Raw genomic sequence first — 1153433 nt, 5'->3', positions numbered from 1 at the left:
TGGACGGTAATTAGCCAGGTTAGATTTGTCAAAGAACAAAGAACAAAGAACAAAGAAATGTACAGCACAGGAACAGGCCCTTCGGCCCTCCAAGCCCGTGCCGACCATGCTGCCCGACTAAACAACAATCTTCTACACTTCCTGGGTCCGTATCCCTCTATTCCCATCCTATTCATGTATTTGTCAAGATGCCCCTTAAATGTCACTATCGTCCCTGCTTCCACCACCTCCTCCGGTAGCGAGTTCCAGGCACCCACTACCCTCTGCGTGAAAAACCTGCCTCGTACATCTACTCTAAACCTTGCCCCTCTCACCTTAAACCTATGCCCCCTAGTAATTGACCCCTCTACCCTGGGGAAAAGCCTCTGACTATCCACTCTGTCTATGCCCCTCATAATTTTGTATACCTCTCTCAGGTCTCCCCTCAACCTCCTTTGTTCCAGTGAGAACAAACCGAGTTTATTCAACCGCTCCTCATAGCTAATGCCCTCCATACCAGGCAACATTCTGGTAAATCTCTTCTGCACCCTCTCTAAAGCCTCCACATCCTTCTGGTAGTGTGGCGACCAGAATTCAACACTATACTCCAAGTGTGGCCTAACTAAGATTCTATACAGCTGCAACATGACTTGCCAATTCTTATACTCAATGCCCCGGCCAATGAAGGCAAGCATGCTGTATGCCTTCTTGACTACCTTCTCCACCTGTGTTGCCCCTTTCAATGACCTGTGGACCTGTACTCCTAGATCTCTTTAACTTTCAATACTCTTGAGGGTTCTACCATTCACTGTATATTCCCTACCTGCATTAGACCTTCCAAAATGCATTACCTCACATTTGTCCGGATTAAACTCCATCTGCCATCTCTCCGCCCAAGTCTCCAAACAATCCAAATCCTGCTGTATCCTCTGACAGTCCTCATCGCTATCTGCAATTCCACCAACCTTTGTGTCGTCTGCAAACTTACTAATCAGACCAGTTACATTTTCCTCCAAATCATTTATATATACTACAAAGAGCAAAGGTCCCAGCACTGATCCCTGTGGAACACCACTGGTCACAGCCCTCCAATTAGAAAAGCATCCTTCCATTGCTACTCTCTGCCTTCTATGACCTAGCCAGTTCTGTATCCACCTTGCCAGCTCATCCCTGATCCCGTGTGACTTCACCTTTTGTACTAGTTTACCATGAGGGACCTTGTCAAAGGCCTTACTGAAGTCCATATAGACAACATCCACTGCCCTACCTGCATCAATCATCTTAGTGACCTCCTCGAAAAACTCTATCAAGTTAGTGAGACACGACCTTCCCTTCACAAAACCGTGCTGCCTCTCACTAATACGTCCATTTGCTTCCAAATGGGAGTAGATCCTGTCTCGAAGAATTCTCTCCAGTAATTTCCCTACCACTGAAGTAAGGCTCACCGGCCTGTAGTTCCCTGGATTATCCTTGCTACCCTTCTTAAACAGAGGAACAACATTGGCTATTCTCCAGTCCTCCGGGACATCCCCTGAAGACAGTGAGGATCCAAAGATTTCTGTCAAGGCCTCAGCAATTTCCTCTCCAGCCTCCTTCAGTATTCTGGGGTAGATCCCATCAGGCGCTGGGGACTTATCTGCCTTAATATTTTTTAAGACACTCAACACCTCGTCGTTTTGGATCTCAATGTGACCCAGGCTATCTACACACCCTTCTCCAGACTCAACATCTACCAATTTCTTCTCTTTGGTGAATACTGATGCAAAGTATTCATTTAGTACCTCGCCCATTTCCTCTGGCTCCACACATAGATTCCCTTGCCTATCCTTCAGTGGGCCAACCCTTTCCCTGGCTACCCTCTTGCTTTTTATGTACGTGTAAAAAGCCTTGGGATTTTCCTTAACCCTATTTGCCAATGACTTTTCGTGACCCCTTCTAGCCCTCCTGACTCCTTGCTTAAGTTCTTTCCTACTTTCCTTATATTCCACGCAGGCTTCGTCTGTTCCCAGCCTTTTAGCCCTGACAAATGCCTCCTTTTTCTTTTTGACGGGGCCTACAATATCTCTCGTTATCCAAGGTTCCCGGAAATTGCCGTATTTATCCTTCTTCCTCACAGGAACATGCCGGTCCTGAATTCCTTTCAACTGACACTTGAAAGCCTCCCACATGTCAGATGTTGATTTGCCCTCAAACATCCGCCCCCAATCTATGTTCTTCAGTTCCCGCCTAATATTGTTATAATTAGCCTTCCCCCAATTTAGCACATTCATCCTAGGACCACTCTTATCCTTGTCCACCAGTACCTCAAAACTTACTGAATTGTGGTCACTGTTACCAAAATGCTCCCCTACTGAAACATCTACCACCTGGCCGGGCTCATTCCCCAATACCAGGTCCAGTACCGCCCCTTCCTTAGTTGGACTGTCTACATATTGTTTTAAGAAGCCCGCCTGGATGCTCCTTACAAACTCCGCCCCGTATAAGCCCCTGGCACTAAGTGAGTCCCAGTCAATATTGGGGAAGTTGAAGTCTCCCATCACCACAACCCTGTTGTTTTTACTCTTTTCCAAAATCTGTCTACCTGTCTGCTCGTCTATCTCCCGCTGGCTGTTGGGAGGCCTGTAGTAAACCCCCAACATTGTGACTGCACCCTTCTTATTCCTGATCTCTACCCATATAGCCTCACTGCCCTCTGAGGTGTCCTCCCGCAGTACAGCTGTGATATTCTCCCGAACCAGTAGCGCAACTCCGCCTCCCCTTTTACATCCCCCTCTATCCCGCCTGAAACATCTAAATCCTGGAACGTCTGACTCCTGCACATGGTACCACATTCCACCGTCCACCTGGGTAATCCCTGCATGCAAACAGGTCATTCCATCACACGGTCCCATTCAATCCCTGGAGTGGCGGAGGTGGGGACGGTGGTGGGGACGGTGGTGGTGGGTGGGGGGGGGGGGGGTATGGGGTGGAGAGGGATGGGGTGGAGCTGGGTACCAGGGCGGTGAGCTATGGTTGAACTGGGGTCCTTGGACCAAGCCCACCCCAATGTCCGCCCACATCCACACGCCCCCCCCCCCCCCCCCCCCCCCCCCGCCACCCCCAGGGCCCCCTCTGCTGTCAGCCAAGACCAGCCATCCCTCACACACTTCTGACAGAGCTCAGAGGCAGTTGCAAACGTTGTGAACAAATGTTTATTATGAAACGGTGAACATTTCTGTACAGATCAGTGTCCTGGCCCCTATCACTATACTCTGCCCTGTGCCCGTGCCAACTTAACTGCTGTCTACCTTTCTGGCCTTATGGGCCCTAATGCTACAACTAAGCGGATCCCCAGTAGGGGTGGAGGCGGCCTGCTGTGATTCCCATCCTGTGACCTGGGTCCCCTTCGGTTGCCGTTTTCTGGAGCGACCAGGCCCGGATGGGCCAAGCTGCTGCTCAGGTGTTCTAGTTGACGTGGTGCCACCCTGTTCCGCCCTCTGCCCATCAGACAGGGACGTGGGGTGCGGGGGGATGGGGGGGATGTCCAAGGTGCTGTGGTGTTCCGGCTACACCCCTGCGGGAGTCACCGGTGCAGGCCCCATTATCCCCTCCTCCCTCGGGATGCCTGATGGCACACAGGCTCCTCCTTCGGGTGGGGTGCGAGCAGAGCTAATGTCTGAGGCTCACTTGCCATTTGATGCTGCCAGTCCTGGAGGCCCTCACCCACCCCAACCAGGGTCTTGATGCTCGCGGCCATGGAGCAGAAGGAGTGGACCACCACCCACTGGGTCTGTGCCACCTCAGCCAGTGACTGCGCCACCTTCCTCTGTGACTGGCTCAGGTCAGCCAGCATCTGGACAATGCTGCCAACACCCTTCGCCATGACCTGCTGTGCCCGGGGCAAAGCTCTGGAGCACCGTTGCAATGTTCAGGTGGCCCTGGTACATGGCTGCCTGTGAGGGGGCAGCACTGTCCTGTGCCTCAGCCAACAACCACAAGTGCCACAGGCCTTCAACATTCTGACCCATGGCCGATATCTTCATCCCCCGAGGCCTCCACTCCACTGAAGACACTACTTGGACAGTGTTGGCCTGGGTGGCACGCATCATCAGCACTGCCTCCAGCCCCTGCAGGCGGTTCGACTCCTCCACCTGCTCCGACAAGCGCTGGATGGTTGCTGTCACCCCCTCATGTAGTCCCCAGCACTGTGACTGCATCTCCACTATAGATGGGACCGTCCTTTCCAGAAGCCCGAAACCCATTGGACAGCAGCTAGTCCTAGTGGTCGGGCCGCCCTCTGACCCTCCGCCCCCTCGGGAGTTTCTACCTCCACCTGCTGTACTGGAGCACGTGTGTGGTGCGCACCAGAGAGTCTCCCAGGAGCCTCTTCACTAAAGTGCCCACCGAGGTGATAGTCTTTGAGATGGTGGAGGGTGTTGGAGACAGCTGTGACGGGAAGTCAGTGTCGTCCCCAGACTCGAGCTCCAGGGTGTCTCGGGCTGTGGTTTGGGGCTCTCGTTGCTGTCCATTGCTCTTCCTCACTGCTATCCGCTTGGGGGTGGGGGACACCAGAAGGGCCCGCCTCATCGCCAAATAATCCTGCAAGACACAAAGCATGATGCATGATTGGATCGCGGGTTTAGGGTGGGGGGGGGTGGGGAGAGAGGGTGGGGGGTGGTGCAGGTGGTGTGGGGGGGGGGGTGGTGGTGGGGGGTGGTGGGGGGGTGGAGTGGGGGTCGTGCCATGGGAAACCGCAGGTCAGCGGGTCTCATTTGGTCGCCTGATACCGACGTCTGCCACGGTGACTGCCCTCTCTCTCTGCCCATCAACCAGGTCCAGTGCCCGCTGTTCCGCTGCGGTGAGGTGCTGCAGATCTGGCAGTCACCCTCCGGTATCTACCCTCTCCCGGGTGGTTGTGCGTCACCTTCTCCTGGGGTGGGGGATGGGGTGGAGGAGACAGAAAGCGACAGTGTTAGTCAGTCGGACACATGCAGCACAGAGGGTGGGTAGGTGGTGGCCTTGGTGGGCAGGGCACTCGACCATGGCGACTGGTATGGGTACAGGCATGTGGTGCAGGGTGGGGTGCGCGCACACTGCTGGTGGATGCCGTCCAGTTGCCCTCCGGGTGGGAGGGTTACGGGTGTGTGGGACGGGGGCTAGTGCCAGGGGCACAGTGCTGCCTCCTCACCCTGGCCGCCCTGAGGAGAACGTGTAGCTTTTTGTAGCACTCCTGGCCGGTCCTGATGCTTGAGCCCACGGCGCTCATGGTCTGTGCCACCTGCGCCTGACCCGGTGTACGGCTGCGGGTGGCACCCTTCTTCCCACCCCGGGGAACAGGGTAGCCCGCCTTTCCTCCATGACGTCCAGCAAGGGCTCCATCTCCGCATCTGTGAACCGGGGTGCCACTCTGCGTGCTGCCATCTTTTTGATGTGATGAGTGTGAGTGGGGAGTGGAGTGCTGACATGTGGGGGCAGCTTGTCAGCTTCTCCAGTTGCAATCCCGACCCCGGCAAATCAGACTCCGTTTTTCATTGGAATCGCTTGTGTTCTGTGAGGTGCCGATGCTAGCCCACTAACGGTTCCAGAATTGCTCCGCAACCAGCGGCTGGTTTGCTGTTATAGATCATAGATCATAGAATTTACAGTGCAGAAGGAGACCACGGGCAGCCCATGGAAAAATCACCCTGAGCCCACACCGCCACACGATCCCCGTAACCCAGTAACCCCATCTCACCTTTTTGAACACTAAGGGCAATTTAACGTGGCTGATCCACCTAACCTGCACATCGTTGGACTGTGGGAGGAAACCAGAGCACCCGGAGGAAACCCACCCACACACGGGGAGAATGTGCAGACTCCGCACAGACAGTGACCCAAGCCGGAATCGAACCTGGGACCCTGGAGCTGTGAAGCAACTGTGCTAACCACTGTGCTAGCGTGCCGCCCGAAGTCCACCAATTCTGCCGCGGCGTCAACACTTCACTCCTGAGACAGAGAATCCTGCCCAGAGTGTTAATGGCTGAGGTGGAGTGGATTTCTTAAAATGTAAACAGAAGCAATCTTTAGGTCAATATGCACAGGGTCCAACAAGGGATGGTGCAGCACTCGGTCTAATTGTGGGGAATGAAGCTGGGCAGGTGGTTGAGGTGGTGTTGTGGGAGCATTTTAATGATAGCGGCCACAACATGGTCCAATTTAAGTTTGTTGTAGGCAATGAAATAGACAAGTTTCCAAAAAATGTTTTGGATTGGGGAGAGCGGGATTTATTAAAATAAGGCAGGATCTGGCCAAGGTAGACTGGGAGGAGTTACTTGTGGGGAAATCTACGGAAGAGCAGTGTTCAAAAAGGTAACGAGGAGGGTGTAGGCCCAACATGATCCCTCTCGATGACAGGAAGGAGTAACAAGCCCAGAGAACCATAGGTGAGCAGAGATATTCAGGATAAGATGAGAAGGAAAAGAGAGGCTTCTAGCAGGTACAGAGGAGCATATCAGCGCAGGCATCAGTGGGGTACAGAAAGTGTAGGGTGCAGAATTAGAAAGCAATTAGGAGTGCAAAGAGGGGACATGAGAAGGCTCTGGCTGGTAAAGATAGGAAAAATCCCAAGATATTCTGTAAGCATATCAATGGGAAAAGGATAACCAGGGAAAGAGTAGGGCGTTAGGAAGCAAGGGTCAATCTGTGGGTGGAGCCAGAGGACATTGGTCGGGTATAGAACAAATACTTCACATCCGTCTTCACCCAAGAGAATGCGGATGTAGGTATGGAACTCAGGGAGAGAGACTGTGAGGTTCTTGAGCAAATTGACAGAGGGAGTGATAAGGTATTGGTGGGCTTAAAAGTGTACAAATCTCCAGCTCTGGATGAATTGTGCCCCAGGATTCTATGGGAGGGGAGGGAGGAGATTGCAGGGGCTCAGACTCAAATTTTTAATTCCTCTCTGGCCACGGGGAGGTGCCAGAGGACTGGAGAACAGCTAATGTGGTCCCACTATTTCAGAGAGGCTGGAGAGATAAGCGAGGGAACTACAGTCCAGTGAGTCTCATGTCAGTGGTCGGAAAACTCCTGCAGAAAATTCTGAAAGAGAGAATCTACCCCCACTTGGAGAGGCAAGGTTTGATCAGGGATAGTCAGCATGGCTTTGTCAGAGGGAGGTCCTGCCTGACAAATTTGATTGAAATGTTTGAGGACATGACCAGGTGTGTAGCTGAGGGCCGTATAGTTGACGTTGTTCACAGGGATTTCAGCAAAGCCTTTGACAAAGTCCCAAATGTGAGACTTATAAAGAAGGCAAATGCGCATGAGTTACAGGTTAATTTGATAAGGTGGATTTAAAATTGGCTTAGTTGTAGGAGATAGAGGTGATGACAGACAGCTGCTTTCGTGCCTGCAAGCCAGTGTCCAGTGGCGTACCACAGGGATCTGTGCTGGATCCCCTATTCTCCTATTATTCGTCATTGATATGAACAACATACATGACTATATGGGGGAAGGATCAGTAACTTTGCGGATGACACAAAGATCGGGCGGGTGGTGAGCAGTGAGGTTGAGTGTCGTGGGTTACAGGAAGTTATAGATGGGATGATCAAATGAGCCGATAAGTGGCAGAAGGAATTTAACGCTGAAAAGTGTGAGCTGATACACTTTGGAAGGAGTAATTTGACAAGGAAGTATTCAATGAACGACCCGACACTGGGAAGTTCTGAGGAACAAAGGGACCTTGGCGTGTTTGTCCACAGATCTCTGAAGGCAGAAGGGCAGCTTAATAGGGTGGTGAAAAAGACATATGGTACACTTGCCTTTATCAATCGAGGCATAGATTACAAAAGCAGGGAGGTCATGTTAGATTTGTATAGAGCTTTGGTGAGGCCACAGCTGGAGTACTGTGTTCAATTCTGGTCGCCACACTATAGGAAGGATGTGATTGCACTGGAGGGAGGAGGTGCAGAGGAGTTTCACAAGGATGTTCCCTGGGATGAACATTTAAGTTATGAAGAGAGGTTGGATTGACTTTGGTTGTTTCAGAGAAGGCTGAGGGGTGACCTAATCAAGTTCAACAAGATTATGAGGGGCATGGACAGGGTGGATTGAGATAAGCTGACCACCCAGGACAAAGCAACCCGCTTGACTGCTATCCCATTCACAAAACTTCAATCCCTCCACCACCGACAAACAGTGGTAGTCATGTGTGCCATCTACAAGATGCACTGCAGGAACTCACGAAGATTCCGGAGACAACACCTTCCAAACCCATGACCGCTACCATCTAGAAGGTCAAGAGCAGCAGATGCATAGGGGACACCACCACCTGGGAGTTACTCTCCAAGTCACTCATCATCCTGACTTGGAAATAGATCACTGTTCCTCCACTGTCACTGGGTCAAAATCCTGGGACTTTCTCCCTAACAGCACGGTAGATGTACCTACACCACATGGACTGCAGCGGTTCAAGAAGACAGCTCAGCACCACCTTCTGAAGGGCAATTAGGGATGGGCTATGAATGCTGGCCTGGTCAGTGAAGCCCACATCCTGCAAATTAATTTAAATAAAGGGGGGGCTGCCTTCTGCACAGGTTGTGTCACCGCTCTCCGAGGATTCCTGCACTGAGCCAGTTCTCCCACTCCCTCCATCAGAGATTTGAACAGAAAACTGGATCAAATAAATGGGTATTTTTCTATTTGATCTAGGATTGGAAACTCCATCAACTGAACTTTTATTAAACATAAAACCCCAAGAGCTACATGGACCTAAACACTGCAAACAAGCAGTCGAAAGCTCACTGTACTGTTGATACGGAAACCAAGGTATTGGGTCATTATCGTCTCAAAGATACAAAACAGTGACCAGCAGACAATCCAATTGCAGTAACTGGGAGACCATCAGAGCTGATGACCCCAGACAACAGCCATTATTACACAAACAAACATCGACAACAGCTGAGGGGAAATGGACTTTATCACATTCACATCAACTCGGGACCCAGAGACACCACACCTGGATGGGGTCCATTGTTTCGGTCATGGGAACATCTCAATGAATGAGTTTGTCTGGACCAAGGAGGAACCAGGCTAAATGGAGATGAAAAAGGTGCTGAACACCAACAACCCAAACAGGATTTCTCCAGGAAATATGCTTTGGTATTTTCAATAATATTTAGTAATGAAAAGGCCAAGACAGCAAGTACTGCAGTCACCAGGGAGAGTCAGGAAGGGTCAATGTGATCCATGGCCTACAGCTCGCACTGGAACGACCAACTGTGCAGGGAGCTGTATCAGCCAGATCCGGGGGAGATTGGATAGTTAAGGATAGTTTAAAGGTAGCAAGTAAATCCTGAGGGGATTTGAGCTGAGATTTAGGCAGAAACACTGGGCGGGATTCTCCGAAATGGAGGCAGAGTGTTTGCGCCGCCTTGAACACCATCGAGGTTCACGACGGCGCGAAACGGCCCCTATCCCGACCGATTCAGGGCCTGATAATGGGCTAGGTGTGGGACCGCGTCATTTACACGCGCCAGGCCTTGTTGCCATGTAAAGGCGGCGCCGCATACATGACGCGGCCGGCGCCGCATAACTGGCATCACCCGCGCATGCACGGGTTGGCCGGCGCCGCATAACTGGCATCACCCGTGCATGCGTGGTTGCCGTCCTCTCCGAGTCCGCTCCGCAAGAAGATGTCAGACGGATCTTGCGGGGCTGCGATAGAAAGGAGGTCCTCCTTCAGAGACACCCCATTTGAGGCCCCCCCCCCCGGTGCAGGATCCCTCCTCCCCTCCCCGCAGGCAGCCCCCCCCAGCGTTCCTGCGCTGTTCCCGCCGGCAGCGACCAGGTGTGGCCGGCGCCGGGGGGAACCCGCCGTCTTGGGCTGGCCGCTCGGCCCATCCGGGCCTCAGAATAGCAGGGGTGCCGGAGAATTTCCATTTTGGGTGTCTCGGGCGATTCTCCGGTCTGCGCCGCACGGAACTCGACGGGGCTGTTCTAGCCGCTTGGGAGAATCGCGGGAGGGCGTCGGACCGGCGTTGCGGGAAAATTTGGCGACACAGGCGATTCTCCCAACCGGCGCGGGAGCGGAGAATCGCGCCCAGGGTTTTGTCTGCGGTTTTTCAATGGAGAGTTTTATCAGTGAGCCATTGTTTGGAGTGTTCTGTGATGCCATTACACCAGTTAAAGCTCATGTATTAGGAATTACGAGCATTTCGTAATTGCTCGGCCCGGCCCACGCATCCACCTGCAGGGGATGCGGCAAAAAGGGCCATTTTGTGGGGGTGTGGCAGGCCCGAGCGGTGGCCGCGGTCTCCAGCGGCGAATCCGGACCGCCACCACAAACCTCTCCACGGGCCCCGTGTGGCCAGCGGTCGCCGCCACCCCCATATCCAAGGGCCACGTGCGGACCCCGGGCGCCAGCATCTTGTTCCACGGACGCCACGCTTGAGGGATGGGCGCCGTCATTTTGTGCACCCCCGGCCAGGTGCGACCAATGGGAGACGCCATCTTGGATGAACCCCCAGGACCTCAGCTCAGCCGACCACACACTGCCTGAACAGAATTCCCAACTACTGCGATTGGCCTCGGTGACTCTGGATCAGTCTCGACCTCGAACACTCTGAACCGCAACGACGACCGTTTTCATCAACGGGCACGAGACGTCCTTCTTATTTGACTCTGGGAGCACGGAGAGTTTCATACACCCCGACAAGTAAGGCGCTGTTCCCTCCTCATCCACCCTGTTAATCAAAAAATCACACTGGCCTCCGGTTCCCACTCAGTGGAGATAAAGGGGTTTTGTTTAGCAAACCTCACAGTCCAGGGAAGGGAGTTCAAAAATTTCCGTCTCTACGTCCTTCCCCACCTTTGCGCAGCTACACTCCTGGGTTTAGACTTCCAGTGTAACCTTCAAAGTCTGACCTTCAAATTCGGCGGCCCTATACCCCCCCTTACTGTCTGCGGCCTCGCGACCCTTAAGGTCAACCCGCCTTCCCTGTTTGCGAACCTCACCCCGGATTGCAAACCCATCGCCACCAGGAGCAGACGCTACAGTGCCCAGGACCGGATCTTTATTAGGTCTGAGGTCCAAAGGCTACTGAGGGAAGGGGTCATTGAAGCTAGAAACAGTCTCTGGAGAGCTCATGTAGTGGTGGTAAAGACCGGGGAGAAGCATAGGATGGTCATCGACTACAGTCAGACCATCAACAGGTTTACGCAGCTGGACGCGTACCCTCTCCCCCGCATATCTGACCTGGTAAACAGGATCGCGCATTACAAGGTCTTCTCCACGGTGGATCTTAAGTCCGACTACCACCAGCTCCCCATCCACATTAGTGACCGCAAATACACTGCCTTCGAGGCAGATGGGCGGCTCTATCACTTCTTAAGAGTTCCATTCGGTGTCACCAACGGGGTCTCGGTCTTCCAGCGCGAGATGGACCGAATGGTTGACCGGTACGGTTTACGGACAACATTCCCGTATCTCGATAATGTCACAATCTGCGGCCACGACCAGCAGGACCACGACACCAACCTCCGAAAATTCCTCCAGACCGCAAAGATCCTTAACCTTACATACAACAAGGATAAATGTGTGTTCAGCACCGACCGCCTAGCCATCCTCGGCTACGTAGTGCAAAATGGAGTTATAGGCCCTGACCCTGAACGCATGCGCCCCCTTATGTAGTTGCCCCTCCCTCACTGCTCCAAGGCCCTGAAGCGCTGCCTAGGGTTTTTCTCTTACTATGCCCAGTGGGTCCCCAATTATGCGGACAAGGCCCGTCCCCTGATCCAATCCACAGCTTTTCCCCTGTCAATAGAGGCCCGCCAGGCCTTCAGCCGCATCAAAGCAGACATTGCAAAGGCCACAATGCACGCCATTGACGAGTCCCTCCCCTTCCAGGTCGAGAGCGATGAGTCTGATGTAGCTCTGGCGGCCGCCCTCAACCAACTGGGCAGACCCGTGGCCTTCTTCTCACGTACACTCCATGCTTCCGAAATCCGCCACTCCTCAGTCAAAAAGGAGGCCCAGGCCACAGTGGAAGCTGTGCGACATTGGAGGCATTACCTGGCCGGCAGGAGATTCACTCTCCTCACTGACCAACGGTCAGTTGCTTTCATGTTCGATAATGCACAGCGGGGCAAGATAAAAAAACGATAAGATCTTGCGGTGGAGGATCGAACTCTCCACCTACAACTACGAGATCTTGTATCGCCCCGGGAAGCTAAATGAGCCTCCTGACGCCCTGTCCCGCGGCACTTGTGCCACTGCACAAGTGGACCGCCTCCGATCCCTCCACGAGGACCTCTGCCACCCGGGGGTCACTCGCTTTTTCCACTTTATCAAGACCCGCAACATGCCCACTCCATCGAGGAGGTCAGGACAGTCACCAGGGACTGCCAAATCTGCGCAGAGTGCAAACCGCACTTCTACCGGCCAGAGAAAGCGCACCTGATAAAGGCTTCCCGTCCCTTTGAACGCCTCAGTATCGACTTCAAAGGCCCCCTCCCCTCCACCGATCACAACACGTACTTCCTGAACGTGATTGACGAGTACTCCCGGTTCCCATTCGCCATCCCCTGCCCCGACATGACCGCCTCCACCGTCATCAAGGCCCTCCATAGCAGCTTTGCACTGTTCGGGTTCCCCGCTTACATACACAGCGATAGGGGGTCCTCCTTTATGAGCGACGAACTGCGTCAATTCCTGCTCAGCAAGGGCATCGCCTCGAGCAGGACGACCAGTTACAACCCCCGGAGTAACGGACAGGTAGAGAGGGAGACCGTCCTACTGGCCCTAAGGTCCAGGAACCTCCCAGTCTCCCGCTGGCAAGGAGTCCTCCCGGATGCCCTCCACTCCATCCGGTTACTGCTTTGAACAACCACCAATCAGACACCTCACGAACGTCTCCTTGTCTTCCCTAGGAAGTCCTCCTCTGGGACCTCGCTCCCGACCTGGCTGGCAGCACCCGGACCCATCCTGCTCCGAAAACACGTGCGGGCGCACAAGTCGGACCCGTTGGTCGAGAGGGTCCATCTGCTCCATGCTAATCCCCAGTACGCCTACATGGCGTACCCCGACGGCCGACAAGATATGGTCTCCCTACCTGACCTGGCGCCCGCCGGAACTCCACGCACATTCCAGCCACCAGTCCCACCCTCCCCTCCACCGCAGCACCTTACAGGAGGATCGGTCCTTCCGCCACCCCTGCCTAGGCCCCCCCACCCACCGACGCCCCCCACAGGCGCTCCCTCCCCAGGTCAGCCGTTTTCCCCACCAGCGCCGTCTAGGGGTGCCGAAGCTGCCATGGAGATCGAAGCCACGCTCCCGGAGTCACAGACGCCCGAGCCTCCACCGGAGTCACCACCGAGGCTCCGATGATCACAAAGGACGACCAGGGCCCCCGATCGACTGATTGCTTCATTTTAACTGTGATCTGTAAATATAAAGCACCAAATGTACATAGCTACCAGACTTGTAAATAGTTACTAAACATCTAAACATTGTACGGAGGTATTACGGTACCGCCATAACTAATTATACCATGTTGTTATGTTTTGTAGTTGCTGGCCACCACCCCCACCGGACTTTTTTTAACAGGGGGTGAATGTGGTATTATAGGTATTATGGTACCTGAGAGGCTGAAGTACCATTGGTAGAACCTGTATGCTTGCTATTGGCTAGAGTGTGTAATAGCTCCGCCCTGGTAGGTGGGGTGTAAGAGCCCGTGCCACCCCAGCAGCCCTCATTCTGTACCTGAGCTGCTGGGGGAAACATCTAGCTTATTCAAGCCTTCAGTTGGACTACAACCTCATTTTAGTGGTCATTAATCGTGCATCATGTGTCAAAGCTGAAACCCAGAGGAGACACTTCTGTCCACTTTGCCAGTTAGAACAGAGAGGGGGAATGAACAATTGTGATGAGGACGAGCTGAAAAAGCTGATCTTGTTCACTCTGGACGGGAATTTATTCCAGAGTTTAGCAGCAGCTACTAAGCTGCGGGGTGGTGATGGGAGCAGTTTGAAGGATGGGGTTTTAATTGTCTTGGGACATGGTCAGGGCAGCTCGTTTTTACAGCGCAAACTGACCCAGCAGCCAATGGGAGAGGCACTGGACCCATTTGCTGAGTCTCTGTTCCTGAGACTAAGTGTTGATGCCAGGGCAGGATTCGTGGACGTCCACAACAGTAAAACCTGCAGCGAACGTGGACCGATTCAACGGCCATTAAGGGCCAGGCACCGGCGCCACGTGGAATACAATCGATTCCAATGGGAAACGGTGCGGGATTCGCCGGAGTCGCGAATGACACTCGGGAGGCTGACAAGCTGCAGCCCCATATACACACTTCACTCCCCACACACACCATCCCAGCCAACAAGATGACAGCAGGGAGAGAGGCACTCCATTTTACAAATGCTGAGCTCGAGGCCCTGCTGGCCACCCTGGAGGAGAGGTGGACGGCCTTGTACCCCGGTCATTCGCCATGCCTGGGCACCGATGGCAGAGGCAGTAAGTGCCACGAGCAACACCATCCACACCGGCCAGCAGTGCCGGAAGAAATTGCACAATCTCCTGTGGGCGGCCAGGATGGGTCGGTAGCACTGTGCCCCCGGCACTGACCACCATCCCACACACCCGTAACCTTACCCCCCTCCAACCCAGAGGGTGGCCAGGGTGGGTCGGCAGCACTGTGCCCCTGGCACAGACCACCATCCCACACACCCGTAACCTTACCCCCTCCAACCCGGAGGGCGGCCAGACCACCACCCTGCAACACACACCGGCACCCATACTGGCCGCCATAGCTGGGTGCCCGTGCCATTGAGGCCACCAGCTACCCACCCTCTGCACTGCATACGTCGGACTGCCTGATGCTGTGCATTTTCTGGCTCCCCCCCCCCCCCCAACACCCACACACACAGGAGAAGGCTGACCATAACTGCTGGGTGAAGACAGGAGGGGTGGCGAGAATTCAGCATTTAAGCCCCATTTCCATACAATTAATGAGAGCCACACACCATCCAATGACCTCCTGTCATTCACCGGTCTCCCCAGCAAGTGCTCACGCTGGCGCCAATTATTACTCCTTCTGAAAAACGTGAACCTGACGGAAGGGCTCCCGTGGGGAGTCGAGGAGGTGAGGAGCCATCTTTGCTCACAGGCAAAGAGGCTGTGGGCGCTGGGCTTGCTGCCTCTGCGCTCGGTGGGATGGGGGGCCCTCGGATGGGAGTGGCGGGATCCTCCGCAGGAGTGGCTGCCATGGGGGGGGTGGGGTGGGAACACTGGGGGGCAACTAGGGGGGCGATCTCTCGCAGCACCAGTATGCCAACTGTTGGATCCCAACCCCATTCCGGTGTCAACCCCTGTCCCTGCACGTCTGCCCCACCCATCACCCATAACCCCTACCTGCTGCTGAGGACTCTGGCTAAGCGGCTGAAGGCAATCGCTAATAGGAAACTGGCAATCGTGGTTAAGTGAGCACTTGACACATGCCAAGTGGGTTCCAGTGGGTAGGCGGGCCATGTAGCATGTGGGAGTTATTGCCGAGCATTCCGATCGCACCTTGATGCCTGGACACTGTGTGGGAGTGAACACCTCACACGCAGAAGCCAACATCCGAACACCCAGGAGATGGGACACAGCTCCCGGGACCCCCACTACCCGGGGTGGGCGGGTGGCCCTGGGAGGGGGGGTTGCCTGGAAAGATAGGCAAAGAGTCCGGGGGCCAGCCCGTATGGCGGACGAAAGTGACAGGGGCATCGTAATGTTTGTGCAAAGAGTTATTTAATGTGCTGTATAATACCCCATTTCCCATAATGCCACGCACCCAAACCCCCCCGTCCCCAACCCTACCAACTCACCACCTACCTAACCCTTCTTCCCTACCCCACCCCAATGCCCGCAGTGATCCTCGACGTGCCTGGCCCTCCAAGCTCTACCACTACATCTAGGTGTGTCCCTAGAATGCACATCTGAGGTGGGGGCAGCCAGCTGCTTACCTCATCCCGTGGCCTTTGATGCCCCTGGCAAGCGCCCTCTGGTGGCTCTGGGGCCAGAGGGCACCGGCTCACTCGTCGGCAGCACATGCACAGCCGTGCCGCCCTGTCCCGTGGTTTTCCTCTGGGTGCTCCATTTCCTCCCACAATTCCCGAAAGACGTGCTGTTAGGTGAATTGGAGATTCTGAAATCTCCCTCTGTGTACCCGAACAGGCATCGGAGTGTGGCGACTAGGGGCTTTTCACAGTAACTTCATTACATTAATGAAAACCTACTGACAATAACAACAATTATTATTATTAGGACCTGTCAAACGGGAGTAGTGATTGTCTTACTGACTGACCCATCCCTCCCACTGACCACATGTCCATTCTCCCCCAGATCCAGCAGCCGACAGCGCCGGCTCATCCTGGGCGGCCCCCTATCCTGACTCCGAGGAGAACACCTCGGAGGAGAGCTCCGAGGATCCAACTGTTATAGTTGCACAGCTGTCATCCCTACCTCTAGGATACCATCTCGGAGAAGACCTCCGAGGATGCCATGATCGAGGTGTCACAGCTGCCATCCCCACCCTCCGTCAGCACCGATACTCGCACCTCGGTGGGACATGTTAGTGGTCAGACTCCTGGGGCACAATCTGGTGAGCACCACACTGCTGCTGATCTACATCAGGTGGAGGCAGGAACCCCCAGGCCAGACAGCAGTCGGAGGGCTGCTGGTCCCAGGATCCAGCTGGGTCCCAGCCAGATGCTGAGCCTGTGGTACAGAGTTAGCCGGAGCTGATGGGGATGATAGGACCAATCTGAACGTTCACAGGGAGATGTCATTATCGCTCCAGCTGATCCATCACCGATTGGTGGAGTCTCAGAGGCTGCGGGCACAGGAGATCGCGCCGCCAATGAGTGGCACCGAGATCAACACGGCTCGGGTGACGACCGCAGTGGAGAACCTGGTGCACGATATTGGCACCATGAGTGATGGTGTCCAAGCTGTCGTGCAGTCAGTGACGGCCGTGGTTGAGGGCCTCGACAGTATGTCTGCCTCACCCAGTACCAGGCTGACCTTGATGAGGTTCTGTGGGACATGTCCCGCTCTCATATGGGAATGGCCGAGGTGCTGCGGAGCTTGTCCCAGTCGCAGGTGGGCATGGCTGAGGCGCTGTAGAGCATGGCCCGGTCACTGGGGAATGTCCAATCACTGATGAGCATCGCCGAGGGCGTCGACACGACCATGGGAAACCATCAGGCTGGCAGAGCCAGATGATGCAGGGGTAGCTGGGGCTCGAACCAGCTGCCCCTCCATCTCAAGGTGAACCCCAGGGACCTGTGGGCGCCGACAGGGAGGAGGGGCACTGAGTGCCATCCCGGACCCGTCCCATGGGGCGGCGACGGTGGCCACCAGCACTCCCAAGTTCCACCCCTCTGATGAGGCCGCGTCTTGGGGGTCAGCACATGGGCATGAGGGGAGATAGGAGAGTGATGCACAATCAATGACCACTAAAGCGAGGTTGTAGTCCAACTGAAGGCTTTAATAAGCTAGATGTTTCCCCCAGCAGCTCAGATACAGAATGAAGGCTGCTGGGGCAGCATGGGGCTCTTATACCCCGCCTAGCAAGGCGGAGCTACCATACAGCTTGACCAATAGGAAGCATACAATATCTACCAATGGTGTTCCAGCATTACCAGGTACCGTAATACCTCTACACAGACTACCACATTCACCCCCTGTTAAAAAAGTGTCCAGCAGATGTGGTGGCCTGATACTATAATCATGGCAACGTGGTAGAATTAGTTATGGAGGTACCCTAATACCTCCGTACAGCGTTTTGTAACTTTTACAATTCTATTAACTATTTACAATTTATGATTTCAATTTACAATTTAAAATGAAGCAATCAGTAGCTCGGGGGCCCTGGTTATTCTCTGTGATCATCGGAGCTTCAGTGGTGACTCCGGTGGAGGCTCGGGCGTCTGTGACTCCGGGAGCGTAGCCTCGATCTCTGCGGCAGCTTCGACACCCCTAGACGGCGCTGGTGGGGACAACGGTTGACCTGGGAAACCAGCGCCTGCGGGGTGCGTCGGTGAGTGGGGGGGCCTAGACAGGGTCGGCGGAAGGACCGATCCTCCTGTAAGGTGCCCTGGTGGAGTGGAGGGTGGGACTGGTGGCTGGGGTGTGCGTGGGGCTCCAGCGGGCGCCAGGTCTCGTAGGGAGATCGTATCTTGTCAGCCGTCGGGGAGGCTTTCCCCCAGCAGCTCAGGTACAGAATGAAGGCTGCTGGGGCGGCACGGGCTCTTATACCCCACCTAGCAGGGCGGAGCTACCATACAGCTTGACCAATAGGAAGCATACCATATCTACCAATGGTGTTCCAGCATTACCAGGTACCGTAATAGAACATAGAACATAAAACAATACAGCGCAGTACAGGCCCTTCGGCCCACGATGTTGCACCGAAACAAAAGCCATCTAACCTACACTATGCCATTATCATCCATATGTTTATCCAATAAACTTTTAAATGCCCTCAATGTTGGCGAGTTCACTACTGTAGCAGGTAGGGCATTCCACGGCCTCACTACTCTTTGCGTAAAGAACCTACCTCTGACCTCTGTCCTATATCTATTACCCCTCAGTTTAAAGTTATGTCCCCTCGTGCCAGCCATTTCCATCCGCGGGAGAAGGCTCTCACTGTCCACCCTATCCAACCCCCTGATCATTTTGTATGCCTCTATTAAGTCTCCTCTTAACCTTCTTCTCTCCAACGAAAACAACCTCAAGTCCATCAGCCTTTCCTCATAAGATTTTCCCTCCATGCCAGGCAACATCCTGGTAAATCTCCTCTGCACCCGCTCCAAAGCCTCCACATCCTTCCTGTAATGCGGTGACCAGAACTATACGCAATACTCCAAATGCGGCCGTACCAGAGTTCTGTACAGCTGCAACATGACCTCCCGACTCCGGAACTCAATCCCTCTACCAATAAAGGCCAACACTCCATAGACCTTCTTCACAACCCTATCAACCTGGGTGGCAACTTTCAGGGATCTATGTACATGGACACCTAGATCCCTCTGCTCATCCACACTTTCAAGAACTTTACCATTAGCCAAATATTCCGCATTCCTGTTATTCCTTCGAAAGTGAATCACCTCACACTTCTCTACATTAAAGTCCATTTGCCACCTCTCAGCCCAGCTCTGCAGCTTATCTATATCCCTCTGTAACCTGCTACATCCTTCCACACTATCGACAACACCACCGACTTTAGTATCGTCTGCAAATTTACTCACCCACCCTTCTGCGCCTTCCTCTAGGTCATTGATAAAAATGACAAACAGCAACGGCCCCAGAACAGATCCTTGTGGTACTCCACTTGTGACTGTACTCCATTCTGAACATTTCCCATCAACCACCACCTTCTTTCAACTAGCCAATTTCTGATCCACATCTCTAAATCACCCTCAATCCCCAGCCTCCGTATTTTCTGCAATAGCCTACCGTGGGGAACCTTATCAAACGCTTTGCTGAAATCCATATACACCACATCAACTGCTCTACCCTCATCTACCTGTTCAGTCACCTTCTCAAAGAACTCAATAAGGTTTGTGAGGCATGACCTACCCTTCACAAAGCCATGCTGACTATCCCTGATCATATTATTCCTATCTAGATGATTATAAATCTTGTCTCTTATAATCCCCTCCAAGACTTTACCCACTACAGACGTGAGGCTCACCGGTCTATAGTTGCCGGGGTTGTCTCTGCTCCCCTTTTTGAACAAAGGGACCACATTTGCTGTCCTCCAGTCCTCTGGCACTATTCCTGTAGCCAATGATGACATAAAAATCAAAGCCAATGGTCCAGCAATCTCTTCCCTGGCCTCCCAGAGAATCCTAGGATAAATCCCATCAGGTCCCGGGGACTTATCTATTTTCAGCCTGTCCAGAATTGCCAACACCTCTTCCCTACGTACCTCAATGCCATCTATTCTATTAGCCTGGGGCTCAGCATTCTCCTCCACAACATTATCTTTTTCCTGAGTGAATACTGACGAAAAATATTCATTTAGTATCTCGCCTATCTCTTCAGACTCCACACACAATTTCCCATCCCTGTCCTTGACTGGTCCTACTCTTTCCCTAGTCATTCGCTTATTCCTGACATACCTATAGAAAGCTTTTGGGTTTTCCTTGATCCTTCCTGCCAAATACTTCTCATGTCCCCTCCTTGCTCATCTTAGCTCTCTCTTTAGATCCTTCCTCGCTACCTTGTAACTCTCCATCGCCCCAACCGAAACTTCACACCTCATCTTCACATAGGCCTCCTTCTTCCTCTTAACAAGAGATTCCACTTCCTTGGTAAACCACGGTTCCCTCGCTCGACGCCTTCCTCCCTGCCTGACCGGTACATACTTATCAAGAACACGCAGTAGCTGATCCTTGAACAAGCCCCACTTGTCCAGTGTGCCCAACACTTGCAGCCTACTTCTCCACCTTATCCCCCCCAAGCCACGTCTAATGGCATCATAATTGCCCTTCCCCCAGCTATAACTCTTGCCCTGCGGTGTATATTTATCCCTTTCCACCATTAACGTAAACGTCACCCAATTGTGGTCACTGTCCCCAAAGTGCTCTCCTACCTCCAAATCCAACACCTGGCCTCGTTCATTACCCAAAACCAAATCCAACGTGGCCTCGCCTCTTGTTGGCCTGTCAACATATTGTTTCAGGAAACCCTCCTGCACACACTGTACAAAAAACGACCCATCTATTGTACTCGAACTATATCTTTTCCAGTCAATATTTGGAAAGTTAAAGTCTCCCATAATAACTACCCTGTTACTTTCGCTCTTATCCAGAATCATCTTCGCCATCCTTTCCTCTACATCCCTAGAACTATTAGGAGGCCTATAAAAACTCCCAACAGGGTGACCTCTCCTTTCCTGTTTCTAACTTCAGCCCATACTACCTCAGAAGAAGAGTCCCCATCTAGCATCCTCTCCGCCACCGTAATACTGCTCTTGACTAGCCTCGCCACACCTCCCCCTCTTTTGCCTCCTTCTCCTCTGAGCTTACTAAAACACCTAAACCCCAGAACCTGCAACATCCATTCCTGTCCCTGCTCTATCCATGTCTCCGAAATGGCCACAACATCGAAGTCCCAGGTACCAACCCATGCTGCCAGTTCCCCTACCTTGTTTCGTATACTCCTGGCATTGAAGTAGACACACTTCAAACCACCTACCTGAACACTGGCCCCCTCCTGCGACGTCAAATCTGTGCTTCTGACCTCTCTACTCTCATTCTCCCTTACCCTAAAACTACAATCCAGGTTCCCATGCCCCTGCTGCATTAGTTTAAACCCCCACAAAGAGCACTAACAAATCTCCCCCCCAGGATATTTGTGCCCCTCAGGTTCAGATGTAGACCATCCTGTCTGTAGAGGTCCCACCTTCCCCAGAAAGAGCCCCAGTTATCCAGAAATCTGAATCCCTCCCGCCTGCACCATCCCTGTAGCCACGTGTTTAAATGCTCTCTCTCCCTATTCCTCATCTCACTATCACGTGGCACGGGCAACAACCCAGAGATAACAACTCTGTTTGTTCTAGTTCTGAGCTTCCATCCTAGCTCCCTGAAAGCCTGCCTGACATCCTTGTCCCCTTTCCTACCTATGTCGTTAGTGCCAATGTGGACCACGACTTGGGGCTGCTCCCCCTCCCCCCTAAGGTCACGGAAAACACGATCCGAGACATCACGTACCCTTGCACCTGGGAGGCAACATACCAAACGTGAGTCTCTCACGCTCCCACAAAATCTCCTATCTGTGCCCCTGACTATAGAGTCCCCAATTACTAATGTTCTGCTCCTCTCCCGCCTTCCCTTCTGAGCAACAGGGACAGACTCCGTGCCAGAGGCCTGTACCCCATGGCTTACCCCTGGTAAGTCCCCCCCCCCCCCCACAAGTATCCAAAGCGGATCCAAAGGGGAACGACCGCGGGGGATCGCTGCACTGACTGTTTTTTCCCAGTCCCTCTTACTGTTACCCACCTATCTCCAATCTTTGGTGTAACTAATTCCCTGAAGCTGCTATCTATGGACCCTTCTGCCTCCCGAATGATCCAAAGTTCTTCCAACTCCAGCTCCAGTTCCCTAACTCGGTCTTGGAGGAGCTGGAGATGGCAGCACTTCCTGCAGGTAAAATCAGCAGGGACACTAACTGCATCCCTCACCTCAAACATCCTGCAGGATGTTTAATACCTCTACACAGACTACCACAGAGAGAAACTGGAGAAATATGTGAATTCAGGGCTCGGCCAGGGGGAGAATTAGAGGAAACTCGCGCAGACACGGGGAGAACATGCACACACCGCACAGACAACGAACCAAGCCATGAATCGAACCAGTGACCCTGATGCTGTGAAGCAACAGTGCTAACCACTGTGCTGTTGTGCAGTTCTCCGGGTGGAGCCTGGTGGTTCCTCACCTCTGCGGCGTCCGCCAGTATCCGCGTTGGTGACCGCCCTGTACTCGGCCACACCAGTCACCTCTGATGTGTTGGGTGTTCTGGATCACAAACAGGTCACCAACACTTGAAGTAGTGCAACTCTATTTTATTATAAGGTTAACTATTTAAACATACTTGAACTGTGGGTAAATACGATACCAGCTTTAACTATAGACCTTTGCCTAGTCCTAACCAGTTGATGCACTCAGTTGAATGTCTGTGTTGCAGGCTGCGAGCTCTGTGCTCCTTGTTCGCTGCTACTCCCAAGAGCGGGAACTCTGATGTCCCCTGTCTTTATAGTGCGTGTGCTCTCACTGGTGATTGGCTGCAGTGGTGTGTATGTTGATTGGTCCCACTGTGTGTCCATCAGTGTGTGTCTGCACCATGATATACTGGTGTATATTATGACATCCTCCAGAGCCTGCTCCTCGAAGGAGGTGAGGATTCTCACCGCAAGTCTGGGCCCTCTCCTGCTTATTATGGGAGAGCTTTTCCTGAGGGGACACAGAGAGGGTATTGTTAGCCAAACATGTGATCCACTGTTATGGGGGTGGATGTCAAGGAGGGTTGGGGATCGCCTGGGGGATGTTCCCTTGGCAGGAGAGGGAGTGAGGGGTTTGTGTCTACTCACTCTGGCTGGCCGGTGTAGGTCGTTGACCTTCTTCCGACACCGGAGACCAGTTCTTCTGGTCACACTACTGTGACTAGCTGACTACTCCCAGACAGCACTGGCTGTCTTGTGGCTCACCCTCCGGGACCCTCTGGGAACAGGACACCCCTCCTGGCCTCTGCCGTGTCCAGGAGCCTCCCCAAGTCAGCATCCCCGAATCTTGGGGCCGGTCTCCTCGGTGCCATTATTGTGAGCTGGCTGGGGTTGGTTGAGCAAGTGCTGCTCGACATTGTTATCGGAGGGCTGGCGAGAGCGGTCCTGGCCAATCAGCTGGTGAGCCGCAATTCGGGGAAGGCAACCCGTGAGGCCTCATTAAGTGGACCAATGTGTTGCCGGCCTCGCTGGGCCGAGCGCTGGGAACACGTGGCAATTCCTGCTCGCTAAGCACTTGGAAATTTTTCCGGACAATCGCGCTCTTGGAGTAGTTCCAGTAGAATTCATTGAATTAATACAGTAGTTATTGTCTGTATAGTTATCTGTTAGTTATCTTTCCATATGTTTGTCAATAAATCATCATTCTAGTTAAACAACTAGATGTTCTGTGTATCTCATGACAACGGCCATATCACAGAAAAGAACAGGTTGTTAGGGGTGTGACCACCCAGAGATCAGTGGGTCTGGGCCAATCGCTCAGACAAAACAAAGATCGGACAAAGAGATGGACAATAAGGAGAGTGTGAAAGGAGGAATGTGAGGTAGAGAGATGGAGAGGTTTAGGGAGGGAATTCCAGAGCTTGGGGCCCAGGCAGCTGAAGGCACGGCCACCAATGGGGGAGTGATTATGATCAGGAATGTACAAGAGGACAGAATTAGAGGAGCGCAGATATCTCGGAGGGTTGTGGGGCTGGAGGAGATTCCAGAGATAGGGAGGGGCGAGGACATGGAGGGATTGGAAAACAAGGATGAGAATTTTAAATCAAGACATTGCTTGACCAGGAGCCAATGTGGGTGAGTGAGCACAGGGGGTGCGAGGGGAACGGGACTTGGTGTGAGTTCAGGCTGGGACAGCAGAGGTTTGGATGAGCTCATGTTTCCGGAGGGTAGGATGTGGGAGAGAAGCCAGGAGTGAATTGGAATAGTCACGTCTAGAGGTAACGGAGACATGGATGAAGATTTCTGCAGCAGATAAGCTAAGAGAAGGAGGTGGGTCTCATGGACAAGATGAGCTCAGAGAGGGCATGAGGGGAGATAGGAGAGAAACTAGAGAAAGATGTGAGTTCAGGGCCCGGGCAGGGGGGGGGAATTAGGGGAAGTTTGTCCAGACGAGCTAGTGGAAGGGAGGGATGTGGCAGGGGCAGCTGATTGGATCATCTCAATCTTAGTGAGAAAGACGTCCATGAGCTCCTCCCACTTGTAGTTGGAGGTGAGGGTGGGAGGGACAGGGGAGAGGGGGTTAAGAAGATGGTCTGCAATGGAGAAAAGAAGCCGGGGATTATCTTTACATTCCAGGATGATCCTGGAATAGTGAGCAGTTTTAGCAGATGGGAGTAGGAGCCGGGAGTGTTTGAAGTGGTCCAGCCGAATCTGGCAGTGGATGGATAAACCAGTTCTCCCCCATATCCTTTAAAGTCTGCGTCACTTGGATTAAGTGAGTGGAGATGAGGCCATAGAGGGGGAATGGCCAGGGTGAGAGAGAGGAATGGTTTTATTGGGGACGAGGATATCAAAGGTGGAGGTGAGGGTGAGGTTGAGTAAATCATAATTTTGCTGGAGTGGCGGTCGGCATCACCACCGGGGGTAGCAGCAGGGTGGGGTTACCTGTAGACCTCCTGCGGTTGGAGAAGATAAAGTATGCATTAAGGGGCTCAGCAGAGGAGTTTGAGAAAAGGTGGGGGATGCTTGTGACCGTGTTTGAAGGGCTGTTCGTCGCAGGGGGATGTGGGTAGGGTGAAAAATGGGAAAAATCTGTACAGACTATATAGTTGATTATTGGGAAGTATGTTTCCCGGGGTGTTTATTTGCTGTAACCTGCTTTGACACATGTTTGTAATAAAATATATATATTTTTTAAATCAATGTTGTGGTGATCGGAGGGCCAGCGAAAGATAGTGGAGGAGCTGTTGTCAAGTGACACTTAAACCCAAAACACTTCTTCAGTGTTTCCCTCCCTACCCCCTCCTCTAACCAAAAAAAAACAACCGCTGTAAAGATCAAGAGGAAGGCTCGAGGGCAGGTAGAAGTTGAACCGTGACATCACAGCCTGCAGGTAAGGGATTGGCTGGTGACTGGTAAGTAGTTTTTCTTTTATTTTCCCTCAGGTGTTATCGTCCGGGGCGCAGAGGTTGCTGAGTGAGTGCTTGCTGAGAAGGGGAGCGAATAACAGGTAAGCTCTTTCTTTTTCTTTTTTTTTAATCTAATGGGGTTGGCAGGGAAGGTAGTGCAATGTTCCTCCTGCAGAATGTTTGTGGTGAGGGATGCCAACAGTGTCCCTGCTGATTTCACCTGTGGGAAGTACACCAATCTCCAGCTCCTCAGAGACCGCGTTAGGGAACTGGACCTGGAGCTGGATGAACTTCGGATCAATCGGGAGGCAAAGGTGGTCATAGATAGAAGCTTCAGGGATGTAGTTACTCCGAAGAATAAAGATAGATGGGTGACAGTGAGAGTGGCTGGGAGGAAGCAGTCAGTACAGGGATCCCCTGTGGTCGTTCCCGTTAGTAACAAGTATACCGCTTTGGATACTGTTGGGGGGTGGAGGGGGGGGGGGGGCCTACCAGGGGTAAGCCATGGGGTGCAGGTCTCTGGCACAGAGTCTGTCCCTGTTGCTCAGAAGGGAAGGGGGAGAGGAGTAGAGCATTAGTCATTGGAGACTCCATAATTAGGGGAATAGATAGGAGATTCTGTGGGAGCAAGAGAGACTCGCGGTTGGTGTGTTGCCTCCCAGGTGCCAGGGTGCGTGATGTCTCGGATCGTGTTTTCTGGATCCTTAAGTGGGAGGGGGAGCAGCCCCAAGTCGTGGTCCACATAGGTACCAATGACATAGGTAGGAAAAGGGATAGGGATGTAAGGCAGGAATTCAGGGAGCTAGTGTGGAAACTTAGATCTAGGACAGAGTTATTATCTCTGGGTTGTTACCCGTGCCACGTGATAGCGAGATGAGGAATAGGGAAAGAGAGGAGTTGAACACGTGGCTACAGGGATGGTCCAGGAGGCAGGGTTTCAGATTTCTGGATAATTGAGGCTCATTCTGGGGTCAGTGGGACCTCTACAAACGGGATGGTCTACACCTGGACCAGAGGAGTACCAATATCCTGGGGGGGAAATTTGCTAATGCTCTTGGGGAGGGTTTAAACTAGTTCAGCGGGGGCTTGGGAACCTGAATTGTAGCTCCAGTATACAGGAGATTGAGAGTAGTGAGGTCATGAGTAAGGTTTCAAAGTTGCAGGTGTGTACCGGCAGGCAGGAAGGTGGTTTAAAGTGTGTCTTCTTCAATGCCAGGAGCATCCGGAATAAGGTGGGTGAACTTGTGGCATGGGTTGATATCTGGGACTTCGATGTTGTGGCCATTTCGGAGACATGGATAGAACAGGGACAGGAATGGTTGTTGCAGGTGCCGGCGTTTAGATATTTCAGTAAGCTCAGGGAAGGTGGTAAAAGAGGGGGAGGGGTGGCATCGTTAGTCAAGGACATTATTACGGTGGCAGAAAGGACGTTTGATGAGGACTCGTCTACTGAGGTAGTATGGGCTGAGGTTAGAAACAGGAAAGGAGAGGTCACCCTGTTAGGGGTTTTCTATAGGCCTCCGAAAAGTTCCAAAGATGTAGAGGAAAGGATTGCAAAGATGATTCTGGATAGGAGTGAAAGCAACAGGGTAGTTGTTATGGGGGACTTTAACTTTCCAAATATTGACTGGAAACGCCATAGTTCGAGTACTTTAGATGGGTCCGTTTTTGTCCAATGTGTGCAGGAGGGTTTCCTGACACAGTCTGTAGATAGGCCAATGAGAGGCGAGGCCATATTGGATTTGGTACTGGGTAATGAACCAGGACAGGTGTTAGATTTGGAGGTAGGTGAGCACTTTGATGATAGTGACCACAATTCGTTTACGTTTACTTTAGTGATGGAAAGGGATAGGTATATACTGCAGGGCAAGAGCTATATCTGGGGGAAAGGCAATTATGATGCGATGAGGCAAGACTTAGGATGCATCGGATGGAGAGGAAAACTGCAGGGGATGGGCACAATCGAAATGTGGAGCTTGTTCAAGGAACAGCTACTGCGTGTCCTTGATAAGTATGTACCTGTCAGGCAGGGAGGAAGTGGTTGAGCGAGGGAACCGTGGTTTACTAAGGCAGTCGAAACACTTGTCAAGAGGATGAAGGAGGCTTATGGAAAGATGAGACATGAAGGTTCAGTTAGGGCACTCGAGAGTTACAAGTTAGCTAGGAAGGACCTAAAGAGAGAGCTAAGAAGAGCCAGGAGGGGACATGAGAAGTCTTTGGCAGGTAGGATCAAGGGTAACCCTAAAGCTTTCTGTAAATGTGTCAGGAATAAAAGAATGACTAGGGTCAGAGTAGGGCCAGTCAAGTACAGTAGTGGGAAGTTGTGCTTGGAGTCCGAGGAGATAGGAGAGGTGCTAAATGAATATTTTTCGTCAGTATTCACACAGGAAAAAGACAATGTTGTCGAGGAGAATACTGAGATTCAGGCTACGAGACTAGAAGGGCTTGAAGATCATAAGGAGGAGGTGTTAGCATTTCTGGAAAGTGTGAAAATAAATAAGTCCCCTGGGCCGGATGGGATTTATCCTAGGATTGTCTGGGAAGCTAGGGAGAAGATTGCTGAGCCTTTGGCTTTGATCTTTAAGTCATCTTTGTCTGCAGGAATAGTGCCAGAAGACTGGAGGATAGCAAATGTTGTCCCCTTGTTCAAGAAGGGGAGTAGAGACAACCCCGATAACTATAGACCAGTGAGCCTTACGTCTGTTGTGGGCAAAATCTTGGAAAGGAGATAGCATGTATAATCATCTGGAAAGGAATAATTTGATTAGACATAGTCAACACGGTTTTGTGAAGGGTAGGTTATGCCTCACAAACCTTATTGAGTTCTTTGAGAAGGTGACCAAACAGGTGGATGAGGGTACAGCAGTTGATGTGGTGTATATGGATTTCAGTAAAGCGTTTGATAAGGTTCCCACGGTGGGCTACTGAAGAAAATACGGAAGCATGGGATTCAGGGAGATTTAGCAGTTTGGATCAGAAATTGGCTAGCTGGAAGAAGACAAAGGGTGGTGGTTGGTGGGAAGTGTTCAGAAAGGAGTCCAGTTACTAGTGGTGTACCACAAGGATCTGTTTTGGGGCCACTGCTGTTTGTCATTTTTATAAATGACCTGGAGGAGGGCCTAGAAGGATGGGTGAGTAAATTTGCAGATGACACTAAAGTCGGTGGCGTTGTGGACAGTGCGGAAGGATGTTACAAGTTACAGAGGGACATAGATAAGCTGCAGCGCTGGGCTGAGAGGTGGCAAATGGAGTTTAATGCAGAAAAGTGTGAGGTGATTCATTTTGGAAGGAATAACAGGAAGACAGAGGACTGGGCTAATGGTAAGATTCTTGGCAGTGTGGATGAGCAGAGAGATCTCAGTGTACATGTATATAGATCCCTGAAAGTTGCCACTCAGGTTGAGAGGGTTGTTAAGAAGGCATACGGTGTGTTAGCTTTTATTGGTAGAGGGATTGAGTTTCGGAGCCATGAGGTCATGTTGCAGCTGTACAAAACTCTGGTGCGGCCGCATTTGGAGTATTGCGTGCAATTCTGGTCGCCGCATTATAGGAAGGATGTGGAAGCATTGGAAAGGGTGCAGAGGAGATTTACCAGAATGTTGCCTGGTGTGGAGGGAAGATCTTATGAGGAAAGGCTGGGGAACTTGAGGCTGTTTTCGTTAGAGAGAAGAAGGTTAAGAGATGACTTAATTGAGGCATACACGATGATCAGAGGATTGGATAGGGTGGACAGTGAGAGCCTTTTTCCTCGGATGGTGATGTCTAGCACGAGGGGACATAGCTTTAAATTGAGGGAAGATAGATATAAGACAGATGTCAGAGGTAGGTTCTTTACTCAGAGAGTAGTAAGGGCGTGGAATGCCCTGCCTGCAACAGTAGTGGACTCGCCAACACTAAGGGCACTCAAATGGTCATTGGATAGACATATGGACGATAAGGGAATAGTGTAGATGGGCTTTAGAGTGGTTTCACAGGTCGGCGCAACATCGAGGGCTGAAGGGCCTGTACTGCGTTGTAATGTTCTCTGTTCTATGGTTGGAATTTTGAAAGTGCCATTGTAAGTGAATTGGGGAATAGGTTTTTCCAGGGATGGATACAGAAGGGGGTAGGGTTGGGGTGTGGAAGGGGGATGTGGGTGGGCAGTGATACAAGGAAGTGATCAGAGATGGTCTTATCTCTGATTGAAACTCTGGGAGTACTGAGACCACGTGAGATGGTAAGGTCAGGGGGGAGGTGGTGAATATGGGTTGGAGAATTGTGATTGTGATGATTTAATCCCAGCAACTTTCAGTCTCTTTTCTGATTTGAATCTTGTAAACGCAGAGATTCCAGATAAAACTGATTATTTTAAAATGATTAATAATTGTCTTTGAATCCAATCTTCTGCTGATGTGTTATTGATTGACAGGCCAACCAGCCAATCATGACAATCACTTGCTGAAATGCAACCAATCAGCTGATGGGGAGGAGGGACATTTGCAAAGCACACATGAGACACATACTGAATATTCTTAATGTTTATTACCTTTTACAGATTTACATTGTCAGAAAAAAGACTTGAATAAACAGCCCAGCCAGAGGAAGCTGGAGAAATTCACAGGGAGAACGGAGGTTTATTAAAAAACTTGTGGAGATTTTCTCAATAACATGAGAATCCTGTCCCTTTAAACAGTGACTAAACCTTAAATTGTAACTGCAGGGTGAGCAGGAAGGAGGTCTGGTTTCTTGAATCAGAGACTTCAGAGGGTCACATTATTTTGGTACAGCTGACAGTCTTCAGCATCTTAGAGAGGTTTTACTTGGCATCACGAGTCTGCACTGTCCCATCAAACACTCCCAGGACAGGCACAGCACGGGGTTAGATACAGAGTCAAGCTCCCACTGCGCTATAGAGTCATGGAATCCCTGCAGTGCAGAAGGATGCCATTCAGCCCATCGAGTCTGCAGCGACCCTCTGAAAGAGCAGCCTACGTAGGGTCAGTCTCCCACCTATCTCCGTAAGATAGTAACCCCACCTAACCTTTTGGACACTAAGGGGCAATTTAGCATAGCCAATCTTTCGAACCCACATGTCTTTGGACTGTGGGAGGAAACCGGAGCACCCAGAGGAAACTCTCGCAGACACAGAGAGAAAGTGCAATCTCCATACAGACAGTCATCCGAGGCCGGAATTGAACCCGGGTCCCTGGCACTGTGATGCAACAGTGCTAACAGTACTATTTCTAAAGTGTCTTAACCCCTGACCCTCAGAAGTGTCTCGGACCCAGTCCCGAGAAGGAAGAGAGTTGTATTTCAGTGCTGACAATGACCTTTGTCCTCCCAGCTCACCCCTGTTCTATGTAAAGTTGTGTCTCCTCTGTGGACTGTCTCTGACACTCTACGCACATTCTGACCTCCTGATGCTCTTGCTGAGGGCAGAGGAGAGGCTCACGTGGGTGAGGGCACAGGAGAAGCGGGCGTTGGACTCCCAGGCAGAGCCAGAGAGGGTCAGCAGGCTGCTGACACTGTAGGTGTTGTCCGAAGCTCGCAGGTAGTTGCTGGTCTGGACCCCGTCCGAAATGGCTGCATCGTCCTTCTTCCACTCCACCACCACCTCATCGGGATAGAAGTGATTGGCAAGGCACACCAGGGTGGCAGTGCCCTTGGTCTTGACCTCCTCCAGGGAGGGGGGTAGCAGGGTCAGCGTGGGTTGTGAATTCTCACGGCCTGAAAGAGAAAGGAAGGAATTTTAATTGCTGCCATTATAAAGGATTTAATCTTCCTGAATTTTACCTGGGATCAAATCAGTGTCAATGTATGTGTCTGTATTGATGATCTGGATTTCTGGCAATCCATTCTGGGGAACCTCTTTAACCTGTACCAAAAATCCCAACAAGAGAAGGGGAAGTTTTGGACAGTTTTTGTGATTGAATCTGGGTAGGTGGAAGGGGTATCAGTGAAAGTGAAAATCGTTTATTGTCACAAGTAGGCTTCAAATGAAGTTACTGTGAAAAGCCCCTAGTCGCAACATTCCGGCACCAGTTCGGGGAGGCCGGTACGGGAATTGAACCGTGCTGCTGGCCTGCCTTGGTCTGCTTTTAAAGCCAGCGATTTAGCCCTGTGCTAAACCAGCGGAAGAGTATTTGGGTAATAGTGATCATAATTCAGTTCGATTTAGAGTAGTTATGGAAAAGGTTAAAGATAGACCAAGAGTAGAAGTTTTAAATTGGGATTTACAAAACTGGGATTTGCCAAAATGACTCTTCTACATTATTATTATTTATTTTTTCTGTTCTGTGAACCCAGGTTTGAATCCCATCACAGTAGATGGCCAAATTTGAATCCAATAAAAATTGAATTCAATGTTTAATGATGACCCTGAAACGATTGTTGATTGTTGTAAAAGCCCATCTGTTTCACTAATGTCCTTTTGGGAAGGAAGCCTGCCGTCCTTACTTGGCCTGGCCTACATGTGATTCCAGGCTCACAACAATTTGGTTGACACCTGGGAAAACACTTCTGAAATGCAGCCAGTTAGAGGGCAATTCGGGATGGGCAACAACTGCTGGCCCAGGAAATGACACCCACACTGATTAATAAATTTAAAAAACAATTGACCCGGCAATGTGGGAAATTGCCCAGGTTTGTCCTGCACACACAAAACAGGACAAATCCAACCCGGCCAATTACTGCTCCATCAGGCTACTCTCAATCACCGGTAAGGGGTGATCAACAGTGCCATCAAGTGTCGTTTAGTCTTGGGATCACTCAGCTCCTGACCTCATTACAGCCTTGGTTCAAACATGGACAAAATAGCTAAACTCCAGAGGTGAGGCCAGAGTGACTGCCCTTGACGTTGAGGCCGCATCTGACCGAGTTTAGCACCATGGAGCCCAAGCAAAACTGGAGTCAATGGGGATCAGGGGGAAAACTCTCCGCTGGTTGGAGTCATACCCAGCACAAAGGAAGATGATTGTGAGTATTGGTCAGTCATCTCTGTGCTCGGACATCCATAGAATCCCTACAGTGCAGAAAGAGGCCATTTGACCCTTTGAGTCGGCACCAGCCCTCCAAACCAGGACCGCATCCAGCTCCACTCCCCCGCCCAATCCCCATAGCCCCATCTAATCTTTGGACATTAGGTCACAATTTAACCTGGCTAATCCACTTAACCTGCATGTTCTTGGACTGTGTGGGGAAACCTGAGCACCCGAAGGAAACCCGCGCAGACACAGGGAGAACGTGCAAAATCCACACAGTCACCCAAGGTTGGAATCGAACCCCTGTCTCTGGCACTGTGAGGCAGGAGTGCTTACCACTCTGCCACCGTGGTCATTACTCAGGAGATCTTCAGGGGAGGCTCCGAGGCTCAACCAGCTTCAGCTGCTTCATCAATAATTTTCTTTCTGTCATGAGGTCAGGTGTGGGGATGTTCATTCATGACTGCACAATGTTCAGCACCATTCACAACTCCTCAGACACTGAAGCAGATGTTGCCCAATTACAACAAGGCCTGGACAAAATCCCAGTTTGGGCTGGCAACTGGTAAGTAACATTTGTGCCAGACAATGATCATCTCCAACAAGAGAGAATCTAACCATTAACCCTTCACATTCAATGGCATTATCTTCACTAAGTTCCCCATTATCAGCATCCTGGGGTTACCAATTACCAGAAACTGAACTGGACTAACCATATAAATACTGTGACTACAAGAGCAGGTCAAAGACTAGAAATCCTGTGGCAGGTAACTCATCTCCTGACTCCCTAAAGCTTATCCACCATCTACAAGGCACAAGCTGGAAGTGTGATGGAATACTCTCCACTTCCCTGGATGAGTGCAGCTCCAAAAGCACTCAAGAAGCTCAACGCCATCCAGGACAAAGAACCCCCACTTGATTGGTACCCCATCCACAAACATTCAATCCCTCCACCACTGATGAACTGTGGCAGCCGTGTGTACCATCTACAAGATGCACTGCAGGAACTCACCAATGTTCCTTGGGCAGCAGCTTCCAAACCCACAACCACGACCATCTAGAAGGACAAAGGCAGCAGACACATGGGCCGGGATTCTCCAAAAACGCGGCTAAGCGTTGACGCCAGCATAAACACTGGAGTGTTTCACGCCGGTGTCAATGGGTGTCTTGGTCCTGCGATTCTGTAGCCCACAGGGGGCCAGCACGGCACTGGACTGCTATGTGCTGCTCCAGCTGCCGTACACGGCTCTGCACTGCTGGCTGCGGGTCCACACATATGCACGGCGGTCGCTTCCGCTCCGTCGCTGTGCAACATGGCAGAGCAACACAGCAGACCGGTACGGAAGAAGGTAGGTCCCCAGAGATCATGCCTGCCCGCCGAAGGTGGTCCCCGATCACGGGCCTGGCCGTCGTGGAGGCCCGCCCCGAAGACTGATCCCCCCGCCCTCCACCAGGACGGCCACCGCAGCCGTGACGCCAAGCTCCCGCCGGTTGTAACCATACATGAACCACGTCGGCCGGAACTCGGCCGGTCGACTGCGGAGAATCACCGAGGGGGCCTCTTTTAACGGCCCCTGACTGGCGCTGCGCCGACCGCGTGCAGGCAACTGGCGCCGATTCTCTGATCGGCGCAAAATCGCGTCCCAGCGTCAGACTGAGGCCCCAATCGCGGGACTGAGGCCCCATTCTCCGCCCCCGCACCGAGCGCTCACCATCCTGACTTGGAAATGTATTATCATCCTTCATCGTCACGGATTTGAAATCCTGGAACTCCCTTCTTAACAGCACTCTAGGTGTATCTACACCGCACGGACAGCAGCGGATTAAGAAGGCAGCTCACCACCACCTTTTCAAAAGCTATGAGGGATAGGCAATAAATGCTGGTCTAATCAAAAACTCCCACATCACAGAAATAAATTTCAAAATTGCAAGATGAATTTGTAGCAGCAATTAGAGAACAAAAGGGTAACTTGTGTGTGGAGTTGGGAAACATGGAGATGGTTCTTAATGAATAATTTCATCAGTTTTCAGAAAAGAGAGACAAAGCTGGCAATGTAAGAGTGAGAATGTTGTACCGTTGTTTAAAAAGGGAGGAAGGGATAGACTGAGTCATTACAGACCAGTCAGTCTAACCTCAGTGGTGGGGAAATTATTGGAAATAATTCTGAGAGAAATTATAATCATCATGAGAGAGACACAGTTCAATCAAGGACAGTCAACATGGATTTGTTAAGAGAAGGTCATGTCTGACTAACTTGATTGAATTTTTTGAAGAGGGAACGAGGAGGGTTGATGACGGGAGCGAGTTTGATGTTGACAACATGGATTTTCCAAGGACTTTGACAAGTTTCCAATGACAGATGGGTCTGAAAATTAAAGGTTGATGGAATCCAAGGGAAAGTGACAAATTGGATTTCAAATCGGTTCAGTGTCAGGAGGTAAAGGTTTGATGTTAAGTTGGTTAAATCATTTTGGAATGTGATTTAAACATTTGTAAAGAACTGAAATGGTTTCTTTTAATTTCGAGTACACAATTCATATTTTTCCCAATTAAGGGGCAATTTAGCGTGGCCAATCTTTGGGGTAGACACGGGGAGAATGTGCAAACTCCACACAGACAGTGACCCGGGGCCAGGATTAAACCCGGGTCCTCAGTGCCATAGTAGCAGTGCTAACCACTGCGCCACCGTGCCACCTAGCACTGAAACTGCTAATAGTACAAGTTTTTTAAGACGCAGCGTCCCTTTAAGAGACTTTTCACCAGTCGGGAAGCTCGAACTATTGATCAGTCTGTCTGGGGTAATAGGTTGAACATTAATAAACCTCTGATCACACACAGATTGGGAGAACTTTATCCCAGAACATTGGAGTAGACTTGGATCAACACACTTCCCAAAGGATTCTGATTGGCGGGCAGTGCAGAAGTTTCTTGATTTAATTTCAAATCTTGCTGCCCAGCACTGGGCTGAGGTCAGGGTGAGTCTACAATTAGACTCCAGTGTCCGGGGATCAGACAGAGTCACTGTTCCTAATAACCCCGTGGCCTTTGGAGGGTGAGAGTGTGCGAACAATGGGCTAGAGTCAGGATCAGGAATCTCCAACGTTAAAGAAAGATTTGCATTTCTGTAGCATCTGAACCACCTGATGTTGTCCTCAAATGTTTTACAGCTAATTGTGCACAGCAAGATCCCAAAACATCAATGAGTCAATGAGCATTTGGAGTAATGTTGGTTCAGGGATAAATATCGGACTGAACTCGACCCAAAGAGAAAGTAACTGAGAGTCTCCCCAAAAGCCTGGAACACTGAAGCCACTGGATTGTGAGCCCTGCTGGACCTGTTTGTCATCAGAACTTTGCTAAGAGATAAGCAGGGAGTGGAGAGAGCAGAGTTAAAGCTAGGGGAAGTGGGACCTCGCTGTCTCACTGTGCTGCTGCTGCTGTGATCAGTTATATCAGAGAGTGTGACAGGGAGCCAGAGCTCACATCAAACTCTGCCCGTGTCTGTCACACGGAGACTGACAGGAGTCCAGTGAGTGATTTCACTCCATGGTCCAGGAATGTGAACACAGTCTGCAAACGTCCAGATCTCCTCGACACGGTGGGTAAAAGCTGCTTACTTATATCTTGCTGCTTAAAGGGGGGAATGGAACTAAAGGAATACAGCTGGGCACCCTGTTCTACACAGTGTTCTTCAATGAACCATTTCATTCACTGCAGCTCCCCACTGACACCTTCAACTATTCAGCATTTGTGTTTGAGAAAGTTTCAGTATTGAAAGGGTTAATAATGGAGGATTGGGATTTACTTACTCAGTCTGAGCTTGGTTCCTTTACCGAACGTGAGCCACACTGGCAGCTTCCAGTACAGGGGCTGTACAAAAACCTCTGTCTCTGCTTCACTCACTCACTCTCACCCTCTCTCTGTCTCTCACTCACTCACTCTCACCCTCTCTCTGTCTGTCTCTGTCTCTCACTCACTCGCTCACACCCTCTCTCTGTCTCTCTCTGTCTCTCACTCACTCACTCTCACCCTCTCTCTGTCTCTCACTCACTCACTCTCACCCTCTCTCTGTCTCTCACTCACTCACTCACTCTCACCCTCTCTCTGTCTCTCTCTGTCTCTCACTCACTCACTCTCACCCTCTCTCTGTCTCTCACTCACTCACTCACTCACTCTCACCCCCTCGCTGACTCTCTCTGTCTCTCACTCACTCATGTCTTTCTCTCTCTCTCTTTCTCTCTTCCTCTCTTTCTCTCAATTTCTCTGTTTTGTTGGGAGAGTTGAGAATTCTAATTTTAGATGATAAATCTTTCAGCTGCTCTTCATACGTGGACATGGAGAGTCAGATGGAAACTTGAGGCCTTCTGCGAGCTGTGGACACCACAGGGACTGGAGTGTGTAGTGGACAGTGAGGATAATTTGTTCAGGTTCCTTTCTTGTGTTTATTCTCCATTACATAAAACTGTGGGATGTGTCAGTTGAGGTGGGATTGTGTATCCATTATTATATATTATATAAAACTGTGGGATGTGTCAGTCCAGGTGGTGGGAATGTGTGTATTGGGGTTTTTGTAAGGCTCTGTATCACTGTGTAGGGGTAGCTCTGATATTGCTGACAGTAATAATCAGCGACATCCTCATTCTGCACATTGCTGATTGTCAGGGTGAATCGTGTTCCAGATCCACTGCCGGTGAATCGGTCGGATATTCCTGTGAACCGGGTTGATGCCTCGTAGATCAGCAGAGCCGGTTTCTGACCTTCTCGCTGTTGGTACCAAGCAATATTATTATCAATGCCTTGACTGGCCGTACAGATGATGGTTGCGGTCTGGCCCAGGCTCAATGACAACACCGGGGGAGACTGGGTCATGGTGATGTCTCCACTGATACCTGAGGAGTAATAGAGAAACAGAGTGAAGTAAGAACTGTCACAGAAAGAGCCTGTACAATGAGATATTGTTGGACACACTGACTGTTCCTCTGCTTTCAGCATTTTCCCTTCAATCACAAGTCAGTAAATTGGATTGAAATGGAGAGCAGGAAAATATTCCAGGTTGAAAGAGAGAGATTTGTACCTGCGATGCAGAATGCCAGAGGCCAGATCAGCTGGGTGGCTGAAATCATGGTGTCTGCTCCTGTCCCTGTGCCTGGTTACTGATAAACTCTCCCTTCACTGGGCTCTGCTTTATAAAGCTGCAGCCTGTGAGAGTCTCACTGCCCGTTCCTCAGTATGTAAATTGTATGAGGCAGAGACACCACGTCAGCACCTTCACTTCCTCTTATACAATCATAGACTTTACAGTACAGAAGATGGCCATTTGGCCCATCGAGTCTGCACCGGCCCTTGGAAAGAGCTCCCTATTGAAGCCCATGCCTCCACCCTATCCCTGCAACCCAGCAACCCCACCTAACCTTTTGGGCACTCAGGGGCAATTTATCATGGCCAATCCACCTAACCTGCACATCTTTGGACTATGGGAGGAAACCCACGCAGACACGGGGAGATAGTGCAAACTCCACTCAGACAGTCACCCAAGGCCAAAATTGAACCCGGACCCTGGAGCTGTGACACAGCAGTGCTAATGCATGCCACCGTGCCGTCCGCGCTCTTCTTCTATCTCACTCCCCACCTCCCTCATTATCTGTCCCACAGCCTCCCTCTCCCTCCCCTCTCTGCCTTTCTCCCATCTTTGTCTACCCCTATTTGGTCACATTCCCTCTCTCCCTCTCTCCCTCTCCTTCCCTCCCTCCATCCCTCGCAGAAGCAAAGGACCGATTTGGGCCAGTATTCTGATTTCCAGATATTACTGGTATTTCATTTTAAAGCAAATTCAGACCAGTATTTGTACTTCCCTGTTTTACTGTATTTCCCTCCTGGGATCCACCTCCTTCCATCATCCCTCCATTATTCTCTCCCTCCCTTTCTGCTAGTTTCCCATCTTTATCTACCACTATTTGATGGTTCTCCCTCTCTCTTCCTCTGTCTTTCACTCTCTCTATCTCTTCCTCCCTTACTTTGTCCCTCTACCTTTGTAACTCTAACTTCCATCTGCCTTGTTTTGTAATTCTCTAACTGATCTCTATAACATGCCACATTGCTGGAATTTGGAACTCTGAGTCCTGGTGCCTCCTCGCCACTGGACCCTCCAATAGGGACCAGTAAACATGGGCCTCCTTCCCACTGGACCCTCCAATAGGGACCAGTAAACATGGGCCTCCTTCCCACTGGACCCTCCAATAGGGACCAGTAAACATGGGCCTCCTTCCCACTGACCCTCCAATAGGGACCAGTAAACATGGGCCTCCTTCCCACTGGACCCTCCAATAGGGAACAGTAAACATGGGCCTCCTTCCCACTGGACCCTCCAATAGGGACCAGTAAACATGGGCCTCCTCCTCACTTGATCCTCCAATAGGGACCAGTAAACATGGGCCTCCTTCCCACTGGACCCTCCAATAGGGACCAGTAAACATGGGCCTCCTTCCCACTGGACCCTCCAATAGGGACCAGTAAACATGGGCCTCCTTCCCACTGACCCTCCAATAGGGACCAGTAAACATGGGCCTCCTTCCCACTGGACCCTCCAATAGGGAACAGTAAACATGGGCCTCCTTCCCACTGGACCCTCCAATCTGGACCAGTAGACATGGGCCTCCTTCCCACTGGACCCTCCAATAGGGACCAGTAAACATGGGCCTCCTTCCCATTGGACCCTGCAATAGGCACCAGTAAACATGCACCTCCTTCCCACAGGACCTTCCAAAGGGAACAGTAAACATGGGCCTCCTTCCCACTGGACGCTCCAATCTGGGCCAGTAAACATGGGCCTCCTTCCCATTGGACCCTCCAATAGGGACCAGTAAACATGGGCCTCCTTCCCACTGGACCCTGCAATTGGGACCAGTAACCACGGGCCTCCTTCCCACTGGATCCTCCAATAGGGACAAGTAAACATGGGCCTCCTTCCCATTGGACCCTGCAATAGGCACCAGTAAACATGCGTCTCCTTCCCACTGGACCTTCCAATAGGGACCACTAAAAAATGGCCTCCTCCCCACTGGATCCTCCAATAGTGACCAGTAAACATGGTCCTCCTTCCAGTAGCTGAGCTTGAAACTTCACATCCTCTCCATCATTGAGGCATCTTATTTCCATCTCCACAACATTGTGCGTCTCTACACTACATTAGTCCCTTTGAGCACAGAAAACCTTATCCCAGTTTTTCCCACCTCTCAACTCCATTATTCCGATCTCCTCTCCTAGCTTCTATTATCCACGCTCCATACTCCCCATCCTGACCCAAATGTCTCGCACCAAGTATCACTAAAGCATTCCCCCTGACCTCGCTGACCTGTTAACCCCTTATCTCACTGATCTGTTACCCCTGACCTCACTGACCTCTTACCCCTGACCTCAATGACCTCCAATTATCTCCAGGGCCTCATTCCTCCCTACCTTTGTATCCTGCTGCAGACTCCATTCCCTCCCTCATCCTTCCATCCTCTGACTCTGGTCTCCTACCCATCGCTGCTTCCTTCATTCCACCATTGACAGCGGAGCCTTCAGATGTCTCAGCCCTTCTCCAGGGCTCTTTCTCCTCCATCAAACTCCATCTATTCACCCAAACCTTCAATCAATCTTCATAAAGCCTCCACCAACCCCTCCCCCTTTCCTCTCACTGCGAAACATCCTGGGATATTTTGCAAAGGTGGTATAAAAATACAGGCTGTGAGGGGGATTTCAAGTGGGTATGGAATTGAGTAGAATGGTGATGGCTTCTGCAGTCAAGTATTCTGCTGGCAAGGCCCAGGATTCCACAAACAAAATAGGGATGAAGGTGACGATAAATCTTTTAAAAGAACTGCCTCAAAGCAGGAATAGGAGAGCAGTGATAATAACATGTGCTGAAGACAGACACCTCTTTCTTTTAATCATTTTGGCCAGCATTTGTCAATCATTAATTGCCTAATTGAGAAGGTGGTGGTCAGCTGCCTTCTTGAACGGCCGTTGAAAAGACCACCCCATTTAAGCCCACACCTCCGCCCTGTTCAGGAATGGGTTAAGAAACATTCCAATTAGATGTCTCATTGATCCATTAATTGGCACAGATATGTAAAGAGGCTACAGGTGGCCTTGGGAGCATGTGATGTGATGATAGAGTTTGGTGCTGAGTGTGTTCAAAGAAAAATAAAGGTGTTTGGGAAAAGGAGCAGATCTCTTGACTCTTTACTCAATAGCAGGTGGTGTTTGTGCAGCCTTCTGTATAAACTCCATGACATAGTCCTCAATAGAGTAATCCTCTGTTTTCCGGAATCTATCGAATTCTGACCAGGCTTCATACGCACTTAACAAGTCATCCTTTTGATAAATCTTATCCATAAAGCATAATAGAGTCTCCAGACCTTCTTCTGAGTCCAATTGTTCCAATCCCAGTTCAGAAAACACTTTGCTTCAGATTTTACTCTCATAAGGTAGAGAAAGAGCCAATGCCATACCTTGCTTCCTCTTTCCCAAGGCAGTAACCTTAGTCCACATAACAACTGCACTTCTCCATTGGTCGTACGATCCCCTTTCAGAAAATAATGGTGGATAGTCATATCCGGCCATCTTTATCCTGGGTTCAGCCATATTTTTTTTTCCTTCTAACTCACTCCTTGGTTTATGCAGAATTTTTTTTTCCTGGAAAAATATCTTTCAACCCTTTACATTTACACAGCAACCATCCTCTGCTGCCAGTGTTAGCCTCAGGCTGCATTTGAAACTCATAGTTTATAATGATGCGTCCTGTGCAAATTTATGTGATGGGGTTTCAAGCGCAGGAGGTTTTGTATAATTTTCCTTTTGGGAACAATGGTAAATGTTGCCCTCTTGTGTGGGAAACAAAGAAAATAAGGAGAGTGGTCAGAAGCACTTTGGCTGCTGAGACTTTAAGCCTTGTAGAGGCGGTGGATATGGCCTTTTATATATCTCAGATATTGACAGACATTTTGGGATTAAGGGATTTGGGTAACATACCCATTGAGTGTCACATTGACAATAAATCCCCGTGGGAAAATGTGCACTCTACAAAAAGTGTCAATGAGAAAGGCTAAGGATAGGCATCGCAAGTTTGAAGCAGATGTTGGACAGAGGGGAGATAGCAAAAAATTAAATGGGTCGACAGTAGCTATCAATTGTCCGACTGTTAAACGAAAAGAGGGGCTAGTTCACAGAAACTTTTGGATATTGTTAATGAAGGGCGCCTGTTTCTGTGACTGTATTTTTTTTCCTTTCAAAAAAAAAGAGGGGGCAAAATTGCATGTGTTTTTGAGTTTCTTGAAATTTTGGTTTCACCAAATAATTTTTTTTCTGCAAGGAAGGGGAGACAGTTGAGGAATGGGTTAATAAACATTCCAATTAGTGTCTCATTGATCTGATAATTAGCACTGATATGTAAAGAGGCTACAAGTGGCCTTGGGAGCATGTGATGTGATGATAGAGTTTGGTGCTGAGTGTGTTCAAGGAAAAATACAGGTGTTTGGGTAAAGGAGCAGAACTCTTGACTCTTTACTCAACAGCAGCCAGAGGCTAACACACTCTATCCCTGTAACCCCACCCAACCTTTTTGGACACTAAGGGCAATTTAGCATGGCCAATCCACCTAACCTGCACATCTTTGGACTGTGGGAGGAAACAGGAGCACCCGGAGGAAACCCACGCAGACACGGGGAGAACGTGCAGACTCCGCACAGACAGTGACCCAAGCTGGGAATTGAACCTGGGACCCTGGAGCTGTGAAGCGACTGTGCTAACCACTCTGCTACTCTGCCGCCCTGTACCGTGCTGCACATTGTGCAGTCAGAAACAGACACCCCTACTTCTGACCTTATGATGGAAGGAAGGTCATTGATGAAGCAGTTGAAGGTAGTTGAGCCTAGGACACTACCCTGAGCAACTCCAGCAGTGATGTCCTCGAGCTGAGATGATTGACCTCCAACAACTGCAACCATCTTTCTTTGTGCCAGGTATGGCTCCAACCAGCAGAGAATTTTCCCCCTGATTCCCATTCATTCTAGTTTTGCTAGGGCTCCATGATGCCAAACTCGTTTAAATGCTGCCTCGAAATCAAGGGCAGTCACTCTCACTTCACCTCTGGGTGCAGCTATTTTGGCCATGTTTGAACCAAGGATGTAATTAGGTCAGGAGTTGAGTGACCTTGTGGATCCTCAACTGAGCGTCAGTGAACAGGTTATTGCTGATAAAGTGACGCTTGATAGCACTGTTGATGACTCCTTCCATCACTTTACTGATGATTGAGAGTAGACTGAGTGGGTGATAATTGGTCGAATTGAATTTGACCTGTTTTTGTGTATAGGCCACACCTGGGCAATTTTCCACATTGCCAGGTAGATGCCGGTGTTGTAGCTGTACTGGAACAGCTTGGTTAAGGGTGCGGCAAGTTCTGGAGCACAAAAGTACTATTGCTGGAATATTGTCAGGGCCCATAGCCTTTGTAGTATCCAGTGTCTTCAGCCATTTTCTGATATCACGTGGAGTGAATCATAGTGGCGAAAGACTGAGGTCTAATAAACTAAGGAACTCCTCAAGTGGCCAAGATGGAAAATCCATGTGGCACCTCTGAACTCAAGAGTAATGTAAATGCTTCAACCTCATCATTGCACTGATATGCTGGGCTCCTCCATCATTGAGGGTGGGGATATTTGTGCAGCCTCCTCCTCCAGTGAGTTGTTCAATTGTCTATAACCATTCACGGCTGGATGTGGCAGGACTACAGAGCTTAGATCTGACCCATTGGTTGTGGGATCCCTTCGCTCTATCTATCATTTGCTGCTTATGCCATTTGGCACACAAGTAGTCCTGTAGCTTCACCAGGCTGACACCTCATTTTTCAGTATGCCTGGTGTTGTTCCTGACATGCTCTCCTGCACTCTTCATTGAACCAGAGTTGATCCCCTGGTTTGGTGGTAATGGTAGAGTGGGGGATATGTTGGGCCATGAGGTTACAGATTATTTTGAGTCCAATTCTGCTACTGTTGATGACCCACAGCACGTCATGGAAGCCCAGTCTTGAGTTCCTGGATCTGTTCAAAGTCTGTCCCATTTAATACAATGGTAGTGCCACACAACACAATGGAGGGTATCCTCAATGTGTAGACAGGACTTTGTCTCCATAAGGACTGTGCAGTGGTCACTTCGACCCATACAGTCATGGGCAGATGCGTCTGCAGCAGGCAGCTTGGTGAGGATGAGATCAAGGATGTTCCTCCCTCTTGTTGGTTCCCTCACCGAGTCTCAAAGCTATGTCCATTAGGACTCAGCCAGCTTGGTCAGTAATGGAGACACAGAGACTCTGTTGTTGATGGGCAGCCAGAGTACAATTTGTGTAATTTCTATCCTCGGTGTTTCTGCCAATTAATGTTAAACATGTGCAGACTCATAAACTGAGGGAGATGGTAATTGTCATGAGAATGTCACTTTCAGAAATGTTTGGCTGCTCATGTTTAGCAGTGATGTCAGAGTGTGGTGGAGCTGAGCTCTGGCTCTGCTTTTTAGTTTCACTTTGCGAAAAGCTTGGGTGTGTTTTAGTTTCGTTTTCAGAGCTGGATAGCTGCAGTCACAGCCAGAAGCGGTATTAGTCTTTCTCTTTGAATTCTAAAGACTGTAAATCGACCCTTTGATGATTTAAAACGAATAAATGTTCTCAGTAGTGACTTTAACCTGATGTGCTTCTGATAGAGGATATGTTTTTTGTAAGTCTTTTGGATGTTAAAAGGACAGCGTAAGGATTACTTAGTGTTGTATTCTTTGGAGGTTGTATTTGAATTAATGGTTGGTCAGATGTTCACTGTCTGTTTTAAAAAGGTTAACTTGAGTTCATAGAATAAACATTGTTTTGCTTTAAAAAAATACTTTTCCATTTCTGCTGTACCACACCTGTAGAGTGGACCGTGTGCTCCCCATACCACAATCTATTAAAAGTTGTGGGTCAGGTGAACTCCATGATACACTTTGGGGTTCTCTACACCCTGGCCCATAACATAATCATGTTTAACACATGTTTATCCTGACAACATGAGACTTAATGGGGTCCAGAGTCGATGTTGAGGACTCCCAGGGCAATTCCCTCCCGACCGTATACCATTGGGTTACCACCTCTGCTGGGTCTGTCCTGCCGGTGAGACAGGACATACCCAGGGATGGTGATGGTGGTGTCTGGAACATTATCTGTAAAGTGTCTGTGAGTGTGACTATGTCAGGCTGTTGCTGACTAGTCTGTGGGTCAGCTTTCCCAATTTTGACTAAGCCCTCAGATGTCAGTGTGGAGGACTTTGCAGGGTCGATAGTGTTGGTTTTGCCATTGTTGTTTCCGGGGTCTAGGTCGATGCCGGATGGTGCATCCGGTTTCATTCCTTTTAGGATTTGCAGTGGTTTGATACAACTGAGTGGCCATTTCAAATCACCTTGCTGTGGGTCTGGAGTCACATGAAGACCAGACCAGGCAGGAATGGCAGATTTCCTTCCCGAAAGGTATGAATGAGATGCCAATTTGGAGCCAGGTTAGGGACAGTCTCGTGCTGTGGACCCAGGTCTACAAGAGGCAACTGGAGATATCCCTGAAAAGGAAAGATTTGCTGGATTCAATGTTGAGGAGTCCCAGATTGACTCCCTCCCGACTGTCTATGAGGAAATGTGCCACCACCTCTGCTGGGTCGGTACTGCCGGTGAGACAGGACATACCCAGTGATGGTGATGGTGGTGTCTGGGCCATTATCTGTAAGGTATCATTCTGTGAGTGTGACTATGTCAGGCTGTTGCTGACTAGTCTGTGGAGACAACTTTCCAGATTTTGACACAAGACCCCAGATGTTAGTGAGGAGGACTTTGCAGGGTAAACAGGGCTGGGTTTGCCGTTGTTGTTTCCGGGGTCTAGGTCGATGCCGGATGGTGCACCCGGTTTCATTCCTTTTAGGATTTGCAGCGTTTTGATACAACTGAGTGGCCATTTCAGAGTCAACCATAGAAACATAGAATATACAGTGCAGAAGAAGGCCATTCGGCCCATTGAGTTTGCACTGGCCCTTGGAAAGGGAACCCTACCCAAGCCCACACATCCACCCTATCCCCATTGCTGTGGGTCTGGAGTAGGCCAGACCAGGTAAGGACGGCAGATTTCCTTCCTTAAAGGACATTAGTTGACCAGATGTGTTTTTACGACAATCGTCAATGGTTTCATGGTCATCATTACTGAGACGAGCTTTTAATTCCAGATTTATTCATTGAATTTAAATTCCACCAGCTGCCATGGTGGGATTTGAACCTGTGACCCCAGAGTATTACATACATACATACATAGATACATAGAAGATAGGAGCAGGATGAGGCCTTTTGTCCCTTCGAGCCTGTTCAGCCATTCATCACGATCATGGCTGATCATCCAACTCAATAGCCGAATCCGGCTTTCTCCCCATAGCCTTTGATCCCATTCTCCCCAGGTGCTATATCCAGCCGCCTCTTGAATATATTCAAAGTTTTAGCATCAACTACTTCCTGTGGCAATGAATTCCACAGGCTCACCACTCTTTGTGTGAAGAAATGTCTCCTTATCTCTGTCCGAAATAGTTTACCCTGAATCCTCAGGCTGTGACCCCTGGTTCTGGGCACACCCATCATTGGTAACATCTTCCCTGCATCTACCCTGTCTAGTCCTGTTAGAATTTTATAAGTCTCTATGAGAATCCCCCTCATTCTTCTGAACTCCAGCGAGAACAATCCCAACCTAGTCAATCTCTCCTCAGACGACAGTTCCGCCATCCCTGGAATCAGTCTGGTAAACCTTTGCTGCACTCCCTCGAGGGCAAGAACATCCTCCCTCAGAGGAGACCAAAACTGCACACAACACTCCAGGTGTGGCCTCACCAATGCACTGTACAATTGCAGCAACACATCCCTGCTTCTGTACTCGAAACCTCTTGCAATGAAGGCCAACACACCATCAGCCTTCTTTACCGTCTGCTGCACCTGCATGCTTACCTTCAGTGAATGGTGCACAAGGCCACCCAGGTCCCGCTGCACACTCCCCTCTCCCAATTTACAACCATTCAGGTAGTAATCTGCCTTCCTGTTTTTGCTTCCAAAATGAATAACCTCACATTTGGGGCTGGTTTAGCACAGGGCTAAATTGCTGGCTTTTAAAGCAGTCCAAGGCAGGCCAGCAGCACAGTTCAATTCTCGTACCAGCCTCCCCGAACAGGTGCCGGAATGTGGCGACTAGGGGCTTTTCACAGTAACTTCATTTGAAGCATAATTGTGATAATAAGCAATTTTCTTTTAATTTTTTTCAACTTATCCAAATACTGCATCTGCCATTGGTTTGCCCACTCAACCAACCTGTCCAGATCTTGTTGTAGGATCCCTGCATCCTCGTCACAATTCACCCTCCCACCTAACTTGGTATCATCTGCAAACTTTGAGATGTTACATTTTCTTCCCTCATCCAAATCATTAATATATATTGTGAATAGCTGGGGTCCCAGCACCGATCCCTGTGGTACACCACTGGTTACTGCCTGCCAATTTGAAAAGGACCCATTAATCCCTACTCTTTGTTTCCTCTCTGCCAACCAGTTTACTATCCACTAGCCTGGGCCTCTGGATTACTAGTCCAGTGTTATTACCACTACACCTCGGCCTCCCCCACATTGTGCTGTGGGGCTCCATGGAACTGTACGATGGGCAGAATGGCCTCCTTCTGTGCTGGAAGATTCGAGGTAGTGGACACGGTTCACAGTTTTCTCCCGTGTCAGTAACAAACATCCAGCTGCTCTGAGCCCCTTCTTTCACTTCCTCTGTTGGTTACGTTTCAATCTTCCGATCTGACAGACTTTGCTGTTATTTTTTACACTGGGGGTTTCTGCTGTGGTCTGAATCTCTAACAATAACTGTCCAATCAGTGACAAGAACAGCAGCTAAGAGCAGTCAGGACTGAGGAGCCAGGCTTACTGGGAAACACATTGGGAAGATCAAAGCCATCGTCTTCAGCTCCCGATACAAACTCCATCCCTCTCCCTGAGCAACTGTCTGCTGCTCAACCAGACTCTTTACAACATTGGCCTCATCTCTCTGTTCCTCCACAATTCCCAGCTTCCCACCATTTAGAAATGACTCTGATTTCTCTTTCTTTGGTCCAAAGTGGATGATTTCACATCCCCACATTGAACTCCATCTGCCATTGTCTTCAGTCCCCATCACAATCTCTGTTCCCCAGACACTGATTCCATCCCTCTCCCTGGGCCTGTCTGACTCTGAACCACACAGTTCACAGCCATGGTGTCCTATTTGACCCTGAGATGATCTTCCCACCACATCATCCACTCCATCACTAAGACGGCCTATTTCCCCCTCGGTAACATCGCCCGAGTCCGTCCTGCCTCACATCATCTGCTGCTGAGAATCTCCTCCATGTCTTTGTTCCCTCTAAACGTGACTATTCCAATGCTGTCCTGGCCGGCCTCACACCTACCACCCTCCGTAAACATCAGCTGATCCAAAACTCTGCTGCCCGGATCTGAACTCACACCAAATCCCGTTCACCCATCACCCCCACTGCTCACTGACCTACATTGACTCCCGGCCCAGCAATACCTCGATTTAAAAATTCCCATCCTTGTTCTCAAAGCCCTCCCTGTCCTCCACCCTCCCTATCTCTGTAACATCCTCCAAGCTGTCGAACTTAGTGTGGTCAGTAATCTTGGATATATGTCTCTCTATTCCTTCATCCAAGTCATTGATAAATACAGTGAAAAGCTGAGGCTCCAGCTCAGATTCATGGAGACATCACTATTCACATCTTGCTGATTGGAGTCACACACATTATCCCTACTCCCTGTCTCCTATCTCCTAATTTCTCATCCATGGCAAAAGCTTTCCTCAAATTCCATAGCCTTCCAATGTTATTAAGAGCCTCTCATGTGAAACCTTCTTGAATGTCTTCTGGATATCCATATAAATCACATCCACAGACATTCCCTTATCAACCACATTGGTGACCTTGTTAACAAACGTAACCAGATTAGTTAAACATGTCTGACCCTTTTTAAATCCATGCTGACTCTCTCGGATCAGTTCATATTTCTCACTCATTTTGTGCCTAATGACAGATTCCAGTCACTTCCCCGCAACAGACATGAAACTGAGATGTGAGTTGTGAATGACTCTAGTAAACAGCTAGCACAGACATGAGGGGCCGAATGGCCTCCTCCTATACTGTAGACTTATCTGGCTCCTTGACTGTAACATATGGATAGGAACAGGAGGTGGGCTGGAGCTTAAACTCTAAGTTGAATGTAGGCGGAGTGTCATTAGTGGTAATGTAGAATGGACATTGTGTACATGAGCTTCTCGAAAAGATGTCTTTCTCTGTTTCCCTTTCCAGCCCCAGGGCTCTCATCAAGGAGCTGAAAGAATATTTAGTGAAGAAGTTTCCGGACTGTGCGGGCTGTGTGAGGGTTTTGGGCCGTGACTGATGATTGCAGCTCCTTGTTCTGTCTGTTCCTCCCTCCCCACTGATCAAGCCGTTAACCTCCTGTCACAGTGAGTGAAATGAGAATGGATTTCATAGCGTCAGTCACAGAAAACAACAGCGTCACTGTCTGAGACACTGGGACACACATCACTGTCTCACCTCAAAGAACGGTGCACTAATCCCCTCCCACCATGCTGAGAAACCATATAGCATGGAAAATGTACTGACAAACACCACCTTATATTAAACACTCACACTGGGGTGAGAGAGAGAGAGAGTGACTGTGTGAGAGAGAGAGTGGGGGGGGAGGAGGGAGTAATAGAGAGAAGAGAGGAGCTGGAGAGAGATGGGGAGGGCCGGCAGCAGAGAGAGATTGAGATAGACTGAGAACATAGAACATAGAAAATACAGCACAGAACAGGCCCTTTCGCCCACGATGTTGTGCCGAACCTTTGTCCTAGATTAATCATAGATTATCATTGAATTTACAGTGCAGAAGGAGGCCATTCGGCCCCTCGTGTCTGCACCGGCTCCTGGAAAGAGCACCCTACCCAAACTCAACACCTCCACCCAACACCAAGGGCAATTTTGGCCATGAAGGGCAATTTATCATTGGCCAATTCACCTAACCTGCACATCTTTGGACTGTGGGAGGAAACCGGAGCACCCGGAGGAAACCCACGCAGACACGGGGAGGACGTGCAGACTCCGCACAGACAGTGACCCAAGCCGGAATCGAACCTGGGACCCTGGAGCTGTGAAGCAATTGTGCTATCCACAATGCTACTGTGCTGCCCTTAAGAACAAATAAATCTACACTATATCATTTTACCGTAATCCATGTACCTATCGAATAGCTGCTTCAAGGTCCCTAATGTTTCCGACTCAACTACTTCCACAGGCAGTGCATTCCATGCCTCCACTACTCTCTGGGTAAAGAACCTACCTCTGATATCCCTCCTATATCTTCCACCTTTCACCTTAAATTTATGTCCCCTTGTAATGGTTTGTTCCACCCGGGGAAAAAGTCTCTGACTGTCTACTCCATCTATTCCCCTGATCATCTTATAAACCTCTATCAAGTCGCCCCTCATCCTTCTCCGTTCTAATGAGAAAAGGCCTAGCACCCTCAACCTTTCCTCGTAAGACCTACTCTCCATTCCAGGCAACATCCTGGTAAATCTCCTTTGCACCTTTTCCAGAGCTTCCACATCTTCCTAAAATGAGGCGACCAGAACTGTACACAGTACTCCAAATGTGGCCTTACCAAAGTTTTGTACAGCTGCATCATCACCTCACGGCTCTTAAATTCAATCCCTCTGTTAATGAACGCGAGCATACCATAGGCCTTCTTCACAGCTCTATCCACTTGAGTGGCAACTTTCAAAGATGTATGAACATAGACCCCAAGATCTCTCTGCTCCTCCACATTGCCAAGAACTCTACCGTTAACCCTGTATTCCGCATTCATATTTGTCCTTCCAAAATGGACAACCTCACACTTTTCAGGGTTAAACTCCATCTGCCACTTCTCAGCCCAGCTCTGCATCCTATCTATGTCTCTTTGCAGCCGACAACAGCCCTCCTTACTATCCACAACTCCACCAATCTTCGTATCGTCTGCAAATTTACTGACCCACCCTTCAACTCCCTCATCCAAGTCATTAATGAAAATCACAAACAGCAGAGGACCCAGAACTGACTCCTGCGGTACACCACTGGTAACTGGGATCCAGGCTGAATATTTGCCATCCACCGCCACTCTCTGACTTCTATCGGTTAGCCAGTTCGTTATCCAACTGCCCAAATTTCCCACTATCCCATGCCTCCTTACTTTCTGCAGAAGCCTACCATGGGGAACCTTATCAAATGCCTTACTAAAATCCATGTACACAACATCCACTGCTTTACCTTCATCCACATGCTTGGTCACCTCCTCAAAGAATTCAATAAGATTTGTAAGGCAAGACCTACCCCTCACAAATCCGTGCTGACTATCCCTAATCAAGCAGTGTCTTTCCAGATGCTCAGAAATCCTATCCTTCAGTACCCTTTCCATTACTTTGCCTACCACCGAAGTAAGACTAACTGGCCTGTAATTCCCAGGGTTACCCCTAGTCCCTTTTTTGAACAGGGGCACGACATTCGCCACTCTCCAATCCCCTGGTACCACCCCTGTTGACAGTGAGGACGAAAAGATCATTGCCAACGGCTCTGCAATTTCATCTCTTGCTTCCCATAGAATCCTTGGATCTATCCCGTCAGGCCCGGGGGACTTGTCTATCCTCAAGTTTTTCAAAATGCCCAACACATCGTCCTTCCTAATAAGTATTTCCTCGAGCTTACCAATCTGTTTCACACTGTCCCCTCCAACAATATCGCCTCTCTCATTTGTAAATACAGGAGAAAAGTACTCGTTCAAGACCTCTCCTATCTCTTCAGACTCAATACACAATCTCCCGCTACTGTCCTTGATCGGACCTACCCTCGCTCTAGTCATTCTCATATTTCTCACATATGTGTAAAAGGCCTTGGGGTTTTCCTTGATCCTACCCGCCAAAGATTGTTCATGCCCTCTCTTAGCTCTCCTAATCCCTTTCTTCAGTTCCCTCCTGGCTATCTTGTATCCCTCCAATGTCCTGTCTGAACCTTGTTTCCTCAGCCTTACATAAGTCTCCTTTTTCCTCTTAACAAGACATTCAACCTCTCTTGTCAACCATGGTTCCCTCACTCGACCATCTCTTCCCTGCCTGACAGGGACATACATATCAAGGACACGTAGCACCTGTTCCTTGAACAAGTTCCACATTTCTCTTGTGTCCTTCCCTGCCAGCCTATGTTCACAACTTATGCACTTCAATTCTTGTCTGACAACATCGTATTTGCCCTTCCCCCAATTGTAAACCTTGCCCTGTTGCACACACCTATTCCTCTCCATTACTAAAGTGAAAGTCACAGAATTGTGGTCACTATCTCCAAAATGCTCCCCCACTAACAAATCTATCACTTGCCCTGGTTCATTACCAAGTACTAAATCCAATATTGCCCCTCCTCTGGTCGGACAATCTACATACTGTGTTAGAAAAGCTTCCTGGACACACTGCACAAACACCACCCCATCCAAACTATTTGATCTGAAGAGTTTCCACTCAATATTTGGGAAGTTAAAGTCACCCATGACTACTACCCTATATGACTTCTGCACCTTTCCAAAATCTGTTTCCCAATCTGTTCCTCCACATCTCTGCTACTATTGGGGGGCCTATAGTAAACTCCTAACAAGGTGACTGCTCCTTTCCTATTTCTGACTTCAACCCATAATACCTCAATAGGGTGATACTCCTCGAACTGCCTTTCTGCAGCTGTTATACTATCTCTATTTAATAATGCCACCCCCCCCCACCTCTTTTACCACCCTCCCTAATCTTATTGAAACATCTATAACAGGGACCTCCAACAACCATTTCTGCCCCTTTTCTATCCAAGTTTCCGTGATGGCCACCACATCGTAGTCCCAAGTACCGATCCATGCCTTAAGTTCACCCACCTTATTCCTGATGCTTCTTGCGTTGAAGTATACACACTTCAACCCATCTCCGTGCCTGCAAGTACTCTCCTTTGTCAGTGTTCCCTTCCCCACTGCCTCATTACACGCTTTGGCGTCCTGAATATCGGCTACCTTAGTTGCTGGACTACAAATCCGGTTCCCATTCCCCTGCCAAATTAGTTTAAACCCTCCCGAAGAGGACTAGAAAACCTCCCTCCCAGGATATTGGTGCCCCTCTGGTTCAGATGCAACCCATCCTGCTTGTACAGGTCCCACCTTCCCCAGAATGCGCTCCAATTATCCAAATACCTGAAGCCCTCCCTCCTACACCATTCCTGCAGCCACGTGTTCAACTGCACTCTCTCCCTATTCCTAGCCTCGCTATCACGTGGCACCGGCAACAAACCAGAGATGACAACTCAGTCTGTCCTGGCTTTTAACGTCCAGCCTAACTCCCTAAACTTGTTTAATACCTCCACACCCCTTTTCCTACCTATGTCGTTGGTACCAATGTGCACCACGACTTCTGGCTGCTCCCCCTCCCCCTTAAGGATCCTGAAGACACGACCCGAGACATCCCTGGCCCTGGCACCCGGGAGGCAACATACCTTCCGGGAGTCTCGCTCGCGACCACAGAATCTCCTATCTATTCCCCTAACCATTGAATCTCCTACAACTATTGCTTTTCTATTCTCCCCCCTTCCCTTCTGAGCCCCAGAGCCAGACTCAGTGCCAGAGACCAGGCCGCTAGGGCCTTCCCCCGGTAGGTCATCCCCCCCAACAGCATCCAAAACGGTATACTTGTTTTGGAGGGGAACGGCCACGAGGGATCCCTGCACTGTCTGCCTGTTTGTTTTTTTCTCCCTGACTGTAACCCAGCTATTCTTGTCCTGTACCTTGGGTGTGGTTACCTTCCTGTAACTCTTCTCAATCACCCCCTCTGCCTCCCGGATGATCCGAAGTTCATCCAGCTTCAGCTCCAGTTCCCTAACACGGTCTTTGAGGAGCTGAAGTTGGGTGCACTTCCCGCAGGTATAGTCAGCGGGGACACCAGTGGTATCCCTCACCACCCACATCCTACAGGAGGAGCATGTAACTGGCCTAGCCTCCATCCCCTCTTACCTGACAGAATATAGCTGCCCTGTGGACTAACTAGATCTCCGCCCTCCGACTCTGCTCCCAGTCAGTTACACTTTCTGTAAACTCCTGGCTCTCTTCGCACTCTTTGCGGAAATGTCAGAAACAAAATTAAAGGAGCACCTTACTCCTCCTCACCTAACTCCCTCGGTCACCAAACTCTTACTATAGCACTCAAAAAGCACCAAATTCAGCACTCAGTGCTGAGAGAGGACTCCTGAGAGAGGAGAGAGAGGTAGAAAGAGAGAGAGGTAGCGAGTGAGAAAGAAGGGAGGAGCGGGAGAGAGATGGGGAGGGAGGGCTTCCGAGAAAGACAGGGAGGGATGTAGCAGAGTGAGATCGAGATCGGGGGACAGAGTGATTGGGACAGAGGGAGAGGAGAGGGATTGAGGTCAAGTGATGAAGAGAGAGAAATGAGGGAGGTAAAGAGAGAGATTGGGATAGAGAGAGAGAAGTCAAGGGAGGGAGGTAGAGAGAGGGAGGGAGGTTGAGAGAGAGAGAGAGAGGGAGATAGGGAGCAGGTAAAAAGAGAGAGGGAGGGAGAGGGAAAGAGGTAGAGAGTGAAAAGAGGGAGGTGCAAAGAGGGTGGTAGATCGAGGGACGGAGGTAGAGAGATGGAGGAAGGTAGAGAGGTGAGAGTGAGGTAGAAAGATGAAGGGAGAGAGAGGGAGAGGTGGTAAAGAGAGGCAGAGGGAGGAAGAGTTATGGAGACGGAGGTAGAGAGATGCAGGAGGTAGACAGAGAGGAAAAGGGAGAGAGGGTAAGGTAGAGAGAGGGAGGTAGGGAGAAGGAGACAATCTAGTCAGTCTACACAGCGACATCACAATCCACAATCCAGTCTGTGTCCACAGGTACATCACACTTCACAATTCAGTCTGTGCACACAGGTACATCACACTTCATAATCTAGTCTGTGTACACAGGTACATCTCACTTCATAATCCAGTCTGTGTACACAGGTACATCACACTTCACAATCCAGTCTGTGTACACAGGTACATCACACTTCACAATCCATTCTGTGTACACAGGTACAACACACTTCATAATCCAGTCTGTGTACACAGGTACATCACACTTCACAATCCAGTCTGTGTACACAGGTACATCACACTTCACAATCCAGTCTGTGTACACAGGTACATCACACTTCACAATCCAGTCTGTGTACACGGGTACATCACACTTCACAATCCAGACTGTGCACACAGGTACATCACACTTCACAATCCAGTCTGTGTACACAGGTACATCACACTTCACAATCCAGTCTGTGTACACGGGTACATCACACTTCACAATCCAGACTGTGCACACAGGTACATCACACTTCATAATCCAGTCTGTGTACACAGGTACATCACACTTCACAATCCAGTCTGTGTACACAGGTACATCACACTTCACAATCCAGTCTGTGTACACAGGTACATCACACTTCACAATCCATTCTGTGTACACAGGTACATCACACTTCATAATCCAGTCTGTGTACACAGGTACATCACACTTCACAATCCAGTCTGTGTACACAGGTACATCACACTTCACAATCCAGTCTGTGTACGCAGGTACATCACACTTCACAAACCAGTCTGTGTACACGGGTACATCACACTTCACAATCCAGACTGTGCACACAGGTACATCACACTTCACAATCCAGTCTGCGTACACAGGTACATCACACTTCATAATCCAGTCTGTGTACACAGGTACATCACACTTCACAATCCAGTCTTTCTACACAGGTACATCACACTTCACAATCCATTCTGTGTACACAGGTACATCACACTTCATAATCCAGTCTGTGTACACAGGTACATCACACTTCACAATCCAGTCTGTGTACACAGGTGCATCACACTTCACAATCCAGTCTGTGTACACAGGTACATCACACTTCATAATCTATCTGTGTACACAGGTACATCACACTTCACAATCCAGTCTGTGTACACAGGCACATCACACTTCAAAATCCAGTCTGTGTACACAGGTACATCACACTTCACAATCCAGTCTGTGTACACAGGTACATCACACTTCACAATCCAGTCCGTGTACACAAGTACATCACACTTCACAATCCAGACTGTGTACACAGGTTCATCGCACTTCACAATCCAGTCTGTGTACACAGGTACATCACACTTCACAATCCGGTCTGTGTACACGGGTACATCACACTTCATAATCCAGTCTGTGTACACAGGTACATCACACTTCACAATCCAGTCTGTGTACACAGGTACATCACACTTCACAATCCAGTCTGTGTACACAGGACATCACACTTCACAATCCCTGTGTACACAGGTACATCACACTTCACAATCCAGTCTGTGTACACAGGACATCACACTTCACAATCCCTGTGTACACAGGTACATTACACTTCACAATCCAGTCTGTGTACACAGGTACATCACACTTCACAGTCCAGTCTGTGTACACAGGTACATCACACTTCACAATTCAGTCTGTGCACACAGATACATCAGACTCACAATCCAGTCTGTGCACACAGGACATCACACTTCACAATCCAGTCTGTGTACACAGGTACATTACACTTCACAATCCAGTCTGTGTACACAGGTACATCACACTACACAATCCAGTCTGTGTACACAGGTACATCACACTTCACAATCCAGTCTGTGTACACGGGTACATCACACTTCACAATCCAGACTGTGCACACAGGTACATCACACTTCACAATCCAGTCTGTGTACACAGGTACATCACACTTCACAGTCCAGTCTGTGTACACAGGTACATCACACTACACAATCCAGTCTGTGTACACAGGTCCATCACACTTCACAATCCAGACTGTGCACACAGGTACATAACACTTCACAATCCAGTCTGTGTACACAGGTACATCACACTTCATAATCTAGTCTGTGTACACAGGTACATCTCACTTCATAATCCAGTCTGTGTACACAGGTACATCACACTTCACAATCCAGTCTGTGTACATAGGTACATCACACTTCACAATCCATTCTGTGTACACAGGTACAACACACTTCATAATCCAGTCTGTGTACACAGGTACATCACACTTCACAACCCAGTCTGTGTACACAGGTACATCACACTTCACAATCCAGTCTGTGTACACAGGTACATCACACTTCACAATCCAGTCTGTGTACACGGGTACATCACACTTCACAATCCAGTCTGTGTATACAGGTACATCACACTTCACAATCCAGTCTGTGTACACGGGTACATCACACTTCACAATCCAGACTGTGCACACAGGTACATCACACTTCATAATCCAGTCTGTGTACACAGGTACATCACACTTCATAATCCAGTCTGTGTACACAGGTACATCACACTTCACAATCCAGTCTGTGTACACAGGAACATCACACTTCACAATCCATTCTGTGTACACAGGTACATCACACTTCATAATCCAGTCCGTGTACACAGGTACATCACACTTCACAATCCAGTCTGTGTACGCAGGTACATCACACTTCACAATCCAGTCTGTGTACACAGGTACATCACACTTCACAATCCAGTCTGTGTACACGGGTACATCACACTTCACAATCCAGACTGTGCACACAGGTACATCACACTTCACAATCCAGTCTGCGTACACAGGTACATCACACTTCATAATCCAGTCTGTGTACACAGGTACATCACACTTCACAATCCAGTCTTTCTACACAGGTACATCACACTTCACAATCCATTCTGTGTACACAGGTACATCACACTTCATAATCCAGTCTGTGTACACAGGTACATCACACTTCACAATCCAGTCTGTGTACACAGGTACATCACACTTCACAATCCAGTCTGTGTACACAGGTACATCACACTTCATAATCTATCTGTGTACACAGGTACATCACACTTCACAATCCAGTCTGTGTACACAGGCACATCACACTTCAAAATCCAGTCTGTGTACACAGGTACATCACACTTCACAATCCAGTCTGTGTACACAGGTACATCACACTTCACAATCCAGTCCGTGTACACAAGTACATCACACTTCACAATCCAGACTGTGTACACAGGTTCATCGCACTTCACAATCCAGTCTGTGTACACAGGTACATCACACTTCACAATCCAGTCTGTGTACACGGGTACATCACACTTCATAATCCAGTCTGTGTACACAGGTACATCACACTTCACAATCCAGTCTGTGTACACAGGTACATCACACTTCACAATCCAGTCTGTGTACACAGGACATCACACTTCACAATCCCTGTGTACACAGGTACATTACACTTCACAATCCAGTCTGTGTACACAGGTACATCACACTTCACAGTCCAGTCTGTGTACACAGGTACATCACACTTCACAATTCAGTCTGTGCACACAGATACATCAGACTCACAATCCAGTCTGTGCACACAGGTACATCACACTTCACAATCCAGTCTGTGTACACAGGACATCACACTTCACAATCCAGTCTGTGTACACAGGTACATTACACGTCACAATCCAGTCTGTGTACACAGGTACATCACACTTCATAATCCAGTCTGTGTACACAGGTACATCACACTTCACAATCCAGTCTGTGTACACAGGTACATCACACTTCACAATCCAGACTGTGCACACAGGTACATCACACTTCACAATCCAGTCTGTGTACACAGGTACATCACACTTCACAATCCAGTCTGTGTACACAGGTAGATCACACTTCACAATCCAGTCTGTGGGGGTGCCCACTATCCTGGTAAAGCCTTGTGCGTGTAGTGGATGGCACCCTGCATCATGGGGGTGCCCACTATTCTGGTAAACCCCGTGTGAGCTCTACTATAGGGGGCCTATAGTAAACACCTAACAAGGTGACTGCTCCTTTCCTATTTCTGACTTCAACCCATAATACCTCAATAGGGTGATACTCCTCGAACTGCCTTTCTGCAGCTGTTATACTATCTCTAATTAATAATGACACCCCCTCCCCACCTCTTTTACCACCCTCCCTAATCTTATTGAAACATCTATAACCAGGGACCTCCAACAACCATTTCTGCCCCTCTTCTATCCAAGTTTCCGTGATGGCCACCACATCGTAGTCCCAAGTACCGATCCATGCCTTAAGTTCACCCACCTTATTCCTGATGCTTCTTGCGTTGAAGTATACACACTTCAACCCATCTCCGTGCCTGCAAGTACTCTCCTTTGTCAGTGTTCCCTTCCCCACTGCTTCATTACACGCTTTGGCGTCCTGAATATCGGCTACCTTAGTTGCTGGACTACAAATCCGGTTCCCATTCCCCTGCCAAATTAGTTTAAACCCTCCCGAAGAGTACTAGAAAACCTCCCTCCCAGGATATTGGTGCCCCTCTGGTTCAGATGCAACCCGTCCTGCTTGTACAGGTCCCACCTTCCCCAGAATGCACTCCAATTATCCAAATACCTGAAGCCCTCCCTCCTACACCATTCCTGCAGCCACGTGTTCAACTGCACTCTCTCCCTATTCCTAGCCTCGCTATCACGTGGCACCGGCAACAAACCAGAGATGACAACTCTGTCTGTCCTGGCTTTTAACGTCCAGCCTAACTCCCTAAACTTGTTTATTACCTCCACACCCCTTTTCCTACCGATGTCGTTGGTACCAATGTGCACCACGACTTCTGGCTGCTCCCCCTCCCCCTTAAGGATCCTGAAGACACGACCTGAGACATCCCTGGCCCTGACACCCGGGAGGCAACATACTTTCCGGGAGTCTCGCTCGCGACCACAGAATCTCCTATCTATTCCCCTAACCATTGAATCTCCTACAACTATTGCTTTTCTATTCTCCCCCTTCCCTTCTGAGCCCCAGAGCCAGACTCAGTGCCAGAGACCTGGCCGCTAGGGCCTTCCCCTGGTAGGTCTTCCCCCCCAACAGCATCCAAAACGGTATACTTGTTTTGAAGGGGAACGGCCACGAGGGATCCCTGCACTGTCTGCCTGTTTGTTTTTTCCCCCTGACTGTAACCCAGCTATTCTTGTCCTGTACCTTGGGTGTGGTTACCTTCCTGTAACTCTTCTCAATCACCCCCTCTGCCTCCCGGATGATCCGACGTTCATCCAGCTTCAGCTCCAGTTCCCTAACACGGTCTTTGAGGAGCTGAAGTTGGGTGCACTTCCCGCAGGTATAGTCAGCGGGGACACCAGTGGTATCCCTCACCACCCACATCCAACAGGAGGAGCATGCAACTGGCCTAGCCTCCATCCCCTCTTACCTGACAGAATATAGCTGCCCTGTGGACTAACTAGATCTCCGCCCTCCGACTCTGCTCCCAGTCAGTTACACTTTCTGTAAACTCCTGGCTCTCTTCGCACTCTTTGCGGAAATGTCAGAAACAAAATTAAAGGAGCACCTTACTCCTCCTCACCTAACTCCCTCGGTCACCAAACTCTTACTATAGCACTCAAAAAGCACCAAATTCAGCACTCAGTGCTGAGAGAGGACTCCTGAGAGAGGAGAGAGAGGTAGAAAGAGAGAGAGGTAGCGAGTGAGAAAGAAGGGAGGAGCGGGAGAGAGATGGGGAGGGAGGGCTTCCGAGAAAGACAGGGAGGGATGTAGCAGAGTGAGATCGAGATCGGGGGACAGAGTGATTGGGACAGAGGGAGAGGAGAGGGATTGAGGTCAAGTGATGAAGAGAGAGAAATGAGGGAGGTAAAGAGAGAGATTGGGATAGAGAGAGAGAAGTCAAGGGAGGGAGGTAGAGAGAGGGAGGGAGGTTGAGAGAGAGAGAGAGGGAGATAGGGAGTAGGTAAAAAGAGAGAGGGAGGGAGAGGGAAAGAGGTAGAGAGTGAAAAGAGGGAGGTGCAGAGAGGGTGGTAGATCGAGGGATGGAGGTAGAGAGATGGAGGAAGGTAGAGAGAGAGGAAAAAGGAGAGAGGGTAAGGTAGAGAGAGGGAGGTAGGGAGAAGGAGACAATCTAGTCAGTCTACACAGCGACATCACAATCCACAATCCAGTCTGTGTCCACAGGTACATCACACTTCATAATCCAGTCTGTGTACACAGGTACATCACACTTCATAATCCAGTCTGTGTACACAGGGCATCACACTTCACAATCCAGTCTGTGTACACAGATACATCACACTTCACAATCCAGTCTGTGTACACAGCTACATCACACTTCACAATCCAGCCTGTGTACACAGGTACATCACACTTCACAATCCAGTCTGTGTATACAGGTACATCACACTTCACAATCCAGTCTGTGTACACAGGTACATCACATTTCACAATCCAGTCTGTGTACACAGGTACATCACACTTCACAATCCAGTCTGTGTGCACAGGTACATCACACTTCACAATCCAGTCTTTGTACACAGGTACATCACACTTCACAATCCAGTCTGTGTACACAGCTACATCACACTTCACAATCCAGCCTGTGTACACAGGTACATCACACTTCACAATCCAGTCTGTGTATACAGGTACATCACACTTCATAATCCAGTCTGTGTATACAGGTACAACACACTTCACAATCCAGCCTGTGTACACAGGTACATCACACTACACAATCCAGTCTGTGTATACAGGTACAACACACTTCACAATCCAGTCTGTGTACACAGGTACATCACACTTCACAATCCAGTCTGTGTACACAGGTACATCACACTTCACAATCCAGTCTGTGTACACAGGTACATCACACTTCACAATCCAGTCTGTGTACACAGGTACATCACACTTCACAATCCAGTCTGTGTACACAGGTACATCACACTTCACAATCCAGTCTGTGTACACAGGTACATCACACTACACAATCCAGTCTGTGTACACAGGTACATCACACTACACAATCCAGTCTGTGCACACAGGTACATCACACTTCACAATCCAGTCTGTGTACACAGGTACATCACACTTCACAATCCAGTCTGTGTACACAGGTACATCACACTACACAATCCAGTCTGTGTACACAGGTACATCACACTACACAATCCAGTCTGTGTACACAGGTACATCACACTACACAATCCAGTCTGTGTACACAGGTACATCATACTTCACAATCCAGTCTGTGTACACAGGTACATCACACTTCACAATCCAGTCTGTGTACACAGGTACATCACACTACACAATCCAGTCTGTGTACACAGGTACATCACACTACACAATCCAGTCTGTGTACACAGGTACATCACACTACACAATCCAGTCTGTGTACACAGGTACATCACACTTCACAATCCAGTCTGTGTACACAGGTACATCACACTTCACAATCCAGTCTGTGTACACAGGTACATCACACTTCACAATCCAGTCTGTGTACACAGGTACATCACACTTCACAATCCAGTCTGTGTACACAGGTACATCACACTACACAATCCAGTCTGTGTACACAGGTACATCACACTACACAATCCAGTCTGTGCACACAGGTACATCACACTTCACAATCCAGTCTGTGTACACAGGTACATCACACTTCACAATCCAGTCTGTGTACACAGGTACATCACACTACACAATCCAGTCTGTGTACACAGGTACATCACACTACACAATCCAGTCTGTGTACACAGGTACATCACACTACACAATCCAGTCTGTGTACACAGGTACATCATACTTCACAATCCAGTCTGTGTACACAGGTACATCACACTTCACAATCCAGTCTGTGTACACAGGTACATCATACTTCACAATCCAGTCTGTGTACACAGGTACATCACACTACACAATCCAGTCTGTGTACATTATTCCATTGTTCATTCACGAGTCTGACACTGATTTGCCCTTTTTTCTCTATGTTCCATATACATTTCCACAAAATCACTTTGTATTAAAGTCTCATGAATGTGCATCAGTTTAACCAATCATTTTATCAATAGATAGGTTCTCTTGGACAGCCCATCTAGAACGGGACTGCCCCGGCTGCTTCTTCCCTTCCTCCTCATCCTCGGCTCATTGCTCAATCAGTGATTGGAAGGGTTGAATCCTCATTATTTTCTGGTCCTGGAGAATTCCACATCCCTCCACAAATTGGGACACACACTCCGGTCGACACTGGTGATTCCTCCAGAGTGAACGAGGTAGCAGAACCCTAATCGTCTGCTCAATACATAGAACATAGAACATAGAAAATACAGCACAGAACAGGCCCTTCGGCCCACGATGTTGTGCCGAACCTTTGTCCTAGATTAATCATAGATTATCATTGAATCTACAGTGCAGAAGGAGGCCATTCGGCCCCCCGAGTCTGCACCAGCTCTTGGAAAGAGCACCCTACCCAAACTCAACACCTCCACCCAACACCAAGGGCAATTTTGAAATGTTTCTCTTGGCAGCTTGTCTCCCATTGGACACGGGCTGGTCACATGTGTGTGGGTAATGGAGGGGAGTCATCAGGCAGGCGGAGAGTGGATCATCCTCATCACCCAGCAGCCACCCTCTGCTTTGACACAGTGTGTGAAAGATTGCTGGAACAGTGACTGGCACAGGGTGAACACATCATGACTGCTGCCATGATAGCGGGCTCTCACCAGAATGATGTGGGCACACTTATTGCACATTGAGTGAGTAACCACTCATGTGTGTAGTCGAAGGCACTCTGCACTGTGGGGATGTCCACTGTCCTGGTGTAGCCATCTTAGCTGGCCACCTGCAAAGGATCATGGGAATTATGGCCAACCCAGGACTCAGAAACACTCAGAGCTTGTGTGTGTATCTGCAACCCAGATAGCTAGACGCGATCAAATCCCCCGGCTCGTTTGCATTCTAACAGCCCATTTCCCCGGAACAAAAGAACTGTATTCAGGTAACCGATACAGATGCAGACTAACCAGGGCCACTCCCTTTGCTAAGAAAACTCAAACAGCCAAGGTCAATGACCGCGAAGGACACGCCCAGCCATCAAGGCACCCGCCCCTTTATTGGCCAAAATCGAAGGCAGTGATCGAAGCCTGTCGAATTATTGGGTCCAAGTTAAGGACCGCCCCAAAGAGCGCGGAATCCCAGAGGGATAAGAAGAGACGCAGCCATGTGCTCGCTCTCTCTTGGATCCGGCCTATGCCACCCAAGTGCAGCATAACGACCAGACAGACAAGTTCAAGACCAACAATCACTACCAGACTGATGAGCCCAGCAGCAACAGAGCCACTTCTTCCACCCAGCCACACAAGATCCGGACAAAGGCCTTGTCCATCTGCATAAAGCCGGTTGCCCTGAAGTTAAGTATAGGTTATTGTAGTTGTTAGGTGTAGTTTAACTTGTCGTGTTTTGTGTTGCATGTTGAAGTAATCCTTGTGTGTAAAGAAACCATCTTTGAACTTGAACTGACTAACTGGTTGTGTGGTCCTTTGATCGATATCCGGTAAAGCCTTGTGGTGGTATCATTTGATACCTGGCGACTCTGAAAAGCAATATTATCATTAATAACTGCCATATCTAGTTAATTTGGCAACAAAATAGATGACGCTGGTGGGATAGTATTCCACTCATTAAAAAGAGCAACATTGTTGGCGTCTCCGGTGGCAATTGGCAACACTGGTAAAGCCCCAAGTGTGTTGTCGATGGCACACTGCACCATGGGGGTGCCCACTATCCTGGTAAAGCCCTGTGCGTGTAGTGGATGGCACCCTGCCCCACGGGGATGGCCACTATCCTGGTAAACCCCGTGTGAGCTCTGCCAGCTTCTCTCTGTTCAGTGGGAACACAATGAAGTCTCCCTCTCCTGATAGACACAGTCCCTGTCACCTCCCTGGTTCAGTTAGAGACGGTGAACAGGGAGATGTTGGATATGTCGCCTGTTCCAGCCTGGAAGTTTAGTAAATGGGACTGGTGTCTAAAGATCTAACTAGGGACTGAGTTCAGTGATGACCCAGAGCAAAGACCAGTCCAGAGAAATGTCACAACATTAAAATGCCTGGGGCTGGACTTTCTGATTCTGAGGCTCTGTCCCCACGCCGACATGGTGCAAAAAGGCCACCGATCCTCCGTTTGGCCGGGGGTTAGCATGCCGGCAGTGTAGAGCACCTGGCTTTAGCTGCCGATATGGCCCGGAGAATTACCAGGTCCGTGGCCGTGCATGTGCACAGCAGTGGCCTGCAGTGGCCGCGCCATACAACATGGCGGCAGCCACTCGCGGACCCGGCCCGCAAAATAGTCCCCCCCTTTGGCCGGCTTGCGCGACCCGGACCACCCCCCCCTCCCCATAGTGCCCCCAACCCCTGATCATGTACCCCCTGCCTGCGGATTGGCCCTCCCCCGACTGTGGCGGCACTGGACTGAGTCCGCAGCCGCAGGCCGAGTTCCCGACAGATGGGACCACAGGCAATCAACACCATCGGGATCTCAGCCGCTCGATGGCGGAGCAACTGAGGCCATTGACACGTCGCGCGGCGTACTCTGCTAGTACGCCACGTTGGAAGGGGTAGAACATCACAAAAGTGCCTCGCCCTCGATTCGGTTGGGAACTGTGGTTGTCCGGCCGATCGCCGAACGTGATTTCGGCGTCGCCGACCAGAGAATCCAGCCTCTGGTATGGGTTTGAAGTGAGAAAAATGAACTGATTTTATATTTCATCAGTCAAGGTTCTGTTAACTCCTTCTTGTTCTGTTCAGCAATCAATATCTGTGAAAGCTGTTATTGTTATATTTGCTGGAAAGTCACCTCAGGAACTATCCACTTGACCAATGTTCCCATCATGCCTGCAGTATTAGCTAAAGTTCTCATCATGTTAAGAAAAAGCTCCCACTATTTTTCTGTTTCAAACTTAATGATGTATATTAGAATACCATTCTTTTGAAAATCGATTCATTTATTCCACTTCTAGGATAGTGGGTGACCCGATGCAGTAAAACAGTATTGACCGTTTCCCAGTGTCAGGTGTAGTGAGAGACCCGGTGCAGTAAAACGGTTTTGACCGTTTCCCAGTGTCAGGTGTAGTGAGAGACCCGGTGCAGTAAAACAGTATTGACCGTTTCCCAGTGTCAGGTGTAGTGAGTGACCCGGTGCAGTAAAATGGTATTGACCGTTTCCTCGTGTCAGGTGTAGTGAGAGGCCCGGTGCAGTAAAACAGTATTGACCGTTTCCTAGTGTCAGGTGTAGTGAGAGACCCGGTGCAGTAAAACGGTTTTGACCGTTTCCTAGTGTCAGGTGTAGTGAGAGACCCGGTGCAGTAAAACGGTATTGACCGTTTCCTCGTGTCAGGTGTAGTGAGAGACCCGGTGCAGTAAAACAGTATTGACCATTTCCTAGTGTCAGGTGTAGTGAGAGACCCGGTGCAGTAAAACGGTTTTGACCGTTTCCTAGTGTCAGGTGTAGTGAGAGACCCGGTGCAGTAAAACGGTATTGACCGTTTCCTCGTGTCAGGTGTAGTGAGAGACCCGGTGCAGTAAAACAATATTGACCGTTTCCTAGTGTCAGGTGTAGTGAGTGACCCGATGCGGTGAAACGGTTTTGACCGTTTCTAGTGTCAGGTGTAGTGAGAGACCCGGTGCAGTCAAACGGTATTGACCGTTTCCTGGTGTCAGGTGTAGTGAGAGACCCGGTGCAGTAAAACGGTATTGACCGTTTCCTAGTGTCAGGTGTAGTGAGGGACCCGGTGCAGTCAAACGTTATTGACCATTTCATAGTGTCAGGTGTAGTGAGGGACCCGGTGCAGTAAAACGGTATTGACCGTTTCCTAGTGTCAGGTGTAGTGAGAGACCCGGTGCAGTAAAACGGTATTGACCATTTCCTAGTGTCAGGTGTAGTGAGTGACCCGGTGCAGTAAAACAGTATTGACCGTTTCCTAGTGTCAGGTGTAGTGAGAGACCCGGTGCAGTAAAACGGTATTGACCGTTTCCTAGTGTCAGGTGTAGTGAGGGACCCGGTGCAGTCAAAAGGTATTGACCGTTTCCTAGTGTCAGGTGTAGTGAGAGACCCGGTGCAGTAAAACGGTATTGACCGTTTCCTAGTGTCAGGTGTAGTGAGGGACCCGGTGCAGTCAAAAGGTATTGACCGTTTCCTAGTGTCAGGTGTAGTGAGTGACCCGGTGCAGTAAAACAGTATTGACCGTTTCCTAGTGTCGGGTGTAGTGAGAGACCCGGAGCAGTAAAACAGTATTGACCGTTTCCTAGTGTCAGGAGTAGTGAGAGACACGGTGCAGTAAAACGGTATTGACCGTTTCCTAGTGTCAGGTCTAGTGAGACACCCGGTGCAGTAAAACAGTATTGACCGTTTCCTAGTGTCAGGTGTAGTGAGAGACCCGGTGCAGAAAAACGGTATTGACCGTTTCCACGTGTCAGGTGTAGTGAGTGACCCGGTGCAGTAAAACGATATTGACCGTTTCCTAGTGTCAGGGGCAGTGAGTGACCCGGTGCAGTAAAACGGTATTGACCGTTTCCTAGTGTCAGGGGCAGTGAGTGACCCGGTGCAGTAAAACGGTATTGACCGTTTCCTAGTGTCAGGTGTAGTGAGTCACTCGGTGCAGTAAAACAGTATTGACCGTTTCCTAGTGTCAGGTGTAGTGAGAGACCCGGTGCAGTAAAATGGTATTGACCGTTTCCTAGTGTCAGGTGTAGTGAGTGACGCGGTGTAATAAAACGGTATTGACCGTTTCCTAGTGTCAGGTGTAGTGAGAGACCCGGTGCAGTAAAATGGTATTGACCGTTTCCTAGTGTCAGGTGTAGTGAGTGACGCGGTGCAATAAAACGGTATTGACCGTTTCCTAGTGTCAGGTGTAGTGAGTGACGCGGTGCAATAAAACGGTATTGACCGTTTCCTAGTGTCAGGTGTAGTGAGAGACCCGGTGCAGTAAAATGGTGTTGACCTTTTCCTAGTGTCAGGTATAGTGAGAGACCCGGTGCAGTAAAACGGTATTGACCATTTTCTCGTGTCAGGTGTAGTGAGAGACACGGTGCAGTAAAACGGTATTGACCGTTTCCTAGTGTCAGGTGTGGAGAATGACCCGGTGTAGTAAAACGGTATTGACCGTTTACTAGTGTCAGGGGCAGTGAGAGACAGTGCAGTAAAACGGTATTGACCGTTTCCTAGTGTCAGGTGCAGTGAGAGACACGATGCAGTAAAACGGTATTGGCCGTTTCCTAGTGTCAGGTGTAGTGAGTGACCCAGCGCTGTAAAACGGTATTGACCGTTTCCTAGTGTCAGGTGTAGTGAGAGACCCGGTGCAGTAAAACGGTATTGACCGTTTCCTAGTGTCGGGTGTAGTGAGGGACCCGGTGCAGTAAAACGGTATTGACCGTTTTCTAGTGTCAGGTGTAGTGAGAGACCCAGTGCAGGAAAACGGTATTGACTATTTCCTAGTGTCAGGTGTAGTGAGAGACCCGGTGCAGTAAAACGGTATTGGCCGTTTCCTAGTGTCAGGTGTAGTGAGAGACCCGGTGCAGTAAAACGGTATTGACAATTTCCTAGTGTCAGGTGTAGTGAGAGACCCGGTGCAGTAAAACGGTATTGACAATTTCCTAGTGTCAGGTGTAGTGAGAGACCCGGTGCAGTAAAACGGTATTGACCATTTCCTAGTGTCAGGTGTAGGGAGATACCCGGTGCAGTAAAACGGTATTGACCGTTTCCTAGTGTCGGGTGTAGTGAGGGACCCGGTGCAGTAAAACGGTATTGACCGTTTCCTAGTGTCAGGTGTAGTGAGAGACCCAGTGCAGGAAAACGGTATTGACTATTTCCTAGTGTCAGGTGTAGTGAGAGACCCGGTGCAGTAAAACGGTATTGACAATTTCCTAGTGTCAGGTGTAGTGAGAGACCCGGTGCAGTAAAACGGTATTGACCATTTCCTAGTGTCAGGTGTAGGGAGATACCCGGTGCAGTAAAATGGTATTGACCGTTTCCTAGTGTCAGGTGTAGTGAGGGACCCGGTGCAGTCAAACGGTATTGACCGTTTCCTAGTGTCAGGTGTAGTGAGAGACCCGGTGCAGTAAAACGGTATTGACCGTTTCCTAGTGTCAGGTGTAGTGAGGGACCCGGTGCAGTCAAACGTTATTGACCATTTCATAGTGTCAGGTGTAGTGAGGGACCCGGTGCAGTAAAACGGTATTGACCGTTTCCTAGTGTCAGGTGTAGTGAGAGACCCGGTGCAGTAAAACGGTATTGACCATTTCCTAGTGTCAGGTGTAGTGAGTGACCCGGTGCAGTAAAACAGTATTGACCGTTTCCTAGTGTCAGGTGTAGTGAGAGACCCGGTGCAGTAAAACGGTATTGACCGTTTCCTAGTGTCAGGTGTAGTGAGGGACCCGGTGCAGTCAAAAGGTATTGACCGTTTCCTAGTGTCAGGTGTAGTGAGAGACCCGGTGCAGTAAAACGGTATTGACCGTTTCCTAGTGTCAGGTGTAGTGAGGGACCCGGTGCAGTCAAAAGGTATTGACCGTTTCCTAGTGTCAGGTGTAGTGAGTGACCCGGTGCAGTAAAACAGTATTGACCGTTTCCTAGTGTCGGGTGTAGTGAGAGACCCGGAGCAGTAAAACAGTATTGACCGTTTCCTAGTGTCAGGAGTAGTGAGAGACACGGTGCAGTAAAACGGTATTGACCGTTTCCTAGTGTCAGGTCTAGTGAGACACCCGGTGCAGTAAAACAGTATTGACCGTTTCCTAGTGTCAGGTGTAGTGAGAGACCCGGTGCAGAAAAACGGTATTGACCGTTTCCACGTGTCAGGTGTAGTGAGTGACCCGGTGCAGTAAAACGATATTGACCGTTTCCTAGTGTCAGGGGCAGTGAGTGACCCGGTGCAGTAAAACGGTATTGACCGTTTCCTAGTGTCAGGGGCAGTGAGTGACCCGGTGCAGTAAAACGGTATTGACCGTTTCCTAGTGTCAGGTGTAGTGAGTCACTCGGTGCAGTAAAACAGTATTGACCGTTTCCTAGTGTCAGGTGTAGTGAGAGACCCGGTGCAGTAAAATGGTATTGACCGTTTCCTAGTGTCAGGTGTAGTGAGTGACGCGGTGCAATAAAACGGTATTGACCGTTTCCTAGTGTCAGGTGTAGTGAGAGACCCGGTGCAGTAAAATGGTATTGACCGTTTCCTAGTGTCAGGTGTAGTGAGTGACGCGGTGCAATAAAACGGTATTGACCGTTTCCTAGTGTCAGGTGTAGTGAGTGACGCTGTGCAATAAAACGGTATTGACCGTTTCCTAGTGTCAGGTGTAGTGAGAGACCCGGTGCAGTAAAATGGTGTTGACCTTTTCCTAGTGTCAGGTATAGTGAGAGACCCGGTGCAGTAAAACGGTATTGACCATTTTCTCGTGTCAGGTGTAGTGAGAGACACGGTGCAGTAAAACGGTATTGACCGTTTCCTAGTGTCAGGTGTGGAGAATGACCCGGTGTAGTAAAACGGTATTGACCGTTTACTAGTGTCAGGGGCAGTGAGAGACAGTGCAGTAAAACGGTATTGACCGTTTCCTAGTGTCAGGTGCAGTGAGAGACACGATGCAGTAAAACGGTATTGGCCGTTTCCTAGTGTCAGATGTAGTGAGAGACCCGGTGCAGTAAAACTGTATTGACCGTTTCCTAGTGTCAGGTGTAGTGAGAGACCCGGTGCAGTAAAACGGTATTGACCGTTTCCTAGTGTCAGGTGTAGTGAGTGACGCGGTGCAGTAAAACGGTATTGACCGTTTCCTAGTGTCAGGTGTAGTGAGAGACCCGGTGCAGGAAAACGGTATTGACCATTTTCTCGTGTCAGGTGTAGTGAGAGACACGGTGCAATAAAACAGTATTGACCATTTCCTAGTGTCGGGTATAGTGAGAGACCCGGTGCAGTAAAACGGTGTTGACCGTTTCCTTGTGTCAGGTGTAGTGAGAGACCCGGTGCAGTAAAACGGCATTGACCGTTTCCTCGTGTCAGGTGTAGTGAGAGACCCGGTGCAGGAAAACGGTATTGACCGTTTCCTAGTGTCAGGTGTAGTGAGAGACCCGGTGCAGTAAATCAGTATTGACCGTTTCCTAGTGTCAGGTGTAGTGAGAGACCCGGTGCAGTAAAATGGTATTGACCGTTTCCTAGTGTCAGGTATAGTGAGAGACCCGGTGCAGTAAAACGGTATTGACAATTTTCTCGTGTCAGGTGTAGTGAGAGAAACGGTGCAGTAAAACGGTATTGACCGTTTCCTAGTGTCAGGTGTAGTGAGAGACCCGGTGCAGTAAAACGGTATTGACCGTTTCCAAGTGTCAGGTGCAGTGAGAGACACGATGCAGTAAAACGGTATTGACCGTTTCCTAGTGTCAGGTGTAGTGAGAGACCCGGTGCAGTAAAACGGTATTGACCGTTTCCTAGTGTCAGGTGCAGTGAGAGACACGATGCAGTAAAACGGTATTGACCGTTTCCTAGTGTCAGGTGTAGTGAGAGACCCGGTGCATAAACCAGTATTGACCGTTTCCTAGTGACAGGTGTCGTGAGAGACCCGGTGCAGTAAAACGGTATTGACCGTTTCCTAGTGTCAGGTGTAGTGAGAGACCCGGTGCAGTTAAACGGTATTGACCGTTTCCTTGTGTCAGGTGTAGTGAGAGACCCGGTGCAGTAAAACGGTATTGACCGTTTCCTAGTGTCAGGTGTAGTGAGTGACCCGGTGCAGTAAAACAGTATTGACCATTTCCTAGTGTCAGGTGTAGTGAGAGACCCGGTGCAGTAAAATGGGATTGACCGTTTCCTAGTGACAGGTGTCGTGAGATACCCGGTGCAGCAAAATAGTATTAACCGTTTCCACTTGTCAGCTGTAGTGAGAGACATGTGAAAACAGGGAGGGATCCATCTCCTGGTAAGAAAGCAATGAGAATGGATGGACTATAAACATAACATCAGCAACGGCAGATAAAAATTTAGTTGATGAGTTGCCCGCTGAATGTTTGGTAAATAATTAAATATGTGAAAGAAAAAATTGATGTAAAGTCACTGAAGCTTTTGTTGTGGTGAGAGAGAGAGAGAGAGAGCGAGAGAGCGAGGGTTACCCCTCAGGGGGGTTCATGACCAGTGACAGACAGAATTTCAGCACTCATAACCTCTGGTCATGACAAAACACAGAGCTTCACCAGAGACACAAAAAGCCTGACACATGCATAAACTAATTGGAGATAAAAACATTTTCACTAAGCAAGATGAAAAAGCTATTCTGATGAACATATTTTCAAAGTCAGTTTGACATTAAGAAATAAGCTGTACCAGTAATCAGATCAAGGCCAAGTGAGCACCATAGAAATATGAAGGTACCATTGTCCAGAATGTGGATAAAGCAAAGTCAGCAGAAAACCGGTAGAAACCAGTCTTGATAAAAGCACAGAATCGCATTCCATAACATACACAAATATTCAAACATGAAACATTCAGAACTTATGTTGCACATTAAGGATTGACAGTTCACCATCAAATCAAATGTATTTGATTCTCACCCAAACCAATTAGGACGACTGATAAAATTCTCTTTAAACATGGTGGTCCGTACAGCCATCTTTATCCAGGATCATTCTATACTTTGATCTAACTACTCGCTATCTTTATTTTCATATTTTCACTTTTCCAGTCTAACTCGTGAAGTAAATGCAAGCTGTTTTGCCGGAAGCAAGAAACCATTTCTGAATTATTTTGAAAGTTAAATTGTTTATAAGTTACTTCTCTTCAAGTCCTTTTGCCGGCTGGACTTTATTGAGAATAGATTTAAGTTTCTCCTAATTGTAATCAAATAGAAGCAATAAAAGATTCTTGTTTGCATCTGAGACGTTTAACTCAAATTTCTACTGAGTTTTAGTGTCGCAAGACTTCACTAAATCAGCATGGTAGATCTCTTCACACCTGTTCCCCCCCCCCCCCCCACTGCGCTTCTGCGAGCTAGACCGCCCAGCGAGCCTAGTGCCCCCCGCCCATGATGCCATGCGTCCTACCCCCAACTGATTCCCCCCCGCCCCCCCCCCCCCCGCTCAACCATCCTCGCTGTACAAACTTTACAATCCCCAACAAACACAAAGAAGAAAAAGCAGCCCACCATGGCCCTCATACGTTACCCACAGACGCGCTGGGTAAAACATGCCGAACCTCACACCCTTCTTAACCTTGACTTAACCTTGTTAAAACTCGGCTGCCTTTTGGCCAGCTCCGCACCCAGGTCCTGGTAGACATGCAGCTCGCCACCTTCCCATGTACAGTTCCTCGTCTGCCTGGCCGGCCTGAGAATCTGTTCTTTATCCAGGAACCGGTGCATTCGTACCAACACCGCCCTTGGCGGCTCGTTTCTCTGCGGTTCCTCATAAGCGCCCTGTGCGCCCTGTCCACCTCCAAGGCCGAGCAAATGCTTCTTCACCCAGCAGCTTCTCGAACATCTGTGCCACATATGCATCAGTGTCCACTCCCTCACTGCACTCCGGCAGATCCATGATCCTCAAGTTCTGCCTGCACAATCTATTTTCCTAATCCTCCACTTTGTCCTGCAGCCTCTTCCCGCCTTTATCGGATCCACCACCCTGGCTGGGCCCTCCAAGTACTCCTTCTTCTGCTGGGAAAACGTCTCATGCAGATAGGTCACTAGTTGATCCGTCGACCACTGGGCTGGCAAACTAGCTTTCAACGAATTTTCCCTCCTTTTTTGACCACTTGTGGTCCACGAACCATAAACTGGTGGGATACTCATCTTCCACCTCTCCTGCCCCTTATACAATCGCTCAGCTCTGCCGTCAGCCAGGGAAAAGGTCCACCACGAGCGGGAGCCATCAAATGTGCGACCGCTCACACCATGGTCGCCATTGGAAGTGCCCAGATAAATCTTACAAGAATGGAAATATACAAATCTTTATATTTGTGTGTCTGTGTGTAATGAAGAATTTGTGTGTGTGAGCTCAATGTATTTCCTTCTCTAAATTGTCATTTGTTTGTGGAGTTTCAGCAATTTGAGTTCAAAGCCTCACAATGTGGATTCTGAGTTGGATTAAAGTGCAATGAAATTAAACAAACCAAAGTTTGAAGTTATACGGTTGGAGTTGAGATTTCTGTCCAGAAAGCACAGTTTGAATGGACTCTAAAGATACAACAGCTTTTCGCTGTGTTTACAATGAACCAGACTCTGCAGCAACCTCTTGCTGACTTACAGGAACTTCACTCTTTCCAATCACAGCTTGAGCTTTCAGATTGCTGAATGAATCCATTCCCCCTCGAGCAGAATGGACCCTTGTGTTTTTATTTAGAGGTATGAAATATCAAACATAAACATTAACATTCATATTAACAAAGATATATGTATATTATATATTATATAAATACAGAGTCAAAGGAAAAGTGATATCTGAATACAATGGATCAAGAAACCCTCATATGTAGAGTTAGATTGATTGTCACATGGCTGAGGTACAGTGAAAAGTATTGTTCTGTGTATAGTCCAGAAAGATCAGTTCAGTCTATAAGATCAGTTCAGACCCTAAGAGGGTCATTCAGGAGTCTGGTAACAGCAGGGAAGAAGCTGTTTTTGAATCTGTTTGTGCGTTTTCTCAGATTTTTGTATCTCCTGCCCGATGGAAGAGGTTGGATGAGTGAGTAAGCCGGCTGGGAGGGGTCTTTGATTATGCTGCCCGCTTTCCCCAGGCAGCGGGAGGTGGAGATGGAGTCAATGGATGGGAGGCAGGTTCGTGCGATGGACTGGGCTATGTTCACGACTCTGTAGTTTCTTACGGTCTTGGGCCGAGCAGTTGCCATACCAGGCAGTGATGCAGCCGGATAGGATGCTTTCTATGGTGCATCTGTAAACGTTGGTAAGAGTCAATGTGGACATGAAAAATTTCCTCATATCAAACCTAACCCCTTATAACTCAACCTCCCAAACCCTCGAAAGTGTCCAGGTCTTTCAGAGATTAAATGAATGGCCACCATCAATGATAGAACCTCCCCACCGAGCCTCTAAAGGTAAACTTAATCTTTACCAGATGAAAGAATGATATTCTGGGCCAGTAAGATACTCCATTTTGCCGGCAGCCCGGGGGTTTCCCGACGGTGTGGGGCTGCCCCACAATGGGAAACCCGATGACCAGCCGGCGAAAAGGAGCATCCCGCCGGCGTGCTGGACCAGAAATTTGGCACAGCGGGACGGAATCTTCCACCCATGCCAATGATTTGGGCTGTGAGGGAGATCTCCAGTTAAGTAGTATTCACCTCCTGGTTATTAAGGAGGTGAAAGCAAGAACGTCTGCCCCCATTCCCGAATGGAATATCGGTGAGTCGGAGACTCCGAATATTGCAACCAGTGGGCAAGGTTCTAGGGTTACCTGTTGATGCACGATCAATTGCACAAAGACTTGAGTTGGGTACAACTGAGGCTATATTGCTCCAAGATGTGTGGCCTCCCACAGCAGCTGGCGAAATGGCTGCAGCATGGAGGACACACATATTTATACTCCACCTACTGGGTGGAGCCAGCAGACAGGGACTACCAACGTACCTGTAGTACAGGTCCTACCATACATCACCTAATAGAGGTGCAACAGTGGTTTACCACACCTGTAAAATCATGTATATCGGGTAAAAATGAAATCCAATCCAGCAAGTTTAGCACAAGACCAGAACGCATGCGTGTGGTTAGCTGGTGTATGTGAACAGCGTTAGGACAAGACCAGAACGCATGCGTGTGGTTAGCTGGTGTGTGTGAAAAGCTTTAGGACAAGACCAGAATGCATGTGTGTGGTTAGCTGGTATGTGTGAATAGCGTTAGGACAAGACCAGAACGCATGTGTGTGGTTAGCTGGTATGTGTGAATAGCGTTAGGACAAGACCAGAATGCATGCGTGTGGTTAGCTGGTGTGTGTGAATAGCGTTAGGACAAGACCAGAGTGCATGTGTGTGCTTAGCTGGTATGTGTGAATAGCGTTAGGACAAGACCAGAACGCATGCGTGTGCTTAGCTGGTATGTGTGAATAGCGTTAGGACAAGACCAGAACGCATGTGTGTGGTTAGCTGGTATGTGTGAATAGCGTTAGGACAAGACCAGAATGCATGCGTGTGGTTAGCTGGTATGTGTGAATAGCGTTAGGACAAGACCAGAACGCATGCGTGTGGTTAGCTGGTATGTGTGAATAGCGTTAGGAAAAGACCAGAACGCATGCGTGTGGTTAGCTGGTATGTGTGAATAGCGTTAGGAAAAGACCAGAACGCATGCGTGTGGTTAGCTGGTGTATGTGGACAACAGTCACACTTCATCTCCACATCTCGAAAGAATCCACTCCTCTGTGCCTTTGTCCAATGTAGTACGAAGTCTTACAACACCAGGTTAAAGTCCAACAGGTTTGTTTCGATGTCACTCGCTTTCGGAGCGCTGCTCCTTCCTCAGGAGAATGAAGAGGTATGTTCCTTCACCTGGGGAAGGAGCAGCACTCCGAAAGCTAGTGACATCGAAACAAACCTGTTGGACTTTAACCTGGTGTTGTAAGACTTCGTACTGTGGTCACCCCAGGCCAACGCCGGCATCTCCACACCATTTGTCCAATGTGTTCTATGTCATCCTTTGGACTGAATCAAACTCAGTCTGACACAAGATGAAGTGGAATCCACCCTGTAGAGATCTTCCCTCCAAACCTCCTCAGTAAATAGGGAGTCAAGCTCCCCCACCATTTCTCATCTAATCTATCCAAAGGGGCAGGACCAATGAAGGTAGTGGTGTGGTAATTATGGCGTGTGGGAGGAGGCTGTGGCACAAGACTGTGCCTCCATTTTACTCCAGTTCATCCCGAGTCACTGAGCCATTTCAGGATTTTCTGCGTGTTGGCAGCCCAGTAATAAAACAGGAAATTTGGGATGGCCAAGCCTCCCGATGCTCTGTCTCGCTGAAGCAGAGCGCTGCGAACTCTGGGACTCTTACCTGCCCAGATATTTATTTGTTAACTGTAATAAAAATGCTTTGGGCAAAAAAATGGGGATACATTGAAATAAAAATAGAAATCTTGGGAGCATTCACGTTGACAGCTTGGATCCTGCCTGCAAGAGTCAGAGGAAGACTGTTCCACATCTGTAAGTCCATTTTAACCTTACCGATGAGGCTTGTGAAGTTCAGTTTGAAAATGAAAATCGCTCATTGTCACGCGTAGGCTTCAATGAAGTTACTGTGAAAAGCCCCTAGTCACCACGTTCCGGCGCCTGTTCGGGGAGGCTGGTACGGGAATTGAACCGTGCTGCTGGCCTGCCTTGGTCTGCTTTCAAAGCCAGCGATTTAGTCCTGTGCTACGTTTGTGGAGTGAAGCCCAGTTATCGGCTACACGGATCCCCAGGTATCAGAAATTGAGGACGAGAGGCGAAATGACAGCGAACCAAGCTGAGCCTCTCTGGCTGATTGGTTCACTGGGAAACACTCACTTTCACCCACATTTAACTTGTACCCTGAGAAAGTGTCAAATATTGTGAGTATCCTTATTATGTTGTCCATTGAGGAGGTTGGGTCTGTAATATATCGGAGAAGATCATTGACATAGAGTGAGACCTGATACTCCACTCCCTCCCGGTGTATTCCCTCCATCCATCTGATGATCTTAACGCTATCGAAAGAGGCTCAATGGCCGTCACAAAGAGCAACGGAGAAGGCAGGCAGCCCTGTCGAGTGCCCCTGCCTCGCGGAAAATATTCTGAGGAAGCCGTATTTGTACGGATGTTGGCTTTCGGGCACTACACCTCAGACGAGCCCAGGAGGCAAATTTGGGGCCCAACCCAAATCTACCCAAGATCTCGCAAAGGTAGTTCCACCTCACCCTATCAAATGCTGCTTCTGCATCCAAAGATACTATGACTTCAGGTTCCACAACAGGAAATACTGGACAATCTCAGCAGGTCCGACAGCCTCTGTGGAGAGAGAAGGGAGCTAACGTTTCGAGCCTGGATGAGCTTTGTCAAAGATTCATCCGGACTCAAAACATTAGCTCCCTTTTCTCTCCACAGAGGCAGTCGGACCTGCTGAGATTGTCCAGTATTTTCTGTTTTTGTTCCAGATCCCGGCATCCGCAGTTATTTGATTTTAAGACTTCATGAATATTGGCGGTAAACCCTCCATGATGGAGTCCACTAGCCTGTGTCGTTCAGCTCTCTCCTTTTTCATGATCCGAGCTTTATATGAGATTATCTCCTGCCTTATGACGGCCTTTAGTGTTTTCCAGAGTGTTAATGGAGATATTGGGCAGGATTTACCAACGAACGTGTGTTTTTCGGTGGCGGAGGTGAACTGCGAGCGGCAACTACCGGTCTCGTGATTGTCAACGGTATTTCCCGGTGACAGCGCCCCTCATCACCGGGAAACCCTTGCACCGGTGTGGGACCGGAATTTCCCCCCGATGTGAACAGCCGGTAAATCCCACCCATTGACTCTGTTTTGTTGAGCTTGATAAAGTCTGCCATGGCAACAGACAAACATTCACAAAATTTGTCATCAGACAGCAAAGTGGTGCCTAGTCTCCAGGCTGGGTGTTCGAGATGGTCAAAATCAAAATGAAAATCAACAAAATGAGGAGCATGATCAGAGATGACAATTGCCAGGTGTTCAGCTGCTGTCACTGAGGAGAGGACAGGTCAACAATAAACAAATCAATTGGGGAATAGGCATGGTGAACATGTGCAAAAAAGGAAAATTCTTCACTGTGTGGATGTTGAAAATGCCACCGGTGCCCCCCCCCCTCCCATCACCTGCACATGGTAAGCCTTGAGAGGGTGGGTGGCCCAGATCTAGGACCACCATGTCCAGGAGGGGGGCTGGAGCTGGGCCGGGGCCAGGGCCAGGGCCGGGGCCGGGGGAGGTCAGCCGGGGAGGGGGTAGGGTGGGATTGCAGGCCATCCCACAGTGCAGAATAACGTGACAGAAGCTTCACATCTCTTGGGTGTTGTAAAGGCGCACAATCGTGACCCTAACTGACCCTAGCGACTGGGAAATGCTCTGGAGCACCTCAGCAATGCCCACCTGAGACTGGGACATGCTTTGCAGTGGCTTCAGCAAGGTCCACCTGCGTCCGTGAAACGTTCCCCAGTGACTCGGACATGCTGTGGAGGTGCTCCGCCATGGCCGTCATTGACTGAGCCATGCCTTGGACACACCACCCATGATGCTGACGACGTGCCCCAGGCTCTCCACTGCGGTTGCCACCCTGGCAGTATTGACCTCATAACCACGCATTTCTGGTGCCATCTGCTGCACCCGTAACCTTTGAGACTCTTCCGATCAGTTGTGGACCCAATGGAGTGTCACTGATATCGCCCTCTGAATCTCACAGCCACACCCCATCGACTGCATCAGCTCCGGGATAGCCTGGTCCGGAGGCTCAGCATCTGATGGGACTCATCTAGGTCCTGGGATCCAACATAGCTCCGACTGCTGTGCACCTCGATGTTCCCGCCTCCACCTAATGTGCATCAGCAACTGTGTGGTGCTTTCCACATTATGCCCCTGATTCCTGTCCACTACTTTCACACCGAGGTGTGTATCTCTGTGCTGATGGAGGGAGGAGCTAATAGCTGTGACGCATCAATGGTGGCATCCTCGGAGCTGTCCTTCGAGGTGTTCCCTTGGGAGGCGAGGAGGGCGGAGGGACCACCGTGCATGGGCTGGCAGCATCGGATGAAGATCCTGTGGGAGAATGGACATTACGTCTGACATGAACAATGCATGTGTGACGGGTCATCTGGGTGGCTGCCCGCGGATACTTACCTCTGCGGCGCAGGTCAATCTCGATGTTCATGACAAATCTGTCCTCGGCCAACCCCGCGACCTCCAGGGCCCGTTCCTCGTATGGGGTGAGGATTCTGGGACGGGATTCTCCCCTACCCGGCGGGGCGGCGGTCCCGGCGCCGAGGAGTGGCAACCACTCCGGCATCGGACCGCCGGGAAGGTCCGGAATCCTCTGCACCTTCAGGGGCTAGGCCGGCGCCGGCGGGGTTGGCGCCGCGCCAGCCGGCGTGGAAGGGGCTTGGCACTGCGCCAACCGGCACCGAAGGGCCTCCGCCGGCAGGCGCAAGTTGCCGCATGCGCGGGAGTGCCAGCGTGTGCTAGCGTCATCCCAGCGCATGCGTAGGGGGGTTATTCTCCGCGCCGGCCATGGCGGACCGTTACACCGGCCGGCGCGGAGGGAAAGAGTGCCCCTTGCGGCACAGGCCCGCCCGCGGATCTGTGGGTCCTGATCGCGGGCCAGGCCACCCTGGGGGCACCCCTCGGGGCCAGGTCCCCCCGCGCCCCCCCCCCCCCCCCCCCCAGGACCCCGGAGGCCGCCTGCAGAGCCAGGTCCCGCCGGTAAGTACCAGGTCTAATTTACGTCGGCGGGACGAGCCTAAAACGGGTGGGCCGCTGCCAGCGGCCGCCGACCGGCGCGGCGCGATTCCCACCCCCGCCAAATCCGGCACAGGAGAATTCGGCAGCCGGCGGGGGCGGGATACTCGCCGCCCCCCAGCGATTCTCCGGCCCGGCGGCAGGTCAGAGAATCCCGCCCCTGATGTCTGGCACCCTGCCATCCGTCTGGGCTTTTTCCCATCTGTTATGTGCCAACTTCTCCCGCGGGACAGAACGAGGGCATTGTGAACCACAAGCTTCATTCATTGTTGACGGGGGAGCGGTGACCGGGGGCGGCCGATGGGACCAGTGCCAGGAGGCCGATGCCAACTCACCTGTGCAGCCCAGTGGAGGTCGTAGAGATTCTGCGGCACTGGGTGGCGGTCCTCCTGGTGACACTCCCCGCATTGACGGCCGCTGCCACTGCCTCCCAGGCGGCACTGGCTGCCCAGTGGCTGACCCGCCGACCCCCTTGGGGGAACAGGGTGTCCCATCCGCACTCCACCGCGTCCAACAGTCCAACTGGATCGGATTCTCTGAACCATGGTGCGGGTATCCCTGGTGGTGTGGTTTGTGCTGCTGTCGGGGTTGCTCTGTGGGATCGGTTTAAGTGCTGCTACCCCACGTTAGTAGGGAGCTACCAGCCGCAGCCCAGGCGAATTAACATAGGAACATAGGACATAGGAATTAGGAGCATCAGTAGACAATTCAGCCCTTCGAGCCTGCTCCACCATTCAATCAGATCATGGCTGATTTCTTCCTGGCCTCAAATCCACTTCCCTAACTGTTCCCCATATCCCTTTAACTTGTTTTTTTTATCAGAAGTATATCTGTCTTCTTCTTGAATCTTTTTAATGACTGAGATTCCACCACACTATGGGTCAGCGAGTTCCACAAATGCACCACCCTCTGCGAGAAGTAGTGTCTCCTCATCTTTGTTCAAAATCTACCGCCTCTCAGCCTATATCTGTGATCTCTTGTTATAGACTGTCCTATGAGGGGAAACATTTGGTCTACGTTTACTTTATCAATCCCTTTCAGTATTTTATATATCTCGATCAGATCCCCTCTCATCCTTCTAAACTCCAGCCAGTATAAACCCAAACTGTTTAACCTCTCCTCAGACATCAACCCTTTTATCCAGAGATAGCTGGCAGGACTGTCGTATATGATGTGAAGCCCGTGAGGCATCATTACCAGTCCTAATTGGTTTTAGATACCGGTCGCAGTCGCGTCGGGTCAGCAGACGGGAAACAGCCAGCAATTCCTGCTCGCTACCACACTTAAAAATCTTTCCGTTAGATCGCATCCAAAGAATATGTGCTGATAAACATTAGGAACATTCAATCTGAAAACAATTCACACACACAAGGAAGAGGGAATTTAAATTTTGATACAGTTCTTACAAAGTGTAATGATCTGAGGTTTGGTTTCTGATAAAGTTCTCAACAGGAAATTTTAATTTCAAAAGGTTTGAGAACAATTGACATTAATTCAAATGCTGCCAGCTTCTGAGCTGAAAGAAGAATTTAAAATGTGTTTGTTCCCAAAATATAAAGATAAACCTGAAGCCTGAAGTTTGGGAGAAATCCAATTTTAATCAGAATTAAAGAAGGCATCTCAACAACAAACCTATTAGAATCTGGGGTCAGTTTAAAATGAAAATGCTCCAGCTATAAGCTAGAGAGATACTTCTGAGAAAATAAAATGTTGTTTGAGGAGAAGATGAGGTGGGGCGTGATCTTCCCAAAGGGGAACAAAGTCCCCGAGCGAGCATGTATAGCTACATGATTACCAGCACTCGCAGTGCTGAGAAACACAAGGCTATTCAATGCAACTCGCTTTGAATAAGGGGCCTGAACGGGAATCGCGAGGCCGAGGCCGCACATAGTCCCGTTTGCTACACTGGGGATCTCCGCTCGCCGGAACTTCACGTTGTAGCGAGAGATCGGGACGCCATTTAAAAATGGCATACCAATCTCCGAGGCCACAAAAAGAATCCCCAACCTCCCCCCCCCACTCAGGCCGAATGCAAGAGTGTCCCCTCCCAACCCACACTGGGCCCGATCAAGCACGTGCAAAAAATGCCAGCTTGGCATCCTGGCAGTACCCATACCAGCTGGCAGGGTCGCTTGGGAACCTTGGCAGTGCTAGGCTGGCACCCAGGTGGCACTGCCAGGGTACTCAGCTGGCACCAGCAGTGACAAGGCACCTCCATGCCCAAAGGAAATGCAGCTGATCACCCTGGAGACCTCCATGAGTGCCGTTCCTTCTGGAATCCCCGGTTATGGGGAACAGGACCAAGCGGCGCTCGCCCAAGGTCCCCGAGACAAAGGGATTGAACCCCAAAGCCTCAGGTACCTTGCGAATCTGCACATTAGAGTGAGGCTGACTGCCTCGCCCTGATATGCAGATTTGCTAAAAGGTGATCGTGCCCACTGTGGGCGGGATTCACCTTGCAGCGTCCTGCGAGATTTGTGTTGCGAGCCGGGTAGATTCCGGGAGCGGGGTCTCCTGGCTTTCACCAGCACCACTGTGCCACAGCGAGCTGCTTTCCAGCGCAGCATGGCCGGAAGATCGTGCCCAAAGAAGCAAACCATGTCAATGTCTGGAACCAAACAGAAACACTTGATTCCATTTGTACAATATTCTGAATGTAGGCCTGAGGCCTGCTGCTGCCACTAATTTTTGCAATTTTGTATTTTACATTTTATTTCAGCTCTGCTTTGATTTTGATATTTGAAGTGATTTTGTATTTTCTAACTTGACAAACACTGATCTTAACCCAGCTCTGATTGTGTTTTGATTAATTAATCAATAATAATCAGCAGTGACCTGTTTTTCTCAATCTTGTTTTCTCTCTGTCCTGGCCACACAGCTGGTGTTTAGACTGAAACTTTTGTTTTTCCACTTTCTCAAACTAGAATATTAAAACAAGTTGTTTTTTGTTGATTAGAATTCCTGTCCTCTGGCATTCTGTGACCTTGGACTACAGAGCAAGTCGCTGAGTAATCTTATCTGCCGTGGTCACCTGAAGCATCAGAAGATGAAGTTTCATTGATGGACATAACACCTGATTGATGACAGATGGGAAAACACCATCAAGAGCTGCGTAAACAAGCTGAACATTACAAAGTCTGCTTCACCTTGAGGTCCCTGTGAGAGGAACTGAGAAGAGCTGAGATTTGTTTGGGGAAAGATTGTGTGGCAGGCTTCACGAGACTGGAATGGAGCCAGAAATCCAGTTTGAAGAGACATTGCTTCAGAGACTCAGTGCTGCAGCCGGGTGGAATAGTCATCCACGGACAACAGGAGGAAGGGTCAGAAACGGAGTGACTGACCAGAGTGCCCACCCATTGGGGTGACTCAGTGACTTGGTGATGTGTGTACCGAGGGGACAGTAACGTGGGCACCAATTTTGGGGGAGCTGTGGTGGAACAGACCAACTTGGGGTTATTGTTTGTGTTTAAACAAACATCCATCTGTCTTCTTTTCCTCAGGTATATCAAAGTGCTTTTCCCTTTTGGAAATATCCTCCTGTTTATACCCTATTTGCCTCCTGTTTTCCCTTCATTATCTTTTATTTTGCTGTTTAAATTTTTGTACATGGGTAACTAATGTGCCAATGCCTTTAAGATGGGCTTAATCTTTAATTCAAACGGCTGGTAAACTGAGTTTTGACCTATGACCCTAAGACAAGACAAGTTGGAAGAAGCTGTTTACATTTAGAGCCGTGAAAAAGGCCTATAGTGTGTTAGCATTTATTCACAGGGGGCTTGAGTTTAAGAGCCGTGGGGTTATGCTGTGTGGTGGTATGTATTAGGAGTATTAAGGTACCCTGTGATGCCAAGAGGCTATTGGTGGATAAACACTGGGTCCCGATTGGATCAGCCACCTGCTGGCTCCACCCAGTAAGGTGGAGTATAAGAGCCCGGGTTCTCCCAGCAGCCGCATTCTGTAACTGTGCTGCTGGGGAACAAGTCTGCGTAATAAAGCTATCGTTCGACTCCTCATCTCGTCTCGTGAGTGATTGATTGTGCTACATGCTGCAACTGTACATGACCCTGGTGAGACCACATTTGGAGTATTGTGTGCAGTTCTGGTCACCTCACTATAGGAAGGATGTGGAAGCATTGGAAAGGGTGCAAAGGAGATTTACCAGGATGCTGCCTGGTTTGGAGGGTAGGTCTTATGAGGAAAGGTTGAGGGAGCTAGGGCTTTTCTCTTTGGAGCGGAGGAGGATGAGAGGTGAATTAATAGAGGTTTATAAGATAATGAGGGGGTTAGATAGCGTGGACGTTCAGAGACTATTTCCTCGGGTGGATGTAGCTGTTACAAGGGGGCCTAACTATAAGATTCAGGGTGGGAGATATAGGAGGGATGTCCAAGGTAGATTCTTTACTCAGAGAGTGGTTAGAGTGTGGAATGGACTGCCTGCTGTGATAGTGGAGTCGGACACTTTAGGAACTTTCAAGCGGTTATTGGATAGGCACATGGAGTACACCAGAATGACAGGGAGTGGGATAGCTTGATCTTGGTTTCGGACAAAGCTTGGCACAACATCGAGAGCCGAACGGCCTGTTCTGTGCTGTACTGTTCTATGTTCTATGACCCCTGGACACTGTGGAGGTAACACCACAGATGCAGCGGCCAACATCCGAACACCCAGGGGCTGAGCCTCTGCACCGGGGACATTTTGGTGACCAGAGGGTGGATGTGTGCAACAGGGAGGGGACTAGTGCCTGGTCCAGGTAACATTACATTATCTGAGGTACAGGGTCTGAGATCTGATGACCAGAGGCCCCACTGTGGCTGGAGATGCGTGGGCACAGCGTGTCAGATGGCAGGGGGTGGGAGGTGGGGGAGGGGGGAGCAATGGGGCAATGGAAGGTCCCGGGATGGAAGGCACCGCTGGCTGTCACCCTCTCCAATTCCTTACAGATATTCCACAGAATGGATGATATCTTGGATCCCGCGGAGGCTGCCCTCGTGGTGCTGCTGGCAGGCCAGGCGACTAGATGGTGGAGAAGACGACGGCAGCAGAGTCGACAGAAGCTCGAGGTGGCGGCCCATATGCAAGGCCCCGCCCCACGCCCCGAGGACCCGGCCGCCCATCAGGCCAGAGAGGGACTGAGTGCAGGTCCTCCTGGTGAAGCTCCCTGAGCTGATGGCCGCTGCCACTTCCTCCCAGGCGGCTCTGGCTGCCCTGTAATTGAACCTCTGAGACCCTCACGGAACAGGGCATCCCCTGTTAATGTTGGTTCTAGATTAATAAGGGGATCAGGGGTTATGGGGCGAAGGCAGTAGCATGGGAGTGAGCAACAGACCAGCCATGATTGAATGGCGGAGCAGACTCGATAGGCCGAGTGGCCTAATTCTGCTCCGATGTCTTATGGTCTAATCCCATCTGATTTCAACTGCGTCCAACAACCTGCCCAAGGATCTGCATCCCTGAATCGTGGGGCTGGCCTCCTTGGTGACATGGCTGCGAGCTGACAGGGGTTGATTGTGCAGGATCGGTTTAAGTGCTGTTCTCCCTTGTTAGCGGTGAGCGAGGTCCCGGCGAATCAGCTGGCTGGACAGTCCTTGCAGCTTGAAGCCCATGGAGCTTCATTATGTGGACCACTTCATGTTTGATAGCAGTGACGGCCTCACCAGGCCGAGCGTCGAGAAGCTAGCGGTGGGAGGAGTGGTAGCGGTGGCGTAGTGGTATTGTCACTGGACTAGTAAACCAGAGACCCAGGGTAATGCTCTGAGGTCCCAGGTTCAAATCCCACCACTGCAGATGGTGAAATTTAAATTTCGTAAAAATCTGGAATTCAAAGTCTAATGATGACCATGAAACCACTGTTGCTTTTTGTAAAAAAAACATCTGTTTAACTGGTACTCACCGCGTTCCACTGACTGTGCTGCCTGGGGGAGAAGTGTGTATCACAGGATTGGCTCAGTGACCCAACCAGAAGGCTCACAGCTTCTCGGATCTGACTCTGAAGGTCCTGGTGGAGGAGGTCCAGAGGAGGAGGGATGTCCCTCACACACAGAGGGATGGGGTAGAAGGTCACAGAGGCAGCTAATGCAGTGAATATGGAAGGAGGTCGCCCAGGAGTTGACAGCCAGGAGCACTGTCCCCAGGACATGGTTCCAGTGTGGTAAGAAATTGAACGAGTTGACAGGAGTGGTCAGGGTAAGATCTGCCCGACACCCTGCAGAGTAACAGCACCATCACCAACATCACAACCTCAACACACTGCACCCAGCATCAAACTATACACTGACATTCACACACCTCACACTGCTGTATCCTCCACAGGCCCAGCTCACACACAACTCCCAGCTCATCACCCATAGGAGGCATCACACACACACAACGGTCAATATAATACAACAACTTGTTTTTCAATAGCACTGTTAATGTATTTTAACACCTTAATGTGCTTCACAGGAACACTATAAAGTAAAACCTGATACCGAGACTTCTTGGGCGGCACGGAGCACAGTGGTTAGCACTGTTGCTTCACAGCGCCAGGGACCCGGGGTCGATTTCTTACTTGGATCACTGTCTGTGCGGAGTCTGCACGTTCCCCCGTGTCTGCGTGGGTTTCCTCCATATCATCTTCTGTGTTGTGGCCGTAGTAAAGACGCACACTTAACATCTAGTTCTTTGACCAGTAAGGTGCGACTTACTACCAACTGCCGGATCACCGGAGTCACATGGTGGATCTCTATCGCCACCTGCTGGTCAGAGGTCATATAGATAACTATATACATTTAATAGGTAACTATATACATTACTGACTATATCACCACACTCCGGGTGCTCCAATTTCCTCCCGCAAGTCCCGAAAGACGTGCTGTTAGGTGAATTGGATATTCTGAATTCTCCCTCAGTGTACCCGAACAAGCGCCGGAATGTGGCGACTAGGGGCTTTTCACAGTAACTTCACTGCAGTGTTAATGTAAGCCTACTTGTGACAATAATAAAGATTATTATGGGGCGATATTTGGGCTGATATCAAATCTCACTCAGAGAGTTGGGTTTTAAGGAGCATCTGAGTGGGGGACAGAGAGGTGAAGTGATGGAGAGATTTAGGGAGGGAATTCCAGAGCTCAGGGTCTCGGCAGCTGAAGTCAGGATGATGAATTGTGGAACGTTTAAAATTGGAGATAGGGAAGATTCCGGAATGAGAGGATTGTGAGGCTGGTGGAGATTACAGAGATAAGGAGGGGGTGAGACATGGAGTGATTTAGAACCAGGATGTCCTGACCACTGGATACCCGGATGGTTGTGGTTGTTCAATACCAAACATTTCATTTCCAGGACATCACTGCAGGAGTTCCTCAGGCTTGTGTCCTCGGCCCAGCCATCTTCAGCTGCTTCATCACTGATCTTCCCCCCACCATAAAGTCAGAAGTGGATATTTTCACTGATGTTTGCACAGTGTTCTGTAACATTCACACTTTCTCAGATACTGAAGCAGCCGGTGCCCCTATGCAGCAAGACCCAGACAACATCCCCTGGGTAAATGAGTGGCAAGTACCCAGCAGTGACCATCTCTTTCTTTTAAAGTATTTTTATTCTACAAATTTTCAACATGTTCACAAAACAAAAACAACTCCAAACCCCTCCCTCAGCAGACAACTCTTGAAAGTGTATGATGAACAATGCCCGACAATTGTAGAACCACAGCTTCACCCCTTTTCCTGGGTCAGACACTCCAGCAGGTCCCCCCACCAGGCCGAGGTACAGGGTGTAGAAGCTGACCTCCACCCCAACAAAACCGCCTCCGAGCAATCAGCAAGGCTGAAGGCTAAGATATCTTTCCCCGCACCCACCTGCAGCTCCGTCCGGTCCAACACACCAAATATGGCTTCTAGGGGACCGGGCTCCACATCCACATGCAGAACCCCCAAATGGTGCTGAGCCCCGTCCTCCAAAACCTTTCCAGCTTCAGGCAGGTCCAAAACATATGTACATGGTTCACAGGGCCCCCGCCCACATCGCTCACAGACATCCTCCTTCCCTTCGAACAGCCGGCTAATCCTTGATTTTGTGAAATGAGCCCTGTACACTACCTTCAGCTGTATCTGCCCCAACCTCGCGCACAAAGTTGAGGCGGTTACCCTCCCAGCACCTCACACCACAGTCCCTCTTCCAGCGCCACACCCAGCTCTTCCTCCAACTTCGCTTTAATTCACTGCATGGACACTCGTGGCTACTCTTGGCACCTCATTAACTCTTGCAGGTCTTACGGTTATGATAATACCACATCCCCTTTCTTTGTCAAAGAAAATTATGATAACTTTGGTTGTGATATTTTCTTTAACCATTACATTCCATGTGTGAATCTGACTATTAGCTAGAATTTATCATAGACTTGATATATTCTATACATTAATTCGTAGATAATTGTTACATCACTTTGACGATAAGATAATTAATTATACAGTCATCACAAATTAAGTCTTTCAGGCGGTCTTCTCATTCTAGTGGATCTTCTTAATGGCGTCTTCAAGGTATTCAATTGCTCTGCCATATCTTCTTGCTGTGCGTGTGTCAAGCAAGGATTGGGACAGTCAATGTCCTTGAAGATGTTATCTGGTTCAATAACATTCTGAGGTTGAGCATTATATTTGACGCGTAACAGTGCTCCTCTGTTTCTCCTGAACAGCGATCCCTGTTTGGTTTTGACTATGTATGATCTTGGTGCTACTTGTTTCAGACATGGTGCGACATGGCGCCATCTTCCTTCAGGATTCTGAATCCGGGAAGAGTGAGCGCTTTGTATTACAGGCGGGGGACCAAGAAAGAGGGATAGGGGACCTACCGCTGAGGAGGGCGGAGGGGAGCTTTCGGTATCTGGGGATCCAGATAGCCAAGAGTTGGGGGACCCTACATAAACTGAATCTGACGAGGTTGGTGGAGCAAATGGAGGAGGGTTTCAAAAGATGGGACATGTTACCGCTCTCGTTGGCGGGTAGAGCACAGTCGGTCAAAATGGTGGTCCTTCCGAGGTTTCTGTTTGTGTTTCAGTGCCTTCCCATCGTGATCACTAAGGCCTTTTTTAAGAGAGCAGGCAGGAGTATTATGGGGTTTGTGTGGGTGAATAAGACCCCGAGAGTAAGGAGAAGGTTCCTGGAACGCAGTAGGGACCGAGGAGGGTTGGCACTGCCAAACCTGGGGAGCTACTGCTGGGCAGCAAATGTGGCGATGATCCACAAGTGGGTTATGGAGGGAGAGGGGGCGGCATGGAAGAGGATGGAGATGGCGTCCTGTAAAGGAACGAGCCTGGGGGCGTTGGTGACGGCACCGCTGCCGCTCTCGCCGACAAAGTATACCACAAGCCCGGTGGTGGCGGCAACGCTAAGGATCTGGGGCCAGTGGAGACGGCACCGGGGTGCAATGGGAGCATCGGTGTGGTCCCCGATCAGGGGTAACCACCGGTTTGTCCCGGGGAAGATGGACGGGGGGTTCCAGAGCTGGCATCGGGCGGGGATTGGAAGAATGGGGGACCTGTTCATCGACGGGACGTTTGCGAGCCTAGGGGCACTTGACGGGGGCGAGGTTGAGTAGGTTCTTTGGGGTAGAGGACAGATGTGGAAGGTGCTCAGGGAGCCCGGCGAACCATGTCCATATGTTTTGGTCATGCCCGGCACTGGAGAGGTTCTGTAGAGGAGTGGCGGGAGCAATATCTCAGGTGGTGAAAGTCCGGGTCAAGCCAAGCTGGGGGCTAGCAATATTTGGAGTTGTGGACGAACCGGGAGTGCAGGAGGCGAAAGAGGCCGGCATTCTGGCCTTTGCGTCCCTAGTAGCCCGGCGAAGGATCTTGCTAATGTGGAAGGAGGCGAAGCCCCCCAGCCTGGAGGCCTGGTTAAATGATATGGCTGGGTTCATAAAGTTGGAGAGGATTAAGTTTGCCTTGAGAGGATCTGCGCAGGGGTTCTACAGGCAGTGGCAACCGTTCCTAGACTATCTCGCGGAGCGTTAGAGGAAGGTCGGTCAGCAGCAGCAGCAACCTTGGGGGGGGTGGGAGGGGGGTGGAGGGGACGTCCTGGGAGGTGGGGGGGGGGAGGGGGGGACTACATGAATAGGATGGGAATAGAGGGATACGGACCCAGGAAGTGTAGAAGATTGTAGTTTAGTCGGGCAGCATGGTTGGCACGGGCTTGGAGGGCCGAAGGGCCTGTTCCTGTGCTGTACATTTCTTTGTTCTTTGTTCTTTGACTGCTGGGAGGGTGGATGAACAAGAGATAACATGAAGGGTTGGGGAAACTGGCCCGTACGGGTGAGGGCCAGTGTACAAAGCTGTGTAAATATATCATTTTGCCATGTATATATCTTGCTCTGCGCGATTTCTCGTTTTTTTTTTTTGTTACGAGGGGGGGGGGGGGTTATTGTTTGTAAGGGAGAAAAATTGTGTTAAAAAACTTTAATAAACATTTTTTTTTTTTTAAAGGATTCTGAATCCGTACAAAGTCACCTTCCTTTAGTTCAGGCAGAGGTTTGGTTCTTTTATCATAGTCCTCTTTTTGCTTCTGTTTCTTTGATGTGATACAGTTGTGTATCTCTCGATTATCCATGTCTGGACCGGTGATCTCAGGTAATGCGGTGCAAAGTCGTCTACCCATTAGCATCTGAGCAGGTGATAATCCAGTTGATAGTGGTGTCGCTCTGTACGCTAACAACGCCAACGATAGATCTCGATTATCATCAATCGCTTTCGGAACAATTTCTTTCTCTGCTTTGCTATTTGACTGAGGATAACATGGGCTTGAAGTAATGTGATTCAAGTTGTATTGTTCTGCAAACTGTATCCACTCCCAACTTGAGAAACATGGACCATTGTCAGAGGCAACGTTGAGAGGTATCCCACGGCTTGCAAAAATTGATTTTGTTCGATAAGGGAAAACAGGAAAGACAGCAGCAGCAACCCAGGGGGGAGGGGGGAGGGGGGGGTTATTCTGTGTTTGGTTTTTTGTTCTTTTCTTTCTTTCTATGCTAGTTGTTTATATTTACTTCTTCTGTATTATTATTTCTTTTTTTTTTGTTCTTTTTTCTGCACTTGTTAGTTTAATATATTATTTAAATAACGATCAATGTATATTTTGTTACCAAGCTGTAAAAATGGAAAATTCTTTTTGATCGAAAAACTTTAATAAAATATATTTCCAAAAAAAAATAAAATTGATTTTGTTGCTTTTATAACCATCTGGCTATCGAATTATTTAGCATCATTACCTCTGGATAGTTGGAGTAATAATCTTTGACCAGCAAATAGTCACAACCTTGGAAATCTAACAAATCCATGGACTGGGAACGATTTCCATCTCTTTCATGCTTTCTTTGCTCTGTGCTGGCTGATGCATCTGGCAGATTGTGCATTCTTGTACATATTAATCAATCTCTCTGTTGATTCCCGGCCAATACACCGACTCTCTGGCACTTCCACAATACTTTTCTATGCCCTGATGACCCTCATGAATCTGCTGCAGAATCCCTAAACGTAAACTGGTAGGCATCAAAATCTTATCTCCCTTGAGCAGGAAACCATCTATTACAGAAAGAGCATCTCTTGTATCTCAAAAGGCAGATCTACATCCAGTAGGCTAACCTTCTTTTAGGTATTGCTTCACCTTCTGGAGCGTCAAATCCTTTTCAGTTTCGGCTTTAATTATGCGTAGTTTCTGGTCAGGCACTGGTAGTATCTCGGTAAAGAAAGAGGCTTGAGATTCCACTATTTGGACTATCTCGAGTTCTGATGTTTCAGCATCAGTAGTTATCTTGGGTTCTGATGTGTCAGCATCAGTGGTTGCTCTGGAGAGGTCATCCACAACACCTACGTTTTCTGTTGACTCTTCATTTCGGTCAGTTGAAGTACTTGTTGAGTGAATCCTTTCAAATACCTGCAATTTTTCACAAGCATCCACCCCAGTTAACGATGACTTCCCATCCTCTACTATCTCGAAGTTGATGGATATCTCGATGTTCCCATTTCTAACAACAAGACAGCAGGATCCTCTTGTGACTATCACATTACCATTGTAATCTGTGAGCCTACAAGTGGGTTGCTTTATCAGTGGTGTCTTATAAGCTTGCCTTAAATATCTTTCAGTGATAATATTTGCGTGTGCTCCTGTGTCAATTTTAAATGGTAATTGTTTGCCATTAATTTCTAATGAGATTGTCCACTCCTTAATTATCTTCAAGAGCTCTTGTACTGGTCTATCATTGCGATCCAGTAAATTAATCTTAGTGACTGCTTCAGTCATGAAAGTGTGTACGGTGTACGGTGAGCAATCCTCACTATCAGTTAAGATGTTGGATTTTTTTTCTCTTCACTCTTAACACTTTGGATCCATCTGAAATCACTGTAGGACTTTTAAAATTTAGTGACTGGAGAAGTCGCTGATAAACGACACTGTTGTAGCCATCTGGGATGGCCACTTCCCGATTACAAAATGGACACTTTGCAAAGATTGCAGGGAAAATGGACAATACTAAGAAAGCAAGCAGATTCAGGGTTTGCCTGTTGATTAGAGCCGCAGCTCCCAGACAAGACCAAAACTGCAAACCTATTAGCATACTAATGGGCCATCTCCGGGGACAAAAGAGTAACATTTAAGTAAACGATACTAAGGCAGACACCCCGGCGCCAGAGAAGACCAGAACAAAGCAGGCCAACGGCCACCTCGGACACGCCCAGCCATCAGGGCACCCACCCCTTTATTGGAGGAAATCGATAGGAACGATCGAGAAACGGCCCAATTAATTGGGGCCAAGTTCAAGGCCTGCCCAAAAGCGCGTGAAGCCCCTTTGGGTTTAAGAAGGATCCCCTAAGAGGGAATCGGTCTCTTGGCTCCGGCTCTCACCGAGGAGAGACCTGCCCAAAAGCTGCACCAGAACAAGTAAGTACAAGGTCAACGCACGCTACCAGACAGATGACCTTAGCTGTTACCCCGTACCAGTTCCACCCCAGCAGCCTCAGAACCGAACAATGGCCATTGTTCCTCTGACTAAGTGGCCGCCCGAAGCTAAGTATAGGCTTTAGCAGTAATGATAGTTTAGTCTGTAGTATTTGTGCATGAGTATATTTAACTGTGTGTGTAAATAAATAAGCATTTGACTTTGAACTAACTAACTGGTGTATCGAGTCTTTGATCAGTATTCGGTTTGAACCTTGTGGCGGTATCGAAAGATACCTGGCGACTCAAGAGCAAAACGTATTTAGAACTAAGGAAAGCGACCATATTGGCCGCCATATTCAGAGCCAAATAAAGAGAAACACAATTAGCAACATTTACTGGCGACTCTGGTGGGACTCGACTTAGAAGTGGCCTAGTCACTCCAAGAGAACCCAAATTGGAATTGGAATCCAATTGGAAACTGTGGATACTTTTACTATGGGTGTGGCCACAGCGTGTACATGTCATCATGTTTGTGACGTCACTTCCAAAATGGCCACCATCCGTTGTACGCAGTTTTCTTTGCTGCGACATAGCATTAATGGCATCAGCCATGTTTCCCGATTTTGCGCTCTTTTCTTTTGCCACAAACTCTGCATATTCACTCGACGCCTGTTCACTGGCCTTGCACATATTAATCGCGTCTTCAAGTGTAAAACCGGTCACCTTAGCATTTTTCCGCGAAAACGTTCGCTATTTATCCCGAACACAACTTGATCACGCAGCATTGAATCGGATGCTGAGGAAAGGTTATGGGACTGCGCTCTGAGTTTTAAAGCTGTTATGAAAGAATCTACCGACTCCCCTCTTAACTGCAGCTACTGCTGAATGTGGATGCGAAAATACTCGCAAAGGTCCTGGCCAAAAGGCTGGAGGACTGTGTACCAGAGGTGGTCACAGAGGACCAAACGGACTTTGTCAAGGGTAGGCAGCTCACAGCGAACATCAGGCTGCTGTTGAATGTAATAATGACACCCCCCCTAGGTGAGAACACCAGAGGTGATCGTCTCCCTGGACGCAGAAAAGGCCTTTGACAGAGTTGAATGGAAATACCTCCTCGAGGTACTGGAACGGTTTGGGCTAGGGGCGGGGTTCACCACCTGGGGGAGGCTCCTGTACAACGCTCCCAAAGTGAGCATCCGAACTAACACCACCAGTCTAGATACTTCCAGCTGCAGAGAGGAACAAGACAGGGCTGCCCCCTGTCCCCACTCTTGTTCGCGCTGGCGATCGAACCCCTGCCGATAGCCCTGCGGGACGCAAAAAGCTGGAAGGGAATCCGGAGAGGAGACAGAGAGCACAGAGTCTCACTCTATGCAGATGACCTGCTCCTCTATGTCTCGAAGCCACAGGAGGAACTGAAGGCAATACTGCAAATGCTGAAAGAGTTTGGGACCTTCTTGGGCTACAAACATAACCTGGGCAAAAGTGAGACATTCCCAGTGAACCCAAAAGGGGGAGGGACAGAGCTGGAGGGGCTCCCGTTCAAAATGGCCCAGAACAGATTCCGTGACCTGGGGATCCAAAAAGCCAGAAACTGGACACAGATCCACAAGTGGAACCTGACCAGCCTGGTGGAGGAAGTAAGAAAAGACCTTCAACGGTGGGGCTCACTCCCACTCTCCCTGGCGGGAAGAGTGTAGGCGATCAAGATGACGTACTGCCAAGGTTCCTCTTCCTGTTTAGATCCATTCCGATCTTCATCGCCAAGGCTTTTTCCAAAATGTAGACAGTCTAATCATGGCGTTTGTGTGGGGGGGCAAAGGATCTCAGAATTCCCAAACCGACACTGCAAAGAAGGAAAATCAAAGTAGGCTTGGCTTTACCTCACCTACAATACTACCACTGGGCAGCAACGGCAGAAATATTGAGGGTGATGCACTCTCAATTACCACAAACACGAGAGTAGTGGAATAATCGAGGCTTTATTGAGCAAAGATGTTGTGCCTCCTGTAGCTGGAACCAGAATGGGAGCAGCACCGGCGAACACACACATTTATACACCGCCTACTGGGCGGAGCCAGCAGGCAGGGATTTACCCTTGTACCTCTAGTAGACGTGTCTTACATATAATACTGCTAGTGGTGACTACCACAGAGAGGATGGGTACACAAACCCAGCACAGAGTGGGTACAGATGGAGGAGGCCTCCTGTAAAGTTATGACCCTCTGGGCCCTGGCTACAGCAGCAATTCCATCCCCCTCAACAAGATACACAACGAGCCCAGATGTAGCGGCTACGCTGAGAACGTGGACCCAGCTGAGACAACACTTCGGGATAACGAAAATCTCCCCCATGGCCCCCATCTGCAGCAATCACAGATTCCCCCAGCCATGCTAGATACCACCTTCAAAAGATGGAGGCTAGTAAAAGGATAGGGGCACACTGACGGTCGGGGACTTTAACGTAGGGCGCAGACTGGCGCCACTGGACGAACTGACGAGGAAGTGGAGGCTAGTAAAAGGACAGGAAATAAGACACTTCCAAATAAGGCACTTCCTACGCAAGGAGACAGTAGGGTACCCCGGGAACCCAGAAACCACATTATTAGAGGACCTGATAGGCACAAACAGCGAGGAGGGGGGGCTATGTGGGAAAATATACGGACAGAGCCCGAACACCACTGGACGAGACCAGCCACAAATGAGAGGACGACCTGGGGACAAAGATGGGATGGGGACTCTTGAGCGAAGCACTGAGCAGGGAAACTCCACCTCCTCCTGCGCAAGGCTCAGCCTCATGCAGCTCAAAGTGGTGCACAGAGCGCTCCTGACCAGAACCCGAATGAGCAGGTTCTTCCCGGAGGTGGAGGACAAATGTGAGCGGTGCCAGAGGGGCCCGGCCAACCACACCCAAATGTTCTGGGCTTATCCCAAACTTGCTGTGTTTTGGACAGCCTTCTCTGAGGCAATGTCCAAGGTTGTGGGGGTGAAGCCATGCCCAATAGTGGCAATCTTCGGGGTATTGGAGCAGCCAGAGCTACACATGGGGACGGGGACTAATGCCCTTGCTTTCGCTTCCCTAATCGCACGCCGGAGAATCCTGCTCGGCTGGCGATCGGCAGCACCACCCACAGCTGCAGACTGGCTCGCTGACCTTTAGGAATTTCTCCACCTGGAGAAGATTAAGTACGTCATCCGAGGGTCAGAGGAAGGCTTCCTGGATACTTGGGGCAGTTTGTCGGTCTGTCCCAAAACCTGTTCGAGGCCAGCAACGAGGGGTAAGAAGAATAAAAAACCAAGATAGGTGAGGAACCGACAGACTGCGGAGCCCAGGTGGGGGGGGGGGGGGGGGGGGGGGGGGGGAGGGGGGGAAAGACGGAAGGAAGGTGGGAAAACAAGAGAAGAGGAGGGAGGGAGGGGGGGGGGGGGTAACCCCCCGCCCTGAAAATAAAAGCAAGCATAGCTGAAGCCAATGGGGGCGGGGGAGGGGAAGGGACAGGGGGAGTACGCAAGGGAGGGTGGGGAGGCAAGGGGGGGAGGGCGCGGGAGGGGAGAGGGACCACAGACCGACCCAGGGGGCAGGGAAATGTATATTGGACCAATTAAAAGAAAGACAAAATACACCTCTCTGTACAATAAAGTCGATGTCGGAACCTATTCTCCACCCAATCACGTTTCGCGATTTCGCCGTCAGCCAACAAGGAATCCCACCCTGGGACCTAGTGCCCCCTGACTGCCAGAAACAGATAGAGGAGGTGACAAAGTGAGTCAAAGAGTTTGAAACCTCACAGCGGAAACCCCACGCAGCCCAAACGGTTACACGAGCCCCCAAAGGAGACCAATGCTGACAAGGCCGCATCCAACCCGTGGGTGAACGTTGAGGTGGAGGAACAAATTCGGAATTATCTAGTTGATACGGGGGCGTCCCATACAGGAGTGTATTGCTCAACACCTCACTCGTCTCCATGGTCTAATGAGACCCTGTTTGAATTCGAGGAATTTACAGGTTGCCTGGTGGCTGGGACACTATCTAAACCATTGGGAACTAAATGGATGTGTGTATTGATGAGGTGGAGCCAATCTGAGAAGGGGGTGCGAGGAACTGATTGGCTGACAGCACATCGTGTTGCCATGGACATGACTAATGATTGTTTATGGGAGGGGTTGAAGGCGAGGAAGGTGCAGTTAGCATCCCAGCCCAAAGGCCTGTTAACTCTGTAAGATTATATATTTCTAAGTCCCTATGAGGACAGGTACCTCTGGAGTATCAGCAAGTATTGCGGGAACAGCCGTATGTATTCACCACCCATAAACATGAGTGTGGGAATATGGGGAATACAGAGGTTCAGGAGATGGTGATCCCGTGTCTCAGCCACAGTGACATTATACATTTGCAAAAGAAGCAGAAAGGGATTTAGAGACAGCTGTACAGTCATTTGTAGAACAGAATGCTTTGAGACCAATTGCTACCCATGTGAATTCTCCTCTCTGACTGGTTAAGAAACCAGATGGATCATGGTGAATGCCAATGGATTACAGAGTTTTAAATGAGAATATACCATTGTGTGCTCTGGCAGAGGCAGCAGTAACGGATCTGATAGCTGCTACCCTGAGTGAAACACAGTGTTCACGGTGTTGTGTTCTCTATTCTGCTTTCCCTGGATGGCTCGGATGCATAGTGTTGAATAAAAAACACAAAGTTTTGTTCACAAACAAAACTATAAATTTATTTCACTACTAACTAAGATTCGATCACATTCCTAAAGTAGAAAGTTTCTCTAATAAACGATGCTATCTCTAACTAGCAGACTTTCTCAAGTACACAACTGTTCTCTATCCTGTCTCACCATCTTCTCAGCTCTCTCCTAACTCCCAGAATCCCCAAAGTCACATGATATATATATGACTGTTCTGTGGTTCCCTCTAGCGATAAGAAACATTATCATTAACTTGTTAACTCTTTACATCCCAGTCAATATACATATCATTGCACACAGTACTGGATATATCCAATGGGATTGGTCTGTTCCTGTCTTTTAGAAGAACGATACGAGTTTACTTTTACATTTAAGGGGCAGATTTTTTTCACAAATGTGGATGTTATGTAACATATCTGAAAGATCATTACAAACATTTCAAAATGGCCATCTTACAAGGTGCAATAATATTAAGGTTTTCTGCATACATCATGGTGCACTCTGAGATACTTCAATACAGTCTAAAGAAACATTACACACATTTCAAAATGATCATTACAAATGGTGCAACGGTATTAAAGTTTGTGGTGGTATGTATTAGGGGTAATACGGTACACCATGAATGCCGAGGAGCTATTGGAGGACAGATGCTGGGTCCCGATTGGATCCGCCGCCTACTGGGCTCCACCCAGATAGGCGGGGTATAAGAACCCGGTTTGCTCCCCACAGCTGCATTCTGTGACTGAGCTGCTGGGGAACGAGTCTGAACAAGTCTGCTCAATAAAGCCTCGATTGAAGTTCTCTACGTCTCGCCTCGTGTGTGATCGATGGTGCTACAATTTATTGAGCAGACTTAAAAAGGAATATGGAGCTCCGGATCACCCCGGAGTGCCTGCGAATTGGCCCCCACGCAGCTAACGCAACGTCGGCGTTTAAACACTGGCTGGCGTGCTTTGAGGGATACCTCCGAACGGCCCCCGGCAGACCAACAGAAGACCAGAAGTTGCAGGTCCTGCATTCCAGGGTGAGTCCCGAAATCTACTCACTCATCGAGGGCGCGGAAGAATTCCCAGCGGCGCTCAACTTGCTGAAGGAGATCTACATTAGGCCCGCCAACCAGGTCTATGCACGCTACCAGTTCGCGACGAGACGACAAATCCCCGGGGAATCGCTAGATGAATTCTTCAATGCTCTAACGATCCTGGGAAGAAACTGCAACTGCCCAGCGGTTACGGCGAACGAACATACGGACCTCCTGATCAGAGACGCTTACGTAGCAGGTTTGGCATCGTCGCAAATTCGCCAGAGACTTTTAGAGAAAGACTCTCCCGGACTCACAGAGGTACGGGTCCTTGCAGCCTCCCTCGACGTGGCCTCCCAAAACGCCCGCGCCTATGCCCCCGACCGCGCTGCAGCCCCTTGGGCTCCGTGGACCCCCGCCGCGACCGACCCCCCGGCACCCCCCCACCCCTCCGCAAGCGTGCGCAGCCAGAATCCCAGACCACCCGGGGGGGCCCCGCTGCTATTTTTGCGGGCAGCCAAAACACCCCCGTCAGCGCTGCCCGGCCACCTGCAAAAGCTGCGGTAAAAAGGGGCACTACGCAGCCGTGTGCCAGTCCCGTGAGGTTGCCTCTATCTCCGGGGAAGAAACGGGACCACGGACTCAACCCCCCCAGTGACCCACGGGCGGCCAACGGGCGCCGCCATTTTGGGCCCTGGACACCACGAGGGGGGACGGGCGCCGCCATCTTACTACCCACGGGCCGCGTGCGATCCATGGGAGCGGCCATTTTGTCCACCCCCGACCGTGTGCAATCCATGGACGCCGCCATCTTGGCTGACAGGCAAGGACCCCAGTGTGGACGGCTCCACACTGCCTGAAGACAACGATCTGATGCACCAACCACGTTTGGCATCGGTGACCCTCGACCAGTCGCGGCCCCGGACGCTCCAGATGACAACGACAAAGGTGCTGGTGAATGGGCACGAGACGCCGTGTTTGAGCAACTCGGGGAGCACGGAGAGTTTTATTCACCCGGACACGGTAAGACGCTGTTCCCTTGTAATTCGGCCAAGCACCCAAAAATATTTCCTGGCGGCGAGGTCCCACTCCGTTGCAATCAAAGGGTTCTGCATCGCAAACCTAACGGTGCAGGGGAGAGAGTTCAAAAATTACCGGCTGTATATCCTTCCCCACCTCTGCACTCCCACCCTCCTGGGGTTGGACTTCGAATGCAACCTCCAGAGCTTAACATTTGAATTTGGCGGCCCTATACCCCCACTGACTATCTGCGGCCTCGCGACACTCAAGGTCGAACCGCCCTCCTTGTTTGCGAACCTCACCCCGGATTGCAAACCCGTCGCCACTAGGAGCAGACGGTACAGCGCCCAGGACCGGACGTTTATCAGGTCCGAAGTCCAGTGGCTGCTGCAGGAAGGCATAATCCGGGCCAGCAATAGTCCCTGGAGAGCCCAGGTGGTAGTTGTGAAGACAGGGGAGAAGCAAAGGATGGTCGTAGACTACAGTCAGACCATCAACAGGTACACGCAGCTAGATGCGTACCCTCTTCCCCGCATATCCGACATGGTCAATCGGATTGCACAGTACAAGGTCTTCTCCACCGTGGACCTTAAGTCCGGCTACCACCAGCTCCCCATTCGCCCCGGTGACCGCAAGTACACTGCCTTCGAAGCAGACGGGCGGCTATACCACTTCTTAAGGGTTCCATTCGGCGTCACGAACGGAGTCTCGGTCTTCCAACGGGAGATGGACCGAATGGTTGACCAGCACGGTTTACGGGCCACGTTCCCGTACCTCGACAACGTCACCATCTGCGGCCACGACCAGCAGGACCACGACCCCAACCTCAGCAAATTCCTCCAGACCGCTAACGCCCTCAACCTCACCTACAACAAGGAAAAATGCGTGTTTAGCACCGACCGTCTAGCCATCCTTGGCTACGTAGTGCATACTGGAGTGATAGGCCCCGACCCCGAACACATGCGCCCCCTCAGGGAGTTCCCTCTCCCCCACTGTGCCAAAGCCCTGAAATGCTGCCTGGGCTTCTTTTCTTATTACGCCCAGTGGGTTCCTCAATACGCAGACAAGGCCCGCCCACTAATCCAGTCCACTACTTTTCCCCTGTCGACAGAGGCCCGCCAGGCCTTCAGCCGCATCAAAGCGAATATCGCAAAGGCCATGATGCGCGCCATCGACGAGTCCCTCCCCTTCCAAGTCGAGAGCGACGCGTCCGACGTAGCTCTGGCGGCCACGCTCAACCAAGCGGGCAGACCCGTGGCCATTTTCTCCCGGATCCTACACGCTTCTGAAATCCGCCACTCCTCAGTAGAAAAGGAAGCCCAAGCCATAGTGGAAGCTATGCGACATTGGAGGCATTACCTGGCCGGTAGGAGATTCACTCTCCTCACTGACCAACGGTTGGTAGCCTTCATGTTCGATAATGCACAGCGGGGCAAGATAAAGAACGACAAGATCCTGCGGTGCAGGATCGAACTCTCCACCTACAATTATGAGATCTTGTATCGTCCCGGAAAGCTGAACGAGCCGTCCGATGCCCTATCTCGCGGCACTTGTGCCAACGCACAAGTGGACCGTCTCCAAGCCCTCCACGAGGACCTCTGCCACCCGTGGGTCACTCGCTTCTACCACTTCATAAAGGCCCGCAACCTCCCTTACTCCGCCAAGGAGGTCCGAACAGTCACCAGGAACTGCCAAATCTACGCAGAATGCAAACCGCATTTTTTCAGGCCAGATAGAGCGCACCTGATAAAGGCCTCCCGTCCCTTTGAACGCCTCAGTTTGGACTTCAAAGGCCCCCTCCCCTCCACCGATTGCAACACGTACTTTCTTAACATCGTTGACGAATACTCCCGTTTCCCCTTCGCCACCCCCTGCCCCGACATGACCGCGGCCACGGTCATTAAAGCCCTATGCACCATCTTTACCCTGTTTGGTTTCCCCGCCTACATCCATAGCGATAGGGGGGTCCTCCTTCATGAGTGACGAACTGCGTCAATTCCTGCTCAGTAAGGGCATAGCCTCGAGCAGGACGACCAGCTACAACCCCCGGGGGAACGGGCAGGTAGAGAGGGAGAATGGAACGGTCTGGAAGACCGTCCTACTGGCCCTACGGTCTAGGAGTCTCCCAACTTCCCACTGGTAGGAAGTCCTCCCGGATGCCCTTCATTCTATCCGGTCCCTGCTGTGTACCACCACTAACCAAACGCCTCACGAGCGCCTCCTTGTCTTCCCTAGGAAGTCCGCTTCTGGAACGTCACTTCCGACCTGGCTGGCAGCCCCGGAACCCATTCTGCTCCGTAAACATGCGCGGGCGCACAAATCAGACCCGCTGGTGGAAAAGGTACATCTACTCCACGCAAACCCGCAGTACGCCTACGTGGCGTACCCAGACGGCCGACAGGACACGGTCTCTCTGCGGGACCTGGCGCCCGCCGGAGCTCCCCACACCCCGCGAGCACCAATCACCTCCCTCTCACTCCTGCCGGTGCACTCCACTTCCACCCCCTTCCCGGGGGGATCGGTTCTCCTCCCAGGCCCGTCCATGAGTAAGGAAACAGAAGGGGACAGCGCGATGCTCCCAGAGTCGACCGGACCCGAGCCAGCACCACCACCACCACCCGGGCTGAGACGATCGGAAAGGGTGACCAGAGCACCATCTCGACTCATCGAATCGACTTAAGATGTATATAATTCAGTGGCCCAGTAAAGCGGCATTGTTGTAAATAGTTAACGCTGCAAATCGGGTAAAATGTGAATAATTCGGTGGCCCAGTAAAAGCGGCATGATTGTATATAGTTCAATGGTTAAGGTACCGACCCTGTAAACCCCGACCACCATACCACCCACCACCCCACCGGGTTCTTTTTTAACAAGGGGAGAATGTGGTGGTATGTATTAGGGGTAATACGGTACATCATGAATGCCGAAGAGCTATTGGAGGACAGATGCTGGGTCCCGATTGGATCTGCCGCCTACTGGGCTCCACCCAGATAGGCGGGGTATAAGAACCTGGGTTTAATCCCCGCAGTTGCATTCTGTGACTGAGCTGCTGGGGAACAAGTCTGAACAAGTCTGCTCAATAAAGCCTCGATTGAAGTTCTCTACGTCTCGCCTCGTGTGTGATCGATGGTGCTACAAAGTTGTCTCATTCCCTGTGGCCTCCTCTGAATATGAGCTCCCCCCAGTAATGAGGGTGCAGAGCTTCCCCTTTACAGGGGGTTAGATCACTCGTATAAAAACCCCGACTTGGGTGCATGTCGAGGAGGGAGACCCTTCAGGGAGTGGCCATTTTGGGCTGGTTTCTCCGCTGTTGGGATTCTCCGTTACGCCGGCAGCGCACCCACACCCGGGCATTTCCCGACAACATGGGGCTGCCCACAATGGGAAACCCCATTGCCCTGCTGGCGGGACGGAGGATTCCACCGCCACTGGGGGCGCACCGCACCAGAAAACTAGTGCGGCGGGACAGAGAATTCCACCGCTTGTATATCGCAAATAAGCCTAACTGTTTTCTATCTGCTTGATCCATGCGTGCTGCTATAGCAGAATCTACACTGGCAATGAGAATAAAATGGAGCTTCCATCTGTGCACCATGGAAATCACCATCTCCTGTGAGAGCGCGGAGCAAGGGGTCCAGGAGCTCCGAGGAACGGCGGTGCTGGGTCTCGGCCACTAAACTGCGCACTGCTCAGATCCCCCCCCCCCCCGCCTCAAAGGGATCCCACAAGGACTCAGGCTGCAGCAAATGAGGCCCGGAATACCACAGAACACCCTTCCCCAACTGCAAAGGTGCAGAATACAGGTTCCAGCCAGCAGCTGCTGGTCGTAGGGCACCAGTGTGTAGCCGACCCAGAGGGGGCCCACTGCCCTGCCCTCTCACCAGGCGCGAACGTCGCCCCAGGGACCAGGCCCACTACATGATTTGAGGAGGGGTTAGGCACCATCAGAGGAACTATGACCTGCATCAGCGCCGACCCGAATGCCCAGCCGAGATATTTCCACGCCCGGCCTGTGCCCTATGCATTGCGGCCAAAAGAGGACATGGAGTTGGACCGTCTCGAAAGTTTGAAGGTAATACGCCCTGTCCAATTCTCCGACTGGGCAGCACCTATCATGCTGGTGATGAAGCCTGATGGCTCCGTCCACCTCTGTGGGACCATAAGATGAGGGTCTCCCATTTGGATCGTTAAACTGTCCCTCGTATTGAGGACCTATACGCCAAGCTCAGCAGTGGCCACACATTTTCCAAATTGTACAAGAGCCATGCGTACCTCCAGCTGCCTTTGGCCTTGAACTCCAGCCGGTTCTTGACCATCAACACACCTTGGGCTATATGAGTGTATCCAGCTGCCTTTCGGTGTTTCTTCCGCTTGCGCTATCTTCCAGAGGTGATGGAAAACATCCTGCGCGGACTCTCGAGAGTGGCGGTACACGTTGATGATGCCCTGATCACGGGATCATCTGACTGGGGGCTCTGGCCAAGGTTCTCCAGCGTTTCGAAGAGGTGAAGGTCCGCGTCCCCAGGGAAATTTTTTTTAAAGCAACCGAGGTCACCTACCTGGGTTATCATGTGGATTGCCACGGATTACACCCCATGGAGAAAAAAACCCAGGCCATCCATCAGGCCGCGGTACCACACTGACCGACGGAACTACACTTGTTTTTGGGCCTAATAAATTATTCTGGCAGGTTTTATTCCGAACTTCGCCACGGTCTTGACCCCCTCCACCATCTGCTAAAGAAAGGTCAACGTTGGCAATGGTCCCAGCCCAGGAGACGACTTCCGCGTTGGTGACGAAGCAGCTATCCTCCTCCTGTCTGCTGACTCACTTTGACCCAACCAAGCCGCTGTTGTTGACGTGCGATGCTTCCCCCATGTGGTGGGGGCTGTCCTGTCCCACCGGATGGGTTGGAGCGCCCCACTGCGATCGTATCTCTGACATTGGCGAACGTGGAAAAAAACTACACACAAATTGAGAAGGAAGGCTTGGCCTTGGTGTTTGGGGTAAAACAATTCATTCAGTGCATTTAGGGGCATTCCTTCACCATCTACACCGACCACAAGACCCTGTTGGGGATGTTTAAGGAGGACCAGGCGATTCCCCCCATTGCCTCAGCCAGGATCCAGTGGTTGGCGCTACTATTAGCAGCGTCCGAGTACGTGTTGGGACACCGCTCCGGATCCACAATCCCACAGAGCCGCCTCCCTCTCCCCACCAGGCCGCCTGCACCGGCAGTGCCTGAAGAGGTGATAGCCGCCCTCCATTTCATGGATTCCTTGACGGTTACAGCTTCCTGCATTTGGGGCTGGACTCAGACGGATCCGCAGTTGTCCCGGGTACGGCACATAATCCAGTATGGGGCCCAACACCGCACCTTGCTGGTGGACTTGAAGGCGTTCGTTAGCAAAATACCCGAGTTAAGCATCGAGGACAGTGTCATTCTGTGAGGAACACACGTGGTGTTCCCGAGCGTGGGCACGCACCACTCCCGCAGGATATCCACAATGGACACCCATGGGTGTCAAAGATGAAGAGGTTAGCCCGCAGCCAGGTATGGTGGGCAGGCATTGGCGCGGATATTGAGAAGGTGGCCCAGTATTGTACTCAGTGCCAGGAGCACCAGAAGCTGCCGCTGGCATCGCCGCTCCACCCATGGGAATGGCCGGGCCGCCCTTGGTCCCACCTCCACATAGATTGTGTGGGACCATTCCCGGGAACAATGTCCTTCATTACCCTAGATGCCCACTCAAAGTGGATGGGGGTCTATAAAATGCCAAGTACAATAACTCGAGCCAGGCTGCGGCAATCTTTCAGCACCCACGGCATATCGGAGGTGTCGGGGTTCAATAAAACTGAAGGGTGAGAACTGTTGGGGCCATCAAAGAATCATGGAATACCTACATTGCAGAAGGAGGCCATTGGGCCCATCGTGTCTGCACTGCCCCCTGAAAGAGCACCCTACCCAGTCCCACTCCCCTGCCCCAACTAACCTTTGCACACTAAGGCAATTTAGCATGGCCAATCCAGTTGATTGCATATCTTTGGAATGTGAAAGGAAATCGGAGCACCCGGAGGAAATCCGTGGAGATAGAGAGAATGTGGAAACTCCACACAGAGAATCACCCCCGGCTGGAATTGAACCCGGATCCCTGAGGCTGTGAGGAGCAGTGCTAACCACTGTGTCACTTTACTGTTCGCCACTGTGCAGGGGTAACGGTGGCCAGTTTCAACCTTACAGCTCTGTGATACCAGCAGGGACAACAGTCTCCCTGACTTCTCACTTTGTGGCTGTCTCGATATCCTGCCAAACTCTGGACATCCAGACACAGAGCGAGGCCTGGGTCCTCCCATAAGATTGTATTGCTGCTTCAGGACTAATTGTCCTTTTAAATACCTTGATTGACTACCTGCCAGGAATGAGCGGCAGCCACTGTCACAGGGAGCCCATCTCCGGGAAAACCTTCTGGATTCAGGGATACATCAGGGAGTGGACACGATATGCATAGTCTGATTTCCCATGACCCTCTTCCTGACTCTGTCTCCATGGGATCGAATAGACTCTGTGCTCACACTTTGTATCGACCGCCCAGTGTGGGATTAGGGCAGCATGGTAGCACAGTGGTTAGCACTGTGGCTTCACAGCACCAGGGTCCCAGGTTCGATTCCCTGCTGGGTCATTGTCTGTGAGGAGTCTGCACGTTCTCCCCTTGTCTGCATGGGTTTCCTCCGGGTGCTCCGGTTTCCTCCCACAGTCCAAAGATGTGCAGGTTAGGTGGATTAGCCATCATAAATTGCCCTTCGTGTCCAAAAAAGGTTAGGAGGGGTTATTGGGTTACGGGGATCGGATGGAAGCGAGGGCTTAAGTGGGTCGGTGCAGACTTGATGGGCCGAATGGCCTCCTTCTGCACTGTATGTTCTATGTTCCTATGAATATTTTTCAACTGAATATTGAGGAGATTGAAGTCAATGCCTTCGGTTCCTGTCACTAACTCCATACGCTCAGCACTGTCTCTATCCCTCTCCCTGGCATCAATGGCAACCACACTGTTGGCAACCGTAGTGTCATTATTGACCCCACAATGAGTTTCAGAGCACGTATTCACCTCGTCCCGGAAACCAAGGACGGGATTCTCCGTTAGCTGACGCCGAAATCGGGAATTGCAATTAGCGGAGAACAGCGTCCAACAGCAAAATCACGTCAGGAGCCGATTTGACGCCACATCGCGATTCTCCATCACCTCGAAAACGGAGTCAATGCGTTTCACTCCACACGTACAGTAGACACGGGTTGCATATCATTAGCGGGCCTGACCTGGAGTGGGGGGTGCCAGGGAAAGGGGGAACGGGGGGGAACAGGCCGAGTCCCGGGGAGGCCCCCATGGGACTGGGGGTGGAGGTGTCCAGGCACAGACAGCCATTACGCCGTCCATCTTCCTGCACACCCACTAACCACCAACCTTGGCCTCCATTCTGCACAGTGACACTGGTCATATGGGTGACCCCACCCCCGCACCTTTGCATCCCACCCCCTCACCACACCACCCCCCCCCCGCCCCAACCCGATGACCACCCACCGGCTGCCCACCCAGGGCAACACCCACAGTAGCCACTGGCGAGGGCAGTGCCAGCCAACGGTACCCTTGGCATCAGGGACGAGCACCAGGGCCAGAGGCCCCCATGGTGCCAGGCACCGATGAGGCGAGGGGTGATGGGATGAAGGGTGAGATGCGGAGGCAAATCCTGAAGTGACAGTCGGGGCCTGTTGGACCTGGTTGGGCACGGGGGGGTGACATTATCATGAATGTAAAGAACAGGCGGGGTTAATGTAATGTCTAAATCAACCACTGGAGGGAACAAGATATACAACTATATAAGGCATCGAGTGGCCAAGCTTGCCACACTGTAGACACCGGCGTCCTTTTGCCGGACATTGCTGCTTTAAATGGGCGGAGCCACAATTCGGACACGTCATGATGCCGACATCAGCGCGTTCCGTGCGCCATCGTGCATGCGCAGTGCGGTCGGTCGACGTACGCACCTGCGCAGTCGGGTTTTCGGTCTCGTCGTCCACTCGGTCGTGGGGCGCATGCGCAGGGACCCGAGAAAAGCGCGCGAAACGGCCACTCTCCTCGATGCTCAGGCCCTGCATCTGTGCAATGGCCTGCACCCGTTCCGCCTCGTGGGAGGCCAGCTTCACAGTTTCTGCCGCCCTGATGTGGGAGTAACGATTCCTAGCATGCTCATGGACAACGCACGTCTCGATAGCGACAGAGAGGGTTAACTGTTTGACTATCAGGAGCTGCTGCCGAAGGGAGTCGGAGTGGACCCCGAAAACGATCTGATCCCGGTTCATGGAATCAGCCGTCGAGTCATAGTTACATGACTGCACTAGGATGCGGAGATGACACTATACTGAACTGACTGGAGACCTTGTATTAGCCTGACCAGACTTACTAGCTGCCGCATGGTGTCTGCACTGGCTAGCACTGTGTTGTGTGCTTATTGGTCGTCCTGTATGTCAATCATTGCCTATCTGCAATTCAGTATATACATGAGTAGATATTATGACAACAGACTTTGGTGCACAGGTGCATCCTTGACATCACGGAGGCCCTATATGTCCAGGTGACTCAATCCATCCATTTCAATGTGGACCGAGTCCACTAGGATGCCCGGGCAGCGGGGTTCACCGCCACCACTGGGATGCCCCAGGTCCAGGGGGTGATCGACGGGATGAGTGTCACCCTACGAGCACCTGCAGATAACAGGCCGATCTACACAAAGTGAAAGAGGTTCCACTCGATGAACGTGCAGCTGGTGGGTAACCATCAGCTGCGTATCATGAACGTCTGCACCTGATACCCGGGCAGTGTGCACGACACCTTCATCCTGGCACACTCGACGGTCCCTGACATGTTCGAGACGCCCCCCGCTGGGAGGTTGGCTCCTGGGTGACAGAGGTTATCCACTGTGGTCGTATCCGGAGGCCACAGACCGATGCAGAGGCCGGCTACACAGACGCCCATACAGTGACCAGGTCCATGATCAAGTGGACCTTCATCCTCCTGAAGATGCGGTTCAGGTGCCTTGACCACTCTGGAGGGGACGCCTAATATGATGTTGAGAGGGTCGGCCGCATCATGGCGGCCTGCTGCTCCTCCACAATATCGTGCAACAGAGGGCTAGCGTGCTGGAGGAGGAGGATGAAGGCCAGCCTCGTCGGACGAGGCTGGGCAGGACATGGAGCCCAGGCAGGCACGGGAGGCCGCACCACTTGTGCGCCAGGGCCAATGTGCACAGTCACTCTAATCGTCTCCGGGTTCACCGACTAGGAGGGGGAGTAGTGGGGGGTATTGGCACAAACATCGCATCCCAAACCTGCAGGGGCAGGATGCTGACCGGCAACACCTCATGTACTGCCTGGCTCTCTGACTGCATCTCCACTGCAGATGGGACTGTCTGTGCCAGAAACCCGAGACCCATCTGGAAGGCCGCTAGTCCCTGGGGTTGGCCCGCCCTCCAACTGTCCCCCCACTCTGAAATGAAATGAAATGAAAATCGCTTATTGTCACAAGTAGGCTTCAATGAAGTTACTGTGAAAAGCCCCTAGTCGCCACATTCCGGCACCTGTTCGGGGAGGCTGGTACGGGAATTGAACCGCGCTGCTGGCCTGCCTTGGTCTGCTTTCAAAGCCAGCGATTTAGCCCAGTGAGCTAAACCAGCCCCTGGTGTTACTACCTGCACTGCTGCACCGGGTCAACTACATGGTGTGCACCAGGAGCCTCTCCACTGACATGCCCAACCGAGGTGAGTGTCTCTGGGTTGGTGGAGGGTGTTGGAGACAGCTGTGATGGTCAGTGTCATCCTCAGACCCGTGCTCTGCGGTCCCCTGAGTCTCGGGCAGAGGGCTGGTGTCCAAACTGCTCCCATCGCTGCTCGGTTCACGGGGGCTCCGGCTGTGACGCTGGCTGGGGGCGGATGCGCCCCTTCTTCAGCAGGCCCTGCAAGACAGAAGACAAGACGCATGTCCAAACCGTGGGCTGAGGGATGGTGGGCTTGGGTGGTGGTGGTGAGGGGGTGGTGTAGGGTGAGACTGTGAGTGGGGGTGGGGATGGTGTGGGGGTGAGGATGGTGTGGGGGTGGGGATGGTGCTGGGGGTGGGGATGGTGTGGGGGTGGGGATGGTGTGGGGTGTGGGGATGGTGTGGGGGTGGGGATGGTGCTGGGGGTGGGGATGGTGTGGGGGTGGGGATGGTGTGGGAGTGGGGATGGTGTGGGGGTGGGGATGGTGTGGGGGTGGGGATGGTGTGGGGGTGGGGATGGTGTGGAGTGGGGATGGTGTGGGGGTGGGGATGGTGTGGGGGTGGGGATGGTGTGGGGGTGGCGATGGTGTGGGAGTGGGGATGGTGTGGGGGTGGGGATGGTGTGGGGTGAGGATGGGGGTGAGGATGGTGTGGGGGTGGGGATGTTGTGGTGGTGGGGATGGTGTGGGGATGGGGATGGTGTGGGGGTGGGGATGGTGTGGGGGTGGGAGTGGTGTGGGGGTGGGCATGGTGTGGGGGTGGGGATGGGGCTGGTGGTGGGGATGGTGTGGAGTTGGGAGTGGTGTGGGGGTGGGGATAGTGTGGGGATCGGGATGGTGTGGGGGTGAGAGTGGTTTTGGGGGGTGGGGATGGTGTGGGGGTGGGGATGGTGTGGGGGTGGGGATGGTGAGGGGGTGGGAGTGGTTTTGGGGTGTGGGGATGGTGTGGGGTTGGGGATGGTGTGGGGGTGGGGATGGAGTGGGGTTGGGGATGGTGTGGGGGTGGGGATGGTGTGGGGGTGGGAATGGTGTGGTAGTGGGGATGGTGTGGGGTGAGGATGGTGTGGGGGTGGGGATGGTGTGGGGGTGGGGATGGTGTACGTGTGGGGGTGAGGATGGTGTGGGGGTGGGGATGGTGTGGGGGTGGGGATGGTGTGGGGGTGAGGATGGTGTGGGGGTGGGGATGGTGTGGGGGTGAGGATGGTGTGGGGTGGGAGTGGTGTGGGGGTGGGGATGGTGTGGGGGTGAGGATGAGGCTGGTGGTGGGGATGGTGTAGGGTAGGGAGTGGTGTGGGGGTGGGGATGGAGTGGGGTTGGGGATGGTGTGGGGGTGGGGATGGTGTGGGGGTGGGGATGGTGTGGAGTGGGGATGGTGTGGGGGTGGGGATGGTGTGGGGGTGGGGATGGTGTGGGGGTGGCGATGGTGTGGGAGTGGGGATGGTGTGGGGGTGGGGATGGTGTGGGGTGAGGATGGGGGTGAGGATGGTGTGGGGGTGGGGATGTTGTGGTGGTGGGGATGGTGTGGGGATGGGGATGGTGTGGGGGTGGGGATGGTGTGGGGGTGGGAGTGGTGTGGGGGTGGGCATGGTGTGGGGGTGGGGATGGGGCTGGTGGTGGGGATGGTGTGGAGTTGGGAGTGGTGTGGGGGTGGGGATAGTGTGGGGATGGGGATGGTGTGGGGGTGAGAGTGGTTTTGGGGGGTGGGGATGGTGTGGGGGTGGGGATGGTGTGGGGGTGGGGATGGTGAGGGGGTGGGAGTGGTTTTGGGGTGTGGGGATGGTGTGGGGTTGGGGATGGTGAGGGGGTGGGGATGGAGTGGGGTTGGGGATGGTGTGGGGGTGGGGATGGTGTGGGGGTGGGAATGGTGTGGTAGTGGGGATGGTGTGGGGTGAGGATGGTGTGGGGGTGGGGATGGTGTGGGGGTGGGGATGGTGTACGTGTGGGGGTGAGGATGGTGTGGGGGTGGGGATGGTGTGGGGGTGGGGATGGTGTGGGGGTGAGGATGGTGTGGGGGTGGGGATGGTGTGGGGGTGAGGATCGTGTGGGGTGGGAGTGGTGTGGGGGTGGGGATGGTGTGGGGGTGAGGATGAGGCTGGTGGTGGGGATGGTGTAGGGTAGGGAGTGGTGTGGGGGTGGGGATGGAGTGGGGTTGGGGATGGTGTGGGGGTGGGGATGGTGTGGGGGTGGGAATGGTGTGGTAGTGGGGATGGTGTACGTGTGGGGGTGGGGATGGTGTGGGGGTGGGGATGGTGTGGGGGTGGGGATGGAGTGGGGTTGGGGATGGTGTGGGGGTGGGGATGGTGTGGGGGTGGGACTGGTGTGGTAGTGGGGATGGTGTACGTGTGGGGGTGGGGATGGTGTGGGGGTGGGGATGGTGTGGGGGTGGAGATGGTGTGGGGGTGGGGATGGTGTGGGGATGGGGATGGTGTGGGGGTGGAGATGGTGTGGGAGTGGGGATGGTGTGGGAATGGGGATGGTGTGGGGGTGGAGATGGTGTGGGGGTGAGGATGGTGTGGGGGTGGGGATGGTGTGGGGGTGGGGATGGTGCGAGGGTGGGGATGGTGTGGGGGTGGGGATGGTGTGGGGGTGGCGATGGTGTGGGAGTGGGGATGGTGTGGGGGTAAGGATGGTGTGGGGGTGAGGATGGTGTGGGGGCGGGGATGGTGCTGGGGTGGGGATGGTGTGGGGGTGGGGATGGTGTGGGGGTGAGGATGGTGTGGGGGTGGGGATGGTGCGGGGGTGGGGATGGTGTGGGGGTGTGGATGGTGTGGGGGTGGCGATGGTGTGGGAGTGGGGATGGTGTGGGGGTGGGGATGGTGTGGGGTGAGGATGGGGGTGGGGGTGAGGATGGTGTGGGGGTGGGGATGGTGTGGGGTGAGGATGGGGGTGGGGGTGAGGATGGTGTGGGGTGAGGATGGTGCTGGGGGTGGGGATGGTGTGGGGGTGGGGATGGTGTGGGGGTGGGGATGGTGTGGGAGTGGGGATGGTGTGGGGGTGGGGATGGTGTGGGGGTGGGATAGTGTGGGGGTGGCGATGGTGTGGGGGTGGGGATGGTGTGGGGTGAGGATGGGGGTGGGGGTGAGGATGGTGTGGGGGTGGGGATGTTGTGGGGGTGGGGATGGTGTGGGGATGGGGATGATGTGGGGGTGGGGATGGTGTGGGGGTGGGAGTGGTGTGGGGGTGAGGATGGTGTGGGGATGGGGATGGTGTGGGGGTGGGCATGGTGTGGGGGTGGGGATGGTGTGGGGGTGAGGATGGGGCTGGTGGTGGGGATGGTGTGGGGGTGGGGATGGTGTGGGGGTGAGGATGGTGTGGGGTGGGAGTGGTGTGGGGGTGGGGATGGTGTGGGGGTGGGGATGGTGTGGGGGTGAGGATGGGGCTGGTGGTGGGGATGGTGTGGGGTTGGGGATGGTGTGGCGGTGGGGATGGTGTGGGGGTGAGGATGGTGTGGGGTGGGAGTGGTGTGGGGGTGTGGATGGTGTGGGGGTGGGGATGGTGTGGTGGTGGGGATGGTATGGGGTGAGGATGGTGTGGGGTGGGAGTGGTGTGGGGGTGGGGATGGTGTGGGGGTGGGGATGGTGTGGGGTTGAGGATGGTGTGGGGTTGGGAGTGGTGTGGGGGTGTGGATGGTGTGGGGTGGGAGTGGTGTGGGGGTGGGGATGGTGTGGGGTGGGAGTGGTGTGGGGGTGAGGATGGTGTGGGGGTGGGGATGGTGTGGGGGTGAGGATGGTGTGGGGTGGGAGTGGTGTGGGGGTGTGGATGGTGTGGGGGTGGGGGTGGGGATGGTGAGGGTGTGGGAGTGGTTTTGGGGTGTGGGGATGGTGTGGTGGTGGGGATGGTATGGGGGTGAGGATGGTGTGGGGGTGGGGATGGTGTGGGGGTGGGGATGGTGTGGGGGTGGGGATAGTGTGGGGATGGGGATGGTGTGGGGTTGGGGATGGTGTGGGGTTGGGAGTGGTGTGGGGGTGTGGATGGTGTGGGGGTGAGGATGGTGAGGGGGTGGGAGTGGTTTTGGGGTGTGGGGATGGTGTGGTGGTGGGAGTGGTGTGGGGGTGGGAGTGGTGTGGGGGTGAGGATGGTGTGGGGTGGGAGTGGGGTGGGGGTGGGGATGGTGTGGGGGTGGGGATGGTGTGGGGTGAGGATGGGGCTGGTGGTGGGGATGGTGTGGAGTTGGGAGTGGTGTGGGGGTGGAAGTGGTGTGGGGGTGAGGATGGTGTGGGGGTGGGGATAGTGTGGGGATGGGGATGGTGTGGGGTTGGGGATGGTATGGGGGTGAGGATGGTGTGGGGGTGGGGATGGTGTGGGGGTGGGGATGGTGTGGGGGTCGGGATGGTGTGGGGGTGGGGATGGGGCTGGTGGTGGGGATGGTGTGGGGTTGGGAGTGGTGTGGGGGTGGGGATGGTGTGGGGTTGGGAGTGGTTTTGGGGTGTGGATGGTGTGGGGGTGGGGATGGTGAGGGGGTGGGAGTGGTTTTGGGGTGTGGGGATGGTGTGGTGGTGGGGATGGTATGGGGGTGAGGATGGTGTGGGGTGGGAGTGGTGTGGGGGTGGGGATGGTGTGGGGATGGGGATGGTGTGGGGGTGGAGATGGTGTGGGGGTGGGGATGGTGTGGGAATGGGGATGGTGTGGGAATGGGGATGGTGTGGGGGTGGAGATGGTGTGGGGGTGTGGATGGTGTGGGGGTAAGGATGGTGTGGGGGTGAGGATGGTGTGGGGGTGGGGATGGTGTGGTGGTGGGGATGGTGTGGGGGTGGAGATGGTGTGGGGGTGGGGATGGTGTGGGGATGGGGATGGTGTGGGGGTGAGGATGGTGTGGGGGTGGGGATGGTGTGGGGGTGGCGATGGTGTGGGAGTGGGGATGGTGTGGGGTTGGGGATGGTGTGGGGGTGGAGATGGTGTGGGGGTTGGGATGGTGTGGGGGTAAGGATGGTGTGGGGGTGAGGATGGTGTGGGGGTGGGGATGGTGAGGGGGTGGGGATGGTGTGGGGGTGGGGATGGTGTGGGGGTGGCGATGGTGTGGGAGTGGGGATGGTGTGGGGGTGGGGATGTTGTGGGGTGAGGATGGGGGTGGGGGTGAGGATGGTGTGGGGGTGGGGATGGTGTGGGGTGAGGATGGGGGTGGGGGTGAGGATGGTGTGGGGTGAGGATGGTGCTGGGGGTGGGGATGGTGTGGGGGTGGGGATGGTGTGGGGGTGGGGATGGTGTGGGAGTGGGGATGGTGTGGGGGTGGGGATGGTGTGGGGGTGGGATAGTGTGGGGGTGGCGATGGTGTGGGGGTGGGGATGGTGTGGGGTGAGGATGGGGGTTGGGGTGAGGATGGTGTGGGGGTGAGGATGGTGTGGGGTGAGGATGGTGCTGGGGGTGGGGATGGTGTGGGGGTGGGGATGGTGTGGGGGTGGGGATGGTGTGGGAGTGGGGATGGTGTGGGGGTGGGGATGGTGTGGGGGTGGGATAGTGTGGGGGTGGCGATGGTGTGGGGGTGGGGATGGTGTGGGGTGAGGATGGGGGTTGGGGTGAGGATGGTGTGGGGGTGGGGTTAGTGTGGGGATGGGGATGGTGTGGGGGTGGGGATGGTATGGGGGTGAGGATGCTGTGGGGTGGGAGTGGTGTTGGGGTGGGGATGGTGTGGGGGTGAGGATGGGGCTGGTGGTGGGGATGGTGTGGGGTTGGGAGTGGTTTTGAGGTGTGGGGATGGTGTGGTGGTGGGGATGGTATGGGGGTGGGGATGGTGTGGGGTGGGAGTGGTGTGGGGGTGAGGATGGTGTGGGGGTGGTGATGGTGTGGGTGTGAGGATGGTGAGGGGGTGGGAGTGGTGTGGGGGTGTGGATGATGTGGGGGTGGGGATGGTGAGGGGGTGGGAGTGGTGTGGGGGTGGGGATGGTGTGGGGTTGGGAGTGGTGTGGGGGTGTGGATGGTGTGGGGGTGGGAGTGGTGTGGGCGTGGGGATGGTGTGGGGGTGGGGATGGTATGGGGGTGAGGATGGGGCTGGTGGTGGGGATGGTGTGGGGTGAGGATGGTGTGGGGGTGGGGATGGTGTGGCGGTGGGGATGGTGTACGTGTGGGGGTGGGGATGGTGTGGGGGTGGGGATGGTGTGGGGGTGGAAATGGTGTGGGGGTGGGGATGGTGTGGGGGTGGGGATGGTGTGGGGTGAGGATGGGGGTGGGGGTGAGGATGGTGTGGGGTGGGGATGGTGTGGGGGTGAGGATGGTGTGGGGGTGGGGATGGTGTGGGGGTGGGGATGGTGTGGGGGTGGGAATGGTGTGGGGGTGGAGATGGTGTGGGGGTGGGGATGGTGTGGGGATGGGGATGGTGTGGGGGTGGAGATGGTGTGGGGGTGGGGATGGTGTGGGAATGGGAATGGTGTGGGGGTGGGGATGGTGTGGGGGTAAGGATGGTGTGGGGGTGGGGATGGTGTGGGGTGAGGATGGTGTTGGGGTGGGGATGGTTTGGGGGTGGGGACGGTGTGGGGGTGGGGATGGTGTGGGGGTGGGAGTGGTGTGGGGGTGGTACGGTGTGGGGGTGGAAATGGTGTGGGGGTGGGGATTTTGTGTGGGTGGGGACGGTGTGGGGGTGGGGACGGAGTGGGGGTGGGGATGGTGTGGGGGTGGGGAAGGTGTGGTGGTGGCAATGGTGTGGGGTTGGGCATGGTGTGGGGGTGGGGATGGTGTGGGGGTGAGGATGGGGCTGGAGGTGGGGATGATGTGTGGGTGGGGACGGTGTGGGGGTGTGGATGAAGTGGGGGTGGGGATGGTGTGGGGATGGGCCTGGTGTGGGGGTGGGGATGGTGTGGGGGTGGGGATGGTGTGGGGGTGGGAGTGGTGTGGGGGTGGGGATGGTGAGGGGGTGGGAGTGGTTTGTGGGTGGGGATGGTGTGGGGATGGTATGGGGGTGAGGATGTTGTGGGGGTGGGAGTGGTGTGGGGGTGGTGATGGTGTGGGGGTGGGGATGGTGTGGGTGTGAGGATGGTGTGTGGGTGGGAGTGGTGTGGGGGTGGGGATGGTGTGGGGGTGGGGATTGTGTGGGGGTGAGGATGGGACTGGTGGTGGGGATGGTGTGGAGGTGAGGATGGTGTGGGGGTGAGGATGGTGTGGGTGTGGTGTGGGGGTGTGGATGGTGTGGGGGTGGGGATGGTGTGGGGGTGGGGATGGTGTGGGGGTGGGGATGGTGTGGGGGTGGGGATGGTGTGGGGGTGGGAATGGTGTGGTAGTGGGGATGGTGTGGGGTGAGGATGGTGTGGGGGTGGGGATGGTGTGGGGGTGGAGATGGTGTGGGGGTGGGGATGGTGTGGGAATGGGGATGGTGTGGGGGTGGGGATGGTGTGGGGGTGAGGATGGTGTGGGGGTGGGGATGGTGTGGGCGTGGGGATGGTGTGGGGGTGGGAATGGTGTGGGGGTGGAGATGGTGTGGGGGTGGGGATGGTGTGGGGATGGGGATGGTGTGGGGGTGGAGATGGTGTGGGGGTGGGGATGGTGTGGGAATGGGGATGGTGTGGGGGTGGGGATGGTGTGGGGGTAAGGATGGTGTGGGGGTGGGGATGGTGTGGGGGTGAGGATGGTGTTGGGGTGGGGATGGTTTGGGGGTGGGGACGGTGTGGGGGTGGGGATGGTGTGGGGGTGGGAGTGGTGTGGGGGTGGTACGGTGTGGGGGTGGAAATGGTGTGGGGGTGGGGATTTTGTGTGGGTGGGGACGGTGTGGGGGTGGGGACGGAGTGGGGGTGGGGATGGTGTGGGGGTGGGGAAGGTGTGGTGGTGGCAATGGTGTGGGGGTGGGCATGGTGTGGGGGTGGGGATGGTGTGGGGGTGAGGATGGGGCTGGAGGTGGGGTTGATGTGTGGGTGGGGACGGTGTGGGGGTGTGGATGAAGTGGGGGTGGGGATGGTGTGGGGATGGGCCTGGTGTGGGGGTGGGGATGGTGTGGGGGTGGGGATGGTGTGGGGGTGGGAGTGGTGCGGGGGTGGGGATGGTGAGGGGGTGGGAGTGGTTTGTGGGTGGGGATGGTGTGGGGATGGTATGGGGGTGAGGATGTTGTGGGGGTGGGAGTGGTGTGGGGGTGGTGATGGTGTGGGGGTGGGGATGGTGTGGGTGTGAGGATGGTGTGTGGGTGGGAGTGGTGTGGGGGTGGGGATGGTGTGGGGGTGGGGATTGTGTGGGGGTGAGGATGGGACTGGTGGTGGGGATGGTGTGGAGGTGAGGATGGTGTGGGGGTGAGGATGGTGTGGGTGTGGTGTGGGGGTGAGGATGGTGTGGGGGTGGGGATGGTGTGGGGGTGGGGATGGTGTGCATGTGGGGGTGAGGATGGTGTGGGGTGGGGATGGTGTGTGGTTGAGGATGGTGTGGGGGTGAGGATGGTGTGGGGGTGCGGATGGTGTGAGGGTGAGGATGGTGTGGGGGTGGGGATGGTGTGGGGGCGACAATGGTGTGGGGGTGGAGATTTTGTGGGGGTGGGAGTGGTGTGGGGGTGGGAATGGTGTGGGGATGGAGATGGTGTGGGGGTGGAGATGGTGTGGGGGTGGAGATGGTGTGGGGGTGGGGTCGGTGTGGGGGTGTGGATGGTGTGGGGTGAGGATGGTGTGGGGGAGGGGTTGGGGTGTGGGTGAGGGTGGTAGGGGTGGGGATGATGCCGGAGTGAGGGTGGTATGAGGATGGGGTGGGGGTGGGGGTGTGATTGGGGACGGGACGGGGTGGGGATGGGGTGACGGTAGGGGTGAGGATGGGGTGGGGGTAGGGATGGGGGTGGGGTTGGGATTGGGTGGGGGTGGGATTGGGGATGGGGTGGGAGTAGGGTAGGGGGACGGGGGAGGATGGTATGGGGGTAGGGATGGGTGTGGGGTGGGATTGGGTGGGGGTGAGGATGGTGTGGGGGTGGGGGTGGAGATGGGGGTGGGGGTGGGGACGTTGTGGGGGTGGGGTTGGGGGTGGTGGTGGGGGTGGGGACGGTGTGGGGTGGGAATGGGGGTGGTGGTGGTGGGGATGATGTTGGAGTTAGGGGATGTGAGGATGGGGTGGGGGTGGGGTTAGTGATGGGGGTGGGGTTGGGGTAGAGGATGGTGTGGGTGTGGGGTTGGGGATGGGATGGGGATGGGATGGGGGTAGGGGTGGGGTGGGGGTGGGGGTAGGGGTGGGGTGGGATCAGGAAGGTTGGGGGTGAGGATGGTGTGGGGTTGGGGATGGGATGGGGATGGGGTGGGGGTAGGGGTGGGGGTAGGGGTGGGGTGGGGACGGTGTGGGGGTGAGGATGGTGTGGGTGTGGGGTTGGGGATGGGATGAGGATGGAGTGGGGGTAGGGGTGGGGGTAGGGGTTGGGGTAGGGGTGGGGTGGGGACGGTGTGGTGGTGGGGGTGGGGACGGTGTGGGGTGGGGATGGGGGTGGTGGTGGTGGGGATGATGTTGGAGTTAGGGTGGTGTGAGGATGGGGTGGGGGTGGGGTTAGTGATGGGGGTGGGGTTGGGGTAGAGGATGGTGTGGGTGTGGGGTTGGGGATGGGATGGGGATGGGGTGGGGGTAGGGGTGGGGGTAGGGATGGGATGCGGTCAGGATGGGTGGCGGTGAGGATGGGTGGTGGTGAGGAAGGTGTGGGGTTGGGGATGGAATGGGGATGGGGTGGGGGTAGGGGTGGGGGTAGGGGTGGGGTGGGGATCAGGATGGGTGGTGGTGAGGAAGGTGTGGGGTTGGGGATGGGATGGGGATGGGGTGGGGATGGGGTGGGGGTAGGGGTGGGGGTAGGGGTGGGGATCAGGATGGGTGGGGGTGAGGAAGGTGTGGGGTTGGGGATGGGATGGGGATGGTGTGGGGGTAGGGGTGGGGGTAGGGGTGGGGATCAGGATGGGTGGTGGTGAGGAAGGTGTGGGGTTGGGGATGGGGTGGGGGTAGGTGTGGGGGTAGGGGTGGGGGTAGGGGTGGGGATCAGGATGGGTGGGGGTGAGGAAGGTGTGGGGTTGGGGATGGGATGGGGATGGGGTGGGGGTAGGGTTGGGGGTGGGGTGGGGGTATGGTGGGGTAGGGATCAGGATGGGTGGGGGTGAGGATGGTGTGGGAGTGGTGTTTGGCGGGGGGGGGGGGTTCGGTGGCATGGGAGGGGGGCGGGATGTTGACACACTTCTCACTTCCTTGCCAGTGGCGGACCTCCACCTCAGAGACCTCTCTCTTCTCCGGGCTGCCGGCCACATCCAGGGCCCTCTGCTCTGCCATGGTGAGGGTCTGTACATCTGCTGGTCGACATCCTGTCGTCACCCGCTCCCGGCGGTCCGGTGTGGCCTTCAGCTGGGGAGGAGAGGATACAGAAAACAAAAGTGTTAAACAATCAGACGCATGCAGCCCAGGGGGTGGGTAGCTGGTGGCCTCAGTGGCCATGCCGGGTAGTATGGGTGCTGGCATGTGGGGCAGGGTGGGGATTCAGCCATCCACAGTGGGGGGGCGGTTATGGATGTGTGGGGGGGATGGTGCGAGGGGCACAGTGCTGCCTACTCACCCTGGCCGCCCTGGGGAAGTGGTGCAGTTTTTTCCGGACGGTGTTGCTCATGGCACTGACCATCTCTGCCACATGCGTCCAGGCACGGCAAACGGTGGCCGCTGGCAGCCTTCTTCCTGGGCCAGGGTAGAGGGTCAACCCCCTCTCCTCCACGATATCCAGGAGGGTCTCGAACGCGCCGTCTGCAAACCCTTTTTATTCTATTATAATCTTTATGTCACAAGTAGGCTTACATTAACACTGCAATGAAGTCACTGTGAAAATACATCTTTCCACATTTGTAACATTGACCAACTCCGCCCCTGCCTCCACTTTCCTGCTCCTGAAATCTTCATTGGTGATTTGATTCCCTCCAGACCTGAACATTTCAATCTGCTCCTGTCCAGCCTCCCGTTCTCCAGAAACGTCAGCTTAGCAAATATTCCACTGTCCAGATCCAAACTTGTACCAAATGTATCACGGCTTTCACCCCTCACTCATTTATACTGCCTCGCAATTAAACCGCTCCATACCCTTCACTCCCAATCTCTGTAACCTCCTCCAGCCCCAACAACATTCCCTATCTCTGTAACCTCCTCCAGCCCCTACAACCCTCCCTATCTCTGTAACCTCCTCCAGCCCCTACAACCCTCCCTATCTCTGTAACCTCCTCCAGCCCCTACAACCCTCCCTATCTCTGTAACCTCATCAAGCTCCTACAACCCTCCTCATCTCTGTAACCTCATCAAGCTCCTACAACCCTCCTCATCTCTGTAACCTCCTCCAGTCCCTACAACCACCCCATCTTTGTAACCTCCTCAAGTCACTCCAACCCTCCCTACCTTTGTAACCTTCTTCAGCCCCTACAACCCTCCCTATCGTTGTAAGCTCCTCACACCACTACAACCCACCCTATCTTTGTAACCTCCTTCAGCCCCCACAACCCTTCCGATCTTTGTAACCTGCTTTTACCACTCCATTAAGGCCCGCAATCTACCGTACTCCATCGAAAAAGTCAGGGCTATCACCAGCGACTGCCAGGTCGACGCAGAGTGCGAACCGCCCTTCTACCGGACAGACTGTGCGCGCCTGATGAAGGCCTCCCGCCCTTTTGAATGCCTCAGCATGGACTTCAAAGGGCCCCTCCCCTCCACCGACCGCAGCACGTATTTTCTCAATGTGGTCGACGAGTATTCCCGATTCCCCATCGCCGTCCCATGCCCGATATGACGTCTGACACCGTCATCAAAGCCCTCAACACCATCTTCGCTCTGTTCGGTTTCCCGCCTACGACCACAGCGACCGGGGATCCTCATTTATAAGCGATGAGCTGCGTCAGTACCTGCTCATGTCATGATATTCAAACACACACATCATGATAGACACACCAACAGACAAATCAGAACACACAACACCACAACCAATCACAGACAAAGACAGGGACAGTACAAAATGACAAACACGACACCTGGTGGGCAGTAGATCTGGGGACAAGGACAACGACAAGACCTGTTTTAACATCACAGACAGGGAGTCCCCACGTGCAGAGTATCAAGACAAAACTGTAGATAGTATGTTTGAATAAAACAGCGTTGTACCAAACACAACTGTGTTGGCTCATCTGTGTGTCAGAACGCCCAACACCACATGGTACAGGAGTGGATCGATACCTGCCGACTAACCTGCCATTCTGGACATGGACCTCACCAATAAACCGCAGCCGTTGCAAGTCGCGGGGAACCTTGGTACCAATTGGAAGCTCTTCAAGCAGTGATTTGACCTGTACATCCGAGCCAACGAGAAACAGAGTGCCTCGGACGAAAAAGATTGCAATGCTCCTCTCCTACGCAGGTCAGCGCGCCATCGATGTCTTCAACTCACTGGTGTTCGAAGAAGGCGGAAACCAATCCAAGTATGACACAGTCATCCTCAAGCTAGACCAGCACTTTAATGTTGAAGTGAATGAAAGTTTTGAAAGATATCTCTTTCAGCAACGCTTGCAAGGTAAGGAGGAGCTTTTTCAACCCTTTTTGACGCATCTCCGAATTCTAGCGCAGTCCTGCGGTTACGGCAACACCTCAGAGTCCATGATCAGGGACCAGATTGTTTTTGGCGTTGCCTCCAGTGGCCTACGCCAGCAGCTTCTTAAAATCAAAAGCCTCACCTTAGCGTCTGCAGTGGAAGCCTGTGTCCTCCACGAGAATGCAACCAGCCGTTTTGCCCGATTTCAGGCGTCCGAATTGGCACGGAGGGGGTCCCCAGCCATTGAATCGGCAAGCCAGGCCGCCCACGACGCCGAACGCATCCAGGCCATCGATTATCTCCCGACCCGCGGCCCCGACGAGAGCGGCCGCTTCCCGCGCTTTTCGCGGTCTCCCGCGCTTGTGCACGCCAAAACCAACGGCAACATCGAGGGACGCACCGCGCAGGCACGCCCAATGCAAGACCGCACTGCGCATGCGCAGTGGCGCAACGAACGCCGTGACGTCATGACGTGCAGCAACTGTGGAGCTGTACACTTAAAAGGGCAATGTCCTGCTAAAAACCGACAGTGCCTCCGATGTGGCAAGATGGGCCACTATGCTGCCTACTGTCGGGCGGTTCAACCCATGGATCCTACACATCTCCGACAACCTCGCAGACACGTCAGGACTGTCCAGCCCACGCATCAAGACTTCCAGCTAAATGATGCAGATGACCAGGATGCCTTCCGGGTTTCCGTCATCGATGTAAACAGGGTCAACGCCATCAATCCGGCCGATGAGTGGAGTGCCACCCTAACGGTCAACCCGAATTCGTCGCACACCCATTAGACTGGACTTATAACACTGTTCATACGTTTAAAAAGTTAAACACTACTGTATTATAACCTGTTGTTGTTTATCGTTCTAGATATCGTTTGACCGGACCACTATTCAAAGTTTTTTTTCGCATTCATGTTTTGTTATGGTACAACCTCGTTAGAATGACGCACCCGACATCGGCCCCATGTAAATAGTTACGTCATATGCACATGCTGTACACAACACACACCCACACTCTTAGATGCACTCACGACACGATTATATTTATAACCACGTAGGCACATATCTTTGTAAAAAGGGGGGACGTCATGATATTCAAACACACACATCATGATGACGAATGTGATATAAAACAGTTACTTTAGAGATACTAGTTAATGTAATGTAGAAATAAGCCACTTTGATTCTGGCAGATAGAGACAAAGGGATTGAGACCGCATGGAAAAAGCAGGAAGAGGTGTGTCTATGAGAGTGATGCTGCATTGATAGGGGCCAGAGAAAGGGATTGGAAGTGAGCCAATCAGAATAGATCAAACAGGTCAGGAGGGACATATGGGCGTCGAGTATGTGAAACTTGATACCATTTGGATTGATTTTGCAGAGATCCTTTTGTCTCTTTGTTCAGTCGCTTTCTGGAGTGTAAGAGGCTGGATGTCTCTTATGTTTCTGTAAGATGAATTAAGCTTGCAAGCTAAATAAATAACTTCTTTTTACGTGCGAATCCATCTCAACTTTTATTGAGGCCAGACTGACAGAGAAAGAAATTTGGGAATCAACATTTGGTGCCGAAAACCGGGATTTCTCAGGGCGATCCTGATCCAACTGCGAAATCAGAATTAGACTGATTATGAACAGGAGGATGGGGAACAAAGGGCCCTCAATGTAGAACTGGAAAACGACCGCGCATTGATTGTTCCCCTCTTCTTATCGCCTGATTAGTCTGGTCACTCGCGGTTGGCACAGAAAGACCGCCTCGACGAAATCACAGGTCAGTCTGGGGATTAGCATTTTAATTGATGGGATTTCATAGAGTTAATTCGGCTGGGGTAGGCTGTATTGTTGATGTAACATTTAAAATATAAATGGTTCAACTTTATTTGTGAGTTAATTTGGCTGGGGTAGGCTGTATTGTTGATGTAACATTTAAAATATAAATGGTTCAACTTTATTTGTGAGTTAATTCGGTTGGGTTACGTTATGAGAGGTAGATGTAACATTTGAAATTGAAAATAGTTCACCTCTATATGTCTGTGTGTTAAAAATATAGTTGATTAAGCTAAAATTTTCTCTTTGGACTGTAGTGGCGAAAAAACGCAGTTCCAAGGACTAGTTGAGATTATGGGAAATTCCTTGGATAGCACAAATGATCCAGGCATGCCACTGCAAATATTATGTGATAAGTATCCGGACAAAGCGAAGGATTTTAGAAAATTGTCAGCACAGTTAAGAACTAAAATGGGAGATGAATGGCCACTAGGGGGAACCAAAGACCTAGAAATGGTTAAGAAAATCCAGGGACAAACATGGAGAAAAAATCAAGGTATGAAAACTAAAGAATTAATTGGATTATGGAGGCAATATTGTCAAGAGGAAAAAGATAAGATTATGTTGTCCAGCTGGCAGGATAACGCCCTTAAAATGGGGATTTCAATTAGTGAACAGGGTAACCTAAAAACATTACAGATCTTGAAAAAGGAATGTGCATTTAAAAAAAGAGCAAATAGAGACAGGAAGGACCCGGGTCACACAAGAGACGAACTACGTAGTTCAATGGCTGGCCTTGAATTGACAGAAGAAGAAAAATTCAATAATTTGGAAAAGTCAGTAAAAGTTCCGTCTGCACCCATAGTATGGTCTGCGCTCATTCCAGAACCACCAGAGTACAATAATATATACCCAGCCATTGCTCCCCAGATTTCAAATGGTATCAAGTTTCACATACTCGACGCCCATAGGTCAGCCTATGTCCCTCCTGACCTGTTTGATCTATTCTGATTGGCTCACTTCCAATCCCTTTCTCTGGCCCCTATCAATGCAGCATCACTCTCATAGACACACCTCTTCCTGCTTTTTCCATGCGGTCTCAATCCCTTTGTCTCTATCTGCCAGAATCAAAGTGGCTTATTTCTACATTACATTAACTAGTATCTCTAAAGTAACTGTTTTATATCACATTCGTCAATGATAGACACACCAACAGACAAATCAGAACACACACCACAACCAATCGCAGACAAAGACAGGGACAGTACAAAAGGACAAACACGACACCTGGTGGGCAGTAGATCTGGGGACAAGGACAACGACAAGACCTGTAATAACACCACAGACAGGGAGTCCCCACGTGCAGAGTATCAAGACAAAACTGTAGATAGTAAGTTTGAATAAAACAGCGTTGTACCAAACACAACTGTGTTGGCTCATCTGTGTGTCAGAACGCCCAACACCACAATCAAAGCCCTCAACACCATCTTCGCTCTGTTCAGTTTCCCCGCCTACGACCACAGCGACCGGGGATCCTCATTTATAAGCGATGAGCTGCGTCAGTACCTGCTCAACAGGGGCATTGCCTCGAGCAGGATGACCAGCTACAACCCCCAGGGAAACGGGCAGGTGGAGCGGGAGAATGGGACAGCCTGGAAGGCCATCCAGCTGGCCCTATGGTCCAAAAATCTCCTGGCCTCCCGCTGGCAGGACGTCCTCCCTGACGCACTTCACTCCATTCGGTCGCTCCCGTGCACGGCGACGAACGAGACCCCCCATGAACGTCTCTTTGCCTTCCCCAGGAAGCCCACCTCCGGGGTTTCGCTCCCAACGTGGCTGGCAGCTCCAGGACCTGTCCTCCTCCATAAGCACATGCGGCACCACAAGGCGGACCGTTGGTTGAGAGAGTACAGCTGCTCCACGCAAACCCGCAGTACGCCTACGTAGCGTACCCCGACGGCCGCCAAGACACAGTCTCCCTCAGGGATCTGGCACTAGCGGGGTCCCCAACACCCCCCCCCTCTGCCCTGGCGCCACCCTCCCTTCCCCCAGCGCACCCCACCACAGCCCCGCTCCAGGCTAATCCGCCCTCCCCTTGCTCCCACCCAGGGATGAAGAGGATGTCGACATGCTCCCGGAGTCACCGACGACCGAGCCGCGCCTGAGTCGCCACCAGCACTGCGGCGCTCTAAACGACAGATCAAGGCGCCCAGTCGTCTGCAGCTGTATCCTTAAGCAGACAACGCCAAAAAGGACTTCGCACATTGGCTAGCTTGTTTTGAAGCATACATCGGGTCTGCGACAGACCCAATCTCAGAGGCACAAAAGCTCCAGATTCTGCACACGCGGCTGAGCTCCAACATCTTTCCCCTCGTTTGGGATGTGCCTACCTATGCAGACGCCATGGCGCTACTGAAGGAGAATTACGCTCAGCAGACCAACAAGATTGGGGCAGCCCGGTAGCATTGTGGATAGCACAATTGCTTCACAGCTCCAGGGTCCCAGGTTCGATTCCGGCTTGGGTCACTGTCTGTGCGGAGTCTGCACATCCTCCCCGTGTGTGCGTGGGTTTCCTCCGGGTGCTCCGGTTTCCTCCTACAGTCCAAAGATGTGGTTAGGTGGATTGGCCGTGATAAATTGTCCTTAGTGTCCAAAATTGCCCTTAGTGTTGGGTGGGGTTACTGGGTTATGGGGATAGGGTGGAGGTATGGAGCTTGGGTAGGGTGCTCTTTCCAAGAGCCGGTGCAGACTCAATGGGTCGAATGGCCTCCTTCTGCACTGTAAATTCTATGATCTCTGCCAGGCACCTCCTGTCCACGCGGCACCAACTTCCCGGTGAGTCTGTGGAAGATTTCTGGCGTGCCCTGCTCGCCCTGGTGAGAGACTGTGATTGCCAGGCCGTTTCAGCCTCTGAACATTCGAACCTGCTAATGAGAGACGCATTCGTTACGGGCACAGGGTCGAACTACAGTGGCGCCTCTTAGAACGGGCCACGCTTGACCTCGCGGTGACCAAGAAACTAGCGCTCTCGCTCACAGTCACCTCACGCAACGTACAGGTTTATGCCCCCTACTGCATGGCCCACCCCTCCTGTGCATCATGGACCCCGCCAGCAGCTGCTGTAGGAGGCCACACAACTCTGTGTAACAAATTAATGCACTATCAATTACGACGAGATGAGAGTAGAGAGTAATCGAGGCTTTATTACACAGAGATGTGGGGCCTCCTACAGCAGCTGGCGAAATGGCTGCTGTTCGGAGAGCACACACATTTATACTCCTCCTACTGGGTGGAGCCAGCAAGCAGGGATCTACCCCTGTACCTGTAGTACAGGAGCCTTACAGTAATACCAGTAGATACAATATATTACAACAGTGGTGACTACCACACGTTGTAACCTGCTCAAGCCCCTGCAATTCTCCCTATCTTTGTAACCTCCTCCAGCCCCAACAACCCTCCCGATCTTTGAAAGCTCCTCCAGCCCATACAACATTCCCTATCTTTGTAACCTCCTCCACCCCCAACAACCCTCCCTCTCTTTATAACCTCCTCCAGCCCCCAGAACCCTCCCTATCTTTGTAAGCTCCTCCAGCCCCTACAACCCTCCCTATCTTTGTAACCTCCTCCAGCCCCAACAATGAAATGAAAATCACTTATTGTCACAAGTAGGCTTCAAATGAAGTTACTGTGAAAAGCCCCTAGTCACCACATTCTGGCGCCTGTTCGGGGAGGCCAGTACGGGAACCTCCTCCAGCCCAACAACCCTCCCTATCTTTGTAACCTCCTCCAGCCCCGACAACCCTCCCTATCTTTGTAACCTCCTCCAGCCCCGACAACCCTCCCTATCTTTGTAACCTCCTCCAGCCCCGACAACCCTCCATATCTTTGTAACCTCCTCCAGCCCCGACAACCCTCCATATCTTTGTAACCTCCTCCAGCCCCGACAACCCTCCCTATCTTTGTAACCTCCTCCAGCCCCGACAACCCTCCCTATCTTTGTAAGCATTTGGCCCTTCAATCCTGCTGCTCCATTCATTATGATCATGGCTGGTCATCCCGACTTTCCCGCATATCCTTTGATCCCCTACGCCCCAAGGTCTATCTCTAACTGTTTCTAGAAAACCTACATGATTTTAGCCTCAACTACGTTCTGTGGTAGCAAATTCCACATTCCGACCACTCTCTGGGTGAAGAAATATCTCTGCATCAAAGTCCAGGTGTGATTTTACAACAATGGACAATTTCATTGCTGCATTTCACTTTTAATTGCAGCCATTTATTGAATTTAAATTCCACTATTTACCATGGTGGTATCGAAGTGGGTTTCAGGTATTACCCAGCAGGCAGCAGAGATTGCACAGTATGTTCGCAAACAGCTGGACCAATATTTCCAGTGCACAGAGTGAATGCTCAACAACTGTCATAATATACACCAGTATATCATGGTGCAGACACACACACTGATGGACACACAGCGGGACCAATCAGCACACACAACACCGCAGCCAATCACCAGTTAGAGCACACTCACTATAAAGACAGAGGGCATCAGAGTTCCCGCTCATTCGGGATGCAGCCTCCTACAAGGACAGAGCATACAGCTTACAGCACAGATCCTCACCATGTGCTGAGTGCATAGACTGGTTCGGACAGGCATAGGTCTTTAGTTTAATCTAACATTGTGTTAACCCACAGTGAAAGTATGTTCAACATACTTAATAAAATAGTGTTGCACTATTTTAAGTGTTGGTGGTCTGTATGTGTTCCACGGATCCAGAGCACCTAACACATCATGATACCAGGAGTTGAGGGATGTTAGAACTTCTTAGACCTACCTGCAAGTGATCTGCCTTCCACCAGCATACAGCCATCCTGTAAAATGGACAGCGTCCGCCCGCCGCCGCCGCTCCGCATCACCGGTAACCTAGGGGCCAACTGGAAGATATTCAAACAACGCTTCCAGCTCTACCTTGAAGCCACAGACCGGGAAGCTGCCTCAGACACCAGGAAGATCGCTCTCTTCCTATCCACGGCCAGGGACCATGCCATCCACATTTTCAATTCTCTCACCTTTGCTGATGGTGAAGATAAATCAAAATTCAAGACGGTCCTCCTCAAGTTTGACAGTCACTGCAACATCGAGCTGAATGAAAGTTACGAGCGCTATGTATTCCAACAGCGTTTGCAGGGTAAGGATGAACCTTTCCAATCCTTTCTCACCCACCTCCGCATCCTTGCGCAGTCCTGTAATTACGGGCCTACCTCTGACTCCATGATACACAACCAGATCGTTTTCGGTGTTCAGTTGTATCCCCTACGCCAGCAGTTCCTTAAGGTAAAGCAGCTCACCCTAGCGACCGCCATCGAGACCTGCGTGCTACACGAACACGCCACTAGTCGGTATTCCCACATCCAAGCGGCTGAAACGGCGCGGCAAGGTCCCCACGAGGCAGAACGGGTCGAAGCAATCGAGCAACTCCAGGGACTCAGCCTAGATGAGGGCGGCCATTTCGTGCGCGCGGACTCCCGCGCTTGTGCGCACCGAACGAGGGGATGGCGACGTCGACGAATGTACTGCGCAGGCGCGCACCACGTACGACCGCACCATGCATGCGCGGTGGCACAGCGAATGTACTGATGCTACAACGTGCAGCAACTGTGGCTCCGCCCACTTAAAGCGACAATGTCCTGCCAAATCCCGACGATGCCTAAGATGTGGCAAACTTGGCCACTATGCTGCTTTATGCAGATCAGCTCAGCCTGCCAACTCTCGTCGCTCCAGCCAGCCCCACAGGAATGTCCGGGCCATTCAACCCACGGTCACCGAGCCCGATTCGGACCTGCTACCCGATATTGACACCAAGGACCCGAAGGCACCTTTTCGAGTTGGTATCGTTACAAAAAACAGTGTGTCCCCGAAGCAAAGAATCCAGCCTCTATCGGTACACAGCATCGATCCGGACGATGAGTGGTGTGCCACCCTTACGGTCAACCGGTCCCAAATACGATTCCGCCTGGACACTGGTGCCTCCGCCAATCTCATTTGCCAATCAAATCTGACCTCCAAAGCTTTCGTGTCAAACCAGCCATCCTCCCATCAGCCTGCCAGCTATTAGATTATAATGGCAATGCCATTGCTGCCAGTGGCTAATGCCAACTTGAAGTGACACACAGGTCACGCAAAGCCATCCTTCCCTTTGAAATCGTGGGATCCTCGAAAGCCTCCCTGCTTGGCGCGCAGGCATGCAAGCTGTTGAACCTAGTTCAGAGAGTTCACTCTCTCTCTCCTGCTGACGCGTCTGCCTTTCAGGACACTGACTTCAGGGCGCAGCTCAACGCCATTATTAACCAGTACCACGACGTCTTCGAGGGCATGGGCACGCTCCCGTACACCGACAAGATTTTATTAAAACCGAATGCCACGCCTGTGGTGCACGCACCTCGCAGGGTCCCAGCACCCCTTAAGGACTGCCTCAAGCAGCAGCTGCAGGACCTCCAGAACCAAGGAGTGATTTCCAAAGTCACGGAACCGACCGACTGGGTCAGATCCATGGTATGTGTAAAAAAGCCTTCCGGCGAATTGAGAATTTGCATTGATCCCAAGGATCTAAATCGCAATATCATGAGGGAGCATTATCCAATTCCCAAGCGTGAAGAGCTCACATGCGAGATGGCTCGCGCCAAGCTCTTCACCAAACTCGACGCCTCAAAAGGATTCTGGCAAATCCAGCTCGATAAATCCAGCCGGAAACTTTGCACATTTAACACCCCCTTTGGCAGATATTGTTACAACTGGATGCCGTTTGGGATCATCTCTGCATCAGAAGTGTTCCATAGGATTATGGAACAAATGATGGAAGGCATTGAAGGTGTTCGCGTCTATGTCGATGACATAATCATTTGGTCCACCACCCCGCAGGAGCATGTTAGTCGCCTCCAGCGCGTATTCAGGCGTATACATGAGCATGGACTCTGCCTCAACAGGGCCAAATGCTCTTTTGGTCAGATGGAACTCAAGTTCCTCGGGGACCACATCTCCCAATTGGATGTGCAGCCGGATGCGGACAAGGTAGCAGCCATCACAGCTATGAAAACATCAGAGGACAAGAAGGCGGTCCTCCGATTTCTGGGCATGGTCAATGTTTTAGGGAAATTCATCCCTAACCTCGCCTCTCATACCACGGCTCTCAGGAACCTGGTCAGGAAGACAACAGACTTCCAATGGCTCCCTGCCCATGAGCGCGAATGGAGAGAACGCAAAACAAAACTGACCACGGCCCCGGTCGTAGCTTTCTTTGATCCAGCAAAGGAGACCAAAATTTCGACCGATGCCAGTCAATCCCGCATTGGGGCAGTGCTCCTTCAACGCGATGAGGCCTCATCATGGGCCCCCGTTGCATATGTGTCACGTACAATGACCCCACGGAGCAGGGCTACGCACAGATAGAAAAGGAGTGCCTGGGCCTTCTGACCGGTGTGGTTAAGTTTCACGATTATGTGTACGGACTTCCTCAATTCACCGTCGAGACCGACCATTGCCTGCTGGTCAATATAAGACAGAAAGACTTGAACGACATGACGCCTCGCCTCCAGCGTATTCTTCTCAAACCTGGCGATACGACTTCCAGCTGGTATATACACCCCAGGCAAGATCCTCATTATTGCTGACGCTCTCTCCAGGGCAGTCAACACTCCATGTGACCCAGCGGGATTTGTCTGTACTGTTGACGCCCATGTGGCATTCGTGGCCTCCAATCTACCTGCCCCGGATGAACACCTCGTCCAAATTCGCTGCGAGACGGCGGCTGACCCCTTGCTACAGCGTGTCATGCGCCACCTAACAGACGGGTGGCTCAAGGGTCAATGCCCTCAATTCTATAATATCAGAGATGATCTGGCGGTAGTAGACGGGGTTCTTCTGAAACTGGACCGCATTGTCATCCTGCATAGCATGCGCCAGCTCGTCCTGGAACAGCTACACGAGGGCCATCTTGGCGTGGAAAAGTGCCACCGACGGGCCCGAGAGGCAGTGTACTGGCCCGGCATTAATGAGGACATAGCCAACACAGTGCTCAACTGCCCCACTTGTCAGCGCTTCCAGCCGGCCCAACCACGTGAGACCCTGCAGCCCCATGAGTTGGTCACGTCACCATGGACCAAGGTGGGCATCAACCTGTTCCACGCACTGGGTAGAGACTATGTCCTAATCGTGGACTACTTTTCAAATTACCCGGAGGTGATACGGTTGCACGACATCACCTCGTCTGCAGTCATTCGTGCATGTAAAGAAACATTTGCTCGACACAGCATCCCGCTCACGGTTATGTCGGACAATGGCCCCTGCTTTGACAGCCAAGAATGGTCCAACTTTGCCAGGTGGTACAATTTTGCCCATGTGACTTCCAGTTCCCTATACTCCCAATCCAACGGCAAAGCGGAGAAGGGAGTACATATAGTCAAACGGCTCCTATGCAAGGCTGCAGATGCGGGGTCCAATTTCTACCTTGCCTTGCTGGCCTATCACTCCGCCCCACTGTCCACTGGCCTGTCGCCAGCCCAGTTACTCATGGGTCGTACCCTGAGGACGACGGTGCCGTCCATCCATGTCCCAGACCTCGACCACGTTCTGGTCCTTCGCCGGATGCAGCTGTCTCGTGCACAGTACAAGGCGGCTCATGACTCCCGTGCAGCTGATCTCCCTGCTCTGGCTCCAGATGACAACGTTCGCGTCCATCTTCCGGATGGTGGCTGGTCTGCAACTGCTGTTGTCCTTCGGCAGGTGGCCCCCCCTCGTTCCTGGTTCGTCTACTGGATGGCTCTATTCTGCGCCGCAATCGACGCGCCCTTCGTCTCGTTCCACGCTCGCCACGTGATCCTCCACTGTCACCTCGCCCCCCTGCTGACCCTGCCATGGACTATGCAGAGCTCCCTGTCACACAGCCTCCCCCTGACTCTGACGCAGTCCAGCCCACTCCTGAACCGGCGACTCTCGACCCACCCTTGAGGCGGTCAACCAGAATTCGTCGCCCACCTCAGAGACTAAATTTATGAACTTTGCGAAATTATGGACTCTCTGAATTGCTTTGTTTGATCGTATCCCTGGTTTGTATATAATGTTGATCTCGTTACTCTTGTTGCATACTGCTTCTCTGCACCAGGCACCTACCCATGTAAATATCTTAGTTCTCATGCACGTAGTCCTGTAAATATGTCTTCGCACCCCACACGTAGTTAGGAACATTCTCACCATACACTATTTATTGCCACACACATACATTCTTTTATAAAAGGGGGATGTCATAATATATATCATGTCACCAGTATATCATGGTGCAGATACACACACACACTGATGGACACACAGCAAGACCAATCAACACACACAGCACCGTAGCCAATCACCAGTTAGAGCACACTCACTATATAGACTGAGGGCATCAGAGTTCCCGCTCATTCGGGATGCAGCCTCTCAGAAGGACAGAGCTCACAGCCTACAGCACAGATCTTCACCATGTGCTGAGTGCATAGACTGGTTAGGACAGGCATAGGTCTTTAGTTTAATCTTACATTGTGTTAACCCACAGTGAAAGTATGTTCAACAGTTTCTAACTTAATAAAATAGTGTTGCACTATTTTAAGTGTTGGTGGCCTGTATGTGTTCCACGGATCCAGAGCACCCAACACATCAACAACAACAACTTATATTTAGATAGTTCCTTTAAAATAACGAGATATCACACAGCGCCATTATGTGACAAAGTATAACACCCAGACAAAGAGGGAGATATTAACTCAGATGATTGGTCAAAAAGGTGGACTTTAAAAAGTTCCTTAAAGCATCACAGTGAGGTAGAGAGATGGAGAGGTTTAGGGAGGGAATTCCAGAGCTTGGGGCCCAGGCAGCTGAAGGCACGGCCACCAATGGTAGAGTGATTATGATCAGGAATGTACAAGAGGCAAGAATTAGAGGAGCGCAGATATCTCAGAGGGTTGTGGGGCTGGAGGAGATTCCCGAGATAGGGAGGGCGAGGACATGGAGGGATTGGAAAACAAGGATGAGAATTTTCAAATCGAGACATTGCTTGACCAGGAGCCAATGTGGGTGAGTGAGCACAGGGGGTGATAGGGGAACGGGACTTGGTGTGAGTTCAGGCTGGGACAGCAGAGTTTTGGATGAGCTCATGTTTCCGGAGGGTAGGATGTGGGAGAGCAGCCAGGAGTGTATTGGAATAGTCACGTCTAGAGGTAACGGAGACATGGATGAGGGTTTCAGCAGCCGATAAGCTGAGAGAAGGAGGTGGGTCTCATGGATAAGATGAGCTCAGAGAGGGTATGAGGGGAGATAGGAGAGAAACTAGAGAAAGATGTGAGTTCAGGGCCCGAGTGGAGCAGCACGTGACACTACACAAGAGGTGGGCGGGAAGACTCGAAGACCTGGAGAACAGGTCGAGGAGAAAGAATCTGTGGATCCTGGGTCTCCCTGAAGGAGTGGAGGGGCCGACGCCATGGCATATGCGGGCACAATGATCGGGGCGCTGATGGGCACGGAGGCCCCCCCGGGGTTGCTGGAGCTGGAAGGGGCGCACCGGGTGCTGGCACGGAAGCCCAAGGCAAACGAGCCGCCAAGGGCGATGGTGGTGAGATTTCACCGGTTCACAGACAGAGAGAGGGTCCTGAAATGGGCCACGAAGGAGCGGAGCAGCAAGTGGGACAACGCTGAGATCCGAATATACCCGGACTGGAGCACGGAGGTCGCTAAGCGGAGAACGGGTTTCAACCGGGCCAAAGCGGTGCTGCATCGGAAAGGAGTGAAATTTGGAATGTTGCAGCCAGCGCGACTGTGGGTCACATATAACGGCCAACACCACTACTTCGAAATGCCCAAAGAGGTGTGGACCTTTATACTAACTGAAAAGTTGGACTCTAATTGAGGGTTTGTGAGGGTGGGGGGTATTTGAGGGTTGAAGTATGATGGCGGTTGTATATAGGGGGGCAAGCACGCGCAGGGAATGTTATATGGGCTGGGGACGAGAGACAAGGCCACGACAGGAGCTGCGTCAGGGGGGGCGGGGCAGGCTCTGGAAAGCGCGGGGTTTTTCTCCCGCGCACGGGAAGGAAGGTGGGAGGGGGAACGTAGGAACGTCGACTGATGAGGAGATTCCCACACGGGGGGGGTCAAAGGGATGGCGGGGGAAGCCGGGGTCAGCAGGCGTCAGCTGACTTACGGGAGTGATATGGGGGGAGCAAAAAAGCTAGACAAGGATCTAGCGGGGGGGAGGGAAGGGGGGGAGGGGGGGAAGGGTGGGGGAACCAGGGATGCTGCTGCACTGGCCGAAAGGGAATGGGACACAGAAGAGGTGGCCGGGACGGAGGTCCCCCGGTTGGGGGCCTGGAGGGTGAGGGAGACGTGGACACGGGACTGGCCCAGAAAAGGAGATGGCTAGTCAGCGGGTTTGGGGGGGGGGGGGGGGAGCCCCTCCAATCCGGCTGATAGCGTGGAACGTGAGGGGCCTGAATGGGCCGGTGAAGAGGGCTCGAGTGTTCGTGCACTTGAAGGGACTGAAGGTAGACGTGGCTATGCTCCAAGAGACACACCTGAAGGTGGCGGACCAGGTTAGGTTAAGAAGGGGATGGGTAGGACAGGTATTTCACTCGGGACTGGACGCGAAAAATAGAGGGGTGGCAATTCTGGTGGGTAAACATGTGTCATTTGAGGCCAAGACTATCGTAGCGGACAATGGAGGGAGATACGTGATGGTGAGTGGTAGGTTGCAAGGGACGTGGGTGGTGTTGGTAAATGTATATGCCCCGAACTGGGATGATGCTGGATTCATGAAGCGCATGTTGGGGCGCATCCCGGACCTGGAGGTAGGAGGACTGATAATGGGAGGGGACTTTAATACAGTGCTGGATCCAGCACTAGACTGCTCCAGATCAAGGACGGGAAAGAGGCCGGCGGCGGCCAGGGTGCTCAGGGGGTTTATGGACCAGATGGGGGGATTGGACCCATGGAGGTTTGCAAGACCGCAGGCCAGGGAATTTTCTTTCTTCTCCCACGTGCACAAGGCATACTCCCGGATAGACTTCTTTGTGCTGGGCAGGGCGCTCATCCCAAGGGTGGAGGGGATGGAGTATTCGGCCATAGCCGTTTCGGACCATGCCCCGCACTGGGTGGAAGTGGGGCTGGGAGAGGAGAGGGTCCAACGCCCGCTGTGGCGGTTGGATGTGGGACTGCTGGCAGATGAAGTGGTGTGTGCGAAGGTGAGGGGGTGTATTGAAAGGAACCTGGAGGCCAACGACAACGGGGAGGTGCGCGTGGGGGTGGTATGGGAGGCGTTGAAAGCGGTGATCAGGGGAGAGCTAATCTCCATCAGGGCTCATAGGGAGAAGACAGAGGGCATGGAAAGGGAGAGGTTAGTGGGGGAGATTTTGCGAGTGGACAGGAGATACGCAGAGGCCCCGGAGGAAAGATTACTTGGGGAAAGGCGACGGCTCCAGACGGAGTTTGACCTGTTGACCACGGGGGAGGCAGAGGCACAGTGGAGGAATGCGCAGGGGGCGACCTACAAGTACGGGGAAAAGGCCAGTCGGATGCTGGCACACCAGCTCCGTAAGAGGGCGGCAGCGAGGGAAATAGGGGGAGTCAAAGATGGTGGGGGAGCCATGACCCAGAGTGCAATGGAAATAAACAAGGTATTCAAGGCCTTCTACGAAGAGCTGTACAGATCCCAGCCCCCGGGGGGGGAAGAGGGGATGAAAAGATTCCTGGACCAACTGCGGTTCCCGAGGGTGGAGGGGCTTGTTTAGCACACTGGGCTAAATCGCTGGCTTTTAAAGCAGACCAAGGCAGGCCACTAGCATGGTTCTATTCCCGTACCAGCCTCCCTGAACAGGCGCCGGAATGTGGCGACTAGGGGCTTTTCACAGTAACTTCGTTTGAAGCCTACTTGTGACAATAAGCGATTTTCATTTCATTTCATTTTCGAGAGGTAGCTGGTTTGGGGGCACCAATTGGGTTGGAAGAGCTGAGTAAGGGTTTGGGGAGCATGCAGGCGGGGAAGGCCCCGGGACCGGACGGGTTCCCGGTGGAGTTCTATAGAAAGTATGCGGACCTGTTGGCCCCGCTACTAGTGAGGACCTTCAACGAGGCAAGAGAGGAGGGGACCCTGCCCCCGACAATGTCGGAGGCGACAATTTCCTTGATTCTGAAGCGAGACAAGGACCCACTGCAATGTGGATCGTACAGGCCGATTTCGTTCCTTAACGTGGACGTTAAGCTATTGGCAAAAGTGCTGGCCACGAGGATTGAGGATTGTGTCCCGGGGGTGATACATGAGGACCAGACGGGATTTGTAAAGGGCAGGCAATTAAATACGAATGTGCGGCGGCTCTTAAACGTGATAATGATGCGATCGGAGGAGGGAGAGGCGGAAATAGTGGCAGCCATGGACGCGGAGAAGGCCTTTGACCGAGTAGAGTGGGAGTACCCCTGGGAGGTGTTGCGTAGGTTTGGGTTCGGGGGAGGGTTTATTAGCTGGGTTAGGCTCCTTTACAGCGCCCCGGTGGCAAGTGTGGTGACGAACCGGCGGAGGTCGGAGTACTTTCGGCTGTACCGAGGAACGAGGCAGGGGTGCCCCCTGTCGCCCCTGTTGTTTGCATTGGCGATCGAACCCTTGGCCATATCACTGAGCGAGTCTAATAAATGGAGGGGGGTGGTCCGCGGGGGAGAAGAGCATCGGGTGTCGCTATACGCGGACGACCTGCTGCTGTACGTGGCGTCCCATTGGAGGGGATGGTGAGGTCATGCAGACTTTGAGGGAGTTTGGGGAGTTCTCGGGCTACAAGCTCAATGTAGGGAAGAGTGAGCTCTTTGTATTACAGGCAGGGGACCAAGAAAGAGGGATAGGGGACCTACCGCTGAGGAGGGCGGAGGGGAGTTTTTGGTATCTAGGGATCCAGATAGCCAGGAGCTGGGGGGCCCTACACAAATTGAATCTGACGAGGTTGGTGGACTAAATGGAGGTGGACTTCAAAAGATGGGACATGTTGCCGCTCTCGTTGGCGGGTAGAGTGTAGTCGGTAAAAATGGTGGTCCTTCCGAGGTTTTTGTTTGTGTTCCAGTGCCTCCCCATCGTGATCACCAAGGGCTTTTTCAAGAGAGTAGGTAGGAGTATTATGTGGTTTGTGTGGGCGAACAAAACCCCATAGGTAAAGAGAGGGTTCCTGGAACGCAGTAGGGACCGAGGAGGGCTGGCGCTGCCAAACCTAGGGAGCTACTACTGGGCAGCAAACGTGGCGATGATCCGTAAGTGGGTTATGGAGGGAGAGGGGGCGGCATGGAAGAGGATGGAGATGGCGTCCTGCAAAGGAACAAGCTTGGGGGCGCTGGTGACGGCACCGCTGCCGCTCTTGCCATCAAAGTACACCACGAGCCCGGTGGTGGCGGCAACGTTAAGGATCTGGGGTCAGTGGAGACGGCACAGGGGTGCAGATGGAGCCTCGGTGTGTCCCCGATCAGGGGTAACCATCGGTTTGTCCCGGGAAAGATGGACGGGGGGTTCCAGGGCTGGCACCGGGCGGGGATTAGACGAATGGGGGACCTGTTCATCGACGGGACATTTGCGAGCCTACGGGCACTGGAGGAGAAGTTTGAGCTACCCCCGGGAAATGCATTCAGATATATGCAGGTGAGGGCTTTTGTGAGGCAACAGGTCAGGGAATTCCCGCTGCTCCCGACGCAGGAAATTCAAGACAGGGTGATCTCGGGTGTATGGGTCGGGGAGGGCAAGGTTTCGGCAATACACCAAGAGATGAAAGAAGAGGGGGAAGCGCTGGTAGAAGAGTTGAAGGGTAAATGGGAGGAGGAGCTGGGGGAGGAGATCGAGGAAGGTCTGTGGGCTGATGCCCTAGGTAGGGTTAATTCCTCCTCCTCATGTGCCAGGCTCAACCGATACAATTTAAGGTGGTTCACAGAGCGCACCCGATGGGGGCAAGGTTGAGTAGGTTCTTTGGGGTAGAGGGCAGATGCGGAAGATGTTCAGGGAGCCCGGCGAACCATGTCCACATGTTCTGGACATGTCCGGCACTGGAGGGGTTCTGGAGAGGAGTGACGGGAGCAATATCTCAGGTGGTGAAAGTCCGGGTCAAGCCAAGCTGGGGACAAGCAATATTTGGAGTAGTGGACGAGCCGGGAGTGCAGGAGGCGAAAGAGGCCGGCATTCTGGCCTTTGCGTCCCTGGTAGCCCGGCGAAGGATCTTGCTAATGTGGAAGGAGGCGAAGCCCCCCAGCCTGGAGGCCTGGATAAATGATATGGCTGGGTTCATAAAGTTGGAGAGGATTAAGTTTGCCTTGAGAGGGTCTGCGCAGGGGTTCTACAGGCGGTGGCAACCGTTCCTAGACTACCTCGCGGAGCGTTAGAGGAAGGTCGGTCGGCAGCAGCAGCAACCCTGCGGCGGGGGGAGGGGGGGGATGTAAATATATCATCTTACCATGTATATATATATCTTGCTTAGGGCGATTTTGTGTTATATTGTTAGGGGGGGGTTATTGTTTGTAAGGGGAAAAAATTGTTTTGATGAAAAACTTTAATAAATATATATATATATATTTTTTAAATCTTACTGAGAAAGAGGTCCATGAGCTCCTCACACTTGTTGTTGGAGGTGAGGGTGGAGGGGACAGGGGAGAGGGGGTTAAGAATATGGTCTGCAATGGAGAAAAGAAGCCGGGGATTATCTTTACATTCCAGGGTGATCCTGGAATGGTGAGCAGTTTTAGCAGATGGGTGTAGGAGCCGGGAGTGTTTGAAGTGGTCCAGCCGGATCTGGCAGTGGATGGATAAACCAGTTCTCCCCCATATCCTTTCAAGTCTGCGTCACTTGGATTAAGTGAGTGGAGATGAGGCCGTAGAGGGGAATGGCCAGGGTGAGAGAGAGTAATGGTTTTATTGGGGACGAGGATATCAAAGGTGGAGGTGAGGGTGAGGTTGAGTAAATCAGTCGCTGCAGAAATGTTGTGGTGATTGGAGGGCCAGAGACAGAGAGTTGGGATTTTGAAAGTACCGTTGTAAGTGAATTGGGGAATAGGTTTTTCCAGGGATGGATAAAGAAGGGGGTAGGGTTGGGGTGTGGAAGGGGGATGTGGGTGGGCAGTGATACAAGGAAGTGATCAGAGATGGTCTTATCTGTGATTGAAACTATGGGAGTACTGAGACCACGTGAGATGGTAAGGTCACGGGGGAGGTGGGGAATATGGGTTGGAGAATTGTGATTGTGATGATTTAATCCCAGCAACTTTCAGTCTCTTTTCTGATTTGAATCTTGTAAACTCAGAGATTCCAGATAAAATTGATTATTTTAAAATGATTGATAATTGTCTTTGAATCCAATCTTCTGCAGATGTGTCATTGATTGACAGGCCAACCAGCCAATCATGACAATCATTTGCTGAAATACAGCCAATCAGCTGATGGGGAGGAGGGACATTTCCAAAGCACACACGAGACACATAATGAATATTCTTAATGTTTATTACCTTTTACAGATTTACATTGTCAGAAAAAAAACGTGAATAAACAGCCCAGCCAGAGGAAGCTGGAGGAATTCACAGGGAGAACGGAGGTTTATTAAAACACTTGTGGAGATTTTCTCAATAACATGAGAATCCTGTCCCTTTAAACAGTGACTAAACCTTAAATTGTAACTGCAGGGTGAGCAGGAAGGAGGTCTGGTTTCCTGGAGCAGAGACCTCAGAGGGTCACATAATTTTTGTACAGCTGACAGTCTTCAGCATCTTAGAGAGGTTTTACTTGGCATCACACGTCTACACTGTCCCATCAAACATTCCCAGGGCAGGTACAGCATGGGATTGGATACAGAGTAAATCTCACTCCACACTGCCCTATCAAACTCTCGCAGGACATGTACAGTGCAGGGTTAGATACAAAGTAAAGTTCGCTCTCCACTACCCTGAAAGTGAATTAACCCCTGACCCTCAGAAGTGTCTAAGACCCAGTCCCGAGAAGGAAGAGAGTTGTAATTCAGTGCTGACAATGACCTTTGCCCTCCCAGCTCACCCCGGTTCTGTTTAAAGTTGTGTCTCCTCTGTGGACTGTCTCTAACACTCTACGCACATTCTGACCTCCTGATGCTCTTGCTGAGGGCAGAGGAGAGGCTCACGTGGGTGAGGGCACAGGAGAAGCGGGCGTTGGACTCCCAGGCAGAGCCAGAGAGGGTCAGCAGGCTGCTGACGCTGTAGGTGTTGTCCGAAGCTCGCAGGTAGTTGCTGGTCTGAACCCCGTCCGAAATGGCTGCACCGTCCTTCTTCCACTCCACCACCACCTCATCAGGATAGAAGTGATTGGCAAGGCACACCAGGGTGGCAGTGCCCTTGGTCTTGACCTCCTCCACGGAGGGGGGAAGCAGGGTCAGCGTGGGTTGTGAATTCTCACGGGCTGAAAGAGAAGAGAAGGAATTTTAATCGCTGCCATTCTAAAGGATTTCAACTTCCCAAATATTAACTGGGATCAAATCAATACCAATGGATAGATGATGCAGAATTCTGACAATCCATTCCGGGGAACTTTTTTTACCAGCACGGAAAAACCCCAACCAAGAGAAGGAGCAGTTTTGGACAGTTTTAGTGATTGAATCTGGGCAGGTGGAAGGGTTATCAATGCGACAGTATTTGGGTAATAGTGATCATAATTCAGTTAGATTTAGAGTAGTTATGGAAAAGGGTAAAGATAGACCAAGAGGAAAAGTTTTTAATTGGGGAAAGGGCAATTTTACTAAACTGGGATTTGCCAAAATGGACAAGAAACAAGGACTTGATGCAAAACAGTGTCGGAGCAGTGGGAGAATATTCAAGCTGGAGATATAGAAAGTACAGAACAAATATTCACACAAAGCAATAGTGTGGGATATTGCAAGAGGATGACTGTGATATAATTGAATAGATTAAATGGCACAGTGGAGTGGTGGCTCGGTGGCGTAGTGGTTGGCACTGCTGCCTCATGGTGCCAATGACCCGGGTGCAATCCCGGCCCTGTATCACTGTGAAGTTAGCACATTCTCCCCATGCCTGCGTGGGTTTCCACCGGATTTTGGAATGTTGCTTTAACATTTGTGAAGAAGATTGCTGCAAATTCAGCACTGAAATGGTTAATAGCGAGAGTATTTAAAGACCCAGTGTTCCTTTAAGAGACTGTTAACCAGTCAGGAAGCTCGAACTATTGATCAGTCTGTCTGGGGGAACAGGTTGAACATTAACAAACCTCACATCACGCACAGATCGGGAGAACTTTATCCCAAAACCTTGGAGCAGACTTGGAGCAACACACTACACAAAGGATTCTGATTGGCTATCAGTGTAGAAAGTTCTAGATTTAATTTCAAATCTTGTTACCCAGCACTGGACTGAGGTCAAGGGTGAGGGGTCGGATCAGGAATCTCCAACCTCCAAGAAAGACTTGCATTTCTATAGCACCTGTCACCACCTCAGAATGTCCCAAAGTGTTTTACAGCCAATTGTGCACAGCAAGATCCCAGAGAGCAGAGTGACAACGATCAGGTAATCAGATTTTTAGTGATGTTGGCTGAGGGATAAATATTGACCAGGACACCGGGGAGATCTCCGCTGCTCTCCCTCTAATAGAGCCATGGGATCTTTTACACCCCCTGAGAGGGCAGACATCAGTTTGTTTCATCAGAAAGACAGCCCCTCTGACAGTGCAGCACTCCCTCAATACTGCGCTGGAGTCTCAGCCTGGATTATGGGGTCAAGTCTCTGCAGTGGGATTTGAAGCCACAACGTTGCGAGTCAGAGGCGAGAGTGCTCCCCACTGAGGCACGGCTGACACCTCACGCTCCAATAGGCTGCCATGTTCACCCTCCTGCCTCACACTTGGAGGAATGAGGCCACTTGGGGAGGGTGGAACTGTTCCCCAGCCAGAGAGAGTGTCTTCAGGAGAGAGATGGAGAGCAGATTATGGGAGGCCTGGAGTCTAGAGGGGGGACATTTAACCAGTCGATGGCAGGAACTGAGCCCTTTCCCCGTAAGGATTCTGTAAGTGGATGGGGAAAGTGGGAGGTGAACCAGAGAAGCATCTTTGTTGTTGCTGAAACTCTTGCTATCTGCTCAGTCACATCTAATAAACACACAGACAAATCAGACACACATGGGTCTGTTTGTGTGGATTTTCTGCTGGTTTCAGTTCAATGAAGAGTGCAGGAGGACACGCCAGGAGCAGCACCAGACAGGCTGAAAAATGAGGTGTCAACCTGGTGACGATACAACACAGGACTGTGTGTCAAACAGCAGAAGCAGCATGTGACAGACAGAGCTAAACGATCCCACAACCCACGGATCAGATCTAAGCTCTGCAGTCCTGTCTTATCCAGACGTGAATGCTGATGGACAATTAAACAACTCACTGGAGGAGGAGGCTCCACAAATATCCCCATCCTCAATGATGGAGGAGCCCACCCAGAAGTGTCGAGTGGATGATCCATCCCGGCCTCCTCCTGAGATCCCAGCATCACAGATGTCAGTCTTCAGCCCGTTTGATTCACTAGGGTGAGCCTATCAGAGGAAAACAACAGCAGCCAGAACAGTGGCACCATAACTGGGTCTGTTGCTCAGCAGGGGAGGGCAAAGTGCAGGAGAGCGATAGTTATAGGGGACTCTATAGTAAGGGGCACAGATAGGTGTTCCTGTGAACGTGAAAGAGACTCCAGGATGGTGTGTTGCCTCCCTGGTGCCAGAAGGACCTATACAAGAAGGACGGGTTGCATCTAAACTGGCGGGGCACCAATATCCTGGCTGGGTGGTTTGCTAGTGTCACTCGGGAGGATTTAAACTAGAATGGCAGGGTGGGGGGGAACCAGAGCGTTAACTTAGAAGGTGTAATAAATAAAGGGGGAATAGAGAACCAAAATAAGAGAACAACATCACCCTCAGGCAGAGCAAAAAAAGGTGACAAGTGTGAGAAGGGAGGTGGTCAATGCAGGATTGAGGGTGTTGTATCTAAATGCGCGCAGTATACGGAACAAGGTAAATGAGCTTGCTGTGCACATCGAAATTGGCCAGTACGATGTTGTGGGCATCACAGAGACGTGGCTGCAAGGGGATCAGGGATGGGATCTAAATATCCAAGGATATGTGTCCTATCGAAAGGACAGGCAGATGGGCAAAGGGGGCGGGGTTGCATTGTTAGTAAGGAATGAAGTTAAATCAATAACAAGAAGCGATATAGGATCAGAAGGCATAGAAACTCTGTGGGTTGTGTTGAGGAATCGCAAAGGTAAAAAGACCCTGATGGGAGTTATGTACAAACCCCTGAGCAGTAGTCAGGATGTGGGGCAGAAAATAAATCAGGAGATACAAAAAGCATGTAAAAAAGGCACTATAGATTCACCCGACTGAGGGCGAAGGAGTTCTCTTTCTTTTCCCATGCCCACAAAGTTTACTCGCGTATAGATTTCTTTGTGATGAGCAGGGCGTTAATCCCTAGAGTGGAGGGGACAGAATACTCGGCCATTGCAGTCTCCGATCATGCTCCACACTGGGTGGATTTGCATCTTGGGGAGGAGAGAGGTCAGCCCCCACTATGGACGCTAGATGTGGGGCTGCTAGCAGATGATGAGGTTTGTGGGCATTTAAGGAGGAACATTAAAAATTACCTGGAAACTGATGATACAGGGGAGGTAGCGGCATCCATGGTGTGGGAGGCCTTGAAGGCAGTTATCAGAGAGGAGTTCATCTCTATCAGATCCCATAGAGAGAAGAAAGAAAGAGCGGAGAGAGAGAGGCTAGTAGAGGAGATACTCAGAGTAGACAGGAGCTACGCGGAGACCCCCGAGATGGGGCTACTGAAAGGAGTGCTGGAGGCTGCAGGCAGAATTCGACCTGCTGACCACTGGGAAGGCGGTAGCACAGCTGAGGAAGGTCAAAGGGGCTGTCTACGAATACGGGGAGAAAGCGAGTAGAATGCTGGCGCACCAACTTCGCAAGAGGGAGACGGCCAGGGAAATTGGGGAAGTACGGGATAAGGAGGGCAACACAGTCATAGACCCAGAGGGGATGAATAAAGTCTTTATGGCGTTCTACGGTAAATTGTATGAGTCAGAGCCCACGCCAGGGGGGGAGGGGATGAAGCAATTCATGGACCAATTGAGGTTTCCAAAGGTGGAAGAGGATCTGGTGGAGGCCCTGATAGAGCTGGAGGAGATGGTAAAGGGTCTCGGGAACATGCTGTCGGGCAAGGCCCCGGGGCCGGATGGCTATCCTGTAGAATTCTGCAAGAAATTTTCGGAGCTGCTGAGCTCACTCCTGCTAAGGACCTTTAATGAGGCCAAAGAGAGAGGGACCCTCCCCCCAACAATGTCACAGGCTTTGATTTCACTCATCCTCAAATGAGAGAAAGATCCGCTACAGTGTGGGTCTTATAGACCGATATCGCTCCTGAACGTAGACGCCAAATTGCTGGCCAAGATCTCGGCTGCTAGAATTGAAGACTGTGTCCCTGGGGTGATAGGAGAGGATCAGACAGGCTTCGTTAAGGGCAGGCAATTGAACTCCAATGTACGGAGGCTCCTAAACATCATCATGATGCCATCAGAGGGAGGGGAGGCAGAAGTCGTGACAGCGATGGATGCAGAGAAAGCCTTTGACCTGGTGGAATGGGAGTACCTGTGGGAAGCGCTAAGAAGGTTCGGATTCGATGAGGGGTTCATAGGTTGGGTCCAGCTCCTCTACCAGGCCCCCGTGGCAAGTGTGTGCACGAACAGGGTGAGGTCGGAATACTTTAGGCTCCACCGGGGGACGAGGCAGGGGTGCCCCCTCTCCCCATTATTATTCGCCCTTGCGATAGAGCCGCTGGCTATAGCGCTGCGGACTTCAAAGAACTGGCAGGGGTTGGTTCGGGGGGGGGGGAGGAGCATCGGGCCTCGCTTTACGCGGATGATCTGCTCCTGTACATTTCGGACCCACTAGAGGGGATGGGGGAGGTCATGCAGATTCTGAGGGACTTTGGCAATTTCTCAGGGTCCAAGCTAAACGAGAAGAAAAGCGAGATGTTTGTGATCCAAGCTAAGGGGCAGGAGAAGAGACTGGGAGAGCTTCTGCTGAAGATGGTCGAGAAGAGCTTTCAGTACCTAGGGATACAGGTGGCTCGAAAGTGGGATGCCCTCCACAAGCTTAATCTATCTCGGCTGGTAGAGCAGATGGAGGGGGACTTCAAAAGGTGGGACATGCTCCCGCTATCTTTAGTGGGGAGGGTGCAGACCGTTAAGATGACGGTTCTCCCCAGATTCCTGTTGGTCTTCCAGTGCCTTCCCATCTTCATCCCTAAGTCCTTCTTTAAGCGGGTGAACAAGATCATCTCGGGATTTGTATGGGCAAATAAGACCCAGCGAGTAAAGAGACTGTACCTGGAGCGCAGTCGGGGTGGGTGGGTGGGATGGCGCTGCCGAACGTTTGCAGCTACTTTTGGACGGCTCACATAGCCATGATTAGGAAATGGGTATTGGGGGAGGGGTCGATGTGGGGGCGGCTAGAGGTGGCCTCATGCAAAGGTACCAGCTTAGGGGCACTTGTAACGGCACCTCTGCCGTTCTCGCCGGCCTGCTACTCCTCCAGTCCGGTGGTGGTGGCGGCATTAAAGATCTGGGGTCAGTGGAGAAGGCACAGGGGGGTGGAGGGAGCCTCAGTCTGGACCCTGATACGCAACAATCACAGATTTGTCCCGGGCAAGATAGACGCAGGGTTTCAAGGTTGGCATAGGGCAGGCATTAAAAGGATGGGGGACCTGTTCATAGACGGGACCTTTCCCAGCCTGAAAGCGCTTGAAGAGAAATTCAGTTTGCCCCCTGGAAACGCTTTCAGATACCTTCAGGTACGCGCCTTTCTGAAAAAACAGGTGGTATCATTCCCGCTGCTACCCCCACGCAGGATACAGGATAGGGTGGTCTCCAGCACCTGGGTAGGGGAGGGGAAAGTGTCGGACATCTACCAGGAACTTCAGGAGGCGGAGGAAGCCCCAGTGGAGGTACTTAAGGGCAAATGGGGGGAGGAGCTAGATGCGGGCCTGTGGGCGGACGCCCGAAACAGGGTCAATTCCTCTTCATCAAGTGCCAGGCTTAGCTTAATCCAGTTTAAGGTGGTCTACCGGGCACACATGATGCCAACCAGGATGAGCAAGCTCTTTGGGGTTGAGGATAAGTGTGCGAGGTGTGTGGGAAGCCCTGCAGACCATGTCCATGTGTTCTGGGCCTGCCCGGCTCTTAAGGGATTCTGGCGGGGTTTTGCGAAGGCATTGTCCAAGATCTTGGACACGCGGGTGGTACCGAGTCCAGAGATAGCGATCTTTGGTGTGTCAGACGATCCGGGAGTTCAGGAAGCGAAAGAGGCCGACGTATTGGCCTTTGCCTCCCTGGTAGCCCGGAGGTGGATCCTTTTAATGTGGGGGGACTCGAAGCCCCCGAATACAGAGACCTGGGTTAGTGACATGGCTGGGTTTCTCAATCTCGGGAAAATAAAGTTTGCCTTAAGAGGGTCCATGACGGGGTTCTCGTGGAGGTGGCAGCCGTTCCGCGACTTTCTAGGAGAGCAGTAAAGGTCAGCAGCAGCATCCCGAGGTGGGGGGAATTCTTGTGTAATGTTGTTCTTTTCTCTGTATATATGGTTAACATTTATTTTGTTATGTTAATTGTTGCGATTGGTTACGCAAAAATTTATGTTTTGGACAAAAATTTGAATAAAAATAATTTTTTTTAAAAAGGCAATATCACAATAATTTGTGATATTGCAGGTGGACTGGGAAAATCAGGTTGGTCGTGGATCCGAAGAAAAGGAATTTGTGGAATGTCTAAGAGATGGTTTTTTGGAGCAGCTTGTGGTAGAACCCACTAGGGAACAGGCAATTCTGGATTTGGTGATGTGTAATGAGGCAAACTTGATTAGCGAACTTAAGGTGAAGGAACCCTTAGGGAGCAGTGACCACAATATGATAGAATTTACCCTGCAGTTTGAGAGGGAGAAGCTGCAATCAGATGTAACGGTATTACAATTAAATAAGGGTAACTACAAAGACATGAGGGAGGAGCTGGCCAGAGTTGATTGGAAAAGGAGCCTAGCAGGGAAGACAGTGGAACAGCAATGGCAGGAGTTTTGGGGGATTATTCGGGAGGCACAGCAGAAATTCATCCCAAGGAGGAGGAAACATGTCAAGGGCAGGACAAGGCATCCATGGTTGACGAGGGAAGTCAAGGACAACATAAAAGCAAAAGAAAAAGCATACAAAGTGGCGAGCATTAGTGGGAAGCCAGAGGATTGGGAATTCTCTAAAAGCGAGCAGAGAACAACTAAAAAAGCAGAAAGGGGGGAGAAGATGAAATATGAGTGCAAGCTAGCTAGTAATATAAAAGAAGATAGGAAGAGTTTATTTCAATATATAAAAGGTAAGAGAGAATCAAAGATAGGCATTGGACCACATTGGACAATGTGGCTGGAGAAGTAATAATAGGAAACAAAAAAATGGCAGACGAACTGAATGGTTACTTTGCATCAGTCTTCACGATGGAAGACACCAGTGGGATGCCAGAGCTCTAGCATAATCAAGGGGCAGAGGTGAGTGCAGTGGCCTTCACTAAGGCGAAGGTTCTGGGGAAACTGAAAGGTGGATAAGTCACCTGGACCGGATGGACTACACCCCAGGGTTCAAAAAGAGATAGCTGAGGAGATTTTGGAGGCATTGGTGGTGATCTTTCAGGAATCACTGGAGGCAGGAAGGGTCCCACTGGAAAGTGGCTAATGTGGCTAATGTAACACCACTGTTTAAGAAGGGAGGGGGGCAGAAGACAAGAAATTATAGGCCGCATAGCCTGCCTTCGGTCATTGGTAAGATTTTAGAGTCCGTTATTAAAGGTGTGATTGCGGAATACTTGGAAGTGCATGGTAAGATAGGACTGAGTCAGCACGGCTTTGTCAAAGGGATGTCATGCCTGACAAATCTAGAGTTTTTTGAGGCGGTAACAAGAAAGTTAGACAAAGGAGAACCAGTGGACGTGATTTATTTGGATTTCCAGAAGGCCTCTGACAAGGTGCCGCATAGGAAATTGTGAAATAAATTAAAAGCCCATGGTGTTAAGGGGGTTATTCGGGATGCACAGCAGAAATTCATCCCAAGGAGGAGGAAACATGTCAAGGGCAGGACAAGGCACCCTGGCATGGATAGAGGATTGACTGACTGGCAGAAGGCAGAGAGTGGGGATAAAGGGGTCTTTTTCAGGATAGCAGCCGGTGACTTGTGATGTGCCTCAGGGGTCGGTGCTGAGACCACAACTTTTCAGAATATACATTAATGATCTGGAAGAAGGAACAGAAGGCACTGTTGCTAAGTTTGCAGATGATACAAAAATCTGTTGGGGGACAGGTTGTATTGAGAAAGCAAAGGGGCTGCAGAAGGATTTGGACAGGCTAGGAGAGTGGGCAAAGAAGTGGCAAGTGAAATACAATGTGGAAACGTGTGAGGTTCTGCACTTTGGAAGGAGGAATTTAGGTATAGACTATTTTCTAAATGGGGAAAAGCACAAAGGGACTTGGAGTCCTTGTTCACAATTCTCTTAAGGTTAACATTCAGGTTCAGTCGGCAGTTAAGAAAGCAAATGCAATGTTAGCATTCATGTCAAGAGGGCTACAGTACAAGACCAAGGATGTACTTCTGAGGCTGTGTAAGGCTCTGGTCAGACCCCATTTGGAGTATTGTGAGCAGTTTTGAGCCCCAGAGTACCCAATTTTTTTTTTCCCAATTAAGGGGCAATTTAGCGTTGGCAATCCACCTAACCTGCACATCTTTGGGTTGTGGGGATGAAACCCACGCAGACATGGGGAGAATGTGCACACTCCACACAGACAGTGACCCAGGGCTGGGATTGGTCCCCATAACTAAGGATGGATGTGCTGGCCTTGGAAAGGGTCCAGAGAAGGTTCACAAGAATGATCCCTGGAATGAAAAGCTTGTCGTATGAGGAACGGTTGAGGACTCTGGGTCTGTATTCGTTAGAGTTTAGAGGGATGAGGGGGGATCTTATTGAAACTTACAGGATACTGCGAGGCCTGGATAGAGTGGACATGGAGAGGATGTGTCCACTTGTAGGAGAAATAGAACCAGGGGACACCATCTCAGACTAAAGGGACGATCCTTTAAAACTGAGATGACGAAGAATTTCTTCAGCCAGAAGGTGAATTTGTGGAACTCTTTGCCGCAGAAGGCTGTGAAGCCCAATCACTGAGTGTCTTTAAGACAGAGATAGATAGGTTCTTGATTAATAAGGGGATCAGGGGTTATGGGGAGAAAGCAGGAGAATGCGGGTGAGAAAAATATCAGCTATGATTGAATGGCGGAGCAGACTTGATGGGCCGAGTGGCCTAATTATGCTCCTATGTCTCATGGTCTTATGGTCCACATGATATCAAGAAACGCTGAAGGCCCTGGATACTGCGAATGCTCTGGGCCCTGACATCAGCCCCCCAGTAGTACTGAAGACTTGTGTTCCAGACTTGTGTAGACGCTGAGAGATTGTCTCCGCTGGTCGAGGAATCTGAAACAGCGTCACAGTCTCAGGATAAGGAGCCGATCATTTAGGACTGAGATGGGGAGAAATCTCTTCCCTCAAAGGATTGTGAATCTTTGGAATTCTCGACCCAGAGGGTCTGGATGCTCCATTGTTGAATATATTCCAGACTGGGATTGACAGATTTTTTAGGTCTTTCGGGAAAATTAAGAGGTACGGGGAGTGGGCGGGAAAATGGAGTTGAAAACCAAGATCAGTCATGATAGTATTGAATGATGCAGCAGGCTCGATGGGCCGAATGGTCTACCCCGGCCCCTATTTCTTGTGGTCTTGTGTTCCAGAACACACCCTTAGCCAAATTGTTCAAGTTTAGCTACAAAGCTGGCATCGATCCAACAATGTGGAAAATTACCCAGGGATGTCCTGTCCACTAGAAGCTGGACAAATCCAGTCCGGAAAATTACTGTCCCATCAGTCAACTCTCAATCATCAGCAAAATGATGGGTGTTATATTCAACAGTGCTATCAAGTAGCATTTACTCAGCAATAACCTGCTCTCCGACACTCAGTTTGGGATCTGCCAGGGTCACTCAGCTCCTCACCTCACTACTGCCTTGGTTCAAACATGGATGAAAGAGCTGAACTCCAGAGGTGAGGCCAGAGTGACTGACTGCCCTTGACATCGCGGCAGCATTTGACTGAATTTGACATCATGGAGCCCAAACAAAACTGGAGTCAGTGGGAATCAGGGGGGTAACTCTCCGCTGGTTGGATCATACCCAGCACAAAGGAAGATGGCTGTTGTTTGGGGTTTTAACTCTACAATCTATATTAATGAGCTGGATGAAGGGAATGACAGTATTGTAGCTAGATTTGCTGATGATAAAATGATAGGTAGGAAAGCAAGTTGTGAGGAGGATACAGAGTCTGAAAAGGGATATTGATAGGTTCAGTGAGTGGGGAGAACATTTGACAGATGGAGTATAATGTGGGCAAATGTGAGCTTGTCCACTTTGTTAGGGAGAATAGAAAAGCAGCATATTATTGAAATGGAGAGAGACTGCAGAAAGCTGTGGTACAGAGGGATCGGGGTGTCCTTGTGTATGAATCACAGAAGGTTAACCTGCAGGTACAGCAAGTGATTAGGAAGGTAAATGGAATGTTGTCCTTTATTACAAGGGGGATGGAGCATAAAAGTCGGGAAGTCTTGCGCCATCGATACAGCACATTGTGACATCACCGTGAGTACTGGCTACAGTGTTGGTCTCCTTACTTAAGGACGGATATTCCGACATTGGAAGCAGTTCAGAGAAGGTTCACTGGGCTGATTCCATTGAGGAATGGAATGTCTGATGAGGAAAGGTTGAGCTGGTTGGGTCTGTACTCATTGCAGAATGAGAGGTGATCTTATTGAAACATATAAGATTCCGAGGGAGCTTGACAGGGTGGATGCTGAGAGAATGTTTCCCCTCGTGGGGAATCTAGAATTAGTGGACACAGTTTAAAAATAATGGGCAGGATCATCCGTCCCACTGCACCCGTGTTCTGGTGCAGCACCTCCCCCCCCACCTGAAGCGGGATTCTCTGTCCTGGCACCTGGCCAATGGGGTTTCCCATTTTGGGCACCCCCATGTCTTTGGGAATCCGCGGGCATGAATGCGCTGCTGGCAAAACGGAGTATCCTGCTGATGGACAATCGAGCCAAAGGGATCCCCATTTAAGGCGGAGATGAGGAGGAAATTCTTCTTTCAGAGGGTTGTTAGTGTTAGAATTCTCTTTCCCAGAGAGCAATGCATGCTGGGACATTGAATATATTAAAGGCAGAGTTAGACAGATTTTTGATTGACGAGGGGGTCAAGGGTTACGGGGACCGGCAGGAAAGGGGAATTCAGGCCATTTTTAAAAGTTAGTTTATGGGATGTGTGGATCTGAAGTGGGGATCTGCCATCCTGATCTTGTCCGGCCGACAAGTGACTCCAGATCCGCAGTAATGTGTTGACTCTGAAATGTCCTCTGTAATGGCCGAGCGAGACACTCAGTTCAAGGGCAATTAGGGATGGGCAATAAATGCTGGCCCCGTCAGAGATCACACATCACATCAAACAATAAAAATATCGACTGGGATTTTCAGGAATATTGGATCAGGAATAAATATCGGACTGAACTCGACCCAAAGAGAAAGTAACTGAGAGTCTCCCCAAAAGCCTGGAACACTGAAGCCACTGGACTGTGAGCCCTGCTGGACCTGTTTGTCATCAGAACTTTGCTAAGAGATAAGCAGGGAGTGGAGAGAGCAGCGTTAAAGCTGGGGGGAAGTGGGACCTCGGTGTCTCACTGTGCTGCTGCTGCTGTGATCAGTTATATCAGAGAGTGTGACAGGGAGCCAGAGCTCACATCAAACTCTGCCCGTGTCTGTCACACGGAGACTGACAGGAGTCCAGTGAGTGATTTCACTCCATGGTCCAGGAATGTGAACACAGTCTGCAAACGTCCAGATCTCCTCGACACGGTGGGTAAAAGCTGCTTACTTATATCTTGCTGCTTAAAGGGGGGAATGGAACTAAAGAAATACAGCTGGGCACCCTGTTCTACAGTGTTCTACAATGAACCATTTCATTCACTGCAGCTCCCCACTAACACCTTCAACGATTCAGCATTTGTGTTTGAGAAAGTTTCAGTATAAGGATCTGGGGCCAGTGGAGACGGCACCGGGGTGCAATGGGAGCATCGGTGTGGTCCCCGATCAGGGGTAACAACCGATTTGTCCCGGGGAAGATGGACGGGGGGTTCCAGAGCTGGCATCGGGCGGGGATTGGAAGAATGGGGGACCTGTTCATCGACGGGACGTTTGCGAGCCTAGGGGCACTGGAGGAGAAGTTCGAGTTACCCCCAGGAAATGCTTTAGATATATGCAGGTGAGGGCTTTTGTGAGGCGACAGGTGAGGGAATTCCCGTTGCTCCCGGCACATGAAGTTCAAGATAGGGTGATCTCGGGTGTATGGGTCAGGGAGGGCAAGGTGTCGGAAATACAGCAGGAGTTGAAAGAAGAGGGGGAAGCGCTGGTAGAAGAGTTGAAGGGTAAATGGGAGGAGGAGCTGGGGGAGGAGATCGAGGAAGGTCTGTGGGCTGATGCCCTAGGTAGGGTTAATTCCTCCTCCTCGTGTGCCAGGCTCAGCCTGATACAATTTAAGGTGGTCCACAGAGCGCACTTGACGGGGGCGAGGTTGAGTAGGTTCTTTGGGGTAGAGGACAGATGTGGAAGGTGCTCAGGGAGCCCGGCGAACCATGTCCATATGTTTTGGTCATGCCCGGCACTGGAGGGGTTCTGGAGAGGAGTGGCGGGAGCAATATCTCAGGTGGTGAAAGTCCGGGTCAAGCCAAGCTGGGGGCTAGCAATATTTGGAGTAGTGGACGAACCAGGAGTGCAGGAGGCGAAAGAGGCCGGCATTCTGGCCTTTGCGTCCCTAGTAGCCCGGCGAAGGATCTTGCTAATGTGGAAGGAGGCGAAGCCCCCCAGCCTGGAGGCCTGGATAAATGATATGGCTGGGTTCATAAAGTTGGAGAGGATTAAGTTCGCCTTGAGAGGGTCTGCGCAGGGGTTTTACAGGCGGTGGCAACTGTTCCTCGACTATCTCGCGGAGCGTTAGAGGAAGGTCGGCCAGCAGCAGCAGCAGCAACCTTGGGGGGGGGGGGGAACGACACACGTCCTGGGAGGGGGCGGGGAGGGGGGGGAAAGGGGGGACTGCCTGGGAGGGTGGATGAGCAAGAGATAACATGAAGGGTTGGGGAAACTGGCCCGTATGGGTGAGGGCCAGTGTACAAAGCTGTGTAAATATATCATTTTGCTCTGCGCGATTTCTCGTTTTTTTTTTTTGTTACAAGGGTGGGGGGGTTATTGTTTGTAAGGGAGAAAAATTGTGTTAAAAAACTTTAATAAATATATATTTTTTTAAAAGAGAACGTTTCAGTATTGAAAGGGTTAATACCGGAGGATTGGGATTTACTTACCCAGTCTGAGCTTGGTTCCTTTACCGAACGTGAACCACACTGGCAGCTTCCAGTACAGGGGCTGTACAAAAACCTCTGTCTCTGCTTCACTCACTCACTCTCACCCTCTCTCTGTCTCTCACTCACTCACTCACTCACTCACTCTCACCCTCTCTCTGTCTGTCTCTGTCTCTCACTCACTCTCACCCTCTCTCTGTCTCTCACTCACTCACTCTCACCCTCTCTCTGTCTCTCTCTGTCTCTCACTCACTCACTCTCACCCTCTCTCTGTCTCTCTCTGTCTCTCACTCACCCTCTCTCACCCTCTCTCTGTCTGACTCACTCATGTCTTTCTCTCTCACTCTCTCTCTCTCTGTTTCTCTCAATGTCTCTGTTTTATTGGGAGAGTTGAGAATTATAATTTTGGATGATAAATCTTTCAGCTGCTCTTCATACGTGGACATGGAGAGTCAGATGGAAACTTGAGGCCTTCAGTGAGCTGTGGACACCACAGGGACTGGAGTGTGTAGTGGACACTGAGAATAATTTGTTCAGTTTCCATTCTTGTGTTTATTATGTATAAAATATTGTATAATACTGTGGGTTCTGTCTGTCCAGAAGGTGGGATTGAGTGTCCATTATTATATATTGTGTCTGCGTGGGTTTCCTCCGGGTGCTCCGGTTTCCTACCACAAGTCCCGAAAGATGTGGGGCGGAATCCACCCCCCCCCCCCCCCCCCCCCACGCCGGGTGGGAGAATCGCCGGGGCGCCGCGCGGGTCCCGCCACGCCGCCCCAACACCCGCACGTGATTCTCCCACCCCCCCAAACCGGCGCAGCTCGAATCACGGCTGGCCGCTGGGAGAATCGCCGCTCGCTGTTTGTATTGGCAAGCGGCGATTCTCTGGCCCGGATGGGCCGAGCGGCTTGCCCAACACGACAGCTTCCCGCCGGCGCAGTCCACACCTGGTCGCTGCCGGTGGGAACAGCGTGGGAACGCTGGGGGGAACGGCCTGTGGGGAGGGGGGGGGGGGGATTCCTACACCGGGGGTGGCCTCAAAAGGGGTCTGGCCCGCGTTAGGTGCCCACCGATCGGCGGGCCGGCCTCTCTGAAGGAGGACCTCCTTTCCTCCACCGCCCCGCAAGATCCATCCGACATCTTCTTGCGGGCTGGCCTCAGGGAGGACCGCAACCGTGCATGCGCGGGTTAGCGCCGGCCAACCCACGCATGTGCGGTTGACGTTGCGCCACGTCATTTACGTGCCGCCGCTTTAACGCGGCGCCAAGGCCCGCCACGCGTAAATGACGCAACACTGCTACTACCCCCCCGGGGGCGGGAGAATAGTGGCTGGGAGCGGCCTCCGACGCCGGAGTGAAACACTCCGGTTTTCACACAGGCGCCGGGACTTAGTCTCCCGATGGGAGAATTGCGCCGTGGTGTTAGGTAATTTGGACATTCTGAATTCTCCCTCCGTGTACCCGAACAGGTGCCGGAATATGGCGACTAGGGGCTTTTCAGAGTAACTTCATTGCAGTGTTAATGTAAGCCTACTTGTGACAATAATAAAGATTATTATGAATAAACTGTGGGATGTGTCATTACAGGAGGTGGTGCTGTGTGTCCATCATTATACATTATATAAAACTGTGGGATCATAGAATCATAGAATTCCTGCAATGCAGAAGCAGCCCTTGCAGCCTATCGAGTCTGCAGCAACCCTCTGAAGCGGCACTCTATCTAGGCCCACTCGCCCACTTACTACTATAACCTCATAGCTCCAGCTAACCTGCACATCTTTGGGTTGTAGAACAAACCCAGAGCACCCAGGGGAAACCCACACAGACACAGGGAGAAGGTGCAAATTCCACAAAGTCACCCAAGGCTAACCACTGTGCCACCCGTATGTCTGAGTCCAGGAGGTGGGACTGTGTCCATTATTATAGCTTATATAAAACTGTGAGATGTGTCAGTGAAAGAGGTGGGTCTGTGTGTATATTATTATATATTACATAAAACAATGGGTTGTGTCAATATAGGAGGTGGGGCTAAGCGTATTGAGGTTTTTGTAAGGCTCTGAATCACTGTGTAGGGGAAGCTGTTATCTTGCTGACAGTAATAATCAGCGACATCCTCATTTTGCACATTGCTGATTGTCAGGGTGAATCGTGTTCCAGATCCACTGCCGGTGAATCGGTCGGATATTCCTGTGAATCGAGTTGTTGCAGCATAGATCAGCAGAGCCGGTTTCTGACCTTCTCGCTGTTGGTACCAATTAACATTACTGCTAATAGATTGACTGGCCGTACAGGTGATGGTTGCGGTCTGGCCCAGGCTCATTGACAACACCGGGGGAGACTGGGTCATGGTGATGTCTCCACTGATACCTGAGGAGTAATAGAGAAACAGAGTGAAGTAAGAACTGTCACAGAAAGAGCCTGTACAATGAGATATTGTTGGAGACACTGACTGTTCCTCTGCTTTCAGCATTTTCCCTTCAATCACAAGTCAGTAGAATTGGATTGAAATGGAGAGCAGGAAAATATTCCAGGTGGAAAGAGAGAGATTTGTACCTGCGATGCAGAATGCCAGAGGCCAGATCAGCTGGATGGCTGAAATCATGGTGTCTGCTCCTGTCCCTGTGCCTGGTTACTGATAAACTCTCCCTTCACTGGGCTCTGCTTTATAAAGCTGCAGCCTGTGAGAGTCTCTCTGCCCGTTCCTCAGTATGTAAATGGTATGAGGCAGAGACACCACGTCAGCACCTTCACTTCATCTCTCTCTCTCTCTCTCTCCCTCCCTCAGTGTCAGTCGCTCAGTTTCTGTCTCTCTCCCTCTCTCTGTCTGACTGCCTGTCTTGTCCTTCCTGTCTCACTCTCCTTGTTAGCTCTCTCCCTCATTCTTTCTTTCTCTTTTCTCAATCTCTCCCTCTGTTCCTCTCTTTCTCCCTCACTCTCTCTGTAGCTTTTTTTCTCCTGCCCACTTGTCTCCCTCTGTCCCAGAAGAAGAGGGATCAACATCCTGGCATCCACTCTCTCAGTCCCTTCAGGACCTTATATTTCACTGAGATCACGTCTCATTTCTTTAAACTCCAGTAGGTTCGGGCCCCCTGTCCAAACTTTCTTCCGAAGATAAACCCGTCATCCCAGGGAATGAGTCGAGTGAATCTTCTCTGAACTATTTCTAACACAATTATTTCTTTTTCAAATAAGGAGACTGGAACTGTACACATTATTCCAGATGTGGTCTAACCAGGACCCTGTACAGCTGCAGAAAAACTTCCCTGTTTTTATTTTCCGTTCCTCTTGTAATAAACCCCAACATTCCATTTCCCTTCCTGATCACTTGCTGGACCTGCAGACTAACGTTTTGTGATTCATGTACCAGGACACCCAGATCCCTCTGTAGCAGCCAGTTCCTCAATCTCTCTCCATTTAAATACTTTACTGATTTTCTATTCTTCCTGCCAAAGTGGACAAGTTCACATTAACCCACATTATACTCCAAATGTTTTCCACTCTGAGGTTGCTCCTGGTGTTGCTCCTGCCATTCCCTCCTGCACTCCACATTGGAACAGGGTTGATCGCCTGGCTTGTTGGTAATGGGAAAGTGGGGTATATGCCAGGCCTTAGGTTACAGATTGTGGTTGAGAACAATTCATGGTCATCATTACTGAGATGAGCTTTTAATTCCAGATTTATTCATTGAATTTAAATTCCACCAGCTGCCATGGTGGGATTTGAACCTGTGACCAAAGCATTAGCCTGAGCCTCTGGGTTACTAATCCAGTGACATTACCACTACACCACGGCCTCTGCCACATTGTGCTGTGGGGCTCCATGGAACTGTATCCCAGCATGAAGTGTCCCTCAGGAGGGGAGAGGGAATGTTCGGAGCCCTGAGCTCCATTTCCCAGCCCAGGCATTTTGTCTTCCGATGAATGAATGAGATGCCAATTTGGAGCCAGGTTAGGGACAGTCTCGTGCTGTGGACCCAGGTCTACAAGAGGCAATTGGAGATATCCCTGAAAAGGAAAGATTTGCTGGGTTATGGGGTTAGAGAGGGGGAGTGGGACTAATTGGGTAAGTCCCAGCACGATGGGCAGAATGGCCACCTTCTGTGCTGGAAGATTCGAGGCAGTGGACACGGTTCACAGTTTTCTCCCGTGTCAGTAACAAACATCCAGCTGCTCTGAGCCCTTCTTTCACTTCCTCTGTTGGTTACGTTTCAATCTTCCGATCTGACAGTCTTTGCAGTTATTTTTTACACTGGGGATTTCTGCTGTGGTCTGAATCTCTAACAATAACTGTCCAATCAGTGACAAGAACAGCAGCTAAGAGCAGTGAGGACTGAGGAGCCAGGCTCACTGGGAAACACATTGGGAAGATCAAAGCCATCGACTCCAGCTCCCGATACAAACTCCATGGGCTGGTTTCTCCGTTAGCTGACACTAAATCGCGAAACGCGATCGGGCGGAGAATAGGTTCCGATGCCGAAATCGAGCCTGACACAGTTTTCACGCCAAATCTGGATTATCCGACCCCCCAAAAACGACGAAATTGCGGTGCCAGCCGCGCGGCCCGAAAATGCAGTCGGCATCTTATTAGCGGTCCTGACGACCGATTCTCCGGGGCCTCCGCAATTCAGCACCTCGGCTCGGCCGAATTCTCGCCGCCGTGTTTCTAGTGTGCTATACAATTTTGTGAACCTGGCGTGCTGACTGCGGAAGCAGAGAGAGGAGGTAGGAGGTGGCGTGGCGTGACAGCGGGCCTCCGGCTCGGACACCGGCCATGCTTTCTGCAGGGGGAGGGGCTGCCAGGGCCGGGGGGAGGGAAATGCAAGTGGGGGGGGGAACAGGCTGAGCAGTCGGGGAGCTCCACAACAGGACAGGGGCAGTGCCCAGGCACCGACCGCTATTCCGGTGGCCATCTTGCTGGCCACCCACCTCGAACCCTGGGTGCACGGAGTGACAACAGTCCCCCCCGCCGGCCAACCCACCCAACCGGCAGCCACCCACCGGGGGACCACCCAGGGCCACACCGATGGCAGCCCCCAGAGAGGGCAGAGCCAGCCAACTGTGCCCCTGGCAGCAGGGACAGGCGCCAGGACCCGGGGCACTGACGGGGCCGGGGTGTGGGGGTGGGGGGCATGCGTGGTTGGGGTACATGGTGACAACTGGGGCCACCGTGCAGCCCATGGTACCTGGTTGAGCACGGGTGTATACAACATGATAACATTTTTTCCTTTCACCACCTGCAGAAAATAATGGCTTTCGGTCATCAACCTGCGATGCTGGCCACCGTGGCGATGGCCGCTGCCCTGCATGCAGCCCTGTGGCAGCGTGAGCGGAGGCCGCTCAGAGTGGAAGCGGAGGCTGCATAAGAGGAGCAGACTGCAGAGGGGCAGGTGGCAGCCACACAGGCTGGAAGGCCGGCCACCCAACAGGCGAGGAGGAGGAGGTGCCAAGGAGGCGCCGGATGAGTCCACTCATGTATCTGGGCCATCATGTTCTTTGAGAACCTTCCGGACCGAGAATGGAGAAGGAGACTGCGGTTGAGCAGGGAGACAATTCGACACATCTGCCACATGATGGCACACTTGGCACCGCGGAGGAACGGGGGAGGAAACCTGCTACCGGTGGCCGTCAAGGTGACGGTCGCCCTGAACTTTTGCGCGACGGGGTCGTTCTAGTCGCCGAGTGGGGACATGTCCGGCATTTCCCAGGCATCGGTGCACAGGTGCATCCGCGCCATCACGGACGCCCTGTATGCCCAGGCGGAGCGTTACATCCAGTACTCTGTGGACCGTGTCCACCAGGTAGCTCGGGCAGCCGGCTCCATCACCGGGATGGCCCAGGTCCACGGGGTCATCATTGGGGTGCATGTCCGCCTACGCCCACCGGCAGATAACAGGCTGCTGTTCACCAACAGGAAGGGCTGCCATTCAATAAACATTCAGGTGGTCTGGGACCATCATTTGCGGATTATGCACGTCTGTGCCCTCTTCTCGGGCAGTGTACACGACTCTTTCACCCTGGCGCACCCGGTGATCCCCGACATGTTCAAGGGAAACCCCTCCCCGGCTGCGGGACTGGTTGCTGGGCGACAGGGGTTACCCGTGGCTGATGACGCTTATATGGAGGCCACAGACCGACACGAAGACCCGCTACAGTCATGCCCATACAGAGACCAAGGGTGTGACCGAGAGGTGCTTCGGGGTCTGGACCGCTCTGGAGGGGCCCTCCAGTACGAGGCAAGGAGGGCCGAGTGCATAGTGGTGGTCTGCTGCGTCCTCCACAACATCGCGAAGCAGAGGGGCGATGTGCTAGAGGAGGATGAGGAGGAAGGGGAGGCCTCATCAGACAAGGAGGATGAGTGGGACATGGGGCCTGGCCAGGCATGGGAGGCCGCACGACGCTATCGCCAGGGCCAGATACCGGGAAGCCCTCGTCAAGACACGTTTCGCAGACTGGGGGGGGGGGGGGCGGCAGAGAGGGGGACGCTGGCCAGGGGTAGGGACACCACCATACCACACACCCCCACCTCCCACACCACCGAACACCACACCCCCACCTCCCACACCACCGAACACCCTCACCTCCCATGCCACCGAACACCCCCACCTTCCACACCACCAAATCACCCTCAGGCATCCCCTGTCCATTATATATACCTGCGGCCCTACGAGCTGGGGGCAGTCGGTTGGCAGTGACAGCGGGTCTGGTTCATGGGATGGAGGATGATAACAGCCCGCTCTGCGATGGGCTCCGAACTCCACATCGTGTGACACTGTCTGACTCATGCCCACAGTACCACCTTCCACCTGGGTTATCCTTGCACGTGGGCTGTCCAGTCCATCACATGGCCCCGTCAAATCGCTGGGGAAGGAATGCTGGGGACAGTCGGGGTGGCGGCTGGAGGGGGGGAAGGGGGGGCTCCACGGTCCACCCACTGAGCCTCACTTGTCCCACACACCGCCCCACACCCACACTAATCAGACAGAGCACCAAGGCAGGTTTGAACAGTATGAACATGTGTTTATTGTGAACAAATATAGACAGTCTGTGCCCTAGCCCCTATAACTAGACTGTGCCCTGCACCAGTGCCAACTTAACTGCTGTCTAAAGGTGGTAGTCACCATTGATTGTATAGTAGTTGTAATGATGAGTATTAGAGGTAATACGGTAAGGCTCCTGTACTGTAGGTACGGGGGTAGATCCCTGGCTGCTGGCTCCGCCCAGTAGATGGCGTATAAATGTGTGTGCTCACCTGAGCTGCTCCATTCTGGTAGCAGCTGCAGGAGGCCACACATCTCTGCTTAATAATGCCTCGATTATTCCCTACTCTCGTCTCATAGTAATTGACAGTGCATCAATTTATTAAGCAGAGATATTACAGCGATGGAACTTCGTATCAAGCCTGATCGCCTGCAGCTTCACCCTCAAGCAGACAATGCCACGTCTGCCTTCGACCACTGGCTAGCCTGCTTCGAAAGCTACCTCGGATCAGCGACTGAACAACCCTCGGACGCACAGAAGCTCCAGATCCTGTACTCACGGGTGAGCTCCTGTCCACGAGACAGCAACTCCCCGGTGAGTCATTAGACAAATTCTGGTGTGCCCTACACATCCTGGCAAGGAACTGTGATTGCCAGGAAGTTTTGGCAGTCGAGCATACAGAACTTTTAATCAGGGACGCTTTTGTTACGGGCATGGGGTCGGCGTACATCTGCCAGCGCCTATTAGAAGGGGGTACGTTTGACCTTGCAGTCGTACGCCCCCGACTGCACGGCACCCTCATGGACATCGTGGGCCCCACCAGCTACCGCCCCCAGCCCACCGCAAGCCTGCGCCGCGTGGCAGCCAGCCAACTCCAGGGGGCCCAAATGCTTCTTCTGCGGGCAGACCAAACACCCCCGGCAGCGCTGCCCGGCGCGAAGTGCAACCTGCAAGACCTGCGGAAAGAAGGGACATTTTGCTGCTGTGTGCCAGGCCCGGTCGATCGCTGCAGTTTCTAGGCCCAGCATTCCTACACCCCCCATGTGCGACCTGTGGGCGCTGCTATTTTCATCCCCGCAGACCACGTGTGGCCCGTGGGCGCCACCATCTTCCTCCCAGCAGACCACGAGCGACCAGTGGGCGCCGCCATCTTTAACATCGCCCGCCATGTGCGCCCCGTGGGCACCGCCATCTTCGCCGCCATTTTGGACGGCGCCGCAGGACCCCTGCTCGTCGGGAACTTCGTCTGGCCGTTCATCGCCTGCCAACACCGCCGACCAGCCCAGGGCCTACCAGCACCAGCTGCAGCTCGCCTCCATCGCGCTCGACCAGTCCCGGCCTGACAACCTTGCACCGCGACGAAAACGGTGAAAGTCGATGGGCACAAGACTTCCTGCCTTTTTGACTCCGGGAGCATAGAAAGCTTCATCCACCCCACTACGGTAAGGCGCTGCTCCCTCGCGGTACACCCCGTTACCCAGAGAATCTCCCTGGCCTCCGGATCCCATTCCGTGGAAATCCGGGGGTACTGCATCGCCACCCTCACCGTCCAGGGCGTAGAGTTCAGCAACTTCCGGCTCTACGTCCTCCCCAACCTCTGCGCTGCCCTGTTACTCGGCCTGGACTTCCAGTGCAACCTCCATAGTCTAACTCTAAAATTCGGTGGACACCTACCACCCCTCACCGTTTGCGGCCTCACGACCTTAAAGGTCAACCCACCTTCCCTGTTTGCAAACCTCACCCTGGATTGCAAACCCGTCGCCACCAGGATCAGACGGTACAGTGCCCAGGACAGGACCTTCATCAGGTCGGAGGTCCAGCGGCTACTGCGGGAAGGCATCATTGCGGCCAGCAACAGCCCCTGGAGAGCCCAAGTAAAGACTGGGGAGAAACACAGGGTGGTCATTGACTACTGTCAGAACCATCAATCGGTACACGCAGCTCAACGCGTACCCCCTCCCACACATATCTGATATGGTCAATCAGATTGCACAGTACCGGGTCTTCTCTACCTACCACCCCACCCGCAAGGCAGACCGCCAATACACTGCGTTCGAAGCAGATGGCCGCCTTTACCATTTCCTTAGGGTTCCTTTCGGCGTCACTAACGGGGTCTCGGTCTTCCAACGTGAGATGGACCGAATGGTTGACCGGTACGGACTGCGGGCCACCTTCCTGCACCTAGATAACGTCACCATCTGTGGCCACGACCAGCAGGACCACGACGCTAACCTCCTCAAATTTCTCCACACCGCCGAACTCCTTAATCTCACGTACAATAAGGAGAAGTGCGTGTTCCGCACCAACCGCTTAGCCATCCTTGGCAATGTTGTGGAAAACGGAGTTCTAGGGCCCGACCCCTCATGGAACTCCCCCTCCCCCACTGCCCCAAGGCCCTGAAACGATGCCTGGGGTTTTTCTCCTATTATGCCCAGTGGGTCCCTACCTATGCAGACAAGGCCCGCCCACTCATCCACTCCAGTTTTCCCCCTGACGGCTGACGCCCGCCAGACCTTCAACCGCATCAAGGCAGACATCGGCAAGGCCACAATGCATGCGGTCAACGAGTCCCTCCCCTTTCAGGTCGAGAGCGATGCATCGGACGTCGCTCTGGCCGCCGCCCTCAACCAGGCAGGCCCGTGGCCTTCTTTTCCCGCACCCTCCATGCCTCCGGAATTCAGCACTCCTCTGTCGAAAAGGAGGCCCAAGCCATTGTGGAAGCTGTGCGGCATTGGAGGCACTACCTGGCCGGCAGGAGATTCACTCTCCTGACTGACCAACGGTCGGTAGCCTTCATGTTTAACAATACGCAGCGGGGCAAGATCAAAAATGACAAAATCTTAAGGTGGAGGATCGAGCTCTCCACCTACAATTACGAGATTTTGTATCGCCCCGGGAAGCTCAACGAGCCCCCCGATGCCCTGTCCCGAGGTACATGTGCCAGCGCACAAGTGGACCGACTCCGGGCCCTACACAATGGTCTCTGTCACCCGGGGGTCACCCGGTTCTTTCACTTCATAAAGGCCGGCAACCTGCCCTACTCCATCGAGGAAGTCAGGGCTGTCACCAGAGACTGCCAGGTCTGCGCGGAGTGCAAACCGCACTTCTACCGGCCAGACCGAACGCACCTGGTGAAAGCCCCCCGCTCCTTTGAACGCCTCAGCATGGACTTCAAAGGGCCCCTCCCCTCCACCGACCGTAACACGTACTTCCTGAACGTGGTTGATGAGTACTCCCGATACCCCTTCGCCATCCCATGCCCCAATATGACGTCTGCCATGGTCATTAAAGCACTCAACAACATCTTCGACCTGTTTGGTTTCCCCGCTTACGTCCACAGCGACCGGAGATCCTCCTTTATGAGCGATGAGCTGCGCCAGTTCCTGCTCAGCAAGGGCATTGCCTCGAGCAGGACGACCAGCTACAACCCCCAGGGAAACGGGCAGGTGGAGAGGGAGAACGGGACCGTCTGGAAGGCCGTACTGCTGGCCCTCTGGTCTAAAAATCTCCCGGTCTCCCGCTGGCAGGAGGTCCTCCCCGACGCGCTCCACTCCATCTGATCGCTCCTCTGCACTACAACCAATGAAACCCCCCAGGAAGTCTACCTCCGGGGTTTCGCTCCCAACATGGCTGCCAGCTCCTGGACCCGTCCTCCTCCGCAAACACGTGCAGATCCACAAGGCGGACCCGTTGGTCGAAAGGGTATAACTACTGCACGCGAACCTACAGTACGCGTACCCCGACGGGCACCAGGACACAGACTCCCTCCGGGACCTGGCACCAGCTGGAACCCCACCCACGGCCCACCACTCGACACCCCGCCCCCTCCGATTGCCCCGGCGCCACTCTCCGTCCCCCCAGCGCACCTCACCACAGCCCCCGCCCCAGGACGATCCGTCCTCCCACCGGTTCCACCCGGGGATGAAGACGAGAACAACACGCTCCCAGAATCACAGGCGACCAAGTCGGCGCCCGCATCACCACCGGGACCGAGGCGATCGCAGCGGAGGATCAAGGCACTCGACCGGCTGAACTTGTAAATGTCGCCTGAAATTTTTCAACCAAACTAAATTTTTCCACCACCCCCGCTGGACTCTTTATTAACAGGGGGTGAATGTTGGAGTCACCACTGATTGTATAGTAGTTGTAATGATGATTATTAGAGGTAATACGGTAAGGCTCCTGTACTATAGGTACGGGGGTAAATCCCTGCCTGCTGGCCCCACCCAGTATAAATGTGTGTGCACCCGAGCTGCTTCCATTCTGGTAGCAGCTGCAGGAGGCTACACATCTCTGCTTAATAAAGCCTCGGTTATTCTCTACTCTCATCTCGTAGTACTTGATAGTGCATCATTAACGTCCTGGCCTTACGGGCCCTAACACGGCACCTAGGTGGCTCCCCAGATGGTACAGTAGTTGTAGAGGCGGACTGCTGTGACTCCTGCCCTGCAATAAGGGTGCCCGTTGGTGCATGCCTCCTGTGGCGGCCCAGCCTGGATGGGCCAGGCTGCTCCTCGGGCGTCCCTGGTGGCGTGGTGCCGCCCTGTTCTGCCCGCTGCCCACCAGATACACCAGGGACAGGAGCAGGGGAGTCCGAGGTGCTGTGGTGCTCCGGTACCTCCTCTGTGGGAGCCACCTTACGGGCCCCATCACCTCCTCTCCCCCGGGGTGCCCGATTGCCCCGGGCTTAACCATGGAACAGGGGGCAAGTGGAGCCATCCCCTGAGGCCTCCCCGACACCTGGCGTTGCAAGTCCTGGAGGCCCTCGCTGGTATTGACAAGGGTCTGAACATTCGCGGCCATGGAGCACAGGGAGTGGCTCATCTCCATCTGGGACTGCACCACATCAGTATACGACTGTGGCACCAACTTGAGGGTCTGTGCCACATCAGCCAGTGAGTGGGCCGCATCCCTCAGGTTGTGGGCCACATCAGCCAGTGAGTGGACCACGTCCCTATGGGACTGGGTCATGTCCCTCTGGGACTGGGCCACCTCCCTCTGTGTCTGTGCCACACCAGCCAGTGCCTGGGCAATGCCACCGACGTTCTCAGCAATGGCCTGCTGTGACTGGGCCACGCTGAGGAGCGCCGCTGCAATCTCCAGCTGGCTCCGGCACATGGCTGCCTGTGAGAGGGCAGCCCTGTCCTGGAGCTCCGCCCCCGCCTGCACAGAATGCTCCAGGCCTTGCACATTCTGACCCATATCTGACACCGCGGACGCCACCCTTGCGGTTTCGGCCTGGGTGGCATGCATGACCGGCACCACCTCAGGCTCCTGCACGCGGATGGCCGTCATCCCCTCCTCTCGTCCCTGGGTCTCTGACTGCACCTGCACTGTGGGTGGGACTGGACGTTCCAGGAGCCCGGGACCCACCTGGACGGCAGCTGGTTCCTGGGGCCGGACTGCCTTCCGACCGTCCGGCCCTTCGGCTGCTCCTACCCCCACCTGCTGTACTGGACCGACTATGTAGTGCGCACCAGAGAGTGTCCCAGGAGCCTCTTCACTGATGTGCCCAACCGAGGTGATAGTCTCTGAGATGGTGGAGGGTGTTGGAGACAGCTGCGACGGGAAGTCAGTGTCCTCCTCTGACCCGAACTCGGGGGCCTCCTGGGTCTCTGGCAGAGGGCTCTGGTGTGCTGGCTGTTTTCCCCATCAGTGCTCTGCCATCAGGGGGGGCACTGGTTTTGGCACTGGCTGGGGGAGGGGTGCCTCAGATGGGCCTGCCCCTTCTCCGACAGGTCCTGCAAGACACAAGACGCCATTTATGGTTAGACAGCCGGACGGACGGTAGTGAGGCGTGAGGGTGAGGTGGTGAGGGCTGGGGTGAGGGGGTTTTGGGGGTGAGGATGGGTTGGGGGTGGGGTGAGGGGTTGGGGTGGGGTGAGGGGTTGGGGTGGGGTGAGGGGTTGGGGGGGTGGGGTGAGGGGTTGGGGAGGGGTAGGGGTGGGGTGAGGGGTTGGGGGTTGAGGGGGTTTGGGGGGGCACACATGTGTCATCCGCAACTAGGCAGGGAGTCTCACTTTGTCGCGTGCCGCCGACCTCCGCCTCGGTGACCTCGCTCTCCTCCGGCCCGCCGACTACGTCTAGTGCCCTCTGCTCGGGCATGGTGAGTGGACGCAGGTCTGGTGATACCCCTCCGGTCTTCCCCCACTCCCAGCGGTTGTGTGCGGCCCTGTACTGGCGGGGGAAGGCTAACACAAACAACACGGTTAGACGGTCCGATGCATGCAGCCCAGGGGTTGGGTAGCTGATGGCATCAGTGGCCAGAGCACACGGCCATTGCAGCTGGTATGGGTGCTGGTATGTGGGCAGGGTGGGGGTCCGGCTGTCCTCCAGGGGGGGTCCGGGCCAGATGTGTGTGAGGCAGAGGGGGGTTAGTACCAGGGGCACAGAGCTGCCTACTTACCCTGGCTGTCCTGAGGAGGTAGTGAAGTTTTTGTCTGCACTGGATGGCAGTCTGGGCAACTTTGCTGGCGGCGCTGACGGCGACTGCCACCTCCGCCCTGGCACAGCGCCGCCTGAGGACCTTCCTCCCGGGCCGTGGTATAGGACCATCCGCCTCTCCTGCATGGCATCCAAGAGGGTCTCTCGCTCCACGTCACGGAAGCGCGGTGCTGCTCTCTTTCCAGCCATGTTGGCTGCGGTGGTGTGGGGGGGGGGGGGGGGGGGGGGGAAGAATCCCTTAAGTGCGGCTGCAGCTGTGCAGCAATCGCGGAACTGGCCAATCTGCCGCCGTGTGCCACTGCTGCAAAGTGTGGTGTTTCCCGTGATGCCCATGCCAGCCCCTTTGGAGTGGCTGAACACTTTCACCTGCCGCAACATTTTTGCCATCATGAAACTCCAGAGTTTTCACTTAGACTCAGCACTTAGTCTCAGAAACGGAGAATCCAGCCCCTCTCCCCGAGCAGCTGTCTGCTGCTCAACCAGACTCTTTACAACATTGGCCTCATCTTTGACCCCGATCTGAACCCCCCCAAATCCTCCACATCACAAAGATCAGCCACTTCCCCCGAGAATTGGAATGTGCTGATTACACAGGAGAGGTTTCACAAACAGGGAGGAGACGAGTGAAAGAGTTGGGGAAAGTAGAGACAGATGAGGGAAGGGACAGATAGGTGAGTGACACAATTCACTGTCCAAGAGTTTGAGAAGGCGGGAGCGATTTACCAGCCTCGTCCACATGTTGGCGTGATGAGGTCTCGGAATCCCATGCCAAGAAACAGTCGGCTAAACGCGCCATTTAAGCGAACTTCAACTTGAGTCAACGCTGAATTGCACCTGTTCCTTGTAAACAGCAAGCACAGAGCCGAGGGGCCGAATGGCCTCCTCCTATACTGTAGGCTTATCTGGCTCCTTGACTGAAACATCTGGATAGGAACAGGAGGTGGGCTGGAGCTTAAACAATGAGTTGAATGTCGGCGGAGTGTCATTCGTGGGTCATGTAGAATGGACATTGTGTACATGAGCTTCTCGAAAATATGTCTTTCTCTGTTTCCCTTTCCAGCCCCAGGGCTCTCATCAAGGAGCTGAAAGAATATTTAGTGAAGAAGTTTCCGGACTGTGCGGGCTGTGTGAGGGTTTTGGGCCGTGACTGATGATTGCAGCTCCTTGTTCTGTCTGTTCCTCCCTCCCCACTGATCAAGCCGTTAACCTCCTGTCACAGTGAGTGAAATGAGAATGGATTTCATAGCGTCAGTCACAGAAAACAACAGCCTCACTGTCTGAGACACTGGGACACACATCACTGCCTCACCTCAAAGAACGGAGCACTAATCCCCTCCCACCATGCTGAGAAACCAGGCAGCATGGAAATCGGGCCCCCAAGGAGCTAGCACGGGTGCGTTGTGAAACACCCGAGGGACCGGCCACCGAGTCGCCGTTTCCGTCATTGACACGACGCCGCGGCTGAACTTAATAATTCCCCCCCCCCCCCAACACACACACATGTGACTGCCCCCCCCCCCCGCCCAGGGGGACGGTCGTGCCCCCATCCTGACCCACATGGTTGCACCCACCCATGCCAGCCGCAATGGCCGGGTGCCCTGTGCAGCAATGCCATCAGAGACCCAACCCTTGGGCTGCATGCGTCAGACCGTCTAACACTGTTGCTGTTTGTGTAAGACACAAGACAGCATGTATGGTTTGACAGGCGGACAGGGGTGCGGCATGATGTGGTGATGGCTGTAGATGTGTGGCTGTTGGTGTGTGGGGTGAGGGGGGTTGGGGTGTGGGGGTTTGGGGTGTGGGGTGAGGGGGATGGGTGAGGGGGGTTGGGGTGTGGGGTGAGGGGGGTTGGGGTGAGGGGATGGGTTGCGGGATGAGGGGGGTTGGGATGTGGGGTGAGGGGGGCTGGTGTGCGGGATGAGGGGGGTTGGGGTGAGGGTGGTTGGGGTAGGGGTTTGGGGTGTAGGGTGAGGGGAGTTCGGGTGTGGGGTGAGGGGGGTAGGTGAGGGGGGTGGGGTGTGCAGTTAGTGGAGATGGGGTGAGGGGTTGGGGTGTGGGATGAGGGGTTGGAGTATAGGGTGAAGGTGGTTGGGGTGTGGGATGAGGGGGGTTGGGGTGTGCGGTGAAGGGGGTTGGGGTGTGGGATGAGCGGGATTGGGATGTGGGGTGAGGGGGGTTGGGGTGCGGGATGAGGAGGGTTGGGGTATGGGGTGAGGAGGGTTGGGGTGTGGGGTGAAGGGGGTTGGGGTGTGATGTGATCGGGGGTTGGGGTGTGGGATGAGGGGGGTTGGGGTATGGGGTGAGAAGGGTTGGGGTGTGGGGTGAAGGGGGTTGGGGTGTGGTGTGATCGGGGGTTGGGGTGTGGGATGAGGGGGGTTGGGATGTGCCTTGAGGGGGTTGGGGTGTGGGGTTCGGGTGTGGGATGAGGGGGGTGCGGGTGAGGGGGGTTGGGGTATGGGATGAGGGGGGTTGGGGTATGGGGTGAGTGGGGTTGGGGTGTGGGGTGATCGGGGGTTGGGGTATGGGGGGGTTGGGGTGTGGGGTGATCGGGGGTTGGGGTGTGGGGTGAAGGGGGTTGGATTGTGGGGTGAGGTTGCTTGGTGTGAGAGGGGTTGGGGTGTGGGGTGATCGGGGGTTGGGGTGTGGGATGAGGGGGGTTGGGATGTGGGGTGAGGGGAGTTGGGGTGTGGGGTGAGGTTGGTTGGTGTGAGGGGGGTTGGGGTGTGGGGTGATCGGGGGTTGGGGTGTAGGGTGATCGGGGGTTGTGGTGTGGGGTGAGGGGTTGTGTTGTGGGATGAGGGGGGTTGGGGTGTGGGGTGAGGGGGGTTGGGGTGAGGGGGTTGGGTGCGGGATGTGGGGGGTTGGGCTGAGGGAGGTTGGGGTGTGGGATGAGGGGGTGTGGGGTGAGGGGTGTTGGGGTGAGGGGAGTTGGGTGCGGGATGTGGGGGGTTGGGCTGAGGGAGATTGGGGTGTGGGATGAGGTGGGTAGGGGTGAGGGGGTTTGGGGTGTGTGGTGAAGGGGGTGGGGTGAGGGGGGTGCGAGGTGAGGGGGGTTGGAGTGAAGGGATACGGGTGAGGGGTTTGGGGTGTGCGATGAGTGGGGTTGGGGTATGGGGTGAGGGGGATTGGGGTGTGGGGTGAGGGGGTTTGTGGTATGGGGTAAAGGGGGTTGGGGTGTGGGGTGAGGGACTTCCGCACTTCCTCCACTCACCAGTCCAGCTCTCCCTTCACCCCAACCCTCCCTTCACACCCACCCCCACAACTGTGAAGCAGGCGTGTGGCTAATGATGCCCTCTCTGTGTCCCCCGCAGGAAAAGCTCTTCCATAATCGCCGGCAGAGGGCCCAGACTGGCGGTGGGGTGCCGGACTTAAGACTCCTCACCTCCTTCGAGGAGCGGGCCCTGGAGGTGACGGGCGTGGCCGAGGACAGGGCGGTCACCAACACGGAGGCTGGCGGACGCCGCGGAGGTGAGGAACTACCAGGCTCCACCCGGGGGACCGGTCAAACGTGAGTTGTTATTGCCTTACTGACTGACCCATCCCTCCCACTGACCACATGTCCATTCTCCTACAAGTCCAGCAGCCGACAGCGCCAGCCCATCCCGGGCGGCCCCCTTTCCTGACTCCGGGGAGAACACCTCGGAGGAGAGCTTCCTGGATGCACAGCTGTCATCCCCACCCTCCACCAGCCAGATACACACACCTTGGTGGGAAATATTAGTGGTCAGGCTTTTGGGGCACATTCTGATGAGCACCACACTGCTGCTGATGTCCATCAGGTGGAGGCAGGAACCCCCAGGCGAGGCAGCAGTCGGAGGGCTGCTGGATCCCAGGACCCAGCTGGGTCCCAACCTGATGCTGAGCCTGTGGAACAGAGTTGCCCGGAGCTGATGGAGACGATTGGGAGCGGTGATGTCAGCGACACTCCAGCAGATCCATGTCATGATATGCAAACATGCAACCAATGAACACTCAGAATAGGACACAACCAATGGGCAGTCAGGAAACTCAGAGGTGGCATCACCACAAGGGGGGATGACATAAACACTATAAAAGGGATGAGGCATTCGCACTCTGCCTCTTTCCACAGACAGACATCTAGAGAGTTAGACAGGGTTGATCAGCAGCATCACACCCCAGCACGTTACTTAGAGCAAGCTGGTACAGTTAGACTGAGTTACTACAGTTAGATTAGTAGAGAGTCAAACTCATTTGAGAACTGTGTTAATAGTTCAATAAACATGTTGAACTCACTTCAGAGTCTGGAGCATCCTTCAGTTAAGACTGCATCAAGTAGCAGCCTGTGTTATCTGAAGCAGCATAACACAACAATCCATAGCCGATTGGAGGAGCCCAGAGGCTACGGGCGCAGGAGATGTCACTGACAATGAGTGGCATCGAGGCCAACTCTATTGGGGTGGCGACTGCAGTGAAAAGTTTAATGCACGCTATTGGCACCATGAATGAAGGTGTCCAAGGCGTCACGCAGCCGGTGACGGCCATGACTCAGCGGCTCGGCAGACTGTCTGCCTGTCATGTGAGACTACCTTTAAGAAATGGATGTTTATAAATGGGTGTGTAAATAAACATCTGTAGTGAGAGTACCTTTAAGAAATGGGGGTTTACTACTGCAGTGATGTCAGAGAGTGGGTGGAGCTGGGCTGTCTGTCAGCTTTTTACTTTAGTTTTTGAGCAGGCTGCAGGGTGTGTTTTAGTTTTGTTTTCAGTGTTGGAGCTGAAGCCAGACCAAGCAGGTGTACTGCTGTTCTCTCTGCCATCAAAAGACTATCTCTTGATCATTTGATGAATTCAGAATTATAAATGTTTTCAGTAGTGACTTTAACCTGATGTGCTTCTGATAAAGGTTTTGTTTTTAAGTCGTATGGATGTTAAAAAGGAAAGCTTAAAGGTTTACTTATGATATACCTTCAATTCACCAAGAGGCAGAGAGAGTGAGTGAACATTAGACTTTATTAATCATGAACTTGCCTAGCCAGAGTCGGTTGTACAGATGAATGCCGCCCACAGGCGGACAGTCTATATATGGCCTTGGTGAGGGCGGAGCCAGAGGCGGAGCCCACCGGGGTTACAGTACAGTATCTGCAAGCAGCTCGTATCACCACTTCCAGGTCATAGGTTACAGTATCATACATGCATTAAGTGAATACATTCACAACTTAGGATTGTATTTGAATTGATGGTTGCTAAGATGTTCACTGTTTTAAAAAGGTTAACTTGAGTTCATAGAATAAACATTGTTTTGCTTTAAAAAATACTTTCCATTTCTGCTGTACCACACCAGTAGAGTGGGCCGTGTGCTCCCCATACCACAATCTAGTCAAAGTTGTGGGTCAGGTGAACTCCATGATACACTTTGGGGTTCTCTAAACCCTGGCCCATAACATGCCTGACTGGGGGATGTCATCCCCACGCTTGATGAGGTTCTGCGGGACATGTCCCGCTCTCAGATGGGAATGGCCGAGGTGCTGCGGTGTTTCTCCCAGTCCAGGTGGGCATGGCTGAGACACTGCAGAGCACGGCCCGGTCACTGGGGGATGTGTCCCAGTCACTGAGGAGCATCGCCGAGGGTGTCGACACGATGTTGCGGACCATGGGGAGCCGCCAGGGCTGGCAGGGCCAGATGATGCAGGGGCAGCCGGAGCCCGAACCAGATGCTCCTCGATCCCAAGGTGAACCCCAGGGTCCGATGGGCACCGACCGGAAGGAGGGGGTGCTGAGTGCCAACCCGGACCCGTCCCATGGGTCGGTGACAGTGGCCACTCCCAAGTTCCACCCCTCTGATGAGGCCGCATCTCGGGGTCGGCACAGCTGTGCATGAGCCGTCGACAAGTTAGCCGGGGCTCCTTTGGTCCCAGAGCCCCCAGAGGACACCTGTCAGGGGCATCAAAGACCACAGGACGACGTAAGCAGCTGGCTGCCTCCATCTCAGATGCGCATCCTGGGGAAACATCGAGATGTAGTGGTAGAGGTAGGAGGGCCAGGCACGTTGAGCATCACTGAGGGTGGTGAGGTTGGGGTTTGGGGGGGTGGAGTGCAGCACCATCGAGAGTGGGGTACAGCACATTAAACAACTTTTTGCACAACCATTCTGATGCCTCTGTCACTTTCTTCTGCAATTCAGGCTGACCCCTGGACCCTTTGCCTGTCTCTCCCGGCAACACCCTCTCCCTGTGGCACTCACCCACACTCCGACCGTGGTCATGTCCCGGGAGCTGTGTCCCATCCCCCGGGTGTTCGGATGTTGGCTGCTGTGTGTGTGGTGTTGCCTCCCGCACAGTGTCCAGGCATCAAGGTGCGATCGGAATGCTAGGCAATGACTCCCACATGCTACATTGCCCGCCCACCAACTAGAACCCACTTGGCATGTGTCAAGTGCTCACTTAACCATGATTGCCAATTCCCTACAGGCGATAGCCTTCAGCCTCACGGCCAGAGGACTCAGCAGTCGGTGAAGGTTTTGCATGATCGGTGGGGCAGACGGGCAGGGACAGGGGTTGGCATGGTGGTGATGCGAGCGATTGCCTAACCTAGTTGCCCCCCCAATGCCTCCCACTCACACTTCCATGGCAGCCCACTCCTGAGGAGCACTGTGGTGTCAAGGCCGGAGCCCCCGAGCTCTTTGCCTGAGAGCAAAGAGGGCTCCTCACCTCCTCGGCTTGCAACAGGAACCCTTCCGTCAGTTTCACGTTTTTAAAAAGGAGTATTAAGTTCCGCCAGTGTGAGCACTTGCTGGTGAGGCCGGTGAATGACAGGAGGCCATTAGGTGACAGGTGGCTTTAAGACTTCCAGCACCGGGGGTGGCACGGTGGCTCAGTGGTTAGCACTGCTGCCTCACGGCCCCGAGGTCTCAGGTTCGATCCCAGCCCTGGGTCACTGTCCGTGTGGAGTTTGCACATTCCCCCTGTGTCTGCGTGGGTCTCACCCCCACAACCCAAAAATGTGCAGGGTAGGTGAATTGGCCACGCTAAATTGCCCCTTAATTGGGAAAAAAAAAATTGGATACTCTAAATTTAAAAAAACAAAGGCGTCCAGCACCTCCTTCTCTGTAATATGTACACTCCTCAAGACGTCACTATTTATTTCCCCAAGTTCCCTAACATCCATGCCTTTCTCAACAGTAAATACCGATGAGAAATATTAATTTAGAATCTCTTCTGGATCCGCACATGGATGACCTTGTTGATTCTTAAGAGGTCCTATTCCCTCCCTAGTTACTCTTTTTTAAAATTACTTTGTCAGAGTTACAAAGCCAGAGCTCAGAGTGTGGACAGGGGCAAACCCCTAATCCAGCTCCTTGCCTGCTCCAAAAACCAATTCAAATTGAATCCAATTCATGGTCCCCACAAGAGAGACGTACCAGATCCAGGCATTACACCTGACCTCACGCTCATCCTAGCCAAAAGGCCGAGAAGCGATACTCTTTTGCCCTTATGTATTTTTTTAAAACCTTTATTGTCACAAGTAGGCTTACATTAACACTGCAATGAAGTTACTGTGAAAAGCCCCTAGTCGCCACATTCCAGCAGCTGTTCGGGTCACAGAGGGCGAATTACCGAATAGCACATCTTTCGGGACTTGTGGGAGGAAACCGGAGCACCAGGAGGAAACCCACACAGACACGGGGAGAATGTGCTGACTCCGCACAGACAGCGACCCAAGCCGGGAATCGAACCTGGGACCCTGGCACTGTGAAGCCATCGTGCTAACCACTATGCTACCATGCTGCCCACTTGTAGAAGCTCTTTGGATTCGCCTTTACTTTATCCGCCAAAGCAATCTCAAGCCCCCTTTTTGCGGTCCTGATTTCTCTCTTAACTCTACTCCAACAAGCACTATACTCTTCAAGGGATCCACTTGATCTCAGCTGCCTATGCATGTCATATGTCTCCTTTTTCCTTTTGACAAGGGCCTCAATATCCCGAGTCATCCAGGGTTCCCCCCTTCGCTCTAAAAGGAATGTGCTTACCCTGAACCCGGGTTAACACACTTTTGAAAGTCTCTCACTTACCAGCCATCACTTTGCCTGCCCACAGACTACCCCAATCAACTTTTGAAAGTTCCTTTTTCATACCATCAAAATTGGCCTTGCCCCAATTTAGAATTTTAACTTTTGGGCCAGACCTATCATTCTCCATAGCCAACTTAAAACACATGAAATAATAGTCACTGGTCCCAAAGTGACCCTCACTAACACTACTGTCACCTGCCCTTCCTTATTTACCAAGAAATGTTGGCGACCCTCCCCGGATTACAGAGGATAAATTAGTGGTCAGTGCATTTAATATAAATTTTATAGTTTTTAAAGTAATTCCTTGATCTAGTTTAACTTGTTGGTGGATTCACTGAAATGTTTCTGGGTAAATCGCTGCCACCTCTCCTTGTGTGGGTTACGTCTCGTTGTGATTTTTCCTTATGTTCCAGTCGCCTTTCTCAGCAGCTGCTCTGTCACCTTTCAGTTTAAATCCTTAGGATGGATCCCGCACGCTCCTCTCTCTCTCTCTCTCTCTCTCGAATATCTGAAACTGTTTATATCACTTTGTAGTCTCTCTGTATCCTCCTCACAGCTTTTTTCCCCAACTTGTTTTGTCTTGTCAGCGACCTTGAATATATTCCACTCAGTCCCCTCGACTAAATGATTGATCTGGATTGTAAATAGCAGAGAATCAATAATCCAGTCCCCCGTGAGTTACAGCTCCCCATCTTGATAATGATTTGATTATTCCCACTGTGTTCTGTCCGTTAGCTAGTTCTGAATCCACATTAATAAATTACCCCCAGTCCCATGAGCCTTAATCTTGTGTCACAATCTCTTCTGTGGAATCTCATCGAATGCCTTCTGAAAATCCAAATATACTGAATTTAGTTTCCCTCGTATGTAGCCTGCCGGTTACACACCGAAAAATTGTGGTAAAATGAGCAGCAGCCTGAATGGCAGGCCCGATATAAAATCGGGACACTTTAAATTAAGAATTGGAAATTTTAAATCGAACCACAGTCAGCTCCAGGACTGGTCTGATGGGTATTTAAACGTGGCCAAGTTCGAATACACTGAATATACGCAAACTGCCAAGACATGTCTGGACCTGCATTGTTATTCACCCGTCAGGAGATAATCGGTTTTATTCATTATGGATTGATTGTTTTGGGTTTCCCAGACAAAGCTACACATTTTGGCACCCGGCTTTCCTCCCATTACCTTATATGGAAAGAGGTTACATGCAAACAATATACCGAGTGATTGACACTTGGGGTGGGTTCCTGGTGTCCTGCTGAGGGCCATAGAACTTTCTGGAAAGGCACAAAGAGGAGTATAAAGATCGACCACCCAGGCACCTCCCAGTGAAGACTCCGCGCAGAGGTAACCGAGAAGATTGGACAACCGACCAGAGATGGAAGGAAACAACGTGTGAGACCCACCTTCGCGGACAAAAGGCCAAGAGGACATCCAGTCTCAGAGAATCAGACCCACAGTGCAACTGAGTCCATCAGCAAGGGCACTATTAAGAATCTTTGGGACTGTTATTGTTTGGGACAATTTAAGAGAGGTAACTGCTTTTATTGTTTGGTAAATAAATTTGTTTGAATTGTACACTTGTATTGTCCTTTGTTCACCTCACCAAAATAGACAACTGGGTATTGGAGTAAAAAACTGGTCGAAATGTCTGACGTTTTACAGACAACAAAATCCATCATAGTTTTGTCAGACATGATTACCCCTTTCATAAATCCATATTGACTGTGTCTAATCACATTGTGATTTTCCAAGTTTCCCGTTACCACATCCCGAATAATAGATTCCAGCATTTTCCCTGTTCCTGATGTCAGACTAACTGATCTAGAATTCCCTGTTTTCCCTCTTTTCTGGAACAGTGGAGTTACATTTACTGCCCTCCAATCCACAGGGAATGTTCTAGCATCTAGGGAATTCTGGATGAGGAAAACCCACGCATCTGCTTTCTTGAGAACCACCTCTTTCAAATAACTAGAAATATTTTTGTTCATTTGGTCATGTGATGTGGGTGTTGCTGGCTAGACCAGTACTTATTGCCCATCCTTAATTGCCCTTGTGGAGGTGGTGCTGAGCTGCCTTCTGAACCGCTGCACTCCATGTGGTGTAGGTACACCCTCAGTGCTGTTAGGGAGGGTGTTCCAAGAATTTGACCCAGTGATGGGACAGGTAATAGGTTTGGAAGGTGATGTTAAAGGAGGCTTGGTGAATTGCTGCAGTGACATCGGCTGGAATATCGACAAGAACCTCCATTAAATAGTGTAAACTGAATTGTCCATTTGACACGGGTCACAGGGCACAAGACATCCAATCATCCCAAAGTTACAAGGCAGGCGTCATCCCAAATCCAAAATAGGCAGCGTATGAGAGAGGTTCAAAGTGACATGGCTGTGATCAGCCCCCCTCTATCCAATATGGGATTCAGATGTCAAGTTGTTGGGCTGGATTCCTAGACAACCTATAATCAGTGAGGGAGTGTCTCAGCTATAGGGGTGAACAGGGAAAGGCAGATAGCAGAAGCACAGGTCAAGGGCATGGCAGTGGTTTTCTGGCTGGGGGTGGAAGGTCAGTCATTGTTGGCTGATATACATTTGTCTCTTGGATCTATCTGTCCACAGGAAGGGGAAGGATTACAGAATGGAGGCTGTGCTCAATGCTGCCTTCTTGGTGTCACTGCTCAGACTGAGGAGGTGAATAAGGGCCCAGTGCCGTCTAGCACAGCTTAGAGAGGAACCCTGGCCTGAGCCCATGGTCCAGGGGAGTCCCAGGAAGTCCCAGAGGCTGAGGAGGTCAGGCCTAATCCATGGAGGTGAATGGCATGACCAAGCACACAGCAAAGAGGCATCTCCTATTTGGAAATGTGCGAGAGACACTGATGGACATGTCTAATTTGTCAATTGATGCGCTGGTCCGTATCTGCCACATTCTGTGGGAGGGTGTGATGGTGCATTTACTAGTAACCCATTCTCTGTCAGTGCCTCGGAAGGTCACTGTTGCACTCAGTGTACCTGCCAGAGGTTGGTTCCAGGGATCCATGGGGACTCTATGCAGCATCTCTCACTCCTCAACATATTAATGGATACAGGAGGTGACAGATATCCTTTACAGTGAGCCTCATCATTATATAAAGTTCACATTCATAGAATCCCTACAGTGCAGAAGGAGGCCATTCGGCCCATCGAGTATGCACCGAGCCTCTGAAAGAGCACCCCACCCAGATACAATCCTCCACCCTATCCCCATAATCCCACCGAGGCGCAATTTAACATAGCCTATACACCTAACCTGCACACCTTTGGACTGTGGGAGGACACTGGAGCACCCGTAGGAAGCCCGCACAGACACGGGAAGAACATACAAACTCCACACAGACAGGCACCCGAGGTTGGAATCGAACCCGGTTTCTGGAGCTGTGAGGCAGCTGTGCTAACACTGTGCTATCATTAAGTTCCACTCCATCAATGTTCAGCTGGTGTGTGATCATCAGAAGCACATCATACACGTTTGTGCCAGGGCCCCTGGGAGTTCCCACAACTCCTGACTCACTCCCAGGTGTCACAGATGTTCGTAAAGGCCCTGGAACTTGCAAGATTGGCTGCTGGGTGACACGAGCTACCCACTGAAGGGTTGGCTCATTACACCAGTGTGTCATCCTCGGAGAAGAGAGACAACACGGTGCCCTCTGTGACGAGATCCATCATTCCCCTGTTTCTGACTATGAGGGACCTACATTTGTCTTCACCAATCTTTTTCTCTTCATGTACCTATAGAAATGTTTATAGTCAGATTTTATGTTCACTGCAAGCTTGCTCTTGTGCTCTATTTTCCCTTCTTAATCATAGAATCCCTCCAGTGCAGAAGGGGACCATGAAGCCCATCAAGTCTGCACCGACTCTCTGAAAGTACATCCCATCTAGGCCCACTGCCCCACCCTACCCCTGCAACCCCATTACCTAACCTTTGGCCACTAAGAGGCAATTCATCATGGCCTATCCATCTAACCTGCACGAAGGAAACCCATGCAGACATGGGAGATTAATCAATCCCTTGGTCCTTCTTTGCGGAATTCTAAACTGCCCCCAATCCTCAGACTTGTTGCTTTTCTTGGCCAATCCGTATGCTGCTTCCTTGGATCGAATACTATCCCTAATTTCCTTTCTAAGTCATGGATTGGTCAGTTTTCCTATTTTGCTTTTGTGCAAGACAGGAATGAACAGTTGCTGCAGTTCCTCCATGCTCTCCTTGAATGTTTGCCATTGCCTATCCACTGTCATCCCTTCAAGTAATGTTTCTCACTCAATCAAACCAACTCACTTCCCATATCATAATAATTCCCTTTAAGATTCAGGACTCTAGTCTCAGAATCACCAATTTCACTCTCCATCCTGATTAAAATTTCTATCATATTATGGTCGCTCATCCCCAAGGGGTCTCGCACAACTAGATTGCCAATGATTCCATTCTTATTACACAGTACACAATCTAAGTTGGCCTGCTCTCTCGTTGGTTCCTCAACATATTAGTCCAGAAAGCCATTCCGTATACACTCCAGGTATTATGGCTAATTTGATTTGTCCAATCTATGTGCAGATTAAAAGCACCCATAATTACAGATGTTCCGTTATTACATGCATCTCTAATTTCCTGTCTAATGCCATTTCCAACATCACCACTGCAGTTTGGGGGTCTCTGTACACCACGCACTAATGTTTTTTGCCCCTTGGTGTTTCTCAGTTCTACCCGTACAACTTCCACATTGTCAGAGCTAATATTCTTTCTCACTATTGTGTTAATTCCCTCTTTAACCAGCAGTGCCAGGCCACCACATTTTTCTTTTTGTCTCTCCTTCCTACATACTGAATACCCTGGACATTCAGTTCCCATCCCTGGTCACCCTGCAAACATGTCTCCGTAATCCCAATTATATCATACCCGTTTACGTCTATTTGCGCAATTCGTTCATCCACTTTATTGCGAATGTTCCATGTGCTGAGGCACAGAGCCTTTAAGCTGTCTTTTTAACATTACTTGTCTCGCTCCCAATATTTTTAAACTCTCCCCAACCATTCTAGCAAACACACCCCTAGAACATCAGTCTGGTCCAGCCCAGGTGTAACCCATCAAGTTTGTACAGGTCCCACCTCCCCTAGAACTGGCTCCATGGCCCAGCAATTTGAAACCCTCCCCCACGCACCATCTCTTCAGCCACATATTCATCCGATATGTCCTGTTATTTCTATTCTAACTAGCACTTTGCTGTTCTTCCGGAATTGTGAGAGCGCTGGGCCAATATTTCGATGCCAGCATCGATTCCAGGCCACCAAACGTAGCTACGGGCCAGCATCTTCGTTTTGGCCACTCCTGGATGTTCGTTGTGGAGGTCGTGTAAGAGGGGACCGACCGCGCCCTCGTTAGGGAACCCCACTCACATCCCCGAAAGAATAACACCATCCTCGATGCTCAGCTCCTGCATCTTGGGAGTAAACGCATTTAGATTGTCCGGAAAGGCGCGGTGCTGGGCCCCACACTGTATGAAGTGACAGACGTGCTACAATTGCGGGTCTGTCTTGGCCCAACCCCTCGCTTGAGTGCAATGCAGCCGCAGAATGCTGGGAGAGGCCTGCAGTGAGCCTCCCGACTGACTCTGCGCCACCTGGGATTCTCCGAAGTCCTATGAGAAGTCGGATTCGGAACCCCACCCCAAATGGGCGGGACCAAATGATGCTCCCGGAAGTAGGTCGTGAACCCACTTTGAGACCTACCTGAGCAGGATCCACTGGTCTCCCTCGATTCTTCGGCCTCCCCAGGGAGGCTGCAGCCGGGCGCCGATCAGTGCTGGTCCACATAAACGTGGACCAGGCGGAATTGCCCCTGGGGGATCTCCGAGGCCATTGGAGATCCTAGAGTGGTCAGGGTAAGTGCAGGGTAGTGACCTGGCCCTTCTGGAAGGTCAGCACCTTGGCACTCCCCAGCTGACACCATGGCAATACCATCCTTGAATTGCCAAACCAACAGAAGCACTGCCTGGGTGCCAGGGTGGCAGTACAAGGGTGCCCGAGTGCCAGGGTGGCACTGCCAAGGGGCAGGGGGGGTCATGCCCATGAAATTAAGAGTGGAGGGGGGTTTGAAAGGTGGGGGAATGCAAGGCAGGTAAGCAGGGGCCTCTGGGAGGTTTTGGGTGGGGGTCCTATATGGGATGGCGTGCTGTAAGGGGGATTGGGGAGAAGTGAGGAGGGGGGACCCCCAGGGACCCCAAAGCATGGTATCCTCACTTCGGGGGTGTGGGGTAGTGTCCACGTGTATGGGGGGTGACATTGCCCATGGGTGGGGGGAGACCCACTAACTCACTTAGAGATCAGGGCACTCCCAGGATAGGCACTAACTCACTTAGAGAATGGCGGCCCGATCTCTGAGTTCAGTTCCCCAGTGCTAAAAACAATTCGAAGTGTGGGTTTAACTGGTGAGAAACTCCCCAGGCCCCCAAAAAGTGACTAAGTGTTATCGAATAGCGGTGGAGAACTCGCCGTTAAAGACGGCGGGAACCTCCCTGAAAAACCCGCCACAAATTAACTTTGAGATTGGGAGAATCACGTCCGTAGTGCTTAAGGAGTAATTTTGAACTGATCTTTTTGGGTGTGAAGTGAAAAAGTTAATGTTGCATTCACAATAAAGTTTTGTTTTAAAATTAACAAAATCCTATTGCAATCACTCCCAGAGCGAGTCATTCGTTCTGCAGAGTCTCACAAATAAACTAAAATATAAATATTGCGGTTTCTGTCCAGTATCAGAGCCGCTGTAGGGGTCAAGACCAGGGTTGTTTTAATGGATAAACCAGTTCTCCACCATATCCTTTCAAGTCTGCGTCACTTGGATTAAGTGAGTGGCGATGAGGCCGTAGCAGGGGGAACGCTCAGGGTGAGAGAGAGGAATGGTTTTATTGGGGCTGAGGATATCAAAAGTGGAGCTGAGGGTGAGGTTATCAGTCGCAGCAGTAAATCAGGGGCAACACGGTAGCACAGTGGTTAGCACAATTGCTTCACAGCTCCAGGGTCCCAGGTTCGATTCCCGGCTTGGGTCACTGTCTGTGCGGAGTCTGCACATTCTCCCCGTGTCAGCGTGGGTTTCCTCCGGGTGCTCTGGTTTCCTCCCACAGTCCAAAGATGTGCAGGTTAGGTGGATTGGCCATGATAAATTGCCCTTAGTGTCCAAAATTACCCCTTGGGTGGGGTTACTGGGTTATGGGGATAGGGTGGAGGTGCGGACTTGGGTAGGGTGCTCTTTCCAAGAGCCGGTGCAGACTCGATGGGTTGAATGGCCTCCTTCTGCACTGTAACTTTTATGAAATGCTGTGGTGATCCGAGGGCCAGAGACAGAGAGTTGGGATTTTGAAAGTGCCGTTGTAAGTGAATTGGGGAATAGGTTTTTCCAGGGATGGATACAGAAGGGGGTAGGGTTGGGGTGTGCAAGGGGGATGTGGGTGGGGAGTGATACAAGGAAGTGATCAGAGATGGTCTTACCTGTGATTGAAACTATGGGGGGAGTGAGACCACGTGAGATGGTAAGGTCACGGGGGAGGTGGGGAATATGGGTTGGAGAATTGTGATTGTGATGATTTAAACCCAGCAACTTTCAGTTTCTTTTCTGATTTGAATCTTGTAAACACAGAGATTCCAGATAAAACTGATCATTTTAAAATGATTGATAAATGTCTTTGAATCCAATGTTCTGCTGATGTGTCATTGATTGACAGGCCAACCAGCCAATCATGACAATCACTTGCTGAAATGCAGCCAATCAGCTGATGGGGAGGAGGGACATTTCCAAAGCACACACGAGACACATACTGAATATTCTTAATGTTTATTACCTTTTACAGATTTACATTGTCAGAAAAAAGACTTGAATAAACAGCCCAGCCAGAGGAAGCTGGAGGAATTCACAGGGAGAATGGAGGTTTATTAAAACACTGGTGGAGATTTTCTCAATGACACGAGAATCCTGTCCCTTTAAGCAGTGACTAAACCTTAAATTGTAACTGCAGGGTGAGCAGGAAGGAGGTCTGGTTTCCTGGAGCAGAGACTTCAGAGGGTCACATTATTTTGGTACAGCTAACAGTCTTCAGCATCTTAGAGAGGTTTTACTTGGCATCACGAGTCCCAAAAACATGTCTTAACCACTGACCCTCAGAAGTGTAAAGCTCCCTCTACACTGTCCCATCAAACACTCCCAGGGCAGGTACAGCACGGGGTTCGATCCAGACCCTTACACTGTCCCCATCAAACACTCCCAGGATAGGTACAGCACGAGGTTGCAGACAAAGCGAAGAGCCCGCTACAATGTCCCAAAACCTGTCTTAACCCCTGACCCTCAGAAGTGTCTCAGACCGAGTCCCGAGAAGGAAGAGAGTTGTAATTCAGTGCTGACAATGACCTTTGCCCTCCCAGCTCACCCCGGTTCTGTTTAAAGTTGTGTCTCCTCTGTGGACTGTCTCTAACACTCTACGCACATTCTGACCTCCTGATGCTCTTGCTGAGGGCAGAGGAGAGGCTCACGTGGGTGAGGGCACAGGAGAAGCGGGCGTTGGACTCCCAGGCAGAGCCAGAGAGGGTCAGCAGGCTGCTGACACTGTAGGTGTTGTCCGAAGCTCGCAGGTAGTTGCTGGTCTGAACCCCGTCCGAAATGGCTGCACCGTCCTTCTTCCACTCCACCACCACCTCATCAGGATAGAAGTGATTGGCAAGGCACACCAGGGTGGCAGTGCCCTTGGTCTTGACCTCCTCCAGGGAGGGGGGAAGCAGGGTCAGCGTGGGTTGTGAATTCTCACTGCCTGAAAGTGAAGAGAAGGAATTTTAATCTGCCATTATAAAGGGTTTCAACTTCCCAAATATTAACTGGGATCAAATCAGTGGCAATGTATAGATGATCTGGAATTCTGACAATCCATTCCCAGGAACTTTTTAAACCAGCACGGAACAATCCCAACAAGAGAAGGAGTAGTTTTGGATGGTTTTATGGGACTAATCTGGGCAGGTGAAGGGGTATCAGTGGGAGAGTATTTGGGTAATAGTGATCACCATTCAGTCAGATTTCGAGTAATTATCGAAAATTGTAATGATCGACTGAGAGTAAAAGTTTTAAATTCGGGAAAGGCCAATTTTGCTAAAATGCGATTTGCCAAAATGGACAGGAAACAGCGACTTGAGGGGAGGATATACAAGCTGGAGATAGAGAGAGTTCAGAACACATGTTCACACAAAGCAATAGTGAGGGACATTGTGAGAGGATAACTAATGAATGAGTGGGACCAATTAGAGAGCAAATTGTAACTTGTGTGTGGAGGTGGAAGACATGGAGATGGTTCTTAATGAATAATTTACATCAGTTTTCACTAATGACAGGGACAAGGCAGACATTGTAGTTCAGGGGGAGGAGAATTGTGAAATATTGGATGTGATAAAGATAGTGAGGGAGGAGATATTAATGTCTTTATCATTTTTGAAAGTGGAGAAATCCCCAGGCCCGGGTGAAATGTATCCCAGGCTGCTAAGGGAAGCAAGGGAGAAATAGCAGAGGCTCTGACCATTATTTTCCAATCCTCTCTGGCTACAGGCATGGTGTCCGAGGATTGGAGGACTGATAATGTTATACCGTTGTTTAAAAAGGGAGGAAGGGATAGACTGAGTCATTACAGACCAGTCAGTCTAACCTCAGTGGTGGGAAAATTATTGGAAATAATTCTGAGAAAAATTATAATCATCATTGAGAGAGACACAGTTCGATCAAGGACAGTCAACATGGATTTGTTAAGTGTCTGACTAACTTGACTGAATTTGTTGAGGAGGGAACAAGGACGGTTGATAGAGGAGGGAGTTTGATGTTGACAACATGGATTTTCCAAGGATTTTGACAAGTTTCCAATGACAGACGGGTCTGAATTTTAAAAGCTGATGGAATCCAAGGGAAAGTGACAAATTGGATTTCAAATTGGTTCAATGTCAGGAACTAAATGTTTTGATATTAAGCTGGTTAAATCATTTTGAAATGTAAAGTAAACATTTGTGAAGAAGGTTGCTACAAATTCAGCAGTAAAATGGTTAATAATGAGAGTATTTAAAGACCCAGTGTCCCTTTAATAGAATAGTCACGAAGCTCAAACTATTGATCAGTCTGTCTGGGGGAACAGGTTGAACATTAACAAACCTCAGTTCACACACAGATCGGGAGAACTTTATCCCCGAACATTGGAGCTGACTTGGATCAACACACTTCACAAAGGATTCTGATTGGCTGTTTGTGTAGAAGGGTTTAGATTTAATTTCAAACCTTGCTGCCCAGCATTGTGCTGAGGTCAAGGGTGAGGCTACATTTAGTCTCAGGGTCAGTGTCCGGGGGTCAGACAGGGTTACTGCTCCTAATGACCCCATGACCCCTGGAGGGTGAGAGTGTGCGGACAAAGGGCAAGGATAAGGATCAAGAATATTCAACCTCAAAGAAAAAGTTGCATTTCCACAGCACCTGTCACCACCTCAGAATGTCCCAAAGTGTTTCACAGCCAATTATGCACAGCAAGATCCCAGAGAGCAGAGTGACAATGACCAGGTAATCAGATTTTTAGTGATGTTGACTGAGGGATAAATATTGACCAGGACACCGGGGAGATCTCCCCTGCTCTCCCTCTAATAGAGCCATGGGATCTTTTACATGCCCTGGGAGGGCAGACATCAGTTTGTTTCATCAGAAAGACAGTCCCTCTGACAGTGCAGCATTCCCTCAATACTGCGCTGGAGTCTCAGCCTGGATTATGGGGTCAAGTCTCTGCAGTGGGATTTGAAGCCACAATGTTGTGACTCAGAGGCGAGAGTGCTCCCCACTGAGGCACGGCTGACACCTCACGCTCCAATAGGCTGCCATGTTCACCCTCCTGCCTCACACTTGGAGGAATGAGGCCACTGGGGAGGGTGGAGCTGTTCCCCAGCCAGAGAGAGTGTCTTCAGGAGAGAGATGGAGAGCAGATTATGGGAGGCCTGGAGTCTAGAGGGGGACATTTAACCAGTCGATGGCAGGGACTGAGCCCTTTCCCCGTAAGGATTCTGTAAGTGGATGTGGAAAGTGGGAGGTGAACCAGAGAAGCATCTTTGTTGTTGCTGAAACTCTTGCTATCTGCTCAGTCACATCTAATAAACACACAGACATATCAGACACAGATGGGTCTGTTTGTGTGGATTTTCTGCTGGTTTCAGTTCTATGAAGAGTGCAGGAGGACACGCCAGGAGCAGCACCAGACAGGCTGAAAAATGAGGGGGGCGATTCGCCGAGCCCTGCGTTGGGCCGGAGAATCGGAGCAACCGCGCCAAGACGCCCCAAAGCTGGCGCGCGATTCTCCGAGGTGCGGAGAATCGGCACCATTTGCGCCAGCGCGGTTGGCACGGCGCTGGCCACGGGCCGCTGGAATTGGCGGGGCCGCCGATTCTGCGGCCCAGATGCGCCGAGCGGCCGCTCCGATACGACAGAGTCCCGCCGGCACCATTCACCCCTGGTCGCTGCCGGCGGGAACTCTGAGCGAACGCCCGGGGGGGGCGGCCTGTGGGGGTGGGGGGGGTGGTGGGTTCCTTCACCGGGGGGGGGCCTCCGATGGGGTCTGGCCCGCAATCGGGGCCCACCGATCGGCGGGCCGTCCTCTCCACCCCCGGGACTACTTGCCGGTGCGGCCGGCCCCTTAACACTGACCCCATGTTGGGTCGGGACCGGCGCACGTAAGACGTTCCCTGCGCATGCACAGGATGGCGCGGCCCAACTGCACATGCGCAGGACCCAAGGCGCCGCATCTTTTACGCGGCGCCGGGTCTCTGACGCCGCGCCGAGGCCCCGCCCCACAAATCACGCCACCCCCCCTGCCAGCCCCACGGAGGCCCCAGAATAGGGGTCTGGGAACGGGCGCTGATGCTGGAGTAAAACACTCCAGTTTTTACTCCGGCGTCGGCACTTGGACTCCCGTTGGGAGAATCCCACCCGAGGTGTTAACCTGGCGAAGATAGAACACAGGACTATGTGCCAAACAGCAGAAGCAGCATGTGACAGACAGAGCTAAACGATCCCACAACCCACGGATCAGATCTAAGCTCTGCAGTCCTGTCTTATCCAGACGTGAATGCTGATGGACAATTAAACAACTCACTGGAGGTGGAGGCTCCATAAATATCTCCATCCTAAATGATGGAGGAGCCCAACCAGAAGTGTCGAGTGGATGATCCATCCCGACCTCCTCCTGAGATCCCAGCATCACAGATGTCAGTCTTCAGCCTGTTTGACTCACTCCGCGTGATATCAAGAAACACTGACGGCCCTGGATACTGCGAATGCTCTGGGCCCTGACATCATCCCCCGAGTAGTACTGAAGACTTGTGTTCCAGACTTGTGTAGACGCTGAGAGATTGTCTTCGCTGGTCAGGGAATTGGAAACACAGGGTCACAGTCTCAGGATAAGGGGCCGATCATTTAGGACTGAGATGAGGAAAAATTTCTTCACTCAAAGTGTTGTGAAACTTTGGATACTTGATCTCAGAGAGTTCTGGAAGCTCCATCGTTGAATATATTTCAGGCTGGGATTAGCCCAACACATTGCCAGGCAATGACCATCTCCAATAAGTGATGGCGTTACCATGACTGGATCCCCCAATATCAACATTCTAGGGGTTACCATTGACCAGGGACTAAACTGGACCAGCCTTATAAATACTGTGGCTATAAGAGCAGGTCAGAAGCTGGGAATCCGGTGGTGTGTAACTCCCCTCCTGACTCCCTCTCAGAGCCTGTCTACTACCTACAAGGCATAAGTCAGGAATGTGATGGAATATCCTCCACTTGCCTGGATGAGTGCAGCTCCAACAACACTCAAGAAGCTCGACAACATCCAGGACAAAGCAGCCGCTGGATTAACACCCCATCCACCAGCTTAAACATTCACTCCCTCCACCACAGAGGCACAAAGGCAGTGTGTAGCGTCTACAAGATGCACTGCAGGAACTCACCAAGGTTCCTTCAGCAGCACCTTCCAAACCCGTGACCTCACCATCTAGAAGGTCAAGGGCAGCAGATACATGGGAGCACCACCACATAGTGATTCCCCCCCAAGTCACTCACCATCCTGACTGGGAAATATAAATGTCCTCTGGAATGGCCGAGCAAGACACTCAGTTATCGACTGGGATTTTCAGGAATATTGGATCAGGAATAAATATCGGACTGAAGTCGACCCAAAGAGAAAGTAACTGAGATTCTCCCCAAAAGCCTGGAACACAGAAGCCACTGGATTGTGAGCCCTGCTGGACCTGTTTGTCATCAGAACTTTGCTAAGAGATAAGCAGGGAGTGGAGAGAGCAGAGTTAAAGCTGGGGGAAGTGGGACCTCGCTGTCTCACTGTGCTGCTGCTGCTGTGATCAGTTATATCAGAGAGTGTGACAGAGAGCCAGAGCTCACATCAAACTCTGCCCGTGTCTGTCACACGGAGACTGACAGGAGTCTAGTGAGTGACTTCACTCCATGGTCCAGGAATGTGAACACAGTCTGCAAACGTCCAGATCTCCTCGACACGGTGGGTAAAAGCTGCTTACTTATATCTTGCTGCTTAAAGGGGGTAATGGAACTAAAGAAATACAGCTGGGCACCCTGTTCTATACAGTGTTCTTCAATGAACCATTTCATTCACTGCAGCTCCCCACTAACACCTTCAACTATTCAGCATTTGTGTTTGAGAACGTTTCAGTATTGAAAGGGTTAATAACGGAGGATTGGGATTTACTTACTCAGTCTGAGCTTGGTTCCTTTACCGAACGTGAGCCACACTGGCAGCTTCCAGTACAGGGGCTGTACAAAAACCTCTGCTCTCTGCTTCACTCACTCACTCTCACCCTCTCTCTGTCTGTCTCTGTCTCTCACTCACTCTCACCCTCTCTCTGTCTCTCACTCACTCACTCTCACCCTCTCTCTGTCTCTCACTCACTCTCACCCTCTCTCTGTCTCTCACTCACTCACTCTCACCCTCTCTCTGTATCTCACTCATTCACTCTCACCCTCTCTCTGTCTCCCTCTGTCTCTCACTCACTCACTCTCACCCTCTCTCTGTCTCTCACTCACTCACTCTCACCCTCTCTCTGTCTCTCACTCACTCACTCACACTCTCTCTGTCTCTCACTCACTCACTCTCACCCTCTCTCTGACTCTCTGTCTCTCACTCACTCGCTCTCACCCTCTCTCTCTCTCTGTCTCTCACTCACTCGCTCTCACCCTCTCTCTGTCTGTCGCTGTCTCTCACTCACTCACTCTCATCCTCTCTCTGTCTCTCTCTGTCTCTCACTCACTCACTCTCACCCTCTCTCTGTCTAACTCACTCATGTCTTTCTCTCTCTCTGTTTCTCTCAATGTCTCTCTGTTTTTTAGGGAGAGTAGAGAATTTTAATTTTGGATGATAAATCTTTCAGCTGCTCTTCATACGTGGACATGGAGAGTCAGATGGAAGCTTGAGACCCTCAGTGAGCTGTGGACACCACAGGGACTGGAGTGTGTAGTGGACACTGAGAATCATTTGTTCAGTTTCCTTTCTTGTGCTTATTTTATATTATATAAAACTATGGGACGTGTCAGTACAGCAGTTTATGCTGTGTGTTCATTATTATATATTATATACAACTGTGGGATATGTCAGTACAGTAGGTGTGACTTTGTGTATTGAGGTTTTTGTAAGGCTCTGTATCACTGTGTAGGGGGTAGCTGCTATACTGCTGACAGTAATAATCAGCGACATCCTCATTTTGCACATTGCTGATTGTCAGGGTGAATCGTGTTCCAGATCCACTGCCGGTGAATCGGTCGGATATTCCTGTGAATCGAGTTGCTGCATTGTAGATCAGCGGAGCCGGTTTCTGACCTTCTCGCTGTTGGTACCAAGCAACAGCACTGCTAACAGATTGACTGGCCGTACAGGTGATGGTTGCGGTCTGGCCCAGGCTCACTGACAACACCGGGGGAGACTGGGTCATGATGATGTCTCCACTGATACCTGAGGGGTAATAGAGAAACAGAGTGAAGTAAGAACTGTCACAGAAAGAGCCTGTACAATGAGATATTGTTGGAGACACTGACTGTTCCTCTGCTTTCAGCATTTTCCCTTCAATCACAAGTCAGTAGAATTGGATTAAAATGGAGAGCAGGAAAATATTCCAGGTGGAAAGAGAGAGATTTGTACCTGCGATGCAGAATGCCAGAGGCCAGATCAGCTGGATGGCTGAAATCATGGTGTCTGCTCCTGTCCCTGTGCCTGGTTACTGATAAACTCTCCCTTCACTGGGCTCTGCTTTATAAAGCTGCAGCCTGTGAGAGTCTCACTGCCCGTTCCTCAGTATGTAAATGGTATGAGGCAGAGACACCACGTCAGCACCTTCACTTCCTCTTCTCTCTCACTCCATCCCGCCCCCCCCCCCCCCCCCCCCCCCCGCCCCCACCTCCATCACCATCTCTCCCTCCCTCATCCTCTCTCCCTTCCTCCTCAGAAGGAAAAAAACAATTTGGACCAATAAACATGGGCCTTCTTCCCACTGGCCTTCCAAAAGGAACCAGTAAACATGGGCCTCCTGAGCTTCCTCTTTTTTGTAAGGGCCACGAAGAATCCAGCATGAGTTTTAAGGATACAAAGTAATAACATTTATTTACTATAACATATATACATAACAGTAGCAGTAACTTCCCTTGCTACATACTCCTTCCTCCTGGTTCCTGAACTGGCCAGCTTATTTATACTAGGAGTTTACTAGTGGTTTCTCCGCCCCCCTCATTGGGGAAGCTCATACTCCCACAGGATTGTGGGATTGTCATTAGTCCCCAGCCAATGGTAAGTAGGCAGGTTATAACACTCTTCTTCTCTCTCACACACTCCCTCAGTATCTGTCCCTCAGTCTCTGTCTCTCTCTGTCTCTTCCATTCTATTTTCCTCTCTGTATCGGTTTATCGGTTTCTCAGTTTCTGCCTCTGCCTTTCTCCCTCCCTCTGACTGTCTCCATGTATTCTTCCTGTATCTCTCTCTTCGTCTATCTCTCTCACTCTTTCTTTTCTGTGTATCTCTTGTCATGCTATCCACATTAACATATCATGGCGCAATCACACACACACACTGATGGACAGGTAGATTGACCAACCAATACACACACAACATCACAGCCAATCACCAGTGAGAGCACATGCACTATAATACAGGGAACACCACAGTTCCCGCTCATTCTACCAGGAGATAGCTCAGAGCACAGAGCTCACAGCGCGCCACTCAGACATACACCATGTGCTGAGTGCCTCCCTAAGATAGTGCTAGGGCTGGGTCCACAGGCTAGCTGGTAAAGTACGAACCACAGCCAGCAGTTAATAGTTATTATTGTACAGAATAATAAAACAGAGTTGTACCGTCTACAACCGTGTTGGTTCGTTTGTGTGTCGGAACACCCAACACGACATGATACCAGGACTGGAAACTCACCAGCAACTGTGAGACCTACCTGCACCTCTTCAGAAACCCACCATCCTGCGCCATGGACACCATCAGCCCGCCGCAGCCGCTCCAAATCGCTGGAAATCTCGGCGTCAACTGGAAGCTGTTTAAACAGTGCTTCCAGTTCTTCCTAGAAGCCACAGACAGGGAGAATGCATCGGACACCAGGAAGATCGCCCTCCTCCTCTCCACGGCGGGGCAACATGCCATCCACATCTACAACTCCCTGGCATTCGCGGAAGGTGAGGACAAGACGAAGTACAAGACAGTCCTTCTAAAATTTGAGGAACACTTCAGCGTGGAAGTTGAGAGCTTCAAGAGGTACCTCTTCCAGCAGTGCCTGCAGGGTAAGGATGAGCCTTTTCAATCTTATCTAACACACCTCCGTATCCTCGCACAGTCCTGCGGCTATGAGGCCACCTCCGACTCCATGATTCGGGATCAGATAGTTTTTGGGGTGACCTCGGACACCCTACGCCAGCAGCTCCTCAAAATAAAGCGCCTCACCCTAGCCACCACTGTCGAAACCTGCGTCCTCCACGAAAACGTGACCAGCCGGTACTCCCAATTCCAGGCGGCCGAATCGGCACGGCAGGGGTCCTACGAGCCCGAGCGGGTCCTGTCGATCGAGTTCCTCCCGGCCCGCGGCCCGGACGAGGGCGGCCATTTTGCACGCTTTCCGAGGCCTCCCGCGCTTGTACGCGCCAAAAGAGGGGACATCGACGCAGAGGGAAGTGATGCGTGGGCGCGCTCTACGCAGGACCGCACCGCGCATGCGCGGTGGCGCAACGAATGCCACGCATCACGACGTGCGGCAACTGTGGATCTGCACACTTAAAGCGGCAATGTCCAGCCAAAGCGCGACAATGCCTCCGCTGTGGCAGGATGGGCCACTACGCTGCCTGCTGTCGAGCAGCTCAACCTGCCACCTCTCCGCAATTCCACCAGCCTCGCAGGGACGTGCGGGCCATTCAGCCCCCATACACCGAGTCATACCCTGACAACGTGCAGACCGGTGGTACCGACGACCGGGAACCCTTCTGCGTTGCAGTAATAGACAGGAACCGGATGTCCCCAGGTAGGATCCACCAGCCGATGCCACTGCACAGCATTAATCCGGGCGATGAATGGTGTGCCACCGTAACGGTCAACCGATCATGTTGCTCTTTTTAGCCTTAGTTTATTAGCTCTGATTGCGTCACCTTTGCTCACAAGTCGCCAGGTATCTTTTTGATACCGCCACGTGGTTCAAGTTCAAGTTATGATTAATAAGTCAGCACAACGCTTCGTAAGATTGAAATCAACGGTCATTTATTATATACAACAAGCAATGGTTATACACTAATCCTACTATCTATGTAATAAACCTATCACTACTGGCCAATACTTAACTTTAGGAAGAGCCCGCCAGGTCAGGGAAACGAAAGGCTTATCCAATCGGATCTGGCCCGCGGGATTCAAAAGGCTGCTACAGGTCGATGGCTAGGAGTCTCTATCGGATAGCGATCGCTGGATTCAAACTTACTGTTGCCGGTTGCTGTTCTTGCGAAAGTCTCGAGCAGGCGAAGAGAAGAGAGAGAGAGATCTGAACTTGGCCCCTCACTTTATAGGGCCCAGGGGCTTCCCGCCTCCCGGGGCGGCCCTTGACCCTGAGTCCCAAGTGATTGGACCTGTTCCCAATCACTGGGGTCGATGTGTCCAATTGCGAGGCGATTCCTCGATCAGGGGGTGGTCGCTCACCTGTCTTTGTTTTGGCCACTGCAGGCGCCGACAGGTCTGGCCCGGTATTCAATTGCTAATATGTTGCAATTGTTCCCGGGGATAGCTGATTAAACTGCAGATGTCTGGGTTGATGGGCTGTTAATAGCCCTGAGTATCGACCTGGGCCGACTTCCCCAGAGCCGAATATGCTGTTCTGCCTGCAGCTGTCCGTTTGTGTCTTGTTACCTGCTTTTCCCAGCAGCCTTTCTAGTTAGCCCTTTCAAATTGGGTTTTGGCCAGATTAATCGGGGCGCAGCCATTTTACGTGGCTACAATCACCAATCACATTCCGCTTAGACACTGGTGCCTCCGCCAATCTCACTGCATGGTCAGCCTTCCACACCTTGCAGGTTAAACCACCGATCCGGCCATCCCACTGTCAGCTGGTTGATTACAACAGGAACGTTATCCCGGCCATGGGATCCTGCCAGCTCGAGGTTGCACACAATTCATACACAGCCACACTGTCCTTTGCGATAGTTGGATCCTCGAAGGACTCTCTGTTAGGCGCACAGGCGTACAAGATCCTCCACCTCGTTCAGTGGGTACACACTCTGTGGTTCTCCTGCAACGGGACGATACTGCATCATGGACCCCGGTCGCCTATGCCTCGCGGGCCATGACCCCCACAAAACAGCGCTATGCGCAGATTGAAAAGGAGTGCCTGGTTTGTTGACCGGCATCGACAAATTCCACGACTATGTGTATGGTCATCCGCAGTTTACTGTGGAGACCGACCATCGCCCCCTGGTTGGCACCATCCAGAAGGACCTCAACGAGATGACCCCTCGCCTCCAGCGCATTCTGCTCAAGCTCCGGAGGTACGACTTCCAACTGGTCTACACCCCGGGAAAGGACCTCATCATCGCGGATGCCCTGTCCAGAGCAGCGAGCACACCGCCCGAATCGGGGGGGTTCGTTTGTCAGGTGAACGCACACATCGGCCAATCTGCCGGCTACTGATGCCAGTCTGGCCCACACTCACCGTGAGACTGCGGCTGACCCCTTTCTACAACATGTGATGCACCACATGACGGAAGGGTGGCTCAAGGGGCAGTGCCCACAATTCTACAATGTCCGGGACGACTTACCGTCATTGATGGTGTCCTCCTAAAGTTGGACCGGATTGTGATCCCACACAGCATGCACAGGCTTGTCCTCGAACAATTGCACGAAGGCCATCTCGGGGTTGAAAAGTGCAGGCGGTGGGCCCGAGAAGCTGTGTACTGGCCGGGCATCAGCGACGACATCGCCAACATGGTGCTCAACTGCCCCACCTGCCAAAGGTTTCAGCCGGCACAACCCCCTGAGACACTTCAGCCCCATGAGTTGGTAACGTCCCCCTGGGCGAAGGTGGGTGTGGACATCTTTCATGCGCTCGGCAGGGACTACGTCATAATAATTGACTATTTTTCCAATTATCCGGAGGTCATACGCCTGCACGACTTGACATCATCAGCTGTAATCAGAGCACGTAAAGAAACCTTCGCTCACCATGGCATTCTGCTTACCGTCATGTCCGACAACGGGCCCTGTTTTGCGAGCCAAGAATGGTCTTTTGCCGCTTCATACGACTTCACACATGTGACGTCCAGCCCTCTGCATCCCCAGTCGAATGGCAAGGCGGAAAAGGGCGTCCATATCGTGAAGCGGCTCCTCTGCAAGGCTGCTGATGCCAGATCTGACGTCTGTTTAGCCCTGCTGGCCTATCGCTCGGCCCCACAGTCCACAGGCCTCTCGCCAGCCCAGCTGTTGATGGGTCACGCCCTCAGGACCACTGTGCTGTCCATTCATGTTCCTAAACCTGACCATGCTCCAGTACTGCAAAGGATACGACAGCAGCGTGCTCAGCAGAAGGTGGCACATGACACTCGGGCAACTGATCTTCCTGCCCTGGCGCCTGGAGACAACGTCCGCATACACCTACCGGAAGGTGGCTGGTCGGCAACAGCCGAGGTTCTGCGCCGCGTGGCTCCCCGCTCGTTCCTGGTTCGCATGCCTGATGGCTCCATTCGCCGGCGTGATCGGCGGGCCCTTTGGCTGCTTCCGCGCTCGCTACGTGATCATGCACCGGTGCCACGTCCTCCTGTTGTCCCTGATGTCGACTTTGTGGAGTTTCCTGCCACTCTGCCTATTCCTCTCTCGCCCCTGGCCAGGCCCATTCCTCAGCCGGTGGATCCTGACCCACCCATGAGGCGGTCAACCCGAATTCGTCGCCCACCTAATAGACTGGACTTATGAGCCTGTCAGCACATTGGACTTACTGAATTGTTGTGCAATAATGTTAACGTGTTTCTTTCTTGTCGTTCCAGGAGTTCTCTTTCGATATTTGATGATTGCATTTGTTTTGTTCGTGGTACAACCTCGTTGCTCGATTGCACCTGACACCTTCCTATGTATATAGTTTAGCCTCATGTACATGTTGTAAATATTGCACGCACATACTCAGCCGCACTCAGTACACACCAATATTTATTACCATGTAGGCACATATCTTTGTGAAAAGGGGGGATGTCATAATATCCACATCAACATATCATGGTGCAATCACACACACACACTGATGGACAGGTAGTTGGACCAACCAACACACACACAACATCGCAGCCAATCACCAGTGAGAGCACACGCACTATAAAACAGGGAACACCACAGTTCCTGCTCATTCTACCAGGAGGTAGCTCAGAGCACAGAGCTCACAGCGTGCCACTCAGACATACACCATATGTTGAGTGCCTCACTAAGATAGTGCTAGGGCTGGGTCCACAGGTTAGCTGGTGAAGTACGAACCACAGCCAGAAGTTAATAGTTATTATTGTACAGAATAATAAAACAGAGTTGTACCATCTACAACCGTGTTGGTTCGTTTGTGTATTGGAACACCCAACACGACATCTCTCTTTTTCTCTCCCAGTCCCATCGCCTGTAATTCTCTAACTGATCCCTATTTCAGGCATTATTACTGGAGATTGGAACACTTTGAGTGCTGGTGCAGCAGTTAAATGCCCCCCCCCCTCTCTTTCCCACAGTTTCCCAGGTGGATCACAGTTAAATGCTTCTCTCTCTCTCTCTCTCTGTCACAGTCTGTTCCTCGCTCTTATCGTGTTAAGCACACTGAGATAACATGGGCTGCAACTGGATGCAGCTTTAACTGAAATATACTCCAGACCTTGAAGTTAGTTCAATTTGATTTATTGAACCTGTCACACAGTTAGCACAGTTCTCTGTGAGTTCGACTCTCTGCTAACTTAAGTGTGATTTCTCTATCTGACTGAACCAGACTAGCTCTTAGCCACGTGCTGTAGGTGTTATGTGATATATACACCTGACTCACTCTGTAGGTGTCCCCAGTGGAAAGAGGCGGAGTGTGAGTGCCTCGTGCCTTTTATAGTGGGAAACCACCCCCAAGTGTTCTGCCTGCTGATTGGTTATGTCCTGTTCTCTGTGTTCATGAGCTGCCTGTCTGGATCTCATTATGTGCGTGTCTGCATATCATGACATCTCCCCTTTTGAAATGTTTTTCTGTAGCATATGTGAAAATATTTACATGTGTAGGCCGGAAAAGTAACTTATTTACATACAATGGCAGATGGGAACATATGTACATGTGAAAACAGGTGTCTAATGTGCGAAAACAGAACATAGCAAACAAAACAAATGTTCATAAGTCCAGTCTCTGGGGCTTGCGTCTGATCCTGGTCGACCGCCGGAGAGGTGGTGGCCTTTATGGGTGGGATTGAAGCCGGACTGGTGGCTCGTAGTCCGAGGTGTCAAGAGGTGGCACAATAACAGATGGAAACAACAAAGAATGTGGTTGCGGGCGGGCAACTGTGCGCAGTGCCCGTCTGTTTCGCTGCACAACAGAGCCATACGCACAACATACGATCGAGGAGCAGCGTGTCGGACAACAACCGCTGGAGCTGACCGGGGATAGCACAGGCAAATCGGTGGCATGAGCGTCATCGCCCTGCTTTTGCCGGTCCCTGAGTTCCTGCACCTTCTGCAGCACCGGGTGGTGATCCAGATCAGGCAAGTGTATGGCTGGAAGAGTCGTCCACAGGTCCCTGTTCATCAGGAGTTGAGCCGGTGACATGCAGGTGGACAGTGGGGTCGCCCTGTACGCAAGCAGCGCAAGGTTGACGTCAGAAGCAGAATCCGTGGCCTTGCAGATGAGCTGCTTCACTATGTGCACCCCTTTCTCAACTTTTCCGTTTGACTGCGGATAGTGTGGGCTGGAAGTGACGTGTTTGAACTGATACGACTGGGCAAACAGAGACCATTCATGGCTGCTGAAGCACGGGCCATTGTCACTCATGACAGTGAGTGGGATACCATGCCTGGAGAACGTCTCCTTACAGGCCTTGGTGACAGTCCAAGATGTGAGGTCCGAGAGCTTCACGACTTCTGGGTAGTTGAAAAAATAATCTTACCATTAGCCCAGTACTCTGTCTTCCTGTTATTCCTTCCAAAATGAATCACCTCACACTTTTCTGCATTGAACTCCATTGACACCTCTCAGCCCAGCGCTGCAGCTTATCTATGTCCCTCTGTAACTTGTAACATCCTTCCGCACTGTCCACAACTCCCCGACTTTCGTGTCATCTGCAAATTTACTCACCCATCCTTCTACGCCTTCCTCCAGGTCATTTATAAAAATGACAAACAGCAGTGGCCCCAAAACAGATCCTTGTGGTACACCACTAGTAACTGGACTCCAGTCTGAACACTTCCCATCAACCACCACCCTTTGTCTTCTTCCAGCGAGCCAATTTCTGACCCAAACTGCTAAATCTCCCTGAATCCCATGCTTCTGTATTTTCTGCAGTAGCCTACCGTGGGAACCTTATCAAATGCGTTACTGAAATCCATATTCACCTTCCCACACGGGATTAAATCAAAAAAATTCCTTTGGGGCTCCTCTGGAGAGCCCAAAAGTCCGTTATCGCTGGAGCTGCCGAAATGTGCGGCTTAGCTCCGCATCGCCGCAACCGGAAGTCCCATCACACAGCCTTTATGACGGCAGTCCGAATATTAAACATTTCAGATCTCCCACTCAAGGTAGTTGCAGTCATATCATCATGAAGCAATTACAGGATTATGATGAAGTTTCTTGGACATCCAAATCTTTGGAACACGATCCACGAACCCTCATAATTTACTGACTCACAGGTACAGGTCGATGAGTGTAATGAATTGTTCTTACCGTTGTCCTTGATACTTTTCTTGAATTTGCCTTGCAAAAAATACCATGTTGGAGGTTCCTTTGGAAGGTCTAAAGCCAGATTGTGGCTCTTGGCTGATGTCCTCAGCCACGGGAAGTAGGCGGTTCGGGACCGACACCACTATTTTGCACACTTAAAGGGACTGAAGGCAGACGTGGTCATGCTTCAGGAGACACATCTGAAGGTGGCAGATCAGGTCAGGTTAAGGAAGGGATGGGTAGGACAGTTGTTCCATTCGGGGCTGGATGCGATGAATAGATGGGTGGCAATACTGGTGGGGAAGCGGGTGTCGTTTGAGGCCAAGAACATTGTAGCGGACAATGGAGGCCGATACGTGATGGTGAGCGGTAGGTTGCAGGGGACGGAGGTGGTATTGGTAAATGTATACGCCCCGAACTGGGACGATGCTGGATTCATGAAACGGATGTTGGGGCGTATTCCAGACTTGGAGGTAGGGAGCTTGATAATGGGGGGGATTTCAACACGGTGTTGGACCCAGCATTAGATCGTTCCAGATCTAGGACGGGGAAGAGGCCGGCTGCAGCCAAGGTGCTTAGGGGGTTTATGGATCAGATGGGGGGAGTAGATCCGTGGAGATTTGCCAGGCCTTTGGCCAGAGAATTTTCTTTTTTCTTCCATGTACATAAGGCCTACTCCCGGATAGATTTTTTTGTTCTGGGCAGGGCATTGATCCCGAAAGTGGAGGGAACGGAGTATTCGGCCATAGCCATTTCAGACCACGCCCCGCATTGGGTGGAGCTAGAGCTGGGGGAGGAGAGGGACCAACGCCCGTTGTGGCGGTTGGATGTGGGACTGCTGGCAGACGAGGAAGTGTGTGGGAGGGTGCGGGGGTGCATCGAAAGGTACCTGGAGGCCAACGACAATGGGGAGGTGCAGGTGGGAGTAGTATGGGAGGCGCTGAAGGCAGTGGTCAGGGGAGGGTTAATCTCCATCAGGGCTCACAGGGAGAAGAGAGAGGGCAGGAAAAGGGATAGGTTAGTGGGGGAGATTTTAAGGGTTGACAGGAGATATGCAGAGGCTCCTGATGAGGGACTACTCAGGGAGAGACAAAGTCTCCAGACGGAGTTCGACCTGTTGACCACAGTGGAGGAAGGCACAGGGGGCGATATATGAATATGGGGAGAAGGCGAGCCGGATGCTGGCACACCAGCTCCGCAAGAGGATGGCAGCGAGGGAAATAGGTGGAGTCAAGGATGGCAGGGGAACTACGGTGCGGAGTGCGGTGAAAGTGAATGAGGCATTCAAGGCCTTTTATGAGGAGCTGTATAGGCCCCAGCCCCCAGGGCGAAAAGAGGGAATGTGACGATTCTTGGACCAACTGAGGTTCCCGAGGGTGGAGGAGCAGGAGGTGCCTGGTTTGGGGCACCAATTGGGGTGGAGGAGCTGGTTAAAGGACTGGGGAGCATGCAGGCAGGGAAGGCCCCGGGGCCGGATGGGTTCCCGGTGGAGTTTTATAGGAAGTATGTAGACCTGTTAGCCCCGTTGCTGGTAAGGATCTTCAATGAAGCAAGGGAGGGGGGGACTCTGCCCCCGACAATGTCGGAGGCGACGATCTCTTTGATCCTGAAGCGGGATAAGGACCCACTGCAATGCGGGTCGTATAGACCGATCTCGCTCCTCAACGTAGATGCTAAGTTGCTGGCAAAAATGTTGGCTACGAGGATTGAGGACTGTGTCCCGGGGGTGATTCACGAGGACCAGATGGGATTCGTAAAGGGTAGGCAGCTAAATACCAATGTGCGAAGGCTCCTAAATGTGATAATGATGCCATCGGTGGAGGGAGAGGCGGAGATAGTGGCAGCCATGGACGCGAAGAAGGCCTTTGACCGAGTAGAGTGGGAGTATCTCTCTGAAGTGTTGAGGAGGTTTGGGTTTGGGGGAGGGTTTATTAGTTGGGTTAAGATCCTGTATAGAGCCCCGGTGGCGAGTGTGGTCACGAACCGGCGGAGGTCGGAGTATTTCCGGCTGTATCGAGGGACGAGGCAGGGGTGCCACCTGTCCCCCCTGTTGTTTGCATTAGCAATTGAACCTTTGACCATGGCGTTAAGGGAGTCGGGGAAATGGAAGGGGGTGGTCTGAGGGGGAGAGGAACTTCGAGTGTCGCTGTACGCAGACGACCTGTTGCTGTATGTGGCGGATCCAGTGGAGGGGATGGTTGAGGTCATGCAGATCCTAAGGGAGTTTGGAGACCTCTCGGGCTATAAGCTCAATGTGGGAAAGAGTGAGCTCTTTGTGGTGCATCCGGGGGATCAGGGAAGAGGGATAGACGACCTACCGTTGAGGAGGGAGGAAAGGAGCTTTCGATATTTGAGGATTCAGGTAGCTAGGAGCTGGGGGGCACTACACAAACTTAATTTGACGCGGCTGGTGGAACAGATGGAGGAGGACTTTGAAAGGTGGGACATGTTGCCACTCTCGCTGGCGGGCAGGGTACAGTCGATTAAAATGGTGGTCCTCCTGAGGTTTCTTTTTGTATTCCAATGCCTCCCAATTGTGATTACCAAGGCCTTCTTTAAGAGGGTAAGCAGGAGCATTATGGGATTTGTGTGGGCGAGCAAGACCCCGAGGGTAAGGAGGGGGTTCCTGGAGCTTAGCAGAGATAGAGGAGGGTTGGCGTTGCCGAATCTGGGTGGCTACTACTGGACAGCCAACATGGCGATGATCCGTAAGTGGGCGATGGAGGGAGAGGGGGCGGCGTGGAAGAGGTTGGAGATGGCGTCCTGCAAAGGAACGAGCCTGGGGGCGCTGGTGACGGCACTGCTGCCGCTCTCGCCGACAAGGTACACCACGAGCCCGGTGGTGGCGGCAACGCTAAAGATCTGGGGCCAGTGGAGACGGCACAGGGGTGCGATGGGAGCCTCGGTGTGGTCCCCGATCAGAGATAACCATCGGTTTGTCCCAGGAAGGATGGACGGGGGGTTTCAGAGCTGGCATCGGGCAGGGATTAGAAGAATGGGGGACCTGTTCATCGATGGGACGTTTGCGAGCTTAGGGGCGCTGGAGGAGAAATTTGGACTACCCCCGGGAAATGCCCTCAGGTACATGCAAGTGAGGGCGTTTGTGAGGCGGCAGGTGAGGGAATTCCCGCTGCTCCCGGCACAGGGGATTCAAGATAGGGTGATTTTGGGCATATGGGTCGGAGAGGGCAAGGTGTCGGCGATATACCAGGAGATGAAAGAAGAGGGGGAGGCTTTGGTAGAGGAGCTGAAAGGTAAATGGGAAGAGGAGCTGGGGGAGGAGATTGAGGAGGGGCTGTGGGCTGATGCCCTATGTAGGGTTAATTCCTCTTCCTCGTGTGCCAAGCTCAGCCTGATACAGTTTAAGGTAGTTCACAGAGCGCATATGACGGGGGCGAGGCTGAGTAGGTTCTTTGAGGTGGAGGACAGATGTGGGAGGTGCTCAGGAAGCCCGGCGAACCATGTCCATATGTTTTGGTCATGCCCGGCACTGGCGGGGTTCTGGAGGGGAGTTGCGAGAACAGTATCTAAGGTGGTGAAAGTCCGGGTCAAGCCAAGCTGGGGGCTAGCACTATTTGGAGTAGTGGACGAGCCGGGAGTGCAGGAGGCGAAAGAGGCCGGCATTCTGGACTTTGCGTCCCTAGTAGCCCGGTGAAGAATCTTGTTAATGTGGAAAGAGGCGAAGCCCCCCAGCGTGGAAGCCTGGATAAATGATATGGCAGAGTTTATCAAGTTGGAGAGGATAAAGTTTGCCTTGCGAGGGTCTGCGCAGGGGTTCTACAGGCGGGGGCAACCGTTCCTAGACTATCTCGCGTAACATTAGATAAAGGTCGGACAGCAGCAGCAGCAACCCAGGGGGAGGGGAGGGGGGGGATATCTTTCTTGTGGGGGGAGGAGGAGGGAGGGAGGGGGAAGGTTTTTTTTTCTGGGGGGCATTTGACAAGAAAATACATGAATGATCCAGAAAACTGACATGTACGGGAGGAATCCAATGTACAAAGTTCTATATCATATCGACTTGCCATGTTCATGTCTTGCTATGCGAGCTTTCTTTCTTTTGTGTTACGGGGCGGGGTGGGGGGAAGGGGGGGGGTGGTTTGTTTGTATGGTTGAAAATTTTGTTTAAAAATTCTTAATAAACATATTTTTTTTAAAAAGGTTTGGGATAAATTTGCCCAAAAAGTTTACCGTGCCCAGGAAGTGCAGCACCACCTTCTTGTCTTCAGGGGTCTTCATGGCTTCGATGGCCTTGACCTTGTCTGTGTCCTGGCGCACACCCTGCTGAGATATCTGGTCACCTAAGAACTTAAATGTCAACATGCCAAAGCAACACTTGGCCCTGTTCAGCTTGAGGCCGTTGGCATGGACATGGCGGAGAGATGTGCTCTTCGGGGGTTGTGGATCATATGATAAAGTCGTCCACATACACACAAACCCCTTCAATGCCCTCCATCATCTGCTCCATGATTCTATGGAAGATCTCCGATGCCGAGACAATGCCGAACGGCATACGATTATAGCAGTACCTGCCAAACCCTGTGTTGAAGGTGAGAGCCTTCTGCTGGACTCATCCAGCTGGATTTGCCAGAAACCATGTGACGCAGCTAACTTTGTGAAAAACCTGGCATTTGCCATCTCACTTGTGAGTTCCTCCCGCTTCGGGATGGGGTAGTGTTCCCGCATTATATTCTGGTTGAGATCTTTGGGATCAATGCGGATGTGCAGCTCCCCCAAAGGCTTTTTTACACACACCATCGAGCTGACCCAGTCAGTCGGTTCTGTAACTTTGGAGATGATGCCCTGGTCCAGAAGATCCTTTTGCTGCGCCTTCAGGCGCTCCTTCAGTGGAGCCGGGACCCAGCACGGTGCGTGGACCACAGGCATGGCATCAGGCCGCATCAGGATCTTGTACCGATATGGCAGAGTGCCCATCCCGTCAAACACATCCGGATACTGAGCAAGGATGTCGTCAATGCCGGCTTGAAGATCCACGTTGGGGGAGGTCATTGTGTAGACCCGCTGCACAAATTTTAGCTGCTTACATGCATGTGCGCCGAGCAGGGAGGCCCTGTCTGGCTTGACGATTTCAAACCTTAGCCTTGCGTGACTGTTCCTGTTGGAGATGAGCAGATGGCAGGATCCCAGTGCTGTGATGGCATTGCCGTTATAGTCCAGGAGCTGGCAGGCTGCTGGAAGGAGCTTGGGTGGCTTCTTGATGCGGTTGAAATCTGCTTGTGAAAGGAGATTGGCAGAAGCACCTGTGTCCAGCTTGAACTGGATAGAGCACTGATTTACTTGTATTACCGCACGCCATCCGTCCGCAGAATCCACAGTGAGGATGGGCAGGCTCCGTGATGATGTCGGTGAGGCATGTTCATGTGTGGTAATGATGCCCACATGGTAGGGGGACTCCAGGCAATCGTCCTCTGGATCCGTTGTACTGCCAGGATCAGAATCCTGTAAACCACGTTGGACACTCCGAACGCGCCTGCATTGGAGTTGGGAGCGCTGGCCCTTGACCGGTGGTGCAGACCTGCATAAGGCTGCATATTGTCCAGGCTTTCCGCAATTTAAATATCGCCTGCCGTTTGCAGGGCCGTGTTTCTTTAAGTGGGCGGTGCCGCAGTTCGGGCACGCATGACGTTGTTACGCTCTGTGCATCGTCGCGCATGCGCAGTGCGGTCGGCAGATGCTCGCACCTGCGCAGTGTGGTGATCAGCCGCTTCGTTATCCTGTTGCCTTTTTTACCTACTGTAAATATGGCAGTCAATGAGGTTGCCCTCTTTCTGTGGATATCAATATTCTATTGCTCAGAGTCGCCAGGTATCGAATGAAACCACCACAAGGTCCAACCAGCTATCGATCAAAGAGCCAGACACCAGTTAGTTAGTTCAAGGTCAAGGGTACTTTATTTACACACACAATTAGTCATGCAACATAAACACTACTAGTTAAACTACACCTAACGACTATGACAACCTGTACTTAACTTCAGGCACCCGGCTTAGGTCAGAGGAACAGTGGCCGTTGTTCGATTCTGGATCTATCGGGTCTGTAGAAGTACCTGCACACGTGGCTAGCACTGTGGCTTTACAGCGCCAGGGTCCCAGGTTTGATTCCCCACTGGGTCACTGTCTGTGTGGAGTCTGCACGTTCTCCCCGTGTGTGTGTGGGTTTCCTCCGGGTGCTCCGGTTTCCTCCCACAGTCCAAAGACGTTCAGATTAGGTGGATTGGCCATGATAAATTGCCCTTAGTGACCATAAAGGATAGGATGGGTTATTGGGTTACGGGGATAGGGTGGAAGTGAGAGCTTAAGTGGGTTGGTGCAGACTTGATGGGCCGAATGTCCTCCTTCTGCACTGTATGTTCTATGTTCTAAATAACTGCTGCTCAGCTAAACTCATCCGTCTGGTAGCGGGCGTTGAACTTGAACTTGCTTCTGGTGCTGCTGCAATTGGAGGTAGACGTTGCCGGAGCGCCAGGTCCAAGAGAGGCCGAACACATGGTGGTCTCTCTTGTTATCCTTGGGCGGTCCTTCAGTTTGGACCCCACCAATTGGGTAATTCCTGATCACTGTGTTCAATTCGAACCAATAAAGGGGCAGGTGCCTTGATGACTGGGCGTGTCCCAAGCGGTCATTGCCCCTGTTGTTTACGCTTCCTGAGTACAGGAGTGACGCCGAAATGTCTGGGGTTGTATCGGTCGCTCAAGTATCAGTCCTTTGTCTGGCGGAGATGGGCCATCAAATGCTAATCGGTTGGAGGTTTATATACTGTCTGGATTCCTCACTTGCAAGTATACATTCAGGCTCTGAGCCTGAATCTCACATTGTCCATTTTTCCCACTATGCTTTGCGACCTTCCCTGTTCCTTATTGTAAGTGGCCATCCCAGATGGCTACATTCCGTCCTCTTAATCCTCAACGCGAAGCATGAAGGATCACACTACTGGATCTTCTCCTGTTCTCCGACATGCCGGGTACCCTAAATCAAGGACAGGTTCTATCCTACTCTGTCCTATGGGTCAAAATATTTACTGAAGTTTTCCCTAATACTGCACAGATCTCTCAAAATTCTAAGGGGGCACTTAACATTCAAACATACATTTCAGTCTCTTTACACAAAAAAGGGAACCTCTAACTGTCTTTAACTAAATTACACTCATGCTGCTATCAAATAACCAAAGAACTTATATTACAATACAAAATACGCAATAGCAGCATCACATTCCTACTTATCACTAATGTCCATGTACAAAGAAAGTAACTTTATTAAAAAAACAACCGCGGAATTTATTAAGGAGGAAGGTTCAGAAAGAGTGTGGGGTTTGCTGGAGTCCGAGGAAAGGGGCTCTAAGTCTGTATACTGGAGGGCGGGAGGCTCTCCTTCTCCATTTCCGAAGTCTGATCGTTTGGATGACACTGCTAAGTATAGCTATAACCAATAGGGCCTCTACTGTGTACGAAAGTACCATTGTATGATATTATCACACCATGTGGGGGTATCAGTGGCTATGTTTATGTGTGGTGTAGTGTCTGGGCTGGGGGTGTCGTGTTGGGTAGTCATGTTTGGGGCCTGTGTGGTGAGGGGTGTAGGGTGTAGGGTTAGCTAATGCGCGCAACTGTATTGATCCAACGATGATCATGATGCAGATCATCAGGTTTGTCTTCATCTCGTCTGTATCTTTCTCTGTCTTCAGGTATATCCGTATCTTCCTGGTGGTACAAGCATAATATCTGTTATTATCTTGTTGCTTAATAATCTCGTTTGTCTGTCTATTGCTCCTTAATCATCAATTTCCCATTTACAATCGTCACCATATGTGACTCCCTCATTTTATTTTTTTTAAACCAACCATTTGGGAGACAAGACATCCGAAAAACAAATTCTGTCACAGTGCGAGCACTCTTGCAGCCTGTGTTTGATGGGCTCAGTGGGCGGACAATTTCTCCATCCTCTGCAGACTCATTTCAATCAAGTGTTTTGAACATGTAAATAGCAGGTGGGGGGATAGCAACCAAAGGGTCACCGGAAAGGGGACAAAAGTTGTGGCAAAAGTGCATTCTTTAAACCACAGTTGTAAAAAGAACAGCAAAAGAGTTTCGAAAATAATTCTCCGAATGGGGTGCGCATGATCCGCAGCAGAGCAAGAATGGGTGGAATCCCCGGGTAGGGCGGTGATCAGTGCCATTGCTCCATTACCCGAGCTTGGCGGACCAAATGTATAGGGGGTCCTCAGGCAGGGCGGGGATCAGTGCCGTTACTCCACTGCCTGAGTGACCTTCCAAGAGCGGTAAGAATTTGAGGATATATGGACTTCAGCAAACTTGTGCCTTTAACTGCCATGTGGCGTCAGAGGAGACGTCATAACTGTATCAAGAAATGTGCCTGAGATCGACACATAAAGTCGTACAAGGCAGAGAACATTCAACATTAAAAAAACAAATTAAAAGAGAAAGTGGGCAGTTTCCATCAGGACAGTAAATCTCAATCGGTTCCTGTCTCTCATCATCTGGACACCTCAAGGTTCCATTCCAAAAAGAGTCTCCAAGGGGTTAGCATGGTGTGAGTCAGACTCGGAGTCATCACCATTTCCCGGGTGTCAAACTTGTGCCTGGAGGTTTAGTGCCAATGCGGCGTGTGCCGATGTGGGGTCCATCTCATCGTTCCGTGTCAGACGACAGGAATTGTCGCGGTGCCAATGTTTCGTATTCTGTAGGGCGGTAGGGGCAAGGGGGTGTCGCTAGCGTCGGTTGGTGGGTCAGGTTCTGGTAACGGCAAATAAATTGTCTCTAAGGGGCTGAACGTATCGTGGTCGGTGTCACTGGGGCCGTAGTGACTGGGGCCTGGTCTGTGTTTCCATTGTTCGGGTCTGACAAGGGCGTCCGCTGTGCTGCCGCTGCCGCTGTCGCTATCGCTAGCGCTAGCGGTCGAATCAAGTGTTAGGGTAAATTGGACTCTGGGGGCGGAGTCAAGGTCGTGTCTGTGGACGTGCTGTCGCGGCTGGGGGGGCTGGATTGGGTTGTCAGTGGGCGGGTCTCCGCTGTCTGCCATTGCTAGTGAGAGGTGGTGCGAGTGGCTGCACTGCGTCCCATAAACTTTAAGCTGGTTTATATGGAACCATCCTGATTTTCCATTAGGATATGTGATCTTGTAAACTGAGGGGCTTACTTTGTCAGAAATTGAGTAGGGTTCTGCAAATTTAGGGGAGAGGAATGAGCTAGGATTGTACAGGGAGATCATGACTTGCTGTCCGACTGTATACTCTGTCGGGTGTACTGTCTTATCAAAGCAGGCCTTACTCTGCTTTTTCCTAGCACCTAGTCGAACAGCTGCAGCGAGCTGTGCTGCTTTAATATTCTCCAACATGTTTTGGACCGCTTTTTCGTGGGTAAGGGTGGTGACTGCGGGGCTGGCCAACTCAAGTCCAAATAAATACTCGGTACCCTTCATGGGTCGTCAGGTCATGAGGGTATGGGGGCTGTAACCTGTCAGACTCACATTCCCTCCCTCACCCTTCCAACTTCTGACTCTGGTCTCCTGCCCATCGCTGCTTCCTTCATCCCACCATTGACAACAGAATCTTCAGATGCCTAGGCCCTGCTCTCTGGACTCACACCCTTAATCCCTCCCCCTCTCCAGGTCACTCAACTCCATCAAACTCCATCCTTTTCACCTGAGCCTTCGATCAGTCTTCCTAAAGACCCCCATCCCCTCCCCCGTTCCTCTTACTGCCGCTCTGTGAAACATCCAGGGATGTTTTGGACCTGAAGGTCCTACATAAATTCAGGATGTGTTGGGATTTCAGGTGGTGACAGAATTGGACAAAGTGGTGATAGTTCCTGCAGTCAAATATCCTGCTGAGAGGGTCCAGACTTCCACACACAGAATTGGGAATTAGGTGAGGTTGGACTTTTAAAATTTATCCATTATGTCACTGGCCAGAGCATCATTTCTAGCCATCCCAGATTTCCCCTGAGAAGGTGGTGCTGAGCTGCCTTCTTGAACCGCTGCAGGCTCGGAGGTGTAGGTACACCCACAGTGCAGTTTGGGAGGGAGTTCAAGGACTTTGACCCAGTGACAGTGAAGGAACGGTGATATATTTCCAAGTCAGGATGGTGAGTGAGTTGGAGAGGAACTTCCAGGTGGTGGTGTTCCCATGTATATGCTGACCTTGTCCTTCCAGATGTTAGTGGTCGTGACTTTGAGGAGGATGTTGAAAGAACCTTGGTGAGTTACTGCAGTGCATCAGTGATGGAGGGAGTGAATACCGAGGGTGGCGGGTGGAGAGCCAATCATGCGACTGCTTTGTCCTGGATGTTGTTGAGCTTCTTGACAGATGCATCTGTGAAAGGCAGGTTGGTGCGGATGAGGTTCAGTATGTTTTTCCCTCTTGTTGGCTCCCTCGGAACCTGTCGCTGCCCCAGTCTAGCAGTTATGTCCTTTAGGACACGACCAGCTCATTCAATGGTGGAGCATTGGGTGACTCCCTCCAGACTGTATACCACTGTGTCATCACCTCTGCTGGGTCTGTACTGCCGGTGAGACAGGACATACCCAGGGATGGTGATGGTTGTGTTTGGGATATTATCTGTAAGGTATGATTCTGTGAGTGTGACTATGTCAGGCTGTTGCAGACTAGTCTGTGGGACAGCTCTCACAATTTTGACCCAAGCGCCCAGATGTTAGTGAGAAAGACTTTGTAGAGCCGATAATGCTGCATTTGCTGTTGTTGTTTCCGGGGTCTAGGTCGATGCCGGATGGTGCATTCGGTTTCATTCATTTTAGGATTTTCAGCGGTTTGATACAACTGAGTGGCCATTTCAGAGTTCACCACATTGCTGTAGGCCAGACCAGGTAAGGACGGCAGATTTCCTTCCCGAAAGGACATGACTGAACCAGGTGCGTTTTTACGACAATCGACAATGGTTTCATGGTCATCATTAATGAGACGAGCTTTTAATTCCAGATTTATTCAATGAATTTAAATTCCACCAGCTGCCATGGAGGGATTTGAACCTGTGACCAGAGCGTTAGCCTGGGCCTCTGGATTACTAGTCCAGTGACATTACCACTACACCACGGCCTCCCCACAATGTGCTGTGGGGCTCCATGGAACTGTATCCCAGCATGAAGTGTCCCTCAGGAGGGGAGCGGGAATGTTCGGAGCCCTGAGCTCCATTTCCCAGCCCAGGCATTTTGTCTTCCAATGAATGAATGAGATGCCAATTTGGAGCCAGGTTAGGGACAGTCTCGTGCTGTGGACCCAGGTCTACAAGAGGCAATTGGAGATATCCCTGAAAAGGAAAGATTTGCTGGGTTATGGGGATAGAGAGGGGGAGTGGGACTAATTGGGTAAGTCCCAGCACGATGGGCAGAATGGCCTCCTTCTGTGCTGGAAGATTCGAGGTAGTGGACACGGTTCACAGTTTCCTCCCGTGTCAGTAACAAACATCCAGCTGCTCTGAGCCCTTCTTTCACTTCCTCTGTTGGTTACGTTTCAATCTTCCGATCTGACGGTCTTTGCTGTTATTTTTTACACTGGGGGTTTCTGCTGTGGTCTGAATCTCTAACAATAACTGTCCAATCAGTGACAAGAACAGCAGCTAAGAGCAGTCAGGACTGAGGAGCCAGGCTCACTGGGAAACACATTGGGAAGATCAAAGCCATCGTCTACAGCTCCCGATACAAACTCCATCCCTCTCCCTGAGCAACTGTCTGCTGCCCAACCAGACTCTTTACAACATTGGCCTCATCTTTGACCCCGATCTGGACCCCCCCAAATCCTCCACATCACAAAGATCAGCCACTTCCCCCGAGAATTGGAATGTGCTGATTACACAGGAGAGGTTTCACAAACAGGGAGGAGCCGAGTGAAAGACTTGGGGAAAGTAGAGACAGATGAGGGAAGGGACAGATAGGTGAGTCACACAGTTCACTGTCCAGGAGTTTGAGATGATAACATAAGAACTAGGAACAGGAGTAGGCCATCTGGCCCCTCGAGCCTGCTCCGCCATTTAATGAGCTCATGGCTGATCTTTGTGGACTCAGCTCCACTCTCCGGCCCGTACACCATATCCCCGAATCCCTTTATTCTTTAGAAAGGCATCTATCTTTTTCTTAAAGACGCTTAAAGAAGGAGCCTCAACTGCTTCACTGGGCAAGGAATTCCAGAGATTCACAACCCTTTGGGTGAAGAAGTTCCTCCTACACCCCGTCCTAAATCTACCTCCCCTTATTTTGAGGCTATGCCCCCTAGTTCTGCTTTCCCCGACCAGTGGAAACAACCTGCCCGTATCTATCCTATCTATTCCCTTCATAATTTTATATGTCTCAATAAGATCCCCCTGCATCCTTCTAAACTCCAATGAGTACAGTCCCAGTCTACTCAACCTCTCGTCATAATCTAATCCCCTCAACTCTGGGATCAACCTAGTGAATCTCCTCTGCACTCCCTCCAGTGCCAATATGTCCTTTCTCAGGTAAGGAGACCAAAACTGAACACAATACTCCAGATGCAGCCTCACCAACACCCTATACAATTGCAGCATAATCTCCCTAGTCTTGAACTCCATCCCTCTAGCAATGAAAGACAAAACTCGATTAGCCTTCTTAATCACCTGTTGCACCTGCACACCAACTTTTTGCGACTCGTGCACCAGCACACCCAGGTCCCTCTGCACAGAAGCATGTTTTAACATCTAACCGTTTAAATAATAATCCATTCTGCTGTTATTCCTCCCAAAATGGATAGCCTCACACTTGGCAACATTGAATTCCATCTGCCAGACCCTAACCCATTCACCTAACCTATCCAAATCCTTCTGCAGACTTCCGGTATCCTCTGCACGTTTTGCTTTACCACTCATCTTAGTGTCGTCTGCAAACTTTGACACATTGCACTTGGTCCCCAACTCCAAATCGTCTATGTAAATTGTGAACAACTGCGGGCCCAACACTGATCCTTGAGGGACCCCACTAGTTACAGGTTGCCAACCAGAGAAACACCCATTTATCCCCACTCTCTGCTTTCTGTTAGTTAACCAATCCTCTACCCATGCTACCACTTTACCCTCAATGCCATGCATCTTTAGTTTATGCAGCAACCTTTTGTGTGGCACCTTGTCAAAAGCTTTCTGGAAATCCAGATATACCACATCCATTGGCTCCCCGTTATCTACTGCACTGGTAACGTCCTCAAAAAATTCTACCAAATTAGTCAGACACGACCTACCCTTTGTGAACCCATGCTGCGTCTGCCCAATGGGACAATTTCCCTCCAGGTGCCCCGCTATTTCCTCCTTAATGATAGATTCCAGCATTTTCCCTTCAACCAAAGTTAAGCTTACCGGCCTATAATTACCCGCTTTCTGCCGACCTCGTTTTTTAAACAGTGGTGTCACGTTTGCTACTTTCCAATCCTCTGGGACCACCCCAGAGTCTAGTGAATTTTGATAAATTATCACTAGTGTGTTTACAATTTCCCTAGACATCTCTTTTAACACTCTGGGATGCATCCCATCAGGGCCAGGAGACTTGTCTACCTTTAGCCCCATTAGCTTGCCCAATACTGCCTCCTTAGTGATTACAATCATCTCAAGGTCCTCTCCTATCATATCTTTATTTCCATCAGTCACTGGCATGTTATTTGTGTCCTCCACTGTGAAGACTGACCCAAAAAACTTGTTCAGCTCCTCAGCCATTTCCCCGTCTCCTATTATTAAATCTCCCTTCTCATCTTCCAAAGGACCAATATTTACCTTTGCCACTCTTTTGTGCCTTATATATTTGTAGAAGCTTTTACTATCTGCTTTTATGTTTTGAGCCAGTTTACTTTCATAGTCTACCTTACTCTTCTTTATGACTTTTTTAGTAGCTTTCTGTTGTCCCCTAAAGACTTCCCAGTCCTCTATTCTCCCACTAATTTTTGCCACTTTGTATGTTTTTTCCTTCAATTTGATACTCTCCCTCACCTCCTTAGATATCCACGGTTGATTTTTCCCCTTTCTACCGTCTTTTTTTTTTGTCGGTATGAACCTTTTCTGAACACTGTGAAAGATCGCTTGGAAGGTTCTCCACTGTTCCTCAACTGCTTCACCATGAAGTCTTTGCTCCCAGTCTACCTTAGCTAGTTCTTCTCTCATCCCATTGTAATCGCCTTTGTTTAAGCACAAAACACTAGTGTTTGATTTTACCTTGTCATCCTACAACTGTATTTTTAATTCTACCATATTGTGGTCGCTCCTTCCAAGAGGATCCCGAACTATGAGATCATTAATCAATCCTGCCTCATTACACAGGACCAGATCTAGGACCGCTTGTTCCCTTGTAGGTTCCATTACATACTGTTCCAGGAAATTATCCCGGGCACATTCTATAAACTCCTCCTCAAGGCTGCCTTTACCAACCTGGTTAAACCAATCGATATGCAGATTAAAATCTCCCATGATAACCGCTGTACCATTTCTACATGCATCCGTTATTTCTTTGCTTATTGCCTGCCCTACCATCTTGTTACTATTTGGTGGCCTATAGACTACTCCTATCAGTGACCTTTTCGCCTTACTATTCCTGATTTCCACCCAAATTAGAACATAGAACATAGAACAATACAGCGCAGTACAGGCCCTTCGGCCCACGATGTTGCACCGAAACAAAAGCCATCTAACCTGCACTATGCCATTATCATCCATATGTTTATCCAATAAACTTTTAAATGCCCTCAATGTTGGCGAGTTCACTACTGTTGCAGGTAGGGCAATCCACGGCCTCACTACTCTTTGCGTAAAGAACCTACCTCTGACCTCTGTCCTATATCTATTACCCCTCAGTTTAAAGCTATGTCCCCTCGTGCCAGCCATTTCCATCCGCGGGAGAAGGCTCTCACTGTCCACCCTATCTAACCCCCTGATCATTTTGTATGCCTCTATTAAGTCTCCTCTTAACCTTCTTCTCTCTAACGAAAACAACCTCAAGTCCATCAGCCTTTCCTCATAAGATTTTCCCTCCATACCTGGCAACATCCTGGTAAATCTCCTCTGCACCCGCTCCAAAGCCTCCACGTCCTTCCTATAATGCGGTGACCAGAACTGTACGCAATACTCCAAATGCGGCCGTACCAGAGTTTTGTACAGCTGCAACATGACCTCCTGACTCCGGAACTCAATCCCTCTATCAATAAAGGCCAACACTCCATAGGCCTTCTTCACAACCCTATCAACCTGGGTGGCAACTTTCAGGGATCTATGTACATGGACACCTAGATCCCTCTGCTCATCCACACTTCCAAGAACTTTACCATTAGCCAGATATTCCGCATTCCTGTTATTCCTTCCAAAGTGAATCACCTCACACTTCTCTACATTAAACTCCATTTGCCACCTCTCAGCCCAGCTCTGCAGCTTATCTATATCCCTCTGTAACCTGCTACATCCTTCCACACTGTCGACAACACCACCGACTTTAGTATCGTCTGCAAATTTACTCACCCACCCTTCTGCGCCTTCCTCTAGGTCATTGATAAAAATGACAAACAGCAACGGCCCCAGAACAGATCCTTGTGGTACTCCACTTGTAACTGAACTCCATTCTGAACATTTCCCATCAGCCACCACCCTCTGTCTTCTTTCAGCTAGCCAATTTCTGATCCACATCTCTAAATCACCCTCAATCCCCAACCTCCGTATTTTCTGCAATAGCCTACCGTGGGGAACCTTATCAAACGCTTTGCTGAAATCCATATACACCACATCAACTGCTCTACCCTCATTTACCTGTTCAGTCACCTTCTCAAAGAACTCGATAAGGTTTGTGAGGCATGACCTACCCTTCACAAAGCCATGCTGACTATCCCTGATCATATTATTCCTATCTAGATGATTATAAATCTTGTCTCTTATAATCCCCTCCAAGACTTTACCCACTATAGATGTGAGGCTCACCGGTCTATAGTTGCCGGGGTTGTCTCTGCTCCCCTTTTTGAACAAAGGGGCCACATTTGCTATCCTCCAGTCCTCTGGCACTATTCCTGTAGCCAATGATGACATAAAAATCAAAGCCAAAGGTCCAGCAATCTCTTCCCTGGCCTCCCAGAGAATCCTAGGATCAATCCCATCAGGCCCCGGGGACTTATCTGTTTTCAGCCTGTCCAGAATAGCCAACACCTCTTCCCTATGTACCTCAATGCCATCTATTCTAATAGCCTGGGTCTCAGCATTCTCCTCCACAACATTATCTTTTTCCTGAGTGAATACTGACGAAAAATATTCATTTAGTATCTCGCCTATCTCTTCAGACTCCACACACAACTTCCCATCCCTGTCCTTGACTGGTCCTACTCTTTCCCTAGTCATTCGCTTATTCCTGACATACCTATAGAAAGCTTTTGGGTTTTCCTTGATCCTACCTGCCAAATACTTCTCATGTCCCCTCCTTGCTCGTCTTAGCTCTCTCTTTAGATCCTTCCTCGCGACCTTGTAACTATCCATCGCCCCAACTGAAACTTCACACCTCATCTTCACATCGGCCTCCTTCTTCCTCTTAACAAGAGATTCCACTTCTTTGGTAAACCACGGTTCCCTCGCTCTACGCCTTCCTCCCTGCCTGACCGGTACATACTTATCAAGAACACGCAGTAGCTGATCCTTTGATTCAGCCTTGTCCTCCATAGCACCAATATCATCCCTTACTATTGCCCGGATGCCATCCTTAAACAACAAAGCTACACCACCGCCCTTACCGTCCATTCTATCCTTTTGTATAGTCTGATACCCTTGGATATTTAACTCCCAGTCGTGACCATCTTTTAACCATGTTTCAGTAATGGCCACTAAATCATAGTCATTCACGATGATTTTACCTTATTTCGTATACTACGAGCATTCAGGTAAAGTACACTTATGCTGTTTTTTATGTCTTTGTTATGAATCCTAACACCTTGATCAGTAACTTTTCGCAATTTATTTTTCCTCTTACCCTTTCTCCTAATTTTCCTTGTCTTTGAACCCATATCTCTACATAATAACCTGTCACGTAACCTGCTGCCTTGATCTCCATTAACCATTATACTGTCCATAGCTTTACACTTCCCTTCCCCCCCAACTTGCTAGTTTAAATTCCTTGTGGCCAACCTATTTATCCTATTCGCTAGAACACTGGTCCCAGAATGGTTCAGGTGAAGACCGTCCCAATGGTACAGGTCCCTCCTGCCCCAGTACTGATGCCAATGCCCCATGAAATGGAATCCCTCTTTCCCGCACCACTCCATGTGTTAACTTCTCTAATTTTCTCAACCCTATGCCAATTGGCACACGGCTCGGGTAGTAATCCAGAGATTATAACCCTGGAGGACCTGTTCTTTAATTTAGTCCCTAGTGTTTGATAATCCCCAAACATGTCCTCTTTCCTAGTCTTACCTATGTTGTTAGTCCCAACGTGGACCACAACAACTGGATCCTCCCCCTCCCTCTCCAAAATCCTTTCAAGCCGATCAGAGATGTCCCTCACCCAGGCACCAGGCAGGCAACATACCATGCGGGACTCTCGATCTGGCTTACAAAGGATGCCATCAATCCCCCTAATTATAGAATCCCCTACAACTACCACTTGTCTTTTTGCTCCCCCCTCTTGAATGGCTTCCTGTACCACGGTGCAGTGATCAGTCAACGCATCCTCCCTACAGCCCTCTTCCTCATCCACACAGGGAGCAAGTACCTCATACCTGTTGGACAAGGTCAAGGACTGAGGCTCCTCAACTCAGGATCCCCCTACCTGCCTCCCTTGCAGTCACACCACTCTGTCCCTGACCACTGTCCGAATTAACAGAACTTATTCTACCGGGTGTGACTGCCTCCTGAAACAAAGCGTCCAGGTAATGTTCCCCCTCCCTGATGTGCCGCAGTGTGTGCAGCTCGGTCTCCAGCTCATCAATTCTGAGCCGAAGTTGCTTGAGCAGCCAACACTTGCTGCAGATGTGGTCACTGACAGTCTCAATGGGATCCACCAGTTCCATCATCATACAGCAACAGCACATCACCTGTCCAGACATATTCAATGAGTTAATTAATTTAAATATATATATATTTTTTAATTTTCTTTATAGAACCTCAAGGATAAACCTGAACACCAACAAAAACACAGCCCTCTCTCGCCACTCACCCAAACTCAGTCACTCACCTAAACTCAGATGCACTCTGTTCCAATCAGCACTCCGTGTCTAAAGGCACTCCTGCCACACCTTTTGTAGACTCACCTCTCCCAGCACTGTCCCGGTTCTCTCCTCTGGCGCTGTTTTCGTGTCCCGGTTCTCTCCTCCCGCGCTTTTTAAATCTCCCGGTTCTCTCCTCCGGCGCTGTTTACGCTGTCCCGGCTCTCTCCTCCCGCGCTTTTTAAATCTCCCGGCTCTCTCCTCCGGCGCTGTTTTCGCTGCCCCGACTCTCTCCTCCCGCGCTTTTTAAATCTCCCGGTTCTCTCCTCCGGCGCTGTTTACGCTGTCCCGGCTCTCTCCTCCCGCGCTTTTTAAATCTCCCGGCTCTCTCCTCCGGCGCTGTTTTCGCTGCCCCGACTCTCTCCTCCCGCGCTTTTTAAATCTCCCGGTTCTCTCCTCCGGCGCTGTTTACGCTGTCCCGGCTCTCTCCTCCCGCGCTTTTTAAATCTCCCGGCTCTCTCCTCCGGCGCTGTTTTCGCTGTCCCAGCTCTCTCCTCCCGCGCTTTTAAAATCTCCCAGCTCTCTCCTCCCGCGCTTTTAAAATCTCCCGGCTCTCTCCTCTCGCGCTTTTTAAATCTCCCGGCTCTCTCCTCCGGCGCTATTTTCGCTGATGGGAGTGATTTACCACCCTCGTCCACATGGTGGCGTGATGAGGTCTCTGAATCTTATGCCGAGAAACAGACCTTATGCTGAGAATCGCGCCCTGCCGCACTGACACTGGCTTCCCAATTCTCCGACGTTGTTTTTTGGGCGCCCGCAGGATTGCTGGTGGGGGCCGTTGACAGCGGCACCCCCGGTGATTCTTCAGGCCCCGCTAGGCCGAGTGGCCGATGAGTTTGGCCGAGTCCCCCCCAGCGTGGATTACTCAGCTCCCACACGGTGGCCTGGCTGACGATCAGGGCATACCGATCGGCGGGCAGGCTGTTTCCATGGGGGCCTACTTTACTCCGCGCCGGGCCCCTTGTAGGGCTCCGCCATATTGCCCGGGGGCCGGCGCGGAGAAGGGAACCCTTGTGAGCCGGCTGGAGCTTAAACTCTGAGCTGAATGTAGGCGGAGTGTCATTAGTGGGTAATGTAGAATGGACATTGTGTACATGAGCTTCTCGAAAATATGTCTTTCTCTGTTTCCCTTTCCAGCTCCAGGGCTCTCATCAAGGAGCTGAAAGAATATTTAGTGAAGAAGTTCCCGATACACACCTACCTGAGCTCCATCTCTCCCTGTGAGTGTCCAAACAGACAGAGTATATACCATTAATAAAAGCAACAATAAATGATTTATTCATATGATAATCAGTGAGTCTTTATTATAGGTTTAAAAAAATACTCCTTTACAGTGAGGATGCACTTCACAATCCAGTCTGTGTAAAATTACGGTCGAAGGTGTCATGATATTCAAACACACACATCATGATAGATAGACCAACAGACCAATCAGCACACATAACACGACAGCCAATCACAGACAAGAGCAGGCACAGTATAAGACAAGAAACACGACACCTGGTGGACAGTCCATCTGGAGACAGGACAAGGCCAGGACCTCATTAACAAGACACTCACACAGTCACCACGTGCTGAGTACCAAGACAGATCTGTAAATAACAAGTTGGAATAAAACTGCGTTGTACCAATCGCAACCATGTTGGTTCATCTGTACCTCAGAGCGCCCAACACCACATGATACCAGGAGTGGATCGATACCTGCCGGCAAATCTGCCATCCTGAGCCATGGACACCACCAACAAACCGCAGCCGTTGCAAGTCGCTGGGAACCTGGGCACCAATTGGAAGCTCTTCAAGCAGCGATTTGAACTGTTCATGCGAGCCAATGAAAAACAGGGCGCCTCGGACGAAACAAAGATTGCCATGCTCCTCACAACCGCAGGTCAGCACGCCATCGATGTATACAACTCCTTGGTATTCGCGGAAGACGAGAACAAATCCAAATATGACACGGTCCTCCTCAAGTTCGACCAGCACTTCAACGTTGAGGTCAATGAAAGCTTTGAGAGGTATATATTTCAGCGACGCCTGCAAGGTAAGGATGAGCTCTTTCAGTCCTTCCTGACGCACCTACGCATCCTCGCGCAGTCCTGCGGTTACGACACCACCTCAGAGTCCATGATCCGGGACCAGATCGTTTTTGGCATTGCCTCCAGTGGCCTACGCCAGCAGCTTCTTAAAATTAAAGGCCTGACCTTAGCATCTGCAGTGGAAGCCTGTGTCCTGCATGAAAATGCGACCAGCCGCTTTACCCAATTTCAGGCGACCGAATCGGCACGGAGGGGGTCCCAAGCGATCGAATCGGCAAGCCAGGCCGCCCATGAGGCCGAACGCATCCAGGCAATCGAGTTTCTCCCGGCCCCCGGCCCGGACGAGGGCTGCCGTTTTGCGCGCTTTTTGAGGTCTCCCGCGTTTGTGCGCGCCAAAACCAACGGCAACATCGAGGGACGCACTGCGCAGGCGCGCCCGACACAAGACTGAACTGCGCATGCGCAGTGGCGTAACGAACGCCATGACGTCATGATGTGCGGCAACTGTGGAGCTGCACATTTAAAAGGGCAATGTCCTGCAAAAACCCGACAATGCTTACGCTGTGGCAAGATGGGCCACTACGCTGCCTACTGTCGAGTGGTTCAACCGATGGATCCTCCACATCTCCGACAACCTCGCAGACAAGTGCGAACCATCCAGCCTCCACATCAGGACATCCAACCCAACGACACAGATGACCAAGACGCCTTCCGGGTTGCGGTCATTGATGTGAACCGGGTCAACACCATCAATCCGGGCGATGAATGGAGTGCCACCCTGACGGTCAACCGATCGCCGATCACTTTCCGCCTGGACACTGGCGCATCCGCCAACCTCATAGCATGGTCAGCATTCTCTGCCATGAAGGTCAGACCACCAATCCAGCCATCCCGGTGAAAGATGGTCGACTACAACAGGAACGTTATCCCGGCCATGGGATCCTGCCAGCTCCAGGTGACACACCGAACACACACGGCCACACTCTCGTTCGAAATAGTTGGCTCATCGAAGGACTCCTTGCTGGGCGCACAGGCATGTAAGGCTCTCCACCTTGTACAACGAATTCTCTCCAGACGACACATCTGACTTCCCGGATGCTGAGTTCAACGCACAGCTCCAATCGCTCCTCGCCCACAACCAGGAGGCATTCGAAGGCATGGGAACACTGCCATACACCTACCGAATTCGCCTCAAACCGGACGCCATCCCGGTCGTTCACGCACCTCACAGGTTCCTGCGCCACTTAAAGACCGCCTCAAGCGGCAGCTGCAGGATCTCCAGGACCAAGGGGTCCTATCCAGGGTCACGGAGCCCAAGCCATGGGTCAGCTCCATGGTGTGTCAAGAAGCCCTCTGGCGAGCTCCGCATCTGTATAGACCCCAAAGACCTCAATAATATTATGCGGGAACATTATCCCATACCTAAACGGGAGGAGATCACCAGTGAAATGGCCCAAGCGAAGATATTCACGAAACTGGATGCTTCTAAAGGGTTTTGGCAGATCCAACTGGACCTGTCCAGCCGAAAGCTATGCACCTTTAACACCCCTTTCGGCAGATTCTGCTACAACCGGGTGCCATTTGGCATCATCTCAGCATCCGAGGTCTTCCACAGAATCATGGAGCAGATGATGGAAGGCATCGAAGGGGTGCGCGTATATGTGGACGATGTCATCATCTGGTCCACCACACCGCAGGAGCACATACGTCGTCTCCAACGCGTTTTTGCCCACATACGGGAAAACGGCCTGCGCCTCAACCAAGCCTAGTGCGCCTTTGGCCAGACCGAGTTGAAGTTCCTGAGGGACCATATCTCCCGGTCAGGGGTCCGTCCGGATGCGGACAAGGTGAGCGCCATCACAGCCATGCCGCGTCCGGCTGGCAAGAAGGCTGTCCTACGATTCCTGGGCATGGTCAACTTCCTCGGGAAATTCATTCCCAACCTTGCCTCCCACACAACGACTCTGCGCCATCTTGTAAAATAATCTACAGAGTTCCAGTGGCAACATACACACCAGCTGGAATGGGAGGAGCTCAAACCCAAACTGGCCACGGCACCAGTGTTGGCGTTCTTCGACACGTCTCGTCCCACCAAAATCTCAACTGATGCCAGCCAATCCGGCATTGGAGCAGTGCTCCTGCAGAGGGATGACACGTCGTCATGGGCCCCGGTTGCCGATGCATCACGGGCTATGACCCCCACAGAGCAGCGCTACGCGCAAATCGAAAAAGAATGCCTGGGCTTACTAACCGGTTTGGACAAGTTCCACGATTATGTATATGGTCTTCCACGATTCACGGTCGAAACTGACCACCGCCCCCTGGTCAGCATAATAAACAAGGACCTGAATGACATGACCCCTCGCCTCCAGCGCATCCTACTTAAACTCAGGAGGTATGACTTCCAACTGGTCTACACTCCAGGGAAGGACCTCATCTTGGCGGATGCCCTATCCCGAGCAGTCTGTACACCACCAGATGCGGAGGGGTTCGTATGTCAGGTCGAGGCACAGGTGGCCTTGACAGCGGCAAATCTGCCGGCTGGCGACTCCAGTCTGGCCCGCATATGCCGAGAGACAGCGGCCGGCCCCCTTTTACAGCGAGTGATGCGCCACATGACGGGAGGATGGCTCAAAGGGCAGTGCCCGCAGTTCTATAATGTACGAGACGACCTAGCCATCATTGATGGGATCCTTCTGAAACTAGACAGGATCGTCATTCCGCACAGTATGCGCCAGCTGGTTCTCAATCAAATACACGAAGGCCACTTGGGGGTCGAGAAGTGCAGACGGAGGGCCCGAGAGGCGGTATACTGGTCGGGCATCAGTGACGATATTGCCAACATGGTGCTCAACTGCACAACCTGCCAAAGGTTTCAGCCGGCGCAACCTCCTGAGACGCTTCTGCCCCATGAGCTGGTGACGTCCCCTGGGCGAAGGTGGGTGTCGACCTATTTCACGCGCTTGGCATGGACTATGTTATCATCATGGACTACTTCTCCAATTACCCAGAAGTCATACGCCTACACGATCTGACGTCGTCTGCTGTCATCAGGCCCTGCAAAGACACCTTTGCTCGCCACAGCATTCCGATGACTGTCATGTCGGACAAGGGGCCTTGTTTTGCCAGCCATGAATGGTCGTCCTTTGCCGCCTCGTATGGCTTCACACACGTGAAGTCCAGCCCTCTGCATCCCCAGTCCAATGGAAAGGCGGAGAAGGGCGTTCACATTGCCAAGCGGCTCCTCTGCAAGGCTGCTGCTGCCGGATCGGACTTTCACCTCGCCCTGCTCACCTATCGCTCGGCCCCACTAGCCACGGGTCTCTCGCCTGCACAGCTGCTGATGGGTCGCGCCCTCAGAACCACTGTGCCTTCCATCCTGGCACCAACAACAGACCATGCTCCGGTACTGCATAAGATGCAACTGCAGCGCGATCGCCAGAAGAGATCGTACGACACAAGGGCAACTGATCTTCCCCCCCTGGCCCCTGGAGACAAAGTCCGCATTCATCTACCAGACGGTGGCTGGTCAGCACCTGCCGAAGTCATCCGACGCATGGCTCCCCGCCCGTTCCTGGTTCGCATGCCTGATGGATCCGTGCGTAGGCGCAATCGGCGAGCCCTTCGCTTACTTCCACGCTCACAACGGGACCCTACACAGACGCCGGGTCCTCCACTGGTTCCTATAGCGACTTCGTGGAGCTGCCACAGACCATGCCCCTTCTGTCGCCGCCCGTGGCCAGGCTCGCACCTCAGCCGGTGGTTCTCGACCCACCCTTGAGGCGGTCAACCCGAATTCGTCGCCCACCTACTGGACTGGACCTATGAGACTGTTCACACGTCAAAGTTTAGCAACTATTGTATTGTAACATGTTACTGTTTTATCGTTCCAGATCTCGTTTGACCGGACCACACTTCAAAGTTTTTCTTCTTTTGTTATGGTACAACCTCGTTAGCATGCCACACCTGACATCGCCCCATGTATACAGTTACGCCCCATGTACATGCTGTAAATATCACGCACACACACCTTTAGCTGCACTCAGGACACATTCATATTTATAACCACGTAGGCACATAATCTTGTAAAAAAGGGGGATGTCATGATATTCAAACACACACATCATGATAGATAGACCAACAGACCAATTAGCACACATAACACGACAGCCAATCACAGACAAGAGCAGGCACAGTATAAGACAAGAAACACGACACCTGGTGGACAGTCCATCTGGAGACAGGACAAGGACGGGACCTGATTAACAAGACACTCACACAGTCACCACGTGCTGAGTACCAAGACAGACCTGTAAATAACAAGTTGGAATAAAACTGCGTTGTACCAATCGCAACCGTGTTGGTTCGTCTGTACCTCAGAGCACCCAACACCACAGAAGGTAAAGTGGACAAAGGCCCAGATGACTCTCTGAGGGGAAACCTGACTGGTATTAACTGGCAAGGGGCAAGGTTCAGAATGCTGTGAAGTGTGATGTACCTGTGTGCACAGACTGGATTGTGAAGTGTGATGTACCTGTGTGCACAGACTGGATTGTGAAGTGTGATGTACCTGTGTACACAGTCTGGTTTGTGAAATGTGATGTACCTGTGAACACAGACTGGATTGTGAAGTGTGATGTACCTGTGTACACACACTGGATTGTGATGTGTGATGTTACTCTGTACACAGACTGGATTGTGAAGTGTGATGTACCTGTGTACACAGACTGGATTGTGAAGTGTGTTGTACCTGTGTACACAGACTGGATTGTGAAGTGTGTTGTACCTGTGTACACAGACTGGATTATGTAGTGTGATGTACCTGTGTACACAGACTGGATTATGTAGTGTGATGTACCTGTGTACACATACTGGATTATGTAGTGTGATGTACCTGTGTACACAGACTGGATTGTGAAGTGTGATGTTACTCTGTACACAGACTGGATTGGGAAGTGTGATGTACCTGTGTACACAGACTGGATTGTGAAGTGTGTTGTACCTGTGTACACAGACTGGATTATGTAGTGTGATGCACCTGTGTACACAGACTGGATTGTGAAGCGTGATGTACCTGTGTACAGAGACTGGATTATGAAGTGTGATGTACCTGTGTACACAGATTAGATTGTGAAGTGTGATGTATCTGTGTATACAGACTGGATTGTGAAGTGTGATGCACCTGTGTACACAGACTGGATTGTGAAGTGTGTTGTACTTGTGTACACAGACTGGATTGTGAAGTGTGACGTACCTGTGTACACAGACTGGATTGTGAAGTGTGATGTACCTGTGTGCACAGACTGGATTGTGAAGTGTGACGTACCTGTGTACACAGACTGGATTGTGAAGTGTGATGTACCTGTGTATACAGACTGGATTGTGAAGTGTGATGCACCTGTGTACACAGACTGGATTGTGAAGTGTGTTGTACTTGTGTACACAGACTGGATTGTGAAGTGTGACGTACCTGTGTACACAGACTGGATTGTGAAGTGTGATGTACCTGTGTACACAGACTGGATTGTGAAGCGTGATGTACCTGTGTTCACAGACTGGATTGTGAAGTGTGATGTACCTGTGTACACAGACTGGATTGTGAAGCGTGATGTACCTGTGTTCACAGACTGGATTGTGAAGTGTGATGTACCTTTGTACACAGACTGGATTGTGAAGTGTGATGCACCTGTGTACACAGACTGGATTGTGAAGTGTGATGTACCTGTGTACACAGACTGGATTGTGAAGTGTGACGTACCTGTGTACACAGACTGGATTGTGAAGTGTGATGTACCTTTGTACACAGACTGGATTGTGAAGTGTGATGCACCTGTGTACACAGACTGGATTGTGAAGTGTGATGTACCTGTGTACACAGTCTGGTTTGTGAAATGTGATGCAACTGTGTTCACAAACTGGATTATGAAGTGTGATGTAGCTGTCCACGCAGACTGGAGTGGGAAGTGTGCTGTACCTGTGTACACTGGTTTGTGAAGTGTGACGTCCCTGTATACATGGACTGGGATGTGAAGAGTGATGTTCCTAAATACACGATTGTGTTGTGAAGTGTGATGTAAATGTGTACAAACACTGGACGGTGAAGATGAACGCACCTGTGCACACAGACTGGAGTGTGAATTTTGATGTATATGTCCACAGACTGAATTGTTAAGTCCTGTGTACATAGACTGGATTGTGAAGTGTAATGTACCTGTGTACACAGGCTGGATTGGAAAGTCTGATGTCTCTATGTAGATTGACTGGAGTTTAATGTGTGATGTGGCTGTGGACACAGACTAGATTGTGAAGTTCGATGCACCTGTATACACAGACTGGATTGTGAATTGTGACATACCTGTGCACACAGACAGAATTTTAAAGGGCGGTGTACACAGGTCCATCACTTGGCCAATCCAGTCTGTGTTCACCGGTACATCAAACCTCACAATCCAGTCTGTGTACTCAGGTAGAGCACATAACACAAAACAGTCTGTGTGCTCAGTAATATCACACTTCACAATCCAGTCTGTGTACACAGGTACATCACACTTCACAATCCATTCTGTGTACACAGGTACATCACACTTCACAATCCAGTCTGTGTACACAGTTACATCAGACTCACAATCCAGTCTGTGTACACAGGTACATCACCCTTCATAATTCAGCCTATGTACACAAATACATCACCCTTCACAATCCAGTCTGTGTACACAGGTCCATCACACTTCATAATCCAGACTGTGTATACAGGTACATCACAATACACAATCCAGTCCATGTACACAGGCACATCACTCATACCATTCAGTCTGTGTACACAGGTACATCACACTACACAATTCAGTCTGTGTACACAGGTACATCACACTACACAATTCAGTCTGTGTACACAGGTACATCACACTTCACAATCCAGTCTGTGTACATAGGTAAATCACAATTAAAAACATAGCCTGTGTAATCACGTACACCACCCATCAAAACCAGTCTGTGTACGCAGGTGCAATACATGTGACAATCCAGTATGTGTGAAGAGGTACATTACACTTCTCAATCCAGTCTGTGTACATAGGTACATCACAATACACAATACAGTCCATGTACACAGGCACATCACTCGTACAATTCAGTCTGTGTACACAGGTACATCACACTTCACAATCCAGTCTGTGGACACAGGTACATCACACTTCACAATCCAGTCTGTGTACACAGGTACATCACACTTCACAATCCAGTCTGTGCACACAGATCCAGGACACTTCAGAATCCAGACTGTGTACACAGGTACATCACAATACACAATCCAGTCTGTGTACATAGGTATATCACACTTAAAACATAGCCAGTATACTCACGTACACCACCCACCAAAACATGTCTGTGCGCACAGTTACATCGCACTTCCCAATCCATTCCATGTACACTGGCGCAGCACATTTCACAATTCAGTCTGTGTACTCACGTACATTACACCTCACCGTCTAGTCTGTGTACATAGCCACATCAATCTTCAATATGCAATCTGTGCACACAGGTACATCTAATTTTACAATTCAGTCACTGTACACATAATACTTCATAACCCAGACTTTGAACACAGGTACATCGCACATCATAATCCAATCTGTGTACACAGGCGCATCACACTTCACAATCCAGTCTGTGTACAAAGGTACATCACGCTTCACAATCCAGTCTGTGTACACAGGTACATCACACTTCACAATCCAGTCTGTGTACACAGGTACATCACACTTCACAATCCAGTCTGTGTACACAGGTACATCACACTTCACAATCCCGTCTGTGTACACAGGTACATCACACTTCACAATCCAGTCTGTGTACACAGGTGATTCAGGCTTCACAATCCATTCTGTGTACACAGGTACATCACGCTTCACAATCCAGTCTGTGTACACAGGTGCATCACACTTCACAATCCATTCTGTGTACACAGGTACATCAGACTTCACAATCCAGTCTGTGTACACAGGTACATCACACCTCACAATCCATTCGGCGTACTCAGGTACATCACGCTTCACAATCCAGTCTGTGTACACAGGTACATCACACTTCACAATCCAGTCTGTGTACACAGGAATATCACACTTCACAATCCAGTCTGTGTACACAGGTGCATCTCACTTCACAATCCATTCTGTGTACACAGGTACATCACACTTCACAATCCAGTCTGTGTACAAAGCTACATCACACTTCACAATCCATTCTGTGTACACAGGTGCATGTCACTTCACAATCCATTCTGTGTACACAGGTGCATGTCACTTCACAATCCATTCTGTGTACACAGGTACATCACACTTCACAATCCATTCTGTGTACACAGGTGCATGTCACTTCACAATCCATTCTGTGTACACAGGTACATCACACTTCACAATCCAGTCTGTGTACACAGGTACATCACACTTCACAATCCAGTCGGTGTTCACAGGTACATCACACTTCACAATACAGTCAGTGTACCCATAATACTTCATAACCCAGACTGTGAACACAGGTACATCACACTACATAATCCAGTCCATGTACACAGGCACATCACACTTCACAATCCAGTCTGTGTACACTGGCACATCACTCTTCACAATCCAGTACACGTATAGCGGTGCATCACACATATAATCCAGTCCTTGTACACAGCTTTATCACACTTTGCAATCCAGACTGTGTACACAGGTACATCACATTTCACAATCCAGTCTGTGTACACAGGTACATCAGACACACAATCCAGTCTGTGTACACAGGTACATCACATTTCACAATCCAGTCTGTGTACACAGGTACTTTCAACTTCACAATTCAGTCTATGTACACAGGTACATCACGCTTCACAATCCAGTCTGTGTACACAGGTGCATCACACTTCACAATCCATTCTGTGTACACAGGTACATCACACTTCACAATCCAGTCTGTGTACACAGGTACATCACACTTCACAATCCAGTCTGTGTACACAGGTACATCACACTTCACAATCCAGTCTGTGTACACAGGAACATCACACTTCACAATCCATTCTGTGTACACAGGTGCATCTCACTTCACAATCCATTCTGTGTACACAGGTGCATCTCACTTCACAATCCATTCTGTGTACACAGGTACATCACACTTCACAATCCATTCTGTGTACACAGGTGCATGTCACTTCACAATCCATTCTGTGTACACAGTTACATCGCACTTCCCAATCCATTCCATGTACACTGGCGCAGCACATTTCACAATTCAGTCTGTGTACTCACGTACATTGCACCTCACCGTCCAGTCTGTGTACATAGCCACATCAATCTTCAATATCCAATCTATGCACACAGGTACATCTAACTTTACAATTCAGTCACTGTACACATAATACTTCATAACCCAGACTGTGAACACAGGTACATCGCACTTCATAATCCAATCTGTGTACACAGGCGCATCACACTTCACAATCCAGTCTATGTACACAGGTACATCACACTTCACAATCCAGTCTGTGTACACAGGTACATCACGCTTCACAATCCAGTCTGTGTACACAGGTACATCACACTTCACAATCCAGTCTGTGTACACAGGTACATCACACTTCACAATCCAGTCTGTGTACACAGGTACATCAGACTCACAATCCAGTCTGTGTACACAGGTACATCACACTTCGTAATCCAGTCTGTGTGCACAGGTACATCACACTTCACAATCCAGTCTGTGTACACAGGTGCATCAGGCTTCACAATCCATTCTGTGTACACAGGTACATCATGCTTCACAATCCAGTCTGTGTACACAGATGCATCACACTTCACAATCCATTCTGTGTACACAGGTACATCACACTTCACAATCCAGTCTGTGTACACAGGTACATCACGCTTCACAATCCAGTCTGTGTACACAGGTACATCACACTTCACAATCCAGTCTGTGTACACAGGTACATCACACTTCACAATCCAGTCTGTGCACACAGGTACATCACACTTCACAATCCAGTCTGTGTACACAGGTACATTACACTTCAGAATCCAGTGTGTGAACACAGGTACATCACACTTCACAATCCAGTCTGTGTGCACAGGTACATCACACTTCACAATCCAGTCTGTGTGCACAGGTACATCAGACTCACAATCCAGTCTGTGTACACAGGTACATCACACTTCACAATCCAGTCTGTGTACACAGGTACATTACACTTCAGAATCCAGTGTGTGAACACAGGTACATCACACTTCACAATCCAGTCTGTGTGCACAGGTACATCACACTTCACAATCCAGTCTGTGCACACAGGTACATCAGACTCACAATCCAGTCTGTGTACACAGGTACATCACACTTCACAATCCAGTCTGTGTACACAGGTACATCAGACTCACAATCCAGTCTGTGCACACAGGTACATCACACTTCACAATCCAGTCTGTGTACACAGGTGCATCATGCTTCACAATCCATTCTGTGTACACAGGTACATCATGCTTCACAATCCAGTCTGTGTACACAGATGCATCACACTTCACAATCCATTCCGTGTACACAGGTACATCACACTTCACAATCCAGTCTGTGTACACAGGTACATCACGCTTCACAATCCAGTCTGTGTACACAGGTACATCACACTTCACAATCCAGTCTGTGTACACAGGTACATCACACTTCACAATCCAGTCTGTGCACACAGGTACATCACACTTCACAATCCAGTCTGTGTACACAGGTACATTACACTTCAGAATCCAGTGTGTGAACACAGGTACATCACACTTCACAATCCAGTCTGTGTGCACAGGTACATCACACTTCACAATCCAGTCTGTGCACACAGGTACATCACACTTCACAATCCAGACTGTGTACACAGGTACATCAGACTCACAATCCAGTCTGTGTACACAGGTACATCACACTTCACAATCCAGTCTGTGTACACAGGTACATTACACTTCAGAATCCAGTGTGTGAACACAGGTACATCACACTTCACAATCCAGTCTGTGTGCACAGGTACATCACACTTCACAATCCAGTCTGTGCACACAGGTACATCAGACTCACAATCCAGTCTGTGTACACAGGTACATCACACTTCACAATCCAGTCTGTGTACACAGGTACATCAGACTCACAATCCAGTCTGTGCACACAGGTACATCACACTTCACAATCCAGTCTGTGTACACAGGTACATTACACTTCAGAATCCAGTGTGTGAACACAGGTACATCACACTTCACAATCCAGTCTGTGTACACAGGTACATCACACTTCACAATCCGGTCTGTGTACACAGGTACATCACGCTTCACAATCCAGTCTGTGCACACTGGCACATCACTCTTCACAATCCAGTACACGTACATCGGCGCATCACACATATAATCCAGTCCTTGTACACAGCTTTATCACACTTTGCAATCCAGACTGTGTACACAGGTACATCACATTTCACAATCCAGTCTGTGTACACAGGTACATCACACGTCACAATCCAGTCTGTGCACACAGGTACATCACACTTCACAATCCAGTCAGTGTACACAGGTACATCTCACTTCACAATCCAGTCTGTGCACACAGGTACATCACGCTTCACAATCCAGTCTGTGTACACAGGTACATCACGCTTCACAATCCAGTCTGTGTACACAGGTACATCACCCTTCACAATCCAGTCTGTGTACACAGGTACATCACACTTCACAATTCAGTCTATGTACACAGGTCCATCAGAGTTCACAATCCAGTCTGTGTACACAGGTGCATCACACTTCACTATCCAGACTGTGTACACAGGCACATCACACTTCACAATCCAGTCAGTGTACACAGGGACATCTCACTTCACAATCCAGTCTGTGCACACAGGTACATCACACTTCACAATCCAGTCTGTGTACACAGGCACATCACACTTCACAATCCAGTCTGTGTACACAGGTACATCACACTTCACAATCCAGTCTGTGCACACAGGTACATCACACTTCACAATCCAGTCAGTGTACACAGGTACATCACGCTTCACAATCCAGTCTGTGTACACAGGTACATCACACTTCACAATCCAGTCTGTGTACACAGGTACATCACACTTCACAATCCAGTCTGTGTACACAGGTACATCAGACTCACAATCCAGTCTGTGTACACAGGTACATCACACTTCGCAATCCCGTTTGTGTGCACAGGTACATCACACTTCACAATCCAGTCTGTGTACACAGGTGCATCAGGCTTCACAATCCATTCTGTGTACACAGGTACATCATGCTTCACAATCCAGTCTGTGTACACAGATGCATCACACTTCACAATCCATTCTGTGTACACAGGTACATCACACTTCACAATCCAGTCTGTGTACAAAGGTACATCACGCTTCACAATCCAGTCTGTGTACACAGGTACATCACACTTCACAATCCAGTCTGTGTACACAGGTACATCACACTTCACAATGCAGTGTGTGAACACAGGTACATCACACTTCACAATCCAGTCTGTGTACACAGGTACATCACACTTCACAATCCGGTCTGTGTACACAGGTACATCACGCTTCACAATCCAGTCTGTGCACACTGGCACATCACTCTTCACAATCCAGTACACGTGCATCGGCGCATCGCACATATAATCCAGTCCTTGTACACAGCTTTATCACACTTTGCAATCCAGACTGTGTACACAGGTACATCACATTTCACAATCTAATCTGTGCACACAGGTACATCAAACTTCACAATTCAGTCAGTGTACCCATAATACTTCATAACCCAGACTGTGAACACAGGTACATCACACTTCACAATCCAGTCTGTGTACACAGGTACATCACACTTCACAATCCAGTCTGTGTACACAGGTGCATCACACTTCACAATCCAGTCTGTGTACACTGGCATATCACTCTTCACAATCCAGTACACGTGCATCGGCGCATCGCACATATAATCCAGTCCTTGTACACAGCTTTATCACACTTTGCAATCCAGACTGTGTACACAGGTACATCACATTTCACAATCCAGTCTGTGTACACAGGTACATCACACTTCACAATCCAGTCTGTGTACACAGGTACATCACACTTCACAATCCAGTCTGTGTCCACAGGTACATCACATTTCACAGTTCAGTCTGTGTACACAGGTACATCACATTTCACAATCCAGTCTGTGTACACAGGTACATCACATTTCACAATCCAGTCTGTGTACACAGGTACTTTCAACTTCACAATTCAGTCCATGTACACAGGTCCATCAGAGTTCACAATCCAGTCTGTGTACACAGGTACATCTCACTTCACAATCCAGTCTGTACACACAGGTACATCACACTTCACTATCCAGACTGTGTACACAGGCACATCACACTTCACAATCCAGTCTGTGCACACAGGTACATCACACTTCACAATCCAGTCAGTGTACACAGGTACATCATGCTTCACAATCCAGTCTGTGTACACAGGTACATCATGCTTCACAATCCAGTCTGTGTACACAGATGCATCACACTTCACAATCCATTCTGTGTACACAGGTACATCACACTTCACAATCCAGTCTGTGTACACAGGTACATCACGCTTCACAATCCAGTCTGTGTACACAGGTACATCACACTTCACAATCCAGTCTGTGTACACAGGTACATCACACTTCACAATGCAGTGTGTGAACACAGGTACATCACACTTCACAATCCAGTCTGTGTACACAGGTACATCACACTTCACAATCCGGTCTGTGTACACAGGTACATCACGCTTCACAATCCAGTCTGTGCACACTGGCACATCACTCTTCACAATCCAGTACACGTGCATCGGCGCATCGCACATATAATCCAGTCCTTGTACACAGCTTTATCACACTTTGCAATCCAGACTGTGTACACAGGTACATCACATTTCACAATCTAATCTGTGCACACAGGTACATCCAACTTCACAATTCAGTCAGTGTACCCATAATACTTCATAACCCAGACTGTGAACACAGGTACATCACACTTCACAATCCAGTCTGTGTACACAGGTACATCACACTTCACAATCCAGTCTGTGTACACAGGTGCATCACACTTCACAATCCAGTCTGTGTACACTGGCATATCACTCTTCACAATCCAGTACACGTGCATCGGCGCATCGCACATATAATCCAGTCCTTGTACACAGCTTTATCACACTTTGCAATCCAGACTGTGTACACAGGTACATCACATTTCACAATCTAATCTGTGCACACAGGTACATCAAACTTCACAATTCAGTCAGTGTACCCATAATATTTCATAACCCAGACTGTGAACACAGGTACATCACACTTCACAATCCAGTCTGTGCACACAGGTACATCAGACTCACAATCCAGTCTGTGTACACAGGTACATCACACTTCACAATCCAGTCTGTGTACACAGGTACATTACACTTCAGAATCCAGTGTGTGAACACAGGTACATCACACTTCACAATCCAGTCTGTGTGCACAGGTACATCACACTTCACAATCCAGTCTGTGCACACAGGTACATCAGACTCACAATCCAGTCTGTGTACACAGGTACATCACACTTCACAATCCGGTCTGTGTACACAGGTACATCACGCTTCACAATCCAGTCTGTGCACACTGGCACATCACTCTTCACAATCCAGTACACGTGCATCGGCGCATCGCACATATAATCCAGTCCTTGTACACAGCTTTATCACACTTTGCAATCCAGACTGTGTACACAGGTACATCACATTTCACAATCTAATCTGTGCACACAGGTACATCAAACTTCACAATTCAGTCAGTGTACCCATAATACTTCATAACCCAGACTGTGAACACAGGTACATCACACTTCACAATCCAGTCTGTGTACACAGGTACATCACACTTCACAATCCAGTCTGTGTACACAGGTGCATCACACTTCACAATCCAGTCTGTGTACACTGGCATATCACTCTTCACAATCCAGTACACGTGCATCGGCGCATCGCACATATAATCCAGTCCTTGTACACAGCTTTATCACACTTTGCAATCCAGACTGTGTACACAGGTACATCACATTTCACAATCCAGTCTGTGTACACAGGTACATCACATTTCACAATCCAGTCTGTGTACACAGGTACTTTCAACTTCACAATTCAGTCTATGTACACAGGTCCATCAGAGTTCACAATCCAGTCTGTGTACACAGGTACATCTCACTTCACAATCCAGTCTGTACACACAGGTACATCACACTTCACTATCCAGACTGTGTACACAGGCACATCACACTTCACAATCCAGTCTGTGCACACAGGTACATCACACTTCACAATCCAGTCAGTGTACACAGGTACATCATGCTTCACAATCCAGTCTGTGTACACAGGTACATCATGCTTCACAATCCAGTCTGTGTACACAGATGCATCACACTTCACAATCCATTCTGTGTACACAGGTACATCACACTTCACAATCCAGTCTGTGTACACAGGTACATCACGCTTCACAATCCAGTCTGTGTACACAGGTACATCACACTTCACAATCCAGTCTGTGTACACAGGTACATCACACTTCACAATGCAGTGTGTGAACACAGGTACATCACACTTCACAATCCAGTCTGTGTACACAGGTACATCACACTTCACAATCCGGTCTGTGTACACAGGTACATCACGCTTCACAATCCAGTCTGTGCACACTGGCACATCACTCTTCACAATCCAGTACACGTGCATCGGCGCATCGCACATATAATCCAGTCCTTGTACACAGCTTTATCACACTTTGCAATCCAGACTGTGTACACAGGTACATCACATTTCACAATCTAATCTGTGCACACAGGTACATCCAACTTCACAATTCAGTCAGTGTACCCATAATACTTCATAACCCAGACTGTGAACACAGGTACATCACACTTCACAATCCAGTCTGTGTACACAGGTACATCACACTTCACAATCCAGTCTGTGTACACAGGTGCATCACACTTCACAATCCAGTCTGTGTACACTGGCATATCACTCTTCACAATCCAGTACACGTGCATCGGCGCATCGCACATATAATCCAGTCCTTGTACACAGCTTTATCACACTTTGCAATCCAGACTGTGAACACAGGTACATCACACTTCACAATCCAGTCTGTGCACACAGGTACATCAGACTCACAATCCAGTCTGTGTACACAGGTACATCACACTTCACAATCCAGTCTGTGTACACAGGTACATTACACTTCAGAATCCAGTGTGTGAACACAGGTACATCACACTTCACAATCCAGTCTGTGTGCACAGGTACATCACACTTCACAATCCAGTCTGTGCACACAGGTACATCAGACTCACAATCCAGTCTGTGTACACAGGTACATCACACTTCACAATCCAGTCTGTGTACACAGGTACATCAGACTCACAATCCAGTCTGTGCACACAGGTACATCACACTTCACAATCCAGTCTGTGTACACAGGTACATTACACTTCAGAATCCAGTGTGTGAACACAGGTACATCACACTTCACAATCCAGTCTGTGTACACAGGTACATCACACTTCACAATCCGGTCTGTGTACACAGGTACATCACGCTTCACAATCCAGTCTGTGCACACTGGCACATCACTCTTCACAATCCAGTACACGTACATCGGCGCATCACACATATAATCCAGTCCTTGTACACAGCTTTATCACACTTTGCAATCCAGACTGTGTACACAGGTACATCACATTTCACAATCCAGTCTGTGTACACAGGTACATCACACTTCACAATCCAGTCTGTGCACACAGGTACATCACACTTCACAATCCAGTCAGTGTACACAGGTACATCTCACTTCACAATCCAGTCTGTGCACACAGGTACATCACGCTTCACAATCCAGTCTGTGTACACAGGTACATCACGCTTCACAATCCAGTCTGTGTACACAGGTACATCACCCTTCACAATCCAGTCTGTGTACACAGGTACATCACACTTCACAATTCAGTCTATGTACACAGGTCCATCAGAGTTCACAATCCAGTCTGTGTACACAGGTGCATCACACTTCACTATCCAGACTGTGTACACAGGCACATCACACTTCACAATCCAGTCAGTGTACACAGGGACATCTCACTTCACAATCCAGTCTGTGCACACAGGTACATCACACTTCACAATCCAGTCTGTGTACACAGGCACATCACACTTCACAATCTAGTCTGTGTACACAGGTACATCACACTTCACAATCCAGTCTGTGCACACAGGTACATCACACTTCACAATCCAGTCAGTGTACACAGGTACATCACGCTTCACAATCCAGTCTGTGTACACAGGTACATCACACTTCACAATCCAGTCTGTGTACACAGGTACATCACACTTCACAATCCAGTCTGTGTACACAGGTACATCAGACTCACAATCCAGTCTGTGTACACAGGTACATCACACTTCGCAATCCCGTTTGTGTGCACAGGTACATCACACTTCACAATCCAGTCTGTGTACACAGGTGCATCAGGCTTCACAATCCATTCTGTGTACACAGGTACATCATGCTTCACAATCCAGTCTGTGTACACAGATGCATCACACTTCACAATCCATTCTGTGTACACAGGTACATCACACTTCACAATCCAGTCTGTGTACACAGGTACATCACGCTTCACAATCCAGTCTGTGTACACAGGTACATCACACTTCACAATCCAGTCTGTGTACACAGGTACATCACACTTCACAATGCAGTGTGTGAACACAGGTACATCACACTTCACAATCCAGTCTGTGTACACAGGTACATCACACTTCACAATCCGGTCTGTGTACACAGGTACATCACGCTTCACAATCCAGTCTGTGCACACTGGCACATCACTCTTCACAATCCAGTACACGTGCATCGGCGCATCGCACATATAATCCAGTCCTTGTACACAGCTTTATCACACTTTGCAATCCAGACTGTGTACACAGGTACATCACATTTCACAATCTAATCTGTGCACACAGGTAAATCCAACTTCACAATTCAGTCAGTGTACCCATAATACTTCATAACCCAGACTGTGAACACAGGTACATCACACTTCACAATCCAGTCTGTGTACACAGGTACATCACACTTCACAATCCAGTCTGTGTACACAGGTGCATCACACTTCACAATCCAGTCTGTGTACACTGGCATATCACTCTTCACAATCCAGTACACGTGCATCGGCGCATCGCACATATAATCCAGTCCTTGTACACAGCTTTATCACACTTTGCAATCCAGACTGTGTACACAGGTACATCACATTTCACAATCCAGTCTGTGTACACAGGTACATCACATTTCACAATCCAGTCTGTGTACACAGGTACTTTCAACTTCACAATTCAGTCTATGTACACAGGTCCATCAGAGTTCACAATCCAGTCTGTGTACACAGGTACATCTCACTTCACAATCCAGTCTGTACACACAGGTACATCACACTTCACTATCCAGACTGTGTACACAGGCACATCACACTTCACAATCCAGTCTGTGCACACAGGTACATCACACTTCACAATCCAGTCAGTGCACACAGGTACATCATGCTTCACAATCCAGTCTGTGTACACAGGTACATCATGCTTCACAATCCAGTCTGTGTACACAGATGCATCACACTTCACAATCCATTCTGTGTACACAGGTACATCACACTTCACAATCCAGTCTGTGTACACAGGTACATCACGCTTCACAATCCAGTCTGTGTACACAGGTACATCACACTTCACAATCCAGTCTGTGTACACAGGTACATCACACTTCACAATGCAGTGTGTGAACACAGGTACATCACACTTCACAATCCAGTCTGTGTACACAGGTACATCACACTTCACAATCCGGTCTGTGTACACAGGTACATCACGCTTCACAATCCAGTCTGTGCACACTGGCACATCACTCTTCACAATCCAGTACACGTGCATCGGCGCATCGCACATATAATCCAGTCCTTGTACACAGCTTTATCACACTTTGCAATCCAGACTGTGTGCACAGGTACATCACATTTCACAATCTAATCTGTGCACACAGGTACATCCAACTTCACAATTCAGTCAGTGTACCCATAATACTTCATAACCCAGACTGTGAACACAGGTACATCACACTTCACAATCCAGTCTGTGTACACAGGTACATCACACTTCACAATCCAGTCTGTGTACACAGGTGCATCACACTTCACAATCCAGTCTGTGTACACTGGCATATCACTCTTCACAATCCAGTACACGTGCATCGGCGCATCGCACATATAATCCAGTCCTTGTACACAGCTTTATCACACTTTGCAATCCAGACTGTGTACACAGGTACATCACATTTCACAATCCAGTCTGTGTACACAGGTACATCACATTTCACAATCCAGTCTGTGTACACAGGTACTTTCAACTTCACAATTCAGTCTATGTACACAGGTCCATCAGAGTTCACAATCCAGTCTGTGTACACAGGTACATCTCACTTCACAATCCAGTCTGTACACACAGGTACATCACACTTCACTATCCAGACTGTGTACACAGGCACATCACACTTCACAATCCAGTCTGTGCACACAGGTACATCACACTTCACAATCCAGTCAGTGTACACAGGTACATCATGCTTCACAATCCAGTCTGTGTACACAGGTACATCATGCTTCACAATCCAGTCTGTGTACACAGATGCATCACACTTCACAATCCATTCTGTGTACACAGGTACATCACACTTCACAATCCAGTCTGTGTACACAGGTACATCACGCTTCACAATCCAGTCTGTGTACACAGGTACATCACACTTCACAATCCAGTCTGTGTACACAGGTACATCACACTTCACAATCCAGTCTTTGTACACAGGTGCATCAGACTTCACAATCCAGTCTGTGTACACAGGTGCATCAGGCTTCACAATCCATTCTGTGTACACAGGTACATCATGCTTCACAATCCAGTCTGTGTACACAGATGCATCACACTTCACAATCCATTCTGTGTACACAGGTACATCACACTTCACAATCCAGTCTGTGTACACAGGTACATCACGCTTCACAATCCAGTCTGTGTACACAGGTACATCACACTTCACAATCCAGTCTGTGTACACAGGTACATCACACTTCACAATCCAGTCCTTGTACACAGGTGCATCAGACTCACAATCCAGTCTGTGTACACAGGTACATCACACTTCACAATCCAGTGTGTGAACACAGGTACATCACACTTCACAATCCAGTCTGTGTACACAGGTACATCACACTTCACAATCCGGTCTGTGTACACAGGTACATCACGCTTCACAATCCAGTCTGTGCACATTGGCACATCACTCTTCACAATCCAGTACACGTGCATCGGCGCATCGCACATATAATCCAGTCCTTGTACACAGCTTTATCACACTTTGCAATCCAGACTGTGTACACAGGTACATCACACTTCACAATCCATTCTGTGTACACAGGTACATCACACTTCACAATCCAGTCTGTGTACACAGGTACATCACGCTTCACAATCCAGTCTGTGTACACAGGTACATCACACTTCACAATCCAGTCTGTGTACACAGGTACATCACACTTCACAATCCAGTCTTTGTACACAGGTGCATCAGACTCACAGTCCAGTCTGTGTACACAGGTACATCACACTTCACAATCCAGTGTGTGAACACAGGTACATCACACTTCACAATCCAGTCTGTGTACACAGGTACATCACACTTCACAATCCGGTCTGTGTACACAGGTACATCACGCTTCACAATCCAGTCTGTGCACACTGGCACATCACTCTTCACAATCCAGTACACGTACATCGGCGCATCGCACAAATAATCCAGTCCTTGTACACAGCTTTATCACACTTTGCAATCCAGACTGTGTACACAGGTACATCACACTTCACAATCCAGTCTGTGTACACAGGTACATCACACTTCACAATCCAGTCTTTGTACACAGGTGCATCAGACTCACAATCCAGTCTGTGTACACAGGTACATCACACTTCACAATCCAGTGTGTGAACACAGGTACATCACACTTCACAATCCAGTCTGTGTACACAGGTACATCACACTTCACAATCCGGTCTGTGTACACAGGTACATCACACTTCACAATCCAGTCTGTGTGCACAGGTACATCAGACTCACAATCCAGTCTGTGCACACAGGTACATCACACTTCACAATCCAATCTGTGTACACAGGTACATCACACTTCACAATCCAGTCTTTGTACACAGGTGCATCAGGCTCACAATCCAGTCTGTGTACACAGGTACATCACACTTCACAATCCAGTCTTTGTACACAGGTGCATCAGACTCACAATCCAGTCTGTGTACACAGGTACATCACACTTCACAATCCAGTCTTTGTACACAGGTGCATCAGACTCACAATCCAGTCTGTGTACACAGGTACATCACACTTCACAATCCAGTGTGTGAACACAGGTACATCACACTTCACAATCCAGTCTGTGTACACAGGTACATCACACTTCACAATCCGGTCTGTGTACACAGGTACATCACGCTTCACAATCCAGTCTGTGCACACAGGTACATCACACTTCACAATCTAATCTGTGCACACAGGTACATCCAACTTCACAATTCAGTCAGTGTACCCATAATACTTCATAACCCAGACTGTGAACACAGGTACATCACACTTCACAATCCAGTCTGTGTACACTGGCACATCACTCTTCACAATCCAGTACACGTACATCGGCGCATCACACATATAATCCAGTCCTTGTACACAGCTTTATCACACTTTGCAATCCAGACTGTGTACACAGGTACATCACATTTCACAATCCAGTCTGTGTACACAGGTACATCACATTTCACAATCCAGTCTGTGTACACAGGTACATCACACTTCACAATCCAGTCTGTGTACACAGGTACTTTCAACTTCACAATTCAGTCTATGTACACAGGTCCATCAGAGTTCACAATCCAGTCTGTGTACACAGGTACATCACACTTCACAATCCAGTCTGTACACACAGGTACATCACACTTCACTATCCAGACTGTGTACACAGGCACATCACACTTCACAATCCAGTCAGTGTACACAGATACATCACACTTCACAATCCAGTCTGTGTACACAGGTACATCACACTTCACAATCCAGTCTGTACACACAGGTACATCACACTTCACTATCCAGACTGTGTACACAGGCACATCACACTTCACAATCCAGTCAGTGTACACAGGTACATCACACTTCACAATCCAGTCTGTGCACACAGGGACATCTCACTTCACAATCCAGTCTGTGCACACAGGTACATCACACTTCACAATCCAGTCTGTGTACACAGGTACATCACACTTCACAATCCAGTCTGTACACACAGGTACATCACACTTCACTATCCAGACTGTGTACACAGGCACATCACACTTCACAATCCAGTCAGTGTACACAGGTACATCTCACTTCACAATCCAGTCTGTACACACAGGTACATCACACTTCACAATCCAGTCTGTGTACACAGGTACATCACACTTCACAATCCAGTCTGTACACACAGGTACATCACACTTCACTATCCAGACTGTGTACACAGGCACATCACACTTCACAATCCAGTCAGTGTACACAGGTACATCACACTTCACAATCCAGTCTGTACACACAGGTACATCACACTTCACTATCCAGACTGTGTACACAGGCACATCACACTTCACAATCCAGTCAGTGTACACAGGTACATCACACTTCACAATCCAGTCTGTGCACACAGGGACATCTCACTTCATAATCCAGTCTGTGTACACAGGCACATCACACTTCACAATCCAGTCTGTGTACACAGGTACATCACACTTCACAATCCAGTCTGTGCACGCAGGTACATCACACTTCACAATCCAGTCAGTGTACACAGGTACATCTCACTTCACAATCCAGTCTGTGCACACAGGTACATCACACTTCTCGATCCAGTCTGTGCACACAGGTACATCACACTTCACAATCCAGTCTGTGTACACAGGTACATCACCCTTCACAATCCAGTCTGTGTACACAGGTACATCACACTTCACAATCCAGTCTGTGTACACAGGCACATCACACTTCACAATCCAGTCTGCGTACACAGGTACATCACACTTCATAATACAGTCTGTTTATACTGTTATATCACACTTAATAATCCACTCTGTGTACACAGGTAAGTGTATTTCACAATCCAGACTGCATACACAGGTAAATCACAGATCCCATACAGTCTCTGTCTACATGTACATCACATTTCATAATCCAGTCTGTGTACTCAGGTAAGGAGTGGTGAGAATCCCTTTCAGAGTCTCACTGAGGTTCGAAGCCGCACTCTGTACATGACAGGAATGAGCAACTCTGACAAGCGTGTTAAAGCAACAATTTTATTGTATATTGAATAAGGATAATAATATGACACTTATAGATGATAATATATATACAAATAACATAAGAGAAAGAAATTATGTATGGTAAGGAAGAAAGCTAACTTCATTGAAAGGAAAAGCACTTTGTATATAATCTGAGGAAAAGAAGACTGACAGATGTTTATTTAAACACAAACAATAACCACAAGTTGGTCTGTTCCACCACAGCTCCCCCAAAATTGGTGCCCACGTTACTGTCCTCTCGGTACACACATCACCAAGTCACTGAGTCACCCCAATGGGTGGGCACTCTGGTCAGTCACTCCGTTTCTGACCCTTCCTCCTGTTGTCCGTGGATGACTATTCCACCCGGCTGCAGCACTGAGCCTCTGAAGCAATGTCTCTTCAAACTGGATTTCTGGCTCCTTTCCAGTCTCGTGAAGCCTGCCACACAATCTTTCCCCAAACAAATCTCAGCTCTTCTCAGTTCCTCTCACAGGGACCTCAAGGTGAAGCAGACTTTGTAATGTTCAGCTTGTTTACGCAGCTCTTGATGGTGTTTTCCCATCAGTCATCAATCAGGTGTTATGTCCATCAATGAAACTTCATCTTCTGATGCTTCAGGTGACCACGGCAGATAAGATTACTCAGCGACTTGCTCTGTAGTCCAAGGTCACAGAATGCCAGAGGACAGGAATTCTAATCAACAAAAAACAACTTGTTTTAATATTCTAGCTTGAGAAAGTGGAAAAACTAAAGTTTTAGTCTAAACACCAGCTGTGTGGCCAGGACAGAGAGAAAACAGGATTGAGAAAAACAGGTCACTGCTGATTATTGTTGATTAATTAATCAAAACACAATCAGAGCTGGGTTAAGATCAGTGTTTACCAAGTGAGAAAATGCAAAATCACTTCAAATATTAAAATCAAAGCAGAGCAGATGTTAAATGTAAAATACAAGATTGCAAAAATTAGTGGCAGAGCAGGCCTCAGGCCTACACTTTATATTTTGCGAACAGGCATAGCCTTGTATGCCTTTGTGGTGATATGCCTGTGCACAGTTCTGTATATAGTCAGCAATGCGACCTCCAACCAGCTGGTGGCGTCAGACATCAATCATATGACTTGAGATACCTGCCAGTTGGTAGTAAGACGTACGAGAGGATACACACGCTTAGAGCAGTTCCGGGAAAACTCACTGAATTTAGTGGGCATCATCTGTATTATAGTCTGTTGGTTATCTTTTCACATGTTTGTTAAATCATCTTTCTATTAACAACTAGATGTTCTGTGTCCATCATTACAACGGTTATATCACTGAACACAACAGCCTTGGCATCACAAATGCACATCTAAATACTTCTCAAATGTTATGAGGCTCTCTGCATCCATCACCTTTTCAAGTAGTGAGTTCCAGACTCCCACCACCCTCTTGACTAAAAGGTTTTTCCTCACGTCCCCTCTAAACCTCCTGCCCCTTACCTTAAATCTATCCCCCCCCCCCTCCACCAAGGGGAAAAGTACCTTCCTGTCTACTTTATCTATGCCCCTCATCATTTTATACATCTCAATTATGTCCCCCCTCAGTATCTTCTGCTCCAAGGAAAACATCCCCAGTCTATCCAATCTCTCTTCATTGATAAAACTCTCCAGCCCAGGCAACATTCTGGTAAATCTCCTCCGCACCCTTTCCAGTGCTATCACATCCTTCCTATAATGTGGATTCCAGAACTGCACACAGTAGCTGTGGCCCAACCAACATTTTATACAGTTCCAGCATAACTTCCCTGCTCTTAAACTCATGCCTCAGCTAATAAAAGCAAGTATACCATATGACTTCTTAACCACTGTATCCATGTGCCCTGCTACCTTAAGGGACATGTACATTCACACACAGGTCCCCCCCCTTATCCTCAATGCTTCCCTGGTCCAGTAATTCATCATGTATTCCCTTGCCTTGTTTGTCCTGCCCAAGTACATCACCTCACACTTACCTGGATTTAATTCCATTTGCCACTGATTATCCCATCTGACCAGCCCGTCTATAGCCTCTTGTAATCTAAGGCTATCTTCCTCACTATTTACCACCCCACCTATTTTTGTATCATCTGCAAATTTACTGATCAACCCTCCTACAATCATGTCTAAATAAATTATGTAAACCACAAACAGCAAGGGCCCCAACACTGATTCCTGCAGATCAGTCAAAGGCTTCCAGTCAAGAAGACACCACCATTTTACCCCTTTGATTAATTATTCTGTGTATTTGGCCATCTGTCTCTCTCAAATTTCTTCATTCTAGAAATTAGCACATATATACGTCCACTGATCTCTCAGTGCCTAGGTAAGCCTAGGGTCATTTTCATCTAATTCTGTCGAGATTCCTGCTAATCTCGTCACTCGAAAGGTTGCATCACATGATTTCTTTTCAATGCTGGCTTCCGCTGTCACAAGGCAAATTTCTACCTGTTGCTGGGCAGATGACATCCCCTCATGTCTTTAAAATCCACAGAATCCCGAAAGTGTAGAAGGAGGACATTTAGCCCATCATGTCTGCCCTGACCCTCCAAAAGAGCATTCTACCCAGCCCCACGCCCTCATTCTATCCCTGTAACGCCAAGCATTGATCACAGTCAATTCACCTCACCTGCACGTCTTTGGATTGTGGGAGGAAACCGGAGCTCGCGGAGGAAACCCACGCAGACAGGGGGAGAAAATGCAAACTCCACACTGACAGTCACCAAAAGCTGAAATCGAACCTGGGTCCCAGATGCTGTGAGGCATCTTGTTAAATTTGTTTCACTGCTGTTACTCGACAGATCCATGATAATCAGGAAACACACCTCAAAACATTAAACTTTGAAGGATCTGGGGCTGGATTCTCCATTTCGGGGACTAAGTCCTCATGCTGGTGTGAAAATGGTGGTGTTTTACGCCAGGAAAACTGGTGCAAAATGGCCACCAATTCGCCGATTTGCTGGGGGCTAGTGAGGCAGCATTGAGGGTAGAGACCCTATCTCTAGTGACCGATACGGCCTTGAGTATTTTTGGGTCCGTGGCAGCGCATGAGCACATGGCGGCCTGCAGTGGCGGCGTCGTGCTTCATGGTGGACTCAGCCCGCAGACCCGGGCTGCAAAAATAGTACCTCCCCTTCGGGTGAAACCATGGGAGCCCCACACCGTCGGGAACTCGGCCGGTCGGGGACGGAGCATCACGGGCGGGCGTCAGGCAACTCCGAGAGTATGCCGCCTTTTAGGGGCCGGGGCATGGCGAAAGCGGAGCCGCTCCCGATTTTGGCATCATTGGGGATTCTCCGCCCCCCTCGCTGAGCGCGATTTTGGCGGGGAGCGGAGAAACCAGCCCCTGTAATTTACACCAGCCTTTTTCAAAGTCGGGGTCGTGGGTGGGTCGCGGGCGGGTGTTGGGAGTGTCGCAGAGCCATCCATCGTGGCATTGCCGGTCAGGGGAATTCAGGCACAACGGCTGCAGCAGCCGGCTTTTAAATATGCCTGCTGCGACCGGCTTTGAAAATGACTGCCGAGACCAACTTTAAAAATGCGGGCGCGCTGCGCATGCGTGCCCACTCAGTGTGCATACCCCGAGCCCAGCGAGAAACACTGCCTCCTCCTGACATCAGCGCGCTGACCCAGCAGAAGATTTTTAAAAGATTCAATGCAATCTTCCTGAAGTGAGGGTCCGCAACATGACAAAGCAGTGCTGGTGTGAGCTGTTCAGGACAGTCCACAACAGGACAAAGCAATGGTGGTTTGAGCTCCACAACTCTGATGAACAACACATACAGAAATGTAACTGTGGTAAACCACTGTTGCACCTATATTAGGTGATGTAAGGTAGGACCTGTACTACAGGTTCGCCGGTAGTCCCTGCCTGCTAGCTCTGCCCAGTAGGCAGAGTATAAATATGTGTGTCCTCCATTCAGAAGCCATTTTGCCAGCTGCTATGGGAGGCCACACATCTTAGAGCAATAAAGTCTCAGTTGCATCCAACTCTAGTCTTTGTTCAATTGATCGTGCATCAATTTATTGCTCTAAGATTTTCTAAAAGATGGACCTCTGTATCAAGCCAGATCGCCTGCAGCTGGATCCGCAATCAAGCAACACCAAAAAGGACTTTCAGCACTGGCTAGCTTGCTTCGAGGAGTATATCAACTCAGCGACCACCCCTGTTCCGGAGGCTCAGAAGATACCGATCCTGTACTCAAGGTTGAGCTCCAACGTGTCTCCGCTGATCCAGGACGCCCCGAACAACGCCGACGCCATGGCGCTTCTCAAAGAAAACTACACACAGAAGACAAACACGCTCTTCGCCAGACACGTACTCGCCACTCGCTCTCAGCTCCCTGGTGAGTCCATAGAAGACTTCTGGCGGACCCTGATCCCACTCGTCCGGGACTGTGACTGTCAGGCCGTTACGGCCACTGAACATTCAAACCTCCTTATGCGTTCGTTACGGGGTTTGGGTCAGACCTCATATGCCAAAGACTGTTAGAAGGGGCTACACTTGATCTAGCTGAGACAAAGAAGCTAGCGCTCTCGATGACGGTCGCCTCACGCAACAGACAGGCCTACCCCCCCCCCCCCAGACACGCAGCCCACCCCTCCTACGCATTGTGGACCCCACAGGCGGCCACCCCAGCGGGGGCCTTACCCAGCCAGTACGCCTGCGCCACACGCCAGCCACCGCACCCCGGGGGTCACTGATGTTACTTCTGTGGCCAGCAGAAACACCCTCGCCAACGTTGCCCGGCTCGCACGGCCCTTTGCAAGGCTTGCGGCAAAAAGGACAACTTCGCCGCAGTGTGCCAGGCCCGCGCAGTTGCCGCTATCGCCCCCACCCCCCAAGTCTACACACAATCTTCATCTCCCTGGACCACGCGCGGACAGTGGGCGCCGCCATCTTCTCCCCTTCAGTCCACGTACGGCCCATGGGCGCCGCCATCTTGTCTAACCCCCTCAACGTGCGGCCCATGGGCGCCACCATTTTGTCCCCCGCAGGATTTTCAGACGCCGCCATCTTATCTCCCCCACAGGGCGTGGACACCGACAGCATTCCAGGACCTGGGCCCCCCAGGCTCCCCATCATCCGACGCCAGCGACGACCAACCACGACTCGCCTCAGTGACGATCGACCAGTCTCGTCCGCACAACCTGGCCACCGCATCGACCAGCGTGAAAATCAACGGCCACGTGACCTCTTGCCTGCTGGACTCTGGGAGCACCAAAAGCTTCATACACCCGGATATGGTAAGGCGCTGCTCCCTCGCGGTACACCCCGCCAACCAAAGAATCTCCCTGGCCTCCAGATCCCATTCTGTCGCGATCCGGGGGTACTGTACGGCCACACTCACGGTCCAGGGCGTAGAATTCAGCAGCTTCCGCCTCTACGTCCTCCCTAACCTCTGTGCTGCTCTACTACTAGGCCTGGACTTCCAGTGCAATCTCCAGAGCCTAACCCTCAAATTCGGCAGGCCCCTACCACCCCTCACTGTGTGCGGCCTCGTGACCCTAAAGGTCAATTCGCCTTCTCTCTTCGCAAATCTTACCCCAGATTGCAAACCCATCGCCACCAGGAGCAGACGGTACAGCACCTAGGACATGACCTTCATCAGGTCCGATGTCCAGCGGCTGCTTCGGGAGGGCATCATCGAGGCCAGTAACAGCCCCTGGAGAGCCCAAGTGGTAGTCGTTAAAACTGGGGAGAAACACAGAATGGTCGTGGTCTACAGCCAGACCATCAATCGGTACACGCAGCTCGACGCGTACCCCCTCCCACGCATATCTGATTTGGTCAATCAGATTGCACACTACCGGGTCTTTCAACGGTAGACCTCAAATCCGCTTACCACCAGCTCCCCATTCATAAATCAGACTGTCCATACACTGCTTTCGAGGTGGACGGTCGTCTCTATCACTTCCTCAGGGTTCCCTTCGGCGTCACTAAAGGGGTCTCGGTCTTCCAAAGGGAGATGGGCCGAATGGTTGACTGGTACGGTTTGCGGCCACCTTCCCGTACCTAGACAACGTCACCATCTGTGGCCATGACCAGCAGGACCACGATGCCAACCTTGCCAAATTTCTCCACACCGCCACTCTCCTCAACCTCACCTACAACAAGGAGAAGTGTGTGTTTAGCACGACCCGCTTAGCCATACTTGGCTATGTGGTCCAGAATGGAGTTCTGGGGCCCTATCCCGACCGCGTGCGCCCCCTCATGGAGCTCCCCCTTCCCCACTGCCCCCAAGGTCCTCAAACGCTGCATGGGGTTCTTCTCCTACTACGCCCAGTGGGTCCCAAACTATGCGAACAAGGCCCGCCCACTCATACACACACTTTCCCCTGGCGGCCGAGGCACACAGGCCTTCGCCCATATCAGAGCCGATATCGCCAAGGCCGGGATGCACGCAGTAGATGAGACACTGCCCTTTCAAGTAGAGAGCGACGCATCGGACGTCGCCCTAGCCGCCACCCTCAATCAGGCAGGCAGACCCGTGGCATTCTTCTCTTGCACACTTCATGCCTCAGACATTCGGCACTCATCCATCAAAAAAGAGGCCCAAGCTATTGTTGAAGCTGTGCGGCATTTGAGGCATTACCTGGCAGGCAGGAGATTCACCCTCCTCACTGACCAATGGTTGGTAGCCTTAATGTTCAATAACACACAGCGGGACAAGATCAAAAACGATAAAATCTTGAGGTGGAGGATCGAGCTCGCCACCTATAATTACGTGATTTTGTATCGCCCCGGCAAACTCAACGAGCCTCCAGACACCGTGGGCGGGATTCTCCACTCCCCCGCCGAAGTGCTCGCGCTGTTGTGAACGCCGTTGAGGTTCACGACGGCGCGGAATGGCCCCGATCCCGACCGATTCAGGCCCAGACAATGGACTAGGATCGGGGCCGCGTCGGCGCAGCATAACTGCCGTCACCCGCGCATGCATGGTTTCCGTCCTCTCTGAGTCCGCCCCGCAAGAAGATGGCGGACGGATCTTGCGGGGCCGCGGAAGGAAGGAGGTCCTCCTTCAGAGAGGACGGCCTGACGATCGGTGGGCACCGATCGCGGGCCATGCCACATTTGAGGTACCCCCCGGTGCAGGATCCCCCCTCCACCCCCCACAGGCCGCACCCCAGCGTTCCCGCGCTGTTCCCGACGGCAGCGACCAGGTGTGGACGGCGCCGGGGGGAACCCACCGTTTTGGCATGGCCGCTTGGCCCATCCGGGCCTGAGAAAAGCGGGGGTGCCGGAGAATCGCCATTTTGGGTGTCTCCGGCGATTCTCCGGCCTGCGGCCCGCGACCCGCGGAACTCGAATGGGCCGTTCCCGCGCTTGGGAGAATCGCGGGAGGGCGTCAGACCGGCGTCACGGGAAATCTTGGCGTCCCCCAGGCGATTCTCCCATCCGGCGTGGTTGTACCTTTTTGTCAAGGCTCGCAATCTGCCCTACTCCGTCGAGGAAGTATGGACAATCACCAGCGACACCAGGGGCAAAATTCTCCGGTATCGGCGCGATGTCTGCCGACTGGCGCCCAAACGGCGACAATCAGTCGGGCATCGCGCCGCCCCAAAGGTGCGGAAAGCTCCGCATCTTGGAGGGCCGAGCCCCAACCTTAAGGGGCTAGGCCCGCGCCGGACGAATTTCCGTCCCGCCAGCTGGCGGAAAAGGCCTTTGGTGCCCCGCTAGCTGGCGCGGAAATGTCATCTCCGGTTGGCACATGCGCGGGAGCGTTAGCGGTCGCTGATGGCATTCCCGCGCATGCGCAGTGGAGGGAGTCTCTTCCGCCTCCGTCATGGTGGAGACCGTGGCGAAGGCGGAAGGGAAAGAGTGCCCCCACGGCACAGGCCCACCCGCGGATCGGTGGGCCCTGATCGTCGGCCAGGCCACTGTGGGGGCACCCCCCCGGGGCCAGATCGCCCCGCGTCACCCCCCAGGACCCCGGAGCCCGCCTGCGCCGCCTTGTCCCGCCGGTAAGGTAGGTGGTTTAATCTATGCCGGCGGGACAGGCATTTTAGCTGCGGGACTTCGGCCCATCCGGGCTGGAGAATCGCGGGGGGGGGCCCACCAACCGGCGCGGCGTGATTCCCGCCCCCGCCGAATATCCGGTGCCGGAGAATTCGGCAACCGGCGGGGGCGGGATTCACGCCAGCCCCCGACGATTCTCCGACCCGGCGGGGGGTCGGAGAATCTCGCCCGAGGTCTGTGCAGAGTGCAAGCCGCACTTCTACCGGCCGGACCATGCGCGCCTGGTGAAGGCCTCCCGCACCTTTGAACGCCTTAGCGTGGATTTCAAAGGGCCCCTCCCCTCCACCGTCTGAAACACGTATATTCTCAGTGTGGTCGATGAGTACTCCAGATTCCCCTTCGCCATCCCATGCGCCAATACGACGCCTGCCACCATCATCAAAGCCCTAAACACTATCTTCGCTCTGTTCGGTTTCCCCGCCTACATCCACAGTGACAGGGGATCCTCATTCATGAGCGATGAGCTGCGTCAGTTCCTGCTCAGCAGGGGTATCGCATCTAGCAGGACGACCAGCTATAACCCCCGGGGAAACAGGCAGATAGAGAGAGAGAATGGGACGGTATGGAGGGCCGTCCAACTGGCCTTACGGTCCAGGAACCTCCCAGCCTCTCGTTGGCAGGAGGTCCTCCCTGATGCACTACACTTCATCCGGTCACTGCTGTGCACCGCCACTAACACCACACCCCATGAACGTCTTTTTGCCTTCCCCAGGGAGTCCACATCCGGGGTGTCACTCCCGAATGGGCTCGCGGCTCCAGGACCAGTCCTGCTCCGTAGGCACGTCCGACTCCACAAGGTGGGCCCGTTGGTGGAGAGGGTGCAATTGCTCCATGCAAACCCCCAGTATGCCTACGTGGCGTACCCCGACGGCCGCCAGGATACTGTCTCCCTCAGGGACCTGGCACCAGCAGGTTCCACACACACATACCCCTCTGGCACGGCGCCACCCTCCACCTTCCCCGGAGCTCCCAGCATTAACCCCACCAGGACCATCCGTCCTTCCCCTGCCCACGCCCGAGGATGAAGAGGATTTCAGCATGCTCCCGGAGTCACCGAACATCAGGCCAGCATTGACATCACCACCACCACTACGTCGCTCCCAGCGGAACATCAAGGCACTGGACCGGTTAAACCTCTAACTGGTCCGCCTGACTTCAAAAGACATTTTTTTCCTGCTCAAATACTGTAAAAATAGATTCATTGCTGTATATAGTTCTCCACCCCCTGCCGGACTCAATTTTAACAGGGGGTGAATGTGATAAACCACTGTTGCACCTATATTAGGTGATGTAAGGTAGGACCTGTACGACAGGTTCGCCGGTAGCCTCTGCCTGCTGGCTCCACCCAGTAGGCGGAGTATAACTATGCGTGTCCTCCATTCAGCAGCCATTTCGCCAGCTGCTGTGGGAGGCCACACATCTTAGAGCAATAAAGCCTCAGTTGTATCCAACTCTAGTCTTTCTTCAATTGATCGTGCATCAGTAACATTGAATAACAAAGCAAGTGAGACCGTGAGGACCAAGCAGGCTCACCTGTCGCATTAAAGGTAAGTGAAAATGGTGGGTCGCGACGGTTGGCCGGCGTGGGTCCCGAAGGTTGGCCGGTTGATAAAAATGGTTCCCCCCAAAAAAGTTTGAAAAACACTGATTTATACTATCAAAATTGAAATTAACTCTTCCTCATGTGTGTGAATTTGTAGTTCGATGTTTATCAGCACATATTCTTTATCTGTGATAACATCATCGTTTTTCACAGGTCTCTTGTTAAACAGTCTGATTCTCATTGGTCAGCGTGTTTATATCAGATCTCCTGTTCCCAAGCAGAAGATAACTATGGTCCTGAATGAGTTCAACCATTTTCTTTAAAGATAAAGTAAAGACTCGAAACCATGACGATACTGTGGCAATAAAAATCGTCAGATAAATTCTCAGATTATTAACGCTGCTAGAAATCGGTTACATTGGAGGTTACCTCGAAATAAAAACACGAGGGTCCATTCTGCTCGAGGGGGAATGGATTCATTCAGCAATCTGAAAGCTCAAGCTGTGATTGGAAAGAGTGAAGTTCCTGTAAGTCTGCAAGAGGTTGCTGCAGAGTCTGGTTCATTGTAAACACAGCGAAAAGCTGTTGCTTCAGAGTCCATTCAAACTGTGCTCTCTGGACAGAAATCTCAATTCGAACTTTATAACTTCAAACTTTGGTTTGTTTAATTTCATTGCACTTTAATCCAACTCAGAATCCACATTGTGAGGCTTTGAACTCAAATTGCTGAAACTCCACAAACAAATGACAATTTAGAGAAGGAAATACATTGAGCTCACACACACAAACTCTTCATTACACACAGACACACAAATATAAAGATTGGCTATTTCCATTCTTATAACATTCATCTGGACAAATTAAAACTTTCAGGTTCTAAACAAAACTTCAAGCAGCAGTCGGGGGGGGGGGGGGGGGTGGAAGGAATCTTCGACATTTTCACCAACAGGAACAATCTGAATGACCAAAATTCCCATTTCCTCAGCCCCTGCCTGTCACTGGTCATGAACCCCCTGAGGGGTAACCCTCTCACGCTCTCTCTCGCTCTCTCTCTCGCTCTGTCTCTCCAGAACAAAAGCTTCAGTGACTTGAATCAATTTAATTTTTTCCACTATTTAATTCTTTGTCAAAAATTCAGAGTGAACCATTGAGTGCTCAATTTAACTTTTATCTGTCATTGTTGATGTTAAGTTTATAGTTCCAATACAATCATTGCGTTCTTCTCAGAACTGAATCCCTCCATGTTTCACGGTCTCTCAATACGAGGAAACGGTCAATACCGTTTTACTGCATCGGGTCACTTACTACACCTGACACTAGGAAACGGTCAATGCCGTTTTACTGCACCGGGTCTCTCACTGCCCCTGACACTGGGAAACAGTCAGTACCGTTTTACTGCACCGGGTCTCTCACTGCCACTGACACTAGTAAACGGTCAATACCGTTTTACTGCACCGGGTCTCTCACTACACCTGACACTAGGAAACGATTAATACCATTTACTGCACTGGGTCACTCACTACACCTGACACTAGGAAACGGTCAATACTGTTTTACTGCACCGGGTCTCTCACTACACCCGACACTAGGAAACGGTCAAAACCGTTTTACTGCACCGGGTCTCTCACTACACCTGATACTAGGAAACGGTCAATACTGTGTTACTGCACCGGGTCACTCACTACACCTGACACTAGGAAAACGGTCAAAACCGTTTTACTGCACCGGGTCTCTCACTACACCTGATACTAGGAAACGGTCAATACTGTTTTACTGCACCGGGTCACTCACTACACCTGACACTAGGAAAACGGTCAAAACCGTTTTACTGCACCGGGTCTCTCACTACACCTGATACTAGGAAACGGTCAATACTGTTTTACTGCACCGGGTCTCTCACTGCACCTGACACTAGGAAACGGTCAATACTGTTTTACTGCACCGGGTCTCTCACTGCACCTGACACTAGGAAACGGTCAATACGGATTTACTGCACCGGGTCTCTCACTACACCTGACACTAGGAAATGGTCAATGCCGTTTTACTGCACCGGGTCTCTCACTACACCTGACACTAGGAAACGGTCAATACCGTTTTACTGCACCGGGTCTCTCACTACACCTGACACTAGGAAACGGTCAATACCGTTTTACTGCACCGGGTCTCTCACTACACCTGACACTAGGAAACGGTCAATACCGTTTTACTGCACCGAGTCTCTCACTACACCTGACACTAGGAAACGGTCAATACCGTTTTACTGCACCGGGTCTCTCACTACACCTGACACCAGGAAACGGTCAACACCGTTTTACTGCACCGGGTCACTCACTACACCTGACACTAGGAAACGGTCAAAACTGTTTTACTGCACCAGGTCACTCACTACACCTGACACTAGGAAATGGTCAATACCGTTTTACTGCATCGGGTCTCTCACTACACCTGACACCAGGAAACGGTCAACACCGTTTTACTGCACCGGGTCACTCACTACACCTGACACTAGAAACGGTCAATACCGTTTTACTGCACCGGGTATCTCACTACACCTGACACTAGGAAACGGTCAATACTGTTTTACTGCACCGGGTCTCTCACTACACCTGACACTAGGAAACGGTCAATACCGTTTTACTGCACCGGGTCTCTCACTGCACCTGACACTAGGAAACGATCAATACCGTTTTACTGCATCGGGTCATTTACTACACCTGACACTAGGAAACGGTCAATGCCGTTTTACTGCACCGGGTCTCTCACTGCCCCTGACACTAGTAAACGGTCAATACCGTTTTACTGCACCGGGTCTCTCACTACACCTGACACTAGGAAATGGTCAATACCGTTTTATTGAACCGCGTCACTCACTACACATGACACTAGGAAACGGTCAACACCGTTTTACTGCACCGGGTCTCTCACCACACCTGACACGGGGAAACGGTCAATACCGTTTTACTGCACCGGGTCACTCACTGCACCTGACACTAGGAAACGGTCAATACCGTTTTACTGCACCGGGTCACTCACTACACCCGACACTAGGAAACGGTCAATACCGTTTTACTGCACCGGGTCTCTCACTCCACCTGACACTAGGAAACGGTCAATACCGTTTTACTGCACCGGGCCTCTCACTACACCTGACACAAGGAAACGGTCAATACCGTTTTACTGCATCGGGTCTCTCACTACACCTGACACTAGGAAACGGTCAATACCGTTTTACTGCACCGGGTCTCTCACTACACCTGACACTAGGAAACGGTCAATACCGTTTTACTGCATCGGGTCTCTCACTACACCTGACACTAGGAAACGGTCAATACCGTTTTACTGCATCGGGTCTCTCACTACACCTGATACTAGGAAATGGACAAAACCGTTTTACTGCACCGGGTCCCTCACTGCCCCTGACACTAGGAAACGGTCAATACCGTTTTACTGCACCGGGTCACTCACTACACCTGATACTAGGAAACGGTCAATACCGTTTTACTGCACCGGGTCTCTCACTACACCTGACACTAGGAAACGGTCAATACCGTTTTACTGCATCGGGTCTCTCACTACACCTGACACTAGGAAATGGTCAAAACCGTTTTACTGCACCGGGTCTCTCACTGCCCCTGACACTAGGAAACGGTCAATACCGTTTTACTGCACCGGGTCACTCACTACACCTGATACTAGGAAACGGTCAATACCGTTTTACTGCACCGGGTCTCTCACTACACCTGACACTAGGAAACGGTCAATGCCGTTTTACTGCACCGGATCCCTCACTACACCTGACACTAGAAACGGTCAAAACTGTTTTACTGCACCGGGTCACTCACTACACCTGACACTAGGAGACGGTCAATACCGTTTTACTGCACCGGGTCTCTCACTGCCCCTGACACTAGGAAACGGTCAATACCGTTTTACTGCACCGGGTCACTCACTACACCTGATACTAGGAAACGGTCAATACCGTTTTACTGCACCGGGTCTCTCACTACACCTGACACTAGGAAACGGTCAATGCCGTTTTACTGCACCGGATCCCTCACTACACCTGACACTAGAAACGGTCAAAACTGTTTTACTGCACCGGGTCACTCACTACACCTGACACTAGGAGACGGTCAATACCGTTTTACTGCACCGGGTCTCTCACTACACCTAACACCAGGAAACGGTGAATACCGTTTTACTGCACCGGGTCTCTCCTACACCTGACACTAGGAAACGGTCAAAACTGTTTTACTGCACCGGGTCACTCACTACACCTGACACTAGGAAACGGTCAATACCGTTTTACTGCATCGGGTCTCTCACTACACCTGACACCAGGAAAAGGTCAACACCGTTTTACTGCACCGGGTCACTCACTACACCTGACACTAGGAAACGGTCAATACCGTTTTACTGCACCGAGTCTCTCACTACACCTGACACTAGGAAACGGTCAATACCGTTTTACTGCACCGGGTCTCTCACTGCACCTGACACTAGGAAACGGTCAATACCGTTTTACTGCATCGGGTCATTTACTACACCTGACACTAGGAAACGGTCAATGCCGTTTTACTGCACCGGGTCTCTCACTGCCCCTGACACTAGTAAACGGTCAATACCGTTTTACTGCACCGGGTCTCTCACTACACCTGACACTAGGAAAGGGTCAATACCGTTTTACTGCACCGGGTCTCTCACCACACCTGACACTGGGAAATGGTCAATACCGTTTTACTGCACCGGGTCTCTCACTGCCCCTGACACTAGTAAACGGTCAATACCGTTTTACTGCACCGGGTCTCTCACTACACCTGACACTAGGAAACGGTCAATACAGTTTTACTGCACCGGGTCTCTCACCACACCTGACACTAGGAAACGGTCAATACCGTTTTACTGCACCGGGTCACTCACTGCACCTGACACTAGGAAACGGTCAATACTGTTTTACTACACCGGGTCTCTCACTGCCCCTAACATGTGGAAATGATCAATACCGTTTTACTGCATCGGGTCTCTCACTACACCTGACACCAGGAAAAGGTCAACACCGTTTTATTGCACCGGGTCACTCACTACACCTGACACTAGGAAACGGTCAATACCGTTTTACTGCACCGAGTCTCTCACTACACCTGACACTAGGAAACGGTCAATACTGTTTTACTGCACCGGGTCTCTCACTACACCTGACACTAGGAAACGGTCAATACCGTTTTACTGCACAGGGTCTCTCACTGCACCTGACACTAGGAAACGGTCAATACCGTTTTACTGCACCGGGTCTCTCACTACACCTGACACTAGGAAACGGTCAATGCCGTTTTACTGCACCGGGTCTCTCACTGCCCCTGACACTAGTAAACGGTCAATACCGTTTTACTGCACCGAGTCTCTCACTACACCTGACACTAGGAAACGGTCAATACAGTTTTACTGCACCGGGTCTCTCACCACACCTGACACTAGGAAAGGGTCAATACCGTTTTACTGCACCGGGTCACTCACTGCACCTGACACTAGGAAACGGTCAATACTGTTTTACTGCACCGGGTCTCTCACTGCACCTGACACTAGGAAACGGTCAATACCGTTTTACTGCACCGGGCCTCTCACTACACCTGACACAAGGAAACGGTCAATACTGTTTTACTGCACCGGGTCTCTCACTACACCTGATACTAGGAAACGGTCAATACCGTTTTACTGCATCGGGTCTCTCACTACACCTGACACGAGGAAACGGTCAATACTGTTTTACTGCACCGGGTCGCTCACTACACCTGACACGAGGAAACGGTCAATACTGTTTTACTGCACCGGGTCGCTCACTACACCTGACACTAGAAACGGTCAATACCGTTTTACTGCACCGGGTCTCTCACTACGCCTGACACTAGGAAATGGTCAATACTGTTTTACTGCACCGGGTCACTCACTACACCTGACACTAGGAAACGGTCAATACCGTTTTACTGCACCGTGTCTCTCACTACACCTGACACTAGGAAACGGTCAATACCGTTTTACTGCATCGGGTCTCTCACTACACCTGACACCAGGAAACTGTCAATACCGTTTTACTGCACCGTGTCACTCACTGCACCTGACACTAGGAAATGGTCAATACCGTTTTACTGCACCGGGTCTCTCACTACACCTGACACTGGGAAACGGTCAATACCGTTTCACTGCACCGGGTCTCTCACTACACCTGACACTAGGAAATGGTCAATACCGTTTTACTGCACCGGGTCTCTCACTACACCTGACACTAGGAAACGGTCAATACCGTTTTACTGCACCGGGTCACTCACTACACCTGACACTAGGAAACGGTCAATACTGTTTTACTGCACCGGGTCACTCACTACACCTGACACTAGGAAACGGTCAATACTGTTTTACTGCACCGGGTCCCTCACTACACCTGACACTAGGAAACGGTCAATACCGTTTTACTGCACCGTGTCTCTCACTGCACCTGACACCAGGAAACGGTCAATACTGTTTTACTGCACCGGGTCACTCACTACACCTGACACTAGGAAACGGTCAATACTGTTTTACTGCACCGGGTCACTCACTACACCTGACACTAGGAAACGGTCAATACCGTTTTACTGCACCGGGTCCCTCACTACACCTGACACTAGGAAACGGTCAATACCGTTTTACTGCACCGGATCCCTCACTACACCTGATACTAGGAAACGGTCAATACCGTTTTACTGCACCGTGTCTCTCACTGCACCTGACACCAGGAAACGGTCAATACTGTTTTACTGCACCAAGACTCTCACTACACCTTGTCGTGTTGGGTGTTCCGATACACAAACAAACCAACACGGTTGTAGATGGTAAAGCTCTGTTTTATTATTCTGTACAATAACAACTGTTAACTTCTGGCTGTGGTTCGTACTTCACCAGCTAACCTGTGGGCCCAGCCCCAGCACTATCTTAGTGAGGCACTCAGCACATTGTCTGAGTGGCACGCTGTGAGCTCTGTGCTCTGAGCTATCTCCTGGTAGAATGAGCGGGAACTGTGGTGTTCCCTGCTCTCACTGGTGATTGGCTGCGATGTTGTGTGTGTGTTGGTTGGTCCAGCTACCTGTCCATCAGTGTGTGTGATTGTACCATGATATGTTAATGTGGATATTATGACATCCCCCCTTTTCACAAGGATATTTGCCTACATGGTAATAAATATTGGTGTGTACTGAGTGCGGCTGAGTATGTGTGTGCAATATTTACAACATGTACATGAGGCTAAACTATATACATAGGAAGGTGTCAGGTGCAACAGAACATCAAGGTTGTACCACTAACACAACAAATGCAATCATCAAATATCGAAAGAGAACTCCTTGGTCAATACCGTTTTACTGCATCGGGTCTCTCACTACACCTGACACTAGGAAACGGTCAATACTGTTTTACTGCACCGGGTCTCTCACTGCACCTGACTCGAGGAAACTGGCCCAGGGAGAGGGATGGAATAAATGTGTGGGGAACAGAGATTGTGATGGTGTAGCCATCTGGGATGGCCACTTACAACAAGAAACATGGACGTTAGCAAAGCCTAAAGGGAAATGTAGACAATATAAGATTCAGGCAGGCACAGAGCCTGATTGTATATTTGTGAGCAGAAAATCCAGACAGCATTGTAACCCCCAACCGATTAGCATTTTAATGGCCCATCTCCGTAAGACAAAGGATTGATACTCAGGTAACCGATACAAGTCCAGACATTTCGGCGCCACTCCCTTTACTCAGGAAGCATAAACAGCAAGGTCAATGACCGCTTAGGACACGCCCAGCCATCAAGGCACCCGCCCCTTTATTGGCTCAGATCGAAGGCAGTGATCGAGAAATGTCCAATTAATTATGTCCAAACCTAAGGACCGCCCAAAAGAGCACAAAACCCCCAAGGATAAAGAGAGACACTACCATGTGTTCGATCTCTTTTGGACCTGGCGCTCCGGCAACGTCCATCTCCAACTGCAGCACCACGACCAGAAGCAAGTCCAAGTTCAAAACCAGACGGATGAGCCCAGCTGAACCGCAGTTACTTCTCCAGACCCAGTAGATCCAGATTCGAACAAAGGCCACTGTTCCTCTGACCTAAGCTGGGTGCCTGAAGTTAAGTACAGGTTGTCATAGTCGTTAGGTGTAGTTTAACTAGTAGTGTTTATGTTGCATGTGTAAGTTAATCTTGGGTGTAAATAAAGTACCATTGATCTGGAACTAACTAACTGGTTGTTTGGCTCTTTGATCGATACCCGATTGAACCTTGTGGCGGTATCATTTGATACCTGGCGACTCTGAGAGCATATCACATCAATATCAACATAAAAGAAGGGCAACCTCATTGACTGCCATATTTATAGTGAGTAAAAAAGGCAACAATGGGGGCTGAAGACAATGGCAGATGGAGTTCAATGTGGGAATGTGAAATCATCCACTTTGGACCAAAGAAATCAGAGTCATTTCTAAATGGTGGAGGAACAGAGAGATTTTGGGCTCCAAGTACAGAGAGCACTAAAAGTGGATTGAATAAGACCAATAATATTATTCTTGATATCAAGGGGGTTGGAATACAAAGGGTTATGTTCCTGTTGCATAAAGCTCAGCTTTGACTGGATTGAGAACACCGGCTTCGGTTCAAGACACTGTACCTCAGGAAGAATGTATTGGCCATAGAGAGGGTACAGCACAGATTCAACAGAATGACAGAGCTGCTAAAAGGGTTAAATTATCAGGACGGATTGTATCAACTCAGCTTTTATCCCTTGGAATGAAGAAAATGTAGTGGTGAGCTCATTGAGGTGTTTAAGATGAATAAAGATTGAAGATGATTGGCTTTGACAGAAAGAAATGGGGCGGGATTCTCCACTCCCACGCCGAAGTGGCCGCGCCGTCGTGAACGCCGTCGAGGTTCACGACAGCGCGGAACGGCCCCGGTGCCGACCGATTCAGGCCCTGACAATGGGCCAGTATCGGGGCCGCGTCATCTACACGCGCCAGGCCTTGTCGCCCGCGTAAAAGCGGCGCCGCATAGATGACGCGGCCGGCGCCGCATGACGGGCATCATCCGCACATGCGTGGTTGCCGTCCGCTCTAAGTCCGCCCCGCAAGAAGATGGCGGACGGATCGTGCGGGGCCGCGGAAGGAAGGAGGTCCTCCTTCAGAGAGGACGGCCCAACGATCGGTGGGCACCGATCGCGGGCCACCCCACATTCCAGGTGAAGCCCGGTGCAGGATCCCCACTCGCCCCCCCCCCCACAGGCCGCCCCCCCAGCGTTCACGCACGCCCATGACTGCAGCGACCAGGTGTGGACGGCGCCGGGGGGGAACCTGCCGTTTTGGCCTGGCCGCTCGGCCTATCCGGGCCTCAGAATAGCGGGGGTGCCGGAGAATCGTCATTTTCGGTGTCTCCAGCGATTCTCCGGCCTGCGGCCCGCGAAACCCGACCGGGCCGTTCCCGCCGCTTGGGAGAATTGCGGGAGGGCGTCGGACCGGCGTCCCCGGAAATTTTGGTGGCCCAGGCGATTCTCCCAACCGGCGTGGGAGTGGAGAATCGCGCCCATGATGTCCTCTGGTGGAGGAGTCGAGAACAAGGACACAGAAGGCTGGATTCTCCGGTCCGCAAGCCACAAATTTCTTGCCAGCGCACCATTCGCTGACGGGGGAATTCATTACCCCCACCGCTTGTCAATTGGTTTTCCCATTGAAGCCTCCCCATGCCACCAGGAGGGTTGCATTGCCTGCGGGAAAAGTGAATTGCAGCAGCTGGTGAATTCCAGCCAGAATCTTCAAATTCCAGCTGGACGAATCAGGGCTGATGTCAGGAAACATTTCTTCACTTGAAGGAAATCTGGAAAAAAAGCTGATGAAACTTTTAATTGAAAATGTTCAAACTGAGCTTGATGGGTTTTTCTTACACAAGGTTATTGAGGTCATGGAGCAAGCTGGAGAAATGGAGTTAACATTCAGATTGGCCATGATCTAATTGAATGGTGGGACAGGCTCGAGGGGCTGAATGGCCTCCTCCTGTTCCTGTATTCCTAATCCCACTCGCCCGCTTTCTCCCTATAGCCCTGTATTCTCCACAGATTCACATGGTTATTGACTGCAGTTTGAATAACCCAAAGCTTTCATTCCCCAGAGGCTGCTGAATGTTTAGTGAAATCTCGGTTTGTATTCCAGATTTCTACTATCTGTCGTTTTTATATTCCTAATGCTGTTGATCGTTTGAATTCAAGGCTTTATTAATCTGCAATTCCACGTTTAAGGAATGACAGAATTGAAGGAGAGCTCTCTCTGCTTCTACACACCCTTCACCATCTTTCCATTACTTTTCCTCTGAAAAAACATCATCCCAAACTCCTGGACAGTGAATTGTGTCACTCACCTATCTGTCCCTTCCCTCATCTGTCTCTACTTTCCCCAAGTCTTTCACTCGTCTCCTCCCTGTTTGTGAAACCTCTCCTGTGTAATCAGCACATTCCAATTCTCGGGGGAAGTGGCTGATCTTTGTGATGTGGAGGATTTGGGGGGTTCAGATCGGGGTCAAAGATGAGGCCAATGTTGTAAAGAGTCTGGTTGGGCAGCAGACAGCTGCTCAGGGAGAGGGATGGAGTTTGTATCGGGAGCTGAAGACGATGGCTTTGATCTTCCCAATGTGTTTCCCAGTGAGCCTGGCTCCTCAGTCCTGACTGCTCTTAGCTGCTGTTCTTGTCACTGATTGGACAGTTATTGTTAGAGATTCAGACCACAGCACAAACCCCCAGTGTAAAAAATAACTGCAAAGACTGTCAGATCGGAAGATTGAAACGTAACCAACAGAGGAAGTGAAAGAAGGGCTCAGAGCAGCTGGATGTTTGTTACTGACACGGGAGGAAACTGTGAACCGTGTCCACTACCTCGAATCTTCCAGCACAGAAGGTGGCCATTCTGCCCATCGTGCTGGGACTTACCCAATTAGTCCCACTCCCCCTCTCTATCCCCATAACCCAGCAAATCTTTCCTTTTCAGCGATATCTCCAATTGCCTCTTGTAGACCTGGGTCCACAGCATGAGACTGTCCCTAACCTGGCTCCAAATTGGCATCTCATTCATTCATTGGAAGACAAAATGCCTGGGCTGGGAAATGGAGCTCAGTCCTCTTGACTAATATCTGGAGGCTTGTGTCAAAATTGGGAAAAGCTGTCCCACAGATGAGTCGGCAACAGCCTGATTTAATTATATTCATGGCTTCATACATTACAGATAATGTCCCAGACACCCCCATCACCATCCCTGGGTGTGTCTTCTCTCACCGACAGGACAGACCCAGCAGAGGTGGGGCGCAGTGGTATACAGTCAGGAGCGAGTTGCCCTTGGAGTCCAATACATTTACTCTGGACCCCATGAAATAACATCACATCAGTTCAAACATGGGCAGGGAAACCTCTTGCTGATTACCACGTATCGTCCACCATCAGCTGATGAATCAGAACTCCTTCCACTTCAAGGAAGCACTGAGGATGGAAAGGGCGCAGAATATGCTCTGTGTGGGGGACTTCCATGTCCATCACCCAGGGTGGCTCGGTAATACCACCACAGACCGAGCCGGCCGGGGCCTAAAGGACATAGCTGCTAGACTGGGCCTACGGCAAGTGTGAGGGAATGAACAAAAGGCAAAAACATACCTGCCACAGATGCACCTATCCAGACAGTATCAGAAGGAGTGACCACCGCACAGTTTTTGCAGAGACAAAGTCCCGTCTCCATATTGAGGATACTCTCCATCATGTTGTGTGGCACTACCACCGTGCTAAATGGGATAGACTTTGAATAGACCGTGCAACTCGAGACTGGGCGTCCATGAGGCGCTGTGGGTCATCAGCAGCAGCAGAATTGCACTCATTACAATCTGTAACCTCATGGCCCAACATATCCCCCACTCTCCCATTACCCACCAAGCCAGAGGATCACATCTGGTTCAATGAAGAATGCACAAGCAGCAACACTGGCAGATAGAGAAATGAGGTGTCAACCTGGTGACGTTACAACACAGGACTACTTGTGTGCTAAACAGCATAAGCAGCCAGCGATAGACAAAATTAAGCAATTCCACAACCAACAGATCAGACCCAAGCTCTGCAGTCCTGCCACATCCACTTGGGAATGGTGGTGGCCAATTGAACAACTCACTGGAGGAGGAGGCTCCACAAATATCCCCATCCTCAATGATGGAGGAACCCAGCACATCTGTGCAAAAGATAAAGCTGAAGTGTTCACAACAATCTTCAGCCAGAAGTGCCGAGTGGATGATCCTTGGTCTCCTCCGGACGTCCCCAACATCACAGATTCAGTCTTCAGCCAGTTTGATTGACTCCACGTGATAACAAGAAACAGCTGAAGGCACTCGATACTGCAAAGGCTCTGGGAACTGACAATAATCCGGCAATAGTACTGAAGAATTATGTTCCAGAACTTGCTGCACCCCTAGCCAAGCTGTTCAGGTACAGCTACAACACTGACATCTACCTGGAAATGTGGAGTACGGCCCAGGTATATCCAGTACACAAGAAACAGGACAAATCCAATCCAGCCAATTACTGCCTTGTCAGTCTACTCTTGATCATCAATAAAGTGGTGGAAGGAGTCATCAACAGTGCTATCAAGCGACACTTACTCAGCAATACCCTGCCCATGGATGCTCTGTTTGGGTTCTGCCAGGGCCACTCAGCTACTGACCTCATTACAGCCTTGGTTTAAGCATGGACAAAAGAGCTGAACCCCAGAGGTGAGAGTGACTGCCCTTGACGTCGAGGCAGCTTTTGTCTGAGTTGGTCATCAAGGAGCCCGAGCAAAACTGGAGTCAATGGGAATCAGGGGGGAAACTCTCCGCTGGTTGGAGTCATACCCAGCACAAAGGAAGGTGGATGTGATTGTGGAGGTCAATCATTTCAGCTCCAGGACATCACTGCAGGAGTTCCTCAGGGTAGTGTCCAAGACCCAATCATCTTCAGCTGCTTCCTTCCAACATAAGGTCAGAGTGGGGATCTTCACGGCTGATTGCACAATGTTCAGCAGCATTCACATCTCCCCAAGGACTGAAGCAGTCCATGTCCAGATGCAGCAAGACCTGGACAATGTCCAGATTTGGGCTGACATGTGGCAAGTATCAATTGTGCCATATAAGTTCCAGGCACTGGCCGTATCCAACAAGGGAGAATCAAGCCATCTCCCTTTGACATTCAATGGCATTACCATCACTGAATCCCCCACAATCAACATCCTGGGTATTATCATCGACCACATCTGAACTGAACTCGCCATATAAATACTGTGGCTACAAAAGCAGGTCAGAGTCTGGGAATCCTGCAGCGAGTAACTCACCTCCTGACTCCACCAAACATGTCCACTATCTACAAGGCACAAGCTGGGAGTGTGATGGACTGCTCTTCACTTGCCTGGATGGGAGCAGCTCAAACAACACTCAAGAAGCTCAACACCATCCGGACAAAGCAGCCGCTCAACTGGCTCCCCATTCACAAACATTCACTACTCCACCACCGACGAACAGTGGCAGCTGTGTGTACCATCTACGCGATGCACTGCAGCTATTCACCAAGGTTCTTTCAACAGCACCTTCCAAATCTTCTAATGTCAGCAAAACTAAAGAGCTTGTCATTGACTTCGGGAAACAAAGTATCATACACACCTCTGTCTGCATCAATGAAGTCGAGGTGGAGATGGTTGACAGTTTCAAATTCCTAGGTGTGCACATCACCAACAATCTGTCCTGGTCCACCCACGTTGACGCTACGACCAAGAAAGCACAACAGCGCCTATACTTCCTCTGGAAACTAAGGAAATTCGGCATGTCCACATTGACTCTTACCAACTTTTACAGATGCACCATAGAAGGCATCCTATCCGGCTGCATTACAGCCTGGTATGGCAACTGCTCGGCCCAAGAGTGTATGAAATTACAGAGTCATGAACACAGCCCAGTCCATCACGCGAACCCGCCTCCCATCCATTGACTCTGTCTACACCTCCCGCTGCCTTGGGAAAGCGGGCAGCAGAATCAAAGACCCCTCCCACCCTTCCAACGTCTTCCATCAGTTAGGAGATACAAAAGTCTGAGAACACACACTAACAGATTCAAAAACAGCTTCTTCCCTGCTGTTACCCGACTCCTCAATGACCCTCTTATGGACTGATCTAATCTCTTCACACATCTTCTCTACTGAGTAGTACTGCACTCCTGTATGCTTCACTCGATGCCTGTGGCTATGTATTTACATTGTGTGTTTATGTATGGCCTATGATTTTGTTAATGTATGGAACGATCTTTCTGGACTGGACACAGAACAATACTTTTCACTGCACCTCGGTACACATGAGAATAAATAAATCTAAATCCAAATCCAAACCAACGACATCTACCATCCATAAGGATAAGGGTTGCAGACACATGGGAACGCCACAACCTGGAGATTCCTGTCTAGGATACACATCATAGTGACTTGGAAATAGATCACTGTTCCTTCACTGTTGCTGGGTCAACTTCCAAACTCTCCCTCTCTAACAGCACTGTGGGTGTACCAACACCACATGGATGGCAGCAGTTCATGAGGGTGGTTTGTCACCATCTTCTCAAGGGCATTTAGGGTTGGACAATAAATGTTGGCCTAAGCAGTGATGACCATGCCACATGAACAAATGCAATTTAAAAATTCCTATCATGTACTGACCAATTCTTAAGTTGAAGTCTGGATCCTGTCATCAGGATATTTGACGGCTGGAGCCATCAGCTCTGTGTTAAATTCTGTCCCCGCCTGAAATCCACATACAAATGGAATTGGCGCCTTAATGCACAAAACATATCAAGATATTACACAGCTGAAATCGCTACACAACCTGAATTTATATACAGCATTAATGTACAAAGCATTCTGGATGTTTAACAGAGCGCAGCAAGTGGAATGGGGAGAGGTTGGGAGGACTTTAGGAAGATTGATCGAAAGCTTGTGTGAAAGGATACAGTTTGATGTAGGAGAGAGGGGCCTGGAGGTGGAGGGATTAAAGGTGAGAGTTCAGAGAGCAGGGTTTAGGTGTCTGAAGGCTCTGCTGTCAATGGTGGGATGCAGGAAGCAGCGATGGGCACGAGACCAGAGTCAGAAAATGGAAGGATGAGGGAGGGAGTATGAGCCTGCAGCAGGGCGCAGAGGTAGGGAGGAGTGAAGCCATGGAGGGAATTGGAGGTCAGTGAAGTCAGGGATAACAGAGAAGTCAGGAGTTACAGGTCAATGAGTTCATGGTTAAAATTTCAGGGGTGGTGATGGAACAACACGGCATGAGACAGGGCTCAGACCGACTGCAGATGGGATAAATTGGGGGTTATGGAGCGTGGATGAAGGAAGCCGGGAGAGGACAATGGAATAATGGAGAAGCCGGGATAAGGGTTTCTGTGCACAAAGGGACGAAGTTGTGTAGATTCGGACAATGTTGTGGAGATGGAAATAAGAAGCGTTCATGATGGAGAGAATGTGGAGTCGAAGCTCAGCTACTGGAGGGTCCAGTGAGAAAGAGGCCCATGTTTACTGGTCCCTATAGGACATTCCAGTGGGAAGGAGGCCCATGTTTACTGGTCCCTATTGGAGGGCCCAGTGGGAAGGCGGCCCATGTTTACTGGTCCCTATTGGAGGGTCCAGTGGGAAGGCGGCCCATGTTTACTGGTCCCTATTGGAGGGTCCAGTGGGAAGGAGGCCCATGTTTACTGGTTCCTATTAGAGGGTCCAGTGGGAAGGCGGCCTATGTTTACTGGTCCCTATTGGAGGGTCCAGTGGGAAGGCGGCCCATGTTTACTGGTCCCTATTGGAGGGTCCAGTGGGAAGGCGGCCCATGTTTACTGGTCCCTATTGGAGGGTCCAGTGGGAAGGCGGCCCATGTTTACTGGTCCCTATTGGAGGGTCCAGTGGGAAGGAGGCCCATGTTTACTGGTCCCTATTGGAGGGCCCAGTGGGAAGGCGGCCCATGTTTACTGGTCCCTATTGGAGGGTCCAGTGGGAAGGCGGCCCATGTTTACTGGTCCCTATTGGAGGGTCCTGTGGGAAGGAGGCCCATGTTTACTGGTCCCTATTGGAGGGTCCAGTGGGAAGGAGGCCCATGTTTACTGGTCCCTATTGGAGGGTCCAGTGGGAAGGCGGCCCATGTTTACTGGTCCCTATTGGAGGGTCCTGTGGGAAGGAGGCCCATGTTTACTGGTCCCTATTGGAGGGTCCAGTGGGAAGGCGGCCCATGTTTACTGGTCCCTATTGGACATTCCAGTGGGAAGGCGGCCCATGTTTACTGGTCCCTATTGGAGGGTCCAGTGGGAAGGAGGCCCATGTTTACTGGTTCCTATTGGAGGGCCCAGTGGGAAGGCGGCCCATGTTTACTGGTCCCTATTGGAGGGTCCAGTGGGAAGGCGGCCCATGTTTACTGGTCCCTATTGGAGGGTCCAGTGGGAAGGAGGCCCATGTTTACTGGTTCCTATTGGAGGGCCCAGTGGGAAGGAGGCCCATGTTTACTGGTCCCTATAGGACATTCCAGTGGGAAGGCGGCCCATGTTTACTGGTCCCTATTGGAGGGCCCAGTGGGAAGGAGGCCCATGTTTACTGGTCCCTATTGCAGGGTCCAGTGGGAAGGAGGCCCATGTTTACTGGTCACTATTGGACATTCCAGTGGGAAGGTGGCCCATGTTTACTGGTCCCTATTGGAGGGCCCAGTGGGAAGGAGGCCCATGTTTACTGGTCCCTATTGCTGGGTCCAGTCAGAAGGAGGCCCATGTTTACTGGTCACTATTGGACATTCCAGTGGGAAGGCGGCCCATGTTTACTGGTCCCTATTGGAGGGTCCAGTGGGAAGGAGGACCATGTTTACTGGTCCCTATTGGAGGGTCCAGTGGGAAGGAGGACCATGTTTACTGGTCCCTATTGGAGGGTCCAGTGGGAAGGAGGCCCATGTTTACTGGTCCCAATTGGAGGGTCCAGTGGGAAGGAGGCCCATGTTTACTGGTCCCTATTGGAGGATCCAGTGGGAAGGAGACCATGTTTACTGGTCCCAATTGGAGGATCCAGTGGGAAGGAGGCCATGTTTATTGGTCCCAATTGGAGGATCCAGTGGGAAGGAGGCCATGTTTACTGGTCCCAATTGGAGGGTTCAGTGGGAAGGAGGCCCATATTTACTGGTCCCTATTGGAGGGCCCAGTGGGAAGGAGGCCCATGTTTACTGGTCCTTATTGGAGGGTCAGTGGGAAGGAGGCCCATATTTACTGGTCCTTATTGGAGGTTCCAGTGGGGCCTGGACACCATGGTCAATATGGAGGATGGTTCCTTTATGTTGTAAATGTGTGACTGTCCACCCCTCATCCCAGTTAAACACCAGGACCCAGAGTCTGACCATGGAAGAGGAAGGAGAGGGGAAGGGATTTGAATGTGTTCGGAATGGACAGGATGTATCAGTGGCTCAGTTTCTGTCCCTCCAGCTCACACTGATGGGGTGAGGATCTCCTCTCTCTGCTGGGCATTCATGAAATGAGGTTTGTGTCCAAACCAGTACCCAGTGAGAATAGGCCAACAGCACAGAGCTGCCCTTAATCTGACAATAATCTGTCAGTCTGACTGAGCGAGGCCACAGAATGGTCAATGTGGGAAATGGGGCCTTTCGTCAGGAGCGGACATGCTCCTGCGGTCAAGGGTAACATGCATTAGTGGGACAGTGCAGAGGGAGATTTATCCTTCATTTAACTGTGATCCACCGAGGAGGCTGTGGGAAAGAGGGAGTGGGGAACAGACTATGGCAGAGAGAGAGAGGGAAGCAGTTAACTGTTGCACCAGCACTCAGAGTGTTCCAATCTCCAGTAATAATAGAGAAACAGAGTGAAGTAAGAACTGTCACAGAAAGAGCCTGTACAATGAGATATTGTTGGAGACACTGACTGTTCCTCTGCTTTCAGCATTTTCCCTTCAATCACAAGTCAGTAGAATTGGATTGAAATGGAGAGCAGGAAAATATTCAAGGTGGAAAGAGAGAGATTTGTACCTGCGATGCAGAATGCCAGAGGCCAGATCAGCTGGATGGCTGAAATCATGGTTTCTCGCCTGTTATAGAGATCAGTTAGAGAATTACAGAGCAATGGTGAATGGTAGAGAGAGAGAGGCAGAAAGAGAGAGAGAGAGAGGGATGTCGAGAGAGTGAGAGAGAGAGAGAAAGTGTGAGTGAGATAGACAAAGAGAGAGACAGGAAAGAGAATATATGGAGAAGTCAGAGGGAAGGAGAGGCAGGGGCAGAAACTGGGAAAGTGACACAGAGAGGGAAAAATAGAGAGACCGTGAGAGAGAGCAGAGACTGAGTGACAGATACTGAGGGGTGGAGTGAGAGAGAAGAGGAAGTGAAGGTGCTGACGTGGTGTCTCTGCCTCATACCATTTACATACTGAGGAACGGGCAGTGAGACTCTCACAGGCTGCAGCTTTATAAAGCAGAGCCCAGTGAAGGGAGAGTTTATCAGTAACCAGGCACAGGGACAGGAGCAGACACCATGATTTCAGCCATCCAGCTGATCTGGCCTCTGGCATTCTGCATCGCAGGTACAAATCTCTTTCTTTCCACCTTGAATATTTTCCTGCTCTCCATTTCAATCCAATTCTACTGACTTGTGATTGAAGGGGAAATGCTGAAAGCAGAGGAACAGTCAGTGTGTCCAACAATATCTCATTGTACAGGCTCTTTCTGTGACAGTTCTTACTTCACTCTGTTTCTCTATTACTCCTCAGGTATCAGTGGAGACATCACCATGACCCAGTCTCCCCCGGTGTTGTCATTGAGCCTGGGCCAGACCGCAACCATCACCTGTACGGCCAGTCAATCTGTTAGCAATGATGTTGCTTGGTATCAACAGCGAGAAGGTCAGAAACCGGCTCTGCTGATCGACGAGGCAACAACTCGATTCACAGGAATATCCGACCGATTCACCGGCAGTCAATCTGGAACACGATTCACCCTGACAATCAGCAATGTGCAAAATGAGGATGTCGCTGACTATTACTGTCAGCAGTATAACAGCTGGCCCTACACAGTGATACAGAGCCTTACAAAAACCTCAATACGCACAGCACCACCTCCTGACACATCCCACAGTTTTTTATAATCTAGAAAAACACAAGAAAGGAAACTGTACAAATTATCCTCACTGTCCACTACACAGTCCAGTCCCTGTGGTGTCCACAGCTCGCAGAAGGCCTCAAGTTTCCATCTGACTCTCCATGTCCACGTATGAAGAGCAGCTGAAAGATTTATCATCCAAAATTAGAATTTTCAACTCTCCCAACAAAACACAGAGACTTGAGAGAAACAGAGAGTGAGAAAGAGTGAGAGAGAAAGACATGAGTGAGTCAGACAGAGAGAGGGTGAGAGAGGGTGAGTGAGAGACAGAGAGAGGGTGCGAGTGAGTGAGAGACAGACAAAGGGTGAGAGTGAGTGAGTGAGAGACAGAGAGAGACAGAGAGAGGGTGAGAGTGAGTGAGTGAGAGACAGAGAGAGGGTGAGAGTGAGTGAGTGAGAGACAGAGAGAGGGTGAGAGTGAGTGAGTGAGAGACAGAGAGAGTCAGAGAGGGGGTGAGAGTGAGTGAGTGAGAGACAGAGACAGACAGAGAGAGGGTGAGAGTGAGTGAGTGAGAGACAGAGAGAGGGTGAGAGTGAGTGAGTGAGAGACAGAGAGAGGGTGAGAGTGAGTGAGTGATAGACAGAGAGAGGGTGAGAGTGAGTGAGTGAGAGACAGAGACAGACAGAGAGAGGGTGAGAGTGAGTGAGTGAGAGACAGAGACAGACAGAGAGAGGGTGAGAGTGAGTGAGTGAGAGACAGAGACAGACAGAGAGAGGGTGAGAGTGAGTGAGTGAGAGACAGTGAGAGACAGAGAGAGGGTGAGAGTGAGTGAGTGAGAGACAGTGAGAGACAGAGAGAGGGTGAGAGTGAGTGAGTGATAGACAGAGAGAGGGTGAGAGTGAGTGAGTGAGAGACAGAGAGAGACCGAGAGAGGGTGAGAGTGAGTGAGTGAAGCAGAGACAGAGGTTTTTGTACAGCCCCTGTACTGGAAGCTGCCAGTGTGGCTCACGTTCGGTAAAGGAACCAAGCTCAGACTGAGTAAGTAAATCCCAATCCTCCGTTATTAACCCTTTCAATACTGAAACTTTCTCAAACACAAATGCTGAATAGTTGAAGGTGTTAGTGGGGAGCTGCAGTGAATGGAATGGTTCATTGAAGAACACTGTGTCGAACAGGGTGCCCAGCTGTATTTCTTTAGTTCCATTGCCCCCTTTAAGCAGCAAGATATAAGTAAGCAGCTTTCACTCACCGTGTCGAGGAGATCTGGACGTTTGCAGACTGTGTTCACATTCCTGGACCATGGAGTGAAATCACTCACTAGACTCCTGTCAGTCTCCGTGTGACAGACACGGGCAGAGTTTGATGTGAGCTCTGGCTCCCTGTCACACTCTCTGATATAACTGATCACAGCAGCAGCAGCACAGCGAGACAGCGAGGTCCCACTTCCCCCAGCTTTAACTCTGCTCTCTCCACTCCCTGCTTATCTCTTAGCAAAGTTCTGATGACAAACAGGTCCAGCAAGGCTCACAATCCAGTGGCTTCAGTGTTCCAGGCTTTTCATAGATTATCATAGATTATCATAGAATTTACAGTGCAGAAGGAGGCCATTCGGCCCATCGAGTCCGCACCGGCTCTTGGAAAGAGCACCCTACCCAAGGTCAACACCTCCACCCTATCCCCACAACCCAGCAACCCCACCCAACACTAAGGGCAATTTTGGACACTAAGGGCAATTTACCTTGGCCAATCCACCTAACCCACACATCTTTGGACTGTGGGAGGAAACCGGAGCACCCGGAGGAAACCCACGCACACACGGGGAGGATGTGCAGACTCCGCACAGACAGTGACCCAAGCCGGAATCGAACCTGGGACCCTGGAACTGTGAAGCAATTGTGCTATCCACAATGCTACCGTGCTGACTCTCAGTTACTTTCTCTTTGGGTCGAGTTCAGTCCGATATTTATTCCTGATCCAATATTCCTGAAAATCCCTGGAGATATTTTTATTGTTTGTTGTGATGTGTGATCTCTGACGGGACCAGCATTTATTGCCCATCCCTAATTGCCCTTGAACTGAGTGTCTTGCTCGGTCATTCCAGAGGACTTTTCAGAGTCAACACATTACTGCGGATCTGGAGTCACTTGTAGGCCGGAAAAGGTAAGGATGGCAGATCCCCACTTCAGAACCACACATCCCATAAATTAACTTTTAAAAATGGCCTGAACTACACTTTTCTGCCGGTCCCCATAACCCTTGACCTCCTTGCCCATCAAAAATCTGTCTAACTGGGCCTTCCAGTGGTGGCTATGAAGGAGTAAAAGTCGCACATTTGGTGGCTCATGCTCGGGTCAGACTTTTGGACCTTTCCCCCGATTTTCTACCGGACTTAAATTGTAAAACTGATGACAGAGGCAATTGTGTACTGAATTCCCACATCGGTGCATGGAGAGAAGGACTAGCAGTGCTCGTAAAGGCAGAAACAGAAAGACAGAGAAGGCTTAGGCTGAAGCTGCAGCGGGAGACAGTATGGCAGAGGACCGGACCTCTGGTTTGTCGACCCAGCGGTCAACGGAGCAGCTGATGCAAGTTATTCAGGAAGGCTTTGCTAAGCAGAAACGGGACTGCTTGGACTCGATAAGAGTCGATTGAGCGGCTGGAGCTTAGATTGGATGCCCAAGATCGGGCGATCCAGAAGGTGGAGAAGGCGTTGGCTGAGGAGGAGGAGCATCAAATTGCGGTGGAGTTGGAGGTGGGGATGCTGAGAGACCAGCAGAGGAAGCTCCTGGAGAAGGTGGAGGAACTAGAGAAGAGGTCCCGCCAGCAGAACTTAAGAATCATTGGGCTCCCGGAGGGGTCCAAAGGAGCGGACGCTGGGGCATACATTGCAGATGTCAGAGAAGCTGATGGGGGATGGGGCATTCTCCAGACCCTTGGGGGTGGACAAGGCTCACAGAGCACTCGAGAGGAAGCCGCGAACGGGAGAACCCCCGAGGGCAATGGTGGTGAGATTCCACAGATACTTGGATAAGGAGCGCATTCTACAGTGGGCCAAGCAGACACGGAGCTGTAAGTGGGGCAACAGTATCCTGCGGGTCTACCAAGACCTGAGTGTGGAGGTGGCCAGGAAAAGAGCAGGCTGCAACCAGATTAGGTCGATCCTTTTTAAGAAAAAGGTGAAGTTCGGAATGTTGTATTTTCTTTTTGTTTCTCTGTGCTTTAAAAAAAAGTTTCTCATTTTTCGTTTTGTGGAAGCTGTTGTAATGCCTTCTGTATTGGTTTGGGACCAATGGCAGAGCTGAGTGAGTTAAAGTTTTCATTTGCACTGTTGGGGGATGGAGGTGTGCTTATTTAGATTTTGGTGTTTGTTCTGTCGGGCAATTGTGTGGGGATTGTTTGATGCTGGAGTGTGTTTGTATGAGCGGTGGGGTTGGTGGGGAGGGAACAATAGGTGGGAGACTATCCGGTGCCAGGAATGGGGGCCACCAAGCTAGCTGGGCAGGCTAGCTCACGGAAGCGCAGTGGGGGGTGTGCATATATTTGGTTTATCAAAGGGGTTGGGTTACAGAGTGTTTTACTAGGTGGGGAGGAAGGAAAAATGTTCTGTTGCTGAGGGAGGGACTTGGGCCAAGGAACAGAGAGGAGGTTGGGGGCAGAGGCCCATTCCCCCACCTCCCCCCCATTCCCCCACCTCCTCCCCAATTCCCCCACCTCCCCTCCCCCCGAAGTCAGAGACCTGGCTATCGGACATGGCTAGCTTTCTCTGTTTGAAGGGTCAATGTTAGGGTTCACCCGGAGGTGGCAAGTGTTCGTTAACTTCTTCGCGGAAAATTAATCGTCAGCAGAAAGCGGGATGGGGGGGGGGTAGTTTAGCTTAGAGTAGGGGGTTAATAAAGGTGGGACCTGTAAGGGAGGGAGACGGCTTTTGCGCTATGTTTATAGTTTCATATACATTGTTTATTATGTTGTTATAATACCAAACAAGACCTCAATAAAATGTTTATTAAAAAGAAAAATCTGTCTAACTCAGCCTTGAATATATTCAATGTCCCAGCACGCACTGCTCTCTGGGAAAGAGAATTCTAAAAACTTACGGCCCTCTGAGAGAAGAAATTCCTCCTCATCTCCGCCTTAACTGGAGACCCCTTTGGCTGGATTCTCCATTATTGGGACTATGTCCCCACGCCGGATTCAAAACGGTGGAGTTTCACACCAGAATAATTGGCATGAAATGGACATGAATTCCTAGCCCTGCAGGGGGCGAGCAGGGGCCCAGCGTAGATCTCGCAGCCTTTGCTGCAGATACGGGCCCCTGCACTTCCAGGTCGGAGGCCACACATGTGTACGGCGGCGGCCTCCAGCAGCCGCGCCGTGCTCCATGGCGGACTCAGACCGCAGAGCTGGACCCAAAAAAGAAACCCCCTGTTCGGCCACCCGTACTAATATTTCCTATCCTCCTATAAGACCCCCCCTGGCCTCCGATTGGCCCGCCCCCGACCACGACGGCCGTGGACTGCGTCCGCAGCCTCCATGCGAGTATCCTGACCGGCTGGATCATATTGGATCCACGCCGTCGGGACTTCGGCTGCTCGGAGGCAGAGAATGGTAGGGCGGGCCTCTGGCAAAGGCCCCAGGCGGCGCGTCGTACTCCCCAAGTACACCGCTTTTCGGGGCCCGAAGAATCGGCAAACCTGCGCCGATCCCGATTCCTTGCAGGAAACTGGATTCTCTGCCCCTGCGCTGACCGCGATTTCGACGTCAGGGTGCAGAGAATCCAGCCCCTTATTTTTAAACTGTATCCACTAATTCTAGATTCCCCACGAGGGGAAACATTCTCTCAGCATCCACCCTGTCAAGCCCCCTCGGAATCTTATATGTTTCAATAAGATCACCTCTCATTCTGCAATGAGGACAGACCCAACCAGCTCAACCTTTCCTCATCAGACGTTCCATTCCTCAGTGGAATCAGCCCAGTGAATCTTCTCTGAACTGCTTCCAATGTCGGAATATCCGTCTTTAAGTAAGGAGACCAAAACTGTACTCAGTACTCACAGTGTAGTCTCACCAACGTGCTGTATAGATGGAGTAAGACTTCCCGACTTTTATACTCAATCCCCCTTGTAATAAAGGATAACGTTCCATTTACCTTCCTAATCACTTGCTGTACCTGCAGGTTAACCTTCTGTGATTCATACACAAGGACACCCCGATCCCTCTGTACCACAGCTTTCTGCAATCTCTCTCCATCTCAATAATATGCTGCTTTTCTATTCTCCCTAACAAAGTGGACAAGCTCACATTTCCCCACATTATACTCCATCTGTCAAATGTTCTCCCCACTCACTGAACCTATCAATGTCCCTTTTCAGACTCTGTATCCTCCTCACAACTTGCTTTCCTACCTATCATTTTATCATCATGTAATTTAGCTACAATATTGTCATTCACTTCATCCAGCTCATTAATATAGATTGGAGAGTTGAAACCCCAAACAACAGCCATCTTCCTTTGTGCTGGGTCTGACTCGACCAGCGGAGAGTTTTCCCCCGGATTTCCATTGACTCCAGTTTTGCTCGGGCTCCTTGATGCCACACTGTGGACAGGACATTCCTGGGTAATTTTCCACATTGTTGGGTCGGTGCCAGTTTTGTAGCTATTGGAACACAATAGCACAAGAAATAGCAGCAGGAGTAGACCATTCAGCCCATCGAACCTGCTACTCCATTCAATTTGATCTTGCGGGTTCAATTTCATTTTCCTGCCCACTCCCCCTTACTTCCCCGAGAGACCAAAAATCTGTCAATCCCAGCCTCGAATATATTCAACGATGGAGCGTCCAGAATCCTCTGGAATCAGGAATCACAACACTTTGAGTGAAGAGATTTCTCCCCATCTCAGTCCTAAATGATCGGCCCCTTATCCTGAGACTGTGACCCTGTGTTTCAGATTCCCTGACCAGCGGAGACAATCTCTCAGCGTCTACACAAGTCTGGAACACAAGTCTTCAGTACTACTGGGGGGCTGATGTCAGGGCCCAGAGCATTCGCAGTATCCAGGGCCTTCAGCGTTTCTTGATATCACGCGGAGTGAGTCAAACTGGCTGAAGACTGATATCTGTGATGCTGGGATCTCAGGAGGAGGCCGGGATGGATCATCCACTCGACACTTCTGGTTGGGTTCCTCCATCATTGAGGATGGAGATATTTGTGGAGCCTCCTCCTCCAGTGAGTTGTTTAATTGTCCATCAGCATTCACGTCTGGATAAGACAGGACTGCGGAGCTTAGATCTGATCCGTGGGTTGTGGGATCGTTTAGCTCTGTCTGTCACATGCTGCTTCTGCTGTTTGACACACAGTCCTGTGTTGTATCGTCACCAGGTTGACACCTCATTTTTCAGCCTGTCTGGTGCTGCTCCTGGCGTGTCCTCCTGCACTCTTCATTGAACTGAAACCAGCAGAAAATCCACACAAACAGACCCATGTGTGTCTGATTTGTCTGTGTGTTTATTAGATGTGACTGAGCAGATAGCAAGAGTTTCAGCAACAACAAAGATGTTTCTCTGGTTCACCTCCCACTTTCCCCATCCACTTACAGAATCCTTATGGGGAAAGGGCTCAGCTCCTGCCATCGACTGGTTAAATGTCCCCCCTCTAGACATCAAGCCTCCCATAATCTGCTCTCCATCTCTCTCCTGAAGACACTCTCTCTGGCTGGGGAACAGCTCCACCCTCCCCAGTGGCCTCATTCCTCCAAGTGTGAGGCAGGAGGGTGAACATGGCAGCCCATTGGAGCGTGAGGTGTCAGCGGTGCCTCAGTGGGGAGCACTCTCGCCTCTGAGTCGCAACGTTGTGGCTTCAAATCCCACTGCAGAGACTTGAGCACATAATCCAGGCTGAGACTCCAGCGCAGTATTGAGGGAGTGCTGCACTGTCAGAGGGGCTGTCTTTCTGATGAAACAAACTGATGTCTGCCCTCTCAGGGGGTGTAAAAGATCCCATGGCTCTATTAGAGGGAGAGCAGCGGAGATTTCCTCGGTGTCCTGGTCAATATTTATCCCTCAGTCAACATCACTAAATATCTGATTATCTGGCCATTGTCACTCTGCTTTCTGGGATCTTGCTGTGCACAGTTGGCTGTGAAACACTTTGCAACACCTTGAGGTGTGTTAGGTGCTATAGAAATACAAGTCATTCTTTGAGTTTGGAGCTTCTTGAACCTGATCCTCGCCCAATTTAAGTCTCAGCCTCCAGGGTTCATGGGGTCATTAGGAGCAGTGACTCTGCCTGACCCTCAGACACTGAGACTAATTGTAGCCTCACCCTTGACCCCAGCCCAGTGCTGGGCAACAAGGTTTGAAATTAAATCTAGAACCTTCCACACTGACATCCAATGAGAATCCTTTGGGAAATGTGTTTCTCCAAGCCTGCTCCAATGTTCGATTGGTTTAACCAGGTTGGTCAAGGCAGCCTTGAGGAGGAGTTTATAGAATGTATCCGCGATAGTTTCCTCGAACAGTATGTAATGGAACCTACAAGGGAACAAGCGGTCCTAGATCTGGTCCTGTGTAATGAGACAGGATCTCATAGTTAGGGATCCTCTCGGAAGGAGCGATCACAATATGGTGGAATTTAAAATACAGATGGAGGGTGAGAAGGTAAAATCAAACACTAGTGTTTTGTGCTTAAACAAAGGAGATTACAATGGGATGAGAGAAGAACTAGCTAAGGTAGACTGGGAGCAAAGACTTTATGGTGAAACAGTTGAGAAACAGTGGAGAATCTTCCAAGCGATTTTTCACAGTGCTCAGCAAAGGTTTATACCAACAAAAAGGAAGGACGGTAGAAAGGGGGAAAATCGACCGTGGATATCTAAGGAAATAAGGGAGAGTATCAAATTGAAGGAAAAAGTATACAAAGTGGCAAAGATTAGTGGGAGACTAGAGGACTGGGAAATCTTTAGGGGGCAACAGAAAGCTACTAAAAAAGCTATAAAGAAGAGTAAGATAGATTATGAGAGTAAGCTTGCTCCGAATATAAAAACAGATAGTAAAAGTTTCTACAAATATATAAAACAAAAAAGAGTGGCTAAGGTAAATATTGGTCCTTTAGAGGATGAGAAGGGAGGTTTAATAATGGGAGATGAGGAAATGGCTGAGGAACTGAACAGGTTTTTTGGGTCGGTCTTCACAGTGGAAGACACAAATAACATGCCAGTGACTGATAGAAATGAGGCTATGACAGGTGAGGACCTTGAGAGGATTGTTATCACTAAGGAGGTGGTGATGGGCAGGCTAATGGGGCTAAAGGTAGACATGTCTCCTGGCCCTGATGGAATGCATCCCAGAGTGCTAAAAGAGATGGCTAGGGAAATTGAAAATGCACTGGTGATAATTTACCAAAATTCACTAGACTCTGGGGTGGTCCCGGCAGATTGGCAATTAGCAAACGTGACACCGCTGTTTAAAAAAGGAGGTAGGCAGAAAGCGGGTAATTATAGGCCAGTGAGCTTAACTTCGGTAGTAGGGAAGATGCTGGATTCTATCATCAAGGAAGAAATAGCGAGGCATCTGGATGGAAATTGTCCCATTGGGCAGACGCAGCATGGGTTCATAAAGGGCAGGTCGTGCCTAACTAATTTAGTGGAATTTTTTGAGGACATTACCAGTGCGGTAGATAACGGGGAGCCAATGGATGTGGTATATCTGGATTTCCAGAAAGCCTTTGACAAGGTGCCACACAAAAGGTTGCTGCATAAGATAAAGATGCATGGCATTAAGGGGAAAGTAGTAGCATGGATAGAGGATTGGTTAATTAATAGAAAGCAAAGAGTGGGGATTAATGGGTGTTTCTCTGGTTGGCAATCAGTAGCTAGTGGTGTCCCTCAGGGATCAGTGTTGGGCCCACAATTGTTCACAATTTACATAGGTGATTTGGAGTTGGGGACCAAGCGCAATGTGTCCAAGTTTGCAGACGACATTAAGATGAGTGGTAAAGCAAAAAGTGCAGAGGATACTGGAAGTCTGCAGAGGGATTTGGATAGGATACGTGAATGGGCTAGGGTCTGGCAGATGGAATACAATGTTGACAAATGTGAGGTTATCCATTTTGGTAGGAATAACAGCAAAAGGGATTATTATTTAAATGATAAAATATTAAAACATTCTGCTGCGCAGAGAGACCTGGGTGTGCTTGTGCATGAGTCGCAAAAAGTTGGTTTACAGGTGCAACAGGTGATTAAGAAGGCGAATGGAATTTTGTCCTTCATTGCTAGAGGGATGGAGTTTCAGACTAGGGAGGTTATGCTGCAATTGTATAAGGTGTTAGTGAGGCCACACCTGGAGTATTGTGTTCAGTTTTGGTCTCCTTAGTTGAGAAAGGACGTACTGGCACTGGAGGATGTGCAGAGGAGATTCACTAGGTTAATCCCAGAGCTGAAGGGGTTAGATTACGAGGAGAGGTTGAGTAGACTGGGACTGTACTCGTTGGAATTTAGAAGGATGAGGGAGGATCTTATAGAAACATATAAAATTACGAAGGGAATAGATAGGATAGATGCGGGCAGGTTGTTTCCACTGGCGGGTGAAAGCAGAACTAGGGGGCATAGCCTCAAAATCAGGGGAAGTAGATTCAGGACTGAGTTTATGAGGAACTTCTTCACCCAAAGGGTTGTAAATCTATTGAATTCCTTGCCCAATGAAGCAGTAGAGGCTCCTTCATTAAATGTTTTTAAGATAAAGATAGATAGTTTTTTGAAGAATAAAGGGATTAAGGGTTATGGTGTTTGGGCCGGAAAGTGGAGCTGAGTCCACAAAAGATCAGCCATGATCTCATTGAATGGTGGAGCAGGCTCGAGGGGCCAGATGGCCTACTCCTGCTCCTAGTTCTTATGTTCTTATGTTCTGGGATAAAGTTCTCCCGACCTGTGTGTGATCTGAGGTTTGTTAATGTTCAACCTGTTACCCCAGACAGACTGATCAATTGTTTGAGCTTCCTGATTGGTTAACAGTGTCTTAAAGGGACACTGGGTCTTTAAATACTCTGATTATTAACCATTTCAGTGCTGAATTTGTAGCCCCTTCTTCACAAATGTTTAAGTAACATTTCAAAATGATTTAACCAGCTTAACATCAAACCTTTACCTCCTGACACTGAACCAATTTGAAATCCAATTTGTCACTTTCCCTTAAATTTCATCAGCTTTTAATTTTCAGACCCGTTTATCATTGGAAACTTGTGAAAATCCTTGGAAAATCCATGTTGTCAACATCAAACTCATTCCCCTCATCAACCCTCCTCGTTCCCTCCTCAACAAATTCAATCAAGTTAGTCAGACACGACCTTCTCTTAACAAATCCATGTTGACTGTCCTTGATCGAACTGTGTCTCTCTCAGTGATGATTATAATTTCTCTCAGAATTATTTCCAATAATTTTCCCACCACTGAGGTTAGACTGACTGGCCTGTAATGACTCAGTCTATCCCTTCCTCCCTTTTTAAACAACGGTACAACATTATCAGTCCTCCAATCCTCCGATACCATGCCTGTAGTCAGAGAGGATTGGAAAATAATGGTCAGAGCCTCCGTAATTTCTTCCCTTGCTTCCCTTAGCAGCCTGGGATACATTTCACCAGGACCTGGGGGCTTCTCCACTTTCAAAGATGATAAACTCATTAATATCTCCTCTCTCACTATCTTTATCCAATATTTCATAATTCTCCTCTTTCTGAACTCCAATGTCTGCTTTGTCCCTTTCCTTTGTGAAAACTAATGTAAATTATTCATTGAAAAACATTTCCAGAGCGACATGGCGATGCAGTGGTTAGCACTACAGCCTCACAGCGCCGAGGTCCCAGGTTCGATCCCAGCCCTGGGTCACTGTCCGTGTGGAGTTTGCACATTCTCCCCACGTTTGCGTGTGTCTCACCCCCACAACCAAAAACAAATGTGCAGGTTAGGTGGATTGGCCACACTAAATTGCCCCTTAATTGGAAAAATAAATAATTTGATACTTTAAAATTGATTTTTTTTTAAAAAAACACCTCCATGTCTTCCACCTCTTGACACAAGTTACCTTTGTGCTCTCTAATTGGCTCCACCAGTTCATTAGTTACCCTTTCGCAATATCCCACTCAATTGCTTTGTGTGAACATGTGTTCTGAACTCTCTCTATCTCCAGCTTGAATATCCTCCCACTGCTCTGACACTGTTTTACATCAAGTCGCTGTTTCATGTCCATTTTGGCAAAACCCAGTTTAGTAAAATTGGCCTTTCCCCAATTTAAAACTCTTACTCTTGGTCTATCTTTACCCTTTTCCATAACTACTCTAAATCTAACTGAATTATGATCACTATTACCCAAATACTCTCCCACTGAGACCCCTTCCACCTGCCCAGATTCAATCCCTGAACTGTCCAAAACTGCTCCTTCTGTTCCGTATGGTGAAAAGTCTCCTTAGAATGGATAATAACAATAATAATATTTATTGTCACAAGTAGGCTTCCATTAACACTGCAATGAAGTTACCATGAAAAGCCCATAGTTGCCACATTCCGGCACCTGTTTGGGTCAATTACTAGGGGGCATAGGTTTAAGGTGCGAGGGGCAAGGTTTAGAGGAGATGTACGAGGCAAGTTTTTTACACAGAGAGTAGTGGGTGCCTGGAACTCGCTACCGGAGGAGGTGGTGGAAGCAGGGACGATAGTGACATTTAAGGGGCATCTTGGCAAATACATGGATAGGATGGGAATAGAGGATACGGACCCAGGAAGTGTAGAAGATTGTAGTTTAGTCAGGCAGCATGGTCAGCACGGGCTGGGAGGGCCGAAGGGCCTGTTCCTGTGCTGTACTTTTCTTTGTTCTTTGTACACAGAGGGAGAATTCAGAATGTCCAATTCACATAACAGCACGTCTTTCAGGACTTGTGGGAGGAAACCGGAGCACCCGGAGGAAACCCACGCAAACATGGGGAGAACGTGCAGGCTCCACACAGACAGTGACTCAAGCCGGGAATCGAACCTGAGACCCTGGTGCTGTGAAGCAACAGTGCTAACCACTGTGTTACCGTGCCACCCACTGAATTCCAGATTATCTATACATTGACACTGATTTGATCCCAGCTAATATTTGGGAAGCTGAAATCCCTTAATATGGCAGTGTGAAGATGAGAGAGATATTAGGAACTTGGATCCAGAGGAGAGGGTCCAAAATATAGCAGGTAATTTAATGGTTAAACAGACTGAGGGAAAATACTGCTAGCCCGGACTCAAAAGGGATACGCCTAGCTGAGTCACATAATCCAATTCAGACATAAACCCGGTGAGGAATGCATAAGGTGATTCATCCAAGATCCATTGTCCTTCGAGACATTTGTGCATAACCAGCCATTGTCCTATTACAGAGTCAGATAACCTATTTGTCCGTCAATAGAAGGCAGTTGCACACGACTGGCATAGTCCTGGTCTTTTCTGTTAATGGGATGGGGCAATCAAGCAGCCCAATTACTGTCTGTTCCAGTGCGGATATTCCAGATTAAGGCCCTTTGTTTGAAGGGCTCAGCAGAGCTTAGAGAGAGAGAGAGAATCAATTTAGAAGACAGAGAAGAATGTGAGCAGCCATGAGACAAATCATAAAATCTGCTCCAAAAAGGCTGTGGAGGTCACCCAGCGAGGTCATGAGGTTGTTGTTCCAGATTACAGACTTTCGAAAAGGGGTAAAAAAAAAACTTGATTTACAGCAGAGAATTGCTTCGTAAATGCAACAATCATCTTTGCCTGACTATGTAAGTGGAAGGAGAGCTGAGTGTTATTTAGAGTGATGTTTAATGGGAACGAACTAATGTTAAGGTTAAGAAACCATGGCCAGGATTCTCCCGCAATCAGCGTGGCGGACCGTACCCGCGATAAAGAGCGGCGTGAACCACTCCGGCGTCGGGCCGCCCGGAAGGTGCGGAATCCTCCACACTTCCGGGGGCTAGGCCGGCGCTGGAGTGGTTGGCGCCGCACCAACCGGTGCCGAAGGGCCTCCGCTGGCCGGCGTGCATTGGCGCATGCGTAGGAGCACCAGCGTGTTCTGGCACATGCGCAGAACCGCTGGTGTGTTTCCTGCGCATGCGCAGGGGGTTTCTTCTCCGCACCGGCCATCGCGGAGCCTTACACAGGCCGGCACGGAGGGAAAAAGTGCCCCCACGGCACAGGCCCGTCCGCAGATCGGTGGGTTCCGATCGCAGGCCAGCCCACCGTGGGGGCCCCCACCCTGGGCCGGATCCCCCCGCGCCCTCCTGAGGACTCTGCAAGCTGCCCTCAAAGCCAGGTCCTGCCGGTATGGACCTTGTCAAATCCACGCCAGCGGGACTGGCCGGAAACGGGCGCCGCTCAGCCCATCGGGGCCCGGAGAATCGGTGGGGGGCCAACTGCCAACGGGCCCCGACCGTCACCCCTGCCCAAAAACCGGCGCCGGAGAATTCGGCAGCCACCGTCGGAGCGGCGAGGTGAGATTCACGCCGCCCCACAGTGATTCTCCAACCTGGCGAAAGGTTGGAGAATCCCACCCCATGTAACCTATTCGCGTAAGAACTGTGAAGTAAAAGTTTAATATTACTTTCTTTTCTTTTGTTTGAATAAAGTTTTTTTTATAAAATAACCAAGCCCTGCTTCTTATATCATCACTTCTGAATCTTTCTGCACAACCTTAAAACATAAAAAGTGTTACCTGTCTGGTTCAGTACCTTAGCCATTGTTGAAAGCTGACCAGGCGTCTGTAACAGGCAGCGATTAAAATTCCTTCTCTTCTCTTTCAGCCCGTGAGAATTCACAACCCACGCTGACCCTGCTTCCCCCCTCCCTGGAGGAGGTCAAGACCAAGGGCACTGCCACCCTGGTGTGCCTTGCCAATCACTTCTATCCTGATGAGGTGGTGGTGGAGTGGATGAAGGACGGTGCAGCCATTTCGGACGGGGTTCAGACCAGCAACTACCTGCGAGCTTCGGACAACACCTACAGTGTCAGCAGCCTGCTGACCCTCTCTGGCTCTGCCTGGGAGTCCAACGCCCGCTTCTCCTGTGCCCTCACCCATGTGAGCCTCTCCTCTGCCCTCAGCAAGAGCATCAGGAGGTCAGAATGTGCGTAGAGTGTCAGAGGCAGTCCACAGAGGAGACACAACTTTAAATAGAACAGGGGTGAGCTGGGAGGGCAAAGGTCATTGTCAGCACTGAATTACAACTCTCTTCCTTCTTGGGGCTGAGTCTGAGACACTTCTGAGGGTCAGGGATTAAGGCATGTTTTTGGGACAGTGCAGAGGGAACTTTCCTCTGTATCTTACCCCATGATGTAGCTGCAGTGGGTGTGTTTGATGGGGACAGTGTTGAGGGAGCTTCACTCTGCATCTAACCCTGTGCTGCACCTGTCCTGGGAGTGCTTGACGAGTCATACTCTGTATCTAACTCCATGCTGTACCTCCTCTGAGAGCGTTTGATGGGACAGTACAGACTCGTGAATAAAACCTCTGTAAGATGATTAGACTGTTAGCCATACAAAAATAACGTGACCCCTGAAGTCTCTGCTTCAGGGAACCAGACCTCCTTCCTGCTCACCCTGCAGGTACAATTTAAGTTTTAGTCACTGTTTAACGGGACATGATTCTCGTGTTATTGAGAAAATCTCCACAAGTGTTTTAATAAACCTCCATTCTCCCTGTGAATTTCTCCAGCTTCCTCTGGCTGGGCTGTTTATTCAAGTCTTTTTTCTGACGATGTCAATCTGTAAAAGGTAATAAACATTAAGTATATTCAGTCTGCGTCTCGTGTGCTTTGTAAATGTCCATCCGCCCAATCAGATGATTGGCTACATTTCAGCAAGTGATTGGCTGGTTGGCCTGTCAATCAATGACACATCAGCAGACTAGATTCAAAGACAATTATCAATCATTTTAAAATGATCAGTTGTATCTGGAATCTCTGAGTTTACAAGATTCACCTCTGACAGTGCAACACCCCTTCACTATATCGGCGGTCTTGACTTTTGCGCTTTCGCCTTAGTGTGGGGCTTGAGAGCTGGGGCAGCATGGTGCCTGACAGCACAGAGACCAGGGTTTGATTCTGGCCTTGGATGACTGTCTGTGTGGAGTTTACACTTTCTCTCCATGTCTGCATGGGTTTCCTCCAGATGCTCTGGTTTCCTCCCACAATCCAAGGATGAGCAGGTTCGTTGGATTGGCCAAGATCAATGTGCGGAGTTGAAAAATGAAAATGAAAATCGCTTATTGTCACAAGTAGGCTTCAAATGAAGTTACTGTGAAAAGCCCCTAGTCGCCTAGTTGATGTGCTTGAGCTGCTTGATGTGGGAGCTGGCAGATCCCATTGCGAGCTGCAGCGACCACATCTGCAGTAAGTGTTGGCTGCTCGAAGAGCTCCGGCTCAGAGTTGATGAGCTGGAGTCTGAGCTTCAAACACTGAGGCACATCCGGGAGGGGGAGACTTACCTGGACACTGTGTTTCAGGAGGCAGTCACACCTGTCAGAGTAAGTAGTTTAAATCCTGCCAGTGGCCAGGGACAGCAGAGTGTGACTGCAAGTCAGGCAGGTAAAGGGAACCAGCAGTCAGGAACTCAGGAGCCTCAGCCCTTGACTCTGTCCAACAGGTATGAGGCACTTGCTCCCTGTGTGGATGGCGAACAGGGTTGCAGGAAGGATGAGTCAGCTGACCAAGGCACCATGGTTCAGCAGGCCATTCAAGGGGAGGGAGTAAATAGGCAAGTTGTAGTTGTAGGGGATTCTATTATCAGGGGGATAGATAGTATCCTTTGTGAGCAGGATAAAGAGTCCCGCATGGTATGTTGCCTGCCCGGTGCTAGGGTACGGGACATCTCTGACCGGCTTGAAAGGATACTGGAGAGGGAGGGGGAGGATCCAGTTGTTGTGGTCCATGTCGGTACCAACAACATAGGTAAGTCTAGGAAAGAGGACCTGTTTAGAGATTATAAAGAGCTAGGATTCAAATTAAAAAACAGGTCCTCAAGGGTCATAATCTCCGGATTACTGCCCGAGCCACATGCAAATTGGCATAGGGAGGCAAGAATAAGGGAAGTTAACACGTGGCTGAAAGAGTGGTGTGGGAATGAGGGGTTCCTTTTCATGGGACACTGGCATCAGTTTTGGGACAGGGGGGACCTATACCGTTGGGATGGTCTCCACCTGAACCGAGCTGGGACCAGTGTTCTGGCGAAAAGAGTAAATAGGGTGGTCAATAGGACTTTAAACTAAAGATTGGGGGGGAAGGGAAAGTCAGGGAACCAAGAGGTGAAGTAATCAGTGGGAAGAGTAGCTGCTTAGGAATACAAAAAAGCACGAAAAGACAGAACTCAGGAGAGGTTACAATAGTCCCCATCCCACAAAATATGACACAGTGTATGGAAAGGCTCAGTAAACTAAGGTCCACCACACCAAGAAAACAAAAAGGGACGGTCAATAGAGAAAGGTGCTATATTTAAATGCGCGCAGTGTACGGAACAAGGTAGATGAGCTTGTGGCCCAGATTGTGACTGGCAGGTATGATGTGGTAGGCATCACAGAGACATGGTTGCAGGGGGTTCAGGACTGGCATTTAAACATCCAGGGATTCACAACCTATCGAAAAGACAGAGAGGTGGGCAGAGGGGGCGGGGTTGCCTTGTTAATTAGGAATGAAATTAAATCAATAGCACTAAACGGCATGGGGTCGGATGATGTGGAGTCTGTGTGGGTAGAGTTGAGGAACCACAAAGGCAAAAAAACCATAATGGGAGTTATGTACAGGCCTCCTAACAGTGGTCAGGACCAGGGGCACAAGATGCACCACAAAATAGAAAGTGCATGTCAGAAAGGCAAGGTCACAGTGATCATGGGGGACTTTAATATGCAGGTGGACTGGGTAAATAATACTGCCAGTGGACCCAAGGAAAGGGAATTCATTGAATGTTTACAGGAGGGCTTTTTGGAACAGCTTGTGATGGAACCCACGAGGGAACAGGCCATTCTGGACTTAGTGTTATGTAATGAGCCAGACTTGATTAAAGATCTTAAAGTAAGGGAGCACTTAGGAGGCAGTGATCATAATATGGTCGAATTCAATCTCCAATTTGAAAGAAAGAAGGTAGAATCAGATGTAAAGGTGTTACAGTTAAATAAAGGTAACTACAGGGGCATGAGGGAGGAACTGACGAAAATCGACTGGGAGCAGAGCCTAGTGGGAAAGACAGTAGAACAGCAATGGCAGGAGTTTCTGGGAGTAATTGAGGACACAGTACAGAGGTTCATCCCAAAGAAAAGAAAGGGTATCCGAGGGGGGATTAGGCAGCCATGGCTGACAAAGGAAGTTTGGGAATGCATCAAAGCAAAAGAGAAAGCCTATAATGTGGCAAAGAGTAGTGGGAAGTCAGAAGATTGGGAAGGCTACAAAAACAAACAGAGGATAACAAAGAGAGAGATAAGGAAAGAGAGGATCAAATTTGAAGGTAGGCTAGCCAGTAACATTAGGAACGAGAGTAAAAGTTTCTTTAAATACATTAAAAACAAACGGGAGGCAAAAGTTGACATTGGGCCGCTCCAAAATGACGCTGGTAATTTTGTGATGGGAGACAAGGAAATAGCCGAGGAACTGAATCCTGGGCGTCATTCTCCGACCCCCCGCCGGGTCGGAGAATGGCCGTTGACCGCCGTGAATCCCGCCCTCGCCCCCGCCGAAGTCTCCGGTACCAGAGATTGGGCGGGGGCGGGAATCGGGCCGCGCCGGTTGGCGGGACCCCCGCTCAATTCTCCGGCCCGGGTGGGCCGAAGTCCCGCCCAGAAATTGCCTGTCCCGTCGGCGAAATCAAAGCTGGTATTTACCGGCGGGACCAGGCAGCGTGGGTGGGCTCCGGGGTCCTGGGGGGGGCACGGGGCGATCTGACCCCGGGGGCTGCCCCCACGGTGGCCTGGACCGCGATCGGGGCCCACCGATCCGCGGGCGGGCCTGTGCCGTGGGGGCACTCTTTCCCTTCCGCCTCCGCCACGGCCTCCACCATGGCGGAGGCGGAGGAGACTCTCCCCACTGCGCATGCGCGGGAAACTGTCGGCGGCCGCTGGCGCTCCCGCGCATGCGCGCATTTCCGCGCCAGCTGGCGGGGCAACAAACGCCATTTCCGCCAGCTGGCGGGGCAACAAACGCCATTTCCGCCAGCTGGCGGGGCGGAAATCCCTCCGGCGCCGGCCTAGCCCCTCAATGTTGGGGCTCGGCCCCCAAAGATGCGGAGCATTCCGCACCTTTGGGCCGGCGCGATGCCCGTCTGATTGGCGCTGTTTTTGGCGCCAGTCGGCGGACATCGCGCCGTTGGGGGAGAATTTCGCCCAAGTACTTTGCGTCAGTCTTCACAGTAGAAGACATGAGTAATATCCCAACAATTCCGGAGAGTCAGGGGACAGAGTTGAATATGGTAGCCATCACAAAGGAGAAAGTGCTAGAGAAACTAAGAGGTCTAAAAATTGACAAATCTCCGGGCCCAGATGGGCTACATTCTAGAGTTCTAAAGGAGATAGCTGAAGAAATAGTGGAGGCGTTGGTGATGATGTTTCAACAGTTACTGGAGTCAGGGAAAGTACCAGAGGATTGGAAAATCGCTGTTGTAACCCCCCTGTTCAAGAAGGGAACAAGGAAAAAGATGGAAAATTATAGGCCAATTAGCCTAACCTCGGTTGTTGGCAAGATTCTAGAATCCATTGTTAAGGATGAGATTTCTAAATTCTTGGATGTGCAGGGTCGGATTAGGACAAGTCAGCATGGATTTAGTAAGGGGAGGACGTGCCTGACAAACCTGTTAGAGTTCTTTGAAGAGATAACAAATAGGTTAGACCAAGGAGAGCCAATGGATGTTATCTATCTTGACTTCCAAAAGGCCTTTGATAAGGTGCCTCACGGGAGACTGCTGAGTAAAATAAGGGCCCATGGTATTCGAGGCAAGGTACTAACATGGATTGACGATTGGCTGTCAGGCAGAAGGCAGAGAGTTGGGACAAAAGGTTCTTTTTCGGAATGGCAACCGGTGACGAGTGGTGTCCCGCAGGGTTCAGTGTTGGGGCCACAGCTGTTCTCTTTATATATTAACGATCTAGATGACGGGACTGAGGGCATTCTGGCTAAGTTTGCCGATGATACGAAGATAGGTGGAGGGGCAGGTAGTATGGAGGAGGTGGGGAGGCTGCAGAAAGATTTAGACAGTTTAGGAGAGTGGTCCAAGAAATGGCTGATGAAATTCAACGTGGGCAAGTGCGAGGTCTTGCACTTTGGAAAAAAGAATAGAGGCGTGGACTATTTTCTAAACGGTGACAAAATTCATAATGCTGAAGTGCAAAGGGACTTGGGAGTCCTAGTCCAGGATTCTCTAAAGGGAAACTTGCAGGTTGAGTCCGTAATTAAGAAAGCAAATGCAATGTTGTCATTCATCTCAAGAGGCTTGGAATATAAAAGCAGGGATGTACTTCTGAAGCTTTATAAAGCATTAGTTAGGCCCCATTTAGAATACTGTGAGTAATTTTGGGCCCCACACCTCAGGAAGGACATACTGGCACTGGAGCGGGTCCAGCGGAGATTCACACGGATGATCCCAGGAATGGTAGGCCTAACATACGATGAACATCTGAGGATCTTGGGATTATATTCATTGGAGTTTAGGAGGTTGAGGGGAGATCTAATAGAAACTTACAAGATAATGAATGGCTTAGATAGGGTGGACGTAGGGAAGTTGTTTCCATTAGCAGGGGAGACTAGGACCCGGGGGCACAGCCTTAGAATAAAAGGGAGTCACTTTAGAACAGAGATGAGGAGAAATTTCTTCAGCCAGAGAGTGGTGGGTCTGTGGAATTCATTGCCACAGAGGGCGGTGTAGGCCGGGACGTTGAGTGTCTTTAAGACAGAAGTTGATAAATTCTTGATTTCTCGAGGAATTAAGGGCTATGGAGAGAGAGCGGATAAATGGAGTTGAAATCAGCCATGATTGAATGGTGGAGTGGACTCGATGGGCTGAATGGCCTTACTTCCACTCCTATGTCTTATGGTCTTATGGCCACATTCCGGCGCCTGTTCAGGGAGGCTGGTACGGGAATTGAACCCGCGCTGCTGGCCTGCTTGGTCTGCTTTAAAAGCCAGCGATTTAGCCCAGTGTGCTAAACCAGGGTAAAGGTGATAGAGCCAAAGTTGGGTGCTCTTTCGGAGGTTTGGTGCAGACTCGATGGGCCAAATGGCCTCCTTCTGCACTATTCGGTGGCCAATACGTGATAATCAGCAGGAGGTTTCCTTGTCCATGTCTAACCTGAAACCATGAGAAATCATGGAGTCCAGAGTTGATGTTGAGGATATCCAGGGCAACTCCATTCTTTTTTAAAAATATATATTTATTCAAATTTTCAATGATTTTCAACAAAACACTCCAACTAGAAAAGAATAAAGCACAAAACAAGCAAAAATGAAACAAGAGATTTCCAACAAAATACAATAATCCCCATTTAACAAATAAACACGGCAGTAAGGAAAATGCCCCATTCTAACCTAAACAAAACAGAAAAACCAAACCCCCCCCCGCCCCCACTCCCCCTCCCCCCCCCCGGGTTGCTGCTGCTGTTGACCTCCACCTAACGTTCCGCGAGAAAGTCTAGGAACGGTTGCCACCGCCTGGAGAACCCCAGCACAGACCCCCGCAAGGCAAACTTTATCCTTTCCAGCTTGATGAACCCTGCCATATCGTTGATCCAAGCTTCCACGCTTGGGGGCTTCGCATCCCTCCACATTAGTAGGATCTTCCGCCGGGATACCAGGGACTCAAAGGCCAGAACACCGGCCTCTTTCAGCTCCTGCACTCCCGGCTCAACCGCTACCCCAAATAGTGCCAATCCCCATCTCGGCTTGACCCGGGTGTTCACCACTTTGGACATAGTCCTCGCAAAGCCCCTCCAGAACCCCTGCATGGCATGTGCAGAACATGTGGGCATGATTTGCTGGGCTCCCTGAGCACCTCCCACACCTGTCCTCTACCCCAAAAAACCTACTCATCCTCGCCCCTATCATATGCGCCCTCTGGACAACTTTGAACTGTATTCGGCTGAGCCTGGCACAGGAGGAGGAAGAATTAACCCTGCTTAGGGCATCAGCCCACAGATCTTCATCCAGCTCCTCCCCCCGCTCCTCCTCCCACTTACCCTTTAACTCCTCCACCGAGGTCTCCTTCGCCTCCTGCAGCTCCTGATAGATCGCCGAGACCTTGCCTTCTCCAACCCATACACCCAAAATCACCCTGTCCTGAATCCTTCGTACTGGGAGCAGCGGAAATTCCCTCACATGCCGTCTCACAAACGCCCTCACTTGAATGTACCTAAAAGCATTCCCGGGAGGTAACCCAAATTTCTCCTCTAGCGCCCCTAAGCTCGCAAATGTACCATCGATGAATAGGTCCCCAATTCTTTTAATCCCAGCCCGATGCCAGCTCAAAAAACCCCCATCCATCCTACCCGGAACGAACCTGTGGTTCTCTCGTATCGGGGACCAGACCGAGGCCCCCACCTCGCCCCTATGTCGCCTCCACTGGCCCCAGATCTTCAGAGTCGCCGCCACCACCGGACTCGTGGTGTACCTTGTCGGCGAAAGCGGCAATGGTGCCGTCACCAGCGTCCCCAGACTTGTACCCATACAAGACGCCATCTCTAGCCTCTTCCACGCCGCCCCCTCTCCCTCCATTACCCACTTACGGATCATCGCCACATTAGCTGCCCAACAATAGCCACATAGACTCGGCAGTGCCAGCCCCCCCCCCCCCCCCCTGTCCCTGCTACGCTCCAAAAACACCCTTGGGGTCTTATTCACCCATACGAATCCCATAATACTCCTGCTTACCCATTTTAAAAAAGCCTTTGGGATTAGGATGGACAGGCACTGGAACACAAACAGGAACTTCAGGAGGACCGTCATCTTGACCGACTGCACCCTACCCGCCAGGGAGAGTGGCAGCATATCTCATCTCTTGAAGTCCTCCTCCATCTGTTCCACCAACCGTGTCAAATTGAGCTTGTGCAGGGTCACCCAGCTCCTAGCTACCTGGATCCCCAGGTATCGGAATCTCCTCTCCGCCCTCTTCAGCGGTAGCTCATCTATCCCCCTTCCCTGGTGCCCCCCATGCACCACAAAGAGTTCACTCTTCCCCACGTTGAGCTTATAGCCCGAGAAGTCCCCAAACTCCCTAAGGATCCGCCTAACCTCCGCCATCCCCTCCACTGGGGTCTGCAACATATAACAACAGGTCATCAGCATACAACGACACCCGGTATTCCTCCCCCACCCCGGACCAATCCCCTCCAGTTCCTAGACTCCCTCAGTGCCATGGCCAGCGGCTCAATTGCCAGTGCAAACAGCAAGGGGGATAAGGGACACCCCTGCCTCATCCTGCGGTACAATCTAAAGTACTCCGACCTCCGCTGGTTCGTAGCCACACTCGCCACTGGGGTCCTATATAACAGCCTGACCCATCTTATGAACCCTTCCCCGAACCCAAACTTCCCAAGCACTTCCCAAAGATACTCCCACTCCACCCGATCAAAGGCCTTCTCCGCGTCCATAGCCGCCACTACCTCCATTCCCCCTCCACCGAGGTCATCATGATCACATTTAAGAGCTTCCGCACATTTGTGTCTAACTGCCTGCCCTTCACAAACCCCATCTGGTCCTCATGGATCACCCCGGGACACAGCCCTCAATCCTCGTAGCCAGCACCTTCGCCAACAACTTAGCGTCTACATTGATGAGCAAAATCGGCCTATACGATCCACATTGCAATGGATCCTTATCCCGCTTCAAAATCAACGAGATCAGCGCCCGGGACATTGTCGGGGGCAGGGTCCCCTCCTCCCTCGCCTCATTGAAAGTTCTCACCAGCAACGGGCCCAGCAGGTCCACATACTTTCTGTAAAATTCAACCGGGAACCCCTCCGGTCCCGGGGCCTTCCCCGCCTGCATGCTCTCCCAATCCTTTAACCAGCTCCTCCAGCCCAATTGGCGCCCCCAAACCAGCCACCTGCTCCTCCTCCATCCTCGGGAACCTCAGTTGATCCAAGAATCGCCGCATCCCATCCCTCCCCTCCAGAGGCTCAGACCTATACAGATCCCCATAGAAGTCCCTAAATACCTCGTTTATTCTCACCGCACTCCGCACCGTATTCTCTCCTCTATCCTTAACTCCACCAATCTCCCTCGCTGCCTCCCTCTTACGAAGCTGATGTTCCAGCATCCAGATCGCCTTCTCCCCATACTCATATACCGCCCCCTGCATTTTCCTCCACTGCGCCTCTGCTTTTCCCCTGGTCAATAGATCAAATTTCATTTGGAGGCTTCGTCGTTCCCTAAGCAGCCCCTCCTTGGGGGCCTCTGTATACCTCCTGTCCACCCTTAATATCTCCCCCACCAATCTCTCCCTCTCCCTCCTCTCTCTCTTCTCCCTATGGGCCCTAATGGAAATTAGCTCTCCCCTAACCACCGCCTTCAGAGCCCCCCAGACTACCCCCATCTGCACCTCCCCATTGTCGTTGGCCTCCGTGTATCTTTGAATACACCCCGGATCAGCCTGCACATCTGCCAACAGTTTCACATCGAGGCGCCACAGCGGGCGCTGGTCCCTCTCCTCCCCCAACTCCAGCTCCAGCCAATGCGGGGCGTGATCCGAGATGGCTATAGCTGACTATTCCGTTCCCTCCATTTTCGGGATTAGTACCCTACTGATTATAAAGAAATCAATCCGGGAATAGGCTTTATGGACATGGGAGAAAAAAGAAAATTCTCTGGCCAACCTCCACGGATCCACTAACCCCTATCTGGTCCATAAACCCCTGAGCACCTTGGCCGCAGCCGGCCTCTTACCCGTCCTGGACCTGGAACCCCCCCCCCGCCCCCCCCATTATCAAGCTCCCTGCCTCCAGATCCGGTGTCCGACCCAACATACGTTTCATAAATCCGGCATCATCCTGAGGAATTGAACAAACGAATGTGATATAAAATAGTTAGTTCAAATATTAGTTACAATAATGCAGAGGTGAGCCAGTCTGATAGTAGTGAGTTCACAAACAAAGGACAAAGGGATTCAGAAAGCATGGCAAGGATGGGGGAAAGGATGCTGGGTAACAAGAGACCCAGGGTTAAGGAATGCGAAGTGAGCCAATCAGGATATATGGCCAGGTCAGGAGGGGTATAGGATGACCTATGGGAATCTTGTATGTGAAACTTGATGCCATTTGAATGAGATTTGTAAAGATTTCTTTGTCTCCGATAGCACTCGGTTCTGGAGCCCCAGGAGACCGCTTGTGTGTTCTGAATCTCTGTGGAGCGAGTCAGCCTTGCAAGTTGGTTAAAAATAAATAATACTATACCTACAAATCCATCTCGAGTTTTATTGAGGCCAGACTGAAGGGGTAAAGAATTCAATATTGTCAATCTCAATTCGGGGCACATACGTTCACCAGTACCACCCCGTCCCCTGCAACCTACCACTCACCATCACGTATCGACCTCCATTATCCGCCACAATTTTCATCGCCTCAAACGACACCCACTTCCCCACCAGTATCGCAACCCCTCTATTCTTCGCATCCAGCCCCGATTGAAAGACCTGCCCTACCCATCCCTTTCTCAGCCTGACCTGATCTGCCACCTTCAAGTGTGTCTCCTGGAACATGACCACGTCTGCCTTCTGTCCCTTTAAGTGCGCGAACACCCGGGCCCTCTTGACCGGCCCATTGAGGCCCCTCACATTCCATGTTATCAGCCGGATCAGGGGACTATTCGCCACCCCCCCCCTGCCGACTAGCCATCCCCTTTTTTAGGCCAGCTATGTGCCCACGCCTCCCGCACCCTCCAGTCCCCCAGGCGGCGGACCCCCGCCCCGACTCCCTCTTCTACCTCCAGCTCCCCTTTGGCCAATACAGCAGCAACCCAGTTCCCCCCCCACTCCCCAGCCAGATCATCGTCCAGCCATTTTGCTCCCCCCATTACACTCCCGTAAGTCAGCTGACTCCTGCTGACCCCGGCCACTCCCTCCATTCTAACGACCCCCTCGAGTGGGAATCCCCCCACGTCCCCCTGTCGATTAATGTGCGCTCTCCTCCAGCACCACCCTTCCCTCCAGGCCCCGCCCCTCCCTTCCTTAGCGCGGGAAAAAGCCCACGCTTTCCATCCGAGCCAGCCCCGCCTCCTATGGCGCAGCTCCTTTTTCTGCGACCTCACCCCAGCTCCCCTTCCCCAGGCTTCCAACCCCCCCTTCATCAACGGGGACCTGCCCCTACAGTACCGGCGCCCACACTCTCACACAGCCCCCACACCGTATCCACTCACCCCTTCCCATTTCCCCTCTTCCCAACCTGAAACCAGAAGAACACCCCCAAAATACAGTAAACACCCCCCCCACAACAAACCCTCAGTTCGAGTCCAGCTTTTCCTGAATAAAGGTCCACGCCTCATCTGGCGTCTCAAAGTAGTGGTGACGGTCCTGAAACGTGACCCACAATCGCGCTGGCTGCAGCATTCCAAACTTCACCCCCTTCCGATGGAGAACCGCCTTGGCCCGATTAAAACCAGCCTTCTTCTTGGCCACCTGGTAGACACGGATCACCGTATTCTCCCACCTCCTGCTCCGTTCTTCCTTTGCCCATCTCAGGACACACTCTCTGTCCATAAAGCGGTGGAACCTCACCACTCCAGCCCCTGGCGGCTCGTTGGCTTTAGGCCTCCTTGCCAGGACTCGATGAGCCCCATCCAGCTCCAAGGGCCTCGGGAAAGCTCCCGCGCCCAACAGCGCGTTGAACATTGTAGCTACATATGCCCCAGCGTCGGACCCCTCCTCTCCTTCAGGGAGACCCAGAATGCGAATATTCTTCCTCCTCGACCTGTTCTCCAGGTCCTCAAACTTCTCCTGCCACTTCTTGTGTAGCGCCTTGTGCGCCTCCACCTTCACCGCCAGGCCCAAAATCTTGTCCTCGTTCTCTGAGGCCTTCTGCCGCACCTCTCGAATCGCCGCCCCTTGGGCCTTCTGGGTCTCCACCAGCCTTTCGATCGACGCCTTCATTGGCGCCAGCATTTCTGCTCTCAGCTCCGCAAAGCAGTTTTTAAAGGAACTCTTGCGGCTCCCGTGACCACTGCACCCACGCTGCTTGATCTCCGCCCGCCGCCATCTTTCTTTTCCTCCCCCGCTCTCTTCGCTGCTCCAAAACCACTTTTTTGATCGCTCCACTCCTGGTCCACTCCATAGAGCGCTGGGGGAACATTACTATCACCTTCCCACACTGGGAACCATCGTGCAAGTCCCGCTGAGGCTCCTCAAAAGGGGCCAAAAGTACGTTCTTGGCAGGAGCTGCCGAACGTGTGACCTACCTAGGCATAGCCGCAACCGGGAGTCGTCGGGGCAACTCCATTCTGACTGCATCCCACTGTGGCACCACCTCTGCCGGGTCTGCTGGGTCTGTACTGCCGGCGGGACAGGACATACCCAGGGATTGTGACGTCTGAGCCATTGTCTGTAAGGTACGATTCCGGCAGTGTGATTATGTCAGGCTGTTGCTGACTAGTCTGTGGGTCAACTCTCCCAACTTTGGCACAAGCTCCCAGATGTTAGTAAGGAGGACTTTGCAGGATCAAAGGGGTGAGTTTGCCATTGTCGTTTCTGGTGCCTGTGTCGATGCGGGTCATCCGTCCGGTTTCATTCCCTTTCGTATTTTTGTAGCAGTTGAATACAACTGAATGGCTTGTTCGGCCATTTCAGTGTCAACCACATTGCTGTGGGTCTGGAGACATATGTAGGCCAGGCCAGGTAAAGATGAAAGCAAATTACTGCGGATGCTGGAATCTGAAACAAAAACAGAAAATACTGGATAATCTCAGCAGGTCTGACAGCATCTGTGGAGAGGGGAGGGAGCTAACGTTTCGAATCTGGATGACTCTTTGTCAAAACTGAGTAAAGGTGGCAGCTTTCCTTCCCTGAAAGACATTAGTGGACCAAATGGGTTTTTATGACAATCGACAATGGTTTCATGATCATCATTAGGCTTTCATTGAGTTTAAATTCCACCATCTGCCACGGTGGCATTCGAACCCCGATCATTACCCTGAGTGTCTGGATTACTCGTCCAGCGGCAATACCACTGCACCACAGCCTCCCCCTTTCACGTTAATCTGCCCACGGTCCTAATCCTGAAGTTGTGGCCAGTAAATGAGGGCAATCGCTGATCGTTCACCATTGATGCCCAACCCCCAACTTCACAGCAGGTTCTGGCCTGGGATAGTACGTGCCGAGGCAGCTCACAAGAGACAGCAGTAAATGAGGGCCCTCATGTACTGGCAGACATTGATACCATGAGTTGCAAAATTCTCAGGCAGTTTGGGCTGGCCAATGAACCAGATTTCATCTTTGTAATTCTGTAAAACTACCTTCCAAAGGGCGTCGCTTAACCTCGCTGCAAATCACGCGTTATAGAAATATAAATCTCAGAGTTGCAATTTCTTTCATTTTGACATCTCCGTGAGTCTTGGACCCGGCTTGATCGTTTCTAACTTTTTTTATTTAGAAACGTGGAGGACAGTTACTGAACAGAGTCACAGGAGTCAGCTGATGAACACTTAACAAAATAATAAAGCAGTTATTAAACAAGGAAAGAACAAGAACACACTGCTCCTTCTCACCAACTGGACCTTAACAGATATATACAGATTTGTAAGGTTAACATGAGTTACAAAATCTGTCTTATACTCGAATGTTCACAGGCAGTACACAGTCCATATAAACCAACAGGCAAACACGTCAGACACACTGCACTCTGAAATCAAGGGCCTGATCCAAAGGCCAGACTGCACCCAAAATAAGCTCGGCCGTTAAAGTCGGGAGACTTTGCTCCCGGGATTTACCCGGCTCACAATACCTCTTGAGACCTAACACGATCTTGCGAGACATTGCAATGTAAATCCCACCCATTGTGGGTAGGATCACTTTTTGGCAAATCTGCATAGTAGAGCGAGACAGCTCGTCTCACTTTAATGTGCAGATTCCCGAGGTACCTGAGGCATTGGGATCTAACCCCTTCGTCTCGAGCGCCGTTCAGCAATGGTCTCTTTTGTGAGGACCATGAAGAATCCAGAGTTTGTAGAGTCAACAGAAAGTAACTTTATTTACAATGATATACACCCAGCAGTAATAGTTCACCACTGCTTCCTTCACTAACTGGTACCACACTGGCCAGCCCTATTAAACGGGTGTAACTGCGAATGACTTCCCCGCCCCCCTCATTGGGGGAGCTCATTCTCCCCAAGAGTCATGGGATAATCAATAGTCCCCAGCCTATGGGATTCAGACAGGCTATAACATCCTTCCCCCACAAAGTCCGAGGACCCTGGCAACGGAGGGTGTTGGATTCGTTTCACCGTAGGCTGGACATCATCCGCATGAGGCGTTGGGTCAGGCAGCAAGTAACGAGAAGGCAAACGGCACTTCTGTGCTGAATCGCGTAACGGCTGCAGGTGGGGTTCTGTAATGACCCAAGCAGACCGTGAGTGCGGCGCCAAAGGGAGATCTCGAGGATGAGCATTCACTGTGTCGGCATATGGTAGTTGCTGCGGCTGGAGAAGTCATCTCCGTGGACGGGGATTCTGTGGAAGAGGCGGCCTTCTGGATCGAATGTGGTCTGAATACTTGCATTGAATACGACCCTGGGCTTATACCTGGTAAGGGATTGGGCCCGTTCATAGAAAGATAACGCTGGGGACCCACTGGGCACCACCAGCAAAAGTCCGAACAAACACGGTCTTCGGATGCAAACTGCCGGATCAGCTGATACCAAAATAGGTCATGCCCCTGTCGTTCCTGAGTTTGGCATACTTTCGCGCCAAGGTCTGGGAAAACCATGCTCAGGCGGGTACGAAGTCTACGGCCCAGTAGGAGTTCTGCGGGAGCTACCCCAGTCACCACATGTGGCGTGGTCCTATAAGAAAACAACAAACGAGCCAGCCTAGTGTCCATGGAACTGGAAGACTGTTTCTTGAGGCCCGTTTGAATGTCTGACCCAACGTCCATTGGAAGCCGGGTGGTACAGAGCGGTGTGGATATGTCGTATGCCATCCATCTTCGTGAACCCCACGAACTCCTCACTTGGGAAAGGACTGCCATTGCCCAAAACGAGCACCTTGGGGAGGCCATGTGTACTAAAAGATAAATGCATCTTCTCGATGGTTGCGTGGGACGTTGTTCCCACCATCCTGTGCACCTCAAGTCACTCGATTGGGCATCAATCAAAAAGAGGAACATGGTGTTATGTTCTGTGTTGTGGCCATGCTAAAGATGCACACAGAATACCTAGTTCTTTGACTAGTAAGATAGTTTATTAACAGAATGAACATGCGGAATGATAACTAAAGAACTATAATACAAATGGTGACAAATAAGTGTATTCTCTTGGAGCTACTTCTGATGCGGTTGCCCTCTACTACGACTTACTGCTAACTGCCGGATCTCTGGAGTCATATGGTGGATCTCTATCAGCATCTGCTAGTCGGAGGTCATAGAGATAACTATGTACATTACTGGGCATTTGCATATCACCACACATGGATCCTTGAAAAGGGCAGATGAAATCTGCAAGCAAGCGCACCCAAGGCCACCCTGGGCATTCCCAGTGATGCAGCGGTGTGGCTGGAGAAGCTTCTGGGCAAACGGAGCAGTTTTGGGCCGTCTTCCCAATGGTGGTGTCGAGGCCCGGCCACAAGACATAACTCCGTGCCAACATTTTCATTTTGGTCACGCCGGATGACCATTGTGGAGGTCTTTTGGTATCAGCTCCTGCTGAGGAAATTGCTGAGGCCTTGACAGAAATCTTTGGATCCTCGCTGTCTTCAGGGGATGTCCCGGAGGACTGGAGAATAGCCAATGTTGTGTTCCTCTGTTTAAGAAGGGTAGCAAGGATAATCCAGGGAACTACAGGCCGGTGAGCCTTACTTCAGTGGTAGGGAAATTACTGGAGAGAATTCTTCGAGACAGGATCTACTCCCATTTGGAAGCAAATGGACGTATTAGTGAGAGGCAGCACGGTTTTGTGAAGGGGAGGTCGTGTCTCACTAACTTGATAGAGTTTTTCGAGGAGGTCACAAAGATGATTGATGCAGGTAGGGCAGTGGATGTTGTCTATATGGACTTCAGTAAGGCCTTTGACAAGGTCCCTCATGGTAGACTAGTACAAAAGGTGAAGTCACATGGGATCAGGGGTGAGCTGGCAAGGTGGATACAGAACTGGCTAGGCCATAGAAGGCAGAGAGTAGCAATGGAAGGATGCTTTTCTAATTGGAGGGCTGTGACCAGTGGTGTTCCACAGGGATCAGTGCTGGGACCTTTGCTCTTTGTAGTATATATAAATGATTTGGAGGAAAATGTAACTGGTCTGATTAGTAAGTTTGCAGACGACACAAAGGTTGGTGGAATTGCGGATAGCGATGAGGACTGTCGGAGGATACAGCAGGATTTAGATTGTCTGGAGACTTGGGCGGAGAGATGGCAGATGGAGTTTAATCCGGACAAATGTGAGGTAATGCATTTTGGAAGGTCTAATGCAGGTAGGGAATATACAGTGAATGGTAGAACCCTCAAGAGTATTGAAAGTCAAAGAGATCTAGGAGTACAGGTCCACAGGTCATTGAAAGGGGCAACACAGGTGGAGAAGGTAGTCAAGAAGGCATACGGCATGCTTGCCTTCATTGGCCGGGGCATTGAGTATAAGAATTGGCAAGTCATGTTGCAGCTGTATAGAACCTTAGTTAGGCCACACTTGGAGTATAGTGTTCAATTCTGGTCGCCACACTACCAGAAGGATGTGGAGGCTTTAGAGAGGGTGCAGAAGAGATTTACCAGAATGTTGCCTGGTATGGAGGGCATTAGCTATGAGGAGCGGTTGAATAAACTCGGTTCGTTCTCACTGGAACGAAGGAGGTTGAGGGGAGACCTGATAGAGGTATACAAAATTATGAGGGGCATAGACAGAGTGGATAGTCAGAGGCTTTTCCCCAGGGTAGAGGGGTCAATTACTAGGGGGCATAGGTTTAAGGTGAGAGGGGCAAGGTTTAGAGTAGATGTACGAGGCAAGTTTTTTACGCAGAGGGTAGTGGGTGCCTGGAACTCGCTACCGGAGGAGGTGGTGGAAGCAGGGACGATAGTGACATTTAAGGGGCATCTTGACAAATACATGAATAGGTTGGGAATAGAGGGATACGGTCCCAGGAAGTGTAGAAGATTGTAGTTTAGTCGGGCAGCATGGTCGGCACGGGCTTGGAGGGCCAAAGGGCCTGTTCCTGTGCTGTATATTTCTTTGTTCTTTGTTGTTGTTTGTTTATCCAGGATGACCACACGCGTCCCCCACAAGAGGATACCGTCTTCCACGCTGAATTCTGACAGCTTGGAGGAAAATGCCCGCAACTCGCCTGGGAGCTGTCTATGCTGCCCACCATACAGGACTACACGCCGAACCTTGGACAGGACTGGATCCGTCTGGGTCCACTCAGGATCCATGATGCATGACAGGCAATGAGGCCATAAAATTCAAGGTTGCAACCACCTCACCTGTCGTGGGGGTCGACAAAGGGCCAGTCAACAAAGGCAATCTGATCAGTGCATCAGCATTCGCCATCTGGGTTCCTGGTTTATGCTCCAAAGAATACCTGTAGGCAGTGAGCAGCAAAGCCCAGCACTGGATCTGCGCGGAGCAATGGGCAGAATCAGCTTATCCTCTCTGAAAAGGCCAAGCAGTGGCTTATGATCGGGTATGATAGTGAAGTGTAGCCATAAACACACTGGTGGAAGCATTTCACCACAAAGACCACTGCTAGGCCCTCCTTTTCAATCTGCGAGTACTTATTTTCCGCTGCAGTCAATGTGTGGGAGGTGAAAGCATCGGCTGCTCAGCTCTGTTCTCCATCTTGTGAGACTGGACGGCCCCAGTACATAATGGGGATGCATCACATGTGATGAGCAAAGGCTTTGCAGGATCATAGTGGGTTAAAGAACCAAGAACCAGACAGCACAGGAAGAGGCCCTTCGGCCCTCCAAGTCTGTACCGGTCATGATACCAATCTTTGCCAAAACCCTCAGCACTCCCTTGTGCTGTATCCCGCTCTACCCATCCTATCCATGTATTTGCCGAGACGCCTTTTGAACGCCGTTAATGTATCTGCTTCCACAACCTCCCCTGACAACACGTTCCAGGCACTCACCATACTCTGCGTAAAAAATCAGCCCCCACATCTCCTCTAAACTTTGCCCCATGGACCTTAAACCTATGCCCCCGGTGACAGACCCCTCCACCGTGGGAAAGAGTGCCTGCCCATCCACTCTATCCATTTCCCTCATAATCTTGTAGACCTCTATCAGGTCACCCCTCAACCTCCGTCTTTCTAATGAAAACAGTCCGAGTCTATTCAGCCTCTCCGCATAGCTAACACCCTCCAGACCAGGCAACATCCTGGTAAACCTCCTCTGCACCCTCTCCAAAGCCTCCCCATCCTTCTAGTAGTGTGGTGACCAGAATTGTGTGCAATATTCCAAGTGCAGCCTTACCAAGGTTCTACACAACTGTAGCATGACTTGCCAGTTTTCATACTTGATGCCCTGTCCTATAAAGGCAAGCATTCCCTATGCTTTCTTGAAACCCGAATGACGGCAATTGTTGCTTCACCCACTGAAAAGCGGTTTCTTGCGGCTGACCCCAAATTCAAATGTGCTTCTTCTTCAACAGAAGGTGCAATAGGGCCAACGTAGTTGTCAGATTAGGGAGATACTTCCCGTAGTAATTTACGAGGCCAAGAAAACAACAAAGACCCAAAGTGTCAGTCGGGGCGGGGGCCTGTTGAATTGCGCGCACCTTCTCTGCAACGGGGTGCAAACCTTGGCGATCCACCCGATAACCCAGGTAGACCACTTCCTTCGCCTGAAAGACACACTTTGCACGATGTAAACGGACTCCAGCCTCTGAGGAGCATTTAAGCACAGCCTCCAAATTATCCAAATGTTCCTGTTCTGAAGCTCCCATAATCAAGACATCTTCTAAGTAAACAACGACAGGTGGCAAAACTCTCAAGATGCTCTCCATGACGCGTTGAAATATAGCACAGAGGACACGCCAAAGTGCAATCGCATATACTCATACAGGCCCATGTGTGTATTGATAGTAACATATGGCCGAGAGGCAGGGTCCAACTCCAACTGCAGGTAGGCGTGACGCATATCCAATATCGTGAATGAGTATCCACCTGCGAGCTTTGCGTAGAAATCTTCTAAGCCGGGCATGGGATATCGGTTGAGCCGGGAAGCTGTGTTCACTGTCAGTTTATAGTCGGCGCACAAGTGAACCATATTATCTGACTTCATTACCGGTACGACTGGCGCTGACCAACTAGCGAAACAGACGGGCCTGATAATACCCAGGGACTCCAAACGAGTGATCTCTGCTTCTACTTTCTCAAACAAGGCTGTCATATCCAAAACCAATGACTACAAAAGGTATCTTATTTAACTAACTCAGCCACACAGCCTGACTGCACAGTGGTTTGCACTGCTGCCCCACAGCACCACAGACCCAGGTTTGATTCTGACCTTGGATGATTGTCTGTGCAGAGTTTGCACATTCTCCCCGTGTCAGTGTGGGTTTCCTCCGGGTGCTCCGGTTTCCTTCAACAGTCCAAAGATGTGCAGGTTAGGTGGATTGCCTATGCTAAATTGCCCCTACGTGGGGTTACTGGGATAGGGTGGGGGATTGGGCCAAGGTAGGGTGCTCTTTCTGAGGGCCATTATTGGTGTAGACCCAATGGGCCGAATGGCTTCCTTCTGCGCTGTAGGGATTCTATGATGACTCTCACATGACCTGGGTAAATCCTCGTTCCATGACCAGAGTCTGAAAGATGGTTGGATATGGCGATGGAGGCAGTGAATTATTAGCACCAACCACATCTGCATACGACTACGCATTCTCTTTTTTTTTTATTAAATATTTTATTGAAAATTTTTGGTCAACCAACACAGTACATTGTGCATCCTTTACACAATATTATAACAACACAAATAACAATGACCTATTTTATAAACAAAAAATGAATAAATAATAAATAACAAAAATGAAAACTAGCCCTAATTGGCAACTGCCTTGTCACAAGTAACACTCTCCAAAAATATAATTTAACAGTCCAATATATAATTATCTGTAACAACGACCTATACATACTATACAGTATATATTAACAACCCTGAGAGTCCTTCTGGTTCCTTCTCCCCCCGCCCCCCCCCCTCCCCCCCCCCCCCCCCGATCCTGGGCTGCTGCTGCTGCCTTCTTTTTCCCATTCCGTCTATCTTTCTGCGAGGTATTCGACGAACGGTTGCCACCGCCTGGTGAACCCTTGAGCCGAACCCCTTAGTACGAACTTAATCCGCTCTAGCTTTATAAACCCCGCCATGTCATTTATCCAGGTCTCCACCCCCGGGGGCTTGGCTTCTTTCCACATTAGCAATATCCTGCGCCGGGCTACTAGGGACGCGAAGGCCAAAACATCGGCCTCTCTCGCCTCCTGCACTCCCGGCTCTTGTGCAACCCCAAATATAGCCAACCCCCAGCTTGGTTCGACCCGGACTCCTACTACTTTTGAAAGCACCTTTGTCACCCCCATCCAAAACCCCTGTAGTGCCGGGCATGACCAAAACATATGGGTATGATTCGCTGGGCTTCTCGAGCACCTCGCACACCTATCCTCCACCCCAAAAAATTTACTGAGCCGTGCTCCAGTCATATGCGCCCTGTGTAATACCTTAAACTGAATCAGGCTTAGCCTGGCACACGAGGAGGACGAGTTTACCCTGCTTAGGGCATCTGCCCACAGCCCCTCCTCGATCTCGTCTCCCAGCTCTTCTTCCCATTTCCCTTTTAGTTCATCTACCATAGTCTCCCCTTCGTCCTTCATTTCCCTATATATATCTGACACCTTACCATCCCCCACCCATGTCTTTGAGATCACTCTGTCCTGCACCTCTTGTGTCGGGAGCTGCGGGAATTCCCTCACCTGTTGCCTCGCAAAAGCCCTCAGTTGCATATACCTGAATGCATTCCCTTGGGGCAACCCATATTTCTCGGTCAGCGCTCCCAGACTCGTGAACTTCCCATCCACAAACAGATCTTTCAGTTGCGTTATTCCTGCTCTTTGCCACATTCCATATCCCCCATCCATTCCCCCCGGGGCAAACCTATGGTTGTTTCTTATCGGGGACCCCCCCAAGGCTCCAGTCTTTCCCCTATGCCGTCTCCACTGTCCCCAAATCTTCAGTGTATCCACCACCACCGGGCTTGTGGTGTAGTTCCTCGGTGAGAACGGCAATGGGGCTGTCACCATAGCCTGTAGGCTAGTCCCCCTACAGGACGCCCTCTCTAATCTCTTCCACGCCGCTCCCTCCTCCTCTCCCATCCACTTACTCACCATTGAAATATTAGCGGCCCAATAATACTCACTTAGGCTCGGTAGTGCCAGCCCCCCCTATCCCTGCTACGCTGTAAGAATCCCTTCCTCACTCTCGGGGTCTTCCCGGCCCACACAAAACCCATGATGCTCTTTTCAATCCTTTTTAAAAAAGCCTTCGTGATCACCACCGGGAGGCACTGAAACACAAAGAGGAATCTCGGGAGGACCACCATCTTAACCGCCTGCACCCTCCCTGCCAGTGACAGGGATACCATATCCCATCTCTTGAAATCCTCCTCCATCTGTTCCACCAACCGCGTTAAATTTAACCTATGCAATGTGCCCCAATTCATAGCTATCTGGATCCCCAAGTAACGAAAGTCCCTTGTTACCTTCCTCAACGGTAGGTCCTCTATTTCTCTACTCTGCTCCCCTGGATGCACCACAAACAACTCACTTTTCCCCATGTTCAATTTATACCCTGAAAAATCCCCAAACTCCCCAAGTATCCGCATTATTTCTGGCATCCCCTCCGCCGGGTCCGCCACGTATAGTAGCAAATCGTCCGCATACAAAGATACCCGGTGTTCTTCTCCTCCCCTAAGTACTCCCCTCCACTTCTTGGAACCCCTCAACGCTATCGCCAGGGGCTCAATCGCCAGTGCAAACAATAATGGGGACAGAGGGCATCTCTGCCTTGTCCCTCTATGGAGCCGAAAATATGCAGATCCCCGTCCATTCGTGACCACGCTCGCCACTGGGGCCCTATACAACAGCTGCACCCATCTAACATACCCCTCTCGAAAACCAAATCTCCTCAACACCTCCCACAAATAATCCCACTCCACTCTATCAAATGCTTTCTCGGCATCCATCGCCACTACTATCTCCGTTTCTCCCTCTGGTGGGGCCATCATCATTATCCCTAACAACCTCCGTATATTCGTGTTCAGCTGTCTCCCCTTCACAAACCCAGTTTGGTCCTCGTGGACCACCCCCGGGACACATTCCTCATTTCTCATTGCCATTACCTTGGCCAGGACCTTGGCATCTACATTTAGGAGGGAAATAGGTCTATAGGACCCGCATTGTAGCGGGTCCTTTTCCTTCTTTAAGAGAAGCGATATCGTTGCTTCAGACATAGTCGGGGGCAGTTGTCCCCTTTCCTTTGCCTCATTAAAGGTCCTTGTCAGTACCGGGGCGAGCAAGTCCACATATTTTCTATAGAATTCGACTGGGAATCCATCCGGTCCCGGGGCCTTTCCCGCCTGCATGCTCCTAATTCCTTTCACCACTTCTTCTACCTCGATCTGTGCTCCCAGTCCCACCCTTTCCTGCTCTTCCACCTTGGGAAATTCCAGCCGATCCAAGAAGCCCATCATTCTCTCCCTCCCATCCGGGGGTTGAGCTTCATATAATTTTTTATAAAATGTCTTGAACACTCCATTCACTCTCTCCGCTCCCCGCTCCATCTCTTCTTCCTCATCCCTCACTCCCCCTATTTCCCTCGCTGCTCCCCTTTTCCTCAATTGGTGTGCCAGCAACCTGCTCGCCTTCTCCCCATATTCGTACTGTACACCCTGTGCCTTCCTCCATTGTGCCTCTGCAGTGCCTGTAGTCAGCAAGTCAAATTCTACATGTAGCCTTTGCCTTTCCCTGTACAGTCCCTCCTCCGGTGCTTCCGCATATTGTCTGTCCACCCTCAAAAGTTCTTGCAGCAACCGCTCCCGTTCCTTGCTCTCCTGCTTCCCTTTATGTGCCCTTATTGATATCAGCTCCCCTCTAACCACCGCCTTCAACGCCTCCCAGACCACTCCCACCTGGACCTCCCCATTATCATTGAGTTCCAAGTACTTTTCAATGCACCCCCTCACCCTTAGACACCCCCCTCATCTGCCATTAGTCCCATGTCCATTCTCCAGGGTGGGCGCCCTCCTGTTTCCTCCCCTATCTCCAAGTCCACCCAGTGTGGAGCGTGATCCGAAATGGCTATAGCTGTATACTCCGTTCCCCTCACCTTCGGGATCAATGCCCTACCCAGCACAAAAAAGTCTATTCGCGAGTAGACTTTATGGACATAGGAGAAAAACGAGAACTCCTTACTCCTAGGTCTGCTAAATCTCCACGGGTCTACACCTCCCATCTGCTCCATAAAATCTTTAAGTACCTTGGCTGCTGCTGGCCTCCTTCCAGTCCTGGACTTCGACCTATCCAGCCCTGGTTCCAACACCGTATTAAAATCTCCCCCCATTATCAACTTTCCCATCTCTAGGTCCGGAATGCGTCCTAGCATCTGCCTCATAAAATTGGCATCATCCCAGTTCGGGGCATATACGTTTACCAAATCCACCGTCTCCCCCTGTAGTTTGCCACTCACCATCACGTATCTGCCCCCGTTATCCGCCACTATAGTCTTTGCCTCGAACATTACCCGCTTCCCCACTAATATAGCCACCCCCCTGTTTTTCGCATCTAGCCCCGAATGGAACACCTGCCCCACCCATCCTTTGCGTAGCCTAACCTGGTCTATCAGTTTCAGGTGCGTTTCCTGTAACATAACCACATCTGCCTTAAGTTTCTTGAGGTGTGCGAGTACCCATGCCCTCTTTATCGGCCCGTTCAGCCCTCTCACGTTCCACGTGATCAGCCGAGTCGGGGGGCTTCCTACCCCCCCCCCCCCTTGTCGATTAGCCATCACCTTTTTCCAGCTCCTCACCCGGTTCCCACGCAGCTGTATCTCCCCCAGGCGGTGCCCCCCCGCCCATCCTCTCCCATACCAGCTCCCCCCTCTCCCCAGCAGCAGCAACCCAGTAATTCCCCCCTCCCACCCCCCCCGCTAGATCCCCCGCTAGCGTAATTACTCCCCCCATGTTGCTCCCAGAAGTCAGCAAACTCTGGCTGACCTCGGCTTCCCCCCGTGACCTCGGCTCGCACCGTGCGACGCCCCCTCCTTCCTGCTTCTCTATTCCCGCCATGATTATCATAGCGCGGGAACCAAGCCCGCGCTTCTCCCTTGGCCCCGCCCCCCAATGGCCAACGCCCCATCTCCTCCACCTCCCCTCCTCCCCCATCACCACCTGTGGGAGAGAGAAAAGTTACCACATCGCAGGATTAGTACACAAAACCCCTCTTTGCCCCCCACATTCGCCCCACCATTTTGTTCGAACGTTCTTTTTAATAACCCGCTCATTCCAGTTTTTCTTCCACAATAAAAGTCCACGCTTCATCCGCCGTCTCAAAGTAGTGGTGCCTCCCTCGATATGTGACCCACAGTCTTGCCGGTTGCAGCATTCCAAATTTTATCTTCTTTTTATGAAGCACCGCCTTGGCCCGATTAAAGCTCGCCCTCCTTCTCGCCACCTCCGCACTCCAGTCTTGATAAACGCGGATCACCGCGTTCTCCCATTTACTGCTCCGAGTTTTCTTCGCCCATCTAAGGACCATTTCTCTATCCTTAAAACGGAGGAATCTCACCACTATGGCTCTGGGAATTTCTCCTGCCCTCGGTCCTCGCGCCATCACTCGGTATGCTCCCTCCACCTCCAACGGACCCGCCGGGGTCTCTGCTCCCATTAACGAGTGCAACATCGTGCTCACATATGCCCCGACGTCCGCTCCCTCCACACCTTCAGGAAGACCAAGAATCCTCAGGTTGTTCCTCCTTGCGTTGTTTTCCAGTGCCTCCAACCTTTCCACACATCGTTTCTGATGTGCCTCCTGCGTCTCCGTCTTCACCACCAGGCCCTGTATGTCGTCCTCATTCTCGGCTGCCTTAGCCTTCACGACCCGAAGCTCCCGCTCCTGGGTCTTTTGTTCCTCCTTTAGCCCTTCGATCGCCTGTAGTATCGGGGCCAACAGCTCTTTCTTCATTTCCTTTTTGATCTCTTCCACACAGCATTTCAAGAACTCTTGTTGTTCAGGGCCCCATGTTAAACTGCCACCTTCCGACGCCATCTTGGTTTTTGCTTGCCTTCCTTGCCGCTGTTCTAAAGGATCCACTGCAATCTGGCCACTTTCTCCTCCTTTTTCCATCCGTATCCAGGGGGGATTCCCTTCTGGTTTACCGCACAGTGTTTTTAGCCGTCAAAATTGCCGTTGGGGCTCCTATCAAGAGCCCAAAAGTCCGTTTCACAGGGAGCTGCCGAAACGTGCGACTCAGCTGGTCATCGCCGCACCCGGAAGTCCTGTCACGACTACGCATTCTCATGTTTGGATCTAAGAGGAAGAGGATCAACCAGGCTTTTAAAAAATTATTTAGTCATGGGGTGTGGTTATCTCTGGTTGGGCCAGCATTTATTGCCCAAACCTAATTGCCTTGCTCGGCCATTTCAGAGGGTATTTAAGAGTCAACCACATTGCTGAGGGTCTGGAGTCACATGTAGGCCAGACCAGGTAAGGACGGCAGATTTCCTTCCCTAAAGGTAGGACATTAGTAATGGTTTCATGGACATCATTAGATGCTTATTTCCACATTTAGGGGCTGGTTAGCACAGTGGGCTAAACAGCTGGTTTGTTATGTAGAACAATGCCAGCAGCGTGGGTTCAATTCCCGTACCGGCCTCCCGAATAGGCGCGGAATGTGGCTACTAGGGGCTTTTCACAGTAACTTCATTGAAACCTACATGTGACAATAAGCTATTATTATTTGTATTGAATTTAAATGTCAGCGTCTGTTGTGGTAGGATTTATACCCGGATCCAAGAGCATTATGCTGGGTCTCTGGATTATTAGTCCAGTGACAATACCATTATACCATCGCCTCCCCAAGAAGCCATGACAGTGCACATGACATACACACGAAGGAGGCATTTTTTTTTACATGTAGCATCAGATGAGCCTTTTATTCATTAAATGGATTTATACAACTTGTGACAGAAGTATATTTTATATTTCACTTCACTCACTAACAGCAAAACATTAACTGTTAAACAGTGTAACCAAGCCATACACCTTAGCCTTATAGGCCCAAACCGTAACGTATCTACTGATGACCTTTGAAGCTCGCTTCTCCTGTTATCAAATCATAGAATTTACAATGCAGAAGGAGGCCATTCGGCCCATCAAGTCTGCACCGACTCTTGGAAAGAGCACCCCACCCAAGCCGACGCCTCCACCCTATCCCCAGTAACCCCACCTAATCTTTTTCGGACACTAAGGGCAATTTACCATGGTCAAGCCACCTAACCTGCACATCTTTGGACTGTGGGAGGAAACCGGGGCACCCAGAGGAAACCCACGCAGACACGGGGAGAACGTGCAGACTCCGCACAGACAGCGGCCCAAGCCAGGAATCGAATCTGGGACCCTGGAGCTGTGAAGCAACCGTGCTAACTACTTTGCTACCATGCTGCAGATATCTTTGAGTAACAACATGTCTCGTGTATCACTGTCTTTTATGGCTCTCTTCCTGTTGAAGGCAACCTTAGGGCATTTGAGTAAAGTTATACCATCAATTCACTGAAAGACCGTGAGAGTGAGTGAACATTAGGCTTTATTAACCATGAACTCGCCTGCCAGAGTCGGCTGTACAAATGAGTGCCACCCACAGGTGGCTGGCCTATATATGGCCCCCGTGAGGGCGGAGCCCACCGGGGTTCCAGTACAGTACCTGGAAGTAGCTCGTATCACTACTTCCAGGTCATAGGTCACAATAGGTCACATCATTATACAGGCAGTTCATGCATTAGGTGAATACATTCACCACAAGTAACGTGCCCCAAGAGGTTTATTTAATTTAATTCACAGAACATGGATCCCTCTGGCAAGGCCAGTATTTGTTGCTCATCCTTAAGTGCCCTTGAGAGCAGACAACAGTCAACCACATTGCTGTGCGCTGGAGTCACATATAGGTGAGACCAGGTAAGGACGGCAGATTTCCTTCCCTAAATCCTCCTTGTCCTGCTGGTGTTTAAATATGGCACCTGGGCCTTCAAAATGACGAGGTAACTTCCAGGCCAGTAACCACCAGCCCACCCTCCGCCACACAGTTGGCCATGCAAAGCTAATTGGCTGAGTTCCACGTGAATGTTGTGACCAGCCTCTGTGCATGATGCTCTTTCATTTCCCATACTGCCATCGGGACACTGGCCACTTAAACAAAGTCCGCCCAATGACTCAATGGTCATTGCTCCATTTGAACTTGATTGGAAACTACAACTGAAGACAGATGAATTGAAATCCTAATCCCTGATATCTGGTTTCCTCAATGGGTTGATTGGTATTAAATTATTAAATTTACCAGCAGTGTACCACAGGGATCAGTGCTGGGTCCTCTGCTATTTGTGATTTTTATCAATGACTTGGAGGAGGGGGCTGAAGGGTGGGTCAGTAAATTTGCTGATGACACCAAGATTTGTGGAGTAGTGGATGAGGTGGAGGGCTGTTGTAGGCTGCAAAGAGACATTGATAGGATGCAGAGCTGGGCCGAAAAATGGCAGATGGAGTTTAACCCTGATAAGTGTGGGGTGATTCATTTTGGGAGGAAACATTTGAATACAGATTACAGGGTCAATGGCAGGGTTCTGAGGAATGTGGAGGAGCAGAGAGATCTCAAAGTTCATGTCCATAGATCTCCGAAGGTTGCCACTCAAGTGTATAGAGCTGTGAAGAAGGCCTATAGTCCTTTAGCGTTCATTAACAGGGGGCTTGAGTTTAAGAGCCGCGGGGTTATGTTGCAACTGTACGTGACCCTGGTGAGACCACATTTGGAATATTGTGTGCAGTTCTGGTCACCTCACTATAGGAAGGATGTGGAAGCATTGGAAAGGGTGCAAAGGAGATTTACCAGGATGCTGCCTGGTTTGGAGGATAGGTCTTATGAGGAAAGGTTGAGGGAGCTAGGGCTTTTCTCTTTGGAGCGGAGGAGGATGAGAGATGACTTAATAGAGGTTTATAAGATGATGAGGGGGATAGATAGAGTGGATGTTCAGAGACTATTTCCTCGGGTGGATGTAGCTGTTACAAGGGGGCATAACTATAAGGTTCAGGGTGGGAGATATAGGAGGGATGTCCGAGGTAGGTCCTTTACTCAGAGAGTGGTTAGGGTGTGGAATGGACTGCCTGCTGTGATAGTGGAGTCGGACACTTTAGGAACTTTCAAGCGGTTATTGGATAGGCACATCAGTTCTGTGCTGTACTGTTCTCTGTTCTATGTCTTGTTGGAGATGATCATTGCCTGGCACTTGTGTGGCGCAATTGTTACTTCACTGAATACACTTCAAAAGTACATCATTGACTGTTAAGCACCTTGGGATGTCCAAAGGAGATGAATGGTCCTTGTTTCTTTTATGCCATTGAAGCAAGCATGTGATTCTGTTTAATAATTCAATAGCAGAGCCAGTGGAGCGATATCAATCCTTTGAAGGCAGGAGTAAATTCTATTCCTTTGGAAAGTGCTTCTTCCACTCTGTGTCCTCCACAGCATTGTAGACAGCGATGACGAGATCGGGAAAGAATCCAAAGCAATAACTTTCTGCGCTCTTCATCAAGCTGTGTAATCTGGGGGGAAAAGCAATTAGATACTGCTGTTTTGGTATTTAACACTCAACAGGAGTCTAAATATCAATGTTAATGGCATCTCACTGATCTGCTAGTTGTACAGTTGATAAAAGTTGCCTGAGTATTTCTGGGACCTTTGAATACAAATACTGTTTAGTCCCCTCTAGACATACGCAGTTCATACAATTCCACTGCGGCCAAAAGCCCCATAGAAGCAGCTGAAACTGCAGACCGCTGTGTAAACGAGAAGGGTAGCAACCCTCACCTGTGACTCAGCAGGTTTGTCAGTTCCAGTCCCACTCCAAAGACCCGAACACAATCCAGGCCGACAGCCCAGTGCAGGGTCCAGGAAGGTGCAGAATTTCCGACGAGATTTGCGACTGAGGCCCCGTTACCCTCACACAAGGTGTAAAAAGATCCCACTGCGTTATTTCCCCAGGGTCCAACCAGTATTTATTTCCCAAGCCAACATCATTAAACGCGTCATTGTCACATTGCTGTTCGTGGAGGATTTCTGTGCACTAATTGGGCCTACATTGTAAGAATGACTATCTGCTTCATTGCAAAAGTTTATCGGCTGAAAAATGTTTTGGGAACTCCTGTGGTCATGAATGGCTCTATTTAAATGCAAGTCTTTTTCTTAGTGATTAAGTTGACGTTTAATATCCTGTTGATCATAGAATTTTTATAGAATTTACAGTGCAGAAGGAGGCCATTCGGCCCATTGAGTCTGCACCGGCTCTTTTTTTGAAAGAGCACCCTACCCAAGCCCACATCTCCACCCTATCCCCATAACCCAGTAACCCTACCCAACACTAAGGGCAATTTTGGACACGAAGGGCAATTTTGGACACTAAGGGCAATTTAGCATGGCCAATCCACCTAACCTGCACATCTTTGGACTGTGGCGGTTAGCAAAATTGCTTCACTGCTCCAGGGTTCCAGGTTCGATTCCCGGCTTGGGTCACTGTCTGTGCGGAGTCTGCACGTTCTCTCCGTGTGTGCGTGGGTTTCCTCCGGGTGCTCCGGTTTCCTCCCACATTCGAGCCGGTGCAGACTCAATGGGCCGAACGGCCTCCTTCTGCACTGTAAATTTTATGAAACATAAAATGAGTAAAATTGTCGGAATTGGAGAAAATTGTTGGGAATCATATTGATTAATGATACTATTATAACAAAGGGGATTAAGGTCAGGGACAGCAATCACAAGAGACTTCAAGGTTAGGATTGGGGAAGATGAGAAACTTTAAGCAGTAATGGGAATTACACAACGGCCCCCTGATAATAGGAATGAAGTGGCAGAATGTTTTAATTCAGAGGTTAGAGAAGCTTGTAGCAAAAGTTGTTTTAATGGAATACTTTAATTTTAAATTGATTGGGAAAAGCAGAGTAGTTCAAGTTCATAGAATCGATAGAATCCCTCCACTGCAGAAGGAGGCCATACGGCCTATCGAGTCTGCACTCACCCTCGGAAAGAGCACCCTACCTAGGCCCACTTATTCGTTCCAACCTAACCTCTGACATCTTTGGACACTGAGGGACAATTTAGCATGGTCCATTCACCTAATCTGCACAGCTTTAGGCTGTGGGAGGAAACCGGAGCACCCAGAGAACATGCAGACTCCACACAGACACTCAAGGCCAGAATTGAACCCGGGCCCCAGGTGCTGTGAGGTAGCAGTGCTAACCACTGTGCCACCATGATATCTCGAGTCCACTCAAGATATTTTTCAATGTGTTATAAATTTAACAAGAGGGCAGGCAATATTAGATTCAGCAATGAACCAGACTTTGGGTGGGTGGGGGGGGGGGGCACTATTTTTACTAGAACAGTACTCCAGGGACACAGGGTAATGCTCTGGGAATTCAGATCGAAATCTGAACTCAGTAAAAAAAGTCTGGAATTAAAAGTTTAATGATGACAATGAAACCAATATCAATTGGCATAAAAACCCATCTGGTTCACTAATGTCCCTTCAGGGAAGGAGATCTACCGTCCCTCACCGGTCTGGCCTATACGTGACTCCAGACCAACAGCAATGTGGTTGACTCTTAACTGTCCTCTGAAATGGCTGAGCGAAACACAAAGTTCAAGGGCAATTAGGGATGGGCAACACACGCTATCTCAACCAGCAATGCCCAAAATCAAAAGGGTGCGTGAATAAGATTCATGATCTTGGTACGGTTAAGAATATGACAGACTGATGATAACAAAGTCTTCTCCGGTAAAACTACAGATGAGCAGTGGAAGATGTTCAAAAAAATAACTGAGCTCAGTACAGAACCAGCTCTACTTAAATATTTTGGTTGATAAAAGAGGTGAGAGATTACACAAACTAAAGGCAAGAGCATAAAAATGTGGGAAGAATAGTGCAAATCCAGGAGACTGAGCAAGATATAAAGAGCAGTGAAGAAAGGCAAAAAAATAGAAGAGCTGCAAAAGGGGAATATGTAAAGAAACGTGTGAGGGGTCTAAAGACTAACACATAAAGGTCTTACACGGATATGAGACGGTAAATGGTAGTCAAGGATAATGTGGGCCCTTTAACAACAGATTGGTAATACTGTAAAGGAAAAAACATGGCATGCCAGGAAAATTAATAATGAATCGAAGGCCGGAATTCACTCAGCAAGAAAACATTATTGGAAAAATAAAAACTCTAAAGGCTGCCGGACCCCTCCCCCCCCCCACTCCCCCACTCCCACCAAGGACCTAAGAGCTTTAAAGAAAGTCAGTGAGGAAATTGCAGAAGCTTTAGTCATAACCTTCCAAATCTCCCTCTATTCAGGGATTGTATCTTCAATTGGAAAAATCTCAAATGTAGCTTGATTTGTTCAGTAATGGTTAGGGATGCAACCAAGGGAATTATGGGCCTGTTGGTCGAACTTTTGAGGAATATAATTAATGGTTGAACACCTCGAGAAGTCTGAACTGATTAGGGAGAAAGCAACATTGGTTTATAATAGTAAGGCTCCATCTAATGAATCTAATTGAATATTTTGAAGAAGTTATTAATGTAGATAGACGATGTAGTCTACATGGCCAATAAGTTTTCAATACTAGTAAGAGGCTGTTAGCTAAAATTAAACATCATGGTATTAGAGTCAGATTTTTCACCTGGTTAGGGGACAGGTTTGGTGACAGAAAAAACACAATGGTTTCATTCTCGAATCTGAAAGAAATGACCAGTGATATCCCACAAGGATCTGTATAAGGATCTGTATTAATGAATGACTTAGTTGCCCATTCTAATTGCCCTTTGAACATGTTAGGCTATTTCAGAGGGCGGACATTGGTGACACGGTGGCAAGCACTGCTGCCTCACAGCGCCAGGGACCCGGGTTCAATTCCGACCTTGGGTGACTGAGTTTGAACGTTCTCCCCGTGTCTGCGTGGGTTTCCTCCTGGTGCTCCGTTTTCCTCCCATAGATATGCAGGTTAGTTGGATGGCCATGCTAAATTTCCCCTCAATGTCCTAAGGTGTGCAGGTTAGGTGGGGTTATGGCGATAGGGCGGGAGAATGGGCATAGGTATAATAGTGTTCTTTCAGAGAATCATGCAGACTCAATGGGCAGAATGGCCTCCTTCTGCACTGTAGAGATTCTACAGTGGCCAGACCAGGTAAGGATGGCAGATTTCCTTCCCTAAAGGACATTAGTGAATCAGACGGGTTTTTACGACAATCGACAATGGTTTGATGGTCACCATTACTGAGACGAGCTTTTAATTCCAGATTTAGTCATTGAATTTAAATTCCGCCAGCTGCCATGGTGGTATTTGAACCTGTGACCAGAGCCTGGGCTTCTGGATTACTAGTCCAGTGACATTACCACTAACCACGGCCTCCTCCACATTGTGCTGTGGGGCTCCATGGAACTGTATCCCAGCATGAAGTGTCCCTCAGGAGGGGAAAGGGAATGTTCAGAGCCTTGAACTTTAGTCCAGTGACATTACTACTAGATCACCACTTTCCCATTTCGTAAATGGTACTAAGCTGGGAACAGTGAACGTAGGAGTCCAGGTGCACACATCACTAAAATGGAGTAGTCAATGTCATGATATGCAAACATGCAACCAATGAACGCTCAGAATAGGACACAACCAATGGGCAGTCAGGACACTCAAAGGTGGCATCACCACAAGGGGGCATGACATAAACACAATAAAAGGGATGAGGCACTCACACCCTGCCTCTTTCCACAGAAAGACATCTAGAGAGTTAGACAGGGTTGATCAGCAGCATCACACCCCAGCACGGGCTTAGAGCAAGCTGGTACAGTTAGACTGAGTTACTACAGTTAGATTAGCAGAGAGACAAACTCATTTGAGAACTGTGTTAATAGTTCAATAAACACGTTGAACTCATTTCAGAGTTTGGAGCATCCCTTAGTTAAGACTGCACCAAGTAGCAGCCTGTGTTATCTGAAGCAGCATAACACAACAGTCAAGATACGAAAACAGTCAAGGAGCCTTCATATCTCGAGGGCTGGGACATCGCAAGAACAAAGTGTTGTTGCCGCTACATAAAGCCCTGATTAGGCCAGATGCGGTGTGCAGTCAAATTGATCGACTGGGGAGAAAATCCTTCTGCTGGTGGGTGGGCCTCGGGTAAGGGAACACAAGTTTAATATCATTCAGGGGAGAATTTAGGAGGTATTTCTTCATGACCAGGACGGAATGTGTATCCCATTTTGGAAAGAAGGATGGAAACCTCTCCAGCAAAAAGCCAGCTCAATTAATAGTTTTAAATCCGTCAGTGATAATTTTGTTTTTGCTAGCTAAGGTTACAGAGGCAAGGCAAGAGAACGGTGTTAGAAATAGGATCTGCGCGGAGCTGGTAGAATGGCTGGGGGCTCCAGTCAGGCTGGAGGAGATAGTGGAGGGCTTGAAAGCCATGCAGTCGGGGAAGGCCCCAGGGCCGGACGGGTACCCAGTCGAGTTCTATAAAAGGTTCTCCGGAATACTGGGGCCGGTGCTGTTGAAGGTCTTTAACGAGGCCAAGGGAAGAGGGGTTTTACCCCAGACGATGTCACAGGCCATGATCTCGCTCATTTTGAAAAGGGACAAGGACCCGGAGCTGTGCGGTTCTTATCGGCCGATATCCTTGTTAAATATGGATGCCGTTCAGAGTGGTGGAGGAGTGTTTTAGATACTTGGGTATTCCGATGGCGAGGGATTGGGACAGGCTACACAAATTGAACCTGGCCCGGTTGGTGGACCAGATGAAGGAGGATTTCCGGAGATGGGATGCGCTCCCGTTGTCTCTGGCGGGTAGGGTGCAGTTGTTAAAAATGACGGTCCTCCCAAGGTTTCTTTTCGTTTTCCAGTGCCTCCCCATCTTCAACCCGCGGTCCTTTTTTAGGCGGATTAATAAGATTATTGTGGGCTTTGTGTAGGGGGGGTAAGCCCCTGCGGGTGAAGAGGGCAATGCTCGAGTGGAATCGGGGAAATGGTGGGCTGGCGTTGCCAAATTTCAGCAACTACTACTGGGCGGCTAACATAGCCATGGTGAGGAGGTGGGGGTGGGGGTGGGGGGGGGAGAGCCGGCGTTGGTGCCCTAGGGAGGATGGACGGGGGTTCCGAATTTGGCGGAGAGCGGGGATTGAGAGGATGGGGGACTTGTTCTTGGAAGGTAGCTTCCCGAGTGTGAGGGCGCTGGAGGATAAGTTTGCATTGGCTGGACTGGAGGAAATGAACTCCGATATTTACAGGTACGGGACGTTTTGCGGAAGCAGGTACCAACCTTCCCACTCCTGCCGCTAAGGAGGATTCAGGACAGGGGTGGTCTCTAGAGGATGGATAGGAGAGGGGAGAGTCTCGGACATATATGAAGAGCTTATGAGTTCGGAGGAGACGCAGACCGAGGAGCTGAAGCGAAAGTGGGAGGAGGAGCTGGGGGTGGGGGGGAGGGGGGGGTGGCCAACGAACCATGTCCACATGTTCTGGCCATGTCCAAAACTGAGTGGATTTTGGCAGGGGTTTGCCGACACCATGTCCACGGTATTAAATACGAGGATGGTAATGAGCTCGGAGGTGGCGATTTTTGGGGTATCGCAGGACCCAGGAATCCAGGAGGAGAAAGAGGCAGACGTTCTGGCCTTTGCTTCCCTGGTAGCCCGGAGGAGTAAATTGTTGGCATGGAGGGACTCAAAGCCCCCGAAGTCGGAGACCTGGCTTTCAGACATGGCAGGCTTCCTCTGCCTGGAGAAAATTAAGTTCGCCATGAAAGGGTCTCTGCTGGGGTTCGCCCGGGGGTGGCAACCATTCGTCGACTTCCTCGCAGAGAACTAGTCGTCAGCAGAAAGGGGGGGGGGGGAAAGAGAGGAGGTTATGTTAGTGCAGGTTAGGGGGGTAAGTAATGGCAAGACCTGCGGGAGAAGGTGGTGGAATTTGCACTATGTATATATTTCTCTTGTTATTTATATTGTTGATTTTGTTGCTGTCAAAATGCCAAAGTAATAACTCAATAAAACATTTATTTAAAAAAAAGAAATGGGATGTGCTGTGTTCTCACTGAAAGGCAGAGCAGTTTAGAGCAGCTGAATGGCCCATCTCCTATGAAAGGATCCCTTCAACCCAGCAATCAGTCAAGTGAATCTTCGTTAGTCTCCCTGGGCCTGTTAAGAGCTTTTAGGAGGAAAGAAAACAGAATACTGGCAGTTATTTTTGTTTAAATCTATAGTAAAAATTAGAAAGAGGAAAGGAAAATAATGGCCCCCAATTCACATACTCCTTCTTTTCATCGAAATGCTGGATCAGGTTTCTTATGAATTTCAGGAGGTCACTGGTGGTGTCCGTATAAGGATTGCGTTGTTTCTTATTCATGTTATTTAGGGCTTCCAGATCGATCTAAAAAGAAAGGAATACCAGAGTTTATCTTTAAATTAAATTGACTTTGTAACTTCCTCATTCACATTCGAGCTTTGGCCTAGCCACCTGTTTGCATGTTCTTTCTCCTCCAGGCCAGAGGGTGGCGATCCTGCCCATGGATCTCTAACAGAAAAGAGGCATAATTACAAATGGTACGACTGGTCCGTCTGATGCTTGCCACCCGTCATTCCCCACTACCCTTCCACTATCACTGAGTTACGGTCATTGCTGTTACCTGTTTTGTTATGCTCTTGTCGTAGCATAAGCTGCTTCCTTGATGTGCACTCTGACAAAGGAAGGTTCAGACTTGGAGATAGCTTTAACACATTTATTACTGTTAACAATTCTCCTACTTGGATTCAACGCTACTGTTAATCCTTCTATAGCTACTCAGACTAACTAACCAGTCTGCTGCAATCCACGTGGTGGGAGTGAAAGAGACTGAGCATGTGTGATGTGTCCTTTTATATGGGTTGGTGTAATGCCCTCCTGTGGTAATGTCACCTCTGTGTGTATCGCAACTGCCCATTGGTCGTGTCCTATCTTACTGACCTATTGGTTGACTGTCTGTGTGTCATGTCTCTGGTGTTCCCTCTAGTGTCTAGCTAGGTGTAGTGTATGTACATTAACCCTTTGTGTACTTACAGTGATGTTTTTCACCACATTACCAACTAAAGAAGCAGTTTGAAGAACAACAGACTCAAAAACTTACTAATGAGAAACTGGGTGGAAATTTCTTTTTACGGATGCTGTAAACTGTCGTTATAAAATCATTACTTCCCCTTGCCTTCTCTGGTATCTCCCACTTTGTTACAGGTCATATCAGAAGCATAGGAGAATGGGAAATTTGTAGCTACACCCTCTCCTTCAATATGTTGCAATATGATACCTTGAATTACTTTATTCAAAGTATCGTATTGCATCTTTGAATTTGTCTATATATGTGTTTCTGGAACCCACCTCTTCATTCACCTGAGGAAGGAGCAGTGCTCCGAAAGCTAGTGATTCGAAACAAATCTGTTGGACTTTAACCTGGTGTTGTAAGACTTTTACTGTGCTCACCCCAGTCCAACGCCGGCATCTCCACATCATGGATTCAATATGTTGCTACGAGCACTCTAATGCCTCGAACCAATCTGCTCATGAACAGTTAATTATCTTTCATACAAACGTGGCATCAACGAGTCCTAACAAGACTGGAGTCAATGGGAATCAGGGAGAAAACTCTCCACTAGCTGGAGTCATACCCAGCACAAAGGAAGATGGTTGTGGTGGTTGGAGGTCACTCATCTCAGCCCCAAGACATCACTGCAGGAGTTCCTCAGGGTAGTGTCCTAGGCCCAACCATCTTCAGCTTCTTCATCAATGACCCTCCTTCCATCATAAGGTCAAAAGTGGGGATGTTTGCTGATGACTGCACAATATTCAGCACCATTCGTAATTCCTCAGATATTGGAACAGTCCACGTCCAAATGCAGCAAGACCTGGATAATATCCAGGCTTGGGCTGAGAAATGGCAAGTAACACTCGCCAGGTGTTCGACAAGTGCCAGGCAATGACCATCTCCAACAAGAGAGATGTAACTGACGTCCCATGACATTCAATGGCATGACCATTGCTAAATCCCCAAATATTCACATCCAGAGGGTTACCATTGACCAGAAATTGAAATGAACCAGCCATATAAATACTGTGGCTACAAGAGCAGGTCAGAGGCTGGGAATTATGTAGTGAGTAACTCACCTCCTGACTCCCCAAAGCCTGTCACAAGGTACAAGTCAGGAGTGTAATGGAATAATCTCACTTGCCTGGATGAGTGCAGCTCCAAGAACACTCAAGAAGCTCAACACATATCCAGTACAAAGCAGCCGCTTGATTGACCCTCTTTGACTGTCACTTATTCCACTATCAATATACTGTGTACCATCTACAAGATGCACTGCAGGAGCTCACCAAGGCTCCTTTAACAGCACCTTCCAAACATAGAACATAGAACATAGAAAATACAGCACAGAACAGGCCCTTCGGCCCACGATGTTGTGCCGAACCTTTGTCCTAGATTAATCATAGATTATCATTGAATTTACAGTGCAGAAGGAGGCCATTCGGCCCTTTGAGTCTGCACCGGCTCTTGGAAAGAGCACCCTACCCAAACTCGACACCTTCACCCAACACCAAGGGCAATTTGGACATTAAGGGCAATTTATCATTGGCCAATTCACCTAACCTGCACATCTTTGGATTGTGGGAGGAAACCGGAGCACCCGGAGGAAACCCACGCAGACACGGGGAGGACGTGCAGACTCCGCACAGTCAGTGACCCAAGCCGGAATCGAACCTGGGACCCTGGAGCTGTGAAGCAATTGTGCTATCCACAATGCTACCGTGCTGCCCTTGAGAACAAATAAATCTACACTATATCATTTAACCGTAATCCATGTACCTATCCAATAGCTGCTTGAAGGTCCCTAATGTTTCCGACTCAACTACTTCCACAGGCAGTGCATTCCATGCCCCCACTACTCTCTGGGTAAAGAACCTACCTCTGATATCCCTCCTATATCTTCCACCTTTCACCTTAAATTTATGTCCCCTTGTAATGGTTTGTTCCACCCGGGGAAAAAGTCTCTGACTGTCTACTCTATCTATTCCCCTGATCATCTTATAAACCTCTATCAAGTCGCCCCTCATCCTTCTCCGTTCTAATGAGAAAAGGCCTAGCACCCTCAACCTTTCCTCGTAAGACCTACTCTCCATTCCAGGCAACATCCTGGTAAATCTTCTTTGCACCTTTTCCAAAGCTTCCACATCCTTCCTAAAATGAGGCGACCAGAACTGTACACAGTACTCCAAATGTGGCCTTACCAAAGTTTTGTACAGCTGCATCATCACCTCACGGCTCTTAAATTCAATCCCTCTGTTAATGAACGCGAGCACACCATAGGCCTTCTTCACAGCTCTATCCACTTGAGTGGCAACTTTCAAAGATGTATGAACATAGACCCCAAGATCTCTCTGCTCCTCCACATTGCCAAGAACTCTACCGTTAACCCTGTATTCCGCATTCATATTTGTCCTTCCAAAATGGACAACCTCACACTTTTCAGGGTTAAACTCCATCTGCCACTTCTCAGCCCAGCTCTGCATCCTATCTATGTCTCTTTGCAGCCGACAACAGCCCTCCTTACTATCCACAACTCCACCAATCTTCGTATCATCTGCAAATTTACTGACCCACCCTTCAACTCCCTCATCCAAGTCATTAATGAAAATCACAAACAGCAGAGGACCCAGAACTGATCCCTGCGGTACACCACTGGTAACTGGGATCCAGGCTGAATATTTGCCATCCACCACCACTCTCTGACTTCTATCGGTTAGCCAGTTTGTTATCCAACTGGCCAAATTTCCCACTATCCCATGCCTCCTTACTTTCTGCATAAGCCTACCATGGGGAACTTTATCAAATGCCTTACTAAAATCCATGTACACTACATCCACTGCTTTACCTTCATCCACATGCTTGGTCACCTCCTCAAAGAATTCAATAAGATTTGTAAGGCAAGACCTACCCCTCACAAATCCGTGCTGACTATCCCTAATCAAGCAGTGTCTTTCCAGATGCTCAGAAATCCTATCCTTCAGTACCCTTTCCATTACTTTGCCTACCACCGAAGTAAGACTAACTGGCCTGTAATTCCCAGGGTTATCCCTAGTCCCTTTTTTGAACAGGGGCACGACATTCGCCACTCTCCAATCCCCTGGTACCACCCCTGTTGACAGTGAGGACGAAAAGATCATTGCCAACGGCTCTGCAATTTCATCTCTTGCTTCCCATAGAATCCTTGGATATATCCCGTCAGGCCCGGGGGACTTGTCTATCCTCAAGTTTTTCAAAATGCCCAACACATCTTCCTTCCTAACAAGTATTTCCTCGAGCTTACCAATCTGTTTCACACTGTCCTCTCCAACAATATCGCCCCTCTCATTTGTAAATACAGAAGAAAAGTACTCGTTCAAGACCTCTCCTATCTCTTCAGAGTCAATACACAATCTCCCGCTACTGTCCTTGATCGGACCTACCCTCGCTCTAGTCATTCTCATATTTCTCACATATGTGTAAAAGGCCTTGGGGCTTTCCTTGATCCTACCCGCCAAAGATTGTTCATGCCCTCTCTTAGCTCTCCTAATCCCTTTCTTCAGTTCCCTCCTGGCTATCTTGTATCCCTCCAATGCCCTGTCTGAACCTTGTTTCCTCAGCCTTACATAAGTCACCTTTTTCCTCTTAACAAGACATTCAACCTCTCTTGTCAACCATGGTTCCCTCACTCGACCATCTCTTCCCTGCCTGACAGGGACATACATATCAAGGACACGTAGCACCTGTTCCTTGAACAAGTTCCACATTTCATTTGTGTCCTTCCCTGCCAGCCTATGTTCCCAACTTATGCACTTCAATTCTTGTCTGACAACATCGTATTTACCCTTCCCCCAATTGTAAACCTTGCCCTGTTGCACGTACCTATCCCTCTCCATTACTAAAGTGAAAGTCACAGAATTGTGGTCACTATCTCCAAAATGCTCCCCCACTAACAAATCTATCACTTGCCCTGGCTCATTACCCAGTACTAAATCCAATATTGCCCCTCCTCTGGTCGGACAATCTACATACTGCGTTAGAAAAGCTTCCTGGACACACTGCACAAACACCACCCCATCCAAACTATTTGATCTAAAGAGTTTCCACTCAATATTTGGGAAGTTAAAGTCGCCCATGACTACTACCCTATGACTTCTGCACCTTTCCAAAATCTGTTTCCCAATCTGTTCCTCCACATCTCTGCTACTATTGGGGGGCCTATAGAAAACTCCTAACAAGGTGACTGCTCCTTTCCTATTTCTGACTTCAACCCATACTACCTCAGTAGGCTGATACTCCTCGAACTGCCTTTCTGCAGCTGTTATACTATCTCTAATTAATAATGCCACCCCCCCACCTCTTTTACCACCCTCCCTAATCTTATTGAAACATCTATAACCAGGGACCTCCAACAACCATTTCTGCCCCTCTTCTATCCAAGTTTCCGTGATGGCCACCACATCGTAGTCCCAAGTACCGATCCATGCCTTAAGTTCACCCACCTTATTCCTGATGCTTCTTGCGTTGAAGTATACACACTTCAACCCCTCTCCGTGCCTGCAAGTACTCTCCTTTGTCAGTGTTCCCTTCCCCACTGCCTCATTACACGCTTTCGCGTCCTGAATATCGGCTACCTTAGTTGCTGGACTACAAATCCGGTTCCCATTCCCCAGCCAAATTAGTTTAAACCCTCCCGAAGAGTACTAGAAAACCTCCCTCCCAGGATATTGGTGCCCCTCTGGTTCAGATGCAACCCGTCCTGCTTGTACAGGTCCCACCTTCCCCAGAATGCGCTCCAATTATCCAAAAACCTGTGATACCTCCCACCTCGAAGGACAAGAGCAGCAGATACAAGGGAACACCACCACCTGGAAGTTCCCCTCTGAGTCACTCATCATCCTGACTTGGAAATATATTGCCATTCCTCCACTGTTGCTGGGTCAAAATCCTGGAACTCCCTCCCTAACAGCACTGTGGGTGTACCTACACCACATAGACTGCAACGGTTCAAGAAGACAGCTCACCATTAACTTCTAAAGGGGCAATTTGGAATGGGCAATAAATGCTGGTCCTGCCAGCGACCCCCACATCCCGTGAATTTTTTATTTTATTTATAATTCTGTTTTATAATAACACACTGCAATAAGAATCTTTATTGTCACAAGTAGGCTTACATTAACACTGCAATGCAGTTTCTGTGAAAAGCCCCAAGTTGCCACATTCCGGTGCCTGTTCGGGTCACAGAGTCCAAATTACGTAATTTACCTAACTACACGGCTTTCGGGACTTGTGGGAGGAAACCGGAGTACCTGGAGGAAACCCGCGCAGACACAGGGAGAATGTGCAGGCTCCCGCACTGTGGCCATTTAAAATGGCCATCCGCAAAGGAGTATGGGAATTGTGGTCAGGTTGGGACCAGACGTGTGTATGGTGCAGAGGAAACCAGACCTATACAGAAACTTGGACCCGCTAAAGGTCAATCACCGATCTCCCCAGGACAATGGGGCTCAGATTGAAACATAACAGCAGTAACTGTTCACAGAGAGTCCATAGTTTCGGGAGTTCACGGAGAGAGAGTCCATAAGGCAGCGGGAGTTCACAGAGAGAGAGTCCATAAAGCAGCAGGAGTTCACAGAGAGTTCATAGTTTCGGGAGTTCACGGAGAGAGAGAGTCCATAAAGCAGCGGGAGTTCACGGAGAGAGAGTCCATAAGGCAGCGGGTGTTCACGGAGAGAGAGTCCATAAGGCAGCGGGAGTTCACAGAGAGAGAGTCCATAAAGCAGCGGGAGTTCACAGAGAGTCCATAGTTTCGGGAGTTCACGGAGAGAGAGAGTCCATAAAGCAGCGGGAGTTCACGGAGAGAGAGTCCATAATGCAGCGGGAGTTCACAGAGAGAGAGTCCATAAAGCAGCGGGAGTTCACAGAGAGTCCATAGTTTCGGGAGTTCACGGAGAGAGAGAGTCCATAAAGCAGCGGGAGTTCACGGAGAGAGAGTCCATAAGGCAGCGGGAGTTCACAGAGAGAGAGTCCATAAAGCAGCGGGAGTTCACAGAGAGTTCATAGTTTCGGGAGTTCACGGAGAGAGAGAGTCCATAAAGCAGCGGGAGTTCACGAAGAGAGAGTCCATAAGGCAGCGGGAGTTCACAGAGAGAGAGTCCATAAAGCAGCGGGAGTTCACAGAGAGTCCATAGTTTCGGGAGTTCACAGAGAGAGAGAGAGTCCATAAAGCAGCGGGTGTTCACGGAGAGCGAGTCCATAAGGCAGCGGGAGTTCACAGAGAGAGAGTCCATAAAGCAGCAGGAGTTCACAGAGAGTTCATAGTTTCGGGAGTTCACGGAGAGAGAGAGTCCATAAAGCAGCGGGTGTTCACGGAGAGAGAGTCCATAAGGCAGCGGGAGTTCACAGAGAGAGAGTCCATAAAGCAGCGGGAGTTCACGGAGAGAGAGTCCATAAGGCAGCGGGAGTTCACAGAGAGAGAGTCCATAAAGCAGCGGGAGTTCACAGAGAGTCCATAGTTTCGGGAGTTCACGGAGAGAGAGAGTCCATAAAGCAGCGGGAGTTCACGGAGAGAGAGTCCATAATGCAGCGGGAGTTCACAGAGAGAGAGTCCATAAAGCAGCGGGAGTTCACAGAGAGTCCATAGTTTCGGGAGTTCAGTTCCGGGAGCAGGCCTATTGGCTGACTGTAAATCAGGAAGGATACAAAAGGTGTGGCTGAAGTGCCTTTAGAAAGGGAGTGCTGGAAGCAAACAGAGTGTATCTGAGTTTGGGTAAGGCTGAGTTCGGGTAAGAGGTGAGTGAGGGCTGTGTTTTTTTGGAGTTTTGTGTTTGGGGTTGAGTTTCCAAAAAAAACCCAATTGATTAGGTAAATTAATTAACTAGTTAAGGGAATTTGGTGCTCATCTTAAGGAGGTGCAGAGAAGCAGACCTGTGAGGGAGTCTCGGGAGCAATATATCACAGCCAGCAGGTAAGTGATTGGCTTGTGACTGGTAAGTGATTTTACTTTTCTCTCTTTGACTTTCTCTTAGCTGTGTAGTGTAGTTCAAATTTAACTTCAGGTTTAAGTCATGGCAGGAGAGCTCAGACCTGTGTCATGCTCCTCTTGTGAGATGTGGCAATTCAGGGTCCCTTCTGGTGTCCCTGAGTCCTTCATCTGCAAGACGTGTGTCCAACTGCAGCTCCTGTTAGACCGCTTGACGGCTCTGGAGCTGCGGATGGATTCACTTTGGAGCATCCGCGATGCTGAGGAAGTTGTGGATAGCACATTCAGTGAGTTGGTCACACCGCAGATTAAAATTACTGAGGCAGATAGGGAATGGGTGACCAACAGACAGAGGAAGAGTAGGAAGGCAGTGCAGGGATCCCCTGCGGTCATCTCCCTCCAAAACAGATTTACCGTTTTGGAAACTGTTGGGGGAGATGGCTCACCAGGGGAAGGTGGCAGCAGCCAGGTTCATGGCACCGTGGCTGGCTCTGCTGCACAGAAGGACGGGAAAAAGAGTGGCAGAGCTATAGTGATAGGGGATTCAATTGTAAGGGGAATAGACAGGCGTTTCTGCGGACGCAAACGAGAATCCAGGTTGGTATGTTGCCTCCCTGGTGCAAGGGTCAAGGATGTCTCGGAGCGGCTGCAGGGCATTCTGGAGGGAGAGGGTGAACAGCCAGCTGTCGTGGTGCATATAGGCACCAACGATATAGGTAAAAAACGGGATGAGGTCCTACAAGCTGAATTTAGGGAGTTAGGAGTTAAACTAAAAAGTAGGACCTCAAAGGTAGTAATCTCAGGATTGCTACCAGTGCCACGTGATAGTCAGAGTAGGAATGACAGGATAGCTAGGATGAATACGTGGCTTGAGAGATGGTGCAAGAGGGAGGGTTTCAAATTCCTGGGACATTGGGACCGGTTCTGGGGGAGGTGGGACCTGTACAAATCGGACGGTCTGCATCTGAGTGGGACCGGAACCAATGTTCTCGGGGGGGTGTTTGCTAGTGCAGTTGGGGAGGGTTTAAACTAATGTGGCAGGGGGATGGGAACGGATGTAGGAAGTCAGTGGGGACGGAAACAAAAGGCAGGAAGGGAGAGTGTGTAAAGCATGACCAGAGAAAGCAGGGCAGAGAGCAAGGAAAGTCTACATTAAACTGCATTTATTTCAATGCAAGGGGCCTGACGGGCAAAGCGGATGAACTCAGGGCATGGATGGGTACATGGGACTGGGATATTATAGCTATGACTGAAACATGGCTAAGGGAGGATCAGGACTGGCAGCTCAATGTTCCGGGGTACAGATGCTATAGAAAGGATAGAACAGGAGGTAAGAGAGGAGGGGGAGTGGCGTTTTTGATTAGGGAGAACATCACGGCAGTACTTAGAGGGGGTATATCCGAGGGTTCGCCCACTGAGTCTATATGGGTGGAACTGAAAAATAAGAATGCAGAGATCACCTTGATATGACTGTACTACAGGCCCCCAAATAGTCAGCGGGAAATTGAGGAGCAAATATGTAAGGAGATTACAGATAGCTGCAAGAAAAATAGGGTGGTAATAGTAGGGGACTTTAACTTTCCCAACATTGACTGGGACAGCCATAGCATTAGGGGCTTGGATGGAGGGAAATTTGTTGAGTGTATTCAGGAGGAATTTCTCATTCAGTATGTGGATGGACCGACTAGAGAGGGGGCAAAACTTGACCTCGTCTTGGGAAATAAGGAAGGGCAAGTGACAGAAGTGTTAGTGAGGGATCACTTTGGGACAAGTGACCATAACTCCATTAGTTTTAAGATAGCTACGGAGAATGATAGGTCTGGCCCAAGAGTTAAAATTCTTAATTGGGGCAAGGCCAATTTTGATGGTATCAGACAGGAACTTTCAGAGGTAGATTGGGGGAGACTGTTGGCAGGCAAAGGGACGGCTGGTAAATGGGAGGCTTTTAAAAATGTGTTAACCAGGGTTCAGGGTAAGCACATTCCCTTTAGAGTGAAGGGCAAGGCTGGTAGAAGTAGGGAACCCTGGATGACTCGAGATATTGAGACTCTGGTCAAAAAGAAGAAGGAGGCATATGACGTACATAAACAACTGGGATTAAGTGGATCCCTTGAAGAGTATAGAGATTGTCGAAATAGAGTTAAGAGGGAAATCAGGAGGGCAAAAAGGGGACATGAAAGTGCTTTGGCAAATAATGCAAAGGAGAATCCAAAGAGCTTCTACAGATACATAAAGGGAAAAAGAGTAACTAGGGACAGAGTAGGGCCTCTTAAGGATCAACAAGGACATCTATGTGCAGAGCCACAAGAGTTGGGTGAGATCCTGAATGAATATTTCTCATCGGTATTCACGGTGGAGAAAGGCATGGATGTTAGGAAACTAAGGGAAATAAATAGTGATGTCTTGAGAAGTGTGCATATTACAGAGGAGGAGGTGCTAGAAGTCTTAAAGCGCATCAAGGTAGATAAATCCCCGGGACCTGATGAAATGTATCCCAGGATGTTGTGGGAGGCTGGGGAGGAAATTGCGGGTCCCCTAACAGAGATATTTGAATCATCGGCAGCCACAGGTGAGGTGCCTGAAGATTGGAGAGTAGCGAATGTTGTGCCCTCGTTTAAGAAGGGCAGCAGGGAAAAGTCTGGGAACTACAGACCGGTGAGCCTAACGTCGGTAGTAGGTAAGTTGCTAGAAGGTATTCTGAGAGACAGGATCTACAAGCATTTAGAGAGGCAAGGACTGATTCGGGGCAGTCAGCATGGCTTTGTGCGTGGAAAATCATGTCTCACAAATTTGATTGAGTTTTTTGAGGGGGTGACCAAGAAGGTAGATGAGGGCAGTGCAGTAGACATTGTCTACATGGACTTTAGCAAAGCCTTTGACAAGGTACCGCATGGTAGGTTGTTGCAGAAGGTTAAAGCTCACGGGGTCCAGGGTGAGGTTGCCAATTGGATTCAAAATTGGCTGGACGACAGAAACTGAGGGTGGTTGTAGAGGGTTGTTTTTCAAACTGGAGGCCTGTGACCATTGGTGTGCCTCAGGGATCGGTGCTGGGTCCACTGTTATTTGTGATTAATATTAATGATTTGGATGAGAATTTAGGAGGCATGGTTAGTAAGTTTGCAGATGGCACCAAGATTGGTGGCACAGTGGATAGTGAAGAAGGTTATCTAGGATTGCAACGGGATCTTGATCAATTAGGCCAGTGGGCCGACGAATGGCAGATGGAGTTTAATTTAGATAAATGTGAGGTGATGCATTTTGGCAGATCGAATCAGGCCAGGACCTACTCAGTTAATGGTATGGCGTTGGGGAGAGTTATAGAACAAAGAGATCTAGGAGTACAGGTTCATAGCTCCTTGAAGGTGGAGTCGCAGGTGGACAGGGTGGTGAAGAAGGCATTCGGCATGCTTGGTTTCATTGGTCAGAACATTGAATACAGGAGTTGGGACGTCTTGTTGAAGTTGTACAAGACATTGGTACAGCCACACTTGGAATACTGTGTGCAGTTCTGGTCACCCTATTATAGAAAGGATATTATTAAACTAGAAAGAGTGCAGAAAAGATTTACTAGGATGTTACCGGGACTTGATGGTTTGAGTTATAAGGAGAGGCTGGATAGACTGGGACTTTTTTCCCTGGAACGTAGGAGGCTTAGGGGTGATCTTATAGAGGTCTATAAAATAATGAGGGGCATAGATAAGGTAGATAGTCAACATCTTTTCCCAAAGGTAGGGGAGTCTAAAACTAGAGGGCATAGGTTTAAGGTGAGAGGGGAGAGATTCAGAAGGGCCCAGAGGGGCAATTTCTTCTCTCAGAGGGTAGTGAGTGTCTGGAATGTGCTGCCAGAGGTAGTAGTAGAGGCGGGTACAATTGTGTCTTTTAAAAAGCATTTAGATAGTTACATGGGTAAGATGGGTATAGAGGGTTATGGGCCAAGTGCGGGCAACTGGGACTAGCTTAATGGTAAAAACTGGGCGGCATGGACTGGTTGGGCCGAAGGGCCTGTTTCCATGCTGTAAACTTCTATGATTCTAACAGACTCGGGGGCGCCTATTCACCTCATTTGGAAGTGCATACGTGCCTTGGACAATAACAACCAGGACCTGCCCAGCTATCAAGGTACCCGCCCCTAATTGGCCAGAATCTATAAGGGTGATCGAAACCCTATTAATCTATTGGATCCCGAGTTGGGACCGCCCGAAAGATTGGAGGATAAGAGGAACAGCACGACCAACGCTAGCTCTCTTTTGGGACCGGCCTCTGCCCCACCAACTGTAGCATATCAACCAGCCAAGTTCAAGGACCCGCGATCGCTACCTGAAGGACGAGCCGCAGCCTAGACGTACCTGACGACTTCCAGCCGCCACACGTGGGGATTCAGACAAAGGTCTTGTCTAACCTGCACAGAGCCGGTCACTTGAAAGTTAAGTAAAGTTCATTTAAGCTCACGTTTGGTATGTTGCCTCCCAGGTGCAAGGGTACGTGATGTCTCGGATCGTGTTTTCCGGGTCCTTAGGGGGGAGGGGGAGCAGCCCCAAGTCGTGGTCCACATTGGCACCAACGACATAGGTAGGAAAGGGGACAAGGATGTCAGGCAGGCTTTCAGGGAGCTAGGATGGAAGCTCAGAACTAGAACAAACAGAGTTGTTATCTCTGGGTTGTTGCCCGTGCCACGTGATAGTGAGATGAGGAATAGGGAGAGAGAGCATTTAAACACGTGGCTACAGGGATGGTGCAGGCGGGAGGGTTTCAGATTTTTGGATAACTGGGGCTCTTTCTGGGGAAGGTGGGACCTCTACAGACAGGATGGTCTACATCTGAACCTGAGGGGCACAAATATCCTGGGGGGGAGATTTGTTAGTGCTCTTTGGGGGGGTTTAAACTAATGCAGCAGGGGCATGGGAACCTGGATTGTAGTTTTAGGGTAAGGGAGAATGAGAGTATAGAGGTCAGGAGCACAGATTTGACGTCGCAGGAGGGGGCCAGCGTTCAGGTAGGTGGTTTGAAGTGTGTCTACTTCAATGCCAGGAGTATACGAAACAAGGTAGGGGAACTGGCAGCGTGGGTTGGTACCTGGGACTTCGATGTTGTGGCCATTTCGGAGACATGGATAGAGCAGGGACAGGAATGGATGTTGCAGGTTCCGGGGTTTAGGTGTTTTAGTAAGCTCAGAGAAGGAGGCAAAAGAGGGGGAGGTGTGGCGCTGCTAGTCAAGAGCAGTATTACGGTGGCGGAGAGGATGCTAGATGGGGACTCTTCTTCCGAGGTAGTATTGGCTGAAGTTAGAAACAGGAAAGGAGAGGTCACCCTGTTGGGAGTTTTTTATAGGCCTCCTAATAGTTCTAGGGATGTAGAGGAAAGGATGGCGAAGATGATTCTGGATATGAGCGAAAGTAACAGGGTAGTTATTATGGGAGACTTTAACTTTCCAAATATTGACTGGAAAATATATAGTTCGAGTACAATAGATGGGTCGTTTTTTGTACAGTGTGTGCAGGAGGGTTTCCTGAAACAATATGTTGACAGGCCAACAAGAGGCGAGGCCACGTTGGATTTGGTTTTGGGTAATGAACCAGGCCAGGTGTTGGATTTGGAGGTAGGAGAGCACTTTGGGGACAGTGACCACAATTCGGTGACGTTTACGTTAATGATGGAAAGGGATAAGTATACACCGCAGGGCAAGAGTTATAGCTGGGGGAAGGGCAATTATGATGCCATTAGACGTGACTTGGGGGGGATAAGGTGGAGAAGTAGGCTGCAAGTGTTGGGCACACTGGATAAGTGGGGCTTGTTCAAGGATCAGCTACTGCGTGTTCTTGATAAGTATGTACCGGTCAGACAGGGAGGAAGGCGTCGAGCGAGGGAACCGTGGTTTACCAAGGAAGTGGAATCTCTTGTTAAGAGGAAGAAGAAGGCCTATGTGAAGATGAAGTGTGAAGTTTCGGTTGGGGCGATGGATAGTTACAAGGTAGCGAGGAAGGATCTAAAGAGAGAGCTAAGACGAGCAAGGAGGGGACATGAGAAGTATTTGGCAGGAAGGATCAAGGAAAACCCAAAAGCTTTCTATAGGTATGTCAGGAATAAGCGAATGACTAGGGAAAGAGTAGGACCAGTCAAGGACAGGGATGGGAAATTGTGTGTGGAGTCTGAAGAGATAGGCGAGATACTAAATGAATATTTTTCGTCAGTATTCACTCAGGAAAAAGATAATGTTGTGGAGGAGAATGCTGAGCCCCAGGCTAATAGAATAGATGGCATTGAGGTACGTAGGGAAGAGGTGTTGGCAATTCTGGACAGGCTGAAAATAGATAAGTCCCCGGGACCTGATGGGATTTATCCTAGGATTCTATGGGAGGCCAGGGAAGAGATTGCTGGACCTTTGGCTTTGATTTTTATGTCATCATTGGCTACAGGAATAGTGCCAGAGGACTGGAGGACAGCAAATGTGGTCCCTTTGTTCAAAAAGGGGAGCAGAGACAACCCCAGCAACTATAGACCGGTGAGCCTCACGTCTGTAGTGGGTAAAGTCTTGGAGGGGATTATAAGGGACAAGATTTATAATCATCTAGATAGGAATAATATGATCAGGGATAGTCAGCATGGCTTTGTGAAGGGTAGGTCATGCCTCACAAACCTTATTGAGTTCTTTGAGAAGGTGACTGAACAGGTAGACGAGGGTAGAGCAGTTGATGTGGTGTATATGGATTTCAGCAAAGCGTTTGATAAGGTTCCCCACGGTAGGCTATTGCAAAAAATACGGAGGCTGGGGATTGAGGGTGATTTAGAGATGTGGATCAGAAATTGGCTAGCTGAAAGAAGACAGAGGGTGGTGGTTGATGGGAAATGTTCAGAATGGAGTACAGTCACAAGTGGAGTACCACAAGGATCTGTTCTGGGGCCGTTGCTGTTTGTCATTTTTATCAATGACCTAGAGGAAGGCGCAGAAGGGTGGGTGAGTAAATTTGCAGACGATACTAAAGTCGGTGGTGTTGTCGATAGTGTGGAAGGATGTAGCAGGTTACAGAGGGATATAGATAAGCTGCAGAGCTGGGCTGAGAGGTGGCAAATGGAGTTTAATGTAGAGAAGTGTGAGGTGATGCACTTTGGAAGGAATAACAGGAATGCGGAATATTTGGCTAATGGTAAAGTTCTTGAAAGTGTGGATGAGCAGAGGGATCTAGGTGTCCATGTACATAGATCCCTGAAAGTTGCCACCCAGGTTGATAGGGTTGTGAAGAAGGCCTATGGAGTGTTGGCCTTTATTGGTAGAGGGATTGAGTTCCGGAGTCGGGAGGTCATGTTGCAGCTGTACAGAACTCTGGTCCGGCCGCATTTGGAGTATTGCGTACAGTTCTGGTCACCGCATTATAGGAAGGACGTGGAGGCTTTGGAGCGGGTGCAGAGGAGATTTACCAGGATGTTGCCTGGTATGGAGGGAAAATCTTATGAGGAAAGGCTGACGGACTTGAGGTTGTTTTCGTTGGAGAGAAGAAGGTTAAGAGGAGACTTAATAGAGGCATACAAAATGATCAGGGGAATGGATAGGGTGGACAGTGAGAGCCTTCTCCCGCGGATGGATATGGCTGGCACGAGGGGACATAACTTTAAACTGAGGGGTAATAGATATAGGACAGAGGTCAGAGGTAGGTTCTTTACGCAAAGAGTAGTGAGGCCGTGGAATGCCCTACCTGCTACAGTAGTGAACTCGCCAACATTGAGGGCATTTAAAAGTTTATTGGATAAACATATGGATGATAATGGCATAGTGTAGATTAGATGGCTTTTGTTTCGGTGCAACATCGTGGGCCGAAGGGCCTGTACTGCGCTGTATTGTTCTATGTTCTATGTTCTAAGCTGTGACGTATAGTTAATGTGCAGTAGCGTGTAGATTATTAAGTATAGAACCAATCCTGTGTCTAATAATAAACAATAATTGAACTAATATACTGGTTGTGTGGTCATTTGTCCAATACACGGAACCTACTCATGTCTTGTGGTTACTAATAAAGAGAGAGGTCCAACAGCACAGACAGTGACCAAGCCGGGAATCGAACCTGGGACCCTGGCGCTGTGAAGCAACAGTGCTAACCACTGTGCTACCATGCCGCCCTATTGAGGTCTTTAGCAGCTGATAGCATCTAAGCCACACACATGTAACTGTCATTCGGTGCTAATCAGACCCCAGACAGCTCTGGGGATTACAGATTCAAAGCTGTACCTTCTCTGTCCACTTGTGAAAGGATCTCTCCTGGTCCTCGCCCGCCTTGTTCAAAATCTGGACTATCTGACTGGAAACATTCCGTTTTGTCACATCGTTTTCATTGGCAACGCCTTGGATAAACTGGCTCTTTCTGGAATGAAAACATAAAAAGCTCAGTTACGGGCTGGGTAACGTTGTGGCTAACGTCCATCCCTACCTCTGGACCAGAAGCTCTGGGTTCAAGTCTCACTATCAGGACTTGTGGGCGACAGAAATTGGGTTCATAACATGATTATCAACCTGGAAATCTTTCCAAGAAGCCCGGTGAGAGGCAGTAAGAGCGGGAGAAGTTTCCTGGTCAGCCAGACTGCAGAAGGTAACAGCAAACCACTGTAATTATCTGCCAAGTATCATCATGGGCCAATCCATTAGAAACATAGAAAATAGAGGCAGGAGGAGGCCATTCGGCCCTTCGAACCTGATTCTGTCTTCCCCTCCATTTCCTTTTATCCCTTTCGCCCTAAGAGCTAATAATAATAATAATCTTTATTAATGTCATAAGTAGGCTTGCATTAACTGCAATGAAGTTACTGTGAAAATCCCCTAGTCGCCACGTTCCGGCGCCTGTTCGGGTACACAGAGGGAGAATTCAGAATATCCAATTCATCTAACCTGCACGTCTGGCTGCAGACACGGGGAGAACGTGCAGCCGCCGCACTGACAGTGAACCAAGCCGGGAATCGAACCTGGGACCCTGGCACTGTGAAGCAACAGTGCTAACCACTGTGCTACCATGCACTGCTGCCTCACGGTGCCAAGAGCCCTATTATTATTATTATTAACCACTGCATCACCGTGCTGCCCCAACTGAGTTCTGTATTAGTGAATTCCACAGGCCGACCACTCACTGGGTGAAGAAATTTCTCTTCATCTCACTTTTAAATGGTTGACCCCGTATCCTCAGACTGTGACCCCTGGTTCTGGGCACCCCCACAATCGGGAACATCCTTCTTGCATCTACCCTGTCTAGTCCTGTTAGAATTTTATTGGTTTCTATGAGATCCCCCTTCACTCTTCTAAACTCCAGTGAATATAATCCTAAGCAACTCAATCTCTCCTCATATGTCTGTCCCGCCACCCCAGGAATCAGCCTGGTAAACCTTCGCTGCATTCCCTCCATAGCAAGAACATCCTTCCTCAGAAAAGGACACCAAAACTGCACACAATACTCCATGTGTGGCCTCACCAAGGCCCTGTACAATTGCAGCAAGAAGTCCATGGTCGCAACTCCCTCTTAATGCATGGCAACTGAATGAGATGACACCTCAGCAACACAAATGCTAGCTTGTATATAAGTACACAGTATTGACGGAATGGGGAATTAATCAGATTAATTGCAGTTCCTCAATAGCTCTCTATTGTAAAACCTCATTGCAGCTTAATATTAACTGCAGCCCAAAAATGGTGTAGGTGCTGAGGGGATCAATTGAAAGACAGTACTTTTTAAAGGATTGTCAACAGATTTTTGATTGTGCCTCAGTGAAGCACCTTGGGATATTTTGGATATTAAAGGATCTATGTAAACACAACTTGCTGCTGTATTTGTAGAGAAGTACAAAACATTTAACCGGGTCCATGGTTCAGACTGCTCCATCACCATTGCTGGAGATGTACTGTCGCACCGGCAGGACATACCCTCCAGAGTGGCATAGAGTCAGAGGATATCCCAGCATTGATTCCGCATCTCTTTAAGTCACAGAGCACCAGATCAAACAGTGGCAAGGGACCCTCCTACTGATTACCAGTGACTGCCTCCCCCCACACCCTCAGCTGATGAATCAGTCAAACACCATTTGGAAGCAGTACTGTGGAGAGGAAGTCAATAGAGTATATTCTGCGTGGAGAACTTCAACACTTATTACTAAGAAGAGCACTGAGACGAGTGACTCACCTCCAGACTGCCCAAAGCTCATCCACTTGCCTGGATGAATGCAGCTCCAATAACACTCAAACTCAACACCATCCAGGACAAAGGAACTGTTTGATCTGCACTACATCAATCATCTTAAACATTCACTCTCTGCACGCACAGTAGCAAAGGTGATAACCATCTATAAGATGCACTGGAACAACTCACCAAGGTTCCTTAGGCAGCACCTTCCAAACCCTCTACCAGGGTTGCAGACACATGGGAACACCACAACCTGCAAGTTCCCCTCCAAGCCACTCATTATACTGATTTGGAAATAGAGCACCGTTCCTTCACTGTCACTGGGTGAAAATCCTGGGACACCCTCACTAACAGCACTGTGGGTGTCCCTACACCACATTGACTGCAGCGGATTAAGAAGGCAGTTCACCACCACCTTCTCAAGGGCAATTAGGGATGGGCAATAAATGCTGGACTAGCCAGCGACGGCCACATCCAATGAGGGAATAAAAACGCTTCTTTCGGCTTTTGAGAAACCAATAAACAAGGGCGTGACATTGGTCTGTATCAGCAACATGAAATGACTTTCTAGTAAAGCATCAACAGACCTTTCACATTGCTCAGTTCTTCTTTCCACTGAACTTCTAACTCTCAGATACTTGTCTCCTAATCTCACTTTCCCTTCTACTTGGTTGTAAATTAAAAATCTTGGCAATATTTTCCAAGTCAATGGTGTTTAACTAAAGCACGTCCATGTAAGAGAGTCACCAAGCAAACCAATAGGAAATTCAGAAAAAACCTCTTCACCCAGAGATTGGTGAGAATGTTGGGAGGTTAGCTGAGCTCAGTTGGCTGGATGGTGGGTTCGTGATGTGGAGCGATGCCAACAGCGTGGGTTCAATTCCCATGCCGGCTGAGGTTATTCATGAAGGCCTCGCCTTCTCAACCTTGCCCCTCGCCTGAGGTGTGGTGACCCTCAGGTTAAATCACCACCAGTCAACTCTTTCTCAAAGGAGAGAGCAGTCTATGGTCCTGGGGACTATGGTAACTTTCACTTTCAATTTCGGTGAGAATGTGGAACGTGCTTTCACAGAGAGTGGTTGAAGTAAATAGGTTGGATGCATTCATGGGGAAGCTGGACAAATGTCTGAGGGAGAAGGGAATAGAGGGTTGGGATGATAGATTTAGTTGAGGGAAGATAGGAGGAGGCTTGAGTGGACCATAAACACCAGCATGGACTGGCTGGGATAAATGATTGCTTCTGTGCCATAGCCCATGTGTAAAATAAATGTTGTGACAGTGTATACCACCAAGCTGCTGATTAGCTACCAGCCTGTCGCTGGTTTAGATCAGTTTTATCATCACAGCACTTTGTCCAAGACACTATCAAACCTGGAGAGAAGGTAAATCAAGAAGCAACGATTAGGTTTTAACTTTCCTCAGATTGTAAGGTGACTTGAGGAAGAGAAGGAGTTCCCCCTATGGAGAGCCTGCTACAAGGGGCTGTAATCATTCTTTGTTTCATTGCCATGTCTCAGTCCTGACTCAGTTGGTAGCATTCCCCCCCTTGGAGGCACTCAGAGTCAGATTGAAGACCCAGTTCAGGGTTTGAATTTACAAATCAAGGCTGACATTCCGGGGCAGCAGTGAAGGAGCGATAATATGGGCGGGATTCTCTGGCATGTTTCTCGGCGGCGGCAGGCAGCCCCCCTGTTGGCCAGCGGTGGAATCCTCTGGTCCTGCCGCTGTCAATGGGAGTTCCCATTGAATCCACCCCATGCAGATGGAAAACCATGGCGGGCGAGCGCCATCGGCTAAACCGGAAGATCCTGCCGGCCTGAACAGCCGGAAGATCTCAATCATTGTCACTTTTGGATGAAATTCTAAACCCAGATCCTATGTGCTTGCTGCGGTGGATGTAAAAGATCCCCGATGGTGGCTATTCTGAAGAAGACCAGGGGAGTTATCACTGGTCCAACCTATACCAATACTTATTGGTATAAGTATTGGCCAATACTTATCCCTCAATCAACATCACAATTGGCTGCTACATTATTACATTGCAACAGGGGCTACACTTCAAAAACATACAGCGCCCTGAGCGGTCCGAGAATCGTGAAAACACAAATGCAAGTTTTTCTTAAAGGACGGAGAGGATTTGAGGAAGGGAAAACTGTGTAGGCAGGTGATTTGGAGTTTAGAAGGAATGAAGTGCAAAGATTGAAACAGAGAAGGCAATGGTGTGCGAGGCGGGCAAAGTCACGGACCAGAGGACAAGTACAATATTCAAGTGCTGAATGGCCTTGAGGTCAGCAGAGGATCAGAGCCTTTGAAGGAAAACAAAGTGTCTGACGCAAGAAGGGAGCCACAATTCTTGGAATGTCTTCAGCACAGGGGAGATGGGGGGAAATTACACTTGAGAATGGAGCAGACATTGCGAGACGAGAATGAAGGGTAATAAGTGGAGGGTTACAGATGAATGTGAGAGAGTTGCAAAGAAACCGTCAACCAGGATTAAGCTTTTGATCACCTCGAAGGGCATGGGGCAGATCACGCGATGCTGTTCCACCTGGTACAGCACATTGTGTGATGCAGAGGGAACGCAAAGTGAAGGCCGTGAATGATTGCGCAATGTTGATATTAGCTGGAGAGGTGTAGAAGCCAGGTATTTCGAATACAACTAGTATAGGTAAAAGATAGCTGTTTAAGCATAAAAATTAAGCCCTAATTTTAAATACTCATTTAAAACTAAGAATTTCAGCACCCATAAATTCAGGTCTTCAATAGATACATGAAACAGCATAAAATTCCATCATAGATTAAAACAGCACAGTTGCAAGACGATTTGACACTGCTTGTGCTAATTGTCAAGGACAAGGGCTGAATACCATAGCAACATGAAGGCACCATTGTTCACAATGGTGATAACAGCTAAGTCAATAGAAGACCATGATGTGGAGATGCCGGCGTTGGACTGGGGTGAGCACAGTACGAAGTCTTACAACACCAGGTTAAAGTCCAACAGGTTTGTTTCGATGTCACTAGCTTTCAGAGCGCTGCTCCTTCCTCAGGTGAATGAGAAGACCAGTTTTTGTTGGTAAAGATTTAGCGGAATATCACATTCCATAACATGTAGACATGAAACAATTAAAAGCTAATGTTGCACATTGAAGATGGATGGCTTGCCATCAAATCAAATGTGTTTGAGTCTAACCCAAGCCAATTAGGATTATATTGGGGTGTGATTAGATGATTTAAGACAGACATGAAAGTGTATAACTAAAAAGTTTCCCCCCGCCATCTTTAGTCTTTGTGTTGTCGTGTTGTCTTTTTGTTAGTTAGTGTCGTGTTGTCTTTTCCGGGGTGTTAATCTGTGTCAGTGATGCAGTGTACTTTTGACTTTGAGTTTGAGTTTAGCTGAAGATTATCTCTCTCTCTTCATGTTTCATTGCCAGACTTTGACCTTTTAAAAGTTACTTTCGAGCTGTCTGCCTAAGCAAAAAAGATAATGTCTGTAATTCTCTGAAAGCTTCGAATTGTCTACGAATTGCCTTTTAAATGACTTTCAAATTGTAATCCAGCAACTACAAATAAAACAATTCTTTTTGGCACCTGAGAAGTTTTAACTGCAAATTTCTGCTGAATCCCAGTGTTCGCAAAGTGCTACTGGTAACCGAATAGCAGAAATGATATAAATTCCTTCAACTTTACACAGTCGAATAATACTAGGAATCCAACAACTTGGCGTAGTCCAGAAATATATTAGATCTTTCAACTTGTCGTAGTGCCCCAGGACTTTGATTCATTAACTAAGCTTCCCCCAACTTGGCGTAGTTCGGCAGGCTAAGATTCCCTCAGTTGCAGATTTCAACAAGAGGGCAGAGATGTTTGAAGGTCAGGACAATAAAAATGGGAGTTTTCTGTACAATGCAAGCCTCTTGTCCCCAGTGTATGGTTTCAATATACTGACTAGCAGCCTCTCAGCAGTGCTGCAGTACCATCTGATGTTGACATCATCGAACAGGGAGAATGTGAGGACTGCCTAGTACAAGGAGTTAGCAAATAGGTGTTCCTGCCTCAGCTTAAATCCATCCCAGAATGTTGGGATGATAGTCTTCCCACCTCAGTGAATTTATCAAATGAGTTTTGTCAGCCCTCACGGGACAGAAACTCTGAAATGACGATTAGCACTCCGAGAATGCCACAAAAGTGTGGGAAAGTGACGTTTCTTCTGGAGTTCAGGTACACTGTTCAAATGAATAAAAAAGAAAAACATGCATTTATATGGCACCTTTCACAAGTTCAGTATGTTCCAAAACACTTGACCGCTAACAGAGTAGTCACTATTTGAATGTCTGAGGGCAGCACGGTGGCGCAGTGGTTAGCACTGCCGCCTCACGCGTCGAGAACAAGGTTTCGATCCCAGCTCCGGGTTACTATGCGTGTGTCGTTTGCACATTCTCCCTGTGTCTGCTTGGGTCCCACCCCTACAACCCAAAGATGTGCAGTGTAGGAGGATTGGGCATACTAAATTGCCCCCGAATTGGAAAAGAAAATTGGGTACACCAAATTTATTTTAAAAACTACTGGAATGTCTGAAATAACCAATTTCGATACAAGTCCCACAAACATAAATTAGATGAACGACCAGGTGATCTGTTTTGCAGATTAAGTGATCAATGTTGGTTTGAAAATTGGAGAACTCCTCGTGTCGTCATTGAATATTCCTGTGGAATCTTTTCTACCCACTTGAGAGGGCAAATTGGGCCTTGGCTTATGCTTTCATAAGAGGGTCAGTGCAGCACACCCTCAGTACTAACCCTCCGACAGTGCAGCACTCCCTCAGTACTGACCCTCTGACAGTGCTGCACATCCGCAGTACTGACCCTCTGGCAGTGCAGCACTCCCTCAGTACTGACCCTCTGACAGTGCAGCACTCCCTCAGTACTGACCCTCTGACAGTGCCACACACCCTCAGTACTGACCCTCTGACAGTGCAGCACTCCCTCAGTACTGACCCTCTGACAGTGCCGCACACCCTCAGTACTGACCCTCTGACAGTGCAGCACTCCCTCAGTACTGACCCTCTGACAGTGCAACACTCCCTCAGTACTGACCCACTGACAGTGCAGCACTCTCTCAGTACTGACCCTCTGACAGTACAGCACTCCCTCAGTACTGACCCTCTGACAGTGCAGCACTCCCTCAGTACTGACCCTCTGACAGTGCAGCAGTCCCTCAGAACTGACCCTCTGACAGTGCAGCACTCCCTCAGTACTGACCCTCTGACAGTGCAGCACTCCCAAAGTACTGACCCTCTGACAGTGCAGCACTCTCTCAGTACTGACCCTCTAACAGTGCAGCTCTCCCTCAGTACTGACTCTCTGACAGTGCAGCACTCCCTCAGTACTGACCCTCTGACAGTGCAGCACTCCCTCAGCACTGGCCCTCTGACAGTGCAGCACTCTCTCAGTCCTGACCCTCTGACAGTGCAGCACTCCCTCAGTACTGACCCTCTGACAGTGCAGCACTATCTCAGTACTGATCCTCTGACAGTGCAGCTCTCCCTCAGTACTGACCCTCTGACAGTGCAGCATTCCCTCAGTACTGACCCTCTGACAGGCCGCACACCCTCAGTACTGACCCTCTGACAGTGCAGCACTCCCTCAGTACTGACCCTCTGACAGTGCAGCACTCACTCAGTACTGATCCTCTGACAGTGCAGCACTCCCTCAGCACTGACCCTCTGACAGTGCCGCACACCCTCAGTACTGTCCCTCTGACAGTGCAGCACTCCCTCAGTACTGACCCTCTGACAGTGCAGCACTCCCTCAGTACTGACCCTCTGACAGTGCAGCACTCCCTCAGTACTGACCCTCTGACAGTGCAGCACTCCCTCAGTACTGACCCTCTGACAGTGCAGCACTCCCTCAGCACTGACTCTGACAGAGCGGCACTGCCTCAAACTTAGAAACTTACTGACCAATCCACGGCGACCGGCTTCAGAGAAGAAGCTTTACTACACAGATAGTCCTCATATGTCTAATCTGGGACTGCTCGATTCTCAGAATGGCTGTGTGAATATTCCCTGTCACAGCATTAACATCCCTTCAGTGTTAGAAATGGAGAGGGTGGGTATGTTCTTGTGGTGTCGCAAACATTACCTGGACTTAGGATCAGTTATGTGATGTAGAAATTCTTCCTGATGTAAATGGGCAGTACTGCATTCGGTCACCTAATCATGAAATTTGCTCTCAGCACTGAACAATCTCTTCTAACTGTTATGAAGAATAATGCACCCATAGTGTGGAACAATAGAGAGCTATCAGTAGCATGCTGACACCTCTCCTTTTAGAGCACGTCAGAATTCAATCGGAAATACTACACTTCTCAAGCAGTTTTTCAGGCACAATTAGGAATTCTGGAAACTCAAATTTTTCTTAACATTCCCTGGGCTAATTGGACTCACCCTACATCTTTCCACAGCAACGGATGTTGCTTGATCTTGGTTAGTGTAGCTCTCTTCTCCGCCAGCACTAACAAGCGTTCAATGAAATCTCTGGCTTCAGCATTTTCGGATTGGCAAAGATCATCATCGAGAGAAGGATTATTCTCACACAGATCCTCCTCACTGCTATAGGGATCCTTCCCGCCAGTCATAACATAGTGCAATAGCCATCCGAGAGCCTATTCAGTCAAGAAAACCACATTAGACCCAACATGTTGTCCAAAGGTATGTAGGTTAAGTGGGGTTATGGGGTTACGGGGATGGAGCAGAGGAGTGGGCCTGGATGGGGTGCTCTTTCGGAGGGGTGGTGCAGACTTTTTAAAAATAAATTTATAGTACCCAGTTATTTTTTTCCAATTAAGGGGCAATTTAGCGTGGCCAATCCACCTAACCAGTACATCTTTGGGTTGTGGGGGTGAGACCTACACAGACACGAGGAGAATGTGCAAACTATAGACAGACAGTGAACCGGGGCCGGGATTGAACCCGGGTCTTCAGCACAGTAGGCAGCAGTGCTAACCACTGTACCATCGTGCTGCCCAGGGTCAGTGCAGACTTTATGGGCTGATTGGCACTGTAGGGATTCTATGATTCAATGTTGTCAAGTGAAAAGGAAATCCAGTTAAATCCCAGCTCCACAAGTGTGCAGCACATAAATTTATATAGAATTCTGTTTTCCTCCCCCTCCCCATTCTATTTATAAACGCTTGTTTTCCATGGAAAATTTCCAGCACAGAGGAGACCATTCAGCCCATCCAGTCTGTGCTAGCTGTCTGAAAGACCTGTCCCAATTTCCAGTCCGCTTTCTACGACGTGTGCAATTTTTCGTTTGCAAAAGTTTATTTTTTGCCGGTAAGGTTATTCTATGTCTTAACAACTTTTTGCACAATGCTTCCCAGCCTCTTGGTTTCTCATTTCTGGTCTGCACCAGGGAATCGTAGAATCCGTACAGTCCTGAAGCAGGCCATTTGGCCCATCAAGTCGGCACCAACCCTCCCGAGTTCAGCATCATTCCTGTAAGCGGGCCCCAAGGCCCCGATGATCAAGAACTTGCCTATACTGCCCATACAATAGTGCGGTCCGGGGAATGAGGCTGGAAGAATGAAACCACCTCCTCCCCATTGTGTGTCCTGGCTTCTGCACTGTCACAAGTTCGCTCATGTACATTTCTCCTGTCTTCTGGAAGGTAGCACAATAAATACCCAAGGGAGACTAGGCTAATTGTAAAACAACCAGTTGCATGTAATATATAAATAAACAATTTACTGTTTCAATAAATATTCATAATGTGTCCAGTAACACAGGGAACATTAAAACATCAAAGTAAAAACCGCATTACCTTTCTTATGGCTGTATGGGTAATGTCACTGGACTAATAATCCAGAGGCCCAGGCTAATGCTCTGGTCACAGGTTCAAATCCCACCATGGCAGCTGGTGGAATTTAAATTCAATGAATAAATTTAAAAGCTCGTCTCAGTAATGGTGACCATACAACCATTGTCAATTGTCGTAAAAACCCATCTGGTTCGCTGATGCTGTCCTTACCTGGTCTGGCCTACATGTGACTCCAGACCCACAGCCACTCGGGTCAACGGAAATTAGGGATGGGCAACAAATGCTGGCCTTGTCAGCGATGCCCACTTCTCATGAATGAATACATTTTTAAAATAGCCAAATTCATTTAAAACAAAGACCAGCAAATTCCTGATACTGGTCAGCCTGAAATTGATGGGATTGTGTTTATTCCTCCTTGGCCATTTTGAATCTCCAACTTTTTAGACTCAAGTGTCCCACCCCAGACTTGAAGCCATTGACCATTCCCCAGTTCTGCCCATCAGGGATCAGCCACTTGACCTGCCTCGCAAACGTGTCGCTATCTTCTTAGGTACGAGTCCCCTTACAGCTCACTCTCTCTGCTTTCAACCCTACTTCAAGCAGCACTCACCAGACACTGATACTGTTTCATTGCTCTGTCACCTAGATCAGGACACTGAGGTCAAGTGTAGCCATCACCACTGCTGCTGAGGTACAAGTGGTGTATCTATACCTGAAGTTTTTTTTGATAGAACAGACCAATTCATAGATGATACCAATTAGTTGCACATAAGGTATTGTCATCCTGACACAACACAACATATATAGTAATAGAACTATACATAGTCTCCATCCTTTTTTTACTTTACTTTTGTAACAAGGTGTTGTTCTGCTGCAGTGGTGTCTCAGTGATGAGGAGCTTGAGACTGGTATGTTTAAATTATTGTTCGTCCTTAACTAGTTACAGTATCCAGGTTACAGACATGCATTGTGCTACTGCAATACAGGTTGCTTCCAGAGTGTTCTCTCAGAGTTTATTACCCTGTGACTCTATACATCATACCGTGGGCTGTGCTATTCTCCAGCCCCATGTTAAAGATCGCTCTGCCGACCACCTTTACAATTCTATGGCATGCAGGCACATAATACAACAGTTTCTATTGCCTGAATTCTTTCTAAACATCATCTGTAGTGAGTCACAAGTTCTGTACCTCCTTATGGGGCGGGATTCTCCCAGCCCTGGGCTGGAGAATCCCCGTGACCGGGCCACGGCGCCCCGATGCCGGCACGTGATTCTCCACAGAGCGGAGAATCGGCGCCGACGTAGTTGGCGCGGCGCCGGTCGGGGTCCACTCTACGGTCCCCCCCCCCTGCCGATTCTCGGCCCAAATGGGCCGAGCGGCCGTGAAAAACAAACAAAAACCCGAGTCCCGCCGGCGCCGTTCTAACCTGCTCTGAGCCGGCGGGATCTTGCCGTTGAAGGGTTGGGTGGCAGCCTGTGGGGGGGGGGGGCGCACCGATGTGGCCAGACCCACCAATCAGGACCCACCGATTGGCGGGCCGGCCTCTCTCGCTGGGGGCCTCCTTTCCTACGCGCCGGCACCTGTAGTCCGGCGCCATGTTGCATTGGGGCCGGCGCGTTGAAGGAGGTCACTGCGCATGCACGCGTTGGCGCCATTGAGCATGCGCGGATCCCGCGGTGCACAGTTCGCGCCGGGATCGGCAGCTGGAGCGCCGCGAACCGCTCCAGCGCCGTGCTGGCCCCCTGTAGGAGTCAGAATTACTCCTGGCAGCGGCCCGTTCACGTCGTAAAATGCGACGGCGTTTACGGCGGTGTGGACACTCTGCCGCGGGATGGGAGAATCCCACCCAGGGTTCACAGAATAGAATTTACAGTGCAGAAGGAGGCCACTCGGCCCATCGAGTCCGCACTGGCACTTGGAAAGAGCACCCTACCCAAGCCCACACCTCCACCCTATCCCCACAACCCAGCAACCCCACCCAACACTAAGGGCAATTTTGGACACTAAGGGCAATTTATCATGGCCAATCCACCTAACCTGCACATCTTTGGACTGTGGGAGGAAACCCACGCACACATGGGGAGGATGTGCAGACTCCGCACAGACAGTGACCCAAGCCGGAATCGAATCTGGGACCCTGGAGCTGTGAAGCAATTGTGCTCTCTCAGATCTCAATGCCCACGTCCGGAATGTGTTTGAATACTCTCCACTTGCCTAAATGAGCGCGGTTCCAACAACACCCAAAAAACGCGACACCATCCAGGACAAAGCAGCCCACTTGATTGACACCCCATCCACCACCTTAAACATTCACTCCCTCCACCATCGATGAACAGTGGCAGCAGTGTGCAACATCTACAGGATACACTGCAGCAACTCACCAAGGCTCCTTCGGCAGCACTTTCCCTCCACTGAGGATTAAAAAGAAATGCCCCAAACAATCAACATCCTGTTCCTCACAACAGCTTTAAACATGAACTTGGCATCATCTGATCGAATCATCACCACGTGATTTATCCCGTTTGCTCTTCTCAACATTAGTTGCAAGGCTGACGATGACCCCTTACCCTCGATGTCTCAGAGAGAGAAAAAGAGAAAGCGGAGTGTGGACCTGTAAATCCGCCTTGAGAAGCTCATCGGCTCCGAACGTTGCTGTTGGGGAGTGTTTCAGTTTCTGCAAGATTTCAGACGCCTCCCAGGTTGCCTTGCAGGATATGGCCACAGCTGGATTCTTACCACAATTCACACTCTTATCAAAGTCTGCCAGACGAAAATTTCCTTTAACATCTGTGGAAAATTAAACCAATATTTACCAGCAGACGCACTACAAAAACAGTCCAAATCAATCTTAAATGCAACCATTTACTTTCAAAGAAAATCTGGATTTTTTTTTTTCAAATCCATCAGAGTTGAAGTCAACTTGCACTGCAGACACTTTTCAGGATTTCAGGAGAAGCTGTTTAAACACATGAGGGAGAAATTAATAGTCGACAATCCTAATTTGGTGATAGGCTGGGAGGATGTTCATTTGGAATACAGGCCTGTTTCTGAGCCCCCTCCAATATGATGTAGTTCTCTGAAATTGGAGTAGTGATGAATGGTTGTGCCTTGGGACTGGAGGAAGGTTTATCGTGGCGTTCTCCTGTGGTCGGTGTTGGGCCATCTGCTCTTCCTGAGACATGTTCATTAGCTGGACCTAAGTACAGGCTCAAGACAGGTGGGTTTCCTCCGGGTGTTCTGGTTTCCTCCCACAGTCCAAAGATGTGCCGGTTAGGTAGATTAGCTATGCTATATTGCCCCTAGTTGGGATTACAGAGATAGGGCGGGGGATTCGGCCTGTGCGGGGTGCTCTTTCAGAGTGTCGGTGCAGATTCGATGGGCCGAATGGCCTCTTTCTGCACTGTAGGGATTTTATTCTATGATTTTATAAGGATGACACAAAACTTAGAACTTCAAAAGGTGGTGGAATGAGCTGACAAGTGACAGATGAAGTTCAATGTGAAGTGATTCATTTTGATAGGATGGACAGAGAGTGACAATATAAAATAAAGGGCATAATTCTAAAGGGGGCGCAGGAGCCAGAAGTACCTGGGATAAATGTGCATAAATCATTGTAGGTGGCAGGACCGCTTAAGAGCGCAGGTAATGAAGCATACAGCAGCCTGGACTTTATTAACAGGAACATCGGGTACAAAGCAAGGCGGCCATTTTGAACCAATACAAAAAATGCTGGAAAAACTCAGCAGATCTGGCAGCATCTGTGGGGACAGAAAATAGAGTTACCGTTTTGAATCTGTATGACTTTCTTCAGAGTCATATCGGAATCGAAATGTTAACGCTATTTTGTCCTTCCACAGATGCTGTAAGACCAACTAAGTTGTTCTCACCATTTTCTGTTTTTGTTTCAGATTTCCAGCATCCGGAGTATTTGCTTATAGTAAAGTTATGTTAACTTGTATAAAGCACTTGTTCAGCCTCAACAGGAGGATTGCGGCAAGTTCCAGAGACCACACTTCATGAAGAATGTAAATGCATTAGAGACAGTACAGAAAAAATTCACAAGAATGGTTCCTGAGATGAGGAACTTCAGTGATGAAGTTAGATTGGAGAAGTTGGGATTGTTTTCCTTGGAGAAGAGAAGGTTGAAAGGAGATTTGATGGAAGTTTTCAAAATCATGAGGGGTCTGGACAGAGTAGGGAGAGAGAAACTGTTTCCATTGGTGGAAGGATCAAGAACGGTAGGGCACAGATTTAAAATAATTGACAAAAGACACAAAAATTATATGAGAAGAAACATTTTTACACGGCGAGGGATTCGGGTCTGGAATATGCTGCCTGAGAGTGTGGTGGGGCAGGTTCAATTGAAGAATTCGAAAGGGAATTAGATAGTTATCTGAAAAGGGAGAATGCACAGGGTTACGGGGAGAAGGCTGGGGAATGGAACTCAGTGAATTGCTCATTCAGGGAACCAGCACAGGCATGATGGGCCGAATGGCCTCACCCTGCACTGAAACCATTCTATGATTCTGTGGAGAAATTTATGTTAGTTTTGCACAGATGTAAAACACAGATAATTAAGTTCGCTTGTTCTTGTGAGTCACAATTCCTTCTGCTCTAGAGACTGTTTCCAGCATTTCATGTGGTGTAAAGGCAGCAGCACTGAGGGGAACAGGTTTGGTTGTTTCTTACTTGATGGGCGGTATCCTCCGGCCTGCCTGTTTCGCGGCGGCGGGAGGCTGTGCACCGCTCGCTGGCGGTGGAATTCTCTGTCTGCCGATTGTGAATCTGAATTCCCATTGAGGTTTGCACATTTTCTCCGTGTCCGCGTGGATCTCACCCCCACAACCCAAAGATGTGCAGGGTAGGCGGATTGGCCACGCTAAATTGCCCCTTAATTGGAAAAAGATAATTGGGTACTCTAAATGTATTTAAAAAAAAGAATTCCCATTGAAGCCACCTCACGCCACTGGGAAACCTGTGGGTGGGGATGCGTTGCCGGCGGGACCAGAGAACCCCGCTGCCAGGGATCATCCGGAGAATTCCGGCTGGTATCAATTGAAACTTGAGCCAAATCAATGCAGACTGAGCACCCTTTCTTTGTGGTGCTACAGATTAATGATGTGACTTGGGTTATGGCAAGGTAGACCACATTTAACAAAAGGCTACGGTCCATAGCCCATCTTGGGAAAACTGCTGTCCTGAAGGAAGTTAATGCCATCGAATGGAGTAATTTTACGACTTGATTTTAAAAAAAACAGAATCCCATCAGAGATTCCAGGGCGAGTGACTGAACGAGCTGGACGCACAGTATTGTTCTTTTTCGACTTTTCCCCAACACTGTGACTTGATCTCACCGACATACTAAAGAAATAAATTCCACTCATCCACTCAAGTTGTCTGAAAGTGACTGTCAATGACGTCCTTTGGCAGTGTCATCACTCCTGCATTCAAAATCATGAGGGTTTTGGATAGAGAAGGTAGGGGCGAAGCTGTTCTCCCTCGTGGAAGAGTTGGGAATGAAGGGCATGGATTTGAAGTGATTAGTTGAAACAAAAAGCAAAAGCAATGGGAGGAGAAACTCAGAATCTGTTACCGCCCAAAATATATGAAAATGGATGAGGAATTACCTCTGAGGATATTTGTTGGATGCAAATCCCGGTGAGCAAATTGAACTCCATGCAAAATCTGAAGGGCTTCAACCAACTGCTTCATTATTTTCGGGGCCCCCTTCCGAATTTCCTCAGGACAATTGGTCACACATTCCTCAAGATTATACTCGTAGAGATCCAGGCATAAATAATCACAAAACTCGTCACTTTCCCAATGCAGGAGGTTAGCAAACAGACTGCTGTCATTGATGGTAGGGTCTCTGAGGCAATCCATTTCCTTTTTGGCTTCTTCGCTGCGCTTCCTGTGACATTTCACTGCAACCTCAATCTCATTGTTATAGAAACCAAGGTAGACTTCCGTCACATTGCCTTTAGTGATCTTAAAATCCGGCATTCTGGATAGTTTCAGTTTCCCAGTGGGGGCACGGTGCACTTCCTGCAGTTTTCCCAGAGCCTCATGCCAGCGCGTACTTTGCTCCTTCCATCTTGAAGGAGTTCTTCTGTTGGATGTTATCTCTGCCCCGTATTTCATCAGCACATTTCCTGTTTCATTGTCATAGTTCCTTTTGGCAATCATTAACGGTGTATTCCCATTCCAGTCCCTACAGGAAGCATCAGCTCCTTTCTCACACAAAGCTTTTGTCAATGATGTGTCTTTATTTTTGACTGCTGCTTGTAAGGCTGTCCGCCCTGAATTATCTTGTGCATCGATTTCAACTCTTTGATCCTCTAGCAGTAGTTTAACCACCTTTGCAATCTTATTTTCCACTGCAAGGATCAAGGGCGTTTTTCCATTGTTATCCCTAACATTTAGATTGTGTGTATGTTGCATCAGCTGTTCCAGCACAGAGATTTGCAAGGTGTTGCTGGTCAATGCAGTATTGAGGGGTGTGTTTTCATTTTTGTCTTTGGTGTTAACATTGGCTTCAAATTCTAACAGAATCTCCACAATTGCCTGATTGTCATTCTCCAAGGCGTGGAGTAGTGCTGTTTTGCCAAGGTTATCAAGTGCATTCACATCTGCACACATTTCACCCAACAAGATTGCAACAATGTCCTCATGGCCTTTCACCACGGCATCAATCAGGGCAGTCTTCCCACCTTTGCCCACCTTCTTTTGGGCATCAGGCACTTCCCTGTGCATGTTCACGTCAGCATTCTGCTGGAAGAGGAAGCGTACGGCGTCCTCATGACCGTACTGTGCTGCTTCCATAAAGGCAGTAAAACCATTGTAGTCTGTCTGATTGACATCTGCACCCAGTTTTAGAAACATTTTGAGCAGATTCACATTGCCAGCTATGGCAGCAACAATGAAAGGTGTTGCTCCATTTTTCTTCCTAAGCCTTGGACAGGCCCCATGTTGCAACAGTAAGTCAACAATGTTTTCATACTCTCCTTGAACAGCATTAAGGAGCGGTGTCCAACCATAATCTGACATCTGATAGTTCACGTCTGCTTTATTACTCAAAAGCAACTTGGCCACACCTTCATGACCTTTGCATGCAGCAAGACACAAAGCTTTGCCAAACGTATCGGTGTCGAAATTCTCCAAAGCTTTGATTAATCTTTCGACTTGTGAGAGATCAGGATTGTTAGACTCACAGAGATCTTGAAGCTGTTCACCAAGTTTTGTTCCATCTCGAGCTTCAACCAATCTTTTCTTTTCTTGTTCTGTCATGCTCTTCTTGTTGAAGTTCAATTTCTTTTCTATTCAGAAAAAAAAAAAATAATAATAATTGCATGGTAATGGGTAGACTGGCTTCAGAACATCTACCATAATCTTCTAGACATCCAAGTGATCTTTCAGTTCACATTAACAATGTATTCGTTTTTAATCAAGCCATTTGTTTGTCTCCAATCTACTTTATCCTGGATCCTAACTTGAGTATCTAATTTCTTCAAGGAATAGTCTCCAATACTTCACCCCAATCCTCAAAATCATTGAGCCAATCCCCACGGACTTTCCAACAAATCCTCATGGACCTTAAACAAATCCCCACCGACCTTCCAACAAATCCCCATGGTTGTTTCTTTTTCAATCCTCTTTAATCTGTTGCCTGAATGGTATTCATAAAGTCATCAGCAAAGTGAAGACGCCAGCAAAGCCTAAATGTTAGAAAGGTGAACTCTATATCAGCATAAGCAACATAAACAGCAGGGGTCTGCAGTGAAGAACAAGATGTGCAGTGAGGGAGTGAGCACAGGACTGATTGGACAATTGCTGTTGCTATGCCTTGGACAGACAGTAATTAAGCACAGGCCCATGTGAGGATTTTCCTGAGAGAAATACGACCCAACTCCATCTTCAGGTTTGCCGATGACACGACCGTAGGTCAGATCTCGAACAACGACGAGTCAGAGTACAGGAGGGAGATAGAGAACCGAGTGGAGTGGTGTAATAACAACAGTTTATCCCTCAACATCAGCAAAACAAAGGAGCTGGTCGTTGACTTCAGGAAGCGAAGTGGCATACACACCCCTGTCTGCATCAATGGTGCCGAGGTGGAGATGGTGCCGAGGTGGAGATGGTGCCGAGGTGGAGATGGTGCCGAGGTGGAGATGGTGCCGAGGTGGAGATGGTTGACAGTTTCAAATTCCTAGGTGTGCACATTATCAACAATCTGTCCTGGCCCACCAATGTCGACACTATGACCAAGAAAGCACAACAGCGCCTATACTTCCTCAGGAAACGAAGGAAATTCGGCATGTCCACATTGACTCTTACCAATTTTTACAGATACACCATAGAAAGCATCCAGGTTGTTCTTCTTCCAACAGGCATGGGATACAAAAGTCTGAGAAGACGAATTAACAGATTCAAAAATAGCTTCTTCCCTGCTGTTACCAGACTTCTAAATGACCCTCTTATGAACTGAACCAATCTCTCCACTCATCTTCTCTACTGAGTAGTATTACACTATGTATGCTTCACCCGATGCCTATGCCTATGTAATTACGTTGCGTATTTATGTATGTCCTATGTTTTTTCATGTAAGGAATGATCTGTCTGGACTGTGCGCAGAATACTTCTTACTGTACCTCGGTACACATGACAATAAACCAAATCCAAATCCTTGGGTGAATCACGACTCTTTGATAATTCGTGAATCAAGGACATTGATTGATTAGGGCTGTCCTGTGAGTATGTGACTGGTAGCATGAGTATGATCTCTAGAAAAATAAGAGACAAAGAGACATCTGTAGCGAATAACCATCGTAAGGAGCCATGCCCTGGGTCTGGGACCCAGAGAGGACATCGGGGTCCAGCAAGAGGGGGCCTAATCACCTTGCCTCTTAACTTGTGGTATTTAGATCCAGGTCAAAGTTATTTAGGTCCAGGCCGTGAGTTTTGATACCTTTGCAGTACAGAGTTTTAATACTGTGTAGAGATACCCTGTGGTGGTATGTATTAGGGGTAATACGGTACACCATGAATGCCGAGGAGCTATTGGAGGTCAGATGCTGGGTCCTGATTGGATCTGCCACCTACTGGGCTCCACCCAGGTAGGCGGGGTATAAGAACCCGGTTTGCTCCCCACAGCTGCATTCTGTGACTGAGCTGCTGGGGAACAAGTCTGCTCAATAAAACCTCGATTGAAGTTCTCTACGTCTCGCCTCGTGTGTGATCGATGGTGCTACATACCCTTTATGTGGTGTTTTAATACTTTTGGGGTAACTTGGTGTAATCTGGGATGGCCACTTCCAGAATACAAAATGGACGCTCACAGAGAATATAGGGAAATGTGGACAATACTAAACAACAAGCAGGCACAGAGCTTGAATGTACATTTGGAAAGCATTCAGCAGACGGAATCGAAACTCTGGGTCAATTAGCATATTGATGGCCCATCTCCGAGGAACAAAGGACTAACACTCAGGTAGCTGGTACTGTCGCAGACATGCTGGCGGCAGTACCCCAATCGAAAGACAAAGCAAGGCCAACGGCCACCTAAGACACGCCCAGCCATCAGGGCACCCACCCCTTTATTGGTTTTGATCGATGACAATGATCGAGAAGCTGCCCAATTAATTGGGACCAAGTTTAAGGCCCGCCTAAAAGCGCGCAAAGTCCCTCCAAGTATAAGAAGGAACCTCCACCAAAGATTCAGTCTCTTGGATTTGGCTCTCAAGCGGAGAGACCCGTCCACCAGCATCACCAGAAGCAAGTACGTTCAAGGTCAACGCTCGCTACCAGACGGACAACCTTAGCTGTACTCCTGTTATCTCTTCGGACCCAACAGCCTCAGATCCGAACAACGGCCATTGTTCCTCTGACTAAGTGGGCACCTGAAGTTAAGTATAGGTGTTAGCGTTAGAGATAGTTTAGTTTGTAGTACTGTTGTGCATGAGTGGATCTTACTGTGTGTGTAAATAAATAGTATTGACTTTGAACTAACTAACTGGCGTATTGGCTCTTTGATCGGTATTCGGGTTGAACCTTGTGGCGGTATCAAGAGATACCTGCCGACTCTGAAAGTATACACATAATTAGGATTAAGGAAGGCGACCATATTGACCGCCATATTTATAACCAAATAAATATAGCAACATTGGTAAGGTACAATAAAAGAGATTGCAGTACGATAATTTGAGAGTTTTGTCCATAACGCTAGTTGACTCAAGTTTGAGGGGCAACCAATTGCATCTCTTGCTTTTTAAATTTATTCATAGGATATGAGCGTTGCTGGCAAGGGCAACATTTATTCCTTCCCTTGAAAAGAGAGCACTGTGCTGCCTTCTTGGACAGCTGGAATCCAACTGGTGTAGGCAGACCTTAGGTAGGGTTAAGGAGGTGTGAAGAAGGGAGCTCCAGGAGTTTGACCCAGCAACTGTGGAGGAACAGCAATATACTTCCTAATCGGGATGAGAGAGTGATTTGGAGGGAAATTTGCAGGTGATTGTGTTTCCAATCCATCTGCTGCCCTTGTCCTTCTATTTGGTAGAAGTCTTGGGTTTGGAAGGTGCTGTCAAAGGAGCTTTGACGAGTTGACATTACCTCAGTACCTGAAGTGCGAAGGACAATCAGGTTCCAGAGCATATTTGATCAGACTTGTCCTTGTAACTATCCATCCAGTTCTTATTTATCCAGAATGTTACAACCTGTTTAACAATGAGGGAAATCTCCATTCCAGGTACAAAAGTTAAAGGAGTACGAAAGTAAATATCACAGCCAAAAAAGGAGAAAATAGCTTTGAAGCACTCTATTATTTAAGATAATCTTTTGATGGGTCTTGCATGGGGCCTCAGTCCCGTATTATTTTCATATCAAAATGTGACCATGTTCTTCAACGATCGGATCAGTCCTGGCAATGGGAAACTGGAATATTAGAGCCAGGAAATTGGGCGAATCATTACGTTCTCTCCACTTCCAGTCAATCCATGTCATTTTCACGGTGGCACAGTGGTTAGCACTGCTGCCTCACAGGATCAGGGACCCGGGTTCAATTCCAACAGCAAGTGACTGTGTGGAGTTTTCACATTCTGCCCACGTCTGGGTGGGTTCCTTTCAGGTGCTCCAGTTTCCTCCCACAGTCCAAAGATGTGCAGTTTAGATGGGGTCACTGGGATAGGATGGGGAATGGGCCTAGGTAAGATGCTCTTTCAGGCGGTCAGTGCAGTGCACTTTGGGGATTCTATGGAACATTCATGACATGCTGCCACACTTGTCGCTTGATACTTTCATTGCAATATTTAAATTCATGCGAATGGACCCTACGGACCATTTAGGATGAGGAGGCTTCGGGGGTTCCTTTACCCACCTGTGGCGATGAAAAGGAACATCCAAATTATCAGAGGATCCTTTAACAGGGTCCTTTGTGCCATTTTTATACATGTAGGGCTGGATTCTCTGCACCCCGAAGCCAAAATCACGTTCAGCGACGGGGCGGATCTGGTTTCCCGCACAACCGGCGCCGGTTCCGCGATTCTCCGCCCCCCCAAAAGCAGCGTACTCGGGAAGTACACCACGTCGAGTATCCACCGCCTCAGGCCATTGCCTGCGGCCTGCCCCGCTATTCTCCATCCCCGATCGGCCGAATTTCCGACGCCGTGTTTCGAATGTGATCCTGCTGTTGGGGAAACTCAGTCCGCGGCCGCCACAGCCGGGGGAGAGCCGATCGGAAGGCAGCGGGGTCTCATTCGGGACTGGGGGCTATGCGGGCGGTCCGGGTCGGGCGAGCGGCCGATCGGGGGCACTACTTTGGCGGTCCAGGTCCATGGGCTGAGTCCGCCATGGAGCAGGGCGCGGCCCCTGGAGGAAAACTGGCGTCAAAAGGCCACAGATTCACAGACCGCGGACCTGGACCGCTGAAATAATGCCCCCGATATAATGAGTTTGGAAACAACATGTTCTAGTTGAATATTGTGTGTACAAATTACTGGAAAGTTAATTGTAGCATTTACAGGGTTCCACTGATAGGGGATGAAAAATTGTTTGTGCCCTGGTTTTTGGCACAGGGCCCGTGATTCAAGATGTGCCCGTGTCCATTTTAACTAAAGTGAGCAGCATGTAATACACATATATATATATCTATACACACACACATACACACACACACACATATATGTCGGCAGGTTGAATGAGTGCACAGGTGGAATATAATTTGGGACAAGTGAAGTTACCTACTTTGGTACAGAGAGTTGAGAAGCAGGGTACTTTTTAACAGTGAGGCACTTGGAAAATGTTGGTGTTCAGACATACACAAATCACCAAATGTTAATATGCAGGGACAGCAAGCAATTAGGAAAGCTAATGGAACATTCACTTTATTATAAAGGGATTTGAAGATAAGAGCAAAGAAGTTATATTACAATTCTATACAATAATGCAATTGTGGCAAGTATAGAAACTTATGTCAGAAATTGGGCGGGGGTCTCTTAGCCCGGGGCCGGGCCGGAGAATCCCCGTGAAGGGGCCATGCCCCCCCGACACCAGCACGCGATACTCCGCTTGGCGCCGGCGTGGTTCGCACGGCGTTGGTCGCGGGCCACTCTACACGGCCGGTCCACCGATTCTCACGCCGTGATGGGCCAAGCGGCCGTTGTTAAAATGCTGAGTCCTGCCGGCGCCGTCCACACCTGCTCGCAGCCGGCGGGAGCTCTGCGTGGAAGGGTCGGATGGCGGCCTGTGGGGGGAAGAGTGGGGCTCCGACCCCAAGGGGGCCTCCGATGCGGCCTGGCCCGCGATCGGGGGCCACCAATCGGTGGGCCGGCCTCCCTGTCCCCCAGCCTCTTTTCCTACAGGCCAGCCCCGGTACTCCTGCGCCATGTTGCTTCGGGGCCGGCGCGCCCCTGTAGGGGCCAGAATTACTCCTGGCAGCGGCCCGTTCGCGCCGACGTAAAACGCGCCGGCGTTTACGACACTCTGCCGTGGGATGGGAGAATTCCGCCCAAGAGGTTGATTATTTTAGATCAAAGCGGAGAGAATTTCTTTCACTCAAGGGGTTGTACATCTCTGGAATTCTTTACCCAAGAGAGTTATAAATGCTCATATTTCATTCATCGAGCTCTACCCCACCTCAACACCTTTGTTTTCATTCCATTTCATTTTAACTATCTTTTACCAGCACGGTAGCATAGTGGTTAGCACAGTTGCTTCACAGCTCCAAGGTCCCAGATTCGATTCCCGACTGGGTCACTGTCTGTGCGGAGTCTGCACGTTCTCCCCGTGTGTGCGTGGGTTTCCTCCGGGTGCTCCGGTTTCCTCCCACAGTCCAAAGATGTGCGGGTTAGGTGGATTGGCCACGATAAATTGCTCTTCGTGTCCAAAAAATGTTAAGTGGGGGTTGCTGGGTTACGGGGATAGGGTACATACGTGGGCTTCAGTAGGGTGCACTTTGTAAGGGCAGGTGCAGACTCAATGTAAATTCTATGAACTTCTTTCTTTGTATATAATTCCCCCTATCTTGTCCCCCCTCTCATTACCTTTTCTCCCCTTTGCTTTCCCCTTCCCCTCTACATCTGTCACAGCTCATCCTCTGATGTTAGTTTCTCTGCTGTTGGACCTTTCACACCTTTTGTTCTCTCTGGGGACTGCCATTAGCACTCTTTCCCCTTGGTTTCTGTGGCTATGACTCATCTTTCATTCCCTCACCCCACAGTATAAATATCTCCCATTTTCTATGCCTTTTAGCTTTGACAAAGGGTCACCTGGACTCAAAACGTTAGCTCTTTTCCCTCTCTACATATGCTGCCAGATCTTTTGAGATTTTCCAGCATTTTCTCTTTTGGTTTCAGATTCAAGCATCCACAGTAATTTGCTTTTATAAAAGCCAATATCTGTCTGGTACTTGAAAGTCACTCTGAAGTTAAGTTAAGGTCCCGTATGAACTTGTAGTACTCTGTAGAATAACTTACCTTGATGGTGTGATTGTTAAACTATCATTTTGTATGAGTCTGAATAAATACTGTTTAATTTAAACAAAGTAGATTTGCAGTCATTTGTCCACCGCATACGGGTTAAAGACACATTGTGGTAGCAACAGTGGGTTAGCCATTATCTTACTGAATAGCAGAGCAGGTTCAAAGGGCCAAATGGCCTCCTCCTGCTACTCTTCGCACAAATTTGGTGTGCCCGATTTTTGTGTTTGGTCATGTGGGCACCATACCACAGGCATCTTCACCCTGTTAGCTACTGCTGCGTTCAGCAGAGGGGCCCAACAGCATTGCTCAGAGACCAAATGGTACAACAGCCTGCTCTTCTTAAAGACAGACTGTCCTTCTTATAGGGAAGTAGACTGTTACAACATTGCTGTAATTTAAGTGATGGCAAATGTACATCAGATTGTGGAGTGTGTTCCAGGGCCAACGGGTGCAGCACGAGAAGACTTAGTGGTGGAGATGGCCTAAAGGAGAGACAGCATGGTACGACAGAGGGAGGGAATGGGAGCTAGGCAGGTGAATGCATGGAGTTTGGCCCCTAGGACCTGGTAATAGCACCACAAGATATCTGATGACTTCTTCTGAATGAGAAAGATCGGTGAATGCATCTTCTCATGATATCTCCTACCTACCACACTACCAACCTCACACACTGCTCATTTCAGTGGTTCCGAGAACACAGGGCTCACGCAAAACATCCAGATACTCAACCTCACTCCCAGATGCCGACCAATGATGCCAGGCTCGCACCCAACTCTCCTGACACATATTGCTGGCAGCAATGAGGAGGCAATGACAGAGGAGTACATTTTTAACTAAATCATAATATCAACCCTGCTTAAGGCCCATCTTCAATGCTCTCAAACTCAGTAGCAGAATTATGCCAGGGGTGGGGGAATTCAATCAAGAGAAGAGACAGAGAGTAGATTAAAGTCATAGGGTATAGGAAAAGATCTTTGGCCCATTGAAGTTATGGGATTAAGGGGTTAAGGAATTATGGAATTCAATGTGCAGAAATGGGAGATAACACATTTATGGAGGACAAACCAGGCAAGGGGAATACATAATACATGGTTGTATTCTGAGAAGTGTAGAGGAACAGTGGGACCCTGAATTCTTGTCTACAGATCCCTGAAAGTGGCTGGGGCAGATAGATAAGTGGCTAAGACCCCATACAGAAACTTTATTTTATTAGCCAATCATGGACAAGCAGGGGGATTACACCAGAACTATCTAAATCATTAGTTATACCACGTGTACAGAATACTTTTGTACAAAGGGAACAAAAACCCAGCTGAATACTGTTTGCAAAAATCCCTAGAAAGCTGAACTCAAGCAAAGTATTTATAACAGTTCTGCTTATGGGATCAGTGGGGGCAGAAATTGGTATGTCCTGGTTTTTTGTTGTGGCATCGCTGTGTACAGTTCTGGTTATCTCACTACAGGAAGGATGTGATCGCTCTAGAGAGTACAGAAGTGATCTTTGAGGATGTTGCCAGGAATGAGGAATTTTATCAATGACAAAAGATTAGATAGGCTGAAGTTGATCCCCTTGGAAGATACAATTGAAGTGTATAACATTAACAAATGGCCTAGCTAGAGTGGATAAGAATCATTGAATCCCTACAGTAAAGAAGGAAGACATTCGGCCCATCGAGTCTGCACCGACTCTCTGAAAGAACACCCTGGGCGGAATTCTCCGGGTGGGAGAATCGCCGGGGCGCCGCCTGTGTCCTGCCACGCCGCCTCGACACCCGCACGCGATTCTCCCACCCCCCCCTAAACCGGCGCGGCGGGAATCACGGCTGGCCGCTCGGAGAATCGCCGCTCGCCGCTTGTAATGGGCGAGCGGCGATTCTCTGGCACGGATAGGCTGAGCGGCCTGCCCAACATGGCAGGTTACCGCCGGCGCCATCCACGCCTGGTCGCTGCTGGCGGGAACAGCGCGGGAACGCTGGGAGGGCAGCCTGTGGGGGAGGGAGGGGGGGTTCCTGCACCGGTGGGGGGCTCAAATGTGGTCTAACCTGCGATGGGGGTGCCCACAGATCGGCGGGCCGGCCTCTCTGAAGGAGGACCTCCTTTCCTCCGCCGTCCCGCAAGATCCATCGGACATCTTCTTGCGGGGCGGCCTCGGGGAGGGCGGCAAGCGTGCATGCGCGGGTGACGTCATTTAGGCGGTGCCGGCCGCGTCATTTACGCGGTGCCACTTTTACGCGGGGCCAAGGCCATTTTACGCGTAAATGACGCGACGCCGCTCCTAGCCCCATCGGGGGCGGGAGAATAGGGGGCTGGGAGCGGCCTCCGACGCCAGAGTGAAATACTCCGGTTTTCACTCCGGCGTCGGCACTTAGACCCCCGATGGGAGAATTGTGCCCCCTACCTAGGCCCACTCCCCTGCCCTACCTCCGTAACCCCACCTAACCTGCACATCTTTGGACATTAAGTGGCAATTTGGCGTGACCAATCCACCTAACCTGTACATTTTTGGACTGTGGGAGGAAATCAGAGCACCCAGAGGAAGCCCACGCAGACAAGGGGAGAAACTGCAAACTCCACACAGACAGTCACCAGGCTAAAGTCAAACCTGGGTCCCTGGTGCTGTGAGGCAGCAGTGCTAACCACAGTGTCACCATGCCACCCAAGAACAAGAACGAGTAATTTCCCTTTGCAGAATGATCAACGACCAGGGATCACAGAGTTAAAGTAATTGATTAACTTATTCGCGAGGAGTTGAGGACTAATTGTTTTCACCCAGAGTGTGGAAGGGATCTGGAACTCACAGTCAGAAAAGGTGGCAGGGAGAGAATCCCATATCACATTTCAAAATCACTTGGCTATGCACTTACAGTGCAGTAAGCTACCGCCCTGGAGATCTGGAGCACAGGATTAGCCGATAGCTCTTCAGCAGCCCGCATAGACATGTGTTATATATTCCCATGGTTCGGTGAGAGATTTAACTGAATTGTTCAAAATCATGAATGATTTTGATAAAGAGGAAGAAAGAGTTTCTACTGGTAGGACAGGTGCTAACTGAATGACGAAGGATTAAAATGATCGTCAAACGAGAGGCAATTTGAGAAATATTCTTTATGTAGTGAGTTTTGGTGATCTGGAATGCGAGTGAAGAGCGGTGGGAGCAGATTCAATAATAACTTTCAAAAAGGAATTGGATAAATACTGGAACAAAATGTTTTCGGGACAATGAGAAGTGAGCAGAGAAAATGGGGCTAATTCTGAACGGATAAATGAGGAGTAGAGACCACTCAGCCCCTTGAGCCTGCTGCCCAATTAAATACTTTCATGGCTGACCTGGTGGTTACTCCAACTCCACATTCTTGCCTATCCTTGATAACTTTCACATCCTTATTCATCAAGAATCTCTCTAGCTCTGCCTTAAACAATATTCAACGACTTTGCTTCCACTACCTTTTGAGGAATTTCATAGACTCATGATCCTCAGGAAAAAAATCTCCTATCTCTACTAAATAGATAGGTCCTTTAAAGAGCTCAGACACATGGCAGGGTGGACAGAATAGTCCCTTCTGTGTGGTCTGGCTCTCCCATTTCTAAGTTGAGACATGATGTGACTGACTGTCTGCCCTGTGCACTGAACCGTGCCATCCAGCCCTTCGAAGCATTTCATGAACTAGTGATCTTCCATAGAATCCCTACAGTGCAGAAGGGGACCATTCGGCCCATTGAATTATCCCACTCTCGCCCAACCCCCGTAACCCCACTGTAATATCCCGCACATGACCTACAGGGTGGGGATTATTATCTCCCCTGTGATCCTTGTGGACCATGAGCTCCCCACTAGGAGGGGGTGGGGGTGGATCTCTGTTTACCGTTGTATAAAAGGTCGGCCAATAAGGCACCGACCAGAAGAGGAACCAGATAGGGATCCACCGGGCAGGGTATATACATTGTTTGGAAATCAATCTAAATTCTTTATTTTACTCCATGTGGACTCCCTATGTCCTTATTAAACCCACCTAACCTTTGAACACTAAGGGGCAATTTAGCATGGCTAAACCACCTACTTTGCACATCGTTGGACTGCCATTTTGAAAAAGTAACCTTAGCAAGTGAGCTTTCACCTTCTGGTGTCAGACTGTATTCTGAAATCCTGTGCCAAAGTGCTAGGACACAGAGTATGAAATATTCGGATCCTACACACTTACAGTAGGTCACCAATCCAGTTGACTGCTTCTTAACGCTGTTGATTAAATGGGATTTAATGAAACAACCTCCCTTGTCCTTGCTCTCCCAGGTCACATGAAAGAAAAGGTAAACACTGTCAGATGTCGAACAGTTTGTCAGGTTAACCCCTGTGGCTTCCCACTCGGCAATGTAATCCTTGATTCAATTTGTTTGACAGGTTACAACAGTCCCACAATTAAATCCCAGCAATCATCCGTTCACAATTAGCAGCTCACCAGGAAACAGTTCTGTTCTCGAGGCACTTTTGTTTTCAATGTTAAAAGCAGTCCCTGCAGAACGGCAGGAAATCAAGTTGAACAAACGTCTGAAGTTAAAACAAACAACTCAAAGAGTTTCACAAACTACTCACAAACTGTCCTAAGACGTTGGTCTTTTTAAAAAACCTCTTTTAAAGAATGGATTGAGCGAAAAGTGTCCTGGCGTTCCTCCTGCCCTCTTGGGTGGGTGTGGTGCTGAACCCAGCTCAATTGCATTGTGTCCCGCCCCCTGACTGCAGTGATAAACAAATTGAAAAGTTTAATTCCTGTGTGCAAGAGTGATTCAGAGTGCTTCTCGCAGTTGCAGGAACAGCTTGGCATAGCTTTCAGACTCCACTCCAGAGAGGTCACACAAACTGGGAAAGCTTTGGGGTTCAACAAGCCAAGTCCAATTCGCGAGCTGCAAGTTTCCATGTGTTTAGCAATAAAGACTTGCATTTCTATAGCGCCTCCCACCGCCTGAGTGGTCGGTAAACTATTGGAGAAAATTCTGAAGGAGAGAATCTATCTCCACTTGGAGAGGCAAGATTTGATCAGGAATAGTCAGCATAGCAGAGGCGATGCACCCAGGCTGTTGCCTGGGATGAAACATTTAAGTTGTGGAGAGAGGTTTGATAGGCTAGAGTTGTTTTTGTTGGAGCTGAGAAAACTGAGGGGTGACCTGATTGAGGTGCACAAGATTATGAGGGGCATAAACAGGATAGATTGGGAGCAGCTGGTCCCCTTAGTTGAAGGGCCAGTTACGAAGGGATACAAGTCCAAGGTGAGGAGCAGGAGGTTTAGGGGGATTTGAGGAAAAGCTTTCTTACCCAGAGAGTGGTGATGTGTAGCCATCTGGGATGGCCACTTAAAACCAGGAACAGAGAAACTCGCAAAGCATAGTGGGTAAAATGCACAAGGCAAGATTCAGGCAGGCTCAGAGCCTGAAACGTATATTTGCAAGTGAGGAATCCAGACGGTATCGAAACTCCGACCAATTAGCATTTTGATGGACCTATTAGCATTTGATGGCCCATCTCCACCAAGACAAAGGACTGGTACTCGAGTGACCGGTACAGTCCCAGACATTTCGGCGCCACTCCCTGTTCTAGGGAAGCATGAACAACAGGGTCAGTGACCGCTTGGGACACACCCAATCATCCAGATCCCCGCCCACTTATTGGTTAGAAATCGAACATAGTGATCAGGGATCACCCAATTGGTGGGGTCCAAACTGAAGGACCGCCCAAAAGAGCGCAAAAAACCCCAAGCGTAAGAAGAGAGCCCACCATATGTTCGTCCTCTCTTGGATCTGGCGCCCCGGCAACGACCATCTCCAATCACAGCACCACCAGAAGCAAGCCCAAGTTCAACGCTCACTACCAGACGGATGAGCCTAGCTGAGCAGCAGTTACTTCTCCAGACTCGATAGATCCAGAATCGAACAGCGGCCACTGATCCTCTGACCTAAGCCGGGTGCCTGAAGTTAAGTACAGGTTGTCTTAGTCGATAGGTGTAGTTTAACTAGTAGTGTTTATGTTGCATGACTAATTGTGTGTGTAACTAAAGTACCCTTGACCTTGAACTAACTAACTGGTGTTTGGCTCTTTGATGGATCGCCGGTTGAACCTTGTGGTGGTATCATTTGATACCTGGTGACTCTGAGCATTAGAATATAGATACCAAAAGAAAGGAGGGCAAACTCATTGATTGCCGTAGTTACAGCAGAGCCACAGAAAAGGCAACAGTTATTGGCGACATCTGACGGGACCCGACCCAGAAATGACCATGTCCAGTAGAGTTCCTTTGGGACACAGGAGGGTCCCAAACCACGTAAAACTCTTCCACCATGTACCAGAGAGAGATATGGCCCACTACAGACACCATTACCCTTAGTGGCTTTACAGGCCACCTCCAGCAGGGACACATCACAGCCCCTGTGGATGGACAGATTGGCAACATTAAAACAAAACACTCAATCATTTTAGTAGATTTACCCCAGGCAGCAGAACACATCCTGGGTACAGATTTCATGAGAACACACGTTTCCTTCGACCCAGTTAATGGATGTATATGGAAAACGGCTAGAGCAGCAGGCGCCCCGCCACACTCACAGTAGGAGACTATGCACACACGATTAGCTCAGTAGGAGAGTACTGGTTTGATCCACAAACCATTACCACAGACAAAGCGGTTAGAGAAGTCTTGAAAAGACATAAAGCACCATTTGCCCAGCACAAGCATGACTGTGCCAAAATCCCAGGAGTGGTTAACATTACAGGTCCCGATCCTAAGCCCCAGAAACAATACGGCTTCCCCCAGCAAGCTGAGGGAGAAATAGCCATGGTAATCCAAAGTTTATTGAACCAAGGAGTGATTCGGCCTGTAGCATCAACGAACAATGCCCCGATGTGGCCAGTAAGAAAACCAGATGGTTCATGGCGACTGACCATCAATTATAGGGAATTGAACAAAGTGACCCCATTAGCTGCCCCCATCGTTGCCACGAGTCCCGAGACCATGTTAAAACAGGGACTCCAGTCAAAGTTTTTCACGGTATTGGACATTAGCAATGGCTTTTGGTCCATACCACTGGACAAAGCATGCCAGTATAAATTTGTGTTCACTTTCCAGCGACAGCAGTACACGTGGACGTGCCTTCCACAAGGCTTCCACAACTCCCCCCCCTCCATTTTTCACAGACAATTGGCAAACGGCTTATCTAAATTTTCCCGCCCTGAGTGCCTTGTTCAGTATGTGGACGACTTGCTCCTACAGACGGACACCAAGGAAGAGCACACCTCGCTTCTTTCGGAATTATTAGGACTACTCGCAACAATTGGATGCAAAATTAACCCCAAGAAAGCCCAAATCCTCCAGGAAAAAGTCACATATTTAGGTGCGGTCATTCATCACGCATGGGAAGCGTGAAATAGAACATAAACGCATAGACTCAATTGTAAAATTGCCCTTGCCCCAAAACGTTACAGCACTCCAGTCATTTTTAGGACTGGTTGGATATTGTAAAAACCACATAGACGGTTTCGCCACAAAAGCAGCCCAATTTTCCGAGCTCCTTAAGAAACAGGCCCCATGGAAATGGCTTCCACAGCACACGGATGCCGTGGATGCCTTGAAACGCGCCCTGAGCACAGCCCCCGCTTTGCAAGCCCCAGATCCACACTCCTCATACGTGATAGAGGTAGCGATCACCGACCGCACCCTTTCGGCCGTACTGCAGGAAAGGCGCAATCGTTTAGGACCTGTGGCCTAGGCCTCACGAGTCTTAGATCCAGTAGAACAGTGTACCTCAAACTCGGGGGCGCGACCCGCGGGTGGGTCGCGGGCGGGTGTCAGGAGGGTCGCGGAGCCGTCCTTCACGGCACTCCCGATCATGCAAATCCCCGCGCAGCAGCCGGCTTTTAATAACGCCGGCTGCAAGCGGCCAATAAAATGGCCGCAAACATGTAAAAAAAATGTGGCCGCATTGCGCATGCGCGCACGATCATTGGCGCCGAACTTTGGACAGATGGAGACTCCATACTTTCCGACACCGAAAGGCTTCACCTTCATCCAACAGGTTCCATTGGAGGAACGTGTACGAGGGCCAAAGGGACCCTAAACCATTTCCTCCATTTTTGTCAGCAGCAAACAAGGTAAGAGAAAATGGTGGGTCATTCAGGTCGGCCGGCGTGGGTCGCGAAGGTCGGCCAGGTTGGGTCGCGAAGGTCGGCCAGGTTGGGTCACGAAGGTCGGCCAGGTTGGGTCCCGAAGGTTGGAAAGTTGGTAAAAATGGGTCCCCGGAAAAAAAGTTTGAAGACCACTGCAGTAGAGCAGGGATTTTCAGCCTGCGAAAGGCACCTACTAGCAGTTTTCTGGGCGGTACAGTACTTCCCGTACATAACCGGACTCAACCCCATAATCATTTTGACCGAGCACATCCCGACACAGCTTTTATCGGATGGCAGACTAAAAGACGGCACAGTAAGCCAAAATTCGAGCAGCGCGATGGACCCTACTCCTACAAGGATGCAACATTACCGTAAAACGGACAAAAACGCACATGTTTCTGGACGACAATTTGCACTATGCAGGAACCCCACATGAGTGCAAGCTCATCGACCCCAAGCACAGTACAGGCCCCTTTGTTCCTAAGTCGGTCCCGAAATACATAGGCATCCGACCACAGACGAGCCAGCCCCTAAAGCTTTGAGAATTTATGTAGATGGCTCCTCCACAGTCCTTGATGGGAAAAGATCACAGGATGTGGTATTTATGTAGAGGACGCGCAGGAAGGTGCTTTAGAAGAGATTGCTTTAAAGTTGCCGTTCCCGACCCCAGCAGACATATATTCAGACAGTTTGTACGTCTGCAACAGCCTGACAGAATTCCTACCCCTGTGGGAATCAGGAGGATTTGTTTCCGCCGATGGAAAACCCCTACCCTCAGCGCCACTGCTCAAACACATCCTCCAGACAGCGAAAGGCAGAAACTATGGCATAGTTAAAGTTCGAAGTCACCATCGTTCCTCCCCACCCGGTAAAGTGAAAGCTGACGCCCTGGCGAAGGCAGGCTCACGACATGGCCACTTTTGGCAACCCCCCGAGAGTGCCCCAGTACATGCAGTTCAGGTCTCACAGACCAACATCCAAGACTTAGCCCAGGCACAGAAGGAAGACGAGACATTGAAGGAAATTTTAAAAGGAAACTTCCCAGCTCCCTACGAAAAGTTTAAAAGTTCTTTAACGATCCATGAGGGAATAGTTTTAAAAGATGACACCCAGGACAGGAATGAGATAATTTGTAAATTCCATGACGGTCATGGACACCAAGGGATAGAATCCACCCTTGCCCACCTCAGACCTCTCTGCTGGTGGCCTGATTTAACAACCGACGTATCCCATTACGTCGAAAACTGCTTGATTTGTGCACAAAACAACCCGGACAGATATGTGAAGAAAGCCCAGCTACGACACACCCGCCCTGTAAATGGCCCATGGACAAACCTGCAGTTGGATTATACTGGTCCCCTCCCCCCTGCAGAAATGGATACAAATATGTGTTGGTTGTAATCGACACATTTACGAAATGGGTCGAAGCTTTCCCCTCGAGGACAAATACGGCCAAGGCCACGGCAAAGATCCTGGGCGCGATTCTCCACTCCCACGCCGGTTGGGAGAATCGCCTGGGCCGCCAAAATTCCCCGGGACGCCAGTCCGACGCCCTCCCGCGATTCTCCCAAGCGGCGGGAACGGCCCGGTCGAGTTTCGCGGGCCGCAGGCCGGAGAATCGGCGGAGACACCCAAAATGGCTATTCTACGGCACCCCCGCTATTCTGAGGCCCGGATGGGCCAAGCGGCCAGGCCAAAATGGCGGGTTCCCCCCGCCGCCGTCCACACCTGGTCGCTGCAGTCGTGAGTGGTGCGTGAACGCTGGGGGGGCGGCCTGTGGGGGGTGAGAGGGGATCCTGCACCGGGGGGTACCTCAGATGTGGGGTGGCCCGCGATCGGTGCCCACCGATCGTCGGGCCGTCCTCTCTGAAGGAGGACCTCCTTCCTTCCACGGCCCCGCAAGATCCGTCTGCCATCTTCTTGCGGGGCGGACCTATAGAGGACGGCAACCACGCATGCGCGGATGACGCCCGTTATGCGGCGCCGGCCGCGTCATCTATGCCGCGCCGCTTTTATGCGGGCGACAAGGCCTGGCGCGTGTAGATGACGCGGCGCCGATCCTGGCCCATTGTCAGGGCCTGAATCGGTCGGGACCGGGGCCGTTCAGCGCCGTCGTGAACCTCGACGCCATCCACAACGGCGCGGCCAGTTCGGCGTGGGAGTGGAGAATCGCGCCCCCTAATCGAGCATATTTTCACCAGATGGGGACTCCCCCGTAGTATTGAGTTGGAACAAGGTTTGCACTTCACAGGCAGGGTCATGAAAAATATCATGACAATTTTTAGGATAAAGCAAAAGTTCCACATTGCCTATCACCCGCAGTCCAGCGGCATTGTGGAGCGCATGAATCGGACACTAAAGGCCACACTTAGAAAAATGGTGCAGCAGCACAACACGACATGGGACACAGTGCTCCCATTTGCACTGATGTTTATTAGAAACACGGTCTCGAGTTCGACAGGTTACAACCCTCATGACCGGACGACCCATGAAGGGTATCGAGTATTTATTTGGACTTGATTTGGCCAGCCCCGCAGTCACCGCCCTGACCCATGAGAAAGCAGTCTAGCACATGTTAGGAAATATTAAAGCAGCACAGTTCGTTGCAGCTGTTCGACTAGGCGCTAAACGAAAGCAGATTAAAGCCTGCTTTGGCTAAGACAGTACACCCGATAGAGTATACAGTCGGACAGCAAGTCATGATCTCCTTATATAACCCCAGCTCATTCCTCTCCCCGAGATTTGCAGGACCCTATTTAATCTCGGACAAAGTAAGCCCCTCAGTTTATAAAATCACATATCCGAATGGAAAGTCAGGATGGTTCCATGTAAATCAGCTTAAGGTTTATGGGACGCAGTGCAGCCACTCACACCACCTCTCATTGGCAATGGCAGACATCAGAGACCCGCCCACTGACAACCCAATCCCGCCCTCCAGCAGCAACAGCACGTCCACAGACACAACCTTGACCCCGTCCCCAGGATCAAATTTCACCCTAACGCTTGATTCGGCTGGTAGCGACAGCGACAGCACAACTGACGCCCTTGAGAAACCCAAACACTGGACACAGATCAGGCCCCAGTCACTACAGCCCCAGAGACATCGACCATGATATGTTCAGCCCCTTCGAGACGATGTATTTGCCCTCACCAGAACCTTACCCACCACCGACGATAGAGACACTCCCCTTGCCCTGACCGCCCTACAGAACATGAAAAATTGGCACCGCGATAATTCCTGTCGTCTGACATGGAATGACGAAATGGACCCCACATTGGCACACGCTGCATTAGCACAAAAACTCCATACGCGTGTTTGGCACCCGGGAGACGGTGATGACTCTGAGTCTGACTCCCACCATGGTAACCTCATGAGACATTTTTTGGAATGGAACCTTGAGGTGTCCAGATGATGAGAGTCAGGAACCGATTGAAATTTACGGTGTCCTACTCCCTAATGGAACCTGCCCGCTTTTCTTCTTTAGTTTGTTTTTAAATGTTGTACGTTCTCTGTTGTACGATTTTTGTGTGTCGGCCTCACGAATAATTTCTTGATACAGTAATAACTACTCTTCTGACGCCATATGGCAGTTAAGGAAACAAGTTTGTTGGAGCCCATATATTTCCAAATTCTTGCCACTCTTGGAAGGTCACTCAGGCAGTGGAGTAACGGCACTTATCCCCGCCCTGCCTGAGGACCCCCTATACATTTGGTCAGCCAAGCTCGGGTAGTGGAGCAACGACACTGATCACAGCCCTACCCAGGGATTCCACCCATTCTTCCATGCCGCAGATCATACGCACCCCATTTGGAGAATTGTTTTTGAAACTCTTTTGCTGTTCTTTTTCACGTCTGTGGTTTAAAGAATGCACTTTTGCCACAACTTTTGCCCCTTTCCGGCGACCCTTCAGTTGCTATTCCCGCCACCTACTATTTACATGTCAGAATCACTTGGTTGAAAAATAAGTTTGCAGAGGATGGAGAAATTGTCCGCCCACCTAGCCCATCAAACACAGGCTGCGAGAGTGCTCGGACTGGGACAGAATTTGTTTTTCGGATGTCTTGTCTCCCAAATGGTTGTTTAAAAAAAAATGAGGGAGTCACATATGGTGACGATTCTAATGGGAAATTGACGATAAGGTGAAACAGACAGATAAACAAGATGTTAAGCAACAAGATAATAACAGATATTATGTGTGTACCCCCAGGGAGCTACGAAGATACTTAAAGACAGAGAAAAGCACAAACAAGATGAAGACGAACCTGTTGATCTGCATCATGATCGTCGCTGGAACAGTACAGTTGCACGCGTTACCCACCCCTGCCTCCCTCACCACACTTAGAGCCCCTTTCCTCAGACTCCAGCAAAACCCACACTCTTTCTGAACCCTTCCTCCCCAATTAATTCCGCGGTTGTTGTTTCTTTAATAAAGTTACTTCTTTGCACATAGACATTTGATAAGTAGGAATGTGATGCTGCTATTGGTTATTTTGTATTGTAAGATAAGTTATTTGATTGTTAAATAGCAGCATGAGTGTAGTCTAGTTAGAGACAGTTAGAGATTCCCCTTTTTGTGTCAGGAGAATGGAATATAGGTTTGAATATTAAATGCACCTTAGAAATTTTTAGAATATGTGTTGTGTTAGGGAAATTTAGGTAAATATTTTGACCCACAGGACAGAGTAGGGTAGAACCTGTCCTTGGTTGAGGGTACCCGGCATGTCAGAGAACAGGAGAAGATCCAGCAGTGTGATCCTTCACGCTTCGCGTTGATGATCAAGAGGATGGAGTGTAGCCATTTGGGATGGCCACTTACAACCAGGAACAGAGAAACTCGCAAAGCATAGTGGGTAAAATGCACAAGGCAAGATTCAGGCAGGCTCAGAGCCTGAAACGTATATTTGCAAGTGAGGAGTCCAGACGGTATCGAAACTCCGACCAATTAGCATTTTGATGGGCCGATTAGCATTTGAGGCCCATCTACACCAAGACAAAGGACTGGTACTCGAGCGACCGGTACAGTCCCAGACATTTCGGCGCCACTCCCTGTTCTAGGGAAGCGTAAACAACAGGGTCAGTGACCGCTTGGGACACGCCCAATCATCCAGGCACCCGCCCACTTATTGGTTAGAAATCGAACATAGTGATCGGGGATCACCCAATTAGTGGGGTCCAAACTGAAGGACCGCCCAAAAGAGCGCGAAAACCCCCAAGTGTAAGAAGAGCGTCCACCATATGTTCGTCCTCTTTTGGACCTGGCGCCCCGGCAATGACCATCTCCAATCGCAGCACCACCAGAAGCAAGTCCAAGTTCAACGCTCGCTACCGGACGGATGAGCCTAGCTGAGCAGCAGTTACTTCTCCAGACTCGATAGATCCAGAATCGAACAGCAGCCACTGATCCTCTGACCTAAGCCGAGTGCCTGAAGTTAAGTACAGGTTGTCATAGTCGATAGGTGTAGTTAACTAGCAGTGTAAATGTTGCATGACTAATTATGTGTAAATAAAGTACCCTTGACCTTGAACTAACTAACTGGTGTCTGGCTCTTTGATCGATAGCCGATTGAACCTTGTGGTGGTGTCATTTGATACCGGCCGACTCTGAGCATTAGAATATAGATACCAAAAGAAAGGAGGGCCGTAGTTACAGCAGAGCCACAGAAAAGGCAACAGATGGTCTGGAATGCACTGCCTGCGAGGGTGGTAGAGGCAGGCTGCCTCACATCCTTTAAAAAGTACCTGGATGAGCACTTGGCATGTCATAACATTCAAGACTATAGGCCAAATGCTGGCAAATGGGATTTGGCAGGCAGGTCAGGTGTTTATCATGCGTCGGTGCAGACTCGATGGGCTGAAGGGCCTCTTTTGTGCTGTAATACTCTGTGATTCTGCGATTTTTGAAGTGGGTCAATATTGTCACCATAGAAATGTGCTTCCCCCAAGCAGGCCATTCAGCTCATCATTCTCGGTGCTGGCTCCTTTCAAAGGCTGACCCATTTAACCCCACTCTTTCCCCCCCTCCCCCCAATGCCCTGGGGATTTCTCCCCTGAATGCTAATCAAATTCCCCTTATAAAGTCACAACTGAACCTGAATCGACCACCTTCTCAGGCAGTGGACTCTAATCAGCGCACAGCAATATTCCACAAACAGCGGTGTGATAATGATTAGCTAATCTGCTTCAGTGGTGCGGGAGTTGAGTGATAAATTTGGCCAGGACACCAGAAATAACTCCCCTGCTCATTTTCAGCATAGTGCAATGGGATCTTTTGCATTCACCTGTGAGGGCAGATTTGCTTGGAGCGATGATTTAATGACCTTATGAAATTTTAAGTAATTAATTTATAGAGTTATGACCTCGGTAGAAACCAGTAATGCATTTCTTTTTTTTTTAAAACAATCCGAAACGCAGGTATTTACTAAAAGAATGAAGCCTCTGTATGAATCTAAATATTTTTATTACATAAAGATCAGAGAACATGAATACTAATAACTACAATCCATCTCAATGGTTAAGGTAAAGATATTAAAAGTGCATTGAACAGTTTATTCTCTAAATCAAACTTCTCAACTGAAGTTTCCTTTTGCACCTTTGGACGTGCACACCCAAAAGTCCAGGTCAGGATACTAATTGGAAGATTAACCGCTTGATCCGAGTCCCGTCTCAAAGATTTGTGCCAGGGTTGAGATTTCTTGGGGCTGTCCACTTATTTCTGGAAAGGTGACCTGTACACATCTCCTTCCAGCCTCTCATGCCAGGAGTGGCTAACGTTTTAAGCAGTAACTGCCTCGGGGGCCTGTCTGTGGGAGAGCAGCCAAAAGGAAAGGAGTCAACGCCCCTGAAGCTGGAACGTGAAATGGCGGAGCTTTCAGCCCCCCCCCCCCAAACCACGACAACGTCTGAGCTGGAGCCAAAATGGCGGTGGCCTGGAGGAGTCCCCATTCCGCTGGTCTGAGCCGGCTCGGTCCGCAGCACAGGCGAGCAGGCCGCTCGTGCGTGCGGTCCAGCAGCAGCAAACCCTCGTACTTGTCACGGATCGTGCCTTCATTCTGAGAATGTGAGCTGCTGTCGGGCCATGTACCCATAAACCCGCTCGTAGCCCCTCGACTCTTTTCAGCAATCTGTGCTCGCTAAAGTAACAGGTATTACTGCCTGAGCTGACGGATGGCAGCTGCGACAGTGTCACACTTCCTCAGCACTACACTGTCTCAGCCTCGATCGGGCGCTTAAATCTCTGGAGTGAGCCTTGAATCTGTAACCTGACTGAAAAACAGAGGGTGCTCCCCACTGAACCATGGCATTGCCCACTTAGTTCATAGAATTTACAGTGCAGAAGGAGGCCATTCGGCCCATCGAGTCTGCACCGGCTCTTGGAAAGAGCACCCTACCCAAGGTCAACACCGCCACCCTATCCCCATAACCCAGAAACCCCACCCTGGGACCCTGGAGCTGTGAAGCAATTGTGCTATCCACAAGGCTACCGTGCTGCCCGTTGTAACAGTTGATGTATTATTAATCATGTAACTTGATTTTTCTCACTCCAGGTGAAGTAAAGTCAGCATAGTCCCAGATGACTATAGACTGCTCTACCCTTTAACCTGGAAATTTCCATCACTGTAAATACACAAGGGGTTAATGTAAATACACTAAGACTAAATAAACACTAGAGGGAGCACCAGAGACATCATGACACACAGATATTCAACCAATAGGTCAGTAAGATAGGACATGACCAATGGGCAGTCAAGACACACCCAGAGGTGAAACTACCACAAGGGGGCTACCCATATAAAAGGACAAGGCACACATGCTCTTTCTCTTTCCATAGGCGACACTCGGAGACACAGGGGCAGATCAGGAAGCAGCACACCCACCATATTGATTAGAGCAGACTGGTTAGTTAGATTGAGTTACTATAGTTAGATCAACAGGAGGGTTGAACTCAAGTAGGAGAATTGTTAACTGTTCAATAAATGTGTTAAACCTATCTCCAAGTCTGAACCTTCCTCTGTCAAGTATACATCAAGGAAGCAGCTTATGCTACATGAAGAAGCACAACACAACAGGAATCACCACACCTCAGACGACAAAGGGCAAGCTTGAGAGGCGGGACCTGGGGGCGGCACAGTGGTTAGCACTGTTGCCTCACAGTGCCGAGGTTTCCTCCCACAAGTCCCGAAAGACGCGCTGTTCGGTGAATTGGACATTCTGAATTCTCCCTTGGTGTACCCGCTGTTATGGGCGAGGAGTTTTCAGAACCCCAAAATGTATCATGGAGTTCAACCAACCTCTCCCTTTATTGTATTTGTTGCTTTTCCTAGCACACGGCTTGTTCCCGAGGAGTGGGATTACAATTATGGACACGTGGGTTTTTAAACACAAAACACTGTTTATTCCATGAACTAAACTTAACATCTTAAATAAACCTTGGATCTCTTAACACCCCTTACTTCAAAGATAACTCAGAAAATATTGCAACAGTAAATAATTCCTCAAAATGTTCCTTCAAACTTCCAAGAGACTTAACACCTTTAAACAGAATCACATCAGGTTAAAGGCTTTACTATTACGAGTTTAAATCACCCAAATGATCCAGAGATAGTCTTTCATGTCTGGGAGTTGGAAATAAAAGCAGATTGTCCCACTTTCTCATATCATAGAATTTACATAGAATTTACAGTGCAGTTCTCAATGCAATCCTCCAAACGCGGGATAGGATAAGAGTCCATTCTAGTAACTGCATTCACTTTTAGATAGTCCACACACAACCGTTGGGTACCGTCTGGTTTAGGTACCATCACTATGGGTGAGCTCCATTGGCTGCAACCCACTTCGATTATGCCATTCTTCAGCATACTCTCAATCTCTCTGTTAACCTGTGCCAATTTTAAAAGATTAAGTCTATATGGATGTTGTTTTCGGTCAAAATGATGGTCCTACCGAGGTTTCTGTTTGTGTTTCAGTGCCTTCCCATCGTTGTCACGAAGGCCTTTTTTAAGAGAGTAGGCAGGAGTATTATGGGGTTTGAGTGGGCGAATAAGACCCCGAGAGTAAGGAAAGGGTTCCTGGAACGCAGTAGGGACCGAGGAGGGTTGGCGCTACCAAACTTGGGGAGCTACTACTGGGCAGCAAATGTGGCGATGATCTGCAAGTGGGTTATGGAGGGAGAGGGGGCGGCAGGGAAGAGGATGGAGATGGCGTCCTGTAAAGGAACGAGCCTGGGGGCGTTGGTGACGGCACCGCTGCCGCTCTCGCCGACAAAGTATACCACGAGCCCGGTGGTGGCGGCAACGCTAAGGATCTGGGGCCAGTGGAGAAGGCACCGGGGTGCAATGGGAGCATCGGTGTGGTCCCCGATCAGGGGTAACCACCAGTTTGTCCCGGGGAAGATGGATGGGGGGGTTCCAGAGCTGGCATCGGGCGGGGATTGGAAGAATGGGGGACCTGTTCATCGACGGGACGTTTGCGAGCCTAGGGGCACTGGAGGAGAAGTTCGAGTTACCCCCGGGAAATGCCTTTAGATATATGCAGGTGAGGGCTTTTGTGAGGCGACAGGTGAGGGAATTTCCGTTGCTTCCGGCACAAGAAGTTCAAGATAGGGTGATCTCGGGTGTATGGGTCGGGGAGGGCAAGGTGTCGGAAATACACCAGGAGTTGAAAGAAGAGGGGGAAGCGCTGGTAGAAGAGTTGAAGGGTAAATGGGAGGAGGAGCTGGGGGAGGAGATCGAGGAAGGTCTGTGGGCTGATGCCCTAGGTAGGGTTAATTCCTCCTCCTCGTGTGCCAGGCTCAGCCTGATACAATTTAAGGTGGTCCACAGAGCGCACTTGACGGGGGCTAGGTTGAGTAGGTTCTTTGGGGTGGAGGACAGATGTGGAAGGTGCTCAGGGAGCCCGGCAAACCATGTCCATATGTTTTGGTCATGCCCGGCACTGGAGGGGTTCTGGAGAGGAGTGGCGGGAGCAATATCTCAGGTGGTGAAAGTCCGGGTCAAGCCAAGCTGGGGGCTAGCAATATTTGGAGTAGTGGACGAACCGGGAGTGCAGGAGGCGAAAGAGGCCGGCATTCTGGCCTTTGCGTCCCTAGTAGCCCGGCGAAGGATCTTGCTAATGTGGAAGGAGGCAAAGCCCCCCAGCCTGGAGGCCTGGATAAATGATATGGCTGGGTTCATAAAGTTGGAGAGGATTAAGTTTGCCTTGAGAGGGTCTGCGCGGGGGTTCTACAGGCGGTGGCAACCGTTCCTAGACTATCTCGCGGAGCGTTAGAGGAAGGTTGGTCAGCAGCAGCAACCTTGGGGGGGGGGGGAACGCCCTGGGGGGGGGGGGAAGGGGGGACTGCCTGGGAGGGTGGATGAGCAAGAGATAACATGAAGGGTTGGGGAAACTGGCACGTACGGGTGAGGGCCAGTGTACAAAGCTGTGTAAATATATCATTTTGCCATGTATATATCTTGCTCTGCGCGATTTCTCGTTTTTTTTTTGTTACAATGGGGGGGGGGGGGGGGGTTATTGTTTGTAAGGGAGAAAAATTGTGTTAAAAAACTTTAATAAATATATTTTTAAAAAATATATATGGATGTTGTTTGATAGGAACAGCATTTTCCACATCTATAGCCATTTTCGTACTTCCCAATTTATCTCTACAAACTTGCCCATGTGATATCAATACCTCTTTCAGGTCAGTTTGTTTTTCCTCTGGAAGGTAACTTAAAAATTCATCCCAATTTTTAAGAACATCCTCATTTTCCAATTTAATTTGAGGTATGTCAAATTCACAGTCATCTGGATTTGGTTTGTCACTTTGAGTTAGAATCATTAAAACCTCCTTTTTCTCTCCTTCCTTTTAAGCATATTCACATGACACACTCGGTGAATCTTCCTTCTATCTGGTGTTTTTACCACATAATTCACCTCACTTAATTTCCTTTCAATCTGATACGGTCCACAAAACCTAGCTTTTAAAAGCTCCCCTACCACTGGTAACAACACTAAAACTTTATCCCCACTGGCAAAACTACGAACTTTGGATTTCTTGTCCGTTACCCGTTTCATCACATTTTGTGCAACTTTCAAATGTCTAGCCAATTCACCTGCTCTATTTAATCGTCCCCTAAGCTTTGACACGTAATCCAATAGCGTAATTTCCGATTTCTCACCCACCAATTTTTCCTTAATCAATTTAAGTGGTTCTCTTATCTCATGACCAAAAATTAGTTCAAAGGGACTAAATTTGGTAGACTCATTAGGTGCATCCCTAATTGCAAACAATACAAATGGGATTCCTTTATCCCAATCCTCTGGATAATCTTGACAATACGCCCTCAACATTGTCTTTAATGTCTGATGCCACCTTTCTAAAGCTCCCTGCGATTCTGGATGGTATGCAATTGATTTAAATTGTTTTATTCCTAAACTATCCATAAGTTCTTTGAATAACTTTAAAGTAAAATTCGTTCCTTGATCCAATTGAATTTCTGTGGGTAGTCCATATCTAGTAAAGAATTTAAGTAACTCCTCCACAATCCTTTTAGCTGTAATATTACGTACTGGAATGGCCTCTGGAAACCTAGTAGACACATCCATTACAGTCAAAAGATATTGATTCCCACTTTTTGTTTTCGGAAGCGGTCCTACACAATCGATTAGGACCCTTGTAAAAGGTTCCTCAAATGCTGGAGTGGTATTAAGGGCGCTGGTTTTATCACTGCTTGAGGTTTCCCTATCACTTGACGTGTGACATGATTGACAAAATGTAACTACATCTTTATGTCGTCCAGGCCAATAAAAATGTTTCTGGATTTTAGCTTGAGTTTTCCTTATTCCCAAATGACCTCCCATAAGACCATAAGACATAGGAGCGGAAGTAAGGCCATTTGGCCCATCGAGTCCACTCCGCCATTCAATCATGGCTGATTTCAACTCCATTTACCCGCTCTCTCTCCATAGCCCTTAATTCCTCGAGAAATCAAGAATTTATCAACTTTTGTCTTAAAGACACTCAATGTCCCGGCCTCCACCGCCCTCTGTGGCAATGAATTCCACAGACCCACCACTCTCTGGCTGAAGAAATTTCTCCTCATCTCTGTTCTAAAGTGACTCCCTTTTATTCTAAGGCTGTGCCCCAGGGTCCTAGTCTCCCCTGCTAATGGAAACAACTTCCCTACATCCACCCTATCTAAGCCATTCATTATCTTGTAAGTTTCTATTAGATCTCCCCTCAACCTCCTAAACTCCAATGAATATAATCCCAGAATCCTCAGACGTTCATCGTATGTTACCTGGTACCTCCCACTGGTACCTCATGGGCAACTCGCAACACCTCCTTTCCATACCCTACCAGCAATACTACTTGATGAACTTCTGCCCACTTTTCATCCGCCTGCATATGTACAGGTCTTCATTTTCTCATCAAGACATAATTTTTACGGTAATAACACTCTGGTATACTCTCAGCTTCCTCTTCCGTATATGCTTTCTGATATATCTGTTTTATTTCTACATCTTTCTGTTGTAACTCCGCCAATTTTCCTGAACTAAAAATATCCGCCTCATCCTCCACCTGTTCTTGTTCTTTTTCAACCATCTGATCAAAAATCGTTTGTGATAATTGCACTTCAACTTCATCTTCACTCTTTGATTTCGCCTCTTGTCTTAACCTGTGACTTTGCAACCTTGTTACTACACAATCCAGAAAAATCCCAGAATATTCGTCCTTCAACACTTCAGTTGACTGTTTTCCACTGGCTTACCAACCACAGTAGGCATTACTCCCACCTGCGATCCAGCTATATCATTACCCAAGATAAACTGTATTCCTGGACAAGATAGTTTATCTATTACTCCTACTACCACTTCACCACTCTTCACTGGACTTACCAACCTTACCTTATATAATGGAACGCTACTCCTCTCACCCTGAATTCTACATATCACCACCTTTTCTGGCATCATTCTTCCCAAACTACATAATTCCTCATCGCTTACCATTAAAGATTGACTAGCCCCTGTATCTCTTAAAATTGTGACTTCTTTACCTGTTCCTCCTGATACACATGAGTAAACTTTACCCACACAAGTAAATTCTTTAAAGACATCATGCACCATCTTAACAATTACTTCTTGAACAGGCTGGACAATTGTTTGCACCTCCTTCGCTTCCCTTGGGCTTTCCTCGTCCACTCTAACAAACCCCACTGTCTTATCCTGTTTTACCACATCAGCCTTCCCAGTGCTTTTCTTCAATCACCAACACTGTGACTTTACATGGCCTAGTTTATTACAGTGAAAACATTTGAAACTTTTCATTTTTTTTCCACCCTCCTGGATTTCTTTTTTAATCTGAGGTACACTCTCTTTATTATCTCCCATCAGATCACCTTTACCTTTACCACTTGAGTATTTCTCATGTCCCCAGTTTCTATCCCTCACAGGCTGAAACTGATGTCAGAAACCAATCTTTGATTTATGAACTAATTCATAATCATCTGTCATTTCCGCTGCTAATCTCGCAGTTTTAACCCTCTGCTCTTCCACATGAGTTCTCACTACATCAGGAATTGAATTTTTAAACTCCTCCAAAAGTATAATTTCTCTGAGAGCTTCATACGTTTGGTCTATTTTCAAAGCCCTTATCCACCTATCAAAATTACTCTATTTGAGCCTTTCAAACTCCATGTATGTTTGACCAAATCCTTTCCTTAAATTTCGAAACCTTTGTCTGCAAGCTTCAGGCACTAGCTCATATGCACTTAAGATGGATTTCTGCACCTCCTCATACGTTCCAGATACCTCCTCCGGCAGCGATGCAAACACTTCACTAGCTCTACCTACCAGCTTTGTTTGAATCAATAACACCCACATGTCCTGTGGCCATTTCATTTGTTTAGCTACCTTCTCAAATGAAATGAAAAAGGCTTCCACTTCCTTCTCGTCAAACCTTGGCAATGCTTGAACATATTTAAATAGATTCCCACCAAACCTTCGACTATGACACTCTTTCTCACTATCCTCATCACTATCATCCAACTGTATGTTTCCCTTTACGTCTGCCAATTTTAACTGACTGTCATGTTTCATGGCCATTTTCTGAAGTTCAAACTCCTCTTTATCTTTATCCCTGATCTGTATCTCCCTTTCTTTTTCTTTTTGTTCTGCTAGGGCTATTCTTTCTTTTCTCCTTTCTTCTCTCTCCTTTTCTTTTTCCTCTCTCTCACTCTCGTATTCAAGCCGCTTTAATTTGCAACTGAATTTTTGCCATTTCCAATGAGTCAAACTCTATCTCAGGCAACTTTAAATGCTTAACCACCGCCATAATTACCTCATCTTTTCGCATTTTGTCAGGTAATGTTAACTGCAATGCTTTTGCTAAATCTAAGAGTCAGCTTTTCGTTTCTGTCCGTAAAGTACTACGTGTGACATTCTCCATCCCAAAAACCTCTGAGCCTCTGAAAGAGCCATTGTTCACAACACTCTCCCCACTTAAACTAAAATACCACACCGGAAAAGCAACAATCCTTCACTGTCTTTAAGTTCACAAAAGCCAATCTAATAGATAGACTGTGATCCCCCTCGAGCCCCCAATTGTTATGGGCGAGGCGTTTTCAGAACCCCAAAATGTATCATGGAGTTCAACCAACCTCTCCCTTTAATGGATTTGTTGCTTTTCCTCACACACGGCTTGTTCCCTAAGAGTGGGATTACAAATGAAATGAAATGAAATGAAAATCGCTTATTGTCACAAGTAGGCTTCAAATGAAGTAACTGTGAAAAGCCCCTAGTCGCCACATTCCGGCGCCTGTTCGGGGAGGCTGTTACGGGAATTGAACCGCGCTGCTGGCCTGCCTTGGTCTGCTTTCAAAGCCAGCGATTTAGCCCTGTGCTAAACAGCCCCTATTATGGACACGTGGGTTTTTAAAACACAAAACAGTTTATTCCATGAACTCAACTTAACATCTTAAATAAACATTGGATCTCTTAACACCTCTTACTTCAAAGATAACTCAGAAAACGAACCGGCAGAGGTCGGAGTATTTCCGGCTGTACCGAGGGACGAGGCAGGGGTGCCCCCTGTCCCCCCTGCTGTTTGCATTAGCAATTGAACCTTTGGCCATGGCATTGAGGGAGTCGGGGAAATGGAGGGGGGTGGTCCGAGGGGGAGAGGAGCATCGAGTGTCGCTGTACGCAGATGACCTGTTGCTGTATGTGGCGGATCCAGTGGAGGGGATGGTTGAGGTAATGCAGATCCTAAGGGAGTTTGGAGACTTCTCGTGCTATAAGCTCAATGTGGGAAAGAGTGAGCTCTTTGTGGTGCATCCGGGGGATCAGGGAAGAGGGATAGATGACCTACTGTTGAGGAGGGCGGAAAGGAGCTTTCGATACTTGGGGATTCAGGTAGCTAGGAGCTGGGGGGCACTGCACAAATTGAATTTGACGCGGCTGGTGGAACAGATGGAGGAGGACTTTAAAAGGTGGGACATGTTGCCATTCTCGCTAGCGGGTAGGGTACAGTCGATTAAAATGGTGGTCCTCCCGAGGTTTCTTTTTGTATTCCAATGCCTCCCAATTCTGATTACCAAGGCCTTCTTTAAGAGGGTAAGCAGGAGCATTATGGGATTTGTGTGGGCGAGCAAGACCCCGAGGGTAAGGAGGGGGTTGCTGGAGCGTAGCAGAGATGGAGGAGGGCTGGCATTGCCGAATCTGGGTGGCTACTACTGGGCAGCCAATGTGGCGATGATCCGTAAGCGGGTGATGGAGGGAGAGGGGGCGGCATGGAAGAGATTGGAGATGGCGTCCTGCAAAGGAACGAGCCTGGGGGCGCTGGTGACGGCACCGCTGCCGCTCTCGCCGACAAGGTACACGAGTCCAGTGGTGGCGGCAACGCTAAAGATCTGGGGGCAGTGGAGACGACACAGGGGTGCGATAGGAGCATCGGTGTGATCCCCGATCAGAGATAACCATCGGTTTGTCCCAGGAAGGATGGACGGGGGGTTTCAGAGCTGGCATCGGGCAGGGATTAGAAGAATGGGATACCTGTTCATCGATGGGACGTTTGCGAGCTTAGGGGCGCTGGAGGAGAAATTTGGACTACCCCCGGGTAATGCCTTCAGGTACATGCAAGTGAGGGCGTTTGTGAGGCGGCAGGTGAGGGTATTCCCGCTGCTCCCGGCACAGGGGATTCAAGACAGGGTGATTTCGGGCGTATGGGTCGGAGAGGGCAAGGTGTCGGCCATATACCAGGAGATGAAAGAAGAGGGGAAGGCTTTGGTAGAGGAGCTGAAGGGCAAATGGGAGGAGGAGCTGGGGGAGGAGATTGAAGAGGGTCTGTGGGCTGATGCCCTAAGTAGGGTTAATTCCTCTTCCTTTTGTGCCAGGCTTTGCCTGATACAATTTAAGGTTGTTCACAAAGCGCATATGACGGGGGCGAGGCTGAGTAGATTCTTTGGGGTGGAGGACAGATGTGGGAGGTGCTCAGGAAGCCCGGCGAACCATGTCCATATGTTCTGGTCATGCCCGGCACTGGATGGGTTCTGGAGGGGAGTTGCAAGGAGAGTATCTAAGGTGGTGAAAGTCCAGGTCAAGCCAAGTTGGGGGCTAGCACTATTTGGTGTAGCGGACGAGCCGGGAGTGCAGGAGGCGATAGAGGCCGGCATTCTGGCCTTTGCGTCCCTGGTAGCCTGGCGAAGGATCTTGTTAGTATGGAAGGATGCGAAGCCCCCCAGTGTGGAAGCCTGGATAAATGATATGGCAGGGTTTCTCAAGTTGGGAAGGATAAAGTTTGCCTTGAGAGGGTCTGCGCAGGGGTTCTCCAGGCGGTGGCAACCGTTCCTAGACCATCTTGCTGAGCGTCAGATGGAGTTTGGTCGACAGCAGCAGCAACCCGGGGGGGGGGGGGGGGGGGGCGGCGGGAGGAGAGATATCTCTTTCTGGGGTGGGGGGGGGGGCGGGGAGAGGGAGGGATAGGGAGGGGGGGTTCTTCGGGGGGGCATCTGAGCAAGGAAAATACATAAACGATCTGGAAAACTGATGTGTACGGGAGGAATCCAATGTACAAAGTTCTGTATCATATTGATTTGCTATGCTTATGTCTTGCTATGCGAGTTTTTTCTTCTTTTTTTTACGGGGGAGGGGGGTTGTTTATATGGTTGAAAACTCTGTTAAAAAATTCTTAATAAACATATTTTCAAAAAAATATATAACTCAGAAAATATTGCAACAGTAAATAATTCCTCAAAATGTTCCTTCAAACTTCCAAGAAACTTAACACCTTTAAACAGAATCACATCAGGTTAAAGGCTTTACTCTTACGAGTTTAAATCACCCAAATGATCCAGAGATAGTCTTTCATGGCAGAGATCCAGCTCACTGCAAACACAGACACTCCAAAGCTCTTTTCAAACTTGCAGCTCTCTGGAAACACACAAACACACACAAGCTGCTTTTTAAACTGAAACTAAAAACCTGCAAAATGGTTGACCTAAAGCCCAGCTCCACCCACTCTCTGCCATCACTGTTTTCTTAAAGGTACATTGCTTAAACATCCATGTCTTAAAGATACTCTCACATGACACCACACAGACGCTGGAATGTGGTGACTAGGGTCTTTTCACAGTAACTTCATTGCAGTGTTAATGTAAGCCTACTCGTGACAATAAAGATTATATTATTAAAATCGCTACAGTACAGGAGGCCATTCAGTCCATCGAGTCTGCACCGACCCTCTGAAAGAGCACTCTAATCAGGCTCCAGCCCTATCCTGCAACTTCATCAGCAGCAACTCCATCAGCAGCATGGGCAGCACGGTCACAGTGGGTAGCAAAATTGCTTCACAGCTCCAGGGTCCCAGGTTCAATTCCAGGCTTGGGTCACTGTCTGTGCGGAGTCTGCACGTTCTCCCCGTGTCTGCGAGGGTTTCCTCCCACAGTGCAAAGATGTGCAGGTTAGGTGGATTGGCCATTCTAAATTGCCCTTGGTGTCCAAAAAGGTTAGGGGTCGTTATTGGGTTACGGAGATAGGGTGGAAATGAGGGCTTAAGTGGGTCGGTGCACCGATGGGCCGAATGGCCTCCTTCTGCACTGTATGTTCTATTTCCTCCCCGGCTCAGGTGGTACATTACCTTGTGTAAAAAGAAGCAGCTCATGATGAATGAAAAAATGAATGAAATGAAAATCGCTTATTGTCACAAGTAGGCTTCAAATGAAGTTACTGTGAAAAGCCCCTAGTCGCCACATTCCGGCGCCTGTTCGGGGAGGCTGTTACGGGACAGCCTCCCCGAACACGTGCCGGAATGTGGCGATGTGGATCCCGGAGACGCTGGCCGATTACATCACTGCCGCGTACGTCGAGATGAGGAAGGAGTCGCGAGTCAACAAGGATATGACCTTTACCTCTGCCAGGACGCTGTTATCTGTCCTGCGTATCTCCACTGCCCTGGTACGTACTGCTGAATCCCGCAGGACTCTTCCTTGCCCTCTCCGCCGCAACTGGCCTACCGTGTCCGCTGGTCAGTCCCTGGGTCGCTCTTAGCGGTCTTGGGGAGCGGGAAAGGAACTGTTGCCACCCGGCCAAACCTGCGAGACAGCCTTGTGAGCTAGCAGCCCGCGCGATTGTGACTGGCCAGTGATGTTGACACCTCCTGGAATGGAGAGTAGCTCTTACGAGGAAAGGTTGAGGGTGCTAGGCCTTTTCTCATTAGAACGGAGAAGGATGAGGGGCGACTTGATAGAGGTTTATAAGATGATCAGGGGAATAGATGGAGTAGACAGAGACTTTTTCCCCAGGTGGAACAAACCATTACAAGGGACATAAATTTAAGGTGAATGGTGGAAGATATAGGGGGGGGGAGGGGCGGAAGTCAGAGGTAGGTTCTTTACCCAGAGAGTAGGGGGGGGGGGGTGGAATGCACTGCTTGTGGAAGTAGTTGAGTCGGAAACATTAGGGACCTTCAAGCGGCTATTGGATAGATACATGGATTATGGTAGAATGATGGGGTGTAAATAAATTTGTTCTTAATCTAGGACAAAGGTTTGGCACAACATTGTGGGCCGAAGGGCCTGTTCTGTGCTGTATTTTCTATGTACATTTTTCCTTCCCATTGGAAGACTCGCTGCCATAACATCTCCGACATTGGATAAAAGCAAATTACTGCGGATGCCGGAATCTGAAACAAAAGAGAAAATGCTGGAAAATCTCAGCAGATCTGGCAGCATCTGGAGGGAGAGAAAAGAGCGAACGTTTCGAGAGAGAAGGTGGGAAATATTTATATTTGAATTCACACTCCACAGTATAAATATTTCCCACTTTCTCTGTCTGTTAGCTTTGACAGTCAGCGGACTCGAAAACTTAGCTCTTTTCTCTCCCTCCAGATGCTGCCAGATCCAGCATTTTCTCTTTCATCCCCCTGACATTCTGTCCACCAAATTAAATAAGGAGCTCATTCACTAACTGGGGCAGTTTGAAGGCAGGTGGGACAAGGCGGGGCCTGGTTCCTCACCGCTCATCATGTGACCAAGGTGGGGTCACGTGGCCACAGCCCGGGGATGTCGTGGTCACGTGGGCCTACGCCCCGCCCTCGGCCCAATTCGCGCCTCAAAATGGCTGCCGACGGCCTCGCCTGCTGTTTGGTTGCCGTTAACCGTCCGGATTCAGTAAATAGCAAACCAGACTGAAGTGAAGCTGCGCCCGGAGGTATTGCAATTTAAAAAAAAATGTAATTTATAATGAGCCCAGCGGGGTGGACGCATTGCGTCGCGCGATCGATCCCCTTCCTTTACACCTTACCTCAGCCAGGACACGGCCGTTCGAGACTTCTCTGCCTTGTTGAATCAATTGTTGCGGGAGGGATTCAGCCGTCACCACGGTCGGGGCCCAGGGGGCCGGCAACGGCGCATGCGGCTTGGGGCAGGCGCGCCACTGCAGCCGGGTCCGCCATTTCATTGTGTCCCGCTCCGAGGGCCGGGCGAGAGCGGAGCCCGCATGGGAGGGCCGGGCGGGAGCGGAGCCCGCATGGGAGGGCCGGGCGGGAGCGGAGCCCGCATGGGAGGGCCGGGCGGGAGCGGAGCCCGCATGGGAGGGCCGGGCCGGGCGGGAGCGGAGCCCGCATGGGAGGGCCGGGCGGGAGCGGAGCCCGCATGGGAGGGCCGGGCGGGAGCGGAGCCCGCATGGGAGGGCCGGGCGGGAGCGGAGCCCGCATGGGAGGGCCGGGCGGGAGCGGAGCCCGCATGGGAGGGCCGGGCGGGAGCGGAGCCCGCCTGGGAGGGCCGGGCGGGAGCGGATCCGGAATTAGGGTTTCCGCAGCAAATGACTGGAGCGCTATTTTGGAGATGGAAATGGCGTTATTTAATGATGACCATGAATATAACCGTGGGAGCTCATCTCGGTTAAATGTGAGCCCTAGATTGTGAAGATACTATTTAATGTCAGACTGCTATCAGGGAGAGGGACGGAGTCGCTAGTTAAAGAAGTTTGGAGTGGGGGTTGAAAACAATGGCTTCATCTTCCCAATATTTAATCGGAGGACATGTCTGCTCTTCCAGTACTTATATTTGTTTGTGGAATGCAGGCCCATCTCCAATTGTCCAGGAGAAGCTGGTGGTGAGCAGTTGCCTTCAACTGATGAGGTGTTGGTCCACCCACAATGCTGTTGGGGAGGGAGTTCCTGGATTTTGACCTTCATTTCCAAGGCAGGATGAGTGGCTTGAAGGGGAACTTGCAGGTAGTGGTGTTCCCATGTGTCTGCTGCCATTTCCTTGTGGATGGTAGAAGTGAGGGTGTCAAGGTTAGATTTTCAGGGATGCTCAATGCAGATGATTATCTTGCTGTGACTGAGTGGATAAGGGGACAGGATGGGAGCAATCTCCACCCCACTGCACAGCTGGTCAGTGTTGGAGGAGGGTGGTGTGGTCACTGTCAAAGCTGGAGAAGGATGAGGGAAAGCTTTCCATTGTCACAGGATGTCGCTTGTGACTTTGATGATAGCTGTTTTGGTAATGTGCTGGGCAAAAACCTGATTAGAGGGATTGAAACGTGAAGTTCCGGGAAGATAGGTTTGTGAGGAGACAACATATTCAAGGACGTTGGAGATGGGATGGCAAGAACAGCGGGTGAGGATTTTTTTGATAAGAGTAATTAAGTCAGATTTGAAGTGGAGTGGGAGAGTATCCAAGGAGAGGTTGCCTGGTCTGGAAGGTGTTAACTTTGCAGAGAGGCTGAATAGACTTCTCTTTTCATTAGAACAACGGAGGTTGAGGGCTGACATGATAGAAGTCTACAAGAATATGAGGGGCATGGGTTGAGTGGATGGGCAGGCACTCTTTCCCAGGGTGGAGGGGTCAGTCACCAGGGGGCATAGCTTTAAGGCCCATGGGACAAAGTTTAGAGATGTGCGAGGCAGGTTTTTTAAGTAGAGGGTGGTGAGTGCTTGGAACGTGTTGCCAGGCGAGGTTGTGGAAGCAGATACATTATTCAAAAGGCATCTCGACAAATAAATGGATAGGATGGATATAGAGGGATACGGCACAAGAAAGTGCTGAGTGTTTTCGCCGAGGTTGATATCGTGACTGGTACAGGCTTGGAGAGCCGAAGGGCTTGTCCCTGTGCTATATTGTTCTTTGTTAACAATATCAGTTAACTTGGGAGCCAGGAAGGTGGGTGGTCATCAGTTTAGAGGGAGTAGGATTTGAGGAAGAACGAGGTGAGTGATGGACAAGATAAGCTCGAACATCTGGGAAGATTGGAAAGTAAGGCACTGCTCTCACTCTGGTCTTCTAATGGAATGGGATGACTGCAACTCCAGCAGCACACACACAACAAAGCAGTCTGGCTAGTCAGCATTACAGCAAACACTTCAAGAATCCACTCCCTCCTGCATTGGTGCACTGTGTGGAGCAGTGGTGAGCAAACTGCGGCACATGCGATCCGTGTGTAATGTTGCCACATTCCACTGATTTCCATCCGTGTAGCTTTTTTCCTACCGGTATGACTGAGTGATACACACACAAAACAAAGGCGAGTAAGATGAGGTTGGTGCTGATTGCTCTCAACATTGACCTGAGTGTCGTGCATCCCTCTTGTGTGTGTCCAATTGAGCGTAAATATTTATTTTGTTTCTACCATTTGAAGTTGATTGTTCTCTTAATGAATGATTAAACATTTTCTATGACTTCTTATGAAATGTTCAGCGTGTATTAAATGTATTTAATCTTATTCAAGGGTCACAGTGAACAAGCCTGATTTCAATCTTGTGGCCCACCAAAATGAAGGAGGGCCACTCATTAGCCTAGTTTGCCCATCATTGATGTAGAGGATGGATTGAAGCAACTCACCAAGACCTGTTAAGCAGTAGCTTCCATACTCCTGATCTGTATCGTCGAGGGGAACACGGACACAAAGGATCACTTTCACATTTCTGGCGTGCTACACAGCCCACGTGGAAATACATCATCACTGCGTCAAAATCCTGGTGTGCCCAACCTGCCACATGGGCTACAGAAGTTCAACATAGTGACTCTCCATCAAAAACAGTCAATGCTAGCCTTGCCAGTGACCCCCACAAGCCAAGAATTTGTTTGTAATACCTGCAGCGGTGAGTGTACCACAGTTACCCCTCGCTTTATTTCAGTGTCTTGACTCGACTAATTTTGAATAGAAGGATGCAAATGATGTTTATTGGGAAATGTGATGTTACTGATCTTTAAAGTGAAAGCTCTGATGCATCCTTCAGCTCGCAGTAGGGTATTCAGGCTGGACTCTGGTTCCATGGACAACACTGTCTCTCACCTCAGACTGGGGTTCAGTTTAGGGATGTGGTCAGTTAATGAAGGGGCAGCACGGTGGCAGAGTGGTTAGCACTGCTGCCTCATGGCGACAAGGACCCGGGTTCTAACGCAACTCCGGGTCACTATCCGTGTGGAGTTTGCACTTTCTCCCCGTGACTGCATGGGTCTTAACCCCACAACGCAAAGATGTGCGGGGTAGGTGGATTGGCCATGCTAATTTGCCCTTTGATTGGGGGGGGGGGGGAAGAATTCTGTACTCTAAATTTATTTTTAAAAAGTGGTCAGTTAATGATATACTGGTGTGAACACTAATAACTATTTCATGTTGTTGACAGAGAGCCTGGTCATGGAACTTGTGATCATTTCAATATGGTAAGTGACTGTTAACGTGATGGAATTGTGTGAATATATCTACCTGTTAATCTTCAGCAGGATGTGAATGATGATGCTATTTACATGTTGACTTCACCATGAGGCTCAAAGTAAACGCTCTGATGTGTCCTGCAGCTCACTGGGAGCAGATTTCCCCATTTAGTTTTTCAGGCGCTTTAGTCCCTCTAGCTGATTGTATTGCTTTTCATCTGGTTCCCTGCTCATTTAATAAATCCACAAATAACTGAAGGCAACACTTGCTGCTCAAAAATAACTTTGGTTCAGTGCTCCTGCCAGATTGGGATTGAATCATCCACAGTTTGGCTCGATAAACAGGCACCTTGCTCAACAATAAAGATTGTTCCAGAAATTCAAAACATTGGGCAGTTCCAGATTGGGAAAGTATGTTACTGATCTTCAAAGCAAAAACTCTGATGCATCCTTCAGATCACAGTAGGGTATTCAGGCTGGTGTCTGGTTACACGGGGAACACTGGGTGTGCACTGTCTCTTACCTCCCACTGGGGTTCAGTTTGGGGATGTGGTCAGTTAATGACATACTGGTGTGGGCACTAATAATTATTTCATGTTGTTGACAGAGAGTCTGGATGTGGAACTTGTGATCATTTCAATATGGTAAGTGACTTTCTAACATAAATGGAATTGTGTTTGAATATATCTATCTACCTGTTAATCTTCAGCAGCAGGGTGCAAATGATGATGATATTTACATGTTGATTTCACCATGAGGTTCAAAGTAAACACTCTGTGTCCTGCAGCTCACTGGGAGCAGATTTCAACATTTAGTTGGAAATGGGGCTTTCCATCTGGTTCCCTACTCATCCAACCATTCCACAAAGGTAAAAAAGCAGAACTCCCAAGGTGAGGTGAAAGTGGCTGCCCGTATTATCACAGCAGCATTGAATGCCATCAAATAGCCTGCGCAAGGCAAGTCAATGAGAAACGGGAGGGGGGGAGGGGGAATCTCCACTGGTTGAAGTCATAGCCAGCATAAATGAAGATGGTTATGGTGGTTGGAGGTCCGTCATCTCGGCTCCAGGACATCACTGCAGGTGGTCTTCAGGGCAGTGTCTTGGGCTCAACCACCATCAGCTGCTTCATCAATGACCTTCAGCAGGTTCGAAATGGGGGTGCTTGTTGATTTTACAATGTTCAGCACCATGCATGACTCCTCTGATAACAAAACTGTTCTCCCAAGTATAGCAAGACCCGGAAAAAGAGTCAGACTTGGGTTGAAAAATAACACTGGTGCCATCTAAGTGCCAGTCATTTAAATCTGGCTACCAGAGCTGGATAGAACATAGAAAAATACAGAATAGGCCCTTCGGCCCACGATGTTGTGCCGAACCTTTGTCCTAGATTATCATAGAATTTACAGTGCAGAAGGAGGCCATTACAGTGCAGGGAGGATGCACAGACTCCGCACACAGTGACCCAAGCCGGAATCGAACCTAGGACCCTGGAGCTGTGAAACAATTGTGCTATCCACAATGCTACCATGCTGCCCTCAAGAACAAATAAATCTACACTATATCATTTTACCGTAATACATGTACCTATCCAATAGCTGCTTGAAGGTCCCTAATGTTTCCGACTCAGGCTGAGACTTAATTCTGTGGCGAGTAACTCACTTCCTGAATCCCCAAACTCTGTCCACTTACAAGGTGCGAGTCAGGAGTGTGATGGAACACTCTCCATTTGCCTGGATGAGAGTGTTTCCAGCAACACTCGAGAAGCTTGACACCCTCAAGGACCAAGCAGCCCATTTGAATGGCACTCCATTCATCATTGTAAAGATTCATTCGCTCCACCATTGATGCTCAGTGGCAGCAGTGTGTACCGTCTACAAGATTTACTGCAGCAACTCGCCAAGGCTTATTTAGCAGCACACTTCAAACCTACAATCTCTACCATCTAGACAAACGAGGGCAGCAGATGCATCGGGAACACCCATTTCCTGCCAGTTCCCCTCCAAATCACTCATCCTGACTTGGAAATATATTGTCAATCCTTCACTGTTGCTGGGTCAAAATCCTGGAACTCCCTCCCTAACAGCCCACACAAATGGACTGTAGCGGCTCAAGAAGCTGACTCACCACCACCTTCTCCTGAGGCAATTAGGGATGGGCAATAATACCTGCACTCCTTGAATGAAGAAGAAAACAGGAATATCTAAGGCACTGTGCTCCGCCTCTTTGGTATTGTGTCGTCTTGTTCCCTGCTCACCTGACCATTCCACAAATAACTGAAGCTAACGTTCTAGGGGTGATTGCCCTTAAATTAAAGTAGCATTTGACCGAGTGCAGCTTCAAGGAACCCCATCAAAATTGAAGTCAAGCCTGGCTCAGTAAATAACACCTTGTAAAGAGATGCCTGTTTGGAACTGTGGGGTGTGTATTCTGAAGTTACTTTATATTTTGAAGTGATTTTATATTCTTGGTTACTCTCGAGGGGAAGCTGTCTAAAGCTTGTTTGATTGGTCAGTTCACGGTGAAAACACAGCTTAAAGACTAACTAGTTAAAAAATGCAAAACAAACACCCCAACCGTGTTGGCCTGATGACTCTTGTTTATGTTGTGATCCAACAGGACCGTTCACTGTGACTCTGAAGAATCCAGAGCGGACACCACACATTGACCTGGTATGTTATTTTGCCGAAGTTCAGAAAATAAAGATTCAAAAACAGTCTGTTCTTTTTAAAGGGAGGATTCTCTGATCACTGGGATTGGTTTGTGAGGCAGAAGGACAGCAGTGCGGGTTCAATTCGCGTACCAGCTGATAATTCTGAATTCTCCCTCAGTGTACCCGAACAGGCGCCAGAATGTGGCGACTAAGGGCTTTTCACAGTAACTTCATTGCAGTGTTAATGTAAGCCTACTTGTGACAATAAAGATTATTTATTTTATTTTTTGTGTATTTGGAGGAATTTGTTTTATAGAGAGAATAAGATACAACTGACTCTTAAATGAACAGACTCCAGGATCCGATTAGCTGCCCATCTGGAGCTGGTTAATTCAGAGTTTGAATGTTAAAACAGTTTGATAGGATGGTGGTAGGTGAAGGTATTGAGAGATGTGGTACCAAGACCAGCAAGTGGTGGTAGGATGTAGATCGCTCATGATCCGATCAAATAAACAGTCTGGAGGGGCTGAATGGCCCGCTGTTGGGCTTTTTGTGTGTGGTGTGAGCACAGGGGAAGCAAATGTACAAGGGCTGTTTTTTTAATTAAAGTTAGTAATGTCGTCTTTACTTGCCTCCTCTCGAACAGGATTTATACCCACTTGGAAAAAAATGGATTCCTAAACGATGGACAGCATGGTTTTGTGAAGGGGAGGTCATGCCTCACCATCTTGATTTGAGTTTTTTGAGGTGATAAAGATGATTGATGAGGAGAGGGCGGTGGATGTTGTTTACATGGACTTCAGTAAAGCCTTTGACAAGGTGCCTCATGGAAGACTGGTACAAAAGGTGAAGTCACGCGGGATCAGAGGTGAGGTGGTAAGATGGATACAGAACTAGCTTGGTCACAGAAGGCAAAGGGTGTAGGAGTAGAAGGGTGTTTTTCTGAATGGAAGGTTGTGCCTAATGATGTTCCACAGGGATCTGTGCTGGGGCCTCTGTTGCTTGTTGTGTACATAAACAATTTGGAGGAAACTGTAGCCGATCTGATTAGTTGTGGATAGGGTAGAACATAGAAAAATACAGCACAGAACAGGCCCTTCGGCCCACGATGTTGTGTCGAACCTTTGTCCTAGATTAATCTTGAATCGTTGAATTTACAGTGCAGAAGGAGGCCATTCGGTCCACTGAGTCTGCACCGGCTCTTGGAAAGAGCACCCTACCCAAGGTCAACACCTCCACCCAACACCAAGGGCAATTTATCATGGCCAATCCACCTAACCTGCACATCTTTGGACTGTGGGAGGAAACCGGAGCACCCGGAGGAAACCCACGCACACACTGGGAGGATGAGCAGACTCCGCACAAATAGTGACCCAAGCCGGAATCGAACCTGCAACCCTGGAGCTGTGAAGCAATTGTGCTATCCACAATGCTACCGTGCTGCCCTCAAGAACAAATAAATCTACACTAAATAATTTTATCGTAATCCATGTACCTATCCAATAGCTGCTTGAAGGTCCCTAATGTTTCTGACTCAACTACTTCCACAGGCAGTGCATTCCATGTCCCCACTACTCTCTGGGTAGAGAACCTACCTCTGACATCCCCCCCCTATATCTTCCACCATTCACCTTTAAATTTATGTCGCCTTGTAATGGTTTGTTCCACCCGGGGGAAAAAGCCTCTGACTGTCTACTCTATCTATTCCCCTGATCATCTTATAAACCTTTATCAAGTCACCCCTCATCCTTCTCCGTTCTAATGAGAAAAGGCCTAGCACCCTCAAGCTTTCCTCGTAAGACCTACTCTCCATTCCAGGCAACATCCTGGTAAATCTTCTTTGCATCTTTTCCAAAGCTTCCACATCCTTCCTGATGATTAGGCGACCAGAACTGTACACAGTACTCCAAATGTGGCCTTACCAAAGTTTTGTACAGCTGCATCATCACCTCACGGCTCTTAAATTCAATCCCTCTGTTCATGAACGCTAGCACACCATAGGCCTTCTTCACAGCTCTATCCACTTGAGTGGCAACTTTCAAAGATGTATGAACATTGACCCCAAGATCTCTCTGTTTCTCCACATTGCCAAGAACTCTACCGTTAACCCTGTATTCCGCATTCATATTTGTCCTTCCAAATTGGACAACCTCACACTTTTCAGAGTTAAACTCCATCTGCCACTTCTCAGCCCAGCTCTGCATCCTATCTATGTCTCTTTGCAGCCGACAACAGCCCTCCTCACTATCCACTACTCCACCAATCTTCGTATCGTCTGCAAATTTACTGACCCACCCTTCAACTCCCTCATCCAAGTCATTAATGAAAATCACAAACAGCAGAGGACCCAGAACTGATCCCTGCGGTACGCCACTGGGATCCAGGCTGAATATTTGCCATCCACCCACCACTCGCTGACTTCTATCGGTTAGCCAGTTCGTTATCCAACTGGCCAAATTTCCCACTATTCCATGCTTCCTTACTTTCTGCATAAGCCTACCATGGGGAACCTTATCAAATGCCTTACGAAAATCCATGTACACTACATCCACTGCTTTACCTTTATCCACATGCTTGGTCACCTCAAAGAATTCAATAAGACTTGTAAGGCAAGACCTACCCCTCACAAATCCGTGCTGACTATCCCTAATCAAGCAGTGTCTTTCCAGATGCTCAGAAATCCTATCCTTCAGTACCCTTTCCATTACTTTGTCTACCACCGAAGTAAGACTAACTGGCCTGTAATTCCCAGGGTTATCTCTAGTCCCTTCTTTGAACAGGTGTACGATTTTTTCCACTCTCCAATCCCCTGGTACCACTCCTGTTGACAGTGAGGACGAAAAGATCATTGCCAACGGCTCTGTAATTTCATCTCTTGCTTCCCATAGAATCCTTGGATATATCCCGTCAGGCCCGGGGGACTTGTCTATCCTCAAGTTTTTCAAAATGCCCAACACATCTTCCTTCCTAACAAGTATTTCCTCGAGCTTACCAATCTGTTTCACACTGTCCTCTCCAACAATATCGCCCCTCTCATTTGTAAATACAGAAGAAAAGTACTCGCTCAAGACCTCTCCTATCTCTTCCGACTCAATACAATACAATCTCCCGCTACTGTCCTTGATCGGACCTACCCTCGCTCTAGTCATTTTCATATTTCTCACATGTGTAAAAGGCCTTGGGGTTTTCCTTGATCCTACCCGCCAAAGATTGTTCATGCCCTCTCTTAGCTCTCCTAATCCCCACGGTAGCACGGTAGAATAGTGGATAGCACAGTTGCTTCACAGCTCCAAGATCCCAGGTTCGATTCCCGGCTTGGGTCACTGTCTGTGCAGAGTCTGCACGTTCTCCCTGTGTCTGCATGGGTTTCCTCCGGGTGCTGCAGTTTCCTCCCACAGTCTCACAAAGACAAAGATGTGTGGGTTAGGTGGATTGGCTATGCTACATTGCCCTTAGTGTCCAATGAGGTTGGGTGTGGCTGCTGGGTTGCGGGGATGTTTTGGAGTTGTGGGCTTGGGTGGGGTGCTCTTTCCAGGGGCCGGTGCAGACTCGAGCTGAGTGGCCTCCTTCGGCACTGTAGATTATATGATTATGATCTATAACACCAAGGTTGGTGGACTGGCAGATAGTGTTCAGGATTGTCAGAAGCTATAGCAGGACAAAGATAGGCTGGAGACTTGGGCAGAGAAATGGCAAATGGAGTTTAATCTGGACAAATGTGATGTAATGCCTTTTGGTAGGTCTAACAGGGGAGAAATATATTGGAAATGGCAAAAGTCTTGAATATAGAAAGTCAGAGACCTGGACGTGCAGGTCCACAGATCTTTGAAGGTGGCAACACAAATAGACAAGGTAGTCAAGGAAGCAAACGGAATGCTTGCCTTCATTGGACGGGGCATCGAGTATAAAAACTGGCAAGTCATGCTCCAGTTGTACACAACCTTGGAAAGGCCGCACTTGGAATATTGCGCACAATTCACCACACTACCAGAAGGATGTGGGGGCTTTGGAGAGGGTGCCGAGGAGGTTTACCAGGATGTAGCCTGGTCTGGAGGGTTTTAGCTATGCTGAGAGGCTGACTTTTTATGAGAAAGACGCAGGTTGAGTGGTGACCTGATAGAGGTCTACAAGATTATAAGGGGCATGGATAGAGTGGATGGGTAGGCACTCTCCCAGGGTGGAGCGGTCAGTCACCAGGGAGCATAGGTTTAAGGTCCGTGGGGCAACATTTAGAGGAGATGTGTGAGGCAGGTTTTTTTTACACGGTGGTGAGTGTCTGGAATGCGTTGGCAGGGGAGGTTGTGGGAACAGATACATTAACGGCATTCAAAAGGCATCTTGACAAACACATAGGATGTGTATAGAGGGATATGGCACAAGGAAGTGCTGAGGGTTTTGGCAACGGTTGGTATCATGGCCGATCCAGGCTTGGGAGGGCCGTAGGTCCTGTTCCTGTGCTGTATTCTTCGCCTGTCTGCGCCAATGCCTAAATTCCACTAATGAGCCAGGGGAAGGAAACTTAAACATTCAATTCACAGACATAGTGTTAACATAGAACATACAGTGCAGAAGGAGGCCATTTGGCCCATCGAGTCTGCACCGACCCACTTAAACCCTCATTTCCACCCCATCCCCGTAACCCACTAACCCCTTCTAACCTTTTTGGTCACTAAGGGCAATTTTATCATGGCCAATCCACCCAACCTGCACGTCTTTGGACTGTGGGAGGAAACCGGAGCACCCGGAGGAAACCCACGCAGACACGGGGAGAACGTGCAAACTCCGCACAGACAGTGACCCAGCAGGGAATCGAACCTGGGACCCTGGCGCTGTGAAGCCACAGTGCTATCCACTTGTGCTACCGTGCTGCCCTGACAATCATTGTGACTCCAAAAAATGAGTAATAATTTGAACAAAAGCGCTGCTTGCTCTTTTATGTACGTTTTGATTTCAGATAGTCGTTTGGTACAGAATTTAAGTTTGAAAAAAAAAAAAAAAAAGTTTGGCGAAGCTTATGTTTTGCAATCACAATTTGCAAGACTTATCAAATGTAATGGGAACAATATATACTGTTTGTTTTGCAAATGGAATTGATTCGTAGGGAATGCACCAGTTAATGGTGACTGACAGTTAACTACCAAGTATTTTGATTTTAAATGATACCCTAAATTGCTCAACAGTAAAGATTGTTCCCAAAAAGTTGAAATGTAATTTAACTGGTCCAGTTTGGGAAATGTGATGTTGCTGACCTTCAAAGCCATCACTTTGATGCATCCTTCAGATCATAGTATGGTATTCAGGCTAGTCTCTGGTTACAGACAGACAACCATGGGGAGACTGGGTGTACACTGTCCTCACCTCAGATTGGGTTCAGTTTAGGAAAATGTTCAGTTCGTTAAGTCCTGGGGTGGGCACTAATAATTATTTCCTGTTCTTGACAGAGAGCTTGGACATGGAACTTTGTGATCATTTCAATATGGTAAGTGACTTTCTAACACAATGGAATTGTTTGAATGTATCTACCCATTAATCGTCAGTAGCAGGATGTAAATGATGATGCTATTTACATGTTGATTTCACCATGAGGCTCAAAGTAAACGCTCTGATGTGTCCTGCAGCTCACTGTGAGATTTTACCATTCGCTGTTCAGGAAATAGTGTTTTAGCTGGTTGTGTAATTTTTAATCTTGTCTCCCTCATTGTCTGGTCATGACTGGAAGTATTGTTGAATAAAGAATAAGTTAGGGGGGAGGGGGGGGGCACTGCGTTGTTATTTACACATATGTGAGAAATATGAGAATGACTAGAGCGAGGGTAGGTCCAATCAAGGACAGTAGCGGGAGATTGTGTATTGAGTCTGAAGAGATAGGAGAGGTCTTGAATGAGTACTTTTCTTCTGTATTTACAAATGAGAGGGGCCATATTGTTGGAGAGGACAGTGTGAAACAGATTGGTAAGCTCGAGGAAATACTTGTTAGGAAGGAGGATGTGTTGGGCATTTTGAAAAACTTGAGGATAGACAAGTCCCCCGGGCCTGACGGGATATATCCAAGGATTCTATGGGAAGCAAGAGATGAAATTGCAGAGCCGTTGGCAATTATCTTTTCATCCTCACTGTCAACAGGGGTGGTACCAGGGGATTGGAGAGTGGCGAATGTCGTGCCCCTGTTCAAAAAAGGAACTAGGGATAACCCTGAGAATTACAGGCCAGTTAGTCTTACTTCGGTGGTAGGCAAAGTAATGGAAAGGGTACTGAAGGATAGGATTTCTGAGCATCTGGAAAGACACTGCTTGATTAGGGATAGTCAGCACGGATTTGTGAGGGGTAGGTCTTGCCTAACAAATCTTATTGAATTCTTTGAGGAGGTGACCAAGCATGTGGATGAAGGTAAAGCAGTGGATGTAGTGTACATGGATTTTAGTAAGGCATTTGATAAAGTTCCCCATGGTAGGCTTATGCAGAAAGTAAGGAGGCATGGGATAGTGGGAAATTTGGCCAGTTGGATAACAAACTGGCTAACCGATAGAAGTCAGAGAGTGGTGGTGGATGGCAAATATTCAGCCTGGATCCCAGTTACCAGTGGCGTACCGCAGGGATCAGTTCTGGGTCCTCTGCTGTTTGTGATTTTCATTAATGACTTGGATGAGGGAGTTGAAGGGTGGGTCAGTAAATTTGCAGACGATACAAAGATTGGTGGAGTTGTGGATAGTAAGGAGGGCTGTTGTTGGCTGCAAAGAGACATAGATAGGATGCAGAGCTGGGCTGAGAAGTGGTAGATGGAGTTTAACCCTGAAAAGTGTGAGGTTGTCCATTTTGGAAGGACAAATATGAATGCGGAATACAGGGTTAACGGTAGAGTTCTTGGCAATGTGGAGGAGCAGAGAGATCTTGGGGTCTATGTTCATACATCTTTGAAAGTTGCCACTCAAGTGGATAGAGCTGTGAAGAAGGCCTATGGTGTGCTCGCGTTCATTAACAGAGGGATTGAATTTAAGAGCCGTGAGGTGATGATGCAGCTGTACAAAACTTTGGTAAGGCCACATTTGGAGTACTGTGTACAGTCATTTTAGGAAGGATGTGGAAGCTCTGGAAAAGGTGCAAAGAAGATTTACCAGGGTGTTGCCTGGAATGGAGAGTAGGTCTTACGAGGAAAGGTTGAGGGTGCTAGGCCTTTTCTCATTAGAGCGGAGAAGGATGAGGGGCGACTTGATAGAGGTTTATAAGATGATCAGGGGAATAGATAGAGTAGACAGTCAGAGACTTTTTCCCTGGGTGGAACAAACCATTACAAGGGGACATAAATTTAAGGTGAAAGGTGGAAGATATAGGAGGGATATCAGAGGTAGGTTCTTTACCCAGAGAGTAGTGGGGGCATGGAATGCACTGCCTGTGGAAGTAGTTGAGTCGGAAACATTAGGGACCTTCAAGCAGCTATTGAATAGGTACATGTATTACGGTAAAATGATATAGTGTAGATTTATTTGTTCTTAAGGGCAGCACGGTAGCATTGTGGATAGCACAATTGCTTCACAGCTCCATGGTCCCAGGTTCGATTCTGGCTTGGGTCATTGTCTGTGCGGAGTCTGCACGTCCTCCCCATGTCTGCGTGGGTTTCCTCCGGGTGCTCCGGTTTCCTCCCACAGTCCAAAGATGTGTGGGTTAGGTGAATTGGCCAATGATAAATTGCCCTTAATGTCCAAATTGCCCTTGGTGTTGGGTGGAGGTGTTGAGTTTGGGTAGGGTGCTCTTTCCAAGAGCCGGTGCAGACTCAAAGGGCCGAATGGCCTCCTGCACTGTAAATTCAATGATAATCTATGATTAATCTAGGACAAAGGTTCGGCACAACATCGTGGGCCGAAGGGCCTGTTCTGTGCTGTATTTTCTATGTTCTATTTTAACTTCTCAGATGAAAGGCCTCCACCCCAGACATTGACCTGCCTCCTCTATTTACAGATGCTGACTGGGGGTTCCACGGTGCGAATCCTGGATGTTTTATCAAATGAAGTTCTGAATTGAGTTTCGTGTCTACAGTCGATTGTTTCCTGTATGATGGGAGACCGCTTTGTTCCTGCAAAATTGATTTGAAAATGTCAGTGTCCTTCCATTCATTGTGCGCTCTCTTCTTGAGCAGCTGCTTATTGCAGTGTGACACTTGTAGGCCTGAATAAAGCTCTTCCTATCTCGTTTTATTCATGAACAAATTGCTTGATGCCAGGCGTCCTCTTTTTTTTTCCCCTCCCCCTTTGCTTTGAGAAACTTCTATTATGTTGCTCTCAGACTTGAGCGTATCCTCCTTGACGATGCAGTTTGCAGTGGGACAATATCCAATTGTTTTCCTGTGCACTGGGTGTCAAGTAAAATGATACAATAATAAGTATATGTGGTTGTTTGTGGCTTGAGTTCTTTAGTTTGAGTTTAGTTGAATTTCTTTTGTTTGAGTTTAGTTGGATTAACAGTTATGCAATATGTGAATGATCTAAAATGAGTTCTAACTGTAATTTACATGATTAACTTTTTGGACAATACATGTTAAATTGCTTTGTGCTTTTCTGACCCTAGTGATGCAGTGCAGGAGGTAGCCATTCAACCCAGTGAGTCTTGTCTGGCTCATTTGAAGAGCCTATTCGTCTATCCTGTACTATTTTTCAAAGTATTTAGCCAATTCCCTTTGGAAGACCACTATTGAATCTGCATCCAACACACAATTAGGCAGTCCATTCCAAATCTGAACCACTCTTGTTAAAATAATAATGTTTTTACTCCTGTGACATCTGATTCTTTGCAGCCAGTTCAATTTGTGCTCTTTGGTTATCGATCCTTCAGCCATTGGAAACACTGCCCAAACCCTTCATGATTCTAAACAGCTCACAGATCCCCTTATCTCTTCAGCTGCTGTGTTTATCTGTCCTGCCACCGTTAAACATTTGTGCACTGACATCCTGGATCTCTTGTCTCCTTCAAATGTTTCTCTTGTTCTTTTGACCAAAATGTAGTGCCTCACAGTTCCATTTGCCATGGAGGATGATATTGTCATCGGACTCGTTGGGGGCAGCACGGCAGCATGGTGGATAGATAGCACAATTGCTTCACAGCTCCAGGGTCCCAGGTTCGATTCCGGCTTGGATCACTGTCTGTGCGGAGTCTGCACATCCTCCCCGTGTGTGCGTGGGTTTCCTCCGGGTGCTCCGGTTTCCTCCCACAGTCCAAAGATGTGCAGGTTAGGTGGATTGGCCATGATAAATTGCCCATAGTGTCCAAAATTGCCCTTAGTGTCGGGTGGGGTTACTGGGTTAAGGGGATAGGGTGAAGGTGTTGACCTTGGTTAGTGTGCTCTTTGCAAGAGCTGGTGCAGACTCGATGGGCCGAATGGCCTCCTCCTGCACTGTAAATTCTATGATCTATAATCCTGGAATCGACTCCCAAAATAGCAGGTGGTGAAATTTAAACTAAAAAAAAATGTCCGGAATTAAAAGTAATGATGACCGGGGTAGCGTGGGTTAGCACTGCTGCCTCGTGGCGTTGAGGACCCGGATTTGATTCCGACCCCAGGTCACTGTCCGTGTGGAGTTTGCACATTATCTCCGTGGGTCTCAGCCCTACAACACAAAAGATGTGCAGGTAGGTAGATTGGCCACTCTAAATAGCCCCTTAATTGGAAAAAAAATAATTGGGCACTCTACATTTAAACAAAAGTAAAGACGACCGTGAAACGATTGTCATAAAAGCCCACCTGGTTCACTAATGTCTTTACCTGGTCTGGCCTACATGTGACTCCAGACCAACAGCTATGTGGTTGACTCTGGAATGGTCTAGCAAGCAAGCCACTCAGTTGTATTCAACCGCTACAAAAATACGGAAAAGGAATGAAACCGGATGGACCACCCGGCATTGACCCAGCCACTGGAAACAACAACAGCAAATGCAACAACACAAACCTAGCCCTGCAAAGTCTTCCTCGCTAACATCTGGGGGCTTGTGCAAAGTTGGAAGAGCTATCGCGGACTAGTCGAGCACCAGCCTGACATATTCATACTCGGTATCATCCTAGGAACAGTCTCCGACACCATTATCACCATTCCTAGGTATGCCCTGTCTCACTGGCAAGACAGGCCCAGTAGAGATGGCAGCACAGTGGTAAATGGTCAGGGGAGAGTTGTCTGGGAGTCTTTGACATTGAATCTGGACCCCATGAAGTCTCATATTTTCAGGTGAAACCTGGGCAAGGAAACCTGATTACCATGTACCAGCCACCATCAGCTGATGAATCGGTACTCCATGTTGAATATCACTGGGAGAAAGCAGAGGGTGGCAAGGGCGCAGAATATGCTGTGCTGGGGGAATATAAATGTCAATCATAAAGAGTGGCTCGGTAGTAACACCACAGACCGAGCTGGCCAGATCCTAAAAGACATAGTTGCTAGACTGGAACTGCAGAAGGTGGTGAGGGAACCAACAAAAGGGGGAAAAAGTATTTGACCTTATCCACACCAACCTGTCTGCTGCATCTGTCCATGAAAGTATCGGTAGACATGCCCATTGCGCAGTTCTTGTGACAACATTGAGAATAAACTCCGTGTTGTGGCAGTACCGCAGTGCTAAAGGGGATAGACGTCGAACAGATCTAGCAACTCCAGACTGGGCATCCATGAGGCACTGGCCATCAGCAGCAACAGAATTGTATTCAACCCCAATCTGTAATCTAATGGCCTGACGTATCCCCCACTCTGCCATTATCACCAAGGTAGAGGATTGACCCTGGTTCATTGAAGAGTGCAGGAGAGCAACGCCAGGGACACCTAAAAATGAGGTGTCAACCTGGTGAAGCTATAGCACAGGACTACTTGTGTGCCAAACAGCATAAGCAGCAAGGAATCGAACAAGGCTGAAGCATTCCCAATACCCTTCAGGCAGAAGTGCTGAGTGGATGATCCCTCTCTTGCTCTTCCTGAGGTCCCCAGCATTACAGATGTCAGTCTAGTTAATACGATTCACTCCACGTGATGAAGAAACAGCTGGAGGAACGAGATACTGCAAAGGCTATGGGGCCTGACAATATACCAGCAATAGTACTGAAGACTTGTGTTCCAGAACTTGCCCTACCCCTAGCCAAGCTGTTCCAGTACAGCTACAGCACTGACATCTACCTGGAAATGTGGAATATGACCCAGGTATATCTAGTACACAAGAAACAGGACATCCTCCCGACAATGTGGAAAATTGCCCACGTGTGTCCTTTTCACAAGAAACGTGACAAATCCAACCAAGCCACTTACTGCCCACTCAGTCCACTCCATCATCAGTGTTGTGGGAAAAATCAACCACTTCAAGAGTCAGACTTGCTGTGATCAGATAAATGCAGTTTTATTGTTACACGAAGCTTCGGGAGAAAGCGGACGTACCCCGCGGTACAGTAGCCAACCTTTCTCCCGGTTTGAATGGCAGTCATTCATTTTATACTTTGGGTTCACAATGAGCCCAGATACAAAACAATTATCACCTTGTTATCTTTAAACAGCCACTTCGGGTTCACAATGAGCCCAGATACAAAACAATTATCACCTTGTTATCATTAAACAGCCACTTCGGGTTCACAATGAGCCCAGATACAAAACAATTATCACTTAACTTTAAACATTTTATAGATTGTACATCGCTATTTGTAAACATTTTGCCATCTACACATGGCTAGTCAAAGAGGTTTAACAGGTTACAGGCAGCAGCAGGAAGGTAGTATCGATTGTCCCTTTGTTTTAGGAAATGGCCCAAGACATTCGTATTAGCATATCATTGTGTACACCTTGGCTGAAGTCAGCTTTATTCAAGTGGCGTCCCGCATTTATGTATTTCTTAATCTTCCTGTCTGGCTTCCTTTGTCCTGGATTTGTTCCTATCTGTCCTACTGGCACCCCGCTGGACTCCAGGCATCAGTTATGTCTGCTTTATTCTCTGTGTCTCCATCTTGTGTGTCAGGCAGCCATCTTTTGTGCCAAGTGCCCTTTTTGAACCATTTCCCACTTCAATCAGCAAAGAGATGGAAGGAATCATCAACAGTGCTATCAAGCGGCATTTACTCAGTAACAACCTGCTCACGGACGCTCAGTTGGTGTTCCGTCAGGATCACTCAGCTCCTGACCTCATTACAACCTTTGTTCAAACATGGACAAAAGAGTTGAATGCTAGAGGTGAGATGACAGTGACTGCCCTTGACATCAAGGCACCATATGACCGAGTATGGCATCCAGGAGCCCGAGCAAAACTGGAGAATCGGATAAACTGCCTGTTGGAGTCATACTTGCACAAAGGAAGATGTTTGTAGTTGGAGATAAATCACCTCGGCTCTAGGGCATCACTACAGGAGTTCCTCGGGGTTGTGTGCTAGGCGTAACCATCTTCAGCTGCTCCATCAATTATCTCCTATCATAAGATCAGAAGTGGGGATTGTTAAGCACTATTAGCGACTCCTCAGATAATGAAGCAGTCAAATGTGCAAATACAGCAAGACCTAGACAATATCCAGCCTTTGGCGGACGAATGGCAAATTACATTCGCACCACCAAATGCCCCTTTACATTCAATGGCATTAGCATCACCGAATACCCACAATCAACATTCTGGGGGTTCTCATCAGAAACTGAACTGGACTAGCCATATTAATACTGTGGCTACCAGAGTAGGTGAAAGGCTAGGAATCCTACGACTAGTAACTCAACACCTGATCCCCCCAAACCCTGTCCACCTTCTACAAGGCACAAGTCAGGAGTGAATTGGTGTACTCTCCACTTACCTGGATGAGTGTAGCTCCAACATTCAAGAAGCTTGACACTCCAGGACAAAGCACTCTGTTTAATTACTGCCCCTTCCACAATCATTAGTTCTCTCCACCACTGACGAACAGTGGCAGCCATGTGCATCAATGCACAAGATGCACTGCAGTAACTTGCCACGGTTCCTTAGACAACTTCCAAACCCACTACCATCTAAAAAGACGAGCAGCAGATACCTGGGAACCCCACCACCTGGAGGTTCCCCTTCAAGTTACTCACCACCCTGACTTGGAAATATATCGGTGTTCCTTTGTCACTGGGTCAAAATAATAGAACTCCCTCCTTAAGCACTGGGTGTACCGATACCTTGGACTGCAGCAATTCAAGAACGCAACTCTGAATGGCAACTAGGGATGGATAATAAATGCTGGCCTAAGCAGCGACGCCCACATTCCGTAAACAAAAGTGTCCACCCAGTCCACACAGCCTGAATATGTCCTCATGAATTTTCTTACTGAAGGAAAAGTAACCATAGTCTCAGATGAGCATAGATTGCTTTCCGCTTTGAGGGGAAGAGCTGACTGGTGGTGGTTTAACCTGAGGATCACCACACCTCCGGCAAGGGGCAAGGTTGAGCAGGTGGGCTGTCATGACTAACCTCAGCGATACAGGAATTGACTGCGTACGCTTTGCTGACTTCGCTCTGCATCATGAACCAGCTGTGGCCAACTGAGCTAACCCTCCTCATCCCCATCCTCCTTGTTGCTCACTCCAAGTCGAGTATCTTCTGAAAGTACCACAACTGTGTCCTACACAGCCAAGTTGTTTATGTGCATCAAAAACAGTAGTGATCTAAATCTGAAGTGCTAGCCGTTCACTACAGTGCTGTTTTTTATCCCTTGGCCAATTTTATATTCATCTCTCTGCTGCTATTTTTATCCCAGAGGAAGAGCTTAATATGTGATGCTTTATCAAATACCTTCTGAAAGTCCATGTACACAGTGACTGCACTGCTTTCATGCACCCTTGCTGACATTTCACCAAAGATCTCAATCAAGTAAGTCAAATGATATTTTCTCTTAAATCAAGTCTGGTCCGTGTGTAGTTTGCACATTCTCCCATGTCTGCGTGGGTCTCACCCCCCACCAACCCAAAAGATGTGAAGGGTATGTGGATTGGCCATTTATTATTTATTAACCGTAAAAATGCTAAATTGCCCCTTTGGAGTGGGGGGGGGGGGGGGATAGATACTAAGTGGCTGCCTGTTCCTAGATCGTTTCCAAAAGCTTCCAATTACTGATATGCAACTGATTGGCCTGTAATTGACAGTTTTCTCTATCCTGATTATTGAATGAGGGTGTAACTTTGATCTTTTGGTACATCCTATATGTAAGGGGAATCAGATGATCCTGAGTAATATTGCCATCTTCAGGAACCTAGGAAGCATCCCGTCTGCGCAAAATGATATGTACCTCTAATATGGATTCAGCCTTCATTAATGCATCATTTTAGTTCCTCATTACTCCATTGCTCTCTGACAATTATTTTACTATTTATGTGTCAATAGACTGCTAATGTCCCCCTTATGTTAGATGCCAACCCATTTTATTTCTGTCTCTTTGCCCCAACACCAGCTGGTGTGGGAGGGAGTGTTTCAGATATCTGGACCATTGGGATCTCTTCCAGAGCAAGTGGGACCTGTAGAAGGACGGGAAAGCTCCAGGGTCCCAGGTTCGATTCCCAGCTTGCGCCACTGTCTGTGGAGTCTGCGCGTCCTCCCTGTGTCTTTGTGGGTTTCCTCCGGGTGCTCCGATTTCCTCCCACAAGTCCCGAAAGACGCGCTGTTAGGTCATTTGGACATTCTGAATTCTCCCTCTGTGAACCCGAACAGGCGCTGGGATGTGACGACTTGTGGCTTTTCACAGTAACTTCATTGCAGTGTTAATGTAAGACAACTTGTGACAATAAAGATTATTGTTAAACTGGAGGGGCATAAATATCCCGGCCGCGAGGTTTGCTAGTGTCACACGAGAGGATTTAAAGTAGTGTGGCAGGGGGTGGAACCGGAGCAATAGGTCAGAAGGTGTAATAACCGAGGGGGAAACTAGAGAATAGGGTCAGTAAGACTCTTGAGAAAGAGCAGGCAAGGAGATGTTGCTGAACACAGCGGGACTGGTGGTCTGAAGTGCATTTGTTTCAATGCGAGGAGTATAAAAGGGAAGGCAGATGAACTTAAGACCTGGGATGTATGATGTTGCCACTACAGAGACTTGGTTGAGGGAGGAACAGGATTGGCAGCTAAATGTTCCAGGATTTAAATGTATCAGGTGGGATAGAGGGGGATGTAAAAGGGGTAGGGGAGTTGCATTATTGGTAAAGGAGAATATCATAGCTGTACAGTGGGAGGACACCTCGAGAGAGCTCATACAGCGAGGCAATATGGGTAGAGCTCAGGATTAGAAAGGTTGCAGTCACAATGTTGGGGTTTACTACAGGCCTCTCAACAGCCAGCAGAAGATAGAGCAGCAGACGTGTAGGCAGATTTGGAAAGGTGTAAAAGCAACGGGTCGTTGTGGGTGATTTTAACTTCCCCTATATTGATTAGGTCTCTCTTAGTTCTAGGGGCTTGGATCAGGTAGAGTTTGTAAGGAACATCTAGGAGGGCTTCTTGAAACAATATGTAGATAGTCCAACTAGGGAAGTAGCCGCACTGGACCTGGTATTGGGGACAGCCCGGCCAGGTGGTCGAAGTTTCAGTAGGGGAGCATTTTGGGAACAGTGACCATAATTCAGTAAGTTTTAAGGTACTGTTGGATAAAGATAAGAGTAGTCCTCGGTTGAAGGTGCTAAATTGGGGGAAGGCTAATTGCAACAATATTAGCCAGGAACTGAAGAATCTAGATTGGGGGTGGATGTTTGAGGGTAAATCAACATCTGGCATGTGGGAGGCTTTCAAATGTCAGTTGATAGGAATTCAGGACCGGCATGTTCCTGTAAGGAAGAAGGATAAGTATGGCAAGTTTCGGGACCCTTGGATAACAAGGGATGTTTGAACCTAGTCCAAAAGAAAAAGGAAATTTGTACGGGTTAGAAGTCTGGGAACAGGCGAATCCTGTGAGGAACATAAGGAAAGTAGGAAGAACTTAAGCAAGGAGTCAGGATGGCTAAAAGGGGTCACGAAAAGTAATTGGCAAACAGGATGTGGAGATGCCGGCGCTGGACTGGGGTGGGCACAATAAGAAGTCTCACAACATTAGGTTAAATTCCGACAGATTTATTTGAAATCGCAAGCATCTCGGAGCACTGCTCCTTCATCAGGTGAAGTGGAGGCAGGTTCACAATCACAGCATATACAGGAGAGACACAACTGTATATATGCTGTGATTGTGAACCTGCCTCCACTTCACCTGATGAAGGAGCAGCGCTCCGAAAGCTTACGATTTCAAATAAACCTGCTGGAATTTAACCTGCTGTTGTGAGACTTCTTACTATTGGCAAACAGGATTAGGGAAAATCTAAAGGTTTTTTATACGTATACAAAGCGCAAGAGGGTAGCCAGGGAAAGGGTTGGCCCAGTCAAGGCCAGAGGAAGGAATTAATGCGTGGAGCCAGAGGAAATGGCAATGTACTAAATGAGTACTTTGCATCAGTATTCACCAAAGAGAAGGACTTGGTGGATGATGAGTTTTGGGGAAGGGTATGTAGATAGTCTGGGTCACATTGAGATCAAAAAGGAGATGTTGGGCGTCTTGTAAAACATTAAGGTAGATAAGTCTCCACGGCTTGATGGGACTTACTCCAGAATACTGAGGGAGACAAGGGAGGAAATTGCTGGGGCCTTGACAGAAATCTTTGTATCGTCACTGCCTGCAGATAAGATCCCAGAGGACTGGAGAATAGCTAATGTTCCTTTGTTTAATAAGGATAGCAAGGAGAATCCAGGAAATTACAGGCCGGTGAGCCTTTCGTCAGTGGTAGGGAAATTATTGGACAGGATTCTTTGAGACATGATTTACTTCCATTAGAAGCAAGTGGACGGATTAGCAAGAGGCATCATGGTTTTGTGAAGGAGAGGTTGTGACTCACAGACTTGATCGAGCTTTTCGAGGAAGTGACAAAGCTGATTGATGAAGGTGGACTTCAGTAAGGCCTTTGACAAGATCCCACATGGCAGATTGGTACAGAAGGTGAAGTCACATAGGATCAGAGGTGAGCTGGCAAGATTGATACAGAATGCTTGGTCATAGAAGAAAGGGTAACCGTGGAAGGGTGCTTTTCTGAATGGTGGTGTTCCGAGGATTAGTGCTGAGACCTTTACTGTTTGTAGTACGTAGAAATGATTTGGAGGAAAATGTAACTGGTCTGATCAGTAAGTTTGGGGACGACATAAAGTTTGGTGGAGTTGTTAATAGCGATGAGGACTTTCAGGGGATACAGCAGAATATTGATTGTTTAGAGACTTGGACGAAGAGGTGGCAGATGGAGTTTAATCCAGACAAATGTGAGGTACTGCGTTTTTGAAGGTCGAATACAGGTGGGAAATATACAGTAAGTGGCAGGACCCTTAAGAGTATTGATAGGCAAAGCGATCTGGGTGTACAAGTCCGCAGGTCACAAAGTGGCAACGCAGGTGGAGAAGATAGTCAAGAAGGCATACGGCATAATTGCCTTCATTGGCTGGGGCATTGAGTATAAAAATTGACAAATAATGCTGCAGCTGTATAGAACCTTAGTTCGGCCACACTTGGAATATAGTGTTCAATTCTGGTCGCCACACTCCCAGAATGAAGTGGAGGCTTTGGAGAGAGTATAGAAGAGGTTTATCAGAATGTTGCCTGGTATGGAGGGCATTAGCTATGAGGAGAGGTTGGATAAACTCCGTTCTCACTGGAACAGAGTTGAGGGGCGACCTAGTAGAGGGGCATGGACAGGGTGGATAATCAGCTTTTTCCCAGGGAGAGGAGATGTGCAATGTGCAAGGGAGGTTTTTTTTACACAGATGGTAGTCGGTGCCTGGAACTAGCTGCTGGAGGAGGTGGTGGAAGCAGGTACAATAATGACATTTAAGGGTCGTCTTGACAAATACATGAATAGGATGGGAAGAGTGTTACAGACCCTGGAAGTGTAAATTTTAGTTTAGACGGGCAGCATGGTCGGTGCAGGCTTGGAGGGCCGAAGGGCCTCTTCCTGTGCTGTACATTTTTCGTTTTTATTTTATCATTCACCATCAAGCAATGTACCAAGCTTTCTTTGAAAGGTTGCTTGCTGCTTTACTATGCATCTTTCTGCTAATTTTCAACTCCAATCTATCCATGTCAAATCTCCAGTTCCCTGAAACGAGACCTGCTCCAGGTGAAAATTTCTTTTCCAGATCACTGCTTGTAGTTTTGCAAATATAAACCCTATACTATCAGCATACTTCCCAGGATGATTCCCCACTCTGACAATCTGCACCTGACAACTTCATTCCCCAGTAGATTCAGCAACACCTCTTTCCTCATTGGGCAATAAACATACTGATCAAGTAAATTCTGAAGTTCCTGCTCTGTGCTGTTAACAATCAAAGACCAATGCAATCTTGGGATATATTAGGGTTGTTGAAGTCTTGCTATCAGTACTTATTGGTACATGAACTATAATTTCCCTCCAAATTTGCTCCTCCATTTCCTTCTCATTAATTGATGAGCAATTAAATGCACTGACAGTGTAATAGCACCTCCAACAAAACAGATTATCTCTTTAATCCCCAAATGATATTTTCTCTTTATAGCATAGTAATACTCTTTAAAATTGGAAAACCTGTTTTACGGAGGGTCGTGAGGGGATGGAATTCTGATTTTTTATGGCAGAGGCGCGGCCACCAATGATGGAGCAAGAGTGGTGAATGTACGAAGCCAGAGTCAGAGGACCAGGAAGATTGTCAGGCGAAGGGAGATCACGGGGTTGGTTGATTGAATAGATTGGCCTAAATTATGAAGTGATCATCTGGACAATGTAATTGGGGATAGGTGGGACCCAGTAGCATTTGAATCTCACCCTGGCTTCCATTATCCATTCAATACCCATGGAGGAGGAGATTCTCACGAGGAATCTCGATAGTATGAGGAACAACAACAGCAGCAAGGTAAATAGCCCACTATTAGTGATATTTAATTAAAATGCTCCATACTCTATATATTAATATACAGAATTCTATTACATAAGAATAAACGTGATATTGCATCTTCATTGAAATGGATTTGCTCTCCATCCCAATAATCATACTATACTGCCAGATATAGACTGCACAGATGACAGCCTGAATTAAAATGCAGCAAATGCTGTACGAGCAGCTACTAATGGCACACGAACAGCTGAAGAGGCAAACTGGCAGCATGGAGGTGGAACATTTCACTCTTAACAAAGGAGTGTGGTTGGCTGAGCTGTTAAAGTGGATGAAAGCACAATCACTTGTTTGTGATTAAATGGAAGTGGCAACCAATCTGCTACCGGAGGGGATCCTTTAATTAAATATTAGAATGAGGCTGTGAACCTTAAAATCATTTACCCCGTTCCAGTTTTAATAGAAAACTGGGTACTGAGAATATTGCTGCCTGCAACGTCTACACCACACTATCTCTGGACGAAGTGGAGCTACATTGCTCCCCTTTAGCCCACCAAGCAAACTTGTTCACATTTACACTGATCGAACCCTCCTGGTCCCCACCTATGTCATCTGCACAACCTTCTCCCCATCCCCGATCTACACTGCACCCAAGATCTCTCAACCCCTAACCTGATATTTATGTTTTCTTGGGATTAACTCTACTTCGTGATCGCACGGTCCCTCTCCTCTCTGCCCCCAGTAATGATGGCTTCCACCCCAATCTCTACCGCACCTTGTGATCACATTAAAATGTAAACGAGCGGGGATTTTGGTCAGTCTGGTTACCTGTGTTTTAGATACACATAGGCTGTGTATCTGTCTGAGTCCTGGGTTGGCCATAATTCCCATGGTCCTTTGTAAGTGGCCATCTTAGATGGCTACAGTCCTTACATTCCAGCCAATGTCCTCAAAATTCACCACTCAGCCCCTCAGTTCACAATACCTCCAAGCTTCGTCTGTCATGTCTTTATTGAAAAAAAGGACTTGTGGGAACAACACTTAACAAGGTGGCATGGTAGTACAGTGGTTAACCAGACTGACCAAAATCCCCGCTCGTTTACATTTTAATGGCCCATTTTCCCAGGACAATAGAACACCAATCAAGCAACTGGTACAGCCACAGACTGATCGGCGCCACTCCCTTGCTCAGAAAGCACAACTGCCAAGGTCAATGACAGCTAAGGACCCGCCCAGCTTCCAAGGCACCCGCCCCTTTATTGGCCGAAATCTATTGGGTCCAAGGTTAAGGACCGCCCCAAGGAGCGTGAAATCCCAGGGGGATAAAAGAGAGCGCAGACATGTGTCCTGTCTCTTGGATCCGGCCTATGCCTACCCAATTGCAGCAGGAACAGCCAGCTAAGTTCAAGACCAACGATCGCTAACTGACTTGAGCCCAGCAGAGACAGAGGCACTTTCTTCGAACCAGCCAAGTGAAATCCAGATAAAGGCCTTTATCCATTTCCACAGTGCCAGTTGCCCTGAAGTTAAGTATAGGTTATCGTAGCTGATAGGTGTAGTTTAACTCGTAGTAGATATTGTGTTTGCGTGTTGAGATAACTCTTATGTAAATAAACCATCTTTTGAACTAACTAACTGGTTTTGTGGTCATTTGATCAATATAAGGGAAAGGCTTGTGGTTCATAGAGATAAATAACAAGAGCAACAGGACATGCAGCAGATGTGATTTAATGCAAAGGAGTGTGAAGTGATTCATTTTAGTGGGAAGAATGTGGAGAAAAGATATAAAATAAAATATGCAATTGGAAAGGCGGGGTGTGCGCAAGAGCAGAGAGACCTGAGGGGAGTTTGTACACAAATGTTTGAAGGTGACCGGGCAAGTTTAGAAAGCGGTTAATAAAGCATACCGCATCTTGGGCTTAATAAATGAAGGCACAGAATAGAAAAAGCAAGGAAATTAAAATGGATCTTTATATAACACTAGTTCTTTTTTAAAAAAAAAATATTTATTGAAGGTTTTCATAAAATATCAATAATAAAATGAGAAAGAATAAAGAACCCAACAGGGTTAAGTACAAAACACAATCTTAAAAAAAGCAACCCCCCAAACCCCTCCCCCCCCGTACCTAAATAATAAATTAACATTAACACCCCGACTTAAGACAACAGGTGTATACACCCCCTCAGACCCTTCCAGTGTAAATAACATAAACAAAAATAAAGTCAACCCCCCCCCCCCAACCTACTGCTGCCATTGACCAATGTCTATCGTTCTGCCAGAAAGTCTAAGAACGGTTGCCACCGCCTAAAGAACCCTTGTACCGACCCTCTCAAGGCGACTTTCACCCTCTCCAATTTAATGAACCCTGCCATATCGCTGATCCAGGATTCCACGCTTGGGGGCCTCGTATCTTTCCACTGAAGGAGAATCCTTCGCCGGGCTACCAGGGACGCAAAGGCCAGAATATATAACACTAGTTCAGCCTCAACTGGAGTAGTGTGTCCAATTCTAGGTACCAGCCTTTGTGAAATCCAGATGTGAATGCCTGAAAGAGGATGCAGAAAAGATGTACGAGAATGCTTCAGGGATGGGAAACGTCAGCTGCAAGGGTAGATTAGAGGAACCAGGATTGATTTTTAAAGAGAAAGTTGAGAGTAGATTTGTATTCAAAATAATGAAGGGTTTGGACAGGGTAGATAGAAACTATGTCTATTGGCGGAGGGAATCCCTAACCTGAAGACACCAATTTAAGATGATTAGCAAAAGAACCAGAGGTGACATGAGGAAATACTTGTTCACAGAGAGTGATTAAGTTCCGGAATACAGTGCCTGAAAGTGTGTCAGAGGCAGATTAAATTGAAGCATTCAAAAGGTGAATTGGATAATTATTTGAAGAGAAAAACATTTTCACAACCCTGATAGAAATCTAGTTTTAATATATAATAGGTTTATAAGGAAGAAATGCTTTTTAAAGTGATTTAGACTCAAAATGGCTTCACTAAGGTCACACAGTTCAAACAGGCAAGCAATGAAAACTGCTGAATACCCTGAGAGTGATCAGATTAAAACTCCAGTCACACACATTTGTTACATAATTATTACTATATGCATCTGGGCAAAGTTCCTAGTTCAGTGGCCATGAGAACTGATAAGAGTGTTGGGAATATATGAGGTCGTTACCCCATGCTAAAAATTTGATCGACAGTCATTTCTGTCAAATAAAATGAACTATAATTATTATGACCCAATCACAGACCGAAAGGGGACAGGACATTAGCAAAAGCAAATACCTTAAAAATAGGTGCCGATTATGATCAAATTATTCCGGAATCGTCTTTATTTCCTGTTTTTAACTATTTCCTGCGCTTTGCTCTGAAGAAGCTATCCTGTTTATTTTCAACTTCTCTGTATCGTGTATTTCAGAACATAGAACATACAGTGCAGAAGGAGGCCATTCGGCCCATCGAGTCTGCACCGACCCACTTAAGCCTTCACTTCAACCCTATCCCCCTAACCCAATAACCCCTCCTAACCTTTTTGGTCACTCAGGGCAATTTATCATGGCCAATCCACCTAACCTGCGCGTCTTTGGACTGTGGGAGGAAACCAGAGCACCCGGAGGAAACCCACGCACACACGGGGGGAACGTGCAGACTCCACACAGACAGAGACCCAGCCGAGAATCTAACCTGGGACCCTTGCGTGTGAAGCCACAGTGCTAACCACTTGTGCTACCGTACTGCCCAAACTTGAAGAAAACATCAAGGGCTGTAATTTGTATTGAATTTAACTCAGTCATCTGTACTTGCTTGGACAAAACAAACTTTTAAAAACCCTGTATTTGCAAGCAAACTGACTTGATAAGAGACAGCCGCAATATTGACTGAATAAAGATTGGATTTACTTCACGCATGAAGCTCAGTTTTAAATTTCTGTTGAATGATATATCATGCGGTGACACAAGATATATTGACCAAAGTACAGATCTATCAAGCCCTGAGCAAAAAGTGAGAGAGTTGCACTAGGTGAGTTGCTGTTACATAGAGACAACAGGGATATGATGGGCTGAATGGCTTCCTTCCATGTAACCATGCTCTGTTTCTATGAAATTAATCCTCAGGTGGTTTCGCTGGAAGAAAACGCAACAGTACAGAAGGTTGAAAAAGTGACTATGAAAATTTCTTTAATGCAACAGGAAATATCTGAAGCTTAATCTCCACCCGTTCCCCCATAATGTCCCAAATTTTCTCTTCTGCGTCTGTAGTTCCAGTGCGCTCTCAGGCTCCCCGAGCTGCATCATCTTCATTTTTGATCAAGGCTCACGTTATTCTTTTAGAACTACGTTACACTGTCTTTTCCTTTCTTGCCATCTTTCTGCACTGTCAGCTTTGATGACTGCCTTTTATTTGGCACACTTCTTCCAAACACAAGCACAATTAGGTATATGAACAGATGGACAGTGCACACAAGTATCTGACTTAAAGCAAGAGATGCATTGCTTGATATGTCAACATTGGTTGGGGTAGGAGGGGAAAGGGGCAGGGATAGAACAGAATGGGTGGGGCCTTACTGGAATATGGCAGTTTATTTACTATTTTTACAATTGCACTGGTCTGTTGAGCAGGGCAATGTGCTGGTCTTACTTACCCAGGTCCCAGACTTGAACTGGCATGTCTCTCACTTGATATTTGTTTAATTCCTGCATTTGGGAAGAACAAAATATCATGGTTAAAACAGCTTTAATTAAAAAAACATTAAATACAACGGCTTTAAATAAAACACTTTGCGCTGCCGGTACTTGGAAGGGTATATTGGCTAACAGAAGGCTAATTTTAACTGGTTGGGAGAGACGTGCATTCATGCACAGGGACTCATTCTCCCCAAACAAAAGGAATATGTCAAAACTCTGCATCTTTTCCAAATTACCAGGAACTTGAGAACCCTATAGTATCCCATTGCTTTTTTCATGGTAACACCACTGCCGATCAGTGTAAATTGTCAACCTATCAGCGCCTTTTTCTTCTACAACCTGCAATCATTTAATGTTTTTGTGTTTGTCCTGAAAAGTGCAAGATGAAAATCTTCAGCAGCATGCCTCTCTTTTCAACAATATTGATCGATTTTTGTTCGGAGAAAATTTAGAAGTGTGAGAGGAAGACATTGGGGCAGGCATTCAGTCGTATTTAGAGATGAGTGCGAGAGGAGGACCCTGGGACAGGTATTTAGCAGAACCGCAAGTGGTGGATAAAAACAAATAAAAGCTGCACAGGAGGAGTGAGTTTTGAAAACATCCAGGAGTGACATCACAGGGGAAACATAAATTTATCTATCGAGGGGGACGGGAACCAATGTGAGAGGAGCAGCGGCCATGATAAGTAAGAAGTGTTTAAGATATACGTAGTACGGTAAGGCTTAATCTTTAAACGAGAGGTGACGGGAGTAATTTAAGGGTCAGTCACGGCAGGAAAGCTTGGCTACATGGAATGGTCCTCTGGTGTGATGTGGGAAATCTGGGACACTGTGTCCAGGCTGACCACATGCAGGAAGTGTGGAGGAAGTATCTCCAGCTGTATCTGCTCAAAATCTACGTTTCAGATCTGGAGTAGCGGCTGGAGTCGTTGGAGCATCTGCAAGGCTGAGGTTTTGTGGATATCGTGTACAATGAGGTGTTTACACCACAGGTAAAGACTGCGCAGGCAGAAAGGGCTGTGGGTCCCCTACAGTCCTAAAAAGGACATTTTAATAATGGAAAATAAGGAAATGGAGCAATTAAACAACTACTCTAGCTCTCTTCATAGAAGAAGACACATAACTTCTTAGGAATACTGGGTAAGTGAGGAGGGGGGAGTTGAAGAAATAGGCATTAATAAAAAAAAGTGCTGGAGAAATTAATGGGCCTGAAAGCTGATAAATCTCCAGGGCCTGATATCCTACATACCGGGATACTAAAGGACGAGGCCATGGAAGTAGCAGGTATTTTGGTTGTCATCTTCCAAAATTCTGTAGATTCTGGAACAGTCCCAGCAGATTAGAAGGTGGCAAATGTACCCCACTAGTTGGAAAAAGGAGGGAGAAAACGGAACTGCAGACCAGTTAGCCTAACCAGTGGTAGGTTAAATCTAGAATCTATAATAAATAATGTGGTACCTGGACACAGAAAATATCAACGGTATCAGACAAAGTCAACATGGATTTGTGAAAGGGAAATCATGATTGACAAACATACTGGAGTCTTTTGAGGACGTACTTAGTAGAATAGATAAGGGAGAACCATTGGATGTGGTGTATTTGGGTTTCCCAAAAGCTTTTGATAAAGTCCTACTTAAGAGATTACTGTGAAAAATTAAAGCACACAGGATTGCGATTAATATAATGGCATGGATTGACAATTGATTAGCAGACAGGGAACAGAGAGTAGGAATAAATGGATGTTTTTCAGAGTGGCAGGTGGAGACTAGTGAAGTCCTGCAGGGATCCTTGCTTGGGTGAAGCTAGTCACAATATACATCAATGATTTGGATGAGGGGACCAATTTGCAAGTTTGTTGACAACACAAAACTAGGTGGAATTCTGAGTAGTGAAGAGGTAGTAAAGTGGCTTCCAGGCGATTTAGAAAATTTGAGCGAGTGGGCAAATACATGGCAGACGCAGTAGAATGTGGATAAATGTGGTTACATTAGACAGAGAAACAGCATTATTTAAATGGGGATAGAATGGGAAATGTTGATGTACAAAGGGATCTCGGCGTCCTTGTAATCAGTCATATCAGTCATTGAAAGCAAGTGTGAAGGTACAGCAAACTTAAGAGGGCAAATGGTAAGTCGGCCTTCATTGCAAGAGGATTTGAGTGCAGGAGCAAGGATGTTTTACTGCAGCTGTACAGAGCCTCGCTGAGACTATACTTGAGTACTGTGGAGTATTGTGTCAGTTTTGGTCTCCTTGTGTAAGAAAATCTATACTTGTCATAGAGGAGTGCAGCAATCCTAGGATGGAATTGTCACAGGAGAGATTGGGTCTATTCACTGGAGTTCAGAAGGAAATGAAAAAAAAAAATGAAAATCGCTTATTGTCACGAGTAGGCTTCAATGAAGTTACTGTGAAAAGCCCCTAGTCGCCACATTCCGGCACCTGTTCGGGGAGGCTGGTATGGGAATTGAACTGTGCTGCTGGCCTGCCTTAAAAGCCAGCGATTTAGCCCAGTGAGCTAAACCAGCCCCTGGGAGAGAGGATCTGATTGATACGTATAAAATTCTAACAAGGGTGACAGACTGGATGCAGGAATGTTGTTTCCTCTGGCTGGGGGGGAGCGGGTGGTCTAGAACAAGGGGGTCACAGTCTCAGGGTATGGGGTAGGCCATTTGGGACTGCGATGAGGAGAAACTTCACTTCTGAGGGTGGTGAACCTGTGGAATTCTCGACCACAGAACGCTGTGGAGGACAAATCACTGAATATTTTAAAGAAATAAATAGATGCGATTTCTAGACACTACACTAAAAGGGTATGAGAGAGAGTGCAGGTATGACATTGAGATAGAGGATCAACCACGATCACATTGAATGGCAGAGCTAGCTTGATTGTATTTTCTCCATTTCTACATTGATGGTTATGGAGTCAAGATGGAGTTGAGATCGAATTGAACGGCAGAATAGGTTTCAGGGGCTGAAGGATATCCTGTTTCTATTGCTGATTTGAGTAGTGGCAGCTCATGATGCTGCAGGGTTGGTCCCAGGTTCAACATCTTGTTCCCGAATAAAACATTTATTCATAATTTTATAAATTTAAGACATAAATTTAAGGTGAAAGGTGGAAGATATAGGAGGGATATCAGAGGTAGGTTCTTTACCCAGAGAGTAGTGGGGGCATGGAATGCACTGCCTGTGGAAGTAGTTGAGTCGGAAACATTAGTGACCTTCAAGCAGCTGTTGGATAGGTACATGGATTACGGGAAAATGATATAGTGTAGATTTATTTGTTCTTAAGGGCAGCACGGTAGCATTGTGGATAGCACAATTGCTTCACAGATCCATGGTCCCAGGTTCGATTTCGGCTTGGGTCATTGTCTGTGCGGAGTCTGCACATCCTCCCCGTGTCTGCGTGGGTTTCCTCCGGGTGCTCCGGTTTCCTCCCACAGTCCAAAGATGTGCGGGTTAGGTGAATTGGCCAATGATAAATTGCCCTTAATGTCCAAATTGCCCTTGGTGTTGGGTGGAGGTGTTGAGTTTGGGTAGGGTGCTCTTTCCAAGAGCTGGTGCAGACTCAGGGGGCCGAATGGCCTCCTTCTGCACTGTAGATTCAATGATAATCTATGATTAATCTAGGACAATGGTTCGGCACAACATCGTGGGCCGAAGGGCCTGTTCTGTGCTGTATTTTCTATGTTCTATGTTCTATAAAACAAGTCAGTTGGCGTCAGCACATCCCAGTTTAGTTGTCGGTTGGGTTACAATCAGTTAGGACTTGACAGGGTTCAGTGATGATGCCTTCCATGGTGGAAGAACCTTGAAAAGAAAATCGCTTATTGTCACAAGTAGGTTTCAAATGAAGTTACTGTGAAAATCCCCTAGTTGCCACATTCCAGCATCTGTTCGGGGAGGCCGGAACAGGAATTGAACCCGCGCTGCTGGCCTTGTTCTGCTTTACAAGCCAGTTGTTTAGCCCACTGTGCTAAATCAGCCCCCTTCTCCATAGTTTCACAATTGAAGACTGCTACCAGAGGATGACCGTCATGTGTGGAGCTAAGTCCTAATGTGTACAATCTTCTCAAGACAGGATGGGTTGCAAGATTTGACTTTAATAAGAAAATTAAGCTGTGTAGTCCTCCGACATCAGAATTGTTGATTCAGATAGTCCAGGGGCAGTTTATTTGATACAAAACGTACCGGCAGTGACGTAACAGGAACTGGAGCTCTGACACAGTACACCCATATACTAAACTGGCCCAGTGGGTAGCACTCTCGGCCCTGAGTCAGAGGGTTTGTGGTTTCACATCTCTGTTCAGGATTTGAACACAGAAATTTAGGCTGACTACCAGTGCAGTACTGAGGAATGCTGCACTGTCAGGGGTGCTGTCATTTGACTGAAAACCGACTTTCCACTTGTCCTATGTAAAAGATTCCATGGTACTAATTTGAAGATGAGCAGGGGAGTTCTCCCCAGTGTTCTGATCAATATTTAACCCCTCAGTAGGGGTGGCACAGTGGTTTGCACTGCAGCCTACGGCACTTGAGGACCCGGGTTAGAATCCCGGCCCTGGGTCACTGTCCGTGTGGAGTTTTGCACATTCTCCCCATGTCTGCGTGGGTTTCACCCCCACAACCCAAAGATGTGTAGGTTAGGTGGATTGGACATGCTAAATTGGAAAAGAAATTAATTGGGTACTCTAAAATTTATTCAAAAATGAATAAATTTAACCCCTCAGTAAACATCACAACAAATGGAGACACTGACCAAAACACAGAGAGATGCTGACGGAAGTGCCCAGTGCATCGGGAAATTAAGTAATGGGGTGGTGGCGAGGAAACTAGGAGAGAGGAAGGCAAGTAGGGGAGTGTAAAGAAGTTGGAAGTAGGTTAAAGAGGTTGGGGGATCGTAAGGAAGGTGGGGTGAGGGTGTGAATGCAGGGGTGGGGGAGGAAACTGTGGGTAGGGGGAAGTTGTGGTATCAGGCAAGAGGTTAAGGAAGTGGGCGATAAACGGTAGTTCATCAGCGAAGCCATCCGCAGAGCTAGAATGTACTGGCAGGCAGGGTGGAATGCATATGGAGCTGCCAGAGGTGGTGGGTGTGCTCCTACGAAGTGTAACACCTACTCTTGCAGCTGAAGTGGAGGCATGCCGTTGACCAATCTTTGGTGGCCTCTGGTTGCCTGAGGCTTGGAGGGGACCTGGGTGCTGAGGGCACAGGATCCTCCTCTGTTGATGTGGTTTTTTGAGGCACTGGTGTCATTGAGGGGCTCAAGAGCCACTGTTGTTATATGTTTTAGTTACCGTTGTATGAAGAGTCCGAAGTCCTGTTCCTTTTCACCAAACACCATTTATTTTACTTCCACAGCCTCTGCTCAAAACTCCAACAACACACCACCTCACCCAAGGGCCACCTGAAGCCCCTTTACATATCAGTGTCAATCATTGGATACTTAACATAAATGAGACAACTAATTAATTGCAATGTCTCTTAATGCATTACTTAACTCTTAACCCATTACTTAACAGTCTCCCCTTCCTTGGAGAAAAAAAATATTTAGGTGAAAACAAAATTTAAAGAAACTCAAAAACACATATGCAATTTCTCCCCTTCTATGTTTTTTCAAAAATTTCTTTTTTATTTTGAAGAAACAAAAATCACAAACAGGCGCCCTTCATTAACAATATCCAAAAGTTACATTTCTGTCAATATCTGAGATATATAAAAGGCCATATCCACCGCCTCTACAAAGCTTAACGTCTCAGCAGCCAAAGTGCTTTCGACCACTTTCCTTATTTTCTTTGTTTCCCACACAAGAGGACAACATTTACCATTGTTCCCCATGTAGCCACCTGGGTTGGCCACTTCCCGACTTAAAATGGAGATGTCCAAAGAATGCAGGGAAACTCAGTCAAGCCAGGAAAAACTAGCAGGTGCAAAGTTTCCTTTGTATTAAAACTTGCAGAAACCCAGACAGCACTGAAACCAACAGCCACCTGCATATTAATGAGCGATCCCCAGGAACAATTGAAACATGTAAGGTGAATAAGGCCAAGCCAGACTCCTCGGCGCCAGCAGGAGCCAAGACAAAGGAAGGCCAACGTATACTCAGGAACCGCCCAGCGATCAGGGAACGGCTCCAGTATTGGAGAAATCGATCCAAGTGATCGGAACCTAGTCCAATCACTTGGAACCAGATATGGGGTCTGCCCCGAATGGCGCGAAGCCCCTGGGGACTATAAAGTAGAGTCCCCAAGTTCAATTTGTCCTTCTTGGCAGGGTCGAAACAACCCTTGACAGTGACCTGCCTAGCTGCCGCACCAACCAAGTAAGTCTCCAGTCAACGCACGCTACGAGATAGGCGCTCCTAGCTACCAGTCCATATCAGCTTTTGAAGCCTGCAGACTCAGAATCGAACGAAAGGCCATTTGTTCCCCATACCTGGTGGGCCAGTTCCAAAGCTAAGTATAGGCCTTTTAGTGTTAGAGATAGTCTAGTAAGTAGAGATTTATGCATGAGTAGTGATTGACTGTGTATAAGAAATGTGTTTTGATTTGAATCTTACTAATTGGTGTGTCGCGTTATTGATCAGTACTTGAACTTGAACCTCGTGGCGGTATCATAAAGATACCTGGCGACTCTAGAGCAAAGGTTATAGAAACAGAGCAAATTAAGTAAAGACACAACAGGCAACAAATTAAGAGCCAACCAAAGTTAGTAACACCCAAAGGAAAATTATAAAACCTCCTGTGCTTGATTTGCATAGGACGCATCACTATAAACTATGAATTTCAAGTGCCTAAGGTCACCTAAAAACCTGGAACCTCAAAACACACTCCTGCATTTTTAGTTTGGCCAATGCTTTATTTGCTCTTATTATGTCTTCCACTTTGGGATCATTCATTTTTGTACTCAACTCTAAGACATCAAAACTCACGTCCGGTCTAGTCTGTCTACCTAACCAATTCAGTTGCCCAATTAAACTTTGCAGTTGCTCTTTTTCCATCTTTGAAACCTTGCATTTTTTGTGAAAACCCGGCCACGACTAATTGTTATTGGGCTGATGCTTTCCAAATAAGATTGCTGACGTAAAGTTGCCCCTAACTTAGTCTGTCCGATTTCCAGTCCAATATATTTAAATGCATCGGAAGCTGACTTCTAACCCTGAATTCTTTCCTCAAACCAGAGATTACAAAAGCTTCAAAATCACTAGTCCCGCCCCACAAAAATTATTTGACATGCATCATAAAGATGCCAGAAAGGTTCCCTTTATAGTGCCAGGAAAACATTACCTGATCTACTTTCAACTGGTAACAGCCTAACTTTAACAAAACTGACCTTACCGAAAAATACCAGACTCTAGATGCAACATTTAAACCACATACACATTTGTTCAACTTCCAGAATACCCTTTCTGTGTTAGCTGCTTCTTTAAGAGGACGGAGAAAAATGTCTCTCTGGAGCTGATGCCCCTGCAAGAAGGCAGCTTTCATATCTATAGATTTGCATTTCCATGCCTTTGTGGCTAATAGAGCCAAGAAGATCATTAAAATAACCTTTCCTGCTGTAGGCGAATCTACCCTTAAATCCTGATCTTCCAAGCTTTCTTCAAATCCCCTTGCCACAAGCCTGGCCTTTGCCTTATAAGTTCCATCCGGAAGAACTTTTTCCGTGCAAATCCATCTGTGGGATAGAGCTTTTTGTCCCCTATCTGGTACACCCCAAATTCACTCCAACTATGCAGTTCTTGCTGTTTAGCATCTTTGATAACTTTTCATATAATTTATTGGAAGCCACCAAAATCTCACGTGCATGTGGGCTTCTACTCCTATTAGTATTCGTAGTCTTACTCATGTTCCGAGACCTTGATAAACTACGTCCCCTCTCCCGCCTGGTAACTTGTTCTATACTGCTACTGCTTGATCTTTCCTATCTGCTGTGGGATGTCCTTTCAAAATTCTCGACCTTTTCCTGCGGACCTGTTCACTAACCGATGTACTATCTGAACTGGCACTGCGTTTCTGTGACCTCCATTTTTGAACTTCGTTTTCCCAATCCATTGTCTTGACTCCCTCCCCTGAATGCTGTACATTCAACCAATGTTTATACTTTCCAGTGGCCTTCCCTGCTCTAATAACAGTTGCATCCTTCCATTGACTAGACCCTTCAGGCGAGTATGTCACCTTTGTACCAACTTTTGGTAGTTGTCCTTTTGGAAAAATGGCCTTATCCCAGATCTTAAGGTCCACAGCCACAATGTTGTTAAAATCCCTGGCCAAAGGTAGGGACACTATCCTCGTGCTGGTGTCCTTCTGTACTTCCTACAAACTTCACAGCGATCACTAACCTGTTCTATCAGTTTAGTATAGTCTTCATCTTACCCCTGCATCCTTTAATACATTTTTCAGCCTCCAAGGAGACGGATGTGCAAATTGCCTATGCAGTTTTAATACAACAAGCTTTTTATCAGCGAAAGTCCCATTTTCAACTGCCATTAACACATCCTTAACTACTCTACTTGAAATATTATTTTTCAGTAATGGAATACAATAGTGTCCCGACTGTGTAAATTGTAAGTCCACCGTCTTTCCAAAAACTGTTGCATTATCGTGTTCCATACCCAGTTTCATGTGTGCTTTCTTCATTGACGGTCTGTTCAGAAGCAAAGGTATCTCACTTGATACAACATCCGTGCTAATGAAATGATTCACTCCGGCAATATTGCAAGGGATCACCACTCTTTTCAGCGACTTCAGAGTATTATCATTCCCAAACCAAAAAACTTATGGAACTTGCAAATTCCTTAACCTGGTTACGACTTTCAGCATTCAAGGAGTCCAGGTAACATTTTAACCAGTAAATTCCACACACAGTAGATGTGCAGCCACTGTCCAATACAGCACAATTTAAAGATTCTGCATCCAACACCCTCATTACCGGCGTAAAACTGCTTGTTAATAGGACAATGTCTTTTCTCTGAACACTATCTTTTTCCTCTTCTGACTCTTCCGTGTTATGTGTCGCTTCAAACACTCTATCATAACGTTTTGGACAGTTGAAGACATAATGGTATTGAGAGTCACATCGAAAACACCGATTTATCATGCCCCGTGCATTTCTGGGGTTCATCTTCCTATTGTAAGTTCTAACTGGGTTTCTGTCTTCATAATTTCCTTGTTTCGATCTCCTTCTATAGTCTTGGGCCCTGTTCGTAGCCGTGCAATTTCGCCATCCTGTTAGTAGTGTATCTTCCATATTCTGCTTTATAGCAGGCTGACCTCTTTGAGTCATCAGAGCCATTGGAATCGAATGTTTCCCCAGAAACTTCTTTAAAGCTTTTGTCATCTGATCGAATAAGGTATCCTCTTCCGTAAACTGAACTCCTGTCAAAACCAGGAGCCTATCCATGTTGCTCACTCTAGCACAGTCAAGTAATTTAAAGGCCAACACAGACTGTGGAAATTCCAGGTTGTGTTTCTGCAGCCTTTTATATAGTCTGCCAAATTCCATTATATAGTCTTCCATGGAGAATTCCTCTATTTTCCGGAACTTATCAAATTCCGACCATGCTTCATACACACTTAACAAGTCATCTTTCTTGTAAATCTTATACATATAATGTAATAAAGTCTCCAGACCTTCTTCTGAGTCTAACTCTTCCAATTCCAGCTCAGAAAGCACTTTGTTTCGGATTTTACTGTCATAAGGTAGAGAAAGAGCCAATGCCATACCTTGTTTTCTCTTTCCCAAGGCAGTTACCTTAGTCCACATAACTACTGCACTTCTCCATTGGTCGTACAATTCCCTTTCAGAAAATAAGGGGGGATAGTCATATCCAGCCATCTTTATCCTGGGTTCAGCCATGTATCTTTTTTTTTTCCTTCTCACTCACTCCTTGATTTGATCAGAAAAAGTTGTATCTTTCAAACCTTCACATTTGCACAGCAACCATCCTCTGCTACCATTGTTATACGTTTTAGTTACCGTTGTATGAAGAGTCAGAAGTCCTGTTCCTTTTCACCAAACACCATTTATTTCACTTCCACAGCCTCTGCTCAAAACTCTAACAACACACCACCTGACACAAGGGCCACCTGAAGCCCCTTTACATATCAGTGTCAATCATTGGATACTTAACATAAATGAGACAACTAATTGCAATGTCTCTTAATGCATTACTGAACTCTTAACCCATTACTTAACAACTGTTAACACTCAGAACACCTTGGGAAGAGCCCACAGATTTTGAATGCATCTGTTTCTCCTCCCTGACGAGGCACCCCGGCACCTCCCTGCCGACCTGAGAAGGACGGACGTTCCGGTGGAGACTCCAGGCATCTCATCCTTTTCTGCTTATATCAAGCTGAACCTGTGCTGGTCTACATGCATTGACAACATCTATTGAGTAGGAGGAGGTCACATGTTGGATAGGTCATGCTAGAGTCCTGGGTTTTTGGCCTTTTCCATCTGTTTTTTTTGGGGGGGGAATCTTCAGAAAGTTTGCCCCAGGGGAGACTTATTTGGCAAAAAATGTCTCGGAGCCAGTGAAAGAATATTGGGAAGAAGGATTTGAACACCATTCCGCCGGCAGGGTCGAGCACAGTGAAAGGTTGGCAGAGAAGATGGCGGAGGCAAACTTGCTGTGTGAGGCCACCTTTATATCGGTAGAGAGACTAATGGAGGTGGAATTTGAATGACAGTTGAACAAGCATTGAGAGGCATGAGAGGGAGATTCTGGAATTGCTTACGCAGTCGGTGGAAGGTCTGTTGGCCCCGATCAGGGAGTCACTTGGAAGAACATCGGAGGTGGTGCGGGAGCAGAATGAGCTGTTGAAGGGGGTGGAGGAGACATTGTTGAGGCACAATGACCAGTTTGCCTCGTTGGAAGTTGAACTGACCAAGGTGGAGAAAGTGTCTGAGATCCATGGTGGAGAACCTTGAGAATAGATTGCAGCAGCAGAATGTGAGGATCGTGGGGCTGCCCAAGTGAGTGGAGGGTCCGAGCTGACAGAGTTTGTTGTGACAATGCTGAGGACGCTGATGGGGGTGACGTGCCCCCCCACCCCGTGAAGTTGATAGGAACCACCGGTCGCTTTGGCCAAAACCATGGGCGAATGAGCCACCGGGAGCAGTGATAGTCTGCTTCCATAGGTATCAATCGAAGGAGAAGGTGCTGAGGTGGGCCAAGCAGACATGAGAAGTGACATGGGAAGATACCGGCATTCATATTTACCAGGATCTTACGGTGGACCTGGCGAAGAGGGGGTGGCCTTTAGCAGGACAAAGGCGGCATTGTGCAAGAGTGGAGTATGCTTTGGAGTGGTTTACCTGGAGAAATGAAGGGTTACGCACAACTCAAGGGACCATTCCTTTGAGACAGCAGAGGAGACAGAGGTAATCGTAAAGGCAGAAGGACTGGGACTGGAATGAGTATGGTGGAAGAGAGACTTTGTTGCTGTTGGGGACAAATGTTTGATAATGTTGTATTTTCCTGTTTTTTCTGTTAGTCTAGGTGTTTTGATGCCCTTGTGTTGAATATGGGTGCTTGGTGGAGGAGTGTGGGTGCGTTGTGTTTTGGTGGGGATATTCGTGGCGGCAGGCTGGTTGGATGGGGTGGAGAAGTTTTGATTTCTTTAGTCTGAGTGGGGGCAGCAGGACTCTGGTGGAGGAGCTCTCTCGCTAACGAGCTGCAGTTCATTAGTGAATGGGAGCAAGATGGGGAGAGGGGCTGCGGCCCGCTGAATCCTTTTAGGCAGGTTGCGGCATGCCTAGGAGGTGTGAATAGTGGGAGGGGTGGAAGGGAATCCGGGCGAATGTGGTGGTTTCATGAGGAAGGGGAGGGGGCAGTGATTGACAATTACTGTGGGTGAGGTTTGGGCCCACCTGTTGGGTGGGGAGCAGTGTCATCTTGTGTGGGATTTGGCTGTGGAACTCCGGGGGGGGGGGGAGCATCTCCCAGAGCGGTAATAGCTGAGAGCAGGAGGAGGGTGTGTGTGAGAGCCCCTCGATCCAGCTGGTGACAGGGAATGTCTGAGGACTAGGAGGCCTGGTGAAACAGGCAGGAGATTTTGGCATTTAAAGAATCTGAGGACCAATGTTGTGCTGTCACAGGTGTTTTGGTTCAGGGGGTGTTGGAGGGTAAATCGGTGGTTTTGGTGAGCATTTATGCCCCAAACTAGGATGACGTAGATTTTATGAAGAGGATGTTAGGGTACACTGGGGGAGAATTCAGAATGTCCTATTCACCTAACAGCATGTCTTTTGGGACTTCGAACATAGAACATAGAAAAATACAGCACAGAACAGGCCCTTCGGCCCACGATGTTGTGCCGAACCTTTGTCCTAGATTAATCATAGATTATCATTGAATTTACAGTGCAGAAGGAGGTCATTCGGTCCATTAAGTCTGCACCAGCTCTTGGAAAGAGCACCCTACCCAAGGTCAACACCTCCACCCAACACTAAGGGCAATTTTGGACACTAAGGGCAATTTATCATGGCCAATCCACCTAACCTGCACATCTTTGGACTGTGGGAGGAAACCGGAGCACCCGGAGGAAATCCACGCTGACACGGGGAGAATGTGCAGACTCCGCACAGACAGTGATCCAAGCCGGAATCGAACCTGGGACCCTGTGAAGCAATTGTGCTATCCACAATGCTACCATGCTGCCCTCAAGAACAAATAAATCTACACTATATCATTTTACCGTAATCTATGTACCTATCCAATAGCTGCTTGAAGGTCCCTAATGTTTCCGCCTCAACTACTTCCACAGGCAGTGCATTCCATGCCCCCACTACTCTCTGGGTAAAGAACCTACCTCTGATATCCCCCCTATATCTTCCACCATTCACCTTAAATTTATGTCCCCTTGTAATGGTTTGTTCCACCCGGGGAAAAAGTCTGACTGTCTACTCTATCTATTCCCCTGATCATCTTATAAACCTTTATCAAGTCGCCCCTCATCCTTCTCCATTCTAATGAGAAAAGGCCTAGCACCCTCAACCTTTCCTCGTAAGACCTACTCTCCATTCCAGGCAACATCCTGGTAAATCTCCTTTGCACCTTTTCCAAAGCTTCCACATCCTTCCTAAAATGAGGCGACCAGAACTGTACACAGTACTCCAAATGTGGCCTTAGCAAAGTTTTGTACAGCTGCATCATCACCTCACAGCTCTTAAATTCAATCCCTCTGTTAATGAACGCGAGCACACCATAGGCCTTCTTCACAGCTCTATCCACTTGAGTAGCAACTTTCAAAGATGTATGAACATAGACCCCAAGATCTCTCTGCTCCTCCACATTGCCAAGAACTCTACCGTTAACCCTGTATTCCGCATTCATATTTCCAAAATGGACAACCTCACACTTTTCAGGGTTAAACTCCATCTGCCACTTCTCAGCCCAGCTCTGCATCCTATCTATGTTTCTTTGCAGCCGACAACAGCCCTCCTCACTATCCACAACTCCACCAATCTTAGTATCGTCTGCAAATTTACTGACCCACCCTTCAGCTCCCTCATCCAAGTCATTAATGAAAATCACAAACAGCAGAGGACCCAGAACTGATCCCTGCGGTACGCCACTGGTAACTGGGATCCAGGCTGAATATTTGCCATCCACCACCACTCTCTGACTTCTATCGGTTAGCCAGTTCGTTATCCAACTGGCCAAATTTCCCACTATCCCATGCCTCCTTACTTTCTGCAGAAGCCTACCATGGGGAACCTTATCAAATGCCTTACTAAAATCCATGTACACTACATCCACTGCTTTACCTTCATCCACATGCTTGGTCACCTCCTCAAAGAATTCAATAAGACTTGTAAGGCAAGACCTACCCCTCACAAATCCGTGCTGACTATCCCTAATCAAGCAGTGTCTTTCCAGATGCTCAGAAATCCTATCCTTCAGTATCCTTTCCATGACTTTGCCTACCACCGAAGCAAGATTAACTGGCCTGTAATTCCCAGGGTTATCCCTAGTCCCTTTTTTGAACAGGGGCACGACATTCGCCACTCTCCAATCCCCTGGTACCACCCCTGTTGACAGTGAGGACGAAAAGATCATTGCCAACGGCTCTTTCATCTCTTGCTTCCCATAGAATCCTTGGATATATCCCGTCAGGCCCGGGGGACTTGTCTATCCTCAAGTTTTTCAAAATGCCCAACACATCTTCCTTCCTAACAAGTATTTCCTCGAGCTTACCAGTCTGTTTCACACTGTCCTCTCCAACAATATGGCCCCTCTAATTTGTAAATACAGAAGAAAAGTACTCGCTCAAGACCTCTCCTATCTCTTCAGACTCAATACACAATCTCCCGCTACTGTCCTTGATCGGACCTACCCTCACTCTAGTCATTCTCATATTTCTCACATATGTGTAAAAGGCCTTGGGGATTTCCTTGATCCTCCCCGCCAAAGATTGTTCATGCCCTCTCTGAGCTCTCCTAATCCCTTTCTTCAGTTCCCTCCTAGCTATCTTGTATCCCTCCAACGCCCTGTCTGAACCTTGTTTCCTCAGCCTTATATAAGTCTCCTTTTTCCTCTTAACAAGACATTCAACCTCTCTTGTCAACCATGGTTCCCTCACTCGACCATCTCTTCCCTGCCTGACAGGAATATACATATCAAGGACACGTAGTACCTGTTCCTTGAACAAGTTCCACATTTCACTTGTGTCCTTCCCTGACAGCCTATGTTCCCAACTTATGCACTTCAATTCTTGTCTGACAACATCGTATTTACCCTTCCCCCAATTGTAAACCTTGCCCTGTTGCACACACCTATCCCTCTCCATTACTAAAGTGAAAGTCACAGAATTGTGGTCACTATCTCCAAAATGCTCCCCCACTAACAAATCTATCACTTGCCCTGGTTCATTACCAAGTACTAAATCCAGTATTGCCCCTCCTGGTCGGACAATCTACATACTGTGTTAGAAAAGCTTCCTGGACGCACTGCACAAACATCACCCCATCCAAACTATTTGATCTAAAGAGTTTCCACTCAATGTTTGGGAAGTTAAAGTCACCCATGACTACTACCCTGTGACTTCTGCACCTTTCCAAAATCTGTTTCCCAATCTGTTCCTCCACATCTCTGCTACTATTGGGGTCCTATAGAAAACTCCTAACAAGGTGACTGCTCCTTTCCTATTTCTGACTTCAACCCATACTACCTCAGTAGGCTGATACTCCTCGAACTGCCTTTCTGCAGCTGTTATACTATCTCTAATTAACAATGCCCCCCCCCACCTCTTTTACCACCCTCCCTAATCTTATTGAAACATCTATAACCAGGGACCTCCAACAACCATTTCTGCCCCTCTTCTATCCAAGTTTCCGTGATGGCCACCACATCGTAGTCCCAAGTACCGATCCATGCCTTACGTTCACCCACCTTATTCCTGATGCTTCTTGCGTTGAAGTATACACACTTCAACCCATCTCCGTGCCCGCAAGTACTCTCCTTTGTCAGTGTTCCCTTCCCCACTGCCTCATTACACGCTTTGGCGTTCTGAATATCGGCTACCTTAGTTGCTGGACTACAAATCCGGTTCCCATTCCCCTGCCAAATTAGTTTAAACCCTCCCGAAGAGTACTAGAAAACCTCCCTCCCAGGATATTGGTGCCCCTCTGGTTCAGATGCAACCCGTCCTGCATGTACAGGTCCCACCTTCCCCAGAATGCGTTCCAATTATCCAAATACCTGAAGCCCTCCCTCCGACACCATTCCTGCAGCCACGTGTTCAGCTGCACTCTCCCTATTCCTAGCCTCGCTATCACGTGACTTGTGGCAGGAAACTGGAGCACCCGGAGGAAACCCACGCAGACACCGGAAGAACATGCAGATTTAACAAGGATTGAATTGAATGTTCATTGGGGGGTAGAGGATAGGTGTGAGTGGTGTTGGAGGGGCCCAGCGAATCAAGTACATATGTTCCGGGTATGTCCTAACCTTGCAACCCTGTCCGACGGAAACACCCACAATGACACACACACACACAGACTGAAACACCCACACTGACACCCACACACACACACACACAGACTGAAAACACCCACACTGACACACACACACAGACTGAAACACACACATTGACACACACACACACAGACTGAAACAGCCACACTGACACACACACACACAGACTGAAACACACAGACTGACACATACACACAAAGGCTGAAACACCCCCAATGACACACACACAGACTGAAACACCCACACTGACACACACACATACACACACAGACTGAAACACCCACACTGACACACACACACACAGACTGAAACACACAGACTGACACATACACACAAAGACTGAAACACCCCCAATGACACACACACACAGACTGAAACACCCACACTGACACACACCCACACAGACTGAAACACCCACACTGACACACACACAGACTGAAACCCACACACTGACACACACACACAGACTGAAACACCCACACTGACACACACACACAGACTGAAACACACAGACTGACACATACACACAAAGACTGAAACACCCCCAATGACACACACACACAGACTGAAACACCCACACTGACACACACACACAGACTGACAGATACACACAAAGACTGAAACACCGACAATGCACACACACACAGACTGAAACACCCACACTGACGCACACAGACTGAAACACCCCCACATACATAGACTGAAACACCTACACTGACACACACACACACTGAAACACGTACACACACATACAGACTGAAACACCTACACTGACACACACACACATACAGACTGAAACACCTACACTGACACACACACATACAGACTGAAACGCCTACACTGACACACACACACATACAGACTGAAACACCTACACTGACACACATACAGACTGAAACGCCTACACTGACACACACAAACTGAAACACCTATACTGACACACACACACACACACACATACAGACTGAAACACCCACACTGACACATACACCCACATACAGACTGATACACAGGCAGACTAAAACACCCACACACATGTACACTTGGGTTTGAGCCCCCACAGGCACGTACATGCTTTTGCGCAGGTGTACCGATGCACATATGCATATACACTGCTTCAATGGAAAAATCTAATCAGTCAGTATCGGCTGACCACTCCGTCCGACCCTTTATCTCTGGTTCCACCCCTGTTGTTCCACTCTCCCTGGTCCAACCCTTTTTCCCTGGTTCCCCTCTCCCTGGTTCCCCTCTCCCTGGTTCCCCTCTCCCTGGTTACACCCCTCTGGTTTCACCCTCCCTGGTCCCACCCTCCCTGGTCCCACCCTCCCTGGTCCCACTCTCCCTGGTCCCACTCTCCCTGGTCCCACTCTCCCTGGTCCGACCTTCCCTGGTCCCACCCCTCTTGTTTTACTCTCCCTGGTCCAACCCTTTTTCCCTGGTTCCCCTCTCCCTGGTTCCCCTCTCCCTGGTTCCACCCTCCCTGGTCCCACCCTCCCTGGTCCCACTCTCCCTGGTCCCACTCTCCCTGGTCCCACTCTCCCTGGTCCGACCTTCCCTGGTCCCACCCCTCTTGTTCCCCTCTCCCTGGTTCCCCTCTCCCTGGTCCCACTCTCCCTGGTCCCACTCTCCCTGGCCCCACTCTCCCTGGTCCCACTCTCCCTGGTCCGACCTTCCCTGATCCCACCCCTCTTGTTCCACCCTTCCTTGTTCCCCTCTCCCTGGTTCCCCTCTCCCTGGTTCCCCTCTCCCTGGTTCCACCCTCCCTGGTTCCACCCTCCCTGGTCCCACCCTCCCTGGTCCCACCCTCCCTGGTCCCACTTTCCCTGGTTCCACCTTCCCTGGTCCCACCCCTCTTGTTCCACCCTACCTGGTCCCACCCTCCCTGGTCCCACCCCTCTTGTTCCACCCTCCCTGGTCCCAGCCTCCCTGGTTCCACCCTCCCTGGTCCCACCCCTCTTGTTCCACCCTCCCTGGTCCCACTCTCCCTGGTCCCACTCGACCAAGGCTTGGCATCTGCGTCCAGTAGCACAGGCCTAGGAACGTCCATCACCCAGGATGGTCGTCACTCTCCTGTGCCCCGCCCCTGTGCTCACTTGTCACTCACCTGATGAGGAGAATGGTTCTAAGTTCTCTTCCCCTGTGAGGAGAGAAAGAAGGCAGTTTAGCATTTGAGAAATACAATGTGCTGACAGGATGAGAGCGTTTGTAGACCGTCACCAAGTAGAACGGGACTAAGGTGAAAGCGGGTGGTCACCATTGGGTGACGGAGGAGGTTTCTGGGTTGGTGGGGGGGGGGCGGGGGGGGGGGAGTGCAGATACATGAGAGCTTAAGTGAGTCGGTGCAGACTCGATGGGCCGAATGGCCTCCTTCTGCACTGCATGTTTTATGTTCTATGTTCTAATTGGTCAGGAATCCTTGGAGTCAGATTCAAATGCAGCGATCAGGTTAAACAAAACACCGCTGGGAAGGCTACTGAAATTCAATAGCGCCAGACACACTGCTCCTAAATGCAGGAAGAGATCAGGATACCATTTAAAATGGTGTCCCGATACCTTGGACCCCCGCCCCCAGCACCCCAACTCACCAAGAAGGGGTTAATTGAGCTCCACTGCACCCCATCTCACACGGGCAGGACACTCTCGATCCTGGTGCGGGAAAATTTCCAGCTTGGCACCGACAGCCGGGCACCCTGGCAGTACCCTGCAAGCCTAGTAGTGCCACCTGGGCAACCTGGCAGTGGAAGGCTGTCGCCCACGTGGAATTGGCAGCATACCAGGGTGACAATGCAAAGGTGCAAGGCTGGCAGTGCCAAGCTATCCAGTTGGCACTAACAGTACCAGGGTGCCACCCTGCCCGGAGGCCGACCATTTGGGGGCCTTCGATCACCTGGGAGACCCACCCCGGATAACGTTCCACCTATACTGATCGGCACCTGACTGGGTTCTCATCAGCGTACCCGATAGATACCAGGTGGTCTTGAGATGCAGCACAAACAGAATTAAGTGGGTTCTTAAACTCACTTAGCCGTGTAAGACTGAGTCTTGCCCATCTAACCAGACCTTGCGGGGCTGTCGGGAATCCTGGGCGGGGGCATCTGGGGATCAACTGGCTGCATTGCGCACCGGTTATGGCAGGGCGCTGGCAGATCCTGCCCACAGAGACACTGACAGAAACAGAGAGACACACTGACAAAAATACAGAGAGAGACACTGACAGAAACAGAGAGACACACTGACAAAAATACAGAGAGAGACACTGACAGAAGCACACAGAGAGACACTGACAGAAACACAGACTCTGACAGAGTCACAGAGATACACAGACAGAAACGCCGCGAGAGAGACACTGACAGAAAGATCGAGCGAGATGCATTGATGGACACACAATGAGGGAGGCACTGACAGATACACAGAGAAACTGACAGAAACACAGAAAAAGAGACACTGATAGAAAAATACACAGAGATACTGACAGAAACAGAGAGACACTAACACAAACACACACACACATAGACACTGACAAACACACACACACACACAGACACTGACAGAAACACACAGACAGTGACAGAAAATCACACATAGACACTGACAGAAACAGAGAGAGAGAGAGACATTGACAGAAACACACAGAGACACTGACAGAAAAACAGAGAGAGAGGTACACTGACAGAAACACACAGAGGTACACTGACAGAAACGCAGAGAGGGAGACACTAACAGAAAGACAGAGAGAAATACTGAAAGAAACACAGCGAGAGAGACACTGTCAGATGCACCGAGAGACACTGACAGAAAGACTGAGACACACTGGTAGAAAGACAGAGAGAGACACTGACAGAAAACACTGAGACCCTGACAGAAACACAGGTACAGAGACATTGACATAAACGCACAGAGAGACTCTGTCAGAAACATAGGTACAGGGGCACTGACAGAAAAGCAGAGAGAGACACTGACAGAAACACAGACTTTGACAGACTCACAGAGAGACACTGATAGAAACACAGAGAGAGTGACACTGACAGAAACAGAGAGAGAGAGGCACTGACAGAAACACAGAGAGAGACACTGTCAGAAACACAGAGAGACACTGACAGAAACAGAGAGAGACACTGACAGGAACACAGTGACACTGGCAGAAAGACCGAGATAGAGACACAGGCAGAACCACAGAAACACACGCACAGACACTCACAAACACACACACACAGACACTAACAGAAACACACACGCACAGACACTGACAAACACACACACACAGAGACACTGACAGAAACACACACACAGCCAGTGACGGACAAATACACATAGACACTGACAGAAACAGAGAGAGAGGCAGACATTGACAGAAACACACAGAGACACTGGCCGAAAAACAGAGAGAGGTACACTGACAGAACACACATGGGGTACACTCACAGAAACACACAGAGGTACACTAACAGAAAGACCGAGAGAGACACTGACAGAAACACAGTGAGAGAGACACTGACAGAAATACACCAAGACACTGACAGGAACAAAGAGACAGTGACAGCAACACTGAGACCCTGACAGAATCACCAGGTACAGAGACACTGACGGAACACACATGTGGTACACTGACAGAAACGGTGAGAGACAGACTGACAGAAACACTGAAAGAGAGAGACACTACAGAAACGCAGAGAGAGACACTGGGAGAAACGCAGAGAGACACTGACAGAAACACGGAGAAAGTGAAACTGACAGATTCACAGAGACACTGACAGAAACTCAGAGAGAGACACAGAGAAACACAGAGAGAGAGACACTGTCAGATTCACAGAGAGACACTGACTGAAACACACACACACAGACACTGACAGAAACTCAGTGAGACTCTGACAGTGACAGAGAAACAAACACAGACACTGACAAAAACACACATGGAGCGATACTGACCGAAACAGAGAGAAAGACACTGACTGAAACTAAGGAAAGGGAGACGCTGACAGAAACACAGAGATAGACACACGTATACAGAGAGAGAGAGACAGAGAAACTGACAGAAACACAAGTACAGAGACACTGTCAGAAACTCAGACATTAACAGAAACACCGAGAGGGACACTGACAGAAACACAGAGAGAGGGACACTGACAGAAACACAGACTCTGACAGACTCACAGAGACACTGACAGAAATACAGAGACACTGAGAGGGAGAGAGAGACACTGACAGAAACACAGAGAGAGAGACACTGGCAGAAAGACCGAGAGAGAGACACTGACAGAAACACAGAGACACTGAAATAAACACACACTCTGACAGAGTCACAGAGAGACACTGACAGAAACACAGAGACACTGAAATAAACACACACTCTGACAGAGTCACAGAGAGACACTGACAGAAACACAGAGACACTGAAATAAACACACACTCTGACAGAGTCACAGAGAGACACTGACAGAAACACAGAGACACTGAAATAAACACACACTCTGACAGAGTCACAGAGAGACACTGACTGAAAGACCGAGAGAGAAGCACTGACGGACACACAATGAGGGAGGCACATGACAGATACAGAGAGAGAGACATTGACAGAAACACAGCGAGAGAGACACTGACAGATGCACCGAGAGACACTACCAGAAAGACGGAGACACACTGATAGAAAGACAGAGAGAGAGACACTGACAGACATACACCGAGACACTGACAGGAACACAGAGACATTGAGAGAAAAACACAGAGACACTGACAGGAACACAGAGACAGTGACAGAAAAACAGAGAGAGAGGTACACTGACAGCAACACAGCGAGAGAGACAGAAACACAGCGAGAGAGACATTGACAGATGCACCGAGAGACACTACCAGAAAGACGGAGACACACTGCTAGAAAGACAGAGAAAGACACTGACAGAAATACACTGAGACACTGACAGGTACAGAGCCATTGAAAGAAACGCAGACTCTGACAGGGTCACAGAGAAACACTGACAGATGCACCGAGAGACACTGACAGAAACACACACAGAGAGACACTGACAGAAACACACAGAGAGAGACACTGACAGAAACACACAGAGAGACACTGACAGAAACACACAGAGAGACACTGACAGAAACACACAGGGAGTCACTGACAGAAACACAGAGGGAGATACTGACAGAAAGACAGACTGACAGATTCACAGACAGACACTGACAGAAACATCGAGAGAGAGAGAAACTGACAGAAACACACACAGACACGACAGAAACACACTCACAGAGACAGTAACAGAAAAACAAACACAGACACTGACAAAAACACACACAGAGTGACACTGACCGAAACAGAGAGAGAGAGAGACACTGACTGAACCTAAGCAAAGGGAGACACTGACTGAAATACACTGAGACACTGACAGGAACACAGAGACACTGACAGAAACACACAGAGGTACACTGACAGAAACGCAGAGAGGTACACTGACAGAAACGCAGAGAGGTACACTGACAGAAACGCATAGAGGGAGACACTAACAGAAAGACAGAGAGAGACACTGACAGAAACACAGCGAGAGAGACACTGACAGATGCACCGAGAGACTCTGACAGAAAGACTGAGACACACTGATAGAAACACAGAGAGAGACACTGACAGAAACGCACAGAGAGACTCTGTCAGAAACACAGACGCTGACAGACTCACAGAGAGACACTGATAGAAACACCGAGACAATGACAGAAAAACACACATAGAAACTGACAGAAACAGAGAGAGAGGAAACATTAACAGAAACACAGCGAGAGAGACATTGACAGATGCACCGAGAGACACTACCAGAAAAACTGAGACACACTGATAGAAACACAGAGAGAGACACTGACAGACATACACCGAGACACTGACAGGTACAGAGACATTGAGAGAAAAACACAGAGACACTGACAGGAACACAGAGAGAGACACTGACAGAAACACAGAGAGAGACACTGACAGAAACACAGAGAGAGACACTGACAGATGCACCGAGAGACACTGACAGAAAGACTGAGACACACTGATAGAAAGGCAGAGAGACTTCCGGTTGCGGCGATGCACTGCTAAGCCGCACGTTTGGCAGCTCCCGTTCTAACGGACTTTGAGGCTCTTTTCGGGAGCCCCAATGGAAATTTTTTCAGACCAAACCCAGTGTGGGGTGACGAAGGAAGGTGTCCCCCCGTGTGTGTATGGAAAGGACTAGTGGTAGTGGCCAGATTGCGAAGGATCCTTTGGAGCAGCGGCAGAGAAGAGAAGGGAGAAGCAAGATGGCGGCGGCTGGAGCCCAGACGACATGGGGCCCGGACCAGCAGGAATTCCTCCGACAATGTGCGGAGGAACTAAAGAAGGAGGTGCTGGCGCCGATGCTATTGGCAATCGATGGACTGAAGGAAACACAAAAGGTCCAGGCGATAGAGCTCCGTGGAGTGAAGGCAAAGGCAGCCGAGAATGAGGATGAGATACAGGGCCTGGTCGTAAAAACAGAGACGCATGAGGCGCTACATAAGAGGTGCATAGAAAGGCTGGAAGCCCTGGAGAACAGCTCGAGGAGGTAGACCCTACGGATTCTAGGTCTCCCCGAAGGAACAGAGGAAGCTGATGTTGGGGCTTTTGTGAGCACGATGCTCCATACGCTAATGGGAGCTGAGGCCCCAACGGGCCCCCTGGTGGTGGAAGGAGCGTACCGGGTCCTTGTGAGAAGACCAAAGGTGGGTGAAATGCCAAGGGCGATAGTGGTGAGATTTCACCGCTTCATGGACAGAGATGCTGTCTTGAGCTGGGCAAAGAAGGTACTGAGTAGCAAGTGGGAGAATGCGGTGATACGAGTGTATCAGGACTGGAGTGCGGAGGTGGCGAGAAGGACGGCGAGATTTAATCGGGCCAAGGCGGTGCTTCACAGGAAGAAAATAAAATTTGGGATGCTGCAGCCGGTGCGATTGTGGGTCACGCATCAGGGCAAGCACTACTACTTCGAAACGGCGGATGAGGCATGGACCTTCATCCAAGAAGAGAAACTGGACTAGAACTGAGAGTTTGATGTTGGGGGGGAAGCAACGAGGTGGTGGTACAGAAATGTAAAGTGGGAAACGGGAGGTTTATTATATAGTAACGTTGGATGGGGAATGTCTATCCCCTTGAATATAATCTATATATATAAATGATTTGGAGGAAAATGTAACTGGTCTGATTAGTAAGTTTGCAGATGACACAAAGGTTGGTGGAATTGCGGATAGCGATGAGGACTGTCGGAGGATAACAGCAGGATTTAGATTGTCTGGAGACTTGGGCGGAGAGATGGCAGATGGAGTTTAATCCGGACAAATGTGAGGTAATGCATTTTGGAAGGTCTAATGCAGGTAGGGAATATACAGTGAATGGTAGAACCCTCAAGAGTATTGAAAGTCAAAGAGATCTAGGAGTACAGGTCCACAGGTCATTGAAAGGGACAACACAGGTGGAGAAGGTAGTCAAGAAGGCATACGGCATGCTTGCCTTCATTGGCCGGGGCATTGAGTATAAGAATTGGCAAGTCATGTTGCAGCTGTATAGAACCTTAGTTAGGCCACACTTGGAGTATAGTGTTCAATTCTGGTCGCCACACTACCAGAAGGATGTGGAGGCTTTAGAGAGGATGCAGAAGAGATTTACCAGAATGTTGCCTGGTATGGAGGGCATTAGCTATGAGGAGCGATTGAATAAACTCGGTTTGTTCTCACTGGAACGAAGGAGGTTGAGGGGAGACCTGATAGAGGTATACAAAATTATGAGGGGCATAGACAGAGTGGATAGTCAGAGGCTTTTCCCCAGGGTAGAGGGGTCAATTACTAGGGGGCATAGGTTTAAGGTGAGAGGGGCAAGGTTTAGAGTAGATGTACGAGGCAAGTTTTTTACGCAGAGGGTAGTGGGTGCCTGGAACTCGCTACCGGAGGAGGTAGTGGAAGCAGGGACGATAGGGACATTTAAGGGGCATCTTGACAAATATATGAATAGGATGGGAATAGAAGGATACGGACCCAGGAAGTGTAGAAGATTGTAGTTTAGTCGGGAGCATGGTCGGCACGGGCTTGGAGGGCCGAAGGGCCTGTTCCTGTGCTGTACATTTCTTTGTTCTTTGTTTGATGGGGGGACACGAAGAAATGTGGGCGCCGGTGGAAAAAGGGACAGAGAGGGGGGATGGGGAATGAGGGAGCTGCGCCATAGGGGGCGGGGCCGATAGGAAAGCGCGGGTTTTTTCCCGCGCTATGGAGATGATGGCGGGAAGATAGGCGCAGGAAGGAAGAGAGCCCCACACGCAAGGAGGTCAAAGAGAGAACGGGGGAAGCTGGGGTCAGCTAGAGTTAGCTGTCTTTCGGAAGCATTATGGGGGGTGAAAACATGCTAGTTGGGGATCTAGCGAGGACAGGAAGGCGCCGCCTGGGGGGCAGGTGGGTGCGCGGGACCTGAATGGGGGGCTGGCCCAGAAAAGGGGATGTCTAGTCGGCGGGGTGGGGGGGGCGAGTGGCCCCCCAATCCGGCTGATCACGTGGAATGTGAGAGGCCTAAATGGGGTGATTAAGAGGGCCCGGGTGTTCGTGCACTTAAAAAGACTGAAGGCGGATGTAGTCATGCTCCAGGAGACGCATCTGAAGGTGGCGGAACAGGTTAGGTTAAGAAAAGGATGGGTGGGACAGGTATTCCACTCAGGGTTGGACGCGAAAAACAGGGGGGTGGCGATACTGATGGGGAAACGGGTGTCGTTCGAGGCTAAGAATATAGTGGTGGATAACGGGGGAAGATATGTGATGGCGAGTGGTAGATTGCAGGGAGAGGCAGTCGAGCTGGTGAATGTATATGCCCCGAACTGGGATGACGCGGGATTTATGAAGCGGATGCTGGGACGTATCCCGGACCTGGAGGTGGGAAGCTTGGTAATGCGGGGGGGGGGGGACTTCAATACTGTGCTGGATCCAGGGCTAGACCGGTCTAGATCCAGGACCGGAAGAAGGCCGGCAGCAGCCAAGGTGCTTAGGGGATTTATGGAACAAATGGGGGGAGTGGATCCGTGGAGGTTTGCTAGGCCGTTGGCCAAAGAGTTTTCCTTTTTCTCCCATGTCCACAAGGTTTATTCCCGAATAGACTTCTTTGTTATGAGTAGTGCACTGATCTCGAAGGTGGCAGGAACGGAGTACTCGGCCATAGCCGTTTCAGACCACGCCCCGCACTGGGTGGATCTGGAACTAGGAGAGGAGAGGGAGCAGCGCCCACTCTGGCGACTGGATGTGGGACTATTGGCATATGAGGGGGTCTGTGGAAGGGTGCGGGGGTGTATTGAGAGATACCTGGAAGTCAATGACGATGGTGAGGTTCAGGTGGGGGTAGTATGGGAAGCGCTGAAGGCGGTGGTTAGGGGAGAGCTGATCTCCATTAGAGCCCACAAGGAGAAACAAGAGGGCAAAGAAAGGGAGAGATTAGTGGAGGAGATTTTGAGGGTGGATAAAAGATATGCGGAGGCCCCAGACGAAGGACTAGATAGAGAAAGGCGAAGACTTCAGATGGAGTTTGACCTGCTCACCACAGGAAAGGCAGAGGCACGGTGGAGGAAGGCACAGGGGATGCGATATGAGTATGGGGAAAAGGCGAGTCGGCTGCTGGCCCACCAACTTCGTAAGAGGATAGCGGCGAGAGAGATTGGGGGAGTTAGGGATGAAACGGGAACTATGGAGCAGAGAGCAGGGAAGGTAAATGAGGTGTTTAAGACCTTTTATGAGAGGCTATATAAGTCCCAACCCCCGGGGAGAAAAGAGGGAATGCTACATTTTCTGGACCAACTAAGGTTCCCGAGGGTGGAGGAGCAGGAGGTGGCAGGTCTGGGGGCGCCAATCGAGGTGGACGAGGTGACTAAGGGACTGGGGAACATGCAGGCAGGGAAGGCCCCGGGACCAGACGGGTTTCCGGTGGAATTCTACAGGAAATATGTGGACCTGTTGGCCCCGCTGTTGGCGAGAACCTTTAACGAGGCCAGGGAAGGGGGGATACTACCCCCGACAATGTCGGAGGCGACGATATCATTAATTCTGAAGCGGGATAAAGATCCGCTACAATGTGGGTCATACAGGCCTATCTCACTCCTAAATGTAGACGCCAAACTGCTGGCAAAAGTGCTGGCGACAAGGATAGAGGATTGCATCCCGGGGGTGGTGCATGAAGACCAGACAGGGTTTGTAAAGGGGAGACAACTGAATGTCAACGTTCGACGGCTGCTGTGGGTGATGATGACGCCCCCAGCAGAGGGGGAGGCAGAGATAGTGGCGGCGATGGATGCGGAGAAGGCATTCGATAGGGTGGAGTGGGACTATTTGTGGGAGGTGCTGAGGAGGTTTGGGTTCGGGGAGGGGTTTGTTAGATGGGTCAGACTCCTACATGGGGCCCCAGTGGCAAGTGTAGTCACAAACCTGCAAAGATCGGGGTATTTTCGGCTACACAGGGGAACAAGACAGGGGTGTCCCCTGTCCCCTTTACTGTTCGCATTGGCAATTGAACCACTGGCCATAGCGTTGAGGGACTCTAAGAAATGGAGGGGGGTGGTTAGAGGGGGAGAGGAGCATCGAGTGTCACTCTACGCTGATGATTTACTGCTATATGTTGCGGACCCTGTAGAGGGGATGCCAGAGTATGCAGATACTGAGGGAGTTTGGAGATTTGTCGGGATACAGGCTAAATATGGGGAAGAGCGAGCTTTTTGTAATACACCCGGGGACCAGGGAAGAGGAATAGACGCTCTGCCGTTAAGGAGAGTGGAAAGGAGCTTCCGATATTTGGGGATCCAGATAGCCAGGAACTGGGGAACTCTACACAGACTTAATCTGGCGGGACTGGTGGAGCAGATGGAGGAGGACTTCAAGAGGTGGGATATGTTGCCGCTCTCATTGGCGGGCAGAGTGCAGGCGGTAAAAATGATGGTCCTCCCGAGGTTTCTTTTCGTGTTTCAATGTCTCCCCATTCTGATCACAAAGGCCTTTTTCAAAAAAATAGACAGGAGCATTATGAGCTTTGTGTGGGCAGGGAAGACGCCGAGGGTAAAGAGGGGGTTCCTGCAGCGCAGTAGGGATAGAGGGGGACTGGCGCTGCCGAGCCTGAACGACTACTACTGGGCGGCCAATGTGGCGATGGTTTGTAAGTGGATGAGGGAGGGAGAGGGGGCGGCGTGGAAGAGGCTGGAGATGGCGTCCTGTAAAGGAACGAGCCTAAAGGCGCTGGTGACGGCACCGCTGCCATTCTCCCCGAAAAGGTACACCACAAACCCAATGGTGGTGGCAACCTTGAGGATCTGAGGCCAGTGGAGGCGACACAGGGGGGTGACGGGTGCCTCGGTGTGGTCCTCGATTAGGAATAACCACAGGTTTGTCCCAGGAAGGATGGAGGGTTCCAGAGTTGGCAACGAGCAAGAATTAGGAAACTGAGGGACCTGTTTATAGATGGGATGTTTGCGAGCCTGGGAGCGCTGGAGGAAAAATATGAGTTGCCCCCGGGGAATATCTTCAGATACATGCAAGTGAGGGCGTTTACGAGGCAACAGGTGAGGGAATTTCCGCAGCTCCCGACACAGGGGATCCAGGATAGAGTGATTTTGGGGGTATGGGTCGGGGAGGGCAAAGTGTCCGAAATATATCAGGAGATGAGAGATGAGGGGGAGGTGCTGGTAGAGGAGCTGAAGGGAAAATGGGAAGAAGAGCTTGGGGAGGAGATTGAGGAGGGGCTGTGGGCTGATGCTCTAAGTAGGGTAAATTCCTCTTCCTCGTGTGCCAGGCTTAGCCTGATTCAATTTAAGGTTCTACATAGAGCACATATGACGGGAGCAAGAATGAGCAGGTTCTTCGGAGTGGAGGACAGGTGCGGGAGGTGCTCGGGAAGCCCGGCGAACCACACACACATGTTCTGGTCGTGTCCGGCAATGGATGAGCACCGGCGGGGAGTGGCAAGGGTGATTTCAAAGGTGGTGAAGGTCCGGGTCAAGCCAGGCTGGGGGTTAGCGATATTTGGGGTAGCGGAAGAGCCGGGAGTGCGGGAGGCAAAAGAGGCCGATATTCTGGCCTTTGCATCCCTGATAGCCCGGCGTAGGATCCTACTTGTGTGGAAAGAAGCGAAACCCCCCGGCGTGGAGGCCTGGATAAACGACATGGCAGGGTTCATAAAGCTGGAACGAATAAAATTTGCGCTGAGAGGATCGGCTCAGAGATTCTCCAGGCGATGGCAACCGTTCCTTGACTATCCCGCGGAACGTTAAGGGAAAATAGATTGACAGCAGCAGCAACCGGGCCGGGGGGTGGGGGGGGGGGGGAAGGGGGGGGGGGGGGGGGGGAGAGGGAGGAGGGGGGGAGGAGGGGGGGGGAGGAGGGGGGGGGAGTAGAGTGACTATTTTTTGTCACTTTGTTAGTTCACTATATTATTTAAATAATGTTATTTACCAGTTATTGTATTATTTTATGTTGATTTGTAAAAACAGAAAAATGTTGTTTGAAAACTTTAATAAAATATATTTTTTAAAAAAAAGAAAGGCAGAGAGAGACAGTGACAGAAATACACTGAGACACTGACAGGAACACAGAGACAGTACAGAAACACAGGTACAGAGACACTGACAGAAACGCAGAGAGAGACACTTTCAGAAACACAGACATTAACAGAAACACCGAGAGAGACACCGACAGAAAAACAGAGAGGAACACTGACAGAAACACAGACTCTGACAGAAACACCGAGAGACACTGACAGAAAAACAGAGAGAGCGACACTGACAGAAACACAGAGACACAGAGAGAGAGAGAGACACACACTGACAGAAACACAGAGACACTGACAGAAAGACCGAGAGAGATGCACAGACGGACACACAATGAGGAAGGCACTGACAGATACACAGCAAGAGACACTGACAGAAACACAGACTCTGACAGAGTCACAGAGATACACTGACAGAAACGCCGAGAGAGAGACACTGACAGAAACACAGAGTCACTGACAGAAAGACCGAGAGAGAGACACTGACAGAAAGACCGACAGAGAGACAATGACGGAAACACAGGGACACTGACAGAAAGACCGTGAGAGAGACACTGACAGAAAAACAGAGAGAAAGACACTGACAGAAACACAGAGAAACTGGGAGAAACACAGAGAGAAACACACAGACAGTGACAGCAACACTGAGACCCTGTCAGAAACACTGAGACTAACAGCAACACACACACACCGACACTGACAAACACACACACGGAGACACTGACAGCAACACACACTGAGACAGTGACAGAAAAACACACACAGACACTGACAGAGACAAAGATAGAGAGAGACATTGACAGAAAGACAGATAGAGACACTGACAGAAACACAGCGAGAGAGACACTGACAGATGCACCGAGAGACACTGACAGAAACACAGAGAGAGACACTGACAGAAACACACAGAGACACTGACAGAAACACACAGAGAGACACTGACAGAAACCCAGGGCGAGACACTGACAGAAACACAGAGAGAGACACTGACAGAAACACACAGAGACACTGACAGAAACACAGACACTGACAGAAACACAGACACTGACAGAAACACTGAGAGAGCGAAACACTGATACAAACACAGAGTGACACTGACAAAAAGACCGAGGGAGAGACACTTTCAGAAACACAGAGACACTGGGAGAAACGCAGAGAGAGAGACACTGACAGAAACACAGCGAGACACTGTCAGAAACACAGAGCGAGAGACGCTTGGAGAAACACAGAGAGAGAGACACTGACAGAAACACCGAGAGAGAGACTGACAAAAACACAGAGATACTGACAAAAAGACCGAGAGACACTGACAGAAACACAGATACTAACAGAAATACAGAGACACTGACAGAAAGACCGAGAGTCACTGACAGAAACACAGAGAGACACTGACATAAACACAGACTCTGACAGAGTCACAGAGATACACTGACAGAAACGCAGTCACTGACAGAACGACCGAGAGAGATGCACTGACGGACACACAATGAGGGAGGCACTGACAGATACACAGAGAGAGAAACTGACAGAAACACAGAGACACTGACAGAAAGACCGAGAGAGAGACACTGACAGAAAGACCGACAGAGAGACAATGACGGAAACACAGGGACACTGACAGAAAGACCGTGAGAGAGACACTGACAGAAAAACAGAGAGAAAGACACTGACAGAAAAACAGAGAGACACTGACAGAAACACAGAGAAACTGGGAGAAACACAGAGAGAAACACTGACAGAAACACACAGACAGTGACAGCAACACTGAGACCCTGTCAGAAACACAGGTACAGAGTCACTACCAGAAACGCAGACAGAGACACTGTCAGAAACACAGACATTAGAGTTAGAGTTCTTTGAAGAGATAACAAATAGGTTAGACCAAGGAGAGCCAATGGATGTTATCTATCTTGACTTCCAAAAGGCCTTTGATAAGGTGCCTCATGGGAGACTGCTGAGTAAAATAATAAGGGCCCATGGTATTCGAAGCAAGGTACTAACATGGATTGACGATTGGCTGTCAGGCAGAAGGCAGAGAGTTGGGATAAAAGGTTCTTTTTCGGAAAAGCAACCGGTGACGAGTGGTGTCCCGCAGGGTTCAGTGTTGGGGCCACAGCTGTTCTCTTTATATATTAACAATCTAGATGACGGGACTGGGGGCATTCTGGCTAAGTTTGCTGATGATACAAAGATAGGTGGAGGGTCAGGTAGTATGGAGGAGGTGGGGAGGCTGCAGAAAGATTTAGACAGTTTAGGAGAGTGGTCCAAGAAATGGCTGATGAAATTCAACGTGGGCAAGTGCGAGGTCTTGCACTTTGGAAAAAAGAATAGAGGCATGGACTAATTTCTAAACGGTGACAACATTCATAATGCTGAAGTGCAAAGGGACTTGGGAGTCCTAGTCCAGGATTCTCTAAAGGTAAACTTGCAGGTTGAGTCCGTAATTAAGAAAGCAAATGCAATGTTGTCATTTATCTCAAGAGGCTTGGAATATAAAAAGCAGGGATGTACTTCTGAAGCTTTATAAAGCATTAGTTAGGCCCCATTTAGAATACTGTGAGCAATTTTGGGCCCCACACCTCAGGAAGGACATACTAGCACTGGAGCGGGTCCAGCAGAGATTCACACGGATGATCCCAGGAATGGTAGGCCTAACATACGATGAGCGTCTGAGGATCCTGGGATTATATTCATTGGAGTTTAGGAGGTTGAGGGGAGATCTAATAGAAACTTACAAGATAATGAATAACTTAGATAGGGTGGACGTAGGGAAGTGGTTTCCATTAGCAGGGTAGACTAGGACCTGGGGGCACAGCCTTAGAATAAAAGGGAGTCACTTCAGAACAGAGATGAGGAGAAATTTCTTTAGCCAGAGAGTGGTGGGTCTGTGGAATTCATTGCCACAGAGGGCGGTGGAGGCCGGGACGTTGAGTGTCTTTAAGACAGAAGATGATAAATTCTTGATTTCTCGAGGAATTAAGGGCTATGGAGAGAGAACGGGTAAATGGAGTGGAAATCAGCCATGATTGAATGGCGGAGTGGACTCGATGGGCTGAATGGCCTTACTTCCACTCCTATGTCTTATGGTCTTATTAACAGAAACACCTAGAGAGACACTGACAGAAAAACAGAGGGACACTGACAGAAACACAGACTCTGACAGACTCACAGAGAGACACTGATAGAAACACAGAGAGAGTGACACTGACAGAAACAGAGAGAGAGAGCCACTGACAGAAACACAGAGAGACACTAACAGAAACACAGAGACACTGACAGAAAAACTCAGAGACACTGACAGAAACACAGAGAGAGACACTGACAGAAACACAGAGAGTCACTGACAGAAAAACACAGAGACATTGACAGAAACGCACAGAGACACTGACAGAAAAACACAGAGACACTGACAGAAACGCACAGAGACACTGACAGAAACACAGAGACACTGACAGAAACGCACAGAGACACTGACAGAAAAACACAGAGACACTGACAGAAAAACACAGAGACACTGACAGAAACACAGAGACACTGACAGAAACGCACAGAGACACTGACAGAAACACAGAGACACTGACAGAAACGCACAGAGACACGGACAGAAACGCACAGAGATACACTGACAGAAACGCACAGAGAGACACTGACAGAAACACACACAGAGAGACACTGACAGAAACACAGAGAGAGACATTGACAGAAACGCACAGAGACACTGACAGAAAAACACAGAGACACTGACAGAGACACAGAGAGACATTGACAGAACCACAGAGACACTGACAGAAACACACAGAGAGACACTGACAGAAACACAGAGACACTGACAGAAACACAGAGAGACATTGACAGAAACGCACAGAGACACTGACAGAAACACAGAGACACTGACAGAAAAACACAGAGACACTGACAGAAACGCACAGAGAGACACTGACAGAAACACAGAGACACTGACAGAAAAACACAGAGACACTGACAGAAACGCACACAGAGACACTGACAGAAACACAGAGACACTGACAGAAAAACACAGAGACACTGACAGAAACGCACAGAGACACTGACAGAAACGCACAGAGACACTGACAGAAACACACAGAGAGACACTGACAGAAACACAGAGACACTGACAGAAACGCACAGAGACACTGACAGAAACGCACAGAGACACTGACAGAAACACACAGAGAGACACTGACAGAAACACAGAGACATTGACAGAAACGCACAGAGACACTGACAGAAACGCACAGAGACACTGACAGAAACACAGAGACACTGACAGAAACGCACAGAGAGACACTGACAGAAACACAGAGTCACTGACAGAAACACACAGAGACACTGACAGAAACGCACAGAGACACTGACAGAAACGCACAGAGACACTGACAGAAACACACAGAGACACGGACAGAAACGCACAGAGACACTGACAGAAACACAGAGACACTGACAGAAACGCACAGAGACACTGACAGAAACGCACAGAGAGACACTGACAGAAACGCACAGAGAGACACTGACAGAAACACAGAGAGACATTGACAGAAACGCACAGAGACACTGACAGAAACGCACAGAGACACTGACAGAAAAACACAGAGACACTGACAGAAACGCACAGAGAGACACTGACAGAAACACACAGAGACACTGACAGAAACACAGAGAGACATTGACAGAAACGCACAGAGACACTGACAGAAACGCACAGAGACACTGACAGAAACACAGAGACACTGACAGAAAAACACAGAGACACTGACAGAAACACAGAGAGACACTGACAGAAACACAGAGACACTGACAGAAACGCACAGAGACACTGACAGAAACGCACAGAGACACTGACAGAAACACGAGACACTGACAGAAAAACACAGAGACACTGACAGAAACACAGAGACACTGACAGAAACACAGAGAGACATTGACAGAAACGCACAGAGACACTGACAGAAACGCACAGAGACACTGACAGAAACACACAGAGACACTGACAGAAACACAGAGACACTGACAGAAACGCACAGAGACACTGACAGAAACGCACAGAGACACTGACAGAAACACACAGAGAGACACTGACAGAAACACAGAGACATTGACAGAAACGCATAGAGACACTGACAGAAACGCACAGAGACACTGACAGAAACGCACAGAGACACTGTCAGAAACACAGAGACACTGACAGAAACGCACAGAGAGACACTGACAGAAACGCACAGAGACACTGACAGAAACGCACAGAGAGACACTGACAGAAACACAGAGACATTGACAGAAACGCACAGAGACACTGACAGAAACGCACAGAGACACTGACAGAAACACAGAGACACTGACAGAAACGCACAGAGACACTGACAGAAACGCACAGAGACATTGACAGAAACACAAAGAGAGACACTGACAGAAACACAGAGAGACACTGACAGAAACCCAGGGGGAGACACTGACAGAAACGCACAGAGACACTGACAGAAACGCACAGAGAGACACTGACAGTAACGCACAGAGACACTGACAGAAACGCACAGAGAGACATTGACAGAAACACAAAGAGAGACACTGACAGAAACGCACAGAGAGACATTGACAGAAACACACAGAGAGACACTGACAGAAACGCACAGAGAGACACTGACAGAAACGCACAGAGACACTGACAGAAACGCACAGAGACACTGACAGAAACACAGAGACACTGACAGAAACGCACAGAGACACTGACAGAAACGCACAGAGACACTGACAGAAACACAGGTACAGAGGGACTGACAGAAACAAAAAAGAGAGAGACACTGACAGAAACACAGATACGGAGACACTAACAGAAAGACTGAGACACACTGACAGGAACACCGAGACTCTGACAGAAACGCACAGGGACACTGACAGAAAAACACAGAGACACTGACAGGAATACACAAGAGAGAGATACTGATAGAAATGCAGGTACAGAGACATGGGGCGTCATTCTCCGACCCCCCGCCGGGTCGGAGAATGGCCGTTGGCCGCCGTGAATCCCGCCCCCTCCCCCGCCGAAGTCTCCGCTCCCGGAGATTGGGCGGGGGCGGGAATCCGGCTGCGCCGGTTGGCGGGACCCCCCGCTGGATTCTCCGGCCCGGATGGGCCGAAGTCCCGCCCAGGAATTGCCTGTCCCGCCGGCGTAAATCAAAGCTGGTATTTACCGGCGGGACCAGGTGGCGTGGGCAGGCTCCGGGGTCCTGGGGGGGGGGGCGCGGGGCGATCTGACCCCGGGGGGTGCCCCCACAGTGTCCTGGCCCGCGATCGGGGCCCACCGATCCGCGGGCGGGCCTGTGCCGTGGGGGCACTCTTTCCCTTCCGCCTCCGCCACGGCCTCCACCATGGCGGAGGCGGAAGTGACTCTCCCCACTGCGCATGCGCGGGAAACTGACAGCGGCCGCTGACGCTCCCGCGCATGCGCTGGGAAACTGACAGCGGCCGCTGACGCTCCCGCGCATGCGCCACATTTCCGCGCCAGCTGGCGGGGCAACAAACGCCATTTCCGCCAGCTGGCGGGGCGGAAATCCCTCCGGCGTCGGCCTAGCCCCTCAATGTTGGGGCTAGGCCGCCAAAGATGCGGAGATTTCGCACCTTTTTGCCGGCGCGATGCCCGTCTGATTTGCGCCGGCTTTGGCGCCAGTCGGCGGGCATCCCGCCGTTGGGGGAGAATTTTGCCCATGGACAGTAACACAGTGAGAGACACTGGCAGAAACACAGAGAGATAGACACTGTCAGAAACAGAGAGAGACACTGATAGAAACACACAGAGAGACACTGACAGAAACACAGAGACAATGAGAGAAACACAGAGAGAGATTCTGACAGAAACACAGAGAGACATTGACAGAAACGCACAGAGACACTGACAGAAACGCACAGAGAGACACTGACAGAAACACACAGAGACACTGACAGAAACGCACAGAGACACTGACAGAAACGCACAGAGACACTGACAGAAACACAGAGACACTGACAGAAAAACACAGAGACACTGACAGAAACACAGAGAGACACTGACAGAAACACAGAGACACTGACAGAAAAACACAGAGACACTGACAGAAACGCACAGAGACACTGACAGAAACGCACAGAGACACTGACAGAAACACGAGACACTGACAGAAAAACACAGAGACACTGACAGAAACACAGAGACACTGACAGGAACACAGAGAGACATTGACAGAAACGCACAGAGACACTGACAGAAACGCACAGAGACACTGACAGAAACACACAGAGACACTGACAGAAACACACAGAGAGACACTGACAGAAACACAGAGACATTGACAGAAACGCATAGAGACACTGACAGAAACGCACAGAGACACTGACAGAAACGCACAGAGACACTGACAGAAACACAGAGACACTGACAGAAACGCACAGAGAGACACTGACAGAAACGCACAGAGACACTGACAGAAACGCACAGAGAGACACTGACAGAAACACAGAGACATTGACAGAAACGCACAGAGACACTGACAGAAACGCACAGAGACACTGACAGAAACACAGAGACACTGACAGAAACGCACAGAGACACTGACAGAAACGCAGAGACACTGACAGAAACACAGAGACATTGACAGAAACACAAAGAGAGACACTGACAGAAACACAGAGAGACACTGACAGAAACCCAGGGGGAGACACTGACAGAAACGCACAGAGACACTGACAGAAACGCACAGAGAGACACTGACAGAAACGCACAGAGACACTGACAGAAACGCACAGAGAGACATTGACAGAAACACAAAGAGAGACACTGACAGAAACGCACAGAGAGACATTGACAGAAACACACAGAGAGACACTGACAGAAACGCACAGAGAGACACTGACAGAAACGCACAGAGACACTGACAGAAACGCACAGAGACACTGACAGAAACACAGAGACACTGACAGAAAAACACAGAGACACTGACAGAAGCGTACAGAGAGACACTGACAGAAACGCACAGAGACACTGACAGAAAAACACAGAGACACTGACAGAAACGCACAGAGAGACATTGACAGAAACGCACAGAGAGACACTGACAGAAACGCACAGAGACACTGACAGAAAAACACAGAGACACTGACCGAAACGCACAGAGACACTGACAGAAACGCACAGAGAGACACTGACAGAAACGCACAGAGAGACACTGACAGAAACGCACAGAGACACTGACAGAAACGCACAGAGACACTGACAGAAAAACACAGAGACACTGACAGAAACGCACAGAGAGACATTGATAGAAACGCACAGAGAGACACTGACAGAAACGCACAGAGTCACTGACAGAAACACACAGAGACACTGACAGAAAAACACAGAGACACTGACAGAAACGCACAGAGAGACATTGACAGAAACGCACAGAGAGACACTGACAGAAACGCACAGAGACACTGACAGAAACGCACAGACACTGACAGAAAAACACAGAGACACTGACAGAAACGCACAGAGAGACACTGACAGAAACGCACAGAGACACTGACAGAAAAACACAGAGACACTGACAGAAACACAAAGAGAGACACTGACAGAAACGCACAGAGACACTGACAGAAAAACACGGAGACATTGACAGAAGCTCACAGAGAGACACTGACAGAAACGCACAGAGACACTGACAGAAACGCACAGTGAGACACTGGCAGAAACGCACAGAGACACTGACAGAAACGCACAGAGAGACACTGACAGAAACACAGAGACACTGACAGAAACGCACAGAGAGACACTGACAGAAACGCACAGAGAGACACTTACAGAAACACAGAGACACTGACAGAAACGCACAGAGACACTGACAGAAACACAGAGACACTGACAGAAACGCACAGAGAGACACTGACAGAAAAACACAGAGACACTGACAGAAACACAGAGAGACATTGACAGAAACGCACAGAGACACTGACAGAAACGCACAGAGACACTGACAGAAACACAGAGACACTGACAGAAAAACACAGAGACACTGACAGAAACACAGAGAGACACTGACAGAAACACAGACACTGACAGAAACGCACAGAGACACTGACAGAAACGCACAGAGACACTGACAGAAACACAGAGACACTGACAGAAAAACACAGAGACACTGACAGAAACACAGAGAGACATTGACAGAAACGCACAGAGACACTGACAGAAACGCACAGAGACACTGACAGAAACACACAGAGACACTGACAGAAACGCACAGAGAGACACTGACAGAAACACAGGTACAGAGACACTAACAGAAAGACTGAGACACACTGACAGGAACACCGAGACTCTGACAGAAACGCACAGAGACACTGACAGAAACGCACAGAGAGACACTGACAGAAACACAGAGACACTGACAGAAACGCACAGAGACACTGACAGAAACACAGAGACACTGACAGAAACACAGAGACACTGACAGAAACGCACAGAGACACTGACAGAAACGCACAGAGACACTGACAGAAACACAGGTACAGAGGGACTGACAGAAACAAAAAAGAGAGAGACACTGACAGAAACACAGATACGGAGACACTAACAGAAAGACTGAGACACACTGACAAGAACACCGAGACTCTGACAGAAACGCACAGGGACACTGACAGAAAAACACAGAGACACTGACAGGAATACACAAGAGAGAGATACTGATAGAAATGCAGGTACAGAGACATGGGGCGTCATTCTCCGACCCCCCGCCGGGTCGGAGAATGGCCGTTGGCCGCCGTGAATCCCGCCCCCTCCCCCGCCGAAGTCTCCGCTCCCGGAGATTGGGCGGGGGCGGGAATCCGGCTGCGCCGGTTGGCGGGACCCCCCGCTGGATTCTCCGGCCCGGATGGGCCGAAGTCCCGCCCAGGAATTGCCTGTCCCGCCGGCGTAAATCAAAGCTGGTATTTACCGGCGGGACCAGGTGGCGTGGGCAGGCTCCGGGGTCCTGGGGGGGGGCGCGGGGCGATCTGACCCCGGGGGGTGCCCCCACAGTGTCCTGGCCCGCGATCGGGGCCCACCGATCCGCGGGCGGGCCTGTGCCGTGGGAGCACTCTTTCCCTTCCGCCTCCGCCACGGCCTCCACCATGGCGGAGGCGGAAGTGACTCTCCCCACTGCGCATGCGCGGGAAACTGACAGCGGCCGCTGACGCTCCCGCGCATGCGCTGGGAAACTGACAGCGGCCGCTGACGCTCCCGCGCATGCGCCACATTTCCGCGCCAGCTGGCGGGGCAACAAACGCCATTTCCGCCAGCTGGCGGGGCGGAAATCCCTCCGGCGTCGGCCTAGCCCCTCAATGTTGGGGCTAGGCCGCCAAAGATGCGGAGATTTCGCACCTTTTTGCCGGCGCGATGCCCGTCTGATTTGCGTCGGCTTTGGCGCCAGTCGGCGGGCATCCCGCCGTTGGGGGAGAATTTCGCCCATGGACAGTAACACAGTGAGAGACACTGGCAGAAACACAGAGAGATAGACACTGTCAGAAACAGAGAGAGACACTGATAGAAACACACAGAGAGACACTGACAGAAACACAGAGACAATGAGAGAAACACAGAGAGAGACACTGTCAGAAATAGAGAAAGACAATGAGAGAAACACAGAGAGAGATTCTGACAGAAACACAGAGAGACATTGACAGAAACGCACAGAGACACTGACAGAAACGCACAGAGAGACACTGACAGAAACACACAGAGACACTGACAGAAACGCACAGAGACACTGACAGAAACGCACAGAGACACTGACAGAAACACAGAGACACTGACAGAAAAACACAGAGACACTGACAGAAACACAGAGAGACACTGACAGAAACACAGAGACACTGACAGAAAAACACAGAGACACTGACAGAAACGCACAGAGACACTGACAGAAACGCACAGAGACACTGACAGAAACACGAGACACTGACAGAAAAACACAGAGACACTGACAGAAACACAGAGACACTGACAGAAACACAGAGAGACATTGACAGAAACGCACAGAGACACTGACAGAAACGCACAGAGACACTGACAGAAACACACAGAGACACTGACAGAAACACAGAGACACTGACAGAAACGCACAGAGACACTGACAGAAACGCACAGAGACACTGACAGAAACACACAGAGAGACACTGACAGAAACACAGAGACATTGACAGAAACGCATAGAGACACTGACAGAAACGCATAGAGACACTGACAGAAACGCATAGAGACACTGACAGAAACACAGAGACATTGACAGAAACGCATAGAGACACTGACAGAAACGCACAGAGACACTGACAGAAACACACAGAGAGACACTGACAGAAACACAGAGACAATGAGAGAAACACAGAGAGAGACACTGTCAGAAATAGAGAAAGACAATGAGAGAAACACAGAGAGAGATTCTGGCAGAAACAGAGAGAGATACTGACAGAAACGCAGAGAGAGACACTGTCAGAAACACTGAAGAGAGACACTGACAGAAAAACAGAGAGTGAGAGACTCTGACAGAAAAACACAGGTACTCTGACAGAATCACAGAGACACTGACAGAAACAGAAAGAAAGACAATGACAGAAACACACAGAGAGACTGAAAGAAAGACCGAGAGAGGGACACTGACTGAAACACTGAGGGAGACACTGTCAGAAACACACAGCGACACTGACAGAGACACGGAGACACTGACAGAAAGACTGAGAGAGAGACATTGACAGAAAGACAAAGAGAGAGAGGGAGAGATACTGACAGAAACACAAGGTGACACTGACAGAAACACAAAAGAGAGAGACACTAACAGAAACAAAGAGAGAGACACTGACAGAAACACAGCGAACGAGAGAGACACTGACAGAAACAGAGAGAGAGACACTGACAGAAACACACAGCGACACTGACAGAGACACGGAGACACTGACAGAAACACAGCAAACGAGAGAGACACTGACAGAAACAGAGAGAGAGACACTGACAAAATCACAGCGAGAGAGAGACACTGACGGAAACATTGACAGAAACACAAAAGAGAGAGTACGAAGTCTTACAACACCAGGTTAAAGTCCAACAGGTTTGTTTCGATGTCACTAGCTTTCGGAGCGCTGCTCCTTCCTCAGGTGAATGCAGAGGTATGTTCCAGAAACATATATACAGACAGATTCAAAGATGCCAGACAATGCTTGGAATGCAAGCATTAGCAGGTGATTAAATCTTTACAGATCCAGAGATGGGGTAACCCCAGGTTAAAGAGGTGTGAATTGTATCAAGCCAGGACAGTTGGCAGGATTTCGCAGGCCAGATGGTGGGGGATGAATGTAATGTGACATGAATCCCAGGTCCCGGTTGAGGCCGCACTCGTGTGCGGAACTTGGCTATAAGTTTCTGCTCGGCGATTCTGCGTTGTCGCGGGTCCTGAAGGCCGCCTTGGAGAACGCTTACCCGGAGATCAGAGGCTGAATGCCCTTGACTGCTGAAGTGTTCCCCGACTGGAAGGGAACATTCCTGCCTGGTGATTGTTGCGCGATGTCCGTTCATTCGTTGTCGCAGCGTCTGCATGGTCTCGCCAATGTACCACGCTTCGGGACATCCTTTCCTGCAGCGTATGAGGTAGACAACATTGGCCGAGTCGCACGAGTATGTACCGCGTACCTGGTGGGTGGTGTTCTCACGTGTAATAGTGGTATCCATGTCGATGATCTGGCACGTCTTGCAGAGATTGCCATGACAGGGTTGTGTGGTGTCGTGGTCACTGTTCTGAAGACTGGGTAGTTTGCTGCATACAATGGTTCGTTTGAGGTTGCGCGGTTGTTTGAAGGCAAGTAGTGGGGGTGTGGGGATGACCTTGGCAAGATGTTCATCGTCATCAATGACGTGTTGAAGGCTGTGAAGAAGATGACGTAGTTTCTCCGCTCCGGGGAAGTACTGGACGACGAAGGGTATTCTGTCGGTTGTGTCCCATGTTTGTCTTCTGAGGAGGTCGGTCCGGTTTTTCGCTGTGGCGCGTTGGAACTGTTGATCGATGAGTTGAGTGCCATATCCCGTTCGTACGAGGGCATCTTTCAACGTCTGTAGATGTCTGTTACGCTCCTCCTCGTCTGAGCAGATCCTGTGTATACGGAGCGCTTGTCCATAGGGGATGGCTTCTTTAATGTGTTTAGGGTGGAAGCTGGAGAAGTGGAGCATCATGAGGTTATCCGTGGGTTTGCGGTAAAGCGAAGTGCTGAGGTGACCGTCCTTGATGGAGATGAGTGTGTCCAAGAATGCAACTGATTTTGGAGAGTAGTCCATGGTGAGTCTGATGGTTGGATGGAACTTATTAATGTCATCGTGTAGTCGTTTCAGTGATTCTTCGCCGTGGGTCCAAAGGAAAAAAATGTCATCGATGTATCTGGTGTATAACATCGGTTGAAGGTCCTGTGCGGTGAGTAGGTCCTGTTCAAACTTGTGCATGAAGATGTTGGCGTATTGGGGTGCGAATTTGGTCCCCATGGCTGTTCCGTGCGTCTGGATGAGGAACTTGTTGTCGAAGGTGAAGACGTTGTGATCCAGAATGAAGCGGATGAGTTGCAGAATTGCGTCTGGAGATTGGCAGTTGTCGGTGTTGAGTACTGAGGCTGTTGCAGCAATGCCGTCGTCATGGGAGATGCTGGTGTAGAGTGCCGAGACATCCATTGTGACGAGGAATGTTCCTGGTTCAACTGGTCCATGGGTGCTGAGTTTCTGTAGGAAGTCCGTCGTGTCGCGACAGAAGCTGGGTGTACCTTGTACGATGGGTTTCAAGATGCCCTCGATGTAGCCAGAGAGGTTCTCACACAGGGTCCCATTGCCGGAAACGATAGGGCGGCCTGGTGTGTTGGCCTTATGTATTTTTGGGAGGCAGTAGAGATCTCCAATGCGGGGAGTACGTGGGATGAGAGCACGTAGGGTGCTCTGAAGATCTGGATCCAAGGTCTTGATCAGTCTGTTAAGTTGGCGGATGTGTTCCTTGGTCGGATCTGCGGGTAACTGTCTGTAGTGTTCTTGGTTGTTCAGTTGTCGGTATACTTCTTTGCAGTAGTCCGTTCTGTTCAGTACGACAGTGGCCCCCCCCTTTGTCTGCTGGTTTGATGACGATGCTGTGGTTGGTCTTGAGAGCGCGGATGGCATTGCGTTGTGCTTGGGTGACGTTCGGGGTTGTCTTGTGAATGCGACTGATGAATCTGGCATTGACGCGACTCCTGACGGCTTGAGCATACATGTCGAGTCTACGGCAGCGGCCTTCCGGAGGGGTCCAATTCGACTCTTTCCTCTTCGGTTGCCGCACCGCAGATCTCTTGGTCTGCTGTTCCGGTTCATTGGTAGTCTGCTTGGGTTCGCTGTTGGCCTCTTGGGGTCTGTGGAAGAATTCCCGGAGCCTCATTCGCCTGATGAATTCCTCCGTGTCTGCCGCGAGACTGATGGGGTCCATTTTGGTGGTGGTGCAGAAATTGAGCCCTCTGCTGAGGACTTCGATTTCGTCTGGTTGAAGGGTGTAGTCTGACAAGTTGACAATAGATTTCCCTGTATTGTTTTCTACTGTGACACCGGGGGTGGCTTGGTTGCTGCCGGTGGTGATGCCAAGTTTCTCAAGCTTTCTGTTCTTGGTGTGCATATAGGTGGCATAGTATTATTGTCTCATCTGTTTGGCGGTGTTCCGCAGCTGGTCTGCTGCATCCTGAGCGCAAGTTGAGAATATGGCCTCTATCTTGGTTTCCAGGTTGCGTCGTCTGCTGTAGAGCTGGAGGACGAGGTGGTTGAGGAGTGTGAGAGAGGTGCGACGGCAGAGTCTCTCAGCGAAGTCTGTGTTGTAGGTCGACTTGAGTGGGTTTGTGATCTGTAGCCCTTTCGGGATCTTGTCTGCTTTCTTGCATCTTTGTAGAAACTTAATGCCAGTGTCGATATGCGCGATCTTCCTGGAGATCCTCTCCACTTTGAGCCGGCAGTTTGCGGTGTCGATGGTAGCCATGATGTGGAGATGCCGGCATTAGCAGGTGATTAAATCTTTACAGATCCAGAGATGGGGTAACCCCAGGTTAAAGAGGTGTGAATTGTCTCAAGCCAGGACAGTCTCAAGTCATGAATGTAATGTGACATGAATCCCAGACCATGCAGACGCTGCGACAACGAATGAACGGACATCGCGCAACAATCACCAGGCAGGAATGTTCCCTTCCAGTCGGGGAACACTTCAGCAGTCAAGGGCATTCAGCCTCTGATCTCCGGGTAAGTGTTCTCCAAGGCAGCCTTCAGGACCCGCGACAACGCAGAATCGCCGAGCAGAAACTTATAGCCAAGTTCCGCACACATGAGTGCGGCCTCAACCGGGACCTGGGATTCATGTCACATTACATTCATCCCCCACCATCTGGCCTGCGAAATCCTGCCAACTGTCCTGGCTTGAGACAATTCACACCTCTTTAACCTGGGGTTACCCCATCTCTGGATCTGTAAAGATTTAATCACCTGCTACTGCTTGCATTCCTAGCATTGTTTGGCATCTTTGAATTTGTCTATATATGTGTTTCTGGAACAGACCTCTTCATTCACCTGAGGAAGGAGCAGCGCTCCGAAAGCTAGTGACATCGAAACAAACCTGTTGGACTTTAACCTGGTGTTGTAAGACTTCGTACTGTGCTCACCCCAGTCCAACGCCGGCATCTCCACATCACAAAAGAGAGAGACACTGACAGAAACACCGAGAGAGAGAGACACTGACGGAAACATTGACAGAAACACAAAAGAGAGAGACACTAACAGAAACAAAGAGAGAGACACTGACAGAAACACAGCGAACGAGAGAGACACTGACAGAAACAGAGAGAGAGACACTGACAAAAACACAGCGAGAGAGAGAGACACTGACAGAAACACAGCGAGAGAGAGAGACACTGACGGAAACATTGACAGAAACACAAAACAGTGAGACACTGACAGAAACACAGCGAGAGAGAGACTGACAGAAACACCGAGAGAGAGAGACACTGACAGAAAGACAGAGAGAGAGAGATACTGACAGAAAGACAGACACTGACAGAAAGACAGACATACTGACAGGAACAACAAGACACTGATAGGAACACCGAGACACTGACAGGAACACAAAGGAGAGAGACACTGACAGATACAGAGAGAGAGACACTGACAGAAAGACTGAGACACACTGACAGAAACACAGAGTCCCTGACAAAAACACAGGAACAGACAAACTGACAGAACCAAAGAAGAGAGAGACACTGACAGAAACAGCGGTACAGAGACATAGACAGTAACACAGCGAGATAGACTGGCAGAAGTTCACAGAAGGACACTAAGAGAAACACAGGCACTGACAGAATCACCGAACGCGAGGCACTGACAGAAACACAGAGACACTGACAGAAACACAGAGACACTGAAAGAAAGACCGAGAGAGAGACACTGACAGAAACACAGAGAGAGACACTGACAGAAACAGAGAGAGACACCGACAGAAACACAGAGAGACACTGACAGAAACGCAGAGACACTGACAGAAAGACCAAGAGAGAGACATTGACAGAAAGACAGAGAGAGAGAGAGAGAGAGAGAGAGATACTGACAGAAACACAAAGACACTGACAGAAAGACAGAGATAGAGACACTGACGGAAAGACAGAGTCACTGACAGAAACACAGAGACACTGACAGATACGCACAGAGACACTGACAGAAAAGCACAGAGACACTGACAGAAACGCACAGAGACACTGACAGAAACTCACAGAGAGACACTGACAGAAAAGCACAGAGAGAGGGACACTGACTGAAACACTGAGTGAGACACTGACAGAGACACGGAGACACTGACAGAAGGACTGAGAGAGAGACATTGACAGAAAGACAAAGAGAGAGAGAGATACTGACAGGAACACAAGGTGTCACACTGACAGAAACATACAGAGACACTGACAGAAAAACACAGAAACACTGACAGGAATACACAAGAGAGAGATGCTGATATAAATGCAGGTACAGAGACATGGACAGTAACACAGTGAGAGACACTGGCAGAAACAGAGAGAGAGAGACAATGAAGAAACATAGAGAGACACTGACAGAAACACACAGGGAGACACTGACAGAAACACAGAGAGAGACACTGTCAGAAACAGAGAGATACTGACAGAAACGCTGAGAGAGACACTGTCAGAAACACAGACACTGACAGAAACACTGAGGAGAGACACTGACAGTAAAACAGAGAGTGAGAGACTCTGACAGAAAAACACAGGTATACTGACAGAATCACAGAGACACTGACAGAAACAGAAAGAAAGACAATGACAGAAACACACAGAGAGACTGACAGAAAGACCGAGAGAGGGACACTGACTGAAACACTGAGTGAGACACTGTCAGAAACACACAGAGACACTGACAGAGACACGGAGACGCTGACAGAAAGACTGAGAGAGAGATATTGACAGAAAGACAAAGAGAGAGAGAGAGGGAGAGATACTGACAGGAACACAAAAGAGAGAGACACTAACAGAAACAAAGAGTGAGACACTGACAGAAACACAGCGGAAGAGAGAGACACTGACAGAAACAGAGAGAGAGACACTGACAAAAACACAGCGAGAGAGAGAGACACTGACAGAAACAGAGAGAGAGACACTGACAAAAACACAGCGAGAGAGACACTGACGGAAACATTGACAGAAACACAAAACAGTCCCGGGGCTAGATAGATCCAGCTCAAGGACCGGAAGAAGGCCGGCAGCGGCCACGGTACTTAAGGGGTTTATGGACCAAATGGGGGGAGTGGATCCATGGCGATTTCTTAGACCTAGGGCTAGAGAGTTTTCCTTCTTCTCCCATGTCCATAAAGTGTACTCCCGGATAGATTTTTTTGTTTTGGGAAGGTCGCTGATCTCTAGGGTGGAAGAAGCTGAGTACTCAGCCATAGCAGTTTCGGATCATGCCCCACATTGGGTGGACCTGGAAGTAGGTGAGGACAGGGAACAGAGAACACTCTGGCGATTAGATGTGGGACTGATGGCGGATGAGGGAGTGTGTGCAAGAGTGCGGGGGTGTATTGAGAGATACCTGGAGGTCAATGACGACGGCGAGGTCCCTGTGGGAGTGGTCTGGGAAGCATTAAAAGCGGTGGTCAGAAGAGAGCTGATCTCAATTGGGGCCCACAAAAGGAAAACAGAGGTCAAGGAAAGGGAAAGATTACTGGGGGAGATTTTAAGGGTGGACAGGGAATTTGCAGAGACCCCGGAGGAGGAGTTGTACAGGGAGAGGAGATGACTCCAGACGGAGTTTGACCTTCTGACCACCAGAAAGGTGGAGGTACTGTGGAGGAAGGCACAGGGGAGGAGGTATGCATATGGGGAAAAGGCTAGTCGCCTGTTGGCGCACCAATTGCGAAAGAGGGCAGCAGCGAGGGAGATAGGAGGAATTAGAGACGAAAGGGGAGACACGGTGCGAAGGGCAGGAAAGATAAATGAGGTGTTCAAGACCTTCTATGAGAAACTGTATAGGTCTCAACCCCCAGAGGGAGAGGAGGGGATGAGGCAGTTCCTGGACCAATTGAGGTTCCCGGAAGTGGAGGAGCAGGAGGTGGCAGGCCTGGGGGCACCGATTGAGGTAGACGAGGTTATTAAGGGACTGGGAAGCATGCAAGCAGGGAAGGCCCCGGGGCCAGACGGGTTCTCGGTGGAATATTACAGAAAATATGTGGACTTGTTGGCCCCGTTAATGGCGAGGACGTTCAATGAGGCCAGGGAAGGGGGGACTCTACCCCCGACGATGTCGGAGGTGACAATATCGCTAATTTTGAAGAGGGACAAAGATCGGTTGCAGTGCGGGTCCTATAGACCTATTTCACTATTGAACGTGGACGCCAAATTGCTGGCAAAGGTACTGGCATCGAGGATAGAGGACTGTGTCCCGGGGGTGGTGCACGAAGACCAGACAGGGTTCGTAAAAGGGAGACAACTGAATGTTAACGTGCGACGACTATTAGGGGTGATAATGATGCCCTCAGTGGAGGGGGAGGCAGAGATAGTGGCGGCAATGGACGCAGAGAAGGCATTTGATAGGGTGGAGTGGGAGTATTTATGGGAAGTGTTAAGGAGGTTTGGGTTTGGGAACGGGTTTATTAGCTGGGTTAGACTTCTTTATGGGGCACCAATGGCAAGCGTAGTTACAGGTCGACATAGATCGGAGTATTTCCGATTATATAGGGGAACAAGGCAGGGATGCCCTCTGTCTCCATTGTTGTTTGCGTTGGCAATTGAACCTCTGGCCATGGCGTTGAGAGACTCCAGGAAATGGAGAGGGGTGATTTGAGGGGGGGAAGAACACCGAGTCTCGTTATACGCAGATGACCTATTGTTATACGTGTCGGACCCAGCGGGGGAGATGATAGAGGTTATGAGAATTTTGAGGAGGTTCGGGGAATTCTCGGGGTATAGGCTAAACATGGGGAAGAGTGAATTATTTGTGATACATCCAGGGGACCAGAGTAGAGAGATAGAAGGCTTACCACTAAGGAAAGTGGAAAGAAACTTCCGATACCTGGGGATTCAGATCGCTAGGAGCTGGGGAACCTTCCACAGACTTAATCTGACACGGCTGGTAGAACAAATGGAGGAGGACTTCAAGAGGTGGGACATGCAGCCTCTGTCGCTGGCGGGCAGGGTGCAGGCAATTAAGATGATGGTCCTCCCGAGGTTCTTATTTGTATTTCAATGTCTCCCTATATTAATCACCAGGACCTTTTTTAATAAACTAGATAGGAGCATCACGAGCTTCGTGTGGGCAGGGAAAGTTCTGAGAGTAAGGAGGGGGTTCCTTCAGCGTAGTAGGGACAGAGGGGGACTGGCACTACCGAACTTGGGTGATTACTATTGGGCCGCCAATGTGGCAATGATACGTAGATGGATGATGGAGGGTGAGGGAGCGGCGTGGAAAAGACTGGAGAGAAAGTCCTGTAAAGGGACGAGTTTAGAGGCGCTGGCGACGGCGCCGCTACCGTTCTCACCTAAAAAGTATACCATGAACCCGGTGGTGGCGGCAACACTGAACATATGGGGACAGTGGAGGCGACAGAGAGGGGTGCGGGGAGCCCTGGTGGGGTCCCCTATCAGGAACAACCATAGGTTCGCCCCAGGAAGAATGGATGGAGGATTTCAGAGCTGGTACCAGTCGGGAATTAGGAAGGGGGGAGATTTATTTATAGATGGGACTTTTGCGAGTTTGGGTGCATTGGAGGAAAAGTATAAGTTGCCCCGGGGAAATTTTTTGAGATATATGCAGGTGAGGGCATTTACTAGACAACAGGTGAGGGAATTTCCGTTGCTCCCGACACAGGGGATACAGGACAGGGTGCTTTCAGGGATGTGGGTCGGAGAGGGCAAGGTGTCAGAGATTTACAAAGAGATGAGGGAAGAGGGGGAGGAGTCGGTGGGTGAACTAAAGGGAAAGTGGGAACAAGAATTAGGGGAGGAGATAGAGGAGGGTATGTGGGCGGATGCCCTAAGCAGGGTAAATTCCTCTTCCTCATGCGCCAGGCTTAGCCTGATTCAATTTAAGGTGCTACATAGAGCACACATAACGGGGGCAAGATTGAGCAGGTTCTTTGGAGTGGAGGATAAATGCGGGAGGTGTGGCGGGAGCCCGGCAAACCACGCACATATGTTTTGGGCGTGCCCGGCACTGGAAGGGTATTGGAAGGGAGTGACGGGAGTGATTTCGCAAGTGGTGAAGGCCCGGGTCAAACCAGGCTGGGGGTTAGCTCTATTTGGAGTTGCGGAAGAGCTGGGAGTGCAGGAGGCGAAAGAGGTAGATGTCGTGGCCTTTGCGTCCCTAGTAGCCCGACGCAGGATCCTACTCATGTGGAAGGAGGCGAAACCCCCCGGACTGGAGGCCTGGGTAAATGATATGGCGGGGTTTATTAAACTGGAGCAGATAAAGTTTGCCCTGAGAGGATCGGCTCAAGGGTTCACCAGGCGGTGGCAGCCATTTCTCGACTACCTAGGGGAACGTTAGAGGGGTGATAGATGACCAGCAGCAGCAGCCCAGGGGGGGAGGGGGGGGAAGGGGGTGAGGGGGGGGGGGCGGGTTTAGTTTAGTTTAGGTCAATGGATAATGGGGTTTTGTTACCTGTGTATTGTTAAAAATTTCTGCTTTGTTATTGTTTTGTTTGCTTTGTAAGAGGGAAAAATGTTGTTTAGAAAAATTTTTCAATAAAATATATTTTAAAAGAAAGAAACACAAAACAGTGAGACACTGACAGAAACACAGCGAGAGAGAGACTGACAGAAGCACCGAGAGAGAGAGACACTGACAGAAAGACAGAGAGAGAGAGATATTGACAGAAACACAGACACTGACAGAAAGACAGACACACTGACAGGAACAACAAGACACTGATAGGAACACCGAGTCACTGACAGGAACACAAAGGAGAGAGACACTGACAGATATAGAGAGAGAGACACAGACAGAAATACAGAGAGACACTGACAGAAACACAGAGACCCTGACAGAAACACAGGAACAGACAAACTGACAGAACCAAAGAAGAGAGAGACACTGACAGAAACACAGGTACAGAGACATAGACAGTAACACAGCGAGATAGACTGGCAGAAGTTCACAGACGGACACTAAGAGAAACACAGGCACTGACAGAATCACCGAACGCGAGGCACTGACAGAAAAACACAGGGAGAGACACTGACAGAAACACAGAGACACTGAAAGAAACACAGAGAGAGACACTGACAGAAACACAGAGAGAGACACTGAGAGAAAGGAACAGAGAGACACTGACAGAAACACAGAGACACTGACAGAAAGACCGAGAGAGACACACTGACAGAAACACCGAGAGAGACACTGACAGAAACAGAGAGACACCGACAGAAACACAGAGAGACACTGACAGAAACCCAGAGAGCGACACTGACAGAAAGACCGAGAGAGAGACATTGACAGAAAGACAGAGATAGAGAGAGAGAGAGAGATACAGACAGAAACACAAAGACACTGACAGAAACGCACAGAGACACTGACAGAAACGCACAGAGACACTGACAGAAAAGCACAGAAACACTGACAGAAACACACAGAGACACTGACAGAAAGACCGAGAGAGGGACACTGACTGAATCACTGAGTGAGACACTGTCAGAAACACACAGAGACACTGACAGAGGCACGGAGACACTGACAGAAAGACTGAGAGAGAGACATTGACAGAAAGACAAAGAGAGAGAGAGAGGGAGAGATACTGACAGGAACACAAGGTGACACTGACAGAAACACAAAAGAGAGAGACACTAACAGAAACAAAGAGAGAGACACTGACAGAAACACAGCGAAAGAGAGAGACACTGACAGAAACAGAGAGAGAGACACTGACAAAATCACAGCGAGAGAGAGAGACACTGACGGAAACATTGACAGAAACACAAAACAGTGAGACACTGACAGAAACACAGCGAGAGAGAGACTGACAGAAACACCGAGAGAGAGAGACACTGACAGAAAGACAGAGAGAGAGATACTGACAGAAAGACAGACACTGACAGAAAGACAGACACACTGACAGGAACAACAAGACACTGATAGGAACACCGAGTCACTGACAGGAACACAGGAACAGACAAACTGACAGAACCAAAGAAGAGAGAGACACTGACAGAAAGACTGAGACACACTGACAGAAACACAGAGACCCTGACAGAAACACAGGAACAGACAAACTGACAGAACCAAAGAAGAGAGAGACACTGACAGAAACACAGGTACAGAGACATAGACAGTAACACAGCGAGATAGACTGGCAGAAATTCACAGAAGGACACTAAGAGAAACACAGGCACTGACAGAATCACCGAACGCGAGGCACTGACAGAAAAACACAGGGAGAGACACTGACAGAAACACAGAGACACTGAAAGAAACACAGAGAGAGACACTGACAGAAACACCGAGAGAGAGAGACACTGACAGAAAGACAGAGAGAGAGATACTGACAGAAAGACAGACACTGACAGAAAGACAGACACACTGACAGGAACAACAAGACACTGATAGGAACACCGAGTCACTGACAGGAACACAAAGGAGAGAGACACTGACAGATACAGAGAGAGAGACACTGACAGAAAGACTGAGACACACTGACAGAAACACAGAGACCCTGACAGAAACACAGGAACAGACAAACTGACAGAACCAAAGAAGAGAGAGACACTGACAGAAACAGCGGTACAGAGACATAGACAGTAACACAGCGAGATAGACTGGCAGAAGTTCACAGAAGGACACTAAGAGAAACACAGGCACTGACAGAATCACCGAACGAGAGGCACTGACAGAAACACAGAGACACTGACAGAAACACAGAGACACTGAAAGAAAGACCGAGAGAGAGACACTGACAGAAACACAGAGAGAGACACTGACAGAAACAGAGAGAGACACCGACAGAAACACAGAGAGACACCGACAGAAACACAGAGAGACACTGACAGAAACGCAGAGACACTGACAGAAAGACCAAGAGAGAGAGACACTGACAGGAACATAGAGAGAGAGAGACACTGACAGAAAAACAGAGAGACAGACAGTGAGGAACATAGAGACATTGAAAGAAAGACCGAGAGACACTGACAGAAACATTGAGAGAGACACTGACAAAAACACAGAGAGAGAGAGACACTGACAGAAAAACAGAGAGAGAGACATTGACATAAAGACCGAGTGAGAGACACTGACAGAAACACAGACAGAGACACTGACAGAAAGACAGAGAGAGAGAGATACTGACAGAAACACAGTGACACTGACAGGAACACCGAGACACTGATAGGAACACCGAGTCACTGACAGGAACACAAATTGACACTGATAGAAACACAGAGAGATACTGACAGAAACAGAGAGAGAGAGAGAGAGAGACACTCACCGAAAAACAGAGGGAGACACTCACAGAAACACAGCGACGGAGAGAGACACGGACGGAAACACTGACAGAAACACAATAGAGAGAGACACTGACGGAAACACAGAGACACTGACAGATGAACCGACAGACACTGACAGAAAGACTGAGACACACTGACAGAAATACAGAGGCCCTGACAGAAACACAGGAACAGAAACAAGGACTGAAACACAGGTACAGAGACACTGACAGAAACAAAGAGAGAGACACTGACAGAAACACAGGTATAGAGACATAGACAGTAACACAACGATATAGACTGGCAGAAGTTCACACAGACTGGCAGAAGTTCACAGAGAGACACTAAGAGAAACATCCAGCAGAGGGCAGTAGAGCGGAGATGCTGATTGGCTGTTGCGGGGGAAATTTGCATACATCTGTGTGCTCACCCTAACTTGAAGGTGTACCTGAGCAAGAGACCCTAGCGGTTCAAATGAAGACAGGCATCCAGCAGAGGGCAGTAGAGTGGAGCTGCTGATTGGCTGTTGCAGGGAAATTTGCATACATCCGTGTGCTCACCCTAACTTGAAGGTGGTTTGTGGAGGAGCTGTTGTCCAGTGACACTTAAACCCAAAACACTTCTTCAGTGTTTCCCTCCCTAGCCCCTCCTCTAACCAAAAAAAAACAACTGCTGTAAAGATCAAGAGGAAGGCTCGAGGGCAGGTAGTAGTCGAAAGAAGTTGAACCGTGACATCACAGCCTGCAGTTAAGGGACTGGCTGGTGACTGGTAAGTAGTTTTTCTTGTATTTTCCCTCAGGTGTTATCGTGCGGGGCGCAGAGGTTGCTGAATGAGTGCTTGCTGAGAAGGGGAGTGAATAACATGTAAGCTCTTTCTTTCTTTTTCTTTTTTTATCTAGAGGGGATGGCAGGGATGGTAGTGCAATGGTCCTCCTGCAGAATGTTTGAGGTGAGGGACGCCGTCTGTGTCCCTGCTGATTTCATCTGTGGGAAGTGCACCCATCTCCAGCTCCTTAGGAACTGCGTTAGGGAACTGGAGCTGGATGAACTTCGGATCTTTCGGGAGGCAGAGGTGGGCATAGGTAGAAGCTTCAGGGATGTATTTACTTCAAAGAATAAAGATAGATGGGTGATGGTGAGAGGGGTTGGTAGGAAGCAGTCAGTGCAGGGATCCTCTGTGGTCATTCCCCTTAGTAACCACTTTGAATACTGTTGGGGTGGTTGACTTACCAGGGGTAAGCCATGGGGTACAGGTCTCTGGCATAGAATCTGTCCCTGTTGCTCAGAAGGGAAGGGGGGAGAGGAGTAGAGCATTAGTCATTGGAGACTCCATAGTTATGGGGATAGATAGGAGATTCTGTGGGAACAAGAGAGACTCGCGGTTGGTGTGTTGCCTGCCAGGTGCCAGGGTGCGCGATGTCTCGGATCGTGTTTTCGGGATCCTTAAGGGGGAGGGGGAGCAGCCCCAAGTCGTGGTCCACATAGGTACCAATGACATAGGTAGGAAAAAGGATAGGGATGTAAGGCAGGAATTCAGGGAGCTAGGGTGGAAACTTAGATCTAGGACAACAGAGTTATTATCTCTGGGTTGTTACCTGTGCCACGTGATAGCGAGACGCGGAATAGGGAGAGAGAGGAGTTGAACACGTGGCTACAGGGATGGTGCAGGAGGGAGGGTTTCAGATTTCTGGATAATTGGGGCTCATTCTGGGGTCGGTGGGACCTCTACAAACGGGATGGTCTACACCTGGACCAGAGAGGTACCAATGTCCTGAGGGGGAAATTTGCTAATGCTCTTCGGGAGGGTTTAAACTAGTTCAGCGGGGGCTTGGGAACCTGAATTGTAGCTCCAGTATACAGGAGGTTGAGAGTAGTGAGGTCATGAGTAAGGTTTCAAAGTTGCAGGAGTGTACCGGCAGGCAGGAAGGTGGTTTAAAGTGTGTCTTCTTCAATGCCAGGAGCATCCGGAATAAGGTGGGTGAACTTGCGGCATGGGTTAGTACCTGGGACTTCGATGTTGTGGCCATTTCGGAGACATGGATAGAGCAGGGACAGGAATGGTTGTTGCAGGTGCCGGGGTTTAGATATTTCAGTAAGCTCAGGGGAGGTGGTAAAAGAGGTGGAGGGGTGGCAATGTTAGTCAAGGACAGTATTACGGTGGTAGAAAGGATGTTTGATGAGGACTCGTCTACTGAGGTAGTATAGGATGAGGTTAGAAACAGGAAAGGAGAGGTCACCCTGTTAGGGGTTTTCTATAGGCCTCCGAAAAGTTCCAGGGATGTAGAGGAAAGGATTGCAAAGATGATTCTGTATAGGAGCAAGAGCAACAGGGTAGTTGTTATGGGGAACTTTAACTTTCCAAATATTGCCTGGAAACGCTATAGTTCGAGTACTTTAGATGGGTCTGTTTTTGTCCAATGTGTGCAGGAGGGTTTCCTGACACAGTATGTAGATAGGCCAATGAGAGGTGAGGCCATATTGGATTTGGTACTGGGTAATAAACCAGGCCAGGTGTTAGATTTGGAGGTAAGTGAGCACTTTGGTGATAGTGACCACAATTCGATTACGTTTACTTTAGTGATGGAAAGGGATAGGTATATACTGCAGGGCAAGAGTTATATCTGGGGGAAAGGCAATTATGATGCGATGAGGCAAGACTTAGGATGCATCGGATGGAGAGGAAAACTGCAGGGGATGGGCACAATGGAAATGTGGAGCTTGTTCAAGGAACAGCTACTGCGTGTCCTTGATAAGTATGTACCTGTCAGGCAGGGAGGAAGTGGTCGAGCAAGGGAACCGTGGTTTACTAAAGCAGTCGAAACGCTTGTCAAGAGGAAGAAGGAGGCTTATGTAAAGATGAGACGTGAAGGTTCAGTTAGGGCGCTCGAGAGTTATAAGTTAGCTAGGAAGGACCTAAAGAGAGAGCTAAGAAGAGCCAGGATGGGACATGAGAAGTCTTTGGCAGGTAGGATCAAGGATAACCCTAAAGCTTTCTATAGATATGTCAGGAATAAACGAATGACGAGGGTAAGAGGAGGGCCAGTCAAGGACAGTAGTGGGAAGTTGTGCTTGGAGTCCAAGGAGATCGGAGAGGTGCTAAATGAATATTTTTCGTCAGTATTCACACAGGAAAAAGACAATGTTGTCGAGGAGAATACTGAGATTCAGGCTACTAGACTAGAAGGGCTTGAGGTTCATAAGGAGGAGGTGTTAGCAATTCTGGAAAGTGTGAAAATAGATAAGTCCCTTGGACCGGATGGGATTTATCCTAGGATTTTCTGGGAAGCTAGGGAGGAGATTGCTGAGCCTTTGGCTTTGATCTTTAAGTCATCTTTGTCTACAAGAATAGTGCCAGAAGACTGGAGGATAGCAAATGTTGTCCCATTGTTCAAGAAGGGGAGTAGAGACAACCCCGGTAACTATAGACCAGTGAGCCTTACTTCTGTTGTGCGCAAAATCTTGGAAAGGTTTATAAGAGATAGAATGTAGAATCATCTGGAAAGGAATAATTTGATTAGAGATAGTCAGCACGGTTTTGTGAAGGGTAGGTCGTGCCTCACAAACCTTATCGAGTTCTTTGAGAAGGTGACCAAACAGGTGGATGAGGGTAAAGCAGTTGATGTGGTGTATATGGATTTCAGTAAAGCGTTTGATAAGGTTCCCCACGGTAGGCTACTACAGAAAATACGGAGGCATGGGATTCAGGGTGATTTAGCAGTTTGGATCAGAAATTGGCTAGCTGGAAGAAGACAAAGGGTGGTGGTTGATGGGAAATGTTCTGACTGGAGTCCAGTTACTAGTGGTGTACCACAAGGATCTGTTTTGGGGCCACTGCTGTTTGTCATTTTTATAAATGACCTGGAGGATGGGTGAGTACATTTGCAGATGACACTAAAGTCTGTGGAGTTGTGGACAGTGCGGAAGGATGTTACAAGTTACAGACGTACATAGATAAGCTGCAGCGCTGGGCTGAGAGGTGAGGTGGCAAATGGAGTTTAATGCAGAAAAGTGTGAGGTGATTCATTTTGGAAGGAATAACAGGAAGACAGAGTACTGGGCTAATGGTAAGATTCTTGGCAGTGTTGATGAGCAGAGAGATCTCGGTGTCCATGTACATAGATCTCTGAAAGTTGCCACCCAGGTTGAGAGGGTTGTTAAGAAGGCGTACGGTGTGTTAGCTTTTGTTGGTAGAGGGATTGAGTTTCGGAGCCATGAAGTCGTGTTGCAGCTGTACAAAACTCTGGTGCGGCCGCATTTGGAGTATTGCGTGCAATTCTGGTTGCCGCGTTACAGGAAGGATGTGGAAGCATTGGAAAGGGTGCAGAGGAGATTTACCAGAATGTTGCCTGGTATGGAGGGAAGATCTTATGAGGAAAGGCTGAGGGACTTGATGCTGTTTTCGTTAGAAAGAAGAAGGTTAAGAGGTGACTTAATTGAGGCATACAAGATGATCAGAGGATTTGATAGGGTGGACAGTGAGAGCCTTTTTCCTCGGATGGTGATGTCTAGCATGAGGGGACATAGCTTTAAATTGAGGGGAGATAGATATAGGACAGATGTCAGAGGTAGGTTCTTTACACAGAGGGTAGTAAGGGCGTAGAATGCCCTGCCTGCAACAGTAGTGGACTCGCCAACACTAAGGGCATTCAAATGGTCATTGGATAGACATATGGACAATCAGGGAATAGTGTAGATGGGCTTTAGAGTGGTTTCACAGGTCGGCGCAACATCGAGGGCCAAAGGGCCTGTACTGCGCTGTAATGTTCTATGTTCTACAGGCACTGCAGAATCACCGAGAGAGAGGCACTGACAGAAACACTGAGAGAGACACTGACAGAAACACTGAGTGAGACACTGACAGAAACAGAGAGAGACACTGACAGAAATGCAGAGAGAGAAACTGTCAGAAAAACAGACATTGAGAGAAGCACCGAGAGAGAGAGAGACACTGGCAGAAACAGAGAGAGAGACACTGACAGAAAGACCGAGAGAGGGACACTGAGAGTGAGAGACACTGACAGAAACAGAGAGAGAGAGACAATGAGAGAAACATAGAGAGACACTGACAGAAACGCAGAGAGAGACACTGGCAGAAACAGAGAGTGAGAGACAATGAGAGAAACACCAAAGAGAGACACTGACAGAAAAACAGAGAGAGAGACTCTGACAGAAACACAGAGACACTGACAGGAACACAGACTGACACTGACAGAAACACAGGTATAGGACATTGACAGATCCACTGAGACACATTGACAGAAACACAGAGAGAGACACTGACAGAAACATGCAGAGACTCTGACAGAAAAACACAGAGACACTGACAGGAACACAGAGACACTGACAGGACCACAGGTAGAGACACTGACAGAAACAAAAAAGAGAGAGACGCTGACAGAAACACAGCTACAGAAACACGGACAGTAATACAGCGAGAGAGACTAACAGAAGCTCATAGAGAGCAATTGACAGAAACACAGAAAGAGACACAGTGACAGAAGTTCGCAGAGAGACACTGATGGAAACGCAGAGAGAGACACTGTCAGAATCAGAGAGAGACACTGACAGAAACACACACAGACACTGAAAGAGACACGGAGACACTGGCAGAAAGAGTGAGAGAGAGAAACTGTCAGAAAAACTGACATTGACAGAAGCACCGAGAGAGAGAGACACTGACAGAGACACGGAGACACTGACAGAAAGAGTGAGAGAGAGACATTGACAGGAAGACAAAGAGAGAGAGAGAGAGAGAGAGAGAGCGACTGACAGAAACACAAAGACACTGACTGAAAGAGTGAGAGAGAGACATTGACAGGAAGACAAAGAGAGAGAGAGAGAGAGAGACACTGACAGAAACACAAAGACACTGACAGAAAGACAGACACACTAACAGGAACACCAAGACACTGATAGGAACACCGAGTCACTGACAGGAACACAAGGTGACACTGACAGAAACACAAAAGCGAGAGACACTGACAGAAACAAAGAGAGAGACACTGACAGAAACACAGCGAAAGAGAGAGGCACTGATAGAAACAGAGAGAGAGAGACACTGACAGAAGCACAGCGAGAGAGAGAGAGACACTGACGGAAACATTGACAGAAACATAAAACAGTGAGACACTGACAAAAACACAGCGAGAGAGCGAGAGACTGACAGAAACACCGAGATAGAGAGACACTGACAGAAACTGAGAGAGAGACACTGACTGAAAGACTGAGACACACTGACAGGAGCACAGAGACCCTAACAGAAACATAGAAACAGAAACACTGACAGAAACAAAGAAGTGAGAGACACTGACAGAAACACAGGTACAGAGACATAGACAGTAACACAGCGAGATAGACTGGCAGAAGTTCACAGAGAGACACTAAGAGAAACACAGGCACTGACAGAATCACCGAACGCGAGGCACTGACAGAAGAACAGAGAGAGCGACACTGACAGAAACACTGAGACACTGAAAGAAAGACCGAGAGAGAGACACTGACAGAAACACACAGAGAGACACTGACGGAAACAGAGAGAGACACCGACAGAAACATAGAGAGACACTGACAGAAAAACACAGAGACGCTGACAGAAACGTACAGAGACACTGACAGAAAAACACAGAGACACTGCCAGAAACACACAGAGACACTGACAGAAACTCACAGAGAGACACTGACAGAAACACACAGAGACACTGACAGAAAAGCACAGAGACACTGACAGAAACGCACAGAGACACTGACAGAAAGACCGAGAGAGGGACACTGACTGAAACACTGAGTGAGACACTGTCAGAAACACACAGAGACACTGACAGAGACACGGAGACACTGACAGAAAGACCGAGAGAGAGACATTGACAGAAAGAAAGACAGAGAGAGAGAGAGACACTGACTGAAACACAAAGACACTGACAGAAAGGCAGACACACTGACAGGAACACCAAGACACTGATAGGAACACCGAGTCACTGACAGGAACACAAGGTGACATTGACAGAAACACAAAAGAGAGAGACACCAACAGAAACAAAGAGAGGGACACTGACAGAAACACAGCAAAAGAGAGAGACACTGACAGAAACATAGCGAGAGAGAGAGAGACTGACAGAAACAGAGAGAGAGACACTGACAGAAACACAAAGAGAGAGACACTGACAGAAACACAGCGAGAGAGAGAGACACTGGCGGACACACTGTAGAAACACAAAGAGAGACACTGACAGATGAACCGAGAGACACTGACAGAAAGACTGAGGCACACTGACAGAAACACAGAGAGAGACCCTGACAGAAACACAGGAACAGACACTGACAGAAACATAGGTACAGAGACATGGACAGTACCACAGCGAGATAGACTGACAGAGACACAGAGAGCCATTGACAAAAACACAGAGACACTAACATAATCACCGAAAGACACTGACAGAAATACAGACTCTGACAGACTCACAGAGAAACACTGACCGAGAGAGAGACACTGAAAGAAACAGACAGAGAGACACTGACAGAAAAACAGAGAGAGAGACACTGACAGAAACACCGAGAGAGACACTGACAGAAACACACAGAGAGACACTGAAAGAAACAGACAGAGAGACACTGACAGAAAAACACAGAGAGAGACACTGACAGAAACACCGAGAGAGACACACTGGCAGAAGCTCACAGAAAGACACTGGCAGAAGCTCAGATACTGACAGAAACACTGACAGAAAAATAGAGATAGAGACACTGACAGAAACACCGAGAGAGACACACTGGCAGAAGCTCACAGAAAGACACTGGCAGAAGCTCAGATACTGACAGAAACACTGAGAGAGAGACACTGACAGAAAAATAGAGATAGAGACACTGACAGAAACACCGAGAGAGACACACTGGCAGAAGCTCACAGAAAGACACTGGCAGAAGCTCAGATACTGACAGAAACACTGAGAGAGAGACACTGACAGAAAAATAGAGATAGAGACACTGACAGAAACACCGAGAGAGAGACACTGACAGAAAAACAGAGACCCTGACAGAAAGAACGAGAGAGACACTGACCGAAAGGCAGAGAGAGACATTGTCTGAATCACAGACATTGACAGAAACACCGAAGAGAGACACTGACAGAAAAACATAGAAAGAGACACTGACAGAAACACAGACACACTGACACATACATCGTGACACTGACAGGAACACCGAGACATTGGCAGGAACACAGAGAAACTGACAGGAACACAGAGACCCTGACAGAAAGACTGAGATACATTGACAGAAAAACAGGGAGAGACACTGACAGGAACACTGAGTGACATTGACAGAAACACAGGTATAGGGACATTGGCAGATCCATTGAGACACACTGACAGAAACACAGAGTGAGACACTGACAGGAACACACAGAGACACTGACAGAAAAACACAGAGACACTGACAAGAACACCGAGACACTGACAGGAACACAGGTTGAGGCACTGACAGAAACAAAAATTAGAGAGGCACTAAAGAAACACAGGCACAGAAAGCGAGAGAGACTGACAGGAACACAGAGACACTGACAGGAATACAGATAGAGACACTGCCAGAAACAAAAAAGAGAGAGACACTGACAGAAGCACAGGTACAGGAACACGGACAGTAACACAGCGAGAGAGACTGGCAGAAGCTCACAGAGAGCCATTGACAGAAACAAAGAAAGAGAGACAGTGACAGATGTTCACAGAGAGATGGAAACGCAGAGAGAGACACTGTCAGAATCACAGAGAGACACTGTCAGAATCACAGAGAGACACTGTCAGAAACAGAAAGAGAGATAGTGACAGAAACACACAGAGTGACTCTGACAGAAACACAGAGGTACACTGACAGAAACACAGAGGTACACTGACAGAAATGCAGAGGGAGAGACACTGACAGAAACGAAAGAGAGAGACGCTGACAGAAACACAGCGAGAGAAAGAGACACTGACATAAACACAGACAGAGACACTGACAGAAACACGGCAAGAGAGAGACATTGACGGAAACACTACAGAAACACAAAGAGAGACTGACAGAACCACAGGTACAGAGAAACTGACAGGTCAACCGAGAGGCACTGACAAAAGACTGAGGCACACTGACAGGAACACCGGGACACTGACAGAAACACACAGAGACACTGACATAAAAACAAAGAGGCACTGACAGGAACACACAAGAGAGAGACACTGGCAGAAACACTGAGAGAGACACTGTCAGAAACAGAAAGAGCGGCACTGACAGAAATAGAGAGAGACAGACAGAAAAAACGAGAGACACTGACAGAAATACAGAGAGAGACACTGACAGAAACACAGCAAGAGAGAGAGAGACACTGACAGAAACACAGGTACAGAGACACTGACAGATCAACTGAGAGACACTGACAGAAAGACTGAGACACACTGACAGGAACACCGAGACACTGACAGAAACACACAGAGACACTGACAGAAAAACGCAGAGACACAAGAGAGAGACACTGACAGAAACACAGGTACAGAGACACTGACAGAAACACAGGTACAGAGACACTGACAGAAACACAGCAAGATAGACTGACAGTAATACAGAGAGAAACATTGGCAGAAGCAGAGAGAGAGAGACACTGGCAGAAACAGAGAGAGAGAGACACTGACAGACACACAGAGAGACTCTGACAGAAACGCACAGAGAGACATTGACAGAAACATACAGAGAGAGAGAGACACTGACAGACACACAGAGAGACACTGACAGACACACAGAGAGTCTCTGACAGAAACGCACAGAGAGACATTGACAGAAACATACAGAGAGAGAGAGACATTGACAGAAACACAGGTACAGACACACTGACAGAAACACACAAGAGAGATACACTGACAGAAACACAAGTACAGAAGGTACAGAGACATGGACAGTAACACAGCGAGATCGACTGACAGAAACACCGAGAGAGAGACACTGACAGAAACACAGATATACTGACAGAAACACAAAGACACTGACAGAATCACAAAGATACTGACAGGGATACCGAGACAATGAGAGGAACACCGAGATACTGACAGGAGCACAGAGTAACACTGACAGAAACACAGATACAGAGATACTGACAAGGAACACTGACAGAAACACAGGTATAGAGACACTGACAGATCCACTGAGACACACTAACAGAAACAGAGAGTCACTGACAGAAACAGAGAGTCACTGACAGAAACACAGGTACAGAGACACGGATAGTAACACAGCAAGAGAGACTGACAGAAGCTCACAGAGAGTCATTGACAGAAACAGAGAGATACAGTGACAGAAGTTTACAGAGAGACACACTGCCGGAAACGAGAGAGACACTAACAGAAATACACAGAGAGACACTGAAAGAAACGCAGAGATACTGACAGAAACACAGCGAGAGAGAGAGAATCTGACAGAAACACAGAGAGACACTGACAGAAATACACTGAGATACTGACAGGAACACAGAGATACTGACAGGAACACAGAGACCCTGACAGGAACACAGGTACAGAGACACTGCCAAAAACAAAAAAGTGACAGACACTGACAGAGACACATTGATAGAGACACGGACACTACACAACGAGATAGACTGACAGAAGCTCACAGAGTGACACTGACAGAAACACAGACACTGACAGAAACATTGAGAGAGAGACACTGACAGAAACACCGAGAGACACTGACAGATGGACCGAGAGAGAGACACTGACAGAAACACAGAGAGACACTGACAGAAACACAGAGACACTGACAGGAACACAGAAACACTGTTAGGAACACCGAGACACTAACAGGAACACAGAGACACTGATAGGAACACCGAGACACTAACAGGAACATAGAGTGATGCTGACAGAAACACAGGTACAGAGACACTGACAGAAACACCGACAAAACACAAACGAGATAACACTGACAGAAACACAGGTACAGAGACACGGACAGTAACACAGCCAGAGAGACTGACAGAAGCTCACAGAGAGCCAGTGACAGAAACAGAGAGACACTAACAGAAACACAGGGATGCACTAACAGAAACAGAAAGAGAGACACTGACAGAAACACCTATGGGAGGGAATTTTGCTTTGGCTCTTCGGGAGGGGGGGTTTAAACTAATTTGTCAGGGAGATGGAAAAACCAGCTGTAGTCCAGAAGCCAGTGTCGAGAGCAGTGAGGTACTGAGGAAGGTATCAAGGTCGCAGGAGTGTATCGGCAGACAGGAAGGTGGGTTGATGTGTGTCTACTTCAATGCAAGGAGCATTCGGAATAAGGTAGGTGAACTTGGAGCGTGGATTGGTACCTGAGACTACGATGTTGTGGGCATTACGGAGACATGGTTAGAACAGGACAGGAATGGTTGTTGGAAGTTCCGGGGTATAGCTGTTTCAGTAAGAGTAGGGAAGGTGGTAAAAGAGGTGGAGGAGTAGCATTGTTAATCAAGGATAGTTCAACGGCTGCAGAAAGGCAGTTCAAGGGGGATCTGCTGACTGAGGTAATATGGGCCGAAGTTAGAAATAGGAAAGGAGCGGTCACATTGTTAGGAATTTTCAAAGGCCCCCAAATAGTAATAGAGATGTGGAGGAAGAAATTGCAAAACAGATTATGGGTAGGTGTGGAGGTCTCAGGGTAGTTGTCATGGGTGACTTTAACTTTCCAAATATAGATCGGAACCTCTATAGGTCGAACAGTTCGGATGGGGCAGTTTTTGTACAGTGTGTGCAGGAGGGTTTCCTGACACAATATGTGAATAAGCCGACAAGAGTTGGGGCCACATTGGATTTGGTACTGGGTAATTAACCAGACCAAGTGTTAGATTTGTTTGTGGGAGAGCACTTTGGAGATAGTGACCACAATTCGGTGTCTTTCACTATGGCAATGGAGAGGGATAGGGCCATACGGCAGGGCAATGTTTATAATTGGGAGAGGGGTAATTATGATGTGATTAGGCAAGAATTAGGGACCATAAGATGGGAACAGAAACTGTCAGGGAAAGGCACAATGAAAAGTGGAGGTTGTTCAAGGAACAAATACTGCATGTATTTGGCAGCACGGTAGCATTGTGGTTAGCACAATTGCTTCACAGCCCCAGGGTCCCAGGTTCGATTCCGGCTTGGGTCACTGTCTGTGCGGAGTCTGCACATCCTCCCCGTGTGTGCGTGGGTTTCCTCCGGGTGCTCCGGTTTCCTCCCACAGTCCAAAGATGTGCAGGTTAGGAGGATTGGCCATGATAAATTGCCCTTAGTGTCCAAAATTGCCCTTACTGTTGGGTGGGGTTACTGGGTTATGAGGATAGGGTGGAGGTGTTGACCTTAGGTAGGGTGCTCTTTCCAAGAGCCGGTGCAGACTCGATGGGCCAAATGGCCTCCTTCTGCACTGTAAATTCTATGATAATCTATGTCCTTGATAGGTATGTCCCTGTCAAGCAGGGAGGAAATTGCCGTGTGAGGGAACCATGGTTCACAAAAGAGGTTGAATGTCTTGTCAAGAGGAAAAAGGAAGCGTATGTAAGGAAGAGAAAACAAGGTTCAGATGGGTCGCTTGAGGGTTACAAGGTAGCTATGAATGAGCTAAAAAAAAAGGGCTTATGAGAGCTAGGAGGGGGCATGAGAAGTCCTTGTCGGGTCGGATCAAGGAAAACCCCAAGGCTTTTTACTCTTATGTGAGAAATAAAAGAATGACCAGGGTGAGGTTAGGGCTGGTCAAGGACAGTAGTGGGAACTTGTGCATGGATTCAGAAGAGATAGGAGAGGCGTTGAATGAATACTTTTCTCCAGTGTTCACAAAGGAGAGGGGCCATGTTTTTGAGGATGAGAGTGTGATTCAGGCGGGTAGGCTGGAGGAGGTAGATGTTCTGAGGAAGGATGTATTAATAATTTTGAAAAAACCTAGGGTCGACAAGTTCCCTGGGCCAGATGGGATATATCCTAGGATTCTTTGGGAGGCAAGGGATGAGATTGCAGAGTCTTTCGCTTTGATCTTTGGGTCCTCACTGTCCACAGGGATCGTGCCAGAGGACTGGAGAGTGGCGAATGTTGTTCCTCTGTTCAAGAAAGGGAATAGGAATGACCCTGGTAATTATAGGCCGGTTAGTCTTACTTCGGTGGTCGGTAAGTTAATGGAAAAGGTCCTGAAGGATAGGATTTATGCCCATTTGGAAAAATGCAGCTTAATCCGGGATAGTCAACACGGATCCGTGAAGGGTAAGTGTTGCCTCACAAATTTGATTTAATTCTTTGAGGAGGTAACTAAGTGTGTAGATGAAGGTAGAGCAGTTGATGTTGTATACATGGATTTTAGTAAGGTGTTTGATAAGGTTACCCATGGTCGGCTCATGAAGAAAGTAAGGTGGTGTGGGGCAGAGAGAAATTTGGCCAATTGGACAAGTAACTGGCTATCACATAGAAGACAGAGGGTGGTGGTGGATGGAAAATTTTCAGACTGGAGACCAGTTACCAGAGTGTACCACAGGGATCAGTGATGGGTCCTCTGCTATTTGTGATTTTTATCAATGACTTGGAGCAGGGGGCTGAAGGGTGGGTCAGTATATTTGCTGATGACACCAAGATTGGTGGAGTAGTGGATGAGGTGGAGGGCTGTTGTGGGCTGCATAAAGACATTGATAGGATGCAGAGCTGGGCCGAAAAATGGCAGATGGAGTTTAACCCTGATAAGTGCGAAGTGATTCATTGTGGGAGGAAAAATTTGAATGCGGATAACATGGTCAATGGCAGGGTTCTGAGGAATGTGGAGGAACAGAGAGATCTTGGGGTTCATGTCCACAGATCTCGGAAGGTTGCCACACAAGTGGATAGAGCCGTGAAGAAGGCCTATAGTGTGTTAGCGTTTATTAACAGGGGGCTTGAGTTTAAGAGCCGTGGGGCTATGCTGCAACTGTACATGACCCTGGTGAGACCACATTTGGAGTATTGTGTGCAGTTCTGGTTACCTCACTATAGGAAGGATGTGGAAGCATTGGAAAGGGTGCAAAGGAGATTTACCAGGATGCTGCCTGGTTTGGAGGATAGGTCTTATGAGGAAAGGTTGAGGGAGCTAGGGCTTTTCTCTTTGGAGCGGAGGAGGATGAGAGGCGACTTAATAGAAGTGTATAAGATGTTGAGGTGGACAGATAGAGTGGACATTCAGAGACTATTTCCTCGGGTGGATGGAGCTGTTACAAGGGGGCATAACTATAAGGTTCAGGGTGGGAGATATAGGAGGAATGTCTGAGGTAGATTCTTTACTCAGAGAGTGGTTCGGGTGTGGAATGGACTGCCTGCTGTGATAGTGGAGTCGGACACTTTAGGAACTTTCAAGCGGTTATTGGATAGGCACATGGAACACACCAGAATGACAGGGAGTGGGATAGCTTGATCTTGATTTCGGACAAGGCTCGACACAACATCGAGGGCCGAAGGGCCTGTTCTGTGCTGTACTGTTCTATGTAAACACACAGAGAGACACTGACAGAAAACACAAAGAGACGCTGACAGAAACGCAGAGAGACAGACACTGACAGGAACACACAGAGAGACACTGACAGAAAGACAGAGAGAGACACTGACAGAAACACAGCAAGAGAGACACTGACAGAAACACAGCAAGAGAGCAAGAGACTGACAGAAACACTGCAGAAACACAAAGAGAGACACTGACAGAAACACAGGTAGAGAGACACTGACAGATCAACCGAGAAACACTGACAGAAAGACTGAGGCACACTGACAGGAACACCGGGACACTGACAGAAACACACAGAGACACTGACAGAAACACACAGAGACACAGACAGGAACACACAAGAGAGAGACACTGACAGAAAAACAGAGAGACACTGACAGAAACAAAGAGGGACACTGACAGAAACACAGAGAGAAACTGACAGATAGACCGAGAGAGAGAGACACTGACAGAAAGACAGAGACACTGAGAGAAACACAGAGACAATGACAGGAACACAGAGACACTGATAGGAACACAGAGACAATGACAGGAACACAGAGACACTGATAGGAACACCGAGACACTGATAGGAACACCGAGACACTGACAGGAACACCGAGACACGGACAGGAACACCGAGACACGGACAGGAACACCGAGACACGGACAGGAACACCGAGACACGGACAGGAACACCGAGACACTGATAGGAACACAGAGAGAAACTGACAGATAGACCGAGAGAGAGAGACACTGACAGAAAGACAGAGACACTGAGAGAAACACAGAGACAATGACAGGAACACAGAGACACTGATAGGAACACAGAGACACTGACAGGAACACAGAGACAATGACAGGAACACAGAGACAATGACAGGAACACAGAGACACTGACAGGAACACCGAGACACTGATAGGAACACCGAGACACGGACAGGAACACTGAGACACGGACAGGAACACCGAGACACGGACAGGAACACCGAGACACTGATAGGACCACCGAGACACGGACAGGAACACCGAGACACTGACAGGAACACCGAGACACTGATAGGACCACCGAGACACGGACAGGAACACCGAGACACTGACAGGAACACAGAGACAATGACAGGAACACAGAGACACTGACAGGAACACCGAGACACTGATAGGAACACCGAGACACGGACAGGAACACTGAGACACGGACAGGAACACCGAGACACGGACAGGAACACCGAGACACTGATAGGACCACCGAGACACGGACAGGAACACCGAGACACTGACAGGAACACCGAGACACTGATAGGACCACCGAGACACGGACAGGAACACCGAGACACTGACAGGAACACCGAGACACTGATAGGACCACCGAGACACGGACAGGAACACCGAGACACTGATAGGAACACCGAGACACTGACAGGAACACCGAGACACGGACAGGAACACCGAGACACTGACAAGAACACCGAGACACTGATAGGACCACCGAGACACGGACAGGAACACCGAGACACTGACAGGAACACCGGGACACTGACAGGAACACCGAGACACTGACAGGAACACCGAGACACTGATAGGAACACCGAGACACTGATAGGAACACCGAGACACTGATAGGACCACCGAGACACTGATAGGACCACCGAGACACGGACAGGAACACCGAGACACGGACAGGAACACCGAGACACTGACAGGAACACCGAGACACGGACAGGAACACCGAGACACTGATAGGACCACCGAGACACGGACAGGAACACCGAGACACTGATAGGACCACCGAGACACGGACAGGAACACCGAGACACTGATAGGAACACCGAGACACTGATAGGACCACCGAGACACGGACAGGAACACCGAGACACTGACAGGAACACCGAGACACTGACAGAAACACCGAGACACTGATAGGACCACCGAGACACGGACAGGAACACCGAGACACTGACAGGAACACCGAGACACTGATAGGACCACCGAGACACGGACAGGAACACCGAGACACTGACAGGAACACAGAGACAATGACAGGAACACAGAGACACTGACAGGAACACCGAGACACTGATAGGAACACCGAGACACGGACAGGAACACTGAGACACGGACAGGAACACCGAGACACGGACAGGAACACCGAGACACTGATAGGACCACCGAGACACGGACAGGAACACCGAGACACTGACAGGAACACCGAGACACTGATAGGACCACCGAGACACGGACAGGAACACCGAGACACTGACAGGAACACCGAGACACTGATAGGACCACCGAGACACGGACAGGAACACGGAGACACTGACAGGAACACCGAGACACTGACAGAAACACCGAGACACTGACAGGAACACCGAGACACTGATAGGACCACCGAGACACGGACAGGAACACCGAGACACGGACAGGAACACCGAGACACTGACAGGAACACCGAGACACGGACAGGAACACCGAGACACTGATAGGACCACCGAGACACGGACAGGAACACCGAGACACTGATAGGAACACCGAGACACTGACAGGAACACCGAGACACTGACAGGAACACCGAGACACTGACAGGAACACCGAGACACTGACAGGAACACAGGTATAGAGACACTGACAGGAACACCGAGACACTGACAGGAACACCGAGACACTGACAGGAACACCGAGACACTGATAGGAACACCGAGACACTGACAGGAACACCGAGACACTGATAGGACCACCGAGACACGGACAGGAACACCGAGACACTGACAGGAACACCGAGACACTGATAGGACCACCGAGACACGGACAGGAACACCGAGACACGGACAGGAACACCGAGACACGGACAGGAACACCGAGACACTGACAGGAACACCGAGACACGGACAGGAACACCGAGACACTGATAGAACCACCGAGACACGGACAGGAACACCTAGACACTGATAGGAACACCGAGACACTGACAGGAACACCGAGACACTGACAGGAACACCGAGACACCGACAGGAACACCGAGACACTGATAGGACCACCGAGACACGGACAGGAACACCGAGACACTGACAGGAACACCGAGACACTGATAGGACCACCGAGACACGGACAGGAACACCGAGACACGGACAGGAACACCGAGACACTGACAGGAACACCGAGACACTGACAGGAACACCGAGACACTGACAGGAACAAAGGGACAGAGCCACGGACAGTAACACAGCGAAAGAGACTGACAGAAGCTCACAGTGAGCCATTGACAGAAACAGAGAGAGAAAGACAATGACAGAAGTGCACAGAGAGACACTGACAGAAACACAGAGACACTGATAGAAACACAATGACACCGACAGGAACACCGAGACACTGACAGGAGCAGAGTGACACTGACAGAACCACAGGTACATAGCCACTGACAAGAAACACTGACAGAAACACAGCTATAGAGACACTGACAGATCCACTGAGACACACTGACAGGAACAGAACCCTGACAGAAACACAGGTACAGAGACACGGAAACTAACACAACGAGATAAAGTGACAGAAGCTCACAGAGTGGCACTGACAGAAACACAGACAATGACAGAAACATCGAGAGAGAGACACTGACTGAAACACAGCGAGAGAGAGAGCCACTGACAGAAACACTGCAGAAACAGAAACAGAGACACTGGCAGAAACCCTGAGAGAGAGACACTGACAGAAAAACAGCGATAGAGATACTGACAGAAGCACGGAGACACTGACAGAAAGAACGAGAGAGAAAGACACTGACAGAAACATAGAGAGACACTGACTGAAACAGAGAGAGAGACACTGTCTCAAACACAGACATTGACAGAAACACCGAAGAGACTGACAGGAACATGGGGCAAAATTCTCCGGAAACGGCGCGATGTCCGCCGACTGGCGCCCAAAACGGCGCAAATCAGACGGGCATCGCGCCGCCCCAAAGGTGCGCAATGCTCCGCCTCTTTGGGGGCCGGGCCCCAACCTGAAGGGGCTAGGTCGGCGGCAGACGAATTTCAGCCCCGCCAGCTGGCGGAAAAGGCCTTTGGTGCCCCGCTAGCTGGCGCGGAAATGACATCTCCGGGCGGCGCATGCGCGGGAGCGTTAGCGGCCGCTGACAGCTTCCCACGAATGCGCAGTGGAGGGAGTCTCTTCTGCCTCCTCCATGGTGGAGACCGTGGCGGAGGCGGAAGGGAAAGAGTGCCCCCACGGCACAGGCCTGCCCGCAGATCGGTGGGCCCCGATCGCGGGCCAGGCCACCGTGGGGGCACCCCCCGGGGCCAGATCACCCCGTGCCCCCCCAGGACCCCGGAGCCCGCCCGCGCCGCCTTGTCCCGCCGGTAAGGTAGGTAGTTTAATTTACGCCGGCGGGCCGGAGAATCATGCGGGGGGGCCCGGCAACCGGCGCGGCGCGATTCCCGCCCCCGCCGAATCTCTGGTGCCGGAGACTTCGGCAACCGGCGGGGGCGGGATTCACGACAGCCCCCGGCGATTCTCCGACCCAGCGGGGGGTCGGAGAATCTCGCCCCTGGAGACACTGAAAGGAACACCGAGACACTGACAGGAACATAGAGTGACACTGACAGAAACACAGGTACTACACCGACAGAAACACAGCTATAGAGACACTGACAGATCCACTGAGACACACTGACAGGAACATAGAGACCCTGACAGAAACACAGGTACAGAGACACGGAAACTAACACAACGTGATAGACTGACAGAAGCTCACAGAGTGTCACTGACAGAAACACAAACACTGACAGAAACATCGAGAGAGAGACACTGACAGAAACACTGCAGAAACACAAAGAGAGACACTGACAGAAACACAGGTACAGAGACACTGCCAGATGAACCGAGAGACACTGACAGATGAACCGAGAGACACTAACAGAAAGACTGAGACACACTGACAGAAACACAGGGAGAGACACTAACAGAAAAACACAGAGACACTGACAGGAACACAGAGACCCTGACAGAAACACAGGAACAGAGACACTGACAGAAACACACAAGAGAGAGACACTGACAGAAACACAGGTATAGAGACATTGACAGAAACACCGGAGACACTGACAGAAACACGGAGACACTAACAGAAACACAGAGAGACACACCGGCAGAAGCTCACAGAGAGACACTGACAGAAACACAGACTCTGACAGAAACCCTGAGAGAGAGACACTGACAGAAACACAGACACTGACAGAAACCCTGAGAGAGAGACACAGACAGAAACACAGACTCTGACAGAAACCCTGAGAGAGAGACACTGACAGAAAAACAGCGATAGACACTGACAGAAACACAGAGAGAGACACTGTCTGAAACACAGACATTGACAGAAACACCGAAGAGAGACACTGACAGAAAAACAGAGAGGGAGACACTGACAACAATACAGAGACACTGACAGAAACACAAAGACACTATCAGGAAGAACGAGAGGTAGAGACACTGGCAGAAACATTGAGAGAGGCACTGACAAAAAGACAGAGTCACTGACAGAAACACAAAGACACAGACAGGAACATGGAGACACTGAAAGGAAAACCGAGACACTGACAGGAACATAGAGTGACACTGACAGAAACACAGGTATAGAGACATTGACAGATCCACTGAGACACACTGACAGAAACACAGTGAGAGACACTGACAGAAACAAGCGGAGACACTAACAGGAACACCGAGACACTGACAGGAACACAGAGACCCTGACAGAAACACAGGTACAGAGACATGGAAACTAACACAACGGGATAGATTGACAGATTCTCACAGAGTGACACTGACAGAAACATCGAGAGAGAGACACTGACAGAAACACAGACACTGACAGAAACCCTGAGAGAGAGACACAGACAGAAACACAGACTCTGACAGAAACCCTGAGAGAGAGACACTGACAGAAAAACAGCGATAGACACTGACAGAAACACAGAGAGAGACACTGTCTGAAACACAGACATTGACAGAAACACCGAAGAGAGACACTGACAGAAAAACAGAGAGGGAGACACTGACAACAATACAGAGACACTGACAGAAACACAAAGACACTATCAGGAAGAACGAGAGGTAGAGACACTGGCAGAAACATTGAGAGAGGCACTGACAAAAAGACAGAGTCACTGACAGAAACACAAAGACACAGACAGGAACATGGAGACACTGAAAGGAAAACCGAGACACTGACAGGAACATAGAGTGACACTGACAGAAACACAGGTATAGAGACATTGACAGATCCACTGAGACACACTGACAGAAACACAGTGAGAGACACTGACAGAAACAAGCGGAGACACTAACAGGAACACCGAGACACTGACAGGAACACAGAGACCCTGACAGAAACACAGGTACAGAGACATGGAAACTAACACAACGGGATAGATTGACAGATTCTCACAGAGTGACACTGACAGAAACATCGAGAGAGAGACACTGACTGAAATACAGCGAGAGAGAGAGACACTGATAGAAACACTGCAGAAACACAAAGCGAGACACTGACTGAATCACCGGTACAGAGACACTGACAGATGAACCGGGAGACACTAACAGAAAGACTGAGACACACTGACAGAAACACAGGGAGAGAGACACACACAGAGACACTGACAGGAACACAGAGACACTGACAGAAACACAGGTAAAGAGACAGTGACAGAAACATCGCGAGACAGTGACAGAAACACAGAGACACTAACAGAAACACAAACAGAGACACTGACAGGGACACCGAGACACTGACAGGAACACAGAGACCCTGACAGAAACACAGGTACAGAGACACGGAAACTAACACAACGGGATAGACTGACAGATTCTCACAGAGTGACACTGACAGAAACACAGACACTGACAGAAACATCGAGAGAGAGACACTGACTGAAATACAGCAAAAGAGAGAGACACTGATAGAAACACTGCAGAAACACAAAGCGAGACACTGACAGAAACACCGGTACAGAGACACTGACGGATGAACCGAGAGACACTAACAGAATGACTGAGACACACTGACAGAAACACAGGGAGAGACACTGACAGAAAAATACAGAGACATTGACAGGAGCACAGAGACCCTGACAGAAACACAGGTAAAGAGACAGTGACAGAAATATTGCGAGACACTGACAGAAACACGGAGATACTAACAGAAACACAAACAGAGACACTGACAGGGACAGAGAGACACTGACAGAAACACAGAGACATACTGGCAGAAGCTGACAGAGAGACACTGACAGAAACACAGACACTGACAGAAACACTGAGGGACACTGACAGAAAAACAGCGATAGAGACACTGACAGAAACACTGAGACACTGACAGAAAGAACGAGAGAGAGAGAGACACTGACAGAAACCTAGAGAGACACTGACTGATACACAGACATTGACAGGAAAACCGAAGAAAGATACTGACAGAAAGTCACAGAGAGAGACACTGACAAAAATACAGAGACACTGACAGAAACACAAAGACATTGTCAGAAAGAACGAGAGGGAGAGACACTGGCAGAAACACTGAGACACTGACAGAAACAGAGAGAGAGAGACACTGACAGAAACAGAGAGAGAGAGACACTGACAGAAACAGAGAGAGACACTGACAAAAACACAGAGTCACTGACAGAAACACAAAGACACTGACAGGAACACAGAGACACTGATAGGAACACCGAGACACTGACAGGAATATAGAGTGACACTGACAGAAACACAGGTATAGAGACATTGACAGATCCACTGGGACACACTGACAGAAACACAGTGAGAGTCACTGACAGAAACATGTGGAGACACTAACAGGAACACCGTGACATCGGCAAGAACACAGAGACACTGACAGAAGCACAAGTAGAGAAACTGACAGAAACAAAAAAGAGAGAGATACAGACAGTAACACAGGTACAGAGACACTGACAGAAAAACAGACAGAGACACTGACAGAAACACGGAGACACTGACAGAAAGACCGAGAGAGAGACACTGACAGAAACACAGAGAGAGAGACACTGACAGAAAGACAGCGAGAGAGAAATACTGACAGAAACACAGTGACACTGACAGGAAACTGAGACACTGAATGGAACACCGAGACACTGACAGGAACACAAATTGACACTGACAGAAACACAGAGAGAGACACTAACAGAAACACAGCGACGGGGAGAGACACTGAGAGAAACACTGACAGAAACACAAAAGAGAGAGACACTGACAGAAACACGGGTACAGAGACACTGACAGATGAACCGAGAGACACTGACAGAAACACATAGAGAGACACTGACAGAAAAACACAGAGACACTGACAGGAACACAGAGACCCTGACAGAAACACAGGAACAGAGACACTGACAGAAATAAAAAAGTGAGACACTGACAGAAACACAGAGAGTGACACTGACAGGGACAGAGAGACACTGACAGAAACGCAGAGACACACTGGCAGAAGCTCACAGAGAGACACTGGCAGAAGCTCACAGAGAGACACTGACAGAAACACAGACACTGACAGAAAAACTGAGAGAGAGACACAGACAGAAACACACAGAGAGACACTGACAGAAACACAGCGATAGAGACACTGACAGAAACACGGAGACACTGACAGAAAGAACAAGAGGGAGAGACACTGACAGAAACATAGAGAGACACTGACTGAAACACAGAGAGAGACACTGTCTGAAACACAGACATTGACAGAAACACCAAAGAGAGACACTGACAGAAAAAAAGAGAAACACTGACAAAAATACAGAGACACTGACAGAAACACAAAGTCACTGTCAGAAAGAACGAGAGGGAGAGACACTGACAGAAACAGAGAGAGAGAGACACTGACAAAAACACAGAGTCACTGACAGAAACACAAAGACACAGACAGGAACACGGAGACACTGATAGGAAAACCGAGACACTGACCGGAATATAGAGTGACACGGACAGAAACACAGGTATAGAGACATTGACAGATCAACTGAGACACACTGACAGAAACACAGTGAGAGTCACTGACAGAAACATGCGGAGACACTAACAGGAACACCGAGACATCAGCAGGAACACAGAGACACTGACAGAAGCACAAGTGGAGAATCTGACAAACAAAAAAGAGAGACACATAGACAGTAACACAGGTACAGAGACACGGACAGTAACACAGGGACTGAGACACGGACACTGACACAACGGGATAGACTTGCAGAAGCTCACAGAGACACACTGACAGAAAAACAGAGAGAGAGACACTGATAGAAACACAGAGACACTGAAAGAAAGACCGAGAGAGAGACACTGACAGAAACACGAGAGAGAGAGACACTGACAGAAAAGCAGAGAGAGAGACACTGACGGAAACACAGACATTGACAGAGACACTGAGAGAGAGACACTGACAGAAAAACAGAGAGAGACACTGACAGAGACACTGACAGGATGACTGAGAGAGAGAGAGGTACTGACAGAAACACCGAGAGAGAGACACTGACGGAAACACCGAGAGAGAGACACTGACATAAACACCAAGAGAGAGAGCGATGCTGAACAAAACACAGAGACATTGACAAAAAGACAGACACGCTGACAAGAACACCGAGACACTGATAGGAACTCCGAGTCACTGACAGGAACACAAATTGACACTGACAGAAACACAGGTACAGAGCCTCTGACAGAAACACAAAAGAGAGAGACACTGCCAGAAACATAGAGAGAGAGTCACTGACAGAAACACAGACATAGACAGAAACACCGAGTGAGAGACACTGCCAGAAACACAGACAGAGACACTGATAGAGTCACCGAGAGAGAGACACTGACAGAAACACAGTGACACTGACAGGGAACCGAGACACTGAATGGAACACCGAGGCACTGACAGAAACACAGACAGAGACACTGATAGAGTCACCGAGAGAGAAACATTGACAGATCCACTGAGACACACTGACAGAAACACAGTGAGAGACACTGACAGAAACAGGCGGAGACACTAACAGGAACACCGAGACATCGGCAGGAACACAGAGACACTGACAGAAGCACAAGTAGAGAAACTGACAGAAACAAAAAAGAGAGAGACACATAGACAGTAGCACAGGTACAGAGACACGGACAGTAACACAGGGACAGAGACACGGACACTGACACAATGGGATAGACTTGCAGAAGCTCACAGAGACACTGACATACAAACAGAGAGAGAGACACAGAGAGAGCCACAGACTGACAGAAACATCGAGAGAGAGAGACACTGACAGAAACACAGACAGAGACACTGACAGAGACACCGAGAGAGAGACACCGAGAGAGAGACACTGACAGAAACACAGTGACACTGACAGGGAACCGAGACACTGAATGGAACACCGAGACACTGGCAGGAACACAAATTGACACTGACAGAAACACAGAGAGTGAGACACTGACAGAAACACAGCGGCGGAGAGAGACACTGACAGAAACACTGACAGAAAGAACGAGAGAGAGAGACACTGACAGAAACAGAGAGAGAGTGACACTGACAGAAACACAGCGAAGGAGAGAGACACTGACGGAAAAACTGACAGAAACACAAAAGGGAGAGACACTGACAGAAACACAGGTACAGAGACATTGACAGATGAACCGAGAGACACTGAAAGACTGAGACACAATGACAGAAACACTGAGACCCTGACAGAAACACAGGAACAGAAATACTGACAGAAACAAAGTAGAGAGAGACAATGACAGAAACAGTCACTGAAAGAAAGACCGAGAGAGAGACACTGACAGAAACACAGAGAGAGACACTGACAGAAACAGAGAGAGACACCGACAGATACAAAGCCAGACACTGACAGAAGCGCGGAGAGACAAACTGTCAGAAAAACAGACATTGACAGAAACACCGAGAGAGAGACACTGGCAGAAACACCGAGAGAGAGACACTGACAGAAATACCGAGAGAGAGACACTGACAGAAACACCGAGAGAGGGAGAGATACTGACAGAAACACAGAGACACTGACAGAAAGTCAGACACACTGACAGGAACACCAAGACACTGATAGGAACTCCGAGTCACGGACAGGAACACAAATTGAGACTGACAGAAACACAGGTACAGAGACTCTGACAGAAACACAAAAGAGAAAGAAACAGAGAGCGAGAGAGACACTGACAGAAACAACAAGAGAGAGACACTGACAGAATAGCAGAGAGAGAGACTGAGAGAAACACAGACACTGACAGAAACACTGAGTGAGAGACACTGACAGAAACACAGACAGAGACACTGACAGAATGACTGAGAGAGAGAGATACTGACAGAAACACAGAGACACTGACAGGGAACCGAGACACTGACAGGAACACAAATTGACACTGACAGAAACACAGAGAGAGACACTGACAGAAACACAGCGACGGAGAGAGACACTGATGGAAACACTGACAGAAAGAACGAGAGAGAGAGATACTGACAGAAACAGAGAGAGAGACACTGACAGAAACACAGCGACGGAGAGAGACACTGACGGAAAAACTGACAGAAACACAAAAGAGAGAGACAGACAGAAACACAGGTACAGAGACACTGACAAATGAACTGAGAGACACTGAAAGAAAGATTGAGACACACTGACAGAAACACAGAGACCCTGAGCGGGATTCTCCACTCCCGCGCCGAAGTGGCCGTGCCGTCGTGAACGCCGTCGAGGTCCACGACGGCGCGAAACGGCCCCGATCCCGAACGATTCAAGCCCCGACAATGGGCTAGGATCGGGGCAGCACCATCTACCCGCGCCAGGCCTTGTCGCCGCGTAAAGGCGGCGCCGCATAGATGACGCGGCCGGCGCCGCATAACTGGCGTCACCCGCGCATGCGTGGTTGCCATCCTCTCTAGTCCGCCCCGCAAGAAGATGGTGGATGGATCTTGCGGGGCCGCGGAAGGAAGGAGGTCGCCACCCCGCATGCCGCCCCCCCCCCCCCCAGCGTTCCCGCGCTGTTCCCGACGGCAGCGACCAGGTGTGGACGGCGCCGGGGGGAACCCGCCGTTTTGGGCTGGCCGCTCGGCCCACCCGGGCCTGAGAATAGCAGGGGTGCCGGAGAATCGCCATTTTGGGTGTCTCCGGCGATTCTCCGGCCTGCGGCCCGAGGAACTCGACCGGGCCGTTCCCGCCACTTGGGACAATCGCGGGAGGGCGTCGGACCGGCATCCCAGGAAATTTTGGTGGCCCAGGCGATCTCGCCCCCTGACTGTCATGGTATTCATGTAAACATCATGGTACAAACATACATACATACTGATGGACAGATCAACGGACCAATCAACAGACACAACACCACAGCCAATCACAGGCAAGAGCATACACACTACAAAACAGGGAACACGACACTTCCCGGGCATTCCAGCAGGAGACAGCTCAGGGCACAGAGCTCACAGCAAGCCACTCAGACATCCACCATGTGCTGAGTGCCACTCCAAGATAGTATTAGGAATAGGTCCACAGATTCTAGGGTTATGATCGAACCTCAGTCACCAGTTTACCACTGTAAATATATGTTAGTAATAAAACTGAGTTGTACCATTCGCAACCGTGTTGGTTCGTCTGTGTAGCAGAGTACCCAACACATCACTGACATAAACACAGCAACAGAAACACTGACAGAAACACAGGTATAGAGACACTGACAGAAACACAGAGTCACTGAAACAAAGACCGAGAGACACGACAGAAACACAGAGAGAGACACTGACAGAAACAGAGAGAGACACCGACAGAAACACAGAGAGACACTGACAGAAACGCAGAGAGAGAGACACTGGCAGAAACACAGAGAGAGACACTGAGACGCTGACAAAAAGATCGAGAGAGAGAGATACTGACATAAATACCGAGAAACACTGGCAGAAACACAGAGAGAGTCACAGACAGAGACACGGAGACACTGAAAGACCGAGAGAGAGACACTGACAGAAACACAGACATTGACAGAAACACAGAGAGAGAGACACTGACAGAAACACAGAGAGAGACAGTGACAGAGACACGGAGACACTGACAGAAACACACAGAGAGAGACAGTGACAGAGACACGGAGACACTGGCTGAAACACCGAGAGAGAGACACTGACAGAAAGACAGAGAGAGAGAGATACTGTCAGAAACACAGTAACACTGACAGGAACACCGAGACACTGACAGGAACACCGAGACACTGATAGGAACACAAATTGACACTGACAGAAACACAGATGGAGACATTGACAGAAACACAGAGAGAGAGAGACACTGACAGAAACACAGAGAGACACTGACAGAAACACTGACAGAAACACAAAAGAGAGAGACACTGACAGAAACACAGGTACAGAGCCATTGACAGATGAACCGAGAGACACTGACAGAAAGACTGAGACACACTGACAGAAACACAGGAACAGAAACACTGAAAGAAACACAGGTACAGAGACATAGACAGTAACACAGCGAGATAGACTGGCAGAAATTCACAGAGGCACTGACAGGAACACACAAGAGAGAGACACTGATAGGAACACAAAGAGAGACAATGACAGAAACACAGCAAGGGAGAGAGACACTGGCAGAAACACAGAGAGAGACACCGACAGAAACACTGAGAAAGACACTGACATAAACACAGAGAGTGACACTGACAGAAACACAGCAAGAGAGAGAGACACTGACAGAAACACAGGTAGAGAGACACTGACAGATCAACTGAGACACACTGACAGGAACACCGAGACATTGACAGAAACACAGCAAGGGAGAGAGACACTGGCAGAAACACAGAGAGAGACACCGACAGAAACACTGAGAAAGACACTGACATAAACACAGACACTGACAGAAACACAGCAAGAGAGAGAGACACTGATAGGAACACAAAGAGAGACAATGACAGAAACACAGCAAGGGAGAGAGACACTGGCAGAAACACAGAGAGAGACACCGACAGAAACACTGAGAAAGACACTGACATAAACACAGAGAGTGACACTGACAGAAACACAGCAAGAGAGAGAGACACTGACAGAAACACAGGTAGAGACACTGACAGATCAACTGAGACACACTGACAGGAACACAGAGACATTGACAGAAACACACAGGGACACTGACAGAAAAACGCAGAGGCACAAGAGAGAGACACTGACAGAAACACAGGTACAGAGACATGGGGCGAAATTCTCCGTTATCGGCGGAAAGTCCGCCGATCGGCGCAAAAAACGGCGCAAATCCCACTTGCGTCACGTCATAAAAATGGGCCGATAGTCTCCGGCCCGAAATGGGCTAGCAGCGACGTGACGGGATCCGCGCTTGCGCAATGGTTCACGCCGTGCAGCGTCATACGCGCTGCACGGCGTGACGGCTCATAAGGCCGCGCAGCTCCCCCCCACCCGACCGGAACACCCGACCGCAACACCCGACTGGATGGCTAGCCGTCGCTCAGCCCCGAGGTTCGAGTCACGCGATGTGGAGGCGCTCCTGGACGCGGTGGAGCAGAGGAGGGACGCCCTGTATCCCGGGCACGGCCGCAGAGTTGCCCCACGCCACAGCCGGCGTCTGTGGAGGGAAGTGGCAGAGGCCGTCACCGCTGTGGCCTTAACACCACGGACAGGCACCCAGTGCCACAAGAAGGTGAACGACCTCGTCAGAGCAGGCAGGGTGAGCCTCCCCATATCCCCCCCTCCCCATATCCCCCTCCCCATATCCCCCATACCCCATATCCCCCCTCCCCCATACCCCCATATCCCCCCTCCCCCATATCCCCCCTCCCCCATATCCCCCCCTCCCCCATACCCCCCATATCCCCCCTCCCCCATATCCCCCCTCCCCCATATCCCCCCTCGCCCATACCCCCCCTCCCCCATATCCCCCCTCCCCCATATCCCCCCTCCCCCATATCCTCCCTCCCTCATATCCCCCCTCCCCCATATCCCCCCTCCCCCATATCCCCCCTCCCCCATATCCCCCATACCCGCCCTCCCCCATATCCCCCCTCCCCCATATCCCCCATATCCCCAAGTGAATCCAGCCCTAACCTTAACCTCTGCAATGCACGCGCAACCGATGGCGTGCATTCATATACCTGCCTAACACTGTTGCCTTTTACCCCTGCCACCCCCCCCCCCCCACAGGAGAAGCGCGCACACAACAATAGGGAGCATGTGAGGACTGGAGGAGGGCCCGCTGATGAGAGGCCACTGACCGTACACGAGGAAAGGGCCCTGGAACTGGCTGGCGGACCTGAGGACCGGGAGGTTGCTGATGCAGAGGTCGGGGCCCCACGAGCAAGTGAGCCACCAACAGCCCGTCCCCATATCCCCCCTCCCCTATATCTCCCTCCCCGTATCACCTGATCACTGCCTGATGTCTAACCATGCATGCTTCATTGTGTATCGCAGGACCAAACGTCCAGGCACCCATCCCCGCAGATGCACACTGCCCGCAGGATGCCCCTCGGAGACCACAGGAGACGGAGAGACCCGGACCCTCCAGCATGCGACGCCCGCAGGATGCCCCTCGGAGACCACGGGAGATGGAGAGACCCGGACCCTCCAGCATGCGACGCCCGCAGGATGCCCCTCGGAGACCACGGGAGACGGAGAGACCCGGACCCTCTAGCATGCGCCACCCCAGCATTATGCCCCTCACACACCACGGGAGACGGAGAGACCTGGAGCAACAGGGAGACGACACCCCCGTCACGTGCGGGAGCGACCACCCAGCGATGAGGGGGGCAGCCACAGGCCCCCGTCACATCCGAGCCAGGACACCACTACCCAGGACACCACTATCCAGGACACCCCTACCCGGGACACCACTACCCAGGACACCCCTACCCGGGACACCACTACCCAGGACACCCCTACCCGGGACAGCACTACCCGGGACAGCGCTACCCGGGACAGCACTACCCGGGACAGCACTACCCGGGACAGCACTACCCGGGACACCCCTACCCGGGACACCCCTACCCGGGACAGCACTACCCGGGAAGACGAAATACCGGACAGTGACTCAGAGTGGATGGGTGGAGACGAACCCCCACCCCAAAGTGCCATGGACTCAGAGTGGGATGAAGAGCACGACACAACGCCACTGCTGTCACCAACACCCTCCACCATCGCAGAAACACTCACCACGGTTGGGCACTTTAGTGATGAGGCGTCTGGTACACTCACTGGTGCGCACAACACAGCCGTCCCGGTACAGCAGGTGGAGGTAGGAGCAGCAGAGGGACCGGGCGGTCGGAGGGCAGCCCAGGCCAAGCGAACATCTGCCGCCCAGATGGATCCCGGGTTCCTGCAGTTACCACACCCACACATAGATCCGATGCAACCACCGACACGGAGACGAGCAAATAGGGTGACGGGTGGCTTGCGGCGGCTGCGGTCGCAGATGGAGGAGTCCACCCGCGTCCAGGAGCTGGGAGTGGTCCCGGTCATGCGTGCCACCCAGGCTGACACCGCACGGGTGGCGTCCGCGGTGGAGGCAATGGGTGCGACGGTGTCAGACATGGGGAACGGTTTGCGAGGCCTGGGGCCTTCCGTGCAGGCGGCGTCTGTGGCCCAGGAAATAGCTGCCTTCTCACAGGAGGCCATGAGCCAGTGCCAGCGCCAGATGGCAGAGGCGCTCAACGCCATAGCCCAGTCTCAGCATGCCATGGCCCAGTCTCAGCAGGCCATAGCCCAGTCTCTGCAGGCCATGGCCCAGTCTCTGCAGGCCATGGCCCAGTCTCAGCAGGCCATCGCTGAGGGCATCGGCGCCAGTGGCCATGTGCGAGCCGGCGTCGCACTGTCACAGACAGGGTTCGACAACCCCCTGGGCTCCATGGCTGCAAACCTGCAGACCCCTGTCGATACCAGCACGGGCCTCCAGGACTGGCAGCGCCAGATGTCGGGGGCGCGTCGGATGGCCAGTCCGTTCGCATCCCCCACCCATGTAGAGGCCTGGGGGCCATCGGGCACCCCGAGGGAGGAGGAGGTGGTGTGGTCCGTCCCGGCTCCCTCTGTAGGGGAGGTCCCGGTACACCGCGACACCTCGGACTCCCCCCCTTCCGTCCCAGGTGCATCGGGTGGGCAACGGGCAGGACAGGCTGGCAGCTCGCCATCTCAGTCGCCCGGGCCGCAGCCTGGCCCATCTAGGCCAGGACGCCCCAGGAAACGGCCGCCAAAGGGATCCAGTGTCAGAGGGCAGGAATCACAGGAGTCCACCTCCTGTTCTGCTGTACCGTCTGGGGAACCACGTAGACGTAGTCAAAGGGCCCGTAAGGCCAAACAATTAGACACTGAGTAAGTTGGCACGGGTGCAGGGCACAGATGAGTTTTAGGGGCTAGGGCACGTGCATGAACTCCTTTGGTTATTAAAGTCAATGTTACACCTACCGAAGCTGCCTTTGTGCTCTGTCCAAAGTGTGCGGGGGTGTCATGTACGTTGAGCGCAAGTGTGTGTGTGACGGGTGGTCTTACCTCAGCCCCAGGTGAGTCTGCCCCCTTCCCCCTGGGCCGCCATCAACATCCCCCGGGCAGAGGACGGGACCGTGCGCTGCAGTGTCACAGCCGCATGCAGGGATGGTCCGGGTTGATGGTGGTACTGTGGCCATGGGTCAGACATAGTCCAACGATGTAGAGCCAGGAGCTCATCGGAGGCAGGTTGTCATCATCCTCCATGGCCTGCGATAGACACGCGTCCACCCGCAACTGGGTGAGCCCGGCCCGTTGTGCCGCCGGTGGATCGGCAATTGGGGGGGGGGGGGTGGTGTGCATGCGGGTGGGGTGTGTGGGGTTGGGGAGGGGGGTGAGGGTGCTGGGTGGGTGGATGGGTGGGGGGTGTGGGTGGTCGGCTGTTGTCATGGTGTGCGGTCTGTGGCCATACTACCCGATTCCCACGCCCATCTAGTCAGTGAAGCGGGCGTCTATCAGTCTGTCCCGTGCCCGCTGGGCCAGCCGGTAACGGTGGACAGCCACCCGCCTGTGTCTACCCCGTCTGCCCTGACCATTGCCCCCATCCCCCTCATCTGGGGAGGACTGGGCCTCTTCCTGCTGCTCCTCCACTCCGCCCTCCTCTGCCTGCGGCACATCGCCCCTCTGCTGGGCTATGTTGTGCAGGACGCAGCACACCACAATGATGCGGCCGACCCTATCTGACCGATACTGGAGGGCGCCCCCAGAGAGGTCCAGGCACCTGAAACGCATCTTCAGCACGCCAAAGCACCTATCACTCCCCTTGTCGCTACATGGGCATCATTGTAGCGGTTCTCCGCCTCATTGCGTGGCCTCCGTATAGGCGTCATCAGCCACGATCGCAATGGGTAGCCCCTGTCGCCCAGCAACCAGCCCCTCAGCCGGGGATGGCGTCCCTCGTACATGCCGGGGATGGATGACCGGGACAACACGAATGAGTCGTGTACACTGCCTGGGTGACGGGCGCAGACGTGCAGGATCATCATGCGGTGGTCACAGACCACCTGTACGTTCATTGAATAGGTCCCCTTCCTATTAGTGAACACGGCCCTGTTCTCTGCAGGTGGCCGCACGGCGACGTGCATCCCATCGATCGCGCCCTGGACCATGGGGAACCCGGCAACGGCAGAGAAGCCCACGGCCCGGGCATCTTGGCTGGCCCGGTCCACGGGGAAGTGGATGTAGCGGTGCGCCATGGCATAAAGGGCATCTGTCACTGCCCGGATGCACCGATGCACCGATGTCTGCGATATGCCGGACAGGTCCCCACTCGGTGCCTGGAATGACCCCGTTGCATAAAAGTTCAGGGCCACCGTAACCTTGACGGACACGGGGAGAGGGTGTCCCCCGCCAGTGCCACGCGATGACAGGTGTGCCAGCAGGTGGCAGATGTGTGCCACGGTTTCCCGGCTCATCCGGAGTCTCCTCCTGCATTCCCGGTCCGTGAGGTCCTGGTATGACTGCCGGGGCCGGTACACACGGGGCGCCCTCGGGTGCCTCCGTTGCCGTGGGGCCGCGACGTCCTCCTCCCCCTCCTCGTCCTGTCGGTCAGGTGTCCCTCCAGCCTGGGCGGCTGCCGCCTGCCCCTCTGCGGCAGCCTGCGCCGCCTCTCTGGCACGCTCCTCCTCTTCCTCCTCCTCCTCATCCAGGGCAACATAGACATGAGCGGCTGCCACCACGGCGGCCAACATCGCTGGATGGTCTGAAAACATGACGGCCTGGTGGGGGGGAGGGGAACGACGACATGTCATCATTGCCCATATCCCCTCCTCCCCCCAGCCAGGTGGCATGGACCGCATGGGTCCAACTGTTGGAGGCTGGCACCTGGCCAGGTGGACCAACTCATTTGCCCTCCCATCACCCACCCCGGCACGGACGCCCTCCCCAACCCCCAACCTCCACCCCAGCACGGACCCCCCCCCAACCTCCACCCCAGCACGGACCCCCCCCCCAACCTCCACCCCGGCACGGACCCCCTCCCCAACCTCCACCCCAGCACGGACCCCCCCCAACCCCCACCCCAGCACGGACCCCCCCCCCACAACCTCCACCCCAGCACGGACCGCCCCCCCAACCTCCACCCCAGCACGGACCCCGTCCCCAACCCCCAACCTCCACCCCAGCACGGACCCCCCCCCCCCCCCCAACCTCCACCCCAGCATGGACCCTCCCCAACCTCCACCCCGGCACGGACCCCCCCCCAACCTCCACCCCGGCACGGACCCCCTCCCCAACCTCCACCCCAGCACGGACCCCCCCCCAACCCCCAACCTCCACCCCAGCACGGACCCCCCCCCCAACCTCCACCCCGGCACGGACCCCCCCCCCCCAACCTCCACCCCAGCATGGACCCCCCCCAACCTCCACCCCGGCACGGACCCCCCCCCAACCTCCACCCCGGCACGGACCCCCTCCCCAACCTCCACCCCAGCACGGACCCCCCCCAACCCCCAACCTCCACCCCAGCACGGACCCCCCCCCCAACCTCCACCCCGGCACGGACCCCCTCCCCTACCTCCACCCCAGCATGGACCCCCCCCAACCCCCAACCTCCACCCCAGCACGGACCCCCCCCCAACCTCCACCCCGGCACGGACCCCCCCCCCAACCTCCACCCCGGCACGGACCCCCTCCACAACCTCCACCCCAGCACGGACCCCCCCCCCAACCTCCACCCCAGCACGGACCCCCCCCCAACCTCCACCCCGGCACGGACTCCCTCCCCAACCTCCACCCCAGCACGGACCCCCCCCCCCCAGCCCCCAACCTCCACCCCAGCACGGACCCCCCCCCAACCTCCACCCCGGCACGGACCCCCTCCCCTACCTCCACCCCAGCACGGACCCCCCCCAACCCCCAACCTCCACCCCAGCACGGACCCCCCCCCCAACCTCCACCCCGGCACGGACCCCCCCCCCAACCTCCTCCCCGGCACGGACCCCCTCCCCAACCTCCATCCCAGCACGGACCCCCCCCCAACCTCCACCCCAGCACGGACCCCCCCCAACCCCCAATCTCCACCCCAGCACGGACCCCCTCCCCAACCTCCATCCCAGCACGGACCCCCCCCAACCTCCACCCCAGCACGGACCCCCCCCAACCCCCAACCTCCACCCCAGCACGGACCCCCCCCCAACCTCCACCCCGGCACGGACTCCCTCCCCAACCTCCACCCCAGCACGGACCCCCCCCCCCCAGCCCCCAACCTCCACCCCAGCACGGACCCCCCCCCAACCTCCACCCCGGCACGGACCCCCTCCCCTACCTCCACCCCAGCACGGACCCCCCCCAACCCCCAACCTCCACCCCAGCACGGACCCCCCCCCCAACCTCCACCCCGGCACGGACCCCCCCCCCAACCTCCTCCCCGGCACGGACCCCCTCCCCAACCTCCATCCCAGCACGGACCCCCCCCCAACCTCCACCCCAGCACGGACCCCCCCCAACCCCCAATCTCCACCCCAGCACGGACCCCCTCCCCAACCTCCATCCCAGCACGGACCCCCCCCAACCTCCACCCCAGCACGGACCCCCCCCAACCCCCAACCTCCACCCCAGCACGGACCCCCCCCCCCCCAACCTCCACCCCGGCACGGACCCCCTCCCCAGCCTCCACCCCGGCACGGACCCCCCCCAACCCCCAACCTCCACCCCGGCACGGACCCCCTCCCGGCACTCCCCCGGAGCCCAGCCTACTCTAACCACCCCCCCCCCCCCCCCCCCCCCCCCCCCCCCGCCGCACACACACACAAGCCGAGACACACCTCTCCTCACGCAATCAGTCTGCGGCCACGCCATTTCCTGCCCAGAGCCAACCCCCCGGGCCGTCACTCACCTCCTCGCTGGTCGGCGTGAGCCTGGAGCACCGGGTCACGCCGATGAAAAGGAGGTTTGATTCACGTCGACGTGAACGGTCATCACGTCGACGGGACTTCGGCCCATCCGGAAGGGAGAATATCGGCAGGCCGAAAATCGGCTGCCTTGCGCAGACCCGTGACATTCTCCGCGGCAGCGGCGCCATTAACGCCCCGCCGACTTTTCTCCCTTCGGAGACTTCGGCGGGGGCGGGGGCGGGATTCACGGCGGCCAACGGCCATTCTCCGACCCGGCGGGGGGTCGGAGAATGACGCCCATGGAAAGTAACACAGCAAGATAGACTGACAGTAACACAGAGAGAGATACTGGCAGAAGCAGAGAGAGAGAGAGAGACACTGGCAGAAACAGAGAGAGAGAGAGACACTGACAGAAACACAGAGAGACACTGACAGTAACACAGAGAGAGACACTGGCAGAAGCAGAGAGAGAGAGAGAGACACTGGCAGAAACAGAGAGAGACACTGACAGAAACGCAGAGAGAAACAGACAGAAACACACAAGGGAGATACACAGACAGAAACACAGGTACAGAAGGTACAGAGGCATGGACAGCAACACATCGAGATAGACTGACAAAAACACAGCGAGAGACAATGGCAGAAACAGAGAGAGAGAGACATTGACAGAAACACCGAGAGAGAGGCACTGACAGAAAAACAGAGAAGAGACACTGACAGAAACACAAAGACATTGACAGAATCACAAAGACACTGACAGGAACACCGAGACGCTGAGAGAAACACGAAGACACTGACAGGAGCACAGAGTGACACTGACAGGAACACAGGTACAGAGACACTGACAGATCCACTGGGACACACTGACAGAAACACAGAGAGACACTGACAGAAACAGAGGTACAGAACCACCACACTGACAGGAACAGAGAAGAGAGAGACACTGACAGAAACACAGGTACAGAGACACTGACAGATCCACTGAGACACACTGACAGAAACACAGAGAGACACTGACAGAAACAGAGGTACAGAACCACCACACTGACAGGAACAGAGAAGAGAGAGACATTGACAGAAACACAGGTACAGAGAGACGGACAGTAACACAGCGAGAGAGACTGACAGAAGCTCACAGAGAGCCATTGTCAGAAACACAGAGAGAGAGACAGTGACAGAGGTTCACAGAGTGACACTGATGGAAACGAGAGAGAGACACTGTCAGAATCACAGAGAGAGACACTGACAGAAAAACACAGAGACACTGACAGGAACACAGAGAGACACTGTCAGAAACACAGAGAGAGACACTGACAGAAACACAGAGAGAGACACTGACAGAAACAGAGAAGGAGACACTGAGAGAAACACAGGTACTGAGACACTGACTGATCAAGCGAGAGACACTGACAGAAAGACTGAGCCACAATGACAGGAACACCGAGACACTGACAGAAACATACAGAGACACTGACAGAAACACAGAGACACTGACAGAAACACAAAGACACTGACAGGAACACCGAGACGCTGATAGGAGCTCTGAGTGACACTGACAAAAACACAGGTACAGAGACACTGACAAAAACACAGCTACAGAGACACTGACAAGAAACACTGACAGAAACACTAACAAAACAGAGAAGGGAGAGACACTGACAGAAACACAGAGACAGAGACATGGACAATAACACTTCGAGAGAGACTGACAGAAGCTCACAGAGAGTCATTGACAGAAACACAGAGAGAGACAGTGACAGAAATTCACAGAGAGACACTAATGGGAACGAGAGAGAGGCACTGACAGAAACACAAGGTACACTAACAGAAACAGAAAGAGAGACGCTCACAGAAAAACACAGAGACACAGATAGAAACACAGAGACACTGACAGAAACACAGAGACACAGATAGAAACACAGAGACACTGACAGAAACACAGAGACACTGACAGAAACACAGAGACACTGACAGAAAAACCGAGACACAGACAGGAGCACAGAGTGACACTGACAAAAACACAGGTATAGAGACACTGACAGAAACACTAACAAAACAGAGAAGGGAGAGGCACTGACAGAAACACAGAGACACTCACACAAAGACCGAGACAGACACACTGACAGAAACACTGAGAGAGACACTGACATAAACACAGAGAGACACTGACAGAAACATAGCAAGTGAGAGAGACTGACAGAAACACAGGTAGCGAGACACTGACAGAGCAACCGAGAGACATTGACAGAAAGACTGAGACACACTGACAGGAACACCGAGACACTGACAGAAACACACAGAGATACTGACAGAAAAACGTGGAGACACAAGAGAGAGACACTGACAGAAACACAGAGAGACACTGACAGAAACGCATAGAGTGACACTGACAGAAACGCAGAGAGAGACACTGACAGAAACACAGGAACAGGACACTGACAGAAACACACAAGAGAGATACACTGACAGAAACACAGGTACAGAAGGTACAGAGGCATGGACAGCAACACAGCGAGATAGACTGACAGAAACACAGAGAGAGACACTGGCAGAAACAGTGAGAGAGAGAGAGAGACATTGACAGAAACACTGAGAGAGAGGCACTGACAGAAAAACAGAGGAGAGACACTGACAGAAACACAGAGACACTGACAGAAACACAAAGACACTGAGAGGAACACCGTGACACTGACAGGAGCACAGAGTGACACGGACAGAAACACAGGAACAGAGATACTGACAAGGAACACTGACAGAAACACAGATTAGAGACACTGACAGATCCACTGAGACACACTGACAGAAACACAGAGAGACACTGACAGAAACACAGGTACAGAGACACGGACAGTAACACAGCAAGAGAGACTGACAGAAGCTCTGTGGCGCATAAAGACTCCATGAGACAAATAGAGTGAAGTCGATGAGGCTTTATTAAGCGTGTCTGTTCCCCAGCAGCCCGATAGTAAACTGGCCTGCGGGGGAAGGCACCGGCTTCTTATACTCCGCCTTCAGGGCGGAGTATGAGGTCAACGGCCAACCAGGACCCGGGATCTGTCAGCCAATGACATTAGGGCTTCCAGTCCCACATGACCCCCAATACATACTACCACAAGCTCACAGAGAGCAATTGACAGAAACGCAGAGAGAGCGACATTGACAGGGGTTCACAGAGTAACCCTGACGGAAACGAGAGAGAGAGACACTGTCAGAATCACAGAGAGAGACACTGAAAAAAACAGAGAAAGAGACACTGAGAGAAACACAGGTACTGAGACACTGACTGATCAAGCGAGAGACACTGACAGAAAGACTGAGACACAATGACAGGAACACCGAGACACTGACAGAAACATACAGAGACACTGACAGAAACACAGAGACACTGACAGAAGCACAGAGACACTGACAGAAACACAGAAACACTGACAGAAGCACAGAGACACTGACAGAAACACAAAGACACTGACAGGAACACCAAAACGCTGATAGGAACACCGAGACACTGAGAGGAGCACAGAGTGACACTGACAAAAACACAGGTACAGAGACACTGCCAAGAAACACTGACAGAAACACTAACAAAACAGAGAAGGGAGAGACATTGACAGAAACACAGAGACAGAGACATGGACAATAACACTTCGAGAGAGACTGACAGAAGCTCACAGAGAGTCATTGACAGAAACACAGAGAGAGACAGTGACAGAAATTCACAGAGAGACACAAACGGAAACGAGAGAGAGACACTAACAGAAACAGAAAGAGAGACACTGACAGAAAAACACAGAGACACAGACAGAAAAACACAGAGGCACAGAGAGAAACACAGAGACACTGACAGAAACACAGAGACACTGACAGGAACACCAAAACGCTGATAGGAACACCAAAACGCTGATAGGAACACCGAGACACAGACAGGAGCACAGAGTGACATTTACAAAAACACAGGTACAGAGACACTGACAAGAAACACTGACAGAAACACAGGTATAGAGACACTGACAGAAACACGAACAAAACAGAGAAGGGGTGAGGCACTGACAGAAACACAGAGAAGAACTGATAGAAACACACAGGGAGACACTGACAGAAACACAGAGAGACACACTGACAGAAACACAGCATGAGAGAGAGAAACTGACATAAACACAGAGAGATACACTGAGAGAAACACAGCGAGAGAGAGACACTGAGAGAAACACTGCAGAAACACAAAGAGAGACACTGACAGAAACAGAGGTAGAGAGACACTGACAGAACAACCAAGATACACTGACAGGAACACCGAGACACTGACAGAAACACGGAGAGAGACACTCACAGAAACACACAGAGACACTGACAGAAATACACCAAAACACTGGCAGGAACACAGAGATACGGACAAGAACACAGAGACCCTGACAGAAACACAGATCCAGAGACCGTGACAGGAGCATACAAGCGCGAGACACTGACAGATACACAGGTACAGAATCATGGACAGTAACACAGTGAGATAGACTGACAGAAACACAGAGAGAGACACTGTCAGAAAGAGAGAGAGAGAGACTCTGCAGAAACTGAGAGGGACACTGGCAGAAACAGATAGAAAGAGACACTCACAGAAACATAGACACTGACAGAAACGCAGAGAGAGACACTGACAGAAACACAGGTACAGAAGGTATAGAGACATGGCCAGTAACACAGCGAGATAGACTGACAGAAACACAGAGAGAGACACTGACAGAAACGCAGAGAGAGACACTGACAGAAACGTAGAGAGAGACACTGTCAGAAACAGAGAGAGAGACACTGGCAGAAACAGAGAGAGAGACACTGACAGGAACACCAAGATGCTGATAGGATCACTGAGACACTGACAGGAGCACATAGTGACACTGACAGAAACACAGGTACAGAGACACTGACAGATCCACTGAGACACACTGACAGAAACATGCAGAGGGACAGAAATACACTGAGACACTGGCAGGAACACAGGGACCCTGACAGAAACACAGATACAGAGACACTGACAGAAACAAAAAAGTGAGAGACTCTGACAGTAACACAGGTACAGAGACACAGACATTAGCACAACGAGATAGACTCGCAGAAGCTCACAGAGAGACAATGACAGAAACAGAGACACCGACAGAAACGTTGAGAAAGGGACACTGACAGAAAAACAGAGAGAGAGACACTGGCAGATACACAGCGAGACACTGACAGAAACGGAGAGAGAGAGACACTGACAGAAACACCGAGAAAGGGACACTGACACAAAAACAGAGAGAGACACACTGGCAGATACACAGAGAGACACTGACAGAAACGGAGAGAGGGAGACACTGACAGAAACACAGAGTGATACTGACAGAAACACAGAGAGACACTGACAGACCGAGAGAGAGAGAGACACTGCCAGAATCGCAGAGACTCTGACAGAAACACTGAGAAACTAATAGAAACACAGCAGAGACACTGACAGAAACACAGAGGGACTGACGGGAACATATAGTGACACTGACAGAAACACAGGTACAGAGACACTGACAGATCAACCGAGAGACACTGACAGAAAGACTGAGACGCACTGACAGGAACACCGAGACAATGAGAGAAACACACAGAGACACTGACAGTAAAACACAGAGGGCGGAATTCTCCGACCCCCCCCGCGTTGGCAGCGGTCCCCACGGCGATTCTCCGGCCCGCGATGCTTCGAGTGGCACCTTCCGGGTGGCCCGACGCCACTCCTCGGCGCCGGAATGGCCTGCCTGCCGGTTAGGGGAGAATCCCGCCCACTGACAGAAACACAGAGGGACTGACGGGAACATAGAGAGACGCTGGCAGAAACACAGAGACACTGACAGTAACACAGAGACACTGACAGAAACACAGAGAGAGACACTGACAGAAACACAGAGGGACTGACGGGAACATAGAGAGACGCTGGCAGAAACACAGAGACACTGACAGAAACACAGAGAGAGACACTGACAGAAACACAGAGGGACTGACGGGAACATAGAGTGACACTGACAGAAACAATGGTACAGAGACATGGACAGTAACACAATGACAAAGACTGACAGAAACACAGAGAGTGACGCTGGCAGAAACACAGAGACACTGACAGAAACACAGAGACACTGACAGAAACACAGGGAGAGACACTGACAGAAACACACAGAGAGACACTGACAGAAACACAGAGACACTGACAGAAACACACAGAGAGACACTGACAGAAACACAGAGAGAGACACTGACAGAAACACAGAGACACTGACAGAAACACAGAGAGACACTGACAGAAACACAGAGACACTGACAGAAACACAGAGAGACACTGACAGAAACACACAGAGAGACACTGACAGAAACACAGAGACATTGACAGAAACACACAGAGAGACACTGACAGAAACACAGAGACACTGACAGAAACACTGAGACACTGACAGAAACACAGAGAGAGACACTGACAGAAACACAGAGACAATGACAGAAACACACAGAGAGACACTGACAAAAACACACAGAGAGACACTGACAGAAACACAGAGACACTGACAGAAACACAGAGACACTGACAGAAACACAGAGAGACACTGACAGAAACACACAGAGAGACACTGACAGAAACACAGAGACATTGACAGAAACACACAGAGAGACACTGACAGAAATACAGAGAGACACTGACAGAAACACACAGAGAGACACTGACAGAAACACACAGAGAGACACTGACAGAAACACAGAGACAATGACAGAAACACACAGAGAGACACTGACAAAAACACACAGAGAGACACTGACAGAAACACAGAGACAATGACAGAAACACAGAGAGAGACACTGACAGAAAGACACAGAGAGACACTGACAGAAACACACAGAGAGACACTGACAGAAACACAGAGAGAGACACTGACAGAAACATTGAGAGAGAGACACTGACAGAAACACAGAGAGACACTGACAGAAACACAGAGAGAGACACTGACAGAAACACAGAGAGAGACACTGACAGAAACACAGAGAGACACTGACAGAAACACAGAGACACTGACAGAAACACACAGAGAGACACTGACAGAAACACACAGAGAGACACTGACAGAAACACAGAGAGAGACACTGACAGAAACACACAGAGAGACACTGACAGAAACACAGAGAGAGACACTGACAGAAACACAGAGAGACACTGACAGAAACACAGAGACACTGACAGAAACACACAGAGAGACACTGACAGAAACACACAGAGAGACACTGACAGAAACACAGAGAGAGACACTGACAGAAACACACAGAGAGACACTGACAGAAACACACAGAGAGACACTGACAGAAACACACAGAGAGACACTGACAGAAACACAGAAATAGGGGACGGGATTCTCCGATCGCGGGGCAGAGTATCCGCGCCGTCGTGAACGCCGTCGCGTTTCACGACGGCGTGAAACGGGCGGGGGCACTTGCGATTCTGGTCCCCACAGCGGTTCTCGCCTCTCCAGCCTCACTTCACGATGCCAACCCGGGCATGCGGAACCCGCCGGTCCCGACGCAACATGGCACGGGGGTTCTGGGGTCGGCCGTGCAATAAAGTAGGCCCGGGGGCAGGGAGAGGCCAGCCCGCCGATCGGTGTGCCCCGATCGCGGGCCAGACCCCATCGGAGGCCCCCCGGGGACGGTGCCCCACTCCACCCAACCCCCCCCCACCCCCACAGGCCGCCCCCGTCCCTTTGCGCAGAGCTGCCGCCTTCAGCGACCAGGAGTGGGCGGCGCCGGCGGGACTCTTCTTTTTTTGCGCGGTTGCTCGGCCCATTCGGGCCGGAGAATCTGCGGCGTGGCACGATTGCGCCGATTCTCTGGCTCGGCGCGGGGCTGGGAGAATCGCGCCCATACTGACAGAAACACAGAAAGAGAGGGCGAAATTCTCCGGAAACGGTGCGATGTCCGCCGACTGGCGTCCAAAACGGCGCCAATCAGACGGGCATCGCGCCGCCCCAAAGGTGCGGAATGCTCCGCATCTTTGGGGGCCGAGCCCCAACCTTGAGGGGCTAGGTCGGCGGCGGACAAATTTCAGCCCCGCCAGCTGGCGAAAAGGCCTTTGGTGCTCCGCCAGCTGGCGCGGAAATGACATCTCCGGGCGGCGCATGCGCGGGAGCGTTAGCGGCCGCTGACGGCATTCCCGTGCATGCGCAGTGGAGGGAGTCTCTTCTGCCTCCGCCATGGTGGAGGCCGTTGCGGAGGCAGAAGGGAAAGAGTGCCCCCACGGCACAGGCCCGCCCGTGGATCGGTGGGCCCCGATCGCGGGCCAGGCCACAGTGGGGGCACCCCCCCGGGGCCAGATCGCCCCGCGCCCCCCCCCAGGACCCCGGAGCCAGAACGCGCCGCCTTGTCCCGCCGGTAAGGTAGGTGGTTTGATTTACGCCAGCGGGACAGGCATTTTAGCGGCGGGACTTTGGCCCATCCGGGCCGGAGAATCACGTGGGGGGGCCCGCCAACCGGCGCGGCGCGATTCCCGCCCCCGCCGAATCTCTGGTGCCGGAGACTTCGGCAACCGGCGGGGACGGGATTCACGCCAGCCCCCGGCGATTCTCCGACCAGGCGGGGGGGTCGGAGAAACTCGCCCAGAGACACTGACAGAAACACAAAGAGAGAGAGAGAGACACGGTAGCATTGTGGATAGCACAATTGCTTCACAGCTCCAGGGTCCCAGGTTCGATTTCGGCTTGGGTCACTGTCAGTGCGGAGTCTGCACATCCTCCCCGTGTGCGCATGGGTTTCCTCCGGGTGCTCCGGTTTCCTCCCACAGTCCAAAGATGTGCAGGTTAGGTGGATTGGCCATGATAAATTGCCCTTAGTGTCCAAAATTGCCCTTAGTGTTGGGTGGGGTTACTGGGTTATGGGGATAGGGTGGATGTGTTGACCTTGGGTGTGGTGCTCTTCCCAAGAGCCGGTGCAGATTCGATGGGCCTCCTTCTGCACTGTAAATTCTATGACACTGACATAAACAGAGAGAGAGAGAGACACTGACGGAAACACTGAAGAAACACAAAGACAGACACTGATAGAAACACAGGTACAGAGACACTGACAGATCAACCGAGAGACACTGACAGAAAGACGGAGACACACTGACAGGAACATCGAGACACTGACAGAAACAGACAGAGACTGAAAAACAGAGAGACACTGACAGGAACACACAAGAGAGAGACACTGACAGAAACACAGGTACAGGGACACTGACAGAAACACACAAGAGACAGACAAGGACAGAAACACTTGTATAGGGACATGGACAGTAACACAGAGAGAGACACTGACAGAAACATAGAGATACACTGACCGAAACGCAGAGAGAGAGACACTGACAGAAACACAGAGGGAGACACTGTCAGAAACACAGGCATTGACAGAAACACCGAAGAGAGACACTGACAGAAAAACAGAGAGAGAGAGACACTGACAGAAGCACAGGGACACTGACAGAAGCACAGAGACACTGACAGGAACACAGAGTGACACTGACAGAAACGCAGGTACAGGGACATTGACAGACCAATGAGACACATTGACAGAAACACAGTGAGAGGCACTGACAGAAACACACAGAGATACTGTCAGATAAAAACAGAGACACTGACAGAAAAAAACAGATACCCTGACAAGAACACCGAGACACTGACAGGAACACAGAGACGCTGACAGGAACACAGAGACCTTGACAGGAACACAGAGACCTTGACAGAAACACAGGTACAGAGACACTGACAGAAACAAAAAGAAAGAGACACTGACAGAAACACAGGTACAGAGACACGGACAGTAACACAGCGAGACAGACTGACAGTAGCTCACAGAGAACCATAAGACAGAAACACAGAGACGTGGACAGAATCACACAGAAACACAGCGGGAGAGAGAGAGACACTGACATAAACACAGAGAGAGTCACTGACAGAAACAAAGAACAAAGAAAAGTACAGCACAGGAACAGGCCCTTCGGCCCTCCAAGCCCGTGCCAATCATACTGCCCGACTAAACTACAATCTTCTACACTTCCAGGGTCCGTATCCCTCTATTCCCATCCTATTCGTGTATTTGTCAAGATGCCCCTTAAATGTCAGTATCGTCCCTGCTTCCACCACCTCCTCCGGCAGCGAGTTCCAGGCACCCACTACCCTCTGTGTAAAAAACCTGCCTCGTACATCTACTCTAAACCTTGCCCCTCGCACCTTAAACCTATGCCCCCTAGTAATTGATCACCACTACCCTGGGGAAAAGCCTCTGACTATCCACTCTGTCTATGCCCTTCATAGTTTTGTAGACCTCTATCAGGTCACCCCTCATCCTCTGTCGTTCCAGTGAGAACAAACCGAGTTTATTCAACCGCTCCTCATAGCTAATGCCCTCCATACCAGGCAACATTCTGGTAAATCTTTTCTGCACCCTCTCGAAAGCCGCCACATCCTTCTGGTAGTGTGGCAACCAGAATTGAACACTATACTCCAAATGTGGCCTAACTCAACCTGGGGCGACAGTCTCCGACCCCCTGCTGGGTCGGAGAATCACCGGGGGCTGGCGTGAATCCCGCCCCCGCCGGTTGCCGAAGTCTCCGGCACCGGATATTCGGCGGGGGCGGGAATCGCGCCACGCCGGTTGGCGGGCCCCCCCCCGCTCGATTCTCCGGCCCGGATGGGCCGAAGTCCCGCCGATAAATTGCCTGTCCCGCCGGCGTAAATTAAATCACCTACCTTACCGGCGGGACAAGGCGGCGTGGGCGGGCTCCGGGGTCCTGGGGGGCCCGCGGGGCGATCTGACCCCGGGGGGTGCCCCCACGGTGGCCTGGCCCGCGATCAGGGCCCACCGATCCGCGAGCGGGCCTGTGCCGTGGGGGCACTCTTTCCCTTCCGCCTCCGCAACAGTCTCCACCATGGCGGAGGTGGAAGAGACTCCCTCCACTGCGCATGCGTGGGAAACTGTCAGCGGCCACTGACGCTCCCGCGCATGCGCCGCCCGGAGATGTAATTTCCGCGCCAGCTGGCAGGGCACCAAAGGCCGTTTCCGCCAGCTGGCGGGGCGGAAATTCCTCCGGTGTCGGCCTAGCCCCTCAATGTTGGGGCTCGGCCCCCAAAGATGCGGAGCATTCCGCACCTTTGGGGTGGCACGATGCCCGTCTGATTGGCGCCGTTTTGGGCGCCAGTCGGCGGACATCGCGCCATTTCCGGAGAATTTTGCCCCAGGTCTCTGTAATGGCAACAACATCATAGTTCCAAGTAGTAATCCAAGCTCTAAGTTCATCTGCCTTACCCGTAATACTTCTTGCATGAAAACATATGCACTTCAGGCCACCAGACCCGCTGTGTTCAGCAACTTCTCCCTGTTTTCTCTGCCTCAGAGCCATACTGGCCCTATTCCCTAGTTCTCCCTCAATGCTCTCACCTTCTGACCTATTGCTCCCGTGCCCACCCCCCTGCCATACTAGTTTAAACCCTCCCGTGTGACACTAGAAAACCTCACGGCCAGGATATTTATGCCTCTCCGGTTTAGATGCAACCCGTCCTTCTTATACAGGTCACACCTGCCCCGGAAGAGCTCCCAGTGGTCCAGATAATGGAAACCCTCCCTCCTACACCAGCTGCTTAGCCACGTGTTTAGCTGCTCTATTTTCCTATTTCTAGTCTCACTGGCACGTGGCACAGGAAGTAATCCCGAGATTACAACCCTAGAGATCCTGTCTTTTAACTTTCTGCCTCGCTCCCCGAATTCCTGCTGCAGGACCTCATGCCCCTTCCTGCCTATGTCGTTAGTACCAATATGTACAACGACCTCTGCCTGTTTGCCCACCCCCTTCAGGATGCCCGCTACCCGTTCGGAGACATCCAGGACCCTGGCACCAGGGAGACAACATGCCATCCTGGAGTCTTTCACAGCGCCTATCTGTGCCCCTGACTATAGAGTCCCCTATTACTATTGCTCTTCTGCGCATTGACCCTCCCTTCTGAACATCAGAGCCAGCCGTGGTGCCACTGCTCTGGCTGCTGCTGTTTTCCCCTGATAGGCTATCCCCCCTGACAGTATCCAAATGGGTGGGTATACCTGTTTGAGAGGGGGACAACCACAGGGGATTCCTGCACTGACTGCCTGCCCTTTCTGATGGTCACCCATCTCTCTGCCTGCACCTTGGGTGTGACCACATTTATATAACTGCTATCTATAACGCTTTCCACCACCTGCATGCTCCGAGGAGCATCCAAGTGCTGCTCCAACCGGACCATGCGGTCTGTGAGGAGCTCCAGTTGGGTGCACTTTCCACAGATGAAGCAGATGAAACAGAGAGAGACACACAGGGTGACACTGACAAAAATACAGAATGAGACACTGGTAGAAACGCACAGAGAGAGAGAGACACTGACGTAAACACAAAGAGAGACACTGACAGAAACACAGGTACAGAGACTCTGACATAAGACTGAGACACTAAGGCACTGATGGCAACACACAGAAACACCAACAGTAAAACCGAGAGACACTGACAGCAACACACAAGAGAGGTACCCTGACTGAAACACAGGTACAGAGACATGGCCAGTAACAAAACGAGATAGACTGACAGAAACAGAGACACTGACAGAAACACAGAGGCACTGACAGATACACAGAGACACCAACAAACACACTGAAAGAAACACACACAGAGACACTGACAGAAACACACACAGAGACACTGACAGAAAAACACACAGAGACACTGACAGAAAAACACACAGAGACACTGACAGAAACACAAAGAGAGACACTGACAGAAAAACACACAGAGACACTGACAGAAACACTAATAGAGACACTGACAGAAACACAGATAGAGAGACAATGAGAGAAACACAGAGTCACTGACAGAAATGCAGAGACCCTGACAGAAACACACAGAGAGTCACTGACAGAAAGACAGAGAGAGACACTTACAGAAACACAGACAGAGAGACACTGACAGAAACACAGAGAAAGACACTGACTGAAGCTCACAGAGAGACGCTAACAGAAACACCGACTCTCACAGAAAGGCCAAGAGAGAGACACTGACAGAAAGACCGAGAGAGACGTTGACCGAAACTCTGAGAGAGAGATACTGACAGAAAAACTGAGAGACACTGACAGAAACACCGCGACGGAAACACTGACAGACACACAGAGATAGAGACACTGACAGAAACACACAGAGACACTGACAGAAACACACAGAGAGAAACATTGACAGAAACAGAGAGCCACTGACAGAAACACAGAGCCAATGACAGAAGCACAGAGAGAGACACTGAAGAAGGTCACAGGGAGATACTGAGAGAAGCACAGATTCTGACTAAAACACCGAGAGAGGAACACTGACAGAAACACAGAGACACGGACAGATAGACCGAGAGTGAGCCACTGACAGAAACACTGAGAAACACTGACAGAAACAGAGAGAGAGACACTGACAGAAACCCAGATTGAGAGGCACTGACAGAAACACAGACTGAGAGACACTGACAGAAACACAGAGAAAGACACTGATAGAAACACAGAGAAAGACACTGACTGAAGCTCACAGAGAGACGCTAACAGAAACACCGACTCTCACAGAAAGGCCAAGAGAGAGACACTGACAGAAAGACCGAGAGAGACGTTGACCGAAACTCTGAGAGAGAGATACTGACAGAAAAACTGAGAGACACTGACAGAAACACCGCGACGGAAACACTGACAGACACACAGAGATAAAGACACTGACAGAAACACACAGAGACACTGACAGAAACACACAGAGAGAAACATTGACAGAAACAGAGAGCCACTGACAGAAACACAGAGCCAATGACAGAAGCACAGAGAGAGACACTGAAGAAGGTCACAGGGAGATACTGAGAGAAGCACAGATTCTGACTGAAACACCGAGAGAGGGACACTGACAGAAACACAGAGACACGGACAGATAGACCGAGAGTGAGACACTGACAGAAACACTGAGAAACACTGACAGAAACAGAGAGAGAGACACTGACAGAAACCCAGATTGAGAGGCACTGACAGAAACACAGACTGAGAGGCACTGACAGAAACACAATTAGGGAGGCAATGACAGATAAACAGAGATACAAACTGACAGAATTACAGAGAGACACTGACAGAAACAGAGAGACCCTGACAGAAACACACAGAGAGACACTGACTGAAACACACAGAGAGACACTGACAGAAACACACAGAGGCTGTGACAGAAACACACACAGATAATGACAGAAACACAGACAGAGAGACACTGACAGAAATACAGAGAGACAATGACAGAAACACAGAAAGTGACACTGACAGAAACACACAGAGACACTTGCCGAAACACAGAGACACTGACAGAATGACCGAGAGAGAGACATTGACAGAAACACAGACAGAGAGACACTGACAGAAACAGAGAGAGAGAGACATTGACAGAAACAGAGAGCCACTGACAGAAACAGAGAGCCAATGACAGAAGCACAGAGAGAGACACTGACAGAAGGTCACAGAGAGACACTGAGAGAAGCACAGATTCTGACTGAAACACCGAGAGGAACACAGACAGAAACACAGAGACACGGATAGATAGACCGAGAGTGAGACACTGACAGAAACACTGAGATTGAAACACTGACGGAAACAGAGAGAGAGACACTGACAGAAACACAGAGAGAGACACTGACAGAAACACGGATTATGAGGCACTGACAGAAACACAATTAGGGAAGCAATGACAGACAAACAGAGACACAAACTGACAGAAATACAGAGAGACACTGACAGAGACACTGACAGAAACACACAGAGAGACACTGACAGAAAGGCACAGTGTCACTGGCGGAAACACAAAGACACTGACAGAAACATAGGCACACTGACTGACAGCAACACAGAAAGACACTGACAGAAACACAGAAAGAGACACTGACAGAAAGGCACAGTGACACTGACAGAAACACATAAAGACACTGACAGAAATACAGACACACTGACACAGCAACACACAGAGACACACTGACAGAAACACAAAGAGGGACACTGACCGAAAAACACAGAATGAAACTGACAGAAAGACAGAGAGAGAGACACTGATAGAAACACACAGAGACACTGACAGAAAGACAGAGAGAGAGAGACTGATAGAAACGCAGAGACACTGACAGAAACACAGAGGGACACTGTCAGAAACATAATGACACTGCCAGAAACAGCGAGAGACACTGACAGAGACACATATAGAAAAATACTTACCTGGACAGACAGAGAGACACTGTTAGAAACACAGAGACACTGACAGAAACAGAAAGAGAGAGACACTGACAGAAACACACACAGACACACTGACAGACGCCCAGAGAGAGACACTGTCAGAAACAGTGAGAGAGACTGACAGAAAGGCAGAGAGACACTGACAGAAACACAGAGAGAAACACTGACAGAAACACAAAGACACTGACAGAAAAAGCGAGAGACACTGACAGAGACACATAAAGAAAAACACTTAACGGGACACACAGAGAGATACTGATAGAAACACAGAGACACTGACAGAAACACAGAGAGACACTGACAGAAACACACACAGAGACACTGACAGAAACAGAAAGAGAGACACTGACAGAAACCCAGGGAGAGACACTGACAGAAACACACAGAGAGACACTGACAGAAACGCAGAGACACTGACAGGAACACAGAGACAATGAGAAACCCAGAGACCCTGACAGGAACACAGAGACACTGAGAAACCCAGAGAGACACTGACGGAATAACAGAGAGTGACACTGAGAGAAACACAGAGAGAGGTACTGACAGAAACACACAGAGAGACACTGATAGAAAAACAGAGATGAGACACTGCCTGAAACAGAGACACTGTCAGAAACACTGAGAGAGACATTGACTGAAACAGCGAGAGACACTGACAGAAACACACACATCGAGACACTGACAGAAAAACTCACAGAGGCACTGACAGAAACACACACACACAGACTATGACAGAAACTCTGAGAGAGAGATACTGACAGAAACACAGAGGGAGATACTGGCAGAAACACAGAGATATAAACTGACAGAAACACAGAGACACTGACAGAAACACACACACAGATACACTGACAGAAAAGCACACACAGAGGCACTGACAGAAACAGAGAGAGAGAGAGACATTGACTGAAACACCACAGAGACAGACATTGACAGAAACACAGCGAGGGAGACACTGACAGAAACACAGACAGAGAGATACTGACAGAAACACAGAGAGACACTAACAGAAACACAGATTCTGACAGAAAATCTGAGAGAGAGACACTGACAGAAACACAGAGACACTGACAGAATGACCGAGAGAGAGACATTGACAGGAACAGAGAGAGAGAGACATTGACAGAAACACAGAGAGAGAGACACTGACAGAAACAGCAAAGGAGACTCTGAAAGAAACAGAGAGAGAGAGACACTGACAGAAACACACAGAGAGACATTGAAAGAAAAACACACAAAGGCACTGACAGAAACACAGAGAGAGAGACATTGACAGAAACACAGAGAAGGAGACATTGACAGAAACCCAGATTGAGAGGCAATGACAGAAACACAATTAGGGAGGCAATGACAGATACACAGAGACACAAACTGACAGAAATACAGAGAGACACTGACAGAAACACAGAGACACTGACAGAAACGCACAGAGAGACACTGACAGAAACACACAGAGAGACATTGAAAGAAACACACAGAGAGACAGTCATAGAAAAACAGAGATGAGACACTGACTGAAGCAGAGAGAGACACTGACAGAAACACTGAGAGAGACACTGACGTAAACTGAGAGAAACACTGACAGAAACACACACATAGAGACACTGACAGAAAAACACAGAGAGAGACTGACAGAAACACACACACACACAGACAATGACAAAAACACAGACAAAGACACTAACAGAAACACAGAGACCCTGACAGAAACACACAGAGAGACACTGACAGAAAGGCACAGTGGCACTGGCGGAAACACATAAAGACACTGACAGAAATACAGACACACTGACTGACAGCAACACACAGAAGGACACTGACAGAAGCACAGAGAGAGCAAGACACACTGACATAAACACAAAGAGGGACACTGACCGAAAAACACAGAATGAAACTGACACAGAGAGAGACACTGATAGAAACACAGAGAGACACTGACAGAAACACAGAGAGACACTGACAGAAAGACAGAGAGAGACAAACAGATAGAAAAACAGAGAGACACTGACAGAAACAGAGAGAGAGAGACACTGATAGAAACGCACAGCGAGACACTGGCTGAAACACAGAGAGAGAGAGAGAGACACTGACAGAAACACAGAGACACTGACAGAAACACAGTGAGCCACTGACAGAAACACAGAGACACTGACAGAAACACAGAGAGAGACACTGACAGAAACAGGGAGAGACACTGACAGAGACACATATAGAAAAATACTTACCGGGACACACAGAGAGACACTGATAGAAACACAGAGACACTGACAGAAACAGAAAGAGAGAGACATTGACAGAAACCCAGGGAGATACACTGACAGAAACACACAGAGAGACACTGACAGAAACACAGAGACACTGAGAATCCCAGAGAGACACTGACAGAATAACAGAGATAGACACTGACAGAAACACATACAGAGACACTGACTGAAACACAGAGACACTGACAGAAACACAGAGACACTGACAGAAACACAGAGACACTGAGTAATCCAGAGAGAGACACTTACAGAATAGCAGAGAGACACTGGCAGAAACACAGAGAGAGACATTGACAGAAACAAACAGAGAGACACTGACATAAACAGACAGAGAGACACTGACATAAACAGACAGAGAGACACTGACAGAAACACAGAGACACTGAGTAATCCAGAGAGAGACACTTACAGAATAGCAGAGAGACACTGGCAGAAACACAGAGAGAGACATTGACAGAAACATACAGAGAGACACTGACAGAAACCAGAGAGAGACACTGACAGAAACACACAGAGAGACACTGACATAAACAGACAGAGAGACACTGACATAAACAGACAGAGAGACACTGACAGAAACACAGAGACACTGAGTAATCCAGAGAGAGACACTTACAGAATAGCAGAGAGACACTGGCAGAAACACAGAGAGAGACATTGACAGAAACATACAGAGAGACACTGACAGAAACCAGAGAGAGACACTGACAGAAACACACAGAGAGACACTGACAGAAACCAGAGAGAGACACTCACAAAAACACAGAGGCACTGACAGGAACACAGAGACAATGACTGAAGTACAGAGAGAGACACTGACAGAAGCTCACAGGGAGACACTGAGGGAAGCACAGATTCTGACTGAAACACCAAGAGAGGGACACTGACAGAAGCACAGAGACACAGGCAGATAGACCGAGAGTGAGACACTGACAGAAACACTGAGAGAGAAACACTGACAGAAACAGAGAGAGAGACACTGACAGAAACCCAGATTGAGAGGCAGTGACGGAAACCACAGATTATGAGGCACTGACAGGAAACAATTACGGAGCCAATGACAGATAAACAGAGATACAGACTGACAGAACTACAGAGAGACACTGACAGAAACACAGAGACACTGACAGAAACACAGAGAGAGACACTGACTGAAGCTCACAGAGGCGCTAACAGAAATACCGACTCTAACAGAAAGGCCAAGAGAGAGACACTGACAGAAACACAGTGACACTGACAGAAAGCCTGAGTGAGACATTGACCGAAACTCTGAGAGAGAGATATTGACAGAAAAACTGAGAGACACTGACAGAAACAATCAGATAGAGACGCTGACAGAAATAGAGAGAGAGATACTGACAGAAACACAAAGTGAGAGACACTGACAGAAACAGAGAGAGACACTGATAGAATTGCAGAGAGACACTAACAGAGATACACATAGAAAAACACTTACCGGGACACATAGAGAGACACTGACAGAAACAGAAAGAGAGAGACACTGACAGAAACACACAGAGAGACAAACAGAATTGCAGAGAGACATTGACAGAGACCCAGAGAGAGACACTGACAAAATGACACACAGAGACACTGACAGAATTGCAGAGAGACATTGACAGAAACACAGAGAGAGACACTGGCACAAACACACAGACACTGACAGAAACAAAGAGAGAGACACTGACAGAATTGCAGAGAGACACTGACAGAAACACATAGAGATACTGACAGAAACACAGAGAGAGTGCCACTGACAGAAAGATAGAGAGAGAGAAACTGACAGAAACACAGAGACACTGAAAGGAACACACACACTAACAGAAAAACAGAGAGATAGACAATGAGAGAAACACAGAGAGTCACTCACAGGAACACAGAGACCCTGACAGAAAGACACAGAGAGACACTGACAGAAAGGCACAGTGACACTGGCGGAAACACATAAAGACACTGACAGAAACACAGCCACACTGACTGACAGCAACACACAGAGGGACACTGACAAAATCAGAAAGAGAGAGACACTGACAGGAACAGCGAGAGACACTGACAGAAACACATAGAGATACTGACAGAAACACAGAGAGAGTGCCACTGACAGAAAGATAGAGAGAGAGAAACTGACAGAAACACAGAGACACTGAAAGGAACACACACACTAACAGAAAAACAGAGAGATAGACAATGAGAGAAACACAGAGAGTCACTCACAGGAACACAGAGACCCTGACAGAAAGACACAGAGAGACACTGACAGAAAGGCACAGTGACACTGGCGGAAACACATAAAGACACTGACAGAAACACAGCCACACTGACTGACAGCAACACACAGAGAGCCACTGAGAGAATCAGAAAGAGAGAGACACTGACAGAAACCCAGGGAGAGACACTGACAGAAACAGAAAGAGAGAGATACTGACAGAAACACACAGAGAGACACTGACAGAAACCCAGAGACAGTGACAGGAACACAGAGATACTGAGAAACCCAGAGAGACACTGACAGAATAACAGAGAGAGACACTGACAGAAACACAGAGAGAGACATTCACAGAAACACACAGAGACATTCACAGAAACACACAGAGAGACACTGACAGAAACACACAGAGAGACACTGACAGAAACACAGACACACTGAGAATCCCAGAGAGACACTGACAGAATAACAGAGACACTGACAGAAACACACAAAGAGACACTGACAGAAACACAGAGACACTGAGTAATCCAGAGCGAGACACTGACAGATTAACAGAGAGAGACACTGACAGAAAAACAGAGAGAGGCACTGTCAGGAACACAGAGAGAGAGACACTGATAGAAACACACACACAGACACTGACAGAAACATACAGAGAGACACTGTTAGAAACCCACAGAGAGACACTGACAGAAAGGCACAGAGACACTGACAGAAACACAGAGCAACTGACAGAAACCCAGGGAGAGACACTGACAGAAACCCAGAGAGAGACACTGAGAGAAACACACAGAGACACTGACAGAAACACAGAGAGACATTGTCAGAAACACAGAGACAATGACAGAAGAACAGAGAGAGACACCGACAGAAGCTCACAGGGAGACACTGAGAGAAGCACAGATTCTGACTGAAACACCGAGAGAGGGTAACTGACAGAAACACAGAGACAGACACTGACAGAAACACAGATAGACGGACAGATCGACCGAGAGACACTGACAGAAACACTGAGAGAGAAACACTGACAGAAACAGAGAGAGAGACACTGACAGAGACCCAGATTGAGAGGCACTGACAGAAACACAGTTGATGAGGCACTGACAGAAACACAATTAGGGAGGCAATGGCAGATAAACAGAGACAAACTGACAGAAATACAGAGAGACACTGACAGAAACACAGTGACCCTGACAGAAACACACACAGAGATACTGACAGAAAGGCACAGTGACACTGGCGGAAACACATAAAGACACTGACAGAAACACAACCACACTGACTGACAGCAACACACAGAGAGATACTGACAGGAGCTCAGAGAGAGAGACACACACTGACAGAAACACAGCTACACTGACTGACAGCAACACACAGAGAGATACTGACAGGAGCTCAGAGAGAGAGAGAGACACTGACAGAAACACAGCCACACATGTCATGATATTCAAACATACGTCATAACACATACATAATGATAATCAGACCAACGGACCAATTAGCACACATAACACGACAGCCAATCACAGACAAGAGCAGACACAGTAGAAGGCAAGAAACACAACACTTCCTGGGCAGTCCATCTGGAGACCGCACAGGGCCAGGACCTCATGAGCAAGACACTCACACAGTCACAGCGTGCTGAGTACCCAGTCAGATGTATAAATAGTTGGATGGAATAAAACTGCGTTGTACCAATCGCAACCGTGTTGGTTCGTCTGTACCTCAGAGCACCCAAAACCTCATGATACCAGGAGTGAATCGATACCTACCGGCAAATCTGCCATCCTGAGCCATGGACACCCGCAACAAACCGCAGCCGTTGCAAGTCGCTGGGAACCTGGGCACAAATTGGAAGCTCTTCAAGCAGCGATTCGAACTCTTCATGCAAGCCAATGAAAAACAGGGCACCTCGGACGAAACAAAGATTGCCATGCTCCTCACTACCGCAGGTCAGCACGCCATCGATGTATACAACTCCTTGGTGTTCGCAGAAGGTGAGAACAAAGCTAAGTACGACACGGTCCTCCTCAAGCTCGACAAGCACTTCAACGTTGAGGTCAACGAAAGCTTTGAGAGGTATGTCTTTCAGCAGCGCCTGCAAGGTAAGGATGAGCTCTTTCAGTCCTTCCTGACGCATCTCCGCATACTCACGCAGTCCTGCGGTTACGACACCACCTCAGAGTCTATGATCGTTTTTGGCGTTGCCTCCAGTGGCCTACGCCAGCAGTTTCTAAAAATTAAAGGCCTGACCTTAGCATCTGCAGTTGAAGCCTGTGTCCTGCATGAAAATGCGACTAGCCGATATGCCCAATTTCAGGCGACCGAATCGGCACGTAGGGAGTCCCACACGATTGAATCGGCAAGTCAGGCCGCCCACGAGGCCGAACGCACCCAGGCAATCGAGTTTCGCCCGGCCCGCGGCCCAGACGAGGGCAGCCGTTTCGCACGCTTTTTAAGGTCTCCCGCGTTTGTGCGCACCAAAACCTACGGCAACACTGAGGGACGTGCTGCGCAGGCGCGCCCGACGCAAGACTGAACTGCGCATGCGCAGTGGTGTAACGAACGCCGTGACGTCATGACGTGCGGCAACTATGGAGCTGCACATTTAAAAGGGCAATGTCCTGCAAAAACCCGACAATGCCTACGCTGTGGCAAGATGGGCCACTACGCTGCCTACTGTCGAGCGGCTCAACCTGTGGATCTTCCACATCTCCGACAACCTCGCAGAAACGTGCGGACAATTCAGCCTCCACATCACGACATCCAAACCGACGACACAGATGACCAAGACGCCTTCCGGGTTGCGGTCATTGATGCGAACCGGGTCAACACCATCAATCCAGGCGATGAATGGAGTGCCACCCTAACGGTCAACCGATCGCCGATCACTTTCCGCCTGGACACTGGCGCCTCCGCCAACCTCATAGCATGGTCAGCATTCTCTGCCATGAAGGTCAGACCACCAATCCAGCCATCCCGGTGCAAGATGGTCGACTACAACGGGAACGTTATCCCGGCCATGGGATCCTGCCAGCTCCAGGTGACACACAAAACACACACGGCCACACTCTCGTTCGAGATAGTTGGCTCATCGTAGGACTCCCTACTGGGCGCACAGGCATGTTGCACCTTGTGCAACAAATTCTCTCACTCTCTCCAGACGGCACATCTGAATTCCTGGATGCAGAGTTCTACGCACAGCTCCAATCGCTCCGCGCCCACAACCAGGAGGCATTCAAAGGCATGGGAACACTGCCGTACACCTACCAAATTCGCCTCAAACCGGACGCCATCCCGGTCGTTCACGCACCTCGCAGGGTTCCTGCTCCACTTAAAGACCGCCTCAAGCAGCAGCTGCAGGACCTCCAGGACCAAGGGGTCCTATCCAGGGTCACGGAGCCCACGCCATGGGTCAGCTCCATGGTGTGTGTCAAGAAGCCCTCTGGCGAGCTCCGCATCTGTATAGACCCCAAAGACCTCAATAATAATATTATGAGGGAACATTATCCCATACCCAAACGGGAGGAGATCACCAGTGAAATGGCCCAGGCGAAGATATTCACGAAACTGGATGCTTCTAAAGGATTTTGGCAGATCCAACTGGACCCGTCCAGCCGAAAGCTATGTACCTTCAACACCCCTTTCGGCAGGTTCTGCTACAACCGGGTGCCATTTGGCATCATCTCGGCATCCGAGGTCTTCCATACAATCATGGAGCAGATGATGGAAGGCATCGAAGGGGTGCGCGTATATGTGGATGAAGTCATCATCTGGTCCACCACACCGCAGGAACACATACATCGTCTCCAACGCGTTTTTGCCCGCATACGGGAAAACGGCCTGCGCCTCAACCGAGCCAAGTGCTCCTTTGGCCAGACCGAGTTGAAGTTCCTGGGGGACCATATCTCCCGGTCAGGGGTCCGTCCGGATGCAGAAAAGGTGAGCGCCATCACAGCCATGCTGCAGCCGGCCGACAAGAAGGCTGTCCTACGCTTCCTTGGCATGGTCAACTTCCTGGGGAAGTTCATTCCCAACCTTGCCTCCCACACGACGACTCTGCGCCACCTCGTCAGAAAATCCACAGAGTTCCAGTGGCAACACACACACCAGCTGGAATGAGAGGAGCTCAAACGCAAACTCACTACAGTACCAGTGTTGCCATTTTTTGACACGTCTCGTGCCACCAAAATCTCAACTGATGCCAACCAATCCGGCATTGGAGCAGTGCTCCTGCAGAGGGATGACATGACATCATGGGCCCCAGTGGCCTATGCATCGCGGGCCATGACCCCCACAGAGCAGCGCTACGTGCAAATCGAAAAAGAATGCCTGGGCTTGCTAACCGGTTTAGACAAGTTCCACGATTACGTCTATGGTCTTCCACGGTTCATGGTCAAAACTGACCACCGCCCCCTGGTCAGCATAATAAACAAGGACCTGAACGAGATGACCCCTCGCCTCCAGCGCATCCTACTTAAACTCAGGAGGTACGACTTCCAACTGGTCAACACTCCAGGGAAGGACCTCATCGTGGCGGATGCCCTATCCAGAGCAGTGAGCATGCCGCCAGATGCGGAGGGGTTCGTATGTCAGGTCGAGGCACAGGTGGCTTTTACAGCGGCAAATCTGCCGGCTGACGACTCCAGTCTGGCCCGTATCTGCCGAGAGACTGCGGCCGACCCCTTCAGCAGCGAGTGATGCGCCACATGACGGGAGGATGGCTCAAAGGGCAGTGCCCGCAGTTCTACAATGTACGAGACGACCTAGCCATCATTGATGGTGTCCTTCTGAAGCTGGACCGGATTGTGATTCCGCACAGCATGCACAAGCTGGTTCTCGACCAACTACACGAAGGCCACTTGGGGGTCGAGAAGTGCAGACAGAGGGCTCGAGGGGCGGTATACTGGCCGGGCATCAGTGACGATATTGCCAACATGGTGCTCAACTGTACAACCTGCCAAAGGTTTCAGCCGGCGCAACCTCCTGAGACGCTTCTGCCCCATGAGCTGGTGGCGTCCCCCTGGGCGAAGGTGGGTGCCGACCTATTTCACGCGCTCGGCATGAACTATGTCATCATAGTTGACTACTTCTCTAACTACCCAGAAGTCATACGCCTGCACAATTTGACGTTGTCTGCTGTCATCAGGGCTTGCAAAGACACCTTTGCTCGCCACGGCATTCCGATGACTGTCATGTCGGACAATGGGCCCTGTTTTGCCAGCCATGAATGGTCGTCCTTTGCTGCTTCGTATGGCTTCACACACGTGACGTCCAGTCCTCTGCATCCCCAGTCCAATGGAAAGGCGGAGAAGGGCGTTCACATTGCCAAGCGGCTCCTCTGCAAGGCTGTTGCTGCCGGGTCGGACTTCTACCTCACCCTGCTGGCCTATCGCTCGGCCCCACTAGCCACTGGTCTCTCACCAGCACAGCTGCTGATGGGTCGCGCCCTCAGAACCACTGTGCCTTCCATCCTGGCACCAACAATAGACCATGCTCCGGTACTGCATAGGATGCAACTGCAGCGCGGTCGCCAGAAGAGATTGTACGACATACGGGCAACTGATCTTCCCTCCCTGGCCCCTGGAGACAACGTCCACATCCACCTACCAGACGGTGGCTGGTCAGCACCTGCCGAAGTTCTCCGACGTGTGGCTCCCCGCTCGTTCCTGGTACGCATGCCGGATGGATCCGTGCGTAGGCGCAATCGCCGAGCCCTTCGCTTACTTCCCCGCTCGCAATGGGACCCTACACAGACGCCGTGTCATCATCATAGATTATCATAGAATTTACAGTGCAGAAGGAGGCCATTTGGCCCATCGAGTCCGCACCGGCTCTTGGAAAGAGCACCCTACCCAAGGTCAACACCTCCACCCTATCCCCATAACCCAGTAACCCCACTTAATTCCCACAACCCAGCAACCCCACCCAACACTAAGGGCAATTTTGGACACTAAGGGCAATTTATCATGGCCAATCCACCTAACTTGCACATCTTTGGACTGTGGGAGGAAACCTGAGCACCCGGAGGAAACCCACACAGACACGGGGAGGATGTGCAGACTCCGCACAGACAGTGACCCAAGCCAGAATCGAACTTGGGACCCTGGAGCTGTGAAGCAATTGTGCTATCCACAATGCTACCGTGCTGCCCTCCACTGGTTCCTGATAGCGACTTCGTGGAGCTGCCATATACCATGCCCCTTCTGTAGCCGCTCGTGGCCAGGCTCGCACCACATCCGGTGGTTCTCGACCCACCCTTGAGGCGGTCAACCCGAATTCGTCGCCCACCTACTAGACGGGACTTATGAGACTGTTCACACGTCAAACTTTAGCAACTACTGTTTTGTAACACGTCACTGTTTTATCGTTCCAGGCCTCGTTTGATCGTTCCAAATTTCAACGTTGTTCTTCTTTTGTTATGGTACAACCTCGTTAGCATGTCACACCTGACATCGTCCTTTGTATATAGTTAAGCCCCATGTACATGATGTAAATATTATGCACACACACCTTTAGCTGCACTCAGGACACATTTATATTTATAACCACGTAGGCACATAATCTTGTAAAAAAAAGGGGGATGTCATGATATTCAAACATACATCATAAAACATAAAAATGATAGACAGACCAACAGACCAATTAGCACACATAACACGACAGCCAATCACAGACAAGAGCAGACACAGTAGAAGGCAAGAAACACGACACTTCCTGGGCAGTCCATCTGGAGACAGCACAGGGCCAGGACCTCATTAGCAAGAAACTCACACAGTCACAACGTGTTGAGTACCCAGTCAGATGTATAAATAGTTGGATGGAATAAAACTGCGTTGTACCAATCGCAACCGTGTTGGTTCGTCTGTACCTCAGAGCACCCAACACCTCAACACTGACTGACAGCAACACACAGAGAGACACTGACAGGAGCTCAGAGAGAGACACATTGACATAAACACAAAGAGAGACACTGACCGAAAAACACAGAATGACACTGATAGAAAAACAGAGAGAGAGAGACACTGATAGAGACAATGACAGAAACACAGACCCTGACAGAAACACAGAGAGACATTGACATGAACACAGAGAGCCACTGACAGAAACACAGAGACAATGAAAGAAGTACAAGAGACACACTGACATAAACAAACAGACCCACTGACCGAAAAACAGAGAGAAAGACACTGATAGGAACACATAGAGACACTGAAACACACAGAGAGAGACACTGACAGAAACAGAGAGAGACACTGACAGAAACAGAAAGAGCGACACTGACAGAAACACACAGAGAGACACTGACAGAAACACAGAGTGAAAGACACTGACAGAAACACAGAGACACTGACAGAAGTACAACAGACACACTGACATAAACACAAACAGACCCACTGACCGAAAAACAGAGAGAAAGACACTGATAGAAACACATAGAGGCACTGAAACACACAGAGAGATACTGACAGAAACACAGAGAGAGAGACACTGACAGAAACACACAGAGAGACACTGACAGAAACACAAATAGAGATACACTGACAGAAACACAGAGAGAGACACTGATAGAAACACACAGAGAGACACTGACAGAAACACAGAGTGAGAGACACTGACAGAAACACACACACAGACACTGACAGAAACACAGAGAGAGATACACTGATAGAAACACACAGAGAGACACTGACAGAAACACAGAGTGAGAGACACTGACAGAAACAGAGAGGCACACTGACAGAAACACAGAGAGAGACACTGACAGAAATAGAAAGAGAGAGACACAGACAGAAACACATCCACACTGACTGAGAGCAACACACAGAGAGACACTGACAGGAGCTCAGAGAGAGAGAGACACAGACAGAAACACAGCCACACTGACTGACAGCAACACACAGAGAGACACTGACAGAAACAGAAAGAGAGAGACACAGACAGAAACACAGCCACACTGACTGACAGCAACACACAGAGTGACACTGACAGGAGCTCAGAGAGAGAGACACACACTGACATAAACACAAAGAGAGACACTGACCAAAAAACACAGAGTGACACTGATAGAAAAACAGAGAGAGAGAGACAATGACAGAAACACAGACACTGACAGAAACACAGAGAGAGACATTGACAGGAACACAGAGAGAGATACACTGATAGAAACACACAGAGAGACACTGACAGAAACACAGAGTGAGAGACACTGACAGAAACAGAGAGGGACACTGACAGAAACATAGGGAGGCACTGACAGAAACACAGAGAGAGACACTGACAGAAATAGAAAGAGAGAGACACAGACAGAAACACATCCACACTGACTGACAGCAACACACAGAGAGACACTGACAGGAGCTCAGAGAGAGAGAGACACAGACAGAAACACAGCCACACTGACTGACAGCAACACACAGAGAGACACTGACAGAAACACACAGAGACACACTGACATAAACACAGACAGACCCACTGACCGAAAAACAGAGAGAAAGACACTGATAGAAACACATAGAGGCACTGAAACACACAGAGAGACACAGACAGGAACACAGAGAGAGATACACTGACAGAAACACAGAGAGAGACACTGACAGAAACACAGAGAGAGATACACTGACAGAAACACAGAGAGAGACACTGATAGAAACACACAGAGAGACACTGACAGAAACACAGAGTGAGAGACACTGACAGAAACACACAGAGAGACACTGACAGAAACACAGAGAGAGATACACTGATAGAAACACACAGAGAGACACTGACAGAAACACAGAGTGAGAGACACTGACAGAAACAGAGAGGGACACTGACAGAAACACAGAGGGAGACACTGACAGAAATAGAAAGAGAGAGACACAGACAGAAACACATCCACACTGACTGACAGCAACACACAGAGAGACACTGACAGAAACAGAAAGAGAGAGACACAGACAGAAACACAGCCACACTGACTGACAGCAACACACAGAGAGACACTGACAGGAGCTCAGAGAGAGAGACACACACTGACATAAACACAAAGAGAGACACTGACCAAAAAACACAGAGTGACACTGATAGAAAAACAGAGAGAGAGAGACAATGACAGAAACACAGACACTGACAGAAACACACAGAGAGACACTGACAGAAACACAGAGTGAGAGACACTGACAGAAACAGAGAGGGACACTGACAGAAACATAGGGAGGCACTGACAGAAACACAGAGAGAGACACTGACAGAAATAGAAAGAGAGAGACACAGACAGAAACACATCCACACTGACTGACAGCAACACACAGAGAGACACTGACAGGAGCGCAGAGAGAGAGAGACACAGACAGAAACACAGCCACACTGACTGACAGCAACACACAGAGAGACACTGACAGAAACAGAAAGAGAGAGACACAGACAGAAACACAGCCACACTGACTGACAGCAACACACAGAGAGACACTGACAGGAGCTCAGAGAGAGAGACACACACTGACATAAACACAAAGAGAGACACTGACCAAAAAACACAGAGTGACACTGATAGAGAAACAGAGAGAGAGAGACACTGACAGAAACACAGACACTGACAGAAACACAGAGAGACATTGACAGGAACACAGAGAGACATTGACAGGAACACAGAGAGCCACTGACAGAAACACAGAGACACTGACAGAAATACAAGAGACACACTGACATAAACACAAACAGACCCACTGACCGAAAAACAGAGAGAAAGACACTGATAGAAACAAATAGAGTCACTGAAACACACAGAGAGACACTGACAGAAACACAGAGTGAGAGACACTGACAGAAACAGAGAGAGACACTGACAGAAACACAGACACTGACAGGAACACAGAGACACTGACAGAAGTACAAGAGACACACTGACATAAACACAAACAGACCCACTGACCGAAAAACGGAGAGAAAGACACTGATAGAAACACATAGAGACATTGAAACACACAGAGAGAAACTGACAGAAACACAGAGTGAGAGACACTGACAGAAACAGAGAGAGACACTGACAGAAACACAGACACTGACAGGAACACAGAGACACTGACAGAAGTACAAGAGACACACTGACATAAACACAAACAGACCCACTGACCGAAAAACGGAGAGAAAGACACTGATAGAAACACATAGAGACATTGAAACACACAGAGAGACACTGACAGAAACAGAGAGAGACACTGACAGAAACATAGACACTGACAGGAACACAGAGACACTGAGAAACCCAGAGAGACACTGACAGAAACACAGAGAGACACTGACAGAAACACAGAGAGAGAGACATTGACAGAAAAACAGAGAGCCACTGACAGAAACACAGAGACAATGACAGAAGTACAGAGAGAGACACTGACAGAAGCTCACAGGGAGACACAGGGAAGCACAGATTCTGACTGAAACACCGAGAGAGGGTCACTGACAGAAACACAGAGACAGGGACAGATAGACCGAGAGTGAGACAATGACAGAAACGCAGAGAGAGACACTGACAGAAACACAAAGATACTGACAGAAACAGCGAGAGACACCGACAGAGACACATATAGAAAAACACTAACCGGGACACACAAACAAACAAAGAACAAAGAAATGTACAGCACAGGAACAGGCCCTTCGGCCCTCCAAGCCCGTGCCGACCATACTGCCCGACTAAACTACAATCTTCTACACTTCCTGGGTCCGTATCCTTCTATTCCCATCCTATTCATATATTTGTCAAGATGCCCCTTAAATGTCCCTATCGTCCCTGCTTCCACTACCTCCTCCGGTAGTGAGTTCCAGGCACCCACTACCCTCTGCGTAAAAAACTTGCCTCGTACATCTACTCTAAACTTTGCCCCTCTCACCTTAAACCTATGCCCCCTAGTAATTGACCCCTCTACCCTGGGGAAAAGCCTCTGACTATCCACTCTGTCAATGCCCCTCATAATTTTGTATACCTCTATCAGGTCGCCCCTCAACCTCCTTCGTTCCAGTGAGAACAAACCGAGTTTATTCAATCGCTCCTCATAGCTTATGCCCTCCATACCAGGCAACATTCTGGTAAATCTCTTCTGCACCCTCTCTAAAGCCTCCACATCCTTCTGGTAGTGTGGCGACCAGAATTGAACACTATACTCCAAGTGTGGCCTAACTAAGGTTCTATACAGCTGCAACATGACTTGCCAATTCTTATACTCAATGCCCCGGCCAATGAAGGCAAGCATGCCGTATGCCTTCTTGACTACCTTCTCCACCTGTGTTGCCCCTTTCAATGACCTGTGGACCTGTACTCCTAGATCTCTTTGACTTTCAATACTCTTGAGGGTTCTACCATTCACTGTATATTCCCTACCTGCATTAGCCCTTCCAAAATGCATTACCTCACATTTGTCCGGATTAAACTCCATCTGCCATCTCTCCGCCCAAGTCTCCAGACAATCTAAATCCTGCTGTATCCTCAGACAGTCCTCTTCGCTATCTGCAATTCCACCAACCTTTGTGTCGTCTGCAAACTTACTAATCAGACCAGTTACATTTTCCTCCAAATCATTTATATATACTACAAAGAGCAAAGGTCCCAGCACTGATCCCTGTGGAACACCACTGGTCACAGCCCTCCAATTAGAAAAGCATCCCTCCATTGCTACCCTCTGCCTTCTATGGCCTAGCCAGTTCTGTATCCACCTTGCCAGTTCACCCCTGATCCCGTGTGACTTCACCTTTTGTACTAGTCTACCATGAGGGACCTTGTCAAAGGCCTTACTGAAGTCCATATAGACAACATCTACTGCCCTACCTGCATCAATCATCTTAGTGACCGCCTCGAAAAACTCTATCAAGTTAGTGAGACACGACCTCCCCTTCACAAAACCGTGCTGCCTCTCACTAATACGTCCATTTGCTTCCAAATGGGAGTAGATCCTGTCTCGAAGAATTCTCTCCAGTAATTTCCCTACCACTGAAGTAAGGCTCACCGGCCTGTAGTTCCCGGGATTATCCTTGCTACCCTTCTTAAACAGAGGAACAACATTGGCTATTCTCCAGTCCTCCGGGACATCCCCTGAAGACAGCGAGGATCCAAAGATTTCTGTCAAGGCCTCAGCAATTTCCTCTCCAGCCTCCTTCAGTATTCTGGGGTAGATCCCATCCGGCCCTGGGGACTTATCTACCTTAATATTTTTTAAGACACCCAACACCTCGTCTTTTTGGATCACAATGTGACCCAGGCTATCTACACCCCCTTCTCCAGACTCAACATCTACCAATTCCTTCTCTTTGGTGAATACTGATGCAAAGTATTCATTTAGTACCTCGCCCATTTCCTCTGGCTCCACACATAGATTCCCTTGCCTATCCTTCAGTGGGCCAACCCTTTCCCTGGCTACCCTCTTGCTTTTTATGTACGTGTAAAAAGCCTTGGGATTTTCCTTAACCCTATTTGCCAATGACTTTTCATGACCCCTTTTAGCCCTCCTGACTCCTTGCTTAAGTTCCTTCCTACTTTCCTTATATGCCACACAGGCTTCGTCTGTTCCCAGCCTTTTAGCCCTGACAAATGCCTCCTTTTTCTTTTTGACGAGGCCTACAATATCACTCGTCATCCAAGGTTCCCGAAAATTGCCGTATTTATCTTTCTTCCTCACAGGAACATGCCTGTCCTGTATTCCTTTCAACTGACACTTGAAAGCCTCCCACATGTCAGATGTTGATTTGCCCTCAAACATCCGCCCCCAATCTATGTTCTTCAGTTCCCGCCTAATATTGTTATAATTAGCCTTCCCCCAATTTAGCACATTCATCCTCGGACCACTCTTATCCTTGTCCACCAGTACTTTAAAACTTACTGAATTGTGGTAAGTTTACTTACTGAATTGTGGTAAGAGACATTGACAGAAAAACAGAGAGAGACACTGACAGAAACATAGAGACACTGACAGAAACACACAGAGAGACACTGACAGAAACAGAGAGAGAGAGACACGGACAGAAACACACAGAGAGAAACTGACAGAAACACACAGAGAGACACAGACAGAAACACACAGAGAGACACTGACAGAAACACACAGAGAAACACTGACCGAAACACAGAGACACTGACAGGAACACAGAGACACTGAGAAACCCAGAGAGACACTGACAGAATAACAGAGAGAGACACTGACAGAAACATAGAGACACTGACAGAAACACACAGAGAGACACTGACAGAAACACACAGACAGTCACTGACAGAAACACAGAGACAATGACATGGAGAGTATGGACAAAGTATGGAGAGAGACACTGACGGAAGCTCACAGGGAGACACTGAGGGAAGCACTGATTCAGATTGAAACACCGAGAGAGGGACACTGACAGAAACACAGAGACACGGTCAGATAGACCGAGAGTGAGACACTGACAGAAATACTGAGAGAGAAACACTGACAAAAACAGAGAGAGAGATATTGACAGAAACCCAGATTGAGACGCACTGACAGAAACACAATTAAGGAGGCAATGACAGAAACACAATTAGGGAGGCAATGAATGATAAACAGAGATACAAACTGACAGAAATACAGAGATACAAACTGACAGAAACACAGGGACACTGACAGAAACAGAGAGAGAGATACTGACAGAAACCCAGATTGAGAGGCACTGACAGAAACACAGATGATGAGGCACTGACAGAAACTCAATTAGGGAGGCAATGAATGATAAAAAGAGATACAAACTGACAGAAATACAGAGAGACACTGACAGAAACACATAGAGAGACACGGACAGAAACACAGACATTGACAGGAACACAGAGACATTGAGAAACCCAGAGAGACACTGACAGAAACACAGAGAGAGACACTGACAGAAACACACAGAGACACTGACAGAAACACAGAGAGAGAGACATTGACAGAAACACAGATTGAGAGGCACTGACAGAAACTCAATTAGGGAGGCAATGAATGATAAACAGAGATACAAACTGACAGAAATACAGAGAGACACTGACAGAAACACACAGAGAGACACTGACAGAAACACAGACATTGACAGGAACACAGAGACATTGAGAAACCCAGAGAGACACTGACAGAAACACAGAGAGAGACACTGACAGAAACACACAGAGACACTGACAGAAACACAGAGAGGGAGACATTGACAGAAAAACAGAGAGAGACACTGACAGAAACATAGAGACACTGACAGAAACACACAGAGAGACACTGACAGAAACAGAGAGAGAGAGACATTGACAGAAAAACAGAGAGTCACTGACAGAAACACAGAGACACTGACAGAAGCACAGAGAGAGACACTGACAGAAGCTCACAGGGAGACACTGAGGGAAGCACAGATTCTGACTGAAACACCGAGAGAGGGACACTGACAGAATCACAGGGACACGGACAGATAGACTGAGAGTGAGACACTGACAGAAACACTGAGAGAGACACTGACAGAAACAGAGAGAGAGATACTGACAGAAACCCAGATTGAGAGGCACTGACAGAAACACAGATTATGAGGCACTGACAGAAACTCAATTAGGGAGGCACTGAATGAAAAACAGAGATACAAACTGACAGAACTACAGAGATACAAACTGACAGAAATACAGAGAGACCCTGACAAAAACACACAGAGAGACACTGACAGAAAGGCACAGAGAGACACTGACAGAAAGGCACAGAGAGACACTGACAGAAAGGCACAGTGTCACTGGCGGAAACACACAGTGACACTGATAGAAAACAGAGAGAGAGAGGCACTGATAGAGACAATGACAGAAACACAGAGACACTGACAGAAACATAGAGACAATGAAACACACAGAGAGAAACTGACAGAAACACAGAGTGAGAGACACTGACAGAAACACACAGAGAGAAACTGGCAGAAACACAGAGTGAGAGACACTGACAGAAACAGAGAGACACTGACAGAAACATAGGGAGACACTGACAGAAACACAGAGAGAGACACTGACAGAAAAAGAAAGAGAGAGACACAGACAGAAACACACAGAGAGACACTGACAGAAACACAGCGACACTGACAGAAACCCAGGGAGAGACACTGACAGAAACACACAGAGAGACACTGACAGAAACACACAGAGACACTGACAGAAACACACAGAGAGATACTGACAGGAACTCAGAGAGAGAGAGACACTGACAGAAACACAGCCACACTGACTGACAGCAACACACAGAGATACACTGACAGGAGCTCAGAGAGAGAGACACACACTGACATAAACGCAAAGAGAGACACTGACTGAAAAACACAGAGTGACACTGATAGAAAAACAGAGAGAGAGAGACACTGAGAGAGACAATGACAGAAGCACAGAGACACTGACAGAAACACAGAGAGAGAGACATTGACATGAACACAGAGAGACACTGACAGAAACACACAGGGAGACACTGACAGAAACACACAGAGAGACACTGACAGAAACACTGACAGGAACACACAGAGAGACACTGACAGAAACACACAGAGAGGCACTGACAGAAACCCAGAGAGAGACACTGACAGAAACATACAGAGAGACACTGACAGAAACACACAGCGAGCCATTGACAGAAACACACAGAGAGACACTGACAGGAACACAGAGAGACAATGACAGAAGTACAGAGAGAGACACTGACAGAAGCTCACAGGGACACACTGAGGGGAGCACAGATTCTCACTGAAACACCGAGAGAGGGTAACTGACAGAAACACAGAGACAGGGACAGATAGACCGAGAGTGAGACAATGACAGAAACGCAGAGAGAGACACTGACAGAAACAGCGAGAGATTCCGACAGAGACACATATAGAAAAACACTTACCGGGACACACAGATAGAAACTGACAAAAACACAGAGATACTGACAGAAACACACAGAGAGACACTGACAGAAACACACAGAGAGACACTGACAGAAACCAGAGAGAGACATTGACAGAAACACACAGAGAGACACTGACAGAAACATAGAGACACTGACAGGAGCACAGAGACACTGAGAAACCCAGAGAGACACTGACAGAATAACAGAGAGAGACACTGACAGAAACATAGAGACACTGACAGAAACACACAGAGATACACTGACAGAAACACACAGAGACAATGACAGAAGTACAGAGAGAGACACTGACAGAAGCTCACAGGGAGACACTGAGGGAAGCACTAATTCAGACTGAAACACCGAGAGAGGGACACTGACAGAAACACAGGGACACGGTCAGATAGACCGAGAGTGAGACACTGACAGGAACACTGAGAGAGAAACACTGACAAAAACAGAGAGAGAGATACTGACAGAAACCCAGATTGAGAGGCACTGACAGAAACACAGATTATGAGGCACTGACAGAAACTCAATTAGGGAGGCAATGAATGGTAAACAGAGATACAAACTGGCAGAAATACAGAGATACAAACTGACAGAAACACAGAGAGAGACACTGACAGAAAGGCACAGTGACACTGGCGGAAACACATAATGACACTGACAGAAATACAACCACACTGACTGACAGCAACACACAGAGAGACACTGACAGGAGCTCAGAGAGAGACACACTGACATAAACACACAGAGAGACACTGACCGAAAAACACAGAGTGACACTGATAGAAAAACAGAGAGAGAGAGACACTGATAGAGACAATGACAGAAACACAGAGACACTGACAGAAACACAGCCACACTGACTGACAGCAACACACAGAGAGACACTGACAGGAGCTCAGAGAGAGAGACACACTGACATAAACACAAAGAGAGACACTGACCGAAAAACAGAGAGTGACACTGATAGAAAAACAGAGAGAGACACTGATAGAGACAATGACAGAAACACAGACCCTGACAGAAACACAGAGAGACATTGACATGAACACAGAGAGACACTGACAGAAACACAGAGACAATGACAGAAGTACAAGAGACACACTGACATAAACACAAACAGACCCACTGACCGAAAAACAGAGAGAAAGACACTGATAGAAACACATAGAGTCACTGAAACACACAGAGAGATACTGACAGAAACACAGAGAGAGACACTGATAGAAACACACAGAGAGACACTGACAGAAACACAGAGAGAGACACTGATAGAAACACACAGAGAGACACTGACAGAAACACAGAGTGAAAGACACTGACAGAAACAGAGAAACACTGACAGAAACAGAAAGAGAGAGTCACAGACAGAAACACACAACGAGACACTGACAGAGACACACAGAGAGACAGTGACAGAAACACAGACACTGACAGGAACACAGAGACACTGAAAGAAACACAGAGACAATGACAGAAGTACAGAGAGAGACACTGACAGAAGCTCACCGGGAGACACTGAGAGAAGCCCAGATTCTGACTGAAACACCGAGAGAGAGACACTGACAGAAGCACAGACACACGGGCAGATTGACCGAGAGTGAGACACGCAAAGATAGACCGTGAGTGAGACACTGACAGAAACACTGAGAGAGAAACACTGACAGAAACAGAGAGAGAGACACTGACCAAAACTCAGATTGAGAGGCACTGACAGAAACACAATTAGGGAGGCAATGACAGATAAACAGAGATACAAACTGACAGAAATACAGAGAGACACTGACAGAAACACAGAGACCCTGACAGAAACGCACAGAGAGACACTGACAGAAAGGCACAGTGACAATGGCGGAAACACAAAATGACACTGACAGAAACACAGCCACACTGACTGACAGCAACACACAGAGAGACACTGACAGGAGCTCAGAGAGAGACACACTGACATAAACACACAGAGAGACACTGACCGAAAAACACAGAGAGATACTGACAGGAGCTCAGAGAGAGAAAGACACACTGACATAAACACAATTAGAGACACTGTCAGAAACATAGAGAGACACTGACAGAAACAGAGAGAGAGACACTAACAGAAAGACAAAGAGAGAGACACTGACAGAAAGACAAAGACACTGACAGAAACAGAGAGAGAGTGACTGGGAGAGAGAGACATTGACAGAAACACAGAGAGAGACACTGACAGAATTGCAGAGAGACATTGACAGAAACACAGAGAGAGACACTGACAGAAACACACAGAGAGACACTGACAGAAACACAGACACTGACAGGAACACAGAGACACTGAGAAACACAGAGAGACACTGACAGAAACACAGAGACAATGACAGAAGTACAGAGAGAGACACTGACAGAAGCTCACAGGGACACATTGAGGGAAGCACAGATTTTGACTGAAACACCGAGAGAGGGTAACTGACAGAAACACAGAGACAGGGACAGATAGACCGAGAGTGAGACACTGACAGAAACGCAGAGAGAGACACTGACACAAACACACAGACACTGACAGAAACAGCGAGAGACACCGACAGAGACACATATAGAAAGACACTAACCGGGACACACAGAGAGACGCTGATAGAAACACACAGAGAGACACAGACAGAAACACACAGAGAGACACAGACAGAAACACACAGAGAGACACTGACAGAAACCCATAGAAAGACACTGACAGAAACACACAGAGACACTGACAGAAACACACAGAGAGACACTAACAGAAACACACAGAAAAACACTGACAGAAACACAGAGAGACTGACAGAGACACAGAGAGAGACACTGACAGAAACAGAAAGAGAGACACTGACAGAAACACACAGAGAGACACTGACAGAAATACAGAGAGAGAGACATTGACAGAAAAACAGAGAGAGACACTGACAGAAACATAGAGACACTGACAGAAACACACAGAGAGACACTGACAGAAACACACAGAGAGACACTGACAGAAACAGAGAGAGAGAGACATTGACAGAAAAACAGAGAGTCACTGACAGAAACACAGAGACACTGACAGAAGCTCACAGGGAGACACTGAGGGAAGCACAGATTCTGTCTGAAACACCGAGAGAGGGACACTGACAGAATCACAGGGACACGGACAGATAGACTGGGAGTGAGACACTGACAGAAACAGAGAGAGAGATACTGACAGAAACCCAGATTGAGAGGCACTGACAGAAACACAGATTATGAGGCACTGACAGAAACTCAATTAGGGAGGCACTGAATGAAAAACAGAGATACAAACTGACAGAACTACAGAGATACAAACTGACAGAAATACAGAGAGACCCTGACAAAAACACACAGAGAGACACTGACAGAAAGGCACAGAGAGACACTGACAGAAAGGCACAGAGAGACACTGACAGAAAGGCACAGTGTCACTGGCGGAAACACATAAAGACACTGACAGAAACACAGCCACACTGACAGGAACACACAGAGAGACACTGACAGAAACACACAGAGAGACACTGACAGAAACATACAGAGAGACACTGACAGAAACACACAGCGAGCCACTGACAGAAACACACAGAGAGACACTGACAGAAACACAGACACTGACAGGAACACAGAGAGACAATGACAGAAGTACAGAGAGAGACACTGACAGAAGCTCACAGGGACACACTGAGGGAAGCACAGATTCTGACTGAAACACCGAGAGAGGGTAACTGACAGAAACACAGAGACAGGGACAGATAGACCGAGAGTGAGACACTGAGAGAAACACTGAGAGAGAAACACTGACAGAAACAGAGAGACACGGGCAGATAGACCGAGAGTGAGACACGGACAGATAGACCGAGAGTGAGACACTGACAGGAACACTGAGAGAGAAACACTGACAGAAACAGAGAGACACGGGCAGATAGACCGAGAGTGAGACACGGACAGATAGACCGTGAGGAAACACATAAAGACACTGACAGAAACACAGCCACGCTGACTGACAGCAACACACAGAGGGACACTGAAAGGAGCTCAGAGAGAGAGAGACACACTGACATAAACACAAAGAGAGACACATACCAAAAAACACAGAGTGACACTGATAGAAAAACAGAGAGAGAGAGACACTGAGAGAGACAATGACAGAAGCACAGAGACACTGACAGAAACACAGAGAGAGAGACATTGACATGAACACAGAGAGACACTGACAGAAACACACAGGGAGACACTGACAGAAACACACAGAGAGACACTGACAGAAACACAGAAACACTGACAGGAACACACAGAGAGACACTGACAGAAACACACAGAGAGGCACTGACAGAAACCCAGAGAGAGACACTGACAGAAACATACAGAGAGACACAGACAGAAACACAGCCACACTGACTGACAGCAACACACAGAGATACACTGACAGGAGCTCAGAGAGAGAGACGCACACTGACATAAACGCAAAGAGAGACACTGACTGAAAAACACAGAGTGACACTGATAGAAAAACAGAGAGAGAGAGACACTGAGAGAGACAATGACTGAAGCACAGAGACACTGACAGAAACACAGAGAGAGAGACATTGACATGAACACAGAGAGACACTGACAGAAACACACAGGGAGACACTGACAGAAACACACAGAGAGACACTGACAGAAACACAGAAACACTGACAGGAACACACAGAGAGACACTGACAGAAACACACAGAGAGGCACTGACAGAAACCCAGAGAGAGACACTGACAGAAACATACAGAGAGACACTGACAGAAACACACAGCGAGCCACTGACAGAAACACACAGAGAGACACTGACAGAAACACAGACACTGACAGGAACACAGAGAGACAATGACAGAAGTACAGAGAGAGACACTGACAGAAGCTCACAGGGACACACTGAGGGAAGCACAGATTCTCACTGAAACACCGAGAGAGGGTAACTGACAGAAACACAGAGACAGGGACAGATAGACCGAGAGTGAGACAATGACAGAAACGCAGAGAGAGACACTGACAGAAACACAAAGACACTGACAGAAACAGCGAGAGATTCCGACAGAGACACATATAGGAAAACACTTACCGGGACACACAGATAGAAACTGACAGAAACACAGAGATACTGACAGAAACACACAGAGAGACACTGACAGAAACACACAGAGAGACACTGACAGAAACCAGAGAGAGACATTGACAGAAACACACAGAGAGACACTGACAGAAACATAGAGACACTGACAGGAGCACAGAGACACTGAGAAACCCAGAGAGACACTGACAGAATAACAGAGAGAGACACTGACAGAAACATAGAGACACTGACAGAAACACAAAGAGAGACACTGACCGAAAAACAGAGAGTGACACTGATAGAAAAACAGAGAGAGACACTGATAGAGACAATGACAGAAACACAGACCCTGACAGAAACACAGAGAGACATTGACATGAACACAGAGAGACACTGACAGAAACACAAAGAGAGACACTGACAGAAACACAGACACTGACAGGAACACAGAGACATTGAAAGAAACACAGAGAGAGACACTGACAGTAACACACAGAGACACTGACAGAAACACAGAGAGTCACTGACAGAACCACAGAGACAATGACAGAAGTACAGAGAGAGACACTGACAGAAGCTCACAGGGAGACACTGAGAGAAGCCCAGATTCTGACTGAAACACCGAGAGAGAGACACTGACAGAAGCACAGACACACGGGCAGATAGACCGAGAGTGAGACACGCAAAGATAGACCGAGAGTGAGACACTGACAGAAACACTGAGAGAGAAACACTGACAGAAACAGAGAGAGAGACACTGACCGAAACTCAGATTGAGAGGCACTGACAGAAACACAATTAGGGAGGCAATGACAGATAAACAGAGATACAAACTGACAGAAATACAGAGAGACACTGACAGAAACACAGAGACCCTGACAGAAACGCACAGAGAGACACTGACAGAAAGGCACAGTGACAATGGCGGAAACACAAAATGACACTGACAGAAACACAGCCACACTGACTGACAGCAACACAGAGAGATACTGACAGGAGCTCAGAGAGAGAAAGACACACTGACATAAACACAATTAGAGACACTGTCAGAAACATAGAGAGACACTGACAGAAACAGAGAGAGAGACACTAACAGAAAGACAAAGAGAGAGACACTGACAGAAAGACAAAGACACTGACAGAAACAGAGAGAGAGTGACTGGGAGAGAGAGACATTGACAGAAACACAGAGAGAGGCACTGACAGAAACACAGAGAGAGACACTGACAGAATTGCAGATAGACATTGACAGAAACACAGAGAGAGACACTGACAGAAACACACAGAGAGACACTGACAGAAACACAGACACTGACAGGAACACAGAGACAGTGAGAAACACAGAGAGACACTGACAGAAACACAGAGAGAGCCACTGACAGAATCACACAGAGAGACACTGACAGAAACACAGACACTGACAGGAACACAGAGACAGTGAGAAACACAGAGAGACATTGACAGAAACACAGAGAGAGACACTGACAGAAACACACAGTGAGACACTGACAGAAACACAGACACTGACAGGAACACAGAGACAGTGAGAAACACAGAGAGACACTGACAGAAACACACAGAGAGCCACTGACAGAAACACAGAGACAATGACAGGAGTACAGAGAGAGACACTGACAGAAGCTCACAGGGAGACACTGAGGGAAGCACAGATTTTGACTGAAACACCGAGAGAGGGACACTGACAGAAACACAGAGACACGGACAGATAGACCGAGAGTGAGACACTGACAGAAACGCAGAGAGAGAAACACTGACAGAAACAGAGAGAGAGATATTGACAGAAACGCAGAGAGAGACACTGACACAAACACACAGACACTGACAGAAACAGCGAGAGACACCGACAGAGACACATATAGAAAGACACTAACCGGGACACACAGAGAGACACTGTTAGGAACACAGAGATACTGACAGAAACACACAGAGAGACACTGACAGAAACACACAGAGAGACACTGACAGAAACACACATAGATACTGACAGAAACATAGAGAGACTGACAGAATCACACAGAGAAACACTGACAGAAACACACAGAGAGAGACATTGACAGAAACACAGAGAGCCACTGACAGAAACACAGAGACAATGACAGAAGTACAGAGAGAGACACTGACAGAAGCTCACAGGGAGACACTGAGGGAAGCACAGATTCTGACTGAAACACCGAGAGAGGGTAACTGACAGAAACACAGAGACAGGGACAGATAGATCGAGAGTGAGACACTGAGAGAAACACTGAGAGAGAAACACTGACAGAAACACAGAGACACGGGCAGATAGACCGAGAGTGAGACACGGACAGATAGACCGAGAGTGAGACACTGACAGGAACACTGAGAGAGAAACACTGACGGAAACAGAGAGACACGGGCAGATAGACCGAGAGTGAGACACGGACAGATAGACCGTGAGGAAACACATAAAGACACTGACAGAAACACAGCCACGCTGACTGACAGCAACACACAGAGGGACACTGAAAGGAGCTCAGAGAGAGAGAGACACACTGACATAAACACAAAGAGAGACACATACCAAAAAACACAGAGTGACACTGATAGAAAAACAGAGAGCGAGAGACACTGATAGAGACAATGACAGAAACACAGAGACACTGACAGAAACACAGAGAGGCATTGACATGAACAAAGAGAGCCACTGACAGAAACACAGAGACAATAACAGAAGTACAAGAGACACACTGACATAAACACAGACAGACCCACTGACCGAAAAACAGAGAGAAAGACACTGATAGAAACACATAGAGACACTGAAACACACAGAGAGACACTGACAGAAACAGCGAGAGAGATACTGATAGAAACACAGAGACACTGACAGAAACACAGAGTGACACTGATAGAAAAACAGAGAGAGTCACTGATAGAGACAATGACAGAAACACAGACCCTGACAGAAACACAGAGACATTGACATGAACACAGAGAGCCACTGACAGAAACACAGAGACACTGACAGAAACACAGAGAGAGAGACATTGACATGAACACAGAGAGCCACTGACAGAAACACAGAGACAATGACAGAAGGACAAGAGACACACTGACATAAACACAGACAGACCCACTGACCGAAAAACAGAGAGAAAGACACTGATAGAAACACATAGAACACTGAAACACACAGAGAGACACTGACAGAAACACAGAGAGAGAGACACTGACAGAAACACATAGAGTCACTGAAACACACAGAGAGAGACACTGACAGAAACACACAGAGGCACTGACAGAAACACAGAGAGAGACACTGATAGAAACACATAGAGGCACTGAAACACACAGAGAGACACTGACAGAAACACAGAGAGAGGGACACTGATAGAAACACATAGAGTCACTGAAACACACAGAGAGAGACACTGACAGAAACACACAGAGACACTGACAGAAACACAGAGAGAGACACTGATAGAAACACATAGAGGCACTGACAGAAACACACAGAGACACTGACAGAAACACAGAGAGAGACACTGATAGAAACACATAGAGGCACTGAAACACACAGAGAGAAACAGACAGAATCACAGAGACACTGACAGAAACAGAGCGAGACACTGACAGAAACACAGAGAGAGACACTGACAGAAAAAGAAAGAGAGAGACACAGACAGAAACACACAGAGAGACACTGGCAGAAACACAGAGACACTGACAGAAACACAGGGAGAGACACTGACAGAAACACACAGAGAGACACTGACAGAAACACACAGAGACAATGACAGAAGTACAGAGAGAGACACTGACAGAAGCTCACAGGGAGACACTGAGGGAAGCACTAATTCAGACTGAAACACCGAGAGAGGGACACTGACAGAAACACAGGGACACGGAAACACTGAGAGAGAAACACTGACAAAAACAGAGAGAGAGATACTGACAGAAACCCAGATTGAGAGGCACTGACAGAAACACAGATTATGAGGAACTGACAGAAACTCAATTAGGGAGGCAATGAATGGTAAACAGAGATACAAACTGGCAGAAATACAGAGATACAAACTGACAGAAACACAGAGAGAGACACTGACAGGAGCTCAGAGAGAGACACATTGACATAAACACACAGGGAGACACTGACCGAAAAACACAGAGTGACACTGATAGAAAAACAGAGAGAGAGACTGTAAGGTTTTCGGGCAATTCGGCTTTTTTGGAACTGCCCAAGAATAAAACTCAGAGACTGTAAACTGACTTTTCAGCCAAGAGAACGTAACCAGATTTCCCAGCAGGCTTGGTCCGCTGAGCTGAGTAGGGACATAAGTATTTACAAACCCCCCCCCTAGGAGCTACAAGGAAGAAGGAGCCAGACAACGAGATAAGATCAAAACACAGACCAAGGGGCATGGGAATACACAGGGGGCCTGCCTGCAAGCAGGACAATGGGATGGTCATAGCCCCATGCAAATGTAAATGACCTGGCCTCCACCAGAGCAGAATCCAATTAACACCCCATCAACATAGCGAGGTGAGAATAGCAGCCATCTCCGGAGCAGCTGGAAGACACTGAAATTCTTCACAAGAGAGCTTAACCTCGTTATCCTAAAAAACAGACTGTCTGGGCTCAGTACATTGCGCTGGAAAAGCCCCTTGAAGATAAGCGGTAGAAAAAACCAAGTTGGAGGCGGACCTGGGGGAGGTACTCCAATCTTGACAGAAGCTACCGGCAGGAACTCACTGGGAGAAGGGGGCGGAGTCAGCGCCAAATTCAAATCGCGGACGGTAGAAAAAACCAAGTTGGAGGCGGACCTGGGGGAGGTACTCCAATCTTGACAGAAGCTACCGGCAGGAACTCACTGGAAGGAGGGGGCGGAGTCGGCGCCAAATTCAAATCGCGCAGGTCTGCCTAGCTGGAAGGAGCGGACCTGCGAGGAATACCCGGAAACAAACAGCTCTGACCGGCTCAAAGGGGGCGGGACCAGCGGGAACTTTAAACCTTACCTTTTCAATGCAAAAGGGGCTGGCCGAACACAGGACAAAGCCAGGTAAAACAATATAAAAGGGGCTGTGTTTCGATTGAGGGTCTCTGGGCTCTTGGCTCGACCTCTGCACCTTTGACTTGACCTCTGCAGCCTGTGACCGTAAGTACCCTGCAGCAGCTTGCGAAACTCCCTTGACTTTAATAGTGGTTGAGGCTTTGGGGAAGGGAACTTGATTTGTGTTTTGTGCTATTGCTAAAACTGTGCAACCATAAGATTTTTCGTTGTGTCCGTTATAATACTTTCTGAATAGACTTAGCTTGTGTTAGAGTTTAAGATTTTATTATATTTTCTTCTGTTGATGATTTTGACCTGGGTTTTGCAATAAACCTTGATTTGCTGATAATTGGAGTCGTTTAAATTCTTCAATCTTTCACCAGCGATCTCTGACCAAGTCATTGTTAAAATATTCCTCACCTTAATTCCGGGTTCAAGAATCAAGGGTCATCTTGAGCGATTCACTCAGGACAGACTGCTGGTTAGGTAATAAACAGCAGTGTCCTATTCTCTCTCTTGGGAAAGCTACTCTAGCGAAGTAGGAACCGGGTGGGTGTTGCACCACCGGCAAGAGAGAGAATCACCTGGGTATTGGTAGGGGTCTGGAGATCTGTGTGATATAAGCCTCAGGCTGCCGGTTAGGGATAAACGGCAGGCTTGATTCAGTGCTCTCTTCAGTGGAAGTGTCCCAGTGCGGCATCCCCTGGCCTCTGAAGTTTCAGTGCCAGCTGGAGAGAGACACACACAGATACTCAAACCCCAGATATCGGCCCAGTAGTGGAGTAGCAGAGATGGCACCCTCTACAAGACACACTGATAGAGACAATGACAGAAACACAGAGACACTGACAGAAACACAGCCACACTGACTGACAGCAACACACAGAGAGACACTGACAGGAGCTCAGAGAGCGAGAGACACACTGACATAAACACAAAGAGAGACACGGAACGAAAAACACAGAGTGACACTGATAGAAAAACAGAGAGAGAGAGACACTGATAGAGACAATGACAGAAACACAGACCCTGACAGAAACACAGAGAGACATTGACAGGAACACAGAGAGCCACTGACAGAAACACAGAGACAATGACAGAAGTAAAAGAGACACACTGACATAAACACAAACAGACCCACTGACCGAAAAACAGAGAGAAAGACACTGATAGAAACACATAGAGTCACTGAAACACATAGAGAGATACTGACAGAAACACAGAGAGAGACACTGACAGAAACAGAGAGACACTGACAGAAACAGAAAGAGAGAGTCACAGACAGAAACACACACCGAGACACTGACAGAAACACAAAGAGAGACACTGACAGAAACACAGACACTGACAGGAACACAGAGACACTGAAAGAAACACAGAGAGAGACACTGACAGTAACACACAGAGACACTGACAGAAACACAGAGAGACATTGACAGAAAAACAGAGAGTCACTGACAGAAACACAGAGACATTGACAGAAACGCACAGAGACACTGACAGAAACAGAGAGACACTGACAGAAACAGAAAGAGAGAGTCACAGACAGAAACACACACCGAGACACTGACAGAAACACAAAGAGAGACACTGACAGAAACACAGACACTGACAGGAACACAGAGACACTGAAAGAAACACAGAGAGAGACACTGACAGTAACACACAGAGACACTGACAGAAACACAGAGAGACATTGACAGAAAAACAGAGAGTCACTGACAGAAACACAGAGACAATGACAGAAGTACAGAGAGAGACACTGACAGAAGCTCACAGGGAGACACTGAGGGCAGCACTGATTCAGATTGAAACACCGAGAGAGGGACACTGACAGAAACACAGGTACACGGTCAGAGAGACCGAGAGTGAGACACTGACTGAAACACTGAGTGAGAAACACTGACAAAAACAGAGAGAGAGATACTGACAGAAACACACAGAGAGGTACTGACAGAAACACAGAGAGAGACACTGATAGAAACACACAGAGAGACACTGACAGAAACACAGAGTGAAAGACACTGACAGAAACAGAGAGACACTGACAGAAACAGAAAGAGAGAGTCACAGACAGAAACACACACCGAGACACTGACAGAAACACAAAGAGAGACACTGACAGAAACACAGACACTGACAGGAACACAGAGACACTGAAAGAAACACAGAGAGAGACACTGACAGTAACACACAGAGACACTGACAGAAACACAGAGAGACATTGACAGAAAAACAGAGAGTCACTGACAGAAACACAGAGACAATGACAGAAGTACAGAGAGAGACACTGACAGAAGCTCACAGGGAGACACTGAGGGCAGCACTGATTCAGATTGAAACACCGAGAGAGGGACACTGACAGAAACACAGGGACACGGTCAGATAGACCGAGAGTGAGACACTGACAGAAACACTGAGAGAGAAACACTGACAAAAACAGAGAGAGAGATACTGACAGAAACCCAGATTGAGAGGCACTGACAGAAACACAATTAGGGAGGCAATGAATGAGAAACAGAGATACAAACTGACAGAAATACAGAGATACAAACTGACAGAAACACACAGAGAATCCCTGACAGAAACACACAGAGAGACACTGACAGAAAGGCACAGTGACACTGGCGGAAACACATAAAGACACTGACAGAAACACAAACACACTGACTGACAGCAACACACACACAGATACTGACAGGAGGTCAGAGAGAGAGAGACACTGACAGAAACACAGCTACACTGACTGACAGCAACACACAGAGAGACACTGACAGGAGCTCAGAGAGAGAGACACACACTGACATAAACACAAAGAGAGACATGGACCGAAAAACACAGAGTGACACTGATAGAAAAACAGAGAGCGAGAGACACTGATAGAGACAATGACAGAAACACAGAGACACTGACAAAAACACAGAGAGACATAGACATGAACAAAGAGAGCCCCTGACAGAAACACAGAGACAATAACAGAAGTACAAGAGACACACTGACATAAACACAGACAGACCCACTGACCGAAAAACAGGGAGAAAGACACTGATAGAAACACATAGAGTCACTGAAACACACAGAGAGAGAGACACTGATAGAAACACACAGAGAGACACTGACAGAAACACAGAGACAATGACAGAAACACACAGAGACACACTGACATAAACACAGACAGACCCACTGACCGAAAAACAGAGAGAAAGACACTGATAGAAACACATAGAGTCACTGAAACACACAGAGAGACACTGACAGAAACACAGACAGACCCACTGACCGAAAAACAGAGAGAAAGACACTGATAGAAACACATAGAGTCACTGAAACACACAGAGAGACACTGACAGAAACACAGACAGACCCACTGACCGAAAAACAGAGAGAAAGACACTGATAGAAACACATAGAGTCACTGAAACACACAGAGCGACACTGACAGAAACAGCGAGAGAGACACTGATAGAAAAACAGAGAGAGACACTGATAGAGACAATGACATAAACACAGACCCTGACAGAAACACAGAGACATTGACATGAACACAGAGAGCCACTGACAGAAACACAGAGAGCCACTGACAGAAACACAGAGACAATGAAAGAAGTACAAGAGACACACTGACATAAACACAGACAGACCCACTGACCGAAAAACAGAGAGAAAGACACTGATAGAAACACATAGAGGCACTGACAGAAACACAGAGAGAGAGACACTGATAGAAACACACAGAGAGAAACAGACAGAATCACAGAGACACTGACAGAAACAGAGCGAGACACTGACAGAAACATAGGGAGACACTGACAGAAACACAGAGAGAGACACTGACAGAAAAAGAAAGAGAGAGACACAGACAGAAACACACAGAGAGACACTGACAGAAACACAGAGACACTGACAGAAACACAGGGAGAGACACTGACAGAAACACACAGAGAGACACTGACAGAAACACACAGAGACAATGACAGAAGTACAGAGAGAGACACTGACAGAAGCTCACAGGGAGACACTGAGGGAAGCACTAATTCAGACTGAAACACCGAGAGAGGGACACTGACAGAAACACAGGGACACGGTCAGATAGACCGAGAGTGAGACACTGACAGGAACACTGAGAGAGAAACACTGACAAAAACAGAGAGAGAGATACTGACAGAAACCCAGATTGAGACGCACTGACAGAAACACAGATTATGAGGCACTGACAGAAACTCAATTAGGGAGGCAATGAATGGTAAACAGAGATACAAACTGGCAGAAATACAGAGATACAAACTGACAGAAACACAGAGAGAGACACTGACAGAAAGGCACAGTGACACTGGCGGAAACACATAATGACACTGACAGAAATACAACCACACTGACTGACAGCAACACACAGAGAGACACTGACAGGAGCTCAGAGAGAGACACATTGACATAAACACACAGAGAGACACTGACCGAAAAACACAGAGTGACACTGATAGAAAAACAGAGAGAGAGACACACTGATAGAGACAATGACAGAAACACAGAGACACTGACAGAAACACAGCCACACTGACTGACAGCAACACACAGAGAGACACTGACAGGAGCTCAGAGAGAGAGACACACTGACATAAACACAAAGAGAGACACTGACCGAAAAACACAGAGTGACACTGATAGAAAAACAGAGAGAGACACTGATAGAGACAATGACAGAAACACAGACCCTGACAGAAACACAGAGAGACATTGACATGAACACAGAGAGCCACTGACAGAAACACTGAGACAATGACAGAAGTACAAGAGACACACTGACATAAACACAAACAGACCCACTGACCGAAAAACAGAGAGAAAGACACTGATGGAAACACATAGAGTCACTGAAACACAGAGCGATACTGACAGAAACACAGAGAGAGACACTGATAGAAACACACAGAGAGACACTGACAGAAACACAGAGTGAAAGACACTGACAGAAACAGAGAGACACTGACAGAAACAGAAAGAGAGAGTCACAGACAGAAACACACACCGAGACACTGACCGAAACACAAAGAGAGACACTGACAGAAACACAGACACTGACAGGAACACAGAGACACTGAAAGAAACACAGAGAGAGACACTGACAGTAACACACAGAGACACTGACAGAAACACAGAGAGACATTGACAGAAAAACAGAGAGTCACTGACAGAAACACAGAGACAATGACAGAAGTACAGAGAGAGACACTGACAGAAGCTCACAGGGAGACACTGAGGGCAGCACTGATTCAGATTGAAACACCGAGAGAGGGACACTGACAGAAACACAGGGACACGGTCAGATAGACCGAGAGTGAGACACTGACAGAAACACTGAGAGAGAAACACTGACAAAAACAGAGAGAGAGATACTGACAGAAACCCAGATTGAGAGGCACTGACAGAAACACAGATTATGAGGCACTGACAGAAACTCAATTAGGGAGGCAATGAATGATAAACAGGGATACAAACTGACAGAAACACAGAGAGACACTGACAGAAACATACAGAGAGACACAGACAGAAACACACAGAGAGACACTGAGTGAAACCCAGAGAGAGACACTGACAAAAACACACAGAGAGACACTGACAGAAACACACAGAGAGACACTGACAGAAACACACAGAGAGACACTGACAGAAAGGCACAGTGACACTGGCGGAAACACATAAAGACACTGACAGAAACACAACCACACTGACTGACAGCAACACACAGAGAGATACTGACAGGAGCTCAGAGAGAGAGAGACACTGACAGGAACAGCGAGAGACACCGACAGAGACACATATAGAAAAACACTTACCGGAACACACAGAGAGACACTGACAGAAACACACAGAGAGACACTGACAGAAACACACAGAGAGACACTGACAGAAACCAGAGAGAGACATTGACAGAAACATACAGAGAGACACTGACAGAAACACAGAGTGAAAGACACTGACAGAAACAGAGAGACACTGACAGAAACAGAAAGAGAGCGTCACAGACAGAAACACACACCGAGACACTGACAGAAACACAAAGAGAGACACTGACAGAAACACAGACACTGACAGGAACACAGAGACACTGAAAGAAACACAGAGAGAGACACTGACAGTAACACACAGAGACACTGACAGAAACACAGAGAGACATTGACAGAAAAACAGAGAGTCACTGACAGAAACACAGAGACAATGACAGAAGTACAGAGAGAGACACTGACAGAAGCTCACAGGGAGACACTGAGGGCAGCACTGATTCAGATTGAAACACCGAGAGAGGGACACTGACAGAAACACAGGGACACGGTCAGATAGACCGAGAGTGAGACACTGACAGAAACACTGAGAGAGAAACACTGACAAAAACAGAGAGAGAGATACTGACAGAAACCCAGATTGAGACATTGACAGAAACACACAGAGAGACACTGACAGAAAGGCACAGTGACACTGGCGGAAACACATAAAGACACTGACAGAAACACAACCACACTGACTGACAGCAACACACAGAGAGATACTGACAGGAGCTCAGAGAGAGAGAGACACTGACAGGAACAGCGAGAGACACCGACAGAGACACATATAGAAAAACACTTACCGGAACACACAGAGAGACACTGACAGAAACACACAGAGAGACACTGACAGAAACCAGAGAGAGACATTGACAGAAACATACAGAGGGACACTGACAGAAACACACAGAGAGACACTGACAGAAACACACTGAGAGACACTGACAGAAACCCATAGAAAGACACTGACCGAAACACAGAGACACTGACAGGAACACAGAGACACTGAAAAACCCAGAGAGACACTGACAGAATAACAGAGAGAGACACTGACAGAAACATAGAGACACTGACAGAAACACACAGAGAGACACTGACAGAAACTCACAGAGAGAGACTTTGACAGAAAAACAGAGAGTCACTGACAGAAACACAGAGACAATGACAGAGGTATGGAGAGAGACACTGACAGAAGCTCACAGGGAGACACTGAGGGAAGCAGTGATTCAGACTGAAACACCGAGAGAGGGACACTGACAGAAACACAGAGACACGGACAGATAGACCGAGAGTGAGACACTGACAGGAACACACAGAGAGATACTGACAGAAACACAGGGACACTGGTGGAAACACATAAAGACACTGACAGAAACACAACCACTCTGACTGACAGCAACACACAGAGAGATACTGACAGGAGCTCAGAGAGAGAGAAAAACACTGACAGAAACACAGCCACACTGACTGACAGCAACACACAGAGAGACACTGACAGGAGCTCAGAGAGCGAGAGACACACTGACATAAACACAAAGAGAGACACGGAACGAAAAACACAGAGTGACACTGATAGAAAAACAGAGAGAGAGAGACACTGATAGAGACAATGACAGAAACACAGAGACACTGACTGAAACACAGAGAGAGAGACATTGACACGAACACAGAGAGCCTCTGCCAGAAACACAGAGACAATGACAGAAGTACAAGAAAAACACTGACATAAACATAAACAGACCAACAGACCGAAAAACAGAGAGAAAGACACTGATAGAAACACATAGAGTCACTGAAACACACAGAGAGACACTGACAGAAACACAGAGAGACACTGATAGAAACACACAGAGAGACACTGACAGAAACACAGAGAGACACTGAAACACACAGAGGCACTGACAGAAACAGAGAGAGAGAGACACTGATAGAAACACAGAGTGAGAGACATTGACGGAAACAGAGAGAGACACTGACAGAAACATAGGGAGACACTGACAGAAACACACAGAGACACTGACAGAAACACACAGAGAGATACTGACAGGAGCTCAGAGAGAGAGACACTGACAGAAACACAGCCACACTGACTGACAGCAACACACAGGGAGACACTTACAGGAGCTTAGAGAGAGACACTGACATAAACCCAAAGAGAGACACTGACCGAAAACCACAGAGTGACACTGATAGAAAAACAGAGAGAGAGAGACACTGATAGAGACAATGACAGAAACACAGACCCTGACAGAAACACAGAGAGACATTGACATGAACACAGAGAGCCACTGACAGAAACACAGAGACACTGACAGAAACACAGAGAGAGAGACATTGACATGAACACAGAGAGCCACTGACAGAAACACAGACACTGACAGAAACACAGAGAGAGACATTGACAGGAACATAGAGAGCCACTGACAGAAACACAGAGACAATGACAGAAGTACAAGAGACACACTGACATAAACACAAACAGACCCACTGACCGAAAAACAGAGAGAAAGACACTGATAGGAACACAGAGAGACACTGAAACACACAGAGAGCCACTGACAGAAACACAGAGACACTGACAGAAGTACAAGAGACACACTGACATAAACACAGACAGACCCACTGACCGAAAAACAGAGAGAAAGACACTGATAGAAACACATAGAGTCACTGAAACACACAGAGAGACACTGACAGAAACACAGACAGACCCACTGACCGAAAAACAGAGAGAAAGACACTGATAGAAACACATAGAGTCACTGAAACACACAGAGAGATACTAACAGAAACACAGAGAGAGAGACTGATAGAAACACACAGAGAGACACTGACAGAAACACAGAGTGAGAGACACTGACAGAAACAGAGAGAGAGACACTGACAGAAACAGAAAGAGAGAGTCACAGACAGAAACACGCAGAGACACTGACACTGAGAGAGAGACACTGATAGAAACACACAGAGAGACACTGACAGAAACACAGACACTGACAGGAACACAGAGAGAGGCACTGACAGAAACACAAAGAGAAAGACACTGACAGAAACACAAAGACACTGACAGAAACAGAGAGAGAGACACTGACAGAAACAGAGAGAGAGTGTCTGGGAGAGAGAGAGAGAGAGAGGCACTGACAGAAACACCGAGAGAGGGACACTGACAGAAACACTGATTGAGAGGCACTGACAGAAATGCAGATTATGAGGCACTGACAGAAACTCAATTAGGGAGGCAATGACAGATAAACAGAGATACAAACTGACAGGAGCACAGAGATACAAACTGACAGAAATACAGAGAGACCCTGACAGAAACACAGAGAGAGACACTGACAGAAAGGCACAGTGACACTGGCGGAAACACATAAAGACACTGACAGAAACACAGCCAAAACGACTGAGAGCAACACACAGAGAGATACTGACAGGAGCTCAGAGAGAGACACTGACAGAAACACAGCCACACTGACTGACAGCAACACAAAGAGAGATACTGACAGGAGCTCAGAGAGAGACACAATGACAGAAACACAAAGAGAGACACTGACCGAAAAACACAGAGTGACACTGATAGAAAAAAGAGAGAGAGAGAGACACTGACAGAAACACAGCCACACTGACTGACAGCAACACACAGAGAGATACTGACAGGAGCTCAGAGAGAGACACTGACAGAAACACAGCCACACTGACTGACAGCAACACACAGAGAGACACTGACAGGAGCTCAGAGAGAGACACACTGACATAAACACAAAGAGAGACACTGACCGAAAAACACAGAATGACACTGATAGAAAAACAGAGAGAGAGAGACACTGATAGAGACAATGACAGAAACACAGACACTGACAGAAACACAGAGACAATGACAGAAGTACAAGAGACACACTGACATAAACACAGACAGACCCACTGACCGAAAAACAGAGAGAAAGACACTGATAGAAACACATAGAGTCACTGAAACACACAGAGAGATACTGACAGAAACACAGAGAGAGACACTGATAGAAACACACAGAGAGACACTGACAGAAACACAGAGTGAGAGACACTGATAGAAACACAGAGAGACACTGATAGAAATACAGAGTGAGAGACACTGATAGAAACGCAGTGTGAGAGACACTGACAGAAACACAGAGACACTGACAGAAACACACAGAGACACACTGACATAAACACAGACAGACCCACTGACCGAAAAACAGAGAGAAAGACACTGATAGAAACACATCGAGGCACTGAAACACACAGAGGCACTGACAGAAACACAGAGAGAGAGACACTGATAGAAACACACAGAGAGACACTGACAGAATCACAGAGACACTGAAACACACAGAGAGACACAGAGAGAAACACAGTGTGAGAGACACTGACAGAAACAGAGAGAGACACTGACAGAAACATAGGGAGACACTGACAGAAACACAGAGAGAGGCACTGACAGAAACAGAAAGAGAGAGTCACAGACAGAAACACACAGAGACACTGACAGAAACACACACAGAGACACTGACAGAAACACAGAGACACTGACAGAAACCCAGGGAGAGATGTTGACAGAAACACAGAGAGACACTGACAGAAACACACAGAGAGACACTGACAGAAACACAGAGAGACACTGAAACACACAGAGGCACTGACAGAAACACAGAGAGAGAGACACTGATAGAAACACACAGAGAGACACTGACAGAATCACAGAGACACTGAAACACACAGAGAGACACAGAGAGAAACACAGTGTGAGAGACACTGACAGAAACAGAGAGAGACACTGACAGAAACATAGGGAGACACTGACAGAAACACAGAGAGAGGCACTGACAGAAACAGAAAGAGAGAGTCACTGACAGAAACACACAGAGACACTGACAGAAACACACAGAGAGACACTGACAGAAACACACACAGAGACACTGACAGAAACACAGAGACACTGACAGAAACCCAGGGAGAGATGTTGACAGAAACACAGAGAGACATTTACAGAAAAACAGAGAGCCACTGACAGAAACACAGAGACAATGACAGAAGTACAGGGAGACACTGACAGAAGCTCACAGGGAGACACTGGCAGAAACACACAGAGACACTGACAGAAACAGAGAGAGAGAGCCACTGACCGAAAAACAGAGAGAAAGTCACTGATAGAAACACAGAGTCACTGAAACACACAGAGACACTGACAGAAACACAGAGAGAGAGACACTAATAGAAACACATAGAGAGACACTGACAGAAACTCAGAGAGACACTGACAGAAACAGAGAGAGACACTGACAGAAACACAAAGAGAGAGACACTGACAGAAACACAAAGGCACTGACAGATACAGAGAGAGTCTCGAAAAGAGTGAGAGAGGCACTGACAGAAACACAGAGAGAGTCACTGACAGAACCGCAGAGAGAGACACTGACAGAAACACACAGAGACACTGACAGAAATAGGGAGAGAAACTGATAGAGACACATATCGAAAAACACTTACCAGGACACACAGAGAGACACTGATAGAAACATAGAGACACTGACAGGAACAGAAAGAGAGAGACACTGATAGAGACACTGACAGAAACATACAGAGAGACACAGACAGAAACACACAGAGAGAGCCACTGACCGAAAAACAGAGAGAAAGACACTGATAGAAACACAGAGAGACACTGAAACACACAGAGAGACACTGACAGAAACACAGAGAGAGAGACACTGATAGAAACACAGTGTGAGAGACACTGACAGAAACAGAGAGAGAAAGACACTGACAGAAACAGAGAGAGACACTGACAGAAACATACAGAGACACTGACAGAAAATCAGAGAGACTCTGACAGAAACAGAGAGAGACACTGACAGAAACACAAAGAGAGAGACACTGACAGAAACACAAAGGCACTGACAGATACAGAGAGAGTCTCGAAAAGAGTGAGAGAGGCACTGACAGAAACACAGAGAGAGTCACTGACAGAACCGCAGAGAGAGACACTGACAGAAACACACAGAGACACTGACAGAAATAGGGAGAGAAACTGATAGAGACACATATCGAAAAACACTTACCAGGACACACAGAGAGACACTGATAGAAACATAGAGACACTGACAGGAACAGAAAGAGAGAGACACTCACAGAGACACTGACAGAAACATACAGAGAGACACAGACAGAAACACACAGAGAGACACTGACAGAAAGGCAGAGAGAGACACTGACAGAAACCCAGGGAGAGACACTGACAGAAACCCAGGGAGAGACACTGACAGAAACACACAGAGAGACACTGACAGAAACACGCAGAGAGACACAGACAGAAACACAGAGACTCTGACAGAAACACAGCCACACTGACTGACAACAACACACAGAGTGACACTGACAGGAGCACAGAGAGAGAGACACACACTGACATAAACACAAAGAGAGACACTGACCGAAAAAAACAGAGTGACATTGACAGAAAAACAGAGAGAGAGAGACACTGATAGAAACAGAGAGAGACACTGATAGAAACAGAGAGAGACACTAACAGAAACACAAAGAGACTAACAGAAACACAAAGAGAGAGAGAGAGAGAGAGGCACTGACTGAAACATAGGGACACGGTCAGATAGACCTAGAGTGAGACACTGACAGAAACACTGAGAGAGAAACACTGACAGAAACAGAGAGAGAGTTACTGACAGAAACCCAGATTGAGAGGCACTGACAGAAACACAGATTATGAGGCACTGACAGAAACTCAATTAGGGAGGCAATGAATGATAAACAGAGATACAAACTGACAGAAATACAGAGATACAAACTGACAGAAATACAGAGAGACCCTGACAGAAACACACAGAGAGACACTGACAGGAAGGCACAGTGACAGTGGCGGAAACACATAAAGACACTGAGAGAAACACAGCCACTCTGACTGACAGCAACACACAGAGGGACACTGACAGGAGCTCAGAGAGAGAAAGACACTGACAGAAACACAGCCACACTGACTGACAGCAACACACAGAAAGACACTGACAGGAGTTCAGAGAGAGAGAGACATACACTGACATAAACACAAATAGAGACACTGACCGAAAAACACAGAGTGACACTGATAGAAAAACAGAGAGAAAGAGACACTGATAGAGACAATGACAGAAACACAGAGACACTGACAGAAACACAGAGAGAGAGACATTGACAGAAAAACAGAGAGCCACTGACAGAAACACAGAGACAATGACAGAAACAGCGAGAGACACCGACAGAGACACATATAGAAAGACACTAACCGGGACACACAGAGAGACACTGACAGAAACACACATAGATACTGACAGAAACACAGAGAGACTGACAGAATCACACAGAGAAACACTGACAGAAACACACAGAGAGAGACACTGACAGAAACTCACAGAGAGCCACTGACAGAAACACACAGAGACACTGACAGAAACACAGAGAGAGACCCACTGACCGAAAAACAGAGTGAAAGACACTGATAGAAACACAGAGAGACAATGAAACACACAGACACTGGCAGAAACACAGAGAGAGAGACACTGATAGAAATACACAGGGAGACACTGACAGGAACAGAGAGAGAAAGACACTGACAGAAACAGAGAGAGACACTGTCAGAAACATAGAGACACTGACAGAAACACAGAGAGACACTGACAGAAACAGAGAGAGACACTGACAGAAATGCAAAGAGAGAGACACTGACAGAAACACAAAGACACTGACAGAAACAGAGAGTGACTGCGAGAGAGAGAGAGAGAGAGACATTGACAGAAACACAGAGAGAGGCACTGACAGAAACACAGAGAGAGACACTGACAGAATTGTAGAGAGACCTTGACAGAAACACAGAGAGAGACACTGACAGAACCGCAGATATAGACACTGACAGAAACACACAGAGACACTGACAGAAACGCAGAGAGAGACACTGACACAAACACACAGACACTGACGGAAATAGCGAGAGAAACTGATAGAGACACATATCGAAAAACACTTACCGGGACACACAGAGAGACACTGATAGAAACATAGAGACACTGACAGGAACAGAAAGAGAGAGACACTGACAGAGACACTGACAGAAACACAGCCACACTGACTGACAGCAACACACAGAGACACTGACAGGAGCTCAGAGAGAGAGACACACACTGACATAAACACAAAGAGAGACACTGACCGAAAAACACAGACTGACACTGACTGAAAAACAGAGAGAGACATGATAGAAACACAGAGACACGGACAGAAACACAGAGAGAGAGACATTGACAGAAACACAGGGACAATGACAGAAGTACAGAGAGAGACACTGACAGAAGCTCACATGGAGACACTGACAGAAGCACACAGAGACACTGACAGAAACACACAGAGACACTGACAGAAACACAGAGAGACACCCACTGACCGAAAAATAGAGAAAGACACTGATAGAAACACAGAGAGACACTGAAACACACAGAGAGACACTGACAGAAACACAGAGAGAGAGACACTGACAGAAACACAAAGACACTGACAGAAACACAGAGAGAGACCCACTGACCGAAAAAGAGAGAAAGACACTGATAGAAACACAGAGAGACACTGAAACACACAGAGAGACACTGACAGAAACACAGAGAGAGAGACGCTGTTAGAAACGCACAGTGAGACACTGACAGAAACAGAGACAGAAAGACACTGACAGAAACACAGAGTGAGAGACACTGACAGAAACAGAGAGAGACACTGTCAGAAACATAGAGAGACACTGACAGAAACACAGAGAGACACTGACAGAAACAGAGAGAGACACTGTCAGAAACATAGAAAGACAGTGATAGAAACAAATAGAGACACTGAAACACACAGCGAGACACTGACAGAAACACAGAGAGAGAGACAGTGATAGAAACACACCGAGAGACACTGACAGAAACAGAGAGAGACACTGTCAGAAACATAGAGAGACACTGACAGAAACACAGAGAGAGACACTGACAGAAACACAGACACTGACAGAAACAGAGAGAGAGTGACTGCGACAGAGAGAGAGAGACATTGACAGAAACACAGAGAGACACTGACAGAATTGCAGAGAGACACTGACAGAAACACAGAGAGAGACACTGACAGAACCGCAGAGAGAGACACTGACAGAAACACACAGACACTGACAGAAATAGCGAGAGACACTGATAGAGACACATATAGAAAAACACTTACCGGGGCACACAGAGAGACACTGATAGAAACATAGAAACACTGACAGGAACTGAAAGAGAGAGACACTGACAGAGACACCGACAGAAACATACAGAGAGTCACTGACAGAAACACACAGAGAGACACTGACAGAAACCCAGAGAGAGACACTGGCAGAAACATACAGAGAGACACTGACAGAAACACAGCCACACTGACTGACAACAACACACAGAGAGACACTGACAGAATCAGAAATAGAGAGACACTGACAGAAACCCAGATAGAGACACTGACAGAAACACACAGAGAGACACTGACAGAAACACAAAGGGAGACACTGACAGAAACCCAGAGACACTGACAGACACACACACAGAGCCACTGACAGAAACACACAGAGAGACACTGACAGAGCCACTGACAGAAACACACAGAGAGACACTGAGGGAAGCATAGATTCTGACTGAATCTGTGAGAGGGTAACTGACAGAAACAGCGAGAGACACCGACAGAGACACATATAGAAAAACACTAACCGAGCCACACAGATAGAAACACAGAGATACTGACAGAAACACACAGAGAGACACTGACAGAAGTACAGAGAGAGAGACACTGACATAAGCTCACAGGCAGACACTGAGGGAAGCAGTGCTTCTGAGTGAAACACCGAGAGGGTCACTGACAGAAACACAGAGACACGGACAGATAGACCGAGAGTGAGACACTGACAGAAACACTGAGAGAGAAACACTGACAAAAACAGAGAGAGAGATACTGACAGAAACCCAGATTGAGAGGCACTGACAGAAACACAGATTATGAGGCACTGACAAAAACTCAATTAGGGAGGTAATGAATGATAAACAGAGATACAAACTGACAGAAATAGAGATACAAACTGACAGAAATACAGAGAGACCATGACGGAAACACACAGAGAGACACTGACAGAAACACACAGAGAGACACTGACAGAAACGCACAGAGAGACACTGACATAAAGGCACAGTGACACTGGCGGAAACACAGAGAGAGACACTGACAGAAACGCACAGAGAGACACTGACAGAAACGCACAGAGAGACACTGACAGAAAGGCACAGTGACACTGGCGGAAACACATAAAGACACTGACAGAAACACAACACACAGAGTGACACTGACAGGAGCTCAGAGAGAGAGAGACACACTGACATAAACACAAACAGACCCACTGACCGAAAAACAGAGAGAAAGACACTGATAGAAACACATAGAGTCACTGAAACACACAGAGAGCCACTGACAGAAACACAGAGACACTGACAGAAACCCAAGGAGAGACACTGACAGAAACACAGGGAGAGACACTGACAGAAACACACAGAGAGACAGTGACAGAAACCGAGAGACACTGACAGGAACAGAAAGAGAGAGACACTGACAGAGACACTGACAGAAACACACAGAGAGACACTGACAGAAACAGACAGAGAGACACTGACAGAAAAACACAGTGAAACTGGCGGAAACACATAAAAACACTGACTGAAACACAACCACACTGACTGACAGCAACACACAGAGAGACACTGAGAGAATCAGAAAGAGAGAGACACTGACAGAAACCCAGGGAGAGACACTGACAGAAACACACAGAGAGACACTGACAGAAAAGAACAGAGAGACACTGACAGAAACACAAAGAGAAACACTGAGAGAAACCCAAAGACACTGACAGAAACAGACTGAGAGACACTGGCAGAAAGGCACAGAGAATCACTGACAGAAACACAGAGACACTGACAGAAACCCAGGGAGAGACACTGACAGAAACCCAGGGAGAGACACTGACAGAGACACACAGAGAGACACTGACAGAATCCCAGAGACACTGACAGGAACAGAAAGAGAGAGACACTGACAGAAACACACAGTGAGACATTGACAGAAACACAGAGAGAGGCACTGACAGAACCACAGAGAGACACTGACAGAATTGCAGAGAGACATTGACAAAAACACAGAAAGAGACACTATCAGAAACGCAGAGAGAGACACTGACAGAAACACACAGACACTGACAGAAATAGCGACAGACACTGACAGAGACACATATAGAAAAACAATTACCAGGACACATAGAGAGGCACTGATAGAAACAGAGAGACACTGACAGAAACCAAGGGAGAAACACTGACAGAAACACACAGAGACACTGACAGAAACACACAGAGAGACACTGACAGAAACACACAGAGAGACACTGACAGAGCCACTGACAGAAACACACAGAGAGACACTGAGGGAAGCACAGATTCTGACTGAATCTGTGAGAGGGTAACTGACAGAAACAGCGAGAGACACCGACAGAGACACATATAGAAAAACACTAACCGAGCCACACAGATAGAAACACAGAGATACTGACAGAAACACACAGAGAGACACTGACAGAAGTACAGAGAGAGACACACTGACATAAGCTCACAGGCAGACACTGAGGGAAGCAGTGCTTCTGAGTGAAACACCGAGAGGGTCACTGACAGAAACACAGAGACACGGACAGATAGACCGAGAGTGAGACACTGACAGAAACACTGAGAGAGAAACACTGACAAAAACAGAGAGAGAGATACTGACAGAAACCCAGATTGAGAGGCACTGACAGAAACACAGATTATGAGGCACTGACAAAAACTCAATTAGGGAGGTAATGAATGATAAACAGAGATACAAACTGACAGAAATAGAGATACAAACTGACAGAAATACAGAGAGACCATGACGGAAACACACAGAGAGACACTGACAGAAACACACAGAGAGACACTGACAGAAACGCACAGAGAGACACTGACAGAAAGGCACAGTGACACTGGCGGAAACACAGAGAGAGACACTGACAGAAACGCACAGAGAGACACTGACAGAAATGCACAGAGAGACACTGACAGAAAGGCACAGTGACACTGGCGGAAACACATAAAGACACTGACAGAAACACAACACACAGAGTGACACTGACAGGAGCTCAGAGAGAGAGAGACACACTGACATAAACACAAACAGACCCACTGACCGAAAAACAGAGAGAAAGACACTGATAGAAACACATAGAGTCACTGAAACACACAGAGAGCCACTGACAGAAACACAGAGACACTGACAGAAACCCAAGGAGAGACACTGACAGAAACACAGGGAGAGACACTGACAGAAACACACAGAGAGACAGTGACAGAAACCGAGAGACACTGACAGGAACAGAAAGAGAGAGACACTGACAGAGACACTGACAGAAACACACAGAGAGACACTGACAGAAACAGACAGAGAGACACTGACAGAAAGACACAGTGAAACTGGCGGAAACACATAAAAACACTGACTGAAACACAACCACACTGACTGACAGCAACACACAGAGAGACACTGAGAGAATCAGAAAGAGAGAGACACTGACAGAAACCCAGGGAGAGACACTGACAGAAACACACAGAGAGACACTGACAGAAAAGAACAGAGAGACACTGACAGAAACACAAAGAGAAACACTGAGAGAAACCCAAAGACACTGACAGAAACAGACTGAGAGACACTGGCAGAAAGGCACAGAGAATCACTGACAGAAACACAGAGACACTGACAGAAACCCAGGGAGAGACACTGACAGAAACCCAGGGAGAGACACTGACAGAGACACACAGAGAGACACTGACAGAATCCCAGAGACACTGACAGGAACAGAAAGAGAGAGACACTGACAGAAACACACAGTGAGACATTGACAGAAACAGAGAGAGAGGCACTGACAGAACCACAGAGAGACACTGACAGAATTGCAGAGAGACATTGACAAAAACACAGAAAGAGACACTATCAGAAACGCAGAGAGAGACACTGACAGAAACACACAGACACTGACAGAAATAGCGAGAGACACTGACAGAGACACATATAGAAAAACAATTACCAGGACACATAGAGAGGCACTGATAGAAACAGAGAGACACTGACAGAAACCAAGGGAGAAACACTGACAGAAACACACAGAGACACTGACAGAAACACACAGAGAGACACTGACAGAAACACACAGAGAGAGACATTGACAGAAAAACAGAGAGCCATTGACAGAAACACAGAGACACTGACAGAAACACACAGAGAGACACTGACAGAAACACACAGTGAGACATTGACAGAAACACAGAGAGAGGCACTGACAGAACCACAGAGAGACACTGACAGAAACATACAGAGAGACACTGACAGAAACACACAGAGAGACACTGACAGAAAGGCACAGAGAGACACTGACAGAAACACAGAGACACTGACAGAAACCCAGGAAGAGACACTGACAGAAACACATATAGAAAAATAATTACCGGGACACAGAGAGGCACTGATAGAAACACAGAGACACTGACAGAAACCAAGGGAGAGACACTGACAGAAACACACAGAGACACTGACACAAACACACAGAGAGAGACATTGACAGAAAAACAGAGACAATGACAGAAGTACAGAGAGAGACACTGATAGAAGCTCACAGGGAGACACTGACAGAATCACACAGCGACACTGACAGAAACACAGAGAGAGACCCACTGACCGAAAAACAGAGAGAAAGACACTGACAGAAACACAGAGAGACACTGACAGAAACAGAGAGAGACACTGACAGAAACACAACGAGAGACACTGACAGAAACAGAGAGAGAAAGACACTGACAGAAACACAGATTGAGAGACACTGCCAGAAACAGAGAGAGACACTGTCAGAAAGATAGAGAGACACTGACAGAAACACAGAGAGAGATCCACTGACCGAAAAAGAGAGAAAGTCGCTGATAGAAACACAGAGAGGCACTGAAACACACAGAGAGACACTGACAGAAAGGCACAGAGAGGCACTAACAGAAACACTGAGACACTGACAGAAACCCAGGGAGAGACACTGACAGAAACCCAGGGAGAGACACTGACAGAAACACACAGAGAGACACTGAGTGAAAGCCAGAGAGAGACACTGACACAAACACACAGAGAGACACAGACAGAAACACACAGACAGACACTGACAGAAAACCAGAGAGAGACACTGACAGAAACATACAGAGAGACACTGACAGAAACACACAGAGAGACACTGACAGAAAGGCACAGAGAGACACTGACAGAAACACAGAGACACTGACAGAAACCCAGGGAGAGACACTGACAGAAACACACAGAGAGACACTGAGAAAAACCCAGAGACACTGACAGGAACAGAAAGAGAGGGCCACTGACAGAGACACTGCCAGAAACACTCAGAGAGACACTGACAGAAACAGACAGAGAGACACTGACAGAAAGGCACAGTGAAACTGGCGGAAACACATAAAGACACTGAGAGAAATACAGCCACAGTGACTTACAGCAACACACAGAGAGACACTGAGAGAATCAGAAAGAGAGAAACACAGACAGAAACACACAGAGAGACACTGAGTGAAACCCAGGGAGAGACACTGACAGAAACACACAGAGAGACACTGACAGAAAGGCACAGAGAGACACTGACAGAAACCCAGGGAGAGACACTGACAGAAACACACAGACACTGACAGAAATAGCGAGAGACACTGACAGAGACACATATAGAAAAATAATTACCGGGACACACCGAGAGGCACTGATAGAAACACAGAGACACTGACAGAAACCCAGGGCGAGACACTGACAGAAACACACAGAGACACTGACAGAAACACACAGAGACACTGACAAAAACACAGAGAGAGAGCCATTGACAGAAACACAGAGACAATGACAAAAGTACAGAGAGAGACACTGACAGAAGCTCACAGGGAGACACTGAGAGAATCACACAGAGACACTGACAGAAACACAGAGAGAGACCCACTGACCGAAAAACAGAGAGAAAGACACTGAAAGAAACACAGAGAGACACTGAAACACACAGAGAGACACTGACAGAAAAACAAAGAGAGACACTGACAGAAACCCAGAGACATTGACAGAAACACACAGAGAGACACTGACAGCAACCCAGAGACACTGACAGAAACACACAGAGAGACACTGACCGAAAGGCACAGAGACACTGACAGAAACACAGAGAGAGAGACACTGACAGAAACACAAAGAGAGACACTGACAGAAACCCAGAGACACTGACAGAAACGCACAGAGAGACACTGACCGATAGGCACAGAGAGACACTGACAGAAACACAGAGACACTGACAGAAACTCATGGAGAGACACTGACAGAAACACACATAGAGACACTGACAGAAACACACAGAGAGTCACTGACAGAAACATACAGAGAGACACTGAGAGAAACACACAGAGTGACACTGACATAATCAGAAATAGAGAGACACTGACAGAAACCCAGGGAGAGACACTGACAGAAACACACAGAGAGACACTGACAGAAACCCAGAGAGAGACACTGACAGAAACATACAGAGAGACACTGACAGAAACACACAGAGAGACACTTACAGAAAGGCACAGAGAGACACTGACAGAAACACAGAGACACTGACAGAAACCCAGGGAGAGACACTGACAGAAACACACATTGAGACACTGACAAAACCCAGAGACACTGACAGGAACAGAAAGAGAGGGCCACTGACAGAGACACTGCCAGAAACACTCAGAGAGACACTGACAGAAACACACAGAGAGACACTGACAGAAAGGCACAGTGAAACTGGCAGAAACAGATAAAGACACTGACAGAAACACAGCCACACTGACTTACAGCAACACACAGAGAGACACTGAGAGAATCAGAAAGAGAGAGACACTGACAGAAACCCAGGGAGAGACACTGACAGATACACACACAGAGACACTGACAGAAACACAAAGAGAGACACTGACAGGAACACAGAGACACTGAGAAACCCAGAGAGACGCTGACAGAATAACAGAAAGAGACACTGACAGAAACACAGAGACACTGACAGAAACACACAGACAGACACTGACAGAAACACAGAGAGACACTGACAGAAGTACAGAGAGAGACACACTGACAGAAGCTCACAGGGAGACACTGAGGGAAGCAGTGATTCTGACTGAAACACCGAGAGTGTCACTGACAGAAACACAGGCACGGACAGATAGACCGAGAGTGAGACACTGACAGAAACCCAGATTGAGAGGCACTGACAGAAACACAGATTATGAGGCAATGACAGAAACTCAATTAGGGAGGCAATGAATGATAAACAGAGATACAAACTGACAGAAATACAGAGATACAAACTGACAGAAATACAGAGAGACCATGACAGAAACACACAGAGAGACACTGACAGAAAGGCACAGTGACACTGACAGAAACACAGCCACACTGACTTACAGCAACACACAGAGAGATACTGACAGGAGCTCAGAGAGAGAGAGAGACACTGACAGAAACACAGCCACACTGACTGACAGCAACACACAGAGGGACACTGACAGGAGCTCATGGAGAGAGACACACTGACATAAACACAAACAGACCAACTGACCGAAAAACAGTGAGAAAGACACTGATAGAAACAGATAGAGACACTGAAACACACAGAGAGACACTGACAGAAACACAGAGAGAGACACTGATAGAAAGACACAGAGAGACACTGACAGAAATACAGAGAGAGACACTGACAGAAACCCAGAGACACTGACAGGAACAGAAAGAGAGAGACACTGACAGAGACACTGACAGAAACACACTGAGATACACTGACAGAAACAGACAGAGAGACACTGACAGAAAGACACAGTGAAACTGGCGGAAACACATAAAGACACTGACAGAAACACAGCCACATTGACTTACAGCAACACACGAGAGCCACTGAGAGAATCAGAAAGAGAGAGACACTAACAGAAACCCAGGGAGAGACACTGACAGAAACACACAGAGAGACACTGACAGGAACATACAGAGAGACACTGACAGAAACACAAAGAGAGACACTGACAGAAACCCAAAGACACTGACAGAAGCACACAGAGAGACACTGACAGAAAGGCACAGAGAGATACTGACAGAAACCCAGGGAGAGACACTGACAGAAACACACAGACACTGGCAGAAATAGCGAGAGACACTGACAGAGACACATATAGAAAAATAATTACCGGGACACACCGAGAGGCACTGATAGAAACACAGAGACACTGACAGAAACCCAGGGCGAGACACTGACAGAAACACACAGAGACACTGACAGAAACACACAGAGACACTGACAAAAACACAGAGAGAGAGCCATTGACAGAAACACAGAGACAATGACAAAAGTACAGAGAGAGACACTGACAGAAGCTCACAGGGAGACACTGAGAGAATCACACAGAGACACTGACAGAAACACAGAGAGAGACCCACTGACCGAAAAACAGAGAGAAAGACACTGAAAGAAACACAGAGAGACACTGAAACACACAGAGAGACACTGACAGAAAAACAAAGAGAGACACTGACAGAAACCCAGAGACATTGACAGAAACACACAGAGAGACACTGACAGAAACCCAGAGACACTGACAGAAACACACAGAGAGACACTGACCGAAAGGCACAGAGAGACACTGACAGAAACACAGAGAGAGAGACACTGACAGAAACACAAAGAGAGACACTGACAGAAACCCAGAGACACTGACAGAAACACACAGAGAGACACTGACCGATAGGCACAGAGAGACACTGACAGAAACACAGAGACACTGACAGAAACTCATGGAGAGACACTGACAGAAACACACATAGAGACACTGACAGAAACACACAGAGAGTCACTGACAGAAACATACAGAGAGACACTGAGAGAAACACACAGAGAGACACTGACATAATCAGAAATAGAGAGACACTGACAGAAACATAGGGAGAGACACTGACAGAAACACACAGAGAGACACTGACAGAAACACAAAGAGAGACACTGACAGAAACCCAGAGACACTGACAGAAACACACAGAGAGACACTGACAGAAACACAGAGACAGAGACATTGACAGAAGCTCACAGGGAGACACTGACAGAAACACACAGAGACACTGACAGAAACACAGAGAGACACTGATAGAGACACATATAGAAAAACACTTACCGGGACACACAGATAGACACTGATAGAAACATAGAAACACTGACAGGAACAGAAAGAGAGAGACACTGACAGAGACACCGACAGAAACATACAGAGAGACACAGACAGAAACACACAGAGAGACACTGACAGAAACACACACAGAGACACTGACAGATTCACACAGAGAGACACTGACAGAACCAGAAATAGAGAGACACTGACAGAAACCCAGGGAGAGACACTGACAGAAACACACAGAGAGACACTGACAGAAACACAAAGAGAGACACTCACAGAAACCCAGAGACACTGACAGAAACACACAGAGGGACACTGAGTGAAACACACAGAGAGACACTGACAGAAACACACAGCGAGACACTGAGGGAAGCACAGGTTCTGACTGAAACGCGGAGAGAGGGTAACTGACAGAAACGCAGAGCGAGACACTGACAGAAACACAAAGACACTGACAGAAACAGCGAGAGACACCGACAGAGACACATATAGAAAAACACTAACCGGGACACACAGAGAGACACTGTTCGGAACACAGAGATACTGACAGAAACACACAGAGAGACAATGACAGAAACAGGCAGAGAGACACAGACAGAAACCAGAGAGAGACATTGACAGAAACAGACAGAGAGACACTGACAGAAACACACAGAGAGACACTGACAGAAACACACAGAGAGACACTGACAGATACACAAAGAGAGACACTGACAGAAACCTAGAGACACTGACAGGAACAGAAAGAGAGAGACACTGACAGAGAGACTGACAGAAACACACAGCGAGACACTGACAGAAACACACAGAGAGACACTGACAGAAAGGCACAGTGAAACTGGCGGAAACACAAAAAGACACTGACAGAAACACAGCCACACTGACTTACAGCAACACACAGAGAGACACTGAGAGAATCAGAAAGAGAGAGACACAGACAGAAACACACAGAGAGACACTGAGTGAAACCCAGAGAGAGACACTGACAGAAACCCAGGGAGAGACACTGACAGAAACACACAGCGGCACTGATAGAAACACAGAGAGAGACCCACTGGGCGAAAAACAGAGAGAAAGACACTGATAGAAACACAGAGAGACACTGAAACACACAGAGAGACACTGACAGAAACTCAGAGAGAGAGAGACACTGATAGAAACATACAGAGAGACACTGCCAGAAACAGAGAGAGAAAGACACTGACAGAAACACAGAGAGAGACACTGCCAAAAACAGTGAGACACTGTCAGAAACATAGACACTGACAGAAACACAGAGAGAGACTGACAGAAACAGAGACACTGACAGAAACACAAAGAGAGAGACACTGACAGAATTGCAGAGAGACATTGACAGAAACACAGAGACACTGACAGAAACACAGAGAGAGACACTGACAGAAACACACAGAGAGACACTGACAGAAACATACAGAGAGACACTGACAGAAACACAGAGAGAGACACTGACAGAAAGGCACAGAGAGACACTGACAGAAACACAGAGACACTGACAGAAACCCATGGAGAGACACTGACAGAAACACACATAGAGACACTGACAGAAACACACAGAGAGTAACTGACAGAAACACACAGAGAGACACTGAGAGAAACACACAGAGAGACACTGACAAACTCACAAATAGAGAGACACTGACAGAAACCCAGGGAGAGACACTGACAGAAACACACAGAGAGACACTGACAGAAACCCAGAGACACTGACAGAAACACACAGAGAGACATTGACAGAAACACAGAGAGAGAGACACTGATAGAAACACACAGAGAGACACTGACAGAAACAGAGCGAGAAAGACACTGACAGAAACACAGAGTGAGAGACACTGACAGAAACAGAGAGAGACACTGTCAGAAACATAGAGAGACACTGACAGAAACAGAGAGAGACACTGACAGAAACACAAAGAGATACACTGACAGAATTGCAGAGAGACATTGACAGAAACACATATAGAAAAACACTTACCGGGACACACAGAGAGACACGGATAGAAACATAGAGACACTGACAGGAACAGAAAGAGAGAGACATTGACAGAGACACTGACAGAAACATAGAGAGAGACACAGACAGAAACACACAGAGAGACACTGAGAGAAACCCAGAGAGAGACACTGACAGAAACACACAGAGAGACACTGACAGAAACACACAGAAAGACAGCGATAGAAACACACAGAGAGACACTGACAGAACCAGAAATAGAGAGACACAGACAGAAACACACAGAGAGTCACTGACAGAAACACACAAGGAGACACTGACAGAAACACACAGAGAGACACTGACAGAAACACACAGAGAGACACTGACAGAAAGGCACAGAGAGACACTGACAGAAACACAGAGACACTGACAGAAACCCATGGAGAGACACTGACAGAAACACACATAGAGACACTGACAGAAACACACAGAGTGTCACTGACAGAAACACACAGAGAGACACTGAGAGAAACACACAGAGAGACACTGACATAATCAGAAATAGAGAGACACTGACAGAAACCCAGGGAGAGACACTGACAGAAACACACAGAGAGACACTGACAGAAACACAAAGAGAGACACTGACAGAAACCCAGAGACACTGACAGAAACACACAGAGAGACACTGACAGAAACACAGAGAGAGAGACACTGATAGAAACACACAGAGAGACACTGACAGAAACAGAGCGAGAAAGACACTGACAGAAACATAGAGTGAGAGACACTGACAGAAACAGAGAGAGACACTGTCAGAAACATAGAGAGACACTGACAGAAACAGAGAGAGACACTGACAGAAACACAAAGAGAGAGATACTGACAGAAACACATAGACACTGACAGAAACAGAGAGAGTGACTGCGAGAGAGAGAAAGACATTGACAGAAACACAGAGGCACTGACAGAAACACAAAGCGATACATTGACAGAATTGCAGAGAGACATTGACAGAAACACATATAGAAAAACACTTACCGGGACACACAGAGAGACACGGATAGAAACATAGAGACACTGACAGGAACAGAAAGAGAGAGACATTGACAGAGACACTGACAGAAACATACAGAGAGACACAGACAGAAACACACAGAGAGACACTGACAGAAACACACAGAAAGACAGTGACAGAAACACACAGAGATACACTGACAGAACCAGAAATAGAGAGACACAGACAGAAACACACAGAGAGTCACTGACAGAAATACACAGGGAGACACTGACAGAAACACACAGAGAGGCACTGACAGAAACACACACAGAGACACTGACAGAAACACACAGAGAGACACTGACAGGAACACACAGAGAGACACTGACCGAACCAGAAATAGAGAGACATTGACAGAAACCCAGGGAGAGACACTGACAGAAACACACAGAGAGACACTGACAGAAACACAAAGAGAGACACTCACAGAAACCCAGAGACACTGACAGAAACACCCAGAGAGCCACTGACAGAAACACACAGAGAGACACTGACAGAAACACACAGCGAGACACTGAGGGAAGCACAGATTCTGACTGAAACGCGGAGAGAGGGTAACTGACAGAAACGCAGAGCGAGACACTGACAGAAACACAAAGACACTGAGAGAAACAGCGAGAGACACCGACAGAGACACATATAGAAAAACACTAACCGGGACACACAGAGAGACACTGGTAGTAACACAGAGATACTGACAGAAACACACAGAGAGACAATGACAGAAACACACAGAGAGACACAGACAGAAACCAGAGAGAGACATTTAGAGAAACAGACAGAGAGACACTGACAGAAACACGCAGAGAGACATTGACAGAAACAGACAGAGAGACACTGACAGAAACACACAGAGAGACACTGACAGAAACACACACAGAGACACTGACAGAAACCCAGAGGCACTGACAGAAACACAAAGAGATACACTGACAGAATTGCAGAGAGACATTGACAGAAACACATATAGAAAAACACTTACCGGGACACACAGAGAGACACGGATAGAAACATAGAGACACTGACAGGAACAGAAAGAGAGAGACATTGACAGAGACACTGACAGAAACATACAGAGAGACACAGACAGAAACACACAGAAAGATAGTGACAGAAACACACAGAGAGGCACTGACAGAACCAGAAATAGAGAGACACAGACAGAAACACACAGAGAGACACTGACAGAAACACACAGAGAGACACTGACAGAAACACACAGAAAGATAGTGACAGAAACACACAGAGAGACACTGACAGAACCAGAAATAGAGAGACACAGACAGAAACACACAGAGAGTCACTGACAGAAACACACAGAGAGACACTGACAGAAACACACAGAGAGACACTGACAGAAACACACAGAGAGACACTGACAGAACCAGAAATAGAGAGACACTGACAGAAACCCAGGGAGAGCCACTGACAGAAACACACAGAGAGACACTGACAGAAACACACAGCGAGACACTGAGGGAAGCACAGATTCTGACTGAAACTCGGAGAGAGGGTAACTGACAGCAACGCAGAGCGAGACACTGACAGAAACACAAAGACACTGACAGAAACAGCGAGAGACACCGACAGAGACACATATAGAAAAACACTAACCGGGACACACAGAGAGACACTGGTAGTAACACAGAGATACTGACAGAAACACACAGAGAGACAATGACAGAAACACACAGAGAGACACAGACAGAAACCAGAGAGAGACATTGACAGAAACAGACAGAGAGTCACTGACAGAAACACACAGAGAGACACTGACAGAAACACACAGAGAGACACTGGCAGAAACACACACAGAGACACTGACAGAAACACACACACAGACACTGACAGAAACCCAGAGGCACTGACAGAAACACAAAGAGATACACTGACAGAATTGCAGAGAGACATTGACAGAAACACATATAGAAAAATGTGTGTTACCGGGACACACAGAGAGACACGGATAGAAACATAGAGACACTGACAGGAACAGAAAGAGAGAGACATTGACAGAGACACTGACAGAAACATACAGAGAGACACAGACAGAAACACACAGAGAGACACTGAGAGAAACCCAGAGAGAGACACTGACAGAAACACACAGAGAGACACTGACAGAAACACACAGAAAGACAGTGATAGAAACACACAGAGAGACACTGACAGAACCAGAAATAGAGAGACACAGACAGAAACACACAGAGAGTCACTGACAGAAACACAGAGAGAGACACTGACAGAAACGCAGAGCGAGACACTGACAGAAACACACAGACACTGACAGAAACAGCGAGCGACACCGACAGAGACACATATAGAAAAACACTAACCGGGACACACAGAGAGACACTGGTAGTAACACAGAGATACTGACAGAAACACACAGAGAGACAATGACAGAAACATACAGAGAGACACAGACAGAAACCAGAGAGAGACATTGACTGAAACAGACAGAGAGACACTGACAGAAACACACAGAGAGACACTGACAGAAACATACAGAGAGACACTGGCAGAAACACCCACAGAGACACTGACAGAAACACACACAGAGACACTGACAGAAACACAAAGAGAGACACTGACAGAAACCCAGAGACACTGACAGAAACACACAGAGAGACACTGACAGAAACACAAAGAGAGACACTGACAGAAACCCAGAGACACTGACAGAAACACACAGAGAGCCACTGACAAAAACACGCAGCGAGACACTGAGGGAAGCACAGGTTCTGACTGAAACGCAGAGAGAGGGTAACTGACAGAAAAGCAGAGAGAGACACTGACAGAAACACAAAGACACTGACAGAAACAGCGAGAGACACCGACAGAGACACATATAGAAAAACACTAACCGGGACACACAGAGAGACACTGGTAGTAACACAGAGATACTGACAGAAACACACAGAGAGAGACTGACAGAAACACAGAGTGAGAGACACTGACAGAAACAGAGAGAGACACTGATGGAAACACACAGAGAGAGACACTGACAGAAACACAGAGAGAGAAACACTGACAGAAACACAGAGAACGACACTGACAGAAACACAAAGAGACAGACACTGACAGAAACACAAAGACACTGACAGAAACAGAGAGAGAGTGTCTGGGAGAGAGAGAGAGGCACTGACAGAAACACAGAGAGAGAGACACTGACAGAAACACAGAGAGAGACACTGACAGAAACACAGAGAGACATTGACGGAAACACAGAGAGAGACACTGACAGAAACACAGAGAGAATGACAGAAGTACAGAGAGAGACACTGACAGAAACACAGTGAGACATTGACAGAAACACAGAGAGAGGCACTGATAGAAACGCAGAGAGAGATACTGACAGAGACACATATAGAAAAACACTTACCGGGACACAGAGAGGCACTGATAGAAGCACAGAGACATTGACAGAAACAGAAAGAGAGAGACACAGACAAAAACACACACAGAGACACTGACAGAAACACACAGAGAGACACTGACAGAAACACACAGAGAAACACTGACTGAAACAAACAGAGACACTGACAGAAACACAGAGAGAGACCCACTGACCGAAAAACACAGAGAAAGACACTGATAGAAACACACAGAGAGACACTGACAGAAACACATAGAGAGAGACACTGATAGAAACACAAAGAGATACACTGACTGAATTTCAGAGAGACATTGACAGAAACACAGAGCGTGACCCTGACAGAAACCCAGAGAGAGACACTGACAGAGACACATATAGAAAAACACTTACCGGGACACATAGAGAGACACGGATAGAAACACAGAGACACTGACAGGAACAGAAAGAGAGAGACATTGACAGAGACACTGACAGAAACATACAGAGAAACACAGAGAGAAACACATGAAGAGACACTGACAGAAACACACAAAGATACACTGACAGAAACCCAGAGAGAAACACTGACAGAATCACAGAGACACTGACAGGAACATAGAGACACTGAGAAACCCAGAGAGACACTGACAGAATAACAGAGACACTGACAGAAACACAGAGACACTGACAGAAACACACAGAGAGACACTGACAGAAACACAGAGAGAGAGACATTGACAGAAAAACAGAGAGCCACTGACAGAAACCCAGAGTCAATGCCAGAAGTACTGAGAGAGACACTGACAGAAGCTCACAGGGAAACACTGAGGGAAGCAGTGATTCTGACTGAAACACCGAGAGAGGGTCACTGACAGAAACACAGAGACACGGACAGATAGACCGAGAGTGAGACGCTGACAGAAACACTGAGAGAGAAACACTGACAGAAACAGAGAGAGAGATATTGACAGAAACCCAGATTGAGACGCACTGACAGAAACACAGATTATGAGGCACTGACAGAAACTCAATTAGGGAGGCAATGAATGATAAACAGAGATACAAACTGACAGAAATACAGAGATACAAACTGACAGAAATACAGAGAGACCATGACAGAAACACACAGAGAGACACTGACAGAAAGGCACAGTGACACTGGCGGAAACACATAAAGACACTGACAGAAACACAGCCACACTGACTGACAGCAACACACAGAGGGACACTGACAGGAGCTCAGAGAGAGAGAGACACTGACATAAACACAGCCACCCTGACTGACAGCAACACACAGAGGGACACTGACAGGAGATCAGAGAGAGAGAGACACACTGACATAAACACAAAGAGAGACACTGACCGAAAAACACAGAGTGACACTGAGAGAAAAACAGAGAGAGAGAAACACTGATAGAGACAATGACAGAAACACAGAGACACTGACAGAAACACAGAGAGAGAGACATTGACATGAACAAAGGGAACCACTGACAGAAACACAGAGACAATGACAGAAGTACAAGAGACACACTGACATAAACACAGACAGACCCACTGACCGAAAAACAGGGAGAAAGACACTGATAGAAACACATAGAGACACTGACAGAAACACAGAGAGAGAGACACTGATAGAAACACACAGAGAGACACTGACAGAAACAGAGTGAGAGATACTGACAGAAACAGAGAGAGACACTGATAGAAACACATGGAGACACTGATAGAAACACACAGAGAGACACTGACAGAAACAGAGAGAGAGAGAGACACTGATAGAAACACACAGAGAGACACTGACAGAAACACAGAGTGAGAGACACTGACAGAAACAGAGAAAGACACTGATAGAAACACACAGTGAGACACTGACAGAAACACAGTGAGAGAGACACTGATGGAAACACACAGAGAGACACTGACAGAAACACAGAGAGAGAAACACTGACAGAAACACAGAGAACGACACTGACAGAAACACAAAGACACTGACAGAAACAGCGAGAGACACCGACAGAGACACATATAGAAAAACACTAACCGGGACACACAGAGAGACACTGGTAGTAACACAGAGATACTGACAGAAACACACAGAGAGACAATGACAGAAACACACAGAGAGACACAGACAGAAACCAGAGAGAGACATTGACAGAAACAGACAGAGAGTCACTGACAGAAACACACAGAGAGACACTGACAGAAACACACAGAGAGACACTGGCAGAAACACACACAGAGACACTGACAGAAACACACACAGAGACACTGACAGAAACCCAGAGGCACTGACAGAAACACAAAGAGATACACTGACAGAATTGCAGAGAGACATTGACAGAAACACATATAGAAAAACACTTACCGGGACACACAGAGAGACACGGATAGAAACATAGAGACACTGACAGGAACAGAAAGAGAGAGACATTGACAGAGACACTGACAGAAACATACAGAGAGACACAGACAGAAACACACAGAGAGACACTGAGAGAAACCCAGAGAGAGACACTGACAGAAACACACAGAGAGACACTGACAGAAACACACAGAAAGACAGTGATAGAAACACACAGAGAGACACTGACAGAACCAGAAATAGAGAGACACAGACAGAAACACACAGAGAGTCACTGACAGAAACACAGAGAGAGACACTGACAGAAACGCAGAGCGAGACACTGACAGAAACACACAGACACTGACAGAAACAGCGAGCGACACCGACAGAGACACATATAGAAAAACACTAACCGGGACACACAGAGAGACACTGGTAGTAACACAGAGATACTGACAGAAACACACAGAGAGACAATGACAGAAACATACAGAGAGACACAGACAGAAACCAGAGAGAGACATTGACTGAAACAGACAGAGAGACACTGACAGAAACACACAGAGAGACACTGACAGAAACATACAGAGAGACACTGGCAGAAACACCCACAGAGACACTGACAGAAACACACACAGAGACACTGACAGAAACACAAAGAGAGACACTGACAGAAACCCAGAGACACTGACAGAAACACACAGAGAGACACTGACAGAAACACACAGAGAGACACTGACAGAAACACAAAGAGAGACACTGACAGAAACCCAGAGACACTGACAGAAACACACAGAGAGCCACTGACAAAAACACGCAGCAAGACACTGAGGGAAGCACAGGTTCTGACTGAAACGCAGAGAGAGGGTAACTGACAGAAAAGCAGAGAGAGACACTGACAGAAACACAAAGACACTGACAGAAACAGCGAGAGACACCGACAGAGACACATATAGAAAAACACTAACCGGGACACACAGAGAGACACTGGTAGTAACACAGAGATACTGACAGAAACACACAGAGAGAGACTGACAGAAACACAGAGTGAGAGACACTGACAGAAACAGAGAGAGACACTGATAGAAACACACAGAGAGACACTGACAGAAACACAGTGCGAGAGACACTGATGGAAACACACAGAGAGAGACACTGACAGAAACACAGAGAGAGAAACACTGACAGAAACACAGAGAACGACACTGACAGAAACACAAAGAGACAGACACTGACAGAAACACAAAGACACTGACAGAAACAGAGAGAGAGTGTCTGGGAGAGAGAGAGAGGCACTGACAGAAACACAGAGAGAGACACTGACAGAAACACAGAGAGAGACACTGACAGAAACACAGAGAGACATTGACGGAAACACAGAGAGAGACACTGACAGAAACACAGAGAGAATGACAGAAGTACAGAGAGAGACACTGACAGAAACACAGTGAGACATTGACAGAAACACAGAGAGAGGCACTGATAGAAACGCAGAGAGAGATACTGACAGAGACACATATAGAAAAACACTTACCGGGACACAGAGAGGCACTGATAGAAGCACAGAGACACTGACAGAAACAGAAAGAGAGAGACACAGACAAAAACACACACAGAGACACTGACAGAAACATACAGAGAGACACTGACAGAAACACACAGAGAAACACTGACTGAAACAAACAGAGACACTGACAGAAACACAGAGAGAGACCCACTGACCGAAAAACACAGAGAAAGACACTGATAGAAACACACAGAGAGACACTGACAGAAACACATAGAGAGAGACACTGATAGAAACACAAAGAGATACACTGACTGAATTTCAGAGAGACATTGACAGAAACACAGAGAGAGACCCTGACAGAAACCCAGAGAGAGACACTGACAGAGACACATATAGAAAAACACTTACCGGGACACATAGAGAGACACGGATAGAAACACAGAGACACTGACAGGAACAGAAAGAGAGAGACATTGACAGAGACACTGGCAGAAACATACAGAGAAACACAGAGAGAAACACATGAAGAGACACTGACAGAAACACACGAAGATACACTGACAGAAACCCAGAGAGAAACACTGACAGAATCACAGAGACACTGACAGGAACATAGAGACACTGAGAAACCCAGAGAGACACTGACAGAATAACAGAGACACTGACAGAAACACAGAGACACTGACAGAAACACACAGAGAGACACTGACAGAAACACAGAGAGAGAGACATTGACAGAAAAACAGAGAGCCACTGACAGAAACCCAGAGTCAATGCCAGAAGTACTGAGAGAGAGACACTGACAGAAGCTCACAGGGAAACACTGAGGGAAGCAGTGATTCTGACTGAAACACCGAGAGAGGGTCACTGACAGAAACACAGAGACACGGACAGATAGACCGAGAGTGAGACACTGACAGAAACACTGAGAGAGAAACACTGACAGAAACAGAGAGAGAGATATTGACAGAAACCCAGATTGAGACGCACTGACAGAAACACAGATTATGAGGCACTGACAGAAACTCAATTAGGGAGGCAATGAATGATAAACAGAGATACAAACTGACAGAAATACAGAGATACAAACTGACAGAAATACAGAGAGACCATGACAGAAACACACAGAGAGACACTGACAGAAAGGCACAGTGACACTGGCGGAAACACATAAAGACACTGACAGAAACACAGCCACACTGACTGACAGCAACACACAGAGGGACACTGACAGGAGCTCAGAGAGAGAGAGACACACTGACATAAACACAAAGAGAGACACTGACCGAAAAACACAGAGTGACACTGAGAGAAAAACAGAGAGAGAGAAACACTGATAGAGACAATGACAGAAACACAGAGACACTGACAGAAACACAGAGAGAGAGACATTGACATGAACAAAGGGAACCACTGACAGAAACACAGAGACAATGACAGAAGTACAAGAGACACACTGACATAAACACAGACAGACCCACTGACCGAAAAACAGGGAGAAAGACACTGATAGAAACACATAGAGACACTGACAGAAACACAGAGAGAGAGACACTGATAGAAACACACAGAGAGACACTGACAGAAACAGAGTGAGAGATACTGACAGAAACAGAGAGAGACACTGATAGAAACACATGGAGACACTGATAGAAACACACAGAGAGACACTGACAGAAACAGAGAGAGAGAGAGACACTGATAGAAACACACAGAGAGACACTGACAGAAACACAGAGTGAGAGACACTGACAGAAACAGAGAAAGACACTGATAGAAACACACAGTGAGACACTGACAGAAACACAGTGAGAGAGACACTGATGGAAACACACAGAGAGACACTGACAGAAACACAGAGAGAGAAACACTGACAGAAACACAGAGAACGACACTGACAGAAACACAAAGACACTGACAGAAACAGCGAGAGACACCGACAGAGACACATATAGAAAAACACTAACCGGGACACACAGAGAGACACTGGTAGTAACACAGAGATACTGACAGAAACACACAGAGAGACAATGACAGAAACACACAGAGAGACACAGACAGAAACCAGAGAGAGACATTGACAGAAACAGACAGAGAGTCACTGACAGAAACACACAGAGAGACACTGACAGAAACACACAGAGAGACACTGGCAGAAACACACACAGAGACACTGACAGAAACACACACAGAGACACTGACAGAAACCCAGAGGCACTGACAGAAACACAAAGAGATACACTGACAGAATTGCAGAGAGACATTGACAGAAACACATATAGAAAAACACTTACCGGGACACACAGAGAGACACGGATAGAAACATAGAGACACTGACAGGAACAGAAAGAGAGAGACACTGACAGAGACACTGACAGAAACACACAGAGAGACACTGACAGAAACACACAGAGAGACACTGAGAGAAACCCAGAGAGAGACACTGACAGAAACACACAGAGAGACACTGACAGAAACACACAGAAAGACAGTGATAGAAACACACAGAGAGACACTGACAGAACCAGAAATAGAGAGACACAGACAGAAACACACAGAGAGTCACTGACAGAAACACAGAGAGAGACACTGACAGAAACGCAGAGCGAGACACTGACAGAAACACACAGACACTGACAGAAACAGCGAGCGACACCGACAGAGACACATATAGAAAAACACTAACCGGGACACACAGAGAGACACTGGTAGTAACACAGAGATACTGACAGAAACACACAGAGAGACAATGACAGAAACATACAGAGAGACACAGACAGAAACCAGAGAGAGACATTGACTGAAACAGACAGAGAGACACTGACAGAAACACACAGAGAGACACTGACAGAAACATACAGAGAGACACTGGCAGAAACACCCACAGAGACACTGACAGAAACACACACAGAGACACTGACAGAAACACAAAGAGAGACACTGACAGAAACCCAGAGACACTGACAGAAACACACAGAGAGACACTGACAGAAACACAAAGAGAGACACTGACAGAAACCCAGAGACACTGACAGAAACACACAGAGAGCCACTGACAAAAACACGCAGCGAGACACTGAGGGAAGCACAGGTTCTGACTGAAACGCAGAGAGAGGGTAACTGACAGAAAAGCAGAGAGAGACACTGACAGAAACACAAAGACACTGACAGAAACAGCGAGAGACACCGACAGAGACACATATAGAAAAACACTAACCGGGACACACAGAGAGACACTGGTAGTAACACAGAGATACTGACAGAAACACACAGAGAGAGACTGACAGAAACACAGAGTGAGAGACACTGACAGAAACAGAGAGAGACACTGATAGAAACACACAGAGAGACACTGACAGAAACACAGTGCGAGAGACACTGATGGAAACACACAGAGAGAGACACTGACAGAAACACAGAGAGAGAAACACTGACAGAAACACAGAGAACGACACTGACAGAAACACAAAGAGACAGACACTGACAGAAACACAAAGACACTGACAGAAACAGAGAGAGAGTGTCTGGGAGAGAGAGAGAGGCACTGACAGAAACACAGAGAGAGACACTGACAGAAACACAGAGAGAGACACTGACAGAAACACAGAGAGACATTGACGGAAACACAGAGAGAGACACTGACAGAAACACAGAGAGAATGACAGAAGTACAGAGAGAGACACTGACAGAAACACAGTGAGACATTGACAGAAACACAGAGAGAGGCACTGATAGAAACGCAGAGAGAGATACTGACAGAGACACATATAGAAAAACACTTACCGGGACACAGAGAGGCACTGATAGAAGCACAGAGACACTGACAGAAACAGAAAGAGAGAGACACAGAAAAAAACACACACAGAGACACTGACAGAAACACACAGAGAGACATTGACAGAAACACACAGAGAAACACTGACTGAAACAAACAGAGACACTGACAGAAACACAGGGAGAGACCCACTGACCGAAAAACACAGAGAAAGACACTGATAGAAACACACAGAGAGACACTGACAGAAACACATAGAGAGAGACACTGATAGAAACACAAAGAGATACACTGACTGAATTTCAGAGAGACATTGACAGAAACACAGAGAGAGACCCTGACAGAAACCCAGAGAGAGACACTGACAGAGACACATATAGAAAAACACTTACCGGGACACATAGAGAGACACGGATAGAAACACAGAGACACTGACAGGAACAGAAAGAGAGAGACATTGACAGAGACACTGACAGAAACATACAGAGAAACACAGACAGAAACACATGAAGAGACACTGACAGAAACACACGAAGATACACTGACAGAAACCCAGAGAGAAACACTGACAGAATCACAGAGACACTGACAGGAACATAGAGACACTGAGAAACCCAGAGAGACACTGACAGAAACACAGAGACACTGACAGAAACACACAGAGAGACACTGACAGAAACACAGAGAGAGAGACATTGACAGAAAAACAGAGAGCCACTGACAGAAACCCAGAGTCAATGCCAGAAGTACTGAGAGAGAGACACTGACAGAAGCTCACAGGGAAACACTGAGGGAAGCAGTGATTCTGACTGAAACACCGAGAGAGGGTCACTGACAGAAACACAGAGACACGGACAGATAGACCGAGAGTGAGACACTGACAGAAACACTGAGAGAGAAACACTGACAGAAACAGAGAGAGAGATATTGACAGAAACCCAGATTGAGACGCACTGACAGAAACACAGATTATGAGGCACTGACAGAAACTCAATGAGGGAGGCAATGAATGATAAACAGAGATACAAACTGACAGAAATACAGAGATACAAACTGACAGAAATACAGAGAGACCATGACAGAAACACACAGAGAGACACTGACAGAAAGGCACAGTGACACTGGCGGAAACACATAAAGACACTGACAGAAACACAGCCACCCTGACTGACAGCAACACACAGAGGGACACTGACAGGAGCTCAGAGAGAGAGAGACACACTGACATAAACACAAAGAGAGACACTGACCGAAAAACACAGAGTGACACTGAGAGAAAAACAGAGAGAGAGACATTGACATGAACAAAGGGAACCACTGACAGAAACACAGAGACAATGACAGAAGTACAAGAGACACACTGACATAAACACAGACAGACCCACTGACCGAAAAACAGGGAGAAAGACACTGATAGAAACACATAGAGACACTGACAGAAACACAGAGAGAGAGACACTGATAGAAACACACAGAGAGACACTGACAGAAACAGAGTGAGAGATACTGACAGAAACAGAGAGAGACACTGACAGAAACACATGGAGACACTGATAGAAACACACAGAGAGACACTGACAGAAACAGAGAGAGAGAGAGACACTGATAGAAACACACAGAGAGACACTGACAGAAACACAGAGTGAGAGACACTGACAGAAACAGAGAAAGACACTGATAGAAACACACAGTGAGACACTGACAGAAACACAGTGAGAGAGACACTGATGGAAACACACAGAGAGACACTGACAGAAACACAGAGAGAGAAACACTGACAGAAACACAGAGAACGACACTGACAGAAACACAAAGAGAGAGACACTGACAGAAACACAGAGAGAGACACTGACAGAAACACAGAGAGACATTGACGGAAACACAGAGAGAGACACTGACAGAAACACAGAGACAATGACAGAAGTGCAGAGAGAGACACTGACAGAAACACAGTGAGACATTGACAGAAACACAGAGAGAGGCACTGACTGAAACGCAGAGAGAGATACTGACAGAGACACATATAGAAAAACACTTACCGGGACACATAGAGAGGCACTGATAGAAACACAGAGACACTGACAGAAACAGATAGAGAGAGACACAGACAGAAACATACACAGAGACACTGACAGAAACACAGTGAGAGAGACACTGACAGAAACACACAGAGAGACACTGACTGAAACAAACAGAGACACTGACAGAAACACACAGAGAGCCACTGACAGAAACACAGAGAGAGACACTGACAGAAACAGAGAGAGAGAGACATTGACAGAAAAACAGAGAGTCACTGACAGAAACACAGAGACAATGACAGAAGTACAGAGAGAGACACTGACAGAAGCTCACAGGGACACACTGAGGGAAGCACAGATTCTCACTGAAACACCGAGAGAGGGACACTGACAGAAACACAGAGACACGGGCAGATAGACCGAGAGTGAGACACTGACAGAAACCAAGAGCCACTGACAGAAACACACAGAGAGACACTGACAGAAAGGCACAGAGAGACACTGGCAGAAACACACAGAGAGACACGCACAGAGAGACACTGACAGAAACACACAGCCACTGACAGAAATAGCGAGAGACACTGACAGAGACACATATAGAAAAACACTTACCGGGACACACATAGAGACACGGATAGAAACATAGAGACACTGACAGGAACAGAAAGAGAGAGACACTGACAGAGACACTGACAGAAACATACAGAGAGACACAGACAGAAACACACAGAGAGACACTGAGTGAAACCCAGAGATAGACACTGACAAAAACACACAGAGAGACACTGACAGAAACACACAGAGAGACACTGACAGAAAGGCACAGTGAAACTGGCGGTAACACATAAAGACACTGACAGAAACACAGCCACACTGACTGACAGCAACACACAGAGTGACACTGACAGAATCAGAAAGAGAGAGACACTGGCAGAAACCCAGGGAGAGACACTGACAGAAACACAAAGAGAGACACTGACAGAAACACAGAGAGAGGCACTGACAGAAACCAAGAGACACTGACAGAACACAAAGAGGGACACTGACAGAAACCAAGAGACACTGACAGAAAGGAACAGAGAGACACTGACAGAAACACAGAGACACTGACAGAAACCCAGGGAGTGACACAGACAGAAAAACAGAGAGACACTGACAGAAACACAAAAAGGGACACTGACAGAAACCAAGAGACACTGACAGAAACACACAGAGAGACACTGACAGAAAGGCAGAGAGAGACAATGACAGAAACCCAGAGACACTGACAGAAACCCAGGGAGAGACACTGACAGAAACACACAGAGAGACAGTGACAGAAACACACAGTGAGACATTGACAGAAACACAAAGAGAGGCACTGACAGAAACGCAGAGAGACACTGACAGAATTGCAGAGAGACATTGACAAAAACACAGAGAGAGACACTGACAGAAACGCAGAGAGAGACACTGACAGAAACACACAGACACTGACAGAAATAGCGAGAGACACTGACAGAGACACATAAAGAAAAACAATTACCGGGACACATAGAGAGGCACTGATAGAAACACACAGGCACTGACAGAAATAGCGAGAGACACTGACAGAGACACATAAAGAGAAACAAGTACCGGGACACATAGAGAGGCACTGATAGAAACACACAGGCACTGACAGAAATAGCGAGAGACACTGACAGAGACACATAAAGAGAAACAAGTACCGGGACACATAGAGAGGCACTGATGGAAACACAGAGACCCTGACAGAAACAGAAAGAGAGAGACACAGACAGAAACACACACAGAGACACTGACAGAAACACATAGAGAGACACTGACAGAGACACACAGAGAGACACTGACTGAAACATAAAGACACTGACAGAAACCCAGGGAGAGACACTGACAGAAACACACAGAGACACTGACAGAAACACACAGAGAGACACTGACAGAAACAAAGAGAAAATGACAGAAGTACAGAGAGAGACACTGACAGAAGCTCACAGGGAGACACTGACAGAAACCAAGAGACACTGACAGAAAGGCACAGAGAGACACTGACAGAAACCCAGGGAGAGACACTGACAGAAACCCAGGGAGAGACACTGACAGAAACACACAGAGAGACACTGACAGAAACCCAGAGACACTTACAGGAACAGAAAGAGAGAGACACTGACAGAGACACTGACTGAAACACACAGGGAGACATTGACAGAATGGCACAGAGACACTGACAGAAACACAGAGACACTGAGAATCCGAAAGAGACACTGCCAGAATAACAGAGCGAGACACTGACAGAAATACACACAGAGACACTGACAGAAACACACACAGAGACACCGACAGAAACACAGAGACACTGAGAATCCCAGAGAGACACTGACAGAATAACAGAGACACTGACAGAAACACACAGAGAGACACTGACAGAAACACACAGAGAGACACTGACAGAAACACAGAGCAACTGACAGAAACCCAGGGAGAGACACTGACAGAAACCCAGAGAGAGACACTGAGAGAAACAGAAAGAGAGACACACTGACAGAAAACCAGAGCCACTGTCAGAAACACAAAGAGAGACACTGACAGAAACACACAGAGAGACACTGACAGAAAGGCACAGAGAGACACTGACAGAAACACAGAGCAACTGACAGAAACCCAGGGAGAGACACTGACAGAAACCCAGAGAGAGACACTGAGAGAAACAGACAGAGAGACACTGACAGAAACCCAGAGACACTAACAGGAACAGAAAGAGAGACACTGGCAGAAACACACAGAGAGACACGCACAGAGAGACACTGACAGAAACCCAGGGAGAGACACTGACAGAAACCAAGGGAGAGACACTGACAGAAACACACAGAGAGACACTGACAGAACCCCAGAGACGCTGTCAGGAACACGGAGAAACTGAGAAACTCAGAGAGACACTGACAGAAACACAGAGACACTGAGAATCCCAGAGAGACACTGACAGAATAACAGAGATAGACACTGACAGAAACACACACAGACACACAAACGGAAACACACAGCGAGACATTGACAGAAACACGCAGAGAGACACTGACAGAAACCCAGGGAGAGACACTGACAGAAACACACAGAGAGACAATGACAGAAACACAAAGAGAGACACTGACAGAAAGGAACAGAGAGACACTGACAGAAAACAGAGACACTGACAGAAACCCAGGGAGAGACACTGACAGAAACCCATGGAGAGACACTGACAGAAACCCAGAGACACTGACAGAAACACAGAGATACTGAGAAACCCAGAGAGACACTGACAGAAACCCAGAGACACTGACAGAATAACAGAGAGAGGCACTGTCAGGAACACAGAGAGAGAGACACTGATAGAAACACAGAGAGACACTGACTGAAACACAAAGAGAGACACACTGACAGAAACACACAGAGAGACACTGACAGAAACCAAGAGACACTGACTGGAACACAGAGATACTGAGAAACCCAGATAGACACTGACAGAATAACAGAGAGAGACACTGACAAAGACACACAGAGAGACAGACAGAAACACACAGAGAGACACTGACAGAAACGCAGAGACACTGACTGAAACATACAGAGAGACACTAACAGAAACTCACAGAGAGACACTGAGAGAAATCCAGAGAGAGACAATGACAGAAACACACAGAGACACTGACATAAACACATCGAGACACTGATAGAAACACACAGAGAGACACACTGACAGAAACAGAGAGAGAGAGACACTGATCAAACACACAGAGAGACACTGACAGAAACACAGAGTGAGAGACACTGACAGAAACAGAGAGAGACACTGATAGAAACACACAGAGAGACACTGACAGAAACACAGTGAGAGAGACACTGATAGAAACACACAGAGAGAGACACTGACAGAAACACAGAGAGAGAAACACTGACAGAAACACAGAGAACGACACTGACAGAAACACAAAGAGAGAGACACTGACAGAAACACAAAGACACTGACAGAAACAGAGAGAGAGTGTCTGGGAGAGAGAGAGAGGCACTGACAGAAACACAGAGGCACTGACAGAAACACAGAGAGAGACACTGACAGAATTGCAGAGAGACATTGATAGAAACACAGAGGGAGACACTGACAGGAACGCAGAGAGAGCCACTGACAGAAACACACAGACACTGACAGAAATAGCGAGAGACACTGACAGAGACACATATAGAAAAACACTCACCGGGACACACAGAGAGAAACATAGAGACACTGACAGGAACTGAAAGAGAGAGACACTGACAGAGACACTGACAGAAACATACAGAGAGACACAGACAGAAACACACAGAGAGACACTGAGTGAAACCCAGAGAGAGACACTGACAAAAACACACAGAGAGACACTGACAGAAACACACAGAGAGACACTGACAGAAAGGCACAGTGAAACTGGCGGTAACACATAAAGACACTGACAGAAACACAGCCACACTGACTGACAGCAACACACAGAGTGACACTGACAGAATCAGAAAGAGAGAGACACTGACAGAAACCCAGGGAGAGACACTGACAGAAACACAAAGAGAGACACTGACAGAAACCAAGAGACACTGACAGAACACAAAGAGGGACACTGACAGAAACCAAGAGACACTGACAGAAAGGAACAGAGAAACACTGACAGAAACACAGAGACACTGACAGAAACCCAGGGAGAGACACTGACAGAAAACAGAGAGACACTGACAGAAACACACAGAGAGACACTGACAGAAACCCAGAGACGCTGTCAGGAACACAGAGAAACTGAGAAACACAGAGAGACACTGACAGAAACACAGAGACACTGAGAATCCCAGAGAGACACTGACAGAATAACAGAGATAGACACTCATAGAAACACACACAGACACACAAACAGAAACACACAGCGATACATTGACAGAAACACACAGAGAGACACTGACAGAAACCCAGGGAGAGACACTGAGAGAAACACACAGAGAGACACTGACAGAAACACAAAGAGAGACACTGACAGAAACACACAGAGAGACACTGACAGAAAGGAACAGAGAGACACTGACAGAAACACAGAGACACTGACAGAAACCCAGGGAGAGACACTGACAGAAACCCTGGAAGAGACAATGACAGAAAAACAGAGAGACACTGACAGAAAGACACAGAGAGACACAGATAGAAACACAGAGAGAGAGACACTGACTGAAACACAGAGAGAGACACACTGACAGAAACACACAGAGAGACACTGACAGAAACCCAGAGACACTGGCTGGAAAACAGAGATACTGAGAAACCCAGATAGACACTGACAGAAGAACAGAGAGAGGCACTGACAAAGACACACAGAGAGACACTGACAGAATGACACAGAGAGACACAGATAGAAACACACGGGGAGACACTGACAGAAACGCAGAGACACTGACTGAAACACACAGAGAGACACTGACAGAAAGGCACAGTGAAACTGGCGGAAACACATAAAGACACTGACAGAAACACAGCCACACTGACTTACAGCAACACACAGAGAGCCACTGAGAGAATCAGAAAGAGAGAGACACTGACAGAAACCCAGGGAGAGACACTGACAGAATAACAGAGAGAGACACTGAGAAAGACACACAGAGAGACACTGGCAGAAAGACACAGAGAGACACAGATAGAAACACACAGAGAGACACTGACAGAAACGCAGAGACACTGACTGAAACATGCAGAGAGACACTGACAGAAACGCAGAGACACTGACTGAAACATACAGAGAGACACTGACAGAAACTCACAGAGAGACACTGAGAGAAATCCAGAGAGAGACAATGACAGGAACACACAGAGAGACACTGACACAAACACAGAGAGACACTGACAGAAACGCAGAGACACTGACTGAAACATGCAGAGAGACACTGACAGAAACTCACAGAGAGATACTGAGAGAAATCCAGAGAGAGACAATGACAGAAACACACAGAGAGACACTGACAGAAACACACAGAGAGACTCTGACAGAAACCCAGAGACACTGACAGAATAACAGAGAGAGGCACTGTCAGGAACACAGTGAGAGAGACACTGATAGAAACACAGAGAGAGAGACACTGACTGAAACACAGAGAGAGACACACTGACAGAAACACACAGAGAGACACTGACAGAAACCCAGAGGTACAGACTGGAACACAGAGATACTGAGAAACACGGATAGACACTGACAGAATAACAGAGAGAGACACTGACAAAGACACACAGAGAGACACTGGCAGAAAGACACAGAGAGACACAGATAGAAACACACAGCGAGACACTGACAGAAACACACAGAGAGACACTGATAGAAACACACAGAGAGACATTGACAGAAACACACAGAGAGACACAGACAGAAACACACAGAGAGACACTGACAGAAACACAGAGACAATGACAGAAACACACAGAGAGACACTGACAGAAACACACAGAGAGACAATGACAGAAACACACAGAGAGACATTGACAGAAACACACAGAGAGACACTGATAGAAACACACAGAGAGACACTGACATAAACACAGACAGACCCACTGACCGAAAAACAGAGAGAAAGACACTGATAGAAACACATAGAGACACTGAAACACACAGAGAGAGACACTGACAGAAACACACAGAGAGATACTGACAGAAACACACAGAGAGACACTGATAGAAACACACAGAGAGACACTGACAGAAACAGAGAGAGACACTGATAGAAACACATCGAGACACTGATAGAAACACACAGAGAGACACACTGACAGAAACAGAGAGAGAGAGACACTGATCAAACACACAGAGAGACACTGACAGAAACACAGAGTGAGAGACACTGACAGAAACAGAGAGAGACACTGATAGAAACACACAGAGAGACACTGACAGAAACACAGTGAGAGAGACACTGATAGAAACACACAGAGAGAGACACTGACAGAAACACAGAGAGAGAAACACTGACAGAAACACAGAGAACGACACTGACAGAAACACAAAGAGAGAGACACTGACAGAAACACAAAGACACTGACAGAAACAGAGAGAGAGTGTCTGGGAGAGAGAGAGAGGCACTGACAGAAACACAGAGGCACTGACAGAAACACAGAGAGAGACACTGACAGAATTGCAGAGAGACATTGATAGAAACACAGAGGGAGACACTGACAGGAACGCAGAGAGAGCCACTGACAGAAACACACAGACACTGACAGAAATAGCGAGAGACACTGACAGAGACACATATAGAAAAACACTCACCGGGACACACAGAGAGAAACATAGAGACACTGACAGGAACTGAAAGAGAGAGACACTGACAGAGACACTGACAGAAACATACAGAGAGACACAGACAGAAACACACAGAGAGACACTGAGTGAAACCCAGAGAGAGACACTGACAAAAACACACAGAGAGACACTGACAGAAACACACAGAGAGACACTGACAGAAAGGCACAGTGAAACTGGCGGTAACACATAAAGACACTGACAGAAACACAGCCACACTGACTGACAGCAACACACAGAGTGACACTGACAGAATCAGAAAGAGAGAGACACTGACAGAAACCCAGGGAGAGACACTGACAGAAACACAAAGAGAGACACTGACAGAAACCAAGAGACACTGACAGAACACAAAGAGGGACACTGACAGAAACCAAGAGACACTGACAGAAAGGAACAGAGAAACACTGACAGAAACACAGAGACACTGACAGAAACCCAGGGAGAGACACTGACAGAAAACAGAGAGACACTGACAGAAACACACAGAGAGACACTGACAGAAACCCAGAGACGCTGTCAGGAACACAGAGAAACTGAGAAACACAGAGAGACACTGACAGAAACACAGAGACACTGAGAATCCCAGAGAGACACTGACAGAATAACAGAGATAGACACTCATAGAAACACACACAGACACACAAACAGAAACACACAGCGATACATTGACAGAAACACACAGAGAGACACTGACAGAAACCCAGGGAGAGACACTGAGAGAAACACACAGAGAGACACTGACAGAAACACAAAGAGAGACACTGACAGAAACACACAGAGAGACACTGACAGAAAGGAACAGAGAGACACTGACAGAAACACAGAGACACTGACAGAAACCCAGGGAGAGACACTGACAGAAACCCTGGAAGAGACAATGACAGAAAAACAGAGAGACACTGACAGAAAGACACAGAGAGACACAGATAGAAACACAGAGAGAGAGACACTGACTGAAACACAGAGAGAGACACACTGACAGAAACACACAGAGAGACACTGACAGAAACCCAGAGACACTGGCTGGAAAACAGAGATACTGAGAAACCCAGATAGACACTGACAGAAGAACAGAGAGAGGCACTGACAAAGACACACAGAGAGACACTGACAGAATGACACAGAGAGACACAGATAGAAACACACGGGGAGACACTGACAGAAACGCAGAGACACTGACTGAAACACACAGAGAGACACTGACAGAAAGGCACAGTGAAACTGGCGGAAACACATAAAGACACTGACAGAAACACAGCCACACTGACTTACAGCAACACACAGAGAGCCACTGAGAGAATCAGAAAGAGAGAGACACTGACAGAAACCCAGGGAGAGACACTGACAGAATAACAGAGAGAGACACTGAGAAAGACACACAGAGAGACACTGGCAGAAAGACACAGAGAGACACAGATAGAAACACACAGAGAGACACTGACAGAAACGCAGAGACACTGACTGAAACATGCAGAGAGACACTGACAGAAACGCAGAGACACTGATTGAAACATACAGAGAGACACTGACAGAAACTCACAGAGAGACACTGAGAGAAATCCAGAGAGAGACAATGACAGGAACACACAGAGAGACACTGACACAAACACAGAGAGACACTGACAGAAACGCAGAGACACTGACTGAAACATGCAGAGAGACACTGACAGAAACTCACAGAGAGATACTGAGAGAAATCCAGAGAGAGACAATGACAGAAACACACAGAGAGACACTGACAGAAACACACAGAGAGACTCTGACAGAAACCCAGAGACACTGACAGAATAACAGAGAGAGGCACTGTCAGGAACACAGTGAGAGAGACACTGATAGAAACACAGAGAGAGAGACACTGACTGAAACACAGAGAGAGACACACTGACAGAAACACACAGAGAGACACTGACAGAAACCCAGAGGTACAGACTGGAACACAGAGATACTGAGAAACACGGATAGACACTGACAGAATAACAGAGAGAGACACTGACAAAGACACACAGAGAGACACTGGCAGAAAGACACAGAGAGACACAGATAGAAACACACAGAGAGACACTGACAGAAACGCAGAGACACTGACTGAAACATGCAGAGAGACACTGACAGAAACGCAGAGACACTGACTGAAACATACAGAGAGACACTGACAGAAACTCACAGAGAGACACTGAGAGAAATCCAGAGAGAGACAATGACAGGAACACACAGAGAGACACTGACACAAACACAGAGAGACACTGACAGAAACGCAGAGACACTGACTGAAACATGCAGAGAGACACTGACAGAAACTCACAGAGAGATACTGAGAGAAATCCAGAGAGAGACAATGACAGAAACACACAGAGAGACACTGACAGAAACACACAGAGAGACACTGAGAGAAACCCAGAGAGAGACACTGACAGAAACATACAGAGAGACACTGACAGAAACACAGAGAGAGACACTGACAGAAACACACAGAGAGACACTGATAGAAGCACAAAGAGAGACACTGACAGAAACACACAGAAAGACACTGACAGAAACACAAAGAGAGACACTGACAGAAACCCAGAGAAACTGACAGAAACACACAGAGAGACACTGACAGAAACACAAAGAGAGACACTGACAGAAACCCAGAGACACTGACAGAAACACACAGAGAGACACTGACAGAAACACAGAGACACTGACAGAAACACAACGACACTGACAGAAACCCAGGGAGAGACACTGACAGAAACCCAGAGACTCAGACAGGAACAGAAAGAGAGAGACACTGACAGAGACACTGACAGAAAGACACTGACAGAAACACACAGAGAGACACTGACAGAAAGGCACAGTGAAACTGGCGGTAACACATAAAGACACTGACAGAAACACAGCCACACTGACTTACAGCAACACACGAGAGCCACTGAGAGAATCAGAAAGAGAGAGACACTGACTGAAACCCAGGGAGAGACACTGACAGAAACACACAGAGAGACACTGACAGACACACAGAGAGAGACACTGACAGGAACACAGAGACACTGACAGAAGCACAGATTATGAGGCACTGACAGAAACTCAATTAGGGAGGCACTGAATGAAAAACAGAGATACAAACTGACAGAAATACAGAGATACAAACTGACAGAAATACAGAGATTCCATGACAGAAACACACAGAGAGACACTGACAGAAAGGCACAGTGTCACTGGCGGAAACACATAAAGACACTGACAGAAACACAGCCACACTGACTGACAGCAACACACAGAGTGACACTGACAGAATCAGAAAGAGAGAGACACTGACAGAAACCCAGGGAGAGACACTGACAGAAACACAAAGAGAGACACTGACAGAAACCAAGAGACACTGAAAGAACACAAAGAGGGACACTGACAGAAACCAAGAGACACTGACAGAAAGGAACACAGAGACACTGACAGAAACACAGAGACACTGACAGAAACCCAGGGAGAGACACTGACAGAAACCCAGGGAGAGACACTGACAGAACCCAGGGAGAGACACTGACAGGAACAGAAAGTGAGAGACACTGACAGAGACACTGACAGAAACACACAGAGAGACACTGAGAGAATCAGAAAGAGAGAGACACTGACAGAAACCCAGGGAGAGACACTGACAGAAACACTCAGAGAGACACTGACAGAAACACAAAGAGAGACACTGACAGAAACCCAGAGACACTGACAGAAACACACAGAGAGACATTGACAGAAACACAGAGAGACACTGACAGAAACACAGAGACACTGACAGAAACCCAGGGAGAGACACTGACAGAAACACACAGAGAGGCACTGACAGAACCCCAGAGACACTGACTGGAACAGAAAGAGAGAGACACTGACAGAGACACTGACAGAAACACACAGAGAGACACTGACAGAAACACACAGTGAGACATTGACAGAACCACAAAGAGAGACACTGACAGAAACACACAGAGAGACACTGACAGAAACACAGAGAGACACTGACAGAATTGCAGTGAATTCTGGTGGTAACACAGTGAAACTGGTGGTAACACAGAAAGACACTGACAGAAACACAGCCACACTGACTGACAGCAACACACAGAGTGACACTGACAGAATCAGAAAGAGAGAGACACTGACAGAACCCAGGGAGAGACACTGACAGAAACACAAAGAGAGACACTGACAGAAACCAAGAGACACTGACAGAACACAAAGAGGGACACTGACAGAAACCAAGAGACACTGACAGAAAGGAACAGAGAGACACTGACAGAAACACAGAGAGGGACACTGACAGAAACCAAGAGACACTGACAGAAACACACAGAGAGACACTGACAGAAAGGCACAGAGAGACACTGACAGAAACACAGAGACACTGTCAGAAACCCAGGGAGAGACACTGATAGAAACACACAGAGAGACACTGACAGAAACACACAGTGAGACATTGACAGAAACACAAAGAGAGGCACTGACAGAAACACAGAGAGACACTGACAGAATTGCAGAGAGACATTGACAAAAACACAGAGAGAGACACTGACAGAAACGCAGAGAGAGAGGCACTGATAGACACACACAGACACTGACAGAAATAGCGAGAGACACTGACAGAGACACATAAAGAAAAACAATTACCGGGACACTTAGAGAGGCACTGATGGAAACACAGAGACCCTGACAGAAACAGAAAGAGAGAGACACAGACAGAAACACACATAGAGACACTGACAGAGACACGCAGAGAGACACTGACTGAAACATAAAGACATTGACAGAAACCCAGGGAGAGACACTGACAGAAACACACAGAGACACTGACAGAAACACACAGAGAGACACTGAGAGAAACACAGAGAAAATGACAGAAGTACAGAGAGAGACACTGACAGAAACCAAGAGACACTGACAGAAACACACAGAGAGACATTGACAGAAAGGCACAGAGACACTGGCAGAAACACACAGAGAGACACTGACAGAAAGGAACAGAGAGACACTGACAGAAACACAGAGCAACTGACAGAAACCCAGGGAGAGACACTGACAGAAACCCAGAGAGAGACACTGAGAGAAACAGAAAGAGAGACACACTGACAGAAAACCAGAGCCACTGACAGAAACACACAGAGCGACACTGACAGAAACCCAGGGTGAGACACTGACAGAAACAGACAGAGAGACACTGACAGAAACCCAGAGACACTAACAGGAACAGAAAGAGAGAGACTGGCAGAAACACACAGGAGACACGCACAGAGAGACACTGAGAGAAACCCAGGGAGAGACACTGACAGAAACCCAGGGAGAGACACTGACAGAAACCCAGGGAGAGACACTGACAGAAAAACAGAGACACTGACAGAAACCCAGAGAGAGACACTGACAGAAAGGCACAGAGAGACACTGACAGAAACACAGAGACACTGACAGAAACCCAGGGAGAGACACTGACAGAAACCCAGGGAGAGACACTGACAGAAACACACAGAGAGACACTGACAGAAACACACAGTGAGACATTGACAGAAACACAAAGAGAGGCACTGACAGAAACACAGAGAGACACTGACAGAATTGCAGAGAGACATTGACAAAAACACAAAGAGAGACACTGACAGAAACGCAGAGAGAGAGGCACTGATAGACACACACAGACACTGACAGAAATAGCGAGAGACACTGACAGAGACACATAAAGAAAAACAATTACCGGGACACTTAGAGAGGCACTGATGGAAACACAGAGACCCTGACAGAAACAGAAAGAGAGAGACACAGACAGAAACACACATAGAGACACTGACAGAGACACACAGAGAGACACTGACTGAAACATAAAGACATTGACAGAAACCCAGGGAGAGACACTGACAGAAACACACAGAGACACTGACAGAAACACACAGAGAGACACTGAGAGGAACACAGAGAAAATGACAGAAGTACAGAGAGAGACACTGACAGAAACCAAGAGACACTGACAGAAACACACAGAGAGTCATTGACAGAAAGGCACAGAGACACTGGCAGAAACACACAGAGAGACACTGACAGAAAGGAACAGAGAGACACTGACAGAAACACAGAGCAACTGACAGAAACCCAGGGAGAGACACTGACAGAAACCCAGAGAGAGACACTGAGAGAAACAGAAAGAGAGACACACTGACAGAAAACCAGAGCCACTGACAGAAACACACAGAGCGACACTGACAGAAACACACAGAGAGACACTGACAGAAAGGCACAGAGAGACGCTGATAGAAACACAGAGCAACTGACAGAAACCCAGGGAGAGACACTGACAGAAACCCAGAGAGAGACACTGACAGAAACAGACAGAGAGACACTGACAGAAACCCAGAGACACTAACAGGAACAGAAAGAGAGACACTGGCAGAAACACACAGGAGACACGCACAGAGAGACACTGAGAGAAACCCAGGGAGAGACACTGACAGAAACCCAGGGAGAGACACTGACAGAAACCCAGGGAGAGACACTGACAGAAACACACAGAGAGACACTGACAGAAACCCAGGGAGAGACACTGACAGAAACACACAGAGAGACACTGACAGAAACACAAAGAGAGACACTGACAGAAAGGAACAGAGAGACACTGACAAAACACAGAGACACTGACAGAAACCCAGGGAGAGACACTGACAGAAAAACAGAGACACTGACAGAAACCCAGAGAGAGACACTGACAGAAAGGCACAGAGAGACACTGACAGAAACACAGAGACACTGACAGAAACCCAGGGAGAGACACTGACAGAAACCCAGGGAGAGACACTGACAGAACCCAGGGAGAGACACTGACAGGACAAGAAAGTGAGAGACACTGACAGAGACACTGACAGAAACACACAGAGAGACACTGAGAGAATCAGAAAGAGAGAGACACTGACAGAAACCCAGGGAGAGACACTGACAGAAACACTCAGAGAGACACTGACAGAAACACAAAGAGAGACACTGACAGAAACCCAGAGACACTGACAGAAACACACAGAGAGACATTGACAGAAACACACAGAGAGACACTGACAGAAAGGCACAGAGAGACACTGACAGAAACACAGAGACACTGACAGAAACCCAGGGAGAGACACTGACAGAAACACACAGAGAGGCACTGACAGAACCCCAGAGACACTGACAGGAACAGAAAGAGAGAGACACTGACAGAGACACTGACAGAAACACACAGAGAGACACTGACAGAAACACACAGTGAGACATTGACAGAACCACAAAGAGAGACACTGACAGAAACACACCGAGAGGCACTGACAGAACCCCAGAGACACTGACAGGAACAGAAAGAGAGAGACACTGACAGAGACACTGACAGAAACACACAGAGAGACATTGACAGAAACACACAGAGAGACACTGACAGAAAGGCACAGAGAGACACTGACAGAAACACAGCCACACTGACTGACAGCAACACACAGAGTGACACTGACAGAATCAGAAAGAGAGAGACACTGACAGAAACCCAGGGAGAGACACTGACAGAAACACAAAGAGAGACACTGACAGAAACCAAGAGACACTGACAGAACACAAAGAGGGACACTGACAGAAACCAAGAGAGACTGACAGAAAGGAACAGAGAGACACTGACAGAAACACAGAGACACTGACAGAAACCCAGGGAGAGACACTGACAGAAAAACAGAGAGACACTGACAGAAACACAAAGAGGGACACTGACAGAAACCAAGAGACACTGACAGAAACACACAGAGAGACACTGACAGAAAGGCATAGAGAGACACTGACAGAAACACAGAGACACTGTCAGAAACCCAGGGAGAGACACTGACAGAAACACACAGAGAGACACTGACAGAAACACACAGTGAGACATTGACAGAAACACAAAGAGAGGCACTGACAGAAACACAGAGAGACACTGACAGAATTGCAGAGAGACATTGACAAAAACACAGAGAGAGACACTGACAGAAACGCAGAGAGAGAGGCACTGATAGACACACACAGACACTGACAGAAATAGCGAGAGACACTGACAGAGACACATAAAGAAAAACAATTACCGGGACACATAGAGAGGCACTGATGGAAACACAGAGACCCTGACAGAAACAGAAAGAGAGAGACACAGACAGAAACACACATAGAGACACTGACAGAGACACACAGAGAGACACTGACTGAAACATAAAGACATTGACAGAAACCCAGGGAGAGACACTGACAGAAACACACAGAGACACTGACAGAAACACACAGAGAGACACTGAGAGAAACACAGAGAAAATGACAGAAGTACAGAGAGAGACACTGACAGAAACCAAGAGACACTGACAGAAACGCACAGAGAGACATTGACAGAAAGGCACAGAGACACTGGCAGAAACACACAGAGAGACTCTGACAGAAACCCAGAGAGAGACACTGACAGAAACATACAGAGAGACACTGACAGAAACACAGAGAGAGACACTGACAGAAACACACAGAGAGACACTGATAGAAGCACAAAGAGAGACACTGACAGAAACACACAGAGAGACACTGACAGAAACACAAAGAGAGACACTGACAGAAACCCAGAGAAACTGACAGAAACACACAGAGAGACACTGACAGAAACACAAAGAGAGACACTGACAGAAACCCAGAGACACTGACAGAAACACACAGAGAGACACTGACAGAAACACATGAGACACTGACAGAAACACAACGACACTGACAGAAACCCAGGGAGAGACACTGACAGAAACCCAGAGACTCAGACAGGAACAGAAAGAGAGAGACACTGACAGAGACACTGACAGAAAGACACTGACAGAAACACACAGAGAGACACTGACAGAAAGGCACAGTGAAACTGGCGGTAACACATAAAGACACTGACAGAAACACAGCCACACTGACTTACAGCAACACACGAGAGCCATTGAGAGAATCAGAAAGAGAGAGACACTGACTGAAACCCAGGGAGAGACACTGACAGAAACACACAGAGAGACACTGACAGAGACACAGAGAGAGACACTGACAGGAACACAGAGACACTGACAGAAACACAGATTATGAGGCACTGACAGAAACTCAATTAGGGAGGCAATGAATGATAAACAGAGATACAAACTGACAGAAATACAGAGATACAATCTGACAGAAACACAGAGAGACCATGACAGAAACACACAGAGATACACTGACTGAAAGGCACAGTGTCACTGGCGGAAACACATAAAGACACTGACAGAAACACAGCCACCCTGACTGACAGCAACACACAGAGGGACACTGACAGGAGCTCAGAGAGAGAGAGACACTGACATAAACACAGCCACCCTGACTGACAGCAACACACAGAGGGACACTGACAGGAGCTCAGAGAGAGAGACACACACTGACATAAACACAAAGAGAGACACTGACCGAAAAACACAGAGTAACACTGAAGGAAAAACAGAGAGAGAGAGACACTGATAGAGACAATGACAGAAACACAGAGACACTGACAGAAACACAGAGAGAGAGACATTGACATGAACACAGAGAGCCACTGACAGAAACACAGAGACACGGACAGAAGTACAGAGACACTGACAGGAACACAGAGACACTGACAGAAACACAGAGAGAGAGACATTGACAGAAACACAGAGAGCCACTGACAGAAACACTGAGACAATGACAGAAGTACAAAAGACACTCTGACATAAACACAAACAGACCCACTGACCGAAAAACAGAGAGAAAGACACTGATAGAAACACATAGAGACACTGAAACACACAGAGAGAGACACTGACAGAAACACACAGAGAGACACTGACAGAAACACAGAGACAATGACAGAAACACACAGAGACACACTGACATAAACACAGACAGACCCACTGACCGAAAAACAGAGAGAAAGACACTGATAGAAACACATAGAGACACTGAAACACACAGAGAGAGACACTGACAGAAACACAGACAGACCATGACAGAAACACACAGAGAGATACTGACAGAAACACACAGAGAGACACTGATAGAAACACATGGAGACACTGATAGAAACACACAGAGAGACACACTGACAGAAACAGAGAGAGAGAGACACTGATCAAACACACAGAGAGACACTGACAGAAACACAGAGTGAGAGACACTGACAGAAACAGAGAGAGACACTGATAGAAACACACAGAGAGAGACACTGACAGAAACACAGAGAGAGAAACACTGACAGAAACACAGAGAACGACACTGACAGAAACACAAAGAGAGAGACACTGACAGAAACACAAAGACACTGACAGAAACAGAGAGAGAGTGTCTGAGAGAGAGAGAGAGACACTGACAGAAACAGACAGAGAGACACTGACAGAAACCCAGAGACACTAACAGGAACAGAAAGAGAGAGACTGGCAGAAACACACAGGAGACACGCACAGAGAGACACTGACAGAAACCCAGGGAGAGACACTGACAGAAACCCAGGGAGAGACACTGACAGAAAAACAGAGACACTGACAGAAACCCAGAGAGAGACACTGACAGAAAGGCACAGAGAGACACTGACAGAAACACAGAGACACTGACAGAAACCCAGGGAGAGACACTGACAGAAACCCAGGGAGAGACACTGACAGAAACACACAGAGAGACACTGACAGAAACACACAGTGAGACATTGACAGAAACACAAAGAGAGGCACTGACAGAAACACAGAGAGACACTGACAGAATTGCAGAGAGACATTGACAAAAACACAGAGAGAGACACTGACAGAAACGCAGAGAGAGAGGCACTGATAGACACACACAGACACTGACAGAAATAGCGAGAGACACTGACAGAGACACATAAAGAAAAACAATTACCGGGACACTTAGAGAGGCACTGATGGAAACACAGAGACCCTGACAGAAACAGAAAGAGAGAGACACAGACAGAAACACACATAGAGACACTGACAGAGACACACAGAGAGACACTGACTGAAACATAAAGACATTGACAGAAACCCAGGGAGAGACACTGACAGAAACACACAGAGACACTGACAGAAACACACAGAGAGACACTGAGAGAAACACAGAGAAAATGACAGAAGTACAGAGAGAGACACTGACAGAAACCAAGAGACACTGACAGAAACACACAGAGAGTCATTGACAGAAAGGCACAGAGACACTGGCAGAAACACACAGAGAGACACTGACAGAAAGGAACAGAGAGACACTGACAGAAACACAGAGCAACTGACAGAAACCCAGGGAGAGACACTGACAGAAACCCAGAGAGAGACACTGAGAGAAACAGAAAGAGAGACACACTGACAGAAAACCAGAGCCACTGACAGAAACACACAGAGCGACACTGACAGAAACACACAGAGAGACACTGACAGAAAGGCACAGAGAGACGCTGATAGAAACACAGAGCAACTGACAGAAACCCAGGGAGAGACACTGACAGAAACCCAGAGAGAGACACTGACAGAAACAGACAGAGAGACACTGACAGAAACCCAGAGACACTAACAGGAACAGAAAGAGAGACACTGGCAGAAACACACAGGAGACACGCACAGAGAGACACTGAGAGAAACCCAGGGAGAGACACTGACAGAAACCCAGGGAGAGACACTGACAGAAACCCAGGGAGAGACACTGACAGAAACACACAGAGAGACACTGACAGAAACCCAGGGAGAGACACTGACAGAAACACACAGAGAGACACTGACAGAAACACAAAGAGAGACACTGACAGAAAGGAACAGAGAGACACTGACAAAACACAGAGACACTGACAGAAACCCAGGGAGAGACACTGACAGAAAAACAGAGACACTGACAGAAACCCAGAGAGAGACACTGACAGAAAGGCACAGAGAGACACTGACAGAAACACAGAGACACTGACAGAAACCCAGGGAGAGACACTGACAGAAACCCAGGGAGAGACACTGACAGAACCCAGGGAGAGACACTGACAGGACAAGAAAGTGAGAGACACTGACAGAGACACTGACAGAAACACACAGAGAGACACTGAGAGAATCAGAAAGAGAGAGACACTGACAGAAACCCAGGGAGAGACACTGACAGAAACACTCAGAGAGACACTGACAGAAACACAAAGAGAGACACTGACAGAAACCCAGAGACACTGACAGAAACACACAGAGAGACATTGACAGAAACACACAGAGAGACACTGACAGAAAGGCACAGAGAGACACTGACAGAAACACAGAGACACTGACAGAAACCCAGGGAGAGACACTGACAGAAACACACAGAGAGGCACTGACAGAACCCCAGAGACACTGACAGGAACAGAAAGAGAGAGACACTGACAGAGACACTGACAGAAACACACAGAGAGACACTGACAGAAACACACAGTGAGACATTGACAGAACCACAAAGAGAGACACTGACAGAAACACACAGAGAGGCACTGACAGAACCCCAGAGACACTGACAGGAACAGAAAGAGAGAGACACTGACAGAGACACTGACAGAAACACACAGAGAGACATTGACAGAAACACACAGAGAGACACTGACAGAAAGGCACAGAGAGACACTGACAGAAACACAGCCACACTGACTGACAGCAACACACAGAGTGACACTGACAGAATCAGAAAGAGAGAGACACTGACAGAAACCCAGGGAGAGACACTGACAGAAACACAAAGAGAGACACTGACAGAAACCAAGAGACACTGACAGAACACAAAGAGGGACACTGACAGAAACCAAGAGACACTGACAGAAAGGAACAGAGAGACACTGACAGAAACACAGAGACACTGACAGAAACCCAGGGAGAGACACTGACAGAAAAACAGAGAGACACTGACAGAAACACAAAGAGGGACACTGACAGAAACCAAGAGACACTGACAGAAACACACAGAGAGACACTGACAGAAAGGCATAGAGAGACACTGACAGAAACACAGAGACACTGTCAGAAACCCAGGGAGAGACACTGACAGAAACACACAGAGAGACACTGACAGAAACACACAGTGAGACATTGACAGAAACACAAAGAGAGGCACTGACAGAAACACAGAGAGACACTGACAGAATTGCAGAGAGACATTGACAAAAACACAGAGAGAGACACTGACAGAAACGCAGAGAGAGAGGCACTGATAGACACACACAGACACTGACAGAAATAGCGAGAGACACTGACAGAGACACATAAAGAAAAACAATTACCGGGACACATAGAGAGGCACTGATGGAAACACAGAGACCCTGACAGAAACAGAAAGAGAGAGACACAGACAGAAACACACATAGAGACACTGACAGAGACACACAGAGAGACACTGACTGAAACATAAAGACATTGACAGAAACCCAGGGAGAGACACTGACAGAAACACACAGAGACACTGACAGAAACACACAGAGAGACACTGAGAGAAACACAGAGAAAATGACAGAAGTACAGAGAGAGACACTGACAGAAACCAAGAGACACTGACAGAAACGCACAGAGAGACATTGACAGAAAGGCACAGAGACACTGGCAGAAACACACAGAGAGACTCTGACAGAAACCCAGAGAGAGACACTGACAGAAACATACAGAGAGACACTGACAGAAACACAGAGAGAGACACTGACAGAAACACACAGAGAGACACTGATAGAAGCACAAAGAGAGACACTGACAGAAACACACAGAGAGACACTGACAGAAACACAAAGAGAGACACTGACAGAAACCCAGAGAAACTGACAGAAACACACAGAGAGACACTGACAGAAACACAAAGAGAGACACTGACAGAAACCCAGAGACACTGACAGAAACACACAGAGAGACACTGACAGAAACACATGAGACACTGACAGAAACACAACGACACTGACAGAAACCCAGGGAGAGACACTGACAGAAACCCAGAGACTCAGACAGGAACAGAAAGAGAGAGACACTGACAGAGACACTGACAGAAAGACACTGACAGAAACACACAGAGAGACACTGACAGAAAGGCACAGTGAAACTGGCGGTAACACATAAAGACACTGACAGAAACACAGCCACACTGACTTACAGCAACACACGAGAGCCATTGAGAGAATCAGAAAGAGAGAGACACTGACTGAAACCCAGGGAGAGACACTGACAGAAACACACAGAGAGACACTGACAGAGACACAGAGAGAGACACTGACAGGAACACAGAGACACTGACAGAAACACAGATTATGAGGCACTGACAGAAACTCAATTAGGGAGGCAATGAATGATAAACAGAGATACAAACTGACAGAAATACAGAGATACAATCTGACAGAAACACAGAGAGACCATGACAGAAACACACAGAGATACACTGACTGAAAGGCACAGTGTCACTGGCGGAAACACATAAAGACACTGACAGAAACACAGCCACCCTGACTGACAGCAACACACAGAGGGACACTGACAGGAGCTCAGAGAGAGAGAGACACTGACATAAACACAGCCACCCTGACTGACAGCAACACACAGAGGGACACTGACAGGAGCTCAGAGAGAGAGACACACACTGACATAAACACAAAGAGAGACACTGACCGAAAAACACAGAGTAACACTGAAGGAAAAACAGAGAGAGAGAGACACTGATAGAGACAATGACAGAAACACAGAGACACTGACAGAAACACAGAGAGAGAGACATTGACATGAACACAGAGAGCCACTGACAGAAACACAGAGACACTGACAGAAGTACAGAGACACTGACAGGAACACAGAGACACTGACAGAAACACAGAGAGAGAGACATTGACAGAAACACAGAGAGCCACTGACAGAAACACTGAGACAATGACAGAAGTACAAAAGACACTCTGACATAAACACAAACAGACCCACTGACCGAAAAACAGAGAGAAAGACACTGATAGAAACACATAGAGACACTGAAACACACAGAGAGAGACACTGACAGAAACACACAGAGAGACACTGACAGAAACACAGAGACAATGACAGAAACACACAGAGACACACTGACATAAACACAGACAGACCCACTGACCGAAAAACAGAGAGAAAGACACTGATAGAAACACATAGAGACACTGAAACACACAGAGAGAGACACTGACAGAAACACAGACAGACCATGACAGAAACACACAGAGAGATACTGACAGAAACACACAGAGAGACACTGATAGAAACACATGGAGACACTGATAGAAACACACAGAGAGACACACTGACAGAAACAGAGAGAGAGAGACACTGATCAAACACACAGAGAGACACTGACAGAAACACAGAGTGAGAGACACTGACAGAAACAGAGAGAGACACTGATAGAAACACACAGAGAGAGACACTGACAGAAACACAGAGAGAGAAACACTGACAGAAACACAGAGAACGACACTGACAGAAACACAAAGAGAGAGACACTGACAGAAACACAAAGACACTGACAGAAACAGAGAGAGAGTGTCTGAGAGAGAGAGAGAGACACTGACAGAAACAGACAGAGAGACACTGACAGAAACCCAGAGACACTAACAGGAACAGAAAGAGAGAGACTGGCAGAAACACACAGGAGACACGCACAGAGAGACACTGACAGAAACCCAGGGAGAGACACTGACAGAAACCCAGGGAGAGACACTGACAGAAAAACAGAGACACTGACAGAAACCCAGAGAGAGACACTGACAGAAAGGCACAGAGAGACACTGACAGAAACACAGAGACACTGACAGAAACCCAGGGAGAGACACTGACAGAAACCCAGGGAGAGACACTGACAGAAACACACAGAGAGACACTGACAGAAACACACAGTGAGACATTGACAGAAACACAAAGAGAGGCACTGACAGAAACACAGAGAGACACTGACAGAATTGCAGAGAGACATTGACAAAAACACAGAGAGAGACACTGACAGAAACGCAGAGAGAGAGGCACTGATAGACACACACAGACACTGACAGAAATAGCGAGAGACACTGACAGAGACACATAAAGAAAAACAATTACCGGGACACTTAGAGAGGCACTGATGGAAACACAGAGACCCTGACAGAAACAGAAAGAGAGAGACACAGACAGAAACACACATAGAGACACTGACAGAGACACACAGAGAGACACTGACTGAAACATAAAGACATTGACAGAAACCCAGGGAGAGACACTGACAGAAACACACAGAGACACTGACAGAAACACACAGAGAGACACTGAGAGAAACACAGAGAAAATGACAGAAGTACAGAGAGAGACACTGACAGAAACCAAGAGACACTGACAGAAACACACAGAGAGTCATTGACAGAAAGGCACAGAGACACTGGCAGAAACACACAGAGAGACACTGACAGAAAGGAACAGAGAGACACTGACAGAAACACAGAGCAACTGACAGAAACCCAGGGAGAGACACTGACAGAAACCCAGAGAGAGACACTGAGAGAAACAGAAAGAGAGACACACTGACAGAAAACCAGAGCCACTGACAGAAACACACAGAGCGACACTGACAGAAACACACAGAGAGACACTGACAGAAAGGCACAGAGAGACGCTGATAGAAACACAGAGCAACTGACAGAAACCCAGGGAGAGACACTGACAGAAACCCAGAGAGAGACACTGACAGAAACAGACAGAGAGACACTGACAGAAACCCAGAGACACTAACAGGAACAGAAAGAGAGACACTGGCAGAAACACACAGGAGACACGCACAGAGAGACACTGAGAGAAACCCAGGGAGAGACACTGACAGAAACCCAGGGAGAGACACTGACAGAAACCCAGGGAGAGACACTGACAGAAACACACAGAGAGACACTGACAGAAACCCAGGGAGAGACACTGACAGAAACACACAGAGAGACACTGACAGAAACACAAAGAGAGACACTGACAGAAAGGAACAGAGAGACACTGACAAAACACAGAGACACTGACAGAAACCCAGGGAGAGACACTGACAGAAAAACAGAGACACTGACAGAAACCCAGAGAGAGACACTGACAGAAAGGCACAGAGAGACACTGACAGAAACACAGAGACACTGACAGAAACCCAGGGAGAGACACTGACAGAAACCCAGGGAGAGACACTGACAGAACCCAGGGAGAGACACTGACAGGACAAGAAAGTGAGAGACACTGACAGAGACACTGACAGAAACACACAGAGAGACACTGAGAGAATCAGAAAGAGAGAGACACTGACAGAAACCCAGGGAGAGACACTGACAGAAACACTCAGAGAGACACTGACAGAAACACAAAGAGAGACACTGACAGAAACCCAGAGACACTGACAGAAACACACAGAGAGACATTGACAGAAACACACAGAGAGACACTGACAGAAAGGCACAGAGAGACACTGACAGAAACACAGAGACACTGACAGAAACCCAGGGAGAGACACTGACAGAAACACACAGAGAGGCACTGACAGAACCCCAGAGACACTGACAGGAACAGAAAGAGAGAGACACTGACAGAGACACTGACAGAAACACACAGAGAGACACTGACAGAAACACACAGTGAGACATTGACAGAACCACAAAGAGAGACACTGACAGAAACACACCGAGAGGCACTGACAGAACCCCAGAGACACTGACAGGAACAGAAAGAGAGAGACACTGACAGAGACACTGACAGAAACACACAGAGAGACATTGACAGAAACACACAGAGAGACACTGACAGAAAGGCACAGAGAGACACTGACAGAAACACAGCCACACTGACTGACAGCAACACACAGAGTGACACTGACAGAATCAGAAAGAGAGAGACACTGACAGAAACCCAGGGAGAGACACTGACAGAAACACAAAGAGAGACACTGACAGAAACCAAGAGACACTGACAGAACACAAAGAGGGACACTGACAGAAACCAAGAGAGACTGACAGAAAGGAACAGAGAGACACTGACAGAAACACAGAGACACTGACAGAAACCCAGGGAGAGACACTGACAGAAAAACAGAGAGACACTGACAGAAACACAAAGAGGGACACTGACAGAAACCAAGAGACACTGACAGAAACACACAGAGAGACACTGACAGAAAGGCATAGAGAGACACTGACAGAAACACAGAGACACTGTCAGAAACCCAGGGAGAGACACTGACAGAAACACACAGAGAGACACTGACAGAAACACACAGTGAGACATTGACAGAAACACAAAGAGAGGCACTGACAGAAACACAGAGAGACACTGACAGAATTGCAGAGAGACATTGACAAAAACACAGAGAGAGACACTGACAGAAACGCAGAGAGAGAGGCACTGATAGACACACACAGACACTGACAGAAATAGCGAGAGACACTGACAGAGACACATAAAGAAAAACAATTACCGGGACACATAGAGAGGCACTGATGGAAACACAGAGACCCTGACAGAAACAGAAAGAGAGAGACACAGACAGAAACACACATAGAGACACTGACAGAGACACACAGAGAGACACTGACTGAAACATAAAGACATTGACAGAAACCCAGGGAGAGACACTGACAGAAACACACAGAGACACTGACAGAAACACACAGAGAGACACTGAGAGAAACACAGAGAAAATGACAGAAGTACAGAGAGAGACACTGACAGAAACCAAGAGACACTGACAGAAACGCACAGAGAGACATTGACAGAAAGGCACAGAGACACTGGCAGAAACACACAGAGAGACTCTGACAGAAACCCAGAGAGAGACACTGACAGAAACATACAGAGAGACACTGACAGAAACACAGAGAGAGACACTGACAGAAACACACAGAGAGACACTGATAGAAGCACAAAGAGAGACACTGACAGAAACACACAGAGAGACACTGACAGAAACACAAAGAGAGACACTGACAGAAACCCAGAGAAACTGACAGAAACACACAGAGAGACACTGACAGAAACACAAAGAGAGACACTGACAGAAACCCAGAGACACTGACAGAAACACACAGAGAGACACTGACAGAAACACATGAGACACTGACAGAAACACAACGACACTGACAGAAACCCAGGGAGAGACACTGACAGAAACCCAGAGACTCAGACAGGAACAGAAAGAGAGAGACACTGACAGAGACACTGACAGAAAGACACTGACAGAAACACACAGAGAGACACTGACAGAAAGGCACAGTGAAACTGGCGGTAACACATAAAGACACTGACAGAAACACAGCCACACTGACTTACAGCAACACACGAGAGCCATTGAGAGAATCAGAAAGAGAGAGACACTGACTGAAACCCAGGGAGAGACACTGACAGAAACACACAGAGAGACACTGACAGAGACACAGAGAGAGACACTGACAGGAACACAGAGACACTGACAGAAACACAGATTATGAGGCACTGACAGAAACTCAATTAGGGAGGCAATGAATGATAAACAGAGATACAAACTGACAGAAATACAGAGATACAATCTGACAGAAACACAGAGAGACCATGACAGAAACACACAGAGATACACTGACTGAAAGGCACAGTGTCACTGGCGGAAACACATAAAGACACTGACAGAAACACAGCCACCCTGACTGACAGCAACACACAGAGGGACACTGACAGGAGCTCAGAGAGAGAGAGACACTGACATAAACACAGCCACCCTGACTGACAGCAACACACAGAGGGACACTGACAGGAGCTCAGAGAGAGAGACACACACTGACATAAACACAAAGAGAGACACTGACCGAAAAACACAGAGTAACACTGAAGGAAAAACAGAGAGAGAGAGACACTGATAGAGACAATGACAGAAACACAGAGACACTGACAGAAACACAGAGAGAGAGACATTGACATGAACACAGAGAGCCACTGACAGAAACACAGAGACACTGACAGAAGTACAGAGACACTGACAGGAACACAGAGACACTGACAGAAACACAGAGAGAGAGACATTGACAGAAACACAGAGAGCCACTGACAGAAACACTGAGACAATGACAGAAGTACAAAAGACACTCTGACATAAACACAAACAGACCCACTGACCGAAAAACAGAGAGAAAGACACTGATAGAAACACATAGAGACACTGAAACACACAGAGAGAGACACTGACAGAAACACACAGAGAGACACTGACAGAAACACAGAGACAATGACAGAAACACACAGAGACACACTGACATAAACACAGACAGACCCACTGACCGAAAAACAGAGAGAAAGACACTGATAGAAACACATAGAGACACTGAAACACACAGAGAGAGACACTGACAGAAACACAGACAGACCATGACAGAAACACACAGAGAGATACTGACAGAAACACACAGAGAGACACTGATAGAAACACATGGAGACACTGATAGAAACACACAGAGAGACACACTGACAGAAACAGAGAGAGAGAGACACTGATCAAACACACAGAGAGACACTGACAGAAACACAGAGTGAGAGACACTGACAGAAACAGAGAGAGACACTGATAGAAACACACAGAGAGAGACACTGACAGAAACACAGAGAGAGAAACACTGACAGAAACACAGAGAACGACACTGACAGAAACACAAAGAGAGAGACACTGACAGAAACACAAAGACACTGACAGAAACAGAGAGAGAGTGTCTGAGAGAGAGAGAGAGACACTGACAGAAACAGACAGAGAGACACTGACAGAAACCCAGAGACACTAACAGGAACAGAAAGAGAGAGACTGGCAGAAACACACAGGAGACACGCACAGAGAGACACTGACAGAAACCCAGGGAGAGACACTGACAGAAACCCAGGGAGAGACACTGACAGAAAAACAGAGACACTGACAGAAACCCAGAGAGAGACACTGACAGAAAGGCACAGAGAGACACTGACAGAAACACAGAGACACTGACAGAAACCCAGGGAGAGACACTGACAGAAACCCAGGGAGAGACACTGACAGAAACACACAGAGAGACACTGACAGAAACACACAGTGAGACATTGACAGAAACACAAAGAGAGGCACTGACAGAAACACAGAGAGACACTGACAGAATTGCAGAGAGACATTGACAAAAACACAGAGAGAGACACTGACAGAAACGCAGAGAGAGAGGCACTGATAGACACACACAGACACTGACAGAAATAGCGAGAGACACTGACAGAGACACATAAAGAAAAACAATTACCGGGACACTTAGAGAGGCACTGATGGAAACACAGAGACCCTGACAGAAACAGAAAGAGAGAGACACAGACAGAAACACACATAGAGACACTGACAGAGACACACAGAGAGACACTGACTGAAACATAAAGACATTGACAGAAACCCAGGGAGAGACACTGACAGAAACACACAGAGACACTGACAGAAACACACAGAGAGACACTGAGAGAAACACAGAGAAAATGACAGAAGTACAGAGAGAGACACTGACAGAAACCAAGAGACACTGACAGAAACACACAGAGAGTCATTGACAGAAAGGCACAGAGACACTGGCAGAAACACACAGAGAGACACTGACAGAAAGGAACAGAGAGACACTGACAGAAACACAGAGCAACTGACAGAAACCCAGGGAGAGACACTGACAGAAACCCAGAGAGAGACACTGAGAGAAACAGAAAGAGAGACACACTGACAGAAAACCAGAGCCACTGACAGAAACACACAGAGCGACACTGACAGAAACACACAGAGAGACACTGACAGAAAGGCACAGAGAGACGCTGATAGAAACACAGAGCAACTGACAGAAACCCAGGGAGAGACACTGACAGAAACCCAGAGAGAGACACTGACAGAAACAGACAGAGAGACACTGACAGAAACCCAGAGACACTAACAGGAACAGAAAGAGAGACACTGGCAGAAACACACAGGAGACACGCACAGAGAGACACTGAGAGAAACCCAGGGAGAGACACTGACAGAAACCCAGGGAGAGACACTGACAGAAACCCAGGGAGAGACACTGACAGAAACACACAGAGAGACACTGACAGAAACCCAGGGAGAGACACTGACAGAAACACACAGAGAGACACTGACAGAAACACAAAGAGAGACACTGACAGAAAGGAACAGAGAGACACTGACAAAACACAGAGACACTGACAGAAACCCAGGGAGAGACACTGACAGAAAAACAGAGACACTGACAGAAACCCAGAGAGAGACACTGACAGAAAGGCACAGAGAGACACTGACAGAAACACAGAGACACTGACAGAAACCCAGGGAGAGACACTGACAGAAACCCAGGGAGAGACACTGACAGAACCCAGGGAGAGACACTGACAGGACAAGAAAGTGAGAGACACTGACAGAGACACTGACAGAAACACACAGAGAGACACTGAGAGAATCAGAAAGAGAGAGACACTGACAGAAACCCAGGGAGAGACACTGACAGAAACACTCAGAGAGACACTGACAGAAACACAAAGAGAGACACTGACAGAAACCCAGAGACACTGACAGAAACACACAGAGAGACATTGACAGAAACACACAGAGAGACACTGACAGAAAGGCACAGAGAGACACTGACAGAAACACAGAGACACTGACAGAAACCCAGGGAGAGACACTGACAGAAACACACAGAGAGGCACTGACAGAACCCCAGAGACACTGACAGGAACAGAAAGAGAGAGACACTGACAGAGACACTGACAGAAACACACAGAGAGACACTGACAGAAACACACAGTGAGACATTGACAGAACCACAAAGAGAGACACTGACAGAAACACACAGAGAGGCACTGACAGAACCCCAGAGACACTGACAGGAACAGAAAGAGAGAGACACTGACAGAGACACTGACAGAAACACACAGAGAGACATTGACAGAAACACACAGAGAGACACTGACAGAAAGGCACAGAGAGACACTGACAGAAACACAGCCACACTGACTGACAGCAACACACAGAGTGACACTGACAGAATCAGAAAGAGAGAGACACTGACAGAAACCCAGGGAGAGACACTGACAGAAACACAAAGAGAGACACTGACAGAAACCAAGAGACACTGACAGAACACAAAGAGGGACACTGACAGAAACCAAGAGACACTGACAGAAAGGAACAGAGAGACACTGACAGAAACACAGAGACACTGACAGAAACCCAGGGAGAGACACTGACAGAAAAACAGAGAGACACTGACAGAAACACAAAGAGGGACACTGACAGAAACCAAGAGACACTGACAGAAACACACAGAGAGACACTGACAGAAAGGCATAGAGAGACACTGACAGAAACACAGAGACACTGTCAGAAACCCAGGGAGAGACACTGACAGAAACACACAGAGAGACACTGACAGAAACACACAGTGAGACATTGACAGAAACACAAAGAGAGGCACTGACAGAAACACAAGGAGACACTGACAGAATTGCAGAGAGACATTGACAAAAACACAGAGAGAGACACTGACAGAAACGCAGAGAGAGAGGCACTGATAGACACACACAGACACTGACAGAAATAGCGAGAGACACTGACAGAGACACATAAAGAAAAACAATTACCGGGACACATAGAGAGGCACTGATGGAAACACAGAGACCCTGACAGAAACAGAAAGAGAGAGACACAGACAGAAACACACATAGAGACACTGACAGAGACACACAGAGAGACACTGACTGAAACATAAAGACATTGACAGAAACCCAGGGAGAGACACTGACAGAAACACACAGAGACACTGACAGAAACACACAGAGAGACACTGAGAGAAACACAGAGAAAATGACAGAAGTACAGAGAGAGACACTGACAGAAACCAAGAGACACTGACAGAAACGCACAGAGAGACATTGACAGAAAGGCACAGAGACACTGGCAGAAACACACAGAGAGACTCTGACAGAAACCCAGAGAGAGACACTGACAGAAACATACAGAGAGACACTGACAGAAACACAGAGAGAGACACTGACAGAAACACACAGAGAGACACTGATAGAAGCACAAAGAGAGACACTGACAGAAACACACAGAGAGACACTGACAGAAACACAAAGAGAGACACTGACAGAAACCCAGAGACACTGACAGAAACACACAGAGAGACACTGACAGAAACACATGAGACACTGACAGAAACACAACAACACTGACAGAAACCCAGGGAGAGACACTGACAGAAACCCAGAGACTCAGACAGGAACAGAAAGAGAGAGACACTGACAGAGACACTGACAGAAAGACACTGACAGAAACACACAGAGAGACACTGACAGAAAGGCACAGTGAAACTGGCGGTAACACATAAAGACACTGACAGAAACACAGCCACACTGACTTACAGCAACACACGAGAGCCATTGAGAGAATCAGAAAGAGAGAGACACTGACTGAAACCCAGGGAGAGACACTGACAGAAACACACAGAGAGACACTGACAGAGACACAGAGAGAGACACTGACAGGAACACAGAGACACTGACAGAAACACAGATTATGAGGCACTGACAGAAACTCAATTAGGGAGGCAATGAATGATAAACAGAGATACAAACTGACAGAAATACAGAGATACAATCTGACAGAAACACAGAGAGACCATGACAGAAACACACAGAGAGACACTGACAGAAAGGCACAGTGTCACTGGCGGAAACACATAAAGACACTGACAGAAACACAGCCACACTGACTGACAGCAACACACAGAGGGACACTGACAGGAGCTCAGAGAGAGAGAGACACTGACATAAACACAGCCACCCTGACTGACAGCAACACACAGAGGGACACTGACAGGAGCTCAGAGAGAGAGAGACACTGACATAAACACAGCCACCCTGACTGACAGCAACACACAGAGGGACACTGACAGGAGCTCAGAGAGAGAGACACACACTGACATAAACACAAAGAGAGACACTGACCGAAAAACACAGAGTGACACTGAAGGAAAAACAGAGAGAGAGAGACACTGATAGAGACAATGACAGAAACACAGAGACACTGACAGAAACACAGAGAGAGAGACATTGACATGAACACAGAGAGCCACTGACAGAAACACAGAGACACTGACAGAAGTACAGAGACACTGACAGGAACACAGAGACACTGACAGAAACACAGAGAGAGAGACATTGACAGAAACACAGAGAGCCACTGACAGAAACACTGAGACAATGACAGAAGTACAAAAGACACTCTGACATAAACACAAACAGACCCACTGACCGAAAAACAGAGAGAAAGACACTGATAGAAACACATAGAGACACTGAAACACACAGAGAGAGACACTGACAGAAACACACAGAGAGACACTGACAGAAACACAGAGACAATGACAGAAACACACAGAGACACACTGACATAAACACAGACAGACCCACTGACCGAAAAACAGAGAGAAAGACACTGATAGAAACACATAGAGACACTGAAACACACAGAGAGAGACACTGACAGAAACACAGACAGACCATGACAGAAACACACAGAGAGATACTGACAGAAACACACAGAGAGACACTGATAGAAACACATGGAGACACTGATAGAAACACACAGAGAGACACACTGACAGAAACAGAGAGAGAGAGACACTGATCAAACACACAGAGAGACACTGACAGAAACACAGAGTGAGAGACACTGACAGAAACAGAGAGAGACACTGATAGAAACACACAGAGAGACACTGACAGAAACACAGTGAGAGAGACACTGATAGAAACACACAGAGAGAGACACTGACAGAAACACAGAGAGAGAAACACTGACAGAAACACAGAGAACGACACTGACAGAAACACAAAGAGAGAGACACTGACAGAAACACAAAGACACTGACAGAAACAGAGAGAGAGTGTCTGAGAGAGAGAGAGAGGCACTGACAGAAACACAGAGAGAGACACTGACAGATACACAGAGAGAGACACTGACAGAAACACAGAGAGACATTGACGGAAACACAGAGAGAGACACTGACAGAAACACAGAGACAATGACAGAAGTACAGAGAGAGACACTGACAGAAACACAGTGAGACATTGACAGAAACACAGAGAGAGGCACTGACAGAAACGCAGAGAGAGATACTGACAGAGACAAATATAGAAAAACACTTACCGGGACACATAGAGAGGCACTGATAGAAGCACAGAGACACTGACAGAAACAGAAAGAGAGAGACATTGACAGAGACACTGACAGAAACATACAGAGAGACACAGACAGAAACACAGAGACACTGACAGAAACACAGAGACCCTGACAGAAACACAGATTATGAGGCACTGACAAAAACTCAATTAGGGAGGCAATGAATGATAAACAGAGATACAAACTGACAGAAATACAGAGATACAATCTGACAGAAATACAGAGAGACCATGACAGAAACACACAGAGAGACACTGACAGAAAGGCACAGTGTCACTGGCGGAAACACATAAAGACACTGACAGAAACACAGCCACACTGACTGACAGCAACACACAGAGGGACACTGACAGGAGCTCAGAGAGAGAGAGACACTGACATAAACACAGCCACCCTGACTGACAGCAACACACAGAGGGACACTGACAGGAGCTCAGAGAGAGAGAGACACTGACATAAACACAGCCACCCTGGCTGACAGCAACACACAGAGGGACACTGACAGGAGCTCAGAGAGAGAGACACACACTGACATAAACACAAAGAGAGACACTGACCGAAAAACACAGAGTGACACTGAAGGAAAAACAGAGAGAGAGAGACACTGATAGAGACAATGACAGAAACACAGAGACACTGACAGAAACACAGAGAGAGAGACATTGACATGAACACAGAGAGCCACTGACAGAAACACAGAGACACTGACAGAAGTACAGAGACACTGACAGGAACACAGAGACACTGACAGAAACACAGAGAGAGAGACATTGACAGAAACACAGAGAGCCACTGACAGAAACACTGAGACAATGACAGAAGTACAAAAGACACTCTGACATAAACACACACAGACCCACTGACCGAAAAACAGAGAGAAAGACACTGATAGAAACACATAGAGACACTGAAACACACAGAGAGAGACACTGACAGAAACACACAGAGAGACACTGACAGAAACACAGAGACAATGACAGAAACACACAGAGACACACTGACATAAACACAGACAGACCCACTGACCGAAAAACAGAGAGAAAGACACTGATAGAAACACATAGAGACACTGAAACACACAGAGAGAGACACTGACAGAAACACAGACAGACCATGACAGAAACACACAGAGAGATACTGACAGAAACACACAGAGAGACACTGATAGAAACACACAGAGAGACACTGACAGAAACAGAGAGAGACACTGATAGAAACACATGGAGACACTGATAGAAACACACAGAGAGACACACTGACAGAAACAGAGAGAGAGAGACACTGATCAAACACACAGAGAGACACTGACAGAAACACAGAGTGAGAGACACTGACAGAAACAGAGAGAGACACTGATAGAAACACACAGAGAGACACTGACAGAAACACAGTGAGAGAGACACTGATAGAAACACACAGAGAGAGACACTGACAGAAACACAGAGAGAGAAACACTGACAGAAACACAGAGAACGACACTGACAGAAACACAAAGAGAGAGAGACTGACAGAAACACAAAGACACTGACAGAAACAGAGAGAGAGTGTCTGAGAGAGAGAGAGAGGCACTGACAGAAACACAGAGAGAGACACTGACAGAAACACAGAGAGACATTGACGGAAACACAGAGAGAGACACTGACAGAAACACAGAGACAATGACAGAAGTACAGAGAGAGACACTGACAGAAACACAGTGAGACATTGACAGAAACACAGAGAGATGCACTGACAGAAACGCAGAGTGAGATACTGACAGAGACAAATATAGAAAAACACTTACCGGGACACATAGAGAGGCACTGATAGAAGCACAGAGACACTGACAGAAACAGAAAGAGAGAGACATTGACAGAGACACTGACAGAAACATACAGAGAGACACAGACAGAAACACACGAAGAGACACTGACAGAAACACACGAAGAGACACTGACAGAAACCCAGAGAGAGACACTGACAGAAACATACAGAGAGACACTGACAGAAACACAGAGAGAGACACTGACAGAAACACACAGACAGACACTGATAGAAGCACAAAGAGAGACACTGACAGAAACACACAGAGAGACACTGACAGAAACACAAAGAGAGACACTGACAGAAACCCAGAGAAACTGACAGAAACACACAGAGAGACACTGACAGAAACACAAAGAGAGACACTGACAGAAACCCAGAGACACTGACAGAAACACACAGAGAGGCACTGACAGAAACACAGAGACACTGACAGAAACACAACGACACTGACAGAAACCCAGGGAGAGACACTGACAGAAACCCAGAGACTCAGACAGGAACAGAAAGAGAGAGACACTGACAGAGACACTGACAGAAAGACACTGACAGAAACACACAGAGAGACACTGACAGAAAGGCACAGTGAAACTGGCGGTAACACATAAAGACACTGACAGAAACACAGCCACACTGACTTACAGCAACACACGAGAGCCACTGAGAGAATCAGAAAGAGAGAGACACTGACTGAAACCCAGGGAGAGACACTGACAGAAACACACAGAGAGACACTGACAGAGACACAGAGAGAGACACTGACAGGAACACAGAGACACTGACAGAAACACAGATTATGAGGCACTGACAGAAACTCAATTAGGGAGGCAATGAATGATAAACAGAGATACAAACTGACAGAAATACAGAGATACAATCTGACAGAAACACAGAGAGACCATGACAGAAACACACAGAGAGACACTGACAGAAAGGCACAGTGTCACTGGCGGAAACACATAAAGACACTGACAGAAACACAGCCACACTGACTGACAGCAACACACAGAGGGACACTGACAGGAGCTCAGAGAGAGAGAGACACTGACATAAACACAGCCACCCTGACTGACAGCAACACACAGAGGGACACTGACAGGAGCTCAGAGAGAGAGACACACACTGACATAAACACAAAGAGAGACACTGACCGAAAAACACAGAGTGACACTGAAGGAAAAACAGAGAGAGAGAGACACTGATAGAGACAATGACAGAAACACAGAGACACTGACAGAAACACAGAGAGAGAGACATTGACATGAACACAGAGAGCCACTGACAGAAACACAGAGACACTGACAGAAGTACAGAGACACTGACAGGAACACAGAGACACTGACAGAAACACAGAGAGAGAGACATTGACAGAAACACAGAGAGCCACTGACAGAAACACTGAGACAATGACAGAAGTACAAAAGACACTCTGACATAAACACAAACAGACCCACTGACCGAAAAACAGAGAGAAAGACACTGATAGAAACACATAGAGACACTGAAACACACAGAGAGAGACACTGACAGAAACACACAGAGAGACACTGACAGAAACACAGAGACAATGACAGAAACACACAGAGACACACTGACATAAACACAGACAGACCCACTGACCGAAAAACAGAGAGAAAGACACTGATAGAAACACATAGAGACACAGAAACACACAGAGAGATACTGACAGAAACACACAGAGAGACACTGATAGAAACACACAGAGACACACTGACAGAAACAGAGAGAGAGAGACACTGATCAAACACACAGAGAGACACTGACAGAAACACAGAGTGAGAGACACTGACAGAAACAGAGAGAGAGAAACACTGACAGAAACACAGAGAACGACACTGACAGAAACACAAAGAGAGAGACACTGACAGAAACACAAAGACACTGACAGAAACAGAGAGAGAGTGTCTGGGAGAGAGAGAGAGGCACTGACAGAAACACAGAGAGAGACACTGACAGATACACAGAGAGAGACACTGACAGAAACGCAGAGAGACATTGACGGAAACACAGAGAGAGACACTGACAGAAACACAGAGACAATGACAGAAGTACAGAGAGAGACACTGACAGAAACACAGTGAGACATTGACAGAAACACAGAGAGAGGCACTGACAGAAACGCAGAGAGAGATACTGACAGAGACAAATATAGAAAAACACTTACCGGGACACATAGAGAGGCACTGATAGAAGCACAGAGACACTGACAGAAACAGAAAGAGAGAGACATTGACAGAGACACTGACAGAAACATACAGAGAGACACAGACAGAAACACACGAAGAGACACTGACAGAAACACACGAAGAGACACTGACAGAAACCCAGAGAAAGACACTGACAGAAACACACAGAGAGACACTGACAGAAACACACAGAGAGAGACACTGATAGAAACACAAAGAGATACACTGACTGAATTTCAGAGAGACATTGACAGAAAAACAGAGAGAGACACTGACAGAAACACATATAGAAAAACACTTACCGGGACACACAGAGAGACACGGATAGAAACATTGAGACACTGACAGGAACAGAAAGAGAGAGACATTGACAGAGATACTGACAGAAACATACAGAGAGACACAGACAGAAACACACGAAGAGACACAGACAGAAATACACGAAGAGACACTGACAGAAACCCAGAGAGAGACACTGACAGAAACATACAGAGAGACACTGACAGAAACACACAGAGAGAGACACTGACAGAAAGGCACAGAGAGACACTGACAGAAACACAGCGACACTGACAGAAACCCAGGGAGAGACACTGACAGAAACCCAGGGAGAGACACTGACAGAACCCAGGGAGAGACACTGACAGGAACAGAAAGTGAGAGACACTGACAGAGACACTGACAGAAACACACAGAGAGACACTGAGAGAATCAGAAAGAGAGAGACACTGACAGAAACCCAGGGAGAGACACTGACAGAAACACTCAGAGAGACACTGACAGAAACACAAAGAGAGACACTGACAGAAACCCAGAGACACTGACAGAAACACACAGAGAGACATTGACAGAAACACACAGAGAGACACTGACAGAAACACACAGAGAGACACTGACAGAAACACAGAGACACTGACAGAAACCCAGGGAGAGACACTGACAGAAACACACAGAGAGGCACTGACAGAACCCCAGAGACACTGACTGGAACAGAAAGAGAGAGACACTGACAGAGACACTCACAGAAACACACAGAGAGACACTGTCAGAAACACACAGTGAGACATTGACAGAACCACAAAGAGAGACACTGACAGAAACACACAGAGAGACACTGACAGAAAGGCACAGTGAAACTGGCGGTAACACATAAAGACACTGACAGAAACACAGCCACACTGACTGACAGCAACACACAGAGTGACACTGACAGAATCAGAAAGAGAGAGACACTGACAGAAACCCAGGGAGAGACACTGACAGAAACACAAAGAGAGACACTGACAGAAACCAAGAGACACTGACAGAACACAAAGAGGGACACTGACAGAAACCAAGAGACACTGTCAGAAAGGAACAGAGAGACACTGACAGAAACACAGAGACACTGACAGAAACCCAGGGAGAGACACTGACAGAAAAACAGAGAGACACTGACAGAAACACAAAGAGGGACACTGACAGAAACCAAGAGACACTGACAGAAACACACAGAGAGACACTGCCAGAAAGGCACAGAGAGACACTGACAGAAACACAGAGACACTGTCAGAAACCCAGGGAGAGACACTGACAGAAACACACAGAGAGACACTGACAGAAACATACAGTGAGACATTGACAGAATTGCAGAGAGACATTGACAAAAACACAGAGAGAGACACTGACAGAAACGCAGAGAGAGAGGCACTGACAGAAACACAGAGACAATGACAGAAACACACAGAGACACACTGACATAAACACAGACAGACCGAAAAACAGAGAGAAAGACACTGATAGAAACACATAGAGACACTGAAACACACAGAGAGAGACACTGACAGAAACACAGACAGACCATGACAGAAACACACAGAGAGATACTGACAGAAACACACAGAGAGACACTGATAGAAACACACAGAGAGACACTGACAGAAACAGAGAGAGACACTGATAGAAACACATGGAGACACTGATAGAAACACACAGAGAGACACACTGACAGAAACAGAGAGAGAGAGACACTGATCAAACACACAGAGAGACACTGACAGAAACACAGAGTGAGAGACACTGACAGAAACAGAGAGAGACACTGATAGAAACACACAGAGAGACACTGACAGAAACACAGTGAGAGAGACACTGATAGAAACACACAGAGAGAGACACTGACAGAAACACAGAGAGAGAAACACTGACAGAAACACAGAGAACGACACTGACAGAAACACAAAGAGAGAGACACTGACAGAAACACAAAGACACTGACAGAAACAGAGAGAGAGTGTCTGAGAGAGAGAGAGAGGCACTGACAGAAACACAGAGAGAGACACTGACAGATACACAGAGAGAGACACTGACAGAAACACAGAGAGACATTGACGGAAACACAGAGAGAGACACTGACAGAAACACAGAGACAATGACAGAAGTACAGAGAGAGACACTGACAAAAACACAGAGAGAGACACTGACAGAAACGCAGAGAGAGAGGCACTGACAGAAACACAGAGACAATGACAGAAACACACAGAGACACACTGACATAAACACAGACAGACCGAAAAACAGAGAGAAAGACACTGATAGAAACACATAGAGACACTGAAACACACAGAGAGAGACACTGACAGAAACACAGACAGACCATGACAGAAACACACAGAGAGATACTGACAGAAACACACAGAGAGACACTGATAGAAACACACAGAGAGACACTGACAGAAACAGAGAGAGACACTGATAGAAACACATGGAGACACTGATAGAAACACACAGAGAGACACACTGACAGAAACAGAGAGAGAGAGACACTGATCAAACACACAGAGAGACACTGACAGAAACACAGAGTGAGAGACACTGACAGAAACAGAGAGAGACACTGATAGAAACACACAGAGAGACACTGACAGAAACACAGTGAGAGAGACACTGACAGAAACACAAAGACACTGACAGAAAAAGAGAGAGAATGTCTGGGAGACAGAGAGAGGCACTGACAGAAACACAGAGAGAGACACTGACAGATACACAGAGAGAGACACTGACAGAAACACAGAGAGACATTGACGGAAACACAGAGAGTGACACTGACAGAAACACAGAGACAAAGACAGAAGTACAGAGAGAGACACTGACAGAAACACAGTGAGACATTGACAGAAACACAGAGAGAGGCACTGACAGAAACGCAGAGCGAGATACTGACAGAGACAAATATAGAAAAACACTTACCGGGACACATAGAGAGGCACTGATAGAAGCACAGAGACACTGACAGAAACAGAAAGAGAGACACAGACAGAAACACACGAAGAGACACTGACAGAAACACGCGAAGAGAAACTGACAGAAACACACGAAGAGACACTGACAGAAACCCAGAGAGAGACACTGACAGAAACATACAGAGAGACACTGACAGAAACACACAGAGAGAGACACTGACAGAAAGGCACAGAGAGACACTGACAGAAACACAGCGACACTGACAGAAACCCAGGGAGAGACACTGACAGAAACCCAGGGAGAGACACTGACAGAACCCAGGGAGAGACACTGACAGGAACAGAAAGTGAGAGACACTGACAGAGACACTGACAGAAACACACAGAGAGACACTGAGAGAATCAGAAAGAGAGAGTAACTGACAGAAACCCAGGGAGAGACACTGACAGAAACACTCAGAGAGACACTGACAGAAACACAAAGAGAGACACTGACAGAAACCCAGAGACACTGACAGAAACACACAGAGAGACATTGACAGAAACGCACAGAGAGACACTGACAGAAACACAGAGACACTGACAGAAACCCAGGGAGAGACACTGACAGAAACACACAGAGAGGCACTGACAGAACCCCAGAAACACTGACTGGAACAGAAAGAGAGAGACACTGACAGAGACACTGACAGAAACACACAGAGAGACACTGACAGAAACACACAGTGAGACATTGACAGAACCACAAAGAGAGACACTGACAGAAACACACAGAGAGACACTGACAGAAAGGCACAGTGAAACTGGCGGTAACACAGAAAGACACTGACAGAAACACAGCCACACTGACTGACAGCAACACACAGAGTGACACTGACAGAATCAGAAAGAGAGAGACACTGACAGAACCCAGGGAGAGACACTGACAGAAACACAAAGAGAGACACTGACAGAAACCAAGAGACACTGACAGAACACAAAGAGGGACACTGACAGAAACCAAGAGACACTGACAGAAAGGAACAGAGAGACACTGACAGAAACACAGAGAGGGACACTGACAGAAACCAAGAGACACTGACAGAAACACACAGAGAGACACTGACAGAAAGGCACAGAGAGACACTGACAGAAACACAGAGACACTGTCAGAAACCCAGGGAGAGACACTGACAGAAACACACAGAGAGACACTGACAGAAACACACAGTGAGACATTGACAGAAACACAAAGAGAGGCACTGACAGAAACACAGAGAGACACTGACAGAAACCAAGAGAGACATTGACAAAAACACAGAGAGAGACACTGACAGAAACGCAGAGAGAGAGGCACTGATAGACACACACAGACACTGACAGAAATAGCGAGAGACACTGACAGAGACACATAAAGAAAAACAATTACCGGGACACTTAGAGAGGCACTGATGGAAACACAGAGACCCTGACAGAAACAGAAAGAGAGAGACACAGACAGAAACACACATAGAGACACTGACAGAGACACACAGAGAGACACTGACTGAAACATAAAGACATTGACAGAAACCCAGGGAGAGACACTGACAGAAACACACAGAGACACTGACAGAAACACACAGAGAGACACTGAGAGAAACACAGAGAAAATGACAGAAGTACAGAGAGAGACACTGACAGAAACCAAGAGACACTGACAGAAACACACAGAGAGACATTGACAGAAAGGCACAGAGACACTGGCAGAAACACACAGAGAGACACTGACAGAAAGGAACAGAGAGACACTGACAGAAACAATGAGCAACTGACAGAAACCCAGGGAGAGACACTGACAGAAACCCAGAGAGAGACACTGAGAGAAACAGAAAGAGACACACTGACAGAAAACCAGAGCCACTGACAGAAACACACAGAGAGACACTGACAGAAACACACAGAGAGACACTGACAGAAAGGCACAGAGAGACGCTGATAGAAACACAGAGCAACTGACAGAAACCCAGGGAGAGACACTGACAGAAATCCAGAGAGAGACACTGACAGAAACAGACAGAGAGACACTGACAGAAACCCAGAGACACTAACAGGAACAGAAAGAGAGACACTGGCAGAAACACACAGGAGACACGCACAGAGAGACACTGAGAGAAACCCAGGGAGAGACACTGACAGAAACCCAGGGAGAGACACTGACAGAAACCCAGGGAGAGACACTGACAGAAACACACAGAGAGACACTGACAGAAACCCAGGGAGAGACACTGACAGAAACACACATAGAGACACTGACAGAAACACAAAGAGAGACACTGACAGAAAGGAACAGAGAGACACTGACAAAACACAGAGACACTGACAGAAACCCAGGGAGAGACACTGACAGAAAAACAGAGACCCTGACAGAAACCCAGAGAGAGACACTGACAGAAAGGCACAGAGAGACACTGACAGAAACACAGAGACACTGACAGAAACCCAGGGAGAGACACTGACAGAAACCCAGGGAGAGACACTGACAGAAACACACAGAGAGACACTGACAGAAACACACAGTGAGACATTGACAGAAACACAAAGAGAGGCACTGACAGAAACACAGAGAGACACTGACAGAATTGCTGAGAGACATTGACAAAAACACAGAGAGAGACACTGACAGAAACGCAGAGAGAGAGGCACTGATAGACACACACAGACACTGACAGAAATAGCGAGAGACACTGACAGAGACACATAAAGAAACAATTACCGGGACACTTAGAGAGGCACTGATGGAAACGCAGAGACCCTGACAGAAACAGAAAGAGAGAGACACAGACAGAAACACACATAGAGACACTGACAGAGACACACAGAGAGACACTGACTGAAACATAAAGACATTGACAGAAACCCAGGGAGAGACACTGACAGAAACACACAGAGACACTGACAGAAACACACAGAGAGACACTGAGAGAAACACAGAGAAAATGACAGAAGTACAGAGAGAGACACTGACAGAAACCAAGAGACACTGACAGAAACACACAGAGAGACATTGACAGAAAGGCTCAGAGACACTGGCAGAAACACACAGAGAGACACTGACAGAAAGGAACAGAGAGACACTGACAGAAACACAGAGCAACTGACAGAAACCCAGGGAGAGACACTGACAGAAACCCAGAGAGAGACACTGAGAGAAACAGAAAGAGAGACACACTGACAGAAAACCAGAGCCACTGACAGAAACACACAGAGAGACACTGACAGAAACACACAGAGAGACACTGACAGAAAGGCACAGAGAGACGCTGATAGAAACACAGAGCAACTGACAGAAACCCAGGGAGAGACACTGACAGAAACCCAGAGAGAGACACTGACAGAAACAGACAGAGAGACACTGACAGAAACCCAGAGACACTAACAGGAACAGAAAGAGAGACACTGGCAGAAACACACAGGAGACACGCACAGAGAGACACTGAGAGAAACCCAGGGAGAGACACTGACAGAAACCCAGGGAGAGACACTGACAGAAACCCAGGGAGAGACACTGACAGAAACACACAGAGAGACACTGACAGAAACACACAGAGAGACACTGACAGAAAGGCACAGAGAGACGCTGATAGAAACACAGAGCAACTGACAGAAACCCAGGGAGAGACACTGACAGAAACCCAGAGAGAGACACTGACAGAAACAGACAGAGAGACACTGACAGAAACTCAGAGACACTAACAGGAACAGAAAGAGAGACACTGGCAGAAACACACAGGAGACACGCACAGAGAGACACTGAGAGAAACCCAGGGAGAGACACTGACAGAAACCCAGGGAGAGACACTGACAGAAACACACAGAGAGACACTGACAGAAACCCAGGGAGAGACACTGACAGAAACACACAGAGAGACACTGACAGAAACACAAAGAGAGACACTGACAGAAAGGAACAGAGAGACACTGACAAAACACAGAGACACTGACAGAAACCCAGGGAGAGACACTGACAGAAAAACAGAGACACTGACAGAAACCCAGAGAGAGACACTGACAGAAAGGCACAGAGAGACACTGACAGAAACACAGAGACACTGACAGAAACCCAGGGAGAGACACTGACAGAAACCCAGGGAGAGACACTGACAGAACCCAGGGAGAGACACTGACAGGACAAGAAAGTGAGAGACACTGACAGAGACACTGACAGAAACACACAGAGAGACACTGAGAGAATCAGAAAGAGAGAGACACTGACAGAAACCCAGGGAGAGACACTGACAGAAACACTCAGAGAGACACTGACAGAAACACAAAGAGAGACACTGACAGAAACCCAGAGACACTGACAGAAACACACAGAGAGACATTGACAGAAACACACAGAGAGACACTGACAGAAAGGCACAGAGAGACACTGACAGAAACACAGAGACACTGACAGAAACCCAGGGAGAGACACTGACAGAAACACACAGAGAGGCACTGACAGAACCCCAGAGACACTGACAGGAACAGAAAGAGAGAGACACTGACAGAGACACTGACAGAAACACACAGAGAGACACTGACAGAAACACACAGTGAGACATTGACAGAACCACAAAGAGAGACACTGACAGAAACACACAGAGAGACACTGACAGAAAGGCACAGTGAAACTGGTGGTAACACATTAAGACACTGACAGAAACACAGCCACACTGACTGACAGCAACACACAGAGTGACACTGACAGAATCAGAAAGAGAGAGACACTGACAGAAACCCAGGGAGAGACACTGACAGAAACACAAAGAGAGACACTGACAGAAACCAAGAGACACTGACAGAACACAAAGAGGGACACTGACAGAAACCAAGAGACACTGACAGAAAGGAACAGAGAGACACTGACAGAAACACAGAGACACTGACAGAAACCCAGGGAGAGACACTGACAGAAAAACAGAGAGACACTGACAGAAACACAAAGAGGGACACTGACAGAAACCAAGAGACACTGACAGAAACACACAGAGAGACACTGACAGAAAGGCACAGAGAGACACTGACAGAAACACAGAGACACTGTCAGAAACCCAGGGAGAGACACTGACAGAAACACACAGAGAGACACTGACAGAAACACACAGTGAGACATTGACAGAAACACAAAGAGAGGCACTGACAGAAACACAGAGAGACACTGACAGAATTGCAGAGAGACATTGACAAAAACACAGAGAGAGACACTGACAGAAACGCAGAGAGAGAGGCACTGATAGACACACACAGACACTGACAGAAATAGCGAGAGACACTGACAGAGACACATAAAGAAAAACAATTACCGGGACACATAGAGAGGCACTGATGGAAACACAGAGACCCTGACAGAAACAGAAAGAGAGAGACACAGACAGAAACACACATAGAGACACTGACAGAGACAGACAGAGAGACACTGACTGAAACATAAAGACATTGACAGAAACCCAGGGAGAGACACTGACAGAAACACACAGAGAGACACTGACAGAAACACACAGTGAGACATTGACAGAAACACAAAGAGAGGCACTGACAGAAACACAGAGAGACACTGACAGAATTGCTGAGAGACATTGACAAAAACACAGAGAGAGACACTGACAGAAACGCAGAGAGAGAGGCACTGATAGACACACACAGACACTGACAGAAATAGCGAGAGACACTGACAGAGACACATAAAGAAACAATTACCGGGACACTTAGAGAGGCACTGATGGAAACGCAGAGACCCTGACAGAAACAGAAAGAGAGAGACACAGACAGAAACACACATAGAGACACTGACAGAGACACACAGAGAGACACTGACTGAAACATAAAGACATTGACAGAAACCCAGGGAGAGACACTGACAGAAACACACAGAGACACTGACAGAAACACACAGAGAGACACTGAGAGAAACACAGAGAAAATGACAGAAGTACAGAAAGAGACACTGACAGAAACCAAGAGACACTGACAGAAACACACAGAGAGACATTGACAGAAAGGCACAGAGACACTGGCAGAAACACACAGAGAGACACTGACAGAAAGGAACAGAGAGACACTGACAGAAACACAGAGCAACTGACAGAAACCCAGGGAGAGACACTGACAGAAACCCAGAGAGAGACACTGAGAGAAACAGAAAGAGAGACACACTGACAGAAAACCAGAGCCACTGACAGAAACACACAGAGAGACACTGACAGAAACACACAGAGAGACACTGACAGAAAGGCACAGAGAGACGCTGATAGAAACACAGAGCAACTGACAGAAACCCAGGGAGAGACACTGACAGAAACCCAGAGAGAGACACTGACAGAAACAGACAGAGAGACACTGACAGAAACCCAGAGACACTAACAGGAACAGAAAGAGAGACACTGGCAGAAACACACAGGAGACACGCACAGAGAGCCACTGAGAGAAACCCAGGGAGAGACACTGACAGAAACCCAGGGAGAGACACTGACAGAAACCGAGGGAGAGACACTGACAGAAACACACAGAGAGACACTGACAGAAACACACAGAGAGACACTGACAGAAAGGCACAGAGAGACGCTGATAGAAACACAGAGCAACTGACAGAAACCCAGGGAGAGACACTGACAGAAACCCAGAGAGAGACACTGACAGAAACAGACAGAGAGACACTGACAGAAACCCAGAGACACTAACAGGAACAGAAAGAGAGACACTGGCAGAAACACACAGGAGACACGCACAGAGAGACACTGAGAGAAACCCAGGGAGAGACACTGACAGAAACCCAGGGAGAGACACTGACAGAAACACACAGAGAGACACTGACAGAAACCCAGGGAGAGACACTGACAGAAACACACAGAGAGACACTGACAGAAACACAAAGAGAGACACTGACAGAAAGGAACAGAGAGACACTGACAAAACACAGAGACACTGACAGAAACCCAGGGAGAGACACTGACAGAAAAACAGAGACACTGACAGAAACCCAGAGAGACACACTGACAGAAAGGCACAGAGAGACACTGACAGAAACACAGAGACACTGACAGAAACCCAGGGAGAGACACTGACAGAAACCCAGGGAGAGACACTGACAGAACCCAGGGAGAGACACTGACAGGACAAGAAAGTGAGAGACACTGACAGAGACACTGACAGAAACACACAGAGAGACACTGAGAGAATCAGAAAGAGAGAGACACTGACAGAAACCCAGGGAGAGACACTGACAGAAACACTCAGAGAGACACTGACAGAAACACAAAGAGAGACACTGACAGAAACCCAGAGACACTGACAGAAACACACAGAGAGACATTGACAGAAACACACAGAGAGACACTGACAGAAAGGCACAGAGAGACACTGACAGAAACACAGAGACACTGACAGAAACCCAGGGAGAGACACTGACAGAAACACACAGAGAGGCACTGACAGAACCCCAGAGACACTGACAGGAACAGAAAGAGAGAGACACTGACAGAGACACTGACAGAAACACACAGAGAGACACTGACAGAAACACACAGTGAGACATTGACAGAACCACAAAGAGAGACACTGACAGAAACACACAGAGAGACACTGACAGAAAGGCACAGTGAAACTGGTGGTAACACATAAAGACACTGACAGAAACACAGCCACACTGACTGACAGCAACACACAGAGTGACACTGACAGAATCAGAAAGAGAGAGACACTGACAGAAACCCAGGGAGAGACACTGACAGAAACACAAAGAGAGACACTGACAGAAACCAAGAGACACTGACAGAAAGGAACAGAGAGACACTGACAGAAACACAGAGACACTGACAGAAACCCAGGGAGAGACACTGACAGAAAAACAGAGAGACACTGACAGAAACACAAAGAGGGACACTGACAGAAACCAAGAGACACTGACAGAAACACACAGAGAGACACTGACAGAAAGGCACAGAGAGACACTGACAGAAACACAGAGACACTGTCAGAAACCCAGGGAGAGACACTGACAGAAACACACAGAGAGACACTGACAGAAACACACAGAGAGACACTGACAGAAAGGAACAGAGAGACACTGACAGAAACACAGAGCAACTGACAGAAACCCAGGGAGAGACACTGACAGAAACCCAGAGAGAGACACTGAGAGAAACAGAAAGAGAGACACACTGACAGAAAACCAGAGCCACTGACAGAAACACACAGAGAGACACTGACAGAAACACACAGAGAGACACTGACAGAAAGGCACAGAGAGACGCTGATAGAAACACAGAGCAACTGACAGAAACCCAGGGAGAGACACTGACAGAAACCCAGAGAGAGACACTGACAGAAACAGACAGAGAGACACTGACAGAAACCCAGAGACACTAACAGGAACAGAAAGAGAGACACTGGCAGAAACACACAGGAGACACGCACAGAGAGACACTGAGAGAAACCCAGGGAGAGACACTGACAGAAACCCAGGGAGAGACACTGACAGAAACCCAGGGAGAGACACTGACAGAAACACACAGAGAGACACTGACAGAAACACACAGAGAGACACTGACAGAAAGGCACAGAGAGACGCTGATAGAAACACAGAGCAACTGACAGAAACCCAGGGAGAGACACTGACAGAAACCCAGAGAGAGACACTGACAGAAACAGACAGAGAGACACTGACAGAAACTCAGAGACACTAACAGGAACAGAAAGAGAGACACTGGCAGAAACACACAGGAGACACGCACAGAGAGACACTGAGAGAAACCCAGGGAGAGACACTGACAGAAACCCAGGGAGAGACACTGACAGAAACACACAGAGAGACACTGACAGAAACCCAGGGAGAGACACTGACAGAAACACTCAGAGAGACACTGACAGAAACACAAAGAGAGACACTGACAGAAACCCAGAGACACTGACAGAAACACACAGAGAGACATTGACAGAAACACACAGAGAGACACTGACAGAAAGGCACAGAGAGACACTGACAGAAACACAGAGACACTGACAGAAACCCAGGGAGAGACACTGACAGAAACACACAGAGAGGCACTGACAGAACCCCAGAGACACTGACAGGAACAGAAAGAGAGAGACACTGACAGAGACACTGACAGAAACACACAGAGAGACACTGACAGAAACACACAGTGAGACGTTGACAGAACCACAAAGAGAGACACTGACAGAAACACACAGAGAGACACTGACAGAAAGGCACAGTGAAACTGGTGGTAACACATAAAGACACTGACAGAAACACAGCCACACTGACTGACAGCAACACACAGAGTGACACTGACAGAATCAGAAAGAGAGAGACACTGACAGAAACCCAGGGAGAGACACTGACAGAAACACAAAGAGAGACACTGACAGAAACCAAGAGACACTGACAGAAAGGAACAGAGAGACACTGACAGAAACACAGAGACACTGACAGAAACCCAGGGAGAGACACTGACAGAAAAACAGAGAGACACTGACAGAAACACAAAGAGGGACACTGACAGAAACCAAGAGACACTGACAGAAACACACAGAGAGACACTGACAGAAAGGCACAGAGAGACACTGACAGAAACACAGAGACACTGTCAGAAACCCAGGGAGAGACACTGACAGAAACACACAGAGAGACACTGACAGAAACACACAGAGAGACACTGACAGAAAGGAACAGAGAGACACTGACAGAAACACAGAGCAACTGACAGAAACCCAGGGAGAGACACTGACAGAAACCCAGAGAGAGACACTGAGAGAAACAGAAAGAGAGACACACTGACAGAAAACCAGAGCCACTGACAGAAACACACAGAGAGACACTGACAGAAACACACAGAGAGACACTGACAGAAAGGCACAGAGAGACGCTGATAGAAACACAGAGCAACTGACAGAAACCCAGGGAGAGACACTGACAGAAACCCAGAGAGAGACACTGACAGAAACAGACAGAGAGACACTGACAGAAACCCAGAGACACTAACAGGAACAGAAAGAGAGACACTGGCAGAAACACACAGGAGACACGCACAGAGAGACACTGAGAGAAACCCAGGGAGAGACACTGACAGAAACCCAGGGAGAGACACTGACAGAAACCCAGGGAGAGACACTGACAGAAACACACAGAGAGACACTGACAGAAACACACAGAGAGACACTGACAGAAAGGCACAGAGAGACGCTGATAGAAACACAGAGCAACTGACAGAAACCCAGGGAGAGACACTGACAGAAACCCAGAGAGAGACACTGACAGAAACAGACAGAGAGACACTGACAGAAACTCAGAGACACTAACAGGAACAGAAAGAGAGACACTGGCAGAAACACACAGGAGACACGCACAGAGAGACACTGAGAGAAACCCAGGGAGAGACACTGACAGAAACCCAGGGAGAGACACTGACAGAAACACACAGAGAGACACTGACAGAAACCCAGGGAGAGACACTGACAGAAACACACAGAGAGACACTGACAGAAACACAAAGAGAGACACTGACAGAAAGGAACAGAGAGACACTGACAAAACACAGAGACACTGACAGAAACCCAGGGAGAGACACTGACAGAAAAACAGAGACACTGACAGAAACCCAGAGAGAGACACTGACAGAAAGGCACAGAGAGACACTGACAGAAACACAGAGACACTGACAGAAACCCAGGGAGAGACACTGACAGAAACCCAGGGAGAGACACTGACAGAACCCAGGGAGAGACACTGACAGGACAAGAAAGTGAGAGACACTGACAGAGACACTGACAGAAACACACAGAGAGACACTGAGAGAATCAGAAAGAGAGAGACACTGACAGAAACCCAGGGAGAGACACTGACAGAAACACTCAGAGAGACACTGACAGAAACACAAAGAGAGACACTGACAGAAACCCAGAGACACTGACAGAAACACACAGAGAGACATTGACAGAAACACACAGAGAGACACTGACAGAAAGGCACAGAGAGACACTGACAGAAACACAGAGACACTGACAGAAACCCAGAGAGAGACACTGACAGAAACACACAGAGAGGCACTGACAGAACCCCAGAGACACTGACAGGAACAGAAAGAGAGAGACACTGACAGAGACACTGACAGAAACACACAGAGAGACACTGACAGAAACACACAGTGAGACATTGACAGAACCACAAAGAGAGACACTGACAGAAACACACAGAGAGACACTGACAGAAAGGCACAGTGAAACTGGTGGTAACACATTAAGACACTGACAGAAACACAGCCACACTGACTGACAGCAACACACAGAGTGACACTGACAGAATCAGAAAGAGAGAGACACTGACAGAAACCCAGGGAGAGACACTGACAGAAACACAAAGAGAGACACTGACAGAAACCAAGAGACACTGACAGAACACAAAGAGGGACACTGACAGAAACCAAGAGACACTGACACAAAGGAACAGAGAGACACTGACAGAAACACAGAGACACTGACAGAAACCCAGGGAGAGACACTGACAGAAAAACAGAGAGACACTGACAGAAACACAAAGAGGGACACTGACAGAAACCAAGAGACACTGACAGAAACACACAGAGAGACACTGACAGAAAGGCACAGAGAGACACTGACAGAAACACAGAGACACTGTCAGAAACCCAGGGAGAGACACTGACAGAGACAGACAGAGAGACACTGACTGAAACATAAAGACATTGACAGAAACCCAGGGAGAGACACTGACAGAAACACACAGAGAGACACTGACAGAAACACACAGTGAGACATTGACAGAAACACAAAGAGAGGCACTGACAGAAACACAGAGAGACACTGACAGAATTGCTGAGAGACATTGACAAAAACACAGAGAGAGACACTGACAGAAACGCAGAGAGAGAGGCACTGATAGACACACACAGACACTGACAGAAATAGCGAGAGACACTGACAGAGACACATAAAGAAACAATTACCGGGACACTTAGAGAGGCACTGATGGAAACGCAGAGACCCTGACAGAAACAGAAAGAGAGAGACACAGACAGAAACACACATAGAGACACTGACAGAGACACACAGAGAGACACTGACTGAAACATAAAGACATTGACAGAAACCCAGGGAGAGACACTGACAGAAACACACAGAGACACTGACAGAAACACACAGAGAGACACTGAGAGAAACACAGAGAAAATGACAGAAGTACAGAAAGAGACACTGACAGAAACCAAGAGACACTGACAGAAACACACAGAGAGACACTGACAGAAAGGAACAGAGAGACACTGACAGAAACACAGAGCAACTGACAGAAACCCAGGGAGAGACACTGACAGAAACCCAGAGAGAGACACTGAGAGAAACAGAAAGAGAGACACACTGACAGAAAACCAGAGCCACTGACAGAAACACACAGAGAGACACTGACAGAAACACACAGAGAGACACTGACAGAAAGGCACAGAGAGACGCTGATAGAAACACAGAGCAACTGACAGAAACCCAGGGAGAGACACTGACAGAAACCCAGAGAGAGACACTGACAGAAACAGACAGAGAGACACTGACAGAAACCCAGAGACACTAACAGGAACAGAAAGAGAGACACTGGCAGAAACACACAGGAGACACGCACAGAGAGCCACTGAGAGAAACCCAGGGAGAGACACTGACAGAAACCCAGGGAGAGACACTGACAGAAACCGAGGGAGAGACACTGACAGAAACACACAGAGAGACACTGACAGAAACACACAGAGAGACACTGACAGAAAGGCACAGAGAGACGCTGATAGAAACACAGAGCAACTGACAGAAACCCAGGGAGAGACACTGACAGAAACCCAGAGAGAGACACTGACAGAAACAGACAGAGAGACACTGACAGAAACCCAGAGACACTAACAGGAACAGAAAGAGAGACACTGGCAGAAACACACAGGAGACACGCACAGAGAGACACTGAGAGAAACCCAGGGAGAGACACTGACAGAAACCCAGGGAGAGACACTGACAGAAACACACAGAGAGACACTGACAGAAACCCAGGGAGAGACACTGACAGAAACACACAGAGAGACACTGACAGAAACACAAAGAGAGACACTGACAGAAAGGAACAGAGAGACACTGACAAAACACAGAGACACTGACAGAAACCCAGGGAGAGACACTGACAGAAAAACAGAGACACTGACAGAAACCCAGAGAGAGACACTGACAGAAAGGCACAGAGAGACACTGACAGAAACACAGAGACACTGACAGAAACCCAGGGAGAGACACTGACAGAAACCCAGGGAGAGACACTGACAGAACCCAGGGAGAGACACTGACAGGACAAGAAAGTGAGAGACACTGACAGAGACACTGACAGAAACACACAGAGAGACACTGAGAGAATCAGAAAGAGAGAGACACTGACAGAAACCCAGGGAGAGACACTGACAGAAACACAAAGAGAGACACTGACAGAAACCCAGAGACACTGACAGAAACACACAGAGAGACATTGACAGAAACACACAGAGAGACACTGACAGAAAGGCACAGAGAGACACTGACAGAAACACAGAGACACTGACAGAAACCCAGGGAGAGACACTGACAGAAACACACAGAGAGGCACTGACAGAACCCCAGAGACACTGACAGGAACAGAAAGAGAGAGACACTGACAGAGACACTGACAGAAACACACAGAGAGACACTGACAGAAACACACAGTGAGACATTGACAGAACCACAAAGAGAGACACTGACAGAAACACACAGAGAGACACTGACAGAAAGGCACAGTGAAACTGGTGGTAACACATAAAGACACTGACAGAAACACAGCCACACTGACTGACAGCAACACACAGAGTGACACTGACAGAATCAGAAAGAGAGAGACACTGACAGAAACCCAGGGAGAGACACTGACAGAAACACAAAGAGAGACACTGACAGAAACCAAGAGACACTGACAGAAAGGAACAGAGAGACACTGACAGAAACACAGAGACACTGACAGAAACCCAGGGAGAGACACTGACAGAAAAACAGAGAGACACTGACAGAAACACAAAGAGGGACACTGACAGAAACCAAGAGACACTGACAGAAACACACAGAGAGACACTGACAGAAAGGCACAGAGAGACACTGACAGAAACACAGAGACACTGTCAGAAACCCAGGGAGAGACACTGACAGAAACACACAGAGAGACACTGACAGAAACACACAGTGAGACATTGACAGAAACACAAAGAGAGGCACTGACAGAAACACAGAGAGACACTGACAGAATTGCAGAGAGACATTGACAAAAACACAGAGAGAGACACTGACAGAAACGCAGAGAGAGAGGCACTGATAGACACACACAGACACTGACAGAAATAGCGAGAGACACTGACAGAGACACATAAAGAAAAACAATTACCGGGACACATAGAGAGGCACTGATGGAAACACAGAGACCCTGACAGAAACAGAAAGAGAGAGACACAGACAGAAACACACATAGAGACACTGACAGAGACACACAGAGAGACACTGACTGAAACATAAAGACATTGACAGAAACCCAGGGAGAGACACTGACAGAAACACACAGAGACACTGACAGAAACACACAGAGAGACACTGAGAGAAACACAGAGAAAATGACAGAAGTACAGAGAGAGAGACACTGACAGAAACCAAGAGACACTGACAGAAACACACAGAGAGACATTGACAGAAAGGCACAGAGACACTGGCAGAAACACACAGAGAGACTCAGACAGAAACCCAGAGAGAGACACTGACAGAAACATACAGAGAGACACTGACAGAAACACAGAGAGAGACACTGACAGAAACACACAGAGAGACACTGATAGAAGCACAAAGAGAGACACTGACAGAAACACACAGAGAGACACTGACAGAAACACAAAGAGAGACACTGACAGAAACCCAGAGAAACTGACAGAAACACACAGAGAGACACTGCCGGAAAAAAAAAGAGACACTGACAGAAACCCAGAGACACTGACAGAAACACACAGAGAGACACTGACAGAAACACAGAGACACTGACAGAAACACAACGACACTGACAGAAACCCAGGGAGAGACACTGACAGAAACCCAGAGACTCAGACAGGAACAGAAAGAGAGAGACACTGACAGAGACACTGACAGAAAGACACTGACAGAAACACACAGAGAGACACTGACAGAAAGGCACAGTGAAACTGGCGGTAACACATAAAGACACTGACAGAAACACAGCCACACTGACTTACAGCAACACACGAGAGCCATTGAGAGAATCAGAAAGAGAGAGACACTGACTGAAACCCAGGGAGAGACACTGACAGAAACACACAGAGAGACACTGACAGCGACACAGAGAGAGACACTGACAGGAACACAGAGACACTGACAGAAACACAGATTATGAGGCACTGACAGAAACTCAATTAGGGAGGCAATGAATGATAAACAGAGATACAAACTGACAGAAATACAGAGATACAATCTGACAGAAATACAGAGAGACCATGACAGAAACACACAGAGAGACACTGACAGAAAGGCACAGTGTCACTGGCGGAAACACATAAAGACACTGACATAAACACAGCCACCCTGACTGACAGCAACACACAGAGGGACACTGACAGGAGCTCAGAGAGAGAGACACACACTGACATAAACACAAAGAGAGACACTGACCGAAAAACACAGAGTGACACAGAAGGAAAAACAGAGAGAGAGAGACACTGATAGAGACAATGACAGAAACACAGAGACACTGACAGAAACACAGAGAGAGAGACATTGACATGAACACAGAGAGCCACTGACAGAAACACAGAGACACTGACAGAAGTACAGAGACACTGACAGGAACACAGAGACACTGACAGAAACACAGAGAGAGAGACATTGACAGAAACACAGAGAGCCACTGACAGAAACACTGAGACAATGACAGAAGTACAAAAGACACTCTGACATAAACACAAACAGACCCACTGACCGAAAAACAGAGAGAAAGACACTGATAGAAACACATAGAGACACTGAAACACACAGAGAGAGACACTGACAGAAACACACAGAGAGACACTGACAGAAACACAGAGACAATGACAGAAACACACAGAGACACACTGACATAAACACAGACAGACCCACTGACCGAAAAACAGAGAGAAAAACACTGATAGAAACACATAGAGACACTGAAACACACAGAGAGAGACACTGACAGAAACACAGACAGACCATGACAGAAACACACAGAGAGATACTGACAGAAACACACAGAGAGACACTGATAGAAACAGAGAGAGACACTGATAGAAACACATGGAGACACTGATAGAAACACACAGAGAGACACACTGACAGAAACAGAGAGAGAGAGACACTGATCAAACACACAGAGAGACACTGACAGAAACACAGAGTGAGAGACACTGACAGAAACAGAGAGAGACACTGATAGAAACACACAGAGAGACACTGACAGAAACACAGTGAGAGAGACACTGATAGAAACACACAGAGAGAGACACTGACAGAAACACAGAGAGAGAAACACTGACAGAAACACAGAGAACGACACTGACAGAAACACACAGAGAGAGACACTGACAGAAACACAGACAGACCATGACAGAAACACACAGAGAGATACTGACAGAAACACACAGAGAGACACTGATAGAAACAGAGAGAGACACTGATAGAAACACATGGAGACACTGATAGAAACACACAGAGAGACACACTGACAGAAACAGAGAGAGAGAGACACTGACAGAAACACAGAGAGACATTGACGGAAACACAGAGAGAGACACTGACAGAAACACAGAGACAATGACAGAAGTACAGAGAGAGACACTGACAGAAACACAGTGAGACATTGACAGAAACACAGAGAGAGGCACTGACAGAAACGCAGAGCGAGATACTGACAGAGACAAATATAGAAAAACACTTACCGGGACACATAGAGAGGCACTGATAGAAGCACAGAGACACTGACAGAAACAGAAAGAGAGAGACATTGACAGAGACACTGACAGAAACATACAGAGAGACACAGACAGAAACACACGAAGAGACACTGACAGAAACACACGAAGAGACACTGACAGAAACCCAGAGAGAGACACTGACAGAAACATACAGAGAGACACTGACACAAACACAGAGAGAGACACTGACAGAAACACACAGAGAGACACTGACAGAAACCCAGAGAAACTGACAGAAACACACAGAGAGACACTGACAGAAACACAAAGAGAGACACTGACAGAAACCCAGAGACACTGACAGAAACACACAGAGAGACACTGACAGAAACACAGAGACACTGACAGAAACACAACGACACTGACAGAAACCCAGGGAGAGACACTGACAGAAACCCAGAGACTCAGACAGGAACAGAAAGAGAGAGACAATGACAGAGACACTGACAGAAAGACACTGACAGAAACACACAGAGAGACACTGACAGAAAGGCACAGTGAAACTGGCGGTAACACATAAAGACACTGACAGAAACACAGCCACACTGACTTACAGCAACACACGAGAGCCACTGAGAGAATCAGAAAGAGAGAGACACTGACTGAAACCCAGGGAGAGACACTGACAGAAACACACAGAGAGACACTGACAGAGACACAGAGAGAGACACTGACAGGAACACAGAGACACTGACAGAAACACAGATTATGAGGCACTGACAGAAACTCAATTAGGGAGGCAATGAATGATAAACAGAGATACAAACTGACAGAAATACAGAGATACAATCTGACAGAAATACAGAGAGACCATGACAGAAACACACAGAGAGACACTGACAGAAAGGCACAGTGTCACTGGCGGAAACACATAAAGACACTGACAGAAACACAGCCACACTGACTGACAGCAACACACAGAGGGACACTGACAGGAGCTCAGAGAGAGAGAGACACTGACATAAACACAGCCACCCTGACTGACAGCAACACACAGAGGGACACTGACAGGAGCTCAGAGAGAGAGAGACACTGACATAAACACAGCCACCCTGACTGACAGCAACACACAGAGGGACACTGACAGGAGCTCAGAGAGAGAGACACACACTGACATAAACACAAAGAGAGACATTGACCGAAAAACACAGAGTGACACTGAAGGAAAAACAGAGAGAGAGAGACACTGATAGAGACAATGACAGAAACACAGAGACACTGACAGAAACACAGAGAGAGAGACATTGACATGAACACAGAGAGCCACTGACAGAAACACAGAGACACTGACAGAAGTACAGAGACACTGACAGGAACACAGAGACACTGACAGAAACACAGAGAGAGAGACATTGACAGAAACACAGAGAGCCACTGACAGAAACACTGAGACAATGACAGAAGTACAAAAGACACTCTGACATAAACACAGACAGACCCACTGACCGAAAAACAGAGAGAAAGACACTGATAGAAACACATAGAGACACTTAAACACACAGAGAGAGACACTGACAGAAACACAGACAGACCATGACAGAAACACAGAGACACTCTGACATAAACACAAACAGACCCACTGACCGAAAAACAGAGAGAAAGACACTGATAGAAACACATAGAGACACTGAAACACACAGAGAAAGACACTGACAGAAACACACAGAGAGACACTGACAGAAACACAGAGACAATGACAGAAACACACAGAGACACACTGACATAAACACAGACAGACCCACTGACCGAAAAACAGAGAGAAAGACACTGATAGAAACACATAGAGACACTGAAACACACAGAGAGAGACACTGACAGAAACACAGACAGACCCACTGACCGAAAAACAGAGAGAAAGACACTGATAGAAACACATAGAGACACTGAAACACACAGAGAGAGACACTGACAGAAACACAGACAGACCATGACAGAAACACACAGAGAGATACTGACAGAAACACACAGAGAGACACTGATAGAAACACACAGAGAGACACTGACAGAAACAGAGAGAGACACTGATAGAAACACATGGAGACACTGATAGAAACACACAGAGAGACACACTGACAGAAACAGAGAGAGAGAGACACTGATCAAACACACAGAGAGACACTGACAGAAACACAGAGTGAGAGACACTGACAGAAACAGAGAGAGACACTGATAGAAACACACAGAGAGACACTGACAGAAACACAGTGAGAGAGACACTGATAGAAACACACAGAGAGAGACACTGACAGAAACACAGAGAGAGAAACACTGACAGAAACACAGAGAACGACACTGACAGAAACACAAAGAGAGAGACACTGACAGAAACACAAAGACACTGACAGAAACAGAGAGAGAGTGTCTGAGAGAGAGAGAGAGGCACTGACAGAAACACAGAGAGAGACACTGACAGATACACAGAGAGAGACACTGACAGAAACACAGAGAGACATTGACGGAAACACAGAGAGAGACACTGACAGAAACACAGAGACAATGACAGAAGTACAGAGAGAGACACTGACAGAAACACAGTGAGACATTGACAGAAACACAGAGAGAGGCACTGACAGAAACGCAGAGAGAGATACTGACAGAGACAAATATAGAAAAACACTTACCGGGACACATAGAGAGGCACTGATAGAAGCACAGAGACACTGACAGAAACAGAAAGAGAGAGACATTGACAGAGACACTGACAGAAACATACAGAGAGACACAGACAGAAACACACGAAGAGACACTGACAGAAACACACGAAGAGACACTGACAGAAACCCAGAGAGAGACACTGACAGAAACATACAGAGAGACACTGACAGAAACACAGAGAGAGACACTGACAGAAACACACAGAGAGACACTGATAGAAGCACAAAGAGAGACACTGACAGAAACACACAGAGAGACACTGACAGAAACACAAAGAGAGACACTGACAGAAACCCAGAGAAACTGACAGAAACACACAGAGAGACACTGACAGAAACACAAAGAGAGACACTGACAGAAACCCAGAGACACTGACAGAAACACACAGAGAGACACTGACAGAAACACAGAGACACTGACAGAAACACAACGACACTGACAGAAACCCAGGGAGAGACACTGACAGAAACCCAGAGACTCAGACAGGAACAGAAAGAGAGAGACACTGACAGAGACACTGACAGAAAGACACTGACAGAAACACACAGAGAGACACTGACAGAAAGGCACAGTGAAACTGGCGGTAACACATAAAGACACTGACAGAAACACAGCCACACTGACTTACAGCAACACACGAGAGCCACTGAGAGAATCAGAAAGAGAGAGACACTGACTGAAACCCAGGGAGAGACACTGACAGAAACACACAGAGAGACACTGACAGAGACACAGAGAGAGACACTGACAGGAACACAGAGACACTGACAGAAACACAGATTATGAGGCACTGACAGAAACTCAATTAGGGAGGCAATGAATGATAAACAGAGATACAAACTGACAGAAATACAGAGATACAATCTGACAGAAATACAGAGAGACCATGACAGAAACACACAGAGAGACACTGACAGAAAGGCACAGTGTCACTGGCGGAAACACATAAAGACACTGACAGAAACACAGCCACACTGACTGACAGCAACACACAGAGGGACACTGACAGGAGCTCAGAGAGAGAGAGACACTGACATAAACACAGCCACCCTGACTGACAGCAACACACAGAGGGACACTGACAGGAGCTCAGAGAGAGAGAGACACTGACATAAACACAGCCACCCTGACTGACAGCAACACACAGAGGGACACTGACAGGAGCTCAGAGAGAGAGACACACACTGACATAAACACAAAGAGAGACATTGACCGAAAAACACAGAGTGACACTGAAGGAAAAACAGAGAGAGAGAGACACTGATAGAGACAATGACAGAAACACAGAGACACTGACAGAAACACAGAGAGAGAGACATTGACATGAACACAGAGAGCCACTGACAGAAACACAGAGACACTGACAGAAGTACAGAGACACTGACAGGAACACAGAGACACTGACAGAAACACAGAGAGAGAGACATTGACAGAAACACAGAGAGCCACTGACAGAAACACTGAGACAATGACAGAAGTACAAAAGACACTCTGACATAAACACAAACAGACCCACTGACCGAAAAACAGAGAGAAAGACACTGATAGAAACACATAGAGACACTGAAACACACAGAGAAAGACACTGACAGAAACACACAGAGAGACACTGACAGAAACACAGAGACAATGACAGAAACACACAGAGACACACTGACATAAACACAGACAGACCCACTGACCGAAAAACAGAGAGAAAGACACTGATAGAAACACATAGAGACACTGAAACACACAGAGAGAGACACTGACAGAAACACAGACAGACCCACTGACCGAAAAACAGAGAGAAAGACACTGATAGAAACACATAGAGACACTGAAACACACAGAGAGAGACACTGACAGAAACACAGACAGACCATGACAGAAACACACAGAGAGATACTGACAGAAACACACAGAGAGACACTGATAGAAACACACAGAGAGACACTGACAGAAACAGAGAGAGACACTGATAGAAACACATGGAGACACTGATAGAAACACACAGAGAGACACACTGACAGAAACAGAGAGAGAGAGACACTGATCAAACACACAGAGAGACACTGACAGAAACACAGAGTGAGAGACACTGACAGAAACAGAGAGAGACACTGATAGAAACACACAGAGAGACACTGACAGAAACACAGTGAGAGAGACACTGATAGAAACACACAGAGAGAGACACTGACAGAAACACAGAGAGAGAAACACTGACAGAAACACAGAGAACGACACTGACAGAAACACAAAGAGAGAGACACTGACAGAAACACAAAGACACTGACAGAAACAGAGAGAGAGTGTCTGAGAGAGAGAGAGAGGCACTGACAGAAACACAGAGAGAGACACTGACAGATACACAGAGAGAGACACTGACAGAAACACAGAGAGACATTGACGGAAACACAGAGAGAGACACTGACAGAAACACAGAGACAATGACAGAAGTACAGAGAGAGACACTGACAGAAACACAGTGAGACATTGACAGAAACACAGAGAGAGGCACTGACAGAAACGCAGAGAGAGATACTGACAGAGACAAATATAGAAAAACACTTACCGGGACACATAGAGAGGCACTGATAGAAGCACAGAGACACTGACAGAAACAGAAAGAGAGAGACATTGACAGAGACACTGACAGAAACATACAGAGAGACACAGACAGAAACACACGAAGAGACACTGACAGAAACACACGAAGAGACACTGACAGAAACCCAGAGAGAGACACTGACAGAAACATACAGAGAGACACTGACAGAAACACAGAGAGAGACACTGACAGAAACACACAGAGAGACACTGATAGAAGCACAAAGAGAGACACTGACAGAAACACACAGAGAGACACTGACAGAAACACAAAGAGAGACACTGACAGAAACCCAGAGAAACTGACAGAAACACACAGAGAGACACTGACAGAAACACAAAGAGAGACACTGACAGAAACCCAGAGACACTGACAGAAACACACAGAGAGACACTGACAGAAACACAGAGACACTGACAGAAACACAACGACACTGACAGAAACCCAGGGAGAGACACTGACAGAAACCCAGAGACTCAGACAGGAACAGAAAGAGAGAGACACTGACAGAGACACTGACAGAAAGACACTGACAGAAACACACAGAGAGACACTGACAGAAAGGCACAGTGAAACTGGCGGTAACACATAAAGACACTGACAGAAACACAGCCACACTGACTTACAGCAACACACGAGAGCCACTGAGAGAATCAGAAAGAGAGAGACACTGACTGAAACCCAGGGAGAGACACTGACAGAAACACACAGAGAGACACTGACAGAGACACAGAGAGAGACACTGACAGGAACACAGAGACACTGACAGAAACACAGATTATGAGGCACTGACAGAAACTCAATTAGGGAGGCAATGAACGATAAACAGAGATACAAACTGACAGAAATACAGAGATACAATCTGACAGAAATACAGAGAGACCATGACAGAAACACACAGAGAGACACTGACAGAAAGGCACAGTGTCACTGGCGGAAACACATAAAGACACTGACAGAAACACAGCCACACTGACTGACAGCAACACACAGAGGGACACTGACAGGAGCTCAGAGAGAGAGAGACACTGACATAAACACAGCCACCCTGACTGACAGCAACACACAGAGGGACACTGACAGGAGCTCAGAGAGAGAGAGACACTGACATAAACACAGCCACCCTGACTGACAGCAACACACAGAGGGACACTGACAGGAGCTCAGAGAGAGAGACACACACTGACATAAACACAAAGAGAGACACTGACCGAAAAACACAGAGTGACACTGAAGGAAAAACAGAGAGAGAGAGACACTGATAGAGACAATGACAGAAACACAGAGACACTGACAGAAACACAGAGAGAGAGACATTGACATGAACACAGAGAGCCACTGGCAGAAACACAGAGACACTGACAGAAGTACAGAGACACTGACAGGAACACAGAGACACTGACAGAAACACAGAGAGAGAGACATTGACAGAAACACAGAGAGCCACTGACAGAAACACTGAGACAATGACAGAAGTACAAAAGACACTCTGACATAAACACAGACAGACCCACTGACCGAAAAACAGAGAGAAAGACACTGATAGAAACACATAGAGACACTGAAACACACAGAGAGAGACACTGACAGAAACACACAGAGAGACACTGACAGAAACACAGAGACAATGACAGAAACACACAGAGACACACTGACATAAACACAGACAGACCCACTGACCGAAAAACAGAGAGAAAGACACTGATAGAAACACATAGAGACACTGAAACACACAGAGAGAGACACTGACAGAAACACAGACAGACCATGACAGAAACACACAGAGAGATACTGACAGAAACACACAGAGAGACACTGATAGAAACAAACAGAGAGACACTGACAGAAACAGAGAGAGACACTGATAGAAACACATGGAGACACTGATAGAAACACACAGAGAGACACACTGACAGAAACAGAGAGAGAGAGACACTGATCAAACACACAGAGAGACACTGACAGAAACACAGAGTGAGAGACACTGACAGAAACAGAGAGAGACACTGATAGAAACACACAGAGAGACACTGACAGAAACACAGTGAGAGAGACACTGATAGAAACACACAGAGAGAGACACTGACAGAAACACAGAGAGAGAAACACTGACAGAAACACAGAGAACGACACTGACAGAAACACAAAGAGAGAGACACTGACAGAAACACAAAGACACTGACAGAAACAGAGAGAGAGTGTCTGAGAGAGAGAGAGAGGCACTGACAGAAACACAGAGAGAGACACTGACAGATACACAGAGAGAGACACTGACAGAAACACAGAGAGACATTGACGGAAACACAGAGAGAGACACTGACAGAAACACAGAGACAATGACAGAAGTGCAGAGAGAGACACTGACAGAAACACAGTGAGACATTGACAGAAACACAGAGAGAGGCACTGACAGAAACGCAGAGAGAGATACTGACAGAGACAAATATAGAAAAACACTTACCGGGACACATAGAGAGGCACTGATAGAAGCACAGAGACACGGACAGAAACAGAAAAAGAGAGACATTGACAGAGACACTGACAGAAACATACAGAGAGACACAGACAGAAACACACGAAGAGACACTGACAGAAACACACGAAGAGACACTGACAGAAACCCAGAGAGAGACACTGACAGAAACATAGAGAGACACTGACACAAACACAGAGAGAGACACTGACAGAAACACACAGAGAGACACTGACAGAAACCCAGAGAAACTGACAGAAACACACAGAGAGACACTGACAGAAACACAAAGAGAGACACTGACAGAAACCCAGAGACACTGACAGAAACACACAGAGAGACACTGACAGAAACACAGAGACACTGACAGAAACACAACGACACTGACAGAAACCCAGGGAGAGACACTGACAGAAACCCAGAGACTCAGACAGGAACAGAAAGAGAGAGACAATGACAGAGACACTGACAGAAAGACACTGACAGAAACACACAGAGAGACACTGACAGAAAGGCACAGTGAAACTGGCGGTAACACATAAAGACACTGACAGAAACACAGCCACACTGACTTACAGCAACACACGAGAGCCACTGAGAGAATCAGAAAGAGAGAGACACTGACTGAAACCCAGGGAGAGACACTGACAGAAACACACAGAGAGACACTGACAGAGACACAGAGAGAGACACTGACAGGAACACAGAGACACTGACAGAAACACAGAGAGAGACACTGACAGAAACACACAGAGAGAGACACTGATAGAAACACAAAGAGATACACTGACTGAATTTCAGAGAGACATTGACAGAAACACAGAGAGAGACACTGACAGAAACACATATAGAAAAACACTTACCGGGACACACAGAGAGACACGGATAGAAACATTGAGACACTGACAGGAACAGAAAGAGAGAGACATTGACAGAGATACTGACAGAAACATACAGAGAGACACAGACAGAAACACACGAAGAGACACAGACAGAAATACACGAAGAGACACTGACAGAAACCCAGAAAGAGACACTGACAGAAACATACAGAGAGACACTGACAGAAACACACAGAGAGAGACACTGACAGAAAGGCACAGAGAGACACTGACAGAAACACAGCGACACTGACAGAAACCCAGGGAGAGACACTGACAGAAACCCAGGGAGAGACACTGACAGAACCCAGGGAGAGACACTGACAGGAACAGAAAGTGAGAGACACTGACAGAGACACTGACAGAAACACACAGAGAGACACTGAGAGAATCAGAAAGTGAGAGACACTGACAGAAATCCAGGGAGAGACACTGACAGAAAGACTCAGAGAGACACTGACAGAAACACAAAGAGAGACACTGACAGAAACCCAGAGACACTGACAGAAACACACAGAGAGACATTGACAGAAACACACAGAGAGACACTGACAGAAAGGCACAGAGAGACACTGACAGAAACACAGAGACACTGACAGAAACCCAGGGAGAGACACTGACAGAAACACACAGAGAGGCACTGACAGAACCCCAGAGACACTGACTGGAACAGAAAGAGAGAGACACTGACAGAGACACTGACAGAAACACACAGAGAGACACTGACAGAAACACACAGTGAGACATTGACAGAACCACAAAGAGAGACACTGACAGAAACACACAGAGAGACACTGACAGAAAGGCACAGTGAAACTGGCGGTAACACATAAAGACACTGACAGAAACACAGCCACATTGACTGACAGCAACACACAGAGTGACACTGACAGAATCAGAAAGAGAGAGACACTGACAGAAACCCAGGGAGAGACACTGACAGAAACACAAAGAGAGACACTGACAGAAACCAAGAGACACTGACAGAACACAAAGAGGGACACTGACAGAAACCAAGAGACACTGACAGAAAGGAACAGAGAGACACTGACAGAAACCTAGGGAGAGACACTGACAGAAAAACAGAGAGACACTGACAGAAACACAAAGAGGGACACTGACAGAAACCAAGAGTCACTGACAGAAACACACAGAGAAACACTGACAGAAAGGCACAGAGAGACACTGACAGAAACACAGAGACACTGTCAGAAACCCAGGGAGAGACACTGACAGAAACACACAGAGAGACACTGACAGAAACACACAGTGAGACATTGACAGAAACACAAAGAGAGGCACTGACAGAAACACAGAGAGACACTGACAGAATTGCAGAGAGACTTTGACAAAAACACAGAGAGAGACACTGACAGAAACGCAGAGAGAGAGGCACTGATAGACACACACAGACACTGACAGAAATAGCGAGAGACACTGACAGAGACACATAAAGAAAAACAATTCCCGGGACACATAGAGAGGCACTGATGGAAACACAGAGACCCTGACAGAAACAGAAAGAGAGAGACACAGACAGAAACACACATAGAGACACTGACAGAGACAACCAGAGAGACACTGACTGAAACATAAAGACATTGACAGAAACCCAGGGAGAGACACTGACAGAAACACACAGAGACACTGACAGAAACACACAGAGAGACACTGAGAGAAACACAGAGAAAATGACACAAGTACAGAGAGAGACACTGACAGAAACCAAGAGACACTGACAGAAACACACAGAGAGACATTGACAGAAAGGCACAGAGACACTGGCAGAAACACACAGAGAGACACTGACAGAAAGGAACAGAGAGACACTGACAGAAACACAGAGCAACTGACAGAAACCCAGGGAGAGACACTGACAGAAACCCAGAGAGAGACACTGAGAGAAACAGAAAGAGAGACACACTGACAGAAAACCAGAGCCACTGACAGAAACACACAGAGAGACACTGACAGAAACACACAGAGAGACACTGACAGAAAGGCACAGAGAGACGCTGATAGAAACACAGAGCAACTGACAGAAACCCAGGGAGAGACACTGACAGAAACCCAGAGAGAGACACTGACAGAAACAGACAGAGAGACACTGACAGAAACCCAGAGACACTAACAGGAACAGAAAGAGAGACACTGGCAGAAACACACAGAGAGACACGCACAGAGAGACACTGAGAGAAACCCAGGGAGAGACACTGACAGAAACCCAGGGAGAGACACTGACAGAAACCCAGGGAGAGACACTGACAGAAACACACAGAGAGACACTGACAGAAACCCAGGGAGAGACACTGACAGAAACACACAGAGAGATACTGACAGAAACACAAAGAGAGACACTGACAGAAAGGAACAGAGAGACACTGACAGAAAAACAGAGACACTGACAGAAACCCAGGGAGAGACACTGACAGAAAAACAGAGACACTGACAGAAACCCAGAGAGAGACACTGACAGAAAGGCACAGAGAGACACTGACAGAAACACAGAGACACTGACAGAAACCCAGGGAGAGACATTGACAGAAACCCAGTGAGAGACACTGACAGAACCCAGGGAGAGACACTGACAGGAACAGAAAGTGAGAGACACTGACAGAGACACTGACAGAAACACACAGAGAGGCACTGAGAGAATCAGAAAGAGAGAGACACTGACAGAAATCCAGGGAGAGACACTGACAGAAACACTCAGAGAGACACTGACAGAAACACAAAGAGAGACACTGACAGAAACCCAGAGACACTGACAGAAACACACAGAGAGACATTGACAGAAACACACAGAGAGACACTGACAGAAAGGCACAGAGAGACACTGACAGAAACACAGAGACACTGACAGAAACCCAGGGAGAGACACTGACAGAAACACACAGAGAGACACTGACAGAATCCCAGAGACACTGACAGGAACAGAAAGAGAGAGACACTGACAGAGACACTGACAGAAACACACAGAGGGACACTGACAGAAACACACAGTGAGACATTGACAGAAACACAAAGAGAGACACTGACAGAAACACACAGAGAGACACTGACAGAAAGGCACAGTGAAACCGGCGGTAACACATAAAGACACTGACAGAAACACAGCCACACTGACTGACAGCAACACACAGAGTGACACTGACAGTATCAGAAAGAGAGAGACACTTACAGAAACCCAGGGAGAGACACTGACAGAAAGGAACAGAGAGACACTGACAGAAACACAGAGACACTGACAGAAACCCAGGGAGAGACACTGACAGAAAAACAGAGACACTGACAGAAACCCAGAGAGAGACACTGACAGAAACAGACAGAGAGACACTGACAGAAACCCAGAGACACTAACAGGAACAGAAAGAGAGACACTGGCAGAAACACACACAGAGACACTGACAGAAAGGCACCGAGAGACACTGACAGAAACCCAGGGAGAGACACTGACAGAAACCCAGGGAGAGACACTGACAGAAACACACAGAGAGACACTGACAGAAACCCAGAGACGCTGTCAGGAACACAGAGATACTGAGAAACACAGAGGGACACTGACAGAATAACAGAGAGAGACACTGACACAAACATAGAGGCACAGAGAATCCCAGAGAGACACTGACAGAATAACAGAGATAGACACTGACAGAAACACACACAGACACACAAACAGAAACACACAGCCAGACATTGACAGAAACACGCAGAGAGACACTGACAGAAACCCAGGGAGAGACACTGACAGAAACACACAGAGAGACACTGACAGAAACACAAAGACACTGACAGAAACAGAGAGAGTGTGACTGCGAGAGAGAGAGAGAGACATTGACAAAAGCACAAAGAGAGAGACATTGACAGAAACACAGAGGCACTGACAGAAACACAGAGAGAGACACTGACAGAATTGCAGAGAGACATTGACAGAAACACAGAGAGAGACACTGACAGAAACGCAGAGAGAGATACTGACAGAAACACACAGACACTGACAGAAATAGCGAGAGACACTGACAGAGACACATATAGAAAAACACTTACCGGGACACACATAGAGACACGGATAGAAACATAGAGACACTGACAGGAACAGAAAGAGAGAGACACTGACAGAGACACTGACAGAAACATACAGAGAGACACAGACAGCAACACACAGAGAGACACTGACAGAATCAGAAAGAGAGAGACACTGACAGAAACCCAGGGAGTGACACTGACAGAAACACAAAGAGAGACACTGACAGAAACCAAGAGACACTGACAGAAAGGAACAGAGAGACACTGACAGAAACACAGAGACACTGACAGAAACCCAGGGAGAGACACTGATAGAAAAACAGAGAGACACTGACAGAAACACAAAGAGGGACACTGACAGAAACCCAGGGAGAGACACTGACAGAAACCCATGGAGAGACACTGACAGAAAAACAGAGACACAGACAGAAACCCAGAGAGAGACACTGACAGAAACAGACAGAGAGACACTGACAGAAACCCAGAGACACTAACAGGAACAGAAAGAGAGACACTGGCAGATACACACACAGAGACACTGACAGAAAGGCACCGAGAGACACTGACAGAAACCCAGGGAGAGACACTGACAGAAACCCAGGGAGAGACACTGACAGAAACACACAGAGAGACACTGACAGAAACCCAGAGACGCTGTCAGGAACACAGAGATACTGAGAAACACAGAGGGACACTGAGAGAATAACAGAGAGAGACGCTGACACAAACATAGAGGCACAGAGAATCCCAGAGAGACACTGACAGAATAACAGAGATAGACACTGACAGAAACACACACAGACACACAAACAGAAACACACAGCCAGACATTGACAGAAACACGCAGAGAGACACTGACAGAAACCCAGGGAGAGACACTGACAGAAACACACAGAGAGACACTGACAGAAACACAAAGACACTGACAGAAACAGAGAGAGTGTGACTGCGAGAGAGAGAGAGAGACATTGACAAAAGCACAAAGAGAGAGACATTGACAGAAACACAGAGGCACTGACAGAAACACAGAGAGAGACACTGACAGAATTGCAGAGAGACATTGACAGAAACACAGAGAGAGACACTGACAGAAACGCAGAGAGAGATACTGACAGAAACACACAGACACTGACAGAAATAGCGAGAGACACTGACAGAGACACATATAGAAAAACACTTACCGGGACACACATAGAGACACGGATAGAAACATAGAGACACTGACAGGAACAGAAAGAGAGAGACACTGACAGAGACACTGACAGAAACATACAGAGAGACACAGACAGCAACACACAGAGAGACACTGACAGAATCAGAAAGAGAGAGACACTGACAGAAACCCAGGGAGTGACACTGACAGAAACACAAAGAGAGACACTGACAGAAACCAAGAGACACTGACAGAAAGGAACAGAGAGACACTGACAGAAACACAGAGACACTGACAGAAACCCAGGGAGAGACACTGATAGAAAAACAGAGAGACACTGACAGAAACACAAAGAGGGACACTGACAGAAACCCAGGGAGAGACACTGACAGAAACCCATGGAGAGACACTGACAGAAAAACAGAGACACAGACAGAAACCCAGAGAGAGACACTGACAGAAACAGACAGAGAGACACTGACAGAAACCCAGAGACACTAACAGGAACAGAAAGAGAGACACTGGCAGATACACACACAGAGACACTGACAGAAAGGCACCGAGAGACACTGACAGAAACCCAGGGAGAGACACTGACAGAAACCCAGGGAGAGACACTGACAGAAACACACAGAGAGACACTGACAGAAACCCAGAGACGCTGTCAGGAACACAGAGATACTGAGAAACACAGAGGGACACTGACAGAATAACAGAGAGAGACACTGACAGAAACACAGAGGCACAGAGAATCCCAGAGAGACACTGACAGAATAACAGAGATAGACACTGACAGAAACACACACAGACACACAAACAGAAACACACAGCGAGACATTGACAGAAACACGCAGAGAGACACTGACAGAAACACAAAGAGAGACACTGACAGAAACTCACAGAGAGACACTGACAGAAAGGAACAGGGAGACACTGACAGAAACACAGAGACACTGACAGAAACCCAGGGAGAGACACTGACAGAAACCCAGGGAGAGACACTGCCAGAAAAACAGAGAGACACTGACAGAAACACACAGAGAGACACTGACAGAAACCAAGAGACACTGACTGGAACAGAGAGATACTGAGAAACCCAGATAGACACTGACAGAATAACAGAGAGAGACACTGACAAAGACACACAGAGAGACACAGACAGAAACACAAAGAGAGACACTGACAATAACGCAGAAACACTGACTGAAACATACAGAGAGACACTGACAGAAACTCACAGAGAGACACTGACAGAAACCCAGAGAGTGACACTGACAGAAACATACAGTGAGAAACTGACAGAAGCACAGAGAGAGACACTGACAGAAACACACAGAGAGACACTGACAGAAACTCACAGAGAGACACTGACAGAAAGGAACAGAGAGACACTGACAGAAACACAGAGACACTGACAGAAACCCAGGGAGAGACACTGCCAGAAAAACAGAGAGACACTGACAGAAACACACAGAGAGACACTGACAGAAACCAAGAGACACTGACTGGAACAGAGAGATACTGAGAAACCCAGATAGACACTGACAGAATAACAGAGAGAGACACTGACAAAGACACACAGAGAGACACAGACAGAAACACACAGAGAGACACTGACAATAACGCAGAAACACTGACTGAAACATACAGAGAGACACTGACAGAAACTCACAGAGAGACACTGAGAGAAATCCAGAGAGAGACAATGACAGAAACACACAGAGAGACACTGACACAAACACAGAGAGACACTGACAGAAACCCAGAGAGTGACACTGACAGAAACATACAGAGAGAAACTGACAGAAACACAGAGAGAGACACTGACAGAAACACACAGAGAGACACTGATAGAAGCACAAAGAGAGACACTGACAGAAACCCAGAGACACTGACAGAAACACACAGAGAGACACTGACAGAAACACACAGAGAGACACTGACAGAAAGGCACAGAGAGACACTGACAGAAACCCAGGGAGAGACACTGACAGAAACCAAGAGACACGGACAGAAACACACAGAGAGACAGTGACAGAAAGGAACAGACAGACACTGACAGAAACACAGAGACACTGACAGAAACCCAGGGAGAGACACTGACAGAAACCCAGGGAGAGACACTGACAGAAAAACTGAGAGACACTGACAGAAACACACAGAGAGACACTGATAGAAACACAGAGAGAGAGACACTGACTGAAACACAGAGAGAGACACACTGACAGAAACACACAGAGAGACACTGACAGAAACCCAGAGACACTGACTGGAACACAGAGATACTGAGAAACCCAGATAGACACTGACAGAATAACAGAGAGAGACACTGACAAAGACACACAGAGAGACACTGACACAAACACAGAGAGACACTGACAGAAACCAAGAGAGAGACACTGACAGAAACATACAGAGAGAAACTGACAGAAACACAGAGAGAGACACTGACAGAAACACAAAGAGAGACACTGACAGAAACCAAGAGACACTGACAGAAAGGAACAGAGAGACACTGACAGAAACACAGAGACACTGACAGAAACCCAGGGAGAGACACTGATAGAAAAACAGAGAGACACTGACAGAAACACAAAGAGGGACACTGACAGAAACCCAGGGAGAGACACTGACAGAAACCCATGGAGAGACACTGACAGAAAAACAGAGACACAGACAGAAACCCAGAGAGAGACACTGACAGAAACAGACAGAGAGACACTGACAGAAACCCAGAGACACTAACAGGAACAGAAAGAGAGACACTGGCAGATACACACACAGAGACACTGACAGAAAGGCACCGAGAGACACTTACAGAAACCCAGGGACAGACACTGACAGAAACCCAGGGAGAGACACTGACAGAAACACAGAGACGCTGTCAGGAACACAGAGATACTGAGAAACACAGAGGGACACTGACAGAATAACAGAGAGAGACACTGACAGAAACACAGAGGCACAGAGAATCCCAGAGAGACACTGACAGAATAACAGAGATAGACACTGACAGAAACACACACAGACACACAAACAGAAACACACAGCGAGACATTGACAGAAACACGCAGAGAGACACTGACAGAAACCCAGGGAGAGACACTGACAGAAACACAGAGAGACACTGACAGAAACACGCAGAGAGACACTGACAGAAACCCAGGGAGAGACACTGACAGAAACACACAGAGAGACACTGACAGAAACACAAAGACACTGACAGAAACAGAGAGAGTGTGACTGCGAGAGAGAGAGAGACATTGACAATAGCACAAAGACAGAGACATTGACAGAAACACAGAGGGACTGACAGAAACACAGAGAGAGACACTGACAGAATTGCAGAGAGACATTGACAGAAACACAGAGAGAGACACTGACAGAAACGCAGAGAGAGATACTGACAGAAACACACAGACACTGACAGAAATAGCGAGAGACACTGACAGAGACACATATAGAAAAACACTTACCGGGACACACATAGAGACACGGATAGAAACATAGAGACACTGACAGGAACAGAAAGAGAGAGACACTGACAGAGACACTGACAGAAACATACAGAGAGACACAGACAGCAACACACAGAGAGACACTGACAGAATCAGAAAGAGAGAGACACTGACAGAAACCCAGGGAGTGACACTGACAGAAACACAAAGAGAGACACTGACAGAAACCAAGAGACACTGACAGAAAGGAACAGAGATACACTGACAGAAACACAGAGACACTGACAGAAACCCAGGGAGAGACACTGATAGAAAAACAGAGAGACACTGACAGAAACACAAAGAGGGACACTGACAGAAACCCAGGGAGAGACACTGACAGAAACCCATGGAGAGACACTGACAGAAAAACAGACACAGACAGAAACCCAGAGAGAGACACTGACAGAAACAGACAGAGAGACACTGACAGAAACCCAGAGACACTAACAGGAACAGAAAGAGAGACACTGGCAGATACACACACAGAGACACTGACAGAAAGGCACCGAGAGACACTGACAGAAACCCAGGGAGAGACACTGACAGAAACCCAGAGACGCTGTCAGGAACACAGAGATACTGAGAAACACAGAGGGACACTGACAGAATAACAGAGAGAGACACTGACAGAAACACAGAGGCACAGAGAATCCCAGAGAGACACTGACAGAATAACAGAGATAGACACTGACAGAAACACACACAGACACACAAACAGAAACACACAGCGAGACATTGACAGAAACACGCAGAGAGACACTGACAGAAACACAAAGAGAGACACTGACAGAAACTCACAGAGAGACACTGACAGAAAGGAACAGGGAGACACTGACAGAAACACAGAGACACTGACAGAAACCCAGGGAGAGACACTGACAGAAACCCAGGGAGAGACACTGCCAGAAAAACAGAGAGACACTGACAGAAACACACAGAGAGACACTGACAGAAACCAAGAGACACTGACTGGAACAGAGAGATACTGAGAAACCCAGATAGACACTGACAGAATAACAGAGAGAGACACTGACAAAGACACACAGAGAGACACAGACAGAAACACACAGAGAGACACTTACAATAACGCAGAAACACTGACTGAAACATACAGAGAGACACTGACAGAAACTCACAGAGAGACACTGCGAGAAATCCAGAGAGAGACAATGACAGAAACACACAGAGAGACACTGACACAAACACAGAGAGACACTGACAGAAACCCAGAGAGTGACACTGACAGAAACACACAGAGAGACACTGACAGAAACTCACAGAGAGACACTGACAGAAAGGAACAGAGAGACACTGACAGAAACACAGAGACACTGACAGAAACCCAGGGAGAGACACTGACAGAAACCCAGGGAGAGACACTGCCAGAAAAACAGAGAGACACTGACAGAAACACACAGAGAGACACTGACAGAAACCAAGAGACACTGACTGGAACAGAGAGATACTGAGAAACCCAGATAGACACTGACAGAATAACAGAGAGAGACACTGACAAAGACACACAGAGAGACACAGACAGAAACACACAGAGAGACACTGACAATAACGCAGAAACACTGACGGAAACATACAGAGAGACACTGACAGAAACTCACAGAGAGACACTGAGAGAAATCCAGAGAGAGACAATGACAGAAACACACAGAGAGACACTGACACAAACACAGAGAGACACTGACAGAAACCCAGAGAGTGACACTGACAGAAACATACAGAGAGAAACTGACAGAAACACAGAGAGAGACACTGACAGAAACACACAGAGAGACACTGCTAGAAGCACAAAGAGAGACACTGACAGAAACCCAGAGACACTGACAGAAACACACAGAGAGACACTGACAGAAACACACAGAGAGACACTGACAGAAACCCAGGGAGAGACACTGACAGAAACCAAGAGACACGGACAGAAACACACAGAGAGACAGTGACAGAAAGGAACAGAGAGACACTGACAGAAACACAGAGACACTGACAGAAACCCAGGGAGAGACACTGACAGAAACCCAGGGAGAGACACTGACAGAAAAACTGAGAGACACTGACAGAAACACACAGAGAGACACTGATAGAAACACAGAGAGAGAGACACTGACTGAAACACAGAGAGAGACACACTGACAGAAACACACAGAGAGACACTGACAGAAACCCAGAGACACTGACTGGAACACAGAGATACTGAGAAACCCAGATAGACACTGACAGAATAACAGAGAGAGACACTGACAAAGACACACAGAGAGACACTGACAGAAACACACAGAGAGACACTGACACAAACACAGAGAGACACTGACAGAAACAAAGAGAGAGACACTGACAGAAACATACAGAGAGAAACTGACAGAAACACAGAGAGAGACACTGACAGAAACACACAGAGAGACACTGACAGAAACTCACAGAGAGACACTGACAGAAAGGAACAGAGAGACACTGACAGAAACACAGAGGCACTGACAGAAACCCAGGGAGAGACACTGACAGAAACCCAGGGAGAGACACTGCCAGAAAAACAGAGAGACACTGACAGAAACACACAGAGAGACACTGACAGAAACCAAGAGACACTGACTGGAACAGAGAGATACTGAGAAACCCAGATAGACACTGACAGAATAACAGAGAGAGACACTGACAAAGACACACAGAGAGACACAGACAGAAACACACAGAGAGACACTGACAATAACGCAGAAACACTGACTGAAACATACAGAGAGACACTGACAGAAACTCACAGAGAGACACTGAGAGAAATCCAGAGAGAGACAATGACAGAAACACACAGAGAGACACTGACACAAACACAGAGAGACACTGACAGAAACCCAGAGAGTGACACTGACAGAAACATACAGAGAGAAACTGACAGAAACACAGAGAGAGACACTGACAGAAACACACAGAGAGACACTGATAGAAGCACAAAGAGAGACACTGACAGAAACCCAGAGACACTGACAGAAACACACAGAGAGACACTGACAGAAACACACAGAGAGACACTGACAGAAAGGCACAGAGAGACACTGACAGAAACCCAGGGAGAGACACTGACAGAAACCAAGAGACACGGACAGAAACACACAGAGAGACACTGACAGAAAGGAACAGACAGACACTGACAGAAACACAGAGACACTGACAGAAACCCAGGGAGAGACACTGACAGAAACCCAGGGAGAGACACTGACAGAAAAACTGAGAGACACTGACAGAAACACACAGAGAGACACTGATAGAAACACAGAGAGAGAGACACTGACTGAAACACAGAGAGAGACACACTGACAGAAACACACAGAGAGACACTGACAGAAACCCAGAGACACTGACTGGAACACAGAGATACTGAGAAACCCAGATAGACACTGACAGAATAACAGAGAGAGACACTGACAAAGACACACAGAGAGACACTGACACAAACACAGAGAGACACTGACAGAAACCAAGAGAGAGACACTGACAGAAACATACAGAGAGAAACTGACAGAAACACAGAGAGAGACACTGACAGAAACACAAAGAGAGACACTGACAGAAACCAAGAGACACTGACAGAAAGGAACAGAGAGACACTGACAGAAACCCAGGGAGAGACACTGATAGAAAAACAGAGAGACACTGACAGAAACACAAAGAGGGACACTGACAGAAACCCAGGGAGAGACACTGACAGAAACCCATGGAGAGACACTGACAGAAACAGACAGAGAGACACTGACAGAAACCCAGGGAGACTAACAGGAACAGAAAGAGAGACACTGGCAGATACACAGACAGAGACACTGACAGAAAGGCACCGAGAGACACTTACAGAAACCCAGGGAGAGACACTGACAGAAACCCAGGGAGAGACACTGACAGAAACACACAGAGACACACTGACAGAAACACAGAGACGCTGTCAGGAACACAGAGATACTGAGAAACACAGAGGGACACTGACAGAATAACAGAGAGAGACACTGACAGAAACACAGAGGCACAGAGAATCCCAGAGAGACACTGACAGAATAACAGAGATAGACACTGACAGAATCACACACAGACACACAAACAGAAACACACAGCGAGACATTGACAGAAACACGCAGAGAGACACTGACAGAAACCCAGGGAGAGACACTGACAGAAACACACAGAGAGACACTGACAGAAACACAAAGAGAGACACTGACAGAAACTCACAGAGAGACACTGACAGAATGGAACAGAGAGACACTGACAGAAACACAGAGAGACACTGACAGAAACCCAGGGAGAGACACTGACAGAAACCCAGGGAGAGACACTGACAGAAAAACAGAGAGACACTGACAGAAACACAGAGACACTGACAGAAACCCAGGGAGAGACACTGACAGAAACCCAGGGAGAGACACTGACAGAAACACAAAGAGAGACACTGACAGAAACCAAGAGACACTGACAGAAAGGAACAGAGAGACACTGACAGAAACACAGAGACACTGACAGAAACCCAGGGAGAGACACTGATAGAAAAACAGAGAGACACTGACAGAAACACAAAGAGGGACACTGACAGAAACCCAGGGAGAGACACTGACAGAAACCCATGGAGAGACACTGACAGAAAAACAGAGACACAGACAGAAACCCAGAGAGAGACACTGACAGAAACAGACAGAGAGACACTGACAGAAACCCAGAGACACTAACAGGAACAGAAAGAGAGACACTGGCAGATACACACACAGAGACACTGACAGAAAGGCACCGAGAGACACTGACAGAAACCCAGAGAGACACTGACAGAAACCCAGGGAGAGACACTGACAGAAACACACAGAGAGACACTGACAGAAACCCAGAGATGCTGTCAGGAACACAGAGATACTGAGAAACACAGAGGGACACTGACAGAATAACAGAGAGAGACACTGACAGAAACACAGAGGCACAGAGAATCCCAGAGAGACACTGACAGAATAACAGAGATAGACACTGACAGAAACACACACAGACACACAAACAGAAACACACAGCGAGACTTTGACAGAAACACGCAGAGAGACACTGACAGAAACCCAGGGAGAGACACTGACAGAAACACACAGAGAGACACTGACAGAAACACAAAGAGAGACACTGACAGAAACTCACAGAGAGACACTGACAGAAAGGAACAGAGAGACACTGACAGAAACACAGAGACACTGACAGAAACCCAGGGAGAGACACTGACAGAAACCCAGGGAGAGACACTGACAGAAAAATAGAGAGACACTGACAGAAACACACAGAGAGACACTGACAGAAACCAAGAGACACTGACTGGAACACAGAGATACTGAGAAACCCAGATAGACACTGACAGAATAACAGAGAGAGACACTGACAAAGACACACAGAGAGACACAGACAGAAACACACAGAGAGACACTGACAGAAACGCAGAAACACTGACTGAAACATACAGAGAGACACTGACAGAAACTCACAGAGAGACACTGAGAGAAATCCAGAGAGAGACAATGACAGAAACACACAGAGAGACACTGACACAAACACAGAGAGACACTGACAGAAACCCAGAGAGAGACACTGACAGAAACATACAGAGAGAAACTGACAGAAACACAGAGAGAGACACTGATAGAAGCACAAAGAGAGACACTGACAGAAACCCAGAGACACTGACAGAAACACACAGAGAGACACTGACAGAAACACACAGAGAGACACTGACAGAAAGGCACAGAGAGACACTGACAGAAACCCAGGGAGAGACACTGACAGAAACCAAGAGACACGGACAGAAACACACAGAGAGACACTGACAGAAACACACAGAGAGACAGTGACAGAAAGGAACAGAGAGACACTGACAGAAACACAGAGACACTGACAGAAACCCAGGGAGAGACACTGACAGAAACCCAGGGAGAGACACTGACAGAAAAACTGAGAGACACTGACAGAAACACACAGAGAGACACTGATAGAAACACAGAGAGAGAGACACTGACTGAAACACAGAGAGAGACACACTGACAGAAACACACAGAGAGACACTGACAGAAGACCAGAGACACTGAATGGAACACAGAGATACTGAGAAACCCAGATAGACACTGACAGAATAACAGAGAGAGACACTGACAAAGACACACAGAGAGACACTGACAGAAACACACAGAGAGACACTGACACAAACACAGAGAGACACTGACAGAAACCAAGAGAGAGACACTGACAGAAACATACAGAGAGAAACTGACAGAAACACACAGAGAGACACTGACAGAAACACAAAGAGAGACACTGACTGAAACCAAGAGACACTGACAGAAAGGAACAGAGAGACACTGACAGAAACACAGAGACACTGACAGAAACCCAGGGAGAGACACAGATAGAAAAACAGAGAGACACTGACAGAAACACAAAGAGGGACACTGACAGAAACCCAGGGAGAGACACTGTCAGAAACCCATGGAGAGACACTGACAGAAACATACAGAGAGACACAGACAGAAACACACGAAGAGACACTGACAGAAATACACAAAGAGACACTGACAGAAACCCAGAGAGAGACACTGACAGAAACATACAGAGAGACACTGACAGAAACACAGAGAGAGAGACACTGACAGAAAGGCACAGAGAGACACTGACAGAAACACAGCGACACTGACAGAAACCCAGGGAGAGACACTGACAGAAACCCAGGGAGAGACACTGACAGAACCCAGGGAGAGACACTGACAGGAACAGAAAGTGAGAGACACTGACAGAGACACTGACAGAAACACACAGAGAGACACTGAGAGAATCAGAAAGAGAGAGACACTGACAGAAACCCAGGGAGAGACACTGACAGAAACACTCAGAGAGACACTGACAGAAACACAAAGAGAGACACTGAAAGAAACCGAGAGACACTGACAGAAACACACAGAGAGACATTGACAGAAACACACAGAGAGACACTGACAGAAAGGCACAGAGAGACACTGACAGAAACACAGAGACACTGACATAAACCCAGGGAGAGACACTGACAGAAACACACAGAGAGACACTGACAGAATCCCAGAGACACTGACAGGAACAGAAAGAGAGAGACACTGACAGAGACACTGACAGAAACACACAGAGAGACACTGACAGAAACACACAGTGAGACATTGACAGAACCACAAAGAGAGACACTGACAGAAACACACAGAGAGACACTGACAGAAAGGCACAGTGAAACTGGCGGTAACACATAAAGACACTGACAGAAACACAGCCACACTGACTGACAGCAACACACAGAGTGACACTGACAGAATCAGAAAGAGAGAGACACTGACAGAAACCCAGGGAGAGACACTGACAGAAACACAAAGAGAGACACTGACAGAAACCAAGAGACACTGACAGAACACAAAGAGGGACACTGACAGAAACCAAGAGACACTGACAGAAAGGAACAGAGAGACACTGACAGAAACACAGAGACACTGACAGAAACCCAGGGAGAGACACTGACAGAAAAACAGAGAGACATTGACAGAAACACAAAGAGGGACACTGACAGAAACCAAGAGACACTGACAGAAAGGCACAGAGAGACACTGACAGAAAGGCACAGAGAGACACTGACAGAAACACAGAGACACTGTGAGAAACCCAGGGAGAGACACTGACAGAAACACACAGAGAGACACTGACAGAAAGGCACAGAGAGACACTGACAGAAACCCAGGGAGAGACAGTGACAGAAACCAAGAGACACGGACAGAAACACACAGAGAGACACTGACAGAAACACACAGAGAGACAGTGACAGAAAGGAACAGAGAGACACTTACAGAAACACAGAGACACTGACAGAAACCCAGGGAGAGACACTGACAGAAACCCAGGGAGAGACACTGACAGAAAAACTGAGAGACACTGACAGAAACACACAGAGAGACACTGATAGAAACAGAGAGAGAGAGACACTGACTGAAACACAGAGAGAGACACACTGACAGAAACACACAGAGAGACACTGACAGAAACCCAGAGACACTGAATGGAACACAGAGATACTGAGAAACCCAGATAGACACTGACAGAATAACAGAGAGAGACACTGACAAAGACACACAGAGAGACACTGACAGAAACACACAGAGAGACACTGACACAAACACAGAGAGACACTGACAGAAACCAAGAGAGAGACACTGACAGAAACATACAGAGAGAAACTGACAGAAACACACAAGGAGACATTGACAGAAACACAAAGAGAGACACTGACAGAAACCCAGGGAGAGACACTGACAGAAAAACAGAGACAGAGATACTGACAGAAACATACAGAGAGACACAGACAGAAACACACGAAGAGACACTGACAGAAATACACAAAGAGACACTGACAGAAACCCAGAGAGAGACACTGACAGAAACATACAGAGAGACACTGACAGAAACACACAGAGAGAGACACTGACAGAAAGGCACAGAGAGACACTGACAGAAACACAGCGACACTGACAGAAACCCAGGGAGAGACACTGACAGAAACCCAGGGAGAGACACTGACAGAACCCAGGGAGAGACACTGACAGGAACAGAAAGTGAGAGACACTGACAGAGACACTGACAGAAACACACAGAGAGACACTGAGAGAATCAGAAAGAGAGAGACACTGACAGAAACCCAGGGAGAGACACTGACAGAAACACTCAGAGAGACACTGACAGAAACACAAAGAGAGACACTGACAGAAACCCAGAGACACTGACAGAAACACACAGAGAGACATTGACAGAAACACACAGAGAGACACTGACAGAAAGGCACAGAGAGACACTGACAGAAACACAGAGACACTGACATAAACCCAGGGAGAGACACTGACAGAAACACACAGAGAGACACTGACAGAATCCCAGAGACACTGACAGGAACAGAAAGAGAGAGACACTGACAGAGACACTGACAGAAACACACAGAGAGACACTGACAGAAACACACAGTGAGACATTGACAGAACCACAAAGAGAGACACTGACAGAAACACACAGAGAGACACTGACAGAAAGGCACAGTGAAACTGGCGGTAACACATAAAGACACTGACAGAAACACAGCCACACTGACTGACAGCAACACACAGAGTGACACTGACAGAATCAGAAAGAGAGAGACACTGACAGAAACCCAGGGAGAGACACTGACAGAAACACAAAGAGAGACACTGACAGAAACCAAGAGACACTGACAGAACACAAAGAGGGACACTGACAGAAACCAAGAGACACTGACAGAAAGTAACAGAGAGACACTGACAGAAACACAGAGACACTGACAGAAACCCAGGGAGAGACACTGACAGAAAAACAGAGAGACATTGACAGAAACACAAAGAGGGACACTGACAGAAACCAAGAGACACTGACAGAAAGGCACAGAGAGACACTGACAGAAAGGCACAGAGAGACACTGACAGAAACACAGAGACACTGTGAGAAACCCAGGGAGAGACACTGACAGAAACACACAGAGAGACACTGACAGAAACACACAGTGAGACATTGACAGAAATACAAAGAGAGGCACTGACAGAAACACAGAGAGACACTGACAGGTTTGCAGAGAGACATTGACAAAAAAACAGAGAGAGACACTGACAGAAACGCAGAGAGAGAGGCACTGATAGACACACACAGACACTGACAGAAATAGCGAGAGACACTGACTGAGACACATAAAGAAAAACAATTACCGGGACACATAGAGAGGCACTGATGGAAACACAGAGACCCTGACAGAAACAGAAAGAGAGAGACACAGACAGAAACACACATAGAGACACTGATAGAGACACACAGAGAGACACTGACTGAAACATAAAGACATTGACAGAAACCCAGGGAGAGTCACTGACAGAAACACACAGAGACACTGACAGAAACACACAGAGAGACACTGAGAGAAACACAGAGAAAATGACAGAAGTACAGAGAGAGACACTGACAGAAGCTCACAGGGAGACACTGACAGAAACCAAGAGACACTGACAGAAACACACAGAGAGACATTGACAGAAAGGCACAGAGACACTGGCAGAAACACACAGAGAGACACTGACAGAAAGGAACAGAGAGACACTGACAGAAACACAGAGCAACTGACAGAAACTCAGGGAGAGACACTGACAGGAACAGAAAGAGAGAGACACTGACAGAGACACTGACAGAAACATACAGAGAGACACAGACAGCAACACACAGAGAGACACTGACAGAATCAGAAAGAGAGAGACACTGACAGAAACCCAGGGAGAGACACTGACAGAAACACAAAGAGAGACACTAACAGAAACCAAGAGACACTGACAGAAAGGAACAGAGAGACACTGACAGAAACACAGAGAGGGACACTGACAGAAACCCTGGGAGAGACACTGACAGAAACCCATGGAGAGACACTGACAGAAACAGACAGAGAGACACTGACAGAAACCCAGAGACACTAACAGGAACAGAAAGAGAGACACTGGCAGATACACACACAGAGACACTGACAGAAAGGCACCGAGAGACACTAACAGAAACCCAGGGAGAGACACTGACAGAAACACACAGAGAGACACTGACAGAAACCCAGAGACACTGTCAGGAACACAGAGATACTGAGAAACACAGAGGGACACTGACAGAATAACAGAGATAGACACTGACAGAAACACACACAGACACACAAACAGAAACACACAGCGAGACTTTGACAGAAACACGCAGAGAGACACTGACAGAAACCCAGGGAGAGACACTGACAGAAACACACAGAGAGACACTGACAGAAACACAAAGAGAGACACTGACAGAAACTCACAGAGAGACACTGACAGAAAGGAACAGAGAGACACTGACAGAAACACAGAGACACTGACAGAAACCCAGGGAGAGACACTGACAGAAACCCAGGGAGAGACACTGACAGAAAAACAGAGAGACACTAACAGAAACACACAGAGAGACACTGACAGAAACCAAGAGACACTGACTGGAACACAGAGATACTGAGAAACCCAGATGGACACTGACAGAATAACAGAGAGAGACACTGACAAAGACACACAGAGAGACACAGACAGAAACACACAGAGAGACACTGACAGAAATGCAGAAACACTGACTGAAACATACAGAGAGACACTGACAGAAACTCACAGAGAGACACTGAGAGAAATCCAGAGAGAGACAATGACAGAAACACACAGAGAGACACTGACAAAAACACAGAGAGACACTGACAGAAACCCAGAGAGAGACACTGATAGAAGCACAAAGAGAGACACTGACAGAAACCCAGAGACACTGACAGAAACACACAGAGAGACACTGACAGAAACACACAGAGAGACACTGACAGAAAGGCACAGAGAGACACTGACAGAAACCCAGGGAGAGACACTGACAGAAACCAAGATACACGGACAGAAACACACAGAGAGACACTGACAGAAACACACAGAGAGACAGTGACAGAAAGGAACAGAGAGACACTGACAGAAACACAGAGACACTGACAGAAACCCAGGGAGAGACACTGACAGAAACCCAGGGAGAGACACTGACAGAAAAACTGAGAGACACTGACAGAAACACACAGAGAGACACTGATAGAAACACAGAGAGAGAGACACTGACTGAAACACAGAGAGAGACACACTGACAGAAACACACAGAGAGACACTGACAGAAACCCAGAGACACTGACTGGAACACAGAGATACTGAGAAACCCAGATAGACACTGACAGAATAACAGAGAGAGACACTGACAAAGACACACAGAGAGACACTGACAGAAACACACAGAGAGACACTGACACAAACACAGAGAGACACTGACAGAAACCAAGAGAGAGACACTGACAGAAACATACAGAGAGAAACTGACAGAAACACAGAGAGAGACACTGACAGGAACACACAGAGAGACACTGACAGAAACCAAGAGACACTGACAGAAAGGAACAGAGAGACACTGACAGAAACACAGAGACACTGACAGAAACCCAGGGAGAGACACTGATAGAAAAACAGAGAGACACTGACAGAAACACAAAGAGGGACACTTACAGAAACCCAGGGAGAGACACTGACAGAAACCCATGGAGAGACACTGACAGAAACAGACAGAGAGACACTGACAGAAACCCAGAGACACTAACAGGAACAGAAAGAGAGTCACTGGCAGATACACACACAGAGACACTGACAGAAAGGCACCGAGAGACACTGACAGAAACCCAGGGAGAGACACTGACAGAAACCCAGGGAGAGACACTGACAGAAACACACAGAGAGACACTGACAGAAACCCAGAGACGCTGTCAGGAACACAGAGATACTGAGAAACACAGAGGGACACTGACAGAATAACAGAGAGAGACACTGACAGAAACACAGAGGCACAGAGAATCCCAGAGAGACACTGAAAGAATAACAGAGATAGACACTGACAGAAACACACACAGACACACAAACAGAAACACACAGCGAGACATTGACAGAAACACGCAGAGAGACACTGACAGAAACCCAGGGAGAGGCACTGACAGAAACACACAGAGAGACACTGACAGAAACACAAAGAGAGACACTGACAGAAACTCACAGAGAGACACTGACAGAATGGAACAGAGAGACACTGACAGAAACACAGAGACACTGACAGAAACCCAGGGAGAGACACTGACAGAAACCCTGGGAGAGACACTGACAGAAAAACAGAGAGACACTGACAGAAACACACAGAGAGACACTGACAGAAACCCAGAGACACTGACAGAAACACAGAGATACTGAGAAACCCAGAGAGACACTGACAGAAACCCAGAGACACTGACAGAATAACAGAGAGAGGCACTGACAGAAACACAGAGAGAGAGACACTGATAGAAACACAGAGAGACACTGACTGAAACACAGAGAGAGACACACTGGCAGAAACACACAGAGAGACACTGACAGAAACCCAGAGACACTGACTGGAACACAGAGATACTGAGAAACCCAGATAGACACTGACAGAATAACAGAGAGAGACACTGACAAAGACACACAGAGAGACACAGACAGAAACAGACAGAGAGACACTGACAGAAACGCAGAGACACTGACTGAAACATACAGAGAGACACTGACAGAAACTCACAGAGAGACACTGAGAGAAATCCAGAGAGAGACAATGACAGAAACACACAGAGAGACACTGACACAAACACAGAGATACACTGACAGAAACCCAGAGAGAGACACTGACAGAAACATACAGAGAGACACTGACAGAAACACACAGAGAGACACTGATAGAAGCACAAAGAGAGACACTGACAGAAACCCAGAGACACTGACAGAAACACACAGAGAGACACTGACAGAAACACAGAGAGAGACACTGACAGAAACACACAGAGAGACAGTGACAGAAAGGAACAGAGAGACACTGACAGAAACACAGAGACACAGACAGAAACCCAGGGAGAGACACTGACAGAAACCCAGGGAGATACACTGACAGAAAAACTGAGAGACACTGACAGAAACACACAGAGAGACACTGATAGAAACACAGAGCGAGAGACACTGACTGAAACACAGAGAGAGACACACTGACAGAAACACACAGAGAGACACTGACAGAAACCCAGAGACACTGACTGGAACACAGAGATACTGAGAAACCCAGATAGACACTGACAGAATAACTGGGAGAGACACTGACAAAGACACACAGAGAGACACAGACAGAAACACACAGAGAGAAGACTGACAGAAACGCAGAGACACTGACTGAAACATACAGAGAGACACTGACAGAAACTCACAGAGAGACACTGAGAGAAATCCAGAGAGCGACAATGACAGGAACACACAGAGAGACACTGACACAAACACAGAGAGACACTGACAGAAATGCAGAGACACTAACTGAAACATACAGAGAGACACTGACAGAAACTCACAGAGAGATACTGAGAGAAATCCAGAGAGAGACAATGACAGAAACACACAGAGAGACACTGACAGAAATATACAGAGAGACACTGACAGAAACCCAGAGAGAGACACGGACAGAAACATACAGAGAGACACTGACAGAAACACAGACAGAGACACTGACAGAAACACACAGAGAGACACTGACAGAAACACAAAGGGAGACACTGACAGAAACACACAGAGAGACACTGACAGACACACAACGAGAGACACTGACAGAAACCAAGAGACACTGACAGAAACACAGAGAGAGTCACTGACAGAAACACACAGAGAGATGATGACAGAAACACAGAGAGAGACACTGACAGAAACACAGAGAGAGACATTCACAGAAACACACAGAGAGACACTGACAGGAACACAGAGATATAGAGAAACCCAGAGAGACACTGCCAGAATAACAGAGAGAGACACTGACAGAAACGCACAGTGACACTGACAGAAACACACAGAGAGACACTGACAGAAACACACAGAGAGTGACACTGACAGAAACACACAGAGAGACACTGACAGAAACACAGAGAGAGACACTGACAGAAACACACAGAGATACACTGACAGAAACACAGAGAGAGACACTGACAGAAACCAAGAGAGACGGACAGAAACACACAGAGAGACACTGACAGAAACACAGAGACACTGACAGAAACCCAGGGAGAGACACTGACAGAAACCCAGGGAGAGACACTGACAGAAAAACTGAGAGACACTGACAGAAACACACAGAGAGACACTGATAGAAACACAGAGCGAGAGACACTGCCTGAAACACAGAGAGAGACACACTGACAGAAACACACAGAGAGACACTGACAGAAACCAAGAGACACTGACTGGAACACAGAGATACTGAGAAACCCAGATAGACACTGACAGAATAACTGAGAGAGACACTGACAAAGACACACAGAGAGACACAGACAGAAACACACAGAGAGACACTGACAGAAACGCAGAGGCACTGACTGAAACATACAGAGAGACACTGACAGAAACTCACAGAGAGACACTGAGAGAAATCCAGAGAGAGACAATGACAGAAACACACAGAGAGACACTGACACAAACACAGAGAGACACTGACAGAAACACAGGGAGAGACACTGACAGAAACACACAGAGAGACACTGATAGAAGCACAAAGAGAGACAATGACAGAAACCCAGAGACACAGACAGAAAGACACAGAGAGACACTGACAGAAACACACAGAGAGACACTGACAGAAACACAGAGAGAGACAGTGACAGAAACCAAGAGACACGGACAGAAACACACAGAGAGACACTGACAGAAACACACAGAGAGACAGTGACAGAAAGGAACAGAGAGACACTGACAGAAACACAGAGACACTGACAGAAACCCAGGGAGAGACACTGACAGAAACCCAGGGAGAGACACTGACAGAAAAACTGAGATACACTGACAGAAACACACAGAGAGACACTGATAGAAACACAGAGAGAGAGACACTGACTGAAACACAGAGAGAGACACACTGACAGAAACACACAGAGAGACACTGACAGAAACCCAGAGACACTGACTGGAACACAGAGATACTGAGAAACCCAGATAGACACTGACAGAATAACAGAGAGAGACACTGACAAAGACACACAGAGGGACACTGACAGAAAGACACAGAGAGACACTGACAGAAACACAGACAGAGACACTGACAGAAACACACAGAGAGACACTGACAGAAACACAAAGGGAGACACTGACAGAAACACACAGAGAGACACTGACAGACACACAACGAGAGACACTGACAGAAACCAAGAGGCACTGACAGAAACACAGAGAAAGTCACTGACAGAAACACACAGAGAGATGATGACAGAAACACAGAGAGAGACACTGACAGAAACACAGAGAGAGACATTCACAGAAACACACATAGAGACACTGACAGGAACACAGAGATATAGAGAAACCCAGAGAGACACTGCCAGAATAACAGAGAGAGACACTGACAGAAACGCACAGTGACACTGACAGAAACACACAGAGAGACACTGACAGAAACACACAGAGAGAGACACTGACAGAAACACACAGAGAGACACTGACAGAAACACAGAGAGAGACACTGACAGAAACACACAGAGAGACACTGACAGAAACACAGAGAGAGACACTGACAGAAACCAAGAGAGACGGACAGAAACACACAGAGAGACACTGACAGAAACACAGAGACACTGACAGAAACCCAGGGAGAGACACTGACAGAAACCCAGGGAGAGACACTGACAGAAAAACTGAGAGACACTGACAGAAACACACAGAGAGACACTGATAGAAACACAGAGCGAGAGACACTGCCTGAAACACAGAGAGAGACACACTGACAGAAACACACAGAGAGACACTGACAGAAACCAAGAGACACTGACTGGAACACAGAGATACTGAGAAACCCAGATAGACACTGACAGAATAACTGAGAGAGACACTGACAAAGACACACAGAGAGACACAGACAGAAACACACAGAGAGACACTGACAGAAACGCAGAGGCACTGACTGAAACATACAGAGAGACACTGACAGAAACTCACAGAGAGACACTGAGAGAAATCCAGAGAGAGACAATGACAGAAACACACAGAGAGACACTGACACAAACACAGAGAGACACTGACAGAAACCCAGGGAGAGACACTGACAGAAACACACAGAGAGACACTGATAGAAGCACAAAGAGAGACACTGACAGAAACCCAGAGACACAGACAGAAACACACAGAGAGACACTGACAGAAACACACAGAGAGACAGTGACAGAAACCAAGAGACACGGACAGAAACACACAGAGAGACACTGACAGAAACACACAGAGAGACAGTGACAGAAAGGAACAGAGAGACACTGACAGAAACACAGAGACACTGACAGAAACCCAGGGAGAGACACTGACAGAAACCCAGGGAGAGACACTGACAGAAAAACTGAGATACACTGACAGAAACACACAGAGAGACACTGATAGAAACACAGAGAGAGAGACACTGACTGAAACACAGAGAGAGACACACTGACAGAAACACACAGAGAGACACTGACAGAAACCCAGAGACACTGACTGGAACACAGAGATACTGAGAAACCCAGATAGACACTGACAGAATAACAGAGAGAGACACTGACAAAGACACACAGAGAGACACTGACAGAAAGACACAGAGAGACACAGATAGAAACACAGAGAGACACTGACAGAAACGCAGAGACACTGACTGAAACATGCAGAGAGACACTGACAGAAACTCACAGAGAGATACTGAGAGAAATCCAGAGAGAGACAATGACAGAAACACACAGAGAGACACTGACAGAAATATACAGAGAGACACTGACAGAAACCCAGAGAGAGACACGGACAGAAACATACAGAGAGACACTGACAGAAACACAGACAGAGACACTGACAGAAACCAAGAGACACTGACAGAAACACAGAGAGAGTCACTGACAGAAACACACAGAGAGACACTGACAGAAACACAAAGAGAGACACTGACAGAAACACACAGAGAGACACTGACAGAAAGGCACAGAGAGACACTGACAGAAACACAACGACACTGACAGAAACCCAGGGAGAGACACTGACAGAAACCCAGAGACTCAGACAGAAACAGAAAGAGAGAGACACTGACAGAGACACTGACAGAAAGACACTGACAGAAACACACAGAGAGACACTGACAGAAAGGCACAGTGAAACTGGCGGAAACACATAAAGACACTGACAGAAACACAGCCACACTGACTTACAGCAACACACGAGAGCCACTGAGAGAATCAGAAAGAGAGAGACACTGACAGAAACCCAGGGAGAGACACTGACAGAAACACACAGAGAGACACTGACAGAAACACAGAGAGAGACCCACTGACCGAAAAACAGAGAGAAAGACACTGATAGAAACACAGAGAGACACTGAAACACACAGAGCGACACTGACAGAAAAACAAAGAGAGAGACACTGACAGAAACACAAAGACACTGACAGAAACAGAGAGAGTGTGACTGCGAGAGAGATGGAGAGAGATTGACAAAAGCACAAAGAGAGAAACATTGACAGAAACACAGAGGCACTGACAGAAACAGAGAGCGAGACACTGACAGAATTGCAGAGAGATATTGACAAAACACAGAGACACTGACAGAAACGCAGAGAGAGAGACACTGACAGAAACACAGAGACACTGACAGAAGTAGCGAGAGACACTGACAGAGACACATATAGGAAAACACTTACCGGGACACACATAGAGACACTGACAGAGACACATAGAGGAACAGAAAGAGAGAGACACTGACACTGACAGAAACATACAGAGAGACACAGACAGAAACACACAGAGAGACACTGAGAGAAATCCAGAGAGAGACAATGACAGAAACACACAGAGAGACACTGACAGAAACATACAGAGAGACACTGACAGAAACCCAGAGAGAGACACTGACAGAAACATACCGAGAGACACTGACAGAAACACAGACAGAGACACTGACAGAAACACACAGAGTGACACTGACAGAAACACAAAGGGAGACACCGACAGAAACACACAGAGAGACACTGACAGACACACAACGAGAGACACTGACAGAAACTCACAGCGAGATACTGAGAGAAATCCAGAGAGAGACAATGACAGAAACACACAGAGAGACACTGACAGAAACATACAGAGAGACACTGACAGAAACCCAGAGTGAGACACTGACAGAAACACAAAGAGAGCCACTGACAGAAACACACAGAGAGACACTGACAGACACACAACGAGAGACACTGACAGAAACCAAGAGACACTGACAAAAACACAGAGAGAGACACTGACAGAAACACACAGAGAGACACTGACAGAAACACAAAGAGAGACACTGACAGAAACCCAGAGGCACTGACAGAAACACACAGAGAGACACTGACAGAAACACACAGAGAGACAGTGACAGAAAGGAACAGAGAGACACTGACAGAAACCCAGAGACACTGACAGAAACACACACAGAGACACTGACAGAAAGGCACAGAGAGACACTGACAGAAACACAACGACACTGACAGAAACCCAGGGAGAGACACTGACAGAAACCCAGAGACTCAGACAGGAACAGAAAAAGAGAGACACTGACGGAGACACTGACAGATAGACACTGACAGAAACACAGAGAGAGACACTGACAGAAAGGCACAGTGAAACTGGCGGAAACACATAAAGACACTGACACAAACACAGCCACACTGACTTACAGCAACACACGAGAGCCACTGAGAGAATCAGAAAGAGAGAGACACTGACAGAAACCCAGGGAGAGACACTGACAGAAACACAGAGAGAGACCCACTGACCGAAAAACAGAGGGAAAGACACTGATAGAAACACAGAGAGACACTGAAACACACAGAGAGACACTGACAGAAAAACAAAGAGAGAGACACTGACAGAAACACAAAGACACTGACAGAAACAGAGAGAGTGTGACTGCGAGAGAGAGGGAGAGAGACATTGACAAAAGCACAAAGAGAGAGACATTGACAGAAACACAGAGGCACTGACAGAAACACAGAGAGAGACACTGACAGAATTGCAGAGAGACATTGACAGAAACACAGAGAGAGACACTGACAGAAACGCAGAGAGAGACACTGACAGAAACACACAGACACTGACAGAAATAGCGAGAGACACTGACAGAGACACATAAAGAGACACTGAGTGAAACCCAGAGAGAGACACTGACAAAAACACACAGAGAGACACTGACAGAAACACACAGAGAGACACTGACAGAAAGGCACAGTGAAACTGGCGGTAACACATAAAGACACTGACAGAAACACAGCCACACTGACTGACAGCAACACACAGAGTGACACTGACAGAATCAGAAAGAGAGAGACACTGACAGAAACCCAGGGAGAGACACTGACAGAAACACAAAGGGAGACACTGACAGAAACCAAGAGACACTGACAGGACACAAAGAGGGACACTGACAGAAACCAAGAGACACTGACAGAAAGGAACAGAGAGACACTGCCAGAAACACAGAGACACTGACAGAAACCCAGGGAGAGACACTGACAGAAAAACAGAGAGACAATGACAGAAACACAAAGAGAGACACTGACAGAAACCCAGGGAGAGACACTGACAGAAACACACAGAGAGACACTGACAGAAACACAAAGAGAGACACTGACAGAAATACACATAGAGACACTGACAGAAACACACAGAGAGACACTGACAGAAACCCAGGGAGAGACACTGACAGAAACCCAGGGAGAGACACGGACAGAAAAACAGAGAGACACTGACAGAATAACAGAGAGAGGCACTGTCAGGAACACAGTGAGAGAGACACTGATAGAAACACAGAGGGAGAGACACTGACTGAAACACAGAGAGAGACACACTGACAGAAACACACAGAGAGACACTGATAGAAACCCAGAGACACAGACTGGAACACAGAGATACTGAGAAACCCAGATAGACACTGACAGAATAACAGAGAGAGCCACTGACAAAGACACACAGAGAGACACTGACAGAAAGACACAGAGAGACACAGATAGAAACACACAGAGAGACACTGACAGAAACCCAGAGACACTGACTGAAACATGCAGAGAGACACTGACAGAAACTCACAGAGAGATACTGAGAGAAATCCAGAGAGAGACAATGACAGAAACACACAGAGAGACACTGACAGAAACACACAGAGAGACACTGACAGAAACCCAGAGAGAGACACTGACAGAAACATACAGAGAGACACTGACAGAAACACAGACAGAGACACTGACAGAAACCCAGAGACACTGACAGGAACACACAGAGATACACTGACAGAAACACACAGAGAGACACTGACAGAAACACAACGAGAGACACTGACAGAAACCAAGAGACACTGACAGAAACCCAGGGAGAGACACTGACAGAAACCCAGGCAGAGACACTGACAGAAACCCAGAGACTCAGACAGGAACAGAAAGAGAGAGACACTGACAGAGACACTGACAGAAACACACAGAGAGACACTGACAGAAAGGCACAGTGAAACTGGCGGAAACACATAAAGACACTGACAGAAACACAGCCACACTGACTTACAGCAACACACAGAGAGCCACTGAGAGAATCAGAAAGAGAGAGACACTGACAGAAACCCAGGGAGAGACACTGACAGAAACACAGAGAGAAAGACACTGATAGAAACACAGAGAGACACTGAAACACACAGAGCGACACTGACAGAAACACAGAGAGAGAGACACTGATAGAAACACACAGAGAGACACTGACAGAAACAGAGAGAGAAAGACACTGATAGAAACACAGAGAGAGACATTGACAGAAACACAGAGTGAGAGACACTGACAGAAACAGTGAGAGACACTGTCAGAAACATAGATAGACACTGACAGAAACACAAAGACAATGACAGAAACAGAGAGTGTGACTGCGAGAGAGAGAGAGAGAGACATTGACAAAAGCACAAAGAGAGAGACATTGACAGAAACACAGAGGCACTGACAGAAACACAGAGAGAGACACTGACAGAATTGCAGAGAGACATTGACAGAAACACAGAGAGAGACACTGACAGAAACGCAGAGAGACATTGACAGAAACACAGAGAGAGACATTGACAGAAACACAGAGAGAGACACTGACAGAAACACACAGACACTGACAGAAATAGCGAGAGACACTGACAGAGACACGTATAGAAAAACACTTACTGGGGCACACAGACAGGAACGGATAGAAACATAGAGACACTGTCAGGAACAGAAAGAGAGAGACACTGACAGAGACACTGACAGAAACATACAGACAGACACAGACAGAAACACACAGAGAGACACTGTCAGAAAGGCACAGAGAGACACTGACAGAAACCCAGGGAGAGACACTGACAGAAACCCAGGGAGAGACACTGACAGAAACACACAGAGAGACACTGACAGAAACCCAGAGACGCTGTCAGGAACACAGAGAAACTAAGCAACACAGAGAGACACTGACAGAAAGACAGAGACACTGAGAATCCCAGAGAGACACTGACAGAATAACAGAGATAGACACTGACAGAAACACACACAGACACACAAACAGAAACACACAGCGAGACACTGACAGAAACACAAAGAGAGACACTGACAGAAACACACAGAGAGACACTGACAGAAAGACACACAGAGAGACACTGACAGAAAGGAACACAGAGACACTGACAGAAACACAGAGACACTGACAGAAACCCAGGGAGAGACACTGACAGAAACCCAGGGAGAGACACTGACAGAAACCCAGGGAGAGACACGGACATAAATACAGAGAGACACTGACAGAAACACACAGAGAGACTCTGACAGAAACCCAGAGACACTGACAGAATAACAGAGAGAGGCACTGTCAGGAACACAGTGAGAGAGACACTGATAGAAACACAGAGGGAGAGACACTGACTGAAACACAGATAGAGACACACTGACAGAAACACACAGAGAGACACTGACAGAAACCAAGAGACACTGACTGGAACACAGAGATACTGAGAAACCCAGATAGACACTGACAGAATAACAGAGAGAGACACTGACAAAGACACACAGAGAGACACTGACAGAAAGACACAGAGAGACACAGATAGAAACACACACAGAGACACTGACAGAAATGCAGAGACACTGACTGAAACATACAGAGAGACACTGACAGAAACACACAGAGAGACACTGAGAGAAACCCAGAGAGAGACACTGACAGAAACATACAGAGACACTGACAGAAACACAAAGAGAGACACTGACAGAAACCCAGAGACACTGACAGAAACACACAGAGAGACACTGACAGAAACACACAGAGAGACACTGACAGAAACACAGAGAGAGACCCACTGACCGAAAAACAGAGAGAAAGACACTGATAGAAACACAGAGAGACACTGAAACACACAGAGAGACACTGACAGAAACACAGAGAGAGAGACACTGATAGAAACACACAGAGAGACACTGACAGAAACAGAGAGAGAAAGACACTGACAGAAACACAGAGTGAGAGACACTGCCAGAAACAGTGAGAGACACTGTCAGAAACATAGATAGACACTGACAGAAACACAGAGACACTGACAGAAACAGAGAGTGTGACTGCGAGAGAGAGAGAGAGAGACATTGACAAAAGCACAAAGAGAGAGACATTGACAGAAACAGAGACACTGACAGAAACACAAAGAGAGAGACACTGACAGAAACACAAAGAAACTGACAGAAACAGAGAGTGTGACTGAGAGAGAGAGAGACATTGACAAAAGCACAAAGAGAGAGACATTGACAGAAACACAGAGGCACTGACAGAAACACAGAGAGAGACACTGACAGAATTGCAGAGAGACATTGACAGAAACACAGAGGGAGACACTGACAGGAACGCAGAGAGAGACACTGACAGAATTGCAGAGAGACACTGACAGAATTGCAGAGAGACACTGACAGAAACACAGAGGGAGACACTGACAGAAACACAGAGAGAGACACTGACAGAAACACAAAGACACTGACAGAAACAGAGGGTGTGACTGCGAGAGAGAGAGAGAGAGAGAGAGACATTGACAAAAGCACAAAGAGAGAGACATTGACAGAAACACAGAGGCACTGACAGAAACACAGAGAGAGACACTGACAGAATTGCAGAGAGACATTGACAGAAACACAGAGAGAGACACTGACAGAAACACACAGACACTGACAGAAATAGCGAGACACACTGACAGAGACACATATAGAAAAACACTTACCGGGACACACAGAGAGAAACATAGAGACACTGACAGGAACTGAAAGAGAGAGACACTGACAGAGACACTGACAGAAACATACAGAGAGACACAGACAGAAACACACAGAGAGACTCTGACAGAAAGGCAGAGAGAGACACTGACAGAAACCCAGGGAGAGACACTGACAGAAACACACAGAGAGACACTGACAGAAACCCAGAGATGCTGTCAGGAACACAGAGAAACTGAGAAACACAGAGAGACACTGACAGAAACACGGAGACACTGAGAATCCCAGAGAGACACTGACAGAATAACAGAGATAGACACTGACAGAAACTCACACAGACACTCAAACAGAAACACACAGCGAGACACTGACAGAAACACAAAGAGAGACACTGACAGAAACACACAGAGAGACACTGACAGAAACACAAAGAGAGACACTGACAGAAACACACAGAGAGACACTGACAGAAAGGAACAGAGAGACACTGACAGAAACACAGAGACACTGACAGAAACCCAGGGAGAGACACTGACAGAAACCCAGGGAGAGACACTGACAGAAACACAGACAGAGACACTGACAGAAACACAAAGAGAGACACTGACAGAAACCCAGAGACACTGACAGAAACACACAGAGAGACACTGACAGAAACACACAGAGAGACACTGACAGAAACACAACGAGAGACACTGACAGAAACCAAGAGACACTGACAGAAACAGAGAGAGAGACACTGACAGAAACACACAGAGAGACACTGACAGAAACACGAAGAGAGACACTGACAGAAACCCAGAGACACTGACAGAAACACACAGAGAGACACTGACAGAAAGGCACAGAGAGACACTGACAGAAACACAACGACACTGACAGAAACCCAGGGAGAGACACTGACAGAAACCCAGGGAGAGACACTGACAGAAACACACAGAGAGACACTGACAGAAACACAAAGAGAGACACTGACAGAAACCCAGAGACACTGACAGAAACACACAGAGAGACACTGACAGAAACACACAGAGAGACACTGACAGAAACACAACGAGAGACACTGACAGAAACCAAGAGACACTGACAGAAACAGAGAGAGAGACACTGACAGAAACACACAGAGAGACACTGACAGAAACACGAAGAGAGACACTGACAGAAACCCAGAGACACTGACAGAAACACACAGAGAGACACTGACAGAAAGGCACAGAGAGACACTGACAGAAACACAACGACACTGACAGAAACCCAGGGAGAGACACTGACAGAAACCCAGGCAGAGACACTGACAGAAACCCAGAGACTCAGACAGGAACAGAAAGAGAGAGACACTGACAGAGACACTGACAGAAACACACAGAGAGACACTGACAGAAAGGCACAGTGAAACTGGCAGAAACACATAAAGACACTGACAGAAACACAGCCACACTGACTTACAGCAACACACAGAGAGCCACTGAGAGAATCAGAAAGAGAGAGACACTGACAGAAACCCAGATAGAGACACTGACAGAAACACACAGAGAGACACTGACAGAAACACAGAGAGAGACCCACTGACCGAAAAACAGAGAGAAAGACACTGATAGAAACACAGAGAGACACTGAAACACACAGAGAGACACTGACAGAAACACAGAGAGAGATAAACTGATAGAAACACACAGAGAGACACTGACAGAAACAGAGAGAGAAAGACACTGACAGAAACACAGAGTGAGAGACACTGACAGAAACAGTGAGAGACACTGTCAGAAACATAGATAGACACTGACAGAAACACAAAGACACTGACAGAAACAGAGAGTGTGACTGCGAGAGAGAGAGAGAGAGACATTGACAAAAGCACAAAGAGAGAGACATTGACAGAAACACAGAGGCACTGACAGAAACACAGAGAGAGACACTGACAGAATTGCAGAGAGACATTGACAGAAACAAAGAGAGAGACACTGACAGAAACGCAGAGAGAGACACTGACAGAAACACACAGACACTGACAGAAATAGCGAGATACACTGACAGAGACACATATAGAAAAACACTTACCGGGACACACAGAGAGAAACAGAGAGACGCTGACAGGAACTGAAAGAGAGAGACACTGACAGAGGCTCTGATAGAAACATACAGAGAGACACAGACAGAAACACACAGAGAGACACTGACAGAAAGGCAGAGAGAGACACTGACAGAAACCCAGGGAGAGACACTGACAGAAACCCAGGGAGAGACACTGACAGAAACACACAGAGAGACACTGACAGAACCCCAGAGATGCTGTCAGGAACACAGAGAAACTGAGAAACACAGAGAGACACTGACAGAAACACAGAGACACTGAGAATCCCAGAGAGACACTGACAGAATAACAGAGATAGACACTGACAGAAACTCACACAGACACACAAACAGAAACACACAGCGAGACATTGACAGAAACCCAGGGAGAGACACTGACAGAAACCCAGGGAGAGACACTGACAGAAACACACAGAGAGACACTGACAGAAACACAAAGAGAGACACTGACAGAAACACACAGAGAGACACTGACAGAAACACAGAGACACTGACAGAAACCCAGGGAGAGACACTGACAGAAACCCAGGGAGAGACACTGACAGAAACACACAGAGAGACACTGACAGAAACACAAAGAGAGACACTGACAGAAACACAGAGTGAGAGACACTGCCAGAAACAGTGAGAGACACTGTCAGAAACATAGATAGACACTGACAGAAACACAAAGACACTGACAGAAACAGAGAGTGTGACTGCGAGAGAGAGAGAGAGAGAGAGAGACATTGACAAAAGCACAAAGAGAGAGACATTGACAGAAACACAGAGGCACTGACAGAAACACAGAGAGAGACACTGACAGAATTGCAGAGAGACATTGACAGAAACACAGAGAGAGACACTGACAGAAACGCAGAGAGAGACACTGACAGAAACACACAGACACTGACAGAAATAGCGAGACACTGACAGAGACACATATAGAAAAACACTTACCGGGACACACATAGAGACACGGATAGAAACATAGAGACACTGACAGGAACAGAAAGAGAGAGACACTGACAGAGACACTGACAGAAACATACAGAGAGACACAGACAGAAACACACAGAGAGACACTGACAGAAACCCAGGGAGAGACACTGACAGAAACACACAGAGAGACACTGACAGAAACCCAGAGACGCTGTCAGGAACACAGAGAAACTGAGAAACACAGAGAGACACTGACAGAAACACAGAGACACTGAGAATCCCAGAGAGACACTGACAGAATGACAGAGATAGACACTGACAGAAACTCACACAGACACACAAACAGAAACACACAGAGAGACATTGACAGAAACACACAGAGAGACACAGACAGAAACCCAGGGAGAGACACTGACAGAAACACACAGAGAGACACTGACAGAAACACAAAGAGAGACACTGACAGAAACACACAGAGAGACACTGACAGAAAGGCACAGTGAAACTGGCGGAAACACATAAAGACACTGACAGAAACACAGCCACACTGACTTACAGCAACACACAGAGAGCCACTGAGAGAATCAGAAAGAGAGAGACACTGACAGAAACCCAGATAGAGACACTGACAGAAACACACAGAGAGACACTGACAGAAACACAGAGAGAGACCCACTGACCGAAAAACTGAGAGAAAGACACTGATAGAAACACAGAGAGACACTGACAGAAACAGAGAGAGAAAGACACTGACAGAAACACAGAGTGAGAGACACTGACAGAAACAGTGAGAGACACTGTCAGAAACATAGATAGACACTGACAGAAACACAAAGACACTGACAGAAACAGAGAGTGTGACTGCGAGAGAGAGAGAGAGAGACATTGACAAAAGCACAAAGAGAGAGACATTGACAGAAACACAGAGGCACTGACAGAAACACAGAGAGAGACACTGACAGAATTGCAGAGAGACATTGACAGAAACAAAGAGAGAGACACTGACAGAAACGCAGAGAGAGACACTGACAGAAACACACAGACACTGACAGAAATAGCGAGATACACTGACAGAGACACATATAGAAAAACACTTACCGGGACACACAGAGAGAAACATAGAGACACTGACAGGAACTGAAAGAGAGAGACACTGACAGAAACATACAGAGAGACACAGACAGAAACACACAGAGAGACACTGACAGAAAGGCAGAGAGAGACACTGACAGAAACCCAGGGAGAGACACTGACAGAAACCCAGGGAGAGACACTGACAGAAACACACAGAGAGACACTGACAGAAACCCAGAGATGCTGTCAGGAACACAGAGAAACTGAGAAACACAGAGAGACACTGACAGAAACACAGAGACACTGAGAATCCCAGAGAGACACTGACAGAATAACAGAGATAGACACTGACAGAAACTCACACAGACACACAAACAGAAACACACAGCGAGACATTGACAGAAACACACAGAGAGACACTGACAGAAACCCAGGGAGAGACACTGACAGAAACACACAGAGAGACACTGACAGAAACACAAAGAGAGACACTGACAGAAACACACAGAGAGACACTGACAGAAAGGAACAGAGAGACACTGACAGAAACACAGAGACACTGACAGAAACCCAGGGAGAGACACTGACAGAAACACAGACAGAGACACTGACAGAAACACACAGAGAGACACTGACAGAAACACAAAGAGAGACACTGACAGAAACACAGAGTGAGAGACACTGCCAGAAACAGTGAGAGACACTGTCAGAAACATAGATAGACACTGACAGAAACACAAAGACACTGACAGAAACAGAGAGTGTGACTGCGAGAGAGAGAGAGAGAGAGAGAGACATTGACAAAAGCACAAAGAGAGAGACATTGACAGAAACACAGAGGCACTGACAGAAACACAGAGAGAGACACTGACAGAATTGCAGAGAGACATTGACAGAAACACAGAGAGAGACACTGACAGAAATGCAGAGAGAGACACTGACAGAAACACACAGACACTGACAGAAATAGCGGGAGACACTGACAGAGACACATATAGAAAAACACTTACCGGGACACACATAGAGAAACGGATAGAAACATAGAGACACTGACAGGAACAGAAAGAGAGAGACACTGACAGAGACACTGACAGAAACATACAGAGAGACACAGACAGAAACACACAGAGAGACACTGACAGAAAGGCAGAGAGAGACACTGACAGAAACCCAGGGAGAGACACTGACAGAAACCCAGGGAGAGACACTGACAGAAACACACAGAGAGACACTGACAGAAACCCAGAGACGCTGTCAGGAACACAGAGAAACTGAGAAACACAGAGAGACACTGACAGAAACACAGAGACACTGAGAATGCCAGAGAGACACTGACAGAATGACAGAGATAGACACTGACAGAAACTCACACAGACACACAAACAGAAACACACAGAGAGACTTTGACAGAAACCCAGGGAGAGACACTGACAGAAACACACAGAGAGACACTGACAGAAACACAAAGAGAGACACTGACAGAAACCCAGAGACACTGACTGGAACACAGAGATACAGAGAAACCCAGATAGACACTGACAGAATAACAGAGAGAGACACTGACAAAGACACACAGAGAGACACTGACAGAAAGACACAGAGAGACACAGATAGAAACACACACAGAGACACTGACAGAAACGCAGAGACACTGACTGAAACATGCAGAGAGACACTGACAGAAACATACAGAGAGACACTGACAGAAACACAGACAGAGACACTGACAGAAACACACAGAGAGACACTGACAGACACACAACGAGAGACACTGACAGAAACCAAGAGACACTGACAAGAACACAGAGAGAGACACTGACAGAAACACACAGAGAGACACTGATAGAAACACAAAGAGAGACACTGACAGAAACCCAGAGGCACTGACAGAAACACACAGAGAGACACTGACACAAACACACAGAGAGACAGTGACAGAAAGGAACAGAGAGACACTGACAGAAACCCAGAGACACTGACAGAAACACATACAGAGACACTGACAGAAAGGCACAGAGAGACACTGACAGAAACACAACGACACTGACGGAAACCCAGGGAGAGACACTGACAGAAACCCAGAGACTCAGACAGGAACAGAAAGAGAGAGACACTGACAGAGACACTGACAGAAAGACACTGACAGAAACACACAGAGAGACACTGACAGAAAGGCACAGTGAAACTGGCGGAAACACATAAAGACACTGACAGAAACACAGCCACACTGACTTACAGCAACACACGAGAGCCACTGAGAGAATCAGAAAGAGAGAGACACTGACAGAAACCCAGGGAGAGACACTGACAGAAACACACAGAGAGACACTGACAGAAACACAGAGAGAGACCCACTGACCGAAAAACAGAGGGAAAGACACTGATAGAAACACAGAGAGACACTGAAACACACAGAGAGACACTGACAGAAAAACAAAGAGAGAGACACTGACAGAAACAGAGAGAGTGTGACTGTGAGAGAGAGAGACATTGACAAAAGCACAAAGAGAGAGACATTGACAGAAACACAGAGGCACTGACAGAAACACAGAGAGAGACACTGACAGTATTGCAGAGAGACATTGACAGAAACACAGAGAGAGACACTGACAGAAACGCAGAGAGAGACACTGACAGAAACACACAGACACTGACAGAAATAGCGAGAGACACTGACAGAGACACATATAGAAAAACACTTACCGGGACACACATAGAGACACGGATAGAAACATAGAGTCACTGACAGGAACAGAAAGAGAGAGACACTGACAGAGACACTGACAGAAACATACAGAGAGACACAGACAGAAACACACAGAGAGGCACTGAGTGAAACCCAGAGAAAGACACTGACAAAAACACACAGAGAGACACTGACAGAAACACACAGAGAGACACTGACAGAAAGGCACAGTGAAACTGGCGGTAACACATAAAGACACTGAGAGAAACACAGCCACACTGACTGACAGCAACCACAGAGTGACACTGACAGAATCAGAAAGAGAGAGACACTGACAGAAACCCAGGAAGAGACACTGACAGAAACACAAAGAGAGACACTGACAGAAACCAAGAGACACTGACAGGACACAAAGAGGGACACTGACAGAAACCAAGAGACACTGACAGAAAGGAACAGAGAGACACTGCCAGAAACACAGAGACACTGACAGAAACCCAGGGAGAGACACTGACAGAAAAACAGAGAGACACTGACAGAAACACAAAGAGAGACACTGACAGAAACCCAGGGAGAGAAACTGACAGAAACACACAGAGAGACACTGACAGAAACACAAAGAGAGACACTGACAGAAACACACAGAGAGACACTGACAGAAAGGAACAGAGAGACACTGACAGAAATACAGAGACACTGACAGAAACCCAGGGAGAGACACTGACAGAAACCCAGGGAGAGACACGGACAGAAAAACAGAGAGACACTGACAGAATAACAGAGAGAGGCACTGTCAGGAACACAGTGAGAGAGACACTGATAGAAACACAGAGGGAGAGACACTGACTGAAACACAGAGAGAGACACACTGACAGAAACACACAGAGAGACACTGATAGAAACCCAGAGACAGAGACTGGAACACAGAGATACTGAGAAACCCAGATAGACACTGACAGAATAACAGAGAGAGACACTGACAAAGACACACAGAGAGACACTGACAGAAACACACAGAGAGACACTGACAGAAACCAAGAGAGAGACACTGACAGAAACATACAGAGAGACACTGACAGAAACACAAACAGAGACACTGACAGAAACCCAGAGACACTGACAGGAACATGCAGAGAGACACTGACAGAAACACACAGAGAGACACTGACAGAAACACAACGCGAGACACTGACAGAAACCAAGAGACACTGACAGAAACCCAGGGAGAGACAATGACAGAAACCCAGGCAGAGACACTGACAGAAACCCAGAGACTCAGACAGGAACAGAAAGAGAGAGACACTGACAGAGACACTGACAGAAACACACAGAGAGACACTGACAGAAAGGCACAGTGAAACTGGCGGAAACACATAAAGACACTGACAGAAACACAGCCACACTGACTTACAGCAACACACAGAGAGCGACTGAGAGAATCAGAAAGATAGTGACACTGACAGAAAACCAGGGAGAGACACTGACAGAAACACACAGAGAGACACTGACAGAAACACAGAGAGAGACCCACTGACCGAAAAACAGAGAGAAAGACACTGATAGAAACAGAGAGAGAAAGACACTGACAGAAACACAGAGAGAGACACTGACAGAAACACAGAGAGAGACCCACTGACCGAAAAACAGAGAGAAAGACACTGATAGAAACACAGAGAGACACTGAAACACACAGAGCGACACTGACAGAAACACAGAGAGAGAGACACTATTAGAAACACACAGAGAGACACTGACAGAAACAGAGAGAGAAAGACACTGACAGAAACACAGAGAGAAAGACACTGACAGAAACACAGTGAGAGACACTGCCAGAAACAGTGAGAGACACTGTCAGAAACATAGATAGACACTGACAGAAACACAAAGACACTGACAGAAACAGAGAGTGTGACTGCGAGAGAGAGAGAGAGAGAGACATTGACAAAAGCACAAAGAGAGAGACATTGACAGAAACACAGAGGCACTGACAGAAACACAGAGAGAGACACTGACAGAATTGCAGAGAGACATTGACAGAAACACAGAGAGAGACACTGAGAGAAACGCAGAGAGAGACACTGACAGAAACACAGAGAGACACTGACAGAAACACACAGACACTGACAGAAATAGCGAGAGACACTGACAGAGACACGTATAGAAAAACACTTACGGGGACACACATAGAGACACGGATAGAAACATAGAGACACTGACAGGAACAGAAAGAGAGAGACACTGACAGAGACACTGACAGAAACATACAGAGAGACACAGACAGAAACACACAGAGAGACACTGACAGAAACCCAGGGAGAGACACTGACAGAAACCCAGGGAGAGACACTGACAGAAACACACAGAGAGACACTGACAGAAACCCAGAGACGCTGTCAGGAACACAGAGAAACTGAGAAACACAGAGAGACACTGACAGAAACACAGAGACACTGAGAATCCCAGAGAGACACTGACAGAATAACAGAGATAGACACTGACAGAAACACACACAGACACACAAACAGAAACACACAGCGAGACATTGACAGAAACACACAGAGAGACACTGACAGAAACCCAGGGAGAGATACTGACAGAAACACACAGGGAGACACTGACAGAAACACAAAGAGAGACACTGACAGAAACACACAGAGAGACACTGACAGAAAGGAACACAGAGACACTGACAGAAACACAGAGACACTGACAGAAACCCAGGGAGAGACACTGACAGAAACCCAGGGAGAGACACGGACAGAAAAACAGAGAGACACTGACAGAAACACACAGAGAGACACTGACAGAAACCAAGAGACACTGACAGAAACCCAGAGACACTGACAGAATAACAGAGAGAGGCACTGTCAGGAACACAGTGAGAGAGACACTGATAGAAACACAGAGGGAGAGACACTGACTGAAACACTGAGAGAGACACACTGACAGAAACACACAGAGAGACACTGACAGAAACCAAGAGACACTGACTGGAACACAGAGATACTGAGAATCCCAGATAGACACTGACAGAATAACAGAGAGAGACACAGACACACAGAGAGACACTGACAGAAAGACACAGATAGAAACACACACAGAGACACTGACAGAAATGCAGAGACACTGACTGAAACATGCAGAGAGACACTGACAGAAACTCACAGAGAGATACTGAGAGAAATCCAGAGAGAGACAATGACAGAAACACACAGAGAGACACTGACAGAAACACACAGAGAGACACTGACAGAAACCCAGAGAGAGACACTGACAGAAACATAAAGAGAGACACTGACAGAAACACACAGAGAGACACTGAGAGAAACCCAGAGAGAGACACTGACAGAAACACACAGAGAGACACTGACAGAAACACACAGAGAGACACTGACAGAAAGGCACAGAGAGACACTGACAGAAACACAACGACACTGACAGAAACCCAGGGAGAGACACTGACAGAAACCCAGGCAGAGACACTGACAGAAACCCAGAGACTCAGACAGGAACAGAAAGAGAGCGACACTGACAGAGACACTGACAGAAACACACAGAGAGACACTGACAGAAAGGCACAGTGAAACTGGCGGAAACACATAAAGGCACTGACAGAAACACAGCCACACTGACTTACAGCAACACACAGAGAGCCACTGAGAGAATCAGAAAGAGAGAGACACTGACAGAAACCCAGGGAGAGACACTGACAGAAACACACAGAGAGACACTGACAGAAACACAGAGAGAGACCCACTGACCGAAAAACAGAGAGAAAGACACTGATAGAAACACAGAGAGACACTGAAACACACAGAGAGACACTGACAGAAACAGAGAGAGAAAGACACTGACAGAAACACAGAGTGAGAGACACTGCCAGAAACAGTGAGAGACACTGTCAGAAACATAGATAGACACTGACAGAAACACAAAGACACTGACAGAAACAGAGAGTGTGACTGCGAGAGAGAGAGAGAGAGAGACATTGGCAAAAGCACAAAGAGAGAGACATTGACAGAAACACAGAGGCACTGACAGAAACAAAGAGAGAGACACTGACAGAAACGCAGAGAGACACTGACAGAAACACAGAGAGAGACACTGACAGAAACACACAGACACTGACAGAAATAGCGAGAGACACTGACAGAGACACATATAGAAAAACACTTACCGGGACACACAGAGAGAAACATAGAGACACTGACAGGAACTGAAAGAGAGAGACACTGACAGAGACACTGACAGAAACATACAGAGAGACACAGACAGAAACACACAGAGAGACACTGACAGAAAGGCAGAGAGAGACACTGACAGAAACCCAGAGAGAGACACTGACAGAAACCCAGGGAGAGACACTGACAGAAACACACAGAGAGACACTGACAGAAACCCAGAGATGCTGTCAGGAACACAGAGAAACTGAGAAACACAGAGAGACACTGACAGAATAACAGAGATAGACACTGACAGAAACTCACACAGACACACAAACAGAAACACACAGCAAGACACTGACAGAAACACAAAGAGAGACACTGACAGAAACACAGAGAGAGACACTGACAGAAACACACAGAGAGACACTGACAGAAACACAGAGACACTGAGAATCCCAGAGAGACACTGACAGAATAACAGAGATAGACACTGACAGAAACTCACACAGACACACAAACAGAAACACACAGCGAGACACTGACAGAAACACAAAGAGAGACACTGACAGAAACACACAGAGAGACACTGACAGAAAGGAACAGAGAGACACTGACAGAAACACAGAGACACTGACAGAAACCCAGGGAGAGACACTGACAGAAACACAGACAGAGACACTGACAGAAATTCACAGAGAGACACTGACAGAAACACAAAGAGAGACACTGACAGAAACCCAGAGACACTGACAGAAACACACAGAGACACTGACAGAAACACACAGAGAGACACTGACAGAAACACAACGAGAGACACTGACAGAAACCAAGAGACACTGACAGAAACACAGAGAGAGACACTGACAGAAACACACAGAGAGACACTGACAGAAACACGAAGAGAGACACTGACAGAAACCCAGAGACACTGACAGAAACACACAGAGAGACACTGACAGAAAGGCACAGAGAGACACTGACAGAAACACAACGACACTGACAGAAACCCAGGGAGAGACACTGACAGAAACCCAGGCAGAGACACTGACAGAAACCCAGAGACTCAGACAGGAACAGAAAGAGACAGACACTGATAGAGACACTGACAGAAACACACAGAGAGACACTGACAGAAAGGCACAGTGAAACTGGCGGAAACACATAAAGACACTGACAGAAACACAGCCACACTGACTTACAGCAACACACAGAGAGACACTGACAGAAAGGCACAGTGAAACTGGCGGAAACACATAAAGACACTGACAGAAACACAGCCACACTGACTGACAGCAACACACAGAGAGACACTGACAGAAAGGCACAGTGAAACTGGCGGAAACACATAAAGACACTGACAGAAACACAGCCACACTGACTTACAGCAACACACAGAGAGCGGCTGAGAGAATCGGAAAGAGAGACACTGACAGAAACTCAGGGAGAGACACTGACAGAAACACACAGAGAGACACTGACAGAGACACAGAGAGAGACACTGACAGAAACACAGAGACACTGACAGAAACACACAGAGAGACACTGACAGAAACACACAGAGAGACACTGACAGAAACACAGAGAGAGACCCACTGACCGAAAAACAGAGAGAAAGACACTGATAGAAACACAGAGAGCTACTGAAACACACAGAGAGACACTGACAGAAAAACAGAGAGAGATAAACTGATAGAAACACACAGAAAGACACTGACAGAAACACAGAGTGAGAGACACTGCCAGAAACAGTGAGAGACACTGTCAGAAACATAGATAGACACTGACAGAAACACAAAGACACTGACAGAAACAGAGAGTGTGACTGCGAGAGAGAGAGAGAGAGAGAGACATTGACAAAAGCACAAAGAGAGAGACATTAACAGAAACACAGAGGCACTGACAGAAACACAGAGAGAGGCACTGACAGAAACACAGAGAGAGACACTGACAGAATTGCAGAGAGACATTGACAGAAACACAGAGAGAGACACTGACAGAAACGCAGAGAGAGACACTGACAGAAACACACAGACACTGACAGAAATAGCGAGAGACACTGACAGAGACACATATAGAAAAACACTTACCGGGACACACAGAGAGAAACATAGAGACACTGACAGGAACAGAAAGAGAGAGACACTGACAGAAACCCAGAGACACTGACAGAAACACAAAGAGAGACACTGACAGAAACCCAGAGACACTGACAGAAACACACAGAGAGACACTGACAGAAAGGCACAGAGAGACACTGACAGAAACCCAGAGACACTGACAGGACCAGAAAGAGAGAGACACTGACAGAGACATTGACAGAACCCCAGAGAGAGACACTGACAGAAACAGACAGAGAGACATTGACAGAAAGCACAGAGACACTGACAGAAACACAGAGACACTGAGAATCCCAAAGAGACACTGCCAGAAAAACAGAGAGAGACACTGACAGAAATACAAACAGAGACACTGACAGAAACACACAGAGAGACACTGACAGAAACACAGGGAGAGACACTGACAGAACCCCAGAGAGAGACACTGACAGAAACAGACAGAGAGACACTGACAGAAAGCCAGAGACACTAACAGGAACAGAAAGAGAGACACTGACAGAAACACACAGAGAGACACTGACAGAAAGGCACAGAGAGACACTGACAGAAACTCAGGGAGAGACACTGACAGAAACCCAGGGAGAGGCACTGACAGAAACACACAGAGAGACACTGACAGAAACCCAGAGACGCTGAGAATCCCAGAGAGACACTGACAGAATAACAGAGATAGACACTGACAGAAACACACACAGACCCACAAACAGAAACACACAGAGAGACATTGACAGAAACAGGCAGAGACACTGACAGAAACCCAGAGACACTAACAGGAACAGAAAGAGAGACACTGACAGAAACACACAGAGAGACACTGACAGAAAGGCACAGAGAGACACTGACAGAAACTCAGGGAGAGACACTGACAGAAACCCAGGGAGAGACACTGACAGAAACACACAGAGAGACACTGACAGAAACCCAGAGACGCTGAGAATCCCAGAGAGACACTGACAGAATAACAGAGATAGACACAGACAGAAACACACACAGAACCACAAACAGAAACACACAGAGAGACACTGACAGAAACACAAAGAGAGACACTGACAGAAACACAGAGACACTGAGAATCCCAGAGAGACACTGACAGAATAACAGAGATAGACACTGACAGAAACACACACAGACCCACAAACAGAAACACACAGAGAGACATTGACAGAAACAGGCAGAGACACTGACAGAAACCCAGGGAGAGACACTGACAGAAACACACAGAGAGACACTGACAGAAACACAAAGAGAGACACTGACAGAAACCCAGAGACACTGACAGAAACACACAGAGATACACTGACAGGAACACAAAGAGAGACACTGACAGAAACACAAAGAGAGACACTGACAGAAACCCAGAGACACTGACAGAAACACACAGAGAGACACTGACAGAAAGGCACAGAGAGACACTGACAGAAACACAGAGACACTGACAGAAACCCAGGGAGAGACACTGACGGAAACACACAGAGAGACACTGACAGAAACCCAGAGACACTTACAGGACCAGAAAGAGAGAGACACTGACAGAGACATTGACAGAACCCCAGAGAGAGACACTGACAGAAACAGACAGAGAGACATTGACAGAAAGCACAGAGACACTGACAGAAACACAGAGACACTGAGAATCCCAAAGAGACACTGCCAGAAAAACAGAGAGAGACACTGACAGAAATACACACAGAGACACTGACAGAAACACACAGAGAGACACTGATAGAAACACACAGAGAGGCATTGACAGAAAGGCACAGAGACACTGACAGAAACACAGAGACTCTGAGAATCCCAAAGAGACACTGCCAGAATAACAGAGAGAGACACTGACAGAAATACAAACAGAGACACTGACAGAAACACACAGAGAGACACTGACAGAAACACAGGGAGAGACACTGACAGAACCCCAGAGAGAGACACTGACAGAAAGCCAGAGACGCTAACAGGAACAGAAAGGGAGACACTGACAGAAACACACAGAGAGACACTGACAGAAAGGCACAGAGAGACACTGACAGAAACTCAGGGAGAGACACTGACAGAAACCCAGGGAGAGGCACTGACAGAAACACACAGAGAGACACTGACAGAAACCCAGAGACGCTAAGAATCCCAGAGAGACACTGACAGAATAACAGAGATAGACACTGACAGAAACACACACAGACCCACAAACAGAAACACACAGAGAGACATTGACAGAAACAGGCAGAGACAATGACAGAAACCCAGAGACACTAACAGGAACAGAAAGAGAGACACTGACAGAAACACACAGAGAGACACTGACAGAAAGGCACAGAGAGAAACTGACAGAAACTCAGGGAGAGACACTGACAGAAACCCAGGGAGAGACACTGACAGAAACACACAGAGAGACACTGACAGAAACCCAGAGACGCTGAGAATCCCAGAGAGACACTGACAGAATAACAGAGATAGACACAGACAGAAACACACACAGAACCACAAACAGAAACACACAGAGAGACACTGACAGAAACACAAAGAGAGACACTGACAGAAACACACAGAGAGACACTGACAGAAACACAGAGACACTGAGAATCCCAGAGAGACACTGACAGAATAACAGAGATAGACACTGACAGAAACACACACAGACCCACAAACAGAAACACACAGAGAGACATTGACAGAAACAGGCAGAGACACTGACAGAAACCCAGGGAGAGACACTGACAGAAACACACAGAGAGACACTGACAGAAACAGAAAGAGAGACACTGACAGAAACACACAGAGAGACACTGACAGAAAGGAACAGAGAGACACTGACAGAAACACAGAGACACTGACAGAAACCCAGGGAGAGACGCTGACAGAAAAGCAGAGAGACACTGACAGAAACCAAGAGACACTGCCAGAAACACACAGAGAGACACTGACAGAAAGGCACAGAGAGACACTGACAGAAACACAGAGACATTGACAGGACCAGAAAGAGAGAGACACTGACAGAGACACTGACAGAGACACACAGAGAGACACTGACAGAAACACACAGAGAGACATTGACAGAAAGGCACAGAGACACTGACAGAAACCCAGAGACACTAACAGGAACAGAAAGAGAGACACTGACAGAAACACACAGAGAGACACTGACAGAAAGGCACAGAGAGACACTGACAGAATAACAGAGAGAGACACTGACAAAGACACACAGAGAGACACTGACAGAAAGATAGAGAGAGACACAGACAGAAACACACAGAGAGACACTGACAGAAACGCAGAGACACTGGCTGAAACATACAGAGAGACACTGACAGAAACTCACAGAGAGACACTGAGAGAAACCCAGAGAGAGACAATGACAGAAACACACAGCGAGACACTGACAGAAACACACAGAGAGACACTGACTGGAACACAGAGAGAGACACTGACAGAAACACACAGAGAGACACTGACAGAAACACAAAGAGAGACACTGACAGAAACCCAGAGACACTGACAGAAACACACAGAGAGACACTGACAGAAACACACAGAGAGACACTGACAGAAACCAAGAGACACTGACAGAAATACACAGAGAGACACTGACAGAAACACAAAGAGAGACACTGACAGAAACCAAGAGACACTGACAGAAACACACAGAGAGACACTGACAGGAACACAAAGAGAGACACTGACAGAAACACAAAGAGAGACACTGACAGAAACCCAGAGACACTGACAGAAACACACAGAGAGACACTGATAGAAAGGCACAGAGAGACACTGACAGAAACACAGAGACACTGACAGAAACCCAGGGAGAGACACTGACGGAAACACACAGAGAGACACTGACAGAAACCCAGAGACACTTACAGGACCAGAAAGAGAGAGACACTGACAGAGACATTGACAGAACCCCAGAGAGAGACACTGACAGAAACAGACAGAGAGACATTGACAGAAAGCACAGAGACACTGACAGAAACACAGAGACACTGAGAATCCCAAAGAGACACTGCCAGAAAAACAGAGAGAGACACTGACAGAAATACACACAGAGACACTGACAGAAACACACAGAGAGACACTGACAGAAACACACAGAGAGGCATTGACAGAAAGGCACAGAGACACTGACAGAAACACAGAGACTCTGAGAATCCCAAAGAGACACTGCCAGAATAACAGAGAGAGACACTGACAGAAATACAAACAGAGACACTGACAGAAACACACAGAGAGACACTGACAGAAACACAGGGAGAGACACTGACAGAACCCCAGAGAGAGACACTGACAGAAACAGACAGAGAGACACTGACAGAAAGCCAGAGACGCTAACAGGAACAGAAAGGGAGACACTGACAGAAACACACAGAGAGACACTGACAGAAAGGCACAGAGAGACACTGACAGAAACTCAGGGAGAGACACTGACAGAAACCCAGGGAGAGGCACTGACAGAAACACACAGAGAGACACTGACAGAAACCCAGAGACGCTGAGAATCCCAGAGAGACACTGACAGAATAACAGAGATAGACACTGACAGAAACACACACAGACCCACAAACAGAAACACACAGAGAGACATTGACAGAAACAGGCAGAGACAATGACAGAAACCCAGAGACACTAACAGGAACAGAAAGAGAGACACTGACAGAAACGCACAGAGAGACACTGACAGAAAGGCACAGAGAGACACTGACAGAAACTCAGGGAGAGACACTGACAGAAACCCAGGGAGAGACACTGACAGAAACACACAGAGAGACACTGACAGAAACCCAGAGACGCTGAGAATCCCAGAGAGACACTGACAGAATAACAGAGATAGACACAGACAGAAACACACACAGAACCACAAACAGAAACACACAGAGAGACACTGACAGAAACACAATGAGAGACACTGACAGAAACACACAGAGAGACACTGACAGAAACACAGAGACACTGAGAATCCCAGAGAGACACTGACAGAATAACAGAGATAGACACTGACAGAAACACACACAGACCCACAAACAGAAACACACAGAGAGACATTGACAGAAACAGGCAGAGACACTGACAGAAACCCAGGGAGAGACACTGACAGAAACACACAGAGAGACACTGACAGAAACAGAAAGAGAGACACTGACAGAAACACACAGAGAGACACTGACAGAAAGGAACAGAGAGACACTGACAGAAACACAGAGACACTGACAGAAACCCAGGGAGAGACGCTGACAGAAAAGCAGAGAGACACTGACAGAAACCAAGAGACACTGACAGAAACACACAGAGAGACACTGACAGAAAGGCACAGAGAGACACTGACAGAAACACAGAGACATTGACAGGACCAGAAAGAGAGAGACACTGACAGAGACACTGACAGAGACACACAGAGAGACACTGACAGAAACACACAGAGAGACACTGACAGAAAGGCACAGAGAGACACTGACAGAAACTCAGGGAGAGACACTGACAGAAACCCAGGGAGAGGCACTGACAGAAACACACAGAGAGACACTGACAGAAACCCAGAGACGCTAAGAATCCCAGAGAGACACTGACAGAATAACAGAGATAGACACTGACAGAAACACACACAGACCCACAAACAGAAACACACAGAGAGACATTGACAGAAACAGGCAGAGACAATGACAGAAACCCAGAGACACTAACAGGAACAGAAAGAGAGACACTGACAGAAACACACAGAGAGACACTGACAGAAAGGCACAGAGAGAAACTGACAGAAACTCAGGGAGAGACACTGACAGAAACCCAGGGAGAGACACTGACAGAAACACACAGAGAGACACTGACAGAAACCCAGAGACGCTGAGAATCCCAGAGAGACACTGACAGAATAACAGAGATAGACACAGACAGAAACACACACAGAACCACAAACAGAAACACACAGAGAGACACTGACAGAAACACAAAGAGAGACACTGACAGAAACACACAGAGAGACACTGACAGAAACACAGAGACACTGAGAATCCCAGAGAGACACTGACAGAATAACAGAGATAGACACTGACAGAAACACACACAGACCCACAAACAGAAACACACAGAGAGACATTGACAGAAACAGGCAGAGACACTGACAGAAACCCAGGGAGAGACACTGACAGAAACACACAGAGAGACACTGACAGAAACAGAAAGAGAGACACTGACAGAAACACACAGAGAGACACTGACAGAAAGGAACAGAGAGACACTGACAGAAACACAGAGACACTGACAGAAACCCAGGGAGAGACGCTGACAGAAAAGCAGAGAGACACTGACAGAAACCAAGAGACACTGCCAGAAACACACAGAGAGACACTGACAGAAAGGCACAGAGAGACACTGACAGAAACACAGAGACATTGACAGGACCAGAAAGAGAGAGACACTGACAGAGACACTGACAGAGACACACAGAGAGACACTGACAGAAACACACAGAGAGACATTGACAGAAAGGCACAGAGACACTGACAGAAACCCAGAGACACTAACAGGAACAGAAAGAGAGACACTGACAGAAACACACAGAGAGACACTGACAGAAAGGCACAGAGAGACACTGACAGAATAACAGAGAGAGACACTGACAAAGACACACAGAGAGACACTGACAGAAAGATAGAGAGAGACACAGACAGAAACACACAGAGAGACACTGACAGAAACGCAGAGACACTGGCTGAAACATACAGAGAGACACTGACAGAAACTCACAGAGAGACACTGAGAGAAACCCAGAGAGAGACAATGACAGAAACACACAGCGAGACACTGACAGAAACACACAGAGAGACACTGACTGGAACCCAGAGAGAGACACTGACAGAAACACACAGAGAGACACTGACAGAAACACAAAGAGAGACACTGACAGAAACCCAGAGACACTGACAGAAACACACAGAGAGACACTGACAGAAACACACAGAGAGACACTGACAGAAACCAAGAGACACTGACAGAAATACACAGAGAGACACTGACAGAAACACAAAGAGAGACACTGACAGAAACCAAGAGACACTGACAGAAACACACAGAGAGACACTGACAGGAACACAAAGAGAGACACTGACAGAAACACAAAGAGAGACACTGACAGAAACCCAGAGACACTGACAGAAACACACAGAGAGACACTGATAGAAAGGCACAGAGAGACACTGACAGAAACACAGAGACACTGACAGAAACCCAGGGAGAGACACTGACGGAAACACACAGAGAGACACTGACAGAAACCCAGAGACACTTACAGGACCAGAAAGAGAGAGACACTGACAGAGACATTGACAGAACCCCAGAGAGAGACACTGACAGAAACAGACAGAGAGACATTGACAGAAAGCACAGAGACACTGACAGAAACACAGAGACACTGAGAATCCCAAAGAGACACTGCCAGAAAAACAGAGAGAGACACTGACAGAAATACACACAGAGACACTGACAGAAACACACAGAGAGACACTGACAGAAACACACAGAGAGGCATTGACAGAAAGGCACAGAGACACTGACAGAAACACAGAGACTCTGAGAATCCCAAAGAGACACTGCCAGAATAACAGAGAGAGACACTGACAGAAATACAAACAGAGACACTGACAGAAACACACAGAGAGACACTGACAGAAACACAGGGAGAGACACTGACAGAACCCCAGAGAGAGACACTGACAGAAACACACAGAGAGACACTGACAGAAAGGCACAGAGAGACACTGACAGAAACTCAGGGAGAGACACTGACAGAAACCCAGAGACGCTGAGAATCCCAGAGAGACACTGACAGAATAACAGAGATAGACACTGACAGAAACACACACAGACCCACAAACAGAAACACACAGAGAGACATTGACAGAAACAGGCAGAGACAATGACAGAAACCCAGAGACACTAACAGGAACAGAAAGAGAGACACTGACAGAAACGCACAGAGAGACACTGACAGAAAGGCACAGAGAGACACTGACAGAAACTCAGGGAGAGACACTGACAGAAACCCAGGGAGAGACACTGACAGAAACACACAGAGAGACACTGACAGAAACCCAGAGACGCTGAGAATCCCAGAGAGACACTGACAGAATAACAGAGATAGACACAGACAGAAACACACACAGAACCACAAACAGAAACACACAGAGAGACACTGACAGAAACACAATGAGAGACACTGACAGAAACACACAGAGAGACACTGACAGAAACACAGAGACACTGAGAATCCCAGAGAGACACTGACAGAATAACAGAGATAGACACTGACAGAAACACACACAGACCCACAAACAGAAACACACAGAGAGACATTGACAGAAACAGGCAGAGACACTGACAGAAACCCAGGGAGAGACACTGACAGAAACACACAGAGAGACACTGACAGAAACAGAAAGAGAGACACTGACAGAAACACACAGAGAGACACTGACAGAAAGGAACAGAGAGACACTGACAGAAACACAGAGACACTGACAGAAACCCAGGGAGAGACGCTGACAGAAAAGCAGAGAGACACTGACAGAAACCAAGAGACACTGACAGAAACACACAGAGAGACACTGACAGAAAGGCACAGAGAGACACTGACAGAAACACAGAGACATTGACAGGACCAGAAAGAGAGAGACACTGACAGAGACACTGACAGAGACACACAGAGAGACACTGACAGAAACACACAGAGAGACATTGACAGAAAGGCACAGAGACACTGACAGAAACCCAGAGACACTAACAGGAACAGAAAGAGAGACACTGACAGAAACACACAGAGAGACACTGACAGAAAGGCACAGAGAGACACTGACAGAATAACAGAGAGAGACACTGACAAAGACACACAGAGAGACACTGACAGAAAGACAGAGAGAGACACAGACAGAAACACACAGAGAGACACTGACAGAAACGCAGAGACACTGGCTGAAACATACAGAGAGACACTGACAGAAACTCACAGAGAGACACTGAGAGAAACCCAGAGAGAGACAATGACAGAAACACACAGCGAGACACTGACAGAAACACACAGAGAGACACTGACTGGAACCCAGAGAGAGACACTGACAGAAACACACAGAGAGACACTGACAGAAACACAAAGAGAGACACTGACAGAAACCCAGAGACACTGACAGAAACACACAGAGAGACACTGACAGAAACACACAGAGAGACACTGACAGAAACACAAAGAGAGACACTGACAGAAACCCAGAGACACTGACAGAAACACACAGAGAGACACTGACAGAAACACAAAGAGAGACACTGACAGAAACCAAGAGACACTGACAGAAACACACAGAGAGACACTGACAGGAACACAAAGAGAGACACTGACAGAAACACAAAGAGAGACACTGACAGAAACCCAGAGACACTGACAGAAACACACAGAGAGACACTGATAGAAAGGCACAGAGAGACACTGACAGAAACACAGAGACACTGACAGAAACCCAGGGAGAGACACTGACGGAAACACACAGAGAGACACTGACAGAAACCCAGAGACACTTACAGGACCAGAAAGAGAGAGACACTGACAGAGACATTGACAGAACACCAGAGAGAGACACTGACAGAAACAGACAGAGAGACATTGACAGAAAGCACAGAGACACTGACAGAAACACAGAGACACTGAGAATCCCAAAGAGACACTGGCAGAAAAACAGAGAGAGACACTGACAGAAATACACACAGAGACACTGACAGAAACACACAGAGAGACACTGACAGAAACACACAGAGAGGCATTGACAGAAAGGCACAGAGACACTGACAGAAACACAGAGACTCTGAGAATCCAAAAGAGACACTGCCAGAATAACAGAGAGAGACACTGACAGAAATACAAACAGAGACACTGACAGAAACACACAGAGAGACACTGACAGAAACACAGGGAGAGACACTGACAGATCCCCAGAGAGAGACACTGACAGAAACAGACAGAGAGACACTGACAGAAACCCAGAGACACTAACATGAACAGAAAGAGAGACACTGACAGAAACACACCGAGAGACACTGACAGAAAGGCACAGAGAGACACTGACAGAAACTCAGGGAGAGACACTGACAGAAACCCAGGGAGAGGCACTGACAGAAACACACAGAGAGACACTGACAGAAACCCAGAGACGCTGAGAATCCCAGAGAGACACTGACAGAATAACAGGGATAGACACTGACAGAAACACACACAGTCCCACAAACAGAAACACACAGAGAGACATTGACAGAAACAGGCAGAGACACTGAGAATCCCAGAGAGACACTGACAGAATAACAGAGATAGACACAGACAGAAACACACACAGAACCACAAACAGAAACACACAGAGAGACACTGACAGAAACAAAAAGAGAGACACTGACAGAAACACACAGAGAGACACTGACAGAAACACAGAGACACTGAGAATCCCAGAGAGACACTGACAGAATAACAGAGATAGACACTGACAGAAACACACACAGACCCACAAACAGAAACACACAGAGAGACATTGACAGAAACAGGCAGAGACACTGACAGAAACCCAGGGAGAGACACTGACAGAAACACACAGAGAGACACTGACAGAAACACAAAGAGAGACACTGACAGAAACACACAGAGAGACACTGACAGAAAGGAACAGAGAGACACTGACAGAAACACAGAGACACTGACAGAAACCCATGGAGAGACACTGACAGAAAAGCAGAGAGACACTGACAGAAACCAAGAGACACTGACAGAAACACACAGAGAGACACTGACAGAAAGGCACAGAGAGACACTGACAGAAACACAGAGACATTGACAGGACCAGAAAGAGAGAGACACTGACAGAGACACTGACAGAGACACACAGAGAGACACTGACAGAAACACACAGAGAGACATTGACAGAAACACACAGAGAGACACTGACAGAAACCCAGAGAGAGACACTGACAGAAACATAAAGAGAGACACTGACAGAAACACACAGAGAGACACTGAGAGAAACCCAGAGAGAGACACTGACAGAAACATACAGAGAGACACTGACAGAAACACACAGAGAGACACTGACAGAAACACAAAGAGAGACACTGACAGAAACCCAGAGACACTGACAGAAACACACAGAGAGACACTGACAGAAAGGCACAGAGAGACACTGACAGAAACACAACGACACTGACAGAAACCCAGGGAGAGACACTGACAGAAACCCAGGCAGAGACACTGACAGAAACCCAGAGACTCAGACAGGAACAGAAAGAGAGCGACACTGACAGAGACACTGACAGAAACACACAGAGAGACACTGACTGAAAGGCACAGTGAAACTGGCGGAAACACATAAAGGCACTGACAGAAACACAGCCACACTGACTTACAGCAACACACAGAGAGCCACTGAGAGAATCAGAAAGAGAGAGACACTGACAGAAACCCAGGGAGAGACACTGACAGAAACCCAGGGAGAGACACTGACAGAAACACAGAGAGAGACCCACTGACCGAAAAACAGAGAGAAAGACACTGATAGAAACACAGAGAGACACTGAAACACACAGAGAGACACTGACAGAAACAGAGAGAGAAAGACACTGACAGAAACACAGAGTGAGAGACACTGCCAGAAACAGTGAGAGACACTGTCAGAAACATAGATAGACACTGACAGAAACACAAAGACACTGACAGAAACAGAGAGTGTGACTGCGAGAGAGAGAGAGAGAGAGACATTGGCAAAAGCACAAAGAGAGAGACATTGACAGAAACACAGAGGCACTTACAGAAACAAAGAGAGAGACACTGACAGAAACGCAGAGAGACACTGACAGAAACACAGAGAGAGACACTGACAGAAACACACAGACACTGACAGAAATAGCGAGAGACACTGACAGAGACACATATAGAAAAACACTTACCGGGACACACAGAGAGAAACATAGAGACACTGACAGGAACTGAAAGAGAGAGACACTGACAGAGACACTGACAGAAACATACAGAGAGACACAGACAGAAACACACAGAGAGACACTGACAGAAAGGCAGAGAGAGACACTGACAGAAACCCAGAGAGAGACACTGACAGAAACCCAGGGAGAGACACTGACAGAAACACACAGAGAGACACTGACAGAAACCCAGAGATGCTGTCAGGAACACAGAGAAACTGAGAAACACAGAGAGACACTGACAGAATAACAGAGATAGACACTGACAGAAACTCACACAGACACACAAACAGAAACACACAGCAAGACACTGACAGAAACACAAAGAGAGACACTGACAGAAACACAGAGAGAGACACTGACAGAAACACACAGAGAGACACTGACAGAAACACAGAGACACTGAGAATCCCAGAGAGACACTGACAGAATAACAGAGATAGACACTGACAGAAACTCACACAGACACACAAACAGAAACACACAGCGAGACACTGACAGAAACACAAAGAGAGACACTGACAGAAACACACAGAGAGACACTGACAGAAAGGAACAGAGAGACACTGACAGAAACACAGAGACACTGACAGAAACCCAGGGAGAGACACTGACAGAAACACAGACAGAGACACTGACAGAAATTCACAGAGAGACACTGACAGAAACACAAAGAGAGACACTGACAGAAACCCAGAGACACTGACAGAAACACACAGAGACACTGACAGAAACACACAGAGAGACACTGACAGAAACACAACGAGAGACACTGACAGAAACCAAGAGACACTGACAGAAACACAGAGAGAGACACTGACAGAAACACACAGAGAGACACTGACAGAAACACGAAGAGAGACACTGACAGAAACCCAGAGACACTGACAGAAACACACAGAGAGACACTGACAGAAAGGCACAGAGAGACACTGACAGAAACACAACGACACTGACAGAAACCCAGGGAGAGACACTGACAGAAACCCAGGCAGAGACACTGACAGAAACCCAGAGACTCAGACAGGAACAGAAAGAGACAGACACTGACAGAGACACTGACAGAAACACACAGAGAGACACTGACAGAAAGGCACAGTGAAACTGGCGGAAACACATAAAGACACTGACAGAAACACAGCCACACTGACTTACAGCAACACACAGAGAGCGGCTGAGAGAATCGGAAAGAGAGACACTGACAGAAACTCAGGGAGAGACACTGACAGAAACACAGAGAGAGACACTGACAGAAACACACAGAGAGACACTGACAGAAACACAGAGAGAGACCCACTGACCGAAAAACAGAGAGAAAGACACTGATAGAAACACAGAGAGCTACTGAAACACACAGAGAGATACTGACAGAAAAACAGAGAGAGATAAACTGATAGAAACACACAGAGAGACACTGACAGAAACAGAGAGAGAAAGACACTGACAGAAACACAGAGTGAGAGACACTGCCAGAAACAGTGAGAGACACTGTCAGAAACATAGATAGACACTGACAGAAACACAAAGACACTGACAGAAACAGAGAGTGTGACTGCGAGAGAGAGAGAGAGAGAGAGACATTGACAAAAGCACAAAGAGAGAGACATTGACAGAAACACAGAGGCACTGACAGAAACACAGAGAGAGGCACTGACAGAAACACAGAGAGAGACACTGACAGAATTGCAGAGAGACATTGACAGAAACACAGAGAGAGACACTGACAGAAACGCAGAGAGAGACACTGACAGAAACACACAGACACTGACAGAAATAGCGAGAGACACTGACAGAGACACATATAGAAAAACACTTACCGGGACACACAGAGAGAAACATAGAGACACTGACAGGAACAGAAAGAGAGAGACACTGACAGAGACACTGACAGAAGCATACAGAGAGACACAGGCAGAAACACACAGAGAGACACTGACAGAAAGGCAGAGAGAGACACTGACAGAAACCCAGGGAGAGACACTGACAGAAACCCTGGGAGAGACACTGACAGAAACACACAGAGAGACAGTGACAGAAACGCAGAGTTGCTGTCAGGAACACAGAGAAACTGAGAAACACAGAGAGACACTGACAGAAACACAGAGACACTGAGAATCCCAGAGAGACACTGACAGAAACACACAGAGAGACACTGACAGAAACACAAAGAGAGACACTGACAGAAACACACAGAGAGACACTGACAGAAACACAAAGAGAGACACTGACAGAAACCCAGAGACACTGACAGAAACACACAGAGATACACTGACAGAAACCCAGAGACACTGACAGAAACACAAAGAGAGACACTGACAGAAACCCAGAGACACTGACAGAAACACACAGAGAGACACTGACAGAAAGGCACAGAGAGACACTGACAGAAACCCAGAGACACTGACAGGACCAGAAAGAGAGAGACACTGACAGAGACATTGACAGAACCCCAGAGAGAGACACTGACAGAAACAGACAGAGAGACATTGACAGAAAGCACAGAGACACTGACAGAAACACAGAGACACTGAGAATCCCAAAGAGACACTGCCAGAAAAACAGAGAGAGACACTGACAGAAATACAAACAGAGACACTGACAGAAACACACAGAGAGACACTGACAGAAACACAGGGAGAGACACTGACAGAACCCCAGAGAGAGACACTGACAGAAACAGACAGAGAGACACTGACAGAAAGCCAGAGACACTAACAGGAACAGAAAGAGAGACACTGACAGAAACACACAGAGAGACACTGACAGAAAGGCACAGAGAGACACTGACAGAAACTCAGGGAGAGACACTGACAGAAACCCAGGGAGAGGCACTGACAGAAACACACAGAGAGACACTGACAGAAACCCAGAGACGCTGAGAATCCCAGAGAGACACTGACAGAATAACAGAGATAGACACTGACAGAAACACACACAGACCCACAAACAGAAACACACAGAGAGACATTGACAGAAACAGGCAGAGACACTGACAGAAACCCAGAGACACTAACAGGAACAGAAAGAGAGACACTGACAGAAACACACAGAGAGACACTGACAGAAAGGCACAGAGAGACACTGACAGAAACTCAGGGAGAGACACTGACAGAAACCCAGGGAGAGACACTGACAGAAACACACAGAGAGACACTGACAGAAACCCAGAGACGCTGAGAATCCCAGAGAGACACTGACAGAATAACAGAGATAGACACAGACAGAAACACACACAGAACCACAAACAGAAACACACAGAGAGACACTGACAGAAACACAAAGAGAGACACTGACAGAAACACAGAGACACTGAGAATCCCAGAGAGACACTGACAGAATAACAGAGATAGACACTGACAGAAACACACACAGACCCACAAACAGAAACACACAGAGAGACATTGACAGAAACAGGCAGAGACACTGACAGAAACCCAGGGAGAGACACTGACAGAAACACACAGAGAGACACTGACAGAAACACAAAGAGAGACACTGACAGAAACCCAGAGACACTGACAGAAACACACAGAGAGACACTGACAGGAACACAAAGAGAGACACTGACAGAAACACAAAGAGAGACACTGACAGAAACCCAGAGACACTGACAGAAACACACAGAGAGACACTGACAGAAAGGCACAGAGAGACACTGACAGAAACACAGAGACACTGACAGAAACCCAGGGAGAGACACTGACGGAAACACACAGAGAGACACTGACAGAAACCCAGAGACACTTACAGGACCAGAAAGAGAGAGACACTGACAGAGACATTGACAGAACCCCAGAGAGAGACACTGACAGAAACAGACAGAGAGACATTGACAGAAAGCACAGAGACACTGACAGAAACACAGAGACACTGAGAATCCCAAAGAGACACTGCCAGAAAAACAGAGAGAGACACTGACAGAAATACACACAGAGACACTGACAGAAACACACAGAGAGACACTGATAGAAACACACAGAGAGGCATTGACAGAAAGGCACAGAGACACTGACAGAAACACAGAGACTCTGAGAATCCCAAAGAGACACTGCCAGAATAACAGAGAGAGACACTGACAGAAATACAAACAGAGACACTGACAGAAACACACAGAGAGACACTGACAGAAACACAGGGAGAGACACTGACAGAACCCCAGAGAGAGACACTGACAGAAAGCCAGAGACGCTAACAGGAACAGAAAGGGAGACACTGACAGAAACACACAGAGAGACACTGACAGAAAGGCACAGAGAGACACTGACAGAAACTCAGGGAGAGACACTGACAGAAACCCAGGGAGAGGCACTGACAGAAACACACAGAGAGACACTGACAGAAACCCAGAGACGCTAAGAATCCCAGAGAGACACTGACAGAATAACAGAGATAGACACTGACAGAAACACACACAGACCCACAAACAGAAACACACAGAGAGACATTGACAGAAACAGGCAGAGACAATGACAGAAACCCAGAGACACTAACAGGAACAGAAAGAGAGACACTGACAGAAACACACAGAGAGACACTGACAGAAAGGCACAGAGAGAAACTGACAGAAACTCAGGGAGAGACACTGACAGAAACCCAGGGAGAGACACTGACAGAAACACACAGAGAGACACTGACAGAAACCCAGAGACGCTGAGAATCCCAGAGAGACACTGACAGAATAACAGAGATAGACACAGACAGAAACACACACAGAACCACAAACAGAAACACACAGAGAGACACTGACAGAAACACAAAGAGAGACACTGACAGAAACACACAGAGAGACACTGACAGAAACACAGAGACACTGAGAATCCCAGAGAGACACTGACAGAATAACAGAGATAGACACTGACAGAAACACACACAGACCCACAAACAGAAACACACAGAGAGACATTGACAGAAACAGGCAGAGACACTGACAGAAACCCAGGGAGAGACACTGACAGAAACACACAGAGAGACACTGACAGAAACAGAAAGAGAGACACTGACAGAAACACACAGAGAGACACTGACAGAAAGGAACAGAGAGACACTGACAGAAACACAGAGACACTGACAGAAACCCAGGGAGAGACGCTGACAGAAAAGCAGAGAGACACTGACAGAAACCAAGAGACACTGCCAGAAACACACAGAGAGACACTGACAGAAAGGCACAGAGAGACACTGACAGAAACACAGAGACATTGACAGGACCAGAAAGAGAGAGACACTGACAGAGACACTGACAGAGACACACAGAGAGACACTGACAGAAACACACAGAGAGACATTGACAGAAAGGCACAGAGACACTGACAGAAACCCAGAGACACTAACAGGAACAGAAAGAGAGACACTGACAGAAACACACAGAGAGACACTGACAGAAAGGCACAGAGAGACACTGACAGAATAACAGAGAGAGACACTGACAGAAACTCACACAGACACACAAACAGAAACACACAGCGAGACACTGACAGAAACACAAAGAGAGACACTGACAGAAACACACAGAGAGACACTGACAGAAAGGAACAGAGAGACACTGACAGAAACACAGAGACACTGACAGAAACCCAGGGAGAGACACTGACAGAAACACAGACAGAGACACTGACAGAAATTCACAGAGAGACACTGACAGAAACACAAAGAGAGACACTGACAGAAACCCAGAGACACTGACAGAAACACACAGAGACACTGACAGAAACACACAGAGAGACACTGACAGAAACACAACGAGAGACACTGACAGAAACCAAGAGACACTGACAGAAACACAGAGAGAGACACTGACAGAAACACACAGAGAGACACTGACAGAAACACGAAGAGAGACACTGACAGAAACCCAGAGACACTGACAGAAACACACAGAGAGACACTGACAGAAAGGCACAGAGAGACACTGACAGAAACACAACGACACTGACAGAAACCCAGGGAGAGACACTGACAGAAACCCAGGCAGAGACACTGACAGAAACCCAGAGACTCAGACAGGAACAGAAAGAGACAGACACTGACAGAGACACTGACAGAAACACACAGAGAGACACTGACAGAAAGGCACAGTGAAACTGGCGGAAACACATAAAGACACTGACAGAAACACAGCCACACTGACTTACAGCAACACACAGAGAGCGGCTGAGAGAATCGGAAAGAGAGACACTGACAGAAACTCAGGGAGAGACACTGACAGAAACACAGAGAGAGACACTGACAGAAACACAGAGAGAGACCCACTGACCGAAAAACAGAGAGAAAGACACTGATAGAAACACAGAGAGCTACTGAAACACACAGAGAGATACTGACAGAAAAACAGAGAGAGATAAACTGATAGAAACACACAGAGAGACACTGACAGAAACAGAGAGAGAAAGACACTGACAGAAACACAGAGTGAGAGACACTGCCAGAAACAGTGAGAGACACTGTCAGAAACATAGATAGACACTGACAGAAACACAAAGACACTGACAGAAACAGAGAGTGTGACTGCGAGAGAGAGAGAGAGAGAGAGACATTGACAAAAGCACAAAGAGAGAGACATTGACAGAAACACAGAGGCACTGACAGAAACACAGAGAGAGGCACTGACAGAAACACAGAGAGAGACACTGACAGAATTGCAGAGAGACATTGACAGAAACACAGAGAGAGACACTGACAGAAACGCAGAGAGAGACACTGACAGAAACACACAGACACTGACAGAAATAGCGAGAGACACTGACAGAGACACATATAGAAAAACACTTACCGGGACACACAGAGAGAAACATAGAGACACTGACAGGAACAGAAAGAGAGAGACACTGACAGAGACACTGACAGAAGCATACAGAGAGACACAGGCAGAAACACACAGAGAGACACTGACAGAAAGGCAGAGAGAGACACTGACAGAAACCCAGGGAGAGACACTGACAGAAACCCTGGGAAAGACACTGACAGAAACACACAGAGAGACAGTGACAGAAACGCAGAGTTGCTGTCAGGAACACAGAGAAACTGAGAAACACAGAGAGACACTGACAGAAACACAGAGACACTGAGAATCCCAGAGAGACACTGACAGAAACACACAGAGAGACACTGACAGAAACACAAAGAGAGACACTGACAGAAACACACAGAGAGACACTGACAGAAACACAAAGAGAGACACTGACAGAAACCCAGAGACACTGACAGAAACACACAGAGATACACTGACAGAAACCCAGAGACACTGACAGAAACACAAAGAGAGACACTGACAGAAACCCAGAGACACTGACAGAAACACACAGAGAGACACTGACAGAAAGGCACAGAGAGACACTGACAGAAACCCAGAGACACTGACAGGACCAGAAAGAGAGAGACACTGACAGAGACATTGACAGAACCCCAGAGAGAGACACTGACAGAAACAGACAGAGAGACATTGACAGAAAGCACAGAGACACTGACAGAAACACAGAGACACTGAGAATCCCAAAGAGACACTGCCAGAAAAACAGAGAGAGACACTGACAGAAATACAAACAGAGACACTGACAGAAACACACAGAGAGACACTGACAGAAACACAGGGAGAGACACTGACAGAACCCCAGAGAGAGACACTGACAGAAACAGACAGAGAGACACTGACAGAAAGCCAGAGACACTAACAGGAACAGAAAGAGAGACACTGACAGAAACACACAGAGAGACACTGACAGAAAGGCACAGAGAGACACTGACAGAAACTCAGGGAGAGACACTGACAGAAACCCAGGGAGAGGCACTGACAGAAACACACAGAGAGACACTGACAGAAACCCAGAGACGCTGAGAATCCCAGAGAGACACTGACAGAATAACAGAGATAGACACTGACAGAAACACACACAGACCCACAAACAGAAACACACAGAGAGACATTGACAGAAACAGGCAGAGACACTGACAGAAACCCAGAGACACTAACAGGAACAGAAAGAGAGACACTGACAGAAACACACAGAGAGACACTGACAGAAAGGCACAGAGAGACACTGACAGAAACTCAGGGAGAGACACTGACAGAAACCCAGGGAGAGACACTGACAGAAACACACAGAGAGACACTGACAGAAACCCAGAGACGCTGAGAATCCCAGAGAGACACTGACAGAATAACAGAGATAGACACAGACAGAAACACACACAGAACCACAAACAGAAACACACAGAGAGACACTGACAGAAACACAAAGAGAGACACTGACAGAAACACAGAGACACTGAGAATCCCAGAGAGACACTGACAGAATAACAGAGATAGACACTGACAGAAACACACACAGACCCACAAACAGAAACACACAGAGAGACATTGACAGAAACAGGCAGAGACACTGACAGAAACCCAGGGAGAGACACTGACAGAAACACACAGAGAGACACTGACAGAAACACAAAGAGAGACACTGACAGAAACCCAGAGACACTGACAGAAACACACAGAGAGACACTGACAGGAACACAAAGAGAGACACTGACAGAAACCCAGAGACACTGACAGAAACACACAGAGAGACACTGACAGAAACACACAGAGAGACACTGACAGAAACACAAAGAGAGACACTGACAGAAACCCAGAGACACTGACAGAAACACACAGAGAGACACTGACAGAAACACAAAGAGAGACACTGACAGAAACCAAGAGACACTGACAGAAACACACAGAGAGACACTGACAGGAACACAAAGAGAGACACTGACAGAAACACAAAGAGAGACACTGACAGAAACCCAGAGACACTGACAGAAACACACAGAGAGACACTGACAGAAAGGCACAGAGAGACACTGACAGAAACACAGAGACACTGACAGAAACCCAGGGAGAGACACTGACGGAAACACACAGAGAGACACTGACAGAAACCCAGAGACACTTACAGGACCAGAAAGAGAGAGACACTGACAGAGACATTGACAGAACCCCAGAGAGAGACACTGACAGAAACAGACAGAGAGACATTGACAGAAAGCACAGAGACACTGACAGAAACACAGAGACACTGAGAATCCCAAAGAGACACTGCCAGAAAAACAGAGAGAGACACTGACAGAAATACACACAGAGACACTGACAGAAACACACAGAGAGACACTGATAGAAACACACAGAGAGGCATTGACAGAAAGGCACAGAGACACTGACAGAAACACAGAGACTCTGAGAATCCCAAAGAGACACTGCCAGAATAACAGAGAGAGACACTGACAGAAATACAAACAGAGACACTGACAGAAACACACAGAGAGACACTGACAGAAACACAGGGAGAGACACTGACAGAACCCCAGAGAGAGACACTGACAGAAAGCCAGAGACGCTAACAGGAACAGAAAGGGAGACACTGACAGAAACACACAGAGAGACACTGACAGAAAGGCACAGAGAGACACTGACAGAAACTCAGGGAGAGACACTGACAGAAACCCAGGGAGAGGCACTGACAGAAACACACAGAGAGACACTGACAGAAACCCAGAGACGCTAAGAATCCCAGAGAGACACTGACAGAATAACAGAGATAGACACTGACAGAAACACACACAGACCCACAAACAGAAACACACAGAGAGACATTGACAGAAACAGGCAGAGACAATGACAGAAACCCAGAGACACTAACAGGAACAGAAAGAGAGACACTGACAGAAACACACAGAGAGACACTGACAGAAAGGCACAGAGAGAAACTGACAGAAACTCAGGGAGAGACACTGACAGAAACCCAGGGAGAGACACTGACAGAAACACACAGAGAGACACTGACAGAAACCCAGAGACGCTGAGAATCCCAGAGAGACACTGACAGAATAACAGAGATAGACACAGACAGAAACACACACAGAACCACAAACAGAAACACACAGAGAGACACTGACAGAAACACAAAGAGAGACACTGACAGAAACACACAGAGAGACACTGACAGAAACACAGAGACACTGAGAATCCCAGAGAGACACTGACAGAATAACAGAGATAGACACTGACAGAAACACACACAGACCCACAAACAGAAACACACAGAGAGACATTGACAGAAACAGGCAGAGACACTGACAGAAACCCAGGGAGAGACACTGACAGAAACACACAGAGAGACACTGACAGAAACAGAAAGAGAGACACTGACAGAAACACACAGAGAGACACTGACAGAAAGGAACAGAGAGACACTGACAGAAACACAGAGACACTGACAGAAACCCAGGGAGAGACGCTGACAGAAAAGCAGAGAGACACTGACAGAAACCAAGAGACACTGCCAGAAACACACAGAGAGACACTGACAGAAAGGCACAGAGAGACACTGACAGAAACACAGAGACATTGACAGGACCAGAAAGAGAGAGACACTGACAGAGACACTGACAGAGACACACAGAGAGACACTGACAGAAACACACAGAGAGACATTGACAGAAAGGCACAGAGACACTGACAGAAACCCAGAGACACTAACAGGAACAGAAAGAGAGACACTGACAGAAACACACAGAGAGACACTGACAGAAAGGCACAGAGAGACACTGACAGAATAACAGAGAGAGACACTGACAAAGACACACAGAGAGACACTGACAGAAAGATAGAGAGAGACACAGACAGAAACACACAGAGAGACACTGACAGAAACGCAGAGACACTGGCTGAAACATACAGAGAGACACTGACAGAAACTCACAGAGAGACACTGAGAGAAACCCAGAGAGAGACAATGACAGAAACACACAGCGAGACACTGACAGAAACACACAGAGAGACACTGACTGGAACCCAGAGAGAGACACTGACAGAAACACACAGAGAGACACTGACAGAAACACAAAGAGAGACACTGACAGAAACCCAGAGACACTGACAGAAACACACAGAGAGACACTGACAGAAACACACAGAGAGACACTGACAGAAACCAAGAGACACTGACAGAAATACACAGAGAGACACTGACAGAAACACAAAGAGAGACACTGACAGAAACCAAGAGACACTGACAGAAACACACAGAGAGACACTGACAGGAACACAAAGAGAGACACTGACAGAAACACAAAGAGAGACACTGACAGAAACCCAGAGACACTGACAGAAACACACAGAGAGACACTGATAGAAAGGCACAGAGAGACACTGACAGAAACACAGAGACACTGACAGAAACCCAGGGAGAGACACTGACGGAAACACACAGAGAGACACTGACAGAAACCCAGAGACACTTACAGGACCAGAAAGAGAGAGACACTGACAGAGACATTGACAGAACCCCAGAGAGAGACACTGACAGAAACAGACAGAGAGACATTGACAGAAAGCACAGAGACACTGACAGAAACACAGAGACACTGAGAATCCCAAAGAGACACTGCCAGAAAAACAGAGAGAGACACTGACAGAAATACACACAGAGACACTGACAGAAACACACAGAGAGACACTGACAGAAACACACAGAGAGGCATTGACAGAAAGGCACAGAGACACTGACAGAAACACAGAGACTCTGAGAATCCCAAAGAGACACTGCCAGAATAACAGAGAGAGACACTGACAGAAATACAAACAGAGACACTGACAGAAACACACAGAGAGACACTGACAGAAACACAGGGAGAGACACTGACAGAACCCCAGAGAGAGACACTGACAGAAACAGACAGAGAGACACTGACAGAAAGCCAGAGACGCTAACAGGAACAGAAAGGGAGACACTGACAGAAACACACAGAGAGACACTGACAGAAAGGCACAGAGAGACACTGACAGAAACTCAGGGAGAGACACTGACAGAAACCCAGGGAGAGGCACTGACAGAAACACACAGAGAGACACTGACAGAAACCCAGAGACGCTGAGAATCCCAGAGAGACACTGACAGAATAACAGAGATAGACACTGACAGAAACACACACAGACCCACAAACAGAAACACACAGAGAGACATTGACAGAAACAGGCAGAGACAATGACAGAAACCCAGAGATACTAACAGGAACAGAAAGAGAGACACTGACAGAAACGCACAGAGAGACACTGACAGAAAGGCACAGAGAGACACTGACAGAAACTCAGGGAGAGACACTGACAGAAACCCAGGGAGAGACACTGACAGAAACACACAGAGAGACACTGACAGAAACCCAGAGACGCTGAGAATCCCAGAGAGACACTGACAGAATAACAGAGATAGACACAGACAGAAACACACACAGAACCACAAACAGAAACACACAGAGAGACACTGACAGAAACACAATGAGAGACACTGACAGAAACACACAGAGAGACACTGACAGAAACACAGAGACACTGAGAATCCCAGAGAGACACTGACAGAATAACAGAGATAGACACTGACAGAAACACACACAGACCCACAAACAGAAACACACAGAGAGACATTGACAGAAACAGGCAGAGACACTGACAGAAACCCAGGGAGAGACACTGACAGAAACACACAGAGAGACACTGACAGAAACAGAAAGAGAGACACTGACAGAAACACACAGAGAGACACTGACAGAAAGGAACAGAGAGACACTGACAGAAACACAGAGACACTGACAGAAACCCAGGGAGAGACGCTGACAGAAAAGCAGAGAGACACTGACAGAAACCAAGAGACACTGACAGAAACACACAGAGAGACACTGACAGAAAGGCACAGAGAGACACTGACAGAAACACAGAGACATTGACAGGACCAGAAAGAGAGAGACACTGACAGAGACACTGACAGAGACACACAGAGAGACACTGACAGAAACACACAGAGAGACACTGACAGAAAGGCACAGAGAGACACTGACAGAAACTCAGGGAGAGACACTGACAGAAACCCAGGGAGAGGCACTGACAGAAACACACAGAGAGACACTGACAGAAACCCAGAGACGCTAAGAATCCCAGAGAGACACTGACAGAATAACAGAGATAGACACTGACAGAAACACACACAGACCCACAAACAGAAACACACAGAGAGACATTGACAGAAACAGGCAGAGACAATGACAGAAACCCAGAGACACTAACAGGAACAGAAAGAGAGACACTGACAGAAACACACAGAGAGACACTGACAGAAAGGCACAGAGAGAAACTGACAGAAACTCAGGGAGAGACACTGACAGAAACCCAGGGAGAGACACTGACAGAAACACACAGAGAGACACTGACAGAAACCCAGAGACGCTGAGAATCCCAGAGAGACACTGACAGAATAACAGAGATAGACACAGACAGAAACACACACAGAACCACAAACAGAAACACACAGAGAGACACTGACAGAAACACAAAGAGAGACACTGACAGAAACACACAGAGAGACACTGACAGAAACACAGAGACACTGAGAATCCCAGAGAGACACTGACAGAATAACAGAGATAGACACTGACAGAAACACACACAGACCCACAAACAGAAACACACAGAGAGACATTGACAGAAACAGGCAGAGACACTGACAGAAACCCAGGGAGAGACACTGACAGAAACACACAGAGAGACACTGACAGAAACAGAAAGAGAGACACTGACAGAAACACACAGAGAGACACTGACAGAAAGGAACAGAGAGACACTGACAGAAACACAGAGACACTGACAGAAACCCAGGGAGAGACGCTGACAGAAAAGCAGAGAGACACTGACAGAAACCAAGAGACACTGCCAGAAACACACAGAGAGACACTGACAGAAAGGCACAGAGAGACACTGACAGAAACACAGAGACATTGACAGGACCAGAAAGAGAGAGACACTGACAGAGACACTGACAGAGACACACAGAGAGACACTGACAGAAACACACAGAGAGACATTGACAGAAAGGCACAGAGACACTGACAGAAACCCAGAGACACTAACAGGAACAGAAAGAGAGACACTGACAGAAACACACAGAGAGACACTGACAGAAAGGCACAGAGAGACACTGACAGAATAACAGAGAGAGACACTGACAAAGACACACAGAGAGACACTGACAGAAAGATAGAGAGAGACACAGACAGAAACACACAGAGAGACACTGACAGAAACGCAGAGACACTGGCTGAAACATACAGAGAGACACTGACAGAAACTCACAGAGAGACACTGAGAGAAACCCAGAGAGAGACAATGACAGAAACACACAGCGAGACACTGACAGAAACACACAGAGAGACACTGACTGGAACCCAGAGAGAGACACTGACAGAAACACACAGAGAGACACTGACAGAAACACAAAGAGAGACACTGACAGAAACCCAGAGACACTGACAGAAACACACAGAGAGACACTGACAGAAACACACAGAGAGACACTGACAGAAACCAAGAGACACTGACAGAAATACACAGAGAGACACTGACAGAAACACAAAGAGAGACACTGACAGAAACCAAGAGACACTGACAGAAACACACAGAGAGACACTGACAGGAACACAAAGAGAGACACTGACAGAAACACAAAGAGAGACACTGACAGAAACCCAGAGACACTGACAGAAACACACAGAGAGACACTGATAGAAAGGCACAGAGAGACACTGACAGAAACACAGAGACACTGACAGAAACCCAGGGAGAGACACTGACGGAAACACACAGAGAGACACTGACAGAAACCCAGAGACACTTACAGGACCAGAAAGAGAGAGACACTGACAGAGACATTGACAGAACCCCAGAGAGAGACACTGACAGAAACAGACAGAGAGACATTGACAGAAAGCACAGAGACACTGACAGAAACACAGAGACACTGAGAATCCCAAAGAGACACTGCCAGAAAAACAGAGAGAGACACTGACAGAAATACACACAGAGACACTGACAGAAACACACAGAGAGACACTGACAGAAACACACAGAGAGGCATTGACAGAAAGGCACAGAGACACTGACAGAAACACAGAGACTCTGAGAATCCCAAAGAGACACTGCCAGAATAACAGAGAGAGACACTGACAGAAATACAAACAGAGACACTGACAGAAACACACAGAGAGACACTGACAGAAACACAGGGAGAGACACTGACAGAACCCCAGAGAGAGACACTGACAGAAACAGACAGAGAGACACTGACAGAAAGCCAGAGACGCTAACAGGAACAGAAAGGGAGACACTGACAGAAACACACAGAGAGACACTGACAGAAAGGCACAGAGAGACACTGACAGAAACTCAGGGAGAGACACTGACAGAAACCCAGGGAGAGGCACTGACAGAAACACACAGAGAGACACTGACAGAAACCCAGAGACGCTGAGAATCCCAGAGAGACACTGACAGAATAACAGAGATAGACACTGACAGAAACACACACAGACCCACAAACAGAAACACACAGAGAGACATTGACAGAAACAGGCAGAGACAATGACAGAAACCCAGAGACACTAACAGGAACAGAAAGAGAGACACTGACAGAAACGCACAGAGAGACACTGACAGAAAGGCACAGAGAGACACTGACAGAAACTCAGGGAGAGACACTGACAGAAACCCAGGGAGAGACACTGACAGAAACACACAGAGAGACACTGACAGAAACCCAGAGACGCTGAGAATCCCAGAGAGACACTGACAGAATAACAGAGATAGACACAGACAGAAACACACACAGAACCACAAACAGAAACACACAGAGAGACACTGACAGAAACACAATGAGAGACACTGACAGAAACACACAGAGAGACACTGACAGAAACACAGAGACACTGAGAATCCCAGAGAGACACTGACAGAATAACAGAGATAGACACTGACAGAAACACACACAGACCCACAAACAGAAACACACAGAGAGACATTGACAGAAACAGGCAGAGACACTGACAGAAACCCAGGGAGAGACACTGACAGAAACACACAGAGAGACACTGACAGAAACAGAAAGAGAGACACTGACAGAAACACACAGAGAGACACTGACAGAAAGGAACAGAGAGACACTGACAGAAACACAGAGACACTGACAGAAACCCAGGGAGAGACGCTGACAGAAAAGCAGAGAGACACTGACAGAAACCAAGAGACACTGCCAGAAACACACAGAGAGACACTGACAGAAAGGCACAGAGAGACACTGACAGAAACACAGAGACATTGACAGGACCAGAAAGAGAGAGACACTGACAGAGACACTGACAGAGACACACAGAGAGACACTGACAGAAACACACAGAGAGACATTGACAGAAAGGCACAGAGACACTGACAGAAACCCAGAGACACTAACAGGAACAGAAAGAGAGACACTGACAGAAACACACAGAGAGACACTGACAGAAAGGCACAGAGAGACACTGACAGAATAACAGAGAGAGACACTGACAAAGACACACAGAGAGACACTGACAGAAAGATAGAGAGAGACACAGACAGAAACACACAGAGAGACACTGACAGAAACGCAGAGACACTGGCTGAAACATACAGAGAGACACTGACAGAAACTCACAGAGAGACACTGAGAGAAACCCAGAGAGAGACAATGACAGAAACACACAGCGAGACACTGACAGAAACACACAGAGAGACACTGACTGGAACCCAGAGAGAGACACTGACAGAAACACACAGAGAGACACTGACAGAAACACAAAGAGAGACACTGACAGAAACCCAGAGACACTGACAGAAACACACAGAGAGACACTGACAGAAACACACAGAGAGACACTGACAGAAACCAAGAGACACTGACAGAAATACACAGAGAGACACTGACAGAAACACAAAGAGAGACACTGACAGAAACCAAGAGACACTGACAGAAACACACAGAGAGACACTGACAGGAACACAAAGAGAGACACTGACAGAAACACAAAGAGAGACACTGACAGAAACCCAGAGACACTGACAGAAACACACAGAGAGACACTGATAGAAAGGCACAGAGAGACACTGACAGAAACACAGAGACACTGACAGAAACCCAGGGAGAGACACTGACGGAAACACACAGAGAGACACTGACAGAAACCCAGAGACACTTACAGGACCAGAAAGAGAGAGACACTGACAGAGACATTGACAGAACCCCAGAGAGAGACACTGACAGAAACAGACAGAGAGACATTGACAGAAAGCACAGAGACACTGACAGAAACACAGAGACACTGAGAATCCCAAAGAGACACTGCCAGAAAAACAGAGAGAGACACTGACAGAAATACACACAGAGACACTGACAGAAACACACAGAGAGACACTGACAGAAACACACAGAGAGGCATTGACAGAAAGGCACAGAGACACTGACAGAAACACAGAGACTCTGAGAATCCCAAAGAGACACTGCCAGAATAACAGAGAGAGACACTGACAGAAATACAAACAGAGACACTGACAGAAACACACAGAGAGACACTGACAGAAACACAGGGAGAGACACTGACAGAACCCCAGAGAGAGACACTGACAGAAACAGACAGAGAGACACTGACAGAAAGCCAGAGACGCTAACAGGAACAGAAAGGGAGACACTGACAGAAACACACAGAGAGACACTGACAGAAAGGCACAGAGAGACACTGACAGAAACTCAGGGAGAGACACTGACAGAAACCCAGGGAGAGGCACTGACAGAAACACACAGAGAGACACTGACAGAAACCCAGAGACGCTGAGAATCCCAGAGAGACACTGACAGAATAACAGAGATAGACACTGACAGAAACACACACAGACCCACAAACAGAAACACACAGAGAGACATTGACAGAAACAGGCAGAGACAATGACAGAAACCCAGAGACACTAACAGGAACAGAAAGAGAGACACTGACAGAAACGCACAGAGAGACACTGACAGAAAGGCACAGAGAGACACTGACAGAAACTCAGGGAGAGACACTGACAGAAACCCAGGGAGAGACACTGACAGAAACACACAGAGAGACACTGACAGAAACCCAGAGACGCTGAGAATCCCAGAGAGACACTGACAGAATAACAGAGATAGACACAGACAGAAACACACACAGAACCACAAACAGAAACACACAGAGAGACACTGACAGAAACACAATGAGAGACACTGACAGAAACACACAGAGAGACACTGACAGAAACACAGAGACACTGAGAATCCCAGAGAGACACTGACAGAATAACAGAGATAGACACTGACAGAAACACACACAGACCCACAAACAGAAACACACAGAGAGACATTGACAGAAACAGGCAGAGACACTGACAGAAACCCAGGGAGAGACACTGACAGAAACACACAGAGAGACACTGACAGAAACAGAAAGAGAGACACTGACAGAAACACACAGAGAGACACTGACAGAAAGGAACAGAGAGACACTGACAGAAACACAGAGACACTGACAGAAACCCAGGAAGAGACGCTGACAGAAAAGCAGAGAGACACTGACAGAAACCAAGAGACACTGACAGAAACACACAGAGAGACACTGACAGAAAGGCACAGAGAGACACTGACAGAAACACAGAGACATTGACAGGACCAGAAAGAGAGAGACACTGACAGAGACACTGACAGAGACACACAGAGAGACACTGACAGAAACACACAGAGAGACATTGACAGAAAGGCACAGAGACACTGACAGAAACCCAGAGACACTAACAGGAACAGAAAGAGAGACACTGACAGAAACACACAGAGAGACACTGACAGAAAGGCACAGAGAGACACTGACAGAATAACAGAGAGAGACACTGACAAAGACACACAGAGAGACACTGACAGAAAGACAGAGAGAGACACAGACAGAAACACACAGAGAGACACTGACAGAAACGCAGAGACACTGGCTGAAACATACAGAGAGACACTGACAGAAACTCACAGAGAGACACTGAGAGAAACCCAGAGAGAGACAATGACAGAAACACACAGCGAGACACTGACAGAAACACACAGAGAGACACTGACTGGAACCCAGAGAGAGACACTGACAGAAACACACAGAGAGACACTGACAGAAACACAAAGAGAGACACTGACAGAAACCCAGAGACACTGACAGAAACACACAGAGAGACACTGACAGAAACACACAGAGAGACACTGACAGAAACACAAAGAGAGACACTGACAGAAACCAAGAGACACTGACAGAAATACACAGAGAGACACTGACAGAAACACAAAGAGAGACACTGACAGAAACCAAGAGACACTGACAGAAACACACAGAGAGACACTGACAGGAACACAAAGAGAGACACTGACAGAAACACAAAGAGAGACACTGACAGAAACCCAGAGACACTGACAGAAACACACAGAGAGACACTGATAGAAAGGCACAGAGAGACACTGACAGAAACACAGAGACACTGACAGAAACCCAGGGAGAGACACTGACGGAAACACACAGAGAGACACTGACAGAAACCCAGAGACACTTACAGGACCAGAAAGAGAGAGACACTGACAGAGACATTGACAGAACACCAGAGAGAGACACTGACAGAAACAGACAGAGAGACATTGACAGAAAGCACAGAGACACTGACAGAAACACAGAGACACTGAGAATCCCAAAGAGACACTGCCAGAAAAACAGAGAGAGACACTGACAGAAATACACACAGAGACACTGACAGAAACACACAGAGAGACACTGACAGAAACACACAGAGAGGCATTGACAGAAAGGCACAGAGACACTGACAGAAACACAGAGACTCTGAGAATCCAAAAGAGACACTGCCAGAATAACAGAGAGAGACACTGACAGAAATACAAACAGAGACACTGACAGAAACACACAGAGAGACACTGACAGAAACACAGGGAGAGACACTGACAGAACCCCAGAGAGAGACACTGACAGAAACAGACAGAGAGACACTGACAGAAACCCAGAGACACTAACATGAACAGAAAGAGAGACACTGACAGAAACACACCGAGAGACACTGACAGAAAGGCACAGAGAGACACTGACAGAAACTCAGGGAGAGACACTGACAGAAACCCAGGGAGAGGCACTGACAGAAACACACAGAGAGACACTGACAGAAACCCAGAGACGCTGAGAATCCCAGAGAGACACTGACAGAATAACAGGGATAGACACTGACAGAAACACACACAGTCCCACAAACAGAAACACACAGAGAGACATTGACAGAAACAGGCAGAGACACTGACAGAAACCCAGGGAGAGACACTGACAGAAACACACAGAGAGACACTGACAGAAACACAAAGAGAGACACTGACAGAAACACACAGAGAGACACTGACAGAAAGGAACAGAGAGACACTGACAGAAACACAGAGACACTGACAGAAACCCATGGAGAGACACTGACAGAAAAGCAGAGAGACACTGACAGAAACCAAGAGACACTGACAGAAACACACAGAGAGACACTGACAGAAAGGCACAGAGAGACACTGACAGAAACACAGAGACATTGACAGGACCAGAAAGAGAGAGACACTGACAGAGACACTGACAGAGACACACAGAGAGACACTGACAGAAACACACAGAGAGACATTGACAGAAAGGCACAGAGACACTGACAGAAACACAGAGACACTGAGAATCCCAAATAGACACTGCCAGAAAAACAGAGAGAGACACTGACAGAAATACACACAGAGACATTGACAGAAACACACAGAGAGACACTGACAGAAACACACAGAGAGACACTGACAGAAACCAAGAGACACTGACAGAAACACACAGAGAGACACTGACAGAAAGGCACAGAGAGACACTGACAGAAACACAGAGACACTGACAGGACCAGAAAGAGAGAGACACTGACAGAGACACTGACAGAGACACACAGAGAGACACTGACAGAAACACACAGAGAGACATTGACAGAAAGGCACAGAGACACTGACAGAAACACAGAGACACTGAGAATCCCAAATAGACACTGCCAGAAAAACAGAGAGAGACACTGACAGAAATACACACAGAGACATTGACCGAAAAACCCACAGAGAGACACTGACAGAAACATACAGAGAGACACTGACAGAAACACAGAGACACTGAGAATCCCAGAGAGACACTGACAGAATAACAGAGACACTGACAGAAAGACACAGAGAGACACTGACAGAAACACACATAAAGAAACTGACAGAAACACGGCCACATTGACATACAGCAACACACAGAGAGACACTGACAGAAAGCCAGGGAGAGACACTGACAGAAACACACAAAGAGACACTGAGAGAAACAAAAAGAGAGACACTGACAGAAAACTAGAGACACTGACAGAAACACACAGAGAGCCACTGACAGAAACACACAGAGAGACACTGACAGAAAAACACAGACAGACACTGACAGAAACACAAAGAGAGACACTGACAGAAACACACAGAGAGACACTGACAGAAACACACAGAGAGACATTGACAGAAAGGCACAGAGACACTGACAGAAACACAGAGACACTGACAATCCCAAATAGACACTGCCAGAAAAACAGAGAGAGACACTGACAGAAAGGCACAGAGAGACACTGACAGAAACACACAGAGAGACACTGACAGAAACACAGAGACACTGACAGAAACCCAGGGAGAGACACTGACAGAAACCCAGAGAGAGACACTGACAGAAACACACAGAGAGACACTGACAGAAAGGCACAGAGAGACACTGACAGAAACCCAGGGAGAGACACTGACAGAAACCCAGGGAGAGACACTGACAGAAACACACAGAGAGACACTGACAGAAACCCAGAGACGCTGTCAGGAACACAGAGATACTGAGAAGCACAGAGACACTGACAGAATAACAGAGAGAGACACTGACAGAAACACAGAGACACTGAGAATCCCAGGGAGAGACACTGACAGAAACCCAGAGAGAGACACTGACAGAAACAGAAAGAGGGACACTGACAGAAACCCAGAGACACTAACAGGAACCGAAAGAGAGACACTGACAGAAACACACAGACAGTCACTGACAGAAAGGCACAGAGAGACACTGACAGAATAACAGAGAGAGACACTGACAAAGACACACAGAGAGACACTGACAGAAAGACAGAGAGAGACACAGACAGAAACACACAGAGAGACACTGACAGAAACGCAGAGACACTGGCTGAAACATACAGAGAGACACTGACAGAAACTCACAGAGAGACACTGAGAGAAACCCAGAGAGAGACAATGAAAGAAACACACAGCGAGACACTGACAGAAACACACAGAGAGACACTGACTGGAACCCAGAGAGAGACACTGACAGAAACACACAGAGAGACACTGACAGAAACACAAAGAGAGACACTGACAGAAACACACAGAGAGACACTGACAGAAACACAACGAGAGACACTGACAGAAACCAAGAGACACTGACAGAAACACAGAGAGAGACACTGACAGAAACACACAGAGAGACACTGACAGAAACACGAAGAGAGACACTGACAGAAACCCAGAGACACTGACAGAAACACACAGAGAGACACTGACAGAAACACACAGAGAGACACTGACAGAAACCAAGAGACACTGACAGAAACACACAGAGAGACACTGACAGAAAGGCACAGAGAGACACTGACAGAAACACAGAGACACTGACAGGACCAGAAAGAGAGATACACTGACATAGACACTGACAGAGACACACAGAGAGACACTGACAGAGAGACATTGACAGAAAGGCACAGAGACACTGACAGAAACACAGAGACACTGAGAATCCCAAATAGACACTGCCAGAAAAACAGAGAGAGACACTGACAGAAATACACACAGAGACATTGACAGAAACACACAGAGAGACACTGACAGAAACATACAGAGAGACACTGACAGAAACACAGAGACACTGAGAATCCCAGAGAGACACTGACAGAATAACAGAGACACTGACAGAAAGACACAGAGAGACACTGACAGAAACACACATAAAGAAACTGACAGAAACACGGTCACATTGACATACAGCAACACACAGAGAGACACTGACAGAAAGCCAGGGAGAGACACTGACAGAAACACACAAAGAGACACTGAGAGAAACACAAAGAGAGACACACTGACAGAAAACTAGAGACACTGACAGAAACACACAGAGAGCCACTGACAGAAACACACAGAGAGACACTGACAGAAACACACAGAGAGACACTGACAGAAACACACAGAGAGACATTGACAGAAAGGCACAGAGACACTGACAGAAACACAGAGACACTGACAATCCCAAATAGACACTGCCAGAAAAACAAAGAGAGACACTGACAGAACGGCACAGAGAGACACTGACAGAAACACACAGAGAGACACTGACAGAAACACAGAGACACTGACAGAAACCCAGAGAGAGACACTGACAGAAACACACAGAGAGACACTGACAGAAAGGCACAGAGAGACACTGACAGAAACCCAGGGAGAGACACTGACAGAAACACAGGGAGAGACACTGACAGAAACACACAGAGAGACACTGACAGAAACCCAGAGACGCTGTCAGGAACACAGAGATACTGAGAAGCACAGAGACACTGACAGAATAACAGAGAGAAACACTGACAGAAACACAGAGACACTGAGAATCCCAGGGAGAGACACTGACAGAAACCCAGAGAGAGACACTGACAGAAACAGAAAGAGGGACACTGACAGAAACCCAGAAACACTAACAGGAACAGAAAGAGAGACACTGACAGAAACACACAGAGAGACACTGAGAGAAAGGCACAGAGAGACACTGACAGAATAACAGAGAGAGACACTGACAAAGACACACAGAGAGACACTGACAGAAAGACAGAGAGAGACACAGACAGAAACACACAGAGAGACACTGACAGAAACGCAGAGACACTGGCTGAAACATACAGAGAGACACTGACAGAAACTCACAGAGAGACACTGAGAGAAACCCAGAGAGAGACAATGACAGAAACACACAGCGAGACACTGACAGAAACACACAGAGAGACACTGACTGGAACCCAGAGAGAGACACTGACAGAAACACACAGAGAGACACTGACAGAAACACACAGAGAGACACTGACAGAAACACAACGAGAGACACTGACAGAAACACAACGAGAGACACTGACAGAAACCAAGAGACACTGACAGAAACACAGAGAGAGACACTGACAGAAACACACAGAGAGACACTGACAGAAACACGAAGAGAGACACTGACAGAAACCCAGAGACACTGACAGAAACACACAGAGAGACACTGACAGAAAGGCACAGAGAGACACTGACAGAAACACAACGACACTGACAGAAACCCAGGGAGAGACGCTGACAGAAACCCAGGCAGAGACACTGACAGAAAGCCAGAGACCCAGACAGGAACAGAAAGAGAGAGACACTGACAGAGACACTGACAGAAACACACAGAGAGACACTGACAGAAAGGCATAGTGAAACTGGCGGAAACACATAAAGACACTGACAGAAACACAGCCACACTGACTTACAGCAACACACAGAGAGCCACTGAGAGAATCAGAAAGAGAGAGACACTGACAGAAACTCAGGGAGAGACACTGACAGAAACACAGAGAGAGACCCACTGACCGAAAAACAAAGAGAAAGACACTGATAGAAACACAGAGAGACACTGAAACACACAGAGAGACACTGACAGAAACACAGAGAGAGATAAACTGAGAGAAACACACAGAGAGACACTGACAGAAACAGAGAGAGAAAGACACTGACAGAAACACAGAGTGAGAGACACTGCCAGAAACAGTGAGAGACACTGTCAGAAACATAGATAGACACTGACAGAAACACAGAGACACTGACAGAATTGCAGAGAGACATTGACAGAAACACAAAGACACTGACAGAAACAGAGAGTGTGACTGCGAGAGAGAGAGAGAGAGAGAGACATTGACAAAAGCACAAAGAGAGAGACATTGACAGAAACACAGAGACATTGACAGAAACACAGAGGCACTGACAGAAACACAGAGAGAGACACTGATAGAATTGCAGAGAGACATTGACAGAAACACAGAGAGAGACACTGACAGAAACGCAGAGAGAGACACTGACAGAAACACAGAGAGACACTGACAGAAACACACAAACACTGACAGAAATAGCGAGAGACACTGACAAGAGACACATATAGAAAAACACTTACCGGGACACACAGAGAGACACTGATAGAAACATAGAGACACTGACAGGAACAGAGAGAGAGAGACACTGACAGAGACACTGACAGAAACATACAGAGAGACACAGACAGAAACACACAGAGAGACACTGACAGAAAGGCAGAGAGAGACACTGACAGAAACCCAGGGAGAGACACTGACAGAAACCCAGGGAGAGACACTGACAGAAACCCGGGGAGAGACACTGACAGAAACACACAGAGAGACACTGACAGAAACCCAGAGATGCTGTCAGGAACACAGAGAAACTGAGAAACACAGAGAGACACTGACAGAAACACAGAGACACTGAGAATCCCAGAGAGACACTGACAGAATAACAGAGATAGACACTGACAGAAACACAGAGACACTGAGAATCCCAGAGAGACACTGACAGAATAACAGAGATAGACACTGACAGAAACTCACACAGACACACAAACAGAAACACACAGCGAGACATTGACAGAAACACACAGAGAGACACTGACAGAAACCCAGGGACAGACACTGACAGAAACACACAGAGAGACACTGACAGAAACACAAAGAGAGACACTGACAGAAACACACAGAGAGACACTGACAGAAAGGAACAGAGAGACACTGACAGAAACACAGAGACACTGACAGAAACCCAGGGAGAGACACTGACAGAAACCCAGGGAGAGACACTGACAGAAACACAGACAGAGACACTGACAGAAACACACAGAGAGACACTGACAGAAACACAAAGAGAGACACTGACAGAAACCCAGAGACACTGACAGAAACACACAGAGAGACACTGACAGAAACACACAGAGAGACACTGACAGAAACACAACGAGAGACACTGACAGAAACCAAGAGACACTGACAGAAACACAGAGAGAGACACTGACAGAAACACACAGAGAGACACTGACAGAAATACGAAGAGAGACACTGACAGAAACCCAGAGAGAGACCCACTGACCGAAAAACAAAGAGAAAGACACTGATAGAAACACAGAGAGACACTGAAACACACAGAGAGACACTGACAGAAACACAGAGAGAGATAAACTGAGAGAAACACACAGAGAGACACTGACAGAAACAGAGAGAGAAAGACACTGACAGAAACACAGAGTGAGAGACACTGACAGAAACATAGATAGACACTGACAGAAACACAAAGACACTGACAGAAACAGAGAGTGTGACTGCGAGAGAGAGAGAGAGACATTGACAAAAGCACAAAGAGGCATTGACAGAAACACAGAGGCACTGACAGAAACACAGAGAGAGACACTGACAGAATTGCAGAGAGACATTGACAGAAACACAAAGACACTGACAGAAACAGAGAGTGTGACTGCGAGAGAGAGAGAGAGAGAGAGACATTGACAAAAGCACAAAGAGAGAGACATTGACAGAAACACAGAGACATTGACAGAAACACAGAGGCACTGACAGAAACACAGAGAGAGACACTGACAGAATTGCAGAGAGACATTGACAGAAACACAGAGAGAGACACTGACAGAAATGCAGAGAGAGACACTGACAGAAACACAGAGAGACACTGACAGAAACACACAAACACTGACAGAAATAGCGAGAGACACTGACAGAGACACATATAGAAAAACACTTACCGGGACACACAGAGAGACACTGATAGAAACATAGAGACACTGACAGGAACAGAGAGAGAGAGACACTGACAGAGACACTGACAGAAACATACAGAGAGACACAGACAGAAACACACAGAGAGACACTGACAGAAAGGCAGAGAGAGACGCTGACAGAAACCCAGGGAGAGACACTGACAGAAACCCAGGGAGAGACACTGACAGAAACACACAGAGAGACACTGACAGAAACCCAGAGATGCTGTCAGGAACACAGAGAAACTGAGAAACACAGAGAGACACTGACAGAAACACAGAGACACTGAGAATCCCAGAGAGACACTGACAGAATAACAGAGATAGACACTGACAGAAACTCACACAGACACACAAACAGAAACACACAGCGAGACATTGACAGAAACACACAGAGAGACACTGACAGAAACCCAGGGACAGACACTGACAGAAACACACAGAGAGACACTGACAGAAACACAAAGAGAGACACTGACAGAAACACACAGAGAGACACTGACAGAAAGGAACAGAGAGACACTGACAGAAACACAGAGACACTGACAGAAACCCAGGGAGAGACACTGACAGAAACCCAGGGAGAGACACTGACAGAAACACAGACAGAGACACTGACAGAAACACACAGAGAGACACTGACAGAAACACAAAGAGAGACACTGACAGAAACCCAGAGACACTGACAGAAACACACAGAGAGACACTGACAGAAACACACAGAGAGACACTGACAGAAACCAAGAGACACTGACAGAAACACAGAGAGAGACACTGACAGAAACACACAGAGAGACACTGACAGAAACACGAAGAGAGACACTGACAGAAACCCAGAGAGAGACCCACTGACCGAAAAACAGAGAGAAAGACACTGATAGAAACACAGAGAGACACTGAAACACACAGAGAGACACTGACAGAAACACAGAGAGAGATAAACTGATAGAAACACACAGAGAGACACTGACAGAAACAGAGAGAAAGACACTGACAGAAACACAGAGTGAGAGACACTGCCAGAAACAGTGAGAGACACTGTCAGAAACATAGATAGACACTGACAGAAACACAAAGACACTGACAGAAACAGAGAGTGTGACTGCGAGAGAGAGAGAGAGACATTGACAAAAGCACAAAGAGAGAGAAATTGACAGAAACACAGAGGCACTGACAGAAACACAGAGAGAGGCACTGACAGAAACACAGAGAGAGACACTGACAGAATTGCAGAGAGACATTGACAGAAACACAGAGAGAGACACTGACAGAAACGCAGAGAGAGACACTGACAGAAACACACAGACACTGACAGAAATAGCGAGAGACACTGACAGAGACACGTATAGAAAAACACTTACCGGGACACACAGAGAGAAACATAGAGCCACTGACAGGAACAGAAAGAGAGAGACACTGACAGAAACATACAGAGAGACACAGGCAGAAACACACAGAGAGACACTGACAGAAAGGCAGAGAGAGACACTGACAGAAACCCAGGGAGAGACACTGACAGAAACCCTGGGAGAGACACTGACAGAAACACACAGAGAGACAGTGACAGAAACGCAGAGTTGCTGTCAGGAACACAGAGAAACTACGAACACAGAGAGACACTGACAGAAACACAGAGACACTGAGAATCCCAGAGAGACACTGACAGAAACACACAGAGAGACACTGACAGAAACACAAACAGAGACACTGACAGAAACACACAGAGAGACACTGACAGAAACACACAGAGAGACACTGACAGAAACACAACGAGAGACACTGACAGAAACCAAGAGACACTGACAGAAACACAGAGAGAGACACTGACAGAAACACACAGAGAGACACTGACAGAAACACGAAGAGAGACACTGACAGAAACCCAGAGACACTGACAGAAACACACAGAGAGACACTGACAGAAAGGCACAGAGAGACACTGACAGAAACACAACGACACTGACAGAAACCCAGGGAGAGACACTGACAGAAACCCAGGCAGAGACACTGACAGAAACCCAGAGACTCAGACAGGAACAGAAAGAGAGAGACACTGACAGAGACACTGACAGAAACACACAGAGAGACACTGACAGAAAGGCACAGTGAAACTGGCGGAAACACATAAAGACACTGACAGAAACACAGCCACACTGACTTACAGCAACACACAGAGAGCCGCTGAGAGAATCAGAAAGAGAGACACTGACAGAAACTCAGGGAGAGACACTGACAGAAACACACAGAGAGACACTGACAGAAACACAGAGAGAGACCCACTGACCGAAAAACAGAGAGAAAGACACTGATAGAAAAACAGAGAGACACTGAAACACACAGAGAGACACTGACAGAAACAGAGAGAGAAAGACACTGACAGAAACACAGAGTGAGAGACACTGCCAGAAACAGTGAAACACACAGAGAAACACTGACAGAAAGGCACAGAGAGACACTGACAGAAACTCAGGGAGAGACACTGACAGAAACACACAGAGAGACACTGACAGAAACACACAGAGACACTGACAGAAACACAAAGAGAGACACTGACAGAAACCCAGAGACACTGACAGAAACACACAGAGATACACTGACAGGAACACAAAGAGAGACACTGACAGAAACACAAAGAGAGACACTGACAGAAACCCAGAGACACTGACAGAAACACACAGAGAGACACTGACAGAAAGGCACAGAGACACACTGACAGAAACACAGAGACACTGACAGAAACCCAGGGAGAGACACTGACGGAAACACACAGAGAGACACGGACAGAAACCCAGAGACACTTACAGGACCAGAAAGAGAGAGACACTGACAGAGACATTGACAGAACCCCAGAGAGAGACACTGACAGAAACAGACAGAGAGACATTGACAGAAAGCACAGAGACACTGACAGAAACACAGAGACACTGAGAATCCCAAAGAGACACTGCCAGAAAAACAGAGAGAGACACTGACAGAAATACACACAGAGACACTGACAGAAACACACAGAGAGACACTGACAGAAACACACAGAGAGGCATTGACAGAAAGGCACAGAGACACTGACAGAAACACAGAGACTCTGAGAATCCAAAAGAGACACTGCCAGAATAACAGAGAGAGACACTGACAGAAATACAAACAGAGACACTGACAGAAACACACAGAGAGACACTGACAGAAACACAGGGAGAGACACTGACAGAACCCCAGAGAGAGACACTGACAGAAACAGACAGAGAGACACTGACAGAAACCCAGGGAGAGGCACTGACAGAAACACACAGAGAGGCACTGACAGAAACCCAGAGACGCTGAGAATCCCTGAGAGACACTGACAGAATAACAGAGATAGACACTGACAGAAACACACACATACCCACAAACAGAAACACACAGAGAGACATTGACAGAAACAGGCAGAGACACTGACAGAAACCCAGAGACACTAACAGGAACAGAAAGAGAGACACTGACAGAAACACACAGAGAGACACTGACAGAAAGGCACAGAGAGACACTGACAGAAACTCAGGGAGAGACACTGACAGAAACCCAGGGAGAGACACTGACAGAAAGGCACAGAGAGACACTGACAGAAACTCAGGGAGAGACACTGACAGAAACCCAGGGAGAGACACTGACAGAAACACACAGAGAGACACTGACAGTAACCCAGAGACGCTGAGAATCCCAGAGAGACACTGACAGAATAACAGAGATAGACTCAGACAGAAACACACACAGAACCACAAACAGAAACACACAGAGAGACACTGACAGAAACACAAAGAGAGACACTGACAGAAACACACAGAGAGACACTGACAGAAACACAGAGACACTGAGAATCCCAGAGAGACACTGACAGAATAACAGAGATAGACACTGACAGAAACACACACAGACCCACAAACAGAAACACACAGAGAGACATTGACAGAAACAGGCAGAGACACTGACAGAAACCCAGGGAGATACACTGACAGAAACACACAGAGAGACACTGACAGAAACGCAGAGAGAGACACTGACAGAAACACAGAGAGACACTGACAGAAACACACAAACACTGACAGAAATAGCGAGAGACACTGACAGAGACACATATAGAAAAACACTTACCGGGACACACAGAGAGACACTGATAGAAACATAGAGACACTGACTGGAACAGAGAGAGAGAGACACTGACAGAGACACTGACAGAAACATACAGAGAGACACAGACAGAAACACACAGAGAGACACTGACAGAAAGGCAGAGAGAGACACTGACAGAAACCCAGGGAGAGACACTGACAGAAACCCAGGGAGAGACACTGACAGAAACACACAGAGAGACACTGACAGAAACACACAGAGAGACACTGACAGAAACCCAGAGATGCTGTCAGGAACACAGAGAAACTGAGAAACACAGAGAGACACTGACAGAAACACAGAGACACTGAGAATCCCAGAGAGACACTGACAGAATAACAGAGATAGACACTGACAGAAACTCACCCAGACACACAAACAGAAACACACAGCGAGACATTGACAGAAACACACAGAGAGACACTGACAGAAACCCAGGGAGAGACACTGACAGAAACACACAGAGAGACACTGACAGAAACACAAAGAGAGACACTGACAGAAACACACAGAGAGACACTGACAGAAAGGAACAGAGAGACACTGACAGAAACACAGAGACACTGACAGAAACCCAGGGAGAGACACTGACAGAAACCCAGGGAGAGACACTGACAGAAACACACAGAGAGACACTGACAGAAACACACAGAGAGACACTGACAGAAACCAAGAGACACTGACAGAAACACAGAGAGAGACACTGACAGAAACACACAGAGAGACACTGACAGAAACACGAAGAGAGACACTGACAGAAACCCAGAGACACTGACAGAAACACACAGAGAGACACTAACAGAAAGGCACAGAGAGACACTGACAGAAACACAACGACACTGACAGAAACCCAGGGAGAGACACTGACAGAAACCCAGGCAGAGACACTGACAGAAACCCAGTGACTCAGACAGGAACAGAAAGAGAGAGACACTGACAGAGACACTGACAGAAACACACAGAGAGACACTGACAGAAAGGCACAGTGAAACTGGCGGAAACACATAAAGACACTGACAGAAACACAGCCACACTGACTTACAGCAACACACAGAGAGCCGCTGAGAGAATCAGAAAGAGAGACACTGACAGAAACTCAGGGAGAGACACTGACAGAAACACACAGAGAGACACTGACAGAAACACAGAGAGAGACCCACTGACCGAAAAACAGAGAGAAAGACACTGATAGAAAAACAGAGAGACACTGAAACACACAGAGAGACACTGACAGAAACAGAGAGAGAAAGACACTGACAGAAACACAGAGTGAGAGACACTGCCAGAAACAGTGAAACACACAGAGAAACACTGACAGAAAGGCACAGAGAGACACTGACAGAAACTCAGGGAGAGACACTGACAGAAACACACAGAGAGACACTGACAGAAACACACAGAGAGACACTGACAGAAACACAAAGAGAGACACTGACAGAAACCCAGAGACGGTGACAGAAACACACAGAGATACACTGACAGGAACACAAAGAGAGACACTGACAGAAACACAAAGAGAGACACTGACAGAAACCCAGAGACACTGACAGAAACACACAGAGAGACACTGACAGAAAGGCACAGAGACACACTGACAGAAACACAGAGACACTGACAGAAACCCAGGGAGAGACACTGACGGAAACACACAGAGAGACACGGACAGAAACCCAGAGACACTTACAGGACCAGAAAGAGAGAGACACTGACAGAGACATTGACAGAACCCCAGAGAGAGACACTGACAGAAACAGACAGAGAGACATTGACAGAAAGCACAGAGACACTGACAGAAACACAGAGACACTGAGAATCCCAAAGAGACACTGCCAGAAAAACAGAGAGAGACACTGACAGAAATACACACAGAGACACTGACAGAAACACACAGAGAGACACTGACAGAAACACACAGAGAGGCATTGACAGAAAGGCACAGAGACACTGACAGAAACACAGAGACTCTGAGAATCCAAAAGAGACACTGCCAGAATAACAGAGAGAGACACTGACAGAAATACAAACAGAGACACTGACAGAAACACACAGAGAGACACTGACAGAAACACAGGGAGAGACACTGACAGAACCCGAGAGAGAGACACTGACAGAAACAGACAGAGAGACACTGACAGAAACCCAGGGAGAGGCACTGACAGAAACACACAGAGAGGCACTGACAGAAACCCAGAGACGCTGAGAATCCCAGAGAGACACTGACAGAATAACAGAGATAGACACTGACAGAAACACACACAGACCCACAAACAGAAACACACAGAGAGACATTGACAGAAACAGGCAGAGACACTGACAGAAACCCAGAGACACTAACAGGAACAGAAAGAGAGACACTGACAGAAACACACAGAGAGACACTGACAGAAAGGCACAGAGAGACACTGACAGAAACTCAGGGAGAGACACTGACAGAAACCCAGGGAGAGACACTGACAGAAAGGTACAGAGAGACACTGACAGAAACTCAGGGAGAGACACTGACAGAAACCCAGGGAGAGACACTGACAGAAACACACAGAGAGACACTGACAGAAACACAGAGAGAGACCCACTGACCGAAAAACAGAGAGAAAGACACTGATAGAAAAACAGAGAGACACTGAAACACACAGAGAGACACTGACAGAAACAGAGAGAGAAAGACACTGACAGAAACACAGAGTGAGAGACACTGCCAGAAACAGTGAAACACACAGAGAGACACTGACAGAAAGGCACAGAGAGACACTGACAGAAACTCAGGGAGAGACACTGACAGAAACCCAGGGAGAGACACTGACAGAAACACACAGAGAGACACTGACAGAAACCCAGAGACGCTGAGAATCCCAGAGAGACACTGACAGAATAACAGAGATAGACACAGACAGAAACACACACAGAACCACAAACAGAAACACACAGAGAGACACTGACAGAAACACAAAGAGAGACACTGACAGAAACACACAGAGAGACACTGACAGAAACACAGAGACACTGAGAATCCCAGAGAGACACTGACAGAATAACAGAGATAGACACTGACAGAAACACACACAGACCCACAAACAGAAACACACAGAGAGACATTGACAGAAACAGGCAGAGACACTGACAGAAACCCAGGGAGAGACACTGACAGAAACACACAGAGAGACACTGACAGAAACACACAAACACTGACAGAAATAGCGAGAGACACTGACAGAGACACATATAGAAAAACACTTACCGGGACACACAGAGAGACACTGATAGAAACATAGAGACACTGACAGGAACAGAGAGAGAGAGACACTGACAGAAACATACAGAGAGACACAGACAGAAACACACAGAGAGACACTGACAGAAAGGCAGAGAGAGACACTGACAGAAACCCAGGGAGAGACACTGACAGAAACCCAGGGAGAGACACTGACAGAAACACACAGAGAGACACTGACAGAAACACACAGAGAGACACTGACAGAAACCCAGAGATGCTGTCAGGAACACAGAGAAACTGAGAAACACAGAGAGACACTGACAGAAACACAGAGACACTGAGAATCCCAGAGAGACACTGACAGAATAACAGAGATAGACACTGACAGAAACTCACACAGACACACAAACAGAAACACACAGAGAGACATTGACAGAAACAGGCAGAGACACTGACAGAAACCCAGAGACACTAACAGGAACAGAAAGAGAGACACTGACAGAAACACACAGAGAGACACTGACAGAAAGGCACAGAGAGACACTGACAGAAACTCAGGGAGAGACACTGACAGAAACACAGACAGAGACACTGACAGAAACACAAAGAGAGACACTGACAGAAACACACAGAGAGACACTGACAGAAAGGAACAGAGAGACACTGACAGAAACACAGAGACACTGACAGAAACCCAGGGAGAGACACTGACAGAAACCCAGGGAGAGACACTGACAGAAACACAGACAGAGACACTGACAGAAACATACAGAGAGACACTGACAGAAACACAAAGAGAGACACTGACAGAAACCCAGAGACACTGACAGAAACACACAGAGAGACACTGACAGAAACACACAGAGAGACACTGACAGAAACACAACGAGAGACACTGACAGAAACCAAGAGACACTGACAGAAACACAGAGAGAGACACTGACAGAAACACACAGAGAGACACTGACAGAAACACGAAGAGAGACACTGACAGAAACCCAGAGACACTGACAGAAACACACAGAGAGACACTGACAGAAAGGCACAGAGAGACACTGACAGAAACACAACGACACTGACAGAAACCCAGGGAGAGACACTGACAGAAACCCAGGCAGAGACACTGACAGAAACCCAGAGACTCAGACAGGAACAGAAAGAGAGAGACACTGACAGAGACACTGACAGAAACACACAGAGAGACACTGACAGAAAGGCACAGTGAAACTGGCGGAAACACATAAAGACACTGACAGAAACACAGCCACACTGACTTACAGCAACACACAGAGAGCCGCTGAGAGAATCAGAAAGAGAGACACTGACAGAAACTCAGGGAGAGACACTGACAGAAACACACAGAGAGACACTGACAGAAACACAGAGAGAGACCCACTGACCGAAAAACAGAGAGAAAGACACTGACAGAAAAACAGAGAGACACTGAAACACACAGAGAGACACTGACAGAAACAGAGAGAGAAAGACACTGACAGAAACACAGAGTGAGAGACACTGCCAGAAACAGTGAAACACACAGAGAAACACTGACAGAAAGGCACAGAGAGACACTGACAGAAACTCAGGGAGAGACACTGACAGAAACACACAGAGAGACACTGACAGAAACACACAGAGAGACACTGACAGAAACACAAAGAGAGACACTGACAGAAACCCAGAGACGGTGACAGAAACACACAGAGATACACTGACAGGAACACAAAGAGAGACACTGACAGAAACACAAAGAGAGACACTGACAGAAACCCAGAGACACTGACAGAAACACACAGAGAGACACTGACAGAAAGGCACAGAGACACACTGACAGAAACACAGAGACACTGACAGAAACCCAGGGAGAGACACTGACGGAAACACACAGAGAGACACGGACAGAAACCCAGAGACACTTACAGGACCAGAAAGAGAGAGACACTGACAGAGACATTGACAGAACCCTAGAGAGAGACACTGACAGAAACAGACAGAGAGACATTGACAGAAAGCACAGAGACACTGACAGAAACACAGAGACACTGAGAATCCCAAAGAGGCACTGCCAGAAAAACAGAGAGAGACACTGACAGAAATACACACAGAGACACTGACAGAAACACACAGAGAGACACTGACAGAAACACACAGAGAGGCATTGACAGAAAGGCACAGAGACACTGACAGAAACACAGAGACTCTGAGAATCCAAAAGAGACACTGCCAGAATAACAGAGAGAGACACTGACAGAAATACAAACAGAGACACTGACAGAAACACACAGAGAGACACTGACAGAAACACAGGGAGAGACACTGACAGAACCCCAGAGAGAGACACTGACAGAAACAGACAGAGAGACACTGACAGAAACCCAGGGAGAGGCACTGACAGAAACCCAGAGACGCTGAGAATCCCAGAGAGACACTGACAGAATAACAGAGATAGACACTGACAGAAACACACACAGACCCACAAACAGAAACACACAGAGAGACATTGACAGAAACAGGCAGAGACACTGACAGAAACCCAGAGACACTAACAGGAACAGAAAGAGAGACACTGACAGAAACACACAGAGAGACACTGACAGAAAGGCACAGAGAGACACTGACAGAAACTCAGGGAGAGACACTGACAGAAACCCAGGGAGAGACACTGACAGAAAGGCACAGAGAGACACTGACAGAAACTCAGGGAGAGACACTGACAGAAACCCAGGGAGAGACACTGACAGAAACACACAGAGAGACACTGACAGAAACACAGAGAGAGACCCACTGACCGAAAAACAGAGAGGAAGACACTGATAGAAAAACAGAGAGACACTGAAACACACAGAGAGACACTGACAGAAACAGAGAGAGAAAGACACTGACAGAAACACAGAGTGAGAGACACTGCCAGAAACAGTGAAACACACAGAGAGACACTGACAGAAAGGCACAGAGAGACACTGACAGAAACTCAGGGAGAGACACTGACAGAAACCCAGGGAGAGACACTGACAGAAACACACAGAGAGACACTGACAGAAACCCAGAGACGCTGAGAATCCCAGAGAGACACTGACAGAATAACAGAGATAGACACAGACAGAAACACACACAGAACCACAAACAGAAACACACAGAGAGACACTGACAGAAACACAAAGAGAGACACTGACAGAAACACACAGAGAGACACTGACAGAAACACAGAGACACTGAGAATCCCAGAGAGACACTGACAGAATAACAGAGATAGACACTGACAGAAACACACACAGACCCACAAACAGAAACACACAGAGAGACATTGACAGAAACAGGCAGAGACACTGACAGAAACCCAGGGAGAGACACTGACAGAAACACACAGAGAGACACTGACAGAAACGCAGAGAGAGACACTGACAGAAACACAGAGAGACACTGACAGAAACACACAAACACTGACAGAAATAGCGAGAGACACTGACAGAGACACATATAGAAAAACACTTACCGGGACACACAGAGAGACACTGATAGAAACATAGAGACACTGACAGGAACAGAGAGAGAGAGACACTGACAGAGACACTGACAGAAACATACAGAGAGACACAGACAGAAACACACAGAGAGACACTGACAGAAAGGCAGAGAGAGACACTGACAGAAACCCAGGGAGAGACACTGACAGAAACCCAGGGAGAGACACTGACAGAAACACACAGAGAGACACTGACAGAAACACACAGAGAGACACTGACAGAAACCCAGAGATGCTGTCAGGAACACAGAGAAACTGAGAAACACAGAGAGACACTGACAGAAACACAGAGACACTGAGAATCCCAGAGAGACACTGACAGAATAACAGAGATAGACACTGACAGAAACTCACACAGACACACAAACAGAAACACACAGCGAGACATTGACAGAAACACACAGAGAGACACTAACAGAAACCCAGGGAGAGACACTGACAGAAACACAGACAGAGACACTGACAGAAACACAAAGAGAGACACTGACAGAAACACACAGAGAGACACTGACAGAAAGGAACAGAGAGACACTGACAGAAACACAGAGACACTGACAGAAACCCAGGGAGAGACACTGACAGAAACCCAGGGAGAGACACTGACAGAAACACAGACAGAGACACTGACAGAAACATACAGAGAGACACTGACAGAAACACAAAGAGAGACACTGACAGAAACCCAGAGACACTGACAGAAACACACAGAGAGACACTGACAGAAACACACAGAGAGACACTGACAGAAACACAACGAGAGACACTGACAGAAACCAAGAGACACTGACAGAAACACAGAGAGAGACACTGACAGAAACACACAGAGAGACACTGACAGAAACACGAAGAGAGACACTGACAGAAACCCAGAGACACTGACAGAAACACACAGAGAGACACTGACAGAAAGGCACAGAGAGACACTGACAGAAACACAACGACACTGACAGAAACCCAGGGAGAGACACTGACAGAAACCCAGGCAGAGACACTGACAGAAACCCAGAGACTCAGACAGGAACAGAAAGAGAGAGACACTGACAGAGACACTGACAGAAACACAACGAGAGACACTGACAGAAACCAAGAGACACTGACAGAAACACAGAGAGAGACACTGACAGAAACACACAGAGAGACACGGACAGAAACACACAGAGAGACACTGACAGAAAGGCACAGTTAAACTGGCGGAAACACATAAAGACACTGACAGAAACACAGCCACACTGACTTACAGCAACACACAGAGAGCCACTGAGAGAATCAGAAAGAGAGACACTGACAGAAACTCAGGGAGAGACACTGACAGAAACACACAGAGAGACACTGACAGAAACACAGAGAGAGACCCACTGACCGAAAAACAGAGAGAAAGACACTGATAGAAACACAGAGAGCTACTGAAACACACAGAGAGACACTGACAGAAACACAGAGAGAGATAAACTGATAGAAACACACAGAGAGACACTGACAGAAACAGAGAGAGAAAGACACTGACAGAAACACAGAGTGAGAGACACTGCCAGAACCAGTGAGAGACACTGTCAGAAACATAGATAGACACTGACAGAAACACAAAGACACTGACAGAAACAGAGAGTGTGACTGCGAGAGAGAGAGAGAGAGAGAGACATTGACAAAAGCACAAAGAGAGAGACATTGACAGAAACACAGAGGCACTGACAGAAACACAGAGAGAGGCACTGACAGAAACACAGAGAGAGACACTGACAGAATTGCAGAGAGACATTGACAGAAACACAGAGAGAGACACTGACAGAAACGCAGAGAGAGACACTGACAGAAACACACAGACACTGACAGAAATAGCGAGAGACACTGACAGAGACACATATAGAAAAACACTGACCGGGACACACAGAGAGACACTGATAGAAACATAGAGACACTGACAGGAACAGAGAGAGAGAGACACTGACAGAGACACTGACAGAAACATACAGAGAGACACAGACAGAAACACACAGAGAGACACTGACAGAAAGGCAGAGAGAGACACTGACAGAAACCCAGGGAGAGACACTGACAGAAACCCAGGGAGAGACACTGACAGAACCACACAGAGAGACACTGACAGAAACACACAGAGAGACACTGACAGAAACCCAGAGATGCTGTCAGGAACACAGAGAAACTGAGAAACACAGAGAGACACTGACAGAAACACAGAGACACTGAGAATCCCAGAGAGACACTGACAGAATAACAGAGATAGACACTGACAGAAACTCACACAGACACACAAACAGAAACACACAGCGAGACATTGACAGAAACACACAGAGAGACACTAACAGAAACCCAGGGAGAGACACTGACAGAAACACAGACAGAGACACTGACAGAAACACAAAGAGAGACACTGACAGAAACACACAGAGAGACACTGACAGAAAGGAACAGAGAGACACTGACAGAAACACAGAGACACTGACAGAAACCCAGGGAGAGACACTGACAGAAACCCAGGGAGAGACACTGACAGAAACACAGACAGAGACACTGACAGAAACATACAGAGAGACACTGACAGAAACACAAAGAGAGACACTGACAGAAACCCAGAGACACTGACAGAAACACACAGAGAGACACTGACAGAAACACACAGAGAGACACTGACAGAAACACAACGAGAGACACTGACAGAAACCAAGAGACACTGACAGAAACACAGAGAGAGACACTGACAGAAACACACAGAGAGACACTGACAGAAACACGAAGAGAGACACTGACAGAAACCCAGAGACACTGACAGAAACACACAGAGAGACACTGACAGAAAGGCACAGAGAGACACTGACAGAAACACAACGACACTGACAGAAACCCAGGGAGAGACACTGACAGAAACCCAGGCAGAGACACTGACAGAAACCCAGAGACTCAGACAGGAACAGAAAGAGAGAGACACTGACAGAGACACTGACAGAAACACACAGAGAGACACTGACAGAAACACAACGAGAGACACTGACAGAAACCAAGAGACACTGACAGAAACACAGAGAGAGACACTGACAGAAACACACAGAGAGACACTGACAGAAACCCAGAGAGACACTGACAGAAAGGCACAGTTAAACTGGCGGAAACACATAAAGACACTGACAGAAACACAGCCACACTGACTTACAGCAACACACAGAGAGCCGCTGAGAGAATCAGAAAGAGAGACACTGACAGAAACTCAGGGAGAGACACTGACAGAAACACACAGAGAGACACTGACAGAAACACAGAGAGAGACCCACTGACCGAAAAACAGAGAGAAAGACACTGATAGAAACACAGAGAGCTACTGAAACACACAGAGAGACACTGACAGAAACACAGAGAGAGATAAACTGATAGAAACACACAGAGAGACACTGACAGAAACAGAGAGAGAAAGACACTGACAGAAACACAGAGTGAGAGACACTGCCAGAAACAGTGAGAGACACTGTCAGAAACATAGATAGACACTGACAGAAACACAAAGACACTGACAGAAACAGAGAGTGTGACTGCGAGAGAGAGAGAGAGAGAGAGACATTGACAAAAGCACAAAGAGAGAGACATTGACAGAAACACAGAGGCACTGACAGAAACACAGAGAGAGGCACTGACAGAAACACAGAGAGAGACACTGACAGAATTGCAGAGAGACATTGACAGAAACACAGAGAGAGACACTGACAGAAACGCAGAGAGAGACACTGACAGAAACACACAGACACTGACAGAAATAGCGAGAGACACTGACAGAGACACATATAGAAAAACACTTACCGGGACACACAGAGAGAAACATAGAGACACTGACAGGAACAGAAAGAGAGAGACACTGACAGAGACACTGACAGAAACATACAGAGAGACACAGGCAGAAACACACAGAGAGACACTGACAGAAAGGCAGAGAGAGACACTGACAGAAACCCAGGGAGAGACACTGACAGAAACCCTGGGAGAGACACTGACAGAAACACACAGAGAGACAGTGACAGAAACGCAGAGTTGCTGTCAGGAACACAGAGAAACTACGAACACAGAGAGACACTGACAGAAACACAGAGACACTGAGAATCCCAGAGAGGCACTGACAGAAACACACAGAGAGACACTGACAGAAACACAAAAAGAGACACTGACTGAAACACACAGAGAGACACTGACAGAAACACAAAGAGAGACACTGACAGAAACCCAGAGACACTGACAGAAACACACAGAGATACACTGACAGGAACACAAAGAGAGACACTGACAGAAACACAAAGAGAGACACTGACAGAAACCCAGAATCACTGACAGAAACACACAGAGAGACACTGACAGAAAGGCACAGAGAGACACTGACAGAAACACAGAGACACTGACAGAAACCCAGGGAGAGACACTGACGGAAACACACAGAGAGACACTGACAGAAACCCAGAGACACTTACAGGACCAGAAAGAGAGAGACACTGACAGAGACATTGACAGAACCCCAGAGAGAGACACTGACAGAAACAGACAGAGAGACATTGACAGAAAGCACAGAGACACTGACAGAAACACAGTGACACTGAGAATCCCAAAGAGACACTGCCAGAAAAACAGATAGAGACACTGACAGAAATACACACAGAGACACTGACAGAAATACACACAGAGACATTGACAGAAACACACAGAGAGACACTGACAGAAACATACAGAGAGACACTGACAGAAACACAGATACACTGAGAATCCCAGAGAGACACTGACAGAATAACAGAGACACTGACAGAAAGACACAGAGAGACACTGACAGAAACACACATAAAGAAACTGACAGAAACACGGCCACATTGACATACAGCAACACACAGAGAGACACTGACAGAAAGCCAGGGAGAGACACTGACAGAAACACACAAAGAGACACTGAGAGAAACACAAAGAGAGACACACTGACAGAAAACTAGAGACACTGACAGAAACACACAGAGAGACACTGACAGAAACACAAAGAGAGACACTGACAGAAACACACAGAGAGACACTGACAGAAACACACAGAGAGACATTGACAGAAAGGCACAGAGACACTGACAGAAACACAGAGACACTGACAATCCCAAATAGACACTGCCAGAAAAACAGAGAGAGACACTGACAGAAAGGCACAGAGAGACACTGACAGAAACACACAGAGAGACACTGACAGAAACACAGAGACACTGACAGAAACCCAGGGAGAGACACTGACAGAAACCCAGAGAGAGACACTGACAGAAACACACAGAGAGACACTGACAGAAAGGCACAGAGAGACACTGACAGAAACCCAGGGAGAGACACTGACAGAAACCCAGGGAGAGACACTGACAGAAACACACAGAGAGACACTGACATAAACCCAGAGACGCTGTCAGGAACACAGAGATACTGAGAAGCACAGAGACACTGACAGAATAACAGAGAGAGACACTGACAGAAACACAGAGACACTGAGAATCCCAGGGAGAGACACTGACAGAAACCCAGAGAGAGACACTGACAGAAACAGAAAGAGGGACACTGACAGAAACCCAGAGACACTAACAGGAACAGAAAGAGAGACACTGACAGAAACACACAGAGAGACACTGACAGAAAGGCACAGAGAGACACTGACAGAATAACAGAGAGAGACACTGACAAAGACACACAGAGAGACACTGACAGAAAGACAGAGAGAGACACAGACAGAAACAAACAGAGAGACACTGACAGAAACGCAGAGACACTGGCTGAAACATACAGAGAGACACTGACAGAAACTCACAGAGAGACACTGAGAGAAACCCAGAGAGAGACAATGACAGAAACACACAGCGAGACACTGACAGAAACACACAGAGAGACACTGACTGGAACCCAGAGAGAGACACTGACAGAAACACACAGAGAGACACTGACAGAAACACAAAGAGAGACACTGACAGAAACCCAGAGACACTGACAGAAACACACAGAGAGACACTGACAGAAAGGCACAGAGAGACACTGACAGAAACACACAGAGAGACATTGACAGAAAGGCACAGAGACACTGACAGAAACACAGAGAATCCGAAATTGACACTGCCAGAATAATAGAGACACTGACAGAAATACAAACAGAGACACTGGCAGAAACACACAGAGAGACACAGACAGAAACACATAGAGAGACACTGACAGAAACACAGAGACACTGAGAATCCCAGAGAGACACTGACAGAATAACAGAGACACTGACAGAAACCCAGGGAGAGACACTGACAGAAACACACAAAGAGACACTGAGAGAAACACAAAGATAGACACACTGACAGAAAACCAGAGACACTGACAGAAACACACAGAGAGACACTGACAGAAACCCAGAGCCACTGACAGAAACCCAGGGAGAGACACTGACAGAACCGCAGAGAGAGACACTGACAGAAACATACAGAGAGACACTGACAGAAACCCAGAGACACTAACAGGAACAGAAAGAGAGACACTGACAGAAACTCAGGGAGAGACACTGACAGAACCCCAGAGAGAGACACTGACAGAAACAGACAGAGAGACATTGACAGAAAGGCACAGAGACACTGACAGAAACAGGCAGAGAGACACTGACAGAAACACACAACGAGACACTGACAGAAACACACAGAGAGACATTGACAGAAAGGCACAGAGACACTGACAGAAACACAGAGAATCCAAAATAGACACTGCCAGAATAACAGAGAGAGACACTGACAGAAATACAAACAGAGACACTGGCAGAAACACACAGAGAGACACTGACAGAAACACACAGAGAGACACTGACAGAAACACAGAGACACTGAGAATCCCAGAGAGACACTGACAGAATAACAGAGACACTGACAGAAACACACAGAGAGACACTGACAGAAACACACAAAGAGACACTGCGAGAAACACAAAGATAGACACACTGACAGAAAACCAGAGACACTGACAGAAACACACAGAGACACTGACAGAAACACACAGAGAGACACTGACAGAAACACAGAGACACTGACAGAAACCCAGGGAGAGACACTGACAGAACCCCAGAGAGAGACACTGACATAAACAGACAGAGAGACACTGACAGAAACACAGAGACACTAACAGGAACAGAAAGAGAGACACTGACAGAAACACTGAGACACTGACAGAAACCCAGGGAGAGACACTGACAGAACCCCAGAGAGAGACACTGACAGAAACACAGAGACACTGAGAATCCCAAAGAGACACTGCCAGAAAAACAGAGAGTGACACTGACAGAAATACACACAGAGACACTGACAGAAACACACAGAGAGTCACTGACAGAAACACACCGAGAGACATTGACAGAAAGGCACAGAGACACTGGCAGAAACACAGAGAATCCAAAAGAGACACTGCCAGAATAACAGAGACACTGACAGAAACACACAGAGAGACACTGACAGAAACACACATAAAGAAACTGACAGAAACACAGCCACATTGACATACAGCAACACACAGAGAGAAACTGACAGAAACCCAGGGAGAAACACTGACAGAAACACACAAAGAGACACTGACAGAAAACCAGAGACACTGACAGAAACACACAGAGACACTGGCAGAAACACACAGAGAGACACTGACAGAAAGGCACAGTGAGACACTGACAGAAACACAGAGACACTGACAGAAACCCAGGGAGAGACACTGACAGAACCCCAGAGAGAGACACTGAAAGAAACAGACAGAGAGACACTGACAGAAACCCAGAGACACTAACAGGAACACAAAGAGAGACACTGACAGAAACACTGAGACACTGACAGAAACTCAGGGAGAGACACTGACAGAACCCCAGAGAGAGACACTGACAGAAACAGACAGAGAGACATTGACAGAAAGGCACAGAGACACTGACAGAAACACAGAGACACTGAGAATCCCAAAGAGACACTGCCAGAAAAACAGAGAGAGACACTGACAGAAATACACACAGAGACACTGACAGAAACACACAGAGAGACACTGACAGAAACACACAGAGAGACATTGACAGAAAGGCACAGAGACACTGACAGAAACACAGAGAATCCGAAATTGACACTGCCAGAATAACAGAGAGAAACACTGACAGAAATACAAACAGAGACACTGGCAGAAACACACAGAGAGACACTGACAGAAACACAGAGACACTGAGAATCCCAGAGAGACACTGACAGAATAACAGAGACACCGACAGAAACACACAGAGAGACACTGACAGAAACACACAAAGAGACACTGAGAGAAACACAAAGATAGACACACTGACAGAAAACCAGAGACACTGACAGAAACACACAGAGACACTGACAGAAACACACAAGAGAGACACTGACAGAAAGGCACAGTGAGACACTGACAGAAACACAGAGACACTGACAGAAACCCAGGAAGAGACACTGACAGAACCCCAGAGAGAGACACTGACAGAAACAAACAGAGAGACACTGACAGAAACCCAGAGACACTAACAGGAACAGAAAGAGAGACACTGACAGAAACACACAGAGAGACACTGACAGAAAGGCACAGAGAGACACTGACAGAAACCCAGGGAGAGACACTGACAGAAACACACAGAGAGACACTGACAGAATAACAGAGAGAGACACTGACAGAAACACAGAGACACTGAGAATCCCAGAGAGACACTGACAGAATAACAGAGATAGACACTGACAGAAACACACACCGACACACAAACAGAAACACACAAGGGACATTGACAGAAACACGCAGAGAAACACTGACAGAAACCCAGGGAGAGACACTGACAGAAACACACAGAGAGACACTGACAGAAACACAAAGAGAGGCATTGACAGAAACACACAGAGAGACACTGACAGAAACCCAGGGAGAGACACTGACAGAAAAACTGAGAGACACTGACAGAAACCCAGAGACACTGACAGGAACACAGAGATACTGAGAAACCCAGAGAAACACTGACAGAAACCCAGAGCAACACTGACAGAAACCCAGAGACACTGTCAGGAACACAGAGAGAGAGAGACACTGATAGAAACACAGAGAGAGAGACACTGACTGAAACACAGAGAGAGACACACTGACAGAAACACACAGAGAGACACTGACATAAACCCAGAGACACTGACTGGAACACAGAGATACTGAGAAACCCAGATAGACACTGACAGAATAACAGAGAGAGACACTGACAAAGACACACAGAGAGGCACTGACAGAAAGACACAGAGAGACACAGACAGAAACACACAGAGAGACACTGACAGAAACGCGGAGACACTGGCTGAAACATACAGAGAGACACTGACATAAACTCACAGAGAGACACTGAGAGAAATCCAGAGAGAGACAATGACAGAAACACACAGTGAGACACTGACAGAAACTCACAGAGAGACACTGAGAGAAACCCAGAGAGAGACAATGACAGAAACACACAGAGAGACACTGACACAAACACAGAGAGACACTGACAGAAACACAAAGAGAGACACTGACAGAAACACACAGAGAGACACTGACAGAAACCAAGAGACACTGACAGAAACACACAGAGAGACACTGACAGAAACACAAAGAGAGACACTGACAGAAACCCAGAGACACTGACAGAAACACAACGACACTGACAGAAACCCAGGGAGAGACACAGACAGAAACCCAGCGAGAGACACTGACAGAAATACACAGAGAGACACTGACAGAAACCCAGAGACTCAGACAGGAACAAAAGAGAGAGACACTGACAGAGACACTGACAGAAAGACACTGACAGAAACACAGCCACACTGACTGACAGCAACACACAGAGAGACACTGACAGAATCAGAAAGAGAGAGACACTGACAGAAACCCAGGGAGAGACACTGACAGAAACACACAGAGAGACACTGACAGAAACGCAAAGAGAGACACAGACAGAAACCCAGGGAGAGACACTGACAGAAATACACATCCCCTGCCCTGACATGACAGCGGCCACAGTCGTTAAAGCCCTTAACACCATATTCACACTGTTCGGTTGCCCCGCATACGTCCACAGCGACAGGGGGTCCTCCTTCATGAGTGACGAGCTGCGCCAGTTCCTGCTCAGCAACGGTATAGCCTCGAGCAGGACGACCAGCTACAACCCACGGGGGATCGGGCAAGTAGAGAGGGAGAACGGCCTGGAATACCGTCCTACTGGCCCTACGGTCCAGGGACCTCCCAGTTTCACGGTGGCAGGAGGTCCTCCCGGACGATCTCCACTCCATCCAGTCGCTACTGTGTACTAGCACTAACCAAACGCCTCATGAGCGCCTCCTTGTCTTCCCCACGAAGTCCTCCTCTGGAACGTCGCTGCCGACCTGGCTGGCGGTCCCAGGACCCATCCTGCTCCGAAAACATGTGCGGGCGCACAAGTCGGACCCGTTGGTCAAGAGGGTTCGCCTCCTCCACGTGAACCCGCAGTACACTTACGTGGAGTACCCCGACGGCCGACAGGACACGGTCTCCCTGCGAGATCTGGCGCCCGCCGGCAACACACACACCCCCCCGACACCAATCACCCCTTCCCTGCCACCGGCGCACCCCGCGAGCGCCCCCTTCCCGGGGGGATCGGTCCTCCTCCCAGGTCCGACCAGAAGTGAAGCGGAAGCAGAAACCGTAAGGCTCCCGGAGACGACAACACGGGAACAAGCACCACCACCGGGTCCGAGGCGATCGACGAGGACGACCAGACCACCCGACCGACTGGTGGCATCAATGTAACACTACTATATTGTGGACTGTAACAAGAACGTTTTCCTTTTCCCCCTTTTAATGTAAATAGTTCAGATAGAAACACAGAGAGAGACACTGATAGAAACACAGAGAGAGAGACACTGACAGAAACACACAGAGAGACACTGACAGAAACACATAGAGAGACACTGACAGAAAGGCACAGTGAAACTGGTGGAAACCCATAAAGACACTGGCAGAAACACAGCCACACTGACTGACAGCAACACACAGAGAAACACTGACAGAATCAGAAAGAGAGAGACACTTGCAGAAACCCAGGGAGAGACACTGACAGAAACACAAAGAGAGACACTGACAGAAACCCAGAGACACTGACAGAAACACACAGAGAGACACTGACAGAAAGGCACAGAGAGACACTGATAGCAACCCAGGGAAAGACACTGACAGAAACCCAGGGAGAGACACTGACAGAAACACACAGAGAGACACTGACAGAAACCCAGAGACACTGACAGGAACACAGAGATACTGAGAAACCCAGAGAGACAATGACAGGATAACAGAGAGAGAGACTGACAGAAACACAGAGACACTGAGAAAACCAGAGACAATGCCAGAATAACAGAGAGAGACACTGACAGAAACACACAGACACTGACAGAAATAGCGAGAGACACTGACAGAGACACATAAAGAAAAACAATTTCCGGGACACATAGAGAGGCACTGATAGAAACACAGAGACACTGACAGAAACAGAAAGAGAGAGACACAGACAGAAACACACACAGAGACACTGACAGAAACACACAGAGAGACATTGACAGAAACACACAGAGAGACACTGACAGAAACACAAAGACACTGACAGAAACCCAGGGAGAGACACTGACAGAAACCCAGGGAGAGACACTGACAGAAACACACAGAGAGACACTGACAGAATAACAGAGAGAGACACAGACAGAAACACACAGAGAGACACGGACAGAAACACACAGAGAGACACTGACAGAAAGGCACAGTGAGACACTGACAGAAACACAGAGACACTGACAGAAACCCAGGGAGAGACACTGTCAGAAACCCAGGGAGAGACACTGACAGAATAACAGAGAGAGACACTGACAGAATCACACAGAGCGACATTCACAGAAACACACAGAGAGACACTGACAGAAACACAAAGACACTGAGAATCCCAGAGAGACACTGCCAGAATAACAGAGAGAGACACTGACAGAAACACACAGAGACACTGACAGAAACACACAGAGAGACACCGACAGAAATACAGAGAGACACTGACAGAAACAGACAGAGAGGAACTGTCAGGAACACAGAGAGAGACACAGATAGAAACACAGAGAGAGACACAGATAGAAACACAGAGAGAGACACTGATAGAAACACAGAGAGAGAGACACTGACAGAATAACAGAGAGAGACACTGACAAAGACTCACAGAGAGACACTGACAGGAACACACAGAGAGGGCGAGACTCTCCGACCCCCCGCCGGTTCGGAGAATCGCCGGGAGCTGGCGTGAATCCTGCCCCCGCCGGTTGCCGGGTTCTCCGGCACCGGATATTCGGCGTCAGCTGGAAACGCGCCGCGCCGGTTGGCGGCCCCCCACCGCGATTCTCCGGCCCGGATGGGCCGAAGTCCCGCCGCTAAAATGCCTGTCTCGCCTGCGTAGATTAAACCACCTACCTTGCCGGCGGGACAAGGCGGCACGGGCGGGCTCCGGGGTCCTGGGGGGGTCGGGGGGCGATCTGGCCCCGGGGGTTGCCCCCACGGTGGCCTGGCCCGTGATCGGGGCCCACCGATCCGCGGGCGGGCCTGTGCCGTGGGGGCACTCTTTCCCTTCTGCCTTCGCCACGGCCTCCACCATGGCGGAGGCGGAAGAGACTCTCCCCACTGCGCATGCGCGGGAAACTGTCGGCGGCCGCTGACGCTCCCGCGCATGCGCCGCATTTCCGCGCCAGCTGGCGGGGCACCGAACGCCATTTCCGCCAGCTGGCGGGGCGGAAATCCCTCCGGCGCCGGCCTAGCCCCTCAATGTTGGGGCTCGGCCCCCAAAGCTGCGGAGCATTCCGCACCTTTGGGCCGGCGCGATGCCCGTCTGATTGGCGCCGTTTTGGGCGCCAGTAGGCGGACATCACGCCGCTGGGGGAGAATTTCGCCCACTGTACAGAAACACAGCCACACTGACTGACAGCAACACACAGTGAGACACTGACAGGAGCTCAGAGAGAGACACACTGACATAAACCCAAAGAGAGACACTGACCGAGAAACACAGAGTGACACTGACAGATAGACAGAGAGAGACACTGATAGAGACACTGACAGAAACACAGAGACAATGACAGAAACAGAGAGAGACACTGTCTGAAACATAGAGAGACACTGACAGAAACAGAGAGAGACACTGACAGAAACAGAGAGAGACACTGTCTGAAACATAGAGAGACACTGACAGAAACACAGAGAGACACTGACAGAAACAGAGAGAGAGACACTGACAGAAACACAGAGAGACACTGACAGAAACAGAGAGAGACACTGTCTGAAACATAGAGAGACACTGACAGAAACACAGAGAGACACTGACAGAAACAGAGAGAGAGACACTGACAGAAACACAGAGAGACACTGACAGAAACAGAGAGAGAGACACTGACAGAAACACAAAGAGAGAGACACTGACAGAAACACAAAGACACTGACAGAAACAGAGAGAGAGTGTCTGGGAGAGAGAGAGAGACATTGACAGAAACACAGAGAGAGGCACTGAGAGAATTGCAGAGAGAAATAACAGAAACACAGAGAGAGACACTGACACAAACACACAGACACTGACAGAAATAGCGAGAGACACGGACAGAGACACATATAGAAAAACACTTCCCGGGACACACAGAGAGACACTGACAGAAACACACAGAGAGACATTGACAGAAACACACAGAGAGACACTGACAGAAACACACAGAGAGAGACACTGACAGAAACACACAGAGAGACACTGACAGAAACAGAGAGAGACACTGACAGAAACACACAGAGAGACATTGACAGAAACACACAGAGAGACAATGACAGAAACCCAGAGACACTGACAGGAACACAGAGATACTGAGAAACCCAGAGAGACACTGACAGAATAACAGAGAGAGACACTGATAGAAACACAGAGAGAGAGACACTGACAGAAACACACAGAGAGACACTGACAGAATCAGACAGAGAGACACTGACAGAAACACAGAGAGAGAGACATTGACAGAAAAACAGAGAGCCACTGACAGAAGCTCACAGGGAGACACTGAGGGAAGCAGTGATTCTGACTGAAACACCGAGAGAGGGACACTGACAGAAACACAGAGACACGGACAGATAGACCGAGAGTGAGACACTGACAGAAACACTGAGAGAGAAACACTGACAGAAACACAGAGAAAGAGACACTGACAGAAACACAGAGAGACACTGACAGAAACAGAGAGAGAGACACTGACAGAAACACAAAGAGAGGGACACTGACAGAAACACAAAGACACTGACAGGAACTGAGAGAGACACTGAGAGAATTGCAGAGAGACATTGACAGAAACACAGAGAGAGACACTGATAGAAACGCAGAGAGAGACACTGACACAAACACACAGACAGAAATAGCGAGAGACACTGACAGAGACACATATAGAAAAACACTTCCCGGGACACACAGAGAGACGCTGATAGAAACACAGAGACACTGACAGGAACAGAAAGAGAGAGACGCTGACAGAAACATACAGAGAGACACTGACAGAAACACACAGAGAGCCACTGACAGAAACACAGAGACAATGACAGGAGTACAGAGAGAGACACTGACAGAAGCTCACAGGGAGACACTGAGGGAAACACAGATTCTCACTGAAACACCGAGAGAGGGTCACTGACAGAAACACAGAGACACGGACAGATAGACCGAGAGTGAGACACTGACAGAAATACTGAGAGAGAAACACTGACAGAAACAGAGAGAGAGAGATTGACAGAAACCCAGATTGAGAGGCAATGACAGAAACACAGATTTTGAGGCACTGACAGAAACACAATTAGGGAGGCAATGACAGATAAACAGAGATACAAACTGACAGAAATACAGACAGACACTGACAGAAACACAGAGACCCTGACAGAAACACAGAGACCCTGACAGAAACAGAGAGAGAGGCACTGACCGAAACCCAGATTATGAGGCACTGACAGAAACTCAATTAGGGAGGCAATGACAGATAAACAGAGATACAAACTGACAGAAACACAGAGAGACACTGACAGAAACACAGAGACACTGACAGAAACGCAGAGAGAGACACTGACAGAAACGCACAGAGAGACACTGACAGAAACGCACAGAGAGACACTGACAGAAAGGCACAGTGACACTGGCGGAAACACATAAAGACACTGACAGAAACACAGCCACACTGACTGACAGCAACACAGAGAGATACTGACAGGAGCTCAGAGAGAGAGAGACACACTGACATAAACACAAAGAGAGACACTGACCGAAAAACACAGAGTGACACTGATAGAAAGACAGAGAGAGAGAGACACTGATAGAGACACTGACAGAAACACAGAGACAATGACAGAAACACACAGAGACACACTGACATAAACACAGACAGACCCACTGACCGAAAAACAGAGAGAAAGACACTGATAGAAACACATAGAGTCACTGAAACACAGAGAGAGACACTGATAGAAACACACAGAGAGACACTGACAGAAACACAGAGTGAGAGACACTGACAGAAACACACAGAGAGACACTGACAGAAACACAGAGTGAAAGACACTGACCGAAACAGAGAAACACTGACAGAAACAGAAAGAGAGAGTCACAGACAGAAACACACACCGAGACACTGACAGAAACACACAGAGAGATACTGACAGAAACACAGAGTGAGAGACACTGATAGAAACACACAGAGAGACACTGACAGAAACACAGAGTGAGAGACACTGATAGAAACACAGAGAGACACTGATAGAAACACAGAGAGACACTGACAGAAACACAGAGACAATGACAGAAACACACAGAGACACACTGACATAAACACAGACAGACCCACTGACCGAAAAACAGAGAGAAAGACACTGATAGAAACACATAGAGACACTGAAACACACAGAGAGACACTGACAGAAACACAGAGAGAGAGACACTGATAGAAACACAGAGACACTGACAGAAACACAGAGTGACACTGATAGAAAAACAGAGAGAGACACTGACAGAAACACAGAGAGACACTGAAACACACAGAGGCACTGACAGAAACACAGAGAGAAAGACACTGATAGAAACACATAGAGGCACTGAAACACACAGAGGCACTGACAGAAACACAGAGAGAGAGACACTGATAGAAACACAGAGAGAGACATTGATAGAGACAATGACAGAAACACAGACCCTGACAGAAACACAGAGACATTGACATGAACACAGAGAGCCACTGACAGAGACACTGACAGAAACACAGAGAGAGAGACATTGACAGGAACACAGAGAGACACTGACAGAAACACAGAGACAATAACAGAAGTACAAGAGACACACTGACATAAACACAGACAGACCCACTGACCTAAAAACAGAGAGAAAGACACTGATAGAAACACATAGAGACACTGAATCACACAGAGAGAGACACTGACAGAAACACACAGAGACACACTGACATAAACACAGACAGACCCACTGACCGAAAAACAGAGAGAAAGACACTGATAGGAACACATAGAGTCACTGAAACACACAGAGAGACACTGACAGAAACACAGAGCGAGACACTGATAGAAACACACAGAGACACACTGACATAAACACAGACAGACCCACTGACTGAAAAACAGAGAGAAAGACACTGATAGGAACACATAGAGTCACTGAAACACAGAGAGAGAGACACTGACAGAAACACACAGAGAGACACTGATAGAAACACACAGAGAGACACTGACAGAAACCCAGAGAGAGACACTGACAGAAACACACAGAGAGATACTGACAGAAACACAGAGAGAGAGACACTGATAGAAACACACAGAGAGACACTGACAGAAACAGAGAGAGTAAGACACTGACAGAAACACAGAGAGACACTGAAACACACAGAGAGACACTGACAGAAACAGAGAGAGACACTGACAGAAACAGAAAGAGCGACACTGACAGAAACACAGAGAGAGAGACACTGACAGAAACAGACAGAGACACTGACAGAAACACACACAGAGACACTGACAGAAACACAAAGAGAGACACTGACAGAAACACAGAGACACTGACAGAAACACAAAGAGAGACACTGACAGAAACACAAAGAGAGAGACACTGACAGAAACACAAAGAGAGACACTGACAGAAACAGAGAGAGACACTGACAGAAACACACAGAGAGACATTGACAGAAACACACAGAGAGACACTGACAAAAACACAGAGAGAGACACTGAGAGAATTGCAGAGAGACATTGACAAAAACACAGAGAGAGACACTGACAGAAACGCAGAGACAGTGACAGAAATAGCGAGAGACACTGACAGAGACACATATAGAAAAACACTTACCGGGACACACAGAGAGACACGGATAGAAACATAGAGACACTGACAGGAACAGAAAGAGAGAGACACTGACAGAGACACTGACAGAAACAGAAGGAGAGAGACACAGAAACACACAGAGAGACACTGACAGAAAGGCACAGTGAGACACTGACAGAAACACAGCCACACTGACTGACAGCAACATACAGAGAGACACTAACAGAAACACACAGAGAGACACTGACAGAAACCCAGGGAGAGACACTGACAGAAACACAGAGACACTGACAGAAATAGCGAGAGATACTGACAGAGACACATATGGAAAAACACTTACCGGGACACACAGAGAGACACGGATAGAAACATAGAGACACTGACAGGAACAGAAAGAGAGAGACACTGACAGAGACACTGACAGAAACAGAAAGAGAGACACAGACAGAAACACACAGAGAGACACTGACAGAAAGGCACAGTGAGACACTGACAGAAACACAGCCACACTGACTGACAGCAACATACAGAGAGACACTGACAGAAACACACAAAGAGACACTGACAGAAACACACAGTGAGACACTAACAGAAACCCAGGGAGAGACACTGACAGAAACACAGAGAGACACTGACAGAAACCCAGAGAGGCACTGACAGAAACAGAGAGAGAAGCACTGACGAAACAGAGAGAGACACTGACAGAAACAGAGCGAGAGAGAGACACTGACAGAAACAGAGAGAGAGAGACTCTGCCAAAAACAAAGAGGGACACTGACAGAAACACAGAGAGGGACACTGACAGAAACACAGAGAGAGAGACACTGACAGAATTGCAGAGACACTGACAGAGCAGAGAGGAACACTGTCAGAAACAGAGAGTGAGAGAGAGACACTGTCAAAACACAGAACCAGAGAGAGAGGGACACTGACTGTGGGCGGGCTTCCCCCACAACTGTCCGGAGCGCCTGATGTTCAGCCAAGAGTGGCGCGAACCACTCCGGCGTCTGGCCGACCGAATGTTGCAGAATCCTCTGCACTTCCGGGGGCTAGGTCGGTGACGGAGGGATGGCGCCGCGCCAAACGGCGGCAAAGGGTCACCGTGGGCCGGCGCGAGTTGGCGCATGCTCAGAACCGCCGCCGTATTTCCTGTTCATGCGCAGGGGGTTTCTTCTCCACGTCGGCCATGGCGGGGCCCTCCAGAGGCCGGCGCGGAGTGAAAGAGTGCCCCCACAGCACAGGCCCGCCCGCAGATCGGTGGGCCCCGATCACGGGCCAGGCCCGGATCCTCCCGCGCCCCCCCCCCCCCCCCCCCCCCCCCCCCGAGAACTCCGGTAGACAGCCTTCTAGCCAGGTCCTGCCATAGTGGACCATTTCACGCCGGCGGGACTGGACAAAAACTGGTGGCCGCTCGGGCCATCGGGGCCCGGAGAATTGCCGGGGGGGCCGCTGCCAACGGCCCCCGACCAGCGCTGCGTGATCCCCAACCTAAAACCGGCGGCGGGGAATTCAGCAGCCGGCTTCGGAGAGGCAGGGCGGGATTCACGCCGCCCCCAGGCAATGCTCTGACCCGGCGGGAGGGGGTCGGAGAATCCCGCCCACTGAGGGAGACACTGACAGAAAAACGGAGAGACACTGACAGAAACAGAGAGAGGAACACTAGCAGAAACACAAAGAAACTGACAGAAACAGATCGAGAGAGACAGAGACCCTGACAGAAACACACAGACATTATAGGAAATGTTCAAAAGACAAAGGGTTAATGTCATATCATAATTAGCCACTAGATGGAGCTATATGCATAACTATATAAAGCAGTGGCTCACAGACTCCTGAGAGAGTGGTAGAGGAACGCTAGAGAAAACTGTGATTGAGAGTACAGTAATCGATAGAGTATAGAGACTTGTGTTAGTTGAGTGTAGATTATTAGATTATTGTTTACCATAGGAATAAGTGGTTGAGCTTAATTAAGTAGTGTAAATAAATGTTAGCTTTGCTAATGAACTTAGCTTCTGTGGTCTTTGTGAACACTACAACATCCATCCTGAGAACAAGAATCACAAAGAACACCACATGGTATCGGTCCTGTGTTCCTAAAAAGTAAGCAGTAAGTGTAGAAAGTTAGCATAGCTTCTAAAAAGAAAATAAGAACAATCAAGCCACGACACAAATCTCAAAGACAGCACTAAAATATGGATCATAAGATGGAAGGTCTGAAAAAACCTGAACACTTCAGGACGACCGGTAAACTAAGTCTAAACTGGCAAAATTTCAAACAGTAATTTGAAGTTTTTTTATCTGCCTCCCGTTAGAATCTGCCCCTGTTTGCAGAACAATTGTGCTTCTCAATTTGGAGGACCGCAGGCATTAGAATTGTTTAATTCACTTGAACTCACAGACAGTGAGGATAAAATAAAGTTTGAACGGGTCGTGGAGAAATTTGATGCGCACGTCAAATACGATGTACGAACGATACATGTTCAGAAAAAAGCTGAAGCTTAATGGAGAATTGGTAGATCCATTTATTACGGATTTAAGGCTGAGAGAGCAGTCCTGAAATTTCTCCTCCATTGTGGATTCGATGTTGCGGGATCAAATAGTGTTTGGCATTTACGATGAGCGATTGTGAGAAAGATTAAGAAGATAAATTTTGTCCCTAGAAGAAACCATAAACATGTGCAAAGCCAGCGAGCAATCCACTAACGAGTATGCAGAGTTCAGGGCTAAGGGAAAATGCACAAACTCTGGAAACGTGGCTGACGCCATTAACGCTGTGGCGCGACTTCCGGTGGGTGGCGATGTGCTGAGTGGACACATATCAGGTGGCTCTCCTTCCAGTTGCACCCAGCGCAGTAAAGTTACTTGAGATTTTTGCCCAAAAAGCCACCTAAAACCCACCGGAACACAAAAGGCACCAATAGCGAGAGGAGAGAGGATGCCTGTGAACAACAGATTGAGGGCACAGCGAGAAGTCCGAAACAGCAGCGAAGGAAAGGGGCAGGAACAACGGGCGAGCAGACGCAGCGGACTGGCGGCCCAACGGGGCAAGGCGGAGGCCCAGGCGAACCAGGAGGGGGAAAGATCGGCGACCTGTATGACGGAGCAGGAGCAGACAACGACATCCGCCCCCCCCCGCCACACAGGGGAACGGATGGAGGAACGTGTTAAAAAACGAACTGACTGCCATAAGGGAAGCAATCTGGATGGAGCATCAGGTGGTGATGAAGGAGGTGGTGTCGGATGTGATAGCCACCCTTCAGCGCACGATAGAAGGCCTGGGACAGAAGGTGGAGGCCCAGGAGAAGACGATCCTGGAGAAGGCGGCAACAGGCCAGAGCGACAGGATCGTGGCTCTGGTGGCCGAGGTGAAGAGGTTGGTGGCAGCTCAGGGGAACCTAAAAGGGAAGGTCGAGGACTAGGAAAATAATTCCAGGCGACAAAACGTCCGAATCGTGGGTCTGCCAGAGGGGATTGAGGGAAGGGACCCAACAGGCTACATCGCTCAAATGCTGGGCAAGCTAGTTGGGAGGGAGGACTTTCCAAACTCCCCCAGAGATGGACAGGGCACACAGGTCGCTTCGGCCTAAACCCGAAAACGGGGAGCAGCCGAGGGCGATAATCGCAAAGCTGCATCGGTACCAGGGCCGGGAAAAGATTCTGAAGTGGGCCCGATAGACGAGGTCGTGCTCGTGGGTAGGGCACAGAATCAGGGTGTACCAGGACATTGGGGTGGATCTGGCAAAAAAGAGGGCTGAATTCAATAGAGCGAAATTGGCGCTCTACTAAAATGGGGTGCGATTCGGCATGCTATTCCCGGCCAGACTCTGGGTGACATACCAGGGGAAAGAACATTACTTCGGCACCCCGGTGGAGGCCGATGAGTTTATAAAAACGATCAACCTGGAGGGAGAACAGGGCAACACGGTGGCGCAGTGGGTTAGCCCTGCAGCCTCACGGCGCCGAAGTCCCAGGTTCGATCCTGGCTCTGGGTCACTGTCCGTGTGGAGTTTGCACTTTCTTACCGTGTCTGCGTGGGTTTAGCCCCCACAACCCAAAGATGTGCAGGGTAGGTGGATTGGCCACGCTAAATTGCCCCTTAATTGGAAAAAATGAATTGGGTAATCTATATTTATTTTTTTTAAACCTGGAGGGAGAACAGACGCCACAGCGGTGAAAGCGGCGGGGACAGAGGAAGAAAGGGAATGAGAGTGGAGGACGGACCGACTTCGAAAATTGTAATATGAATTATGTTTTTGCACGGGACTGTGTTGCCTCGTTTTCGTGTTCGTCTCCTCTCTCATTCTGAAGAGGGGGAAAACGGAAAGGGGTGCGAGAACAGGGGAAGCAGGCAAGGGGGTGAGACAGGGGGTGGAGATGGGTCGGTAAAACAGGGCCAGGGCTAGACCAGCAATGAGAAGGGAGCCACCGTACTAGCGAGGGCTAGAATGGGAAGACAGACAGTAAGGGAGGCCACGGCGCACCTCTCAGGAGAGGGAGCGCCTGGCCAAAACGGAGGGGGGGGGGGGGGCAGGGCAGAAGTGGGGGGGAGAACACGGAGGGGGACAGAGGGATGGGGGACAGGGTGGGGGATAGGGGAAGGGGGAAACGGGGACGGGGGGACGCAGAACAGTAAAGGAACAAAACGTCAGTTAAGGATAGGCAACGAGACAGTCACAGGCCTCGGCGGGCATGGAGCAGGGCGAGGAACCAAGATGACGCTGCAATTGGGCACTCGAGAGGGTCCCTGGGCAAAGGGAGACCCTGGTGTGCAGGACCGCATGTGGTAGTATGCATTAGGGGTCATGTGGGACTGTGAAGCCGAGATGTCATTGGCTGACAGATCCCGGGTCCTGGTTGGCCGTTGACCTCCAGCTCCGCCCTGAAGGCGGAGTATAAGTACCAGGAGTCCTCCCCCGCAGGCAGTCTACTACTGAACTGCGGGGGAACAGTCACGCTTAATAAAGCCTCATCGACTTCACTCTAATCGTCTCTCGGAGTCTTTGTGCGCCACAATTTATTAAGCGTGACTAAAGGACTATGGAGCTCAGGATCATCCCGGAATGCCTGAGGATCAGCCCCCACACAGTGAACGCAGCAGCAGCTTTCAAGCACTGGCAGACTTGTTTTGAGGCCTACCTCAGAACGGCCCCCGGCCGGGTCACAGAAGACCAAAAACTACAGGTCCTGCACTCGAGGTTAAGCACGGAGATTTTCTCCCTCATCGAAGACGCAGAGGATTTCCAGACGGCGTTCGCAGCACTAAAAAGTCTCTATGTTCGCCCAGTAAACCAGATCTACGCTCGCTATCAACTCGCAACGAGACGGCAAAGTCCCGGAGAATCAGTAGATGAATTCTACGCCGCGCTACTAATTTTGGGACGGGCCTGCAGCTGCCCGTCGGTGAACGCAAATGAACACACAGACATGTTAATGCGCGATGCTTTTGTGGCAGGTATGAACTCCTCCCAAATCCGCTAAAGACTTTTAGAAAAAGAGTCGCTAGGACTCTCAGAGGCACGGGCCCTAGCAGCCACCCTAGACGTGGCCGCGCGAAACACCCGCGCCTACGGCCCCGACCGCGCGGCAGCCCATTGGGCTCCGTACGCACCCGTCGCGACAAACCCCCCCCCCCCCCCCCCCGGACACCCCACAGGCTTGCGCGGTTCAAACGCCAAGTCACACCGGGGGAGCCCGCTGCTATTTCTGCGGCCAGGCGAAACACCCCCGGCAGCGCTGCCCGGCCCGCGCAGCGATCTGTAAGAGCTGCGGCAAAAAGGGCCATTTTGCGGCTGTGTGCCGGTCCCGGGAGGTCGCCGCTGTCCCAGGAGAACAGGGAGCCCTGCACGCCGTTTACGCTCCCCAACCCCCCCAGCGCCCCATGTACGACCCGCAGGCGCAACCACTCTGGGTCCCGACCACCGCTCTCCCTGGAGAACAGGGAGCCCTGCACGCCGTTTATGCTCCCCAACCCCCCCCCCCCCCCCCCCGCGCCCCATGTATGACCCGCCGGCGCTACCACTTTGGGTCCCGGCCACCGCTGTCCCCAGAGAAGAGGGAGTCCTGCGTGTTCCTAACGCTCCCCAACCCCCCCCCAGCGCCCAATGTGCGACCCGCAGGCGCCGCCATTTTGGGTCCCGGCCACCACGAGGGGAGGAAGGGCGCCGCCATCTTGGACCACCCCAGACCTGTGCGACGCATGGGGGCGGCCATTTTGTCCACCCCCGCCGCCATCTGACCCCCCAGCCATGTGCGATGCATGGGGGCAGCCATCTTGTTCACCCCCGACGCCATCTTGGACGGCAACAACGGACCCCAGTGTCGACGGCTCCACGGGGTTCGAAGAAGACGCTCAACCATTACAACCACGTCTGGCTTCAATGACGCTGGACCAAGCACGGCCCCGGACGCTCCAGACGACGACGACAACGGTGCTGATAAACGGGCACGAGACACCATGCCTGGTCGACTCCGGGAGCACGGAGAGCTTTATCCACCCCGACACGGTAAGACGCTGTTCTTTGACCATCCGTCCCAGCGCACAAAAGATTTCCCTAGCTGCAGGATCCCACTCCGTACAGATCAAGGGCTTCTGCATAGTTACCCTAACGGTGCAAGGGAGGGAGTTCAAAAACTACAGGCTCTACGTCCTTCCCCAACTCTGCGGCCCCACATTACTGGGATTAGACTTCCAGTGCAATCTACAGAGCCTAACCTTCAAATTCGGCGGCCCAATACCCCCACTCACTATCTGCGGCCTCGCAACCCTCAAGGTTCAACCCCCATCCTTGTTTGCAAACCTCACCCCGGATTGCAAACCCGTCGCCACTAGGAGCAGACGGTACAGCGCCCAGGACCGGACCTTCATTCGGTCCGAAGTCCAGCGGCTACTAAAGGAAGGCATAATCCAGGCCAGCAATAGTCCCTGGAGAGCACAGGTGGTAGTAGTAAAGACAGGGGAGAAGCAAAGGATGGTCATAGACTATAGCCAGACCATCAACAGGTACACACAACTAGACGCGTACCCTCTCCCCCGCATATCCAACATGGTCAATCGGATTGCCCAATATAAGGTCTTCTCCACCGTGGACCTCAAGTCCGCCTACCACCAGCTCCCCATCCGCCCAAGTGACTGCAAGTACACAGCCTTCGAGGCAGACGGGCGATTATACCATTTCCTAAGGGAAATTTGGCGTCACAAACGGGGTCTCGGTCTTCCAACGAGAGATGGACCGAATGGTTGATCAACACGGGTTACGGGCCACGTTCCCGTATCTCGACAATGTAACCATCTGCGGCCACGATCAGCAGGACCACGACGCCAACCTCCAAAAATTCCTCCAGACCGCTAAAGCCTTAAACCTCATGTACAACGAGGACAAGTGCGTTTTTAGCACAAACCGGCTAGCCATCCTGGGCTACGTAGTGCGCAATGGGATAATAGGCCCCGACCCCGAACGTATGCGCGCCCTCATGGAATTTCCCCTCCCGCACTGCTCAAAAGCCCTAAAACGCTGCCTGGGGTTCTTTTCATACTACGCCCAGTGGGTCCCCCAGTACGCAGACAAGGCCCGCCCCCTAATACAGACCACGACCTTCCCTCTGTCGACAGAGGCTTGCCAGGCCTTCAGCCGCCTCAAAGAGGATATCGCAAAGGCCACGATGCGCGCCATCGACGAGTCCTTCCCCTTCCAGGTCGAGAGCGACGCCTCCGACGTAGCTCTAGCGGCCACCCTTAACCAAGCGGGCAGACCCGTGGCCTTTTTCTCCCGAACCCTCCACGCTTCAGAAATCCGCCACTCCTCAGTGGAAAAGGAAGCCCAAGCCATAGTGGAAGCGGTGCGACATTGGAGGCATTACCTGGCCGGCAGGAGATTCACTCTCCTCACCGACCAACGGTCGGTAGCCTTCATGTTCGATAATGCACAGCGGGCAAAATCAAAAACGACAAGATCTTAAGGTGGAGGATCGAGCTCTCCACCTTCAACTACGAGATCTTGTATCGTCCCGGAAAGCTGAACGAGCCGTCCGATGCCCTATCCCGCGGCACATGTGCCAACGCACAAATTAACCGCCTCCAAACCCTCCACGAGGACCTCTGCCACCCGGGGGTCACTCAGTTCTACCACTTTATTAAGTCCCGCAACCTCCCATACTCTTTAGAGGAGGTCCGTACAGTCACAAGGAACTGCCACATCTGCGCAGAGTGCAAACCGCATTTTTTCAGGCCGGATGGTGCGCACCTGATTAAGGCTTCCCGCCCCTTTGAACGCCTTAGTCTGGATTTCAAAGGACCCCTCCCCTCCACCGACCGCAACATATACTTCCTTAATGTGGTGGACGAGTACTCCCGTTTCCCATTCGCCATCCCCTGCTCTGACATGACCGCGGCCACAGTCATTAAAGCCCTGAACACCATATTCACACTGTTCGGTTGCCCCGCATACGTCCACAGCGACAGGGGGTCCTCCTTCATGAGTGACGAGCTGCGCCAGTTCCTGCTCAGCAACGGTATAGCCTCGAGCAGGACGACCAGCTACAACCCCCGGGGGAACGGGCAAGTAGAGAGGGAGAACGGCACGGTCTGGAAGACCGTCCTACTGGCCCTACGGTCCAGGGACCTCCCAGTTTCACGGTGGCAGGAGGTCCTCCCGGACGCCCTCCACTCCATCCGGTCACTACTGTGTACTAGCACTAACCAAACGCCTCATGAGCGCCTCCTTGTCTTCCCCAGGAAGTCCTCCTCTGGAACGTCGCTGCCGACCTGGCTGGCGGCCCCAGGACCCATCTTGCTCCGAAAACATGTGCGGGCGCACAAGTCGGACCCGTTGGTCGAAAGGGTTCACCTCCTTCACGCGAACCCGCAGTACGCTTACATGGAGTACCCCGACGGCCGACAGGACACGATCTCCCTGCGAGATCTGGCGCCCGCCGGCAACACACACACCCCCCCGACACCAATCACCCCCTTCCTGCCACCGCCGCACCCCGCGACCGCCCCCTCCCCAGGAGGATCGGTCCTCCTCCCAGGCCCGACCAGGAGTGAAGCCCAAGCTGAAACCGTAAGGCTTCCGGAGACGACAACACCGGAATAAGCACCACCACCACCACCGGGGCCGAGGCGATCGACACGGACGACCAGACCGCCCGACCGACTCGTGGCGTCGATCTAACATTACAATATGTGGACTTTTAACGAGAACATTTTGTCTTTTTCTCCTGACGATTACTGTAATTAGTTCGAAACAAAAAAAAACCTTGTACATACTGTAATAACATGCAAATGTTTTCCTCCCAGGACCAGCCTTGTAAACCCTTACCACCATGCGAAGCATCACCCCGCCGGGTTCATTTTAACAAGGGGTGAATGTGGTAGTATGCATTAGGGGTCATGTGGGACTGTGAAGCCGAGATGTCATTGGCTGACAGATCCCGGGTCCTGGTTGGCCGTTGACCTCTAGCTCCGCCCTGAAGGCGGAGTATAAGTACCAGGAGTCCTCCCCCGCAGGCAGTCTACTACTGAACTGCGGGGGAACAGTCACGCTTAATAAAGCCTCATCGACTTCACTCTATTCGTCTCTCGGAGTCTTTGTGCGCCACACCGCACACACGTGGCATACACATAGTCGGCGGCCATGTTGGGTGCCCCCTGGGCGAGGGGAAACCCCGGAGTGCAGGGGTCCGACCTCATGGTGAGAGCGGCGACCGTGGGCATTTTGGACGGCCCCCTAACAAAGGGAAACCCTGGGGTGCAGGGGCGCATCCACCAGGTAAGTATGGGTGATCCCGCAGAACCAGGGGGTCAGAAACCCCCCACCAGGATTGTTACCTGGAACGTAAAGGGACTCAACGGCCCGGTGAAAAGATCCAGAGTCTTCGCCCACCTGAGGAGCCTAAAAGCAGGGAGAAGGACCGACAGCGGGTAAGGAAAGTCTGGGTGGGACAGACATGCCATTCATGCTACCAAACGAGGGATAGGGGAGTAGTCATTCTGATCAGTAATTGGACGAGGTTTACGGAGACCTAGACGGTTATGGACCTAAGGGAACGGTACGTCATGGTCAGCGGTGTCCTGGAAGGTGCACCGACCGGTAGTACTGGTGAACGTGTACGCTCCATAGAATTTATAAAAAAGACCATGGCAGAAATCCCCGGTTTGACACACTCCGATTGATTATGGGGGGGCGACTTTAACTGTGTGCAGGACCCACTGACCAACCAATCAAACCCCAGAACGGGGAGAAAGACAGGCATGGTTAGGGAATTGGGAATATTCATGGGACAGATACATAGAACATGCAGTGCAGAAGGAGGCCATTCGGCCCATCGAGTCTGCACTGACCCACTTAAGTTCTCACTTCCACCCTATCCCCATAACCCAATAACCCCTCCTAACCTTTTTGTTTGGACACTAAGTGCAATTTAGCATGGCCAATCCACCTAACCTGCACATCTTTGGACTGTGGGAGGAAACCGGAGCACCCGGAGGAAACCCACACACACGGGGAGAATGTGCAGACTCTGCACAGACAGCGACCCAGCGGGGAATCAAACCTGGGACCCTGGCGCTGTGAAGCCACAGTGCTAGCCACGTGTCATACCGTGCTGCCCAAATGGGGGCGGTAGACCCATGGAGGTTCCTACATGCAGGAGAAAAGGAGTTCTCGTTCTTTTCGCAGGTACACAAGGTGTACATCCGCATCGACTTCTTTGCAGTGGGGAAATCGGTGCTTCCAGGAATCATAGGAGCAGAATACTCCGCGATCGTCATCTCCGACCACGCTCCACACTATGTGGATGTGAAGTTGGACACGGGCCGTGCCAAATGCCCCACATGGAGGCTGGACACGGACCTCCTGGCCGACAAGGCCTTCTGCCCAGTCAACCACACCCACATGTTCTGGGCTTGTCCCAAATCTGCAGGGTTCTGGACAGCCTTCTCCGAGGCAATGTCCAAGGTTGTGGGGGTGAGGGTGAAGCCATGCCCAAACGTGGCAATATTCGGGGGATTGGAGCAGCCAGAGCTACACATGGGGAAGAGGGCTCACGCCCTCGCTTTCGCTTCCCTAATCGCACGCCGGAGAATCCTGCTCGGCTGGCAATCAGCAGCACCACCCACAGCTGCAGACTGGCTCACTGACCTTTCGGAATTTCTCCACCTGGAGAAGATTAAATATGCCATCCGAGGGTCGGAGGAAGGCTTCCTAAACACATGGGGGCTGTTCGGCGGCCTGTTCCAGAACCTGTTCGAGACCAGCAGCAACGAGCAAGATGGGGAAACGGGAAAGATAGAAAGAAAAGGGAGAGAAAAAGAAAAATAAAGAAATGGGGGGAACCATAGGAACGTGCAACCCGATGGGGGAGGGGGGGGCAAGAGGAGAAAAGGCTGGAGGGACACAAAAGGGAACTCATGGGAGGGAGGGGGCAACCCCCGCCCTAATCACAGGGGAAACACAGCCAAAATTGACCGGGGAAGAAAAGAAAGGGGGAGGGAGGAAGGGGAGAGAAAGGGGGGGCACCCCTCCCCCCCAAAATGACCAGGAGTGACACAAGGGCGGGGAGGGTGGGGGACAGGGCGGGTTGGTGGTGGAGGGGGGGGGGGGCCACACGCCGAACCAAAGGATGGCAGAATGTAAATGGGGTAAATTAACGGAAGGACAAGATGAGCCTTTCTGTATGATACAGTAAATAATCACGGCCAACAATGTACATAATTGTTTCTAAATTTTGAAAATGCCAATAAAAAGATTTTTTTTAAAAACGCTGTGGCGCAGTTCAGGATACAACGCGGCAGTGATATCAGCCATTTTGAAAGTGACATCACGAGCGTGATGACATGCACATGCTGTGGAAACGGCCACGATAGAAAAAAATTGTCCTGTGAAAGGAAAAAAATGCTCACGATGCAACAAGTTCAATCATTTTGCCTCACAATGCCGTTTTACTTCAGCGATACCGGCAAACAACTTGACAAACTCATTCTACACAAAGAAAATGATAGAGCATACAAAGTGAACTCTGCAGTTTACTCTGCAGGATAACTTCATGGTAGAAGCGATAACCAAAGTTAATGCACTGGACACTGATGATCAACTCTCCAATTTAATTTTTTAAATATAAATTTAGAGTACCCGATTAATTTTTTCCAATTAAGGGGCAATTTTAGCGTGGCCAATCCACCTACCCTGCACATCTTTGTGTTGATGAGGGCGAAACCCACGCAGACACGGGGAGAATGTGCAAACTCCACACGGACAGTGACCCAGAGCCAGGATCGAACCTGGGACCCGGCGCTGTGATGCAGCAGTGCTAACCACTGTGCCACCGTGCTGCCCAACTCTCCAATTTAATTAAGGATTGGACTGAAACATTAAATATTAATGGGTCTGATGTTCCATTCAAGCTGGATATGGGTGCACATGCAAATTTAATCACAGAAGCAGGTCTGAGACAAGTGCACAAAATTCCAGAAATAAGAAAATCAAACTGTACATTGACAGATTACAATGGGAACACAATACTGATCAAAGGTTTCTGCTGTCATGATATTCAAGTGAACATCACAGCACATACACACATACATAGTGATGGACAGATCAACAGACCAATTAGCACACACAACACGACAGCCAATCACAGACAAGAGCATACACAGTACAAAAAAAGGAACACAACACTTCCTGGGCAGTCCAGCTGGAGACGGCTCAGGGCAAGGACCTCCAAACCAGACACTCAGACAGTCACCATGTGCTGAGTACCAGAGTTTGTTATATAAATAGTTAAAAGAAATAAAACTGCGTTGTACCAATCGCAACCGTGTTGGTTCGTCTGTGTCTCAGAGTACCCAACACTTCATGGTACCAGAAGTGAATTAAAACCTACCCACAAATCTGCCATCCTGCGCCATGGACACCGTCAACACACCGCAGCCGTTGCAAGTCGCTGGGAACCTTGGCGTAAATTGGACGCTGTTCAAACAGCGCTTCAAACTCTTTTTGGAAGCCAACGAAAAACAGAGCGCCTCGGACGAAAAAAAGATCGCCATCCTCCTCACCACTGCAGGTCAGCACACCATCCATGTCTACAACTCCCTGGTGTTCGCGGAAGGCGAGGACAAATCTGAATATGACACGGTCCTCCTCAAGCTCGACCAACACTTCAACGTTGAGGTCAACGAGAGCTTTGAGAGGTATGTCTTCCAGCAGCACCTGCGAGGTAAGGATGAGCTCTTTCAGTCATTCCTGACGCATCTCCGCATACTCGCGCAGTCCTGCAGTTACGACACCACCTCAGAGTCCATGATCCGGGACCAGATCGTTTTTGGGGTTGACTCGGGCAGACTACGCCAGCAGCTTTTAAAAATAAAAGGCCTAACCTTAGCATCTGCAATCGAAGCCTGTGTCCTGCACGAGAACACAACTAGCTGCTATGCCCAATTTCAGGCGACCGAATTGGCGCGGAGGGGGTCCTACGCGACCGGATCGGCGAGCCAGGTGCCCCACAAGGCCGAACGGGTCCAGGCGATCGAGTTTCTTCAGGCCCGCGGCCCGGACGAGGGCGGCCGTTTAGCACGCTATTCGAGGCCTCCCGCGCTTGTGCGCGCCAAAACCTACGGCAACACTGAGGGACGTGATGCGCAGGCGTGCTCGACGCAAGACCGAACTGCGCATGCGCAGTGGCACAACGAATGCCATGTCACGATGTGCGGCAACTGTGGAGCTGCACATTTAAAAGGGCAATGTCCCGCAAAAACCCGACAATGCCTACGCTGTGGCAAGGTGGGCCACTACGCTGCTTACTGTCGAGCAGCTCAACCTGTTGATCTTCCACATCTCCGACAACCTCGCAGGAACGTGCGGACCATTCAGCCTCCACATTATGACATCCAGACCGATGACACAGATGACCGAGACGCCTTCCGGGTTGCGGTCATTGATGGGAACCGAGTCAACACAATCTATCCGGGTGATGAATGGAGTGCCACCCTGACGGTCAACCGATCGCCGATCACTTTCCGCCTGGACACTGGCGCCTCCGCCAACCTCATAGCATGGTCAGCCTTCTACGCCATGAAGGTCAGACCACCAAACCGGCCGTCCCGGTGCAGGATGGTCGACTACAACGGGAACGTTATCCCGGCTATGGGATCCTGCCAGCTCCAGGTGACACACAACAAACACACGGCCACACTCTCATTCGAGATAGTCGGCTCATCGAAGGACTCCCTGCTAGGCGCACAGGCATGCAAGGCTCTCCAGCTCGTGCAACGAGTCCACTCTCTATCTCCAGATGGCACATCTGACCTCCCGGATGCAGAGTTCAACGCACAGCTCCAATTGCTCCTCGCCCACAACCAGGAGGCATTCGAGGGCATGGGAACACTGCCATACACCTACCGAATTCGCCTCAAACCAGACGCCATCCCGGTCATTCACGCACCTCGCAAAGTCCAAGCGCCACTCAAAGACCGCCTCAAGCAGCAGCTGCAGGATCTCCAGGACCAAGGGGTCCTATCCAGGGCCACGGAGCCCATGCCGTGTGTCAGCTCCATGGTGTGTGTCAAGAAGCCCTCCGGCGAGCTCCGTATATGTCTTGACCCAAAAGACCTCAATAACAATATCATGAGGGAACATTATCCCATACCCAAACGGGAGGAGATCACGAGTGAAATGGCCCAGGCGAAAATATTCTAATGATCCAATGAAAGACCTCGGATGCCTCTAAGGGGTTTTGGCAGATCCAACTCGATCCGTCCAGCCAAAAGCTATGCACCTTCAATACCCCTTTCGGCAGGTTCTGCTACAACCGGATGCCATTTGGCATCATCTCGGCATCCGAGGTCTTTCATTGGATCATGGAGCAGATGATGGAAGGCATCGAAGGGGTGCACGTATACGTGGACGACGTCATCATCTGGTCCACCACACCACAGGAGCACATATATCGTCTCCAACGCGTTTTTGCCCGCAGATGGGAAAACGGCCTGCGCCTCAACCGAGCCAAGTGTTCCTTTGGCCAAACCGAGCTGAAGTTCCTGGGGGACCATATTTCCCGGTCAGGGGTCCGTCCAGATGCAGACAAGGTGAGCGCCATCACAGCCATGCCGCAGCCGGCAGACAAGAAAGCAGTGCTACGCTCCCTTGGCATGGTCAACTTCCTGGGGAAGTTCATTCCCAACCTTGCCTCCCACACGACGGCTCTGCGCCACCTCATCAAAAAGTCCACAGAGTTCCAGTGGCAACACACACACCAGCTAGAATGGGAGGAGCTCAAACTCAAACTCACCACTGCACCGGTATTGGCGTTCTTTGACACGTTTCGTGCCACCAAAATCTCGACTGATGCCAGCCAATCCGGCATTGGAGCAGTGCTCCTGCAGAGGGATGACACGTCATCATGGGCCCCAGTTGCCTATGCATCGCGAGCCATGACCCCCACAGAGCAGCGCTACACGCAGATCGAAAAGGAGTGCCTGGGCTTGCTAACCGGTTTAGACAGGTTCCATAATTATGTATATGGTCTTCCCCGGTTCACTGTCGAAACTGACCACTGCCCCCTGGTCAGCATCATAAACAAGGACCTGAACGAGGTGACCCCTCGCCTCCAGCGTATCCTAGTTAAACTCAGGAGGTACGACTTCCAACTGGTCTACACCCCAGGGAAGGAACTCATCGTTGCGGATGCCCTATCCAGAGCAGTGAGCACGCCGTCAGATTCGGAGGGGCTCGTATGTCAGGTCGAGGCGCAGGCGGCCTTCACATCGGCAAATCTGCCAGCTGACGACTCCAGTCTGGCCCGTATTCGCCGAGAGACTGCGGCCGACCCCCTTCTACAACGTGTGATGCGCCACATGACGGGAGGGTGGCTCAAAGGGCAATGCCCGCAGTTCTACAATGTCCGAGACGACCTGGCCGTCATTGATGGTGTCCTTCTGAAGCTGGACCGGATTGTGATTCCGCACAGCATGCACAAGCTGGTTCTCGACCAACTACACGAAGGCCACTTGGGGGTCGAGAAGTGCAGACGGAGGGCCCGAGAGGCGGTATACTGGCCGGGCATCAGTGACGATATTGCCAACATGGTGCTCAACTGTCCCACCTGCCAAAGGTTTCAGCCGGCGCAACCTCCTGAGACGCTTCTGCCCCATGAGCTGATGGCGTCCCCCTGGGCGAAGGTGGGTGTGGACCTATTTCACGCGCTCGGCAGGGACTATGTCATCATCGTTGACTACTTCTCCAACTCCCCAGAAGTCATATGCCTGCACGATCTGACGTCGTCTGCTGTCATCAGGGCCTGCAAAGACACCTTTGCTCGCCATGGCATTCCGATGACTGTCATGTCGGACAATGGGCCCTGTTTTGCCAGCCAGGAATGGTCATCGTTTGCTGCCTCGTATGGCTTCACACACGTGACGTCCAGCCCTCCGCACGCCCAGTCAAATGGAAAGGCGGAGAAGGGCGTTCACATTGTCAAGCGGCTCCTCTGCAAGGCTTCTGCTGCCGGGTCGGACTTCTGCCTCGCCCTGCTAGCCTATCGCTCGGCCCCACTAGCCACTGGTCTCTCACCAGCCCAGCTGCTGATGGGTCGCGCCCTCAGGACCACCGTGCCTTCCATCCTGGCACCCACAATAGACCATGCTCCGGTACTGCACAGGATGCAACTGCAGCGCGGTCGCCAGAAGCGGTCATATGACACACGAGCAACTGATCTTCCCGCCCTGGCCACTGGAGACGACGTCCGCATCCACCTACCAGAAGGTGGCTGGTCAGCACCTGCCGAAGTTCTCCGACACGTGGCTCCCCGCTCGTTCCTGGTTCGCATGCCTGATGAATCCGTGCGTAGGCGCAATCGCCGGGCTCTTCGCCTACTTCCACGCTCGCAATGAGACCTTACACTGACACCGTGTCCTCCTGTAGTTCCTGATAGCGACTTCGTGGAGCTGCCTGTTACCATGCCCCTTCCGTCGCCGCCCGTGGCCAGGCCCGCACCTCAGCCAGTGGTTCTCGACCCACCCTTGAGGCGGTCAACCCGAATTCGTCGCCCACCTACTAGATTGGACTTATGAGACTGTTTACACGTTGAACTCATACAACCACTGTTTTAACATGTTTATGTTCTTATTGTTCCACATTTCCGCGTTCTTTGTTATGGTACAACCTCGTTATTATGTCACACCCGACATCGCCCCTTGTATATAGTTAAGCCCCATGTACATGCTGTAAATATTACACACACACATTTAGCTGCACTCAGTGCACATCTCTATTTATAACCAAGTAGGCACATAATCTTGTAAAAAAAGGGGGGATGTCATGATATTCAAGTGAACATCACAGCACATACACACATACATACTGATGGACAGATCAACGGACCACTTAGCACACACAACACGACAGCCAATCACAGACAAGAGCATACACAGTACAAAACAAGGAACACGACACTTCCTGGGCAGTCCAGCTGGAGACGGCTCAGGGCAAGGACCTCCAAGCCAGACACTCAGACAGTCACCATGTGCTGAGTGCCAGAGTTTGTTATATAAATAGTTAAAAGAAATAAAACTGCGTTGTACCAATCGCAACCGTGTTGGTTCGTCTGTGTCTCAGAGTACCCAACATTTCACCTGCTGCCTCACGGTGCAGAATGGTGACACGTGTATGCCAGTGGGCTTCGAAATTGTGGCAGTCACGAAGTCATCACTGATTGGGGCAGAGGCATGCATTAAATTGAATTTGGTGAAAATAATCAGACTGCCAACGAATATCAGCATGAAGCTGAGGGCAGTTTCTTTTTCTCTTTTTTTTTTAAGTTGGGTTTTTGTTTTCTCGGTTCTATTCTTCTTTTCGTTTGTTTGGGGGGGTTCTCTTTTTGTTTCCTTTTTTTTCCATGGGGGGTCTTTTTTCTCTCGCTCCCCTCCAATGGAACCGTAAAACGATCAATTTTTAAAAGAAAACTCGCCAAACATCCCACCGATTTGTTCCCCGAACGAGAGGCGAAAGACGGAGAAAGAAAATGACGGGAAAAGCCAGGGCAGAGGCCGCACGGAGGCCAGGTGTGGAAGGGGTCTGGAGCGAAAAGGGCAGAACAGAACACCGGGAGGGAACTGGACAGTGGCATTCCTCTCAGAGGCACAAAAAGAACACCGTCAAGAAATTAAAACGGACATACAGGCGGTGAAAGATGCGTTTGCTGAAACTCTGGTGCAAATACAGGTTGTTCTGAGCAGGCCGAAAAGAAACAAGAGACCCAGAAAGCCACCATCAAGTACCCTTGAAAGAGCCGCAACCGACCAATGTGACCGGATCGTGGCATTGGAAAAGGAGGTGGTGAGACTGGTCGCAACGCATGGTAACCTGAACAGGAAGGTCGAGGACCAGGAAAATCGGTCAAAGAGGCAGAACCAGCGGATCGTGGGCCTACCAGAAGGAACCGAAGGCAGAGACCCCACAAACTATGTGCCCAAATGCTGGGCAACCTGATGGTAAGGGAGACTGGGTGATCGCTTTGCTGAGCACCTTCGATCTGTGCGGATTCAGGATCCTGACCTTCCTGTTGCTTGCCATTTTAACAAGACCCTGCTCCCATGCCCACATGTCTGTCCTTGGCCTGCTGCAATGTTCCAGTGAAGCTCAACGCAAACTGGAGGAACAACATCTCATCTTCCAGTTAGGCACGCTACAGCCTTCCGGTCTCAACGTTGAATTCAACCACTTCAGATGATTAGCTCGACCCCACCTCGACCCATTTGATTTCATCCCATTTCATTTCAACTGTCTTTTACCATTTCTTTCTTTCATTATCTATATTAAACGCCCCAATCTTATCTGCCTTTCCTTACCCTTTCTCCCCTTTGCTTCCCCGTTCCCCACCCCCTACATCTACATCTGTCACAGTTTACTCTCTGATGTTAGTTTCTCTGCTGTTTGGCCTTTCACACCTTTTGTTCTCTCTGGGACTGCCATTAGCACTCTTTCCCCTTGGTTTCTGTGGCTATTAGCATCCCGTTTCCCTGGGTTTCTGTGGCTATGACTCATCTTTCATTCTCACTCCACAGTATAAATATTTCCCACTTTCTCTGTCTGTTAGCTTTGACAAAGGGTCATCTGGACTCGAAACGTTAGCTCTTTTCTCTCTCTACAGATGCTGCCAGACCTGCTGAGATTTCCCAGCATTTTCTCTGGTTTCAGATAGCCACCCAGTACGGTCGCTGGGCGAAGGGAGATCCCCGAGTACAGGGGTCGACCAACGTGGTGGACGCTCAGTTGGCGGCAGTGTTGGGTGCCTCCTGGACAAAGAGAAATCCTGGACTGCAGGGGCATATCCACATGGTGGGCACACAGTTGACAGCTATGTTGGGTGCCCCCTGAACAATAGGAATTCCCGGAGCACAGGATCCCGACCGCATGGGAAAAGCAGTGACAGTGACCATTTTGGACAGCCCCCTAACAAAGGGAAACCCCGGAGTCCACCAGGTAAGTATGGTTAATCAGGAGCGGGGGACAAAAAAATAAACCCACCAGGATTGTCTCCTGGAATGTCAGGGAACTTAATGGCACAGTGAAAAGATCCAGAGTCTTCACCCACCTAAGAAACATGAGAGCCGACATAATCTTCCTCCAAGAGACACACCTGAGAGAGCAGGACCGACTGCGGGTAAGGAAGGGCTGGGTGGGACAGACTTACCATTCCTGCTCCGGGACGAGGGCCAGGGGGTAACAGTTCTGTTCAATAAGAGGACGATGTTTCAGGCGACGTAGATGGTAACGGAACCAGGGGGCGATACGTCATGGTCAGCGGTGCCTTAGACAGCGCACCGATAGTACTCATTAACGTGGACGCTCCCAACTGGGACAACACAAAATTCATGAAAAAGACATTGGCGGAAATCGCCGCCATAGCGATGCCCCGCCTGATCATCGGGGGGGGGGGTACTTTAACTGAGTACAAGACCCACAGACAGACAGGTCAAACTCCAAAACAGGGAAGACCTCGAACATGGCAAAGGATCGCTTTATGGAGTAGATGGGGGCAGTGGACCCATGGAGGTTCACCCGCCCAGGGGAGAAGATGTTCTCCTTCTTCCCCCCAGTACACAACGCATACTCGACGATTGACTTCTTTCTGGTCGAAGAATCGGTGCTCCCAGGGCTGGTCAAGGCAGGGTACTCCACAATCGGGGTACTCCACAATCGAGCACAGTAGCATGGTGGTTAGCACAATTGCTTCACAGCTCGAGGGTCCCAGGTTCGATTCCGGCTTGGGTCACTGTCTGTGCGGAGTCTGCACATTCTCCCCGTGCGTGCATGGGTTTCCTCCGGGTGCTCCGGTTTCCTCCCACAGTCCAAAGATGTGCAGGTTAGGTGGATTGGCCATGATAAATTGCCCTTAGTGTCCAAAATCGCCCTTAGTGTTGGGTGGGGTTACTTGGTTATGGGGATAGGGTGGAGGTGTGGGCTTAGGTAGGGTGCTCTTTCAAAGAGCCGGTGCAGACGCGATGGGCCGAATGGCCTCCTTCTGCACTGTAAATTCTATGATGATCAATCGTAATCTCCGACCACGCTCCACATTACATGGATGTGAGGTCGGAGACGGGCAGGGTCCAACGCCCCACATGGAGGTTGGACACTGCCCTACTAGCCAACAAGGCCTTCAGCGAGAGGGTATCACAGGCCATAGCGGAGTATACGGAGAACTACCAAAACGGGGAGGCCTCACCCTACACGTTCTGGGAGGTGCTAAAGGCTGTGATTAGAGGGGAAATTAACCCCTTTAAAGCGCAAAGGGATGGAGAGGAGAGAGCGGCAAGGCAGCAACTGGTCAACCCCATATTGGAAGTAGACCTTAAATACTCCGATGCCCCGACCGTAAAGCTCCTGGCAGAGAGGAAAAAGCTACAAATAAACTTGACCTGCTCTCTACAAGGAAAGCAGTTCACCAACTCCGCCAGGCACGGGGACCCTATATGAACACGGAGACATAGCCAGCTGCCTGCTGGCGCACCAGCTGAGAGAGCAGGCAGCCACCAGAGTGACTGCGCAAATTAGGCACGCTAGAAACGGACCCAGACAAGGTTAACAAGACCTTCGAGGACTTTTACCGGGGGCTGTACACCTCAGAGCACCCAACAGGGGACTCGGGGATGAAACAGTTCCTCGATGGATTGGACATGCCAGTCGTGGGGGAGGACAGAAAATGGGGCCTGGGAGCACCGCTAAAACTGGGAGAGATCATGGAGAGTATTAGCTCCATGTAGGCGGGGAAGGCGCCGGGACCAGACGGGTTCCCGGCAGACTTCTACAAAACATGCGCGACAGCACTGGGCCTGCACCTATGGGAGATGTTCACAGACTCGCTGGCAAGGGGCACACTGCCACCTAACTAGCACAAGCCTCAATCTCGCTGATACCTAAGAAAGACAAAGACCCGACTGAATGGGTATCGTACAGACCCATCTCGCTACTAGACGTAGACGCCAAAATATTGGCCAAGATCCTAGCCAAACGGCTGGAGGACTGCGTACCAGAGGTGGTCGCAGAGGATGAAACGGGCTTTGTCAAAGGTAGACAGCTAACATCGAACATCAAGCACCTGCTGAAGGTGAGCATGACTGCATCCGGGGACAGAGCACCTGAGGTGATCGTCTCCCTGGACCCAGAAAAGGCCTTCAACAGAGTCGAGTGGAAGTACCTCATAAAGGTGCTGGAGCGGTTCGGGCTCGGAACAGGATTCACCTCCTGGGTGAAGCTCCTGTACAACGCTCCCATGGCGAGCATACAGACAAACAACACCAGCTCCCAGTACTTCCAGCTGCACAGGGACACCAGGCAGGGATACCCACTGTCCCCGCTGCTGTTCGCCTTAGCAATCGAACCATTAGCGATCGCGCTCAGAATAGCAAAGAGCTGGAGGGGGATCCAAATGGGAGGCAGAGAGCACAGAGTCTCTCTCTATGTTGGATTTGGATTTTGTTTATTGTCACGTGTACCGAGGTACAGTAAAAAGTATTTTTCTGCAAGCAGCTCAACAGATCATTAAGTACATGAAAAGAAAAGGAAATAAAAGAAAATACATAATAAGGCAACACAAGGTATACAATGTAACTACATAACACCAGCATCGGATGAAGCATACAGGGTGTAGTGTTAATGAGGTCAGTCCATAAGAGGGTCGTTTAGGAGTCTGGTAACAGGGAGAAAGAAGCTATTTTTGAGTCTGTTCGTGCGTGTTCTCAGACTTTTGTATCTCCTGCCCGTTGAGAGAAATTGGAAGAGTGAGTAAGCCGGGTGGGAGGGGGCTTTGATTATGCTGCCCACTTTCCCCAGGCAGCGGGAGGTGTAGATAGAGTCAATGGATCGGAGGCAGGTTCGTGTGATGGACTGGGCTGTGTTCAAGACTCTTTGAAGTTTCTTGCGGTCTTGGGCCAAGCAGTTGCCATACCAGGCTATGATGCAGCCAGATAGGATGCTTTCTATGGTGTATCTGTAAAAGTTGGTAAGAGTTAATGTGGACATGCTGAATTTCCTTAGTTTCCTGAGGAAGTATAGGTGCTGTTGTGCTTTTTTGGTGGTAGAGTCGACGTGGGTGGACCAGGACAGATTTTTGGAGAAAATCTACCCCTAGGAATTTGAACTGCTAACCATCTCCACCTCGGCCCCGTTGATGCTGACAGGGGTGTGTACAGTACTTTGCTTCCTGAAGAGAATGACCAGCTCTCTAGTTTTGCTGACATTGAGGGATAAATAGTTGTTGTTGCACCACTCCACTAGGTTCTCTATCTCCCGCCTGTATTCGGACTCGTCATCGTTCGAGATCCGCCCCACTAAGGTCATATTGTCAACAAACTTGGGGATGGTTTAGCACAGTGGGCTAAACAGCTGGCTTGTAATGCAGAACAAGGCCAGCAGCACGGGTTCAATTCCCGTACCGGCCTCCCCGATCAGGCGCCGGAATGTAGCGACAAGGGGCTTTTCACAGTAACTTCTTTGAAGCCTACTTGTGACAATAAGCGATTATTATTATTACACTTATAGATCATCTTGGACGCACAAAGCAGCATGGAAGGTATCATCATGCTCCTGAAAGAGTTTGGTGCCTTCTCGGGCTACAAACTCAACATGAGCAAAAGTGAGATCTTACCAGTGAACCAGCAAAGGGGGCGGGGCAGCACTGGTGAGACTGCCGTTTAAACAAGCCCGACACAAATTCCGCTACCTGGGGATCCAAATCGCTCATGACTGGACAGGGATCCACAAATTAAACCTGACCAGCCTGACAGAGGAAGTCAAAAAGGACCTGCAGAGGTGGAACACACTCCCACTCTCCCTCGCGGGGAGAGTACAGACAATCAAAATGAACGTACTGCCCAGATACCTCTTCCTACTAAGGTCCATCCCAATCTATGTCCCCAAGGCCTTTTTTAATTCACTGGACAAGTTAATCATGGCATTTGTATGGGGGGGGGGGGGGGGGAGAAAGAATGCTAGGATCACAAAGAAAGTCCTACAGAAAGCAAAGTCCAGGGGAGGGCTAGCCCTCCCAAACCTACAATTCTACCACTGGGCAGCGACGGCGAAAAGAGTGATGGGATGTTTAAAGGAGCCAGAAGCCAGTGGGTGTGCGCGGAGGAGACCTCCTGCAAGGAAACCTCCCTCTGGGCCCTCGCCCATCCCCACCCAAGAAACACTCCATCAGCCCACTGGTGGCAGCCACCCTCCAGATATGGAACCAACTACGGCAGCAATTCGGACTGACCGAAATGTCCGACAAAGCCCCCATCTGCAATAACCACAGATTCACACCAGCACTCACCGATGTCACCTTAAAAAGATGAAGACACGACGGGGGGGGGACACTGACAGTCAGGGACCCAAACACTGACGGTAGGGTCACAACACTGGAAGAACTGATGCAGAGATTCCAACTAGCTAAAGGCAACAAACTCAGATACCTGTGATGCACGATCAAGACCACTAAAGCGAGGTTGTAGTCCAACTGAAGGCTTTAATAAACTAGATGTTTCCCCCAGCAGCTCAGGTACAGAAAGAAGGCTGCTGGGGTGGCACAGGCTCTTATACCCCGCCTTGCAGGGCGGAGCTACCATACAGCTTGACCAATAGGAAACATACAATGTCTACCAATGGTGTTCCAGCATTACCAGGTACCATAATAGCTCTACACAGACTACCACATTCACCCCCTGTTAAAAAAGAGTCCGGCGGGGGTGGTTGCTTGATATTACAACATGATAACGTGGTAGAGATTATAGTTATGGAGGTACCATAATACCTCCATACAGTGTTTTGTAACTATTTACAGATTCACAATTAACTATATACACTTTAAAATGAAGCAATCAGTCGATCGGGGGCTCCTGGTCGTCCTCTGTGATCGTTGAAGCTTTGGTGGTGACGCCGGTGGAGGCTCGGGCGTCTGTGACTCCAGGAGCGTGGCCTCGATCTCTGTGGCAGCTTCAGCACCCCTAGACGGCGTTGGTGGGGAAAACGGTTGACCTGGGAAGGGAGTGTCTGCGGGATGCGTCGGTGGGTGGAGGGGGCCTAGATGGGGCCGGCGGAGGGAGGGTGGGAATGGTGGCTGGGGTGTGCGTGGGGCTTCGGCGGGCGCCAGGTTTCGTAGGGAGACCGTATTTTGTCGGCAGTCGGGGTACGCTACGTTGGCGTACTGGGGGTTAGCGTGGAGAAGATGGACCCTCTCGACCAACGGGTCCGACTTGTGCGCCCGCACATGTTTTCGGAGCAGGATGGGTCCGGGTGCTGCCAGCCAGGTCGGGAGCGAGGTCCCAGAGGAGGACTTCCTGGGGAAGACAAGGAGACGTTCGTGAGGTGTTTGGTTGGTCGTGGTACAAAGCAGTGACCGGATGGAGTGGAGCGCATCCGGGAGGACTTCCTGCCAGCGGGAGACTGGGAGATTCCTGGACCGTAGGGCCAGTAGGACGGTCTTCCAGACCGTTCCGTTCTCCCTCTCCACCTGTCCGCTACCCCGGGGGTTGTAACTGGTCGTCCTGCTCGAGGCGATGCCCTTGCTGAGTAAGAATTGACGCAGTTCGTTGCTCATAAAGGAGGACCCCCTATCACTATGTATGTAAGCGGGGAACCCGAACAGTGTAAAGGTGCTATGGAGGGCCTTGATGACGGTGGTTGCGGTCATGTCAGGGCAGGGGCGGCGAATGGGAACCGGGAGTACTCGTCAATCACGTTCAGGAAGTACGTGTTGTGATCGGTGGAGGGGAGGGGGCCTTTGAAGTCCATGCTGAGGCGTTCAAAGGGACGGGAAGCCTTTATCAGGTGCGCTTTCTCTGGCTGGTAGAAGTGCCGTTTGCACACTGCGCAGGTTTGGAGTCCCTGGTGGCTGTCCTGACCTCCTCGATGGAGTAGGGCAGGTTGCGGGTCTTGATAAAGTGGAAAAAGCGAGTGACCCCCGGGTGGCAGAGATCCTCGTGGAGGGCTCGGAGGCGGTCCACTTGTGCGTTGGCACATGTGCCGCGGGACAGGACATCAGGAGGCTCGTTTAGCTTCCCCGGACGGTACAAGATCTCGTAGTTGAAGGTGGAGAGTTCGATCCTCCAGCGCAAGATCTTATCGTTTTTTATCTTGCCTCGCTGTGCATTATCGAACATGAAAGCAACCGACTGTTGGTCCGTGAGGAGAGTGAATCTCCTGCCGGCCAGGTAATGTCTCCAATGTCGCACAGCTTCTACTATGGCCTGGGCCTCCTTTTCGACTGAGGAGTGGCGGATTTCGGAAGCATGGAGGATACGTGAGAAGAAGGCCACGGGTCTGCCCGCTTGGTTGAGGGTGCCCGCCAGAGCAACGTCAGACGATTCGCTCTCGACCTGGAAGGGGAGGGACTCGTCGATGGCGTGCATCGTGGCCTTTGCAATGTCTCTTTGATGCAGCTGAAGGCCTGGCGGGCCTCTATCGATAGGGGCAAAACTGTGGATTGGATCAGGGGACGGGCCTTGTCCGCATAGTTGGGGACCCACTGGGCATAGTAAGAGAAAAACCCTAGGCAGCGCTTCAGGGCCTTGGAGCAGTGAGGGAGGGGGAACTACATAAGGGGGCGCATGCGTTCAGCCTATAACTCCATTTCGCACTACGTAGCCGAGGATGGCTAGACGGTCGGTGCTAAACACGCATTTATCCTTGTTATACGCAAGGTTAAGGATCTTTGCGGTCTGGAGGAACTTTCGGAGGTTGGTGTCGTGGTCCTGCTGGTCATGGCCGCAGATGGTGACATTATCGAGATACGGGAATGTTGCCCATAAACCGTACCGGTCAACCATTCGGTCCATCTCTCGCTGGAAGACCGAGACCCTGTTAGTGACACCGAAGGGAACCCTTAAGAAGTGGTGGAGCCGCCCATCTGCCTCGAAGGCAGTGTGTTTGCGGTCACTAGTGCGGATGGGGAGTTGGTGGTAGGCGGACGTAAGATCCACCGTGGAGAAGACCTTGTAATGCGCAATCCTGTTTACCATGTCGGATATGCGGGGGAGAGGGTACGCATCCAGCTGCATAAACCTGTTGATGGTCTGACTGTAGTCGATGACCATCCTATGCTTCTCCCCGGTCTTTACCACCACTACTTGAGCTCTCCAGGGACTGTTCCTAGCTTCAATGACTCCTTCCCTCAGTAGCCTTTGGGCCTCTGACCTAATAAAGATACGATCCTGGGCACTGTACCGTCTGCTCCTGGTGGCGACGGGTTTGCAATCCGGGGTGACGTTCGCTAACAGGGAAGGCGGATCGACATTGATGGTGAAGAGGCTGCAGACAGTGAGGGGGGTATAGGGCCGCCGAATTTGAAAGTTAGACTTTGTTGGTTACACTGGAAGTCTAATCCTAGGAGTGTGGCCGCGCAGAGGTGGGGAAGGACGTAGAGCCGGTAATTTTTAAACTCCCTTCCCTGGACCGTGAGGTTTGCTACACAAAACCCCTTTATCTCAACTGAGTGGGAACCGGAGGCCAGGGAGATTTTTTGATTAACGGGGTGGAAGAGGAGAGAACAGCACATTACCGTGTCGGGGTGTATGGAGCTCTCCGTGCTCCCAGAGTCGATTAAGCAGGACGTCTCGTGCCCGTTGATTAGTACTGTTGTTGTAGCAGTTGAGAGTGTTCGAGGTCGGGACTGGTCCAGGGTCACCGAGGCTAATCGCAGCAGTTGAGTGTTCTCTTCGGGCGGTGTGCGGTCAGCCGAGCTGGGGTCCTGGGAGTCCATCCAAGATGGCAGCTCACATTGGTCGCACATGGCTGGGGGTGCACAAAATGGCGGCGCCCATCCATCGAATGTGGCGTCTGCGGGACAAGATGGCGGCGCCCGGTGGCTGCACGTGGCCCTGGAGGAGGAAGATGGCGGCACCCGCTGGCCGCACGGAGACTGTGGCGAGGTTTGTGGTGGCGGTCCACATTCGCCACTGGAGACCGCGGTGACCGCACAGGCCTGGCATACCACCACGAAGTGGCCCTTTTTACCGCATCCCCTGCAGGTGGATGCACGGGCCGGGCAGCGCTGCTGGGGGTGCTTGGCCTGCCCGCAAAAGTAGTAGCGGGGCCCCCCGGGGTTGCCAGGCCGCCTTGCCGCACAAGTTTGTGGGGGGATGGGAAATGGCTCGGGGTCGGCTGCGGAGGGGTTCCACGCTGCCCAGGGGGCTGCCGCGCGGTCGGGAACATTTCGGGAGGCCACATCCGGGGAGCCTGCAAGGGCCTGTGCCTCCTTGAGGCCTAGGGTGTCTTTTTCCAGCAATCGCTGGCGGATTTGGGAGGACAGCATACCTGCCACGAAAACGTCCCAGATCAAGAGTTCTGTGTGGTCGCTCGCTGAAACTTGCGGGCAACTGCAGTTTCTCCCCAACACCAGGTGCGCACGGTAGAATTCTTCCAGCGATTCCCCAGGGATTTGGTGCCTCCTTGCTAGCAGATGTCGGGCGTAGACCTGGTTTACCGGGCGAATATAATGTCCTTTTAGCAGCTCAATTGCTGCATCAAAGTCATCCACGTCCTCGATGAGGGTGTAAATTTCCGGGCTCACCCTCGAGTGCAGGTCTTGCAATTTCTGTTCTCCCGTGGGTGTGTTTTCGGCCGTTCCGAGATATCCTTTAAAACACGCCAGCCAGTGCTTGAGGATTGCCGCTGAGTTTGCCGCGTGGGGGCTGAGTTGCAGACACTCCGGCTTGATTCAGAGCTCCATCCTTTTAAATCTAGCTTATTAAATTGATGCACGATCAATGACCACTGAAGCGAGGTTGTAGTCCAACTGAAGGCTTTAATAAGCTAGATGTTTCCCCCAGCAGCTCAGGTACAGAAAGAAGGCTGCTGGGGCGGCACGGGCTCTTAAACCCCGCCTTGCAGGGCAGAGCTACCATGCAGCTTGACCAATAGGAAACATACAATATCGACCAATGGTGTTCCAGCATTACCAGGTACCGTAATACCTCTACACAGACTACCACAACCTGCAGCTTAAAAACATCCTGCGGAAGAAGACCAGGACATACCCGTGACCACCATGACCAACACTATTAGAAGAGGTACTGGATGCAGACATCCTCGGCAGAGGGAACTGCAGTGACATGTACGAACGACTGCTAGAGAGGGCTGACACCGAACTGGACATGACAAGGAGGAAATGGGAGGAAGACTTTGGGTTCGAAATAGGGTGGCGCTTCTGGAGCGAAGCACTGCACAAGATCAACTCTACCTCCACATGCACGAGGGTCAACTCTACCTTCACATGCATGAGGCTCAACCCAACGCAGCTAAAAGTGGTACAGAGAGCCCACTTGACCAGAACCCAAATGAGCAGGTTCTTCCCAGAGGTGGAGGATTGATGTGAATGGTGGCAAATGGTCCCGGCCAACCGCGCCCACATATTCTGGTCTTGCCCCAGACCTGCGGAGTACTGGACAGCCTTCTTCGAGGCAATGTCCAAGGTGGGTTGAGGGTGGAGTCATGCCCGAGAGTGGCGGTTTTCGGGTTATCAGACCAGCCAGATCTCTTCATGGGGAAGAGGGCGGACGCTCTTGCCATTGCGTCCCTGATCGCCCGCCGTAGAATCCTGCTTGGTTGGCGATCAGCAGCATCACCCAAAGCTGCAGACTGGCTGTCCGACCTCTCGGAATCTCTCCAAATGGAGAAAATCAAATTCACCACCATGGGTCGGAAGAGGGCTTCCACAAAACATGGGAGCCATTTACCCGACTGTTCAGAGACCTGTTTGTGGCTAACACATAAATAAATAAATAGCCAGTAGCCAGGGAGAAATAGAGAAGACAAGACAGAAAGAGGAAAGCGAGGGAGGACCAGCGGGGGGTGGGGGGGGGGCAAGGTGAGGTAGTAAATCTCAGCAAGAAAGGGGGGGCAGCAGTGAAGAAGGGTGGTGGGCAGGGAGGGGGAGGGGGGAGAACAAAAAAGGGAGCCAGAAGGGGGAAGAGGTAATTGAACAAAAATGGGGGGGGGAGAGCACAGGGGAAGACAACAGTGGTAGCAACCACAGCACAGCGAGAGAACACAAAGAAAAACGGGTAGGAGAAACGCGCAATGGCCGATGCTGAGGCAACTGCACAAAAGAATGTAAAAAGCATTAGGGGACACCACCCAGATGCCCCCTCCACCCTAGTTAGATGATCTGTAAAAAGAAAAAAATAGAAGAGAGGGGAGGAAAGACACCTCCCATCCAGTTACATTTCCTAGATCCTACATGTATTGCTTTGCAAGAGAAGGATGGCCTAATGGCAGTTGGAGCAGTTTTCAAAGCCTCAAGGGTGACCTGACTATGAAAAAACGGATTCCTGTTTAAAAGAGACAGAATTGTAATACCGTCCTGCCTGAGAAAAAGTATTCTGGAAAAGATACATGAAGGGCATCAAGGGATAGCGAAGCATCGCAGACGTGCCAGGCATTCAGTGTACTGGCCGAGCATCAATAGAGATGTTGACAACTGCGTGCAAGGGTGTCTTTCTTTTTTTTAAATCTTTTTTTATTGTCACAAGTAGGCTTACATTAACACTGCAATGAAGTTACAGTGAAAAGCCCCAATCGTCACATTCCGGTGCCTGTTCGGGTCACAGAGGGAGAATTCAGAATGTCCAATTCTCCTAACAAGCACACCTTTCGCGACTTGTGGGAGGAAACCAGAGCACCCGGAGGAAACCCACGCAGACGGGGAGAATGTGCAGACTCCACGCAGATAGTGACCCAAGCCGGGAACTGAACCCGGAACCCTGGCGCTGTGAAGCAACAGTGCTAACCACTGTGCTACCATGCTGCCCATGGCCCATGGTGTAGTGTTTGTCAAACTCATCAACCATCCCACTGTAAAGAAATCTTTGTAGCAAGTGAGATCGTCACATGGTTAAAGGTTGGGATGGATCTGTTCTCTTTCAGAGGGAATTATTATTTAATCATTACAGATTACTATTTTAATTATCCTGAAGTCATAACGTTGTCGGATTCGATTGCTTACTTAGTGATAAGAGCAGTGAAATCTGTATTTGCTCGACATGGAATTCCAGTAAAAGTTGTGACGGATAATGGACCCTGTTTCAGTAGTTGGGAATGATTGTCATTTGCCGAAGCATACAACCTCCAACACGTTACCTCCAGTCCATTATATCCTCATTCCAAATGGAAAACCAAGAAAGGAGCCGGGATAGTAAAGCAACTCTTCAAGAAGGAGCATGATGACAAGAAGGACTTATCACTACTGCTAAGCTACAGAGCGACTCCTTTATCGTCATGATTGTCGCCTGTCCAAATGCTCATGGGAAGGAAGATCCATACAACATTGCGAGCCATTACCATTCCTAACATGGACGAACAGTTAGTTCATGAATGGATCAAGCAAAAGTGTCATGTGAGAGTACCTTTAAGAAATGGGTTTTTATAAATGGGTGTGTACATAAATATCTGTAGTGAGAGTACCTTTAAGAAATGGATGTTTACTACTGCAGTGATGTCAGAGAGTGGGTGGAGTTGGGCTGTCTGTCAGCTTATTACTTTCGTTTTAGGCTGTTTGCTGCAGGGTGTGTTTTAGTTTTGTTTTCAGTGTTGGAGCTGAAGCCACCCAGAGCAGGTATACTGTTGATCTCTCTGCCATGAAAAGACTGTCTCTTGATCACTTGGCGAATTCAGAATTCTAAGTGTTCTCAGTAGTGAAGTTAAGCTTTATGAGCTTCTGTTTTGAAGGTTTTTTTAAGTCTTATGGATGTTACAAAGCATATTGTGGTTGCTTTTCAGGTGTGGTATGTCAGTTTAAGTAGGGAGTGTGTTGTGGACAATGGCTCTTTCAGAGGCTCTGAAGTTTTTGGGGGTGGAGACGGTCACACGCAGTACCTTATGGACAGATACAAAAAGCAGACTGTTAGATTTTGCAAAAACATTGCAGTTAACACTACCTGACAAAATGCGAAAAGATGAGGTAATTATGGCGGTGGCTAAGCATTTAAAGTTGCCTGAGATACAGTTTGACTCATTGGAAATGGCAAAAATTCAGTTACAAATTAAACAAATGGAACATGAGAAAAAATTACAGCAGCGTGAATACAAAAGAGAGGAAAAAGAAAGAGAGAGAGCGCAAAAGAAAGAGATAAAGAGGAAAAAGAAAAGGAGAGAGAAGAAAGGAGAAAAGAAAGAATAGCTCTAACAGAACAAAAAGAAAGAGAAAGGGAGATACAGATCAGGGAAAAAGATAAAGAGAGAGAGTTTGAACTTCGGAAAATGGCCATGAAACATGACAGTCAGTTAAAATTGGCAGACGTAAAGGGAAACGTACAGTTGGATGATCGTGATGATAGTGAGAAAAAGCGTCATAGGCTTGGTGGGGATCTATTTAAATATGTCCAAGCATTGCCAAGGTTTGATGAGAAGAAGATAGAAGCCTTTTTCATTTCATTTGAGATGGTGGCTAAACAAATGAAATGGCCACAGGACATGTGGGTATTACTGATTCAAACAAAGCTGGTAGGTAGGGCTAGTGAAATGTTTGCATCACTACCGGAGGAGGTATCTGGGACGTATGAGGAGGTGAAAAAATCCATCTTAGGTGCATATGAACTAGTGCCTGAAGCTTATAGACAAAGGTTTATAAATTTAAGGAAAGAATTTGGTCAAACATACATGGTTTTGAAAGGCATAAACAGAGTAATTTTGATAGGTGGATAAGGGCTTTGAAAATAGACCAAATGTATGAAGCTCTCAGAGAAATTATACTTTTGGAGGAGTTTAAAAATTCAATTCCTGATGTAGTGAGAACTCATGTGGAAGAGCAGAGGGTTAAAACTGCGAGGTTAGCAGCAGAAATGGCAGATGATTATGAATTAGTTCAGAAATCAAAGCTTGGTTTCCGACATCAGTTTCAGCCAGTGAGGGATAGAAACTGGGGACATGAGAAATACTCACATGGTAAAGGTAAAGGAGATCTGATGGGAGATAATAAGGAGAGTGTACCTCAGATTAAAAAAGAAATCCAGGAGGGTGGAAATTAAATGAAAAGTTTCAAATGTTTTCACTGTCATAAACTCGGCCATGTAAAGTCAGTGTTGATAGTTAAAGAAAAGCACTGGGAAGGCTGATGTGGTAAAACAGGATAAGACAGTAGAGTTTGTTAAAGTGGAAAGGAAAGCCCAAGTGGAGCGAAGGAGGTGCAAAAGATTGTACAGCCTGATCAAGAGGTGATTGATAATTGTGGATAGCACAATTGCTTCACAGCTCCAGGGTCCCAGGTTCAATTCCCTGCTGGGTCACTGTCTGTGCGGAGTCTGCACATCCTCCCCGTGTGTGCGTGGGTTTCCTCCGGGTGCTCCGGTTTCCTCCCACAGTCCAAAGATGTGCAGGTTAGGTGGATTGGCCATGATAAATTGCCCTTAGTGTCCAAAATTGCCCTTAGTGTTGGATGGGGTTACTGGGTTATGGGGATAGGGTGGAGGTGTTGACCTTGGGTACGGTGCTCTTTCCAAGAGCCGGTGCAGACTCGACGGGCCGAATGGCCTCCTTCTGCACTGTAAATTCTATGATCTATGATCTATGAAGGTGCCAGATCTCTTTAAAGAGTTTATTTGAGTGGGTAAAGTTTACTCATGTGTATCAGGAGAAGCAGGTAAAGAAGTCACAATTTTAAGAGCTACGGGAGCTAGTCAATCTTTAATGGTAAGAGATGAGGAGTTATGTAGTTTGGGAAGAATGATGCCAGAAAATGCGGAATTCAGGGCGAGAGGAGTAGTGTTCCATTACATAAGGTAAGGTTGGAAAGTCCAGTGAAGAGTGGTGAAGTGGGAGTAGGAGTAATAGAGAAACTATCTTGTCCAGGAATACAGTTTATCTTGAGTAATGACATAGCTGCATCGCAGGTGGGAGTGATGCCTACTGTGGCTGATAAGCCAGTGGAAAATCAGACAACTGAAGTGTTGAAGGACAAATACCCTGGGATTTTTCCGGATTGTGTAGTAACAAGGTCGCAAAGTCACAGGTTAAGACAAGAGGAGAAATCAGAGTGAAGATAAAGGTGAAGTGCAATTATCAGAAACGATTTTTGATCAGATGGTTGGAAAAGAACAGGTGGAGGATGAGGCAGATATTTTTAGTTCAGGAAAATTGGCAGAGTTACAACAAAACGATATAGAAATAAAATGGATGTATCAGAAAGCATATACGGAAGAGGAATCTGAGTGTATACCAGAGTGTTATTACCGTAAAAGTGATGTCTTGATGAGGAAATGGAGACCTTTACATATGCAGGTGGATGAAAAGTGGGTAGAAGTTCATCAAGTAGTATTGCCGGTAGGGTATAGAAAGGAGGTGTTGCGAGTTGCACATGAGGTACCAGTGGGAAGTCATTTGGGAATAAGGAAAACCCAAGCTAAAATCCAGAAACATTTTTATTGGCCTGGGCTACATAAAGATGTAGTTAAATTTTATCAATCACATCACACATGTTACGTGATAGGGAAACCTCAAGCAGTGATAAAACCAGTGCCCTTAATACCCATTCCAGCATTTGAGGAACCTTTTACAAGCGTCTTAATTGATTGAGTAGGACCGCTTCCTAAAACAAAAAGTGGGAATCAATATCTTTTGACTATAATGGATGTGTCTACTAGGTTTCCAGAGGCCATTCCAGTATGCAATATTACAGCTAAAAAGATTGTGGAGGAGTTACTTAAATTCTTTACTAGATATGGACTACCCACAGAAATACAATCGGATCAAGGATCAAAATTTACCTCAAGGTTATTCAAAGAAGTTATGGATAGCTTAGGAATAAAACAATTTAAATCAACTGCTTACTATCCAGAATCGCAGGGAGCGTTAGAAAGGTGGCATCAGACATTAAAGACAATGATGAGGGCTTATTGTCACGATTATCCAGAGGATTGGGATAAAGGAATTCCATTCATACTGTTTGAAATTAGGGATGCTCCTAATGAGTCAACCAAATTTAGTCCTTTTGAACTAATTTTTGGTCATGAGGTAAGAGGACCACTTAAATTGATTAAGGAAAAATTGGTGGCTGAGAAATCAGAAATTACATTATTGGATTACGTGTCAAATTTTAGGGAACGATGAAACAGAGCAGGTGAATTGGCTAGACAACATTTAAAAGTTGCACAAAATGTGATGAAACGGGTCGTGGACAAGAAATCCAAAGTTTATAATTTTGCCAGTGGAGATAAAGTTTTAGTGTTGTTACCAGTGGTTGGTGAGCCTTTAAAAGCAAGGTTTTGTGGACCTTATCAGATTGAAAGGAAATTAAGTGAGGTGAATTATGTGGTAAAAACACCAGATAGAAGGAAGACTCACCGAGTGTGTCATGTGAATATGCTTAAAAGGTACTTTGAAAGGGAAGGAGAGAAAAAGGAGATTTTAATGATTCTAACTCAAAGTGACGAACCAAATCCAGGTGACTGTGAATTTGACATACCACAAATTAAATTGGAAAATGAGGATGTTCTTAAAAATTGGGATAAATTGTTGAGTTACCTTCCAGAGGAAAAACGGACTGACCTGAAAGAGTTATTGATATCACATGGGCAAGTTTGTGGAGATAAATTGGGACGTACTAAAATGGCTACACATGATGTAGATGTGGGCAATGCTGTTCCAATCAAACAACATCCATATAGATTTAACCTTTAAAATTGGCACAGGTTAACAAAGAGATTGAGAGTATGCTTACAAATGCCATAATTGAAGTGGGTTGCAGCCAATGGAGCTCACCCATAGTGATGTACCTAAAGCAGATGGTACCAACGGTTGTGTGTGGTCTATAGAAAGGTTAATGCAGTTACAAGAACGGACTCTTATCCTATCCCACGTTTGGAGAATTGCACTGAGAAAGTGGGACAATCAGCTTTTATTTCTAAACTGGATTTACTTAAAGGTTACTGGTAGGTGCCTTTATCCGAAAGGGCGAAGGGGATTTCGGCTTTTGTGACTCCAGATGGTACATACCAATTCAAAGTTAGGTCATTTGGCATGAAAAATGCCCCAGCCACATTTCAACGGTTAACTACCAAAGTTGTTTCAGGATTACCCAATTGTGCGGTATTCATCAACAACCTGGTAATTTTCAGCCAGACATGGAAAGAACATTTAAAACATCTGATGGAGTTATTCGATCGACTTCAGGAAGCGAGTTTGGTGGTAAACCTAGCCAAAAGTGAATTTGGAAAGGCCCAAGTCACTTTCCTTGGCCATACAATCGGACAGGGTCGAATGGTCACACGGGATGTGAAACCAACAGTTATTGAGGAGTTTTCAATACCCCCAAGACGATGGTAAATAATGTGATTTCTTGGTATGAGTGGATTTGATCGAACATTTGTGAAAACATTTTGTAGCGTGGTTACTCCACTGATAGACTTGCTGAAGAAACGTCGGAAATCTCAGTGGACAGCGGACTTCCAACAGGCATTTGACTGCCTGAAAGCTGTGATAACCAATGCTCCTGTGTTGGAGAATTACAAGGGACTCTGTGATCAGATTGAACTAAAGTATCTGACGTTAAAGAGAAATGCCGAGGCGTAGAGAAATGGACGGATCGTGCATGGACCTTCTTGTTCAGAGTGTCAATCAAGAAGGATTTCAGTCGGAAGAAGAAGAACAAAAATGGACTAGATTATTATACCTGTTTGCGTGTGTTGTTTTTTTTTAAACAAAAAAGTATATTTACTGTGTACACTTCTTAAAGGATAGTGAAAAGGTGAAAAATGAAACCATCTTGAAGTTGATGGGGTTTTTTTTCTTGGGGGGAGGTGTCATGTGAGAGTGCCTTTAAGAAATGGGTTTTTATAAATGGGTGTGTATATAAATATCTGTAGTGAGAGTACTTTTAAGAAATAGGTGTTTACTACTGCAGTGATGTCAGAGAATGGGTGCAGCTGGGCTGTCTGTCAGCTTTTTACTTTCGTTTTAGGCTGTTTGCTGCAGGGTGTGTTTTAGTTTTGTTTTCAGTGTTGGAGCTGAAGCCAGACAGAGCAGGTATACTGTTGATCTCTCTGCCATGAAAAGACTGTCTCTTGATCATTTGGTGAATTCAGAATTCTAAATGTTCTCAGTAGTGAAGTTAAGCCTGATCTCTTTCTGTTTTGAAGGTTTTTAAAGTCTTATGGATGTTAAAAGGTCAGCTTAATCATTACGTAGTGTTGTCTTCTTTGGGGGTTGTATTTGAATTGATGGTTGCTAAGATGTTCACTGTATGTTTTAAAAGTTAACTCGAGTTCATAGAATAAACATTGTTTTGCTTTTAAAAAATACTTTACCATTTCTGCTGTACCACACCTGTAGAGTAGGCCGTGTGCTCCCCATACCACAATCTATTAAAAGTTGTGGGTCAGGTGAACTCCATGATACACTTTGGGGTTCTCTAAACGGTAGCACGGTAGCATTGTGGATAGCACAATTGCTTCACAGCTTCAGGGTACCAGGTTCGATTCCGGCTGTGGTCACTGTCTGTGCGGAGTCTGCACATCCTCCCCGTGTGTGCGTGGGTTTCCTCCGGGTGCTCCGGTGTCCTCCCACAGTCCAAAGATGTGCAGGTTAGGTGGATTGGCCATGATAAATTGCCCTTAGTGTCCAAAATTGCCCTTAGTGTTGGGTGGGGTTACTGGGTTGTGGGGATAGGGTGGAGGTGTTGACCTTGGGTCAGGTGCTCTTTCCAAGAGCCGGTGCAGACTCGATGGGCCGAATGGCCTCCTTCTGCACTGTAAATTCTATGATAAATTCTATGATAAAATTCTATAAACCCTGGCCCATAACAAAAGCAATGCAACAAAAAGCATACTATGACAGGCATGCAAAAACATTACCGGCACTCAAAGAAGGTGATATTGTAAGGATAAAAAATCCAAATTGTGGTTGGTCAGAAGTAGCAAAGGTGTTAAATAAGGCTGCACCAAGATCATGGGCGGGATTCTGTGATCCTGAGGCTAAGTGTTGACGCCGTCGGAAACGCCGTCGAGTTTCTCGAAGGCATCAACAGGGCCTCAGATCAGCAATTCTGGCCCCTGCAGGGGGCCAGCACGGCACTGGAGCGGTTCATGCCGCTCCAGCAACTGATCTCGGCGTGAACTGGGCGCTGCGGTATCCGCGCATGCGCAGTGGCACCAGGGACATGCACAGTGGCTTCCTTCAACGCGCCGGCCCCGATGCAAAATGGCACAGGACTACAGTGGCCGACGCTGAAGAAAGGAGGTCCCCAGCCAGAGAGGCCGGCCCGCCGATTGATGGGCCCCGATCACGGGCCAGGCCACATCGGAGTACCCCCCGAGGTCGGACCCCCCTCCCCCCCCCCCCCCCACAGGCCACCCCCGACCCTTCCATGCGGAGTTCCCCCCGGCTGAGAGCAGGTGTCGCGCCAATGGCACCAATTCTCCGCTCTGTGGAGAATCGTGTGCCGGCGTTGGGGCGGCGCGGCGCGATCTGCGCCGGTCGCGGGGATTCTCCGGCCCGGCAACGGGGCTGAGAGAATCCCGCCCTTTATGTGGTACAAACTGAGGCTGGAATAATGTTTTCCAGAAATAGATAAGCAGTATAGAATCATAAGAATTCGCTACAGTTTCCAGAGACAAATGTTTTGCAACGTTGACTTACCAGCAGCGTTATTATCAACTACTCAAACAGAACAGACAACAGAAAACTCCAATGGCACTGCGAGTGCACTAAGAAGATCAAAAAGGAGAAGATCACCAAATAGACTGACTTTGTAAAAACACAAAGGACTGTAACTCTGAAAGTAAAATTATGAAATGTAAAAGACCTTTAAAGCATGAAATATATGAAACCATTCTCAAATATATAAAAAAAAGTTAGAAAGAATTTAAAACATGATTTTTCTCAAATAAAAGGGGATGTGACACTATCGGAAATGTTCAGAAGACAGAGGGTTAATGTCATATCATAATTAACCACTAGATGGTGCTACAAGCATAACTATATCATGCAGTGACTCACAGACATCTGGGAGTGAGCTGGAGGAGAGCCAGGGAGAGCAGTGATTGGGAGTACAGTACAGTTATAGATAGACTGTAGAGACACAAGTGTAGACTGTAGATTATTAGATTGTTTACTGTCATAATATACACCAGTATATTATGGTGCAGACACACACACACACACACACTGATGGACATGCAGTGGGACCAATCAGCATACACAACACCGCAGCCAATCACCAGTGAGAGCACACGCACTATAAAGACAGGGGACGGGGAGTTCCCGCTCATTCTAGTAGCAGCCAGCTCGGAGCACAGAGCTCACAGCCTGCAACACAGACATTCACCATGTGCTGAGTGCATCACCTGGTTAGGACTAGGCAAGGGTCAACAGTTAAAGCTGGTATTGCATTTACCCACAGTTCAAGTATGTTAATATAGTTAACCTTATAATAAAATAGAGTTGCACCACTTCCAGTGTTGGTGACCTGTTTGTGATCCAGAACACCCAACACATCATTTACTATAGGAGTAAGTGGTCGAGCTTAATTAAGTAGTGTAAATAAATGTTAGCTTTGCTAATGAACTTAGCTTCTGTGGTCTTTGTGAACACAACACCCATTCTGAGAACTGGAATCAGAAAGAACACCAGAAGAGAAACTGGCAGAAACACAGAGAGAGACACTGACAGAAACACAGAGAGACGCTGACAGAAACACACAGAGACACTGACAGAAACGCAGAGAGACGCTGGCAGAAACGCAGAGAGACGCTGACAGAAACACAGAGACACTGACAGAAACACACAGAGAGACACTGACAGAAACACACAGAGACACTGACAGAAACACACAGAGACACTGACAGAAACGCAGAGACACTGACAGAAACACACAGAGACACTGACAGAAACGCAGAGAGACGCTGGCAGAAACGCAGAGAGACACTGACAGAAAAACACAGAGAGACACTGACAGAAACACAAAGAGAGACGCTGGCAGAAACGCACAGAGACACTGACAGAAACGCAGAGAGACGCTGGCAGAAACGCAGAGAGACACTGACAGAAACGCAGAGAGACGCTGGCAGAAACGCAGAGAGACACTGACAGAAACCCAGGGAGAGACACTGACAGAAACGCAGAGAGACGCTGACAGAAACACAGAGAGACACTGACAGAAACGCAGAGAGACGCTGACAGAAACACAGAGAGACACTGACAGAAACACACAGAGAGACACTGACAGAAACGCAGAGAGACGCTGACAGAAACGCAGAGAGACACTGACAGAAACACACAGAGAGACACTGACAGAAACACACAGAGAGACATTGACAGAAACACACAGAGACACTGACAGAAACGCACAGAGAGAGAGAGAGAGTGACAGAAACAGAGAGAGAGTGACAGAAACAGAGAGAGAGTGCGAGTGACAGAAACAGAGAGACAGAGCGTGAGTGACAGAAACACAGAGAATGGCAGAAATACAGAGAGAGAGTGACATAAACAGAGAGAGTGACAGAAACAGAGAGAGTGACAGAAACAGAGAGAGAGAGTGTGACAGAAACAGAGAGAGTGACAGAAACAGAGAGAGAGAAACACTGATGGAAACACACAGAGACATTGACAGAAACACAGAGGGGAAGAATCTAAATTTGTTACTTTAAATGCACCTGTTACTCTTCTAATGAAGAAAGGTGGGAAAGGGAAACAAGGGAATTGTAAAACTGTTCCTCTCACACCTGTTGCATGGAAATTACTGGAGCCTATAATTAAGTAACATATGAATCATTGTCAGCTGAACCAGCTCAGATTTGGAAATGATAGCTCATAGCTGGTGAATCTGGTTGAATTTGAAGTGTTTACCATAAAAGTGGAGACTAATCTGGTCTTCCAGAAGGTATTGCTAAAGTCCCTCACACTATTAGTTCGAGTTGAGGCTCATGGAATTGAAGGCAAATTGGTTGAGTGACTGGAGATAAACGGTAATAGATAATGGGCAGGTAATCTAATTTGCTGCATATCCCACGAGGATATGTGCTGGGACTTTAACTACTTATTGTGTTGGGTTTATTAATGACTTCAGTGATGGAATAGAAAAATACTTATCCAAATGTTGCCAACACTGCAAAGATGGGCGATACTGTAAGCGGTGCAGACGGAAGCAGAGAATTACAAAGAGATGTTAACACATTAAAACGAGTGGGTACAACTGTGACAAATGGATTTCACTGTAAACTAATCCACCTTGGAACCTAAGGACTTCCCAAATGGTGAAAAACATCAACAGTGGGGATCCAAAGAGAATTGTCCGGGAAAATTGAAGTGTCACAAACCTGCACAGAAAATTAGGAAAAAGGATGTGGAATGCTGATATTTGTATCTAGATGACTGGAACACAAAGAGGTAGAAATCCTACTTCAGCTGAGTTACTGTGAACAATTCTGGGTACCAGAGCTTTGAATGACATACTGGCCTTTGAGGAAGTGCATTCCCGATAGTTCAGAATGGAACTTGGACTTCAGGCATTCAATTAAGAGAGAGACTGCATAAAATCTTGGGGGCGATACTCCGAGACCCGTGCCGGGCCGGAGAATCAGCGCAACCACGCCACGATGCCCCGATGCCGGCGCGTGATTCTCCGAGGTGTGGAGAATCGGCGCCATTTGCGCCGGCACGTTTGGCGCGGCGTCGGCCGCAGGCCGTTGGAATCGGCAGGGGCTGCCGATTCACCGGCCCGAATGGGCCGAGCGGCCGCGCGGATACGACAGAGTCCCGCCGGCGTCGTTCACCCCTGGCCGCTGCCGGCGGGAACTCTGCACAAAGGGCCGGGGTGACCTGTGGGGGGGGGGGGGGGGGGGGGGGGGGCTCTGTCCCCGGGGGAGGGGCCACCGATCGGCGGGCCGGCCTCTCTCCACCCCCCCAGGCCTGCTTTCTGCGCAGCCATGTTGAACACTGATGCCATGTTGAGTCGGGGCCAGCGTGGATAAGAAGTCCCCCGCGTATGCGCACGTTGGCGTGGCCCAACTGCGCATGCACGGGTTGGCGCGGCGCACATTTGGCGCCGGGAAGGGAGGCTGGAGCGGCGTGAACCACTCCAGCGCCGGCCCTCTGTGGGGGACAGAATCAGTTGTCCCCGTGCCCGTTTCGCACCGTCATGAAACACGATGGCGTTGACGACGCGCGAACACTTGGGCTCCATTTGGGAGAATTGCCCCCCTTGTATTTCCCGGAATTCAAAGTAACTTATTCAGGGCAACCAATTAAGGTGATAAGAAGAAAAATTAGCTCTGTGGCTGGGGAGTCTCGGACGCGGAGGCATTGCATAGCTCTTGAGTCAGGCCTCTCCGGAACGACGTTCGGAACCAATTCTGCAGACGGAGCAGGGTGATGCTGGTTTAGTGGCCACAGAGCAGTCCAAAATGAGAGGTAAAGAAACTTCTTTTATTACAAAATAAACTCTATAGATAGTACACTCCAGTCCCCAGCTGGGACTACCCTGCTCAGCTCCCATCTATGCTGGTTTATATGCCATAGTCCATTTACTCCATTGGTGGCCACCTCCCCCTCCTGCCCCTCAACAGGAAGTTAGTATTCTATAAGGTCATGGAGAGGCTAATTGGTCCGTCCCCAAAGATCTCGGGCAGGTTATCACAGTGGCGTAGTGCTAATATTGGACCAGAGGACCAGGCCAACATGGGTTCAAATCTCACCATGGCAACTGCTGGAATCTAAATATTAAAAACTCTGCAATTGAAAGCTAGTCTCAGTAATGGCCCTTAATTGTTGTAAAAACCCATCTGGTCCTTACCTGGTCTGGTCTACATGTGACTCCAGACCCACAGCAATAGGGCGGCACAATGGATAGCACTGCTGCCTCACAGCGCCGAGGTACCTGGGTTCAATTCCAGCCTTGGGTGTCAGTCTGTGTGGAGTTTGCACACTGTCCCCATGTCTGCGTGGGTTTCCTCCGGGTGCTCCGGTTTCCTCCCACAATCGAAAGATGTGCAGGTTAGGTGGATTGGTCATGCTAATTCACCCCTTAGTGTCCAAAGATGTGCAGGTTAAGGTGGGGTTGCAGGAATAAGGTGAGGGAGTGGGCCTAGGTAGGGTGCTCTTTCGAAGGGTAGGTGCAGACTTGACGGGCCGAAAGGCCTCCTTCTGCACTGTGGGGACTCTATGACAATACAATGTGGTTGACTCTTGGCTCCATTCTGAAACAGCCTTGCAAGCCACTGAGTTCAAGGGCAATTAGGGATGTATAATAAATGCTGGTCTTGCTGGTGATGCCCCCTCTCCATGGCATGAAAGAATAAATGTTAACAAATAGACGGCAGGATCGTCCCTGAATCCGGGACTGAATCGGTGGTGTTCTACCACAGTAAAATCCAGTGACCATTAAGGGGCTAGCGCCACATGGAACACGATCGATTCCAATGAAAAACGGTGTCTGATTGCCTGGAGTCGGGATTGTCACTCGAGAGGCTGACAGGCTGCAGACACAAATCAGCACTCCACTCCCCACACACACTTACCTCAGCCAACAAGATGGCAGCAAGGAGAGCAATTGACCGATGCTGAGGGGTGTCAGTGGCTAGTGCTACCCATGCAAGTGGTACGCTCCATGCCTTCTGTCTCGCACCCTCCTGCAGAGGGTACTGTGGCTGCTGCACGTGGATGGGCCAAGTGTTGCCCTGCCGGCAGTTTAAGAGGGAGAAGCTGGAATCAGACGTAACAGTATTGCAATTAAATAACTACAAAGACATGAGGGAGGAGCTGGCCAGAGATGATTGGAAAAGGAGCCTAGCAGGGAAGACAGTGGAACAGCAATGGCAGGGGTTTTGGGGGTTATTCAGAAGTCACAACAGAAATTCATCCCAAGGAGGAGGAAACAGGCTAAGGGGGGGACGAGGTGTCCATGACTGATGAGGGAAGTCAAGAACAGCATAAAAGCAAAAGATAAAGCATACAAAATGGCGAGCATTAGTGGGCAGCCTTTAAAAGTGAGCAGAGGGCGCAGCACGGTAGCCTTGTGGATAGCACAATTGCTTCACAGCTCCAAGGTCCCAGGTTCGATTCTGGCTTGGGTCACTGTCTGTGCGGAGTCTGCACATCCTCCCCGTGTGTGCGTGGGTTTCCTCCGGGTGCTCCGGTTTCCTCCCACAGTCCAAAGATGTGCGGGTTAGGTGGATTGGCCATGATAAATTGCCCTTAGTGTCCAAACTTGCCCTTAGTGTTGGGTGGGGTTACTGGGTTATGGGGATAGGGTGGCGGTGTTGACCTTGGGTAGGGTGCTCTTTCCAAGAGCCGGTGCAGACTCGATGGGCTGAATGGCCTCCTTCTGCTCTGTAAATTCTATGAAAAGGACAACAAAAAAAGCAGAAGGGGGGGGGGGGAGAAGGTGAAATATGAGTGAAAGCTAGCTAGTAATATAAAATAACATGGCAAAAGTTTTTTTCAATGTATAAAAGGTAAGAGAGTGGCAAAAATAAACATTGGACCACTGGAAAATGTGGCTGGAGAAGTAATAATAGGAAACAAAAAAGTGGCAGAGGAACTGAATAGTTATTTTGCATCTGTCTTCAAGGTGGAAGACACCAGTGGGATGCCAGAGCTCCAGGTGAATCAGGGGCAACAGGTGAGGGTAGTGGCCATCACTAAGGAGAAGGTTCTTCGGAAACTGAAAGGTCTGAAAGTGGATAAATACCCTGGACCAGATGGACTACACCCCAGGGTTCTAAAAGAGATACTTGAGGAGATTGTGGAGGCATTGGTGGTGATCTTTCAGCAATCACTGGAGGCAGGAAGTGTCCCAGAGGACTGGAAAGTGGCTAATGTAGCACCGCTGTTTAAGAAGGGAGGGAGGCAGAAGACGGGACAGTATAGACCGACTAACCTGACTTCGGTCATTGGTAAGATTTTAGAGTCCGTGATTAAAGGTGAGTTTGCGGAGTACTTGGAAGTGCATGATAAAATAGGACTGGGTCAGCACGGCTTTGTCATAGGGAGGTCATGTCTGACAAATCTGTTAGAGTTCTTTGAGGAGGTAACAAGGAAGTTAGACAAAGGAGAACCAGTGGACGTGATTTATTTAGATTTCCAGAAGGTCTTTAACAAGGTGTCGCACAGGAGACTGTTAAATAAGTTGAGAGCCCATGGTGTTAAGGGTAAAATCCTGGCATGGATAGAGGATTGGCTGACTGGCAGAAGGCAGAGAGTGGGGATAAAGGGGTATTTTTCAGGATGGCAACCGGTGACTAGTGGTGTGCCTCAGGGTGTCTGCGCTGGGACCACAACTTTTCACAATATACATTACTGATCTGGAGGAAGGAACTGAAAGGTACTGTTGTTAACTTTGCAGATGATACAAAGATCTGCAGAGGGACAGGTAGTATTGAGGAAGCAGGGGGGCTGCAGAAGGACTTGGACAGGCTAGGAGAGTGGGCAAAGAAGTGGCAGATGGAATACAATGTTGAAAAGTGTGAGGTTATGCACTTTGGAAGGAGGAATGGAGGCATAGACTATTTTCTAAATGGGGAAATGCTTAGGAAATCAGAAGCACAAAGGGACTTGGGAGTCCTTGTTCACTATTCTCTTAAGGTTAATGTGCAGGTTCAGCCGGCAGTTAGGAAGGCAAATGCAATGTTAGCATTCATGTCAAGGGGCCAGAATACAAGAAAAGGGATGTACTTCTGAGCCTGTACAAGGCTCTGGTCAGACCCCATTTGGAGTATTGTGAGCAGTTTTGGGTCCCGTATCTAAGGAAGGATGTGCTGGCCTTGGAAAGGGTCCAGAGGAGGTTCACAAGAATAATCCCTGGAATGAAGAGCTTGTTGTATGAGGAATGGTTGAGGACTCTGGGTCCGTACTCGTTGGAGTTTAGAAGGATGAGGGGAGATCTTATTGAAACTTACAGGATACTGCGAGGCCTGGATAGAGTGGATGTGGAGAGGATGTTTCCATTTGTAGGAAAAACTACAAGCAGAGGACACAATCTCAGACTAAAGGGACGATCCTTTAAAACAGAGTTGAGGAGTAATTTCTTCAGCCAGAGGGTGGTGAATCTGTGGAACTCTTTGCCGCAGAAGGCTGTGGAGGCCAAATCACTGAGTGTCTTTAAGACAGAGATAGATAGGTGCTTGATTAATAAGGGGATCAGGAGTTATGGGGAGAAGGCAGAAGAATGGGGATGAGAAAATATCAGCCATGCTTGAATGGTGGAGCAGACTCGATGGGCTGAGTGGCCTAATTCTGCTCCTATGTCTTATGGTCTTATGGTTGAGGAAGTCGTTAAAAAGATATATGGGGACTTCCGGGTGCGGCGATGACCAGCTGAGTCGCACGTTTCGGCAGCTCCCGGTGAAACGGACTTTTGGGCTCTTGATAGGAGCCCCAACGGCAATTTTGACGGCTAAAAACACTGTGCGGTAAACCAGAAGGGAATCCCCCCTGGATACGGATGAAAAAAGGAGGAGAAAGTGGCCGGATTGCAGTGGATCCTTTAGAACAGCGGCAAGGAAGGCAAGCAAAAACCAAGATGGCGTCGGAAGGTGGCAGTTTAACATGGGGCCCTGAACAACAAAAGTTCTTGAAATGATGTGTGGAAGAGCTCAAAAAGGAAATGAAGAAAGAGCTGTTGGCCCCGATACTACAGGCGATCGAAAGGCTAAAGGAGGAACAAAAGACCCAGGAGCGGGAGCTTCGGGTCGTGAAGGCAAAGGCAGCCGAGAATGAGGACGACATACAGGGGCCTGGTGGTGAAGACGGAGATGCATGAGGCACATCAGAAACGATGTGTGGAAAGGTTGGAGGGACTGGAGAACAACGCAAGGAGGAACAACTTGAGGATTCTTGGTCTTCCTGAAGGTGCGGAGGGAGCGGACGTCGGGGCATATGTGAGCACGATGCTGCACTCGTTAATGGGAGCGGAGGCCCCGGCGGGTCCGTTGGAGGTGGAGGGAGCATACCAAGTGATGGCGCGAGGACCGAGAACAGGAGAAATTCCCAGAGCCATAGTGGTGAGATTCCTCCGTTTTAAGGATAGAGAAATGGTCCTTAGATGGGCAAAGAAAACTCGGAGCAGTAAATGGGAGAACGCGGTGATCCGCGTTCATCAAGACTGGAGTGCGGAGGTGGCGAGAAGGAGGACGAGCTTTAATCGGGCCAAGGCGGTGCTTCATAAAAAGAAGATAAAATTTGGAATGCTGCAACCGGCAAGACTGTGGGTCACATATCGAGGGAGGCACCACTACTTTGAGACGCCGGATGAAGCGTGGACTTTTATTGTGGAAGAAAAACTGGAATGAGCGGGTTATTAAAAAGAACATTTGAACAAAGTGGTGGGGCGAATGTGGGGGGCGAAGAGGGGGGTTAAAAAGGGGGGAAAGAGGAGTTTTATGTACTAATCCTGCGATGTGGTAACTTTTCTCTCTTCCACAGGTGGTGATGGGGGGAGGAGGGGAGGTGGAGGAGATGGGGCGTTGGCCATTGGGGGCGGGACCAAGGGAGAAGCGCGGGCTTGGTTCCCGCGCTATGATAATCATGGCGGGAATAGAGAAGCAGGAAGGAAGGGGCGTCGCACGGTGCGAGCCGAGGTCACGGGGGGAAGCCGAGGTCGGCCAGAGTTTGCTGACTTCTGGGAGCAACATGGGGGGAGTAATTACGCTAGCGGGGGATCTAGCGGGGGGGGGGGGGGGTGCGAGGGGGGAATTACTGGGTTGCTGCTGCTGGGGAGAGGGGGGAGCTGGTATGGGAGGGGATGGGCGGGGGGGCACCGCCTGGGGGAGATACAGCTGCGTGGGAACCGGGTGAGGAGCTGGAAAAAGGGGATGGCTAATCGACAAGGGGGGGGTAGGAAGCCCCCCAACCCGGCTGATCACGTGGAACGTGAGAGGGCTGAACGGGCTGATAAAGAGGGCACGGGTACTCGCACACCTTAAGAAACTTAAGGCAGATGTGGTTATGTTACAGGAAACGCACCTGAAACTGATAGACCAGGTTAGGCTACGCAAAGGATGGGTGGGGCAGGTGTTCCGTTCGGGGCTAGATGCGAAAAACAGGGGGGTGGCTATATTAGTGGGGATGCGGGTAATGTTCGAGGCAAAGACTATAGTGGCGGATAACGGGGGCAGATACGTGATGGTGAGTGGCAAACTACAGGGGGAGACGGTGGTTTTGGTAAACGTATATGCCCCGAACTGGGATGATGCCAATTTTATGAGGCGGATGCTAGGATGCATTCCGGACCTAGAGATGGGAAAGCTGATAATGGGGGGAGATTTTAATACGGTGTTGGAACCAGGGCTGGATAGGTCGAAGTCCAGGACTGGAAGGAGGCCGGCAGCAGCCAAGGTACTTAAAGGTTTTATGGAGCAGATGGGAGGTGTAGACCCGTGGAGATTTAGCAGACCTAGGAGTAAGGAGTTCTCGTTTTTCTCCTATGTCCATAAAGTCTACTCGCGAATAGACTTTTTTGTGCTGGGAAGGGCGTTGATCCCGAAGGTGAGGGGAACGGAGTATACGGCTATAGCCATTTCGGATCACGCTCCACACTGGGTAGACTTGGAGATAGGGGAGGAAACAGGAGGGCGCCCACCCTGGAGAATGGACATGGGACTAATGGCAGATGAGGGGGTCTGTCTAAGGGTAAGGGGGTGCATTGAAAAGTACTTGGAACTCAATAATGGGGAGGTCCAGGTGGGAGCGGTCTGGGAGGCGCTGAAGGCGGTGGTTAGAGGGGAGCTGATATCAATAAGGGCACATAAAGGGAAACAGGAGAGTAAGGAACGGGAGCGGTTGCTGCAAGAACTTTTGAGGGTGGACAGACAATATGCGGAAGCACCGGAGGAGGGACTGTACAGGGAAAGGCAAAGGCTACATGTAGAATTTGGCTTGCTGACTACGGGCACTGCAGAGGCACAATGGAGGAAGGCACAGGGTGTACAGTACGAATATGGGGAGAAGGCGAGCAGGTTGCTGGCACACCAATTGAGGAAAAGGGGAGCAGCGAGGGAAATAGGGGGAGTGAGGGATGAGGAAGGAGAGATGGAGCGGGGAGCGGAGAGAGTGAATGGAGTGTTCAAGACATTTTATAAAAAATTATATGAAGCTCAACCCCCGGATGGGAGGGAGAGAATGATGGGCTTTTTGGATCGGCTGGAATTTCCCAAGGTGGAAGAGCAGGAAAGGGTGGGACTGGGAGCACAGATCGAGGTAGAAGAAGTGGTGAAAGGAATTAGGAGCATGCAGGCGGGAAAGGCCCCGGGACCGGATGGATTCCCAGTCGAATTCTATAGAAAATATGTGGACTTGCTCGCCCCGGTATTGACGAGGACCTTTAATGAGGCAAAGGAAAGGGGACAACTGCCCCCGACTATGTCTGAAGCAACGATATCGCTTCTCTTAAAGAAGGAAAAGGACCCGGGTCCTATAGACCTATTTCCCTCCTAAATGTAGATGCCAAGATCCTGGCCAAGGTAATGGCAATGAGAATAGAGGAATGTGTCCCGGGGGTGGTCCACGAGGACCAAACTGGGTTTGTGAAGGGGAGACAGCTGAACACGAATATACGGAGGCTGTTAGGGGTAATGATGATGCCCCCACCAGAGGGGGAAACGGAGATAGTAGTGGCGATGGATGCCGAGAAAGCATTTGATAGAGTGGAGTGGGATTATTTGTGGGAGGTGTTGAGGAGATTTGGTTTTGGAGAGGGGTATGTTAGATGGGTGCAGCTGTTGTATAGGGCCCCGATGGCGAGCGTGGGAGCGTGGTCACGAATGGACGGGGATCTGCATATTTTCGGCTCATAGAGGGACAAGGCAGGGATGCCCTCTGTCCCCATTATTGTTTGCACTGGCGATTGAGCCCCTGGCGATAGCGTTGAGGGGTTCCAAGAAGTGGAGGGGAGTACTTAGAGGAGGAGAAGAACACCGGGTATCTTTGTATGCGGACGATTTGTTACTATATGTGGCAGACCCGGCGGAGGGGATGCCAGAAATAATGCGGATACTTGGGGAGTTTGGGGATTTTTCAGGGTATAAATTGAACATGGGGAAAAGTGAGTTGTTTGTGGTGCATCCAGGGGAGCAGAGTAGAGAAATAGAGGACCTACCGTTGAGGAAGGTAACAAGGGACTTTTGTTACCTGGGGATCCAGATAGCCAAGAATTGGGGCACATTGCATAGGTTAAATTTAACGCGGTTGGTGGAACAAATGGAGGAGGATTTCAAGAGATGGGATATGGTATCCCTGTCACTGGCAAGGAGGGTGCAGGCGGTTAAGATGGTGGTCCTCCCGAGATTCCTCTTTGTGTTTCAGTGCCTCCCGGTGGTGATCACGAAGGCTTTTTTTAAAAGGATTGAAAAGAGCATCATGGGTTTTGTGTGGGCCGGGAAGACCCCGAGAGTGAGGAAGGGATTCTTACAGCGTAGCAGGGATAGGGGGGGGCTGGCACTACCGAGCCGAAGTGAGTATTATTGGGCCGCTAATATTTCAATGGTGAGTAAGTGGATGGGAGAGGAGGAGGGAGCGGCGTGGAAGAGATTGGAGAGGGCGTCCTGTAGGGGGACTAGCCTACAGGCTATGGTGACAGCCCCATTGCCGTTCTCACCGAGGAACTACACCACAAGCCCGGTGGTGGTGGCTACACTGAAGATTTGGGGACAGTGGAGACGGCATAGCGGAAAGACTGGAGCCTTGGGGGGGTCACCGATAAGAAACAACCATAGGTTTGCCCCGGGGGGAATAGATGGGGGATATGGAATGTGGCAAAGAGCAGGAATAACGCAACTGAAAGATCTGTTTGTGGATGGGAAGTTCGCGAGTCTGGGAGCGCTGACCGAGAAATATGGGTTGCCCCAAGAGAATGCATTCAGGTATAGGCAACTGAGGGCTTTTGCGAGGCAACAGGTGAGGGAATTCCCACAGCTCCCGACACAAGAGGTGCAGGACAGAGTGATCTCAAAGACATGGGTGGGGGATGGTAAGGTGTCATATATAGGGAAATGAGGGATGAAGGGGAGACTATGGTAGATGAACTAAAAGGGAAATGGGAAGAAGAGCTGGGGGAGGAGATCGAGGAGGGGCTGTGGGCAGATGCCCTAAGCAGGGTAAACTCATCGTCCTCGTGTGCCAGGCTAAGCCTGATTCAGTTTAAGGTATTACACAGGGCGCATATGACTGGAGCACGGCTCAGTAAATTTTTTGGGGTGGAGGATAGGTGTGCGAGGTGCTCGAGAAGCTCAGCGAATCATACCCATATGTTTTGGTCATGCCCGGCACTACAGGGGTTTTGGATGGGGGGTGACAAAGGTGCTTTCAAAAGTAGTGGGGGTCCGGGTCGAACCAAGCTGGGGGTTGGCTATATTTGGGGTTACACAAGAGCCGGGAGTGCAGGAGGCGAGAGAGGCCGATGTTTTGGCCTTTGCGTCCCTAGTAGCCCGGCGCAGGATATTGCTAATGTGGAAAGAAGCCAAGCCCCCGGGGGTGGAGACCTGGATAAATGACATGGCAGGGTTTATAAAGCTAGAGCGGATTAAGTTCGTTCTAAGGGGGTCGGCTCAAGGGTTCACCAGGCGGTGGCAACCGTTCGTCGAATACCTCGCAGAAAGATAGATGGAATGGAAAAAAGAAGGCAGCAGCAGCAGCCCAGGATGGGGGGGGGGGGGGGGGGGGTGGAGGAGGAACCAGAAGGACTCTCAGGGTTGTTAATATATACTGTATAATATGTATAGGTCGTTGCTACAGATAATTATATATTGGACTGTTAAATTATATTTTTGGAGAGTGTTACTTGTGATAAGGCAGTTGCCAATTAGGGTTAGTTTTCATTTTTGTTATTTATTATTTATTCATTTTCTGTTTATAAAATAGGTCATTGTTATTTGTGTTGTTATAATATTGTGTAAAGGATGCACAATGTACTGTGTTGGTTGACCAAAAATTTTCAATAAAATATTTTATTTAAAAAAAAAGATATATGGGTTTTATAATTAGAGCCAAAGAATAGACAAGTAAAGCCATTATGGTTAATCTTTATAATGCACTGGTCTGGTCTCAATGAGAGTGTTATGTTGAGTTCTGGGTATCACAGTTGAGGAAAGATGGGAAAGCATTGGAGGGAGTGCAGAAAAGATTCAGGAGAATGGTTTCCAGGGATCAGGAATATTAGGTCAATAGGTAGATTGCAGAAGTTGGAACTGTTTTCCTCAGAAAAGAGATGGTTGAGAAGGTATCCAAAATCACTCGGGTTCTATCTAGACAGAATAGATAGGGAGGAAGTGTTCCCTTGTAGAAAAATCGAGAACGGCGTGGGCAAAATGTAAAGTTAATTGGCAAAGAGCAATGCAGATACGAGGATTGTTTTGTTAAGCAGAGAGTGGTAAGGATTTGGGATGCGCTGCCAGGAGGCAATTGGATGTACACACACACACACACTCACACATGTGGCTTTCACACTTGGGAGATTTTCACAGTAACTTCATTTGAAGCCCACTTGTGACAATAAGCGATTTATCATTTCATTTCATGTGCATGCCAATGCACATGCACACATGCGCACAGGCACATAGACACACACACGCATGGACACATGCGGACAGGTGAACGAGTAGGTCCTAAGCAGGGAATAAAACAAAAGCAAAATACTCTGGCTGCTGGAAATCTGAAATAAAGACAGAAAGTGCTGGAAAAACTCAGCTGCTCTGGCAGCATCTGTGGAGAGAGAAACAGAGCTTTGATTCCAATCTGACTCTTGTTCACAACTCAGCTCTTGGGAGTTCTGAAGAAGAGTCAGATTGGACGCGAAACGTTAATTCTGTTTCTCACTCCTCAGATGCTGCCGGGCCTGCTGGGAGTTTTCCACAGTCTCGGTTTCCATTCCCAGTTGAGATTCCTGCCTCTATAAACATCAAAATATAATGACAGTCCAATTGGGGCCAGTTTAAGGTCAGGTCTTACCTACAGAAGGGTTTTCCTCTTTCTCGAGAGGTATCAGTAGCTGGATCCCTTTTGTCAAAGTGAACCTGAGTGTCGGGAACTCCTCTGCAAAAGACGCGAAAGAATATTGGACAAAGTCACAGCACAGTCACTGGAATCATTTCATAACTCTGAGTTCACATAAAACAACCAATTGTGAATGATTGCTGGTTCAGTGTGTGCATGACTTGCCTGGGTATTTATAGCACACAGAAATGCAAGGCACATCACGGGCTCCATTCAGAATAAATCTCCCTCTTCCGAACCTCCTCCCTCCTAGCCAGACCAATGATTGGGTTCCCCTAGTTCTCATCTTCCACGCCACCAGCCTCTGGTTGACATAGATCATCCTCCCTCAGTTCTGCTGTCTCCAATGTGATGCCACCATCAAACACATGTCCGTCTCCCCTCTCAGCAGTGTAAAGGACAACACCTCCTCTTTCAACTTGCCCCTTGACAACCTCCTGAAGCCAACAATCTCAGATCACAATTATTGGAATAGTTACGATATTGAGAGATGTCCATCATGCTGTAACAGTGATATCAACAGCCATGTGCAAGATACTCAGGAGAGAAGATGGAATAGTTTGGACTTACAAGAAACACATTTACTCTGTGGCGTTAATAAATCCGTTTGAAGTAACCACGTGCATCAGACTATAGTCTCCAAAGATAAGATGGGCCATGCAACCACTGATAGCAGTGCTGGTGATACCAGTCTCACAAACGGTTGGTGCCATTCACAAGAACCTGGCAGGAAAGTGCAATAAAACCTGGTGGATGGAAGAATATACAAACATATCTAAGAAAGGGACTGCAACAATGGGTGGGATTTTTCTGCTTCCCAGCACAGGTTTTTCTACTCCCATCACTGGGGTAGCACAGTGGTTAGCACTGCTGCTTCACAGCGCCAGGGTTCCAGGTTCGATTCCCGGCTTGGTTCACTGTCTGTGCGGAGTCTGCCCGTTCTCGCCATGCCTGCGTGGGTTTCCTCCGGGTGCTCCGGTTTCCTCCCACATGTCGCGAAAGACGTGCTTGTTAGGTGAATTAGACATTCTGAATTCTTGCACCGTGTACCAGCGCCGGAATGTGGCGACTAGAGACTTTTCACAGTAACTTCATTGCAGTGTTAATGTAAGCCTACTTGTGACAATAAAGATTATTATTAAGGCCACCCCATGCTGCTGTGAAATCTGCAGGCGGCTGTGGGCTGTCAGCGAATGGCTGGGGAATGCCTCGACCCCACCCATTGGAAGGTCTCGAAGGCCCACGGAGAAGTCTACACTGGGTGTTCTGGAAGAACACTTTGTCCGGTATCAAGCAAGCGTCCATGTCAAGGAGCAGAAGGACCAGGTTAGTTCATTCTTTTACTTCCTATGACCTGTCGATAACAGTGTCCTCTAGAGACAGGGATTGGAAAAGGCTACTGTAGCCTATTAGAATGTCCATAAAAGTGTCAACACATCCTTTATTCCAAAGAAAAACCTTGTCATCGAGTGAGTGTGATTTAATCAGAGGTCCCAAAGACCAGGGGAATCTGTCAAACCATTTCTTACCAACCGATATCACTGAGCTAGTTTTTGCAGCAATTGAAAGATTAACCTATTCCTGACCACAGTGTCATTGGAGTTTGTGATGAAAAGCTCTCGAGTTTAATTACAGACAAAAGATGACTTCAAGCAGTGAGTACGAGAGGCAGGCTGAACTTAGAGAGCCAAATCACCCTACAATCTGATGTGACACAACAGCTTCAAATGACTCAGTTAACTGGGTCGGCCTAAAGCAATTAAGGGAGATGTGGAGCGGGTGGGAAAATGGAGTTGAAGACCAAGATGAACCATGATCGTATTTAATTGTATCAACCGGCCATGAATCTACTCCTGCTCCTCTTTCTTATGTTCATCTGAGAAGGAATTGGGCACGATTTGTAACAGTAAATGAGAGTTACAGAAATGCAATGTAAATAGTTCAAAAATTAGTTGAATATCTTTAATATACTAAAGTATACTTGGAGGAGGTATAGTATAATGGGTATCAGGAAACAGAGGCAGTTTTAAGTCATCTATATTTGTATTTCTGGGTATTAGAAATGAGGTATTGCTTTAAGCAAGTGAAATTTTGTGTTTCTCTCGAAGGGTTAAAACATTAATTAGATTCATGTTAAAGGTGTCTACATGTCTGTGGATTTGGGTTTCATTTGAAACTGCGCCTGGGTTGTAATTAAGGGTTTATGACGTGAGCATAAACAGGGTTAAAGAAAGACTAGGCTGTTACTTAGCAACCAAGGTGGCCCCTTGTTGCTCAGAACTAACTTTTGAGTTGAGTTTTAAGCTGGACCCAGAAGCAGTTGGAACGAAGCTGAGAAGAAAGCAGCCCTCACAGAAACTGCCAGCAGAGTGGCAGGACAATGGAGTAAGGGGCAGAAATCAAATCCCACAAGCTAAAGAACAGAAAATTCTCGACACCAGGGAATGAAAAGAGAAATCCCAGGAAGGCCGATGTCAAAGGGATACAGGAATTGGAAACTGAACAAGGCATTGTTCCCTGAAATTAAAGGAAGGGCAGAGAGCTGCTCCAGGTTAAAGATGGAGCTACAAGGTGCAGACCTGGTGGAGTTGACGAGCGAGATACAAGACATCTGAAGTAATCCCAAGGTTGGTGAGACCACAAGACAGCCTGTGGGGCAGTGGTGTTCTGATGGTATGTCTGGGACCTGAGAGTTGGTGTGGAAGCTTGAATACAGTGAGATCAGTATCTGGGGGGTATTCATGAGTGGGAGAAGGACTTTGGGTGGGGTCTCTGGAGCGAAGCACTGCACAGGGTCAACTCCACCTCTACTTGCGCAAGGCTAAGCCTAATGCAGTTCAAAAGTGGTACACAGAGCCCACTTAACCAGAACCCGAATGAGCAGGTTCTTCCCGGAGATGGAGTACAAATGTGAACGGTGCCAAGGAGGCCCGGCCAACCACACCCACTCGATCTGGTCATGCCCTAGACTCACTGGGTTCTGGGCAGCCTTCTCCGAGACAATGCCCAAGGTGGAGCCATGCCTGACAGTGGGAGTCTTTGGGGTACCAGAACAACCAGATCTCTTCACTGGGAGGAGGGTTGGCGCACTTTCCTTTTCCTCGCTAATCGCACGCCGGAGAATCCTGCTTGGCTGGCAATCAGCAGCACCATCCAAAGCTGCAGACTGGCTGGCCAACCTATCGGAATTTGTCCTGGTGGAGAAAATTAAATTCGCCATCCTGGGATTGGAAGAAGGCTTCCACAAAACGTGGGAGCCATTCACCCAGTTGTTCCAAGACCTGTTTGTAGCCAACAACTAGGAAGCCAAAGAACAGGAGGGAGTAGCCGCGACACGGCAAGGAAGGGGGTCAGGAGAACAAGGAACTCAGCCAAGCCCAACAAGAGAACCAGGAGACACAGGGGGGGGGTGCAGGTGCAACAACCTGAACCAAAGGGAAGAAAAACAAAGAGAAAACCGGTGGGAAGCGAAACGCAGGAAACAAAATCGCTACTGCAAACACTGTAAGGAGGGGAAAAAAGGAACCTGTGATGTATGTATTGTAAATAGTTGAAGCCGATCTATGTGTAAATAGTTTTAGTTTTAGTTTATCTCCTACTGATGTTCATACTTATATTTGTGTTATATACCAAAACCCAAATAAAAATGTTTTAAAAAGAAATTCACAGAAGTTGTGTTGGGCCGTGTCTGCCACCTGGTTTCAGAGTGTAGTGTGTCTGACCACTGGTCTCCCACTGATTTACACGGACTGTGTACTGACTGGCAACGTTAGGATTTAAGACATTTTGCAACTCGTGTTACCCTTAAAATGTGTGTACATTTGTGAAGATATAGGTGGGGTGAAGGAGTTAAATTAAATACAGTTACATTTTCATGTTTAATAAATGTTTCAGTTTCTTGTTTAAAGTTAATCAGCAGTCCTGTGACTCTATTCATCCATGTCTCGATATAAAAAATAAAAGTTACAATCTATTGAGCCAGGCCTTTCCTTGGATTGCCACTTTGCTGTGGTAAAGGTGCTTGAACCTTCCGTTGATTGCAAGAGCAAGCCATTGGGAGTCTTAAACTCCTGGCAGGCCCTCCGATGATGGTAAGCTCAGAGGGGAGGAACCGTACAAAGTGCAATCCAAAACAAGTATTCCATGGCGGATCAGGCAGCAGTTACTCGTATGGTATCAAACACTACGACGGTGGATGAAGGATGCAGCAGTAGGGAGATCACCAGTCGTGGAGCTTCCTTTGTCACTGGAACTGGATCTACCCTCTGTCAAGGAAAACCAAAGTTAAACGGAATTTTGGAACCTGGAATGTATGAGCCCTCAAGGATAATGAACAACTTCAACAGGTTTCTTCCTCTCGCCAAATACGCGGAACAACAACTTGTCATCGAAAACACACTGTCCGAGACTTCCGGGTGCGGCTATGCAGAGCTAGGTCGCATATTCGGCAGCTCCCGCTTGGAACGGACTTTTGGGCTCTTTTACAGGGCCCCCACGGCATTTGTTTGACATTTCCCGGTGTGGGAAGAAGACTGCAGCATTCCCCTGACGGTGTCCCCCAGGAATGTTGTGTCTTTTGGCTGCCAGACCCGGCAGAAACAGTGAAGGATTTGGCTTGAGCTGCAGCAATAGACAGAGGCCCCTTCCAGCATGCGGGCGGGGGAAGGGCAAGCTTAAAGCTGCAATCTGACTTGACTCTATCAAAGGTGAATTCTAGCAGCAGAGGGAACAATTGTGAAAGAACCTACCAAGGCCATTGAAGAGGCGGGGACGAGGCTTCTGGTGGCGGCCATGGAGGAGTAGGTCGCGCATTCGGCAGCTCCCGTCTGGAACCGACTCTCAGACCTTTTTCAGGAGTTTCCATAGACTTTTTGGGGCAGACTGGTGAAACAAACACTGCCAACTTCTATGAAATGGACCAGAAGTGTAACGGCCAAAGGAGCGGCACTGGAGAAACGGGAGAAGCGAGGGAAAGAAAACAAAATGGCGGCGGCCAGGGACAAAGGGGAGCTGCAGGAGTTCATCAAGCGCTGCTTCGAGGAGCAGCGCGAGGAGATGCGCAAAGAGATGTTGGCGCCTATGCTTTCGGCAATTGAAGGACTTGGGATCACGCAGAAGGCCCACGAAGCTAAGGTCCAGGAGGTACAGAAAAGAGTCAGTCAGAACGAGGACGAGCTCGTGGGCCTGGCGGTGAGAGTGGAGCAGAACGAGGCGCTACACAAGAGGTGGGCGGGAAGACTCGAAGACCTGGAGAACAGGTCGAGGAGAAAGAATCTGCGAATCCTGGGTCTCCCTGAGGGAGTGGAGGGGGCTGATGCCGGGGCATACGCGAACACGATGCTCGAGACGATGATGGGCACGAAGGCCCCTTCGAGGCCGCTGGAGTTGGACGGGGCACATCGGGTGCTGGCGAAGAAGCCCCAGGCAAATGAGCCACCAAGGGCGATGGTGGTGAGGTTCCACCGGTTCACGGACAGAGAGTGAGTCCTGAGATGGACCAAGAAGGAGCGGAGCAGTAAGTGGGACAATGCAGAGATCCGAATATACCCGGACTGGAGCACGGAGGTTGCAAAGCGGAGAGCGGGTTTCAACCGGGCCAAAGCGGCGTTGTACCGGAAAGAAGTGAAATTCGGAATGCTGCAGCCAGCGCGACTGTGGGTCACATACAAGGGCCAACACTACTACTTTGAAACACCTGAAGAGGCATGGACATTTGTACAAGCCGAAAAGTTGGACTCTGAGGGTTTGTGAGGGTGGGGGGGATGTTTTGGGGTTTGATGTGTGATGGTTGTTGTATATAGGGGGTCAATCACGCGCAGGAAATGTTACATGGGCTGGGGGAGAGAGACAAGGCCGCGACAGGAGCTGCGCCAGAGGGGGCGGAGCGGGCTTTGGAAAGCGCGGGGTTTTTTCCTGCGCGCGGGAAGAAAGGCGGGAAGGGGAACGAAGGAATGCATATGGATTGGGAGACTCCCACGCGGGGAGGTCAATGGGACGGCGGGGGAAGCCGGGGTCAGCAGGCGTCAGCTGACTTACGGGAGTGACATGGGGGAGCAAAAAAGCTAGACAGGGGTCTAGCGGGGGGAGGGGGGGGGGGGGGGAAAGGGTTGCTGCTGCACTGGCCGAAAGGGAATGGGACACAGAAGAGGTGGTCGGGACGGGGGTCCCCCCTCTGGGGGACTGGAGGATGAGGGAGGCGTGGACACGGGACTGGCCCAGAAAAGGAGATGGCTAGTCGGCGGGGTGTGGGGGGGTGAGAGCCCCTCCAATCCGGCTGATAACGTGGAATGTGAGGGGCCTGAATGGGACGGTGAAGAGGGCTCGAGTGTTCGCGCACTTAAAGGGACTGAAGGCGGACGTGGCCATGCTCCAAGAGACACACCTGAAGGTGACGGACCAGGTCAGGCTAAGAAAGGGATGGGTAGGACAGGTATTCCACTCGGGACTGGACGCAAAGAATAGAGGGGTGGCAATATTGGTGGGAAAGCGGGTGTCATTTGAGGCCAAGACTATTGTAGCGGACAATGGAGGGCGATATGTAATGGTGAGCGGTAGGCTGCAAGGGACGTGGGTGGTGTTGGTAAACGTATACGCCCCGAACTGGGATGATGCAGGATTCATAAAGCGCATGTTGGGGCGCATTCCGGACCTGGAAATAGGAGGCCTGATAATGGGAGGGGACTTCAATACAGTGTTGGATCCAGCACTGGACGGCTCCAAATCAAGGACTGGAAAGAGGCCGGCGGCGGCCAAGGTACTTAGGGGGTTTATGGATCAGATGGGGGGAGTGGACCCATGGCGGTTTGCAAGGCCGCAGGCCAGGGAATTTTCTTTCTTCTCCCATGTACACAAAGCCTACTCCCGGATAGATTTCTTCGTTCTGGGTAGGGCGCTCATCCAGAGGGTGGACGGGGCGGAGTATTCGGCTATAGCCGTTTCGGACCATGCCCCGCACTGGGTGGAACTGGAGCTGGGAGAGGAGAGGGACCAACGCCCGTTGTGGCGGCTGGATGTGGGACTGCTGGCGGACGAGGTGGTGTGTGGGAAGGTGAGGGGGTGTATCGAAAGGTACTTGGAGGCCAACGACAACGGGGAGGTGCGGGTGGGGGTGGTATGGGAGGCGTTGAAGGCGGTGATCAGGGGAGAACTAATTTCCATTAGGGCTCAGAGGGAGAAGACAGAGGGTATGGAAAGGGAGAGGTTAGTGGGGGAGATTTTGAGAGTGGACAGGAGATACGCAGAGGAGGGTTGGCGCTGCCAAACCTGGGGAGCTACTACTGGGCAGCAAATGTGGCGATGATCCGCAAGTGGGTTATGGAGGGAGAGGGGGCAGCATTGAAGAGGATGGAGATGGCGTCCTGTAAAGGAACGGGCCTGGGGGCGTTGGTGACGGCACCGCTGCCGCTCTCGCCGACAAAGTATACCACGAGCTCGGTGGTGGCGGCAACGCTAAGGATCTGGGGCCAGTGGAGACGGCACCGGGGTCCAATGGGAGCATCGGTGTGGTCCCCGATCAGGGGTAACCACCGGTTTGTCCCGGGGAAAATGGACGGGGGGGTTCCAGAGCTGGCATCGGGCGGGGATTGGAAGAAAGGGGGACCTGTTCATCGACGGGACGTTTGCGAGCCTAGGGGCACTGGAGGAGAAGTTCGAGTCACCCCCGGAAAATGCCTTGAGATATATGCAGGTGAGGGCTTTTGTGAGGCGACAGGTGAGGGAATTCCCGTTGCTCCCGGCACAAGAAGTTCAAGATAGGGTGATCTCGGGTGTATGGGTCGGGGAGGGCAAGGTGTCGGAAATACACCAGGAGTTGAAAGAAGAGGGGGAAGCACTGGTAGAAGAGTTGAAGGGAAAATGGGAGGAGGAGCTGGGGGAGGAGATCGAGGAAGGTCTGTGGGCTGATGCCCTAGGGAGGGTTAATTCCTCCTCCTTGTGTGCCAGGCTCAGCCTGATACAATTTAAGGTGGTCCACAGAGCGCACTTGACGGGGGCGAGGTTGAGTAGGTTCTTTGGGGTAGAGGACAGATGTGGAAGGTGCTCAGGGAGCCAGGCGAACCATGTCCATATGTTTTGGTCATGCCCGGCACTGGAGGGGTTCTGGAGAGGAGTGGCGGAAGCAATATCTCAGGTGGTGAAAGTCCGGGTCAAGCCAAGCTGGGGGCTAGCAATATTTGGAGTAGTGGACGAACCGGGAGAGCAGGAGGCGAAAGAGGCCGGCATTCTGGCCTTTGCGTCCCTAGTAGCCCGGCGAAGGATCTTGCTAATGTGGAAGGAGGCGAAGCCCCCCAGCCTGGAGGCCTGGATAAATGATATGGCTGGGTTCATAAAGTTGGAGAGGATTAAGTTCGCCTTGAGAGGGTCTGCGCAGGGGTTCTACAGGCGGTGGCAATCGTTCCTAGACTATCTCGCGGAGCGTTAGAGGAAGGTCGGTCAGCAGCAGCAGCAACCTTGGAGGGGGGGGTGGAGGGGACATCCTGGGAGGGGGGGGGAGGGGGGGGGGCGGGGGGAAGGGGGGACTGCCTGGGAGTGTGGATGAGCAAGAGATAACATGAAGGGTTGGGGAAACTGGCACGTACGGGTGAGGGCCAGTGTACAAAGCTGTGTAAATATATCATTTTGCCATGTATATATCTTGCTCTGCGCGATTTCTCGTTTTGTTTTTTTTTGTTATGGGGGTTATTGTTTGTAAGGGAGAAAAATTGTGTTAAAGAACTTTAATAAATATATATTTTTTTAAAAGAAAACACTGTTTCACCAAAAAAACAAGTTCAGACTTCCTGAAGACATCCAATATAAAAGCCCGGGAGCATGGCTGACTTAGTCATCATCCTATCCTGAGACCATGCCTAACAAATCTACAGGGATTCTTCTTGGATGTCACTTGTCGAATTGAAGAAGGGAAGCCAGTGGATGTGGTTTATTTGGACTTTCAGAATGCTTTCGACAAAGTCTCACAGAAGAGATTAGCGTGTAAAATTGAAGCGCAATTAGGGGTGGTGCATCGAGATGGATAGAAAACTGTTTGGCAGACAGGAAACAAAGAATGGGAATAAACTGGTCTTTTTTATGTCGGACTGTCTAACACTATCATTTTCTGTTTCCGCACTCCTCCCCACGAGAAGACCGCCCACAACTGCCAGGAGCGGGAGTAGACAAGAGGGGGACTGCCGGACCTGTGGCCCCTCACCTTGGTAGACCAGAGGGTCCTGGATGTGGTCGGTGGCCTGGAGGAAAGGGAGGTCGCCGAGGTGGAGGGCGGCTGTGGGCAAGGGAGTGAGACCAGGTTTTGTTGCAGTTCCCCATGACACATGTGTCAACCCACGCCCAACACCACCTCCACACCACCCTCACCCCTACACCACCCCATCCCTTCACCCTACACCGCCCCCGCCCTCACCAACCCACACTTCCACCCACAGGCTCACCCCTACCACCCACCGACCCGTAGTTTAATCATGCGTCTTGTCTTGTGTGATGCAGGAGTTGCTGGAGAAGGGGCCGGTCCGTCCGGTATCCCCTGCCCCCAGCCAGTGCCACAGCCGGAGGAGGCCCCTATCCCCGCCGTTAGTCGAGCAGCGACGAGATCAGTTTGGATGGCAGCCCTCTGCCCGAGACTTTGCAGACCGTGGAGTTTGGGTCGGAGGATGACACTGACTTTCCGTCACACCTGTCTCCAACACCCTCCACCATCCCAGAGACACTCACCTGAGTTGGGCACTTTAGTGAAGAGGCTCCTGCCGGTACAATAGGTAGAGATAGGAATACCCGAGGGGCGGAAGGTTGGAGGGCAGGCCGAACCCTGCTGTCCAGACAGGTTTCGGGCTTCTGGAACGGTCAGTCCCATCGATTGCACAGGTGGCATCCGCGGTGGAGGCAATGGGGGCAACAGTTTTGGTTATGGATCAGGATGTCCGAGGCCTGGGGCATTTTGTGCAGGTGCTGGACGAAGCCCGGGACAGGGTTGCCGCATCACAGGCAGCCATATCCTAGAGCCACCTTGACATCGCAGCGGTGCTTCCGAGCGTGGCCCAGTCACAGCAGGCCATTGCTGGGGACGTCGGTGGCATTGCCCAGGCGCTGGCCAATGTGGCACAGACATAGAGGGAGGTGGCCGTGTCCCAGAGGGAGATGGCGCAGTTAGTGGCTGATGTGACACAAACCCAGAAGATGCTGGCACAGTCGCAGCGTGATGTGGCGCAGTCTCAGTCGGAGATGTGCTCCATGGCCGCGAGTGTGCAGACCCTGGTCGAGACCAGAGCAGGCCTCCAGGACTGGCAGCGCCAGGTGGCAAGGGAACCTCGGGAGATATCTCCACTTGCACCCTCATCCCATGGAGTAGCCCGGGAGCCATCTGGCACCCCGAGGGAGGAGGAGGTGATGGGGCCCATACCGGTGACTCCCGCAGGGGAGGTGTCGGAATACCACAGCACCTCGGACTCCCACCCCTCCTGTCCCTGGTGTCTCTGTGGGCAGTGGGCGGAACAAGGCGGCGCCATGCCACCTGGGACACCCGCGCAGCAGCTTGGTTACCCCAGAAGACGCCCGCCTGGGGACCCAGGTCACAGGGCGGGAATCACAGCAGGCCGTCTCCACTCCTGATGTACCGTCTGGGGATCCAATTAGGCATGGCGTTAGGGCCCATAAGGCCAGAAAGTTAGACACCAGTTAAGTTGACACGGGTGCGGGGTACAGCTTAGTTATTGGGGCCAGAGCACAAACCCGGATGTATTTGTGCACATTAAGCACCTGTTACCACTGTTACAACCTGTCCCGGTGCTCTGTCTGATGGGTGTGAGGGGTGGGCTGGCCTGAGCTGGCCAGAGATGGGGTACGGGGAGGGGATGGGTGGAAGTTGTGGGTGGCCCATGCTCCCCACCCTCCGACCATCCCCACCACCGTCATCCCAGTGATCCAATGGGACTGTGTGACGGAATGACCTGTTCGTATGCAGGGATCACCCAGGTGGAAAGTGCTACCATGGGCAGGAGTCAGACGTTGTCAAATGATGCAGAGCACCAGAGCTCATCACAGAGCGGGTTGTCATCATCCCCCATCCCATGGGCCATCCCCAATCCAGGTCCACCACCTGTGGCAGGTCTGTATCACAGACGGGGTTGCAGGCGGGCGGGTGACCGTGCCTCGGGCTAGTTTTCCCCCCCCCACCCCTAGTCGGTGAACCTGGAGGCGATCAGAGCGTCCCATTCACATTTGCCCTGGCGCACACGTCGTGTGGCCTTCCATGCCTGCCTGGACCCTATGTCCCTGCCAACTTCACCCTCCCATGCATCCTCCTCGTCAGGCGAGGCCGGGTGTTCCTCCTCCTCCTCCAGCATGAGGCCCCTCTGCTGCACGATGTTGTGGAGGACGCAGCAGGCCGCTATGATGTGGCCAACCCTGTCAGCATCATACTGGAGGGTCCCTCCAGAGCGGTCCAGGCACGTGAACCGCATCTTCAGGAGGCCGAAGCACCGCTCAATCACACTCCTAGTTGCTATATGGGTGTCATTGTAGCGGGTCTCCACGTCGGTCTTTGGACTCCAGATAGGCGTCAGCGCCACAACCGCAGCGGATAACCCGTCACCCAGGAGACAATCCCCCAACCCAGCGGGGGGCGGGGGCGTCTCGAACATGTCAAGAATCGTTGAGTGTGCCAGGATGAAGGCGCCGTGCCCGTGTATAGGGCACAGAGGTGTATCATACGCAGTTGATGGTCACATATCAACTGCACTTTTATTAAGTGGAACCCCTTTCAGTTGGTGTAGAGTGGCCTGTCACCTTCAGGTGCTTGTAGGGTGACATGCATCCTGTCGATCACCCCCACAAACCCGGGGCGTCCCATCAATGGCAGCGAACACCGCTGCCTGGGCATTCTCGTGGGCTCAGTCCACATTGGAAGTGGATGTATTGAGCCGGTAAAAATGCAGGGCGACCGTCACCTTGACGGCCACCGGGAGCGGGTGTCCTCCTCCATACCCCCGTGGTTCAAGGTTGCCATGATCTGGCAGATATGTCGCACAGTCCCCCTGCTCAGCCGCAGTCTTCAATGGCATGCCCGGTCAGGCAGATCAGCAAATGACAGGTGGTGCCGGTACACACAAGGCCTCACACGGCGCCACTGTGGCACTTACTCCTCCTCGGCCTGTTAGGCGACTCGCCCTCCATCCTGAGCAGCTGCCTGCTGTCCCTCTGCGGCACACTCCACTGCTACACACTCCGCTACGGCAGCTTCCTCCTCGAGCAGCGCCAGCTCATACAGCCGCAGGGCATCCCCCAGGGCTGCGGCGACCAGCAGGAAGGCAACCATTGCTGGTTGTATTGAAATATCCACTGTTTGCAGGGGGTGAAAGCCTGAATGTTAGCATGGTGCATACCCCCTTGCTCATCCAGGTCCAATGGGCTACATGGTGGCCCTGGTTGGTACTGTGGGCTCTGCACCTCTGGCCCCATTGTTGCCCGCCACCGTGGGGGCTCTGGCCCTGGCGTCCATCCCTGATGCCAGGGTACCGTCAGCTGGTGCTGCCCTTTCCAGCGGTATGCTCCATGCCCCCCGCCCGCGCCTCCGTAGGGGCTACTGTTGCCATTGCCTTGTGTGGGCCACCAAATGCCCTGCCAGTGGATTGCGGTCAGATGGGGGGAGTGTATGGCAGAGGGTTTGATGCAGGGGTGGGGGGGGTTGAGGGCACCCATATGGCCGGTGTCACTCTGCAGAATCAGGGGCCAAGGTGGGTGATCAGTGGGGTGCACAGCAAGATGGCTGCCTTGCAAGCCGCGGTAAAGGCAGTCCATGACTGAACACTGCCCCAGTCCCTTGGGGGGTCACTTGGCCCTTTCCTCCATCACTTACCACCTCCTTCCAGTGTCCGGCCTGGCAGCTCACAGTTATTCCTCTGTGTGTCCTACCTCTTCTCTCTCTCCCTCAGCAGCCTGGATTCACGATTTTTTAATTCACAAGTGAACCGCGCCGTCGGGAACTCGGCCCATCAGAGGCAGAGCATCGCGGAAGCCCCGGAGAATACCGGGTCGGACCCGCTAATGATATGCAAATGGTGTTTACAGTAGGTACATACCGAACCGGGGCACCCAGAGGAAACCCACACTGACACAGAGAGTAGGTGCAAACGCCACACAGATAATCACCCAAGGCTTGAATTGAACCCAGGTCCTTGGCGCTGTGAGGCAGCAGTGCTAACCACTGTGCTACCGTAATGTCATAAGATTTGAGGAGACAGCCAAACGTTGGTGACTCCTTACTACGGGCCTGTAAAGCAGTAGTGCTCTGTTGGTGAAGCTGAGTATCTGAGAGATTGAGTGTAAGGTGAAGTTGAGTGCACGTTACGGTCCAAGGGAGAGGAACATCAGAAGGTGGATCCTTGGTGAATACATCTGAGAGAATGATCGTTTGGGAGAAGATTCCAAGGCAAGTCATTTAAGCATTGAGTTTGGAAATACTCAGGAGAAAGGCCGGTTGGCTTGCAGTGTGAAAAGCGTCTGAATCAGGGTATGTTGATAAGAGGTAAATAACATCTATTTGGGGTGGCATCTGTCACTTGTTTCAAAGTGTGGTGTGTCTGACCACAGGTCTCCTATTGGTTTACACGGACTGTGTACTTACTGCGAACATTAGAGTATAAGATGGATTTTGTAACCTGTGTTATCCTCATGAATCTGTCTATATCTTTATAGTTGGCGTAAAGGAGCAGTGTATTGTACTTCATCTTTTCTTGTGTAATCAATGTTTTATCTTTTTGTGCAGCGTTCATCAGCTGACACCTGTGACTCTGTGTTCAGTAGCCGCCCTCCCCATTACTAAAGAAAAAATAAAAGTGAGGATCTATCAAGCCAGGCTCCACCCTGGGATCAGCGCGTCCAGTTGGAATATCAGATGGGGTGGTTACACAACCTTATTCTAATCATTCAGATCACTCATAATTATTATACAATTATTTTACTTTTTTAAATCTGGATTTTAAAGCTAGTCTCAGTAATGATGACCATAAAACCATTATTTATTGTCGTAAAATCCCACCAGGTTCACTCGTGCCCTTTAGGGAAGGAAGTCTGCCGTGCTTACCTGGTCTGGCCTACATGTGACTTCAGACCCACAGCAATGACTCTGAAACGCGAGACATTCAGAAACAGGTAACAGAAGCAGAACCTGTGAGTGAAGCCCTCATCCCATAAAAGTATCATTTAATGAGACCAATACTTACCAGCAGCAAAAGCAGGCACCAAACCTTGAAACGCTTGTTGAGCACAGGGGTAGAAATAATTTGGAGGATTGTACTCTTTCTTCCACAGAGGTCTGGGTGTGCCATAAATCCTTAGTGCGTTCACAACACAGAACCTGTGAAAAGGGTAGAACTATATAGATAGAGGGACAGAAGCATTCGTATGACTCGATTCTAAAGAAATATTTGAAGAGAATCACTCCTGTACTCTTAATTCACAATGTTTTGAATGCTATGAACCGGCAGCTGTGACACAACCAGTAGCACCAGCGCATCTGAGTCAGAGGTCATGGATCAAATTGCATGGATGAGGCTCTAGCACTATCCAAACTGAGAAGATAGGTCAGTACTGAGGTTCTGCTGTACTGCCAGAGGGGCAGTATTGAGGGAGTGCTGCAGTGTCAGAGGGTCAGTACCGAGTGAGTGCTGCACTGTTAAAAGGGAAGTACTGAGGGAGTGCTGCACTGTCAGAGGGTCAGTACTGAGGGAGTGCTGCAGTGTCAGAGGGTCAGTACTGAGTGAGTGCTGCACTGTTAAAAGGGAAGTACTGAGGGAGTGCTGCACTGTCAGAGGGTCAGTACTGAGGGAGTGCTGCAGTGTCAGAGGGTCAGTACTGAGGGAGTGCTACAGTGTCAGAGGGTCAGTACTGAGGTTGTGCTGTACTGCCAGAGGGTCAGTACTGAGGGAGTGCTGCACTGTCAGAGGGTCAGTACTGAGGGAGAGCTGCACTGTCAGAGGGTCAGTACTGAGGGAGAGCTGCACTGTCAGAGGGTCAGTACTGAGGGAGTGCTGCACTATCAGGGCAATACTGAGGGAGTGCTGCACTGCCAGACATTCAGTACTGAGGGAGTGCTGCACTGCCAGAGGATGAGTACTGAGGGAGTGCTGCACAGTCAGACATTCAGTACTGAGGGAGTGCTGCACTGCCAGAGGATGAGTACTGAGGGAGTGCTGCACAGTCAGACATTCAGTACTGAGGGAGTGCTGCACTGCCAGAGGATGAGTACTGAGGGAGTGCTGCACAGTCAGAGGGTCAGTACCGAGGGAGTGCTGCACTGTCAGAGGATCAGTCCTAAGGTTGTTCTGCACTGTCAGTGATGCTGTCCTCTCATGATAGGGAAAGCGCCCCAAGTTCGATCGTAGCTGGGTACCATTTTATAAGTTGAAAGTCGTCCAATTCAACAGTCCAAAAACTAAAGGTCAAATGGCAATTCTCTTTGTGGGATCCTACTGTGTGAATACAATCTCCATTTGCGTTCAAAATAACAGGGACTACCGTTCAAAAATGCTTAAATGGATGTGAGGCAATGTCCCTGAAAAACATGATAACTTACTACACTGATGTAAGTTCCTTCTTTTCCCATAAGTTTCAACAGCATCATAGAAAGGTGGAAAAATCCAGAGACCTGCAATGTCTTCTTGTAGAGCCTTTCCTAGCAGAGGAATTAAGTGCTCAGGCCAAAGGAGCATTTCCCAGGACTGGACAATGGTCTGCTGACTGAGCAATTAACGCATTTGTATGTTACTGCACAGAGTGAGCAGTGTGACATTCCACCTTACTGCTTGCACCAGTTCTGCTTTCCCTCAAGTGCCTGTGATGCACTTCCTCAGACAATGTCCCTACATTGCGCAATTGTGGCTTTGGGTAGTTCCACTACCTCAACCCAGGGAGTAATCCTGAGGTCTGGGCTGTACTCCAGAGAAATAGTCACTTGGTGCTACAGAACTTGAATGTTGCTGTAAAAAGAGACATGTTATTGAAACTTTTCATCTTACACCCATCAGGACAAACTTCAAGAATATCAAATTTCAAACAGTCAGGACATTTTGGATTAAAGGAGAACAAGTTTGGAAAGTCAAATCTGACTGCCTGAGGCATTGCCATGGAGAAAGAAACAGGGAACTGTAGGCTCCTGGGTAATTCAAAAAAGGCACAAGACTAGAACATATTCCTTTTGTTCGAAGAGAACAGGTCCCTGTGTATGAATGTATGTCGCTTCTAGCAAGCGTAAATGACCCATATTGTAAGCTCAGCTGATTAACTTGTATTGTAGCTATTAGGGCACTCAGCATTGTTCAGTATGTAATGCCCAATCACAGAATCACACTTAACAATGGACATTTCATTTGGCTTCTTCAAGTGTGAGCGGTTGAGTACGGTCTTTGCTCGGCCTATTACCAACAACCAAAGGAGTTTTATTCTATTTCACGTTGCTCAGTGGTGGCTAAACAAGCACCATTTTCTACTATCGGGATTCTGTCATCAGTCCAAAAGGACATTCGGCCTATCACACAATTGACCAACATCTTGCATGAATATCAATGCCAGTATAGGAAGTCTTGTGGTGGAGTGGCAGCGTCCTGGCCGTGAGACCAGAAAATGCGGGTTTGAATCCAATGACAAGACTTGTGAGCCACGAAAGGAGAATTCAATGTGGTTCAATGGGCTAAAAAATAGTTCAGGAACCTTTCCATCACTTCCCCCACTATTCCACAAAACGAAAAAAAAAAGTGTGGGCGTCAAAATACGCTAAAAATAAACTGCTGGTATAACACCAGGTTCAAAAGCTCCTCCTGGCGATCGGCAGCACACGCTCTGTGGAGTGCAACCCCCCTCACCTACTTTTGGACAAGGTTGCATCAGCAGGTACCAAACCTGAGCACAACTCACCCACGCTGAAAGAAAATCAGGGAAACTGGAGGAAATAAAAATACTCCAGAGGAAAGAAAACCCACAGGAAATCAAAACTACAACCAAACTGTCCACAGCGGAAAGAACAAGGTGAGGCAGGAGGAAAATGGCTGCACAAATCTGATTGTGATTGACCTTTCACCTTCAAACGTCTGGATGCTAACGTGCCATTGTGCCGATTACTTGCTTGGGTCTAAGACCACCTTTCACCCTACCCCCACCTCTCACGGCAGCTCTACAGCTACTCCTTGGCAAAGAATGTCGTCAAGGATCCTGAAAGGTTGAAGTCAATCTGACCCTCTACAGTGACCCGATGATGTAACAATATTGCTTAGTGTCCAAGAGCTGACCTTTTCCAGAGGTAGATGAGCGGGAGGAACACGTTCATGCGTGGCTGGTGAAACAAGCCAAGCTCTAGTTTACCATGCCGGCTGCTCATGACGATTTTATCCTTCTCAAATTCCGTGATGTTCACCTGTGCAAGAAAAGAGGGAAAAATAACCAAGGAAACAGGGCCACGGAAGTTACATTTCAGCCTCAAAGACCTCAAAGTGAGCTCCGTCCTCAATAACTACAGCATTAGCACCATCACCAAGTAGTTCAGTGGATAGCATGCTCCCTTTGGACTCCAAACATCATTGGTTCAAGTCCAACTCCAGAGGCTTCAACACAAAATCCAAGGGACTGCCCAAAGTGAAAGATGTATGGAGGAGGTGCAAGCTATATTAAAAGGGAGTTCTCTGGACACTATATTGAAGGAGAACACTCTGGACACTACACCAGGAGAGATCCCTGGACACTATATTCAAGGAGAGTTCTCTCGACTCTATATTGAAGTTGAAGAGTTGTCTGGACAGTATATTGAAGTTTTCGCTGGACAGTATCTTGAAGGAGATTTGCCCCAGTATCTTTGCTAATTCTTCACCCTCAATCTATGTTACTTAAATCATTTTCCCGTTGCTGTTTGTGGAAACATGCTGTGTGCAAATGGTCTGCTACATTTCCTACATTGCAACGGGATGTTATATTTCATCTACTATGAAGCGTTTTGGGTTTCCAGTGCTCAGGTATGACACTATATAAATTCAGGCCTTTCATTTGGAATATGGCGAAAGCCATGGACCAAATTGCAAACTTTTGTCACGGTTTTCACAGCCTTGCAAAAGTGGGTCAGGTGAGTCAGCATTGGGCTCATGGACAGTTAGCCATGACTGATCAATCTGCGACAATATTTTAATGGCAGTAACATCAGGCAGCAGAATGTCTATGGATATTATTTATAAGTATGGTACAGTTCTACGATGCCCTATACTTCTAACTGATTCAATCCAAAATATTTTGACTGTTAAATATAGTAATTATTTTGAATGTAAAAATGAGAAAGGTGGCTCCTTGTTTCTTGCAATCAGACTTGTCTATTTATAAACCAACTAAAAATGCTATGCTCTAAACAGACGGCAAAGTCTGACTGTCCTAGGAATTATTTTATATGCGAGTGTCCAGTGTGCAGACTTAGTTTCAAATGGCAGTCTCGTACTATATGCTACCACAACTAAAGGCAAGGAAAAGGTCAGGACACAATCACACATTACCTGTCATGAAGCTATCCTAACCAGAGACAGCATTACGACTGCGACAGCCCTTCTCAATCTGCCAGTCGACAGTGGCCTGAGTCACTGGAGAAAGAATCGAGGATTACCGAATCGAAGGTCACAGATCAGAGCAGAGGCTGGGAATCCTGCAGTGAGTAACTCATCTCCTGACTCCACAAAGCCTGTCCACCATCGACAAGGCACATGTCAGGAGTGTGATGGAATACTCCCCAATTGCCTGGATGAGTGCAGCTCCAACATCACTCAGAAGCTCAGCACAGAGGTCAGCACTGTTGCTTCACAGCCCCAGGTTCGATTCCCAGCTTGGGTCACTGTCTGTGTGGAGTCTGCACGTTTTCCCCGTGTCTGCGAGGGTTTCCTCCGGGTGCTCCGGTTTCCTCCCACAAGTCCCGAAAGACGTGCTGTTAGGTAATTTGGACATTCTGAATTCTCCCTCTGTGAGCCGAACAGATGCCGGAATGTGGTGACTAGGGGCTTTTCACAGTAACTTCATTGCAGTGTTAATGTAAGCCTACTTGTGACAATAAAGATTATTATTATACCATCCAGGACAAAGCAGCCAGCCAGCTTGATTGCTACCCCTTCCACAAAGACTCAATCCCTCCACCAACCACAAAAAGTGACAGCCGTGTGTACCATCTACAAGTTGCACTGCAAGGTTCCTTCGACAGCACCTTCCAAGCCCATGACCTCTGCCATCTATAAGGACAAGAGCAGCAGATACATGGGAACCCTACCACCTGGAAGTTGCCCTCCAAGTCACTCTCATCCTGACTTGGAAATATATTGCTGTTCCTTCGCAGTCACGAGGTCAAAATCCTGGAATTCTCGCCCTAACAGATGTACCTAAACATCAAGGATAGGAGTGGTTCAAGAAGGCAGCTCTGCGCCATCTTCTCACGAGCGACTTGATGGGCAATAAATGCTGGCCTGAATAATGCAAATCAATAAAACACATTTTTCAGGATTCATGAGATAGAATAATTTGTGATCACATCTCCAGGAGTGCAGAGTTGGGAATCGCAAGTCTGCTGTTCAAAAATTGTTGGAATGGTCAGTGTCAATGCTTTTTACTACGCAGTGTATAAATGTGGGAGAACCATGTCGACAAGCAGAGAACTGAAAACTATGGATCTCCCAGCCCAGTGAACTTATCAGCTTACTCAGCTCAGTGAATATTAACCAGGATAATGTGGAGAGGTGAGGGATCTGCTCTGCAGCCTATCGGTGCTAACCCTGAGTCTTGGTAGTGTATCCGCCTGCAGGAACAGTTTGATGATCATTTCGACTTTGGCACGAAGCAATCCCTCATAAAACTCGTCGTGTAAGCCTATTCGAGCCATCAGGGTGGCAGCTTTTGACCGTCTCACATAGCTGAAACAGCAGGAGCATAGAACACAGTAACCACCAACACAAACAACTCAACATTGAGCACAGCTTCACACTGTCTCTAACCCTGTGCTGTACCTGTCCTGGCAGGTAGCTTTACTGCATATCAAACCTCATGCTGTACCTGTTCTGTGAGTGTTGGATGCGGGTAGTATAGAGGGAGTTTTATTTGTATCTAATCCCACGCTGTACCTTTCCTGGGGTTGTTTGTTGGGGACAATGTTGAGGGAGATTTACTCTGAATATAACCCCATGCTGTACCTGTCCTGGGAGTGTTTGATAGGGACAGTGCCGATGGAGCTTTCCTCTGTATCTAACTCCTTGCTGTACCTATCCTGGGAGTGTTTGCTGGGGACAATGTTGAGGGAGCTTTACTCTGTATCTAATCACGTGCTGTACCTGTCCTAGGAGGGTTTAATGGGGACAGTGCAGATGGAGCTTTCCTCCGTATTTAACCCCATGCTGTACCTGTCCTGGGAGTGTTTGATGAGACAGTGTAGAGGCAGCTTTACTCCGTATCTAACCCTATGCTGTACCTGCCCTGGGAATGTTTGATGGGGACAGTGTAAAGGGAGCTTTCCTCCTACGGAATGATCATCCTATATGGACAAGGGGCCCATGCTGTACCTGTCCTAGGAGGGTTTAATAGGGATAGTGCAGATGGAGCTTTCCTCCGTATTTAACCCTATGCTGTACCTGTCCTGGGAGTGTTTGATGAGACAGTGTAGAGGCAGCTTTACTCCGTATCTAACCCTATGCTGTACCTGCCCTGGGAATGTTTGATGGGGACAGTGTAAAGGGAGCTTTCCTCCTACGGAATGATCATCCTATATGGACAAGGGGCCCATGCTGTACCTGTCCTAGGAGGGTTTAATAGGGATAGTGCAGATGGAGCTTTACTCTGTATCTAATCCCGTGCTGTACCTGTCCTGGGAGTGTTTGATGGGGACAGTGCAGATGGAGCTTTACTCTGTATCTAACCCTATGCTGTACCTGTGCTGGCAATGTTTGATGGGGCAGTGTAGAGGGAGCTTTACTCTGTATCTAACCCTATGCTGTATCTGCCCTGGGAGTGTTTGATGGGTACAGTGTAGAGGCAGCTTTACTCTGTATCTGACCCCGTGCTGTACCTGTCCTGGGAGTGTTTGATGGGGACAGTGCAGATGGAGCTTTACTCTGTATCCAACCCTATGCTGTATCTGCCCTGGGAGTGTTTGATGGGGACAGTGTAGAGGCAGCTTTACTCTGTATCTGACCCCGTGCTGTACCTGTCCTGGGAGTGTTTGATGGGGACAGTGCAGATGGAGCTTTACTCTGTATCTAACCCTATGCTGTACCTGTGCTGGGAATGTTTGATGGGGCAGTGTAGAGGGAGCTTTACTCTGTATCTAACCCTATGCTGTATCTGCCCTGGGAGTGTTTGATGGGTACAGTGTAGAGGCAGCTTTACTCTGTATCTGACCCCGTGCTCTACCTGCCCTGGGAGTGTTTGATGGGGACAGCATAGAATGATCATTCCTACAGATGCAAGGCCTGGACAAGGGACAGGCAAGGCAATGTTGAGACGAAGCAGAGGAGGAAAGAGAGAAAAAGAACTTTGATGGACTTGTACAATGTTTGCACGGGACAGTACTGCCTCGCTTTGAACAGAAACATCAGACCACAGGGAAGGGCGAGGGCAGCAGAATGCAGGAAAGGGAGAAGAGGAGACAGTGGAACCAGATATCTAGCAGGCATAGGAAAGGGGTAAGATCAACCCTGGGAGGGGGGGGGGGCACCATACTAGCGGGGAAAGCAAGCGCTAGAAAGCACAAAAGCAAGGGGGACCGTGTCACGCCTCCCAAGCTTTACTCTGTATCTAACCCCGTGCTGTACCTGTCCTGGGAGTGTTTGATGGGTTAATGTAGAGGGAGCGTTACTCTGTATCTAACCCCGTGCTGTACCTGTCCTGGGAGTGTTTGATGGGGACAGTGTAGAGGGAGCGTTACTCTGTATCTAACCCCGTGCTGTACCTGTCCTGGGAGTGTTTGATGGGACAGTGTAGAGGGAGCTTTACTCTGTATCTAACCCCGTGCTGTACCTGTCCTTGGAGTGTTTGATGGGACAGTGTAGAGGGAGCTTTACTCTGTATCCAACCCTATGCTGTACCTGTCCTGAGAGTGTTTGTTGGGGACAGTGTAGAGGGAACTTTACTCTGTATCTAACCCCACGCTGTGAATATTCTGGGAGTGTTTAATGGAGACAGTGTATATTGTATTTGTGCTGTTCATGAGGCTGGGATATTTAATAAAGCAGCACCAAAGATGTGCAGGTTAGGTGGATTGGCTGTGCTAAATAGTCCCTTGGTGTCCAAAGCTAATGTGTACTTATAGGGATTGGGGAGCAGAGTGGGCCTAGGTAGGGTACTCTGACAGAGAGTCAGTGCAGCCTCCATGGGCCGAATGGCCTCCTTTTGCACTGTAGGAATTTTATAGGGAGATTTACTCTGCATCAAACCTGTGGTGTTCTTTGTGATTCTTATTATCAGGATGAATGTAGTAGTGTTCAAAAAGAGCACAGAAGCTAAGTTAAATAATAAAGCATTTATTACACTATTTATTAAAGCTCAACCACTTACTCCTACAGCAAGCAATAATCTAGTAATCTACAATCTACACTCTACTAACACGAGTATCGACACTCTATCTATAACTGTACTCTGCACTCTCTAGACCTCTCTTCTGCACCCTCTCGAGCCCTCTCCCTGAGAGTCAGTGCTTTATATAGTTCTGCATCTAGCTCCATCTAGTGGTCAATTTATTTTTAAAAAAGTATTTTTATTAAGGTTTTGCAGAATTTTTCATAATAAAACAGGAGTAACAATAATAACAAAAGAAACTAGAGTGAACATTAACATAGTGCAAAAAGAGAATATACAATAACAATTAAATAGACATGACCCCACGCAACTCAGTCTTCCCACACCATCCCAATGAACCAGTCATCCCCCTCCCCCCCCCCCCGACCCCCCCCTACGGATTGCTGCTGCTGACATTTTAATTTTCCCCGAGAAAGTCAACGAACGGCTGCCATCTCCGAGAGAACCCTAGCGTAGACCCTCTTAAGGCAAACTTTACTTTCTCGAGGCTGAGAAACCCAGCCATGTTGTTAACCCAAGTTTCTACATTCGGGGGCTTCGAGTCCCTCCACATTAATAAAATCCGTCTCCGGGCTACTAGGGAGGCAAAGGCCAAGACGTTGGCCTCTTTCGCCCCCTGAACTCCCGGGTCTTCTGACACTCCAAAGATTGCAATCTCTGGACTCGGCATCACCCGTGTGTTAAGTACCTTGGACATTGCCCTCGTGAACCCTTGCCAGAACTCTCTAAGCTCTGGGCATACCCAAAGCATGTGGACATAGTTTGCAGGGCTGCTTCCGTCTATGAACAGATCTCCCATCCTTCTGATGCCTGCCCTCTGCCAGTTCTGGAGCCCACCATCCATCCTACCAGGGACAAACCTGTGGTTGTTACATATCGGGGACCAGACTGACGCTCCCTCCACCTTCTTGTACCTCCTCCACTGCCCCCAGATCCGCAGTGTCACCACCACCACCGAACTTGTGGAGTAACTGGTCGGCGAGAACGGCAAAGGAGCCGTTATCAAAGCTCCCAGACTAGTACCTTTACATGACGCCCCCCCTCCCCCCCATCGCCCACTTCCTAATCATAGCTATATTGCTAGCGATCAATTATGATATTATATTAACCCTTTATTACATAGACATTCTACATAATGTCATAAACCCCATCTGTGGCACAATAACCAGCATTAAGTATTCTCACGGTCAGTCACAAACCCTCACGCTGGCAGAATCACTCAACATATCGCTCCCCCCTTCATATACACACACACATACAGCCACACACCAACTCATATATGTATGCACGCACAGATACACCACACCCCACACAAGCACATAGGCATACACCCCACACGCAAAACACACACACACACACACAACACACAAACACTCACACAGACACGTGCACACAAACACATGCACGCACACGCCCCACACATGCATATATCTCACACATGCACAAACACACACCCACGCATTTGCACGGACCACACACACACACCCTTTCACATGGATCCCACACACGCACACACAACGCACACACACAGGCGCACATCTCAAATTCGCACCTATAAAGACAGATTCACCACTCACATACAACTCTCTCACATATTGTGACACAAATCTCGCACTCGCACACACACAAACACACACACAAATTCACAGTCACAGACATGCAAATGCACACTCGCAAACACCCTTTCACGCATAAACTCTCTCACACACACAATCATAATCACACAACTCACACAGAAACACAGATAAAAACACCCTCATACTCGTTTTAAAAAAAATAATTTTTATTCAAGTTTTCACAAAATATCAACAACAAAATACAGAAAGAAAAGAACAACCCCCCCCCCCATGTACATAAATAATAAATTAACAGTCTTCATCAACACAAAGGCAAAAATACCCACCCACTCAAGAAAAAATGAACCAGCCCCCCCCCCACCCCGCCGAGCCCCCCACCCTGCCGAACCACCCCCCCCCCCCCCCCCCCCCCCGGCGAGCGACCCCCCCCACCCCCCCGGGTTGCTGCCGCTGCTGACCATCTTCTAATGTTCTGCCAGGAAGTCTAGGAACGGTTGCCACCGCCTGAAGAACCCTTGTACCGATCCCCTTAAGGCGAATTTCACCCTTTCCAATTTAATGAACCCCGCCATATCGCTGATCCAGGATTCCACGCTTGGGGGCCTCGCATCCTTCCACTGAAGAAGAATCCTTCGCTGGGCTACCAGGGACGCAAAGGCCAGAATACCGGCCTCTTTCGCCTCCTGCACTCCCGACTCCCCTGCAACGCCAAATATTGCGAGCACCCAGCCCGGTTTAACGCTGGAACCTACCATCCTCGACACCGTCCTCGCTACACCCTTCCAAAAGTCCTCCAGCGCTGGGCAAGCCCAGAACATATGGGTGTGATTTGCTGGGCTCCCTGAGCACCTAACACACCTGTCCTCGCAGCCAAAGAACCGGCTCATCCTTGTCCCGGTCATGTGAGCCCTATGCAGTACCTTAAATTGTATGAGGCTGAGCTTCACGCAAGAGGAGGAAGAGTTCACCCTCCCCAGGGCATCCGCCCACATCCGCTCGTCCATCTCCTCACCCAACTCCTCCCACTTACCCTTTAGCTCCTCCACTGAGGCCTCCTCCTCCTCCTGCATCACCTGATACGTTGCCGAGATCCTCCCTTCTCCAACCCACACCCCTGACAGCACCCTGTCCTGGACCCTGTGTGGCGGCAACAGTGGGAACTCCACCACCTGCCACCGAACAAACGCCCTGACCTGCATATATCTGAAGGTGTTCCCCGGGAGGAGCCCGAACTTCTCCTCCAGCTCACGCAGGCTCGCGAACTTCCCGTCCACAAACAGGTCCCCCATCCTTCTAATACCTACCCTGTGCCAGCTCAGAAACCCTCCGTCCATCCTCCCCAGGACAAACCGGTGGTTCCCCCAAATCGGGGACCACACCGAGGCCCCCACCTCCCCCCTGTGACGTCTCCATTGCCCCCAAATTTTGAGGGTAGCCGCCACCACCGGGCTTGTGGTATACCTTGTTGGAGGAAGCGGCAGCGCCGTCACCAGCGCCTCCAGGCTCGTGCCCACACAGAACGCCATCTCCAGCCTCTTCCATGCCGCCTCATCCCCCTCCATCACCCACTTACGCACCATCGCCACGTTGGCGGCCCAATAATACCCACAGAGGTTAGGCAGCGCAAACCCCCCCCCCATCCCTGCACCACTCCAGGAACACCTTTCTCACCCTCGGGGTCTTCTGCGCCCACACAAATCCCATAATGCTCCTATTAACCCGCCTGAAGAAGGCCCTAGGGATCAGGATGGGGAGGCATTGGAACAGAAACAAAAATCTCGGGAGCACCGTCATTTTAACTGACTGCACCCTACCCGCCAGGGAGAGTGGCAGCACATCCCACCTCTTAAACTCCTCCTCCATCTGCTCCACCAGTCTTGTGAAGTTAAGCTTATGTAGGGCCCCACCAGCTCCTAGCCACCTGGACCCCCAGGTACCTGAAACTCCTCTCCGCCCTTTTGAGCGGGAGCTCACCAATCCCCCTCTCCTGGTCCCCCGGGTGCACTACGAACAACTCGCTCTTCCCCATATTAAGCTTGTACCCGGAGTAATCTCCAAACTCCCTAAGGATCCTCATCACCTCCGGCATTCCCCCCACCAGGCCCACCACATATAGCAGCAAATCATCCGCATAGAGTGACACCCGATGCTCCTCCCCACCCCGCACCAGCCCCCTCCAGTTCCTCAACTCCCTCAACGCCATGGCCAGGGATTCAATCACCAGTGCAAAGAGCAGGGGGGACCCCTGCCTCATCCCCCGGTGTAGCCGAAAATACTCTGACCTCCTTCTGTTCGTGGTCACACTCGCCACCGGGGCCTCATACAGCAGCCTCACCCACCTGACGAACCCCTCCCCGAAACTGAACCTTTTGAACACCTCCCACAGTACCCCCACTACACCCTATCAAAGGCCTTCTCCGCATCCATCGCCGCCACTATCTCCGCCTCCCCTTCCATCGCCGGCATCATTATAACATTCAAGAGCCTCCGTACATTGGTGTTCAACTGCCTCCCTTTCATGAACCCCGTCTGATCCTCGTGTATGACCTGCGGCACACAGACCTCTATCCTCATGGCCAAAATCTTTGCCAGCAACTTTGCATCTACATTTAAGAGTGAGATCGGCCTATATGACCCACACTGTAGGGGATCCTTGCCCCGCTTTAGGATCAGGGAAATCAGCGCTCCAGACATCGTCGGGGGCAGAGCCCCCCTTCCCTTGCCTCGTTGAAAGTCCTTACCAACAGCGGGCCCAGCAGGTCCGCATACTTCTTGTAAAATTCAACCGGGAACTCATCCGGCCCCGGTGCCTTCCCCGCCTGCATGCTCCCTATCCCTTTGACCAACTCCTCCAACCCAACCGGCGCCCCCAACCCAGCCACCTGACTCTCCTCCACCCTCGGAAACCTCAGCCGGTCCAGGAAGCGACCCATCCCTCCCTCTTCCAGTGGGGGCTCAGACCGGTACAGTTCCTCGTAGAAGTCCCTGAAGACCCCATTGATATCCACCGCACTTCGCACCGTGCTCCCTCCTCCATCCCTAACTCCCCCGATCTCCCTAGCTGCCTCTCGCTTCTGAAGCTGGTGCGCCAGCATCCGGCTCGCCTTTTCTCCGTATTCATATACCGCACCCTGCGCCTTGCTCCACTGCGCCTCCGCCTTCCTGGTGGTCAACAAATCGAACTCAGCCTGGAGGCTACGCCGCTCCCTAAGCAATCCCTCCTCCGTGGCCTCTGCGTACCTCCTATCCATCCTCACCATCTCCCCCACCAACCTCTCCCTCTCTCTCCTCCCCCCCCTCTCCTTGTGTGCCTTAATGGAGATCAGCTCTCCTCTGATCACCGCCTTCAGCGCCTCCCAGACCACCCCTACTTGCACCTCCCCATTGTCATTAGCCTCCAGGTACCTCTCTATACACTTCCGGACCCGCCCGCTCACCTCCTCGACCGCCAGCAACCCACCTCTAGGCGGCACAACGGGCGCTGGTCCCTCTCCTCCCCAAACTCGAGGTCCACCCAGTGCGGCGCATGATCAGAAATGGCTATGGCCGAGTACTCCGTATCCTCCACCCTCGGAATCAGCGCCCTGCTCATGACAAAAAAGTCAATCCGGGAGTAGGCCTTGTGAACATGGGAGAAGAATGAAAATTCTCTGGCCCCCGGCCTCGCAAACCTCCATGGATCCACCCCTCCCATCTGGTCCATGAACCTCCTCAGCACATTGGCCGCCACCGGCCTCCTGCCCATCCTAGACCTAGAGCGATCCAATGACCGATCCAGCACCGTGTTGAAATCCCCCATTATCAGACCCCCTGTCTCCAGGTCTGGAATCCGGCCCAGCATACGCTGCATGAACCCCGCATCGTCCCAATTTGGGGCATATACATTGACCAACACCACCCGCTCCCCCTGCAGCTTGCCACTTACCATCACATACCTACCGCCATTGTCTGCCACAATGCTCGACGCCTCGAATGACTCTCTCTTCCCCACCAAGATCGCCAGCCCCCAATTTTTTGCATCCAAACCCAAATGAAACACCTGCCCGACCCACCCCTTTCTCAACCTTACCTGATCCGCCACCCTCAGGTGCGTCTCCTGAAGCATGGCCACATCCGCCTTCAGCCCCTTCAGGTGCGCGAACACCCGGGCCCGCTTGACCGGCCCATTCAGTCCCCTTACATTCCAGGTTATCAGCCGGATCAGGGGGCTACTCACCCCTCTCCCCCGCCGACTAGCCATATCACTTCCTAGGCCAGCCACGTGCCCGCGCCCCCCGCACGGCCCGTTCCCCACAGCGGCAGAGCCCCGTCCCGACTTCCTCTACCAACTCCAGCTCCCCCTTGGCCATTCCAGCAGCAATCCGGTCCCCCCCTCTCCCCCTAGCTGCATTGCTCCCCCCATTGCACTCCTGTAAGTCAGCTGACTCCTGCTGACCCCGGCCACTCCCGCCGCTCCATCGACCCCCCCCAGTGTGGAACTTCCCCTTCCCCCCTTGTCCAGCAGCAGGATCTCATCCATTCCACTCCCAGCGCAGGAGAAAAAGCCCGCGTTTCCCAGCTCCGGCCCCGCCACTTCAGCCCTAAACGCGGGAAAAAGCCCGCGATTTCCATGCGCCCAGCCCCGCCTCCCCGGCGCAGCTCCCTTCCCAGGCCCAGTCCCACTACCCCCAACTCACGCCTCCCCCCCCTTGCAGGGCCCCATCTCCCCTACCGACCATCAACCCCCCAAGCAGTTTACCTACCCCCCCCCCACGAGCCCGCCCGGCGGTCCTAATCAAAACAATGCCCAATCAACCCCCGAGAAACAAAGAACCCCCCTCGAAACACAACCCAACAATCCCCAACCATCCCTCCACTGCGACCCCTCATCCCCGACCCTTAGACTGAGTCCAGTTTTTCGGACTGAACAAAGGCCCACGCCTCCTCCGGGGACTCGAAATAGTGGAGTTGATCCTTATAGGTGACCCACAGACGCGCCAGCTGCAGCATACCGAACTTCACCCCCCTCCTGTGCAGCACTGCCTTCGCCCGGTTGTAACCGGCCCTCTTCTTCGCCACCTCCGCACTCCAATCCGAGTAGATCCGGACCTCCACGTTCTCCCACCTGCTGCTCCGCTCCTTCTTGGCCCACCTTAACACACACGCTCGATCAGCAAACCGGTGGAACCGCATCAGCACCGCCCGCGGTGGCTCGCTGGGCTTGGGCCTCCTCGCCAGCACTCGGTGGGCCCCCTCCAGCTCCAAGGGCCCCTGGAAGGCCCCCGCTTCCATCAGCGAGTTCAGCATGATGACCACGTAGGCCCCCACGTCCGATCCCTCCAGCCCCTCCGGGAGACCCAGGATCCGCAGGTTTTTCCGCCTTGACCGGTTCTCCATCTCCTCGAACCTTGCCTGCCATTTCTTGTGGAGCGCCTCGTGCGCCTCCACCTTCACCGTGAGGCCCAGGATCTCGTCCTCGTTCTCCGAGACCTTCTGCCGGACCTCCCGGATCGCCGCCCCTTGGGCCGTCTGGGTCTCCAGCAGCTTATCGATTGAAGCCTTCATCGGCTCCAGCAGCTCTGCTTTCAGTTCCTTAAAACAGCGCCGGAGAAGCTCCTGCTGCTCTTGCGCCCACTGCCTCCACGCTGCCTGGTCTCCGCCCGCCGCCATCTTGGTCCTCCTCCCTCGCACCTTTCTTTGCTTCAATGCCACTTTTTTAATCGCCCCACTCCTGGTCCAATCCATACACTATCGGGGGAATGTTGCTGTCCCCTTCCCACACTGGGAAACGTCGAACAAGCGCCGTTACGGGCCCTAAAAAGAGCCCAAAAGTCCGTTTTTAGAGGGAGCTGCCGAACGTGCGACTTAGCTCCGCATAGCCGCAACCGGAAGTCCAAAAAAAACCACACCCTCATACACATGCATCTCATACACACTCACAGGCACACTGTCACGCATGCGCAATCATTCCCTCGCACCACAGTAGGAATCAGCATCAATATTGAGGATTGATCCCTCCTCTCGCACTCTGTGTATACCATGACCAGCCACGGTCAACTCACAAGGCAGCGTCTTGACATCCAGTCCTGTGCTCACTTACTGTTCGATTTCCATACAGAAGTGCAGATCATTAACCAGGTAGTTGACGATGACTATTCGATTGAACATCATTCGCTTTTTCAAATGGGGCATGTCGGAATCATCTCCGGATTCGAGCCCCCGGAGCATGAGTGAGCTGCCCTGAGAGGGTAGCCGTGCCATAGTACGAGATGTGACCGTGTCTGGAAATAAAACAAAAATAATTTAGCAGAATGGTGGTATGATACCCTGGGCTAGTGCGCGGTCAATTCCAGCACCACCGGCCCCGGAGTCCCAACACAAGTGAATTAACAAATTATCCATATAAATTTCCCGAAATAGTTGGCCCTTGGCTGACCAACAATTTACAGTCACTAGGTTTGTAAGTGAAACACAATTACTGTTTATTTATAACAGAAATAAAGATGAAATATGCAGTAATTACAACGGAATAATAGCAAGCTAACCAATCACCCCTCTTTTTACCATCTCACCCTCTCTACACATGTACAAGACAAACAAACACAGATGGGGTGAAAAGGGGTACAAATAATCGGGATTAAGAACAAAGAACAAATAAAAATTACAGCACATGAACAGGCCCTTCGGCCCTCCAAGCCTGCGCCGATCCGGATCCTCTATCTAAAACTGTCGCCTATTTTCTAAGGATCTGTATCCCTCTGCTCCCTGCCCATTCATGTATCTGTCTAAATACATCTTAAATGACGCTATCGTGCCCGCCTCTACCATCTCCACCGGCAATGCGTTCCAGGCACCCACCACCCTCTGCGTAAAGAACTTTCCACGTATATCTCCCTGAAACTTTACCCCTCTCACCTTGAACTCATGACCCCTAGTAATTGAGTCCCCCCTCTGGGAAAAAGCCTCTTGCCATCCACCCTGTCTATACCTCTCATGATTTTGTAGACCTCAATCAGGTCCCCCCTCAACCTCCGTCTTTCTAATGAAAATAATCCTAATCTACTCAACCTCCCTTCATAGCTAGCACCCTCCATACCAGGCAACATCCTGGTGAACCTCCTCTGCACCTTCTCCAAGGCATCCACATCCTTTTGGTAATGTGGCGACCAGAACTGTACGCAGTATTCCAAATGTGGCCGAACCAAAGTCTTATACAACTGTAACATGACCTGCCAACTCTTGTACTAATACCCCTTCCGATGAAGGCAAGCATGCCGTATGCCTTCTTCGCCACTCTATCGACCTGTGCAGCCACCTTCAGGGTACAATGGACCTGAACACCCAGATCTCTCTGTACATCAATTTTCCCCAGGGCTTTTTCATTTACCGTATAGTTCGCTCTTGAATTGGATCTTCCAAAATGCATCACCTCGCATTTGCCCGGATTGAACTCCATCTGCCCAACTCTCCAATCTATCTATATTCTGCTGTATTCTCTGACAGTCCCCTTCACTATCTGCTACTCCACCAATCTTAGTGTCATCTGCAAACTTGCTAATCAGACCACCTATACCTTCCTCCATATCATTTATGTATATCCAAACAACAGTGGTCCCAGCACGGATCCCTGTGGAACACCACTGGTCACAGTTCTCCATTTTGAGAAATTCCCTTCCACTACTACTCTCTGTCTCCTGTTGCCCAGCCAGTTCTTTATCCATCTAGCTAGTAAATCCTGGATCCCATGAGACTTCGCTTTCTCCATCAGCCTGCCAGTGGGAACCTTATCAAATGCCTGACTGAAGTCCATGTATATGACATCTACAGCCCTTCCCTCATCAATCAACTTTGTCACTTCCTCAAAGAATTCTATTGAGTTGGTAAGACATGACCTTCCCTGCACAAAACCATGTTGCCTATCACTGATAAGCCCATTTTCTTCCAAATAGGAATAGATCCTATCCCTCAGTATCTTCTCCAGCAGCTTCCCTACCACTGACTTCAGGCTCACCGGTCTATAATTACCTGGATTATCCCTGCTACCCTTCTTAAACAAGGGGACAACATTAGCAATTCTCCAGTCCTCCGGTACCTCACCCGTGTTCAAGGATGCTGCAAAGATATCTGTTAAGGCCCCAGCTATTTCCTCTCTCACTTCCCTCAGTAACCTGTGATAGATCCCATCTGGACCTGGGGACTTGTCCATCTTAATGCCTTTTAGAATACCCAACACATCCTCCCTCCTTATGCCGACTTGACCTAGAGTAATCAAACACCTATCCCTAACCTCAACATCCGTCATGTCCCTCTCCTCGGTGAATACCGATGCAAAATACTCGTTAAGGATCGCACCCATTTTCTCTGACTACACGCATAACTTTCCTCCTTTGTCCTTGAGTGGGCCAACCCTTTCTCTAGTTACCCTCTTGCTCCTTATATATGAATAAAAGGCTTTGGGATTTTCCTTAACCCTGTTTGCTAAAGATATTTCATGACGCCTTTCAGCCCTCTTGATTCCTCGTTTCAGATTGGTCCTACATTCCCGATATTCTTCCAAAGCTTTGTCTGTCTTCAGTCGCCTAGACCTTATGTATGCTTCCTTTTTCCTCTTAGCTAGTCTCACAGTTTCACCTGTCATCCATGGTTCCCTAATCTTGCCATTTCTATCCCTCATTTTCACAGGGACATGTCTGTCCTGCACTCTAATCAACATCTCTTTAAAAGCCTCCCACATATCAAATGTGGATTTACCGTCAAACAGCTCCTCCCAATCCACATTCCCCAGCTTCTGCCGAATTTTGGTATAGTTGGCCTTCCCACAATTTAGTACTCTTCCTTTTGAACCACTCTCGTCTTTGTCCATGAGTATTCCAAAACTTACGGAATTGTGATCACTATTCCCAAAGTAATCCCCGGCTGAAACTTCAACCACCTGGCCGGGCTCATTCCCCAACACCAGGTCCAGTATGGCCCCATCCCAAGTTGGACTATTTACATGCTGCTCTAGAAAACCCTCCTGGATGCTCCTTACAAATTCTGCTCCATCTAGACCTCTGACACGAAGTGTATCCCATTCAATGTTGGGAAAATTAAAATCTCCTATCACCACCAGCCTGTTGCTCCTCCATCTTTCCATAATCTGTTTACATATTTGTACCTCTATCTCACGCTCGCTGTTGGGAGGTCTGTAGTACAGCCCCAACATTGTTACCGCACCCTTCCTATTTCTGAGCTCTGCCCATATCGCCTCACTGCTCGAGTCCTCCATAGTGCTCTCCTTCAGCACAGCTGTGATATCCTCTCTGACCAGTAATGCAACTCCTCCACCCCTTTTACCTCCCTCTCTATCCCGCCTGAAGCATCGATATCCTGGGATATTTAGCTGCCAATCATGCCGTTAAAAGATAAAAAGAAATAGTTCTTGTTTGTAATGTTGAATTCTTTGCCACAGGCGTTCCTCCCCAGCACGCTGAGTGATTTAAGCCACCAGTGTACAGTTGGTGATGGTCTTCTGGAGGGAGCATTAATCTAGTACTCACAAGCAGTAGGATTTCTTCTGGAGTCACTTTAACCTTTATTAAACTGGGCCTTCAACTCAAATGTGCATGTTTGAGACTACTTCTCACATAAGTCTCTTACAATGGACTTTTTAGATAGATGTCATCATAATAGAGAGAAAATCAGAGATGCTTCTTCCAGCTTCTGAATTCAAAGCAAAACTAAAAACAACCCAGCCTTACTGAGGAAAGAGAAACAGACCAGAGAAATCAGAACCAATCAACACTGGCTATCGGCAAAGCCTAGCATTTCGATCCAACTCATTGGCCGCCAGCTACATCAATCAAATTATTATGGGCCATTCATTGGTCCCCAGCCACATCAATCAAATTGAGTCAGTACTGATGTCAGCCAATCCTCAATCCGCAGCCTAAAACAGCACCGCCCTCTGGAATCTGCTCATTCAAATCCATGGCTGCTTTGCCTTAAGGTTACAGGTCAATCTTCAGTTTAAACCAGCCCAGGCTTCTGTACAAATTAAAGACACACTACGGGATTCTCCACTTCGCCGGTAGCGTACCCACGCCTACAGGTTTCCCGACGGAGTGGGGCTGGCCACAATGGGAAACCCCATTGGCCAGCTGCGAGAACGGTGAATCCTGCTGGTGGCGGTACTCTGCCCCAGAAAACGGGGCTGGCGGGACGGAGAATCCCGCCCACAGTTCCATCAATCCTCCATGGATCAAAATGTAAAATTTGAATAGCAAAAAATAAAAATAAAAGGAAAACAGGGAACAGGGTTTAAACAGGAGCATCCTTACAATGGAGACAATCAAGTCAGCTAGCTACAGAGCGAGCAGCATTCCCATTCCCCCCCTGCAAGGATAATTAAATAACCTTGAAGAGCTCGACCTATAACTGAGGGTTTCGGAATGGCCCAAAGGAAAAATTATCCCAGGGATTAGGAACTTGAGTTCAGAGACTGGAGAAGCTATGGTTGTTCTCCTGAGAGCAGGGAAGTTTAAAGGAAAACTCGATAGTGTTCAAAATCAAGGAGTGTTTTGATAGATGAGATTCATCTGTGGAGGTAACCAGGACTCTGTCCTAAACATCCTAATCACAGAAAATAGTTCATCTTCAAGGACTAAGAGCATTCTGGAAGAAAAGTGTTTTTTAAAAGACACAGATTCATTAAACGGTTAATGCAAGGACTTTGGTTGTTGCTCTTTCCAGAAAAGACAGCCTTTTACAAGAAAAGGTAATTAAGCAGTTTTAAATAACCTCTTAACCCTGGTGAACTGTTTACAAAAGGGTCACATGGTGGTTTATGGCTTTGAAAGCACCATGGGTACGATTTAACGGCTTCGCCGAGCCCGACTTGGTGACGCAACAAGGCTGCTAAATCCCGTGTGAGGCCTGTCGCGAGATTCGCAACACTCGCAACGTCTCATGAGTATTAACAGTATCTTGTGAGACGTCGTGATCTGGATCTCTCCCCCGCTGGGTGAGATCCAGATTAGCATATTTCAGAAAACCATTAAATATGTCTGCGCCGGATTCTCCCGGCGCCCGGGAGATAGCCTCACCAGGGCGTCATTTGTTACTGGTTTCCACAAATGTGGACCAGACGTAATGGCACCTTGGGGGTCCCCCAGTCCATTAGAGGCCCCCGGGTAGTCGGGCTTTGCGCAGGTGACACCTTGGTACTCCTGCTGGCACCTGGGCACCTTGACACTGCCAGCTTGGCACCCTGGCATTGCCACTCAGGCACCCTGGCACTACCAGGGTGCCTGGGTGGCACTGTCAGGTTGGAAGGGGAACTGCCAGGGTGCCAGGCTGACAGTGCCAAGGTGCCCAGGTGTCAGGTTTCCTGTGCCAAGATCAGGCCCAGGGTTGTCTTGCCCTTAAGAGATGGGGTGAGCGGTGCTCGAGGACCCCAGAAGAGGTACGTTTGGTGTAGTGGGAGGGTCCGGAGGCCGAGGTGGGTTGGCTGAGGGGGGTTGAAAGATCGGTGTGGCATTTAAAAATGGCGCCCTGATCGATGAGCCGTCTTCCTGTACTGATGAGTTGAGCCGGTCAGTGCAGGAAATAATGTAAGTGTGACCCTGGCAGGGCGTTCCTCACTAAGGTCAAAAAATATAGCAATGTCTTTCTCGCCACTGCAGGTGTCGAGAAACACCCCGTTAAATGTGCCCAAAACAGCACTCTGTTTTTGTCCCATTGAATCGTGCCCCAGGTTTTGAAACGTCTGTTTAAAAGATGGTGGACTGTTTTGTTTTGGGAGAAACAAGGAGCAACTCCTTGTGTAAAGAAAGAGCACCTGAAGCTGCAGATCCAGTCCAAAGCAAATCGTGAAGGGAAGTCCTCAAGGTTCGCCCAAAAGGTTAGTGCAAGAGTCATTGACTTTCCTAAACCAAATGTATAACCCAAACAACATTGCAAGCATCCTCCACGTATCCTTTTCCCATGTCTATGTATGCAAGTGTGAGTGCCGTGCCTATGTGTGTGCACCTGTGAGCCTGTGTGTACTTGTGTGTGTGCCTGTGTGTGGGCTTGCCTGTGTGTCTGTGCATGGCTGAATATGTGCGTGTGTGTGTCCGTATGTGTGCATGTCTGTCTGTGTGTGTCTGTGTGTGTGCATGCCTGTATGTGCGTGTGCCTGTGCTTGGGTGTCTCTGTTTGTGTGTGGCTTTGAGTATCTGTGGGGGGGTGCCTGTGGGTGTCTGCCTATGTGTTTGTGCCTGTGTGTGTGCCCATGTGTTTGTGCTTGTGCATGTGTGTACTCATGCGTTTGTGCCCGTGTGTTTGTGCCTGTGTGTATGTGCCCGTGTGTGTGTGCCCGTGTGTGTTTGTTCCTGTGTGTGTGTGCCCGTATGTTTGTGCCTGTGTCTGTGTGTGTCCTTGTGTTTGTGCCTGTGTTTGCGCTTGTGTGTGCCTGTGCGTGTGCCCGTGTGTTTGTGCCTGTGTGCCCATGTGTTTGTGCTTGTGCATGTGTGTACTCATGTGATTGTGCCTGCTTGTTTTTGCTTGTGTATGTGCCTGTATGTTTTGCTTGTGCGTGTGCCTGTGTGTTTGTGCCTGTGTGTGTGCCCTTGTGTTTGAGCCTGTGTGTCTGTGCCCGTGTGTTTGTGCCTGTGTGTTTGTGCCTCTGTGAGTCCATGTTTGTGCCCATGTGTGCCTGTGTATGTTTGTGCCCGTGTGTTTGTGCCTGTGTGTGTTCCCGTATGTTTGTGCCTGTGTCTGTGTGTCCTTGTGTTTGTGCCTGTGTGTTTGTGCTTGTGTGTGCCTGTGTGTCTGTGCTTGTGTGTGTGTGTGCCCGTGTGTTTGTGCCTGTGTGTCTGTGCCTGTGTGTGTGTGTGTGCCCATGTGTTTGTGCGTGTGTGTACTCATGTGTTTGTGCCCGTGTGTTTGTGCCTGTGTGCCATGTGTTTGTGCCTGTGTGTGTGTGCCCATGTGTGTTTGTTCCTGTGTGTGTGTGCCCGTATGTTTGTGCCTGTGTCTGTGTGTGTCCTTGTGTTTGTGCCTGTGTGTTTGTGCTTGTGTGTGCCTGTGCCTGTGTGTTTGTGCCTGTGTGTGTGTGTGCCCATGTGTTTGTGCTTGTGCGTGTGTGTACTCATGTGTTTGTGCCTGTGTGTTTATGCTTGTGAGTGGTGTGCCTGTATGTTTGTGCGTGTGCGTGTGTTTGTGCCTGTGTGTCTGTGCCCGTGTGTTTGTGCCTGTGTGTTTGTCCTGTGTGTTTGTCCTGTGTGTTTGTGCTCATGTGTTTGTGCCCATGTGTTTGTGCCTCTGAGTCCATGTTTGTGCCCATGTGTGCCTGTGTATGTTTGTGCCCGTGTGTTTGTGCCTGTGTGTGTGCCCATGTATTTGTGCTTGTGCATGTGTGTACTCATGTGTTTGTGCCCATGTGTTTGTGCCTGTGTGCCCGTGTGTTTGTGCCTGTGTGTGTGCCCATGTATTTGTGCTTGTGCATGTGTGTACTCATGTGTTTGTGCCCATGTGTTTGTGCCTGTGTGCCCGTGTGTTTGTGCCTGTATGCATGTGTGCCCGTATGTTTGTGCCTGTGTCTGTCCTTGTGTTTGTGCCTGTGTGTTTGTGCTTGTGTGTGCCTGTGTGTGTGTGTGCCCGTGTGTTTGTGCCTGTGTGTGTGTGTGCCCATGTGTTTGTGCTTGTGCGTGTGTGTACTCATGTGTTTGTGCCTGTGTGTTTATGCTTGTGAGTGTGTGTGCCTGTATGTTTGTGCTTGTGCGTGTGTGTGTGCCTGTGTGTTTGAGCCTGTGTGCCTGTGCCCGTGTGTTTGTGCCTGTGTGTTTGTCCTGTGTGTTTGTCCTGTGTGTTTGTCCTGTGTGTTTGTGCTCATGTGTTTGTGCCCATGTGATTGTGCCTCTGAGTCCATGTTTGTGCCCATGTGTGCCTGTGTATGTTTGTGCCCGTGTGTTTGTGCCTGTGTGTGTGCCCGTGTGTTTGTGCCTGTGTGTGTGCCCGTGTGTTTGTGCCTGTGTGTGTGTGCCCGTGTCTGTGTGCCCATGTATGTGTGCCCGTGTGTTTGTGCCCATGTGTGTGGGCCCATGTGTGTGGGCCCGTGTGTGTGGGCCCATGTGTTTGGACCCATGTATTTGGGCCCGTGTGTTTGGGCCCGTGTGTTTGGGCCCGTGTGATTATGCCTGTGTGTTTGTGCTCATGTGTTTGTGCCCAGGTGTTTGTGCCTTTGAGTCCATGTTTGTGCCCATGTGTGCCTGTGTATGTTTGTGCCTATGTGTTTGTGCCTGTGTGTGGCCCATGTTTTTGTGCCTGTGTGTATGCCCGTGTTTGTGCCTGTGTGTGTGTGCCCGTGTCTGTGTGCCCATGTGTGTGTGCCCGTGTGTTTGTGCCCGTGTGTGTGGGCCCGTGTGTGTGGGCCCGTGTGTGTGGGCCTGTGTGTTTGGACCCATGTATTTGGGCCCGTGTGTTTGGGCTCGTGTGTTTATGCCTGTGTGTTTGCGCTTATGTGTGTGTGTGCGATTATACTGTGTGTTAATAAGCTTTGCCTTTCTACCGGACAAATTTGGTTTTATAATAAACTAATAATTTTGTTATTAATTGAAGAAACCAGAGCATCAAGTGGTCATTCTGAGATTCATGAGTAAAGCATAGGTAAGGCCGCATAGGTAGCTGGAGATAGCAGGCTGAATTCGCCACCACCTGCCTCCAGTAGCGGAGTTCCCGCAGCATCTAAAAGACAGGATCAGCGCCCATTCCGATGCTCCGGTCCTCCATTGGTGGAGTTATCGAGATTGGCGCCCCGTGCCAGCTTGAAGATGCAACTGGGTCAAAATGAATGGATCTCAAGTATCCTGCTGTGAAACTAACCTCAATGTTTATAAATGTCTAGCTATGAGTGACAGCTCTTGAACCACATCAAAATCAGTTAAGTGTTCTCACTTCCTCTTTTTCTCTGCAGATGTGGTCCAAGGGCTGATAATCATAGCTAGATATTTATAACCATTGTGATTAGTTTCACAGTAGGGTATTGAAGTCCATTCAAGCATGAAGGGAAATAGAATGAAACAATCTAGACATCTGGCTGTGTGCAAGCTGTCAATCACAGTCTAGTAAAACTATTTCCCATTGATGTGAATGAAAGTCTTGCAGATCAAAGATCTGAGGGTGTTTAAACCCACCTATGTGATTTTCACTTTCTAGGAATTTACATCTGCTGCTTTCTCTGCCTGAGTCAGCAGGTGTATTGCACAGGTGAGTTTTGAAGCAGAGATTTTTACACTCTCTGCCTGGACTGCTCTCTCACTTCCAGGCAGAGGTAAATGTAATGGGGGGGGTCTCTGATGGGAGTCTCTCTCATGGGAGGTCTCTAGTGGGGGATTTTCTCATTGGAGGGGGTCAGGTTATCCTCATACTGGGGGTGGTCACCTAGCAAATCCTGTGGTGAGGGGTGGCAGAATTGCATTGTGGCGGGAGCCAGCCACCGGACCTCACTGTCGGGCCGCCCACTCAAAATGGCAGCACGATAGTGAGATTCACGACGGAATCCCTAGCAATCCCTACCATGCACAAATTGACATAGCTGGGTATAGCGAAGTCCCTCTGGATTCCCGCTCCCAGCTTGAGCGCAAATCAGAGCCAATTCATCTCTGCTGGGAATCGAATCTGTGGCTGTGCAGAGGATCTGTGGCATTTTACAGGGAACAAATCGGCGGTGCCTCCTCACCGATGCTGCGACCGGTGAGAGGCTAGCAGCCACGCCATGTAAAGCTCCCGCCCTTCAGGGAATAAACGGCGGGAGAATGGCCGGGTCCAAGGCCGCACATGCGCACGGTGGCGACCTGCAGCAGTCACGCCATAAAACATGGCCCGGCCATGCGCGGACCCAACCTGACAGATAGTGCCCCCCTGGACACCCCCTGGCCACCCACCACCAGTCCCTCCAGCCCTCTTGAAGCCCCCCCCCCCCCTCCCCCACTGGCCAGCAGCACCGCTGCTGCCCGACTGTAGCGGTGCTGGACAGCCTAGTTCCCACACGCCTAGGACCAGAAGTGAACCGTGCCCTCGGCCCATCGGGGCTGAACATCGGGGATGGGCCTTCAGGTGACGGGCTGAGGCCATCCCAACGGCATGCGCCGCGATGCCGTTTCAAAGGGGGCGGGACATAGGAAAACTGCGACAAACAGGCACCACCCCCTATTTCGTTTTAAAAAGGGATTCTTCGCCTGATCACCGATTACGAAATCAACGTCGGGGAACGTCGAATCTCGCCCCATTGACTCCCAAACGGAGAATCCACCCCATCATTTAAATATATGGGTCTGGATTCTCCGCTTCCCGACGCCGAAATCGCGTTCGGCAACAGGGCTGAGAATCCATTTTGGTGCCAATATCGGGAGCGGTGCCAGTTTTTATATTCTCCGCCCCCTTAAAAGCAGCGTACTCTAGGTGTACACCTCACTGATTATCCACAGCCTCAGGCCATTGCCTGAGGTCACCCCACGATGCTCCGTCTCCGATCGGCCAAGTTCCCGACGGCGTAGGATTCTCATGGTCTCACCCGTCCGGGAATCTCGGGTGGCGGCTGCGGATTCAGTCCAGGGCCGCCAGAGCTGGGGGGGGGGGGGCGGGGGAGCGCGATCTGCATGCAGGTGGGGCTTCATTCGGGGCTGGGGGCACTGTGGGCGGGCTGTCCGGTGTCCGGGGCGCCCGGGCGGCCGATGGAGGACACTACTTTGGAGGTCCAGGTCTGCGGGCTGAGTCCACCACGGAGCACGACGCGCCCGCTGCAGGCCGCCGCCGTGTGAATGCACGGCCTCAGAACCGAAAGTGCTCAGAGCAGAATCAGCAGCTAGAGCTGCAAGCTCTGTGCTGCCTCCCAACTAGCCCCCAGCAAAACGTGGAATTGGTGGCCGTTTCACACCAGTTTTCACGCCGGCGTGGGGACTTAGTCTCCAAAAACGGAGAATCCAGCCCATGATGTGACCCATGGAGAAGTGGAACTAGAGAATGACAGTGCACTCCTCCCAACCCCATCATTACAACAAATATCGGAAAATAATTAGTGAATCAACCCAGAGTGGAGATGAGGAGACTTTCTTTGATGTAGTGAGGTGGCTGAAAGGGCGGTGGGAGCAGATTCATTCGTAACTTTCAATAGAGAACTGGACAATAACTCGAAAATGAGAAATTTTGGAAAGTGGATAATGTAGGCAATTGGCCTGAATGGCCTCCTTCTGTGTTGTATGACTCTCGTATTGCCATTGTGACAGTTCACTTGTGTAACTGGGAATATACATCTGGGTCACATCTCGTGATGTCCAAGACAATAACCCACTGGAGGGGATCAGGGCTGGCTGGTTGGGAAAACTCAGAAAGGTTTGAGGCAGTAAAGAGTGGACTATCACTTCCATTGCTTGACTAATTACTATCAAGGGGTCACGTACACTGTGCAATCATCAGGAAGGAGATAGAAGGAATGTTTTCAAGCCGAGTGGTGATTAAGAAATGGGCAAATACCCAAGGTGATGGTCTGAAAGATCTTGTTCCATGTTATCATTTAACCTGTGGGGAAGGGAAGATCCTCCTTCAAGGGCCTTGCTTTTGTAAACTTACTCTGTTCGCCATTATAGACTTCATCTCTCAAGTAATTGATGAAGAGAAGGCGGAGGCGGGGGTTCCACATCATCCGTCGGAAAGATATTATCGATTTAATCAGAGCCTCCAACACCCTCCATGAACGATTCTGAAAACAGGAAGTGAGAGGTTGGCACAGAGCAGTCAATCACAGACCTCACTGTGCAACCACAAAATACTCCCCCTAACTCCTCTGCTCCTATGTCCAATTCCCACATCAACCACACATACCTGAGCCACTCCCACACCCCGGCACAGGAAAACATTCCCTCCCCTACTTTACCTGACCATGGGATATCTGCCATTCCTTCTCTGACCTTACCTCCTCCTCTGCACAGAACAACGGGAGAAGCAGGTTGGGACACTTAAATCCCAGATAACATAATAGTCCAGACCCTGCGCTTCATCATGCTCTCCAACAGGATGCTTTGTATGGTGAACTGAGATGGCTGACTAGTTTATCGTGGTCCCTCAATGCAGAGGGATTCTAGACACCCACCCCACCATCCAGACCCAGCAGAGTCCCTGATTTCGGAACTCTCTCAAACCAGGGATCAAGACTTTCCAGACTGGGCCCCTCACACAAGCACCCGATGGGCAGGTCTCCCAGTCCATGGTCTGCCTTGTTTTGTTAGTCTGTGTCATCTGAGCTTAGCTTCAGTCGTTATCACTTTCATTGAAGTCGGAGTTCATAGGTTCAAGTCCTGCTTGGGATACTGGAGCACAAATCTTAATCTGCTCAATCTTTCGGACGGTGCATTAAACCATGGCCCTGTCTACCATGAAACATTAAACCAACAAGACACTGTGTGTTGTGCAATGAGAAAGGATTAGTTGGCAACCTAGTTGTGAGAGAACCCTTGGGGATGAGTGACCATAATATGGTAGAACTCTCTATATTGGTGGATAGTGAGGCAGTTGATTCTAAGACGAGGGTCCTGAATATCAGTAAAGGTAACTCTTCAGCTGGAGACATTGCTGAAAAGAGAGATTTGTTGTAGTTTTTCATCTTATACTCACCAGGAAAAACACAAGATTACCAAGTTTCAAACTACCCCGACAGTTCATAACTATAGGATTATTGATTGCTAATTGGTTGGCAAGTAGACTCTGGTTGGCCAAGGCATTTCCATAGAGAAGGCAAGAGGGAACCAGAGGCTCCCTAAGCTCCTGGGTAATTTTTTTAAAAAGGTGCGCGGCTTGATCATGTTACTTTTGTTTGCAGGGAATAGGTTCCTGTGTATGAATGCATGTCACATCTAGCAAGTGTTAAAGCTTGGCTGATTACCTTGAATAGATTGTTAGTGTAGCTGAGAGCAGAGGAGTTCTCCACTCACGCAATATCGCAAAAATAGATTATTTGGTTATGGACCAGCCAAGGAAGGTTAAGAAGAGGACTAGCCTTAAGGTTTTGTACCTGAATGTTCTGAGCATTTGAAATAAAATGGATGAATTAGTTGCTCAGATAGATGTAAAGGGATATGATATAGTTGGGATTACGGAGACATGGCTCCAAGGTGACCAAGGATGGGGACTAATCATTGAGAGCTATTCAGCTTTTAGGAAGGACAAACAGAAAGGAAAAGGTGCTGGAGTTATATTGTTGATTAAAGAAGATATTGATACAATATTGAAAAAATATATCAGCAAAGACGATAGGGAATCTTTATGGGTTGAGTTAAGAAACGCCACGGGGTAAAACACATTCGTAGGGGTGGTGTGCAGAACAACCAAACTGCAGTGGTAATGTTGGGAATAGCATTAGACAGGAAATCAGAGATGCATGTGTTAAAGGAACATCTGTGATTATGGGTGACTTCAATTTTCATATAGTTTGGGTGAGTCAGTTTAGTCACAGTACAACAGAGGAGGAATTTCTGGAATGTGTACGTGATGGTTTTCTGGACCAATACAGGAACCAACAAGAGACTGTGCAATGAGAAAGGATTAATTGGCAACCTAGTTGTGAGAGAACCCTTGGGGTTGAGTGACCATAATATAATAGAATTCTTTATCAAGGTGGATGGTGAGGCAGTTGATTCTAAGACTAGGGTCCTGAATCTCAATAAAGATAACTATGATGGCATGAGGCACGAGTATGATGGACTGGGAAACATTACTGAAAGGAAGGATAGTGGACAGGCTATGGAGGGCATTCAAGGAATGAATGGGTGAACTCCATAAGTTGTTTATTCCTATGTGGTGCAAGAGTAGAAAGGGAACCGTGGCCAAATCATGGCTTACAAGGGAAATTGGAGATAATGTTAGATTCAAAGTAGTTCTTCAAGGTAGCAAGAAAACGCAATAGACCTGAGGATTGGGAACAGTTTAAAATTCAGCAAAGGCAGACAAGGGGATTAATTAAGAAAGGGAAAATATAAGATGAAAGTAAGCTAGCGGGGATCATAACAGACTGTAAAAGTTTCTATAGGTATGTAAAGAGAAAAAGATTGATAAAATTGAATGTAGGCCCCTTACAATCAGAAACAGGGGAATTCATAACGTGGCACAAAGAAATGGCTGAGGAACTAAATTCGTACTATGCTTCTGTCTTCACAAAGGAAGGCATGAATAATGTTCCGGAGATTCTGAGAAACACAAGTTTTAGTGAGGAGCTGAACAAAATTAGTATTAGTAGAGAAATTAATGGGATTGCAGGCAAATAAATCTCTCGGGCCTGATAATCTTCATCCCAGAGTACTTACGCAAGTACCCCTAGAAATAGTAGATCCATTGGTGGTCATTTACCAAAATTCTTTGGACTCCACAATGGTTCCTACAGATTGGAGGGTAGCTAATGTAATCTCGCTGTTCAAAAAAGGAGATAGAGAGAGAACAGGGAACCATAGACCAGTGAGCCTCACGTCGGCAGTAGGGCAGTTGCATTATCAAGGATTTCATGGTGTCCTCATTCATCAGTCGCTGAAAATAAGCACGCAGGTACAGCAGGCAGTAAAGAAGGCAAACGGTGTGCTGGCCTTCATAGCGAGAGAATTTTTATATAGGAGTAGGGATGTTTTACTATAATTATTTAGGGCATTGGTGAGGCCACACCTGGAGTATTGTGTGCAGTTTTGGTGTCCTTATCTAAGGAAGGATATTCTTGCTATGGAGAAAATGCAGCAAAGGTTTACCAGGCTGATTCCAGGACTGTCATATGAGGAGAGACTAAATCGGTCAGGATTATATTCATTGGAGTTTAGAAAAGTGAGGGGTGATCTCATAGAAACTTATAAAATTCTAACAGGATTCGGCAGGGTCGATTCAGAAAGAATGTTCCCGATGGTGGGGGAGTCCAAAACTCGGGGTCATAGTTTGTGGATACGGGATAAACCTTTTAGGACTGAGGTGAGGAGAAATTTCTTCACCCAGGGAATGGTGAATCTGTGGAATTCACTACCACAAAAAGGTGAAAACATTGTGTAATTTCAAGAAGGAACTAGATCTAGCTCTTGGGGCTAAAGGGATCAAGGGATGAGGGGGGAAGGTGGGATCAGGGTATTGAACTTGATGATCGGCCATGATCATAATGAATGAGGAGCAGGCTCAAAGGGCCGATTGGCTTTCTCCTGCTTCTGTTTTCTATATATGTTTGTATGTATGGTCACATTGCTGTTTGTGAAGTTGGTTGCGTGCAAATTGACTGCCACGTTTCATAGATTCAACAGTGACGACACTTCAAAAAGCACATCATTGGCTGAAAAGTGGTTTGGGAACAGCCTGAGGTTGTGAAAGGTTAGGGTACAGAAATGGAAGTACAAAATGGGAATTCTAAGAGTCACTCACCGTCCGACTTATAAGCTGGATCGACCTCAGGGTTAGTGGCGAGGTCAAGAAGACAATAGGCTCCTCTGGGTACGTTTGCAGATACAAACCAAACCTGCAGCAAGCAGGGGAAGGGAATAGAATAAGATACCCTCTCCAAGTCACCCAAACATGATCCCAACCCTGCCCCCACCCCCAGCACATTTCAAACCCTTCAGGCCCGACACAAGTAGTTTCATCAATGTTATCTCCCACTCCACAATTGGCAGAGAATAATGCCATGTTGAGTGTTACAAAATGGGCATCTCACTCGAGTGTTGCTGGCATGTTTTATCTGTTCAGCCCTCTGATGGACTGCCACAGCACAGTTCCCCTGTCCACGGTCTCAATATCCACCCTTTCCCACCATCGGTGCGCTGTGGCTGCAGTGAGGACAAACCACAGATTACCTTGTGGCAACTCGGCAAGGGTCTTTGGACAGGATCTCCCTCCCCTGACCACCCTCCCCGACTCCTTCTGCACAGCAATCCAAGCATAGTTCCGTTGTGCAACCACCCCAATGTGGACACAGCATTGTTCATTGTGACTGTGTCTGAATGCTGGAACACCCTTCCTAACCCCTTCATAGGAATATGTAATAGGAGATAGTTACTTGTTAAATCATATGGTGGATCTAATGGAAATACTTACCCAGAGTGGTGAGAATATGAAAGATGCAACAAGGGGCGCATGAACTTTGTTGTCATGAACACTGAGATCATTTACTTCTCTCTCTTTCCCTAGCCCACCAGGCCAGAATTCCTCTAATATTCCTGCCTGCCATAGCCCTGAACTTGCATCTTTCTCTGTTATCTCCCCTCATCCAAGATCACAGAATCATTACACCGAAGGATAGCTCAGCCTTCAGCTCCCTGGACCCTATTCCCGTTAAACTGCTGATCACTAAATTTACCCTTCTGGTAACCATGTTAGCCAATATTGTAACGGGCTCCCTCTCTTCCGTTACTGTCTCCCCTCCAAAGCTGTCACTACCATCAGCCTCTGCTTAAATAAACCCACATTTGACCACATGTAACCTTGTGAATCACTGTCTCTCTCCAACCTCCCTTCTTTTCTCTCCAAAGTCCCAGCACACAGTTGCCAGTCTGTATCTGGTTCTTGTTTTTGCTTTCAGGCAACGCTAACCTTTATTCTGCTGTTCACACCTATTCTGGACAAATGCTTTATGTCTTTAATACTATCATTATCACTCCACATGTCATGTTGGTTCCATGAAATGTTTTGTCTTTTAATCTTCCCCATGGTCCAACCTATCCCTGACCTTCTCTTTTGCTCCACCTGTCCCTCACACCCCCTCACGTTTTCAACAGCGTAAAACTCATCACATTCCTGTCTTTTTTCCGTTTCAAAACATTAACTTGCACCCCTTTCTCACTACTCCATGCTTAAAGTCCTCCTATATGGTTTCCATCTAGAATACCAAAACAGCTCTTACCAAAATGCAATGGGACCGAGACCAAGGTGAACTCACCCTCCTTGTTCGTCTCGACCTCTGGGAAGCCTTTGGCACAGTTGACTACACCATCCTCCTCCAAAGGCTTTTCACCATCATCTCACCGGGTTCCAATCATGCATTAAAGTCGTAGCCAGAGTCTCACCTGCAATGGCTTCCTCTTCCGCCTCTCGCGTTGGTATCCACGGTGTCCCCCACAATCTATCCTTGACCCCCGTCCTAATCTCAACTACACAATCAACATGTTAGCAAAATTAAATGGCAGGGTAGTGGCTGGCCACATTTTTTAGGATACCAGAGCGGACCCCAATTTTTGTTAGGATACCTGACGAGAACCCCAAATAATGTTTCAATTTGTAAAACTGTGAGGAAAGGATACTTCACCCCAGGAGTGATGACTCTGATCAAGAGGTATCTTTTATGTTGAAACATATGTTAAAACAAACTTTAATTTAAACACAGAATTAACCACATTAACATCAAAGAAATAGCATTACAAAACAAAAAACTTTAATTTACTATCTACACCTGCCACAAATTCCAATTGAGCAACCCAATACACTTCAACTGCCACTTATAAATAAAGTGAACAAAACAGGTTTACTTGCTTATCTGTGCAGACCTTTGGGGAGAGAGACCCTTTTGGGAACACCCTGAAAATCCATCTGTCTTGTCAGACTCCAATCCTATGGCAAACTGCTGTTCAACTTAAAATATTATAACAGATTGAAAAACGACAGACAGACCTGGCTCCTCCCATTAATTACATAACCTGTAACCCACTAATCTGTCCCATCACCTGGTTAGTTAGGACTAAACATAATCTCTCCTAAATTATCCAGGGAATCGCCTGCAATCAAAACAATTTTCCATTAGCCATCTTTCTGTAAACAAGTAAATGTTTAAAATCAATCATTACTTCACCTTTTGCTATTCTTTAATTACAGCTTTAGTAGACACACTGCCTGTGTGTATTTTAAACCAGGGTTTTCAATTACATTAGTGCCGCAAACGTGAAATATAATATATAACAATTTCCACATTCATCACATTTGGACTTCTGCTCTTTTTGAAATACATGAATAACCTAGACTTGGGTATACAGGGCATAGTTTTAAGGTTTGATATGACCCATGGGGTAAATGATACAAACTCAAAATGTGGTTAAATAATGAGAAGAATATTAACAGAATTCACGTGAAAGCGAAAGACTGCAATGCTGGGAATGTGAAATAAAAACAGAAAAATGCTAGAGATATTCAGCAGATCAGGCACCACCAGTGGAGAGAGACACAGAGCAATTGTGTTGAAAGCGAAAAGAGGCAGGAATAGAACAAAGAAAATTACAGCACAGGAACAGGTCCTTCGGCCCTCCCAGCCTGCGCCGATCCAGATCCTTTATCTAAATCTGTCACCTATTTTCCAAGGATCTACTTTCCTCTGTTCCCTGCCCGTTTATATATCTGTCTAGATGCACCTTAAATGATGCTATCGTGCCCGCCTCTACCACCTCCGCTGGCAAAGTGTTCCAGGCACCCACCACCTTCTGTGTAAAAAGCTTTCCATGCACATCTCCCTTAAACTTTCTCCCTCTCACCTTGAAATCGTGACCCCTTGTAATTGACACCCCCACTCTTGGAAAAAGCTTGTTGCTACCCACCCTGTCCATACCTCTTATAATTTTGTAGACCTCAATCAGGTCCCCCCTCAACCTCCATCTTTCCAATGAAAACAATCCTAATCTACTCAACCTTTCTTCATAGCTAGCACCCTCCATACCAGGCAACATCCTGGTGAACCTCCTCTGCACCCTCTCTAAAGCATCCACATCCTTCTGGTAATGTGGCGACCAGAACTGCACGCAGTATTCCAAATGTGGCCTAACCAAAGTCCTATACAACTGTAACATGACCTGCCGACTCTTGTACTCAATATCCCGTCCGATGAAGGCAAGCATGCTGTATGCCTTCTTGACCACTCTATCAACCTGCGTTGCCACCTTCAGGGTACAATGGACCTGAACTCCCAGATCTCTCTGTACATCAATTTTTCCCATTGACCGTATAGTCCGCTCTTGAATTGGATCTTCCAAAATGCATGACCTCCCATTTGCCTGGATTGAACTCCATCTGCCATTTCTCTGCCCAACTCTCCAGTCTATCTATATTTTGCAGTATTCTCTGACAGTTCTCCTCATTATCTACAACTCCACCAATCTTAGTATCATCTGCAAACTTGCTAATCAGACCACCTATACCTTCGTCCAGATCATTTATGTATATCACAAACAACAGTGGTCCGAGCACGGATCCCTGTGGAACACCACTAGTCATCCTTCTCCATTTTGAGGCACTCCCTTCCACCACTACTCTCTGTCTCCTGTTGCCCAGCCAGTTTTTATCCATCTAGCTAGTACACCCTGAACCCCATGCGTCTTCACTTTTTCCATCAACCTGCCATGGGAAACTTTATCAAACGCCTTACTGAAGTCCATGTATATGACATCTACAGCCCTTCCCTCATCAATTAACTTTGGCACTTCCTCAAAGAATTTTATTAGGTTTGTAAGACATGACCTTCCCTGTACAAAACCATGCTGCTTATCACTGATAAGTCTATTTTCTTCCAAATGTGAATAGATCCTATCCCTCAGTATCTTCTCCAACAGTTTGCCTACCACTGACGTCAAGCTCACAGGTCTATAATTCCCTGGATTATCCCTGATACCCTTCTTAAACAATGGGACAACATTAGCAATTCTCCAGTCCTCCGGGACCTCATCCGTGCTCAAGGAAGCTGCAAAGGTATCTGTTAAGGCCCCAGCTATTTTGTCTCTCGCGTCCCTTAGTAACCTGGGATAGATCCCATCCGGACCTGGGGATTTGTCCACCTTAATGCCTTTTAGAATACCCAAAACTTCCTCCTTCCTTATGCCGACTTGACCGAGAGTATTGAAACATCCATCCCTAACCTCAACATCCGTCATGTCCCTCTCCTTGGTGAATACCGATGCAAAGTACTCATTAAGAATCTCACACATTTCCTCTGACTTCACGCATAAATTCCCTCTTTTGTCTTTGAGTGGGCCAATCCTTGATGGTGAGCTTTACGATGTTGAGAATCTGGCGGGGAGGAGCGGTAAGGGGCAGGTAGAGCAAAAGACCAGATGACTCTTTGTCAAAGCTTTGACAAAGCTCTTAAGTTCATATGATATAAGAGCAGAATTAGGCCATTCGGCCCATAAAGTCTGCTCCACCATTCTATCATGGCTGATTTGTTCCTCATCTGCTACCTACAATGTTACAGGCCAAGAGCTGGATTGCGAAATCAGCCAGAGCATCTCCTCACTAGAACACATGATCTCAGAGCAGGAGTCAGCAATTTAGTCTCCCAAGCCTAAACACCTTCAATGTGATCATGGCTGATCCCATCCTGGCCTCAACTCCACTGTCCTGCCCGTTCCCCATAACCCTTCAACTCATTATCAATTAAAAATCTGTCAAACTCCTCCTTAAATTTACCCACTGACCCTGTATCCACCGCATTCTGGGGTAGCGAGTTCCACACAAGTAGTTTCTCCTCAAATCTGTTTTAATTCTCAGCCAGGCAAGTGGAGAACAATATTTTTCAGACTGGAGTAAAATACACAGTGTCCCCCCCAGGGGTCAGGATTAAGACCACTGCTCTTTTTGATATATATTCAGACCCTGGACTTGGGAAATCAGGGCATAATTTAAAAGTTTGCAGATGGCATACAACCGGGGGGGGGGGGGGGGCAAACTTTGTGGCGGTGTTTAATGAGGTGTTGGTGAGCTGGTGTCTGTTTACTTTGTGGGACCTGATGTGTTTTCAGGTGATATCGTTCAGAGGTTGCAAGTATAATCATAGAATGGAAGTTATAGCCCCGCAAGGGGTCATTTGTCCCTTCCTGCCTGTGCTATCCCTTTGAAAGAACTACCTTTCCCTGCACCTTCCCCCTTTGCCCAGTGATGTCTCCCCTTCAAGTATTTACCCAATTTTCTTTACAGCTCCAACACTCAAGAAGTTTGATACCATCCAGGACGAAGCAGTCCCCCGCTTGATTGGCACCCCAACCACCACCTTCAACATCAGCACGGTGGCACACTGGTTAGCACTGCAACCTCACAGCTCATAGCTCCAGGGACCTGGGTTAAATTCTGGCTTTGGGTAACTGTCTGTAAACATTTCAACGTTCATTACGAAGGGCAGCAGACACATGGGAACCCACCACCTGGAGGTTCCCCTCAAAGTCACTCACCACCCTGACTTGGAAATATATTGGCCATTGCTTCACTGTCACAGGAACTCTCTCCCTAACAGCACCGTGAGTGTACCTATGCCACATGGACTGCAGCGGTTCAAGAAGGCTGCTCACCACCACCTTCTCAAGGGACAACTAGCTAGCGACACCCAAAATCACAGGAATGAATAAAAAGAACTGGAACACTAAGGTTAGCACGGTAGCATTGTGGATAGCACAATTGCTTCACAGCTCCAGGGTTCCAGGTTCGATTCCGGCTTGGGTCGCTGTCTGTGCGGAGTCTGCACATCCTCCCTGTGCGCGCGTGGGTTTCCTCCGGGTGCTCCGGTTTCCTCCCACAGTCCAAAGATGTGCAGGTTAGGTGGATTGGCCATGTTAAATTGCCCTTAGTGTCCAAAATTGCCCTTAGTGTTGGGTGGGGTTACTGGGTTATGGGGATAGGGTGGAGGTGTTGACCTTGGGTGGGGTGCTCTTTCCAGGAGCCGTGCAGACTCGATGGGCCGAATGGCCTACTTCTGCACTGTAAATTCTGTTAGGGAGAGACTGACTAATCTCAAAGGGTTGCCAGGGAGAGGGATGGAGTCGATAGTGAACAGAGCTTTGAGCAAGATACAACAATAACGGGCAGGATTCTCCATCCGGCCGCACCCCTTTTCTGGTGCGACGCACCCCCGCCGGCAGCAGGATCTTCCGTCCCAGCAGCCGGACAATGGGTTTCCCATTGTTGGGCAACCTCACGCCGTTTGGAAATCCGCGGGCGTGATTGCGCTGCTGGAGAAGCGGAGGATCCCACCAACGGTGAATCCCGCCCAACAGGTTTAAGTCTTCCCGATATTTAACTGGAGGGAATTTGGAGGATACTGTGCAGTAACAAAAGAAATGCAAATATGGGGATGTGATGGAAGTGTCGAAGGTTATTTTAATGACCAGGAAGGCAGTGGTAGGAAGAACATAGATTTTAATTGAGGTAACATCAAGTCTGCCCATGGCAGCAAACTATTTGCCAGTCCCCATTGGCACAACCAACATGCTGGTCCCTGTTCGGGCCAGCTTTTATGCTCGATCTTATGAGCCACAACTGGGTGGGCCTTCCCCCACGAGCTGGGAAGTTCAAACTCCATGGGCCCCAAAGGGAGATCAATCTCGGTTTCCCAGTGGACGTTGTGGTGGTCATTACAATTATGAAATGATGGGACAGGGTGGAAAGATTCAGACTGTTTTCAGCAGTTGAGGAGTCAAAGACGAGGAGCCATAGATAAAAGGTTAAATGCAAAGGATTGAGAACAGAGGAGAGGACCAGTTTCTTCGCAGAGAGTTATATGAGGCTGTGGAATTCACTGTCAGAGTTTGTAAAGAACATGTTGCAACATACAAAATGAGATTGCTGAGGGTGGATGGAGAAAAAGAGGTTGAAGTGGTTTAAGAATGAATGAGGGGGGGGGGGGGGGGGGTGTTGCAGTGGTTAAAATAATGTTTGCCACAACAACAGCTTACATTTTTGTAGAATGTTTCATATATTGAAACATCCGGGAGCATGAGAGAGTTTTATCAAACAAACATTCTCACTGCGCCACGTCATGAGATAGGGACAGTCGTAGCATTGATATGGAATTGGCCGAGCTACAGCAGAGAGCAATATAAACCGAAAATGCTGGGTAAACTCAGCAGGTCTGGCAGCCACTGTGGAGAGAGAAGCAGAGTTAACGTTGCGAGTCCGTATGACTCTATTTCACAACTGGATAGGTGTAAAAATGTCATAGGTTATTGAAAGAGTCCCTCCTGTCTATTTCCTTTGTTCCCACTTCTTTCATTTTACTGTTTTGGTCCATGAATCAATAACTGGCATGTGCCTTTAAGTAATAATAATAATCTTTATTGTCACAAGTAGGCTTACATTAACATTGCAATGAAGTTACTGTTAAAAGCCCCTAGACACCACATTCCGGCACCTGTTCCGGTACACAGAGGGAGAATTCAGAATGTCCAAATTACCTAACAGTGCGTCTTTCGGGACTTGTGGGAGGAAGCCGGAGCACCCGCAGACACGGGGAGAACATGCAGACTCCGCACACACCGTGACCCAAGCCGGGAATCGAACCTGGGACCCTGGTGCTGTGAAGCAACAGCGCTACCCACTGAGAAGAAATCAGAAGACTCAAAGTTTAAAACAGCCTGACCGATTGCCAGGGTACTGTATTCTCAGCCTTTGTGTTTGGGACAAGGAGAGGCCAGACTCTTCGGCACCAAGTAGATGGGAGGAACCGTTTTGGAGGGAATCAGTTTGATTGGTTCACTGGCAACCGATGGGTTGACCAGGGCAGTGTTCTGCCTGACAACAGTGAGTGATTGGTTCCTGCTGGGTGATGTTTCTGAGAGAACCTTCCAAAAGTGATCAGACCTCAGAAGTGAAGGAAGCTGTTTTCTCTCTCTGCTGCCTGTTGTCTGTATCTAAACCAGAAGCTTGTTGCCCTTCAGGCGCAGAAGTAAAAGAATTGATCTATTGTTTTAAAAGCACTGAGTATCTGGCGTATCCTTTGCTGTGAATCAGAAATGATGCTGAGTCTGCTGGGAAGGTAGACAATCTTGTCTGAGAAGCTCATATCAAGCCTGGATGAAAGGAAGTACCAAACCGGAAGCCTGAACTTGACTGAAAGTCATCCTTTTGGCTCAAAGATCTCTATCCTTTTATTTTATGAATATTTTCTTTCCTTTTCCACCACCCTTTCCCTTCTATGTAGTTTGTACGTGTGTGTGTAATGAGTGGGGCGAGCTAGAAAAGGGGATTGGGAAATGGGTGGTAGATAGCCAGCTACATTTTCTGTCTGGTTAATTAAAGATACTGTTCATAATAAAAGGTTACTTGTCTTAAAGTTACAAGCTAGGTGACTGAAGTTTATTGAACTCAACCAAAGACTTCAGGAATTTAACAAAATCTAATTTCACTGATGTTGTGACTTTGGGTCAAGTGGGGCTGGAACGGCACACGCACCAGCCCAGGGTGTTGTAACATTATAGAGTTGGAGAGGGGGGTTGAGCAAGTGGAGCACAATAGAATGCCAGGGATATGTGGGAGCTCAGAAGAGATTGAGAAAGATATCATGGTCACAAGGTAAGGGGAGTGTTAACGGTAGCATTTAGGACTAAAGGTGGTGCTGATAGTGGCACAAAGGTAAGAAATCTGAATGCGTTAATAGGAGAACAAAGGTCAGTGAAAGCAAAGCAGAAGAAAAAGTGATAGATGACCCTGTTTGGGGGGGGGGGGGGGGGGGGTTAACACAGATTAAATACAAAAGGCGTCAAGATGCAAACGTTACAGTCTGAAGTTATTGAACTCAATGTTGAGTCCAGGAGGCTGCAACATGTCTAAACGGAAGATGTGATGTTGCTCCTCCAGTTTGCATTGGGCTTCACTGGAAGACTGCATTAGGCCGCAGATGGAATTCTGGGTATGAGACCAAGATGCTGAGCTGAACTGGCAAGCAACAGGAAGGTTGGGGTCACGCTTGCAGGCTGAGCAAAGGTGTTCCACAAAGCAGTCTCCCAGAGCAAACAGAGAATCCTGGTCAATGGATGTTTTTGGGCACGAGGAAGGTTTATAGCGGAATGTCCCAGGGGTCAGTGTTGGAGCCCTCCCTTTTCCAAACGTATATTAATAATTTAAACCTTGGTGGGCAAGGATCAATTATGAAAATTCTCAGCTCTGTGAACTGTGAGGAGGACCGTGTTGAACTTCAGAAGGACATAGACAAGTTGGTGGAATGGGCAGACAGGTGGCAGATGAAGTTCAACGTGGAGAAATGTGGAGTGATTCATTTTGGGAGGAATAACGTGGAGATGATGGGCAGGATTCTCCAGGCCCCCAGCCACATGTTTCTCGGCAGCGTGCCATTCGCCGGCTGCTGGATTCTATCTTCCTATCGCTTGTTAATGGGATTTCCCATTGAAACCACCCCACCGCAAAACCCGCTAGCGGGGGTGCACTGCCAGTGGGAAAAATGAATCCCAGCCAAGATAAAATAACAAAGAACAAAGTACGAAGAAAAGTACAGCACAGGGTTTCGGCCCTCCAAGCCTGCGCTGACCAGACTGCACCCGTCTAAACTAAAATCTTCTACAGTTCCGGAGTCCATATCCCTCTATTCCCATCCTATTCATGTATTTGTCAAGATGCCCCTTAAACATCACTATCGTCCCTGCTTCCACCACCTCCTCCGGCAGCGAGTTCCAGGCACCCACTACCCTCTGTGTAAAAAACTTGCCTCGTACATCTCCTCTCAACCTTGCCCCTCACACCTTAAACCTATACCCCCTAGTAATTGACCGCTCTACCCTGGGAAAGATTCTCTGACTATTCACTCTGTCTATGCCCCTCATAATTTTTGTAGACCTCGATCAGGTCGCCCCTCAACCTCCGTCGTTCCAGTGAGAACAAACCGAGTTTATTTAACCTCTCCTCATAGCTAATGCCCTCCATAGCAGGCAACATCCTGGTAAATCTCTTCTGCACTCTCTAAAGCCTCCATATCCTTCTGGTAGAGTGGCGACAATACTCCAAGTGTGGCCTAACTAAGGTTACATACTGCTGCAACATGACTTGCCAATTCTTATACTCAATGCCCCGGCCAATGAAGGCAAGCATGCCTTATGCCTTCTTGACGACCTTCTCCACCTTTCAGTGACCTGTGGACCTGTACACCTAGATCTCTCTGGCTGTCAATACTCTTGAGTGTTCTACCATTCACTGTAATATTCCATACCTATATTAGACCTTCCAAAATGCATTACCTCACATTTGTCCGGATTAAACTCCATCTGTCATCTCTCCGCCCAAGTCTCCAAATGATCTAAATCCTGCTGTATCCTCTGACACTCCTCATCGCTATCTGCAATTCCACCAACCTTTGTGTCGTCCGCAAACTTACTAATCAGACCAGTTACATTTTTCTCCAACTCATTTATATATACTACGAACAGCAAAGGTCCCAGCACTGACCCCTGCGGAACACCACTAGTCACAGCCCTCCAATCAGAAAAGCACCTTTCCATTGCTACTCGCTGCCTTCTATGACCTAGCCAGTTCTAATGGTTACAATTCTATAACGGTTACAGGAGGAGAGGGACCCGGGTGTGTGTTTCTGTGCATAAGTCATTAAAGGTGGAAGGACAGGTGGAAAGAGTGGTTAATGAAGCAGATAGTACCCTGGGCTTTAATATTAGGGACATCAAGAAGAAAAGAAAAGCTGTTGGGCAGGATTCTCCATTGGTGGGATCCTCTGCTTCCCCGGCACTCACGCCCGCGGAATTCCCGACTGCGTGGGGATTGCCACAATTGGAAATCCCATTGGCCTGCTGCTATGATGGAGGATCCAGTGTCGGTGGGGCGCACCGCACCAGAAAACAGGTGCGGTGGGACGGAGAATCCTGCCAGTTTTGTTCAATTTGTTTAAGACACTAGTTCAGCCTCAGCTGGAGTAGTGTGTCCAGTTCAGGGCATCGCACTTTAGGAAAGATGGAAAGACATTGGAGAGAGAGTGGAAAAGATTCACAAGAATGGTTCCAGGGGTGAGGAACTTCAGTGAGGAAAATCGAATGGAGAAGTTTGGAATGTTTTCCTTGAAGAATAGAGTGAGAAGAGATTTATTGGAGGTTTTCAAAATCATGAGGGGTCTGGACAAAGTAGAGAGGGAGAAACTGTTCCCATTGGGCGAAGGATCTAGAACGGGAGGGCACAGATTTAAAGTAATTGGTAAAAGGAGCAAAAACGACACGAGAAAAAACATTTTGACACAGCGAGTGATTCGGGTCGGGAATACACGGCCTGAGAGTGTGGTGGGGCAGGTTCAATTGACAAATTCGAAATGGAATTAGAAAAGGAAGAATATGCAGGGTTACAGGGAGAAGGCTGGGGAGTGGAACTCGGTGAGTTGCTCATTCAGGGAGCAGGTGTAGGCTAGATGGGCCGAATGGCCTCCTTCAGCACGGTAACAATTCTGTAATTCTGTCAATTCTACAAGAGCTACTTTGGTTGAAGAGGTAGATTGTAAGAGGGTGTGAAAGAGAGGTTTAAGGAAAGGATTCCGGACCTGCGGAGTCTTAGGAGCTGAAGGCACAGCCACCAAGAATACCTGATGGAAACCTGGGAAGAGCAGGAGGTGGGATTTGGAGTACAGGACACCAGTTGGGTGACATGGCCTATTTCTACATAGTAACTGCAGGGGCTGGCTCTGATCTCAAAACGCTTCCAGAAATTTGCTAGTGATATCAAGACCTGTAATACTGACCAGTTCTGAGACAAGCAGGTTTGAACTTCATTCTGAGCAACTAAGAGCAGGTTCATAGAAACTGGGCTGCCACTTTCAACAGCGTCCATAATCTGTCTGAGACTCTGCGCATCACAATCGAAAAGATCCTCTGTCAATGAGGGGGAAAAGTCAAGAAGACAAAAATATTTAATTAATCACTGCATCATCAATTCTCCTCCATTAATCTTCTCCTGCAGATGGCCAGTTGAGACGGACATCAAGTGCACTGCTGCCGTTTTTTTAAGGTGCTGATTTCTCACCCTCAGTCACTCAGCACCCAGTGATGGGCAACCATCCAAAGGTCTCTCGGCACCAATGGGAGGAAGTTCATCATGAGCTGGGCATGTGTTTCAGCACAGCAACACAACCTCCCATCAGACCACGTACACGAGTGTCCATCTACCAAGGTACTGATGAATATCTAATCTTTCCACAGTCAGGCAGATGGAATAGACCCACATATTCCACAGCCAAAGGATGGTATGGCAACTGGAACAAAAGCAAAACTAATTTGGAATCACTTTCGCTAAAGCCACTGCCCAGTAAAAGACTTGTACTCAACATAAAAACCACCCAAACTCCTCGATTAGATTCCAGCTTGTAACTCACTCCCGGATATCTGTAATTCAATATATAAACCACCCAAACTCCTCGATTAGATTCCAGTCTGTAACTCACTCCCGGGTATCTGTAATTCTATATATAAACCACCCAAACTCCTCGATTAGATTCCAGTCTGAAACTCACTCCCAGGTATCTGTTATTCTATATATAATCCCACCCAAACCCCTCGATTAGAATCCAGTCCGTTACTCACTCCCGGGTACCTGTTATTCTACATATAAACCATCCAAACCCCTCGATTAGATTCCAGTCTGTAACTCACTCCCGGGTCTCTGTTATTCTATGTATAAACCACCCAAACCCCTCGATTAGAATCCAGTCTGTAACTCACCCTCGGGTATCTGTTATTCTTTATATAAACCACCCAAACCCCTTGATTAGATTCCAGTCTGTAACTCACTCCCGGGTATCTGTTAATCTATATATAAACCACCCAAATCCCTCGATTAGATTCCAGTCTGCAACTCATTCCCGGGTATCTGTTATTCCATATATAATCCCTCCCAAACACCTCGATTAGTTTCCAGTCTGTAACTCACTCCCGGGTATCTGTTATTCTATATATAAACCACCCGAACCCCTCCATTAGATTCCTGTCTGTAACTCACTCCCGGGTATCTGTTATTCTATATATAAACCACCCAAATCCCTCGATTAGATTACAGTCTGCAACTCGCTCCCGGTTATCTGTTATTCAATAGAGAATCACCCAATCGCCTCGATTAGATTCCAGTCTGCAACTCACTCCCGGGTATCTGTTTTTCTATATATAAACCACCCAAACCCCTCGATTAGATTCCAGTCTCTAACTCACTCCCGGGTATCTGTTATTCTATATATAAACCACCCAAAACCCTCGATAAGATTCCAGTCTGTAACTCACTCCCGGGTATCTGTTATTCTATATATAAACCACCCAAACCCCTCGATTAGATTCCAGTCTGTAACTCACTCCCTGATATCTGTTATTCTATATATAAACCACCCAAACCCCTCGATTAGATTCCAGTCTGTAACTCACTCCTGGGTATCCGTTATTCTATAAAAACCACCCAACACACTCGATTAGCTTCCAGTCTGTAACTCACTCTCGGGTATCTCTTATTCTCTATATAAACCACCCGAACCCGTCGATAAGATTCCAGTCTGTACATCACTCCTGGGTCTCTTATTCTATATATAAACCACCCGAACCCCTCGATTAGTTTCCAGTCTGTCACTCACTCCCGGGTACCTGTTATTCAATATATAAACGACCCAATCCCCTTGATTAGATTCCAGTCTGTAACTCACTCCCGGTATCTGTTTTTCTCTATATAAACCACGCAAAACACTCGATTAGATTCCAGTCTGTAACTGACTCCCGGGTATCTGTTATTCTATATCTCAACAACCCAAACCCCTCGATTAGATTCCAGTCTGTAACTCACTCCCGGTATCTGTATTTCTATATACAAACCACCCAAACCCCTCGATTAGATTCCAGTCTGCAACTCATTCCCGGTATCTGTTTTTCTATATATAAACCACCCAAAGCCCTCGATTAGATTCCAGTCTCTAACTCACTCCCGGGTATCTGTTATTCTATATATAAACCACCCAAACTCCTCGATTAGATTCCAGTCTGTAACTCACTCCTGGGTATCTGTTATTCTATATATAAACCACCCAAACCCCTCGATTAGATTCCAGTCTGTAACTCACTCCCGGGTCTCTGTTATTCTATATATAAACCACCCAAATCCATCGATTAGATTCCAGTCTGTGAATGACTCCCGGGTCTCTGTTATTCTATATATGAACCACGCAATCCCCTCGATTAGATTCCAGGCTGTAACTCACTCCCTGATATCTGTTATTCTATATATAAACCACCCAAACCCCTCGATTAGATTCCAGTCTGTAACTCACTCCTGGGTATCCGTTATTCTATAAAAACCACCCAAACCACTCGATTAGCTTCCAGTCTGTAACTCACTCTCGGGTATCTCTTATTCTCTATATAAACCACCCGAACCCGTCGATAAGATTCCAGTCTGTACATCACTCCCGGGTCTCTTATTCTATATATAAACCACCCGAACCCCTCGATTAGTTTCCAGTCTGTCACTCACTCCCGTGTACCTGTTATTCAATATATAAACGACCCAATCCCCTTGATTAGATTACAGTCTGTAAATCACTCCCGGTATCTGTTTTTCTCTATATAAACCACGCAAAACCATCGATTAGATTCCAGTCTGTAACTGACTCCCGGGTATCTGTTATTCTATATCTCAACAACCCAAACCCCTCGATTAGATTCCAGTCTGTAACTCACTCCCGGTATCTGTATTTCTATATACAAACCACCCAAACCCCTCGATTAGATTCTAGTCTGCAACTCATTCCCGGTATCTGTTTTTCTATATATAAACCACCCAAAGCCCTCGATTAGATTCCAGTCTCTAACTCACTCCCGGGTATCTGTTATTCTATATATAAACCACCCAAACACCTCGATTAGATTCCAGTCTGTAACTCACTCCTGGGTATCTGTTATTCTATATATAAACCACCCAAACCCCTCGATTAGATTCCAGTCTGTAACTCACTCCCGGTTATCTGTTATTCTATATAAAAACCACCCGAACCCCTCGATTAGATACCAGTCTGTAACTCACTCCCGGGTCTCTGTTATTCTATATATAAACTGTCATGATATTCAAACACACATCATGATGGACACACCAACAGGCAAATCAGAGCACACAACACCACAACCAATCACAGACAAGAACACCAACCACATAAAAAGCACGAGCACGACACCTGGTGGTCAGTAGGTCTGGGGACAAAGAAACAAGAAAGAGCTGTTAAAACATCACAAGCAGGGAACCCCCACGTGCAGGGTGCAAAGACAAAACTGTACATAGTAAGTTTAAATAAAATAGCGTTGTACCATATACAACCGTGTTGGCTCATCTGTGTGTCAGAACACCCAACACCACATGGTACAGGAGTGGATCGATACCTGCCTACTAACCTGCCATTCTGGACATGGACCACACCGACGGACCGCAGCCGATGCAAGTCGCGGGGAACCTAGGTACCAACTGGAAGCTCTACAGGCAGCGATTTGACCTGTACATCCGTGCCACCGAAAAACAGAGTGCCTCGGATGACACGAAGATTGCAATGCTCCTCTTCTACGCAGGTCCGCACGCCACCAACGTCTTCAACTCACTGGTGTTCGAAGAAGGCGAAAACCAATCCAAATATGACACGGTCATCCTCAAGCTGGACCAGCACTTTCAAGTTGAAGTAAATGAAAGTTTTGAAAGATACCTCTTTCAGCAACGCCTGCAAGGTAAGGAGGAGCTTTTTCAACCCTTCTTGACGCACCTCCGGATTCTAGCGCAGTCCTGCGGTTACGGCACCATCACAGAGTCCATGATCAGGGACCAGATTGTTTTTGGCGTTGCCTCTAGTGGCCTACGCCAGCAGCTTCTTAAAATAAAAAGCCTCACCTTAGCGTCTGCTGTGGAAGCCTGTGTCCTCCACGAAAATGCTACCTGCCGTTTTGCCCGATTTCAGGCGTCCGAGTTGGCACGGAGGGGGTCCCCAGCCGTCGAATCGGCAAGCCAGGCCGCCCACGACGTCGAACGCATCCAGGCCGTCGATCACTTCCCGACCCACGGCCCGGACGACAGCGGCCGCTTCCCGCGCTTTTCGCGGTCTCCCGCGCAGGTGCGCGCCAAAAATAACGGCCACAACGAGAGACGCACTGCGCAGGCGCGCCCACCGCAAGATCGCACTGCGCATGCGCAGTGGCGCAACGAACGCCGTGACGTCATGACGTGCGGCAATTGTGGAGCTCTACATTTAAAAGGGCAATGTCCTGCAAAAAACCGACAGTGCCGCAGATGTGGCACGATGGGCCACTACGCAGCCCACTGTCGTTCGGCTCAACCCATGGATCCGGCGCATCCTCGACAATCTCGCAGACAAGTCAGGACCGTCCAGCCCACGCATCAAGACTTCCAGCTAAGTGATGCAGATGACCAGGATGCCTTCCGCGTTTCCGTCATCGATGTCAACAAGGTCAATGCCATCAATCCAGCCGATGAGTGGTGTGCAACCCTGACGGTCAACCGATCGCGCGTCGCCTTCCGTCTGGACACCGGCGCATCCGCCAACCTGATTGCATATTCTGCAGTCCAGGCCATGAAGGTCAAACCACCCATCACGCCATCCCGGCTCAAGTTGGTTGACTATAACGGGAACATCATCCCGTCCATAGGATCTTGCCAGCTACAGGTGACCCACAAGATGTACACGGCCACACTCCCCTTCGAAGTTGTCGGCTCATCAAAGGACTCGTTACTGGGCGCACAGGCGTGTAAGGTCCTTCACCTGGTACAGCGCATTATGTCTCTCTCTCCAGATGAGATATCCGACTTCCCGGATGCTGAGTTCCACGCAAATCTCCATTCCCTCCTTGCTCACAACCAGGAGGTCTTTGAAGGCATGGGGACATTGCCATACACGTACAAAATTCGACTCAGACCGGACGCCATCCCTGTCGTTCACGCACCTCGCAGGGTTCCTGCGCCACTCAAAGACCGCCTCAAGGCACAACTGCAGATTCTTCAGGACCAAGGGGTCCTATCCAGGGTCACGGAGCCCACGCCATGGGTCAGCTCCATGGTCTGTGTAAAGAAGCCCTCTGGCGAGCTCCGTATATGTATAGATCCTAAAGATCTGAATAACAACATCATGCGGGAACACTATCCCATCCCGAAACGAGAGGACCTCACCAGCGAGATGGCGCGAGCCAAAATATTCACCAAATTGGATGCGTCCAAAGGATTCTGGCAGATCCAACTGGACCCGGCCAGCCGAAGACTATGCACATTCAATACCCCTTTTGGCAGATTCTGCTACAACCGGATGCCATTCGGCATCATTTCAGCATCTGAAGTTTTCCACCGCATTATGGAGCAGATGATGGAAGGCATCGAAGGGGTACGTGTATATGTGGACGATATCATCATTTGGTCCACCACTCCGCAGGAGCACATGCATCGTCTACGACGTGTCTTCACCCGCATACGACAAAATGGCCTGCGTCTCAACCGTGCGAAGTGTGCCTTCGGCCAGACGGAGCTGAAATTCCTCGGGGACCACATCTCAAGGTCAGGGGTCCGTCCCGATGCAGACAAGGTTAGCGCCATCGCAGCCATGCCACGGCCGGCTGACAAGAAGGCTGTCTTAAGATTCCTGGGCATGGTCAACTTCCTTGGGAAGTTCATTCCCAACCTGGCTTCTCATACAACAAATATGCGCCATCTCGTAAAAAAATCGACAGAATTCAACTGGCACCAATCGCATCAGCGGGAATGGGAGGAGCTCAAGCACAAACTGGTCACGGCACCAGTGCTGGCCTTCTTTGACACGACTCGCCCTACAAAGATCTCAACAGACGCCAGCCAATCTGGTATTGGAGCGGTACTCCTGCAAAAAGACAGCACGTCGTCATGGGCCCCGGTTGCATATGCCTCACGAGCCATGACCCCTACCGAACAGCGCTACGCGCAAATCGAAAAAGAATGCCTGGGCTTGTTAACTGGACTGGACAAGTTCCACGACTATGTGTATGGCCTGCCACGATTTACGGTCGAAACTGACCACCGCCCCCTGGTCAACATCATTAACAAAGACCTGAACGACATGACTCCTCGCCTCCAGCGCATCTTACTTAAACTCAGGAGGTACGATTTCGAACTGATCTACACTCCGGGGAAGGAGCTCATCGTGGCGGACACTCTTTCCCGAGCAGTGAGCACACCACCAGATGCGGAGGGGTTCGTGCGTCAAATTGAGGCACACGTAACTCTGACAGCAGCAAATCTGCCAGCTGATGATCCTAGTCTGGCCCACATACGCGCAGAGACGGCGACTGACCCCCTTCTGCAGCGAGTGATGCGCCACATGACGGAAGGGTGGCTCAAAGGGCAGTGCCCCCAGTTTTATAATGTGCGAGATGATCTTACCAACATAGACGGGGTCCTTATGAAATCACACAGGATCGTTATTCCGCACAGCGTACGCCAGATGATTCTTCATCAACTACACGAAGGCCACTTGGGCGTCGAAAAATGCAGACGAAGGGCCCGGGAGGCGGTATATTGGCCGGGTATTAATGAAGACATAGCCAACATGGTGCTCAACTGCACAACCTGTCAGAGGTTTCAGCCGGCGCAACCTCCGGAAACACTTCTACCACACGAGATGGTGACGTCCCCCTGGGCGAAGGTGGGTGTTGACCTATTTCACGCGCTCGGCAGAGATTACATCGTTATCATAGACTACTTCTCAAACTACCCGGAAGTCATGCCTCTCCATGATCTGACGTCGTCCGCAGTCATTGGGGCCTGCAAGGAAACATTTGCTCGCTATGGCATTCCAAGGACTGTCATGTCAGACAATGGACCCTGTTTCGCCAGCCGTGAATGGTCGTCCTTTGCCGCAGCATATGGTTTCACTCATGTGACATCCAGCCCTCTACATCCACAATCGAACGGGAAGGCTGAAAAGGGTGTCCACATCGCCAAGCGGCTCCTGTGCAAGGCGGCTGCTGCCGGATCGGACTTTAACCTTGCCTTGCTGGCCTATCGATCGGCCCCGCTATCCACGGGTCTCTCGCCAGCGCAGCTACTAATGGGTCGCTCCCTCAGGACGACGGTACCTTCCATCCTGGCACCAACAACAGACCATGAGGCGGTTCTTCGGAACATGCAACTGCAGCGTGATCGCCAGAAAAGTCGGTACGACACACGAGCGACGGACCTGCCCCGCCTGTCCTCCGGAGACAAAGTACGCGTCCATCAACCGTATGGTGGCTGGTCAGCACCGGCCGAAGTCCTCCGACAAGTGGCTCCCCGCTCGTTCCTGGTTCGCATGCCGGATGGTTCCGTGCGTCGCCGCAATCGGCGCGCCCTTCGCCGACTTCCACGCTCACAGCCACACAGTACGCACACGCCAGATCCTCAACAGGCTTCCGAGGATGACTTTGTGGAGCTGCCGCACATCACGCCCTTTCCATCGCCACCCATGGCCATGCCTGCACAGCAGCCGGTGGTTCTTGATCCACCCTTGAGGCGATCAACCCGAACTCGTCGCAAGCCCATTAGACTGGACTTATAATACCGTTCATATGTTTAACAAGTTGCACAATTTTACATGATAACCTGTTGTTGTTTATCGTTCCAGATGTCGTCTGACTGGACAACTGTTCAAGTTTTTTTTTTCCTTCTTCTCTCGCTCGCATTTATGTTATGTTATGGTACAACTTGGTTCATGTGACGCACCCGACATCGCCCCATGTACATAGTTCCGTCATATGCACATGCTGCACACGACACACACACACTCTTAGATGCACTCACGACACGATCATATTTATTACCACGTAGGCACATATCTTTGTAAAAAGGGGGGATGTCATGATATTCAAACACACATCATGATGGACACACCAACAGGCAAATCAGAGCACACAACACCACAACCAATCACAGACAAGAACACCAACCACATAAAAAGCACGAGCACGACACCTGGTGGTCAGTAGGTCTGGGGACAAAGAAACAAGAAAGAGCTGTTAAAACATCACAAGCAGGGAACCCCCACGTGCAGAGTGCAAAGACAAAACTGTACATAGTAAGTTTAAATAAAATAGCTTTGTACCATATACAACCGTGTTGGCTCATCTGTGTGTCAGAACACCCAACACCACATAAACCACCCAAATCCATCGATTAGATTCCAGCCTGTGAATGACTCCCGGGTCTCTGTTATTCTATATATGAACCACGCAATCCCCTCGATTAGATTCCAGTCTGTAACTCATTCCCTGATATCTGTTATTCTATATATAAACCACCCAAACCCCTCGATTAGATTCTAGTCTGTAACTCACTCCTGGGTATCCGTTATTCTATAAAAACCACCCAAACCACTCGATTAGCTTCCAGTCTGTAACTCACTCTCGGGTATCTCTTATTCTCTATATAAACCACCCGAACCCGTCGATAAGATTCCAGTCTGTACATCACTCCCGGGTCTCTTATTCTATATATAAACCACCCGAACCCCTCGATTAGTTTCCAGTCTGTCACTCACTCCCGGGTACCTGTTATTCAATATATAAACGACCCAATCCCCTTGATTAGATTATAGTCTGTAAATCACTCCCGGTATCTGTTTTTCTCTATATAAACCACGCAAAACCCTCGATTAGATTCCAGCCTGTAACTGACTCCCGGGTATCTGTTATTCTATATCTCAACAACCCAAACCCCTCGATTAGATTCCAGTCTGTAACTCACTCCCGGTATCTGTATTTCTATATACAAACCACCCAAACCCCTCGATTAGATTCTAGTCTGCAACTCATTCCCGGTATCTGTTTTTCTATATATAAACCACCCAAAGCCCTCGATTAGATTCCAGTCTCTAACTCACTCCCGGGTATCTGTTATGCTATATATAAACCACCCAAACTCCTCGATTAGATTCCAGTCTGTAACTCACTCCTGGGTATCTGTTATTCTATATATAAACCACCCAAACCCCTCGATTAGATTCCAGTCTGTAACTCACTCCCGGGTATCTGTTATTCTATATATAAACCACCCAAACCCCTCGATTAGATTCCAGTCTGTAACTCACTCCCGGGTATCTGTTATTCTATATATAAACCACCCAAACCCCTCGATTAGATAGCAGTCTGTAACTCACTCCCGGGTCCCATTATTCTATATATAAACCACCCAAACCCCTCGATTAGATTCCAGTCTGCAACTCACTCCCTGTATCTGTTTTTCTATATATAAACCACCCAAAGCCCTCGATTAGATTCCAGTCTGTAACTCACTCCCAGGTATCTGTTCTTCTATATATAAACGACCCAAACCCCTCGATTAGATTCCAGTCTGTAACTCACTCCCGGGTATCTGTTGTTCTATATATAAACCACCCAAACCACACGATTAGATTCCAGTCTGTAACTCACTCCCGGTTATCTGTTATTCTGTATAAAAACCACCCGAACCCCTCGATTAGATAGCAGTCTGTAACTCACTCCCGGGTCTCCGTTATTCTATATATAAACCACCCAAATCCCTCAATTAGATTCCAGTCTGTGACTCACTCCCGGGTCTCTGTTATTCTATATATAAACCGCCCAATTCCCTCGATTAGATTCCAGTCTGTACATCACTCCCGGGACTCTGTTATTCTATATATAAACCACCCGAACTCCTCGATTAGTTTCCAGTCTGTAACTCACTCCCGGGTACCTGTTATTCTATATATAAACCACCCAAACCCCTCAATTAGATTCCAGTCTGTAACTCACTCCCGGTATCTGTTATTCTGTATATAAACCACCAGAACTCCTCGATTAGATTCCAGTCTGTATCTAACTCCCGGGTATCTGTTATTCTACATAAAAACCACCAGAACCCCTCGATTAGATTCCAGTCTCTAACACATTCCCGGGTATCTGTTATTCTATAAAAAAACACCCAAGCCCCTTGATTAGATTCCAGCCTGTGTCTCACTCCCGGGTATCTGTTATTCTGTATATAAACCACCCGAACCCTTCGATTAGATTCCAGTCTGGAACTCACTCCCTGATATCTGTTATTCTATATATAATCCCACCCAAACCCCTCGATTAGATTCCAGTCTGTACATCACTCCCGGGTCTCTGTTATTCTGTATGTAAACCACCTGAACCCCTCGATTAGTTTCCAGTCTGTAACTCACTCCCGGGTACCTGGTATTCTATATATAAACCACCCAAACCCCTCGATTAGGTTCCAGTCTGTAACTCACTCCCGGTATCTGTTTTTCGATATATAAACCACCCAAACCCCTCGATTAGATTCCAGTCTGTAACTCACTCCCGGGTATCTGTTATTCTGTAGAAAAACCACCCGAACCCCTCGATTAGATAGCAGTCTGTAACTCACTCCCGGGTTTCTGTTATTCTATATATAAACCACCCAAACCCCTCAATTAGATTCCAGTCTGTAACTCACTCCCGGTATCTGTTATTCTGTATAAACCAGCACACTCCCTCGATTAGATTCCAGTCTGTAACTAACTCCCGGGTATCTGTTATTCTACAAAAAAACCACCAGAACCCCTCGATTAGATTCCAGTCTGAAACTCACTCCCAGGTATCTGTTATTCTATATATAATCCCACCCAAACCCCTCGATTAGAATCCAGTCCGTTACTCACTCCCGGGTACCTGTTATCCTATATATAAACCATCCAAACCCCTCGATTAGATTCCAGTCTGTTACTCACTCCCGGTTATCTGTTATTCTGTATATAAACCATCGAAACCCCCCGATTAGATTGCAGTCTGATACTCACTCCCGGGTATCTGTTATTCTATACATAAACCACCCGGTCCCCTCGATTAGATTCCAGTCTGTAACTCACTCCCGGGTATCTGTTATTCTATATATAAACAACCCAAACCCCTCGATTAGATTCCAGTCTGTAACTCACTCCCGGGTCTCTGCTGTTATTCTATATATAAACCACCCAAACCCCTTGATTAGATTCCAGTCTGTACATCACTCCCGGGTCTCTGTTATTCTATATATAAACCACCAAACCGCGTGATTAGATTCCAGTCTGCAACTCACTCCCGGGTATCTGTATTCTGTATATAAACCACCCGAACCCCTCGATTAGTTTCCAGTCTGTAACTCACTCCTGGGTATCTGTTATTCTATATCTCAACAACCCAAACCCCGCGATTAGATTCCAGTCTGTAACTCACTCCCGGGTATCTGTTATTCTATATATAAACCACCCAAACCGCTCGATTAGATTCCAGTCTGTAACTCACGCCCGAGTATCTGTTATTCGAAATATAAACCACCCAAACCCCTCGATTAGATTCCAGTCTGTAACTCACTCCCGGGTATCTGTTATTCTACATATAAATACCCCCCAAACCGCTCGATTAGATTCCAGTCTGTAACTCACTCCCGGTATCTGTTATTCTATATATAAACCGCCCGAACCACTCGATTAGTTTCCAGTCTGTCACTCACTCCCGGGGACCTGTTATTCTATATATAAACCACCCAAACCCCTCGATTAGATTCCAGTCTGTAACTCACTCCCGGTTATCTGTTATTCTATATAAAAACCATCCGAACCCCTCGATTAGATACCAGTCTGTAACTCACTCCCGGGTCTCTGTTATTCTATATATAAACCACCCAAACCCCTCGATTAGATTCCAGTCTGTAACTCACTCCCGGGTATCTGTTATTCTACATATAAATACCCCCCAAACCGCTCGATTAGATTCCAGTCTGTAACTCACTCCCGGTATCTGTTATTCTATATATAAACCGCCCGAACCACTCGATTAGTTTCCAGTCTGTCACTCACTCCCGGGGACCTGTTATTCTATATATAAACCACCCAAACCCCTCGATTAGATTCCAGTCTGTAACTCACTCCCGGTTATCTGTTATTCTATATAAAAACCACCCGAACCCCTCGATTAGATACCAGTCTGTAACTCACTCCCGGGTCTCTGTTATTCTATATATAAACCACCCAAATCCCTCGATTAGATTCCAGCCTGTGAATGACTCCTGGGTCTCTGTTATTCTATATATGAACCACGCAATCCCCTCGATTAGATTCCAGTCTGATACTCACTCCCGGGTATCTGTTATTCTGTATATAAACCAGTCAAACTCCTCGATTAGATTCCAGTCTGTAACTCACTCCCGGGTACCTGTTATTCTATATATAAACCATCCAAACCCCTCGATTAGATTCCAGTCTGTAACTCAGTCCCGGGTATCTGTTATTCTACTTATAAACCATCAGAACCCCTCGATTAGATTCCAGTCTGGAACTCACTCCCTGATATCTGTTATTCTATATATAATCACACCCAAACCCCTCGATTAGATTCCAGTCTGTAACTCACTCCCTGATATCTGCCATTCTGTATATAAACCACTCAAACCCCTCGATTAGATTCCAGTCTGATACTCACTCCCGGGTATCTGTTATTCTGTATATAAACCACCAGAACCCCTCGATTAGTTTCCAGTCAGTAATTCACTCCCGGGTACCTGGTATTCTATATATAAACCACCCAAACCCCTCAATTAGGTTCCAGTCTGTAACTCACTCCTGGGTATCTGTTATTCTATATAGAAACCACCCAAACCACTCGATTAGCTTCCAGTCTGTACATCACTCCCGGTATCTGTTATTCTATATGTAAACCACCCGAACCCCTCGATTAGTTTCCAGTCAGTAATTCACTCCCGGGTACCTGGTATTCTATATATAAACCACCCAAACCCCTCGATTAGATTCCAGCCTGTAACTCACTGTCGGGTATCTCTTATTCTCTATATAAATCACCCGAACCCCTCGATTAGATTCCAGTCTGTACATCACTCCCGGGTCTCTGTTATTCTATATATAAACCACCCGAACCACTCGATTAGTTTCCAGTCTGTCACTCACTCCCGGGTACCTGTTATTCTATATATAAACGACCCAAACCTCTTGATTAGATTCCAGTCTGTAAATGACTCCCGGGTATCTGTTATTCTATATCTCAACAACCCAAACCCCTCGATTAGATTCCAGTCGGTAACTCACTCCCGGTATCTGTATTTCTATATATAAACCACCCGGTCCCCTCGATTAGATTCTAGTCTGATACTCACTCCCGGTACCTGTTTATTCTATATACAAACCACCCAAACCCCTCGATTAGATTCCAGTCTGCAACTCACTCCCGGTATCTGTTTTTCTATATATAAACCACCCAAAGCCCTCGATTAGATTCCAGTCTCTAACTCACTCCCGGGTATCTGTTATTCTATATATAAACCACCCAAACTCCTCGATTAGATTCCAGTCTGTAACTCACTCCCGGGTATCTGTTATTCTATATATAAACCACCCAAACCCCTCGATTAGATTCCAGTCTGTAACTCACTCCCGGTTATCTGTTATTCTATATGAAAACCACCCGAACCCCTCGATTAGATACCAGTCTGTAACTCACTCCCGGGTCTCTGTTATTCTATATATAAACCACCCAAATCCCTCGATTAGATTCCTGCCTGTGAATGACTCCCGGGTCTCTGTTATTCTATATATGAACCACGCAATCCCCTCGATTGGATTCCAGTCTGATACTCACTCCCGGGTATCTGTTATTCTGTACATAAACCACCCGGTCCCCTCGATTAGATTCCAGTCTGTAACTCACTCCCGGGTATCTGTTATTCTGTATATAAACCAGTCTAACTCCTCGATTAGATTCCAGTCTGTAACTCAGACCCGTGTACCTGTTATTCTATATATAAACCACCCGAACCCCTCGATTAGATTCCAGTCTGTAACTCAGTCCCGGGTCTCTGTTATTCTATATATAAACCACCCGAACTCCTCGATTAGTTTCCAGTCTGTAACTCACTCCCGGGTACCTGTTATTCTATATATAAACCACCCAAACCCCTCAATTAGATTCCAGTCTGTAACTCACTCCCGGTATCTGTTATTCTGTATATAAACCACCAGAACTCCTCGATTAGATTCCAGTCTGTATCTAACTCCCGGGTATCTGTTATTCTACATAAAAACCACCAGAACCCCTCGATTAGATTCCAGTCTCTAACACATTCCCGGGTATCTGTTATTCTATAAAAAAACACCCAAGCCCCTTGATTAGATTCCAGCCTGTGTCTCACTCCCGGGTATCTGTTATTCTGTATATAAACCACCCGAACCCTTCGATTAGATTCCAGTCTGGAACTCACTCCCTGATATCTGTTATTCTATATATAATCCCACCCAAACCCCTCGATTAGATTCCAGTCTGTACATCACTCCCGGGTCTCTGTTATTCTGTATGTAAACCACCTGAACCCCTCGATTAGTTTCCAGTCTGTAACTCACTCCCGGGTACCTGGTATTCTATATATAAACCACCCAAACCCCTCGATTAGGTTCCAGTCTGTAACTCACTCCCGGTATCTGTTTTTCGATATATAAACCACCCAAACCCCTCGATTAGATTCCAGTCTGTAACTCACTCCCGGGTATCTGTTATTCTGTAGAAAAACCACCCGAACCCCTCGATTAGATAGCAGTCTGTAACTCACTCCCGGGTTTCTGTTATTCTATATATAAACCACCCAAACCCCTCAATTAGATTCCAGTCTGTAACTCACTCCCGGTATCTGTTATTCTGTATAAACCAGCACACTCCCTCGATTAGATTCCAGTCTGTAACTAACTCCCGGGTATCTGTTATTCTACAAAAAAACCACCAGAACCCCTCGATTAGATTCCAGTCTGAAACTCACTCCCAGGTATCTGTTATTCTATATATAATCCCACCCAAACCCCTCGATTAGAATCCAGTCCGTTACTCACTCCCGGGTACCTGTTATCCTATATATAAACCATCCAAACCCCTCGATTAGATTCCAGTCTGTTACTCACTCCCGGTTATCTGTTATTCTGTATATAAACCATCGAAACCCCCCGATTAGATTGCAGTCTGATACTCACTCCCGGGTATCTGTTATTCTATACATAAACCACCCGGTCCCCTCGATTAGATTCCAGTCTGTAACTCACTCCCGGGTATCTGTTATTCTATATATAAACAACCCAAACCCCTCGATTAGATTCCAGTCTGTAACTCACTCCCGGGTCTCTGCTGTTATTCTATATATAAACCACCCAAACCCCTTGATTAGATTCCAGTCTGTACATCACTCCCGGGTCTCTGTTATTCTATATATAAACCACCAAACCGCGTGATTAGATTCCAGTCTGCAACTCACTCCCGGGTATCTGTATTCTGTATATAAACCACCCGAACCCCTCGATTAGTTTCCAGTCTGTAACTCACTCCTGGGTATCTGTTATTCTATATCTCAACAACCCAAACCCCGCGATTAGATTCCAGTCTGTAACTCACTCCCGGGTATCTGTTATTCTATATATAAACCACCCAAACCGCTCGATTAGATTCCAGTCTGTAACTCACGCCCGAGTATCTGTTATTCGAAATATAAACCACCCAAACCCCTCGATTAGATTCCAGTCTGTAACTCACTCCCGGGTATCTGTTATTCTACATATAAATACCCCCCAAACCGCTCGATTAGATTCCAGTCTGTAACTCACTCCCGGTATCTGTTATTCTATATATAAACCGCCCGAACCACTCGATTAGTTTCCAGTCTGTCACTCACTCCCGGGGACCTGTTATTCTATATATAAACCACCCAAACCCCTCGATTAGATTCCAGTCTGTAACTCACTCCCGGTTATCTGTTATTCTATATAAAAACCACCCGAACCCCTCGATTAGATACCAGTCTGTAACTCACTCCCGGGTCTCTGTTATTCTATATATAAACCACCCAAATCCCTCGATTAGATTCCAACCTGTGAATGACTCCTGGGTCTCTGTTATTCTATATATGAACCACGCAATCCCCTCGATTAGATTCCAGTCTGATACTCACTCCCGGGTATCTGTTATTCTGTATATAAACCAGTCAAACTCCTCGATTAGATTCCAGTCTGTAACTCACTCCCGGGTACCTGTTATTCTATATATAAACCATCCAAACCCCTCGATTAGATTCCAGTCTGTAACTCAGTCCCGGGTATCTGTTATTCTACTTATAAACCATCAGAACCCCTCGATTAGATTCCAGTCTGGAACTCACTCCCTGATATCTGTTATTCTATATATAATCACACCCAAACCCCTCGATTAGATTCCAGTCTGTAACTCACTCCCTGATATCTGCCATTCTGTATATAAACCACTCAAACCCCTCGATTAGATTCCAGTCTGATACTCACTCCCGGGTATCTGTTATTCTGTATATAAACCACCAGAACCCCTCGATTAGTTTCCAGTCAGTAATTCACTCCCGGGTACCTGGTATTCTATATATAAACCACCCAAACCCCTCAATTAGGTTCCAGTCTGTAACTCACTCCTGGGTATCTGTTATTCTATATAGAAACCACCCAAACCACTCGATTAGCTTCCAGTCTGTACATCACTCCCGGTATCTGTTATTCTATATGTAAACCACCCGAACCCCTCGATTAGTTTCCAGTCAGTAATTCACTCCCGGGTACCTGGTATTCTATATATAAACCACCCAAACCCCTCGATTAGATTCCAGCCTGTAACTCACTGTCGGGTATCTCTTATTCTCTATATAAATCACCCGAACCCCTCGATTAGATTCCAGTCTGTACATCACTCCCGGGTCTCTGTTATTCTATATATAAACCACCCGAACCACTCGATTAGTTTCCAGTCTGTCACTCACTCCCGGGTACCTGTTATTCTATATATAAACGACCCAAACCTCTTGATTAGATTCCAGTCTGTAAATGACTCCCGGGTATCTGTTATTCTATATCTCAACAACCCAAACCCCTCGATTAGATTCCAGTCGGTAACTCACTCCCGGTATCTGTATTTCTATATATAAACCACCCGGTCCCCTCGATTAGATTCTAGTCTGATACTCACTCCCGGTACCTGTTTATTCTATATACAAACCACCCAAACCCCTCGATTAGATTCCAGTCTGCAACTCACTCCCGGTATCTGTTTTTCTATATATAAACCACCCAAAGCCCTCGATTAGATTCCAGTCTCTAACTCACTCCCGGGTATCTGTTATTCTATATATAAACCACCCAAACTCCTCGATTAGATTCCAGTCTGTAACTCACTCCCGGGTATCTGTTATTCTATATATAAACCACCCAAACCCCTCGATTAGATTCCAGTCTGTAACTCACTCCCGGTTATCTGTTATTCTATATGAAAACCACCCGAACCCCTCGATTAGATACCAGTCTGTAACTCACTCCCGGGTCTCTGTTATTCTATATATAAACCACCCAAATCCCTCGATTAGATTCCAGCCTGTGAATGACTCCCGGGTCTCTGTTATTCTATATATGAACCACGCAATCCCCTCGATTGGATTCCAGTCTGATACTCACTCCCGGGTATCTGTTATTCTGTACATAAACCACCCGGTCCCCTCGATTAGATTCCAGTCTGTAACTCACTCCCGGGTATCTGTTATTCTGTATATAAACCAGTCTAACTCCTCGATTAGATTCCAGTCTGTAACTCAGACCCGTGTACCTGTTATTCTATATATAAACCACCCGAACCCCTCGATTAGATTCCAGTCTGTAACTCAGTCCCGGGTATCTGTTATTCTACGTATAAACCATCAGAACCCCTCGATTAGATTCCAGTCTGGAACTCACTCCCTGATATCTGTTATTCTATATATAATCACACCCAAACCCCTTGATTAGATTCCAGTCTGTTACTCACTCCCGGGTATCTGCTATTCTGTATATAAACCACTCAAACCCCTCGATTAGATTCCAGTCTGATACTCACTCCCGGGTATCTGTTATTCTATACAAAAACCACCCGGTCCCCTCGATTAGATTCCAGTCTGTAAATCACTCCCGGGTCTCTGCTGTTATTCTATATATAAACCACCCAAACCCCTCGATTAGATTCCAGCCTGTAACTCACTCCCGGGTATCTGTTATTCTATATATAAACCACCCGAACCCCTCGATTAGTTTCCAGTCAGTAATTCACTCCCGGGTACCTGGTATTCTATATATAAACCACCCAAACCCCTCGATTAGGTTCCAGTCTGTAACTCACTCCTGGGTATCTGTTATTCTATATATAAACCACCCAAACCCCTCGATTAGGTTGCAGTCTGTAACTCACTCCTGGGTATCTGTTATTCTGTATAGAAACCACCCAAACCACTCGATTAGCTTCCAGTCTGTAACTCACTCTCAGCTATCTCTTATTCTCTATATAAACCACCCGAACCCCTCGATTAGATTCCAGTCTGTAACTCACTCCCGGTTATCTGTTATTCTATATATAAACCACCCGAACCCCTCGATTAGATTCCAGTCTGTACATCACTCCCGGGTCTCTGTTATTCTATATATAAACCACCCGAACTCCTCGATTAGTTTCTAGTCTGTAACTCACTCCCGGGTACCTGTTATTCTATATATAAACCACCCAAACCCCTTGATTAGATTTCAGTCTGTAACTCAATCTCAGGTATCTCTTATTCTCTATATAAATCACCCGAACCCCTCGATTAGATTCCAGTCTGTACATCACTCCCGGGTCTCTGTTATTCTATATATAAACCACCCGAACCACTCGATTAGTTTCCAGTCTGTCACTCACTCCCGGGTACCTGTTATTCTATATATAAACGACCCAAACCTCTTGATTAGATTCCAGTCTGTAAATGACTCCCGGGTATCTGTTATTCTATATCTCAACAACCCAAACCCCTCGATTAGATTCCAGTCGGTAACTCACTCCCGGTATCTGTATTTCTATATATAAACCACCCGGTCCCCTCGATTAGATTCTTGTCTGATACTCACTCCCGGTACCTGTTTATTCTATATACAAACCACCCAAACCCCTCGATTAGATTCCAGTCTGCAACTCACTCCCGGTATCTGTTTTTCTATATATAAACCACCCAAAGCCCTCGATTAGATTCCAGTCTCTAACTCACTCCCGGGTATCTGTTATTCTATATATAAACCACCCAAACTCCTCGATTAGATTCCAGTCTGTAACTCACTCCCGGGTATCTGTTATTCTATATATAAACCACCCAAACCCCTCGATTAGATTCCAGTCTGTAACTCACTCCCGGTTATCTGTTATTCTATATGAAAACCACCCGAACCCCTCGATTAGATACCAGTCTGTAACTCACTCCCGGGTCTCTGTTATTCTATATATAAACCACCCAAATCCCTCGATTAGATTCCAGCCTGTGAATGACTCCCGGGTCTCTGTTATTCTATATATGAACCACGCAATCCCCTCAATTGGATTCCAGTCTGATACTCACTCCCGGGTATCTGTTATTCTGTACATAAACCACCCGGTCACCTCGATTATATTCCAGTCTGTAACTCACTCCCGGGTATCTGTTATTCTGTATATAAACCAGTCTAACTCCTCGATTAGATTCCAGTCTGTAACTCAGACCCGGGTACCTGTTATTCTATATATAAACCACCCGAACCCCTCGATTAGATTCCAGTCTGTAACTCAGTCCCGGGTATCTGTTATTCTACGTATAAACCATCAGAACCCCTCGATTAGATTGCAGTCTGGAACTCACTCCCTGATATCTGTTATTCTATATATAATCACACCCAAACCCCTTGATTAGATTCCAGTCTGTTACTCCCGGGTATCTGCTATTCTGTATATAAACCACTCAAACCCCTCGATTAGATTCCAGTCTGATACTCACTCCCGGGTATCTGTTATTCTATACAAAAACCACCCGGTCCCCTCGATTAGATTCCAGTCTGTAAATCACTCCCGGGTCTCTGCTGTTATTCTATATATAAACCACCCAAACCCCTCGATTAGATTCCAGCCTGTAACTCACTCCCGGGTATCTGTTATTCTATATATAAACCACCCGAACCCCTCGATTAGTTTCCAGTCAGTAATTCACTCCCGGGTACCTGGTATTCTATATATAAACCACCCAAACCCCTCGATTAGGTTCCAGTCTGTAACTCACTCCTGGGTATCTGTTATTCTATATATAAACCACCCAAACCCCTCGATTAGGTTGCAGTCTGTAACTCACTCCTGGGTATCTGTTATTCTGTATAGAAACCACCCAAACCACTCGATTAGCTTCCAGTCTGTAACTCACTCTCAGGTATCTCTTATTCTCTATATAAACCACCCGAACCCCTCGATTAGATTCCAGTCTGTAACTCACTCCCGGTTATCTGTTATTCTATATATAAACCACCCGAACCCCTCGATTAGATTCCAGTCTGTACATCACTCCCGGGTCTCTGTTATTCTATATATAAACCACCCGAACTCCTCGATTAGTTTCTAGTCTGTAACTCACTCCCGGGTACCTGTTATTCTATATATAAACCACCCAAACCCCTTGATTAGATTCCAGTCTGTAACTCACTCTCAGGTATCTCTTATTCTCTATATAAACCACCCAACCCCTCGATTAGATTCCAGTCTGTACATCACTCCCGGGTCTCTGTTATTCTATATATAAACCACCCGAACTCCTCGATTAGTTTCTAGTCTGTAACTCACTCCCGGGTACCTGTTATTCTATATATAAACCACCCAAACCCCTTGATTAGATTCCAGTCTGTAACTCACTCCCGGTATCTGTTTTTCTATATATAAACCACCCAAACCCCTCGATTTGATTCCAGTCTCTAACTCACTCCCGGGTATCTGTTATTCTATATATAAACCACCCAAATCCCTCAATTAGATTCCAGTCTGTGACTCACTCCGGGGTCTCTGTTATTCTATATATAAACCGCCCAATTCCCTCGATTAGATTCCAGCCTGTGACTCATTCCCGGGTCTCTGTTATTCTATATATGAACCACGCAATCCCCTCGATTAGATTCCAGTCTGTAACTCACTCCCGGGTCTCTGTTATTCTATGTATAAACCACCCAAACCCCTCGATTAGAATCCAGTCTGTAACTCACTCTCGGTTATCTGTTATTCTACATATAAACCACCCAAACCCCTTGATTAGATTCCAGTCTGTAACTCACTCCCGGGTATCTGTTATTCTATCTATAAACCACCCAAACCCCTTGATTAGATTCCAGTCTGTAACTCACTTCCGGGTACCTGTTATTCAATACATAAACCACCCGAACCCCTCGATTAGATTCCAGTCTGTAACTCACTCCTGGGTATCTGTGATTCTATATATAAACCACCCGAAACCCTCGATTAGATTCCAGTCTGTAACTCACTCCCGGGTATCTGTTATTCTATATATAATCCCACCCAAACACCTCGATTAGATTCCAGTCTGTAGCTCCCTCGCGGGTATCTGTTGTTCTATATATAAACCACTTAAACCACTCGATTAGATTCCAGTCTGTAACTCACTCCCGGTTATCTGTTATTCTGTGGAGAACCACCCAATCGCCTTGATTAGATTCCAGTCTGTAACTCACTCCCGGCTCTCTGTTATTCTATATATAAACCACCCAAATCCCTCGATTAAATTCCAGTCTGTAACTCACTCCCGGGTCTCTGTTATTCTATATATAAACCACCCAAATCCCTCGATTAAATTCCAGTCTGTAATCACTCCCTGGTATCTGTTGTTCTATATATAAACCACCCAAACCACTCGATTAGATTCCAGTCTGTACATCACTCCCGGGTCTCTGTTATTCTATATATAAACCACCCCAACCCCTCGATTAGTTTCCAGTCTGTAACTCACTCCCGGGATCTGTTATTCTATATATAAACCACCCAAAACCCTCGATTAGATTCCAGTCTGTAAATCACTTCCGGTATCTGTTTTTCTCTATATAAACCACGCAAACCCCTCGATTAGATTCCAGTCTGTAACTCACTCCCGGTATCTGTTTTTCTATATATAAATCACCCAAACCCCTCGATTAGATTCCAGTCTGTAACTCACTCCCGGTATCTGTTTTTCTATATATAAACTACCCAAACCCCTCGATTAGATTCCAGTCTGTAACTCACTCCCGGTATCTGTTTTTCTATATATAAATCACCCAAACCCCTCGATTAGATTCCAGTCTGTAACTCACTCCCGGGTATCTGCTATTCTCTCTATAAACCACCCAAACCCCTCGATTAGATTCCAGTCTGTAACTCACTTCCGGGTATCTGTTATTCTATATATAAACCACCCAAACCCCACGATTAGATTCCAGTCTGGAACTCAGTCCCGGGTATCTGTTATTCTATATATAAACCACCTAAACCCCTCGATTAGATTCCAGTCTATAACTCACTCCCGGGTATCTGTTATTCAATATATAAACCACCCAAACCCCTCAATTAGATTCCAGTCTGTAACTCACTCCCGGTATCTGTTATTCTACTTATAAACCACCAGAACCCCTCGATTAGATTCCAGTCTGTAACTCACTCCCGGGTATCTGTTATTCTACATAAAAACCACCGGAATCCCTCGATTAGATTCCAGTCTGTAACACATTGCCAGGTATCTGTTATTCTATAAAAAAACACCCAAGCCCCTTGATTAGATTCCAGCCAGTGACTCACTCCCGGGTATCTATTATTCTATATATAAACCACCCGAACCCCTCAATTAGATACCAGTCTGTAACTCACTCCCGGGTCTCTGTTATTCTATATATAAACCACCCAAATCCCTCGATTAGATTCCAGCCTGTGACTCACTCCTGGGTCTCTGTTATTCTATATATGAACCACGCAATCCCCTCGATTAGATTCCAGTCTGTAACTCACTCCCGGGTCTCTGTTATTTTATGTATAAACCACCCAAACCCCTCGATTAGAATCCAGTCTGTAACTCACTCTCGGGTATCTGTTATTCTACATATAAACCACCCAAACCCCTTTATTAGATTCCAGTCTGTAACTCACTCCCGGGTATCTCTGTTATTCTATATATAAACCACCGAAACCCCCCGATTAGATTCCAGTCTGTAACTCACTCCCGGGTATCTGTTATTCTATCTATAAACCACCCAAACCCCTTGATTAGATTCCAGTCTGTAACTCACTTCCGGGTACCTGTTATTCATTACATAAACCACCCGAACCCCTCGATTAGATTCCAGTCTGTAACTCACTCCCGGGTAACTGTTATTCTATATATAACCACCCAAATCCCTCGATTAGATTCCAATCTGCAACTCATTCCCGGGTATCTGTTATTCTATATATAATCCCACCCAAACACCTCGGTTAGATTCCAGTCTGTAACTCACTCCCGGGTATCTGTTATTCTATATATAAACCACCCGAACCCCTCGATTAGATTCCAGTCTGTAACTCACTCCCGGGTATCTGTTATTCTATATATAAACTACCTAAACCCCTCGATTAGATTCCCGTCTGTAACACACTCCCGGGTATCTGTTATTCAATATATAAACCACCCAAACCCCTCAATTACATTCCAGTCTGTAACTCACTCCCGGGTATCTGTTATTCTACTTATAAACCACCAGAACTCCTCGATTAGATTCCAGTCTGTAACACATTGCCGGGTACCTGTTATTGTATAAAAAACCACCCAAGCCCCTTGATTAGATTCCAGCCTGTGACTCACTCCCGAGTATCTGTTATTCTGTATATAAACCAGTCAAACTCCTCGATTAGATTCCAGTCTGTAACTCACTCCCGGGTTTCTGTTATTCTATATATAAACCACCCAAACCCCTCAATTAGATTCCAGTCTGTTATTCACACCGGTATCTGTTATTCTACATATAAACCACCCAAACCCCTCGATTAGAATCCAGTCTGTAACTCACTCTCGGTTATCTGTTATTCTACATATAAACCACCCAAACCCCTTGATTAGATTCCAGTCTGTAACTCACTCCCGGGTATCTGTTATTCTATCTATAAACCACCCAAACCCCTTGATTAGATTCCAGTCTGTAACTCACTTCCGGGTACCTGTTATTCAATACATAAACCACCCGAACCCCTCGATTAGATTCCAGTCTGTAACTCACTCCTGGGTATCTGTTATTCTATATATAAACCACCCGAAACCCTCGATTAGATTCCAGTCTGTAACTCACTCCCGGGTATCTGTTATTCTATATATAATCCCACCCAAACACCTCGATTAGATTCCAGTCTGTAACTCCCTCGCGGGTATCTGTTGTTCTATATATAAACCACTTAAACCACTCGATTAGATTCCAGTCTGTAACTCACTCCCGGTTATCTGTTATTCTGTGGAGAACCACCCAATCGCCTCGATTAGACTCCAGTCTGTAACTCACTCCCAGGTATCTGTTATAGAACATAGAACATAGAACAATACAGCGCAGTACAGGCGCTTCGGCCCACGATGTTGCACCGAAACAAAAGCCATCTAACCTACACTATGCCATTATCATCCATATGTTTATCCAATAAACTTTGAAATGCCCTCAATGTTGGCGAGTTCACTACTGTAGCAGGTAGGGCATTCCACGGCCTCACTACTCTTTGCGTAAAGAACCTACCTCTGACCTCTGTCCTATTTCTATTACCCCTCAGTTTAAAGTTATGTCCCCTCGTGCCAGCCATATCCATCCGCGGGAGAAGGCTCTCACTGTCCACCCTGTTATTCTATATATAAACCACCCAAATCCCTCGATTAAATTCCAGTCTGTAACTCACTCCCTGGTATCTGTTGTTCTATATATAAACCACCCAAACCACTCGATTAGAATCCAGTCTGTAACTCACTCTCGGTTATCTGTTATTCTACATATAAACCACCCAAACCCCTTGATTAGATTCCAGTCTGTAACTCACTCCCGGGTATCTGTTATTCTATCTATAAACCACCCAAACCCCTTGATTAGATTCCAGTCTGTAACTCACTTCCGGGTACCTGTTATTCAATACATAAACCACCCGAACCCCTCGATTAGATTCCAGTCTGTAACTCACTCCTGGGTATCTGTGATTCTATATATAAACCACCCGAAACCCTCGATTAGATTCCAGTCTGTAACTCACTCCCGGGTATCTGTTATTCTATATATAATCCCACCCAAACACCTCGATTAGATTCCAGTCTGTAGCTCCCTCGCGGGTATCTGTTGTTCTATATATAAACCACTTAAACCACTCGATTAGATTCCAGTCTGTAACTCACTCCCGGTTATCTGTTATTCTGTGGAGAACCACCCAATCGCCTTGATTAGATTCCAGTCTGTAACTCACTCCCGGCTCTCTGTTATTCTATATATAAACCACCCAAATCCCTCGATTAAATTCCAGTCTGTAACTCACTCCCGGGTCTCTGTTATTCTATATATAAACCACCCAAATCCCTCGATTAAATTCCAGTCTGTAATCACTCCCTGGTATCTGTTGTTCTATATATAAACCACCCAAACCACTCGATTAGATTCCAGTCTGTACATCACTCCCGGGTCTCTGTTATTCTATATATAAACCACCCCAACCCCTCGATTAGTTTCCAGTCTGTAACTCACTCCCGGGATCTGTTATTCTATATATAAACCACCCAAAACCCTCGATTAGATTCCAGTCTGTAAATCACTTCCGGTATCTGTTTTTCTCTATATAAACCACGCAAACCCCTCGATTAGATTCCAGTCTGTAACTCACTCCCGGTATCTGTTTTTCTATATATAAATCACCCAAACCCCTCGATTAGATTCCAGTCTGTAACTCACTCCCGGTATCTGTTTTTCTATATATAAACTACCCAAACCCCTCGATTAGATTCCAGTCTGTAACTCACTCCCGGTATCTGTTTTTCTATATATAAATCACCCAAACCCCTCGATTAGATTCCAGTCTGTAACTCACTCCCGGGTATCTGCTATTCTCTCTATAAACCACCCAAACCCCTCGATTAGATTCCAGTCTGTAACTCACTTCCGGGTATCTGTTATTCTATATATAAACCACCCAAACCCCACGATTAGATTCCAGTCTGGAACTCAGTCCCGGGTATCTGTTATTCTATATATAAACCACCTAAACCCCTCGATTAGATTCCAGTCTATAACTCACTCCCGGGTATCTGTTATTCAATATATAAACCACCCAAACCCCTCAATTAGATTCCAGTCTGTAACTCACTCCCGGTATCTGTTATTCTACTTATAAACCACCAGAACCCCTCGATTAGATTCCAGTCTGTAACTCACTCCCGGGTATCTGTTATTCTACATAAAAACCACCGGAATCCCTCGATTAGATTCCAGTCTGTAACACATTGCCAGGTATCTGTTATTCTATAAAAAAACACCCAAGCCCCTTGATTAGATTCCAGCCAGTGACTCACTCCCGGGTATCTATTATTCTATATATAAACCACCCGAACCCCTCAATTAGATACCAGTCTGTAACTCACTCCCGGGTCTCTGTTATTCTATATATAAACCACCCAAATCCCTCGATTAGATTCCAGCCTGTGACTCACTCCTGGGTCTCTGTTATTCTATATATGAACCACGCAATCCCCTCGATTAGATTCCAGTCTGTAACTCACTCCCGGGTCTCTGTTATTTTATGTATAAACCACCCAAACCCCTCGATTAGAATCCAGTCTGTAACTCACTCTCGGGTATCTGTTATTCTACATATAAACCACCCAAACCCCTTTATTAGATTCCAGTCTGTAACTCACTCCCGGGTATCTCTGTTATTCTATATATAAACCACCGAAACCCCCCGATTAGATTCCAGTCTGTAACTCACTCCCGGGTATCTGTTATTCTATCTATAAACCACCCAAACCCCTTGATTAGATTCCAGTCTGTAACTCACTTCCGGGTACCTGTTATTCATTACATAAACCACCCGAACCCCTCGATTAGATTCCAGTCTGTAACTCACTCCCGGGTAACTGTTATTCTATATATAACCACCCAAATCCCTCGATTAGATTCCAATCTGCAACTCATTCCCGGGTATCTGTTATTCTATATATAATCCCACCCAAACACCTCGGTTAGATTCCAGTCTGTAACTCACTCCCGGGTATCTGTTATTCTATATATAAACCACCCGAACCCCTCGATTAGATTCCAGTCTGTAACTCACTCCCGGGTATCTGTTATTCTATATATAAACTACCTAAACCCCTCGATTAGATTCCCGTCTGTAACACACTCCCGGGTATCTGTTATTCAATATATAAACCACCCAAACCCCTCAATTACATTCCAGTCTGTAACTCACTCCCGGGTATCTGTTATTCTACTTATAAACCACCAGAACTCCTCGATTAGATTCCAGTCTGTAACACATTGCCGGGTACCTGTTATTGTATAAAAAACCACCCAAGCCCCTTGATTAGATTCCAGCCTGTGACTCACTCCCGAGTATCTGTTATTCTGTATATAAACCAGTCAAACTCCTCGATTAGATTCCAGTCTGTAACTCACTCCCGGGTTTCTGTTATTCTATATATAAACCACCCAAACCCCTCAATTAGATTCCAGTCTGTTATTCACACCGGTATCTGTTATTCTACATATAAACCACCCAAACCCCTCGATTAGAATCCAGTCTGTAACTCACTCTCGGTTATCTGTTATTCTACATATAAACCACCCAAACCCCTTGATTAGATTCCAGTCTGTAACTCACTCCCGGGTATCTGTTATTCTATCTATAAACCACCCAAACCCCTTGATTAGATTCCAGTCTGTAACTCACTTCCGGGTACCTGTTATTCAATACATAAACCACCCGAACCCCTCGATTAGATTCCAGTCTGTAACTCACTCCTGGGTATCTGTTATTCTATATATAAACCACCCGAAACCCTCGATTAGATTCCAGTCTGTAACTCACTCCCGGGTATCTGTTATTCTATATATAATCCCACCCAAACACCTCGATTAGATTCCAGTCTGTAACTCCCTCGCGGGTATCTGTTGTTCTATATATAAACCACTTAAACCACTCGATTAGATTCCAGTCTGTAACTCACTCCCGGTTATCTGTTATTCTGTGGAGAACCACCCAATCGCCTCGATTAGACTCCAGTCTGTAACTCACTCCCAGGTATCTGTTATAGAACATAGAACATAGAACAATACAGCGCAGTACAGGCGCTTCGGCCCACGATGTTGCACCGAAACAAAAGCCATCTAACCTACACTATGCCATTATCATCCATATGTTTATCCAATAAACTTTGAAATGCCCTCAATGTTGGCGAGTTCACTACTGTAGCAGGTAGGGCATTCCACGGCCTCACTACTCTTTGCGTAAAGAACCTACCTCTGACCTCTGTCCTATTTCTATTACCCCTCAGTTTAAAGTTATGTCCCCTCGTGCCAGCCATATCCATCCGCGGGAGAAGGCTCTCACTGTCCACCCTGTTATTCTATATATAAACCACCCAAATCCCTCGATTAAATTCCAGTCTGTAACTCACTCCCTGGTATCTGTTGTTCTATATATAAACCACCCAAACCACTCGATTAGATTCCAGTCTGTACATCACTCCCGGGTCTCTGTTATTCTATATATAAACCACCCCAACCCCTCGATTAGTTTCCAGTCTGTAACTCACTCCCGGGATCTGTTATTCTATATATGAACCACGCAAACCCCTCGATTAGAATCCAGTCTGTAACTCACTCTCGGTTATCTGTTATTCTACATATAAACCACCCAAACCCCTTGATTAGATTCCAGTCTGTAACTCACTCCCGGGTATCTGTTATTCTATCTATAAACCACCCAAACCCCTTGATTAGATTCCAGTCTGTAACTCACTTCCGGGTACCTGTTATTCAATACATAAACCACCCGAACCCCTCGATTAGATTCCAGTCTGTAACTCACTCCTGGGTATCTGTGATTCTATATATAAACCACCCGAAACCCTCGATTAGATTCCAGTCTGTAACTCACTCCCGGGTATCTGTTATTCTATATATAATCCCACCCAAACACCTCGATTAGATTCCAGTCTGTAACTCCCTCGCAGGTATCTGTTGTTCTATATATAAACCACTTAAACCACTCGATTAGATTCCAGTCTGTAACTCACTCCCGGTTATCTGTTATTCTGTGGAGAACCACCCAATCGCCTCGATTAGACTCCAGTCTGTAACTCACTCCCAGGTATCTGTTATAGAACATAGAACATAGAACAATACAGCGCAGTACAGGCGCTTCGGCCCACGATGTTGCACCGAAACAAAAGCCATCTAACCTACACTATGCCATTATCATCCATATGTTTATCCAATAAACTTTGAAATGCCCTCAATGTTGGCGAGTTCACTACTGTAGCAGGTAGGGCATTCCACGGCCTCACTACTCTTTGCGTAAAGAACCTACCTCTGACCTCTGTCCTATATCTATTACCCCTCAGTTTAAAGTTATGTCCCCTCGTGCCAGCCATATCCATCCGCGGGAGAAGGCTCTCACTGTCCACCCTGTTATTCTATATATAAACCACCCAAATCCCTCGATTAAATTCCAGTCTGTAACTCACTCCCTGGTATCTGTTGTTCTATATATAAACCACCCAAACCACTCGATTAGATTCCAGTCTGTACATCACTCCCGGGTCTCTGTTATTCTATATATAAACCACCCCAACCCCTCGATTAGTTTCCAGTCTGTAACTCACTCCCGGGATCTGTTATTCTATATATGAACCACGCAAACCCCTCGATTAGAATCCAGTCTGTAACTCACTCTCGGTTATCTGTTATTCTACATATAAACCACCCAAACCCCTTGATTAGATTCCAGTCTGTAACTCACTCCCGGGTATCTGTTATTCTATCTATAAACCACCCAAACCCCTTGATTAGATTCCAGTCTGTAACTCGCTTCCGGGTACCTGTTATTCAATACATAAACCACCCGAACCCCTCGATTAGATTCCAGTCTGTAACTCACTCCTGGGTATCTGTGATTCTATATATAAACCACCCGAAACCCTCGATTAGATTCCAGTCTGTAACTCACTCCCGGGTATCTGTTATTCTATATATAATCCCACCCAAACACCTCGATTAGATTCCAGTCTGTAGCTCCCTCGCGGGTATCTGTTGTTCTATATATAAACCACTTAAACCACTCGATTAGATTCCAGTCTGTAACTCACTCCCGGTTATCTGTTATTCTGTGGAGAACCACCCAATCGCCTTGATTAGATTCCAGTCTGTAACTCACTCCCGGCTCTCTGTTATTCTATATATAAACCACCCAAATCCCTCGATTAAATTCCAGTCTGTAACTCACTCCCGGGTCTCTGTTATTCTATATATAAACCACCCAAATCCCTCGATTAAATTCCAGTCTGTAATCACTCCCTGGTATCTGTTGTTCTATATATAAACCACCCAAACCACTCGATTAGATTCCAGTCTGTACATCACTCCCGGGTCTCTGTTATTCTATATATAAACCACCCCAACCCCTCGATTAGTTTCCAGTCTGTAACTCACTCCCGGGATCTGTTATTCTATATATAAACCACCCAAAACCCTCGATTAGATTCCAGTCTGTAAATCACTTCCGGTATCTGTTTTTCTCTATATAAACCACGCAAACCCCTCGATTAGATTCCAGTCTGTAACTCACTCCCGGTATCTGTTTTTCTATATATAAATCACCCAAACCCCTCGATTAGATTCCAGTCTGTAACTCACTCCCGGGTATGTTATTCTATCTATAAACCACCCAAACCCCTTGATTAGATTCCAGTCTGTAACTCACTTCCGGGTACCTGTTATTCATTACATAAACCACCCGAACCCCTCGATTAGATTCCAGTCTGTAACTCACTCCCGGGTAACTGTTATTCTATATATAACCACCCAAATCCCTCGATTAGATTCCAATCTGCAACTCATTCCCGGGTATCTGTTATTCTATATATAATCCCACCCAAACACCTCGGTTAGATTCCAGTCTGTAACTCACTCCCGGGTATCTGTTATTCTATATATAAACCACCCGAACCCCTCGATTAGATTCCAGTCTGTAACTCACTCCCGGGTATCTGTTATTCTATATATAAACTACCTAAACCCCTCGATTAGATTCCCGTCTGTAACACACTCCCGGGTATCTGTTATTCAATATATAAACCACCCAAACCCCTCAATTACATTCCAGTCTGTAACTCACTCCCGGGTATCTGTTATTCTACTTATAAACCACCAGAACTCCTCGATTAGATTCCAGTCTGTAACACATTGCCGGGTACCTGTTATTGTATAAAAAACCACCCAAGCCCCTTGATTAGATTCCAGCCTGTGACTCACTCCCGAGTATCTGTTATTCTGTATATAAACCAGTCAAACTCCTCGATTAGATTCCAGTCTGTAACTCACTCCCGGGTTTCTGTTATTCTATATATAAACCACCCAAACCCCTCAATTAGATTCCAGTCTGTTATTCACACCGGTATCTGTTATTCTACATATAAACCACCCAAACCCCTCGATTAGAATCCAGTCTGTAACTCACTCTCGGTTATCTGTTATTCTACATATAAACCACCCAAACCCCTTGATTAGATTCCAGTCTGTAACTCACTCCCGGGTATCTGTTATTCTATCTATAAACCACCCAAACCCCTTGATTAGATTCCAGTCTGTAACTCACTTCCGGGTACCTGTTATTCAATACATAAACCACCCGAACCCCTCGATTAGATTCCAGTCTGTAACTCACTCCTGGGTATCTGTTATTCTATATATAAACCACCCGAAACCCTCGATTAGATTCCAGTCTGTAACTCACTCCCGGGTATCTGTTATTCTATATATAATCCCACCCAAACACCTCGATTAGATTCCAGTCTGTAACTCCCTCGCGGGTATCTGTTGTTCTATATATAAACCACTTAAACCACTCGATTAGATTCCAGTCTGTAACTCACTCCCGGTTATCTGTTATTCTGTGGAGAACCACCCAATCGCCTCGATTAGACTCCAGTCTGTAACTCACTCCCAGGTATCTGTTATAGAACATAGAACATAGAACAATACAGCGCAGTACAGGCGCTTCGGCCCACGATGTTGCACCGAAACAAAAGCCATCTAACCTACACTATGCCATTATCATCCATATGTTTATCCAATAAACTTTGAAATGCCCTCAATGTTGGCGAGTTCACTACTGTAGCAGGTAGGGCATTCCACGGCCTCACTACTCTTTGCGTAAAGAACCTACCTCTGACCTCTGTCCTATTTCTATTACCCCTCAGTTTAAAGTTATGTCCCCTCGTGCCAGCCATATCCATCCGCGGGAGAAGGCTCTCACTGTCCACCCTGTTATTCTATATATAAACCACCCAAATCCCTCGATTAAATTCCAGTCTGTAACTCACTCCCTGGTATCTGTTGTTCTATATATAAACCACCCAAACCACTCGATTAGATTCCAGTCTGTACATCACTCCCGGGTCTCTGTTATTCTATATATAAACCACCCCAACCCCTCGATTAGTTTCCAGTCTGTAACTCACTCCCGGGATCTGTTATTCTATATATGAACCACGCAAACCCCTCGATTAGAATCCAGTCTGTAACTCACTCTCGGTTATCTGTTATTCTACATATAAACCACCCAAACCCCTTGATTAGATTCCAGTCTGTAACTCACTCCCGGGTATCTGTTATTCTATCTATAAACCACCCAAACCCCTTGATTAGATTCCAGTCTGTAACTCACTTCCGGGTACCTGTTATTCAATACATAAACCACCCGAACCCCTCGATTAGATTCCAGTCTGTAACTCACTCCTGGGTATCTGTGATTCTATATATAAACCACCCGAAACCCTCGATTAGATTCCAGTCTGTAACTCACTCCCGGGTATCTGTTATTCTATATATAATCCCACCCAAACACCTCGATTAGATTCCAGTCTGTAACTCCCTCGCAGGTATCTGTTGTTCTATATATAAACCACTTAAACCACTCGATTAGATTCCAGTCTGTAACTCACTCCCGGTTATCTGTTATTCTGTGGAGAACCACCCAATCGCCTCGATTAGACTCCAGTCTGTAACTCACTCCCAGGTATCTGTTATAGAACATAGAACATAGAACAATACAGCGCAGTACAGGCGCTTCGGCCCACGATGTTGCACCGAAACAAAAGCCATCTAACCTACACTATGCCATTATCATCCATATGTTTATCCAATAAACTTTGAAATGCCCTCAATGTTGGCGAGTTCACTACTGTAGCAGGTAGGGCATTCCACGGCCTCACTACTCTTTGCGTAAAGAACCTACCTCTGACCTCTGTCCTATATCTATTACCCCTCAGTTTAAAGTTATGTCCCCTCGTGCCAGCCATATCCATCCGCGGGAGAAGGCTCTCACTGTCCACCCTGTTATTCTATATATAAACCACCCAAATCCCTCGATTAAATTCCAGTCTGTAACTCACTCCCTGGTATCTGTTGTTCTATATATAAACCACCCAAACCACTCGATTAGATTCCAGTCTGTACATCACTCCCGGGTCTCTGTTATTCTATATATAAACCACCCCAACCCCTCGATTAGTTTCCAGTCTGTAACTCACTCCCGGGATCTGTTATTCTATATATGAACCACGCAAACCCCTCGATTAGAATCCAGTCTGTAACTCACTCTCGGTTATCTGTTATTCTACATATAAACCACCCAAACCCCTTGATTAGATTCCAGTCTGTAACTCACTCCCGGGTATCTGTTATTCTATCTATAAACCACCCAAACCCCTTGATTAGATTCCAGTCTGTAACTCGCTTCCGGGTACCTGTTATTCAATACATAAACCACCCGAACCCCTCGATTAGATTCCAGTCGGTAACTCACTCCCGGTATCTGTATTTCTATATATAAACCACCCGGTCCCCTCGATTAGATTCTAGTCTGATACTCACTCCCGGTACCTGTTTATTCTATATACAAACCACCCAAACCCCTCGATTAGATTCCAGTCTGCAACTCACTCCCGGTATCTGTTTTTCTATATATAAACCACCCAAAGCCCTCGATTAGATTCCAGTCTCTAACTCACTCCCGGGTATCTGTTATTCTATATATAAACCACCCAAACTCCTCGATTAGATTCCAGTCTGTAACTCACTCCCGGGTATCTGTTATTCTATATATAAACCACCCAAACCCCTCGATTAGATTCCAGTCTGTAACTCACTCCCGGTTATCTGTTATTCTATATGAAAACCACCCGAACCCCTCGATTAGATACCAGTCTGTAACTCACTCCCGGGTCTCTGTTATTCTATATATAAACCACCCAAATCCCTCGATTAGATTCCAGCCTGTGAATGACTCCCGGGTCTCTGTTATTCTATATATGAACCACGCAATCCCCTCGATTGGATTCCAGTCTGATACTCACTCCCGGGTATCTGTTATTCTGTACATAAACCACCCGGTCACCTCGATTATATTCCAGTCTGTAACTCACTCCCGGGTATCTGTTATTCTGTATATAAACCAGTCTAACTCCTCGATTAGATTCCAGTCTGTAACTCAGACCCGGGTACCTGTTATTCTATATATAAACCACCCGAACCCCTCGATTAGATTCCAGTCTGTAACTCAGTCCCGGGTATCTGTTATTCTACGTATAAACCATCAGAACCCCTCGATTAGATTGCAGTCTGGAACTCACTCCCTGATATCTGTTATTCTATATATAATCACACCCAAACCCCTTGATTAGATTCCAGTCTGTTACTCCCGGGTATCTGCTATTCTGTATATAAACCACTCAAACCCCTCGATTAGATTCCAGTCTGATACTCACTCCCGGGTATCTGTTATTCTATACAAAAACCACCCGGTCCCCTCGATTAGATTCCAGTCTGTAAATCACTCCCGGGTCTCTGCTGTTATTCTATATATAAACCACCCAAACCCCTCGATTAGATTCCAGCCTGTAACTCACTCCCGGGTATCTGTTATTCTATATATAAACCACCCGAACCCCTCGATTAGTTTCCAGTCAGTAATTCACTCCCGGGTACCTGGTATTCTATATATAAACCACCCAAACCCCTCGATTAGCTTCCAGTCTGTAACTCACTCTCAGGTATCTCTTATTCTCTATATAAACCACCCGAACCCCTCGATTAGATTCCAGTCTGTAACTCACTCCCGGTTATCTGTTATTCTATATATAAACCACCCGAACCCCTCGATTAGATTCCAGTCTGTACATCACTCCCGGGTCTCTGTTATTCTATATATAAACCACCCGAACTCCTCGATTAGTTTCTAGTCTGTAACTCACTCCCGGGTACCTGTTATTCTATATATAAACCACCCAAACCCCTTGATTAGATTCCAGTCTGTAACTCACTCTCAGGTATCTCTTATTCTCTATATAAACCACCCAACCCCTCGATTAGATTCCAGTCTGTACATCACTCCCGGGTCTCTGTTATTCTATATATAAACCACCCGAACTCCTCGATTAGTTTCTAGTCTGTAACTCACTCCCGGGTACCTGTTATTCTATATATAAACCACCCAAACCCCTTGATTAGATTCCAGTCTGTAACTCACTCCCGGTATCTGTTTTTCTATATATAAACCACCCAAACCCCTCGATTTGATTCCAGTCTCTAACTCACTCCCGGGTATCTGTTATTCTATATATAAACCACCCAAATCCCTCAATTAGATTCCAGTCTGTGACTCACTCCGGGGTCTCTGTTATTCTATATATAAACCGCCCAATTCCCTCGATTAGATTCCAGCCTGTGACTCATTCCCGGGTCTCTGTTATTCTATATATGAACCACGCAATCCCCTCGATTAGATTCCAGTCTGTAACTCACTCCCGGGTCTCTGTTATTCTATGTATAAACCACCCAAACCCCTCGATTAGAATCCAGTCTGTAACTCACTCTCGGTTATCTGTTATTCTACATATAAACCACCCAAACCCCTTGATTAGATTCCAGTCTGTAACTCACTCCCGGGTATCTGTTATTCTATCTATAAACCACCCAAACCCCTTGATTAGATTCCAGTCTGTAACTCACTTCCGGGTACCTGTTATTCAATACATAAACCACCCGAACCCCTCGATTAGATTCCAGTCTGTAACTCACTCCTGGGTATCTGTGATTCTATATATAAACCACCCGAAACCCTCGATTAGATTCCAGTCTGTAACTCACTCCCGGGTATCTGTTATTCTATATATAATCCCACCCAAACACCTCGATTAGATTCCAGTCTGTAGCTCCCTCGCGGGTATCTGTTGTTCTATATATAAACCACTTAAACCACTCGATTAGATTCCAGTCTGTAACTCACTCCCGGTTATCTGTTATTCTGTGGAGAACCACCCAATCGCCTTGATTAGATTCCAGTCTGTAACTCACTCCCGGCTCTCTGTTATTCTATATATAAACCACCCAAATCCCTCGATTAAATTCCAGTCTGTAACTCACTCCCGGGTCTCTGTTATTCTATATATAAACCACCCAAATCCCTCGATTAAATTCCAGTCTGTAATCACTCCCTGGTATCTGTTGTTCTATATATAAACCACCCAAACCACTCGATTAGATTCCAGTCTGTACATCACTCCCGGGTCTCTGTTATTCTATATATAAACCACCCCAACCCCTCGATTAGTTTCCAGTCTGTAACTCACTCCCGGGATCTGTTATTCTATATATAAACCACCCAAAACCCTCGATTAGATTCCAGTCTGTAAATCACTTCCGGTATCTGTTTTTCTCTATATAAACCACGCAAACCCCTCGATTAGATTCCAGTCTGTAACTCACTCCCGGTATCTGTTTTTCTATATATAAATCACCCAAACCCCTCGATTAGATTCCAGTCTGTAACTCACTCCCGGTATCTGTTTTTCTATATATAAACTACCCAAACCCCTCGATTAGATTCCAGTCTGTAACTCACTCCCGGTATCTGTTTTTCTATATATAAATCACCCAAACCCCTCGATTAGATTCCAGTCTGTAACTCACTCCCGGGTATCTGCTATTCTCTCTATAAACCACCCAAACCCCTCGATTAGATTCCAGTCTGTAACTCACTTCCGGGTATCTGTTATTCTATATATAAACCACCCAAACCCCACGATTAGATTCCAGTCTGGAACTCAGTCCCGGGTATCTGTTATTCTATATATAAACCACCTAAACCCCTCGATTAGATTCCAGTCTATAACTCACTCCCGGGTATCTGTTATTCAATATATAAACCACCCAAACCCCTCAATTAGATTCCAGTCTGTAACTCACTCCCGGTATCTGTTATTCTACTTATAAACCACCAGAACCCCTCGATTAGATTCCAGTCTGTAACTCACTCCCGGGTATCTGTTATTCTACATAAAAACCACCGGAATCCCTCGATTAGATTCCAGTCTGTAACACATTGCCAGGTATCTGTTATTCTATAAAAAAACACCCAAGCCCCTTGATTAGATTCCAGCCAGTGACTCACTCCCGGGTATCTATTATTCTATATATAAACCACCCGAACCCCTCAATTAGATACCAGTCTGTAACTCACTCCCGGGTCTCTGTTATTCTATATATAAACCACCCAAATCCCTCGATTAGATTCCAGCCTGTGACTCACTCCTGGGTCTCTGTTATTCTATATATGAACCACGCAATCCCCTCGATTAGATTCCAGTCTGTAACTCACTCCCGGGTCTCTGTTATTTTATGTATAAACCACCCAAACCCCTCGATTAGAATCCAGTCTGTAACTCACTCTCGGGTATCTGTTATTCTACATATAAACCACCCAAACCCCTTTATTAGATTCCAGTCTGTAACTCACTCCCGGGTATCTCTGTTATTCTATATATAAACCACCGAAACCCCCCGATTAGATTCCAGTCTGTAACTCACTCCCGGGTATCTGTTATTCTATCTATAAACCACCCAAACCCCTTGATTAGATTCCAGTCTGTAACTCACTTCCGGGTACCTGTTATTCATTACATAAACCACCCGAACCCCTCGATTAGATTCCAGTCTGTAACTCACTCCCGGGTAACTGTTATTCTATATATAACCACCCAAATCCCTCGATTAGATTCCAATCTGCAACTCATTCCCGGGTATCTGTTATTCTATATATAATCCCACCCAAACACCTCGGTTAGATTCCAGTCTGTAACTCACTCCCGGGTATCTGTTATTCTATATATAAACCACCCGAACCCCTCGATTAGATTCCAGTCTGTAACTCACTCCCGGGTATCTGTTATTCTATATATAAACTACCTAAACCCCTCGATTAGATTCCCGTCTGTAACACACTCCCGGGTATCTGTTATTCAATATATAAACCACCCAAACCCCTCAATTACATTCCAGTCTGTAACTCACTCCCGGGTATCTGTTATTCTACTTATAAACCACCAGAACTCCTCGATTAGATTCCAGTCTGTAACACATTGCCGGGTACCTGTTATTGTATAAAAAACCACCCAAGCCCCTTGATTAGATTCCAGCCTGTGACTCACTCCCGAGTATCTGTTATTCTGTATATAAACCAGTCAAACTCCTCGATTAGATTCCAGTCTGTAACTCACTCCCGGGTTTCTGTTATTCTATATATAAACCACCCAAACCCCTCAATTAGATTCCAGTCTGTTATTCACACCGGTATCTGTTATTCTACATATAAACCACCCAAACCCCTCGATTAGAATCCAGTCTGTAACTCACTCTCGGTTATCTGTTATTCTACATATAAACCACCCAAACCCCTTGATTAGATTCCAGTCTGTAACTCACTCCCGGGTATCTGTTATTCTATCTATAAACCACCCAAACCCCTTGATTAGATTCCAGTCTGTAACTCACTTCCGGGTACCTGTTATTCAATACATAAACCACCCGAACCCCTCGATTAGATTCCAGTCTGTAACTCACTCCTGGGTATCTGTTATTCTATATATAAACCACCCGAAACCCTCGATTAGATTCCAGTCTGTAACTCACTCCCGGGTATCTGTTATTCTATATATAATCCCACCCAAACACCTCGATTAGATTCCAGTCTGTAACTCCCTTGCGGGTATCTGTTGTTCTATATATAAACCACTTAAACCACTCGATTAGATTCCAGTCTGTAACTCACTCCCGGTTATCTGTTATTCTGTGGAGAACCACCCAATCGCCTCGATTAGACTCCAGTCTGTAACTCACTCCCAGGTATCTGTTATAGAACATAGAACATAGAACAATACAGCGCAGTACAGGCGCTTCGGCCCACGATGTTGCACCGAAACAAAAGCCATCTAACCTACACTATGCCATTATCATCCATATGTTTATCCAATAAACTTTGAAATGCCCTCAATGTTGGCGAGTTCACTACTGTAGCAGGTAGGGCATTCCACGGCCTCACTACTCTTTGCGTAAAGAACCTACCTCTGACCTCTGTCCTATTTCTATTACCCCTCAGTTTAAAGTTATGTCCCCTCGTGCCAGCCATATCCATCCGCGGGAGAAGGCTCTCACTGTCCACCCTGTTATTCTATATATAAACCACCCAAATCCCTCGATTAAATTCCAGTCTGTAACTCACTCCCTGGTATCTGTTGTTCTATATATAAACCACCCAAACCACTCGATTAGATTCCAGTCTGTACATCACTCCCGGGTCTCTGTTATTCTATATATAAACCACCCCAACCCCTCGATTAGTTTCCAGTCTGTAACTCACTCCCGGGATCTGTTATTCTATATATGAACCACGCAAACCCCTCGATTAGAATCCAGTCTGTAACTCACTCTCGGTTATCTGTTATTCTACATATAAACCACCCAAACCCCTTGATTAGATTCCAGTCTGTAACTCACTCCCGGGTATCTGTTATTCTATCTATAAACCACCCAAACCCCTTGATTAGATTCCAGTCTGTAACTCACTTCCGGGTACCTGTTATTCAATACATAAACCACCCGAACCCCTCGATTAGATTCCAGTCTGTAACTCACTCCTGGGTATCTGTGATTCTATATATAAACCACCCGAAACCCTCGATTAGATTCCAGTCTGTAACTCACTCCCGGGTATCTGTTATTCTATATATAATCCCACCCAAACACCTCGATTAGATTCCAGTCTGTAACTCCCTCGCAGGTATCTGTTGTTCTATATATAAACCACTTAAACCACTCGATTAGATTCCAGTCTGTAACTCACTCCCGGTTATCTGTTATTCTGTGGAGAACCACCCAATCGCCTCGATTAGACTCCAGTCTGTAACTCACTCCCAGGTATCTGTTATAGAACATAGAACATAGAACAATACAGCGCAGTACAGGCGCTTCGGCCCACGATGTTGCACCGAAACAAAAGCCATCTAACCTACACTATGCCATTATCATCCATATGTTTATCCAATAAACTTTGAAATGCCCTCAATGTTGGCGAGTTCACTACTGTAGCAGGTAGGGCATTCCACGGCCTCACTACTCTTTGCGTAAAGAACCTACCTCTGACCTCTGTCCTATATCTATTACCCCTCAGTTTAAAGTTATGTCCCCTCGTGCCAGCCATATCCATCCGCGGGAGAAGGCTCTCACTGTCCACCCTGTTATTCTATATATAAACCACCCAAATCCCTCGATTAAATTCCAGTCTGTAACTCACTCCCTGGTATCTGTTGTTCTATATATAAACCACCCAAACCACTCGATTAGATTCCAGTCTGTACATCACTCCCGGGTCTCTGTTATTCTATATATAAACCACCCCAACCCCTCGATTAGTTTCCAGTCTGTAACTCACTCCCGGGATCTGTTATTCTATATATGAACCACGCAAACCCCTCGATTAGAATCCAGTCTGTAACTCACTCTCGGTTATCTGTTATTCTACATATAAACCACCCAAACCCCTTGATTAGATTCCAGTCTGTAACTCACTCCCGGGTATCTGTTATTCTATCTATAAACCACCCAAACCCCTTGATTAGATTCCAGTCTGTAACTCGCTTCCGGGTACCTGTTATTCAATACATAAACCACCCGAACCCCTCGATTAGATTCCAGTCTGTAACTCACTCCTGGGTATCTGTGATTCTATATATAAACCACCCGAAACCCTCGATTAGATTCCAGTCTGTAACTCACTCCCGGGTATCTGTTATTCTATATATAATCCCACCCAAACACCTCGATTAGATTCCAGTCTGTAGCTCCCTCGCGGGTATCTGTTGTTCTATATATAAACCACTTAAACCACTCGATTAGATTCCAGTCTGTAACTCACTCCCGGTTATCTGTTATTCTGTGGAGAACCACCCAATCGCCTTGATTAGATTCCAGTCTGTAACTCACTCCCGGCTCTCTGTTATTCTATATATAAACCACCCAAATCCCTCGATTAAATTCCAGTCTGTAACTCACTCCCGGGTCTCTGTTATTCTATATATAAACCACCCAAATCCCTCGATTAAATTCCAGTCTGTAATCACTCCCTGGTATCTGTTGTTCTATATATAAACCACCCAAACCACTCGATTAGATTCCAGTCTGTACATCACTCCCGGGTCTCTGTTATTCTATATATAAACCACCCCAACCCCTCGATTAGTTTCCAGTCTGTAACTCACTCCCGGGATCTGTTATTCTATATATAAACCACCCAAAACCCTCGATTAGATTCCAGTCTGTAAATCACTTCCGGTATCTGTTTTTCTCTATATAAACCACGCAAACCCCTCGATTAGATTCCAGTCTGTAACTCACTCCCGGTATCTGTTTTTCTATATATAAATCACCCAAACCCCTCGATTAGATTCCAGTCTGTAACTCACTCCCGGGTATCTGTTATTCTATCTATAAACCACCCAAACCCCTTGATTAGATTCCAGTCTGTAACTCACTTCCGGGTACCTGTTATTCATTACATAAACCACCCGAACCCCTCGATTAGATTCCAGTCTGTAACTCACTCCCGGGTAACTGTTATTCTATATATAACCACCCAAATCCCTCGATTAGATTCCAATCTGCAACTCATTCCCGGGTATCTGTTATTCTATATATAATCCCACCCAAACACCTCGGTTAGATTCCAGTCTGTAACTCACTCCCGGGTATCTGTTATTCTATATATAAACCACCCGAACCCCTCGATTAGATTCCAGTCTGTAACTCACTCCCGGGTATCTGTTATTCTATATATAAACTACCTAAACCCCTCGATTAGATTCCCGTCTGTAACACACTCCCGGGTATCTGTTATTCAATATATAAACCACCCAAACCCCTCAATTACATTCCAGTCTGTAACTCACTCCCGGGTATCTGTTATTCTACTTATAAACCACCAGAACTCCTCGATTAGATTCCAGTCTGTAACACATTGCCGGGTACCTGTTATTGTATAAAAAACCACCCAAGCCCCTTGATTAGATTCCAGCCTGTGACTCACTCCCGAGTATCTGTTATTCTGTATATAAACCAGTCAAACTCCTCGATTAGATTCCAGTCTGTAACTCACTCCCGGGTTTCTGTTATGTGGCGCACAAAGACTCCGTGAGACAAACAGAGTGAAGTCGATGAGGCTTTATTAAGCGTGTCTGTTCCCCAGCAGCCCGATAGTAAACTGGCATGCGGGGGAAGGCACCGGCTTCTTATACTTCGCCTTCAGGGCGGAGTATGAGGTCAACGGCCAACCAGGACCCGGGATCTGTCAGCCAATGACATTAGGGCTTCCAGTCCCACATGACCCCCAATACATACTACCACATGTTATTCTATATATAAACCACCCAAACCCCTCAATTAGATTCCAGTCTGTTATTCACACCGGTATCTGTTATTCTACATATAAACCACCCAAACCCCTCGATTAGAATCCAGTCTGTAACTCACTCTCGGTTATCTGTTATTCTACATATAAACCACCCAAACCCCTTGATTAGATTCCAGTCTGTAACTCACTCCCGGGTATCTGTTATTCTATCTATAAACCACCCAAACCCCTTGATTAGATTCCAGTCTGTAACTCACTTCCGGGTACCTGTTATTCAATACATAAACCACCCGAACCCCTCGATTAGATTCCAGTCTGTAACTCACTCCTGGGTATCTGTTATTCTATATATAAACCACCCGAAACCCTCGATTAGATTCCAGTCTGTAACTCACTCCCGGGTATCTGTTATTCTATATATAATCCCACCCAAACACCTCGATTAGATTCCAGTCTGTAACTCCCTCGCGGGTATCTGTTGTTCTATATATAAACCACTTAAACCACTCGATTAGATTCCAGTCTGTAACTCACTCCCGGTTATCTGTTATTCTGTGGAGAACCACCCAATCGCCTCGATTAGACTCCAGTCTGTAACTCACTCCCAGGTATCTGTTATAGAACATAGAACATAGAACAATACAGCGCAGTACAGGCGCTTCGGCCCACGATGTTGCACCGAAACAAAAGCCATCTAACCTACACTATGCCATTATCATCCATATGTTTATCCAATAAACTTTGAAATGCCCTCAATGTTGGCGAGTTCACTACTGTAGCAGGTAGGGCATTCCACGGCCTCACTACTCTTTGCGTAAAGAACCTACCTCTGACCTCTGTCCTATTTCTATTACCCCTCAGTTTAAAGTTATGTCCCCTCGTGCCAGCCATATCCATCCGCGGGAGAAGGCTCTCACTGTCCACCCTGTTATTCTATATATAAACCACCCAAATCCCTCGATTAAATTCCAGTCTGTAACTCACTCCCTGGTATCTGTTGTTCTATATATAAACCACCCAAACCACTCGATTAGATTCCAGTCTGTACATCACTCCCGGGTCTCTGTTATTCTATATATAAACCACCCCAACCCCTCGATTAGTTTCCAGTCTGTAACTCACTCCCGGGATCTGTTATTCTATATATGAACCACGCAAACCCCTCGATTAGAATCCAGTCTGTAACTCACTCTCGGTTATCTGTTATTCTACATATAAACCACCCAAACCCCTTGATTAGATTCCAGTCTGTAACTCACTCCCGGGTATCTGTTATTCTATCTATAAACCACCCAAACCCCTTGATTAGATTCCAGTCTGTAACTCACTTCCGGGTACCTGTTATTCAATACATAAACCACCCGAACCCCTCGATTAGATTCCAGTCTGTAACTCACTCCTGGGTATCTGTGATTCTATATATAAACCACCCGAAACCCTCGATTAGATTCCAGTCTGTAACTCACTCCCGGGTATCTGTTATTCTATATATAATCCCACCCAAACACCTCGATTAGATTCCAGTCTGTAACTCCCTCGCAGGTATCTGTTGTTCTATATATAAACCACTTAAACCACTCGATTAGATTCCAGTCTGTAACTCACTCCCGGTTATCTGTTATTCTGTGGAGAACCACCCAATCGCCTCGATTAGACTCCAGTCTGTAACTCACTCCCAGGTATCTGTTATAGAACATAGAACATAGAACAATACAGCGCAGTACAGGCGCTTCGGCCCACGATGTTGCACCGAAACAAAAGCCATCTAACCTACACTATGCCATTATCATCCATATGTTTATCCAATAAACTTTGAAATGCCCTCAATGTTGGCGAGTTCACTACTGTAGCAGGTAGGGCATTCCACGGCCTCACTACTCTTTGCGTAAAGAACCTACCTCTGACCTCTGTCCTATATCTATTACCCCTCAGTTTAAAGTTATGTCCCCTCGTGCCAGCCATATCCATCCGCGGGAGAAGGCTCTCACTGTCCACCCTGTTATTCTATATATAAACCACCCAAATCCCTCGATTAAATTCCAGTCTGTAACTCACTCCCTGGTATCTGTTGTTCTATATATAAACCACCCAAACCACTCGATTAGATTCCAGTCTGTACATCACTCCCGGGTCTCTGTTATTCTATATATAAACCACCCCAACCCCTCGATTAGTTTCCAGTCTGTAACTCACTCCCGGGATCTGTTATTCTATATATGAACCACGCAAACCCCTCGATTAGAATCCAGTCTGTAACTCACTCTCGGTTATCTGTTATTCTACATATAAACCACCCAAACCCCTTGATTAGATTCCAGTCTGTAACTCACTCCCGGGTATCTGTTATTCTATCTATAAACCACCCAAACCCCTTGATTAGATTCCAGTCTGTAACTCGCTTCCGGGTACCTGTTATTCAATACATAAACCACCCGAACCCCTCGATTAGATTCCAGTCTGTAACTCACTCCTGGGTATCTGTGATTCTATATATAAACCACCCGAAACCCTCGATTAGATTCCAGTCTGTAACTCACTCCCGGGTATCTGTTATTCTATATATAATCCCACCCAAACACCTCGATTAGATTCCAGTCTGTAACTCCCTCGCAGGTATCTGTTGTTCTATATATAAACCACTTAAACCACTCGATTAGATTCCAGTCTGTAACTCACTCCCGGTTATCTGTTATTCTGTGGAGAACCACCCAATCGCCTTGATTAGACTCCAGTCTGTAACTCACTCCCGGGTCTCTGTTATTCTATATATAAACCACCCAAATCCCTCGATTAAATTCCAGTCTGTAATCACTCCCTGGTATCTGTTGTTCTATATATAAACCACCCAAACCACTCGATTAGATTCCAGTCTGTACATCACACCCGGGTCTCTGTTATTCTATATATAAACCACCCCAACCCCTCGATTAGTTTCCAGTCTGTAACTCACTCCCGGGATCTGTTATTCTATATATAAACCACCCAAAACCCTCGATTAGATTCCAGTCTGTAAATCACTTCCGGTATCTGTTTTTCTCTATATAAACCACGCAAACCCCTCGATTAGATTCCAGTCTGTAACTCACTCCCGGTATCTGTTTTTCTATATATAAATCACCCAAACCCCTCGATTAGATTCCAGTCTGTAACTCACTCCCGGTATCTGTTTTTCTATATATAAACTACCCAAACCCCTCGATTAGATTCCAGTCTGTAACTCACTCCCGGTATCTGTTTTTCTATATATAAATCACCCAAACCCCTCGATTAGATTCCAGTCTGTAACTCACTCCAGGGTACCTGTTATTCTATATATAAACTACCCAAACCCCTAGATTAGATTCCAGTCTGTAACTCACTCCCGGGTATCTGCTATTCTCTCTATAAACCACCCAAACCCCTCGATTAGATTCCAGTCTGTAACTCACTTCCGGGTATCTGTTATTCTATATATAAACCACCCAAACCCCACGATTAGATTCCAGTCTGGAACTCAGTCCCGGGTATCTGTTATTCTATATATAAACCAACTAAACCCCTCGATTAGATTCCAGTCTGTAACTCACTCCCGGGTATCTGTTATTCAATATATAAACCACCCAAACCCCTCAATTAGATTCCAGTCTGTAACTCACTCCCGGTATCTGTTATTCTACTTATAAACCACCAGAACCCCTCGATTAGATTCCAGTCTGTAACTCACTCCCGGGTATCTGTTATTCTACATAAAAACCACCGGAATCCCTCGATTAGATTCCAGTCTGTAACACATTGCCAGGTATCTGTTATTCTATAAAAAAACACCCAAGCCCCTTGATTAGATTCCAGCCAGTGACTCACTCCCGGGTATCTATTATTCTATATATAAACCACACGAACCCCTCGATTAGATACCAGTCTGTAACTCACTCCCGGGTCTCTGTTATTCTATATATAAACCATCCAAATCCCTCGATTAGATTCCAGCCTGTGACTCACTCCCGGGTCTCTGTTATTCTATATATGAACCACGCAATCCCCTCGATTAGATTCCAGTCTGTAACTCACTCCCGGGTCTCTGTTATTCTATGTATAAACCACCCAAACCCCTCGATTAAAATCCAGTCTGTAACTCACTCTCGGGTATCTGTTATTCTACATATAAACCACCCAAACCCCTTTATTAGATTCCAGTCTGTAACTCACTCCCGAGTATCTCTGTTATTCTATATATAAACCACCGAAACCCCCCGATTAGATTCCAGTCTGTAACTCACTCCCGGGTATCTGTTATTCTATCTATAAACCACCCAAACCCCTTGATTAGATTCCAGTCTGTAACTCACTTCCGGGTACCTGTTATTCAATACATAAACCACCCGAACCCCTCGATTAGATTCCAGTCTGTAACTCACTCCTGGGTATCTGTGATTCTATATATAAACCACCCGAAACCCTCGATTAGATTCCAGTCTGTAACTCACTCCCGGGTATCTGTTATTCTATATATAATCCCACCCAAACACCTCGATTAGATTCCAGTCAGTAGCTCCCTCGCGGGTATCTGTTGTTCTATATATAAACCACTTAAACCACTCGATTAGATATCAGTTTGTAACTCACTCCCGGTTATCTGTTATTCTGTGGAGAACCACCCAATCGCCTTGATTAGACTCCAGTCTGTAACTCACTCCCGGGTCTCTGTTATTCTATATATAAACCACCCAAATCCCTCGATTAAATTCCAGTCAGTAATCACTCCCTGGTATCTGTTGTTCTATATATAAACCACCCAAACCACTCGATTAGATTCCAGTCTGTACATCACTCCCGGGTCTCTGTTATTCTATATATAAACCACCCCAACCCCTCGATTAGTTTCCAGTCTGTAACTCACTCCCGGGATCTGTTATTCTATATATAAACCACCCAAACCCCTCGATTAGATTCCAGTATGTAACTCACTCCCGGTATCTGTTTTTCTATATATAAACTACCCAAACCCCTCGATTAGATTCCAGTCTGTAACTCACTCCTGGGTACCTGTTATTCTATATATAAACTACCCAAACCCCTAGATTAGGTTCCAGTCTGTAACTCACTCCCGGGTATCTGCTATTCTCTCGATAAACCACCCAAACCCCTCGATTAGATTCCAGTCTGTAACTCACTTCCGGGTATCTGTTATTCTATATATAAACCACCCAAACCCCACGATTAGATTCCAGTCTGGAACTCAGTCCCGGGTATCTGTTATTCTATATATAAACCACCTAAACCCCTCGATTAGATTCCAGTCTGTAACTCACTCCCGGGTATCTGTTTTTCAATATATAAACCACCCAAACCCCTCAATTAGATTCCAGTCTGTAACTCACTCCCGGTATCTGTTATTCTACTTATAAACCACCAGAACCCCTCGATTAGATTCCAGTCTGTAACTCACTCCCGGGTATCTGTTATTCTACATAAAAACCACCGGAATCCCTCGATTAGATTCCAGTCTGTAACACATTGCCAGGTATCTGTTATTCTATAAAAAAACACCCAAGCCCCTTGATTAGATTCCAGCCAGTGACTCACTCCCGGGTATCTATTATTCTATATATAAACCACCCGAACCCCTCGATTAGATACCAGTCTGTAACTCACTCCCGGGTCTCTGTTATTCTATATATAAACCACCCAAATCCCTCGATTAGATTCCAGCCTGTGACTCACTCCCGGGTCTCTGTTATTCTATATATGAACCACGCAATCCCCTCGATTAGATTCCAGTCTGTAACTCACTCCCGGGTCTCTGTTATTCTATGTATAAACCACCCAAACCCCTCGATTAGAATCCAGTCTGTAACTCACTCTCGGGTATCTGTTATTCTACATATAAACCACCCAAACCCCTTTATTAGATTCCAGTCTGTAACTCACTCCCGGGTATCTCTGTTATTCTATATATAAACCACCGAAACCCCCCGATTAGATTCCAGTCTGTAACTCACTCCCGGGTATCTGTTATTCATTACATAAACCACCCGAACCCCTCGATTAGATTCCAGTCTGTAAATCACTCCCGGGTAACTGTTATTCTATATATAACCACCCAAATCCCTCGATTAGATTCCAATCTGCAACTCATTCCCGGGTATCTGTTATTCTATATATAATCCCACCCAAACACCTCGGTTAGATTCCAGTCTGTAACTCACTCCCGGGTATCTGTTATTCTATATATAAACCACCCGAACCCCTCGATTAGATTCCAGTCTGTAACTCACTCCCGGGTATCTGTTATTCCATATATAAACTACCTAAACCCCTCGATTAGATTCCAGTCTGTAACTCACTCCCGGGTATCTGTTATTCAATATATAAACCACCCAAACCCCTCAATTACATTCCAGTCTGTAACTCACTCCCGGGTATCTGTTAATCTACTTATAAACCACCAGAACCCCTCGATTAGATACCAGTCTGTAACACATTGCCGGGTACCTGTTATTGTATAAAAAACCACCCAAGCCCCTTGATTAGATTCCAGCCTGTGACTCACTCCCGGGTATCTGTTATTCTGTATATAAACCAGTCAAACTCCTCGATTAGATTCCAGTCTGTAACTCACTCCCGGGTATCTGTTATTCTATATATAAACCACCCAAACCCCTCAATTAGATTCCAGTCTGTTATTCACACCGGGCATCTGTTATTCTACATATAAACCACCCAAACACCTCGATTAGATTCCAGTTCGTAACTCACTCCCGGGTATCTGTTATTCTATATATAAACCACACAAACCCCTCAATTAGATTCAAGTCTGTAACTCAGTCCCGGGTATCTGTTATTCTACTTATAAACCACCAGAACCCCTCGATTAGATCCCAGTCTGTAACTCACTCCCGGATATCTGTTATTCTGTATACAAACCACCCAAACCCCTCGATTAGATTCCAGTCTGTAACTCACTTCCAGGTATCTGTTATTCTATATATAAACCACCCAAACCCCTCGATTAGATTCCAGTCTCTAACTCACTCCCGGGTATCTGTTATTCTATACATAAACCACCCAAACCCCTTGATTAGATTCCAGCCTGTAACTCACTCCCGGGTATCTGTTATTCTATATATAAACCACCCAATCCCCTCGATTAGATTCCAGTCCGTAACTCACTCCCGGGTATCTGTTATTCTGTATATAAACCACCCAAACCCCTCGATTAGATTCCAGTCTGTAACTCACTCCCGGGTATCTGTTATTCTGTATATAAACCACCCAAACCCCACAATTAGATTCCAGTCTGTAACTCACTCCCGGGTATCTGTTATTCTATATGTAAACCACCCAAATCCCTCGATTAGATTCCAGTCTGCAACTCACTCCCGGGTATCTGTTATTCTGTATATAAACCACCCAAACCCCTCGATTAGATTCCAGTCTCTAACTCACTCCCGGGTATCTGTAATTCTATATATAAACCACCCATACTCCTCGATTAGATTCCAGTCTGTAACTCACTCCCAGGTATCTGTTACTCTATATATAAACCACCCAAAACCCTCGATTAGATTCCAGTCTCTAACTCACTCCCGGGTATCTGTTATTCTATATATAATCCCACCCAAACCCCTCGATTAGATTCCAGTCTGTCACTCACTCCTGGGTATCTTTTATTCTGTATATAAACCATCCAAACCCCTCGATTAGATTGCAGTCTGTAACTCACTCCCGGGTATCTGTTATTCTATACAAAAACCACCCGGTCCCCTCAATTAGATTCCAGTCTGTAACACACTCCCGGGTATCTGTTATTCTCTATATAAACCACCCAAACCCCTTGATTAGATTCCAGTCTGTAACTCACTTCCGGGTACCTGTTATTCAATACATAAACCACCCGAACCCCTCGATTAGATTCCAGTCTGTAACTCACTCCTGGGTATCTGTGATTCTATATATAAACCACCCGAAACCCTCGATTAGATTCCAGTCTGTAACTCACTCCCGGGTATCTGTTATTCTATATATAATCCCACCCAAACACCTCGATTAGATTCCAGTCTGTAGCTCCCTCGCAGGTATCTGTTGTTCTATATATAAACCACTTAAACCACTCGATTAGATTCCAGTCTGTAACTCACTCCCGGTTATCTGTTATTCTGTGGAGAACCACCCAATCGCCTTGATTAGACTCCAGTCTGTAACTCACTCCCGGGTCTCTGTTATTCTATATATAAACCACCCAAATCCCTCGATTAAATTCCAGTCTGTAATCACTCCCTGGTATCTGTTGTTCTATATATAAACCACCCAAACCACTCGATTAGATTCCAGTCTGTACATCACTCCCGGGTCTCTGTTATTCTATATATAAACCACCCCAACCCCTCGATTAGTTTCCAGTCTGTAACTCACTCCCGGGATCTGTTATTCTATATATAAACCACCCAAAACCCTCGATTAGATTCCAGTCTGTAAATCACTTCCGGTATCTGTTTTTCTCTATATAAACCACGCAAACCCCTCGATTAGATTCCAGTCTGTAACTCACTCCCGGTATCTGTTTTTCTATATATAAATCACCCAAACCCCTCGATTAGATTCCAGTCTGTAACTCACTCCCGGTATCTGTTTTTCTATATATAAACTACCCAAACCCCTCGATTAGATTCCAGTCTGTAACTCACTCCCGGTATCTGTTGTTCTATATATAAACCACCCAAACCACTCGATTAGATTCCAGTCTGTACATCACTCCCGGGTCTCTGTTATTCTATATATAAACCACCCCAACCCCTCGATTAGTTTCCAGTCTGTAACTCACTCCCGGGATCTGTTATTCTATATATAAACCACCCAAAACCCTCGATTAGATTCCAGTCTGTAAATCACTTCCGGTATCTGTTTTTCTCTATATAAACCACGCAAACCCCTCGATTAGATTCCAGTCTGTAACTCACTCCCGGTATCTGTTTTTCTATATATAAATCACCCAAACCCCTCGATTAGATTCCAGTCTGTAACTCACTCCCGGTATCTGTTTTTCTATATATAAACTACCCAAACCCCTCGATTAGATTCCAGTCTGTAACTCACTCCCGGTATCTGTTTTTCTATATATAAATCACCCAAACCCCTCGATTAGATTCCAGTCTGTAACTCACTCCTGGGTACCTGTTATTCTATATATAAACTACCCAAACCCCTAGATTAGATTCCAGTCTGTAACTCACTCCCGGGTATCTGCTATTCTCTCTATAAACCACCCAAACCCCTCGATTAGATTCCAGTCTGTAACTCACTTCCGGGTATCTGTTATTCTACATAAAAACCACCGGAATCACTCGATTAGATTCCAGTCTGTAACACATTGCCAGGTATCTGTTATTCTATAAAAAAACACCCAAGCCCCTTGATTAGATTCCAGCCAGTGACTCACTCCCGGGTATCTATTATTCTATATATAAACCACACGAACCCCTCGATTAGATACCAGTCTGTAACTCACTCCCGGGTCTCTGTTATTCTATATATAAACCATCCAAATCCCTCGATTAGATTCCAGCCTGTGACTCACTCCCGGGTCTCTGTTATTCTATATATGAACCACGCAATCCCCTCGATTAGATTCCAGTCTGTAACTCACTCCCGGGTCACTGTTATTCTACATATAAACCACCCAAACCCCTTTATTAGATTCCAGTCTGTAACTCACTCCCGAGTATCTCTGTTATTCTATATATAAACCACCGAAACCCCCCGATTAGATTCCAGTCTGTAACTCACTCCCGGGTATCTGTTATTCTATCTATAAACCACCCAAACCCCTTGATTAGATTCCAGTCTGTAACTCACTTCCGGGTACCTGTTATTCAATACATAAACCACCCGAACCCCTCGATTAGATTCCAGTCTGTAACTCACTCCTGGGTATCTGTGATTCTATATATAAACCACCCGAAACCCTCGATTAGATTCCAGTCTGTAACTCACTCCCGGGTATCTGTTATTCTATATATAATCCCACCCAAACACCTCGATTAGATTCCAGTCAGTAGCTCCCTCGCGGGTATCTGTTGTTCTATATATAAACCACTTAAACCACTCGATTAGATTCCAGTCTGTAACTCACTCCCGGTTATCTGTTATTCTGTGGAGAACCACCCAATCGCCTTGATTAGACTCCAGTCTGTAACTCACTCCCGGCTCTCTGTTATTCTATATATAAACCACCCAAATCCCTCGATTAAATTCCAGTCAGTAATCACTCCCTGGTATCTGTTGTTCTATATATAAACCACCCAAACCACTCGATTAGATTCCAGTCTGTACATCACTCCCGGGTCTCTGTTATTCTATATATAAACCACCCCAACCCCTCGATTAGTTTCCAGTCTGTAACTCACTCCCGGGATCTGTTATTCTATATATAAACCACCCAAACCCCTCGATTAGATTCCAGTCTGTAACTCACTCCCGGTATCTGTTTTTCTATATATAAACTACCCAAACCCCTCGATTAGATTCCAGTCTGTAACTCACTCCCGGTATCTGTTTTTCTATATATAAATCACCCAAACCCCTCGATTAGATTCCAGTCTGTAACTCACTCCTGGGTACCTGTTATTCTATATATAAACTACCCAAACCCCTAGATTAGATTCCAGTCTGTAACTCACTCCCGGGTATCTGCTATTCTCTCGATAAACCACCCAAACCCCTCGATTAGATTCCAGTCTGTAACTCACTTCCGGGTATCTGTTATTCTATATATAAACCACCCAAACCCCACGATTAGATTCCAGTCTGGAACTCAGTCCCGGGTATCTGTTATTCTATATATAAACCACCTAAACCCCTCGATTAGATTCCAGTCTGTAACTCACTCCCGGGTATCTGTTATTCAATATATAAACCACCCAAACCCCTCAATTAGATTCCAGTCTGTAACTCACTCCCGGTATCTGTTATTCTACTTATAAACCACCAGAACCCCTCGATTAGATTCCAGTCTGTAACTCACTCCCGGGTATCTGTTATTCTACATAAAAACCACCGGAATCCCTCGATTAGATTCCAGTCTGTAACACATTGCCAGGTATCTGTTATTCTATAAAAAAACACCCAAGCCCCTTGATTAGATTCCAGCCAGTGACTCACTCCCGGGTATCTATTATTCTATATATAAACCACCCGAACCCCTCGATTAGATACCAGTCTGTAACTCACTCCCGGGTCTCTGTTATTCTATATATAAACCACCCAAATCCCTCGATTAGATTCCAGCCTGTGACTCACTCCCGGGTCTCTGTTATTCTATATATGGACCACGCAATCCCCTCGATTAGATTCCAGTCTGTAACTCACTCCCGGGTCTCTGTTATTCTATGTATAAACCACCCAAACCCCTCGATTAGAATCCAGTCTGTAACTCACTCTCGGGTATCTGTTATTCTACATATAAACCACCCAAACCCCTTTATTAGATTCCAGTCTGTAACTCACTCCCGGGTATCTCTGTTATTCTATATATAAACCACCGAAACCCCCCGATTAGATTCCAGTCTGTAACTCACTCCCGGGTATCTGTTATTCTATGTATAAACCACCCAAACCCCTTGATTAGATTCCAGTCTGTAACTCACTTCCGGGTACCTGTTATTCATTACATAAACCACCCGAACCCCTCGATTAGATTCCAGTCTGTAAATCACTCCCGGGTAACTGTTATTCTATATATAACCACCCAAATCCCTCGATTAGATTCCAATCTGCAACTCATTCCCGGGTATCTGTTATTCTATATATAATCCCACCCAAACACCTCGGTTAGATTCCAGTCTGTAACTCACTCCCGGGTATCTGTTATTCTATATATAAACCACCCGAACCCCTCGATTAGATTCCAGTCTGTAACTCACTCCCGGGTATCTGTTATTCTATATATAAACTACCTAAACCCCTCGATTAGATTCCAGTCTGTAACTCACTCCCGGGTATCTGTTATTCAATATATAAACCACCCAAACCCCTCAATTACATTCCAGTCTGTAACTCACTCCCGGGTATCTGTTATTCTACTTATAAACCACCAGAACCCCTCGATTAGATACCAGTCTGTAACACATTGCCGGGTACCTGTTATTGTATAAAAAACCACCCAAGCCCCTTGATTAGATTCCAGCCTGTGACTCACTCCCGGGTATCTGTTATTCTGTATATAAACCAGTCAAACTCCTCGATTAGATTCCAGTCTGTAACTCACTCCCGGGTATCTGTTATTCTATATATAAACCACCCAAACCCCTCAATTAGATTCCAGTCTGTTATTCACACCGGGTATCTGTTATTCTACATATAAACCACCCAAACACCTCGATTAGATTCCAGTTCGTAACTCACTCCCGGGTATCTGTTATTCTATATATAAACCACACAAACCCCTCAATTAGATTCAAGTCTGTAACTCAGTCCCGGGTATCTGTTATTCTACTTATAAACCACCAGAACCCCTCGATTAGATTCCAGTCTGTAACTCACTCCCGGGTATCTGTTATTCAATATATAAACCACCCAAACCCCTCAATTACATTCCAGTCTGTAACTCACTCCCGGGTATCTGTTATTCTACTTATAAACCACCAGAACCCCTCGATTAGATACCAGTCTGTAACACATTGCCGGGTACCTGTTATTGTATAAAAAACCACCCAAGCCCCTTGATTAGATTCCAGCCTGTGACTCACTCCCGGGTATCTGTTATTCTGTATATAAACCAGTCAAACTCCTCGATTAGATTCCAGTCTGTAACTCACTCCCGGGTATCTGTTATTCTATATATAAACCACCCAAACCCCTCAATTAGATTCCAGTCTGTTATTCACACCGGGTATCTGTTATTCTACATATAAACCACCCAAACACCTCGATTAGATTCCAGTTCGTAACTCACTCCCGGGTATCTGTTATTCTATATATAAACCACACAAACCCCTCAATTAGATTCAAGTCTGTAACTCAGTCCCGGGTATCTGTTATTCTACTTATAAACCACCAGAACCCCTCGATTAGATCCCAGTCTGTAACTCACTCCCGGATATCTGTTATTCTGTATACAAACCACCCAAACCCCTCGATTAGATTCCAGTCTGTAACTCACTTCCAGGTATCTGTTATTCTATATATAAACCACCCAAACCCCTCGATTAGATTCCAGTCTCTAACTCACTCCCGGGTATCTGTTATTCTATACATAAACCACCCAAACCCCTTGATTAGATTCCAGCCTGTAACTCACTCCCGGGTATCTGTTATTCTATATATAAACCACCCAATCCCCTCGATTAGATTCCAGTCCGTAACTCACTCCCGGGTATCTGTTATTCTGTATATAAACCACCCAAACCCCTCGATTAGATTCCAGTCTGTAACTCACTCCCGGGTATCTGTTATTCTGTATATAAACCACCCAAACCCCACAATTAGATTCCAGTCTGTAACTCACTCCCGGGTATCTGTTATTCTATATGTAAACCACCCAAATCCCTCGATTAGATTCCAGTCTGCAACTCACTCCCGGGTATCTGTTATTCTGTATATAAACCACCCAAACCCCTCGATTAGATTCCAGTCTCTAACTCACTCCCGGGTATCTGTAATTCTATATATAAACCACCCATACTCCTCGATTAGATTCCAGTCTGTAACTCACTCCCAGGTATCTGTTACTCTATATATAAACCACCCAAAACCCTTGATTAGATTCCAGTCTCTAACTCACTCCCGGGTATCTGTTATTCTATATATAATCCCACCCAAACCCCTCGATTAGATTCCAGTCTGTCACTCACTCCTGGGTATCTTTTATTCTGTATATAAACCATCCAAACCCCTCGATTAGATTGCAGTCTGTAACTCACTCCCGGGTATCTGTTATTCTATACAAAAACCACCCGGTCCCCTCAATTAGATTCCAGTCTGTAACACACTCCCGGGTATCTGTTATTCTCTATATAAACCACCCGAACCCCTCGATTAGTTTCCAGTCTGTAACTCAATCCCGGGTACCTGTTATTCTATATATAAACCACCCAAACCCCTCGATTAGATCCCAGTCTGTAACTCACTCTCGGGTATCTCTTATTCTCTATATAAACCACCCAAACCTCTCGATTAGATTACATTCTGTAACTCACTCCCGGGTACCTGTTATTCTATATATAAACCACCCGAACCCCCCGATTAGATTCCAGTCTGTAACTCACTCCCGGGTATCTGTTATTCTATATATAAACCACCCGAACCCCTCGATTAGTTTCCAGTCTGTAACTCACTCCCGGGATCTGTTATTCAACATAAAAAACACCCGAACCCCTCGATTAGATTCCAGTCTGTAACTCACTCCCGGGTATCTATATTCTATATATAAACCACCCGAACCCCTTGATTGGTTTCCAGTCTGTAACTCACTCCCGGGATCTGTTATTCTACATAAAAACCACCAGAACCCCTCGATTAGATTCCAGTCTGTAACTCACTCCCGGGAATCTGTTTTTCTATATATAAAGCACCCAAACCCCACAATTTGATTATGTTGGGTGCTCTATCGAAGGGTCAGTGGAGACTCTACAGGCAGGATTATGCGGAATCCGCGGGGGACGCGAAAATCGCGCCCCGCCGCCGGCTTACCGATTCTCTAGCGTCGATTCTCGGGCACCCGCGGTTTCGCCAGCGCGCTGTTCGGAGGCCGTTGAAATCGCCTCCCCCACCCCGGCGATTCTCCTGGCTCCAACGGGCCGGTTGTCTGCCGTGTTCGGCCGAGTCCCGGTGGCGTGGGTTACTCAGATCCCACACGGCGGGACCTGGAAGGTGTGTCTGCGGTGGCCTGGCCTGCAATCGGTACCTACCGATTGGCGGATGGGCTGGTTCCGTGGGGGCCTATGTTCCTCCATGCCGGGCCCCTGTAGGGCTCCGCCATATTGCCCGGGGGCTGGTTCGGAGACGGGAACCCACGCCCATGCGGGGAATCACGCAGCCCGTTGCGCGAACTCGTGCCGGCCAACCTAATCCCCTAGGCAAGTGAGCATTCCTCATCATCGGGGACCGTTGACGTCGGAGTGGTTGGCGTCACTTTTCAAGCCGGTGTCAGAACTTGGCCGCGGGATTGGAGAATCCCGGCCTACAAGTTGAATGGCCTCCTTCTGCACTGTCGAGATTCTATGATTCTATATTCCAGTCTGTAACACCCTTCAGGTACAATGATCTTTCTGACCATTACAGATATGATTGGTTCCCTTGGTGACTGTACTTCACCTACCTGCGTTGATATTCGGATTGAAGAAGCTGCCGAGAATCCATTTGATTGAGCGCAGCCTCTCTTTCTCTGTCCGAAGGCTGTGGAGATCCTCCACTGTCTGCCAGAAGTTCAGAGGAGCATCTGCACCGTATGCTTCCAGAAACCTCTGGAAGAAGATCATGGCCAGTGGATTTGTCAGCACATCCGTCAGGCTCCTGCCAAGGCACATGGTAGGTTAGAGATCAAAGGTTGTTCTAGCCCAGAGCCCACGCCCACACTAAACCTGCCATCAATAGATTGCCAGGATCCCGGAAGAGAACCCAAATATTTGCAATTTGTACAACTGTGAGGAAAGGATACGTAAAGGATACTTAAAGGATGGCTCTGACCAATAGGTATCTTTTATGTTACACAAACTTCAATTTAAACACAGAATTAACCACATTAACATGAAAGAAATAGCTTCACAGTTAACAGGCGCGATTTTCCCACCACACTGCGGATGGCTCCTAGTCCATTAAATCAGGTGCATAGTGGAAGAGGCTGAAAATGGTTTCCCACCAGTCGCCGAGCTATGTGCGATGCACCCAGACAGCTCCACCCGACGCAATCTAGATCACGCTCTCACTGGGCATGATCCAGATCAGCATATTGAAATGAGACATTAGGTTAATTTAATTATATGGCAGCCCATTTAGGCCACAGTTTCCCTGGTCCCGGCATTCAGCAGCCCCACCGGTGGGGTCCCACACTGGCACAAATTAGTGCTGGTCTCCAGAACTGGAAACCAGAGGGTCAGGCCAGAGGGCTCGGAGGCCATTGAAATTCCCGGGTGGTTGAAAACAGGGCAGGGGTGCCAGGTTGGCACTGCTAGGGTGCCAAGTGGAACAGCCAAGGGGCAGCGCAGCATCTGAGGGGGGCCATTCCCATGAAAGGGTGCATGGTGGGGAGGCTATGAAGGATGGGGAGGATGAAGGGGGGCTTGAAAAGGGATGTACTGGAAGGGGGGACCTTATAGGTAGGGGGCCCTCACCGACTCCATAGCAGGTGTGCTCACTCGTGGAGACCTTCAACCTCACATTGGGATCTGCAAAATCTTTGAAAATGGCGTCCATGGGCGGCACGGTGGCGCAGTGGTTAGCACTGCTGCCTCACGACGCCGAGACACGGGTTTGATCTCGGCCGGGTCACTGTCCATGTGGAGTTTGCACATTCTCTCCGTGTCTGCTTGGGTCTCACCCCCACAACACAAAGATGTGCAAGTTAGGTGAATTGGCCCTTAATTGGAAAAAAAAATTGGATACTTTAAATTTATTTATTAAAAAAGCAAATGGTGCCTCAATCTCTGAGGAGCCAGTCTTGCCGGCGTCTTTAGTTCTCCACCCCAGAAATAAACTCTAAGGGCGCGAGCCAACGAAAGGTTTCCGAGTGTCATTTGTGACAGGTTTTGCTGGCAGTTTTCCGCTGGCTTTGCCGGCAAGTTCCCCACTGCTATCTAACCACACTGGCTTTATCACCGGTTTAGCTCACACTTAGAATCCTTTTCATCACTGGGGAGCTGAAATCCGAAATCGGACTGCCAGTTTGAAAGGGTGTCCCGATCTTTCAGTGAGCTTGTGGTCACCACACACCCCCATCCATGGACAATGTCACCCCTCACAAAAATGGGCATTACCCCTCCCTCTCAAGTGACAACACCCTGCTATGGGGTCCTTGGGGACCCTACTTCTTCAGGCTCCCCCACACCCATTTACAGGCCTCCCCTTCCAGGTCTCCCACCTTTCATTACCCCCCATAGCCTCCCAGAGGCCCCTTCGTACCTGTCCTGCACCCACTCCCTTCATACGCCCCTCCGTTCATGGGCATGGCCATCTTGGCACCCACACTGCCACCCTGACACCCTGGCAGTAGTAATTTGTCTTGGCAGTGCCACCTGCACATCTTGTTAGTGCCAAGGAGGCAGTGCCAAGGTACCACCTGGCTCCTCGCAGATCGGGGTGCCATTTTGTAAGGCTTTTCTGATCTCTAGACACCACCTTTCAGCACCCCCTGACTTTCAGCACCCCCCTTTTACCCTCCCCAGACTTCGTGCCTGGCGGAGCGTGTCGGGTGACTCCCGATCGGCCTGGCATAGAGCCCAACTTGGGGCTCTCACACGATTCGCCCGTTGCGCCCAAAACCACATCAAGCACAAAGCGGTCACTGAATCAGGCCCGTAGTCATTCCTTGGGATAACGGCACCCAACAGTTCTTAAATCAACAAAGGAACTGCATCTTACTTCCTAAATCTGCCACTAAATATTCCAATTAAGCAAACCAATATAGTTCAAATACCACTTAGAAATAAAGTTAACTATCAGGTTTTGTGCAGAGCCCTTAAAGAGAACCTTTCATGAACAAATTGAAAGACACTTCTTGTCAGACTAAAATCATATGGAAAACTTAAACTCCAGGCAAACCTGGCTCTTCCCCTTGAAGAGCCAAAGCATAAGACATTCTTCTTGTCCTCCTACAAGATATTCCATGGCCTATTCAATCAGGACCAAACACAATGGCTGGAATTCTCTGGCCGTTGGGATTCTCTGTTTCTGCCAGCAGCCTCTTGTTTTCCTGACGGTGTGTGGTGGCTTCAATGGGAAATCCCATTGACAAGCGGGGAGACTAGAGCACCCCACCGCCAATGTAAGGTGCGCTGCCGAAAAACATGCTGCTGGGGACCAGATAATTCGCCCTCATATCTCTCATAAATTATCTACAGACCAGGGACCTCCAAACCAAAATATTATTCCAGCCATCTGTGAGCAAGGAATGCTTCTCAAATCCATCAGCAGAGCACCACACCACCTACAAAATCAAAGATTATCTCACTTTTATGACACCTTAATCATAACTTTAGCAGACATACTGGGCAGGATTCTCCCTACCCGGGGGCAGGCCGTACTGGCGCCGAGGGGTGGCATGAACCACTCCGGCGTCGGGCCGCCCGGAAGGTGCGGAGGTTCAGGGGCTAGGCCGGTGCCGGCTGGGTTAGCGCCGTGCCAGCCGGTGCCGAAGGGCTTGGTGCTGCGCTAACCGGCGCCAAAGGGCCTCCGCCGGCCGGCGGGAGTTGCCGCATGCGCGTGTGCTGGCGTCATCCCAGCGCATGCGGGGGGTCGGAGAATCCCGCCCATTGTCTATATATATATATATATATTAACCAGTTTTTTTGAATAACATTACTACAACAAATATAAAATCTAACAATTTCATACTTCATCACAAGGATCAACCTGTTCCAGGCCAAGCAAGCAGGTACAAATGAGTTTCGTAAATATTTGGGCTCATTCACGAGTTGGATCAGACTCATTGCTCATGTCAGCCAGTCTGTTGCCTCCAAGAAATGAGGTTGCCAATTAACAATCACTGTTCACTTGGAGCCATTCTCACAGCTTGCTCCGAGGCATCAGCCCACTTACAGGCTGTACCTGAACCTGGTATGCAAGGTGAGTGAACTGCCTCTTACTGTCCAGCCGAGACGATGGCTTCAGTGAGTATTCTGAGCAAACAGTAGGTGTTAAAACACCCAAGGGTGCAGCGCCATCCCAGGAACACTCCCTGGGAGAGTAGAGTCCCGGACTCCAGGTAAAGCAAACTTACTTGGGGGTCGCTTTGGGTCTGGTTATGATTTGATTGCCAAATTTTATGTATTTCAGGTTCAACTTTGTCCACAGTTTGTCTCGTATAGCATCTCTGTCTAGCAGGCCTGAGAGTCAAGTGACAGAGAATGATAGATCCCGTTAAAACATAAGAAATAGGAACAGAAGTAGTCTATTCGGCCCCTCGAGCCTACTACCTCAGTCAGCAGTGTAAACTCAATTCCACTTTCCTTTACTGTACCCTTGTCCCTAAATTACCTTCAAATCCAAATATTCCAGCCTTGGATATAATCAATTATTGAATGCCCACAACTCTCTGGGGTAGAAGTTCTTTTTAGAACAATCCTACTGGTACAGAAAACTGCCTTTACTTGTGGACTCTGTAGTAGTCAGATCAGGCCTCTTCAAAACCTTTCTCACAAATCTCCCTGAATCTTTTAGGTCCACCCAGCATTGACATCACCTCCCCAATCTGAAAAACAAATTAACTTCTTCAGGGACTGAAAGCATATTAACTCCCCAGGGACTTTCCCAGTCAAACCACAGTACATTAGGCCAGACTGAAAAGCACATTCCTCTGTCAATTTCACCTTCTGGCTGCTAAAAGCAGCCAGGCCCTGCAAAACCAAATCCTTAAAAAAAAAACACGACCACTGCAGTCAAACACACTCTAACCCCAGGCTTTTAACCCTTAAATTTCCCAATACTTAGATTCCAATATTCCTAAAATTTTCCGTTCATCACAAGGAGAGGTAGTTCAAACACAGATCAGACATGGTCTCACTGAATGGCAGGAGAGCTCAAGGGGCTGAATGGCCTTCTCCGAGGAAAATAGTCAAGCAGCCTTTCTTCCCCCAACCTACCTAGTCCACCCCACCTTCCTCAAATTAGCCGGCTTCTGTGTTTCTGTGAAGTGTTTGCATCAATGTTGGATGGGAAATGGAACAAGTCCTGATGTGGTAAATCTGCAAAGGATCAACAAAGGAAGTATGTTGGAGGACCAGAGACTGCTGATGACCCAGAACTGGACCACCATTTCAACCCCCTCCCCCCCAGTCCCCAAGCTTGTCAACTGATCACTGAATTGGAGATGGTGCCTGCTGGACATGAGATTGAAACTAGCTTCTTAAAGGGCACATAGAAATGAGGGGAACTTCCAGCCCTCCAGTCTGGGCTGTCAGGTGGAAAGACAGCAGCTTATAAAGAAAGGGCTGTTGAAGCAACTTAAGGAAGAGGTACATGCAGCATCAGGGGGAGAAAGAACCAGTGCTGTGGGGAGACTGCAGAGCAGCCTGTCCTCCACCATGCCTGATCAGCTTTTCAATTATTATTATTGTCTTCACTGTGCTGAACAAGGTTTCTGTGCTTTGTATTGTCCTTTGCAATGGCAAATGTCCAATTCAAAGTCCAATATTCATACTGTGAAATTTTGAATCCCAAAACAATTCTATTCATCCGAGACATTGTCCAAAGGGTCTGCACCCAATTTTAACCTCGGTAGAAATGTCATGAAAGCATCTCAACACAAGAACAGTTAGCCGGTTAGCCCGGAAATGGGCGTCCCAATGTAGAAGATGCAGATAATGACAGTGCAAGTCCTGACTAGAATGGACATGATTGGTTGATTACCCCATCACTCACCCACGAAGACAACCGCACATGAGTAGGAGTGCATTTTCGGACATCGCTTGCATTCTGTAACTATCCTCCACTTACTCTATTTTGCTGGAGAAATAATCCTGCTTTTCCCGGGAGTCTGTGCTGTACCTTCAGTCATGAATTTCAATTGTTGTAGTTCATCAGGACACAGTTTAAACAGACTCTGGTTGGTGTAGCTATTGTTTAAATAGACTCTGTAGACTGTTTGTTATAGTGAGCTGCTAAATAGATGTTGCAGACTGCTGTAGGGTGCCATTTCAATGGACTCAGTAGATTGTTTACTGTAATTATGCTACAAATTTTGACTGATACAGGGGAGTTAATAGATACTCTGATCAAAAGTGTTGATTTGCTGAAAAGGGAAGTAACTGGATGCACTGAAGAGGAGGGGCCAAAGGAAAAGAAAGATGGGTAAGTTTATTCAGCCAGGTGTGGAACTAACCAGTGAGTTGATGAGAATAGTGCTGGACCCATACATACCCAAGAGGACAAGTACTTTGTAGTATTTCATGAAATATTTGCTAATCTCCTCGATCGCCAGTTTTGGAAACATCAGCGCCAATTCCTCAAAAGACAAAGCATTGAAATCTGTGGTGTGGGTCAGGGTCAAAGAGAGAAAACAAGGAAACATGAGGTTAATGACTCAATGCTAACAAAACATTGAACTTAGCAACAGGAGGTGGTTATGAGGACCCTTGGGCCTGTTCCTCCATTCAGTGAGATGCCAGGTGAAGTGCACCTCACTCCGTGTGACACCATGACCATCCTTAACATGGCCGAACTCAAAGCAGCAATTCTCCTAATTCCATTTTAGAACAAAGAGTTTCAACTCCTAGTATCCTGGGAAGACAGCACAGTGAGCGTGGATTGTGCACGGAGGAGGTCCCGATCGTCATCGGGGGTGAGGACTCAGGATATTGATCAAATGCAGTGACTCCGGATTTGGAACTGGGATGGTGACTCTGGATTGGGACCGGGGTTGGTAACTCCGGATTTGGACTTGGAGCGGAGACTCTGGATTTGAATCAGGTGCAGTGACTCTGATTTGGATCAGGGATGGTGACTCCGGTTTGGGTAGGGAATGTGATTCAGGATTTCAATTGGGCGCAGTGACTCGGGATTTGGATCAGGAGTGGTTACTCCAAATTTGGATTGGAGGTGGTGAATCTGGATTTGGATCGGGAGTCGTGACTCCGGATTGGGATAAGTGACAGTGACTGCGCATTTCAATTGTGAGTGGTGATTCCAGATTAGGATCAGGAATGGTGACTCCAGATTTAGCTCGGAGACGGTGACTCCAGATTTGGGTCTGGAGCAGTGACTCCGAATTTGGTCGGCGGAGTGACTCTGGATTTGGAGCGGGAGCAGTGACTCTGGTTTGGATAGGGAATGGACTCTGGATTTGGATCGGAGGCGTTACTCCAAATTTGGACCCGGGGGGGGGGGGGGGGGGGGGGAGTCTGGATTTGGTTCAGGAGTGGTGACTACGGATTTGGATTGGGAGTGGTAACTCCAGATTTGGATGAGGAGCGTTTACTCCAGATTTGGATCAGGAGTCATGATTCCGGATTGGGACCGTTGACAGTGACTATGCATTTCTGTGTATGTGTGGGCAGCATGGTAGCACAGTTGCTTCACAGCTCCAGGTTCCCAGGTTCGATTCCTGGCTTGGGTCACTGTCTGTGCGGAGTCTGCACGTCCTCCCCGTGTGCGTGGGTTTCCTCCGGGTGCTCCGGTTTCCTCCCATAGTCCAAAGATGTGCAGGTTAGGTGGATTGACCATGATAAATTGCCCCTAGTGTCCAAAAAGGTTAGGTGGGGTTACTGGGTACGGGGATTGGGTGAAGATGTGGGCTTAAGTAAGATGCTGCTTCCAAGGGCCAGTGCAGTCTCGATGGGCTGAATGGCCTCCTTCTGCACTGTAAATTCTATGATTCTATGATTTCAATGGTGAGTGGTGACTCCAAATTCGGATCAGGAATGGTGACTCTGGATTAGGCTTGGTGCGGTGACTCCGGATTTCGATCGAATGCTGTGACTATGAATTGGGATCAGGGGTGATGACTCCGGATTGGAATAAAGAGTGGATTGGAAGCAATGACTCAAGATTTGGATTGGGAGCAGTGACAACAGATTTGGATGAAGGACGGTGACTCCAGATTTGGATCGGGAGGGGTAACTACAGATTTGGATCAAGGGTGGTGACTCTGGAATTGGATCAGGGCGGTGAGTCCAAATTTGGATCGGAGGCTGTGACTATGGATTGGGTTCAGGGACGGTGACTCCGCATATGAAGAAAGGGTGGTGACTCCGGATTTGGATCAGGATCATTAACCCCAGGTTTGGATCGGGAGAGGTGACCCTGGGTTTAGATCCGGGACGGTGATTCCGGATTTGGATCCGGTGCAATGACTCCAGATTTAGATCAGGGACAGTGACTCCAGCTCCAGATTTGTATTGGAAGTGGTGGGCTACGGATTTGGACGGGTGACAGTGACTACGTATTTCGATCGTGAGTGATGACTCGGGATTTGGCGACTACGGATTTGGATCGGAATCATGACTCTGGTTTGGATGGGGAGCGGTGACTCCGAAGTTGGATCGGGGACAATGACTCCGGTTTGGATCAGGAGTGCTGTCTCTGGATTTGGTTAAGGACGATAACTCTGGATTTGGATCGGGTGCAGTGACACTGGATTTCAATCGAGGGCAGTGAATCGGGATTTGGATTGGGAATTGTTACTCCAAATTTGGGTCAGGGCAGTGACCCCTGATTTGGAGAAAGGGTGGTGACTCCAGATTTGGAGGGGGATCGATGACTCCAGATTTGGATCAGGAAAGGTGGCTCCAGATTTAGATCGAGGGCAGTGACTCTCGTTGGGAATAGTGGTGGTGACTCTGGATTTAGATCGGGGCAGCGGAGGGAAGATTTGGTTTGGGGCAGTGACTCCAGTTTGGATGGGGGCAGTGCCTCGGGATTTGGATTGGGAGTGGTTACTCCACATTTGGAGCGGGCGAGGTGAGTCTGGGTTTGGATTGGGAGAGGTGACTCGGATTTGGATCAGGAGAGGTGACTCTGGATTAGGATGGGTGACAGTGACTACGAGTGGTGACTCCAGATTAGGATCGGGAGTGGTGATTCTGAATTTGACCCGGTGACGGTGACGGTGACATCAGATTTGGGTCAGGGCCGGTGACTCCTGTTTGGATTCGGAACAGTGAGTCCAGATTTGATCGGGAACGGTGACTTCGGATTTGGTTCGGGGGCTGTGACTCCGAATATGGATCGGGAGCGATGACTCTGGTTTGATAAGGAAGTGGTAACTCCAGATTTGAATCGGCAATGGTGACTCGGGAATTGGAATGGGGATGATAACTCCGTATGTGGATAAAGGATGGTGACCCAGGATTTGGATTAGGGCGGTGATTTGGGATTTGTATCAGGGCGGTGACTTTGGTTTGGATCAATGGCAATGACTCTGGATTTATATAGGGACTGGTGACTCTGGATTTGGATCAATGGCGGTGACTCTGGATTTCTATAGGGATTGGTGACTCTGGATTTGGATCAGGATCGGTGACTCCAGATTTGGATCGTGAGCAGTGACCTGGATTTAGATTGGGGCAGTGACTCCCGATGGGATCAGTGGGGCAATGATTCCGGGTTTAGATCGGGGAGGTGTGTCCCAATGGAATCCGGGGTGGTGTCTCCAGATTTGGTTCGGAGATGGTGGGCGGGATTCTCCGACCCCCCGCCGGGTCAGAGAATCCCCAGGGGTGGCGTGAATCCCGCCCCGCTGCCGGCTGCTGTATTCTCCGGTGCCGTTTTTTTGGGCGGGGGCGGGGTTTACGCCACGCCAGTCGGGCCATTGGCAGCGACCCCCCCCCACCCCCCCCACCCCGCGGAACTTCTCTGGGCCCCGATGGGCCGAGCGGCCGTCAGTTCCTGGCCAGTCCCGCCGGTGTGAAATGGACATGGTCCCAAACGGCGTGACCTGGCTGGTAGGCCGACTAGTGGAGTCCTCGGGGGTCCGGCCCCTGGGTGGGGGGGGGGGGGGGGGGGCCACAGTGGCATGGTTCGCGATCGGGGCGCACCGATCTACGTGCGGGCCTGTACCATGGGGGCACTCCTTCCTTCCACGTCGGCCTCTGTAGGGCTCTGCAATGGCCGGCGCGGAAAAGAAGCACTCTGCGCATGCGCAGGAACACGCCGGCCGGTCTGCGCATGCGCGGACCCACGGCGGCGGTTCTGCGCATGCGCCAACTCGTGCCGGTCCTTCAGCGGCGGTTGGCGTGGCAGCAACCCCTCCGGCGCCGGCCGAGCCCCCGAAGTGCGGAGAATTCCGCAACTTCCGGTTGGCCCGACTCCGGAGTGGTCCACGCCGTTCTTGGCGCTGGCGTCGGGCCATCCCGGCAATTGCGGGAGGATCCCGCTCGGTGAGTCTGGATTTGGAACGAGGGCAATGATTCTGGTTTTGGATTGGGAGGGGTGACTACAGATCTGGAATGGGCAGTGACTTGTATGTGGAGCTGGGGCGGTGTCCTGGGTTTGGATAGGGCACGGTTATTCCAGTTTGGATTGGTGGTGGTGACTCCGTATTTGGATTGGGTGTGATGACTCAAGATGTGGATCAGTGGAGGTTATTCCGCGTTGGATCAGGAGCGGTGGCTCCACATTTGGATCAGGAACGGTGACTCTGGATTTTCATCCGGGGTAATGACTCCAGTTTTGGATGGGGGTCATGACTCTGGATTTGGATCAAAGGCAGTGACTCCAGATTTAAGTTGAGTGTGGTGACTCTGGATTTTGATCAGGAGCAATGACTCTGCATTTGGTGCAGTGACTCCAGTTCTGGATTGGGACGTTGACTCTGGATTTGGATTGGTGACTGTGACTCTGGATTTGGATCAGGAACGGTGTGATTCCGAATTGGGTCAGTAGTGGCGACTCCAAATGTGGATCAGTGGCGGTGATTCCAGATTTGGATTGGTTGCGGTGACTGTGGATTTGAATCATAGAATCCCTACAGTGCAGACGGAGGCCATTCGGCCCATTTAGTCTGCACCAACCCTGCAAAGCCCAATCCCCCGCCCTTTCCCCTTAACCCCACCTAACCTTATGGACACTGAGAGACAATTTGGCTTGGCCAAGCCACCTCAATGGATCGGTTGCGGCGATTCCAGATTTGGACCAGTGGCAGAGACTCTGGATTTGGATCAGGGCATTGACTCCGAATTTTGATCAGGGGCGTTGACTTTGGATCGGGAGGGTTAACTCTGCATTTGGATTCGTTGGCGGTCACTCCAGATTTGAATAAGAAACAGGGATGCCAGTTAATAATTCGGGGCAGGGACTCCAGATTAGGATTGGGAGCAGGGACTGTGGTGATGATCGGATTCCCGGTGGTAACGCTCTGAATGAGTGTTAAAAGCTTCTGGGCCTATCAAAGTCTCATAGAGATTTTAGCCCAGCCTGTCCAATTTTAATTGTCCTCGAGGCCTTGTTCCCGCTCTCTCTCCGCACTCCTGACCTCTGGGACAGATTGAAAGCTTGGATCAGGTTTTTAACATAGTAGCAATGATTATGAGGCCTGGGATGTTAGTTCAGTAACCTACTTTGTATATCCAAGTGAGGGCAAATTTTATTCTGAACTTGATACACGATTCCTCTCCTCGCAATTGTCTTTAGCAGTACTGTGTGCAGTGACAGCATTGGCAGCCTGAAAATCCAGGTTTACTCAACTCAAAGCCCCAGGCTGGGTTGAACCAGGTGGAGTCAGAAGCTGACCTTCTAACTGAGAGCCTCGACAGGGCCTTCATAGACTATCATAGGGGGAGACGATATTTCAGTGGTAATGTCACTGGATTGCTCATTCATAAACCCAGGCTCTGGAGGCATGGGTTGAAATCCCACCCTAGCAGCAGATGGAGTTTAAATTCAAGTAATAATAAATCTGGAATTAAAAGCTCGTCTCATTAATGGTGACCATGAAACCATTGTCGATTGTTGTAAAAACCCATCTGGTTCACTCATGTCCTTCAGAGAAGGATTTTTTTTTTTTAATAAACATTTTATTGAGGTATTTTTGGTATTACAACAACAACAAAATAAACAATGTACATGAATCTATAAACATAGTGCAAAAGCCATCTCCCTCCATTACAGGTCCCATCTTTATTAACCCTCTACTCTAAGCTAAACTAACCCCCCCACCCCCTTCTGCTGCCGATTAGTTTTTTCCAAAGAAGTCGACGAAAGGCTGCCACCTCCGGGCTAACCCTAACATTGACCCTCTCAAGGCGAACTTGATTCTCTCTAAACAGAGAAAGCTAGCCATGTCCGATAGCCAGGTCTCCGACTTCGGGGGCTTTGAGTCCCTCCAAGCTAATAGTATCTGTCTCCAGGCTACCAGGGAAGCAAAGGCCAGACCTGGATTCCCGGGTCTTCCGACACCCCGAAAATCACCACCTCTGGACTCGGTGCCACCCTTGTTTTTAACACCGTGGACATGACATCTGCAAACCCCTTCCAAAATCCCCTAAGCTTTGGGCATGTCCAGAACATGTGGACATGGGTCGCTGGTCCTCCCACACACTTTGCACACCTGTCTTCCACCCCAAATAATCTGGTCATCCGGGCCACTGTCATGTGAGCCCGATGAACGACATTAAATTGTATCAGGCTGAGCCTGGTACATGTTGCGGACGCGTTGACTCTACTCAACGCGCCTGCCCATAGACCATCCTCTATCTCTCCTCCCAACTCCTCCTCCCACTTGCGCTTCAGCTCCTCGGTCTGCGTCTCGTCTGACCCCATAAGTTCCTTGTAAATGTCAGAAATGCTCCCCTCTCCAACCTACCCTCTGGAAACTACCCGATCCTGAATCCCCCTTGGTGGTGGGAGCGGGAAGGTTGACACCTGTCTACGTAGGAAATCCCGCACCTGCAAATACCTAAATTTGTTTCCCCTCGCCAACCCAAACTTTTCCCCCGAGGCTCTCAGAGCAATTGCCAGCGGCTCTATAGCTAGCGCGAACAACAGTGAGGAGAGGGGGCATCCCTGTCTCGTCCCCCGGTGCAGTCTAAAGTAGTCCGATGTTGTCCTATTTGTCCGTACGCTTGCCACAGGAGCCTGATACAGCAACCTGACCCAGTCAATAAAGCCCCGCCCAAATCCGAACCGTCCCAGTATCTCCCACAGATCATCTCATTCTACCCGATTAAAAGCCTTTTCTGCATCCATTGCGATCACTACTTCCACCTCCCTACCTTCCGGGTGCATCATGATCACGTTTAACAGCCTTCTTACATTGGCCACCAACTGCCTACCTTTAACAAACCCCGTCTGGTCCTCCCCAATAATGTCCGGAACACAATCCTCAATCCCGGAGGGCAAAATTTTGGCCAGCAATTTGGCATCCACATTCAACAAGGATATCGGCCTGTAGGACCCACACAGCTCCGGGTTCTTGTCCCGCTTCAGAATCAGTGAAATCGTAGCCTGTGACATCGTCGGGGGCAGCACCCCTCTCTCCCTTGCCTCATTGAACATCCTCATCAACAACGGTCCCAATATCCCAGAGAACTTTTTATAGAACTCCACTGGGTACCCGTCTGGCCCCGGGGCTTTACCCGACTGCATGGCCTTCAGACCCTCCACTATCTCTTCCAACCCGATCGGGGCCCACACCCCTTCTACCAGCTCCCCGTCCACCTTTGGGAAATTCAGTCCCCCTAAGACGTGCCTCATCCCCGCCGGTCCAGGTGGGGGTTCCGACCCCATACAGCCTACTGTAAAAATCCCTAAACGCCTTATTCACCCCTGTTGAATCTCCAACCAGGTTCCCATCTCCATCATTTACTTTCCTTATCTCCCTGGCTGCCTCCCTCTTTCTAAGCTGCTGTGCAAGCATTCTGCTGGCCTTCTCTCCATGCTCATAAGATCGCCCCCCTCGCCTTTCTCAGCTGCTCAACCGCCCTCCCTGTGGTTAACAAGCCGAACTCCACCTGTAGCCTCTGCCGTTCCTTTAAAAGCCCTGCCTCTGGGGTATCTGCATACCCTCTATCGATCTGTAGTATCTCCTTTACCAGTCGATCCGTCTCTGCCCTGTCCACCTACTCCCTATGGGCCCGGATTGAGATCAGCTCCCCTCTGACCACCACCTTCAGTGCTTCCCAGACCATCACTGCTGAAATTTCCCCCGTGTCGTTGACCTGCAGGTAGTTCTGAATACATTTCCTCAGCCGCTCGCACACCCCTTCGTCAGCCAAAAGTCCCACATCTAACCTCCAGTGCCGGCACTGGTTACCGTCTTTACTAACCTGCAGGTCAACCCAGTGCGGAGCATGGTCTGAGATTGTGATCGCCGAGAACCCCATGTCCACCACCCCCGTCAGTAAAGCCCTGCTCAGAATAAAGAAATCAATCCAGGAGTACACTTTATGCACGTGTGAGTAAAAGGAGAACTCCTTCACCCTCGGCTGCCCAAATCGCCATGGATCTCCCCCCCCCCCCCCCCCACCCCCCCTCCCATCTGCTCCATGAACCATTTTAGTTCCCTTGTCATTGCTGGCACCCTGCCCGTTTTTGAGTTTGACCGGTCCAAGCCAGGGTCAATAACTGTGTTGAAGTCCCCCTCCCATGACCAACCTGTGTGAGTCCAGGTCTGGTATCTTCCCCAGCATCTTCTTTGTGAATTCCACATCAGCCTAATTTGGCGCATACACATTTACTAATACCACCTGCACCCCCTCCAGTTTCCCACTGACCATAATGTACCGACCTCCCACATCCGAAACTATTCTACCCGCCTCAAAGACCACCCTTTTATTGATCAGGATTGCGACAACTCTAGTCTTTGAATCTAGTCCCGGGTGAAAGACCTGACTGACCCAGCCTTTCCTCAATCTAATCTGGTCAGCTACTCTAAGGTGCGTCTTCTGCAACATTACCACGTCTGCCTTCAGTCCCCTCAGATGCGCGAACACGCATGCCCTCTTGACCGGCCCATTTAGCCCTCGTACATTCCATGTGATCAGCATAGTTGGGGGGCTCACTGCCCCCCACTTTGCCGATCAGCCATCCCCTTTCTTGGGCCAGCCTCCAGCCCGTGCTCCGCACCTCCACTGGCCCGCCCCTAGGCAGCCTCCGCCCCCAACCTCCTCTCTATCCCTTAGCACAAGTCCCTCCCTCGTCAGCAGAACATTTTTCTCCCCTCCCCCCTAGTAGCAACACAATATAACTCAACCCCTTTGATAAACCTAACATATGCAAACCCCCCACTACGCTTCCATGAGCTAGCCCGGCCAGCTAGCTTGGTGGCCCCCAGCCCTGGCACCGAGAAGTCTTCCACCTATTGTTCCCTCCCCACCGCTCGTACATACATATTCCAATGACAAACAATCCCAGCACAATTGCCCGACAGAAAAAAACAGGAAGAGAAAAAAAAAACCTGCTAAAATGATCAAGTAAGAGATCCAAAATCTAAACAAGCACACCTCCATCCCCCATCAGTACAAATTTAAACCTTAACTCACTCAGCTTGCCACTGGTCCCAAATCAATATAGAAGGCATTACAGACAGTTTCCACAAAACAAAAAATGAGAAACTTTTTTTTAAAAACATGAACATTGCAGCAAAGTTCAAAAGTTCTCAGTCCACCACCAGTCCTTTCCTTTTCACGAAGTCCAGCGCGTCCTCAGGCGACTCAAACTAAAAGCGCTGTTCCTCGTACATGACCCAGAGACGGGCCGGATACAACAGTCCGAACTGCACCTTTTTCTTAAAAAGGGTCGACCTGATTTGGTTAAAGCCTGCTCTTCTCCTGGCCACCTCCACACTCAGGTCTTGGTAGACCCGCAGGATACTATTGTCCCACTTACAGCTCCGTGTCTGCTTGGCCCACTGTAGAATGCGCTCCTTATCCAAGTACCTGTGGAATCCCACCACCATTGCCCTCGGGGAGTCTCCCATTCGCGGCTTCCTCGCGAGTGCTCTTTGAGCTCTGTCTACCTCCAAGGGTCAGGGGAATGCCCCATCCCCCGTCAGCTTCACAAACATATCTGCGATGTATGCCCCAGCGTCCACTCCTTCGGACCCCTCCGGGAGCCCAACGATTCTCAAGTTCTGCCGGCGGGACCTCTTCTCTAGGTCCGCCACCTTCTCCAGGAGCTTCTTCTGCTGCTCTCATTCCCGGCAAATATATTCCCTGCCTGAAGTGATTCTCAGAAGCTGCACCACTGCACAATCTGAGATCAATGAATTGAACACAGACTGGGTATTAAAGGAGGGTAACTCCCCTGGTGAGTCTGCTTGAGTAGCTAGTGCACAGCTGCTTCCACTCATTGCACAGTATATATGCAGTGGAGATGTTGGTGGGGGAGGAAGGTATCTTGATGCTCATTAGAAGGGTGCATCTGTAATTGCTGCATCTGTGTCGCTGGATTCCTCTGAGTTTTGTGGAATACCACCTCAAACATAGCAACTGTGATCTAGCCAATGCCCACTGCGCTCACTGAGGACCAGCCAGTGCCCACTGCTCTCACTGAGGACCAGCCAGTGCCCACTGCTCTCACTGAGGACCAGCCAGTGCCCACTGCTCCCACTGAGGACCAGCCAGTGCCCACTGCTCCCACTGAGGCCCAGCCAGTGCCCACTGCTCCCAATGAGGCCCAGCCAGTGCCCACAACTCCCACTGAGGACCAGCCAGTGCCCACTACTCCCACTGAGGACCAGCCAGTGCCCACTACTCCCACTGAGGACCAGCCAGTGCCCACTACTCCCACTGAGGACCAGCCAGTGCCCACTACTCCCACTAAGGCAGCCTGTGCCCACTGCTCCCACTGAGGACCTGCCAGTGCCCACTGCTCCCACTGAGGACCAGCCAGTGCCCACTACTCCCACTAAGGCAGCCTGTGCCCACTGCTCCCACTGAGGACCTGCCAGTGCCCACTGCTCCCACTGAGGACCAGCCAGTGCCCACTGCTCCCACTGAGGCCCAGCCAGTGCCCACTGCTCTCACTGAGGCCCAGTCAGTGCCCACTGCTCCCACTGAGGACCAGCCAGTGCCCACTGCTCTCACTGAGGCCCAGTCAGTGCCCACTGCTCCCACTGAGGACCAGCCAGTGCCCACTGCTCCCACTGAGGCCCAGGCAGTGCCCACTGCTCCCACTGAGGACCAGTCAGTGCCCACTGCTCCCACTGAGGACCAGCCAGTGCCCATTGCTCTCACTGAGGCCCAGTCAGTGCCCACTGCTCCCACTGAGGACCAGCCAGTGCCCACTGCTCCCACTGAGGACCAGCCAGTGCCCACTGCTCCCACTGAGGCCCAGGCAGTGCCCACTGCTCCCACTGAGGACCAGTCAGTGCCCACTGCTCCCACTGAGGACCAGCCAGTGCCCACTGCTCTCACTGAGGCCCAGTCAGTGCCCACTGCTCCCATTGAGGACCAGCCAGTGCCCACTGCTCCCACTGAGGACCAGCCAGTGCCCACTGCTCCCACTGAGGACCAGCCAGTGCCCACTGTTCCCACTGAGGCCCAGCCAGTGCCCACTGCTCTCACTGAGGACCAGCCAGTGCCCACTGTTCCCACGAAGAACCAGCCAGTGCCCACTGCTCCCACTGAGGACCAGCCAGTGCCCACTGCTCCTACTGAGGACCAGCAAGTGCCCACTGTTCCCACTGAGGCCCAGCCAGTGCCCACTGCTCCCACTGAGGCCCAGCCAGTGCCCACTGCTCTCACTGAGGACCAGCCAGTGCCCACTGCTCCCACTGAGGACCAGCCAGTGCCCACTGCTCCCACTGAGGCCCAGCCAGTGCTCACTGCTCCCACTGAGGACCAGCCAGTGCCCACTGCTCCTACTGAGGACCAGCCAGTGCCCACTGCTCCCACTGAGCACCAGCCAGTGCCCACTGCTCCCACTGAGGCCCAGCCAGTGCCCAGTGCTCGCACTGCTGCCCAGCCAATGCCTACTGCCCTTCCAGACACCAGCCAGAGCCTACTGCTCCCACCGTGTGGAAGCTTTCCCAGCCAAATTATATTCTCCATACTATAAGAATCTTGATTCAGATGATATTTTGTTAAAATCACTGAAAAATACCTGGTGCCTCTGTCGGAGCAAATATAAAGTTTCTGGATTCTGACCCATGCCTTTCAAAATGACAAATGTGAAGGTCAAATTAAAGCCAGGGTCTTAAGGCTGGTCGGACTTGGTCGGACCAATCTTTTAAGATCCAGGCTTCAATCAAAGGCCTCGGCTTGAATGTGGGCTCAGGTCACCAGGTTGGTCTTTCAGACGTGCCCCTGGGCCCTGTGGACTGTAGGGTTGGATAAATACAGCAGAAAGGTCAGAGTGAAGACTATTAACCAATTTGCACAGCAGGATTGACCAGGCCTCAATAGGCCGGATCCACAAGTAGCTGCCACTGAGACACTTGAGTTTCAGACACGCCAACAGTCAAGAGAGCTCAGCCTCGAATCAAGGAACACTCTAGAGACACAATGTGAAGGGGGGCATAAGACATCTTGCGTTTATTGAACTGTTCCAGGAGCAAAACCGTTCAGCCAGCCTTGTCGTCAAGTCAGGTGACCCATCAAAACGTAGCCACTGTGTCCCCGGTCACTGGGACTGGACTTTCTGTCTCCCTCTGTTCGCTAAGTGGAGGCTGTGTCCAGTATCCTATCAAAATAAATCATTGAAATGCCTTCAATTTCTAGTGGCTGCTGCACCTTGCTATTTTTGTACCTATTGTTTTAGATAATCCTGTTAGTCTGTGACCCAGTGAGTAACAGTCTCACTTCACAGTCAGGTCACAGATTGAAGCCTCACCCTGCACTGCTGCACCGTTGGGGGTACCATCTTTCGGCCGAGACTTGGTCTGCCCTCTTAGCCAGATGCAACACAACCTGGAGGGCTATCAGAGGAAGAATAGGAGAGTTCTCCCAGGTCCCCCAAAAATATTTACCCCCAACAACATCACTGACAGATTATCCAGCCATTATCACAGTGTTGTTTGCGGAACAATTTTCTAATAAGACACAGGTAGTGAAATGAGAAACCCGTGTCACATAGGAGGCAGTTATGTACGCGGGGACAGACAACGGGGTGTGACCAATAATGATAAAGAATATTAGCAAAAGTGGTATCTTCTGGTCCTGTCGTTGGCAAGAGGGTTTTCCATTGAATGCACCCCTCACCGGCGGGAAACCGGCAAGAGGACGCCGTCGGTGGGACAGGAAGACACCACGTTGGCGTGAACAGCCGGGAAATCTGGCTCGGTCTTGAGTATTTTATATGGAATCCCTGCATTGCAGAAGGAGGCCATTCGGCCCATCAAGTCTGCACTGACCGTCTAAAAGTTAACATTACCTGGGACCACTCCCCCACCTTATCCCCATAACCCCACCTAACCTGTACATCTTTGGTAGTGGTAGGAAATCGGAGAGGGGTAATAATAATAATCACTTATTGTCACAAGTAGGCTTCAATGAAGTTACTGTGAAAAGCCCCTAGTCGTCACATTCCGGTGCCTGTTCAGGGAGGCTGGTACGCGAATTGAACCCGCGCTGCTCGCCTTGCTCTGCATTACAAGTCAGCTGCTGAGCCCACTGTGCTAAACCAGCCCCTGAAAAGACCTGGGGGGCGATTCTCCGATCCCCGTGCCGGGCCGGACAATCGCCGCAACTGCACCACGCGCCCCGATGCTGGCGCGCGACTCACCGAGGTGCGGAGAATTGGCACCATTTGTGCCGGCACATTTGATGTGGCGCTGGCCACGGGCCGCTGGAATCGGTGGGGCCGCCGATTCTTCGGCCCGGATGGGCCGAGTGAATACGACAGAGTCCCGCCGCCGCCGTTCACCACTGGTCGCTGCCGGTGGGAACTCTGCGCGGAGGGTCGGGGGGCAGCCTGTGGGGGGGGGGGGGATTCATTCCTGGGGGGGCCTCTGATGGGGTCTGGCCCGCGATTGGGGCCCACAGATCGGTGGGCCGGCCTCTCCACCCTCCCCCCCCGGGCCTACTATCCTGCGCGGCCAGCCCCTGAACACCGACGCCATGTTGAGTGGGGGCCAGTGCCCTGAAGAAGGCCCCGCGCCTGCGCGGGTTGGTGCGACGCCCATTTGGCGGCGGGAAGGGAGGCTGGAGCGGCGTGAACCACTCCAGTGCCGTTCTGGCCCCCTGTGGGGGACAGAATCGGTCATCCCCGTGCCCGTTTCGAGCCGTCGTGTCTTCTCCATTTTTGAGAATCACCCCCATGTTCCTCCAAATAAGAAGTTACTTTTGTAAAAAGCGCAAATAGAGTTTACAATACTCGACTCTACCTGTCTTCTTACAACAGTGAGAGGATCACTGATAAGAAAGACACTCACTTAAAAACCACACACCAGTATATTTTATTGCAAAGTTGCCAAGTGAGACAACACAATGTAAGACTTGATGAATTTATACTGATAATCCGAGGCAACACGCAACTGATGAAAAAAATTCACCACTGTGTTCTGGAAGTGTGGCTTCCCTAGAATCAAAAAGTACCAGACCTTATGTAGAATTTGATAATCATATGAACTTTCTTAGCATCAAGGAAGGCCAGACCTACCTAGAAATTAACTGCGATAAAAGCCATGTTTGGAATATGATTGTAATTACAATTAAGTGACCATGCCTCTACGTAAGACATTAGGTAGCAACCATGTCTTGTTTTTAATATTCTCTTATGGGATGTGGCCATCGGTGGCAAGGCCGTGTAGTATTTTGTAAGACTGACAACCGTCAAGTAGATCAACGAATAAACAGTTTATTAAGGTAAGTAACTGTTACAGAGAGTGAAATAAAGTGTACTCGACTCCACACTCCAAACTCTAGCTAACTGGGAAACCCGCGCTCAGCCCCCAGGGTTCACACGCTCCGGCTTGATTGGCAAAACGGGTCACATGATCCTCCAAGAACTTGCCCCCCCCCCCCACACCTTTAGGGCACGCTACCACATCCCTCCCCCTTTAAGTTCCTGACCAATGTGGTGATGTGCATCAATGTAAATGCATGTAGGCTAGCTAGACACTAGAGGGAGCACCAGAAACATCACACACACACACTCAACCAATAGATCAGTTAGATAGGACGCGACCAATGGACATTCACGATGCACACGGAGGTGACACGGCCACAGGGGGGCATTACACCAACCCATATATAAAGGACACCACACACATGATCTGCCTCTTTCCAGTGGAGACAGTCAGTGAGTAGAGACACAGGGTTGATTCAATATTACACCCACCACGTGGATTGCAGCAACTGGTTAGTCAATCTGGGTAGCTATAGTAGGATTAGCAGTAGTGTCGAACCCGAGTAATAGAACTGTAAATAGTTTAATAAACGTGTTGAAGTTATCTCCCATTTGAACCTTCCTTTGTCAAGTGCACCACAAGGAAGCCGCTTATGTTACACCTACGCTTATGTTACATAACAAATCATGGTACCAGGACTGAACTGTTTCAATCCACATCGCCATACCTCAGCGTACAGTGACAACCAGCAACGATACCCAGGCAAGATGTTTGAGATCCAGGTTCTGCAGCAGCTCCAGTGCCACGGCGATCTCCGCGAAAACTGGCGGGCATTCCGGCAAAAGTTTGAAATCTTCCTGGTGGCAGTCGAACTAGAAGACCTGGCACGATGCTGAATCACCATCGCCGGTGCCAGAGCAGAAGAAATCTTTAAAAAATTCGAGTTCTCCAAAGGGCAAAACAGGAGCGACTTCCAGGCAGTCCTGGACAAATTTGGCAAATACTGTGAGGAAAACACACTCCAACCAGCAAGAAAAGGTAAGACAAGCGCCAGTACTCACCACGATGCTGAGATCCCGGAGCAGAGAACAGTTTTGATTGGCGGGCATCTTTCTAAAGGGACTGCACTTGAACAGTTGTGCGAGAAGGGCACAGAACGGGAAGGTCCGTTTGCGCATGCGCGAGACGCCACGCATGCACAATCACAAAAACAGCCATCGGTAAAGGAAAAGCGATCTGCGCATACGCAATCGCTTCCATAGCGCTACGTCACATGCGTCATGACGTCAAAGGCCCTGGACCACGCCCATTTAAAGGAGAATCGTCCCAAATCAAAGAAAAAATCTTTCAAAGCCGTAAAACAACCTTTCTTCACCTGGAATGACAGTGCAATGCCTCAAATTGAACCAGGGAATGAAATTAATCTCCGAAGAACCCTGCAACAAGCAGTTACCTATGTCCAAACCGATGATTCCAGCCTTGAATACTTCGATACCGATCTTTACATTTTCTCTGGACCTCGCGAGCCCAATGCCAGCTCCGACGCAAACAGTGAAAATATGGTCCTAGAAGACTACGACTCGGACGAACCTTTCACCTTGGGAGGCTACCCCAGTACCAAATCCGAACCGCAACTCGACGTGTTGCACATTGGCGACCCCCGTATTGAATCCGACGCAGACGCAGATTCGTTCTTCGGATTTGAGGATCTTCAGCCCAGCAGATATGACATCCCAACTCGTGAGTGCAGGATGATGTTGCAGCCTGAAACCAAGAGACAGAGAGGGGTACAAGCCCACAGAGAGTGGCCTGCTGCCACACAGAGCACGGTCCACGCACCGCTCAGGGTTCCCGACTCTACGAAAGAAGACACGCAAGACTCCACACCGCAGTCCTTGCATGAACAAGAAGTGACTCCAGTGTCAAAGGCCTCCACAGCGAGCTCGTGGACAGACTCCACAATTGCGGAAACGCAAGACTCCAGAGCGCAGTCCTTGCATGAACAAGAAGTGACTCCAGTGGCACAAGCCTCCACAGCGAGCTCGTGGACAGACTCCACGATAGAAGAAACGCAAGTCTCCAGAGGGCAGTCCTTGCACACACAAGACGTGACTGGGGCTGGTTTAGCACAGGGCTAAAGAGCTGGCTTTTAAAGCAGACCAAGGCAGGCCAGCAGCACGGTTCAATTCCCGTACCATCCCCCCTGAACAGGCGCCGGAATGTGGCGACTAGGGGCTTTTCACAGTAACTTCATTTAAAGCCTACTTGTGACAATAAGCGATTTTCATTTCATTTCATTTCCAGTGTCACAAGCCTCCGCAGCGAGCTCGTGGACAGCCTCCACGATAGAAACAATGCAAGACTCCGATGCGCAGTCCTTGCAGGTACAAGACCATGAGGGTCTAGTAACCTCCTCTGACCAACTAGCAGCAGACGATGCAAGTCTGCCATGCTCAAGTAAACAGCAAGAAGACTATGACACTCTACCACGCTCCAGTGCACAGCAGGACAGCCATGACGGTCTATCATGCTACAGTGAAGAACAAAGCGACGATGACAGTCCAAGCCCAAATGAAGGGCAACAGCAAGACAATGACAGTCCACCCACATTGTTTGCACCACCAGATGAAGACTCTGACAATTTACCCAACCCAAGTGAACAACAAGCAGCTACTGAGGCTCTACCCACGGTATGTGAGACGAGTGACGACAGCATCCCACTTCCCATGCAAGATGTGCAAAGTGACAGACCTCAGCTAGTGTGTACAGTGGCACTCGACGATCACTGTGAGACAACTGGTGACTCCGGTGACACCATGATACTTCCACCCTCATTCACTCGAACCTCTCCACAAGTCTATGCATTCCTGCATGTTCCAACTCCAGACGTGCAGCTTCAAGAAATCTCAGCTGACTCCAGTGAACCTGCTAAGACTCCGGACGGGGAGCATCAACAAACCAACACTGACTCAGTTAAAACAGACCAGACTCCAGATGGGGAGCAACCAAACGCCGACTCTGATTCACGTAAGCCGGACTTTACTCCAGACAGGGAGTGCCGCAACCTCAGTGATGGCACGCTCAGGGTGACAGAAGATGCCACAACGACAGGAGATGGATCACTTAACAATTACACTGGGTCAGTAATAACAAGCAGCGGCTACAGTCCAAGAGGAATACACCAATATTCACCACAGCTAATCCACACATTTTTTCCACACCAGCAGTGCAGCCAATGACAGCTCATGCTGGACAAACCCAGTGTTCAGGCATGCAGCAGCCAGCAGTCTATGCAGCATATTCTCAAACAGGCCAGCACTACGGATTGCCCACTCATGGAATCAAGACTGAAGGTCTACCGCAAGCGCAATCTGCACTACACACTGGATGCCTTAGTTACAGCCCAGGATTTGCTACACCCCAGCCTGGCCAGACGGCATATTCCTATCAGATGCAAGGTTCTAGGTTCACACCATCACCAGGTATTCATGCGAGCAGCAATTCTGTTTCCAATTCGACAAGTTTCAACGGTTCTCAGCAGGATCACCCTTCCTGCACAGCACGTGGCCAGAACCAGTATGTACAGTCTTAAGCAACTTCAACATATGGCACATCCATGACCTCGAATGATACTGTTGATGATGCCTCTTCAACGTCAACACCTTATCAGCTACAAGATGTCATCCGACAGCACCATCACAAACATTGTAAAAAGAAAGGGACTCCAAATCAGACAGCGAAGTGATTTGACCACTTCTTGGTTCCTGTGGCACAGGCGTTAATAACCAAGAGAGACATTTGACCATGCTAATTGATGGTTTTTGAACTCACACAAATGATTTGGACTTACTGTTTAATCACTGTTCCCATGACTTGTATATACCTTACCTTATCTACCTGTTCTTTGTTCAATTTTCTCAAAGTGTGCAGAAAATATGTAACATATAAAAAAAGGGGAATGTGGTGATGTGCATCAATGTAAATGCATGTAGGCTAGCTAGACACTAGAGGGAGCACCAGAAACATCTCACACACACACACTCAACCAATAGATCAGTTAGATAGGACGTGACCAATAGACATACACGATGCACACGGTGGTGACACGACCACAGGGGGGGGGGCAGAATACCAACCCATATATAAAGGACACCACACATATGATCTGCCTCTTTCCAGTGGAGACAGTCAGTGAGTAGAGACACAGGGTTGATTCAATATTACACCCACCACGTGGATTGCAGCAACTGGTTAGTCAGTCTGGGTAGCTATAGTAGGATTAGCAGTAGTGTCGAACCCGAGTAATAGAAGTGTAAATAGTTTAATAAACGTGTTGAAGTTATCTCCACGTCTGAACCTTCCTTTGTCAAGTGCACCACAAGGAAGCCGCTTATGTTACACCTACAACATAACAAATCAACCAACACGTTACATCAACAATGGAATTATTTACAACATCATACAACAAATGGATCTAATAAGGTAAGCCGGCCTGGGGACTTCCTGATCCTTTGGGGGCGTAATTCAGCAGCAAATTTCAGCAGGAGAGATACATTCGGTTTGAGCCTCGGCGGGTTGGCTTGCAAAGGTGCATCTGTGCAGATAGTTTCACAGGTTTCCCCCTTGAACATTCTTAGCTCTTCCTTGGGATGGCTTGTGGCAGCATTACTTTCATCCGTAGCAATATCACTGACAGGCGTCCTAGGGGCGGGTCGTCCTACTGGTTCGGTGTGCGATTCTCTCCTTCTCAAATGATCCAGGCGTTTCTTTCCCCTCTTACTTTGGACATCTATTTCATGCCACACTGGACCTGTTCTGGCCGCAACTGTTCCAGGGATCCAATTCAGACCAGCACCAAAATTCTTCACATTAACCAAGTCGTCCATTTCAAATACTCTCTCGGGGCAGCACGGTGGCGCAGTGGTTAGTGCTGCTGCCTCACGTTGCCGAGGTCCCAGGTTCGATCCCGGCTCTGGGTCACTGTCTGTGTGGAGTTTGCGCATTCTTCCCGTGTTTGCGTGGGTTTCATCCCCACAACCCAAAGACGTGCAGGGTAGGTGGATTGCCAACGCTAAATTGCACCTTCATTGGAAAAAATGAATTGGGTACTCTAAATGTATAAAAAAACTAGTCTCTCAGTTCAAGTGGTGATGTCTCTCCTGTACGTTCTGCTTTGTCTGCACCCTTCCCGCCGAATTCGGAAGTACCAGATCCAACCGTGTGCCCATTGAATCTGGGTGGTAAGGAGCAGAATTAAGCCATTTGGTCCATCAAGTCATTGGCTGATCTAATCCTTGCCTTAACTCCTGCGTCCTGCCCATGCTCCATAACCCTTCAACCCATTACCAATTCCATTACCAATTAAAATTTATCTAACTCCTTCCTTAAATTTACTCATTGACCCAGCGCCCACTGCTCTCTGGAGTAACAATTCCATAGATTCGCAACCCCTTCGGGCGAGGTCATTTCTCAATACCATTTTAAATTTGCTACCTCTTATCCTAAGACTACGACCTCTCGTTCTCGAATGCCCCAGTAAAGGAAGTATCCACTCCACATCTACTTTCTCTTCATTCGTGAGATGTAGAGATCAGACAAAATTATGAGAGGTATGGACAGGGTGGATAGCAACAAGCTTTTTCCAAGAGTGGGGGTCAATTACAAGGGTCACGATTTCAAGGTGAGAGGGGGAAAGTTTAAGGGAGATGTGCATGGAAAGTTTTTTACACAGAGGGTGGTGGGTGCCTGGAACGCTTTGCCAGCGGAGGTGGTAGAGGCGGGCACAATAGCATCTTTTAAGATGCATCTCGACAGATATATGAACGGGCGGGGAACAGAGGGAAGTAGATCCTTGGAAAATAGAAGACAGGTTTAGATAAAGGATCTGGATCGGCGCAGGCTGGGAGGGCCAAAGGGCCTGTTCCTGTGCTGTAATTTTCTTTGTTCTTTGTTCTCTACAGAGCTGACCCATCGCCTTCCCCGTCATCAATCAATCAAACTGCCCCTGCAAGTCCTTCCTTTCTGCCATCAGCTCCCTAGTCGAGGCTGCCAAGTGTCCACGTTCAACCCCACCAATACCCCCCAGCAACCTCCTCCTCTCCTCCCTGTCAGCTTTATCTTTATGGGTCTGAAACGCAATCACCTCCCCCCCCCCCCCGCCCTCCCGCAGACCACCACCTTCAGTGCCTCCCAGAATGTGGCTGCAGAGACCTCCCCATTTTGATTGAACTCTACATAATCCTTTATAGCCAATTGCACCTTATCACAACATTTCTTATCTGCCAATAACCCCGAATCAAATCTCCACCCCAGTCTCTGAGCCCGCCCCAGCTCCACTCCAACATCATGCGGCGCAAGTCCGAGATTACTGTACCTGCAAACACTGCCCCCACCACCCGTCAGCTCCTCCTTCCCCACCACAAATAAATCAGTACCCCGAGTATACCCAATGGATATGAGAGAAATAGGAGCATTCCCTCTCAATCGGGTTCCTAAACCTCCATAGATCCACCCATCTGCTCCATAAACACTCCTTACTCCCTCGCCATCCCTGTCCTCACCACAGATTTGGGCTTCGCCGGTCCACCCTCGGGCGTAGCACACAATTAAAATCGCCCCCCCATTTTTAGCTTGTGGGAATCTTGATCCGAGATGCTCATTACTAACTTTTTCTTGAAGTCCCCATCAACCCAGGTACATACACATTGAACAGCATCACTGGCATTCCCGCCAACCTCCCACTCACTATCACATATCTAACCCATCGGGTCCTGCACCTCTCTCGTCATTGCAAACGTAACCTTTTTACTGAATAATATTCTTACACCCTCGCCTTGGAATCAAGCCCTGAGTGAAAAGTTAGCGCTACCTAACTCTTCCTCAATCGCATCTGATCTTTTACAGTCAAATGCCATTCCTGCAGAAAAATCATATTTGCCTTTAAATTCTTTAGGTGCGTAAACAGCTTTGACCTTGTGATGGGCCCATTAAACCCCTGGACATTGCAAGTTACAATCCGAACCAGGGGCTTTCGACTTCCTCCTCTATTAAGATTTGCCATCATCTCCATCTACTCAACCCATCTAATTGTCCATTCCACAACTAACTTGAGTCCACACAAAATGGCTGCCTCCTCCATCTTCCCCTAAATCCAACTGACTAAACAACTGTGTCACCAGCCCACCCCCTCCTCCACGGCTCCCTTTCTGCCCCCCTCCCTTCTCCCTCTCCCCCCACTCCTCCCTCTCTCTCTTCCCCCTCCTGACCACCCCTCCCCCCTGCTTTTCATCTCTGGCTACTCATCGCAGGCGGCTCCCCTACCCCCCCCCCCCCATTCTGCTTCCATTTACTAGCATATCACGCTAGCATAGAGAGTTCTACCTGGAGGCCGAAACAAAGAACCTCACCTCCACCACCCATCTCACCCACTCTCATTCCTTCTACTCCAGCGACTCCCCTTGTCGATCCATCACGCTACTCGCCGCCTTACAGACAAAGAGACCCACCTGTGGGAAACCACCGTTGCACCTATATTAGGTGATGTATGGTAGGACCTGTACTACAGGTATGACGGTAGTCCCTGCCTGCTGGCTCCGCCCAGTAGGCGGAGTGTAAATATGTGCGTCCTCCGCGCAGCAGCCATTTCGCCAGCTGCTGTGGGAGGCCACACATCTTAGAGCAATAAAGCCTCAGTTGTATTCAACTCTCATCTTTGTGCAATTGATCGTGCATCAATTTATTGCTCTAAGATTTTTGAAGATGGACCTCTGTATCAAGCTGGATCGCCTGCAGCTGGATCCGCAATCAAGCGACGCCAAAAAGAACTTTCAGCACTGGCTAGCTTGCTTCGAGGAGTATATCAACTCAGCGCCAAGCCCTGTTCTGGAGGCTCAGAAAATACAGATACTGTATTCGAGGTTGAGCTCCAACGTCTTTTCGCTGACCCAGGACGCGCCAAACTACGCCAAAGCCATGACACTTCTCAAAGAATTATTACGCCCAGAAGACGAACACGCTCTTCGCCAGAAACGTACTTGCCACTCGCTCTCAACTCCCTGGTGAGTCCATAGAAGACTTCTGGCGGGCCCTAATCCCACTAGTCCGGGACTGTGACTGTCAGGCCGTTACGGCCACGGAACATTCAAACCTCCTTATGCGGGACACTTTTGTTACGGGGATTAGGTCGGACCTCAAACGCCAGCGACTTCTAGAGGGGGCCACGCTCGATCTCAGAGAGACAAAGAAGCTATCACTCTCTATGACGGTCGCCTCGCGCAATATCCAGGCCTACACCCCCAGCCGCGCGGCCCACCTCTCCTACGCATCGTGGACCCCACAGACGGCTGCCCCAGTGGAGGCCTTACCCAGCCAATACGCCTGCACCACCCACAAGGCAGCGAACCCTGGGGGTCCCCGATGTTACTTTTGCGGCCAACAGAAACACCCCCGACAACGCTGCCCAGCCCGCACTGCCCTTTGTAAGGCTTGCGGTAAGAAGGGGCACTTCGCCGCGGTGTGCCAGGCCCGCGCAGATGCCGCTATCGCTCCCACCCACCTCGTTAAGGACAGTGGGCGCCGTCATCTTCACCTCCCCGGACCACCTGCGGCCAGTGGGCGCCGCCATCTTCTCCCCCCTCAGACCACGCATGGCAAGTGGACGCCGCCATCTTCTCCCCTTCAGAACAAGCGCGGCCAGTGGGCACCACCATCTTCCCCTCCGCGCAACATGTGCGACCCATGGGCACCACCATCTTTTTCAACCCCCGCCACATGCGGCCCATGGGCGCCACCATTTTGTCCTCCCCAAGATCTTCAGGCACCGCCATCTTGTCTCCCCCAGGGCACATGGGCACCACCAGCATTCCACGACCCGTGCCCCCCGGGCAACCCATCATCCGACACCAGCGACGACCAACCACGACTCGCCTCAGTGACCAACGACCAGTCTCGTCCGCACAACCTGGCTACCGCATCGACCTGCGTTAAAATCGACAGACACGTGACCTCTTGTCTGCTGGACTCCGGGAGCACCAAAAGCTTCATCCACCCGTATACGGTAAGGCGCTGCTCCCTTGCGGTACACCCCGCCAATCAAAGAATCTCCCTGGCCTCCGGATCCCATTCCGTGGCGATCCGGGGTACTGTACAGTCACACTCACGGTCCAGGGCGGTGAATTCTGCAGCTTCCGCCTCTACGTGCTCCCTAATCTCTGCGCTGCCCTACGACTTGGCCTGGACTTCCAGTGTAACCTCCAGAACCTAAACCTGAAATTCGGCGGGCCCCTACCACCCCTTACTGTGTGCGGCCTCGCGACCCTAAAGGTCGATCCACCTTCCCTCTTCGCAAATCTAACCCCGGATTGCAAACCCGTCACAACCAGGAGCAGACAGTACAGCACCCAAGACAGGACCTTCATCAGGTCCGAGGTCCAGCGGCTGCTTCGGGAAGGCATCATCGAGGCCAACAACAGCCCCTGGAGAGCCCAAGTGGTAGTAGTTAAAACTGGGGAGAAACACAGAATGGTCGTGGACTACAGCCAGAACATCAATCGGTACGCGCAGCTCGACGCGTACCCCCTCCCACGCATATCTGATTTGGTCAATCAGATTGCACAGTACCGGGTCTTCTCAACGGTAGACCTTAAATCCGCTTACCACCAGCTCCCCATCCGTAAAGCGGACCCTCCATACACTGCCTTCGAGGCAGACGGTCGCCTCTATCACTTCCTCAGGGTTCCCTTTGGCGTCACCCATGGGGTCTCGGTCTTCCAAAGGGAGATGGACCGAATGGTCGACTGGTACGGTTTGCGGGCCACCTTTCCGTACCTAGACAACGTCACCATCTGCGGCCATGATCAGCAGGACCACAATGCCAACCTTGCTAAATTTCTCCACACCGCCACTCTCCTAAACCTCAAAGGAGAAGTGCGTGTTCAGCATGAACCGCTTAGCCATCCTCGGCTATGTGGTCCAGAACGGGGTTCTGGGGCCCGATCCCGACCGCATGCGCCCCCTCATGGAGCTTCTCCTCCCCCACTGCCCAAGGCCCTCAAACGTTGCCTGGGGTTCTTTTCATACTACGCCCAGTGGGTCCCAAACTATGCGGACAAGCCCGCCCACTCATTCAGTCCACCCATTTTCCCCTGACGGCCGAGGCTCAACAGGCCTTTGCCCGTATCAGAGCCAATATCGCCAAGGCCGGGATGCACGCAGTAGACGAGACTCTGCGCTTTCAAGTGGAGAGCGACGCATCAGACGTCGCCCTAGCCACCACCCTCAATCAGGCAGGCAGACCCGTGGCATTCTTTTCCCGCACCCTTCATGCCTCAGAAATTCGGCACTCAGCCGTCGAAAAGGAGGCCCAGGCTATCGTTGAAGCTGTGCGGCATTGGAGGCAATACCTGGCCGGCAGGAGATTCACTTTCCTCACTGACCAACGGTCGGTAGCCTTCATGTTCAATAACACACAGCGGGGCAAGATCAAGAATGATAAGATCTTGAGGTGGAGGATCGAGCTCTCCGCCTATAATTACGAGATTAAGTATCGCCCCGGCACGCTCAACGAGTCCCCAGACGCCCTATCCCGAGGTACATGTGCCAGCGCACAAGTAGACCGACTCCGGGCCCTGCACAACAGCCTTTGTCACACGGTTGTACCATTTTATAAAGGCCTGCAATCTGCCCTACTCCGTTGAGGAAGTACGGACAGTCACCAGGGACTGCCAGGTCTGTGCGGAGTGCAAGCCGCACTTCTACCGGCCGGACCGCGCGCAGCTGGTGATGTCCCCCCTTTGAACGTCTCAGCGTGGACTTCAAAGGGCCCCTACCCTCCACCGACCGTAACAGGTATTTTCTCAGTGTGGTCGATGAGTACTCCAGATTCCCCTTCGTCATCCCATGCCCCGACATGACGTCTGCCACCATCATCAAAGCCCTCAACACAATCTTCGCTCTGTTCGGTTTCCCCGCCTACATCCACAGTGACAGCGGATCCTCATTCATGAGCGATGAGCTGCGTCAGTTCCTGCTCAGCAGGGGTATCGCCTCCAGCAGGACGACCAGCTATAACCCCCGGGGAAACGGACAGGTAGAGAGGGAGAACGGGGCGGTATGGAGGGCCGTCCAACTGGCCCTACGGTCCAGGAACCTCGCGGCCTCCCGCTGGCAGGAAGTCCTCCCTGATGCACTACACTCCATTCGATCGCTACTGTGCACCGCCGCTTACAACACACCCCATGAACGTCTTTTTGCCTTCCCCAGGAAGTCCACATCCGGGGTGTCGCTGCCGACTTGGCTCGCAGCTCCAGGACCCGTCCTTCTCCGTAGGCACGTCCGAATCCACAAGGCGGACCCGTTGGTGGAGAGGGTGCAGTTGCTCCATGCGAACCCCCAGCATGCGTACGTGGCGTACCCCGATGGCCGCCAGGATACGGTCTCCCTCAGGGACCTGGCACCAGCAGGTTCCCCACACACACACCCCTCCGGCCCGGTGCCACCCTCCCCTCCCCCGGCGCTCCCAGCAGCAACCCCCCCAGGACCATCCGTCCTCCCCCTGCCCATGCCCGAGGTGAAGAGGATTTTGGCACGCTCCCGGAGTCACCGAAGACCAGACTAGCATCGGCATCGCCGCCACCACTGCGTCGCTCCCAGCGGCACATCAAGTCCCCGGACCGGTTGAATCTCTAACTGGTCCACTGGACTTCAAAAGACATTTTTTTTCTCACAAAAATTGTTCATGTAAAATTCAATTGTTGTATATAATTCTCCACCACCCCCGCCGGACTCAATTTTAAGAGGGGGTGAAAGTGGTAAACCACTGTTGCACCTATATTAGGGGATGTATGGTAGGACCTGTACTACAGGTACGACGGTAGTCCCTGTCTGCTGGCTCTGCCCAGCAGGTGGAGTATAAATATGTGTGTCCTCCGTGCAGCAGCCATTTCGTCAGCTGCTGTGGGAGGCCACACATCTTAGAGCAATAAAGCCTCAGTTGTATTCAACTCTCGTCTTTGTGCAATTGATCGTGCATCAGCACCATCCCTCCCACCTTCCCAAAGCTTCCCCCTACCTTTTCCGAACCAGGTATCGCGGGCAGGAAAGCCCCACGTCAACCCCAACAGGACACGTGCATCAACAACACACTTATCGGCAAAAATCAATATATTAACAAAACCGTGACAACTTGCGAAATGACACAACACAACCCATCCCTAACCCTCCCAGCCCTTGGTCCTGGACAAAGTCATTTGCCTCTTCTGGCATCTGAAAATAATTCTCCTTCCCCTAAGTCATCACCCACAACGTGGCGGGGTACAGCACCCCAAGCTTAACTTTATTTTGAAAGAGCGCCTCCTTGGCCTTATTGAAACCTGCCCCCCTTTGGCCAGTTCGGTCCCAATGTCCTGGCATGTCCAGACCCGATTCTCCTCGTAGCGACAGTCCCGAGACACCTTGGCCTGCCTCACAATCTTCCCGTTATCCTGAAATTTGTGCATTCCCACAATCACAGCCCAGGGTGGCTCCCCTGTCCTCAGTTTCTGTCTCAAGGACCAGTGGGCCCGATTCACTTCAGAGGCCCACTTGAAGACCTTCTCATCTACCAGCTTCCCGAACATCCTCGACACGTAGCTGGTGGCACTGGTTCCTTCCACTCCCACCAGCAGCCCCAAGATACACAGGTTCTACTGCCTTGACCCATTTTTCCTGGTCATCGACCCTCGTCCGCAGCACCTTGCACATCTCCCCATCGCCGCCATCTCCAGCAAGGCTATTCAGTCGCTCTGGTCTGATACCGCCTATCCACCTTCTTGATCGTCGCCCCCTGCGTCTCCAGCCACTTCTCCACTCGCTCCAGGGACCAGCGAAGAGGTACAACCACAGCCTCAATCACCAACAACCAGTCCCCTTGCATCTCCTTGTGCTGATGCCTGAATTCTCCCTTGATGAAACTCATAAGCTGCTCCATCCGCAAGGGGAGAATCCACCACCCTTTTCTCTCCTCACGATTCATCACCAAAAATCACCCACCAAATGGGGAGAAAGTTCCACAGCCCACAGCTCCATGCAGGAGTCACCTTGTGTGTGACTCATCACACCAACGGTCACCCACCGGAAGTCATGTATCGAGAAAGTTTAGAGCAAGAACTATTTTCTTGTTGAAAAATATACTCGTAGGCTGCTAATAATAGAACACAGCACTGGGCCGTAGCTGACTTTATGGGAGAAATGGCCTTATCCTCCCTAAATAAACCAAACAGGGGTTGTGGTCAGAAATTACTATGAAGTGCCAAAAACGTACTGATGGAACTTTCTCACACCAAAGATTATGGCTAGTTCAGCAACAGTCAGAGTCCTCAAAGCATAGGCAAGAGGCCTTTCTGCATCAACTTCCATCTGATGCTATAAAACCGCTCTGGCACATTGCAGGTGAGAATGATCTCTTCTCTGGATAACTGTAAAGCTAGTTTGACCTGTTCAAAGGCTTCTTTCTGATGCTCTCTCCTGTACCACCTCTGGTGCTTCTTGAGCAGTGTGTGTAGTGGTGCCAGTTTTGTAGAAAGATGAGGAATAAATCTTCTGTAATAACTGATAAAATAGCTTTCAATTCTGACATATTTTGGGGGGGTTTGTGCCTCCTTAATTACATTTATCTTCTCCTGCATCGGATGTAGGGCGCAGGCATCTTCTCTTAACCCCAAGTACGTCATGTAATGAGCCCGAAACATGCACTTTCCCCTTTTTAGCCTTACTCTGGCCTTAAATCTTTTTAAAGCTTCTTCAAGATTTGCTAGATGTTCCTTTTTGGATGCTCCGGTAATCATCAAGGTAGACAACCACCGTGGGTAGGTCTTGTAGTAAACTTTGCATCATGTGCTGGAAAATTGCACATTCCGATGAGGTAGCCGTGTATGCTAGTGCAAGCCTTTGTGGATATTTTACAGTAAAACATTCTCTAGATGCTTCCTCTAATTCTAATTGTAGGTACGCATGGCTCGTGTAAGGTTTAGTGTAGATTAAACCTTCTAATTTAATGTATAAACCTCCAATTCTTGGTATTGGCTATTGGTCCAATTTTGCTGCCTGATTCAAGGTTAATTTATATTCCGTTAATTTATAATCCCCACAAATCCTAATGGTTCTATTTGGCTTAACCACTGGCACGGTGGGAGTCGCTGTAGGAGCGTTTTCCAAGGCCTGAATATTGAGCCAGCCTTAACGTGGGGTTCATCCCTCATTGTTAGGCCATGGCTTAATAAAGTGATGTGACCATCAATTCACTCGAGACGGGAGTAGAAGTAAACCGTGGCTTTAATCAACTTAGAGCAGTGCCTGCCTGCGACTGATCCAATAGTGAGAACCACCTACAGGTCGACTGCTCTTTATACCTCCCTTCAAGGGGAGGAGCCATGGACGGAGCCCATACCACCCCAACAAGTTCCCCTATGGATAATGCCATACAATGTCCCATAGGAGGAGCCCACAAGGGCAACAGCATAGCACAGATACAGATACAAGGGTAACAGCACAGCTACAAACACAATGGTGGATTATTGGCATAATACATTCACCACACAGAGTAGACACACAACAATCTTGGATAAGACGGCTATTTATTATCCCAAGCTTGGTTTCGTGTACACGAGAGATGGACCTGGGTAATGCCAAGATCAATCTGCTAACTCTGATAAAACACATCAATTATACAATTTCCAAAACTCAACAGCTCACCCCAGTTGGACTCGATCCAGTCCCTGAAGCTGTCATGTTCAAACCCATCCAATAAAATTGCGATCAACCCATGATTGAGCCTGATCCTGTCACCTGTTGTTGACCAAAGGTTTTATGTCCATTTTTAAAAAAATATTTTTATTCTCCATTTTCACATTTTCTTCAGAATTTACACCTCACCAACAAACAGTAAACGGTAACCAATACAATGTCAATCCCCTTACCAACAACAACGATCCCATCCTCCCACCAACCCCAAACAACGGCCCACCTGACAATATAAGCATCAAAATAAACAAAATCTCTCAAGGAGGAAAAAAGAAAAAGGAATCAGGAATCGCCCCTGGTCACCGTTGGCATATATAGTGTCCCCCCCCCCCCCCCCCCCCCGCTTAATAGTCAATGCCATCTGATGCTCGATCAATATTGGACTAGATGTTTCCCCCAGCAGCGCAGGTACAGAATGCAGCTGCTAGGGAGACACAGGCTCTTATACTCCGCCTTACTGGGCGGAACCAACAGGCAGGCTTCACCAATGATCTTCCTGTCTCAGGTACCTCCCACACCAATGATCTTACAGCCTCCACCTAGGTACCGTAATACCCCTAATACAGACTACCTAATACAGATCCAATCCCCGAAAGAGTACCGTGAATGGCACCCATGAATTGTAGACACCCCCCCACCCCTCTCCCAGATTCCTCCCCTCCACTTCCTCTTGTAAAAACCTCCCCCCAACCTCGGTTCCTTCTCCCAAATTTTCACCCCGGCTAGACTCACCGAAACCTGTTCTACCAGGCTTCGATGGCCGCAGCCCCTCCCCCCACCTCACTCCCGTTCACTGGCCGGCTTAAACCGGCTAGCGTGGAGGCCCCCGCCCTTCAGCACACAACCCAGCAGACACACCCAAGCCCCAAAGAACCATCATTGCAAATGAAAGTCCCAACTCTTCCCTTGTCCAACTATACAGCGTCGACTCATTTAGTACATCCACCAATACGCAGTGAAAAAATAAAGTTACATGAGGCTACATCGGTACACGACCAGCTCTCAGTCCCATTTCTCAATTCTGCCACAGTCCTTCTGCCTTCGCAAACTCCTCCGCCACTTCCGCCGTCCCAAAATAAAAGTCCTTGGATTTGTAGGTCACCCTCAACTTAGCTGGATATACTATGCCGCACTGCACCTTGCTGATGTACAGTGCCTTCTTCATCCAGCTGAAGGCAGCCCGCCTCCTCGTCAGCTCCACCGTAAAGTCCTGATACATGCGTATACCAGCTCCAGCCCACTGCACCACCTGCTTCTGCTTTGCCCAGCACAGGACCTTCTCCTTCAAGCTGTACCTATGGAAGCACACAGTTAATACTCTTGGCGGCTCACTCGCCTTTGGTATAGGCCTCCACGACCGATAAGCCCGATCCAGTTCGTATCGAGAGGGATCGTCCCCCTCCCCCAATAGCTCCGCCACATCGTGGCAAAATACTCCGTCGGCCTCGGGCCTTCCACTCCTTCGGGCCGATCCACGATCCTTAGATTCTGCCACCTGGATCTGTTTTCCAGGTCTCCCATTTTGGCTCGCAGACCCTTGTTGATCTCTGTCACCTTCCGCAACTCCTTCCCCATCGAGGTGAGTTGATCACTGTGCTGTGACAATACCTCTTCCACTTCCTTCAGTGTCTCACCTTGTTCCGCACCTCCGCCGCTGCGCTTGATACCGCCGCCCCCACCGGGGCAATCGCCTCCTCCACCAGCACTTTCAAAACCGTCCCCATCTCCTTCTTCATCGCTTCCATGTGCTTTGTGAACTGTTTTTCAAGTTCCACAACCATCACTTTGGTAATTTCTTCTGCTGTGAGCGATGCGGCCTCCCTTGGTGCCCAGCCTCCGCTTTCCTTACAGTTCCTGTGCTGACTTTTCCACTCACCGGCGGACTTTCATTAACCCCCTTTTTCACGGCCGTTTTTTCCCCCAAGCCTGGACATTTCTCCTCCCTGTGCCTTCTTACAGCTTTTTCAGCCTCCGTTGTCCCCGAGACCGGGCGTTAAAACCCCAAAATTTCTATTCCCGAGGGGGAGTCCTCCAGTGTGCGGCTGCCTCACGCCCACCGTCACCGGAAGTCCCGCCCACCGTCACCGAAAGTCCAGTTTTATGTCCATTTTTAAGTTGTTTTGCCCATCCTAACATCCTGCCCACCCATTGTTCATTAGAGACAGGATGGCAGAACTTGCATCCTCTTTACTCCATGGATTGTTTCAGAGGGACAGGATATCAGAAGTGGCTTGCTTTTCACTTCATGGATTGTTCCAGAGGATATTGGAGGCCACTGTTAAAACTTGCGTACCTCCACTTTGTAATCTGCTGACCACACATCTCCTGTGTCTCAAAAACATGGGCACGTTAGCTAGCCTAAATCCCATCATGCATTGTGGCCACTGCTTGTAGCTAGAGTTTACATGATTATCACTGCTATGTACTAAAATACAGGTTTAATGGTTAATAATGCTTACTGGGTCTATTTTTTATAATTAATCTCAATCCTTAATAAACTAACTTATGTAAAACTACTCTAGTGGCATCCTAGCTATTCAGTTTTAAGAGGTCCCATCGCTGGACATCCCCTTCAATCGCCCACTCCAAAAACTATACAGGCTTGATGATGCCTAGTTCTTCCACCAGCTTGAGTTTAGACTCAACCTTCCCAAGGGTTGGACGCCATCTTGTAAATAACAGTAGGTTTGTTCACCTTGGGCGTGAAACTTGTAAAACTTGGGCGCGGCCTCAGGATCCACGTGACTTTTTGCTTTTAGGCCCTGTAGCTTGACAAATTCGTTTTGACAAACCTCGTTTTTTTAAGACGTCATGAAAATCTCTTTCATTAATTTTTAAGATTTTTTCCAATTCAATCTAATTTGGCAAAGACAATCTTGGGCCATTGGAATTGGTCATTGGCCTCCCAATACTATTAGAGGCAGTTAAGCTAACTAGTGCTGGTAGCTTATAGGCATTATTCCTAGGATCCTGAAAGCTTCCCCAGTACAGGTGGCTAACCTGGCCGATGTGCTTAACACTTCAGGGACTGGACCCCATCTTGTAAATAACAATAGGTTTGTTCACCTACAACTAGAGCGGAGGACCCCCGTGTTCACCTCCATTTTAAGTGGCTAACCATTTCCCATCAACACAATGTGACTGGGGCCATCTCATCCACCATAATGTTTTTTAACCTGTATACGTCAGACCTGTTTTCAGGGTTATTCTCAACACTGTGTACTTGACTCTGAATCCTGGTAGGCTCTGCTTAGTTTTGCACTTGCTCCTAATGTGCCCCCTCCTATTGCAGGCATAACATGTAGCCTCCCTGAATTTACATCTCTCCTGGGGTGATCTCCCCTACATCGGTAGAATTCTTCATAGCGCCTGGTCTGTGGACCAAATTCCTTATACCTCTGCACTCTCTTTTGCTCTGAGTCTCTTTGCTAATTACTTTCTGCGGGGGGCTTTTCACAGTAGCTTCATTTGAAGCCTACTTGTGACAACAAGCGATTTTCATTTCATTTCATCCCGAGTGCCACGACTGTCAGCACCTTCCCGCCAATCATGGTGGACCTCGCCTGCTTGCATCGCCTTCCCTTTCGGCACTTTCCATAACCTGGATGACCTCTAATACCTTCTTCAAGGTAATCGCTTCCTCCGAAAATAATGTCTTTTGTATGTCGGTGTCGTTAATACGACAGACTAGCCTGTCTCTCAACATGTTTTTGAGTGCAGGCCGCATTGTTCAGCCATTTGTTTTAGTGATGTCACAAACGCCGCTTACCTGGGGCTCTTCTTGTTAATTAAATTTGTATCGTTGCATTATCACCGCGCACTTCAGGTATTAATGTTCCTTGACTAATTCCACAAGTTCCTCAAAAGGTTCAGAGTCGAGGGCATCTGGAGAAGTCAGATTCCTAACCAAGTTCTTGGTCGGAGCCCCACAGGCTGTTAATAGGATTACACCCTGCTTCTCTTCTCTTCCCCCGCCCCCCCCCCCCCCCCCCCCCCCCCGCCCCCCACTAATTTCATTGGACTTAAAATATAGCGCAGGCATTGCCATACAGCACCCACTACTCCGTGTTCGGATCGAATGGCTCATGTTTCCCAAAAAGGGACACTTGACATTCACAGACAACTGACTGAGTTTTCTTCAAAAAAGACATGCACACAAGGTCAACTTGCCAGATTTCTGTAGAAGGCACTCCAATTGATCCTCATTGCCAAATGCCACATAGATCAATGAATAAACATAAGAAAGTAGAAATTAGGAGCAGGAGTAGGCAATTCAGCCCTTTGAGCCTGTTTCGCCAGTCAATCAGATCATGGCTGATCTCTTCCTGGTCCCAAATCCACCTCCCTACCTGTTCCCCATATCCCTTTAACCCATTTTTTAAAATCAGAAATATATTTATCCCCTTCTTGAAACCATTTAATGACTCAGATTCCACCCCACTATGGGGCAGCGAGTCCCACAAATTCACCACCCTCTGCGAGAAATAGTTTCTCCTCATCTCAGTTCTAAACCTACCACCTCTCAAACTATATCCGTGACCTCTCCTATCTAGACTGCCCCACAAGGGGGAACGTTTTGTCAATGTTTACTTCATCAATCCATTTTAGTATTTTATATACCTCGATCAGATTCTCTCTCATCCTTCTGAACTCCAGCGAGTATAAGTCCAAACTATTTAATCTATCCTCATAAGTCAACCCTTTCACCCCCAGAATCAATCTGTTGAGTCTCCTCTGAACTGCCTCCAATGTCACCAGATCCTTCCTCAAATAAGGAGACCAAAACTGGATACAATACTCCAGATGTGGTCTCACCAACACCCTGTACAGTTGCAACAACACTTATCTGCTTTTATACTCCAGTCCTTTTGCAATAAATACTAACATTCCATTTGCCTTTATTCCATGCTGTACCCACTTTCTGTGATTCATGAACAAAGACACCCAGGTCCCTCTGCCCAGATGCATTTTGAACCCGTTTTCCATTTAGATAATAATTTGCCTTTCCATTTTTTCAGCCAAAATGGATAACTTCACCCTTATCTACATTAAACTCCATTGGCCACATTTTGGTCCAATCTCCTAGCCTTTCTAAATCCGTCTGTAAAATCTTTATCTCCTCTTCATTGCCTGCTTTCCCACCTATTTTAGTATCATCCACAAATTTTGCTGTGTTACACTCTGTCCCTGCTTGCAGGTCATTGATAGAAATTGTAAACAGTTGAGGTTCGAGGACTGACCCCTGCGGCACTCCGCTAGTTACAGTTCACCAGCCAGAGAAGGACCCACTTATCCCGGCCCTCTACTTTCTGCCAGTCAGCCAATCCTCAATCCAATCTAGTATTCCATCCCCCAACCCCCTGCGATCTCACCTTCTGGATCAGTCTTTTATGTGGCACCTTATCAAACACCTCTGGACGTCTAGATATGCCACATCTACAGGTTCCCCTTGCTGGTAACTTCCTCAAAGAACTCAAGCATGCTTGTCAAGCATGACCTACCTTTCAGAAAACCATGCTGACAATGGTGGATTGAGCTTTGTCTTTCCAAATGTTCAGTCATCTCCTCCTCAATGATTGCTTCCAGCAACTTCCCCGCACAGAGATTAAGCTAACAGGTCTATAGATTCCTAATTTTTGCCTCTCTCCCTTTTTGAATAGGGGCATCACATTAGCCTGTTTCCAATCCAGCGGGACTCTTCCAGAATGCAGGGAATTCTGAAATATCATAACCAATGCACCCACTGTCTTTGCTGCCACCTCCCTTAATACCCTAGGGCGCAGGCCATCAGGTCCCGGAGACGTATCTGCCTTTAATCCCATTAGTTTATTCAATACCATCCCTAGTGATGGTTATTGCATCAAGTTCCTCTGCATTTACCGTCATTTTTGGAAATTTCTATTCTCCTCTACCATGAAGACAGGCAAAATATTGGTTCAGTGCCTCCGCCATCTCTGTGTTCCCTATTATTACCTCACCAGTATTGTCCTCTAAAGGGCCAATGTTTACTTTAGCTATTCTCTTCCTCTTTATATACTTATAGAAGCTTTTGGTATCAATGTTTATGTTTTCTGCTATTTCCTTTCATAGTTCCTCTTAGCTTTTTTGATTTTATATTTAGTAACCTTTTGCTGAACCTTAAAGTTCTCCCAATCCTCCAGCTTACAACTAGCTTTTGCAGTATGGTATGTCCTAGTGTTTGCCTTTATGTCTTCCATGACTTCTTTGTTTAGCCCTGGAACATTTTTTTCCCTTTTACAATTCTACTTCCTCTGAGGAATGTTCTTTGAGAGGTATTTAATATCTCCCTGAACATCCACCATTGTTCCTCAACTGTCCTATCCTCAATTATTTGTGCCCAGTCTATTTGGGCCAACTCTTTCCTCAAGCCTGTATAATCACCTCTATCGAACGCTAAAACCCTAGTATGGCACTCTGTCCTCTCTCGCTCAATCTGAATTTGAAATACTAGCATGCTGTGATCACTCCTTCCAAGACGATCCTTAAAGACAAGACTATTTATCAACCCTTCTTCGTTACATAATACTAAATCTAAAATAGCCTGCTCCCTGGTTAGCTCCATAACATATTGCTCTAAGAAACAATCCCTCATAAACTCTATGAAATCTCCCTCGAGGGTACCCTTGCCAATTTCATTAATCCAGTCAATATGCATGTTAAAATCACCGATGATTATTGTTGTGCCCTTCACACAAGCCCTCATTATCTCTTGATTTATGCTATGCCCCAGTTTGGAAGTATTGCGCAGGGGCCTGTAAAATACTCCAACCAAGGAGTTTTTTCCCTTGTTTTTTTATTTCCACCCAGATCGATTAAACATTTTGGCCCTTCGTGCCAATATCATTTTTTAATGCAGCCTTCATGCCACCTTTAAACAATAAAGCAACTCCACCTCCTGTCCCATCCTGTCTATCCTTTTGGAATACTGAGTACCCTTGGACATTTAACTCCCAGTCCCAGTCCTCCTACAACCATGTTTCAGTGATCCCCACCAAATCATACCCATTTGTCTCTATTTGTGCTGTCAGCTCATTGACCTTATTCCAAATACTGCGTGCATTTAGGTCAAGGTTTTCAAATATGTCCTATTGATTTGTCTTTCCCTTGCAGGATTTTCTTGTGCATTACGCTTTTCACACATACTGACCTTTTTTATTAATCTGTGATAACACTCAGCCTCATCCCCAACTTTCACTCCCAGTCCATTTTAATTTTTTACGTTTCCTTTCCCCTCCTAGTCGTTCATCCTATTAAGCTGTACCATCTCGTCACATACTGACCTGCTGCTTTGGTTCCCATTAACCACTATACTTCTTGTAGTTTTACCCTTACCTCCCCCCCCCCCCCCCCCCCCCTCTATTTGCTAGTTTAAAGTCCTTGTGACCACCCTATTTACCCTTTCTGCTTGAACACTGGTCCCAGATCGGTTCAGGTGGATACCATCCCAACGGCACAGATCCCTCTTGTCCCAATACTGATGCCACTGCCCCATGAAATGGAAACCCTCTTTCCCACACCATTCCTTTAGCCATGTGTTTGCTTCCCTAATTTTCTTACTCCTATGCCAATGTCTCGGGTAGTAATCCAGAGATTATAACCTTTGAGGACCGGTTCTTTAATTTTGTTCCTAGTTCCTGATAATCTCGAAACAGGTCCTCTTTCCCAGTCTTGCAGATGTTGTTTGTCCCAAGTGGACCACAACAACTGGATCCTCCCCCTCCCACTCCAATATCCTTTTAAGCCGGTTAGTGATGTCCCTTACCCTCGGACCAGATGGCAACATACCTTGTGGGACTCTCGGACCTGCTTGCAAAGAATGCTATCAGTTCCCCTAATTATAGAATTCCCTACAACTACACTTGTCTTTTTGCTCCCCCCACTTGAATGGTCTTCTGCATCATGGTGCATGGTCAGGTAGCTCATCCTCCCGACAGTCCTTTTCCTCATCCACACAGGGAGCAAGTACCTCCTACCTGTTGGACAAGGTCAAGAGCTGAGGCTCCTCCATTTCTGAATTTAGGATCCCTCTACCTGCCTCACTCGCAGTCACACCCTGCTGTCCCTGAACACTGGCCGAATTTGAGATACTTAACCTATGGGGTGTGACCGTCTCCTGAAACAAAGCGTCAAGGTAATTCTCCCCCTCCCGTATGTGCCACAGTGTCTGAAGCTCAGACTCCAGCTCATCAATTCTGAGCTGAAATTCCTCGAGCAACAAACACGCGCTGCAGATATGGTCACTGCAGCTCGCAATGGGATCCCCCAGCTCCCACATCATGCAACTACAGCACATCCCCTGCCCAGCCATCTCTACTTAGTTAATTACTTAATTAATTAGTTTTGCAGTGTTTTATTTTCAAATGTAGCGCAGATTCCCTACCAGCCAATCAGGTCACAGCTTTCCTGTAAAGACGTTTTTCAGTTTTTTTTCAGCTTCAATGGAATCCCCGATACACCGCTCCCATGCTCTGCCCTCCGAGACAGCTCCCTGGAGACTAGGCCGCGAATCCCTGAGGTAAGTTACTTTATATACTCACCGCTCCCACACTCTGCCCTCCGAGACAGCGCCCTGGAGACTAGGCCGCGAATCCCTGAGGTAAGTTACTTTACATACTCCCCGCTCCGATGCTCAACTCTCTGAGACTGCTCTCTGGAGACTAGGCCGCAAATCCCCGAGGTAAGCTACTTTATATACTCACCGCTCAGATGCTCTGCCCTCCGAGGTTGCTTGAGACAGTTTATTAAGTTAATTAATTATTTACAGAGAGTGAGATAAAGGTTGTCGTATTCCATGATTCCAGACTGGCAAGGAAAGCCCGCACTCATGCCCAGGATTCACCCACTCTGAACTAATTGGCCGACCAGGCAACATGACCCTCCGAGAACTTGCCCCATAAAGGGGCAGGCTACCATAGCCAGCATTTGTTGCCTATCCCTAATTGCCCTATAACTGAGTAGCTTGCTCGGCCATTTTCAGAATTGCTGTGCATCTGGAGTTACATGAAGGCCAGGCCAGATCTGGATGGCAGATTTCCTTCCCTAAACAACATTAGTGAACCAGATGGGTTTTTACAACAATCAACAATGGTTTCATGGTCACCATTACTGAAACGAGCTTTTAATTCCAGATTTATTCATTATCTTTAAATTCCGCCAGCTGCCATGGTGGGATTTGATCCTTTGTCTCCAGAGCGTTAGCCTGGGCCTCTGGATTACTAGTCCAGTGACATTACCACTACACCACCAACTTTCATGTAAAGTATTGAGAGTACACATGAGATTTTTAGATTCACTTCACTTATTTGCTTAACTCTCACTCACTCGGGGATTAAGGGAAATGTTACTTTAATATTTGACGGATATCCTCCTTAAAATATTTTTGATGCACCAATTGATTTTTAAAACTGGAATCTCTACTCGAAAAAACATCATACTTTCTCTGATTTTCCTAGAACGTATTTAACGTTGTGACTGATTTTTTTCCACCCGACTTTGAATTGCATGTTATGTTTTAAAATGTTATTGTCTTACATAGCCGCCTGTATTGCCAACTCAACTCTGTGCTTCCTTTGATGGAGATCTACATTACCGAGGGGATAATTCCCCAAATTACCCAAAAACCCAAGAGATTATAGTCACTTTAATTTTCTAAAAAGGCTATCCGGAGGACGGTAATACATAATGGACGACTCCTTTCTGAACACTCATAGTACACTCATAAAATCCCTACAGTGCAGAAGGAGGCCATTCGGTCATCAAGTCTCACCGACCATCTGAAAAAACACACAACCTAGCCCCACTCACCCGCCCTATCCCACCTCTTTGGATACTAAGGTGCAATTTAGCCTGGCCAATCCACCTAATGTACACATCTTTGGACTGTGGGGGGCAATCGGAGCACCCGGAGGAAACCCACACAGTCGCGGGGAGAACCCCAGACAGACAGTCACCCAAGACCGGAATCGAACCCAGGTCCCTGACGCTGCGAGGCAGCAATGCTAACCACTGTGCCACACCTTTCCTTTGGAGAAGGATCATATCAGACCTGTTTAAGCTTAATACTCTACCTGAAGCTGAGGTGCATCATCTGAGAGGTACTCCTGATCTGGGATTGTCCCAAAAAGGGGCTGGGATTAGAATTCACCACAGTGGTGGGGTCACAGGGTAAATGGTCTCTAGGTTTCTAGACATAGGGAGACTGACACCTGATTGCGATTCAATGACCCAATCGTAGGAAGTACAGCAACGGGAATTACAGCTTTTTCTGTTGCCTTGGTTGGATACCGAAAATAAATCAATTACCGATCCGATCAATGCTACTGCCTACAAGCCTGACCACAAAAGCTTAATTGTAACATTCCTTGATGAATTATACTGTAACTAGAGGTTGTCCTAGAGTCTCCAGGAATTGAAGATCAATCTCCAGGACACTGCTGTGTGCGACCCTGGAGAAAAATCATCAGGACATTAAAACTATTATTTATTGCCATTTTCTTTGAACATTTCTCTTTACCAGATATCAAAATGTCAAAAATAGGGATAGAAAAGGATATTTGGATGACAGTCAAACATCATCCAATTGGGTAATGAGACCATTTGCTTCCCAATTGGCCTTGGAAGGCCGTACATCACGTGGATGGGATGTGTTGGCCAAATGATGGCTGGAGCGGGGGCAAGTCATGTGATGTAACCTCCAGGAAAAGGTTTAATCACAGTTGACAACTGATATGCAGGCAGCCCTGTGGGAAATGTTACTGGTCACAAAGCGCCCCCCACCCCAGCCCTGCCACACCCCACCCTACCAACAGAAGTATGATTTGTACAAACCGTGAGGTGATGGGTGTGACTGGGCCTCCTGTTTGAACTGGTACTGGGCTCTGGGTTCATGTTTACTGACTTCCCTGGGTGACGGCAGAAAATAAACGCTTGTAATTTAGTCGCCTCACAATGAAGCTTGTGTGTGCCTGGCCCTTCTGTTCATAGAGGACAGGTTGAACGTGGACTGTGATGTCCCAAACTCGGTAAGATAGCACTCACCTTCCCACAGCCATACCTGAGGTTTGACTACCTACATGATGGAGAATGTGACATTGGGTGCCAGGAGAGGTTTGGTTGTGGGAGATGGAGGGCATTAGAGGGGGCAACAGGGGTTTGGGGGAGGGGGGGGTCAAGAGGGAAGTGCGGGGGCGGGAGAATGTTCCCTATAAAAGGGAAATTAAGCCTGAGCCTGGTTTGCCCTCCAATTTCTCTCACCAATATCTTTTGCCGCTGGCTCTATTAATATCTGCATCGAGCCCAGGTAGGCAATGTCCTCCTGAGCCAGCATCTTCCAGTCTTCCTCAGTCAGAGTTTCCGTGTCTCCGAGGACAGAACACGCCTGAGCCAGGATCAAGGAGCGTGCCATTCGTCTGAGGTGGAGGTCGTAGGTCGCTGTGCCAGACGGGGCCCGTCTTTCGCACTGCGTCCAGCTTTTTGGATCATTGGGTTTGGCTCCACCCTGAGAAAAAGCAAAATAATGACAGTTTGACTGCGGAATTAAAAACACAAGTCATTTTGGGCGGCACCGTGGTTAGTGTTGCCTATGGTCCTGAGGACCCGGGTTTGATCCCAGCCCCGGGTCACAGTCCGTGTGGAGTTTGCACATTCTCCCCATGTCTGCGTGGGTTTCACCCCCACAACCTGAAGGGTCTGGTTTAGCACACTCGGCTAAATAGCTGGCTTGTAATGCAGAACAAGGCAGCAGCACGGGTTCAATTCTGAGCCTCCCCAAATGTTTTCACAGTAACTTCATTGAAGCCTACTTGTGACAATAAGCGATTATTATTATGTGCAGGGTAGGTGGATGGGCCACGCTAAATTGCCCGTTAATTTTTTTTTTTTAAATTGGATACTCTATTTATTTTTAAAATACAAGTCATTCACCTGAGTTCAGATTTTGTTTCACATTTGAATTGTAATGGCATCACAGGCCTCCGGTTTTCCAACCCCCCAACCCCCTTTACTGGCCTTTATTGCAAGGGGACTGGAATACAAGATGAAACAAGTCGTGCTACAGTTGTACAGGGTTCTTGTATGACCACCTCTGGAATACTGTGTGCAGTTTTGGTCTTCACATTTAGGAAAGGATTTACTTGAATTGGAGGCAGAACAGTGAAAGTTCACTAGGATTGGAGGGTTGTCCTGCATTGAGAGGCTGAATAAATTAGGTTTATATTTTCTGGAGTTTAGAAGATGGGAGGTGATCGCATTGAAATACAGAAGGTGTTTGATAGGGTAGACGCTGAGACATTGTCTCCGCTGATCGGGGAATCTGAAACACAGGGTCACAGTCTCAGGATAAGGGGTCGATCATTTTGGACTCAGATGAGGAGAAATCTCTTCACTCAAAGGGATGTGAATCTTTGGGATTCTCGACCCCAGAGGGGTCTGGATGCTCCATCGTTGAATATATGGGATTAACAGATTTTTGGTCTCTCGGGAATTAAGGGATACAGGGAGTGGGCGGGAAATGGAGTTGAAATCCAAGATCAGTTATGATCATATTGAATGGTGCAGCAGGCTCGATGGGCTGAATGGTCTACTTTTGTTCCTATTTCTGATGTTCTTCTGGGGTTAGCGCTAATGAGATAGATAAGTACGAAGTCTTACAACACCAGGTGTAAGACTTTGTACTGTGCTCACCCCAGTCCAACACCGGTATCTCCACATCAGAGATAGATAAGGTACATGGGGTGTGGAAGGTGATTAAATGGGTTGGTAGAATCTATGATTGGGTAGAGTGTACATGGGTGTGGAAGGGGATTAAATGGGTGAGTAGAATCTGTGATAGGGTAGGGTGTACATGGGTGTGGAAGGGGATTAAATGGGTGAGTAGAATCTGTGATAGGGTAGGGTGTACATGGGTGTGGAAGGGGATTAAATGGGTGGGTAGAGTCACCGATGGTTGATTATTAGCCTCTAATTTCTTCCAATACGCTTGTTGGTGGGAGAGTTTCCTGGTCAACCAGGCTGTAGAGGTCAATAGCAAACCACTGCAATAATTTGCCAAGCATAACTATGAACCAAACAATGGTGTCCAATACCATCTTAGGGCCTGGTACCTGAATGGACAGACAGATGGAGAGTCAGTGAAAGGATAGAATTTACATGGACCGAAGGACTGAATGGCCATTTGTCTCAATACGTTATGACATCTATTTTCAAGGTTACAGAGGTGAGTAGATTTTAATTCTCAAACAGGACCAGTGCAAAATCCTTTTACCTTAATTGCTTTTCTGTGATATTCTCCTGATTACCTTTGAAATGCAAGTGAACATCAAGAGGAAGGTTTACAATGAACATTCTGGTCTTTGTTTCCTTATGAGTTTAAAATGCAATGGTGATTGGAGAGATGGAAGGTCTGTGGCTTCCAATCTCTGCTACCCTTTGTGTAATCACACGGATGTGTCACCCACCAGCCACATTGCTATTGGTGTGGGGCCTGGTACAAGAGAATCTGAAACAGTCTTACCACAAGATTTAGAAATTTCTCATCCTCTTTATCCAGAAACTCATCGTACATCACTCGGAGAATCTGTTGAAAAACAAAGACGTCACATCGAAGGGCTTGTTACTGACACACACACATAAGACACGCACAAAACACACGCACCCACACACACACCACATACCCAGGCATGCACATAACACATTCACCCAGACACACAGGGAAACACACACACCCAGACACACATAACACATGCACTACATACAACACACACACACCCAGCCACACACACGCAGACACACAGACCCAGACAGACACACAGACATGCATAACACATGCACCACACACACACACATCCACACACACCCAGAAACACAGGGAGACACACACATATACACACAGACACACACGCCCACAGACATAGACACACACATAACACACGCATGAAGCACACACACCCACAACACATACCCAGACATACACTTAACACATGCACAACACACACACCCACACACAACACATATACCCAGACACACACACACTACATGCACAACAAGCACACACACACACAACACACATACCCAGACACACAGACAGACATGCTTTCACACACACAGACAAGCAGACACACATACACATAACACATGAACAAAACACACATACCCACACACACACATACCCAGACATACACATAACACACACACAAAACACTCACTTACACAAAAACACACATATAACACATACACAAAATGCACCCACACATACATCCACCCAGGCACACACAAAACACACACCCAGACATACACACATACATACATAACACATAAACAAAACACACATTCCCACGCACACAGAACACACACACAGACACACGCAAACCCAGACTGACACACAGCACACACACACACAAACACCCACAACACACACCCAGACACACACACACATAACACATGCACAAAACACACACACCCACCCACAGACACAACACACACACAGACACACACACATACGCACATAACATATGCATAAACCCCCCCCCCACATACACACCCACACACACACATAATATACGCACAAAACATACACACAACATACACACACTCAGACACACACAACACACAACCCAGGCACACACAGACACACACACAAACATATACACACTCAGACACACACACCCAGACAGTCAACACACACACCCAGACAGACAGACACACGCACATAACACATGCACAAAACACATGAACACAACACACACCCAGACACACACACACGCACACACACACACACACATACCATTGAACCATACAATCATAGAATTTACAGTGCAGAAGGCGGCCATTCAGCCCATCGAGTCTGCACTGGCCCTTGGTAAGAGCACCCTACCTAAGCCCATACCTCCACCCTATCCCCACACCTCAACCCTATCCCCGTAACCCCACCTTCTGGACACAAAGGGCAATTTAGCATAGCCAATCCACCTAACCTGCACATCTTTGGATTGTGGGAGGAAACCGGAGCACCTGGAGGAAACACACGCACACACGGGGAGAACGTTCAGACTCCGCTCTGACCCAAGCCGGGAATCAAACCTGGGACCCTGGAGCTGTGAAGCAACCGTGCTAACCACTATGCTACCGTGCTGCCCCAAGACACGCACACACCCATACACACACACAACACACACACCCAGACACACACACATAGTAAACACACAAAACACACCCACCCACACACATACCCATACACACACATATGCACAAACACATCTACCCAGACACAAACTCACACCCTCTCACACACACACCCAGACACACACACACCCAGACACACACATGCACAAAACACACACACCCACACACGCCCATCCATGCATTAACACGTCCACCCACACACAAACGCACACACATGCACACCCACACACAAACGCACACACATGCACAAACACCCACCGACACACACACACAAGCCTCCATTCACCTGGCCCTCTAATTACTAGCCCAGTGGCATTACCACTATGCCCGACCCATCCCATCTGAACTCCTTCACTCACAGTTAAGCGCCCGATTCTTCCAGATTAAGCCAACCTTGGCCGCAGACTCTCACCTCAAAAATCTCCCTCTGTGCGGTGAATATCCACGGCAGGACGTTGCCCGAGGGAAGAACAAGCTTGAGGTTCCTGGCGGTTTCGGCCTGCAGCTGGGCGTACTGCTTGCTGCCCTCCTTCAGGTAGAGATCGATGATCTTCTCAGCTAGGATGATCCTGAGGTGGTAGCCTGCCCTGTCCTTCGTGCTGAGCACAACCCTGAAGAAGTTGTTCATTTCATGCCACAGGTGCAGGTAGTTAAGTTTGGAGAGGTAATTATTTACCCTCAGGAAAGTTGCAAACGGCTCCCCCGCCAACTGATCAGCATTAAAGGCCCAGTGGAGATACTGAGACTGCTGCGGCATCTCGGAGGACCTCCAGCACGTTAGCATCGAAGGCGCCTTGATAAGAGGGGTGGAGGAGTCCGACTGCGGGAAGACATACTCATCGGGGATGTGGGCTGTATCAGCTGCCCACTTGTCTTTCGTTGCTGAAGAGCAACATGCCCATCTGGAATAGGATGAAAGGCACCCCAATGTGGAGGACCCTGGAAGACTGGAAACAGGGGGCTTTGGGGCTCGCACAGCCTTTGACTGACTCCAAGGACATTCCCGTTCTTCCTTAGCTTTCAAGATCCCTGAAAGCTGAGGCCTCTTCATGGTGCTTTTACCCTTGCAGTAGGGGAGGTTCCAGAGGAGGCGCTTACTCGCCTTGGTGAAGTAAGGCAGGGTGACGCCTTTTGTTTGTTTGATGCTCATTTTCAACCTGCCATGGGATTTTGTAATCTTCTTTTGAGAGCCCTGGACCTGGTATTCATGGAGAATCAGGGAACAGACCTTTACCCTCTTCAGGCTATACTGGCAGTGTGTGAGGAATCGAGGCAACCAGTATGTCTTCAGCTTCTCAAAGACCCGTTCATGCAGTTTTACCATAAAGTCCCTCCGGGTTCGATAAGACTCCGCCGGTTCCAACGATGGAATGTCTTCTCAATGAAGAGGAAAAGAGACATCAGTCAGGCAACAACATCACAGATCTTTCATAAAATCTTATAGAATATGAAAGGACAGGAGCACTTCTTATAGAAAAATATACCCTTGATAACAAATCTATCAATCACTTCTTTGGAAGTGTGAATGGATCCCCAACCTCAACAGCTAAGTAATTAAGGAAACACCAATATTTGTTTTTTTAAATTATTCTTTCCTCCTTTTAATTTTGGGGAATTAGGAGATTGTTGCTTTGCTGCTCAGAAAACCCTCCCACAAAACGAACAGGGCGGACAGTGGTGCCGTTATCACCAAACATTATCACCATCCCAAGTGAGTAGTAGTTTGGTGAATAGTACCACTGGACAAATAGCCCAGAGGCTGAGGCTGGGAATTTTCAGTCGTCACCCCGGCGTGAATCGTCATGAGCAGGATGCAACAGAAATTTGACCGCCCTTTTCTGAAGGAAAAAAAAATTTAGGAATAAAAAGAAACTGGTGCGGACTGTGGGTAAAAATGGAATTGGTTGACTGATGACCCTGAGTTGCAGAAACCTGCCACTTTACCTGGTCTGGAATTTATGTGACTCCAGTCCCACTGCAACATAGATAACTTGTCCCCATGCTCGAAGATTGCTTTGCAAGACATTCATGTCAAACTGCTACCTATAGTGCTCAAGAACAAATATCTCAAAAGCAATTAAGGATGGGCAATAAATGCGGCCTTGCCAGCAGTGCTCACATCTCTAGAAGAAATAATAACAAAGGATTTGAACATCGCTGAAATGAGTGGCATGTTATACGTAATCTTTCCTCTTGCGCTCATCAGGACAAACACAAGAATACCAGAGCAATTTTTCTGTGCCACGCTAGGAGTATCCCGCATGGTGGGGAGCAGCCAGGTGGATAGTAAATCAATGATTTCGCTGAACCAAATTCAATGAGCAAAGAAAACGTGTAGGAGTGCAGAGTGGGTCAAAGATCTGGAGAAGGGAGTGAGGACAAGAGAATAAGGTGTTTTGGAGAATGCTTGGTTAATTGAGGAGACAGGAAGAGCCTTTAGACTGAACCCTAGGATGAGGCGAAAGTTTAGAGCTCCAAAGTCTGTATCATTGTCGGAAGACTTCGTTATTCTTGAGCTCCAAACCCTTTGTAATAAAGGCCAACATGATATTTGCCTTCCCAATTGCTTCCTCTACTTGCTTGCTAACTTTCTGTGTTCCTTGTACAAGCATCCCCACGTCTCTCTGAATATCAACATTTACAAGTTTCATACATTTTAAAATATATTCTGTTTTTCTATCCTCACAAACAAAGTGAATGGACGGGATTCGCCCCGCCGCGCCACATTTCTGCTCCGACCGGGCGCCGGGATTCTCCGTTACGCCGGCCGGTCAATGGGATTTCCCATTGTGGGGCAGCCCCATGCCGTTGGAAAACCCCTGCATGCCGTCATAACGGAAAATCACGCCGGCAGAGAATCCCGGCCAGTAACTTCACATTTCCCTACGTTATGAACCATCTGCCAATTTGTTGCCAACTCACCCATCCTGTCTTTTGCAACCTCTTTGTCCTCCACACAGCTTACCTTCTCACCTAGCTTGGTATCATCAGCAATCCTGGATACATTACTCTCTGCCTCGACACCTCAATCATTAATATTGATTGTAAACAGACGAGGCTACAGCATTGATCCATGTGGCATTCTAGTTACAGCCTGCCAATGTGAAAAGGTCCTATTTATCACTCCCTCCTGCTTCCTGTCTGACTCCATGAGCCCTTATCTTATGTGTTAACCTTTTGTGTGACACCCTATTAAAAACCTTTTGGAAATCCAATTAGACTACATTCACTGGTTCCCCTTTACCTACCCTACTCGTCACATGCTCGAACAATATTAATAAATTTGTAAAAGAGGATTTCCATTTTGTAAACTTGTTCCCATCAAAACATAGAAAATAGCAGCAGCAGGAGGCCATTCAGCCTTTGAGCCTGCTCCACCATTCACTGTGATCACAGCTGATCATTCAACTCAGTAATCTGTTCCTCTCCTTTCCCTTATATCCTTTGATCCCTTTAGCCCCAAGTGCTGTATCCTTCTTGAACACATAAAATGTATTGGCCTCAACAGCATTCTGTGGGAGAGAATTCCACAGGCCGACCACTCTCTGGGTGAAGAAATTTCTCCTCATCTCAGTCCTAAATGGTTTACCCCGAATCCTCAGACTGTGACCCCGCCATTGAGAACATCCTTCCTACATCTACCCTGTCTAGTCATGTTAGAGATTCCCCCTTATTCTTCTGAACTCCAGCAAATATAGCCCTAACCGACTCAATCTTTCCCCATACGTCAGTCCTGCCATCCCAGGAATCAGTCCGGTAAACCTTCGCTGCACTCCCTCCATAGCAAGAACATCCTTCCTCAGATAAGGGGACCAAAACTGCACACAATATTCCAGGGGTGGTCTCACCAAGGTCCTGTATAATTGCAGCAACACATCCCTGCTCCTGTACTCGAATGCATTCGCTAGGAAGGCCTACATACCATTTGCCTTCTTTACCGCCTGGTGCACCTGAATGCTTACCTTCAGTGACTTGTGTACGAGGACACCCAGATCTCATTGTACATTCCCCTAATCGTATAACAGATAATCATGGAAGGAACCTCTTTCCAACCCTTGTTTTCCCTGTTTAATCCCTGTCTTGCTGGCTGCTTTTTGCTGGCTGCTGTTGTTAAAACTACAGACCCTTGAACCACCTCCCCCCCCGCCCACCCCCACCCCCAACCCCACCCCCGCTGCAAACTGCTATTTGGACTGGACCAGGCAGACCCCTTGATTCAGTATGCTCTGTGGCATAGTCCATTTGATGGACTTGGCTAGCAGTCAATCCCCTCTTCTTAAATTCTGGGTCATCTTCTATTCTCAATTAGGATTGGTAGAGCCTTTCAGAATCTATTCTGGAACAAAAAACCTGTCTTAAATCCTCAGGTGAAGGATTCTAATATTATCTCAGTGAGTCTGAGAGACCATCCGGTGGATATCAAAGTGACCCCCAGTTGGAGTTCTACAAATTCTGATGAAATAAAACCATGAGAAGATCCAAACCAACCGGTGATTGAAACACTACGCATCCTTGGAAGATCGCCAACTACAAAGTCTACAACTTCAGCAGCAAAGATCCATCTCTCATCCACAGTTCAATAATTGTTATTTTGAACCTTTCCTAGCGCGCCCCCACACCGTGTGTCTATCTTGTGTATGTCCGGGCAGAGGGTGCGATGGAGTTAGAGGAATAATTAGATTAACAGATCACTGTTCTATCTTTGCCATTTCATGTGTATTAATAACAATGTTTTAATGTACCACTTACAAATCTGGTGCGTGTAAATCATTGGAGCAGTCAAGGGTGAAAGATCACAGGAAAATACACAAATTATTGGTTAATTCACTTATGTTGGGACTCCGGAGTCTGTGGGGCTGGAACTGACCGCACACTAGCCCAGGGTGTCGTAACAATCATACAATGCTTTTCTAAGTGCATCGTTCCTTAATCATAGAGACCAGCATTTTCCCAATGACTGATGTCAGGCGATCTGACCTGGACTTTCCTGAATTCTCTCGCCCCATCCTTTCTGAAATAGTGGTGTGATATTTTCTAATTTCCAATCTGCTGGGGCCATTTCAGAATCTAAGAAATTCTGGAAAATCATCCACTATCTCCTTAGAATCCGAGGATGTAGGCCATCAGGTCCTGCGGATTAGTCTGGCATTGTGGTTTATGACGTGACATGTTGCACGCAATTAAATTGAACTTATCTTCAAGCCTGGACACACACTTTGTGATAAAAGTAGGAAGTTTATATATATATACATATATATTGTATTAGGCATCTATTGCAATCATGATATTAAAATAACTTGGGTTAACGTACCCAAATTGTCTGTCAGCTGATCAGGCTGTGATTTCACTCAAGTTAGGAGCTGGGTCTGTTTTTAGTTGTGTTTCCAGTCCTGCCCTGTGTCTGTTGTATTTAGTTTTGTTTTCAGCCCAGCCCTGTGTCTGTTGTATTTAGTTTTGCTTTCAGTCCTGCTCTGTGTCTGTTGTTTATAGTTTTGTTTTCAGCCTTGCTCTGTGTCTGTTGTATTTAGTTTTGTTTCCAGTCCAGCCCTGTGTCTGTTGTTATTAGGTTTGTTCCAGTCCTGCCCTGTGTCTGTTGTTTTTAGCTTTGCTTTCAGCCCTGCCCTGTGTCTGTTGTTTTAAGTCTTGTTTCTGCCCTGCCCTGTGTCTGTTTTTAGTTTTGTTTTCTGTCCTGCCCTGTATCTGTTGTATTTAGTTTTATTTCCAGCCCTGTCCTGGGTCTGTTGTTTTTAGTTTTGTTTTCTGTCCTGCCCTGTATCTGTTGTATTTAGTTTTATTTCCAGCCCTGTCCTGTGTCTGTTGTTTTAGTTTTGTTTTCAGTCCTGCCCGGTGTCTGTTGTTTTAAGTCTTGTTTCTGCCCTGCCCTGTGTCTGTTGTTTTTAGTTTTGTTTTCTGTCCTGCCCTGTGTCTGTTGTATTTAGTTTTGTTTTCAGCCCTGTCTGTTGTCTTTAGTTTTGTTTACCGTTCTGCCCTGTGTCTGTTGTTTTTAGTTTTGTTTTCAGTCCTGCACTGTGCCTGTTGTTTTTAGTTTTGTTTCCAGACCTGCCCCGTGTCAGTTGTATTTAGTATTATTTTCAATCCTGCCCTGAGTCTGTTGTATTTAGTTTTATTTTCAGCCCTGTCCTGTGTGTTGTATTTAGTTTTGTTTTCTGTCCTGCCCTGTGTCTGTTGTATTTAGTTTTGTTTTCAGCCCTGTCTGTTGTCTTTAGTTTTGTTTACCGTTCTGCCCTGTGTCTGTTGTTTTTAGTTTTGTTTTCAGTCCTGCACTGTGCCTGTTGTTTTTAGTTTTGTTTCCAGACCTGCCCCGTGTCAGTTGTATTTAGTATTATTTTCAATCCTGCCCCGTGTCTGTTGTATATAGTTTTATTTTCAGCCCTGTCCTGTGTGTTGTATTTAGTTTTGTTTTCAGTTCTGCCCTGGGTCTGTTGTTTTTAGTTTTGTTTTGTGTCCTGCCCTGTGTCTGTTGTATTTAGTTTTATTTTCAGTCCTGTCCTGTGTCTGTTGTATTTAGTTTTGTTTTCAGTCCTGCCCTGTGTCTGTTGTATTTAGTTTTGTTTTCAGCCCTGTCTGTTGTCTTTAGTTTTGTTTACCGTTCTGCCCTGTGTCTGTTGTTTTTAGTTTTGTTTTCAGTCCTGCACTGTGCCTGTTGTTTTTAGTTTTGTTTCCAGACCTGCCCCGTGTCAGTTGTATTTAGTATTATTTTCAATCCTGCCCTGAGTCTGTTGTATTTAGTTTTATTTTCAGCCCTGTCCTGTGTGTTGTATTTAGTTTTGTTTTCAGTTCTGCCCTGGGTCTGTTGTTTTTAGTTTTGTTTTGTGTCCTGCCCTGTGTCTGTTGTATTTAGTTTTATTTTCAGTCCTGTCCTGTGTCTGTTGTATTTCGTTTTGTTTTCAGTTCTGCCCTGTGTCTGTTGTTTTTAGTTGTGTTTTCAGTCCTGCCGTGTCTGTTGTATTTAGTTTTGTTTTCAGTCCTGACCTGTGTCTGTTGTTTTTAGTTTTGTTTCCAGACCTGCCCCGTGTCAGTTGTATTTAGTATTATTTTCAATCCTGCCCTGAGTCTGTTGTAGTTTGTTTTATTTTCAGCCCTGTCCTGTGTCTGTTGTATTCAGTTTTGTTTTCAGTTCTGCCCTGGGTCTGTTGTTTTTAGTTTTGTTTTCAGCCCTGCCCTGTGTCTGTTGTATTTAGTTTTATTTTCAGCCCTGTTCTGTGTCTGTTGTTTTTCGTTTTGTTTTCAGTCCTGCCCCCTGTCTGTTCTATTTAGTTTTGTTTTCAGTCCTGCCCTGTGTCTGTTGTTTTTAGTTTTGTTTTCAACCCTGCCCTGTGTTTGTTGTTTTTAGTTTTGTTTTCTGTCCTGCCCTGTGTCTGTTGTATTTAGTTTTATTTTCAGCCCTGTCCTGTGTCTGTTGTTTTAGTTTTGTTTTCAGTCCTGCCCGGTGTCTGTTGTTTTAAGTCTTGTTTCTGCCCTGCCCTGTGTCTGTTGTTTTTAGTTTTGTTTTCAGCCCTGCCCTGTGTCTGTTGTTTTTCGTTTTGTTTTCAGTCCTGTCCCCTGTCTGTTGTATTTAGTTTTGTTTTCAGTCCTGCCCTGTGTCTGTTGTTTTTAGTTTTGTTTTCAGTCTTGCCCCGTGTCTGTTGTTTTTAGTTTTGTTTTCAGCCCTGCCCTGCGTCTGTTGTTTTTAGTTTTGTTTTCAGTCCTGTTCCGTCTGTTGTATTTAGTTGTGTTTTCAGTCCAGCCCTGTGTCTGTTGTTTTTAGTTTTGTTTCCAGTCCTGCTCTGTGTGTTGTTTTTAGTTTTGTTTTCTGCCCTGCTCTGTGTTGTTTTAGTTTTGTATTCATCCCTGCCCTGTGTCTGTTGTTTATAGTTTTGTTTTCAGCCCTGCTCTGTGACTGTTATTTTTAGTCTTGTTTTCAGCCCAGCCCTGTGTTTGCTGTTTTTAGTTGTTTTCAGTCCTGCCCTGTGTCAGTTGTTTTTAGTTGTGTTTTCAGTCTTGCCCCGTGTCTGTTGTTTTTAGTTTTGTTTTCAGCCCTGCCCTGCGTCTGTTGTTTTTAGTTTTGTTTTCAGTCCTGTTCCGTCTGTTGTATTTAGTTGTGTTTTCAGTCCAGCCCTGTGTCTGTTGTTTTTAGTTTTGTTTCCAGTCCTGCTCTGTGTGTTGTTTTTAGTTTTGTTTTCTGCCCTGCACTGTGTTGTTTTAGTTTTGTATTCATCCCTGCCCTGTGTCTGTTGTTTATAGTTTTGTTTTCAGCCCTGCTCTGTGACTGTTATTTTTAGTCTTGTTTTCAGCCCAGCCCTGTGTTTGCTGTTTTTAGTTGTTTTCAGTCCTGCCCTGTGTCAGTTGTTTTTAGTTGTGTTTTCAGTCCTGCCCTGGGTCTGTTGCTTTTAGTTTTGTTTACAGCCCTGCTCTGTGTCTGTTGTTTTAGTTTTGTTTACAGCCCTGCCCTGTGTCTGTTGTTTTTAGTTTTCTTTCCAAACCTGCTCTGTGTCTGTTGTTTTTAGTTTTGTTTTCAGCCCTGCTCTGTGGCTGTTGTTTTTCGTTTTGTTTTCAGTCCTGCCCCCTGTCTGTTGTATTTAGTTTTGTTTCCAGTCCTGCCCTGTGTCTGATGTATTTAGTTTCGTTTTCAGCCCTGCTCTGTGGCTGTTGTTTTTCGTTTTGTTTTCAGCCCTGCTCTGTGTCAGTTGTTTTTCGTTTTATTTTCAACTCTGCTCTGTGTCTGTTGTTTTTCGTTTTGTTTTCAGCCCTGCTCTGTGGCTGTTGTTTTTCGTTTTGTTTTCAGCCCTGCTCTGTGTCTGTTGTTTTTCGTTTTGTTTTCAGCCCTGCTCTGTGTCTGTTGTTTTTCGTTTTATTTTCAACCCTGCTCTGTGTCTGTTGTTTTTCGTTTTGTTTTCAGCCCTGCTCTGTGGCTGTTGTTTTTCGTTTTGTTTTCAGTCCTGCCCCCTGTCTGTTGTATTTAGTTTTGTTTCCAGTCCTGCCCTGTGTCTGTTGTATTTAGTTTTGATTTCAGCCCTCTCCTGTGTCTGTTGTATTTAGTTTTGTTTCCAGAACTGCTCCGTGTCAGTTGTATTTAGTTTTATTTTCAGCCCAGTCCTGTGTCTGTTGTTTTTAGTTTTGTTTTCACTCCTGCCCGCTGTCTGTTGTTTTTAGTTTTGTTTTCAGTCCTGCCATGTGTCTGTTGTTTTTAGTTTTGTTTTCAGCCCTGCTCTGTGTCTGTTGCATTTAGTTTTGTTTCCAGTCCTGCTGTGTGTTGTTTTTAGTTTTGTTTTCAGCACTCCCCTGTGTCTGTTGTTTTTTGGTTTGCTTTCTGGCCTGCTCGGTGTTGTTTTAGTTTTGTTTTCATCCCTGCCCTGTGCCTGTTGTATTTAGTTTTGTTTTCAGCCCTGCTGTGTGACTGTTGTTTTTAGTCTTGTTTTCAGTCCTGCCCTCTGTCTGTTGTTATTAGTTTTGCTTCCAGTCCTGCCCTGTGTCTGTTGTTTTTAGTTGCGTTTTCAGTTTTGACCTGTGTCTTCTGTATTTAGTTTTGTTTTCAGCCCTGCCCTGTGTCTGTTGGTTATAGTTTTGTTTCCATTCCTGCTCTGTGCCTGTTGTTTTTAGTTTTGTTTTCAGCCCTGCTCTGTGTCTGTTGTTTTTAGTCTTGTTTTCAGTCCTGTCCTGTCTGTTGTTTTTAGTTTTGCTTCCAGTCCTGCCCTCTGTCTGTTGTATTTAGTTTTGATTGCATTCCTGCTCTGTGTCGGTTGTTTTTAGTCTTTTTTCCAGTCCTGCTCTCTCTGTTGCTTTTAGTTTTGTTTTCAGCCCTGCCGTGTCTGTTGATTTTTGATTTGTTTTCTGCCCTGCTCTGTGTTGTTTTAGTTTTGTTTTCATCCCTGCCCTGTGTCTGTTGTATTTAGCTTTGTTTTCAGCCCTGCTCTGTGACTGTTGTTTTTAGTCTTGTTTTCACTCCTGCCCTCTGTCTGTTGTTTTTAGTTTTGTTTTCAGCCCTGCTCTGTGTCTGTTGTTATAGTTCTGTTTTCAGCCCCGCCCTGTGTCTGTTGTATTTAGTTTTGTTTTCAGCCCTGCTCTGTGTCTGTTGTTATAGTTTTGCTTCCAGTCCTGCCCTGTGTCTGTTGTTTATAGTTCTGTTTTCAGCCCTGCCTGTGTCTTGTATTTAGTTTTGTTTTCAGCCCTGCCTGTGTCTGTTGTATTTAGTTTTATTTTCAGCCCTGTCCTGTGTCTGTTTAATTTAGTTTTGTTTCCAGATCTGCCCCATGTCAGTTGTATTTAGTTTAATTTTCAGCCTGCCCTGTGTCTGTAGTTTTTCGTTGAATAATCAACCCTGCCCAGTGTCTGTTGTTTATAGGTTTTTTTTCAGCCCTGCTCTGTGTTTGTTGTTTTTAGTTTTGTTTTCAGCCCTGTTCTGTGTCTGTTGTATTTAGTTTTGTTTACAGTCCTGCTCTGTGTCTGTTGTATTTAGTTTTCTTTCTAGTCCTGCTCTGTGTCTGTTGTTTTTAGTTTTGTTTTCAGTTCTGCCCTGTGTCGGTTGTTTAAAGTTTTGTTTTCAGCCCTGCCCTGTGTCTGCTGTATTTAGTTTTGTTTTCAGCTCTGCTCTGTGTGTTGTTTTTAGTTTTGTTTTCAGCCCTGCTCTGTGTTTGTTGTTTTTAGTTTTGTTTTCAGCCCTGCTCTGTGTCTGTTGTATTTAGTTTTGTTTTCAACCCTGCCCTGTGTCTGTTGTTTTTAGTTTTGTTTTCTGTCCTGCCCTGTGTCTGTTGTATTTAGTTTTATTTTCAGCCCTGTCCTGTGTCTGTTGTTTTAGTTTTGTTTTCAGTCCTGCCCGGTGTCTGTTGTTTTAAGTCTTGTTTCTGCCCTGCCCTGTGTCTGTTGTTTTTAGTTTTGTTTTCAGCCCTGCCCTGTGTCTGTTGTTTTTCGTTTTGTTTTCAGTCCTGTCCCCTGTCTGTTGTATTTAGTTTTGTTTTCAGTCCTGCCCTGTGTCTGTTGTTTTTAGTTTTGTTTTCAGTCTTGCCCCGTGTCTGTTGTTTTTAGTTTTGATTTCAGCCCTGCCCTGCGTCTGTTGTTTTTAGTTTTGTTTTCAGTCCTGTTCCGTCTGTTGTATTTAGTTGTGTTTTCAGTCCAGCCCTGTGTCTGTTGTTTTTAGTTTTGTTTCCAGTCCTGCTCTGTGTGTTGTTTTTAGTTTTGTTTTCAGCCCGGCCCTGTGTCAATTGTTTTTTGTTTTGTTTTCTGCCCTGCTCTGTGTTGTTTTAGTTTTGTATTCATCCCTGCCCTGTGTCTGTTGTTTATAGTTTTGTTTTCAGCCCTGCTCTGTGACTGTTGTTTTTAGTCTTGTTTTCAGCCCAGCCCTGTGTTTGCTGTTTTTAGTTGTTTTCAGTCCTGCCCTGTGTCAGTTGTTTTTAGTTGTGTTTTCAGTCCTGCCCTGGGTCTGTTGCTTTTAGTTTTGTTTTCAGCCCTGCCCTGTGTCTGTTGTTTTTAGTTTTCTTTCCAACCCTGCTCTGTGTCTGTTGTTTTTCGTTTTGTTTTCAGCCCTGCTCTGTGTCTGTTGTTTTTCGTTTTATTTTCAACCCTGCTCTGTGTCTGTTGTTTTTCGTTTTGTTTTCAGCCCTGCTCTGTGGCTGTTGTTTTTCGTTTTGTTTTCAGTCCTGCCCCCTGTCTGTTGTATTTAGTTTTGTTTCCAGTCCTGCCCTGTGTCTGTTGTATTTAGTTTTGATTTCAGCCCTCTCCTGTGTCTGTTGTATTTAGTTTTGTTTCCAGAACTGCTCCGTGTCAGTTGTATTTAGTTTTATTTTCAGCCCAGTCCTGTGTCTGTTGTTTTTAGTTTTGTTTTCACTCCTGCCCGCTGTCTGTTGTTTTTAGTTTTGTTTTCAGTCCTGCCATGTGTCTGTTGTTTTTAGTTTTGTTTTCAGCCCTGCTCTGTGTCTGTTGCATTTAGTTTTGTTTCCAGTCCTGCTGTGTGTTGTTTTTAGTTTTGTTTTCAGCACTCCCCTGTGTCTGTTGTTTTTTGGTTTGCTTTCTGGCCTGCTCGGTGTTGTTTTAGTTTTGTTTTCATCCCTGCCCTGTGCCTGTTGTATTTAGTTTTGTTTTCAGCCCTGCTGTGTGACTGTTGTTTTTAGTCTTGTTTTCAGTCCTGCCCTCTGTCTGTTGTTATTAGTTTTGCTTCCAGTCCTGCCCTGTGTCTGTTGTTTTTAGTTGCGTTTTCAGTTTTGACCTGTGTCTTCTGTATTTAGTTTTGTTTTCAGCCCTGCCCTGTGTCTGTTGGTTATAGTTTTGTTTCCATTCCTGCTCTGTGCCTGTTGTTTTTAGTTTTGTTTTCAGCCCTGCTCTGTGTCTGTTGTTTTTAGTCTTGTTTTCAGTCCTGTCCTGTCTGTTGTTTTTAGTTTTGCTTCCAGTCCTGCCCTCTGTCTGTTGTATTTAGTTTTGATTGCATTCCTGCTCTGTGTCGGTTGTTTTTAGTCTTTTTTCCAGTCCTGCTCTCTCTGTTGCTTTTAGTTTTGTTTTCATCCCTGCCCTGTGTCTGTTGTATTTAGCTTTGTTTTCAGTCCTGCCCTCTGTCTGTTGTTATTAGTTTTGTTTTCAGCCCCGCCCTGTGTCTGTTGTATTTAGTTTTGTTTTCAGCCCTGCTCTGTGTCTGTTGTTATAGTTCTGTTTTCAGCCCTGCTCTGTGTCTGTTGTTTTTAGTTTTGTTTTCAGCCCTGCTCTGTGTCTGTTGTTTATAGTTTTGCTTCCAGTCCTGCCCTGTGTCTGTTGTTTATAGTTCTGTTTTCAGCCCTGCCTGTGTCTTGTATTTAGTTTTGTTTTCAGCCCTGCCTGTGTCTGTTGTATTTAGTTTTGTTTCCAGACCTGCCCCGTGTCTGTTATATTTAGTTTTATTTTCAGCCCTGTCCTGTGTCTGTTTAATTTAGTTTTGTTTCGAGATCTGCCCCATGTCAGTTGTATTTAGTTTAATTTTCAGCCTGCCCTGTGTCTGTTGTTTTTCGTTGAATAATCAACCCTGCCCTGTGTCTGTTGTTTATAGGTTTTTTTTCAGCCCTGCTCTGTGTTTGTTGTTTTTAGTTTTGTTTTCAGCCCTGCTCTGTGTCTGTTGTATTTAGTTTTGTTTACAGTCCTGCTCTGTGCCTGTTGTATTTAGTTTTCTTTCTAGTCCTGCTCTGTGTCTGTTGTTTTTAGTTTTGTTTTCAGTTCTGCCCTGTGTCGGTTGTTTAAAGTTTTGTTTTCAGCCCTGCCCTGTGTCTGCTGTATTTAGTTTTGTTTTCAGCTCTGCTCTGTGTGTTGTTTTTAGTTTTGTTTTCAGCTCTGCTCTGTGTGTTGTTTTTAGTTTTGTTTTCAGCCCTGCTCTGTGTTTGTTGTTTTTAGTTTTGTTTTCAGCCCTGCTCTGTGTCTGTTGCATTTAGTTTTGTTTCCAGTCCTGCTGTGTGTTGTTTTTAGTTTTGTTTTCAGCACTCCCCTGTGTCTGTTGTTTTTTGGTTTGCTTTCTGGCCTGCTCGGTGTTGTTTTAGTTTTGTTTTCATCCCTGCCCTGTGCCTGTTGTATTTAGTTTTGTTTTCAGCCCTGCTGTGTGACTGTTGTTTTTAGTCTTGTTTTCAGTCCTGCCCTCTGTCTGTTGTTATTAGTTTTGCTTCCAGTCCTGCCCTGTGTCTGTTGTTTTTAGTTGCGTTTTCAGTTTTGACCTGTGTCTTCTGTATTTAGTTTTGTTTTCAGCCCTGCCCTGTGTCTGTTGGTTATAGTTTTGTTTCCATTCCTGCTCTGTGCCTGTTGTTTTTAGTTTTGTTTTCAGCCCTGCTCTGTGTCTGTTGTTTTTAGTCTTGTTTTCAGTCCTGTCCTGTCTGTTGTTTTTAGTTTTGCTTCCAGTCCTGCCCTCTGTCTGTTGTATTTAGTTTTGATTGCATTCCTGCTCTGTGTCGGTTGTTTTTAGTCTTTTTTCCAGTCCTGCTCTCTCTGTTGCTTTTAGTTTTGTTTTCATCCCTGCCCTGTGTCTGTTGTTATTAGTTTTGTTTTCAGCCCCGCCCTGTGTCTGTTGTATTTAGTTTTGTTTTCAGCCCTGCTCTGTGTCTGTTGTTATAGTTCTGTTTTCAGCCCTGCTCTGTGTCTGTTGTTTTTAGTTTTGTTTTCAGCCCTGCTCTGTGTCTGTTGTTTATAGTTTTGCTTCCAGTCCTGCCCTGTGTCTGTTGTTTATAGTTCTGTTTTCAGCCCTGCCTGTGTCTTGTATTTAGTTTTGTTTTCAGCCCTGCCTGTGTCTGTTGTATTTAGTTTTGTTTCCAGACCTGCCCCGTGTCTGTTATATTTAGTTTTATTTTCAGCCCTGTCCTGTGTCTGTTTAATTTAGTTTTGTTTCGAGATCTGCCCCATGTCAGTTGTATTTAGTTTAATTTTCAGCCTGCCCTGTGTCTGTTGTTTTTCGTTGAATAATCAACCCTGCCCTGTGTCTGTTGTTTATAGGTTTTTTTTCAGCCCTGCTCTGTGTTTGTTGTTTTTAGTTTTGTTTTCAGCCCTGCTCTGTGTCTGTTGTATTTAGTTTTGTTTACAGTCCTGCTCTGTGCCTGTTGTATTTAGTTTTCTTTCTAGTCCTGCTCTGTGTCTGTTGTTTTTAGTTTTGTTTTCAGTTCTGCCCTGTGTCGGTTGTTTAAAGTTTTGTTTTCAGCCCTGCCCTGTGTCTGCTGTATTTAGTTTTGTTTTCAGCTCTGCTCTGTGTGTTGTTTTTAGTTTTGTTTTCAGCCCTGCTCTGTGTTTGTTGTTTTTAGTTTTGTTTTCAGCCCTGCTCAGTGTCTGTTGTATTTAGTTTTGTTTCCAGTCCTGCTCTGTGTCCGTTGTTTCAAGTTTTGTTTTCAGCCCTGCCCTGTGTCTGTTGTTTTTAGTTTTGTTTTCACTCCTGCCCGCTGTCTGTTGTTTTTAGTTTTGTTTTCAGTCCTGCCCTGTGTCTGTTGTTTTTAGTTTTGTTTCCAGTCCTGCTCTGTGTCTGTTGTTTTTAGTTTTGTTTTCAGTCCTGCCCTGTACCTGTTTTTTTTAGTTTTGTTTACAGCCCTGCCCTGTCTCTGTTGTATTTGGTTTTGTTTCCAGTCCTGCTCTGTGTCTGTTGTTTTTAGTTTTGTTTTATGTCCTGCTGTGTCTGTTGTTTTTAGTTTAGTTTTATGTCCTGCTCTGTGTCTGTTGGTTTTAGTTTTGCTTCCAGACCTGCCCCGTGTCTGTTGTATTTAGTTTTATTTTCAGCCCTGTTCTGTGTCTGTTGTTTTTCGTTTTGTTTTCAGTCCTGCCCCCTGTCTGTTCTATTTAGTTTTGTTTTCAGTCCTGCCCTGTGTCTGTTGTTTTTAGTTTTGTTTTCAACCCTGCCCTGTGTCTGTTGTTTTTAGTTTTGTTTTCTGTCCTGCCCTGTGTCTGTTGTATTTAGTTTTATTTTCAGCCCTGTCCTGTGTCTGTTGTTTTAGTTTTGTTTTCAGTCCTGCCCGGTGTCTGTTGTTTTAAGTCTTGTTTCTGCCCAGCCCTGTGTCTGTTGTTTTTAGTTTTGTTTTCAGCCCTGCCCTGTGTCTGTTGTTTTTCGTTTTGTTTTCAGTCCTGTCACCTGTCTGTTCTATTTAGTTTTGTTTTCAGTCCTGCCCTGTGTCTGTTGTTTTTAGTTTTGTTTTCAACCCTGCCCTGTGTCTGTTGTTTTTAGTTTTGTTTTCTGTCCTGTACTGTGTCTGCTGTATTTAGTTTTATTTTCAGCCCTGTCCAGTGTCTGTTGTTTTAGTTTTGTTTTCAGTCCTGCCCTGTGTCTGTTGTTTTAAGTCTTGTTTCTGCCCTGCCCTGTGTCTGTTGTTTTTAGTTTTGTTTTCTGTCCTGCCCTGTGTCTGTTGTATTTAGTTTTGTTTTCAGCCCTGTCCCCTGTCTGTTGTCTTTAGTTTTGTTTTCCGTTCTGCCCTGTGTCTGTTGTTTTTAGTCTTGTTTTCAGCCCTGCCCTGTGTTTGCTGTTTTTAGTTGTTTTCAGTCCTGCCCTGGCTCTGTACTTTTTAGTTTTCTTTTCAACCCTACTCTGTGTCTGTTGCTTTTCGTTTTGTTTTCAGTCCTGCCCCCTGTCTGTTCTATTTAGTTGTGTTTTCAGTCCTGCCCTATGTCTGTTGTTTTTAGTTTTGTTTTCAACCCTGCCCTGTGTCAGTTGTATTTAGTTTTATTTTCAGCCCTGTCCTTTGTCTGTCGTTTTAGTTTTGTTTTCAACCCTGCCCTGTGTCAGTTGTATTTAGTTTTATTTTCAGCCCTGTCCTGTGTCTGTCGTTTTAGTTTTGTTTTCTGTCCTGCCCTGTGTCTGTTGTTTTTAGTTTTGTTTTCAGTCCTGCACTGTGCCTGTTGTTTTTAGTTGTGTTTTCAGTCCTGCCCTGTGTCTGTTGTATTTAGTTTTGTTTTCAGTCCTGCCCTGTGTCTGTTGTTTTTAGTTTTGTTTCCAGACCTGCCCCGTGTCTGTTGTATATAGTTTTATTTTCAGCCCTGTCCTGTGTCTGTTGTTTTAGTTTTGTTTTCAGTCCTGCCCTGTGTCTGTTGTTTTAAGTCTTGTTTCTGCCCTGCCCTGTGTCTGTTGTTTTTAGTTTTGTTTTCTGTCCTGCCCTGTGTCTGTTGTATTTAGTTTTGTTTTCAGCCCTGTCCCGTCTGTTGTCTTTAGTTTTGTTTTCCGTTCTGCCCTGTGTCTGTTGTTTTTAGTTTTGTTTTCAGTCCTGCACTGTGTCTGTAGTTTTTAGTTGTGTTTTCAGTCCTGCCCTGTGTCTGTTGTATTTAGTTTTGTTTTCAGTCTTGCCCTGTGTCTGTTTTTAGTTTTGTTTCCAGATCTGCCCCGTGTCAGTTGTATTTAGTATTATTTTCAATCCTGCCCTAAGTCTGTTGTATTTAGTTTTATTTTCAGCCCTGTCCTGTGTGTTGTATTTAGTTTTGTTTTCAATCCTGCACTGGGTCTGTTGTTTTTAGTTGTTTTCTGTCCTGCCCTGTGTCTGTTGTTTTTAGTTTTGTTTCCAGACCTGCCCCGTGTCTGTTGTATATAGTTTTATTTTCAGCCCTGTCCTGTGTCTGTTGTATTTAGTTTTGTTTTCAGTTCTGCCCTGTGTCTGTTGTTTTTAGTTTTGTTTTCAGTCCTGCACTGTGTCTGTTGTTTTTAGTTGTGTTTTCAGTCCTGCCGTGTCTGTTGTATTTAGTTTTGTTTTCAATCCTGCCCTGTGTCTGTTGTTTCTAGTTTTGTTTCCAGACCTGCCCCGTGTCAGTTGTATTTAGTATTATTTTCAATCCTGCCCTGAGTCTGTTGTATTTAGTTTTGTTTTCAGTCCTGCCCCCTGTCTGTTCTATTTAGTTTTGTTTTCAGTCCTGCCCTGTGTCTGTTGTTTTTAGTTTTGTTTTCAACCCTGCCCTGTGTCTGTTGTTTTTAGTTTTGTGTTCAGTCCTGTCCCCTGTCTGTTGGCTTTAGTTTTGTTTTCAGTCCTGCCCTGTGTCTGTTGTTTTTAGTTTTGTTTTCAGCCCTGCTCCTTGTCTGTTGTTTTTAGATTTGTTTTCAACCCTGCCCTGTGTCTGTCGTTTTTAGGTTTGTTTTCAGCCCTGCTCGGTGCCTGTTGTTTTTCATTGAATATTCAACCCTGCCCTGTGTCTGTTGTTTTTAGTTTTGTTTTCAGCCCTGCTCTGTGTCTGTTGTCTTTAGTTTTGTTTTCAGCCCTGCTCTGTGTGTTGTTTTTAGTGTTTTCTAACGCCCTGCCCTGTGTCTGTTGTTTTTAGTTTTGTTTTCAGTCCTGCCCCCTGTCTGTTGTATTTAGTTTTGTTTTCAGTCCTGCCCTGTGTCTGTTGTTTTTAGTTTTGTTTTCAGTCTTGCCCCGTGTCTGTTGTTTTTAGTTTTGTTTTCAGCCCTACTCTGTGTCTGTTGTTTTTAGTTTTGGTTTCAGCCGTGCCCTGCGTCTGTTGTTTTTAGTTTTGTTTTCAGTCCTGTCCCGTCTGTTGTATTTAGTTGTGTTTTCAGTCCAGCCCTGTGTCTGTTGTTTTTAGTTTTGTTTCCAGTCCTGCTCTGTGTCTGTTGTTTTTAGTTTTGATTTCAGCCCGGCCCTGTGTCAATTGTTTTTTGTTTTGTTTTCAGCCCTGCACTGTGTTGTTTTAGTTTTGTATTCATCCCTGCCCTGTGTCTGTTGTTTATAGTTTTGTTTTCAGCCCTGCTCTGTGACTGTTGTTTTTAGTCTTGTTTTCAGCCCTGCCCTGTGTTTGCTGTTTTTAGTTGTTTTCAGTCCTGCCCTGTGTCAGTTGTTTTTAGTTGTGTTTTCAGTCCTGCCCTGTGTCAGATGTTTTTAGTTGTGTTTTCAGCCCTGCTCTGTGTCTGTTGTTTTTAGTCTTGTTTTCAGTCCTGTCCTGTCTGTTGTTTTTAGTTTTGCTTCCAGTCCTGCCTTCTGTCTGTTGTAGTTAGTTTTGATTGCATTCCTGCTCTGTGTCGGTTGTTTTTAGTCTTGTTTCCAGTCCTGCTCTGTCTCTGTTGTTTTTAGTTTTGTTTTCAGCCCTGCCTTGTCTGTTGTTTTTTGATTTGTTTTCTGCCCTGCTCTGTGTTGTTTTAGTTTTGTTTTCATCCCTGCCCTGTGTCTGTTGTATTTAGCTTTGTTTTCAGCCCTGCTCTGTGACTGTTGTTTTTAGTCTTGTTTTCTGTCCTGCCCTCTGTCTGTTGTTATTAGTTTTGTTTTCAGCCCCGCCCTGTGTCAGTTGTATTTAGTTTTGTTTTCAGCCCTGCTCTGTGTCTGTTGTTTTTAGTTTTGTTTTCAGCCCTGCTCTGTGTCTGTTGTTTATAGTTTTGTTTCCAGTCCTGCCCTGTGTTTGCTGTTTTTAGTTGTTTTCAGTCCTGCCCTGTGTCAGTTGTTTTTAGTTGTGTTTTCAGTCCTGCCCTGTGTCAGTTGTTTTTAGTTGTGTTTTCAGTCCTGCCCTGGGTCTGTTGTTTTTAGTTTTGTTTTCAGCCCTGCCCTGTGTCTGCTGTTTTTAGTTTTCTTTTCAACCCTGCTCTGTGTCTGTTGTTTTTCGTTTTGTTTTCAGCCCTGCTCTGTGTCTGTTGTTTTTCGTTTTGTTTTCAACCCTGCTCTGTGTCTGTTGTTTTTTGTTTTGTTTTCAGCCCTGCTCTGTGGCTGTTGTTTTTCGTTTTGTTTTCAGTCCTGCCCCCTGTCTGTTGTATTTAGTTTTGTTTCCAGTCCTGCCCTGTGTCTGTTGTATTTAGTTTTGTTTACAGCCCTCTCCTGTGTCTGTTGTATTTAGTTTTGTTTCCAGAACTGTTCCGTGTCAGTTGTATTTAGTTTTATTTTCAGCCCAGTCCTGTGTCTGTTGTTTTGAGTTTTGTTTTCACTCCTGCCCGCTGTCTGTTGTTTTTAGTTTTGTTTTCACTCCTGCCCGCTGTCTGTTGTTTTTAGTTTTGTTTTCAGTCCTGCCATGTGTCTGTTGTTTTTAGTTTTGTTTTCAGCCCTGCTCTGTGTCTGTTGTATTTAGTTTTGTTTCCAGTCCTGCTGTGTGTTGTTTTTAGTTTTGTTTTCAGCACTCCCCTGTGTCTGTTGTTTTTTGGTTTGCTTTCTGGCCTGCAATGTGTTTAGTTTTGTTTTCACCCCTGCCCTGTGTCTGTTGTATTTAGTTTTGTTTTCAGCCCTGCTCTGTGACTGTTGTTTTTAGTCTTGTTTTCAGTCCTGCCCTCTGTCTGTTGTTATTAGTTTTGCTTCCAGTACTGCCCTGTGTCTGTTGTTTTTAGTTGCGTTTTCAGTTTTGACCTGTGTCTTCTGTATTTAGTTTTGTTTTCAGCCCTGCCCTGTGTCTGTTGGTTATAGTTTTGTTTCCATTCCTGCTCTGTGCCTGTTGTTTTTAGTTTTGTTTTCAGCCCTGCTCTGTGTCTGTTGTTTTTAGTCTTGTTTTCAGTCCTGTCCTGTCTGTTGTTTTTAGTTTTGCTTCCAGTCCTGCCCTCTGTCTGTTGTATTTAGTTTTGATTGCATTCCTGCTCTGTGTCGGTTGTTTTTAGTCTTGTTTCCAGTCCTGCTCTGTCTCTGTTGTTTTTAGTTTTGTTTTCAGCCCTGCCTTGTCTGTTGTTTTTTGATTTGTTTTCTGCCCTGCTCTGTGTTGTTTTTGTTTTGTTTTCATCCCTGCCCTGTGTCTGTTGTATTTAGCTTTGTTTTCAGCCCTGCTCTGTGACTGTTGTTTTTAGTCTTGTTTTCAGTCCTGCCCTCTGTCTGTTGTTATTAGTTTTGTTTTCAGCCCCGCCCTGTGTCAGTTGTTATAGTTCTGTTTTCAGCCCTGCTCTGTGTCTGTTGTTTTTAGTTTTGTTTTCAGCCCTGCCCTGTGTCTGTTGTTTATTTGTTTTGTTTCCAGTCCTGCCCTGTGTCTGTTGTTTATAGTTCTGTTTTCAGCCCTGCCTGTGTCTTGTATTTAGTTTTGTTTTCAGCCCTGCCTGTGTCTGTTGTATTTAGTTTTGTTTCCAGACCTGCCCCGTGTCTGTTATATTTAGTTTTATTTTCAGCCCTGTCCTGTGTCTGTTTAATTTAGTTTTCTTTCCAGATCTGCCCCGTGTCAGTTGTATTTAGTTTTATTTTCAGGCCTGCCCTGTGTCTGTTGTTTTTCGTTGAATAACCAACCCTGCCCTGTGTCTGTTGTTTATAGGTTTTTCAGCCCTGCTCTGTGTTTGTTGTTTTTAGTTTTGTTTTCAGCCCTGCTCTGTGTCTGTTGTATTTAGTTTTGTTTACAGTCCTGCTCTGTGTCTGTTGTATTTAGTTTTGTTTCTAGTCCTGCTCTGTGTCTGTTGTTTTTAGTTTTGTTTTCAGTTCTGCCCTGTGTCGGTTGTTTAAAGTTTTGTTTTCAGCCCTGCTCTGTGTCTGTTGTTTTTAGTTTTGTTTCCAGTCCTGCTCTGTGTCTGTTGTTTTTAGTTTTGTTTTCAGTTCTGCTCTGTGTCTGTTGTTTTTAGTTTTGTTTTCAGTTCTGCCCTGTGTCGGTTGTTTAAAGTTTTGTTTTCAGCCCTGCCCTGTGTCTGCTGTATTTAGTTTTGTTTTCAGCTCTGCTCTGTGTGTTGTTTTTAGTTTTGTTTTCAGCCCTGCTCTGTGTTTGTTGTTTTTAGTTTTGTTTTCAGCCCTGCTCTGTGTCTGTTGTATTTAGTTTTGTTTTCAACCCTGCCCTGTGTCTGTTGTTTTTAGTTTTGTTTTCTGTCCTGCCCTGTGTCTGTTGTTTTAGTTTTATTTTCAGCCCTGTCCTATGTCTGTTGTTTTAGTTTTGTATCCAGTCCTGCCCGGTGTCTGTTGTTTTAAGTCTTGTTTCTGCCCTGCCCTGTGTCTGTTGTTTTTAGTTTTGTTTTCAGCCCTGCCCTGTGTCTGTTGTTTTTGTTTTGTTTTCAGTCCTCTCACCTGTCTGTTCTATTTAGTTTTGTTTTCAGTCCTGCCCTGTGTCTGTTGTTTTTAGTTTTGTTTTCAACCCTGCCCTGTGTCTGTTGTTTTTAGTTTTGTTTTCTGTCCTGCCCTGTGTCTGTTGTATTTAGTTTTATTTTCAGCCCTGTCCAGTGTCTGTTGTTTTAGTTTTGTTTTCAGTCCTGCCCTGTGTCTGTTGTTTTAAGTCTTGTTTCTACCCTGCCCTGTGTCTGTTGTTTTTAGTTTTGTTTTCAATCCTGCCCTGAGTCTGTAGTTTTTAGTTTTGTTTTCAGCCCTGCCCTGTGTCTGTTATTTTTAGTTTTGTTTTCAGTCCTGCCCTGTGCCTGTTGTTTTTAGTTTTGTTTTCAGCCCTGCTCTGTGTCTGTTGTATTTAGTTTTGTTTCCAGCCCTGCACTGTGTCTGTTGTTTTTTGGCTTGTTTTCAGCCCTGCTCTGTGTTGTTTTAGTTTTGTTTTCATCCCTGCCCTGTGTCTGTTATATTTAGTTTTGTTTTCAGTCCTGCCCTCTGTCTGTTGTTATTAGTTTTGTTTTCAGTCCTGCCCTGTGTCTGTTGTTTTTAGTTGTGTTTTCAGTTCTGACCTGTGTCTGTTGTATTTAGTTTTGTTTTCAGCCCTGCCCTGTGTCTGTTGTTTTTAGTTTTGTTTTCAGTCCTGCCCTGTGTCTGTTGGTTATAGTTTTGTTTCCAGTCCTGCTCTGCGTCTGTTGTTTTTAGTTTTGTTTTCAGTCCTGCCCTGTGTCTGTTGTTTTTAGTTTTGTTTTCAACCCTGCCCTGTGTCTGTTGTTTTTAGTTTTGTTTTCTGTCCTGCACTGTGTCTGCTGTATTTAGTTTTATTTTCAGCCCTGTCCAGTGTCTGTTGTTTTAGTTTTGTTTTCAGTCCTGCCCTGTGTCTGTTGTTTTAAGTCTTGTTTCTGCCCTGCCCTGTGTCTGTTGTTTTTAGTTTTGTTTTCTGTCCTGCCCTGTGTCTGTTGTATTTAGTTTTGTTTTCAGCCCTGTCCCCTGTCTGTTGTCTTTAGTTTTGTTTTCCGTTCTGCCCTGTGTCTGTTGTTTTTAGTCTTGTTTTCAGCCCTGCCCTGTGTTTGCTGTTTTTAGTTGTTTTCATTCCTGCCCTGTGTCTGTTGTTTTTAGTTGTGTTTTCAGTCCTGCCCTGGCTCTGTACTTTTTAGTTTTGTTTTCAGCCCTGCCCTGTGTCTGTTGTTTTTAGTTTTCTTTTCAACCCTACTCTGTGTCTGTTGCTTTTCGTTTTGTTTTCAGTCCTGCCCCCTGTCTGTTCTATTTAGTTGTGTTTTCAGTCCTGCCCTATGTCTGTTGTTTTTAGTTTTGTTTTCAACCCTGCCCTGTGTCAGTTGTATTTAGTTTTATTTTCAGCCCTGTCCTGTGTCTGTCGTTTTGGTTTTGTTTTCAACCCTGCCCTGTGTCAGTTGTATTTAGTTTTATTTTCAGCCCTGTCCTGTGTCTGTCGTTTTAGTTTTGTTTTCTGTCCTGCCCTGTGTCTGTTGTTTTTAGTTTTGTTTTCAGTCCTGCACTGTGCCTGTTGTTTTTAGTTGTGTTTTCAGTCCTGCCCTGTGTCTGTTGTATTTAGTTTTGTTTTCAGTCCTGCCCTGTGTCTGTTGTTTTTAGTTTTGTTTCCAGACCTGCCCCGTGTCTGTTGTATATAGTTTTATTTTCAGCCCTGTCCTGTGTCTGTTGTTTTAGTTTTGTTTTCAGTCCTGCCCTGTGTCTGTTGTTTTAAGTCTTGTTTCTGCCCTGCCCTGTGTCTGTTGTTTTTAGTTTTGTTTTCTGTCCTGCCCTGTGTCTGTTGTATTTAGTTTTGTTTTCAGCCCTGTCCCGTCTGTTGTCTTTAGTTTTGTTTTCCGTTCTGCCCTGTGTCTGTTGTTTTTAGTTTTGTTTTCAGTCCTGCACTGTGTCTGTAGTTTTTAGTTGTGTTTTCAGTCCTGCCCTGTGTCTGTTGTATTTAGTTTTGTTTTCAGTCTTGCCCTGTGTCTGTTTTTAGTTTTGTTTCCAGATCTGCCCCGTGTCAGTTGTATTTAGTATTATTTTCAATCCTGCCCTAAGTCTGTTGTATTTAGTTTTATTTTCAGCCCTGTCCTGTGTGTTGTATTTAGTTTTGTTTTCAATCCTGCCCTGGGTCTGTTGTTTTTAGTTGTTTTCTGTCCTGCCCTGTGTCTGTTGTATATAGTTTTATTTTCAGCCCTGTCCTGTGTCTGTTGTATTTAGTTTTGTTTTCAGTTCTGCCCTGTGTCTGTTGTTTTTAGTTTTGTTTTCAGTCCTGCACTGTGTCTGTTGTTTTTAGTTGTGTTTTCAGTCCTGCCGTGTCTGTTGTATTTAGTTTTGTTTTCAATCCTGCCCTGTGTCTGTTGTTTCTAGTTTTGTTTCCAGACCTGCCCCGTGTCAGTTGTATTTAGTATTATTTTCAATCCTGCCCTGAGTCTGTTGTATTTAGTTTTGTTTTCAGTCCTGCCCCCTGTCTGTTCTATTTAGTTTTGTTTTCAGTCCTGCCCTGTGTCTGTTGTTTTTAGTTTTGTTTTCAACCCTGCCCTGTGTCTGTTGTTTTTAGTTTTGTGTTCAGTCCTGTCCCCTGTCTGTTGGCTTTAGTTTTGTTTTCAGTCCTGCCCTGTGTCTGTTGTTTTTAGTTTTGTTTTCAGCCCTGCTCCTTGTCTGTTGTTTTTAGATTTGTTTTCAACCCTGCCCTGTGTCTGTCGTTTTTAGGTTTGTTTTCAGCCCTGCTCGGTGCCTGTTGTTTTTCATTGAATATTCAACCCTGCCCTGTGTCTGTTGTTTTTAGTTTTGTTTTCAGCCCTGCTCTGTGTCTGTCTTTAGTTTTGTTTTCAGCCCTGCTCTGTGTGTTGTTTTTAGTGTTTTCTAACGCCCTGCCCTGTGTCTGTTGTTTTTAGTTTTGTTTTCAGTCCTGCCCCCTGTCTGTTGTATTTAGTTTTGTTTTCAGTCCTGCCCTGTGTCTGTTGTTTTTAGTTTTGTTTTCAGTCTTGCCCCGTGTCTGTTGTTTTTAGTTTTGTTTTCAGCCCTACTCTGTGTCTGTTGTTTTTAGTTTTGGTTTCAGCCGTGCCCTGCGTCTGTTGTTTTTAGTTTTGTTTTCAGTCCTGTCCCGTCTGTTGTATTTAGTTGTGTTTTCAGTCCAGCCCTGTGTCTGTTGTTTTTAGTTTTGTTTCCAGTCCTGCTCTGTGTCTGTTGTTTTTAGTTTTGATTTCAGCCCGGCCCTGTGTCAATTGTTTTTTGTTTTGTTTTCAGCCCTGCACTGTGTTGTTTTAGTTTTGTATTCATCCCTGCCCTGTGTCTGTTGTTTATAGTTTTGTTTTCAGCCCTGCTCTGTGTCTGTTGTTTATAGTTTTGTTTCCAGTCCTGCCCTGTGTTTGCTGTTTTTAGTTGTTTTCAGCCCTGCCCTGTGTCAGTTGTTTTTAGTTGTGTTTTCAGTCCTGCCCTGTGTCAGTTGTTTTTAGTTTTGTTTTCAGCCCTGCTCTGTGTCTGTTGTTTTTAGTCTTGTTTTCAGTCCTGTCCTGTCTGTTGTTTTTAGTTTTGCTTCCAGTCCTGCCTTCTGTCTGTTGTATTTAGTTTTGATTGCATTCCTGCTCTGTGTCGGTTGTTTTTAGTCTTGTTTCCAGTCCTGCTCTGTCTCTGTTGTTTTTAGTTTTGTTTTCAGCCCTGCCTTGTCTGTTGTTTTTTGATTTGTTTTCTGCCCTGCTCTGTGTTGTTTTAGTTTTGTTTTCATCCCTGCCCTGTGTCTGTTGTATTTAGCTTTGTTTTCAGCCCTGCTCTGTGACTGTTGTTTTTAGTCTTGTTTTCAGTCCTGCCCTCTGTCTGTTGTTATTAGTTTTGTTTTCAGCCCCGCCCTGTGTCAGTTGTTTTTAGTTGTGTTTTCAGTCCTGCCCTGTGTCAGTTGTTTTTAGTTGTGTTTTCAGTCCTGCCCTGGGTCTGTTGTTTTTAGTTTTGTTTTCAGCCCTGCCCTGTGTCTGCTGTTTTTAGTTTTCTTTTCAACCCTGCTCTGTGTCTGTTGTTTTTCGTTTTGTTTTCAGCCCTGCTCTGTGTCTGTTGTTTTTCGTTTTGTTTTCAACCCTGCTCTGTGTCTGTTGTTTTTCGTTTTGTTTTCAGCCCTGCTCTGTGGCTGTTGTTTTTCGTTTTGTTTTCAGTCCTGCCCCCTGTCTGTTGTATTTAGTTTTGTTTCCAGTCCTGCCCTGTGTCTGTTGTATTTAGTTTTGTTTACAGCCCTCTCCTGTGTCTGTTGTATTTAGTTTTGTTTCCAGAACTGTTCCGTGTCAGTTGTATTTAGTTTTATTTTCAGCCCAGTCCTGTGTCTGTTGTTTTGAGTTTTGTTTTCACTCCTGCACGCTGTCTGTTGTTTTTAGTTTTGTTTTCACTCCTGCCCGCTGTCTGTTGTTTTTAGTTTTGTTTTCAGTCCTGCCATGTGTCTGTTGTTTTTAGTTTTGTTTTCAGCCCTGCTCTGTGTCTGTTGTATTTAGTTTTGTTTCCAGTCCTGCTGTGTGTTGTTTTTAGTTTTGTTTTCAGCACTCCCCTGTGTCTGTTGTTTTTTGGTTTGCTTTCTGGCCTGCAATGTGTTTAGTTTTGTTTTCACCCCTGCCCTGTGTCTGTTGTATTTAGTTTTGTTTTCAGCCCTGCTCTGTGACTGTTGTTTTTAGTCTTGTTTTCAGTCCTGCCCTCTGTCTGTTGTTATTAGTTTTGCTTCCAGTACTGCCCTGTGTCTGTTGTTTTTAGTTGCGTTTTCAGTTTTGACCTGTGTCTTCTGTATTTAGTTTTGTTTTCAGCCCTGCCCTGTGTCTGTTGGTTATAGTTTTGTTTCCATTCCTGCTCTGTGCCTGTTGTTTTTAGTTTTGTTTTCAGCCCTGCTCTGTGTCTGTTGTTTTTAGTCTTGTTTTCAGTCCTGTCCTGTCTGTTGTTTTTAGTTTTGCTTCCAGTCCTGTCCTCTGTCTGTTGTATTTAGTTTTGATTGCATTCCTGCTCTGTGTCGGTTGTTTTTAGTCTTGTTTCCAGTCCTGCTCTGTCTCTGTTGTTTTTAGTTTTGTTTTCAGCCCTGCCTTGTCTGTTGTTTTTTGATTTGTTTTCTGCCCTGCTCTGTGTTGTTTTTGTTTTGTTTTCATCCCTGCCCTGTGTCTGTTGTATTTAGCTTTGTTTTCAGCCCTGCTCTGTGACTGTTGTTTTTAGTCTTGTTTTCAGTCCTGCCCTCTGTCTGTTGTTATTAGTTTTGTTTTCAGCCCCGCCCTGTGTCTGTTGTTATAGTTCTGTTTTCAGCCCTGCTCTGTGTCTGTTGTTTTTAGTTTTGTTTTCAGCCCTGCCCTGTGTCTGTTGTTTATTTGTTTTGTTTCCAGTCCTGCCCTGTGTCTGTTGTTTATAGTTCTGTTTTCAGCCCTGCCTGTGTCTTGTATTTAGTTTTGTTTTCAGCCCTGCCTGTGTCTGTTGTATTTAGTTTTGTTTCCAGAGCTGCGGTGTCTGTTATATTTAGTTTTATTTTCAGCCCTGTCCTGTGTCTGTTTAATTTAGTTTTCTTTCCAGATCTGCCCCGTGTCAGTTGTATTTAGTTTTATTTTCAGGCCTGCCCTGTGTCTGTTGTTTTTCGTTGAATAACCAACCCTGCCCTGTGTCTGTTGTTTATAGATTTTTCAGCCCTGCTCTGTGTTTGTTGTTTTTAGTTTAGTTTTCAGCCCTGCTCTGTGTCTGTTGTATTTAGTTTTGTTTACAGTCCTGCTCTGTGTCTGTTGTATTTAGTTTTGTTTCTAGTCCTGCTCTGTGTCTGTTGTTTTTAGTTTTGTTTTCAGTTCTGCCCTGTGTCGGTTGTTTAAAGTTTTGTTTTCAGCCCTGCTCTGTGTCTGTTGTTTTTAGTTTTGTTTCCAGTCCTGCTCTGTGTCTGTTGTTTTTAGTTTTGTTTTCAGTTCTGCCCTGTGTCTGCTGTATTTAGTTTTGTTTTCAGCTCTGCTCTGTGTGTTGTTTTTAGTTTTGTTTTCAGCCCTGCTCTGTGTTTGTTGTTTTTAGTTTTGTTTTCAGCCCTGCTCTGTGTCTGTTGTATTTAGTTTTGTTTTCAACCCTGCCCTGTGTCTGTTGTTTTTAGTTTTGTTTTCTGTCCTGCCCTGTGTCTGTTGTTTTAGTTTTATTTTCAGCCCTGTCCTATGTCTGTTGTTTTAGTTTTGTATCCAGTCCTGCCCGGTGTCTGTTGTTTTAAGTCTTGTTTCTGCCCTGCCCTGTGTCTGTTGTTTTTAGTTTTGTTTTCAGCCCTGCCCTGTGTCTGTTGTTTTTGTTTTGTTTTCAGTCCTCTCACCTGTCTGTTCTATTTAGTTTTGTTTTCAGTCCTGCCCTGTGTCTGTTGTTTTTAGTTTTGTTTTCAACCCTGCCCTGTGTCTGTTGTTTTTAGTTTTGTTTTCTGTCCTGCCCTGTGTCTGTTGTATTTAGTTTTATTTTCAGCCCTGTCCAGTGTCTGTTGTTTTAGTTTTGTTTTCAGCCCTGCCCTGTGTCTGTTATTTTTAGTTTTGTTTTCAGTCCTGCCCTGTGCCTGTTGTTTTTAGTTTTGTTTTCAGCCCTGCTCTGTGTCTGTTGTATTTAGTTTTGTTTCCAGCCCTGCACTGTGTCTGTTGTTTTTTGGCTTGTTTTCAGCCCTGCTCTGTGTTGTTTTAGTTTTGTTTTCATCCCTGCCCTGTGTCTGTTATATTTAGTTTTGTTTTCAGTCCTGCCCTCTGTCTGTTGTTATTAGTTTTGTTTTCAGTCCTGCCCTGTGTCTGTTGTTTTTAGTTGTGTTTTCAGTTCTGACCTGTGTCTGTTGTATTTAGTTTTGTTTTCAGCCCTGCCCTGTGTCTGTTGGTTATAGTTTTGTTTCCAGTCCTGCTCTGCGTCTGTTGTTTTTAGTTTTGTTTTCAGCCCTGCTCTGTGTCTGTTGTTTTTAGTCTTGTTTTCAGTCCTGTTCTGTATGTTGTTTTTAGTTTTGCTTCCAGTCCTGCCCTCTGTCTGTTGTATTTAGTTTTGATTGCAGTCCTGCTGTGTCGGTTGTTTTTAATTTTGTTTCCAGTCCTGCTCTGTGCCTGTTGTTTTTAGTTTTGTTTCCAGTCCTGCTATGTCTGTTGTTTTTACTTTTGTTTTATGCCTTGCTCTGTGTCTGTTGTTTTTAGTTTTGCTTCCAGTCCTGCCGTGTCTGTTGTATTTAGTTTTGCTTCCTGTCCTGCTGTGTCTGTTGTATTTAGTTTTGCTTCCTGTCCTGCTGAGTCTGTTGTTTTTAGTTTTGCTTCCAGTCCTGCCCTGTGTCTGTTCTTTTTAGTTGTGCTTTCAGTCCTGCCCTGTGTCTGTTCTTTTTAGTTGTGCTTTCAGTCCTGACCTGTGTCTGTTCTATTTAGTTTTGTTTTCAGTCCTGCCCTGTGTCTGTTGTTTTTAGTTTTGTTTTCAACCCTGCCCTGTGTCTGTTGTATTTAGTTTTATTTTCAGCCCTGTCCTGTGTCTGTTGTTTTAGTTTTGTTTTCAGTCCTGCCCTGTGTCTGTTGTTTTAAGTCTTGTTTCTGCCCTGCCCTGTGTCTGTTGTTTTTAGTTTTGTTTTCTGTCCTGCCCTGTGTCTGTTGTATTTAGTTTTGTTTTCAGCCCTGTCTGTTGTCTTTAGTTTTGTTTTCCGTTCTGCCCTGTGTCTGTTGTTTTTAGTTTTTTTTCAGCCCTGCACTGTGTTGTTTTAGTTTTGTTTTCATCCCTGCCCTGTGTTTGTTGTTTTTAGTTGTTTTCAGTCCTGCCCTGTGTCTGTTGTTTTTAGTTGTGTTTTCAATCCTGCCTTGAGTCTGTAGTTTTTAGTTTTGTTTTCAGCCCTGCCCTGTGTCTGTTGTTTTTAGTTTTGTTTTCAGCCCTGCCCTGTGTCAGATGTTTGTACTTTTGTTTTCAGCCCTGCCCTGTGTCTGTTGTATTTAGTTTTGTTTCCAGACCTGCCCTGTGTCAGTTGTATTTAGTTTTATTTTCAACCCTGCCCTGTGCCTGTTGTTTTTCGTTGAATATTCAACCCTGCCCTGTGTCTGTTGTTTATAGTTTTGTTTTCAGCCCTGCTCTCTGTTTGTTGTTTTTAGTTTTGTTTTCAGCCCTGCTCTGTGTCTGTTGTATTTAGTTTTGTTTCCAGTCCTGCTGTGTCTGTTGTTTTTAGTTTTGTTTTCAGTTCTGCCCTGTGTCGGTTGTTTAAAGTCTTGTTTTCAGCCCTGCTCTGTGTGTTGTTTTTAGTTTTGTTTTCAATCCTGCCCCCTGTCTGTTGTATTTAGTTTTGTTTCCAGTCCTGCCCTGTGTTTGTTGTATTTACTTTTGTTTTCAGCCCTCTCCTGTGTCTGTTGTATTTGGTTTTGTTTCCAGACCTGCCCCGTGTCAGTTGTATTTAGTTTTATTTTCAGCCCTGTCCTGTGTCTGTTGTTTTTAGTTTTGTTTTCACTCCTGCCCGCTGTCTGTTGTATTCAGTTTTGTTTTCAGGCCTGCCCTGTGTCTGTTGTTTTTAGTTTTGTTTTCAGTCCTGCCCTGTGCCTGTTGTTTTTAGTTTTGTTTTCAGCCCTGCTCTGTGTCTGTTGTATTTAGTTTTGTTTCCAGCCCTGCACTGTGTCTGTTGTTTTTTGGCTTGTTTTCAGCCCTGCTCTGTGTTGTTTTAGTTTTGTTTTCATCCCTGCCCTGTGTCTGTTATATTTAGTTTTGTTTTCAGTCCTGCCCTCTGTCTGTTGTTATTAGTTTTGTTTTCAGTCCTGCCCTCTGTCTGTTGTTTTTAGTTGTGTTTTCAGTTCTGACCTGTGTCTGTTGTATTTAGTTTTGTTTTCAGCCCTGCCCTGTGTCTGTTGGTTATAGTTTTGTTTCCAGTCCTGCTCTGCGTCTGCTGTTTTTAGTTTTGTTTTCAGCCCTGCTCTGTGTCTGTTGTTTTTAGTCTTGTTTCTGCCCTGCCCTGTGTCTGTTGTTTTTAGTTTTGTTTTCTGTCCTGCCCTGTGTCTGTTGTATTTAGTTTTGTTTTCAGCCCTGTCTGTTGTCTTTAGTTTTGTTTTCCGTTCTGCCCTGTGTCTGTTGTTTTTAGTTTTTTTTCAGCCCTGCACTGTGTTGTTTTAGTTTTGTTTTCATCCCTGCCCTGTGTTTGTTGTTTTTAGTTGTTTTCAGTCCTGCCCTGTGTCTGTTGTTTTTAGTTGTGTTTTCAATCCTGCCTTGAGTCTGTAGTTTTTAGTTTTGTTTTCAGCCCTGCCCTGTGTCTGTTGTTTTTAGTTTTGTTTTCAGCCCTGCCCTGTGTCAGATGTTTGTACTTTTGTTTTCAGCCCTGCCCTGTGTCTGTTGTATTTAGTTTTGTTTCCAGACCTGCCCTGTGTCAGTTGTATTTAGTTTTATTTTCAACCCTGCCCTGTGCCTGTTGTTTTTCGTTGAATATTCAACCCTGCCCTGTGTCTGTTGTTTATAGTTTTGTTTTCAGCCCTGCTCTCTGTTTGTTGTTTTTAGTTTTGTTTTCAGCCCTGCTCTGTGTCTGTTGTATTTAGTTTTGTTTCCAGTCCTGCTGTGTCTGTTGTTTTTAGTTTTGTTTTCAGTTCTGCCCTGTGTCGGTTGTTTAAAGTCTTGTTTTCAGCCCTGCTCTGTGTGTTGTTTTTAGTTTTGTTTTCAATCCTGCCCCCTGTCTGTTGTATTTAGTTTTGTTTCCAGTCCTGCCCTGTGTTTGTTGTATTTACTTTTGTTTTCAGCCCTCTCCTGTGTCTGTTGTATTTGGTTTTGTTTCCAGACCTGCCCCGTGTCAGTTGTATTTAGTTTTATTTTCAGCCCTGTCCTGTGTCTGTTGTTTTTAGTTTTGTTTTCACTCCTGCCCGCTGTCTGTTGTATTCAGTTTTGTTTTCAGGCCTGCCCTGTGTCTGTTGTTTTTAGTTTTGTTTTCAGTCCTGCCCTGTGCCTGTTGTTTTTAGTTTTGTTTTCAGCCCTGCTCTGTGTCTGTTGTATTTAGTTTTGTTTCCAGCCCTGCACTGTGTCTGTTGTTTTTTGGCTTGTTTTCAGCCCTGCTCTGTGTTGTTTTAGTTTTGTTTTCATCCCTGCCCTGTGTCTGTTATATTTAGTTTTGTTTTCAGTCCTGCCCTCTGTCTGTTGTTATTAGTTTTGTTTTCAGTCCTGCCCTCTGTCTGTTGTTTTTAGTTGTGTTTTCAGTTCTGACCTGTGTCTGTTGTATTTAGTTTTGTTTTCAGCCCTGCCCTGTGTCTGTTGGTTATAGTTTTGTTTCCAGTCCTGCTCTGCGTCTGCTGTTTTTAGTTTTGTTTTCAGCCCTGCTCTGTGTCTGTTGTTTTTAATCTTGTTTTCAGTCCTGTTCTGTATGTTGTTTTTAGTTTTGCTTCCAGTCCTGCCCTCTGTCTGTTGTATTTAGTTTTGATTGCAGTCCTGCTGTGTCGGTTGTTTTTAATTTTGTTTCCAGTCCTGCTCTGTGCCTGTTGTTTTTAGTTTTGTTTCCAGTCCTGCTGTGTCTGTTGTTTTTACTTTTGTTTTATGCCTTGCTCTGTGTCTGTTGTTTTTAGTTTTGCTTCCAGTCCTGCTGAGTCTGTTGTTTTTAGTTTTGCTTCCAGTCCTGCCCTGTGTCTGTTCTTTTTAGTTGTGCTTTCAGTCCTGCCCTGTGTCTGTTCTTTTTAGTTGTGCTTTCAGTCCTGACCTGTGTCTGTTCTACTTAGTTTTGTTTTCAGCCCTGCCCAGTGTCTGTTGTTTATAGTTTTGTTTCCAGTCCTGCCCTGTGTCTGTTGTTTATAGTTTTGTTTCGTCCTGCCCTGTGTCTGTTGTTTATAGTTTTGTTTCCAGTCCTGCCCTGTGTCTGTTGTACTTAGTTTTGTTATCAGCCCTGCCCTGTGTCTGTTGTATTCTTTTTTTTTCAGCCCTGTCTGTGTCTGTTGTTTATATTTTCCCTTTTAGAGTTCTGCTCTGTGTTCTGACGAAAAGAGGTGTGTGTTTCAGACTGATGTCTGAAAGCTTCTCTCCCAAGGACATTGTGAATAAATCTGTAAACCATGAAATGTTAACTGTATTAATAAGTGGCATTTGTCCTGTTTGTGTGGATTTTGCTTCATCAACAGTTTAGAAGTTGATGGGTAAGTCAGCTCAAAGACCTTTCTTTATTCTTTTGTAAGAACTATTAAAGAAACTGCTAATTGAAAAGTTTTTTTTCCTTGGGTGTTAATGGAGTTAATCCTGTGTTAATAATAAAGTTTGTTTTAATATAAAAGATCCCTAGTTGTCAGTGAAATCACTCCTCAAGCAAAGTATCGTTTCTTCACAATTTACAAATTGAAAAACTGTTGGGGTCTCATCCGGTTTCATAATATACATCAGGTTTTCGTCCGGGTCTCATAACAGCTTACCGATAAAACCGCTGCATGTGGCCATTACGACAGAGCCGTCCTGCAGGTGAATGGCCTGTATCATTCGGAGCTGAGTAAAGTACTGATCTCTCTGATCAACATTGGTTTCATCCAACTTTAGCATCCTCGCCATTCTCACCCAAAACTCAACTAACTCCGCACCTAGACAACACACAACAATCAGTTATCACGGTAACTGCACAAAGTTCTGTTCAGCATAAAGTCTAGACTTAGAAGCTTATTGGAGTTGGTGTAACATATAATAGCAGGATGGGGGAATTGGTTAACAGACTGGAAGCAGAGAGCATGGATAAAGTTTTCAAGTTTCCAGGTTGTGGCTAGTGGCATGTGGCATCATCGGTTTAGCATCAGTATTGATGCCCAGGACAAAGAGACAGAATGATGAATCCAGGTTTGCTGATGATACAAAACTAGATGGTTTGGAATCTGTGGGGAGGATATCAAGAGGCTGTTAAAATACGTGAGTGGGTTGCAAGGTGGTAGATGAAGTGTAACGAGGGGTAAGTGTCGGATTTTTCATATTTGTAATAAGAATAGAAAAGCAGGGGGCGGGATTCTCCGATGCCACGCCGGGTCGGAGAATCGCCGGGGGGGCGGCGTTAATCCCGCCCCCGCTGGCTGCCGAATTCTCCGGCGCCGGGGATTTGGTGGGGGTGGGAATTGCGCCGAGCCAGTCGGCGGCCGCTAGCAGCGGCCCCCCCGGTGATTCTCCGGCCCGCGATGGGCCGAGTGGCCGCCCATTTTAGGCCAGTCCTGCCGGCGTAAATTACAACAGGTACTTACCAGGGGGACCTGGCTGCGCGGGCGACCTCCAGGGTCCTCGGTGGGGCGCGGGGAGATCTGGCCCTGGAGGTGCCCCCACGGTGGCCTGGCCCGCAATCGGCGATCCGCGGATGGGCCTGTGCTGTGGGGGCACTCTATTCTTCCGCGACGCGGAGATAAACCCCCCTGCGCATGCGCTGGGATGATGCCAGCACGCGCTGCCGCTCCCACGCATGCGGCAACTCACGCCGGACGGCGGAGGCCCTTCGGCGCCGCTTGGCATGGCGCCAAGCCCCTTCCGAGCCGGCCAGCAAGGCGCAAACCACTCCGGCGCCGGACTAGCCCCTGAAGGTGCAGAGGATTCTGCACCTTCGGGGCGGCCCGATGCCGGAGTGGTTCCCGCCACTCCTTCCCGCCGGAGTTGCCGCCCCACCGATTCCCGCATAATCCCGCCCAGGATGATTTTCAAAAGGTGTGAAATCTGTAAATATTGATGTTCAGAGAGACCTGGCTGTACTAATAGATGGAACACAGAAATGTAGCATGCAGATACAGCAAACAATTGAGAAGGCTTGTTGGCCTTTATTGGAGTACAGGAATAAGGAATTCTTGCTACAGTTGTACAGAGTTTTCATTGGTCCATATCTGAAATACTGTGCGAATAAATATTGGGGAGGATTCTCCAGCCTCCCAGCCATGTATTTCCCAGCGGTGCGCCATTCTCTGTCAATAGGGGTTACCATTGAAGCCACCCAATGCTGCGGGTAAACTTACGGGCGGTGTGATGTTCTCTGTTGTGTCCATCAGGATGTCTTGAGAACGTGGTGTAGCATAATGAACATCAAGCTATGTTACTGAACAAAGCTAATTTATTTACACGACTTAAATAAGATTCGAACAAGTCACAAGGTAGAGGTTATGAAATTAAACTATACGATATCTCTAATTACAGAATTCTGCACTATGTGACTAATCAATCTCACGCCTAAACACCTTCTCCCAGAATCCCAGGAGTCACATAGGGCTGGATTCTCTGCAGCCCCGCGCTGAAATCGTGTTTGGCGCGAGGATGGAGAATCAACGTTGACGCGATAATCAGGCCTGGGGTCGCTCCCACGATTCTCCGGTCCCCGGAGAATTACGCGGTGCTATTGGGGGGCCACAGCCAGAGGCCCTCCCAGCAATACTCCGGTCCCGATCGGCCGAATTCCCGATGGCGTGGTTCTAACCACGTCTGGCCGGTCGGGACTCAGTCCATGGCTGCCCTGGTGGGGGGGCGGGGGATCGAGTACCGGGGTGGGGGGGGCCTTATGGGCGGCCAGGGCATCAATCGGGCATGTTAGATGGAGCAGCACAGGGCAGATTGTTGGGACATTGTTTGTTGTCCCAGGACCGTCGGCTGAGTCCGCCATTACGTTCGGCTCTGCCACTGCAGGCCGCCGCCATGCGCAGACTCGAAACCGGATGTGCGGGGGCCCGTATCCGCAGCCAAAGCTGCGAGAAGCACTCCGGGGCCCTGCCAGTCCCCTGCATGTAAGTGAATAGTTCTTAATTTTATTAAGGAAAGTCTGGCATGAAACGCCCTCGTTTTTACGCCTGCGTGGGGACAGCCCCATTTTTGGAGAATCCAGCCCATGATATTTATATGACTGCTCCTTATCGTCATCTGGTGTTGAGAAGTATTAGCATCATATTGTTAACCCTTTTTATACCTTACAATATACATATTGTTCCAGGCGGGGGTGCAATGCCGGCGGGACCAGAGAATCCCACTGCCAGCGAACCGTCGGAGAATTCCAGCCTTGATCTCCACATTTGGGGAACGATATATTTGCATTGGAGAGAGGACAGCGAACGTCCACTCGTCAATTCCTGGGATGGAAGGATTGTTCTGTGATGAGAGGCTGAGTAAATTGGGTTTATATTGTCTGGAGGTTAGAAGTATGATACACATTCTCACTGAAACACAAAATTCTGAAGGGGTTTTCATTGGGTTGACACTGACATATGGTCGGGGAATCTAAAACACGGGGTCACAGTCTCAGGTAAGGGGCCGATCATTTAGGACTGAGATGAGGAGAAATTTATTCACTCAAAGGGTTGTGAATCTTTGGAATTCTCGACTCCCGAGAAATCTGGATGCTCCATTGTTGAACATATTCCAGGCTGGGATTGACAGATTTTTGGTGTCTCGGGGATTTCAGGGATACGGAGAGTGGGCGGGAAAATGGAGTTGAAGCCCAAGATCAGTCATGATCGTTTTGAATGGTGGTGCAGGTTTGATGGGCCGAATGGTTTACTCCTCCTATTTCTTATGTTTTTATATGGGATTAGATGGTGCACATAGTCTGGGTATACGTGCAATAATAGTCAGTGCAGTCTGCACTTCAATTCAATTCTGCCGAATCTGGGGAGCTGGCACCATATTATTAAGCTTTCCCACGATTTCACCTACCGTGTGTTCCAGCGAGAAACGATCGGAAGTTTTTCATTCCCCTCACACTCCCGAGGCATCTCCTCAGCACCCATCTGTCAGGCGGCATCACCTTGTGTGCCCCTTGTAAGGGAACAAAATGGGAAGAGAAGGATTTAGGGACAGAAGGCAAGCCCAGTGAACCTCTTTGATCAACAAGCCCACAACCTACCACTTGCCGTATGACAAGTCTCGATGTTGATGTTGCTGATATTACTGAAACAACCCCTCTGTTCATCCATCTAACATTCCTCAATTTGGTTACTTTGGTTACAGATGAACCAGTTAACTCTAAATAGAGGAAGGTCAAAGTGTATGGATTCAGTATTTACAGGATTGTAGGTATTAACCCACCTGTTTCACCAAAATTGCCCCTTAGTGTCCAAAGATGTGTAGGTTAGGTGGGGTTGCGGGGATAGGTTAAGGGAGAGGGCCTAGATGGGGTGCTCTTCAGAGGGTCAGTGCAGACTTGATGGGCCGAATGCACGGTAGAGGGATTCTATGGATCGTCTCTGGTTCTACTAGACAGAAATTCCATCCATTTTATCATTTACCGTCCTGGCAATCATGATACAATCAGAATGGAGTCATTGATTACAAATGACAATCAATCCCTATCAATTCAACTACAATAGACACAAGGTGACCAAAACCCGTAACGTTCCACTGTTTTGGGAAGCCTGGATCCAAAGTCACCTCTTTCTCTCCAGCACTGACCACGTCATGCATGTCTCAAATCTCTCAAGTACCCCATCGAAAGTGCTATTTTCTGAAAATGAATCATTCTAATAGGTGTTTGAATGAATCAGTACTAATTGCCTCATCCATCTCCCCAAGGGATTTTGTTACATCGATTCACACTGTTGCGATCTCCGTGGAGACCAACAAACCCCAACTAAAAGAAAATGGACAAGATTTTGCTTCTTCTAACTTTTACACAAACAATGAAAAGCAAAATCAACATAAATTGAACATGAATTCAAAATTAATACATTGCGGTAAATGTGAATGATAAACAATTGTCGTAAAACCCCAATTGCTTCACCAATGTCACTTTATGAAAGGAAATCTGCTGTCCTTCCCTGGTTTGGCCTACATGAGATTCCAGGCCCACACCAATGTGGTTGATTCTTAATGCCCTCCTGCAATGGCCTCAGTTCAAGAACAATTAGGGATGGGCAGCAAACGCTGTCCTTGCCAGCAATGCCCACCTCCCATGAAATAATTTTTAAAATTACGCATTAATAGTGGATACAACAAAGATAGTTCTCACTGCTTTGGTGGGCAATCCCCTTGGCATATACGGCAGCAATTCCATTCACAAAGTCCTTCAAAGCTCTGAAGTCCTTCCAGAAGAATTCCAGCTCCTTTTCCTTGAGGCTTTAGCCAGCAATTCAACAAACATAGAACAAAGAAAATTACAGCACAGGAACAGGCCCTTCGGCCCTCCAAGCCCGTGCCGACCATGCTGCCCGTCTAAACTAAAACCTTCTACACTTCCTGGGTCCGTATCCCTCTATTCCCATCCTATTCATGTATTTGTCAAGATGCCCCTTAAATGTCACTATCGTCCCTGCTTCCACCACCTCCTCCGGCAGCGAGTTCCAGGCACCCACTACCCTCTGTGTAAAAAAACTTGCCTCGTACATTTCCTCTAAATCTTGCCCTTCGCACCTTAAACCTATGCCCCCTAGTAATTGACCCCTCTACCCTGGGGAAAAACCTCTGACTATCCACTCTGTCTATGCCCCTCATAATTTTGTAGACCTCTATCAGGTCGCCCCCCCCCCCAACCTCCGTCGTTCCAGTGAGAACAAACCGAGTTTATTCAACCGCTCCTCATAGCTAATGCCCTTCATACCAGGCAACATCCTGGTAAATCTCTTCTGCACCCTCTCTAAAGCCTCCACACCCTTCCAGTAGTGTAGCGACCAGAATTGAACACTATGCTCCAAGTGTGGCCTAACTAAGGTTCTATACAGCTGCAACATGACTTGCCAATTCGTATACTCAATGCCCCGGCCAATGAAGGCAAGCATGCCATATGCCTTCTTGACTACCTTCTCCACCTGTGTTGCCCCTTTCAGTGACCTGTGGACCTGTACACCTAGATCTCTCTGACTTTCAATACTCTTGAGGGTTCTACCATTCACTGTATATTCCCTACCTGCATTAGATCTTCCAAAATGCATTACCTCACATTTGTCCAGATTAAACTCCATCTGCCATCTCTCCGCCCAAGTCTCCAAACAATCTAAATCCTGCTGTATCCTCTGACAGTCCACATCGCTATCTGCAATTCCACCTACCTTTGTGTCGTCTGCAAACTTACTAATCAGACCAGTTACATTTTCCTCCAAATCATTTATATATACTACAAAGAGCAAAGGGCCCAGCACTGATCCCTGTGGAACACCACTGGTCACAGCCCTCCAATTAGAAAAGCATCCTTCCATTGCTACTCTCTGCCTTCTATGACCTAGCCAGTTCTGTACCCACCTTGCCAGCTCATCCCTGATCCCGTGTGACTTCACCTTTCGTACTAGTCTACCATGAGGGACTTTGTCAAAGGCCTTACTGAAGTCCATATAGACAACATCCACTGCCCTACCTGCATCAATCATCTTTGTGACCTCTTCGAAAAACTCTATCAAATTTGTGAGACACGACCTCCCCTTCACAAATCCATGCTGCCTCTCACTAATACGTCCATTTGCTTCCAAATGGGAGTAGATCCTGTCTCGAAGAATTCTCTCCAGTAATTTCCCAACCACTGACGTAAGGCTCACCGGTCTGTAGTTCCTTGGATTATCCTTGCTACCTTTCTTAAACAAAGGAACAACATTGGCTATTCTCCAGGCCTCCGGGACATCACCTGAAGACAGTGAGGATCCAAAGATTTCTGTCAAGGCCTCAGCAATTTCCTCTCTCGCCTCCTTCAGTATTCTGGGGTAGATCCCATCCAGCCCTGGGGACTTATCTACCTTAATATTTTTCAAGACTCCCAACACCTCATCTTTTTGGATCTCAATGTGACCCAGGCTCTCTACACAGCCTTCTCCAGACTCAACATCCACCAATTCCTTCTCTTTGGTGAATACTGATGCAAAGTATTCATTTAGTACCTCGTGCATTTCCTCTGGCTTCACACATAGATTCCCTTGCCTATCCTTCAGTGGGCCAACCCTTTCCCTGGCTACCCTCTTGCTTTTTATGTATGTGTAAAAAGCCTTGGGATTTTCCTTAACACTATTTGCCAATGACTTTTCATGACCTCTTCTAGCCCTCCTGACTCCTTGGTTAAGTTCCTTCCTACTTCCCTTATATTCCACACAGGTTTCATCTGTTCACAGCCTTCTAGCCCTGACAAATGACTCCTTTTTCGTTTTGACGAGGCCTACAATATCTCTCGTTATCCAAGGTTCCCGAAATTTGCCGTATTTATCCTTCTTCTGCACAGGAACATGCCGGTCCTGAATTCCTTTCAACTGACATTTGAACGTCTCCCACATGTCAGATGTTGATTTACCCTCAAAAATCCTCCCCCAATCTAGGTCCTTCAGTTCCCACCTACTATTGTTATAATTAGCCTTCCCCCAATTTAGCACATTCACCCTAAGACCACTCTTATCCTTGTCCACCAGCACTTTAAAACTTACTGAATTGTGGTCACTGTTCCCGAAATGCTGCCCTACTGAAACTTCTACCACCTGGCCGGGCTCATTCCTCAATACCAGGTCCAGTACAGCCCCTTCCCTAGTTGGACTGTCTACATATTGTTTTAAGAAGCCCTCCGAGATGCTCCTTACAAACTCTGCCCCGTCCAGGCCCCTAGCACTAAGTGAGTCCCAGTCAATATTGGGGAAGTTGAAGTCTCCCATCACAACAACCTTGTTGTTTTTACCCGTTTCCAAAATCTGTCTACCTATCTGCTCCTCTATCTCCCACTGGCTGTTGGGAGGCCTGTAGTATACGCCCTCGTCTTACTGCAGCTTTACTCTGTTCCTCAGGCATGGTCTTCAACAGAAGTCACATGTTTCAGGATCCCTCTCAGCTCTGCTCCTGGATCTCGCTTTTGTGGTCCACTTTTCCCATCTGGCCACCACACCTTTCCCTCAGTGTATTTGAACTTCTCCCTCTATGTGTTCCCTCCCGCCCCCGCCAACCCCCCAAACCCGCCCCCGAAATCCTTGGAAGGTTTATAAAATTTCCCAAATCTTCTGGACAATCACTAATCTTCACAGCATTGAGCATCTTTTTTTCACTTTGATGCCATCCTTAACTTCCTTTTGCACAAAGCTATATTTTGTGAGAGATAAACTTGATGAGAAGGAGGCACTATCCATGGCTACCAACGAACAGGGGAGGATGGGAGATTAAATATATTCAAGGCTGAGTTGGAAAGACATTTGTCAGGGTCCTTCCTGTTTGTTCCTGCTTATTCCCTGTTTATTCCCTTATTCCGCCTTACTTTTCTCTTTGCTGTTACATTTTTGCTCCATCGATGTTCCATGGACCGGTGACTTTCAGGCAAAGCAGCCTGTAAGCAGCCTGTACTTTTAATTCAAACAGAAGGATCCAGAAATCTGTGCTGATTTAAATTGGTGATTGCAGGCGGACCGGCACCAATGACTGAGACTGGCCAGCATCAGTGATGATTCAGTTTAATTGATTTGGTTAGTGGCTAATAAATTGGGCCAAAGGGTTGTGCTCTGCCCGGTAACAGGTGGTGATTGGGTGCAATCCTACTGGAATGTTTCAGAGATTCAAGGGTTTAGCTTTGGTTTCAGTTTGAAACCAGAAAAGGCAGAGGCCTGGAAATAAACCACAAGCTGAAAGCAAAGTTTGCTGTGAAGCCAAGGGGCATGCGTCTCGAGGAAAAGCTTTGAGTAATATATTTATAATGTATTACTCCCCCCCTCCCCCCTCCTCCTCAAAGAAGACCATTACCATCTGTAAACCAGAGACTAAACTATGAGCATGATGTGAGGAAAGTGTCCTGAAAAACCGCCATTGGAAACAAAGACTCTTATCTTTTAACCTTCATCCTTATTATTTCACCCCCCAATTTCCCCCCTCCCCCACTTTTCCCAATTGTTTACCCTTCTCCAGTGATGATTGCAGAGTATATTGGGGCTCAGTCCCACAGGCCTCAACAGCCCACCAGTACCTCACTTGAAGTAGGCATTTCTCGTGTATTAGTTTGTCCATTTGTGTGCGTGGGGACTGGATTCGCACAGGGCTAAATGGCTGGCTTTTAAAGCAGACCAAGGCAGGCCAGCAGCACGGTTCAATTCCCGTACTAGCCTCCCCGAACAGGCGCCGGAATGTGGCGACTAGGGGCTTTTCACAGTAACTTCATTTGAAGCCTACTTGTGACAACAAGCGATTTTCAGTTTCACTAGAGGATGGGACAGTAAAAGTGGTAGGTTAGCTTGTTGTTATCCAGTTGTATTTATTGCCTATTTCATCATTACCTTTGTTGCAAATAAACAGCAATTGTGTTTCAATTACAAACCTGCTGACTATAATTATCTGATGAAGGAGCTGCACTCCAAAAGCTAGTGATTCCAAACAAACCTGTTGGGATTTAACCTGGTGTTGAAAGACTTCTTACTGTGCCCACCCCAGTCCAATGCCGGTATATCCACATCATGACTATAATTATTGGGCAGCCAATTTTTATAAGAATTATTGGTTAATTCACTTGTGTTTTGACTCCGGGATGAGTGGGGCTGAAATTGACCGCGCACTTGCCCAGGGTGTCGTAACATAATTCGGGGGCTTGTGCGGGATATTTGGGACAGTAGACAGCGAATTTGGGTTACAGTATTAATAATAGAGATACCAGATTTGCAGTGGTAACACAATGGTTCTGGAAGCTGCTGAGAGTTGTCTTGAGGTGGAAGACTTATCTCTGGTTTATTTAAAAGAGATTTGAAAAGACAAGCTAGTCGAATTGGTAGGTGAATTAGAAATAGATGCACTGGCTTGAGCTAAGAGGGTGGAGATAATTGAAGCGATTGCTCATCATTTAAATTTGAAATAAATGCAAGAAACACAACCTCAGACATGGCAACAATCAGAATTGGCTAAAATCCAGGTACAAATGAAACTATTGAAAAAGCAGCAAAAAGACAAAGAAATGGAGATGTAGCAAAGAAAAATGGAGTGGAAGCACAAGGAAAAGGAAAGAGAAAAAGAAATGGAGATGGAAATGAGGAAGTTGGAAATAAAGAGGGAGGAAAAGGCAAAAGAGAGGGAGTTCCCGATGTACACACCGGAAATTATTGGGAAGCTGACAGAAAATAGGAGAGAGTTTAGTCCAAGACGGAAACCAGTGGCAATGTATTTTTAAAATAAATTTAGAATACCCAATTATTATTTTTCCAATTAAGAGGCAATTTAGCATGTCCAATCCACCTACCCTGCACATATTTTGTGTTGTGGGGGTGAAACCAACACAGACACGGGGAGAATGTGCAAACTCCACACGGACAGTGACCCAGGGCCGGTATTCGAACCCGGGTCCTCAGTGCTGTAGTCTCAGTGCTACCCACTGCGCCACCGTGCTGCCATACCCAGTGGCAATATGTTTAAATTTATACAGGCCCTCCAAGAATTCAATGAAAAGAAGGTGAAACCTTTTTAGGGCTTTTGAGTAAATAGCACCCAAATGGAGTGCAAGAGAAACATGGACATCACCCATGCAGAGTATGGCACAGGATATTTAAGCTTCCCGGGGGTGGCGCGGTGGTGCAGTGGTTAAAACTGCTGCCTCATGGCGCCAAGGACCCGGGTTCGATCCTGTCCCTGGATCACTGTCCGTGTGGATTTCTCCGTGTCTGTGTGTGTCTCACCCCCACAACCCAAAGATGTGCAGGATAGGCGGATTGGCCATGCTAAATTGCCCTTTAATTGGAATTTGTTTTTTGAAGTATATGCTTTCCCGTCAGAGTGGGTGTCGAAGAATTATGACGAGGTGAAAAAAGCTATTCTGGATGCATATGAATTAGTTCCTGAAGCCAAAAGGCAAATGTTTGGAACTTAAGGAGACAGCTAAGACAGATGTTTGTAGAATTTGAAAGGGTTGAGCAGAGCAATTTTAATAGGTGGGTGCGAGTATTAGGAGTTGAGACTACCTATGAGGTTCTGTGAGAGGTCATTCTTTCATAGGAATTCAAGAATTCACTACCTCCTATAGTAAGAACCCATGTTGAAGGCCAGAGGGTGAAGACTGCTCAGCAGCTATTATGGCTGACAATTATCAAATGATCCAAAAATGTAAACCTTTGTTCCATCACCCCCATAATTTTGAAAAGGATGTTAAGTGGGAGAATAAAAGGAAAGCAGGTAGCCAATGTAAGGAATGGATAGCTGAGAATGCTCTGAGATCTCCTCCTCAGACCAGGAAGGAAGGTACTGAGGGTAGAGGTGAGACTTGAAAGCCCAGGTGTTACCATTGTAATAAGATGGGGCACGTTCATTCAGCACGTTGGAAGTTACAAGGAAAGCCCACGGAACTTGTGGGAGTTGAGAAGGAGGATTCTGAGAAGAGAATGGAAGTATAGAACACTACAGGGCAGACTGTAGCTTTAACTGGACTTAGGAGACCTGAGGCTAACACTGCTGTGTGAGCAGGTGCGAGGAATGAGGTAGATGGTAAATATGTCGGGTTTATATCTAAGGGGAAGGTCACCCCATTTTCCTCAACTGATGTAGCCAAACCTATAATTATTTTAAGGGAAACTGGTGCTACTGAAACTCTCGTACTGGAGGAGGATTTGGTTTTCACTCCAGAGAGCTTAATGAAAGCTAGGGTATTAGTGAATGGGATAGGTGGAGACTATATCCCAGTTCTACTGTATAAAGTACATTTTGAGTGTGATTTAGTGTCAGGTCCAGTAGTTGTCGGAGTGGTTAAGGAGTTACTAATGGACAGAGTAGACTTACCTTTGGGGAATGATTTGGCAAGGGTGAAGGCTCTGGCTTTACCCTTGATTACAGAGTCTGAGGGAAGTGCAGCAGTTAGCACATGAGATGCCAACAGTAGGGCACGTTGAATGACGTTGAACACATATAAGATGACAATGGTAGTGAATTTAATTTGGCTAATGTTGATGAAATTATCTCTACGAGAATGATTCCTCACAGAGATTCGTCAAAGATAAAATCTAGTAGAGAAGCAGATTCTGAGAACTCCAGAACTGAAGGTGACCATAAGAAAGAGAGTCTGAATCTAATAGTAATGACGGTGAATTCTGAACTTGATCGCGGTTCTGATTATGAGGTAATGATAAACAGCTGTTACCAAATAGAACAAAAGGCAAGTAATTCTTCCAAAGCAAGTAAAGAAACAGCAAATCGGAGGAAGAAAGTGACTTGGACTTTTCTAAATGTAAGGGGTACCGCCTCTTGCAGTAAATCCATTGCTATTGTCATGTGAGAGTACCTTTAAGAAATGGATGTTTAAGCAATGCACCTTTAAGAAAATAGTGATGTCAGCGAGTGGGTGGAGCTGAGCTCAGTTCGGCCATTTTGAGGTTAGTTCTGGGAGTTTTAGTTTCAGTTTGAGAGAGCAGCTGGGAGTGTCCGTGTGTTTTGGCCGTGAGCTGCAGGAAGAAAAGCAAGGTGCTGGAGCTGAAGTCAACCAAGCTGATATATCTCTGCCATCCAACGGAAAATATATATTAACTGTGACCTGGTGTGTTACTGTTCTTGTGAAGGTTGGTTAAGTCTTTTGGATGTGTAAAGGAACAGTTTGCAGGATTGGGTAGTGTTGTATTATTTTCGAGGTTACCTTTGAAGTAAGGGGTGTTAAGGGTTCCAATGTTTATTTAAAAGGTTAATTTGAGTTCATGGAATAAATATTGTTTTATTTTTAAAAACCACATGTCCATAATTTTAATACTACACCTGGGGAACAAGCCGTGTGCTTCAAAAGCAACAATCCATTAAAGGTTTGGTTTAACTCCATGATACACTTTGAGGTTCTGATAACACCTCTCCCATAACAATTGGGGGCTCGTCCGGTATAAAAGTCTATCTATTGGAATGGCTTTTGTGAACTGAAAGACAGTGAAGGATTGTTGCTTTTCCGGTGTAGTATTTTAGTTTAAGTGGGGAGAGTGTTGTGAACGATGGCTCTTTCGGAGGCTCAGAAGTTTTTGGGGGTGGACACGGTAACACGTGATACGTTACTGACAGAGACTAAAAACAGACTGTTAGGTTTGGCAAAAGCATTGCAGTTAACACTGCCTAGCAAAATACGAAAAGATGAGGTACTTAACGCGGTATCTGCGCGTTTACGTTTGCCTGTGATACATTCTGACTCATTAGATATGGCAAAGCTCCAGTTGCAGATTAAGCAATTTGAACATGAAAAAGAATTAAAGCAACTTGAACATGAAAAAGAATTAAAGCGGCTTGAATATGCAATGAAATAAAAAGAAAGAGATAGAGATAGAGAGGAAAAAGAAAAGGGTAGATGAAAGAAACAAAGAAAGAGACAGAGAGGAAAGGGAAAAAGAGAGAGAGTTTGAACTTCGGAAAATGGCTCTGAAACATGAAAATCGGTTAAAATTGGCAGACGCAAAGGGACATGTACAGTTGGAGGAGGTGGGTGAGGATAATGAGACAGAGCGTCATAGTCGAAGACGTGGTGGGGATCTATTTAAATATGTCCAAGCATTGCCAAGGTTTGACGAGAAGGAGGTAGAAGCCTTTTGCATTTCATTTGAGAAGGTAGCTAAACAAATGCAATGGCCACAGGGCATGTGGATATTACTAATTCAAACAAAGATGGTAGGTAGGGCTAGTGAAGTGTTTGCATCACTACCAGAGGAGGTATCTGGAACATATGAGGTGAAAAATGAAATGAAAATGAAATGAAAATCGCTTATTGTCACAAGTAGGCTTCAAATTAAGTTACTGTGAAAAGTCCCTAGTCGCCACATTCCGGCGCCTGTTCTGGGAGGCTGGTACGGGAATTGAACCGTGCTGCCTGGCCTGCTTTGGTCTGCTTTAAAAGCCAGCGATTTAGCCCAGTGTGCTAAACAAGCCCCTTGAAATCCATCTTAAGTACATATGAGCTAGTGCCTGAAGCTTACAAAGGTTTAGAAATTTAAGGAAAGAATTTGGTCAAACATACATGGAGTTTGAAAGGCTCAAACAGAGTAATTTTGATAGGTGGATAAGGGCTTTGAAAATAGACCAAACGGATGAAGCTCTCAGAGAAATTATACTTTTGGAGGAGTTTAAAAATTCAATTCCTGATGTAGTGAGAACTCATGTGGAAGAACAAAGGGTTAAAACTGCGAGATTAGCAGCAGAAATGGCAGATGATTATGAATTAGTTCATAAATCAAAGATTGGTTTCCGACATCAGTTTCAGCCGATGAGGGATAGAAACTGGGGACATGAGAAATACTGAAGTGGTAACGGTAAAGGTGGTCTGATGGGAGACAATAAAGAGAGTGTACCTCAGATTAAAAAATAAATCCAGGAGGGTGGAAAAGAAATGAAAAGTTTCAAATGTTTTCAGTAATAAACTAGGCCATGTAAAGTCACAGTGTTGGTGGTTGAAGAAAAGCACTGGGAAGGCTGATGTGGTAAAACAGGATAAGACAGTGGGATTTGTTAGAGTGGTAAAGGAAAGCCCAAGGGAAGCGAAGGAGGTGCAAACGATTGTACAGCCTGTTCAAGAAGTTAGTTAAGAAGGTGCCAGATGTCTTTAACAAATTTACTTGTGTGGGTAAAGTTTACTCATGTGTATCAGGAGGAGCAGGTAAAGAAGTCACAATTTTAAGAGCAACAGGGGGGCTAGTCAATCTTTAATGGTAAGAGATGAGGAATTATGTAGTTTGGGAAGAATGTTGCCAGAAAAGGTGGTGATATGTGGAATTCAGGGTGAGAGGAGTAGCGTTCCATTCTATAAGGTAAGGTTGGAAAGTCCAGTGAAGAGTGGTGAAGTGGTACTAGGAGTAATAGATAAACTATCTTGTCCAGGAATACAGTTTATCTTGGGTAATGATATAGCTGGGTCGCAGGTGGGAGTGATTCCTACTGTGGTTGATAAGCCAGTGGAAAATCAGACAACTGAAGGGTTGAAGGACGAATATCTTGGGATTTTTCCAGATTGTGTAGTAACAAGGTCGCAAAGTCACAGGTTAAGACAAGAGGAGGAATCAAAGAGTGAAGATGAAGTTTAAGTGCAATTATCAGAAACGATTTTTGATCAGATGGTTGAAAAAGAACAAGAACAGGTGGAGGATGAGGCGGATATTTTTAGTTCAGGAAAATTGGCGAAGTTACAACAGAAAGATGTAGAAATAAAACGGATATATCAGAAAGCATATACGGAAGAGGAATCTGAGAGTATACCAGAGTATTATTACCGTAAAAGTGATGTCTTGATGAGAAAATGGAGACCTGTACATATGTAGGTGGATGAAGTCGGCAGACGTTCATCAAGTAGTATTGCCGGTAGGGTATAGAAAGGAGGTGTTGCGAGTTGCACATGAGGTACCAGTGGGACGTCATTTGGGGATAAGGAAAACTCAAGCTAAAATCCAGAAACATTTTTATTGGCCTGGACTACATAAAGATGTAGTTAAATTTTGTCAATCATGTCACACATGTCAAGTGATAGCGAAACCTCAAGATGAAACTAGCGTCCTTAATACCCATTCCAGCATTTGAGGAACCTTTTACGAGGGTCTTAATTGATTGTGTAGGACCGCTTCCTAAAACAAAAAGTAGGAATCAATATCTTTTGACAATAATGGATGTGTCTACTAGGTTTCCAGAGGCCATTCCAGTACATAATATTACTGCTAAAAGGATTGTGGAGGAGTTAATTAAATTCTTTACTAGATATGGACTACCCACAAAAATTCAATCGGATCAAGGATCAAATTTTACTTCAAATTTATTCAAAGAAGTTGTGGATAGCTTAGGAATAAAACAATTTAAATCAACTGCGTACCATCAAGAATCGCAGGAGCGTTAGAAAGGTGGCATCAGACATTAAAGACAATGTTGAGGGCGTATTGTCAAGATTATCCAGAGCATTGGGATAAAGGAATCCCATTCGTATTGTTTGCAACTCGGGATGCACCTAATGAGTCTACCGAATTTAGTCCTTTTGAACTAATTTTTGGTCATGAGGTAAGAGGACCACTTAAATTGATTAAGGATAAATTGGTGGGTGAGAAATCGGAAATTACACTATTGGATTACGTATCAAATTTTAGGGAACAATTAAATAGAGCAGGTGAATTGGCTAGACAACATTTGAAAGTTGCACAAAATGTGATGAAATGGGTAGCGGACAAGAAATCCAAAGTTCGTAGTTTTGCCAGTGGGGATAAAGTTTTAGTGTTGTTACCAGTGGTAGGTGAGCCTTTAAAAGCTAGGTTTTGTGGACCGTATCAGATTGAAAGGAAATTCAGTGAGGTAAATTATGTGGTAAAAACACCAGATAGAAGGAAGACTCACCGAGTGTCATGTGAATTTGCTTAAAAGGTACTTTTAAAGGGAAGGAGAGAAAAAGGAGGTTTGGTGACGAACCAAATCCAGGTGACTGTGAATTTGGCATACCTCAAATAAAATTGGAAAATGAGGATGTTCTTAAAAATTGGGATGAATTGTTAAGTTACCTTCCAGAGGAAAATCGAACTGACCTGAAAGAGTTATTGCTATCACATGGGCAAGTTTGTAAATATAAATTGGGAAGTCCTAAAATGGCTATACATGATGTAGATGTGGGAAATGCTGTTCCTATCAAACATCCATATAGACTTAATCCTTTAAAATTGGCACAGGTTAACAGAGAGATTGAGAGTATGCTTAAAAATGGCATAATTGAAGTGGGTTGCAGCCAATGAAGCTCACCCATAGTGATGGTACCTAAACCAGACGGTACCCAACGGTTGTGTATGGACTATAGAAAGGTGAATGCAGTTACAAGAACGGACTCTTACCCTATCCCATGTTTGAAGGATTGCATTGAGAAAGTGGGACAATCTGCTTTTATTTCCAATTTCCAGACATGGAAAGAACATTTTAAACATCGTATGGAGTTCTTCAATCAACTTCATGAGGCAGGTTTGGTGATGAACCTAGCCGAAAGTGAATTTGGAGGAGCCCCACTGGCAAAACTCCTTGAGGAGTTTCCGATACCCTCAAGACGAAGGGAAATAATGCGATCTCTTAGCATGAATGGATTTGATCGAACCTTTGTGCACAAGATCTGTAGCGTGGTTGCTCCACTGATGGATTTGCTGAAGAAACGTAAAAAATTTCAATGGACAGGGGACTTTCAACAGGCATTTGACTGCCTGAAAGCTGTGACCACCAATGCTCCTGCATTGGAGAATTGCAAGGGGCTCTGTGGTCAGATTAAACTAAAGTATCTGACTCTAAAGAGAAATGCCGAGGAGTAGAGGAATGGATGCATCGTGCAGAGAATTTCTTGTTCAAAGAGACTGTCAATCGAGAAGGTTTTCGGTTGGAGGAAGAAGAACGGGAAAAATGGAATTTATTATTATGCCTGTTTGCGTGTGTTGTTTTTTTTAAACGAAAATGTATATTTACTGTGTGCATTTCTTAGTGGATGGTGCAAAAGTGAAAAATGAAACCATCTTGAAGTTGATGGGGGGTTTTTTTTGGTGGGGGGGAGGTGTCATGTGAGAGTACCTTTAAGAAATGGATGTTTAAGCAATGTACCTTTAAGAAAATAGTGATGTCAGAGAATGGGTGGAGCTGAGCTCAGTTCGGCCATTTTGAGGTTAGTTTTGGGAGTTTTAGTTTCAGTTTGAGAGAGCAGCTGGGAGTGTCTGTAAAACACTGTGAGCTGTGAGCTGCAGGAAGAAAAGCAAGGTGCTGGAGCTGAAGTCAACCAAGCTGATATATCTCTGCCATCCAACAGAAAATATGTATTAACTGTGGCCTGGTGTGTTACTGTTTTTGTGAAGGTTTGTTAAGTCTTTTGGATGTGTAAAGGCACAGTTTGCAGGATTGGGTAGTGTTGTATTATTTTCGGGGTTATCTTTGAAGTAAGGGGTGTTAAGAGATCCAATGTTTATTTAAAAGGTTAATTTGAGTTCATGGAATAAACATTGTTTTGTTTAAAAAACCACGCGTCCATACTTGTAATACGACACCTGGGGAACAAGCTGTGTGCTTCAAAAGCAACAATCCATTAAAGGGGGGAGGTTGGTTGAACTCCATGATACATTTTGGGGTTCTGATAACAGCTCTCCCATAACACTATCCATTTCAGGGGTAAATATTTCCCAGAGAATGCCTGCACTGAGGGAAGATATGCATGATAGCATTGCATCAGTTATTCAGGATGAGGACAGCAAGGACTGTGAAGTGACACCAAGCAAACAGCTGGTTAACCCACATCCTTCAAAAGGTCCACAGTGCCTCTTTGAGGTAAAAGCTAACAGCAAAGGAGATGAACCAATCAGGAAACAATTTCATTTGAAAATGAAGAGGAAGGTGGATGGAGAATCATGCTGTTGTTCTGCCACCGCATCTGTTAACAAAAAACAGAAAGTTCATGGCATCAATGACATGCCATCCTCTGAAAGTACAAAGGCACAATTGAAATCTAGAAAGTACAAATTGTTTTAGTCCTCGTTACCAAATTGGGATGAGATCTGTGATTATGAACCCCCGATGACAAGGTAAAAGTTGTAACACAAAGAATGGTGCATATACAGCCAACCAACTCTGAGAGGATTGAACCCTCAGCTGCACTTGTTGCTGAAGGTAGCAATGTGAAGGACAAGAGAAAATGTAATGCTGGAGGGTTTGAAGAATACTTATTGGTCAAAAATGAACCAAATATTTCTCTCAGCATTGACTATACTGCTTGTCGTTTGACTGTAGGAGATCCTCAAAACTTGGTTAAATATTCATTGGATGACTTCCGGTGGCGATCGCGAACGGAGCAGCCGCAGCAAAGACGCTCCCGCACAGCCACAAAACCACGGCTTTTTGGGGGGGATTTTCCCGGAGAGATTTCACAACAAAAAAAAAATGTCCTTAGGCCCCGCGAATTCGGCCCTGCCCAGGCGCCAAAGCTCTGTTCCACGGAGCTGGAGAGGGAGAGGGAAAAAAGAGAGACTGGTCCCGGTGAGCTGCACGTGGAGGAGGAGTGGGGATCGCTCAGAAACAGCCTGAAAGTCGGAGCACGGAGAGGATCACAAGGATTTTTTAATTCAACCATCCTTGTTTCTCTCCTGCAAATTTTTTTTTAAAAAGAAACACTTTTTTAAAGGGGAAAACAAAATGTCAAAAAAAAATTTTTTAATCCCTTTTTATTTAAAAAAAATCGTTTTTAAAAGGAAGGCACAGACAGAAATATGCCTCCAAATAATAAATTGAGGGGACGGCGAGATGTAAGAAGGAACAGCAGCAAAGGCGAAGGAAAAAAGCAGGAGCTGCGACCGCGCAGGCAAACGACCCCACGGGGCGAGGCAGAAGTTCAGGCGATTCGGGAAGCGGCGAGCCGAGCAGCTGAGCAGGAACAAGACGCAGCAACCATCCCACACCCCCCCCCCCCACCCCCGCACAGGGGGAGGAATGGAGAAGCGTGCTGAAAACGGAAATAAACGCCATAAAGGAGGAGATAAAAACGGAGATAAACGTCATGAGGGAGGCACTCAGGACGGAGCTCCACACAATGATGAAGGAGATGCTGGCGGAGGCAACGGACAAAATGCAGCGAACCATCGATGGCCTGGAACGGAAGGTGGAGGCGCAGAAGAAAACGATTCAGGAGTTGGAGAAGGTCACCTCGGACCAGAGCGACAGGATGGTAACTCAGGAAACCGAGGTGAAAAGGCTGGTAACGACCCAGGGAGCCTAAGAGGGAAAGTGGAGGACCAGGAAAATAGGTCCAGATGGCAGAATGTTAAAATAGTGGGTCTGCCAGAGGGGATGGAGGGCAGAGACCCAACAGGCTACGTCACCCAAATGCTGGGCAAGCTAGTGGGAAGGGAGAAGTTTCCAAATTCCCCAGAAATCAACAGGGCGCACAGATCGCTCCGACCGAGGCCCAAAGTCGGGGAGCAGCCCAGAGCGATTATTGTGAAGCTGCACAGGTTCCAAGACAGGGAAAAAAATCCTAAAGTGGGCCCGGCAGACGAAAGCGAGCACGTGGGAAGGGAAGACCATAAGGGTGTACAAGGACATTGGGCGGACCTGGCCAAAAGAAGGGCTGAATTCAACAGGGCCAAATCAGCACATTACAAAAGTACACACGTGTTTGGTGCACTGTGCGGGACTGTGCTGACTCGTTCCCGGGCTCGTTCCACCTCTCAATGCAATGGGGGCGAGCGAAGCAAGGTGAATGAGGGTGAAAAAGGCGGACAGGAGGGCGAGACAAGGGCTAGCAAAAGGAAGGTAAAACAGGACCAGAACAGGGCAAGTGCTGGGAGGGGGGCCACCGTGCTAGCGAGGACGGCCAACACGGGGGGGGGGGGCAGGAAGAAAGGAGGGCCACGGCGCGCTTCTCAGGGGAGAGGGAGCGCCTGGCACAAAGAGAAGGGGGGGCAGGGCAGAAGGAGGGGAAGAACACAGAGGAACAAGGACTAGGGGGGGAGAGGAGTCGGGGGGAGAGCGCAGAACAAAAGAGAAGCAAAGGGAAGGGTGAGGTAGATAAGCAGCACGAACACAGGCCTCGGCGGGCATGGAGCAGGGCGAGGAACCAAGACGGTGCCATAAACAGCCATCCGGGAGGGCTTCAGGACAAATGGAGACCTTGGAGTGCACGGGCGCAGCCACGTGGCGTACACACAGCTGGCAGCCATGGTGGGTGCCCCCTGGACAAAAAGAAACCCCAGAGCCCGACCTCATGAGAGCGGCGACCGCAGCCATTTTGTACGGCCCCCTAACGAAGGGAAACCCCGGAGGGCAGGGGCGCATCCACCAGGTAAGTATGGGTGACCCCGCAGGACCGGGGGGTCGAAAACCCCCCACCAGGATTGTTACCTGGAACGTAAGGGGACTCAACGGCCCGGTGAAAACATCCAGAGTCTTCACCCACCTAAGAAGCCTGAAAGCTGACATAATCTACCTACAAGAAATGCACCTGAGGGACAAGGACCGACGTCTGGTAAGGAAGGGCTAGGTGGGACAGACATACCACTCCTGCTACGGGACGAGGGCTCGGGGAGTAGCAATATTAATTAGTAAGAGGACGAGGTTTATGGAAACCAAGACAGTTACGGACCCAAGGAGACGGTACGTCATGGTCAGCGGTGTCCTGGAAGGGGCACCAGTCGTACTGGTAAATGTGTACGCTCCCAACTGGGACGACACAGAATTCATAAAGAAGACCATGGCAGAAATCCCCGACCTTGACACACACCGACTGATCATGGGGGCGACTTCAACTGTGTACAGGACCCACTGACCGACTGATCAAACCCCAGAGCAGGGAAAAAGACTGGCATGGCCAGGGAGCTGGCAGCATTTATGGCGCAGGTGGGGGCGGTGGACCCATGGAGGTTCCTGCACCCGGGAGAGAAGGAATTTTCATACTTCTCACAAGCACACAAGGTATACACCCGTATCGACTTCTTTGCAGTGGGGAAATCGGTGCTTCCAGGGATCACGGGAACGGAGTACTCCGCGATCGTTATCTCTGACCACGCTCCACACTATATGGATGTGAGGTTGGAGACAGGCCGGGCCCAGCGCCCCACGTGGAGGTTGGACACGGACTGCCTGGCCGACAAGGCTTTCTGTCAGAAAACATCGCAGGCCATAGGCGACTACGTTAGTAACAACCAAAACGGGGAGGTCTCACCCGCCACGTTCTGGGAGGCACTGAAGGCCGTGATTAGAGGAGAGATCATAGCCTACAAGGCAAGCAGAGATAGGGAAGAGAGGGTGGCCAGGCAACAACTTGTGGACTCCATCCTGGAAGTCGACAGAAAATACTCAGAGGCCCCGACCGTAGGGCTGCTGGCGGAGAGGAAAAAGCTGCAAATGGACTTTAACCTGCTATCCACTAAGAAAGCAGTGTACCAACTCCGCCAGACACGGGGGACCTTCTACGAACACAGAGACAAGGCTGGCCGCCTATTGGCTCACCAGCTGAGAAAGCAGGCAGCCACAATCGCGCAGGTAAAGGATAGCAGAGGCAGACTGGTAACAGAACCAAAGGAGGTCAATCAGGCATTTGAGACCTTCTACTGTACACCTCCGAGCCCCCCAACAGGGAAGCGGGGATGAAACTGTTCCTAGACGGACTGGAACTACCAGTTGTGAGGGAAGACAGACGGGCGGAGCTGGAAGCACCAATAGATCTGGGAGAAATCATGGAGAGCATCAGCTCCATGCAGGCGGGGAAGGCACCGGGACCCGATGGGTTCCCGGCGGACTTCTACAAAAAATTTGCACCAGTCCTGGCCCCACACCTAAGGGACATGTTCGCGGACCCACTGGCATGGGGCACCCTACCCCCAACGCTAGCGCAGGCCACAATTTCACTGATACCCAAAAAAGATAAAGACCTGACGGAATGCGGATCATACAGACCCATTTCACTGCTGGACGTGGATGCGAAAATACGCGCAAAGGTCCTGGCCAAAAGGCTGGAGGGCTGTGTACCAGAGGTGGTCGCAGAGGACCAAACCGGCTTTGTCAAGGGTAGGCAGTTCACAGCGAACATCAGGCGGCTGCTGAAGGTAATAATGAGCCCCTCTGGGGAGAGAACACCAGAGGTGATCATCTCCCTGGACGCAGAAAAGGCCTTCGAAAGAGTCGAATGGAAATACCTCCTCGAGGTACTGGAACGGTTTGGGCTAGGGGCGGGGTTCACCGCCTGGGTGAGGCTCTTGTCCAACGCTCCCAAAGCGAGCGGCGAACTAACACCACCAGTCTAGATACTTCCAGCTGCAGAGAGGAACAAGACAGGGCTGCTCCCTGTCCCCACTCTTGTTCGCGCTAGCGATCGAACGCCTGGCGATAGCCCTGCAGGACGCGAAAAGCTGGAAGGGAATCCGGAGAGGAGACAGAGAGCACAGAGTCTCACTCTATGCAGATGACCTGCTCCTCTATGTCTTGAAGCCACAGGAGGGACTGAAGGCAATACTGCAAATGCTGAAAGAGTTTGGAACCTTCTCGGGCTACAAACTTAACCTGGGCAAAAGCGAGGCATTCCCAGTGAACCCAAACGGGGGAGGGAGGGAGCTGGAGGGGCTCCCGTTCAAAACAGCCCAGAACAGATTCCGCTACCTGGGGATCCAGATAGCCAGAGACTGGACACAGATCCACAAGTGAAACCTGACCAGCCTGGTGGAGGAAGTAAGAAGAGACCTTCAATGGTGGGGCTCACTCCCACTCTCCCTGGTGGGGAGAGTGCAGACGATCAAGATGAACGTACTGCCAAGGTTCCTCTTCCTGTTTAGATCCATCCCGATCTTCATCCCCAAGGCTTTTTTCCAAAATGTAGACAGTCTAATCATGGCGTTTGTGTGGGGGCCCCTCCAGCTCTCCAGCCCCAAGCTTGCTGGGTGGGGGAGAATGGGGAAGGGGGAGGAACCATAGACCGATCCAGAGGGCAATGAAAGGCAAGTAGGGTCAGTTAAACGAAGGACAAACTAAACCTCTGTATAATAAAGGAAAGTAGCGCAGGCGAGAAAAATGTGATGTGTATATATACAACTGTTTATAAATATGAGAAATGCCAATAAAAATATTTTTTTTAAAGTATATATTCATTGGATAATCAGAAAAAACTGACTGCCATTACACTAGAGACAGAAAAAGTATAGACAAGTGTAGGGAAATACCAGGGGGCACTCTGTTAGCTACTCATGGTATAGACATAAAAAACTCTGAACCAATCAAGCCACATCCGTCTCAACTAAAACCACAGAGACTGGCCCAGTTAGAGACTGAAATACAATGCATGTTGGACATGTTGCAGAAACAAGTGAAAACACTGTGGTCCACAGAAGGCCAAGTAGGGTTTGAGAGATTGAAGGTCATGTTAGTGGAGGAACTGTGTTGGCCACAGCAGACCATTTAAAGTGGCCACAGATACCAGTGATCTGCGGGTAGGGGCAGTACTATTACAAGACGATGATGCAGGAATAGAAAGGTCAGTGGACTATTTTCCGGAAAAACTTAAATCCGTGCCGGAGAAAGTATTCCACCATTGAAAAGGAAGCCTTAGCCTTGCTGCTAGCCCTGCAACACTTTGGAGTCTATGTCCAACATGACAATAAACAAAACTTGGTTTACACAGACCATGATCCATTTGCATTTCTAGAGAAGTTTAAAACCTGGAATGCAAGGTTATTCCGTTGGAGCTTATTATGATTACAGTTCAATATTAAAATTATACACATTCCTGGAAAGGATAACGTGATTGTGGGTGCTTTGTCACACTTTTAAAGACTGATTAGTTACCAATGTAGAGACTGGAGAAGAAAACTAGTATACTGGGGATGGATACGAGTTTGTGATTTATGTCTTGAATACCTCATAATAAAATGCCCGTGCTCTGAAGTGTCATTCTTTAGGGGGGAGGTATATGAGGGTCCTTCCTGTTTGTTACTGTTTATTCCCTTATTTTCCCCTTTTATTTTGCTGTTACATTTTCAATCCATGGATGTTTGACCTGTGACTTTAAGGCAAAGCAGCCTGTAAGCAGGCTGTGCCTTTAATTCAAACAGAAGGATCCAGAAGTCTGTGCTGATTTAAATTGGCGATTGAATACAGAGCGGCACCAATGACAGAGGTTGGCTAGCATCGGTGATGACTTGGTTTAATCGATTTGGTTGGTGGTAAATGAATTGGTCCAAAAGGATGTGTTCTGTCCAGTAATATGCGGTGATTAGATCTGATCCCACTGGAATGTTTCAGAGCTTCAAGGGTTGGGTTTGGATTTCAATTTGACTCCTGGCTGCTCTGAGGAAGGACTGCTGCCTTCTCCCATCTCTGTTTTTTTCTCTAATAATTCTGTGTTTCTGAACTGGCAGGGAGCTTGGAGGAGAAGCATTACAGGCTGTGCAAGCAGGAAAGAACTGACCACCTCTCTCTGCGCCGAAAAGGCTGATGTGAACAGACCAACTCTCTTTCCAGGAAACGAAGAGGCCTGGAAATAAACCACGAACTGAAAGCAAAGTTTGGTGTAAAGCAAAGGGGCCTCTCCAGGAAACGCTGTGAATAATAAATTTCCAATCTACAAAGAAGCTGGTTTACCAGCTGTAAACCAGAGGCTTTGCACCACACTGCAAGCCCAACTGACGATATTGAATTGGTTGTCAGCATCATTTTTAGCACACTGCTGATTACTTAACAAGTGTTGCCTAATCGTGGAATCACATTTAATGTTGGACACTGCGTTTTGGGCTATGCAAGTATGGGCTGATTGGATGCAGCAAGAACATGTATACACATTGAGCCAGTTTCAGCTAAACAAAACGAGTGACAGCCATTCACTGATTCATTCCTCAGGGAAATGCCTTGATCAATCAGTCAAACTGCCTAGTTTAAATTTCAAACAATCATACCTGGTCGCCCGAACTGTTCACTCCAGGTGACATGGTGGCAGGTTTTGCCACTGTTTATAAATACTCTGCCACCTCCCATGTGATTTTCTGCACTTCAGCTGCTGCCTGTTTGACACATTACCCCAAAGACCCCTCTAATAGCACATTACAAATATTTAGCAACATTGAGAATCATCATGACACATGGACAGAAGAAAACAATTCCCTGTGGTCCTTCCACGTTATGTTACAGGGTTCCTTAGAAAATAAGGATGCCAGGGTAAAGGGAAAATTAACCTCTGCCATTCAGTCTGTTTTTAATCAGGTTACAAGTTTGCTCAGTCACAAACTCTGCTCTGGACATAAATCCATTCCTACTGAACATTACTACAGTATGTAGGAGACCATTCAGCCCCTTGAGCCTGTTCCTTCAATCAGGAAGGCCATTGGTGGTTGGCACGGCCGCCTCACAGTGCCTCGGGTGACCGTCCGTGTGAAGTTTGCACATTCCCCCCGTGTCTGTGTGGGTTTCCTCCAGGTGCTCCAGTTTCCTCCCACAGTCCAAAGATGTGCGGGTTAGGTGGGATTATAGGAAGAGGGCGGGGGAGTGGGCCTAGGTAGGGAGCTCTTTCAGAGGGTGGTGCAGACCTGATGGGTCGAATGGCCTCCTTCTGCACTGTAGTGATTCTATGGATCCTTCTAACTCCATTTATCCCATATCCCTCAATAACCCGCAGCCATAGAAATCTACTTTTGAAGTTTTAGTTGACCCTTCACAATCCATGGCGAGAGTGAGGGTGTTCCAGATTTCCTTTACTCTTTTATGTGAAGAGGTAGCATGGATTCCATTCCTGAACTGCTTGGCTCCAAATCTGAGGTCAATCTTCTTTATTCTTGATTCTCCCATTAAACAAAAAACAATTAGATCACCGTCTCAATTTTCAATATGCAAGAGAAAACAACCTCGCATTGTAATATATCTCTTTGAGCTTCGATGTTATTCATGGGAACCTGTGCAGTGACGATACCAAGGTATATATATCCTTCCTGAGGGGGGAAGTGGCCAAAACAAAATGAGGTACGTCAGGTTGGGGGGATGGGGGCGGGGGGTTGCAAATCAGTAAAATAAATTCCTCCCCTTTCGGAACCACAGGATATCCCTAAGGTGATTTAGTTTTTTAATTTCTTGATAATCTTTATTGTCACATTGTCACAAGTAGGCTTACATTAACACTGCAATGAAGTTACTGTGAAAAGCCCCTAGTCGCCACACTACGGCACCTGTTCGGGTACAAAGAGGGAGAATTCAGAATGTCCAAATTACCTAATAGCACATCTTTCGGGACTTGTGGGAGGAAACCGGAGCACCAGGAGGAAACCCACGCAGACAGGGGGAGAACGTGCAGACTCCGCACAGACAGCAACCCAAGCCGGGAATCAAACCTGGGGCCCTGATGCTGTGAAGCCATAGTGCTAACCACTATGCTACCCTGCTGCCTGGTCAATGGAATTCCTTCTGTAGTTGTAGTAAAGGGACCTGCCAATTGCACACACAGAAAGATCCACACAAGGCAACGGCCCAGAAAATCTGCTTTGGGATATTAGCTGAGGCGTAAATATTGGCCACAACTTTAGGGAGAACTCCCAAGTTTGTCTTCAAAATAATGGCCAAGGGATCGGAGATGGTGATGTGGTTTAATGTCTTATCTGAAAGATGGCATACCTCGCTAAGTGCAGCACTCCCTCCATACCATACTGGGAGCGTCGGCCTAGATTGATGTTCTCAAGTCTCGGGGGTGAGATGTGAAACCAAAACATTCTGACTCAGAGGCACCAGCGCATTGGTCAGAGGAAAACAAATGTGCTAAAATGTGAAAATTGGAATCAGTTGCTATTATAGTATATGTAGTATTTTAAATGTACACTTTGAGAAGCATAAGAGTTTTTGATGAAATCAAGGATTTCAGATATTTCCACAAAATATTGTTGCAGTGGATGACACAAGTTCACAGTAGAAAGCTTCTTTGACTGAATACCCAGAAGTCAGTGCCATGGACAATATGAAAAAAAGTGACATGCTGTCGAAGGTTTTCGTCTTCAACTCATCAGGACAGATGCAAGAATACCAAATTTCAAAGGAAGCACAATCTGCCTGTATGAAAAAAGGCTACTGATTAGTTGGCAAGTCAAAAGAACAAAGAACAAAGAACAAAGAAATGTACAGCACAGGAACAGGCCCTTCGGCCCTCCAAGCCCGTGCCGACCATACTGCCCGACTAAACTACAATCTTCTACACTTCCTGGGTCCGTATCCTTCTATTCCCATCCTATTCATATATTTGTCAAGATGCCCCTTAAATGTCCCTATCGTCCCTGCTTCCACTACCTCCTCTGGTAGTGAGTTCCAGGCACCCACTACCCTCTGCGTAAAAAACTTGCCTCGTACATCTACTCTAAACCTTGCCCCTCTCACCTTAAACCTATGCCCCCTAGTAATTGACCCCTCTACCCTGGGGAAAAGCCTCTGACTATCCACTCTGTCTATGCCCCTCATAATTTTGTATACCTCTATCAGGTCGCCCCTCAACCTCCTTTGTTCCAGTGAGAACAAACCGAGTTTATTCAATCGCTCCTCATAGCTTATGCCCTCCATACCAGGCAACATTCTGGTAAATCTCTTCTGCACCCTCTCTAAAGCCTCCACATCCTTCTGGTAGTGTGGCGACCAGAATTGAACACTATACTCCAAGTGTGGCCTAACTACGGTTCTATACAGCTGCAACATGACTTGCCAATTCTTATACTCAATGCCCCGGCCAATGAAGGCAAGCATGCCGTATGCCTTCTTGACTACCTTCTCCACCTGTGTTGCCCCTTTCAATGACCTGTGGACCTGTACCCCGAGATCTCTTTGACTTTCAATACTCTTGAGGGTTCTACCATTCACTGTATATTCCCTACCTGCATTAGCCCTTCCAAAATGCATTACCTCACATTTGTCCGGATTAAACTCCATCTGCCATCTCTCCGCCCAAGTCTCCAGACAATCTAAATCCTGCTGTATCCTCCGACAGTCCTCATCGCTATCCGCAATTCCACCAACCGACTCTGATTGGTAGAGGGTTTCCATGTAGAAAGCGCCAAGAAACTAATATTCCCTGGGCTTTTAATTCAAATGAAGTCACAATTCCTGGACATGTTCCTTTTGCCTGCAGAGGACAGGACTTTGTGTATAAATCTATGCAGCTTCGAGCAAGTACAAGTGAGCCACATTGCAAATCTGATTGATAATCTTAACTTGGTCGTTAGTAATTAATCTCCAGGCCTCCCATTTGAAATCAGGGGAAAGGTTATCGCTGGGTATTTCTAAACAGTGAGGCACGCAATTTTCAACTCCTGGCTCTCTGGTACTCACCCATGGGTGATCCTTGTTCGTTCACCTCAGTCTCATTGACATCCCTTTTACTGCTTCGACTTTCAGAGCTTTCACTATCCTCAGAGAATTGCAGAATTGACACGGAGCCTGTTGACTCCACTGCGTTAATGTGGGATTCTGTAAAACAAAAGTAGCATGAATCTTATCCTAAAAAAAAAAAATATTAATCTTATCCTGGAGTCTTATAGAGCAAATGATATTGTTTTGTAAAAGTCCTTCCTGGTTATTTCCTTTGTTCCCATTTAAAAAAATTTATTTTATTGTTTTGGTCCATGAATCAATAATTGACATGTGCCTTTAAGTAGAAGACTCAAAGTTTAAAACAGCCTAACCGATTGCAGAATACTGTATTCTCAGCCTCTTCGGCACCAAGTAGATGGGAGGAATTGGTTTTGGAGGGAATCAGTTTGATTGGTTCACTGGCAACCAATGGGTTGGTCAGGGAAAGTATTCTGCCTGACAACAGTCAATGATTCGTTCCTGCTGGGTGATGTTTCTGAGAGAACCTTCCAGAAATTATCCCTTCCAGACGACAACTGTTTCTCTCTGCTGCCTGCTTGGCTGTAGGTAGAAGCTGAATATTTTTTATGGGTATCAAAACCAGCAACTTGGTGCTCTTTAGGGGCTGAATAAAGAACTGCGGCCATGGTCTCTGTTCCTGAGACTAAGTGTTGCCGCCGGAGCGGGATTGGTGGAGTTCCATGACAGCAAATCTGGCGCCGCACCTGGACCGATTCAGCTACTGTTAAGAGGCTATCACCGGCGCCATGTGGAACACAATCAATTCCAATTAGAAACGGTATTGGATTCGCTGGGTTTGGCATTGACACTCAGGAGGCTGACACGCTGCAGCTGCAGATACAAACTTCACTCCCCACACACACCATCCCAGCCAACAAGATGGCAGCAAGACATGCGGCACCGAGATTTACCGACCTGGAACAGGATATCTTGCTGGATGTAGTGGAGGAGAAGCGGGTGACCCTCGACCCCGGGTGGGAAGGAGGCTGCCAGCTGCCGTTCGCCGGGCCAGGTGTCAGAGGCTATCAGTGCCGTGGGCAACACCGTCCAGAATGGCCAGCAGTGCTGGAAGAAACTGCACAACCTCTTCAGGGCAGCCAGGGCAACACTGTACCCCTGGCACAAACCCCCATCTCACACACACGTAGCCCCTCCCCACCCCCCGTCCACCCAGAGGGAGGCTGAACCCCCACCCTGCACCACATGCCAGCACCCATACCGGCCACTATGGCTGGGTGCCCTGGCCACTGACGCCTTCATCTGCCCACCATCTAGGCTACATGTGTCGTAGTGTCGAACACTGTACATTTTCTGTTTCCCTCCCTACGCATGAGAAGGCCGTGCACAACCGCCGTGAGCAGGAGAAAACTGGAGGTGGACCGACAGACCTGCGACCCCTCACATCGGCAGAATGGAGGGAACTGGACATGGTCGGAGGGCCCGAGGAAAGGGCAGTCGTCGGGGCGGAGGTCGACATTGGGCGAGGGTGTGGAGACCCTGCTGAGTTGCGGTTTCCCATGCACGTAAGTCCCTCCCCACCACCACCCCCACCCCACATTCCCTCCCCACCACTACCACCCCAACACCCGCTCCCCACACAACCCCCTCCCCCCCTAGGCCGGGATGCAATCATGCGTCATGTCTTGTGCCTTGCAGGAGCCGCTGGTGATGGTACGGGGCCTTGTGGTGTCCCCGCCCCCAACCCAGCCACAACCAGAACCCCTGGTGACGACCAGCGACGGTGACGACATCGACACGGATGGGAGCCATCGACCCGCATCCCGGGACACCCTGGAGCTCAAGTCCGGGGATGACACTGACATCCCATCACAGCTGTCTCCAACACCTTCCATCATCCCAGAGACACTCACCTCGGTTGGGCACTTCAGTGAAAAGGCTCTTGGGACACTCTCTGGTACACACCACACACATGCTGCAGTACAGCAGATAGAGGTAGGAACTCCCGAGGGGGCGGAGAGTCGGAGGGTCAGCCGACCCCAGGGTCTACCTGCCATCCAGAAGGGAAAGGACAGTCCCATCGATTGTGGAGATGCAGTCGCAGAGCCAAGGACCACATGAGGGGTTGTCGGCGAGCATCCAGCATGGGTGGAGACCTAGATGGAGGCCTTGGAGGCGATGATTTCAGCCATGGGTCAACATATAGAACATAGAACAGTACAGCACAGAACAGGCCGTTCGGCCCTCGATGTTGTGCTGAGCATTGTCCAAAACCAAGATCAAGCTATCCCATTCCCTGTCATTCTGGTGTGCTCCATGTGCCTATCCAATAACCGCTTGAAAGTTCCTAAAGTGTCCGAAACCACTATCACAGCAGGAAGTCCATTCCACACCCTAACCACTCTCTGAGTAAAGAACCTACCTCGGACATCCCTCCTATATCTCCCACCCTGAATCTTATAGTTAGGCCCCCTTGTAACAGCTACATCCACCTGAGGAAATAGTCTCTGAATGTCCACTCTATCTAACCCCCTCATTATCTTATAAACCTCTATTAAGTCGCCTCTCATCCTCCTCCGCTCCAAAGAGAAAAGCCCTGGCTCCCTCAACCTTTCCTCATAAGACCTATCCTGCAAACCAGGCAGCATCCTGGTAAATCTCCTTTGCACCCTTTCCAATGCTTCCACATCCTTCCTATAATGAGGTGACCAGAACTGCACACAGTACTCCAAATGTGGTCTCACCAGGGTCATGTATAGTTGCAGCATAACCCCCGCGGCTCTTAAACTCAAGCCCCCTGTTACTAAACGCTAACACACTATAAGCCTTCTTCATGGCTTTATCCACTTGAGTGGCAACCTTCAGAGATCTGTGGACATGAACCCCAAGATCTCTCTGTTCCTCCACATTCCTCAGAACCCTGCCGTTGACCCTGTAATCCGCATTCAAATTTGTCCGACCAAAATGAATCACCTCGCACTTATCAGGGTTAAACTCCATCTGCCATTTTTTGGCCCAGCTCTGCATCCTATCAATGTCTCTTTGCAGCCTACAACAGCCCTCCACCTCATCCACTACTCCACCAATCTTGGTGTCATCAGCAAATGTACGTGACCACCCTTCAGCCCCCTCCTCCAAGTCATTGATAAAAATCACAAATAGCAGAGGACCCAGCACTGATCCCTGTGGTACACTGCTGGTAACTGGTCGCCAGTCTGAAAATTTTCCATCCACCACCACCCTCTGTCTTCTATGTGATAGCCAGTTACTTGTCCAATTGGCCAAATTTCCCTCTATCCCGCACCTCCTTACTTTCTTCATGAGACGACCATGGGGAACCTTATCAAACGCCTTACGAAAATCCATGTATACAACATCAACTGCTCTACCTTCATCTACACACTTAGTTACCTCCTCAAAGAATTCAATCAAATTTGTGAGGCAAGACCTACCCTTCACGAATCCATGTTGACTATCCCGGATTAAGCTGCATCTTTCCAAATGGTCATAAATCCTATCCTTCAGGACCTTTTCCATTATCTTCCTGACCACCGAAGTAAGACTAACTGGCCTATCATTACCAGGGTCATTCCTATTCCCTTTCTTGAACAGAGGAACAACATTCGCCTCTCTCCAGTCCTCTGGCACTATCCCCGTGGACAGCGAGGACTCAAAGATCAAAGCCACAGGCTCTGCAATCTCATCCCTTGCCTCCCAAAGAATCCTTGGGTATATCCCATCTGGCCCAGGGGACTTGCCGACCTTCAGGTTTTTCAAAATTGTTAATACATCCTTCCTCAGAACATCTACTTCCTCCAGCCTACCCGCCTTAATCACACTCTCATCCTCAATAACATGGCCCCTCTCCCTTGTGAACACTGAAGAAAAGTATTCATTTAACACCTCTCCTATTTCTTCTGACTCCATGCACAAGTTCCCACTACTGTCCTTGACCGGCCCTACCCTGGTCATTCTTTTATTTCTCACATAAGAGTAAAAGGCCTTGTGGTTTTCCTTGATCTGACCCACCAAGGACTTCTCATGCCCCCTCTTAGCTCTCCTAAGCCATTTTTCCGCTCATTCCTTGCTACCTTGTAACCCTCAAGCAACCCTACTGAACCTTGTTTTCTCATCCTTACATTCTCTTCCTTTTTCCTCTTGACAAGACAGTCAACCTCTTTCGTGAACCATGGTTCCCTCACACAGCCATTTCCTCCCTGCCTGACAGGGACATGCCTATCAAGGACACGCAGTGTTTGTTCCTTGAACAAGCTCCACTTTTCATTTGTGCCCTTCCCTGACAGTTTCTATTTCCATCTTATGCTCCCTAATTCTTGCCTAATCGCATCATAATTACCCCTCCCCCAATTATAAACCTTGCCCTGCCATATGGCCCTATCCCTCTCCATTGCAATAGTGAAAGACACCGATTTGTGGTCACTATCTCCAAAGTGCTCTCCCACAAACAAATCTAACACTTGGCCCGGTTCATTACCCAGTACCAAAACATGTCCAAGGCTTCGGGCAATCTGAGCAGGCGGTGGCCGAGACCCAGGACAGGACTGCCCTATCACTTGGACATCACGGCGACGTTGCAGAGCATGGCCCTGTCACAGCGGGATGTGGCTGAGGGCGTCAATGGCATTGCCCAGGCACTGGCCGATGTGGCACAGGCACAGAGGGAGGTGGCTCAGTCCCAGAGGGAGATGGTACAGTCACTGGCTGATATGGCACAGTCACAGCATGCTGTGGTGCAGTCCCAGATTAAGGTAGTCCACTCCCGTACTCCATGGCATGCAGACCCTAGTTGAGACGAGAGAGGATCTACAGGACCAACAGCGCCAGGTGTCGGGGGAGCCTCAGGGCAAGCCTCTGCTCGCACCCCCGTCCCATGGAGTCGCCTGGGTGCCATCGGCCCAAGGGTGGAGGAGGTGATGGGGCCCGTGCCGGTGACTACGCATGGGAGGTGCTGAAACACCACAGCGCCTCGGACTACAATCTCTTCCTGTTCCTGGCGCATCTTGTGGGCAGCTGCCAGTGGGCAAAACAGTGGGCACCACGCAGGTCCTCGCATCCAGACCTGGTCGCCCAGGAGACGCCCACCAAAAGGGACCCAGATTGCACGACGGAATCACAGCAGGCCGCTTCCACTCCTGATGTACTGCCTGGGTTCCACCTAGATGTAGCGTTAGGGTTAGGGTAAGGCCAGAAAAGTAGACACCAGATCAGTTAGCAAGGGGACAGGCACAGTATAACGTTAGGGGCGAGGACACAAACCTGTATATATGTTTTCACATTAAACACCTGAGCACAATGTTACAACCTGCCTCGGTGCACTGTCAAATGGGTGTAAGGGATGGGGTGGTCAAAGCCGGCCGCAGGGGGGGGGGGGGGGTCACGCGTGTGTGTGGGGGGGGGGGGGGGCTGTCATCATTCTCCATCCCATGGGCCAGACCTGCTGTTACTGCCAACTCAGGGGCCCCACCTCATAGTGAGGCATGTAGGTATAACAGTGGGGGCTGCAGGAGGGACTGGTGGAGGTCGGATGCGGTGTCTGTATCCCTGGACAATCCCCCCTCCCCCCACCAGGCAGTGAACCTGGAGGCGATTAGTGCATCCCATCCGCATTGGCCCAGGGCACACGTTGTGCAAACTCCCGGGTATGGCCGGGCCCCATGTCCTGCCCATCCTCACCCTATCCTGCATCCTCCTTGTTGGATGAGGACTGGTGTTCATCCTCCTCTTCCAGCACATCACCCCTCTGCTGTGAGATTGTGTGGAGGATGCAGCCCTCCCAGCGTTATACTGGAGGACCCCTCCAGAGCGGTCCAGGCACCTGAACCGCATCTTCAGTATGCCGAAGGACTGCGCGATCACGCCCTAATAGGATTGTAGCGGGTTTTAGCGTCGGTCTGTGGCCACGGGATAGGCATCATCAGCCACAACAGCAGCAGACAACCCGTCGCCCAGGAGCCAGGAACCGTCAAGTGTCGAAGAGACCAGGAACCGTCAAGTGTACCAGGTTGAAGCCGTTGTGCACACTGCCCAGATATTGGGCTTATGGTAACACACCAGCTGCACGCTCATCGAATGGAACCCCTATTGGTATCTTCAGGTACTCATAGGACGACATACATTCCATTGATCACCCCCCTGGACCCGGGCATCTCGGCAATGGTGGCGAACCCCGCTGCCGGGCATCCTGGTGGGCTCAGTCCACATTGAAATGGATGTATTGTGTTGACCGGGCATATAGGGCCTCCATGATGGCGCGGATGCACCTGTGCACCGAGCTCTGTGAGATCCCGGACAGGTTCTCACTCGGGGCCTGGAAGGACTCCGTGGCATACAAGTCCAGGGCGACCATCACGTTGACGGCCATTGGGAGCGGTGCCTGATGCGCCATGATCTGGCAGATATGCCGCACGGTCCCCCTGCTCAGCCGGATTCTTCGACGGCATGCCCGTTCTGGCAGGTCCTCGAATGACAGGCGGTGCCGGTACACACGAGGCCTCATGCGGCTCCTCCTTTGCATCTCTTCCTCGGCCTTTTGGGCAGCCGGCTCTCCATCTTCACTGGCTGCCACCTGTTCATCTGGGGCAGGCTCTGCCACTGTAGCATCCTCCTCCTCGAGTAGCTCTAGCTCGTGCACCCGCAGGGCTGCGGCGACTAGGAGGAAGGCCATCATTGCTGATTGAATTCCAATATCCATTGTCTGCAAGGGGTCAAGGACATGGTACATACCCCAACCAGGTCCAACGGGCTACAAGGTGGCCCAGGTTAACGCTGCAGACCCTGAACCTGCATGTCCCTCCTCCTCCCCTGAGCTGAGCTGGAAATTGACAGCACTTAACTCTCTTTGAAATGGTTGATGTTTGCAAACATTGTGGTTGCAGCATTTCAGAGTTACTCATCCATGAAGTAAGATGAATGAAGCAAGGCTGACACCTGTGTTTGTGGAAGCTGTCAATCACAGCCCACTAGGAGAAATGAATGAATTGCTTGCAGCTAAAGGATCTGAGGGGTTTAAACACAGGTCACAGCTGATTTTCTAGCAGGAATGGACACAGTGCTTCCACTGTGTGAGCCAGCAGGTGTTTGCCCAGGTGTGCACTACAAGAATACATTTCTTCACTGCCCCAGGCTGGACTGCTCTCTAGCTTCCCCAGACAAAGGACTCCTTTCTGGGAGGTCTGTGGGGATTCCTTTAGTTAGGGGGTCTCTGAGGGACTCCTTTAATTATGGGTCTCTGAGTGGGGGGTCTTCCTATTCAGGAGGTCTCAGGTGTAGGTTCCCTATCTAGGGAACTCTGCGTGGGTTTCCTCCGGGTGCTCCGGTTTCCTCCCACAGTCCAAAGACGTGCAGGTTAGGTGGATTGGCCGTGCTAAATTGCCTTTAGTGACCAAAAAAGGTTAGGAGGGGTTATTGGGTTACGGGGATAGGGTGGAAGTGAGGGCTTAAGTGGGTTGGTGCAGACTCGATGGGCCGAATGGCCTCCTCCTGCACTGTATGTTCTATGTTCTATGTTTATGTTATAGCAGCTTTTCTGCGGTTAGAACCTTTGGTCTTCAACATGGGTTCTTATCACAGAAGGAAGTGAATTCTTAAATTCTTTCAAGATAATGATTTCTCAGAACCTCATAGGTAGTTTCAACACCCAATGCTTGTACCCACTGTAGCCACTTAAAATGGCTAACTCCCAATTTAAAATGGCGAACGGCAAAGGCTGATGGGAAAGTCAGCCAACAGGACAAAAACGAGCAGCTGCAGGTTGACTGTGTATTTACCTCTGGAAAGGCCAGACAAGATCGATACCAGCAACCATCAGCATAACAAAACACCAGCCATCTGCATACTAATGAGCAATCCCCGGGAACGATGAGCAACATTTAGACACATAACGCAAAACCAGACTCTTTAGCGCCAGCAGAAGCCTACACAAAAGGAGGTGAACGACCACCTCAAGACCGCCCATCGATCAGGGAACCGCTCCAGCATTGGAGAAAATCGAACCAAGTGATTGGGACAAAGTCCAATCACTTGGGACCAGGTACAGGGTCCGCCCCGAAAGGCGGGAAGCCTCTGGGAACTATAAGAATTGAGCCCCAAGTTCAAGTCGCTCTCTTCACCTCTCTTCCAGCTCTCTTCCAGCTCACTTAACTCTTCAACAGCCGCTCAAAAACTGTAAGTCTTACTTCAACGCTCGCTACGAGATAGGCGCTCCGAGCTACCAATCTGTACCAACTTCGAATCCCGCAGGCTCAGAACCCTAACGAAAGGCCATTTGTTTCCCTGACCTGGTGGGCCAATTCCAAGTTTAGTATTGGCCTGTTAGTTGTAGAAGTAGCTTAGACGTAGAATTTGTGCATGAGTAGTGATTACTGTGTATAATAAATGTGCTTTGATTTAAATCTTACTAAGCGGTGTATTGGATTATTGATCATTACTCGGACTTGAACCACGTGGCGGTATCAGAAAGATACCTGGCGACTCAAGAGCAAAGGTGATAAAACAGAGCCATTGTTCTGCTTAATATTTCAAATTCAACATAAGCTTGTCCCAGGAGTGACTTCAGGTGGCGGCCATGAAGTAAGTGGCATTTGGCAGCTCCCGCTCGAGGCGGCTTTATCGGACCTTTTCCCCACTTGTTGGGTGGATGCTTCGGTGAAAAGAGGCATAATAATGACTGAAGAAAGTTAAACTCCACTGAGGGGGCTGGTGGTGGGTCCATGGACCAGAAATGGGGCGAAAAGTTGGAACAGGAAAATCTTCGTGTGTCACAGGTCAAGATGAAAATGAAAATCGCTTATTGTCACAAATAGGCTTCAAATGAAGTTACTGTGAAAAGCCCCTAGTCGCCACATTCCGGCGCCTGTTCGGGGAGGCTGGTACGGGAATTGAACCGTGCTGCTGGCCTGCCTTGGTCTGCTTTAAAAGCCAGCTATTTAGTCCAGTGTGCTAAACCAGCCCCAGATGGCAGAGGGTAAAGGATCTGCCCTGCCTGCCCAGTGGTCAACGGTGCAACTAGTGGACTTCTTGAACGAGAAGTTCAGTCGGCAGAGGAGGGAGGCCCAGGAGGACCGAGCCAAGGCGGTGGAAACATTGAAAGCGGGAATTGGCGGCGTGCAACAGAGGCAGGAGTCTCAGGACCAGGCTCTTCGGAAAGTGGAGGAGGTGATGGGGGAGCACGAGGAGCAACCTGCCTTGTTGGCGGCCCAGATTGGAATGATGCGGGAGACTCAGCAGTGGTTAAAGGAGAAGGTGGAGAACCTGGAGAAACGCTCCCAGAGATAGAATCTATGAATCATGGGGACGGCTGAAGGCATCGAGGGAGCGGATGCCGACACCTATGTGGCCAAGGTGCTGGAGACGTTGATGGGAGAGGGGGCCTTTGACTGGCCCCTGGAGGTCGACCGAGCGCATAGGGTGCTGATGAGAAAGCCCCAGGCAAATGAGCCTTAAGGGCAATGGTGGTGTGTCTTCACCGGGTCCTAGATAAGGAAAATATACTATTTCGGGACACCAGAGGAGGCGATAGAATGTATGAGAGACAATAGACTGGCAGGAGAAGGGGGACATTCAACGTTGGAGGAGGTGTGAGAAGATGTTTGTTTTTTCTGAATTTTTGTTTGTTGGTTGTTGGAGAATTTTTCGCCTTTGTGATGTTTTGTTGGGCTTGTAGTGGAATGCTTGGGGAACGTCGGAGGTGAGTGCGCCCTTTTTCTTGTCTCACTGCTGTTTGTTTTATGGAAATGTGCGAGCGGGGAGGAAGGGAATCAGTGGGGGGTAAGAGGCTTAAGCACCGTGGGCAGGGGCTGCCGGGCTAGTTAATGGGAGTGCAGTGGGGGATGGCCAGAGGAGGGGAATGGGGTTGTTGTTTTGTTTCAGGGAGTGGGGGGTTTGTTCACAAAGGTGTGGCTGTTGTGGCTAAGCAAGTAAAGGAGCGATGACGGTGGACATCTGAGGGTGGGCCAGGGGTGTCTTGTAACACAGGCCGGGGGCTGGTCCAAAAAAAGGAGAAGGTTGATCGATAGGGGAGGGGGTGGCAGGTGCCCCCGACCAGGTTGGTCACATGGAATGTGAAAGGGCGGAATGGGCCGGTGAAACGGTCGTGTGTTTTCGAGCACCTGAGGAGCTTGAAGGCGGATGTGGCTTTTTTACAGTAAACACATCTGAAGATCGGGGGCCAGATAAGGTTAAGGAAAGGGTGGGTAGGGTATTTCATTCAGGGTTGGACATGAAGACGAGAGGGGTAGTGGTTAACAAATGGGTGGCGTTTGAGGTGGGGGACATTGTGGCAGACACGGGGCAAGATCCGTGATGGTGAGCGGGAAGCTGGAGGGATGTCGGTGGTTTTGGTTAATGTTTATGCCCCAAACTGGGATGATGTAGAGTTTATGAGGCGAGTGCTGGGAAAGATCCCGGACGCTCACCAGCTGATTATGGGGGGGGAGGGGGGGGGGGGGGGATTTAACACGGTCATTGAACCAGGTTTGGACTAGTCGAGCCCGATGTCTCTTAGCAATTCCTTGAGATCATGGCTAATCACAAACGGAACTGCATATACCTGACTTGTCCCTATATCTCTTAATATTTTCAGTGAACAAAAATCTATTAATCTCCGGTTTAAACTCAACAATTGGTATAAACTGCTGGTTCGGGGAGTTTCAAACTTCTACCAACCTTTGCGTATCGAAGTGTTTCCTAATTTAACTCCTGAAAGGTCTGGTTCTATGCTCTGGGCGGCATGGTAGCTCAGTGGGTAGCACTGTTGCTTCACAGCGCCCAGGGTCCCGGGTTCGATTCCCGGCTTGGGTCACTGTCTATGCAGAATCTGCACATCCTCCCCGTGTGTGCGTGGGTTTGCTCCGGTTTCCTCCCACAGTCAAAGATGTGCAGGTTAGGCGGATTGGCCACGATAAATTGCCCTTAGTGTCCAAAAAAGGTTAGGAGAGGTTATTGGGTTATAGGGTGGAAGTGAGGGCTTAAATGGGTCTGTGCAGGCTCGATGGGCCGTATGGCCTCCTTCAGCACTGTATGTTCTATGTTTTGTCTATATACCTCCAGAATTAATTTATATGCACCCAGAATAGTCTTTTTTTACCTTGTCGTAATCCTTAGACATTCCCTCTGATAGGGAAGCATGAACTTCCAGGACCAAAACAATCAAAGAAAAGAAGTGGAAACAAAGGAAATAGACAGGAGGGACTCTGACACTACTGCTACATTCATTCGCAAATCAAAAACATGTCTAAGTGTCACCAGTCAACATGGACAACCGTCTCTAATGTCCTTCTTTAAAACACAAATATCCTTTTTATAACCATGAATGTCACTTTCAGATTTCACACTCGATATTTCGGTATTATTGCTTCCTCCTGTAAGCAGACCTTTCACCCCCAATGAACCAAATTTGACTACATACCCTTAAATGACCTGGCATATAGTCAAAGACTAATGGGGGGATCAGAATGCAATTCTCTGTTTGAATAGTGCTCATGCTATTACGTGCAACAGAAACAATCATTTGCAATTATAGAAAAGCAAATTACTGCGGATGCTGGAATCTGAAACTAAAACAAAAAATTCTGGACAATCTCAGCAGGTCTGACAGCATCTGTGGAGAGAGAAGGGAGCTAACATTTGGAGTGTGGATGACAAAGAGTCACCCAGGCACAAAATGTTAGTTACCAAGATGGAAGGGGACAGTTCAGGTGATAGAGGCAGAAAAGATAATGGGGTCAGGGACAAATCAGATGACTTCAAGGTTATAAATGGTCTGGTTCAACCCAAGAGTGGCCAGGGCGAGGGACGGAGTCAGTGGCTGGGGAATAAAGTTTGTATTGAGGACGAGAGGCACCGGCTTCTGTCTTCCCAGTCTTAAACAGGAAGGCACTCTGGTCATCCTGGACCTCATGTCCGGCAAACAGTCAGATAACACAGAGGTAGTGGAAGGGTCAAAGGTGGAGAGCTTGTTGTCATCGGCATAGCTGACATGGCATGTCTGAGAGTGGGGGACTCCTGCAGTGCTGCACTGGCCTGATGGCCTAGACTGTTGGAAATCTACAATCAGCAGAATCATTTTGACTGAAGCAGATTTATGTTTTAGGCTGCACACACCTGGTATCTCGGGTATTTCTGCATCCAGCAGTAACTCGCACAGGACAAAGTGGAGGTACAGATCCGTCTGCAGGAAATGTGGGAGACGATATTCTTCCAACCATTTTATAAATCCGGTCACATTACTGCGCTGAAATTAAACACAGCACTAAAATTAGTATTTCAACAGAAAAACATCCCCCCCGTACCTCCCAGCTGCTAACTACATTCTCATGGTACAGGGAACAGGACAGAAAGTGAACACGAGGGAAAGGTACTCGCAACAGTAATGAAGCCGTAATCCAACCATCGCCTATGTTTAGGCTTCCATCTCGGTATCACGTTTGAGTGGTCCTAATGTGAGGAACAGTGGGCCAACAGAGGTTGGGTTTCAAATAGGGCGTGCAGGTGTAAGATCTGTGATCACAGCACACCAGGGTTGGTTCTCCGAGTGCCCCCCCCCCCCATCACAGTCTCACCACTAACAGTGAGCGAATGGGGATGTTACTCATTCATACACCCCTGACAAGATCTCATAAAGAATTGTCTTGCCGCTGAACCCAAATTTTCAATCCTATTCTCCCATCCCAAGGACTCCTGCCCAGTTCCACAGGTTCTGCTCAGTCCCAGTCCCAGAAGCCCTGCCTAGTTGCACCCCCACAGACCGTGCCCATCCCCACAGACCCTGCCCATCCCAACCCCACTGGTCCTGCTCAGTACCACAGGCCCTGCTTAGTCCCACAGGCCCTGCCCTTTTCCAGTCCCACATACCCTGCCCAGTCCCACAGGCCATGCCCAGTCCCGGTCCCACAGGCCCTGGCCAGTCCCACAGGCCCTGCCCTGTCCCAGTCTCACAGGCCCTGCCAGTCCCACAGGCCCTGCCTTGTCCCATTGGCCCTACCCTGTCCCAGTCCCACAGACCCTGCTCAGTCCCATAGGCCCTGCCAATCCAACAGGCCCTGCCCAGTCCCGGTCCCACAGGCCCTGCTATGTCCCAGTCCCACAGACCCTGCCCTGTCCCATAGGCCCTGCCCAGTCCCACAGACCCTGCCCAGTCCCACAAGTCCTGCCCAGTCCCAGTCCCACAGGCCCTGCCCAGTCCCTTACTGCCTCGCTCTAATATGCAGATTTGCTAAAAAGTGATCCTGCCCACGGTGGGCGGGATTCACCTTGCAACGTCTCCAATGATTGCATTCAATCTCACGAGGCGTTGCGAGCCAGGTAGATCCTGGCAGAAAGGTCACCCGGTTTTCACTGGCCATGTTGCGTTGCAGCGAGATGCTTATCCGGTGCAACGTGGCTGGAGGACTGCCCGAAGTGTGTGAGAGAGAGAGAGCTGAGTGTGCCATCATTGTCGAAATGCCCCGGGTCCAGGGGGTGATCGACAGGATGCATGTCCCCCTACGAGCACCTGCAGATGACAGGCCGCACTACACAAACCAAAAGGGGTTCCATTGATGAATGTGCAGCTGGTTTGTGACCATAAGATTCACAACATGCACGTCTGCGCCCAATACCCGGGCATGACACCTTCATCCAGGCACACTCAACGGTTCCCGGCCTCTTCATAGCGAACCCCCAGCTGGGGTGTTGATAGGGTGCTCTTTCAAAGGGCCAGTGCAGACTCGATGGGCTGAATAGCCTCCTTCTGCACTGTAAATTCTATGATTCCTCTATGATGAAATTACCTTGTTGGTTCATTTTTGGAATGTTGCTGGCGCATGCTTAAGTCTGAATAGCATAGCATAACTTTAAACTTATACAGACCATTTGGCGTTAAAAAAAACCCTTCCCTTCCTTCACCCTGCCTCATAAAAATAATAGTCAAGATTGGTTAAAAAAAATGTTGCTTGTCCCGCCTTTTCAACAGTCTTCCACACGAGGAATAGGATGTGATCTGATGTTGTAACTGCTTTGACTTTTGACAGTCAATCGTTGCGTTCCAACTGGTTTTGGTACCATCACAGTAGGTGAGCTCCAATCACTGCAATTCACTGCAATGATATCATTCTTAAGTATCCTTTCAACCTGCATTTGTAATTGCCAACTTTAGTGGATTGAGCTAAATGGGTGTTGCTTAATTGGAGTAACATTTCCTACATCTAGTTCATGCATAATTACGTTTGTAATTCCTAATTTGTTCCCACAGGTAGCTCTATGTGACTGTAATAATTCTTTCTGCACTCTGATTTTCTATTGGAATAATGCTGAAAGTATTACGATCCCAGATCAGACCGATTAGGGATTTTAAAAGAAAACTTTATTATTACCATAATATTAAATTCTTTAACATCACACCCAAAATAATTTACAATTACCCCTTAAACAATACTACTAAATAGAGTAAATACAATACCCTTAATTACTATCTCTATTCCCAATTAGACAGCAAGAAAAAAACATACAGCTCTCAATCCATCCTACATCCTAATGTACAGAGTAATACTTGCTTTCCAAAACAGATCTGGTTCTTGTTTAAACCCCTGCAGACTCTTGCTGGATGTCTTTAAAAAGTGGTTTCAACTGGTTTGTTTCAGCTTCCCCTTGTCCTCAGACAAGTCTACACAGCGTTAAATACTATTAATCATTTTAACAATTCTATTGTGAGAGCAAAATACCTTACATGTGGACTCAGTGTTAGCCAGATCGGAACTCAACTCAAAAGCTTTCCCCAAATGTCTGAATACCTTAGCTCCACCCACCAATTACATCATCTCCCCAAGCAGAAAACAAATTAACTCTCCAGGCTGAAAACACAATAACTCCCCAGGGACTACCCCCTAGTCAAACAACAATGCATTTGGCCAGGCCTTTATGATGGTCAATTTCACCTCTGGCTCCTAAAAGCTTTCTGGTCTTGCAAACCAAGATTATTTTAAAAACATGACTACTACAGTCAAACACACTCTAACCCTATTTAAGTACTTTTAACGCTTACATTTCCAAATGTTTATAATACAACAAATCTAAAATCCTGCATTTGTCACAGTAATTTATCCCAATTTCTTATCACTTCTTCATTGTTCAATTTAATTTGAGGAATGTCAAATTCATAATCATCAAGAGTGATCTCTTCTCTCTTAATTATAATGACTACGACGTCCTCCTTCTTTCCTTTTCTATCAAAATACCTTTTGAGCGTATTAACCTGACAGACTCTTAGGTTTCTTCGGTGTGGTGTTGTTATCAAATAATTCACCTCACTCAATTTCCTTTCAATTTGATAAGACCCACAAAATGTTGTTTTTAATGGCTCACCTACCATTGGTAACAATACTAATACTTTCTCCCCACTAACAAAACTACAAATTTTAGGATTTCTTATCCACCGCGTTTTTAATCACATGCTGTGACAATGTTAAATACTTTCCAGCCAACTCACTAGCCCTATTGCTAATCTCTGCCTAAATTTTGACATATAGTCCAACAACGTAGTCTCAGAACTCTGACTCACCAATTTCTCCATAATTAATTTAAGTATTCCTCTTACGTTATGACCAAAAATCAATTCAAATGGAATGAATTTAGTTGATTCATTAGGTGCATCCCTAATTGCAAATAGTACAAATGGAATTCCTTTATCTCAATCCTCTGGATAATCCTGAGTCTAGGCCCTCAACATGGTCTTTAAAGTTTGATGTCATCTTTCTAACACTCCCTGTGATTCTGGATGATACGAAGTTGATATAAATTGCTTTTCTGCTGAGCTATCCATAACTTCCCTGAAGAACTTCAGCATAAAAATAGATCTATGATTTGATTAGATTTCTTTTAGTAGTTCATATCTGGTATTTTTTAAAAGTTCACTCCTCTACAACCCTCTCAATGGAAAGGCCTCCATAAATCTAGTAAACACATTGATTATGGTCAAAAAATATTGATTCCCACTTTTCATTTTAAACCAGAACTTTAAAATAAATGACTGCAATAGTCAGATAACACTAACCCAAGCATTTAACCCTCACTGCCCAAATACATAGAATACAATATATCTGAAATGTGTGCATTCATCACAGCATGAGAATGAGGTGAGGGTGAGCGAGAGATGTGAATATGTATGAGACAGAGGAGTGTGTGAGAGAGAGGTGAGTGTGTTTGTTATAAGAGAGAGGAGACTGCATGTGTGGGATAGAGGAATGTGTGTGTGAGAAATGAATGTGTTAATTGCAGGAGAGAGGTGAGTGTGCGTGAGAGAGGTGGTTGTGTTTATGAGAGGTGTGTGCATGTGACAAAAAGAGAGGTGGTGCGTATGTGAGAATGTTGAGTGCGCAAGAGAGAAGTGAGTGTGTGTGTGAAAGAGAGGTGACTGTGTGAGAGGTGACTGTGTGTGAGGGAGAGCTAAGCGTGTATCTGAGAGATAGGTGAGTGTTTGTAGAGAGAGCTAAGTGTGTGTGAGAGAAAGAGATGAGTGTGTTTGTGGGTGAGACAGATGGAGATGAGTGTCTATCAGTGAGAGAGGTGAGTGTGTTTGTACGTGAGGTAGATGGGTGTTGGTGTGAGAGAGATAAGTATGTGTGTGAGAGAGAGGTGAGTGTATGTGAAAATAGGAAGGGGTGAGAGAGCGACAGAGGTATGTGTGTGATAGAGAAGTGAATGTGTGTCAGAGGTAAATGTGTGTGAGAGAGTGTTATGGTTGAGTGAGGTGAGTTTGTGTGTGAGATGGAGAGGTGAGTTTGTGTGTGTGAGGTATGTGTGCATGACAGAGATCTGAGTGTGTGTGCGAGAGGTGAGTAGGTATGATAGAGAGAGCTGAGTGTGTATGAGAGAGTGTTAAGTGTGTGTGTGTGAGGTGAGTGTGTGAGAGGTGTGATTGTGCTTGTTGTAAGAGTGAGAGGTGTTTGTTGTGAGAGAGGTGAGTGTGTGATAGAGAGGTGAGTGTGTTCAAGAGAAAGGGGTGAGTTTGTGTGTGAGGTGTGTGTGCGTGAGAGAGAGGTAAGTTGTTTGTACGAGAGGAAAGGAGGTGAGTGTGTGTCTGTGAGGGGAAAAAAGAATTGAGAGTATGGCGAGTGTGTGAGAGAGAGGTGAGTGTGTGTGAGATAGACAGAGAGGCGAGGTATGTGAGATAGAGAGGTGGGTATGCGTGTGAGTGACAGGTGAGTGTGTCTGAGAGAGGTGAGTTTGTGTGTGTGTGACAGAGATGGGTGAGTGTGTGTATTTAAGAGAGCGTGTGTTTGTGTTAGAGAGTAATGGGGGGAGCTTTGAGCACGAGTAGTGGAAGAGAGCACATCCGGAGTGAGACACAGTCAGAGTGAGCGTGGGTATCGGGTATTTGGAGCAGAGTGGGAATTCAGTGCTGAGTGGAAAGAGGTGCTTTTTGCATTTTCTCTTTGCTTTCTAACTTTTAATTTTCAGATTGTGGTCTTGCCCTGCAGCAACAGTAGAGGCTACAAGGGAGAGAGCTGATTGGTGTAGTGGGTGTGGTGATCTTTGTGAGGAGTTTCCAGGATGGAAGGCGTAGTAATCACAAAGATACACAAAGCTCTTTTGAAGAACTAAACTAATTTTATTAACACTACTAAATTTGAGTTCAGCACTTATTCTAATTAGCAAACATACATGTAAGAATTAAAGTACATTCACCAACACTATCTCTATCTACTAACTATAACTATTATATCTTAACTAGCTCTACAATACACTGAATCTTGTCTTTATCAGCTCCAAATCTAATCCCCTCCCCGAGGCCAAGAGCCAGTGCAATTTATGGTACTGTCCTTTGGCTCCCTCTAGTGGCTAGGCTTAACATAACATTAATTCTTCACATGTTGTACATTTGTATAATGTCACATTCCCCTTACTTTGAGAAAAAATGTTCCTTTTTTTTTCTTTTCCATACAAGTTTGAATGGCTATACATTTTCTTGGTTAAAGTATCATACAACATGTCAACAATGAGGGGCAGCACGGTAGCATTGTGGATAGCACAATTGCTTCACTGCTCCAGGGTCCCAGGTTCGATTTTGGCTTGGGTCACTGTCTGTGTGGAGTCTGCACATCCTCCTCGTGTGTGCGTGGGTTTCCTCCGGGTGCTCCGGTTTCCTCCCACAGTCCAAAGATGTGCAGGTTAGGTGGATTGGCCATGATAAATTGCCCTTAGTGTCCAAAATTGCCCTTAGTGTTGGGTGAGGTTACTGGGTTATGGGGATAGAATGGAGGTGTTGACCTTGGGTAGGGTGCTCTTTCCAAGAGCCGGTGCAGACTCGATGGGCCGAATGGCCTCCTTCTGCACTGTAAATTCTGTGATAATCTATGATAGAACTAATGTTAGATTTACAGATTTAATTTATTTGGAGGTTTCCTACGTCTTGTAGACCTTCTTAATGTTACAGCAGTATTATTTGAATTGTCTGGTACATTTGACAATATAGCTTTTGGAAAGTCATTTACAGGAAAGATGAGTTGTTGGCTCGTTGTAGATGATTCTGGGAATGTAACAGGTTGTTTAAGTTTCAAAAGATCTCTTCTGTTTCTATGAAAAATCTTCCCAGATTATGTTCTGATGATGTATGATCTTGGTGTGAGCTCATTGAGTACTTTTGCAATGTCCATCCATTCACCTTCAGGATTACGAATGCGTACAATATCATCTTCTCCGAGTGTAGATAGTGGTTTGGAGTTTTTGTCGGAATATGGCTTTTGCTTGTTCTTCAGTTGCTGCATTTGCTGATGCACGACTTGTTCCTTTTTGTTTGGAACTGTTAAAGTTGGTCGCATCTTACGTATTTTTCGTCCCATCAATAGTTGTGCTGGAGAAATCCCGATGACAATGGTGTAGCCCTGTATGCTAAATCAAAGTCCTTCTTGACATCAATTGTTTTCTTCAAAAGCTGCTTCGCAATTCCCACTCCTAAAGAGTGAGTATTTTGTGGTGTCTCGGTCAGGGGTGGGAGCAGGAGTGCCATTCCATAGGGCAGGGACTCACTTTAGGGACCTGGGGGTGCAGGTTGCCTGGGAGTGGGGGGGGGGGGGCTCCACAGGTACAACATTTCTAGTTTGGTGGGGAGAGTGAAAGCTTATCTGGCAAGGTTGGATGGTCTCCCTCTGTTACTGGCGGGTCGGTTAAAATGAATGTGCTGCCGCGATTTCTGTGTATTTTTCAATGCCTGACGATTTTACTGCCAAAGGCATTTTCAGAGAGACTGAGGGAAGGATTACGTCGTTCATATGGGGAGGGAAGGTGGCCAGAGTTAGAAATGTGCTACTACAGACGGGAAGGCAGGCAGGGGGTTTGGGTCTTCCGAACCTGATGTATTGCTACTGGGCGGCGAATGTGGAGAAGGTGCGGAGCTGGGTAAGAGGGGTTGATTCCCAGTGGGTCAGAATGGAGGAGAGTTTGTGCAGGAGGTCAGGATTGAAAGCACTAGCAACGGCACCGCTCCCGATAGCCCCAGGCAAGTTCTCAGGGCGTCCGGTAATAATAGCTTCATTGAGAATTTGGAGGCAGTTTCGCCAACACTTCGGATTGGGGGCAGGGTCAAGGGAAATGCCGATTCGGGGGAACCACAGATTTGAGCCAGGGAGGTGGGATGGAATTTTTTGGAAATGGGAGGAGAAGGGGATTAAGACACTGAAAGATTTGTTTCTTAGGGGTCGGTTTGCAGGATTGAAGGAGCTGGAAGCGAAGTATGGGCTGGAGCAGGGGGAAATGTTTAGATACATGCAGGTTCGAGATTTTGCCAGAAAGGAGATACAGAACTTCCCGGAGGAGCCAGCCTCCACATTGCTGGAGGAGGTGCTGACAACAGGGGGACTGGAGAAGGGGGTAGTGTCAGCGATTTACGGAGCTATTTTGGAAGAGGAGAAGGCACCACTGGAAGGGATCAACGCAAAGTGGGAGGAAGAGCTGGGAGAGGCTATAGGGGAGGGGGTCTGGTGTGAGGTGCTCCGGAGAGTGAACGCCTCCACCTCGTGCGTGAAGTTGGGGCTGATACAGCTGAAGGTGGTATACAGAGCACACCTCACGAGGGCGAGGATGAGCCAATTCTTTGAAGGAGTAGAAGATGTGTGTGAGCGTTGCGGGGGGGAGGGCTAATCACATTCATATGTTTTGGTCCTGTCCAAAGCTAGAGGATTACTGGAAGGAGGTTTTTAGGGTAATTTCTAAAGTGGTGCATGTGAAACTGGACCCGGGTCCCTGGGAGGCCATATTCGGGGTGTCGGACCAGCCAGGGTTGGAAACGGGTGCAGAGGCAGATGTTGTAGCCTTCTTCTCGTTGATCGCCCGAAGGCGGATCCTGCTGGGATGGAGAGCAGCCTCTCCACCCAGTGCCCTGGCGTGGCGGGGGGACCTGTTGGAATTCTTGACTCTTGAGAAGGTTAAGTTTGAACTGAGGGGAAGCTCGGAGGGGTTCTACAATTCATGGGCATTATTCATTATGCACTTTCAAGACCTGGATAACATCGAACATTAGTTGGGGGGGGTAGGTGGGAGGGTTGGGGGAGGGTGGGGGTGTGTGTTAGTGGTGGCTATGGGTAATCCCTGATTCCTTTTTGTCATTTGTTTATGTCAACATGCGGGTGAATGTTTGGGGTTTGTTGGGAGGATGGGATCGTTGTTATTGATATGGGGATTGACATATTTGTTACTGATTATTGTTTCATGTTGGTGGGTGTACATTTGGGAGAAAATGTGAAAAAGGAGAATAAAGAAATATATATTTTTAAAAAACAATTCCCACCCCTTTCTCAGCTTTTTTGTTTGCCTGCGGGTATAGTGGGCTAGAAGTTACGTGTGTGAAGTTGTAGTCATTGGCAAATTGTAACCACTCCCGGATGCTAAAACATGGTCCATTGTCTGTGACAATAGTTATTGGTATGCCATGTCTGGCAAATACATGTTTCGTTTCTCTGACAGCTGAATGTGTTGTTGAGTCACATAATTCGATAACATCCGGAAAATGATTATTAAATAATCACAGCCTTGAAAGTAAAATGGGGGCTTCTCCCAAATGGAGCCTAGTGTTCGCGCCGTCGTGAATGCCGTCGCATTTCACGACGGCGCGAAACGGGCATGGGGACGACCGATTCTGGCCCCCACAGGGGGCCAGCACAGCGCTGGAGTGGTTCACGCCTCTCCTGCCCCCCCTTCCCGGCACCAAATGGGCGCCGCGCCAACCTGCGCATGCGTGGGGGACTTCTTCCGCCCGCCGGCCCCGACTCAACATGCCGTTTGTGTCCAGGGGCAGGCCACGCAGGAAAGTAGGTCCGGCGGTGGGGGGAAAGAGGCCGGCCCTCCGATCGGTGCCAGACCCCATCAGAGGCCCCCCCTCCCCGGTGAAGGATCGCTTTTCCCCGCCCCACAGGTCGCCCCCCGGCCCTTCGCGCAGAGTTCCCGCCGGCAGCGACCAGGGGTAAACGGCACCGGCGGGACTCTGTTGTATCCGCGCGGCCGCTCGGCCCATCCGGGCCGGAGAATCGGCGGTCCCGCCGATTCCAGCGGCCCGTGGCCGGCGCCGCGCCGGCTCAAATGGTACCGATTCTCCGCACCTCGGAGAATCGCGCGCCAGCGCCGGGGCGTCGTGGCGCAGTTGCGGCGATTCTCCGGCCCGGGGCTTGGAAAATCGTCCCCAATATGTCCATGGCAACTTTAGTCCATGGGTGAGTAACTAGTTCGCTTTCCACTAAGGTTTGCTTACATTGTGTCGGTTGGTGCATTTGGCATATCCGACACTGTTGAACGTAGTTGTCAATACACCGATTGCCGTGCTCTTCTTCAGCATTTCTCAATGCCTTGCTGTCCTTCATGGATTTGTATGAGAAGTCTTGTCTAAGACATGATGGAATTACTATACGGTCGACTTTCAATAGAAAGTCGTCTATGATTGTTAGGTCTTCTCTGATGTTGCGAAAGTTTGTACATTTCCCTTTAGGCCAGTCAGTACGTAGATATTGTATCACTTGCTGCAGTGTCGTATCTCGTAGAGTTTCTGCCTTGATTATTTGTAGTTTAGTATCTGTGACAGGTAGCATTGCTGTGATGAAGTTGGCTTGTGCTTTATTACAGAGTCCAACGTCAACAACTTTGTTATCCTCGTGCATTGTAGATCTGGATAACGTATCTGAAAGTACAAAATCTTTCGAACCAGAGAAAGAGTTGGCAGTGTGAATTCTCTGAATCAGGTTTAGCTGGATACCTGCATCTACTCCAATAAGTGAGGATTTTGTGTCATCCACAATTTCAAAATCAAATGGAATTTTAATGTCACCACTCTGACCTATGAGGTAGCATGAACCTTTTGTTGCTATTTCATTCCCATTGTAGTCTGTTAATCTACAATGTGTCTTTTTATATACTGGACGGGTTTCTAATTGTGCACCAGTGTCCAATTTAAATTGTACCTCTGATCCATTTATTATCAATGTTTCTATCTAATCTTTATTTCTATCGGATAGTTGCCTGATTGGTTTATCATTGTTTCCATTTATTTTAGTGATTACTTCTATTATGTAGTTGTCCAGTGAAGTAGGCATAGTGAGATCAATCTTTGATATTAACATTTTTTCTTCTTCTTCCATGTTTTGTATACTGTTTTTATGCTGTTGAAATGCCTTTTTAAAATGATTCTGCTGTGTTGTTGTGCTAAATCGGCATTGTGTAAAAAAATGATTGAGTTTGTTACATGTTGTACACCTTTTTCCAAATGCAGGACGGTGTCGCTTTAAGTGGGAGTGTCCACAGCGTGTACATGTCATAACTTCGGTGACGTCATGCGTAAACCTCTTGTGCGCATGCACAAATTGATCAACTTCCAGTTCGCGTCCTTTTTCAAAGTGCGCATGTGCAAACTGATCCTGCACATGCACAGAACGTCGAACGTCCGTTTCGTGTTTTTTTCTTACCCGTGTCTGCGCAAAGCGGCTACCTTCTGCAGCACGATTTGTTTTAAACTGCACCACAGAGGCAATGGTGCCAACCACGTTGCTGAGGTTCACGCCTATTTCACGGGATTTGAATTCAGCATATTCATTGGTGGCTTGCTCACTTGCTTTACAGAGGTTGATTGCTTCTTCCAAAGTTCAGTTTGGTTTTCTTAGTAAACGTTCCTGCATTTGCTCTTCAAATATGCCAAACACAATTTGGTCACGCAGGAATGATTCTGTGATTGAGGAAAAATTGCAGGATTGCGCTGGGAGTCTCAAATCAGTTAGAAAAGAGTCAAAAGATTCCCCATTTAGCTGCACACTTTTTTTAAACATGTATCTTTCATACAACTCATTGACCTGTTTTGTGCAATGAGAGTCACATTTTTCCATTACTTTCTCATACTAATTTTTAACTTCATTTTCTGAGAAATCAAATGAGTTAAACAGTTCAAATGCCTGAGGACTTGCCAAATTTAGTAGGAGAGCTATTTTTCTAGTATCAGGAGGTGATTCAAGCGCAAAGGCAGAAAGAAAGACTTACACTGCTGCTTGAAGAATTTTGAATTCAAACCTAGTTTACCGGACATCTTGAAGTTATTTGGTTTTTGTACAGCATTCATGTTGGTCTTGGTTTTTCATTTGTCTTTGCAGATTTTCAGATGTGTAGCGATGCGCTGATTTATTTCCTTTCTTCTTTCTTACTGCTTGCTTTTCGGGAATATACTTTTGGTCCCATGTGATGATCTTTGTGAAGGATTTCCAGGATGGGAGGCGTAGTGATCACAAAGACACACAAAGCTCTTTGAAGAACTAAACTAATTTTATTAACACTACTACATTTGAGTTCTGAATAGCAAATATACATGTAAGAATTAAACTACACTCACTAACTCTACCTACTAACATTAACTATTATATCTTAACTATCTCTGCAATACACTATGAATCTTGTCTTCTTCTGCTCCAAACCTAATCTCCTCCCCCGAGCTCAAGAGCCAGTGCAATTTATAGTACTGTCCCTTAGCTCCCTCTGGTGGCTAGGCTTAACATAACATTAACTCTTCGCATGCAGTACATTTGTATATGTCACAGTGGGGAAGTTCAGTAAGTATTTACGACGTTTATCACTTATTGTCTGAAAAGTTTTTTTGTGGTTTATAGTTTGTATATTCAGTGGTAACGAGGGCCAGGAAAGAAGACCCTAAAGGATTGGATATAATCTGATATCAAGCATTTTCCAAAGGTTTAAATTAAAGTAGCAAGTCATGGCAGGAGAGCTCAAAGCTGTGGCATGCGCCTCGAGGGAAGCCAGGAACATTTCCAGTGCCCGGGGCTAGCCTGTGTGCAGGAAGTGTCTCCAGCTGCAGCTGCTGGAAGCCCAGGTTTCAGACCTAGAGTGGGGGCAAGGCGGAGAGTATTGTGGACAGCAGGTATAGAGAGGTGGTCAGACTGCAGGCCCTGTCTCCACAGGCAGGAAGGGAATGGGTGACCACCAGACAGGGCAAGAGAGCGAGGCAGGCAGTGCAGGAATCTCTTGTGGCTATTCCCCTGCAAAACAGATAAACCGCTTTGGATACTGTTGAGGGGAATGACCTCTCAGGAGAAAGCAGCAGCAGCCAAATTTTGTTGCGCCACGGTTGGTTCTGTTGCAGAGGGGAGGAGTAAAAAGTTTGGGAATGCAATAGTTATAGGGGATTCAATCATAAGGGGAATAGACAGGCGTTTCTGTGCCCACAAATGAGACTTAAGAATGGTATGTTTTACGTCCCTGCTGCTAGGGTGAAGGATGTCTCGCAGCAGTTACAGAACATTCTGGAGGGGGAGGGTGCACAGCCAGTGGCCATGGTGCACGTCGGTACAAAGGACATTAGTGAAAAAAAAAAGGATGAGGTCCAAAAAGCAGAATTTAGGGAGTTAGGAAGAATGTTGAGAAGTCGGACCTCAAGGTAGTGATCTCAGTATTACTAGCAGTGCCACATGCTAGTCAGAGTAGAAATGACAGGAGCTACCGGATGAATATACGGCTGAGGAGATGGCGTCAGGGGGAGGGTTTGAGATTCCTGGGGCATTGGGACCAGTTCTGGGGGAGGTGGGACCTGTGCAAAGTGGACGGGTTACACCTGGGCAGGACTGGAACTGATGTCCATGGGGGAGTACTTGATAGAGTGGTTGTGGAGGGTTTAAACTAAAATGGCAGAGGGGTGGGAACCTATACAAGGAGTCTGAGGAGGAGAAATCAAGGAAAAAAACAAAAGACAGAAAGAAAGAGGAATAAGAAAAGTCATAAGCAGAGAAACCAAGGTCCAGAATCAAATAGGGCCACAGTGAAAAATAATGGGAGTAGAACAAGGTGCGGTAAAAAGACAAGCCTTGAGGATTTATACATTAATGCGCAGAGTATTCACAATAAAATGGATGAATTAATTGCGAAAATAGATGTAAGCGTTATGATATAGTTGGGATTACAGAGATATGGGGTGTCCAGGGGTATTCAGTATTTAGAAAGGACAGACAAAAAGGAAAAGACGGTCGAGTGGCAGTGCTGTTTAATGAGGGAATTAACACAATAATTTTTTAAAATATTTTTATTCTCTCCCTTTTCCACATTTTCTTCCAAATTTACACCCACCAACAAACACTAATCAGTAACGAATACAATGTCAATCCCCATATCAATAACAACAATCTCATCCTCCCACCAAACCCCCACACAACAGCCCACATTTAACACAAACAAATAACAAAAAGGAATCAGGAATCACCCATAATCACCATTAACATATACAGTCCCCCACCCCCAACCACTGCCCCCTCCCCCCACCCAGCGTTCAATGTAATCCAATTCTTGAAAGTGCATAATGAATAACGCCCATGAATTGTGGAACCCCTCCAACCTTCCCCTCAGTTCAAACTTAACCTTCTCAAGAGTTACAAATTCCAGCAGGTCCCCCCGCCACGCCAGGGCACAGGGGGGAGAGGTTGATCTCCTCCCTAACAGGATCCACCTTCGGGCGATCAACGAGGCAAAGGCTACAACATCTGCCTCTGCACCCGTTTCCAACCCCGGCTGGTCTGACACCCCAAATATGGCCTCCCGAGGGCCCGGGTCCAGTTTCATGTGCACCACTTTAGAGATTACCCAAAAAACCTCCTTCCAGTAATCGTCAAGCTTTGGACAGGATCAAAACATATGAATGTAGTTTGTGGGGGGCCCCCCGCAACGTTCACACACATCCTCTACCCTTTCAAAGAGTCGGCTCATCCTCGCCCTCGAGGTGTTGTAGAAACCGACTATTTTTTAATACACCCGATAGGTAAAAGATAGCTATTTAGCGTAAATATTAAGCCCCAGTCTTTAAATACCAATTTAACATTCACTCATAACCTCAGGCCATCTCAAAACATAGAGACACAAAACAGCATAATTCCATTATAGATTAAAACAGCACTTTTACTGAGCTAACAAATACATTTGCAAGACAGTTTGACACTAGACTTGTGCTATACCATTTATCAGATCAAGGACATAGCAACATCATAGCAACGACATAGTAATATGAAGGCACCATTGTTCAGAATATTGATAACAGCTAAGTCAGCAGAAGACCAATTCAAGATGGTTGTGATAACAGCACAGAATTGCATTCCATAACATGCACAAGTATGCAGACATGAAATATTTAAAACTAATGTTGCACATTGAAGATTGACAGCTGTCAAATCAAACTCATTTGATTCTAACCCAAACCAATTAGGATGACTTAGAGGTGTAGATAGATGGCTAAAGACTGATATGATTTTGTATAACCGTGTGGGTCCGTATGGCCATCTTTATTCCGGAATCATCTATACATTGATCTAAACTATTCGCTATCTCTATACTTTCACTTTTCCACTCTACCTCTTGAAGTAAATACAAGCTGTTTTGCCGTAAGCAAGAAACCATTTCTGTATTATTTTGAAAGTTAAATTGTGTACAAGTTGCTTCTCTTTAAGTCCTTTTTGCTAGCCGGACTTATTAGAGAAAAAGATTTAAGTGACTCTCAATTGTAATCAAATAGAGGCAATAAACGATTCTTATTTGCACCCGAGAAGTTTTAACTCAAATTTCTACTGAGTTTTAGTGTTCGCAAGTGCCACTAGATCCGCATGGTAGATCTCTACAGGTGTGCTCCATATACCACCTTCAGCTGTATCAGCCCCAACCTCGCACACAAGCTGGAGGCGTTCACTCTCCGGAGCACCTCACACCAGAAACCCTCCTCGCATTAACACAATAATGAGGAAGGATATTAGCTCCAACAATGCGGAATCTGTATAGGTAGAGCTGAGAAACACCAAGGGGCAAAAGATGTTAGTGGGGGTTGTATATAGACCCCTAAACAGTAGAAGCATAGAAAATAGGAGGAGGAGGAGGCCATTCTGCCCTTCAAGCCTGCTCCACCATTCATTATGATCATGGCTGATCATCCAATTCAATAGACTAATCCCACCTTCCCCCCCCCCCATATCCTTTGATCCCTTGTGCCCCAGTTGCTATATGCAGTGGTGATCTGGCATTAAACTGGAAATTATAGACGCAAGCGATAAAGGAACATCTCTAATCATGGTGATTTTAATCTGCATATAGAATGGGCAAATCAAATTAGTCACACTATCATAGAGGATATTATGTTGCGGACCTAACTAGAGAACAGGCCATCCTAGACTGGGTATTGTGTAATGAGGAAGTTGTGCGAGCCCCTTTGGGGATGGGCGACCATAATATGACAGAATTTTTCATCAAGATGGAGAATTACGTAGTTGATTCTGAGACTAAGGTCCTGAATCTAAATAAAGGAATCCAAGATGATCTGAGGTGCGAGTTGGCTATGATGGTTTGGGAAACATTACTTGAAGGGATGACAGTGGATAGGCAATGGCAAACATTCAAAGAGCGCATGGGTGAACTGCAACAATTGTTTATTCCTGTCTGGCTTGAAAGTAAAATCATAGAATCATAGAATTTACAGTGCAGAAGGAGGCCATTTGGCCCATCGAGTCTGCACCGGCTCTTGGAAAGAGCACCCCATCCAAGCCCACACCTTCACCCCATCCCCACAACCCAGCAACCCCATCCAACACTAAGGGCAATTTTGGACACTAGGGGCAATTTAGCATGGCCAATTCACCTGACCTGCACATCTTTGGACTGGGGGAGGAAACCGGAGCACCCGGAGGAAACTCACGCATACACAGGGAGAATGTGCAGACTCCGCACAGACAGTGACCCAAGCTGGGAATCGAACCTGGGACCCTGGAGCTGTGAAGCATTTGTGCTAACCACTATGCTACCGTGCTGCCAAAATAGGAAAGGTGGCCAAACCATGGTTTACAAGGGAAATTACAGAGAGTATTTGATCAAAGGAAGAGGCATACAAATTGACCAGGAAAAATAACAGACCTGAGGATTGGGAGCAGTTTAGCATTCAGCAAACGTAGAGCAAGGGATTGATTAACAAGTGGAAAATGTACGGGCGTAAGCTTGCGGGGAACATAAAAACTGACTGTACAAGTTTCTATAGGTACCTGAAGACAAAAAGATTGGTGAAGACAAATGTAGTTCCCTATTGAAATCTACCATGCGATTTAAGTGTAGTCTCGTATTACTTTTAACTCAGTAGAAATTTAAGCTACACGTCTCGGGTGCGAAATGAAATCTTTTATTGTATCTATTGATTATAATTGAGAGTTTGAAATCTTCTTGTGGTTACAAATCAAATGTTCCCAGAAAGCCCCTGCAGAAGGCTTTTAAGAGATATAATTAACTTAGTGGTTTACAAACAAATTGAATTTTCAAAATACAGTAATGGTTTTTTGCTTGAAGCAAACAGCTTGCGCAGACTTTAAGAGTTAGAGTGGAAATATGAAAATATGAAATAAGGATAACGAGTAGTTAGGTAAAAAGTATAGAGTGATCCTGGATGGAAAATGGCTGCCCGGACCTATATCTTTAAGGAAAATGTTATCAATCTGAATCCATCTGTCCCTACCCTTGTAATGTGCTGATTGGCTTGGATGAGACTCAAATGTATTTGATTGGATGGTTAGTTGTCAATCATCAATGTGCATGAATATGTTGCATCTTTGAATGTTTGTTGTGTATTGGAATGTGATTTACACTTTTAATCAGCTCTGGTTTCTACTGTTTTTTTGCTGACTGCACATTTTGGACACTGGCAGATTCATTTTATCCATGTTAACTTATTGAGACCGTCATTGAATTGTTTCATTCGCTTCGAGTTAGACCGTAATGTTGCAAATGTTTCTTTCATTATTGCAAGCTGTACAATTTAGAATCTGAAATTATGTTTGCAGTCTTATGATGGAGTTCATTTTAATAAGACAATTTTGACATGGGCTTTTGTATTTACATTAAAATGGCTAAATCAATTCCAATTTTACCTATCAGAAATAGTTGGTTCCCTTCAGTCCTCCCTTTGATAAATCGAAAGATTAAGTGAGATATATCATAATAAAATAAAAGGAAGGAGAAAATGCGATAGGATAGCTAAAAGCACGAAGAGGAATTTCTTTGTTTGAAAACAACCTTCAACAATAGAGCGGACAAGCTTTGCATTTCAAGCACTACAGCAAAAATTCTTAAAATTTTAAAAGAATTATTATTATACAATAACAATTAATCAATTAATTGAATTTGATTCTACTGATTCAGTATTAATCTTTTAGCAATACATTCGTAATATAGTCAAATAATTGATAGGTTTGATCAAACAGTCAAATAATTGATAGGTTAGTAACTGTTCAACAGTAATATTTTAGTTCTATTTCATTGAGTGGTGGTGCAGTGGGATTAATGTGGATCATTCTGATTGGTGGGGCCCTACGCTTAGTGAATAGTTGGCTAACGCATTCGATCACCAGAAATGTCATGTAGATGATGAATCCTGCTACACAAAAGAAAAAGATTGGCTGTACTATGGACATTCCTGCTAAATCAATGACCCTTTTACCTATCAGAAATAGTTGGTTCCCTTCAGTCCCTTATAGTCAGAAACTGGGGAATTTATAACGGGGCCAATGAAATGGCTGAGCAACTAAATACATACTTTGGTTCTGTCTTAACAAATGAGGACACAAATAAGATACCAGAAATGCTGGGGGACACAGGTTCAGTGAGAGGGAGAAACTGAAGGAGATTAATATCAGTAGAGAAATGGTGTTGGGGACATTGATGGGATTGAAGGCCGATAAATCCCCAGGGCCTGATGATCTACATCCCAGAGTACTTAAGGAAGTGGCTGTAGAAATAGTGGATGCATTGGTGGTCATCTTCCAAGTTTCTGTAGACTTTGGAACAGTCCCTGCAGATTGGAGGGTGGCTAATGTAACTCTGCTATTTAAAAAGTGAGGTGGAGAGAAAGCAGAGAATTATAGACCAGTAAACCTGTCGGCAGTAGTGGAGAAAATTGTTGAATCCATTATCAAAGATTGTATAACAGAACACTTAGATAAGAGTCATCAGACTCGAAACTTTAGCTCTTTTCTCTCCCTACAGATGCTGCCAGATCTGCTGAGATTTTCCAGCATTTTCCCTTTCGTTTCAGATTCCAGCATCCGCAGTAATTTGCTTTTACTTAGAAAACAGTGGCAGGATTGGACAGAGTGAGCATGGATTTACGAAAAGGAAATCATGCTTGACAAATCTACTGGAACATTTTGAGGATGTAATCAGTAGAGTTGATGAGGGCGGGCCAGTGGATGTGGTGTATTTGGACTTTCAGAAGACTTTTGACAAAGTCCCGCATAAGAGATTAGCGTGTAAAATTAAAGCGCATAGGATTAGGGATAGTGTATTGAGATGGATAGAAAACTGGTTAGCAGACAGGAAACAAAGTGATGGGTAAAGGGGGGGGGGGGGGGGGTGCGGTGCTGGGGAATGGACAGGGTGTGCACTGTTTGACCGTATCTGTGCTCTCTGCTTCAATCACTTAGGTCTCACCAATTCAGATGGCAGCTCAGGCTGGAGTTCCCATTGGCTGTCTTTGAAAATATAGATTGGAATCTGTCCAAAAACCTGAAAAACAGATAACAGGTGCTATCACTCCCACCAGTCCACGCTCCTCCCTCTTAAAGGCACACTTCCCTTTAATGAATATTCTTTCACAACCATTTTGTTCTATCCGAGTTCATCAGGCGAATGTCAGCAAATGAAAGCACCATATTCAAACATTGTTGACGAACAACTGCTGCCATCGTAACGCATGGAGCCAAATGTTGGGTTGGCGACTCAGATTGGTTGCGACCCTGATAATTTGATCACATGACAGGCCATCGCCAACCACCACATGCGGTCTTATAACCTCCTTGTCTGCCAATGTCAATATTTTTGTACCCAACAGATAGGAACTTAACTACGCAGAAGCTTATAGCCAAGTTCCGCACACATGAGTACGGCCTGAACCGGGACCTTTGATTCATGTCGTATTACATTTGCCCCCCCCCACCATCTGGCCTGGGCTTGCGAAATCCTGCCAACTGTCCTGGCTTGAGACAATTCACACCTCTTTAACCTGTGATTATCCCTCTCTCCAGTTGCTATGTCTGGACGTGTAAAGACTTAATTACCTGCAAAGACTCGCATTCAAAGTATCATCTTGTATCTTTGACTTTGTCGATATATATGTTTCTGGAACCCACCTCTTCAATCACCCGAGGAAGGAGCAGTGCTCCGAAAACTAGTGATTCGAAACAAACCCGTTGGACTTTAACCTGGTGTTGTAAGACTTCTTACTGTGCCCACCCCAGTCCAACGCCGGCATCTCCACATCAATGTTATAACTGGACGGGAAGATCCCAGAATGGAAGTCTGGCTCAAAAGACTGTAACTGTTACAATTTAAAAAATCAAACATGGAGGAACTGAGTCACCGGACCACTAATTATCATTTAAATACCCAGATTACAGCCAGGACGCCATTTAGTACTGTTCACACAAATGGGAGATCTTGCCAAGAAGAGGGGGATGAGGGGGTTCGTGGAGGCCTCCACAAGGTTGGGCAGGGTGTGAGAGGGTCACAAAAACAGGGGAGGGGGTCTGAAAGGAACTAGGGGTAAGATAGGGGCTGCTGAACAAATTGGTGCCCCACCTGCGAAGAGCCAATCCTCTTTAAGTGTGGTCTCGGTGGAGAGAAACTCGCCAAGGCCAAAAGAAACGGCAAAATGCCGTTGGATAACGGGGTTTTTCCCAGGGCTGCAGTTGTTGAGAAACATCCCACTAAACGCACCATTCAGGGTACCTCAACTTGAGTCTGTAATGATGTGTATATTGACTGGGATGTAAAGAGTTAACAAGTTAATGAAATGCTGTTACTACGAGAGGGAACTACAGAACCATCATATATATATCATGTGACTTTGGGGATTCTGGGAGTCAGGAGTTAGAAGGCAGCTGGAAGAGTGCCAGGCCTAGGAGCATTTGTACTTGAGAAGTCTTCAGTTAGAGAGAGCATAGTTTAATATAGAAACCTTCTACTTTAGGAATGTGAACAAATCTTAGTAGTGTAATAAATTTATAGTTTTGTTTGTTAACAAAGCTTTGTGTTTTTTATTCAACACTATGCATCTGAGCCATCAAGGTAAAGCAAAATAGAGAACACAACATGGTACCAGAAGTGGTCTTAGAGTAGAATAGTCAGGTTTAGGGAGAAAGAAAGAATCTCCGCTTGAAAAGAAAATTGCGGAGAAAAATCTCATCCAGGTTCCATTAGCAACAATCAGACTCCAAGAGCAATGAACAGAAGCATCACAGAAAGAAATACCCAGTAGAAGCTTCATGGAGACTCCAAAGTTATTCAGGACATCGGGTAATGTATATGTGAACTGGAGAATTTTCAAACAAGACTTTGAACGCTACCTCTCAACCTCAAACCTCCAAGCAGTCAGTGAGAAGCGAAAGATTGTGCTGTTACTCATTTTGGCTGGACCGCAGGTTATAGAATTGTACGGCAGCACAGTAGCATGGTGGTTAGCACAATTGATTCACAGCTCCAGGGTCCCAGATTCGATTCCTGGCTTGGGTCACTGTCTGTGCGGAGTCTGCACGTTCTCCCCGTGTGTGCGTGGGTTTCCTCCGGGTGCTCTAGTTTCCTCCCACAGTCCAAAGATGTGGTTAGGTGGATTGGCCATACTAAATTGCCCTTCGTGTCCCAAATTGCCCTTAGTGTTGGGTGGGGTTACTGGGTTATGGGGCTGGTGCAGACTCGATGGGCCGAATGGCCTCCTTCAGCACTGTAAATTCTATAACTCATTCCACTTTGAGAATGAAGTTGAAAAAAATAAGTTTGATGTGATCTTTGAAAAATTTGATAGCTGTTGCGAGCTTAAAAGAAATGAAAAGCTGAGTAAACGACTGCAAATCAACAAGGCTGGAAGATTCTATTAAAACATCCCGTGCGAGTAAAGCAACTAAAAATAGAAGATCCAAAACGTTAGTGCGAGAAGGTGGCGCGAAAATACTCAACGTGGTCGATGCTGTTGAAGCGGTGGTGCAGGTAGAAATTAAGCGCGCTGGAAATAAAGGCCAGTTTGCGCAAGTGCACATGAATAAAAGCCCGCTTTGGGAAGTTGGGCATTTCGGACATGCGCAGTTAAAGAAAAAAAATGCAATTCGGATAGTGAACGTTCTGCACATGTGCGGGACCAATTTGCTCATGCGCACTTTGAAAAACGACGCGATCCGGAATTTGACCATTCTGCGCGTGCGCACAATGTTGCGCAAGCGCACTTGTAAAAAAGAGCGCACTCCAGCCAACGATCGATTTACGCATGCACAATGGAAGTTTGCGCAGGACACCACAAACGTGCAGCTGTTGTGGCCACGTCCACTTAAGAAAAATATGCCTGGCAATCGGAAGAATGTGTTTGAAGTGCAAAAACCTAAATCAATGCAGCGCAGGGACGAAACTTAAAAGAACAGCTGAAAAAGAAAACTTTTGCAGCACCATTGAAGCAGCAGTTTACAACATGAAAGACCCCAGAAGGAGGGCAGTGAAAGACCCCACTGGAAGGGCACTGAAAGACCCCAGAAAGAGAGCAGTGAAAGAAGATGACAATATTAACCAATATGAGAATACAGAAGATAACTCATACATTGAAGAATATGACGCAGATATGGCTGAAATATGCGGCTTAACTGATCATTCCACTAGTCACACGATTGAAAATCTAAATACCACTGTAATAAAGGTAGATTAATCCAATACATTGATGGAATGGCAGAATGTTGTGACATCTGATGGCAGTAATCTGACAAATGAACAAGAAGAAGAAGACTATGAAGGTATCTCTAATTTATTTGCTGAGCCAGAAGAAGGAGACTATGAAGGTCTATCACATGTATTTGCCTAGCAACAAAAAGACTATGAAAGTCTATCCACTGTATTTGCCAGCAAGGACAACAGTGAAGAAGCAAATAATGAGCAACAAAAAGGCGGCTATGAAGTCTATCCACAGTATTTGCGACGAGTGACAAAGTGATCACCAGTAGAGTACAAGCTGTGCAGGACCACGGCGAGACTGACAGATCTCAGCTGGACTGTACAGAGGCTGACAATCAGAGTGCAACACTGATCAGATCAATTGAGGGCACATCAATTGTGAACAGCCGACAGGAAAATGACATCTTGGAGAAGTTGATTCCTGAAGAGAAGCACAGATACATCAGATCATCCAACAGGAACTGATATCACAAAGCCTGACGAGACATCAGATAATCCTAAGGACACGGATGGTAAACAAGTTAACATTGAATCAACCAAGCGAAAAGGAACTGACCCTGAGTGCACCAATAGTTATATACTCAGAGGTACGACTGTGATACCAAAGGACAATTCAATGACAATTTATGGCACCTGAATGATGTCAAAGTGTTGAAACTTGCAGTCATGCTTCACAAACCGTACAAGATGGTAAGCAATCCAGATGACAACCAGACAAGGGGCTGCAGCAGAGTGTGTGTAACACACTACCATTCAAGGTGGAACAAACCGATGCGTGTGTTGACAATACCAAGTTCACGCATAATGGCACCGATGTCAGGAAGAACAGGATATTGTTTGGAAAGAAACAACAACATTACAATGGTCTGGAAGTGGTGGTTCTTGCTGAAAAACCAGATACCAAACAGGTTTTGAAGGCAAAGGAAACACAAAAGCAACATCACAAGCACAGAAAGAGACCACGTCAGATAACGAACATGGTTCAACCATTCGGACATTTGATGGTTTGGGCTGATGACTTGTTGGTACTGTAACACACTACCACAGTGAAGACTGAGTGCATACTTACATTTGTGGACTGTAAAAAGTTTCAAAAAACAGTTTAAATAAAAATTGTTAACTAGCACTCAATTGCTTGTAATGAACAGACAATGATGCTGATATATGTTTGTCCAAATCTCCAAACATCTTTGAAAAAAAGGGGGATGTAATGATATGTATAATGACTGGGATGTAAAGAGTTAACAAGTTAATGATAATGCTGTTACCATTAGAGGGAACCACAAACAGTCATATATATCATGTGACTTTGGGGATTCTGGGAGTTGGGAGTTAGGAGAGAGTTGGAAGAGTGCCAGGCCTAGGAGCAGTTGTACTTGAGAAGTCGGCAGTAAGAGATAGCATAGTTTAATAGACAATCCTTCTACTTTAGGAATGTGAATGAATCTTAGTTAGTCGTGTAATAAATGTATAGTTTTGTTCGTTAACAAAGCTTTATGTTCTTTATTCAACACTACGCATCCGAGCCATCCAGGTAAAGCAAAATAGAGAACGCAACAGGGTCCAAATCGCGCCCTATATCTTCCGTGGAAACCTCCGTCCCTGAGTGTTGACACCGGGGCAGGATTCGCGGACTTCTACGAAAGCAAAACTGGCACCACACCTCACCGATTCCATGACCATTAAGGGGGTAGTAACGGCACCACATGAAACACAATCGATTCCAATGGGAAACAGTGACGGTTTCGCCGGATTCGCAATTGACACTCAGGAAACTGACAAGCTGCAGCTGCATATACACACTGCCCTCTCCACACACACTATCCCAGCCAACAAGATGGCAGCGAGGAGACCGGCACTGCATTCCATGGACGCCGACCACGAGACCCTGCTGAACGCCGTGGAGAATAGGCGGGTGACCCTGTACCCGGCACGGGAAGGAGGCTGCCCGCTGCTGCAGTTTGCCGAGTCTGGGCGCAGATGGCAGAGGCGTTCAGCGCCAGGGGCAACACCATCCGGACCGGCCAGCAGTGCCATGAAAAACTGCACGACCTCTTCAGCGCGGCCAGGGTGAGTAGGCAGCACTGTGTCCCTGGCACTAACCCCCGGCCCACACACCTGTATAAACCCCCCCCAAACCTGGACCACATGCCAGCACCCATACTGCTACCATGGCCGGGTGCCCTGGTCACTGAAGCCACCAGCTACACACTCCCTGGGCTGCATGCGTTGGACTGTCTAACACTGTTTTTTCTGCCCCCCCCCCCCACCTCCCCCAAGGAGAAGGCCGTCCATAACCGCCGGACCTGCGGCCCCTCACCCCTGAACGGCGGGCCTGAGGAAAGGGCAGTCGCCAGGATGGATGTCGACATCGGGTGAGGATGTAAGATCCCGCTGAGTTGCAGTTCCCTGTGCCACGTGTGTCACCCCCAACGCCACCCCCACAACGCCCTCATCCCCACACCACCCTCACTCCCACACCGTCCCCACCACCCCCCTTACCACCTTCACACCCACCACCACACTCACACCCACCCTCACATCCACATCACCCCCAACCCCACACCATCCCCCCCCCCCCCCCCCCCCCCCCGCTGCACTTGCACCGCCACCCCTCCTCTCCCCTCTGAAACACCCCCCCAACACGCCTCTGGCCCACGGTCTAATCATGCACCTTGCATTGTGCCTTGCAGGAGCTGCTGGTGATGGGGAGGGTTCTTCTGGTGTCCCCCGACCCCAGCCACAGCAAGAACCCCAGATGCTGACCAGCAACGATGACACCGGCATGGACGGGAGCCATCGGCTCAAAACCAAGGACACCCCGGAGCTCGGGTCTGGTGATGACACAAATTCCTCGTCACAGTCTCCAACATCTGTCTCCAACACCCTCCACCATCCCAGACACTCACCTCGATGGGGCACTTTAGTGAAGAGGCTCCTGGGACACTCTCTGGTGTGCATCACATACATGATCCTGTACAGCAGGTGGAGGTAGTGAGGGGTGGGCGGTCAGACGGCAGGCTCACCTCAGGGTCTAGCTGCCGTCCAGATAGGTTTTCGGCTTCATAGAATTTTTTTTACAGTGCAGAAGGAGGCCATTCAGCCCATCGAGTCTGCACCGGCTCTTGGAAAGAGCACCCTACCCAAGGTCAACACCTCCACCCTATCCCCATAACCCAGTAACCCCACCCAACACTAAGGGCAATTTTGGACACTAAGGGCAATTTATCACGGCCAATCCACCTAACCTGCACATCTTTGGATTGTGGGAGGAAACCGGAGCACCCGGAGGAAACCCACGCACACACGGTGAGGACGTGCAGACTCCGCACAGACAGTGACCCAAGCCGGGAATTGAACCTGGGACCCTGGAGCTGTGAAGCAATTGTGCTAACCACTATGTTACCAGACTGCCCAGACCGTGACTCCGCAGGCTTCTGGAACAGGCAGTCCCATCGATTGCGGAGATGCAGTCGCAGAGCCAGGGACTACATGAGGGGTTGTCGGCGAACGTCCAGCACCTACAGGTGCAGTTGGAGGAGTCCAACCACATGCAGGAGGAGGAAGTGGTGCTGGCCATGCGTACCACCCAGGCCAACATCGTACGGGTAGCGTCCGCGGTGGAGGCCTTGGAGTGAGGGTTTTGGCTATGGATCAGCATGTCCAAGGCCTGGGGCATTCTGTGCAGGCAGTGAACGAGACCCAGGACAGAGCCATCAGGTGGTAGGGGAGCCTCAGGGGATGGCTCCGCTTGCAACTCCCTCCCATGGAGTAGCCTGGAGGCCATCGGGCATCCGGAGGGAGGAGGAGGTGATATGGTCCGTCGCAGTGACTCCCGCAGCACCTCAGACGTCTCCCCTCCTGTCCCTGGCGCATCACATCAGCAGCGCAGTGGGCAGAACAGGGCAGTACCATGCCACCTGGGACACCCGAGCAGCGGCCGGGCCCATCCAGGTCCTGTTAACCCAGAAGGCGCCGCCAATGGGGACCCAGGTCAGGGCAGGTCACAGCAGGCCACCTCCACTCCTGATGTACCATTTGGGGAACCACCTAGACATAGAGTTAGGGCCGTAAGGCCAGAAAGTTAGATACCAGTTAAGTTGGCACGGGTGCAGGGCACAGTTTAGCGATAGGGGCTAGGGCACGTATCTGTATATATGTTTTCACATTAAACACCGGTGCAGAATGTTACAACGTGTCTCGGTGCTCTGTCAGCAGGGTGTGAGGGATGGGCTGGGGGTGGGCTTGGCTCAGGGACCGCAGTTCAGCTAGTGCTCACCGCTCCGGCGTTCCACCCCCCATTCCCCCGCCCTCCCCATCTCCACCTCAATCACCCCAGGGAATCGATGGGAGTGTGATGGAATGGCCAGCTCGCAGGCAGGGATCACCCAGGTGGAAAGTGCAACTGTAGACAGGAGTCAGACGTCAGCAAACGATGCGGGGCAGCAGAGCTCATCGCAGAGCGGGCTGACATCATCCTCCATCCCTTGGACCAGATCCACTGTTACTACCAACCCAGGGTCCGCACCCCGTAGTGAGGCAGGTAGGAATCATGGAGGTGGTTGCAGGCAGGGGGGAATGGCTGGGTGGGGGGGGGTGTCCCTGGCCAGTTCCCCCACCACCACCACTATTCGGTGAACCTGGATGCAATCAGAGTGTCCTGTGCGTATTGGCCCTGGCGCGCACATTACGCAGCCCTCCGTGCCCCATGTCCTGCCCATCCATGCCCTCTTCCGCCTCTTCCTCCAGCACGTCGCCCCTCTGCTGTGCGATGGTGTAGAGTACGCAGCAGACCACCACGATGCGAGCGCCCTCTGAGCGCTATACGGTAGGGTCCCTCCGAGCGGCCCCGGCACCTGAACCACATCTTCAGGAGGCCGAAGCACCGCTCGTTCATGCCTCTGGTCGCGGCATGGCCGTAGTTGTAGCGGGTCTCTGGGTCGGTGTCATCAGCCACGACCGCAGCGGATAACCCGTTGCCCAGGAGCTAGCCCTCACCAGTCGGGGGGGGGGGGGGGGGGGGGTGCATCACGAAGAGGCCAGTAACCGTGGAGTGTGCCAGGATGAAGGCATTATGCACATTGCCTGGGGGCAGACATGTAGGATGCCCAGCTGATGGTCACACACCAGTTGGACGTTCATTGAATGTAACCCCTTTTGGTTTGTGTAGAGCGGCCTGTTATCTGCAGGTGCTCATAGGGGGACATGCATCCCGTCGATCACCCCCTGGACCTGGAGCATTTCAGTGATGGCGGTGAATCCTGCTGCCCGGGCATCCTGGTGGGTCCGGTCCACATTGAAATGGACGTATTGTGCCGACTGGGCACATAGGGCTTCTGTGAAGACATGGATGCACCTGTGCACCGAGGTCTGCGAGATTCCGAACAGGTCCCTAATCGCCGCCTGGAAGGACCCCGCGACATAGAGATTCAGGGAGACCGTCGCCTTCATGGCCACTGGGAGCGGGTGTCCTCCCCCATTCCCCCACGGTGCCAGGTGCGCCATGACCAGCAGATGTGTCGCCCTGTCTCCCTGCTCAGCCGGAGTCTTCAACGGCATACCCGGTCCAACAGGTCCTCGAATGACAGGCGATGCCTGTACACACGAGGCCTCATGCAACGTCTCCATTGCACCTCCTCCTCCTTGGCCTCTTGGGCAGCCGGCTCTCCATCCTCACCGACTGCCTTCTGTTCCTCTGGGGCAGGCTCCGTTGCTGCAGTTATCTCCTCCTCGAGCAGCTCCAGCTCGTACAACTACAGGGCGTCCCCCAGGGCTGCGGCGTCCAGCAGGAAGGTCACCTTTGCTGGCTGTATCCAATATTCATTGTCTACAGAGGGTGAAAGGCCGAAATGTCAGCATGGTGCGTACCCCCGTGCTCAACCAGGTCTAAGGGGCTACAGTGGCCCCAGTTGGCACTGCGGACTCTGCCCTGCATGTCCACCCCCTCCCCCATCTCTGAACCCCTGGCCCCGTTGGTGCCCAGCACCATGGGGGCTGGCACCCATATCTGCTGCCAGGGGTACTGTCAGCTGCCGCTGCCTATGCCAATGGTACGTTTCACGGCCACTGTCTGACTCCCCCCTTTAGGGGCGACTGTCAGTGTTGATCTTGGGCGGACCGTGTGATGCTCCACCGGGTGGTGGCGTGATGGCAAAGGGTGCAGTGTGAGGCTGGTGGGTTGGGGGCACAGATACGGCCGGTGGCACTCTGCAGAACTAGGGGCCAAGGTGGGTGATCAGTGGGGTGCGCAGCAAGATGTCTGCCTTTCAGGCTGCGGCAATGGCGGTCTGTGCCTGAACATCATCCCAGTCCCATGGCCCGCCCTCATCCCAGAGGAGGTGGAGAATCACAGAGGCCCCGGAGAATACCGGGTCAGATCCGCTAATGGTGCGCAAGCGGTGCTTACTGTTCGTGCGGAGTGGAACGCATTGACATCGCTGTCGAGGCGCTGGAGAATTGCGATTTGGCGTGAACACGGCGTCTGCCACGATTCCAGCATCAAAACCAATTCTCGGCGTCAACCGACGGAGAATCCCGCCCCTTATTTTGAACGTTTACCCACACACACAACTGCCTTAAGACTGCCTTTGTTTTCCTAACACATCCAAGTTCTTTGTTGAAGTGTAATTGCCCATAGTATTGTAGGAAAGAAGTAGGCATATCGGAGCAGGGCAAGATCCCACAAACCACAATGTCAGAATGACTATAACTGTGCTTTTGTCACACTAATGCTTGTGGGATAATAAATATGGGCCTGGAAAACAGGAAAGTTTTCGAAACATCCAAACGATCTTGTACATCCTTCTCAAAAGGTTGGCGTGGACTTCCAAAAGCTGGTACCTGAACGCAGATTAAAGCTCCCTCTGCACTGTCCCATCAAACACTCCCAGGACAGGTACAGCAAGGGGTTAGATACAGAGCAAAGCTCCCTCTACACTGTCCCCATCAAACACTCCCAGGACAGGTACAGCACAGGGTTAGATACAGAATAAAGCTCCCTCTACACTGTCCCCATCAAACACTCTCAGGACAGAGACAGCATGGGGTTACATACAGAGTAAAGCTCCCTCTACACTGTCCCCATCAAACACTCCCAGCACAGGTACAGCTCAGGGTTAGATACAGAGTAAAGCTCCCTCTACACTTTCCCATCAAACACTCCCAGGACAGGTACAGCATGGGGTTAGATACAGAGTAAATCTCCCTCTACAATTTTCCCATCAAACATTCCCAGGACAGAGACAGCATGGGGTTAGATACGGAGTAAAGCTCCCTCTACACTGTCCCCATCAAACACTCCCAGGACAGGTACAGCACGGGTTTGATACAGAGTAAAGCTCCCTCTACACTGTCCCCATCAAACACTCCCAGGACAGGTACAGCACGGGGTTAGATACAGAATAAAGCTCCCTCCACACTGTCCCCATCAAACACTCCCAGGACAGGTACAGCACGGGGCTAGATACAGAGTAACGCTCCCGCTACACTGTCCCCATCAAACACTCCCAGGACAGGTACAGCACGGGGTTAGATACAGAGTAAAGCTCCCTCTACACTGTCCCCATCAAACACTCCCAGGACAGGTACAGCACGGGGCTAGATACAGAGTAACGCTCCCGCTACACTCTCCCATCAAACACTCCCAGGACAGGTACAGCACGGGGCTAGATACAGTGTAACGTCCCCTCTACACTGTCCCCATCAAACACTCCCAGGACAGGTACAGCACGGGGTTAGATACAGAGTAAAGCTCCCTCTACACTGTCCCCATCAAACACTCCCAGGACAGGTACAGCACGGGGTTGGATACAGAGTAAAGCTCCTGCTACACTGTCCCATCAAACTTTCCCAGGACAGGTACAGCACGGGGTTAGATACAGAGTAAAGATCCCTCTACACTGTCCCCATCAAACACTCCCAGGACAGGTACAGCACGGGGTTAGATACAGAGTAACGCTCCCTCTACACTGTCCCATCAAACACTCCCAGGACAGGTACAGCATGGGGTTAGATACAGAGTAAAGCTCCCTCTACACTGTCCCATCAAACACTCCCAGAACAGGTGCAGCACAGGGTTAGATACAGAGTAACGCTCCCTCTACACTGTCCCATCAAACACTCCCAGGACAGGTACAGCACGGGGTTAGATACAGAGTAAAGCTCCCTCTACACTGTCCCGTCAAACACTCCCAGGACAGGTACAGCATGGGGTTAGATACAGAGTAAAGCTCCCTCTACACTGTCCCATCAAACACTCCCAGGACAGGTACAGCACGGGGTTAGATACAGAGTAACGCTCCCTCTACACTGTCCCATCAAACACTCCCAGGACAGGTACAGCATGGGGTTAGATACAGAGTAAAGCTCCCTCTACACTGTCCCATCAAACACTCCCAGAACAGGTGCAGCACAGGGTTAGATACAGAGTAACGCTCCCTCTACACTGTCCCATCAAACACTCCCAGGACAGGTACAGCATGGGGTTAGATACAGAGTAAAGCTCCCTCTACACTGTCCCATCAAACACTCCCAGAACAGGTGCAGCACAGGGTTAGATACAGAGTAACACTCCCTCTACACTGTCCCATCAAACACTCCCAGGACAGGTACAGCACGGGGTTAGATACAGAGTAACGCTCCCTCTACACTGTCCCATCAAACACTCCCAGAGCAGGTACTGCGCGGGGTTAGATACAGAGTAAAGCTCCCTCTACACTGTCCCATCAAACACTCCCAGGACAGGTACAGCACAGGGTTAGATACAGAGTAACGCTCCCTCTACACTGTCCCATCAAACACTCCCAGGACAGGTACAGCATGGGGTTAGATACAGAGTAAAGCTCCCTCTACACTGTCCCATCAAACACTCCCAGAACAGGTGCAGCACAGGGTTAGATACAGAGTAACGCTCCCTCTACACTGTCCCATCAAACACTCCCAGGACAGGTACAGCACGGGGTTAGATACAGGGTAAAGCTCCCTCTACACTGTCCCCATCAAACACTCCCAGGACAGGTACAGCATGGGGTTAGATACGGAGTAAAGCTCCCTCTGCACTGTCCCCATCAAACACTCCCAGGACAGGTACAGCACGGGGTTAGATACAGGGTAAACCTCCCTCTACACTGTCCCCATCAAACACTCCCAGGACAGGTACAGCACGGGGTTAGATACAGGGTAAACCTCCCTCTACACTCTCCCATCAAACACTCCCAGGACAGGTACAGCACGGGGTTAGATACAGAGTAAAGCTCCCTCTGCACTGTCCCCATCAAACACTCCCAGGACAGGTACAGCACGGGGTTAGATACAGAGTAAAGCTCCCTCTACACTCTCCCATCAAACACTCCCAGGACAGGTACAGCACGGGGTTAGATACAGAGTAAAGCTCCCTCCACACTGTCCCCATCAAACACTCTCAGGACAGGTACAGCACGGGGTTAGATACAGAGTAAAGCTCCCTCCGCACTGTCCCCATCAAACACTCCCAGGACAGGTACAGCACGGGGTTAGATACAGAGTAAAGCTCCCTCTGCACTGTCCCCATCAAACACTCCCAGGACAGGTACAGCACGGGGTTAGATACAGGGTAAACCTCCCTCTACACTGTCCCCATCAAACACTCCCAGGACAGGTACAGCACGGGGTTAGATACAGGGTAAACCTCCCTCTACACTCTCCCATCAAACACTCCCAGGACAGGTACAGCACGGGGTTAGATACAGAGTAAAGCTCCCTCTGCACTGTCCCCATCAAACACTCCCAGGACAGGTACAGCACGGGGTTAGATACAGAGTAAAGATCCCTCTACACTGTCCCATCAAACACTCCCAGGACAGGTACAGCACGGGGTTAGATACAGAGTAAAGCTCCCTCTGCACTGTCCCATCAAACACTCCCAGGACAGGTACAGCACGGGGCTAGATACAGAGTAAAGATCCCTCTACACTGTCCCATCAAACACTCCCAGGACAGGTACAGCACGGGGTTAGATACAGAGTAAAGATCCCTCTGCACTGTCCCATCAAACACTCCCAGGACAGGTACAGCACGGGGTTAGATACAGAGTAAAGCTCCATCTGCACTGTCCCATCAAACACTCCCAGGACAGGTACAGCACGGGGCTAGGTACAGAGTAAAGATCCCTCTACACTGTCCCATCAAACACTCCCAGGACAGGTACAGCACGGGGTTAGATACAGAGTAAAGATCCCTCTACACTGTCCCATCAAACACTCCCAGGACAGGTACAGCACGGGGCTAGATACAGAGTAAAGATCCCTCTACACTGTCCCATCAAACACTCCCAGGACAGGTACAGCACGGGGTTAGATACAGAGTAAAGATCCCTCTGCACTGTCCCATCAAACACTCCCAGGACAGGTACAGCACGGGGTTAGATACAGAGTAAAGCTCCCTCTGCACTGTCCCATCAAACACTCCCAGGACAGGTACAGCACGGGGTTAGATACAGAGTAAAGATCCCTCTGCGCTGTCCCATCAAACACTCCCAGGACAGGTACAGCACGGGGCTAGATACAGAGTAAAGATCCCTCTGCACGGTCCCCATCAAACACTCCCAGGACAGGTACAGCACGGGGCTAGATACAGAGTAAAGATCCCTCTGCGCTGTCCCATCAAACACTCCCAGGACAGGTACAGCACGGGGCTAGATACAGAGTAAAGATCCCTCTGCACGGTCCCCATCAAACACTCCCAGGACAGGTACAGCACGGGGCTAGATACAGAGTAAAGATCCCTCTGCGCTGTCCCATCAAACACTCCCAGGACAGGTACAGCACGGGGTTAGATACAAAACAAAACTTGATTATTTATTTGTTTGTTCGTTGGCCACAAACAGGTCCCGGAACAGTCGGGTGAATGGCTCCCATGTTCCGAAGAAGCCATCGTCCGACCCCCAGATGGCAAATTTGATTTTCTCAATTGTCTGTTAGGTCGGACAGCCAATCTGCAGCTTTGGGTGGTGCTGCTGATCGTCAGCCGAGCAGGATTCTACGGAGGGCGTTCAGGGAGGCAAAGGCAAGGGTGTCCGCCCTCCTCACCATGAAGAGATCTGGCTGGTGTGATGTCCCGAAGACCGCCACTTTCGGGCATGGCACGACCCTCATCCCCACCACTTTGGACATCGCCTCGAAGAAGGCTGTCCAGTGCCCAGCAAGTCTGGGGCAAGACCAGAATATGTGGGCATGATTGGCAGGGCCTCCATGGCACCATTCACATCTGTCCTCCACCTCCGGGAAGAACCTACTCATTCGGGTTCTTAAGTGGGCTACATGTACCACCTTTAGTTGCTTTAGGTTGAGTCTTGCGCACATGGAGGTGGAGTTGACTCTATGTAGTGCTTTGCTCCAGAGTCCCCACCCTATTTTGAGCCCCAGGTCTTCCTCCCATTTCTTCCTCATCGCGACCCATACAGTGTCAGCCCTCTCTACCAGTTGTTCGTACATGTCGCTACAGTTTCCTCTACCTAGAATGTTTGTGTCCAGTAATTCCTCTAGTAATGTCTGTCGCGGTGGTCATGGGTACGTCCTCGTCTCCTTCCGTAGGAAGATTTTAAGCTGCAGGTATTTTGAGTTTGTTGCCGTTAGCTAGTTGGAATTTCTCGGTCAGTTCACCCAGTGTTGCGACCCTGCCATCAGTGTATAGGTCTCTGACTGCCAGTGTCCCCCCGTCCTGTCTCCACCTTTTAAAGGTGACGGCGGTGAGCGCTGGTGTGAACCTATGGTTGTTGCAGATGGGGGGCTTTGACGGACATTTTGGTCAGGCCGAATTGCTGCCATAACTGGTTCCAGGTCTGGAGGGTGGATTGGATTGGATTTGTTTATTGTCACGTGTACCGAGGTACAGTGAAAAGTATTTTTCTGCGAGCAGCTCAACAGATCATTCAGTACATGAGAAGAAAAAGGAATAAAATAAATCAACAACCCTCCTTGTGATCCTAACGCGAAGCGTGAAGGATCACATAACTATGTTGCTTTCCATTCCCTGACCTGGGGGGGCACTTCCTTCATGGCCTCTTCACTGACCATAGCTATGCAAAAAAATTTTAACTAACAATTCTAAGGGTGCTATGTCAAACAGGGACACGCATTACAAAACAATAAACTGGGAACCTCTAACTATTCTTAATACATTACACTCACTGAAACATTTCATCATCCTAACTTCCTCAACCATACAACAAAATCATAGCAGTTTATACACAGTTTTCCTGGCTTGGCAGTCAAGCTCAGGATCGTACAATTTGCTCATGAACAGTTCTTTACATTTCTTTATTTACAATAAACGCAAGCGAATGCACTTTATTATAGATCGCGGGGGTTGGGGGTCTGGCCGTATCCGAACATCGGGGATCTGATCCTATATACCGGGGTTCGAGCGCGGTAGGCTCTCCTTCTCCAGTTCCGTAGACGCATAGTCTGCACTATGCAGCAGAGTATCGCTAATACCAGTAATGTTTCTATTACATAGGACAGAGAGCACCAGGTTATAAACCTGGCACACCAAGATGATGTGGTGTCGCTGGTGACTGGGCTCTGGGTACTGCGGGGAAGTGAAACATTAACGGCTGGGGGGCTTGAAGTCATGGGGTTCGTGTTCACGCGCAACCAAATGTCCATAAAGATGATGCTGATCCATATGAAGGAAGTCCTCATGGCTCTTCTCTTTCCTTTTCTTTCTTATCTTCTCCGGTCCTGGAGCTTCTGGAGTTCTGTGGAAACAAGCAAAGTGTCTGTAACTATCTTCGTTTAATATCTCGTACGATAGTGTGTCTGTCCTTTAGTGCCAATTACTCCCTTTATAATTGGTCACTATGTGTGACTCCCTCATTTTTTTTTCAAAAATCGAATTTTAGGACAAGGCACACTTCCAAATAATGATCCAGTGTGAGCCGTCTCGCAGACTGTGCAATTTACCATCCAAATGTTTCAGGATGTAAATAGCATGTGGTTGGCAACCTAAAGGTTACCTAAGGCAAAACAAAACTTTTTGAATGAAAAGTGCCAAAATGTGGTGTGTATGGGCCACGACGGGTAAGAGTTGGATGGAGTCGCCGGGTAGGACGGCTACCAAAGCCGTGTCTCCCCTACCCGAGCGTAGTTGACCAGAGGGGGGGTTCCCAGGCAGGGCGGGTCCCAAGCCGTTTCTCCACTGCCTGAGCAACCAACAAGAACGGGCAAGAAATGTAGTCATCGTTGTGGGGCTGCCGTAGTGGTTCTACCTTCGAACCAGAAGGGCAGTTACGAACGGACATCTGGTTCCTTAACCAGTCTCTGCAGACAAGCTAGTTCCGCTGAACTAGTGTTTTATTTTATTTCCCTGCCTGACAAACAACATTTAACAAACATACAAACAACATAAAACATTCTGCCGGTTCCATCAGAAAGGACACCACTTCTCCCAAGCGGTTCCTTTTAAAACATCAACTGGACACCTCAGTTCTCGGTTGCGAACAGGGTCGCAAAGGGATTCTCGGTTTGGGAGTCAGACCCAAGGTCATCATCTTCTCCCGGGTGTCAAACTCTGGAGTGTATCAGGGCTGAAAGGGCTGCATGGTGTGAGGTGGGGTCGCTCTCGTTGTTGCGGACGAGTCGGAACGAGTTATCTCGGTGCCAATAGTTGGTGTCTAGCTGTGTGGGGACAAAATCGGGGTCGTCAGTGTGGTTCGGTGGTCGGTGGTGGGGTTTATTTAGGAAAGTGATCATGAAGGGCTTTCGGGGGGTGTCCAAAAATATCCATGTCTGGAACCTCCTTTGGCCAGTGGGTCGGCTTTCACATTTCATGGGGGTGGGAGGAACGATGGTGACTACGGACTTTGATTATCCCAAAAGTCCTGTTCTGGGCTCTCTGTAAATATGACAGAGCAATGGGGCTGAGGGGAGGGGTTTTCCGTCTGCGGAAACAAATCCTCTTGCTTTCCACAGGAGCAGAAATTCCGTGAGGCTGTTGCAGACATAGAGGCTGTCCGAGTATATGTCTGCTGGGCTGGGGAAGGAATCTGGGTGTTCCATTATATACGCGATGGCCGCGAGCACTGCTGCCTGCGCGCCTAAGTGGCCTGGAAGTTTTAACGATATTTCCTCAAGGGCGCATCCCTGCGCGTCCTCGACATAGATACCACAACCTGCTATGCGCTTCCCATCCAAGACTGTGGAAGATCCATCCACATAGATCTTTATGGGCTCACACGTGTCCGTGTGCTGAGGGCTCTGGCTTGTACTACCTATCTGTCTGGGGGGTGTTTTAGCGATAAAGGGGCCTGTGTTGCGGTGTGGAGAGATAATTTCACATTCATGGGGGGGTTCCGGGGTACTGTAAGTTGTCGGCTAAAAAGGTGTGCGTCTTTGTCCTTTTAACAGTGATGTCCCGTCCCTGCAAGAGAAGGGTCCATCTCGCTGCTCTAATCTGGCTTACTGTACCGTCCTGGAGTTGTCCGTCCAGTAAAGGTTGGGTGGGGGTGTGTTCGGTGAGCAATGGGGTTCAGTCCGGTAATATATGAAAAATACTGCACTGCCCAGAATACTGCGAGCAGGTGCCTCTCACAGGCTGAAAATCCCTGCTCCACCGCATCTAAAATTCTGGAGGCGTAAGCTACGGGCCTTAACTGGTCGTGCCGTTCCTGGAGGAGCACGGCCAAAAGGGTGCGGTCTGTGGTCGCTACCTCTATGGCGTAAGGGGAAAGCGGGTCTGGAACTTGTAGTGCGGGGGCTGCTAAGAGTGCCTGTTTTAAAGAGTCCACAGCATCCGTATGCTGCGGAAGCCATTCCCAGGGGGCTCCCTTCTTTAGGAGGTCTGAGAGGGGCGCTGCCTTGCTGGCGAAACCGTCAATGTGGTTTCGGCAGTAGCCAACCAGTCCTAAAAACGACCGGAGGGCTGAAACGTTCTGGGGAAGGGGCAATTTAGCAATCAAATCAATCCTTTTATGCTCGATCTCGCATTTACCATGTGTGATAATTGTTCCCAAATATATCACTTTTTCTTCCAAAATCTGGGCCTTTTTGGGGTTGACTTTACAACCAATTGAGTGTAATAGTTCCAGGAGTTCGGACAGAAGCTCAATGTGCTCTTCCTTGGTGTCTGTCTGCAGTAGTAGGTCGTCTACATACTGAACCAGACATTCGGGGCGAGAGAATTTGGCTAAACCATTTGCCAGCTGTCGGTGGAAAATGGAGGGGGAGTTGTGGAATCCTTGTGGCAGGCATGTCCATGTGTACTGCTGTGCTTTAAAGGTGAAGGCAAATTTGTACTGGCACGCCTTTGCCAATGGAATGGACCAGAATCCGTTACTGACATCCAAAACCGTAAAGAATCGGGAATTGAGTCCCTGCTTGAGCATGGTCTCAGGACTTGTTGCTACTGTGGGGGCTGCTGCGGGGGTGACTTTGTTGAGTTCCCGGTAATCGATGGTCAGTCGCCATGATCCATCGGGTTTTCTCACTGGCCAAACCGGGGCATTATTAGTGGAGGCTACTGATCTAAGTATGCCCTGCTCTAATAAGCTTTCTATTACCTTTGAGATTTCTCCCTCTGCCTCTTGGGGAAATCCATACTGTTTTTGGGGTCTGGGGTCAGGTCCTGTTATTTGTACGGAGCCAGTCATCCGTCCGCAGTCGTGCTTGTGGGTCGCGAATACTGCCCTGTTCTTTTGCAGAACTGCCCTAACCTGCTTGTCCGTACTAAGCGTGGTCGGGTTGAACCAAAATTCGCCTACGGCGCTAATTTTGTTCATGTACTCTCCTATGTTGAGCGTTGCGGGGGCTCTTGCGGATTTTGCCATCTTCCAGACACTGGTTGACTGGATCGAATGAAAGATTATGGGAATTCATGAAATAGATTCCCAAAATGTGTTCTGCTGTGTGGGGCAGGTCAACTAAAACCACGGGGTGCTTGGTGGTGATGGTACCGATTTGAATGGGTACAGAGGCTGTGATGTGTCCCTGCTGTGAGTGGCCTGTAAAGCCGCTGAGGGTGATAGTGGCTGTAGTGGGCCACGTGTCTTTTTGGAACATGGTGGAGGAATTTATTGTGGTGCGGGACCCTCCTGTGTCCCATAGAAATTCTATGGACCATCCCTGAATTTTTGCTGCAGCTACCGGTCGTCCGGACCTATCCCAAACGGTGTCGCAGACCCAACTGGGGGAGCCCGTACACCGTCAGTCCGTTCCGGTCAAGTCCGTCTGATCTGAACGGGCGCTAGCGCTATGAATGGGCTGTGTCTTTTTCTTACTCAGAGTGCCCGTCTGCTGGGCTCTCTGTGGCTTTTTTGGGGCACTGCACTCTCTTGCGAAGTGTCCCAACTGTCCGCAGTTGTAACACTCCTGTGACTTGGGTGGGGGGCTGTTCTTTCCCTCATTCACCCATGCGGGGTTCTGGTGTGTTTTTACTGCCTGCATATCTGCGCTGGCCTGCTTTTCCTCGGTATTCTTAACTGCGGGTTTACTTTGAACAGATTGCTCCCAAGGGCTGGACAATCTTTTCACTACCCACTTCTCGTTATGGGCCTCCTCTGAGGGATCATAACTCATGCAGGTTTTCTGTCCTGTTTCTGTGGCATGGGAGATAAGGGTGCGGGTCCATTTGGCCATGTTGTCTGGGGACAAATGGACACGGTCTAAGTCTCCAAAGACTGCTGCAAAGTGGATCCACAGGCGTCCAGCAAACGCTGTGGGGTGCTCGGATTTCTTTTGCCTAAATTTGTTGAGGCCATCTACGGGGTCACCCCGGTTATACCCGATCGCACCCAGGATCGCGGTATGCATTTCTGCAAGGGTGCCTCCTCCTGCATTCTGTGGTTCGTGAAGGGCTGCGGCTACTGAAGGGTCTAAACTTAAAACCGTGAGCTTTACATGCTCTCGCTCATCCAGGCTGTACATAGTCGCCTGATGCTTGACTGTGGCAAAGAAATGGTGGGGGTCTGAGGTGGGGAGGAACGGTGTGATCTTATCGCACGCGTCCCGTAAATGGGTCACTGTTAAGGGGGTGGAATATAGAAATTCCGCATCGTCCGACATGGCTGTACGGTGGGGGGTTACTGGGTTCATTGGAGCTTGAACTATCTTCTGTGTGGGGGGTTGGGGCGCTTTTCTCTTTTGTGGCTTTCCCTGCGCACATGTTCCCTGAACATATCTCTGCGCTGTTTCGTTCAATTCTTCCCAATCAGGGCCGTCTTCCTGATCTAATTTTTCTCCAAAGGTTTCCTGGAAACCTTTCTGAACAGAAAGCAGCGATTGCAGCTCTGCAATCTGCTTCCGGCACTTCTGTGGTGGCAGCATGGAGTGCTCTTAATGCTGCCTTGAGGTCACTACACTGTTTCTGTAATGCCTCTACCTGGTTTTCCGTTTCTTCTCGTACCAGGACTGCACGTTGCGTGTCCTGATAGGCCTTTTCGTATTGAGACTGGAAGCTGCTTAAGTGCGCCAGACAAGACTGGTGAGCCCTTTTGGCATCATCCACCTCTCCATCTTTTGCCGCCAACTTCCTCCTCAATTCTGAATTCCCCTTTTCTACCTCGCTTACATCGACCTTACTCATTCGATGTATGCCCTCAACTTCTTTCCTGAGCGTACTAGCGACCTCCTCTGTGCCTCGCAATTGTGCCAAGCAGGACAAGATTGCCATCGGCTTGCGAGCTTTCGCTGAGCTCTTTTTGTGGATCTCGCTGAGGTTCTCCCACCAAGTATGTCCTATACTCCCGGGACCTGATTCCTCGTTGTCACAGAATTCATTCCAAAGGGGCCATCCTTTCCCTTTGAGATATTTCCTGATCTCTTCCTCCCAAATGGGACATTGTCCCACTCTACTGCTGCTGGTCGCTGCGACCGCAAATTCCTCTGGGTTCATTGGGCGCTGCATTGCCTGCATTGCCATCTTTCCTATCCGAATGCTGCTCTTCAAATTTTGGGACAGGGGTTTTAATCCGAATGCTGCTCTTCAAATTTGGGACAGGGGTATTAAGGCGGTGCTGTAAATACGGGTACGGCTTTCGCTACTTTCCGAAATACAAACTTCCAACAGTTTTGTCGCAACAAAAAATCTATCAGTTTTACCTTATCGCCCTGTTAGTTACACATGCATACACACACTTCCGAATTATGAGTATTGATCAGAACTGCTTGAACACTTGTGGTTTTCATTTTCCAATTGGATCTCTAATTCAAATTCTTGGGTTCTCCCGGAGTGGATTTCCACTTCTAGATCGGGTCCTGTCAGGATGTCGCCAAATAATGTTGCTAACTTTGCCTTAGTTTAATTGCTCTGTTTTATCACCTTGGCTCTTGAGTCGCCAGGTACCTTTATGATACCGCCACGTGGTTCAAGTCCGAGTAATGATCAATAATCCAATACACCGCTTAGTAAGATTTAAATCAAAGCACGTTTATTATACACAGTAATCACTACTCATGCATAAATTCTACGTCTAAGCTACTTCTTATAACTAACAGGCCTATACTTAACTTGGAACTGGCCCACCAGGTCAGGGAAACAAATGGCCTTTCGTTTGGGTTCTGAGCCTGCGGGTTTCGAAGTTGGTACAGATTGGTAGCTAGGAGCACCTATCTCGTAGCGAGCGTTGAAGTAAGACTTACAATTTTGAGCGGCTGTTGAAGAGTGAAGATCGAGTGAAGAGAGCTGCAAGCGGTGGAAGAGAGAGCTGGAAGAGAGAGCGCCTTGAACTTGGGGCTCAATTCTTATAGTCCTCAGGGGCTTCCCACCTTTCGGAGCGGACTCTGTACCTCGTTCCAAGTGATTGGACTTTGTCCCAATCGCTTGGTTCGATTTTCTCCAATGCTGGAGCGGTTCCCTGATCGATGGGCGGTCCTGAGGTGGTTGTTCACCTCCCTTTGTGTAGGCTTCTGCTGGCGCCAAAGAGTCTGGTTTTGCTTTGTGTGTCTAAATGTTGCTCATCGTTCCCGGGGATTGCTCATTAGTATGCAGATGGATGGTGTTTTTGTTGTGCTGATGGTTGCTGGTATCGATCTTGTCTGGCCTTTCCAGAGGTAAATACACAGCCAACCTGCAGCTGCTCGATTTTGTCCTGTTGGCTGACTTTCCCATTAGCCTTTGCCGTTCGCCATTTTAAATCGGGAGTTAGCCATTTTAAATCGGGTGTTGGCCATTTTAAGTGGCTACAGATCCCCTTCCAGTTCTTTGCTGTTTTGAGAGCAATCGCTAGTGATTCGATCACTAGGGCAAACAGCAGTGGGGACAACGGGCGTCCCTGCCTGGTGCCCCTGTGCAGCTGGAAGTACTGGGAGCTGGTGTTGTTTGTCCGTACACTCGCCGTGGGACCTTTGTACAGGAGCTTCACCCATGAGGTGAACCCTGATCCAAGTCCGAACTGTTCCAGCACCTCTATAAGGTACTTCCACTAGACTCTGTCGAAAGCCTTTTCTGCGACCAGGGAGACGACCTCTGGTGTTCGCTCCCCGGATGGGGTCATGATCACGTTCAGCAGGCGCCTGATGTTTGAGGTTAGCAGTCTACCTTTGACAAAGCCCGTCTGGTCCTCTGCGACCACCTCTGGAACGCAATTCTCCAACCTCTTGACTAGGATTTTGGCCAATATTTTAGAGTCTACATTTTATAGAGAGATGGGTCTGTATGACCCACATTCCGTTGGGTCTTTGTCTTTCTTAGGTATTAGCGAGATTGAGGCCTGTGCTAGTGTAGGTGATAGTGTGCCCCTAGCCAGTGAATCTGTGAACATCTCCCGCACTACGGGGCCAGTGCTGTAGCGAATGATTTTTAGAAGTCCGCCAGGAACTCGCCTGGTCCCGGTGCCTTCCCCGCCTGCTTGAAGCTAATACTCTACATGATCTCTCCCAGTTCTAGTGGTGCTCCCAGGCCCCGTTTTCTGTCATCCCCCGCAACTGGCATCTCCAGTCCATCGAGGAACTGTTTCATCCCCGATTCCCCTGCTGGGGGTTCTGAGGAGTACAGCCCTTGGTAAAAGACCTCAAAAGGTTTTGTTGACCTTTTCTGGGTCTGTTTCTAATGTGCCTCTGTTGTCCCTAATTTGCGCAATCTCTCGAGTGGCTGCCTGCTGTCTCAGCTGATGTGCCAGCAGGTGGCTGGCTTTTTCTCCATGTTCATATAGGGTCCCCCATGCCTGGCGGAATTGCTGCACTGTTTTCCTCATGGAGAGAAGGTCAAAGTCCATTTTGTAGCTTTTCCTCTCTGCTAGGAGCTCAACAGTTGGGGCCTTGGAGTATTTCCGGCCTACCTCCAGTATGGAGTCGACCAGCTGCTGCCTAGCCATCCTTCCCTCCCTGTCTCTTTGCGCTTTGCAGGGTGGAGGGTGAGACCTACACGTTTTGGTTGTTCTCCGTATACTCCACTATGGCCTGTGATACCCTTTCGGTGAAAGCCGTGTTGGCTAGTAGGGCAGTGTCCAACCTCCATGTGGGGCGTTGGGCCCTGCCCGTCTCCAACCTCACGTCCATGTAATGTGGAGCATGGTCGGAGATTACAATTGCAGAGTATTCCGCTTTGACCAACCCTGGAAGCATCACAAAGAAGTCAATCCTGGTATGTACGTTATGCACTGGGGAGAAGGAGAACTCTTTCTCCCCTGGGTGGGTGAACCTCCAAGGGTCCACCGCCCCCATCTGCTCCATAAACAGACCGAGTTCCTTCGCCATGTTTGAGGTCTTCCTTGTTTTGGGGTTTGACCTATCTGTCCGTGGGTCCTGTACACAGTTAAGGTCCCTCCCCCCCCTCCCCATGATCAGTCGGTGTGTCGCTATGTCGGGGATTTCCACCATGGTCTTTTTAATTAAACACTGCATCCGCCATGTGCATCTGCCCCTTTTTAATAATTTTTGTGTCGTCTCAGTTGGGAGCGTGCACGTAACAAATACTACCGGTGCCCCGTCTAGGGCCCCGCTGACCATGACGTACCGCCCCCCCTAGGTCTATAACCGTCTTCGTCGCCTTAAACATCGTCCTCTTGCTGATCAGTATTGCCACCCGCCTGGTTTTCGTCCCATAGCAGGAATGGTAGGTCTGCCCCACCCAGCCCTTTCATACCCGCAGTCGGTCCTGCTCTCTCAGGTGCATCTCTTGGAGGAAGATTATGTCGGCTCCCATGTTTCTTAGATGGGTGAAGACTCTGGATCTTTTCACTGGGCCGTTGAGCCCCCTGACGTTCCAGGTGACAATCCTGGTGGGGGGGGGGGTTTTGTCCCCCCGCTCCTGTGGGATTAACCATACTTACTTGGTGGACGCGCCCCTGCCCTCCGGGGTTTCCCTTTGTTAGGGGGCCATCCAGGATGGCTGCTGTCACTGCTCTCTCCATGTGGTCGGGTCCCTGCGCCCCAGGGTTTCCCTTTGTCCCGGGGGCACCCGACATGGCCGCCCACTGTGCGTCCGCCATGGGGTTAGGCTCCTGCACTCCGGGGTCTCCCTTCACCCAGAGACCGTAGTGGATGGTTGCTTGCAGAGCTTGTTTGCTCTGGGCCCTTGGTTGCGGCCCTTTGTAGCCATATTGCTGCTCTCGCTCTGGTCCTATTTTTTACCCCCGCCCCCCCGTTAGTGACGCCGAAGGGGATCGTAAGGAAGTGATATAGACGGCTGTCTGCTTCGAAGGCGGTGTATGGCTGGTCCGATTTACGGATGGGGAGCTGGTGGTAAGCGGATTTCAGGTCCACCGTTGAGAAGACCCAGTACTGTGCAATCTGATTAACCATGTCAGATATGCGTGGGAGGGGATACGCGTCGAGCTGCGTGTACCTGTTGATGGTCTAGCTGTAGTCCACGACCATTCGGTGTTTCTCCCCAGATTTAACCACTACCACTTGAGCTCTCCAGGGGCTGTTGTTGGCCTCGATGATGCTTTCCCGAAGCAACCGCTGGACTTCGGACCTGATGAAGGTCTTATCCTGGATGCTGTACCGTCTGCTCCTGGTGGCGACGGGTTTTCAATCTGGAGTTAGATTAGCAAAGAGGGAAGGTGGGTCAACCTTTAGGGTCGCGAGACCACACACAGTAAGGGGTGGTAAGGGTCCGCCGAATTTAAGGATTAGGCTCTGGAGGTTGCACTGGAAATCTCGGCCGAGGATAAGTGCAGCGCAGAGGTTAGGGAGAACGTAGAGGCGGAAGCCGTGGAATTCTACGACCTGGACCGTGAGCGTGACCGTACAGTACCCCTGGATCGCTATGCAATGGGATCCGGAGGCCAGGGAGATTTTCTGATTGGCGGGGTGTATCGTGAGGGAGCAGCGCCTTACCGTATCCGGGTGTATAAAGCTCTCGGTGCTCCCAGAGTCCAGCAGGTAAGAGGTCACATGGCCGTCGACTTTCATACTGGTGGATGCGTTGATCAGGTTATGCGGGCGAGACTGATCGAGTGACATGGAAGCGAGCCTTGGTTGGTCGTCAGGTAATGGGGCGGCCATTGAGTTCAGATCTTGGAACGCTGGTGGTGTCCATGTGCTGAGGGGTAGACAAGATGGCGGCGCTCAGAGATCTTGGGGGTTACAAAATGGCGGCGCCCATGGAACGCACATTGCGGGGGTGGAGCAAGATGGCGGCGCCCATGAAACGCACATGTCGCGCTGAGAGGAAGATGGCGGCGCCCACTGATCGCACATGGTCTGGGCGGGGAGGAAGAGATGGCGGCGCCCATTGTCTGTGACTGGGGGGGTGAGGGCGATCGCAGCCACCGAGCGAGCCTGGCACACCGTGGCGAGGTGGCCCTTCTTCCCGCAGGCTTTACAAATGGTAGCGCGGGCCGGGCAGCGTTGGCGGGGGTGCTTTTGCTGGCCGCAAAAGTAGCATCGAGGCTCCCCGGGGTTTGCTGGCTGGCGTATAGCGCAGGCGTATTGGCTGGGCAGTGCCCTCTGGGCAGCTAGGGCGGCTGCCTATGAGGTCCATGAAGCGTAGGAGGAGTGGGCCGCGCGGTTGGGGGCATAGGACTGGACGTTGCACAGTGCGACCGTCATGGAGAGCGCTAGCGTTTTAGTCTCTGCGAGGTCGCGTGTGGCCCCTTGTAGGAGCCACTGACGTATGATATCTGACCCAATTCCAGTCAGAAAGGCGTCCCTCATAAGGAGGTCGGAGTGTTCCTTAGCTGTAACGTCCTGGCAGTCCCAGTCCCGGACTAGTGGGATTAGGGCCCTCCAGAAGTCTTCTATGGACTCACCCGGTAGTTGAGAACGAGTTGCGAGTGCGTGCCTGGCGAAGAGCGTGTTTGTCTTCTGCTCGTAATTGTCCTTGAGTCGAGTCATGGCTTCGCCGTAGTTTGGCGCATCCTGGATCAGCGGGAAGACTTTGGAGCTCAGCCTGGAATATAAGATATGGATCTTCTGAGCCTCTGGAACAGGGGTCGGCGCCGCGTTGATATACGCTTCAAAGCAAGCTAGCCAGTGCTGGAAGGCCTTTCTGGCGTCGCTTGAGTGCGGATCCAGCTGCAGGCGATCTGGTTTAATACGGAGGTCCATCCTTCGAAACCGATACCAATAAGTTGAGGCACGATCAATTTGACTTAAAGACGAAAGTTGAATCCAAACTGAGGCTTTATTGGTATCAGATGTGTGGCCTCCCACAGCAGCTGGCAAAATGGCTGCAAGCTGGAGGACACACATATTTATACCCCGCCTCCTGGGCGGAGCCAGCAGGCAGTGGCCACAGGCGAACCTGTAGTGCAGGTTCTATCGTACATCCTCTAATATAAGTACAAAAGTGGTTTACCACACTTTGTATGTGACCCAGAGCTTCGCAGGGTACAGCATACCAAAGCGTACGCCATTCTTTTACAGGGCTGCTTTTTTCTGTTAAACTCAGCCCGTTTCCTGGCCAGGTCCACCCCAATGTCCCGGGATATCCTAATAGTATGTCCTTCCCAGCTGCAGTTTTTGGACTGCCTGGCCCAGCGCAGGATTCTTTCTCGGTTCTGGTACCGGTGCAGTTTGGCTATTGCTGCCCTCGGTTGTTCCCCAGCTTTGGGTTTTGGGTGCAGCAACCGGTGTGCTCTGTCTATTTCTGGTGGGTTGGGGAAAGGCTCCCTTCCCACCAGGTTGCCTAGCATCTCGGTCACGTATACCGTGGGGTCCCTGCCTTCGATCCCCTCTGGTAGGCACACAATCCGCAAGCCTGAATGTCCGCTTTTATCTCACCCTTTATCTCCTGTTGGTGCTCCTTCAGTGCCTTGGTGAAGGTTGCCTTCCAGCACCCCCCCCCCCCCCCCCCAACCCTCCCCCCCCCCCCCGATGCGGGAGGAGCTTGTTCCTGTCTGTCTTACTCCTGTTGATTTGGTAAAACTTGTGCTTCGCTGCCTATTGCGCTGCTGGGCTCGTCCGAGTGTGGTCGTCCCTGGCCCCTCCCACTCCTGGTCTCTGCTCGGCCCCTAGTTTGGCTTTTTCCGGGCATTTTTTCTTATATTGCCCGTCTCTTTCTTCCTCTAACTTACTAGAGTTGGGGAATGAGTTACTGCGTCTTTTTTGGCGAGTTATCGTAGAAAAGTGACTATTTTTCACACCACACTACATGTGTCCAGCACCCCCCATGGAGGCTGGACACAGCCCTCCTCATCGACAAGGCATTCCGCGAAAGAATGTCACAAGCCATTGACGGGTATGTAACCTGCAACATTGGGAGGCACTGAAGGCGGTCATAAGGGGGGAAATAATTGCATACAAGACAGTCAGGGATAAGGAGAGGGCAGCTGGGCAGCGGATGGTTGGCTCCATATTAGAAGTGGATCGGCGATAGTCCACACTGGGATTCCCCCACTGGGAAGTACTGACGGAGGGGCAAAAACTACAAATGGAATTCAACTTGCTCTCCACTGGAAAAGCAGTGAACCAGCTCTGCCGACACAGGGGACCTTCTATGAGCACGGAGACAAGGCTGGCCACCTGCTGGCTCACCAGCTGAGAAAGCAGGCAGCCACGAGGGAAATAGCTTGGGTGAAGGATGGGAGAGGCAAGCTAGTCACAGCACCACATGAGATCAACGAGGCCTTTGTGACTTTCCACCGAGAGCTGTACTCTTCTTTTTTATTTAAATTTAGAGTACCCAATTCATTTATTCCAATTAAGGGGCAATTTTTCATCATAGGATCACAGAATTTCCAGTGCAGGAGGCGGCCATTCAGCCCATCGCGTCTGCACCGGCTCTTGGAAAGAGCACACCACCCCAGCCCATACCTCCACCCCATCCCCACACCTCCACCCTATCCCCGTAACCCCAACGAACCTTTTTTGGACATTAAGTGCAATCTAGCATGGCCAATCCACCTAACCTGCACATCCTAGGACTGTGGGAGGAAACCGGAGCACCCGGAGGAAAACCACACAGACACGGGGAGAACGTGCAGACTCCGCATAGACAGTGACCCAAGCCGGGAATCGAACCTGGGACCCCGGAGCTGTGGAGCAACTGTGCTAACCACTGTGCTGCCCTTTAGCGTGTCCAATTTAGCCTGGCCAATCTACCTACCCTGCACATCTTTGGGTTGTGGGGGCAAAACCCACACAAACACAGGAAGGATATGCAAACTCCACATGGATAGTGAGCCAGAGCCGGGATCGAACCTGGGACCTCAGCGCCGCGAGGCTGCAGTGCTAACCACTGCGCCATCGTGCTGCCCTTGTTGTACACTTCTGTGTCCCTGGAGGGGGCCTCGAAGATGAAACAGTTCCTTGCCGGGCTGGACATACCAGTCATGGGGAGGAGAGAAAGCAGGGCCTAGAAGCACCATTGGGACTGGGAGAAGTCATGGAGAGTATCCACTCAATGCAGCCGGGGAAGGCATCGGGTTCAGACGGATTCCCAGTGGACCTTTTGCGACAGCACTGGCCCCGCACCTGTGGGAGATATTCAATAATTCGCTGTCGAGAAGGTACTTCGGCACAGGCCTCGATATCACTGATCCCTAAAATAGACAAAGACCCGACGGAGGCGGGTCATGACCCCACCCAGGGTGGGAACACCAGAAGTGATCATCTCCCTGAACGCAGAGATAGCCTTTGAAAGAGTTAAATGGAGTTACCTCATGGAGGTACTGGAACCATTTGGGTTGGGCCGAGGTTCACCTCGTAGGTGAAACTACTGTACAGTGCTCACATGGCGAGCTTACGGACAAACACCATTGCTCTAAATACTTCTGGCTGCACAGAGGAACGAGGCAGGGATGTGTCCCCACTGCTATTTGCCCTGACAATCGAGCCACCAGCCATCGCTCTCAGATCAGCGAAGGAGTGGGGAGGCATCCAGAGGGGAGACAGGGAACATAGAGTACTCTATGCAGATGACTTGTTCCTCTATGACTCGAATCCCCTAGCCAGCATGGGAGGTAAATGGAACTCCTAAGACAGTTTGGAGCCTTCTCAGGTTACAAACTTAACCCGAGCAAAAGTGTAAATCTTCCCCGTGAACCCACAAAGGGGAGTAATCCGAGCTGGGGAAGCTGCCATTCAAGTTGGCCCAAACCAAATTCCGCTACCTGGGGATCCAAATAGCCCACAACTGGACACGGACCCACAAATGGAACCTCACAAGTCTGGTGGAGGAGGTAACGAGGGACCTGAGGAGATGGGACTCACTCCCGCTCTCCCTGGCAGGGAGAGTGCAGACAATCAAAATAAACGTGCTCCCCAGGTTCCTCTTCCTGTTCAGATCCCTTCCGAACTTCATCCCCAAGGCCTTCTTCACTAAGATAGACAAACTAATCATGGCATTTGTGTAGGGGGTGGGCGGGGGGGAAGAACCCAAGGATTAGAAAGAGTGTACTGAAAAGGAGGAGGAACATGGGGGGCTTGGCCCTCCCAAGCCTCCTATTCTACCATGGGCAGCTACCGCAGAAAGAGTTTGGGGATGGCACAAGGAGCCGGGAGCAGAATGGGTTAAAATGGAGGAGAGCTCCTGCACAGGGACATCCCTCCGAGCACTGGCCACAGCCCCACTCCCATCCCCCCCAGCCAGGTACTCAAGAAGCCCAGTGGTAGTGGTCACCCTGAGAATGTGGAACCAACTGAGACACCATTTTGGTCAACCATGGCCCTCCATCTGCAAGGACCATAAATTCCCCTCCGTGACTATGGATGCCACCTTTAAAAGGTGGAGGCAGGTTGAAGGGGAACTGATGGAAGGGGAACTGACGGTAGGGGACTTAGATGGCAGAGTAGTGACCCTGGGGCAATACACGGACAAGCTCCAGCTCCCAAAAGAGAATGAGTTACATTATATGCAAATAAGGAATTACCTCCGAAAGGCAACAGCAACGTCCCCCAGCTAACAGGATACTGCCTACTGGACAGACGTCTGACCGCAGGCAAAGTAGGGGACGTTAACTGTGCCGACACTTACGGATGTCCACTAGAGGAGGTACGGTCACCACTGGATGAGACGTGGGAGAAGTGGGAGGGAGAGTTAGGCACAGAGATAGGGAATGACTCTGGATCGAAGCACCACACAGGGCAAACTCCACCCCCACGAGCGCAGGGCTGAGCCTAATGCAGCTAAAGGTGGTGCACAGGACGCACCTAACCAGAACTCAAATGAGCAGGTTCTTCCCAGAGGTGGAGGACAAATGTGAGTGGTACCAGGGAGGCCCCGCCAACTGCACCCACATGTTCTAGTCTTGCCCCAGACGCGCACTGGATAGCCTTTTCCAAGGCCATGTCCAAGGTTGTGGGGGTGAGTATGGAGCCATGCCCACCATGGCGGTCTTTGGGGTATCAGAGCAGCGAGAGCTCTTTATGGGGAAAGGGGTGGATTCCCTAGCCTTTGCCTCCTTTGTCCCTCCCGAAGACTCCTGCTCGGCTGGGGACCAGCAGCGTCACCCAAGGCCGCAGACTGGCTGTCCGGCTTGGCAGAGTTTCTCAAACAGGAAAAAATAAAATTCGCCATTCAGGGATCGGAGGAAGGATCCCACAGCGCGTGGAAGCTATTCACCAGCCTGTTCCGAGACCTGTTCGTGACCAGCGACCAATAAGTGAGGGGGAAGGGAGGGCAGACCAAATCAGACAGTGGAGGGAGAAAAGAAAGGGGGAGGGAGGGGAAAGGCGGGGGGGTGGGTAGAGGAAAGGATGGGGGGGGGGGGGGCAGGAGCAGGGGAGACAATGCTAAGGAAAACACAGGGCAAGCAGGGCAGGGGAAACAGAAGGGCCAAAGGGTGAGAGCACACATGGGGGAGACCACAGCGACCACTGCAGCAATGCCGAAGCACGTCTGGCCTCCACAAACACTCCCTCTGATATGTTCTAGCACCAGGAGGCAACAGTATCATAACTAAAACAGTATGGTTGTGGCAGCTAACCTACAGGGGGCTCAAAGATAGGAGTTCCCACACCTGTACATATGTTCCTTTGCTTGAATAATAATTCATTATTTCCTTTGTTTTATGATTTTTGTGTGTACTGTTGTTCTTTTTCCTTATATATTTTTCTGGTTTTTCATGGCAAATGCCACTGTAAATAATTATGAAATCAATTAAAAATACTTCAAAAATCAAAGAATGGGGGGGTTGTAGGATTGGAGGATACACGGATAGGGAGGGATGAGGCCATGGGGGGGATTTGAACAAAGGATGAGGATTTTACAATTGAGGAACTGCGAAGAGCCAATGGAGTTGAGCGAACACAGGGGTAAGAAATAAATGTGTGTTTTGGTTAAGCTTTTACTGGAGAGAGAGTTAAGAGCCCTCAAGTGATCTTTCTGAATAGGGTCAGGATGGGAAAGGAGAGACAATCCCTTTTTTAAAATAAAATTCCTTGACAGTTCAAAAATTGTTGGTTGCCTTGTTTTTAACTTGAGTTGATGGGTGATTCACACATTTATGTCCATCTGAAAACACCCTGCTTGGAGTTTCTCCACATTCTCCCCGTGCCTGCGTGGGTTTCGCCCCCACAACCCAAACATGTGCCTGGTAGGTGGATTGGCCGCGCTAAATTGCCCCTTAATTCGATAAAAATGAATTGGACATTCTAAATCTGTATTTTTTTTTTAATGTAAATTTAAAAATGTTTTTAAACATCCTGCAGAAAATGAACTACCTTCTGAACAGGGTAACATCGCAGCTTGTGATGTGGAAAGTGGAACAGCAAATTGGGGCACAGCAAGATCCCGCAAGCAGCAAAGCAAAAATCAGGGGCGGGATTCTCCGTCCCGCCAGTCCTGTTTTCCGCCACGGCGCACGCCCGCCGGCAGCGGGATTCTCCGTTCCCGCAGCCAACCACTGGGGTTTCCCATTGTGGCCACCCCCACGCCATCGGGTGGGCGTAGGTGCGATGCCAGTGAAGCAGAGGATCCTGCAGATGGAAAATTCTGCAGCAGATCATCTGTTCAAGGAGGGATTGGTTGAGAGGTAAATTGTGGCCATGAAACAGGAGGAGAGTTTCCTGGCTCGTCCACGCAGTGCAATATGTGATGTCCAGCTGAGCGGGCAGGCACTGCGTCAATATGATATTCCATCGGAAATGTGGCATCTCTGACAATGCTACATTCCCTCAGTCGTGCCACACAATAACATCAAAATGCTGGAAAAGTACGAGAAACAATAATTTAAAAGCAGGAGAACAGAACGAATGAAATATTCCTTGTGAAATGAATCGAACTATCCTATCCACACACTGAAGCAGCAGCTTAAGTGCTTTATAACGGGTTCCTAATGATTTATTCAACTCCCAACACTTACCGGCAAGCTGAGGAACGTGTTTAGGAAGTCCACAAATATGTCATTTTTAAGTAGCTCTTGGAAATTGGGCCGGCCTGAAACACAAGGATCATAGAGAGAGGTCAAACAGGGCGGGATGGTCCCAGATACCAAATCACAATCAGGGTGGTGGCTGTTGCAGAGCCTGCAAGGAGAGGCGGCGGGGTAGGGGGGGGGGGGGAAGGGGGGGTTGCTCTTTGCGTTTTTTAACGAACTGTCAACCAGCACCACCAATCAAAATACTGCAAAAAGCAGACAAACAAAATGAAGAAAGACAACAATTCGTAGATTCCAATCTGTTTCTACTCAGTCCCAGGTATCTGTTATTCCTGATATAAACCACCCGAACCCTCGATTAGATTCCAGTCTGTAACTCATTCCCGGTATCTGTTATTCTGTATATAAACCACCCAAATCCCTCGATTAGATTCCAGTCTGTAACTCACTCCCGGGTATCTGTTATTCTGTATATAAACCACCCAAATCCCTCGATTAGATTCCAGTCTGTAACTCACTCCCGGGTATCTGTTATTCTATATATAAACCACCCAAACACCTCGATTAGATTCCAGTCTGTAACTCACTCCCGGGTATCTGTTATTCTGTATATAAACCACCCAAACCCCTCGATTAGATTCCAGTCTGTAACTCACTCCCGGGTATCTGTTATTCTGTATATAAACCACCCAAATCCCTCGATTAGATTCCAGTCTGTAACTCACTCCCGGGTATCTGTTATTCTATATATAAACCACCCAAATCCCTCGATTAGATTCCAGTCTGTAACTCACTCCCGGGTATCTGTTATTCTGTATATAAACCACCCAAATCCCTCGATTAGATTCCAGTCTGTAACTCACTCCCGGGTATCTGTTATTCTATATATAAACCACCCAAACCCCTTGATTAGATTCCAGTCTGTAACTCACTCCCAGGTATCTGTTATTCTGTATATAAACCACCCAAACCCCTCTATTAGATTCCAGCCTGTAACTCACTCCCGGGTATCTGTTATTCTATATATAAACCACCCAAACCCCTCGATTAGATTCCAGTCTGTAACTCACTCCCGGGTCTCTGTTATTCTATATAAAAACTACCCACACCCCTCGATTAGATTCCAGTCTGTAACTCACTCCCGGGTATCTGTTATTCTATATATAAACCACCCAAACCCCTCGATTAGATTCCAGTCTGTAACTCACTCCCGGGTATCTGTTATTCTATATATAAACCACCCAAACCCCTCGATTAGATTCCAGCCTGTAACTCACTCCCGGGTATCTGTTATTCTATATATAAACCACCCAAACCCCTCGATTAGATTCCAGTCTGTAACTCACTCCCGGGTCTCTGTTATTCTATATAAAAACTACCCACACCCCTCGATTAGATTCCAGTCTGTAACTCACTCCCGGGTATCTGTTATTCTATATATAAACCACCCAAACCCCTCGATTAGATTCCAGTCTGTAACTCACTCCCGGGTCTCTGTTATTCTATATATAAACTACCCACACCCCTCGATTAGATTCCAGTCTGGAACTCACTCCCGGGTCTCTGTTATTCTATATATAAACCACCCAAATCCCTCGAATAGATTCCAGTCTGTAACTCACTCCCGGGTATCTGTTATTCTATCTATAAACGACCCAAACCCCTTGATTAGATTCCAGTCTGTAATTCACTCCCGGGTATCTGTTATTCTATCTATAAACCACCCAAACCCCTTGATTAGATTCCAGTCTGTAACTCACTCCCGGGTCTCTGTTATTCTGTACATAAACCACCCAAAGCCCTCAATTAGACTCTAGTCTGTAACTCACACCCGGGTATCTGTTATTCTATATATAAACCACCCAAACCCCTCGATTAGATTCCAGCCTGTAACTCACACCCGGGTATCTGTTATTCTATATATAAACCACCCAAACCCCTCGATTAGATTCCAGTCTGTAACTCACTCCCGGGAATCTGTTATTCTATATATAAACCACCCAAACCCCTTGATTAGATTCCAGTCTGTAACTCACTCCCGGGTATCTGTTATTCTATACATAAACCACCCAAACCCCTCGATTAGACTCCAGTCTGTAACTCACACCCGGGTATCTGTTATTCTATATATAAACCACCCAAACCCCTCGATTAGATTCCAGCCTGTAACTCACACCCGGGTATCTGTTATTCTATATATAAACCACCCAAACCCCTCGATTAGATTCCAGTCTGTAACTCACTCCCGGGAATCTGTTATTCTATATATAAACCACCCAAACCCCTCGATTAGATTTAAGTCTGTAACTCACTCCCGGGTATCTGTTATTCTATATATAAACCACCCGAACCCCTCGATTAGATTCCAGTCTGTAACTCACTCCCGGGTATCTGTTATTCTATATATAAACCACCCAAACCCCTCGATTAGATTCCAGCCTGTAACTCACACCCGGGTATCTGTTATTCTATATATAATCCCACCCAAACACCTCGATTAGATTCCAGCCTGTAACTCACACCCGGGTATCTGTTATTCTATATATAAACCACCCAAACCCCTCGATTAGATTCCAGTCTGTAACTCACTCCCGGGTATCTGTTATTCTATATAGAAACCACCCAAACCCCTCAATTAGATTCCAGTCTGTAACTCACTCCCGGGTATCTGTTATTCTACATATAAACAACCCAAATGCCTCGATTAGACTCCAGTCTGTAACTCACGCCCGAGTATCTGTTATTCTATATATAAACCACCCAAACCCCTCGATTAGATTCCAGTCTGTAACCCACTCCCGGGTATCTGTTATTCTCTATATAAACCACCCAAACCCCTTGATTAGATTCCAGCCTGTAACTCACACCCGGGTATCTGTTATTCTACATATAAACAACCCAAATGCCTCGATTAGACTCCAGTCTGTAACTCACGCCCGAGTATCTGTTATTCTATATATAAACCACCCAAACCCCTCGATTAGATTCCAGTCTGTAACCCACTCCCGGGTATCTGTTATTCTATATATAAACCACCCGAACACCTCGATTAGATTCCAGTCTGTAACTCACTCCCGGGTATCTGTTATTCTATATAGAAACCACCCAAACCCCTTGATTAGATTCCAGCCTGTAACTCACTCCCGGGTATCTGTTATCCTATATATAAACCACCCAAACCCCGAGATTAGATTCCAGCCTGTAACTCACTCCCGGGTACCTGTTATTTTATATATAAACCACCCAAACCCCTCGATTAGATTCCAGACTGTAACTCACACCCGGGTATCTGTTATTCTATATATAAACCACCCGAACACCTCGATTAGATTCCAGTCTGTAACTCACTCCCGGGTATCTGTTATTCTATATAGAAACCACCCAAACCCCTTGATTAGATTCCAGCCTGTAACTCACACCCGGGTATCTGTTATTCTATATATAAACCACCCAAACCCCTCGATTAGATTCCAGTCTGTAACTCACTCCCGGTATCTGTTTTTCTATATATAAACTACCCGAACCCCTCGATTAGATTCCAGTCTGTAACTCACTCCCGGGTATCTGTTATTCTATATAGAAACCACCCAAACCCCTCAATTAGATTCCAGTCTGTAACTCACTCCCGGGTATCTGTTATTCTATATATAAACCACCCGAACCCCTCGATTAGATTCCAGCCTGTAACTCACTCCCGGTATCTGTTTTTCTATATATAAACTACCCAAACCCCTCGATTAGATTCCAGTCTGTAACTCACACCCGGGTATCTGTTATTCTATATATAAACCACCCGAACCCCTCGATTAGATTCCAGTCTGTAACTCACACCCGGGTATCTGTTATTCTATATATAAACCACCCAAACCCCTCGATTAGATTCCAGTCTGTAACTCACTCCCGGGTATCGGTTATTCTATATATAAACCACCCGAACCCCTTGATTAGATTCCAGTCTGTAACTCACTCCCGGGTGTCTGTTATTCTATCTATAAACCACCCAAACCCCTTGATTAGATTCCAGTCTGTAACTCACTCCCGGGTCTCTGTTATTCTATACATAAACCACCAAAACCCCTCGATTAGATTCCAGCCTGTAAATCACTCCCTGATATCTGTTATTCTATATATAAACCACCCAAACCCCTCGGTTAGATTCCAGTCTGTAACTCACTCCCGGGTATCTGTTATTCTATATATAAACCACCCGAACCCCTCGATTAGATTCCAGTCTGTAACTCACACCCGGGTATCTGTTATTCTATATATAAACCACCCAAACCCCTCGATTAGATTCCAGTCTGTAACTCACTCCCGGGTATCGGTTATTCTATATATAAACCACCCGAACCCCTTGATTAGATTTAAGTCTGTAACTCACTCCCGGGTATCTGTTATTCTATATATAAACCACCCGAACCCCTCGATTAGATTCCAGCCTGTAACTCACACCCGGGTATCTGTTATTCTATATATAAACCACCCGAGCCCCTCGATTAGATTCCAGCCTGTAACTCACACCCGGGTATGTGTTATTCTATATAGAAACCACCCAAACCCCTCAATTAGATTCCAGTCTGTAACTCACTCCCGGGTATCTGTTATTCTATATATAAACCACCCGAACCCCTCGATTAGATTCCAGTCTGTAACTCACACCCGGGTATGTGTTATTCTATATATAAACCACCCAAACCCCTCGATTAGATTCCAGTCTGTAACTCACTCCCGGGTATCGGTTATTCTATATATAAACCACCCAAACCCCTTGATTAGATTCCAGTCTGTAACTCACTCCCGGGTATCTGTTATTATATTTATAAACCACCCTAACCCCTCGATTAGATTCCAGCCTGTAACTCACACCCGGGTATCTGTTATTCTATATATAAACCTCCCAAACCCCTCGATTAGATTCCAGCCTGTAACTCACTCCCAGGTATCTGTTATTCTATCTATAAACGACCCAAACCCCTTGATTAGATTCCAGTCTGTAATTCACTCCCGGGTATCTGTTATTCTATCTATAAACCACCCAAACCCCTTGATTAGATTCCAGTCTGTAACTCACTCCCGGGTCTCTGTTATTCTGTACATAAACCACCCAAAGCCCTCAATTAGACTCTAGTCTGTAACTCACACCCGGGTATCTGTTATTCTATATATAAACCACCCAAACCCCTCGATTAGATTCCAGCCTGTAACTCACACCCGGGTATCTGTTATTCTATATATAAACCACCCAAACCCCTCGATTAGATTCCAGTCTGTAACTCACTCCCGGGAATCTGTTATTCTATATATAAACCACCCAAACCCCTTGATTAGATTCCAGTCTGTAACTCACTCCCGGGTATCTGTTATTCTATACATAAACCACCCAAACCCCTCGATTAGACTCCAGTCTGTAACTCACACCCGGGTATCTGTTATTCTATATATAAACCACCCAAACCCCTCGATTAGATTCCAGCCTGTAACTCACACCCGGGTATCTGTTATTCTATATATAAACCACCCAAACCCCTCGATTAGATTCCAGTCTGTAACTCACTCCCGGGAATCTGTTATTCTATATATAAACCACCCAAACCCCTCGATTAGATTTAAGTCTGTAACTCACTCCCGGGTATCTGTTATTCTATATATAAACCACCCGAACCCCTCGATTAGATTCCAGTCTGTAACTCACTCCCGGGTATCTGTTATTCTATATATAAACCACCCAAACCCCTCGATTAGATTCCAGCCTGTAACTCACACCCGGGTATCTGTTATTCTATATATAATCCCACCCAAACACCTCGATTAGATTCCAGCCTGTAACTCACACCCGGGTATCTGTTATTCTATATATAAACCACCCAAACCCCTCGATTAGATTCCAGTCTGTAACTCACTATCGGGTATCTGTTATTCTATATAGAAACCACCCAAACCCCTCAATTAGATTTCCAGTCTGTAACTCACTCCCGGGTATCTGTTATTCTACATATAAACAACCCAAACCCCTCGATTAGATTCCAGTCTGTAACTCACTCCCGGGAATCTGTTATTCTATATATAAACCACCCAAACCCCTCGATTAGATTTAAGTCTGTAACTCACTCCCGGGTATCTGTTATTCTATATATAAACCACCCGAACCCCTCGATTAGATTCCAGTCTGTAACTCACTCCCGGGTATCTGTTATTCTATATATAAACCACCCAAACCCCTCGATTAGATTCCAGCCTGTAACTCACACCCGGGTATCTGTTATTCTATATATAATCCCACCCAAACACCTCGATTAGATTCCAGCCTGTAACTCACACCCGGGTATCTGTTATTCTATATATAAACCACCCAAACCCCTCGATTAGATTCCAGTCTGTAACTCACTCCCGGGTATCTGTTATTCTATATAGAAACCACCCAAACCCCTCAATTAGATTCCAGTCTGTAACTCACTCCCGGGTATCTGTTATTCTACATATAAACAACCCAAATGCCTCGATTAGACTCCAGTCTGTAACTCACGCCCGAGTATCTGTTATTCTATATATAAACCACCCAAACCCCTCGATTAGATTCCAGTCTGTAACCCACTCCCGGGTATCTGTTATTCTCTATATAAACCACCCAAACCCCTTGATTAGATTTCAGCCTGTAACTCACACCCGGGTATCTGTTATTCTACATATAAACAACCCAAATGCCTCGATTAGACTCCAGTCTGTAACTCACGCCCGAGTATCTGTTATTCTATATATAAACCACCCAAACCCCTCGATTAGATTCCAGTCTGTAACCCACTCCCGGGTATCTGTTATTCTATATATAAACCACCCGAACACCTCGATTAGATTCCAGTCTGTAACTCACTCCCGGGTATCTGTTATTCTATATAGAAACCACCCAAACCCCTTGATTAGATTCCAGCCTGTAACTCACACCCGGGTATCTGTTATTCTATATATAAACCACCCGAACCCCTCGATTAGAATCCAGTCTGTAACTCACTCCCGGGTATCTGTTATTCTATATATAAACCACCCGAACCCCTCGATTAGATTCCAGCCTGTAACTCACTCCCGGGTACCTGTTATTTTATATATAAACCACCCAAACCCCTCGATTAGATTCCAGACTGTAACTCACACCCGGGTATCTGTTATTCTATATATAAACCACCCGAACACCTCGATTAGATTCCAGTCTGTAACTCACTTCCGGGTATCTGTTATTCTATATAGAAACCACCCAAACCCCTTGATTAGATTCCAGCCTGTAACTCACACCCGGGTATCTGTTATTCTATATATAAACCACCCAAACCCCTCGATTAGATTCCAGTCTGTAACTCACTCCCGGTATCTGTTTTTCTATATATAAACTACCCGAACCCCTCGATTAGATTCCAGTCTGTAACTCACTCCCGGGTATCTGTTATTCTATATAGAAACCACCCAAACCCCTCAATTAGATTCCAGTCTGTAACTCACTCCCGGGTATCTGTTATTCTATATATAAACCACCCGAACCCCTCGATTAGATTCCAGCCTGTAACTCACTCCCGGTATCTGTTTTTCTATATATAAACTACCCAAACCCCTCGATTAGATTCCAGTCTGTAACTCACACCCGGGTATCTGTTATTCTATATATAAACCACCCGAACCCCTCGATTAGATTCCAGTCTGTAACTCACACCCGGGTATCTGTTATTCTATATATAAACCACCCAAACCCCTCGATTAGATTCCAGTCTGTAACTCACTCCCGGGTATCGGTTATTCTATATATAAACCACCCGAACCCCTTGATTAGATTCCAGTCTGTAACTCACTCCCGGGTGTCTGTTATTCTATCTATAAACCACCCAAACCCCTTGATTAGATTCCAGTCTGTAACTCACTCCCGGGTCTCTGTTATTCTATACATAAACCACCAAAACCCCTCGATTAGATTCCAGCCTGTAAATCACTCCCTGATATCTGTTATTCTATATATAAACCACCCAAACCCCTCGGTTAGATTCCAGTCTGTAACTCACTCCCGGGTATCTGTTATTCTATATATAAACCACCCGAACCCCTCGATTAGATTCCAGTCTGTAACTCACACCCGGGTATCTGTTATTCTATATATAAACCACCCAAACCCCTCGATTAGATTCCAGTCTGTAACTCACTCCCGGGTATCGGTTATTCTATATATAAACCACCCGAACCCCTTGATTAGATTTAAGTCTGTAACTCACTCCCGGGTATCTGTTATTCTATATATAAACCACCCGAACCCCTCGATTAGATTCCAGCCTGTAACTCACACCCGGGTATCTGTTATTCTATATATAAACCACCCGAGCCCCTCGATTAGATTCCAGCCTGTAACTCACACCCGGGTATGTGTTATTCTATATAGAAACCACCCAAACCCCTCAATTAGATTCCAGTCTGTAACTCACTCCCGGGTATCTGTTATTCTATATATAAACCACCCGAACCCCTCGATTAGATTCCAGTCTGTAACTCACACCCGGGTATGTGTTATTCTATATATAAACCACCCAAACCCCTCGATTAGATTCCAGTCTGTAACTCACTCCCGGGTATCGGTTATTCTATATATAAACCACCCAAACCCCTTGATTAGATTCCAGTCTGTAACTCACTCCCGGGTATCTGTTATTATATTTATAAACCACCCTAACCCCTCGATTAGATTCCAGCCTGTAACTCACACCCGGGTATCTGTTATTCTATATATAAACCTCCCAAACCCCTCGATTAGATTCCAGCCTGTAACTCACTCCCAGGTATCTGTTATTCTATCTATAAACGACCCAAACCCCTTGATTAGATTCCAGTCTGTAATTCACTCCCGGGTATCTGTTATTCTATCTATAAACCACCCAAACCCCTTGATTAGATTCCAGTCTGTAACTCACTCCCGGGTCTCTGTTATTCTGTACATAAACCACCCAAAGCCCTCAATTAGACTCTAGTCTGTAACTCACACCCGGGTATCTGTTATTCTATATATAAACCACCCAAACCCCTCGATTAGATTCCAGCCTGTAACTCACACCCGGGTATCTGTTATTCTATATATAAACCACCCAAACCCCTCGATTAGATTCCAGTCTGTAACTCACTCCCGGGAATCTGTTATTCTATATATAAACCACCCAAACCCCTTGATTAGATTCCAGTCTGTAACTCACTCCCGGGTATCTGTTATTCTATACATAAACCACCCAAACCCCTCGATTAGACTCCAGTCTGTAACTCACACCCGGGTATCTGTTATTCTATATATAAACCACCCAAACCCCTCGATTAGATTCCAGCCTGTAACTCACACCCGGGTATCTGTTATTCTATATATAAACCACCCAAACCCCTCGATTAGATTCCAGTCTGTAACTCACTCCCGGGAATCTGTTATTCTATATATAAACCACCCAAACCCCTCGATTAGATTTAAGTCTGTAACTCACTCCCGGGTATCTGTTATTCTATATATAAACCACCCGAACCCCTCGATTAGATTCCAGTCTGTAACTCACTCCCGGGTATCTGTTATTCTATATATAAACCACCCAAACCCCTCGATTAGATTCCAGCCTGTAACTCACACCCGGGTATCTGTTATTCTATATATAATCCCACCCAAACACCTCGATTAGATTCCAGCCTGTAACTCACACCCGGGTATCTGTTATTCTATATATAAACCACCCAAACCCCTCGATTAGATTCCAGTCTGTAACTCACTATCGGGTATCTGTTATTCTATATAGAAACCACCCAAACCCCTCAATTAGATTTCCAGTCTGTAACTCACTCCCGGGTATCTGTTATTCTACATATAAACAACCCAAATGCCTCGATTAGACTCCAGTCTGTAACTCACGCCCGAGTATCTGTTATTCTATATATAAACCACCCAAACCCCTCGATTAGATTCCAGTCTGTAACCCACTCCCGGGTATCTGTTATTCTCTATATAAACCACCCAAACCCCTTGATTAGATTCCAGCCTGTAACTCACACCCGGGTATCTGTTATTCTACATATAAACAACCCAAATGCCTCGATTAGACTCCAGTCTGTAACTCACGCCCGAGTATCTGTTATTCTATATATAAACCACCCAAACCCCTCGATTAGATTCCAGTCTGTAACCCACTCCCGGGTATCTGTTATTCTATATATAAACCACCCGAACACCTCGATTAGATTCCAGTCTGTAACTCACTCCCGGGTATCTGTTATTCTATATATAAACCACCCAAACCCCTTGATTAGATTCCAGCCTGTAACTCACACCCGGGTATCTGTTATTCTATATATAAACCACCCGAACCCCTCGATTAGAATCCAGTCTGTAACTCACTCCCGGGTATCTGTTATTCTATATATAAACCACCCGAACCCCTCGATTAGATTCCAGCCTGTAACTCACTCCCGGGTACCTGTTATTTTATATATAAACCACCCAAACCCCTCGATTAGATTCCAGACTGTAACTCACACCCGGGTATCTGTTATTCTATATATAAACCACCCGAACACCTCGATTAGATTCCAGTCTGTAACTCACTCCCGGGTATCTGTTATTCTATATAGAAACCACCCAAACCCCTTGATTAGATTCCAGCCTGTAACTCACACCCGGGTATCTGTTATTCTATATATAAACCACCCAAACCCCTCGATTAGATTCCAGTCTGTAACTCACTCCCGGTATCTGTTTTTCTATATATAAACTACCCGAACCCCTCGATTAGATTCCAGTCTGTAACTCACTCCCGGGTATCTGTTATTCTATATAGAAACCACCCAAACCCCTCAATTAGATTCCAGTCTGTAACTCACTCCCGGGTATCTGTTATTCTATATATAAACCACCCGAACCCCTCGATTAGATTCCAGCCTGTAACTCACTCCCGGTATCTGTTTTTCTATATATAAACTACCCAAACCCCTCGATTAGATTCCAGTCTGTAACTCACACCCGGGTATCTGTTATTCTATATATAAACCACCCGAACCCCTCGATTAGATTCCAGTCTGTAACTCACACCCGGGTATCTGTTATTCTATATATAAACCACCCAAACCCCTCGATTAGATTCCAGTCTGTAACTCACTCCCGGGTATCGGTTATTCTATATATAAACCACCCGAACCCCTTGATTAGATTCCAGTCTGTAACTCACTCCCGGGTGTCTGTTATTCTATCTATAAACCACCCAAACCCCTTGATTAGATTCCAGTCTGTAACTCACTCCCGGGTCTCTGTTATTCTATACATAAACCACCAAAACCCCTCGATTAGATTCCAGCCTGTAAATCACTCCCTGATATCTGTTATTCTATATATAAACCACCCAAACCCCTCGGTTAGATTCCAGTCTGTAACTCACTCCCGGGTATCTGTTATTCTATATATAAACCACCCGAACCCCTCGATTAGATTCCAGTCTGTAACTCACACCCGGGTATCTGTTATTCTATATATAAACCACCCAAACCCCTCGATTAGATTCCAGTCTGTAACTCACTCCCGGGTATCGGTTATTCTATATATAAACCACCCGAACCCCTTGATTAGATTTAAGTCTGTAACTCACTCCCGGGTATCTGTTATTCTATATATAAACCACCCGAACCCCTCGATTAGATTCCAGCCTGTAACTCACACCCGGGTATCTGTTATTCTATATATAAACCACCCGAGCCCCTCGATTAGATTCCAGCCTGTAACTCACACCCGGGTATGTGTTATTCTATATAGAAACCACCCAAACCCCTCAATTAGATTCCAGTCTGTAACTCACTCCCGGGTATCTGTTATTCTATATATAAACCACCCGAACCCCTCGATTAGATTCCAGTCTGTAACTCACACCCGGGTATGTGTTATTCTATATATAAACCACCCAAACCCCTCGATTAGATTCCAGTCTGTAACTCACTCCCGGGTATCGGTTATTCTATATATAAACCACCCAAACCCCTTGATTAGATTCCAGTCTGTAACTCACTCCCGGGTATCTGTTATTATATTTATAAACCACCCTAACCCCTCGATTAGATTCCAGCCTGTAACTCACACCCGGGTATCTGTTATTCTATATATAAACCTCCCAAACCCCTCGATTAGATTCCAGCCTGTAACTCACACCCGGGTATCTGTTATTCTATATATAAACCACCCAAACCCCTCGATTAGATTCCAGTCTGTAACTCACTCCCGGGAATCTGTTATTCTATATATAAACCACCCAAACCCCTCGATTAGATTTAAGTCTGTAACTCACTCCCGGGTATCTGTTATTCTATATATAAACCACCCGAACCCCTCGATTAGATTCCAGTCTGTAACTCACTCCCGGGTATCTGTTATTCTATATATAAACCACCCAAACCCCTCGATTAGATTCCAGCCTGTAACTCACACCCGGGTATCTGTTATTCTATATATAATCCCACCCAAACACCTCGATTAGATTCCAGCCTGTAACTCACACCCGGGTATCTGTTATTCTATATATAAACCACCCAAACCCCTCGATTAGATTCCAGTCTGTAACTCACTCCCGGGTATCTGTTATTCTATATAGAAACCACCCAAACCCCTCAATTAGATTCCAGTCTGTAACTCACTCCCGGGTATCTGTTATTCTACATATAAACAACCCAAATGCCTCGATTAGACTCCAGTCTGTAACTCACGCCCGAGTATCTGTTATTCTATATATAAACCACCCAAACCCCTCGATTAGATTCCAGTCTGTAACCCACTCCCGGGTATCTGTTATTCTCTATATAAACCACCCAAACCCCTTGATTAGATTCCAGCCTGTAACTCACACCCGGGTATCTGTTATTCTATATATAAACAACCCAAATGCCTCGATTAGATTCCAGCCTGTAACTCACACCCGGGTATCTGTTATTCTATATATAAACCACCCAAACCCCTCGATTAGATTCCAGTCTGTAACTCACTCCCGGGTATCTGTTATTCTATATAGAAACCACCCAAACCCCTTGATTAGATTCCAGCCTGTAACTCACACCCGGGTATCTGTTATTCTATATATAAACCACCCGAACCCCTCGATTAGAATCCAGTCTGTAACTCACTCCCGGGTATCTGTTATTCTATATATAAACCACCCAAACCCCTCGATTAGATTCCAGACTGTAACTCACACCCGGGTATCTGTTATTCTATATATAAACCACCCGAACACCTCGATTAGATTCCAGTCTGTAACTCACTCCCGGGTATCTGTTATTCTATATAGAAACCACCCAAACCCCTTGATTAGATTCCAGCCTGTAACTCACACCCGGGTATCTGTTATTCTATATATAAACCACCCAAACCCTTCGATTAGATTCCAGTCTGTAACTCACTCCCGGTATCTGTTTTTCTATATATAAACTACCCGAACCCCTCGATTAGATTCCAGTCTGTAACTCACTCCCGGGTATCTGTTATTCTATATAGAAACCACCCAAACCCCTCAATTAGATTCCAGTCTGTAACTCACTCCTGGGTATCTGTTATTCTATATATAAACCACCCGAACCCCTCGATTAGATTCCAGCCTGTAACTCACTCCCGGTATCTGTTTTTCTATATATAAACTACCCAAACCCCTCGATTAGATTCCAGTCTGTAACTCACACCCGGGTATCTGTTATTCTATATATAAACCACCCGAACCCCTCGATTAGATTCCAGTCTGTAACTCACACCCGGGTATCTGTTATTCTATATATAAACCACCCAAACCCCTCGATTAGATTCCAGTCTGTAACTCACTCCCGGGTATCGGTTATTCTATATATAAACCACCCGAACCCCTTGATTAGATTCCAGTCTGTAACTCACTCCCGGGTGTCTGTTATTCTATATATAAACCACCCAAACCCCTTGATTAGATTCCAGTCTGTAACTCACTCCCGGGTCTCTGTTATTCTATACATAAACCACCAAAACCCCTCGATTAGATTCCAGCCTGTAAATCACTCCCTGATATCTGTTATTCTATATATAAACCACCCAAACCCCTCGGTTAGATTCCAGTCTGTAACTCACTCCCGGGTATCTGTTATTCTATATATAAACCACCCGAACCCCTCGATTAGATTCCAGTCTGTAACTCACACCCGGGTATCTGTTATTCTATATATAAACCACCCAAACCCCTCGATTAGATTCCAGTCTGTAACTCACTCCCGGGTATCGGTTATTCTATATATAAACCACCCGAACCCCTTGATTAGATTTAAGTCTGTAACTCACTCCCGGGTATCTGTTATTCTATATATAAACCACCCGAACCCCTCGATTAGATTCCAGCCTGTAACTCACACCCGGGTATCTGTTATTCTATATATAAACCACCCGAGCCCCTCGATTAGATTCCAGCCTGTAACTCACACCCGGGTATGTGTTATTCTATATAGAAACCACCCAAACCCCTCAATTAGATTCCAGTCTGTAACTCACTCCCGGGTATCTGTTATTCTATATATAAACCACCCGAACCCCTCGATTAGATTCCAGTCTGTAACTCACACCCGGGTATGTGTTATTCTATATATAAACCACCCAAACCCCTCGATTAGATTCCAGTCTGTAACTCACTCCCGGGTATCGGTTATTCTATATATAAACCACCCAAACCCCTTGATTAGATTCCAGTCTGTAACTCACTCCCGGGTATCTGTTATTATATTTATAAACCACCCTAACCCCTCGATTAGATTCCAGCCTGTAACTCACACCCGGGTATCTGTTATTCTATATATAAACCTCCCAAACCCCTCGATTAGATTCCAGTCGGTAACTCACTCCCGGGTATCTGTTATTCTATATATAAACCACCCGAACCCCTTGATTAGATTCCAGTCTGTAACTCACTCCCGGGTATCTGTTATTATATTTATAAACCACCCAAACCCCTCGATTAGATTCCAGTCTGTAACTCACTCCCGGGTATCTGTTATTCTATATATAAACCACCCAAGCCCCCCTATTAGATTCTAGTCTGTAACTCACTCCCGGGTATCTGTTATTCTATCTATAAATCACCCGAACTCCTCGATTAGATTCCAGTCTGTAACTCACTCCCGGGCATCTGTTATTTTATATATAAACCACCCAAACCCCTCGATTAGATTCCAGTCTGTAACTCACTCCCGGGTATCTGTTATTCTATATATAAACCACCCAAACCCCTCTATTAGATTCTAGTCTGTAACTCACTCCCGGGTATCTGTATTCTATATATAAACCACCCGAACCCCTCTATTAGATTCCAGTCTGTAACTCACTCCCGGGTATCTGTATTCTATATATAAACCACCCAAACCCCTCGATTAGATTCCAGTCTGTAACTCACTCCCGGGTAACTGTTATTCTATCTATAAACCACCCAAACCCCTTGATTAGATTCCAGTCTGTAATTCACTCCCGGGTATCTGTTTTTCTATATATAAACCACCCGAACCCCTCGATTAGATTCCAGTCTGTAACTCACTCCCGGGTATCTGTTATTCTATATATAAACCACCCGAACTCCTCGATTAGATTCCAGTCTGTAACTCACTCCCGGGTACCTGTTATTCTATATATAAACCACCCGAACCCCTCGATTAGATTCCAGTCTGTAACTCACACCCGGGTATCTGTTATTCTCTATATAAACCACCCGAATCCCTCGATTAGATTCCAGTCTGTAACTCACTCCCGGGTATCTGTTATTCTATATATAAACCACCCAAACCCCTCGATTAGATTCCAGTCTGTAACTCACTCCCGGGTATCTGTTATTCTATCTATAAACCACCCAAACCCCTTGATTAGATTCCAGTCTGTAATTCACTCCCGGGTATCTGTTATTCTATATATAAACCACCCGAACCCCTCGATTAGATTCCAGTCTGTAACTCACTCCCGGGTATCTGTTATTCTATATATAAACCACCCGAACTCCTCGATTAGATTCCAGTCTGTAACTCACTCCCGGGTACCTGTTATTCTATATATAAACCACCCGAACCCCTCGATTAGATTCCAGTCTGTAACTCACACCCGGGTATCTGTTATTCTCTATATAAACCACCCGAACCCCTCGATTAGATTCCAGTCTGTAACTCACTCCCGGGAATCTGTTATTCTATATATAAACCACCTGTCATAATATCCACTCATGTATATAATGAGGTGCAGACAGGCAGTGATTGGCACACAGGATAACCAATGAACACACATGACACATAACAACCAATCACCAGACAGGACACCACCACTATAAAGAACACAGGGCATCAAGACTCTCCCTCTCTCACAGGACACAGCTACTGAGATAGTTAGAGTGCACAAGCAAGTGAGCACTATCACCATGAGGTAGAGAGTTAGTCTGGTCAAGCCAGTGGGAGGTTATTAGTCAGATTGATAGAGTGTCAACTCACAGCAGACTATGTACAGCAATCAGGAAGTTCAATAAAACAGTGTTGGATCATCGCCCGTGTCAGAAGCCTGTTGCAGTCAACGTTGAACCAACTTACTGGTACCAGAGTGCTATTAATCCTAACAAACCTAACTCGAGTGCATCTGCAATGACCAGCAAGCAGCCATCCAGCGGCATGGAGAAGATCCAGCCTCCTTTGCAACTCCGGATCTCCGGCAACCTCGGCGCCAACTGGAAAGTCTTCAAATAAAAGTTCCTCCTGCACATCGAGGCCTCCGACCTTGAGGCAGCATCGGATGCCAGAATGATTGCACTGTTCCTGTCGACTGCGGGGGATCACGCCATCCACATTAATAACTCGCTTACGTTTGCCGATGGCGAAGACAAGACAAAGTTCAAGACAGTTCTGCTGTAATTCGACAGCCACTGCGACATTGAGGTGAATGAGAGCTTTGAACGATACATCTTCCAACAGAGGCTTCAGGGTAAGGATGAACCTTTTTAGTCCTTCTTGACCCATCTCTGCATCCTAGCGCAGTCATGTAATTATGACTCAACAACTGATTCCATGATCCGGGATCAGATCGTTTTCGGGGTCCAGTCCGACTCCCTGCGGGAGCAGCTCCTCAAAATCAAACAGTTGACTCTCTCCGTCGCCATCGAAACGTGCGTTGTCCATGAGCATGCCAGAAATCGCTACTCCCTCATCAGGGCGGCAGAAACTGCAAAACTGGCCTCCCACGCGGCAGAAAGGGTGCAGGCCATAGCGAAAATGCAAGGCCTGAGCATCGAGGAGAGTGGCAGTTTCGCGCACTTTTCTCGGGTCCCCACGCATGCGCGCCACGACCGGGTGGACAATGAGGCCGAAGATCGTCGGTCGATCGCACTGCGCATGCGCGATGGCGCACAAAACGTGCTGACGTCAGCGTCATGACGTGTCCGAATTGTGGCTCCGCCCATTTAAAGCGGCAATGTCCAGCCAAAGGCAGGCGATGTCTACAGTGTGGAAAGCCTGGGCACTACGTGGCCTTCTGCTGGACCGCTCCACCGAACAACAGCCAGCGATCCCAGCTGCAGCGCAGACGTGACCGCTGCGTACAATAAGGCATGGAGGATTCTGATCCAGACAACCCAACGGATCCCGATGCCGACTGCCTCGAGTCTCCATATCGGGTGGGCATCATCACCACACGCGAGTTGGTCTCTACCGTGCCTGCCAACCGCCTTTCGATCCTCAGTGTGGATCCTGACGACGAGTGGTGTGCTGTCATCACGGTCAACCAGTCTCGCATCCGATTTAAATTGGTCATTGGTGCGTCTGCTAACCTCATATCACAGTCGGAACTCGACAGCATCCGAGACCAACCTAGCATTCTTCCACCAGCCTACCAGCTCCTTGACTACAATGGTAATGCCATAGCTGCCAGTGGGTCATGTCAGCTAGGTGCCTCTCACAAGGCAATCAAGGCAACATTGAGATTCGAGATCGTCCGGCCTGACAAGGCATCCCTGCTCGGTGCTCAAGCATGCAAACTCCTAAATCTTGTACAGCGAGTTCATGCCATGTCCTCGACACCGGCGACGGCCTCGCCCAATGCGAATCTCCAGGCTGAGATAGACGACATTCTCACACAATACCAGTGTGTTTGATGGGATGGGCACGCTCCCATATAGCTACAAGATATTGCTAAAGTCAAATGCCACCCCAGTCATCCATGCACCACGCCGGGTGCCGGCTCCCCTCAAGGATCATCTGAAAACGCAGCTACGAGAGCTCCAAGACCAGGGCATCATCTCAAAGGTCACAGAACCCACAGACTGGGTCAGCTCCATGGTCTGTGTCAAGAAACCCTCTGGCAAACTCCACATTTGCATTGATCCCAAAGACCTAAATCGCAACATCATGCGAGAGCATTACCCGATCCCGAAGCGTGAAGAATTGACCTGTGAGATGACTCACGCCAAATTCTTTACCAAGCTGGACGCCTCCCGTGGCTTCTGGCAAATTCAGCTGGACGAGTCCAGTCGGAAGCTGTGCACGTTTAACTCCGTTCGGCAGGTATTGCTACAACCGCATGCATTTTGGTATCATATCAACTTCCAAAGTATTTCATCGCATAATGGAGCAAATGATGTAGGCATCGAGGGGGTGCGAGTTTATGTGGATGACGCGATCATCTGGTCCACGACGCCTGAGGATCACATTGCTCGCCTCAAACAGGTTTTCCAGAGGATTCATGAGAATGGCCTCCAGCTGTAAGGTTTTCGGGCAATTCGGCCCTTTTGGAGAAACTCAGAGACTGTAAACTGACTTTTCAGCCAAGAGAACAGAACCAGTTTTCCCAGCAGGCTTGGTCCGCTGAGCTGAGTAGGGACATAAGTACATAAATATTTACAAACACCCCCCTAGGAGCTACAAGGAAGAAGGAGCCAGACAACAAGATAACATCAAAACACAGACAAAGGGGCACGGGAATACACAGGAGGCTTGCATGCAAGCAGGACAATGGGATGGTCATAGCCCCATGCAAATGTAAATGACCTGGCCTCCACCAGAGCAGAATCCAATTAACACCCCATCAACATAGCGAGGTGAGAATAGCAGCCATCTCCGGAGCAGCTGGAAGACACTGAAATTCTCCACAAAAGAGCCTAACCTCGTTATCCTAGAAATCAGACTGTCTGAGTTCAGCATATTGCGCTGGAAAAGCCCCTAGAAGATCAGCGGTAGAGAAAAACCAAGTTGGAGGCGGACCTGGGGGAGGTACTCCAATCTTGACAGAAGCTACCGGCAGAAAAAACCAAGTTGGAGGCGGACCTGGGGGAGGTACTCCAATCTTGACAGAAGCTACCGGCAGAAACTCACTGGGAGGAGGGGGGCGGAGCCAGCGCCAAATTCAAATCGCGCAGGTCTGAAAAAAACCAAGTTGGAGGCGGACCTGGGGGAGGTACTCCAAGCTTGACAGAAGCTACCGACAGAAACTCACTGGAAGGAGGGGGCGGAGCCAGCGCCAAATTCAAATCGCGCAGGTCTGCCTAGCTGGAAGGGGCGGACCTGCGAGGAATACCCGGAAACATACAGCTCTGACCGGCTCAAAGGGGGCGGGACCAGCGGGAACTTTAAAACTTACCTTTTTCAATGCAAAAGGGGCTGGCCGATCACAGAACAAAGCCAGGTAAAACAATATAAAAGGGGCTGTGTTTCGATTGAGGCTCTCTGCGTTCTTGGCTCGACCTCTGCACCCCTGACTTGACCTCTGCAGCCTGTGACCGTAAGTACCCTGCAGCAGCTTGCGAAACTCCCTTGACTTTAATAGTGGTTGAGGCTTTGGGGAAGGGAACTTGTTTTGTGCCTTGTGCTATTGCTAAAAACCGTGTAATCATAAGAATTTTCGTTGTGTCCGCTATATTACTTTTGAATAGACTTAGTTTGTATTAGAGCATAAGATTTTATTGTGTTTCTTCTGTTGATGATTTTGACCTGGGTTTTGCAATAAACCTTGATTTGATGATAATTGGAGTCGTTTAAATTCTTCAATCTTTCACCAGCGATCTCTGACCAAGTCATTGTTAAAATACTCCTCACCTTAATTCCGGGTTCAAGAATCGAGGGTCATCTTGAGCGATTCACTCAGGACAGACTGCTGGTTAGGAAATAAACAGCAGTGTCCTATTCTCTCTCTTGGGAAAGCTACTCTAGTGGAGTAGGAACCGGGTGGGTGTTGCACCACCGGCAAGAGAGAGAATCACCTGGGTATTGGTAGGGGTCTGGAGATCTGTGTGATATAAGTCTCAGGCTGTCGGTTAGGAATAAACGGCAGGCTTGAATCAGTGCTCTCTTCAGTGGAAGTGTCCCAGTGTGACATCCCCTGGCCTCTGAAGTTTCAGTGCCAGCTGGAGAGAGACACACACAGATATTCAAACCCCAGATATCGGCCCAGTAGTGGAGTAGCGGAGATGGCACCCTCTACACAGCTCAACTGTGCCAAATGCTCGTTTGGGCGGTCCGCTATCAGGTTTTTAGGTGACCACATTTCACAGCAAGGTGTGCAACCTGACGCTGACAAGGTGCTGGCAATCAATGCCATGAAGACACCAGAGAACAAAAAGTTGGTCCTCCGCTTCCTTGGGATGGTAAGTTTTCTCAGAAAATTAATTCCCAACATGGCATCCCACACCACCGCCCTCCGGCATCTCGTTAAAAAGTCGACAGTGCTCCAGTGGCTTCCCGCACATCAAGCGGAATGGCTTGAGCTGAAGGCGAAGCTCACCACAGCCCCAGTTCTGGAGTTCTATGACCCAACCAAGGATACCAAGATATCCACAGATGCAAGCCAGGACGGCATTGGGGCGGTGCTCCTCCAGCGTGACGATTCTTCGCCCTGGGCTCCAGTGGCATATGCCTCCAGGGCCATGACTCCGACAGAACAACGGTATGCCCAGGTCGAAAAGGAGCATCTGGGTCTCCTGACAGAAAGTCAAGTTTCATGACTACGTATACGGTCTGCCGAAGTTCACGGTGGAAACAGACCACAGGCATTTAGTCCACATAATCCAGAAGGATTTAAATGACATGACACCTTAACTGCAGCGGATTCTTCTTCGTCTCCGCTGATATGACTTCAAACTCGTCTACACACCGGGCAAGGAGCTGATCGTCGCGGATGCCCTATCCCGATCCATCACCATGCCGTGTGAACCGGGCGACTTCATTCGCCACATCGAGGCACAGGTGCAGTTGTGTGCCAGCAACCTCCCAGCCACTATGAACGAGTTGCCCAGATACGCGAAGAAACTGCCAAAGATCCTCTACTGCAGCGCGTAATGCAACATGTTGCCCATGGCTGGCAAAAGGGGCAGTGCCCCCAGTTCTTCAACATTAAGGACGAGTGTCATGTGAGAGTACCTCTAAGACATGGATGTTTAAGCAATGTACCTTTAAGAAAACTGATGTCAGAGAGTGGGTGGGGCTGAGCTCAGGTCAGCCATTTTGGAAGTTTCAGTTTTAAAAAGCAGCTTGTGTGTGTCTGGGTGTTTCCAGAGAGCTGCAGTTTGGAGGAAAAGAGCTGTGTGTGTGTCTGTGTTTGCAGTGAGCTGGATTCTCTGCCATGAAAGACTATCTCTGGATCATTTGGGGGATTTAAACTCATAATTGTAAAGCCTTTAACCTGATGTGATTCTGTTTAAAGGTGTTAAGTCTCTTGGAAGTTTAAAGGAACATTTTGAGGAATTATTTACTGTTGCAATATTTTCTGAGTTATCTTTGAAGTAAGGGGTGTTAAGAGATCCAATGTTTATTTAAGATGTTAAGTTGAGTTCATGGAATAAACAGTGTTTTGTGTTTAAAAACCCACGTGTCAATAATTGTAATCCCACCCCTAGAGAACAAGCCGTGTGCTAGGAAAAGCAACAAATACATTAAAGGGAGAGGTTGGTTGAACTCCATGATACATTTTGGGGTTCTGAAAACGCCTCGCCCATAACAACTGGGGGCTCTAGGGGGATCAAAGTCTATCTATTGGATTGGCTTTTGTGAACTTAAAGACAGTAAAGGATTGTTGCTTTTCCGGTGTGGTATTTTAGTTTAAGTGGGGAGAGTGTTGTGAACAATGGCTCTTTCAGAGGCTCAGAAGTTTTTGGGGGTGGAGAATGTCACACGTAGTACTTTACGGACAGAAACGAAAAGCAGTCTGTTAGATTTGGCAGGAAAATTGCAGTTAACATTACCTGACAAAATGCAAAAATATGAGGTAATTATGGCAGTGGTTAAGCATTTAATGTTGCCTGAGATAGAGTTTGACTCATTGGAAGTGGCAAAAATTCAGTTGCAAATTAAACAAATGGAACATGAGAAAGAATTAAAGCGGCTTGAATACGAGAGTGAGAGAGAGGAAAAAGAAAGAGAAAGAGAGGAAAAAGAAAAGGACAGAGAAGAAAGGAGAAAAGAAAGAATAGCCCTAGCAGAACAAAAATAAAAAGAAAGTGAGATACAGATCAGGGAAAAAGATAAAGAGAGGGAGTTTGAACTGGCCATGAAACATGACAATCAGTTAAAATTGGCAGACCTAAAGGGAAACGTACAGTTGGATGATAGTGATGAGGATAGTGAGAAAGAGCGTCATAGTCGAAGGCTTGATGGGAATCTATTTAAATGGACAGGAATTTGTCGCCCGCCACAAAGACTAAATCTATTGACTTCAATCTTGTAAATTTTGTTCAGCTTGCTCTGCATCTGCACGATAGACACTTCCCATGTACATATGTTCATTCACTCACCACTTGTATATAATCATGCATGTATATATATCGCCACGTTCCAAAATTTACTTCAAAAGGGGTAGATGTCATAATATCCACTCATGTATATAATGAGAGGCAGACAGGCAGTGATTGACACACAGGATAACCAATGAACACACATGACACATAACAACCAATCACCAGACAGGACACCACCACTATAAAGCACACAGGTCATTAAGACTCTCCCTCTCTCTACAGGACACAGCTACTGAGATAGTAAGAGTGCACAAGCCAGTGAGCACTGTCACCATGAGGTAGAGAGTTAGTCTGGTCAAGCCAGTAGGAGGTTATCAGTTAGATTGATAGAGTGTCAACCCACAGCAGACTATGTACAGCAATCAGCAAGTTCAATAAAACAGTGTTGGACCATCTCCTGTGTCAGAAGCCTGTTTCTGGTTTCACTGCATCCAGTGCAGTCAACGTTGAACCAACTTACTTAACACATCACCACCCAAACCCCTCGATTAGATTCCAGTCTGTAACTCATTCCCGGGTATCTGTTATTCTATATATAAACCACCCAAACCCCTCGATTAGATTCCAGTCTGTAACTCACTCCCGGGTATCTGTTATTCTATATATAAACCACCCAAACCCCTCGATTAGATTCCAGTCTGTAACTCATTCCCGGGTATCTGTTATTCTATATATAAACCACCCAAACACCTCGATTAGATTCCAGTCTGTAACTCATTCCCGTGTATCTGTTATTCTGTATATAAACTACCCGAACCCCTCGATTAGATTCCAGTCTGTAACTCACTCCCGGGTATCTGTTATTCTATATATAAACCACCCGAACCCCTCGATTAGATTCCAGTCTGTAACTCACTCCCCGGTATGTTACTCTATATGTAAACTATCCAAACCCCTCAATTAAATTCCAGTCTGTTGTGGTGTTCTTTGTGTTGCTAATTTTAGGGTGGTTGATGTTGTGTTCACAAAGACCACAAATAGCTTTCATAGAATTTACAGTGCAGAAAGAGGCCATTCGGCCCATCGAGTCTGCACTGGATCTTGGAAAGAGCACCCTACTTAAACCCACACCTCCACCTTATCCTCGTAACCCAACAACCCCACCTAAGCTTTTTTTTTTGGACACTCAGGGCAATGTAGGGGCTGGTTTAGCACAGGGCTAAATCGCTGGCTTTGAAAGCAGACCAAGGCAGGCCAGCAGCACGGTTCAATTCCCGTACCAGCCTCCCCGAACAGGCGCCGGAATGTGGCGGCTAGGGGCTTTTCACAGTAGCTTCAATAAACGATTGTTATTATTATTTATCATGTCTAATCCACGTCCTGCACATCTTTGGACTGTGGGAGGAAACCGGAACATCCGGAGGAAACCCACGCACACACGGGGAGAACATGCAGACTCCGCACAGACAGTGACCCAAGCCGGGAATCGAACCTGGGACCCTGGTGCTGTGGAGCAACTGTGCTAACCACTGTGCTACCATGCTGCCCTTTAAATTGAACAAAGCTATAAATTTATTAACACTACTTATTTGGATTTGACACTCCTATATAATACAATTGATGATAAACAAATAATCAACCCTCATCTACTACTAATCTCTACACAATCACATTAACTATGATCTGCCCTCACTCACACTATCTTTCCTTCAGTCTAAACTCTAGCTTTCTCCTCAACCTCTCACCTACAAGGCTTAGCATCAATGTCTTATATACATCTAGCTCCCTCTAGTGGTTTATTTAGACATTACATTAACCCTTGCAGTTCTTAAAATTATGATAATGTCACATCCCCCTTTCTTTGCAAAAACGGTTATAAACTTTGTAACATTTTTTTCTTTGAACATTACAATAGCGAGCATGAATCATTAACTTGTTTTTTTACATTCAGTTGCAAGAATAACTGTTACGTCACATTGGTGATGACAGATGAATAGTTATTACAGTCATTACAAATTTAATCTGTTCAGTGGTCTCCTGGTTCTAGTTGACCTTCTCAGTGGTTTTGTCAAAGTATGTAATCTTGGGCTTTATAAATAGAGAAATTGAGTGCAAAGGAACCTTTATAAAGCTCTGGTTAGGCCACAGCTAGAGAATTGCATCCAGTGCTGGTCATCGCACTCTAGGAAGGATGTGAGGTTCCTTGAGAGGGTGTAGAGGAGATTTACCAGAATGATTCGAGGGATGAGGGATATTAGTTGCAAGGCTAGGCTGGAGAAGCTGTGACTGTTCTCCTTGGGGAAGGAGATTGAGGGGAGATTTGACAGAGGTGAACAAGATGGTGGCGTGGTGGGATCGTCCCTGGACTAGTAATTCTAGGGACCCAGGGTAGTTCTCCTGGGACCGGGTTCAAATCCCGTCAGATGGTTACATTTGAATTGAAGAATTAATTTCACAGTAAAGTGGTTGTTTTTGACCGACACAGACGCAATGGGCCAAAGGGCATATTCTATGCTGTAGACCTCCAAGATGCTATTACAAACCAGTTTAGATAAGGTACACAAAGAAAAATGTTCAATTAGCTGATGGTATAAAGATTAGGGCCCATAACAGCTGATTGCGTTACAGTGCGGGGTGCAGTGGTTGCTGAGTGCTTGCTGGGAAGGTGAGTGAATTTTAAAAAACTTACTGTTGGGAGTTTCCAGCTGAATCCAGTCGGAGTGAGGACAGAGTGACTGCTGGGTAAGTAGTACAGAATTAAATTGTTTGCGCAGGCCCATAACAGCTGATTGCTGTTATCGTGCCGGGCGCAGTGGTTGCTTTTTACCTGTATTTAAGTTGGGCGGTTGCGAAACCCGAGCCACTCCACTTGTAGTGTCCCCCACCCTTCCACCTTCTCTAACCTAAGGTGGTGAGTGAATATCAGGTAAGCTCTTTCTTTCTTTTTCTTGTTTTATCCCCAAGTTATCTAGAGGGGATGGCAGGTAAGGCAGTGCAATGTTCCTCCTGCAGAATATTTGAGGTGAGGGACGCCGTCAGTGTCCCTGCTGATTTCACCTGTGGGAAGTGCACCCATCTCCAGCTCCTCAGAAACCGCGTTAGGGAACTGGAGCTCAAGGTGGATGAATTTCGGATCATTTGGGAGGCAGAGGTGGTCATAGATAGTAGCTTCAGGGGTGTAGATACTCCGAAGAATTAAGATAGATGGGTGACAGTGAGAGGGGCTGGGAGGAAGCAGTCAGTACAGGGATCCCCTGTGGTCGTTCCCCTTAGTAACAAGTATACTGCTTTGGATACTGGTGGTGGGGGGGGGGGGGGGGGGGGGAATTACCAGGGTAAGCCACGGTGACCAGATCTCCAGCACTGAGTCCGTCCCTGTGGCTCAGGAGGGAAGGGGAGAAAGCGGGAGAGCAATAGTTATTGGGGACTCGATAGTTAGAGGGACAGATAGACGGTCCTGTGGCAACGAGAGACTCACTGATGGTATGTTGCCTCCTGGGTGCCAGGGTCCGTGACGTTTCGAACTGTGTTTTCAGAATCCTTAAGAGGGAGGGGGAACAGTCACAAGTCGTGGTACACATCGGTACCAACGGCATAGGTAAGAGTAGGGACGGGGATTTAAAACAGGAATTTAGGGAGCTGGGGTGGAAGCTGAGAGCCAGGACAAACCATGTTGTCATCTCTGGTTTGTTGCCGGTGCCACGTGTTAGCGGGTTGAGGAACAGGGAGAGAGTGCAGATAAACACGTGGCTGCAGGGATGGTGTAGGGGGGAGGGTTTCAGTTACGTGGATAATTGGAGCACATTCTGGGGAAGGTGGGTCCTGTACAAACAGGACGGTTTGCACCTGAACCAGAGGGGCACCAATATCCTGAGAGGAAAATTTGCTACGGCTATTCGGGGGGGGCGTTTAAACTAATTTGTCAGGGGGATGGGAAAACGAGCAGGAGTCCATAACCCAGTGTTGAGAATAGTGAGGTACTGAGGAGGATATTAAGGTCGCAGGAGTGTATTGGCAGACAGGAAGGTGGGTTGAAGTGTGTCACTTTAATGCAAGGTGCATCCTGAATAAGGTAGGTGAACTTGGAGCGTGGATTGGAACTTGGGACAACGATGTTGTGGGCATTACGGAGACATGGTTAGAACAGGGACAGGAATGGTTGTTGGAAGTTCCAGGGTATAGATGTTTCAGTAAGAGTAGGGAAGGTGGTAAAAGAGGTGGAGGAGTAGCATTGTTAATCAAGGCTAGTTTAACGGCTGCAGAAAGGCAGTTCGAGGGGGATCTGCCTACTGAGGTAATATGGGCTGACGTTAGAAATAGGAAAGGAGCGGTCATGTTGCTAGGAGTTTTCTATAGGCCCCCAAATAGTAATAGAGATGTGGAGGAAGAAATTGCAAAGCAGATTATGGATAGGTGTGGAGGTCTCAGGATTGTTGTCAACTTTCCAAATATTGATTGGAATCTCGATAGGTCGAACAGTTCGGATGGGGCAGTTTTTGTACAGTGTGTGCAGGAGGGTTTCCTGACACAATATGTGTATAGGCCGAAAAGAGGTGGGGCCACATTGGATTTGGTACTGGGTAATGAACCGGGCCAAGTGTTAGATTTGTTTGTGGGAGAGTACTTTAGAGATAGTGACCACAATTCGGTGTATTTCACTATTGCAATGGAGAGGGATAGGGCTATACGGCAGGGCAAGGTTTATAATTGGGGGTGGGGTAATTATGATGCGATTAGGCAAGAATTAGGGAGCATAAGATGGGAACAGAAACTGTCAGGGAAGGCACAAATGAAAAGTGGAGCTTGTTCAAGGAACAAATACTGCGTGTCCTTGATAGGTATGTCCCTGTCAGGCAGGGAGGAAATGGTCGTGTGAGGGAACCATGGTTCACAAAAGAGGTTGAATGTCTTGTCAAGAGGAAAAAGGAAGAGTACGTAAGGATGAGAAAACAAGGTTCAGTTGGGTCGCTTGTGGGTTACAAGGTAGCAAGGAATGAGCTAAAAAAAAGAGCTTAGGAGAGCTAGGAGGGGGCATGAGAAGTCCTTGGCAGGTCGGATCAAGGAAAATCCTTCAGGCTTTTTACTCTTATGTGAGAAATAAAAGAATGACCAGGGTGAGGTTAGGGCCGGACAAGGACAGTAGTGGGAACTTGTGCATGGACTCAGAAGAGATAGGAGAGGCATTGAATTAATACTTTTCTTCAGTGTTCACCAAGGAGAGGGGCTATGTTTTTGCGGATGGGAGTGTGATACAAGCGGGTAGGCAGGAGGAGGTAGATGTTCTGAGGGAAGATGTATTAGAAATTTTGAATTAGAAACCTGTATTAGAAACCTGTGGGTCGACAAGTCCCCTGGGCCAGATAGAATATATCCTAGGATTCTTTGGGAGGCAAGGGATGAGATTGCAGAGCCTTTGGCTTTGATCTTTGGGTCCTCTTTGTCCACGGGGATAGTGCCAGAGGACTGGAGAGTGGCAAATGTTGTTCCTCTGTTCAAGAAAGGGAATAGGAATAACCCTGGTAATTATAGGCCAGTTAGTCTTACTTCGGCGGTCGGTAAGTTAATGGAAAAGGTCCTGAAGGATAGGATTTATGACCATTTGGAAAGATGCAGCTTAATCCGGGATGGTCAACACGGATTCGTGATTGGTAAGTCTTGCCTCACAAATTTGATTGAATTCTTTGAGGAGGTTACTAGGTGTGTAGATGAAGGTAGAGCAGTTGATGTCGTAGACATGGATTTTAGTAAGGCGTTTGATAAGGTTCCCCATGGTCGGCTCATGAAGAAAGTAAGGAGGTGTGGGATAGAGGGAAATTTGGCCAATTGGATTAGTAACTGGCTATCACATAGAAGACAGAGGGTGGTGGTGGATGGAAAATTTTCAGACTTGAGACCAGTTACCAGCGGTGTACCACAGGGATCAGTGCTGGGTCTTCTGCTATTTGTGATTTTTATAAATGATGAGGAGGGGGCTGAAGGGCGGGTCAGTAAATTTGCTGATGACACCAAGATTGGTGGAGTAGTGGATGAGGTGGAGGGCTGTTGTAGGCTGCAAAGAGACATTGATAGGATGCACAGCTGGGCCGACAAATGGCAGATGGAGTTTAACCCTGATAAGTGCAAGGTGATTCATTTTGGTCGGACAAATTTGAATGCGGATTACAGGGTCAACGGCAGGGTTCTGAGGAATGTGGAGGAACAGAGAGATCTTGGGGTTCATGTCCACAGATCTCTGAAGGTTGCCACTCAAGTAGATAGAGCCGTGAAGAAGGCCTATAGTGTGTTAGCGTTTATTAACAGGGGGCTTGAGTTTAAGAGCCGTAGGGTTATGCTGCAACTGTACAGGACCCTGGTGAGACCACATTTTGGAGTAGTGCGTGCAGTTCTGGTCACCTCATTATAGGAAGGATGTGGAAGCATTGGAAAGGGTGCAAAGGAGATTTACCAGGATGCTGTCTGGATTGGAGGGTAGGTCTTATGAGGAAAGGTTGAGGGAGTTAGGGCTTTTCTCATTGGAGCGAAGGAGAATGAGAGGCAACTTAATAGAGGTTCATAAGATGATGAGGGGGATAGATAGAATGGACATTCAGAGACTATTTCCTCGGGCGGATGTAGCTGTTACAAGGGGGCATAACTATAAGGTTCAGGGTGGGAGATATAGGAGTGATGTCCGAGGTAGGTTCTTTACTCAAAGAGTGGTTAGGGTGTGGAAAGGACTGCCTGCTGTGATAGTGGAGTCGGACACTTTAGGAACTTTCAAGCGGTTATTGGATAGGCACATGGAGCACACCAGAATGACAGGGAGTGGGATAGCTTGATCTTGGTTTCGGACAAGGCTCAGCACAACATCGAGGGCTGAAGGGCCTGTTCTGTGCTGTACTGTTCTATGTTTCTACGAAACACAGTTTAAGGTTTTGGGGAAGTGATGCAGGAGGAATGTGAGGGGAAACCTTTTTAACATAGCATGTGGTGATCATCTGGAACCCGCTGCCTATGAGAGTATTGGAAGGAGGATGGTGGTTTAGTGGTAATGTCAGTGGATTAATAATCCAGAGGCCCAGGTTAACACTCTGAGACCACGGGTTCAAATCCCACCGTGGCAGCTTGTGGAATTTAAATAAAATTAAAAGCCAGTCATGAAGCTGTCAATTGTTGTAAAAAAAAACATCTGGTTCACTAACCTCCTTTAGGGGGGAACAAAACCCATCTGGTTCATTAATGTCCTCCAGGGAAGGAAATACGGGGCAGGATTCTCCGACCCCGCGCGGGTCAGAGAATCAGCGGCGGGCCGATAGAATCACGCTACGCTGCCCCGACGCAAGCACGTGATTCTCCGCAGAGCGGAGAATCGGCGCCATTGGCACCGGCGTGGTTGGTGCAGCACCGGTCGCAAGCCGCTCTACGTGGCCGGCCCACCGATTCTCCGGCCCGGATGGACCGAGCGTCCGTAAGAAAAGAGTCGAGTCCCGCCGGTGCCGCTCTAACCTGCTCTGGGCCGGCGGGACCTCAGGTGTAAGGGTCGGGTGGCGGCCTTTGGGGGGGGGGGGGGGGGGGGGAAGAGGGGTCCGACCTCAGGGGGGCCTCCGATATGGCCTAGCCTGCGATCAGGGCCCACTGATCGGCGGGCCGGCCTCTGTGGCTGGGGGCCTCCTTTCCTACGCACCGGCCCCTGTGTTGCGTCATGTTGCGTCGGGGCCGGCGCGTTGAAGGAGGCGCCGGTGCCAGTGCACATGTCCTCGTTGTGCCGACGCAACTGCGCACGCGCGGATCCCGCGGCGCACTGTTCACGCCGGGATCTGCAGCTGGAGCGGCGCGAACCGCTCCAGCGCCGTGCTGGCCCCCTGTAGGGGCCAGAATTAGTCGTGGGAGTGCTCCATTCAACGCCATCGTAAATCGCGACGGCGTTTACGACGGCGTGGACACTCTGCCGCAGGATGGGAGAATCCCGCCGCTGTTGTCCTCACCTGGTCTGGCCTACATGTGACTCCAGACCACGCTGTGAAATGGCCTAACAAGCCACTCAGTTCAAGGGTATTTAAGGAAGGGCAACAAGGACAGCAGCGACACCCACATCCTGTTGAAGCAAAATGTGGCGGCGATTGATGATTTTGAAGGCATATTGGATGGGCAACTTGAGTGAAACAGGTTTGCTGCACCAGGCTGATCGAGTGGCGGAATGGGGCTGACTGGATTGCTTGATTGACAGCTTGAGGAGTTGATGGGCTGAATGGCCTCCTGCACTGTAATCGATTCTATGACTCAAGGATGGGGGGAAAGACAGTAGGGTGCGGATAGACATGTGGGTCGAGGAAAGGCACAAGTAAAGGAGGACACACTAGGTGACCTATGCCCAGGAGTATGTGGGGGCAGTATGGTCGGAGGTGGCAGGTGATGTGTCAAAACCTTCAGGAATATCCCTAGAGTTGGAAACAAAGGAGACTGAGGGGAGGTTTGACAGAGGTGAACAAGATGCCAATTATATTTCCCAGTACAAGAAAAAAAAATCTGCGTGCGATTTAACCACCGCATTTCACCAGGCACAGATGTGGATGCGCCATTTAAGTAGCAGAAAAAGCCAAACACGAATCAGTTTGCAATCTAACCGGCCTGCTCAAGATGGCGGGTTCCTGATCTCGCCCGAATATGACGAGCATTTCATTAACCAATTTGCATTAATTTCTATCTCATTAGCAAGATTTGAGTCAAAATTAACGGCCTCCTGGGAATTAACCGGCTCCCCAGCGAGAAATCACGGGCATCGTTTAGTACTCCTTTTTAAAAATGTGAAGCTGGTGCAATGGCTGCTGAGGGGAACAGAGGAGGTGAGTAGCCATTTCCATTTTCCGGCATGCTGCCCCAGTGCTCGGGAGGAGATCCCCTCAGTGGGATTGGGCTTGGTTGGGAGGGCGGGGGGGCTGAAAGGTTCCAGGTCGGGGGTTGGCCCTTAGCCAGGGGTGCGGGGGTGGGGTGAGGGGCTTCTTGTCTGTGAGGCCTTCAAACCATGTTTAAATATTGTGGATACCCATAACGGGCAACTAGAGCTGCTGCCGGTCTCTCCCATCAACCACTTCCAGTTCAGAGCCCTGGTCTTGGTTCTATGTCGAAGGTCATTTTATCTCCCTTTGACTGGGAGTAGCCTCTAACTTCACAGCTGAAGTCTATTGCTAATAAGGAATTGGCCTTGTTAGTTGTGAGAGCACTTCACAGCTGCAGGTTGTGTTTGCTGTTGCTTGTGGCTGCAGATGCCTGGAGCTGCTGCTGTTTCCTTCTTTTTCTGTAGCCTGGTGTAAGGAAAGGGAGGATGGGAAGATGACCTGCCTGCGCTGGAGAAGGGGAAGGGGAGCTCTTTCTCTCCTCTGGCGTGCTCTGGGTCAGTATGACTTTCCACTACCGAGGAGTCCACTGCCGGGAGCTGCAAGAGGGGGCGAGAGAGGCAGATTGAGCTGAATGAGCGATGTTTGCTGCTTGTTGCTGCAGCTGCCTAGAGGCTGTGTGTTTGTTTACTGCCGCCTCTTTACTTTTGTGGTCTGGAGTAAGGAAAGCGAAGATGGGAAGATGGCCTGCTACCTGGGCTAGAGAAGGGGAAGAGGAGCTCTTTCTCTCTTCTGGCCTGTTCTGGGTCGGTGCAATTTTCCACTGCTGGGGAATCTACTGCTGGGAGCTGCAGGAGGGAGAGAGAGAGACGGATTGATCTGAATCAGCTACTTGATGAAGGTGTTGAAGAAATGCTTTTGCAGACTGCTGGTGATTTTATTGTAAGTGTGGTGAGTGCTGCATGTTGACTAGCATGTCGCCACAAGTGAAACACGCTGGACGTTGAGGCTGTTTTACTGCACCTTGAATGCCAGTGGAACATGGGAAACCAAGCTTTGGCAGTCTAGGAAGGTATGTATAATGGAGGCTCATGGACAGAGACTGATACGTAACGTGACCGCACAGCAAGGACCTGTGTGGGTGGAGTTTGTGTGATTTATCAACTGTTAAGTAGTTGGTTTTCACCTCTTTGCATAAGGTATAGCCCGGTAGCACAGTGGTTAGCACAGTTGCTTCACAGCTCCAGGGTCCCAGGTTCGATTCCCGGCTTGGGACACTGTCTTTGAGGAGTCTGCACGTTCTCCCTGTGCCTGCGTGGGTTTACTCCGGGTGCTCCGGTTTCCTCCCACCGTCCAAAGATGTGCAGGTTAGGTGGATTGGCTATGCTAAATTGCCCTTAGTGACCATAAAGGTTGGGTGGGGTTACGGGGATAGGGTGGAGGGTGCTCTTTCCAAGGGCTGGTGCAGACTCGATGGGCCGAATGGCCTCCTTCTGCACTGTAAATTCTATGAAATTGTACAGCTGACCATTTAATAAACAAAATATCCCTAAGTGCATTCTCTTTTTGTTGATAAATTTAGACTACCAATTCATTTTGTCCAATTAAGGGGCAATTTAGTGTGGCCAATCCACCTACCCTGCACATCTTTGTGTTGTGGGGGCGAAACCCATGCAATCCCGGGGAGAATGTGCAAACTCCACACGGACAGTGACCCAGTGCCAGGATCAAACCTGGGACCTTGGCGCCGTGAGGCTGCAGTGCTAACCACTGCGCCGCCATGCTGCCCCCCCCCCAAAGTGCATTCTCATGAGTGCATGTGCCATGTCTCAGGTGATGATTGTTGCATTGCATTTCAATCAAACTTTGAAGCCTGAACATGTTGCCTGACTTCTAGAAGAGTCAGCACATGGGGGGGGGGTGGCCTTGTGGGATTCGAGGTTCCCAGGGTGAAGACAGAGGTTTCAAATGTATCAGGTGTGACGTTTTAATAGTGAACATTGGACACTTCAATTCCCCTTAGTCACATACACCCCCCCCCTCAGTGCTCCTCACTCTTTTTGACCTTATGTTGTCTAGTGCTACGCCTGGGTGTGTCCCCAGGATGCACATCCGAGGTAGAAGCAGCCTGTTGCTTTCTGCACCCCGTGGCCTTAGATGCCTTGGCAGACGTCTTCTGGAGGGCCTGGAGCTGGAGGACCCTAGTCACCATATCAGTGTCACTGGCATTTCCGTGCCACCTTGTTCTGCCCACTGCCCTGGAGGTGCGCTGGTGTCAGGAGCGGGGGTATTCGGAAGAGCTGGACAGCGCTGTCATCTACTTGCCGGCTGGCCTCGTGTTGGTCTCCAGTGCTTCCTCCTCTCTGATGGTGCCCGTAGGGCACTGGGGCCTCCATGGGACGGAGATGGAGCTGGAGTGAGGCTCCACCCTAACAGTGTTGGCCTTGGGGCCATGCATTGTTGGCATCATCTCCTGTGCCCCTAGGCTTTGGGACTCCTCCAATCGGCTATGCACTCACTGACATCCCCTCCTGAATCTCACAGCCATGTCCTAGCATCTGCAACAGCTCTGGGGTAACTTTCTCCAGAGCCTTAGTATCTGGCTGGGACCCAGCTGGGTCCTGGGATCCAGCAGACCTCCATCTGCTGTCTCTCTTGGATGTTCCTGCCTCCACTTGATGTGGATCAGCAACTGTGTGGTGCTGACCAGATTGTGCCCAGAAGCCTTTTTTTTTGGGGGGGGGGGGGGGGTGACGACTTCAGATGGCCCACTCCCATCAGATGGAGATCCTGCAAGAGAATGGACATGCGATCAGTGAGAGGGAGGGATCATTTTCATAGAATCCCTACAATGTAGAAGAAAGCCATTCAGCCCATTGAGTCTGCACCGACCCACCAAACAGTACCCTAGGCCCACTCTCCCGCTCTATCCCTGTAACTCCACCTCACCTTTGAACACACTAAGGGGCAATTTAGCGTGGCCAATCTACCTAACCTGCACATCCTTGGACTGTGGGAGGAAACCGGAGCACCCGAAGGAAGTGCAAACTCCACACAGGCAGTCACCCGAGGTTGGAATTGCACCCGGGTCCCTGGCCCTGAGGCAGCAGTGCTAACCACTGTGCCACCATGCCACCCCTATTTTGTCTAACACGAACAACTCTCTTGAGACAGGTCATCTGGGTTAAGGGGGAGTGGATCCTCACCTCTCCGGCACAGGTCAACCTTGCTGTCCTTAAGATATAGAAGTATAATTAGGCCATTCGATCATGGCTATGTTCCTCACCCCCATTCTCCTGCCTTCTCCCATAATCCCTGATCCCTTCTGAATCAAGAATTCCCCTTATTAAAGAACACCAGATTTGTGCTTGAGGTGCTGTTACCTACAGGGCTACAGAGCAAGAGCTGGAAGGTGGAATTAGACAGAATTTTCTTTCTTAGAACATGAGAACTAGGAGCTTGAGCGGGCAATTTAGCCTCTCGTTATAATCTCAACTCCACCGTCCTGTCTGTTCTCCATTACCCTTCAACCCATTACCAATTAAAAATCTGTCTAACTGCTCCTTAAATTAACTCTGTCCCAGCATCCACCGCACTCTGGGGTAGTGAATGCCACAGATTCACAATCCTTTGGGGTTAGTGCCTCATCTCGGTTTTAAATTTGCTACCCCTTATCCTGAGGTTATGACCTCTCATTCTAGAATGCCCCACAAGAGGAAGCTCCATGTCTACTTCATCCATACCGTTTATTATTTCAAATACCTCAATTAGATCTCCTCTCATTCTTCTAAACGTGAGAGAACATAGGCCTAAACTGCTCAATCTCTCTTCACAAGACAAATCCCTCATTTTTGGAATCAATCGGTGACTGCTCTCTCCTTGGCCAACCCCACGATCTCCAGGGCCCTTTCCTCATAGGAACCCCCCCTCCCCCCTCCCATCCTGACCCTTTCCCACTTATTATGAGCTATTTTCTCCAGCGGGGTCGAAGAGAAAGCATTGTGAGCCGTACGCTTGATGGAACGGGGGGTCCATCTATAGCAGGTGGCATGTGTGGCCACCGCACCTGGACATGAAGGGGTTGTGCTGGTGGGTGCTGAGGAACAAGTGCGAAGTTCGGATATAGTGTGGGTGCGAGGTGACAGTCAGTGATTTGTGGGGGGTGGGGGTAGATTCAGGAATTTGAGGGGTGGCAGGTGGAACTGATGCCAGGAAAGAGGTGGTAACTTACCCTAGCAGCTCGGTGGAGGGCTGTTGGTCTTCTTCCTACATTGGACGGTGGTCCTCTCGGTCATGCTGCCCACACTGACAGCCACTGCCTCCCAAGTGGTATTGGTGATCCTGCTGCTGGTCCTCCGACCCCCTTGGGGAAACAGGATGTCCTGTCTCGCATCAACAGCACCCAGAAGCCTGTCCAGGTCAGCAACCCCAAAGCGAGGAGCAGTTCTGCATGCTGCCATGCCTGTGTTGACTGGGAGTGAGTGGTGAGGAACATAGGAATTAGGAGCAGGAGTAGGCCCTCAAGCCTGCTCCGCCATTCATTCAGATCATGGCTGATCTCTTCCTGGTCTAAAATCCACCTCCCTACCGGTTCCCCATATCCCTTTAACCCGGCTTTTATCAGAAATATATCTATCTCCTTCTTTAAACCATTTAATGACTCAGATTCCACCGCACTATGGGGCAGCGAGTTCCACAAATTCACCACCTTTGCAAGTAGTTGTTCCTCCTAATTTTGTTTAAAAAGCAGCTCCCTTTTGTTAGTGGTGAGACAATAATGTCACGACACTCATGGGGGCTTACTGAATGCTGTTAAATACGGGGCACGATCTCGCCAACGCAGCCGACAAGAAACACCCTGCCAACCGTGCCCAAAATGCCACTTAGGCGTGTTTCCATTAAATCGTGCCCCTGATCTCAAAACCAGGATTCCTCCCCCACCCGCAGACGACACAAACCAAGGTGACTGCATGGGGCTGGTTTTAAAGCTGAAATGCAACTTGATTTGCCCCCAAGCTGTTTGGAGGTGGCTCCCAACAACAATCTCTGGTGTCGCGAACCCTCACTTTCTGCTTCATGCTCCCAACAGCAAGCAACTGATGTGGGGATACGCCCCAAAAAACTCCCGTCTTCTACTCTTTCCAATTGCAAAGCAGCGTGTGTGGGGGGGGGGGGGGGACAGTCCCCTTGAACAACTCTACACCGCCTCTTCAAACAAACTGGATTAATAGGCATTGGGAAGCTTTGAGCAGGAGGACCCGCTCAAACGGGATCGCACGCTTTGAGGAAGTGAAACCTTCAACAAACGGCCTTTCTTCCAGAAGAACACACAAGCGCTGGGGGGGGGGGGGGGGGGGCTCAGATTTTTGAGAGCGCCCTTGCCCTGCAGGTAAATTTCTGGAAATTAATACAATGTCAATCAGCTTCCAAAACCCAGCTGGCACAGACAGCTCTTGGTGTCAACTTACCCGATTCGCCCATTTTCAGATGGGAGATACTGGAACAAGTGTGCAAAGCCCCCCCTCCCCCTCCCACATTGAGAGGCGTCTACATGCCGGCTGGGGGTAAGACCAAGGCGCTTAATTGTTACTTTCTCCCGCGTCAGTGTCTGCATTGTGACTGTTCAACTCAATGTCGGACCAGTTTGGGGGAAAAGATAGAAAATTGCAAGTGATCCCCCCCCCCCCCCCTTCCCTTTACACATCGCACCGCCACCATCTAGTTACTTATTTAGTCCGATGGAGTGTTATTGTTAATCCATTAACACAGG

At 48.4% G+C, this 1153433-nt stretch overlaps 4 protein-coding genes, 2 long non-coding RNA genes and 3 gene segments (V, D, J or C); 3 read left to right on the top strand and 6 right to left on the bottom strand.

The window, feature by feature from the left end:
- Positions 1-29835: 29835 nt before the first annotated feature.
- On the bottom strand, positions 29836-37461 carry LOC140427362 (immunoglobulin kappa light chain-like). Its single transcript, XM_072512911.1, has 4 exons — positions 37368-37461; positions 36809-37182; positions 31106-31187; positions 29836-31039 (listed from the first exon to the last, which is right to left on the bottom strand). The coding sequence occupies exons 1-4, from the start codon at positions 37414-37416 to the stop codon at positions 30711-30713; spliced, it is 834 nt and encodes a 277-aa protein (XP_072369012.1). The 5' UTR covers positions 37417-37461; the 3' UTR covers positions 29836-30710.
- A 118559-nt stretch (positions 37462-156020) lies between these two features.
- Positions 156021-156724, bottom strand: LOC140427229 (immunoglobulin kappa variable 3-15-like). The segment is given in 2 exon segments: positions 156021-156406; positions 156593-156724. Coding segments are annotated over 2 exon segments (435 nt in total).
- A 26609-nt stretch (positions 156725-183333) lies between these two features.
- Positions 183334-190867, bottom strand: LOC140426661 (Ig kappa chain V region Mem5-like). The segment is given in 4 exon segments: positions 183334-184316; positions 189292-189325; positions 190249-190544; positions 190731-190867. Coding segments are annotated over 4 exon segments (708 nt in total).
- LOC140426662 (uncharacterized) lies at positions 188776-218444 on the top strand. The gene is made up of 3 exons (XR_011948253.1): positions 188776-189080; positions 209730-209837; positions 218323-218444. It is a non-coding gene; the product is annotated as an uncharacterized lncRNA (long non-coding RNA).
- A 52403-nt stretch (positions 218445-270847) lies between these two features.
- LOC140426660 (immunoglobulin kappa variable 3-15-like) lies at positions 270848-271549 on the top strand. The segment is given in 2 exon segments: positions 270848-270974; positions 271161-271549. Coding segments are annotated over 2 exon segments (423 nt in total).
- A 40909-nt stretch (positions 271550-312458) lies between these two features.
- On the bottom strand, positions 312459-388971 carry LOC140426657 (2-5A-dependent ribonuclease-like). Of its 7 annotated transcripts, XM_072511747.1 has the most exons (8): positions 388842-388971; positions 386370-386471; positions 352578-354266; positions 349562-349737; positions 345574-345791; positions 337193-337325; positions 321213-321331; positions 312459-314481 (listed from the first exon to the last, which is right to left on the bottom strand). In XM_072511747.1, exons 3-8 carry the CDS (start codon positions 354235-354237, stop codon positions 314361-314363), a joined length of 2427 nt encoding a protein of 808 aa, XP_072367848.1. In that variant the 5' UTR covers positions 354238-354266; positions 386370-386471; positions 388842-388971; the 3' UTR covers positions 312459-314360. The 7 variants fall into 7 exon arrangements, with proteins under 7 accessions (XP_072367848.1, XP_072367847.1, XP_072367850.1 ...); XM_072511746.1 differs by lacking the exon at positions 386370-386471 and having other exon boundaries at positions 388842-388955; XM_072511749.1 differs by lacking the exons at positions 386370-386471; positions 388842-388971 and adding an exon at positions 387449-387831.
- On the top strand, positions 388594-403228 carry LOC140426659 (uncharacterized). 5 transcript variants are annotated; one of them, XR_011948247.1, is made up of 8 exons: positions 388594-388748; positions 391272-391644; positions 392173-392209; positions 392808-392844; positions 394818-394870; positions 395498-395719; positions 400293-400330; positions 402805-403228. It is a non-coding gene; the product is annotated as an uncharacterized lncRNA (long non-coding RNA). The 5 variants fall into 5 exon arrangements; XR_011948246.1 differs by lacking the exon at positions 395498-395719 and having other exon boundaries at positions 388595-388748; XR_011948251.1 differs by lacking the exons at positions 388594-388748; positions 395498-395719 and adding an exon at positions 389327-389446.
- A 14711-nt stretch (positions 403229-417939) lies between these two features.
- Positions 417940-941563, bottom strand: LOC140427361 (regulator of G-protein signaling protein-like). Its single transcript, XM_072512910.1, has 12 exons — positions 941356-941563; positions 882923-883052; positions 870868-870961; positions 867061-867190; positions 855572-855752; positions 845124-845262; positions 842626-842750; positions 839566-839699; positions 825311-825394; positions 436496-436528; positions 418367-418418; positions 417940-418133 (listed from the first exon to the last, which is right to left on the bottom strand). The coding sequence occupies exons 1-12, from the start codon at positions 941561-941563 to the stop codon at positions 418058-418060; spliced, it is 1386 nt and encodes a 461-aa protein (XP_072369011.1). The 3' UTR covers positions 417940-418057.
- Positions 941564-959131: 17568 nt separating this feature from the next.
- Positions 959132-1153187, bottom strand: LOC140427338 (regulator of G-protein signaling protein-like). The gene is made up of 11 exons (XM_072512889.1): positions 1153132-1153187; positions 1116127-1116200; positions 1083192-1083266; positions 1064349-1064478; positions 1052229-1052366; positions 1027272-1027373; positions 1024034-1024195; positions 991799-992760; positions 989720-989782; positions 987463-987706; positions 959132-959306 (listed from the first exon to the last, which is right to left on the bottom strand). Exons 1-11 carry the CDS (start codon positions 1153142-1153144, stop codon positions 959221-959223), a joined length of 2049 nt encoding a protein of 682 aa, XP_072368990.1. The 5' UTR covers positions 1153145-1153187; the 3' UTR covers positions 959132-959220.
- Positions 1153188-1153433: the final 246 nt, after the last annotated feature.

This window comes from Scyliorhinus torazame, chromosome 7 (genome assembly GCF_047496885.1).
Source record: "Scyliorhinus torazame isolate Kashiwa2021f chromosome 7, sScyTor2.1, whole genome shotgun sequence".
Lineage (NCBI taxonomy): Eukaryota > Metazoa > Chordata > Chondrichthyes > Carcharhiniformes > Scyliorhinidae > Scyliorhinus > Scyliorhinus torazame.
This window is presented reverse-complemented; position numbering and strand designations above follow the sequence as displayed.

What these genes read in the sequence shown, in the direction of transcription:
- LOC140427338 (XM_072512889.1), bottom strand. An exon ending in CGAACAAGGATCACCCATGG is followed by an intron (nt 1,027,374 to 1,052,228) that starts GTGAGTACCAGA and finishes TTCCCTTACAAG; the next exon opens with GGGCACACAAGGTGATGCCG. An exon ending in GTTTCTCGCTGGAACACACG is followed by an intron (nt 1,024,196 to 1,027,271) that starts GTAGGTGAAATC and finishes TGTGTTGTCTAG; the next exon opens with GTGCGGAGTTAGTTGAGTTT.
- LOC140427362 (XM_072512911.1), bottom strand. Translation starts at nt 37,416, where the DNA reads ATGATTTCAGCCACCCAGCTGATCTGGCCTCTGGCATTCTGCATCGCA. An exon ending in TGACACATCCCACAGTTTTA is followed by an intron (nt 31,188 to 36,808) that starts TATAATATATAA and finishes TTTTTGGTACAG; the next exon opens with GTTAAAGAGGTTCCCCAGAA. An exon ending in TGACACTGATTTGATCCCAG is followed by an intron (nt 31,040 to 31,105) that starts GTAAAATTCAGG and finishes TTTCTCTTTCAG; the next exon opens with GCCGTGAGAATTCACAACCC.
- LOC140427361 (XM_072512910.1), bottom strand. Translation starts at nt 941,563, where the DNA reads ATGTGCCTTGGCAGGAGCCTGACGGATGTGCTGACAAATCCACTGGCC. An exon ending in AGTCTATAATGGCGAACAGA is followed by an intron (nt 855,753 to 867,060) that starts GTAAGTTTACAA and finishes TTTTATTTCCAG; the next exon opens with ACACGGTCACATCTCGTACT. An exon ending in AGAACCATTCTCCTCATCAG is followed by an intron (nt 418,419 to 436,495) that starts GTGAGTGACAAG and finishes TCCCAAATGCAG; the next exon opens with GAATTAAACAAATATCAAGT.
- LOC140426657 (XM_072511747.1), bottom strand. Translation starts at nt 354,237, where the DNA reads ATGACAGAACAAGAAAAGAAAAGATTGGTTGAAGCTCGAGATGGAACA. An exon ending in TTGCTGTGGAAAGATGTAGG is followed by an intron (nt 337,326 to 345,573) that starts GTGAGTCCAATT and finishes TTTTCATTCCAG; the next exon opens with AAAGAGCCAGTTTATCCAAG. An exon ending in CATTTCGATGAAAAGAAGGA is followed by an intron (nt 314,482 to 321,212) that starts GTATGTGAATTG and finishes TTTTCCCCCCAG; the next exon opens with ATTACACAGCTTGATGAAGA.